The 1,043,316-nt window shown below is 38.9% G+C and overlaps 1 protein-coding gene across 1 annotated transcript; it reads left to right on the plus strand.

The window, feature by feature from the left end:
* Positions 1-239,201: 239,201 nt before the first annotated feature.
* On the plus strand, positions 239,202-973,325 carry LOC149313891 (low-density lipoprotein receptor-related protein 1B-like). Its single transcript, XM_089523040.1, has 93 exons — positions 239,202-239,522; positions 282,987-283,278; positions 283,382-283,540; positions 354,391-354,528; positions 483,473-483,592; positions 491,640-491,768; positions 502,792-503,049; positions 539,309-539,471; positions 621,410-621,632; positions 623,620-623,791; positions 626,533-626,676; positions 629,686-629,922; positions 647,727-647,907; positions 654,074-654,293; positions 656,784-656,973; positions 666,393-666,515; positions 669,414-669,554; positions 679,063-679,188; positions 679,755-679,871; positions 690,047-690,127; positions 692,580-692,747; positions 701,690-701,872; positions 706,341-706,541; positions 707,602-707,847; positions 710,004-710,201; positions 711,993-712,197; positions 715,819-715,983; positions 718,032-718,276; positions 722,360-722,491; positions 724,476-724,703; positions 725,812-725,986; positions 727,268-727,362; positions 730,397-730,546; positions 747,464-747,604; positions 749,339-749,464; positions 752,339-752,470; positions 756,054-756,188; positions 757,693-757,822; positions 758,489-758,615; positions 758,739-758,890; positions 759,185-759,309; positions 776,850-777,221; positions 785,649-785,838; positions 786,177-786,381; positions 792,163-792,355; positions 794,647-794,772; positions 801,426-801,554; positions 801,734-801,853; positions 804,272-804,385; positions 806,975-807,124; positions 807,263-807,385; positions 808,989-809,108; positions 812,329-812,457; positions 816,513-816,635; positions 817,702-817,842; positions 820,818-821,005; positions 826,847-827,030; positions 830,203-830,288; positions 832,899-833,021; positions 836,656-836,837; positions 837,907-838,106; positions 845,905-846,093; positions 846,784-846,932; positions 849,287-849,380; positions 854,139-854,255; positions 856,462-856,581; positions 857,418-857,537; positions 858,810-858,926; positions 861,437-861,543; positions 867,009-867,138; positions 873,769-873,875; positions 874,816-874,948; positions 880,775-880,897; positions 881,463-881,585; positions 883,664-883,801; positions 890,709-890,843; positions 891,180-891,299; positions 894,571-894,812; positions 902,521-902,744; positions 904,472-904,578; positions 905,981-906,097; positions 908,585-908,758; positions 919,336-919,461; positions 927,782-927,946; positions 932,297-932,458; positions 936,218-936,392; positions 941,029-941,133; positions 942,524-942,637; positions 959,408-959,484; positions 960,758-960,848; positions 963,917-964,055; positions 967,070-967,168; positions 971,778-973,325. The coding sequence occupies exons 1-93, from the start codon at positions 239,202-239,204 to the stop codon at positions 971,916-971,918; spliced, it is 14,472 nt and encodes a 4,823-aa protein (XP_089379166.1). The 3' UTR covers positions 971,919-973,325.
* The last annotated feature ends 69,991 nt before the right edge of the window (positions 973,326-1,043,316 follow it).

Here is a 1,043,316-nt window from a genome sequence, read left to right on the forward strand (position 1 = left end):
AGCAGTTGAGTTCAATGACATTTCCAGAGCCACTGATTGTTGTGAAACTGTAGTCATCTAAATTACAGAATATGTGCACATTGATAATGAAAAGCACTTATTATTTCACATGGAGAGAGAGGGAGGGAGCTTTCCTCAAAGACAGCATCACAAACAAATGTATAAATTAGTAAGGTGATTATCTCAAACTTTTCTCACAGAAGATATGGCTCTATTAGCTAGTCTTTGTCTCATGACTGGTTTGCTTGTAGCAAGCCGCTGATATGCCCGCTAGTCGTAGATGTTTATCACACTATACTCTTAAAGTGCTACTATTCCACTTTGACTCCTCTAGCTGCCTCCTGTTGCATTCTGGCATTGGCAGTTTTAAGGAGGGGTATTTAGAATTCTCAGGCAGAGAACTTCTCTGCCTGAGAATTCTAAATACCCCTCCTTAAAACTGCAAATCCCAGAATGCAACAGGAGGCAGCTAGAGGAGTCAAAGTGGAATAGTAGCACTTTAAGAGTATAGTGTGATAAACATCGCAGTTTCGTAGTTTGTTTCCTTTGACTGCCAGTTTGTTTTGGGCACAATTCAAAGTGCTGGTTATGACCTATAAAGACCTATATGGCTCAGGTCCAGATATTTGTCAGACCATATCTCCCTCTGTGAGCCAGCTTGGGCTCTGAGATCCTCTGGAGAGGCCCTTCTCTCTGTCCCACCACCATCACAAGCACATTTGGTGGGGATGGGAGAGAGGACCTTCTCAGTGGCTGCCTCTAGACTCTGGAACTCCCTTACAGGGAGACTGAGATGGCCCCCTCTGTTGACCTTCTGTCGGCAGCCTAAGACCTTCCTGTTCAGATAGGCTTTTAAAACAGAATGTTTGTGAAGGACCAGCTTGGGATGTTGTTTCATTTTAAAATGTTTTCTACAGTTTTATCTTTTTAAAATGTATTTTATTCTTTTAATAGCAAGTGTCCAAACTCAGCAGTCTGTGTAGTTGTCATGAGCCTTTAGTACAATGCACAAGATTTCTGCAGAAACAACTTTTCCTTTTTATACAGAAGTTTTTAAATGATAGCTACCTTTATTATTTCCAGTACCCATAATTAGCATGTATGTGTTTTCCACTGTAATTTTAACTGAAATGGAAACATAGGCTGAGAGACACACTTGTCAATATGCTCAATTTATACAGTAATGTTTCCAAGGCCCCCTTTACTTGTTCACAATGGGAACAATTATCTCTGTGAGACACTGACGGCCTGCCTTACTGGTGTCTCCATTATGGCTATCATAACTGCTCTTGTTTAAAAAGTAATGGAGATAATATTGAATGGAGAGCTGCATTTTACCTTTCTTTTTCTGACATATGCCATTTCAAAAGAAGTAACCAATACCCCAGAGGAGGAAGAGTAGCCATTACTCCAGAGGACAGGATCAAAATTCATAGATTAGAAAGCTAGGCCAAAACTAACACAATGCATTTGAACAGGGAGAAATGTTTGGTACTATGCTTAGGCAGAAAAAATGAAACACAGAGATATAGGATGAGGGAACAACTGGATTGACCACAATACATGTGAAAAGGATCTAGAAGTCCTAGTAGACCGCAACATGAACATGAGTCAACAATATGATGTGCCAGCTAAAAAAAAGCCAATGCAATTCTAGGCAACATCCATAGAAGTATAATGTCTAGATTGAAGAAGTAATAGTACCATTCTATTCTGCTTTGTTCAGATCTTGCCTGGAATACTGCAACCAGTTCTGGGCACCACAATTCAAAAAGGATGTTGACAAGCTGGAACGGGTGAAGAGGAGGGCAATCAACATGGTGAAAGGTCTGGAAACCATGTTCTATGAGGAGCAACTTATGGAGTTGGGTTTTTTAGCCTAGAGAAGAGAAAGTTAAGAGGTGATATGATGGCCCTGTTTAAATATTTGAAGGGATGTCATACTGAAGATGGAGCAAATGTTGTTTTCTGACGCTCCAGATATTAGGACCGGAACAATGGATGCAAGCTACAGGAAAACAGATTCCACCTCAACATTAGGAGGAACTTCTTGACAGTAAGAGCTGATTGACAGTGGAACACACTCCCTAAGAGTGTGGTGGAGTGTCCTTCTTTGGAGGTCTTTAAACAGAGGCTGGATGGCCATCAGTCAGGAATGCTTTGATTATGAGTTCCTGCATGGCAGGTGTTGAACTGGATGGCTCGTTTGGTCACTTCCAACTCTATGATTATATGAAGATTATCACACAAAGGAGCAAGGCATTCTTATCTCCTTGTTAAACCGTGTTATTGGCGTGATCTGGAGGAAGATTATCACACCCCCGCACACATATCCTGTTCTTCTCCTGTCTGTAGACAGTAATGGACTCATCATTTGATATTAACAGGAGTTTCTGTTACTACCAAATGGCAGATCCATTATTGTTTACGAACAAGAGAAGAATGGGACCAGTGCTCGGGGGTGTGATAATCTCCTCCCCAATCGCGCCAATAACAGTTTAATGACAAGATAAGGACGCTTTGCTCCCATGTGATAATCTTTGATTCTAACACTTTTCCATAAAAGCATAAAAGTTTAAAGTAGACCTCCCTAACTCAGTATCTTCTGCACATATTGACATACAAATCCTATAATTCCCAGTCACATAAACACTATCTTTGCCAGCCCAAATAATTTATATGTGGTCAGGATTCCTGTGGTTTGCAGCTGGTTGTTTGAATCTGGTTAATAGAGAGATGCATGGTAACCTTTGCTTCAGTATCTACCTTGGGCTTTGAATTTAGATTATGCTTGAAACAATACTTGTGCTCTTTCCCCCCATTGTCAAAATATTGTGCAGGTGAATATCTCTTCATCATAATTCACATTGAATACTTCCATCTATCAACAGGTCTTTACCAAAATGGAGGGGGAAGACAAAAAATACCCCAAACTTGTACATGACACTCCTGGAGGTTTTTATGTGTAATAAAACCCTTTTAAAAAAGAAAAGGAAAACAATAAGAAAAGAAACAGGCCCCAGCCAGGCCCGTAGCTAGGCTGGGGCAACTGGGACACCACCCCGGGCCCCCAGCCAAAGGTGCCCCCAAATGGTGGTGTGCCAAGATGGTGCCTGCAGTGCATGGTAGGACTCAGGAGCATGCAAATGCTCCGCCCTACCGAGCCCTACTTTCTGCCCCAGGGCGCCTAAAGGCCTACCTATGGGCCTGTCCCCAGCCATGGTCCTTGGAAATGAAGGATCTGAGACAGATCATCAAGAGTGGACAGCAGAGGTTTTGGATTTGGCATGGAAATGGCTGATTTTCAGGGTATTTTGTCCTCTGCAGGAACCAAATTATCTCCTAAAGCCTCTGCTGTTGCCTTCTTTTCACTAATATGTTAATTGTCTAATAGGTAAATCAGCCTGGTTTTATGTCAAATTCTTATTAGAAGATACGATTCCCCATGTGATTTTGGGGATTGCCAAGTTTTTGTCTGAGGCAGTCAGTATCAGAGTAAAGCTAATATCAGTAGTAGGGGAAAATGTCTAAAATAAGTTCTGTTTGGATGAACTGATCAATTGTACTTGTATATATAATTTATATATTGTGAATCTGATTTTTCCTTGGTCTTTGGACCATAATAAAGAATTGCTGCTGCTGCCTCCGCCACTGCTGCTGCTCCTGTAATATGTTATTTGCTTCTTCTGCTTATTAGCCATGAATGAGAAAGTGCAAATTTTGTTTGATTCATGTTTTAGTAAGAAATTTCCAAATTTAACAGAAAGAATGTGGGATTTTTAAAATTAATCAAATGTAGGTTACAGCAGAACTGTCAGATATGCCCAAGAGGTTTGGGGTGCCTAGCTTTTAAAATCCTAGCTCTGGATTCTTGGGCACTCAGCAATTTTATTATACTCAGGATTGAATCCCATCCTTTCCCTTTCTTCCTCTTCCTTCTTTTGATAAGTGCTTCAATTTTAAGAACCACAAGACAGTGAAGTGCAACATGTGAAAGGGATCTAGAAGTCCTGGTAGACCACAAATTGAACAATTAAACAAATTGAATTGCACTTGAGGTTTCTTCCAATTCTTCTATGATTCTATGATCTTTACTATCCTGGGCATAGTTGTGTCTTCTGAATTTGGCATGTGGAAAAGGCTAAGAATTTCACTTAAGGTTGTTGGGATGTTGTTGGGGTTTTTGTGGGGGGGAAGGGTAAATATATAATTGTTTAAAAACTGTCTTAATCTATTTTATAGAAAGAGCTTGGAAACAGTGAAACTGGGAGAAAGCAAAACAGCTTTGTTCATCTCTGTTGCTCACACCAGAAAAGCAAACCAGGAAAGTAAAAGAAGCAGCAGCTAATAATTTGTTACATAAGTATTATGGAATGCCATCAAAACAAAGCAGAATCAACTACTGGACAAGTGCAGCAGAACTAACTGGTTATTGTTTAAGTATAAGAGCGGCGACAGCAGTGGTGGTGGTGATAATTATCATTATCATAATCATTTTCATTATCATCATTATGATTGGAATGGATCACTGCTTAAGGTGCCTTAGGTGGCAATACTGTAAAAATACACCTGTAATCTATAAATACATTAAAGAACTTATCACGTGAGGAAAGAAAAGGGAAGTTCAACTGGATAGTAGTGACTTTCTACATAGCTTACCATATAATGTCACAGTTCTTCAGTTTTCTGCCCATAGGAGATGGTCATTAAAGTGAGTCTTTTTTTTTCTAGCTGCAAAAATCCATTCTGCACTTATTTTTTATGACTGTCTCCCATGGGAAGAGAACTGAAGAACAGAAACTCTGCTAGAACATGGCCACATAGCCTGAAAAACCCACAAAAAACTACAACATCATCTGATAAGGCACATAGAAAGTACCTTATCTGGCTGAACTTCTGTTTTCTCATGTAATAAGCCTCTAAGACTTACATCTGCATCTGTATAGTATTTAATGGGCTAAGGCTCCTGTGTTTAGCAATCCTTGTTCACATTTTGATGCTGAAGTTTGTGAAGTTTGTAAAGAAATAAACCTTGCCTCTTCTGCCTTTGGAATCTTATCAGCTTGTGAATCTGTCTTATAATAATTACAACAGCAGTCATTACAAAACCTGAATAGAGTTAGTATTCAGTATAGAGTATAGTTAGGATATTGTATAAATTGCTCTCTGAAGAAACTTGATACAGCAATAATACTAATGTGTCCTGAGAACTCTCTGATCTCTGAGCTCCATTTGACTACCTCAACAACTATGGCTCGATCTTCATGTGCAATTTTGTCATTTGTTATGTTAAGATGTTAAAAAAAGGAAGTGCAGTAAATTATCATAAAGAATGCTGACTTTTGAAAGTGTAGCAAGGTGAGACTTACTCCCTCTCCTACCAAAACTTTAAAAGCACCCCACCACCAAAATATGCAATAGGACTGAATCTCTTGACTAACAAAGCACAAATACACATAAATACACAAATGGAAGAAATGTGTGTTGACAACCAGTGACTATTGTGTAGCTTTACATAACATTCACTGAGGTTTTGAGTATGAGTTACATTAATGATTTATGGATTGCAGGCACTCTGGTTTGTGAAGTAGAGAGAGGTGGCAGGATTTTTGCTCCCCCTTTTCCATATCCAAAATGGTTCAATAACAGTCCAACCTTAAGACTTGCTGGTTCAGCAAATAGGGGAAGTGGGCGGTGTACTGCTGATTTTCTGCAGCAGAACAAGCCATTTTCAAAGTGGACATAAGAAATGTGAGTGCATCTTCAGAGTTTACATAGGACCTGAATTCTCAGCTGGCCAAAATGCCACAAACATCAATCTCCTTGCTCTGGATTAAAAACAAGGAGAGAACTTTGTGACAAGCAATGTGAGTCTTCTTGCCAAATTTGGGTTCAGTTGATTTACCTCTCCACCCACCATACTAAGCCAAAACAGTGTGCTATGTATTTCAGCTTAACTTGCAGCTGGCACTTGAATAAATGATTGAATCTTGGGGTTCTTTTACTTAAATGCAGCTAAGACAGCTCAAGCTCTTTTTCTGAGAATCACAAAAGGAGTTACTATGCATAAATGGAAGGAACACTGGAGTCAGAAACTTAATCCAACTCTTGCAATTAATTAGTTCCCTTCACCGGTATTCAAGTGGCTGTTGAGCTTGCTCAGACTGATTTCCCAAAGATACGCCACTGCCTGCCATGAGATGGAGAAAATGTTTTGCAGCTGAGCAAGAGGAGCACAGCTGTTTGTCCCTAGGAGAAGAAGGATTTCAAGTCCAACAGTTTACAAGTGTACTTTCAGATGAATTTTTGAAGAGGACCTGGAGTAAGATTGTGTCAAGTGAATTGTCACAAAGTGGGAACAGTTTAATGAGATAATTTGAAATCTTAAGCAGCAGATTGTCGGGGGCAGGAACAAACATTGTGAAATACACTGCTGAGAAAGAGAGAAGTATTTCTAGGTCTCCCAGTGGATAAGGAAAAGTAAAATTCCATTGAACTATGCAAGCTTTGGAACACCAAGGCATTGGAGTAAATAAAAGGAAATATGGGAACACACTGCCCCAGAGAGTGGTGGAATCTCCTTCTTTGAAGGTTTCCCAACAAAGGCTGGATGGCCATTTCTCAGGAGTGCTTTGATTGAGTGAGTTGTGTATTCCCGCATGGCAGGGGGTTGGTCTGGATGGTCATTGGGGGTCTTTTCCAACTTTGACCATTCTATGATTATGTGACTAACAAGTAACTCCAGTCACAATTCTTTGAGAGAGATTTTTAAAGGCAGGGATATTTGACTCCCAAGCTGGTTTACTTTACCATCATTGTCCTTAAGGAAAGTTGTCATCAGAACATGGTTAAGAGATACTGGTAGTTTTCATGTGTGCTTCAAATCAAGCTTAGGCGCGTTACAGACCAACCGTTTGGGGTGGCCTGTAACGGGCCTTTTCCCCACCAGATCGGGGCCTCAGCTGTCACAACAGCAGCCTCTGAGGCCCCGATCCGCCGCTTTCCAGGCCGCGGGGAAGCTGCAAAAGGCCACTTCCCTGCGGCCTAGAAAGGGGTGTCCTTGGGGCTTCAAGCCCCAAGGACACCCGTCGGCAGCGGGGAGGAGGAGAAAGGGGCTGCTTGGCCCCTTTCTCATCTGCGTCGCTGGCGCAGCCATGTAAAGGCTGCTCCCAGCGACGCAAAGGTGGAAGGAGCTCCGAAACGGAGCTCCTTCTGGGGCCGCAGAAAGGGCGCCCTCACGCGGCCCCACTACGACACAACCGCGCAGCCCCATTTAGAGGCGGCGTGGTCGTGATGTAGTCATGGCGGCGCCCGTGTGCACAGGGCGCCGCCATTTTGTACGGTCTCGGTCCGTACTAGGGTTAGGGGCGTCAAGAAGTGACGCCACTTCCTAACCCTAGTATGGACCCAGTCCGTACTTTTATGCCCATTTGTAACGGGCCAGTAATTGGTAGGGAAGCACGTTTGATCAGGACAGAATTTGAGTGCTCTTGAGCTTGTCTCCATCTATCAGTCTAACCTAAGTTAGGGCAGTGGAGGTATATTGTGCTATGACCATATGTACTGGCTTGAACTCTCTGGACTATTTGGAGTATAAAACAAATTATTGATTTTGAGGACAAGTTGGTTACCTATTACGATTCTAGTGATCACTGGAACATTACTTCACCATTCAGTTCTCCAGATGTAGCTGAAATGCAACTCCCAGGACTATTCACGCTTGGGCATACTGGTCTGGGCTACTGGCATTTGCAGTCCAACAACATGCACATGGCCATATATTTCTCACTTGGATCAGCAACATCTACCCTGTTGTCCACTGTATTAAAACATGAACTATTTTTTCCATAACTGCCCCAGTATAATAGCAATAATATGAAAATGCTCAAGTATATGCATGATATGCTGAACATTGGTGCTTTCACAATCCCATTTAAAGGGTTAGGTATAGAAGAGGTTGCACTCCATTTTAAAGGAAGCAGCTACACTAAAGGTGAATAGCAGTTTGGTTGAAGTTGCTGTTCAGGTGTATTTATTCCAGTTAATTTTTAAGCAGTTCTATCTACAGATATGACAGACAGAGAGACAGACAGACACACAGAATCTTTTGTAATGTGAATTGCTTTATATTGTATTCTCAAATCTTGCAGGCTGCCTGCCAAGCAGATCATAGTTGTAAATGGATGGAGTGTGGGTAGAAGAGAGAACAGCATTCATGCAGGCTGAGGATAAGAATATGTGAAAACAGATAGTGGTTATCAGAAACGTCTAGATGGTGGAAGCAGAAAGCTGAAGGCAGTCCCAGCTTGACTGCTTTGGTGGAGAAGTGAGATAGCGATAAGCATATGTTCAGATCATTGATATATCACATACCTTAAGTAGTTTTCATGAAAGGCTAGGGCTTGCTCAGCAAATTTGACCAGTAGTCCTTTTCTTTTCTACTCTGTTAAACTTCAGATATATTAGGTAAGGCAAAACTCATGTCCAGGTCAAGTTGTGGCACCTTTTCAAAATTCCAGTTACATTCCCTTTTTATTAAATCTAAAACAAGAAATGGTGACTTATCTCCCAAAGTAATTATAAAGAGGATAAGGGATCAATTGGCATTTATTGTAGCCTCAATATGAAAATTGCATTGTAAAAAAATATATTTTATGGAACGATTGAATATTCTAGGTGCAAAATGATTTTGCAGTACAATAATCCTTTCCCACCCTACCAGAGCTTAACAAGGATAAATATCCTGTGATAAAAATCAAAGGTCATCTAATAGAGAATATTGGAATGTAAAGTACATCCTTAATTAAAAGATTGCCTATTTTGTATTTGGTGAGCTTCTGAGGTTGGTTTTACTTGAACTTCTTTAAATATTAAATTGAAAATACTTACGTTTGATGTGACAGGCTGGGATCTTTAAAAAATGTGCAATACTGGCAGTTCTTAATTATTTGATTCTAGAGCAACTGAAGGTCAGAGAAAGTTATTAGCAATATACCTCATCATTTTGCTTTTCTGTACATGTACATGATTGTATCTCAAGGATGTCAACCTTTAATTTTCAGTCTTATAGGAAAGAACAAATAATTATACTGTCTCCCAACTCACTATGAGTAAATAATCATAAACTGCATTTTTAGAACATTATTAACAGTTTGAGAGAAACAAGGGGCTGTGACATCCATCACTGAGTCTATCCATCTACAGTGTGGTCTTCCTCTTTTCCTACTACCATTCACCTTTCCAAGCAATATTATCTTGATCTAGCAAGTCATGTCTTCTGATGATATGTTCAAAGTATGGCCCGAAACAGATGGGCTAAATAAAGTGGCTTCTGGCTGCTTTGGGGGCATGGCATTTAGATGATGCATGCCCCAAAGCAGCCAGAAGCCATACTGAGGCCACACAAAGCCAGAAAAAGTTGACCTAAAAATAAGCCAACTTAGGGCTGAAACAGACCAACAGTAAGCGCCAGCTTGAGGGCAGCGTGGGGGTGTGGTGTTTAGATGATGAATGCCCTGCTCCTGCCCCCAAGCTGACATCATGCCACCCGCCCACCCAGATGGTTGGCAGCATTGCAGCATTCCAGCAGTGTGGCGTTCAGACACCACATGCCGGAAGAGCACAGAAGAGCCGCCACTGTGGCAGAAAGGGCAGCTTTTTCCACCCCCAAAAGGAGTGGCATTTTGCCTTCTTTTTGAGCTGAAAAAACATTGAATCAGAGCCCTAGTGTGAAGTTGCCACAGCCCTGATCCGGCACTCAAAGGGGTGGTATCAAACTGCCCCTTTAGGGCCATCTGTACTGGTTCTGTGATTGACTCCAAGCTGGCACATCTTGGGACTGTAACAGAAGCCTGCTTCGAGATTGGGCCATGCAGTCACTGTGGTCCCAGTGTGATTGGGGCCAGAACATCCAGAGGACACTCTTTCTGGACTGTCTGCTTCATCCCTATGACAGTCTTACTTGAGTGAACTTCTAGGTAGAGTTCAGGTTTAATTTGCTCTCGGATCCATTTATTTGTCTTTTTAGTACTCCACAGAATCCATAGACCTCTGCTCCACCACTACATTTCAGATGAGCTGATTTTTTTCCTATCAGCTTTCTTCATTGTTCAGAAATGGGAAATGTGATGACATGACTTTGTCTTTAGGATTCAGTAATAAATCTTTACACTTCAGGATCTTGTCTAGTTCCTTTAGAGCTGGCCTTCCAAGTCCTATGTTCTTCTGATTTCTTGACTATAGTCTAAAATTCTGATTAATGACTAAGCCATCGCATAGAAAATCTTAAATTATTTCAGTGTCTTCATTGCCTACTTTAAAGTTACAGAAATCATCTGTGGTCATTATTTTTGTTTTGTTTTTTAATGTTCAGCTGTAAACTTATATTTGCAATTTCTTCCTTGACTTTCTTCAGTAATCATTTCAGGTCTTTGCAATTTTCTGCTAATAATATCTGCATGTCTCAAATTGCTGACATTCCTTCCTCCAATTTCTGTGCTTCCATCCTCTGCGTCCTGAGTTTGTAATCCTGCTTTACATATGATATGTTCAAAATATGAGTTAAACAGAAGGGGTGATAAAATGCAGCCTTGCTCGACCCCCTTGAAAACTGGGAAACATTATTTTTCTCCATATTCTATCTTGATAGTAGTCAAATATTGTGGCATAGTCATTTCTTTAAGAACAATCCATAGTTTTTCATGATCTACATAATCAAAGGTTTTGCAATAATCTATAAAGTACAAATTCTTTTTCTTCTGAAATTCTTCATTATCAGATTGTAGTTTGTTGCCTAAAATGTTTTTAGTTTGATTCCTAGTGCCTCTTACTTTCAGAGTCCATTTCTTACTCCAAATATGGTAAAAATCTTGGTTATAGAATTTCGAGCATGACCTTGCTTGCATAGGAGATTAATGCAATGATCCAGCAGTTACTTCAATCCCTGGTGTCCCCTTTCTTGGAGACTTGGATGTGTGCTTTCAATATGTGGGCCATTGTTTTATTTTCCTTATTTGTTGATAGATTTTTAGTTAGAACTAGAGTAAATTATGTATGTTTTTGTAGCAGCTCTGTTGGTATGCCATCTGTTTCGGTTGGTTTATTTCACCTAAGTGCTCTGAGTGCTACTTTTGCTTCACATTCTTCAATTACAGATACATCTTCAATCTTCAATTTTTTTTGTTATCCTTTCTTCTCTGTTATATAGTTCTTCAGCATATTGTTTCCACTGAGTTTTTATTTATATGTGCTCCTGCACTGTATTCCCCTGCTGCTTGTATAGAATCCCCTACCCATGGTTGAAATTTCACTTTGATTTCTCAGTTCTTGTGGAAGAGGTCTCTTATTCTTTCTTTTGTTGTTGTTGACATATTCTATTTTTATGCATTTATTATTATAGTTGTTCTCTTTGTCCCTGTGCAGAAGTAGCTGAACATTTATATTCAGAGTTCAGATTCTATTTCTGTCACCTTTTGCCTTTCATCTAACCTTAACTACTTGAAGAGTTTTATCTGTCATATGCTGAAGCTTCCTTTTCTTTATAACTAGAGATATTGTCTTTTTTGCAGTGTCACCACCTTCAGTTCAGAGTTCTTTTGGCTTCCAGTCAATTAGGCTTAATAGTACAAGTCTGTTTTTTGCATGGTTAAATTCTATGGAGATGTTCTTCAATGGTTTGTTTAGTGGTCTTTAGCTTTACTCTAGTTGTTTATATTGGCAGTTCATGATCTGTGTCACAATCTGCTCCTGGTGTTGTTTGTTCAGAGAGGAATTGACCTTTTCCATGTTCTGCTTCTGATTATATAGTCTGAGATATATATATATATATATATATATTTCACAAAATTCAATCATTCATTTTTCTGTTATATTTCTTGATCCTAGGTCAACTTTTCAGACAATCCTTGATTCTTTTCTGTTTCCTCCTTTTGCATCTTAATCACCTGAAACGAACATCAAATCCTGGTTTGGTGTGCGGTCAATTTTTTTCTGGACTCACACATAGAATCTTTCAATTTCTTCTCCTTCTGTGTCTGTAGTGAGATCATACAGTTGGATTATGTTTTTTTTCCTTGAAGCCATATCGATATGATTTGGTCATATACCAAATAATATTGGTATGACATATCCCATATATGAATAAAATGCCCAATGGAAGCATCCATAACATAATATGTCCCAAGAAATTAGACGACAAGAGTGAATATTAATGTCTTAAAAATGTCTGTGATTGTGATGTTTGTAGCCAGATCAAAAGGGGACCTTTCTTGGACTGCAACTATGAGGATAGATCAACATCTGCAGGGTCACACAATTCTCTGCCCTGTTATACATTGAGGGAAGGAGATTTTTGGTATGACTGCAGGCTTTGTGGTGTACACACAAATATACACACAGAGTATTTCATATAACAAACTGAAAAATTAAACAAACTGTAATATTTAAAAGCCACAAAGCATTTTCCCTATCCTTGATCATAGTTAATAATCTTCAACTCCATCCCTCAGTGGTTTCTTTGGTTCCTGACCTTCTCTCATACTAGAGCTCTTTCCTAAATACCTTGCAAAGTTTCCGTTTTTTAAATGTCACAAAATATCAACTAAGTACCAGGGACAAAAAGCAAGTCAATAAGTGTTTGTATTCTGTGCTTGATGCTTCCACCCCTACATTTCATTTTACATGTAAAGAATAATAAAAAAAATAACCCAAAGTTTAATCTTACCCTTGAAATAAAAGGAAGGGAGAAAGAACCAAAGGGAACATGGGGTGCCCATCACTTGGAAGTATTGATTACCACACAGTGCAATTTACTAAAAATAAAATAAAATAAAAATAAAACAGAAATGCCTTGAAACTATATGGGAGAAGGCTCACTGTTTCCTATGGTGGAAAGAGCTATAATTAAAAAGCTATCAACAGCCTGGGATTGTCAAAAGTACTTTGTCACTTGAAGCACATTCCTTGTAATTATCTTTTAGGCTTTAAGCTAGATCACCATTAACCTATGAAGAAGAAGGGTTACTATGCTTTCTGGTGTGAGAAATTGTATCATCATGTAAATTAAACCCTGTTAGGCAGTCAAATTGGATTTGGGGGAAATGATTGAGTATTAAATCTAGTCATGTATACCATCAAATAGCACAAAGTATGAGATGCTAAAAGGAAAGAGAAGCTTAAGAAACTTTAAATTTCTTTCCTTGGAGCTTTTGATTCCTATAATATTCTATATTTAAACTTCTATAGCCATAGGCATATGTTTGAAATTTTTGTTTCTTACCACAGAATTCCAAATACCTTTCCTCGATAATACAAAATGAGTTGACCTTGTGTCAGATAGTTAAAATATCATTAAGTCACTCAATACTATGATGCTCCTGGCAAGTAATTATCTTGGTGACTAGGCAAAGATTCCCATAAGGAATCAAAAATAAAATACAGGTATAAAATATTGCACTGTTTTTTAAAAAATAAAACCTTCATACTGCTGATACATTTGACTCTATTCTCACCTCAAACCACCTGCTTTTTTAAAAGTACTCTTTCTGGTTTATTCCAAACCTTACGTAGCAGCTAATCTAGTTTTATCTAAAAATTGGGAAATTTCCTTTTAAAACAACAGTCTCCAGAATCTCTCAGTCATCGTGACAATAACCTTGGTAGCCTGGTATTCTGGGAGCTGTGATACAAAAAAGGAACTTTCCCAAGCTATGCTTATAAGCTAGTCTTGGCTCTCTGATGAATCTATCTGTATAATATATGTTTATTTTATTTGCATGTTCTTTTTTTAGCTGTATGCTTTAAAAATGTGAAGTGCCCTTAAGGAGTTTGATTGAGGTCTTAATGTTACTTATGTAATATTAAAGTAAGCAATCACATATATCCCTGATAAGAGACCTGTGTGCTGTCTACATAACTGAAGCTCTTACATCCCATTATGTGATCTTTGCCTCAATTATTACACAACAAGCACCATATATACATATATACATACATACATGCACACACCATACAGAGTACCTCTCAGCTGTGTTTTTCTCTTCTCATATATTTTAATGCACATAAGCATCTCTTAGGAGAGAATGTATTTAAAGGTATCAAAATAATCAATACAATATCTGACATGGAAAGGATATTTGGTAGGAAGATGTTCCATTGTTGAGATTAGCTCTAAATGCTAAAAAAACAAGATTAGGACAACAGGCGTTGAGTGGGTGTGCAACAGAAGAAACTATATGGGTGACTCAGAGTGATATATCAACAGAGACTGCATTTCTTAAAAGTGTACTTTTGCACATCAAATACTGCACTCTTCCCATCCACAGACCCCTCTCTGCATCCTCAGATAGGGCTTAAGAAGAAAGGGAATATCTCCTCTATCACTTCCAAATGTTATCTTCTTGGATATTATAAAATTGTTCTCTTCCAGTTTTAAACTGAAAACCTTATTGTCATATTACCATTGCCAGTTACAATTCAGAGGGCTGCTCATGAACTGTTAATTCCTTGTAAGGCTTTAGTCCAGACTACCTAAAAGGTGCCTTACTTCTACTGCTTTCACAGTGAACTAAGGGCTGACTTGTGGGAAGAAGAAGCTATACTTGCTTTAAAAATGAACAAAAGAATCCCAAGCTCATCCATTCATCCTCATTTTGTCTTGGCTCAGGTTTATCATAAAAGCAACGCAGCTTGATAGATGTGAAGGTGATATGCCCTTAAGCCAACCTAACTGAGGTGCTTGGTTTCAGATGTGAATAATATTCCTCAGTTCATGGGCTGATGTAGAAATGCAAAAACACAAGGTGATAAAAGGTAATGCCTTCCCCTCAAAATCCCAACCTGTGTGTGATACTAATTTTGGTTGGTACTGGATGCAGCAACTGTGTGTTGTGAAGGCTCCATTAGAGTCCTAGAGAAATCCACCACTTACATATACACAGGGTGCTTGCGGTAACAAGACGGTTGCTAACATGACATTAGAGCACTTAATGTGGCGAAAAAAACCTGTTGTCTCTTGCTAACATGATGTGTAGAGTGACAAATTCTGTCATTCTGCAGTAGCTGGTGCAAAGCCTTTTTTCCTCAGCAATTAGTAGAATGAGATTCGGTCAGTTGTAAATTTAAGGCAGTAACATGCAGTTCATCTTTTAAAACATGGCCTTTTCTTTGGAGGTGTTACGAGATACAGACATAATTTGCCAGCATTTGAGCAGGCTTCCTGAGATTCCCTTTTCTTTGCACCCTCTTCTTTTTGTGTTGTTTTTAAAGAAAACTTTTCACTTTTCTGCCAAATTAGTGCATGTTGATAGTGGCATGTAGCCAGCGGTGAGAGTCTTTGCTTTCAATATGTGGAAAGGGGATAATTGCAGCAGTGTGTGCAATAAATGAGAAGATGCATCAGTTCCACATAAACCTTTCATAAGCCTTAAAATGCAAAGCAAGGCACATTGATGTGATTGTGAAAAGCCAAAAGGATACAGTTAATTTGTACATGAAAGGGAAGGATTTTTAGTATGCCATTAGCCTCTTTAACAAGTGACTAGAGCAAAAAACAAAACAAAAAAAGCAATCATTTATAACCTTGCCAGGAGTATGACAAAAGTACTTGTTACAAAATACTTTAATGTTTCAGTTTTCCATAAAACAATTCTATTAACCCTTGGCTGATGCCTTTGCAATTAGTAGGAATGTATTACCCCAGCAATAACATTTTTGCGGGGATCTTAATAATACTTGAGAAAAATAAGAAGCTCCTTATTAAAATGGAGAGCAAGCACATTGCCATTAATTTTATATATTAGGAAGTGCATTTGCAATTGTAATATTTAATGTTTTCTGAATATAATTTTTTTTAAATGCACCCATTTATGGAAACGTCATAAAAACAACAAGAAAAACTAATTTATTCTAATTACTTCAAACCAGGACTAGATAAAGACAGCCTTGTGCAAGACATGCATTTAGTGCACTCCGGTTCAGCTCTTAGAAATATTTATGTTGTTGTTGTTGCCATCTATAATACCAGATAAAGTCGTTTCAAAATAAAGGTATGCTCTACAGACAAAGGTTGGTATTTGTACTTAGTACCTGAACATGTATAGAATTGTTTTGAGAGGCGGCACAGAGAATAAAAGAGGTTTACAAATACTACTTCACAGCTTAGCACAGTCTTCATCCAGCTGTCCAAAGTGCCTGAGGTATGTGCCCACAGGGCCAACCCTATAGTTTCTGAGTTTCTTCCTTACAGGGTACTGAATGTTAAACTTAACCAGGTTTAAAGGGCAGTCCGTAGGGTAGATAATTATAGGAATAGTTTTTTGTGGGTTTTTCAAGTTATGTGACCATGTTCTAGAAGTGTTTTTCCCTGATGTTTTGCCAGCATCTGTGGCTGAAAATGCCAGCCACAGATGCTGGCAAAAAGTCAGGAAAAAACTCTTCTAGAACCACATAGCCCTAAAACCCACAAAAAGTTATGGATGCCAGCCATGAAATCCTTCAACTTCACATCTGTATGAATGTGAGAAGGTATTAAAGGGAAGAACTCTTTGGGGACCAATGTCCTGTGCCTTATTTCATTTGGGACAGATCCAGTGTGTATTGCTTAGTCAAAACAGCTGCAGGATTTGTGAGGATTTCTTTTTCAAAATTGAAAAAAATAATCTAAACATTTCCAAACAGGCATTTAAACAATCTCTGTAATATCAGGATTCAGAAATGATGAAAAAAAAAAGTCAGAATAAGAATATATTTTGAGATGATACATGCGAGTATCTATTCTCACTCATTTTCCACTTCGGCAGGCAAATCTTCTGAAGCAAAAAAAAAAAAAAACAGTCCAAAAGCTGCACCTGCCCCTTTCCACAGAGGATTGGGGCCAGGGCAGCCTCACTGACAACCCAAAGGCCCCAATCTGGCCCCTTTCCAGGCCATAGAGAATCGACAAAATGCCACTTCCCCATGGCCTGGAAAAGGTGTGTTCTTACGGCTTCATGCTCCTGGACACCCCAGGAGCCAGAGCCATGGGAGAAAGGGACCGCTTGGCCCCTTTCTCCCTGGTGTCGTTCCCGCACCCATTTGGTGGCTGTGGGAACAAGGCGCACCCAGAAGGAGTACCATTTTGGAGCTCCTTCTCGCCCCATAGCCAGGCCACCATAAGTGGCCTGGAGTGGCATGAAGACGTCATGCCATGCCATTTGGACATGGCGCATACGTGACATCATGATGCTGGCACCTGTGTACACAGGGCACCACCATTATCGTGCTGCCGGCACGTACTAGGGTTAGGGACCGTGTACATGGTGCATGCTCCCTAACCCTAATAGCGGCGCTGGTACACTGCTTGTTGACGGTCTGTACCATGCCCGAATATATTTAACAAGTGTGTGGTCAATGAAACCTTCACCAGCTAAGCTGCTTCTAATTTACTATTGTAAGCAATGCTCAGAGTAATAACTCAGCTACATATTTCTCTTCTTGTTCTTAGCCCATTTCCTCCTTTTGCTGAATCCTCAGCACATCCTTCTGCCTCATTTCTGGGTGTTCAAGGGCAGATAAATGGATGACTAGTGTTTTCCTCATGGAGTATTAAGTATCACCATCTTCTTTGTCAACATGTCCTTGAAAAAGAGTACAAAGCCAAGAATACAAATTGAAGTCAATATAAAATGAGAATATTGTGATCTTGTTTAAAAAATAAATTATGGCATACTTTACTCTTCTAATTTAATAAACAATCCTAGAATGCATATCAGTGAATAATGTAATGATTAGTTAAAGTATATTAAACAGTGACAAATAGCTTATTCTAAACAGAGGAAGGACGCTCGCTATGAAGATATAGGAATCAACTGAAAGCTGGACAGTGAAGAAAGCCAGTAAGAAGAAAATCAACTCATTTGAAATGTGGAGCTGGAGAAGAAGTCTTTATGTATGATGTATGGATACTGTGGACAGACTTAGGGCCAGAGCTGATAGGCAGGAAAAAGTGGCTGGATCCTGCTTTTTCCAAAAGCAGACTGAAATCCTGTTGCCCACACAGCCCAGTCCCAAGGCACGCCAAATATGCACAGCCCAACAACAGGGTGCAGTATCAAGCTACACTGCTGGGTAATTTTTTGTTTGTTGCCTACCCTCCATACACATCATCTGCAATCTCCAAGTACTTCCTATGTCTCCCCAGATACCATCCCATTGCATGGCTGCCCCTTTTATTGGCCACACGTTTGCACGTGTGATGCTCACGACATTGGTGTGCAAGTGATACATTGGTAAAGTGCAATCACCGAGGCCCTCCATACATGCCCCCTTCATCCCCTTTTACCTCATGCCTCCCTGTTGGACTTTCTGATTTGTGTATATTATAATTACATCCATTGGAGTTGCCACTCTTTCTTTTCTTTTTTCTTTTTTGCTTTCCTGCAGCCCTGCACTCACATCAGGGTGTTTATATGCAGCACCGAAGATGCACATTTCCACCCTTAAGTCAAATTACCCCAGCTTGTTTTTGCTCTGGTTTTTAGCCCCAGAGCATGGCTTCGGTCTGGTTTCCAGCCACTTTCAAGCTGTGCATCATCTAAACGCCCTACCTTAAAGGCAGCTGGAAACCATCTTATTTTGCCTGTATGTTTCACCCCTTAGTCAGACTAATAAAAACCTTCACCATAATAAAAAAAAAAGAGTGAGAATTGAGGGAGTCCTACAATCACAGTTGTGGAGCAGTGGTGATTCAAAAGACAGAGAATGGATGGCAGCCATTTATTCTTTAGGACAACTGTGTAATGGGTTGTGGACTAATAACATGCCCTGGGACAAGCATTAGCAGAAAGTGCTGAAGGCAAAAGCAACAAAACAAAACAAAACAAAATCCTACATATAGGGCTAGATCTTTGCACCAAATCTAGGCTCTTGCAGCCTTGTTCTACCTCATAAGAACTCAGAGAACTATAGATGATAAAGAGAACAGCAAATAAACCCAGAGTGGGAGGTGTGTGGCACAGATACACTGTACCGCTCATACTAGGTTTAGATCTTTTGTTCTTTTTATCTTGATTGTAAAAATGCCCACTGTAATTTACCATCTCAAAATAGTCAGGAATTTCTAGGTTGGATAGAATATTTAATACCCACTAGCACTGAGCATCGCATGCTGGTTCTACTGCCATGGTAGACTCTTCGACTGCCATTATTTGTCAGGGATAGTCTCTATTAATTCTCTGTCCTCCTACATTTTCATCTGCTTTTAAAATGTTCCAGTTTCTTTCCACTCTCACTTTCCTTTTTGTCTTCATTTTGCTTCAACGGGTGCAAAATAAGTTAATAGTGCAAAACTAGTTAGTACAGTCGGACCTTCTTTATCCAAGCATCTACAGCTTAAAAATATTTTAAAAAAATATAAATTTCCCAAAGCAAACCTTGATTTTCCCATTTTATATAAGGAATGCCATTTTACTAAAAAGTAAAGGTAACATGTTACACTCTGCCAAAGATGTTTAGCTGTGTCCAACTGTAGGAAGCAGTGCTAATCTCGAATAGTAAGCCTAAGAACCAGAGTTGACAAAAATGAACCTGTGGTCATGTGGCCAGCATGACTGCACAGAACACTGTTCTCACTAGGCTCAGGTAAAAACAAACCCTAGTAACTTCTCCTAGGTTGTGTGCTTTTCTTCACCAATCATTTCTGTCATCTTGACCACACTCTGATATGACCTAGCTTTCATCAGTAAAACATTGAAGGGTATGTCATGGTGACAATAAGAAGGCATGAAAATGAGAAAATTGTAAATGAGCACTTATGCCCAATAAAGCTTGTCAAGTTTTTAAGTTGTTACAAGACTTTTTTGATTTTGCTGCCAAAGATTACCATGGCTGCCTGCCTGAAAAATTCTACTGTGATTATAAGGTGATTCTTCTTTAAGCCAGAAGTTCCATGTAGATTCAAGGAATGCAATTTTGTTTTAAAACAAGGCATGCACCTTTTTGCCTTTGCTGATGTGCTGCTAAAATTTAGCTGCATTGCAGCAAATTTTATGTGTATGTAGGGGGTAAATGTAAACTACAGGCCACATCTTTCTCGCTCCCTAGATTAAACTGTTCAAACCTTTGGTCCTGATGCCCTAGAATTTCTGCCTGTGTTCCCTTCCTACTACCATCAGCTGCCAAGAAATTCTTCTTGTTGTAGTGATCTTTTCCATTTGTGCCAGGAACTCCACCTTAGATTACCTACCTGGTGTCACTTTTTTTAATGCTTCAAATTCACCTGAACACTTATCTTTCCAGTGTGTCCATTTAACCTAAATGTTTTTCCCCAACCTGGAGAGAAACCTCAAGTGTGTGCAATTAAATTTCTTCACATATCCTTTCCAAGATTATACTTCTCTCTGTCTTTCTTCCTATCCCACCGTGTTCTCATATCTCACCTACTATTGTGTTATAAGCCTATCTGTTTTATTTATATAACTGTATAAACTGCCACTGAAGATATAACAGAATCGTGGAGTTGGTGGGGGGTGGGCAGAATCTGAATCTACACTGTCAAATAGTTTAAATTTGGAATGTTTCTCTCCTAGGAAATAAGTTGAGAGTTCTAATCCTTTTGTCACAGACAGCTGAAGAGGATTCAGATAATTTTTCAAGGTTGTTGCTTTTTTTGTAAATTTCCCACCCCGATCATCTGGTTGGATTTAACACGATGATCTAGAAGTATAAGGTTCTGAATTCTGTTATCAGCCTCTCATCCCATCAGCTATCTCACCAACCAGGCCAGGCTCTGCTCTCAGCTCTGCCAATATAAATCAGGAATTACTGTCACTGGAATCCTTCCATCAGCACCTCAAACTCAAAGGCTCCATGCCTTCACGCATCTCTCTCTCCCTCTCCTAGGATTCGTGTAGATATGCTTGACATTGCAAAGTCCTGTCTCTATACCTGTCAAATGAAGCTTCAGGAGAAATAAAGAACTGCTGATTAAGGTATTTTAAGCTGAAGGTTTTTGGTTTTTAAAAGAGTGTCCAGTAAAAAAAAGAAAAGGCTGTGCCCTGACAGCTGGTGAAATGCACTTAGGTGATGACATCTGCCTATTAAAATATGCCTACATATGACATGTACTCCACCTCCTCTTCTCATGAGATTACAAGATTTGCAAGACTTTCTGCAGATATAATCTTATACCTGCTTATGTGAAAAAAAATGCACTGTTTTTGTCTCATGGGGAGCATAAATGGGAATGTGATTGAGAAATATTAAACCTTTTCACTCAAGGAACTAAGAGAAAACTCCCCCCCCCCCTTCTTCTTCCTTCAAGATTTCTGCCTCCCCTCTTTAAAAAATAACTTCAGTTGTTATTTCATATTATGACACTTGCAATTGTATATAGCAATCTAAACGTGAAAATCCTGACAGGACCTCAATACCTTCCATAAATCCATCACACAGCACCAAGCAGAATTTAAATTGACAGAGCTATACCAAGCATTGAAAGAAAAGCACTAAGAGCACTTACCCTTATAGACTAATGGCTGCAAATGATTTTATGTATCATTAGTTCAGGTACAATAGTCCTACCTATTTTTGAAATCATTTGTAAATTAATTATTATTCATCTGTGATGTGATGTTAATGGATTTCTGGCAAGCAAGCAGGAGCACAATACAGTTAAGCAACAGATAAATGTTTTAGTAGTATATTAGTGGATTAATCACACTAATTTGGTAAGATTTTTTATAACATCAAAGAAAAGCGACCTGATCCTTTAATGGAATCACACTAAAATCAGTGCTAGAACAGTTCTATGACTGTTCCCTCTTAAGATTTAATATCCACTGAACAGATCTCATTTTTACCAGCATGTGTGTTTCCATATGAAAAGCCACGCAACAGTGGTAGAGCTACTGTGGAAGTAAAATACCGGAGTGTTTATGCCTATAAAACACTTCAAGCACTTGCTGTGTAGCCAAGGGTCCGTAGGGGAATTTTATTATGTTGTTATTAGTCCAAATATTGCAAGAGGGGGGCTGGCTACAAGAGCCCACCGAGATCGTCTCCCGATATGTATACGGAGTAGACCAGGGTATCCCAATAAATGGAGCTGAGACAGACTTCTAGAATTAATAACCAATTTATTTATAAGGGGAAAAACACATACGATTCACTAGCATACACACACACATACAAGGCTCAGGAAAAACATAGGTTAGCATGGAATAGGATTTTAGGCATCACTGGGGTGATACATACCAGAATGTAGACTCCCTCCAGGAATCCAAATGGAATATGATGAGGATGGCATGAGGCTCAGCCATGGAATGACTGGCCAGGAGCCAGGGTTCAAGGGGACAGAGCTTCCCCCTGAAATCCAGACTGGCCCAGTGAACAGGCAAATCTGAGAGTATTTATAGGCAAAATCTTGCCTCTGGCAAAGGTGCTTGATGGTGAGAACAAAGGTGTTTAATTACTTGCTTTTCACCTGGATGTCTGGATCTGATAATATCAATGACTTAAGTTGTTCGGACAACAGACTTGAGGAGGGGATGATAGCTTCAGGAAAGGCAAACATTTTACTCCTTCTGACTCAAGATAATCCCTTCATGCGACTTCCCAGACCTTCTAAGATGTAAATGGGGCTTCTCCCCTCAGGGGAGGTGCACATGTCCTCTCGCTTTGCCAGTAATGGCGGACAGGCTTGGAGTCTGGCCAGGGGTCATCCAAGGGATATCATTGATTCCAAAATTTATATGAAGCAGCATGGGTAACAGCTGGTAATTGATGTTCCCACTAAATTTTTGAGATTGCTGTGAAAAATGAACCAGAAGGCAGGTGTGTGCGCTCTCACGCACACACAATTTTCTCTGTCTGTAATTATATGATTCTATGATTTATTTTCAAGCAGTAATCATGTTATGAATCTAAAGTCTGCTAAGGCACAAGCTTAGAGTTTGGCTTTTAGATCACTTCTGCTGTGTAGCAGATATTGATTAGAAAGAGGTGATAATTTCCTTTGGTCTGTTTTTTTTTAAGAACTTTCAAAAAGTGGCATTTTTTATACTGTTGAATTCAGAACTAGTGATATATCTAAGCAGATGATTATGTGAGAAGGTAAAACTCACAGATGTGTCCTTCTAGAACTTGAAGTATGCCTTTGATCTCCACACATTAAACTATGTTTGTGGTATTGAATTAAAATTGCTATTGTTTTCCCATTGTGAGCTCCTCTGTATCTGCCCCAGGTAGGCAGACACAACCTAAAGTGTTTAACAGTGGCATGAGCTGTACCTATTGATTTTGGCTAGCACAGTTGATTTGAGAATTCTGTTGCTGTACATTTTTAGTACTAACTTTTTAACTTTCATATTTTTTTTCATAAATTTAACAGTAAAGTTAACTTTAGGGATTATTTTTTAAAAAAACAGATCAAATGTGAGAGGAAAAGTGAAGCTGTGACTGATTTATCTATCCCTTGTTATTGACTGTGACTTGGCCATTCCCTTCTTTTCTGTGGGGTACAAGTTCAAATATCTGAGTTATGAAGGAAGTATTTTCTCCATTGTGCCTAGTCTGTAAAAACATATGTAATACACTTTCCTGGGCTGCTTGCCTGTCTCCAGGGACTGGACTTTGCTGGCTTCTTGGATAGAGGCTAGAATTAATGAGATCTGGCACGCTTGCACCATGAAGTGAGGGTTGGGGATGGAGCAGAGCCTATTTAAGGTTCCCAGCACCTCCCCCCGGCTACTTTTTCATCATTTGACCACCTCTACATCAGTGTGAGTTTTGTGGTCGCATTTAGGGCTGGGTAGGAATTGTCTCCCTTTTCCAAGGGTTTTTCGCCTACCCTATACTGATTGTTTGGGCATTTGAGCAATTGACTTGGGTCATAAACAGGTTTCCAGCTGGCAGTTGGCAGGGGAGATATTTTATTCAGGTGAACACCTATAGCACCCACTTGGGGTGAAGGTTAGGTCTCTGGAATTGCATTTTTAGGTCGTGTGACTAAAGGGCTCATGTGGGATATAACCTTGCTTAAGTCCTGTGAGTTAAATGGGGAAATCTCAGGTTGGCAATACAGATGTGAGCCAGCCGGGGAGTAACCCAACTATGGGTTAGGCACAAGGCTCCGGTGTTTTGCCACGTGAAGCTGAGGAGGTGGTGTGGGGAATAAACTGCTGGTCTCAGCTGTTATCACACCAGGTTGCTCACACCATTTTGCAGATCTCCTAGAAAACACTTTAATAAAGCAATTTAAATAAATGGACCATTTTGCAACCCAAATCTGTTGCCTGGTCTCATTATTTCCAGGTTGGCCAGCAATCTGTAGTTACTGGTGGAGGGGGAAGGCCAGATCTGAGCAAAGAAGTATGGCTCATGTCTGTCATATGCCAGCTTCTCCAGGGAGAGCTACCACTTTTTTTAACCACTACAACTGAGGTCTAGAGCTGAGATGAATTAATCTTACCTAGCAAGTTCCCCAAGCCAGCATGACATGGTAGTTTCAGTGTTGAACTACAGCTCTGGAGACCAGGGTTTGATTCCCTGCTTGGCCAGGAAACTCACGGGTGGCCTTGGGAAAGTAACATGCTCTCAACGTCAGGGAAAGGCAATGGCAAACCTCCTCTTATCGAGACAAATCTTGTCAAGAAAAGCCCATGATAGGGTCACCTTAGGGTTGCCCTAAATTGGAAATGACTTGAAGGCACGCAACAACTTTTCCAAGGTGTCAAGGAATTCCCCCAAAGACTGAATTTATTTTTAGGGTAGTGATCTTATCTTCACATTGAACATGATGATGGATGTTTCTCTTTATTTACTCTCCTCTCCCCTCCCATTTCTTTCCACATTACTATCATTTCAAGTGCCTTGGATGCTCCTAATTCCAGAGGAATGGACTAATTCCTCAAGCAGAATGAAGGAGTGACATTTCCTAGGGTACAGTCGGCCCTTCTTATACACGGATTTTTTATACACAGATTTAAGCATACACGGTTTGAAAATGTTCCAAAAAAGCATAAATTTACCTTGATGTTCCATTTTTTATTAGGGACACCATTTTGCTATGTCATTATACTTAATGGGACTTGAGCATACACGGATTTTGTTATACATGGGGGATCTTGGAACCAAACCCCAGCATATAACAAGGATCCACTGTATTATCTGTGGCTGCCTGTCCTTGCCATGATCACACACACACACACACACACACACCCCCCACTTTCTGTAACACTTAAATTCCTACCTTTAGGCAATTGCCCCCATCCTCCTAGGATTTAGTTTAAACTACTTTGATACCAAGGTTCTACCGCCTTCTGAATCAAGCAGTCTTCAAAGCAGAAGCAGTGCCAGACTAGCCATCCCTCACACCTCCTCATGAATACTCTCCTTATCACCTGTGCTCTCTTTTTAGTTCTTCTCCCTTCTCAATATTTATTCATTTATTTGTTACATTTTTACAGCTTACCCAGCAGCTCAAGGCAGTGTACAAAAATTGCTCCAGTATATCAATATTATAAATCAAAATCTTGAAGTACGATAAAACTGGTATACTACTATACCAATTACAAAGCATAGCCAAAATGTGAGCGTTTCCATTCTCACTGACTGCTAAAAGTAAGTCTAAAGCAAAATGGCCTTGCATTTTATCTGAAGGGGGAAAAAGCTGAGTGCCTGAATTAATATAATATTATTTTCTGGGTTGCATTTTTGCTCATGTAGGTGTTAAATGGATTTACTCAGTTTTCAAATATATCCATACTTACTAGGGCTGAGCTGAAGCTATTTACCTAATTTTGCATTTTTTATGGGTACTGAAAAATGCGTGAGAGTTTCAGAAATTATAAGGATATGCAATGTGACAGTTCTATTCTTCCCAGAGCCATTACCTTCTTTCATCTTACTATGCACCTTATATACCCTTACAGCCATGCATGGCTGAAATATATGGAAGAAGAAAGACTGCTTCCAGGCGTCATTGGAGTGTGGCGTTTACATTGCAAGCTCCAATGATTCCCTGAAACCACGCAGAGGCTGGACAGCCGCCCAGATTTAGGTGGCTTCAAAATGCTCTGGCAGCATGGCATTTACATGATGTACACTGCAGGGGCATCGGGGGCTGTGGTGGTACTGGAAAACTGGCTCTTTCGTGGCCCAAATAGGAGCAGATCTTTTCTGTTCCTATTTGGGCTGGGTTCAAGGAGGATTGGGGCCACAGCATGTGTTTGCTGTAGCTCCAATCCATCTTCGGGGTGCAGCTTCAACCTGTCCCTTCGGGGCTGTCTGTTCCAACCCTTAATCTAAGTGCCTGGGGGATGCAATGTCATGTAATGACATCAGAGTGTGACATTTTAAGAAGTCACTGATATCATATCTCATGAATTGTCACAGGAAATTAAACAAATGAAGCATAGACAAATGAAACCAAGGAGTATGACAGCATTTTTTAAAAATAAATTATGAGCACACTTATTTATTTATTTGTAAGTACAATTAAAACATTTTTAAAAATAAGTAGATAAATGACATACATTAAACAGAATGGTTAAATTAGTCCAACTTTCCTGCCTGTTCTTATAGTGATTCCTTAAATGCCTGTTTGAACAGGTAGGTCTTCACCTGCCGTCAGAAAGCCATCAAGGAGGGAGCCATTCTTATCTTCCTGGGCAGGGAGTTCCAGAGTCTAGGGGCAGCCACTGAGAAGGCCCTCTCTCGTGTCCCCACCAAACGTGTTTGTGAAGGTGTTGGGATGGAGAGAAGGGCTTCTCCAGAGGATCTCAGAGTCCGGGCAGGTTCATACCAGGAGAAACGGTCTGCCAAATAATGTGGACCTGAGCCATGTAGGGCTTTGTAGGATATAACCAGTATCTTGAATTGTGCCCGGGAACAAACTGGCAGCCAATGAAGCTGTTTCAACAGGGGAGTTGTATGAGCCCACTGCCAAAAAAGGAAATAAAAAGGCATGAAGTAGCATAAAAACCATGAAAATATTGTTTGCCCAGCATTTTTTTTACCCAAGTAATTGTGCCAAATCAAAAGCAAATATCAGCATGAGGCAGTTTTTGGTATGACCCATTTATTGGCATTGGGAAAAGAACTTGCTATTAATAGTATTATTATTTCTATGGGGACCTAAGTAAAGGAAAGTGCCTATGCCTAATCCCATTCCACATCGCTGCTCAGGTTTCTCAGTATGATCCACGAAACCTTTGTGTATCATTGTAAGGGGGTGGGATGGATCTACAAGATCTATCATGAAGAGATGGGAGCAGTGATGTCTTCTTCTGCTAATTTTTCTGTAAATGACTGAACCCCCACTCTCTGTTTTTCCTTTGTCATTTGTTTGTTTAACATAATGTTCCAACACTTTTCATTTCAAATAATCTCAAATCAATTTACAATATTAAAAAAAGAAAAAGTATAAAAAATAAAATAATAAAATAATAAAAAAGTAGTAAGACAAGAAAACATTTCATTAGAACAACCAGGGTGACTGGGGAGAGTAAGGTTTGGAAAATACCTGAGTAAATAATTGAAATAGATGGGGAGATCATTTTATATGGTGGATGTCACAAAAGAGAAAATCCTCATGCAACATGAAATATTCATTTTTAATTGTGACTGGTCTTGATTTATTGGTTTGCAATAGCTATAAAAGTGAATTAAAATCAAATCAAGAATGTCTCAAGTTAGCAGGAATATAAACTGAAATGTGAATAAAAAAATAAGTGCTCCCATTGGAAGCTTGCCATTTTTTTAACCAACAACTGGGGAAAGATATCTTCAGTCAATATTGTAAGACATGCTGTTGTTGTTTTGTAGGCCTCATTACTCAGAATGAAAGTAGTTGCTGATATCTGATCTTACACTGAGGGTTCTATTTCACTCAGTTTAGTGGTAAGCCATCATTTATGTCACCGACATCTTATCTCAGAAATGCCCATAGCATTGTTAAAATACCCAGTACTTTTAGAAACCCATATGAGCTATTATCTTGCCATACTACTAGATCCAAAGCCAGAGGACTTAGGAAAGAATTGATGCTAATGTTCAGTATAGGTAGGAGAGAAGAAATCACCTGCACCTTTTATCTGATTATTTGTTTGGTAACTTGTCTATTAGACTCTTTGTTTCTCTCAAAAGCTTTTCAGAGTTTCAAGTCTCTTGGAATACAACATAGCCTATGAACGTGAATGTCTAGGCTGATTTGGTGCATAAACATACCAAGGAACAGGTAGAAAGGGATGGAACTATACCAAATCTTCTAGCATGACAATGACATATTGTGTCATTCTGAAACAATAAAGTAAGCTCAACATTTCACCTTCCGCACCTGTTGTTCTGGATCCTCCTTACTTTTTCCTCTCTTACCATTGGTATGGGAATAGGAGAATCACTCATGCCAACAGCCTGTTCATCTGGAAATATAAAAAATAGATCCAAGGAAATAAATAGAAATTTGTGGTAGGTTAGGGTAATTTATGCTACTAAATAATGCTGACTATAAACAGCTTCATCACACTGACGTAATGACTGTGGTACCCTCTTGCCCCTATGTTTCATATGGTAACTCTCCACAATTAAAAAAAAATGGTGAAAGAGAGCTTTGAGCCTCAGAATGTCCCTGAAAAACATTGCTTTGAAATATCATATTTGTCTGAGTGATGTAGCTTTAAGCAGAGTTACACTTATATAAAATTACAGTCTATCTTGGTGGGAAATGTTCTGTTGTTAAATGGATTTCCAAGCCAGTGTTACGTGAGTTTAGGAGATGGACAGCCAATTTACTAGAGCAGTTGCATTTTTGTTATTACTGCTGCCTTACTCTTAATTATTTGGAGGAAGGAATGAACATTATAGGCAGTGAAAAGGTAACGCATTTTCATCCTTTTAAAATATCAGACACACCAGAACACATAAAATATTAAAGTGTGGTTGGTATATTTAAAGAAAGTATGTAAAAACTAATATTGCTTTCCTCCACTTCTTGGGATCTTGAATCTTTATGCATTTAACAATTACCCCAATTGACAACTGACTTGTTATATCTATTCATGCTCCACATTTACAAGATCAGTCATGAAAAAACAAATCCAGCAATTCTTTTTACATGTAAAAAGGGAGGATCAATCTAGAAAAAAATACAGCTATGATTTACATCATTGTGCATATCACAAAATTGTATAAAAGATATCTAGGAATAATTTTTGTTTACACTGAGCTTTTAGCTCTGGGCCTTTTGTTCTAATGATAAGGCACCATGGCTTGACACCAAGGACTGCCTGCCATAGCAGAAATAAATTTTCTAAGGAAATTACAAATTAATTGACATTGGATATCTATTTTAGCAATGTAGCCTTCTTTTTTATTGGGCTGAGTGTGCACATCACATGAAATATTTTTTGCCTACATGCTTATAAAAGACAGAAGTAAGGAGTATACTGGATTATATAACAGAAATACATGTTTGTACTTGAAAAATGTGATATCGCAGAGAAGATGAAAAGCACACTAAAGCCAGTCTGGTTTGCATGAAAATAAAATATTTTCCAGGCTCTAGAAGTCATGGATATTTCAGAAGCAAATAATTCATTTGGTAGGAACACACATCTTACTAACTGAAGCTTAATTCAGATAATGCAAAGATGCTCCTAGATAGTCAAAAATCAAATTGGAGAACATAAGGATGACACCTATGCTGTATGAGATTGTAACCTCAATGAAGAGATAAGATCACAGTTTGGATGTATACCTGCAGCACATTCATGCTACACAATTACAGCACTATGATTCTATTTTAACTGCTAGAGTTGCATCCTATGGAATCCCGGAGTTTGCCAAAATTCCCTGGCTGAGAAATTTAAACACTCCTCATTAAACTGCAAATCACAGGATTACACAAGATGGAACTGTGGAAGTTAAAATGGAACCACAGCACTGTAGTTGTACAGTGTGAAAGAGATCTAGGTCCTGTCTGCACTGGCATAGGACAGCCTGGAGTATCCTGGGCCTGGAGCTGACCTGACCCTGTTACAAGGGCCCTCCATTCTGATACCAGGTGGCTGATCACACATATGTCCCATTGAGCTGCTGGTGTGTCTGCCACTGTCATAGGTTACTTTGCTCTGAGCACAAAATGAGATATCCAGCCTTCATCACTTGGGTTGGCCTTCATTCTGACCTCAGAGTGAGTGATTGGCAGCAGTGGTGGACATTCCAAGCAGCTCAGTGGGATTCATTTCAAACATCCACTCAGTATCTGAACAGTGGGTTCTGGATTTTCTGGGAAGAACCACATTTAAAAGTAAGGTTTTAAATGCTTTTTAAGTGGGGACAGACACTGGTTCTAGTACTGAACAGGCTGGACGTTTTCTGGGCTGTTTGCACCAGAACTGAAGGTTGTGCTATGTGTCATCCATTCTCCTTACTGAGAGGATAGAGGAAGCCATTGTATTTGACCTGTGTAGACAGGGTCCCAGAATCAAGTAACTCCTGTGTCCCAGAAAATATTTCACGTGTGTTACTTTCATGCATTTTTTTACAGCTTCATGCATATTATTAAAAAATAGTGCATCTACAAGATTTTAGAAAATTATTAGTGTTATTATTATTATTATTTTAAAGGGACTAAAGTTTTTATACTCCTTAATGTGTTTCCTTCTGCTAGTTAAATGCAAATGCAAGTCGTGACAAATAAAGACACCTCAACAAAAGCGGTGTTCCATGAAATGGAGTGTTAAGTTTAAAATAACAACACACTTGCTAACAAATTAAATTCCAAAACATATCTTCATTTAAATAGAAAAATGTCTGGAAGTTCTAAGTGAAGAATGCTCTGCCATAACTCAAAAATATGTTACAGGGAAGGAAATCAGAAATTATTATTTTTCAGCTATGGGCAAGGTAACTTAACACTGTGCTTTACATACCTTTTTTTAAAAAAATCAACACATCATGTCCTTTAAAGCTCGAGGTGTCTCACAATGGGATTTATTACAAAGGTCAGTACTAAAAGTGTATTCTTAACCTCCATATGCCCTTGAATCTGGCATGTCAGAAAATAAGCTGTTCTTATACTTGTACATAATAATCGATGCTGCACGGGCAGTGTGTAATCCTGTGTTACTTCCAGTCTCATCTATGGCAGATCTGACCTATAAAGAAAATGGCAGGGGTCTATATTCCATTTAGTAGCATCCAAAACATTTTCTAATGATAGATGGGACATCCACACAGTTTAGACATTTGAAAATCTAATATACTCCAGGACACATCAAGAACAAGACAAAAAATGCACAGTTTCAGACAGAACAAACTGAATTGGTACAGAACAATTTTAACACTCTAAAATATATAGAGCAATTGTAAGATGTAGAGATTTAAGCCAAGTATCCTGTTTTGATAAGGAGCCATGCATTACTGTACATTTTTGTGAAGGTATCTAAATTAGTGATTTTGGTTTTAAATACGGTCTATTCATTCTCCCTCAAACTAAAGTTGGTTTTTAGTCTTGAATCCCAAAACAACCAGTAATTGTTTCATGGTTTGTATATGCTGATAAACAAAAATGCTGCCTTTCCTTGAACGGACATGCCTTCCCCTCTTCTCTGCTATAACCACTCTCTTCTTTCTTTGGGCACTACAGGATCGCTCTCATCAGCAATAAGAGGAGAGCAGTTCAGATACATGACACTTGGAGTTGGCACTGGCCTCCTCTTGGGCAATACATTTCCCTATTGCTTCCTCTCGAAACAAAACTCTTCTCCCATATGCACCAATCCATAATCTCAGCTAACATTCAGAGGGTCTGCCCTATGTGCTCTCACTATCTGGGATTTAGGGAATTCGGTCCTGAACCTGCAGGGTGAATGGTGTTGTTTGTAGTGGGCCTGGAGTTTTGCTCTCACATGTAAAGTCCTGTGACTTGGGTGGAGGGGAGTCCCCTGGGTTTGTCTTCTAGTAGATGGCCAGTTGGGGAGCAAGGAGCCCTGGTGGCGCAGTGATTAAATGCCTGTACTGCAGCCATTCACTCAAAACCACAAGGTTGCGAGTTCAAGACCATCAAAAAGGCCCAAACTCGACTCAGGCTTGCATCCTTCCGAGGTCGCTAAAATGAGTACCCAGACTGTTGGGGGCAAATTAGCTTACTTGCTAATTAGCTTACTTGCTGTTCACCGCTATGATCTCTGGAATAGCGGTATATAAATAAAACAAATTATTATTATTAATTATTATTAATTTATCCAGCCATTGGATAGCCTTCAGGACTCAGGTGTTTCTCCCAAGGGAAAGGCTGAAGATGTACTCAGGGGATGACACCTGGACACAGCTGAGTCTGCATCAAGTTACTCTCCTTTCCAGGTTTAACGGAGTTTAAATAGGTTCTAGATCAAATAAAGTGGTCCTTATTTAACCCAACTCTCCGTGTCCGGTCTCATTATTCCATTATTAATCAGCAATAAATACACAAGACAAAGCTTTCTTATGAGGTTATCACATGGGGGAAATCCCGTGCAAAAATGGGATTTAAAAGGTAGAAAAAACACACATGCCATTGTTAAACTTGTGTGAACATGAACGAAAAGTAAACAAAATCTGCTCCTTTTTTACTTTTGGGATTTTCCAAAAGTAAAAAGGAACTACTTTTGAGTTAGCATTAATTTAACAATGACGTCGTGTGAAAATCAACTCACTTTTGTTTTTTCAGTTTAAACCCCCATTTTTGCACTGGATTTCCCCCCGTGTGATAAACTCTTTAGTAGTAGTGGCACTAAGATTACAGCAATGCCTCCCAAAGGAGAAAAGATTAATCACAGGTAAAAAAAGGACTGCTTTTTTGGGAAAGTATTTGGGGTAGCAGATAAGTTTCTTTGCTATAAAATATTGCTGCTTTGGTGGCATGCTGGAACTTCTTCATCTTTTGCATTACTGCTGTTTACAATAAATTTGATCATATTGTTAGTCACTCTGTGTTGTCCCTATGCTCTGAAAAACAGGACACTGTATGCCAGACAAATATTGGAAAAGTCTATATGCTGTACATTTTATGTGAGGAAATTACCTTTTAAAAGTGGACACACAAGCTACTATGCTAGTGATCTTGGACAGCCTATTAACAAAGATTAGTACAACAGGTGACCTGCCAAGCTAAATGCAGTCTACCATCCTAACAGGGGTAAATCAACCTACCATTTTGATACTTTCCTGGTGTCATGGCCAGCCAAGAGCAGGTCTCGGATGAGGAGGAGGAAGATGGGGCTCCTCCAGAGCAAGAGGTAATTGAGGCTACACCAGGTGTTAATCCTGCTCTGCCAGAAGCCAACCCTGATCTCCCAGCCCCAGAGGAGGAGGCTCAGCCAGGTCCTATTGCTGGTGGGAATTCCTCTGGTGGTACAGCAGCTTAGTGGTGGCTCTGGGGAGGAAACAGGCTTGGAGGTTCCCTCCTTTAGGCAGTGCAGGGCTGAAAGTGCTGGCAGACGCAGGTCCAAGAGGATTGCTGAGAGACAATTGGCAAACAAGCCTCAGCTGGCACTGAGGAGGGAATCTCCTACTTAACCACCTGTGAGATGCTAGCTCAGTGCCAGGGTTTATTGTATGATCCTTTGGTGTGATTGCTGCCTGCACTGGCTCCCTGTTGCTTTGACTCTTGACTTTGGAATGGACTGGACTATTGCTATCCTCTGGCTGACCTGACCCTGGACTGGACTGACTATTGTGATTCCTGTTATCCTGACTTTGGCTTTTGGTTTGCTCTTTCTCTCACTCCCTGCAAGGTTTGTGGGCTATTTCCAGCTGCATAGCTAATTACCTTGTTGAGCCATCCTTATTGGTGTATGTTTGTGTGTGCTGGCTGCAGTCCAGGACACCTGGGACCACAAAACACAGGCATGTTGTTTGCTAAGCACCTACTGGTCTGTGGTAGACCTTGGTGGGTCACAAATTGTGTAGGATTGAAATAAAACAATACAAGATCAATCATTCATTATTAACTTTGGAAAAATTGTTATCTCCTAAGGGTGGAAAAACCCAAGCATTAGTCTGCTCTCCATTCCTATTAAAAAGGCAGATCTTACTTACTGAATACCACTAACTCAAATTTGCCTGATGTTGCTATTCAGAACAATCCAAAACCCCACTGAAATCAGTGAGATATATTCCTATGCAAAATGCAAATGTATACTGGTTGTGTGATGATTAGTTTTTTCCAGAACATGTTCATTCATTTTTCAGCTGTCAGTTCACATGCCATGTTCCTTAAAAGGGTTAAAACAAATGTTGTTTTAATAACAGCACTTTGCCATAAACCTCCAGAGAGTGCCACTATCAACAGAGCTCCATTTGTAATGAAGTGTCAAAATTTGAGAAGTGTGAATTTGCACTTCCAGCATGTTGCATAATGATGTTCTTTAGGACTCAACAGTATTCCCATAAACATTATTTGGGTAGATAGAGCTGTACTGGAAGAAGAGGTTGATCCATCAGACATGGGTCCCCATGGAGAAAAACAATGTAACCCCAAGGACAAAGTGCCATTGACAGTATGTCTCCACATCTTTGAAGAAGATTTCATTCAGTGTGCTCCTGGGGATCTCTCTGTGCCAAGCTCAGCTAGTTAGTCATTGCATGGTCAAAACTTTTGCTCTCTGGTGCAGTATAATTTGTGAAAATGGCACTGGCTTTTTAAAATCTGTCCTGCCCCCCCCCCCCCCCCCCACTCCCTGGAGTGCATAATTTGTCAAGCAAGTACTGTTCTCTGGAAAACAGCAGGTCATAGTGGAAATGCTGACGACTCTTAGCAGCTGTCAGTTATAAAAGTGCCTGAACAAAGAAACAGCAGCAAAAAGAAAGTTTAACATGATGCTTCTTTTCATTTTTGTCAGAAAAGTCTCAATCTAACAAGGATTTGAATATTTTTAAAAAGTTTTTTTAAAAAATCTTGATATCTGTACAAGGCAGCAGATTTTTTTTAAAAAAGGTTGACATTTAGAGAAGCATAAATCATGAACATACATGCTTTCTCTGAGGTTAATTAACTGCCATTATATGTAAGATATTGTTGAAATGAGTGGCAGTTTTGAATGTAAGATTTAAATGGAAAAAGGAGACAGAAAAATTAGCTTTGAGCAAGATGATACGTTTTTTCTTCCTCTCTTACATTCAGTCAGCACATTTGGATCAGACAACTTCCAGGGCATTATAACAAGATTCGTGACAAATTAGAGACTGGAGGTTCAATACGATGAACAAACAAGGCACAGCGCTGAATAATGATCTATGCAGACAAACATTCAGACATAGAGAAGGAATTTTACCTAACAGGGCTACAATTTATATTTAGATATTCTAGGCTTGAGAGCAAAGATAATCAAAATGTTCTTCAGAAGCATAAGTTAAATATTTCCTTCATAGTGTGAAAGATGAACCTGAATTGGAGTGAAACAGAAATACCATAAAATATAATGTAGACAGTATGCAGCAGAAATTGTAAAGAATTTTAGACCAGGGCTTCAGGCAAATTAATAGAGTATTGAACTTTTGGCTTGGTTGGAGTTCACCAAAGATCATAGCTCCTTGATTCTTTTCTGACAATTATCCCAAAATAAATTAATTAAAAATAGATAAGAACTGGAATAGAATGGGGAATTACATGAGAATAAGTACCATCAAACATCTTATGACTTCCCTCTGGGTACATACATATCACATGAGCTTGAATTTGTTTGTGCACATAAGGCATGCATAGTGGTTTGGGTATTTTCTTATGAGAATTCTCCACTAACAAAGTAGCAATTACTTCTGGGTAAACATAGATAAGTCTGGGACAAAGATGTTATCAAATGTTGGTGATTTACTAGCAGAACTACAAATATCCATGATATGCCTCAATAATCATGCCAGTCCATTGGAGAATTGGATGAAGTTCCAGGCCTCTCCAAGGATACTTTCAGTGCTGGGCAATGTTATATTATAAGCTTTGTTGGTTGTTTTTGTTGTTGTTACTGTGTGCCCTCAAGTTGCTTATGGCTTATGGCAACCATAAGGCAAACCTATCATCATGTTTTCTTCACATGATTTATTGAGTTTGCCTGATGCTCCAAAGGTGTGACTTGCCTAAGATCACCCAGAGAATATCTATGGCTAAGCTGGAATTGGAATACTGGTTTTTAGAGTCATAGTCCAACACTCAAACCACTATGCCATGCTGGCTATCAGTATAAGTATTGTTGGTGGTAACTAATGCAGCAAATTGTACTTAGCAGAGAAACACCCTAGCCCTTTTGCTGATATGTTTCCAGAATCCCATTAGGGATTGGTAGAATTTGGCCCTCAAACATATTCCTTCCAGACTTTTCCCTCAGCCACCCCTCAAATCAAACCCTCATCACTGATCACATACTGTATATGGCACCTGAATGCAGATTCACTGGCTGAGGCCAATGGAAGATGGGTTGCCAAGATTGTACAGAAGGAAACAAAGAAAAGTAAAGTGTGCAAGCATAACTTACCTCTCTCCAAACCACTGAGAACAATCCTAGTAGGTTAATACCAGAGAAAAAGCTCACTTCTCCATCTCTTTGAAGCGTAAATATCTTTTCCCAACCTCAAAACTTGCAAAGTGAATGCAAGATGTATCCAGCCAAATCACCAGTATAAGCTAACACTTTCATGTTATTGAACATCTGTTAACATTTGGCTAGTATGCAAAGAAGGACTCCAAAATCCATGTGCTTAGCAGCAGAGGCCCAGGTCAATATATGCATCCGTTGAGCTAACTGTTCACACTTAATCAGAGATTGTTCAAAGAAGTCAAATATTAGACTTCATATTTCTGGTTAACATACTGAATCTCAAATCTTTTGAAGAACTGATGACTGATTCTATAGTTTGTACATAGAATGGAACCAGTGAAAAAAGACTATACATTTTTAAAAGCTGTAGTGGTGCCCTGGCTACAATAACTGTTCAAGTGATGTTCTAGATACAGAACCCCAGTCACATGTCTCTCCTTGTCAGCCATCCTGCCTCTCCACTTATTATCTTCCTTGTTGCAGTTTGATCATAAAGAAAAGTGGGAGCACAAAGCAAAAGTCGACACTAACCTTTCCTCCACGGATGTGCATTCCAGTATCTTTGATGGCTCTCCTTGTTGTGTCTCCTTTTCATGTCAATATTTCAGAGTAACCTCAACAGATCCAAGCTCTTCAGAAACCTCCATGGTTTCTCAGAATCTTGAACAAGAGTATGTCAGTCCTGACATTCAAAATAATAAAAAGGAAGCACCACATAGCAACATTTGAATTTATGTGAGAAAGGAGCTTTAGATATAGGAGCAGATATATATGCTATAGGCCCAACAATATGCACTGATAAGGAAAGGAGGTTGTTGTTTTAATGAAAGTGAATCTGTATTTCTCTTCCTCCTCAAATAATTCAGTTAAATGTGATTACAGGTCAAATCAAGGCTTCGATCTTATTGCTGATCTCAGATAGACTAGACCAGTGGTTTCAACCTTTGGTCCTCCAGAAGTTTTGGACATCAGTTCCCATAATTCCTGACTGTTAACCAATTTAGCTGTTCTTCTGGGACCTGAAGTCTAAAACAAATGAAGGACTAAAGGTAGAGAACCACTGGAGTAAATTCATTGATTCAGTGAGATTTATCCATATATTTAGTTGTCATTTAACAATTAATTCAACAATTCTATTTAGACCTAACCATGAGATTTAGGCCAACTGGTATAATGGTGCCATGTTAGTGGACCTTGCAACTCTTGCTGCCATATAAATCCCCTCATACAGAAGCATAATACAATCTAGAACAGCCCTATGCCACCATCAGCCCTATGCCGACAGCAATGGTAGCTGGTTGATGGGGTTTTAGCTTTTTTAATAGTTTGTTTTTATTGTATATGGTTGTATGTAATTGTAATGTGTTGTTCACCGCCCTGATCATAGGAAGGGTGGTATAGAAATAAATTTTTTAGTTATTATTTATTTTATCTCTGCTTTATACCACAGTCATACAAGTAAGTCTGACTGAGTTCAATTGGGCTTATCCTTAGGTAATAGGATGGGGTTAGGTGAGTAGATACACATGACAGAGCTTTCTCTGCAGCAACACTCATACAGTGAGAGTCAGGCTGGCACCTTCCCTTCTGAGTTTCCAATAGGCAGCTAAGACTCTATTGTTTCATGTGATCTTCAGTCCTTAAAATGCCAGATTGCCATTCTGGCTGTTTTATCTGTCTGTGCTTTAAAACTCTTTTTAAGGACTTGTCTTGAATAAAATTTCATGTGTGTGCTTAATGTTTAAATGGTTTTGTCTGCTGTGCTTCATTTTGTAGGCTGCCAGGCATTAGTAAATGCTATAAATTAAAAAAAGGGTTATTGATTGCACCTAATTGGTACAGACATTAGCATTTCTGTCCTCTTCATATAAACACCTGTGGTAGCAGTTGTGGTGAATACAGGACTAAGACAGCTTCAAACAAGAGCTTGAAAAAATTACTTTTTGGATGGCACCTACCAGAACCTTCAGACAACATTGCCTTGTTCCAAGCTCTCTTATAAGCCATTATAATATATGCTGAAGTAGATCACCAAATATCAGTGCTCACACTGAGAGGGGGGAAGCAGTGATATATTTTCATTGCAGAATAGCTCAGACTCAATTATGTTTGCTGAAAAAAGTGCAGTGCATTTAGCTATACTTGATTGCTACCTAATACCAATAAAATAAAATATATTTATATGTACATCCCCAGATTAGGTTTACAAAAGGAGCATACAATTGCATTATCTGATTGAGAACAAAAGATTACTTTGTCTTCTTGGAAATAACCTGTTTTCATATGGAAGTCTAGAGTTTTCATTGAGGCCCTATAACATTATTTCTTTTTATCTCTTCACAAATTTCATACATATAATACATTTGGGATTTTCAGGGTCTTTTTAAAAAAGCTTGATGGTTTGGTCAGTGCAAATATGCACATAAACACATAGTTAAATAATGTGATACCCTTGAATTCCAAAAGGCTGGAAGAACACACCGAGAAAGTTTTCTTTTAAAGAATCAGTTTCTTATGAGAGAGGCTCTCTGGAGCCATTTAACGGCTTATTGCAAAAATCATTGTGCCATTTATATATCCAAGGTGAAGGGATCAGCAGTCCATCCATATGGGAAGGGAATTGAATGGATCAGCATTTCCTTCCCCAGAGTCAATAATTTGGAACCCACAGCAAGATTCCAGGTGCACTGTGGCTTACTAGGGTTGAATGTAGAGCTAAGAGTTCAGCATCCTTTTCTCCATTGTGCTGCTGAGTCACTCTGAAATATAGGACAGTCCATCTTTAATCTTAATTAACTGCTTAGAGGATACTGTGTGGGCACCTTCAAGAAGAGTTACTTCTCATCCAGTCCTCTGCCTCAGTTTGTCTCTCAGTAAACTAGAAGAAAAAGCATCTTTGATCATAGCTTAATGTGTTGTTCTGAAATGTAATAAAAATAATGCCAATGTTGTTGCAGCAAGAAGAGAAGCCAATTAGGCCCATATCTCGGGGATCAGAAGTAATTTTAGAGAAGGTTATTTTCAAAGGTTTCCAAAGTGCACTTAGAGCAGTATTACACATACTAGTAATGGACTGATTCTTCTGTTAAATGCACTGTGATTCTTCATCATAACACTGCATTCATCAAATTACCTATCTCTTTTTACTGAAGCACTACAAAAATGCTCAACTAGTCCATATTACCAAGATATAATCTGAATTCGGGTTATTCTATAACCTTCTGACTATGCAACTATAAATTTGATGCAAAGAAACAGGCCTAAATCCAATTACAAATCCAACTGGAGATGAGACGAATATTCAAAAATATTTGGGGGAAAATGGTTGAAGATTTTGTTTCTGGATTGTCAAAAAAAAGTGACAGGATGAATTATGGACTGACAATCATCTTCATACTTTGGGATTTCTTCTTTGCAAAATTCACACAAAATTATTTTGTTTAGAAAACAGTGCTCTCTGTGCAGGAAACAGCACTAATTATATATTTTTATAAAATCCACCTACGTTTTCAATTTGCACATGAAACATTTTCTGTGCAAAGCAACCACATGGAATTTTACATTAAATAAGTCCCAAACTCATAATAACCATCAAATACTGCACAAATTTCAGAAACTATGATACTGTGAGAAGAAAATTTCTAAAATTGCTTGTTGCTTCATTTGAGGAGAGAATTAGGAAATAAGTGCATTCCTATTCCTAACAGGATCAAAACCATTGAAGCAACTGTTTATTGGGCCATTAATTTATGCCTCAAAATTTTCTTTTTTAACAAAAAAATATTGTGTTTGAGAGAGGAAAAATGGACAGGTACAATTATCTATGTTTGTACTACTGAATGAGGGCAATTCATTTTTCAGATGCAATTTTCCCTCCAGATTAGTAGAAGCACTTTGCAATGAAATGCAAGTGCAGGGGGAGGTTACATCTTGAAAAGAATGCCCCTACAAATTTTTCAAACATCTTGAGGGAAAAAAAACATAATTGTAGCTTCTTGGTGTTGGGTATCAACCCCTACTAGACCTTACACTGGACTATTATGGGACACACATGCCTTTGTTAATTCCCACAGATGTAAGCAGCTAAGCCATCAAATGTTCTGTTTCCTTGTCTAAAAACAAAAGTGTTTGAAAAAAGAGCGTGGATAGTGATAAAGGTGTGTTATATTCAGAGCTTGGGAAACATTTTTCACTACCTTGTTTTGTATTACAACTCCCAGAATTCCATGAATTTGTAAGTCTGTCTTTTCATACCTGATCTTAAAATTTCAGATTTTAAACTGCACATTGACTTTCTTCATAAGTTGTTGGGTTTTTGTGTTTTGTTTTGCTTTCTTTTGTTTTGAATAAAGTGTATAATTATCAGTGTAAATTTCTATGAACTCATTCAGTAGTGACAGTGGATACTGTAAGAAAACACTTGTTCATCTCTTGGTGTTGGTCAAGATGACTTATCACTGAAGATTTAACTTTTTTCCATCATGATACTGACACAGCTTGCAGTTCTCATGTGTGGTTGGCCCTACCATTAGACAGTAAAAAGCAGTTGCCACAGACAGTAGTCAGATATTGTGTGGTAAGGAAAAGCTGGCAATGCAGTCCACTGTCTATTTTTTTTCTACTTAAAGAAAAATATTAAACGTTACTTTTAACAAGTAATTCAACCCCAGTACTCATTATAACATTTAAAATAATGTCTTTGTTGTTTTTCATTTCAATGTTTTCTAAGGTTAAATTTATTATATTACATGTTCCTTTTTGTCATTTAAAAAGAACACTTTAGCTTTAATAAAAGAATGGCATAAAACTTGAAAGCTCCTGTCAGCCTCTTAAAAATGTCCCAAATGCCCTTAAACATAACTTTATGTATGTAAGTAGCAGGAAACCATTACTGGAAGCTGTGTGGGCTCAGGCCCTACCTGCCAGGTACTCAGTGAAGGACCAGACCAGGTTAGGTGGGCGGGGGGGGGGGGGTGCTGCCTTGGTGCATAAGAACACCTTGTCTTTAACCAGGAACCATGTTCGTCAAACTTCCTATATCGAGTGTATTTACCTGATGTCATGGCCAGCCAAGATCAGCTCTCGGAGGATGAGGAGGAGGATGAGCCTCCTCCAGAGCAAGGGCTGATTGAGGCAATGCCAGGTGTTAGTTCTGCTCTGCCAGGTCCCAGCTGTGATCCTCCAGCCCCAGAGCAGGAGATTCAACCAGGTCCTAGTGCCGAAGAAAGGCTTTCTAGGGTGCCACAGCCTAGTGGTGATTCAGGAGACGAGGCGTGCCTGCAAGTGCCTTCTTATCAAGAGAGAAGGGCCGAGAGTGCTTGCAGGCGCAGATCCAGGAGGATTGCAGAAAGACAATCGGCAAACCAGCCTCAGGTGGCTCGAGGGAGAGCTTCCCTGATTTAAGTGGGAGAGAGGCTTGAGTTTGTTGCTAGAGTTTATTGCATGAGCCCTTGGTGTGATTGCTGTCGCTCTAGCTCCTGACATCTTGTTACCTTGCTACCTTGACCTCGGACCGGACCTTTGTTATCTCTTGGCTATTGTGACCTCGGACTGTTTTGACCACGCTGCTTTCTGGCTTCCTGACTTCGGCTCGTCTTTCGGCACGCTTGACTTTCTGCAACCCCGACACCGGCTTGTTTTCTCGGCTTGCTCCTTGACTGCTTCTCCACAAGGTTTGTTTTGCCTACACGTGTTGGTTGCAGGCCTGGTTATCAGCATAAGTCAGAGATTGCTGGCAGCAATCCCGGACACCTGACCCTGTGGGCCAAAGACAGTCTAGGGATTCTGTTGGTCTATCGGCCACCCCGTGCGCTAACAGACTCCCTTAACGAGCTGACACAGTTGGTCTCGGAGCTGATGCTGGAGTCCCCCAGGCTTCTGGTCCTGGGAGATTTCAACATCCCCTTCGCGGCCAACTGTGTTCCATCCGGTGTGGCTCAGGAATTCATGGATACCATGACAGCCATGGGCCTGTCTCAATTGGTCTCGGGTCCGACGCATTCTGCGGGCAATACACTCGATTTGGTCTTTTGTACGGACATGGAAATTCCGTGGGCGGAAATTACTAATATTTCCGCTCTGTCATGGACGGATCATTTCCTGGTGGAGGCAAAAATCAGGGCATCTACCCAGATCCCTCCCGGGGGTGGCGGACCTATTAGAGTGTTCCACCCTCGAAGGCTGACGGAACTGAAAGGTTCCAGGAAGCCCTAGAGGGGTATATGGTTGGAAATGACAGTGATACTGTTGATGCCCTGACCAACATCTGGGACATTGATCTCTCCAGGGCTATATACAGCATTGCTCCCAAGCGTCCTCTCAGGCCTGCTTCCAAAAAGAAGCCCTGGTATACGGAAGATCTCCGGGCAAGGAAGCGGGTGCTGCGACGGCTAGAGCACGTCTGGCGGAAACACCAGCGCTTACCCGACAAGGCTCTCCTAGACTATCTTTTGGAGGACTACGGAGAGGCGATACGTGCCGCTAAGAATTCGTTCTATGCTGCACGTGTCGCGTCCGCGGAGTCGCGTCCAGCAGAGTTGTTCAGGGTTGTGAGGGAGCTAACTCAGCTCCCTCCTGCCCCGAACCAGATCCTTGAACCTTCTAAGGCCTGCTGTGACCAATTTAACAACTTCTTCGTGGATAAAACCTCTTGGATAAGTGAAGGTCTTGATACCAGCATTTGAGCAGAGTCCAGAGTAGAGGCATCCAGAGCTTCCGTGGACTCGATTGTACTGGATCAGCTTGAGCCTGTTAGTACCGAGGATGTGGACAAGATCCTTAGAAGTGTTAGGAAGACAACCTGCTCTCTTGATCCCTGTCCCTCGTGGTTAGCAGCTCAGGGGGGACCGGTAGTAACTGCAATGTTACACCGGATTATTAATACATCCTTGAGGGAAGGGCAATTTCCAGCTAGTTTGAAATTGGCCGTCGTAAAACCTTTGTTAAAAAAGCCCTCCCTCGACCCCCTGTTGCACAACAATTATCGGCCAGTCTCGCTGCTACCATTTTTGGGGAAGGTGATCGAGAGGGCGGTTGCAACCCAGCTTCAATCGATCTTGGATGAAATGGATTATCTAGACCCATTTCAAACCGGTTTTCGGGCGGGTTACGGGGTTGAGACTGCCATGGTCGCCTTGGTCGATGATCTCCGTCTGAGCATAGACAGGGGTAGCGTGTCCCTGTTAGTGCTCTTGGACATCTCAGCGGCTTTCGATACCATAGACCATGGTATCCTTCTGGAGTGCCTGGTAGAGGTGGGAATCGGGGGCACTGCACTCCAGTGGTTCCGATCCTACCTCTCCAGGAGGTTCCAGATGGTGCAGCTGGGGGACGTGTGCTCCGACAAGAGGGCCCTTACATCTGGGGTTCCTCAAGGAGCCATTCTGTCTCCCATGCTTTTTAACATTTACATGAAACCGCTGGGAGAGATCATCCGGAGTCATGGGGCGCGGGGTTATCAGTACGCTGATGACATCCAAATAATTTTCTCTATGTCTCCGACTGATGCAGTGACCAGGGATGGCATCTCTCCTCTCGTGACTTGTCTGGAATTGGTAATGGGCTGGATGAGGGAAAACAGACTCAGCCTGAATCCAGAGAAAACAGAAGTGCTCGCGATAGGTTCTCCTGGCCCGGGGATGGTGGTGGTTCCACCTGTCCTGAACGGGATCACGCTTCCTGTGAAGGACTCAGTACACAGTCTGGGGGTGCTTATTGACTCGTCGCTCCATCTTACTTCTCAGGTGGATGCGACAGTCAGGAGTGCCTGTTATCAGCTTTGGCTGATACGCCAGCTGTGTCCCTACCTGGACTGGAGGGACCTTGAAACTGTAGTACACACTCTGGTAACCTCTCGATTGGACTTCTGCAACGCGCTCTACATGGGGCAACCCTTGTACCATACCCGGAAGCTGCAATTAGTGCAGAATATGGCAGCACGACTGGTCACCGGTACTTCCAGGGCCAGTTACATAACACCTGTGCTTAAAGACCTTCATTGGCTGCCTATTTGCTTCCGGGCGCAATACAAGGTGTTGGTTATTACCTATAAAGCCCTAAATGGCTTGGGCCCAGGGTACTTGGAGGACCGCCTCTCTCCATACAATCCGCCCCGCACACTCAGATCAACTGGGAAGCAATTATTAAGAGTTCCAGAGGTCAGATTAGTTACTACCACCAGGAGGGCCTTTACCACCTCGGCCCCCAACCTCTGGAACTCGCTGCCCGCTGAGCTCTGCTCGGCCACCTCCCTGGCCTAATTTAAGAAGGGGTTGAAGACATATCTTTTCGAGCGGGCCTACCCCTGATTCTACCCCCCAGTATACTCTCTCTCCCCTCCTTCGTCAGCTGGTTGAGCTGGCATGAGTTTGCTTGTTTTTATTGTAATGTTTTTAATGTATTTTAATATGTTTGATTGTATGGATTGCTTGTTGTACACCGCCCTGATTTCTAGAAGGGCGGTATAGAAATAAATTATTATTATTATTATTATTATTATTATTATTATTATTACTTATAAGAGCAAAATAAAGCAGCCAGGTGTTTTGCTCTGCTATGACAACATCTCTAGCTCCCTCCATTCCATAGTCTGATATTCCACTTAGGAAAATGCTGGCACTGTAAATGTTCCTGCCCAGTCTGGGTGTAAAAATAATATCTCACTGCTGTTTCCCTATTGTAGCTTATTGACACTCCGATGTGTTAAAAAAATTGTCCAATTATGGCAGTGTTATTTCCAGCACCTGTAAAATGAATACCATATATCACATCGTGCAGTAGCATCACCTAGCATGGGCATATTAAATGTCTGGGTTTTGTTTAAAGAAAATAGTAGCAGACAATTGTAAGGAAATGCATGCTCCCCCCCCCCCATTAAAAATTCACTACAATATTTTCAGGTATGGACCGAACCGGGGGGGGGGGGGGAATAGTTGCAAATCTTCTCCCCAACTATCTCAGGAAAAGGAAGGAAGGGAGTCTCAGGAAGATCCCTCTAGCTGTCAGAATTTGCATGAGTCACCTTGTTAGGAAACAATTCAGATACATATTCTTAACACCTTCCATTTATATTTAAGTTCTTCACCTTACTTTGACTATGACAGCGCATTATTTCAGGGTTACATATGACAAACATCGTTGTCAGCCCTGTTGCCAATCAAATGACTACATCTCACTTACTCCCACTGCATAACATTCAACACAATATCCAGGTTCGTGGGGTCAATAACTGGAGCTGAAACGTCTTAGGCTGGAATAATATACTGAACTGCTGGCTGGATGGCTGGCTGGATGGCTGGCTGGCTATTTATCCATCCCTGAACCTTCATTGTTTCATATACATTATTTCATTCCACAAAATATGATGGTCTAAGGAACAGGAGATGAACCACCATAGTCATAAACTAGTTCTTGTTCATTCTCCACTTGATACAGTGTAGCAACTCTTCCAAGCCCATCATCTCCATTGAATATTGGCAGGGAGTAAATAAGGATCTGCAGTTCCTCATGATGGTTGGAAACAACTGGCAGATACTGTAATTAGAAGAAGAAAATATAATAAAATATGATATGAAAATATGATTTTATATACAATAGAATGTAAAATTATGGCACAAAAAGTGAGCACAATTATATAGGGCTTTATTATCAGGGAAGGTATAGCACTTAGCACACAGTTGGTACTTAAATTTAATTTGTTGTTGTTGTGTTCCTTCAAATCATTTCTGACTCCTGGCGGATGGGCGGCATTATCCAATGTGGTAACACCCGTTCTGTTCCATTCCCATTCCTGCAAGTGCTATGCAATAAGCTTATGTGATTGACTTCTATTTGGTTTTTTTGCATTTATTATGATATTAGTTTTCCTTGTTCCTGCACACCAGTCATTTTTTTTCTTTTTTAAAAAAATATTTATTTACACAGTACATAATACAAATTGTACAATCTATATTTCATAATATGCTTTTCTTCCCTCTCCCCCCTCCCAAAAAACAGCATTGAGGGAAATTCATACCAATCAAGTTAACAATCATTTTCGCAGATGTGGAAAATATCACACCTGTCATTGAACAGTTATACTAAGGCTTATGACCCAATTTCTGTTCCTTTTTACTTTCACTTCTTGTGTCCCTAACTTCTTGAAAAGTTTAATCTGTCATCCACTGACTACAGATAGTTGCGTTTATCACACTAGGGAAATCCAGCAGGAAAACGTGAGTTCGCAAATTTGGTTAGTTGATCACACTAGAGGACTACCCAAGTGAAATAGTGCAAAGTTCATCTGAACACAATGCAGAGAAAACTGGCAGCTTTCTGCAACCAGACTTGTCTTTTTAGCCATCAACACACTTGTAGAAAGCATGGGATGAGTCCTTCCTGAATCTTCCTTGGCGAAGAAAAGCCAGAGAGAGAGAGAGATCTGGAAGTAATTAAAAAACTGGGACTGTATAGCAAGTTTAGGTATAATATAGCCATTCCTATCTAATGTTGTTGTTGTTTGCCTTCAAGTCATGTCCAATTTTTCATGATCTTAACATGAAACTATCATGGGGTTTTACATATAATTAAGTTCTATTTGCAAAAGATTCCTTTCACTGCAAAGTTTCCTTCTACTTGTTTCCCCTCTGGTTGCTTACTGACTAAAAGGAAAAACAAACAAACTTCTGTTGCCAGCCCACAGTACTCAGGCTAATACTGCAACTGGTCACTGTACTTTTACCAAAAAGATAAACACAAAAAGATAACAATCAAGTCTGGGGAAAAAATAGTAGGACAACAACATAGAAATATTACAATATAATGGCTTGGATATGACATAATCTAGATTTAAAAGTGAGTAAATTGAAGGGTAGCTATTCCAGACAAAATGTATTGCTAGTTTATTGGATACCAATAAAATCAAGACAAAGTGAATGCTCCAGCCGAACAATCACTTTATATCATCCATCAGCTTAAATTGAAGGTGCTTACACTAACATGTTACGGTTACATGGACAGTGCTATAGAAGCATTGGTCTCACTCTAAAATTTACTGAGCATCCAGAACAATTTTTGAGTGATATAAATACAGAACATAATGTAAGGTTGTAGATGCTCAACAGAAGACAGCTGTAGATCTTGATGGCTGGATAGTAATTTGGATTTTTTTTCTGAGTTAGGCCTGTTACAGACTGCCAAAATAAAGCTGCTTCGGGTCTCTTTGGAGGTATGCTATTTAAATGATGCATAGGTCCTAAGAGTCCGGAGGTCGCGCCAAAGCCACACTCCATTCCTAAGCACTTGAGTGCAGCTTTGGTGCAGCTTCCGGATTCTTAGGATGCATGCATCATTTAAACAGCATACCTCCAAAGAGACCTGAAGCAGCTTTATTTTGGCAGTCTGTAACAGGCCTTAGTGTGATTTTGCAAATCCTCCCCTACACTACTATCTTTTTTTGTCACTTTGGTGTGTCAGCCTCCCGAGTAAGAAGTCCAGAATCAGCAGTTAAACAAACATAGCACCTTCAAAAGTCCATTCTTCCCTAATGGATTTCATTCATTAATTTAACTATCTCCAACTACCCATCTGTGATTCCTCTTTTATTTTGTCACGCACAAAATGTCTAACTTCTATTTCTCTTTAAAATCTTGAATGCATGAGTTTTAAAGAGGGTTTTTGGTGTCAGGACATATTCTGCTATCCTCAACACATCTTATTTATTTCTTTATTATTTTGGGTGCAATGGCAAGTAGTCTTTCTGATATACAAATACTTGCAGGTACAATGACTGAACAGGTGGGTACAGACCAGCTCTTAACACAACCCAGTTCTTTCATATTGTGGAGAAAATGGCCTTCACTTTCCCCCCATTTAAAAAAACCAAACCAGAACTCAAATGAGAAGGGGAAAAATAAAACAACCCCTTACACAGTATCATAAAGTTTAACACAGATGCTTGTGGAAGTAGTTGACTAGCAGCCTATGTGATCTGACGGTTCTTCATGCTTCTTGACAGAGGAAAATGTAAACTTGGTACAGTGTGCCAGAAGTGTGCTTTTATCATTTATTACAGTCTCCCATCAATGTGAAATATGCTTTTACAACACTAACTTGAAGAGTATACATTTGAAGACTGAAGCAGTAACAAAATATCAAAGGGAAAATTCTTTATTTTTTTTACCAGCTCTTTCCCCAGTTTCCCCTTTTTTAAAAAAGGAAAAAGAGGGAATTAATATTTCTCGCAGAAAAGTTAGCTAAAAAAACACATCCTTTTAAAAACAAGGATTCATTAAAATCAAGGATTAAGCAAAGATAACCACAAAAGAAGATTTATTCATTTTACACGAATTAAAGAATGAGAAGAACATGATGAAACACAAGCCAATCAAAGAAGGGAAAATAGCATAGATTATTGATACAAACCACTGAGACTGAAAAAGAAGACTACAGGGATATGATTGCCAAGGTGTCGTGGGATAAAGAGAGCTTTCTGGAGAAGCAGAAAAATCCAATTCTCTTATCAATACTTTATCACTAAAAGAAACTTTACTTTGCCTCTGAATTATAGCTTCTCTAATACTACTTTCTGATAGATCTTGATATTGCATTACTGTGGCTAATTTACAAAATGAATAAAGTCAACTCTTTAAGATTAAAAGTAAAAGGATTTGACAGCTCAGTTAAAAAGAGGGTGCTACCATAGGACTAAAAGGCAAGAAGTAGAGAAATAATTTGCATATATAAAACATAAATTAAAACAAACAAGCAAACAAACAAAAACATAGTTTTTCCTACATTTAGGATTAGGAGCAATGAATTTCTCTGGGGACCAGGGAAAAGGAGGTGCAATTTATGTTTAATAAAGGAAAAAGAGATACAAAGTTATAATGGATTATTTATTTTATTTGTTGTAAATATTTTTATTGAACATATAAGAACACACACACACAAAACACACACACACAGAGAAATTCTATTTTTTAATTTTTATTTTCAGGAGATATGATTGGAAAGGTAAAGGTTTTTTTTAATAGTAACTGTGTCTATACCAAATGAGGCTTAAGCTCAAAAATCATAATCTTACAAAAACCATAATCTTCTTCAACAACAATTATTTTGAAATATTGTTAGGCAGTGATTTCAACAGAGTTCTTAATCCTGCTTTGAACAGAAAGCATGTTGCAGAGTTTATACCCTCTTTCTGGACATTTTTCTTAAAGTCTATAATGAGTTGCAGTTAATTGTTACTTGGAAATTTTATAATTCGGATAGAGGGGACTACACCTTAACTTTTAATCAGCCTCTCTTGTGAATTGATTTTTTTTCTTGTCATCTTGATTGATTCTAGCAATTACAGTGGTAGAAATGGGTCAAAGATCATTATTTGATCCAACTATTGTTTTTCTATCATCTACTCGATGGCACATTTAAAATAATATTTTTATATATTTTTCCTGTTAAATAAGGATAATACAAATCAATATCTAAGTGATAATTAACACTCTTTTGTCTATTTAATCCTGCACAGGAAAGAAACAGGGCCCACACATAGGCTGCAGCAAAGATATATATCTAAGGTTGTCACGTAGGAATTATGGGAGAAGTATGGGAGAAGATATGGTGTGTGTGTGTTTAATGGATTTGGAGTTGCATGGTTTTGTTTTTTAGTAAATAAGCCATTACAAAGACTATTACAAATAAGAAAAGTTTCTGAAGCTGAAACATCTTTAAGACTCACAAAACAAAAATATGTAAAAGAGCAACAAGGCTGATAAGTTATTAACAGCTTAGCTGAAAGAACAACTAAACATAGTAATTCCCCTAATTTATATGTATGAACCTAAAAAATACATGCACATAATAATGATGAAGTAGGTAATAACTTTACTTTCTATTATATGCATTATTAAAATGTATATAAGATCAACAGCCTCCTAGTAAAGAATGAATTGGGTCCCCCCCCCCCAAAAAAAAAAAAAAGTTCAGTTTTCCAGAGTTAACTACAGAGCATGTAAAATGTTCTTTGCTGTTGAGGATGTATTAGCTTGTATTCAAAAGGTATGCTGTGTTTCTAACTTGCTCAGTCTTGGAGTTGTCCAGCAGGAAACTGAAAGCCCAGTGTATGAATCATTCCTAATATCATATTCATTCAACAGGTACACATTTATAATCTGTTACTTGCAGATCTGATCTTTAAAGGCTCCAGACAAATAAATTTATGTGTTTTTTTCCAAGTGCCTTTAGGACATACAATATGGAGCTTTTTTCAGAGTAAGTGGCTGCTCACCCAGTTGCTCTGGTAGCTAATATGTGCCTCAGGGTGAACACATTGACCATAGTCCTCAGGATGGGGTCCCAGGATTCATGCTGCAGCCACCTTTCTGAAGCTGTGCAGATCTGATTCTGGTCAGTGTTTGAGAATAGAAACCTTTTATCACTTTGAATTTCACCATGTGGGAAGCTGAAAACCTTCCACCAGGTGGGATATAAAAATGAAATTTAAAAATAAAAGTTCACTCATTCCTTTCAGACTGATAACATAGTGCAAGTGAATAACATAGATGTATATGGGTAAGCAAATTAGAATATAAAAAGAAATATGTTTGTTGCTACTAACTTTATCTGTAGTTTGGGGGGGGGGGTGTTTTTTATTTTTTTGCAAGGCTATTTCAGCTGCCTCCCAATAGTGTTAAGTTTCAGATACTACTTTGAAAAGGTGTTACTTTCTCTGTGCATATAGTTTTCTAAACACTCCAAGGCAGATGGTGGAAAGAAATCAAGTTGCATATATGTCAGTAACAGCTTGCATACTGAGAATTTTCATTGCCTTTGCCCACAACATTTACCCTTTAACAAGCTTCCAAATAATTAGATACATTTCATTGTTTTTGGCAATTTTTTCACATTGAACATGTTGATAGATATATTACGGACCAGTCACTCATTGCATACATCCTACATCACCCTCTGATTTCATTAATTGTCTAGGTTCCACATCAAAAAGTACATTATCTATACTTTTTTTTTCCGCATAAAAAATTGGGGTTAGTTCCAAAATAAATTTTAAAAATCAATCAAATGTGTTTTACTTGTGTAACTTCTATTTATTATCAAAGAGTGTCTTGAAACATAATTAATTTGACATCTTCACACGTACACGTTATCTTTAAAATGAGTTATCTGCAAGGAAAAGTTTACAAAACATTTCTGGGTTAAAATAATTTGGGTAGTGCACAACGAGATGTGAACTCTCATTAAGGACAAGACTAGCAGATGCAATGACTGTTCAGAGGCTTGGATAATCACATGCAATACAACCAATGTTTTGTATTAAGAGATGGTGAATTAGCAGTGTACTATTCGTTGAAACAAGCCTTGCTTCTAGACTCCCCAGAAAGAAACATTTGTATGGAGTTAAATCTTCAAAGTCTAACACATTGTTAGACTTTATATCCTTTTGCTGTGGAGGCTTCTGCACTCTACTGTCTTAGCTGGCTTATGAAGGTGACAGCACAAACAGTCCCTAGCCTCATGGAAAGCTTCCAGTTTCAAAGAAAGGTAAGCTTCGGGCTTTCCTGCAAATCCGGTTGAGAATCACACTGGATATGGAGACACACATTTGAACTTCGCAGCAGGTGGCACATGTGGGGTTAGTGTTTATCCAGATATATCACAGACAGGACTAGATTTCTCTAGTTATAGAATCATAGAATCATAGAGTTGGAAGAGACCACAAGGGCCATCCAGTCCAACCTCCTGCCATGCAGGAAATCTCAATCAACAGATGGCCATCCAGCCTTTACTTAATGACCTCCAAGGAGGGAGACTCCATTACACTCCGAGGGAGTTTGTTCCACTGTTGAACAGCCCTTACTGTCAGGACGTTCCTCCTAATGTTGAGGTGGAATCTCTTTTCCTGGAACTTGCATCCATTGCTCTGGGTCCTAGTCTCTGGAGCAGCAGAAAACTCCTCAATATGACATCACTTCAAATGTTTAAACAGGGCAATCATATCACCTGTTAACCTTCTCTTCTCTAGGCTAAACATCCCCAGCTCCCTAATTCGTTTCTCATAGGACATGGTTTCCAGACCCTTCACCATTTTAGTTGCCCTTCTTTGTACACGCTCCAGTTTCTCAACATCCTTTTTAAATTGTGGCGCCCAGAACTGGGCACAATATTCCAGGTGGGGCCTGACCAAAGCAGAATAGAGTGGCACTATTACTTCCCTTGATCTAAACACTATATTTCTATTGATGCAGCCTAAAATCGCATTGGCCTTGTTAGCTGCCGCATTGCACTGTTAACTCTTGTTCAACTTGTGGTCTACTTAGACTCCCAGATCCCTTTCTCATGTAGTCTCGTTCAGCCAGGTGTCACCCATTCTATATCTGTGCATTTCATTTTTCTGCCCTAAGTGCAGTACCTTAGATTTCTCCATGCTGAAATTCATTTTGTTAGCTTTGGCCCAGCTTTCTAATCTATTAAAGTCATTTTGAATTTTGATCCTGTCCTCTGTGGTATTAGCTACTCCTCCTAGTTTGGTGTCATCTGCAAATTTGATAAGTATGCCCCCAGAAATTTCCTGATTTGGTTTCTCAGCCACTATACTACACCAGCTCCCATGCACACACAAACAGGCCAGGAATAGACTTTGTAGAAGATACAATCAAGATTATTACTTAACCACAATGGTCATGCAGAATAACCATATAAACTCCATCCTTCAAAGGGCAATATCTCAAGCTAACACTCTATATTACAATTATTTCATGATAATGTGAGGTCAATCAAATATAGTTAATAATAGAACATTTAGACTAATATAATTCCTTCTGCGGGTTCTCAATAGCTGATTAAGGCTGGAAGCACTGCCCAGCTGTGAGGTGCTCAGCATTAAAAGTTGCTGAGAGCTAATCAGCTCTTCACCATTAAGGGTGCTAAACAGCTGATTAGTAGTGACAACATTAAACAAATGATTAGGCCTAAAATTGTTGGTTAATTGGCTTTCTATGCTGTCCAGGTTTTTGTCAGTCAACAGAGCTGATTAATGGTAAATACCAGAGGAAGACGACAACTGGATTATCTGGCAGGCTGTACATATGTTACAGTAAACATAGTGAATTTTGACATTCACATGAATTCTCACAATGCTAGAAAATTAGATACAAATATCTAGCAAGATATTTTGACTAACAGCCTTCACACACACTTCAGGCTTAGAGTGATGATCATTGACAGCATTTACCTGGGTATGTCACAAGGTCTGGACATTTTTAAGGAATATTTGTCTCAGATTGCATACCAATTGCCTCCTACCCACTTGATATCTACTCGCCAGAGTGTGGGAAAGTTACCATTGCTGACCAAGCCAGGAAATAGTGAGACCAGAGAAAAAAAGAGATGGAGTACTTTATTTTAATCTGTCCTATTTACTGGTTCCCTCTTGAGAGCTGCATAAGCTGGGAGCAAACTAATGTGAGAGAAACTGAGGCAGTTTGTCATTCCCCAAATCTCCTCCTGGGCAAAAGCCCTGAACACCAAGAACAATTCAAAAGCTGGGCTGCTTCCCAGCAAGCTCACATCTAGGGGGCAAGATTCACTCCCCCAAGTCATTGGAGTTAAAGAGAAGGCTAGCCCTCAGGCCAGCCCCAAGGAAAGTCTCTACCGCACTGCATGGTTGTGTGACCTAAAGAGCAGTCCCAGAGGCCTGTACCTCATCAAAAAGTGAGTGGCATAGGTGTACACCAAAATATTAACTTCTTCCTCAACTAATAATAATAATAACTTTTATTTATATCCCGCCTACTCCGACTAAGACCAACTACCTGCCAAGTGACTGGCTATTTAACACAGCACCCATAACCAATCCATCAGAGTCCTCAACAACAGTGTTGGGTAGGCAAAAACCAATGAAAAAGGGAACAAATTCCTACCTGGCTTCATAGCAACTAGCAAAGTTCACACTGTGGAAGAGGATGGGTCAAGGTCTAGAAGCAAAGAGAAGGAGGAGAGAGGGAAGCATAAAACTGCTCTGACTCCCCTTCCCCTTCATCACAGCACAGAACTTGGTCTCCTCTTCCTGGGAGGCCAGCAAATGCACCTCTGCATGGCCATGCCAAGTAGGGGAGGATCTGGATATTTGAACTATAACTCCTAGCTTGTACAAATAACTTTCCCACCCTCTTCCTGTCTCTCATAAAAACACAGAAACATTACTTTTTGGATTACTACTCCCAGAATCCCCACTGGCCATGCTGGCTAGGGATTCTGTCAGTTATCACAGAAACAATTTCCCCAAACTCTGTCTTTACCTTTGATGGCAGTATATTCTTGTGCCCAGAACATATACTCTTGGATTGCTGTGTTAAATTTTTCCTCCTCAAGATTGTCATTAATAATAGGATAAGAAAGATTTAAATTACAGAATGGCATGAGGAAATGAGCAGTAGTGTTATACTGAATATGCAATTCTTGTAAAATTAGTCTATTTTTCCCTATCTACATTTAATTTTAAGTAACATTTTCTGTAGTTCAATTTATCTTATTTTCACCCAAAATACAGTCCTAGAAGAAAGTTCCTCCCCCCCCCCCCCCCCGGAAGCCTTGTATGCAAAAAAATAAATTAAAAAAAATCCATTGGGTCAATTAGAGGGTTATATTATGCAGTGTGCAACTATACTAGCAGAAAAAAGGGATACAGATAGATCTGTTTAATTTAACTCAGCTGTTGCTGTATGGGGGAAAAGCATTGTAATTCTGTCTGAAGAAAATAAGTTTGGAGCCCCCCCCCCAAAAAAAAAAAAAAGATGAAGAAAGTAGAATGCTAACATTAAAAGGACAATATTAAAGACTTGCACTTGGCATGAATCTGCAACTGATACAACATTTAGCCTACCTGCTTGTCACAAGATAGAATAATAATATAAATACCAACAGTGTTATCATGCAGAAGGAAATCAAAACCAAATCTTGGAAACCTTTAGACATGAACACTCTAATGTCACAAGGGACCACGTCACAGGTATATCCTTAAATAAGTGGAGAGCTGTACATGAAAACATGGCCAAATGTAGTGATGTTATCATTCACTAATTTAGTTCTTGAAGGAAGCAACAAGTCATTTTATCACTTGTCTTCCAGCTGTAAGTATCTGAAAACTGTCCAGTTTTGGAAGACTCTTTGCAATTCCTAACTTATTTGTAATTTGCTTGTTTGTTTATTGCAAAACACCCCTCCCCACAGTATTTTCTGCCTAGAAAATAATGGCTTTTACACTGTTAGTAAATTACAGTCTCATAAATCAGATTTATGGCATTACAGCTCACTCATAGTGTAGGTCAGAATTCTCAAACACAAGCCAGCCCCGACCATCAACTTGTATTTTATTTATCCACTTTTGGGTTGCTGGAGAGTGAAAGGATAAGCAGCAATGAATCAAGTTATTTTCCTTTAGCTGGGTGTGCTACAAGGATGTCATCTACAGAGATTTCCCAAAGATACCCGGGAGTCCCTACAGGTATCTCTTGGAGGTTGTTGCAGTTGTTGTTGTGTGCCTTCAAGTCATTTCTGATTTATAGCGATCCTAAGGTGAACCTATCTTCAAATATTTTTTCCATCCTATCCAAAGAAGATTACCAGGTTTGTCCCAATACATTTTGCTGTGAGAAATGAAGTAGTGAATGGGAGGTCCGCCACACCTAAGTTCATGTGTGCAGAACCACAGTCAATCCAGCTATTTTGGCACATGAACAACAACAAAAATCCCTTAGACATCTCTAGCTATATATATTCAATAACCAATCATTTGTTATTTTTTCATGACACTTAAAATTATCTGCCTAATCCAGCTGGAATCTTTGTTAGTTTTCCTTTGGGTAAAAATGCAACCTGTGTCATCTCATGGTGTACTCTGCTGGGAACACTGATTTCTGAAGATTTTTCCAGGCCTATGTTGATGTCTATTAGACAAATAACAGACAAAAACCCAGTGTTATGGGTACCCGTCACTGTTAATCCAGACCCAGAACTGCTAGGATGGTGTGCATGTGAAATAGTTGGGAATAACATATTGTGTAAGATGATCCCATGCAAATGTAAAGTGAAGTCTTAAGATAGGCCCAAACTAAAATGAAAATAAAAAAACAGCCATACAATTCATCCTTAAAAACAATACAGCCATTCAAATCTGATTTAGACTATTGTTCCAGAAAGCCTGAAGACAATCTCAGCAGGTCATCATTCTGAATGTGATCCCTATCAGTCAGATTGCCCACATCCTCTTCACATCATTTATCTGTGCAAAAAAATAAAATAAAAATAAATCTATTCTGGATAAAAAAGAAAAGAAGAAAGTGAATTTTAAAATAGAAATGCATAGATTTCTCACAGCTTTGAAGTGTTTTGTCTACAGCATGAGATTAAAGAAGCCATCTATCAGAAGGATATGTTTAGCGGGAAGACAACCCACCAGTAAACAGCAGTAGTAATAACAAAACTAGGCCACCGTAATCTATGAGCTCTCTTTACCGTACACATCAATATGTCTTGAACTCACATTTCCATGTGTAAATAGATTATGTGAACCAAATGCCCTTCCTCCTGAACAGATGGACCTGCAGGTGAAGAGCAACCCTCTCAGAGTTCAAAGTAGGCCAATAGGTTATGAGGTTTTATAAATAATTGAACCCATTCAGACGCAGCTGATAAAAGACAGCATTTTGTTTTAAAAGTATAATGCGTATAAATTGATATGTAGAAAGTGAAGTGCCTGTAGAAAAAAAATATGGCACATTTACAAATTTCATTGTTTAGCATCCATAGTGATGCAATGTTGTATTAATTTACTTCCTGAAGAAAACAACGTAAATTTAGTTATTTTATTCTCACATGGAGAAAGTCTTCAAAAGCAGCAGTTTCCCAGGACTATTCCCAACCTAAGAATTACTGAATACAACATTCACATATGCAGAAATATTATTATCACAGAAAAGGCTGTTTCTTTCACAGAAAATCTTAGGAAATCCTAACAACAATGTCTAAATTTGACAAAATATGTCTTCATCTGCAAATATTCATGTCAGTCCAGGATTCTTCTTGTCAGATTTTCTTGACAAACATGTTTTTCCCCATCTCTTTCTTTTTAAAAAAACATACATCAAATATTCTTCCCATCCCTCAACATCTCCAGATGATTCCTCAGTAAGCTAGATCAATCAATAATGTTATCAATTAAAAAAAGTACAGTACATGTATTCCGTGCTCTCTAGTGGTCTGATTTATTTAATGGGTGGAGAATTGAACTAGGGCATCTATTAGGAAGGCTGGCACATGATGCTGTGCTTCAATGCATTATGTTACATATCATGTTCTAGTCGAAGTGATAAAATGCATATATGCAAAGATAGAAAGGGAGGAAGAAGGGGAGGAAAACTAATTAATGTCAGTCTCACTAGATTCATATCAATCTAGGCAGTCAGAAAACTAGAAATGTAAATTACTTTTCAACTGCAATTTTTTCTGAGGATTTACCCAGTAAGGTAATAGTACTAGTAACCCTGTCTTCTTCAGCAGCTGTGATATAAAATATCAAAAGATTCATTATAAATTTCATTATTAGGGGTGAAAATGGGGAAAAAATCATTATTGCATATGCTGAAAATTATACATTATGCTTTTTATACATAGCTGGGCAGCTGAGAGCTATGCTAGCACCATCCCTAGTAGCAGATTTTTGGAACTCCAAATAAAGATATGATCAAGTAGTTCTTGCAGGGTTTCTTAACTTAAAATGTACAACAGGGTTGATCAGTCACATTTAGTGCCACTAGAACTAAAATTGGTCCATATACAATCAGACTCAAAGTTAATATTCTGAAAAGTCATTTATCAAAGATGCTCCTAAGGTTGAAAGTGGAAAATTTCCTGGCAGGCAGTGAGCAAGGCACATTTCAGGGACGTATGGTTTGGAATCTTGTCGGTGTCTTACTCATGTGCATGTTTCTTTATAGAAGTGGTTGGACACTTTGACATGGAATGGCCATATTCACTTCAAGGTTGCACATTGTACATGAACATATGTGTTCCACCCATTGTGCATACTATTGCTCAATGTTTGCTAATAAGGCTGTGATGTAATTCCATGTAAACTTACCCTCCACTATGTAAATGTTCTGAAGACTCAAACTGTACTTAATGGATGATTTATTCAGAATGTGAAACTAGACCACCAGCAAGCAAAAAATGACAACCTATTGGTCTGTTTTTCATGCTACTACTTTAAAATTCCATTATTGAACTAACCCACAGAAAATGGAAATTCAGTCTCTGATAGCACAGCAATGAATGTATCTTAGGCCTGGTACAGATTAAAAGAAAGGGGCAGCCAGAGGCCGTCCTTTCTCTTCCGAATCATTCCCATGGCAACCGCATGGCAGCGACAACAATCCGCAGCAAAAAGGAACTCTGAAATGAAGCTCCTTCCTGCAATGCGCCAAGGTGCCATTTGCACCCTAGGGCATTGCGGTGGACGCATCGCACAAGACATGTCATTGTTATGCACACTGTCTAAATGCATGCACACCAAAATGGTGGCACCCATATGTACTAGGATTTGGGAGCATGTGGTTGTTACATGCTCCGAACCCTAGAATCGGTGCCACCACACCGCTTTTGGCCCATTTGTACCGGACCTTAGTTTCATGCTTGCTGAGGATTGCCAGTGGATCCTGGCTTCCATAAAAAAACCATTTAATAATCAAAGACATTTAATAAGTATGAAACATTTAATAAGATGAGATTATCCATTCAAAGGACATCAGAGGTGTCAAATCCAAATGTACATTAGAAGAACCAAAATTGGCAGCAATAACAAAATGTTGCAGCATAATGTTCCAGTCAGTTAGCCATGCCATTTCCTAGGTAGGAATGCATTTTTAATTATTTTGTAATGTTGCTTATTGTTTTGTAATATTGTACTATTCTAAGGCATCAAGTTTAGCAGTTTTTTTCCAGCTGCTAGAAAGTTCAGGACTTATAGTAATAATAAATTCTATGAAATTATTCTATGAAAATTTCTCACGTACTGTTTTTATACAGAAAATAGTTTTATCTGCATGGGTAGCAGCATTTTTCTGAATAGAAATATGATCTTTCTTTGTGTTATCTCCACAGGCATGCTGTTTTCTGAACAAAAATAGCAGAATAGCAAAAACTCTTTGACATCTTTTTAGGATGTCTCAATCTTTGAGAAACAGAGTTTGGGTCGTTTTTCCCCCAAGTAAGTCTTTCTATCCCTCCTCTACCTTCATGTCTGTCCCTTTATGAATCTGTGAGAGTGTGCATGTGTACTATTTTTCTACTACAAAGAGAGAGAAAGAGAGCTGTTCCTTTCTCTCTGTGTATGTGCTTTCAAGTTGCCTGTCAACTTATGGCAGCCCCATGAATTTCATTCAGTTTCCTTAGTCAAGGAAACATTGAAATACGTGCTATACCACCTGGTGGTCTCCCCTCCAAGTACTAACCAGGGCCAACCCTACTCAGTTTCCAAAAAGAGATAGTATCTGGTGTAGTATTAGGGTACTTAGGTCCTGGAGAGCCTCCTACAAGTTTTTAAGCAATGAATCATAACATTAGGATCAACACTAAAGAGAATTACTTTACTATTTGTATGTAACAGACATTTTGCAGTCAAACAGGGATGGAATGAATTCATGTGTGGGCCTTGTGAATGACTTGTCTTAAAATAAAATGATATCTAGAAGAAGAAAAATAGAGAGAGAGAACCTTGCTTCCCAGAGTATTTAAGAAACCATCAAAATTGTTTGGACTTAAACTTGTTTAGTTCTCAAATATTCACTGGCAGGTAGTGGATTGAACTGCAGAGAAGAATATGTCTGGGTTAATTCAGGCAGATTTACTGTGAATATTAATATGTGCAGTTCCATACCACTCTGCAGAAAACTTAATCTGGCAGTTTGAACCCTAGTTATTTAAACAGACAAGTGTGGTACTTATTAGAGACCTGTTCTGCTAAAGATGAAATATATTTGTAGGCTTTGCAGTATCCTAGAGTGTAACCCAGTTATTCAGTTACTAGTGGCAGATAAGTGGGGTCTGATCCTGACTTTTAGTACTACCAGAACTTTTACTGAAAATGCGAAATACACCACTTGATATGATGGAGTATATTTTGACTGTGTTGTTATTGGGAAGAAAGAAAGGCAGTCAGACTGTTCCTAGGCATTCCCTGCAGCTGAGCAGAATAATAGCATCCACCTATCACCAGCTGCCCTGATTTACCAGAGTCAGCCCTGATTAATCCTCAGTTGTCCCACTTTTTCAGCAGCTTTCAAAACATCCCAGTTTCTCGCTCCTGCTCCAACTTTCCTCCTTTGGTCTCAGCTTACTTCAGTTGCTGCAAATTAAGTTCCAAGTGCAAAATAGTTTGCACTCGCAATGCAGCAGGAAGGAGAGGTGAAGAGGTGTGGAACCTTCCTAGTAGGCTCAGGCAAAAACAAACTGCTGTAGTCTCTCCTGGCCTGTATGCTTTTTCTCATTAATAACGCTTGTCATCTTAACCATATTGTGTTGTTGTTTGGCCATCTGTGTCCCACGGGAGGGTATGCTGTTGTTACAATCCCTCCATGATGATGCAAGTCCCCTGACACAGACTTGCCATTGGTTTTACGCCCACATCTATAAAGCTACCAGATGGATTTTGATGATTCCATTTTCTGTCCTTAATGATGCCTACATTTATATGTAGTGATCAAATGTCTATAATTTTCTTCTTATCCTAAATTTTTGAGGAAAGAAAAACAAGACAGGCACATTAATTGGACAAAGTGTTAGCTACAGGTCTGGGGAATTATAAAGACATACAAACAATGCTAGTAAAAGCTTGCTGTGTGTTGTGGGGTGTGTGTGTGGAATCTAAGTTACTGACAAATTCTACCATTCTAGCATATGACATGTAGCATTAAACTTTTATCTTTATAAAACTAACTGTGATGCATTCATAAATAAAACACATCAAATATTCTTATGTAATTGAAAGAAGTTGTTTATTCTCTCCAAGTACATTGTTCTGTAAAACGTTAGCATTTTCTTGGGTTACAAGAATTTATTTCCATGGATTCAAAAATACAATACAGTTTTTCCCCCTATAAACATAGTGAGGTACCAGGTCTATATTTAAGTAAGAGAGATGGTGAAGAAATCCACTTTTTAAGTAAAGAGAGACATAACATAATGATAACTTTAAGCTAAAAGTAAAATGGCAAGGGGCTCCTAACATCCGTAGCATGATGACGACAGCAAGTGAAACAAAACCATGTGTTGAAAGGAGCATCCAGTTTTTTAAAATATGCCCCATAAATGGGACATAGGTCCAAAACATGCTGCAGAAATAATCCAGTTTGAGACCACTTTAACTGTCTTGGCTCAGTGCTAGGGAATCCTGAGAATTGGAGTTTATTGTAGCCCCAGAGCTCTTTGACAGAGAAGGCTAAATGTCTCATGAAACTACAGTTCCCAGAATTCCCTAGCATTGAGCCAAGGCAGTTACAGTAGTCTCAAATTGGATTATTTCTCCAGTGTGTTTTGGACCTTAGTTTGTTCTTCCCCTATTCCACCCTGTTTCTGTCACTTGAGGTGACCTCCTCACTCTGACCTATGGTTGAGCTGGCCCAGTGTATCTGCATTTACCTCTAAAAGTTTTTTCAGGGTTTGTTTTCCAAATGGTGAGGCTTTCAATCCTTTTTTATATAAATTTCATCTTATATCTAAATTATTTCCCAAATATGAATTTATGTACAATGGACCCTTGTTATATGCTGGGGTTTGGTTCCTAGATCCCTCGTGGATAACAAAATCAGTGGATGCTCAAGTACCATTAAATATAATGACATAGCAAAATGGTGTCCCTTATAAAAAATGGAAAATCAAGGTTCGATAATTGAAATTTATACTTTTTTTTAACATTTTCAAACCATGTATGCTTCAATCCGTGTATTAAAAATCTGTGTATAAGAAGGGCATTTCACAATGACCAGACATTACTCAGACTGAGGACGATGACATTACTTAGGATTTAAATTAAACAAAGGGGCAGTACAGATGGGTGGCTAGAAACTTCTCTGTAAGCCCCGTGTCTGTGCTGCGGCATCCACATGCTGCAGCACAAACACATTCTCCAAAAGGAACTGCTCTAGCCAGCTCCTTTTTTGTGGCATCATAAGGGCTGCAGCCCTATGACACCTCTTTCACCCTGAAGCGTGTGGGTGCTCTGGCGCCCTTACATCACAAAGCTGCACCCCATGTGGATGGGACTGCAGCCTTGTGACAGCGATATTAGGTGATATTAGGGCTCAGCGCTTATGGACGCTGAGCACCATCAAGTCCTAATATCACCGCTAATGGCTCATCTGTACCAGACCAAAGCCTTCAGAGATAGCACCTAAGAATCCTTAACAAGATTTTCATGCCAAGTCCCATGTCAAATGGACTGAAAACACTGAATTGTACTTACTGGACCCCAGTTTCTTGAAAATATTCAGGATATCTAGCCTAAATGTGAATATCAAGTCTTGTCAAAATTGGTTAATAAATGGCCATTCTAAAGCTAATAATAATAATAATAATAATAATAATAATAATTTAAATGAAATAAAGAAGAAAGGGGAAAATTGATGTGTTTCTTCGGGAGGACCCAAAGTAGTTGACAGATATAGTCCAAATCCTTGCCAAAATTTCCATTTTGATCCCATTAGATAACACAATAATTTGGGAGCCTTAACGCATGAGAAAACAACACTGAAATGGAGCCAAAGAGTAGCAGCTTTCTCAGTGTCTTAGCACATGATGTTGTAAGTTCTCTTCCCATGGGATATGGTCATCAAAGTGATTTTTTTTTCCTAGCTGGAAAAATCTACACAACAAAAGACTCACTATGATGAGCATCTCCCATGAGAAGAGAAATTAAGTACTATGATGTCATGAAGTAAAGCATAGCAGAAGCTGCTACTCTCCTGCTCCATTCTGGCTTAGTTTTTTCATCAGATAAGGCTATGGGTGACAATGTTTCAGCAAGCCACCAAAAATGGGGTATAAATACTCTAAATAAATAATAATGTAGATTCGTATGATATGACAGCCAGAGAGTCAGACACATAAAATACATTGTAATGGTGGTGGTCTTTATATTCTAAACAGGTCTTTGGTGTCTGTAGCATTTTATTTGTTTTCCCTTTCTTCAAAAGTGTTTGTACTTCATTCTCTCAAGATATTTGACTGCATAGTATTGGTGCCAGGATCATCTTGTTGTTGCAAAGAGTCTTTTCCTCCAAATCACACATTCTTCTTCTTCTTGTGGGAAAAAAGAAAAAGTCTATTGTCTTGTTGCCCTGCTAATATTTGAAAACTTGCTTCATTTCCCCAGCAATTCAGTAAAACTCATAGAGCAAAGGAGCAGCTTCTTAAATGTTTCAACTTGATCTTGGATGTTGAATTGTATTTTGATTGTCAATTGATCTGTTCAAAATGTCAAATGGAACCCACACCTCTCAGTATGAAATATTCATGATCAGACAAGATAAACACCATTTCCTCAAGAAACTATACTAATCCCCATATTATTAGTTTCACTGCTTTCTCAATCCTGCTTAGAATGACTTTGGTAAAGATCCTCTGGCTGTTATTCAGCAGTCTTATCCCCCTAGTATTCTCATGATTATCCCATTCTCTCTCTGAGGATGAGAATTAGGATTTATTCTTACTCTGCTGTGGAACCTGCTCACCCTTTCAAATATCCCTGGAGATCTTCCCTAATTCAGTTACTATTACTCCACAGCTCTAGCTGCGACAGCTCAGGAAAAGCTGCTTAGCAAATAAGTGAGCTAACTTTATTTTAAAAAAGAAACTGTTCAGAGTTTCCGAGCTTTTACATTTGACATATCGGTGCCACTTGTTACTATGTTACAGCTCCCTTTTCTTTCCCTTATTTCTGGCATGTATGTTTTCCATATAAAGATGATGGACCTTCTTTTTACAAAGGTATTCTGGCATCTGTACTGTTTCTTTCTTGTCTTTTAATAAATATTCTGTATCATTCCATTTTCCTATAATACCCAAATTAGCTCCATATAATGTTATAGAGTGAATCCCCCTTATCTGGAATTTGGAAATCCAAAATACTCCAGAACTTTTCATGGGTGGCTAAGATAGAGACACCTTTGTTTTCAAATTGTTCAGTGTATACAAACTTTGATTCATGGACAAAAGTATTTTTAAAATATTGTATAAAATCACCTTCAGGATATATAGGTGTATATGAAACGTAAATTAATTTTATGTTTAGACCTGGGTCTCTTCTCCAAGATAGTTCATTTTGTATGTACAGTGGACCCTTGTTATACGCTGGGGTTTGGTTCCAAGATCCCCCATGTATAACAAAATCCGTGTATGCTCAATATGCAAATACAGATATTCAAAATTCCAAAAATCCAAAATACTTCTGGTCCAAGAATTCTGAATAAGAAAGACTGCCTGCATCTGTTATATTTGTATTAGCACTTATAACATGAATGCTGGCAATTTCTAGCATTTTGCTGGTGGAAAGGGTGGTGGGGTTGTTGCTTTTGAACCATTCTGGGGAGAGAGAAATGAGCAATAGCAAAGACCTTTTTGACAAGTACAGAGCAGATGGAGTGGTGCCATTTTTATAGGTAAGCAAAAAGATGAACTCAATGAGCTCGTCTATTCCTACCCACATATGTGGATAGAAGGAAGAAAATTATTCTGTGAGGCACTCCAAATGTGGAAGGTACATGAGATTCCACTTCTGAAAGTCCCAGTTCTTGGTATGGATGAAACTGACCTGTACTTCTTGGCAATTGGAAAGGTTAGTGCTTAAAATGGGAATTTTTCTTATTTTTTTTTCTTATTAATGATTAGAGATCTAATTGGCCATTCCCTAACCCTCTTACCTGTTGGCCACAAAAGAGATAACAACCCAGAGCTTGGCTGTCTATCCTCCCCAATGGTAGATGGTGGCCACATCCCAGACATCAGGTAGACAATAAAGAGCTTTTGGTGGCATCATCCTCCATGCTGTAACCACACTGCAGAATCAAAGCCATTTGACACCACTTTAACTGTTATGACTGTATCCTACAGAATAATAATAATTAATAATTTGTTTTATTTATATACCGCTATTCCAAAGATCATAGCGGTGAACAGCAAGTAAGCTAATTAGCAAGTAAGCTAATTTGCCCCCAACAGTCTGGGTACTCATTTTAGTGACCTCGGAAGGATGCAAGCCTGAGTCGAGCTTGGGCCCTTTTGCTGGTCTTGAACTCGCAACCTTGTGGTTTCGAGTAAATGGCTGCAGTACAGGCATTTACCCACTGCTCCTGGGATTTGTAATTTGATGAGGCACCAGAGCTCTTTGACAGACCAGGCTGAATACCTCAACAAACTACAGATCCCAAGGTTCCACAGGATAGAGTCATAGCAGTTACTGTGGTGTCTAACAACTTTAATTCTGCAGAGTGGCCACACCCCATCTCCCTGATGAGGTAAGGTTCTATGTTTGTGCCCTAGGTTTCAATACAGCTGTTGATTTTAATTTGTGGCCCCACAACCTGTACCTTTTCTGTTTATTCTGGGGAGGATAGTTGCTGTGTGTTTCAAAGGCAAACACCAACAACTGTAATTAATTTCTACTGCAATGAAATATGAAGGTCTATAAGCTATAAGACGGATGTTGTAACAATTTTGCTTATGCTTTATTCAGTAAGACTGTGGTGCATGGTTTTTCTATAATGAAGAAAGAAAAGTGAACTCTCATTCTGCACATGGTGGCAAACAGCAGCATTCCCTTTTCTGTCCATAGTTTATTGGGAACCACAAAAGAGCCAGAATTATTTAGAGATTATGGTCTGGGCTACAGGCCAAGTGCTGATTTTCATTGAGCTCAAGACTTGCCTTGTGACATTTGAAGTGCACTTCTTCTTGTCTTACATTTGACTCTTTGTGTCCCCCTAAATGGTCTTGGTATTGTTTCCCAAAGGGGAGTGGTCACCCACAAAACAGGGACAACTGGCCACCTTTGTATCTCATTCTGAAGATAGAAAGTAAGCACAAGCAATACTAAAAGGCTTAGAATCAGGGATGCCAAGGAAATCAGCCAGGTCTGATTCCTATTAAGGATATTATATTTACACTAGTGTGGGCCAGGATCTAGGCCTTTACTTTTATAATTTTTTAATCCAATTTAATTTCCATCAGGTTGGGCTAACACAGCAACCAAGGTACACTGAGGATTGACCAACTATTTTAAAGGGAGGGGGAGGGTTGGGAGAGAGAAAAGGGGCATGTAACAAAGGATGTGAAGGATGATGCAAAGGAAAATGATGCCAAAGAATTTACAAAATTCTGGCAGGCATATCTGTTTGAGCTCATCCTAAAGGCTGGATGGATGAGAGAGTAGAGGTGGAGTGGAGTAAGGTGGACTAAGATCTCACCTTTTACCACTCTGTTCAGAGAAACGGGATGGCTCCGTGTGTGTGTGTGTGTGTGTGTGTGTGTGTGTGTGATTTAAAGTACAGTTGATCCATGGATAAGTTGACCCATGTTTTGGGGGTCAGTATTTTGAGTTAAATTTCTGGACTTATACATGGGTATATACAATAAAGTATTTGCCATATTAAAACAATTCATCCTTACGTTAAGTGAATGAAATTCAGTTAAAATATAAAAAGCTATTTAAAATGGTGTAGTTAAAACAATATAGCATCCCCAAACCTGTTGTTTTTTTTAAAGCAGCACTTTGAATTATGTCCTGAAACAAAATGGCAGCTGGTGAAACTGTTTCAATAGGAGCATAGTATGATTTGTAACCTGCCCAAGTTAGCAGTTAATTGTGTTTTATGATTTCATTTTTTGAGTGCGTTTCTATTGTATTTTTTAAAAATCAGTCTTAATTTTGAGCAGCTTTTGAGTGACATTTTGAGGGTGAGAAAGGTAGTATATAAATAAAATAAGTAAAGAATATACAGAGCAAACCACAGCCACTGGTTTTTTGATCTCATAGATCTGTTGTAATGATGAAGTGGGATAGGCTACATATATGTCTCTTGATGCTCCTCTGGGGGAAGATGAATACAAATGTAATATTCAAAGAGATAATCAAGTGTTTTAGTCAGACAAATAGCAAAAACATTGTGTTAACGTGGATCTGGCACATGAACCTGGGGAAATATGATGTTCTTCAGTTTAAGACTTTGAAGCTTAGTTTGAACTAAAGGATTACCAGGAACAAAACATGGGAATAGGAATGGATCAGAAGTTTTTGTATATAGTTTTAGCTTTTGAGTCATAAATTGTGAGAAAGCATGAAATGTAAAAAGCAGAAATGACAATGCACTAAAGGAACATCAGTAATTCCTTTTGCTTGTTCATCACTAAGACTGCTAAACACATTTGTCATGGTAGGAACATTTCTTGCAAGAAAAATAGGCAAATGAGATGAAGATTCTTGTGTTGTTTGATACTCAAATCATTTCCAAAAGCTGGAATGGCTGTAGATTCTGCTAATGTATTCTGGGTGTAAAATAATAGCATACATTTAGAGGCACATTATGTAGAGAGAACAGCTAATACATGCAGTACTGATTACAAAGGCCATGCCTACATAAATTTCTTACTGATTTATGATCGAGGCATTGAGAGGGAGATGGAGCATACCAGCTTTGTGTTGGTGCAATAAACTGTGAAATTTTAAATACACAGACACCTCAGTGAGAAGGGGCAAAGCAAGCATACAAAGACATGCTTCCTCCATGTCAGTTGACCTGTGGTATTTCACTCATATAAAAGTATTTCCTATCTCCAGGTCTGGTGGTAGCACATTAGAGTAATGTCATTCATTGCTCAAAATGAGTTACTTTTACTTTCAGAGAGGGGTCTACAGTGTTGTTTCATTTTGTTTTTATGGGAATGCAGAGAGCAGCAAGTAATGGCTTATGCTCATCTCTGATTTTTTGGGGATCCAGGGGAGTATGGGGATCTATGAGTATGTTGCTTCTTCCCTTCATGATATACATGGTGCCCAGTGGAGCTGAGATAGTTTATTTTTACAATTCTCATCAGATTCTTCACAGAAAGCAACACAAAACCCTGCTGCTTGCTTCCAATCTAAAACAGTAGACGAGAGGGCCCGAACAGACAGGCCAAAATAAAGCTGCTTTGGGTCACTTTGAAGGTATGCTGTTTAAATGATGCATGTGTCCTAAGAGGCCGGAAGCTGGGCCAAAGCCATACAACAATGCCAAGGACTTGAGCACAGTTTTGGCACAGCTTCTGGCCTCTTAAAATGTGTGTGTCATTTAAACAACATACCTCCAAAGTGACCTGAAGCAGCTTTATTTTGGCCTGTCTGTTTGGGCTGGAGAAACACTAAGCAGAAAGAGTGGTGGTGCCAGTCAGCCAGCATTATAACCACTCTCCGGTAAGGCTATAATAGTGTGATCACTAGATCTTCTGTATCACATCACTCTGGTGTTGATTACTTTGGACTAGAAGCAAGAGGATGATTTGCAGCATGGGTCTCATCTTTTAAAAAAATAGACAAATAAATCTTCCATCTATAAATCTATGCCACCAATAGCACAGAACAGTCTATGTTCCCTAAATGAAATGTCAGCACAGATATGTTCATGAAACATCCTAACTCAGGTATTAGCCTGAAATGGAGGGGTGAAAAGACAGAGGACAACAGTATTTGGTATCTGAATATTGTGCCTAGGGTTGCCATAATTGTCCACTATTATCAGGTCCGCCCTTTTTCTTAAATGTCCTACATTTTGGGCTGAGTTTTGTCCTGCAGTTGTCCTACAGTTCAGTCTCAATTTGACCTACATTTTGTCCCTGGTAATAGTGGACAATTATGCCAACCCTAATTTCATGCCAAGACTTTTGCTGGTATTGACCCTTGTAGGGACACTGTGCCTTTTGAGCTTCCAAACATAATGTCTTGGACCAGCAGCATAGTGACCGAAAAAGATATTGCTTTCCCACTCTTTGGCTACTTAAGCATAATTTGGCACGCAGTAGACAGCTCAGTCGGTGCCAGTTAAAACATTACAAAGCACCTCCATTGGATTTTTGTCCAAAGGAGGTGGAAGCTTACCAGCTAATTTTACAAACAAATTACAAATCTCCTGATAGTTTAACCCTAATAGCCAAGTCTTATCTATGCTGCTGTGAAGGTCAAAAACTTTCAAATGGGCAGGAGACTTAATTTTTGATGAGATGGTTGGGTAGCTTTGCGAATCCTGATATTTTTTAAATTACCTTAAAGGCAAGCTTTTTTACTCTTTGGCTACTTAAACATTGGTTGAGAACATTGCTGAGACTGTCATACATAAAGTTGTCATGTAGTTTCCAATGACATTTTACATAAAACAAGATGGCTGCCTCCATGCTGGTGACTTCCATTTAAAAACTATGGCCTGTTACAGACTGCCAAAATAAAGCTGCTTCGGGTCTCTTTGGAGGTATGCTATTTAAGTGATGCATGCATCCTAAGAATCCGGAAGCTGCACCAAAAGCTGCACTCCGGTGCTTAGGAATGGAGTGTGGCTTTGGTGCAACCTCCGGATTCTTAGGACCCATGCATCATTTAAATAGCATACCTCCAAAGAGACCCGAAGCAGCTTTATTTTGGCAGTCTGTAACAGGCCTATGTTTTAAAAAGAGAAAAAGACTCCTGCAGAAGAAGGTTCTGCCTTTGAGGAATATTTTGATGGTTTGATCTCATACCACAAAGCTACCCAATGTTTCACAGGAAGAATGTTCTGATCATGTATAGGTAATATAGATAATATCCTTGAAATCTTTGGGGCTGTTAGCTGTGATGATATCAATGACTTGCTTTCTGAGATGTTGTTTTGGATGCTTCATGGAAGTTTTCATGTTACATACTTGCTTTTTTCCTTGGCAGGATGTAGCTTTCTTCAACTGAGTCAATGTTTGAGGTAGAATGTGGAGGTCCTGGAACTGCCTCAACAAAAGCTGTTGACATATGGCAGGCCTCTGAGACAAATACAGTAGGTCCTTGTTATCTGATTGAGTTTGGTTTGAGAATCCCTCATGGATAACAAAATCTGTGGATGCTCGAGTACTATTAAATACAATAGCATAGCAAAATGGTATCCCTTATATAAAATGGAAACTCAAAGTTTGCTATTTGGAATTTATACTTTTCTTGAATATTTTCAAGCCATCAATGCTTGAGTCCGTGGATAAAACAAAATCCATTGATAAGGACAGCTGAATGTAGTAAATTATGGGCATGTCTCATAGAGGGGAAGTTGGTATTTCAATTCATTTTTTAAAAATAACAATTGCATACAAATGTATGATGCAAAGAACATACAGCACATTATTTTCTGTGTTTGCTCAGAAGTCCCACTGTGTTCAATAGTGAGAGATTAGTAATATAGAATTAATATATCTTTTCTGGGCTACAACTTCTAAACTACCTCATTCACCATAGCTAGGAGAACCTAGGAATTATGGTCCAAAACAACAACTTTCCTAAACTTTGGTTATATACTGCTACAACATTGGTGGGAATTGTGCGGCCCTCTAGATGTTATTGTACTACAAATCCCAGCACTCCTCTGTATTGGTTATGCTGGCAAGGGGTGCTAGGTTCAGTAACGTATGTAGGGCTGCACCATTGCCACCATTTCATTACAGAATAAAAATAAGAAGCTTGTTATTTGCTCCAGTGGCACACATATTGACTGTGTGGGTAGAAGATTTACTGTTTCATGAGGTACCTAGTTTTGCAAATCTGCTTTTAAAAATGGATGTCCATCCAGTGATCTACTGAGTCAGTGCAGGTGTGGAGGGGAGCCTAGTTCGTCTGTTATCTTAGTTTAACTGGTGCATGGAGAATAGTAGTCAGATAATTATCATGAAACATACTAATCTTGTAAAATGAAAACTAGATTTCCCCTTTACAATAGCTCTAGTTGGCAACAGATCAGATAATTTCAGGAGTAATTTTGTTTCTATCTCAAATATCTCAAGGATGGTGTCTGGTGTGGAACTGTAATTCTCATAAAAAGCAAAGGATTGTTTGCATCAAAAAGAATTAAATCCACATAAAACATGAATAGAATTTGCATTTAACATTACTTTCCAAATGGCATTAATTACCTAACAACCTCCCATATGTCCACCTGTTGTTGTTGCTGCTGGGTGCATTCAAGTCATTTCTGACATATTATGACCCTAAAGTAAGCCTATCATGGGGTTTTCTTGGCAAGTTCTTCGGGAGGGAGGTGTGCCATTGTCTTCCGCAGAGGCTGAGAGCATGTAACTTGCCCAAGGTTACCCAGTGTGTTTTACAGCCAAGCTGCAAATCAGACCCTGGTCTCCAGAGTCACAGTCCAACAATCAAACCACTATGCCACGCTGGCTCTTTTATGTCCACTACTTGGGTGTATTTGCAACCTTTCTACTGAGAGTGATGGTAAACCTTTCAAGGAATATGAAGTTTTGTTTTAACCTTGGATGCATCTAGACTGTAGAAATAATGCAATTGGATACCATTTTAAGTACTGAAGCTACATCCCATGGAATCCTAGGATTTGTAGTTTTACAAGGTCTTTAGCCTTCTCTGCCAAAGAGTTCTGGTGCCTCACAAAACTATAAATTCCAGGGTTCTGAAGGATGGAGCAAAATTAGTGACAAAATGCATTATATCCATGATGTAGATGCACACTTTGACACTTATGCTGCTCTATGTAACACAAATCTACAGACTCAGCAGCCATTTGGTTTGTGGTTTTCTGAATGAATAGTGAAGGTACATTGCTTTGCTCAGACAGAGCTTTATTCAATGGGTGGAAATATGCAATAGTAAAGCAGAGCAGCATAGCTACTTGTGAGTGTTCCTTGCTTAAAAATGACCCATGAAATTCATGGGGTTGCCATAAATCGGCAAGAAACTTGAAGGCACATACACTCAAACATGTTTTTAAAAACAAATAACCCTGAGGTACATAATGATGGGTTTCAGATGTCAAGGTTTTCATGGTCTTGAAGTGCTCTCTCTCTCTCTCTCTCTCTCTCTCTCTCTCTCTTACACACACACACACACACACACATCTCACACATTTTTTATTATTATTATCCAATGCAAATCCTAGATTTGAGGCAGTTATCCCATGTAGAAATACATTCTGTGTTTCAAGGACATCTGCCACCTAGATTCTGGGGCTCACAAAAGGATCAATGAATTTGATGGTGCACACTTCCTGCAATACTTTCTGACTACAGAGGATGAATGCAGACTTTCTCCCTTCACATTTCCGATTTAAATTGAGATGTATTTGTATATTCACACTTGCAATTTCATTTTTACAGCAAGAATCACACACCACTCAATGCTCTGTTTCTTTGCTCCACACATCTTGTTTTATACTGATTTTCAAGTGAGGAAAGCATGCATCCTTCTGTTGGAATTGTCTTATGTTACTAGCAGTGCAAAATGGATTTCCACAGTAGCAGCATGCGAAATGGCAAACTGTACACTACACTGTGAGTGTTTTTCGATATTACTCAGAGAATTCACATAGGAAACCAGTTACTTTCCTGTGTCCACTTTTGAATAGCTAATTGGCTAAAATGAAAGGAAGGGTCAACAGTGAATCAATTGATGAATTAATCAAACTTCCATGTAACTTCAGTTTTATTTACTAGGCAAGCTGCTTATTAATCATGCATGCATTTCAAATAGTGATTTGTGCAAGAGAAGTACTAATTGGTTTTTCTACATGGCAAATATTAAGATTGTTTTCAAGAGAGAAAGACAGAAGTTCAAGATGGTCCATAGCTCAGAGACAATGCACATGCTTTAACCATTGCAGGTTCTGTTCTCTGTATCTCAAGTAGCAAGTCTGAGGAAAACCTTCTCTCTTGAGTGAGACTTTCATGAGCCACTGCTAAGGAAGCAGAAGGGACCAGACTTTCAAGACTCTTCTAATATAGAGGATGGGCATTATTTTCCCCAGTATTCCAGGGACATATATATTTGTGTCCTTTAGTTACACCAGTTTACTTCTGTCCTGGAAGCTCTAAATAGACAGCTAGCTGATGGCCCAGGGTCTGGCATCAGCCCAGGAAGTGCCATTTTGAATAGACTTAGCAGCTGACTTGGTGTATACAGGAGCAGGACCTATGTAAGAACAAAATTCCTGCAATATACTATTTCTTTTCATCTTGGGTAGAACAGGGTGAAGTGACGTGGATGTTTAGCTTTCATTTCCGTGCATGGGCTGGGTGATTAGCTACTCCTCCCTTTACCTCTGGCAAAAACGGACAGGACAGAAAAGGTCTTATCTTGCACTGTGCTGTAGATTCCTTGTTTTCCACATTTTGAATTCTACATGAGGGTGGAAGAAACATAGGTTAGAATAGGGTGGGAATCATGTTAGACAACTCCTCCCAACATTTCACACAATTGATTGTGCTGCCAATGTTGCCAATCACCCTTGAAGGAAATTCCCCTGAAAATCTCCAAAATGCCCAGAATTCCCTGGGGCATCTGGGTCAGGGCCGGGACATCTGGGTCAAGGGGCCAAAAAGCACTATGGGAAGGCAAAAGGGGCAGGAACTTCCAGGTTGGCCATTTTTGGGAGGCGGGGAGTTCCGGGTCGGCCATTTTTTGGGGGCAGGAAAGGCATTTTTGGCCATTTGGGGGGGAGGGGGGATGGGAAGTGAAATAATTCCCCATAAATGGAAAGGCTTTTAATTACTCAATGGGAAGGTTTAATTCCCTGGAAGTTCCCCATAATTTTTTATACCCAGAAATTACCCAGAAAGGGCTTTCTATTACCCAGAAACCAGGGAATTCCCTGGAAATTGGCAACACTGGTTGGGAGCTACAGTGCAATAGGGTTTGGAGGGCTGTGTTATTCCCATACCAGGTTAAAACAAAAAAAGTTTGATTCAAAGCTTTCACCATCACAATCCTTCCAGCCAAGGGTTGTATTTTTTAAAATCAGTTGTCATTTGCATAAGGCTTAAAGGTCATTTTTGTTTGGAATGCATGCAATGTAGTCTTAATTTTTGTTTGTTTTGATGATCTCAGTTTCTTTCTTTGTCAGTCTGATAGTCTCCATCATTCATGAAACGGTTAATTTGTTTGCAGTAATGCTGAGAATTATACAATGGCACTGTGTTGAATTGCTTTGTTGCCCCATTGTAGCCTTATGTGTATTAGGATAAAATGATGCATTGAGATCCAGGGGTAAAGGACACATCACGTTTACAAGCAGACAGAAACAATAGCATATTCATATACATGTGTAAATTCTTTCTAGAACATATTGTTGATACATTACATTTTATGTATATTGCATTGAGGAGATGAAACAGCCTCAAAAAGTTTAGGGAAAGCAATATCCTTGTGTAACCTTTTAAAAAAAAACTTGCACTGGCTTATCAGGATAATTCAGCACATTTATTTGGGGGGGGGGGGGGGGAAGGTGCCTAAACAGATCAGTCTTTCATCAGATGCCATGACAAAGGGATCTAAAAAATATGGTTGCATCTAAGTTTAAATCATCCAAATGCCCAAAGCAGCATAAGAAATTAGTTTCTGGTACTATTTTTATGTTTTTGTAGCTTACAGCTAAATCATGTATTATGGTGAATCATTAGCTACTGACTTTTATATAGCTCTGCTTGTGAAAAATCCATTTTTTTAAAGTTTACTTTGGAAGTTTAAGACTACAGACAGGGCAACTTCAAAACCTTTTCATGGGTTTTGCAATTCCTCCCACGTGCAGTATTTTCTTCAGAGAAAGCACATGAAAAAACTGACCTTTGCTTCGAGCGTCCCATGCTAACTTTGTTGTGTACTGTATGTTGATTCCTGTCACTGCCTCACCTTCATGGACAGTGATTTTCCTGCCACCTGGGAAAGATACACAATTCACAGTCCCACCTGAATTGCTGTACAAAGAGAATTTTCCATGTCTCCACTAGCAAGCATTTTCTATCTATTTCAAGCTACAATGTGGAGGACACACTTGACTAAACAAGCTCAGGTGACTATATAGCAATAGAATATCCCTTCCCACCTCAAATTTTATAGATACAAGAGTTGCTCACACTTTTGCATGATTAGAAAAAAATCATAATAATGTGCTGTATTACAACAGCATATTTCCATGTATTTCCTCTTTTCCATCTCACCCATTCTCAAACTGGTACTCTGACCTACATAATTTTAGAGCATAAAGATCTGACCGTACTTGATAGATGTGCTGCCACTTTCCATAAAGTGTTTTTGCCACGTATGCAGAGACAGTAATAACTGTTGTGTTTGCAACACTGCAGTGTGCAAATAACCACACTGGGAGAAAGTTGCTCATTAAAAAAAATACTTCAAGGAGTGAAAAAACAATCCACAACCAGAAATGCCATTTGCATGAGTGTGTTGCATGTGTAGGTCATTACAGTGTTTTGCTATTTTTTGTTTTTATTTTTCACATTATGATTCACATGTTATTTTGGTTTTGATAAATGGCATCCTTGATGTTTGATCAATCCATTTCTTTACAATAATTTGGTGCAATTAGATTTACAATTCCCTTAAGGCTCAGGCATTTACTCTATGCAAGATTTTTGAAAGGTTACAACTGATTTATTGCAGTTTTGCATTAAGGAATTAGTATTATTATTTGCTTAGAGATAAAGGTTTTTGAAAGGAACCGCTTTAATACTTCTGTTTCCAATGGGAAGAGAGGATGAATCTCAATCACTGTTTTATCTTCTCCATATCCTCCATCTTCTTTAATGTATCCTCCAATATTTCACAGATATAAGCTGGGACATGTGTGGCCAAGTAACATCATTAAGATGGCAAAGATTAGTAATGAGGAAGATCACACAAGCCAGGAGATGTTGTAGCAGGGATTTTTTTTTTCCAGGGAAGGGCAAGATCCTAACCTCTCCTGTCCTCTCCCTCTTTGCTGAGTTGGGTGCAAACTGCTTTTGCATTTCCAATTCAGTTTGCAACAACTGAACTAAGCTGAGAACAAAGGGGGAACGCAGGAGGAGGAGATAGAAACTGGGACATTTTAAAAGCAGCTGAAAAACTGAGTGATACAGGTTTGATCAAGATTGTATCTGCCAAAACAGACAATTGGAAGATATGCTTTATCCCTTTCATTTGATATCTTAGTCCACAGCACTAATGCAGATTGCTCCCAAGGTTCTATGCCACCCCATTCATCTTTAAAATAATTTGTGGTTGTTTGTTATGTGCCCTTGTTTGCAGCTCTAAGGCAAACCTCTCATGGGATTTCTTCAGAGGGCGTTTGTCTTTTCCTTCCTCTGAGGCAGAGAATTTATGACTTGCCTAAGGTCACCCAGTGGGTTTCCATGGCTGAGTGAGGATTCAAACCCCAATCTCCACAGTCATAGTCCAATGTTCAAACCACTATACCACACAGTCTTTCTAAAATACTTTGCTGTTGTTGTATAACTTCAGTTTGTTTCTGACTTATGCCAACCCTAACATGAACCAATCTATCCTGGGATTTTCTTGGTAAGATTTGTTCAGATGAAGTTTGCCATTGCCTTCGCCTGAAGCTGAGAGCATGTGATTTGCTTAAGATCACCCAAGGAGTTTTATGGCTGAGTTGGGAATCATATGTTGAATCATATGATGTCAAAAATCCATAGACACAGGAGTTTAATGTAAAGACAAGTATGCATATTCTGAGTTTTGCCACTAAAGATTAATATTTCAGTATAAGCCTTTAATGTAAGACTGTTTGCCACAGTAGTGTAAAAGTGAACAACCTTGCTTTTTATTTTATTATATTCTTTTTTATATTTTTTCACTCCTTTCTCAAAAGAGAAACAAATCATTAGACCTGAAAAGCATGCTGAATAGAGACTCTATATTGAAACAAATACTGAATCACATTGCTTGCTTACTGCTTAGACAGTTTTGCAGAGAATCTCAGAAGGAACAGAAGATTTATTCAGGACAGTTTGCTTTCCTCTATAGTGAAAGAATCCTTTTAACAGAAAATCATTTACTCCGCCCATAAAGCTTTCAAGTGTATGAGCATGTTTGTATATGTGTGTGTGTGTCTAGTCATATACACAAACATTGGTATTTGTGTATACAAAATGGTCAGTGGAGGGGAAGTGTTTCTGTTAATTTTCCATTCCTCAAAAGCCTTTCTGTGTAGTAGAGCTTAATAGCCTTCTGAGAGAACTGAAGTCTCATTCTGAGCTACTGTGAATTTAAATCCAGGTCACAGAGAAGTTAAATAGCAAATGACACATTTACCATGCCACCCAGCTGCCTTTAGTAATACAGCGGGAATGCTTTTGCAATAGAGATAGCAAGCCAATATGAACTTATATGCATTTAGTTTTGTTTCAAAGACAAATGCAAAGCGACACTTATCACACTGAAATAGCAATTTCAGTCTTTTGCAAACTCACTCCCTGAAGTGTTAAAGATCTGCAAAATGCATCTATGCATACTGCAAGATCTTTAAAATGACCACCTTTCAATTGCCCAAATCATATACCCGTGTTCAAAGTCATCTCTGTCATTTGTGCAATAAAGCAAACATTTCTATTCCCAGATAGTGTGAAGCAATGTAGTATTGCTAATAGGGTTTCCTCAGGCTTTGAGAATTTCTTTCCATTTGTTTAAAAGCAAAATACCTTTTTAGTTCATTACAATGCATTTTCCCACTTTCTTTGAATATAGATCTATTTGCTAATCATAAGAAAGCTTAGCTAGTCAGAGTCTAGAGCACCAGCCATAGCAGTCAGGCTTTCAAAGGGATGACACACAATTTGTGATATTTAGCCTGAAGCTGGATACCAGTGGTGGCTCATCCTCTTACACATCACAATTTTTGAGATCATTTCCAAACAATTAGGTAGCAGGTGATAGCCAGGAGAGAGCTGACATGGTATAGTGGTTTGAGTGTTGATCTATGAATCTGGGGGAACCCTGGCCATGGAAAGCCACTGGTTGACTTTGGGCAAGTCAGACACTCAGCCATAGAGGAAGGCTGTAGGAAGCCTCCTCTGAGGAAGCCTTACCAAGAAACTGCTATGATAGAGGCATTTGAATGTGTCTTCAAGTTGAAGTCAACATGAGGGCACATCACAACCAAATGAAGGGCCTCTTTTATTTGGAACCTTGGAGATCTCTTTCCAAACTGTGTAGACTAGAGTTAGGCAAACATCTCCCTTCCAAATGTACAAATCCCTTCAGCCCCAGCCAAGATGACAAACATCTGCAAGGCAACAGGATACTTGAATCTGGATAGTCTAGGTAAGATGTGATGGAAAAATAGTTGCTGCTATGAAAGGCATGTATAACTCAGGAAGCTGTGTATGTGCTTAAATCATGTTCACTTTAATATACTGTATGTAAGTGGTCTAGGGTTGAGCAGATCTCCCCTGTTCACTCCTCTTTCATTATTCTTTTATTGACATATTTCCCATGTTTCATTCTTTCTGAATTCTGATTCAACTAGGAAGATTTCTAAAATTGATACCAGAGTTGGAACATACAGTTTGCTATGGTATTTTCATAAACTGTTAGTATTCCATATAACTGATTTTACTTTGTTGTTATTGACTTACTACTTTCTAGAATCTTAGAGTTTGTAATCATGGGTCCTGATTTTATGTATCATGATTGTACCTTTTACTGCAAAACACCCATATAACTTTTTATTGAGCAATATACAAATATTGTCAATAAATAAAATAATATAATGAGACATTAACAGTGGATGATCCTAAATGTGGCCATTCTACTTTGAAACAGTATCAAAAGCCATGAAGACTATTCAGTTAAGGAGAAATTCTGAAAAATTCCTACAATGCTCTCAACGCACTTCCAATATTTCTATTGCATACAAACCATTACATTTCATCAAGGATAGTACAACCACCCCTCCACACCCATGAATTCTTATCCAAAGATTCCACCATCCACAGCTTGAATATAGGTTTGCCTGAGGGTCACCATAAGTGGAAGTTAATGTGTGTGTGTGTGTGTGTGTGTGTGTGTATATATATATATATATTCACTTCCACTTATGGTGACCCTCAGGCAAACCTATCGCGGTGGTTTCTTGGCAGGTTTTGATCTTGGCATCACTTTCTTCTCAGGCTAAAAGAATGTGTCTTGCCCACATGTTTCAGTGACTAATCAGGATTAAAATCCTGGTCTCCTAGAGTCCTCCAGGATTCAAACCACTATACCACACTGGTTAGCAACACATAACTATTTATGTAGACTTCTCCAGGAGGAAAAAATCAATTTTGGATTTGATCATAAAGACATATTCCACACCTATTGTTAAAATCCTTGCTTATACAGTTTTGCTATACATTTTGCAGTGTAATAAGATATATTGATATCCCTTAACCTCACAGTAAAATGATGTTTGGAGAACTGAAAGAAATTCATATTGTTTTCCTGATAGTATTGTTTTCTGCATATATTTTCTCTGCAGTTTTTATTGAGACATTAAAAGATAAAAATGTTACCTAGACATGATAAAGCTGATTTAGTCTTCCCATATTTCTCCTCTTAATCATTATGTTAATGGAATCTTTTTACACTTCTCACATTATACTTCTTTTCCTTTCTTTATTTATTTAAACACAGAAATTTTATTCTGGACTTAGTTACTATGATTGCAGTTTCGGAAAATGTCTGCAGTGAATTAAACATAATGGCCTAAAGCACTAAAATGGTCAGATAATTAAAAACTACAAACTATCATGTTCTGCCATCTGTTGATTACAATCTGTAATGTTCTTTAGAAGAACACATGTTTGTAGGCTGGGAACTAAATAAATTGCAACTTGGCTGTGACATCTTCTAACTAAAAATGACCATGTTTCATAACAAATTGCTTCCTTTATCTGCCATTCACATCTGTTGTTCTCAGTAAATATTTTCTCATTGAAGATATTTTTTTGGAAAAAAAATACAAAATGGCATAGACAACTGGATAATGAATAAATTTTATATTGTGTAGTTCAATTCAGAAAAGGGTTCTTGAGTACTAGCCAAATTACCCAACTTTGAATTGATTACCCTTTACTTGAACTTCAAGTAAAGTTGTCAGAGCTGTAACACACTGAGCCCACCTCCATGTAAGTGAAGTCATGGCCTTTGAAACACTTAAAAGATTATCACACCAGCACTTACTATCTCTCAATCAGCTCTAAAACATTGAGGAAGTGTGCATGTGTAAAAGCTTGGCATGCTTCCTCATCACCAGGGAATCGTCAGTTGCCTCTAGTGCCACTGAATTATTCCAGGAGAGGAAATTTCCTCTGAATGGAAACTTTGTGTTCAGAAGAAATTCCCTCTCCTGGAATGATTCAGTGATGCTAGAGGGAGCCAATGATTTCCTGACAATGAGGAGGTGCACCAGGCTTTCACATGTGCGTGCTTCCTCAGTGTCTTAGAGCCGATTAAGAGACAGTAAGCACTGGTGTGATAATCTTTTTAGTCACTGCACTGTCATAGTATAGTCCTTTGAAGGATATGTTGAGGCCTCATTCCACTACTGTTTAAACCAGATTGTGATATCATATAATCCAGTTTAAACAAACATGGTTCCCACTTAATTCGAATCGCTGAAGTGATTCGGAAAGGGGGGGCATGTTTTTCACCTGTTTAACCCACATGAAAAAGACAATGGCTTTTCTGCTCCTTTTGGGCTGAAATGATTGATTTTCAAATAAATAGATTCAGCCCAAGTGGGAACCAGGCGGATTTGAATCCACTCCCTGTAAGAGGGAGGGGGGCAGCTACAATGCCCCGGCCTTCTCCTCCCTGTCACTGGCCTCTAGTGTCCCTTCCCTTTCTGTACCTGGCCAGTCCATCCTGGTTCTCTGTCCTCGGCCTTCCGCAGGCTCCTTCCATTCCCAGCTTCTCTGTGGCCTCCTTCCATTCCTGGCTTTCCCGCAGCCTCCTTCTTGGCTTCCCCAACTATGGAGAAGCCGGGAACAGAAGGAGGTCACAAGCTATCTGGGAACAGAAAAAGGTTGCAAAGAAGCCAGCGAAGCTGGGAAGAAGGCCGTGGAAGGCTGAGGATATAGAACCTGGGGATGGACTGGCCAGGTACAGAGAGGCAAGGGAAAGTAGAGTCCAGTGACAAGGAGAAGGCTGGGGTCATTGCAGCTCCCCCCCATCACAGGGACCCAGTACAAACGTAGTGGGAACCACAATCTGGTCTTGAATCAATTTATCAATTTGGATCGGAAACTGAATTTTAGGTAAGTGGGAATGAGGCCTGAGTTGCTCCTTGGCAGTGAGAGGGGCTATCTAACAGCAAAAGATTAGTCTTTCATTTATCAGACTACACCTGCCTAGTTTCAAACTATAAACTGCAAAGCTATGTGCTGGTTAGAAGTGTCTGCCATCCAGTGACTGACTATCGTATGGCAGGCTTCAGATGTATGATTTAAATTTCTACACACACACACACACACACAGAGAGAGAGAGAGAGAGAGAGAATAATGCATCCCTAGAGTCTGTTTGCATGCCAAATTCTAGGTGTCTAGGTTTGATGAGTTGGGTCTCTAACAATTAAACAGTCATATATATTATGGTAGATACTGTTCAGATGCCAAATAATTTCATTGCTTTCACAGAAATAAGAATATACAGTTGGACAGAGTGGTCCCGGGCTCCTAGTCCCACTACACTTTAGTACATATCCCGATCAAATAGTCATGTGGACTGCCCTGAAAGTGATACCAAGTCATTTGTGGCCATCATTTTAGGCCAGTTTTCCTCTCAAGAAAGGTGATGAAGTTGGGGAAAGTTAAAGCACTCCATTGCAAACTGGCTATCTTTCATTTTGATGGAGGGAGGGGAAGAGATAAAGATCCATCAATAAGGGTTTAAGAAGCTTCAGGGGCTGAGAAAATGGGGAGGAAGTCAGCTGTGTTTAACTCACACTTTCCCAGCTCTGGCTTATAGAAAAGAAGCTGTTTGTACTTTCTTGTGAATGCTAGTTTTCTATTTTTTATTTTTTGTGGCTGCATGCAGCAATTGGGCCCTAAGGAAGCCTTCAGTGTGTATGGGTGCACTGTGATGTTGTTTTAACAATTGATGCCCTAGAATAGGAAGTAAAAATAAAATACAAGCCCTCAATCGGCATGTGTATGTGTAAGTAAGTGTAGTGCTGTTATTTTAACAGGTGATGTACTAGAGCGAGAAGCAGAAATAAAATTAGTACAATCCTTCCATTTCTTCTTTAGAAAACAAGGTGAAACTTTGAGGTAGATTTCTGTAAAATCAGATTGGAAATTACATTGTGAAAGAAAGGCTTTAAGGAGGCCTTATAGGAAACAATTGTGTTTAGTTTGTTAGGAACCATATATAAAACTGATGCCTGTGGTGTTTATCCACTCTGACACACATAAACAAGTAGGCACACCCAAGGGAATACTGGCTATTTCTAATACTGGGGATTTTCATCCATGTGTTACCCAGTAATACACTCAGCATAGAAAGTAGATGATGTGATTATGTTGTCTCCATCCCTGTTCTGGGAAAGATGTGGCAGGATCAATAAAAGGACGCTATGTCAAATCTGAGACTCCAAATATTGAATATTTAACAAAATCTTTGGCCCTAACAAAGCTTTGCACTTCCTTGAAAACCTCTCTTTGCAATTGCCTGATCAGTATCGACATTTCTCTCTCACAATGATTCTCATAGGAACTGTTCCCAAACATGTTTGTTGCTAGCTGAGGGTTTGCACTTAGCATAGCAAAACAGTTTTAGCACTGGAATGGCTACATTTACTCTAGATAGTTTGCCTATTTTTGCCCTTCCTTGTCACACCATTCTTTGTTGTTGCTTTGTATACAATATAGTAATGTCAGTCTTCAACCTGGCAAGCAGTTTCTTTTCTAGCGCACAAAAGTAAAGCTTTGATGTGGCTACACAACACTCTATTTTTCCAAGTCAGTAGGATTAGTAACAATGATCTCACGCCCAAAGAGGAGAAACCTAAATCTAGAAGTCTCCATCACTGCTGCAACAGTATTGATGTATAAGAAATATTACTCAGTATTTTATACATAAGAAAGGGAAAGAGGATGAACATCTTTGAGAGGCACATTAAAAGAGAGAAGGTATCATCCTCTGGAAATGAAAACTGGTCTTGGGTTGAAAAGCAAGTTTTGCTGGAGGGTTTGTTAATAGAGTAATACAGACAGGTGAAATAGTAGAGAACAACAACTAGTGGAGGTCCTTAAACTTATTTTTATAGGGCTGACTGAGATATGTAGCGGCATACTTTTCAAAATAGCATTTTCCATTTGTGAACAGAGGGGCTTTCCCTTTTCTTCTGACTGGTGAGAAAGAATTACTGGAAGAAAAACTCTACTTCTAATTCATATTGGTAAATTTGAAGAAATAGCCCCATTAGTCTGGATCAGCATGCAAAGGGACCTTGTAACACCTTTGAGATTATCTGAAAGAATTTCATAACACAAGATTTTGTAGACTTAAATCTACTTCCTCAGATGCATGAAGTGAAGTGCCTAAGAACAGACCTTTGTAGCTATGAGGGAATAGGCTGTATGTGTGAATAGGAATAGGAAAGCAAAACTTGTGGTTATAGTGATGAGGCGACAAGTTCAGTTTTAATGATTATCCATGACCCGAAGCCACATGTGGACAAAATAAAGAAATGTTTTGAGTCCATTATCCAAGGTCAGAATGATATAATTAAATTTGAAAGTGGCATAATGATACTACTACTACTACTACTACTGTCTCCCACGCATTCTTAAAACTGAGGGGAGTTTCAAGCAAACTATATTGTAAGAAGCCCCAAAGACATTGACAGTATAAAAGTAGCCAAGAATACCAATTTTCTTTTCTAGTTTTCCCTTTATAGCTTGGATCAGAGCCAGACAGACAATAGCACTTGTTTTAAAATGGCATTCCTCTGCCAAGGAGCCAAGCTAACATAGCAGGTTTGTGATATTTCTTGTTTGAACCAGTAGGTCAGAGAGTGTACTTATTAAAGACAGGTAATACAGCAAACAATAGAGATATACAGTAAGGTTGTGCACAACTTTGAGCTACCCTTGAACAGGCATATATTCTCCAATACAGTACTGGATATATGTTCTCTGCCAATTATACTCAAGCAGTCTTCCACTAATTGTATTTAGATACGTTTGTATAAATTACAATTATCCAGAACAGTGTTGCTAAATAGAAGGATTGCCATATCTTTGGGGTTACATCCAATCCACTCATCCAACAGAATTTCCCTTTATTCTTCTCTGTTAATCCACTGTCAACTTCCCCAAAGGTGTTCCAAAGAGGAGGGAGAACAGGTTCCACCAACTGTAGTGGTTCAATAGAAATCATTAGATTTCACCCTTTTGGTTTCTTACTCTTTGTGACCCACTGAACAATAATCTTGTTTTTGTGTGCTTTCAAGTCATTTCTGACTTATGGCAACTCTATCACAGGGTTTTCTTGGCAAGATTTGTTCAGAGAAAGTTTGCTATTGCCTTCCCCTGAACATGAATGTATGTGTGCAAAGTCACACAGTGGTTCTCATGGCTTAGCAATGAATCATATCCTGATCTTTAGAGTCATTGAGTAATTCTCACACCTATGCCAAACTGGCTGTCATAATTCAGCTACATATAGTGACTTCTATATATATAGTTATCGTAACCCAGGAATATACATAGATCGGTTTCCTCTTTTGTTCTTCTTCATCTTTTCTTCTGTTTCTTTCCAGAAAGTGAAGATTGAGAAAGGGTTAGAGGGGTGGGACTGCTTACTTGCCTGAATTATTTGATGCAAGGATTAGTGGTTATTAGAATGTCCTAAAATAGTGTGAAAAAATGAACTGTTTCTGTATAAGTAAAGGGCAAAAGAACTACAGATTTTGTTTTTTTAAAATAAAATGAACAGATGTTCAGTCCATCGGAACAGGGGGTCAAATTGTACAATTCTTCTCAATTTGGCACATTGGTGTCACTCATCTTAGTTTTAGATAGTTATACATTTATGAAAGAATAGACATGTTCAGTAATTACATAGCAAGACTGGTCTATAATGTGGAAGAAGTAAATCTGTTCAGGAAGGATGATCTTAGGAAAATTGTACTGCCATGTACACACTTAACTTACTTTACAGATTCCCTGCCTAGAGGATATAATTTAAACTATGAATTCTTTTCTGAAGTCAAGTGTAAAATAAAAATGAATCTGAAATTACATTTACTGCAAAACAAAACCATCATATTAAATTATCAGATATGCTTGGAAAGAAACTAGCTAAAAGCCAAAGTGTCTATATAGTGTGTGCTGTTCATAATGTTTTACTGCTCATGGTCCTTACTAGTGAGTAGGGTGGTTTAGAATATAACCTTGTTGTATGTGGAATATAGGTAGCTCAGAGATGATGGGGGAAACATACACATGAATATTCTACATGAATGGCTGATAATTGACTGTAGCTTTGGAACAATTGGCATTCAAGCAAACATCTCAAATAATATTGAGAATGTCAGTTTTGCATGTTTAGATTTGTTACTGGCAGTCCAAAACCTTTCCCTTTCTGTGTGTGTGTGTGTGTGTGTGTGATGTTTGTAAGAAGATCTGGGAAATAAGTCTCTTGAGATGACAAAAGTACCCTATATATTTGATTAAAGTATATTTTTAACAGAGGGTGGAAAGTAACAATTAATTCATTCCATTGCTCAAAAAAGTAAGTTAAAAGTAATTCTTTCAACCATTAAATAAAGTAGGTTAAAGTAATTGTTTTCATTACTCAGTAAATTAACTAAAAATAATTCATTTTATTAGTATAATGTTCAATAAGCAGTCCATTGCCATTACTCATTGCATTGGTTCAAAGTTACTCATTATGATGTGTGTAGTAACTCATTATGAATTGTTGCATTGGGATATAAATAAATTATTATTATTGTTATTATTATTATTATTATTATTATTATTATCTCATTCCACTTCATTGCACATTTCTAAGATAAAAGAAAAAAGCTGGGAGGTGATACCCTAAACAAACACTAGCAGGTGAATGAGCAAAAAGTTTAGGGGAGATGGACACTCGGCAATTTTATTTAAACAGTATATTGCACTCAAATGCAATGAATGTATTTAAAAAAATTATTAAAATACAAAGCATGCGATCTATAAAAGGTAATTCAAGCCTGTGGGCCACGCCCTAACAGACATAAACGTAAAATGAACAATCAGTACTGGGCCAGAAAACTGCAAATCCCATGGGAACATATACAGTACATGAAATATCAGTTCATTTGTGCCTCACAGAATGAGATTAAAGGGTATACAACAAGTTAGAGAGTGCACAATGACTAACAAATTAAAAGGGATGATACAGTATGCCCATTACAAAATAGTAAATGTTGACCAAACGCGTTTCGACATATGTGTCTTCCTCAGTGGTCATGTACAACTAATGAAACAATCTTGGAAAGGTACTCATAAGATGTATGGGGACATCCCGTCTCTATGGGTAAGTTGTAGCTCCTAATGGACCAAATATCCTGCCTAAAAGAATATACATGCAGGCAACTAGGACTGGGATGTCCCCCACACAGTAGCAAGCTCTAATGATTGCATGCTTTGTATTTTAATAATTTTTTAAAATACATTCATTGCATTTGAGTTCACATTTCTAAGATAACCAGCTTTGATTTCATATGAGAATGGCATCAAACCTGAAACATTATTTTCAAAAATACCACTAAAATGCCTTTAAATGCATTTCTGATGTAATTAGACTAGTTGAATTTCTTTTAAAACATAAATTAATTATTACCTAATTTACAAGATAAAGTGTTGCAGGTAACTACTTTACTTCCAAGTGCTTATACTTACCAAGGTGGCATAAAAAGGCAGAAATAAAGGCGGGTTACATACCGCCGTTTGGGACGTCCTCAGGACGTCCCAGTTTAAAAAAGAGGCATCTCTTCTAGACACCCCTACTCCTGTTACGGGCTCTGTCCGTAACAAATGGCGGCGGCCGCTCCACACGGCAGCCACCATCTTGACGTAACGGACGCTCTGCGTCCGCACATCGCGCCCCGGAAATGACGCCGCGAGTGCGCGACTAGCACCTCATGGCATCTCTTCCGGGGAGCAAGAAGGGGCGCAATTTTCGCGCTCCTTCTTGGCAGCGTCCGGGAACCACGCCTTTTGGCTGCTCTGGTTCCCGGACACTGCAACCGGCGGTGGTGCGAGATGGCCCCTTCTGGGCCATCTGTAATGCGCCAAAGAATGATTAGCCTAATCCATAATAAATCTACAAAACAACATTGATGACTATTAAACTTGTTTTCATAATCATTTTAGAGATTTATTATGATTTGCATTAAGCCCCTTCCTTAACTAAAATGGAGTGCTTTGCAGAACAATACTTAAAACCTCTGCAAGCGAGAAGAGGCACATTTTCAAAAGAGACTCTCTTGCTGATCTTAATAATCAGACAGGCACATACTGGGGCAGACAGTTCATCAGAGAGCTAGAACCTCGGTCTCTTAAAGCTTTAAAAGTTAAGAACAACATGAATTTAGCTTAGGAAGATGCCAGCCGCAGATGCTGGGGAAACGTCAGGAATAAACTCTTCTAGGACATGGTCACATAGCCTGAAAAACCCACAATTTTTTTAAAAATAATTATTCTAAGATGAACTTTTCTCCAAAGTGTGAAATGTAGCTGAAGATAAAGGAAGATCTGGAAAGCTGACAGAGTCAATAGTTGTTTGGTAGCAATAGTTTGAAGATGAACTTTCTTCAGGGAGAATAATTCCATGGCTTGGACACAATTGACATTCATAATTAATTGCTTATTTTGACTAAATGTGGTTATTTGTTTTATAGAACCATACATTGAAAATAAAAATTTAAGGACATTACAGTTATAACAATATAAAAATAAAAATCAGGAGGAAATTATAATTGACATCCCAACCAAAATGAGATAATGTGCAAAGGCAATTCTAGGAGCAAAAAATCCCAAATTAATACAGACTAAATAGGAGGAACATTGATTTGCAATGTTTCTTAGAAGAAATATATATGTTAGAAGTACAGAGAACTTAAGGAAGTGGCAGAGGAGCTAGAGAAAAGCATCAGTTAATTGATTAAAGGCCAATTGATTTCATCAGAAATATTTATTGAAAAACGGCAAGCAAAGAAAAATCTGCTCTGTATCCTTGAAGAACCCTTTGGAACAGATTTTGTGAGGAATGTAGGAGGCTATGGAGGAGTGGGGAAGAAAATGAAAGTTCTGTTGTGCAAGGTGAGAAAATGCTGTGTATTCCTGTGATATGGTATTAAACTATGTCAGGAGAGTTAGACAAGAGTAGGGGTGGGAGAGATGTTGAAAAATATTTGAAAAATGGCCAAAAACATGCTTTTGAGAGTTGCAAACAACAACCAAACAAAACCCTGATCATAAGAATCCTGATGATCAATAATGTTCACAGTTCAGACCTTATTCCATGACAAATTTGTATGTAGTTATTGTAGCCAGCATTTTCTGAATTGAAAATTTTATGCAGAAAATGACATAGCTGTGGTGAAATATTACTTTTGGTATATATAATGCTGTTTTGATAACCAACCATGGAATAACAAAACTCAACACAGAAGGTTGTGTAAAAAAGAGCCTCTTTATTTGACCTAAAACCTATTGAAATTGCATTGAATTTGGAAAGGGGCAAGAAGGGAGAACAACTGATGCAGGATCAGCTGAGACCAGGTATCACCCCTTGACTACTTCCTCAACCTTTCCTTGAGCAAAATACCTGAACACTGAGAGCAATCCAATAACTGGGTTGTTCCTTGGCCAGGCAAGAGCTGTACATCATACTCTTCCATTCTACTCCCTGCTACCTGTCCATTGATAGCCTATTTACAGAAACAACTTATAGTCAGTCATTAAAGTCCCCTGAATACAATATGGAGTGGATAAAAAGCAAGCAAGCAAACAAACAAACAACCACAACAACAAACAAAGGTAAAGGGGAGAAAATTCCTCCTCAACCTTGAAGCAACCAGCAAAGCTCACACTGCACTGGAGGTGGACAACAAAGTGAAGAGCAGAGTGATATACAAAGGGGTGACCAGGACTGAAATAGCCTCTGATTGTGCCCCCTAGACACATAGTATCTTGGCACACCATGCCAGATGCAATAACTTCTCTCCTCTGACTCTGGAGGTCATCATATGCATACCCTCCCCTACAGTACCATTCACCATGTGGGTCCAGGAAAGTATTTTCTGCAGAAAATGCTATTTTTTATGCAAACATATCATATGTGAATTTTGTCCAGATAAGTCCCAAGCTGTGAATAGTCTTTGAACACTGGAGATTATCGTACTGGAGGAAAGCATAAAGAGCCTTTAGGGCTGAAGAGTGGGTTATAGATATAGTAAATAAATAAATAAGTGTCCTTCTCTTGTGCTTAAATCATGTTAATTGCACGATCCGGGGGGGGGGGGGGATTATCACACTTCCTTTCATTTATCCCATTCTTCTACCATCTATAAACTGTAATGGTCATTAATATCCAATCAAGGGCCCATTACTGTTTACAGATGGAAGAAGAACGGGATAAGCATGCGGAGGTGTGGTAAGCTTCCCCCTGGTCACGTGATTAATGTGATTTAAGCATGGGAGACGGACGCTTTCTTTTCCTATGTGATAATCTCCACTGTGTTATTTTCAAAGACCTTCTGAATCTTTCTGAGTAGAAACTTGAGAAAAATTACTCATTGCTTCCTCTGAGGAGAAAACTAGTGATTTGTTACATCTATAGTGAGGAATCACAGAATAATTGTTTCTTTCCTGTGGCTTAACCATAATGTGAATATGTTGTTTGTTTACCTGGGTGCAAACCATACTTTGCAGAAGAATAACTTGGAGTTTTGTTTATGAAGAAATGTAGTGTGCAACTGCCCTTCAAATTAAATTGTAGAATCCTTGCCTGAGAAACCTCTGTCTGTATAGGGGAGCATTGTACCTGCATTAAATTTTTGTATCAAGGCTCCATAATCCTCACTTACTGCCTGTTTGGCATTTCAATAATGCTACAGGTATGCTCTGAAGTATGTGAAGCTGGTGAGAAACAACACATTGTGCTTTGGGCATCCTTTGCGGTAGCATTTAACTAACAAGCTAGATCAACATCACTGATATTGCTTGTGCAAATCCAGGAAGTAAACAAAAAGTCATGTTAATTTCAAGCTCCATTAGGTACAATGCCATCCAAATAGGAAAAGACCAAATGGTAGGGAAATTTTATTTCCCAGCTTCTGAAGAGGTATTAAAAACCACGAAGAGAAAGTATTAATCTACATGAAATAATGCCTTCGCTGCCTCTCTTTAAATCACCATATCCCTTAGTTAATTATGGATTTGTACCAAACATTGACTAATTATTCTATGCATAAATTACTGTAGACAGAAATGTCAACAGTGCTTATTTAATATGAGGCTGCAGAAAGAAAAACTTGAGTCTTTTCAATATTTGATAAAATAGCAAGAAGACGAAAACAATGAAGGGAAATAGCATTTCACCCAAATATTAAAATTATATTTAAAACATTATTAATAATGCATGCAAGCACATCAAATATTAGAGGAGAGCAAAAAGAAAGTAACAATCAAAGAAATATCTGATTTTTCAAAATAGCATATGAGAAGGATAGGTTGTAGTCACCACAGACCTTCCTCAGTTTCAATGCTCTTGTATCAGAGCAGCAAATTTCCATTATTTGGCCATAGCTTTTGCAGATCTCTGAGCAACTCTTTGATATTGTGATACCCTTCTTCAAATATACACTGTCATTACTATTAAAGAGAGAGCTGTGCATGCATGCCATCCAACTAGAACTAAAATGAGAGGCTAATAGGCAATTTGTTTTTAAACCACCACAAAGTCCTCTTTCCTTGACCTTTTCTGTAATCAAGCCTATAATTCCACCTTTTAATTATTCAAAAACTCGTGATTAATCAAGAGAATATTATTTTTCCTCTGGATTTATCAGTACTACGTTTTTTTTATTTCTTATTTTACTTTGCCTGAAATTCAAGTTATTTGAGATTTAATCCCCCTCGGTAGTAAAAGTTCAGATTCAACAGCAATGATGCTAGTGTAAAAAATAATGGTAGTAAGCAGAAACATAGTAAATTCATATTTTTCACATGTCAGATCAACATTTTCAAAATGATTTCTTGGGGGGAAATTAAATTAAAGGGAAACAAACACGAGTCAGAATAATCCACTTTTAAAAATCCACTGACATGCTTGCCATTGAACCCACTCCAACCAGCACTACTGCCAAACTTGAGACTAAGTGCTTCTACATTGTTCCTTCTTGAACCAGAAAAAAATAAATTTTAATTTTATTTTTCTAACAAATTATTTTGACACAGTTGATACTTGGGAGTTCTCTCTGAATATGGAATGCCACATAGAACTACTCTGCCTGCCACCAGATTTCAGCAAATTGGTCCCTGAACTGCACAGCAAAACTGCTGCAGGTGAGGGGGGCTCTCTGTGGGCCTCTGTGACGAGAGACCAGATGGTAGTATCAGCTTGGTCTGATTACGCCATGTGATAGTGGGCAACAGAGAAAGCTATTTAAACCTATCTCTTCTTCCTAATTTGTGACACACCCTCTCATCTTCAGTGCAGTTGAGCTTTGCTGATCATGTAGGGGCTGGGTAGGATTTTTTCCCCATTACTTGGTTTTTCCCCATCTAGCCCATACTATCGGGAATTGGACAATTGGCTTGGGGTGGTGTCATTAAATAGGTTTCCCTTGGCAAGTAGAGGAAGGATAGATTTTTAGACTGGTGTACACATTGGCATCCCACTGTAGCAAGGTGGAGAATTGGTCTCTGGAGCTCCCTCCATGGGGTAAGCAACCATGGGGAGATGTAGGAAGGAGATTGACCTTGGGGATGGTCTGGGTTTACTCTTTCTTACAAAGTTTAGTGACTTGTGAGGGAGATGTCCAGGTAGCAACCAATCCCCTTTGGATTGTCTTTAGATTCTCGTGTTTCACCCAAGAGATAGGTGGGGAGGTGTCATAAGTTGACATCTGGGCCTCAGCTGGACCTGCATCAGGTTTCTCCCTCTTTGTTTATCAGTTTGCTTACTTCCCGGCCCCAAACAGTTAAATAAGTTTTTAGGTCAATAAAATGGCCGTTGTATAATCCACTGATTTGTGTTTTATCTCATTATTTCATGGTTGGTCAACAAATCATAATGTCAATACAGCCTCTTCTTATATTAGATTATCTCAGGGTGTGCAGTGGGAATTCAGAATGGATAGGGATTTTATGGTCAGTGAAGAACACTTTCCCAGCCCCAGAGATAGACAGTACTGAGCTAAAATAATCAACTTTCTGGCCTTATGCAAGATAAATTATTTATATGCATTATGTATCCCTTATTTAGAAATTCAAAATGCTCAAAAATCCAAAATTGTTCACATGGGTGGCACTGTTGCCTTCTGGTGGTTCTGTGTATACAAACTTTGTTTCATGCACAACATTATTTAAAATATTACATATAAAATTATCTTCAGACTGTGCTTATAAGGTGTATATGAAAAATAAATGAAATTCATGTTTAGACTTGGGTCCCATTTCCAAGATATCTCATTATGTATATGCAAATATTCAAAAATCTGGAAAAAAAAACAGAAATTCAAAACAATTGTGGTACCAAACATTTCAGATAAGGAGACTCAATCTGTACTGCTCAATGGATCAGAGTGTTAGGCCCAGTACAGAAGAGGCATCCCTTTCTTCTCCGGATCGTTGCCACGGCAACCACACAGCTGCAGCAATGATCTACAGGAAAAAGGAGCACTGAAATGGAGCTCTTTGCTGCGATGCCGCCAAGGCGCCATTTCCACCCTGGGGCGTCACGGTGATGTCACACACATGCCATGCTGTTTGGACACGACATGCACATGACATCATAGATATACATGCTGTGTGGATGACACTGCATAACAGTGGCACCATCCACACGAACTAGGGCTCAGGAGCATGCGGTTGCTGCACGCCCCCAGCCCTAGTTTTGGCCTGAGGGCGCCACAAGACGTCCGTTTGTATCGGGCCTTACTAACAGCTATAATTTGCCAATATGATAGTCATGTGAACACTGCCAAGACAAGATGAATGCAAGATAAATGCAATCAACAGAAAGATAAAAGTTTTACAAAGCTGATTTCAAAAAGAAAAATAATACAGAGATGTATTAATATATATTTGTTAAAGAACAACATAATAGACTGGCTAAAAGTAATTTGATGTGCATTAGATCACTGAAGTGTGAAAAATGTTAATACCAAACAAATGAGCAACAAATAACCTTGGAAAGTGTAATTATTTACCACTTCACTCCTTTTTTAAAAAAAATTGTGGTTGTTTTTCTGTTTCCCCTTTTTTCAAAGTTGGGAAAAACAGATAAATATACTAGAATGTTCTGCATCTCTGGAGATAAACGTATTTATGAATGAGTTTTATTTTAAATTGAAATTTGTATAAATAAGTGGATAGCTATCTTAGGCATGATCCAAACTGGTGCTTTGCGCCAGCCTGGCCATGTACTAGGGTTTCCCGAGGGCAGACTGTCTGCACACTCCGGAACCCTAGTACATGGGGGCCGCCATGATTACGTCATGCATGTGCCGTGTCCAAATGGCACAGTGCGTATGTGACATCTCTGTGCCGTCCCAGGCCACTTATGGTGGCCTGGCTGTGGTGCGAGAAGGAGCTGTGAAATGCAGCTCCTTCTGGGTGCACACCTCATTCCCTCAGCTACCAAATGGCTGTGGGAATGACACTTGGGAGAAAGGGGCCAAGTGGACCCTTTCTACCATGGCTGTGGCTCCCGGGGTGTCAAGGGGCATGAAGACCCAAGGACACCCCTTTTCTGTGCTACAGAGAAGCGGCATTTTGCTTCTTCTCCGTGGCCCGGAAAAATTCTGGATTGCTGCCGCAGGGCTGCCGGTGAGGCTGCTCTGCCCCCAACCTGGAGCTAAAAGGGGTGGGTGCAGGCCACCCCAAAGGAGCAGTATGTAGCGTACCTTAATCTATGACAGAATTTGAGATTATATTTATGGATGGATTATTCATGCAGCAGATCTAGAGATCCAGTTTGTGTAGTGAGTGACTGTTGTTCTACAAATCTGGATATCAGGTTTTGATTTCCAGCTTAGCCATGAAACTCACTGGTTGACTTTTGGCAAGTCATATGCTCTCAGCTTCAGGTGTAGACAATTGAAAGCCTCCTCTAAACAAAGCTTGCCAAGAAAACCCCATGGTAGGTTCACCTTAGAGTTGCCATAAATTGGAAATGACTTGAAGGCACACAACAGCAAAACAGATTTGTATTCATGGTTACTACATAATCACATTTGTGACACTATAGCTATGAGCACAACTGCCCCCTATGAGACCTACTTTACTCTGAGACCATGCAGAGAGAAGAGGTCATGTTCTGCTGTTGACTGAGGCACGGTAAGATGATGTTTCCAACTAACTGACTTACAAACCAGCCAATCTGAAGCCAGAGACCCTAAGCCATTCAGGTGCTGGCTGAGGAGTTTGAAGATTTCGCTTGGCAGTTGGGTTGAGTTAGTTAGGGTTTGGAATCCTGAGGAATAAAGCTGGAGTTCAGTGGGGAAGATAGTTAGAGTTAGGTCCAGAGAGGGACAGTATTAGTTCTAGAGAGGAGAGACTCAGTGTAGCCATACTCAGAAAGAGGGGTTTGGGTTACCTAATTTCTTGAGTGATAGTATAGCCTGTGTGGCTTAGATATTATTAGAGAGAAAGTTACAACCTTAGGACTGGACTATGGCTTAGGTGTGACTTCTGGGCTCGTAGGACACATGCATCATTTAAATAGCATACCTCCAAAGTGGCCCAAAGCAGCTTTATTTTTGCCTTTCTGCATAGGGCCTAAAGAATTGAGATCCTTATGGGGACAGCCCTCTCTCCCAAAGCATAACATTTTCACTTACTTTCTGACTAGTGTTGTTTCTTTACTGGTGAGAAAGCATTATGGATTATCACACACAATTTATTCCATTTTATCCCTGATGGGATAGACACATGTTGAATTCTCAATAATGCATCTTACCACATTCTTCCATGGTCGGGAGTATGCAGCCCATATGTAACCTGTGCTGACCCCATGGCTTTTCAAGAATGGGATTTTTCCATTCTTGAAAAGCTGTGGGATAAGCCTGGGTTGCATATGGGTTGCACATGCCAAGCCACGGATGAATGCAGTAAGACCTGTCATTGACAGTTAAATACACGTCTATCCCATTAGGGATAGGATGGGATAAGTCATGTGTAATAATCTCCTTAGAGAGAAGGAGGCAGCTGGCAGAATGAAATGTGTTTCTTTAGGAAGGACATTAGCTCAAGTGAAACTGCTCTGGGTATCAGGCATGAGGCCAGATAATCTTTCTCATTCCTCAGTCAGGGATTTGGCCAAGACAGACTTGATTCTTTCCTTCTCATCCATGATTGCTGCTTGGGATCAGGACTGGGGTATCATTGCAAACTGTTTGTCGAGACTATTACAGGGCACATAGGGGCAAGACAGGGGCATGGGGAAAACCTCTTGTGAACAATTCATTCACCTTTGTAACCTCTGGGTTCAGATCATCCCACCCAGGCTCTGCTTCTTTATTGAGGAATGGAAAGCCCATAAATGACAGGTGTCTTACTTGAAGACTATGAAGGAAACAGCATGGTCATGTGAGCATCTGTCATTGAACTGAAGGATTCCTCAAGGGGTAAAGATAATAAAGCTATCAATTTCACTGATCCTATTTCTGACCTGTGAAGCAGATAGGCTTCCAATCCAGTAGTTTCTGGCTAAAGACCTATCATTGTACAAGAGCCTTGGTCTAGTACATCTCCCTTCAGTTGTACTTGTCCTAAAAGTCTGGAAGAACTATTCTCATCTGATAATGAGCCTACTCTGCTGCTTAGACCTTGACAATTCTTATCCTAGATTTGACTATTTGCTATCTTCAGAGAAATGCAAACCTAGGTATACAGTGCATTTAGTGTTATGTGACCATCAGCTGAAAATGAGCTTAAATAAACTCACATGTCTGCACTTGTTCACTTAAATAATTCCCTGCTGGTTCACTCACAGTCTAGTTTCATCTTTAAAACAATAAATTTTGATTAAGGACCTATAGAAACATTTCACCAATTTGTGATAGTTATATTGCCAGCTATATGATATATTTCTCAACATTTTAGGCTTTCTTTCATCACATTAATTGATGTTACAAGACCTAAAGACTGAGCTTGATTAGCTGCAATAGATTTGGGGACGATTATTCTTCAAGTATCAGAAGGTTTGCATATTCAACAGTATATTTGCTAATGAAACAAAGCTGGAATTGAAATATGCATCTGCAATTTTTCCTTAAGAAATTAGGGGTCAGAATCCAAAGTGCCATATAATTAGTTCCAGAGAATCAAGGGAGTGGGCTGAAGCTGAGTGGGAGTAGGCTGAAGTATGATGTATTTCTCAAAAAGCATCTTACCCTCCTGTATTGTGACAAGAAATTTAAGAGAACTGCAATAAGATTCAGCAGCTATTCATGATATGGCATGAGGAGGCGAGGTTTAGAGGGGGGGAAAACCAAACACCCATTGAGTATTAATATCTTGCATGCACTGATGATAGTTCTATGGATCCAGACTATAATATCAAAAGGCCACAACCAAAATCCAGAAATCCTTGCATATGACAATAAGAGGGGTCATACCACCAGATGTAAAGAGTTTCTTTTGCAAACATGTCATACTTTCACTTGGGCACCTATTCCTCTAAAACATCCAGAAAACCATGCAGTCTACATTGTTGTGATCCACAGACTTTTCCAGGACATGCCTCCAGGACCCCTAAACTCTAGATTGGCTCTGGCAGGCTGGGAAATAAATACTCCGGAGCCTAAAAGCTGACTCCAGGGGGTTTCCCAGCCCTCCACAGTCAGCTCTGGGGACAAATGTTGAGGGAGGAGTGCAATTCGGAGTGTAGATCACCTTCTCCATGTTGTCATGGAGGGAAGCCGCCAGAGAAGATCAGGATCCAAAAATGGAAGAAAGGTCACACCTTTATTAAACAAACAGCAACAAAGGTAGGGTTGGCCCAAAGCATGAGGTCTGGATCTGGAACATTGATCAACACCCCAATTGTTCAATAAACCAAAATGCCTGGTCATGGCCAGGCTTTGGGATGACATAGGGACTATTTAAAATGCCATCTTGCAGACATGCAACCGGCCAATTAAGCCCTTAGTCACTGGGAGGTGCTGCCACAATGTGGCCCCAGCAATGGCCTCAACGCATGTCTTCAGCATTCCCGGGTCCTGACGGACTCCCAGTCCAGTGCTATGCAGCCCTGGAAACCATGCCTACCAGACCTATGCTACCGTCCCAATAAGTTGTGATAAGATATACCCTGAAGAGGGGGAGAGAGAGCTGAGCGAGAGTTCCACGTGGCCTTATAAAGGCCCCAAGGGAGGGAGAAGGCCCCGCCTCCAGGTCAGCCAGCCAATTGGGCAAAATAGTTCCCAGAGGGAGGCGGAAGTCCCTCCCCATCCTCCCCGGCCAGCCAGTTGTGGGCCCGTCCGCCCCCACAAAGCATGCTGGGGTGTGGCCGGGCCCATGGAGAAGCAGGAGGCGGCAAGGGACCCCCCCCCAGCAGCAACACAGCCAGCCAGGTGAGTCAGGTGACTGCTTTTCTACAGGTTTTTACCTTTGCATTTGTATAAATATTACAGGATTCTTATTAGAGTATTCACTATCTGCATTGCAACATTGTTATTCATTTTAATCTCTCAACCCTCCTTACTCTTCTTATTATGAGTCTGGTGCAAAAATCTTTTTTTATATGTGAAGATTATTTTCCTAATCCAGTGACTAATTCTGAAAACTGGTGAAGCTCATCCTTTGCCCCATGTAACATCTTTAGTCCATTCTAGGCTTCATATCTAATATGTATATGATCAGGATGTGATTTGTAAGATATAAATGTTATGTTTCTTATAGTCTAAACAGATTAACTAGTGTGCCAGTCAGCAAGCTGTCAGCAGTGTATGTTGGAGACCAGTGAATAAAATATTAGCAAAGGGGGACAAACTTTGTCCAAATGAAGTCTTTGTGCAAATGTGAACAAATCCTTGTAGTACATAATTTAGAATGAAAAGATCCCATCCTTAAACGTTTGCTTCTTTAATATTTCACAGTTTCTTTTCCACCATGACACCTACTTTGCTTCAGCAAACATTAGGAAAGGAGAAAAGTAACAAACTGAAAAATGAATTAACTACTTGGTGTAGATGTGGGAAGAGAAAATGGCAGGTGTCTCAAGTTGTGTGTCTGTGTGTGTGTACGTGGCTGGAAAAGGAGCTGAGTCAAAGCAAATATTCCACTTTATTAATATGCAATTGATAGCTTTGCTAAAGAGCAACTCACTGAAAATGTTGCCACTTGTGTGATAATTGCCCTATTAGCACAGCAGACATTACCCATAGCATCTGGATAGTGCACGTGACCCTTTTGCTAAGCTATGGGACATGCACGTATTTACAGGCAGAGCCCTGCTATTGCATTTAAGCAGGGATTAGTTGTGAAGTGTAGGAGTAGAAACATATGGGTCTCGTGAATCACTGATCTAATAAAAATGTGTTGAGGACTGCTATAGAGAATTATCTGACTAAAGCACCAGCATCTGACAGCTAAGTTTCATATTATATGTTGGATGGAAAAGTGAAACTGAGGTCTTTAAATGAGGGGGGGGGGGGGGAAGGCTCACATATTTTCATGCCATTGCAGTAAAATTTCTGTAGGTTGTGATTCTAGATACAATTGGAAAGTGCACAAGCCATTTAAAAGTAAATTAATGATCACTATTGTTACATTACTGTTAATGATGCTGTTTCTGCCTCTCCTCCTCTTCCTCCTCCTCCTTATTGCTTTGGATGCAGAAAAATATGGATCCATCACAGTAATGGGCTTGTCAGACGGGCAGCTTCATGCCGCCTGTCTTTTCCCCTCATTGGTGCCTCGGCAGCCGCACTGCACAGCACTAACGCATGCCCTAAAAAGAAGCTGCCTAGACCATAATGGCTCTCACATGCCCTGATGGCTCTCATGCACCGTCGAGCACTGTTTGGAAGCGTGGATGCCCGCATGTCCTCGTCATGTGCCACATGTGAGCAGGGCACTGGCAAGATGGCACACAGGTTCCACTAGAAGGTCTGGGTGTGTATGGATGCCCAGCCCCCAGGAGCCCTAAAATTGGCTCTATGATGGAACTTTTCGCCATCTGTATCGGGCCTAAATTTCTACATTTTATTCCGATGAAGCAGAAAAATATTGCTTAGTCAAAATGCATACAAAGTTTTGAAATCCCCTTGTTGTTCACATCAATCATGATATCTGATTATTTACCAAAAGGTGACCCTATAGTGTGTGTAAGAGAGATTTCCAGTCTAGCCTTGATCTGTCAAATCAACCTAGCAAAGGTTGCCTGGGGTCTCAAGCAGCACTCTTGTATGGCTACTTATGAACATTTTCAGAACTTCTTTAACAATGCTGAAGCTTTAGCAGGATCTGTCCCTTTTCTAGAGCTCCATGCTAAGTCCAAGGTTTCCCAATTCAAAGTCTCAGGAACTTATAGTAAATCTCACTTGCTCTCAAGCATGGCAATAAATCATATAAGCTAAACATTTGCAAATTAACTGCATCATACAGCTTGGAATATTCTTTCAGTCTGTGGTTCCCTTTTGAACAGTATGTGTGCACTTGATCTGTGGATTAAGATTTATTCCCCACCCACCACCTGACTATCCAAGAGGATGGATAGCTTAGTGCACAGTTTTAGACATTTGTTATGTCTTTAGGGAACCCATGGATCTAATTATTTAAAATGCAACACAGTAAAATGAAAAAGTAGCACACAAAAGGTATTGTAAAAAAATGATCTGTCAGGGTTAGCAGATGGTCCTGAGGAGCCTTATCTCTAGAGGAAAGGTCCACCTCCATGATAAAAATCAGGGGTATAAAACTGGGGAGAGGAGGAGAAGAGAGTGCAGCCTTACAGTTGGGTTATGTCAGTCTGAGAGTAAGCAAACTGAGAGACAGACCTACAGCAAGGGAGAAATTTATTTTAATTGAAGCCTATTGTTAACCCTATTCAGCTGTTCTGGAACCCACTTACTGGAGAATTATGCACACGCACTTGTTTCACACATATCTAAATCATGTTAGGCTGAAATTTAACCTTATTAGGGATTGTAACAAATGTGTTTCTTTTTCTATCAAGTATGTGTTAAATTCACTCAGTGTCAAGAACCAGATGAATTACATCCCTGGATACGGGAGGACCTTGTGGGCATTATTTCAGAGCCATTGTTCATAATCTTTGGGAATATCTGAAAAGCAGCCGAGGCACTGGAAGCATAAAGATAGACAAATACTCTCTCCATTTGTCAGAAGGCAGGAAAGGTAGATTCAGGAAACTACAGAGAAGTTAGCTTGATATCAATACTGGGAAAAACTCTAGAATGATTACTAAATGCACAATCTGTCAGTATGTAGAAAATAATTCACTCATTGCTAGGAATCAGCAGTGGTGTGTTAGGAATAGATCAGGGCCAAGCAACTGTATTTCTCTCTCTCTCTCTGGGATCTACTCATTTGGTAATGCTGGTAATGGACATAGTAAAGCATGATTAAATCTAGGTTTGTGGTAAGTACTGTATATACTCATATACAAATCTAGAAATTTAGGTTAAAAATTGACCCAAAAAACCTGAGTTGATTTATCCACGGGTCAATGTAAGTACTGTACTTTAAATCACACACACACACAACCATCCCCTGGTGAAAGACAAAAGTTTAATCTGCCCTGGAAGAACTGACACCCTTTTACTCTCTCATTCATCAGCCTTTGGTATGAGCACAAATAGTGATGCCTGCTGGAATTTTGTAAGTTTGTTGGCATTGTTTTCCTTTGCTTTTTTATTTACATCCTTCATTACATGCCACTGAGTTTTACCCCCGACTTATCCATGGGTCACATCAAAATCCATAATTTTGGCCCCAAAATCTCCTCTCAACTTATACATGAGGTTGACTTATAGTCAAGTATATATGGTATATCTGATTATATCCTTGTTGATAATATGGCACAATGTGGATTGAATAATGCTACAATTTGGAGGCTCCTCATCTGGTTAAGCAACCATATTCAATGACTACTAAAAAATGGCTTATTCGTATCTAAGAGGGAGGTGTGTATCTGTTGTTAGACCCTTGTGTTGTTGAACATTTTTAGAAATGGGTGTTAGTGAGATTTAGAAGGCTTGAGTTATCACATCTGCACACAAAGCTCAGAGAAATAGAAATATGAGGCCCAGAAAAGGATCAAGATAGTTTGAAACATTGAGCCAAGATGATGAAATTCAACAGATATATGTGAATTCTTCCATTTTAACTCCCCTCCAAAAAGAAAGAAAGCGAATTAGTGAAAACAAATATGATTGCATGGGCACAAGATATTGGAAGATCATTGAACCTGGAGCAGTGGGAAAGATCTTGGACTAAAAGAATGAAATATACCCTGTGGCAAGATATAAAAGAAAATTGTTATAAATTGTATTGTAGATGGTACCTCACGCCTGTGAAATTGTGTAAAATTTATGGAAAACATGATAGCAAATGCTGGAAGAGTGGGAAAAAGAGAGGGACACTATTTCACATTTGGTGGGGGTGTAAAAAAGCAAAGAGATTCTGGAGAACCATTCGTAAAACAGTTAACAAAATATTAAATATAAACTTAGAGAATAAACCTGAAATGTATTTGTTAAATATGCTTAATGATGAATTGGAAAAGAAATATGGTTGTGTGTTATTCTATATGATATGTGTTGCAAGAATGGTAAATGCAAAAGCTTGGAAAAGTAAAATTGTTCCAAAAGTGGAAGAATGGATATTGAAATTGCAGGAAATAATAGAGTTAGACAAACTGTCAAGCAAACTGAGAAATGAAAAAATGGCTAATTTTTTGGAGAAATGGAAACAGGTATTTGAATATATAGAAAACAATTTGGGAAAGCAGGCAACTAGCATATTAAAAGAATGGTAAAGAAATAAAAATGAAAGAAACAAATAGTTGTATGGTAGAAGAGTTGATAAGTAATAGATGTAAAGATAACAAGATAAATGGTACAGACAAAGAAGGAAGAGTATGATTTAATTTTTACATTGGTCAACCTATTATTTTACTTTTCAGATATTAATAAGCCTTACAGTGGCTAGGCGAAACTGAAAAGGAAAATTGGATCCCCCTGCTCAGCAAAATGAGATTTAAATAAAAATCAACGATATCTTGATATAAGGAACCGAAACTAAGAACAGGGGAAATACATTTGAGGACTTAACAATTTCCTAAGAATGAGATAGTAAACAGGTTGGACTGTGATAGCAGGAAGTTTTTATGTTTTATTAATACTATATGTATAGGCATTGGTATGTAAAGCTTCTGATATATGTGGTTATATGTTTTATTGTGTATTGGTTCGTGTAATGTTTGTGTTTTTTAAAATCAATAAAATTTATTTAAAATAAATAAAAAGGAAAAAGTAAGAAAAAAAGGAAAATCAAAGAACTAGGATGAGGTTTGTGTAAGAAAATATAGGGTTTTTAGCAGATCAAATGCTGAACATGGTTCAGTAATGTGATGTAGCATCTAAGAAAGTTAATGTAAGCTTCAGTTCCATTAAAAAGAAACATATGTCCAAAGTACATTGCAGAAATGACTTAGGCACGGAACAGACCACCCCAAAAAGGTGGCCTGCCAGTGCCCCCTTTTCCGCCGGTGGGAAGCCACAGCAGATAAACTGCGCAGTTTCCCACTGGCAAAAAAAGAACCCACAAAAAGCGGGTTCTTTTTGTGGTGCACTTCTGATGCCTGAGTGCGTCAATGGCGCACTTGTGACATCACAAGTGCACCACGACGTGCGGATGCTAAGTGTCCGTTGTGTCAAAATGGTGGCACCCGTGTGTACAGGGCGCAGCATTTTGATGTACGGAGTATGTACTAGGGTTAGGGAGCATCTGCATGGTGTGTGCTCTCTAACCCTAGTACCGCCGCCGCCATGCCACATTTTGCCCATCTGTAACGGGCCTTAGTTTGAGACTACTTTAACTGCCCAGGCTTAGTGCTAGGGAATCCTGGGAATTGTTGTTTATTGTGTCACCAGAGTGCTCTGACAGAGGAGGCTAAATGTCTCACATAACTACAGTTCCCAGAATTCCCTAGCATTTAACCAGGAGAGTTAAAGCGGTCTCACACTGGATTATTTCTGCAGTGTGTTTTGGACCAATGTGTCTAAGTCACAGAAAATTACCTTTGTTGTATGAAACATTAGCAAGACCATATTTGAATACTTTGTCCATTTGCAGGAGCCCTGGTAGCACAGTACTTAAATGCCTGTACTGCAGCCACTCACTCAAAACCATAAGGTTGCGAGTTCAAGACCAGCAAAAGGGCTCAATCTCGACTCAGGTTTACATCCTTCTGAGGTTGCTAAAATGAGTACCCAGATTGATGGGGGCAAATTAGCTTACAGTTGTAAACTGCTTAGACACTGCTTAGGTGGTATGAAGCAGTATATAAATGAAGCTTGTTTGTATTTCATTTTAAAGAAGAACACTTCAGTTCTTCCAGAAAAGAGCAGCTAGGATACCAAGGGATTTTGAAAGTCAGGGATGTAGCCGGGGGGGGGGGGGGGGGTCCATGGGGTCCGGATCCCCCCACCCATTAGATACAATGAATGGTGTGCGCTGCTGTGCCACCGAGCCCAAGCCCCATTATAATGGTGGCACTTAGTCTGGATCCCTCCCCATTCCCAAAATCCTGGCTATGTCCCTGTTGAAGATCCTATGAAGACTGGTAGATAGCTCTGTGTAAGTGTAGCCCAGATAGGTTAAATGAGAGGGGAGGCATGATAATAGTGTTCAATTATCTGATAGACTATCATGAAGAAAATGGAACAAGTATGTTTCTACTAGCACCTGGGGCAGGACTAGAAACAATGGTGAAAATTTCAGGTGAGATTTCAGCCAAAAAGTAGGAAGAATGTCCTAACACTCAATGCCAGTCAGTAATAGAATGTACTGCTTTGTGAGGCAATGGCTCTTGTTGTCTAGATGCTTTATGAAGAGGTTGGGCAGACATCTGTTAGAGAATCTATAACTGCATCCTTTACTAATTTTGTACTGATTCCAATTAATTGTAAGTAAAACTTTTTTTTTGTAAAAAAAAAAGTAAAGATATGGCGAATTTGAATGTCAAAAGATTAGTGATACTATCAGCATGTGAGCTAACAGTACTTCCAAAATACAAAGTACCGTGTTGTCATATTTCCCCTATGTTCTTTGTTTAGTTGTCACATGGAAGATGACTTTGAATCAAATCTATTCATATGAAGCAGATGGCCTGTCAGACAAATTTTAGAGGTACATGGATTGTCGGTACAAAAAACTCAAAAACAAAGAACAAAACAAAACAAAGACAAAGAGATGAGATAGTCAGGAAGCCCACTATAGCTGTGGTTTTCTTCTCAGTTAAACCAGAGTAAACAAGAATTAATCACCTTGAAAGACATGCATTACCTCACTGTGGTTCTGGGTAAATCAGAGCTTGTATATAGAAAGGAACAAGTGATATCTTCTCAGAACCTTCTAGACTGAGGTAAGCAATAGTAATCTTCCAAATGCTTTTGTCCTATACCTCTGATAAACCCCAGACATACTTATGCAGTCAGGTTCTTTTTCAGCAAGAAGCACTCAATAACAATACCATCCCTCTTTCATCGACTATTTTTTGTTTGTTTGTTTTGCACAAAGGAAGGCTGGGGATAGTCTAGGGGTGACAGACCTCAGCTGAACCCACATAAAGTTGCTCCCCCCTTGCTCCTTTCTAGATTGAACATACATTAAATAGGTTATGAGTCAAATAAAGTGGCCCTTATTCAATCCAAATTTCTGTATAGGGTCTTGTTATTCCATGGTTGCTGATCAAACACACAGAGAGAGAGAGTGAGTTGTTCTGGGTATATCCCATTCAAATAAGAGTAATCACTCTTTATCTTCTCACATTTCTTTAATCCTGAGCCTGCAGTTAATCAAATCGTCCTGAAACATGTCCATGCTCCCTCCATCATAACTTGCCTAGTTGATGTGCCAGCCTTTGGATAATTCTTTCTTAATAAAACTAGCAGTATTCTTCCAGACTCATCCTGATGCCTGCTCTTACAATTCTGCAAAGCAAAATTAAACTTGAATACGAATTGCTCTTGAATTCAAATATATGCCCAATGGGTCAGGAATGAAGTCTGTGTAGAATTTTTTTGATATTTATGTCTTTTTTTAAGACATAAAAAAAAAGACCACATATAACAAGTTGAGCTGTGCATTGCCCAGTGTTTTCTTGACTGCAGAACATGCATATTTTAATGTGCAGAATAGTTAAATTAGGTTTGGAACGTGGCAGATAGGTAAACTGCACATGAGAATGCTTTTTTCATCCATGCCATATTCTGTATGATGCATTCATCTTACTTCATGCTCATGTTACCTATTTGTTTGTCTGATAAACTCAGTCTTATTATATGTATTGAAATCCAAAGAAGAGACATTGGCATTTTAAACTGTTTTTGCCCATGTTCTGGTCTGCCTAAGCGCCATGCCTAAGCTCCTCGCTTCTCTGGGTGCTCCATAGATGTCTGAAACTGCCAAAAGAGAAAACCTTGGAAGTTTTCATTCTGTTTTAAAAAACGAACTAACAAAACTCTACAGGACACTCCAACAAGCTGTTTAAAAAGTGAGTTTCCACTTTTGAAGACTTCCAGGAGTAGCAGTTTTATTCCTCTTCCTTTTTTGCCTGAAAAACAAAAACCACACAATCCAGTCAGTCCAAATAACTTTGCTGGCTTTGGGTATTATTCATATCCATTTGGTGGAGGGGTGGAAGACATTTGCTGTTATGTCTCAAGAAATGGAATATCTTTGTCCATTAATTTCTCAGTTTCTCTTTAAAACCCTCTAAATTACTGGCCACCACTAATATAGCAAGTTATACCATTACAACTTGGGCACACAGAGAGACATACCCCACACACAGAAAGCTTTAGATGGACATTTATTATTTAAACTAGGAAGCATGCTACTGACAATTCTCTTGTTTCCTGCCTCCAAATTATTGTTATAACATGCTTTCTGTTTCTGTGTCACCGTTTCTTATGGCAAAGAACAACAAGCCATCAAAACCCACAATTATTTGAAAACCCTGTTGAAACCTTAGTTTATACACAGTTTTACATTTTAATCTTAATTCTAATGATAGCAATAACCATGGTTTTAATTTTAGTCATAGAAAATAATGGCTACTGGAAGGGTGCACAGTTTCCTTTTACTTTCTGGTGATTAAAAAAAAAACAATTTGGAGTAAGCACCATTTTTCTTTCTAAAGTGAAGGTTTGGTTTTCTTTTTTAAAATAACACCTGCAATCATGCATATGGTACCTGACTATAACATGTTTTGCAATATAATAAAAAAAAAGGATGGTGGACCATGGTGTTTCCATTCACTTGTATGTCTTGATACAGGGATTATTTGCCCCTGCTGTCATTACATGTGACAGTCAGCAGGGCGTAGTGCTTTGAGTGTTGGAATACAACTCTGGAGACCAGGGTTTGATTCTTCATTTGATCATGAAACCCACTGGGTGTCCATGGGTGAGGCACACATTGTCATCCTCAGGGAAAGGCAATGGCAAACCTCCTCTGAACAAATCATGTCAGGAAAATTCCATATTAGTGTCACCATAAGTCAGAAATGACTTGAAGGCACACAATAACAATTGGTTTATTGTAAATTGATTTATTAAGCCATGCAATAAACTCCTAAGTAACACAGAAATATTGTGATTAGACCAGCTACCCATTAGGTCATTCTAGTTCCTGTCCTAAGCATACAGTGAGGCTGAGCTGAGGTGTTGTTACTATAGCTGTGAGGATCTCACTGGCTTCCTTGTATAGCAGAGGTGTCCTTATGCCCTATAGACTGTGGCCTCAGGACTGAATCTCAGTGGTCCAGTTGACTGGTTATTACTACGTACACACCAAAGCTGGGGAAAGTCTCTTTTTTTCCTTTCTTTTTTTAAAGACCGTAGCCTGCAGAATTCCCTGAGCTATCATGTCCATGCTCTGATTCAAATATTAACATCAATTCATTGCACAACCTCAGGCATACTAGAGCCTGTTCCGGACGGGCGTATAGTACGTCCCCAGGATGTACTAGGGTTAGGAAGGGGCGTCACTTCCTGACGCCCCTAACCCTAGTATGGACTGGGTCTGTACAAAATGGCAGCGCCTGTTCTACATGGGTGCCGCCATTTTGACGTTGCAGACGCATAGCGTCCGGATGTCGCGCAGCGGAAGTGATGCCGCGAGTGCGCGACTAGCACCTCAAGGCACCAATTCCGAGGCACAAAAAGAAGCACCATTTTGGCGCTTCTTTTTTGCTGCGCCCGGGAACCGCACGGTTTGGCCGCTGCAGTTCCTGGACATGGCAACTGGTGGCGGCAGACCACTGCTTTTAAGCGATCTGTAACACGCCCAAGTAATACAAGATAGAAGTCTTAACCATCAGAATACGTGAACTAAATGAAGCTGTAATAGTGTGCTCTCCAGCATACCCACTTCCCGAAATGACTCATTAGCCTAGAACTGTGAGATTCAATGGCACAAAAATTATTGCAGTGATTATTTTCAGCAACAGGACAACATGCTTCTGTGTTTTGTGTGAACCTCTGCTTTCTCAGCCCCTTCTAAACAGTCCTACCAACAATGCTCTTCCTGACTGCAAAGACTAACATATATGTCAGTATAAAACGACCAGCAGAAGTCAATACATTTGTGCTGCAGGCTGATGATGTCCAGATCAATAAACTCCTCCGTAATCTGCCTGTAAAGGTTAATTTAGTTAAAACTACTGTGGTGACGGAGATGGATTATTCCTTCAAGCATTTTGAGGATGGGATGAGGAGGCAGATTCTTAACAAGCAGAAGGTTGACAATCTCATTAGAGGAGTTCTCTGTGAATCTTTCAGCAGCAGCATAATGCTACTCTCAGACAGCATTTGATGTCAATACATTTCTGGTAGCTAATTCTAAGGTAAAAGCCATGTGGGTACCAGAGCATGGAAAGGTTTCAAAGAAGGAGGTTAGAAGATAAGTAAGTAGTATTGAAACAGTGTTATTACTGCTATTTTTCTTTACTTCTATGATATGTCTCTTTTATTAGAGACTAACTATTGAACCAGAACTACCAATGCAATGGGATAAAACTGATTTTGTGGGCAGAAAAATATTTGTGATTAGATGACTGATTCATGTTGACCTTTCCACATTCACCCCCTACAAAAAATTCTATAAAAATACACACACGCACACAAATTTCTATGTATTTGAAGGTCACATATATTCTCTCCACCAAGTATAAGTTTCTCCCTAAAAATGAAAAAAGAAGAAATAGTAATAGCAAGCAAAAAATAAAGTGCCAGTATTAACTGCTTTAGTGCAAAATCTTACGGCACTGTGTGTGTGTGTGTGTGTGTGTGTGTGTGTGTGTGTGTATGGCTTAAGTCACTAAAGATCCTGGACTTGTCAAATTTAAAGAAGTGTTCCCAGAATCCCAGTCATGTGACTTCTATACTAGCACTACATTTCAGAAGTGTCAATTAATTAAACTGTGGTCTAACATCTCCTTTAATCATACATTTAAGATAATTTTTCTCCTAATGTATATGGAATAAAATGCTATTGTCAGTGCTAATGTCAGAGGATTATGTGTGCAGCCTAATTCTATATTTTTAAGAGTAATTACTCTTTATTTGATAAATTTATATGCACTGCACTTTTGGCCTCCATATATTTCTCCTGCTCAGTTTTACAAATATGTGGTGCTCACATGCATGAAGCAGCATTTCATTTATCTGTTAAAATACCTTTTGAGGGGAAAAAAGCTTTCACATGATAATCAAATGTACAATCTCTGGTCTATATTGTTAACCAATATGGATTAAGGTTGCCAGAAGCTTACAAAGGCCTATACCCAATTGCTAGGCCTATCTAGAGTAGACCAATTGACTCAGTTCCTGAATATTAATGTTACATCCACACTTTAGACATAATGCAGTTTGGCACCACTTTAACTGCGGTCCTATAAAATCTTGGGATTTGTAGTGTTGTGAGGCACCATCAGAGAAGGCTAAAGACCTTGTAAAACTACAAATCCCAGGATTCCATAGGATGGAGCTACATCACTTAAAGTGGTATCTACATATTTCTGCAGTGTAGATGCACCCTCAGAATGTGGCTGCCCACCTTACCAGGCCGTCCGCATAGCCGCCGGGAGCCATCGCGGCTCCAAACGAGCCAGCTTTCTGGCTGGGGTGAGCCCTCCGCCCTGATTGGCGGCTGGTAGGGGCGGAGGAAGTCTCAATGGTCGAGACTCCAATCCTCCAGGGCAGCTCATTGGTCGAGCTGCCCTGGAGGAGGAGCCTAGACCGTCTGGTGATGGGGTGGGGCCTAGGCCTATATAAGGACCATGCGGCCAGGCCCCGCAGCCATTTGCAGCTCGGCCCTCCCTTGCTTGGATGTGTGGGGTTTTTGTCACAACTTTGGGGCGGCAGAATAGGCCATGGAACTGGTTGGTTGGATACCAGGGCTATGGAGCACTGGTTTGGGAGTCATTTGGGACCCGGGGGCGAGCAGGGCATGCGTTGTGGCCATTGCGGGGGCCAGGACGAGGATACGCCTCCTGGTCACTAGGGGCTTAGAGAACAAGAGAGCGCCTGGTGTTATGGCTGCCAGTTGGCATTCCTTAGCCCCTAGGTCATCCCAACACCTGGCGGTCACCAGGCAAGCTGCTTATTGAACAACTGGGGGTTGTTTGATACTTCAGATCCTGACCTTATGCTTTGAGCCAACCCTACCATTTTTTGTTGTTGCTAATAAAGTTGTGGCCTTTCTTCCAGCTTTGCTTCATCTGGTTATTAGTGTTGGCCTCCCAGGCAATAATCCTTATGGAAATCCCATTGATTATAGGGTCTGCTCTAGTTGTGAGTAACAAACAAAATTAGATTTAAAACTAAAGTCCTATGGTTCTGCTGTTACATTCCTAGGGCACAAAGATAAATGAGAATTCCACTTCTAAGGCCACCAAAGATGACATACAGATAATACAGAGGAGAGATCTGGTATGAGATTTCCTTTTCCTGACGCCATTCAACCACTGAAGAAGTTTCTACATTGGCTTCCTCCTGAATATGGGATATCTGACCTCAGGCCATAAATTCACACTTTTAGGCCTCACACTTACCCATGAAGTAAAATATCAACATCCCTCTGATGCATATTTGGTGTGTTGTGTACAGCCTATGTGGCCATGAATTTGGTATGGATGATGAAAAATATTTTGTTGTTTTGGACTATCTCAGCCAAACCCAGGGAATCATAAGCTATTTCAAAGGAGAAACTGAAGTAGTACCTTTCTCCAAACCTGATTTCATAATAAGGGCTTGAGATTATTTAAAATTTGTATTTCATTATCATAGATTTCACAGATTTCAGCTGTGGGATAAATGCTGTAGAAAGAGGATAATTTCACAACACAATGATGGTGTATGAGAAAATGTAGAGCAAGGGCTATAGATGATGCCCACCTGGTATACTGACATTTTACCTAAAAATATGTGTGATGGTGCAAGAAAAATTTGAAATATAATAAATGAGTTAGATGAGACCTGCAAGGTTGAATCTTTCTTCCTTGCCCTTTTTACTTACAAAACATGGAATCAGGATTTAGGTTTGATATATGTGAAATACTCCTGAGAAGTGCTGCTCTGGAAACCATGCCCTATGAGGAGTGGCTTAGGGTATGCTTAGCCTGGAGAAGAGAAGGTTAAAAGGTAACATGATAATCATGTTTGAACATTTAAAGGGATGTCATAATGAGGATGGAGCAAGCTTGTTTTCTGCTGCTCTAGAGACCAGGGCATGGAGCAATAGATCCAAAGTACAGGAAAAGAGATTCCACCTAAGCATTAGAAAGAACTTCTTGATGGTAAAAACTGTTCAGTAGTGGAATATACTGCATCAGAGTGTGGTGGAGTATTTGTCTTTGGAGATTTTTAGGGACAGGCTGGATGGCTATCTGTCAGGTGTGCTTTGATTGTCTCTTCTTGTATGGCAAGGGGTTGGACTGGGACTGGATGGCCCTTGTGGTCTCTTCCAACTCTGTGGTTTTTCTTTTGTCCTCCTTTAACATTTCTTAAATGTTCATGCAATTGTCTTAAAATTGGATTTACAGTTTCATTTCCAGTGGAGTTTGGTGGCCTATGCATAGTATGGATAAATGGATAGTTCTTCAAGAATTTCACTATTCCCTTTTTAAAAAACTGTCTTGGTTCCCTTGATATTCTCAAGTTACTTTTGACAAGCAGGGATCACCAGTTTTACCATTAAGCTAATTTTGTGTTAGGTCTGATGTCTGTTCCTTTTATTTTATCTCAGAAAACAAGGATGGGATGCTGATTAATCATCCTGACATGGGGAGTGTATTGGTGTGTGTGTGTGCGCATATGTCAGAATGGGGAGAGAGAGATCACTCTGATCTCCAGAAGGAGATTAAAACTAGAGAGAGATTAGGAAACTTTGATTATCAGAGGACACTGTCACTGCATTGGTTCGGCATACTATGACCACCCTTCTGCCCTGTTGCATCCCTCCTCAGTATTCTATCAGCAGAGATAATGGAGCCGCCACAAGATCTGAATAAAACAGCTGTATGGGAGAACTTACTTCTTTTTTTTTTAAAATGTAGCCTGACTTAATAGCTGTGACATTTTGTCAGTGTAGAGCAGCCACTGCCAAAGGTGAGAGATGGCCCATTTAAATCTGTAAAGTGTAAAAAGAGCTAATTCTTCTTTTCTTGAACTTTGATGCCAATCTATTCACTCCCAATGTACAGTTCAGGAGGAAGCACCATCCTTGGGCTGACTGCACACTGAGTTGGAGCCATAACCCGAAGCAAGAAAAAAATGAAAGATGGCCAGTCATGGAGAAATATATATTGTAAATGAGACTGACGTAGTTTGCATGGAAAACAGCAGCCTTCGTGAGTCAGGAAAAATAAAGAATAACAAGCAATTCCAGCGAAAGAAGTTTAAGATGAATATTTTTATACTACAAAGTTACAAACCACTCAAGCATGGACTTTAGTGCTGGATTGCTACATTGGCATCCCTGAATTAAAAAAAAAAGAATCAATCTGCCCTAGTGTGTACTGTCTGGTTTATATCCATTTCATGCAGGAGTGACTTGTAGGTGTGCATTATTATTATTTTTTACACTCAAATATTTGCTTTCAGGCATTAAATATTCTGAATCTCTCTGTTTTGTTCTTTCTTTCTTTCACATGTTTCATTTTAACTTTAGTCTATTCATCTACCTAACACCTCCATGGATTTTTCTGCCATCTTTTCTTAAACTTTAATGAACTGAAAAATACTATTGGCAGAAATTTGTAATCTAAAAGGTATAAAAGCAATATGGCTTATGGAATTTATGTTTGGGAGCAAAGCAAATATTTATCAGAAGAAGAAGAAGAGTTGGAAATTATTGACAAATTTAAAAAAAGTAGTAAAAAAGTGCCCATGCTGTGTAAGGATGTTTTATCAACTGAAAATAAGTAATCAACTCATATTTCCAGATTGTTCTATTTAGATTAGGGGAAAAATACAAATTTACCATCTAACAGTGATAGTAATAGTATTGTTAAGGGGAGTGATTTTATGTAATTCCAGTTCCGTTCCATTGGAAATCCATAGCAAATCTCCTGTAGATACACATTCCAGCCACCTCAATTCTATGTCAGTCAACTGGATTTAAGCAACACTTACTGTGTGAAAGATTGTAGCCTTTGCCACTTATGGTGTAATAATAATCTAATGTGTCAGCTTTTCTTCCCTTGGAGAGAACCGTGCTTGAATGCAAATAGAAACTTCTACCTGCAGTGGCTGAGTGGTGAAAGAAGCCTCAAATGGCTTTAACTACCATATCAGAATTGCAAATATTACATGTAAAGCCATATTTCCTATTCTGTCAACCCCACTAGCATTAATGATGCCCAAATCCCTCCCTGTCTCTGCCGGTGGCCCAAAGGCGCATTTTATTCTTTATCATAGCCTGAAGTCTTCTGTTATGAAAATGCATTTGATGGCAGTAGTTTGGAGGTGTGCTTAATTCTGTGGCTCTGTGGGTAGTTGGATTGGATGAGCTCAGATGTTCTTTTTAAAGTTGGCAGTTTCATGATTTATTGACATAAGCCTGCTCAAAGTCTCCTGCAGCTGATATCTTTAATTCAGTATTCAGTATGCCTAGAAGATGGCCTATGTCTCAAGCAAATGTTTGAGGCTTTCTCAAAGGATGACCAGAAGACATTTAGTTCCTGTTGTTGATGCACAGCCACAAGACAATGTTTTCTTTTCCTTTTTTCTTTTCTGGCTTTGAACACAAGGCATCTATGAAGTCAGTGACCAAGAAGTACCTTTTTCCCCAAAGAAAGTGATAAATCTCTCTGTCTGTACAATGCTGGAAGCTTTCCTATGTTTGTATTAATATCCTATGTGTGTACTCATGGGAAGTGTACTACCAGGCATAGTAAATGCCTGCTACATTGACACCTTCAGAGTTAGTTTTCTGAATGACATTCTTCTAGTTGTGTCTGGACTGTATAGTTTAAAGATAGCCAGAACTGTCTGGCAATGTCTTGGATTCCTTTGCTTTTCACCTTACCCCATTTTATCCATTCTCATTCACACACACACACACACACACACACACACACACACACGCCTGAGAGAAAACAAACACCAAAAGAGAAATATGTCTCCCTGTCAGAATTATAAATATAGAGGAAATATTGCACAATGTTTCGGGTCCACTTACTTCAGTGTTCAAGATCCTTCTCCAACTATCCACAACAGATTTTCAGAGCACTTAGTGAACTGCAGTTAGCAAATATTTATTTCTCTTCTTTTCAGCTAGCAGAAATGTTCCTTTGAATCAAAAGGTTTCCATTCATGGGAGGCTTTTAACCCAGTCTACTAACTCTTGCTAACATTTTTATCAGTTCAAATGGTTTGTAGTGGTTTGCATGTTGGCCTGAGGCTCTCAGACACCAGGGTTTGAATCCTTGTTAAGCCACAGAAACCCACTGAGTGACAATGGTAAAGTCACACTCTCTCACTTTTAGTAGAGGGCAATGAAATATCTCCTCTGATAGGGATGCCATAGATAAGAGGAAAAAATACAAACATCAAAATACAAGAAGCTTCATCAGATAAAGAAGAAATAAAATACAATGATCATAAAATAAAAAGAGCAACAAAATGTCGAACCAACATAAGATAATAAATTCAACTGAAAAGATTTCATACCATGCTAATACCTAAAACCCCACAGTATGGTCTAGGAAAAAGCAACCTGGAAAGGATGGTTCTTTAAAGCTTGAATGAATCCTATACAGAAGGTTTCACATACAACTCATCCAAAATCAAGTGACATGACCATGGTGCTATTGCCAAAAAGTTTCTGTCCACCATACCACCAGCTTGACCAATCCTTTTGGAGACATTTGAGAAGGATCTCTGATAATTCTCTGATGGCATGGGCAAGTCTGTATAGGGTAGTCTTTCAGTGTGGTGTAGTGGGGTTAACATTGGATTACAACTCTGAAGACTAGGGTTTGTTTTCCTGCGCAGCCATGGAAACCCACTGGGTATTATTGAGCAAATCATAAACTCTCAGCCCCAGAAAACTCCATGATAGGGTTGCCTTAGAGTTGGCATAAACTAGAAATTATTTCAAGGAGCACAACAAGTCTTTCAGGTAACCCGATGTCCATGTTCTCAGAAGGATGTAGAAATGAACCAGGAACCAGAACATTTTTGTGTGATATTGGTGTTACACGATACAACCACCTTGTCCTCACCAACTTCTAAGCCAGGCAGCAGCACTTTCTACCATACAAAATTTCTCAATCACCTTTAAAGGCTGCCCTAAATATCGTGTGACCATTCACAAAAGCAACTGTAAGCCCCTGTGGTCTAAGGCCCAATTCCTGGTCCTTGGAACATGCCAGGGACTGCATAGTCTGCCAGAAATAATGAACAAACAAACCTAAGTCCCCAGAAGAATTCAGAAGTCCAATTTTTGGATCTGAAAAAACTTTTTTTTAAAAAAAGTTAAATGGTACAAAGGGCCCCAGGAACCTTTAAAAAGGTCCATTATTCCAGAATTATATAAAAGCTAATAATAAAATAAATATTATTATTTTTTCTTTCTTTAATGTTTCTTGAGTTAATGTAGGTTTATTACATGCTTCCTTTGGTCGAGAATAATACAAGAACAGTTTTTGCAAGACGTGACCTTTTATTTCAGTTGCCTGTTATTAAAGGATTGGTAAATAAAACTTGTTCTCAGTTGATAGGGAGAAGCTTAAGTTTCTAGGTGGACCTTTACCAAATGCAGACTCTCTGAATGCCCCTTTCTCCAATCTGAACAATCAGCTCATCCAATTTTTCATTATGCTTTTCCTTAAGAAATTGGGGCCCATCCTCCTGAGAGCAAATGCAATTGGAATCAATCAAATCGCCTGCTGTTTCTCCGAATTGTATTCGGCCACTTGACACAATACTTTGCATATGAAGAGCAACTGCAACCATGTCAAAGTTTCAACTATCAATTAGGAAGAAATCCTTGTGGTGGAGAAGGGAGGGGAATCCCCCAGAGGAAACACTGAATCATTTACATGGAAGTTCTTTATTTTTCTGTGATCAAAATGAAGCTAAGCAGAACTACAGCACAATAAAAGAAAATTGTTATTTGAGCCTCACAAGTCCCAATTAAATAAACATTATGCAGTAAATAACATTCTGGATTTTAATTAGGATAAAATGGAACACACACATACACACAAGTACTTACCACTTGTTTGTGTTTATTTGTTTTTAACAGATCTTGTTACTTTAAAACTGTGTTGTGTTTTTGCTTATCGTAGCAGAATTAATTTGGTCACTGATTTGTCAAATTCCAACATGCCTTTTTTAAAAAAAGAAAAAGAAAGAAAGATTATGTACCATAGAATCCACAAGAACAATTACTGATTATTATTAAAAAGTGATTTTGAACTCAGAGGGAGGAGTTCATTCATCCTTTCCCTTTCTCATCCATGTGGGATTTTTGTTTCCAACCAAAGTTAGTGCGGGGCAGGAATTTAGGTCCCTTTTTGGGAGAAAGGTGGGATAAAAATAAAATAAATAATAATAATAAAATAAATTGTTTATTTATTGACCTCTTTTCCCAGGATCAAAGTGGTGTACATCATGTAAGATAAATACATTATAAGCAATGACATATTTAAAATTTTGGGAAATATTAAAATGACTTACAATCTAAAATCAAATATTTACAACATACAGCATACAGTTCAGCAATTATTAAGATTCCAATATATAATAAATAATTAATAAATAAAATTTAGCTACATCCATGAAAGAAGGAAAGGAGGTCTGTTGAGCATTTATTTAATTGCTTTCATGAGATGGAGAGCCAGTGTGATGCAGTGTTTGAGTTGGGGACCTGGATATATAGGAGACCATGGTTCAAATCTCCACTCAGCCAAGAAAAAAATATTTTGTGACCATCGGCAAGTCACACCCCCTCAGCCTAAAAAGAAAGCAAAGGTAAAAACTTTTCCATTTGTGAATCAGCATGGAGGGAATGAATCTTGGAGGGAGGGCAATGCTATTACCCATAAATACTGTACTACTCTGTTTCTGTCCACCTCATGCATAACTCATTTTAATGTAAACCTGCCCTTCGGTAAACAGAATAATTATCATTAACTTTAGTGGTATCTTCTAGACTAGTATTTAAGTTTTCTGATTCAGTTTCTAGGGACAGTTCTTTTGAAATCAATCAAAGAAGAGTTTGTTTCTCCAATGGTGTAATACTATATATTTCTATGCAGAAGGCACTCCAAATAAATATTATGGGGAATACTCATATGTAGATGGGTATAGTTACCCTGTCCACAAATTCTTTATCCACTTTCAGCCATCAATGTTTTGAAAATATCCAGTGTGTGTGTGTGTGTGTATTCCGAAAATTCCAAACCTTGATTTGCCATTTAATATAAGAAACACCATTTTACTCTGACCCTGTACATAATAGAAAGTAAGCATCCTGGGATTTTGGCGTCCATGGGAGGTTCTGGAACTAAACTCCGGCAAATATCAAGGACCCTCTGTATAAGAGTACTGCTTGAATTTAAGATGTATCAATTTTAAGATGCTAAACCTTGCTTAGCTACAGCATTTACAACCTGTTTATCTATCCTACCAGTCTCCCAAGGTGAGTGCATCTGCCTTTCCTGAATGAATGGCCTTGCTGGGACTCAATTTAGAATAAGCATATGTCTCGCTTGCATGCAATTTGCATGAGTTTGTTTAAAGCAAAGAGAAAGAAATCTCTTTCTGTGTCCTACAAGAAACTAGCTAATCCCAAAGGCAAGTGTTTAAAAGTAGGAAAGAAAAGCATCAACATGACAGAGAATGTGACGATCTTCTTTTTTTATTTATAAGCTTGGAAATTCATTTTTAATATATAAAGGCAAAGACAGGCTAAGGGGAAAGTGAACATTTGGATTAATTGGTTCCTTTAAAATTATCTTTCTGCCTTGTTGTGGAACATAATGAAAGATATTTACTCAACAACATCTGCCATATGCCAAGCTACTTTTGATATCTTTTGACACAGTAGTGCTTCACTGGGTAAAGAAACTGAACTTTTTTAAAAAGATACTTTGAATAACAGGAGCTTTTATCATTGTGTAACATAAAAGTTCAATTGAAAGTAAATTCAGTCTCACAGAATGTTTTGTCTGCTTTATGGTTCAAGGACATGTTACATGTTTCATGATTAGTGGTATCATAATAGAACTTTGTATTACAAATAGGCGATGGAGGGAAACTTTTAATATTGCATCAATGCCTGATCAAATAAGCAAAATATTCACAGAAAAATTCTTAAACTTAAGGAAGCATTCATACTGCTATTCATCTAACTCTTTTAAATGCATAGCTAACATTAGTACACTGAGGTAGGGGCGTACATCAGATTCATATGAAACATACACCAAACTAGAACACTTCAGATGGACTCTGGTGCTTCCTAAGGGGAAGCTGGGTTCCTTTCAAACACCGTATAAGATCCAGAAATTATATTTTTTTATATTTCATTTCTCTTTTGAAAAAAAAAACCAGAAAAAAAATGCTGGGGAGATGGGGTATGGCAGGAATAGGTAGAAATAGAGTGCTCTGAAAGGCCTATAAGTCAGCCTTCTAATCGTTAGATATGTTTTACCAGCAACTTTACATCTAATACATTTTAAGGAAGAGATTGTGATCTTGAAAAATGCTTTGTATCCAGAATCTTTTTAGACAGAGATTCTGGACCATACCATCTTTCAACCCCCCCTCCTCCCCAGTTGCTATCAAGAACTATAGACAGAGCTTCAGAGTCAGTTAGAGGGAGTGAAAAGATGGGACTGTGAGATGTATGTTGTTCCAATGGTCCACTATTTAAAAAGTCTTATAAAAGTTTTCAATCATCATCACTCTACAGTGTTTCCATTTATCCCTTTGAAACATTACTGGTATCTTTTCTGGGAAAACCTGTGTGCTGGGTGGCATTTTCATACAAGTTGTTCCCAAAAATCATGGGGGAGAGGGAAAGAAGGAAGCAAATAAGGCTTATCACTGCTCCCTACTTTTTTTTTTCTTAACGACTATGGAGACTATCACATTTACTTTAAAGTGACATATCCCTGATACGTTTAAATTTAAAAGTGGGTGTTATCGCACTCAGCCACAGCTGGATGAGTGCAACCCATCTGCAGCCCAGATCCCAGAAGCGCTTATCCAGGGGCTTTTCAGAAATGAGAGCTTGCCATTTTTGAAAAGCTGCTGGGTAAGGGCTGCAGATGGATGGCACTTGCCTGGCTGCAGCTCAGTGCGATAACACCAGCATTTAAATTTAAACATGACTTTATCCTGTGAGGGATATGTCCTTTTAAAGTAAATGTGACAATCTTCTATGTTTCCACATAAACTGCTGTACCTTATGGTATTTTCTCCCCTTCAGCAATACATTTCCACATTAACTACTGTACTAACCCTCATGGGATTTTGCAAGCTTGTATACTTAGACCCACCTTGACTCTACCATTTCCACAACAAAAGCTCACCAAAGATATGAGCAGAGAAATGCATCCCTTTTAATTTATGGCCCAGATGGAAGGCCATATTTCATCTGAAACTTGACAGTTGTAATTCCCTCAAAAGATCCAACTAACCCTGACTTTTTCCCTGATGCCATTGAGAAATAATAATAATAATTGTAATAATAATTGTAGAGCTATTTAAAAGAACAATGACAAAAATGTAAAGGCTCATAGGACACACAGAGAGAAAAATAGATAACCTATTTCTCTGGAATTTGGCAGACCTAATCTCCTCCTTAGAGCCAGGATGGTGTAGTGGTTTGAGTGTTGGACTAGGACATTGGGAGACCAGGGTTCGAATCCCAGCTCGGCCATGGAAGCCTACTGGGTGACCTTGGGCAAGTCACACTCTCTCAGCCTCAGAGAATGGAAATTGCAAATCCCATCTGAAGAAACTTGCAAGGAAAACCCCATGATAGGTGAAAGCTTTAGCATCGCCATTAGGTAGAAACGACTTGAAGGCACACATCTACAACAACAATCTCCCCCTAACCAGTTTTAAATTTGATCATCTTGAAATAAAGTTTAAAACAAGGTATGACCATTTATTAATTTTTAAAAATAGTCAGTGGAGGCATGGGCCTTCAGGTTTTAAATTCTTATTTTGAATTAGGACCCAGTTTGAAGTTCACTGCTCCTGAAGTGACCTGAGCTAAGTAAGCCATTTTCTGAAACAACACATTCAAGTATAGAGTGAACCTCCTACCTAAGATGACATCCCAAGAATCTAATTTTTATTATTGATTCACATTACTTCTATTTTCTGGACAAAATTTGCTCAGAAAGGACATAAAGGACTCATGTGTTACCATGTTTTATGACTATTTCAAATCTGACAACATAAAAATACTCACATTTCAGAGAATAAAATTTAAGGTTATCACAAGTCCAAAAGTATATTTCAATTTGAGGCTGGAGCAAATCCTACCACTTTGGAATCATGAGAATATTGTCAGCTGCCAAAAAATGATTCCTATGTGGAATTAGAACACCAAAAAAGATGTTTGGGCAGTGGAGAAGGTTCAGGGCTTCCATTTGCCAGTGTGACTTGCATATACTTTTGTCCTGAGTATTAAATTCACTTTGTTCCTTTTGGAGGGCATTAAAGCAAAGGATGAGCAGCTGTGGCCAGGGAAGGACTAATCTTCACTTCTGTGCAGTTGCCAACTGCACCATTGCATTACCAGCCAAAAATCTAACCAGGAAGTGATTAGAATTCCTGTTTTCACTTTGGTTTTTCCCCAGCTGCTTTTTACCATTTTGTCACAATATAAAGTAGATCTGGATGGTCAAGGAGATTGGGGGTGGTTTTAATGCCTAAGATCACCCCAGGTCTTATATATTGTTTTATTGGAAAAAATATTTAGCATATTAGATATGATAGACACACACATACACAAGATTTAAAGTTCAACTAATGATCAATATGGCTGGATTCTGTGTGCTTTTATTATTACCAATGGTCTTGCATATCAAGTTTGAAGAGATAAGCATTGTCCACTTATTTTCTAATGTTAGATCTTACTGCTTTAGCTAGTCACATTTTATATCAGAAAATGTGTTGTTGTTTTGGGTTTTTTTTTTGGAAATATGTATGGCTTGCCCACACTCATATCCTGCATACTTCCTTCTCCTTTTCTCCTTTTTCTCCCCCCCCCCTTCTTTGTAATCATACTTTTAAAAAAACAGTATTATTTAAAAATAAAAACACTGGTAAGACCAGATTCTAGTGCCCTGGTTGCAATTATTTTGTGCCACCCTGCTCTCACTGCTTCAGTTACATTTAACTAATGTGGAAGATTGTTGCTATTCCTATTATAGAAATGGCAAACTATGTTTGGAGTACAATGACAATTTGGAGACCCGTTTGAGAGTTATAAGATTTAAGGTTATGTTGACACTTTCCTTAACTTATCACAGTGGAGCCCATTCATTGGCTCTAATGTATTATCATATAATGTCAATAAATGAATTATCACATGAAATGAATTCAATAAATGAATAAATTCAATAAATGAATTAACACATGGACTGTGTTATTGTTGAGGGGAAAGGTTATGTAAATTGGGTGGGTAGGTGGGAGGGTATGCACCTACATATACTTTGTCAGTAAAATCTAAAGTGTTCCATTGATTTTATTGGACTTTCAGACTAGTTGGTTGTATTTTGAATGCCACCATCTGTTCCCATTAGTTGCTTATTGACCTTGATTGGTTTTCTGTATAAACAAAATACACATACTGGAAGATCAATATGCCTTTTTCCCTTTCACATTATGCAAACACAGCAAAGATTGTCACTAGGAATTCAGGTTTTAAAAAATCCCAAAGGTTATCTGCCATGTTGTTTGAATCCTGTCCAGAGTGTCTACAATAAGACAGCTGGAATAATAAATTCTTAAATGAGGGTGTCTTGCAAAAATAGTTTTGTGTCATATAGAGAAACCAGGATGTAATATGAATTTGTATTATATTGAGTCAGAATACATCTAGTCTAATTCTGTCTAGGTGGACTTATACTCAGTATCAGTAGGATATTTGAACTGTTTGGGATATTATAATTAATTGTTTACACACAGGATATATGTCTGATTTGGATCAAATTTAGAACAGCAGCCTTCCAGTAACTATTCTTTTAATTTGGCTCACCTAATGCCACAGTACTGACACAAATTAGAAAACAGCTATGGAATTCATCACACAAGAGGGCTCCCTTTGCCCAAACATCACCAAACTGTGATGGAAGAGCCATGGTGGGATCATGCCTGGTACTATTACAGTGTAACGCTTTCATTTCTTCATGTAAGCAGTATCATAATCGTCAGAAAAAGAGCCCTTTCTTATTAATGATTTAATCCATTAATAAGAAAGGTCTGTTTCCCTGATGATTATGATAACGCTTCCATGACGAAAACAAAAGCATTACACTTTAATAGTGCCAGGTGCGATCCCACCATGGTGCTTCCGTTGCAGTTTGGTGATATTTGGGCAAGGGGAGCCCTCACATGTGATAAACTCTTCTGATTTTCCATGGGAAGAGTGCAAGCTCTTCTAGATGTTAACTCTCCAGAGCCATTGGGTGCATAAGCACTACAGAAATAATCCAGTTTGACCCCACTTTAACTGCTATGGCTCAATGCTATGGAATTCTGGGTTTGTTTGTTTGTTATACACAACAAATTATAGTTTGTTGTGGCACTCAGAGCTCTCTTCAGAGATGGCTAAATGTCTCACAAAACTACAATTCCTAGAATTTCATAGCATTGAGTCAAAGCAGTTAAAGTGGTGGCAAAGTGGATTATTTCTGCAGTGCAAATGCAGCCATAGCATAACTCGTCTGGGAACATGCAGTGGAAAATCAGATGTCTTTTTCATCGGGAGCTCCATCTCTATGAAAACCCTGTTGCTTGGAATCTAATAGTCCAGTTCTGAATCCACACAGGATTTAGATTTGTGGGTGACAGGCTTGGTCTGTAAACTTGTTCCACCGAAATTAAGTTGGATATTCATTCAAGCTTGGTAAACCCACTTTCAAACTGGTATCCAACCTCTTTTACCACCACCCCTCTGTTTAGCAAACCAATGTGTCTTGATTTTGGGGAAGGAGTGACAAGCAAACCTTAACATTTTGTTAAGAGAAGCCTTCTTCAGCTCCAGGGAGCGAATCCTACTTCTGCAAGATATGTGGGCTCTCTGAACCCTCTTTTTTTGGGGGAGGGGGGGAAGGGCGGGAAGAGCCTTTTGACTTTAACCCTTCCCCATTCTCAAAATAAAAAAAAATATTTTGTTCATGAGGGAGGAGAACAACAGGGATGTTTACTTATAATTATTAATAATCTAACTTTCTGTTTCAATATGCAATAAGGTTTTTTTAGTTAGATCCCTTGAATAAACTTATTAGGAAGCAGAAAATAGGGAAGATCCTTGCCTGAATGGAAATGTAGAGATCAGTAAGAAATACCTATTGTGTGAGAGGTGGTGTTTATCCACACTAAAAATTATAACACTGAATCTCATGACTCTTGGCATTTGTAGTGAGATAAATCTAATCTTGGAATTTAGGGGACTTACAGTATATGACTGGACTAGACAATTTAAGTACCCTACTTGCTGTATTTTTGTATTCCACTTTTCTTAATTAAATTATTCCAACACCCCTCCCTCATTTTTTACCTCTTTGTAGAAAGCTTTAAGGTACATAAATGTTACCTGTATGTTTCTTGCACAGGGACAATACAAGCTGTGTACATAAATTAAATATTAAAATCTTAGAATTCACAATACCAAAGGACTAGTCCTATGACCTGTGCCTGTCATAGCTATTAATTATTTAAAAACAATATAAAACAAAACAAAAAAGGGATCCTAATCAAATGTCTTCCATGATACTTGTTTCTTAGTCTTCCTAAGTAAATAAGGATTACTGATATAATAACTCTACTAACTGGTTTTAATGCCTCTGCTACCAGAATCAGGAGTATAGTGCAACCCCCATATCCATGGGACCATTGCCTACTATTTCACATACCCTTGTCCAAAAATATGTTCTCTCTAGGCGTTTTAGGTATTCTTGTGTGATTCCATGGTATACTTGCAGAGAAAGTTGACCATAGACTTGCACTGGAAAACCTAGAAACACCTAGAAGGGTGTTCCCTCTAGGAATCTCTAGGTCCTCCAGCATGGCTCTGTGGGCAAGGTCTGCTGGAAGTCATTCATTTCAATAGGGTTCACTATTACCTGAGCATTCACAGTTCCATAATATCCAGGAACATATCCCCAACAGATATGGGAGTCATACTGTCCTGAAAGGACACTATGTACAAATCCTTCAAGATATGCGAATTACCTCCTGAAATATTGGCCACACAGCACAGTGACTGTGAATTGCAGATAAATAATTTAAAAACATTGGATTTTAAAAATATAAATGGAAATGGAGGTGAGGTTTATTTATTTTTAATCTATTTATCTCTTTATTTCATGCCTTTCTCCTGGGAGGGGAGTAGATGAATGTGAGCTAGGGATGAATATTAATATAAGCTAATCATATGTCCAAAAATACATTTCCTGAGAGGTGCTATCTGTGCAATGCAAGCTTATGTCACTAAAGTAATAACATCTTCTGACTATTGAACGATGGAAGTTAAATATTTGTTTTCTCATGCTGGACTTTCAAGTACTTTAATAAATTATGGCTATTGACCCAAACATCCCTATATTATTCTCAAAATATCATTATAATTTGTAAGTCACTCTGTTTAGCCATTGTACAGACAGTGAACTGAGACTAAACAATAGCAGTGTACAGCAGAACATCTATAGCCCTGTGTGAAGATAGAGTTGGACATACATTTCCTGGACCAAATCAATTCATTTTATCATCTGGCCCTGAACTAACTTTCTTTCCTTTTTTCTCACCAGCGATTATTCACTGTGCCTAATCCAGTAATTCTTGGTGTTTGACATTCTGTCTCAGGAGAACACCACTTGGTTGCAGAGCAAAGTGTTGTCTTTCAGGAGCAGAGACCCCAACAATAAGACTGGCTTTTAGCAGTTAATAAAGCCTGTGTATACAGCTTGCATTATAGAGGTTCCAAAAGAGCAGATGATGTTTTTCAGCTTTCTCATTTCCTATAATAATACATCCGAATCAAAGAGATGCAGTTCACTGAAAGCTGGCATGGTCCTAACAAGCCAATTGAAAACAATTTAGTAATAGCAGTCTTTGAAAAAATCCTTGTTTATTTTTGTCATGAAGAGAGGGTGATAAGTAATGTGAGCTCCAACAGATCTTCATTACTTTGGGCTTTTATGAGAGTAATGGTGGACCAGAAGTAACAAAGAGAAAACATCTTTAGACAATTTCCTCAATTACATGTTTTGAACTAACACATCCCTAATGATACTGCTGTAGTTCAATTCCAGCCCATAATTACTGTGGCAATGTTTATGTCTAAAGGGATCTTGTAACACTTTTGAAACTAACTGAAAGAAGTTGGTAGCATGAGCTTTCATAGACTTGAGCTTACTTCCTCAGAGCTATGTCTTTTAATGTGTATGTGTGTTTACAGTTTGCCCTCTGTTTCCTTGGATTCTTTTGTGGAGTCAAGCATCCACAACTTGAAAATATTTTCTCAGAAAAATTAATTCCAAAAAGCAAAGCTTGATTTTACTATTATATTTAAGGAACACCATTTTACTATGCCATTGCATTTAATTGGACTTGAGTATCTCTGGATTTTGGTATTCACAGGGAGTCCTGGAACCAAATCCCAGCCGATACCAAGGGCACACTGTATATGTTTGTGTCTACAGAGGTATACTGACCAAACATAAATAAATACCACTTCCAAACTCCACAATGAAAGTTTTTGCCTTATGGAAAGAAAACAAAACAGAAGATCTACCCCATTGGAAAAAATGTGTGTTTATGTTTTGCTAGAGGGTAAGCAAAATTAATCACTCCTGGGCACATAATAAAAAATATATGTCTATGATCAAACAAAAGCTGACAGGTGTCACACATTCCCTTTCCTTTACTAGGACTCCAACTGAAAGACACCTGTTCTCTATATTCACTTGCAATGTGCTTTTAAAAATGTGAAAGTAGGGAAATTGGATACGTCTTTAAAAAGTTTGGAAACATTCAATGAACTTGTAAGTGTTAGTCTGTGCAATTTTTGCAGGATGACCTCTTTAAACTCAGACAGTTTTTTTTTTAAAGAAAAAAATCCTTTTTGGTGGAAAACAGAATTCTATATTAGCTGTACCTTTATCAGAAATCTCATCTATTGCTTTTGGGTTTCTCTGCCAGCTCTGTTAGATTCTGCCAACTGTTACAGAAACAAAAGGCCTTTCCAGTTCACTTCCTCCAGAAATAGCCTGCTGCTTATATCCCCTTATAACCTAACTTTAACTCCTTCTGCTTCTATGGGGAGGGTCCCAAACTGCAAAGAAAATCATTTTCCCTCCCTCTGGTGTTGCCTACAAGATCGTGAGAGTTTATCTGTGGGGCTGCAGGACCCTGGTTCTTTCAAGAAGTAGTGATAGAACTTCTTACCAGAGAGAAAGGTGAAATCAGTTCATTTGAAGAAATCTGAGGAGAGGGGAAAAATCTACCCATAAGTTAAAACTAGCTAAAAATCTTCCAGGACTATTAAAGCAGATGACATGAAATAAGTTTGTGTTCTCTTCTAAATCCACTGATGTTAAAAAGAGAGGCATGAAAGGCAATGGATTTCCAATTCTTCCCCCCAGTAGCCAGTTCCAGAACATAAAATGGACTGGTGGGGAGTGGGTGGGTGATGGAGCAAACATTATTTTTTCTATTCTTATATAGCAGTTTGAATGTTAACACAGCATTCACAGTGGGATCTGGAAGGCTGGAAAACTTATTTTTAAAACCTGTTTGAGTTGTCAAAGCTAGGGCACAAAAATGTATTTTCTAACGTATTAAAATGTTGTGAGATAGCAGGGGCTTTTCTATCAATTCCTGTTTCCTAGGTCTCTTACTGAACAACCTGCTTATGATGAGCAGGTGTGATAGGCGAAAGTGCCTCCTTGTGACATAGATGGCTAGGCTGTCCACTTTTTAAAGACATTATCATATGACTGTTTGTATATTGTATTCATTTTCATGCTTATGCTCAACCAGAACAGCCCTACAGCTGCAGACAATTTACATTAAGTGACCTAGCAGTGCCAACCTACACTGCAGAACTATGATAAGCAAAATCCATTGCTTATTACTTGGAGCTATCAGTTGTGTAGAAAGCCATCAGAATATGCCCTGGGTCAGGCATAGAGGTATATGTTGTTAGCAGGGATTCATGTTGGTATTTCCTTATTCTGTTGTTCCTTCCTGAAAAGAATGGAGCAGAACTTGGCCATTTCCTCTGAGTTCAGCTTGTCATCACACCCAACACTCCACCACCTTGTCTTCCCACACATAAGTGAGCGATAGACTTAGCAAGACAGGGCAAAAGTTCACACTAAATGAGAGAGACATGGGGGTGGAGGTGGAGTTGGTCTTTGGTCCATGTTTAGCAGCATCTTGAATTACATTTGCAACCAAGATTGTTTTCTCATCTACCCAAGAGACTGTTTTCTTTCTATCTTTGGTTCACATGTGTGAAAAATAACAGAAAGGCATAAATCAAATTTCATCCTCCCCCTCCCTAACCCAGTCTCTGTCTTTCTTTCTCTGTGGTCTAAAACTAAATTAAATCAGTTTTGGTCTGTGGACAGCAACCAAGCTTTACTTCAGCCTTTAAAACATCTAGCAGAGTGTATGCACTAATAAAATAATAATCAATAGCATAAATTGTTTCTGGAAGACATCAGACACTGAATTATCTACAGAACTGACACTGAATTGTCTATAGAATGAAGATAGGAAAATGTTTATCTTATTTATTTGTTTTACCTTTTGTGGTAGGCTGACAGCCTATGCCCACATATGGATGAAAATTTCAAATGAACTCATTGAGGCTTACTATGGAGTAGACCTGTATATGGTTGCACTGTAATTTTACTACTGGTCTGTTTTACAAAATATTTCTAACAATACCTTTTTTTATGCTCCATTTTTTGTTTAACATGTGGCTTTAGCCTTTCCCACTAGTATTAGTAGGAGTTATAATTGCAACTCTCTTGACTCTGTGGCATGTATCCCTGTGACCCTGTGCCATGTTACTCACAAGCTTGACATTTACTGAGGTTCTGACCTCATTAGCTTGGTAAAAACATGAGGGACTCTGAGGCCTCATTTCAAGACAGTTTAAAACAGTGCACACAGACTCAGTCAGAGCTGGGTGCCCAAGCTTGGCTGCAGTTGTGTCAGCTTTGAGATAAAAAAAACGGGGGGGGGGCAATTTAGTATAATTTTACAATTGTGTTGTTTGAGAGTTCATCCCTATTTGGTTCAAGTGAATTAACCAGTGAGCCCTAACCTAGAATTCCAGTGATTACATTATATGGTGCTTTGTGTGCAGCTGTACCCAATTCTCAAAAGCCATTGCTCTGAATCAGATGATAGGTTTGTTGATCTTAGATGACATCCCCATCCCCTAAATCTGGAATCCTTTGGATGTTCAGTAAAACAGTTCTCACCAATTCCATCAAGTCTGGGGAACCTTGTTCTGTTTCTAAGGTCAATAAGGCATATTGAGCATGTGAAATAGGAATTCAGCTTCTAACTAAATGACAAGTTAATCATGTCACGTAGAAATGACAGTAAAATACACTTTCTTAACACTTTTAACCCGATGTGATAATCTCCAAGGTCTGGTGACATAAGAGATCAGTAGGTTTTTATCTCTTTTAAGCAGATTAATATAGTGGGTCAACTACAGCACCATCTTTTGGTCATACAGTGATGTTGTTGAAGCAATGTGGAGAACAAACCACTATCTCTAGTATCACAGGCTTAGGCATGAGGTTTTCAGTCCCCAGATACTTCACAGTAGCCTCATGGGTCCTGTGTACACTGCCCATCAGTCCAGGGCCAGTGCACAGCAATATGCTCCTGAACTGCCCCCAGATTGGTCATGATGCATCGAGCTGCACCCAGTGTGGTACCACAATATTATTTACATGGGCTAGCTGGGCCAACACTGTAATGACACAACAGACCTATCCTCTGTCTCCAGAGATGCTGCTGCTGGTTCCAGAAACTCCAGCCATGTGATTGGGGGGAGGGTGTCCTTCTATCCTCTTTGGTCACACGGGCAAGCCCACCCTCAGGAGAAGCGATGGCACACTGGGCACCCTGTCCATGGAGCTCCTGCTGGTCCTAAAGAAAAAGCAGGCCATCTTTTTTTTCCTTTTACTGAGGAGAGACTTAGGGAACTGGGTATGTTTAGCCTGGAAAAGGTTAAGAAGTGATATGATTGCCATGTTTAAATATTTGAAAGCATGCCATATTGAAGATGGAGCAAGCTTGTTTTCTGTTGCTCCGGAGACTAGGACATGGAACAATGGATTCAAGCTGCAGGAAAAGAGATTTCATCTCAACATTAGGAAAAAAATTCCAGTACAGTAAAAGCTATTAGACAGTAGAATACATTCCTTTGGAGTGTGATGGAGTCTCCTTCTTTGGAAGTTTTTAAACAGAGGCTGGATGGCCATCTGTCAGGGGTGACTTAATTGTGTATTCCTGTATGGCAGGGGATTGGACTGGATGACCCTTGAGTTCTCTTCCAGTTCTATGGTTCTATGAGCATAGGGAAGGGGGATGACATGGTGCATAGCATGCAAACAGCTGGCTCAGCCTTATTCGGGTCTGATTCAACTGTTCACACACCACAAAACCTAGCACTCTTCTTGAAGTTTCAGGGAAACGTTTTGCCAACCAGAACAAAGTTGGATTGATAAGGAAAGACCACAATATTCTTCCAGAAGTCCCCATGTATCATGCAAACAGGCAGCACTGGCCATAGGGCAAGGAAAGGGTTTTGTGCCCATGTAAACAACCCCTTGACCTTGCATATCTGAATATTTTCATTTCACCTTTTCCTCCATAAACTTGTCACTGGGAGCAAAAAAACCAGTTTGCTCTTAATAAAGAATAGATTCACTGTATCCCCAAAATAATGCTAAGAGACCTGTTACTGTATCAGATTTATCCTTCTCATTAGTAATAATGCATCATTTTAAAAAAAATACATCTTGCTAAAAGATTTAAATCAAAAAATAAGCCCACCCCATTTGCATGTAACATCCTGAATTTTCCTGACATCTCCAGCATTTTGAGGTTAAATCATTCAAAATCTGGTTTAACTGCACTGGGACATAATACCATAATCATATGTTTAAGCATATGCTTCTTAATATAAGCTGAGGCAGAATGCATGAGGCTTTCATTCCTTACTTGTGCCCACATTTGTTCACTTATAAAGTTATGTTTAAATTCATTTCCCAGACTATTTTGATATCCTTATGACAACTGTAGATGGATTTGGTCAGCAGGTCATAATTTTTATATGTTAAGCCTTGAACAGTATGTGTTGATGTAATAGTAATCACTTTAAAATGGTAGGTGCTTTTATATCACATTCTCTAACAGACCTATTAGAAGTAAAATCTGAAAGTTTTGAAGCCATTGTATTGATTTATTTCCTTATTGGTTACAAATGTGTATTTTACATTTAGGTAATAATCCTACCGTATATATAAATCACACAATCTGTACAGTGTGCCCGCGCCATACGCAGGCACGCCATACGCGGCCTTGAGCATACGCGCTCAAGCCGCGGCGCGCACATGGGGCGGAAGGGGCAGCATGTCCCATTCAATTGAATGGGCGTGTGTGCCCGTTGCGCCCCGCGTGCGCCTGTTGCGCCCTGCGTGCACCCGCGCCACCGCGCCGCCGCGCACGAGCCCCATTGTTTCCAATGGGGCTTGAGCATAGGCGGAATTCGCCTTACGCGGAGGGACCCGGAACGGATCCACCATGTAAGGTGAGGACGCACTGTATAATTGACCTGGTCTCCACTGCCTATATTGTGTTCACTTCTCTGGACTATAGCATGCCATTGGAAAGATGCAATGAATTTGTATCTGCCTAATTGGAAAAAGGGATTCTGGTCTCTGGACCTCATGGAAAAGTTGATCATATGCATGAATGGGGGAAAGTGGAAAAAAGATGAACCACATACTATTCTTTGTAATGTGGGACCTATTTATCAGTTATTCCAGGTATAATAGCACACAGTATTGTCCACCTGTTCCATACAGTAAGTTATGGAAATAATTACTTACTAATTGTTAAATGCTGTAATTAACCTGGCTGAGGTTGGAGAACGTTGTGTTCTGTGTGTCTCTTACTGTGTTGATGTTCTTTTTTTAAAAAAAATATCTTTAATAATATATTTTAAGAACCTTCACTTTCCCATTGAGCCATAAGAAATATATGAAATCCACTGCTTTCCTCCCATTGCATTAAGCAGGACCAGCAATAAGTGCTTAACTTAAGCTGAATGTAAAGATCACCTTAGTTAGCTGATTATGGGTGTCATGGAAGAATATCATACTTGGATATTTTACATAGCATACACTTTGACTTAAAAAATGAGTGTTTGGCCAACCTTTGTATTAAACTGCTCTTAAAATGTCAAGAGGATTTATTAGCAGTAGGGGTGCAATTTCTCCCTCATTTTCTTCTTGAAGAAAGAAACAAGTAATTTTATCAATTTTGTTTCCATTTTTTGAAACCTATTTGCAATTTGAGTCTTTTTCTGTGCAAGATTTTCATGTGGTTATTTTGCACAGAAAGCATCATCTGTGCAGAAAATGTAGTTTTCTATGCTAAACAACCATGTGTCAATTTCTTACGAAATAAGTCTGAAATTAGATATAGGCTTCAAAAACATAATAATAATAATAATAATAATAATAATAATATTTATTTATATTTCCCTCCTCTCCCTATGGATCAAGGCAGGATTACAACATAAATATAAGTACAAAAATACAATAAAAAGTTACAATTAAGCCCAATCCCTTCCACCATTACAAAAAAAAATAAAAATCAACAGTTGAAATAGTTACATCAGTAGCATAATCTAAAATAATCAAAATGGAATAGACCGTTAAAAGTGGAAGGGGCTATCCTTCTTTGGGAGGTCAGTTTGGGAAGGCCCGCCAGGAGAGATCCATTTTGACAGCCTTCTTGAAGGTGTCTAGGGTGGTAATAAAATGGATCTCCTCTGGCAGGTTATTCCACAGTTTCAGAGCAGCAGAAAAGAAAGTCCTCTGGGAAGTTGCAGCTAATCTAGTCTTCTGTGGCTGGAGTAGATTCTTCCTGAGGATCTGAGAGTATGGGGTGGATTATATAGGGAGAGCTAACCTGGACTCAAGCCATGTAGGACTTTAAAGGTGATAACCAACACCTTGTACTGTGTCCAGAAGATGATTGGCAGCCAGTGAAGGGTTTTTAGAACAGGTGTTATATGGTCAAGCCTGGATTTGCCAGTGACCAGTCTGGATGCCATCATCTTCCAAAGACTTTCTTGCAGTGGAAAGAAAATTGCATTACTCAATGCTTGCTTCAAGAAAAAAATAGTGAAGAGTTACATCACAACTTCTGATGACCCCTCTGGACATTATCAGAACAGCATAATAATAATAATAATAATAATAATAATAATAATAATAATAATTTATTTGTATCCCACCCAATTAATGAGGAATCCGGGTGGCTAACAACAGTGGAAGTACAATAAAAATACAATAAAAACAAACTAGTCCCTTCCCAGCCCCCCAGCCATATAAAGCTGACAATAACAACAAGCAATATCAATACAGTGGCAATCAATAGGAAAACATAAGAATGTTACAAGTCAAACAAGGTTCATAGAAAATCCTTTCTCCAACCCCTCAGCACAATAAACAATATTAAGCAAATTAAATATTAAGCAAATTAAATATAAACATAACATAATTTTTGATAGAAAAAAACATAAAAATAGCAATTACAATATGCTAAAACCATAATCCATATAAAATAATAAACATTGAAACCACAATTTATCACAATTAATAAAAAACAATTATGATGGATCAAAGTTCAAAGGAGGCAAAAACAGTTTCCACGACCACTTGCCAGGCCAATGCCCCAGGAGCTGACACAGGTGTTTCCTCTCCTCCTCTTCTGAGCGAGGGACTTAAGATCCAATAATACCAAGGCTGGCCAAAAATGTCTACTACATAATGTATACAATGCACCTGCATTATACGCGGCCATGCTTTACATGGGGAGGAAGGGGTGGTGTGTCCCATAGGGATGAATGGGGTGCGTGTCCATGGTGTGCACATGCTGCTGCACCGCCACACTGCTGTGTGCATGAGCCCCATTCATTTAAATGGGGCTCGAGCATAGCTGTTTTTTGTTTTACACGGGGGAGTCCAAAACAGATCCCTCGCATAAACAAAGGGTGCACTGTAGTATGAATGTATATCAACGACATACAATTTTTGCATATAATAAAGACCCAATTATAGCTTTTTTCACAATAAATAATATTTCTGTGTAGTTATATAATTTTCTGCAAATAAAATGTCATCTGCTATGTCAAATATGTTGTTTTCTATGTAAAACCACATGCAAATAATTTTGCACAGAGTAAGTCCCAAACTGTGAAAACTATAATAAAGCCAGGATTTTTCTCATTAGGACTTTTTGACACTCAAAATACATGTTTCCCCACTATCTTTCAAATAGTTTGAAAATTCTATCTATCCCTAAATTAGGACTTGATGATGGATTGGATGCCTTTTCCTTCTTTCTATCTAATAGCAACTCAGGGTTTTTGATTCTCCCATACCAACACACAGACATTACTCCCTAGCAGGAAATCAAACAGGACAAAATTTGTATGAGGATCTCAGGATGTTGCACAGTACTGACAAAAACAGCTGCAACTTCCATAAAAATAATTTTATTTGCCATTTTTTTTCTTGCAATCCCTTGCCACACATCAGGAACAGAAATTATTACATTACTAACCCTTGTTTGCATTTTCCCCTTAAAATATTGCAATTGTATGTGTGTGTGTTAACTAATAATTGTCCAGTTGTAACAAATTCATCTTTGTTAAAGTGTGGTTATTGCTCTGACTATGATGCAAAACATTTCCCAATCTCTGTGATTAAACTAATAACATATAAACCTCATGGTCCACAGTTATTCAAAGTGAATTGTGTTTCAAGAACCCTTTTACTGGATTTTAAAAAAAGGAAACAGCTTTTTGGAGGACTGAATGGCTCAGAGGATTGGTAATGGGGTATGGAGTAGTCCATTTAAAGGTCGCTGGCTTCGTCCTGGCACAAGTTTAGTCCTAGAGATGGAACATCATCACTTTCTAATGGCTGCTCAGTGGTTTGTGTGAAATGAGTCAATTGTTTCACTTCAGTTCCCCCTGCAAATGCCCACATCACACAAAAATGTCATCACTACTCCTAAGCAGCCATCTCTGCAGCTCAATGACAATATATACAGCAGAATGGACATTTGTTTTAAAAACACATCATAGAGTTCCAACGAACTTCAAAGAACATCTAATCCAAAAATAAAAATATAAAACCCTTTGCAGATAGAACAAATTCCATGACTATACAAAATGCAATGGAAGATACAGTACCACAGACTCAAATAGTGTATCTTTGTACATCAGTTTTATTTTGTTTTTTTTAAAAAAGCCAAATGACTAGAAACCAACAGCAATTATCCTTCTGTTGTGATGCACCATGATAAGAATCCCAATATCTTTTGTCAATATGAATTGACAGGCTGGGAAGTCCCACTTTTTTTTACTGCTTTGACTATCCAGTTTGGGGAAATATGAAGTAAGAAAATGTATTGGGAAAGCAATATGTTAAGTAACATAAATAAATATATTTCCACACACACTTTGTATTCTCATGAAGAGTGGAACAATAATGCAATAAGCTCACATGTGACTGCAGTTTCACCAATCCCAGAATAAGAAAACTGATTTCTGATAAGAGTACTCAGAAGCACAGATAACGTGTCCTGGGATTTCATTGCTATCATTGTTATGTGCCTTCAAATCATTCCCAACTTATGATGATGCTACAGAGACCCTGAGGCTGAGAGAGTGTGATTCTGCAAGGTTACCCACTGGGTTTCCATGGCCCAGCAGGTATTTGTATCCTGATCTCCCAGAGTACTAGTACAGCACTCAAACCAGTACACCATGCTGGCTCTCCTAGCTATCACACTCCAATGCAAAACAACTTAACTGAGAATTGCAAAAATGTATTTCCACTAGCAGGCTGGTCTAATAAAAGGTATTTATACTTCTGTTGTTTATTTGAAGGCCCTCACCTTTAAAAAAAGATGGCATAATTTGAATCTTGTGGTTAAGGGTTTTGACACTATACAGTGCTGACGAACACCACTAAGGCTTAAAGGAAATAATTTTGAAAATAAATTACTGATGGTAACCACTTTTAAGATAAAGTGTAAATGGCATAAGTGCTCTGAAGTGGGCTAGCACTTTACTTAGCTCTTTAATAGTTGGAAATATACTGTATATAATAATGTATAAGTCTAGAGATTTTAGTCAAAAATTAAACCAAAAACTGAGTCGACTTATCTACAGGTCAATGTAAGTATTATGCTTTAGCTCTTATATAAAAAAAAAATCCCCAGTGAAAAGCAAAAATATAATCTATCCTGGAAGCACTGACCACCCTCTACTCTCTCTCATACGTCTGGTCTATAGTGTGACCACAAAAAGTTATAACTGCTGGAGTTTTGTAAATTCTTTGACATTATTTTCCTTTGTTTCATTCTTTACGTCCTTTGTTACATGCCCCTAATTTTTATCTTTGACTTATCCACAGGTAATATCAAAATCTATGATTTCGGCCCCAAAACCTGCCCTCAACTTATACATGTCATTGACTTATAGGCCCAGGACAAACTGCCCCAAAAGGGCGGGCTGGCGGCAGCCTGTTTCCCTCCAAGGGACTCTGCAGCCACCAAACCGTGCAGCGTCCCTCCAGAGTTAAAAGAACCCAGAAAAACTGGGTTCTTTTTACAGCACCGGGCAGATGTATATGCTGCACATCGCTTACGTCAAGAAGGCAGCACCTGTATGGACGGAATGCCGCCATCAGGACATCACCATGCTGTGCTACGGTTAGGGACCGTGTGGTTGGTGCGCAGTCCCTAACCCTAGTATTGCCGCTGCCATGCCCCTTTCGGCCTGTCTGTCTCGGGCCATAGTTGAGTATATATAGTAGTTCAACCCATATTTTAAACAGACACTTCAGGTAGAAGACTAAGCTCTCATATAAAGGCCAGTTTATGTCACTGTTACTTTGCAATGGTTCAGTGCATATACCTGCAATGTGATCAGAAGGTTCATTAATTACTGCTTTCATTGAATTTTAGTTTATTCCCTTAGTAGAAACCCTGTAATTTACAAGCTTTGTGGGAACATGAAGCAAAGTTTTTCTTTGTCTTAAAATAAACAAGCAAACAAATAAACAGAATCACACTTATTCTCCAATAACTAATAGAATAAGGATAAGTAAATAAAAATTTAGAGCATGGAAAAGTTACTATTATTAACTACATGGGGAAATCTGGTAGTTGTATCCCCATAAGACTTTTCCAAACTCTTAGGCGCAGTACAGACTACTGAGAAACGGCAGCCTGCCGGCGGCTGTTTTTACTCCAAGGGAACAGCACAGCCCCGAAACCGCGTGCTGTCACACTAGAATAAAAAGAACCTGGAAAAACCGAGTTCTTTTTGCATCGCCAGAGTGATGTTGTGAGTACGCCAATGGTGCACTCATGACATAACTTGTGCGGTGCGATGTGCAGACGCTATGCATCCATTACATCATAATGGCGGTGCCCGTGTACACAGGACGCCACCATTATTGCACCGCCAGCATGTTTTAGGGTTAGGGACCATGCGGTTGCCGCGCGGTCCCTAACTCAAAAATCAGCGCCAGCAAGGCATTTTTGCACGGTCTGTACCATGCCTCACTTAGGTTGAGTTACCAAATGTACAAGGCACACGACTAGAATTCTAGCCTTCTTCAGTCTAACCTAACTCACAATTGTGTAGTAAGTATAAAGTGCAATGTTGTCCATGCTTACTCTCAGAGAAAGACTGGGACACAAATTTTGTAATAAAATATCTGTGAACTAAAAGATGAATGCAGGCCCATAGCTAGGCGGGGCAACTGGGTCACCACCCTGTGGGCCCCAGCCACACAGGCCCCGAAATGGCGGTGCACCATGATGGCACCCGCGGCATGTGGGAGCGTGCAAATGCTCCACCCTACCCAGTACTATTTCTGCCCCAGGGCCCCTAAAGGCCTAGCTACAGGCCTGGATAAATGTAAATGTCTACAGGTAAAAATTGTAAACTTTATTCAAACGAGAGAACCCAAACATAGGGAGAGCATGTGTTTTATGAAGATTTTCACATGACATCGCTATATCGTTCCTTTAACATCCCAAAGTGTAGGGGAATCATCATAACAGATAGACGATTCCAAAAGATTTTCACATGAGGCTGTTAGTGTTCTTAAATCATCGCTGAAACATTACTGTGTCCAGTGTGTGAATATAACTGTTTTGAAATTGTTTTGTAATCATTTATTGCTGAATTCTGATATATCAATGTTTTAAGAACACTAACAGCCTCATGTTAAAATCTTTTTGGAATCAACTATCTGTTACGACGATTCCACTACACTTTGGGACGATAAAGGAACGATATAGCGATGCTGTGTGAAAATCTTCTATGTCAGTAAAACTGCATGGAACACACAGGGTTTTATGGTGCATTACTTTTCTTATGATGTCACAGAGGTCAAGTGACAGAAACTTTTTTATGCATTTGTAAATATATTTGCAATTCTCTTTGTTCCTAACACAGAATATAGGTAAGATAATCAATTGGCCCAAATAATATATAATTTTAACAGCAGGCATGTCATAAAAGTTTAATTGAAATATTTTGAAATTTGCATGATTTTTAAATTGTTATCTGAGATCCAAAGATTCATTTAGATTCATTAAAGGAAACTGAGGGGCTCTACAAACAGCCCTGAAAGGACCAGCTGCTCCTTCTTCAGCTGGATCGGGGCCATGGAAACCTCATGCTGCAGCCCTGATCTGGCCTTTCGAGGGTGCAAAAAGGAGCTGCAAAAAGCACCTCGAAAAGGTGCCATAGCCATGGTGGCACAGCTATATGGCACCCCTTCAGTGCTGCGTCATCTGGACGAGCGCTGGAGGCATGTCATGATGCCATGCACCGTCTGGAGCAGTGCACAGCATCAGGGTGCCCTGGGGGGCGGAGTTGGGCATGTGTCATCAGGATGCTATGCCCCAACTCTGCCCCCAGGCCAGTCTTTCAGGCTGGTCTGTAAATGGCCTAAGTGAGCTCTGCAGAGTTTTCTTTCTTTTCTTTCCTTTTGAACATTGTTCCTCCATCCTATAGCTCCAACATCTTTTGAAAATGTCCTCATTAAAAAAAAATGCATGGAGAGGAGATGCAACTTCCACAATGCTTAAATTCTAAGTGAGCTCACTTAACCTGTTTCATGATATTCTTGAAAATGAATTGGGGCCTAACTTTTGTTTTCATCTTAAGATTGTTTTATGTATGATGAATACAGTGGGACCTTGGTATATGCAGGGGACCTTTTTCGGACCTACCACCTGCAGATACCAAAATCACCACCATTAGGGACCACGGGACTTCAATGGTGGTGTGTGCACATGGCTGTGCTACCATTAGGGACAACCCCCATTGTTCCCAGTGGTAGTGTGGCCACATCCATGCACTGCCCACATGCATGTGCTGTCATTGGGGATAATGAAGGCTTGCCATTTGTCAATGCTCAAATCCATTGATGGCAAGTCCATCGATAACAAAGTCCACTGTATATGAATATTTCTGTGTGTATGTGTGTGTGTGTGTGTGTGTGTGAGAGAGAGAGAGAGAGAGAGAGAGCTACAAAGCAAAGATTTAAAAGAAACATCAGGAGTTGAATTTATTGATATCAGAGGTGCAAATTGTGCATCCTTACAGATGTTGATGGAGTGTAATTCCCAACAGCCTTACCCAGCATTGCCAGTGCTGAGAAATGCTAGGAGTTAAAGTTTCACAACCTCTGGAAGGCCATGCAATCCTTATTCTTGATTTATTTAAAACTCAGTGCAGAAAAGCATTGATAAACTCAATGTTTCCAGCTGTTAATTTGAAGTACTAGTTGCATTTACTTCTGTCTTCTGGTTCTTTCCTGTAGAAAATTCAGTAGAAAGTAGGAAAAAACACATTTTTATAAAGTGTCTAGGAAAGCACTTGTTCAACCACAGGTTTCAAGCAAACTGCTGCTTTTAATTTTTTCCCCCTAAGTTAAATAAGCCATCCTGCTGCTGTGTAACTCTAGTGCTTCAATATTTTACCCCCTTCATGAATTCCATCTACCAAGAACTGTGTGCTCAGCAACACCACAAAGTAAATTATCTTGACTTCAAAAAGTTTTATTTTTTGCCTTGCAAAAAATACATAGTCATACAATTTCATTTTCTATCTCCTTATTTTGGCAACTGGAGTTCTTAAATAAGCAAACAGAGCGAAAGTGGGAGTTCATATCCACCTAGACAGGTTGAGTGCCAATGTCAATTAAGTACAAAGTTTTGCCCTGGAGAAAGAAAAAAGTTTTTGACATATACATCATATCCTCTCCTAGTTTTTTCAGGTGAGGATAATGCTGTGTATATAGAATTAAAATGTGTAAAGGATGGGTGTATATTTTCCCCTCTACCCTGAGTGTGATTTCTATAAGTGTCTTAAGCTCCAATTGCAGTCTGGCACACTGGAAGATCAACCGTATCTAAACACTAATCAGAAGCAGCAAGAAGGGATTTTTAAAAATCAGAAAATGAGCTGATCAGGAAATTGCTTGGATTTGCAGGTGTTAACAGTCATCAACAGAAGAAAAAAATCCTGATTAGTTGCAGTCGTGATCATTCTCAAAAAGAGCATTTTATCCCTTTCCCCCTCACTTCAAAAATAGAATAAGGTGCTCTTTTGCTTGACTGAGAGTTAAACTATAAGTCATACTAAAGTTAATAGAGCCATTCACCCCACTCTTAACAAGGATAGGTTGCATGAGAATGTGACTTACTTTTGTGAAATAGGTTGGGGAGCATAAAGGGGCGGGGGGGGGCACTTTCCCACTCAGCACCTGGCAGATTTGATAGCCTCATGAGCAAACTGATTCCCGACATCCTTATATTCTCATAGGTGATGAAGACATATACAGGGTGATTCAAAAAGAAGGGTGCAAAACCAAATAAGAACAGCTTTACTTTTGCACCATTCTTTTTGAATCACCCTGTATATGGATAAAGCAATCATATTGGGCAGATGACTGAGATGAATGCCTCCAAAACAAAAAAGACAAAAAACCAACATTGCAGATTCTTAGGGATGAATGGTTCCCCTCTGAGTGCACTTGGAAAGTTCTTCTGGCCTACTGATCAGAAGAAGGATTTGTCTAAAATATCAGCATCTTTAGTATGAGCAATTGATAATTTGTTGGGTGTTTCATCATCTTATTGAAGCTGGACAATTAACATTTGATGAATGCTTATGTCCATTATAATGTGATTGATTTGGAAACTAAAAAAATTAGTATTTTTGCAAGCACTGTCATACCATTCTCATCTACGTTTATGTTTTCACTTCTAATAAAATAGCCAAAATATACTAAAATATGATGCAATGAATAAATAACTGTAATAAATGCTATTATTTAACTGTATCAAATAGTTGTGAGTGGTAAGTTCCTACATGCAACACACTGATGACCTGACCCAAAATGCCATCCTACAGTAACTGCATACTTGTCATTAAATTTGAAAAACTCCATAGAAGAGAAAAATACCAGCCACATAGTTATACACATTAGTACTTACAATAGTTATAGTAGTAGAACTTCCTCTCACCACCACCAAGGGTCCATCTGCACTGAAGAAATAATGCAGTTTGATACCACTTTAAGTGCTTAGTCCCATTCTGGGACTCCTGGGATTTTTATTTTACAAGATTTTTAACCTTCTCTGCCAAAGAGTGCTGGTGTCTCAGAAAACTACAAAGCCTAGGATTCTGCAAGAAGGAGCCATGGCAGTTAAAGTGAAGTCAAATATCACTATTTCTACAGTACAGATATACCCTTTGACATAAGAGTGAAGACATCCATTTAACCATATATGAGAAGTATAATCATAGAACCAATTCCTTGCATGGTGCATTTACCTCCTTCATATCCTCCAGTGCCATTCATATGACATCTCCTACCCTATTTTCATTTTCACTATAATTAATAAGCAGAAAACAGTTATTTAATTCCTTATTTGGAACACTCACAAGCCCAATTTGCTAGGTATGTGGCTATAGCTCATTAAATTTTGTGAAGCAGATGACAGCATAGTAATGTACATAGTAACATATGCTCTTCAACAACATATGCGACCAAAGCATTTACGCAGCTTTACAAATACTGTCAAAAATCTGTAACATGGCACAAAATCAAAGCATCAGCATGGTGACCTTTTAAGCCTGCTTCAAGCAATCCTCTTCATGCCAGAACAAAATATTAATTGCAAGTGGGTACAAAGCCATCTGTAAACATGTCTACAGAAATGCTTGTGAACATAGATTCACACATGCACATATACATGCTTCATTTCATTAATTTCATGCTGTTTTTCTAGTACAAGAGAAGTTTTGATGTCTATCACTTAGATATATGTAGTTGATTTTAAAGCATGCCATATTGTTGAATATGGCAAAATTAGTTCTTTTTTTCCTTAATGGCATTACAGTATGATACACCTGGTGTAGTCTGAAAATTGATTGGATCATTAATGGGAGGAATATCACAAGCAGTTTCCCAAGTTCTTCTACAGAGCTCTTCTATTTATAATCCACTAATACACTTAGGGAACTTCGACATATTCTTTAATGAAGCATTCTTTTCCTAACCACTGTCTAAGATCTTCCACCAGTTCTTTAAAATGTGTCATTTGTTTGGTTTACTTTGGACCATCGTTAACATTATTACATTTCATGATTTTTTTTCCTTTCTTTTGAATGGTTTAAATAGAAGCATGGCTTATGGGAAGAGAGTTAATGGTATACAAAGAGATGGGCACAAATACATTTTCTGCTACTCGGAGCTTTGTAAACACATGTCCCATGATGATCCAAATGTATGTGATTGTCAGCACATGAGTTTTCGATACTCCATGTCACATATCAATGTGCATTCCAATTCCAGACATTGATCAACACACGTTGCAACCACTGGCCAAACCATGTTTGTAAGCCTTTTCAGTGAATGACTGTTAGAGCATTCTAGAATAATGTGATTTGCACTTATTTATTCAGATTTCAAAAGGATGCTCTAAAGTCTTTCGCCTTTAATTCTGTGCATACTATAACTCTGGATTGTCTTCATGGGTTAACATTAGTGATGAAAAGTCCACATCAGGATTGGTGCTTGGTTTGAAAAGCTCTTGTACGGCTCCCAAAACATCTTTCTGATTCATCACTCCACCACAATGGCCTACTAAAAAGTAGGAAAAGGCAGTAATGGGGACAGGAAGCTTCTTAAAAGGGCCTGGCAAGAGAAAAGAATAAAGCTGTAGTGTCAACGTTTTCCTTCCCCTTTCCTCATAATTCTGGCCTTTATGATTGCAGAGAAATCCTACACAGGGCAGGGGGAAATATTGTTATGACTATTTTACCCTACTTGGCTCAATATTACTGTCAGTCCCTTAATTTTTTTACTTTATTTCTACATTAGAGGACTTGCTTTTGCCCAGAAGTGTCACATAGTGAAAGTAGACCTGGACAGTAAGGAGAACTCACTAATTTGTCAGTAAGGCTGAGCATCAGAAATACATCTCCATTTTTCTGCATCTGAAAGAAAAAACAGCCATTTATTGAATTCAAAGTTTAGCAAGGAGGCTTTTTTTTTGGGGGGGGGGGGTTCTTCACCACTGATTTCTCCACCTTCTGCAGTCACCAGTATTTATTTATTTATTTATTTATTGGTTTTATATCCCACCTTTCTTCTAAAATGGAATTTAATATGCATCTCATATCGCTACTTGAAGCTGAAAAAGCTACTTTGTGGGTGCTGTGTGATACCTAGTTTGTGTGTGGTACCAGAAAGAAGAACATATGAGCACTTTACCAATTATTTCACATTGCGGTAGTTACATATATGATCACCACCACCACCTCAATTCACTTTGAGCCCGAACAGACAGACCAAAATAAAGCTGCTTTGGGTCACTTTGGAGGTATGCTGTTTAAATACACACTCGTCTTAAGAGGCCAGAAGCTGCACCAAAGCTGAGCTCCCTTCCTTAGGACTGGAGCATGGCTTTCGCACGGCTTCCAGCCTCTTAGGACGCATGCAGCATTTAAACAGCATACCTCCAAAGTGACCCAAACCAGCTTTATTTTAGCTTGTCTGTTCAGGCCCTCAGGCCCGGTATACACTGCCTGCAAAAGGCAGGCTGGAGCCGCCTCTCTTTGCTGTGCAGCGTTACCGCACCAACCAAATGGTGTGGTACCACTGCACAGCCAAAAAGGAGCACTTAGAAGCAGCTCCTGTTTGCTGCACAGCTGTGATGCAGCAAAGTGCTATAGAACGGTGCAGTGACGTCACAGCTACACAGCACCATTTGGATGCTATGCAGCTGTGACATCACCGATGCTTGTGATGTGTGGGTGGGGCTGCGCAATCATGACGGCCCCCACACGTACTAGGATTAGGAAGCGTGTGGTTGGTGCATGTTCCTTAACCCTAGTATCACCGGGAGCATGGTGCATTTGGGCAGTCTGTACCCCGTCTCAATTTCTCTGTGAAATTTAAACTGTGAAGAATCTGCAGATTGGTGTGAAGTGGTTTTCTCATTGAATTTGCTTCATATAATTTGTTCCCTGGAAGATGCTAAACGAGCTAAATAAATAAAGTTCCAGCAAACCATTAAGCTACCATTTCTCTATTTATTTATTTCATTTATACCATGTCTTTCTCCCAGAATGGAACTTAGAGTAGTTCATCCTCATAAGATTGTACCAAAGCCACACTTTAACCCCAAAGAAGATGCCTCAGGATGGTCATTGCCAGTTTTCATGCTGAAGACCTATTTTAATATATAGAATGGTGGCAGATTCTACCTCAGATTGTTTAATACCAGTTAATGTCCAATTGGCAGCCCACTATTGCAGTTCATTCTGAATTCCAGAAATAAATGAAAAACCATTAATCCTAATGCCCTTTCATAGGACTTTGTAGTATTTATATTGTATGTGTTATGAAGGAGATCAGGCAGGTTGTATTCTCAGATCCCATGGATCCCACATGGCCCAATATATAGGTTGTGGTCACTCACCAGCAGCATATTATCAATTGTATATACAGTGGTCCCTCCACATTTGCTGGGTTTAGGGGTGAAGGACCCTCATGAATGTAGAAAAAACACATATTAAAAAAAAACTACTGTTATTTTTACCTGAGAGAACACCTCTCAAGGAATCTCCAGGTCCTCCAGTGTAACTGTGTGGCCAATATCTGCCAGAGGTTGATCACAGGATCATGTTGGAGGACCTACAAATGCCTAGAGAAGTGTTTTCTTTTGGTCCTTCTAGGTTTTCCAGCACAAGTCTATGGTCAACTTCTGGCAGAGTTGCTCTGGAAGACCTAGAGATTCCTAAAAAGAAAATATTAAACCCTTAAATAATCAAATCTGCAAAAGTCAAAACCACAAATGTGGAGGGACAGCTGTACATGTGTGGAGCTACAGCGTATTTTGAAGGCAAATATTTTGCATTATTTAATATAACCTTATAGCAATTAGCAGATGTAAATTGTCAGAGGTGAGAAGGCCTGCCAATTGCCAGGAAGGCTTATGATTCTGGCTAGAAACCATACTGAGGACATCCCAACAACCTCCAGGACAGGAAGGACACATTGGGGTCCTTTGAATTCAACAACAAGTCACACCCTACTCCCCTCCATGAGTGTTTCCCCCTCTCTACTGTATGCCCTCAGATTTCAAGAACATTGCAGTGGTTAAACCAACCACTTTTTACACAATTGATGTGTAGAGAGCATATATTTTGTCTCTAAGAGAGAAAATTACAAGTCTGGAAGCCTTCTAAGAATGTGATGTTTGCTCCATTTCCACCTTTTTAAAATTGGAAAAATTGTGTGGAATTCTGGTAGCACCCACCATGCCACAGGAATGTGGCAGCATGGGCACAAAGCCATAATTGAGGTGTTGTCAGGGACCATAACAATAGGTTCTGAGTGGCATGTTTCCCATGCCTGCCTGCCCTAGAGAATGAGTTGGAACTTGTCAGACAGTTTGGGCAATTGGCAGACAGGAGCCGAAGGAAGGAGGCAGAAGTATAGCCTAAAGGGAAGAGGCTGAAGGAATAGAGTATATGATGTCATGGAAGCCTTGAGAACAAGAGGAAGACTGTAGAAAGAGTTCTCAAGAGGGACTTCTGTGGATAGCAGCTGGCCTCAAAGAGCAGCCAGACTTCAGGAAAATGACATTTTCTTTGTTGTATCTTTGTCAGTCAGTCCCTGACCAGAAGGAAAACTCACGGTAAAACTAACCAAGTCTGATGTTTCAAGCTTGTACCAAGCAGCGAGTCTACCATGGGAGACAGCTCTGTATTGTTACAGCCTTCTATTCTTCAAAGGAATTCCTAACCAGTGGAAGAACTTTAGACCCAGATCTCTGAATCATTCTGAGTTGATTAAGTGGAATGGAGATAGATGACTGGCAAGTAGGTTTTAACAGCAAAGTGAACTAGAATATGGGGAGGGGGGATGTATTCCTTAAAGGAATATTATCTTTAAAAGCCTATCGCCCAACAAGTATATTCATATGTCAGAAATTTAGATGATGTGATTGGACACCCTAGTATATAAATACAATTTATATAAAGTAGTGTGCTTCACTTGTAACTGTATTTCTTGAGTTGTTTATTTCTTGCATTTTACCTTTCACGGCGTATCACAATAATGTCTATGTTTTTGGAACTAAGATTTTGTTGCATATTCAATTATGAAAGCAGAAAATAAGGAACAAGGAATTAAAATACATTTTTATGCATATATTGAAGGTAGCAGAAAATTGGGATATTGGCAGCCACATCCCTTCACATATGGTGACACTGGGACATACCTTCTGACCACATTTTATGGCATAATAATTTGAGGTCACATTTTATATCACATTGGTGGGATAATAAAAAGGTAAATAACAGAACCATGACATTTTGCCATAGCTCTGTGATTAATAAGATATAAATATCCTAAACATTGGCAGTATGCCACAATAAATTTCCACTGAGGCTCAACAACCGCCTATCTGTCTTATAACTAGTGATATACATGCAGTAAACACACACACACTAGTATTTGGTTTATCTTTCTTCATTCTTATGTTTCATGTCAAAAGCACATAAAATAAATTGACTTCTTCTCACTTTGTTTCTCTGTCTCTCTCCACATTGACTTCATTCATGGAGCAGATTTAAATGCAGACGGTTCAGTACTAGTGGGAGTGAAAGCTAGTAAGGTTAAATTGCTTTTCTTTTCTGAGTGAAATGACAGAGCTCAAAACTTCCAAGGGGCTTAAGAAGGAAGCTAATATTTTAATTGGCTTGTTTTCTCTGTAGCCAAGATTAATAGCTCTGTCAGTGTGGTTGGATGATAAGAAACAGATGAACACATTGTGCAATAATAAGTTGTAGGAAATATTATGACAGCATTAATTTGTAATTTTAGGGTCCAATCCTGGTGTTTTTCCTCACTTGAGAACTGGAAGTTTTAAATGTCTAATAGGATTAAATTCAAACCCAGCATTCTTGCCAAATGCTTCAGCAAGGTGCAGTGGATTAAAACAGAGAGAGAGAGAGAGAGAGAGAGAGAGACAAAACCCTCTTACTAGCCTGTAACACTCTTAGAGGAATATTCCATTGAATTCTGTACTTTGTAGACCATGAATACTTACGTGCATTGATAACACACCACTCTCTTCATTAAAACAAAATCAGATTTGATGGGATTGTCCTTACTTTTGTATCAAGGTGACTTTTGTGTGATATTTTACCAATGTGCAGAAGTACACACACTCCCTCTGAAAAGAAACTTGAACGCCTTCATGCAATCATACATGGATTTCATTAAGATTGCTTTATTTACACGGTTTTATCAATGTTTGTTAAACATTTTCCTCTTTGGTAATGTTGAGGAAGAAATTATGTAAATGAATGCTCAGGCTGAAATCCAAATGTGACTCCCAGTTCGAGTTGACCCACTGAATCTTAAGTGTTGATTTATCATATAAGTGTTAATTTATAAAATTCCCATTGAGATGATGGATCTGTTTTAGCTGGAATTACCAGTTTGATTTAGGCTTGAAATCTGAGGTACACCATACCTTTACAAGTTCTGATATTAATATTAGAAAATATCTAACTACATCAGAAGAATACATGATACAGAATGCAGTCAGGAGACAATGAAGGAATAAAATGGGGATGGAAAGAGCCTTTCAATCACAGATGATATGGTGGAATAGGTATCTTATAAATTTGAATGTAATATCCACTTGCATGATCCTTCTCCTTCACTGTATGAGAAATGTATAACCTGAATGGGCCTTTGTGTCTGTGCAAAATTATGAGCCTTCATATTACAAAATTATAGCACAAAGTTTACATTTATATCTGCCATGACTACATCTTGCATAGGGTTTCATAGGATGGGGCCATGACAGAAGAAGTGGAGCCATAGCATTATAACTGTGTACTGTAAAAGGGCCCTAGGTTATAGAATATTTGGTTTCTGACTGTATGAAAATTTGGTTTATGGCTGCCCTGGAGAGGGAACATACTTTGACCTAGTGAAGGCCAGGACAGGGCCTCAGCCTGGGGACAATGTCTGAGAAATTGCACCCATTTTGGATTACATCTCTTTTCACCAAGATAGCTAATCTAAGTATGGAAAAATGGGACAAATATTGCAAGCATAGTATATATTTGATGTGGTAAGATTTCCATAAGGTGTTGTCATGGCTGTTTAACTGAATAAGTATAGCTCTGTGTAGATAATTGCTTGTACATATGTTAAAGATGTGGGGTGGGGTGGGCATACATGTAAGGACTGCTCTCCATGTTTCCACATGCCTGCTTGACTTCTTGGATCATTCCACATTCAGCAGGAAGATCTGAAAGGGTTTCTCTAAGAGCATTTTGTTGAATATACTCATAGAGCAGCTATGACTGAAACCCTGTAAGTACATTCACCAGTTTTCTAAAAGGGATGCTAGAATGCGTCGAGTTCTATGTTTCCTTCCCACTTTAGCCCATCCATATGAAGGCTAATACCTACATACTGTTTGTGCTGATGTGCTGAATATAGTGACATACAGAGACAGATGTCTTATTTACCATGTCCTCTTAATTAAACCTTAACTTTGCTGTGGTGTGAACACACTGGCTATGGGATTCTAGGAGTTGGAGGCCCCCAAAAGTTTATTTTCCAACCTCTGACTAGGTAGCAGTGTAGAGAAAAGATGGATTAGCCTAGCAACAGTGGCAGCCAATCACAAGCCAGCTGCCCTCAGCCAATGAGATGCTGGCAGGGAAAGATGGAAAGTTCCGGTGTGGCAGTTAGGATCTTCAGATAGGGCTCTGTTGAGCCCAGTGAGTGGACATAGTTTTATGAGTTCCAAAGGGGAACTGAGGTTTAATAATAATAATTTTTAATACATTTTATTTCTATACCGCTTTTCCAAAAGATCAAAGTGATTTACATAGAGTTTAAAACCAATTACAAAACACATCATAAAATAGATAAAACCAAGAGCACTAAATACAATATACAGTCTAAAAAAAACCAATCAATCAATCAATAGGGTGAGGTAGAGAGTCAATGGGATCAGAGTACACAACTTCATTTTCCAGGGGGGAAGGCTTGACAGAAAAGGAAGGTTTTCAGCCTCTTTTTAAATGTTTCCAGGGGGGTGATAAGACGGAGCTCGTCGGGAAGACTATTCCAGATTTGTGGAGCCGCTACTGAGATGGCCATCTGGGAAATAATAACATATTTAGAAGGTGGAATTTCCAACAAGTTCTTCCCGGTTGTTCTGAGCGTGCGGGGCGGATTATATGGGGAGATGCAGTCCCTCAAGTAACTCGGGCTCAAGCCATGTAGGGCTTTATAGGTAATAACCAACACCTTGTATTGCGCTCGGAAGCGAATAGGCAGTCAGTGCAGAATAGGTGTTATATGGTCAAACCTGGACACACCAGTGACCAATCTGGCCGCCATATTTTGTACTAACTGAAGCTTCTGGGCTTGGTACAAGGGTTGCCCCATGTAGAGCGCATTACAGAAATCCAAGCAAGAGGTTACCAGAGCATGTACCACCGTTTCAAGGTCCCTTTGGCCCAGGTAGGGTCGCAGTTGGAGTATCAACTGAAGTTGATAGCAAGCACTTCTGACCGTTGCATCCACTTGAGATGTCAATTGCAGGGATGAGTCCAGAAGTACTCCTAGACTGTGAACTTCGTCCTTCAGGGGAAGTGTGACCCCATTCAGGACAGGTGGACAAATTTCCTTCCCTGGGCCTGGGGAACCTATCACCAGTACTTCTGTTTTCTCTGGATTCAAACTGAGTTTGTTTTCTCTCATCCAGCCCATTACCGACTCCAGGCAGGTATTCAGAGGAGAGACTCCATCCTTAGTCACTGAATCAGTCGAGGACACAGAGAAACATATTTGGGTGTCATCAGCATACTGATAACACCGTGCCCCGTGTCTCCGGATGGTCTCTCCCAGCGGTTTCATGTAAATGTTAAAGTGGGGGATAATATAGCCCCCTGAGGGACACCAGATGTCAATTCCCTCTTAGAGGAGCATGTGTCCCCCAACTGCACCATCTGGAATCTGCCAGAGAGTTAGGAACAGAACCACTAGAGCGCAGTGCCCCCGATGCCCAACTCCCTCAGGCATTCCAGAAGGATACTGTGGTCAATGGTATCGAAATCCGCTGAGATGTCCAAGAGCACCAACCAGGTCACACTTCCCCTGTCAATGCCCAGATGGAGATCATTGACTAAGGTGACCATGGCAGTCTCAACTCCGTAACCCGCTCTGAAGCCAGTTTGAAATGGGTCCAGATAATCGGTTTCATCCAAGACAGCCTGGAGTTGGAAGGCAACTGCTCTCTCAATCACCTTACCTTAAAATGACAATAGTGAGACCGGCCTATAGTTGTTTCTTAACAGGGGGTCCAGGGAAGGTTTTTTGAGCAACGGTCTGACTGTTGCTAATTTCAAACTAGATGGAAATTTTCCCTCCCTGAATGATGCATTAATTATACGACACAATAAAGATGTTACCGCATCACCACCCTGGGCGGTGAGCCAAGAAGGACAGGGGTCAAGAGAGCATGTCGTCTTCTAGCTTCCAAGAAGCTTGTCCACTTCATCGGTATGTACAAACTCAAAATGATCCAGTTTAATGGAGTCCACGGAAGCTTATTAGTCCAGTGTGAGGGGCTTACAACCTGACAGATACTCGGAGTTAGGGAGATATCTTTTCTTAAAAAATAATTTTTATTGAGGTTGTTTATATACATACAAATACAGTGTACAAATAAAGAAAAAAGAATTAAAAATAGTGTACAAATAGAGAAAAAACAAAGAAAAAGTTTAAATTGTTTTGATCTTCCGTGGTATCTTTACACTTACCACTGTTTTTTTAACCAATTTAAACAATTACTTATATCTTAAAGAAATAACCTGTGGGTTATATTTTGCCTGAGTGGCAGGATAGAGCTTAGAGAAACCAAGCAAGGGAAAAGGGCAGGGTGGATGTCCTTGAAAATAGTAACTTTGACAATGTAAAGAGTTGACTGGTTGAGTTGCGGTTCTGTTATATCCTGAGGGATTTTGTAGCCTGGATGGCTTAGTTAATAATAAGAATACAAAGATACATCTATAATTAAGTGACCAAGAAAGACTAAACTAACAACTTTGTATCATATATTTTACAGTTCTGTTTTCTAATAAACTTTTATTGTTGTTTAAAAAACTGCTTGGCCTGAGTTTTAAAATGTAGAAACACGCTACTAAACACTAAGAGTCTAGAGTGGGTCGTCACATAAAACTGGTGGCAGCGGTGGGGGAAGAACTCCCAGGTGCCTGCCATCATAGGAAAGGATTGTGGTTGTGCATCACATATTTGGGTGGCAACGGTGGGATTAAAAAGTCCCATGGGACTGCCATTTTAAGGAGAAGAAATAGGGTGAAGGAGTATTTTTTTCACAAGCAGCACATTCCAAATCCACATTCTCTTTCTTGGCTGAATCCCTTCATGTCAGTTGTTGTTGTTGTTGTTGTTGTTGCTGCTGCTGCTGCTGCTGTTGCTGCTGTTGCTGCTGCTGTATGCCTTAACATCTTTTCCAACTTATGGAAAACCTCTCACAGGATTTTCTGGGCCTGAGGGTGCATGACTTGCCCAAGGTCTCCCACTGGGTTTCAGTGACCAAGTAGGGAATCAAACTCTTATCTTCTTAGCAATAGTCCAGTGCTCAAATGACTACACCATGCTGGTTCTATTCATGGTCAATTACCATGTTCAAACATACCACTGAAAATTCATTCTTTTTTCATCACTGGGGTCTTATGCTGCCTTATGTTCTTCCACTACCAGTTATCTCATGGTCATCTTTTACTGCATATTGTCAGTCTTCTGAGTGTCTGACATAGCTGAAGCCTGCCTGCTTCCCTTCCCTTCCCTTCCCCTCATTCCTAATATTTAAAGGCTGCTTTTTTAATGCTCAAGCTCTCACAAACAAAATGCACTGAATGAATGAGATCACAGGTTCCAATAGTGACACCAAATAGATACAAGATTTAAAAAAAAAACCAACCTTAAGAGCATAGCAATAGCTCTCTTAAGGAAATGGAACTGTAAAGGGAAATGTTTTTCTCATAAAGGCCTGGAATGAAGGGGTCAAGTGAATATTAATGGGGGAGAAGATCCACAACCATAGGGCTATCACTGAGTTATCTTCCAAATGAAAGAGCAGGTGTTTGGACATATATTGTGAATTCAAAGAATGAACGAGAATGCACAGTAGCCTAGGTTGTTCTGCCTTCTGAGACAAGATGAGCAGTAGTTTGAAGATATGGAAGCTTAATATTGAACAGCTTCCTAACTTGCTTGAAAAGTGTCTGTTGCCTGTGACTCAGAGGGAGGCAGTGTCTAGAGGAGATAAAGGCAGAGTGGCACTTTAATCCACAGGTAAGTATGGCATTCTGAAATCTTCCTTTCTTAAAGATGCTTTGTGTGCCCTAGATACAATTCAAAAATCAAAAATCTATAATATTTTACCCCTTTCAGCTTGTTCTTTGCCTTCCAGTCCCCTTTTCACATGTTTGTGACCATCCCTGCTTGTTGAAAGGAGTTTATAAAATAGCATATCCCACTTCTAGCAGTGGTTCGTTTTTAGAGTCTCTATTTTTGTCCCTTTGAGTGACATATAAAGGAATGGACAACAGAAGGCAATAAAGAAGGTGTCAAAATGTATGGTATAGAATTATTGTTTTCCTATAAATACTGTATGAGGAATGTGATACTGCAGCACTGCGTCCTGAGGCCACAATCCTACACTTACTTACCTAAGATTTAAAAACCCTTGAATTTTGACCTATAGGGTTACATTATAAATGATTTAAATTGGTTGTAATTCATTTTTCTGGGTCTGACAAAGATGTTGGAAATGTGTTATGTTATTAGATGTCTCTTTCCTGAAGCTAGTAATATAAATAAAAGTTAACAAAGAGTGGTCTTTAATATTTTTTTTTACTTCTGATGTTTGTCTCACTTTAATTAGTGGTGTTTATTTCCTAACACCTTAAACTTAGTAAGATTTGCAATTAAAGAAAGCTATGATATTCTAATCCAGACATGAGGAATGTGCAACCCTCCAGATGTTTCTGCACAAGACTTCCTCTCAGCCCTAGCCAACATATTCAATAGTGATGGATGATGAGAGTTGCACTCCAATAAAAAGCTAGAGGGCTGGATGTCCCTCAGCCCTGTCCTAATCAAAGCGATCTAGAATGTGTACGGAGGTGTTAATAATAATGGCGGTGGCACCATATGGCACCATTGCCTCTTTTGTCAGATTTTTTTTAAAAGTGTATAGAGGAGATAGAGTTTCAGGCCAAAGACCTATCTAGTCTGTTCATTCAGTGGACAGACAACCAGTTAGCTAAGGGAAGCCATCCAGGAGGTTGTGAGTGCAAGAACACTCCCTGACTCTTCTTCCTCAGCAGAGGAATGCTGCCTCTGATTCTGTGATGAAATATTAGCATTATAACTCTGCTTAAAATTGTGGTCCTAATTTATCCCATCTCCATTTCAAGCCATCCACATCGGCAATCCACAGTACAATTTACGGCACCATGTTTCTTCAGTTCAGGTACCCCCCTCCCCCTTATTAACCACAGTTCACAATGTTGTAGCTAAAGTACAAAAGGCTGTGATATAAGGTTTGGAATGTGTTGTGTGACTTCACTTATATTTTATTTACTCCACTTTGATTTCAGTGAACTGAAATGGTTGCATTAATATTGAAACCCAAAGTGAGAGTTGGAGTAAGTTCCTTTGAACTCTGTGTTTATGAGTAGTAGACAGATATAGGATTGCACTATAAACCTCCAACAGTACTAACACACTCTTAGTGTGGGTTCAATCCATTTAATATTAAATGGAAGGGAAAAGACATCTTGAAGGACTTTTGGTTTTTACAAAATACATTAATGGACTACTGGGCACTCCATAATCTTCAGTAAAGATTGCATTTGCACATTTATTTTTATAGCTACTTAAGCAGTGCATTTCATTTAAAAGAAAACATGTTTATCCTAATGCAATTTTAATGATACTTCCATTCAAAAAGAAAAGAAACGAAAGAAAAAGCTGTAACTAAGGAAGGTTAGCTTACTATGTTAGGGCAGACTTCTTGCAAATTCCAGTGATCTAAAGGGAATTATCTTCTATGGAGGCCTTTATCCAAAGAACTAAACTATTATGCCAGCCTGAACATATCCAGTCTCACTCAGTTTCAGAGGCTAAGGAGGATTAGTCCAGACTAGAATATGGATGGCTGACCACTAGGGAATCGGAAGAGACAAAAGGTAGGGCTAGGTATATTTTGAATCTAAAACTCCAAGGAGTCATTGCCAGTCAAAGGTTACAACACTGAGCTAGATAGACTAATGGCCTGGCTCAGTGTATGACAGCCGCGAATGTTCCCATACAATTGTCAGAAGCAGTTCAGTATATTTTCAGTTCTACTAAGAATGATATGACATAGTTTTTTGTGGGTTTTTCGGGCTATTTGGCCATTTTCTAGAAGAGTTTATTCCTGACATTTCACCAGCATCTGTGGCTGGCACCTCCTCTGGAATACACTCTTCTAGAACATGGCCACATAGCCCGGAAAACCCACAAAAAACTGTGGATGCCGGCCATGAAAGCCTTCGACTTCACAATGATATGACACATTGGCTAAATCTACAGAAAACCACTCAGAGAGGCTGTCCAGACATTAGGTGTCAGATGTCACCAGTATGCTCTTGATACAAAGCTCTGTTATTCCTTTCCATCTAACTCCAAGGATGTTGTTGCTGTGCTAAACCAGTGCCTGGCAGCTGTAATGGACTGGATGAAGACAAACAAATTGAAGCTTAATCCAGACAAGACAGAGGTTCTCTGGTCAGCCCAAAGAAGCAGGAATCCCCAGGGAGTATTAAATAGAGTTGCACTTTGTAGCTTGGGGATACTTCTGGATTCAGGTTTGAGCCTGGAGGTCCAGGTGTCAGTGGGGAACAGGAGTGATTTTGCATAGTTAAAGCCAGTGTGCCAACTGAGCTTGTTCCTGGAGAAGTAGGATCTAATCATGGTAGTGCATGCCTTGGTTACATCCCATTTAGATTACTGTAATGCACTCTACATTGAGATGTCTTTTTAAACTGCTCAGAAACTTCAATTGGCCCAAAGGACTGCAGCCAGGTTGTAAACTGGGTGCCTACAGGGAGCACACAACTCCCTTGTTGCAACAGCTCTATTTCCGAGCACAATTTAAAGTGCTGGAAGTGACTTGTAAAGCCCTATACAACTTGTGTCTAGGTTATTTGAAGGACTGTATCTCTCCTTCTGAGCCCATTAGAGCTCTAACATTGTCTGGAGAGGCCCTTCTTTCTGGCTCACCATCTTGGGCTTGCCAGGCTTATTTGATGGGAACAAGGGAGAGGGCCATCACAGTGGCTGCTCCAAGACTTTGGCACTCCCTCCCTAGAGAGGCCAGGATATACCATCCCTCCTCTCTTTTGATGGCAGGAAAAAAATCTGTGCTATTAGGCTTTTATCATCTAATTGGAAGTGGGCTTTTAATGGAATTTGGTTCTGTTTTTAAGATTGGTATACTATCTTTTATTATTTATTTTAATTTTTAAATGTTTAATGTTTTAAGTCTATGAACTTTTTAGTTGTTTTTTTAAACTTAATATTACACATTCAATTCTTTTCTGTTGTCTTTAATTTGATTATTTTATGTATGTTAGCTGTCTTGAGTTTCGCTTTTGGGAGACAGTTGGAATAACAACAACACAACTCTGTTTTTGTGATCCACATCATAATCAAGATAGGATGAATACACTGTGAGGAAAGCCTTTGGAAAACTCAAATGGGGAGCCCTGAAGAAAGAAGAAGCTGCACAGAACTGATTGAAGGCTTTGGGGACAGAAAAATATAAATAATTCTCTACTGCATTTCTGTTTTATTTTGTTTCAGATTTTTAGTTAGTTTGTAAATTATTTCATTCATTTCCTTGATAACATTAATGTTTATATTGCTGTGTAAACAATCACACCAGTTAAAAGGATGCCAGCCAGTGGGCCATTCATATATATATATATATATATGAAGGACTCATTGGGTGGCATCCGTTTAAATAATTATAATGTTGTACACCTGACTTAGACTGTTAGGCAAGTCACTTTTACAGTCTACCTTTTTAGCAGTACAGGTTCAATTCAACTTTGGCATATCTACACATATACTCCATCTGCAAAGACCTGGAAATGACCATATGGGGTGTTGAAAATGTAGGTTTGTTGATTGATTGGTGGGTGGGTAGCATTGAGAAAAGCCAGTGTGATGTGGTGACTTGAGTGTTGCATTAGGACTTCAGGAGACCAGGGTTGGAATCCCTGCTCAGCCATTGAAATTGACTGGGCTATCCTGGGCAACTCATACTCTCTTATCCTTGGAAACCCTCTTTTGAACAAATCTTTCCAAGAAAGCTCTGGGATAGGTTCACCTTATAGTCAGCATAAATTGGAAATGACTTGAAAGCACATAACTGACTGATCTTGGGCAACTCATGCTCTCTTATCCTGAGAGGCAAGATATGGAAACTCTCCTCTGAACAAATCTTTCCAAGAAAGCTCTAGGATAGGTTCACCTTATAGTCAGCATAAGTTGGAAATGACTTGAAAGCACATAACTGACTGATCTTGGGCAACTCATGCTCTCTTATCCTCAGAGGGAAGATATGGAAACCCTCCTTTGAACAAATCTTTCCAAGAAAGCTCTAGGATAGGTTCACCTTATAGTCAGCATAAGTTGGAAATGACTTGAAAGCACATAACTGACTGATCTTGGGCAACTCATGCTCTCTTATCCTGAGAGGCAAGATATGGAAACTCTCCTCTGAACAAATCTTTCCAAGAAAGCTCTAGGATAGGTTCACCTTATAGTCAGCATAAGTTGGAAATGACTTGAAAGCACATAACTGACTGATCTTGGGCAACTCATGCTCTCTTATCCTCAGAGGGAAGATATGGAAACCCTCCTTTGAACAAATCTTTCCAAGAAAGCTCTAGGATAGGTTCACCTTATAGTCAGCATAAGTTGGAAATGACTTGAAAGCACATAACTGACTGATCTTGGGCAACTCATGCTCTCTTATCCTGAGAGGCAAGATATGGAAACTCTCCTTTGAACAAATCTTTCCAAGAAAGCTCTAGGATAGGTTCGCCTTATAGTCAGCATAAGTTGGAAATGACCTGAAAGCACATAACAGTATCAAAAGATGGAGATACATCTCTCTTTCCATGTTTCCAAATTAAGTGTCTAAAGTCATTTCTTTTATTAGTGGATGTTGTTAACTGCCATCAAGTCAACATTGACTGATGTTGAGCCAGTGAATGAGAGACCTTCAAGTCACCCCATTTTTACTGCCCTGCTCAAGTCTTGGAGATTCAGGACCGTGGCTTCTCTGATAGAATTTATCCATCTGTAATATGGTCTGTGATATGGTCTTCTTCTTTCCCTACAGCCTTCTACTTTGCCAAGCATTGCTGTATTTTCTAGTGAATAATGTTTTCATATTGGGCATGATATGCCCAAAAGGTCTCAGTTAGTTGTCTTGCCTTCTACAGAGAGTTCAGGTATGTTTTGTTCTGAGATCTATTTATTTGTCTTCTCTAGCACCCCATTTCAAATGAGTTGATTTTCTTCCTTTGAGTTTTCCTTGCTGTCCAGCTTTCACAACCATGCATCACAATGAGAAATATAATAGCACGGACAGTCCTAACTTTAGTATTCAATGATATTTCTTCAAACTTTTTTTATTACTGGCATCATATGCTAAATAGTTTGATAGACACCAAGAGCTGTCCCTATATCTGCAGAATAGGGCCTTCTCTTTTTGTCAAAAAGATCTACACAGGTCTTTTAAATCAAGAAAAAACATCTTTTTGGAGTCCAATTACATGGTTGGTCTGTAAAGTTGTCTCAGGTTAAAAGAACAGTGGGAAACATAATTAAAATCTTAAATATGGAAAATGGCAGACAGACTCTTTCACAGTGCAAATTATACTGTAGCAGATGTGTATTGCAGGTGTAGATCATCAACACACCGCGACAATCCTACGTCTAATTTTCCTGTAATGCCTTGATTGCTTATGAGTTAATCATGTGTGTTGTGTTGATAGAAAGATTTCAAAATGCTGCTTCATCAGTCCTTAATTAGGAATAAATCAACACATTTTGAAGAGGTGATGAGACAATTTACTATTCTTTTCTGGGCTACTTTTTTTTTTTTTTTTTTTTTTTTGCCTTTTTCGTCTAAACATAGCATCATGAGATATAGTAGGAAGAAACAGAACTAATGCACAGTAGCAATTCAGTTCATTATGTAACAATCAACCAAAGTGGACTACTAGAGGTCTGGATATGATGACAGATTCAAAGAAATAGAAATGCCTCTTTCATATTTGGGTGAAGAAATAATGACTGATGCTTTGGATTTACTGCACAAAGGGATTTACATGAATGTGTTCTAATTGTGTTTTTTGTATGATAGATTTTATTACCGCAGTTAATGGTTTGTCGCATAGTTTCTGGGATAATGAATGTAATTTCATTGTGTAATTCTATAAATAACTTAACAAAATTTTAATTAGGATAATCACAGTAGCTTTCTTCACTGTTCTAATTGGTCTTTTGCTTTCTAAGTCCAAGAACTAATGTACATCTAAAGTACGTTAAACCAATTACATTCCGTGTGGGTTTCCAAAGTGCACAACTTCTGTTGTTATAATAAAATAATCATGAATCATAGATCTCTTCCTGCTGGAATACAGTTCTCTAAAGCGTATGAAATTTTATTTCCATAAATGCATATTTAAAAGTTATTGTTGGCATTTACAATATTTGAGCATTCAATTATACTAAGTAGAATGGAGGCAGTTCATTTTAATCTTTTCTGGCTTCACTGATCTGTTCCTTCCATTTGAGCAATGCCATCTTATTTAGCTGAGCAGCTTTTGTATGTGAATTGAATTTTAGCTAACCAAGAACTGCATATGTGGATATTCACCAAATTAAGTTAAAAAAAAGTTAGACACAACATGAATACATGTAAAACTGCTTTTTCATTTGGCAGATGCATGGCATTATGCTAAGAATTTCAACTGATCTTAATTTCTAACAACCATTTTGTCTTCACTTCAGTTAAGATGTTGTCTTTCCTTTTCAGTTTAAAACAAGTACATTTAAATTTCATTGTAAAAAACAAGTACAGCTTGAGCTGAAATATCTTTACTTAGAAGTAATCCAACTGTGGGTTTTCTTACTAAACAATCATGCATGGGATTGCTGATTTAAATCACTGTTTGATAGTCTCTTGTGGATAGATAATATTTGAACACTTTGAATAATTAAAATCGGCTGGATCCAGATTATGGCGCATTATAAACGGGCCTTTAATACACCCCGTCACGTGCTAGGGGTTGGCCGAGGACCTAGCGTCCATACAGGCCTCACCCCTAGCATGTGATGGGGGCGTAAAGATGGGGGCGCCCTATACACATGGGCGCCACCATCTTTACGTGCTGGACGTGTTGCGTCCGCACGTGTTGCCCTGGAAATGACGCCGCAAATGTGCCCTTGCGATTTCCGCGCTCCTTCTTGGCCACGTCCGGGAGCCACGCTGTTTAAAGGCTGCGGCTCCCGGACGGTGCAAGCGGTGGCGGCAGCAGACCGCCACAATCCGGTGGTTTGTAACGCGCCTTAGTTTCCTGGATGGACTACCTACCTGGGATAATTTTTTACTTGGGATTAAAGTTTGGGTGGAAATTCAAGGCTCAAGTCTGCACAGGAAAACACACAATTAAATCAGAACACAGTCTACTTATGTTGTTCTTAAATCTAAGAAGCTGTCACAAAACATGCACAATGGAGACATGTTGTATGAGATCTTCTTAAGTAAGATAAAAAATAGAAGAAATTTTTGTAAAAACAAAAAAGGTCAAACATAACTTTTAATAAGGCCAAATCTATTGTCAGTGAGCAAATGGTATGATCTTGACAGTGAAGGGGCAAGAAAAATTGTGGGTTGCTTATTATATTTGTTTGTTTGTTTGTTTGTTTGTTTGTTTATAAAACCCCTCAGGATTGGTAAGAGTATAACACAAAATGTCACTCAAAATTCTTATAAAATAGCTTAAAATGTTTTTTTTTTTCAAATTTGCTCTTAAAAACTCATCAGAAAGCATGATTTGTAGCTTTGTTTTCACTTATAGTGGCCTGTTACAGACTGCCAAAATAAAGCTGCTTCGGGTCTCCTTGAAGGTATGCTATTTAAATGATGCATGTGTCCTAAGAGTCCGGAGGTCGCACCAAAGCCACACTCCATTCCTAAGCACCGGAGTGCAGCTTTGGTGCAGCTTCCGGATTCTTAGGATGCATGCATCATTTAAATAGCATACCTCCAAAGAGACCCGAAGCAGCTTTATTTTGGCAGTCTGTAACAGGCCAGTGTTACTTTTAAACTATCTTGCACCCTGGTTGCACACACCACCACCACTTAAAAGAAAAACAAATCTTCATTACAGGTATCTATCTTACTTTTAATTCATTGCTTCCAATTTGTTTCCCAATTTAACTTCCTTGAAGTTATGAAAAACACTTGCAGTTTTGTCAAAAGATACGCAGGCAGTAGATTCAGAATCCAGTTGCTTGAAAGATCCTTATCACAGGTTTGTAAACTGGCTACATGATATATACATTCACACACCTGGTTAGAGTATGCCTATTAAAACCTAGTTTGCAAACTAATGAGGAATGAAAGTGTTACTTCTTGATAGATATGCGTGTGTGTATGTATGTATGTATGTATGTTAATGTGTGTATGTGTATATGTGTGTGTGTGTGTGTGTGTGTGTGTGTTAGCAATTCCTCTTCCTCTAATACGGCTGTAATTTCTAGACCTCCACTATAGAAACCTGACAGAGCAAGATAATGTACATCTTTTCTGTATCACCATATGTGTTCTTCAGTATAACTGTTCAATGATCTACATGTTCAATGGCTGACTGATGTGCTGCATCAAAGTTCTAGATATCTTAAGGTATGTTGTCATTTTCTGGGAGCGGTGTCTTTTTTTACTCCCCCTCCCTTCTCTTTCCTTAACTTTTTTGGGACAGAGAGGAAGGGGGAGAACCAAAGCCGTTAATCATCACCCACCACTTATTGTAGTTTTTCAGCCTCCACCCAGCACCCAGTCACTTTTTGCCTGCTAAGCATCTTTAGAAATGATAAATGGCTAAACAGGGGGTGGGGGGGAGGCAGCACTGGGTAGATTCCAGAGTATAGTGTCTCTTTGGTGCCCTTTTTAAAAAGCAACTGGAAATACCTTTATGCTGATACACAGTTTTGTCCAACTGTGGGGTGTCATTTGCTGCATTTCTTCTAAAAGTAATGATGAAAACACCCTCCCTTTTTGAAGTGTTTTAGAAAGTAGATAGTACAGTGTGGGTTGAGATCATTTTACAGAACACCCTACTGAATCTCAGTGATACATTATTACTACCAAGTATGAATTTTAACCATTTGCTATAACTGCTCTTCTGCTTTCATTTCACCAGCTAACGGTTTTAGCTTCATAGACTTCAAGAAACCCAAACTACACAGTACATCACAGCATGGTGAGAGTAGCAAATGCATTTTTCTCAGGCAAAGCATCTTTGTATGGGATGCACTGTTGCAAGGAATAGGCTGTGCTTCACCTGTGCTCAATGGAAATTACCTTCCATTTTCCATTTCACTGGAAAAGTTAGTTTTTTGGATAATTTGAAGAAGCCAGCTGATTTGAGGATTTGGGGTATGAATCCTGGGAATAAAACAAAAACTAACATTTTCCCAAGCTCTCCCTGTATTTATTCTTCATACACTGCATTTCTCCTGAACTGTTTTTAGCTGTTTTACTAGGGATGTGATTCTTTGCTAATTTTATACTGAAAAGAAATAATGACTAATTTTAGTAATTTTATTCCTGCTATGAGAAAGTCTTTGAAAAATGCACAGTTTTTGAAGACCATTCACCATTCAGGACTTATTCTGTGTGCATTTTGTGCATGATTTTTTTAAAAAATAAATAAATCGTAAAACATTATTTTCTTTGCACATAAATATTATTCCTTCTCAGAAAATGCTGTTTTCTGCACAGAAATGTTGTCAGGGAGGATTTATTCTGTGGAAAACATACACATGGGCTGCACAAATATATTTTTCCACATCAGAAAAGTACGAGATTCAGTGCAGAATATGTCCTGAGTATATTTTCAAATATTGTTCCCATTCCTAGTTTTGGCTAACATTGGTCAAATATTCGCCCTATAAATTAATGGGGGAGATGAAGAGGATTGGACAAAGAGGAAGAATGTTAAACTTCAGTTTAGAAAAACTGCCGAACTTATCAAACTTACCAATGAAGCCATGACCTTTGTTTATTCTGTGAATGACATTAAAACATGAGTCACTCTTTTGCAATTGGGGTATCCTAAAACAAAGGGAGAACAGTTTGTAACTTCATCACTTCCTTAAAGTAGTGGAGAACAAAGAGAAGCCAACTGTCTCATCTTATAAATGTTAAATTTCCCACTGCTCTGAAAAGGAACACATTTTCACATAATAATCTGCTTCCCAAAGTAACTGAAGAATCCCTTTTCACAAGGGACAAATGGGGAGGTGAAGTACAACATCCCAAGTTCCAAATTTAGACCCATCTAAGCTGTCAACTTTGCAGAGTGGAAAGATATTTTCAGGGGAATGTTTAAGTCCTCTGTATACCTTTGTCCAATCTCTTCGCTGCCAACTGAATACTCCCAAATATTCTTTTCAAAGGTTAAGTAGCTTATGGATTGATAATATATATTGCTACTGTATATTGTGGTCCTCAACACAAGACTACAGTTGGCCCTCTGTGTCCACAGATTTTTTTATTCATGGATTCAGCTATTCACAGCTTGAAAATATTTTTTAAATATACATTTCAAAAAACAAGGCTTGATTTTGCCATTTTATATGAGACACCATTTTACCACACCATTGTGTTTAATGGTACTTGAGCATCCACAGATTTTGTTATCCACAGAGGCTCCTGGAACCAAACCCCAGTGGATACCAAGGACCCACTGTATGCCTTTTATTTTGGAAAACATTAGTTTTTTTATTATTTAGGTGTTCTGGTTTGCTTTCTTTTCTTTTAAAGAATAACTTGGACATGATACTCTAGACAATTTCATTTTACATTCTTGATTGTCATGTGTGAGGTGAAAATAATAATTATATATTCCAAATGTAATTGAATTACTAGAATGCTAGCAACTGTTGTGGCTTGAGAAATGAAGGTGGGAGGAATATGAGGCAATGCACGCATACACCTCACTAGAGATAACATGCCATAGCTTTATTAGTTTTAGATATAGATGCATGACCTAGTGGAGATTGTGGGGTGCTACACAGACATGAGTTGCTGAGTGGTTCACCTAACACAGATCCAACCACTCCAGAACTGGACATTTCACTGGAAGATTCATCTCAGCCTTCTCCCTTAAAGGGACCCCCAAAATGAAAGTAATCAAGGCATGGACTTTTCCCCACCATGAAGTGTTCCTGGATTCATGCCAAAGTCAACTGTTTATGATTGAACAATGAGCAACATTATGCAGGCAAAGGCATTCTTAATTACAGCAATCAGCAGCATGCATGCTCATGAACTTTAAAAAGGAGCATAAGAAGGTAGCAAAAGCCCAAATGCATGCTGGAGAAATGGCTTTGTGCTCCCCAGAAAGACCAAATAGGGAACTTCCTTTTTCAGAGGATCCTATCTGCCATCCCTCAGCATCAGCCAGCTCGTCCTTTGATCGGCTGGCCAGGAAAGACAGACGCAAGGGTCTTGCATGATAGTATGCTGTCCCTGGAGAAGATGGTGGTGACTGTCTCTCTGTGACCCCTGACCTGGCACAAGTAGGGACCATAGATAAGATTCAGAACATGTGCTTATTCTGGTTAATGAAATACGATGGATCCAAATTTGGACATATGAGCTTTCAAGATATTTCAACTGATGAATCTATCCATGATAAAGTAAACACTGAATTGAATAACTGTAAATTTTATCTTCAAACCATACCTCCCTGTTATATAGTTTTATCTCTTTTTTTTGCTTTATTTTGAAGGTATGCTGAATGAAAGCAATGCATCTTTACATCTGCTGAGTTTCCACATGAGTAATCTATGCAATTTATTGATTAATAATAATTAACCTGTATAGGAATTTCATCCAAAACAGTAATTAGTGTTTCTGATATTATTGAAATGGGAAAACATAAAAACACTGTAGCCCCCAAAAGATAGTTAACACAACATTATATATGATATTATTGCTGCATTGTTGCTGTCCCTGTGAACCAGTATGTCTGCAATGCTTCTTTTGACTTGATGAATATACCCTAGTGCTGCTCAGAAGCCGTATGACAGTGAATACAAGCTGAATATTATAAATAAAAAGGTTTTCACTTCCTGCTTCTCAGCTTCCTTAAGGCACCTAATTGGTTGGTTAGGGAAACAGAATGCTGGATGGAAAGAAGCTTTAGTTTGAATCAGCAGGGTTCAAAATATGTTTTGAAATTCTTAGTTTTCATTCTGCATTTGGTGGCATCATCATATTGCCATGGAAAAGTATAATCTTAAGTGGTCTGTGACTTGTACCTGCCAATTACAACCTTTTATGAGAAAATAATCTTTACTATGACTGATAAAGGCTTGACAATTGAATCTTGGCATACAATTCTCTTTATGTTGGATGTGTTCCATAATGTCAATAAATAGTAGTATTTACAATAGGAATGCTTATATATATATATATATATATATATATATATATATATATTGATGAGACTATTAAAAACAAAAGCAGGTACCCATTAAGACAAAGCAGCAAACTTCTAGAACACAGAGGATAGAGGCAATGATGCAATCTAAAAATAACATAAGAACACTTGAATAAAAGAGTAACATGTGAGAAAGCTGCCCAGGGCTTTGCTTGTTAGCTACAAAGAGAGCAAATTGCTTATCAGGCAAGCTTAGCACAAAATAGCAGTGGTTTCACTTGATTCCTATGGGATCCCAGATTTATTCTTTGAAGCTCTGATAGCTATTACCTAGTGAGTAAGTGACAAGAAGGATAATGTTGATGGCATGTAATTCCAATCTGTTTGTAGTGTCCTATATTGAGGGATGTTCTAGAAAGCATGACTGTCATTTTAAGAGAAGGAAGTTCTCTCAGAAACAAAACAAGGACCAGGAGAGAAAGGGAAAAGAAGCTGTGAGCTAGATTAGATGTCTGTGCAGTCTGTTCAATGCAGTTGGATCCATATTTGAATTAAACAGTGTCTGAGTATGAAACCAGTTACAAGCCCCTCCCCAGCTCACATTGGAGGACCTCAGACATAGGAAAACCCTATCTGTGTATAGACCTCAATTAGCTTTTATTATTTACAGAAACTGTAGGTTGAGGAGGTATTCCCAGCAATAATGTACTGCATCACAGATGCATAACATGATAGTTGACTGAAAGCTGATTGACAGTACTGTAAATAAATTCTAGACAGGAATGGAAACAGACCTGTCCCTTCATAAATCCACTTCAAGTTATGCAGGGCTACATGCTAAAACCATTGCCTGAGTGCTCTGCTCAGAAAACCAGATTATTATTTTTCAAAAACAACAGTACTGTTTTTGCTCACTTTGCTGTGAGCAAAGATTTTTGGCCATATAATGAGCAGCGCATAAGGTGTTTAACTGGGCACTAGCAGTAAATAGGTTTTACTGAATTCTTGGAAACTAAATGTAGGCCAAAATATACAGTGCAAGACCAAAGTATTTAATGATGCTCACTAATTGGCCAACATGTTTCACAATTGATGGCCAATATCCAGCACTGTCATTGCACCCTCAAGAACAGCTTTTGCCAGCACAAGTAGGAGAGAGGCAGTAATCTATCCCTTTGTAGCTCTCCACATGCCATGAAATTCCCCTCCACAAAGCTAAGACACTGTCTAGAACAGATTTTCAACACCAAAATGGGAGCTGAGAGAAAGAGAGGAGCAAATGCTTCAACAATCATGTCAGCCCTGTACAGACTGGCAAAAAGCGCCGGCCTGTGGGCAGAGCCATGGCGCAGCATCTCCAGGCTGGACACCATGACCTCACAGCCAGGGCACCATTTTGGCATGCACCAGTCCACACAGTGTATGCCATGATGACGCACCTCTGGTGCTGCGTCCAAATGCCATCTTCACAGCACAGCATTGGCAAGGAGCTTGTTTTTCCGGCTCCTTTTTGTGCTCTATAGAGGCCAGATCAGTGTCGTGACATGCAGTTGCTGTGGCACTGATAATAAAATAAAATAAATAAAACTTTTATTTTTATTCCACTTTTCTGGCCAGTAAAGGGGCAGATGCATGCCACAACAAAGGAGCAGCCTGTATAGTCCCGTCATTTGATTTAAGTTAATGATTCTTCAGGATTCTCTAACCTTTCCTGCTGTCTCAATCTGATTCAACAGAATGCCCAGCATGTTTTGAGTAATATTTTTCAATCTATATTTTGGGCTCAACATTCAATAAGTGTGTGTTCTCCAATTAACCTACTTTACTCCATTTACCTAGGAAACCCCAGTGTCTACAGTGATTCAACTGGGGATTTTGTCCCTGGGTTACTACACTCAGTAGGTTTAGCACAAAGTTGTTTGGCAAGCCTTGGTATAAAAGAGTTTGCTATGACTATTTCAGACAGTCCTGGAGCCCTGTCCTTCCCACTCTTCTCATCCATCATACGGACACTGAGTAACTGTTTTCCTTTTCTTCCATTTTCCATTCAAGTTTTCCTCCTCAGTATCATCTCATAATACATCTAAGACACGTGAAGACAAAGATGTTAGGAAACCCTTTAGAATGAGAAGATTATTAAGATAGGAACAATCTGTGGGCATTTTTCATCATTTATATTTGAAACAGAATTTGCTATGACTGTTTCAGACAGTCTAATAACAGGGTATCTCAATGGCTTAACATGAGATGGGGTGAACATATTCTGTTTTACAGAAGGTTGTTTCTATGGCAGTCTGACCCACTCTTACAAATTGAAACACAAGAGGGGCAGAACAGAAATATGCAGAGAATCTCAAATCAAGAAGAAGAAGAAAACAAAAACAACTCACTAATCCACTTGCTTTTCCCCTTGTAAACTAAGAGTGAAAATCAAGACAAACTGGTACAAGTACAAGTGGATTGTAAGAAAAGTCTGAAAATATGCATATAATAAATGGAGGCTAATACTGAAAGAAGGAAATGGAGCTTCCAAATTAACTTTATGACCTCCCATGGAATAATAAGACCAGATACATTTTATTGAACTTGTTACATTGTAATATTGCTGGAAGAAACAATAGGGGATCAACCTGATCCTGGCTCAGCTGTGGCCAGACGTCATCCCTTGATCTCCTCAGCCTTCCCTTGGCCAAAGCACCTAATAGAGGGAGGAGCAGACCACTAATTGTGTTGCTCCCTGGCCAGCCATCTGCTAGAAGGAAAATCCAGGTTCTTCCACCCAAGCCACAGGACTTTAGAAGTGAGAGCAAACCCTGAATCTGCCTCAACAACAGAGTCCTTTCCTGCTCCCCCGAACCTTAGGACCCTTGAGAGGCAGTTCCACAGCTCTATCCTACACTAAATGAGTGCCAAAGATATACACCAGAACTCTTACATTCTCCCCCACTACCTGCCAGACAGCAGCCTATTTCTTCAAAATGCATGTTTGATTTTAACAAGCCTGCAGTGTATGAAAGAAGAAATAATGTAGAACTACAAAAAGCTTTAAAAAAAAAAGGTCAACCAGAATGATTATGGGACTGAAACAACTCCCTTATGGAAAAAGTTTGCAATGCTTGGGTTTGTTTAGCCTAGAACTATGGTAAAGGGAGACTTGATAGAGAAGTACTAAATTATATCTGGTGTAAGGTGAATACAATATATAGAGAGAAACTCACCCCTTTCTAAACTAGAACTTAGGCTGCTCCACTGAAACTGAACAATGGGAAGTTTCCCTTCAAAGACAAGGAAGTACAGTGCGCCTGCATGTTTTACGCGGCTTCCAGAATACACTGGAAGACATGTCAGAAGGAAGGGAGCCACACGCTGGAAGAAAACTATGGCACACGCTCCTGTGGCGTGCGCCCCGTGCACCACTGCTGCGCTGCCGCGGGCACGAGTCCCATTCATTTGAATGGGGCTTGAACATCCACATTTTTCCCTTACGTGGGGGGGGGGGGGGGTTCCGGAACTTACTGCCACAAGATTCAATGAAAGCTGCCAGCCTGAACAGCTTTAAAGGAGCTTAGATAAATTGATGATAGGTAGGGCATCAATGGTCTACTAGTCAAGATGGTTATATTCACCTCCAGCATCCCTTTACATATGTTCCTGAGTAATACAAGAGGGAGGATGCTGTTGCATTTATCTTCTGTTTGTGAACTTCTTGTGAAACATGTACACCCCTTACTTGGAGGATCATACCGAAGTGTTGAACACATGAAGGGCTGCTCCTGCTTGTCTCTTAAGAATTTCTCAGGATGGCTCTTGTGCATGAAACATTAACACAGATTGCACTAACACAGACTACTAACAGAGATATATATCTTTATGGCTGTGTAAATGACCACAAAAAGAATTATACACAATGCCAGTGCTTCCTTTCCCCTTTCTAGAAAGTGAAAAAATGATAATGTGTATTGGTGCAAAAACAATTTAGCAATGAGATAGCCTAACCATGTATCCAGGACCAAATGTCTCTTATTTTTTTGAGAAGCTGAATATGTGAGTGAATGGATACATTTACAATGGGTAACACTTTGAAAATTTGCATTAAGAATCCAGTTTCAAATCTTTGCTCCCCAATTGTTTCTCAGTTTAATTACCCATTACCAAAGCAGGAATAGCGCTGACCTACTTGTCAGAGTTGTGTGACTCTTTGTCTTATTTGTTGGAAAAAAGAAACAGAGTGAAGAAGTGCTATAAAGCAATACATTATGAAAATGCTGTAAAATAATGAATAGCAGCAGTGATAGAAAACAATAGGACAGAAGACATGCTGAACTTGTGCTGCTGATATATATACACATACACACACATATGCCAACATGTCCTACAGACGACAAAGCCACAGATCCTTCTATCCTGCTGTTTGGAATAAGACACATCATATGCATCGCTGATAAACCATGCTGATGCAGGATCTGCCCAGAAAAAGCACCACACTGTGTATGTAATGGGAAAACCTGTACTATCAGAAGCAGCCTGAAAGGACATTTACAATGCATTCAAATTGATAAACTCACCCTTTCCTTGCTGTGATCTATGCATTTAAAAGTATATCTGATATATAAAGTTATACTTTTCCAAAACCAGTGAAAATGCTACTGCAATTTTGAATGGGCTGCAACTAGAAACATACCTGTTTTAAGGCATATGCACAGCCAAGAATCTTTGTAAACTAGACCCTCCCCCCAAATTCTTTATAATGAACCACAATGTGGGTTCATCAGCAAACCCTTAAAGAATGGAGAGTATTGGAGTAAACACACACACACACACAACACACACACACACACACACATACACATATATATTGCAGAAAAAATATATTTTTGCTGTGAATTATATTATCCTGATGTAGCCCTGAAATGTGCAAAAACTCTCACCATCTTGCCCAGTGGGAAGATAACAATTATAGTTACTTTTAAGAATGAAGTAACTGAACATTGATATGCTTAGTGGAGACACAAACAGGGAGAGAGTCACTAAGGTACAATTACTACACTCTGATTAAAGTTTTATCTGCCTCCTCCTAATCATTTTGGTTCTGACCTCCTCATTTACACCCACAGCTTGGAAAAGTTACTTTTGGAATTGCAGCACCCAGAATCCAACATTTTGAAGATGTGTTTAAATCATTTTCAGACTCCATCAAGAAGAGTACCCTCCAATCACTTGTTCTGTTAGACTGGTTCCTGCCTGCTTTCCAGCAGTGATGTCATGTCTCATTTAATCTATTATTATGGGTTTAGGCACCCAAAATTGTTAATTAATTCCATCTCATCTAATTCCATTTGAGCTGCCTTTCCAGAGCTTTGACAGAGACCATATGGATAGGGAAGCAAATTCTAATAATGGCTTGTGGAGTATTTTTTTTTTTAAAGGGATTTCATTAAAGCTACTGCAAACTCTTCAATGCTACCTGGCTTACTCTTTCTTTTGATAACTACATTTTCTAAAAGATAATGGTGTAGAGGTAGAGCAGTAGGAGTAATATTTTAAATAAATCTATGGCTTTGCTCTTTTTGCTCTTCACTTGTGTTCATCCTTTGTTTTAAAAGATATATGATCCCATTTTGAGGGAAAGTTCACCCAAGGTGGTATATAACTACATTTAAAACCAGATGATGCAATTTAAAGAATATTTAAGCAATGACAATGGTCAGTATGCACCTCTTAGAATACTCTTCTTAGAAGAGCAGCTATCCTTTCAGAGGTTTTTATAGATCTAATCTCATGATGTTAAAAATTATTGCAACATGGCTGACTACATTTTCTTTTCCTTTGAAATCCTGCCAGCTAACTTAATGTGACACAAAATAGTTGGACAAAATGCAGCAGGACATTGCTGTCACTGTGCAGCTTTATTTGTGAAGAATGTTTTTCCCTGAACAGTTCTGATATAAGTACCAGAAAAGTGATACCTTGAATAGGTTTTTAAAAAACCAAACAACACTACTGAATTAACTAAATCAATTGAGAGGCGCACCAAGGAAAAACTTTTTTTTCCATTTTCACCAAATCTGCTGAATTAACCACAATGACTCAGAGAAAGCTCCAAGAAAAGGAGAGCAGATTTTATTTGAAGGAATTATCTGCTACACACCTCTGAATGATCAAAACGGCCAAAACAGATACATCTGCTAAGAAGGACATTCTTCCTTTTTGTACATATTATTACTACATATTTCATTTAATATGAACAGTTTTCAATAAGAAGCACAGTTGATTTTAATCAGTCTTTTTAGTATGAATCTTTTTATTGTAATTGTGATTTAATTGTTATTTTAAGGTGGGAGGGTAGAACTTGGGACTACTGTTTTATTATGTATTGGACTGTTTTACTGTAAGCTGCCTCGGTCCAAGTCGGAGTAGGCAGGATATAAATAAAAGATTATTATTATTATTATTATTATTATTATTATTATTATTATTATTATATTTTAAAACTCAGTTGTTTGTATAATGTAGGACCAATTCAAACATGGGGCCTTTCCTTTACAAAACCATGCCTGGAAGTAGGGAGGGGAGAAATTGAAAGAGAGAGGGAGAGGGAGGACATCCCTCTCATTGGGGTGATTGTTAAAGTGTTGACTTCATGTGGAAGCAGGCTGCTTGGAATAATCAAGGCTACAAGTTTTTGTTTCTAATACCAATGAAAGAAAAGAACAGCAAAAGTATTTTATTCATATCTTGGTTTTCTCCAGTGCTTATTCTTGTCTAACTGAAATCCTATTAGTTCAGGGTGAATCTAGATGAGGTGAGAGAAGGTGCACAACCAGTTTTGCAGTGGCTTAAGTGAAATGTGGCCTGAGATGTGATCACAACAAGGATGTGGGTTATCTTTCTCTAACCAACAGCCTTGCACTGTTTCTCTGATTAATATCTTACTCCCAGATGATTTTACAACGTCAAGCAAAAGGTTATAGAGGTACTACTTGGGAAGAAAACTGGAGTATTGATCAGAAATGCAGTCTGAGACAAAAAAAGAGTTAGGCACCTTCTTGGTACTGTTATAATTATATTCACTCATGCTTCCCAAACAAATTTCAATTAATTTTAAAGAAATTTATTGGAAGATGGGTGATGCATCTCCTTCTGTTTGATATAGTTTTGCCTTACAGCTATTCTGGAGAAGATTGGTCTGTTAGGTTTTCAAAAAGGCACAGAGAGGCAGATTTACAACTTTCTATCAACATATTTGTATTCTAATGAGATGTTTTTGGAGAGAAACCTTGTACATAATAAGATTACGCATAATGCTCTTTACATTCCTGTTTCTATTATGTCACCAGGTAATAACCTGTTTGGTTTATCAGTTCCTTAAAGATCATCACTAGCAATAATTCCAAGGTATGCAGTGATTATTTTGTCTTTTCATGAAATGGGCAGACAAAAACAAAACAATAAAGTTGTGAAAAGTAGCAAAAGCAATAGCATTTAGATTTCTGTACTGCTTAATGGTGAACTCATCACTCTCTAAGCAGTTTACAGTCTGTAAGCCCCTAACATACTGGGTACTCATTTTACAAACCTACGAAAGGATGGAAAGCTGAGTCAATCTGGAGCCCTGTGGGATCGAACATACATTGTTGTGGCTGCAGTACTGTTATTTAACCACTGCACCACAAGGGCTCCAAAAATGCTGCCAGAAGTCCATAGCATTAAACACTGAAGTTGTTAGCAAGAAAATACAAATAGAATTTAAGGGATAATATTTTAATGAAGATCTCCTCCAAGAATTTTCTGTCAAATGTTTTCAGTGGATGGGTAGAGAGTGGAATTAAATTTGGCATGCCACAGAAGCAGCAAAGGTGTTTTTCATTCACTGGATGGAATGTAGGTTGGTATGTATTGAATCCAACATTGTCCTTCCACCAGCAGGAGACACCACTGGTAAAACAAATTTCCCCTCTTCTTCCACTCCTTATACATACCCAAATCCTGATGAAAATTGATAGGTATGACACTTCAGGGAAGAGAAGGCAAAGAGAAATTCCCGTGGGATCTTTCTCTTGACCACTTTTCTTTTTGAAAGAATCAATGAGTAATGTTAGCTATTTTCTTCCCATTACAAAAAAGCCTTTGAATACAATTTGGAATATATTCAGTGCCCAATTTACATGTGATTGTTTTTCATTGTAAACAGCATTTTCTATGCAGGAAAGAGCATTTTTGTGCCAATAATAATAATAGGTTGTTTCCTGCACAGAAAATGCTATAACTGGGAACTTACTAGGCACAAAATTCACATATACTTGATTTGCATTTGAAAACAGTTTTTCCTGTTCAGAAAATAATATTATACCTACAAATATGTTCAACACAGACAATTCTACTTTCCTACTCAGAAAATGCTATTTTCTGTGGGAAACAATTATGTGTAAATTTTGCACAAAATAAACCCCAAACTGTGAAGATTCTTGTCAGTCCACAATTATTCTCATCAGGATTTCTCAACACTTGAAAAATATATTCGGTTTTTTTTTATTATTTTTTTATACTAAAAAGAATAAGGGAAGACGATCAAATTAAAGGACCACAAAAAAAAAAAAAAGAAGTACTTAGCTTATACATTTACATATATATAAATATGTATATATTTTCCTTTTCCTTTTCATGTATTAATTTCTATGGCTTTATATATTTGTATGTCATGTAAAGTTAAAATAAAATAAAAAAAATTAAAAGAAAAAGAAAAAGAAAGAAAAATATTTGTTTATTATTTTTTTAAAAAATCTGAATATTCTTTCTGTCTCTGTTGGCCATAATAAAAACAAGATAGAGTTCTTGTAACTTTAATAGTTGTGCAGAACATTAGTTCTCAAATGTAGGTCCTCTAGGTTTTGGGGATTGCAGCTCCCATCATTCCTGACTACTAGCCCTGATAACTGGAAGATAAATTCTAAAACAGGACCAAAATTTGGGATACACTGATATAAAACACAGAATTTCAGCAAATGTTATGGCACGGCTGTTGAAATGTCTTTTTCTATGCAGCTAGAGCCCTACTTATTTTTCATGTGACTGTATGTAGGAGAAATGGAATTTTGTTTTGCTTGCATATGGCTAGATTTAACCATCTATTTCTAGGGCAATCAAATGCAAGCAGATTAGACGGAGATCCCTTTTGAATGTACAGTCAGACCTCTGTATCCACAGGGTATCCTTTCCAGACCCCCACCTGTAAATACCAAAATCTTCATATGCTCAGGTTCCTTTTTCATAATGGTGGTGTGCCCACTAATGCAGCCTTATGCATGAGACACCATTAAGAAAAATGGGGGCTTGCCATCCGTTGATGGCAAATCCACCGATATGAAGGGCAGATTGTATATATGCCCTTATCATCCAGCAAACCAGTGCCTTTCCTTCAAATAGCATAGAAAATTAGTAGGTACATACAATAATTGCCCACTGTCTTCCAGTGTTATTAATCCTGCTACTGTTTTGTACTTCATGGACTGGATAGAGAAAATGCACCAGGAGAAGAGAAAGAAGAAAGAGAAAAACATGAACCATTTACTTCATTATGCTTTTTTGAAGACAGTAAATTTGGGAGAAACTAAACCACAATTTAAAATGAAAATATTAAACAATGCAGTTTCTTTTTGTGGTTGGGCTCATAGCCAAATCAAGGAGTCATAGGAAAAAGGATATGCCGAAAGAGAATTTAAAAAATCAATATCCACTTAAACTGCACTTTTGGTATTTATTTGAGGTATGACCTCCATTTCTTTTTATATTTTTGCAAAGTGAAAGGCCATTTTAGCCTTAATCCCCTGGTTTCTTCCTTGCTGAGTTTCAAGGAAGCCTGTCTTTGCAAACAGTTTGCCTTTGAGTGTCCACCATATGTTGCTTTCCTTTGTTCATTGCCATTGTACATAAGTGGGCTGTAGTATATTTGAAGTAGCAGAATAATTTGCAAAGTTAAGAATGTTCACCAAAATGTGCACTGCACCATTTAGAAGTAAACCTTCTTATTCTAGTGTTTGTGGCTTCTTTTAGTTTTCAAAAATCCATGTTGGCATGCCGTACTGCTGTTACAGCAGAGTATAATGTTACACCATTACAGCGCATAATGCTTTTGACTCTCCCTTCTGCATTTGCAGACAGGTGGACTATGAGCAGCCATTTGATGGGTAGAATGGAAGCCCAACATGTGGGGAGGCATTGCCAGTTGCCTTAATCAGCCAGGCAACCTGTCTTCCTACCTCTGGCTGAGTGGAATGATAATAATGTTCTTTAAGGTCCCAAAAGAGAGCTTAATAAGCACATTCCAGACTATGATGAACAGACAACCTACCATGCTATTTATGTTTTGTTTACTTTACAAAGTGCTAGCATATGGGAAATTTGATTTGGGGGGGTCTTAGGGCCTCTGAGCAGATGGAGTTTGGAAGCACTTTGAAGACAGCACACCAATTACCTAGAGGGTCTGAAGGAAGGATGACTGAAGCATCAGAAAAGGCAACAATATTGAGTTGGATGTAACTATTGAGTTGGCTGCAACTCTGGGTCAAGACACAAAAGACAGGGTAAATAAGATGAGAGGGATGGTAAAATTCTAGAAGCTAATCCTTGCTGGCAATTTCTGAATTATTAAAACAAAGCAGCCATTAACAATAACATTTTTTATCTTTATATTCAAATTTACTGTGAATCCAAGTGAGCTCATTTGCCTTTTTGTGAACTGGTATTTTCTGATGAAGCACACAAATATATATTCCTTATTTCATCCTTTTGAAAAGCCCTACTGACCTTCTCTTCTTATTTTATATTCACCCAACTAACAATACCAGCCTTTGACCTCAGACAGAGGATATGATCAAAGACAAACAAACTTTACCCTTTTGCCTCATCTTGGCTTAAATGCATGTCTTCAAAGGGCAATCATCTTCGATTCTTCAGAAGATGACACTGGTTGCCACCTGCATTCTAAGTGTGCTTTTACTCTCCATTTAATACAGCCAATTTATGAATAGATCTCTGAGCTTTTATAATATAAAAGAAAGGTAAATTTTGCAGACCCTTGTGGAATTCAAAGCAGTGCTAAATAATTTTTACAATGAGCCAATAACTTATTTAAACCTTTTGTTTCCTGAGTAGATTCCTCAATTTTTTTTTATCACTCATAAGGCTACAGTAGAGGGAAGGGCCTTTCTGGATGGTCTGAGGACTAGTTTCTAGACACCAAAATTATCTGCAAGCCACACTCTGCAATACACAGTAACACTCAACAATGCAGAAATGTAGCTAGGAGTCCGCTTCCAATTTCTTTCTGGGTGACCTTGGCCAAGTCATATTTTCTCAGTCTCTGAGGAAGGCAAAGGCAAATCCCCTTCCAACAAACCTTCCCAGGAAACAAAAATAAGGAAAGCATTACAGGATCCATGGGACCTATAGGCCACACAAATAGACTTGAGGCCACTTCCAGTCCCACAAGGTACATAATGCTAATCCTGCTGTAGATTTGGTTTTACCTTGGGGGTTTCTCTTTTTAAAAAAAAAAAAATATTTAGGGTAAATTAAATCAATTTTAATTCCCCAGTAGACAAGGATTTAGATTGTGGTTGCATGTGTGCATTTTCTAGCCAGCATTACCATGTCACCTGCCCTGAGTTTCAAAAGCTGTCCTCTCTTGTTCAGTCCTCAGGGCAAGAGAAAGGAGCCTTAGAGAGCACTGCCTTGAAAAGTGTGTGTGTTCTTAATTTGTTAGACTTGATGCTAGTTTTAAATATATATACAGTGGGCCCTTGCCTTACACGGGGATCCGTTCCGGATCCCTCTGCGTAAGGCGAATTCCGCATATGCTCAAGCCCCATTGTAAACAATGGGGCTCATGCACGGTGGCGTGGCGGCGCATGGGGCGCAATGGGTGCCGCCCCTTCTGCCCCGCGTGAGCCCCGCAGCTTGAGCGCGTATGCTCAAGCCGTGTAAGGCGCGCCTGCGTATGACGCGGGCACGCTGTACATATTCTGTGCAACAGTGTTTGACATTTAATATATCATGCATTATTATATCCCCAGGAGCTCCCCCTTATAACATCACTATGATTTGATCCTTGTGACATCACAAGATGTCATCACCCAGTGTCAAGCTTTGACCCCGAAATGTCCTAATCAGGTATCCTTAGTTACCAGCATGCTTTTTCTAACACTTCTGAATCTCATGCTGCTCCCTGTATTCCACACCATTTCAGAGCATTTCAAGAAAGAATTGGGAAGGTGGTCATGGGGTTTCAGTGGTGTGGAAATGTAGCACATACCCACAGTAGAAGTTAACACTTTTCTGCATCCATATTGCTAAGGAGTGACAATACAATATACAATTAGAGTTGTAGGTCTTGTGTTTTCACTAATCTGTACTGTCTTTGTTTTGAAACATGTGTTCCATAAGCTTCAGATGCTTTATGACTGTGTTTCAGACCTATGAATTCATTTTCATGTCTATGAAGAAACTAGCTGTGTAGTGTGAATAGTGCTGATGGATCAGAAAGCAAGAGGTGTCAATAAAAAATAGCAGATGTAATCCTGCATGGTTAGACTGCTTGAATTCCATTAGAATCAATAGAATTTAAACAGTGTATCTGTATGTAGGACTGCAACCAGCAGTCACTTTAGGCATATGAAGAAAACAAAGCTTAGAACATTTTGGAATATTAGTGTGTATCACTTATGAATGGAGTCAATATGGAGGAGACCTATCCTAAAATAGACAGTAAACTCTATAGTTTGGTCATTTTAAACACAAATTCCATAAATTCAGATTCATCACCCTGGGCTAGATTATGGTTTTGGCCAGTACTGCACACTAATTAGGAGTATGAAAGGTATGGATCTTACAGAAAGAAGAAGAGATGCATTCCCTGAGTGGAAAAAGAAAAGAATGATGTTCCCCTTCACTCCACTCCACCTCATCCTTGCCTGTTCTCAACATGTTCTTGGAGTGACAGTAGATATTCCAAAGGAGATTAAAAATAGGTTTGGCCCAGGACAGATGGGTGGGAAGTGCCGTCATGGGGTTGATTCTAGGGCTCAGGAGCGTGCAGCAACTGAGCCTGAGTATGTGGCAGTAGCACCATTATTGTGCGGCACTGCCCACACGGGGGGCATGTTCATGATGCAAGTGTGGTGCTGCATCCACATATCATGACGCTGTACTTGTATCACTGATACGCCACAGTGCTCCAATGGTGCACTTGTGATGTCCACGCAGCATCCCAAAAAGAACCCAATTTTTCCAGGTTCTTTTTGGGGCAGAGGGATGCCGCACATTTGGCTGCCCTGGCCTCCCTCAGGAGTAGAAACGGGTGCCTCCAGCCTGCCCTTTTTGGTGATCTGTCAAGCCCCTACCATTACTTAAATGGACCTCCACTTATTTTTAATTGCATTTAACAGTAGGATCAGTTGTGATGTTCATCACTATTCAGAGTCTTACTCTTAAAAGGCTAAAATTTTCATTGTATACCTTTAAGACAATTGAAAATATTATTTGGGCTAAACAAATAGACCAACAACTATAGAAGATATATTTCTGCTGTTGAAATCTATTCCTTTGTAGTCTCATTGCACATAAAACAGAACACTTTGCAACATCTACTAATGTAAAAAGTAGATATTTGTGTGGAATTGTTGTCATGTTATGCTATCAGGTTAATATGTTTTAAATAATAATTTATTAGAGCTCATTTGGTGTGCCATAATAGATTATATTTACAAACTATATATAATACCTAAAAGACCTGATGAATGCATGAGAGAAGTAATGACTCTCTCCACCATCTACACCATCCAGGCTGCTCCCAGAGTATTTTGGCCCCAGAGATGCCCCAGACTCCCCTTGTTACTGCAAGTGATGGAGTAGTGATGGGTGGTGGCCAACACATGTCCTGCTATGCTGCCTAGCACCACCACTGCTGGCATAAGTTTCTCCCTCTGAGGTCAGGCACAAGGCAGTCAGCATCAATACCAAGGCTGTACACTTACTGTGACCTCATATGACACCACCACCCTTCATCACTGTGGATTGCTCCAGATTTACTGTAACTGCAAAATCTAGAGCAAAAGGTGATGCCCCCCCCCCTCCAATTTAGCCAAGAATAAGGTGGCTTCAGCATGGAACTGGCCTTCCCTCATGGTGACAGTCCACACTTGAATCAGAAATTCAAGTTGCGGTGAGGGCAAGGGAAAACCAGTGCAATTAGTCCATGTAATAATAATAATAATAATAATAATAATAATAATAATAAGTTTTATTTATGAACCGCTTTTCTGCGATGATCAAAGCGGTGTACAGGTAAAAATTGCAATGACAAAATACAAAATACAGAATAAAAATTGCAATACAATTGCCTTCGATACCTACTTATACAGGCAAAATTATATAGACTAAAATTATGACCGTTCCTTTTGCTAACCTGCACTGCAATATTTTACATGTGTGCACAATGCATATGCACAAAGCACAGTGGACAATCTGCTACTCCATTATAACATGCTCTCTCACTGGAGAGTTTGTGGGAATATTCCATCCACATAGATTGGGTCAGTACCCAGGATCTTTGCCACCTGAACGCCAAACTGTTTATTGGTAGAACACCAGTCAGATGAAAATTGCATCTGCTGACTCAGAATATATATAAATCCTTTCCTGCACCCTTTAAATGTAGTGCTGGCTTTTACAGATGTAGGTGTATGAATGTAGCTTCAGTCAGCATGTCTATGATTTTTAAGAATCCTACTAAAAATGGCTGCAAATTTGATAGTTTGTATCACATTTATGTGAACTTCATCTTTTGATCATATAATATCCACATAGAAAGAAGGCAATCTAGATCAAATCTTTCCGCCTGAGCACCATCTTGCAAATCCATTAACAACATCTTCTTGAAAGTGATGGCCTAGCCAATGGAACACAAGTCTATAGGTCCTATAGGTAAGCACTGAGCCTGCCAGCACCAGTGTATATGACAAAAGAGATTTTCAGATGGGCAAAAGTGATGGGAGCATAGTGGGATACTCCTGTCAATTTTGAGCAATTATGCAGAGATTATCAGATGATGTAGCATTACGTTGTGATAATCCCATCATTATCCCATGAATAAAGAGGAGTTTTCCAGCCACTTTTCATTTACAGGAGTTTCTTGTGAATGAAAAGCGTCTGGAAAACTATTCTTTATTCACGAGATAATGACAGAATTATTGTGACATCACACAGCATTGTCTGATAATCTCCACGCAGTTGCACAAAACTGACAGGAGCATCCCGCTATGCTCCCCTTACTTTTGCCCATCTGAAAATCTCCAGAGACTACATAAAACAGTGTGCTTTAACTCTGGGAGAGGATCCAGGGCACAAGGAAAGATACGTGTTCTCTCCTTTCCTTGTGTAGCCAACTGTTTACAACCCCTTTTTTTTAAACTAAGGGGTGCACAAAATGAGAGCCATTGTAGGTGTTGGACTAGGACTATGGGAGACCAGAGTTTGAATCTTCTCTCAGCCATGGTAACCCATTGGGTGACAAGTTATACCCTCTCAGCCTCTGGATGTCAAATGTCCTCTGAATAAATCTTGCCAATGTAACCCTGTAATGGCACATAACAATTATAGCAAAACACACAATGATTCAAAAGGGCTTTTGGGAGGCATACTAGTTTGAAGCTGGATTCAGCCATTTGAAATTATTTTAAAAGCACAAAGACTGTATTCAGTAAACTCTTTTATAAAAATATAACATAATTTTGGGGGGAATGACAGAAATCTGTGCTGTTTTTACTTTTTCCTCACATAAGAAAAGTATGTATGTGTGTGTTTCCTTTTTCTGTGCCTGGCTCTCATTATCCTTGAAATAGGTGATAAGATAGTTCTCTAGTTTCATATATTTCTTGGCTGGTTCTTCCATTTACTTAGACATTTATGTTGCTATTCATAGGTTGCTGTCATGCGTTTCTGTTCATTATTACAGGCATTAGTCTGGTTGTGATGTATTTTGACTGACAGTTGAAATCAAGGAGGAAAGAAGGTATTTTATTTAAGAAATGATAAAAGTATGAACCATAATGAAATGTAGCAGAGAAGAAAGGTCTCTACCTTAATAGTTCATAGGCATGTGTGTCCTTCAGCTACCCTTATTCTTAGCTTTCTCAGAAGAATAAGTGATGTTTCTTTCTAACGCTTTCTAAAGCATTTTTTTCTAACTACATCCCCCTTGCCTCATACTTAAAACTTGGAGTATTTAATCCCCATCTTATATGGCAACAGAGACCAGTTCTATGAGCTATTTATTACTTTTAGAAAACTTTCATTGAATACTGAGTAAAAGTGCACATAGGATCAGACTGCTAGGCTGGTGTGTGTGAGAGAGAGTATGTGTGTACGTGTGCATGCATGTGTGTTTAATGTACAGTGGACCCTTGTTATACGCTGGGGTTTGGTTCCAAGATCCGCCGTGTATAACAAAATCCGTGTATGCTCAAGTCCCATTAAATATAATGACTTCGTAAAATGGTGTCCTTTATAAAAAATGGAAAATGAAGGTTTGATATTTGAAATTTATACTTTTTGGGAACATTTTCAAACCGTGTATGCTTGAATCCGTGTATAAAAAATCTGTGTATAAGAAGGGCCAACTGTATCAATAAGTATATAGCAAGATTTCAATTAAATCATGGAGAGATAACTAAATTTGCTCATAGTTCTTCAAGAGTAACCATAGTTTCGCTACCAATCTGATATATCTAATGAGAAGAGAAAATGCAGGTTATGTTATAGAGATACAGGTATGTGTTTAATGTTAGGTTATTCAACAGATACTGGGTGCCATGTGCTCTATGTTTAGCTTTGCTTCATGTGTTTTTGTTGTTGTGATGTTTTGTTTTTAAATTCTTTCTCCCTTTACTACAAAAGAAATTGGAAACTAGAAGGAGATGTGATCCTAGCCAGTAACAATGGTCACTAGCAATATTATATAAATGACCATGACACCTGTGGAATTAGATTCCACACATCTCTAGTCCAGATATACTAACTACATAGGAAACTATTATTTCATGAGAAAATTACTGCACTTTGAGTGCTGGGAAAGTACAAGATACCAGAATATACACTACAGCTTTGCTTCTATGTTTCAATCACAGAGTACAATAAACAAGTCATAACTTTGAGATTTTTTGCATTAAACTGATCAGACCTCTGAATGAGGTGAACTGTCCTTTGCCATTGAATTTATATGAAGAAAAGAAGAAACTGTTGCTGCTCTTGTTTTAGTATGCAGTTTAGGATTGAAGAATATGCTTTGCATGCCAAAGGTCCCAGATATATGCCCCAGCATCTCCAATTTGGATGGAGAATATGTTCTGCCTGGGGCCTTGGAGACACACTGCCAGTGAATGTACCCCAAGGACAGGAAACTTGGTACCCAGAGGGATTCCCTGGGCCCTTTCATACTATATAGTTATGGCACAATGATGCCACTTTAACAGCCTTGAGTCCATCCTATGGAATTCTTGGATTTGCAGTTTGGGGTGGTGCATTTAGAATTTGCAACCAGACAGCTCTAGTGATCTCACCAAACTACATATCCCAAGATTCCCCAGCATGCTGCCATGACAGTCAAAGTGAAATTGTAATGCTGTGTTAGTTGAAAGGACCTATATCAGTTTACACCTCCCATCAACTCTCTTCTTTTCTTCACCCCAATAGAACCTTTTCCTGGTGCTAATTTCCATGTAAAGCTACATTATTCTAGCTGGGGCAGAGGGGCAGCCAAGGATTGTCACCAGGTGTGTTCCATTAGATGGTACACAATGATGCTGGCATCCTCTGGGACCTCCCAGGGCCTTCAAAAGGTCCCAGAGAATTACATTCTCATTATGTACCATTTATCATAACATAGCCAGCAATCATCCTCAGCTGCCCCAATTCTCCTCCAGGCCACATATCCATGTCAAGTTAGGGGAGGCAGAAAAGTGGTAACTCTGGGCTGGGGAAGCAGGATTCATCCATTGAGTCTATTTAAAAATTGTGGGGAACCAAAAGAAGAAGCTTGAGGAGAATTCCCCTTGCTGGGGTTTTCCAACCCCCAAGAATCCTGTTTATGTCCCCTTCACAATCTTCAATTTTTTTGTTCCTATATTACATAACAGAATGGGAAAAACTTAGGAAAAAATCCCATTAAATGCCTTAAGAATGCTCTTTAAAATCACAATTGAAAACAAATAAGGTTATATTCATTATATTCATGAAGTGACTTTGCTCTTATTATTTTTCAAATGTAATTTTGATACATCTCTGGTGCCCCCACCCAAAAACTATCTAGTGGTTGCATTATATGTATGTATGTATGTATGTATTTTTATTTCCAGGATTTATATCCCACCTTTCTCCCACAATGGGATTCAAGGCAGGTTACAATATATTACAAAGACAAAGCTAAAGCATTGATTAGAAAAGTTAAAAAATAAATTAAATACTACTAACATTAAAACATAAATAAAAACAGCATCATTTAAAACAGTAACGATAAAGAAACATTAAAACAGCACACACATTACTCCAATAAAATCTACCCAGCAAATGCCTGCCTGAATAAAAATGTCTTTAGCTGCCAGCAGAAAGAGAGCAGGGAGAGGGCCAACCTGATCTCCGGTGGCAAGGAGTTCCACAGACTGGGAGCAGCCACCGAGAAGGTTCTCTCCTGAGTCCTCACCAACCACACTTGTGAAGGTAGTGGGACTGAGAGAAAACCCTCTCCTGCTGACCTTAGCACTCAGGCTGGTTTGTATAGGAAGATACGGTCCTTTAGATAGTCTGGACCCAAGCTGTTTAGGACTTTAAAGGTCAAAACCAGCACCTTGAATTCTGACTGGAACCAAACAGGTAGCTAGTGTAGCTGTTTGACAAAGGGAGTCCTGTACAAGCATTACTTGTTGCATAGTAGATCTAATTTGTAACATATTACTCCCAAGCACTGATTTTTATCCTATGTTCCTTTCTAAGAACTTGTAAACAGAAATACTCTACTACTATTAAGATTCTTCAGATGTAATATAGCATATCACTGCAGGTTGCATGTTGCTTTTATGGAGGCTCCAGGCACACAAAGCAACATTTATTCAGTAAATATTACATTTGGGGTTACACATTTACCTGCTGTTTCATTTCAGGTGTACACTTTAGCAATGGTACAATAAAACAGAATCTTTGGACTACTTTAAACCAAACCTTCTCCATGGGATCCATAATCCTCCATTTTAATTAACAAGCAGTTTGGTTTTGTTACAAAGGCAAGACAACATTTGCTTCTACTGCTCAGCAGTATATGTTGTTTTATTGTATGTGTCTCCATGCAAAACATTACTTAGCTCTTCGGTTGAGCCAAGAAAATAGCACACTAGGTATTCGAAAGCATACAAACCGTTGATCTGCTTTGGAGGTAGAAGTGCACTCATTTGAATATGCCACCATCAGTGCTTTCATAACCTGACCTTGAAAATAGCATATCTATGAACAAAATAAAATAAATAAGGTGCTTATAACAAGCTGCTCCTGCGGGAATAATACATGACTATCCCTAGCATAGTAGAAAAATAAGGATTTTCTTTAAGGCTTTGATACTGCTTTCACAAGCACACTAGAGGCATATTTTGCCCTGATTACACCAATTCTGTATATAACTGTCACCAGTCCAATCCTGATTAGGATGCTACAGGAAACACACACACACACACACACACACACACACACACACACACACTTCTATATAGAGGAGGGAATCCAGCAACTATAGTTTACATTACAAGCTACACCTTCTGAAATTCCCACTTCTGCGGTACTCCTAAAGGCACAGGATCTCTGTGTTCTTTCATATTTGGACACAAGGAGCCTGATATGTTTTATCAAGTTGTTTAGTGGTTTTCTTTTTTTAAAAAAAAGTTTTTACCCAATACTCTCTTTATTTATCCCTCTGGTCCAGTATAAAAGTTCACAAGGCAATCTTCAAGGAAATTCTTGCCCAGGTTGTTTTTATGTGCTTTTAGGTGACCATGGCAATACCACCTTAGTGTTTCCTTGGCAATATTTATCTAGAGGAGGTTTACCATTGCTTTCCTCTAAGGCTGATGAAGTGTGACTTGTCTATGGTCACCCACTGAATTTTCATGGCTGATCAACAATTTGAACACTGGTATCACGGAGTCCTAGTCCAACAAACCATTGCACCACACTGGCTCTCATTTTGTGCCCTGATTATTGAAATACTGTTCTCTTGGAGTCCTAGTTCAATACTTAAACCAATATATCATGCTGATTCACATGTTGCCACTAGTCAAATTGCAATTGATGGGAGTACTGCTTCACCAGACTGAGGGAAACAAACTTTTCCGGGATTCAGAGGGTTGCCAGAGTTAAAACAGGAGACAGCTGGAAAACTGGAGAGACATGTTGGGAATGAAGTAGTTAAGGATTTAAATTCTTACTATCAAGTTTCCATAACACACTTGTACTAACCTTAAGGCAATTTTCACCCACATCCTTCTAGTAATTATAGGTAAAGCTGGGGTGATTTTCTTGCATCTATCAACTTATCTGGAATCCTATTGATATGCCCTACTACTTGCTGGTGGAAGAATTGTGTTCTGTATTCACTAAATAATTGCAGCTCTCTCTATGCAACTGTCACCAGGTCATGTTGGCTTCAGACAGAGAGATAGACAAAATAAGGCTAGAAAAAGTACAGTGTACTAAGGGGCTCTCCAGACCGCCCCACAGGGACAGGCTGGAGGCACCCAGTTTTCCTCCAGAGGGACGCAGCAGCAGCCAAACTGTGTGGTGTCCCTCTGGACCAAAAAGCACCCAGAAAAAAATAGGTTATTTTTGGTGTGTGGGGATGACGTCATCAGTGTGCCATTGGCACACTGTGACACATCCACGATGGAAATGCAGAGCCCGGAGGTGTGGATATGGTGCCATGCTTGTGTTGTGCACATGTGCCACATATGGATGGCACCAAATAAAGATGGCACCGTCCATACATGTTAGGGTTCTGGAGCATGCAGATGCTGCATGCTCCGGAACCCTAAAATTGGCCCAAGGATGGTGCTCCCCCCCCTCTGTCTCGGGCCTTATTTTGCCTGCAGAAGGTCCCACATTAAATTCTGAGTATTTCCAGGCAGGACTGGAAAAATTCCTGCCAGAAACCCTGGAGACCACTGCAAGCAAATGTTGACAGGATTAAGCTCAGTGTAAAACAATGTGATATGTTTCTAGGATGGTTCCATAAGCTATGGAATATGAAGTCCTTTTTCATTATATATGTATGGTTTTTGATGTATGTGATGGAACCTAGAATCATACTTAAAAAAATAATTGTATGCATGATTTTAACACATAAACAATATTATAATTGGAAGAGTTACTCTACTGTTCCCTATAACTTTACAGTGTTTTAGATTTCATGCATACAAAATGGTTATTTTCATGTTTACCAACATGTATTTAAGGTCACATTTCATTTGGTTGACACACTTTCATTTTCATTATCCTTTATCCATTAATGATTTCATTATTCATACTTTTTGTTTTGTTTTCAGAACATTTGTGTGATGTAGATGAGTTTCTGTGCCATGATCTTGTGACCTGTGTCTCTCAAAATTGGATCTGTGATGGAGAACCTGACTGTCCAGATGATTCAGATGAATCTTTAGATGTGTGTAAGTAAAAGGTTCACATGGTTTTACTTTGAACCATAGTATTTCTGATTCTGAAATTTAGTTATAAAAGGTAGATTCTTGAATGTGTGTGTGTTCCTAAATGAGCCTTCATGATGTACCTGGTTAAAGTCATTGTAGAAAAGCACATTGAATGGTATTTTGTTCATGTTTCACTTTATAACGAACAATGGCATCCAAGCATATGTTCCATATTTCCTTTCTGACCTAGAAGATCAGCTCCAGATGGGAGAAATGAAGGCAACAAAGGAAAGGAAAAAATAGCATAGCAAATGTCATTTGCAACAAAAGTAAGAAGAACAGAGAAACCTCAAAGGAAAATAGAAAGGGAAAAATTGGGGGGGGGGGGTAATAGGTGAAAGAAGCAAAGAATGAAAAATGTCAGGGAAAGTTTTAATAAAATATGTTTAATCATCATCATCATCATAAAAAAAATATCTTGTTTTCTCTGTAGCTAAGAGCTATTGGAGAACAGAAAAGAACCCTCAGGCTTCTCTCCAGCTTTCTGGACTACTGATCAGATTATATTAAATCTTCATATTCCCTTGTTTCTTGAATGGGAAATAAAATGGTGAATTTTGTTTCATGTCCCCAAGTTAATCATTTAATGTATGAGCAGGTAGTAATAAAATTGCAAAGGTTTGGAGGTGAGTTGTCTGGTAGAAAAGGAAAGAAGGGATATCAAAGGCTAGAGGATATATAGCACCACATTTCATATGTCAGATAAAATTGATATAGAATTCTATATATTTCAGGCAGTGAGAGAAGAAAATGGAAACCTCTAAAAATGATTATATAATAGCCTATTTTTTGTCATTTCATTGTTTGCAAGGTTCCTACTCTGCTCATAGATCAACAGGTGATTAAGTAACAGTAAAACATTTTAAGGATTTTGCAGGTCAGTTGAACCCAGCTTAGATGAAACGCTAGCAAAGAAACAGTGCAGGCCCCAAGGATTGCAGAAGGGAAGTCCCATGACTGATATCTACCGCTACTGCCCTCTCACTCCTCATAAGCCTAGATTCCCCACCCAAATGTTCTCAAGCAGAGCTTTCTTTTACCGTTTTAGCAAGAAGAGAAACATTTGTGTTGACAAGTTTTTTTAAAAAAAAAATTAACTTATTATTTTCACCCTCCAGCCTACCATAACTTTTACTTGTAACAGAGCTAGAGATTTTTTTTAATTTTTGTTTAAAGGCAGGAGTGGAAATTTCAGCAATAGGGAAGACCCTTTTGATCCTCAGCATGGGCCATGCAAACAACATTTATGGTTTGAATTTCTGGGTGATTTTCTGACGTGATTGTGATTTGATTTTCTGTATTGCAAGTAATTCTGTGGGGAAATATGAGCTGGGGTGTTTTACTGTTAATTGTTGCTGTGGGTGACATTTTGAGTTATTGTACAATTTATTTGTTTGCCCATAAAAAGAGGGGGGGTAGGAGTCTAGGGTTTTATGATAGTTGAGGTGCACAAAAGGAGTTCAGATCCTACTCTTTCTCTATACATATGTTAAGGGCTAAACCACTGCCCCAGATCCTTCCCTAGCCTCCCAGTTTTGTTTTGTTTTTACAGGTTTTTCACAGATATAATATTCTTCAGTGTTAGCACTGCTCATATTGTCTTGATCATAGTCAAGTTCAAATAGTTATCATGTCTGTGAGTGGAATTAGTTTGAACAGGCAAAGGAGTTAATTGGTTAGGCCTAGCTTTGTATAGGTGGGGTTGAGAGAATGTGCCATGGAATTGGTGGCAGGCAGGGCGGGACATGTAGTACCTCCCTATATCTTGGGAGCATCATCCAGTGCTAAATATAATCTTCATATATGATCAGGATAATTGATAAACCATTATTATTTTAGTCAGTTACTGACAATTTGGGAGAAAAATGACATTATCAAACTAACTGGGCTCGATTCAGCTGAAGGAGGGCTGAAGTAAAGTAGCCCTTCCAGCTTAGCCATTCATTTGCAAGCCTGTCCCAGCCTGAGTGCTGTGTGTGAAAAAGTATGTTTTTCTATGCTGGGTTTTTGTCCATCTTCTTAAGGTGATGTATGCAGTACCTTCATCTGTATTAATGCTTTTTCATTTTCCTATCCAGTAGAGTTTGTCCATCCTAAATGAAATTCCTATTTTTACCAGAGAAAAATACAGGCTACACACTCATCATTCATTCAAATGAGTTTGGCATCAGCATCAAATCCTTCTTATCATAGCCTCTTGAGTAAAAGTAAGCACTGGATTTAAGCTAGACAGACTCTACTGGATAAGAAAATGAAGACCATGGAGAACTAATACCTCAAACCATCATGCATTATACATAATCTGCCTTTTTTTTTAAGGTGGAGCTTGACATGAGGAAACTATTACCAAACGTCCATATCCCAATGCCAGCACCCCAATGTCAGTAAAATTATGAGGGAAATATTCTTGACAAACCAAAACCAAAAAAGTGACAGATGCTGCACTTTAGTTGTCAGGCTTAATGCTATGGGATTTTGGAAATTGTAGTTTTGTTAAAAGCTTACCCTTTTCTGTCAGAGAGCTCTAGAGCCACAAGAAACTACAGTTCCCAAAACCCAATAGCACTGAACATGGCAGTTCAAGTTGTGTCAACTTTATATTGTGGGTTATAGATTATTTTTGCAATGTGAATGCAGCCAGAGATGTACAGCACAGACTTTTAAACTGAGATATTATAAACTGATGCTTAGATATTACACCTATATTATTTTGTGACTTGTAATGGCATTTACTTACTGTAATTACAATAAAAGATTGACACAGGGATGGGCGGATGTTTACACACCCATCGCCAAACTAATGGTACATGCTTTTTACCTTGCAATGTCATCACTGGTAATGAGAAGCCCCCCCACTGTCATGTCTGAAGCAGAAACAGGCTGCCTGGCTGCACACATGTATCCAGGTGCCCCGTTTCCTTATCAGATGCAGCAACAGAGGACTGTTCAGTACCAAAACCTTTAAGGAACTCAGGGGCCCATACAAAGTCTTGTTACCCCAGGATCAGGCAATATTCTCTGGATCCAAATCTGGTCTTCCAGAGTTATGGCTTGCATTGTGTTAACTTGATGATGTGAGGCTGTGAGAAACACAGACCTTTTGGCCTATGCAAATGACCCCAAATACACACAAGCCTAAATCAAATTTTATTGTCTTGTGTGCCATTAAATCATTTCCAGTTTATGGTGACCCCAAGGCAAATCTATCATAGGGTTTTCTTGGCAGGATTTGTTAAGAGGAGGTTTGCTATGGCCTTCCCCTGAGGCTGAGAGCATGTGACTTGCCCATAGTCACCCTGTGGGTATCATGGCTGAGCTGGGAATCAAACCCTGGTCTCTAGATTCATAATCCAACACTCAAGCCATTAGGCCACGCTGGCTCAGTTTCCCCAGTCTCTTCCAACTCTATGATTCTATGATTCTGTTATTAGGTTTCCACATTCATATCTGGAGTTCTAGGCCTTATGTGATTTTTCACTAAGCCTATCATATCCTTTAATCCCAGGTTGCTCCACTAGTTTTTCATCACCATGCTTCAGCCTCTTTCATCTACCTTTCCCAACCATTATCCTTATTGTGTTCCATCACAATTCAACCACTCTGTCTAAAGTCTCCTAAGTGTAGGATTTTTCTTAGCTAAACTGACCTTTCACAACTGCCGTAGAAACCAAATTGTCTGCATTCTGTTGCTTACACGTTTTCCTTTGCTTTTGTTCTTCCCATGTTATCACCATATAGACATTCAACTGATAAGATCGGATGCCAGGTAAAAGTAAAAAAATGTAGATATAAATGTATTGTCCTATAAAATGCTTTACCATCCACATAATTCTGTCCAATAGGCTGTGATTCTGAACCAGTATTTCCAAAGGTCAAAACAATTATGCAATCTGCTACATTGCCCTTTATCCACAAATGATAAAAATTATCAACTGCTGATCTGCAAGAACTTACTTCAACTCAGAGGTCTTTTTAGAAATAAATAAATGCAGCACTAAGTTGAGACAGCTAGACATTTTAAGTGTACTACTGGGGGACTTATTATCCTCAGGGTTGGTCCCATTATTGGGAAGAGTAAGGCGGTAACTTCAAGAGGCTGACTTAAGGTGCCATTTATTTACTTTACTGTTACGGTGTTTTACTCCCAATGAAGACAATTGTGGGATTTTATGCCTCAGTTGCCAAAATGACTTGATTAGCCTCGATTGCTGTGAAACCTGACTAGCAGTGGGTGAAACAGCATTTGCTGTTTTCTTTTGGGCTAGCTGAAATATTGTGAGGTTGCTGGCTGTTATTCGCATAATGGAGTTGGAGTAGTCTCCTCACAAATTCACAATAAATTTAGAGGGGTTTTCTGCTACTAGTCAATTTAAGGAGACAATACATTTTTCTTCTAATACATGTAGGGTTTAAAATGAACAACCATACAGAATTTCCATCTAGGTCTGTACTTTGTCTAGGAATTACAGTACATGCAAATATTTCAGTATTCAAATCCAACCAGCTTGATAGAGCATCTCAATCAATGAAGGGACCAGAGCTTCATCTGGTGCACACTGGCATAGATGCTGTGAAGTTAATGAAACTAACAGAGGATTTGGCTCAGAGCATTTTTCAGTTGCACTGACAGAATAATCTAAATATTTGCACTGAGCATGGCATGTGCATATTCAGAGGCATTATTTCCTGTGAATAATTACTCTATTGAATTTTGTTTGTTTGTTGTCTTTTTTCAGCAAACATTGCTGTGATCTTTCTTTCCCTTTTTTGAAATATCTAGGAAGAATATTAAGAAATAACTGTAAATGCAACAATGTCTATATTTTACAATTCACCAATCATATGTAACTACACATATGTTTCTTTACTTCCACTACTGCGGGCAACATTCAACATTCATGCTTCCTTTGCTAGCTTTCTTACCACTCATATTAGCTTTTGCTGAATAGCAAATATTTGCCTTTGTGGGCAGATGCTGTTGGATTTCGAGCTAAAAGTCTCACTAATAATTCTCTGAAATGCCAACTGCCTCAACAGCATTATTACTTCCAATTCTCAAATATACATGGCAGCCTTTCTTTTTTCTTTCTTTCCTCCTGGTTGATAATTTTAGTAAAGCAATCTTTTAGGGATATCTTTTCCCTTAGCAAGAAAGGGAGGGTGGGGAAGTGAAGGCTAAATTACCAACCCAAATGCAGATGATTTTGGTTCATATTCTAGACTGGATATGGTCTGATATATCAAGGACTATACTGAAAGTCCTAAAGACTAACATCTATATGAACATAAGAAGAGACATGTTGGCTAAAGGGGGCAGGAGAAGAAGGGCTGATCAGGTTCAACATTCTGTTCACACGAATGTCTATTCAGTTGCCTTTTTTTCCCGTTTGTAGTACTGGTGTATCTGGTGGCCTCTCAATTCCAGATGTTCCTGGATAATGCAGATTATCTTGATCCATTTCATTCTGTCTTCAGCCCTGGTTATGGGACTCAGACAGCTTTGGTCACCTTGGTGAATGACCTATACCAGAAACTGGATAGGGGCACCTGTCCCCTGTTGACTTCAACTTTCAGCAGCTTTCAGTAACATCAATGATGGTATCCTCCTCTTGCTAGGATGGGACTTGAAGGCACTGTTTTACAGAGGGTCCATTTCTTCCTAGAGCAGTAATCTGAGAAGTAATGCTGATGGACTCTTGCTTGACCACTTGACCATGGATCTGTGGGATCCTTCAGGGTTCTATTTTGTCCTCTGTGCTATTTAACATAAATGTGAAACTGCTGGGAGATGTCATCCATAGTTCTGGGGTGCAGTGCCACCAATATATTGATAACACCCAACTTCTACTATTCCTTTCCAACTCACTTCAAGGAGGCTACCTCAGTACTAAATTGGTGCCTATCATTAGAAATGGATGGGGGAAAACAAATTGAAACTTAATCCAGACAAGACAGAGGTGCTCCTGGTCAACTGAAAGACAGATCAGGGGACAGGAATTCAGCCAGTATTGGAGGGGGTTATACTCCTCCTGAAGACAGAGGTTTGCAGTTTGGGTATACTACTGCTCATAGCTCTGAACTTGGAAGCTCAGGTTTCAGTGATTAACAGGAGTGTTTTCCCACCTCTAAAAATAGTGTGCCAAATGCACACATTCCTTGAGATGCCAGATCTGGCAACAGTAGTACAAGCCTTACTTATATTCTGTTTGGAATATTATGATGCACTCTACATGGGACTTGCTTGGGAGTGTGTTTGAAAGTTATAGCTAGTTGAAAGAGCTGCAACCAAAATATTAACTGGAGAAGGTTACAAGGACCATACAGGTCCCCTGCTACAAAGCCTCAATTGAGTGCTAGTTTCTTTCTGAGCACAATTCAAAGTGCTGGTTTTGAATTAAAAAGCCATATATGGCTCTAGTCTGGACTATATCCCTACATGAGTCTGCCTAGGCCCTGAGACCATTTTCTTTCAGTCCCATTGTCACAGGCATGAATAGTGGGGATGCAATTGCTCATTTTTCAGTGAGGTATCTATACCCATCTAGAAATTTTACTGGCTTCTCTGCTTTAGGGTTTATTTAATCCCTTATTTCTTTACAGAAGTATTTTTTGTTAATTGGAAATGGGTTATATTTCATTCAGTTATATTTTAGAAACGTAATTTTCTTTGGCAGAACCCTTTAGTTTGGTTTTTTTGTTCTTACATCTTGGTTTTTTTGGCATCAGGGAATTTTGTTGGTTAGCAAATCCAATCCCAAACATTTATCCTGTTTCTCTCCCCAGGTCCCATAATCCAGTGGGGAAGAGCAGAGAACACTCTTTCACAAAAAGGTGCTGACTGATTATCAACCAAGATTTCACTTTCCCTCACTAACCTAACTAGGGGGGATGCAGTGGCTTAGTGGTTAAGATGCCAGTTCTGATTATTGGAAGAGCAGAAGGTTGGCAGATCAAGGCCCAAGTGCTGCATGATAGGGTGAGCTCCCATCACTAATCCCAGCTCCTGCCAACCTAGCAGTTCAAAAGTATGCAAATGCAAGTAGATAAATAGTACCACTTTGGTGCAAAGGTAACAGCATTTGATGCAGTCATTCTGGCCACATGACCACTGGAGTAGTCCTCGGACAACACTGGCTCTTCAGCTTACAAATGGAGATGAACACCACCCCCTGCAGTCGGTTGCAACTAGACATGTCAAGGGACTATCTGTAACTTGACCAATAACTTATTAAAAGAGAATAAATACTTTTACTATTATCTAATTATTACAATTAAATGTTGATTTCAATAATTTAAATAAACAAATAAATAACTTTTCACATAACATACTTGTATATGAGCCAATATTTTAAAGCACCACCGAAAGGGAATTTTCCATTAGTAACAGAGTGAATCAGTATTGTTGTTTGTTGTTGTGTGCCTTAACGTTGTTTCCAACTTATGGTGACCCTGAGGTCAACGTATCATGGAGTTTTCTTGGCAAGTTTTGTTCAGAAGAGATTTGTCATTGCCTTCTCAGTATAATGTAGACAAAATACAATTTCCCCTATGAAGGCCAAGGAAAAAGCAAAATTCCTATGCGCCAAAGCCTGTATTGAACTCCTAACACGGTTTTTAACTCTGGTCTTCCAGAATCCCAGTCCAAGTCCTAATCCAGTGCTCAGACCATTACATCACCCTTGCCTCTTGGCTCTCTACACTGTATACTTTGACAAAATTTACCTCCTAAGGAATAAACAGTGATCTACATTTGCACATTGAAAAGCAAGGGGGTATTTCTCTTCTAAAGAAATAATTTTAGTATAAGTCTTGATGGAGATCACTATAGAAATTTTACATTTACTATTTAAGAGCTACATGGATTCATATAGGGAAGGAACCATGAGTTCAGGCGGAATTGAATGTATTATCCTATCTTCATTTAATATCCTGGTACTCAATTCAAAATACTCTATCCTGGTTTATATAGCATATGATGTACAGACAGAAAGTCATTTTGTTGAATTCAAGGTGGTGGTGGATGCAAGAGCCCCATGGGAACAAGGGGTTATGCAGATCTCTGACAATTCTCAGCATTCCCACCAAGCTAAGAACTTTGAGAAGGTTGTGGTTCTCTTCAACACAAAATTATATATTTCCATCTGCCTTTTGTACCTAATTATCTAATATATCCATGTGTGCAGGGCACAAACAGACTCTTATATTAACAGCTAAAATGATTTCTGTTGCAGTTACTCAGCAAAAGGGTTATGATGCACTAAGGCACACTTAAGCACAAACCTTCTGCTGGCCTTTCTCAAAAAGGCGAATTTCACCCTTGAGTGAAACCAAAAATAAATCAGGTTTTTAAACCATCCCCTCCCCATCCTGGGTGAGAGCAGGACCTATGGAGGTCACCTCCCCCACCACTAAAATGCAACCACTGCAAGGAGAAATGAGAACTACTCAAATCCCTAAATGAAGTCTAGAATTGTGCCGATACAGGCCTCTGTGACTTGCCAGGCATGCTTATTCCCAACAATTTATCTATCTTTGGGACTAAAATGTGCAGCTGTACATTTGGAAAGGAAGGATTTAGATTGCACCTTATTTTGCATCACCAGCAAAGTATGGTCATTGGGGAACATCAGCTTTTCTTCCACTTTAGCCATGGTTAATTATCTTATGCCTCTTTTGTTTCCAGATCAGGTTTGCAGGGAGGAAGTTAATTTAACTGAAAGCTGATGGCAGCGGTTCACTTACTTGAATTCAATGCAAACTTCTACCTACAGTGCAAAAGAAGAATATGGCCCCTGAAGTATAGTGCCTGATGCCCAAATGTCAGGAATAATTAGATCACATTAAGGATTAATTGCTAGCTAAATTGCACTTTCTCTGCATTTGCGTGTGTGTGTGTGTGTGTGGCTATTCAGAGAAGCAAATTAAGCTCCAATAACTTTTAAAAAAGAGGGACAAATTAATCTTTTTAAAGAAACATACACAAATAAGTCATACCTAGACTGAAATATTTCTGCCCCCTTTTTTAAGCCTAGCCCTGGGGCAATGTTATTTTTTATGACTCAGCTATTCATTTCCAACAGTACCAAGATTTATACTGGGAGTATTGGGTCAACCTATGGCACTGTAGGGAAGCTGTGTTTTGCATGACTTTTTGCCTCCCTAGGCAAAACTATTCATGTCTTTCTTGCTTTCCTCCAGAGAACAAGTGAATGTTCAAGTAGATTAGTTCTTTGAGCTTTTGTCCATTTGACTTCTTTCTTCTCTGTTTCCATTAAAGTTTATTTCCTTTGGCCTGTTTCCCCTGAGACAATGACACCGTATTTCCATTGATAAATGCATTTAGATGGAAATTTGAGACATAATGGGAAGCAAAATCAAGGCACTCCACAAAGCAGTGCATGGTGGGGAACCTTTGGCAATTCAGATGTTGTTGCAATTACAGTCATGCCTCACCATGTGTATGTCAGTTGGGGCTTTTGCAGGATCTAAGGTTCCCACCCCAGTAGTTACTGCAGACAGAAGATGAGGGCAAACTTGCCATGACAGAAACAAACTGGTATTGGTTCAGCAAGTGCTTCAGCTGTTCAAAAACCATTGCTTGCCAGCAGCAAAACTTTCACTAGAAACATTGATTCCTAGCATCAACATACAGCATCATTTATATCCCTCTTGTATGCATTCTCTTCTTCCACAACCAATGATTTATTCTAGGAGCAACGTTTATCTTGGGTTGCCTATGAAAAGAGGGGTGAGTAGAGGTTTATCATAGTCTATAATATTATGAATTTATTTGGAAATATTCTGGTAGAGCATAGGTAAGAAATACTTAAGCAGTTCTACACACAGAAAATCCAGTGCTTTACATTGAACCCCCAGAGAATTCCCAGAATCCTCATTGAATCCCCCAGGAATCCCCAGAATCCCCATGTAGTACAGCATTTCCCCCTACATCTTTCTCTTCATTTGTTGAAAATAGTTTTTGTGCCCTCACAAAAGCCTTCCTCACCTGCTCGCTGTATTCAAGTGCTCCAGACTTTAGAATTTTCAGATTACAGAATATTTCTGCATCAGGAAATCTTCCTAACGCTTAAGTTCCATAGAGAATCATTAACTTATTTTGCCTAAAAGCATATTGATAGCAATGAGTTTGTTCACTGTAGTGGTATAACAATCTCAAAGCACTCCAGTGTCTGGAAGGTGGTATAAGTAAGGGCAAATATGTGAAATCTCTCTCTCTCTCCACCTCCTTCCCTAATTTATATGACTCTAAAATGATCTATTTTAAAACAATGGAGGGTGAGAGAAATGCAGGATCAGAACAAGGCATGGAAAGGCAAGAAGATTTAATTTTTCAAATGTTTCCACTATGCAGTTTGCCCCATTCTCCAATTTTCCTGCTATAAATCTTTCTGAAGTTTCTATATGCCCCTGGGAGTGTCACTGGGTGCAGTTATACCCTTAGGCAGAATTAGCAGCCCTAGGATGGTTTTGAAAAGAAAAATGACGTGGAGAGGGGGGGAAAAGGCTCAATCTTGTCTTGTCCCACTCCATAATCCCTAATCCATTTCAGTGGAAGACAAACAGCAATTGCTATTTTTGAAGTAAAAAGGAAATTATGTTTATTTTAATTTCTAATATGACTCTTGCTATCAAGAAGATTTATTACATAAGACAGAAGGAATCCCATTTTATGCTGTTTTAATTTCACCTTATGTTTCTTTTCTTTTCCAGTCTTGTCATTGAAAGCCATATGCTCACATTTTGGTATTCTAGATTGTGGTTCCTTTGAGTTCTTTCTTTTTTTCATTCTTTCTTTCATTACAAGTCTTCTTACTTCTGACAGTGCTATTTTCTGAAATTCCCATAACTTGTAGCTATCATTGCTGGTAGACAGCTATCCCTCGGTACTGTCATCAAACTGGGGGTGGGGGGGTACCCATTTTAAAAATCCATAAAAGGGAGGAAAGGAGGCATTTGCCAGGTGGGAGAACAAGGTACCATATTATGGCACCTTCAAAAGGTGACATTGTGATGCTTATTCAGAATTTGAAGTAGTAATCCTCACATGAATGTTGTCAGATGTGATGTGGGGATGTTCTTTTTGAGGGAAGTGACCCTTTAATTGCAAAGCATTTCCTCGGTTGACATGCCTAGTATAATTGAGTTTACTTCTTGTGGTTTCTGGTCTTGGAAACCTTGGTTTGGAAACTCATTAGATGCCAACCAACCAATTTTTGTTTGGAGCATTATTGTCGTTTTTTGATCATGACTGAAAAATCAGTCCTTCTCCTACATGACATTTTATTCCAGTTACTCTAAATGGGATCTTATGGCTCTTGTTTTCTGTTTCTTTTCCCCTTAAAAACTGTTTTAAAGCCAGGTTACCTAAGTGTGTCTAAATAATCATCTTTATAGCACTCTCCTTCAGCCGCTCCCCCACCTCTCTCTACCTTGCCACATTCATGAGAACATCATATAACTTTTAGCTGTCTATAAGTTTAGGACTTTCTTTGCTTATAGTCAAGGTACTTTACACTGGCAGTGGGTGTTCTTTCCCCTCTTACCGTTCTACTTAAGCTGCTACACAGGGAATATCATTCTTCTTACTCAAGAGAGACCACCAAAAGAGAATAAAGGGAGAATACTCCACATCACTTGTCTCTCTCTGTGTGATACCTGAGAAATACTCCAGAAAAGATGCTATTCCTCTTCCCAACTCTTTATGTATTTCCCCTTTTTCCCCATTAGGTTTACATTCTTGATCTCTAATAACATTTCTAAACATGCCAAAAACGTAATTCCTAAAACACAACGTTCTGGTGTTATTTTAAGGTCACTTCATATTCCTTTCTGTATTTTTAATGCCAGGTCTCCATAAAAAAACAAAATCAGTCCCCAAAGTCAAGCCATCTCACCTTTTTATTCTAAAATAGAAATAGTTCTTTAACTCCACAAGTTCTTACCAAATGTTGCAGTTGTAAACTACAGGGTCATGTTTTCAGAGTTAACTAAATATATCAGGAATGCTTCCCTATTCAAATTTAATTTTTGAATTTTATACAGAAACTGTAAGAACAGCATTTGCTACAACTTTTAGTTCTTCAGCTCCTTCAACATGTATCCCTTCTCTAAATCAACAGTGCACATATTTTATAGGCTTTTATTAAAATTGTTTATCAGTCTTGATCTGACTGGATCCATGATTGCTTCAGGAAATTGTTGGTACACTTTTATTATTGTGCACAGCCAGTAAACCTCTATGTATTGGTGAAACAACACAAACATCAAACAATATGAATTTGCACACACTGTAGTTTTGTCAAGATACTGTTTCTGTGTTATTTTACAATGCACTGGAACAAACATGAAACTCAGGTGTGTGTGTGTGTAAAAGGCCCCCAAATAATCTTGCTGCAATTATGAAGCCAATCAGCTCCGAATGACTTTTTGTTAATGCATTGTGAGTACTGGTAAAACAGAAGGGAGAAAGATGCAAATCAGGTTGAGAAGCCTATTAGTTCACCAAATGTTATTCATCCCAAACTCCCATTAACCCCATCTAGCATTGCCAGTAGTCCAGTGTGATTGTAGTTTATTCCAGCAACATTTGGATGGCCAAAAGTTTGTTCAGAGTGAGGGTTACCATTGCCTTCCTCTGAGGCTTAGAGAGTATGACTTGCCCAAGGTCACCCAGTGGGTTTCCATCATTAAGTGGAGGTTTCAACCCAGGTCTTTCAAGAGTCCTAGTCCAATACTCAAACCACTATACCATGTTGTCTCCCTGAACCTAATACACTTGCTGCATAATTCAAATCCATACTTGAGAATATTGTTATAGTACATATTGCCTGTGACTGATTATGTTACTAAATCAGATAGATATTGTTAAAACATTTTGAAAGGACACAAGCATGAAACTTATTTCTAGTGTCTGCTTTGACCTTGTTGGCACAAACAGATAATTAAACTGTTTGTGGTAGGTAGATTTACAGATGTCAGTTCTATTTTGTGGTAAAATGATATGTTGAAAGGTTGTTGTTTGAGATAATACCACTTCACCTTCGGCCTCATTTACAGTTGAACCCATTACAAATGCTCTTATTATAATAATGGCATGTTTGGCCTTTAGACATTGCAGCATAAAGAATGCAGTCTATTTAAATAATGGTTAGATGTTATTCTTCATTCAGTACTTGGAGATGTGTTAAAGAGTAATGGCTGTTTTTCTTTTCAAAATTACTGATGAGAACCATTGTCATTCACAAACAGATAGCTTTCTCAAAGAAATGTGAAATTACTCTTTTAAAAAGTGGTGCTGCAATTTAAAATAGAGATTTCAATGTTTTATTAGGTGTACAGTATGAACTGGTATTAGCCAGTGAAAAGGTGTTTGACTGCGGACAAGAAAATAATACAGGACAAAAGATCTTATGCACAATGCATTATGTAGAAAGCATTGCATGCCTCATTCTATTGAGCAGTAGAGATTGAAATGAAATGCTGTTTCAAATATGTGGTATTGTACCTGAAGACATATGAAGAAAAACTTCAGATTACTTCTTGGGAAAAAAATATTCATAGCAGTGGTGCTTGTCTGTTAATATATATATATATATATATATATATATATATATATATATATATGGGCTGTGGGAAAGTATTATTCCATGCTTAAAGTGACATTTCACAGCATGAAAAGCGAGGACAAATATTTCTACATCAACTCTCTCATGAAGTTTATATATAACAACTTAGGGCTTGACAGACCACCTCGAAGAGGCAGCGGGATGCCATTCCTTTCCTAGCCGGATTGGGGCCACGACAACCTCATGTCGCAGCCCTGATCTGGCCTTTTCAGGGCACTTTTTGTGCCCTCAAAAGGGTGCCATAGCCACGGCGCCCCGGTTGCATTTTGTAGAGAGGTGAAATATAAATAAATTTCATTTATTATTATTATTATTATTATGCTCCTTCAGTGCTGCATAGTATGGATGCAATGCCGGGGATGCGTCATGATGCCATGTGCCATATGGAGCGACACCCGATATCAAGGCGCCCTGGAGGGGCGTAGTTGGGCATGCATCATGAGGATGCTACGTTCTGACTCTATCCCCATGCCGGCCTTTCAGGCTGGTCTGTACAGGGCCTTAGTTGGCCTTAAAATGAACAATCCTTTTTTTGGTGGTGGGGTCTATGGCCTTCTTCTTAATTGAGGATGAGAATTTGGTGACCCTCCATATGTTGTTGGACCACAGCTCCCAGTATTCATTTCCATGGACTGTGCTGACTAAGACAGCTGTGAGTTGTAGTCCAACAACATATGGATGGTCATCAAATCCTCATCCTTGTTCTAGATTAGCGTTTGTCAATCTTTGGTCATCCAGGTGTTTGGGGTTTCATTTTCCAAAATTCTTGACTGCCACGAATTAAACTATTTGTGGTAGATAGGTCTAGGGCTTTTGGGATTTCAAGTCCAAAACACCTGTAGTATCAAAGGCTGGGAACCATTGTTCTAGATGGTATAGTTATTTGTACAGTGTGTTTTACAATCAGGTCATATACACAGAGTCAGTTCACAATGTTTTACTGCTGAGGCAAAGAACAAGATGGCCATGATTCCTCTATGTATCTCCCCATATACACTAATGACAACCACCACCACCACTCACATCATCATTACCATCCAACCAGACTGTCACTTGAATCTTCAGTGTGGTGGTGTGTCAGCTTCCTGAACAACATCCTCAGAGCAGGAGAATAACCTGGGCAGTACCAGGCAATCTATACAGCATTCATAGCTCTGTCCTTTCGCATCATGTTGTCACTCCATTTTACAGCATCTCTTACTGAAGCAGTGGTTTCGCTATGTTGGATTCATCTTTAACATTTTTCCCTGTCCCTTAAACCATTTTTTAAAAAAAACTTTTAACAATATTCTTTAAAAGAACAAGTTATTCCCAAACAAAATTCCAAAACATCGCATATTTTGGCAAATGCTGATCAAAACAAACTAAAAGCATTTCTTACACTCCTCTACATTGTACCTTACTTTCTAGTTTTGTATGATTTTGTTGTTCTTCTGCTTCAGAAGGGATAATCATCAGAATACTTTCACCAGTATACACATACTGACAGCTTTAAATCTAAAATGGAATTTGATGGCACTGGCAAATTGATTCTATGGTTCTAATTATGGGGATCTGCAGAAGTATCACTGCATTAGCATGAGCCAAACATTGCCAGGCCTGTTCTGAATACCTAAACTGAATCCTAGAGAATGTAATTACAGCCATACCTCAGTGAATGAAGTAGAGGCACTCCTCAGCATTACCTCTTTCACAGAGATGGAATCAACATAAAAAGAGTAGGGATAGGTTTCTCACCCCAAAAAAATCATTTCAACAAGTTTTTATAAACATTTTATTGAGAATGAACAATATGCACAAAGTGCCAGGATGGTGTGGTGGTTTGAGTATTGGACTATGACTCTAGGGACCAGGGTTCAAATCCCCACTCAGCCATGAAACCTGCTGGATAACCTTGGGCAAGTCACACTCTCTCAGCCTCAGAGGATGGTGATAACAACCCCCTTTAAAGAAACTTACCAAGAAAATCCTGTGATAGGATCTCCATAGGTTGGAGACTACTTGAAGGCACACAACAGCAGCAACAACAGCAGCAGCAACAACATTATGCACATATAAAATGAGAGAAAAAATAAAACAGATTTAGGCAAGCCATAAACAAATGAAAACATTTTAAACCTTGTAGAGACTGCTTGAAAGTGTCTTCTACAATGAATCTGTAGATGACTTTCTTTTACTAGCATCCACTTTTGTTATGATTTCAAATTTGGTGGTGAAATTTAAAGATCTATTATTTTTTAAAAACATGTTAGGAGTAGCAATTAACAAAAATTTTGCCTGAATTTCTGTTTTGACAATTCAAGCCTATAGAAGTCCTCCCCATCAATCTCCCTTAGCAATCATATCTAGTCTTTTTTATTAAACAATAAAAGGTGGCAAAAATCCCACAAAATATTACAATTATAAAAATGGACATTCAGTAGCAGTACACATATATAATCCTATACAGATTGCATTGTTTTAAAAACATTAGACAAATGGCAGGATGGTGGGCACACAGTTATATAATGCGTATTAACACAATCAATAAAAAGAAGCCATTTTTCATTTTAAAAAAAAGATTCATGGTTTTGTTGTACTAAGTTACATTTCATTTTATCTGACAGCTTCTCCATCAGGCATTGGTCCCAACCTCTTTCCCACCAATTACCTAGGGACACAAGTCCTGTCTTCCAAGTTTTAGCCACTTCAAGTCAAGCTGCCCAAGAGAAAAGTAATCAGCATTCTGCATCTTAAATGTTTATGACCCACAGTATAGATTGAAAGCAACAATAGAGCTGGGCAGAAGATGATTTATTTTATTTTATTTTATTTTATTTTATTTTTTTGTAATTAAAGCAATCTGATTAAGCACTTCATACCAAAAGAAACTAATTTAGGGGCAGTTGGTCCACATATGGTTATGTGTCCCAGGGACTGGGCATCCCCACCAGCATAAGGGTAACATGGATATTACCATCCATGATAATCTAATACGGGTCATATACCATTTGTGAACCAGCTTTTGTCTTAATATTTTTGAATGTATATTTTTTCAGCCTGTAATACTATAATTATGGCCCTTACTATAGAAAATGTAAAGTTTCAAGAAAATAATGAACTACAAGGTAAATTGGAAAACAAGATGAAACATTACAAACAGCTGAAACATTGTCCTCTACCAAATATTGGAATTGATGCTGTTTAATTACAATTTTGATAGTTTTATATCTAATGCAAAACAAATTGCCTACACACTAATCCCATTTTATATTTCCAGCCATCAAAGACTTCATCCTTGTTGTTTGCTTTACATCTCATCATTTCCATGCACATAAAATTAGTATTCTTAGAATTTTTATGGTATGATTTCCATAAAAAGCAAGGGGGGCAATTTAATGGAAGAATTCTAACCATCTCATTAATGTAATATATCTTAAGAGTCAAAATGTAAAATAGGTACTTCATTTCTGCAATATTTCTCAGGACAGAGAAACTGGGTTTTTCATAATAAATATTTCAACAGTTGTTGGGTGTGGAGGAAAGTGAAAAAAAAAAGTGTAGCTTCAGTTTAACTATCTGTTTTGTATGCTCAAACATGCTAGAAAAGATGTCACCTCAGGCTAAATAATGACATGTATTATTAATAACGTCCATTTTCAATTCATCAAAGTACAATTGTTTTTGCTGTGTGCCTTCAATTCATTTCTAACTTACGATGACCCCAAGGCAAATCTATCCTGGGGTCCTAGTACATGATCCATTGAGCCAAATCTGAATCTGTTGCTGCTGATGTCATGATAGAGAGAGAGAGCCCTGTGGGTGGTGTTTTAGGGTTTCCCTACCCTTTTCTTTCCCTGCTAGTCCTGCCTTTTGCTTTTACCACTGAAATGCTACACATCTTGCTCAGTAATCCATAATAGATATCTAATAATAATTGTAATAATAACAACAATGTGTAGCCATATATTGTCCACATATATTTTTACTCTTCTCCAGTGAATGAGATCAGAATACATAAAAAGAATTCCATGTACATCTCACTTACTGATTACTTAGAATTGTAAGTATAAATCAAATTCACCATTGCTTTAAGCTGGATTGAACCATTTATATCTTATTGTTGTTTTGTTTTGATGCCATTGTAGGACTCCTGCTCAGCAATATGAGCACAGCAGAGTTCACATGCCTTTGAAAGCTGTGTTGGGTAGAATAATGAGGATGCAGTATATAATTGCCATTGTCCATTTAAAAAAGAAAAAGCATATTGTACAGTTAAAAAAATATTAAAAATATGAAAGTTCCCTCTTTATGGAAGAAAAGAAGCTACTGATGAAAAGATGGGGAAAGATCAGATCAGATTCCACTTCCTGCAGAACATTATGTGGATCAAGCGATATAACATAGAACATCTAAGCTTTGCGGGTGCATATTTTTCTTTTTTGCAGATCACAAGACTTTTCTATATCCTCATGGGTGGCCACTGAACTTCTGATCTCATCAAGGTGTTTGCTTACAGCATGAGTATAATTTGGCTATTGCTGTTTAAGCAACTGTAACTTTTAAAATGTGATTATTAATCACATTTCTAGCTTTCACACAATAAAGGTTGCTATTTGGACTATTTTCCCAAAGCACAATTTTTCATACTTTCACCTCATCACTGGATTTCTTCCTGGCTTAGTTGGAGAAAGCTGGCATAAGTACAGTGGACCCTTCCCTTACTTGGGGGGGGGGGTGTCCGTTCCAGTCACACACACCCACGTAAGGGAAATCCTGCGTATGCCTGTGGCACACCTGGCGCATGCTCACACCCCATTACTTCTTCTGGGGCATGCCAAGGCTCTTTCCGCTGAAAGCCATGTTAGGCACACCTGCATATGATGTGGATGCACTGTATAAGTATATATGGGATAGCAGGCTATCCTGCCTAAATATAAATGCAATGAATCCAGATGTGGTGTAAACTTCTGTGTTTCTCTTCAGCAAACCATAGCAATCTGTACTGGAACAATGGCTTCATGAATTAAGCAGCGCCTACTGCAAGATATAAAAGTCCTCCACATCAATGGCCCAGTCCAGATGGGTGCAATAGGGCGCCCTCATCACGTGTGAGGGGTAGCGGTTCTACATGCCTCTCACCCCTCACACGTGACAAGGGCATCAAAATGGTGGTGTCCTGTACAGATGGGCACCACCATCATTAAATGATGGATGCCTAGCATCCGCATGTCGCAGCACCATTGTGACATCGCGAGTGCGTCATTGGTGCACTGCGGTGTCATAATAGTGCCGCAAGAAGAACCCGTTTTTTGCGGGGTTTTTTTGGTCCATGGGGAAGTCCCAAGGTCTGGAGGCTGCAGCTTCCCCACAGACCAAAGCTGGGTGCTGGGAGACTGTCCTTTTTGGATGGTCAGTCCCGTGCCAATATCACCAGACAGTAGTGCTTTGACAGTAGTAGAGAGAGGTTGACATTGCTACACATATTTTATAAGATTATCAAAAAAGTATTTCTTTCCCCTTTTCTATTTCTATCCTTATACTGTTGCCCTCAAAGCTTTGCCGCCTTCTCTCAGAGAGATTTGTATTTTAGGGCTAGTCTACACATTTAAAATTCTCCTCAGTGCAGTTGAATAGAATGTGATCCAGTCACATTTGATTCGTAGGGGATTTTTGGAGTGGGGAACTCATTAACTCCATGGGAAAAGGTTTTGTGGTGTTTTTTTTCAGACTATCTTCTGAAATCCTCTGAAATGCACATTATTATACGTGTGGAACTCATCTGCTTGGCATGCATTTGGATGACTGTACATTTTCCGGAGAGAGAAAGGGTGAATAGATGTCAGTTTATACAGGAAGGTGAAGATAATTGACCATCATTATGAATGTGTGAAATGTACACAAATTTGTATAGCAGTACATTTACATGCAGACTTTTTTAAAAATTACAAAATACACAACAACAATTGCCAGAAATTATGATATCAAAAACTACAAAATTCAAATTGAAAATGTGATTACAAAGTTAAACGTGGAAATTACAAGGTTAAACCTAAAGCCAACAACCAGATACTACTACAAAGAGAAAAGAAGAGATATTAGAGTTATTCATCTATCAAAGTATAAGACCAAAAATTACAGATGGAGAATATGGAGCCATCATTCCATTGATATATTGTAAAAATAAAGACAATTTTTCATTAAATGAAAAGGAGAATTACTCTGACGTAAGGAATTAGAAATTTTCTCCTTCAACATCACATTCCACAGTCTAGACCACCAATCTTCCATTCTAACATTTCCTGTCTTCCAATTTTGGGCATTCCAATTTTGTTAGTGCAAGAAATAGTTCAATTAATTGTTTGTGTTGTACTTATTTTCATCAATAAAAACAGCTCCTGTAACAATAGAGCAGCAGGAAGAGTTATTTTTGTTTCATAATCTCTTATATGATCTTAATTACAGCTGCCCCAAAATTAAAGATTTTCTCACAAGATATCCACATGAGCAAATAAAACCCCGGTTGGGCACACCCTTTCCAACATAATGAAGAAGAGTTACTAGAATTGTTTACTATTTTTATGGAAGTGAGATACCATTTATAAATGATTTTTAGAGAACATTCTTTAAGTAGGTGAGATTTAAATTTAAAGGGGGGGAAGAGCCCAAATATCTGACCACGAGTGGTCTGTGATTTATATATTAAGTTCCAGTTCCCAGCTACTTCTATAATGTTGCCTGCTTCCAAAATTTTCTTCAATCAAACATTTATAAAGCTTACTTGCATTCCTTTTCTGCAGAGGTAAGTTCATATTATAGAGATGTTCAGAGATGGTTGAGGACCTTAATACATAGCCCTCTTGAACTATATGTTGAAGGAAAGCCAACACTTGATACTTTTGGAACCACAGTGGTTCTTAGGGTGCACATTAAAAAGCAACATCACCTGAGTCATAGATTCACCATTGCAGAATAAATCACACCAATTTCTAGAGTAGTACATTTACATGCAGACTAACCCTAGATTGCATGGAGTTTTGAAAATCTCTTTAAGTATCTGTCCAGTTTTGGCACACCTCCACTGAAAACAATAGTGAGCATGTAGGAATGATCCTGATTATGTGGAGTCTCCCTGCCATTAAATTGCTGCTAAATTCTAGCCTGTACCTGTATGCTATGTTTAGAAATTATTTATACAGTACTTCATGTTTTTAACCTAAGTCCTTTAAGCAGCAAATTTGGATTTGCCATTGCTTGTAAGGAAAGCTAAATATGCTCTCGTGGTCCTCTACAGCATACCTAAATGTTCTTACCTCTCCATAGCAGTTACATTTTTAAAAAATTTGATATATACATCTTAGCACACTGTTTACAGCTGGGAAAGATCTCACATTAGTTTATATCACAGAACAAACAAAATAATTTGGAGACAAATATCCACAATGTCCACTCTCAGTGAAGTGCAAACAACTTTGTCTGCATGCAGAAACATATCCTTATTAAAATACATCATCAGTCAAAAAGATGCTACTTACACTGAGTGCTGAAACATGACAAGAGAAACAAATCCAGCATAAAAAAATAGTTTATGGAACCTTTAGTTCACTGAGGTTTCACTGTTGTCATAGGGAGTGGGGTTCGTGGGGAAAGAGACTGAAGAATGGGAGGGGGGTTGTTTTGAAGCCTCTTTTAATCAACAAATTAAAGGTAGTTTCAACATCACAACGGAGGGAAGTCAAATACACACACACACACACACACACACACACACACTGCTGTCTATAAGTATGCAAGCAATTCACATAACTATTTTATCCTGCATATTTATATACACTGCATGATATACAATAAAATATATATTTTCATGTGCTAGGATGATACAGATGATCAGTCCAGATAATCATGCTGTGCCAAGCTGAGGGAATGACAACTGGATAGTCTGGGCATCTGCCTTTTGAAGGCATTGTGCTAATCATGGCATAAGGGATTTCTGAGTGAAACCAAAGCATACAAACTAAGAAGCATTTCTACAATATTTATTTTCCCTCTTTAAGAAAGTATTTAGCTTCAGGCTCTATATATCTGTGAGATGCTCACATTTTGACAGGAGATTATGGAATCTAATGAGGTAATTGCGGGAATAATTTCTCCCTCACTTGAAAAAGTCCACTAGCTTAGCAGTTGAAATAATTTAGGCTGTAATTTGTGCACAATATTGCCCATTCATACTTGTCTGAAATATGTTGAGATTTTATATATATATATATATATATATATATATATGTGTGTGTGTGTGTGTGTGTGTGTGTGTGTGTGTGTGCATATGAGGTGGCATGCAGTATTGAGGGAGGAATATGGGGAAATGTTGAGAAGAAAAAAAATGTGGTGACAACTTAAAAAGCCAGCATGCTTTGCAAGATATATTGGGTACAAGGACAATTTGAGCAATAGACTTGGATCTGTAACTACAGAATACATGCGAATGAAGCATCCATGAAAAGAAAGGCAGATTCTTATTATTTATCTCTACCACAACTGGAAAGAATAGATTCCAAATAAAGCACCTTTGGCTGCTATCTCTTATATTTTTAGCTGCTTTCCCCCTTTTTATTAGCAGTTAGATTAACTGGGGACTACAGCCAATTTGAAAAGCAAAAACTGAACTTCCGTCAGAGCAGCCACTGGGAAGAAAAATATAAAAAGAAAAAAAAGCTTGTAAGAAGCCAGAGGGAGGTAACATGCTGTGAGTGCTGGTAGTTCAACTTATTCTAGCATCCTTCATCTATCTCGTCACCTTGAATATGTGTTAGATACAGAGCTGAAAGCTATGTAGCTTTCACCAAACTCCAGAAGGTGTTAATTAGCCAATACCATCATATGAAGGAGTATCTTCAACTATCATTAAAATTATTCAGATGGAAGTGTTCTATAGCTGAATGTCAGGGAAATGTAGGGGCAAAGGAATTGTAAAGGTGGATGAGTGAAATGGGCAGTGCAGCTGGAACCCAATCATCAGGAGATCTTCTTAACAGAATGTGAGTGAGAAATGAGAGTGGCAACCAGAATGTTATGGGAAAGGATAGATTCTTCTCTTGTGGGAATTATGGAAATACATTGCCTTATGGGAAATTAAGAAGTTTTGATTCTAGTAATATGTAAAATAAGAAATATAGCATAGTAATGTGAAGTCGAAGGCTTTCATGGCTGGCATCCATGGTTTTTTGTGGATTTTTCGGGCTATGTGGCCATGTTCTAGAAGATTTTCTTCCTGACATTTCACCAGCATCTGTGGCTGGCATCTTCTGAAGATGCCAGCCACAGATGCTGGTGAAACATCAGGAAGAAACTCTGCTAGAACATGGCCACATAGCCTGAAAAACCCACCAAAACAAAAAACAAACAAACAAACAAACAAAAAACATAGCATAGTAAGCTTTCAACATTTTGGCTGGTCTGGAGGTGGTAGGGTTTCAGCAGGGTCATCCATGAAAGAGAGTGTCTCTCCTTAAGCCTTACAAGTCAGTGTGAAGTGATTCGGGTCTTGGTTATGGTTTCGTTTGTTTGTTTGTTTTTGTTTTTTGCAAGGATAGGAAAGCATCAATCCTGTGACTGGCACAACTTCTAGCTCCCTATTCCCTACCCCCCACATATCTTCAGGCAGGTAGTCAGTTAGGCATCTGTCTCTTCCATGGATGGGATTCTTAAACCTAATCCTATCATCTCCAGGTGGAAACTGAAGCCATCTTCTTCATTTCTATTTCTGTTACCATTTTCTTTGTTTCTCTACCTGATAAGTAATTGGGGAAGAGGAAACTGAAGAACAGAGTTACTTTGCAAGTAACTGCAAGGCTTTTGTTATCAATCACACTGTAAATGGATCATTTAATGGTGAAAAGGAGGCACTCAAAGAACACTGTTGGCTGGAATTCAAAAGGTCACATGCAATGTTACAGTCACTCTCAAGAGTTTTGTAGCTCTTCCATCACCACCATCTCTTGTAACCTGCTAAAGTAACACCTTTATGAGCTCTGGACTCTCATACTAGCCTGCCCTGTTGGTTCTCTGCTAGAAATCCTAAGCATAATCTTGAACTTTTTTCTCTACACTTTCTGCTTCTCCCTTGGCCATTGTGCATTCTGAACACCTGTACGTAACCTTACAGTGGCTTCTGTGTTTCATGTATTTCTTGTCTAGCTTATGCTCTGAGACCTTAACTAGGCCTGATATTAGATAAGCAGCACCTGCTAAGTAGTGGGAAACAGGAACACAACTCTGGTTTCAGAATATAAGCATCCCTATAGAAATGTAATATTCAATTACATGGAACAGTAAATCAGGCCATTGTACTTTGTCATTTCAAAAATGAAATGGATTTGCATATCTAGAATATTTATAGCTGTGAATAAATATTTGCAGATGCTTACTTTAATATATCCTGACACATTTAAAGGGGCACTGTGATGTTTTAATTGCTTTAAAGTGCACAGACAAATTGCTTTGGGAAAACAATACGTAAGCTTTAAGAGCTTGGAATATTCTGTTGTGATTGCGAATCATATAAGGCTAAATAATTTTAGTGGCATGTTACTTATTTGATAGAAGCTTACTCCTCTGGAATAAGTTTGGTTGTTTGGCTTTTTTAAAAAAAATTAAATCTGTTCTTTAACACAATTTCCTAAAATGTTGTTAATTATTTTTCTCTGGTATGTTTTCCAGTCTTTGCACAAAGCATCGTTTAGGTCAGTTGCAAACTAAAACCCCTGGAGGTAATGTATACCTTCATGTTCTGTTTTTAAATTCATGTCAGAACGATTCCAGTTCAAAAGTGCTGAAAAGAAAACAAAGTATTTTATTTCAAGAAATACACCCTAAGGTGACAGTATGCTAACTGCTGAGGAAGGGCAAACTATTTATTCCGCCCTCAAGTTTTTATCATCTGTGCACTCTGACTGACTTCAGTAAGCTTGGTTGCTAACAAGAATATGTGCAATCCTGTGTAGGAGAGACAGGGAGAAATCATGGCTTAGGAACTGCCATATCTGTTGCATTTTTCTCTTATTTTATTTGGCTCTTCCTGCTCTTGTTCCTTCGATTGATTCTAGAGCTGGAAGTATGGCAAGTCTGAGATGATGGACTTCAGATGATGTTTCCTTTTATGAGAACACATTGTGAATTATAGGGCACTTGTGAACTCTCTTGCTTCTTCTGACATACCCATGGGGCAGCTCCTTTTTGTGGTCTCTAACAGCATGTCCAATACTAGAAAAGAGCCAGGTGTCAACCTTTTGCAGTCTCATATTCTTTTTGCAGGATTGAGGGCACATCTACACTGATAGGAAAACCCAGTTTACCTTTCCGTTACCCCTATCTGCAGTGACCTCAGGCTTTTCTACACACACTGACAATTGTCACACACTTCTCCCTTTCAAACACACACCCATTTGATAAATCATAATGTGTGTGGTCACTCAAGCCCCCCCCCCCATTCCACATGCATGCAAACATGTATTTCTGAACTCATCCTCCTGGCCTCACATTGATGTCGCTATGGAATGCAGTCTACATGCACATGTGTGAATCTTTAGATTTTCTACTTGGAACTGTGACCATTCCTTACTTTTTTTCCCTTTTAATTAAAGCCATGAAGCAATGGATCCAGCTCCAATTGTTGCATTTATCATTTGGAAACTATATGAGATTGTTTTACTGGGCCCACGGAGAGTCAACCTTAATTTCCTCTCTGTTCTTGAAAAAAAGTCTATGGCATGATAAAGACAAACAAATTGAAGCTTAATCCAGTTAGGACAGAGGTGGTCTTGGTCATCAAAACACAAATGGAGGGTTAGGTGTTCAAGTATTTTGGATGAATTTACATTCCTGGAAATTTAATTTTGAGGTTTCTCTGAATGTAAGTTAAAATAAATATGTTGTGTGTTTGGTTGCTTACATTTAAAGTTGTCATCCTAAGTCTGAGTGAACATGCATAAGACTGTGCTGGGTTTTTGTTTGGAGGGATCAAAGATCCCTGCATTGAAGTGTGTCATGATTTGACTGGATATTGGAGAATTCACAAGTCAAATTCAACTTGCTTTTAAAAGGTTTTTCAAGATAGGAGCTTTAATGCAGTACTGACACGACTATTTTGTATGCTATATCAATTGGTCAGTAACAAGTTATTTTTACTGTGCAGTGAACTGCTATCTCAAATATGTTATATCACCAAAGTATCAGGATATATTACTATACTGTTTGTCCACAATAGAGAAGTTATATTCAAAAGTACCTGCCTAAGAGCCACACTCTCAAAGAAATGATTGATAATGGAAAATATTTGATTTGTATGAAGAGGGGAGGGGGAAGCATTCAACTCCCCATTCACAGTATTTCCCCATTTCTTTCAATATGTCTTTGTTGTGAATGTGGCTGTGTGATAATTATATTGTAATCCCTTTTTTAAGCTCAATAAGAGTTAATGGAGCAAACGGCTGTGTTTTATGGAGATTTTTTTTTGCAGTAGCAGAATTACCTTTCAGTGAATTCTTTCAAGTAGAATACTTCTCGTTGACTTATTTTTCAGTTCATTGAATTTCTTTTTCAGTGGGAATTGCACTATATTCAGACAAAGTATATTCTTTTAACATGGTGCCTCTATTAAATTTATTTTTAAAAGGGAAAAGCTACAAAGAAAATTGCTTTCCACCTTCCCATTGTACAGGGAGGTCTGTGTTAGTACTGGCTTCTTTTGAGTCATTTATTTCCATTGCTGCTAGAGAATGCATGAAATCAGCATGCATTGACCACTGTAACTGGAAAATGTGTTTTAGAAGTAGCTGTATCAACATCACTGATTTGTGAATATCACAATCATAGCATTGTTTCTATTATGCTTGTTTTGTTTGTATGACTTTGGAAACACAGAGGTTGTTTTGTTTGCCTGGTTTTGGAAACATAAAGGAATAGTTGAATGAAGTAATTTTGATGAAGAATTGTTGATTCACTTCTTTTGTATTATCAGACTGAAGAACTGAATGGGGATGGTAAGGACAAGAAAAGATTTCGTAAACAGCTTAAAAAGCAAAGGAAACCATATATTGCTGTGAGATTAAAATGTGGAATATCCAGTTTACTGTATATACCAAGAGTGTGGCAGAAGTGAATCTGCCAGTGGGGGGAAAACATGGAAATCAGCAAGTAAAATCAAAAGGCAGCCCCATCATGATTGTTTTATTGCCCTAAACAAAACAATGTAACAGCTACATCTGTGTCCTTGTGTACCAAGCCTGGAAGCCTTTATAGCACAGTGGACCATATTTCCAGGACCCTGGTGAAAGAGGCATAGTTCTTTATCCCTTCTCTTAGACTGAGGGACTGAAGGCCCTTGCCAGTTGTCAGCTAATTTTGGACCCTGTCTGAAGTCACCTTTATCATTTCTGGTCACCATTGTTCCCACATTATGATAGTGGTGGCAGACACTGTCACAAATCTTAGGCTAGATCTACACAGCTGAATTAATGCAGTTCGACACCACTTTAAGTGTCAGAGCTCCATCCTGGGATTTGTAATTTGTTGTGACACCAGAGCTCTCTGACAGTGAAGGCTAAATATCTCACAAAACTACATATCTGAGAATACCATAGGATTGAGTGATGGCAGTTAGTCATATCAAACTGCATTAATTCCTTCCAGGTGGTTTGGACTTAATCTCCAAGAATCCCAGACTATTGGCCAAGATGGCTGAAGCCTCTGGGAGCTGGAGGCCAAAACATTTGGAGAACCAGAATTTGGGAATCACTGTTCTATATTCGACCATCTGTAGGTTTTACCAGGTTATATGTCCTTATTTAATAATATATAAATGTTTTAATGGGGTATACACAGACTGAGAAGTTGCCAACTAAATTTCATCTGGCCTGTAACACTAGCAATTATTCATATATTTCTGTTTGAACCCTCATCTGTAAACCTTACTGTTTTGTTGTTTCTGACAGAATTTCCTTTGGCAGGCCAGTCCCAGAGAAAGATTACTTGAGAGCCAATGGGGTCTTCTGTGGTCCTGAATCCTGTTACTTCTCTGTTACATATTCTTTCTCTTAAAAAAGCCTTTCTCTAAAAAAGCCTATTCACCCTTTCTGGTCCTTTGAGTTACCCACAGCCTGCTTGCTATCTTATCCATCTGCAGCATTCCCATTTGTTTTTGTCTGTCATTTCTGCTCAGTCTTGCCAAGGTGAAAGCAGCAGGGTGCAATATAATGCGCTACAGGGTCTGGTAAGAAAGACGAGCCTGCTAATATTGGTACCATGCATGTCTCTCCCTTTGCAATGTGTTCCTTTTGATGAATAACACTTTTAGTCAAATTATAAAAACTCTACAGACTGAAATTGTTTTGTGAATAATATTCCCAAAATGAAGAGGTTTCAACAATTTAAAAAAATAAATAAAATAAACTATTTGCTGGTAGGAACAATCAAGCAAAACCCTCCTCCTGGGGAGCTTCATGGGGGCGAATGTTGTTTATTGTTTGTCTCTGCCTCTGCTGCTCTCTGGCACCGTTTCTTCAAGTAGAAATTCTATGTAAGATCAAATAGCAAGTAGGCTTGTTCCTGATCCAATGTGACACTTAAAATGTACAGCTGACTATGGCCTTGGTAGATTTTTCATTTCACGTCTCAAAAGGGTAAGCAGTGGACTAGCAACACTTCTGTCCATGACAGTGGCTCTTGACCTACACTTGAAGAATAATTTCACATTAGATCCACATGGAGGAGGCTCTGAGGCTCACTTATGAAATGCAAGGGCATTACAGGGCAAGGCAGCAAGGAACGTGAAAAGATCATTAATTTCACTGGGATTTGTTTTTTTATTTTTAAGAAATAATTTTAAAAGACGCACAGAAAGTTGTTTTTGTGTATTGAGGGGAGTTGGTTGAACATTTGTGCTTCAGGTTAGCTTGAACAATTTAGGACTAACTTCAAATTTATGTTGTAGTACACATACTATGGAAGAGTTAGGTTGTTGGACCTATAATGTTTCCAGGAAGTATGTTCTCAATAATAATAGAGTCTTATTAAGTCTTATTGTAAAGAGCCAGTTTGGTGTAGAGCAGTGATTCTGAACCTTTGGGCCTCCAGATGTTTTGGGCTTCAATTCTCAGAAGTCCCAGTCAGTATGCTCATTGTTCAGGAATTCTGGGAGTTGAAGTCTCTAAAATATTTTTGAGAACCACTGGTGTAGAGGGTTGAACAGTGGGCTACAACTCTGGAAATCAGAGTTAAATTCTCTATCCAGTCATGGAAACCCACTGGGTGACTTTGGGTGAGTCACCCATTACAGCCCCAGAAAATCCTTTTATAGGTTCACCTTAAAGTCGTCATAAGTCAGAAATGACTTAAAGGCACACAGCAACAGTTTATTAAGTGAAACTGTTTACAGGTCAGTAAGACTGCAATATAAAGGCAAATGCAGCACTAAACACTAAAAATAAAAATCACTGGTTGGACTACAACCTTGATAATGCCTCACTCAGATGGCCACTTTTCATGGGGATGCATCAACCTACTTTATGCTTGGATATGGCCAAAAATAACCCAGCTAAAATATATCTGCACGCACACACACATATATATGATTATGTGTGCAAATATACAGATAAATAACCAAGGCTATCTTTGATGCAACAAGTAACCTCCAGTCAGTCTACAGTAGTGTAAATCCATCTAATTTGAGTCTATGTCTTTTAAAAATCAGGTGGCTGATTAAAAAATCCTAGTAACCACTTTCATGAACAGCCATCATTTAACATTTCATTGATCAATATAAGAAAACACACATTTAAAGACACTCTCGGATCATGTTCTCAATATTTGTATTGCAACACAAATGATAGCCATTGTCAAATCATTAAAATCTTGGCATAAAATTCATCATAGTTCTACCAAACTCTATTGTTCAGTAGTAGATGCTGTTGTGCTATGGCAAATGAATGGTTAAGGCATGGTGGTCATGGTGATAACACATTTACAGGACCTGAGCAAGGCTGTTGATAACAGGGAGACTCAGGTGGTTTCTCATCAGCAGGGTTGCTGTAAGTCAACAACAACATTCTTCCCATAATTGTCTCACTTTTTTCAAGGAGAGATCACAGCATAGTTTTCTGACAGAAAGTACAAATGTGTGAATACTTAGAGGGAAAAGAACAGTATGAATTATATAAAAGCAGAGCAGCTTAAAGAGGAAAAAAAGATGAAAAATATGTCGGTACAATGAGCACTAATCAAGCAGACACTAATCCTCTTTTGCAGACCCTCCCACCCTCAGGCCTGCCATTAGCAACAGAACAATACACTTGCAAATCACTCCTGTCTTTCCAGGTCACACAGTATATACATACCCAACTCCTTTCCAGGCGACATTCTCTGAAGATGCCAGCCACGAATGCTGGTGAAACATTAGGAAGAAACTCCTCTAGAACATGTCCACATAGCCTGAAAATCCCACAAAAAACTATGGATGCTGGCCATGAAAGCCTTCGAGTTCATGTCAGTACATTGTTTCTTCCATCTGATTTTTCTGTTAAAGATTTGATAGTGTTTTTTTTTAAAGTAGGAACTGAGATAAACCTTTTCAACCCATATAGTTTATGTTAGATGTATAGCCAGAAAGGACATTGACAGTATTGTGATAAATACAGCATGATCAGTCAGGACATTTTGTTGCTTGAGGCGAAGGACAAAATGGTGGCAGCTTCCATTTCATATTTCTGTTTTCTTTTCTATCCCACATTATTCCCACAATGAGACTCAAAGCAGCTTATAATATAAATTTAAAAAAGTAGCTAAATCAATCTTTGGTACAAAACATTTAAAAGCACTAAGCAACAATTCACAAAACAGATATCACACACACACACACATGTCTTCCATGTCAGGGGTGCAGAGCAGGTAACATACACAGCTATCTGGTCCAGGGTATCAGAATTAACATTAGGGATTTCTTCTACCATACAACTCAGCATCTACAACAGAAAGGGAATGCTTCCCTTTTTGTAAAGGCAGGGCTGGCACTGACATGGAAATAGCATATTTATACACAGGCCTGTCATTTTCCTTCCAGGGTCAGAACCTCCTTGCTGTATGGTTACATATACAAGGTCAGAAAAGTGATGATCTAGATTGTGGGAGTACCTGTGTTGGAAAGTTCAGGTTCTGCAACTGAAATCGGTCAAGCTATTGCAATGAATATTTACTAAAGCAAACCAAATGTATTCTGATTCTGATCAACTATAATTATGTGAGTGTGGCAAAATAATACATCACTATTTTGTTTCACTCTAATCTGCTACCCAAATTGTTTCACGTTTAGTGTGTGTCTCAAGTCAGAACTATACCAAACTGCTGATGTTAATTATTACAGGAATGGAGTAGGTGAATGCGGCTTAAAAGAATGTAGGGATTTATACGGGGCCTTAATTTTTATTGACATTTTTAGCTTTCTTTTGAGACTTAAGGGGAAATATGAAAACAAAAATCAGGTCAGACAAGTACAAATGAGGAAATATTACTCAGAGCTGAAAGAACTGTGGAATGCCTAAATCCAAATTAAACAAGAGTAAGCAGAAGCTCAGTGTGCCTTGCAAGGTATGTCAGAGGGAGTTGGTGTGTACGTTTTATTTAGTGCCCAGTGGGGGTGCAAAAGGAGGAAAACTTCAAAATATCTGCTTCAGAAGCTCATCAAAACTCCTGGTACATAAAAGAGGTTTCTGTTTTTTACCCACAATGCAACTCATAATCAATATTCAAACCAAATGTGTCAGTCTGGAATCATAATGGTGTACTTTTTAGTCAGTACATATAATTGAGCTCAGCATGATACCAGAGGCATTTCAAAATATAAAAGCTGGCTGGGTTTAGGGGATTTTAACATTTGTATGGGGCAAACACACTGTCTCAGTCTGGGATAATGACTTTAGTTTGAAGTTTAGCACTTCTCATAAAGTGAACAGTAGCTTTGAAATAAGAATGCTTACACAGTTGCAGCATTATATATCAAACACTATGCTTCCTTCCTCCTTGGATACTTTGTATTTTTAATATATGTATGTATCTCAACCATAGGAAATATTATTTGGCATTGAATATTTATTGTAATTCTCAGTCTTGTACACTGCATTCATAGCTATCCACCTCTGGGTGCTTTCTTCATACATTTTAGGAAACTAAGATTGTTAGAATCCATGATTGTCTCAAAAACATGATGATGAAGAAGAAGTATTTTCTCCTGGCAGTTTTATGCATCTTACCTCTCCTGCCTCTTCCACTCCTCACTCCTACAAATGATGAGGCAGAAACACTGTAATTTTTCTGCTATGTGTGTTGTGCATATTAAAGAGTCTATCTGATACTTTTTATCTGTATGTTTTGAATGCAGAAACAGCTTTTCCAGCAAAATTGGTTGCTTAGAAAAGTAAAAAAAGCAGTGCTGGCTATCCTCACCACACACACTCACAAGGCTGTTCAGAGAGATGTCTAGAATTGCTTGTTACTAGTTAATATTACAGCTACCTCAAGATGTTCCTACTTTTCTTATAAGATTTAATAGAACACTATCATTCCTTGTAAATAACCCAAATGTAGTAGCACAATCAGATCAAAATATGTTCAAAATATTTATCTTACCAACTTCAATTTTATTTTTCTGTTGTAACTGTGAGACTACATACTGTACCATGGCATAAAAGGTAGGATACAGTGATCTTTAAACTGGGATTCCTGCTCTGTTTATCAAGGAAGCAATGGCTATGGAACTGAAGACCAACGTGCCTTAAAGCTGGTGAATACTGTAGTTATTTAAATAACTGTAATCTCTATCAAATTGGGTGTTTGGGCACAAATTCCTGAAAAGTATGGTGGTAGTTCTGCTTCATGTTCCCTTAGATTTAGGCTGGTTTGGGTCCAATTAAACAAATCTAAATCTGGTTTCTCACAGATGTTGGACTGTCTATTGTGTGAACAACCTGCATTTGGAGATGGACAAGTGAAAATGCCCATATAGATTCTTCTGGATCTCTTAGGTTTTGTTGTTAACTGCTGTCAAGTCAGCTTTTACTCATGGCAGTCCTACGAATGGGAGATCTCCAAATCACCCTATCATCAACAGCTCAGGTCTTGCAGACTCGAGGCTATAGCTTCCTTGATCGAGTCTTTCTATCTTCCTTTTTTATTGCTGTTGTTTTTTAGTTTAGTTTACCAAGTATTATGTTCCGTGCAGCCATACTAGCCAAATGATCACAGAGTAGCCTCTGACAACACTGGCTCTTTGGCTTAGTACGGGATGAGCACCACCTCCTATGGTCAGATACAACTTGACAACCTTGTCAACAAGGAATACCTTTATCTTTATTTTATTTTCTAGTGAGTCAGGTCTTCTCATTCTTGCTAGTATGATAGGGAGAGTTCAGGATTTATTTGTTATTGGACCCATTTATTTGTCTTCTTAGGTGTTCATAGTATCCACTAAACTTCTCCAGCACCACATTTCAAATGAGTTGATTTTCTTCCTATTGGCTTTCTTCATGGTCCACAACCATACCCAGAAATAAGAAATATAATAGAATGGACAATCCTAACTTTAGTATTCAATTATATTCCTTTATACTTTTGGACATTGTCTAGTTTCTTCATTTTCAATATCCTCAGGATTTTGAACCTATCTTTCAGAGGTCGTAATAAACATGAACTACTGCATGTCATCTACTGCATGCTAAACACACTGAGTTTGTAGGCTAATTTTATGGAGAGCATGAAGTAGCAGTAATCCTTGGGTGAGATGATACTTCGGTGAAAGGGTGAATGACTGAAGTTAGATCTGATTTCTCAAGAAAGAAAATAATACAACCAGAATACAAGCTGTAGTTGCTACAACTTGATATTGACCACCTTGTGATTGCTGAGTGGCCACTATGGTCACCAAGCACTGGAACCAAGTCAAAACTCTTGCAAGCTGTTAGCCTTTTGCTTCAAGAGAATAATAATTATGTGGAAAACTGGCATGTCTTACCACATTTCTTACTTACAGTGGTCTTTAGCTTGTGACTCATCAATTGCTTTGATACTTTTGTTTGAGGAGGAAAGAATGAACTTATTGAGAATGTTTTATACAAGCTTCAGTGGCTAAGCTCCATTTCAGAACTAATAATCTGGGATCAGCATATTTCAGGGACTGCTTTCTCACATATAGACCTGCTTGAAATCTTGCTTTGATTTCTGAGATCATTCTTATTGAGTCACAACTAACCAAGTGAGAGAGGAGGCTTCCTTGATTAGCCTCATTTAATTATAGATCAGCTAGGGAGGTTATTTGGCTTCTTTTTTGTCCACGGTTAAGCAAATTCTTAAGAAAATTCAGTTAGAAGATTAAAAAAAATAGTACACCCCCCAGCAATACATTATATGTGTTTGCCAATTATTGTATTGTTTTATGTGCCATAGATTTCTTGCTGCTGTTTTAAAACTACATTTAGACTTAACTGTGTTATTCTAATTTTCAGTTCTGTACTCTGCCTTGACTATAGCTTTGATAGAAATATGGGATACCAGTGCCTAAGTAAATATATGTCAATAAAAGAGTGGCTATGTACTAAGATTCAAGACTACCTAGAAGTTATGAATCCCATTTTGGGGGAAAGGCAGGATATAAACCCAATAAATAAATAGTAAGCAAGCAAACAGTATTCTCTGGTTTAGGAACCTAGCCTTCTAACTGCCAGACTAGTGGTTTGATTGTTTAATCTGAATGAATGACATTCACACTTGCATTTTAATTAAAACATATTTCTAACATCTGTATACATCTTGATCCAAACAGTTCCCTACATTCTTTCAACAAATACCATTTCTAGATGATCAAGAATAATTGGGCTTAAGAGTTATGCTCAGTGTGCCTTATCAAACTTTATTCAATGGCCAAGACAAGATAGAGTTTGCATCACAAGCTGCACAAATTCCAGCCGTTTTAAAAACTTGATATGGTAGTGTTAGGAACAGATAATCCAGAAGGAGGCATAACTGAACACTGTAGTAAGGGAAAGAAAAATTGGCTGGTAGAAAAAAATTGGCCATGAATAGACCTTGAAGAATCATTATTCTTGTCTCCAGGAAATAAAATCCTCTAGGTCAAATCCATTTGACAAACTACATGTACAGAAAGTGATTGTTTCCTGAGACATTTGACTGAGCCAATTTTTTTTTTCTCTGAGAGTTATGAAAGTGCACAGAATATTTTCTAAAATCGAAAGTGCAATGCAGAAAGGAGTAATAAGGAACTGTTCTCAACAAAATTTCATGAAAATTTTTCAAGTGAAAGCCCCTTTCTATTTCAGCTTGTCATGGGATTCATTTGAATTTATTTATTTTTTGACATTTTATGGAGAATTCCTGGAGAAACTCACTTTCAAAATTTTCCATCTCCTCCCTCCCAAAAAACCTCTTATTAATCTGACGAATCTGGGGGATCATATCTTGCATAAGATTATTTGAAGCAGATGATGAGAAGGAAGACCAACACTCCTCTCTTGAAGGTGAAATACCTCAGTGTTTCACAATACTTCTTTATTGAAATATCTTAAGTAGATAATGACGGCCTTGTACATCAATCACATGAATAGGTTCCATTATGAAATGGTGTGTCATAAATGGGATTATCCTAGCTCATGTCTACAGTTCTATTCTTATCAACCATGAAACTGTGGTGCTTACACCACATTAAGAATTCACCTTATTTGAGGGTCTTGAAAATGCCAGACAGGTCTCCTCATAATGGCTGCCTTCACCATCTTGGGAGGGGTGGGTGCAAATCACCGTGTCCTTAGCAACTTTCTAATGGGTGTGCCATTGCTGATGATTAAGACTATTAAGCCTTTGAAAGTTAATGTTAAAAGCCTTTAATTGCAAATTAAATTCTCAGATGGTAAATGGCCTGCATTATAGATGATGTTTTACTTAGCCAGAGATAGATAAGATTAGGTTAAGGTGTGTGTGCATATTTGTGTAACACATCGGTAGGGATCATAAGTGAAAACAGAATGATTTGTCTGTTTTACTTCAAGTAAAATAAGGTTTGGAAACAGGGTGCTGCAGCTTCTAATCATTTCCACATATGGCAGATTTTGAGGCCTCATGGGGTACCAATTTTCCCTAGTACCTTTTCACACCTATGCAGGTACAATATCTTGCATTTAGTGGTTCTAAGTGCTTAAGTGCTTTCTTGGATTAAAGCCTAATTGTACCACTTCCCAAACCTCTACAAAGTAATTGAACAATGCAAAAAAAAAAAAAAAATTGAAAGAGGAAATGTACAGAACACAATTTTCTGTCAGGAAATGTTCAGAGATAAATCCCTTCACCATATCTTTTATATATTGGCCTAGGAACAGCTGAAATGGAAACTTAGTTGTAGCTTAAGTGTTATATTTCATGAAGTGCAAAATGGGAAGTCACACATGACTAAGAGAGAGAGGGCTGAAAAGGGCAACAATGCATGCATAATTTAGAACTAAATAGTAGAAGTGAAATTCTACAGAATGCAAACCAGGGCTGGAAATAATGTTCAAGAATATATTTTTAAAAATGGTGGGCAAACATGTTCCTTGAAATTGGAGGAAACCCTGATTAGAAGAGTCCTAGACTGATAAGTGCCACATTCCCCTCAAAATTTGCATGTGACATTTTTGTGTAGAAAAAAGTATCATGTGCACATTTAGCAAAGAAGACCTGAATTACATTATTTTATGTTCAGGAAGCATTTTTACACAGTTTTCTGCACAGTAAATACTGTTTCTTGTGAAGAAAATGCTGTCTTCTGTACAAAAATATCACATGCAAATTTGCAAAAAATAAAAATAAAATCAGAGACTGCAAGTAGTTTTTCAAGACCCATTTTCACAGACTTCCTCACAGTGGGGAGAAAATTGCTCAGATTACTCATTGCTTTCTTTGAGACGGAAATTAGCAAAGAATTTAAGACAAATAATTGCTTATCTAAATCATCCCACCACAGGCCACCAAATTAGTAATATTATTCAAATAGTTTATCCCTGGATGATCTCTGTCCTGTTCTATAATACATTTTTATTCTGTTTTCTAGAAATTTATCCATCAATTACTTCAATTATTCACATCATTATTCCGTTTAAACAAATTAAATTCATCTCTTGCAAAGCCTGAAATACAGCTCCCACTGCTTTTGTAGTTGCTCACCTCTGTTTTACAGAGACAATTTTCAGGAAAAGAGATAGCAGCTTCTCATATAGGCAATCATTTCTTTTGATTTCTGTGCAATCATCACTCTGAGGAAGAGGAGAAATGCATTGTTTTCCTTTCTTCTCTGCCTTGAGACTAATTTATTTTCTTATATATTTGAAAGGTTATAAGTTGACATTTGGTCTACATTGGGCTAATGAACACATGGAAATAAATAACTCAAATGAATAAACATCACAAATAGTAGCATAAAGAACACAAGGCAATCTTGGAAACATTGCAGAATTAATATATTCAAAATAAGTGTTAATTTCAAAGTAGATCAGCCTAATTTCTTCTGAATCCTGTCTTCAGCCTGTTTCACTACATATATATAACAAGGAAGGAAGGAAGGAAGATCGGCAGCAGTAACCTCATTTTTTTCTCATACAGAAAAAAGCAAACTGAGGACACCTTGCCACAATGGCAAGATGATCTCTAGAAATCAGAATTGTGATAATGGTCACACTGGGAGATTCTGTGAGTTGTAGTCTAAAAAGTAGCTTTACCAAGTTCTGCTCTTGTTTTTTTCTCTTTTTCCATGCAATTCTGGACCATCAAAATTGGAATGCCCTGCTATTTTAAGATTGGTGAAGCCAATAATTTTCTTTCAATCAAATCTGGTACCTGCGAGTATAAATACTATCAACAGTTTTTGAAGAAATGAACAATAGGCACAGAGCAGAACAAAGAGAAATAATAGAAAAGTAAGGAACAAAATAAGCTGAGGAAATAGAGAAAGAATGACACTGGGAAAGAAAATCTCTCAGTAGCTGAGATGGGCTTAAACAGAGAGAGAGAGAGAATGAAAGGAGTTAAAACTCTGTAAAAATGTAAAAAAATGTGAGGGAAAATGCTGCTAAAAGACAAGAATTCAGGAATGGAACTACTACTTAAAAAGAAAGATGTGGCACCCTGGTGGTAATTATTCTGCAAACATCCCTGTTAAGATTTTACTATATAGTCAGATATGCCAGTGTCTGAGGTTGAAAACAGTTGTAGTGGTTGGAACTAGCTGTAATTAAGACCTTACTGGGTTTTTTCCTTCTTCTTGTTCTTTTATTTAAAAAAAAAGATGATTATACGAATCAACTGAAAAATGGCACTTCAACTGTTTTGTTTTGTTTTTAATGAAATACCGTGTTCTGCTACAATCTAAATGTAAATGCATCTAGAATGTTTTATTCTAGCATTTACCCAATTGAGTGTAATAATAAAAGGAGGTCATTTTATTTTCTAAGTGCTCCCAAAGGAGCTTCTGCAGCTAAGATGTCATGTCTTAATGAATGTAAAATTTTAATTAAGCAAATAGAAAAGACTAGAGCACAACCTCCAACATGGAACATTTTAAGTGAGATAGCATGTACTGATGCCTTATTTACCTTTTTCTGGTTCTGAGCTCAAAATATGTGACACGCAATTGGCACATACTGATTCCCCCCTCTCAAAAAAAATAATAATGGCCTGTTACAGACAGCCAAAATAAAGCTGCTTTGAGTCACTTTGGAGGTATGGTATTTCAATGATACATGCGTCCTAAGAGTCCAAAGGCCGCACCAAAGCCACACTCCAGTCCTAAGGACTGGAGTGCAGCTTTGGTGAAGCTTCCAGACTCTTAGGATTCATGCATCATTGAAATACCATACCTCCAAAGTGACTTGAAGCAGCTTTATTTTGGCTGTCTGTAACAGGCCAATGAGAAAGTACTTGTCCCATAAGCATGCTAGAGAAGATGTTGTTTATCCTTCCCCTGCAAAAGCAGGGCATACTCACATATAGAGTGTATATACACTGAATTCTTAAAGCTGTTTGATCCCCACTATAAGTTCCATTGTCCCATCCCATGAATTCTGGGATTTGTAGTTGGGTGAAAAATACTGAGAAATCTCTGCTAGAGAGCTCTAATACATATCCCTCTTATTCACAATACTACTGCCACACTAATGAATAATTCCAAGTACTCCATTGCCATTAATGTCAAGTTAGCTTTAATGCATGATGACTATATGAATGAGAGATCTCAAAAACACTCTGGGGCTCTCTAGATTGCCCCCAAGGGACAGCATGCAGCCACCCCTTTAAGGACCGGATTGAGGCCATGACAACCTCATGTTGTGGCCCTGATCCGGTCTCTGGAGAGCATAAAAAGGACCCTCAAAAAGAATCTCCTTTTTGCACCCTCCAAGGGGAGCCATAGCTGTGGTGCTGCATCATATAGATGCAGCGCTGGAGGCGCGCCATTATGGTGCATGCCATGTGGACTGGTGAGTGCCAAAATGGCACCATAGGGGCAGGGTTAGGGTGTGCATGAGGATGCTTTGCCTTGACTCTGCCCACAGACCTTCACAAAGTGTCAGTCTCTATAGGCCCTCTGTTATCAAAAGCCCTGATCAGGTCCTACAAACCCAGGGTTGTGGCTTCCCAAACTATAAATCTCTGGCTTCAGTGGAAAAGAATCCATAACAGTTAAGGTTGGCTCAGACGTCTATACAGTGCAATGGAAATACACATTTGTGTGGTTCTTCCCTGTTACGATGAAGGACATCAGTTTACCAGGTATTTCACTGAATTCAAAATTAAATTTCTTGTCTTGATATGGCTATAAATAACATATTGATAATGAATAGGTGCTAAGGAAATGAGATGAGGGGGTAGAAAGAAACAAAAGAAGAAGAGAAAGACACTGATACATATATGTTGAAACTGGAAAAGAGGAAGCAGAAAGTTCTGTTTTGTCCCCCACCCCCACCCCCTTTCCCAGTCCTCTATTTAGGTCATTTCTGCCATCATTTATTGTTTTCCAATTGACATTCTGCAGAATTTGATCACAGGCCACTGTTGAGAACTGCTGAGTCGAAATTGATGGGAAAGCTTCGGGTTCCTGCTGAATGGAAGGTGTGATGAAAAGTAAAATAAGAAAGATGGCTTTATTCAGCCTTTTATCTTGTTATAGGAAAATCCATACCAAAAGGCACGCAGAGAAGACAAAAACAAGGTCTTCGCTGGAGCAATCAGTTATTTAATAGGCACACCTAGCTCATTTTGAAAATAAGCAGAGAAGTTTGGGCAACTTTTAAGATCCCCTTCTCAGCACCTCCAGGATATACAAGACATATTTCCTGAATATAAAATGTAGGATGCATGATTAGATAAGTTATTTGAATAGATTTTGATGATTGTGAGCTTCATTTCCAAAGCTCCAAGACACTGCTAGAATTGAATAACAAGACTTAAAAATTAAAACAAAATGAAAGGGAAAGTAAAATGAAATCCCACATAAAACTCTTGAAATAAACTCCTATTGGGAAAAAGTGCTGGCTGCTGTCATTTTGAAATAAATGTAGATCCTCATTGCCTTAAAGTTCTTCATGTGAAAGTTTTCAGTTTTTCTCAAATTAATTATCAGTATTGTGTTGCTGTTATATGAAAGCTGGCATTTAATATTCAGTAAATTTCCTATATAAAACAAATCATTTTTTAAAATATTTCATTTGCTTAAGAGAATTCAGAAGGAATCAATAAGCAGCATAAATACAGTGTACTGTACTGTGTCTCTGAAGCCAGAGTTAGACATACAGATTCATTGTTTAACTCCTGTTGTTGTTGTTGTTGTCACCGTCATTGTTCTGGTTGATTTCTAGTGACTGTTAATTCAACTGAATTTACAGGTTATCTCTCCTATATTAATAATTGAAAAGAATTAATATATATAGCAATAGCAATAGCATGTACTTTTCTATACTGCTTAATAGTGAACTCAGCAATCTCTAAGCAGTTTACAATCTCTAAGCCAATTGCCCCCAACATGCTGAGTATTCATTTTACCAATCTACAAAAGAATGGAAGGTTGAGTCAACCCAGGAACCCCTGAAATCAAACTCACAACCTTGTGCTTGCAGTACTGGCATTTAACCACTGCACCACCAGGGCTCCCTTTGCAATTGGCCCACATATATATGGGTTCTGCATCCATGGATTTAACCATCCACAGCTTGTAAATGTTTAAAAAATAATAATTCAAAAAACCAAACCTTGATTTTGCATTTTATATAAGGGATACCATTTTACTACCTCTCTGTACATAATGCGACTAGAGATCCTTGGATTTTTGGTATCCATGGGTAGTCCCAATGCCAAGGCCCCACAAACAGTAACCTAACATCCATATTTTGTAAACTATGTTTTAGGTTTGGGAAGTATCTAATATGAAGGATTTCTTTTTCATTCAAATTGTATTGTTAAAGTTAGAAACAACAAATTAAATAAGCACACAAACACCAGGAGATATTGGTTGCTTCAGAGGGCAGGACTAGAAACAGTGCATAGAAATTGCAAGAAAGCATCTCTCCAATGCTAACATCTGTTTGGCCATGGGACATATTAATTTGGTAGATGGCAGGTACTTCTTTTTAGGAGATATTTCAGCAGAAAGTGGTGGGCCATCTCTTTTTTTTTCGTGCTCTGCAGAACCTGCATTAAACTAGAGCTGAAGTATTTGAACTCCAAGGTCCCTTCCAACTGCAATCTCTGCATAAAGACATTCTTAAACAGTTCTGCACAGCTGCAAGGTCATATATAATGCATCACTAGAAGTCTCTAACGTAACTGAATAAACATTGATAAAATTTGGCTATGGTTATATATAACTTTCTCAACAAGTGCAACAAGCAAGGAATCCTAATTTAAGCTATGTCATTATTATTATTTTCCATGACATAAACATTTCTGTTTATGCAGTCAGGATTGCAATAGCTTTCTTAGCAGCTTAATTGCACTGCTTTCTCAAATTCAGCATGTGGTCCACAAAGATACACAGGTTCTTTTCACATTTTCTGCTGGAAGCCAAGTGTCCCCATACCAGAACCATATCTTTTTTGGGGTGAGGTTCATGTTTCTATGTAATATGGAAGTAGTAATAAGGATACAGTAAGCAAATAGCAATAAAGTTATTTTACCCATTTCTAGAGTGGCTTTTGGACACGTCATATTTTAAAGGAAAAAATGCGCTGCATATGCTGTTCTGCATGTTCTCTCCTTTAAAAAATATTTTGGATTGGATTTGAACAGGAAGGTGGCATTGATGGTATCTTTTTTCCACCTTATATTGACCTTGGTTGAAAGTCAGTTGTCCTAAGTGACATCTGGAATGTCTATTGAGGATTAATCAGCGCAGATGTTCAAAAATGCCCTGTTTATTTTACTCTGTATAATCAGGATAACCTTTGCTTTGGGTGGTATTCATTACACAGAAGGGTGCAGTTTAGTCAGGAAAAGGTGACTTTGTTCTAATGATCAAACCTATGTAAATGGCACACACACACACATCTCATTCTCCTGATATGGCAAAAATAAAACAAAGGGAAATGTTAATGGCAACTGTATTCTCATAGCTATCTCAGGCAAATAGAAATTTTCCTTCAGGACATCTGATCCATGAAATGGACAAAATTAAGGTTGACATGGAGGGACACTTTCCCCCTTTTTTTATTTATATGACCTGCATCTTTGTCACTGCAGATACAATGATGCCATATTCAAAAAAACCAGAACCACTTAAGTCAATGAATTATTTCAGAATAGGAGCCAAATTTCTTTTTTTAAAAAACATATCTTGCTGAAATGAGATTTTCTCATTGGCTTACATGTTATCAGGATCAGCACAAATATGCTTACTGAAGTCTGCATGCAGTGCTCTCTGATTTATTTTCACATACAAATTTAATTAGCATCATGACCTTTATTTTGTTTATTAATGAATCTCTGGAATGAGACTTCTACCACAAATACCAATTGTGGCAACCTCAAGAACCTTTGTTTAACTTAGTTCAATGAAGCATCTCATTCATTTCACTTTTCTGTTTTTTCAGCCTCTGGAGGACTTCTGCATTGTGGGATAATAAGTGATGCAATGGTATTTTGGCCAGATTTCATCTTGAAGCCAAGGAGATTATCACACTTCATTTTTCACCTGATCTGGGCACGGGCTGGGAATGGGCTTGAATGGGTGAAAACAGGTATTATCACAAAGCAAAACACCATCAATGCTGCCAGGAGACTACAAGCCATCCTTCAGCTGCACTTAGCCCTCCAATTTTGAAGTATAGAAGTTTTCAGTCTTTGTAAAATCGGTGGGCTAAGTGCAGCTGAAGGATGGCTTGTAGTCTCCCAGCAGCATCGGCAGTGTTTTGCTGTGTGGGAACACCCGTTTTCACCCATCCAGGCCCATTCCCAGCCCATGCCTGGATCAGGTGAAAAATGAAGTACGATAATCTCCTAAATTTGTTAAATTTTTGTAGTAAATGAATACCAGTAATTTACCTTTGCTCCACATGCAGTTTCCTGGTGCTAGCTTATATCTTATTTAAAAACACAGACACACAAAGAAGCTGCTTTTTAGTTTCATAAAGCACAGGTTAATTTTGGGGGTAGTTCCACCACAACACACACAAACATATAAGGAGCAAATCTATGCTGACAAAACAAAACATAGCTATAAAATCTTAATAAATTTGGATAAACAGTTGAGTTTGATTTTTTAAGTGATTAACTTGATTAACTAAAATATTTTTGTTAATCAAGAGAACCAAAGGAGTGTAGTGATTTGAGTGTTGCCTAGGGCTCCAAGAGATGAGGAATGAAGTTCCCACTTAGCCATGGAAACCCAGTGGGTGATTTTGGGCAAGTCCCACTCTCTCAGCATTATTCCAGTGTGAAGAGAAATTTTATTTTGAAACATGGAAAGGGAAGGGACTATATACTGTTAGAAGTTTTTTTGGTGGACCCAAACCAAAATCTACAGAGTCTATTCTTGAGATTTTGTCTCCTATTAAACTTGCTTGGTCCACACTAGTACAGATTTCTATAAGATATCTAAACAGAGAATCCTAAGAAAACTCTAAGCCCTTCTGAACATGTTTGTGTATCTTCAAATAAGCCCTTCAAGGAAATTATTGGTTTAATTAATAAAGGACTCATGAAAGCTTCATACGGTAATGGGTTAGCAGTTAAATGGAACTGGGAATTGGAACTTAACATCTAGTACCAGATTCTGCATGGCAACATATTTGAAATCACACCCCCCACCCAATTTAGTTCTAGATCAGCTCTCATTAAAGAATGTTCCTTAAAACTGATTCATTGATGGAATATGACCCCTGTTCACTTTTATTAATAAAAACTCCTCTCCTTTTTGTTGGATAGGTTGTTTGTATAGAGCAATGTACTTTCATATGTGGTTTTATTGTGTGCAGTTTTTTAACTTTGGGGAACAAATTCTCTCTATAATATCTCAAATTATTAATAAAAATATTTATAATAAAATAAAAAAATATTTATGTCCTGTTTTAGTACTTTTGTCAATTTTGATTGATCGTAAGAAAACCCTTAAATATAAACATTAATATTTTTTATTGCTGTTACAAGAGCAGAGATTGTTCAGAAGTGGGAAACTGGCCAATTAAATCTGAAGGGTTGATAGCAAAGAATATGGGATTCTTTGTTAATGGAAAAGCTTTCTGACAAAATAGAATCCTGCAATGGATGTGGTATATCATTTAAAGGAAAATGTTCTCCTTTTTTGAATTTTGTAAAGTCCACTTCATATTTAAATCTGTTACTAGGAAACCATGTACACCTCGGCGGGGAGGGGGGTGTTAGAAGAAAGATAAGTTTGTTTGAACCTTGTAATCTGTTTACAGACTGTTCTTGGGTTGATCATGTTATTTGGCTTTAATCTTAATCCTTTTATGTATATTTTTTAAATAAAAGATTTTTTAAAAAGAAAATAATATTTCAACAGGAATATTCATTCCTGTGCAGAAAATGTTGTTTTGGTATAGAAAGCACTATAGTTGGGGATTTTTTACTGCATAAAGTGCTCATACAGTTGAGTTACATACAAACCACCATTTTCTATACATAAAAACCAAGCATTTCCTGTGTAAACGTTAATTTTTCACACAGAAATATTATTTTCCACACAGATAATGTTGTTTCCTGTGCAGATACATTATAATTGGATATATATTCTGCATAAAATTGGCACATATTTGATTTGCTTAGAATACATCATTTTATAAAATTAACATTTATGCACTGACATACAGAATAGGTCCTGAATTGGGAATAAACAAAAAAACTATGTGGTTTTCAAACTCTTTCTTGCAGCAAGGAGAAAACTGATGAAATTACTAGTCTAAAAATGACTAAAAGAACTATTAATGGGCAAAAGGACTATGACTAGCCACTGTTACCACAGGTATTGTAGAGTGGATCGAACGACAGACAAACAGCATGCAGACCTGGTTCTAAATCCCAGCACATATATGATCCAGTTGGTACCACAAGAAAATAAGTCCAATTTGTATATTTTTTTAAAGAAAAAAGAAACACAAATCTTAATAACACAATATTATAATTTCTATGTGCAATTTGCATATGGAAATTGATTTATGGTTCTTTACTTAATCATTGGTGATGTTATATTTTGTTTATTGGAAAAAAATGAAGATTTTTGAGTAAAATTAAGTAGAGGAATTTAATGCGATAAAACAAATTAACTAGGAAATTTCCCCCTGCATTGTTTTAATCCTTATGTTTCTTATTTTTTCCAGATGTAACTTATTTTCTTGAGTTGGCACATTCCCCATTTTAAAAATACAATTAATTAGAACATATGGGGTACTTGTACCACAGCATGCTCTATAAAAATTCAAAGGGACATAATTAATTGGAATACTAGGAAACAGCATGTTTCTACAAGCCCAGTAAAATCCACGATAATCATTTTAACCTAATTTATGTTCTAAGTGTTTGAAAGATGAAGATGATTGTAGGAGCAGCTGGATCTCAAACTTTTTGCCTTTAAGGCAATTTTTGAGGGCTTTATTGTGGAAAACAATACATTAAAAAATATAAATGAAATATGCAGAACGTCAACAGGAAAATGGCAAATCAAATATTAAAAGCTTTAGGAACAGTTTTGTTTGTTTGTTCATGCTGCTTGCATTTAAAAGCATTCCATTACTTTATATTATTTTAAAAGCTGTTGTGAATGACTTCACATGTGGCTGTGATTTTTATTATTTACTCTGGCACTTAGACATTTTATTTTAATTTTGAATTTCAGTCTGGCTTTATTCTTCCATGAAGAAAGGGGGTACATCTACATTATGAACTTTTATTGTTAGTTCGAAAATAGATTAGTATAGTGATATTCATGTTTATGTTTAAATTAAAAAGGAATTAGAGAATAGCTAGATTTTATTTTCCATAGATATGGGTTATATAGGTGGTGATAGGCACATAAATCAGTTTCTTTCCAGCTTATTCATTTTGCTGCCATGTTTGAAATAAAAAGGCAAGAGAAATTCTTTTTTTTTCCTTCCAAGCAGTGTGAAATCATTACCAGACATCCTGAATTGCTAATTTGCATTGCAGATATAGAGCATTTTGCATACACAAAGGCCAAAACATATAGGCAAATAAAGCAGCTTATCGCTGCTTTAAAGGTGGGGCATTTAGAGGATGTGCATGTCAAAAGCAGATGGAAACTGGACCAAAATTGCACTCCCGGACTAAAAAGTGAAAAGAAGCCAAGATTGTCTGACTCAAGGCAGAAAATGTGCATCTTTCTTGCTGCATATAGATGCCCTAATGTGAGTGCAGGGTTGCAGCAAAGCAAAGAAATGAAAATGTGACAACTTGAATGGATGTAATTAAAACACACAAAGCAGACAGTCAAACAGGGTGGGGGGGACATGGGGTAAAGGGGGCATGTGTAGGGGGCCTCCATAATTGTGCTTTGCCAATCTATCACTTGCACACTGATACACCGATGCCCTGTATGAGTGGAGTATTGCATGTGCAAATGTGTGGCTGATCAAAGGGGTGGCCATGCAATGAGTGGATGTGCGAGGTACTTGGAGGTCGCAGGTGATGTGTTTGTGTGACATTGCACATGTATGGTGGAGAGGCAACAAAACAATTACCCAGCAGTATGGATTTTCCCATTCTTTAAAAGGTCCAGGAAAAGTCTAGATTGGGTACAAGATTACTGTGCAGGGACAGAGCTGTGTGATAGAATCTGCCCCTATGAGTTTACATCCTGTGCCTAGCATGGGAATAAAAGCCAGTGCAATAATCTTCTACGTTTCTTCTCAGTGTTTTCTCAAACATGAAGAACACATTTTGCTACCACTAAAAATATTCTTGAATATGATTTCCATCCCTAGATGCTCCCAACTATGCCCTTGGATCTTACCTAGCTCTTCCTTGTTGCGAATCCAGGAGCCTAGCTACTGTCTCCCTGCAGACAAAATCATGAATTTTCTGATAGCCAAGGCACAACAAAACACAAAGATTCAGTTTAAAACACCTGGTTGTGCTTTGCAGTTGGAGAAAGGGGAAGCTGGGACTTCCCTCCTATTTTCCTAAAGACACTCACTGTCATCTGATTTCGGAAAATAAGTGGCATCGGTCCTAGTTGTGCTTGGATGTGTGCAGATCAGGAATTTCTAGGGAGAACTCTGTCAGAAATCCTGGAGAGTCTTTGTTACAGCTAGAGTTGAGCATACCCAGCTACATAGAGTGGTAGCCTGACTCAGTGTAAGGAAACTTCCTATGTTCTTAAATGTGGGGGTCTTTCTAGATGTATCAGAGGATAATGGGATGAAATTTGCAATTCACTTTCTGGAGATAAGAACTAACCTTGGGGGGCTGGGTATTGGGAAGACTCCACAGGCTGAACTGCAATCCACCTTCTCCTCCTCTAAATTGCCAAAATAGCAACTGACTGTAAGAGAGCCTCTAATGATTAATCTTCTTCCATTTCATTTGGGCCCCTCTTCTTTTTTCTCTATCCTGTATTGCTTGTTTCTTCTGTATAAGTGCTGAACCTTCATCCCACAGTGTGAGATTTAACAGTGTGATAATCTGAGTATTCCCTTAAACAGCTGCAGACCAGGAAAATTTCCAATAGGAACTTCCTGGCTTCCAAGGAACCCAATCAAAGCATTTTTAATACCCGCTTGAAAAAGTTTGCGCTGCTAGTGAGATCAGGGTTAATAATTTGAGATTAATTCTGGCAATTGCTATTGCTATTTTCTTTAAAACTCAAATGTTAAAATATATTAGAAGACATAATGACCAAAAAGAGATGCTCCAAAGTATGGATGCAGGCGTTACACTCCTAATTTTCTGTTTTTCTGTAATAGCCAATAATCCCAACTGAGTATTGTGTTGAGTTATGTAGCTTCAATGCAAAGTGCTGTATGACTCTTTTATGACCAGCAGCAATAATCTAAGTAGGAATAATAGTCCTGGGAAAACCTAAGAATGGATATGTAGGTCATGTGTTGTTCACAGAAGTTGTAGCAATTAGCCATATCATTCTTAATAAAAATGTGGATAAATGAGTTCCTTTAATCTTTGTGTCCGTAGTGTTGGTGTGTGATTTCTCTGGCAATTTTTAAATGCATTTGGCACAAGAAGGACACATTGAAATAAACTTGCATCTTACATTGAAGCTGCAGATTAAAGATACCCCGACAAGCTCCAGGCTTTTGAAGCTAAAAAGGAGAAAAGAAAAACAGGTTTCCTTCCCATGACAGGTTTTCTCAGAAACTCACTATCATGTTCTGGTTACACATGTACCTGGCAGAATCAGATGTAGAAGGGAAACTACAGGTGAAAATGGTAATTTTCAGGTTTGTCGTATTACCCTGGGTTTAAGGAAATACTGGGAAATGAAGACAATTTTTCTATCAGCACTTCACTGCTGAGCTGCAAATCACCGATTTTGTATGTATGCAGCTACCAAACCCATTGTCCCATTGAATTACCTCCATTCATCGCTAATGTAGATTTGGCTCCTAATACCATGTGGTAGTGAATGACATGGTGAATTCCAATATTCAGAAGGTTTATTTCTTTTCTCAGACAAAGAGAATGAATGCCAAACCAAATTTGTGAGCAGACATAACTTAGTTTTTGACGGAACCTGTAGTAATAACTGTAGTGTTGAGATAAGCTCAGTGTCATGATGCAACTATACAAGTTTACTATGCTTTCTCTGGATGTATGTCTTGAAATACATCTGATGTCTACTCCTTCATGTTTTGAAAACAGGCAATTGCCAAACACAGACAACTAGGAGAATTTAGCTTAAATGTTTTCTTTGGAGAGTAATTTCTGGCTTCTTGTATGGTAAAACTAGCTGAAACTGGCACAATTTGACAAAAAAACTAAAGAAGCACTAAATAATGGCCATTTGGTCAGAGTTGTAAAGGGACCATCCAAAACCCCAAAAAGAAGGAGGGAAGAGAGGGGAAAAGTTCAAAGTTTTCTGGAAAATCTATTTGATTGTTTTTGTATTTTTAAAAAACTACTACAACAAATTGGCAAATAAAATGGCAAACTATGGGATTTCAAAAGTGAGGTGGAGGGGGATGAAAAGAAGTTGTGGGCTGCACAACATGGCTTTAGGATACCAATGAGGCAGCTACAATAGGAGAATATAGTAAAAAGAAGGAAGAAAAAGGTGTGATCTTTCATTTTGTTCCAACTTGAAACTGGAGAAGGGGGTGGTTATTCAGGAGGGTGCCAGATAGATCTCTATTCATGGGCAATAATGAATTAAAGTATGTGGGAAGTTACGGAAGTCTACATCTTGTAGCTAGACAATGCTTAGCAAAAGAGGGTAGTGAGCTTTGTAATATGTCCTATATAGCTTCCTAAACTTCTGTGGCTCTCATATCCAATTCCATAGCTTGTTCCATAAGAGAAGTGGAAAAGGTAGGCATTTATGGCTGATTGCTGTAGTTGTTTATAAGTGATAACTCATCATTTTTCACTGGCCTTGCTCTTATGATTTTCATAGCTGCTTGACACAGAAATTAAACAGATGAAGCTATGTAAGGTTTACCTATAGTTAGTATGAATTGCTAATGCTCTGAGTATTGACTGATTGGTATTAAACACACACATGAAGGGCAACAAGTGTGTTTGTGGGGGGAGGGTGATACCAAGTAAGCATTTCCTCCCCTTAGTTGCCTAGGAATTCTAACCCAGGGTTTGAGGTGGGCTAGAGTCTTTTCCATATTTACAGTAAGATATTAAGCACTTACTGGACAGCATAACACTGTCCTGTTTCTATCCAAGAGATGGAACTTTTCTACCAGTTCTAAAAACACTGTGGTAAATATATTTTGTAATCTTAATTAATTATGACATTGTTGGGAAGACATGTCAGGTTAACATGGTCAGCTCAAATCTTTTTAAAAAATGTTTGGCAGAAGATCTGGATGTTATGATCTGTACCCAGGCAAACTCTCTCTCTCTCTCTCTCTCTGTGTGTGTGTGTGTGTGTGTGTGTGTGTGGTTGTTTGTATTACTCTATATTAAATATTGACTAAGTAAATGTTAATTGATTCTATAGAATATGTTCTTAGGACTTTTAAAGTTCCAGCATCAGTATGAGTGATGACACCCGTAATGCTGGAGAACTGATTTTCTAGAATTAGGCGCACCCTGGAATAGGAAATTTATATGAAAATATTTCTTGGGTTACAGCTGAATCTGTAGCAAAACAAAACAAAACAAAAACAAAAAACCTCTCCTAAGGCCAAAACTCACATTTGCTTAGAAGATTTCACTGACATAAATGGCAGTATAGCTGTCAATGCCTTGTTTCAATTGTTTTTCCCATAATGTTAACTATTGTTTAGCTAGAGCAGCACCATTTTCCCACCTACTTTCAACAAATATTTAGCTGTTCTTAGTGTGAAACTAAGGCCCCATTCACACTACGAAAATAATCCAGGATGCATCTAGGTTGAATCCTTGTTGTTCAAACATGTCCTAAATACATGCGATGCACTGGGGGCAGGGGCTAGCAAAAAACCCACTTAACCTAGGATATCCCCCTCCCCCCAACTTTTTCTGAAAGATCTTCCTTGTTGGAAGTGTGAATAAGCTTCCAAAATGATTCGGATCACTCTGTTTTGTTCCTTAGAAGGGAGGCAGGTCCATTTTAACCTGAAAAAATGCATATGTGAATAACACTAAGGTTAAAATGACTTGAAGAGATTTGTGAACACACAACAAAATGGGAACAACAAACTTGATATGCATCAGTGCAGTGATCTGCAGCTCCTTGGGACAAAACAAATGAGTGCGAATGCCCCCTAAGGAACAGTGGCTATTGAATATTAGGATAATGTAAAGCATATTTCCTTCAGCTGACTGAAAATGTAGCATAAAAGTAGAAAAGAAATCCAAAGAATGGTATGAGATTTGGTTCAGGAAAAGGGAGGATCCATGAAAATCATGCAGAAGCCCTTTGAGCAAAGCCCTTGCATATCTTGTGAGCTACCATGGGTCCTTTTCTGGGAGAAAGATGGCATAGAAACAAACAAACAAACAAACAAATAAGTGGAAGTCAAATCTGTGATCTATTGCAATGTATTGATGTATTCATATATTCTGTTCAGTAGAGACTTCATGTGTACACAAGAAGAGGCTAGGCATAGGACCAGCAGAAAGTATTATCTTCATGCATTAACCCTACATAGATATGAAATATATATAATACTGGTTTGCAATACAATGTGTTCATGTCTATACTATAAGAATGATTCTATGAGAAAAAAGAAGAATAGCCAATTATGAAAATTATGTGATTCAGCTCTTGGCATCCATTGAAATGCAGATTTTTTTTAAAAAATTATGGACCAATGGGAAGGGTGGATAACCTCCCTTGGGCACATTTCTGCCAGGAATATGGACAATCTGATTGGCTATTGACCCATTTTCTCTTTCCTTGCAGCATTTGGTGTCACACATTTCCTGGACAAAGCTAAGTTTGTTGTATTTGATGTGTTTCGTGCACAATAAGCAAAATGGGGGTGTTTTATAATGTAATCTAAATATGGATAATCTAGATGTTGTTGGGCATTTTGGGATCACATCATCCAAAACACCTAACAGTGATGAGGTTGCAGGCCTCTTAACATTTGGAAAACTGGACATGGCTAACTCAGTTTATAGACCCTTGCTGGCATTTTGTATTGCAGTTAGATTTCTAACCGAGAGTTATGGATCCACAACTGCTCTGTATTCAGTGAACCTACATACTGATGACTGTGGCAATATTGTCACAATTGTTAATGACAGCAACCCCATGGAGCGATGGAAGTCTCTTCAACTGGCAGCTGGAGCACAGGAGGAGGTTTCCAAGACAGCCTCACCAGTGAGTGGTGACAATCAGAAGCAGAAACCCCATGACAATTCCTTGTCATAGCCTTGCTTTCTGGTGGGAGAGGGTTAGAAATATAACTCCCCTGAACTCCAATCACCAGCAGAACAGACCTCCATCTCTTGGTGCTGCTGTTGCCTAGTGAAATAGGTTAGAGCAGTTGGGCCAGGAGATGTTACTTAGTTACACATGAGTAATGAAGTAGACAATGTAGAACATTGTCTGTTGAGTTAACAAATTGCTTAGGAATTTTTGAATGTGAAGCATAGTGTAACAATCCAGAGGCATGGGTCACACATGGCTCTTCATGACTGAGGGGCTGCTGAATTGTAAGTGTGATTGGGTTATCATAGATGCATCCTTTAGGTACAAGTTTCATATTAATTTATTATTATAATAATTATTCATTAGTTTACATTTATTGAGAACTCATACAAAATCATTACAATTAATGGGTAATTCATGAGTACAGACAATGTCAATATCGCAAGCTCAACACAACATACTGTAAAGTATTTGATTTACCTCACATCCAAGCTGCATCTCCCTGGGGCGGGATACATACCGCCATATAGTACATATAGGATACGTACTAGGGTTAGGAAGGGGCGGTGCTTCCGCACCCCCCTAACCCTAGTACGTATCCTATACGTACAAGATGGCGGCGCCCCTTCCACATGGGTGCCGCCATCTTTACGTATCGGACGCTGAGCGTCCATACGTGTCGCAGCCTTTATGACGTAGCGAGTGCGCCCCTGGCGCCTCGCTACGTCACAAACGCGACTGAAAACGAAGCTCCATTTTGGAGCTTCTTTTTCGGTCCGCGCGGGAGCCGCGCCGTCTGAAGGCTCCGGCTCCCCCACGGACCTACCGGCGGCGGCGGCAGACCGCCGCAAAGCGGCGGTTTGTACCCCGCCTAAGATACTTCCCATCACAGTTGCCTTTAAAACACAGTCTTCTTCTTTTTTTTAAACAGGGGTTGTTTCTGTAGAGAACATTACCTGAGGACAAAAATGCATCTTGCATGCATAAAAGATAAAAGTTTCATATTAATTCACACACAATGCTTTTTTAAATGAACCAAAATGGTGAAAGGTCTATAAGCCATGCCCTATGAGGATAGGCTTAGAGAACAGGGAATGTTTAGCATAATAAAAAGAAGATTAAGAGGGGACATGATAGTCATGTTTAAATATTTGAAGGGATGTCATCATATCAAAGAGGGAACAGGCTTGTTTTCCAGAGCTCCAGGACAAGGAGCAATGGATTCAAGCTACAGGAAAAGAAATCCCACTAAATATCAGAAGGAACTTTATGATGGTCAGAGCTGTTCAGCAGTGGGATATGCTGCCTTGAAGTGTGGTAGAGTCTCCTTCTGGAGGTTTTTAAACAGAAGCTGGATGGCCATCTATTGGGGATGCTTTGATTGGTATTCCTGCATGGCAAGGGGTTGGACTGGATGATCTTTGTGGTCTCTTTCCACTCTATGATTCCAAAATTCTATGAAGTAAATGCATGCATTCATCTCCCAGCCATCAAGTGTTTAAGAAAATATATTGAAATAGTACTGCATAGTGTGATCTTAGAAAGTGTTTTATTTTTAAATCATAGAATCATAGAGTTGGAAGAGACGGCAAGGGCCATCCAGTCCAACCCCCTGCCATGCAGGAAATCCAAATCAAAGCATCCCCAGCAGATGGCCATCTAGCCTCTGCTTAAAGACTTCCAAGGAAGGAGACTCCACTACACTCCGAGGGAGTGTGTTCCACTGTCAAACAGCCCTGACTGTTAGGAAGTTCTTCCTAATGTTGAGGTGGAATCTCCTTTTCTGTAGCTTGCATCCATTGCTCCGGGTCCTAGTCTCTAGAGCAGCAGAAAACAAGCTAGCTCCCTCCTCAATATGACATCCCTTTAAGTATTTAAACAGGGCTATCATATCACCACTTAACCTTCTCTTCTCCAGGCTAAACATCCCCAGCTCCCTAAGTAGTTTCTTGTAGGGCATGGTTTCCAGATCCTTCACCATTTTAGTCGCCCTCCTTTGGACACGCTCCAGTTTCTCAACATCCTTTTTAAATTGTGGTGCCCAGAACTGGACACAATATTCCAAAATCCATTGCTGCCGCCACCTATTCACAATTGTGTGCACTAAAATGAATACTGCTATAGGGTAGGCAACCCTGAGCAGTCTAGTGACAGACCTAGAGTGCACTCCATGCCTATCCTTTTCTGTTTCTCAAATGTGAGATGGGTAGATGGTTCAAAGGTCTTTGTGAGTCAAATTCTAATGGAAGTGAAGGCAGGTGATCTTTCCTGTGACAGTGCTTTTTCTCTTCTCTCAATGACTGTCTGCTTTGCAGTAAGGCAGAATGCCACACATATCACATAGCTAGTTTATAAAGTAATCCTTTCCATCCTGTATAGAACTCTCTATGAAGCTGTAACTTTCTTTCAGAAATCATTTATAGAAAGCATTAAGAGGAACATATTGCCATTTAGATTATAATTTTTCAAATCTATTTTAACACATTTTAGTGAAAGGCTCTGCCATTTCCTTCATCTTTGGGATGTACATGATGTCATTCAAATGCTACTGACCTGCAAAAGGGTAATAGGAAGTCTCTTTTTATTTTTTTATTGCTTTCTTGAAAAATGAAGGATAAATGTGCCTTTGTACTACAGCATAAACTGCCTTACAAAGATTAAGAAGAAGAAACCTCCCAGAGAGGTTTGATTTTAAAGTCTTACCTGCATTCATCTGCCAATAATTGTGAACATTTGCTGAACCCAACAACACTCCTCCCAAGTAAAATATTTGGGGTTTGTCTCTGAAGCATTTCAAATCATAATTGAATTATAATCATAATTGAATAATAATACATTAATATGATTATTTTTCTAGCACCCTTCCTTGGAGCCTCAGTTACTCATGCATGTATTTTCATGCTTCTAAAATTGAATAGTTGACATGTTTCCCACCTATTATGATATAATGATAATATTTCATTGTGTAATTAATTATCTTCAAAAAATTGTTCAGTGTTAATAGAAGTTGCATTTTGTTCTGAGGAGAGCTTGGAAAATTAAGTTTTCAAGCTGCAAATCCTGCAGACAGCATGGTGATCATGCTGCTTATAGGGTCTGTGGAGCTGTAGTCCAAAAATAACCTTCCAAGCTCTGGATAGAAAGTGGTTAATTGCTGAAGGAGTTATGGAGCTGAGAAATTAAGCAGAGACTCTGGAGAATGAGTGCTTATGTATTTCAAATGAAGGACCCAAAGGCTTTGTTAGCACTTAATAATAAACAAAGGTTTAAGTGATACAACAAGCCCAAATGTGATTTTCATTGTGCTTAGATTCACTTTCCTCTAATTTTGTCTTGCTCTTGCATATGAACCAGAGGCTGTGGTTCAATGACAAACTCTAATCCCTTGAAAAGAAGTCATCATTCAATGAAGCTGGTTTGTTTAACTAAGCATTTTGTGACAAACTAGAATTTCATGTTTGTATGCAATGGTAAGTCAAGCTCAGGAGAAAGGTAAACTATAACACTGAGCAGAGTGAATAATTGAGGTCATGACTATATGCCTTGATTCCCTGTACTGGGAGGAAGGCAAAATATAAATAAATAAAATTATAATAATAATATTCAGCCCTCACTCATTCATGGACACAGCATTACATCAGGACTACATGCCAAGCCATAATTCATTTACATAGAGATATTGCCATTTTTCTTATCTTTGTTATGTTTTCATTGCACTTTTCAGACAAGTACTGTATCCTGCAGTGATACATATTACAGTTGGCCTTCTTTATCCATTGATTTTTTTATATGCGGATTCAAGCACCCACATCTTGAAAATATTTTAAAAACATAAATGTCAAACAGCAAACCTTGATTTTGCCATTTTATACAAGGGACACAATTTTACTATGCCACTGTACTATATGAGACTTAAGCATCCATGGATTTTGTTACCCGCGGGGGGTCCTGGAACCAAACCCCAGCAAATTACAAGGTCCCACTGTACTTACAAGAAGGGAGATATAGGAGGGTCCAGAGGGTTGGAAGGGAGGTCGGTTTGAACATAATTTTTCAATGATTTTTAACTTTTTTCTTTTCACTTTTCAGTGAAGTTCTTGCTTGCACAAAATACTATTTTTATGCAAAAAAAAAAAAAAAAAGTTCATGTTCAATTTTGTACCAAGCCCACCATCTTCTACACCAAAAATTGTGGAAACTTCCATTTTTAAAAAAGTTAAATGGTTGTTTTTTGGGGGGCAGAGGGATAATACAAAAATGAATTTTAAAAAAATCTCACAGCAGTTGGACATTGCTTCAGTGGGGTGTCTTGATCAGCTGGGACAGTTTTCCCTTATTGAAGATTAGAATATATGCAGGTTTTCCTTACATCCCCTTTTAGAAGTCAGTGAGAAGAAGGGCAACATAAAAGTTAACTTCTGTATTTATTTTTCTATACACATCTACACAGATATAAGCCCCACTGTTACTCAGAAACTTTCAGGTACTATCTAAGTAGGAAAGCCAAAAATTAGTCCCCTACCCAAGAAACTGAGAAGATATATACTAACATTTTACTTAGAAATATGAAAATTGCTTCCTGTCTTTCCTATTCATTAATTTTTCCATGGTTTTATCAATATTTCAAAATTTACAGAGTTCTAGCCATGCCTGACCAGAAACAGCAGTTGGAAAATTTAACTATGGTGTAGTACAGACTGGCAGGGAAATGCCAGCCTTTTCTGCTGCACAGCATTACCACAGCAACCAGACCGCATGCCACTGATGCAGAGCAAAAAAGAAGCACCTAAAGCGGCTTCTTTTTTTGCAGCATCGTAAGGGTTGCGATGCAGCCCTTATGATGCCGCTTCTGCTAAAAGACATGTGGTGCTCAGATGTCCACGTGTCATCTCTATGCCCCCGTGTAGGTGCTGCTGCACAATAGTGGAACCACCTGCACGTAGTAGGGCTTGGGAGTGTCTGGTTGGTGCACACTCCCAAGCCCTACTATCACTGCCAGGACACCGCTTCCTGGCAGTGTGTATTGGGCTTATGGCATAACAGCGTGAAGCTGCATGCAAACTTTTAAAAAATAACTAAGGGTCCAAACAGACAGGCCAAAATAAAGCTGTTTCAGGTTATTTTGGTGGTATGCTGTTTAAATGCAGCATGTGTCATAAGAAACCGGAACCTGCATCAAAGCCAGCATAGCTTTGGCGAGGCTTCTGGCCTCTTAAGATGTGTGTTTCAGTTAAACAACACACCTCCAATGTGACCTGAAGCAGCTTTGTTTTGGCCTGTCCGATGGGGCCCTAAGAACCCTGCAGCAGTTCTCAAAACAAACAACCCCCCAGAAGAGATCCAAGTTCTCTGGAAAAATGGAGCATTTCCTGGAAGATCAGACTGTGTCAGGGTAAGCCAAAATGATTGGAAAAGCACAGGATTTGGGGCAACCAAGAAAGAAAGAAGATGGATGCAGGGAGGAGGAAGGAGAACAAAGAGCTAAAATCCAAGCAGACCCAATGATGGAAAAGAAACATGTCCAGGGCAAAATAGCATTGCAGCCCAGATTAGGCAATTGGGTGAAGCATGAGATAGTGATTTGGATGTTGGACTAGGACTCTGAAGATCAGGATTCAAATTGCAACTCAACCACAGAAATCCACTGAGTGACCTTAGGCAAGTCCACAATCTCATTAGCAGAGGAGCCCAATGGCAAACCCTCTTTGAACAAATCAGGATGACCCTGTGATAGGTTTACCTGTGATAGCTTTGCCTTGGGGTCACCATAAGTTTGAAAGAACTTAAATTGAACACAACAGTGTATCTGAAGACCCACAGAACAAAATATAGACACAGAATTTACTTGCATGGCCCTACATCTGAGTTCCATTTTCATTCTCCATAGTGACAAATTCTGAAATAACAGCATGTGAATGAGCTTTTATGTACACAAAATGAACTACCCATTCAAATGTTGTTGAGTCAGTCTACTCATTTATAGTTTATAGTGGAATCTACAGTGTAATACAGTGAGTCCTTCTTATCAGTTAGGATTTGGTTCCAGGACACACACACACACACCAGGGATACAAAAATCTGTGGCTAGTCACGTCTCATTAAATATAAAATGGCAAAAAAGTTTATTTTTTGGAATTTATATAATTTTTATCAAATGTGGCTGGTTCAATCCATAGATAAAGGATCCAGGGATATGGAGGACCAACTGTATTAGGAATTGTAAACCATTCTTTTCCCAGATAATTCAGGTAATTCTGAATGTTTCGTTGGTGGTATCATAATTCCTAACAGAACAGTACTGGAGTATTTTTGGGTGATTTAATGTAGATTACATAGAATAAATGGCAGTATAACATGAATTCTGCCAAGATAAATTGGGGACTTTTAAGATTAAATAATCCCAAATCCCAAACTAACACACTGTCTGCTAAAAACTGCTAAATCTGAAAAGGAAATAGGGAACCAATATTTTAAATTATAATTAGTTTGGAGAAAAGTGCTTGTAAATGAAACAAATTAACATTCCTTTCCCCTACAGAGTATGCTATCATCCCTGTGAATTATATAAGGGTTAGGTTACCTTAGAAAATTGTGTTTTAATAGTTTTCAATTTAGAGTTACCATAGTAGTAGCACTACAATGAAAAATTATAATGCTATTAGAAGTACCTAATATGATTTCTGTCTATTCCTTTTCCTACTTTGCCCTTTGATTAAAATGTAATTTCAGCTGATTACTCCACTGTTTATCGGTCTATTAATATATTTAATTTGATGACGGTATCACTGGAGAATCTAAATGCCACTTAATGGAAGATTAAAAGTTCCGTGCAGAAAATAATGATCATTTTATTTGACTGAAGACGTTTTTGACTTCATGAACTCATACTTAGCTGTTCAGATTATTCACAGATGTAGTCTCTGTGAGATGACTAGATGGTACAAAAGTAGTACTTGTATATCTGAAATCTGAACCAAGTACACCAGATGTGTTGTACAACTCCCGTCAAAGGAATGACAATTTTTGCTGATTGGAATGGGAGACTAAGGGGGCACTTACAGAAATCACATGGCACTAGTTTTAACTTAATTCCCTTAGCTACTTCTTTATTTCTTGTCTGAATCCAAGGTGTTGGTAGTTGCATTTAAAACATTAAATGGGCTGGGATACTGAAAATGGAAGAAGCACTTCTCTATATGTATACCTGCCTGAGTAATAAAATCTGCTGGAAGGGCAAAAGATAAAGATACCCTGATTTTCTCTTATGGGTCCACAATTGTGCCCGCTGCCCTTGGAGGCCTATTTGGTACCAGCTTTGACTTAATTTTGGTGCTAAGAGCTAAAGTGGGGCTTTTTACCAAAGCCTCCAGGTCTAAGGTTCTTTACTGGAATCAGTATAAGAATATGGTTTGGGGCTATTGGAATTGTTTTCAATTGTTTAAACTATTTTATATAATTTAGTTTGTTTTAAATTTCATTAAATTGCTTCTACATTATTTAAATAATTTTAATTCTAAATTATGTAATTTTTGAATGCCATTCCATGAATATTTGATGTAGGGTAGAATATAGATACCTTTAAAATACATGAGTTGAATAAATTGCTTCTAGCACATTCTTAAGCAGCTTTGCTCTTCTGACTTTACTCCTATTAAAGCATCGTCGACCTACTCTTCCTTTTTCTTTCTCTTTCTGCCTGGCTTTAATATTCTGTTTTTCAGTCTCTTTCTATATTCTCTGGCCTTCCACTGTGAGTGTTCTGTTTCCACAGCCTTTTGTGCCAAAAACTAACCGAGAGTGGCCCAACATTAATTTATTAAACATGCAAACAGGTGGCGGTTCCAGGAAATTAGGTAAATTGCAATGCATTTTGAAGTTATGATGTTCATTCTGCGTGTCCTGGTTGTTGTTGTTTTGGGGGGGGGGGGTTGGCAGGGGGAGAGGAGGAATTGATATTAATATTTAGAAAATGTGGTGGCTAATTTTCTTATAGAAGAATGGGCAAAGTTGTGAAATACAGGATGTGCTGGGAAGTTATGGAAGAAAACAGACATAAACTATTACCTTCATCTAACTTGCTTTTTCAGCCGCTTTAATGAATTTTTTAAAAAACAAATGAACAAACATAAGAACCTGGGTGGATTTTTAAATTTGTTTTTTTTTTAAATAAAAATAAATACCTTGCCTTCTTTTAATGAAATAAAATTCTTGACCTAGTGAAATCCATTGAAATTGTCTGGGGACATCAAATTTAGCTTGCATCTTAATGAGATTCATAAATGAGTTAATTTAGAACCACTGTACCATAAACCATGTTTCCTGCTCACAGCTGTTCATAAACAGAAAAAGATGGATCCCTTGGGATTTTTTTTCTAAACTGTACATAGAAAGGAATGATTAAAGTTAAAATTCATTTTTAAAAAATACCTGATAGGTAGATATAATGGTATAAAAACAGTTATCAGTCATCTCTCACCCATAGTGCTCTGAGTCAGTCATCACTCTTAATAAGGCTTAGAGGAAATTGCAGAGTGCCACTGTGTTTATCCATATTACGTTGCAATTGAGGCAGTCAGGCAGAACCCTCAGCTAACAAACCATATTATCAAAACACAGAATGGGAAGGGCCAGTCCTCCCTTATCTCCTTGCAATTTACTTTGCTGAATTACCCTGGTGGCAGCAATGTTCTCATGGCAAAATTGTACATGGAGTATTCATGCTACAAGGGTGACAACTGCATGTGTTCAAATATCCACATATTTTGAAAGACTATGTTTCAAAGCTTCAGCCTTCTTTTAGGCTGCATGAAGCTATCTTGTGTGAGGTGGTAGGTTTACCTAGGCTAGAACTACTGTCTACCTTCAGCAGAAGTTAAAGTTGGGAAAGCTACATTTTTTTATGCAACAGCTCCCATAATTTCCCCACTGACTGTGATCCAATACTTTGGGTTATAACTTCCAATATTCACTGCCAGCATTGCCAGTGAGTTCTAGGAAATGTAGTTCAACATTTATCCCAGTTGTGATTCTCAGGAAAGATACATTTCTATCCTTGTTGTCTGAGATCCTAAATGGAGATTGGTTTAATAGGAGGTTATGGATGTAAAGCTTACATTGTCACTCTCAACACTCAGGCATATAATTTCCTGGAAGCTGTTAAATCTTTGAAATACTAAACTTCTGGTTTATTTTGTTTTGCTTTGTTAAATAATTTTTATTTTAACTAATTAAAAAAACATTCTAGGGTTAATGTGGTAAACTTTCTGGTCCAATAAAATGGTACCTGGGCTAGGGAATCCTCTGCTTTATCTCCTTGTTTTCCTGTGTTTTAACTGCAGACTTGTTTATAAATGTGGTTTTGAAGTGAGAGAGTGGACCAGAAAAATGAATCCTTGAGGCAGCCTTGGATAAAGCAAGAGTACTGAGGGAGGCAATATAATTTGAGTCAAGTTCAGTGGATAGGCAAGGATTAAAATCAGATATCAGCTACGCAGTGGCTTCAAAATATACACTTGCAGATAGCCAGCTACAAACACATGGTAGTTCTGTATTAAGGGCATTACAACTAGTATGTTGATATCTGTCCATGTGGAAATGTATGATATAGAAGATAATTCTCACATCGAGTATGACAAAGGGTACCCTAGTAGAAGTGGGAAGGGTGAAATCAAAGCAGATAAGGACTAAATATAAGGTAGAAAGCAAATTGGGAGCTGTAAGGAATTATTATTATTATTATTATTATTATTATGTTTATGTTTATGTTTATGTTTATTATGTTTATTTATATCTTACCTTCCTCCTAGCACAGGGAATCAAGGTGGCTTACAAATCTAAAACAGTACAAAACATGCAAAATACAAATTTAAAAAACAAACACTTCCAACAATTAAAAACATGACATTATTAAAAGTTAAAGTTTAAAACTTTTTAAGACAAAAACAAAACATCATCCCTGTCATAAGAAAGCCTAGCAGCATAGAAATGTCTTTGTCTGCTGCTGGAAGGACAGCAGGGATGGAGCCATCCTGGCCTCCCTAGGGAGGGAGTTCCAGAGCTCGGGATCAGCAACTGCAAAAGCCCTTTCTCTTGTTTCTACCAAACATGCCTGAGAGGGTAGTGGGACAGAGAGAAGGGCCTCCCTTGATGACCTCAATATTCTCAGAGGCACATACAGAGAGATACAGTCCTTCAAATAGCCTGGACCCAAGCCATATATGGCTTTATGGGTCAAAACCAGCACTTTGAATTGTGCAGCTAATGGAGCTGTTGCAACAAGGGAGTTGTATGCTCTCTTTAGCCAGCTTCAGTTAACAGCCTGGCTGCAGCTCTTTGGACCAGCTGGAGTTTGTGAGCACTTTTCAAAGGCAAGTAGAGTGCATCACAGTAATCCAAACGAGATGTAACCAAGGCCTGTACCACTGTGGCCAGGTCTGACTTTTCCAGGAATGGGTGCAGTTGGCACACAATTTTTAGCTCTGCAAAGGCATTCCTGTCACTGCCAATACCTGGGTTTCCAGGCTTAGTGCTCAATCCAGAAGTACCCTCAAACTACAAACCTGAGTTTTCAGGGGAGGTGTAACACAGTCTGAATTTAACACAGGCTGAATCCCTATTCCTTGATCTGTCTTTCAACTGACCAGGAGCACGTCTGTCTTGTCTGGATTAAGCTTCAATTTGTTTGCTCTCACCCAGTCTATTACAGCAGCCAGACATTGGTTTAGGACAGAAACAGCTTCCTTGGAATTAGGTGCAAAGGAATGATAGAGCTGGGTGTCATCCACATACAGGTGACACCTTACTCCAAAATTCTGGATGACCTCTCTCAGCGGTTTTACATAAATGTTAAAAAGCATAGGGGAAAGGACTGAGCCCTGAGGGACCCCACAGGCCAATGGCCAAGGAGACAAACAGGTATCCCCCAGCACCATCTTCTGAGAGCACTTCTCCAGGAAAGACTGGAGTCACTGTAGAACAGTGCCGCTAAGCCCCATCCCACAGAGGCGGTTCAGAAGGATACCATGGTCAGTAGTATCAAAAGCTGCTGAAAGGTCCAGCAAAACCATCAGGGACACACTCCCCCCTGTCCAGTTCTCTGAGTAGGTCATCCACCAAGGTAACCAAAGCTATTTCTGTCTCATAACCAGGCATAAAACCAGAATGATATGGATCTAGATAATCCGTCTCATCCAGGAACACCTGGAGTTGGGAAGTCATCACATGCTCCAGCACCTTGCCCAAAAATGGAAGATTGGAGATTGGCCTGTAATTATCTAGTACAGTAGGATCCATGGAAGTTTTTTTTTTCCAAAAAAGGTCTTCCCACAGCCTCTTTTAGGCATGTTGGAACCCTGCCTTGCTGTAGAGAGGCATTAATCACTTCCCTTGCTCACTCTGCCAGTCCTCCAGGGATGTAGCCTCCAGGGATGTAGCCAACCAGTAATGATAGTGACAAGAAGCTTTATGGAATAATGTGTTGCTAGTTTACTCTGAGGTTACTGCTATTCTGGAACTGTGTGAAAACAGTAATGTGGATGTGGATAAGGTGAACTTCAGTCCATTTGTTGTTAATCTGTTCATTTCAGAAGCACCAAATAATGCTTATCAAAGCTCTTCTAAATATGGGGCCTATACTAAGTTGACTTTCCCCAGTGGCTGCAACCTGGAAGAATTTTCATGACAGAAACATGATGACACTGAGTGATTGTTGGCAGGTATCAATTGCACTGTCTTCCTGAAAGCCTAGATGATAATATTCTTGATGCGGTGAAGGGGAAGTAGATTAGATTAGTCCATTTCTAGTGTACATTAGAAATTCTGCATAGCAAATTTCTATTACTACAAGCTTTTTCAGTTCTAAAAGAGGCAGAGAGCTGGAAACAAAACTGTGTAATGATGACGGTGGAGTTTGGTTGTGTGTTGTTGTTTTTTTTTAATGATTCCTGTGGCTTAATTCATGCACACAGGGAGATATCATTTCAAATGCTACTTAACTGTTCACCACAATTTAGCCTTGCTTGCTTTCTATAATCACATTACAGTGCAGTGGTGTGGTGCAAACATTTGTACAATGCATACACACATGCACATTTTGTAGCTGAATAATATTTCTTCTTCTTTCTTATTTTAGAAAATGCCCAGATGAATAATGCTGGCCTATTTATATTTACTCATTCTCTTCCCACTCTCTTATGGAGTCAGCTTTTCTTCTTGCACAGAAGTTCCCCCTTTGTATCTTCTGGGGATTGGTATCTCGTGGGGTTTGTTTCCAGGACTCACCTTGGATACCAAAATCCATGATGCTCACATCCCATCATATACAATGGTGTAGTAAAATGGTTTCCTTTCTATAAAATGGCAAAAATCAATGTTGGCTTTTTGGGTTTTTTTAAAAAAAATATTTTCAATGGATTCAGAATATGTGGGGAAAGCAGACTGTATTTATCTGCTTTCCCCAGTATTTTTCACTTTTCATGTATGACACTTTTTACTAAGTTGAAAGTTGCACTCTCCTCTCCTGAAGCCCTAATTAATTGTGCCAGCAGTCATAATGTATCATTATGAGATTCATCTAACTTTCATTTGGCATGAAATAGAGCTGAGTTTGCTTAGGGGAGAGCAAGTCCATCTAAAAAATAATCATTTTATTTCAGGCCCTTTATGAGTGATGCAAGGTGCTTTTCAGCTTGAGTCCTTCTTTCATAGGTTCAGAATCTGACATGCCAATAAATGTGAGAATCCTTATATAATACCTGCTATATTCTGGCCATTCATACAACAGATGCACTTTTCACTATTTGTGGGTCATTTGCTGCCTTGTGTATTTACAATAAGATTTAGCACAATAGTATGTCTTTGCTGTTGCATCCCAAGTATAGTATCTAGGTATATCAGTAGCAACCAGAACTGAGACACTGCTTGGCAGAGTAGGGAACAACTGGTTATGGCTGAATTTAGTTAGGGAGCTATGGAAATATTGCAAAGTGATGTGCCTTCTCCTGCAAGTGGCAGAGATCACAGCCTGATATACAGGCTTCCACATGTAGATGTCTGCATGCAGCTATGCAACGGGTAATACATATATTGCCAAGTTTCTGAACATGGTTATTTTTAGTCACATAGCAGAGCTATAAATGTATTTCACTGCAAGCAGAAGGAAACTTGCTTTTGTTCACACATTATATTATCTGCAGTGCCTGAACTGGGAGGTAAAAGGTAGTTAACCTTAGTTAACCACACCATTTCCTTCATTTCCCCAATTATCATCACATCTTTCCCTTGTAACCAGTAGCTCTGGGGACATTGCAAAAGGGACATGAGGTAATTTGAGCAGAGTTCTCTGAACCAAGGCATGGCTTGTAAAAAAAAATGATTGCACCCTAGCATTCCAGGTGCATGGCCCTGGTATAGCATTTGCCTGTGGGTGCAAATATGTTGCTTCCTGTCCTAGTAATAGGTCCCTCTTCCTTTTGCACATTGCATGTGCATAGATTAAATTCAGAATGTGACCTTACTGTCAGCATAGTCGGGGAATACAAAGTTGAAATATTAAGAAGAAACTCATACTTCAGAATTTATGCACTCACTCAGAGCGGAAGCAAGCTGACAAATGAGAGAACTTCACATAAGTCGGACAGAAGCTGCCCTTCTACGTCAGCCACTCTAGCAAGTATACACATGGAAGAATCAGACATCACCCTACATAAGGTACTGGCTGGCTGGCTGCCATCAGAAACCACATCTGTATGTCTGGTTTCACCTCTTCCTGAGAAAATCTAGTAAAACTCATCCATGTCTTGAGATTATGGCATTGTGCATTTCTTCTTCCCCACCACCACATAGAATGGAAATGGATTTAAATGTAAGATTGTTTAGTCTACATGCATGTTTCATTTCACATTATAAACAGGAATGGGGTGGTCTCATCAAGACATTTTGTTCCAGACTGATACAGAATGACTTACAAAATATTTGCCCATGAAAAGAGGTGGGCTGCTTAACAATCAAAAGTAATGATGGACATATTATTAGACTACAGCCATGGCATATTCAGGCTTTTTGGTTTGTAAGAAGGTTACCAAAGGGTGTGCAATGTAATGACATTTTAAATACAGTCATCATTTTTAATAGCATTTTTCATTGCTGTCTAGATTTTCTCATGGTGGATGAAAGGCAGATTGATTTTCAGATCACTGTTTTTAAACAGAACAATTTCCTCAGTAAGGATGGGCTTTAGCATTTAGTTAATAGCAGGCACAAATAATATGGCAAACTGGTATTACTAGTCTCCTAATAACACCATTGTCAGAAGAAAAAATAATGAATTGGATATGCTGTCTTTCCCAAGGGTATAAAGTCCTCAACAAGATCTTTAAATTCTGACTCCATACACATGTTTATAGCTCTTCAGATATGGCAGAACATTCACCTCTGTCTCTTTGATGGCTTGTTCGTGGATAGAATACATAAAGAAATATACAAAATTACCAGCAGTATTTTGCACAAATGCAAAACAGGAGAGAGAGGTGGGGGAGAGCGAGTGAGACACAGGGAGAGGCTCTTAGAAGAACGGGAAATTGTGTCTCGGATACGAACATAAAATATTTGTTACATTTCATCTTGTAGCAGTAGGGAAAATATGATAGTCTTCAGTAAGTTATGTAAAGAAGAAAGGAAGAAACATGCAACTAAGAAAGCTGCTTTAAAAGAGTCAGCATATTAATTATGTGCATTTTGAAATTATAATGGAAAATTGTTATTTTACATTACATCATAGGCATATATAATAGTGATACAGCATACTTGTCTTAGTCTTTATGTTTATATGGCTCATCTTGAGTTACAATCTGTTAAAGGTGTGTATCAGAAGAGCAATCAAGACTTCTATGGGAAATGTAATATTGTGAGTAGGACATGTGTGGGATACTTTAGGACAGAATGAGAGCACATAAATAGACAGAGTTATTATAGTCTGGAAGTGAAAAATTACAAAAATTTAATAATATACATCGAATCCAGACAGGTATCTACATCATCAGTACTGGGCTAGAAAGGCAATACAGGGAGAGATGATGCTTTGAAAAACTGTACTGAGGGCACTTTCCATTTAAAATGAGATCATATTTATTTTCCACAGACATTTTACAAGCCAAAATGCATATTAACAGGGGGTGGACCCATGAGAGGTAATATATTTAGACACCTGGGGATCTTGGAAGTAAGGCCTTGGCTGAAGAAATTAAGTAGTTTTGACACCACTTTAACTGCCATGACTGAATGCTACAGAATTCTGAGATTTATAGCTTTAGTCAGAGAGCTCTAGTGCCCCACCAAACTAAAGGTAAAGTTAAAGATGTTCCCTGTTGATAAGGTTGTCTCATGCATAGAGGGCAGTGTTCATCTCCATTACTAAGCCAAAGAGCCAGTCTTATCAGCGACTACTCTGTGATCATATGGCCAGCATGATTACACAAAATGCTGTTTACCTTCCCACCAAAGTGGTACCCATTTATCTACTTGTGTTTGCATACTTTTCAGCTGGTAGGTTGGCAGAAACTGGGACTAGTGATGAGAGCTCACCCCACCATGCGGCATCCAGGCCTTGAACTGCCAACCTGCTGATCTTGCAATCAATGATTACATTGCACATTATAACATGTCCTAGAGGGATGAGCAGTTCTAAACCCCATTTTTGCAGCCCACCAAAGCACTTCCAAAACTGTGCTGGCAGATTTTGGCAGCAAACCACACACTCTAATTGTGACAGGAACCAGGAAAATAGTTTATTATTATTATTATTATTATTATTATTATTATTATTATCCAGGGTTTTCCCAAAACACAGTACAAACCCCATATAAAGTAAGAAAACCCCATTTAAAGTAAGTATTTTGCTTGTTTCAAGGAGTTTGTAGTGGTTTTCTGCCAAAATTTGCTAGGATGTTGTTGCTAACTTCTCTTGAGTCAACTTCAGTTCATGGTGACCCTGTGGATGGGACATCTCCAAGACCCCCTGGCTTCAACTGCTCTGCTCAGGTCCTGCAGGCTCAGGCCTGCACCTCTCTAATCGAGTCTAAGCCATCTGGCACATGGTCTTCCTCTCTTTCTACTGCCTTCTACCATTTCTCACTTCATTGTGTTTTTTCTTCTTATTCTAATATTCATTTCTTCTCATGATGGGGCCAAACCATGTCAGCCTCAATTGATTCATCTTGGCTTCCAGGGAGAATTGAGGCTTGATCTGTTCTAGAACCTATTTGTTTGTCTTCTTAGTGATATATATTTTAGCAAGCAAACAAAAGCAACAGAGAGGAGATAGGGAAACATGTTTTACTTTCTTTGTGCTCTCTCTCAGGAGAGGCTTGTCGGGGCTAGGTAGCAGGAAAGTGTGTAGATATTGTTCCCTTTAAATTCACCCCACAGATTGAAATCATACATGGAATTCACTCCCTGAAAAGGCCCAGACAGCATTAATGTTGATAGCAACGTTTAGAGCTAATACTTTACCCCCCAGAATGTTCCAGAATGATTTTTAGCCAGTTATCATGTTGATTTTTTTAAAAAAAATAACTTCTGTGAGATGTTACTGATCCTTTGGGTAATGCATCTGATATTACTCTTGCTACTGTATGGTAAATTTTATTCTGTTCTATTTATTTTTATTTTTATGCTACCTTGGGAGCATTGTACAGAAGGCTGAAACAGGAACGGATTTGAACACATAGATACATTAGGATAGCTGTTAGTATGGTCATAGCTGTAGTTAGCACGAGCACTGTGATATCAGGGTTCAATTTCCTGCTCCACCTTGGATACCCACTGGGTCATCTTAGGCAAATCACACACTCTCAGCCCCAGAAACCCCCACAATAGGTTCACTTCAGGGTTGTTATAAGGGGGAAATGACCTGAAAACACACAACAAGAACAACAACAATGCATTATGAGACTTCAAATGGTCTATAAGACTTTAGAGAGACTTTTAGCATACAAGGTATGATCTTAGTTGGGGGAAAATATCTTTTCATAACACCCTTTCATGGGAAACTTGTCAGCTAGGATCCTAGCTGAATTTGTATTAAGTATATAAATGTGTGCTAGATACCAGAAGCTACGTTACTCTAATTTTGCATCCTGTATATTGTTAATATTCTCATGACCAAATGAATGAATGAAAGAATAATGTTGTTACAATTAATATAATAATAATAATAATAATTTATTTCTATACCGCCCTTCTAAAAATCAGGGCGGTGTACAACAAGAAAATCCATACAATTAAACATATTAAAACATTGCAATAAAAACAAGCAAACTCATGCCAGCTCAACCAGCTGACGACGGAGGGGTGAGAAAATATACCGGGGGATAGAGTCAGGGGTAAGCCCGCTCAAAAAGATATGTTTTCAACCCCTTCTTAAATTGGGCCAGGGAGGTGGCCGAGCGGAACTCAATGGGCAGCGAGTTCCAGAGGTTGGGGGCCAATGTGGTAAAGGCCCTCCTGGTGGTAGTAACTAGTCTAGCCTTTGGAACTCTTAATAATTGCTGCCCAGTTGATCTGAGTGTGCGGGGCGGATTGTACGGAGAGAGGCGGTTCTCCAGGTACCCTGGGCCCAAGCCATTTAGAGCTTTATAGGTAATAAACAACACCTTGTATTGCGCCCGGAAGCAAATAGGCAGCCAATGAAGGTCTTTAAGCACAGGTGTTATATGACTGGCCCTGGAAGTACCAGTGACCAGTCGTGCTGCCATATTCTGCACTAGTTGCAGCTTCCGGGTATGGTACAAGGGTTGCCCCATGTAGAGCGCGTTACAGAAATCCAATCGAGAGGTTACCAGAGCGTGTACTACAGTTTCAAGGTCCCTCCGGTCCAGGTAGGGACGCAGCTGGCGTATCAGCCGAAGCTGATAGCAGGTGCTCTTGACCGTCGCATCCACCTGAGAAGTAAGATGGAGCGACGAGTCAATAAGCACCCCCAGACTGCGTACTGAATCCTTCACAGGAAGCGTGATCCCGTTCAGGACAGGTGGAACCACCGCCATCCCCGGGCCGGGAGAACATATCACGAGTACTTCCGTTTTCTCTGGATTCAGGCTGAGTCTGTTTTCCCTCATCCAGCCCATTACCGATTCCAGACAGGCCACGAGAGGAGAGATGCCATCCCTGGTCACTGCATCAGTCGGAGACATAGAGAAAATTATTTGGGTGTCATCAGCGTACTGATAACCCCGCGCCCCATGACTCCGGATGATCTCTCCCAGCGGTTTCATGTTGAAAAGCATGGGAGACAAAATTGCTCCTTAAGGGATCCCAGATGTAAGGGCCCTCTTATCGGAGCGCACATCCCCCAGCTGCACCATCTGGAACCTCCCGGAAAGGTAGGATCGGAACCACTGAAGCGCAGTGCCCCCGATTCCCACCCCTGCCAGGCGTTCCAGAAGGATACCATGGTCTATGGTATCGAAAGCCGCTGAGATGTCCAAGAGCACTAACAGGGACACGCTACCCCTGTCCATGCCCAGACGGAGATCATCAACCAAGGCGACCATGGCAGTCTCAACCCCATAGCCCGCCCGAAAACCGGTTTGAAATGGGTCTAGATAGTCCGTTTCATCCAAGATCGATTGAAGCTGGATTGCAACCGTAGTATGGATTAAATCTTTCTGCGATTTACTTAAACCAGTTATTGTCAGTAAAATGTTGTGGACAACACCGTGAACACATCTACAGTCTTTCTCATTGACTTAGCAGGGCACTGACCAAATAGCAAAGAAGGGAGTAAGCTGAGGTTGGAAAGCTACTATAGTTGGCTACTTGGCTCTGGGAAAAATCAGTGATTCTATGAGTCAGTGCTCCAGGAATGCTGAGAAAGTTATGTCTGAATGTGCCCTTACACATTGTATCAAGGAATATGTGTTTCCAGGTTGTTTTGCTCAGAAGATGATAGATGTCTTATCTTTTACCCTATCTTTGACGTCCTATAAACCTATGGCAATTTAACCTACAAACACTTAGAACATACAAAAGACTTAGAACATACAAAATTAATCAGTGCTCCTGAACCTTAAAATCCTCCTTTGTTTTCTGGCATTGTCATGTTGGGGTGGTGGATACAGAACTCTGTGGTATAGCATCTGAAAGTATCAAAACTCAGATCTCAGCAATATGCCTTCTTTAGATGTGAAGTTCTATGTGCATTTTCTGCAGTAAGTGCCAGAATGTAGCAGCAGAGATGTCTCATCTAAGTCATGTTTCTGAACAGTTAATAACATTTAAATTACACCTCCTCTATTTTTGTAGATAATGTAGCCATTTTTTTCAGATTTTCATAGAATTTGATTTATATTTATAGTTCTATTGCACCAAAACAACCTAGCTAAATAAAACACACTTGTTTAGTGATATATCTTCCAGTGACTACAAATAGATAAAAAGCTCATAAGCCTATGTTAATTGATTCTATAACTTATGTGGTCACACCTTGAGTATAAGTTCCCAGAACCCTGAAAGTGCCATGGCTACTTAAAATTATTTAAATGATATTTCTGTCCATAGAATACCTGTGATGTACTTGATTATTCTGTAGTGTTACACAGTATGAAATGACTCTTTTCTTTTCCTTTAGAATCATAAGTTTATTCCCTTCTCTACCTTTCACCAAATGGAGAAGGCTTTCTTCATTTCATCATAATTTATAAAGTGTATGGACATGGTGCTTAAATCTAAGAAACAGTGACCACATTACACTCAACAGCTCTAATTAGAGGATTGAATTAGCTGTTGATTTGTAAGATATTATAATTACAAAATGACTCAGGGGAGCCAGTGTAATTACTGACAACAAGTGTATGATATTCTCAGACAGGTCCATGGAGCAAGTGGACAAATCCATGACTTTTTGAGAAGGCATGAAGGCTAATGGTTGAAGATTCAGTGTCCTGAAATGGACAGTGTGAGGCTTGGGTGGGAGATAATTGAATTTAGTTGCCAATTTAGCTATGATGTGACCTTGGACAAGCCAGTGTGACCTGGATCCAACAGTGTCTACCCATTGATAGGAGCAGTTCTGTCAATGGAACTGTGAGGGAGTGGTTCATCCTTCTTTCCTTCTCCTCCCTCGATGCACAAAGATCTACTCTAGAATTTCTCCCAGACTTCAGGAGGAGATTTTGAAGGCATGTAGTGGGCTGAAGGGAAGAAGACTGACCCAATATCCCAGTGGGCCAATGTCTTTGGATCCATGGGCATGTTTCCATTCTTAGAACTATTGTGAGAATAAAATGGATAATCTCTGCCATGAGTTCCTTCAACCAAAATATGCTTATAAAGTTTTATCACTTGGTTTAATAGGATGAAATCATATTATTGGTAATTGCTGTTCAATTCAGTCATATTTCTTTGACTAATTATAATGAGGAGGACTTGCATGAAAAGACCCTTGCTTAACACCTAGCAGGAGAGAGTTTGGAGTTGAAATGACCACAGTTTTATTGGTTACAGCTGTTAGGTTCTTGGTACTGGAAGAAGCATGGGTCAAGCACTGGACAGCCTGTCTGCCATCTGATAGGACCCATACACAGACTGCCTGCTAGGGGAAGGCCCACAGGATGACAGAAATTGTGATCTACATGAGCAAAAGCCACTGTAATTCACAGTGCCATCTGGCAGTGAAGCATTGATTATAGGCTACTGAACTGGGCTTGCTCTATATTCCTGAACTCCCAATGATTCTTCAAAGTGTGATTCTTCAAAGGGAACAGTCAAATAGTCCTCAGTTTGCAGAATGAGCCCAGAGGAAAATAACACAACCACACACAATTGGAAATAAATGACCACAACTTTATGGATTACAGCTGAGAAGGCCTGAGCCTGATGCTGAATCTGACATTGGTTGACTCAGCAGCCAATCATTCAAGAGGATATCCCAGCCCACATTCTGGGTAGCTCTATGAGATGGCAGAAGTGGGAACCAACATGTGCGGAAGCTACTGAGTGGTACATGGCCTAGCTATTAGAAAACAGTGAAACACACTGACTGATACTGGCTCTTAGAAAGAACTTTGCTTCAGCCTTTTTTGAAAGTAGTCGGGAAACTTTTGTATGCACTAAGATAGATTACTTCCAACTACATTTAGCAATGGAATTGGATGTGTGTGTGTTGAGGGGGTCCTAAGGGGTTTCCTTCCCAGGAGGTTATAAGAAAAGATTAAGTTTATGACAATTATTAACTCAGCTTCTGTACTGTGATGAGACTACAGCAGATTCAACCTCCTTCCTAACACCTGTTATAACGTGCCAGTGAAATTCATTATCTAGTCACAAGAAAAAATATAGTCAGGAAAGGAGAGATCATGGGGAAATTGGTTGGTTCACATGGCAATTTATTTAGAAATACTAAGACACAGAAAAATGCTTGTTTAACTTAACAGAAAGCATACTTTCAAATTTAGAAAGAGAGCTTGGATCACATTCAGTGAATTCTATTGCAGTGTTAAGGTTTCCTAGTGTGCATGTTACAAACAAGCAATGGAAACTGCTGCATTTTATTTGTTTTCTCCCCTTATCACATGAAATAGGCAGCATCAAAAGGTCCTGAGGTCCATCTCTTTTCTGATAGGCATCCAGCCATGTTGATTCTTATTAAAACTTTATCTCAACTATCAAAATCTCCTGGGTCTCCAAAATGTGCCTAGAAATCTAGTGAGAGCATTTTTCTTGGGAGATTATAAGTACTTTCTGCCTCTGATCAGAGCACTGATAACAAGAAAATAGCCTATCCAACTGAGATTGGTTTCAGCAGGAAACAAGAAGACCAAGGTTATGTGAAAACAGATGGGGAAGTACGACCGTTATTATCTATATTGAGAAAACTCATAAATGGCTCAAATCTGAGTTTGTTATTGAGGTTAGGGATTTACATAGATTTGTGCAGTTGCTTTCAAAATTACTTCAGTATCATATAGATCTTTGTGTGGTCTGAAAACCTAGGCAATATTCTGTCCCTTTCCGCATCACCACCCAAAAATACACATCATTTTCTTCTCAAAAATGGGATCAACATGCAAAGCTATGGAAAGTAGTAAATGAGAGGACCTCTGCTACCTATGAGAACATTAGCATTCTTGAGAAAAATATAAAGACTAGTCAGATTCAGAGCATGTTTTCCAGACACATTCCAAGCATGGCGGAGGGTGGGGAAGCATGGTGGTGGTGTATATAGGCATATAGGCATAGAGGGAACTGTAACACAGTAAAGGGGCTGCAAGAGAAGCTGGGCAGAGTCATGTTTTATAAACATATTATTATTATTATTATTATTATTATTATTATGCTTTATATAGCACTGTAGATTCACACAGCGCTGTACATACAATTTAAAAATCGATAAAAATAATGGCATCCATTCTACAGGATAATAACAAATACATATAAAAGAATACATAATAATACAAGATAGTATTAGATAAAATAAGCAAGCAACAAATTAAAAACATCGAATATCACATATCAATGCAGATATCAAATAACAGTCAGATAACAGTCACACAATGCCTGGGAATGCTTCCCTGAATAATATAGTCTTCAACTCAGTTTTGAAACTGGTTAAAGAAATGATGGCCCATGCTCATGGGGGAAGGAGTTTCCAGGAATGAGGGGCAGCAAGTGAAAATAATAATAAATAATAAAACTTTTATTTATATACCGCTTTTCCTACAGATCAAATCAGTTCACACACAATAAAACTATATGACCCATGTACAGTATATCATCAGTTACAAATATGCAATCAAAATTAAAAAAAAAAAACAATATATAAAAACAGTCGGGGACATCAGATAAATAATCTTGATCTATTAGGGACTAGTTTCTCTACAGTGGATCGGGAGGGTATGCTACCCAGAAGAGATAGGTTTTCAATGCCTTCTTAAAGGCTTCCCGTGTCGAACTAAGTCAAATCTCTTCTGGGAGTGCGTTTCAATGGATTGGAGCTGCCACTGAATAAGCTCTTTGATGCGTTACTGCCAATCTTACCTTTGGGCATTCAAGAACACATTTCCCTGTTATTCTGAGGGTGCGGGGCAGATTATGTAGGGAGAGGCACTCCCTCAAGTAACTCGGGCCCAAGCCATGTAGGGCTTTATAGGTAACGACCAACACTTTGCATTGCGCCCGGAAGCTAATTGGCAGCCAATGTAAAGATTTTAATACTGGTGTTATATGGTCGGTTCTTGAAGTTCCCATGACCAATCTGGCTGCAGCATTTTGGACTAGCTGAAGCTTCTGAACCTGGTACAAAGGTAGCCCCATGTAGAGTGCATTACAGAAATCCAAGTGAGAGGTTACCAGTGCATATACTATCGTTTCAAGCTCCTTTTGATCCAGACAGGGACGCAGTTGGCGTATCAGCCGAAACTGGTACCAAGCATTCCTGGCCATCGCATCCACTTGAGATGATAACTGTAGAGATGAGTCCAGGAGTACTCCAAAACTGCAAACCTTGTCCTTTAGGGGGAGTGTAACCCCGTCCAGGACTGGATGGCAAATTTCCCTGTCTAGATTTGGGGCACCTATCACGAGTATCTCTGTTTTCTCTGGATTCAGCTTCAGTTTGTTTTCCCTCATCCAGCCCATTACTGACCCCAGGCAGGCATCCAGAGGAGAGGTGCCGTCCTTAGTCACTGTATCAGCCAGAGACATGGAGAGATAGATCTGGGTGTCATCAGCATACTGATAACACCGTGCTCCATGACTCTGGATGATCTGTCCCAGCGGCTTCATGTAAATGTTAAATAGCATGGGGGACAGAATGGTGCCCTGAGGGACGCCAGATGTCAGCTCTCTTTTACGAGAGCAACTGTCCCCCAGCCTCACCATCTGGAACCTTCCTGAGAGGTAGAATCAGAACCACTGGAGCGCAGTGCCCCCGATACCTAATTCGCTCAGGCATTCCAGAAGGATACCATTGTCGATGGTATCGAAGGCTGCAGAGATGTCCAAGAGCACCAACAGGGTTACACTTCCCCTGTCGATGCCCAGACAAAGATCATTGACTAAGGCGACCATGGCAGTCTCAATTCCGTGTTCCGCTCTGAAGCCAGTTTGAAATGGGTCTAGATAATCAGTTTCATCCAAGACAGATTGGAACTGAAAGGCGACTGCCCTCTCGATCACCTTGCCCAAGAATGGTAATAAGGTGACTGGCTTGTAATTACACCTCAACAAGGGATCAAGGGAGGGTTTCTTCAGTAAAGGTTTTACTATTGCCTGTTTTAAGGCCGATGGAAATATACCCTCCCGAAGAGATGTATTTACTATGAGATGTAATGCAGTTTTTATAGCATCTCCTCCCTGAACGGTCAACCAAGAAGGGCAAGGGTTGAGGGGACATGTTGTCCTTTTCACGCGACCAAGGAGCTTGTCCACATCCTTGGTATTCACAAACTCAAAACGATCCAGAATAATCTTGTTTCCAGAATCACTGGATGCCTCTGCTATAGGTTCTGTCAGAAGACCAGCGTCAAGATCAGCCCTTATCTGAGAGATTTTATTGGCAAAAAAGTTGTTGAAAGCGTGACAAAAGGCTGTCGTTGGTTCTAATAAAGGGTTCAGGGACGAAACCAGGACGGGGCAGTGAAAATACTGGGCTGGGACAGCAGACCTTAATTCCCAGAAACGGAAGGTACAAGTGGGGATGTGAGGAGAAAGAAGTTCAGATAAATAAGGAGGGACTAGCCCATGCAGGGCTTTAAAAGCCAACAGCAAAAGCTTATACTGGATATGGAAGAGGAAGGGGAGCCAGTGAAGGGATGATAATAGAGGAGAAACATGGTCAAAGTGGCGAGTGGATGTAATAATACGTGCAGCTGAATGCTGGACAGAAATTAAAAGATGGAGATGAGAGAGAGGAAGCCCTGCCAGAAGGAGGTTACAATAGTCTTGTCGCGAGACCACCAGGGCATGCACCAGAGTTTTGGAGGTAGAGACCAAGAGAAATGGACGGATTTTAGCAATGTTGTAGAGTAAGAATCTACAAAGCTTGGCTATGGGCTGGACCTGGGGGATACATGACAGAGAAGAATCAAAAATAAAATCAAGACTGTGGGCCTCCTGGACCGGTCAAATAGAGATGTCATCTATGGAAAAAGAAAGACAGTATTGGAGGGAGGGCTTAGGTGGAAAAACAAGACACTCTGTCTTGGACATGTTGAGCTTCAAGTGCCGATGTCTCATCCACTGAGAAGTGTTCCTGAAAACTGCCCACTCTGGGACACATCCGGAACGTGATCGGTGGTGGCGGCAGCATTCTCACTATGCGGTAAACAGTGTTCTTTGCCGCCTCCTGTCCTCATAACGTTCCCTTTTAGAACTGTTCCAGGGCCTGTGCGATTAAGTTCTTGCTGTTCAAGCCCTGGAGAAAGGTCAGGGGTGGAAAGATACAGCTGAGTGTCATTGGCGTACAGATGATAGGAAAAACCAAAAGAACAGATAAGTTTTCCTAAGGACAATGTGTAAAGAGAAAACAGTAGGGGACCCAAAACAGAGCCCTGGGGAACTCCAACAGATAAGGGGACAGAAGACATAGTCTGTCCACCTGAGACCACTGCAAAAGATCTATCTGACAAATAAGATATATGGCACTCTTCAGTATAAATATTTCTAGGTCCATTTTCTACGTAAGATAAACTAAGTTTGAAAACAAATGATGGTAAAGGGGCTGTTTAATGCCTCCCCTTTGAGCACAGGATTGGGGCCACAGCAACTGCACACTATAGCCCTGATCTGGCATTTACTCAGTGCAAAAAGAAGCATCAGAAAGCCACTTCGTTTTGCACTGGGAAAAAGGCACCTTTGTCACTGTTGTGACAGTTTTTCTGTGTTTCGGCAGCATGGCGCATCTAACCACTGTACTGCCGAAACACTATTTGGTTGGATGGGCAGTGTGATGGCAGTTGGGGGCGACGCCATGCCCCCAAGCCACCAAGGAAGCCAGCGTATTTTGCCAGTGTGTTTAGCTCCTAAGTGACCTAAATCCAATTGCTAGCTTCAACTAGAGTCAGGTCAGCTGAATCGATTGTCCAATGGTAGGTCAATATTTATGCACATTCTGTTAATTTGAGGGTCAAATGTTATTAGGACAAATAATTTAAATTACGACAATGATATTGAAACATTAATAAGAAAATAGATAAGAGAGTTGGATAAAATAGCAAATACAAAACTAGCAACATTAAAAAAATATCTTCTAGAATTAAAAAGCTGATATGAAATAATATTTGCCAGGTACCAAAAGTCATGTGCACAGGCATTCTGGAGGGCCTGAAGAGCCATAGCCATGACTACCTCCTTCCTGGTTGTAGTTGGTTTTACCTTGCATGATGGCTTGCTCAGAAAGGAAAAACACTCCCTAACTGACAGCAGAGCTTGACAAAGTTCCTGTAGAAATAGATGTTCTTTCAGACACCCAGGTATGAAATTGTGCAGTGATTTTAAGTCAAGCATCAGCATCTCGGATTGTGCCAGCTACTGAACTAGGGGCAGCACAATGGTTTAAACACTGTTGTTGCATACTTTCAGTTGTTATTGTTGTGGTTCTGTTTTCAATTAACTATAATTTCCTAGCAATCTTCAAAGAGAGCTCAATGTGTGCAGTGCATTGTAGTAGTTCTTTAAAGTGCTTATGTATTACAAATAGAAAGTAAACCACAACATTTGTTGATTCCACACAATTATATATACAGGTCTGTGCATCAATGCCATCTTGCACAGTCATTATATGCAGCTCACAGTTTTCAGGTTTTTATACTATTTCCTTGGCAGAAGAGCCTTAAAGTCAGGAAAGCACTGGACCTTCTTACAGTAACCTGAATATTATCCTTCAATTGTCCTACAGTGATATGATTCTATGCTGTACTAGCACTTTCATGATCACTGTGTTTTTTTTAAAATCAGGCTACTTTGCATTATATACCATCTGTTCTCTTCCCATTCTGCTTTTGCATGCTCCTCATGAGAGGAGAACAAAATGTTCAATCATTGCAGGTTTCCTGTCTTGCAAAGCATTTGCAAATGCCAGATGAAGAAATAAAAAAGAAATAAAGAAGAGATTGTATTTCTTGATATACCTTGATCAGAAATGCCTATCTCATCTGATAATTACTTGACTCCAGTGACAGATAAAACCATTATTATGGACACATGGTCTTGCATGTCAAATACTCTGTTCTGCTCTACAAATTACATACAATTGGAGAGGCAAACATTTGGCCATGATAATTTTATTCTTCATTATATTTACCCCAATGGGAGCAGTTACCACCAAATTCATGGATGAGAGTAGACAAAACAAAGGCAGCAAACAATGAATTATTTAGTATTCATGTATAATTATTCAGTACAGACGGTGAAGAAATCATTGAATGTAAGTGTTTACTATTGAAAACAGAGATGTGTTTTTTGACATTCACGATCATGAACCAAATCTAGGTGAAGACCAATGAGATGTGTAAACCTTGAACAACCCAAAATAGTGATTTCAGTGGATTTATCTGAGTTTACTAGTGTGCTGTAGGCTACATTTCAGAGGAAGGAACTGGCAAACCACCTATGAGTACTCTTTGCTTAAGAAAATCCTATGAAATTAATGGGTTTACCATAAATCATAGAATCGTAGAGTGGGAAGAGACCACATGGGCCATCCAGTCCAACCCCCTGCCATGCAGGAAATCCAAATGAAAGCATCCCTGACAGATGGCCATCCAGCCTCTGTTTAAAGACCTCCAAGGAAGGAGACTCTATCACCCTCCGAGGGAGTGCATTCCACTGTCGAACAGCCCTTACTGTCAGGAAGTTCCTCCTAATGTTGAGGTGGAATCTCTTTTCCTGTAGCTTGCATCCATTGTTCCATGTTCTGTTCTCTAGAGCAGCAGAAAACAAGCTTGCTCCCTCCTCAACATGACATCCCTTCAAATATTTAAACAGGGCTATCATATCACCTCTTAACCTTCTTTTCTCCAGGCTAAACATCCCCAGCTCCCTAAGTCGTTCCTCATAGGGCATGGTTTCTAGACCCTTCACCATTTTAGTCACCCTCCTTTGGATGATAGGTAACTTGTCGGCACATATGCACATTTGTTGTTGTTCACTGCCATCAAGTCAAGATCAACCCTTTGAATGAGAGACCTCCAAGTCACCCTGCTGATCAACAGCCCTTCTCAAGTTTTGCAGACTCAGGGCTGTGGCTTCCTCGATTGAGTTCATCCACTTGGATTGTTACTTTCCTCTTCTCCTACTGCCTTCTACATTCCCAAGCATCATTATCTTTTCTAGTGAGTCATATTTTTTCAATATATAGCCAGAGTACAAAAGTATCAGTTTAGTCATCTTGGCTTGTAGATAAGAGATCAGGTTTGTTTGCTCGAGGATCCATTTATTTGTCTTCTTAGTAGTCCACAGTATCTGTACAATTCTTGCTCAGCACCACATTTCTTCCTATCTGCTTTCTTCACTGTTCATCTTTCATGACCATGCACACATATACAATGGAATACTGTATCTATGACATCAGTGTTAAAATACAACCTAGATTTTGTTTTTTATACCTGTAAAGCAATAAAATTCCTGGCAATTCAAGACAAGTAGCAGGCAGATATCATGCATTATTTTTTTTTAACTGCATATCTCTAAGGGATACTTTTAAATAAAAGATTCCTGCCGCATCTAAAATAAGGAACAGTTAATTGATGCTTCAGCTATTTTAAAACTAACTTCCATTATAGCCTGAATGGGGGGAGGGGGAGTTTACAGAATAAACTGTAGATCTTTTTGTTTTAGTGGAAATTGGTTTGGTTACAGGTGGATCAGTACATACTTTATATATGCTAAGTGTTGTTAAAATGTACTATCACACTGAAGCCAGAAATTAGTAAATGCCCCCAGTTTTCTCACAGAGTAAGACACAGTTTCCAGCTAACAGCACATTGAAAAACAACAACAAGTTGATAACTTGTGGAGATAAAGATTATGGCCCATTTATGATAGATATATGGGTGTTGCTGTTGATGTAATGTAATGTCTATCCTCTCTCTCTCTCTCTCTGTGTGTGTGTGTGTGTGTGTGTGTGTGTATATATCTCCAGTAAAGTTACCACATCATCATTTTCTGCATTCGAAAGTGGCAGCAGCAGAAAAGAATGCATAGCTTGATGATGTCACATCATATGTTTTCTTTAACTGAACATTTCCTTAAAGATATAGAGAGCAATTGTAAATGTAACATTTTTATAATATTTAATTATTGCATGAGATAGATGAGAAACTGCTTCCTTGTCCTACGTGAAATGATGTTCATTCCTTGCGCAGCTAGGGTTGAATTGTAATATGCCTGGCAATCTGTATGGTAGGGATACAAATATCCAGTTCTTTTGTTCTGACCTGCAAGTTGAATAAGAATTATTTTTTCTCTCAGTTGTAGATGAAAACAAATATTCCTCTGCAGTATAATCCCTGTATTCAGTCTTCCAGTGTGTTGAACAGAAACTAGTATGCAGGGGAAAAAAACATTTTTGTGCAATTTCTCCCATTTTCTGTGCAGTTTTCTAATCAAGAAAACATGGCATTTTGCATACACAATAATACAAGTTTTTCTATGCAGAATAATTCCTGCTCAATATGTTGAGGTGTCAAATGCCAGGAGAAAATTTATATAATAATTTAATTTTTCTATTTTTCTTGATACAGCCTTTTCACATTGGTATAAGACTACTAAGAAGAAATTTGGTTGTTCTATTTTTTCTGATAAGAAATGGCTTTGTGATATATATTTCATAAATTCAATGTAGCGCTCTTATTTGCTAGATGCAAATTTGTTACAAAACTTTCAGAAAACTTTCCATTGCTGAATCTCCTTTCCATCTTAGCACTAGCTGCAATGGACATCACTTTATTCCTTAATATTTTAAGAGATGAGGCATGCCAAATTGTGATATACTACAAAGGACTATTCAAGAATATAATATCTGGGTTTCAAATTAACATCCTGGAAGAGCATTTCTTGAGATGTTTAATTCTGAAACCAAACTTCTAGTACTAGTAACAGCAAAAATGTTGCCTTGCCTACATAAAAAAGGAATTAATGTTTTGCTTTGAGAATCAAGATTTCAGTCATTATAAAATGGCAATGGTGTATAGCTCTCTCTCTCTCTCTCTCTCTTTCTCTCTCTCTCTCTCTATACACACACACACACACACACACACACATATTCAAATGCAAACTATTCAGTACAGGTGTTCATAAATGGAATAATCTTTATATTTGACTGTGTCTGTCATGATATTCTGCTCCACCTGTATTTATTTACAGAATATGAATATGAAACAGAATAGTTAACTGTTTAGAAATGTCACAGGATATTTCTTCTAAGCTAAAATTTATTCTTTTCTGAAGCTGAACTCTTTAATTAGGCCCATGTTGTTTTGTTCACAGTCAAATTGTCTGGAAATACTGTACAGTCTAGCATGCATATTGCCACAAGTTTTCACTAGTATTTGAAGTGCAATATTTGTAATAAAATGAAACAAGATATGTAGATTTGATCTTTTTAACTTCATGAAATTCAAGTCCAGGTGCTATTTTAATGTCTAAATACACCCCTTGAAGCAACTAGTATATGAAAGTAGATTTTGAAATTGGCTGATCTTCAGGGGGGAAATTGAGAGAGGATGAAAGAGAGAACGAGTAAACAAACATGGAGCAAACAGCATTTTCTTTGACTATTGTGTAGCTTACTAATTTACAGTTTCCTCTGAAGAAGGGCAATTGGATCCCATAGTTTCTGTTTTCTTTAAATCTCTTGAAGCTCTTGGAACTGGAAAAGGTATCTTCCTTTGCTGTCTTAATCCATATGGTCCAAGACTAACAGATGCTTGAAAAGGATTTATGTAAATTGTGACTCATGATTTGCTGGATTTTTCCTGGCATTCCCCACCGCAATTTGTCAAAATATTTTACAAAAGCCTGTTCATTTATAGGATTAACAAACAAAAGCTACATTTAGAAAGCCTGTCATAAGTGTGCAGTCTGCCTAGTTCCCCTGCAAGAGGCTGTTAATGTTTAAATTAGCCACCTAATGGTGTGACTCTTGTTTTTCACAAATGTCATCCGTAGCTGAAACAAGTGGCAGGATTTAACATTGTGCATGGGTCTTGTAAATGCACCAAGAGACAGTTAAAGTTCACATTCACCAACCATCTATTCAGTATTTATTGAACTGGTGTCCCTGTTTCTGGGTTGGACTACTTCTAACCGATGGTGACAGTGGCAGATGTACCATTTCAAAGCTTTAGGCTCTGATTTTTGTATTATTGTTACTGTGTACAAGAAATTTCTTCTTTTGAAACCTAGGGATCTGGGAGAAGAATTTCACCGTAGATAGCCTATAGATATCTAATTGTCTATGCTGAGGGAGCTTTTAAAAAAAAACACTGTTGCTCCTGTTATTTTTAAACCACCCTCAAATAAAAGAAGTAAATTTAGGGCAAGCTTTAAGAAGGTAGGGTTAAACAAGAGAAAGCCCTAAAGGGGATGGGGGCAACCCTCTCTAGATTTTGGGAAAGGAGTTAACCTTCTAGTCATGTCATTGATCAAGGATATCCTTGTCTGCAGATAAAAAAAATAATTGAAAATGTTATTTGCCTTCTTAAAACCGGTATGGTAGCAAGGCACGTGCTTCCTGACAGACCAAATTTGAAGAATTAATACTCAAATAATATACCTAAAGGAAAGTTTCTCATGACAGATGTTTCCAGTAAAACCAGTACTGTTTCATGTTAGATGCATTTTGCCCTGAAAATCTATGAACCATCACTATGCCAATGAGAAACAAGCTATAAATTAGAGTGTTTGTTTTGAACCATAAAGCGTAAGGCAGTTTCCTGACCAGACTTGATTTGCTGAAAATAACTATGAAATTGAATGTGAAAACAAATACATTATCAAACAAGACACTGATATAAACTCAACAGAGACATCAATACTGCATACAGCAGACTGTGTGTATTATGATACCAGTTTAGTTCAATGCAAAATAGATACATCATACTGTATTATTTTGCCACTCTATGAAAGCTGAGTAATATAGTAGAGGTCTGTGTGGCTTAACATGTAATACCAATAATATAAAGATAGCAGCACCTAGTTTATTTCTGTTCATTGACTGTAGTGTGTTGAAAATGAAATGGATCAGTGAAGTCAGTGGCATGAACTTTGGGAAGTCAGCATTTTATTCTGTGTCAAATGAGTAGGTTGATTTAGAAGAAACTACTGCTGGGAACGGCTGGGAACACATAATTTTTGTTGTTGTTTTAAAGTGGCATGGTAAAAGAAAGTATATGTATTATTTACTGATTCTAGTTCTTTGTGTATTTGAAAAGTGACTTGCAGACTCTTCAGAGTGAGGAGCACCACAGGGGTAGTTACACTCCTTACTGTTATGCCTTGTTCTGTTGTATCAAGACTAGTGACCTTTACTGGGGAAGAAACCCTACAACTTGGTTCGGGTTGCACTATCTTGTTTGTAGTACTAACAGAAAAGAAATACACTTCTCAGCTCAAACATTCATACTGAAATCTTCAGACAAGTTACAATGTCATAGCTTCATTGAATTAAATGAAACTATTCTTGAATGAAGCTGCACCCTGTCTACTTGACTTTAGTCAAGTGTATGCAGCCTAACTGCAGAGAATTGTATCATGGTAGAAGGATAGACTAGAACTATCTTACAGTCTCACCATTGTAGTGGAGATTACATGTTAACCAGAGATAAAGTGAATTTGCTATCCCTGCTAAGAATAGTTTGTGCTTGGCTCAGAAGAAAATATTTACATTGGCACTAGTTCAAGGATATAATATTTCCCTAATTTTGTTCTCAAAGAAAGAAAATAGTAATTTTACAATTTTTCCCCTTTGCCACAAATATTATTTTCTGGGCAAGAAATTCTGTTTGCTGGGCAGAAGATACTGGGGCGGGATACATACCGCCATTTAGTACGTATAGAATACATACTAGGGTTAGGAAGGGGCGGTGCTTCCGCACCCCCCTAACCCTAGTACGTATTCTATACGTACAAGATGGCGGCGCCCCTTCCACATGGGCGCCGCCATCTTTGCGTATCGGACGCTGAGCGTCCGTACGCGTCGCGCCGCTTGTGACGTAGCGAGCGCGCCCCTGGCGCCTCGCTACGTCGCAAACGCGACGGTAAAAGAAGCTCCATTTTGGAGCTTCTTTTTCGGTCCGCGCGGGAGTCGGGCCGTCTGAAGGCTCCGGCTCCCCCGCGGACCTACTGGCGGCGGCGGCAGACCGCCGCAAAGCGGCGGTATGTACCCCGCCTGAGTTTTGCAAAAAGAAACAAATGCTATTTTTTTGCAGAATAAATCCTGAACTATGAATATTCTTAGAGATTTTATAGCACCTTTGAGAATAAGTGGGGGGGGGGGGAGAAAAAGAAAGAAGTTTTGAGCTTTCGTAGACTTTAGTATACTTCTTCAGTTGCTTATGGTGGAGTGGAAGCCAGGGACAAACAGGAGTGCAGGAGTTTAACTGACCCACTCAGCATGAGTAGAACTCATAATCTCTGCATGATATGTAGTTTGCAAAGGGCTCCCCACACGTAGGTCCTTAGGAATGACATCCTGTTGTTTGCACTTGTTGAGAATTAAGATATTTGTATCTGGACAAGTTTCTTGAAGAGATTGATCCATCACTCCATCCATCATTTCCACTCCACCATAAGCATCTGAAGAAGTAAACTAAAGTCTATGAAAGCTCATGCTACAAACTTTTTTTCTTTTTTCAGCTAGTCTTAAAGGTGCTACAAAATCTCTATACATATTAATTCTACAGACTAACACAGCTATATCTTTAAATTCTATGAATATTCTTGTCAGTCCATGACTCTCCTCCTAGGGTTTCACAATATTTGTGAAATATATATATATATATATATATATATATATATATATATCCTTCCCTACACTAGATTGATTTTGTTTGATTTTTTTCTGTATTATTCTATATTACTATTTCCCCTAAATTCTATATTAATTTTATATCATGAATGTGTGTGTGCCTTCAAGTCACATGTTAACTTAGGGTGACCCTATGAATTTCACAAGGAATATTCAGAGGTAGTATTGCAAGTTTTTCCTCTGAAATATAGCCTACAACACCTAGTATTTGTTGCCATACAAACCAGTGCTGAACCTCCTTAGCTTCCAAGATCAGGTGAGCCCTTGCGATTTTAGGTTGCTGTGTGTGTGTGTGTGTTCATATGTCTCTCTGAAGATTTTCATACCAGCACTTACCATGGAGTAAGCACTGGTAAAACACCAGTAAAATGTTTAGGAAGTGTGAGTGTCTGAAAGCTTGACACACTTCCTAAACATCAGGGAATCATCCCCTCAGCTCCAGCATCCCTGAATCATTAGGGGATCAGATATTTCCCATTAACAGAAACTTTACGTTAATGGGAAATGGCTGCTCCCCTAATGATTCAGGGATGCTGGAGGCGAGGAGATGGTTCCTTGATGTTTAGGAAGTGTGTCAGGCTTTCAGACACATGCACTTCCTAAATGTTTTACTGGTCTTTTACTGGTAATTACCCATGGTAAGCACTGGTATGGAAATCCTCTCTGTGTGCATTTCTTCTCTGGTCTTAATACAGAAGAGTTAATGAAGCTTGTTTGCTTTCTTAACTAGACAGTTTAAAATCTTTTCTCTGGAACCTCCCACACCAACCAAAACCTGATGCTATGGGATTATAATAATAATTTCTGTTTCTTTTTTTCTGGAAAACATCCATCCTTCTCTACAGTACACTGCTTTCATTTTGTTTTGATAAGTTGCCCAATTTCTGTGATATGAAAGATACATTGGCAAACTGCTTCTAGAGAAATTGACCATTTCATTCCATATTAAATATTTTTCATAAAAATGCATTTATCAGAGTGTTTACAGCAGACAGTCTGGATAGTAGGAGCTTTTACTTTGCATGATTTATGTTTGTTTGTTATGGAAGTGAATGAAATGTAATGGTTTCTGACACTGTGTGTATCTGTGTGTACAGTGATCCAAAGCAGAACACAGTAGAGTACCCTAATATAGGGGGAACCCTTAAATATTTATTATGTATTTCCATAAAGAATTTCTTCCTTCCTTTCTCACTTTGAATAGCAGTACTGTTATAGTACTGTCATTTACTTTGGTAAATGACAGCTGTAACTATGAAAGCTAGCCTTTTCTTCTGGGGATGAATTTAGTTTTTTTGTTTGTTTGTTTTGTTTTTTTCTTCTCCCCCCCCCCCCCTTCCTTCCTTCTTTCTTCCTTTTGTTTTTTTGCTAGTGGCACTTTAATTGTAATTGGCTGTAGTTCTGGAAAAACAGAAGTCAGAACAGATTACCTGTTACTTGTGTTAATTGTTTCGACATATGACTTTCTTATTTGAATTGGATTAGCATCAAGGTGGTGAAAAATCACTTCTAGTGGTGCTCCATTGCACTGAAACATCATCACCAAAGCTGACTAAACTATTAGTATATTTTTCTACAGTCATGGATTGAGTTACTAGGCTCCCTGATTAACGCTGAAATTAATGCCATTCCCTAACAAGGTAATTGATTACTTTAGCATTTAGAACATTTAGAACATTGGAAGTCAGTAACAAGGGTGACTATTCCTAGTATAGCAGATTCAGAAAGACGAGAAGGGATACTAGGGCCAAATGAAGTCCATCACATGTGTCTGTTGTTATGCAGTCTACTCTTCTTGCTGTGTAATTGCTGCAGTGGGAAACAGTGTGATAGAGAATATTCTGGAAAAGATGAAATTGAATGGACTGGAAAGGAAATAAATCAAGAGTCCTGGTATACAATAGAATGTGGTGGTGAACTGATTTGTTTGCTTAGTCTTCAAGTTGCCATCACCTTTGCAGAATATCAGTCCCTATGGGCAGTGGTATCACCTGGGTTGGTGTCACTCTGTGTGTATGGGGGGGGGGGCTGCCTTGAAATACCCCATGCTTGGTCAGACCACTGCAGCTCCTCAGTGAGGCAGACTTAGAAGGCACCTCCCACAGTCACAGGCCTTCCTCACAGGTCTGAGGGCAACCACTCCACTTGATGAACCCCCTCTAGGGTGTCTTCCATGTAGTCCATATCTGGTTTTATTCCACCTTTACTCCTATGGCTGCTTCCTATGGCATTCTGGGGTTTGTAGTTTAGTAAGGCTTAAGAGCTCTGTGGCTGAGAATTCGAAATGCCTCTCCGTAAGATGCATATCCCAGGATTGCCAAGAAGGCAGCTGCAGCAGTAAAAATGGGAGAATAATGCTATAACAGTATAATGTGGTGTTGTTAGTCCCTTTGCATATGGAGTGTAAGTTTCAGTAAAGATTTGTCTAGTTTCATGGTTGTAACTTGTAGTACAACTGACAGTCTTGGGAAAAATCAAGAAGCATTGTAATTGCCCAGAAGGAATGGTCTCATCCCTAAGTCCTGCTTGAAAACAGCAAGCATTGCCAATGATGAGGAATGGGAAGTTTAGGGGGGTTGTATGTGAAAACTTTATTATGTTCTTTTCAGGTGTACAACACAATGCAATGCACACAAAAAGAACAAAGAGTGGATAACAACATGCTAGGGAGCAGGTGGGCAACAAGCAGTAGGTAGACTAAAAGATTGTATGTACAGCGCTGTGTAAATTTACAGCACTTTATAAATAAAGGTTAATAATAATAATAATAACAATAGACATCTGTAGTTTAGGAATAGCAGTGCTATGAAGGTTTAAATTTGAGATTACAAATTGGAATGAATCAACATCTAGTTATGGGCTCTCCACATGTACCAAAGGCTTGTGTTCCCCCTGGCCTCACATTGTTCTATTTCGGTGATGCGAGCCAAACCCCTGAGCCAGGATTGATTCAGATCCTGGCAGACTAGTCAGAGATCTGGTGGGTCCAGCTTGATTCTGGGGCAAACAGGCTTTATCCTGGGTCAATTTGACCCTTGCTTTGCAGAAGTGTTTCCTGGAAATTCTACAACAAACTCTGGCTGATTAAATGGCCCCCCACATGCCTTACCTTGCTGTGCCATTGCTCCTATTGTGAAGACTCCTCTCACCATGTCTGATGTGGAAACATGGTGCTTGGCCACATTGGTACAGCCAGGCTCTGCATGAGACATGGTGACAGGGTAAGGAGAGCAGGTAGTGGGTCCCAGGGTGGCACAGGGATAGGCATGTAAACACATGCCTGTTCTTGTGCTGACTCAGGGACCAATTTGGGTGAGCACCTGGGCCAGGATAGCATGGGCTCAGCTCATGCTATTCTAGCCCATGTTCTGAGCTCCTTATTGATGTAGCTCACTGGTTCCCAATTTTTTGCCATCCAGATTATTAGGTCTTTGGTTCCCAGAATTCCTGACTGTTGCTCAAAATGGTCAGGGTTTCTGGGAGCTGATGTCCAAAACACCCGGAGGACCAAACTTGGGCATTCATGGATGTAGTTCTCTCTTTCTGTCTCATCAACACAAAGGCAAACCTGATGTTTCATAGAGGTATGCCAGGGCATCCTAAGATTGGTACTGCACCCGTTCTTCACAGGTCTAGCATATAATGCTAGGTTCTCTGCATTGCCACAGGCCATTTTTTGTAAGATGCCTCAGCTGAAGCAGCCTTGTAAAATCAAGACTGCTCAAGTTACAGTCTGCTTCAATCAAGACAGTACATTAACTTTAAATAGCTGTAGCTCTTCAGTTTCAAAATTAAAGTGATTATGAAATATTCTGCATAGAAATGGAATGCTAAATGAGGCAGCAACTTAGGGTGATTATTTCTAAGAAAAGTGGTTAAGAAGGAAGATTTTTCAGTATTTTTGTTCTCACTGATTTTAGCAGCAGCTTATTCTTCTCCCCCACTCTTGGCTTTTTGTTGTGTTTACCTTGATCTAAAAGAGAATTGAAAGTAATCTGTTAAAATTCAGCATTACTGAATGTTTTCACAAGGAAACAGTATGAAGCCAGACCATATATATATATAGCCAAGTAATAAGTGGATTGCTATAATTGTCTCTAGTTTTAAAAGAAAGTTGTTCAATAAACAAGACCTTTGGTACAACAATAGCAATAACAAGAATAACAACAGATTTCTCCTCAGAGTTACCATTAAGTCTTTCTAAGTGAACTGAGAAGATATGACTATATTGCCTGCTTTTTTTTTTTGGGGGGGGGGGTACCAAGAATACCAGAGTATTAGTTATGTTGGTATTCCTCCTCTCTGAAGTAGCTTACTTTTCTCAGTAGGAGCTGCAGTCTTGGACATCTCCTTATTTCTGTTACCAACGCTGCCTTGAGCAGATTTTATTGTTTAAAAAGTGAAGCACAAAAGGAATTAACAAATAATAAAATATCAGTAACTGAGGAAGTAAATGTGTCGATAGAATTGTGAGGATGGTAGTGAGCCCTAACCTCAAAATGAATATAACATGCTTTATAATATTCATGTATGAGTCTATAAATTTTAGTCAAAAAATTGACCCCAAAAACTTGAGTCAATTTATCCACTGGTCAATGTAAGTACTGTACTTCAACTCTTATTAAGAAAGGAACCATGTCATGGTGAAAAGCAACAGTATAATCTGCCCTGGAAGAATGGACCCCCCTCCCTTCTATTCTTTCATCCATCCAGCCTTTAGGATGAGCACAAACAGTTGTGCCTGCTGCAATTTTGTAAGTTGTTTGACATTGTTTTCCTTGCTTCAGCCTTTAGGTCCTTTGTCACATGCCCTTAAGTTTTACCCTCAACATACACCGGACATTAAGTTGATTTATAGTCGAGAATATATGGTATTATATTTTTTGTGGGTTTTTCGGGCTATGTGGCCATGTTCTGGAAGAGTTTATTTCTGACGTTTCACAAACATTTGTGCTTCCTGTTTTCATCTTCAGAGAAATCTCCAGAGAACATATTGATAATAGTGACACGTGTTTGTAGTTAGCATAGTGGACAATTATTAGTCAGCCTAGTAAGCTAAAAGGTCCTAAGCAAGTGTGGCATCTTATGTAATCATTCTTATATCTGCCATTCTTTGGCAGCCTACCTCTAGTTTTTATGAAAAGGATGTTTGGTCTATTCCAAGGAAAGATCAGAAACTGCCCCTGCATGGCCACACAGCTGAGGCCCTGTTTTTACAGGAAAGGACAATTTATCTCCTCTTCCAGTCTGCATTTACAAGTTGTGCCGAGTATGTTTTTTTTCTTTATTCACCCCCTAGGGGCAAGATAAAACCAAATGCCAGCCTAGGAAGTTGAATTTGAAGGTCTGTGGGAGAGTGCCTTGAATATTTCAGGAACCAACATATACAGTACACTTAGCAGTCAGGAAGATTACATTATGAGCCGAAGGGACATAAGCTATTTTTGGATTAGCCTCATAACCCTGCATTGTTTTTGTATCACCGGCGTTTTTGTTTGCTTGCCTTATTTTGGTAATCACTCGATCTGGTTTGGGTGGCACCTGAGAAGATCATTAGAGTCATTGCAGAGTCATTAGAGTCAATGCAGAGTCATTACAGCAGAAGTACACAAGATAGAGGGGAAGGAAATAAATATAATGAAGGGCATCAAGTACTTCCTATACGAGGCTAAAAATAGTATAGCTCCTGATTTTATAGAGGGTATATCATAAATTAATCATGCTTATTTCAATAAAAGAAGATATGTTTACTTGATCAGTGGGATATGACAGAGCCATAGAAATGCAATAGCAATAGCAATGCAAATGTAAAAAATAAGGAATTAAAAAAGTCATAAAGTTTGGGCTCTAATTATTATTAATCTACAACATAAGAGAGATTTTTTGTTGTTGAGAGAAACGGATCTGTCCATGTATAATGTAAAGTGTAAAATAACAGTGCAGTCGCCCCTCCGTTTTCACGGGAAATCTGTTCCGGATTCCCCCCTTGCAAAAATGGAAATCTGCCTATATTCAAGCCCCATTGGCTTCAGTGGTGACACACACCCCATTTTGTCCCCCTCTGTTTGCTGCCCATAAACAGGTGAGAAACATGGACTTCAAGTCTGAGAAAACTGAGGAGTGACTGTATAATGAAGCTGGGAATATAAACAGTATAAAAAACACTGGCTTTTTAAAATATGATATATGTTATCTCCAATAGTTCATTAAAATAATTACAATTACAATTACAAAGTAAATGTAAATGTCTAGATTCATAACCCCAATAAATTAACAAATTTCTATGAAAAGACAATTTTTTTTAAAAAAGAAATATATATTGCCCAGAATCTTGTTGGAGATTTATAAATTCATAAATTTCATAGTTATGATCCTGCACAGTGAATCCTGACCCAATCCCCACAATATCCACTTACTGGGATGCAGCTGCTTGTGATCAACAGGGATCTGTTCCCTGTTGATTGGGAAGCAGCTTAATGACAATCCTACTCTCCAGTGTTACAGGCAGAAGAAGTACCTCTGTTGCAATTTCCAGAGATCAGTCATGGAATCATCAGCCAGGTACTTCCCAGTCAACAGGAAAACAAACTGGAGTTCCATGGTCCCTACATAGCCCCAAACTAGTGAAACAAGTGATCATTAATATGAAACAGTCACCAGTATGCAACTCTAGGTTATGCATTCACAGTAGAGGATTCTGGCCATAATTTTTCAAGGTTGCCAAACTGGGGATACAACTTGCAGCTACAGCTAGCTCCTATAAAAGTGTGAATTTAAGAAATCTGAACACACTGCCATAAAAGATATGAACTTTATTTATTTATTTGAATTATATATACCACTTCCTCCCCAAAGACTGAGACTGGTATCTCATTTGCTTGAGAAGACCAGATCCATGGTTACTGCCTCATACTTTATAAAGCAGGAAATCTAAATTTGCTGCTGTTTAGGGTTGGGACTTTAGATGAGTGTACTTGTTTAAGGAGTATAGTTTAAGGTTGGTGTCAGTATTTTCACTCCATGAATGGAATAACTTCTATTCATGGCCCCCCAAAAAAACCTGGTTCGGGTCCAGCCTGACATATTTTGGCTGTCTACTTCAATGTGTGAAGTACCCTTTGACAGGGAAGAATAATAGAGTGGTAATAGAAGAATATTGCCCTATGTTGTTAAATGTTTGCTTTGCTATCTGTCATGACTGAGAATGGAATTTGAGAAATGTATTATATACTTGTTTTCAGTCTTATAAACAGTGTACATGTCAGAGTTTGTGCTGTGACTATTTCCTTGGTAGTGACTCTGACAGCTCTTGACAGGCTGTTTACCTTTTAAGTCAGGATGGAAAATTTATCATTTGCCAGTCGGTCACAAAGCCAATTTGTACATTTTCATTAATAGGATAAGAATGTGTGACAAATAGCACTTAAACTTCAGCTGCCTGGAGTTGAGACTTTGAGACTCCTAAAGTGACCAGTACTCAGTACTGCCAGCCTCAGATATCTTCCTGAAAAATGAAGAAGGCTTTCCAATAAGATTGTAAATTTAAGGCAGTTTGCATTTTTCTTATTTCCCTCTTTTTTTTCCTTAGGAGATATTGCACCGATAGAGATGTCCCTTCCTCCCCATATAAAAAAGAAATATTAATACAATGAAAACTGTTTTAATTTTTTAAAGGCATTTTTTAATCACAAGTACAGAAAAATAAGTCTCTCAACCTTCTTCCACATACATTTCCCAGTAAATGTGTGTGTGTATGAGAGAGATACAGGACCTTAGCACACTGTGGTAGCCTGGCTTACCTCTTCCAAACTGAAAAATAATTCGGACTGCAGCTGGGTCCTTTTGCAAGGATTTTGCTGCCAAAGCTGCTGGGCGGTTCCATCCCAACTGCAGCCTGGCTCCCTGGTGCACTTTTTGTGGTCATTTTTTGAAAGCTCCCAGTTTCAAAATGAGGCTGCCAAAGTACGCCTGAGACACAGGCTGCAGCCAGGCTAGACTCGCCCAGTAGCTTCTGCAGCAAAATCCTTGCAATAGGACCCGGCTGAAGTCCAAATTAGACTTCATTTCAGAAGAGGTAAGCCAGGATATATAAGCAGTGTGATAAAGTCGACAGAGGCAGAAAAAGACTCTGAAATTGGGCTACTCCAGTTGGCCAATGAGCACAGTTTTGCCTTCTTGGCTTTTCTGACAAGCCCCATTTTTTTTCCCAATAGACAAAAAATAAGTTTCTCAGTTACCTTGCAATCTCAAATTGAAAGGAAATAAAATTGAAATTTCTACCCCTTCTCCTTCTCACCTGATCACTGGAGGTAGACTGAAGTTTCCCAGTAGAGGAATGTAAGGAATGGGCACTTAAGCTTCACTGAAAGCATACCCAAAGAACACCACCTGACCACCCAAAATCAGCAAAAAGGAGAATTAATTTTTTGCATTGGAAAGTGTAGCAGAACAGTAGCAGGCAATGAGGTTAGTAACAAGTTTTGTGTGTTTGTAAAAAAAAAATTCTCAAGGATTTCTCACCAGGAGAACAACAGAAGAGGAATTATGTCATATGATAAATCCCAGCCAAATATTCTATTATCCAACTGTAATTGTGATTTACCTCCCTCATGTGATAAGCTCCAAAGTTTCAAGTACACTTTTTATTGAAGAACTAGCATTGTTTGGCATGATTCAAGCAAAAAAACAAAAACAAAACAAAAAACAACAAATAAATAAATAAAAATAAAAATAAAAAAACCCACAGGAACAACAAAGGAAGAGACTCTTTTTCCTAAGTACACTCCTTTGTGTTTTCATGATCACAGCTCATCTGAAGCCCACAAAACATGATTTCTTCAACTAAAGGGAGTGGTTGCTTTGTCTCAAACTAAGCATAATGACATGTTGTGTAAACATTGATAGGAAATGAGTAACTGGAAAAATACAAAATCGACAGATTTATCTATCTGTAATCCTAATATGCACCCATCTTAATAGAATCTGAAGCACTATGGTTACATCTGCACTTCAGAAAGTATGTAGTTTGACACTGCTTTAACTACCATGACTCAGTTCTATGGAATCCTGGGATTTGTGGCTTGTTGTGACACCAGAGTTCTCTTATAGAGAAGGCTAAATATCTCACAAAACTATGTGTCTAGCCCTATTCACCTTTATGATACCCAATAGCAAATTTTAAAGTATATCCCTAACAGGCCAGCAGCCCACCCACTCATCAGTCTCTAATGGGGCCACATTAGAAATTATATGCCCATCTTCAGACTTCATTCCATTGTTATCAAAATTCAAGTACATGGAAAAATAGAGCACTCATAGGATATAATTCAAAATCAAACCATATATTATCAATAAGGCTTCAGGGTAAACCTATAAACATCACAATAATCCAGGTATATGCACCAACCACAGATACAGATGAAGAGGAAATTGAGAGATTCTATGATGCAGTCCAAGAAGAAATAGACAACATACCATCACAAGATTTCAAACTAATCATTGGAGAGTTGAATGCTAAAGTTGGCAACAAAGAAGATTCAAAAACAGTAGGAAGATCTGGATTAGGAACAAGAAATAAAGCAAGAGAGCATCTGATAGAATTCTGTGAGGCCAATAATCTATTCATTACAAAGACTTGCTTCATACAACTAGATAGGAGACTATACATCTGGACATCACCAGATGGTAAAAACAAAAACCAGATAGACTACATAATTGGAAGTAAAAGATGGATAAACTTGATCCTTGTGTCCAAAACCAGACCAGAACTTCTCATAACAAAAATCAGAGTTAAATTGTCGAAGAAAGCAAAAAGCCATAATTATACCAAAATGTGACCTGAATAACATTTCAGATGAATTCAAGGACAATATAAGAAATAAATTTGAACTATTGAGTATAATTGATCGAGAACCTGAAGAACTGTGGACAGAAGTCAAAGATGTAAGTAAGGACAAATGTGAGAAAACACTAAAAGTGGCCAAAAAAAAAAGATAAGAAACAATGGATGACAGATGAAACACTTCATGCAATAAAAAAGTAGAAAAGCAAAAACAAAGGAAGATAAGAACAAAGTCAAAACTATGAACACAACTGCCCAACGTCTGACATACAGGAATAAGGAGAAATACTACAATGATTAATGCAGAGAAATAGAAGAAAACAATGAAAAAGGAAGAACAAGAGACTGCTACCAAAAAATCAAAGAAATTAAAGCAAAGCTCAAATCGAGGACAGGGATGCTCTGTGAAAGAAAAAAAGATCATAATACAGGAACAAGAAGAAATAAAAAGATGCTGGAGGCAATACACAGAAGAGATGAGGGAATGGATTATATTTGGAATGAGGAGCCAAATGAAGATGAACCCCAAATTCTAAGAAGTGAAGTGAAATCTGCAATAAAGGAAATGGGGAAAAATAAATCACAGGAACAGATGGTATCCCAATTGAACTGCTACAGTGCCTCCAGACAGATGCAACTTTAGTGCTAACTGAAATATGCCAACAAATATGAAAAACAAAGTGGTGGTCAACAGACTGAAATGCTCAATATACATACCAATCCACAAGAAAGGAGATACAAAAGACTGCAGCAGCTATAGGACAATAGCACTAATTTCACATGCAAGCAAAATGATGCTCAAAATTCAGCAGCATAGACTCCAACCATACATAGAGAGAGAAATCCCAGAAATGCTAGCAGGATTCAGAAAAGGAAGGGGCACTAAGGACCACATTGCAAACATATGATGGCCAATGGAGTACACCAAAGAATTACCAAATAATCAGCTTGTATTTCATAAACTATAGTAAAGCATTGGATTGTACAGATCATGAAAAGCTAACTACATCTGATAGTCCTGATGAGGAATCTGTACTAAGGACAAGAGGCCACAGTCAAAACAGAATTTGGGGGAAACAGAGTGGTCCCTAATAGGAAAAGGAGTCAGGCAAGGCTACATCCTATCACCTGACTTGTTTAACTTATATACTGAAAACATCATAAGAAAAGCAGAATTAAAATCAGAAAAAGGAAGAGTGAAGATAGGAAGAAGCAACATTAACAACCTAAGATATGGAGATGACTCCATCATATTAGCAGAAGACATTCAGGAATAGGAACAGTTAATAAGGAAGGTCAAAAATGAAAGTGCAAAGGCCAGTCTGATGCTGAACAAAGGCGCCTTACAGACGGGCCTAAGCGGCGCCGTCGTTGCGCCAGGAATACGTGCGAGGGGTGGCGCTTCCGGACGCGCCTTGCCCCTCGCGCGTATTCCGTACGGCAAGATGGCGGCGCCCTATACAGATGGGCGCGGCCATCTTGACGTAACGGATGCGCAGCGTCCGGACGTCTAAACCCGGAAGAGCCGTCGTGAGTGCACGCTTTGGCACTTGCGGCGGCTCTTCCGGGTTGCCGGAAGAAGTGTGATTTCTGCACTCCTTTTTTGCAGCGCGGAGGAGTCGTGCGGTTTGGCTGCTGCAGCTCCTCCGCACTGCAACCGGCAGTGGCCCAAGACTGCCCCTTTTGGGCGGTCTGTAACGGGCCAAAAATAATGACCACAGAAGAATTACACAAATTCAATCTAGACAACGAGGAAATGGAAATAGTTAAAGAATTCCCATATCTAGGATCAAACATTGACCTGAATGAAGGCTGCAGTCAAGAAATAATGCGAAGACTAGGAATGGAAAGGGCAGCTATGAAAGAACTGGAAATGATACTGAAGAGCAAAGACATACAGTACAACTAAGCACCCAGGCCATTGTATTCCCAATTACCATGTACGGATGTGAGAGCTGGATAGTGAAGGAAGCAGACAGAAAGAAAATCAACTCATTTGAAATGTGGTGCTGGAGAAGAGTACTTAGGATACCATGGACAGCCAAGAAGACAAACAAATGGGTTCTTGAACAGGTCAGATCAGGGCTCTTCTTAGAAGCATAGATGATCAAGTTGAGACCATTGTAATTGGGCCACATAATGAGAATGCACAGATCACTAGAAAAAAACAATAATGTTAAGAAAGCTAGAGGGTAAAAGAAAGAGAGGAAGACCACAAACCAGATGGATAGACTCAATCAGGGGGATTAGGAGCAAGGGTTTGCAGGATCTGGGCAAGGTAGTGGAAGATAGGCATTCTTGGAGTCGGAACCGACTCGAGGGCAGCTAACAACAACAAGAACACAAAAAAGACCCGTCCCAGCTTTACTCTGTTGTATGCTTATTGAGCTAAAATGTTTACAACTGTTGGTTTGGGGTATGGAGCACAGAGACACAAAATTGTGAAGATTGTGTATACAACTAATTTCACACACAACAGGATTTTGAGGATCTCAGTTGATCTTCTTGAAGGTTTCCCCCTTAAAATTGGAATATTTCATTCAGTCTAATATTCAAGAAAAATTGCAACAGTATAAAGATTCTGGAGCCTACAAGAAATATTTTTAAATTTACTTTCTTTAAAAATATGCTTAAGGGGAAGCGGGTTTAAATATTTTTTAAGGAAATATTGGACAAAGGACAACATGTCCTTTGGGGTATAGAAGTCAGCAGCTCACTGCCCCAAATTCAATCCTTTCAACTTCATCATAGAGAAAGAATTGGGAAATAATGGTTACAGTGAGTCATATCCTACACTTATTGAAATAGGAACATAGATCATGAGGCCAATAGGGAAAAGCTTTACAAAATCTGAAAGTGTGGGCACCTTTCATTTCTGCCAGAACACTTATTAAATGATGGAACTTTGACTCAGAGAATAAAAAGTTTTAGCAACCAGGGTATATGTGAATGGTGTCCATGCAGCTGAATAATTGGAAAGAATATCTGGAGATTTTTCTACAGGACCATTCTATATTTTGTCCCACTCCTATATTCAGGTAAACTGTTCTTGTGGGGATGAAAATGAGTCATACCAATGGTTAGCGGAAATGAATACTACCTAGTTAAATGGTAACCGTTGATTAATAGTACAACAGCAATCCAGTGAATATTTGACTTTCCTTGTTTTTATCTTTAATATATTAGGGGAAAATGTTGTGAAGACTGCTTCTGTTAAGAGTGCTTCTGAATTACAATGCAGTGCAGCATCCAACGATTCTTTCTTAAACATTGTCACAATGCTTTCTGTTTATCCTGACTTTTAGGGCATCCCCAGACCACCAGATTTGTAAACAGCTGAAGCATCTTCTAATTGAAGCTTTTAGCAACTCAATGAATTGTCTTCCACTAGAAAATGAAAAACTCAGCAGGGGCAATGATTGGGGAAAAAAGAAGGTGACAGTGTTTTTGAGTGGGAAAAAAGCCCACGGATTGTACTTGTTGGGTGGCATTCAGGATCACAATAGTGGGTCCATGGGCTCTATAGGCCTATGGGCCCCACTTTCACCAATCCTGAGTTAGAGCCCTTACATCTTATGTCATGGGTCACAAATGTCTTAACAATTTGCCATTCCACTTCCCGTTTTCTTTCTCTATCACCAGGTATTTTTTTTTAAAAAAATCTTGACTACTTTCAACTAAAATCTTTCATTTTCTCCTCCTCTTTGTGAACGTACAGTTCACCATCACATATCTTCATTCTACTTAAACCACACATCAACACTTATTCTGTGATAGAGTGTTTAAAAAAATGATTATATTGTCAGATGAATGATTTTGTGAGCAATTTATTCTGGCAGCTTCTGGTGACTTCTGTGTCAACGTAGCACTGAATCCCTTTCCGGTTATTAGTCTAAACTTTTATCAAGAACTCTCTCCAAATAAGTTCAGTTTGAGTTTGAACATTAATGGAACTACCCAAGATGCTGAAATTATTTGGGAGTTAATGTTAAGCACATTAACCATGGTTTAGACTAAAACTCAGAGCAGATTCGCTGGGCACACTGAAATGGAAGCCACCAGTAGTTTATATAGAATATGTAACACAGCATATATAACCCTTAGAGCTTTCAAAGTAAATTCACCACACAGGGAATTAGGAAGACCCAAGTACCATTAATATTATGCATATTGGTTTGATTGATTTAGCATTATGAGAGTACCGTACCCTCACCCAGGGCTAATGTATTCCCCTCTTCTTCTCTGGTGGGGTGTTTCCCTTCAAGAGCAGATCAGGATATTTCCCTACCATTGTCAGCTAACCACAGAATCAGTGGAACTTGGACAAAGTGGCCAGAGCCCTGTTTGTACATATGTCCCAGAGTTGTGTAGTGATGCTGAATGCAGGCAGACAAAACTTTCCTGCTTTGAGCAATAGTGTATTACTCCCCCGCTTTGCTGCTATCACCTGCTCAAGCATAGTGTAGCAACAAGGCACCGGCACTGTGATCAACTTTAAGTGTGGTTAGTAGGCAAATGTTAATTTCATCCCAGGTGTCATGAAGCTGGCTTATTCATGAAGCTGGGCTTGTTCTTGGAATGCTAAGTGATTAAATGTTGGAGATATACCTTAGTCTCTGCTATATCATGTAGAGCCATCAAGAGAAAAATCTGGCAAAGGTCTTATTCCTATCATAAGTTGAATACATATACATTTCTGTCTCCAGCATAATAACATTTTTAAAAGGTTAGCCATAGTGTTAGCAGAAATACTTTGTTTGCAGTCTGTGGTTTGTTTATTATTAAGGGCAAACACTTTGATGTGAAAATACCCCTGTGATTGTACCGTGTGTTTGACGTTTGCTAACAGAACAATGAAATCCAACAGAAATAGGAGGTATTCCTTTCCTACTGCGACCTTCTTCCTGAAAAGAAATTACTGCAGGGAGTTGGTAAGCCCCTCTGGAACAGTATTTTAGTGCCAGAGAACACTGCAAAGGGGAGGAAGAAAGCCCATACTACCACAATTGTCATATTAGATTTAGGCTTTTGGTGCTAGAATTCTGAATAAGTTAGTTTGGCTGTATTTCACTGGCAGTCTTGTTCTGCTGTCATCTACAGTCAATCCTCTGCATATGTTGGTTAACCATTCATGGATTTGATTATTTGTGGATTACAGTGGACCCTTGTTATATGCTGGGGTTTGGTTACAAGATCCTCCGTGGATAACAAAATCTGTGTATGCTCAAGTCCAATTAAATAAAATGACATAGCAAAATGGTGTCCCTTATAAAAAATGGAAAATCAAGGTTTGATATTTGAAATTAATACTTTTTTGGAACATTTTCAAACTGTGTATGCTTGAATCCATGTTAAATAAAACCCATGTATAAGAAGGGCTGAATGTACTGTATTTGACCCTGCAACTAAAAGAAAGGGGAAAAAACCCTGAAACAAACAAAAATAAGTTCTCTCTAGGCATCTGTAGGTCCTCCAGTGTGATTCTATGGTTATCGTCTGCTGGAAGTTAACCATAGACTCATGCTGGAGAATCTACAGATGCTTAGAGAAAACACTTTTCTAGGCATTTGTGGGTCCTCCAGTGTTGTTCTGTGGTCACCTTCTGGTGGACGTTGATCACACTGTTGCATTGGTTAACCTACAGATTCCAAGAAAAGTGTTATTTCAGGTAAAAACAAAATAGTGGGCTGACTGTATTAGATTTGCAGACTATGGAGACTTGGTAGGATACAGTTTGATTAAAAACAAAAACAACCCTGGCTTGCAAGTTATTTAATATCCTGATTTCATAGGATTCTTAGATCTGCTCTCAGGTGTAAAAATGTTCAACTGCTTTTGTCATGCAATTTTCACTAACTGGCAGGGAAATTGTAAGTGATGAATATTCCTCTACATAATATTAAAGAAAGCATGAAGGGGATTAGAGAGTCGCACTTACTGGCCTTGCCCCCATTCATTAACCACTGGGTCTCCCTCAGTTTGTGTCCTGACTGGGACATCCAACTGGGAGAAAGACACATTGTAGGTAGATTCCCTCTTCCAACCTTCTGGGCAGTGTATATAGGTTAGGAATGAGGATGATGGAGGTGTTGGGAGAATCTTCGTCTGCTGCCATGCGTTCTTTGGAAACATGGAGAAAATAATTTCTGAAGAAGATTTATGCCTTTGCATGATTTTTTTTTTTTGGGCGGGGGACATATGACTTTAAATAAAATTAAATTGATTTCAGTTTAATTTGCTTTTATACATATATTAGTATTATTTAGGAAGCCTGTGCTTCCTTTATAATTTCATATTTGGAAGTGTCTGGCCAAATAGAAACAACAGAGCACCTACTACTCTAGTGCTCATACTACAGGGACATCCACCTCAGCCTTACCTCACCTCTATTGTTTAAACATCAAGGACACACCATTCAATTTTACAGTTCTTTACTGCTTTCTGACAACAATCTGGATATAACATAATGTTGCCAAACTTTGTACAGCTGTGTTTAAAATCTATCTGGCAATGACCTCTCCAGTAGGCTAGTATTAATCTTGCCCTGCCTAACTGGATTTTAAAAGGATATTTTAAACAGTTTTTAACCTCTGTGTTTACTTTGTTTTTTTTAACTTGGTTTTTTTTTATCTTGTACCTTGGTTTGTTTGTTTTTTACCATTAGCTTCTTTTACTGTATTCCCCCCCCCTTTTTTTTTTCTTTAACCTGTGCTGGTCTATGACCTTAATAAAGATGAACTATTTGGAAGTGAAGTTTTGCACACCTTCCAGTGCATCAGATCTTCCAGACTTCCCAGTATGAGACCTTTGTGCTTTACCCAGGGAGGATGGGCAGTTTTTTGTTGTTGCTGTTGTTTTCTCCTGAACATTCCAAAAAGCCATTGATCGAAGCAGAAATGTCTTGTATGTTTGTTGGTGGCATTTCCGTGGCAGTTTTTTTAAAGTAAATTTAATATGCAGTGTCAATCTAATTGGTTTTAATACTGAGATTAGAGTGATACTCTAGAGTCTAAACCAACAGAAGAGTAATTTGCAATATATTTGAGCTAGTTTATTTTGAAAGAGCTTAGAAAACATTGCGACTGAATGAGAGGAAAGCATAGGCCATATCTATATTGATCTAATTCAGGAAATGAAATTTTAGTATTTTTAAGGTTATGTAAGCACGTGAACAGGTTAGTGCAGTGGTACTCAAGCTTTTTACCTTTGTTATCTCCCTTTACATCTACTTGTGGATGTCACACACACACACCCACTTGATGTAGTATATGGATAAAAATATTTTGTTTTTTAAGTGTGCATATGCTCATTTGCACATTCATACATATTCATATTTTAATATTTTATAAAGAAATAACATTGTTCAAATTAGAACAGTTTTCTTTAAGTAAATTCAATATTTAACTCAAGACATGCATAAATTTCACACTTAAAAAGTGTAGGAAGAAGAAGAGGAGGAAGATGGGGGTCAGAGCCTCCAAGTCTCATGCCCCCCTTGAGCAGCTCTTGTGCCCTCCCTGTGGTTCCCCCCCCCCCGCTGTTTGAGAACCAGTGGGTTGGTGCACTATCCCTCAACCCATCCCACTCTATTCACTCTAGACATATGAATATATATAAAAAAGAGAGAAAGATATCCTTCCCAGACAGTCAGTCTCCACATAATGAGAGTAGTGACAGACAGTGTGGATCTAACACATTTTTGTCTGCACATTTTATGTAAATTAGATGAGATAATACCTGAATAGTGCTGTGAATCTTTGTTTTGACAAATATATGATTCTGCTTTCAGTTCCATGTGTGGGCAAGATGTGTGAGCTTGTATGGACCCACGTGGGTGACACCAAACCTTGCCAATGCTACCCAAAGACTCCAGAATAGTTAACTATCCCCCCCCCCTCAGACTAGGAGAAGGCATTTTGGCAGCAACTTTCTGAACATGATATTTGTGTTGCTTCAATTGACATGAAGAATCAAGTTCTTGGAACAAACAAGGCAGCACAAGGAAGATTGTTCCATGACATATTTTGTAAATTTTCAAAAACTATTATGAGAAAGGAAAGAATGGAAAATGAATGTCACATCTCAGCAGAAATGCAAGTGTGCATAGCAATGCAATGAAAGATTGTTTCACTTCTGATCTCTTTGGCTCACTGACATAAAGAGAAAGGAAGGTATTCACATTACATCACTCATGCCAGAAAATGGCTACATGCAGATATTTATTTTTCATTTCATGTTTTTCACACATAGGGTGACTTTCTTCCATTAATTTTCATACCTGCTAGAATATCCAACTGAATGGATTCAGCGGCTTGGGAAGAAATGTCATTTCTGAATTCCATCAACTTAGGCAGCCAAAGAGATAAAATATTCCACAAAGGATTTCTACATTTGGATTCATAGGCTATGGCCACTTAATATCTTCATCGGAGATATTAAGATCCTAATGCATGCATTCCAGGTCTTTCTTCACAGAAGAGCCTCAGTGCAACAGTCTGGAGAAGTCACATCATTCTACTGACTCCCCAAGCACTCCCTTAATGCCCCCAGACCACCATTTCCTACTCCCTCCAACCAGAAAAAACAAACAAACAAACAAAATGGATTTGGTAGTAGAAGCAAGCCAAAAGTGGAAGCAAGCCACACTTCCAGGACACAACCAGCAGGGCTACATCAAGTTGATTGAAGCCCTGAAGGAAACCCAATAAGAAGGAGGAGGAGGAGGAGGTCCGTTTCCACATGTAATTCTAAAAAATGGTGGCATAGAAATTAAATGAATGAATTAACAATAGGTAAAATATAGAGTAGAATAGACAGCAGCTCAAAAACTTTGATGTTCATTTCTCAGGCAATTAACTTCAGTCAGACAAATAGCCTGATCCCATCCATTCTTCATACTCTCCAAAATTACACAGATGAAAACAGGGACACACACACACACACACACACACACACACACACTTCTAACAGATGTAGCTGAGCAACAGAAGGGCACACCCAAGAGTTTTTTGTTTTGTTTTGTTTTGTTTAAATGTGAGGATTCAGTTCTTGCAGGGCATCCTCTTTTGAGCCAGGTCATAGCTTTAGATTTTGATACTGGCAGGAGGTTGGATTAGATAATCCCTGGAATTTCTTCCAGTGTTATAATTCTAGGATTCCATAGAGTCATAGATGACATAGGCAGGTTCTAATTCCAGTTTCTCCATAAAGCCCATGAGGTGACCATGAACCAATTGCACTCTGCACCTTTCTCTACTTAACAAGTTATTTTATCTATTGTTGTTAAAAATAAAAGGGTGTGTGTGGAGAGAAATAAAGAGCAATACCATTTGCTCCAAAAACAATCCATGGGATGAGTGTGTGTGTGTGTGTGTGTAATTAGAAAGAAACATGGCTATCATACAGAAATTAACACTTTTACAACAGCCTTTTATGAAGTATCACTTAAGCTGCAATGAGATACACATTTACATGGTGTAAGGCCCACTACACTCACTGGGAGTTACTTCTGAGTCAATATGAATATCGTTAAATGGTATGTTGTACTGGTACAGGCAGAATCTAATCTTCTTACATAAATACACTTCCACCTCTCTCACACTCACATACAGTTATACAAACATCAGTATCCAATACCCTTCTCATTTACTCACGTATGTTCAGACACAGAGAGATAGACAAGCACACATTAACTCCCTCTGTCTGAGCAGCTTCCTGACCACATATTTCAAGAGTGTGGTGTCTTAGAGGATTATCACATGGAGGTTTACCATATCTGAAAGGTTGCTAAATCATCTGTAAAGCATGAGGGTGTGATTGTTGGTTGTGCTTTTCCCCTTTGATTAAATTGTCATGAACTTCCTGTTATGCAGAGAAATAGCTGTTCCACGAAAGCTTTAATGACAGGATGTGTCCATGACGATTTAATCACGGGGGGGGGGGGGGAGCACAACTGGCAATCACACCCTTGTGGTTTATGGATGATTTAACAACCATGTGATCATCCCCTTACCTCCTCTCCATCACCTAAGAGCTCTCAGCTTGGGCAAGCATGTGTTCATTCCACCAACTTGCTCTCTTAGCAGGCCTACAGCACAATTGTATTTTTTTCTCCTGAGTAGCCTCTCAGCCATTTCTCTGATCACCACTGTGTCTTAGTTTCTCCCCTTCCCCTGAGAGTTCCTGATTACTTGCTTTCACAGCTTGTGACCTGGGAAGAAGAAGAAACAAGTGGTTGCTTTATTTGCCAGCACTGTGCCCCTAGATAGTGAGGGCCTGGAGCAATTGCACCATATTAAGCATTGGCCAGTGTGGTCCATGGGGTACTTTTGCCCACCTTTGTCATAAAGATTACCAGTATCCCAAAGTCAGAGTTCTCTTGTTGTTCCTTCTTTTGCTCTACATTATTAGCAGCCACAGGTGAACATAGAGGGAAAGGAGTGAGAAGACATGGTATATTGTGCTTTACCCTCAATATCTGATTTGTTTATTTTACCAATGAAAGATTGTTTATTTTGCAAAGGAAATAAATGCATGAGTGCTATTTGGGCCTGCATATAGTACAGAATCTGCTTTGGTCCTTGGACACATTGGTTTCTATTTATTTAAATAGGAGAAATGAGCACCCATTCCTCTTATCTGAAAGCAGAGAGACTTACAAATCTTGAGCAATGGTGTGCTTGTGCCTATCTTTCTACCCAACTACGATGTTGCTTTCGTGGACATGCCTTTAAAGAAATTAGTATCTACAAACATATACCAGGCTCATGACATTTTAGCTAGCCCACATTTGTCAAGGCAGCCTCCAGTATAAGGTTAAAGGGAGATTTCTTATACCTTTGTTTATTTCCTCAAACTGTGACCAGTAAGACATTTTCAGTTGCAGGCAATTATGCAATCTCTCCAAAGCATTAAATCATTGTCACTGCAGTATATTAGATCAGAGGGCTTTGTCATACTGATGTTTGTCATATCACTAATATGGCTTTCCATACAGTGCATACAAAGGTGCGTAAAGGATATTGGGACATTATTAACATGTGCAGTACTTTAAAAAAAAAGAAATAATTCTCCCTGGGCCTGCTAGCCTCATGTGCAGGGAAATTATACAGTGAAGCAAAAGCAAAGCTCTGCTATTAATAATGCTTCTAATCTTTTGACTGATTAAAATTTAAGTGGTTATCTAGTAAGACTGAGATTGTACAGCTCTAATGAACACTAGTCTTCATATTTATAAACTTAAATAACACTTAATTTGACACCCTCAGTCATAGTTGCTTGAAATAATTAGTCAAGTTCTGAAAGGTTCATCAAGGTGATATTTTCAGAATCACATGGGGAGCAATGGATACAGGGGATCCCAAAGTCAGTAGATGAATTTTATCATAAAATGGAATCACGATTGGTTTCAGCTCTCCTCCCCTGCCCCCATGTGTTAACCATTTATCAAATTAATGACATGACAAATGTTCCAGAAACAGGTAACTAAACACTAACTATATATAAATTCATGTTTTACTAATTGCAACGAGATCTGTCTTTGATTTTTAAAATAATGGCTCTAGGCTTGCTACAGGAAAGGTGTGAGTAGCCAACAAGCTTGGTTGGCATAAAGGGTTCATAAAGAAGCAAATAACTAATGAATAATGATTGCATAATAAAAGCTGGTCCCCACAAACAAGCTAAAATTCATTAAAATAAGGCATACCTTTGAGACACTGCTAGCTAATTAACAAGCAGTAAAAAAATGTACTTTCCAAAATGTTACTGAATTTATTCTGTAGAATAAGAGAGAGCAGAATATTATAAGAACTGAAAGTTGAAGGAAGTTTGAGTTACAGAGTCCTACAAGAGTTGATGGCTTGGGATAGGTGTAGAATATCTCACAAGAGTAATGGTAAGAGAGACACTCTACTGAGATGTCTGCTGTTCCTGGTGGACAGTTGCCACTGGCAGGAGAATTGCCAGTGTCTCCCTGTTTCTGACTATCTTAATAATTTAAATGGCATTTTATTTATTTTATTATTGTCATGTAAAAATTATTAAGGTGTTGTTTTAGGAAGGAGGGATAATGGGATTTATTTTTATATTGTATGCTTTATGCGGCTTTCAGCATATGTTGAAAGTCACACGGGGAGGAAGGGGTGGCACGTCCCATAGGGACTAATGGAGTGTGCACCCATGGTGCACATGCGTGCTGCCGTGCCACCCTGCCGCCGCGTGCACGAGTCCCATTCGTTTAAATGGGGCTCAAGCATAGGCAGAATTTCTTTACATGGAGGAGTCCAGAACGGATCCCCCGCGTAAAGCAAGGGCACACTATATTTGATTACTATTGTAAGCCACCTCAATCCTGTTGGAGAGGTGGGATACAAATAATTTATTATTATATGGAGTTGAAGGCTTTCATGGCTGGCATCCATAGTTTTTTGTGCGGTTTTCAGGCTAAATGGCCGTGTTCTAAAAGAGTTTCTTCCTGTCATTTCGCCAGCATCTGTGGCTGAAAGAAACTCTTCTAGAACATGGCCACATAGCCCGAAAACCCCACAAAATTTTTATTATTATTATTATTATTATTATTATTATTATTTCACTGTAGATTGAAAAGTTCAAGAAGATAAATGTGATACTGTTTAAAATTCAGCTTAATTGCTTATCACGGTGGGGGGGGGGAGACAAAAACAAATTTTATTAATAAAATATGCAGAAATGGTGTTCTGCTGACAACATAAATGCTTCTTCCCCGAAGCGGGAGACATGCACAAGAGACACTTTTAAAATTTTAAAATAATTACTGTCAATTAAATGTTATTTTAACATAATTTTAAAATGCTATGAATGTAATTTCCATTAATGATTATATTATATTAAATTATGCTGGGTGTGGGGCAAGCATATCCTTTTGTAGACATGTAAAGGAAGTAAGATTGTTATTTTTGAGGAAAAAATGAGATGTGTGATGGGCTCAGTTGTATCGTTTTACATTTTTACCTTCATCAAAAGATATTGACATGACAGGGCTAAGACTGATCATTATTCATGCACCATTAGGTCCTAAAAGTACTAATGTGTATGTAGATTTTACTTCCCTAGTTACTTGTCTGAAATACAGTAAAGTACTTTTTAAAAAATCAATGAAGCTTGATATGCCTTCAATGTGCACCCTCTGTGCTGTCCAGCTTGTCTGAGTACCTATAAACCTACCAACAAGCTCTGGTATCAGTTTTCCATGGACTTGGACTATAATAACATTTAAAACAAGGGTGAGCAACTTCACCAATACTGCTCCTTTTGCCTAGCAGAGACCGCAACTCAAGTATTGTCCATTGAAGGCATTGCATTTAGCAAGTGTACGTTTTTCCTCTATCACATTAGGTCTTAGGGTTGAGAATTAAATGTTGCAACCAATCCACCTGATCTAATATGACTGTTTTTGTGTTCTTTTGTTCTTAATGCTGTTTTTATATCATCAGGATGCATTTTGTTGCAAATTGCTTTTTGTGACATGTTGCAAAACAGCCTTGCAGATTAGACTTGTTTTAATGAGGAATTCCCATGTTGCAGTTGGATGTTGGTGGCATGTTTTTGAGAGCACATGAAAAATGGGAGGAACTGAAAAATTGCCATGGTGTGCCACATGTGACAAACTGTCCATCCTTGACTAAAGGCTTGTAACCAGATAGGTAGGATTAATTATATGAGTAGTTGCCATGAAATTGCCACCCCACCCAGTGGAAGAGGGGATCTATTCTACACAGTAAAAGTTATGGCATAAGATACGTACATACAGAAGTAACTTCCACTCAATGGCATAACATTTAAAGGAATTTGGGGGATCATATTGAAGAGCTAACCATATCCATGACTGCAGAAAAATAAATTGCTAGATAGTTTGAGTTGTAATGACTGACTTCTTGGGTATAGCCATTTTCTTAGTAATTGTGGCTGCTTGTAGCATATATTCTTGCTGGTTTGCTTAACAAAATAAGGAGAAAAATGTTTGAGAGCTGTTTAAAATGACATTTTGTACATTAAATCTATACTTGAAATTAATTCCCCAATCATTCAGTACAGTAGTTTTGAAAATATTTTTACCTAGACTCTGGGAGCTGTTGTTTCTCCAGGGCTCAGCCATTGTTACATAAAGGCTTAAGTGCTATGCTGAATGAGAGACTCATCTCCTTCAGAAAGGGAAAATGTTTCGTGTCGATACAAAGTGAACATACAATTTGAAAATGCCAACAGAGAAGTGTTCCTAATTCTAATTAGTTTCCCACATAATATTGGGCAAACCATTTGTCAGAAAGAAACAAAGGATTATAGGCTTTACTGAGAAAACACAGACAGTGCATTTAGAGCTATGCACTGATATTTAGATCTATGATTAGACTCTTATCAATAGACAGTGAATTATCATTAAGATAATTTCATTATTTGGGATCGAATAAATATTTCTAACAGTGGCAAGTAAATATCTTTTAGCAGAAGCTTATGAAAAGCAATATTAATTGAATTAGCATAAATAAATCCTTTGGCAGCTTGCAGTAAGATCATTAGATAGCTAATACATTTGCAAACATGATGTTCTGGAAACCTTCAAGATCTTGCCTTTCATTGGAAGATTATGAGAGTTTATGTTGTCATTTGGAAAACTTCACAATAAGTGTGTGTGTGTGTGTGTGTGTGTGTGTGTGTGTGTGTGTATGAGTGTGATCTCCCGGCCATGCATATGAATCCATCGCCATATGATCAGAAGTTTCATCTGTATCAAGGTTCAGTTAAATATTCAAGGAACTTTCATACAGTCTGAAGAGCTGTATTGTGCTTCCAAAACAATCAGATATGAAGGTTTCTCTGCCGAAACATGTAAAATGAGGAAGCATGATGAACTGAGAAATGTAGATGCTGTAGTGTCAAGAACACAGGGATGAAGCTGGCCCTAAATCTTTCATTTACAGCTGAAAACAGCAAAGGCCTCAGGCTAATTAGCTGCTGGAGATGGTATCTCTCCCACCCACCGAGCCCAATGTCCATGCAATTAAGAAAAGAAGGGATTTGTCTATTATTGGTGGCAAAAAGGCTCAAGAAGTAGAAACACAACTTATCTATGTACAAATGGTGGTTATTTGATAATTTGCTTGCTGAGATAGTCATGGTTCAGACAGAGTTTTAGTCTTTTCTTCTCCCCTTCTTTCCCCTCTCCCTACAAAATACCTTGCCCTAGTCATACAAAGAGAACAAACTGCACATATTTTTTAAAAAATAAAAAAGTTGTTGCTTATATTTTACTCCCTAAAAATAAAACCACAACTTGTTATTGTTGTTGTTGTTTTGTGTGTGTTTTCCAGTTATTTCTGAGTTATGATAATCCTAAAACGAATCTATCATGGGGTTTTCTTGGCAAGATTTGTTCAGAGGTGGTTAGTCTTTGTTTTCTTCTAAGGAGGAGAGTGTGTCTTGTCTAAAGGTTACTCAATGGGTTTCCATGGCTGAATGGGGATTCAAACCCTGGTCTCCAGAGTTGTAGCGCAGTGCTCAAACTACTATCCCACACTGGCTTTCCATGTGACACTAGTCCTTTACTTATATTTCTTTTAGATATATGCATGTTCACAGGGGAATTACAGCATCATGGCATCTGAATCTGACTCAATTGTTCCCGCTTTGCTGGTGTACCTCAAATGTTAGAATGAAAATATTTCATTTTTACCATGTAGTCACCATCTCCTTCATAAATGTTTCCTACTCAGAATAAATGTCTAAAAGGGATTAACATAATGTCAATTCAAGAGTAAATCTCATCAGCTGAAAATCTAATGTGATTACCTAGTAGTTGCCATAGTTGTGTCAAAATGCATCACAGAAGTGTATTTTACTGAAAATTTATCCACAGATTTAGGCTGTAATCCTAGGCCAATTTATCTCTGAGTAAGCTCCACAGAATTCAACAGGAGTTACTTCTGAGTAAACATGCAGAGCACAATTGGCTAGTGCAATGTGAGGTCAAACCACCAATGAGTGTGTGTGTTTTGTGTTGTGTGCCTTCATGTCGTTTCAATTTATGGCATCCCTAAGGCGAACCTATTGTGGGGTTTTCTTGGCCAGATCTGTTGAGGAGGTTTGTCATTGCCTTCCCCTGAGGCTGAGAGCATGTGACTTGCCCAAGGTCACCCAGTGGTTTCATAGCTGAGTGGGAAGTGAACCTTGGTTTCCAGAGTTGTAGTCCAGTGTTCAAACCACTATGCCACTCTGGCTCTCACTAAAACCAGGAATAATTACTCTGAAAACTAATTAAAATAACTTTTTTATCATCTCCATCAAAGCATAGGAAAGGGGATTAACAAAAGAGCCAATTCATATGTAGTTACAAGAGCCCCCAAAACTGGTTCCATTGCATGAGCATACACCATCTGTCATTAATGGGGACGAATCACCTTCATGGTTACCCTTCCTTATACAAAGGGAATAAATCAGCTACTTTCTTGATGATGTCAGAAGTGACCCAAGGATAAGAAAGAAACCAATGTGCCTAAGACCATAGATTTAGGAACAAGTGGAGGGGGAAATGCCAGGGATTGCCCATCTGTCAATTTCCCCTCCCAGTGATCACTTGATAAAATGAGGAAGGAAGCAGCAGATAGGTACACTCTTGGATGCTATTCTCTTCTTCACGTCACATCAGTGACAGGTTAACCTCAAGTAGTGCCCAGTCAACTCTTGGGATAGAGGAGTAGAGCAAAAACTAAAAGAAGTGACTAACTGATCTGGCTACACTATCAGGGGGAAAGTATGGAGCAATTGAAGAGGGCATAACTTGCTGGTGGAACATAGCAAGCTGCTATATACAGAGTTAAATAACTAATTATCTCTCTCTCAATATTGTCAAGTCAGACTGACAACAATTACTGCAAACTCCTGACATTCTCTGTTGATCTCCCAGCCAAGTATTAATCTCCTTAGTTTCTGAAATAAGAGTGGAGTGTTCAGGATGATATGGTAATGGGAGTGGGTTGGGGAAAGGGCAGCATATATTGCAAGGAGTTGCTGCTATTGCTATTGCTACTACTAGAGGGTTTTCTTGAGATTTGCAACTCTGCAAAGAGCATATTATGACTCCCCCATGTTTAGCTATTTTTAAAGAAAATAGCTTAACAGCACCTTTCACATTAGTCTCCCCTTTCTAAGTACTCTTCCCCACTGCACTGTAATAATGGTGGAATAGAGCAATTGGCAGGAAAGGGGTAAAATGTGTGTTTTATAGAAAAGCAATTGAGGAAAGGGATTCCAGATATAATACAAGCCACTTTCTCTCAACAAATTGGTATTTATGCATGATAACTGAGAAATATGAAAATAGAAAGAGCATTTATCACTTCTGTTTTTTTACAACCCTCCATCCCACCCGCTGCCATTCCAAGCAGGTGGGAAAGGGCTTAAAATGAACTTCTCTCATATGACTAATTTTGCTTCTGAACTGAATTTCAAAATTCTGCTTTCCCTATTATTAACTCGGATTTTTAATGCAGCCCATCATAATCTGTTGGCTAGGTTGCATTTCAATACAGGACATTTAGCTGCCAGTGACAAATCAAAGTTCAAGCTCACACTTCATGCAGCACAGCAAGTGTCCACTGTTATTTATGAAGTTAAAAGCTTTCAGCATATTCTGTGCATGTTTACTGTAAACCCCACCATGTTCAATGGGACTTGCTTGCTAATTTGTTTGTTCATTGCTAAGGATTATGGTGTAAAGTAGAAAAAGAAATATACCCGGTATCCCATGGCACATATCCAGTATGGTTCTTACTGTTGTTGTTGTTGTTGTTGTTGTTGTTGTTGTTGTGTGCCTTCAAGTTGTGTCTGACCTATGTCGAACCTAAAGTGAACCTATCACAGGGTTTTGTTTGTGGTTTGTGGTCTTAGTGAGTCTCAGAAAATGTGTCTGGGATTAAAAAATGGGGAGCATGAAATACACTAATACAGGAATCAGGAGCAATTGTACAGAAAAAGAAAGAGCTGTTGTGTATGTAGATGCCAGAAGACTGGAGTCTCACTCTCTTTCAGCAATAAAGAAAAAGAAAAATTACTAGGGTGTGGGCCTATATAGATTTACCGGTGAGTAAATCCCACTGAATTTAATGGGGGTTATTTGTGACTGTCAGATTGTAAGGTTAGTCAGAATAAAATATTACCAACATTTTGACTGTGACCTTCCCTGACTTTAGAAGTGTGTGTAATAAAACTACATGCAAGAGCAAAACAATTTAAAAGCATTAAGAGGTAGTGTGAAGTTCTTTTGAGATATGGCGTTCAGAAAAAATAAATGCTGTGAAAACCTTTTTTAAATCAACAACATGTCCAGCTCAGTGCATTTCCAATAATTATTGCAAATGCACTTACTAGCAAACATGCAAGCATTCTGAAGGCAGAAGGTTACATGAAACCATTCAAATACAGAACAGGTTGTGCAGCTTGAAATATACTTACATATTCTACTTCCATTACTTTATAACAAAATATGTAAAATATCTTCCATTTGTACCTTGTGTACATTTCAAGCTTTTCTATCACTCCATGATTTGGCAGTTCTTATACCATTCTCCCACTAGGAAAAGTAGTTTCTGTAATTACAGAGTTTGGAGCAATTACAAAAATCGCAGGCAATTACACTTTAAAAGGAAAACAAAATTAAAAAAACACTGTGAAGTAAGCTTTAAAAGAGCTGAAAGCCTTCTAATGAAGATACCAAGGCATTGCTGTTTGTGACTCTACAGTTTAGTAACCACACAGAAGTCAAGGGCTGTGGGGTGGGATAGGGAAAACGGGGCTACCAAGAGAAGCTCTCATTGGGATAAACAATGGAGAAAAATCCCCACTAGGTGGTTCCTACCCAACTCCACTTTATTTTATTTTTTCCAGCCTCACCTTATTGTTCTTCAAGACAATATCAAAGGCACTGTGAATCACTATAATCCTTTGTTCATTGTAGTGGTGCTTTGTAATAAAATTCATTGAACATCAATTATTGAGAAAATTACTTTTCTGAAACTACTGCTCTTAGAATCACACAGTCATCATGGCCCATCTGGCAGAAATATTTTGGGGAGTTGTAGTCCAAAAACTTTGTAGTTGTAGTTCCAAGCTATGTAGATGATACTACATAGTCCTTTAACATTGTTCCCATTTTCTCTGCTTTTCCTGTATGTTTTCTAGATGTGATAGACATACTTTCTTTTTCTTTCATTTTATCCTAAGAATAATGAACAATGCGATTTTAATGTTTGGGTTGTTTTTTTATTTTACAATTTTTAAAAAAATGTTGAACAATTGTTGTGTGTAGCTTGAGGGCCTGAAAAGTCTATGGTACAGGAAGCCTCCACCTGTCTGCTGGGTTAGAGTCTGCAAGTCTGCCAGAATGTGGAAACAGTTCAAAAGTAGAACCCAGTTTTAGCTTGCAAATGCATTTGGGCTGCTGAAAAACATAAAAAATTACATACTACATCTCAAGTTTGAATGAATGCCAAAGCTAAATTAACACACTATATACATTTACTACATTGACACACTATATTTCTTTGTTGCAGGGATCAGACTAGATGATTTAGATGATTTACATTTATTTAGACTAGATGTTTAGATTTATTTCCTGCAAAGGTCAGACTAAGTGACCCTCAGGTTACTTTTCTGCAGGGGCTGGACTAGATGCTCCTCAGATTTCTTTCCAACAGTGGTCAGATTAGATGACCCTTGGGATTCATTTACTAGAAGGGTCAAACTAGATGACCTTGAATTTCTTTTCTATGGAGGTTGGACTAAATGACCTTTGGATTCCTTTTCTGCATGGGTCAGACTAGATGATCCTCGGCTTCTTTCCCCACAGGGTTCAGACTAGATGGCCCTTAAATTTATTTCCTTCAAGGGTTGGACTAAATGACCCTCAGATTCCTTTCCCACAGAGGTCAGATTACCCTTGAATTCCTTTACTGCAGGGGTCAGAATATATGACCCCTTGGCCGGTTACAGACCGGCACTAAATGGCGACGGCCCTTCCATACGGCCGCCGCCGTGAAGACATCACGGCCGCGCCGCCTCTAGACGGGACGGCGCGGACGTGACATCCTTGCTCCACACCAGGGCGCTTAGTGCTCCCTGAACATGGAGCAGGAAGGAGCTCCATTTCGGAGCTCCTTCCTGGTTTAGTCCGCTGGGCGCAGCCTTCAGACGGCTGCGCCCAGCGGACTAAAAGAGAAAGGGGCCAAGCGGCCCCTTTCTCCTTCTCCCCGCCGCCGCGGGGTGTCCTTGGGGCTTGAAGCCCCAGGGACACCCCTTTTCAGGCTGCGGGGAAGCGGCGTTTTGCTGCTTCCCCACAGCCTGAAAAGCGGCGGATCGGGGCCTCAGCGGCTGCCGTTCTGCACACTGAGGCCCCAATACACCGGGGAAAGGGGCGGGTACAGACCGCCCCAAATGGGCGGTATATAACCCACCCTAGATTCTTTCCGCAAAGGGATGTATGGAACAGAGATGTCCTGTTCTTGCTGCAGCCCCCCCCCCCCCACATCCCCATGTGGCTTTCAGGGCCTCATGACATGGTCCTATGCAAATCCCCTGCAAGAGGAAGCTGGAGGGGCGAAGTAGAGGAAAGGCAAAGCAAGGCAAAAGAGCCATGCCACTCCCTCCTGGCCTTTTCCCTGCTTCCCTGATCCAACCTTCCTCTTTCCCAGCTGCTTTGCTTCTCTCATTGTCCTGTGTTTCCCTCTCTTCCACTAATGCAGCACTGCCTTTGGCTTCTCCATTGCATTGAGCCAGAGAACCAGACAGGGGAACACCAGAGGGCAGGAGGAGAAAGGAGAATTTGCATTCATGTGCATAATGCACATAACTAAACTCATACAATTCAAAATATACACAAACACACCTTCATTAATGGAAAAATGCATACAGTAGAAAATGAAGAGGTATTTCAGAAAAGAAATACTATCTCATTTGGCAATGCAAAGATACTTTTAATAAGCTAGATTTAAGGTCATACTTGATCCAAATGCTTCTGTCTGTGTACCTGAAATGCCTGTCAAGAAATGAGCATCCAAATGGTTTTACATAATCTGACATTTAAGGTCGGGGACAAAAGTCTATTTAAGCCTGAAGCGGGTGGGCCGAAAGGACCATGCCAGCACTGTTTGTGCTGGGACCACAGCAACTGCAGAGGACCGATACCAATCTAGGCCATCACCACGGTCCTGAACCAGGTCACTGGAAAGAAGGAATTCTATCTGCTCCTTTTTAGCCTGTTGTTCTTGTTTGGTGCAGCATTGCCACAGCTTCAGCCCATGTTCAGGGTGTGGATCACGTAAATGGCACACACCCACACACACACCTCCCCCATGGCCTGAAGCTGTGTATTTTGCCCATGTGTTTCGAGCCTTAGTTGTTCTAAAATATACCAAGGTTTTGGATTATGGAGGCTGAGCCCTGGTTTGATTCAAAAATCTATTTGCAGTGTTTGTCAAGTAAGGACAGATGATTGTTGTATTTGGAAAGACATCTTCACTTCAGTTATCTGCAATAAGACAATAAATAGGTTTAAACTTGTAATCTACAAAACAACCTTAGCCTTCTGTACTGCTGATGGCAGAGTCTTGATATCACTGTGAGTATAAACAACTGCCTTTGTCATCCATCACCCAAAGTAAACATTTCTTTTTTTTTTTAAAACAAAGCAAGCCAGTATTTTTTGCCTCCCACAAATCTGAAGTATCTATACATTACTACTTTGTAAAAAGAACAGAGCCATGACTCACTGCTCAGCCTACCTGACTCATACCTGCTTGCTTCTCATAATACACCTGACATTATACCTTAGGCCTAGAGTGTGTAGGATGGAAGAATAGGAAAATCCTTTAATGCAGCAGTGCTCCTGAATTGACAAGAGGCATCCAAGAGTAGGAGGGAAGAAAGGAAGAAACTATATTCAAGAATACCTTATGTACTCTGCTTCTTATTCAACACAGAAGAAAGGAAAGGTGGCCAAGGGGTCTGAACAGGGCAAAGACCATTTCATGGATTTAAAAAAAAATGGAAACCAGATGGCATCCTTTAGGTTAGATTTTTCTTGCACCACTAGGTGAAGTTTGCACATTTCTCCAAGCATGTGGGCCTGAACAAAATTGGTAACAGCAAGTTTAATAAAACATGGAAAGTTCCACATGAGAGCCCTTACATGAAAATTCATTATCCAGTATGGTGTGGATATGTGACCCATCTGCAGGGTAAAAAATGTGAATTAATGTTTAGAATGGGACTGAAGAACACCGAAACAATTTCAGCAATTAGAAGCTTGGATAAGTCTCAGTGAATTCACATGGGTCTGCATTCATGAAAATAAATATGTTGTAGGTTTGGTTCATTCAACAATTGGTAGACTTCAATTACAGATAAACAGAGCTACATTTTGTTTTTTCTGGGAGATGGCTACTGAAAATTTCTGCACTTATTTCTTATTATGCAGAGAAAATGGAAGACAAAAAGCACAATTGTTTCAGCCTAAGAAAAACCAATAAAAATCAAACAGTATGCAAAGTATAGTCAGCCTTCCATATCCATAGAGTCTGCATCCAGGAAGCTCTGGTGGCACAGTGGTTAAATGCCTATACTACAGCTACTTACTCATAAACCACAAGGTTGTGAGTTCAATACCAGCCAGGGGCTCAGGGTTAACTCAACCACCCTGGTATCCTTCTGAGGTCACTAAAATGAGTACCCAGCTTGCACATTGTAAATTGCTTAGGGATTGCTTAAGTGCACTGATAAGTGGTATAGAAATGTACTTGCTATTGCATCCATGGAGTCAACCATCCATCATTTGAATATATTCCAAAAGCAAACCTTGATTTTACCATAGTATATAAGGAACATCATTTTACTACCTTACTGTATATAATGTGAGTTGAGCATCCACTTGATTTTGAAACCCATGGGCAATCCTGGGACCAAACCACAGTGGGTACTAAAGGACCACTATAGTAGCATTTGTGGCCAAATATGTTGAAGAGCAAAGAACAAATGGAGGCTTTTAACATGAACAGAAATATATCAGAAAAAGGTGGCAATGAAAGCAGCTGAGTTGAAAGCTCACAGCACCTATAAGGGCTGAGGATTTACATACTAAACTCTTATTCAGACTTGATTGAATAGAGGACAGGAAATATCCTGTTTTGAAACTGGGTGGAAATTAAAATGCAGCTCAGTGTCTTCTGTTCTTCATTTGCTGTTTGAAGACTTTGGACAGCTGCCAACTATCAGCAAAAAGCTCCCTATCTTGGTGTATATAATTTGGGTTAGGAAAGCTCAGCATGTACAAATGAGACCTTGATGGGACTTTTATATAAACACAAATCTAATGTTACATTCCCTGTAATAAGGCTGGAAGACAAGGTTGCATTTAGATCCCAGTGGTGTGGATATGGCTTACAAACTAGTGATAGCTTAGAATTGAAATAATCTCTTCCTATACATGAGTACTGCCACAGAGCTCCCAGTCAGGCTATTTAGCAGGCTAAATGCAGATTTAAACTAAAGAGTAATATGGCTTTGTTGTCATTGTTGCTTCTATTTAAGGGACCCCATGTCCAGCTTGTTTAAAACTAGCAGGATGAGCCAATTGCTAGTCTCAACTGAAGAAGATCCAAACTGAGTTAACAGAATTTATATTAATCTGTCTTTACCAAATTTACATAATAAGTCAGTTTACCCTACTTGCAAGAAAAATTGAAATTAGGGGGGATGGAAGAGATAGTGAACTCTTTCAGATGTTATTGGACCATCATTCCTCCCCATTGATTTTGCAGGTTAGGACTACTGAAACATGCAGTCCAACAACCTCTAAAAGGCTGCATGATTCCCATTCATAATTAAGTACAGGTTGAGTCACCATTATCCAGATTTCCAAAAGCTGAAATTTTTCAAAATTGTCCACATGATTGCCTGAAATAGTGACATGTTTGCTTTCTGATGGTTCAGTGTACACAAACTTTGTTTCATGCACAATTTTGTATTTAAGATATATATGAAACATAAATAAATTTCATATTTAGACTTGGATCCCACCTCCAAGATATCTCATTATGTATATAAAAATATTCCAAACTCTGAAAAACCCAGAAATCCAAATAAATTCTGGTCTCAGATAAAGGAGATTCTAATTTATAAAGAACATACAAGAGAAGCAATGGTCCTCATCACAGAGGTTCCTAAGATTTATGGGGGTGGAAGAAAACATCTGAGAAGGAAAAATAGTGCTTAGATGGAAACTGAAAATGGGAGAGGTGGAAGAAATAGCAGGACTGTCATATGTAGCTATCCAGAAGCTTGGTTTTGGGGTCAGTTTTGTATCACTGTCAAATATATTCTTATAAAAGGGGAATAGTAATGTGGACATGGCTTAGAATAAAGAAGCAAACACAGGAGATTGAATACACCAAAGCAATTTTGTTATTTAACCAAAGCTTGGTTCGGTGTTATTACAGGACCGTAACTAATGCTAATAATCTGCAGCTCCCCAAGCAACCAGAATTCATCTAGAGCCAGTGTGCTTCAAGATTTATGCAGACAGCAAGCACTTTTCCCCTTTGTCATCCTCTTCTTCTTTGTCATCCTTCCTGTTCATCACAACCTGAAGTAGGTCAGACAGGAAAAGCCTCGAAAGCAATCCTGCTCATGTTCCCTACAGAAGGCCCTCAGAGAGTCATAATAAAGGTGACTCCAGGTACTACCTCAGGGTTTTTGCAATTTTATGTCCTTCACTGACACAGTAGATTGACAAGCCTCTGCTTAGTCCCTCAAACCCCAGATGCCTAGGATCATAGAGTCATTGAATCATAGAGTTGGAAGGGACCACAAGGGCCATTCAGTTCAACCCCCTGTCATGCAGAAACTCTCAATCAAAACATCCCTGACAGATGGCCATCCATCCAGTTTAAAGACCTCCAATGAAGAAGACTCCATCATCCTCGGAATCAGCATATACCACGGTTGAACAGTTCTTACTATCAGAATTTCTTCCTAATGTTTAGGTGAAATCTCTTTTCCAGTAGCTTTAATCCTCTTATCCATATCCATGTCTTAGTAACCAAGTACAGATAAAAGTAGTTCTTTTCTGCTGTGCAGAAGCAAAAGTAGCCCAGAGTTTTCCTGTGACTAATTGGAATTGGTGCCTTTTGTGCCTTCAGTGGAGAAATCCTCCAGTCAGAATGAATGTAAGTCATAAGAGTAGTCATGAATTGGCTTTCCTTGTGGGCCAGGACCCTAAGAGATACCAAAGAGGGACTGTTTCTCCCAACATGGATGAAAAGGATGGGCTCCTTCCAAATATGTGGAACTGATACCATGTGAAGGCACAGGTTAGCTCAAGACCATAAGAAATAGTGCATGGCTCCAAGGAAGGATTCCATGTGAGTAAGTACACCATTAGCACCTAGGGTAAAAATAATATACACTTAAGCCTTTATGGACAGTTAGGGTCTCTACAGATCGCCTCGTTTCACGCCAGATCAGAGTTGCAGCAAGTTCATGCCATGGCACTGATCCATCCTTTTGAGGGTGCAAAAAGAAGCCACAAAAAGCTCTCAAAAGGGTGCCGTAGCTGGGGCGGCACAGCTATATAGCACCCTTTCAGTGCTGCGTCATCTGGACACAGCGCTGGAGGCACGTGTGGCATGAGGGTGCCCAGGAGGGCCAGAGTGGGGCATGCTGCATCCCAACTCTGCCCCCAGACTGGCCTTTTAGGCTGGTCAGTAAAGGCCTTTAATTACCCAACCATGACTCCAGTACAAGGATAAACATGTGTCTTCCAAAGAAACCTGATTCCTGCTGACCTTTATGAGACACATGATGTATAGCCTTCTGCATATTCAGGTACTTCCCACCTCCCCCATAGGGAAATGCAGTCTTCTTGCTGAAGTAAAGCAGGTATAGATATTTTCAGTGTCTAAATGGGAGACTATCAACAAACCCAATGTATACAGTCTTGTATTCCATGATGGAAGAAAGTCAGAATAGAAATGCACTTTAAAAAATAATTCATATGAATTAATATGAGATGGAGTCAAAGTTGGTCTGAATCAATCGCAAACTAAATTACATTAACTGAGTCACTAAAGTCATGGAGAAGCTCTCCCATCACTACTGTGTATATTTGTGCAAAATATATAACAGCAATAGCACAAAAGAATAATAAGCAAAACAAATGTAACATAAGAAATGCCTAACACATCTTAATTGCATCTATATTAAGTCATTTTAGCAATGATGTTAATTAAAAAAAAATTGGAGTGTCAGCAATGAACTGTATTGAAAATCCTACAAAGCTTTCTCAGATTTCCATAATCCTTAAAGCTTTCATTCTTTCACTTGCCATGCTGTTTTCCAGACAAGACTACTATAAAGCTATCTTGTTCTTCCACATTCCCTTAAAAGTTTTACTTTTGAACATTTCATATCTATTCACTAGTAGGCAGCAGGTTTTTTGAGAAGAGAGAGATGGGGGAAAAGTCACAAAGGGGAAGAGATGGAAGATCACAGACTGAGAGTAAATTCTGATTCACGTATTTTGCACCGGTGGATTGTAATACCCATTTATATTGGGGGGTGGCCAGGAACCAGACAGTGCAGTGACTAAAAGGTTAGTTCTGAAACAAGAGATTCTGCAGAATAACTCATTCTACACAAGTTTCATCAATGGGAGTTACATAACCCTCAAGTCTTGCCAATAGAATATTAAAAAAATAATACCAACATTTTCTCCTAACCCATACTTAAAAAAAACCCCAAAACTTGGGTTTTGTTGACAAATTGAAAGATCATATACACACAGAGAGAGATCCATTCATAAAGGTAGGCTTGAATAATGTTTTTTTTCCCCAAGAAATGCGCTTGCTTTTCATTGTTGTATTATAAAAAATATTTTATAAAAACAGCAATGTTGTTGTTGATGATGATGAAAATACAAAAGGAAAAGGATCAGAGAGGGACATAAAATAATATCTTAAACCAAATACTGGACTGGTGCTGCAGCAGTAATACAATCGAATTTCCACTCTTCAGGTATCAGAACTGCCCACAAAACTGGCTCAGAGAGGCTTTCCAGCCTTTATATATAGTTGCTTCCATACATAGACTCTGTTGTTCACCATTTATTGCATAGACACTTATGTGCAGGTTCACCCAGGTACACAGTCAGTGTGGTGTAGTGGTTTGAGTGTAAGACTACAACTGGGGAGACCAGGGTTCAGTTCCCCACTTGGAATGGAAACTTGGATTTCTTGGGTGAGTCATACACTCTCAGCCCAGAAAACTCCATGATACATCCACCTTAGTCTCCATATGTCAGAAATGACTTAAAGGAGCACAACAACAACAACACAGGTACAATTCTGCAAATAAAAGTGAACTTAATAGCCTGATCTGTATGTTCACATCAAGATGGATTATTTTTGCTTAGTGCTTTGCCAATACACAAAGGCTCATTGCTAATCAATTAAACAAGAATGGAAAAGAATGCTGATATGGAAGCCACTAGCAGTTATTGGGTTCAGAAGGAAGGTTATTGGGGGGGGGGGCAGGATAATATGAAATTTGACATGCTGTAGTTTTGGAATTTTAGGAATTCTTCCTAGTTAACACAGAATTTGGGCAGAGCAAAACAATGGAATGATAACAGATTTGGGACATATGTATCTCCTCAGGCTTTTCTTGATTTGTTCTTTCTATATTTTAGAAGTTGGATAACCCTTGAGATTGAAGATAGCTACCAGGGTGGAGCTCTGCAAATTGTGATCTGATTCTCAAATTCACATGTATCCTCTTGTATTTGATGGTCAAGGCAGCTGGCCAAGAGAAGTAGCCTGTATCTGCTTGTTCATATTTACTTATTTCACATCCATTTATCCCTTTCAATGCATTGCACAAACTTTTTCAAATGACATGATGCTAAACATCTTTTATCATTACCATTGTCAAAAGCTATTCTGGCATTTTTTGCTGTGAATCAGAATATCCATGATAGTTTCCCATTCCTTGTTTTGTTCCTTTCCCATACTACCATTGTTGTGCTGTGCCAACCCTTTTATTAGTCAAAAGTTTAAGTGCTATTTTCACTGCCTATGAAATCTGCTACATTTACGCCCTTGGGGGGAAAATCCAAAACTTTTCCCTCATTAAGAGAGACCACTTAGGTAGATGCAATCATGATGATGCTCTTACAGTAACCAATCAGTTTTCTTAAAACTCATCCTGGAAGGAATTGATTCATTCTTAATGGTGTTTTCATGTCTATGTCTACCTTTACTCTGGAACTGCAAGGCAGGAACTTGACAGATATGTGACCTAGTTCCTATTGAAAAACAATAATCTCAAGCTGTAACCATTTTACACTTGATTAAAAAAACAGTCTCCCTGAGAAGCATGACATATTTTTGGTCTCTCATATTACAGTGTAACTACACCCGCCAAGCTTCCTGATGTTTCATTATTATTTCTTCCACATTGTTCCCTCAGCAACTTATTCTTTATTTCTCTTTTTGTGTTATCTTCTGATAATATCCTATCTTTGTTCTCTCTCTGCAGCACTGTGTAGTGGTTTGAGTGTTGAGATAGGACTCTGGCATACTCAGTCTTGGAAACCCACTGGGTGACCTTGGGCAAGTCACAATCCCTCAGCCTTAGAAGAAGGCAATAGCAAATCAGGGTTTCCATAAACCAGAGTCAACTTGAAGACACAAAATAACAAATGTTTCCATGAGTATTTATTATTTTCATATGTATTTTTATTCTTAATATTGTCATCATATTTATTGACATCCTGGGCAAAAATATTGTTTATTATATAGCCATTTCCTTCAGATGCATCGTATTGATGTTACTGATTTCTTTGTACAGGATTTCATTGTATGTAATTTTAATGGTCTTAAGGGACAGAGGAGCAATATATAAATACGTAAATCCAATTGTTCATTCCAGCTAGAGTAGACTCATTGAAGCAATTACTTAATGGCAAATTACCATTACCAAAACCTTGTTTTTATTCAACAGCTCTACTGCAGTTAGGACTAACAATTGCATTTAGGCCAAATAGTTTGAGGTGTCCCCATGTTTGGAAGCGTATTGGAAGAATTCAAAGATGGCATATACTGAGTCAGACCATTACTCAATCTAGCCTATGGTATTCTCTGCTAATGTTGACCAATAACTTTCCTAATGCATAATCATCTTTCCTGCTTCATAACTTTTAATGGGACATACCAAGGAATTAATTTGGATCCTAATTATGTGTAAAGCATATGGAGATGAGCACATTAGTTTTGCTGCTGAGGTGTAACTTTCTTAAGGTGGATTTTATTGAATTCTTGTAAAGCTATGGGAGAAGCCCAGGTTGCATATGGGCTGCATACTGCCTGGTGATGGGTTGCATACTATCATGGCAGCGAAGCTAAGGCAATAATCTCTTATGATAATGAATGATGGTCCTTTGGAACAGATGCATAAACAACTTTCTGTTTATTATTTAATTGCATTTGTATTGAAACGAATGTGTATATTTCCACAGTTTTGTCCACAACTACCCTTTGGGACAGTAAAATCCAGAGTTGGAAAATTTATGGCTTCCCAGTTGTTGCTAGACTTCAGTTCCTATCATTCCACACTACTGTCCATGTTTAGGAGTGATGATAGCTGTACTCCAACATTTGGAATAGATATTTGGAGAACAAGATATTTCCTAGTCTTGGTTTAGGATAAGATTCACTTAGTCATGAGCACTTCTTTTTCTTTTTCTTTTTAATTTTATTTTTTTCCACAAATTTTACAAACATAAAATCGACATATAAAAGACAATCAAATCAAATGAACAAAACAAATACATTATACAGTAATGACAATATACAATTATCACAACCTATACCTAAACCTAGACATAACACTATTAAAATTACATTTAACATAAATTGCACTTCCAACTGCAAAGATCTCTATGCAATGTGTTTGCTTTTCATTCTTTTTATCTTAAAAAATGCATATTAATGTTCCCTTCACAAAATAAATTGTTTACTTAGTCAATTCTGAAAAGTAAGTTATCTTTGTCGTTATTTGTAAACATTCGTTTACCTTGTATTTTGGTTTAAATGAGTAAATCTTCTTCACCCTTAGTTCCAATTTGCTTCGATAAACTGTAACTTAATTATAATAACTATACATTCCTTTTAGTTATTTCCAATATCTTAGCCTCCCTCTTTTTTTTTTTTTTTTGAGATCGACATACTGTTTTCCTTACATTCACTATTTCAAGATAGATTGTAAAATTGAACTAAATTGTCATCTTACTTCAGATTATTATAAAACATTAATATTCCTCCATTGTAATGTCATATTACATCATATTACATAATGTCATATTACATAATTATCATATTACCACACCATCTTTTCATTTTCTTTTTATAAACTTATAAAACGGCTCCCATTCTTTCTTTGTGGAATCTTCATTTTTCTCCCTCATCCAGCAAGTCATCCTATCCATTTCTGCTATTTCAAAGACTTTCATAAGACATTTTTCCATAGATGGAATCTGGTCAGATTTCCAAAGGGTGGCGTATATAATTCTAGCACATGTAAGAAGGTAGAAGAGTAATTTACCATATTGCTTCTCCAGGCTTTGATCAATCATGCCTAATAAGTATATTTCAGGGAAGAGTGGCATTTTAGTTATTATATCATGTACATTCAACCAGTATTCTTTTGCCACTTTGCATGTCCACCACATATGATAATAGGTCCCTGTTACTTTTAAACACTTCCAACACTCTGGTTTGCCATTTTTATACATCAGCAATATTATTTGTGGGGAGAGGTGCCACCTATATGTCATTTTGTAAATATTTTCTTTTAAATCCTGGTTACGAGTATATTTTAAGCTTTTTATCCAAATATACTCCCAATCTTTGTATGCTATATTGTGACCCACATTTTGTGCCCATTGAATCATGCTACGTCTAACTACTTCCTCCTCTGTGTCCCAACACAAAATCATTTTATAGAATCTAGCAATAGCACTTACTTCTTTTTCCACACTGGCTTTTTGTGTTCCATGACTTCTGAATTTTTTATAAAAAATATATTGAAAGGGGTGTTCTTCCCTATTCGTAGAAACACATTAAATTAAAATAGTATATTGCAGTATTTACAGAGATAAACCTTGGAAAATCAGTCATACTGTCTCATTTTACAGCTGGAGAAATAAAGACAAAGAGGCTGTTTATTTGATGCCATCTTGTAGATCCATAGGAGTAGTGCATAATTAAATCCATTACCATTCAGATTCAAGTACAATGGCCCATGTGTAGATGCACATAAACTGCACCTTTTACTTTCTGTACCATTTGAAGAAAGAAACATAACGATTCTTGTTTTTTTCTTGTTTTAGTAATCTCAGATTTGTTATTTTGTATTTGTATACAAACTTTTTTTAAAGAACCAGCAGCCCTTTTTTCTTTAAGATCTTTCCATTTGCCTAATTGACATCCTACTTTGTTCTGCTTTTTAGTTTCCCTTCTTTGGCCCATTCCTGGACCACAAAAGAATTGTGTTTTCATAAACTACCTGCCTCCATCTTCTTGTTGCAGCACTTGTGTTATATCACACAAGGTAAAAATTGTTTTATGAATGGGTGACATCCACACCTGTAGATTGCTAAAGGAGCAGCTATGAAAAAGTGTCACATTAACTTTCTGTAGAAGACTTAAATGGGAATGAAGTGATGTTTTGTTTTGTAGCTCAGTGCTGAGTTTTGTACCTCCTCCAAATCTTCCCTCATATTCTACCATCTCAGTGTGAATCAAGCCTAATAGTTAGTTCTCTGTGACATTCTGAATCCAGAAAACACAAGGAAGCTCACATTTTCTCTTCCTTCTCTTTTCCACCTAGCTTTAAGGTAGCTTCCTATGATGAGCCAAACCTGCCAAGAACAGCTGCAAGCTTGCTGTGCTGGCCTAAAGGATAAATGTCACTGAGCTCATGTGCATTGGGGCCTTACTCTCCAGAGATTGCATCTCTGTAGCAGCTCAGTGAAGCTCTACAAAATACCAATTACAGTCAGGTCTGACAAACATTTGAATCTTGGCACATGTCAACATTGTCCTGAGATCAAGGATGGGAGCAGGATGATCTCTAGTGGTATGGAAACAGATGTCAAGCTTCTCTGGCAGTCTTCCTCCCTGCTGAACACTGATAAGTTTGAACTCACTTTTGGGTCAAGGGGAAAAAAGGAATGCTTGCAAGGAAGCAAAGTCATCATGAGGCAAAATGATGAGATAAGTTTAGGGGAAAATACTTTCAGAGGCTTCAGCTCCTACAGCGTGCCAATAACTGTAACAGCCCCTCCTTTCTAATTTGTCAGGTTTAATTAAAATAACTGTATGTAGTGGAGGGGGGGACCAGAACAAAACAAAACTCCTTTGAGCAAGCAGCCTGACTTTAGACATTTTCATCTGAGTGATTTCAGCAGTAGCTTCTGCACTGTGAACCACCTAAGTTGTTCTGGGAGGCACATAGTATATGCTCTAATAATCAGAGCTACGTATGACAATCCAAAACACTAATCCCCTTTTTGAGCACACAGCTGCAACACTGAATCCAAGCATGGTGATGATCAAAGTTTGCTGTATTCAAGATTCTGTCGTAAGATTATTCTGTCCCACTAGCATGGTGTCAGCAAACCAGGAAGCAGCAACCTCTGAAAGAGAAGGCTTTTCAAGTTACTTTCTTTGAAGGGGCCAAAGAAATTTACTTTTATTTTTTCACTTGTATCCCAAAATTTAAATAAAGATGAAGGAAGGCTGCAAGACAAATGTGGTAAATCAAGCAAGTTTAAAACACAAAGGCAACATGAAAATGACTCTGCTCATAGGGAAGTGGAAGTATCATGATTCTTTGTGGGCATTGTTCAGTAAGCCCAAGTGAAATGCACATAAAAGTTTGGAAAGAGGACTGATCATGTTTTTACAGATTTGCTTCAACTTTTTTCATAATAGAGCTTCAAGCACTGGGGGCACTTGGATTGTAACACAACAATATGAATGATATTCCCTGTCACTGTCATTGAGTGTTCTAGCTGCAGCGGTATTAGGAGATGCAGAGACAATGTAGGCAAAATACCAGGGAAGCTGGATATGGTTAATATTGATAGCACAAGTGGGGGTGAAATCAACCTAACAATAATGGAAAAAATTGAAGGGGGAAAAAGGAAAGGAAAGGAAAGAGCACAGATGGAGTGGCATGAAATAGTACAAAGCCAGGAAATGTGCATTTCAGAGTACAGATTATATAACCTCAGATAGCATGACTGAGTAGTTACAAGATTATTTCAGCACAGTTTGCCAGAAGAAATATGCGCTCCAAGAAGCAAGTTAGATCCTAATCACTGAGTAGGAGGACAGGGATGTCTGTATAGCAGGCCAAATAAAGATTTACTCAGGGCTCTCTTACCTTCAGAGAAGGATAGAAACTACTACAAGGGCAATTGCTTCAGAGTTTGATGCTGTCTATGAGTGGAGCTACTCCTATATATAACCCGCATAATAACATGATCATCTGTATGAGTGAGTAGGCTTTGTGTGTTTTTGGGGACAGAGGCTGTGGCTCTCAAGGACTTTTATCAATAAAGACAACTCCATAATATAAAACTGAAAGAACTCTGTATCCATCTGTATTCTGTATCCATAAACCATTTGACACCACTCTGACTTCCATGCCTCCATCCTATGGAAACCTGGCATTTGTAATTTGGTAGGGGACCAGAGCTCTCTGACAGAGAAAGCTAAATATCTCACAACTACTAAATATCTCACAACTCACAAAAACTAGAAATCAAAGTATCCTGTAGCATTGAACCATCACAGTTAATGTGGTGTCCAGTTGCTTTATTTCTGCAGTGTGGCAGAAGAAGCCTTGGAAATGTCTCTTTCTACATCTCCATCAGCTGGGCAGTACTTAAACTGCTTAATGCTCTGGTGGTAGTGCCATGAGAGAAAGTCCAGAACCGTGTCTTGCTTTAAGAAAGACTCATAAAAACTGCTGAAAAATACCCTACCCACTCAGTTCCTGCACCATATGTGAAATCCACTAATTCCAAGCTCCTTTCTCTCCTCTGCATAATGATTATATTTTTATGTTTTATTTACATATTTATCCCCTTCCCTTCAGCCCTAAAGGCTGTCAGAGCAGCTTACAATCTAAAAAGAAACAACACAAAAGGAGAAGGGTAGTGGGGATGGGGAAGGGGATCAGGTCCAGCAGTTCTTCTCTGTTTATAATTTATTATAATAAGCTCATGAATACTAGGGTTAGAAAGAATATTGGGGAAAAATACTTTTAAAAATTGTTGGAAAATGTGTTTCTCAGGTGCCAGGGAACCCTGACAAGGAAATTCCTGGCCTGGCAAAATCTTTGTAGTTTAAGGCTTATTCTGCTCAGTGCCTGCACATCAATTTCTTGAACAGAAAATAGTATTTTCCATGCTGATAATGCTGTTTCCTGCATAGAAAATGATGTTTTCTGCATCAAAAACCACATGCAAACTTAATAAATCCCCAACTACAACATTTTTGTACAGAAAAAAAAGCATTTTCCTGCATAGAAAAAAATACATTCTGTGAGGGGAAAACATACATCACAACATGCACAAATTTCACACAGAATAACTCCCAAATTGCAAATAGTGTTTGAAAGGTGCACAGTTCTAAAATATTTTTTATGAATGGGAAGAAAATTGGTAAAATTACTCTTTGCTTTCCTGGATAACCAAATTAACAACATTTGTCCAACAAAATCTGTTTTATCTTGTTATTTCTTTCGCTGTACTGCAATTGTTAGTTAAGAGACACTGGCCAAGCCATATACTAAGCTCACTACATCAGCCCAATCAGCTTTCCTGCAAGCATCTGAAAACTGAAGATCTTATAGTTCTTCTGGACAAAATCTGAGATGCTACGTAGTTCCACAACCTAAAATTACAGAAGCAGACTTGTACAGTGGAACTTCTGCTTTCTCTCTTCACTCTTGCACTGTTTTAGTCAAATCTGTTCTGAAGGGTACCAATCCACTAAACAGTGAACATGGTTAGTAGACCATGTTAGATGCAATAAATTCCTCACAACTAAAGCCTGGAAATCAAGCTGACCATGCAAAACCTCAGACTGCTGTAGAACTGTCCATCCTTAGCAAAGAATCACCTTTGACTTAAAAGTAGCTTCATTGCAGCAAACACCTAAGAGCAGAGTGTCCATATGAGAATTCACAAAGCTGAATAAACATTTAGTGTACTATTCAGCCTTACTTTATGACAATGTAAGATCCACTGCTTTGCATGGCACATATCTAGAAATATGACAATAGAAAATCCAAACATTAAAATTACTACTCTAGTTTTCTTATGCCATTTATAGATGGAATAGTAGGAGTAGAAGAGGTAGAGATTTCAGAGACATGGGAACAAACACAATGTGTTGTGATTTCAAACATTGGCACATTCCAATTCATAACTGGTGAGACATGTTAAAGGTGAAAATAATAGTGAAATTATTATCCTATCATCACATTGCAAACATTTGCTGTTGATTTTTTAAAAAATAGTTAGTGAAGTATCTCCGTCAAGGGCAAGACAAGTCAATGTCAGAGACAGAAAGAAGAGTGTGAAGTGCAAAGAATAAATTGAGTACTAAAGAACACTTTAAAATATGCTTTAAAAACTCAGGAAAGAAAGGTCACCCCAGAGACTAAGATAAAGAGGGATGGGAAGAGGACCCCCCAACATTAGATCGACTCCTTCCTCCAGAAAAGCTTCTAAGGGACAATAGGCAAGAACCAGAAATCCTTAAAATACCACTTGGAAAGTGTTTGTTACATAAAGTGTTTCAGAGATGGTAAAAATACATTTCTTCTAGGTTTATCTTTTTATGGTATGTAACATTACGCAGGAAGAACACAGATATTTATGAGCAGAAGAAAAAAAATCAGACTTTTCAAATCATTTTTTTCTTAGTAATTTTGGTCCAAAATATATGGCAGAAAGAATCCAGTTTGAGACTGCATTAACTGCCCTTGCTCAGTGCTAGGGAATCCTGCGAATTGTAGTTTATTGTCACACCGGAGCTCTTTAATAGAGAAGGCTAAATGCGTCATGAAATTACAGTTCCCAGAATTCCCTAGTGTTGAGCCGCAGCAGTTAAAGCAGTCTCAAACTGGATTATTTCTTCAGTGTGTTTTGGACTATAGTCACATAGGCCTGTTACAGACAGCCAAAATAAAGCTGCTTCGAGTCACAGTAGAGATATGGTGTTTCAATGATGCATGCATCCTAAGAGTCCAGAAGTCGCACCAAAGCCACATTCCAGCCCTAAGGACTGGAGCGTGGCTTTGGTGTGGCTTCTGGACTCTTAGGACGCATGCATCATTAAAACACCATACCTCCACTGTGACTCGAAGCAGCTTTATTTTGGCTGTCTGTAACAGGCCTTAGGGTCAGTGTAAAATCTAGAAATTACTCTCTTCCCAACTATAGAAATGTTCAATGATATGTGTGTGCATGTGCCTTCAAGTCGCCTGTTGACTTATGGTGACTATATTAATTTCATACGGTTTTCTTAAGCAAATAATACTGCTGTTTTGCCAGTTACTACAAAAAGATACATTGGAGAGACTTTGAATCTGTATGTTGAAGAGAGTTCTTTAGGCTGAAGTCCTTTTAACATTTGAAGTTGACAATAACATGGAAAGAACGGGGGGAATCTTATTATGTACTCATAGAATTGAAAACATACCATTGGTATGTTTTCTACATTAAATAATATGGGGTCCACTAAATTTGAAGGGTCAAGTTATCAAAAAAATATTTTCTTGTATCTTTGCAACTTCAGTCTACAAGTCTACCTACTTTCTTTATCTTTTTTTTTATCTTTTGCAAACCTATACACATAGAAACATACATGTATATATGTGATTAACAACAGCTTGGTTTTATGTTTGATTGTAAGCTTTTGGGATGCAGAATTTTTATATTTTCCTTTCCAGTTGAACTAACAGCTTTATCATGTAAGAAATTAAATTGGAAACAGACCTGGAGAGTAACCACTTTCTCTGTGCCTTACTGCATGATGTCCTAACGATTCAGTTCTCCTGAGGGAGGCAACTGTAAAAGCATTTTTTTGGTCAAATGGATTTTTTCAGTTAGAAAATAGACACATTTTTATGATCCTCTCCCATAGGAAGAGAACTGAAGTGCTACAATACATCATGCGGCAAGGCACAGAGAAAGTGGATATTCTCCAGCTGTGTTTCCTCTTTGATATTTTGTGCGATAAGGTTCTAAGTAGCAATATATTACATTGATATTATTCTGATGGGACTCATTTTGTGAGTGTTATTTTGTTTTCATATGGATGCTAAACATTTTCTATGCTTTGTGCCAGGAACTGGTGAGATTTGACATGCAAAATGACCAAGTGCCAGCCTTATTGATATTCAAAGCTTAAGCCAGGATATGGGAGAACAAGCATATGACAACTTTTGTGGGACATCAAATCTTTCTTATCACATGTATTGGCCGCTCTAATCAAGTCACACTACATGTGAAAGGGATCTAGGAGTCCAAGTAGACCACAAGTTGAACATGAGTGAACAGTGTGATGCGGCAGCTAAAAAGGCCAATGCGATTTTAGGCTGCATCAATAAAAGTATAGTGTCTAGATCAAGAGAAGTAATAGTGCCACTGTATTCTGCTTTGGTCAGGCCCCACCTAGAATATTGTGTCCAGTTCTGGGCGCCACAATTCAGAAAGGACATTGAGAAACTGGAGCGTGTCCAAAGGAGGGTGACAAAAATGGTGAAGGGTCTGGAAAACATGCCCTATGAGGAACGACTTAGGGAGCTGGGGATGTTTAGCCTGGAGAAAAGAAGGTTAAGAGGTGATATGATAGCCCTGTTTAAATATTTGAAAGGATGTCATATTGAAGAGGGAGCAAGCTTGTTTTCTGCTGCTCCAGAGAACAGGACCCGGAACAATGGATGCAAGCTACAGGAAAAGAGATTCCACCTGAACATTAGGAGGAACTTCCTGACAGTAAGGGCTGTTCGACAGTGGAATGCACTCCCTCGGAGGGTGATAGAGGGGGTTGGACTGGATGGCCCTAGTGGTCTCTTCCAACTCTACGATTCTATGATTCTATGCTCCAGCTCAGCTGGATCTATGATGCTTTAAAACCCCTCAGAATGTAAGTGAAGTTCACTTAGCTGCATAGCTGTTGAAATGTAAACTCTTTTGTGCAGGTTTCATGATGCTACTGGGCAGGATCTAATGATGATGCTGGTTCTTTCTGTTATAGGATCATCTTATGTAATATTTATACAACATATGGATTGTGCCAGATTGGCAAATTACCACTTGCAATCCAGCCCACAGATGCTGGTGTGAAACATAAATGTTCAAATGCTGGTGTAAAGCATCAGAGGTCTTACATGATTTTTTCTAAACCACAGAAATGCCAAGCAGTTAGTCTGCTAAAGTTCCATACCAGTTTTGTTTGAAGTTGCAGACAATTTCAGTGGCACAACAAGGACACATCCTTAAATCAAGGTATCTTGGAATCATAAGATACAACTTACAAGTGGCTGATTTGGTGGATTCTGGAAGTCATGTTGATAAGATTATTTCCCAATTGGCTAGCCTTGTGGCACACAATGGAATAATAAATGAACAAAGAATGGATGTGGTTCATAATCATCTTTACAGTGTACAGCTCAAATATATAACTGCCTGTCTCTGAACAACCAGGGTAAATGGCTGTCTGTATCTATCAATTCTTCCTTTTTTGGAGAAAAGTACTCAGTTCATATACTGTATGTCTGCTGTTTTCTAACAGGTTCCAGCAATATTTCAGAGTAGTGTGAAAGGGAAAGAGAAGTATATGAGGGATAAATTTTGAAGCTTAGTTATGAAACTACATATTAACCATAGTACCTGAAATGTTAACCTTTACTTTATAGTCTCAGTTGGTTCATAAGGCAGCCCAAGGCCTGCATCACAGGTAATCTCAGAAAATGCATGTTCCATTTATTTCAGAAAGGCAAACATGCTGGCTAGGTTAATCTCCTCCCCCCAACTTCTCCCCATTTTCCTGCTGCAGCTTTGATAAATAGCACAAAGATATTAATTATAATTCTCTCTGGGAAGAGCTGCCAGTCATCACAGATGTACAACCACTGTAACAGAGACTGTTGCTATTCCCTGCAGAAATATCCAAAACGTATCTGGGGTTATTTATTCTCCCATCTTAAATGCTAATGACTAGGTACCAGACTATTTAGCATAAAGGAAGTAGCCCGTGTATAACAGATTTATTGTTACACTGTGAATCTCAGCAAAGTAAACAATTTCAGACGATTGCAGTATTGCCTGTGATATACTTCTGCAAAATCAATGGTCAAACATAGAGCTTGACAAAAGAATTTATGTTACCTCAGATTAGAGTGATTTCCAAAAAAAAAAAAAAAAAAAGGGGGGGGGCTTAGTAGTCAGCTTTACAATATATTCCTGGCACATATAGTTATTTTTGCTCATTCTGCTTCATTACTTTTCACCTCCTTTGCTGCAGTCTATGATTTCCCCTATTTGTGCTTTTGCTAAAATGTCTACCATCAGTTCTGAAGCTGGACTCTTCCAATTCATTGGCAAGGTTATACTTTTTGGACTGCAACTCCCAATGGCCATGCTGACTAGGGTTCTAGGAGATATGGTCCAAAAAGTATTTTCCATGTGCATTTGTATCCCTTCTGTGTTACCAATGTGCACACATGGGCACAGATAAAACATGTTGAAATTAATAGTCTTAGTGTGGTGTTTTCCTGAATGAACACATGTAATCCTGAACAATGGTGGGGTGAAAACATGGGAGGGGAGAGACTCCTAGCACAGATATAAATCTGATCATGGAAAGATTGATATTTTCTCAGAATTTTTCCTTCAGAGTGAACCCATATACACATTGGTAATACATCCCTATCCAGAAGAAAAAGAGACACAAAAGACTGCAGCAACTATCACGCAAGTAAGATTATGCTTAGAATTCTGCAACATAGACTCCAACCATAAATGGAGAGAGAAATCCCAGACAGTGGGGTTCAAAAGAGGCAGAGGCACTAGGCACCATATTGCAAACATGTGGTGGCTAATGAAGCCAAGGAATTCCAAAAGAAAATCAGCATGTGCTTTATAGGTTATAGCAAAGCCTTTGACTGCATAGATCATGAAAGGCTATGGAACACCCATAAGACATGGGAGTGTCAACACATCTGATAATCCTGACAAAAGGCTCCTGTTAGAGCAGAACATGGAGAAACAGAATGGTTCCAAATTGACAAAGGGATCAAGCAAGGCTGCATTCTTTCACCCTATTTGTTCAACTTGTATGCAGAACATATTATACAAAAAGTAGGCTTGAACACAGAAGTAGGATGAATGAAAATAGGAGGAAAGAATTTCAACAATCTAAGGTGGTGGTTCCCAAACTGTGCCCTTTAAGAGATTTTGGACATCAGCTCCCATAAGCCTCAGCCATGTTGGCCAATAGTCAGGGATTCTGGAATCTGAAGTCCAAAATCCTTTAAAGAGCACAGTTTGGGGACCACTGATCTAAGGTATGCTGATGACACAATACTACTAGCAGAAAACTTTCCAGACCTAGAGCAACTACTAAGGAAGATCAAGGAAGAAAGTGCAAAGGCAGGCCTACTAATGAACATAAAGAAAACAAAAATAATATTGTTTATTCATAAGGTATTATTTTGGTGCCACTAAGCATAGTCACTTTCTTTTCTAATAAGGATATGGTTTTCATTCCTAACAAAAAATGAATGCAAAGCCATAGAGTGTTTCCTGTGAGAGAAAAATCCGTGATTGCTTCTGTGTGATTCATACCCAGTGATATATATGATCAACAAATGTCATAGCATGTTGATTGCTTAACCAGTGTAGATGAAAATCTGTTTGTATGTGTACCACAAACTGATTGGTCTGTAGGGTCATGCTGAGTTAAATTATCCATTCCTGTAAGGGTGGAAAGAGGAATTTTACCAATTTTCTTATCATTGCCACTCATCTTCAAATACAAGACAGTTTTTGAAGAGCTGTCATAGGGGGAGGAACTTTCCAGCACTGTCTATGTCTCGGGCAGTACCCCTAAGCAACCGCAGGGAAGGCAGCAAAAAATAAATAAAATAAAATTGGAGTCTGCAGCCTTCCAGGATCCTTGGCTTACTTCTCGTATTTACCTTACACAACATTGAGAGGGTAAGTACGAAAGCAACTAAGGATCTGGACGATGTAGCATTTCAGGATCCATTCCCAGTTCTCCCATACCCATTCATCATGCAATGTCAGTAGGCAAGACTATTTAAGGACTGCAAAGAAGAGTGAGAAAGAGGCATTGGGAGAATTTTGGACATTTGGGGAAAAAACTTTTCTATTTTTGCCCTTCAATCATTAAAATATTCTTTGCCTCCTTACTGTGACTGAATTCTGTTAGTTCAGATTATTATTGGACAATATTTACATGTAAAATGATCCAACTCAGAGAATTCAACCACACGGATCAAATATTTATGCACATTTATGGCTAAATGTCCCCATAGCCTTGGCTGAAAAGTGGGGTATAAATAAATGAGTATTATTATTTTAAGTAAATATTAGTAGCTCTTCAGAAGCTGTACTGTAACTCCCATCAGTCCCACTCATCTTTGCCTATTGGGAGACACAAAGGTATAGTCTAGGAACATTTGATAACCTACAAATTGTCCATCTCTGATTTACAGTGACATATATATTATTATGGCAAACCTCTCTGAAGACACATGCCCAGAAAACCCCATGATAGATTTGCCTTAGAATCACCGTACGTTGGAAGCAATTTGAAGGCATACAACAGCAACAATAAAATCCATTACTACCTTTCTATGATGGTAGGCTTGTGTGTTCCTTTGAGGCGAGAGACTATGCTGGTGGCAGCAGTGCTGCTGGTAGGGTCTCCTATGTCAGTTAGGCTTTTGCTGAGGAGCTAAATTAAATGTGCCAAGCAGGTACTGAGTAGCAGTTGTAGTGGAAGGTGATCCAGGTTGTTACAACACTGTAGAATTAATGCAGTTAGATGCCATTTTAACTGTCATGGATCCATCCTATGGAATCCTGATATTTCTAGGTTATTGTGACACCAGAGCTCTATGATAGAGAAGACTAAGGCACATTACAGACCACCGAAAAGCGGCGGCCTGCACCCGCCCCTTTCCCCGCCGGATTGGGGCCTCAGTGGCTAGAGCGGCAGCCGCTGAGGCCCCAATCTGCCACTTTCCAGGCCGCGGGGAAGCAGCAAAAGGCCACTTCCCCAAGGCCTTGAAAGGGGTGTCCTTGGGGCTTCAAGCCCCAAGGACACCCCGTGGCGGCGGGGAGGAGGAGAAAAGGGCCACTTGGCCCCTTTCTCCTCTGCATCGCTGGGCGCAGCCATCTAAAGGCTGCGCCCAGCGACACAAACCTGGAAGGAGCTCCAAAACGGAGCTCCTTCCGGGCCCATGGAAAAGGGTGCACTAGGCGCCCTCGCGCAGCCCTACTACATCACAACTGCGCCACCCCTTTTAGAGGCGGCGTGGTCGTGACGTAGTCATGGTGGCGGCCGTGTGGAATGGCCGCCGCCATTTTGTGCATGCTCCACGCGTCCTAGGGTTGGGGGCATCCAGAAAAGACACCCCTTTTTAATCCTAGCACGCACAGAGAACGCACTTTTAGGCCCGTCTGTAATGGGCCTAAATGTCTCACATAACAACAAATTTCAGAATCCCATAATACTGAGCCATGGCAGTTAAATCGGTACCAAACTACATTACTTCTACTATGTAGTTGAGGCCCAAGATGGCTAAACTGAGCCAAATCATGTCTCATTGGGAAAGACAGCAATGCACAGTAGGGTAGAAAGCAGTAGGAAAAGAAGGAAACTGCATTACAGATAGATAAACTCAATGAAGGAACCCATGGCCACGAGTCTGCAAAATCTGAGCAGGACCGTTGATAACAGAGTGACTTGAAGGTCACTCATTCATGTACCTGCTATAAGTTGAAGTTGACTTAATGGCAATTAACAGCAATCTGTTTACAACAGCATTTCATGACCAAGCATAATAATATAAGTCAGATTTAATAAATAAAATATGTGCAAGGAAGGAAAAAAAGTGTGCTGCTTTTCCAGCCTTTTGCAGGAGTATCTGAATGCAGTCATACATCTCTGCAGAGCCCGAGTAAAGTCAACAGTGAATTCTATAAGGACTGGTCTGGCTGCACTCATTCATTTAGGAGTAACTAGCGCCAAGGAATAATGTTTGTCTTGAGAGATGTGAAACTATTCATGGTTTTTATTTTATTTTAATTAATTAGTTTAACCCTTAAGGAAGTAACCCCCTATCCTGGAGCAGATGGGGTAGGATTCAAGATCACTTGAAGCCCCACTGAATTAAATAGAAATTCATTTGCATAATTGTGTGTATTGAACTGCAAAATTGGGGTGCCTATTTCTCTTATTTTTGTGTTATTTCCCTACCATAGCAGTTAGTGACTTAGGTTTGTTTTGCTTTTTAAAATAGCAAGCTAAATCCCTGAGCCAAGGATATTATTGCAGTTTAAGTAGAACATTAGAAACTGAAACTATCAGACTTTTATTGAAATAAATATCTCTTGTGGCAAATAAAATGCTCAATCAAGTCAGAAACAATTGATATGCCACAAGGGCGCCTACTGTGAAGGATATTCCAAGTCAATGAACATAATTTTCATAACTAATTCTGCAGTTCTAAACATGGTTACTTAGGTGTAATTCATTGGATCTTACTTTTGTGAAGCTACAATCCTATCACATTTTCTTGTGAATAAGTCTCATTTAAGCTAGTTGAATTTTTTTTTTCTGAGCAGATATGTAGAATTTAGTCATTTGGATCCAGTGCTTCATAGGAAATCTGACATGGAATGCAGCAAGTTTTTGCAACTTAACAAACATGGGGTAGAACAAATTTTTGGTGATTGCAAAAAGTGAGAAACAGATAAAAACTAACATTAATAGGCTCCTTCATCTCTGCAGAAAACTGTGTAACCTTTTATTGGACAGCTTCCGATGTTCCTAACCAGCCTACACCTACTTGCTAGGCATAGCTCATACAGCTAATTTCAACCAGACAAAGCTAACCATGACTAATAATTCATAACTAATGCAGTTTGGCACCATTTTAACTATCATGGCTCCATCCTATGGAATGCTGGGATGTATAGTTTGTTTTGCCACCAGAGCTCTATGACAGAGGGTGTAACTACTACACTATAGGGATAGCACATTTGACACCACTTTAAGTGTTGTAGCCCCATCCTACGGAATTCCAAGATTTGGAGTTTTACAAGGTCTTTGGCTTTCACTGCCAAAGAGTTCTGGTGCCTCACAAAAACCCAGAATTCATTGGTATTGAGCCATGCCAGTTAAAGTGGTGTCAAACGTCATTAATTCTGCAGTGTAGATGGAAGTATAGTCTCTCCTGAAAGCTGAATGCATCTTTAAATGATGGTTCTCAGTTTGTGAGCCTGAAGTTCTGTCTGCTGGGGATAATTATGGTCTCTGTCTGAAACCAGTCAGAGGGAAAATAAATGTCTTTTCAAATCAGAAGACTGGATTCTGACATGGGAGGCCCAGAGAGCCCAAGAGATAGTAGAGATAATCTCTCATGGCTCTTTGCAGTGTTATTGCTTCTAGTTCCCACTAGAGCTTGAATTAGCATGTGCCAAATACCTTTTATTTCTCCCTTCGTATTTTAGGTTGCTTGATTCTGCTATTTAGGAAGCTGATGCAAAATCCTTCTTTGTTGCTGGTGGGGAATTGAATCTGAGCAGTTCCTATAAGCCAGTCTATACTATTATCAAGCCATATACTAAGTGGGCATGTAAGAGAAATTAGATGTGCAACCTGTTTATATGGAGTTGCCTGTTTCCCCACTTCCCAGACCAAACACAGAAATGGCCACAATTTCTGCCCAGAAATCCATACATTTGGCCTGTGTTTGGTTGGATACTAGGCATGGGGGAAAAGAGAAAATGTTTGGAAAATGTTCATGACCTGGGAGTTTATTTCATTGGCTGGACAGTAAAGGAACCCATTCACATTACACAATGAGAGCACTATAAATCATTCTGGTTACACACCTCAGATTTAGTAGCAGATATAATGGGGAAATAGAGGTGGGAATCACAAAGCCTCCTTCCTGTTTCTGGACTGCAGCACCTAGCATTCATTGCTGTTGGCTATGGCAGCTATCACTGCTGGGAATTGTAAACAAACAGCAGCTTACAACTCCTATCTCTGTGGTAAGATATAAGAGTTTTTAGAAACAAAGGAGCTTATCACATGGATATTTAAATCAGTTTACCTCATTCCAGTTTAACCCTTCATTCGGGCAGCATCCAGATATCATCACAAGGTTTCTGAATCCAATTTTGCCACCCAAATACATCCTGGGTCCATCCCCACTTCCAGGAGGGCTCTGGCAGCCATTTTTTTCAAGCTGGAAAACTCCTGCATCCAAAAAGAGCCACAAAGTGTGGCTCTGGATATTTAAATCAGATGGACCCAGGATGTATTCATGTGGCAAAATTGGAGTCAAAACCATGCAATAATATCAGATGCCACACGAATTAAGGGTTAAACCAGATTGAGGTAAACTGATTTAAACATCCATGCAATAAACTCCAAAGATTAAGACTGTAGTGAACTCAGTGGAACCTTTCCCCAAATAATTATACATAAACAGCAATATTACAGTGCAAGCCTAAGAATATCTATTTCTGTCTAGACAAACTATAAGCTTGCGCTACAGTGCTGTAATCTACTTGGACGTAGGTCTAATTGGCCTCAATGGGATTTCTCCCTAGGTAGACTTTATTAGATTTTAATTCCATCTGGCTAGTTGGTCTGGAAATATTGTCTCAGTTTTGAAACTGCTTCATCCCTTAATCCCTGATGCATGACCATTTTCTTGATTTGGTATGAGGAAAAAATTAATTGTGGATCTGCTCAGGGGTCTTTTCATCTATTGCTACTTTATATGTTGCAGAATTGAACCCTGGCACTGAAAATAGATGCCTAGGCTACGTCTGCGTAAGCTTTGCCACAAGCATGGCCTGTAAATAAAAGAAGAAGCATAAAAATAATAAAGTTTACAAAAGGGTAGAACTATGCTGGTAAAGCATGAGAAACAATCACAGTGAATGCATAGGATCTGATATGAATATTTGGGTAAGATCCTAGCTGGGAACATATCTTAAATGATCTGGCTTTTGGGGTGAAATTTCTAGTGCTCTAGAAAACAATGTGCAGTTTTTGGAACAAGATGCCTAAATATTAGCCACAGGGTTATTCTGACCATCTGGCAGCTACCAAATCTTTCTGAAAGCTTGTGTGTTTCTTATAATAAAACACTGAAGTTTACAACTTTTCTCATAAATGCTTTTGACACATTCTTCAGCTTCATGTTTTAAAACACAGCAACATTTCATCTGAATATGCTTTAAAGTCTTGATGTGTTAGAGAGAGATTTGACTCTAATATGTGGGCAGATGTTCTTAATATCTGTCATAAATGCAGCTGAATACATTTTACCTTATGATTAACTGAAAAATCTTTTGACTGCTAGGAATGTCAGTACATGAAAAAGATGGATTGCTGTCAATAAACTGTTTGCCCCTGTAAAATAACTGGTAATTTCTGTTTGCAACCCTTGACAGTTGACTTTATTTTAAATACTTTTCCTTAAGTCACATTCGGAATGTAAATGTGTTTTGATTAAATTGCTACATAAACAACATACAGTCTCTGCACAAATACACATAGAGTTGTGGACACAAGAGAAGAAATTTCCAGTTTTTGAAAATAAAATATACTTTTTATATCATTCCACTATGCCTGATTTCGGGGCCCTCACTAGAGTTAGTGTCCCACAGTGATAACTCATGGTGTCAATCTCATGGATCTCCTAGGATATGGGTGCAGATGGAGATAATGGTCTTACTGCAGGTAACCCTGTGTCTTACTGCCATCTCCTTTTGAGAAAGTCAAGATGGGATGTCCCCCTGATGAACAGTTTTTATTTACAAATGTTCTCCATCCTGAAGGAAATATGAATTCACAGCAAACAGCCTGTCCATCCCCAGAGGATAATAGTGGAAAAGAACCAAACAGATTGGGAAGAGGAGGCTGCAGGAAGAGAGAAGAGAGTGAAAGATCTCTGACTTCACCCTCATCTTCACCCCTCTAAAGGGGAGCAGCATGCCCCCCTTTTTCTAGGGGAGAGGCCTTGGGACATTTCAATGCTGCCCAGTGTCATTTGCTCTGGTGGTGTCATTGGATGTGATCAGCCCCCCTGTGCATCCCAGTGAAACCACTGTCTGATTTCCTTGGACAATAGGGCTTTCAGCTCTATGCTTCTGTCTATTCTGTCAGCAACTCATTTGAGCCCTGTAGTCAATGTTGGCTGTATGGCAGAGTAAGCTGGCAAATTCAGAAACATGGTTCCAGCTCCCAGTAGAGATAACAGCAACTGGATGTCTTCCAGGAACTGAAGAAATGCAGGAACCTCCGGGGACACACAGCAACCGATGCTAGGCTTCAGCTGATAAACGACCAGACAAGCCAAGTTTCCCGAAGTGCTTTATTTACAGTGCTATAATACAGATCACAACTCTCCTGCTAACAACCCACAAGCAATTATTGGAAGCCCCTGAGTTTATATAGCCTTCAGACCATGTGGTCTCCCAAACTCAGTGAGTTCCTGTGTAACACTGAAAAGTGTCCTCCTGTGCAATCCAGTCAGATGTTTCATCAGCCAGACACAAGTGCACACAGGCACCAAAGTGTCCTTGAGGCTATGAACATCAGCTGTGCTTGATCAGCCTTTTCCTTCCCAGGCTAGATGCTCATGGTCAGCCACACACACACACATCTAAGCATTTCCAGTGTACTGACTTTAACCCTGGACAATCTGACATATTCCACAGCTTCTTTTTTCCCCAAAGCTGGGGCCTCTTTTGAGTCTTAAAACTGGAATGTTACAAGTAGAAATGATTAATAATAAAGGACTGAAATTGGGGGGGGGGGGATAGTTGTGAATGCCCCTTTAGCCAAATGACTGATAGGGCACTAGCAAGAAAATGAAGATTTGAATACCAGCACATAAGAAATTGCTGCTCTGAGGATGATTCAAGGATGCTAGAAGCAAGGGGACGATTCCCTGCCGTTTGAGAAGTGTTTTAGGCTTTCATACATGCACACTTCCATGACGTTTTACCAACATTTTGCTGGTATTTCACTAAGCTCTAGTATGAAAATCTTAAATGAGAGGAATGGCAGAGAAGGTAAGATGATATGTGGAATCATCCCTGCATATAGTTCACCAGAAGTCTCTTTTAGCAGAACATCTTGAGCAATCACTGATGATGCTTGACCAATGTCTTGGTTTTCATTTATGAATGTAATGTAAAAAAACCCTTATCAGAATATTATGTGGGACATTTCTGTTTTTTCTTTCCTGCCTTAAACTTTTGTAGGATGAAATATTGTTAGTAAGGTGAATATCATACCACACTGTTATAGTGTTATTATTCCATATCCCAGGAGATCCATGTGGCTGTTTCCAGTGGAATTCTGGCATGTACAGTTTTGTGATGCCCAAGAGCTCTTTGTCTGAGAGGTATAAATGCCCCCACCTGCAAATCCCAGGATTCCACAGGATGCAGACATAACAGTTAAAGATGAATAATAGCACTATAATACTGTAATGTGATATTCATAGTCTTAGTATGTTATTGAATTTTTATGGTGGAGTTTTCTTATACTGGATCTTGCTCTCAGAAGCATCTATTGTATGTGCCTCAGCGCATAGAAGGAGGAGGTGAATCCTCCCTCCTTCCAATACCCCTTCTTCCGATACTTCTAAACATCTGCTCTGAAGGGAAGGCTCTCCAAAGGTTAGGGAGGAGGAAATCAGGGGGGAAATGTTTCCCCTGTTTATTGCTAACAAGTCCTCCCATCAGATATTGGGTTCCTTCTGAACAGAAGGGCTCTTTCCATTCCTGGATGCCTAGTTAGAATTCAGGCCACTGAATCCCAATAAATTAGTGTTTGCTTCTTGTTTTATTTAGTCTTCTCAGCTTCTATGAAGTGTGCTCAAGCTGTCTGTCTGAGGCACTTTCAAAATGCTGTGACATTCCTTGCCTTTGTTCTGCATTAATGGAGAAGTTCAGAAAACTGTAAGAAGAAAATATTATTGGGATGGGTTTTCTTTCAGTCTTTCTTCTCCATTGTTATCCAAGGTCTGCTGAAGGTTATCTTAGTAAATTGAACCATCATACATGCCTGTTCCACACTACATTTAGGGTTCAAACTGAAAACAGGTCTCAGATGTTGCTATATTTAACAAAAATCATGTTTCATTTGTTTCATTCTATTGCTATTTGTACTTGGAAAGATTTTTTTAAAGAAAGGATCATTCATCTGTGACATATTATGTGCACAAGCTTAGCAATTATAGGTCTCAGGCTTATGGTTCACATACATTTTGCCGGGAGTAGATTTTGGAGTGCTGTTTTTACATTTGAGCCATCTACAGATATTTTGTAACTGCAGTGATTTCCAAAGTATGAAAATGGAAGTACCCTTAATATTGTGACCTAATTTACAATGGCCTTATGGTGATGAACCATAAATTGGTGAATGAATGCTATATTAGGGGAATACTTTGGAAACATAGTTGGCAAGGAACTTTTGTTCCTTAGAATGACTCAAATTACTTGCTTGCAGTTATGTGCCAATTAGAACAACCTTTATACCTGCTGTAAAGACCTTTGCTCTCCCTTTGGACTGCATGCCAACTGAAGGTCTTCTGCAGAGATTATTTACAGTCTTGTTCTATGTGCAGAAAGAAAGAATGAACAGAAAGAACAGAAAATGAGCTATATATTACTAGAGGACTAAATATTTTGTGCAAAGACAACTAGATTTTAAAAGCTTTATCAAAATAGTTAAACCTCAAATCCTATATATAATTTCTTGGCAGTAAGACTCATTTGATTCAATTACATCTGAGTAGGCTACATAAGGTTGTTCCTATTATTTTATTATTGTAGGAACTACTCAGAGTATCAAAACCTTTGTCTGGTCCAGCCATAATTATGTGAGAATATCAGTAAGAATGGTGTCCTCAGTTATGTCCTAATGTATATATAATGTTATATCTCTTTTATTTCATGTTTATTGTTATTGCTTATTTTGTATTATTCCTCTGTTGTAAGCCACCCAGATTCCTAGTGATTGGGTGGCATATAAATAAATTTATTATTATTATTATTATTATTATTATTATTATTATTATTATTATTATATCCCATTCAAAAGCAATATATGGCTGTATCCTTAAAATGGGCTGGTTGTATGCCCTACTGAATATTAGCAAAGGAAAGAATATTGTAAAATATTTTCTAAATGGTTGAACGCTGTGCTTCTCAAGTATTGGGAAATCCTGGTGAGAATAATTCTGGGCTGACAAGAACCTTTGCAGTTTGTGACTTATAAGTTTATCACATGGGGAATGGGAACGGGGCAAAACAGAAGTGAATGGAAATGGGGAGGAACGGGGGGAAACACATATTATTGCACAGGAGAATGCAGCCGATGCCACCGGGAGTCTTCGATCCATTCCCCATCTGCCCCACAGCAGCTGATTTTGAAGAACTGTTCAGAATCGTTTTTCAAAATCGGCTGCTGTGGGATAGATGGGGAATGGATTGAGGACTCCCAGCAGCATCGACGGTGTTCTCTGGTGTGATAATATGTGTTTGTCCCCATTCCGCCCCATTTCCATTCCCTTCCATTCCTCCCGTTCCCACTCCCCAAGCCCTGTGCGATTATTCTACACAAGATTTGCATTTATTTTTTGGAATAGAAAATAATATTTCTGTGTAGAACTCTTTTCTGCACAGAACATGTTCTTTCTTAAAGGAAACTATAAAAGAGAGTATGATTAAATGGATGCAGGATATGAAGGAGCCAATATTATTGAACAGTTGGGAGAGAGTATGGGAAAAAAATTAAAATTTACTAAAAGTGCCAACTTAATTGAAAACTATTACAAACTGCTATATAGATGGCACATCTCCCCATTAAAACTGGCCAAAAGAAAAAACACAAACAACAGTAACTGCTGGAAATGCAAAGAAAATAACGCTTCCCCTTACCACATGTGGTGGGTTTGTAAAGAGGCAAAAAGTTTTTGGGAGGAGATACATAGGAAAATCCAGGATATTTTTCAATATAATATAGAAATGAAACCCCAACTTTATTTGTTAAACACTACAGAGGATCTTAGAGGGAAATTATGTCATGAAGAGATAGATGTGATATTATACTTAATAACAGCAGCTCGCTTAGTTTTTGCAAAACATTGGAAAGGGGAAAATAATAATTTACAGGAAGGTAAACTAAGGTGAATGAACTAATGGTGATAGACAAAATAACTATGATGATTAACAGGAAAACAGAGCAAAATTTCAAAGTAAATGGGAAAAAGTGAACAAACTATGGGACTAAAGATAGCTACAGAAATGAGATAAAATAACTAAGGGAATTAAAACCACCCATACAATTTATAAGATACTGTTAATATATGTAATACTTTCCCCCCTCTCTTTTGTTGTTGTTGGGAGGAGGGGAAACAACAGATTCAAGATATAACTGGTATGTTGGAATATAAGCAAAGCCAAATCATGGAGGATAACAGAGAAACAATGTTATCTATCCGTTCATGATATAAGATAAATTCGCACTATCTATGTAAACAAACAATTGTTATATATTTTATGTATGTATATATGTTGAGTATTATGTATTAAAATTAATTAAAAATTTTAAAAAACATGTTCTTTTTCCTTTCTTCAAGAATTAATATAGCAAAGAATTGCATCCCTTTAAATCCGCCAGTTCACAATTGTGCTTCACCATCCAGCAAATGAAGCAAAAATGTTCAGTTTCCTACAAGTATAACTCTGCTTTCCCATTCAGCATTCTTTAGCAGAGTGAGGTAGAGCATCTCCCAACACTTAAACAAATCTGCTCAGAACATAACTTAGGGAGTAAAGGGAATAAAGAGAATTTTTTAAAAATCGCTATCTCAAACTTCAATATTATATTAAAAAAAACAAAGCAATGCATAAAACTCCCAGTTAACACCGATTCCTCTTTATCTCCCATAAATGTATTTATTATGAAACTGATATGTTTCTGTATATAATCTCCCTATCTGAAGGACTGAAGCTTATTTGCCATTTTGTCAATTACCCAATTATCTATCTGAGCTTCCTTAAACTTCACCTTCTGCTCAACTGAACTTCCAGTTTATGAACAATGGTATTGTTCAAATATGTAATCTAACATTAAATCTCTCCTTACGACTCTCTCAACCCTCAAGACTACCCCCTCTTCACTCACTGGAATACAGGATATTTAAGTTGGGAGAACGAATGGGTAGCTTTATAATTTTTATAGGGTATTTATTAAGATAATCAGTTCAATACATACAGTTATTCCTGGGGATGATTATTACATAAAATTGATGTTTCATAGAAATTTTAGAATCTAAGGCTGGTTAATAAAAACATTATTTTTAAAAAATAAAGGTTTTACTGTGTCTTTCTAGATCATGATAGCTCTCTACATTACCATCATTATACAGTATAGATTTAGCAAAGGAACAGCAGAGTAGGCAGCTGTTTGTAATATCTGCAGGTGAAATCACTAAACGCAATCATGAGATGACTCCATCTCTCTCTATCTGGAGTTGTTTTTGTGCTGTGTCTAGTTACTCCTTATTTGTTCATCCACCTATGCATTTATTGGAACTTTTATCTAGCATCCTGTTGAGATATATCGTAGTCTTGTGTCTTTATCAGTCTGCTATAGATTTTATTGGGCTATGTGAATCTGAATATCTTCCATCAAACATGTATGAGGTAATTGCAAGGCTGGATTTCTCCTAGTCAGCTGTCCTTTTTATTTCTAAGTTGTTGGGTACTTCTTTGCTTGTTGTTTATAGTTATGTGATGTCATTTGTCATTCATCATTTATAGTTGATTTGCTTGAACTCCCACACAGAAGCATGCCACCATGTTTCTGTTTAGAACTGACAGTCTTAATCCTAGGTATTTTATTTATTCACTTCTGTATCACACACACTTTACTTTCTATCACTCTTTTCTAGGATCTGAATTTGGCATAATATATGTAAAAAATAGCATCTCGCCTATAACACCTAGCTTCACTTCTCTGAATATAAATAACCCTATGTGTCTAAGCTTCCTTCAGTCTAAATAAGCAGTGTAAAGGACATATCATCTGCATATGACAATTATCTGGGTTATACATTTGTGCTAAATGTGGAGTAAATTCATGGTTTATTCCATCAACACTGAAACTTTATCAAGCTCCCTCTCAAGACAATAACATTTTGCATTCCTGAATAGGTACTAATTTGTGTTGGGGATGTCTTTGGTCAAGTATCATATATAGCTGGATGTTATGCATCTGGAATCACAGCAGAATCACATGGACATACATACCATTTAAGGGGGTCACACCCCACCTTAGGCTGGTACTTTGAATCCCATCATGTATCTATATACTTGTGTTATTATTCTTGCTTTGCATTATAATTATTAAGATAGTGGTTTGGCCACTATTACTTTATGGCACACTGTTGCTAGTTCTGAATTCCAAATCAAAGCTATAACTCTCTTTGTAAAACAAGAATGGGGAACCTCAGGGGTAGAAAACTAGTTCTGTCCACCTGATATCTCAGTCTAGTTCTCTGGGCTTTCCTAGATGACCACATTTTCTTCCCTGTGACATTACCAGTAACTGGCTTTCCCAGATTTTATACAGTATTTCCCCCCATTTTCAAAGGTTGAGATTCTGCACCTAAAGCTTTATTACTGGGAATCAGAGGCCCGATACAGACCGGCAGGGAGCAGTATGTCCGTGCTGATTCTAGGGTTCCAGAGCACGCACCAACTGCACGCTCCGGAACCCTAGTCCCTACAGATTCCATCATCATGGCGGCCTCCTGTCCATGTGCCATCTGCCATGATGACGTCATCACCACACGGCGTCCGGACGTAACTTCCAGGAAGTGACATCATGGCAGTGCCCTTTCCTCTTACAGCGCCACAAAAAAGAAGCTGCTTAAAGCTGCCTTTTTTGGCAGCACGTCGGTGCCTTGTGGTGCAACTGCTGCGGCGCCGACAAGGAGAAAAGACGAGCAGCATGGAGCCACTCATCTGTACCGCGCCAGAGTGTAAAGTGATAATAAGCTTGTATTTCTTGTCTAGCCCTATTAGCTCTTCCCTCTCACCACACCTCATTTGGAATTTAGCGAACAAGAACTTCACTGAACAAGCTTTCCAGGTTTGCATGAAATGGGGGCTAAGTCTGTATATTTGAATGTTTTTAGATGTAGAAGACCAGACATACTTCTCAAAATTAATTCTAGAGCTATAACTTCACCTGGTATGGCAACATTTACAGTGACACATTTTAATGTAAAAAAGAAAAAGAAAGGAAAAAACTTAGAACTTTATATATACACACCCATATAAATAAAACATTTTTGCATGCTTCCAACTATGTGCACAAGACTGAAACATGGAATTTTTTGGAAATTATTATACAGCCTTCTGAAGATCTTCTGAGGTGACTTCTAGGAGAACATCTGAAGGAGATTTTTCATACATTTCTTCTTACAGCTTCTCTAAATAGGGATGCACAAAATGACTCAATGTCCATCCCAGAAGACTGTTTTGTTATATCACAGGTATTCTCCTATTTTTACTCACTAATTTTTTACTAAGATTAATACTTATTTTTTTCCATTGGCATTTTTACAATTTGGGTACATACCTATCCAAGCCATAAGTGGTGAAGTGTTACAATGTTGCTGGTATTGACCATTTTAATTGTACGGGTAATTAACACTCTTTTTGTTCACCTTACTATCATTTCTCTCAAGCTAAGGCACTTATTATCAGCCCATTCTTTAGCATACATAGACATCAAATCATTACAACAATTGACACAGGGAAGCCTCAAAATGTGTGATGCTAATTAAATTTAAAAGAAAAAAATCTTTTCAAATTACTAATGGGTTCCTTATAACTAATGAATGACCATTTACATGAGACAACATTCATTTCTTACAACAACGGGCATAAAACACAGCTTTTAGTGCTTTCTATTAAATCACTAGAAAAATCCATTAACAAAAGCTTTTATGTCAGTCTTTTTAGAACATTAAGAATACCAGCTATTTAAGCATTCTGCAAACTGAGCAGTCTTTTCTGACATATTCTTTGATTTTTCAGTTCAATTGCAGAGTTCAGTATTTTGTTCTCCAAATAGCTGGGTGATATGCTCTCAAGAGTTCCTTCTTGTGTGTTAACTAAAAACTGAAAAGGTGCTTAGGTTTCTCGTGTGTAATCCAAAGGTTCTGTGGATTTGGCCTTTTAGCATGAGGAGGAAAGTAACTTGTACAAAATCTGGATAACCAGTAAATGGATGGTGGTACTTATTTATATATGAAAACAGACATGTAGAAATGGGAATTTGGGCTGCTTTTGTCCATGCACAAGTAACTGTGTATGTTTAAATATACAAATATATGTTGTTGTTGCGTGCCTTCAAGTCATTTCTGACTAATGATGACCCTAAGGCAAACCTGTCATGCAGTTTTCTTTGCAATATTTGTTTGGAAGAGGTTTGTCATTGCTTTCCTTGGTGGCTGAGAGCATGTGACTTGCTCAAGATCACCCAGTGGGTTTCATGGCTGACTGGGGAATTGAACCCTGATCTTAAGAGTAACAGTCCAGCACTCAAGCCACTACACTATAATGGACATATTACAGGTTAACTCCAATGCCACTCCCAAATTGAACAAACTTACTGAAATTAATGGTAGTTATGGAAATGGCAAGAACCAATTCCAATTTAGTTCAATGGGTCTACTCTGGATAGAAATAACACGGAATATAACTCTGTAAAAGGAATGTCCTTAAGGGGGAAAATATGCAGACTTAATGAACTACAACTTTGAATATATTTTTCAGCCAAAGATTACTGGCACAGGCTAATTTTCTAAGTAACATTCCTAAAATAATGAGCAGAAGGCATTAAGAATTCAAAAACCAAATTTAGTCAATAAGGCAATCTGCATCCTCATGTGATTTCTTAATTGCACCTTTCCAAATGCCAAACTGCTTTTCTTCTAATGATGCTGCTGCTCGATGTTACTTATTATCTAGCTTCATGCACAGTGATATGTAGCTTCACAATTTAGTATTACATAATGGGATTTCTACATCATGGTTTAGGGGAACCACTCCAAATTTTAAAAGTATTGAGTCTCTTCTTACTTGGAGAAACATTCAGCATTTGGCCCAATATCCAGTAATTATATATATGTAAGAAAAACACTTTTCAAAGAAGGAAAGCCATGTTCAAACTGCATTACGAGAAGCCTTCTATAAATGTGACGTCTCGGCAGATTATAGTCATTATAGACCTTATGTCAATATTTTTCAGGTAGAGGGGGGGATAGGGAACATAGTTTTGGCCTTAGAATTATAGTTTAAGTTTAAGCACAAGCAAAATCCAAAACAATACTTTCAACATTTATAGTGGTTCTATGGTAATATAACTTTTGCTGGGATGCAGTTTTCTCTGAAATAAATTATGGCAGGATTGTGTGTTGCCAGACATAATTATGACAATAGAGCTCCATCATCATAGCTATATCTGACAGTGCAAGCCCCCCAAATAAACTAACAAACAAACAAACAAACATAACTTTCCAGCACACCAACCAAAGAGTTTCTGAGGTACTGAACATCAGGGCACTAGGAAATAGCCTCTGCAGTGCTGTCCTGCTTGTGGGATGCACTGAAAGCAGGTAACTCGAGAAAGCACTAAGGATCCTGCTGCAGTAGTTTGCCTCAGTGCACCCCATGAAAAGGGGTGTGTGTGTGTGATGCAGTCATAATTTTGCAATGCCCAATCTACAGCACTTTGGATTGATCCAAAAATAAGTCAACCAGTGCCCCAGTTGACAGGTTTACATTGTCTGGGGCAATGGCAAGTTGAAAAAGTAGATTTTTGGCTCAATCCATAATGACCATAAACAAGAATACCAAAATATATGGGAATGCAAATGTGGCTTATTACCAGTAACTACTGAACAAGATGCCAGCCTATGTTAGTAACTAAAAGCTTACAAATCTCCCTCTTGGGGCTTTTTCAAAGAGACAATGCAAAGGTATCTCATAAACCCTTAATTGGGTATTTATTAGTTGCTGCTATGCAAGTCATTACTCAATTCTAGAAAGATTTAAAAGGGATATTGTGATGGCCTGGTATAATAAAGCATGTCAATTAACTTTGATTGAAAAAAATTACTAATAAATGCTAAACGGCTGAAGGAAAAATATAATTTTATTATTATGTAGAGAGATCTTGTAGCATCTTTGAGACGAACTGAAAGAAAGAAGTTGGCAGCATGAGCTTTCGTAGACTTTATTATGTTTTAGAATTGTTTTAATGAATATATATGGTGGAGGAGGGGAAATAATGCTTTGCTTCCAAAGTCATTCAAGTCTTTTTGGTTGGCTGTGTCAGGAAACACTTTTGGCATCTTTGAATTATGTGTGTCTATGTTGTTTAATAGGAACTATAACTTCATATACCACTGTCTGGATAGGATTATTTATATTACAAAATCAATATTTTAAAATACTAAGGGGGAGAATACTGTTAGGATCAAATTTTGTTTTGCTTGTTTTTTTAAAAAACAACAACAACATTGGTCTTAATCCAATGATTTGCTTTCATCAGTACTGGTTTTCTCTTCACTGATGATGACAACAGCTACACAGTCAATGTGTTCAGAGTTCCTGTAGTCAGTTCATCACCTGGTGACTAGTCTTCTAATGATAATCTTCCTATTAGCATGCAAGATGTGTGATTTGGTGCTAGGAACATACTCAAAACCTTACCAGCTTGGTAGAATGTGTAGTATTGACATAGTCGTCATACCTGAGAGTTATCTGCACACCGCGATCAGGCAGCATAGTAAGACTTTGTAGATGATTAGAAATTGTCCTAATCCTTCCTTTGTGTGTTGGCATAGAGAGGCATCTTTTAAGGCTGGCTTGCTTTCATTATGTACAAGTTTATGTCCCCTTGTTATTGAGCCAAAATCCTTGACACTGCTAGTTAATCATGGCAGGAACTTCTTGGACGTAATGGCATCTCTCCTGATCTGCAGAATACACCCCCAATTACTGTGATTTTGAGTAACCCCTATACATTCGAGATAGATCTGATGCTCTTGAATTTCAAATTCCTTGTGACCAATCCACTCATTTATAGAAGCTTCCTGAAAAGTCAGCCTCATCAAACAAAATATGCATAGAATTGCCCTCTATTTTTTATTAGACAACAACTAGAAGCAAAGATATGTCACAGCAGGATCAGTGAGCAACTACACTGTGTTAATGTATCCAATAAGTCTCTCTTATGCGCTTTGAAAGTGAATGTGGTTGAGCTTGATAATTAAGTTGCTCATAGAAGCTTGGAGGCACAGTAGGAGGACACAGTTCATTCCTTTAGATCTCTACTGTACAATGCAAGCTTAGCTGCACATTTACTGGTTTGCAAACCATTAAGACTCCGATGCCAAAAAAAAGCTACCCTTCCCAAGTTAATTTGAATAGGTCATTTATGCTAAAGTCTGGGACAGCTTAATTATACTACAACACTTAATGCATAAACCTAGAATCAATGAAATCCTTTTGATTGGAATCTGGAAGCCCTCATTCAGAGTGAAATGTACCAAAACAAAACAAAACAACAACACTACTCTGAGACAAAATGTTTCTTCTTTCAGAAAGTGTATGCATGAATCATTTTATTGTTGTGTTCCAATACAGGCCTTTGTTAATTTGAGCTTCATCACCAGATGGTGCAAACTAGAAATGTTTGAATGACCTGAACAGAGGAAGGATGATTTAATGATGCCAAGATCTAGTTCTGTATATTTTCATCTTTGCAGCTAACCTCGTTGTCATCTCTTGCTTTTCTTTGCTTGCTTGCTCCCCCCTCCCACCCCTCACTGTTTGCCATGGTCAAAACTTCTTACCCCAAAGCTGATAAGAATCCTCAAGCAATTGCAATGCAAATATGGCCCAAATTTGTTTTGTTCAATAGAGTTTGTAAGACACAATGCACAAGGTCAGGTAATTGTCATTCAGGCATGTGTGTACACACACACACACACACACACTCTGAGTATCTGGATCTGGATGATTTTATGATCATAATCAGAATGTTTGTTCCTCATATTCACTAGAGTATTTGTGGTGCAGAATCAAGAATATTCAACAATATTTAAACCACCAGAGCCAGAAGCACATGTTCACAAACTTTGAGTTCAGAATATAATGGGGCGGGACAGACTCCCCGAAAAGGGTGGCCTGCTGGTCGTCTAGTTTCCTCCAGAGCAAAGCCACAGCCACCAAACTGTGTGGCGAGCCCGCAGAAAGTGGGTTCTTTTTCCGCTGCACCAGTTACGTCTGAGTGCGCCAATGGCACACTCGTGATGCAACTGGCGTGGCATGATATGCGGACGCTATATGTCTGTTACATCATAATGGCAGTGCCCGTGTACACAGGGCACCGCATTATGCCACCATCCATACGTGCTGGAGTTAGGGACCGTGCGGTTGCTGCGCAGTCCTGTAATCCTTGCACGGTGCAAGCATGGTGCTTTAGCACCATGTGTACTGAGCCAAAGTGTCAAATAAACCTAGCTAGTACCTTCTCTCTATTCCATCACTTCTCAACAAGCCAATGGAATTACTTTAGAATAAGCCACAAGTAAGCCTTGACAAGTTGGAATACTATTTCATTCCAGCTTGTTATGGTGCATAAACATTATCATTATCCCACTGACAGAGAGTTTGTATCATCTTGTGTGAGATTTCAACTGTGTCTGAAGGTCTGGGAATATGTTTCACTGGATACAAGGCTTTACATACAGTATTGTTATTTAGATGTGATTGGTATTTGTCGTGCTGTTTAGATATATGAAACACAATAAACACATTTTTAATTTTCTATTTGCTGTTTGTACTCAGTTTTGGAAATCTATCTTACTACTAAAGAAAAAAATCCTGAAAATATGTATTTGTTCTATAATAGAGATGAAGAACAATGCAACTTTTTAGTAAAAGGTTTCCTATCCATAAATTAAGACTCCTTTGCTTTGCTATGTAAAGTGCAGGGAAATTATTCTAGTGCTCTCTTAAAAATTATTTCCATTACCTATTTATGGCTTTAAAGTTTATTGCCCAAAAACTGTATTCTTCAGGATTACAGCATTACCATTTTGGCCTTTGCTTATAAAACATAGATCTAATGGTAGTTGTGTGGATAGCTCCTTCTAGCTTAAAGATGGTGTTATTTTATCTTAATTACAGTCATTAATCAACTTCATCACATAATACTGCAGAAAAAGACCACAGACTTTATGAAAACAGTCAGAGAAAAGTCTTTGTTTTGACTGTCAGCACCAAGAATATTATGTCAAACATTGGAAGCCTTATGATGGGCTCTGTCCTGTCCTGGCTGACTTTCTAGGGACATGCAGAAATCCAAGGCCATTGTCCAGTGTCACTTTTGTGCTGTAAAATTCACATCACTAATATCCTTACACAAGTCCCCACTGCTCCTGATGTATGACTGAAAGAGGTTATAGCAGCTGTTCTATACAATGCTTGTAGTGACTCTCTATGAGTCCAGTTTTCAAATTAATGGGAGGGAAATACCTATATGCTCAATTATGGAGTCAAGACAGACTTTCTTACCTATCTTATAAATACAGTTTGTAATAAATGGGATTAGCACTTTTATATTAATGAGATTTTGTCAGGAAGTAGATGTTTATATACTGAGAGCTATGGTTTATGTTATTGAACTGGACTATGTTTCCTTTTGTATGGGTTGAATCATACAGCACTTGCTTCAGGTTAACCACCCCAACCTTCATATAATAGAATGAAGTGGCATCACTAGGGAAGTTGTGGGTTGCAGAGCACACAGAATGACATCCTAGAAGGGGCTAGTACACACAGTGGGACTGGCATGGCTACTGGGCAAGCAAGAAAGGGCATTTTTCCCGCTTGCTCAGCAGACCTATCAGACCACAAACAGGACCTCTGGTGTGCCACTTTCCTCAGTAGCAGTGGCTGCTGGGGCAGAAGTACCTTCTGAGTCCCACAGGGCAGGAGCCATGCAGAAATCCAAGAGCCTTGGGGGGCAGAGATACCTTCCAAATCCCACATGGGACTCTGAAGATCTTGAGGGGAGCTGCTGCTAGCTGGCCGCAGGGGAGGGAAAGTCAGGTTTTCGGCCCCCCCCCCCCCCCGCACACACGCACACACACTGAGGAACCAATCTCAGCAATTCCACTGGTAGAGGGGGAAACTCATCCGGCACCCATGATCATATGCTTACAAGGTGCCTACATAATCCAACATGTGTAGCTTAACCTAATTTGCTATGCATATATTTTGAGCAGTGTAGTCACATTTCCTCCATTTTAGCTCTGTTATTCTCCTCATATGGAAAATAATGAATCTGAACAAGAGAGTTTCCTCTACATGCAGATACTGTCCATGTGACTGGGAAACCTCCCCCTCCCCCCCCCCCCAATAAAAAAATCATGTTCCAAAACTGCATGGGGAACATTCACATGTAGGGAATATTCTCTGTTCAGACTCATGTCTCTCAGTGTGACGAGAACAAATGAACTGAATTAAAGACTGGAGGAACAAGGATAGCACACTCCACCTGTTGATTCAGCATGCTAACATAAATAATAAGTAAGGCTTTTATGTGATCTAGGTCCCAGATAAAATCCTGGTATCAATACCAGATATCTTAATAATGAGATTATCATTTAAAGAATTAAGAGACCCCTTTCCCTAAATTTCTAAGTGAAAATCATTACTTTCTATAATTTTCTATAAAATTCCTTATATGGCAAAATTGCCAAAGACAATTTCTTCTAGACATTTCTATTATTAGGAAATGTAGCTATGGAGTTCCAAAGACCGTGAGCCTTCAAAGAATGAGTCATCTGGATTTCTTTTCTGAAGTCAATTTAAAATCTGAGACAATTTATACCTAACTGTCTTTTCCTGATACAAAATGTCCTCAAATGCATTATGTATTATTGCATTATGCTGTATTATCGTATATGAGATCATTTGGAAAAGGTACATAATTTACCTCCTGCCCATTCTATTGTGTCTGTTCCAGTGGCAGAATAAAGTGGCTCTGCTGAGGAGGAAGGGTGGATAAGGAGATATGAACAGCTAAAGACAAAACCACAAATTTAAAAAACACAGTGACTTTGAAATATTTGAATTTTAATATACTTTTTGGATTGCTTTGAAATTCTAAAGTGCTATACTGTGTTTTACTTGTACAGCCCCGCGGCAGATAGCTGCTCATAATGACCCAGGGCAGGATGGACAATTTTGGTTCTTAAAATATTACTTACTAAATTGCCAATCCCTTCCTTCTTTAACACTGGCTAAACCTGTTAGGAATGATGGAAATTGGATCCACATCGGTAAAGTGACAGGTTCTTGGATCCAAATTCACCAGATGTGTGCATGTGTTTTTACATGCAAAAAGTGTGCCTATATACATTGCCTATCAATCAAAGTCAAGCTACTTTAGTAGCTTAAAGATCAAGAATGCTGATCTTTAAGTACAACAAAGCAAATATGATATAAGAGGCATCACCGAAACCCGGTGGGATGAGTCTCATAATTGGAATGTGGAAATAGAGGGGTATAACCTTTTAAAGAGAAATAGGCCAAACAGGAAAAGAGGAGGAATAGCACTATATGTCAGAGATATTTACACCAGTGAAGAGATCCAGGACATCAATCCTGGAAGCCAGGTGGAGAGCATCTGGATAAAAATTAAAGGGGAGGGAAACAACAAGGATGTTACTGTGGGAGTCTTCTACAGACCTCCAAGTCAGACTGAGGAATTGGATGATATCTTTCTAGAACAGATGACCACACAGTCAGAAAAGAGAGATGTAGTAGTGATGGGCGACTTCAACTATCCTGATATTTGCTGAAAGTCAAACTCAGCAAAATCCTCAAGGTCTAGCAAATTCCTCACTTGCCTGGAAGACAATTCGATTGTCCAAAAGGTGGAAGAGGCAACAAGGGGCTCAGCTATTTTAGATCTGATCCTAACCAACAAGAATGATTTGGTTAATGGGGTGCAAGTGGTGGGATCATTAGGTGGAAGTGACCATGTTCTCCTGGAGTTTGTTATACAATGGAAAGGAGAAGCCAGGTATAGTCAGACAGACGCTGGATGGCCATCTGTCGGGGATGCTTTGATTTGGATTTCCTGCATGGCAGGGGGTTGGTCTGGATGGCCCTAGTGGTCTCTTCCAACTCTACGATTCTATGATTCTATGATTCTATAATGTTGTGAAAGTGTAGCGTTCTATTAATATGAAGGCAATGATTATTATTATTATTAACCTTTATTTATAAAGTGCTGTACATTTACAAAGCGCTGCACATAAAATCTTTTTAAATTAGACGGTTCCCTGCCCTCAGGCTTACAATCTAAAAAGACACAACACAAAAGGAGAAGGGAGTGGTGGTGGGAAGGGGATGAGGTCCAGCAGTTCTTCTCAACCTCCGAGGCCTGGACCAAGGCAGATGGACTGGAGGGAGGACTTGGCTTCTTGGAGCTAGCCTACCTCTCTCTCCGTCAAGATGGTGGCTGAAGGGAGGGCTTGCCTTCTTCCAGGCAGGCCTGGTTGAGCTAGCCTGCCTTTCTCTCCCTCAAGATGGTGGATGAAGGGAGGGCTTGTCTTCTTCCAGGCAGGCCTGGTGGAGCTAGCCTGCCTTTCTCTCCCTCAAGATGGTGGCTCCATCATTGGAGACGTGGTGAGCAACATGTGGCCCTCTAGATATGTTTAGACCACAACTCCCATTGATCCTAACTAGTCTAGCAAATGGGATAACTTTATGGGAGTTTCAGACCAAAATATCTGTGAGGGGAAATGTAAATTTATTATGTGGAAACTCCAAAACTTTCTCCTTCAACCAGGAGACTTTGATGTGTAGGTCATGGAGGATAAGTACACCAGTCAGCATAAATCATCAAAGAAGATAGGAGTTACTTGAAACAATGTCTGAAGGGCTATGGTTTCCTTGGCCTTGCTGGCACCAATGTATTTCTTAATATTGTACCAGCTTGTTTCTTAATTTGATAAAAGAATTTTGTGTATTGATTTTAGCCATGCCAGTAAATATTGGTTAATACTCAAAGTAACTTAAAAGATTATCATTCTAATCCAAAAGGAAGTTATTCCTGATTATAAGTGCCATACTTGTATGTTGTAGTTAACACCTTTTTGTAAAAAAGTATTAATTGCCCCTAAGTGATTATTTATAACTGCTTACTTCCAATCTATATAGGACTGCCTCTGAGAGAAGCTGCCTCCAATGCCACTGCCTCTGTTTTTCCACAATTTCAAGGGAAACTGTTGGTGGGCATGGAGGTAGAGCATGTGAAAGAAGTCTTCAGGATCTTGTAAAATGTAAGAAATAATAGTGGATCCCTCTGGCAAAATGATTAATTGAGAAGCAGAGAGTGAACAATTACCTGCCTCATTGCCCCCCACCTCCACCCCAATTGGTCTAGTAGAAGTGAAATGAACTTATCAGTCTTTGGAAAGCACATAAAAGTAATTTGATTTATGAATAAACAGGAAAATAGAAAAGGAAAATTACTACATGGTATCAGGATTATTGGAACACCTTACTTAGAGATAGTTATAGCAGGTGTGCTGTTAGGCTGATGACAAGCAGGAAGAGAACAAAGTAACAGGAAGAGGGTAGTCATGGGAACAAAAAAGCCAACATACTCTGGAATTGGCACAAGTCCTATGAATTAATGTGCAAAGTATCATCTCATGAATATAGGCACATGAAGACTACCAAATTCAAAAACAGGACTGCTGAGAGCACTGCTCCATTTATCAATGCTGCTTTCAAGCTTTCATATAAAACTATTCACATTTGCAAGTACCCTTGATCAATGCCAAAGACCTCAAAAATGCTCTCAGTTGGCCATACTATTTTCTGATCTTAGTTATGGCTTTTGACTTTCATGTGGAGTCGAACCAGATCTACATATTTTTATTTGAATCCTAAGTACAGTGGGCCCTTGTTATCTGCCATCAATACAAATCTGTGGATTCTCAAGTCTTTTTATGTTCAAAGATGTAATAAAATTGTGTCCCTTATATAAAGTGGCAAAATCAAGGCTTGCTTTTTGTATTTTTTAAAAAAATATGTTTAAGCTGAGGATGGTTGACTTCATGGCTCTGAGGGCCAATTGTACCATACAGTTTGGTATATCTTACCACCAAGTGAGAATGTGCAGCAGGAATGGGATCTCTGTGCAGTATGTGGACTGACAACTCCATAGAATTCCTCACCATTGACTATGCTGGTTGATTTAGAGCTTGTGGCACTTGAACTCCAACAATCCAGGAAGGCTATGTTGGGGATTTTATTCTTCTCTAATTTCATTCATGAAGTAAGCAACAAGTCATTTTAGCCATTTCCTTCCTTCTGCAAGAGAGTTTCTGAAAACTGTGCCATTATTATTGTGCATAAAATTTTCACATGGTATACTGGGGCACAAAATAGTATTTTCTATGAAGGGAATAGCTTTTTCTGTGCAGATAACCCATGTGCAAAGAACAAATCCTGAACTGTGAAGATTTTTGCCAGTCCAGGTTTGTCCTATTTTGGGTTTCCTGGCACTTATGAAACACATTTTTAAAATTATTTTTTGAATATTTCCAAATGCTCTTTCGATCCCCAGACTGCCCCACCCTGATGTTTAGCAATGCAGCTATAGACTTCCAGAAGGGCTTTCTTTGTGGAATCTTCTCTCAAATAGGAGTTTTATCACAGTAAATAACATTGGAGTGTATTCACATGACATAACTAGCCAGAGAAACTCAGGAAGCCTGGCTTTTCAAGAACAAACTAAATGCTAGTGCATGCTGCTAGATTGTCCCTGCTTGCAGTTGGGGTGTGTGTGTGTGTTAAACTACATACTTTGCTCTATATTGGGTTTATTGTGTTTTCTGAAAGTTGGCAGCTTCTTTTCTCAGGTTGGTTTCTCTTTCCCCAAACTAAACTAAGGGCAAAGTGACCCTGAATGGAGGAGAAGTGCAGACTGCCCATTGCTTAAAGGCATACTGACTCAATTTTTAGTGCAAATTTATTCTATATTGTTATGTGGCATTGAGAAAGCAATATGCCAAAGAAGAATATTAACTACATATACCCAGACCACTCAGTGTCAGAATAATCACATTTGTATGTTAATCAGTCCTCGTAATCTATTGCTTATTTGTTTTTGTGAGCAGAATAAGAAAAATCCCGTTGGAACTCTAGTTTCATGATTAATATATATTTCTGGAAGCCTATTCATCTTCGTTTCAAACTATCCTCTTTTCACAAACAAATAGACTTTTGCAAGCACTTGCTGTGATCCCCTTCAATGATCTGCAGTCAGATAATATTTTAAAGATTTCATAATGTCCCTGTACTTTATAAGTCAGCCTGCATATTACTGTAGCAAAAGACAATATAAAAAGCCAGCTGACTTTATAAAATAGAAGGTAATTGTATAGAAAGCTTTGAGTTTAGATAGCTGATATAAATTTTTCTGCAATCAGCAGAATAATTGGCCTTGACTGTTGACTCAATCTCTTTTCACCAACACTTAGCTCAGACCTCAATTCACAGCTGATTCCCTCCAAGTAGGCAAGCTTTAGAAAACAGAATTTTTCTAGAATAATTGGGCAGTGCCATTTGGGATGCTCTGATCAGAATGCTCCCTACTCATACCTTCTGACCAAAAGCAAAAAACAAAACGAAACGAAACGAAAGAAAAAATAGGCTCACTTCATCTCACATCAGCCATCCATTCTTGAAGATATGTTGTTAGTATCAGCTGGAAATAATAAACAGTGTATTTCCACTGAATAGGTACAAGAGACACTAGATGGCACTGTGCAAGGAGTAAACATATCATTGTTTTAGTGTCTACAAGTCCAATGGAACTCTTCTCTGACCCCCTTTTTTGACTCTTAATGACATGCCAGGTGTCCTTTTTCTACAGTTTGTTGGGTAAACATTAACAGTCCTTATAGCCGGGTAGAAGAGTATTAGAGAAATGCAAGCTTGTTTTTCTTAGGGCTGTTGTCAACGGCAAACATTTGTAGCTACCTCAGTGTGTGAATTGGTTGGAGAATGAATTCACAGTGAAATCTGCTAAACTAAACTGGTAAAGAAGGTGATATAAGAAGCAAGAAGAGAGGTGCAGAGAAGATGAGAGAGGAAGGGAAAAATGGAAAGATAATAGACTTTATTGACCCACCAAAAGAATAAAGATTCCAGACACAGGAATTAGCTTGAATAAGGGACACTTTATTCATCTATAAACTGTTTAACTGTATTGGAATCTGTGAGATGCAAGATGGGAAGGTGAAGCTGGGTGAGGAAGCATCTAAGGCAAAGGGTCTCCCCTAGCTCTCCTCCTCAGCTACCCTGGGTGAAATATTGGAGACCTGGGGACACCTCAATAGTTGGTTTTCTTTTTGGCTGGCATTCTGATGGGAGGCAACCCTGTGGAAGCCCTCCTCAAATCCTGCAATTTAAAGTGAGAGTGCCATCCCCAGGCCAGCCCTAAGGGTTGTTTCCTTCCCCACCCCCATGTCCTGCAACCTAAACAGGCAGATACAAAGCCCCCCACACCTTTCATCTACTGGATTTTCATAACCTTACTTTTCTCTCCCCATACCTGGCATGGACAAGAGGTGAGCACTTACTTAGCCTGTTTTCCTAACAGGCCTGCCAAAAGGGCCTTCACATCCTGCTGCAGATCCTCCGGGAACAAAATATTGCCCTCCTTCAAAAGATGAATGCCACCAGCTCTCCAGTGCTTTCTATTTCAGGAAGTGGTAAAAAGTTACGCAACTCCTTTGCTAAAGTATTTTTAGTTTGCCAGTTTACCTGCTTGCAGGCTCTGTCTGCACAGTGTGAATCAGCTTCACTCCATCACATTCGGCAGGCTAGGATTGGCAACCATGCCAAAGTTACCCCTGGCCATTTGGATTGTATCACTAATAGATAACATGCAGCTTGAATCATCCAGGACTTGTCCTTCAACAAACTAAGCTCATTACAGAATGATCAGAATGTATGGTGTAGGGACCTTCACTCCCCAAAAAACTCAGGAAGAGAAATATGTCAGCAAAGGCCCCTCTTCCCAACCACTCGACAGTAGCCCAGTCACACCAGACTGAGACTGAAAGTGGCAGGTTCAAGCCCAATAGACCATGCTGTCCCTGTAGATCAAGACACATCATCTCTCCAGCACAAAGCATAGAATCTGCAAAAACAAACAAACAAACAAACCAACAACAACAACAACAACAAAAAAAACCCTGCAATGGCCAATCTTCTAAATAAAATGAGGACCTATTTCAATGTCAGATTCTATGGAAACAATGGTCTTATCAAATTATTATGCCCAAAGCTGGTATCTCATGTGGGAAGAAAAATCTATGTGACAAAAGAGGCCACCTGGTTGAAGACCCATGGCCTGCACAAAGTCCTACAAAGCAAAAAAAGGGCATAAGACCCAGTCACTTTTTTTTACCCAATTTACTGTAGAGGCAATCCTCCTCTGATAAGTCTTGGAGGTCTGGATAATAAACTCCAGTTTGTGGTGAAATAATGGAATGTCCCTCATTCCAGTGTTGTCATAGAACTGTTAGTCTTGAAGAAAACCAATAGCTCTCACCCACAAAGTGATGCAAAAGGCTGTAAGGGAGGGAGCATGGAATAAAACAACCTCATACTGGATGGTGCAACCCAAGCCTTTCAAAATATCCAAAGATAAAGTTTTTTTCATATAAACAACCCAACCCGCCCTCTTACCCTAGACCAGTCTTCCAGCATCTTTTAGACTCTGAAATCCCCCATGAGGTCATGGTACCTTGGACTTCAGATAAAAATGTGAAGACTGACAGTCTAGTCATGATGGACTGGAGTTATAGCCGATTCTCCCTGAGCCATGGATCTTGGCATCTAGAACGTTATATTAGTATAGTCTGTAGATAGAAAGCTCTTAAGCTGGCTGAGCTTCTAAAATGAGGTGCGGTACAGACCGCCCCAAAGGGGCAGCCTGTAGCCACTCCTTTTTCCACTGGATTGGGGCCAGGGCAACCTCACCGGCAGCCCTGTGGCCCAAATCCTGCATTTTTCCAGGCCAAAGAGAAGCAGCAAAATGCCGCTTCTCTTTGGCCTGGAAAAGGCGTGTCCTTGGGGCTTCATGTCCCCAGACACCCCCAGCCCTACAGAGGAGAAAGGGGTGGCCACTGCGGCCCCTTTCTCCTCTGAATGGCTGGCACGGCCATTTGGTTGCCCCACCAGTGATGCGGAGATAGCTCCGTTTTGGAGCTCCTCTCTGCACCTCTGCTAGGCCGCCATAAGCGGCTTGGGTCAGTATGGAGACATTACATACATGCCACTCTGTTTGGACACAGCATGCGTGTGATGTCAGTCATGTGCCCCGTTGGATGGGACCGCGTAATGATGGTACCGTCCACATGTGCTAGGGTTAGGGAGCGTGCAGTTGGTGTGCACTCCCTAACCCTAGTATCACCGGGAGCACGGTGCATTTGGATGGTGTCTACTACACCCGAGTCTTTGCAGTGTTGCCAATTGGTAACTATCAAAAAGTTCAGAACTAGTCCAAGGCCTTTGGAATATAGGGCTATTGTGAAGGTAAAATGGCACCTCTCTGCACATAGAAATCAACTAAGCTGAAAGGTGAATCTTACTTCAATTATGTTTTACTGTTTTAAATGGGAAGAGGAACATAATAATAATAATAATAATAATAATAATAATAATAATAATAATAATAATGTAAACAAGGAAGCAAACATATTGCTTTATTCCTATGGAACAGACACTGGACAATAATTTACAACTGTGCAAGGGTCCTAGAATTTTAATCAGATGTACTTGTGTTTTTTTCTTTCTTTCGTTTAAGTAACAAGAAACATCTTACTGCTTGGTTTACCACTTCCTTTCCCACTATCAATTGTTAAGTCACTGCTTAAGGTTTGCTAATAGTAGGCTGGTAGCCTCATGTTGTAATCATATTGAAAAGTAATAATTAAATAATATTTGAAACAATTGGCACACTGTCCCTAATGTTTCTAAATATAAATTTCAGCATTTCTAATCTTTGGAGGAGAGTAAATCTGTCATAAAAAAATTGATAAATTGCACGCTCTTCATTTTATAAAATAATCCTCTTTGAGCAGTTGATTTTCTTTTAATTATGTTAATCCTTATTAAGAAACTATAATTCTGCTAGTAATGCACAGAAAAGCTGCACAGTAGACAAATGCATAAAAAACTTGCAGCTAGCATTAAAGTGGAAATATTATGCAAATGCATGTCAGTACAGTGCTTTCTTTGCCTTGGTAATCTTTATTTATTTGAACAGAATCAAACTGCATATTAATTAGTCTATCTTTTCTTTTTTTAGGTCCTGGAGAAGTAGAATTCAAATGCCCTCTGAATCACATTAAATGTATTGGCACAAACCGATGTATTCACTTGTCCCAACTTTGCAATGGCATTTATGACTGTCCTGATGGATATGATGAAGGTGTACATTGTCGAGGTAAGTGGATTTTATGCGGGGAAAATGCCCATAAACATTTCAACATAATGCTTTCCTACAGCAAGCCAGAAACCTTTCACTTCCAGGTTGTTATTGGTTGTTGTTAGGATTTAGATTTACTATTGTTGAAGCATTAAATGCACTGTTAGACACTCTTGTGTTTTGCCAAAACAGAGTAGAACTACCATTTTGCTTGTACCTTTAAAATACCTATCCCAGTTTAACTCTAATCTTTAGCAGTATTTTTGCTGATTATGGTTTTGGTTTTCCCATGTTTAGTCCAGAAAAACATTATTTTATGTCAACTCTATATGATTCCCAAATTCATCTATTAGCCCCTTGCAGCTGTTTCTTTGCTACATTGCATTGGTTTTCTCTGCTTCTCATTTATTATATTCCACATTAGTTGCCTTTTTATATCATTTCTCCATTACCAAATGTATGCTCTTTTACCATGATGAGCCTCCTATTCCATATTCATCAACCCTCTTGCACCTCAACAGCCTCTCCTTCAGAGCCGACCTAGATTCCACCTGTCATTGCCTTTGTCTGCTTCCTAGTCTAGTCTCAATAATGGTTTGTGAAAGTGAGATATAAATTTAGTTGTGATAATTGATTATCACACACATTGAATAAATAAATAAAATAATCATACTCAATTGTATTAAAGCTTAAGGTTACCAGCGAAAATACATTATGTTACATCTGTATTTTAGCATACCTTAAGCAAATGTTCAATAATAGTTTTAATATATAATGCACAGAAGCCTTAAACTTTCTAAGATTGATTTCCATGGTTAGGAATGCAGCTGATGTGATACTAAAGAGTAGTTTATGCTAGTAGTAGTTTTACATGATCAGGCAAGAAGCCCACTAGGTGTACCTTTGGACCAAACTGTTTTTGGATGTGGGGGTAATATTGTAAGTAGGAATGGGGGAAAGGGTAATTTGTCATCATTTTGTGTCTATGGAGATTTGAGACTTTAATTAATGCATTAAGAAAGGCATTCAGCTAACTTGAGATCTTCATGTTATAAATTAGCATTCACATAATTGACAAAGGAAAACTGACATTTAATTGACAAGTTTTGAAAAGTGTTGCTTATTTCATTCCTAGTTTTAAATAGTACATGGATTATATACCGTGAATTTTTTTTTTACCCCACCATACAGGTTTATTAAGTGAATTATACATTTAATTATTGTGAACTTGTAAATCAGCTGGTTAAAATTTCTGCTTATTATTTGTTTGTTTGTTTATATGATTTAATTTCTATCCTGCCTTTCTCCCGGCACAGGATTCTTAGCATCTCTCAGCCATTTAAAACAAAGTATATGTGTGCAAATATTCAAGGATCAAGTATGTTGGATTTGTTTAGTTCATTCTGATATGTGTATATTGGTCTCTGCCAAAAGAGTGGCAACATAGGTAAAACAACAGGATTGTCACTTGAATTTATCCATGCAAAATCACACATAACTATAAGGAAAATAGTAGTTACTTGCAAACTGGAGCCTTCTTTGCAACTTGCAACTTGTTACTCTTCTTTCTTGAACAAAGTGTGGATATAATCTTGTAAATGCTAATTGTTTCATAGAAAATTTACTGTAGTGCTATCCACTTCTAACAGGTCCTTTTCAAAGAAAAATAGCACAGTCCATCTACATGAATAAAGGGTTTCTCATTCAGCTCTAATACATTTCTCTTGCTGCATCTTAACATTGAGTGGGCATATATATCTTCAGGCAAGAACAAACTATTTCCCCATTTTTCTCCTATTTAGTCTTCAAAAACTAAATAGTTTTGGATTTATTCTGTGCCAGGAATGTAGCTTTCTGGATACAAAAACAATTTTCTTTGCATTCTTCCACAGAAAGAAGCATTTTCTGTGCAGAAATAATTATTTTTGTGTGGAAATTTTATTTTCATTTAGAGCAGGCTGTTTTCTATGCAAGAAGCCTGCTTTCTAAGCAACAACTGTCATTTTCCTGCAATTGTTCTTTAGATTTTTACACAGAAGCAGTCACAAAATGTGAAGATTCGGTTTTGTTGCTGTGTTCCTTCGAGTCATTTCCAATTTATGCCAACCCAAAGGTGAACTTATCACAGGGTTTTCTTGGCAAGATTTGTCAAGTGGGGACTAATCTTTCTCAGCCTTCTTCTGAGGCTGAGTGAAAGTAATATGCCAAAAGTTACCCAGTGGGTTTCCGTGGCCTGATCTCCAGATTCATAGTCCATTGCTCAAACCACTGTACCATGCTGGCTCTTGTGAAGATTCTGAATAAGAAATGTTAGTGAGAATTCTAGAAAGCAAAGATTCTTAGCTGTCTAGAATACTTCTCTTCAAGTTATATCCCAATATCTGACAAACCTGTTTTTCAATTGTTTTTTAAACTATTTTCATATATTATTTCCATTCCTACTATAGGAAGCTAGCCCCTACCATTCACACTCAACTATTAATTTTCTGAATTGTGGGTAGAATCCACATCCCCAGGCTGTATGCCTGGGACGTGAGTTTACTGGTCTATTTGAATAGAGACCAATAACTTGAATGGACATGGCGAATCGCACCAGGTCGGGGAGATGGTTAGGGGTGAGCTAAGACTATTTAAGCCTGCTCCGCCCTCCCTTCTCCCTCTTCGGAGAATTGTTGTCCCACCCTCCCTCCTCAACTTCAGTGTGGCTTTGCTGGTCTCTTTATGGGCCAGGTAGGAATCCCCCCCTTTCCTAGGATTTTTCACCTACCTCACACTGTTATTCTTGGCATAGCACATTGGCTCAGGTGTGGACTTAAATGGGCGGTCACTGGCAGTTATGGGGGGAGATGTAATAAAAGTGAACACCTATGTCACCCACTTGGGGTGAAGGTTGGGCCTCTTAGAGTTTCTTCTTAGGTCTTGTGAGTAAGGAGAGAGGAAAAGAGACCTTCCTTGGGGCTGATCTGGGCTAGAATCCTAGGTCAAGTCTGGCTAGTTGACTGTGGTAATCTCAGGCTGGCATTCCAGATGTGAGCTGGCTGGGGAGCAACCCAGTCATTGGGTTATCCTCAGAGCTCAGGTGTTTTGCCCAGGGGAAGCTGAGGAGGTGGCCTGAGGAATAGACCACCTGCCACAGCTGCTCCCACATCAGGTTGCTCCCTTCAAGTTTTCAAGTATTCAAAAACAGTTATAAATAATTAATTCCTTAAATAAAGTGGCCCTATTTCAACCCACATTTATGTCTGGTCTTATTATTTCAAGTTAAACAGTAATCCTATATCAGTGACATAGTTAAATATACTTAATTAAGTAAAGTCTCCTGGCCTGACCTCCACTTCACAAACCTGAAGGATTCGCCATTCACCAATGTTCCAGTTGCCAATTGGATTGATCTCTTTCTCCCCAAACAGATGATGCCCAGTAAAGTAAGTCTGCGGTGGAATTACAATTGTGACAATAGTGTCACAATCATGAATAAGTAGTGATCATGATTATGAAACAGGTACCTAGCTTTACTTATCCATAACTGTTTTGTATTCACCAACACTACTTAGTCATTGTTTTGACACTATTGCCACAATTATAACATCCCCCAAAACCTACTTTACCAGGAATGAGCTACATGGAGAGAAGGAGAGCCATTCTAATGGCGACTGGAGAATGGCTGAATGGCATTTCCATTAGTTTTGAGTGGGCTGGGCCAGGAGAAATGACTTAGTTAACTATATTAAGTATACTTCATTAAGTCACTAGAGCACTATGGGGTTCTGGCCTATATATTGCAGCACTGCCTACTGTAGGTTCTAGAAAAGATATATCTCAGTTTTCCACAGTTCAAACTAGATAAGAACATGTGCTATTTATATGGAGTTCATGGAACAATCCTCTAGAATATGCTAGTGTTACTTCCATTTTACAGATGAAAATTAAGAATGGAATATTGGAGCCTGAACTGGTAACAAATAAATGACATGCACATCAAATTCATATTCATGTGACTATTTAACTGAAAAAACTGCTGATCAATAAATCACAATTGGTATGCATAGCAGTGAATTTATTAAGAGATACAGGAAGTTAAAAGCTCATTCAAGCAACAGATAATGGCTTTTGTGTGTCACTTTAAAAGCTTAAAGCTATGGAAATAAATACTGCGGTAGGATCTGGGGAATAGATGGATTAAAAATCAAATAGTCTTTGAAAGGATATACATTAAAGGGATAGTTCTTGCAGTGTTTTTTCTTTCTTTCAAGAATGTCTTGTAGTATAAAAATAGAAATCAAGGCTTAGATTAGGGGTGGGGATATTGTGCCCCTCCACTTGTTATTGGACTACAGCTCCAGTCTGTCTTAGACAATATAGCCAGTGGTGAGGAAAGCTGGATGTGCAACCCAACAATATCTGAAAGTTTCTGACCTAAATATTCCCAACTGAAGTACTCCCAATGAATCTACGGAATGTATATAAATGTTGATTAACCAAGTTCCCAGTGAATAAACAGAACTTAAGTAAATGTTGACTAATCAAATTGCCATTTTTAATGGGCTTTCAATAGTTGGAGCAGCAGGAACCTAGGCCTAAAATATTATTGTCCAGCTGAAATATATATTTAATATTTTGTCCATATGCCCTATTGTGCTTTCAGATACTATTTTGTGGGACAAATTCACTTCAATAGATGCTGTAAAAGATATGAGCTGTCTTTCTTTTCACTAATACGAAGAAAATGTTACAGTGCACTCGCATCATACGCGGGCACCTTTTACGTGGCTTTCAGCTTACTCTGAAAGCCTCACAACAGAAACAAAATGGCGCACACACCCATGACATGCGCTCCGTGCTGCACCACATGCATGAGTCCCATTATTGTTAATGGAGCTCAAGCATACACACTATTTGCTTTACGCAGGGGGGTCCAGAATGGATCCCCATGTATAGCAAGGGCACACTGTATAACCAAAGATGATTTATTGATGATTTCCCATCCATAGTCTTTTCTTGGCAAGTTTCTTCAGAGGGGGTTTGCCATTGCCATCCTCTGAGGCTGAGAGAATGTGATTTGCCCAAGGTCACCCAGTGGGATTCAAACCCTAGTCTCCAGAAATATATTCCAATGCTCAAACCATAGGTCAGTAAAATGAGTACCCAGCTTGTTGGGGGCAATTGGTTTACATATTGTAAACCACTTAGTTCTAGTTCACTGATAAGCAGTATGGAAATGATATTGCTATTGCTACACCAGGATGGCTCCAATTCTGCTATCGTTTGTTTTAAAATTAATATGCATTGTGGTTTTAGAGCATATGGGATGGTTCACCTCAAATTCAGTATATAGATATCTTTATTTTTTCTATTTTAAATATTGTTTTGGTATTTAAAAATTCTTTTGATGTACTTCTGTGTTCTCTGGGGAAACATACTTTGAAAGTTGACAAGTATTTGGGGTAAAATCCCTTTTAAAAAAAGGGAGGGGAGGTTTCAAACATTCAGAATGATATATATCATGACAGAAAGTTTTTCATACCTCAGAGCTGGCTACAGATCACCAAAAAAGCAAGAGTTTCAGAGGTATAATATCAAAAATAAATAAATGAAGGAAGTGCCCACATTATTCGATGAAACCTTGATTTATTGACATTTACTTTCTTAGTTTATGTACCTCTTCATTATACAGGCTAGGTAACTACAGATCTCGATAAGTAATCAGGCAGCTTGAAGGCACACACACAGATACACAAATATGCTTGAGTGGAGCGGTGAAAGGGCTTTTAAACATTACTATTCTTGTCTGGTTTCAACACATCAACACTTTAAATGGACCTATACAAGAGACAGTGTTTTTCAGTGTAAGGTTAAAGTTTTGCATGTAACTGCAGCATGAAGTGGTAATGAATGGAAATAATGAATGAAGTAGGTGATGTTACAGTGGCACTTCTAATCATTAGTTTATGTGTACTCCAGTACTTTGTTTGTTTGTTCTTAGTGAGGAGGCTGTAAATTGCAGGCTTTGTGGCAGTAGAGAATACAAATCGTTTTATTATGATTGATTTTTGTACATTATAAACTTCATTGTCCTTCAGAACCAATTCCAGAAGCTTGCTTATCTTGAAATTCCATATATATGGAATATATATGATATGGCTCATTTGTTTTTCAGTTATATTATTTGATTGTATAGTAGGTCTTCGGGTAAGATAGCAGGGGGTATGATGAGCTAATGCATAGAATTTTTAACAATACGTGTATACTACACACAATCACAGAGAGAGAGAGAGAGAGAGAGAGAGAACTGATTATTTCAAAATAATCCCTGACTATTTTTATGTAACATAGGCCTGTTACAGACTGCTAAAATAAAGCTGCTTCGGGTCTCTTTGGAGGTATGCTGTTTAAATGTTGCATGCATCCTAAGAATCCGGAAGCTGCACCAAAGCTGCACTCCAGTGCTGAGGAATGGAGTGTGGCTTTGGCGCAATCTCCGGACTCTTAGGACCCATGCATCATTTAAATAGCATACCTTCAAAGAGACCCAAAGCAGCTTTATTTTGGCAGTCTGTAACAGGCCATAGTCAAAACTGCCTTTGATGTGAACAGACCAGCAGTAACAACTGTTTTGGGTACAGAACAGTGGGGAAAATGATAGATGAACATAATCAATTTGATTTATTATTTGGTATAACAGAAGTTCTTCATTGACTGTCTTGTAGGTCTCTCTGTCCTGAGCTGCTTTATATTCCTAATATTTTTGGTGGTGGTGGGAGAAATTGAAGATCAACACAAAATAACTAGACATATATGTGATTGCATCCAAATGTAAAGCAGAACAGTGTTAAGGAAGGAAAGTAAATGTAATAATAGACAGCATTCTTCCAGGAAGTGGTTAAAGAAGCACATGAATTCACAAGCGACTAGTACCAATAATGCAAACATTGATGGCTTAAAGGTTTATTTGCTAATGACAATAAGAAATTAATATCTTCATCTGTGAATGGGCCTGTCTTGGAAGCGTTTTGACATTAGAGTTATGCATTAAACTCTGTAGCCATCATCAATTTGAAGGAAAACCCACCAAAAATGTAACATTAAAATCCTGCTGCTACAACAACCAACAAAGTTTCTTTTTAGCAGTCTACCTTTGTAATATGTCTATAAATACTGTGAGGGTAGAGAAAAAGCCACATGGAAGCCATTCCAGAGAAGTTTTGTTTTTCCTCATCAGGTGCAAATAATTGAGAATCCATTTCTAAGAGTTTACATGCTGAAGACACTTGTGCTTTCCGCTATATTTTTGGTCACCAGCATAATGATATTCACCAAACTTGGATTTCTTTGGCCTCAGTGCAAATAAGCCAGAACATAGTGATGAGAGGAGAATCTATAGTTTTATTTGCTGTAGCAAATAGGTGTCAGTGGTCTAGCGGCTGGAAAGGCTGACAGAAAGGAAAAGAACAGACATCCAAGCATATCTATTCCATATGATAATCACAAAGCATCCTATTTCTACATAGCTATTGTGTTACTAATTACCGGACCATATTTCTAGAGCGTATGTACTATGCAAGCCATACACTGCTATCCCATAATGACCCCCCTCCCCCAGTGGCCTAGTAAGCCTAAAAGAGGTGTGTTTTTGGTATAGTGGTGTCTATAGGGCACCAAAAGTTCCAAAACTTCCTATGACCTTAGTGGGGTATTAGGTGGTATCAGGCATTTTCTATGTACAGTACTGACATCTTTTGTGTGTTCTGCTTCTATTAGGCCTTGTAGTTTTGCTCACTGTTCCCCACAACTGCATTCCCTTCTACACTTCTCTGTCACATTGACACTACTCAGGGTTACTAGCTATATTCTTATCATATTACAGGAGGAGAGGGAAAACACATACATTTTTCAATTCATATTGGAATAATGAATCATACTGGCATCCCATACTGCTTTTTCCATTTTCTCCCATTTTTTTAATTTATTAATGATGCCAATAATTGTTATGGAGGGGAAAGGTGATAGGGGGCTGCAGCCCATGCTCTAAAGCATATCCAGCTGTACACAGAGAGAAAAATGCTAAATATTAGCATCCCCCTGGTTTCTAGAGGGGATAGAGGAGCAAGGAGCCTTTTGCTTGTGTAGAAAGGGAAGGGGGTGAATGCTTCTGCTCTTGTTAGAGTGGATGGTGTGATTATTTTCTTTCAGCTTTGCTGGTTTTCTTACGTTTTGTGGCAGTAAATATACAGGATTTGGCATTTGGAGTTCTGACTTCCATTCTATTTTGAGCTCACTTTCTTTGCTATATTACATGTCTCTTAGTATGATGAGTTTGCCTTCTGTGAAATGGGTGCTGGAGAAGAAGACTGTAAGTTTTCTGCTTTGAAGCTCAGATCCCACATACCTGCCATGGACTTGCATGATGAACTTTGCATTTAGTTGCCCTGGTTTGCCTTTTGAGAAAAGGGTATTTTGATGGGACACATCTCCAGGGGAGTCATTTTGTGAATTATGAGAGTGTCCTTGAAACACTGCTAGAGTTCCTAATGTCCAATAGCCAAAAAAAGTTCTATACTCCTGAATTGTATTAGTGTTACACTGCGAGCTTCAGTAGAACAACTAGCACATGGTAGATATTTTAGCTTACTATATACATGCTTTTATTCCCCTCCTCCACAATTCCAAATAATAATAAAAAAATTGAGTCTGCATAGTTCTTGCTACTCAGAATATCTGTGCTGCACTGAAGAGCCTTGAGCTGTACAACCAAGTGTTTAAATATCTCCTTATTTTTACTCATACTTTGCCATGCAACATAGGGGTACTACTAGTTGAAAAACGGGAGTCCAGAATCACCTTGGGCATGCAAAACAACTTCTGTTGTAATCTGAATTCCAGCCAGGATCTTTAATTGCCTTCAACCATTCAGTCCTTTAGATGGAAATGTGCATTTCTGTCAGTCTCATTTTTGTTGACTCTTAGTTTCCTATCTTCATCCTCAGTCCCTCATGTGCTTTACTTTGTTTTTGTTCCCACACAGAAATTTATGAGTATTTTTCTGTGTAATGAATGTATTTTTGTACATGTTTTCCTACTGTATCTGTTTTTGCATGTATTATGTACAGATTTTTACAAAATTAAATGGGTGCATGAATTTTGGGTGCATCACCCTCTTCTAAAATACATCAAAAGCCTTGAAACATATGGATTTCTGAATCAATAGGTTTTCCTTTCTCTCTCCTCTCCCTCTCCTTTTCTCTCTGTCTCTGGAGTGAAAAATGAGTATTTATATACAGAAGTGTGAATCCAACAAATTTCTGTTACATCTCTCTTCTGTCAAATAAGCCAAAGTGTGTGAAATATACCTGCAGAATATTAGATATTAGTTGTTGTGGCTTTGTATTGACTGCTGCATTTTAAAGTACACTTTGAAGAAAATTGCTATAAGCACCAGGGTAAAATAAAGACATTTGGACTTTGAAGGAAGTTTTTGAACAAAAACAAAAACCTAATGACTTTAAAGTACCTGTCAAAAGGCACATTAGGAGGAAGGTACCATTGTCCTGAGGGAGCTTGTCAGAAGTTGGTCAGTCAGCTTTCTTTAAAGTGTTAATGAAGAGAAGAGAGAGCCTTGAAAGGTTCAGAGGTTTTAAACAAAGTTGTGAAAAGTAGCTAAGATTATTGTAACTGTCAGTGTCCAAACCTTTTTAAAATTAATTCACCACAAGCACTCAAAAACTGTCAGAACCTAAAATCTCAAAAGTTCTCTGTTGTCTTCCAGTAAAGTGGAATTCACTTCAAACTTTACTTTACAAGAAGTGAAGAGAATAAAATTATAAATATAGACTGCTGATCCCAGAGGACTGTTTTCTGGTGGAATGATATTGCCAACAGAAATAAAAGACTTCTAGATTAACAACAACATAGAATCTGCCTCAATTGTTTTATAAATCTGTATCCTTTTTTGTTTGGCCTATGAAACTTCTCTTCCATAAAAATGTTTCTAATTGAATGCTGGATTTCTGATTTTATCTAGTTTGGAGGGAGTATAAAAAGAAAGGAGTAATTGGTGACTTCAGAAATTATTTATGTGTTTTGTGTTTTCATCAGGGATGTACAAATAAAACATAATCTATCTTGCATGTTTTTTAACAATATACTGTCGTCCACTCTATCAAGCTTAAATAAATATTTTTGAACTTTCTCACCTAAGGCTAATGGATTTTGCATGGGAAATACTATGCACAGTAGTATATAGTTTTCTACAAGACATCTTAATACTTACACACATTTGTATATGCAAAACAAAACAAAACGCCAGTGTGTCATAGACGCTGTGCATTGAACTACCAATCTAGAGATCAGTTGCATCTGCACTGCACTGCAGATATAATCCAGTTTGACACCACTTCAACTGCCATGGTTCAATGCTATGGAATTCTGGAAACTGTAGCTGATGTATCACCGGAACTCTCTAACAGAGAAGGCTAAATGGCTCACAGACTACAAATCCCAAAAGTCTACAGAACTGAGCGATGACACGTAAAGTGGGAACAAACTAGATTGTTTCTGCAGTGCAGACGCTGCCCAGATTTTGAATCCTTGCTCAGCCATGGAATCCCACTAGGTGACCTTTGGCAAGTCACACTCTCTCAGCCTGAAAGGAAGACAAAGGCAAAAGCCCTCTGAACAAATCTTGCCAAGAAACCTTGTGATATCTTTGCTTTAAGGTCTCCATAAGTTGCAAATGACTTGAAGGTACACAACAACATATGTCAAAAAGGTGTTTATTCTCTCTTCTCTTTTAATAGAATCATTGGTGCTTTACAGACCGCCCAAAAAGGGCAGTCTGCCAGCGCCGTCATTTGCTGCGTGGAGGAGCCCCAGCGGCCAAGCCGCGTGACTCTTCTGAGCAACAAAAAGAAGCTGCAAAATGCAGCTTCTTCTTGCGGCACCCTTATGAAGCTGCAAGGCGCCAATGGTGCACTTACGGCATCATAATAGTACCAAGACGTGCAGACACTAAGCATCCACTACGTCAGAATGGCGGCACCCATGTAGAACGGGCACCGCCATTTTGTACGCACTTGGTGCGTACTAGGGTTGGGGCGTCCAGAAAGGACGCCCCTTCCTAACCCTAGTACGTGCCGCACACGTACTTTCTGCCCGTGTGGAACGTGCCATAGAATCATAGAGATGGAAGAGACCACAAGGGCCATCCAGTCCAACCCCCTGCCATGCAGAAATTCCCAATCAAACCATCCCCAACAGATGGCCATCCAGTCTCTGTTTAAAGACCTCCAAGGCAGGAGACTCCACTACACTCTGAGGTAGTGTGTTCCACTGTCGAACAGCCCTTACTGTCAGGAAGTTCTTCCTAATGTTGAGATGGAGTCTCTTTTCCTGCAGTTTGCATCCATTGTTCCGCTTTCTAGTCTCTGGAGCAGCAGAAAACAAGCTAGCTCCCTCCTCAATATGACATTCCTTCAAATATTTAAACAGGGCTATCATATCACCTCTTAACCTTCTCTTCTCTAGGCTAAACATCCCCAGCTCCCTAAGGCGTTCCTCATAGGGTACGGTTTCCAGACCCTTCACCATTTTAGTTGCCCTCCTTTGGATACACTCCAGTTTCTCCACATCCTTTTTGAATTGTGGTGCCCAGAACTGGACACAATGGTCCGTTACAGACCGCCGCTTTGTGGTGGTCTGCTGGTGCTGCTGTTTGCTCCGCGAGGGAGCCGCAGCAGCCAAAGCGCAGAGCAAAAAAGAAGCTCCAAAATGGAACTTCTTCTCGCGTCACAATTATGATGCCGCGAGGCGCCAATGGCGCCCTCGTGACATCATAAGCGCCACGCGACGTGCGGATGCACAGCGTCCGCTACGTCAAAATGGCGTAGTGGAATGGCCGCTGCCATTTGTTACGGACAGAGTCCGTAACAGATGTAGGGCATCTAGAAGAGACGCCCCTTTTTTAAACTGGGACGTCCTGGGGACGTCCCAAATGGTGGTATGTAACCTGCCAATATTCCAGGTGGGGCCTGACCAAAGCAGAATACAGTGGCACTATTACTTCTCTTGATCTAGACACTATACTTTTATTGATGCAGCCTAAAAATGCATTGGCCTTTTTAGCTGCCGCATTGCACTGTTGACTCATCTTCAACTTGTGGTCTACTTGGACTCCCAGATCCCTTTCACATGTAGTGTCATTCAGCCAGGTGTCCCCCATCCTATATCTGTGCATTTCATTTTTCCACCCTACATGCAATACCTTACATTTCTCCATGTTGAATTTCATTTTGTTAGCTTTGGCCCAGCTTTCTAGTCTATTCAGGTCATTTTGAATTTTGATCCTGTCCTCTGGGATATTAGCTACTCCCCCTAAATTGGTGTCATCTGCAAATTTGATAAGTATGCCCCCAATTTTGTCCTCCAAGTCATTGATAAAGATGTTGAATAGTACTGGGCCCAGGTCAGAACCCTGTGGTCACTTCTCTCCAGGAAGAAAAGGAACCATTATTGAGCACCTGCTGGGTTCGGCCAGTCAACCAATTACAAATCCATGTAACAGTTGCCTTGTCTAGACCACATTTTACAAGCTTGTTTGCAAGAATGTCATGGGAAACCTTGTCAAAGGCCTTACTGAAATCAAGATATACTATATCCACAGCATTCCCTTCATCTAACAAGCTGGTACTTTTATCAAAAAAAAAAAAAAAAAAAAAAAAAAAAAAGAGGTCAAGTTTGTCTGGCATGACTTGTTTCTCTGAAACCCGTGTTGACTCTTTGTGATTATGGAATTGCCTTCTAGATGTTCACAATCTCTCTGTTTAATGGTCTTCTCTAGAATCTTTCCTGGTATAGATGTCAGACTAACTGGACAATGATTGTTGGGATCCTCTTTTCCCCCCTTTTTGAAGATGGGGACAACGTTTGCCCTCCTCCAGTCTGCTTGAACTTCTCCTGTTTTCTTCTTTCCCCCCATCATCCATTATTTTAAAAAATAATGCAGTGTTTTGCACAGGTTTATATTAAAATGCCTCCATAAATTCTAAGTGGGGAATAACTACTTAGATACAGATTCCATCATGACAAGTCATTCTGGCATTGCAAGAATGACCCCCCCTTTGGGAAAGAATACTCCAGTACCAGCTAATTCTGTGGTGGATTTTACTGACATTCCTACCTCTCAATAACGTCAGGGTTTTTGCTGAGTAACAAAAACAAAACAAAGTAGATGGATAAGGGAAGACCAATGGAGAGTGCTGATTGGACTTTCAAACAGCTTTTGTAAACAACAGCAACAACACTGTTGACCAGTTTTAAGAGTAATGGAATAAGAGGAGAGATCCTCTTCTGAATCAGTAGCTGGCTAAGGAAGGGAGTGTGGCAAAAGGCTTCAGAAAGATCACTTCAGACTGAGGGAATTAAAATGCCAGATATGGTTCAGTGTAAGCAAATGCAAAGTGGCATATAATGAGATAAATTGTTATTTCACAAATAGAAGGAAGTGACGAGAAAATAGTTCCTGAGTTAGGTTGGGTGTGTTGATGGCCATGTTGATTTATTGTGTTCTGAAAAATCAAATTCCATGTTGAGGGTGAATAGGAAAGGAACTGAAAATAAAAATGCATGCACAGTTCTGATCACCATACCTTGCTAAGTATATATTAAAGTTGCAAAAGACATGGAGAAGCTCAGCCAAAATGATGAAGGTGTTTGCTTTTTTTTTTTTTTTTTTACCTTTGCAGAAGGATTAAAAAGCCCAGTTTATCAGAGGGATTTCCCTGCAAAGCCTCTGACTAACTCATGAACAAGGAACCTTATTCCTTATTAGGCTGCATCAGTTAACCACTTTCTCTTTATTATTATCACTATTGTTATTTAATTGTTTTTAATTAATGTTATTTTGGATTGTAGGGTTGTATTTTAATTTATCTATATGCATAGGGAGTAGGGATGGCGGTCTAGGGGATGAGGGAATATTTTGTATAATTGTATTAACTCCTATCTTGCACAAAAACCAAATGGTGATCAGCACCAGACACTGTCTGATCTTGTAAATTTAGCAGGGTCTGCCCAGGTAAGTATTTGGATGGGAGCCTCCCAATCTATGCCTGGTGCTATAGGCTATATTTCAGAAAAAGGAACTGGAAAAATCACCTCTGAGTATTTATTCCTTAAGAAAACCCTATGAAATTCATGGGGTCTCCATAAGTCAACAGGTGACTTGACACACACATACTCCTTGTGAACTCTTCAAACTTTTTAACAAGGAATCCTACAGTCAGTTGCCTCTTCTCTTTATCTCTCCCTTAAAGTCCTTGCTGTACTTGCTGCTGCTGCTGCTGCTGCTGCTGCTGCATTTGTGAGCGTTCCCATTTAGCATAGAGAAAAACTGGAAGAAGCTTTATACAAACCCAGCTATAATCCTGAGCCATTTCTACCCAACTGTATTTGTGTCCAACTGGACTGTGTGTGGGATGAAACAAAGGAAGATGCTAGCCATGCCACAAAGTCCACAACCATTGCTCTGTTCTTCTCATAGCAATTTCTCAAACATTGGGAAACTCGTTATTCTGTGAGTAGTAACAAATATGGTAGAATTCAAAGATATAGCCATGTTAGTCTATAGAATCTGTATGTAGAGAGATCCTGTAGCAACTTTGAGACTAACTGAAAGAAAGCATGAGCTTTTGTAGACTTAAGTCTACTTCCTCTAAATTTGTCTGAGGAAGTAGACTGAAGACTACAAAAGCTCTTACTGCCAACTTCTTTCTTTCAGTTTGTCTCAAAAGTGCTACAAGATCTCTACAGTAACAAATATTATTTTCATACTGTTTTTGCTTGAAAGCTTTTAGGCAGCCACTCTGGAAATGAAATTTGGGCTAAATTGGCCTTTTTTTTTTGTCTCATCCAACAGGAATGTTCTTATGTTCTTCTATTCCTCAGTAAATTAAAATATAGAATGATCTGGGTCCTATGCTACTGTATATGTTGAAAAAAAGATTTGTTACGTAGTAGGAGCAGCACATTCCTCACAGAAAAGCAGTGTTCCCCTTAATGTTTTCAGTTTAATAATATTTATGTAGAGACGAAAACTATATGTTGTTGGACTGGACATGCCAACATCCCTCACCACTGGCTGTGTTGTTGGGGCTGATGTGAAATGCAATCAGAAAACATTTGGAGGGACATAGTTGCCCATTTCTACTTTTATGATTTAGGCTTCAATCCTAAATACATTTATTTGGGAATTTTTCATATTGAACTGTATGTGACTGTTCCTGTTTTAAGTAGACATTTGGAGAATTCTACTGTTAACCAGTATAACAATCATTTTGTGTGATTATGTGCCTGTTTACTTAAATCAACTGAAATCAACACATATGTTGTTTGCTTATATATTTTAGTCATTAAACCTTTGGTTCATATAATACTGTAGAGTTGTTTGCTCATTCATTCAAATTGCACTTGCTGCAAATTGTTAATCACAACTACAGTCAATTTTACACAGCCGAAACAAATAACAGTCTCATTTGAAAACAATATTACATTTTGAACCAAATTAAAGCCTTGTACTTTCAGCTCTGGGAACTCAGTAGAAAAAATGCCTCCTTGTTTTTACTCACTTGCTTTGACTCAAAATTCATTTGAACACTGTATGGTCTCAACTCAAATGACAGAATCAAATGATTTGACTTTGAACTTTTGGAGCTTTTGTTCAGGCTATGAATGTATCCTATTATTATTCAGAAGTAGACTTGGTGTTTCTGATGACCTGACATTACACAACTGATAGACTTCTTCTGATGCCTCAGGAGGGGTTTCCTTTGCATTGAGTCCAGGGCAGCAGGGCCGGGCATTGGGGATTTTTGCTGAAGTCTTGTGATAGCATCATGTTTGAGGTCTTGCAGGACTGTAGGTCTTGAGAGACTTCAGACAAGATTTTCCAGACCATATATAGGTCCATTTTTGGCCAGACCATACCTTCCCATGCTTTGATGCTTTGACATCCCCTTTCAGGGTCAGAAAGGAGTTATTGAAGCATAAGTATTTTGCCTTTCCTGGGGGTGTTTTGTCCAAACTGCTTCTGGGTTTACCTGCTGTTTTTATGCATGTACTCCTCTTTATAGTTATTTATTTTGTATTTAGCTGTTGGTTCCTGTATTTGTAGTTATCACTATTAATTTATTTAATGTCTTGCATTTAGTGCTTGCAGGACCTTCTGTTTATCTACCAGCTTCCCTACATCTTGTTTTTGGAAAGCACCGCTGCATTGTCACAACTTGTCATAGGACCTTATCACACTAGATAAATCCCACTCAGAAACGGGTTTTAAAAGTAAAAAAAACCTGCAAATGCGGGAGGCTTTTCAAACAACATTTCTCCCAAACAGAAATAATGCGAAAATAAAGCAAACAGAAAGTGGACAAAAAACAACACCTTTTTAGCGTCGAGAACTTCTTTCTATTTCTAAAATCCCATTTCTGAGCAGGATTCATCTAGTGTGATAAAGTTTATAAGCTCTGTCATGAATTGGTTGATTTTGGGCTATATTGAATATTTATGTTTATGTTTAATCACTATGGTTAATGTTTAATGATTATTAATATAATGTTGTAGGGAACAACAACAACAACAACAACAACGTTTATTTATAATGCCCTTTCCACCAAATGAATGATGAGAGGTGGAATGATGGAAAAACCCAGGCACTGGCTGGTACCTTATGTTAAAGATAATTGTTTTGTTGAGGAATTGACAGATGTGTGGGGGATGCTCTTTCCCATAGGAGAATACTGTAGAGCATAAAGTGAAAGTTGTAATGTCTGTGTGAGAGAGATTTGGTTAAGGAGAGCAGTACACATGGTTGCATTGATTTATAGACAAATTGTAAAAAAAAAAAAAGCCTGCAGAACTGTAGGGCAGGGGAAATATTGTACTGATGTATGCAAATGATAACAGTTCTGCCTGCACACATCTTCCTGCTAACACCTATGGTTATTGAAATAAAGTTTTACTGTTTAAAACATAGAAGACTGGTTTACTGAACTGTGTGGGAAAAGAGAAGTTTTTTACACAACTGGTGGATATGAAAGGGCGGAGGGGCCATAAGTCACAAGTTAAATTGGGAGATAGGTTGGCCAATGGGGTGGATAGAGGAGGGTTTCTGTAGACATGATGGATGCAGGTGACTACACATTCCAGCCTAGTTTGCATACATGGTACCTTGATTGGCTAGTTTGGAATGTTATGCGCTGAGGCTTAACTTTACCTAGGTGGAGTTCCACCCCCACATTGAACACTACTTGATCATGAGCCATAGGGCCCTGTGTCCCCTCTTCTTTACTGTCACATCCACATTGTTTATAAGTATATGACTGATAGTTTGATTAAAATTGTGGTCAGTTTTACAACCCATAACCCAATAGCTGACCTTTTTTTCTGAGTGTCAGTGTGTGCCTGAACTAGTTGGAGCTGTCTAGGGATGGAATTAAAAAAGAGAATGGAATAGGGAGGGAGAAGAAGAAATTTGGCAGCACCTTTAAGCATATCTGGTTTTTATTTTTATATGAGCTTTCATGAATATAAATCAACTTGTGGTACAGAATGATAATAAATACTCAGGTATAAAGCATATTTATACGAGTTGTGGAAGTGAGATAGAATGCAGTAGGATCTGAAAAGATGCAAATCATGACCCTTGCACTAAATTTTCAAATGGCAAGGCAAGGTGATAAATGTCTTTCATATCTTTATAGTAGTCAGTTGACTTATGAAAGCAATAAAACTGCTAAACAAAAGACACTTTCCCCGGGTTCAAAATTTTCTATCTTTGTTCCTACCTCTGCTATGGGTTTGAAATCTGTCACTATAATTCAATTCTGCAGTTTTTCTTTCTAGTTTTCCTTTATAGTTCCTTTTTTCAAAGACCACAACCTGTATATCATGTACTGTATGTCCAGGAAGGCTGAAATGTTCTGCAACTGATTTTGGAGTATTGTCATTTGTAATGTTAGATTTATGTCCATTAATCCTCTTGCATAGAGTTTGTCCTATGTAGTGTGTAGAGGGGCATTGCTGGCATAGGATGGTATTGGGGGAAGAGCAACTGAATATACTTTTCATGTTGTTAGTAATGTTATTGGCGCTGTAATATTGCTCCCAGAGTATATTCAGTATATTAAGTATATTTCTTTTTATGTTAAAATTTACAAGTTGTAAATATTTATATGTAAATCATGGTCAACATGCAGAGAATATTGAAAAGAATACGTGCCTCACTACAGAATGTGTTTAAATGGTCTGCGATATTCAGTCAATAGTGCAGCATTTCAAAGGTACTACAGTCCACTACAGTTCTCCTTACATACGGTCCATTACAGTTCTCCGTACATAAGCTAAACTTTGTATCTGTTCTTTAGTACTGAAGAACAAGCACTGCCCAGTTGAAAAAATGTTTAGCAGTTGCCCTTTACTTCTTCCTCTTCCCCATCTAAATACTGCAAACCAATGTTTACCATTGCAGAAAATGTTTGCCTACCAGCAATTGCTTTAAGATCAGGATTTGCAAAATGCATGTCTTATTAGATGGTAACTATAGTTTGTCTGCATAAACCAAGGAATTTCAGCAGTACAAGAGAAGCAAATATATGCAGCCCTATGCATCTCCCTCCATTTCAAAATTATGGTGTAGTGAAGTGGGAGCCTTATTCCTAAACATAATTACAGTCTTTCAGCCCACATTATTGCATAGAATTATCTCAGGGTTGAATGAGGAGAAACCCAAATACATTGTCTGAACTCCATGAAAGGTTGGAATAAAAATGAAACGCACACTGTCTGCTGCTCATGGAGCCCTTTCACACTTCACATTTATAGCACTTTGATTCTTTAACTGCCACGACTGCATCCTGTGGAATTCTGGGACTGGCAGTTTAAGGAGGCACATAGACCATTCTTAGTCAGAGAGTTCCTCTGGTATCTCTAGTGAAACTGCAAACCACAAGATGTCATGAGATGTATTCATGGCAGGTAAGAGGAATCATGGCAGGTATGGGGCATAAAAGGGTCCATGCTATATTAAAAATCTAGACATTCTATTTGCCAGTGCATCCCAGTTTAACCACTCTTCTCTGGGTCCATTCATGCCATGCTATCTTGGGTGCATTCCAGACGGGCCCTATTGGGCGCCGTCATTATGCGTGAGGGGTGGCGTTTCCTGATGTCATTGTGCGACGTCACAACGGTGTCACAAGAAGAACCTGCTTTTTCCGGGTTCTTCTTGCTGCGCTGGGGAACCGCATGGTTTATCTGCTGCGGTTCCCTCAAACAGCAAACACGGGTGCCGGTAGACCGTCCTTTTGGGTGGTCTGTAAAGCACCATAGTTTATCACACTGGGGCTGATTTCCACATTAAAGAGAGATTAAAGCATATTTAAAGCATCCTGCAAATGAAGCGGAAATAGTGAGTAATTTCACAAATGATTATCACACACAATTGCACAACTAAAGTGATATTGGAAATGCATTGTTGCTGAAATCCCAAAAATAAAAAGATGCACATTCATGCTTCTTTGTGGCCACTTTAATGGTGGGTTTTGTGCGACGTCATGTGAAATCATTTTGTGTAATTATGCAATTTTTCTGAGATATTCACAGGATAAACTCCCGATCTCCTTTGTGTGATAAACTCCAAAGTACTATTATCCTGCTTTACCTGCCATGGCTGCTGCAACCTATCGGCTCCTGGGGCTCGTAATTTGGTGAGGCATGAGAGGAGCTCTCTGGCTGAGATTTTTCAATTTCCCTACCTAAACTGCCCATCCAGGAATTGAATGGGCAGTTTGGCAATTAAATTAGTATGATAGTGTTATAATTCTGGAGTGTGAATGAGCCCAAGATCACAGCTAGCAAGTGATGAAATTCAAACTACAAGGAAAGAGATTCCATCTAAACATTAGGAATACCTTCTTGATGCTAAGAGCAGTTGCCTCAAAGGATGGTGATCTCTCCATCTTTGGAAATTTTTAAACACAGGTTGAATGGCCATCTGTTGAGAGTGCTTTGATTGTGTATTCTGGCATGGCAGAATGGGGTTGGAATGGATGTCCCTTGTAGTCTCTTCCAACTCTATAATTCTATGAAATTCTAGTGAATGTAAGTGTAGTAGCACCAGAACTATAAGTGAAAATCCATCACTTATTAGATTCCTATTGAGGTTCAAATCTGGAGTGCTGTGCCCCTCTCCCATTAAGACATATTACAGAAAAAACAGGGGTGAGTGAAAGTTTCATTTTGGTTAATTTTTATCAGACTTTATCAAAGTGAGCAAAATTTCAATGAAACATATATCTTGGCCCTGATAGCTTCAAGAAATCTTAAGATGCTTTTCTGTCTACAAATGTGGCAAATGCTAAATGGAAAACACTATGGAATGGTTTCCCCATAAAATCTGTATCTTTCCATATGAGAAATCATGCTTTAAAAATAATATATTACTGGTATCTAACCCCAGAGTCTGTTCTCCTGTCAATAGGAAGCAACTGACTGATATTCCCATGCTCTCCCATGAGCAGTCTTTGGTGCAACAGTCAGAAGCAGGGTTCCTGACAAAAAATTTCCCTCACATCAGGGATTCATAGTGTGGTGGTGGCGGTGGAGGTCACCAGGCAACATTACCACTTGATGGGGAAATAGACCCCTTTTGTTAACAACGGCTGCTGCCCAGATATTCATGATCCCTATATATTTCTCTAAACTAGTGAATAGGAATTGTAACTACAAAACAGTCATAAATGCAAACTCTAGGTTACATATTTATAACTGCCATAGTGAATTTTGGACATTATAATTAAGGATACTTGTATGAAGTGTAAAATTGAAGCCATGTTTTACCACATGAAAAATAAAATTCTTTAGGGAATTTTTTATAAGCCTGAGTTTGCCCAACATGGGACATTTTCTTCACTTTTAGGGTGTATGGCTGGATAATCAGTGCTGTATAAAAATAGAAAGCTACTGGGGCAGCTCTTTGGGAAAACCCTGCTGGTTCACTACTTTTGACAAGAGGTATGAAAGCACTACAGAAATAAGCAGCACTTAAGATTTAGTCTTCTCAGCTGTGGGGAAGAGGGAGAAAGCAGGTACATCTAAAACAAGGCAAATGCCTATCCAGTGGTTTGTATTGTAGGAGGAAAAAAGTTGAAACACTCACATATACTTCATGGTTTTCCACTTAATGAAGAAAAAGCTTCCCAGGGTGATCTGCAGCAGTACAGCAGAGCTGTTGTTTGCTAGTCAGTAAAACAGTAGTTTATGGTGGGAAAGTTAAAAACACTTCTACTGGAATAAGTGGTCCTTTGTTTAGCTGTTAATAAAACTTACAGTGGAAGAGAGGGATGAAATTTGTGGTTCATATGCTCATGAAATACCTTTAATTTAAAAGATCTGTTGTATTAGTTTGTGGCATATTGTCTAGAGTAAGTTGGTTCATGTTCAGGAAGGTTTCTAACACTTTTATAAATGCCCAAGTTTCATATTTGCTTTGAGAAGGATCCAGATTTTGGTAAATTATTGAAGCAAAGATCCATTCAGGGGCAAGTATCCATACATAGCCAATCAACAACTTTATGTGTTTGTTTGTTTCCCCTAAGGGACTCAAGATGGCTAGATAGAAACTCAAGGCAGGTAGACTTTTTCACCATATTGGCAGCCTTTTCTGGAGAAATTTTATTATGTATATATTTAACCTGTAATACTAACAGAACACCCAAATAAATGAAGACTTATGGTCAGACTCGTTAAAATATTTTTATTTGTTTCTTTTTCAATATGGCAAAGGTAATATAGTTATTGCTGTCATTGCACTGCCCATACAAACATGGAAAACATCTGGTCACATGTTTGCACTTCTTTGAGCATTTGTGAACACAAGCAAGGTGCCCAGCTACTAGAAACAGTCTCTGTTTGTCTGTTATGTAAGTATGTAAGAAAGCCAATGTCAGTGGATGTGAATAATTTGCCCTAAACAATTTGGAACAAAAGTATTATAGCAATCACACCACCAAAATGGAGAAACAACTATCTTTAGGTGCCTGTATGAACTGAAACAGTTTTTTTTCCCTTCAAATGTTATTTAAGACTAAAGCTGCATCTGCACTGTGGATATAATGCAGTTTGACACTGCTTTAAATGCCATGACTCAACTCTGTGGAATTCTGGGATTTTTAGTTTGTTGTAGCCCCAGAGCTCTCTGACAGCAAAGGCTAAATATCTCACAAAATTGCATTTCCCATAATTCTATAGCAGTGAGCCATGGCAGTTAAAGTGATGTCAAACTGATTAATTCTACAGTGCAGATGCAGCCACAGTCTTACATATGGAGTCACCAGCTGATGTATGTCAGAGTTTTGCAGAGGTCTTGCTAGGTAGAAATACAGCTTTCATAAAGGATATGCCAGCAGAACTCTCTTGATATATTGACAGAATATGCCACCCACAGAACTGCATGCAAAATAAATAAATAAATAAATAAATAAATAAATGGATCAAAGTAGCCAGAATGAGCTTGAGACAGCGAAGGATCTGATGTGAGTGTGGTGGTCAATCTAAACTGGGTCTGAGCTTAAAAAGAGCAATAGAAGGTGTTGAACTTTTTCTCCCCGAGCATGTTCAGAACCTTGGCAACTGATATAAATTTTGGATTAAACCCCAGGGTGGATTCACTGCCCAATTTATATCAGAGCCACAAGTCTACACTACACTACACATGCCCTTATTTGTATGGCCTCGGGACACTGGCTTGCCTGCCTGCTCCCACACATAAAGAAGATTAGCAGTAAAGCTTCCACTGCACTCCTGGTGAGGGGCTAATTCCACTAGGGAGCTGGACCATGGTCTATTCATGGCCCATGTGGGCCAATCCGTACACTGTTGGGCCTCTACATTGAAAGCTATGGAGTACTCATGAGGGACAAGAACATATTTTTTTCCAACTGTTCACAGCTGTAGATCCCTCAGTATCTAATGGCCACGATTATTGCTACTATAGATCTAAGGACATGCCCACAATGATCCAGGCATTACTGAGCAGCATCCTGCCTTTTGCCAACCTTGTCTTAGCAATAACTTGACTGGTTTCACTGTGGACCATTTTTTTAACTTGCATAGTAGTTGGAGACCCTGACCATTTATTGTCTTTACTGTCACGTACATGTCCCTGTTTGTTGTGACATGAATTGCCCAACAACCCTGCTCACCTTGGCATATCCCTGCTTCCTCAGCGGCTGCTAGTATATTTATTGCTTATTTATTAAATTGTAACCCCACTTTTCTTCTGCAATGGGATCTAAGAGACCATATATACCTTTTGTCCTTGGAGAGAGATGGCCTGCTTGTGAGGTGGTGGTACTGGTAGTTGTGGGTCCTAGAATTTGCAAGTCAAAATCAAGCTATGGGTGTGAATGCCATATGTTTTCCATGTGCAGGATTTAGCTGAATTTGATTTCATTTGGAAGGAGGTCCCTGGAGGGTTATTGGTTTTTAGTTGCATTTTAAAAAAAACACAAATGTACATGTGCATCATAGCTGGAGGCACAGCTTAAAACATTTTACTGGACCCCAAAATCTATTGCCACCACATTAGCTCTCCAGGAAGGCCACCAGCACCCCAATTGATGCTGCTTTCTTAGTTTGGTAACATAGGGCCCAAACAGACAGGCCAAAATAAAGCTGCTTCGGGTCATTTTGGAGGTATGCTGTTTAAATGACACACACTTCTTAAGAGGCCAGAAGCTGTGCCAAAGCTGCACTCTAGTCCTTAGGACTGGAGCATGGCTTTGGCGTGGCTTCTGGCCTCTTAGGAAGCATGCAGCATTTAAACAGCAAAGCTCCAAAGTGACCCAAAGCAGCTGTCCGCTCAGGCCCATAGTTCTCTGTGTGTTTACCTTTTTGTTCTGTGTCTCAAACTGCAGTGAGGTTTATTATTTTTCTCAACACATAAATTGTTTGCACCTGTAGCCTTGTTAAAAGTGATCAGGAGAGGGAAAGGTATAGTTTGTTTGTGTTTTTAAAATGGCTTGCAGCCTTCCAGAATTGCCCCAATTCTTTCCGAACTGCTCAGTAACACAGTCTAACAATTGGCTTAGATAGCTATACATTCAATCGGTTAACCTAACAAAGGATGCATCGGGCAATACAATTCCAACCACACCCTTTCCCCATCTCACAATAATAATTTTCTATAACAATATATAATTATAAAGAATAAATGTAGCAGAGCTCTATTCTGCCAGCATTGTAGTATCATCAGGGGGGAAAAAAAGTTAACTAGCATATGCAGAATAATATAATATAATAAATGCAATAATAGAATATAATAAACAACCAAGAGAAATAACTGCTGCAGAATCTTGTTTCAAACATAACACAAGCATTCAGAAACTGAAAAGGTCATCTGGTTGTGGCTTCAGGAGCTAAAAATGCACCAGCTGTTAGAGTTGCCCTCAGCTGTTACAGGGTGTGTTTCTCTCTATCTGTTTATCTCTATAGAAACATCTGATAACCAGATGGGAGCACATAAATGATTTTGGTCTAAATGGATGCTCAGATTCTGCACCTGCTGTTTGTGAAAATGATAGCAAAAGGGAAAGTATTAATTTCTTATATAAATCAGGCTATCCTTTATATAATTCAGAGAGGAAATGGTGGATTCTGCTACAGAGATCTTTAATCATTTTCCTGCTTGAATGAAAAGTTATTTCTTTAACTGGAAAGTGTTCAGGTGAGGTAGGTTTTTTTAAAAAACAACAACAACTCTGAGATTAACTGAGTTATACAATCCAGCCTGCCTGTGTTTATTCATCAGTTTGTTGTTAACTGTCCTTGAGTCAACCCATGGTGACTCTGTGGATGCAACATCTCCAAGACCCCTTGTTCTCAGACTTTTTTCTCAGGTCCTGCAGGACCTAGCTCATGTTCCCCTTGATCAAGTCTAACCATCTGACATGTGGTCTTTCTCGCTTTGTATTGCCTTCTACCTTTCCTACCATAATTGTCTTGCCTAATGATTCATTTTACCTCTGGCCTAAGTATGACAGTACGTATTTAGCAGTACTTTCCACTGTATTAACTGTGGCTTACACAAGTGCTAGGATTGTAGTACTGGTATTATAATCAGTTACTAATATTCAGGTGGAACAATTGGTATAATAATCCAAATTAGCTTGGAGAAGGATCCAAACTGGCTTATTTTGTGCAGGAGGTATTCAATATTAGTGATTTAGGGAGCTAGGTATGTTTAGGCTGGAGAGGAGAAGGTTAAGAGGTGATTTGATAGTCTTGTTTAAATATCTGAAGGAATTTCATATTGAGGATGGAGCAAGCTTGTTTTCTGCTGCTCCAGAGACTAGGACCTGGAACAGTGGATGCAAGCTACAGGAAAAGAGATTCCACCTCTATATTAGGAGGAACTTGCTCACAGTAAGAGCTATGAGGCAGTGAAACACACTCCCTCAGAGTGTGATGGGGTCTCCTTCTTTTAAAGTATTAAAACAGAGGCTGGATGGTCATCTATCGGGGGTGCTTTGATTGTGAGTTCCTGCATGGCAGAGCATTGGACTGGATGACTTGTGGTTTCTTCCAACTCTGTGATTCTACGACTCTATGATTAACAAAACAATAAGTGAAAGAAATTTTTTTATGTTCAAGGAAAGAAAGACTATACCTTGAAAATTAATCTTAAAATATACACTATAGCAAAATAATTGGAGTATACCATTCTAATCCAGTTACCTGTCTATCTAAAGTGTATCTGATTGGGTTTAATGGGGGTGGCTTCAATATAAATGGGTGAAGGAGTGAAGCCTTGGCAACAAATCTCCTCAAAAGATAGGTTAAGTGTTTGCTGTCTTTCTTTCTATCATCAACTCATGTTAACAGGAATTAATGTTTGCCTTGTACAGTTCTCATGACAACCTCTTCTATGAGAGTGAGGTATTGGTCTAGTTTGCTTCTTGTCAAGTGAAATGCTTTGTCCTTTATATTGACAAAGAGCCATAGCTTATTTGCAGTGGTGTATGTGCTACCTCCCCTCCATCCATCTTTCGGCAGTGACAAAAACAGTGCTTGTTTTCTTCTTAGTCATAAAGTAAACTTTAGAGAGGAAATGCCAGTAACCAGAAGGAGGCGATTACTGTCATATGATAATTTGATTGCAAATCCATTTTTATTGACAAGCTTCTTAAAAAGGTTGCAGTCTTATAGCATTGCTTCAAAGTCATGACACTCCTTTTGAACATATTTGATTTGTTCAGATAGTGGTGGCAATTACAGCATCAACATTTGTGTTTACTAGGGATAATATAAAATTTCAAAAGACAGTGGATCTACAGCAGGCAGCAAATCATTTTTTTTTTTAAAGTTTTCAGGTGCCAGGGAAAAGACTGCACTTCAGTGTGCTTCATCAGTTGTCAGCTCCTATAGTCTGCCTCACATTGTGGTCGTGATCCAGATCAGATCTTCCACAGTTGCCATTTGCACTGACAACAGATGTTTCAGTTGAAAATAGTGGGATCATTCAAGGCTCATTTTTTACTGGCATGCAAGTATTCTGGCACCAAATTAAATCTTGGCAGTCTACCAAAGTTTTGTTGGAACTAGTGACACCAAGGCATGGTTTTCTACTGACCAGATTACAGGAAGGAGTGGTTTGCATTTTAGGTAGGGTCTGCTAAGGATCCCACAGATCTGGAAGCTACATAGCCAGAATTCTTTTAATGTTTTTATCTGTCCTGTTTTATCTGTCCTTTTATATTAGACCCACTATTATTTCTTAAAAAATCTAAGGCTGCATCCACAATGCAGAAATAATCCAGTTTGGTTCCACTTTAGCTTCCATGGCTCAGTGCTATGGAGTTCTGGAAATTGACGTTTTGTGACGCATTTATCTTTTCTGTCAGAGAGCTCTGGTGCCACAACAAACGACAGTTCTTAGAATACCAAAGTATTGAGCCATGGTCATTAAAGTGGGACCAGATTGGACTATTTCTGCAGTGTGGATGCAGCACTTAGGAAATGTAAAAGAAAGGTTTCAGTAGCTGATGTCTCCTTCAGCAGGTTTTGAAGCAACATACCTGTGCATCTCAGTTATGTTGTCATCCAGGTATTGTGAAATTTCAAAGCATGGACAATCTTTGCTCTGTCAATCTTTATGTCCAAATCGGCCTTATAATAATCTCTGTGCCAAAAGGCATAGTCAGTGTTGTGAGTACAAAAAAGAACAGATTTATCCCTTCTGTTTTCTATCTGAGTTCTCCTATAAGGAAATCTGTGAACATGTTGACAGTAGGATTCCAAAGGCTCCCACAGCACTGTGTGAGAGCAGTAGTCTAAGCATTAAGTCTATCATAGAAGATTATTATTATTGGTAGATAACAGCTTTCTCCATCTGTCCATGCCTCACTGGGGACATCCACCCCTTAGACAAAACAGAGCCGGCTGCATCCTGGTAGTCAAGAGCAATTGCATCCCATCTAGTTGCTGCTATCTGCAGGCTGTGCCCACCTGAGAGACCATTGATTTTAAGAGAAAGGGATATGCTTAAGAGACATAAGAGTACACCAAGAAAAATAACTTTTACTATCCAGAGTATTTTATCTCTCCTCTATCTCCTGTTTCAAGTTTGTTGCTGCTTGCCACATAACCAATTGTGAATGCTGATGAGACCATGCTTACAAACATCCCCAGGCACTCAGTTTCCAATAATTAGTTTCTGTACCAAATGCCTCATCCCTAGACCTCCTATGTTCCAAATAGGTTCATGTGTACATCTCTTTTAAAAATAATGGTGAGCATCTTTATTTTTTTTAAGTGCTCATAGAGGGCTTTAATCACATGGGCAATTTGAAATGAGTACATGATTGCTTATTTTAGCCACAACTTATGTGTACCAACATATATTAATTGCAGCGGGGGGAATCAAAAGGGAGTCTTGTACTGTGGGAAAATGGGATTAGAGTGATTTTCACTTCATAGATAATGGATAGTTTTAAAATATAGGTGATTTTCATAAGAAAACATACTGGTATCATCATCTGAGCTATCCAAAAGTATTTAGCCATAGAAGAAGCTCCACAGTATAGACTTTATTTGTGTTATGAAAGGGACCCTGAAAAGAATGATTTTCATGATAGCTAGAAGGGTAGTCTTAAACAGTCTATATCACAACAGACATATAAAATGCTGTAGCATCTTAAAGGCCAGCTAATTTATAAATCATTGAACTGAAACAAACTTTCAAAATTAACATTTTGGAGCATCCCCCCTCCCCCAGATAGAAGCTTTTACATGATCATAATGGCAGAAGCATCACATTTTCTAACTTTTCAGAATAATGCTGGCTTGAACTTCAAAAATGGCAAAATACATTTTTATTGTTGTTATGTGTCTTCAAGTCACCTACAGTGTCCCTCAGGCAAACCTGTCACAAGATTTGTTAAGAAGGGGTTTGCCTTTGTCCTCCTCTGAAGCTGAGACAGTATGACTTAATCAAAGTTCCCCAGTGAGTTTCTATGGCCAAATAGGGATTTGAACCCTGGTTTTCAAAGTCATCGTCCAATGCTCAAACCATACCACATCTATATTTACCCAGACTAAAATTCAATTGTGCAGTTCAGTCTTGAACTACCAATTATACCTGGCAGATATAATGCAAATAATGATGAACATGGATATGGTTTATTCAAGAAAGTATATTATCAGTATCAGATTTTAAAGAGCAATAGGAAGAGATGGTTTGAGGGCTTTTCCAGCTTCTCTTACCTTTGAATGTCATCTCCTCCTGTATATGCTATCTGGCTTTTTTTTGGGGGGGAAACAGTGTATAATTTTTGAAAGAGAAAGTAATGAGGCTTGTTCATTCCATCTCTTGAGAAAACAAACAGCCTTGTCATTACTGTTGTGGCCTGAAGAAGGGAAAGTAGAATCACTTGATCTTGCACCCTACTGAGAAAACCAAGGTAGAGAAGAACAGCTGACACAGATATGTTAACTACCAGTTCTGCTGTTCGTGTATTCTTTTAAACACGATTCAGTTAAACAATCAAAGGTTGTGTTGGGGTGTGTGATGTAAGGTATATATTATGGGGGTGACTGGGGTGTGCTGTGCTTCTACATATTTTAGAAAATAAACATATAGATGAGATACCCTAGTGACAGCTGAGAGATCTTTATTTCAACAGTGGCAGTTGCTGTTTGTGTTTTCTTTATTTGCTGTGTACCACTGCAAACTTGTATCTACCTAGAATTCATCACACTGCAAGGGAACATGAAACAATCCATCAAAAGAAAACATATTATCACTGTGATCTTTATGCCACAGGGAAAAACGATAAGGAAAACACTGAAGCATGGTATTTACTATTTTCTGCTCTAACACCAGCTCACATTGAGCAGTTAAGGATAATCTGCCCCTGAATAATCCTTACTCCTGCAACAGAATGCCATGGACATGCATTTTCTTTAAAGCTAGTTGACACTCCAACCCCCCTGATCTGTCTTTTGCTGTGCATTGGCATTTATTTTTATTTTAGAAGACTGGAGTAAAACTAAAGAGCCTTTTCTGAAATATAAATATAATTTTTCAGTGCCATTATTCAAAAATAACTAATTATTTCAGTTTTTGCTCTACTAAAAACCTTATATGCTTTATGCTGAATCCTCTCTGATTTTATTTATTTATTCATTGCACTTATATTCCTGCCTTTCTTCTAAATGGGGATCCAAGGCAGCTTATAACAGCTTTAAAAAATCTGTTCAAACATTGATTACAAAAGTTAAGACAGAATTAAGTATCAGCATTATTTAAAACATGGTTAAATCAGTTAAAACTCTTAAAACATGTTTAGAATGTCATTTCATTAAAAAAAATAAAAAATTTAAAAATACAGCACACCACATTATTCACACATTACACCTCCGCAATTAAAATGAAAAGGCTTGCCTAAATAATACTGTCTTCACTTTCCACTGGAAAGACAGGAGGGAGGTGGATGGTCAGACCTTCCACAGCCTGAGAGCAGCCATGGAGAAGTCTCTTTCCCAAGTCCTCATCAACTGCACCTGCAAAGGTGGTGGGACTGTGAGAAGGCCCTTCCATGTAAAGCTTAATACATAGCTTTGCTTATATAAGGAGATAAATCTTTCAGATAGTCTGGACCCAAACCATGCAGGATTCTAAAGCCAGTACTTGGAATTCTGCCTGGAAAAGGACCAATGTAGCTGTTTCAACAGGGATGGGTCACATGATCCCTCTACCCAACCTCTGTGAACATGTAGCCTACATTTCAATAGTCCAGACAGGATGTAATCAAGGCATTTGTCACTGTAGTCAGATCTAACTTCTTAAGAAAGAGGCACAGCTGGCACACTAGTTTAAACTGAACAAATGCACTCGCACCACTCAGTTCTGAGTCCCAGAGCATAGCTATAAAATATAGTCAGCCCTCCATATTCACAATTTTGTTTTGTTTTTATCCATGGGCCAAAGCATCCACACCTGGAAAATATTTTAAAAATATATAAAGTCTGAAAAGCAAACTTTGATTTTGACATTTTCTATAATGGGAACCATTTTATTATGCCATTCTATTTAACGTGACTTGGGCATCAACCTGAAAGCAAACCCCAGTGGATACTGGGGCCCCACTGTAATCCAGACACATGGTCTGAATTTTCTAAACAAAATGTTTTAGGAGGGCATATGGGGCCCAAGGGCCACATGTAACACTCCCAAGAGCTATTGTCAATGACAGTTCATGTTCACTAGTAGTGATTTTGAGCTGCACACGCTTCACACTTCAAAGTGTCTGCTTTGTCAACATTCTACTCTGCAGCCTAAAAATAAGCATCAAATATGCACTTGTTCTAAAGATGAAGCAGACCAAGGCCATTAAAAAATACTTTCTGGAGACTAGAAATCTCAGCCACTTACTAACTACTGGTGGCTAGGGAATTCTGAATCAGTATAGTCTAAAAGTAACTTTTCCATCTCCGAGAATCATCAGCCAGCATGGTGATTTGTTTGTACTCTGAGAGTTGTAATTCAACAAATAATTTTTCTGTGCTCTGAGCAGATGATTGGTCCATATCACAGCACACATTGGGAATGTAAACCTTTTAAAAATATTTTCATGCTAGTACACTTCCCTGGCTTGTCTTTCCCTCTATCTCACATCTTATACTCCAGTCTCTATTTGGTCTCTTGTATTTTTCCATTTTTATTTTCATAAGAAATATATTCTTTTCCATGAAATGGATTGGTATGATTGCAACTTACATTCCAGGTTAATTTATTCCTATGTGAACACTTTAAGACTTTTTGAAAATATAATTTTGAACACTTTCCCTCTCTTGCAATAGAAGGAGTGAGATGAGGGAATGTAAATTCAGTAAACTTCACACCGGGTACTTTTGAAGGTTCAGGAATCAAGATGTGCTAGCCAGCGTGTTCCTGAGGAAAGGAAGTAACATTTCAAAATACTACTTGATGTCAATATGCAAGCTGTTGCAAGTGGCTCATTGGGCCTGAAAAGTACCACCTCTAGCTGGGAAGGACAATTTATTTATGGCCTCCTGTTGTTCTTCTTATTCACAGTCTGCTAGCTCGAGGAAATGATTCTGCAGTGTCGCATAACCTTTCTGCTGAATTACAGACAATTGCTCTGAAACCTGCTAGAGATCATTAAGGGTCAAAATTATCAACTATATCAACTATGTTGAATGTTTGGGTAGATTTCCCTACTTACAGTTATTTACTGCAGCTGTGGGGAGGCAGGGTAATGTAGCTCCCCACCACCACCATTTAGGCAAGATGTTTACTAATGTATTTGTTAAAGAGCGAAAGAGAAAAAGAGAGAGAACAGAAAAGTTATTTACATTGGTAAAGATAATAGGCAGTAGAGACATTATTCGTCTTGTACACCAAAAGGTATTGCATTGATAAAGTCATGTAAAACGGTTTTGAAAAAGGCATTTTGGAGTCTCTGCTCATTGTATTTTTACATCATTCTCACTGTAGGAGGAACTATAGTTTAAAAACCACAGCATCCCTCCATGCTTTTAATGAATCAATAGATTTCTAGAATTATTTTTTGCTCTGCTCATGCTTGAGACAGGACCTGCATTTTGATCAGGCTTGGATTAACTTTTCATAGGAGCATCATTTTCTAACCCTGGGTTCCTACAAAATTTGTTGGCTCCAATGAGAGGGTACAATGAGTAAATTAAAGGTGACAAAAGCTCCTTAACATGATGCACATATAAAGTGGAATTAGAAGTGGAAAGGGGGTATATGTGCCTTTGTAAACATTCTGCACCATGGAGTTCTTATACAGTTCGCTTTATGTACTTTGAATTGAGTAGTAGTTTTTTGATGCCTGCAGGAATCTTGGTTAAAATTCTCTGTTCACAGGGATGTCGAAGTGTAATGAATAAATGTCTTACATGATTCAAGATGATTGACAGAAGAATAAAAAAGTTGCCACATAAACATTTTCCACTTCAGTCTATTAGGCTTCTCTCCCCCTCCCGCCATCTCCATTTTGTCTCTCTTTGTAAACATTCACTACTGAGAGGCTTCAACAGTTGAATGTAATCTGGTTGTCACAGCTCTAACAGGTGGTAACATATTTTGCTTTAAGAGATTGGACTTTAATTATTTTTCTGTCATTTCATAGGCCAGAGATGTCAATAAATTATTCAGAGGATACATTTTAGGCTACATCTGAGTTGAAAGACAACAATAACACAATTCTCAATGATCCTGACTATTTTCGTTCACCCTGGAGTGTCATTTTAGAAGTTGATGTGTGACAAATGTGGTCACTTGATGTCCAGAATAAATGCATAAAACAGTGGTACAGGCACCATTAAGCCCTGTATTTGACCATATGTCATTTAAAATCAATTCTCTTTTTCATATCTTTTTTTGGTTTCCCACTTTTTCTGTACAGACAAAAAGGTCACTTCATGACACCCATTTCTTCTTTTATTTTTTGCCCCTATAACATCCGTTGGCTAAAAGATGATAAAATACATTGCATAAGCTCAAGACTTCAGATAAGCAAACTGATTATTATTAGGAAATAATGGGATTTTTCATAGAATCACAGAAACATAGGGATCCCTAGTGAAATAGCCCTCTCATACAGGAAAACAAGGTCATTCCATCATCTACATGACAACCGTTCCTCTGTTTAAAGGTTATCATTATGTCACCTAAACATACCCAGCTTTAAGCTCTTCCTCATAAGGTCTGGTTTCCATATTTTTGACCATGTGGGCTACTGTCCTTTGGACACTTTCCAAATTGTTAAAGTCCTGCTTAAACTATGGTGCCCAGAACTGGACACGATATTCCAGGCAACTTCTGACAAAAGCAGAATACTCACCATGCTTTCTGAAAATAAGGAAAATGAATGAATGAGGCATTTAAAACCAACATTTTGTTCCATAGCTAAGAAGCAGAAAAACAAAATCAAATGCCAAATACTATTTAGAAAATTTGTCAAGGAACAGGAAAACAAAACCAGGATTCCTGAGTTTTCTGAGCCACAACATCTCTTGTACATTTAGAATAGACTGCTGTGTCTTTCCAGTTGATCCTAATGCAATTAACCATTGGGTTAATTCCAAGTTTAGTTTTGCTGACCTGTCCAAACCATTAAACTGCTGCTGCCATATTGTATTACAGTAGCCTATAAATGATGATGAGGTGAGAGTTTGCACTGGCCTTATGGATTAATTATTAAAATTGCCATCAAGGTACCCATAAAATTTCACTGCAGAAATATCTGAGATCTTGCCCTGTCCCTGACATGCTACCTTTTTTCTTGCTCTGTACTGGCATTTTACTCATTCCACCCCCTAGCAGTTCCTGAGCTTACTTTTAAAGTTTAAAGGGTGTGAGTTTAAAAGAATTAGATCACATCTAATAATATATGAAAAGCACCAGTATTTGAAAACTGTTTAAAATTGAAAATGATAAAAACATGCATAATATTATATGATGAAGGGAAACATGATCCTTTAAAATATAAAGCATATGATGGTTTATCTACCCCAAATTTCTCCGCACTAGCTGTGTGCTGTTTACACAACACTTACTATTTCTTTTACTATTTATATTTCCTCACTGTTTAGGTTGAATTTGTGTAGATTCTCTGTGGTCATTATTTTTGTATTTTTTATGTTCAACAGTAAGCTTGCCTTTGCACTTTCTTCCTTGATCTTCCTTGATCTGTGAATTTTTCTGCTAGTACTATGGTGCTGTCTGTGTATCTTAGATTGTTGATATTCCTTCCTCCTATTTTCACTCCTCCGCCTTCTGTGTCCAAGCCTTCTTTTCTTACAATATGTTGTGCATATAAGTTGAGCAGGCAAGGTGATAAGATGCAGCCTTTTTTGACCTCTTTGCCAATTGGGAATCATTCTGTTTCTTCATGGTCTGTTTTGACAGTAGCCTCTTGTCCTGAGTACAGATTATTCATAAGGACTATCAGATGTGTTGGCTTTCCCATGTCTTTAAGGACATTTCATAGCCTTTCATGATCTATGCACGAATGCCCTCCATAGCATGCAAAGCCATCTCTGAAGGCATGCAGTGAGTAAAGGTGGGAGATGTGTGCGGCCGGCCTGGCTCCTTGCTGTAACCCAGTTCTCCTGTAGAAAATTGAATCACAACAAGGAGGTGCTGTGCATGGCCCTTCTGGGCAGAAGCCTGGCCCATTCTAGTTGGAAGCCCAGCCCTTCTGCTGCAAGCCCCGTCTCTTTTGTCCAAAGTCCCCCCCCCCCCCACGCACACACACTGGGTGACACCAAATCCCAGTATGCCATTGGTCTCCATAAGCTGGTAATGACTTGAAGGCACACAACAATAACAACCACCACCAGCAAATCCCCTGGAGATCAGCAGGGCTGACTTTTCAGGTGAGTGGCAGCACACAGACTTGTTTTGCTTTCTTGCAGAGGTATATAGTTACCAACAGAAAGCTGTCTGGAGTTGTCCCGAGCAGCTTCCCTGAGGCACAATCTTCTGGGAAGTGTCATTTTCTTCTCCTGCTCCTCCTCTAAGCACAAATGATCTGGGTTGACACCACTTTAACTACCATGGCTCCATACAATGGGATTCAGGGAAGTGTTGCTTTGTGAGGTGTAATGTGGCCATCCACACTGCAGAAATAATCCAGTTTGACTCCACTTTAACTGCACCCTAGATTAAAGTGACTGAATCATTGAAGTCTACCTACATGTTCATTCACTGTTCAGCAATTGATTGGATGTGCCCTAATTGGGAATAACCAACCGTAATTTATTTATTTGTATTTAATTTATTTGATTTGATTTATATGTGGTTTTTCTCCCATATGGCCCTCTGAGTGGCTGAAAAGATGCCAGCTATTGTCTGGCCTCATTTTTGGTTGATAAGGTACTCTGAGAGCTTTCCCGGCTAGAAGAGGGGGTTACAAATGTTTTAAACAAAGAAATAATTATTGACTAGAAGAGCCCTGCTTTACAAAACTTGTGTTGCTCAGGCAGATTGTGTAGTCAAACATTCTGTTTCCTGTAAAGACCGACACATGCACAGCAGAGGTGAAACATGTATGTGTGTGTTCCATTCCAGCCTCCCCGGGACCGGTGCAGGAATGCCACTGAGTTTGGACACTCGGTTTCTAAAAGGTTCGCCATCACTGATCTATGCAGTCAAAGACTTTGCTATAGTCTATAAAGCACATGCTAATTTTCCTTTGAAATTCCTTGGTGCGCTCCATTAACCATCAAATGTTTGCAGTGAGGTCCCTAGTGCCTCTCCCTTTCCTGAATCCTGCTTCGACCTCTGGGATTTCTCTCTCTATGTATAATTGCAGTCTATTTTGCAGAATTTTGAGTAGAATTTTGCTTGCATGGGGGATTAGTGCTATGGCCCTATAGTTCTTACTGTCTTGTGTGTCTCCTTTTTTCAAGATGGGGATGTATTTTGATCATTTCCAATCTGATGGTCATCGTTTTATTCTGTATCTGTTCCTGGAGCCAATTCAGGGTTTTCTTCCTTGTGCCACGTTCAAAAGACATTTTTCTCTATGTTTTCCAGGAAACCTAGAGCAAAATGCAGTGCCAATGGGTGGCTGCCTTCCCATGTGGTCCTTGCCATTCTCCCTGCCAAATTGTTCATGGTGACATATTCCTGCAATGGCAGCACTTTCCAGTTTGCTGGGACCATGTGGGAAGGCAGCCTGCTGTCATCAACACATTTTGCTTCAGAGGTAAGGGGGAAATTCAGGTGGATTTGGGGGCCAGAATACTCCAATGGCTGCCCAGAATATTTTGGGAAATGTAAATAAACCCTATATCATTTATATGTAGGATTTATTTCTAATGCATTTATCTTCCCTTTTTTTGAAAGCAATCAAGTCAGCTAACAATCTCCACAAATCGTTATCTCATTAGAAAACAATGGTAAAATGATATTCACACACACATACGCACACATTTGGTAGTATTGTTGCAATACTTATGTGATTTTGTTGCGTGGCAATATTTTTAGCACCAAGCTTGTATTAGTGATAAACGCACATTGTATTTTAGCACTATTCCATTATATGACTTTAAGATCTATTATATTTAAGTGTCTATGTTATTATACTATATTATTATCATTATTATTATTATTATCATTATCATTATTATTATTATTATTATACATTCAAATATTTGTATACATTCCTTTTTTAAAAGCAAGCTTCAATCTCCATGTTAGAGAAGGAGATGTTGGTTGCCATTTCAGCTAGAATGCCCTGAAATACTGTACATGCAATGTGAGTGTATTTCAGAACTAAAACAAGTGTCATCTAATTCAGTGTTTTGTGCTCAATACTGGCTAGTTTTATGCTCAGTAGTGGCTACCTCCCCTTTCTCATAGCATCTGATTTCAGAACCGTACATCCTTAAACTATGGATATTTTTGGTTGAGTCATCAGCATTTGAATTCATTTTTCTTAATTAGCCTGCTCATTTATATTCATTTAAATAATATGTTAATTGTTTATTTAGGTGTTGGATGTTTTTCAATACAGTTTCCACTGGTCAGACTATCTATCTATCTATCTATCTATCTATCTATCTATCTATCTATCTATCTATCTATTTTCAAGGCATTGGAGTGACACACCCACCTACCTATTGGAACAACCTGGGCTGGAGGGGATACAAAAAAAAGCTTTCTGTTCCCTTTAAGCTGTATTTGGACAACAAGATCTTTCTGAACTCTAGACTTTTCTTATATCCTTTGGTTTGCCCTTCAATCCTAACTTCTGACTTAACTCCTGAATCCTGCCTCCTCATTTGGCCTTTGACTGTCACTGTTTTTTGCTCGTTTTGATTTGTTCCTGATTAATAGGGATGTAAATATTGAACTATTTTGTACTCTGGTTAAGAAAGGAATCTTTCTCTGCAGTTCTTGTGTGGTGTTCACACAGTCCAAAATGTTTTGGGAAATTATTCTTTGCAGAAATAATCGTTGTTGTTATGTACCTTCAAGTCTTTTCTGACTTATAGCAACCCTGAGGTGAACCAATCACAGGGTTTTATTTATAATGTTGTGACTTGATCAACCAGTGGCTTTACAAGGCTTTACATGGCCGAGTGGGGATTTGAACCCTGGTCTCCAGAGTTACAGTCTTAATTCTCAAATCATCATACCATACTAGCTCACATGCAGAAATAAACATAGATTTGTGTTTACTTCTTTTTTTGCACGAAGATTTTGTTAAAAAAAGTAGTGTTAATAACCATAAATATTGCACAAAAAGTGAGTTTCTGGACATAATGGTGTTAATCTGGATTATTTCTGCAAATGCAGCCTGAGTGACATTCATTTGGTTCATAACTCTGCTGTATTTTGCCTTGCATTCAACCACTTGTTGGAGACTTTTCCCACATTGGATAACCTGAAGATACAATATTGATCACAATGATCCATTTACAAGCATCAGAAATATCAACAAAAGTTGAGCTGTCTTTATTGTTTGACTAACTTTTTAGAACTGACTTTATTCAGTTGAAAATCAACCTCAATACATTAAAATAAGGACTAAAATCCTGTGACATTTCCTTGCCTATTGTTTTATTTATTGTTCTCTCTCCTACCAAATTTGTCACAGTAAATCTCTGTGTATCTAGATGATAAATGCATTATGGTATACATACATTGTTGTTCCATTTGTTGGAGTTTAACTTTGATAAGCACAATTTATTGTATAGCAAGCAAAAAGACTATGCCTGCATTTACTATACTGCTATAATATATCTCTTTTTGTAAAGATGGTGGAAATGGGGTTAATCTGGGGTAAAATCTGCTTTATTTGCATCACGTAAACAAAGTTATACTGAAGTGAATTTTACATAACCATAGGGCATGTGATTAAAAATGTGTTGATTTGTTCTTGTTGTTGCCAAATCAGATTCTGATATGCACACAGAAGAAGAAGAAATTGAGCATTCTTACTGCCGGTCATATAGCTTAATTGATTGCACTGATAGAGATTTAGAGTTGCGTTGCACTTGAAATCACAAACTGCATCCTGCACTCATTTACTTGGCGGTAGCTCAGCAAGGCTTTTGAGTCAACAAATATACCATCATACTGTAAGTCTGTGTAGGACCTTGCAGTTTTGTCCTTTCTGATTCACATAGCCTGCTTCTTTTGTTCTTTTTAGTAACTTTTTTTCAATATTGTATTGGACCTCTAATCCAAATGGCTCAAGGTGGTATTTAAAAAGGAACCTGTATTAAAATGCCAGCCCAGGCTTGTTCCCTAAGAGCTGTGGCAATAGATAATAATATCTGTTGTTAAACACCATTTTTCTCCTTTAAATAATTAACAGTGTTGAGGACTTTGCAAATTAAAGATAATGACCCTTTTTTGAAGATGAGGAGCCATAATATCAGTGATGCCCCAGTTGAAATAAAGGGCCATTTAGCCATCTCATGTCTGCTAAATTAGGAATTCACCCTCATTCATAAGTTATATCTTCTGCCCCAAGTGTGTACTAGATCGTTAACAAGTTAAAAACTGAAACCGAATGTGCATATTCTCTGCACATTGCTTTAACTACTAGATAATTAGTTTTAGCACTACATGCATTTGAAATTCTCTGTGTAATTGTTATTGGGCTGGAGTTAAAGAAATTATAACACCTCTCTCTCTCTCTCTCTCTCTCTCTCTCTCTCTCTCTCTGTGTGTGTGTGTGTGTGTGTAAGGACTTATTTTACCTTCTACTCCGAAAGAAACTTAGTCCCCTTGAAAGTTAGTGGAAAGACTCCCACTGACTTCAATTACCTGGATCAGGGTCTAGAATAGATTGAATCAATTAGTGGAGTCTATCAGCCAGTGACTGGGTCTCTTCTCTGTCAGTCTTGTATTTCTTCACAGCTTGAACTAAAACCAGCAGCCACTCTACTTGCTGGAGATCTTTGAAAGGGAAATGTTCCTTTAAAAAAAACACCTCAGAATTGTTACTAACATTACTTATGAAGACCATTTTATTATCTATTACATCCAGTTTCCCCCTGATATACAATATGCACCCACTACTGTGATTATTTTGTGAAAGGACATTGATAAGGATGTAAAGGAAACCAGGAGACAGACAACAGTAGTGGAAGTGCAATGGAAAGATTCACTGCAAATTGTATTGTTTGGGAGATATGAGTACAAACACATGATAATATAATTTTTTGATGATAATATGATAATAGAATGTGAATAAAGGATCTAGGCAGGACTAAATGTGAATCTGGTTAACTGAGTGCAGCATTAGCTGTCCCTGACGGAAGAGGGATGAAATGAAATGTTATGTACAATAGCGTGGATAGTGTGAATTGATACACGGTTCATTATTAGTGCTTTTCACTAAGCACCGGAGTAAAGCGGCTTATGTGCTAATGATAAATAGCAAACATGACTGCACAATGAAATCAAACCCTGTGGGCTTTCTCTTGCTTGTCATCTGGTTATTGATAAAACTTTGTGAGGATCGGCTTCAATAATTTTTACCCATAAGCAACATTTAGGAGATTATTCACTGCTGAACTAGTAAACAGCTTTGCAATTTAAAATGGGAGCAAATTGACCTCATTGATTCATCATTTCAGTGAATGAACTAAAGCTTTAATTGCAAACATAAGTTTGTTTTCTTCCCCTGTTTAATTAGTGAGACTTAACAAGCAAAAATTCTTTAGTATTTACCATTGCTCAGGCGTCTGAGGGAGAGAAGAGCAGCCAAGCACTGCACCATCATGCTTTGGTTCCAGTGACCAATGAAAAGTCCATCCTTCAACTTAACTGCCATTGCTTTGGCCTTTGAGGGAGAGAACAGCCCCTCTTCCTTGTGTTTCATGGCTTTTTAGACTGGAAACCTAGAAGGGAATGGCCAAATTAACAATTTTTTAAGCTGCTCTAGGAGCCATTTTGACGGGCAGGGTATAAATACTCTAAATAAATACTCTCATGGATAACAAATGCATACATTCTAATTATATACCCAGCACAAGAAGCGGGGATGTCATGATAAATTTTGCTGCATTTTGCTGGTGCTGCTTTTTCCTATCCAGTTTTAAACAGATATGATAAGCAAAGAACTATGCATATTGCTGCCCTAGAATTAATAATAATAATAATAATAATAATAATAATAATAGATTATAAAAGGAATTTTCAGTTCCTTTTCAGCCGTTTTCAGCATCTCATTTCAAGTACCTTTTAAATATGGTGACAGCGATGAGTCTTCCTGAGGAGATGAATTTGACGAATAAACTAGAATGCAGTAAAAAGAGGAGAGCAGTTGTAAATGCACATATTCTTTAGCAATCTGGATGCACGGTAGTTTAAGGTTTTGCAAATGCAGAAGAAAATAAGGCCAACTCTTCACAGAGAGTAGAGCCTTACATTTTGAGCAAGGGTATGGAAGAAGGCAAAATACTGTGATGGGGGAAATGGAATACTAAAGTGTGAATGCTTTATTCTGTATCTACAAACCAGTGCATAATATACCTGTTGAGCAGACAAACAAAAATAAAGAACCTTGAAAAGCGTATTAAAAACAGGTGGCTAATACCAGCAGAGATATTTCACTACATGAACAGACTAGAAGATTCTATACTATTAACCTTACAAAGACAAAAGGAATATTGAAAACAAGACACCTGCAAGCAGAGAGCTCACACAGTGTCTCTGCGTGCATGTTAAATCATTCGTTAACATCTAATTTAATGGTAATGTTATTTCATTTTCATCTCTGCTGACCTTACACAGAGCAATTACTACACGTGGCTGTAATTCAATCCATCAAAATCCTTTTTTCACTCTTTGCTCAAAAAAATTAATGTTGACTTTTGTCCCCCTTTTTTATGGATTGAAAATGTAATGGGTTTAATCTAATGATAAGATTTGACTAGTGAAAAATGCTTCCATGGATGCAAATAGTGGTGATTGCTGGGACACCGAATCCTTTCTGGGCTTTAGTCCAAACTTTAAAGGGTGCTGAACCTCTTTTGGGGAAAGTTGGCTCCTTGGCTATTTGAAGCATGGGCCAAAAAGCTGATGAGGATTCACTGCCCCACTGATATAGGAGCCACCAAACAACTTTTCACACAAGGTGAGACACTCAGGATTTTCTAATCCACTTTACTTTCTGTAGCCTTTCTGGATTAGCAAATACTGAGGGCCTCACTTTGTGTATGAAGGTATAATACCCCTTGCTGCTACAGGCAATGTCCACACTTTTTCAGGAGGTGCCAGGCCTTGTACAAGGAGCTTTCTGATAATGCTGAGCCACTATTATAAGCAACCCAGGGGTTGTCCACATGGGCAAAAAGCCCTATCTTCACCCCAAGGCTGGTGCTGCCTGTTTGCACAGTGACTTCTGGTGGATTACAGTTAATTAATTTCCCATTAATTCAACTTTTCCTCAGTGCTGAAAAAATCAGGGAAAACCTTGATCTTTCCCTGAAACCCTGGGATGAGCATGGGATTTTGTGGTATGTGAACAACTGGATCAAAACCAGTTGGTCCAAGGCAGCTGTTTGCACCCCAAACACCATGCCATCCCCCTTCCCATGCTGAGTAGTACAGGGAAAGAGATTGCCTGTCTCCAGAGCTGCTGCTACCCTTTCCATGTCGGAAGGAGCTCTGTAGACAGGCCACCTGGGGGCCCCAGCCATGTGATCGGGTCTTCCTTCTACTTTCCCTTCCATGGGTCACATGGACAAGTCCACCTTCAGGAGAAGCATCAGCATTCCAAGCAACCTGTCCATGATTTGTCAGTCCAGGATTGTCCTTGTTAGTGTTTCCCAACATTTGAAAGCAATGTTTTAACCATTATTAAATATTTTTCTACCCTACTCTTAATTCACTTAGTTCCCTCATTAATGCTGGAATTTTAAATCTGATTTCGTGATTTGGATCATTAGAACTATTTGGCGTGAGTGGTTCTTCTTCTGTCAACTTCAGTAAAACATGGAAACCTATTGTTTTTGCAAAAGAAGGAATAGGACTGGAGGAAATGTACCACACAGTTCTGTTATTAAGCAGTCTAGAAAGAGAATTTCCAGGTGCCTATCTCAGAGCAGTAGAAAGAAAAGGAAAGTGAGTTGTTGTTGTTGTTATTATTATTAGGAAAATATGAGTCTCAGAAAGGACTGAAATTAATTTCATCTCTTTGCTGCCCAGGAAAGGAGATTATTCACAAAACATTCTGGGAAGTTGTTGCTTTACTATTTCAAAGACCATGGTTGTGTATTCTAGAAATTTTTCCAGAGCCATCTACACTGAATCATTGGCTTGACTTATCTTTATTACACCTGTTGAAACACATAGATGAAGAACATACCATGGAATGACTCTTGTATGCAGTCTTCTACTCATGTGGTTAAATCAAGAAACTTCATCAGTTGCAGAGGTTCCTGCATCCTTTATATCTTGGAACAAAAATATGAGGATTTATTTCTGCTCTGGGACATAACATGGTCAGGGAAACCATAAGATAAACAAATAAGATTTGAAGAAGGGGCACCCCAAGTGCAGAGTAAAATCTTCACAAGTTAATAAAGATTTGATCATCTGTTTAAAAAAATCTATGATTTTTCAAGATTAAGGGAAATTAGCTTAAATTCCCCAAATTCATTAGCCTGTCTTCACATTCTCTACTAAACTCCATCAACTCCTGCATTTTTTTTTATCTGACCTATTTATCTAAACTCAATTATTACAAATGTTGCAATGGCTTTATTAAGTATGGTAACATATTAATTAATAAATTAGCTACCATGTTGATGCAGCAAAAAGTACTAGTGGCTTATAGAAGTGTGGTAAATTATTATACACTAAGATAAATCCTGATACAGTACATGACAATTGAAAAAAATATTTCATTTGCTCTCAGTTTGCTGCTTGTTTGTATCTTTGGATTAGATGCACAACAAATTGACTGGATAATGTGCTGCATCTAATTGCATCCTGGATTCAAAAAGTGAGAGGCCTTCCAAATAAAATACATTTATCAAATATAAGAAAGTCACATAAAAAATTGCAATATATAAACCCACAGGACCAATTATATGTGTCCAAGAAGTTTTGTTAGACTCTGCTGACAGTGGCCTATTTCTTGCAGGAAGAGGATCAGATAATAAACCTGTATCTAGACTAGATCAATTTAGATTGGATGTGTGGGGTCACTATTAAGATTCCTATGGTGGTATCAATCAGCATGCTATCTTCTTTTATAATTTCCAGAAGGGTAGTTAATGGTCTGTTTCAGAAAAAGCTTCAGACTATGTAATTCCTTATCTGTCATTGTAATTCTATTGAAACAAGAAAAAGAACTTTGTTTTGCCAGCATATTACATTGGCAACACATATCATATTTTTTCCATGCAACCATCTTGAATAGGGCAATAAATAAATAAATAATACTTTAGTATCTGTTTTTCAAAGAAGGAAAGAGGATTAGTCAGAGGACATCTTTTATGTCGGGATCCTATGGAGGAGGAAATAAAAGCCCATTCTTTGAAGGAAAAGTAAGGCAATGTCAAGCTTATTCACCAAACATAACAAAATAGAATGTGTCTATGTCTGTCATGATCCACGATCATGATGTCTAGAGTGCCTGGAGGATATGCAGTACAGATGCAAATGTTTGCTTATTATACTGACACATCGGGCAGCAAAGATTTTCAAACGTTTCTTCCCTATAGGGTGAGATTACAAGATTTTCACAAATTGTTTTTTTTTTCCTTTCTGCAAAATGTTTGTGGAATTAAAATTGTTTTCTGCAAAAATATTTTTACATATAAAACAAAATTAAGGCTTTATATGAATAATTCAACATTTTACGTGCCAAATGGTTTTTACATTTTTGTAAAAACAAAGACAAAACGGTCAAAACAGGGAAAACCAGAAAAAAAATTGGGTGAAAATTGTGTGGAAGTTGAAACCTTTTTTTAATTATTATTATTTTGACAAATTGTCCTAATGTGTAAAGACACCCTTTCAAAGATGAAAACAATTTTAGATACTCTTCAAGTATTCAATTAATCTAAATTAATTGAAAGAGGTCTTTCGATTTGAAATCTGCAATACTAATTTAATTCATTAAATGAAAGATTTCTAAGAGCAGGCTGGTGTTACTAGCCACTGTCATGAGTGAAACTCCTCTAGTGTGGGAAGGGGATCTTTTTTCGTTTTGTTTGCTCTTAAGCATCAGAGGAAGTAGGGATATATGAGGATCACATTCAGATAGGTACTCACAATATGTCTCCTTCAGAGATGTAGGGCCTTGCTGCATGAGCCTCTGCCACTGCAATTGTGTTTCTTCTTAAAATCCTATGTAATTGAGACTGCAGAATTAGGTGGGTTACAAACCGCCGCTTTGCGGTGGTCTCCCGGCGCTGCTCTTTGCTGCGCGAGGGAACCGCTGCTTGCAAACCGTGCGACTCCCTCGCGGAGCAAAAAAGGAGCTCCAAAATGGAGCTCCTTCTCGCGGCGCAGCTATGATGCCGTGAAGCGCCACTGGCGCACTCGCGGCATCATAGACGCCGTGACACATGCGGAAGCACAGCGTCTGCTACGTAAAAATGGTGGCGGCCGTTTGGAACGGCCGCCGTCATTTTTTACGCACGGAGCGCGTATTAGGGTTAGGGAGGTGCGGAAGCACCGCACCTCCCTAACTCTAGTACGCACTCCGCGCGTACTTTAATGGCGGTGTGTAACCCGCCTTATTTCCCAAGCTTCAGACTTAATCCGTGAGTAGAGCACCTGTTGGAACCAAAATCTCATTGCACACAAGGAGTGAATTATTTCCTTTTCTGCTTCAGCTCCCCATCCTTTCCCTCCATTCCATTCCTGGGAAAGCCACATGGTTGGAAACGCTGCTTGGAGGAGAGAGCAATAGGGGGAAAGATTTGGGAAAAAGGTGGTGTAGAGGAGAAGAAAGGGAAGGAGGAAGCAGGCTTGTTCAGCTTTCACCTAAATTAATGGGAATGGGGCACTGGCCAACTGGAAGAGGAAGAGGTGTGTGTGTGTGAGTGTGTGTGTGAGAGAGAGAGAGGGAGAGAGAGAGAACACTCTCTAGTACCACTGCAGCAACAGCAGAACAGAGACTCTGGAAAGGGACCAGATTTTTCCTTATCAGTACTTTTTTCTCACTGAAACCATGCCCACTGACCAATCAAACCCAGCAGAAAATTGCTATTGAGTTTTTGCACTAGGAATCATACTGACAGAAGTGTTAAAGGAGGTTATTGCTGGATCATTTCTGTTAGTAGAAAGAACCACTTTTACAATGGTCTCATATGCTATACTGATGAAACAGCGCCAGTGTCATGCAGCAGTGGAGAGTCACACACTATAATCCTGTTATCCTGCTGCTTTACTGGCCTCCCGTGATAAGGTTTGTAAAGAATATTTGCAAATTTTCTGTTCCTCAACAAGAAAGGGCACCACAGGGCAAAATAGCTGCTGTGAAATTTGTCAGATTTGGAACTTTTTAATGAAAGTTTTACACAAGATGGCCTTGAAGAAGAAATTTAATGAGAAAAAACTTTCAGGTATTTTTTCATTCTTTTTGCAAAACCATTCCAGAATCACTGGAATGACATGCAGAAATTTTCATAGAGTTTTGCAATTTTTGTTCTTTGATACAAAATCTCAATAAGCTAAGATTTACATCACGCATCTCCTTGTACTTTCATAATCTGTTACTCAGGTATTCTCTGCATGTAGAAAGTTAGTAGGGCATTACACTAGAACCCTTATCCTTGAATATAATTTTCTTCTGCAGAGATTTATTTATTTTTATGAAAATGCAGTCAGTCATGTCTGAAGAAGTGCAATGCAGGCAAAGGTTTAGTGCTATCTGTGCGAACCAGATTTTACTTCATCTGCAAGCCATAAATTCTCCAATATCTGTAAAGTATATCTCCCATTGGACAGAGAAGTGTATTGCCCCATTCCATCCATCACTCCCAACACCATATGCACTCAGAGAGTGTAAGGGCAAATAGACAATATTCCTATTTTCACTTCACTGCCTGTTAATGCTGCTGCACCTTATGGTCTGTCAGTGTTTCCATTATACAACCCAATCTTAGGGGTGTAATATCACTGCTGTTATAAATCATGGGAGGCTGAAACATGATGGTGTTTGTCAGCTCAGTGGAAAATTTATTTACCAAAAAGATAAACATCTTCTAAGCGCATATGTTTCTGTTTTGTCAACCACATTTTAAAGAGATGGCTACATTAAAAATGGTTACTAGTGTTACATTTTTTTCTTTTGAAGTTACTTATATGTAAGAGCCACTTCATAGTATTTTGAGAGTTTCTGTGTTCTCAGAATATATGCTTGTGTGAAAAAAGATTGTACATAAACCAACTTGTTTGTTTATATTGTCTACAATCATTATAACATAAATAGTGTCACATGTAGTTGAAGATACATGCTGTTTAAATAGAATGATCATATAAATTGAGCCTTGGAATGTTAAATTTTTGTTAGGGCTAAAGCATGTTTGTGCCATTGGGAGTTTTAATTACAGTGAATATTCCAGAATTCAGGTCTACATGATCCAACAACCCTTTCAGAAATGCTTTAATTGTGCTATGAGGTTTGTAGATTAAAAGCTGCATTTTAAAAAAATTATATTTCATGTTTAATTAGTCTAATACTTGTTTAACTATACTGAGTATAAATGTAAAAATAGCATGCAAAGAGATTGGGTCTGGGAGGGTGACTCACACCTTCCCTGGGGGAAAAGAGTGTAAAATCTTTCTTAAGGTATATATTAGTGAAGGATCAATGGATTGCATCCTTGTATTCATTTTTGAATGAATATTCCTATGGGGAATGTACTGAAGAAAAACATGGGCCATGTTAATTGTTTCCACAACAGCATATGTCTAGTTTTTGGTTTGTTGATGATGATGACCTTCCTCTAGTCAACCTTGACTCATGGTGACCCCACAAATGAGACACATGTGTCCCCAACCACTCTGGTTAGGTTCTGTAAGCTCAGGGCTGTAATCTCCTTGATTGAGTCTATCCACCTAGTATGAAGTCTTCCTCTTTTTCTACTGCCCTCCAACTTTACTGTCATTATAGTCTTTTCTAGCGAATCATGTCTTCATATGATATGTTCAAAGCAAGACCACATCAATTTGGTCATCTTGACTTCCAGGCAGGGTTCATGCTTTATCTGTTCTAGGATCCATTTGTTTGTCTTTTTGGCCACCCATAGTATTCTCACCACTCTTCTCAAGCACTACATATGAATCCATTTATCCAGGATTGATTCCCCCATCAATACATGTTTATTGTGATGCTGTTGAAATGATATGATGTGACTGCTCCCCCCATTCTGACTTACCAGATCCACAGTTGGTTTTTCCAAGTGGAAAGTTCAACATTTGCAATGTAAGATGATCAGTTTTATATTTCATTATCTCCAAGTTATTTGGGATCTTGGTTCACTAAGCGTGGTAAGTGGGCATACTTTTATAGAGATATACCTACACATAATTTGCACATTAACCTTTGGTAATCTAAGATTTCTATTACAGTCCAACTAAGGATAAAATATTATCATTATTCTCTACTTATGCTGCCCAAACCAATAATCTTTTGTAGTGCACAATTTAATTACACATTAAGCAAATTATTATGATGGTTCTCAAAGCAATCAAGGTAAAAAGGCTAGACACAAGTGACCTAATTTTAAAAATGTAGATTGATAGCAGAAAACAATAAACAGCATGACTGTGCCAGTTTTGTTTATGAATCTCTTAACTTGTATTTAGCATTTATGCTGCACCTTTCTTCCACTATAGGACTCAAAGCAGAATCCATAAGATCTCAAAGCCATATCTGGCTTTGTCAAAGTCATCGTCCAGCCTGGAGGGAGTGAGGGGGCGGGTAGGGGCTAATTTTGTATTGCAATTTTTATTGTACACCGCTATGATCATTGCGGAATAGCGGTCTATAAATAAAACATATTATTATTATTATTATTATTATTATTATTATTATTATATCTAACCCATGCAATGAGCAGACCTACATGTTTTTTAGCTACAGTAAAGTGGCTCCATCATATACTCTCAGCATGCAGGCTAACCAGAAATATCAGAATTATGAAACACTTCTTGAAAGTGTCCTTGAAAGGACCACTGCATCATCTGCACAAAGCAAAGCTGAAATATTTGTACCAAGTTCGGAAACTTCAACTGGTACAAAATGCAGCAGCCAGATTGGTTACCAGAACACCTAGGTTAGACCACATAACACCGGTACTAAAATCTCTTCACTGGCTGCCGATTAGTTTCCGGGCATAGTACAAAGTGTTGGTCATTACCTTTAAAGCCCTACATGGTTTGGGCCCGAGTTACTTGAAGGAACGCCACTCCCTACACAATCTGCCTCGCACTCTCAGAACAACAGGGAAGAATCTATTGGATTACCCAAAAACTAGACTAAGATCTACTTCCCACAGGGCATTTACTGCTATGGCTCCCAAATTGTGAAATGGCTTGTCAGAGGAGATCCGTCTTATTACCACCTTAGATGCCTTCAAGAAGGCACTCAAGACGGATTTCTTCCAGAGAGCCTATCCCCCTGATCTGCTATAACATTTATAAGAAGATACTTCATTCGGAGCATGTATGGGAAACTAGATGTTGATATTGTATTTTCATAGGTTTATTGATGTGTTTTTAGGATTTTATGTCATAGGAATGTATTTTAATTGACTTGTAATTTTAAATTTATCTTTGTACTCCCGCCTCGATCTGCAGAGAGAGGTGGGATATATATAAATAAAAATGATGATGATGATGATGATGATGACTTGCTGTCCCTCTAGTTTTGGAGGATGGAAATTTGTGTTGTCAAGATGATCCACCATGTCATTGATATAAAAGTTGAACAACAGTGACCCTGGGGGTTGCATCTTACTTTGAGTGAGATTCCTTCATGCAGCATACAAATTAGTAGAAGCCTCCAGTTTTTCCCATAGTTTGGTTTGAGATACAGAGTCAAAAGCTGCTTTAAAGTCTATAAAGGCAACAGAGAGAGACCTGTGTTGCAGGTGGCATATGTTTTGATGCGATGTTGGAGTACAAGGCACTGGTCTATGGTGGATCAGCCTTCCTGAAGCCAGTTTGTTCCTCTGTAAGTATATTTTCTTGTTCCAGCCAGTCCTCAAGTTTCCACTGTGTCTTGTGTAGAACCTGCTGATTGTATTGAGGAGTCAAGTTGGTCTATAGTTGTCAGGATTGTTCTTCTATCCTTTTATGTATATATGGGGACAATAGTAGCAAGTCCCCAGTCCTTAGGTGGGACTGAGAAGGAATCTCAGGCACTGATGCTGGTATGTTTGTGGGTTTCCTTTGTCTTTGTGGTAATACTATTGGTTGCATTATAATTTCAGGCACAACTGTGTTGTTGCAGACATTCTGGGTCAATTTCAGGAGCAATCAGTGGTTAAAGTACCATTGTGTTCCCGGTCGGGTCCTCATAAGGGACCCAGGGGATAGGGGCCTCAAGGTTTAAGCATCTTTGAGCTGTTAGCATGTCAACCACTCACAAAATTTTCAGGGAGCAACCACATTACTGGTTTACTCCATGTGGGCCACGTAAGCAAGCTACTACATCATCTTTGTAATAAATGGCCTAGGAATTAAATTTATTAGTAATCCAGCAATCCCAAGGTATTAGTCCTACATCACACCAAAACTCTGGGCTCTTTCACACAGTGGAGGCAAGCATCATTAAAATGTGATTAAATTGTGGTAATCACATGATCGGGGGGCAAGATTATCACACTCCGCGCACTTCTCCCATTTGTGTCCCATGCGTAAACTGTAATGAACATGTTATTGGGTAATAATGGGAGTTTCCACTATTAAACAATGACACATCCATTAAGGTTTACACACAGGATACGAACGAGAGAAGCATGTGGGGGGTGATAATCTCCCCCCCCCTCCAATTGTGCCATTACCATGATTTAATCAAGTTTAATGATTTGCCTCCCATGTGAAAGAGTCCTCTGTAAGTTGTAATGAATTTAAAATGTTATCATTTGTTATCACCCCATGCTACAATATCTGGGATTGTTTTTTCCCCTCTCCTTTCTCTGTGCTAATGCAGATGTTTACAGATACTTTCAGATGACTGAATTGGCAAACAGTGCAATAATATCTATGTGACACAAATGAGTACTAAAATTTACTGGGCAGGCAAGTTCCATTATTTCCATTTTCATTACAGTAAAATGTTTGGATATTCAGTTAGATGTGAAGTTCTCATTTTTCCCCTTCTGTACAGGTTGTCCTGGGTATGTATGGGTTCTGGGAAATTTTAAAAATGGATTAAAAACTGGTGTAGGCTTTTCTGCTCATGATGCTAAGAATTTCACAGCTTCTCTCTTCCACAATCATGACAACTGTTCATTTTCCCTAAATGGAACATTTCAAAATGACAATATGACTTTCTTTTGCATTGTACTAAATATGGGTAGCTACAGTAATTGATCTTCTTTGGCAGTGAGCAATCTGACTTCAAAATAAATAAACAAAAAATCTACATATGGTGTCAAAGAGAACAAACTAATGTTCAGGGTGAAGTATGTGACAATGTTAGATGGCATCCAAGGACAGCAGATTTTGGTTGCTATTTTAAAGTCTGAAACAATGGAAGTTATTTATTTATTGTTACTTTTATAAACAACGGGGAGGATTTTCTGCTTCATGTGCCAACAATTTTTGGGCAACCATAGCCAAAATCTCTTTAAAGCTTGCTTTAGTACATCCCACAGCTAGCAAGACACATTTATTATAGACAACTGCTTCTATTATAATTTGCCAGCAATTCATTGTGGTTTATATGATTTGTCTTCATCTGGGGGAGCTTCATTTCTAAATATAGGCAAAGAAATACTTCATACTGTGGCTAAATGCATGGAAGTTGCTGCCCACACCAGTGACAGGGCTAACTTGTGCAGTTTCACACATACATACACCACTCTGAATTAAACATGTTAGTTAAGAATGAATGTCAGAAAAGGTTGTATCATGTTTACAAAAGTACAGCGGCAAAGTATCTATAATGTACAAAATTCACCTGCACAATAAGTTGTTACCCATGTTAAGCCTGTATTGGCATTAAAGAAAAATAAGGAATGTAATACCTATTACATTTCATAATAGGTATGTGTTCCTGCCATAGCAGCAAATCATCACACACAATATGCTACTTCCTCTGATTTCTGTGTACAGTATTCTCTGTTGCTTCCCTTCCTCCTCCTCCCATCCTCTACTATCTCTGATGGCCAAGCTGGCTAGGAACATTGGACATTGAGGCCCCACATCCAGAAAAGACTAATGTCCCTGTCACTAGTCCTGGATCTCATCTAGCCCTCCATTTTTCCTTCCCCTTGCCTAACTCCACTCCTGTTCTTCCTTTGCCTCATTCATTCTCAGAAATAATCCCGTTTGAGACAGCTTTAACTGCCCTGGCTCAGTGCTGGCAAATTCCAGGAACTGTTGTTTTGTGAGACATTTAGCCTTCTCTGTCAGAGAGAGCTTTGGTGTCAAAATAAACGTCAAATCCCAGGATTCCCTAGCACTAAGCCAGGGCAGTTAAAGCAGTCTCATACTGGATTATTTCTGCAGTGTGTTTTGGACCTCAGACTCATCTCTCTGAACATCCACTTTTCTTTTTTGCTCCCGAGGAATGGTACATTGCTATGACATCAGACCATTTTGACTACTCACTGCCTGAGGCTTTGCCACTACCAAGCCCCAGCGATTTAAGATCAAAAACATTTCTGCTTTTAGGAAAGGATGGGTCATTCTATTTTGGAAGAGAACCTGCACCCCATAAAACTCAGTAGTACTGTATAATTGCCTGAGCCAAGCATGCAAACTGCCTGGGACTGGGAGAGAAGACAGGGTAATTGATTCTACTCCTATTTATATACTGCAGCAGTGCCTCACAGGCCAGTCACAAGCTGTGGGGAATGTAAGACAAAAAGATAGAAGAAGCCTAGCTTTAATAGGGTTACATAAACATTATTTGCTGTAAGCTCTTTCAGTTGTAAGGGCCTATAGAATTGTATTTAATACGTGCACAATTTAATCGGCACTTTAATCGTGACATTTAATAGCTGGGAAAAGTAAGTAAGAAGAATGTAAGACCATGTAGAATTAGTACCGTGGACTGAGAGAGCAAACAGATAAAAAGACTTGCCAAAAAGAAACACTGAAATATTACTTGATTCTGAAACTTACAAGAAAGGCTTCTTTCTCCCCCCACCATCCACCCCAATTTCAGCCTAATGTAATTATTTATATTGGTTTACATTCATTTTAACATTACAGCCACTCTTCTGAATATCCCTTAATTTAGAAAAAAAAATGAGACCTTATTAAAACAACTATGGTTTTTAAATACAGCACAGGAAATGCTTGATGTCATTTTTGCAGCTGCTATAGAACTCAATAAATTCAGGTTTGCATCATACATATCATTAGTAAAACTAGAAAATGCATGCTAGCTTTAAAAAACTTTGCAGCCATTTTAACTACAGAGCAGTAAGGCACATAAAATATTGCAGACATTTTAAATAGAAGAGCAAAACATAAATGGAATAAATCTCAAATCGGGAAGAAAAAAAATGGCAAAAGTTTTTAAGCGAGTCAAAAGATTGCACCACACAGTAAAAACATCACATTTACCACTGTGTTTACTTTCATGGTCGTCATCTGCACTGCAAAGATACACCAGGTTGACAACACCTTAACTGCTATGGCTCAATGCTATAGAATTCTGGGAACTGTAGTTGGTTGCAGCACCTAAGCTCTGGCAGAAAAGGCTAAATACCTCACAAAACTACAAATCCCAGAATTCCATAGCATTGAGCCATGGCTGTTAGTGATTTCAAACTGAATTTGTGAAACTGAAGGCTGCATTTGTCAAGTCAAAGATTTCAAACTGAATTATTTTTGCAGTGAGGATGCATCCATAGGGAACCACAGTTAGGTCCTTGTTCCATGGCAAGCATAGTTGCAAGATGTTGTCTAACATGTGTTTAAAGTATGGGCTTATTCTGCTACTTTGAAGTAATTCTCTCCTGTTGCTTGGACCACATACGTCTAGGCTATAGATGAATGAAGGAGTTACTGCTACAGCTGCTGCAATCCCAGCATTTTTATTTGATTGGAAGAAGTCTGTCAGTAAAAAAAAAAAAAAAATGATGAAGTTGGTCCACAGATCTTTAAATGTCAAATCATTTCAGCAACATGTTACAAAGATTTCAGCAATTCAAGGCTAAAGCAATGGCAATATACAAAAGTATTAAAAATGTCTTTTATTTTTGAATTGCTACCAGGATTTACAAGATAGTAGAATGCTTCCTTACAATTATCCTCTATTTGATTTATTTCATCTCTTTTTGTTGTTGTTGCTCTGAAATTTGTTTTAAGATAGTGTTTGAGTGATGGACTAGCACTCCAGGAAACCAGTTTGAAGTCCTGCTTGGCCATGACATCCATGATTCCAAGATGAGAGAATGTAACTTGCCTAAGGTCTCTCAGTGGGTACTGAGAGACCTTGGGCAAATAACATTCTCTCATCCTTGGAAGAAAGCAATGGCAAACTCACTCTGAATAAATTTTATTTATGGTATTTATTCCCTGTCCTTCAGCCCTAAAGGCTCTCAGAGTGTCTTACAATTATTAGTATTTTTAATTAGATGGTTCCCTGCCCTCAGTCTTATAATCTAAAAAGCCACGACACAAAAGAAGAAGGGAGTGGTGGTGGGGAAGAGGATCAGGTCCAGCAGTTCTTCTCTCCCTCTGAGGCCTGGATCAAAGCAGATGGAATGGAGGGAGGCTCTTCTTCTTAGTTCAGGTCAGGCCCAATGGAGCTGGGCCTGCATCTCTCCCTCCAAGGACAGATGGCACCAGATGGACTGGAGGGATGACTCTGTTTCTTAGGGCTGCTATAAGTTAGGAATGACTGGAAGACACAACTACAAAAGTACAGTGAGCCCACACCATACGCGGGCTTCTCTTCCATGGCTTTTAGCATATGCTGAAGCTGTGGTACAATATTATGAATGGCATGTGCGCCTGTGGTGCATGTGACCTGCTTCATACATGCACCCTGTTATTTTCAGTGGGGTGCGAGCATACGTGATTTTTCCCATTCCACGGGAGGAGGGTCCGGAACGGATCCCCCACGTAAAGGAAGGGAGGACTGTATATTGTTCATTGTTGTGTGCCTTCATGTCATTTCCAATCAGGTCCAGGGCTCAGTGGGAGAGAAGAACTGCTGAACCTGATCCCCTTCCCCACCACCATTCCCTTCTCCTTTTGTGTCATGTCCTTTTAGATTGTAAGCTTGAGGGCAGGGGACCGTCTAATTAAAATAATAATTGTAAGCCACTCTGAGAGCCTTTAGGGCTGAAGGGCGGGATATAAATACCGTAAAATAAAAATAATTATGATGACACTATGGGGTTTTCTTGGCAAGTTTGTTCAGAAGGGGGTTGCCATTGGCATCCTCTGAAGCTGAGCTAGTGTGACTTGTCCAAGGTCAACCAATGGGTTTCCATGGCTGAGCCAGAAATGAACTTTGGTCTCCCAGTGTCCAGTTCCAATACTCAGACCACACCATAATGTGTGTTTCCTTATAATCTTGCTCTTTGTGGTGTATTTTTCTTTTTTGCTATGAAGTTTGCTGTGAAACTCCTTTTATGATGCTGTAATAGAATAAATATTAGCTATGCTTAAGGAAAAATCTCATGTTACATAGAAAGTGGACCTCTAAATTTCTTGGTGTACCAGGTCAGCATAGCTCCCAGAATAATCCAGCCACCATGGGGTACTTTTACACTGTAGAAATAATGCAGTTTGACATGACATTAAGTGCTATAGCTTCATCCTATGGAATCCAGAGATTTGTAGTTTTACAAGGTCTTTATCTTTCTCTGCCCAAAAGGCTGGTATTCCACAAAACTACAAATTCTAGGATTCGGTAGGATGGAGCCGTGGTAGTTAAAGTAGTGTCAAACTGCATTTTTTTCCTACAGTGTAGATGCACCCACGGACATGGATTGTGCTAGCTAGAGAGTTCAGAGAGTTCTCATTTAATGTCTAAAGCCAATTGCTACTTCCAATTAGAGTAGACCTATTGAAGAAACTTACATAACTGCTGACCTACCATTCTGAAGTGGATTTAATGTGTATTCTGTAACTGGGATTAGCATTTGGCTTTAAGCGCTCAGGAGGAACTTTTTTTTTACATGTAGAGGATTTTTTTAACATCTGAACCATCCCTGGACATTTTTACAGCTTCACTTTCTTCAGCATACCTATGTTCATTGTCATGTGCAGCTATATTAGTCATGTCCTGATACAGAAGACTATGTTAGGATGGCTTATTAGATGGGATGTATCCAAATGGGAAGTTGGAGCAGGCAAATTTCTGGTCAGTTTCAGCACTTAAAAACTTCTAGCTGATATTTGCATAGTTTATGTGCAGCATTCTAAATTATCCCCACCATTTATTTTGGTTTTCCATTATAAATCCAGTTAAGTAGATCTGGTGATAGTGAGAGATTGGGATACTTGAATCTTTTGCTTGAAGGTTTCCAAAGATTGGAAATAGACCAGAGACAGAATTAATATCTGCATCCTGTTCTAAATTGTAATCCTTAGTGAAGTGAAATGTTATCTCTGTCTTACAGCTTTGTCAAGGCAAAACCTAGATAAACAGCTGAGAAAATATGCAAATACCTTTGAACATTGTGTTTTTTATTTTCTCCATCTGCATTCGAGTACATTTTAGCAGGTGATGTTGATGTTGGGGACACTTGGAGAAGCAGCAGGGTTTCATGTTCTTTACGTAGAATAACACCTCAAAATAAATTTGGATCTAAAATGATTATTTATGACGAAGAACCTGCTATTGTCTTAATGGCTGTTTGCACAATAGTAGGGCATGATATGGTTCACACTCATAAAATCTCAGGTTTCATTCCTCTAAAGTTTCCATTTAAGAAATCTTTAGGAGCAAAGCTGATGCCTTCACTTAGGATTGCAAAGCTAAAATATACAAGTTATCTGTACTGGAGACTGGATTGAATCACTGCACTGGGACAGATGAACAACTGACTTGCTGAAGAGAAGTAGGGATGGGGGGGGGGGGAATCAAAAGATGATTTTATTTAAAAAAACAATCTTTTTTTATATATGCGGGTGTGTTAAGAACCCCTAATGAGAAAAATGCTGAACTAGGAGAATTATGGCAGTTCGGAAGTTCTTCCGGATAAAATTTGCATGTACTTGTTTTCTGTAGAAAACAGCATTTTATACAAAGGATATAGTTTTTTCTAAATGGAAAATTATATTCCAATGCACAAATGTTAAGTCATATATAGAAAAATCCTATTTTCTGCAAAGGGAATGCTATAATGGGTGATTTATTCTGCATAAAATGTATCCATTGTTAATTTGCTTAGAAAACAGCATTTTTTCTGCTGTTGTGGAAAACAACAACACACAAATTTAGCACAGAATAAGTCCTGAATTTCTAATAGCCTGCATTGTTGTCAAAGAATATGTTGCAATTTGAAGAAAATTACTAAAATTACTCATTGTTACCTTAGAGAAGAAAGGTAGGGATGAAGCAGACTGCCCCTTTGCATCAGCTTGGAGGTGGTATCTAAGCACAGTGTTTACACACCGCATGCTCTGATGCTGGCCCAAGCTACCGTCACGCTGCCTAATTGACCAGATGGCAGGCAGCTTTGTGGTGCTCTGGTGGTGCAATATTTATACGCTGCATGCCACAGGACTGCCACAAAGCCGTAGCGGCAGTGGCGAAAAAGCTGCATTTTTTCCGGTGCAACAAGGAGAGGTATTTTGCTGCTTCTTTTAGTGCCAGAAAAAAGCTGGAATGGGATTGCGGCATGTGCTTGCCATGGCACCCATCCAGCTTTTTTCAGTGGTGATGGGGGTGGTCTCTTTCACCCCTTAGTAAAAACATACATACCTAAACAGAGATCAGCAACATGATCTCCTTTTACTTTAGGTTTTTTTTGGGGGGTGGGTGGACTATGTGGCCATGTTCTATAACAGAGGTAGGCAACCTGCGGCCCGGGGGCCGGATGCGGCCCGGTGAGGCCTTGGGACAGGCCCCAGCCCGGTCCTGCCGCCAATTGCCGCCGGGGCCTTTGGCGTCTTGCGCGAGGGGCATGGTGGGGCAATTGTCTATAGAAGCCTCAGAAACATGCATTTATCTTAACATTTTTTTAAAAATCAGCAAATTTTTTTGCGTGTCCTCCATTTTTTATTTAAAAAGTGCCCTCCATTTTGAAATTTTGTCCTACATCTGTCCCGGTTTATTTATTTATTTATTTATTAAAAAATTATTTAATTATTTATTTTTTGGCTTCGGCCCCCCAGTTGTCTGAGGGACAGCAACCCGGCCCCCGGCTCAAAAGGGTTGCCTACCCCTGTTCTATAAGAATTTATTCCTGTTCCTTCACCTGCATCTGTGGCTGGCATCTTCAGATGCAAGCAAAACATCAGGAATAAATTCTTCTAGAACATGGCCACAAAACCGAAAAACCCACAAAAACCTATGGGTGCCAGTTGTGAAAGCCTTTGACTACATGCATACTTTAGCTTTACCTGAAGGTATCCAATCATGAAAATTCAGCAGTTAGAATAAAGTAGACCCATGGTTCTCAACCCTTGGTTCCCCCACTTGTATTGGACCTGAACTCTCAGAAGCTAAAGTCCACTTGGTCATCAGTCAGGAATTATGAAAGCTGAAATCCAAATCATTTTGAGGTTGAGAACCAGTGAGTTATACTACTGTTTTATTTGAGGGAGTGACCCTAATAGTGTGAATGTAATTAACTGGGGGGAGGAATAGAGGATTTTTAATTTAGTGTAATTGTTCTGCTGCTGCAATATTTACTAAGTGAAGGTGGTATTGTGGGCTTTTCCTGGAAGCCTGCTTAAAAACATGGGAATAAACCAGGATATCTATTAGCTACTATTTTATAGCATCCCTCATTTGTTACCGAAAAGTGAAGGTGTTTGGTATTTCATGAGACATAAATATGTTTCTTACTTGCTATGTTTCTTACTTGCTATATTTAGCTAATAATAAAGATAATAACAACAATAAAAAATCTACCTGTGAGAAGGGCAGCATTTTGTGTACAGATGGTTGGCCCATTTTCCACAGGAAAAAGGATTGATGGGGCAACATGTGAGGAAAAGAGGTCAGGAGCAAAAAAGAAGTGTTGAAATTATGCCACTATTTTAGAATTTTCTTCATGCCAGTTTTCAACAGAAATGCAAATTGGATATTCACTGACTGAATTAGTGGCTAGTTTCCAATTAGACAAACTATCATGGAGGTGAAATGTGTGATATATATAGGTTCATGGAAATGAAAAAGTAAAATCAATTGTTGTTTTTAACTCTTCTCACTGCTATGCCAACATGGGCATATTTTCTTGTTTTTTTTAATGTTTCTGCCTTTTATTTGTCAGTATGCAGTACGATATTCCACTTCTAGGCTAGATTAGTAATAGGCATTTGGATGATGTACACCTCAGTTACATGGGAACTGTAGACATCCTTTTCTAAGTAAACATACACAATCTATGCTGTTATCCAACTCTGTAATGAAATCTTAGACCTGTCCCTTCAAACCATAGTTTCAGATCATGCTTTGGAAGCATTTCCTGGTTAGTACTAACTATATTTTTGTCCAATTAAGTTCTCAAGACATTCTAGAATTCTGCAAACCAGGAAAGGGAAGAGAAAATGTAGTCTGCCATCACAATCTATTTTCTTTGCAGAAATGTATAATTTTCTATACATCATAGGTGCATGCTAGTTTCCGATGGGTACCTAAGGACCCACTATGGCCTCCACTGCTTAGGATCCCCCCCCCCAATTCTGAAACATTTAAAAAATTATTAATTTAGGAAATCCAGGGACATCAAAATAACAACTGAGATGCTACACTCGGAGACATAGGTGTATACCTTAGCTATATTTCCATAGCTGAGTCTTTGAATGCTATGCTTCCAAACCCTGGTTGTAAGCAGTGTGCCTCCCCCCAACAGCCATTTCCATGTTGTTGGGGGGAATTAGTGGGGATGCATCCAATTGTTTAACACCTGTTCTCTTTTAGGTGTACCCCTTGCACTTTAATTTCTCTCTGTGTGTTCCTGTACTTTTCTTCTACGTTTTCCCAGTTTCTTTCAGTCCCTGGCTGCAGTCCTGATAGTAACCTAATCAGACAAATCATAGATTCTTTTTAACAGTAGTTTTGAGAAAGTACTGCCGATAAATTGTTTTCATGCTTTTTTTTTGCAAAGACCTCCCATCACCTAATTGCCTATTGGTGCAGGTTTAAATAAAATACAGAAGACTTAACACCAGGAAAGTGGTTGGCATTTGACAATGCCAAATGACTTGCTAAATTTAACACTAATTCTTGCAGGCATTTCTCTCCCTCTAAAGGTATACAGATTCCAATAGGTATTATTAATGCCATGTTGAGAAGTCAGTGTTGAAATATTTCTACTGCTGCAGTCAGTTGCCAGCTACATGATGTTACCCAACTGCTGACCTATCCATCTGCTGATCACCCAGTGTTGCTTTCCCACTGACCCTGCCATCTGTTGACTGTTTAGTGTTGCATTCTGACTGCTCTCTGCACCTGCCTGAAAAACACAGGCTTCATTCCTTCTACCCCTAATTTTATTTGAAAACAATAACATACTAGAGTTTCTCATAACAATGACATCCAGATTTTTTATTCATTCTGATTCTGTTTAGAATATGGTTCTGTACTGCTGAATCTAATACCAAAATATATGCCAGGATAGGGCTTCCTGGACTATCTGATGTGGATGATCAGTGATTTCCCCCCCAATGTGCCAGTGACTGGCACTGTATTTGTATCCTTTGGCTACAAATATCTGTTCCTTTTCTGGAAACCCAAGGAACTGGCACCATTTTAAGGAGCAATTTGCAAGAAGGTTATCATCAAATAGGCAATCTGGAGAAATTGATTTGAACCCATGTTACTGCTGTACTATCATAAAACCCATTGTGATAGTAGAAATCAATTACCAGAGCTAGTACAAGAACCAATATGCACTTTCATTGCACAGCCATTTTAACTAGAGGACTGGGTCATGTTTAGACAGCATCACTGTGGGAAGAGAAAATGAAATGGGGAAGGTAACTGGACACTTATTCACACCAGTTTCAAGTAACCTATGCTCTTCATGGTAATTTGTAGTGTATAGTTTATGGTTATTTTGTTCTTGCACATGAATATATTTTTAATTATAGTTTTCTCCCTGCTTGGCAAGACTATAAACACTGGGGTTTTTAAAATTATGTTTATGCCATAGGCCTTTGAGTGAAAGTATATTTTGTTACTCTTGTTACTCCCTGCCATTGACATAAAAAGGTGCTGGTTGTTTTGTTCTTGAACCAGGGCAGAACATCTCAGAATACTGCATAATTTTTCAATGAGAAAATGTGAGAATATTCTTTACATCCACAGTGGACTGGGGATTGTGATGAGGCAAGGGCCAAGTTTTTTGCCCCTGTATTTTCTCTGATCGGCCACACTTCAGATTTTTAATTGAGCTAAAAATATCATTTTCCATCTTGGAGAGTTGTGGGGGGGAGGGGTTGTTTACAGAATATCAAGCAAAACCTTTCTGTTCTTAGAATCATAGAATCATGTAATTGGAAGAGTTCACAAAGGTCATCCAGACCAACCCCCTGCCATGCAGGAAGACAATATCACAGCATCCCCAGCAGATGGCCATCCACTTCTGTTTGAAAGCCTCCAAAGAAGGAAAGTCCACCATACTCTGAGGGAGTGTGTTCCACTGTCGAACAGCCCTTACTGTCAGGAAGTTCTTCCCAATGTACATATGGAATTTCTTCCCCTCTGCTTTATATCCATTGCTCTATGTCTAATCTCTGGAGCAGCAGAAAACAAGTTTGTTCTATCCTCAATATAACATCCCTTCAAATATTTAAACAAGGCTATCATATCAACTCTTAACCTTTTTTTCCCCCCTCCAGTTCTCCAGGCTTTTTGAATGGCCTGGTTCAGATTTGGGCAGCTCTCCAGGCACTTAGTTGCTTTTCTTGAGAAGTGGAGTACAAAAAAAGGACCCTCAAGAAGTCTAGGGACTTCACTTTCCCATACTTGCAGTAGAGAGTTTTGGCAAACTGAATGGTGATAGTGCTTGAATCAAAGAGAAAGGGGACTTCAAAAAGGTATCTGTTGTGATGCTTTCTGCTGATTCCACTATGTGGCTTCACTCAGTGACTAAGCTTCTAACCAAAGACAGAACTCATCTCTCAGAACTCATACATGCCAAGCACAATATGAAAGATTTTAAAAGAAATGGAGCGTCCTGACAGGGGAGGGATATTTTTGATTATAGGTTGAACCTTGATCAGTACCTTTCCTGAGATCCTACTGAACCATCAGGAACATGTGACTGAGGTTTAATGAGATTCTTACAGCAATTACAGAAAATGGAGTGCTGGAAAAAGCTGTACTGCAAAAGCTGTATTGTAATGTTTCTACTGTACCAAATGTGGTGACTCAGTAGCAGAAATAGGTGTTCTGGGGGAAAGGCTAATGAGTGCTGTCTTGCAAAGGCCTGGCTACTGAGCAGTAAAACAAAAACAAAGAATTTGAAATTCTAATGAAAATGCTGACATCAATAAAAGGGAAGGGTAAAACAATTGGAGCACTGAAGCCAGCTTTTTAAAAAACAACAACACATTTTTGTATATCAGAATGCACAAAGGTAAAAAGAACTCTGGGTCAGGATGTACTCTTAACCTTAAACTAAAAGGATTACCAACCCTTTGACTAAGGTCCAAAACACACAGCAGAAATAATCCAGTTTGAGACTGTTTTAACTACCCTGGCTCAGTGCTAGGGAATTCCTGGTTCTCTGACAGAGAAGGTTAAATGTTTCACAAAACTACAGTTCCTAGAATTCCCTAGCATTGAGCCAGGGCAGTTAAAGCAGTCTCAAACTGGATTATTTCTGCAGTATGTTTTGGACTTAAGTGAATAATATCAAGACAAGAACCTTATTTTGGCATTTACAGTGGGCCCTCAGTATCTGCAGGGATCCATTCTGGACCCTCCCATGGATACCAGAATCTGTGGATGCTCAAGTCCCATTGTCCTTAATGGAGGTGTGGCCATGTGGCTGCACCACCATTAGGGACAATGAGATAAAAATCTGTCCCTCCCTCCCTATCTCCTTACCTGCTTCATTTGAGGCTTCTGCCCCAGTTTGGTTGTCTTCTGCCGGGGCCAGGGCTGGGTCCAGGGATAAGGCTTGAGTCTCAGAGCCTCCGTCCCCAGGCCTAGCACCTGGGATGGAGCCCTGGCCCCTCAGGCCAATGGGGTTCCAAGAGAGCCAGGCAAATCCATGTATAAGGAAGGCCCACTGTACAACAGTAGGGCACTATTGCTTCCATTGAGTTATGCTTACATGAAAAGTGATGAGTCGCCTATGTGTCTAGAACTCCTTATATGTCCTGAAGCACAGTTCTGAAACCTTGATTTTTCAGGGTTCTGGAGAGCCTTCACACATATATTGTTTGTATATTCTTGTGGAATGATATTGTCTATCAATTTTGTATTTTATTCCATTTTCTAGAATGTACGCCACTGGCAGGTCTATTCTATTCTATTCTATTCTATTCTATTCTATTATTTTATGTACAGCGCTGTGTAAACCTACAGCGCTTTATAAATAAAGTTTAATAATAATAATATGAGCTTAAACCTAAAGGAGAATGTCTGAATCAGGGTAAAGTGTTCTCATTGTTTCACACCGGTTTCATCTGTAGAACACCCTAAGGATTTCTACAATACAATACTATACATATTATATATAGTGCTGTACATATTACAGCTATAATATTATAAATGTATGTGTATGCACACACAGACATTGTTTACATGCATAATCACACCATATGTGTGTAAAATATTAAGTATCTTTTTTAAAAATAAAAGGAATAGGCAGACATCTCTGTTTCAAAATAACTTCTTCAGGTGCAAACATATTTATTTTAAATGAAATGAAATTTAACTTTATACAAGCATATATGAACATCTCAGAGACAGTACTAGGTTCCTTTCCTCTGCTTTGTTCATGACAAGACTGAACAAAAACAGTAAAATGCAAAACAAAAACAGGTGTAAATGCAATAAAAAAACCCTCAGAAATTTAAAAACTCTTTCACATTTCTTCAAAGGTACTCTTTTAGTGTTCAAAAGGATAATACTAGTCTAGAATTATAACAGCAATTGCTTTTCTTTTATTATTCCATATTTTACATTTATCAACCAATTCAAAACTGCAGTGTTGTAGAGGATTTCGTAGAGAAACGTATGATTGAGCTACTGTGTTGTGATAGAAAGTTCACTAGCTAGTTTTGCAGGGAAATGAAAGCTAAGCCTTATTCATAAAAGAAAACTCAGTGTGTTGATCCAAGACCAGAACAGAATCTACATGTTAACTTTTGGATAAACACTCGAAGGTTGGGCAGCTGGTACAGTTCTGCTTCACCAACACCATGAATTGAGTCTTCACATATTTTTGTGTAACTAGGATTGCAGTCTAGTAAGATCAAAGAGTCACAGAGTCCCTAGAGGCAGGAGAAGCTGTGTGTGGATGTGGAAGGAACTCTAAAGCTGGCATAGCAGTCACTGAGAATATGTCCTGCTTGTGGACCTTGGTTGGTCAAGCAATAATAATAATAATAATAATAATAATAATAATAATAGATTTATTTCTAGCCCGCCTAATCACGAAGAATCCAGGCGGGTTACAACAATAAAATACAACAAATTACAATAGAGTTAAAAAAATCAAACCCTCGACCTACCCCCCCCCCCATTCCCAGTACTAAAACAGAATTAAACAGTAATAATATTAAAACATTAAAAACATTAAAAACATTAAAAACATTGAACAAACAGAAAATAGGCAGAAACATTGGCGGGGGAAAATAGACGGATGAGGGGACAAATATCTCTATATCTGGGGAGGGTAACTAAGTTGGAAAGGCTGCCGGAAGAGATCCGTCTTGAGTGCTTTCTTGAAAGCTGCCAGAGTGGAAATGTGATGTATCTCCTCCGGCAGGTCGTTCCATAGTTAGGAGCAGTAGTAGAGAAGGCCCTCTGGGAGACAGATGTTAGCCTAGATTTTTTTGGCTGTAGTAGATTTCTTCCAGAGAACCTTAGTGTGCGGGACGGTTGGATGTTGTGTGAACAGAATGCTGGTGTAGACAGATCTTTGATTTTTTGTTTGTTTGTTTTTGTATTACTTTGAGCACTTTCTGACTATCTTATAGGCCAGAGTAGAGTTTAATGAAATTGAGGAGGAAACCAGGTCTACTTAGTTCCTGTCAAAGACAATGAAACAAATATCAACAAGAAGGCATGACATAGCTTCCATTCCCAAAGTCCTTGCTGGTGAACTTGCCAATACATTGTTCTGTATTTTGTACATATACACGACCTCACTGCTTATATTGATTGGATCCTACTATTTCTACAGTTACATTACTGGAAAAAATGCTTCATCCATAGAAAGAAAATATGAACTTCACTATGTTATTTATAGCTTTGTTTCCCTCCTATTTCTTCTTAAATGTCTTAGTCTCCTGGAAGGTGAGAAAACAAGGTCACTTTCCCCCCAGTTAACAGGAAATTCTGATATGTAGAGCTTTACCAAATATAAGAACAGTTTACAGTGCCACCTAACCCATTAAAAAAAACAACTTTGAAATTCAGATTTCCAGATGCATGGTTTTGTGCAAGTAATAATAATGTAGCTACATCACAAAATAATACAAGCAGCCTTATGTCTATATTCAAACCAAATACATTAAGCCCAATTGTTCTTTCTTTCCAATTTTCTAACAGTTCGGCATGAATTAAGTCATGCTTTACTCTGGAGTGGTAGCACTTCATCTCAGAAAACATTTTAAAACCTATTACTTTAAGTACTGTGTTCATTTTGTTTTGACTATTAAAGGAAATGAATGTGGCTACTACACCAAGGAGATTTTTCCCTTCTGGGTATATTTCCCAATGCTATATTCTTTGTCATTGCTTATAGTGGAATGAAATGTTTTCAGAAGTAAATCCAATTCTAAACTATAAATATGTTCAAAGAGGAAAAAATCTCTGGGTAATTATTGCAAAAAAGGGGAGGAAATAAACCATGTAGTGATCATTTCCTTAGGCAATGGAATTTTTCTTCCTTTGAAGGAACAAATTGAGTGCCATGGTTATGAATCAAGTTCATTTAGAGGAGGAAAATATTGTCATTCCTAGCTTTACACAGCAGTGGCAGGTAGCAAACAAAACAAACCAAAAACTGAACTGTGTATTTCAGCTGCTGTGAAATTTCCCTTACACACCAAATTATTAACTTTAACCAATTGTCACTGAAGACCTGTAAATTCTGAGAGTTTTCATTAAAGGTTATTTACAGCAAGAGTAGGAATCATGTGGCCCTGCGGATGTTGTTGGACTGTAGCTCCTATGAGCTCCCATCCCATCATAGTAAGCAGTGAAGAATGCTGAAAATAGCAATAAAAGAACCAAGGCTGTGAGATCTCCCTCCAGTCCCCATACGATACTAGGCTTTCAGAAACAACCAGATTGTTACCCTCTTTGCCACAAAATGTTGAAATTCTGTCTTGTTATTAGCTGGAGGGAATAGAATCAGCTGAGTCCCCACTGATGATTATTGAATGTTTTAAGAACAATTGCATGATTCAGCTGAGGAAGGCTATTGTGTTTCAGTTTACTTTTAAATAAGAGTTTTTCTGTTCAGGTTGTTGCTGGTTTTAATTGAGATAGCTCAGTATTAACAATTGGCCATTTCTGTGTTGGACTGAATAACTGGGGAGGGGGGGATCTAAATTCTAACTGCTGGTTTATTGGCATTATGTCTATTTTTCATCCATTGTTCTATATGACATCAAAAATGATGTTCATTCTTATGTTTGAAATTACACATAATGTTTGTGATCACACATGGAACAGCCTGGGAACATAGAAATCTGCTTAACACTGTCATTACCATTGATTCATAAAGGTCAGTATTGTCTACATTGAGTGCTAGAAGCTCTCTGAGATAGATAACATTTTCAGAGATCTTATCCAGTCCTATCTAGAAACTTTGGATTTAAAATTGGGAGCTGTTTGTACATAAATTGTGTGCTCTTCCAGTGAGCTATGGCCCTCCCCTAGCAATGGCCTGAATGTGTATATGCATATGGCAAATTGGCATGTCCCTGAAATATAATGATGGAAATATATCTAACTTATTTCCCTGGGGTTTTCTAATATCAACCATCACTGATTGTAACTTCAATCATGTGATTGTGTGGTAGCAATATGTTTTAAATGTGATATAAGCTACTGTACCCCACTAGCTCCAATGCCTACATTAGAAGTGTAAAAGTGCCACCTTTGGGTCACATGCAGATGCTGTTTTTGTGACCCTCATCTGCTCCAGATTCCTTAAAGTGACTTTTTTTGTGTCCCCTCCCAAGTAATGAACTAATTTCTGTGGAAGCATCCAGGAGTGGAAATTCACCTTTTAAGTAGGAAACCGTCCCACCATACTATTTAACATAAAAATGTATATGTTTGCAAGTACCATAATGAAATAAATGTGATAGATCAGCATGCAGAGTAAATGAATAGGACATGCTTGTCTGTGAAGGATGTCCTAGAAAGAGAGTCCTTTATAAAGTTTACAAATGCAGAGATAGGCAGAGAAATATAGCCAAGGGCCAAAGTGATTTTTCCGTGCGTATTCTGAACTGCTGCGGTTGCCCTGAATACTGTCCATTCACTCATGCCAATCTCAGTTGTATGATATGATACATGTAGCTCTCATCCCAGTGTCTATATCATAGAATGAGAAAGAGGACTTTTTTGAGTCATCACAATTGCAATTTCTAAAAATGTAGTCAATTCTGAGAGCATGATTCAGTTAAAAGATAACTTTAATGTTTGATGGATATATTCGTATCCTTCACTTTAAAACAAAAACAGCATGGTGTAGTCATTCAAGCATTGAACTATGACTCTGGAGACCTGGGTTTGCTCCCCGCTCACCTGGAGAAACCCATACACTTTCAGCCCCAGAAAACCCCATGATAGGTTCACCTTACAGTTTCCATAAGTCATAAATGACTTATGAAAGCACACAGCAACACAACAACATATAATTTATATGTGCTTTATGTACTGTTTCATTTACTTGTAATCATTTTATCTATGTATTTTTTAAATGTTAAATTTATCTGAAAACACAGAACTGAGTAATATTATTGCGTTTATTTACTATAATCACAGCAGTAAAAGAAATTGTCTGTTTCTACATTTGATATGATTGTTTTGAAAGGGAACCTGAAGGAAACTGAGGGCCCAAACAGGCAGGTCAAAATAAAGCTGCTTTGGGTCACTTTGGAGGTATGCTGTCTAAATGATGCATGTGTCCTAAGAGGTCGGAAACCACGCCAAAGCCACATTCTAGTCCTAAGGACTGCAGCATAGCTTTGGCACAGTTTCTGGCCTCTTAAGATGAATGTGTCATTTAAACAGCATACCTCCAAATTGACCCAAAGGAGCTTTATTTTGACCTATCTGTTTGGGCCCTATGTCATCAAGTAGGCTTCAGTGACTGGGGAAAAATGATTTGTATTTCAAGCTTTCAGCATAGTGGGACCTTTCTGGTGATAGATGCATCCCATGCATACAAACCTTCAAGGAGAAAACCTATAAGAGAAGATCAGTTGCTTCCAAATGCTGTGTCAACATGATCTGAATTTGTTTTGTTTTGTCTCCTTCAGTAAAAAGGGAGGAATGTATTTATTGCTGTGTGTCTTCAAGTCATTTCTGACTTATGGCAACTGTAAGGCAAACCTGTCATGGGTTTTTCTTGGCAAGATTTGTTCAGAAGGATTTGCCATTGCCTTCCCCTGAGGCTGAGAGCATGTGACTTGCCCAAGGTCACCCAGGGGGTTTCATGACCGAGTGGGAAATCAAATCCTCGTCTCCAGAGTAGTAGTCCAACCTAAACCACTATGCCAAACTTGCTCTGGAGAAATGTATATCACAGTTCAAAGTTTTAATTCACTACACAGCCCGTCTCCTTGGCTTCCATTTGATTGTATATATTACACTTGAAATTTTTTAGACATTCCAAAACTGGATATTGGTGGGACACATATAAACACACACAAGGACTTTTATGCTACAAAGTGTACAATTCATCTCCAAATTATGGGAAACAAAATAAACACCTGCATTTAAAGAGTGCCAGCTTAACTGAGAAATACCTTTCAGCATGATTTGAAAAGAGGCAAAAACAATTATGCTTATCGCTGTATTGGTAGAGTATTTACATTTCATTAACATTTCCTTGATTAATTAAGACTCGTATACTTTAATTATTAATAGATCTGGCATGCACAGTTAAACAACAGCAGCTGAAATTGCATGCTCAGTATTGGAGGTTGTGCTGAGTTAAAAAACAAACAAAAAAACCTGTCATTCCTCACCCAACAGACCTTGCTCCCTATGTGAATTTAATGACATCAAATTGATTATTTGAAGAATAAAATAATGTGAGGTTTTTCCCCCCAACTTTAAACCAGCACAGCCAGAGGAGATTTAGGTTTCCTTTTGGGTCATGTATCCATGACAGTAGCAGGAATATTAACCAATCTATGGTTTCACAAGCCAGATTCTGCTCAGTTCCATCTGGATAACCTTTTTTCCAAAGAAGAAGATTTAAAAGAAAAGTGAACTAGCTAACAAGACTTTGAAAGGCTCAAAGAACAATAGCAGTGCCATTAAAATTCAGGCTTCTGTCTTGTGTTTTATCCTTCCATACTTATACAAAATGAAAGCTAAAGGTTGAGAAGCCTTTCTATTATGCTTTGTCTGAATTTCACCCTCACACACCCTCATTTTACCTGGCTTCTGCCCTGTAGAAATAACAAGAGGAGGGCTATTTGGGCTTTGTTATGTGATGGATCCTGCTTATGTGACAGTTTTGTTATAAGCTAATAAGGCAGGGATTCATATGCAAGTCCAGTGATTTTCCCCTTTAAATGACAGCCTTCCATGCCATATTATAGACAAAAGAATCCAGCAAATTTCAGATGAAAATTATAATGTAGCATGTGAAAGTTGTACTTGTGAACTACAAAGCTAACACATATGGGGATTCACCCAGGTTTTATATCTATATATCTATATAGATATATATCTGGGCCACTGGATTCATAGTTGGTATCCATAATATCATTGATTCTGTGACTTCCACAGGCCTTGTAACTATTACTTCAAAAGGAAGCTTCAGAAGGGAACAGCCAAGTTGGTCTTTGGAATTATATAGAAATGTAAAGGCAATCCTAGCCTAATAATGATGCTGCAAAAGTAAATCATTAAGAGGGAAGAGTGATCTTCAATAACACAAGTGATTTCTTCTGAATTACACTTATCTTCTGTCTTGTTGAGAGCTAAATCTAGCTAATGATCTTTAATGTTTAAATATCAGAACAGCTGCTGCTGAAAAGATAACATGAAAAAGGCCTCAATTATTTGAATATAAAATATTTATTACTGTTTTATATGTAGTCAGTAGGGTTAGAAAAAATATTTGAAAATATTTGAGATTGTTTAAAAAAACATATTTTAATTGTCAAGAAACCCTGACAAGAAGAATTCTGGATTAGAATTCTGGAAATGTCACTGTTCAGATTTGCATGTGGTTGTTCTGCACAGAAAACAGCATTTTCTCTAGAGAAAACAGCATTTTCTATGCAGAAAATGTTATTTCTATGCAGAAACATTATTTTCTGAACAGAGAAAGGTGTTTTACAATCAAAAAAGGATTTAATTGGGAACTTGTTCTGCACAAGAATTGCACATTGCTGATTGGCATAGAAAACAGCATTTTCTGCTCGGGAAGCATTTTCTGCACAGAAACTGCTGTTTCCTGTGTTGACACATTTGTGTGTCTATCACATACAGGGCCCATACAGACAGGCCAAAATAAAGCTACTTCAGGGCACTTTGGAGGTATACTGCTTAAATGACACACACATCCTAAGAGGCCAGAAGCTGTGCCAAAGCTGTGATTCAGTCCTTCGGATTGGAGCGTGACTTTGTGTGGCTTTTGGCCTCTTAGGATACATGCATCATTTAAACAGCATACCTCCAAAGTGACCCGGAGCAGCTTTATTTTGGCCTGTCTGTATGGACACTTTGTTCTGAGTTGCAAATAGGCTTCAAAACCTGTGTAGTTTTTGAAAATTTTCACACAGTGGGAAGAAAATTGGAAAATCTATGAATGGGAGTCCTCCAGCTTCCTGCTCGGTTATTCCAAGCTCATTACTGTGGCTTTTTAGTTGAGTCAATCCTCTCTTCCACTGCCTCCCATTTTACCAAGCACTATTTTTTTTTTTAATATGTCATGTTGTCCCATAATATGCCCAAAGTATGGTAGCCTCAGTTCAGTCAAACAGGCCTGACTTTCTCTAGGTTCCATTCATTTGTCTTGTCTTGTCCACACACACACACACATTGTGGCAGGGCTCTTGTGCAAATAGAGACAGTTTAGCAATACAGAGCTATTCTTTCATTCTGAGAATTCCCCTGAAGGACCACAGCATCTTTTTCTTTTTCTGCTGCTACACTATTTCCAGCAGCAGAGGATGCTCAGTGGATCTCTCCAAAACATCTGCTGATTCAAAACCTCTTCACTGTAATGTATTTGCCTGGTTGGTGGCTATATGATGGGGTCTCTTCTGCTCTTTTACTTGAGATAGATGTGTCACCCTGCATTATGGGAGACTTTACCTTGATAGCAATCTAAACTATTTAGGAAGAAGATTCTGAAAGAGAGGAATTTTTAAGGACCACTTTTATTATGGCCTGCAAAGAATGTTTATGAGGTATGATTTATATTTTAAAAATGGCTAACAAGAGTGCCCACACACACACATACACACTTACTTACTCATAAACAAGTAAAAGGAGACTAGATCCTTAATTATGTTTTTCTTTTTGAAGTCTACTTGTCACTTTTTGAAGGAGAACAAACAACGAATGATATTGCCTGGTGGAGCTCAGCTGGATCCTGTTTCCTCAGATTAGGAAAATGTGCTTTCCAGCAACCGTATTCTCTTTCAGGGTGCACTTCTCTTCTATTGAAAAAGAATGGGTCAAAGTTACTGCTGCTGAGTTACATTTCTCAATCAGGTAACATTTTCTGCTTTTTCCTGAAAAACAAAAGGAGAATGTTGCAGCTGCTGCCCATTGTTCTTGAAGGTCTTTTTGTGAATGTTGTTTCATTCTTTCCAAAAATTGAAAAATGATTGTATCTTAGGATACAGCAATCACTCTGTGTTATGGCAAATTGTAGTATTACAGTAGACCTTTGTTTCATGAGTGGTTGTCTGCTGTTTTGTTATAAGGTACCCTAATCTGATGTTTTTTGTATTGTATAGGATCACTTTCTTTTGCAGGTTTTTAACCCATGCATTGCTTCCCCCTGCTCTGGGACTTTTCTTTTCTGTATTTTCATGATCCCTTTATCCCATAGTTTAGCCTGAAAGAGTCACCATTTAAAATATTGTTGTTCTAATGAAATTAGCTATTACACTTACCATAGGATGAGAATAACTGCTTCTGAGATGTGCAAAAACACTAGTGAGGAGAATTCCCCTCAACCCCCTTTCTCATTCTCACTGCCCAGTCCTTCAGTATATTTATGGGTTATTCCCACTTGCCAGTTCAGACTTTATCTTTTTCTATTCCCTGAAGGCAGAAGGGTGGGGAACAACCCAGCAAGGAGGATCATTGTGTGCTGTGTTCCAGTAGCTAACACACCACAACAGCATTTCCATCATCATGAACCAGACATCAGAATGCGTCTCCTCCTCTCTTGGTTTGCCCTGTATCTTCCAGACATTGACGGAGAAGACCTGATCGTGCAGGGCATTAGCATCCCTGATCCTCCACCTCCCAGTGTTACACAGAGGTAGAATGTAGAATTCAAAGACTATGGTTCATTACAGACCGCCGCTTTGCGGCGGTCTGCCGGCGCTGCTATTTGCTCTGTGAGGGAGCCGCAGCAGCCAAACCGCGCAGCTCCCGCACGGAGGCATCAATGGCACCCTCGTGATGTCATAAGCGCCGCACGACGTGCGGACACACAGCGTCCGCTACATCAAGATGGCGGCGGCCGTGTGGAACGGCCACTGCCATTTGTTACGGACAGAGTCTGTAACAGGAGTAGGGCGTCTAGAAGAAACGCCCCCTTTTTAAAACTGGGACATCCTGGGGACGTCCCAAATGGCGGTATGTAACCCGCCATAGCCAAGTTAGTCTGGAAAATTAGCCTGCAAAGGGTCCTTGCAGTACCTTTGAAACTAACTGGAAGATAGAAGTTGGTAGCATGAGCTTTTGTAGACTTGAGCCTACTTCTTCAGATGATTTTGGTGTGGACCTCAGAGAAAATTGTGGAAGACTAATCCCCACATCTCTCCCCCTATGTTTTCAGGAGAATCAACAGAGGATTGTGAAAGGCTATAGTCTCCCCAATTTTCGCAGCTTCTTCCAGTCTTCTATTTGCATGGAGTGACTGGGATAACGGTGAGAGAGGGTTGTGAGAGGCATTATGGAACAGATTTGTGGGAGAGAAGACTATGGCATTCCCAGTCTGCACTCAGCTCTGACCTTTCCAGCAGAAACTTTATGTTCTCTGCATCATTTTTGAAGATACCTGCCAGTGAGGAGAAAATTGATTAAATTATTTGTTCTCCCATGCAGGAGTGTATAATTTAACACAGTAAATCCCTGTTCCTTAGGGCTGTTATTCAGGTTCTAGAGGTTCATATGTCCAGAAAGAAAGCAAGAAGGCATAAGACAAATCTCAATATATGGACTGTCCAAGTATAAAGAAACATTATTTAATATTCCCCCATTTTAACTGGGTGATAAGCATAGCTCAGAAGTAACTAATTACAAATAGTCAATTCTTATTTTCAGTTGCTACAGAATAACTAAGTTGCCTTGCAGCAATAACTTAAGGAATGATTTTTCCAGTGTAAATGAAATGTTTTAACTGACTGTATCTTCTATATTTGGTGTTGCTATAACAATGCAGCGGAATTGTCTAGTTAACAAGTTCATGACTTCTTTTTAAATTATTCTAAACTGTATAAACAGGAGCATAGTGCCCAGACTGAAGAAAGTAATAATACCACTCTGTCCTGCTTTGGTAATCCCTCAGCTGAATTGTGGTGTTCATTTCTGTACACCACAGTTCAAGAAAGAGAACAATGAGCTAGACTGTTTCCCAAAGAGGTTGATCAAGATGTTAAAATGTCTGAAAACCATGACCTATGAGGAATGGCTTGAGGAACTGGATTTGTTTAACTTGGAGAAGAGAACATTTAGAGGTGATAAGATAGCCATATTTACATCCCTGAAGGAAAGACAAAAGAAGCTTGCTTTCTATTGCTCTTCCAGAGACTTCAACATGAAACATTTGGTTCACATTAACAGGAAACAGGTTCCACCTACATATTAGGAAGGGTTTCCTGATTGTAAGACCTGTTTGATAGTGGAAATGCCTACCTTGGAATGCAGAAGACTCTCCACCTTTGAAGGTCTTTAAACAGAAGTTGGAAGGGCATATTTCAGGAGTACTTTAATTGTGTGTTCCTTGTGGTGCCTTCCTACTGTATGCTTCTATGACGTTATGGCTTTTTGATAAATACATTTTTTAAAGTGTTTCACAGAAGGAGTGTGTTTTGTGTACGCACATATACACACACTTGCACAAATGAAGTTTTCATCAAAATAAGTTCCAAAATGTGAAAAATCTCATGGTGGTTGACCATTGTTATGGGGTGTCTTTACACAATGAATCACCTTTTCTTATAAAAGAGACATCATAAGTATTTTTTACATATCAAGGAAACATGTCACATCTCAGAATCTTGTCTTTCTCTTCTCTGGACAATTTTGAAAAACAAAACAAAACATTACAAGCCCCTAATTATCAAGCACACATCCCCATCCATGAGAAAGGAGAATATACAATTGGCTTTAGCAGGAGAGGAGACTCATGAAATACAGGGGAGAGTTTTCTAGCCTTTCATTAAGCAGACATTATATTCGTGAAAATATTCAGGGTTGCAATTTCGTGTCAGGGATTGTGGGATTTGTTGTTTCTTCTGCTTTTCAAACTAAGGACAGAGATTGAGGGATTCGAGAAAAGCCATTTTGGGTATTGAAATGGAAATAATAAGAACATTCCATCTGAAAGCCAACTTGAATCCCATCTTGGGAGAAAGTCATGATATAAATGTAATAAATAAATAAATAAAGTCTGATGTTGTCCTTATCAGTGCCAGTAATGGTATCTGTTGCCATTTCTGCTAGCTATGTTGTTGTTGTTACTATTATTGTTATTATTTAATGGAAGTAGAGAAGTTCAATAATTTTGTTCAATCCACATTTGAAGTGAATCAATTTGATATGCACCTCTTCTGCTAAACTGCAGATTAAAATACCCTAATCCTTTATATTTCAACATTTTTGAAATAGTGTGATCTAATTCTGTGTTCAAACATTATTCTAATGTTTAACATGCATAAATAACGTCACATACTTTGAGAAATATTCTGTAAGGATATGTGTTCAAATGGAAGCATCCTCCCAAATATCACAGAATAATGGAGAAACAGAATAGAACAGATTTACACTAATGAATGTGAAACTGACCAGCCTGAAATGGAGTGATCTAACCATATTCAGGTGGAAAGACTTGCCATACCTTTTATCCATCTACCGCAGTTTAAAGGAACCCTAGCATGTATTCTTTTGAGGTCCCCCCCCCCTTTTTCCTTGATACTCAAGAGTCTGTCCTTCTCAGACTGCAAGCTAATGTATTATCATCACTGCATGGAAATTGGATAAATGTACTTTTTATATACTGAAGGCTGATCATTAGTTTGTAGAATTTTAGAACCCTTTTCAAGAAATCATATAAATTTTTCATGCAGAGCACACAAAATAGTAGGCATAGTTCCTTTAGCAAATGAGAACATCTGAGAAAGTGAAGTTACAAGTGCCATATTTAAGACAGCAACATTTTATGCTGAGAAAGTGAACTTACAAGTGTCATATTTAAGAGAGTAGGATTTTATGTTGTGCTATATGTTACACAAAGCACTCATGTGCTCGCTATAGCTCATGTCTTTGGAGTACAACCACAATAGTTCATTCTGAAGGCCTTCTCTCCCCCCTCCCATATTGTGCAGTAACAGTTGATGAAGCTGATATATTTTTGCCATTGAATTGTTTTTAGAATGTTGGCCTTTTTTCCTGTTCTGTCAGAAAACTGCTTGGCCTTTAATGGGTTTTGTTTTTTTTAAAATGCAATGTATACCAGGTATGAACTTTCTAAAGAATGCCGTTACTAACCTAATATTCTGAAGATAAGTAATATCTAATAATCTTTCACAGTGTCTTCTTGCCTGGCAAATTAGGTAGTCGTTTCCAAGATAGTAAATATCTTGTGCCATAGAAACAGAAAACATAGCACAACCAATTTCATCAGAAGTGATAATGAGTGTTAAACAGGGCTAGACATTTACCATCCTTTTAAAGATTAATTCCTCATTGTATTTTAATTGTGACGACAAAGTATTACTGTCTTTTACAGACTATCCACAAAGAGACTCTATTATTACATTTTAAAGCTACAGTTGGCCCTTCATATACATGGATTTTTTATCCACTGATTCAAGCATCCACGGTTTGAAAATGTTCAAAAAAAGTATAAATTTCAAATATCAAACCTTGATTTTCAAATTTTATAAGGGACACCATTTTGCTATGTAATTATATTTAATGGAACTTGAGCATAAATGGATTTTATTATCCACAGGGGATCTTGGAACCTAACCCCAGTGGAAAACAAGGGTCCACTGTACTTGTTGCATTTAAAGTTGTACTTAACTTAGAATACAGTTAACTAGTTTTAAGAAAGAAGTCACCTATCACACCAAAATAATGTGTCTATCTGTCTATCCAAGACCATAAAACCTAGACACTTGAAGCATAACATGTAGGGAATATAAGGGTGTGAATCTCCAAGTTATTGGATTTTTATTTTAAAAAGAGACTAATTGTAATTTGACTGGGATTGGGAAAGGCAACTATGAAAGAACTGGATTACAGAAGTGAGGATAGTTCAAGCCATTGCATTCCCCGTCATTATGTACAGATGTCAGAGCTGGACAGTGAAGAAAGTCGATAGGGGAAAAATCCACTCTTTTGGAATGTGGTACTGGAGAAGAGTGCTGAGGATACTTTGGACAGCCAAGAAAACAAACAAATGGGTCCTTGAACAGACCAAGCCCTGGAATCCAAGATGACTAAATTGAGGCTGTTGTACTTCAGCCACATCATGATAAAAAAATGAATCATTAGAAAAGACAATGATGATGGGAAAGGTGGAAGGTAGTAGAAAGAGAGGAAGATCACATGCCAGATAGTAAGGTTTGATCAAGGAGGACATGAGCCTGGTCCTGCAGGACCTGAGCAGAGAGGTGAAGGACAGAAGGTTCTGGAGATGTCCCATCCACAGGATCACCATAAATCAGAGCTGACAACAACAATGTGTTTCAAACATGCAGCGCTACTTTTAGTTACCAGATGGCAATCATTCCTACCCAGCACATAGTTTTGCACTTGATATATTTGTAGCCAGAAAGAGTAAAATTATAGGACTGCTTTCTCTTAGCTGCTGTGGGGCATCACCCCTCATAGGTATGGAGTAGACAGGCACCTATGGCTGTGTGGAGGCACCAGGAGTGTTGGCATACCTGGACAGGTGCACACCATGATGAGGGTGGGACGGTGGAACTAGGGCCTAGTACACAGTCAGGCCAGCACAAAGTGTCGATCTGTACTGCCTCTTAGTATTTAATAATATTCTTGACAGGAAAATTTTAATCTGATGATGGAGATATTTGGAATAACATATGATGATATAATTTTTGATGTTGTCTAAGCTAAAGGCTAATGGCCTTTACTCTGTTCTCATCCTTCTCGATTTCTCTGCAGCCTTCGACACTGTTGATCACTGTCTCCTAATTGACATACTCTCTGACCTTGTGTTCTCAGACTCTGTTCTCGACTGGTTTAGATCTTACTTGTCTGGCCGATCTTTTGCAGTAGTTGCAGGGGGTCAGACTTCTTCTCCTGTTCCCTTATCTGTTGGAGTTCCCCAGGGCTCTGTTCTGGGTCCCCTTCTGTTTTCTCTCTACACACTGTCCTTAGGAAAACTCATCAGCTCTTTTGGTTTTTCCTACCATCTGTATGCTGATGACACCCAGCTGTATCTTTCTGCCCCTGACCTTTCTCCAAGGCTTGAACAGCAAGTCTCGTCTTGCCTTACAGCTGTCTCGCAGTGGATGCGCCATCAGCATTTGAAGCTCAATATGTCCAAGACGGAGCTTCTTGTCTTTCCTCCTAAGCCCACCCTTCAACACTCCTTTTCTGTCTCTGTGGACAACATTTCTATTCAACCAGTCCAGCAAGCCCGCAGTCTTGGTTTTATCTTTGACTCTTCTCTGTCGTGTATCCCTCAGATCCAGACCACAGCCAAGGCTTGTCGATTCTTTTTGTACAATATTGCCAAAATCCAACCATATCTCTCAGCCTCTGCTGCCAAGATCCTGGTCCATGCCCTAGTGATCTCACGACTTGATTACTGTAACATCCTCCTGGCTGGGCTTCCTCTTTCTCACCTCCGTCCTTTAATCTCTGTCCAGCATTCAGCTGCTCGCATTATCACTTCCACCCACCGCTCTGACCACATCTCTCCTGTGTTGGCATCCCTTCACTGGCTCCCCCTCCCTTTCTGCATTCAGTATAAGCTCCTGCTGTCGACATTCAAAGCCCTCCATGGACTGGCCCCTCCTTACTTATCAGACCTTCTTTCTCCTCACCTTCTCACTCGGGCCTCTGTTCTGATAGTCAAGGGTTCCTGTCTCAGCCTAGGATTTCCTCTGCCCCATCCCGGATTCGCCCCTTTTCACTTGCTGCCCCTCACTCCTGGAACCTTCTTCCCCCACAAGCAAGAGCCATCACTTCTTTAACTAGCTTCAAAACGGAGTTGAAAACCATCCTGTTCAGAGAAGCCTTCCCAGGCGTTGCATAATTGTCGCTTGCTATCTGATGTTCTTTTGTTGCCTGTTTATCGAACCATTTCCTGTATTGCTATGTATTGTATATGTATTATCCTACTTGAGAGTATGTATTTTCCCTGGATGAAGATTAACCATCCATTATGAAGCCAAGCCCTCCCTCCAGTCCATCTGCCTTGGTCCAGGCCTTGGAGGTAGAGAGGAACTGCTGGACCTCTTACCCTTTCCCGCCACCACTCCCTTCTCCTTCTGTGTCATGTCTTTTTAGATTGTAAGCCCGAGGGCAGGGAACCGTCTAATTAAAAAGATTGCATGTACAGTGCTGTGTAAATTTACAGCGCTTCATAAATAAAGGTTAATAATAATAATAATAATAATAATAAGCCTCAGAAACATGAAAGTTCAGGGGATCAGAACTACTTTTAAAGGGGTTTTAAAGGAGTTGTGCTTATTTCATTGCGGCTGTTTCCACAAATGTTCTTTTGTGTCTCTTCTTGGTTTATAAAATCTCTAAATGCATTAATGTTGTTCTGTAGACTTCAGTGAAAAGTTGATATAAAATGCTCTTAGAATATTTATCATTTGTCTTCTTTTCTTCAGATAGATGGGCATTAGGTCAATGGCAAGGCACATACTTTCTATGCATATGGTCCCTGATTCAATTCCTGTGGTTTCTAGTTAAAAGGATTAAGTAGCAGGTGATTGGAAAGACCTTGAAAATCCACTACCTGTCAAAAATAAATATTACTGGGGTAGATTTGGCAATAGTATCACTCAATGGAAGACAGAATTGTTGTTGTTGTTTGTTTGTACCTACTTATATATGTATAGATGTGTTTCCCTATAATGGTAAAATGCTTATTACAATTTGTGCACAACCATTATGTTTAAGCAGGAGTAGGAAAGAGAAAGCGAGTATGGTGTAGTGCTTTGAGTGTTGGGCTATGAACTTTATCACATGGGAGGTAAGTGTCCTCCATCTGTTATTAAATAATTATTAAATCCTGCTAATAGCATGATCGGGGGGAAGATTATCACATCCCTGTCGCTTCTCCCATTCTTGTATTGCCTGTAAAGAGTAATGGAGGTGTTGCCTCCGCCATGTGATGATCTCCTTTGAAAATGTCTATGAAAACTAGGGTTCAAATCCCTGCAAGGTGACCTTGGACAAACCACACTGTCTACCTCCCTTCACACAAACCTTGCCAAGAAAATCCCATGATAGGTTCACCTTAGGGTCACCATAAGTTAGAAATGATTTGATGGACCACAACAACAGCAACAAGGAGAGGAAAAACTAGGACATTATGAAAGCAGGTGAAAAAATGGGATGACAGAGTATTAATCAAGGCTAGGGATGGAAATAGTATTTGAAAATATCCAAAAATAGTCTAAAATATGTTTTGTTTTGTTTTAGTGTCACAGGTTGAGTTTTATTATATGTAAAATCTACACGAGGTTGTTTTGCACAGAAAACAGCATTTTCACCATGGAAAATTTGTTAAGGAAAATGCAACATGGGACATACAGTAGAAGAAATAAAACATGTATGTGAGAGTCACAGTGACTAAGCAAGAGCAATTAAGAAGCCACACAGGTGAAAAAGCTAATGTAATTTAGCAGTCCTGAATGTCAAGGACAGAATTGTAGAATGATCAATTGGAAACAACTGAGATTCATTAAGTGTACAAGGTGAAATGATTAAATCCTTAAGTATGGGTGGAACTATGAGAACCAATCAAAATGAGTGTCCATGCCCACTGGGTGGAAACTGACTAGTGAGTGGTGTTTGACAATGGCTATAATAATTGCTATGTTTGCCAATGTATTGTGTGGGTAGTTTGGAGTATTGGAGATTGTGAGGGCATATAGTATTTTGTATATAGTAGAATAAAGTAGATCTTTTATATAAGACTACTGAGTTGTCTGGTGTCTTGAGTGAAGATACAAGAGCCAGCAGGATCCTGGAGAAGTTTGAAGACTTCTGAGGAAGAAGAGTGAGAAGGCTTGGAGAGTTTGTCAGGGTCTTCAGCCTATTCTCTGAAACTCTGCTGCTTTGAAGAAAAGCACTAACCACTGATCAAAGCTAGTCAGCTCCGCTGCATAACAAGGTGGTGAGTTAGAGCCAGAGGTGAAGAGCTACAACTCCCATCATCCCTGACAAAATTATATTTATACACAGAACTATTATCTCATGTGAGAATATGCTGTAACTGTGGATTTATTCTGCACAAAACTCATTTGTAGTTGTTCTGCATAGAAAGCAATGACATCCCTAATAAGGACTGTCCCTGCCAAATTGGGACAATTGAAGGATATATGAAAGGGCTGTTGCCAAAGGGTCTTTTGATGGGGGTGTCCTGTCTTTGTTGTTATATTGTAAAGGCTTGTTAACAGTTTTAAATTAGTGTTTTAATGGCATATTTAATTGTTTTTAAGAATGAATGTTTCTCTTAATGAACAGTTGGTGTTTGCCTTCTGGTGGGAAAGGAAAAATACTATTTTTAAAAAAGGAGGCATCTGCTACTATCTTTGATTACTTTTCTCTGCCTCCCTTCCTGGGTGCTTAGTATCAAGCTGCATTTGGCAGGGATCCTATGTCCTTCAGTGCTAATTCTTCAGCAATTCATGTTGTGTTGTTGTTGTGTGCCTTCAAGTTGTTTCTGACTTATGGAAACCTTGAGGCAAAATTTTCACAGTGGTTTTTCTGCCAGGATTTTTTAAGAAGTGTTTACCTTTGCCCTTCTCTGAGGCTGAGAGGGTGTGTCTTGCCCAGGATCACCAAGTAGATTTCCATAACCAAGGGGGAATTTGAATCCTTGTCTCCAGAACCCAACAGTCATACCACTGCATCTTTCTGACTCTCCTTCAGCAATTCATACCCTCCAAAATTTCACACATGGAAACCAGGCCAAGCAAAATCAGTGTGTAGTCTAGATGACCAATGTTATTAACGTGGAAGAACACACAAGTCAAGACAAAATGCAACAGTCCACTTTTGCCTGAATCAGAAGAGAAGTATAGAATTCTGCCCTTTCTCCATCATTGCCGAGTTAACTGAGCTCTAATTACTTTTTCTCTGTGAACCCATTTTGCAGCAATTGAAGTAAGGTAAAGGAAGAAAATGGGGTAGGAGAGAAAAACTGGAGTTTTTTAAAAGCACATGAAAAAGTATGACACAGGATATATTGTGATTTTCCCTGCTGAATCAGGACATTTAGTCTGTATGGCAGTGAAGGACTAAGCAAAGCCATGTTAGTAAAGTGTCTTAACATGCCATCACCAGATAAATTTTAAGTATAGGGCAAGGAACAAGAGATATGAAAGTTTACAGTGGGTTTTAGAAGCCTCCTAGCCTTATCAGCTCTTCCTTGACATTAACCTAAGCTCAGAACAGGCCCAAGATTTTAAAAAAGCTAAATCACCCATATGGCTGTCAACACTATTGAAATTTGGAGGAACCCACTAGTCATATGTTCCCTGTTACATGTTGTGGCCATATAAGTCCTATAGCTTTAGCCTTCCTGTTTCTTTGATGCCCAGACTTGAATAAATCAGGCATATTAACAGAATGCATGTATATGTCTCTCATGGACAATATGCATATTCTTTTCAACATGTAACAATATAAAGTAACAAAAACCAAATGATTAAAAATGTCACAAGATGAATCCAACAATACCAGTTAATCTTAATTACTGTTTTTTCTTTTCTTTTTGGTTCCAACACCCAGTAAGTACTTTTCAATTTATTAGTTATATTACTCCCTCCCGAGTTGAAATAAGATAATGCCTTTCAAGCATAAGAGAGGAAGAAAATCTAAATCAGGAAATATGCTGAAGAACATGTTTTTCTATAAGAGTTATATTTGCATGTCAATAAGACTTATTTATCATTCAACTTGAAGTGGAACTGATTCTTTTTCTTCGAATATTATTTTCTTAAATGTGTAACATGTCTGCCTTACTTTGATGTGCATGCTCACTAGATCAGACAACGATTCTGTGTAGTTCAAAAAGAGCAAGGTTAATCTAAGTAATTTGTGAGATGTTTAATGGCATAATACATCTTTATAGCAGTTCTGTGTTATCAAGAGTTTGTCATACAGTATTGTGGATGTGACAAAAGAGTTGGTTTGTAGCCACACAGAATTATAGATTTATACTGTTAGAAGGAGCCACACGGGGCATCTAGTTCAACCCACACTGTATAGGAGTACATAACTAAAGCACTCCAGAAAGATATCCATCCCATCTCTGTTTTAAAACTTCAAAAGACAGACAGTCCATCATACTCCAAGGCAATCTATTTCATTGTCTAACAGCTCTTTCATTAAAAATAAAAGTTCTTCCTAATATCCTTCCTCATGTTTTATATTGTATGAAGGAACTATTTTGATAATTCACACACAGAGCGGAGATTTTGATTTTACCATACTGACCAAATATTTGAAGAATGGGCCCTTTGTTTGTTTGTTTGCTTAAGCTCTTCTGCCTTTTAGCACAGAAAATGAGAATAGCATGCAGTATAAGTAATAGAAAACATTTATTACTTTATTAGGTTACTTTCAGCCTAAGAATTGGAAAATGAGGTAAAATGTACCTGAACTGAATTGTCTCTAAAATATTTGAATAGGGTATGACTAAAGGTTTCCTTGTTGCAAAGGCAGTGCACTTTCTGATAGAAATAGATAGGCAAGAAGGAGACTTTACAGATTGGTTGTTTGGTTTTGAAGCTGTGTAGTTGTAAATTGGTATTTGAGGGGGAAAACCATTATCTTTTAAAGACATTACCACTTTGATATTTTGTACACTAGTAATGACAGCAAATCCTTTAACAGACACACTTTAGGATAACAGTAACTTGCATTTTCATGTATTGTCTAACTTGGCCCATGGTGGCCCTTTGAATCAATGAAAAACACTGCTACCAACAACCTGCATCTCAGCTAAAATAGGCTGCTGCAGGTGGAAATAGGTCAGGTGGGAGTGAAATAAAAGGGGAAAGCATTCCTGCAATGATTGGCTTGTTAGTGTGCCCTTATATTACTTGGCACCAGATAGGCAAACTTTAGGGTTTGGAAAATCTATTACAGAAAAATTGTTCTCTGTGCAGAGACTACAAAACCTCGAGTCCCAAAGTAGTTGTTATAACATTTGAAAAATATTCTGCATTAGACAGAGGAAAGGGGGCTTGCCAATTTGCTGCACAAAACAGCATGTATAGCCTGTATAGTAAGATGGACAGTAAAATTTCTGAGGGCTAAGTGGAAGTGCCAACAGTGAAGCCAGAACCTTTAAGGTCACATAAGAACTGAGAAGGCATTTTCAGTTGTTGCCTCTGTATTTAAAAGTCACTCTCCTAGCAAGCCTGTTTAAACCTGAAACTTGCTTTATTCTAGAAACAATTTTAGTCTCTGACCAGAATACAGCTATGCATGGGTCAAGTGGCAGCTGCCTTCTGGCTTCTAGAGAGCTGATACTCACACCATCTACTCTGACAGTGAATATCTCCTAAAGGTTGTTAGCTTTTTGTTTTTTCCTTAGCTGGACAAATTGTGTCACATAATGGGGTTAGAATAAACACTTTATTGAGCAATTAGAGCCATATGCATAGTCATTGTTAGAAAGAGAATATCAAACCTGTGTGTCTTATTTATGGGTTGTGTCACACTAGGCTGCTAAGAAGCTACAATCATGTTTTTGTAGTAAACCCAAACTACTGGTTTGGGGAGAGTCATTTTCACACAGCTCTTCAAAAGTGCCAGGGTGCTACTATAGTCCCAGGCTCTGTCTGAGCCCTGGTGGTGCAGTGGTTAAATGCCTGTCCTTGAAGCCACTCACTCAAAACCACAAGGTTGCAAGTTCAAGACCAGCAAATGGCTCAAGCTCGACTCAGGCTTGCATCCTTCCGAGGTTGCTAAAATGAGTACCTAGATTGTTGGGGGCAAATTAGCTTACAGTTGAAAACCGCTTAGACACTGCTTAGGCGGTATTAAGCGTATATAAATGAAGCTTGTTCGGTTTGTTTGTTTGTTTGTTTTTCCTGCAAGATGGCCTTCATAACCCAGGCTTCCTGCCCTGTGCCCTTTCTAGCATGCCTTTTGGTCTGTTTGTTTGTTTTCTCAAATGATAGTCACCCCAATTAATTAAGTAAAAAAGGAATGAAAAGATTTTTTTAAAAAAAGAAAGAAAAACAGCCTGCTTGGGAATAGTGAAGAGGGGAGGAAGAGAAGGCAGCATATTCACACCCACTTGCACCATGTGACTGCCTGCGTATCAGAACTGCAGTAAGAAGACATTGTCACATGTGAATCAATAGTGGGAAAGTAGTGTGATTGTGAACATTGATGGGTTTTGCAGGTCAATGAAGAGGAATGCTGAAGGAACAGATGGAATATGAAGCAGCTAAATGACAGAGACAGTGTTGTGTGATAATGTATGGCCACAGATGCTGCTGTCCTGCTGTAATTCTGCTTTGGCAACCTCATGTGAAAAAGTCCTATCTTTCGATACCACAGTGGGTTACTACAAGTGAGAGAGTGCTCATGTTTTCATACCCTGCCTATAGAGTTCATATAGGCATTTACATGACCACTGTGAGAGAAGAATGTTAGACTTAGACCTTGTTCTGATCTAGTATAGCACTTCTTATGATCTTAAAGTAAGTGCAAGTGAGAGCACTGCTTCCCAAAGTATCTGATGTGGTGGACCAACATGAGCTATAGAGACTTCAGGAGAAAACAGATTATCTAGATCAGTAATGTCCAAACTCTGGCCCTACAGGTGTTTTGGAGTTCAGCTCCCAGAAGCCTCAGCCATCTTGGCCAATGGTTTGGGATTTGTGGAGCTGAAGTCCAAAACACCTGGAGGGCCAGAGTTTGGACATCGCTTATCTAGATCCATTTCAGTCTCTCTTCAGAGACTGGCTATGAATTGGCTTTGAATTGATGGATGGTTCATGTTTAGAATATATTAGGGGTATAGTGGCCATACTGGTTCTGCCAGATCTCTCAGCAGCTGTCAGTAAACTGCAAATCCTAGGCAAATTCATAGGATTTTACTGTACTATTGAAATCAAAGTGAAAATATAGTGCTTTACTGTGTGACACAAAACAGCTCTCAGTCTGGGCCTAAAACAATATTCACATGTCCTGCATCCATATACTGGAATTCCCATTTGACATTCTGGCCATTGTGAGGTATCTCATTAATCAGGTCATTGTGAGATACCTCGAGGATCTCAGTGGAGGCCTTACAGAGGATAGGGGTTTGATAGCATCATGAAGCTGATCACATTGAAGCTTAACAGAGCATTCATAGTCTCTTGACAGACAAAGTAGGGAACAGGAATTCAATTTATGCTGGATGGTGTTGCATTCTCCCTGAAGAGGCATGATCACAGTTTGGGTGTAAACTTGGGGCCTTTTCACACAACCTATGGCCCTCTCCAGACAGGCCTTTTAGCACGTACTGAGTAAGTGCTAGGGTTGCCTCAGAGCGTCCTTTACAGACATTCCCTAACCCTAGCACGTATTCTGTACATCAAAATGGCGGTGCCCTGTACAGATGGGCGCAGCCATTTTGACGCGATGGCTGCGCTGCGTCCAAACGGCGTGGTGCAGCCGTGATGTGCTCGCGCCGCTACAGGGCGCATAGGGTGCCCTATTTGCGGTGCGGAAGGAACTCCAAATGGCTGCAGGAACGAAGCCCGGGGGAAAGGGGCTGAGTGGCCCCTTTCTCTCCCAGCAGCGCCTCCCTGGGGTGTCCTGGGGCATGAAGCCCCAAGGACACCCCTTTCCAGGCATTTTGCCGCTTCCCCGAGGCCTGGAAAAGTGGCGGATTGGGGCTTCTGGGGCTGCCGCTGTAGCTGCTCAGGCCCCAATCCAGCGGGGAAAGGGGCAGGGGCAGGCCGCCCCAAAGGGGCAGTTTGTATCCCACCTATAGCACTATGATTCCACCTTTATTGTCATGGCCATTGAAATCCTGACAGATTTAGGTTGCTGACACACTAGAGATCTCTGGCTGTGAAATGCCCTTCCCTAAATTGCAAACCTAAAGATTCCATAGTTAAAGTGGAATCATAACACTGTAACTGTGAAATGTGAAAGTGTCCTAAGACACAATCTGGATTCTCATATGTTGGCATTACTGAAGAGTGCATTTGACAATTAAAGCTAGGATGCCAGCTCTTCTCCTTCCTAGAGCTGTCTGATCTAACCATGGTGATACATGACTTAGATGTATCATCTTTGGATTATAATAACCTGCTCTGTGAGAGGTAGCTTCAGCTGGTTCATAATGTGGGGACAAACTGTTGATTTCACCTGGCTACAGCAAACATATAGCTCCTCTGGTTATTGATCCATTTCTGGCCACAGTCCAGAGACCTAGTTCCTCTCTGCACTGTCCAGGATACTCCAGGAGTCTGTCTGGAATATCCTGACCCCAGAGCTGCCCTGGCCAACCCTCATTACAAAGACATTCAGATGTGGGCCAGTTGTTCATATGCACATTCCACTGAGCCACCCAACACATCTGCCACTGCTGCAATTTGCTTTGATCTGAGGTCAGAACAAGGCACCCAGCAACAGAATGTCTAGAAAGAACAAAAGGGAGAGATTTCTTGGTGGCTACTCCAACATCATGGAACTCACTTCCAGGTGAAGTTAGGTGAGCCCCTTCACTGTTGTCCCTCTGCCAGCAGGCAAAGACTGTTTGCTATTCAGGCAGGCCATCAGCAACTAACTGCCCCCCTGTGATGGTCCAGACTGCTGTTTTTTTTTTTAAATAACTTTTAAACATGTTAATTTGTATGTATTCTTAGTGTAACATTTTAAACTATTTTACTCTAATGTGCGTTGTAATAGTACAATTATTTTAAGTTGCATTTTACTATGTATAATTTATTGTGGGAGAAAAGTGGGCTATACATCAAATAAATGAAGTTTGTACTGCTTTAATTATCCTGACTCTATCTTACAAAACCATGAGATTTGTCATTTGGTAACTACTTAGTATTCTCTGTGCACTGGAGTTCTCTAGGAGAGAATTCTAAGTACCCAGATATCCCTGGATCCTATGTTACGTTGCCATTACAGTAAAAGTGGTCTCAAACTACTGTAACTCAGGCTATACAGACTGGCATGAGACATTGGCACCCCAATGCGGGCGTCACACCACCTGTCCACCTGCCCATCAAGACGGCAGGCAGCATCACAACATTTCTACAGAGCATTGTTTAGACATGCTGCACTGAAGGAATGAGGGAAAGCCACTGCCACGGTGTCAAGGGTGGCTTTTTGCCAGCTCCAAAGGGAGCAACTTTCTGTGGCTTCTTTTGGTGCCAACAAATTGCCAGATTGGGGCTGCAGCATGTGGTTTCTGCAGCCTTGATCTGGCGCTCAAAGGGGAGGCGGTAGCCATTCTTTTGGGGCCGCCTGTTTAGCCCCAAAATAATCTGAATTAGTTTATAAAGCATGCTAACACGTTTTCTTATCCTTGATAAGAAAGGATATTTCAACACATTGACACATGAGATTGATGGATGATAGATTGATTAGTTGGTTTGTTTTTTGACTGATTGATTTACCATGGAACTTCTTTAAAAAACAAATTCAAGGAAGAAAAATCTACAAGCACCCTCAATGGTTTTGGAAATGATAGTCTTTTCCACAAAATCTAGAAATTTAAATGTATACATCTGTGTATATGTGTGTGGGGGGAGGGGGTTCATACACATTTTTCACACACACACACACACACACACACACACACCCTTCCAAAATGTGGGGTTTAAAAAATCATTAAAATGTACAAATGGTCGCATAATCATGATTGCCGAGGAGAAAAGATTGGACATTATTCATGTTTGAATGTAATTAAGTTTTAAAATAATGTGTATCCTCAGTGTAGATAGGCTTCTAGAAAGTATATCCTCAGTTACTATGGTGTCCCTCTGCCACTCTTAGCACAATACAACATTGTTATCTAGGTTAACTGTAGGCATGCTTAGTTTCACCATCAGAACTTCATTTTCTGCCCGTTTTCAAGAAGAGATAGCCATATTTGTTTTTGCATGGAAAGGAAGGAAAACGGGGGGAGAGGTTGTGAGGAGAATGTAACAGTACTATTGGGATTGAAGTGTCATGGATTTTTTTCAGATGTTATAAAAGAAGATAGCAGGCTTGTCAAGTTTTGAATGGTCATAGGAGCTCTTCAGACTGCTTTTTTTCAGCCAGATTGAGGCCACTGCAACCACGTGCCACGGCCCTAATCTTGCCTTTCCAGGGCACGAAAAGGAGCCACAAAAATGGCTCCTTTTTGCACCCTGGAAAGGGCACCATAGCCATGGCGGCACAGCTATACAGTTCTCCTTTGGCTCTGCATCATCTGGATAAAGGGCTGGAGAAGCGCTGTTATGTCATGCACCGTGTGGAGTGGTGCATGGCATCATGGTGTCCTGGGGGTGGAGCCAGGGCCTGCGTCATGGAGACGCTACACCCCGACTTCACCCCCCACCCCCAGCTGGCCCAAAGTGCTGGTCTGAAGAGCCCCATAGTTTCCAACTATCTACAGTACATCCTATGACACTTTGATCCCACTTTCATGGGTACTGTTGTTACATTGTACTTGTGTGACTTCAAGTAATTTCCAACTTATGATGAACCTATGGCAAAGCTATCACAGGGATGAAAGTATGTGACTTACCTGAAATTACCTGTGGGTTTCCATGGCTGAGAGGGGAATTAAACCCTGGTCTGCATAGTCCAGCACTCAAACCACTACTTTATGTTGGCTTTCTCTTTCAGTGTATCTGAAAAAGTGGATTGAAATACAGGAAATATAGAAAATCTGATGCTAAAATCACTCTTTCCCCCACTCCTGCTTTCCCCTTCTTTTTTATTCTGTGTTCCAGTAGGTGAGAGCAGTTTAGATCCAAGAAGCAGATTGCATGTTCATTACCACCCCAGTAGAAGGTGTGTTGACAGAACCATACATCATTTAAGTCGTTGTTCACTCTGGCATTCAATAATTTATATTTGATACTGTTTATATCAAAGAAGCTCTTGTTTATAAAGGAGGATATTACCACCTAGAATTTTATGAGACTTTTTTTTCTTTGATGATTTAGCCTGCCTTCTTTAGTTGTTCTTTTTCAGGTTGCTGTGGTGTTACATCCATTCTCTTTTCATCTAGCAATCCCCCCCCCCTTTTTTTTTCCCTCCTTCAATTTAAACAAAGTTTGCTTGGATAAAAATTCTTTTCATTCAGGGTAGCTCCAGAGACCAAGTACATTTTTCAATGTTTTCATGGATGTTAGAAAGCTTAACCTTTATTAGCCCATGTTAGAGAAAGTACTTGAGATTAATGGGCAAATTATGGTTTAGTTCAATAAGCTTGGTGACATTCAAAGACGTGTCACCTTTCAGATGCTATTTATGGCACTGATGTTTCAGCATGGTATTTTAAGGGTACTAGGAGGTCTTGGATGTAATCTGTGCAGATCACCTTCGTATTTCAAGATACATTTGAAAGGTGAAACATAAATGCCCTACATGTTAAAGTAACTTTGGATAATTTTCTACAACTATGTTTATAAAATAATATGAAGTGAAGGTAAATGAACATGTAGTATCCCAGATTTTTTTTTTAAATGTGGTTTTATTTTTAACTGTTTTAGTTCTGGCCAGAAAATGAAAAAGATAAGGAAAAGTAATCATAAACAGTACATGCCAGATTCAGAAATGTGGAGGATGATGTTTTTAACCCACCTAAAAAGAGATTTTGCTAACAGAAAGTGTGAAATCTATGTGAAATAAATACTTCCCAGTTAAGGCTGAAATAATCTTCAGTGAAGAACAATGTCATGACTCTCTGTGATGGCTGTCACCATTTACAGCAAACCTCTTGAAAAGACCTCTCCAAGACAGATCTTGGACAGTTCAGAGACTCATTAAGAGAATACAGAACCAGTCTTCAGAGGCACTTCTTTCAGTCCCACAATACATAATAATAAATACTTCCCCTTTTAGTAGTACAGGTCAGAAAAGGTTTTCACATGCTGCATTCATTCTGTGGATGGTATGTTTCCATTTTCTTAACCATCTCTCTGAGAAGGATAAACCCATAAACAAAATGAAAAGGGTATGGGTCATGTTTCTATCTTCTTGGCTGTCAGATTGCTTAAAGAATAAATTTATAAAGAATCTGCATTAGGTGGAAGCTAGTGAAATACAAATAGAGAGATGTAGGAAGCAAAAAATATCTAGATGCTGATACATACATTTCGTAGTATCTTGAATTTATAAGTTTATGTGTTCTACATTTAAAATACAGGTAATTCTTTAGTTAAATAGGTGACAGTAAGGTGGCATCCTCCCAACAAAATACCCTCCAGATGGGTTGGCCTGCAATGTCTATCATCGACAGACAGCTTGTAAATCTGGAGGTCACCAGAGTGGGGAAGGCTGCAGTAAACAACAAAAACAACAAGAAAGAGACTTAAAATCAGTTTTGGCAAATAAAAAGAACATATGCCATTTATACAGGTCACATACACATTTGGACATTTTCTTTTATTTACCACTTACCTTGGGTAGAGAATTCTTGTCAGATCATAGTAGAGCTGTGCCAGCAGTTTCTCAAATTATCATTATATCCATAGCTTCTCTGTTAATTCATTTGGATGTGTCCTCTAAAAGCAGAACCCAGAATTGGATTTCAATTTATTAAAGAACTGAATGGTATGCCCTGACCTCATTACAAATGCTGATGATATCTGAAGACTTCCTTCATCAAGGCCAATGTAGCTTACTCATCCTGCAGATGCCTCTGTGCCACATTGATTGATTTAATGCATTAACAGCCATACTTCAACACCATGAACTTTAGAGAAACTATGCTGTCTATCATTTAGTCTGGATCGTGGAAATGATATCTGGGGGAAAGGGACATAGCTTCATTGTAAAGCACCTGTTTTGCATCCAAATGTTTATAGTTCCTCTCCCTGATTCTACAGGTAGTGGGAGAAAACTCCTGTTTGAAACCTAGAGTGGAACTACCTGCCAGTGTTCATAGAGAATTATAGTTTGACCAATGGTATACCATAGTATAAAGCTATGCAGTGAGCTCTTGGTATCTGCTGAGGTTTTGGTTCAGGACCCCCCATGAATACCAATATCTGTGTGTGTTCTAGTCATACTAAATACAATGGCACAGTAAAATGGTGTCCTTTATATAAAATGGCAAAATCAAGGTGTGTTTTGTGGAATTTTTTGCAGGGCTGGGGAATATTTTCAAGCAGTGGATGGTTTAAACTGTTAATGCATAATCCATGTATTCAGAAGGCCAACTGCATCTATTGTTGTTATTTATCATCAAGTCAATGTGCACTTATGGTAACCCTATGAATGAGAGATCTCCAAGAGTCTGAAAAACTGCCCTATCATTTGTTGTTAATGGAAACAATACCAAATGACAGGGCCATTACACTTCACTGACAGGAGAAGAATGGGATAAGCATGCTGTGCGTGGTAATATTTCACACGATCGCATGAATAGGATACGATAAGGATGAGAGCAATCAACTTTGCTCCCATTCTTATCCTCTATGTGATAATCTCCATATTGTCTCTGTATGAGGGGGTCTTTATAGAACTGGAATGGGTGGCAGTTATCAGGAAGCAGCTTATTAGAAAATTGTTGTAGCCTCTTCGAAATTTGACAGTATTTTTCCCCCTTGTAATCTAAGCAATAGTGTCCAATTTCAATTTGAAAATTCATTTTTCCAAAGGGAGAGTCTTTCTAGGATTAAAAAAGGAGTCTGCCTTGACTAGCCATAACTATTTAAAGGGTTAGAAGTGGGCTCTCTGATGAGGTGCCTCTGCTAAGATTCTTTAGCATGAAAACAAGACAGAGATTAAAAAGAGAAGGCTGGAGCATTGTAGCTAAATTATTGCTATGTGCCTTCAAATCATTTCTGACTTAAGTGATCCTTAGATAAACCTATCGTGGTGTTTTCTTGGCAAGATTTGTTCAGAGGAGGTTAGCCTTTGCCTTCCTGTGAAGCCGAGAGGGTGTGGCTTGTCCAGTGTCACCAAGAGGATTTCCATGGCAGAATAGGGATTTAAACCCTGGTCCATTGCTCCATCCACTGTACCTTGCTGTCTCTCAGTATATATAAGACCTGATGTTAAATAAAGTTGAGGAATAATCGGAAAGGCTTGTTGAAATATTTCTGGTAAGAATCCTGAGGTTACATAAAAGGGAGCAAAAATATAGAAGGCCCCTTGAATTCTGGGCAGACAGGTACATTTCAACTAACTCATTGAGACGTGATATTTGATGCTTCGAAATCTGAAGGAGAGTTTGCAAATGTCATCAGGGTTCTAGCACTGAATTTCAAATCAAAATTGAAAACTTGAAAGGGTTGTGGTACTAGTTAAAAAAAAAAGAAAGAAGTAGAAAAAAGAGGGCAATCACAACTTATTGTGAATTTGTGGTACATTATAGAATTTGTCAGAATGTTGTTGTTGTTTTTTGTCTCCCACTTGGCAGAATTCAGAATATCCAAAGGGCTTGGTTCCATAGAAACAAAAAGAGTAGGCTACCATATCTCATCAGGACATCATTTAATTTTTTTAAAAGTATAGTAAGTCACAATATTTCTATTGTCCTGTGTGAATGACTGGTTACTTTCAAGAAGTTCCAAACCATGGGCTTCTTTGAATTAAAATAATAATAATGAAGAGTTGTTAAAATCACTGAGAAATATTTTAAGGATTACAAAACAGGAGAGGTGCTCTCTGAGGCACTCTTGCTAAAATCCCCAAGATTAGAGTGGTGGGAGAGGAGAGCGAGGAGAAAGAAGCCCCCATGGATCTCTTTTTAGATAGCTATATATATGGGGGCCAGTTGCATTTGGCTCATAAAGGCGTGAGGATTAAATGGGGAGAAGGAGAACCATGTACTGTTCTCTGAGCTCACTGGAGAAAAGATATGATCCACATGAAGTTGCTTTTCTAGCATATAACTCCCAGGATCTACCAACCCTTGCCTCAATACCATAATAGCTCCAGATCCCATCTGATCTATTTATTACATGGATGGGAGACCATCAATGAATACCAAGTGATGAAGACAATATTTCAGAAGAAGGAACTACCTAACCCACCTCTGAGTATTCCATGCCTAAGATAGCCTATGAAATTTATGAGGCTGCCATAAATTGGCAGGTGATTTAAAGGCACACCCACACACCAGGCAACATATTTGTTCTGCTGTCTTGAAGATTCCTGAAACTGCAATAAAAAAGGGGGGTACTTTTCAAGCTCTGTATAATTATCATTAATAATCTGTAAAATGTAAATATTTTATCGCATCTTATTGTTACATTTTTGCTGGCCATGCAAAGCAAAGAGACTAAACAAAATTTCATTACAAAGAAGGTATACCCCAGACAATGTTGGCTTTAAATTCCACCAACTTTGGCATCTTCAGTTATGAAGGAGTTGCAGTCCAGCAATATCTGAAAAGTTACACATCTCCTGTGTCTCAGAACAACAACAACAAAAATACACTCTATGCATATTTTTCCAGCTCATTTTTCCAAATTAACATAAATAATAACAGCAACTCTTTTAGAAATATAAAAAATAAGATATATTGTTTGTTATAATCTGTTTCTTATGATCCTTTGGGAATATCACCACATGCTGTCTGAAAGTAACCAAATGAGTATTTTTACTTATATTTAGAAGATGTGACTTTTTTTTTTCAGTTTCTGCTTTTTTTCCCATTGAAAACATTCATTGCCTTTGATATATTTGAGATCACTACCTGTTCAATTGCCTTTTTATTTGCAAAGTGGTTATGAATTCTCTGTTCCCTGAGAATATGCCTGTAGGGGGTGGAGAATCATAAATTTAATGGCTCATATTTGAGAAAGAGAGAGGAGAGCAGTTGAGACTCTAGGCAACCTAAATTTTGCTGTCAGGTTTAATAATAAAAAAAAGTACAGACAAGCAATAGTCTGGTTACTACAATAAATTGCACTGTGGCTATAATCCCATTCCCAGTTTCTTGGGAGGAACCCATGTCGAACTCAGTATGGGTTAGTTTTTAGTAGTCATATATACATACACTTGTGCTGCTATGAGTGACATCCTCATTAGTGTTTTATAATGCTCTAAGCTGTCTTTTTCTAGTTTATTAGTCAAATGTTTATAGAGAGTTGTCTATTAAGAGCACATAACCAGAACAGTATTTAAGGTAAATGATATTGAAGTTGGTATTTCTGTTCAGTATTCATTGTATTTGTCTTTCTAGAATTCTTAGAACAACTTATTCAATTATAATAATAATTAACCTGATTTTGCTGATAATCCAAATGCTCTGGGCAGCTCTGTGATGATTCTGATGAGAAACTCTTCCTCTGCAATTTTGTTCGTCTATCTGCTTGGTGAAATGTTTGTTGCACACTCCTCCTCGTCCCCATTCCCATCTGGTAATTTAAGTCCTTCATTATCCATACCAAATAATAATAACAACAAAGGTGATAATAAACATGCAAGAGTAGAAGAATATTTTTAAAGAAAATTTTGAAAATCAGTTATATAATCAGTAGCCCAGGAGTATTGGGGGTGGGGGGAAGAGGAGGCCTTTAATGATTAAATTATGTTACTGCTGTTACTATCTTGGATGTCTATGGAATTATTGAAAACCTGCCCCACTGATTTCCATCAGATCATTTTTTAAAAGATGTAAGACAAAATATAAGAAATAAGTGCCAAGAAAGGAATAGGAAAGTCCTGTACTTTAACAGATGAGCTGTACAAGAGGTGTTACAGAGTTTTTGGTCAAAGTGGTTGTTGTTCTCAGGTGTAATTGTGGTAATCAAAGCACTCCAGAAGGGAATATCTCATGCCATTAAATTGCTGTAGATATTCTTCCAGTGCTGTTTATTGCATGTGCCAGCCTTTACAGAAGTCATAAGGTAACACAACATGATTGGGTTGATGCATGTGTTAAGCTAAGGCTTGTGGTACATTTTTCTTAGGCTATTGACAGTTGTCATGCTCATGTGTATAACATCAAAGTACTGTCAGCCCAGCAGTATAGCTGCAGAAGCACAAAATGAAATCATCCAGACCCTGAATAAGAATTCTGCCCTCCCTCCATGAAAATGTTCTGTCTTCAAACGTCTAGCATTGCAGTAACTGAAAAGTCCAGTTAAGCATTTAGAAATACAGTTTCAGCATCTAAAGAAAAAGAGCAGTGAAGGTACCAAAGGAATATGAACACAGTAAATATAAGGGTTCAGGGTATTTATGTTCACCAAAGTCTCATTCTCATCGAAGCTAGAGATTAGGGGACAGAAACAAAATGTTGTGAGGGGCATAATTCTTATGGGGGGACAAAACCTTCATTATGCACATATGCCCTAACTATGCTGCTGTGAGGCAGAAGAAATGTTCAGCAGTTTCTTATTGTATTCCATATAATCAACACTTTTCCCCCCACAGGAAGTACAAAATCATAGAATCATAGAATTGGAAGAGACCACAAGGGCCATCCAGTCTAACCCCTGTCACGTTCAAATTATGAAAAGTCACCCCTCTCTTTTCTTTTCCAAGTATAATACATAGACATGCAGGCTTCAAAACAGAAAACTTAAAGTAACACTATTTCCTGCAATTTTTTTATCTAGTGTTAGTGAAGAGCATTATCTTTTATTTCTATTTTGGAGCATTCTGTACTCTTACATTTTTAAAGACACATTTATGATCACTTGGGAGGATTTAAAAAAAAACACTCAAAGTACTAAAGAGTGTCTTGATAGAGCAAGTATATCATCCAGAAATTGTTTAGCAGTGATAATAGGACCATCTCAATGTTAAGGTTAGCACAAATGATTCACATTCCACCATTATAAGCTGAAATTGGAAGGGCGGAGCATGTTCTACACCTTACACTCAAAAAAAGCGTTCAACAGATTGATATGAAATTTGGCAGTAAATGAGAAGTGGGTTTGAAAATGGTTCTTGCTGATTTCAAGATAGAAAGAATGAAAAAAATGGTTTGTTTGTGGCAGTTTAAAGTAGGACAAATCATCTCCAACAGTTTGACAGAAATTGTGTTTTTCTCCCATAGGCTTTGCAAAGGTTACAATGTATTGGCCAGTTTCTTCACTTGTACAGTCTTTTGGGAAATAGTTTGTTATGACATGGCAGGCTGAAGGCCTGAAATACATTTTGTCTTGGTAGGAATCTTAACCTTTTGTTTTTACAGTTTTCATTTAAAATTGAGCTTTCTCCACTGTCTATTCCTGCAGTGGAGTTCAAAAGACCTCTATGGAAAGATTCTCACCCTTCGAAAGCAGTTAGGAAGGAGTCAGACAATCTATATGCTTACCAGAGAGAGAGAGATGGAAGAGAGTGGAAAGAAAGGGGTTACTATGTCACTTAAGGCCCTATTATAGTTGAGAGTAATGGAAGAAAAGTCATAAGGAAAGGAAACATTTCACCAAAGATTTCTGTTTTTCCTCCTTTAGATTCTCCTTCCCCTCTGGGTTGGTGGTAGTTGTGGGGTCTCCTCTTTCTATGAGGGTTCCACCTTTTGGTCACCAGATGTGGGATATTCCAATACTTATCCTACCAACTGTGGGCTTTACACTTGGGAAATCCTACCACTATGGCCAAATGTGAAGTTTCTACCCTTTTAACTCACCAAATGGATACTCACAATTCCAAGTTTCCCTGATCCCCACCTATGCCATAATGTACAGAATTAGTCTTGTCTCACTGTGTGACACCAATTGTGGGCACCATCTAAATGCTGTCAAGGTATTTATGGACATTTATGCAATTTCTATCCTTCATGAATATCTCCCCTCTATATTCAGTGCTGACATATCTGAATCAAAGCTCTCACAGAGTTAGTTTCTGGAGGTCCAATGTGTGTAAAAATAAATATTTTTTTTTAAAAAGCCAGTAACAAAAACCAAACCATTTACAGAAGTTAAAGATAACATGGCAGATTAATTTTTATGTTTTAACAGGGAGAGAGATGAGATGTTTTTCACTGGTATACTCACATCACTTTCTCCATGTTTCAACCACATGGAGCAAGGTATGTTGGCAGAGACAAATAAAAGTATCCCAGTGGCAAAATACAATAAATATATTGCAATATCTTTTTCTCTTTCTGCTCATGGTAGGTGGACACTGTAACTTTTCAGGTAACATTTTCAAAAAATGCCTGCCATGTAGATCTAGTTCTGTGTGATTTCTGCAACAAAGTGTGATTTTGGGAGAGTAAAATGTTCCATCTGACTAGAGTAAGTTAAAACTAGCAAGACCTTTTTAAAAAAATGATCTATAGAAATATTGTAATATATATCTAGATCAGTATAGGCAAGAGGTGGGCCACATACTGCTCTTCTACTTCTTTTGTAGTCCCCCCCCCTCCATTGCCATCATACCAAAAGAAACCTCCATTTGCCTTTAAAATGTTAGGAGCATGACATAAATGTATTCTTTCACTGCTGGATTGAAATTTCCACCTGAAGGAATGCTGCAGTATTTATTTGTGGTTGCTTTGAAATTTGTGGTGCCTGTGAGAGATAGGAATGTGACAGGGATTCTGAGAAATGAAACTAAAGTGAGACTGACAGAATGGCATGATTTGCTAGTGAGGAAAACCACCAAGAAGATGACAGATCCTATATCAGGGAGCTGAGTGCTGCTTGCAAGACCCTTAAAGTCCTCAAACTCAACTTTTGCAGACCCCAAAACTCCCATACAGTCTCTCCAAACTGCCCACAAAACAGCAGTTTAGGCTCCTTGGCTCCTAAAAAATAAAATAAAATAAAATAAAAGGCCAGAACTGATTATATATATATATATATATATATGTATCCCGCCCAGTCAAGGGGAATCCGGGCTTAACAGCAATAAGAGAAATACAATAGAAAGAAACTACAATAAAATACAAAATACAAAACAATCCCTTCCTAATCACATAACCAATACTTAAACAAAGATAATAAGCAATATAAATACAATAAGGAAGTAAAAGAATACTGCACAAATTAAATAAGTATAAAATTAAATACAAAACATACTCCAATAATAAGTAAACAAATTAAGTATAGAAAAATAAAGCAAATGTAATTCAAGGTGCAGACATAACAATGCAAAAAACAAAATCTGAGATACATAATTTAATAATAATTGGTACATAACGTATTAATCTGCTAACAATATTCGACCCTCCCCTGATAGTAAAAAGTTAAAGTGTAATATAAATACAAGACAGCAAAATACAATAGCAAGGGAGATGTTCTGGAGGACGGAGGACGGCTTTTGAATATGCCGCCTCCCCCTCAGTCCCTGCCTTCTGGTGCCTTGCCTCAGGCAGCTTCACAGACCCAGGTGGAAACAGGGGAATGGAGGAGCCTCCAGGCTCAGTGTTCCTCTGGCTGGAGAATATCATTTCCTGTGCTTCTGAAAACTCTGAGCCCCTGCTCCATGTGTGTCAAGGGGCTGAAAATATCCTCTCATAACCCCTTTGCAATTGCCCATCAGTGTCCTGTATTGATCAAAATGTATTGTTCATTGTGAGAAGGAAATAATGAGGAACATTATGGGGAAAGGAAAGGAACCTGGTCAGAAGTGTGGAACTGATTGTCTGTCCCGGAAAGCAGCCAGACACTGATAACAACATCCAGATAAACAAATGAACACCACTCAGAGTCTGTGGAGTTCAACCAAGTCTATAATGGCAGCCTTACAAGCCTTACAAGCAAAGGTAGAGTCCAGTAACAGGGTCCGTGGTCAATCGGAGTGCAAGCCAAAGGCTCAAGCCAAGAGTGTCATTGAGCAGTCCAAGAAGGTCAAGGGTTCCAGAGAAGCAAGATGGTCAGGCAGTCCAAGATTCAAAAATTCAAGCTGAGAAGACAAACCTAGAGTCAGAAAACAGAGTGCTTTCACCATGAAACTTAGATAGCTTCTGACAAATGTTCTGGCATCCTTCCCAGGTTTAGATAATCAGCTCTCATGAACACAGCTTTTTCTTGATGAGCTGGCATTTTGCACCTTCTAGACCACCAGAGACATGCCCTTTCAGATCTTCTCTGGCTGAAGGTAGGTATGTCAGCTTACTCATTCATGCCACAGTTTCCAAAGGCTCTGCTGCCTGGAGGCTTGGCTACTGAGTCTCTTTCGAAGCTACAGACTCTGCTGAGGGTCTCAGGGCAGAGCTAGGGCCAGGCTAGGATCAGGCTCCATCTCCATCTTAGAGTCTTATTCTGAGTCCTCAGCCAGGCTGGGCATGACATTATCCTTAGCCATGCCAAGAAATTAGAAGAAGGCTAGGATTGGGAAGCACAGCTATGAACAAAATGGACAAGATCCTAGATAGCAAAGATATAACTCTGAACACTAAAGTTAGGATCATACAAGCCATCGTATTCCCCATCGTCATTTATGGATGTGAGACCTGGACAGTGAAGAAAGCTGACAGGAAGAACAAAACTCCTTTGAGATGTGGTGTTGGAGAAGACTGCTTAAGATACCATGGACAGCCAAGAAGACAAATAAATGGGTTCTTGAACAGATCAAGACCAAACTATCCCTGGAAGCCAGGATGACTAAACTGTCTCTTGTATTTTGGCCACATCATGAGAAGGTATGATTCATTAGGAAAAAAACAATAGTGCTAGATAAGGTAGAAAGAAGCAGAATGAGAGAGAGACCACATGCAAGATAGATGGACTCAATCAGAAAGACCGAAAGACTGAGCCTGCAAGACCTGAGAAGTGCAGGAAAGGACAGTGGTTCTTGGAGATGTCTCACCCACAGGGTCACCTTGAGAGCAGTTAACAACAAACTATGCTTTACTTCTTTCAGTAGTTTTGAGGTGTGGGATCTGCAAAGATAAACCCAATGGAAAAATTAGCTAGTAATCAAGATATAGGTGGGAAAATACTTACATATATTCCTTCTGATCATTAAGAAGAAAGAAGTGTTCAAATATTCCAAAGAACGGTTATCTTACAGAGAGAAATGAGAATGAGAATGGCGCTTTATTGTCACATAGACTGGTAATGAGTTGACTTTGTTCAGAAAGTCTCTGTATCTGACCCCCACTGCTGTTTCCTCTGAGACTTCTTTGATAAATGTATGTCTGCTAATCTGTAAGAAGCCTTGATGCTCTGTAGTTAATGTTAAGAACTTTTGCTCTATCTTATATCAAACTTTTCAGTGTACATCTCTCGAGTTAGAAAGGGAGACAATGAAGACTGTAGCATTTAACATTGCACCCACTATTAATAAGCCTCAGTGAAAAACTGTTAGCAATTTCCCCTTCACACACACACACACACACACACACACACACACACACACACACATTTAAATATGACTGTTGCCTCAAATTAAAAAATACAAGTGGCTGGAATGGATTTATCTGCAGAATATAGAATCATAGAATCATAGAATCGTAGAGTTGGAAGAGACCACTAGGGCCATCCAGTCCAACCCCCTGCCATGCAGGAAATCCAAATCAAAGCATCCCTGACAGATGGCCATCCAGCCTCTGTTTAAAGACCTCCAAGGAAGGAGACTCTATCACCTTCCGAGGAAGTGCATTCCACTGCCGAACAGCCCTTACTGTCAGGAAGTTCCTCCTAATGTTCAGGTGGAATCCCTTTTCCTGTAGCTTGCATCCATTGTTCCGGGTCCTGTTCTCTGGAGCAGCAGAAAACAAGCTTGCTCCCTCCTCAATATGACATCCTTTCAAATATTTAAACAGGGCTATCATATCACCTCTTAACCTTCTTTTCTCCAGGCTAAACATCCCCAGCTCCCTAAGTCGTTCCTCATAGGGCATGGTCTCCAGACCCTTCACCATTTTTGTCGCCCTCCTTTGGACACGCTCCAGTTTCTCAATGTCCTTTTTGAATTGTGGCGCCCAGAACTGGACACAATATTCTAGGTGGGGCCTGACCAAAGCAGAATACAGTGGCACTATTACTTCTCTTGATCTAGACACTATACTTCTATTGATGCAGCCTAAAATAGCATTGGCCTTTTTAGCTGCTGCATCACACTGTTCACTCATGTTCAACTTGTGGTCTACTTGGACTCCTAGATCCCTTTCACACGTAGTTTCATTCAGCCAGGTGTCACCCATCCTATATCTGTGCATTTTATTTTTCCGCCCTAAGTGCAATACCTTACATTTCTCTGTGTTGAATTTCATTTTGTTAGCTTTGGCCCAGCTTTCTAGTCTATTCAGGTCATTTTGAATCTTGATCCTGTCCTCTGGGGTATTAGCTATTCCCCCTAATTTGGTGTCATCTGCAAATTTGATAAGCATGCTCCCAATTCTGTCATCCAGGTCATTGACAAAGATGTTGAATAGCACTGGGCCCAGGACAGAGCCCTGTGGGACCCACTGGTCACTTCTCTCCAGGATGAAAAGGAGCCATTGTTGAGCACCCTTTGGGTTCGGCCGGTCAACCAACCACAGATCCATTTAACAGTTCCTTTGTCTAGCCCACATTTTACAAGCTTGTTTGCAAGAATGTCATGGGAAACCTTGTCAAAGGCCTTACTGAAATCAAGATATACTATATCCACAGCATTCCCTTCATCTACCAAGCTGGTAATTTTGTCAAAGAAAGAGATTAGATTTGTCTGGCATGACTTGTTTCTCTGAAACCCATGTTGACTTTTTGTGATTATGGCATTGCCTTCTAGATGTTCACAAACTCTCTGTTTAATGATCTGCTCCAGAATCTTTCCTGGGATTGATGTCAGACTAACTGGACGATAATTGTTGGGATCCTCTTTTTTCCCCTTTTTGAAGACGGGAACAACGTTTGCCCTCCTCCAGTCTGCTGGGATCTCTCCTGTTCTCCAGGAGTTTTCAAATATGATTGCCAATGGCTCCGATATTACTTTTGCCAGTTCTTTTAATACCCTTGGATGGAGTTCATCTGGTCCCGGAGACTTAAATTCATATGTCACATGCTTGTTTGATTTATGAATTAAGCTAGCTTTTCCCCTCTCCTTCTCCCACTCACCTCCTCATGAAAATTTCCTGGAAAAGTCAGGGACTGTGGAAGTGTTGAATAGTTATACTAGAATGGTTAGAAGTAAAAATGCATTGCATAGAATAGCTTTCTTGACCTTGCATTGCCATTCAGTGAGGGCTGATAGGATAAAAGATTCACACATACTGCTTTATCACACTAGGAGGCAAACAGGATTTAAACGAGAGTTAAACAAGAGAAAACCAGGAATGTCATGTGATAAACATCAGGCATTTCTTGGTTTTCTCTAGTTTAACTCTTGTTTAAATCCTGTTTGCCCCTAGTGTGATAAAGCAGATAGAGCACTTTTACCACCCCATCTTGAATTTGTTTACTTGAAATTATCTCTCAGTTCAGTGGACCTTATTCCTGACCAGTTACACATGCTTATACATGTCTCTTCAGACAAGTTGAAGATTGCAATGTGTGTGTGCAAAGTGTATTACCGTCTTCATTATACATTATCAGAGAAACTAGGTGATGGCAATTTGCCCAGTGCCGTCTGATGAACTACAGCAAGGTTTTGAACTGTTGACTCACTAGACCAGGCTCAGCATTCTGATAATTCCGTACTATTCTTACGTGTTGTATACTTACATTCAGTTTTCACATTTGTAACTGGTTATTACAAACTGATACATCTGCAAGTCCTTAAGCTAGTATAACACCCTGGTGAATTATTACTGTCTTCTCACTCCTTGAAGAGCTAGACGAGATAGGTGGAAAGTTCAGTACAGTGCAATTATGGTCCCAAACAGGAGGCCTCAGAAAGCTCTTAATAACAGGCAGCTCCTTGCCCTTTCCCAGATGAGTCTTGTTTAGTAGATGGCAGAAAAGCTTCTTTCAGATGCTGTAAATTGCATGTCTTTGAGACAAGATGTAAACTAATTTACCACTGTCCCACTGAATTGCAGGCTTCAGCTGATCAAGAAGGATTTTGTGATCAATGATGTCAAATGCTAAAGAGATGTCAAGGAGCGGCAGCCAATTAACCTTACCTGAGTTAGTGGCAATCAATAGGGCATTTGTGACAATTAATGATGCCATTTTCTATAGCATGGGCTCCAATGAAGATGAAACGAAGGCTGAAAAGATCAACTGGACTTTAGAAGTACAATGAATACAGGGTGTGATCAAAAATATCAAAGAAAACAAAATTCCTTTCAGCCAATATAAGTTAGTGTACTGTTTGATATTTCACTTTTCAAAGTAGTTCTGATGCTTGCTTACTCAGGCAGGTTTTTGATATTAAACAAAATGGGAACCTCAGTTGGGCCACAAAGAGTTTTTAGTTTAAAACAGAATAGTATAGTAAGGTAGACCAAACTATGTATTTTCCCATCATGTTTCAGACCTTTTAAATTATAACAGCCTTTTATCAGAAAAATCTACAAATGCAAATAATTATATTTGTCATATACAATTACAATTTGTTATTATAATATAATATTTAAACAAGCTTCTGTGTTAAAAGAACACAAGATAACACAAGATTATGATGGGCAGGGGTTCCTAAGCTGTGCTCAGAGGAGCCCTTAGGGCTCCGTGTTCACTTCCTAGATGCCCCACAGCTTCTCCAGGAAAATGAAAGAAATAAACATTGAACAAAATTAAAGAATAGGAATATATTCTTAGACATAGTCCTAAATACCATTAACTTGTAAGACATGGGGTAGGCCTCTTAGGGGCTCCACCATAGAAATAAGGGCTCGGTGGGTCAAAAAGGTTGGAAACCTCTGGGCTACGGTATTTGACAACAAGGATTTAAAATGAAGTTAAGCTTAAAGGTTTGTTTGTGTGTCTAGATACCATCCAGGCCAGTATTGTAAACTCTGACAGTGTCCCTAGGGTTTCAGACAGGATTCTGGCCTAACCATACCTACCTTTCTTACCTTCCATATTTAGGGAATTTGGTGTGTGTGAATAATCACATATTCTCTCATCCTCAGTGACACATTTTGAACACATGAACACAACCAATCAATAAAATGGTCAGCTCTCTTCTGGTTTTTTGTTTGTTTGTTTTTGCTTTGTTTTTTACTTCTTCTTTTTTTTTAAAAAAGGGGGGGAGTTAATGCAACAAAAGAAAATCTGTCCAAAAGTTCATATACTCTTGCCCAGGGGGAATTGTCCTAAATAAAATTTGTATTCCTGGTGAATAGGTTTTGCAAAAGCCTCAAAAGATATTTCTGTGATAGGAGTAAATGGGCAACAATGCTAACCAAGAAATGAATGATTGCTCTTATCTTGAATCAGCTTTGAGAAAACTTAGCTCCAGCTTTCCAGAAAACCATACAAAAGATTTCTAATGGAGGTCCTTTTTGAGTTGAAAATGTTCAGCATATCACTTGTTTAAATACTGTAAAAATGGATTAAGTGTAATTGAAAAGTTCCTTTCCATGATGAAGCTATAATGAGGTCTTTCCAACTCTAGTGAATTTCAGATGACTATTAGATTTTTTTTTAATGTGAATGTCTGTAAATTCTGAAATGGACTGAGATAGTTGAGCTCGAGACTGGTATAGATCATAGCTCCCATTTTTGTTTGCATTTAAAATCATCAGCATCAGTAAGAAAATAAATATGCAATGTAGTCAGTGTTTATATACACTGGGCCAAAGTACTTTTCTTAATATGCTCTAGATTTGCAAAAGCTAGATTTATCAGAAATGGGATTCCCAATGAAATGCTATTGGGGCATTGTCAGGAGGCAAAGTCTTATTGGCCAAAAGTACATAATCTTATTTTGGAAATACAAAATATTCAGTTCCCAGTGGTACCATAACTTTACATTTTGAATATGACATATATTAGATGATATAACACAAAGGAAGCATTGGAGAATCCTCATGTATATGATAACAGCTGCAAGGATTACATATCTAAAAATTGGAAAACAGAAGGACCTATAGCCATTGAAGTATGGTTAGAAAACTTCATGAGTTGGCTGATATGGACAAAGAAATGAGATAAGTCACTAGATAGACATAAAGAGGAATGGGGAAAGCTAATATGATTTGGGGGGAAAGAGATGGGGCTCATGGTCTATTTTGTGTTTTGTGTTTTGATAATTATTCTCATGTATGAGAAATATGTTTAACTCAATCTTGTTTTCAGACAAGTAGTAGCATATAATATATGTTGAATAATATAAAGTATCTAACTAAACATTAAGATATAATAGATGCATTCATGGAATGGATTATCTCCACTTGAAGAAGTACATAGATATCCAAAAGAGGTTATTCAATTGTAAAAAGCATAGTTGAGTGAACACAAATAAAGACACACTGATAAAATAACACATTACAAATAGTTGATGATATTAAAATCACATTTAAATTATTTATTGAAAGAGATTTAATATAACATATTATAGAAATCCATTATTTTAATAGTGACAGATATATCAAATTAAAGTCTTTATGACATTTTTTTGTGAAATCCAGCAGCAGCATGTACTAATCAGGAGAAATATTATATAAGTAAAATGCTGATAACAAATAATGTGAACAGTCAATGGGAAGGAGCAGATAGTTCACTAATACCTTGAAAGAAATGGAAGGAAGTTAACAATGATTCATTAGAAAGAGAATACAGTAGAAAATTAAGCCTGAGGGCAGGGAACCGTCTAATTGAAAATAATAATTGTAAGCTGCTCTGATAGCCTTTAGGGCAGAAGGGCAGGGTATAAGTACTCTAATAAATAAATAAATAAATAAATAAATAAATAAATAAATAAATAAATTAACTGTAGTATAGTGTCAATATTGTCAACTTTTTTATTTTATTTTTATCTAATAATAATATCATCCATAAAATTATGAAATAGTATGATATTGTATTATTGCACTACATGTTATGCTTAGATTCAAGATGTAAAATGTATTGAAATAACTGATACTACCAATTTATTGTACAAATAAAAATAATAATTTAAAAATGCTACTGCGGCAGGACATGTTTGGAGACCACCATTGATCTTCTCCTCTCTTTTTGCTCTGTCCCTGTGTGTATCATTTTTCACCCGACTTACTTTTGGCCAGTGCTTATACTTACGATTAACAGAAAGAGGTTTTTGGTCAGCAGCTGCAAACTGGAGCATCCTTCAGAGAGAGAGAAAAAATATTCCTTAGGTTGCCATTTGATTTGTATTTATTCAATAACTTGACTCCATTTTCATTTCACAACAAAATATGTTTTCTGATAGAAGACACAATATGAAAAATAAGTGGGTTCTTCTGGGCGAAGAACAACATGTCTATGCTTTGTTCAATACTAAGTAGTGCTCTAAAATGTTTTCTTCCAAATTTATGTGTAGCAAAATATTTGCTGTATTTAATTAAATGTAAAAGAACATCATGATAACTCCATATTTGCTAGAGTTCTCCAGTGCTTAAAAGAGAAGGTATTGAATTTATTCCTCTGTGGGTTTATAGAAGAAATTTGGTTGCAACCTTGAGAAAATTACTTCATGGTTAGTTAGCTCTTGGGACCAATAAAGATTTAATTAATAATTAATATTTCTAGAGCACTTTAAGAGGAATGGCTTTTAATAAAAGTTGAGCATATCATCTTCAAAAATAGTTTTCAGAACTGAAACAGCCATAAGACTAGGCCTGAGAATTTCCTTTACAGAAGAATACATTAAAATCTCAATATGCATAATAGTCTAAATCATAGACATAGACATAATATGTTGGCATCCTAACCTCCTCCCCCTTCTATGATAAGTCTTGGCATGTAAATGTGAAAATGAGTATTATTCCAGGCATAATGGTTAATCAGTTTGGAAAACTAATTGATTTTTTTTCATATTCAGTATGGAAGGAAATTTTAAAAAATGGATGTGGGAGAAACCAAAACTGGAAGATTCAGTTTCTCCATCCAAACCCAGGACTTTTCTTCAAAAATCTGTTTCAGCCATGCTAGCATTCAGTTTCGGTTGTTATTTCTCCTCTCAGTCTCTCACTCACAATCTCTTTATTTACTGAGCAGTTTTATATTTAAATATCTGTATAACAAGTAGATACATCCTGGCTTTCTAACTCACACAAAAAGATTGTGCATTGGAATCAAAACAATTATGGGACAAATTGCATACTCTCCAGATGTCCCAATTTGACAGGAACAATCTAGATTAATCCCCTGCTTTTTTAAATGGCCCAGTTTCTCTTTCCTTCCCCCATTTTCTCTTTTTCTCTTCAGCTTATTTCTGTTGCTACAAACTAAGGTCAAAACACAAATATAGTTGGGGTTCATTTAACTCAGAATGAGGGAAAGAATAGGAGAGGGGAGAATCTGGCTTTTCTGCTTTCTTGCTTTTGTACACTCAGGCAAAAGCAAACTGCTGTATTTTCTCTCAACTTGCCTTTTCTTTTTTGTATCGACCACACTTTGATGTTCCTTGGCCACATGTATCCTAGTTTTCAGCTGCAAAATACTGGAAAGTATGAAATTGGTCATGCTCTTTGACTTACTCTTGAGACTTATCTGCCTGGAGTTGAGATCTTTAATAAAGCGGAGGAGAAATCTGTGTCCTAGTTAAAAGCTAAAAGTGTGTGGAATTATGTTCCATTCCACTATCTATATATCTAGATTATTGATGGGCATCCTCTTCCTGCTTCTCGGGATTCCTCCCCCCCCCCCAAAGAAAAAAGGTTGACTTAATAGTCAAAAAAACTGGAAAGCACATATTCACAGTAGAAAAAGATAAGAGAAACAAAGTAGAGATTACCCCTGGCATGGTATGGCAATAGCTGAAATTGCAACATCTTTTTGCATCCATCAACTCTGAATACTGCAGTCACTTCTCCTTTGCTGTATCCGTGAAAAAGTTGAAATTAACAAGTGTAGTATACAAGTATCTGTTGGAAAGCATTACATGTGATGCCATTGAAGTTAGAATTGAGTGACAATGAGTGTTTGATTCAGTAAAAAAAATAATTTGGGGGTATGCTGGACACCATTAAATGTTACTTTGTAAGAAGTGGAGGCAGGGAGAGATCACATTATTGGAAAGCATGGTCACATTTACAGAGTAGGTACAGGTACATGCAATTTTATATTTATTTATATAAATAATTAACACTGAATTAAAAGTCTTCATTCACCTCACCATCTGCTTCAATGGTCATTTGTCCTATTGTATCATGTGGGTGTATTTCTATGTCTTTTGAAGCACAACTGAAAAAGTTATAGCATTTTCAACAGGAGAAGAATCAATTTATATCTTATCATTACCAACCCCACACTCCACAGTGAAAACTGGAACTGCGAGTCACAGTGCAACTCACAAGGGGTGTATCCACACTGTAGAAGTAAATCAGTTTGACACCACTTTAACAGCCTTGACTCTATCCTACAGAATCCTAGCATTCATGGTTTGGCAAGGGGCCAGAGCTCTCCAAATACATCACCAAATTACAAATCCCAGGATTCCACAGACTGAGCCATGCCAGTTAAAGTGATGTCAAACTGCTTCATTTCTGCAGTCTGGCAGGGCTGAAAGATAGGCCAAAAGACAAATGGACAATATTTTATTTATTTCTTTATTTACCTATATCTCATTTTTCTCCCAATATGAGTCCTAAAGCCACTATGCAATGTTCTTAGGTTCTATGAGGGCATTGTGTCAACTATATCATGGCCATAAGCTTGTGACCAAGTCATATTTTGCAATGATGGCTTCATGTTTAAAAGTGGAAGACAGAAACCACTTGCAACCTCATCTACCTGAATCTCTCCCTCCATCTTGGAAGGACTTCCTTCATCTGAAATAGAAAGCACCAATTGTGCAGCTCAAAACTTGCATGTGTTTAAAGTATGAAGCCTCAGCTGAAGATTATACACCCTGGAATGTATGCCTTTGTTGCTTATCTTTTGATAATAGTGGTTTCTCAGCTTCAGTTATTAAATGCTACTTCAAAAGCATCTTAGTGCTCAGAAGTCACATGATTGAATATTTTCCCTTGACATCACCCTAGAAGTGGTAGGCAAGAATTTTAATCTAATTTTTACCTTGATTCCTAGATATGATTGGTTTTTGCTGTTGGTTACAACACTGTGTATTCCACAATAAAAATATAGAAACCTTGTAAGCTGAGGTGGAAATACATGAAATGTTTTTTTTTCCTACTTCACATACAGGGAGAAGACATTTTAATAAAGATCCACACTATTTCTTTAAAAAACAGATATACTTTTGGTTTGGATTTAATGCATAAGCAAGTAATAGAATGAAAGTAAGCCAGTGGTGGCTAAAGCGCATGTTTAGAATTTTTACTAACTGGTGGGGGAGCAGGTGTGTAAGTGTCTTGCTCTTCAATTTGTCATTTTTCGTGGGTTTGAATCTGGATGGGACTTGTGTAACACAGCAAGCAGAGGCAGACATCCTTCCTATGACATCCTCCTACAACTTTCTGAAAAAATAAACCAAGGGACACTGCAGAAAAGCTTAGGTATGATGGGGAAAGAAACCTGAAAGTGAACACAGAAAATGGCTTTGTCTGATCTTTTTGGATCATCCCATCCCTCCCAAAATCACAAAATACCTGACTCGGGAGACTTCTCCAGTCCCCATCTGGCATTTTTAAAGGCTTAAAGAGGGTTGTAGATAAGAGGAGACCAGATAACTCCATTCCTCCCAGTCTTCTATTATTCTCACAAATAATATACATCCAACAACTCATTATTTTAGCTTTTTGTTCATTCTTTCTAAAGCTTGTAATTTTTTGTAATGTTTTTGAATTTACTTAGACTATAAATGATGTGCTTGTATCCATTGACAGTAGCCAGCTGAGTATTTGTTGCTGCTGTGAGGTGTCTCTCTGTCGGTGTGTGTATTAAGGGGGGAAATCTGTTTTCCTGTACAGGAGCCAATGTTCTTGGCACAGGGATATGCTTCCTACCCAAAGCCAGGGAAACCAGGTGTGCATTGTGTGCAAGAACATATGTCAGGCATAGTTGTGCCCTTTTCTCCCAGTTCTGTCTGTCACAAATATTTTGATGGCACAGGACTGGTTCTTTCTCTTTCAGAGGTTTTGAAATTTCTTTTTGAAGGTTGCTCAATGGTTGTTGTTTTTTCTAAAAAGGCAATAACACACACACACACACACACACACCAGCTGCTGGGGGGGAAAAGATGCAACCTCTTGTGCTGGAACCTATGCACATTTACTAAAATGATTAAATAAGTTTTTTTAAAGTGGGGTGGAAAGATCAGCAACCTTGAACAGTTTAAAATATATCTTTTTGGAAATGGCAGTTTATCACTTAAACACATATTAATGAATGGCCATCACAGCTCCCCTATGAATCTTTGGTCTTGGAGTCATGCTGAGAGGTCTGTTGCTTGCTCCTTTCCTCCTGCTTTAAGAAGAAACATTGAGATATACTTTGCCAATCTATTGCACAACTATCTAAAGGCAGTTTCTATCCAACTGGGAGCATGTTTTAATCTGGCTCCTCTCTCTCAGGTGGTTCAGAAGCTCTGTTTGAAGAAATTTCCTACAAATTACTTTTGGCTGTGCTGCATAATGAAGAAAAGTCTTTGTGGATTTTCCTAAACTTTTAACAAAAGATCTCTCCCAGATTAAAATTCTGGAGCAAAATCTAAACATTTGGTACAATGAAAAACTTTAGAAATTGTCTTCTATATATTAATCTGTGCTTCATATTATATTAATTTTACATTTCTGGGTAAGGTGTCTTGTCCCTGGTTTGCTTGACTAGTTACAAAATAATAGCTATGAAAACTCTTCCACAAAATATGGGTCTGGAAGAGTGCCTATTATGTATGGATATCACTCTATCTGCATCTGGATATGACTCTATCTTCACTACAAGACAGTAACGACTTGTGGGTATTTCATTAAAATGACTTTCTATGTTCAAATCTCTTCTGGAATTTCTTTTCAGTCAACCTTGTTCATATGTGTGTGTGTGTGTCAATGTGGTCTTCAAGTCACTTGTCAACCATTAATTTCATGTCTGAACATACTTGGATTCCAAGATTAATGGAGCCTTGGTATGCCTTTGGGGCATTTAGCCTTCCTACTTGAATAAGAGCTTTAATTCATGAGAAAACAATGTAGAAGGCCAGTGTCCTTCTTTGTGTCTTTCCACAAGACATCATAAAACTTCAGTTGTCTTCCCATGGGAGATGGTTGTGAAAGCATTTCTCTTTTTCTGCCTAGAAAAATCTACTCGATAAAGTTATTATGTAGTCAAATCTTGTTTGGTATTTTATTGTTTATCTTTTGTTAACTGCCTTTGAATCGATCCCAACGTATGGTGACTGCTGTCCACCACTGAACTGCTTAGGCTCTGCAAATTCATACCTGTAACCTCCTTAATAGAACCCATCCATCTGGCATGTAGTCTTCCTCCCTTTCTACATCTAGTATGAATATCTTTTCCAATGAGTCATGCCTTTTCATGATATGTCCAAAGTATGACAATTTGAATCTTGGCTTCCAGGGAGATTACACGTTTGATCAATTCTAGGACCCATTTGTTTGGGTTTTTTTAGCTGGTTTTTTTAGTTCCTCAACACTCTTCTCTAGTGCACATTTCAAAATACAGTAATTGATTTCCTTCTTATTCATTTTTCTTTCTGTCCAGTTGTTGCATGCGTACATTGTAATAAGGAATACAATGGCTTGTACGATTCTAACTTTCATGTTCAGCTGTATATCTTTACACTTTAGGATCTTTTTTAATTCTCTCATAGCTGCCCTCTCCATTTTTAGTCTTCTTATGATCTTGTGTCAGCAGTCCACATTCTGATCAACATTTGATCCAAGGTATGGGAAATCCTATACTATTTCAATTTCCTCATTGTCTAGGTTGAATTTGTGTAGATCCTTCCCTCCTGACTTTGGCATGGGATGAAAACTTTTAACCACAGATTTTATCACACACCTCCATGCCCAGGCCAGAGGCATCCCATACTCGATCATGGCATCTCATACCCAATCCGGACTTCTCCCGTACTTTGCAAAGAACAGGAAAATCCCATTCTTTCAAAAAGTGCCAGAGAAGTCCGGATCAGATATGGGATGCTATGATCGGGTACAGGATGTCTCCAGCCTTAAAAGTTTTCATCCCATGCTGAGGTCAGGAGGGAAGCATGGAAAAGGAAAGTGTGATAATCTCATATGTTGTGATGTTAGGTAAACGATGGGGATCTTTTCTTCTTAATTCTCCCCTGGCAGTTAAATCTGTGTCTCCAGGGTAGAAAAACAAAATATAGTCCTACTGCTTAATATAATGGAATATTTCACTTTTAGATGAGAAAGGGTCATGCTGTATAGTGAGCACATCTGGACACATTGGTTAGGAACTGAAACTGAGTGAAATAATTACCTGCTAACATAAGTTTCTAACTTATTCATGCAATAACTAATCGAGCACATCTGCCTTGTTCATGTATTTCACATTATCTGAAATTTGAATCATTTTGCTACTGTGTTGGCCTTTGACTCTGTATAGCTATGGCTGGTAAGCAATTTATGAATCTCAGTTCAGATCTCTATACCTGTTCTCTATGGTATATTTGTTGTGGTAGAATTATGGGCCCAGGTGTGTGACCAATGATCATTATATTTTTGACACATTTTTTCATGGTACAATAGACACATCTCATAAAAAAAGGCAGACAATTGTAAAATAACAACCGCCTGCATTATTTCAATGCAGCAATTGAATTCTATCAATCATGATATCCTTTGCTGTCAAAGAAGCAAACAAGAAAAGCTTACGTGTAGAAATGACAAACAAGTTTAGGGCAAATTAAATTAGATTATATAGCCTAATCTGCAAAAGAAATATCCCTGAAAGTGGCAGAGGGGGATAGAAAGTGGGCAAAAATCACACAGAGGTTACAGCATTGATAAGAGACAAGACCAGTATGTGAATATAAAATAATAAAATGAAGGGAACAGATACAATCAAGTTTAAATCCATAGAAATACAGACCTGCTGAAGGAAATCTGAATATGCAAACGATGACATGATTTCCAAGAAGACCTGTATTTGTAATCTGTGTTATAGTTATTTATACTCTTGGTATGCTTCAAGGACAGGGAAGGATTGAACGATTCTTGCTTGTATAGTGAAAAATGATTTCTCAGCATAATGTAGTAGGACTTTTTAAATGGAAAAAAGGGGCTGTAATATAATTTTATCTTATGCAGCATGTTCCATGCTAGAATTAAAAATAACTGGAGCAGCAACAGCACTATAGTTCAACAAAGCATCTTAAAAATAAACAAAAGGAACAAAAGCCAATGGCTTTTAGTACTAGCAGTTCCATCTTAGGCTTGAGTTTTTATAAAGGACATAGGAATTCACTCTGAAGATCTTCAAATGCAAATTCTACAGATCACAGCCCCAAGACAAAGGGAAATTTAGATGTGCCTCAGAGTATGTCTATCTTCTGAGATGGTATTTTCATAGAAATTTAAAAAAAACAAACCACAAAAGGGAACAGAAGCTGAAAATTGTCTCTTCCAATATGTCTGTCAGTAATAATTTCACAGAACTTTGGATGGAGTGCTTAATTGACATAAATGGTTTTGGTGTGTCAACAGACATTTAATTCTTCTCACTTGCATTCATCTCACAAGGAGAACAAGTAGCATAGTAACTAAGGTTGAGAGCCACTGTGCTGTAGTGGTTTAACCACTGGACTAAGATTCTGGAAGACCAGAGTTTGATTCCCCACTTGGCCATGGAAACCCACTGGGTGGCCTTGAGCAAACCACATTCTTTCAGAGGATGGCAATGGCAAACACATCTCTGAATAAATCTTGCCAAGAAAACCCTATGATAGGTTCATCTTAGAGTCATCATAAGACACTAATAACTTGAAGGCTCACACCAACAACAAAGCAAAGGTAATTCCTTCACATTGGAGGAACCTGAGGGGAAAACCAATAGCAGACCTAAATGAAGAAATCTTTATATTGTACACAATCTGACATTTAGGTATAATTCATGTACAATGTAAAATAAGATACTTTTACCGAGAACTAAGGATAGCAAAAGCATTTGTAATTGTTCTGTATTTGGCCCTGGTAGACTGGTTACAGAAGGCATTGTCCATTCTTGTCTTATGTTATGGTTTCATAATCATTTCTACATATTATTAGTTTGATGTGGTTTCCAATGTAAAATCAAGTTCTGTCTTCTGTCTCTACACTGCAAATTTGTATGCAGTATTAAATGAAGAATGTTTCTCCAGTACAGAGATACAAAGATGAGAAAAGATTTACCTGTTTCGTTATTTTATCTGTTGTGAAGCTGACAGAAAAACAGAACCTGGAAATGCAAAAATTGTGGCAGCTATGGCAAAGTGTGGGTGTTTGTGTTTTTGTTGAAGAGAGCAATCAAGACTAGACAGGCTATTGAATTGTCCTCTCTTTAAGATTCTCCTCATATCCTTACTTTGCAGAGTAAAACAACACAATGTTTTGTCAGCTGTAATGTCTTAATTGCATTTTCTTTTGCCCCCCTTGGAGCTACAGAAATACAGGGCACATTAAAGAATAACAAAGTATATTGCATTCAAATAATATTATAAATCTGAGTGTGCAATCCAAGCCAGTTACAAACAAATAAATAGTGTAGACATATTTTCCACATAAACATTTTAATTTTTGGTGGCATTGTAGAGTTGATGCTGTGAAATATGAAGAACAGGCTAGGGTTTAAAATCAGGATGCTCTCTAAAATATCATTGATTGGATTTGACATTAGGGATGTAATTCTTTATTGATTTCATTCTCAGCAGAATAAATATTTTCAGAAAATAACATTTTCTTTTTTCACCCAGAACTGAAGTTCTACAGCAAGGTTGTAGTGATGGTGTTGAGCATTACCCTTGACATAAGAATTTCCCAATGAAATTTCTTTTAGCCTCTAAAATTCCTAGCAATTCAGTTGAGTATTTAGAACTGCAATTTGGGCATCCCAACACTAACATATCACAAATATACCAAAGCAGTATATTTGTACAGGTTGCATCTCCCTTATCCAGAATGCTGAAATTGAAGCACTGCAAAATCCAAAAATGTCCACATGAGTGGCTGAGAGTGATACCTGTTGCTTTCTGATAGTTAAGTGTATGTAAACTGTACTTCATGCACAAAATTATTTTTAAAATATTGTGTATAAAACTACCTTCAGACTGTGTGCATAAAAAGTGTATGAAATATAAATGAATTTTGTGTTTAGACAAGGGTCCCATCTCTAAATATCTCATTATGTATATGCAAGTATCCCAAAATCCAAAAAAAGAAAAGAAAAGAAATTCAAAACACTTCAGACATTTCAGATAAGGGACACTCAACTTGTACAAGGAAGCCTTCCATGAACCTGGTGTCTGAGATCCAATAATTGGGAATGTCTGGGACTGAAGCAGCCTTTCTTGTTTTGACTATATGTTTGACCACTGAGCTGTAGTCATTTGCTCTATAAACTAGTCCACTCCAAGTGCAGGCAGTGAAATATACTGCTGTTAAAAGGAGCCTTGGAGGTGCAGTGGTTAAATGCCTGTACTGCAGCCACTCACTCACAAGCCACAAAGGTTGTGAGTTCAGTACCAGCCAGGGGGCTCAGGGTCAACTCATCCATCCTGGCATCCTTCCGAGGTCACTAAAATGAGTATCCAGCTTATTGGGGGCAATTAGCTTACACATTGTGAATCGCTTAGGGAGTGCATATCAGTGCACTGATAAGCAGTATAGAAATGTACTTGCTATTGCTGTTATTGATGACCAGCAGGCCTGGAATCAGTGAGTGGTATGAATGAAATCTTAGAATGTATCTAGGCACATAGAGAAACAGAATTGAGCAATTTTTTGTAAAAAAAATAGACATAATTTTTATGTATAACTGAATGAGTTGAATGTTACATTTTAAGAAAGGATTTACCTCCCCCTTTGCAACATAGCAGACTTCTCCTTCATGCCTGCTTGACAGAGAAATACAGCCTGTCTCAGTTATTAAACTCACAAAAGGACACATGTAGGCTAACAGTTTTCAGTGAAGTGTGTAATTGTATCTAATGTTTAAATTATATCAATAGAGTTTATTGTTATTGTCACCAGTAAAAGATGACAGGTTATATATTTCCAGCTTTGATTGTTTTATTGTGTCCTAAAACAAGGCACCTTCAGGATAAAATGATGAATGGATATGAATATTTTCTACTAGTCATACATTTGGTTTTTGACTACAAAAGAATTTGTGTTAGCTATACACATCAGTTTTTAAGGTGTTTTTTTCTAGATTTAGCTTTTTAAGAACGAAACTGTTTTTCTTCTATAAGAACTTTAAGAACCTGACATATGAAAATTTCAGATTTAAAAACTAAGAAACAATGAGAGTCAGACTGATACCAGTTTGACAGGAATGCTATTCTCATGGCTACTTTTTATAATCTTCCAGGTTGATCTAAATAACTAGATATGCTTGTTCTGAGCACATTTGGCACCAGTCCCATGAACTCCAAAAGGAGCATAAAATGTGCTTTAAAATAACATTTTTGAGAGATGCATACATTTGTATACTTCCATTACAACATAGTACCACTCTATCTGTCTGTCTGTTTTTTTCTCTCTCTCAATAGATTTCATAAGACATGAAATCTATTGCTCCACCCTCACATAATGATTATACATGATGGCAAAATGTGATTTATCTGACCAGCCTTAGGACTGTTCAAGCAGTACTGTAACAAAAGCACCAATAACATCAGAGTTCTGTGTTGCTATTTCAGTATCTGTGATAACCTGTAGTGTATATCCAAGGGATATCCAAAGGTATGAACAGGAAAATCAAAATTTCTGTACAGATGAAAAGATAAGCCCCAAACTCCAGTTAATTTTATCTGTGGTTTATGAAAACAGAAAAAACCAGTAAAATATATGTGTGTGCTTTCAAGCTGCCTATCAACTTATGGTGACTCCATAAATTTCATATGGTTTTCTTAGGGAAAGAATGCTCAGAGATGGTTTTGTCAGTTCCTTCCTCTTAAATAAGAGCCTACAGCACCTGGTCTTCCTTGATGATCTCCCATCTAAGTCCTAACCAGAGCTGATCCTGCTTAGCTTCCAAGACCAGATGGATTCTGATGCCTTTAGTGTATAATATCTCCCAAGAGGAAACAGGAAATGCAGAACATTATATACATTATGTTTTAAAAGCCAACTTCAATCTCCATGCTAGAGAAAAAGATATGTGTGGTAGAGTACATGAGCATAGCAGAATTTCATGCTACTTCGGAGTCTAAACTGTTGTTTATCAATGCATACATTCTTTCTTCATACATTCTAAAAGATCTGTCACCAAAAAAACAAACAAAACCATTCCCCTTGTCTCTGTGTTAGCTGTTTTTACTCCTGCAAAACAATTACTTTATATTATAATGTAATGTAATAGATAAAATGTGTTTTTAAAGATAATGTATCTCAGAAAAGCAAACTGTAATTATCTGGAGGCAAAGCACATACAAATACAAGTCCTTGCTTAAAATCCACTCTGTTAATGGCTAACAAAGGATTGTAATCAGCTAAATTTTCCCCGTTTCCTTTTATTATTTGAAGATAATGATTTTTTGTCCATTGGAGGGGGGTGTTAAACAGCTTCTCATTTCTAAAAATGTTTTATTAGTCAATCACTAAATGGAAGAAGCATTGCAAACACCAAACAACTGACTGGCAATTTTATTCTCCCTTTCTTCATTGTTATCAAAAAGACACTTTAAACATGCAGATTTGTGAACCCACTGAGAGGTTGCCTTAAATCAATACAGTATTTGTTATGAGAGAGGTGGCTTGTTGAGTGAGGATAACACAGCGAGAACTGTCTGACAAATAAAATTGCTAGATCTTTTAATTAGGAGCACAGCTTAGTGCAAGTCAGAGATTCTTGATGGGGTTTAACTAAGGAAATGTGCTAAACATACAAAATAGTTACTGGAATTGTACAAGGTGCTGCAAAGACATTAGTGTGAAGATTTAACTAAATCACTGCTGCATCTAACCTAGTGTGCATCTACACTGTAGAGATACATTCACAGTTTGCCACCACTTTAACTGTCACAGATCCATGCTACAGAATTATCGGATTTATAGTTTTATAAGCCAGCACATCTTTTTGGCAGAGAGGACTAAAGATCTTGTAAAACTACAAATCCCTAGGATTCTATACAATGGACCTACAGCACTGGTGTCAAACTACATTATTTCTGCAATGTAGATGCACCCCAAAAGTCCGTTTAGTGCAACATCTTGTTTTCACCAGAGGGGAGCCAAATGGTTTCAGAAAGTCTACAGGCAGAGCCTGAAGAAGTGAACCTTCCTCTCTTTCTATGCCCTAATTCTAGCAAGTATTTTTGAATTGAGTTGTTTCCTGGTAGCTAACATAGCAGATAATTGTTGGTGGGACTATCCACCAGGAATTTTTCTAATTCCCTTTCAAAGCCTCTGTTTCTGTAAATTAATCATGCATTTTGTGAAGTGGCATGCTTTTTAGGTCTTTCCTAAAACAAGTGGCAACCTTTTTTTGTTGGATGAACCTTAATTCTAGTGCTGTGTGAGGAGTCATTGATCCTTGAGTTGTCCCACTCCAACTACTTGAGAAGGTTAGAGAGAAATATTGTTTCCTAAAGTGTTAACTCTTGTTTTCCTTCTTCTGGTGACGTTGTTGTTAAAAGGCTTTTGCCATTCGAACAGAAGTTCAAAGATCATAAATTCTCCATAACTTCCAGAAATAAAATTTAAAGCAGCCATACATACTGTAAATAGTTCAAAGGTATCCAAATTGTCAAGGGCTATTGTGGAGGAGATGTAAGTTCTCATTATTGGTGGTGGCTATTACTGTGACATATGTCACTGGACAGTTGGACAAAGACACAATTATTTTGCATTTTTCTTTCTTGCAGAGTGGGATGTGAGTAATGAAGAAAGAAAAAAGGTACAATAGGAAAGAAACATTAACTTCTAACTTTGTGAATTTCCTCTCACTTTGTTAAATCGGTACAGAAAGCAATGGCAAAAGTGTTAAAACGTTTGCTATTTCAAACACAGTGCAATCCTGAAAAGTGTTATCTTCAGAATCTATTTCAAGATTTATCACACATCTTCTCATATTACTCAAAATTTATCTGGAGATGTGCTTAAGGGAAAAAAAGTTCCAGACTAGCTATATATTAGGCAGATTTAGCAACAACTTAAAGATGTGTAGAAATGCATCTGATCACATCTGATCTTGGAAATTAAGCAGAGTCAGACTTGGTTGGTATTTGATGGGACAGGTAATCCAGATATTGCCTTAAACCCTGGAGAGAATACTGTTTTAAGCCCTGAAGATCTGCTACCAGTCAGAAATACAGTTTAACATAGGAACAATAAATATTACATATCAGATCCAAAAAAATGCAAGTGCAGAAAGATATAACAGGATAATCTATAAATAGTATATATAAAGTAAATGCCATTCCTGAGATAGATTAAATTCTTAAAACATATTTTAAGAGAAATAGAACATACTAAAGAAGACTAAAATGATATGTCACTTTTAAGTTACAGATACAGTAAGTGATCACCACTATTTCCAAGCAGTAGCATGCCATACACACACAGACACACAAATATATAATTTTTAATATAAATTATTTCCAAGCTTATCATGGTTCGCTATCTACAGAAATAGTAACTGATTCCTCATCCTCACAGCATCTAAGGGTATCTGATACCAGTAGCTTGTACATGAGTTTAGCATAATCCCTTCCTAGTCCACAGACTTTCATCATGAGCTCATTTTCTGGATGCCAGCCACCAAGGACTCCAACAAGTAACATGTGTAAGGAGACTTCATACTCACCTTATACATCAGCAAGGGGTGGATTTTTGGTGTTTGCATGCTCTAGCCTCCCCCATAGCTGGTGTCCTGTTCTCAGAGGGGATTGTGATGTTAACAATGGTTATCTTTTTAAATTGTCTCCCACCTCTAATAGCATGGATAGCCTTAGTGGCAGTCCCCTAGGTTGAAAATGCTGCTGCTGAATGTTGTCAGCTAATGAAAAAAACAAGTGCCATTCAGGATACGATTCTACATGAGTATGCTGACCTGGCCTGTATTACAGAACCCTAATTGGATGAGGCTGGGGGGTGGTAATCTCTCTCAGCTTTGCATACCAGGCTTCTCTATGCAGCAGAAGGCAAGACCTGAGGGTGGGAGGTGGAGTTGCAGTGAGATAACATGATTCCATCCCCCTGACCTAGTCTACTTCTCACACAGTCTACTTCTTTTGATTATGTATAACTAAAGGTGAATAGCCAGGAAAGAATATGGATTCTGTTGGTGTACCGCCCACCCCATCGCTCAACAGTCCTCCATCCTAAGCTATCCGTGGTGATCTCTAGGATTGGTGCTGGGGTGCTGTTAGGGTTGAGGGACTTCAACATCCATGCTGTGACTGCCCTGTTGGGAGTGGCTCAGGACTTCATGGCCTCCATGACAACCATGGGTCTGTCCCAAGTGGTACCTGTCCCTGCTCATGCTGCTGGGCACACTCTAATTCTTGTTTTCTGTGCTGGGTTGTAACAGTGAACAGTGACCAAATTATCAATGGGGAATTTAATTAGCTCAAGGTCACGAGAGGAGGCCTGTTACCACACCTCACGGATCGCCCCTTTGATCTTTATACCAGGAACTAGAAATCCAGAAATGAGGCAGAGGCTCTAAGTACAATCAATGTCTCTTTATTGGAAACAAGGATTCAAACATACAGGCACATACGCTCATACATTCATACAAGACTCAGGAAATAACGTAGTAAATGTGGGATAGATATTAGGCTTTCTAACGGAAATACTTACCTTATGTAGAAGTTCTATCTTCCAATTTGTGTGTGTGGGTTTGCAGGTCTGGTTAAGCAGACAAGTCAGAGAGAAAGACTGACTTTAAAACTGACATAGATAGCTGTGGCTGCCAGCAGTGAATGACTGGCCCCAGAGAGTGGCTAGCAGCAGCGAGTGGCTGGCTGCGGCCCCTCTCTAAATTTAGGAGACCTTTTTAAGGGTTTAACAGGGTCTCTAGACAAAGGGTAATCAAAGGAAACTGTTTGAAGTGTATTTCACATCCTAACCAAATGTTTTGATCTAACCCAAATGTTTCTGCCAGAATAGGGACCTGAATGGCTACAAATGCCATTCCTTTGATTCAAATGGTTCCCCCTCAATCACAAAGAGAGACACTTCCTTAAGACATTTGATAGCATCTTTCCTGATAGCACTTAGCAGCTCCTTGCATAATCTCATCCAAGCTGGGAAAGGAAATTCGTTTACATATCAAAAACTCATGGCTTCCCTTGTTTCAGTGGTAGATCACATGCTAGGGCCATTTGGCTACTCAGGTCAAGATGCACTTTTTATATCAAGATGCAGGCCAGGGATTATAATTTAGATATATTAAAAAGGTGTAGATCAATGCTTATCATTTCGTAGATCAATGCCTATCAGGGTGGGTGATAGTGATCTTGGGGTGGAGGAACTTTCTGTAGTTCCATTGTCATAGACAGATCATTATCTTGTCAGGTTCAGACTCACTGGAACTCAGGGCCTCTGCAGAGGTAAGGGGCTTGTTAGGATGGTCCGCCCCAGGAGGCTGGATAGATTCCTGATGAATTTTGGGGAGTTTTCTGTCACCTCGGCAGGCAATTCTGTTGAAGCTCTGGCCAATCTTTGGAATGAGGAAATGCTCAGGACAGTGGACATAGTTGCTCCTGAGCATGCCCTCTTATATATTGGAGCACAACCAGCCCCCTGATTCTCCAGTGAGTTGGTGATGAAGCAAGTAGGATGGGGACTAGAGTAATGTTGGTGAAAGTCTCAAAGTGAATCTGATTGAACACAGGCTAGAGTCTATTTGAAGGCCTACTCCATAGCAGTGCAGCCAGCAAAGAAATTATTTTGCTGCCAGCATTGCATCTTCACAGAGCTGTCCACTAGAGCTGTTCCAAGTGGTCAGGGGGTATCTTGCACATACCGTCAAGTAGAAAATGCAGATCACCCAGCAGCCTGCTCTGAAGAATTTGCATGGTGCTTTTCAGATAAAGTCACTCAGATCCACTCCGACTTTGATGCTGTAATTGATACAGTGCCAGTGGATGTAACCTTGGTGCCTGTTTGTCCATTGTTGATGGATACTTTTCAATTGTTGATGGATACTTTTAAATATGTGCAGCCTGATGGATCCTTGGAGAGGTGAAAGCCACCACATGTGTGTTAGACCCTTCCCAGTCTTGGCCTATCAAACAGGCCAGAGGGGATTGGCTAAATGGGTAAAGGGGGTAGTCAGTTGTTTCCCTACAACAAAGAAAGATTCTAACTTGTCTAAAAGGGGCAGATGTTACAGAAGAGGATCATCATGACATTTTTCCAAGTGGTTAGCAGTTAGCATAACTGGTTTAAAATGGCTGCTAAGACTATGGCGATTATCACACTGCGTTTTCCTGATCTGGGCAGGGTCTGAGACCAGGCTGGGACCATATGTTACCACACAGCTCTATGCACATATTGTTATCATCCCGATTGTTACCATCCTGTACCCAGTTGGAACATCTCCCATTACTTTGCTTAGAATGGAAAAGAAGCTTTTTGGGTAAGTATGGGAGAAGTCCTGATCTGGCATGGGATGGTAATGATCTGGGCATGGAGCTGTGTGATGGAAGACAGTCCTGGCCTCGTCTTGCCCATGCCCAGATTGGCAAAAGACAGCCAATGCAATAATCTCCTAAACTTCCAGGCATGTGCTTCTGTACCAAGCAGGATAGAATATCATCCTTACCTGGAGCTGTATTTTTGGCCTTCATCAGTTTTGTCTCAATTGCCTGTCGAGTAAAGTCCTTTAGGAGGATGGCATTTAATTCCTCATCAACTCCCAGGAGCCCAAGGTGATTGGCTTAGGGAGAAGCTCACCTTTGATTGTCCCTAAATGGTTGTAAAGTATTGGTACAGATGACTGGTAGGGATGGTACAGAAAAGGAAAGTCAAGAAGTTATTTCACAGCTCTTTTTCTAGTTGCATGATAGAGTTTTTGGATATGCAGTGCTGTCCAAGGGCCATAAAAACCTGCTACATTTCTTCTCCTGTTGTTAGGATGATAAGTGGAAGTCCAACAACTGTTTATGCAATTGGTCTGGCTGTTCTGTAGAGTTCACTGATCATAGAGCCCCGTATAGTTTCTAGGTCCCCAAAGGTTCTGACCTCATGCAGCTTGGCCAGCCAATTTGTCTGGCAGGCAGTAGGTTTCTAACAGCCTTGCTGTGAGGAAACCTCAGTGGCAACTGGGTTGTCGGTGCCAGCAGGAGTTACCTGGACACCTTGTATACCATTTCTATTTTGTAGGGAAGTAGCTAAGTTATAGCAGTGATATAGGTGGTTTCTGTTTGGCTACGGCAGCAGGTATCATGGTGGTTATTTGCCTGTCAGGTAAATATTACTCTGTTTGCTTGTTGACTGGGGGATCGGATGGTTTGTACCTTGGTGGTCATGGTGATCATTGATGGCTTCCTGTTGTACCCTGCCTATGATCTGAGCAGGAGGTGAGCTTCTGGTGGAGCAGGCATTCAGCCTGGTGGTTGATATTTTTAAAGGTAAGCACATTCTTGAATTTTAAAGAACAGTGCTTGTAGAGGCAAAAGACCAGTGTGTGATGCAGGCTGATATGGATAGCGAGGCTGCTGTGTGTAGCATATTGTTTCTTTGCCTCATTGCACGCATGATACCAAAGAACAATCTCCTTTGGGTGTGCTTCTTTTTCTTTTTGCCTGAGAGATAAGACACGTATGTCTCTTCTCCTGAAGATCTGGTGGCTAGTTGCCTGCTAGAGCATAGCTCTTGCTAAGCATTTTTGTGCAGCCATTGCTGGGAATGGCATTATTTGTTGTAGTGGTTTTCTTTTGCATGAGGACTTCCTTAGGAGAGCAGAGAGTCTGACCAAGGGAAGTTTTCCCTTTTGTTCTCTGAGAGGTATCTTCCCAGGAAAAGCCAACAGCGGCTTTTTTATGGTGTGTGTTGCACGGGGGGGGGGGGTTGTTTTGAGTGGTTTCTGCCCTCTTTTGAGCAGCCTTTTTCACAAAGCATTTATTGTTAATGGGGCAGAGTTGGTGGAATTGTTCACCAGGGGTGTCTCTCTGAGTGGACTGTCTTGCTTGAAAATCTCTCTTTTGAGTATGTGTCTCACTCAAGGTCACCCAGTGGGTTTCCATGACCAAGTGAGGAATTGAACTCTACCTAGAGAGTTGTAGTCCAATACACAAACCACTACACCATACTCAATCTCTAAAGTAATATATAAATCAGAGAGAGAGAGAGAGAACAAATTTCATTCCTGGAAGCTTGGTTGATGGCGTACAAATCATGGCTAAAAATCCACTATAGACCTAATAGATCTAGTCTAATTTGGTTTCTTTTATCTGATAATTATTATACTAATTGGTCAAAAATCTATGAAGATAAATTAAAATTAAAGGGCCTAAGTCTGGACTCTCTACTCCTCCTAACTGAGGAGGAGTGCTTCAAGACAATTAAGGATTGTTTATTGAGTTGGGACTATAAGATGACTTATTCCACTCCTCCCAGAGTGTGCTCCCCTTCTGTATTTGGCATTCCCCCTTATTGTGGTGAGATGTCAAAGTACTTTCAATCATTGTCCCTTCAGGCTTCGAGGAAAGCTTTCCTCTTCGCAAGGTTGAATATTCACCCTTCCTGTGTCACCAGGGGTAGATATTTGAGGATTCCTTTTGCAAATCGAATATGTATATGTGAACTATCTCCAGATACTCTCCAACATATCATATTTCTTTGCCCGTTGTATCAAAAACCGAGAGAGAAATTGCTAAAGAAACTAATGGAAATGAACTACTGTTTAACCAATATAACTCTAGTACATCTATTGGAGGATTGTAATGTACAGATTACACGATTGATGGCCAATTTTCTAATGGAGGCAACAAAAATCTGGTACAAATTAAATAATGGTTAGAGTTTAGTGTTGGATGATTTTAAGGATGATAAATTTTTAAAGTACGCATGTAAACTATTTTAGTTTAATTTTGTATTGTATTGTTTGTTGTATATAGACTATTGAGATGCCTAATAAAGGTTGATGGATGGATTAAATTCTTAAAACATATTTTGTTTTTGTTTTTTTGTTTTTTAAATAGCATACTAAAGGAGATGAAAATATATATTTTATTTTCAGATCACAATTGGAAATCCCTCATATATTGAAACAGTTGCATATCATACATACAATATAAATAATTTATAGTATAAAGAAATTATTTCTTAGCTTATCATAGTTCTTAGATGAAGGGCCAAGAAGTGAAATTATTTTGGATTGTCTTTAGGGAGCAGCCATAAGTATTATGAAGAATACACCCATTTCTCCACAAAAGAATAAACATTAAGTAACACTGAAATAATCATGGAGCCTATTATAGTTACCAATAATATTCAAGCTTCTTAAAAGAAAAGAAAACAGATCTAAATTCTAGGGGCCCACTACAGGCTTAGCAATTACAAACCTAAAATGGCATTATCAAACCAAATTCTTCAAGGAAAATGGTCCTTTCCTAATAGAATTAGCTGTTGCTGCTGCTGTTTCTGTTATCACACTCTTTTCACAACCCTGTGTCCCGTTGCAGCTTACAAAAGTTAAAACAAATACAGCTAAAAGTGCACATCATTCCAAAGTTAAAATGGAATTGAACTATCAATAGAATTAAAAGTATGACTGTTAAAAAGAAAACAATAACAAATATATCAAGTATAGCTTTCAAGTAAAGCTGTGAAAAGATTATGTTTTAAAATTGTAACAACAGGATTTCATTTTTCTACTACCTACCTAATTTCTTTACCCTGATGGGTAACCTGAATCTTTCTCTCTTCTAGCCACTCTAAGCTTATTTTACAATCCATCCTCAGGAATCAGATAGGCCTGGGTAATACAAAAATCTAAAGAGATTATGAAAGGATCAAAGTTTTACAAACCATTTCATATCTTCTGTCAGCAAGAGGAAAACAATAATAAAAAAGTCAGAACTTATTAAAACTCACTTTGTTGGAAACAAAAAAATGTTTTTGACATTTCATCCACCACATTTGGAATAGTGGCTGTTGTGGGAATCAGATTTACTACAAACAAGGGATTACTTGTGCACTGATTTTTTCTATCATATTGTTTTTCTGTGTTTTACAAGACTTCAGTATATTTACTCTAGTTGTACATGAATTGTTATGCTTTCTGTTGCTTAAACAATACATTTTAATGATAGAGTGAAATAAAACTGCCCGCTGTTCATCCAACATATGCATATGGATGGGAAATGGGTTATTTTTTCATGCTTTGAGCTTAATCCAGGTGTAGGTAGAAGTCACTTTATTTCACTGAGTGAAGAAGGAACAGATTGATGTTGATCTGATAGGTATACATAGCCTTTCTTATTCCTTGAAAAGTCCTAGTGGCTGCATGCTGAAGAAGAATTGATCTTTTATGCCCTTTGGGCATTCCTCTGCTCCACCTGCACTGGATCACATTAGGCTATAATACATTGTATTTGTGCTGGATGTCTACATGTCACTTAAAACAACACTTCAAAAAACTCAGAACATTATATCCTCTTTTTTTTCACAGGAGGAACAGAAGGAAATACACATTAACTGTTTTTAATGAACACATTTAATTTGTGGCCTGTGATACAACATGATTATTTTATTATTACAATAAATAATGATGGGAAGAACTTGAGTTCTTGTCATTCAGAAGAAACTATGCACAGCAAAACATGTTTTTGTCTTTTCTTTTAGATTTAGTAATTTAGACTTATTTGCATTTAGCTGAATAAATGTGCACCTGTAAAAAACATACTCTTGAAAAATACACACAAAGATAGTTTAATTAGAAGACAGATAGATTATAAAATAAGTTAAAAGGTAAATAGGAATTTTTTTTTTTTTACATCTAAAGAGGTATTGAGATCTGGAATGTTACATAAAAGAAGAAAGAAACCAAGCCAAAATCCAATGCGATGCTGATGTAATTTTGACATCTGCAGATTGTCTACCCTACAGTTTTCAGAGCTGTGAGAAACTTAGCTCTGGATGGCTTTGTATCCCTCTGTAACAGGCTTTTGGGGAGCTTGAGGAGGGGGCTGCAACAGGCAGAAAAAGACTGACTCCTCCAGATTACACTTGGATTCTGATTTTCTATAGACAGAATGTCCACACAGAACTGTATGCAACCCAAAGTTCTGTATGTTGGTATAAAAAAAGGATGGGGAGAAAACATGGAGGAGTGTTCAGAGAAACAATAGAATTGAGTTAGAGAGATTGCTATGGCCTTAGCTTATGTAAGAAGCTAAAATGGCTACTAGTTCATAAAGAACTGAAAATAGAATATACACACCATTTGGTAGCTGGAATCTCCTATGTCAGTGGGTCAATGAATCCACTCCAGGTTTTAATTCAGGCTCTCAAATGAGCTCCAAAGCTTTCCTGCCTTCATTCTCTGAAGATGCCAGCCACAGATGCTGGCGAAACGTCAGGAAGAAACTCTGCTAGAACATGGCCACATAGCCCGAAAAACCCACAAAAAACTATTTCCTGCCTTGGGTAGCTTTTTAAAGCTAGCTAAGACCTGGAATGGATTCCTTGCCCAATTGACCTGGGTGCCACCAGACACCGCTGATACACACACCAATGACAGCAAGGATTCATGGTTCCACAGTATAGCTACAAAGATCAGCTTCTTCATTATTTCATGGCTTTCCCGATATAAATGAACTACATTTCAGATGTCTCATATCTTTTCTTGCAGAATTACTACCAAAATGTCAACAAATGCAGTGTGAGTACAAGTGTGCCATAACCAGAAACGGAACTGGATGCTACTGTGAAGAAGGCTATGAGGTTGGCATCAATGGGAAAACCTGCCAAGGTAAACGCAATAAGTCAATCATATTATGATACTTATATTAAAGTCATGATACCTACCTGAACTACAGATAAATCACACGAATACATATACTGCCTAACTTGCTTTCAATCAACTGTTTAAAAGGGTCTAATTTCTGGATCCTTGCATATATACTTGTAAAAGGAAGTTTATTTTATTCTGTAATAAGAGGATAATTAAATTTTAGGCAAAAGGAGAAATAAGCTGCTAATTGAACAGAATGTCATTTTGGGCCAGAGGTGTTTGACAAGGACAACGGTTCAGAATGTGAGGTTATGTGAAACTCAGCATTGGAGCAAACTAGATAAGAGATAGGAACATTGGGTCTTACCTGTGAGATGTTCGTTTTCAGCGATGTAGGTGGAAATATCCTATAACGTGGTTGATTCCATCTCTTGCTCCGAAATAGGCAGGAAAAACAGACTTGAAGGAGTCGCCACCAGAGGGAGCAACCCCCACCATCCCTCAGTCAATATTACAGCCGAGGATAGAAAACAAACTCAGAGAGCATTTAATGCAAATCTAAGTATAATCAATAGAAACTATCATAAAGTCAAAGTAAAAATACTAACTAACAACCACCCTTGCAAAGTCAAGGGAAAACAGCCTCCTCAGTTCTAGGTGGGGAGGATATTTCCACCTACATCGCTGAAAACGAACATCTCACAGGTAAGACCCAATGTTCCTTTTTCCAGCGATGGAGGTGGAAACATCCTATAACGTGGGACTTACCAAAGCTCCCCAAACCAATGGGTGGGTGAACTGAGGCATATCACTTATGTGAGAACCACCAGATGTGTCTTCCAAAGGAAGCCTCTTCTTGATTCAAGTCAACTCAACAGAGGTGGCATGTAAATGTGGAAGATGAAGGCCATGTCATGTCCTACATTTATCTTAGATGGATGTGATTGTTGGTAGTGCAGAGGAAGTAGCTGCATTGTAAATGGAGTGATCAGCAACTGATCACAACAGAGATATCTCAATCTTCTTGTAGCATGTTAAAATGCATCCAAGACAAGCCACAATTTAATTGTGACAAAAAGATGTTGAAATCACTTTTTGAATCAAGTTATTAGAAATGTTGATTTTGTCATCAGTGACCTGGATTGGGTCAGTCATTTGGTGTATCTGAACCCTTAATATAAACTTGTCAATTTGAATCAGAATTGAGCTGTTATTAGTTGTGGTTGAAAACAAACATTATTGGTTTTAATTGAAGCCAATTTATATTGTGGAGTAGAGATTGTTGGTCGTATTCATTTTGCTTATTGGGAGTAACAAAATGATTTGCATCGCCCTAAGCTGGCATCTATCATTATTTGGAACTCCATCAGGGGCCAAATCAGACAATCCTTCTCGATTGGCAGCACAACCACTGTTGAAAGGGATTTGAACTTATTTGATTGTTTTAAATGTAGAATTAAAGAAGATTGGAACAAGCCTCTTTGTTTTTATAGTTTTTTAATTGTCCCAATATTGATCAGATGTCTTGTGGCTTTTGGTATCAGCCAATGAATCTTTGCTTTCCTGTATCTTGAGGAAGCAATGAAATAGTGATGAGAATGGTATATGTATATGTAAGCAAATTTTTAGAGTTGGGAGGACCCATAGGTCTGGCTGAATTTGTTATGAAAGATGAAAGAAAGACTGCAGTCTTCCTCTTATCCTTTAGCACCAGTCAGCCAGGACTGGGGCTATTTGTGTCATTGTTTGACAAGAATTGTCACTGAACATTGTTGTTGTAGGTTCAGGTGAAGCAGTTCCTGGGACTGATGGTAGGGTTGGTAACTAAGCTCAGACTACTGTCTGCCAAACCTATTGTCTCTTGTAAAATAAGTATCTATGGGGGGAAAAGGAGGATTGTCCCTGATGAAGGGACCTCATTTTTTATTATTATGTGAAGAAGCAAATGATTTTCCCTTTTCATTAATTTTTTAATCAATATTGGATCCAGTGATTGTTGAAAGAGTATATCACCAATCAAATTATCAAATTTTGTTTAGAACAGGCATCCACATGTCTGTGGTTTAGTTTATTTGTTTGATTTTATTTAAAATCTGCCTCTTGACCAATATAGAGGCTGCCTGTGGCCTTATGTCAAATTGGCATCAACTGAGAAAGCAGCCATTCTGAGTATTTTGTAGGTTGTCTTGATATAATTTTATGTTTATCTGATTATGAGGGATCTCATAAAATCTTTAGCCCACATAAGGTCAGCCCTTGAGAAAATGACATAGTTGAAGCAGCCCTAATTGCCAAGGAGGATGCTGTTTATGATCGTTTATCTGTCATTTTATTAGTGTATGTATATATACATGTATATTGTATATGTATGTGTGTGAAAGAGAGAGGGAATGTGTGTCTCGTAAAGCTTGAGTATAAACGGGAGAAAACCAGGGCTTATAATGAGTCATCCATTGGTTAGAATTGTAGTTTTGCCATTACCTGTCAAGGTAAATGATAAAGCTTATTAACAGACACAGAATTTAGGTGTAATATGGCAGGCTTATCCCACTCTTATCTGATAGCTTTGTGAAGACAGCTCTGAAGAGTGTCTCTAGGATTGAAGGCCCTGGTCTAAGAAAAGTCGCCTTTGCCTTATGGCAAAACAAGACCGTTTCTTGTAGAATAATTGGAGTGGATGGGTGGCCTCAAAAATGTTATTTAAAAATCTTAACCATTGTGTAGTAACACTGCAAAATGCTCAGTCAGAAGATGGAGCGATCTTGATCTCTAAGGGCTCTCCATTATCATATCTAGACAATATAGCAAAGTCAGGGCCTTGTTTTCATTATTCATTTGAGGAATGTATCATCATCATCATCATCATCATAATATCATAGGAAAGAACCTTTTTTTAAAAAAAATAAAAGATGGTAAGGTCTTTTTGTTATCCTTAGTCTCATCCAAGAGACTTTATTCTAAACAATTGGTCTCCAGTAAGAGGTGGAAATGTCAGATTTTGTTTGTAATGGACATCTATGTGTCAATTTCTTTGATCAAATCTGTTGTTGTACTGGGACTAAACCAGTTGTCGTCTTGGATTGTATCAAATCACATTTAGGCTAGTGTCTCCTGACATAGCCACTATCTTAAACCCTTTTTTAATGTTCTGGCAGAACTTTATTTTGACCTCAAGTGTTATTTGTTTGTTTGTTTTGAACAAGTGCTGTAGGCCACACATAGCTCTAAAAAAAAATGAAAACAGGAGAAACAACTTTCATTGAGCATAAACTATGGCAATCACAAGTGGGATCTGCTGATTCCCATAACAAATTGAGGTGAGCTGTAACTATACACAGACACACAGAGCTATTGGATTTGGTCTCACAATAACAATCTATGGAGGCCTTATGACCGTCATAAAATTTGTATGAAAATGGAGTATTTGGTGTTGAAGGCCCAGGTTTGGACGGGGGAAAACATCTTTCCCTTGAGGAAGATCAGGATCCTCCAGTTTTAATTGTACAAAGGTGTCATTAAACTCCAATATATTAATTGTCTTATACAATAATACCATAAAAACAAATATAGTAATAATAAAATATTATCAGACCCCCAAAGTCTAAGAGATTTCAGGAGCTTTCAGGAGCTACCGAAGGGCCCTCATTTTTATTTGTATTTGATATATACATAAATATATACATATATATATATTTAAGATCAGATTCCTCTTGTGAGGAATGAACTCCAGTTAATATTTTGTTTTAAGAGAGGCAGACTGGAGCAGAAGCAGCAGGCCTTTCTTCTTTTGACTTGACTTGGTGTCCTTAAAATGGCTGCCACACCTTAAGTTGCAGCTTTGCCTCTTCTTTTAAAAAGGGGAGCACAATAAATAAATTGCTTAGGCAAATTTCTCCAAAGGAGTGACTGAAAAATCCAACTAGGGGATGATGTACCTGGCAAATCCTTTTGTTAACCCTCTCTGATCCCTTCAGTCCAAGTGGATCATGGAGGAAGGAGAGGAGGAGGTGGCGGAAGTTGGTTTTGGAGGGAAACTCTCCATTTGCACTTCTGTGCAACGGAGGTCTCTTTTAAACTGGCAATGCAAGCCAGAGACAAACTCTCCATTTATATTTTTGTGGTGAGGTCTGTTTTAAACTGGCAATGCAAGCCAGAAACTCTTTTAAAACTGGCAATGCAAGCCAGAAACAAACTCTCCAGTCATATTTATGAGATAACTGAAATCTCTTTGAAAACTGGCAATGTAAGCCAGAAACAAACTTCTGGAGTAAATCTTAACCCACAAACCTAGGATTAGAAGTAGGATCATCACTCACCTCTTGAAGTCTGTCTTTATCTCTCTCTCACTGCCCAAACCTCTTCCCAGGTTTGATGTCTGCAGTGGAGCGCAATCTGGCCAAGGACAGGTGGTTCTTCCTCCTCCAGCCGCGCCAAGGTCTTTTCAGGTTGTCCATCTCACCGCCCAAACCCCTTCTGGGGATGGTGACTGCGGTGTGGCGCCTTTTGGTTAAGGACAGGGAATATTCCCTCCTCTACCGTGCCAATTCCTTTTGGGATGTCCATCTCACTGCACAGACCCCTTCCTGGGGTTGGAGATTGAAGTGGAGCGCATCTGGTCCAGGACAGAGGGATCTCCCTCCTCCAGCCACACCTGGGCTCTCTGGCCCTTCAGCCCCTTCGGCCAGACACGGCTGGGCTGTCTTTTTCTTCTTTAATGCTGGAGTTGGGCCTTGATGCCTCACAGCACAGCAGCTTCTGAACTGTCTCTCCCTGCCTGGCTTTGTTTCAGCCGTTAGAGAGGCAAAGGGATAGAGAAAGACTAAAGAAAACATTGCTGTTTTTTGCAGGAGAGAACAGATCATGAATATAAGAAGAATAGAAGAAATATTAGAAGAAATATTAAAGTCTTTAAGACAAAGGAGGAGGAGAAAAGGAAAAACACAGCCTATTCAGAGCGAGGCAGGAAAAAGACTGAGGGATGGTGGGGGTTGCTCCCTCTGGTGGCGACTCCTTCAAGTCTGTTTTTCCTGCCTATTTCGGAGCAAGAGATGGAATCAACCACGTTATAGGATGTTTCCACCTCCATCGCTGGAAAATGTTAAAAAGAAAGACTCATCATTCCTCACCTCTATTGTACATAGAGGTACAACAGAGGTGAGGAATGATGAGTCTTTCTTTATGTGGAATCAGTCACGTAATTCTATTTTTTTAAAATAGCCAGATTTTTTAAAAATAGTGAAAGAAATTAAAGCTGACAGATTAGGTAGACAGACAGGCAGTTAGATAGGTAGTAAAATACTGGAGACATATTAGAGTACCATTGCAGAAGTATTAAAGGGAGATATAAGGCCATCCTGTGTTAGGCTATTTGAGTATGATGTGAATATAAATACATCAATTCCTTTACTCCTGGTGAACAAGTACACCCAAAATCCACAAAGCAGTGATACTTTTATGGGGACAACCAAAATGCACAGAATACATGTTGAAAGTTTCCGAAACTCTGCAGGCTTCTTCATTAGGCAAAAATGTTAAAAACATACATGAGGGGAAAAAAATAAGACAATGTTAGTCACAAGTCTGCATTTTGTCAATATGTGGCTGTTTCCATTCAGGTGGTTTTGTTGATGTAGTCATATAGGCTGGCCCCTCCACCTTCTAACTATGTGGGTACTCCAGGAAATAAACAAATGGTAAGTTCCATTAGCAAACAAAGAGAGATATTCCTCTTGAGATCCAAGTTGCCTCCATACTTTGTGAAGCTGCAAGCTTCTTTGTTAGACAAACAGCACTGCTACATGGCAAACATGGCTACTCCTGGATAAGTATTATCACGGTGAAATTGCTATGACCTTACATAAATAGGATCCAGTCATTGGCCTGCAGAATTGTTTATAAAAACAAGCCACCCACATATATTGGGGAAGAAGGAACACACAAACACAGCTGTGGGAAAGGGGCTGAAGCAGAAAAAAGACAATTCTAACTTTGTCCCAAACTAGAGTTGAAAAATTTACCTTTTAGACTATAACTCCCCAAATACCCAGTCAGTACCCATGATGGAAGACTCTGGGAGTTGCAGTCTGAAAAGAGGCCTTTCCAAGTTTGCTTGAATAACATAATCAATAATTGATTCCAAACATTATTTTCATTGGGTCACAATCCCATTATTGCCACCAGTGATTGCTTATATTCAACACCATCTACTTTCTAACCTCCTCCAGCCACCAAATGAATCCAAGACAAGGAATTGTGATAGGACTTCTTCTTCAGCTTGTCACAGTCTTCTTTAGTGGTAGGAGTGGGTTCGAAAATGTCTTCTCCTTGTACCTCAAATGAAAGCTGAACAGACTTCCTTCATCCAATCTGGCTGCTACATAGTCTTACCCAATACAGAACAGTTATGGATCCGTGACTTTAGCTTACAAATTTGTAACTGCTTTACTGATTGTCAATCCTTGTCCCTTGTTTCATTTCTTTTCCATATTATAAATAAATAAATAAAACCTTTATTTATATCCTGCTCTTCTGTAGCAAGACAGAGTGGTTCACACTAAAATGTACACATACAATATAATACATAAAATTACAATAGCCCCCCCCCTAAAAAGAATTAAATATATTACAATTAAAAGAGTTTTAAAATCAATTTATAATAAAGATAACATAGACAGGGTGGTAGTAAATATATGGTGTGAGGGGGTAATCAATCTGTGGCTGGGGAATTTATTTGGGAAAGGCCTGCCGGAAGAGATCTGTCTTGACAGCTTTTTTGAAGCTGGCTAAGTTCTAATTTGATGGATCTCATCCAGCAAGCCGTTCCATAGCCTGGGAGCAGTTGCAGAAAAGGTCCTCTGGGATGTTTCACTTAATCTGGTCTTTAAAGGCTGCAATAAATTCCTCCCAGAGGACCGGACTGTGTGGGGTGGATTGTATGGAAGTAGACGATCCCTTAAATAGGTTGGACCCAAGCCATGTAGGGCTTTAAAGGTAATAACCAACACCTTGTACTGCAGCCAGAAACTAATAGGCAGCCAGTGGAGTGACTTTAGGATCGGTGTTATCCGGTCTGGATAATGGGTTGACAACCTTCTAGCACCAATACTCTTCTTTTCAGTCCTTTAAGTCCACTAAACTCCCCACTTCTAATTTTTTGTCTGAATCTTTTTTCCACTCAATAATGGCCAGTAGAGCCCTCACACTGGAGATTATCACATGATGCTTTTGTATGCCATTGTCCCACCCCTGTCCTGTCCTTCCTGTCCAGTCGTGGAAAGAACTTCCATGCATAACTCATACTTGACCCATACTTGACCTGGCTGGGAAGTTCCAGTGAAAGTGATTGTATGAATCACTTTCACATGCAAAGCATGCTGAACCTTTCATTCAGACACCCAGGAAGCAGTTGTGAAAGTGATCGTACTCAACACTTTTACATGAAAGTGTTCTAAAAAGGGCCTTTATCTATCAGTATAATTCTCCTGTCATTTGCTGTCATTTCGTATTAATGGAAGAACCTATTAATACAATTACATTTCACTGATGGCTGAATGACAGGTTCAGCATGCTTTCAATTTTGAAAGAAGGCCTGTATGGGCCTAAAACAGGTAAATGTTCCAAGATGGTTAGTCATACTCCCCTAGATGCTTCAGGAGCATAATTTGGTGGAATATTTCAGACAAAATATATGGGTTGGGGGTGGCACAGGAGACACGGGAGACATGGGAGGTGTCTCCCACAGGGAACCTCTTTGGCCCCTTCATCCCCTAGCAGTTTCAGAAGAAAGAACATTAGTATGATTAAGGAGCATACTTCTTTGCTTCTGTGAACCATATATGATATTCTCATAAAATTATTTTTTTCTTATGTTTATTCACATTTCCTCAGTCTCTAAAACCAATTTTTATATATAGAACATTACAGCTTTCAGCTGTATTTGGTTCGACACTCAAGAAGTGGCTTTGTTTGCCAGAAGGTTTACACAAAAGAAAAGGAGCTCTGAAAGAAAATCTCTCTTTTATTTTGACTCTTACTTATAATTTAACCATTTTATTCTTCCTTCCAGATTTAAATGAATGTAATCTGTATGGGACCTGTAGCCAAACTTGTGGAAATACAGATGGATCATATATCTGCAGCTGCGTGGAAGGTTATCTTCTCCAGCCAGACAAAAAGTCTTGCAAAGTTAAAAGAGGTAAGAAGAAACAGTTTGTTGTTTCTGAATATTTTTTAAAAAATAATTCTTTAGAGTTATCTTTCTCTTCAGGAAATAAAATCTGCCCCCTTGGCAAATACACAGAGCTTAGAAAGGTACTTTTAAAAAAAAGTAATTAGTCATCATTATTATTCCATGGCAAAAAGTAATCTGTCACTTTCATTGTTTCCTTTAAAAAAAGTATTTTTCATTTTCGGAAGTAACTGAAATGGGTAAAACTGAATTTTTAAAGGTATGAATTCTACAAATTACTGCTTATAATATAAAATACTCTTTCTTCACATTCAACTGTTGACTACCTCAACACCACCAACAGTGCATGAGACACAACGCAAGCCATCATTTAGTGATACCACAGGCCTGTAACTACCAGAGTAATTAAAATGTTAGTAATACCACAAAATAAGTTACTTCTGAAGTTACAGTTGCATTATAACTTGGGTGAACCTTAATGATTACAAAAAGAAATTATAAGTAGTTAGTTATTTCATTTGTAATTAGTTACCTCCAAACTACAAATATTTTAATTATACAAAAACAACACCAGAGGTATCTATCTGGAAAACCAGAACAGGCCTGTCAAGGTTCTTACAAACTGAAAATCAACACAGCAGCGCCTAGCTGCTTAGAACCTTTACCAAACAATTTGAAAGAAGGTCTTGTGTTAGTCAAACACCATTTGAGAAAAGTTTTACTAACATGAGTGGACAGTTTCACTTAGCCAAGGTTTGTAAAGCTGCCAATTCTATCCTTCATTTAAATCTCATGTGGTGTTTTCCCCTGCACAGAACTAAATGATTGTTTGTAATAATTTAAGACAACATAAATGAAATTATCAGAAGACAACTCCCTTTGGATACCGGACCTAAGACTCCGTCTTGTTCCTGGAACAGTCCCATGAGAGTTGATTTCATGATATTAATAATATGCTCTGTTAGATAATTAATGCATATTTTCATTAGTGACATTAAACTGTGTGTTTAAGAGAATTAGCAAGCTTGATTTAATGAAGTGAAATTGAAGAGAGTTTTCCTAGTCAGTGCCTTTGGTGGTCAGAGTATGTGTTGTTGTTGCTCCTGTTGTTTCCTCTATTCCATTTGCCATCAGCATTCATAATGATAAAATATATATTTCCTACAAAAAGCTTTTAAAAAGAAAAGAAAAAAGTAACCTAGCAGTTGTAATGTGGTGTCAAAATCCCATGGTGTAAATGAAAAATAAAATCAAGATTGACTTACTTTCTTTTCATTCCAAAAAAGAAAAAGAAAAAAAAGAAAGACATATTGGGTTGGGGTGGAATTCGTACTGTTCTAGAAAAGTATTAGACTGTAGAAGGGAAATGAATAATGAATGTAGCACTGGGGGAAATGTGTGTTTCTAGTGTCACAGAAATGTTTGCAATAGAGTATGATTAAAGGTATTGATAAGCTCAAGGTATAAGTTTAAATTTCATATTGATCCACAAAGCACAACAATAGATTTTAAATATAATACAAAATAAACTTTTGGAGGAAAAAAAAAAACTATTTCAATATTTTTCCACCTGCCACTCCTCAAGAAAGACATTTTAATAGGATTTGGCTAGTGTCATTCCTGATATAGGAACATAAAATATTCACCATTGATAATTGACTACATGTTAACACAAATTCCATTGTTTCACTCTAACCTAGCATGTTTAATGGGGAATGTATTATTTTAGGTAGGTTCTGGGGTCAAAGGAAAGGGATTTAGCCTGCAATCCTATACTCACTTACCTGGATTTGACTGAAATACTACTTCTGAGTATATGTATAGGATTACTAGTAATTATATTACATGAGCCTCAAATAGTACTGTGGGCCTTTGGTATCCTCTAGGGTTTGATTCCAGGACCCCCATGCATACTTACATGTCTGGATGCTTAAGTCCCCTTAATTATCAGTTGGTGTAGTTAAATGGTTCCCTTATATCAAATGGCAAAATCAAGCTTTGCTTTTTGGAATTTTCAAATTCTTGACTTTTTCCATGCCATGGATAAGTAAATCCATAGGTGCAGAATACATGGATATGGAAGACTTGATTGCAGTTAGAAGGAAAACATATAATTAAAGAATCTGAAACCAAGTATCCTGGAATTCCGTTTTCCTGATAGCAGACATATAAAAGCAAACAGTTCACAAATTCAGACTGTCATATATTCTTTGCGTACTCTGGAATGTTCCTGTACAGGTTTGCCTTGGTACTATATAAATTCTTGTTAAAGGTGCATCAACACTGTAGAAGTAATGCAGTTTGACTATAAGTGCTATAGCTCCAACCTGTGGAATCCTGGGTTTTGTAGTTTTACAAGGTCTTTTGCCTTCTCTGCCAAAATGGTCTAACATCTCAAAACAACAAATGTCAGGATTCTGTAGGATGGAGCCATAATAGTTAAGGTGGTATCAAACTGCATTATTTCTACAATGTACATGCACCCTAAATTTCCCTTCCCAGGCATGCCTAAGTTCTGTGAAGTTTCCTTCCTTCGTACAACCAATTGATATGGCTTGTCCCCACACTGTCTACTTGGTATGATTATTTTCCATAGAGAGAGGCTAAGTGTAGTATATCAATGGTTGGATGGTCTATCCAGGAATGTTACTAGGAGTGTGTGGGAATTGTGGTTTGAACCAGGTGATACTTTAAGGGGAATTGACACCACTGTTTCTGAAGCATTTGCCTTTTGGCAGAAGTGGACTGTGGCATTTGCCTGTGTCCCTTAAAAACACTGGAGCTCAGTGGAAGAGATGACGTGAGTGGGGCAAGGTACAGTGGGAGGGGAAAGGAGAGGCCTCGGTTTCTTTCAAAAATGTCAAATTTTATTTTAAAAACATTTTTAAATATTTTAAAATTTTCTTTAAAAACATCACACCTTACTAAATTTTCACATTACCCACATGAAACTATGTGACAACATTAAAGTGTACATATGATATTGTAATTTAAAGGTATAATTTAGTAGTTGTACAGGGTCACTATGGGTTGAGGTCGACTCGAGGGTGATTAACAAAACAAACAAAACTTGTTTATATCACAACTATTGCCATTACATTCACTGATATACAGGAATTACGATTTATGAGTAACATTCATGCAAAAACATTAATAACAATTCTACATTGGGTGACATGGGAGCAGGTCAAGAGGAGAGGTACCATCATGAGTTACTACACTGGGTGATGCCAACTCTATTGATACCACCACTTTTATCTTGCCAAATTCCATAGTCTTCATTCTCTCCATGGATCTTTTATCCTCTCATGATCTTAGTGTGCCTTGCAAATAAGTAGCAATAGGACTTTGTCACCACTGGACTCAGCACCACATTACCAGTGAGTGCACATAATGTTGGGTTTATTCCCCTTAACTGGATATTGCAATGTGGATTCCATGTGCAAAGATTACCAATCCCTGCCACCAGCTAGTTTTAAGATTTGCCATTTCAAGTGTTGTGTGTGTTTTTCCTTTGTAAAATAACCTAGCATACAGTATAGCAGTTGTGGCACACACTCCTCTGTCAGTGGAGGGTGGCAGGGGGTAGTCACCTACCTCTCCAGAGACAGTCATTGTAGTGTCATTAAAAGAACTGGACATTTTAAAAACTGAATGTGGGGAAAAGTTAAAATTGACAACTATAGCATCGTCTTTTTCAGCTTTATTTAATTCAGTATTCTATTGAATTTGGGAAGTAAAAATGAGGGACAATTTTTTTCCTATTCTCTTCACAAATTTCTTAATTTTAGGGATGGAAAGAACTTGACATTGAAAAGATCTGAATATGACAGTTAGAATCATAGAATAATAGAGTTGGAAGACACCACAAGGGTCATTCACTCCAACCCCCTGCCATGAAGGAACTCACAATCAAACACCCATGACAGATGGCCATCCAGCCTCTGTTTAAAGACCTCTAAGGAAAGAGAACCCACCATGTTCCAAGAAAGTGTGTTCCACTGTCTAACAGCCCTTACTGTCAGGAAGTTCCTCCTAATGTTGAGGTTGAATCTCTTTTCCTGTAGTTTGCATCCATTGTTCCAGGTACTGTTCTCTGGAGCAGCAGAAAACAAGCTTGCTCCATCCTCAAGTGGCATCCCTTCAAATACTTAAAGAGAGCTGTCATATCAGCCCTTAACTGTCTCTTCTCCAGGTTAAACATACCCAGCTCCCTAAGTCACTCCTCATAAAGCATGATTTCCAGGCCCTTCACCATTTTTGTGGCCCTTCTTTGGACACGCTCCAATTTGTGAACATCCTTTATGAGTTGTGGTGCCCAGAACTGGACACAGTATTCTAGTTGAGGCCTGACCAAAGCAGAATAGAGTGCCACTGTTACTTCCCTTGATCTAGACACCATACTTCTATTGATGCAGCCTGGAATCACATTGGCCATTTCAGCTGCCTAGATCCTTTTCAGACATAGTCTCCTTCAGCCAGGTGTCCCACAACCTATAGCTGTGCATTTCAATTTTTTTTTTGCCGTAAGTGCAGCACCTGACAATTCATTTTGTTAGCTTTGGCCCAGCTTTCTAATCTGTTAACGTCATTTTGAATTTAGATCCTGTCCTCTGGAGTTTTAGCTGTTCCTCCTAATTTGGTGTCTTCTGCAAATTTGATAAGCATGCTCCCTATTCTTTCATCTAAGTGACTGATAAAGTTAGGGCCTCAACAGACCAGCATAATGAACCAGCCTCAGGGTAGAGTGGGGGCATGGCATCCCCATGCCACCCCCATGCTGCCTGCCTGACTAGACAGCAGGTGGCGTCACACTTGTGTCTTCAGTGCATCACCACAGTGGCAGTTAGGACAACCTTTCTGCAGTGCAAAAAGAAGCAGCTTTTTGCAGCTCCTTTTTGCACCAGGGAAAGGCCAGATTGGAGCAGCAGAGTGCAGTTGCCTTGCCCCTGATCCAGCAAGAAAAGGGGCAGGGTCCTGCCGCTCCTTAGGGGCTCTCTGTACAGCTCCTGAGTAAACATTTCCTACTCATCTATGTATAAACAGAGTGAATGCTAAAACCAATATCCTTTTTAAAAAATCATTTTTGGCTACAGTCTTGTTTGTAGTCCAAACAGGATAGACCCATGAAATGAAAAAAAAATTGATTGATATCCCTCATTTCTACCAATATGGGAAACAATGAGTTTTGCATATTTCTTGATCCACAATTGAATAGTTCATTCATTGGCATTCCCCTGGGGTTCCCACACCCCTAATTTTAAGTTTTGTTTTACACCACCTTGGTGGGGTGTGGGGGTGTTTGTAATAAAATGTGCTTATCAGCTGTCTTTGTTCAAGTAAGTGAATTCATTCAACAGAATTTAAGAATAACCATTAATTACTAAAAACTTCAGTGTATCAAAACCTTCTATGTTATTCTGACAAGTGATTCTCAGATGAATGAAAGCACCTTAATGAGCTGATTTCTAATAAATCAAAGTAATAATGCCATAGTAATTGGCAGTAGGCAAGGCTGTATTGTATACACATAATAAAGATCCTTATTTCACAAAAATAATGGTTAAGATTTGTTTATGTGGCTTTTTTAAAAAAAAAATTGCTTGGCTTCCAAAACAAGATTCCACAATAAGATGTTGAAAGAGCTCTGTAAAGCTGTGGTTGGACCTCTTAAATCTGTATACAGCATTCTTTCAAACACAGATATAGATAGATATTTGTAATTAGGCAGCACCCTGTCTCCTAGTCAATCATTTATTGGCCACCTGGAAGCAATAAGACTCATTTTTGTATTATTGAGATAAGGACAGACTCTTTAGTTACAGGGGGGAAAGAGAGATGAAATACAGTTTTGCTGAGGATTCAAAATCTTTATTCTTCTTTGTCATGATTTCAGGAGTATGACTTTAGAGTCAATGTAAGAATAAAGAATATTAAAAACAGTGACTAGATTTTTTAGCTTCTGAAAAAAAGTCTGTCTTGCAAAAGCGCAAGCAAGGTTATGTGTTTCACTCATAGCAGATCTATAGGAAAAGTAGAACATAATGAAAGAAAGAGAGCCTTACTTTGATCAAAAAGTGTCTGCTCAGTCTTTGACGTGCATGTTTTTCTGCTCTTTCAAAAAAAAATATTCAGTACAAATTGACTTTATAAGTACAATGCACTTTGTGCAAAACTCACTAAATTAAAGTTCTAGGATTTAAAATCTACATTTGCCATTCTTCACCACCAATATATCATTTTTCTTTTCCCCAATAGTGAGTGTTCCCTTTTTGAGATGCCTTCTGTGCTAATCCCAGCAATAGATAACATTTTCCCAGTTATAAAAGATCCTCATTATAGCAAGATAATTCAGAATATTATAAAATTTATCAGTATTTTAAAATATATTTTTTAAAAAGCCTTTCTGCAAAGTAGCACCTCCAGTGACACATTTAAAGATCAGCAATAGAGTTGCAACTGATGGTGGCAGAGTAGACAAGAGTCTGCAATTCTTATGTGGTGTGACACTGTTTATTGATCTGAAGTTCAAGTTAAAAGCAGATATGAATAGAATAGACATCTTTCATCATCTTAAGCACAGTCAAGGGGAAAACTAGCTACTCTTTGAACAAGAGGGATATAATTAGGGGCTTTTCTGTACATGGGTTAGAGGTGTGCCATTTCATGTCTCATTAAAGCACCAAGTATAGCTTCATTATATGAACATTTTAAAACTCATTTAGCCTAATTACAGCCTCATTGTCACAAGGAGCTTGGGGTTAGGTTTTTTGTGGGTTTGTTTTTTTTAGCAGTTTGCAAATCCAACAAAGCAGATCTGCATTAATATGTTCAAAACAGTGCAAAAATATGCAGAAATTGTTTATCTTTGTTTCTCATTTGGCTTCAGGTACTTTGCATCAGAGACCTTGTCAAAATGTGAGATTTAGAACAGTGTGCTGTATAATAATAGAAAAATGGGAAGCTTGTACAAAGAAAAGAGGTCACTAGAGACAGAGGAGAAGCACAGTAAGCTGTTCTAAGAAAAGAATAGGAGATGGGTACAAAAATGCAAGGACACTTAGTAAGGGCACAGTTCACTAGTGCATAGGAACCTCTGAGAATGAGAGTTGTAGGAGTGAAGTCTTTTTTTAAAGAGTTTATATCTCAGGTATACAGAAGTTGCTGTTAATGACTTGCAAACAGTAAAGACACTAATGTATATGTTGTTGTTGTTGTTGTTGTTGTGTGCCTTTGAATCATTTCCAATTTATGGTGATCCTAAGGTGAATCTATCATGGGGGTTCTTGGCAAGATTTGTTCAGAGCTGGTTTGCCATTGCCTTCTCCTGAGGCTGAAAGCATGTGACTTGCCCAAAGTCACCCAATGGGTTTGATGACCAAGCTGGGAATCGAACTCCAGAGTCATTGTCATGGTATTTAAAGTGGTGTCAGACTCGATTTTTTCTGTAGTGCAGATGCAGCCAAAGTGAAGGGGTCTGGTGATGTCACTAGCTATAACACATTAAGCATCAACCACAGATGCTTAGACAGCTTCATTTAAATAAATAACATAAAACATAATGCCCCCGCCCCTGCACATTTGAGAAAATATGTCTCTGATTGACATTTAAAGGGCTATAAGACTGCCCCTTTGGAGCGGTCTGCAGCCGCCCCTTTTCGCCCCGGGTGGAGACCGTGGCAACCGCACACCACAGCCTCCAGAAGGAGCAAAAAGAAGCCCCCAAAAGGGCTCTTTTTGCATTCCAGAAGGGGCACCATAGGCACGTGTGTGCACCATGATGACACCCCTTATGCACATAGCCATTTAGGCACTGCGCACAGCGAGTATCATCACGGCATGTGCCATGTAGATGGGCGCACACCAAGATGCCACCCGGGCAGCACAATTAGGGCTCAGAGCGTCCGGACGCTCAACCCTCACTGCACCTAGAGGCTGGCACAAAGCGCCAGTCTGTAGAGCCCCTACGTTTTCCAAGTTGTGAACTAAAGAGAGAGGGTTCTGCTTTTAACAATTTATGGGTATTGCAATCCAGCCAAAGTAAGTTTTCCAAGTTCTACTTTAAAGAGAAAACACCCATTTCCCCCCTGATTTTCACTGTCCATTCATTGTTTGTTACAACACATAGGAGTAGGAGTCCAACCAAATAGAAACTAACATCTTCCAAGCAAAAATAAAACTGTTTTCTAAATTCTGTTTTTATGGATTTTTCACATTAACTGGTGTGTGTGTGTGTGTGTGTGTGCGTCCGTGCATGTGTTGGGCTCTTTTTTTAAAATTGCATCCCATATCCATGCACATTTGTAAATTCATGAGCAGTTACTACAAATGGAAGTCAAAAAGACATTTGGGGGGAATCGGGGGGCATAGAAGGGTTTATTCTGAAGGGAAACCAATATCTAAAAGAAATTCTCACTGCTGATTTGTTTCTGTCTGGGACATTGTCAGTCTTACTTGCTCAAAATGTAGTTCCTAAAGAGAATGGCCGCTTGCCAGTTACTGAAGGGAAGAATGAACTATTTAATGCATTTTCTCAGCACTGCCAGATGTCCTGGAAAACTGTAGTTTTCAAAGAAGTTTTGCAGAGAGGGAGCACATTAGGATTTCTTTCCCATAAACTTTCTGATAATGGAAGGCAGGGAGGGGAGATGACCGAGGACTGAGGAAGCAATAGCTTTCCACAATACTCCCTTGGCTCCCCCATGAAATCATGACGAAGATTGTCCTTACTGATGTTTTTGGATACTTGAGAATCCCCTTTCTCATGTTTTTGCCCCCTGACTCTGTTATTTTTTTGTCTTTCCTATGAAACAGGTATCAGCAGGATAGTTCTAATACAGATTGATATTGTAGTAGATAATATGGTGTATAAGTTTATTTTTCTATTTGTCAAGGAGTAAATTCTTTTCTAATGGGAGGATATGTGTGTATATTATGACTTGTAGAGTCATGCTATGTAATACATTTGTGACTTATAATTTATATTTTACATGATGGCTATTGACACTGTCCTAAAACTTTGTTTGTATATTAGTGAGGTATTAATAACAATAACAATAATAAATAATAATTTTTAAAAAGAATAGTTCTAAGACAATTTTTCTTGGGTTGTTCAGGATGGAATATACAGGATAAAAGAGTTTTTTTTTATATAGGAAGTGACTTCCTTAACTACTCTTACCTAATTTCTTAGTTAATTTCTCAGGTGTGTGTGTGTGTGTGTGTGTGTGTGTATCAGCTAGGCCAGCTGTCTTGCTCCAAGGACTAAAAGGTGATATTTGTTTCCCAGGACCTGAGGATCATATTTTTGTTGCAGTCTTCCCTTTCATTCCTGTGTGACAGGAGACAGAGGGGGGCCAATACAGCAATGAGAAAGAGGTTGCTAGCATGGGTTTTCCTAGACTGAAGTCTGCTTCCTCAGATGCATTTAGTCTCAGAGGTGCAACAAGATCTCTGTATCTTTGAATTCTTCTTCCTGAGATGTATTTTATTATATTTGTTGTTGTGGGCCTCCAAGTTGTTTCCAGAGAGGAGGAACTGGATTTGAACCTTCTCTGCAGGAAGAATGTCAAAATCTCCTCCATTTTGAGCTAAGCATGGATTTATATTAAATGTTTTTTGTAAATAATGATTTATTTACAAGGAGCCCTGGTGGCGCAGTGGTTAAATGCCTGTACTGCAGCCATTCACTCAAAACCACAAGGTTGCGAGTTCAAGACCAGCAAAAGGGCCCAAGCTCGACTCAGGCTTGCATCCTTCCGAGGTCGCTAAAATGAGTACCCAGACTGTTGGGGGCAAATTAGCTTACTTGCTAATTAGCTTACTTGCTGTTCACCGCTATGATCTTTGGAATAGCGGTATATAAATAAAACAAATAATAATTATTATTATATTAATTTTTTCATTAAAAATTATTAATGTTGTTGGTTGTGTCCTCCATTTTTCTTGGGCAAGTGTTGGCCCACATTTGTCCTACATTTGCCCTACATTTTGCCCTGTTTGGTGGTAGCAAATTATGGCAAACCTGCCCTAAGGGTTTTCAAAGAGTTTTCTCAAGGTCAGGGACACCCATTGGGCTTCCATGGCCAAGTAGGGAATTGAACTCTGATCTCCAGAATCATAGTCTGATGCTTGAAATATTACACTACACTGGCTCTCTAGGTCTGCTGTATGTAGAACAAAGTTTGGATTTAATCCTTAGTGTTTGTTTAGCTCATGTACCCACCACTGGGGGAAAATGTGAGGATAGTGAAGGATAAATGATAAAGCCAGTATAAGATTAACTACATTTCTCTCCTATATACTGAAGCTATGTTGTTGTGTGATTTCCAGTTGTTTCCGATTTATGGAGACCCTAAGGCAATTGTATCGTGGGAGTTTCTTGGCATCAATCTGCAGAGAGGCTTGCCATTGCCATATTCTGAGGCTGAGAGAGCGTGACTTGCCCAGTGGGTTTAATAGCTGAGCCAGGATTCAAACCCTGGTCTCCAGAGTCATAATCCAATGCTCAAACCACTACATCATGGTGGCTTTCTGTTGTATAGTTTCTCCTGAAGCTACACAGTTGTTGTTTGTCATAAAAATAAAAACTACATCTCACAACACTGTATAGCAGCCAATCGTTATGCATTGCTGAATCTCCTCATTTAAGATTATTCCAGTTGATCCCCAAGCTTTTTCTACTTCCAGTGCTTTTGTCCCACATAATTTGTTGAAATCTCTGCCAGTAGAAGATTTGAAGAACCCTTGTTGTGGTCATACTTATGAGGATAAGACTTTGTAATACAGAATAAATGTGGTTTAGCAGTGATTACCCGTAACTCAGATTTCTAAAGAACTTTAATCCAATGCAAGAATGAGAGTGCTCAGGGAAGAAATAATAAAGTCTATTCATTTATTCCATGTGTAACTGAAAGAAAATGGATGCATGGATGCATGGATGCATGCATGTTTATCTGATGGTGGGTATTGGATCTGGGGGTCTTTTTACCTCCCCTCCCCTCATCTATGTTTGTTTGTTTGATTTTAGAGCCTAATGATGCACCCTCAGTTCTCCTGATTGCAAACTCTGATACTATAGAAGTACTCTACATAAATGGAACTAGAGCATCTACTCTTGGCTCTGTGAAAGGAAATGGAATTCAAACGCTGGATTTTATATACAACAAGAACACGATTTGTTGGATTGAATCAAGAGAATCCTCAAATCAATTGAAATGTATTGAGGCATCAAAAACTAGAATTTTGACAGATGAATGGATAATTAGCACAATTCCTTACCTTCACAGTAAGTATTCACTTGTTTGAGAAAAGTAGCTTCTTTAGCATAATGACAAAAAACTGTCTTTCCAGCAAGCTGCTATTCCTTTTGATAACAGAACTGGTGATATTATATAAAAATTTACAGTTGCAAGGTTGTTTTAAAATAGTGGTGTGAACTAAATAACAAAAATCTAGATAAGTAACTCTGTTTCTGTAAGACTTTTGGAGACAAAGGTTGTGTAAAGACTGAGAAGTTTAACTATGTGCAGTGAGTATTCTAGACAGTTTATCTAAGGGGGAAAGGCCAACTAGACAGTTGGCCTTTCCCCCTTGAAAGAGTTCAGCACCTGGAAGACTACTTTTTCTAAAGTAATTTCTTCCTTTACTTATTACAGTGTTTTTAAAAAGTAACCTGTTCCATTGCTGAGATGGAAATGTTAACTTGTGGCATTACTTGTTTTCCTGCTATTTATTTATCATTTATCTTCTGATGTTATTTTGAGGAGGTGGGAGTTTAGGAATGAAAAGAAAACTGGTAAAAAAACATAAATTCAAAATACTTTTTAAAATGTCCTTAAAGGTAAATTTTGATAATGACTAGCAATTTATTGCAGTAATCAAATAACACTCCGCTTACTTGTTGCACTGCTTCTGATATAGAATTTGCTCCTGTTACAAAACAAACATGAAGATTAAGTTGCTACACAGAGCAACATTACTTGTAACTTTTTCTTTCCAACTGGGAAAGGGTGTGCTTGTTTGTCACTGTTATGAGTGCTTGTTTCTTATGTCTATTGGTAACAGTGGCTATGATGGTTTAAGAGACCACAGTTCATTCCCACCGGGAGAGTAATATGATTCATGGAACAACCAAGAGCATTTCACTGAAATTTTTGAGATATTGTCAAATGAATGTGTTTATGACTGAGGCAGCAATGTTTTGCTACTGTTTAAAGAATGAACTGCATGTATTCTAGTTGTTAAGAAACCATATACAGGATTAAATGGTATTGAATAAACTGGCTTAACTGAAGGTATATCCGCTTAACAGTTTTAGAGTTATGTCTGCACTGGCCAGGATACTTAAGGGACAGCTTGGACATCCTGGCCCTGGAGCTGCCTTGTCCTTCTTCCTTTACAGAGATCAACCTTTCTGTAAAACTGTTAATTCACTTCCAGACTCAAGGGTCTTTTCTTTTCACTAATCATCTTCATTTCTCTCAGAATAAGCCAGGGTTAAGATTTCTGTTCCAATCAACCACTCCATGGTTACAATGACACCATCAGATAGCAGTCATTCTTGCATTGCTGTTTTGTAACACCCTCTAATTGCTTGCTCCCTCCTTTAGGAAAATAATCATGTTTTCTCTCAGATCTCCAGTCATTCTTTACATAATCCACTGGATGAGGACAAACAAGTTGAAACTTAATCCAGACAAGACAGAGGTGTTCTTGGTCAGTCAGAAGGCAGATCAGGGAATAGGGATTCAGCCTGTGTTAGATGGGGTCACACTCCCCCTGAAGACACAGGTTCACAGTTTGGGAGTACTCTTGGACTCAGCTTTGAACTTGGAGGCCCAGGTCTCTGCTGTGACCAGGAGTGGTTTCACAAATTTAAAACTTGTGCACCATCTGCACCCATTACTTGAGACACCGGATCTGGCCATGATGGCACATGCCTTGGTTACATCCCATTTGGACTACTGTAATGAGCCTTTGAAGAGTGTGCATAGAATCATAGAATCAAAGAATTGGAAGAAACCACAAGGGCCATCCAGTCCAACCCCCTGCCATGCAGGAAATCTCAGTCAAAGCATACCCAACAGATGGCTATCCAGCCTCTGTTTAAACATTACAGAGACTGCACAATGCCCCTGCTGAAACAGCTTCATTGGCTGCCAGTTTTTTTCTGGGCACAATTCAAGGTGCTTGTTATTACCTATAAAGCCCTATGTGGCTCAGGTTCACACTATTTGGCAGACCGTATCTCCTTGTATGAACTGGCCCGGACTCTTAGATCCTTTGGAGAGGCCCTTCTCTCTGTCTCAACACCATCACAAACACGGTTGGTAGAGACACAGGGGAGGGCCTTTTTGGTGGCTGCCCCTAGACTCTGGGACTCCCTGCCCAGGGAGATCAGAATGGTTCCCTCCTTGATAGCCTTCTGCCGGTAGGTTAAGACCTACCTGTTCACACAGGCTTTTGAGGAACTGTTATAAGGACAGGCTGAGATGTTGTACCATTTCAAAAATTTGATACAGTTTATATTATACTACAATATTAAAACAGATAATTATTAAAAGAATAAAACATATTTTAAAAAGATAAAACTATATATATATGTTTTATTCTTTTAATAACTATCTGTTTTAATATTGTATAATCTTAATTCCTTTTTAATGTACTTTTTTCTATGTTTTTAATTGTACTGTGATTTAATGTTGTGAAGCTGCTCTGAGTCCCAGTTCTGGAGAAAGAGCCAGATACAAATAAATATAATAAATAAATAAATAAATTTAAATTTTGTAATACATTTAAGCTTTTAAAGATTCTAAATTTTCAAAGTTATTGTCCCTTTAAATTCTGTGCAACCCTCTTCGGCCATGATCTGAGTAAAACCCTAGGTTTTTTTTAAATACAGTCTCATTAATAATTCTATTTTTGGTAGTTTGTTTAGTCTCTCTTGATTATCTCAAAAACAAGGACAACTTATGAGGCTTCACACCAACGGCTGGTCTGAGGATTTCTATTTGATTTGATCTATTTGATTGACATTTTTGATATTTAATTTTTTTTGTTTCCTTTACAAAGGCTGAAGCCTTAGGAAACTTAAATTACACTATGTTTCCACCTGGACGTATGTGGATGACTTTTGTCCTAGAATGTACTCCTGATTTTTGACTAGGTTTTTTTCTGCATAGAGTTGTATACTATAAATCCCCAAAGTTTGCACAGATATTTAAAAGCTGTTTTATATATTTGTTATTATTGCTGGTGCTTCAGACTTACTAAGTCCTAAGTAACTAGATACCTTCAAATTGGGCTTCTGTTCTGTTCTCTCATAACTGAGATCAACCAAGAGTTCCCTCTTAAAGTCAGTGAATCATGTTTCAACATTAAAGTCATAGAACTGGTATTCTCAGAATTAACTCTCTACTCCTATTGCTTCCACATTTGGAGGCCCACATAAGTTGGAACTGGGAGATTTTAGACACAGAAGAAGATCTACAACAGATACTGCATGGTTTTAGTGAGTTAAGAAAATAGAAATGGTTAAATTATCTTTATAATCTGATTTCAAGTACTGGAGACTTCAGAATATGTCAGCTTACAATTTAAACAAACAAGCTGCATATTAAATAGAAAAGAATTCTAACTTTTGTTTTTAAACAAAGAATAGCTTTAAAATGGGAGGAAATATTTTCTGCTTGAAATGAGAGATGAGGGTTTTTGTTGTTGTTAGGAAGCTGTAATTGTCTCAATGAATTTGAACAGTTATTGGGAAATTGAAGAACTCACTATAAACAAGTAGAATAGAATGAATTTTGGCATAGACAGGTTCTTAATTTGTTGTTTTTCTGATTCACTTTGGGAACAAAGTAATACAGTGTTTTGAAGGAATCTAATGAAAGCAGTGGGGTCAGAAATGTATGAGAAGGTTGGACTTCCCTGTCACCAAGTATAAACGGTTCATTTCATCAACATGTCACAGAGCTTTGATATGAAGAGCTATGCATTCATCATGACTGTTCAGGAGCTTTTGCTTAAGTCTGAATATTCTTTGCAAGTGTAATTGCATAAAAACTATGTCACACCATACAAGCAAATATAATGAACTAATTGGAGAATACCTGGATATCTGTTATTTTGTGCTGTTCCAAAGTCAATCTTTCTGAACTCCACCCCCCCTTAAGTTATTTTCCACATCGTGCATCAGCATATTCTTGAATTCTTTCACCTAAATAAAAAGGATAACATTATTTCCAGTGTACTTCAGTGTGGAAAAAACCCAGTAATAATGAAAATTAAAGTGTTCTCCTCCACACCATAATATGAATGTAAGCTTTGCAATTCAGAAAAGAGATTGATTGTAAGGCAAGGGTAGATGTGGGGAAGGAGGGGATATGTAATGAACCACTGAGATCAAGATCATGGCTCAATAGCTGACTCCTGAAAATGTTTAACAAAGCAAGAAAACCTGGATATGTAACACAGAGCTAAAATGAGTGCAAAATTAGCTCATTATTTATCTTGAAACTTTCTCAATAACTGAACAATGGTCTGTCTTCAGGTCCTGTAAAATATATTTCTTTTCACTGTGATCTTAATAGCTAGAAACTAAAAAAAATGCCTGGTTAAGTAGGAAAAATGCATGGAGTCATTTAACATTTTCGTCACTTTTAGATCAGACAGACTTTTAGGTCAGTCTGCATCAGACAAAATTAATTGATTTAAATATATGGTGCCATGATTATCAGTCTGTTGTTTCAAAAGACAGATCAACAGGTGAATGTAGATTGAGCATACTCTTTCAGAGCTATTACAGAAACTTCAAAGATATATAACTTCTAGAAGCAGATCAAACCAGAAACAACCAGTGTTTCCCCCCTCCCTTAAAAATCCCTTATCGAAAGCCCAGAACATCTAGTGCTGTTGCTCAGAGAAGTGAGCTTATAAAATTTCAAAATACCACTGAGGCTCAGATTTCTGAGAAAGGAATAGGCCATAACATCTTGGATTCTGTACATTAATGGGACCTGAGAGGTAGCTGCTTGTTTTACTGCCTTCACATTTCATCTTTTTATCTCTTTAAAAGAGATATGGGGCCTATACTCAAATCCATTTAATTCAGACAACACTGAATGCTTCAGGGCCCTGCTATTCAAAGTGGTAGTCCCTGGACTCCAAGACACTGGTTGTAAGTCCCTGGCAGGTTTCCAGGTAGAAAAAAATATTGTAACCAGTGGGCAAAATATGGTGCCAGTCCCTGGCACATTGGGGGGAGGAAAAGCCAGCCTAAAAATCACTAATTTATAGGGACCAAATTTTTCACTAAATTTCATCTCAACTGTAGCAAAGAATACTTTCAGCAATTTTCTCCCAGCTGCATGAAATTCATCACAAATCACAGTTGTGAAGGCTATTCCCAATTCAGATCTTATTCTGTCCAAAGTCTGCATGTGATTGTTCTGTGCAGCAGCATTTTCTATACAGAAAACAGAACAATATTTCAGTGTAAAGATATTAATTCCTGCACAGGAAATGTTATGGTCTATGTAAATCAAACATATGTGAATTTTACACATAGCAAATCCCCTTTCTGCATTGAAATACTATTTTTCTGGCACAGAAAATGCAGCTTTCTATTCATTTCAGCCATGTGAAAATTGAACACAGAACAAATACTCAATTACAGCAGAAAACATTTTCAGTGCAGAAAATGGTGTTTCCTGCATTAAAATTGTTATTTTTCTGCACAATACAGCCACAAGCCAATTTTGCACAGAATAAGCCCCAAACTGCAAAGATTCTTGTTCAGTCTAGGATTCTTCTCATCAGAGTTTCTTGAAACTCAAAAATTATGTGTTTTGGACATTTTTTTAATATATTGTAATATTCTTTCCATTCCCCACTGCTTTAGTAGACTATATTATGCACCTGCTCTCTTTCCTGTCTCCTTATCTCATATGAAGGGCAGGCAAGCAGGCAGGCAGGATAATTTTTACATTACTTCAAAGTACTTGAAACAGGAAGAGTAAAGAAAGAAGAATGGTGGCTATACCATTCTCTGACAGTATATGAGAGTGTATGATACATGGGCTGATATCAATGAAAGTCGCACTTATGAAAGTAGTATGAGAATATATGTGTGTAATATACACCAGCATCCACAGGTGGAATTATAAAATATCAAATTTATTTATTTATTTATTTATGGTATTTATACCCCGCCCTTCAGCCCTAAAGGCTATCAGAGCGGCTTACAATTATTATTTTAATTAGACAGTTCCCTGCCTACAATCTAAAAGACATGACACAAAAGGAGAAGGGAATGGTGGTGGGAAAGGGGGTGAGGTCCAGTGGTTATTCTCTCCCTGGTTATTTTATATTTTCCCCTAAGTGCCCAATTGTATTATATATTAACTTGTTCCCTTTATAGTCTTTGGACTGAATCCGTCCTAAGTGCCATCACTGTGATGGATATGATGTCAACAGTCAATGATAGGAATTGTATTCTTGGTTGCATAGCAGTTTTCAGTATCATACACCATGCTGTCCTTCCAGATCACCAGCAGTGTATGGACAAGGGGATTGTTTCATGCTACTTCAAGTTTTGCCTGTAGTACAGGCTTCAGAAAGTGGTGCTAGGAGATTTTGTTTTGTTTTGTTTGTTATTAGTCTGCAGAATTCCACAGACATGCATTTTGTCCTCCATGCCATTTAACATCTACCTTGACCTTTGGCAAAAGTCATTAGAAGATTTAGAATGCACGGTCATTGGTATATAGCAGGGGTGTAAATAATATTCCCAATTATTAATTTCCTCTTTGAAGAATGGGTTTCCTAACAGCCACCAAACACTGTCAGGAACACTAATTGAATGGCAGTACTTTTGTTGCTTTGCTTTGCTATTTGTTTCTCCTGGATTAAAAGTCCCAGCAGCATAGCACTTCTCAACTGAGAGTTCCAGGTGAGGTGAAATCTAGCAAATCTGGCATACAATTACTCAAGACAACCCTTTTGCTTACCAGCCAGTGTAAAAATGGCTGGGAACACATGAGGAAGGTCTATACAATGCCACTTCAAGTCTCATGAGAAAAGGGGCTCTCGCAAGATCTATGTACTTCTTCAGGATCACAAATCTTGCCGGAATTCTGACACTCATGCAGATCCTGTGAGGGAGGCCGGGCAGCGGTTCCTGCTCCTCAAACTACTTTTTCAGTAACAAATATTGCTCGTAGAACCTCCAGATCACTGATACAAGGAGAAATGTGCAAGAAATACTTGTTTTCTCCTGCAGCAGGGAGAAAACTACATTAACTCCTGCTTGTAACGGCAACATCATTGAGGATTTACATCCCTATCATGTGGCTGGTGTTCATCTCTAGCTCTCCTTTTGATCAGGCTCTAATAAAGCAATGGAAACCCAATCTAATATCTAGCCAATATCTGGGGAGGGAGGAGACTTATTTCAGAGAAGACCAAGGTGCTTTTGATGGGTAGGAAAACTGGTGCAGAAATAGGCCTTCTCTCTAAAACTTGGTGTGGTGATTCTACTTTTAAGAATTAGGTTACCCATTTGAGCATGCTTCTCTTATGTCCTCACCAAGCATGGCTGTGATGGTGGTGGGACTGAGAGAAAGCCTTTACTTGAAGATATTCAGCATGTATGGTAGCTAGCTTATCTTGCAGAAAACAGATGTGGTCAGCATCAGACTGCTCAGATGACTTCCTGGTTAGGTTACTGCAATTCCTATACACTGTTCCTATACAATTCCTATATACTGTTCAGAAACTGTCAAGGTACTTTCAAGGACCTATTATTAGAGCATTTCCATCTCATCAAATCCTGGTTTGTTCTGACACAGTTCAGAGTGCTGGCTTTCACCTTTAAAACCTTGAATTGGTTTGCTCTCCTTTTTCAAAGACTATCAGCTCCCACATGATTTCTTCTGTCCCTTTGACATCTGTGAGAAAAGTTTTGTAATACGTCCCATCACCACCTGAAATACCGTTGAACTATATGAATGATAAGGCCTTGTGTGGAGCCCTCTAGAATTCTCTTCCTTGGAAAGATAATTTGGACTATTTGTTGTTCACCCTTTGAAATGTAGTGATCCATAGACCATACTAATAGGCCCTGTTCAGCATAATGGTTACTCTCTCTCTGTTTTCTGTTGTTGAGTTTCATTCCAAATTGACAAATTTATTCAGTGTAAATAAAGATAATGCACTACAGTAGATTTTGGTTTTAGCTATAAACCAATATAGACACCTTTGGTTTTTTATGCCTCCTATACATTTTTGATAACATTATATGCCGGAAACTCATGGCGTTGCCATAAGTCAACAGGTGACATGAAGACACAGAGACCTGCTAGTTAGTGACAGTTTTGTTTATTTATTTTATTTTGTTACTGAAATGCCAATTACATACTTTAATAATAGAAGCAGCATAGAAGAAATACTGAATAACCTTTCTAAACATTATTTCATGCCAATGACACATTTCTGACATAAACTGATTAGAAGGATGCCATTAACCCTTAAGGGACTTCCATCTTACAGGTAAGTCATGCTGTATATTAATTTACAAGGCCATGTCATATATGAATTTCTTGCCAATTTCTTTTCATTGAGTATTGTTCAAAGCCTCCAGCTTCTCATTTGTCACAGAGAGCGCAGTATACAAATAGATATCTGTAGCAAGGAACTACAGATATTTCAGACCTTAAGAAATCAGTGAACACTTATAGATAATTTACATAAAGCTGTTCAGCTAAGATGTTTGTTTTTGTGTGTGTGCATGTACATATATGTGTATGTACATATGGGTGTGCATCTATACATATGCATATGTTATACATATACATATGCAGTACAATTAAGGCCCACTCTTGACTTCCATGTAATATATGAGCCTTTTGAATATAGCTTAGAATACTAGCTGTACTACACTCACTCATAGCCTTTTGTATACTTGATCTGTAGTTTATTATCACTGGATAAAGAAAGAGTAGTAGCAAGACAGTGGCTTCACTTCACTTTGTTTTTTTAATTAGAAAAAGGGTTTTGTTTTTGTTTTGTTTTTTACATTTAGGACTATCTGTGGCAGCTATTTTAGATGTCTCTTACCTTTTTGTTAGAATAGGGGAGGAATTCATTCCGTTTCAGTCTCACTTGCATCCCCAAGCATTGCAAGCATTGAATAGAAAGGGCAGGGGAACAACAACAACAACTAACCAGCCTGTAAACAATATTGAAAGACAGTCTCAATATGACAGGGGGAAAAATGTCCACTATTGTGAGGTTTTTTTTAATTCTGTGTGAGATTGAAAAGAGTTATAGTTTCTTATTTCTTTATTTTTGTTCTTCTTGTGTTTAGCACGAAACAATATTTTGAGCAAAATTGCATAAAATTGCCTGAATTATCTGAGGCAAAACTACCCCCCCCCATTTTTTTGCACAAAATACTTTTTCTTTTCTTATATGCAAATGTGTTGGGCCCTTCTCTGTATGCCTGAAATTACCTTTACCTGTTATCCCTAGTCATTGATACCTATCCTGCTTTTATCCATTGAACCCTCTCTATAAGTGTGTGAGGCCAGGGTCCTAAATGTCTTTCCTACATCAGTGCAAGGTTTTAGGTACCATGAATGCCTTTGTTTATAGCTTTTGGGAATCACTCACATCCAAAACACGCTGCAGAAATAATGAAGTTTGGGACCACTTTAACTGCCGTGGCTCGATACTAGGGAATTTGGGAAACTGTAGCTTTGTGAGGCATTTATTCTTCTCTGTCAGAAAGCTCTGGTGGTATAAAAAAAACTACAGTTCCCAGGATTCCCTAGCACTGAGCCAGAGCAGTAAAAGTGGTCTCAAATTGGATTGTTTCTGCAATGTGTTTTGGCCCTCAGACAGGGACATCTGTTGTAAAAATAAATAAATGAACAGTAACTTTATTAAATAATATAAAGAAAAAAGTATCTTAGGTAGGTTGCTTTAGAGTTAGCGTGGTCACATTAACATAATCACTACAGGGTTTTGATTCTCTGTACTCTAATCTCTCAGACTCATTCAATCCTACTGAGTCTGGTCTAACCATAGTAACCAAGCAGACCTATTTGCCTAGCTGTATTCCAGTCCCCTCTCAACTAACTTAACTGAACTCCCTGTCTTTTCAGAGACTTTATCTGATCTTTACTGAGGAGGTTACCAAATGGCTTAATAAATTGATTTGCCTCTACTTGTCTTAAATCTTAATTCGGGCAACATCCTGATTTTATCACAAGGTTTTTGCCATGTAATTTGCCACCCAAATACAGCTTGGGTCCATCCTCATTTCCAGGAGCACTCCTCCCAGCTCTTTTCAGATCAGGGAGTTTTCTGAGTTAAGAAAATGGCTGGTGGAGTTTTTAAATTGTTTTGGGCATCTTGTGTTTAGGATAACAAGGTCTTTTGAGCAAAATTGCACAAAATTGCCTGAATTATTTGGGGCACAACTGAGCCCCCGCATTTTGCAATTTTTCTTTTGCATAAATCATATGCAAGATTCTCAAAATTTGAGAAATTTTGCACAAAAGGCCCAAACTCCCCAAAAGAAAAAACAAAACAAAATATATGAATCCACCAAATCAAATCCAGCAGGAGGAAAAGTTTTTAGAACAGAAATCATTTACAGTGTGAGAATGAAATAATTGAAGGTTTCCATCTCTACACAACAAACAATTATGTTCTTCATTGGCAGTGTGCATGAATTACATGTGTCCCTTTCAAAGGATTGCATTTGTAATAGTCACAAGCACTACTTATAATGGCAGAAAATACAATAGGACACAACTGTCATTATTCATCTTCATTTTTTAAAAGAACAAACAAACAAACCCTGAAGTAAACCCACTTCTTTCAGTATGAAGGATTGTTGGTGAGAATGAAACCATACCGTCTTTTCAATCCAAGCATACAACCCTCTTGCTCTGCTTTTCTTTTCTTGAGATTCTGTAGTCAAACACAATTAGGAGAATGTGAATTGTTGAACAGACAGTGAGAAGCAAATGTAAAGTGCCTCCTCAACAAAGCAGCCTAGACTCACAAAAAGAGGTCAGACTGAAGTAAAATGTTTGGCAGTCCATATTTGGAAATATTATGGCTCTTAAAAAGGTCCAAAGGCAGGCCTCTCTTGTGTGATGAGTACAGTCAGTGGATTCTCTGATCATTCAGAATTGAGAGACTAGTATGTATGAATCACAACAGAGAAAATAATGCATAAACCTCTCTCCAGTTCAAAGCACACATTGATGTAAGTGGTTAGCTTGTTTTCGCTTGGTTATTGCTTCTGGGGAATCAAAGTATTTTGGGGACCATTCACAATTGCAATAAGGTTCAAGGAATGTAGATAATTAAATAAATACATTAGAATCATCGTAGAACTGTCTTGTCTTAACACTACACTGAATTTTTCGGTCTGTGATTCCAGTGCTAAAATCTTGAACGTATAAATTGGTAGCAATTTATAGAAAAGGGCAAATGAAATCAAAATAATGTCAAATTGTATGATAAAGCTTTTATTACTAGAGGCAACACACACACAGACAGCAGTTTTCTTGTGAGTAGCATTACTGAGTATATATCAATTCTGACCATTAAAACTATATGAAATGTGAATATTACCATCTTTCCTGAAAAGCTGTTTTTTTTAAATTGGGGGAAAATATGTAATTTTCATAGAATCATAGAATTGGAAGACACCCTAAGGGCCATCCAGTCCAATCCTCTGCCATACAGGAACTCACAATCAAAACCCTCCCCATGACAGATGCCCATCCAGCCTCTTCTTAAAGACCTCCAAATAAGAAGACTCCACCACACTCTGAGGGAGTGTGTTCCACTGTCAACAGCTCTTACTGTCAGGAAGTTTTTCCTAATGTTGAGTTGGAATCTCTTTTCCTGTAGCGTGCACCCATTATTCTGTGTTCTAGTCTCTGGAGCCGCAGAAAACAAGCTTTCTCCATCCTCAATGTGATACCCCTTCCAATACTTAAACAGAGCTCTCGTATCACCTCCCCTCAACCATCTCTCTTCCAGGCTAAACATACCCAGCTCCCTAAGTCTTTCCTCATAAGGCATGATTTCCAGGCTCTTCACCATTTTCGTGGCCCTTCTTTGGACACGCTCCACCTTGTTAACATCCTGTTTGAATTGTGGTTTCCAGAACTAGACACAGTATTCCAGGTGAGGCCTGACCAAGGCAGAATAGAATGGCACTATTACTTCCCTTGATCTAGACCAGTGGTCTCCAAACTGTGCTCTTTAAGAGATTTTGGACTTCAGGTCCCAGAATCCCAAGCTATTGGCCAACATGGCTGAGTTCTCTGGGAGCTGAAGTTCAAAAATCTCTTAAAGGGCATAGTTTGGGGACCACTGATCTAGACATTATACTTCTATTGATTCAGCCTAAAATAGCATTGGCCTGTTTAGCTGCCTCATCACACTGTTGACTCATGTTCAACTTGTGGTCTACTACAACTCCCAGATACTTTTCACATGTAATCTCATTAAGCCAATCGTCCCACATACTATATCTATGTATTTCATTTTTTTCTACCTAAGTGCAGTATCTTACGTTTCTCCCTGTTGAAGTTCATTTTGTTAGTTCTGGCCCAGCTTTCTAATCTATTAAGATCATTTTGAATTTTGATCCTGTCCTCTTGGGTATTAGCTACTCCTAATTTGGTGTCTTTTGCAAATTGGATAAGCATGCCCTTTATTCCTTCATCCAGGTAATTGATAAAGATGTTGAATAGCACTGGGCCCAGGACAGAACCCTGTGGCACCCCACTGGTCACTTTTAATTGTAATAAAGAAGCAAATGTCATGAAATCAATTTTCTGACTTGTTATGGAAACCAGATACATAACCTGGATTGAACAGAGCCACTTTATTTTAACTATTTAACCATCTGAACCTGTGAAGTGCAAGGGAAGAGCACCTTAGCATGGGATCTACTCATTCATCAGTTGACCTCCTCCTCAGCCACTTCTGAATAAAACACATATATCCCACAGAGAATCCAATCACATGGATTGTTGTCCAGGGCCCCATTCCCACTGGGCATATAATTCGACGTATATCGCTGCGATTCTGACTTGAATTTTTTTTCCCGAGTTGTAATCAAATCTGATCGGTCGTTCCCATTAAAAATGGGTGCAAATAGACCCAGGTTTTTTTACCCCTGTTTTCATTCCCATTTGTATTTTCCCTGTGGTAATTTGAAGTGGGTTGTTTTGCTCCCCATTCCCATTGCCCTTCCGGAACCTCTTTTTTAAAAGCATCTGTCAGTCAAGCGCCTAAGCGCTTGATGTCACAGCCAATCAGTCGCTTAGGCGCTTTTCCCTCTGGAAAAGGGAGAAGGAGCCTCTATTCGCCCCAAATCCCTTTGCATCCCAGGCTCTTCTGTGTCTTCCCATAGTCCCTCTGGGAAAGAGAGGAGCCTCTATTCACCCCAAATCCCTCTGGGTCCCAGGCTCTTCTGTGTCTTCCCATGGTTCCTCTGGGAAAGAGAGGAGCCTCTATTCACCCCAAATCCCTTTGAGTCCCAGGCTCTTCTGTGTCTTCCCATAGTTCCTCTGAGAAAGAGAGGAGCCTCTATTTGCCCTAAACCCCTTTGGGTCCTAGGCTCTTCTGTGTCGTTCCACAGTCCCTATGGGAAAGAGAGAAGGAGCCTCTATTCCCCCCAAATCCCTTTGCCTCCCCATTGCTCCCTGGGTGTCTGGGGGGGGGGGATCAAGCAGGCATGTACTGCAAAGCCGATCTGCTGCTCAGGCACTCAGGCAAAGGCAAAAAATGAAAAAAAGAAAAATAATAGTTAAAAATGGTGTTCAATGGGTCTCCTCACACGTCGGTCTATGAATGTGGAGCAGGGGGGAGGTTGCAGGGGGCATAATGTGTTTACTATGTTTGGAGGTCAATGTAGCATGATCGCCTTACCCTGCTTTCCACTCCACCGGGGGAAAGACTATGCGAACGGGAGAAAATGGCGCCAGTAATGCAGGAAAGAGAACAAGCGGGTGACACCCCCAGGCCAGCACCTTGAGCACTGCTCCTCCCATCCCAAAGTTCCCCAATCAGACACCCTTGTTGTTCCCATTCGTATGCTGCGAATCAGACTTGGGAGGCACAGAAGAACTTGCTGAAAATGTGCTGTTAAATTAAACCGGTTTATCAACCACTAATTCAGGTTTTTTTCAGGATAATTCGATCACATGGGAGTCAGATTTGAATTCCAATGAGAACGATATCAGAGCAATGCAGATCGAATGCTCACTCAAATGGGAATGATGCATCCATGATTTGCATCCTGATCCGCATTATAAGTCAGTGGGAATGGGGCCCAACCTGACCTATTCTGAAAGCCAAGCCCCTTTCCCAAAATCCACAGCTTAAAATGAGATTGTGCCACTCTCCTCCTTCACTTCCCAGGTCCTGTAACCAAAAGGAGGTAATTCTAGAGACCTTCCCTTCAGGTAATTGGTGCCTATGGTAGGGATGAAATTCTTCACTAAACTTCTTCTCAAAGGTAGCAGTGAGTAATTTCACAATTTCCTTCTTGCTTAGAGAAAGCCTTCAAAAGATACAGAGTTTTTGAAGGCTATTTGAAATTCAGAACTTACTCTGCAAAATGCCCCTGTGTTTGTTTTGCATATAAATCAGTATTTTCTGCATGCAAAACAATATTTCACTGAAGAAATAATTTTAGCACATTTGGAGAAAATGTGGAGAAAAACGTGTTTTCTATGCAAATCAACCATGTGTAAGTTTTACACAGAATAAATTCTCAATTACAACATGTTTTGCATGGAAAGCACCATTTTCTGCACAGGGATTAATATTTCTGTGTTGAAATAGCATTTTCTATCCAGATAATGTTGTTTTCTCCATGCTAATTTTTCACAGAATAAGTCTTAAACTGAAGATTCTTGCTATTCCAGAATTCATCTAGCCAGGATTTTTCAACACTCCAGAAACATTTGACCATTTCCAAATATTTTTGAATATTCTTTATGTCCGTAGCCTATAAATGTTCACCATAATTCTTATTTCTCTCCCCATTTTGAACTATGTGCAAGGGAAAGGGTCTGCTTAGTCCCTCCTTCCCCCACCAGGTGGGCCAAAGTGGCCCACATACCCTGTTGCGGATGTCTCAGAAACAACATATTGTCTTCCTCTAACAAATGAATGCCATCAGCTCTGTACAGCTCAGGCCTCTCAAAAATGATCAGAGGATTCAAAAGTGTCACAAACCCCTTTCCAAGGCATTCTCAGCTTCACTGTTGGCATGTAAAAGGGAGGTGCTAAAACAATACCTATGGGGAGGGGGGTCAATGCCTTGGTCTTTTTATCTGAACATTCCCTCAATTGGAATGCTGATCCACCTTGAAACATCTGATAGTTAACATAACATGGTCCCTCAAAAGACCGGCATTCTAATACTGAAGCTTCCTCCCTGATCTGCCTCTGTTGGATGCTACCACCAACTCAGTCACCCCAGAACTCCAAAGTAGGCTATTAAAACTGAGGAATAAAAAAGAAGAGAGCTTCATATGAGGAGACAAAAATGCCTCCCCATATACCAGCCAGTCCATTAAGAACATTCAGTATAAAGGTTCCCTGTCATCACACCCTCTCCTCTCCTCTAGACAATCCTAAACAATCAATAAAATTGAAAGCAATTAAAGGCAGACCATTAAAAAGAACAACAAATCTAAACAGCACAACACATAAAAAGGTATTTCCCCTTGATCAGCTAGCTGCCAAAAGACTGCCAAAACAAAGAGGTCTTCAGCTGCTTGTGGAAAGAATAGCAAGGAAGCCACTCTCTAGGAAAGGATTCTATCAAACCACTGCAAAGGGTTTCACCTGTGTTCCCATCAGATATACCCCTGAGGATGGTGAGACAGTAAGAAGCATCTCCGCAGATGCTGAATCTTAAGATTCAAACAAGCTCATATAGGGAGATATAGTCCTTACTCTGGAGCAATATAGGGCTTTGTATGTAATAAACTGTGAATCATGCCCAGAAACAAATCAGCCAGTGGAGCTTTGTTACAAGGTGGTTGTGTTCTCCCTGTAGTCAGCCCCAGTGAACCATATACAGCTTCTTGGAGCAGCTGAACTTTTTTAGCACTCTTCAAAGGCAACCCTTAAATAAAGTATATTAAAGTAATCCAAATTGAGTGGAACTGTCATTATGGCCAAATCCAATGTCTCAAGGAATGTGTAGCGGTGATGCAAATGTACTTGTGATCGCCACTAATACCTGGCTTTCCAGGCTCAGGGTTTAGTCCAGGCGATTTCAATGGTAGTGTAACCCCATCCAACACAAACAAAATCTCTATTCTCTGCTCTGCCTTTCAGTTTGCCAGGAACGTCTCTCTTTTGTCAGGATAAAGCTTCAGTTTGTTTGTCCTTATCCATTCCATTATTGAAGATAGGTACTGGTTTAGTAACAAGACAGCATCCTTGAATTGAAGTGGAAAGGAGTAGTAGAGCTGGGTGCCATCCACATACTGATAGCACTGGACTCTCAGGCTCCAAGCAACCTTTCTTAGCAGTTTCATGTATGTGTTAATCAGCTTAGTGGACAAAACAGAACCTCAGATGACCTCTCAAGCTAATCGTCAAGGACTCAGTCAGGAGTCCCTAGAACCACCTTCTGGTTTTTTGGCCCAGGAAGTAATAAAACCACTGTAAAACAGTGCCAACAAGTCCTATTCCATCCATGCAACCCAGAAGGACACCATGGTCAATGGTATCAAAAGCCACTAAGAGTTCTAGCAGAACCAACAGAGAAAGACACACACACTGTCCAGTTCCTAGCATAGCCTATCTATCAAGCTAACTAAAGCTGTCTCAGCTCCACAGCCAGAACTGAAATCCGATTGAAATGGATCCAGATAATCTGTCTCATCCAGAAACACATGGAGATGGGTGGCCATCACACACTTTAGTATTTTCCCCAAACAACAAAACAATAATAATAAAAAACTGACTATTGAAAAATGGCAGATGGTTGTCCATTATGGTGTGTTCCAGGCAAAGCTTTGCAGCAATCGTTTTATAACTCCTTTACACATGCTGCACCTGTGCTAGGAAGGGCAAGAGTCCAATACACATGTGGAGGCTCTCACCTCTCTGAGATTCCCGTCCACACCCTCAGGCTTTCCAAATTGTAAATGATCTATGATCACTGGACTGTATTCTTTATTGCATTCATGCCATTGCAAATCAGAGCAATTTTATCTGCAAAATGCCAGACAAATTGTTCACAACAGACTGTGGAGTAGTCTGGATTTCATGGATGAGCTATTTTTTTACAGACTCCAGACCACTGAATAATAATAATAATAATAATAATAAATAAATCGTTTATTTATATCCCGCCTTTCCTTGGAGATCGAGGCAGGTTACATAACGATAAAATATACAAAAGTAAACAGATAAAATACAAGATAAAAACAGTATAATGAAAATACAGATTAAAAAACCATACAAAAAACTAGCTGAAGTACAAGTGCAAAAGAGGGAGGGAGAGGAAGCATTACAACATCTGAGGGAAAGCTTGGTGGAAGAGAAAGGTTTTTAATCTCTTCCGAAATAGGTCGAGGGAGGTGGTCGAGCGGAGCTTGTCAGGAAGAGAGTTCCAGAGCTGCGGGGCCGAGATAGAGAATGCCCTATGTGCAGTCATAGAATGTTTTGTATCTGGAACCCTCAAGAGTTGCTTCCCGGCTGACCTGAGTGTGCGGGGTGGATTATATGGGGAGAGGCGGTCCTCCAAGTACCCTGGGCCCAAGCCATTTAGGGCTTTATAGGTTATAACCAACACCTTGTATTGCGCCCAGAAGCAAATAGGCAGCCAATGTAGATCTTGAAGGACAGGTGTTATATGGCTGGTCCTGGAACATCCAGTGACCAGCCTGGCTGCCATATTCTGCACTAGTTGAAGCTTCCGGGTTTGGTACAAGGGTTGCCCCATGTAGAGCACGTTACAGAAATCCAACCGAGAGGTTACCAGAGCATGTTCCACCGTTTCAAGGTCCCCCCGACCCAGGTAGGGTCGCAGCTGGCGTATCAGCCGAAGCTGATAACAAGTACTCCTGACTGTCACGTCCACCTGAGATGTAAGGTGGAGCAACGAGTCCAGGAGCACCCCCAGGCTGTGAATAGAGTCCTTCAGGGGAAGTGTGACCCCATTCAGGACCGGTGGACAAATCTCCAACCCTGGACCCGGGGAACCTATCACGAGTACTTCCGTTTTCTCTGGATTCAGTCTGAGTCTGTTTTCCCTCATCCATAATAAGTTTCTTAACAACCCTAATGTAAATCTTCATCATCTGAAGCAACACTGCCATTAATGAGAAAGAGCATTGGCAGTGCCATTGTCCATAGGCCACATAAAGCACCATGAAACTGATGCTGAACAGATGTTGAACAGTACCCTGAAACAGGTGCATTACATGAAATGCCTTGGAGTTTCAGCAGTTAATTACCTGTATTATAACCAGGTTGTTGCACCATATGTAAAGTTGGCCAACTCCTCTGTTGAAATCCAGATAACTATGGAAATCAGAAAAAACTGCAAGAATGTGACATTAGAGACAATAACAGCAAATACTCACTCATAGTTCCAGTCACATACCACCTGCCTCTCAAGTATATCCCAAAGGCAGGAAAACATATCATCCACTGAACTCCAGAGTACATTCTGTAATGGGACATCCTCACTTCAGGAAGACATCCATTAAACTGAATCAATAACTTTATTCAAAACTGCAGATTGGCCTGTATACCCTGTGCAATCCTGGTCCTGTAGAGTGGCTGATATATTCTACACATAGCATTGCAAAGCCAATACAGCAAAGCTGTACTTTTTGTGACTGCATAACAGGCAAAATTTAAATGTTCCATTATTTCTTGCATATCTATATGAGTATCTCTATGATATTGAGCACAAGTGGATTGATGTCGGATGCAAAGGCTTCTGCTGACACTAACACCCTCCATCTACTAGTCCATGAACACACTGTCCTGTAGGAACCAATTGTGGCCTAAGAATACTCAATCGTAACACTGAAGTCTAGAGGCCACTCAAACCCTGGGGTGCTGGGTAGGCCTAATTATAAGCCTGCAAACAAAGGCAGCCCACTGGTCTTATACCCCCTGACAAGTGACTGTGGGCCTTAGATTCACCTAAGAGATGGAAGTTTGCCCAGCCAGACCCAATGCACTCTCTCAGATTCCTCCACTGGGGAGCACCAAGGCCATCCTATTCAGTGAATTTGACGCATATTTCTCTCTTTGCTCTAAACATGGGACAATGGCAAAGGAGGCCACCAACCCAACCAAGAGTGGCACAGTGCTTGCAACCGGCATTACCTGCAAGCCACTCCTACACTGCTACTGCACCAGTCATAGATCCTATGAGGATGCCATGAGAGCAAAATGGGTTTATATATCCACTGGCTACTCCCCATGTTTATGCATCATGGTACATTACATGATGACATCATCAGGGCTGGCTTCCTCTGCCTGGTGACAGAGCAAAGATGGCCTCTCCCTGCAGTGATTGAGCCTTTCTGCAGAACAGGGCTGAATTTCATTTAGGTAGGTATGATTCCATTGGGGGATATGATCTCTGTGAAATATATAGAGACAAGGCACTATTAGACTATAATGCTTTGGAATCTAGAAAGATATTGACACCAGCTATTTGCCTGTAGGGTTTTTTCCAAATATGATAAAAGTGAGAAGAGATCAAACTAAGCATTCAGGAAAACGGAGGGGATAAGGGAGAGAGAAAATGGGAATTAATAGTAATTTCTGTCCTACATTAGTAAACCCCTTTGTCCAAATTGGTTTCTGGCAAGGGACAAAAACTAAAGGAACAAGGTAAAATGAAGGAACAAAAGTAAAATAGGCACTGGATCTGATGGTGCAGGGGAAATTGTGGTTATATAGAGTAGCTTTGTGGGTCTGAAGTTCATTTACCATCTCTAGAATCCAGAAAAGCATTAGCAGAAAAGGGAGAGTGGTTTATCCCAGAATATTTTGTCCCACCACCTGGTACAGTCACAGGCATTTTATATAAGCTTCCTAGGGTGATTTATTTCAACCCAGTATAAAATCAGAAACAGAAACAAAATATTTTTAATCAGTAAGGATGTAAGATTAGTTTGCTGCATCTTGGTTGCTCTTAACAAAAGTCTTTTTGTTTATAACTATTTGAATCCATTTATTCAGACCTATATTTGACAGGATATAATTTGCATGCCTGTCACAGTAGGAGCTGATTGTTTCTTTAATTGTTGTTATGATTTAGAGTTAGAAGTGGACAAACATAGTAGTGTGTGAATTTTGAATGATGATTATACTCTATTCTGTGTTCCGTTGTAATGTACTAAAAAGCTTGGTCTTGATTAGTAAGGACAGAACATGGATTCCCTGCAATGTATTGAGCTATAACGGTCAGTAATAAGGATTTTACCAACTGAATAACTAAACTATTTTTTAAAAAAACCAGCAGAGCTGAAATATAAAGTGTGTTGTGTGTGTTGTGTGCCTTCAAGTTATTTCCAATTTATGATGTCCCCAAAGCCAACCTATCATGTAATGTTCTTGGCAAGATTTGTTCAAAGGAGCTTTGCCATTGCCTTCGACTGAGACTAAGAACATGTGATTTGCCCAAGGTAGAATACCAGTAGAATGAAGACAAAATAAAACAAAGTAACATGTATGAAGTTAACTGTCCGGTCTTGCATAAATATTCCAAACATGCAACTTCATTTTAGATCAAAGAAATAGCCAGATAAATAATTGTGAAGATTGCACATTTTTAAGAACAGTCCTAATTTAGTCACCTTCAAGGTTACACATCATAGTAGGATGTTAGCAGGCTCCATTTATAATATGTAACAAATCACACTTTAATGTTTTGCACTTTCATCTTTGAATCGGAGAAACTATGGCCTTCTCCAGACAGGTCTAAAGTGCACCCTCGTCACGTGCTAGGGGCTGACCGAGGGTGCACCGCCCATACATGCCTCACTCCAGCATTTGATAAGGGCATCAAAATGGTGGCATACACAGGCGCCGCCATTTTGACACAATGGACGCTTAGCCTTCGCACATCCTGGTGTCATTGTGATGCCGTGAGTGCGCCATTGGCGCACTGAGGCATCACAATTGCACCACAAGAAGAACCTGCTTTTTGCGGGTTCTTTTTGCTGCGTGAGGGAGCCGCACGGTTTGTCCGCTGCGGCTCCCTCGCGCAGCAAAGCAAGGCATTGGCAGACTGCCCTTTTTGGGCAGTCTGTATCCCACCTATGATCCAGGCTATGATCCAGTTCTGTGGCCTTTTCCTGCATAGGTTCCACTATTTGTACTAAGTGGGAATTCCAGTTTACTATATCCGCAAATAGGAGCTTCCAGTTTCTCTTTGTTGTTGCATAAGGGAAGAAGAGGGACACAAATAGGTTTGAGAGTCATTCTTATACCACAAACATGATTTGTTGCTTGTGGGTTTGTTTTTAAGTTGGAATGCAGCCAGTAAATGTATTTTCATCCTTAGGACACTGAAGAATAACTCTGAGATACTGAATATGCTAGTTTAATTGGCTGATTAAATATTCCTGATGTCTAAACAAAGCTGGCCATTAATTTCCTCAGTTTTATTTTTAGCTGATTAGCATATCTAATAAACATTCACTGTATTCTATACTTCCACTTCAGCACAAAAGATTATTCTGTTTGTAAAATGAAAACATTTCGTGCTGAAATCTATTTCAATAGCTATGTTTTTGGCTTTGTTTTTGAAAAGAAAGGTATCTCATACCTCATAACTTGTCAAAAGTATTCACACCCAAGTAAACTAGCTTTTCATAGGGGCTGAACAGACAGCTCATTTGAGCCCGCTTGGGGCTGGCTTGGAGGTGTGGTGTTTAGATGTGCCTAGCCCCCAAGCGGGATAGAAGCCGGACTGCGATTACACACCAGCAGGCTTCTCTCCCACTTGGGGGCATGGCACTTAGATGCCACTTTCCTCAGTACTGGCTTTTGCTCAGGAAAAGCCAGCTCTTTGGGGGAAGGAGCAGCTTTTTTACTCCCCCAAATCTGGCTGGATTGGGGCCAGTCAGCTGTTTGCCCTGGCCCTAATCCAGCCTAAAAGGGGTGGCTCTAAGTCAACCCTTTTGGGCTGTCTGTATCCCCCCATAGTCAAAAAGTGTGAGAAAGCCTCAGTATCTGAGGATAGTAGAGATGATTCTGAGGAAAGTGAGTGAGATCTGCATTCTTAATATTTCTGTAATCGTCATTTATTTATGGGATGTTATCCATACATAACCAATAACACAAAGAATGATCTATTTCCTTATGATCTGTGTAAATAGTATATGGTTTTAAGGTGTATGTGCATTTTACAAGTGCTAATTTAACTTGGAGAATGCATTGCAATTTCAAATCATTTAAATCAGTTTTGCTTGTTTAGCAATTCCTACCCACCCGCTTATGCCAACCTGGCACAATAAAGGCTGAGATATGAATTCCCCTTTAAAAAGCTGACTATAATAAATAGCTTTTAGATTATCCCATGAGAAACATTTCTTCGGGATTGCACTCACAGTATTACAACATTCTACCTTTTCCTAAGTCGTTTTCTCTAATAACTTTTTTACTAGAAAATAAATCCATATTTTATTAAAATATTGTATACTACTTTAAAATTTTAATTACCCACTGCTTAGCATCTTTATAGCACAATATTAAAAAGGCAGCATCAATTTTGAAGTGAAGAACTGTGAATGTATGTGCGTTTTCTACTCAGATTTCATGGTGTGAAGAAAAAGCAGTGTTAACCAGAATTACAATGAGAATGTTGGCAGGAGATTGCATGATGCCTTGGACAAGAGACAATTGGAACCAACCAAAGATTATTAATGTAATCATGCCATATATTCACTTTAATAGTTTGGTTCACTAAACTCTAGGTACTTGGTGGCACATCCATTGATGCTAAATTATGCTTTCATTTGATGTTTAACAGCAGATTACTTAACTTGTTTGAAGTAAATAACTAGTTTTGATTTACTGTCTGCACAGATTTATAGGAGAGATTTTGAATGTGCCATTAAAAGAAGTAGAGTGTTAAGGCCCTTGTACCTCTATAAATCTGCCTTCATTGTTCAACAGAGATGCCAAACAGCCAGGGTCCTATTTTGAATTTACAATCATTTGGCAACACCACTGAAAATCACTAAAGCAGAACTGGTAGATATGATCATTTTCTGTTGTTACCCTTTGAATTGGGTAGAAAATTGATAATAAAGAAGTCAATTATGTTATTTAAAACCAAGAAGGTCACTATTTTATTTGTATTGCTCAAATGTATGGGGGGGACCATGTATTAAATATTTTTTCATTATTTTTAACATTCAAAAATGTGGAGAGTATGAAGTTCTTTACAAGTAGATCATAATAAGTAGTTTGCCATAGTACAGTCAGCCCTCCATAACCATGGACTTTTTTAATCTATGGATTCAAGCATCTGTTCAAAAACATTTTCAAAATATATAAATTCTAAAAAAAAATAATCTTGATTTTGCCCTTTTATATAAGGAACACCATCTTACTACACCACTGTATATAATGGTACTTGAGCATCCTCAGATTTTGGTAGCCACAGGGGGTCCTGGAACAAAACCCCAGTGGGTACCAAGGGCCCACTGTATATTTAAGTCTTTTTAATAAATGAGTCAATGTGCTTTTACTTGTCTTTGGAAAACTTATTATTTTAATATGAAATAGAAGAACCATGGTATAAACCAGGATAGAATACTCTAAGAACATGTTGCATAAAGACAATAGCAAACCATATTGCATAGAGACAGCAGAATTATTTGGACTAACATGCAAAGAGATTAGTAAAATGAATATGTTCTTTCTGGAAGAAATGGTAAGTAATAATTAAAAGGTACATAGGGAATTTGAAGAACTGTTACCTTCTTAATTTTAATAATCCTCCACTCGGGGATGTTTGAAGGGCAGTATTTTCAGATTATGATAACCTTACAATTTAGAGTGAGTGTGATCTTTAAAACATAACTTAATCTATGATTAGACCAAATGCTGATTGATCCAAATATGCAATTTAGAAATCAAGCACTGACGTGCAAGTATAATAGGAGTACATAGAAAATTCCATGTGGAGGAAAGTAAGAAACAGCTTCCTCCAAAGACCATCTTTAGATCTACTGATTTTTTCATGTTCATAAATGCAGTTGACACTGAACTGTATTGGGTGAACTCCAAATCTCTCCCTCTTTTTTCCATCTAAAACCAAGGTTCTAAACCTAGCTCAGAGAATGAACAAAGGTCCAAAACACAATGCAGAAATAATCCAGTTTGAGACTGCTTTAACTCCCCCGCCTCAGTGCTAGGAAATCCTGGGAACTGTAGTTTATTGTGGCATCAGAATTCCCTATCACTGAGCCAGGGTAGTTAAGGCAATTTCAAACTGGATTATTTCTGCAGGGTGCTTTGTACCAAAGGGAAACTTAAGACAAGACCAAGGTTTTCCAGGTCAGTTGAAAAACAGACCAGGAAGTGGATTTGGGGAACAGGTTTTATATGTGGTTATAGCCCCCTTCAAGACTCAAGTTTGCAGATTGGCTGTAGTTCTGGGTTTAGTCCTCTATCCAGCTGCCCACATTTGGGCAACAGCTAGAAGTGTGAACAATTAAGACCAGTGACTGAGTTGCTTCTGTTCCTGGACATGTCAAATCTGGCCATGATGATATACACTAGGATGAATCTAGATGAGGCATTTAGCATGTTTTTAGAAGAGATCTAAATAAACATTTGAGCCTTTTTGATTTAGAAAGAAGCAGGGGTTTCATAGCCGGTGTGGCTGACTTTGGTTTATTACTGAGAGAGCAGGGAAATATTTATGACTAAGTTGCCAAATAAAGATACAATAACTTCTGTATATCAAAGATACTTAATATACTTCTGTTGTTTCAAATGAACTTTTATTCTTGTTTTGAAATCATTTGACTTGTGTTGTGAGAACAAACCATGCTACTCTTCTTTAAAACCTGAGGGTGTGGGACATCATACTAAAGAACATTACAGAGGTCCTTCACACCAATAAATTGGTGGCAGGTGGTGTATGCGTAACGAAAATTGGTGGTAAAGGGGTGGGATAATAAAACTGCCACAATATTAAGGAGTAGTTGAGTGACTGAGTGTCATGGCACCAATCCACCCAGCTTCCAAATAGGAGAAGAAAAAATCCACTCCTATTTGGGGCAGAAAAAAGCAAGCCTTGCCTGGGAGGCCGCCGCTACAAGAAAAACAGGAGCCAGCAATATGGAGGAAAGGCCACAACTTTATTAAGCAACCAGCTAGCAAAGTAGGGTTGGCCCAAAGCAAGAGATCTGGATCTGGATCATCATACAACCCGCTGTTGTATGATGAACCGTAATACCTGGTAACGGCCAGGCTTTGGGATGGCCTAGGGGCTAAGGGAACGCCATATATCCATCCATGCAATCATCCAATCGCATGTATTTAATCAAGCCCCTAGTCACCAGGAGATGCTGTCACGCTGTGGCCCCCGCAATGGCCACAATGCATGCCCTCAGCGCTCCCGTGTCCCAAAGGGACTCCTGAAACAGTGCTACGTGGCCCTGGAAACCACGCCCACCAGATCCACGACCTATGCTGCTGCTCCTGAAGTTGTGACATGAAAAACCATGCACCCAAGGGAGGGAGGGTGGGTGAGCCAAGCAGCAGATGGCACCGAGCAGCAGATGGCACCGAGCAGCAACATCAGCGAGCAGCAAATGGCACCGAGCAGCAGATGGCACCTAGCAGCAATAGCAGCGAGCAGCAAAATGGCTCCAAGCAGGAAGCCACGTGGCCTCAAATAAGCCAATATGTGGGAGGAGCCAGGAGGGAAGTCGCCCTGCCCCCAAGGCCACCCGACGAATCGGCTGCCCTGGAGGTCCCGGGGAGACCATAGAGAGGGACCCCACACCTCCCAGAGAGACCTCAGGAGGCAGATGTCCCTCCCATTTCCACCCTGGCCACAAATCCCAGGCCTGAGCACCCCAGCAAGGCACACTGAGGTGCAACCAAGCCCATTTGCAGCCTTGCAGCGGCAAAGCTCCCGGCAGCAACACGGCCTGCCCGATGAATTGGGCGGCCGCATTTTTCTGCCACAGTGGCAACTTTTCAGGATTTCTATAGGGCAGCTTGTGTAAATGCTGTGCCACACAAATGCTGTGAAGCTGACGCATGTGCGGTCAGCCATACAGCTTCCTGGCACCATGGGGGCAGTGTCTGAGCATGTGGTGTCTAAGTGTCTTACACAGATTCCACCCCCAAGCTGGCGTGAAGGGACAGTCTGCTTCCCCCTCTAAGTACATCATAGTTTGTGTTTATGCTGGGGATGTGTATCAAATGTTTGACGGCAAACTTTATATAAGTGTGTGTGTGTGTGTGTGTGTGTGTAAATTATAGTACATCAGGTAAAATGGAATATATTTCCACTGACAACAGAGTTGTGAATGTTATTTTCAGTTCCATGTTGAGAGTTCCATTCATTGGCTTGTCTTCAGCCCAACAGGAAAGAGAAAATAAATTTCACAGCTCTCATGCCAATATAGAGCAATTTCACAAAGACTGATATGAAACTTCTAGACTGTTATAAATCTGAGAAAAAAGAACTGTTTTCAAGTGTTACAAGCAACACGAAATATATTTCCCTTGATAATTGCCATTTAGATTGCTCTTCTGGTCAGTCTTTAATGGATTTTTTGCCCTTGGCAACTGAAACAGTTGGTACAAAGAACAAAGTCTACTTAAATAGTACAGTCCTTTGGAACTTAATTTTCTGTGATGCCTAAAATATGCCAAGTATATACATTCCTTCACTGAAAAAGAGATATACTGCAACGGTGCAAGCAGTGGGGAAGAGTTTCAGCTTACCTTCTTCTGATGATGGTCTGTTATATCAATCAAATATGCTTAATTACTTAGGATGTTCTTCTGCTATACCAGAAGGTATAGAAGTTTCTGATATGGCAGGAACTGGACAACCTATGAACACATAGTGTGATATTCAATGCACGGGGCTGGTTCCTACTTCATAAACATGGAAAACTAGAGACCAGGATGGGACTAAAGTATAAGGGAAAGGATCTGCCCCCTCCTGCCATAAGAGCTTGAAACATTAAATTTGAAAACAAATTTAATAATGTTAAATGTTAAAAATTGGGGAAATAACATTAACAAAGTAATATTATTTTGTTGGCTGGTGCTTCTGGACACTGAATGAGGACCAAAAGTTGGAAAATTTTGATCCAGGTGACTGAAAGTATGTGAGCAATAACAAAGACACTGAAAGATTCAGTTCGGTTTATTTCTGAATAGATATGGGAAGGACATGGATTTAGTTGAATGAATATTTAGGTTCTCAGTTGATAGTTCTTATCTAACCACTCAAAGTGCGTGAACCACTGAATCAGGGTGTGGGTAGAAAGCAGGTTGGAGAGAAGACAGATAGGAAGTGGGGGCAACAGTGGACATTTTTCTTCAATTGCTCCCTAATTTCTGCTCTTCGGTTGCCTTTTAGCCATTCTGCTGGATTCTGCTGACTAGCAACACAGCAACCTAGTACATCTCCTCCATACCTAATCTTTCTTCTCTTTAGGTCTTCCTGCCTTATTGAATCTGCCAGAGGAATAGCCTTCCACCAATGCTAGCATTTTAACATTAATTAACTCACTAAAGTATGTGGCTAAATTCAGTTCGGGGGGGGGGGGGCACAAAGAAAATTTATAAATCATCTACTAACTTATTGATAAAACAGCTATTTCAGAGCTCTTATGTTTTCCCATGTGGATGTGTTTACCCTGCTCAAACCTTCTCTTCTTGTTGGCCAAAAAAGTCTCAACCTGGCCCCCCTTTTCCTAACTGCCTCCTTACTTGCCCATAGACAAACAGAGCTGTGTCTATGCTTGTGAAAAAAAGACAGATAGTTAGTTTCCTCTATCCTTAGGAAAACTTTCCCATGCAAGGAAAAAGTTCGCTCTCTTCATCACATAGATCAGATCCTGCAGCATATGTACAAGTCCAAAACAGATGTCTTGTGGCTAATCTTTGACTCAGCACTTTACAAACATTGTGATGTAATTCAGTAGTGTTTAAATACTATACCTTTGCACATTTTATCTCTTCCTTTTCAAACATCTCTCTTTTAAAAAAAGAAATCTTGTAAATTGTTTTGTGACTCAGTTTTGGTTAATGGTAGGGCATCAGCACCACCACCATCACCATCGCTGCAGCAACTATCAGAGGAGCCATAATAATTCTTCTCAACTCCACTTCTCTTACTAGAATCTCCTCTCTCAAATCTCTCATCTTCCATTGCTAACTGCTCTTTCTGTTTTTCCCTTCCTACAAATCCATCCCTATGCACACATTTGGAGGATGCATAAGGATCTCTGTTTGTGGGTGCTTCTATATTCCTCCCCCATATGATATATCTAAAGACATCAACTCTCTAAGCTTGAACAGCCTGCTGTGTCAAAGCTTTATTTTGTGGGCTGGAAAATAACATTAGATTTATTTTAAAAACCACACAAGAGAATGAGAGTTATGCTCATTAGCAGTAGCTGGAGGAACAGGCTAGTGATGTCTTAATCATGTAGGCCAAAGGGGGGGTATTTTGGCTAAATAATTGGGACAGTGATGAAACTTATACCAAAATCTGCCTTTTGGGGGAGGGGGGAGGGGAATCCTGTTTTGATTTTTTTTTTCATCTCAAAAAGCCAATATTGTGAATTTTTGAAATTCAAGTGAGGTACATTACATTAAACCTAAAACTGATATGGCTTAGTTAATGGCATGGGGGTATCTGATACTTTAACATTATCAAAACTAATCCTGTGTAGAAATGATTAACCACTTGGATGTAAGACTAATAGGAATGCTACACACACACACACACACACACACACACACACACAAACAAACAATATTGAAATACAATATTGTGTAAAATGAAAGATTCCAAAGAGAATGAACAAATATCTTTAAAATGAATGAAAATGCCCTGATGAATAGATTAAATATTGATATTATTCTCCTTCAACACACCATGTTATCTTGCTATATCCAATACAATTTAGCATACCTACAGAGAAGTACAAACAAACTATGTACTAAATAACCATTTTCATTTGGTGATTTGTCTTACTCTTAAGTATATCAAAAGAACAACTGAAACATTCTTAATTACTGTTTAAGGTAAAATATAATTAGTCTGTACATTGTTTAACTCTAAAGTAGTTGTTATATAGGTCTAAAATGCAGTGGGGATGTTTTAGTGATGGGCTGTAAGATACTTTTGAGTGGCCAATGGGATGGGATTTAGAAATACAGCATCCCCAAAAGGTTTGTTAAACAAGGTACATAAGAATCATCTTGCCTGACAACTACAGGACTGCAATTCTCAAAGAAATTTAATGCCCTTTATTTCTTCAGTAATAGGGAAACACTGCAGAGATTAAAAGCTCTGATCATTAAAAATGCATCTGCTAGTTAAGTAGGTTTTTCATGTACTTAGCAAAGTGTGGAATGTGCTTTTTAGCAGTGGCAAACTTTGGTAATTCATTACAACTTTCCCCTCTTGAAAGCAAGATGTCATTTATAATTCACAAGCAGGATTCCCAATACAAAGACAAGAAGACAGGCACAAGACACAAAGCACAATCAGTTTTTCAATGTACGTAGTACACAACACATGTTTTGTAGCTGTTGAATGTAGTAAATTAAAGAACGCTTCCTTTCTAAGGTTTTAAACTGAAAGTAATACAATGCCTTATAAAATACTGATGAAGAACTGTTTCACCAATTGAAATTCCTCTTTTGTATCAATATCAGATGAAAACATATACAGCAGAGTCTCAATTACCCGAAAATGTCAGATAATCCAGACTTCCCTCTCCTCCTCCCTGCTCACTCCTCCCTCCCTCCCTCCTCCCCTACTTACCTCTGCTTCCTCCATGGCGGCAGTGACTTCAGCCCCATCTTGGCTGCAGGGGGGGGCAGAGTCTGTGGGGGCTGAGAGGGCTGACTTCAAGCCGCAAAAGAGAGAGCTGGGTGCTTGGCCTAGTCCTCTCCTTTGCGGCTTGGTTTCCCTCAGCCCGAATGGGGCTCCGCTTGGGGCCTTTTCTGTTTGGGGGAATGTCTGGGGGTGCGGAAAGGCCCACAGCCACATCCCCAAGTTATCCAACAGTCGGATAATCTGGAATGTCAGATAACTGAATGTCGTATAACCGAGACTCTACTGTATACATCTTTTGATGATTTTACTCTTATATTACAGCAGGCATTGAAGCCCTTGTAGAGCCAAGAGGAATAAAAGTGGTAATGTAATCTGTTAGGCCCACATCTCTTTTTAGCATCCCTGTCTTACTTGTACCAGACCCCAACTCTGTTTTTGACTCTTTTCAAAGACCTGCTCTTTCATTCTAAATTACAACCAGAACTCATTAATTCAAGGTGAGGTTGCAAGAATGGAGCGCACATCGAATATATGATTTCTGGATATAATTTAGAACAGTTGAAAGAGCAAGTCATCAGAAAGTGAGACATCAAAAAGTGGGGATGCCTGTATGTGCATATAGGGGAGGGATATGTAGGTTATAGTTAAGGTATTGTTGGAATTTTATGTAAGCAGCTCCGATTGCTTTTTCAAAGAAGCGGGATATAAATAAAAGTTTTATTTATTATTTATTTATTTTTGATGGTGCTATATAATTCAGGTCAACAACAGTTAAAACCACTTCTGAAATGCAGAAATATTCCATTAAAAATAACATGAAGCAGGTTCATTAGCTAAAACAGAGACAGTGGATAAAAAAAATCTACCTGATAAAACAAAGATACCATATGGTGAAAGACAGCAACTAAGTAGAGAGAGATAACTATGTTTTAAGTGATCTCTATGTATGTCTATATGGATGTCTATGTGCAACTGGAGAGGCATAGATATACATAGATACACACATACACTCTCTTCACCCCCCCCACCCCCCAAAGATAGGGGCATCTAAGCTTCAAAGGACCTATCTCTATGTCTTTGGACTCTATCCCATGGGAGGCAAGTATAATTAAAACATGATTAAAACATGGTAATAGAGTGATCGGGGAGGGGGGTAGATTATCCCACCCCCACATACTTCTCCTGTTCATGTCCTGTGTGTAAACTGTAATGGACACATCATTGGGTAATAACATGAGTTTACATTACAGTTTACACTTGGGACACAAAAAGGAGAAGCGTGGGGGGTTTAATAATCGTCCCCCCGATCGTGCTATTACCACGTTTTAATCACATTTTAATGACTCTTGCCTCCTCCATGTGATAGAGTCCTTTGTCTACATCTGTGCATCTAGAAATGAATATGCATACCATCCTGCTGAACACAGCAAGACGGGGCAGGCAAGGGATTCTGTTTTCATTGCTTGCAAGCAAGATACCTGTAAATCAATCAGCATTCACTCCTCTGGACAGAAGGAAAGAATTGATGTAAAGGTTAAAAGTGAGAAGAAGTGGGGAAAAATAATCCCCACCATATCTCTTATCTTCACCACACCTTACTGTTGACCTGCTGAACAAAACACCTGTAAATCAATCAGCATGTACCTTCTCTCTCCATTATGTGGATACCCATTGCGATTTTAATAAAATGTCACAACTCCCCAAAATGAAGCAGGGCAAAAGCAGCACTCCCTACAATTATAGCTTACAGTGATGCTGTCCAATATTGTAATGGTACAGTTTGCAATAGTATAGATTTGTTACACTCTCAACCCCCATTCATGTTTTCAGATAACAACATGCATGGATAAAGAACGATCATGAGCATGTTAGTGCCGTCCCACTATTCCCATTCTTATTGCCTTTTTGTTGAGAGCAGATATCTGAAATATTTGCCCTCAACTCAACAATAATGGGCCAAATGTGTTAAAGCTGTCACGCCTGTACTAATCTTTCTTTCTTTGTGGTAAAGTATAATTGCTGTGCTAATGTTTTGAAACTAGCCATGCAATCTTCTGAGGGTTTCTTGGTGACATTGGACAGTGGGACAGGTGGGAAACCTGCGTTTTCCAATGCCCCCAGTGGAAAGGAAGAGCTGTAGTTATTTTTAACAGCACAGAATGAGAGAAAAGAAACAGAAGAGGGACAGACAGTTGCTGAAACCATTGTCCCTGCATCAGCAATTAAACAAGGTTTGGAGACTGAGTGGCATGATTTTGGCCTCTTACCTTCGTAGTGGCAAAATGGGGGCTGCCCTTTGCCCTCCATGAAGGAGCAAAGGATAACTATTATATCTCTATCTATGTACCTATCTATCTATATTTACTTTCTGGCTTTTTTTCCAAAACTGGGACTTATGATAGCTTACAATTTAAAAACCAATACAGCTAAAAACATATAAAGGGTTAATATTAAAATGGGATTAATCTATTGATTATATTATAATAATTTAAAACTATATTTTTAAAAGATAAAATAGCATTAAAACATACAAAGCAATTAACATAGTTCAGTCTTAAGAAGAGTACAACATCCTCAGACCATTCTTTTTTCTTTTTCTTTTTTTCAAAAAATCCTTTTTTAAAATGGAAGTGTAGTGGCTAGACTAAAAGTGTATTGACCCTATGTGGGATGATAAAATCCATCTCAGTTCCTTCCACCATCATCTTTGAACATTGCCTGGCTCACCCTACCCTTCCTGGGGATTGTTGTAGGCTTTCACGGTTCACCAGTTTGTGGGCTTTATAGGAATTTTTACTTCTTCTTTGACCTTGTTGTAGGATGTAACCACACTGCAGAAATAAAGCAGTTTGAGATCACTTTAACTGTCATGGCTCCATCCTGTTGTAATTTGGTTAGATATTCAGCCAGATCTGTCAGAGAGCACTGGTGCCTCAGCAAACTACAAACCCTAGGCCATGGAAGTTAAAGTGGTGTCAAACTGTTTTATTTCTGCAGAGTGGATACACCCATAATGTTATTACTGAGTGTATCCAGCAACATCTGGCTGTCACTGGAATAAATAAATACATAAATAAATAACTGAGCCATCTTCCAATATTTTTGAAAATGACTTAGTTTGTCAACTCCAGTTCTGAACTGAATTGCTAGACAAAAAGATAGGTCATATATAAATTTGCACAGTCTGAATTTATATAGAGAAGAGTGTTAAGCAATGTCTTTTCACAGATATGACCACTTTTCCTACCTTTGCAGATATTTCCTCATAAGTTCAATGGAAAGTATTCAGGTGGATGTTTTATGTGTATTGTAAATTCAAATTGTAAGCTCTTATTGGAGTTTCAGCAGTCTAGGGCAAAACACACTTCAAATAATTGTTTACAATTTCAAACCTTCCATTAAACTCTTTGACATTGCCCACTGTTTAAAAAAGGACATGGAAATGGCTAGAACACTTCTGTGCTGTCATGGTGAAGCTTTGTGTTTCTTATACTTGCAGCAATAAGAAAGAGGAGGTCAGATTTCACCTCTGCTGAAAGAAAAAGAAGGAGCAGGAGGAGAAAGGTTATGAATAGAAGTGACAGCTCTGAGCAGTATATTGTGATGGCTAGAATGGAATGGAATATTGCCAGTTTTTCACTCCTCATAGTGTAGTTAAAATGCTGGTCAGCTGATAATTACTATTAGTTGTAGATGATAGCCTGCGTTTTGCATTTCTTCAAAGCTTCTCTAGAAAGTAAAGGCAAAAGTCACGGCTGGACTCATATTAGTGACATACAACAGTGTAACCAGAGTCTATGCTATCAAATGATGTTGGGGGGCATTGCACAAAAAGGTACTCTGCACTTTCCAGTGTAACAGATTTCCCTAGGCTGTAAAATGGTTGGTGGATAGCACTTGATGCAGCCCCAATTTTGCCAATTAATTGGTTGGAAGGTGCCCGAGGGCAGCCTTCATCTGCTTCTTCTCTGGTCCAGCCCTCTGGTAGCTGCTGCCCTCCTGAATCTCCAAGTAAGTATGCTCTTCCAGCATTACATAGGGTATCAAGTCATATGTTACATATTTAACTCAGTATTCCTTTTGTGGAATGATTTTTTTTTTTTTTTGCATTTTATGAAAAAATGTGTTCAAGATTACATGGTTTGTACACTCCACCATTGCATAAATTCTGCTGCTTGCGTGGATATTGACACAGAACTACTTGGTATTTTCATCCATCCAAATTGATGTCTGTGTCTTTAAGAGACTGATTTGTGAGCTTGAGCACTGGAAGATGGACAAATGTAATGGAATATACACTGGTGTCCCAATATACATAGTGGTTTGTGTATTGCACCCAGACTCACCAAGCATTGGGGAAAACATGTGAGTGGGGAATGAAGAGAGAGGGCACACCTGAGCCCTTCTCTAACTAAGAATTGTGTTGACAGAGTGTGGCTCTGTTCCATTTTGAACTGACAGCAACTGTCTAAGGCATTGGTTCCCAAACAGGGTGCCTGCAATCCCAGGGGGTGCAAAATAGAATTCCACGGAGTGTGAAAAAATGCTTATGTTAATCTGGATGCAATTTTCTTTTGTCAATCAAGACAAAATCTAAGAATCATCTGAATCCACTGGCAGACTTGTGGATGACAGTCAGCAAGGAAGTTCCACATTTTGACAAAATTATAAATGCAAAGTAGGAGCAAGGAAGTCATTGAATTTTATGTTCACAATAGGGATTAATTTTACTATATACATTTTTTCTTAATAAATTAGATTCTCATTGCTCAACCTAGATTTACATTTTATGCACTGAGTTAAATAGCAAAGTTATGGAAATCAGATGCAATCCCAACTTGGTAAAAATGGATGCAGAAAGTCAATGAATACAAAGAATTAGATAGATTATCCTGTAGTGCTCAAAATTCTAATATGGTAAAAAGGGAAGAGGAGTGGAAAAAAGTACTAGTTAGCTGGGAAAAGGAATGGGATCTGAACTTAAACCTTTTGGAGACTTTGGCGTGTTACAGACCGCCCAGAAGGGGCAGTCTCGCACCGCTGGGAACCGCAGCAGCCAAACGGCGCGGTTCCCGGACGCTGCAAAGAAGGAGCACGAAAATTGCGCTCCTTCCTGCGCCCCGGAAGAGACGCCGCAAGTGCTGAAGCGCGCACTCGCGGCGTCATTTCTGGGGCGCGACGTGTGGATGCAGCACATCTGCTACGTCAAAATGGCGGTGGCCATGTGGAACGGCCACCGCCATTTCGTACAGACTCAGTCCGTGCTAGGGTTAGAGGCATCTGGAAGAGATGCCTCTTTCTAACCCTAGCATGGACTGAGTCCGTCCTAGGATGCCCATTTGTAGGGCCTTTATTTATTTCAAGTTTTTTTCTATTTCATGTTTTTTAATTTATCGATTAAGTGATCAATCTGTTTGGTTAATTATAGGTCAGTAGAAGAATGTATGAGTCTCTTGCTCAAAGCAAAATATGATAGAGAAGGAACCGATTACTGTGAAGTTATGCATGTATTATGCTTTCAAAAGATAGGACAGGAATGAAACTTGGAGTTATCAATAAACAGCTCAAAAACTGTGTGTTCAAATACGTTAGATTAATGCATAAAATGACCTAAAAGCAGGGATCTGTTATTCTACTATGAAATTGAGCTCTTCAAAATATCAAGAATATTTTGGAAAGTAAAGGAAATGGATCTATGAAGACACAAAGACCTTTATAGTGATGTTGTGGATACTGTATCTGTATCTGTTTGTTTTTTAATGTTTGAGATAACAATAAAGAATATTTTTTAGAAAATCTTATTTTTTAAGCTCAAGTTGTTCACCTGCATTATTGTATATGTTTCAGTTTGTGGATAAAAAATTAAAAATTAGACTTTTTCATCTTCAAATGTGTCATTACTTTTGTAGGGAGTATGGACATTAATTAAACATTTCCTAGGAATGTGGGACATAGAATAGGTTGGGAACCACTGGTTTCAGGTAGAGTTCCTTTTGCAGCTGATATCCTTGGTTCTTTGACTGGAGAGGCTGGAATTGAAACTAAGAGTTTCCACATGGAAAGTATGTATATGAGTTCCATCTAAGTTCTGGCTCCTCCCAAAAGAAAACAGGAGACAGGTATTTGGATGCTAGTAAGAGGCATGATTATGATCTGGTTTGGAGAGGAAATGATATATATGTCAATGTTTTATGTAGAAGCAAATTCTTATCATGCTTTCATTTCTTATTTTATCACAAATTGGAAGGCTCATAGCACCTTTCTAAAGCTTTCAGATGCATCATGACTTATTTCATACTTCATTTCTATCACCCTTGTTCTTTGAAAATTCATTAACACCTTGAACTCTTTCAAATGTATTGTTCATCTCCTTTTGTGTAATATCTGCTATTACTCATACTGAAGTAGCACAACTAATTTTGAAATATTTTCCCTGTGACAGATATACAACAAATGGCAGTAGACTGGTTCACTGGAAACTTTTATTTTGTGGATCGTACAAGTGACACAATCTTTGTATGCAACTATAATGGAACAGTGTGTGTTGTCCTCATTGATCTTGACCTTCACAACCCCATGGGAGTTGCAGTGGATCCAAGTCTGGGGTAAGACTTTAAGTGGTATAAAATATTTCTTATTTGGTTGCCAAAGACAAAGAAAAGCAACAGTTTTTATGCGTTAGGATAGTCTCTTTAATCAAGGTGTGGAATGCTTTACAGGTTTTAATGCCTTCTCACTTAATGTTGTTATCTAAACTTGAATTTATTCTATTCAATTTATTTAAAAACCTTGTATCCCATGCTTTTAGTGATTTTACACCACATATGGTAGCTAACAATACTTTAAAAGAGCCATAAAATATAAGGTTCTTAAATTTCTATATGTAATAATTCCTTATATCACAATAAGGCACACAATGAAACATATGAACATATGAAATGAAATGCCCATCCAAATTGTTAGCTCTTTACCTTGAGCCATAATATGCCAGAGAGGGTGTCAATTTAGCTTCTGAGAGGAAAGAATTTCACAGTTCAGGTGCTCCTACTAAGAATACTGTCTTCCTTGTCTCTTTCAACTGTGCCTCCCTTGTCAGAACCACTCCCCCAGATTGTTTAAGAAATTGAATATATATATATATATATATTTGTACAAAAACATCAGAGACATATATCTGTTGGATTTACTCCTCATCAAAGGTGTATGTACAGAATTGCAACCTTACTGTGATGCAGTATAACCAGTTGACTTTTGAAAGTACTTGGATGATGGTTAAATACAAACGATAGACAGGTAACCTTGATAGACTGGCATAAATTCATTTTCCCCAGCCACTTTCTGCCCTGTGGCTGTCAAAAGGTTTTGTACAAGTGTTTTTATAAATATATTTGCCAAGATTTTATAACTGGATTATATAAGCATATTTTATAACATTCCGAAATGGGGAATTAATTAATGTAAAAAGGAATAAATAACTCTGTTTCACCATCTGGTCAGTTTGATAAATAAATAATTGTTAGCATAAACATTAGAAGCCACACGTCACATAAGAGCTGTGAATGCCTAGATAATGAAGCCACTATTTAAGCCTTGTCTTATATTCATCAGAAGATGGCTCATGGGAAACATCTTAAAATGCCTCATGGGAAACATCTTAAAATGCCATAAGATTCTCTTCAATAAATAGGAAAATATTTACTGTAGAAACAGCTTGTCATCCATATGTGGACTTTTGTCACTCTTCATTTAATGTCTGATGGAATATTAAGATGAATCATCACAATAGGTTTTATTTTGTCGAGAACAGATTGCATGTAAACACTTAGGAAAGGAAGCGGTATAACATAACTCTTGAGCAGAGCAGAATTTGTGCTCTCAACAGATGGCAAACGTGAGTTGATCTGGATGGAGTGATGTTTCAAAAGAAATTAAGAGAAGTTGTGTTTAAACTGATTTGTTTAGTAATTCTCTTAACAAAGAATTGGAAATCATCTATCAGTCTTTTCAAGTATATCTGTTCACATGGTTTGGTTTCATGGGGTTAAGTCTAAACTACTAATTCTGATCGGTCAGTGGATGTTGAAGTGTGTGTGTGTGTGTGTGTTTGTGGGTGTGTGTGTATATAGAGAGAGTCTAAACTACTAATTCTGATCGGTCAGTGGATGTTGAAGTGTTTACACACACACACACACACACACACACATATTCTGAATTAAATTTACCCCACTAGAATACAATAAAATATATTGTATTATTCTAGTCTTTAACACACTAAGGAGCAAAACAGATGGCCAATTTAGGCTTTTAGGCTGAATTGGGGCTGCACAAACAGACATGCAGCCCCAATCCAGCTAACTTCCACCCCAAATAGTATTTTATTTCAGCTCTCTTTTAATTTTTGCTGTAAATCTATTAGTGGATTTAAATTGACTTTTAGTACCCTGCTTTGAATGATGTTTTAGGGGGATTGCTTGGGTTGCTTCTTTTTATTGAACCATTTTACTTTGTATGACACAGCAAACTTATCAGGTGAGGATTAAAAAACAGAGGCACCTATTTGTCTCTTTAGAAATATCCAGTTTATTTTTTAAAAATGATCTTATTGTAATGGAAATAAACCACATTTGGTCCAATGATGGTGTAGTTTTTGCTCTGCTATGGGTGTCTATTTGAGGGAAGGAAGGACTTGAATCTTGCAAATACACAACTTCTTCATCCATGCCACCAGCATACCTCTTTTGTATCTTACTTAATATCAAAGAATATACACTAGAGAAAGAAAGACACAGCAGTAAAACTTACCATAGCTTTAAAAATCTTGCTTTCCCACTGCAAGTACAGACTTCTTTCTTTCTTTCTTTCTTTCTTGGGGGGCAGATCTTCTTGTATCTTTAGCAGTTTTGTATACTTTCTTCTAACAACAGAAAAACTAAGCTAAAATGTCGTGCTGGTGGTAATAATGGTAAAAGCACATCTTAATACATTTATCACAGTGATTAGCAGTGGGGTTAAACAGTAGTTAAAATAGTATGGATGTAACCCATAACAATAATATAAAGTAGGATGGAAAGGTTGTTCCAGGTTTAAGTGTGTACATATGACTGAATAGTGGACTTCTCCATTCATTCCTCCTTTGGAAACTTTTCCAACTCCTCAAAAATGCTATGATGAATTTTAGGAAACATATTGAGGGATAGGTTGTGATTGAATAATTTGTAGTCTGAGATACTTAGAGGAAAGGGCAGGGGCTTATTGTAATGCCCAGGAGACTAGGGCGAAGAAGAAGACCATCACTCCAAGGTATCAATAGGCAGAACCAAAACTAATGTAAGGTATACAGAGTCATAAACCCATCCTCTTTCCTCTCTTCATCCCTCACTTCCCTCACTTCAAGGGTGCTGAGGTAAGGGAGGTAACAAGGGATTAAAGAAGTCTACAGCTATGCAGTCTACCTTTTAGAAGATTTGGGGAAATATTTCTTATTTATTGGAGCTAATGGGACTATTACATCTGTAAGAGTCCAGTTTGGGGAAAGACAGAAAGAGGGAGGGAGGGAGGGAGGGAGGGAGGGAGGGAGGGAGGGAGGGAGGGAGGGAGGGAGGGAGAGGAGGAGAAGATTGACTTAATGATGGGGAAGAAGGATACAATATGGGAAGGAGAAGCCCCCAAAGCTGCAAAAAGCCTGTTGATACAGAAAGTTCTTCACCTGTCTGCAGGGAGAAAGCAGGTAGAGTGACAGTCCAACCTATCTGGAAAGGGCATTCCAAAACCTGAGGGCAAGCACTGCCTAACTACTAAAGTAACATTTCTGTAAGCGTGTACTGAATTACTGTGGTCCATACCTGTTCTATAATGATATTGGCTTTATCTCTTTATTAGATTTTTAATAACATTTTCATCGTAAGAGTTCATTGCAAGTGGAACATGAAATGAACAGGTTATATAAATGTGAGCATAATACTTTATTAAGGGTGATTGCATTTATCCGCCTTCTATATGTAATCACAAAATTACAAAATATGTACATTTTTATATTTAGCACATTAAACTGGATGTTCCTATAAAGTATTATGTAAGGATTCTTATGCAATATCTTTAGCCATTAATGTCTTCAAGTCTGTCATCACCTTTCTTTCTTTCCTTTCTTTTTTTCTTTTTAGATTCCTAGCAAACCGCACTTAGTAACTATATTCTTTATTTATTTGTAAGCTCTGTGGCAAGAAATAAATCTGCCTTCAGACTACTGTGTGTTCACCATCTTGGAAAATTCACCTGTTAGATTTTTTCTGTTATGGATTTTTTTAACAGAGGCCCCAAATAGACAGGCAGGCAAGAGCAGCTTCTGGCTGCTTTGGGGGTGTGGTGTTTATATGCAGAGAGCACACCAACCTGGAAAAGCCAGCACAAAAAGGAGTGGTGAAAAGCAGCAGCTGGTTGCAGGATTGAATTGGCGGCCTGCTCTGGAAGTGGACCCATGCGGTTGCCACAGTCCTGGTGCAATCAATGCCAGCACAGTCCAGGCATGACCCTTTTGGGCTGTCTGCTTCAAACCCTAGCTTTCCATTTTGGAAATTACTTTGGACTGGCTTCCATTTTATACATCTTTCTACTTTATTTTCTTTTCATATAAACAGGTGTTTAGGGCCTAAATGTCCTAAAGGCACAAGATCCTGTCTCATCTTGAAAGCTAAGCAAAGTCAGCGCTATAAAGGTGCTGTAAGCATTATTTCAGAGGAAGAAACTGTCAGAATCACCTCTAAGTATTCCTTGTCTAAGAAAACTTTATCAAATCCATGAGGTCACCATAGGTTGACAGTTGATTTGAAGCTATCTAAGCACACACAAAAGAGACGTTGCACAAGGTTAACAGAGATTTTTGAAATTGATAGGCAGATTATATTAGGACTTTTTGGTTCAAAACATTCAGTGATGGATATACTAGGGAAAGCAGCACTGTTAGAAAACAAATTAACAAATTGTGAAGGATCAAATGCTGACCAGAATCCATGTTCTACAATAATATATTGCCTTTGCCACTTCATCAGAATGGAATTTTTAACAGTCTTTGGCCTCAGCTCTCCTTACTTGATAAATAGAACTAAGAGACCCTTCTTTTTCTGGGCACAAAGTACAAACTAAAGCTGTCACCATCATTCTTCATCTTCCTCCATCTTGCAAATTAGTACTACTCGCAGTCTGGTGCCAAGGCTTGTTACATCTCATGATATAATAATCATTTTATCTTTGCTGTGATGTGTATAGGTTTGAAAAATGGGATGTAATATAGGATGTACATGTTTCACAGTAAAGAATTGTGAAGAAATAAAATGCATATGAAAAGAAACTGAATATATTGTAAAGCAACACTCATATTATAAAGAAACACTTTTTAATAATGTAAAAAAAGAATGGTTGTATTACTTTTTGTATATATTTTCTTAAAACTGGATTTTACTAAAACCAACCCCAGTGTAAGCACTCAGAGAACTGAATCATTTGTTGGGTGACCAAACTGTGGCAGGCCTTAGCTCTGTTAATGCTTTTCCCTGTCCCATGCAACACATAGAACCTCTTTTCATCCCATGTGGCACTGCTGCTGTAGCATTATCCTTTAGAAAATTCCAACTTTCTAAATTAGAAATTTAGATCTCCTTAAATTTGTACTTCAAGGCGCGGTACAGACTGCCCCTTTGGGGTGCCCTGCACCTGCCCCTTTCCGTGGAGGATTGGGGCAAGGGCAGCCTCACCAGCAGCCCAGAGGCCCCAATCTGACGCTTTTCCAGTCCAAAATGCCGTTTCCCCATGGCCTGGAAAAGCAGTGTCTTTGGGGCTTCATGACCCTAGACACCCTGGGAGCCAGAATCATGGGAGAGAGGGGCCACTCTGCCCCTTTCTCCTTGGTGTCATTCCCGCAGCCATTTGGTGGCTGCGGGAACAAAGCGTACACCCAGAAGGAGCTCCGTTTCAGAGCTCCTTCTCACCCCGCAGCCAGGCTGTTGTAACCGGCCTGGGGTGGTGCGAAGATGTCATTTGGATGTGGTGCATGCGTGACATGATAATGGCAGAGCCCGTGTACACAGGGCAACTCCATTATCGCACCACCGGCATGTACTAGGGTTAGGTAGCGTGTACTTGGTCCGTGCTTCCTAACCCTAATACCAGCGCTGGTATGCTGCTTGTTGACGGTCTGTACCGTGCCCAAGACTAGTATTAAACAAATGCTGCCTTGCCTTTACTACCCAAATTCTATCCAGGGTCTTGGAATTAGTTTGAAATTTGTTTTTGGGGAAAAAACTGTACATATTAATAAGTTCATAGAACTTATGGGAAGTACATTTTAAATGGAACCTTATACCTATGGTGCTGATGTATGTGTTTATTACTGTGTTTCAGTGTAAGAGCTATTAGGACATTTTTCCCATTGATCCATATGATCCAATTATGTCATTACTGTCCATACCAATCTATGCATTGGTGATACTGCTACAATACTATAGGTCTAACAGAGGTCCCACAAGGATGCTTGTCTGTTGTATAACTGTATTACCACTGTCAGCTAAGTGGAGGGGGTTAGAGAAAAGGTTAGAAAAGAGGTATTAGCTTTAAATGAAGCCAGACATGAATGATCTAATTTGGTCATCCATTAAATTGAGTCCATGCCTGCTCATTCTAAATTTAATGCAGAAGAACCTACACACATTCATTTATTATTTTAAAAAAAGGAAGTACAAACACATTTGATAGTCCTGATGAGGAATCTGTCCTGAGGACAAGAGGCTACTTTCAGAATAGAACACGATGAAATTTGCCATCTGGCAAAGGGGTCAGACAAGGCTGCATGTTATCACCCTAGTTGTTCAACTTATATGCAGAACATATTGTAAATATAGCAGTCTTGGACACAGAAGGAGGAGGAGTGAAAATAAGAGTAAGGAATATTAACAATCTGAGATATGCTGACAATACCATAATACTAGCAGAAAGCCTCACAGAGCTCAAACAGCTACTAAGGAAGATCAAAGAAGAAAGTGCAAAGGCAGGCTTACAGTTGAATATAAAGAAAACAAAAACAATGACTATGGAGAACTGACATAAATTCCAGCAATGAGGAAATAGGAATAGTAAAAGAGTTCTCATATCTGAGATCAAACATTGATAGGAATGGAGATTGCAGCCAGGATATCAGAAGAAAATTAGGAATTAGGCTATGAAAAATCTAAAAAAGATTCTAAAATACAAAGATATACAACTCAGCACAAAAGTTAGAATCATACAAGCTATTGTATTCCCTCTTAATCATGTATGGAGGTGAGAGTTGGACAGCTAAGAAAGAAGAAAAGTCAACTCATTTGAGATGTGCTGGAGAAGTCTGCTAAGGATTTCATGGACAGCCAGAAAGACAATCAAATGGGTTCTAGAGCAGATCAAGCCAGAAATCTCTCTGGAAGCCAAGGTGACAAAACTTAGGCTAGCGTACTTTGGACACATCATGAGAAGACATGACTCACTGGGAAAAAAAGCAATAATGCTGGGAAAGATGGAGGGAAGCAGAAAGAGAGGAAGGCTGCATGCTAGATGAATGAACTCTGTTAAAGAGATCACGAGTATGAGTGTGCAGGAGGTGAGCAGAGTAGTGGAGGACAGGGGGTCTTAGAGATGTCTCATCAGCAGGATTGCCATGGGTTGAGATTGATGCAGTTAACAACAACAACAATAGTGCTGCCTTTAACATTACAAAATGAAATACCACCAATGCAGCTTAAGCAATGATGTAATTAAAGCATAGATTCATAAACTCATAGGACCTTATCTCATGCAGGGCAAAATGTCGTCCAAACGTCATGGAAACATTGCATAAATGTTGCAAAAACGCCAGGGATGTGATCATCCATGGTGCTTCTAAAGTGTATTTGAGGTTTCCCGCTATGTTCCCATCATGGAATCATTCACTAGGAAGCCTGGAGGAGCCATTTTCTGAATAACAGGATATCCTGTTATTCAGAAAATGGTTTCCCTGCGAATCCTCCCGTTATGGGAACATAGCAGTAAGCTCAATTACACTTTAGAAGCACCATGGATGATCATATCCTGGTGCTTTTGCAATGTTTCTGGAACGTTTTGATGACGTTTGGACCACGTGTGATAAGGTGCATAGAATCATAGAAGTGGAAGGGGCCTCATGAGCCATTGAGTTCAACATTTTGCTCAGTGCAGGATCTTCAGCTAAAGCATCTCAAACAGGTAGCTGTCCAGTTTCTTTTTGAAGACATCCAAAGAAGAAGTAATCACCCTTCTAGACAATTGCTTCCATTGTCAAACGACTCTTAGTGTCAAGAACTTCCTTCTAATGTGTAATCAAAATCTATTCTTTTGCAACTTGAAACCATTAGATTTGGTCCTGCACTTGGGGACAGAGTATTTCAAAAGTATTAAAGCAGAATATTAAAACCAAGAAAGCAGTATTAAAGCTTTATTTCAAATTAAATACTACTAGAACTAAATTCAATTGCTTATTCCATCCAGAACAGACCAACTGAATCAAGTGCTGCATGATAAGTAAATTTATAGTCAATGGATCAACTTCAGTTGGGCATAGACTTAAAGGCCAAGTGAAAAAGAAATGTTTCTCGTGTAAAAACCATGAGAGTTAAGACTAGACATGGGACCCTTTGTCCCAAACTGACCCTTCTGAGAGTCCCATTTTGGCCTCTAAGGTTTTCCAGATGGCTAAATATCTTTTCTCCAGGTCACCACTGATTTTGGAATTGACAACTTCAGAGCATTTTCCTCACTTTGAAACTTTGGAGTGCCTCCCCTAAGGCTTTCTTACCAGCAGTAGTAACTTTATGATAAATATGTAGGTATATTTTACCCTATCCTTTGACTTTGGAATGTCAAATCTCCAATCTGGAGGCTACATACTGGAATATAGCCTGTGGTGTCTCTGGGCTGTGTGGTGGTGCAGCCTGCACAAGTGACATCTCTGAAGCGGGGTGGGGTGACACCTGGTTGGACCCTCCCCCTGTGCATGCTCCCACATCCCACCGCACACCGCCCTGTCCTTTTCCTCATCAGGAAAAGGATGGGGCACCATAGGGGAGGGAGCATGCACCACTCCTGAAAGCCTTGTCTCCCGTACCAACTGAAACCTGGTGCAGGGACACCACTGGCAGGGAGGAGAAAGTGCTCAGAACACTCCTGTCCCTGCCAGGAATCAGTTTACTCATGAGTAAAATTGTACATGCAGGGAGAGAGGGTGCCCAGAGCACCTGTCCTCGTTGTTGTGTGCTGGTTTACTTGTGAGTAAAATGGCACCCACTGGGACAGAGGTGCCCAGTGTACCCCCTCCCTGCCAGGCACCAGAGTAAAATGGAACCCACAGGGAGAGAGAGTGCCCAGAGTACCCCCTCCCTGCTGGGCACTGGTTTTCTTGTGAGCAAAATGACACCCACAAGAAAAGAGTGCGACAGAGCACCTTTCCTCCCTGTCAGGCACCAGTTTACTTGCAAATAAGACAGCAAGATGAAGGACATGCACTTTGGCCCACCCCTGGAAGCCCCAGCTGCTGCACCTTGTGACACCCAAGTCAAGAATACCACCAAATATAGCTCCCAAGATTTAATCCTGAATCATTCTTCTTGGAGTACCTTGGGAAAGAAGGCAGGAAAGAAATAGAGCAAAGTGTTCTAAGCCCTTCTCCAGACTACAACTTCTAAGTATTTCTTAGGAAAAATCATGACAGTTTAAATAGTATGGAGCTGATAAAAATGTATAGTGCAGATATATCTAAAAAGTATAAATTCTAAATAGCAAACCTTGATTTTTTCCACTTTATATAAGGGGCACCATTTTACTATGCCATTGTGTTTAACGGAACTTCAACATCCATGGATTTTGTTATCCACGAGAGGTTCTGGAACCAAACCCCAGTGGATAAAAGAGACCAACTGTAGTAATGGGAGATTTCAACTATCCTGATGTATGTTGGAAATCAAACTCTGCCAAAAATATAAGGGCCGACAAATTCTTCACTTGTCTATTAAACTATTTCACTGTCCAAATGGTGGAAGAGGCAACAAGGGGATCAGCTATTTTAGATATGACCCTAACCGAAAAGGATGACCTGGTTAATGGGGTGGAAGTGGCAGGATTCTTAGATGGGAGTGATCATATTCTCCTGGAGTTTGTTATACAGTGAAAAGGAGAAGCCAAACATACTCAGACACACATTCTAGATGTGAGGTCAAAAGCTTTCATGGCCGGCATCCATAGTTTTTGTGGAGGTTTCGGGCTATGTGGCCATGTTCTAGAAGAGTTTCTTCCTGACGTTTCACCAGTATCTGTTGCTGGCATCTTCAGAAAATGCTTGCCTGGAAAAGAGGAGGACACTGCAGACTGGGTTAGCCAGAAAAATCAGCAGTAGCAGAACATGTGACAAACCATCCTGGGCATAAAATACTGTTTGAAAACAATGAAATTCTGGACCAGGTCAACGACTACCATGTCAGGATGCACAGGGAAGCCATTGAAATCCACAAACACCTGGACAATTTCAACAGGAAAGAGGAAACCTTAAAATAAACAGTCCTGAAAAATAGCAAGATGAAGAATCAGCAAATGCAAATGAAAAACATCCCAGGGTCAGGGGCTTCCCAGCAGACAATGAGTATTAATCAAGCAGACACTAATCCTCTTTTGCAGACCCTCCCAGCGTGAGGCCTGCCATTAACAACAGAACAATACAAATGCAAATCACTCCTGCTTTCCCAGAGTAACACAGTGTGTGTGTGTGTGTGTGTGTGTGTGTGTACACACATACATACATACATACACCCAACTCCTTTCCAGGCAAACATTCTCTGAAGATGCCAGCCACAGATGCTGGCAAAACGTCAGGAAGAAATTCTTCTAGAACATGGCCACATATCCCGAAAAACCCACAAAAAAATACACATTCTAGACTTTAGGAAAACTGATTTCAGTTAATGTAGGGAAATAATGGGGGTGATCTCATGGTCAGGAATAGTAAACGAGAAGGGAGTTCAGGGTGGATGGGAGCTTCTCAAAAGGAATATACTGAAAGCACAGTTTCAAACAGTTCCAGTGAGGAAGAAAAATGGGAGGTATCAAGAAACCAGGATGAATGACTAAAGAACTTTGGACTGAGCTAAGTTTTAAAAGAGACAAGGATAAAAAGTCGAAAAAAGGGGTAATTACCAAAGAGGAATTCAAACTACTAGCTAGGGGGCGAAACAGACCACCCTGAAGGGGAGGCTTGAAGCCACCCCTGAGAGAGCTGAGTTGGGGCCACGGCAACCGCACACTGTGTCCTCAATCTGGCTTTTTGCTGGCCCAAGAAGCAGCAGCAAATTGATGTTTCTTTTTGAGCCAGCAAAAAGCTGGCTTTTCCCTCCTCACCACAGCTTTACGGCACTCCTGCAATGTGGAGCACATAAACGCCATGGTACTGGAGAGCTGTAAAGCTGGCCCATGTGTGGGCAGCTCTGCGGCTTTGAGGCAGCATCAGGGCATGCGTTGTGTATATGCCAGGCTCCCAAGCTGCCAGATAGCTGAAGTTTCAAGCTGGTCTAGCATGTGTATGGGTAAAGTCAGAAAACCTAAAGTGCAGAATGAGCTCAGGCTTCCTACAGAGGTTAAGAACAATAAAAAGGGCTTTTGGGGAGTATGTCCATAGCAAAAGGAAAAATAAGGAAATGGTAGGGCCACTGCATGCAGTCGATGGCTAAATGCTAACAGGGGACAGAGAAAAGGCAGAACTATTGAACATCTTCTTTGCCTCAGTCTTCTCACAAAAGTAGAACAGTGTTCAACCTGAGGAAAATGAAGCAGAGGGCATAATTACATTGTCACTACATCCAATATTATTTAACGGCATGCTGAATTATACATCCAGTCATGTAATGCTGGTATCTTTGGTTTTTCTTTTTTCTTTTTGTCAGAAGTGAACAGCTGTGCACCATCTATCTCTATCATTTCCTTCTCTGATACTGTAGATTAATAGGGTTCCCTATGTCACTTATATTGATGAATCTGCATTGAAACAGCATCGTCTTATATTTATAGCTTCCTCTCTATTTTTCTCTAAAATTTAGTAGGCCAGTTTGAAGTAAATTTCATTGACTGTTTTGAATGATAACAGTTGGTTCTGAAGTACCAGAACATCAAAGGACTAAAAAAAAATAAAGTCTGCCAACTAAGACATATTTATCACAGTAAATTAGAATGACAAATTACTAATTAAAGAGACTGGTGTAAATACAGTATGCAAAGACAGAAGTTTTAGACCAAGGCAGCAGTAGAAGATGTTTACAATAAAAAGTGTACAGTTAAGACAACTGTGGCAGATGTAGTCTAAAGGGGCTGATGAGACAGTGATATTATTCTGTTACAGCTAGCCCTTCTTATCCATAGATTCAACCATCCATGGCTTCAGAATATACAAGGAAAGTATAAATTCCAAAAAGCAAACCTTGATTTTTTCCATTTTACTATGCCATTGTATATAATGGGACTTGAGCATCCACAAATTTTTGTATCCAGAGGGAGTGCTGGACCAAAATCCAGTGGATACCAAGGCCCCACTGTAATAACAAGGGAGTGTGTAAAAATGAGGCTTGTTTTGTGTGTACTTTCCTCAGTGGACCAACATGCCTTTGTGAGCCTGTTCTAAATTGAAATGCTGGCTTCAGTTTATTTTATATCAGTAAAGTGTGCTACCTATGCTACAAATGGAAAAGAATAAAAAATGAAACCAAGACTGTGGGCTTCCTGGACCAGTCAAATAGAGATGTCATTGAGAGAAACAGAAAAGGAGTATTGGAGGGAGGGCTTAGGTGGAAAGACGAGAAGCTCCATCTTGGACATGTTGAGTTTCAAACGCCGATGGTGCATCCACTGAGAGACAGCTGTAAGACAAGATGAAACTTGCTGTTCAAGACCCGGAGAAAGGTTGGGGTGGAAAGATACAGCTGAGTGTCATCGGAGTACAGATGGTAGAAAAAACCGAAAGAGCTGATAAGTTTTCCTAGGGACAATGTGTTGAGAGAAAACAAAAGGGGACCCAAAACAGAGCCCTGAGGAACTCCAACAGATAAGTGAATAGAGTACAAGCTCTGACCACCCGTGACCACTGCAAAAGATCTATCTGATAAATAAGATCTAAACAAGTCAAGAACAGAGTCCGAGAACCCAAGGTCAGAAAGTATGTCAACTAGAAGACAGTGATCAACTGTGTTAAAGGCCACAGACAAATCAAGAAAGATGAGAACAGAGTAAAGGCCATTAGCCTTGGCCTGTAAAAAATCATCCGAGATCTTAGTGAGAGCCATCTCTGTAGAATGCCGTGGGTGGAAACCGGACTGAATGGGATCGAGAATGGAGTTGGCTCCAAGATATGATCAGTAGGCTGTGTTGTATTCCCAGTTACATATATTTGGATGCAACTTTTCCTTGGGCTTATTTAGTCACTAGTGGTGAAAAAATGTGGACATGTTCTCTTTTGAAAAGTTTCTTTTTTAAAAAAAGAGGAAGTGCAGATCAATAGAACTATTTAATATTATAATAACATTGTGTATACATGAACAAATGATTTCTGTATTACAAACATTACAGCAGAGGATTTTAATATAAAGTTAAACCATGTCATGCTTACCTATTATTCCTCATAGTGCTGTCTGATAATAAGATAATATTCCCCAGTCATCTGTAATAGTGAGATTGTATCTCACTATCAGAAGAATTGGCAGCAGCACCAGGTTCTGAATTAGAATTTGGATCAATGTGTTTAATAGTTGAATTCCCATGTGCAATGATACAATCAACACTCTTTGAAAGCAGTGATTTTTTAATAATGGAATGGTAGGTATCTGTCAGAAGGTAATCTCTTTTATTCCTCCCCACCCTTCTGTTCATCACCTTCTGCTCACATGTTTCTGATGTTATTTCAGTAGAAATATCTGATAGTAAGCAAGTAAAAATCTTATTATGGTCAAGGACCTGCATACAAAATGTACCACATATTACAGTAACACTATGATCACACTATGATTCATAGGCCCTATACAGACAGGCCAAAATATAGCTGCTTCGAGTTAATTTGGAGGTATGATGTTTCAATGATACATGCGTCTTAAGAGTCTGGAAGCTGCACCAACGCTGCACCCAGTCCTTAGGACTGGAGCGTGGCTTTGGTGTGGCTTCTGGACTCTTAGGACACATATATCATTTAAACAGCACACGTCCAAAGTGACTCGAAACAGCTTTATTTTGGCCTGTCTGTATCAGGCCATAGTTTTCAATATGTCGCCTGACTAATGCAGAGCTACTGCAAGTACTAGCAGATACACAGAATCTGACCACTTTGTTATCTAGGAAGATTAGTCAGAAAGAAGGGGTGGGAAAATAAATTATCTTTGGATTTGTTTAAGGAACAGATACCATTCAAACAGTGAATATTACAGGAATCATGTAAAAGAACATGCCCAAATTTTTCCACTTCCCTTCTATTACAAGGGCCTTTGCTTTCCTGGGAAAGAACCTTGAGATAGTCCTTCACCATCCAACTGTTCTACCCACTTCTTATAACACACACACACACCCATTTACAACCAAGTCAGGGAAGTTAGTTGTTTTGTAATTGATCACTCTGACATTTAGCAGCAGCATCAAAGGTGGGCTGACAGAACAATCTGGATCTCCAGGGATAAGGAGAGGACCTAAACATGGTACAAATTTCAGGTACCTGTCCTGCCTTTCTCTTAACTGGCATGTTTAATGACAGAATACTATCTTCCTCTCTGCAATATTACACAAATACGGCATTCTGCCCCCCACCCCCCGGTTGGGATTAACTGAAACCAGTATGTATAATATACATATAATAAAATAATAATACATAAATAATATACAACAATACTGTATGAAACAGCAGTACCAATGGATCAGATGCAAAAGATTCAAAGAACAGGATCTCACACATTCTTACAAGCTGGTGGGGGGGTCCACTATTGAAACAGATAATTCTTCATCTTTCCATGGTCTGGTTTTATTTTTATTTTTATTTTTTGGAACTGGGAGACAAATGTTTTTCTGTATTCCCCTTCACTTTCATGGTTAACAAACATGATATTAGATGCTTTTGACTTTAAGAGAGTTTGGTTCTCCTGATTTGCTTGAAAATCCAGTTTGTGGTCCATATTGTGGCTTGGGGCAGCTGAGGTGGTGGTGAGATCTTCCTTTTGGTGTGCCTGTTTTCTTCATAAAGGCCCATGTATCTTCACAGTTCAGGTCAGAAGGAATTTTGTCAAATTAGACCAAGAAGCAGAAAGCTTCAGTCTGGTTCAGCCAGGGGAACTATAAATGTTCACCTAGAGGTTGTTCTGGCATTTGGGCTTGAACAGCTTGTGATGGTGTGGTATGGAGCAAGATCATTTGCAGGGGGAGAGCTTAAAATAGGCACACAAGACCCATTTTGCAGTGGTATACTCACGATAAGCAGCAAGAGTCAGCACATCTTAGAGGGCACAGAAACTGGGCTCATTCCAGATAACAGGGAAACCACACATCCATATGGATTTCTCACCTGTCACTCTATCATTGCCTCCCTTTACATGTGTGCTGGGGAAAATGAGGCTTGTCAAATGACTGGTGGATTATCTAATCCCAGAATGTGTGCCGCATGCCATACAAATACTCTTCAACTGCATACAATAAAGTTGTAGCTGGTTTGTCTCTAATTATTTCTTGTGTGTTCTTGGCTCCCTCTCTGTCCAGGCTGGCCTTTTGCTGCTACGCCTGCAAGTGCCACCATTTCCAACACATTCTGCCAATGTGATGTGGTGCCCTTCATTTTCTTTTGATCTTTTACAGATGGCATACTGAGCCTCCAAATGAAACCCATGTTCATCAAAACAATATGACTTCCCAAGATATTCTACTGATTTAATTAAACCATTTGCTTCAAGAACTTTACTAGTTTTGTGTTTTCTCCTTTCATTAAAATCTGATTTTTATTTAAAAATTGAGAAGTTATTCAGTCACAGAATTCTTTCAAACTTCTGACAAGTTATTTTGAGTTTTGAAGTGTAGATAAGCACGATGGCATCTGTTCTGTCTTTGTTTTTCATTGTGGCAGTCTTTGTTGTAGATTTGCAGTGTAGACACCTACAGCACTGTCAACACATGGTTGCTAAATGTAAATTGTGTTTTCCTGTGCACAGGTGCATCAAATACTTTTTTTAAAAAAAATATTGAAACCATCTGTTCTTTAAATAATTCCTTGAGAAGGTACTAGTCATGTTGAGTTTAGCTGTTTCAGAGTCTTGGGTAAGTTTTTCATAAGGAACCATGCCAGACTGGAGAGTCTATAAAGCAGATGTGAACTAGGGATGGATGAGAAATTCACTGAGTTCATATTTAAGATCACATTAACTAATTCACAAACCTTAGCATACCAGTGAACAATTTGGTTTGTGATCTGAATACATTTCTGAAATCGTTATGCAACTTGGAAAAGCGGGGGGGGGGGGGGGGGGAAGAAAGGGAAAAATGCAGACAAATTAATATATGAGGAAAGTGTGGATAAAACAGTTTAATTAATGGGGAAATACATGTAGAAACATGCAGCATTTTGAAATATGCATATTTCAGTGTCTAATAAAAAAGAGTTCAGAGTGATGCAAACCTGAGTTCAAACAGGTTTGGTGCTGATAAAATGAGATCCAGCTTGACAGAGTCATATGTCCTTAGCATTTCAAAAGTCACAGTCAAATTCATTGATTCAAACGTCACAGTGCTGTCTCATCCAATCTCCAGTGTGTGGTTGAATTCTCAGCATGATCCTTCATGATTGCTGTAGCATGCAGAAAAGTCCTCCTCCTACTGAGTGGTATGTCATATTTGAATTGGTGACATTACCTCATTTTTCTGAATTCAAAGCCATTCAGATTTCATTTTGGAACCCCTTGTTATTGTTGCTATTAACTGCCTTCAAGTCAACTTCCCCTTCAACAACCCTATGAATGAGAGACCTCCAAGTCACCCTCATCAACCACCCTGCTCAGATCTTCCAGACTCAGGGCTGTGACTATCTATCTATCTATCTATCTATCTATCTATCTAATTTAAAATACACATTTAAAAATTAAAATTTGAACTTAAAACCAAACATCAAAATTGACCCAAGAAAAATCTATGAAAAGATCACAAGGTTCAAACAAGGTTATCATTCCTCTAACTCAGGGAGAGGAAAATAGCGGATGTGAACAACTGGCTTCGCAGATGGTGCCGCCAAGAACAGTTTGGATTCTTTGATCATGGGCTGCGGTTCCATGAGGAGGGACTTCTTGCAACGGATGGGTTGCATCTCACACCAGTTGGAAGAAATGTTTTTGCCAACAGTCTCAAGAACTTGATCAGGAGGGCTTTAAACTGAGTTCCGAGGGGAAGGGAGACAATATTAAGGAAGGCGAAAGGGCTGGAGAAAATAGTCAGACATAGAGGAAACAAGAAAAAAAGTGCAAGGATCCAACAGTGGGAGGCAAATAAACTTGCACAAGCAAAAAGTAAATGGGACCCGTGGTCTGTGATGCCTCTACACTAATGCACAGAGCATGGGAAATAAGCAAGATGAACTTGAACTCCTAGTACAGCAAAGCAAATATGATATAATAGGCATCACTGAAACCTGGTGGGATGAGTCTCATGATTGGAATGTGGAAATAGAGGGGTATAACCTTTTTAAGAAAATAGGCCAAACAGGAAAGGAGGAGGAATAGCACTATATGTCAGAGATATTTACACCAGTGAAGAGATCCAGGATATCAATCATGGAAGCCAGGTGGAGAGCATCTGGATAAGAATCAAAGGGGAGGGAAACAACAAGGATGTTATGGTGGGAGTCTACTACAGACCCCCAAGTCAGACGGAGGAATTGGATGATGCCTTTCTAGAACGGATGACCACACAGTCAGAAAAGAGAGATGTAGTAGTGATGGGCGACTTCAACTACCCTGATGTTTGTTGGAAGTCAAACTCAGCCAGATCCTCAAGGTCTAGCAAATTCCTCACTTGCCTGGAAGACAATTTCATGGCCCAAAAGGTGGAAGAGGCAACAAGGGGGTCAGCTATTTTGGATCTGATCCTAACCAACAAGGATGACTTGGTTAATGGGGTGCAAGTGGTGGGATCCTTAGGTGGAAATGACCATGTTCTCCTGGAGTTTGTTATACAATGGAGAGGAGAAGCCAGGCATAGTCAAACATGCATTCTAGACTTTAGGAGAGCGGATTTCAGTAAACTTAGAGAAGTATTGAGGGTGATCCCATGGTCAGAAATACTAAAAGAGAAGGGAGTTCAGACCGGATGGGAGTTTCTCAAAAGAGAGATACTGAAGGCATAATTTCAAACAGTTCCAGTGAGAAAGAAAAATGGGAGGTGTCTCAAGAAACCAGGATGGATGACTAAGGAACTTTCAACTGAGCTAAGCTTGAAACGGAACATGTATAAGAAATGGAAAAAGGGGGAAATCACAAAAAAGGAATTCAAAGAAATAGCAGGCATGTGTAGGGGTAAAGTCAGAAAAGCTAAAGCGCAGAATGAACTCAGGCTTGCTAGAGAGGTTAAGAACAACAAAAAGGGCTTTTTTGGATATGTCCACAGCAAAAGGAAGAAGGAAATGATAGGGCCACTGCGTGGAGAAGATGGCAAAATGCTAACAGAAGACAGAGAAAAGGCAGAATTACTCAACACCTTCTTTGCCTCAGTCTTCTCAGAAAAGGGAAAGGGTGCTCAACCTGAGGATAATGGAGCAGAGGACAGAATAGGGGAATTTCAGCACAGAATAAGTAAAGAGATAGTAGAGGAATACCTTGTTAATCTAAATGAATATAAGTCTCCAGGACCAGATGAACTACATCCAAGAGTATTAAAAGAACTGGCAAATGTAATATCAGAGCCATTGGCAATAATCTTTGAGAACTCCTGGAGAACAGGAAAAGTCCCAGCAGACTGGAGGAGGGCAAACGTTGTCCCCATCTTCAAAAAGGGGGAAAAAGAGGATCCCAACAATTATCACCCAGTCAGTCTGACATCAATACCAGGAAAGATTCTAGAGCAGATCATTAAACAGAGAGTCTGTGAACATCTAGAAAGCAATGCCATAATCACAAAAAGTCAACATGGGTTTCAGAGAAACAAGTCATGCCAGACAAATCTGATCTCTTTCTTTGATAAAATTACCAGCTTGGTAGATGAAGGGAATGCTGTGGATACAGTATATCTTGATTTCAGTAAGGCCTTTGACAAGGTTTCCCATGATATTCTTGCAAACAAGCTTGTAAAATGTGGGCTAGACAAAGTAACTGTTAAATGGATCTGTAATTGGTTGTCCGGCCGAACCCAAAGGGTGCTCAACAATGGCTCTTTTTCCTCCTGGAGGGAAGTGACCAGTGGGGTCCCACAGGGCTCTGTCCTGGGCCCAGTGTTATTCAACATCTTTATCAATGACCTGGATGACAGAATTGGGAGCACACGTATCAAATTTGCAGATGACACCAAATTAGGAGGAATAGTTAATACTCCAGAGGACAGGAGCTACATTCAAAATGATCTGAATAGACTAGAAAGCTGAGCCAAAGCTAACAAAATGAAATTCAACACAGAGAAATGTAAGGTACTGCACTTAGGGCAGAAAAATGAAATGCACAGATATAGGATGGAAGACACATTGCTGAATGAAAGTACATGTGAAAGAGATCTAGGAGTCCAAGTAGACCATAAGTTGAACATGAGTCAACAGTGTGATGCGGCAGCTAAAAAGGCCAATGCAATTCTAAGCTGCATCAATAAAAGTATAGTGTCTAGATCAAGAGAAGTAATAGTGCCACTGTATTCTGCTCTGGTCAGGCCCCACCTGGAATATTGTGTCCAGTTCTGGGCACCACAATTCAAAAAGGACATTGAGAAACTGGAGTGTGTCCAGAGGAGGGCAACTAAAATGGTGAAAGGTCTGGAAACCTTGCCCTATGAGGAACGACTCAGGGAGCTGGGGATGTTTAGCCTGGAGAAGAGAAGGTTAAGAGGTGATATGATATCCCTGTTTAAATATTTGAAAGGATGTCACATTGAGGAGGGAGCAAGCTTGTTTTCTGCTGCTCCAGAGACTAGGACCCAGAGCAATGGATGCAAGCTACAGGAAAAGAGATCCCACCTCAACATTAGGAGGAACTTCCTGACAGTAAGGGCTGTTCGACAGTGGAACACACCCCCTCGGAGTGTAGTGGAGTCTCCTTCCTTGGAGGTCTTTAAGCAGAGGCTAGATGGCCATCTGTTGGGGATGCTTTGATTTGGATTTCCTGCATGGCAGGGGGTTGGACTGGATGGCCCTTGTGGTCTCTTCCAACTCTATGATTCTATGATTCTATGATTCATCCCGCCAGAGGCGTACGTGGTTTCCTGGTAACAGACTTAGGTGATTGCCTGCATGGCAGGGGGTTGAACTGGATGGCCCTTGTGGTCTCTTCCAAGTCTATGAGTCTATGAAGTGGAATTTACAAAAGCCAAAAAAAGGGGAACATTTTTTCTTGAAATGATAAACCACTTCCATTGGTTTCATTCTATCAGACAGTTTTTCCATGAAAAGAGAATCCCAGATTCTACACCACCAACCCTCCAGGTTTAATTGGCTGGTTTTCCACTTCTGATCAATCTCCACACTTGTAACAGCAATAAAAAATAATATTTATATTTAAGGTTTATATTTAAGGTTTTTGTTCTGATCAATAAAAATTGAGAAAAGTACTAAAGCTGAGCATGTATAATTTTTTTAAATTAGTAACCTGTGAGATTGTGCAAAGAGCTTGTTCCCAAAAGTTAAAAATTTGAATACAATAAAACCACATCTGGAGGTATGTACCGCTACCTGAACAACCTCTCCAACAAAATGGAGAGGAATTTTTGCTAATGCCATTGGCCCTTGTCATACACAGAATTTTTATATACCAATTCAAGCATCCATGGTTTGAAAATAGTAAAAAAATATAAATTTCAAATATCAAACCTTGATTTTCCATTTTTTATAAGGGACATCATTTTGCTATTTCATTATATTTAATGGGACTTGAGCATACATGGATTTTGTTATACAGTGGACCCTTGTTATACACTGGGGTTTGGTTCCAAGATCCCCCGTGTATAACAAAATTTGTGTATGCTCAAGTCCCATTAAATATAATGACATAGCAAAATGATGTCCCTTATAAAAAATGGAAAATCAGGGTTTGATATTTGAAATTTATACTTTTTTGGAACATTTTCAAACCGTGTATGCTTGAATCCGTGTATAAAAAATCCGTGTATAAGAAGGGCTGACTGTACATGGGGGATCTTGGAACCAAACCCCAGTGTATAACAAGGGTCCTCTGTATGATCCAAGTGAACTGGGTCATGTACCATCGATGAATCAATTTTAAAGAACATTCTTTAATGAGAGCAGATCTGGAACTAAATGGGAGATGATTCCAGATGTGGTGCTATGGAGAATCTGGTAATGAGATGTTATGCTCCAATTTCCAGGTTTGTTTAACTGCTAGGCCATTATTGTATGACTCTTCCATGAGTCCTTTGTACATTGGCCATATAATTCCCTTAGGGGGCTTATTTGAAGGGACTCAAAGATGTTAAAAGGGGGATAGAGTTCTCATACATTCACCTGTTCTGGCTATCTTATTTAACAGAGTGGAGATTTGCATTAACCTGAGCCAAGAGGGTTTCATAGGAGACAAAATTTCAAGAATAGACTCCACAGATTTTGGTTTGGGTCCATCAAAAAAACCTCTAACAGTATATAGCCCCTTTCCTTCCATGTTTCAAAATAAGATTTCTCTTCTCACTGGAATAAGGAATGCAGTATCAATGGTTATTTGGGTTAATCCACATAACACAGTGCCAAAGGAGTGCTGTATAGCTGCAACGCCGCAGCTATACAGACCTTTCCAGGGCACAAAAAGGAGCAGTTGCCATGGCCCTGATTTGGCTGAAGAAGGGGCAGCCTTCACCTGTTGTACACACGTGTTTGTACAGCCCCTCAGTGTGGATGTTGAAATCTCCAGCACTACCAACTGGGAGGATTCCAACACCAACAATGGGACCACCCCATCTAGCTCAGGAAGGAAGACTGTTGAGCAGTGGGAAGGGCAGTACACCAACAGAATCCTTAATCTGTCCTTGCCATACAGCTTCAAATAAACACACTTGAACCCTAAAAACTATGGGAGAGCACATATGGCCAGGGTGATGGAATTTCAATAGACTGCCAGAACCCCACTCCTCCCCACTATAGGTATCCTCTGCTGCTGAACAAAGAACGCTGGTGCACAAAGCTGAGAGAGGTTACACTCCAACTCCCAGCCTCCTCCAACCAGGTCTATGTGATATGTGCCAGGTTAGCATGCTCATCCAGAATAAAGTCCTGAATGGCAGCTTTTTTCCATTTATTGACCTGCAGCATTTTCAGTCCAGGGTTGTGTTGCCAAGTCCATCCAGGTTGTTTCAATTGGGGAACATTTTAGTGACAAATAGTGATTATATTAAATTCTACTGCTTTCCATTACTCCTGCAATTTCTATTGATATAACATATGTGTATTGTTCCAAACTCTTTTTCCATTTGCAAAATGCTGATGTAACTAATGTTAGCAAGACTAATTTTTCTCCAAGGCTGACTGTATGCCATTTATTAACAAAATGATTCAGGGCTGTTGATTATACATATTGCAAAGGGTACTTCATCATGAAGAGAGGGGGTGAGTAAAACCTGTGCTGCTTAACTTATCTTCAGTGTGAGAGGTTGCATTTGGTATGTTGCATCCCCTTTGGAGCTTTTCTATTTGCCTGTGTGTATCTAGTAGATATGCAACCTGGATTTCTCCAGGGTTCCTTAGTTCAGGATTTATTGCACAGAACTCTTTTGTTCTGAAGTAGAAGCATGTTGTGTGCAGTGGACTTTGGGGCTTACAGTAGTACTGAAAGTTTATTTATTCAGGAGAACCTGTACTAATGTAAAATTATATAGATACTCCCTTTGTTAATTCAAGAGGGGCCAATATGGTGAAGTGATTTCAGTGTTGGACTACAACTCTGGAGACTAGGTTTGAATCCCTGCTCAACAATGGAAATCTACTGTGTGACTTTGGGCAAGTCACACTCTCTCAGCCTCAGTGAATAGCAAAGGCCTCTTGCCCTCTGAATAATAAATTTGGCCAAGAAAACCCCATCATAAGTTTACCTTAGAGTTGCCATAAGTTGGAAACAACAGCAGCACTCATAATGCAGTTTTGACTTGTGCTGAGAGAAGTTCTCACATCATTAGAAGAAATGTGGGAAAATAAAGAAAAAAATCATTCCATAATCCAAATATATATATATATATTTAATTAATACTCTCTAGGACCCACCTTGAGTCCCACTCTGGGTGGTTTGTGACCCTGTGAAAGTTTTTTTAAAAAAGGTCTTCAAAAAGTATCTTTCACCCAAGTTGCTCATCACATAAGTAGGCAACTTGACTGTTCACTGCCAGTTATTGGTAGTTTTAATGTTGAAAAACATTAGCTTGAGCAACATTTTCTATTGAGTTTGTAGTCAGTTAATGGAGTCTGTGCTCATTTGTCCATACAAGTCATAAAACACTACAATGAATATATAATTATAATTATCTTTTTTAACTGGTCAACTATGTTAAGCAGTAATATGCCCATCAATTTGAACTCTTGTGTTTGCTGACAATTCAAGTTATGCCAGATGGTGTCTTTAATGCCTCGTGGTGCTTTTAATGTTTTTGTTACCGGATGGTGCTTTCACATTCAGTGACATCATGGTTCTGTTAGTCTGTAATTGTCTTTTGAAACTTTAAGTATGGCTATTACCTGAAAAAGGGCACTTGTAGCAGATGCAGACAATAGGTGCCAGAAACTATTTAGATATATTCTTCAAACACACAAGTTTTCTCAATACAAAAGATGGTAATAAAATGTTTTCAGGGATCTTCACACACTATTCTATCATTTGTAAGCCACAGTGCTAGAAAGCCAGGGTTTTTCTCTCTTGAATCTTCCCTTGAGTTCTTGCCAAACCTTTGTAAACTCATGAAACTCACAATGAAAATGAAGGCTCAGTCCCTATCCACCGTCCCACATAAAATCAACTACTGAAATGAAAATAAAGCTGGTCAACTTTTTAACAATTGATCTCAGCATGTTGCAAACTGAACTAAGGACTTGTAAAAGTCTTGGCACTTTTATACTATTTTCAGTATAATTTAGGTATAATAATTTTACCATTGAATTAAGTAGAACCTTCCAGGGACTGGATTGTGGCCACTAGCCGGCTTCCAATTAAATCCTTTTTGCTGATGGAACTGTTTCCCTCAGTAGAATGATAAGGTGGGAGCAGGGGGTGGTTACATGTAATTGATAATGTTGTGGTATTTGTTGTTAGGGGTTTATATTCTCTTCTTCTAGGGTAAATCTGTGTACTACTAGATGTTGCTGGGCTAGAGTCCTCTTTTGGTCCCAGAAAGCATGGCCATTGATAGGAGTTTAAATCCAGTTACATTTGGAGGGTTAATGCTGCTGCTGCTGCTGTTATTGTCTGCCTTCAAGTCATATGGATTTTTGGAGACTGAAAGTGTCTGACTTACCCAACGTTGCCCAGTGGGTTCCCATGAGTGAAGGGAGAACTGAACCCTGATCTCTAGAGTCACACTCCAGCACTCAAACCACTACACCACACTGGCTCTCAGACTACCTTAGCCAAAGCATTATTCCCTTAAGGACTCTTAGCTTTCCCCCATTGGCTCTATACTTACCGTGACTCTTTCTAATTGTTAAAGCAGAGAAGCATGGCAATGCCATGTGAAACCTCTATGTTTGTTTGAAGCCCAAAGAATCATATATAGTGGGCCCTTGTTATCCTCTCTGGTTTAGTTCCAGGATTCTCCTGTGGATGCCAGAATATGTGGATGCTCATGTTCCATTAAATACAGGGGTGGGATACATGGGCCAAATGGCCCAGCTTCACCCCGGCCTTGCATCATTTAGAACTTTATCACATTAGCTGAGATCCCATGGGAAAACAGGATTTAAACAAGAGTTAAATCAAACTCTTATTTAAACAGAATCTGCAAATTCAGGAAGTTTATTATACTGAATTGCTGCTAAAGTGAAATGATGCGAAGTTAAACCAAAGTTAAAGCAGAGAAAAATGTCACCTTTTTACTTTTGGAATTTCCTGAAAGTAAAAAAAGTTGCCATTTTCCTACAGTTTAACTTTGGTTTAACTTTGTGTTATTTCCAGGTTGTCTTTCATTTAACTCTCATTTAAATCTCCCATTTTCCTGTGGGATCTTGCTAGTGGAAACCACCATGGTAGGATTGCACCCGATCCCACCAGTACAGACAAGGATCCCCAAGATCTGGCCTGACCCCTGGCTAAAGGCCCTTTACCCTGGGCTAAAGTAATGCTGTTTTTTTGCGTATTTCCAAGAAATACCATGGAAAAACTCAGAAGTTTGGACAGCCCCCCCCCCCCTCCTTACTGGCTCAATGCCCCTTATCCTGTAATTTCTCTGAGAAGCCCCCCAGTTGCTCATATGACATAGAAATGGGACTCCTGGCCACGTGCAGCCAGGCACCCCATTTCTACATAATATGGGGTGACTGAGGGGGCTTCTTAGAGGAATTGCAAGGTGTTACAGGTAAGGGGCATTGAACCCGTCCCAGGTTGGTGCAGGGATGGATGTGTGAACACCTGCCCACCCCCACGTTGACCCAGAGACCATGATGGGTCAGAGCCAGGGCCTGGAAGGAATGGCTCAGCCATTCTTTCCTGACCCATCTGCTCTAGACCACAGTGGCATAGTAAAATGGTGTCCCTTATATAAAAAGGGTAAAATTAAAGTTTGCTTTCTGAATACACACACACACACACACTTTCAAGCTGTGGATGGTTGAATCTGTGGTTACAGAATCTATCGATACAGAGGGCCAACTGTAATTTGTATGCAAACATGGATGAAGTAAAAACTAATACTTTCAGCAGACATATTATTAAATGCAAATATATATTATCAAATTAAGGAGTCATGGGGATTTGTGCCTCTTTTTAATGGTCTGAAAAAAGTATTATTTTGTTTGAGTTGCTTGTCAAATAAATACACCAAATGACTGTTCACTGCCAGTTATCGGTATGAAAACATTGGTTTGAGCAACACTTTCCACTGAGTTTGTAGTTAGTTAATGGAGTCTGTACTCATTAAAGCACGCGGATTTCCTTAATAAAAGACCTTTCACATTAGGGCTGCAGGTGAACAACAGGAATTATAAGGTCTGAAATGAAACAGTTTAGTTTATCTGAAGTTCCATGCCCAGACCTAATTATTATTTTCATTTTGTGTTGCTGACATTTTATTGTATTATATTTTTCTTCTTTGAAAACTGAAGCTTGTTTTTTGGTTCCTGTTAACTTCCTGCACTTTGCATGCATGTGTGAGAGAAGGACAATGAGAGCTGGTGTCCATTTCCCTAAGGAACCAAAACACCTTCTCAGCTGAAGCTCTTCACAGCCTTTGCTTAAGGTAGCCATGGTTTATTCAACCTGGGTTCCCTGTCTCAGTTCCTAACCTGAACAGGAATTCCACAGGTCCCCATAGAAATTATACTCCCTCAAAGTTAATGCTGGGTCGTGTCATTCAGTGGCCTGCGTTTCCCTCTCCTCCCCACAGAGATAGCAGGGGTGAAAACAGTCTGTAATGAAAACACACACTTCCACTATTGACAAGTACTCTACTATTAACTGTAAATACATGGTTTTCACAGTGCTTAGGGCACCACCATCCCACTGTGCTGAAAGATCAGATCTTTTAAAGACCCACCTCCTTTCTGCATGTGACTAGGGAAAGAGAGAGCTTTGAAGCATGATAATACTTCCCTACAGGAAGAGTAGCAAACAGGAATTAAGCACAACATTAGGAGAAAGGGAGGAACCCCCCCCCCCACACACACACACACACAAACATCAGAAATTGGATAGACACATCCCAGCATGGATAGCAGGGGTATGGATTTCTATTTTGTTACAGTGGGTGGCCTGAAGCAATCTGACCAACTAGTATAGGAAAGTTGTATTTTTACCTTGCCTTTTTTTGATATCCCCCATTGTGAAACTTTCCATCTGTCTGTCATTCTATCTGTATGTAGTGCATAGGAGCCCTGGTGGCGCAGTGGTTAAATGCCTGTACTGCAGCCATTCACTCGAAACCACAAGGTTGCGAGTTCAAGACCAGCAAAAGGGCCCAAGCTCGACTCAGGCTTGCATCCTTCCGAGGTCACTAAAATGAGTACCCAGACTGTTGGGGGCAAATTAGCTTACTTGCTAATTAGCTTACTTGCTGTTCACCGCTATGATCTTTGGAATAGCCGTATATAAATTAAAAAAAAAAACAAAAAATATAATAAAATTAATCCAACAAGAGGAAAGATTCTACTCTATACCTGCTATCTCTTTTACATAGAAACAGGTTTTTGTGTGTGTTTGGTTGATGTGCCTGGGAGAGTGGAAGAACACTAAAATTATTCTTCAAAACAATCAAAAGGCATAAAAAAAAGCCAAAGGCATCACCTGTTTCTTTGTCTTACTAGAATATCATCAGAACATACTAAATTTTTAATACACATCTTATGACCATCTGACCATAAGAAATGAACAGAAATTTGGCTGCTTCTGGCAAATGGAGGTCCTGTTACATGGAATAGTACTGCATTTATCTAAGGATCGCTTCACCTATTGATAATTTTGTGACCCAAGCATTGCATCACTGTTTATTTAAATACGCATGGAAGACATGAGTGCCACTAGCGTGAGAGAATGCCTGGTTAAAGAGTTGCCTACTGTACTCCACTTTCTGTATTAACAGAACATTTAGACAATCTCATTATCATGTCAGTGATGTGAACTGAGCCGAAGTAAATCAGAAGGTTGTAAGAACTCCATGATAGATTTGTCTTACAGTCATCATAAGTTGGAAATGACCTGAAGGCACACAAAAACAACAAAGGAGTGCAAAAGTGCTTCTTCACTGATACCTCACAGTCACATGTCTTTACGATTTTCCTGTGTGTTTATGATGTATAAGCAGGACTGGAGTATCAATGGTTCAACTGCTATAATTGATCCAGGCTTCTTGCCAATTGGGACTCAATTGGTCCCATTTCCTTCCCCAGCTACTTCTTGAGTTTCTGAAGTCCTCCATTGATGGGTTGGGAACTAATGAGTAGGAGATTAAATTATTTAATTTCTGTTCCACCATTCTGAGAATGGCTCATTCATGCCTATCCTGCTTTTGAAATTGGTCCAGGCCTTGGCCATTCTAATCTGGCTCTATGCATGGGATCTTTCATTGTAATGTGAACCTTCTGAAAAGCGGCCCAGGAGAAAGGCAAATTATGTACAACCATAGGTTTTCATTTTTAAAATGATGAAGATGTTATGCTTATGATCATGTACACATTTAATTTATGTGCTTTAAAATCCATTAGTTAATACTATGTTGTGTGGGTCTTTTTTAAAAAATATATGTATAATATTTTGTGACGTTTTGAGAGCAGAGGTGAAAAATGGAACCCCAAATTAGTTCTACTGGAACAACCAAGAACAACCAGGACTAGAATGAATTAGCCAAAGCTTGGGATTCTGTAGGAAATGATAGATTACCCTTCTTGTTTCTGGCATGCCTTTACCTGTTCAACCCACCCTTTGTTTTGTTTTGTTTTGCTTTGTCATGTCTGTTTTGTTTTTCAGTTTGACCAACTGGTTTGGTAGCCAGTTTTGTTTCGTTGTGTTTTGTTTTTTTATAAAAGACAGGTTTTCTAAGCCCCAGTGTGATTCTTTACTTATACCCTTATTGCTCCTATGGAGCTCCATCCCTATCCTCCTAGGTTCCCATACTGCATTCCTAGCTACAAAGACCCTAGAGATGACACCGGAGAAATGTAATTTATCTCAGTATTTGATGGTGGACAAGAGCCCACTCTGTGCTGTTTCAGAAGCACCATCCAATGGGAATTGTGTGCTTGCCTCTGCCAAGAACTGAATTCAATTCAGATTGACTATTGGCACAGCGTAAGGTTGCACATAATAGATAGGGGGGGGGGGAGATAAAGCATGTTCCACACTCAAGCAACTTCATATAGATTGCAGAATGCTTGGTTAATTATTGATTTTATGTAAATTTTATTTATAGTAAATGTTACCTTAGTGCACTAATCACAGAGATTATTACATTTATCGTGGTCAATATCCTTCATCTTTTCTGTGCACAGTCATTGCATATGTGTCTTTTATCTAGACTTATTTTTCTCATTATCAGTAGCCTACCACTGTAAAATTGGATAATGAATGCCTCTTAGGGGAACCAAAAATGACAGCTGATAATATGAAACACTCTTGGCTTTATTTTCAACACAGCATGTGCCGGATTAGACACTATATCCACTTTGCAATATATTTTGTGTGACTGTGAACACTTTTTATCAGAAATGGAAGATTACAGTATTGGAGCATGGATCTGACCAGAACCGCTGTATATGTTTCTACTGTGTTTAATTTAGATGATAAAGAACATTGCTTTTAATGTCAAGTAACACCCACAGTGCAATTATAAAGTGGGCAAGTGTTAAATAATCCTTGATAACATTTTCTGCCCCAAGAGTAAGCTGATTAACATATCAGTGCAAACATATTTGGAGACATATGCTTAATGTAGAGAGGAAAAATGCTACTTTTTTTTGGCAGAGATTCAATTTTTTTCTCTCTAAAGTGGGTCTGAACAAGGCCTGTACAACTATTGACACAGCAAGTAGAACATAAGGCAACACTCATGTGTTTTGGCCTATGGTGTACTTGATCACACCCTCTCTTCCAGTTTGTGTAATCCCAGCATGCAGCAAAAATGTGTTTATTGAGAGGCTGTTTAGTCCATCCTAGCTCATGTGATGGAAGGTACTTCGTTGCTGGGTTTTTTTTTTTTTTTTTTTTTTTTTAGTTTGGTTTGGTTGGTACTGAGAAACCGATAAACAGCACTGTCATTTCTCCATCTCTGTCATCCCAATTGATCAGTGTTGATGAATTTGCTCAGTGCTGTCAAAGCTGACAGTGCTGACACCTAGCAACTGGAGAAATTCTCAGCTGCAAAACTCAAGTATATATGATGAACTGTGGCTTGGTGCCAACATGCCAAAGTAAATTCATCCTTGTTTCATCTATAATCAAAGATATAGTTACAGCTTGGGTCTTCTTATCCAAAATTCTTGGGACCAGAAGTGTTTGGGATTTTGGCTTGCCTGTATTTGCATATGTGTAGATAATGAGATATTTTGAAGATGGAACTGAGGTCTAAACACATAATTCATTTATGTTTTATACACAGCTTACACACATAACCTGAACATATTTTTATACAATATTTTAAACTAATTTTTAATAATTTTCTGCATGAAATATCAAAAAGCAAAGGTGTCATTGTCTCAGCCACCCATGAAAAACATTTTGGTTTTGGGAATATTTTGGATTTTGGAGTTCCAAATAGGGGATATTCAAGCTGTATTATCAGAGAAATTAATGGTTATGATTCCCTGAATATGTCAGGGCCCACCCAGACCTCTTTAAAAAGAAAAGTATAGATGGGCACAAAGTTCTGGCCTGTGAGTGGAGTCACAGTGGAGCATCCGCATGCTCGGTGCCGTGACTCCCCCCCTTGTCATGATTCCGCACACCATTCTAGATGGCATGCACCATCATGGCATGACCCTGGCACTGCATCTAGATGATGCAGCTCCAAATGGGCATCACAAAGCCACACCGCCACAGCTGTGATGCCTTTTAGAGGGCGCAAAAAGGAGCTGCATTTTGCGGCTCCTTTTTTCTGTCCTCCAGAGGCCAGATCAGGGCTGTGGCATGCGGTGGCCGCGGCCTCGATTCAGCCAGTAAAGTTGCGGCTGCATGCTGCCTCTTAGGGGCTGTTTGTACAGCCCCTAAGTAATTTTCACTGAGTGAGATCCAGCATTTTACTGTGCCAAGGGGAACAGTCTATTTTTGTCTATTCCGGACAAGAATAGAAAGAACATTTGAAAATATTTTTTAAAAAATGATATAAAAATATGTTTCTTGAATGCTGAAAAACCCTGATGAGGAGAATTCTGGATTGACAAGCATCTTCAGAGTTTGGGACATATCCAGGCAAATGTTATGCATAAAAAGCAGCATTTTCTGAACAGGACAAAACGTTTTCTGTACAGAGAATAATATTTCTCTGCAGCAATATTATTTTCTGCACATAAAATGTTGTTTTACAAACAAAAATATCATTTCAAAATGTTTGGTACAGTAACTCCCAAAGTGCAGATAATTGAACTCTGCAGTTTTTGAAATCATCCTTGCAGCAGGAAGGAAATTGCTCAAGTCAGTTGTTGCTTCTCTCCTGAACAAAATAAATAATAATAATAAATCCTCCTTGTTCTTTTCATAATGTTTATGCTGGCAAAAAGCATTTTTACTTTCTTTCAACTTTAAGTCACCTTAGGTGCTGTGCTGGGAGAAAAATGGGTTGTAAATAAAATAAAACACACAGTCAGCTCCCCCCCCCCACCACCACCACCATACTTGCTCATCTTGTAGCTTCCAAAATACATCTCCCCCATGAAGGGGGTATGCTCAACTGAGTCATATGGTCTCCATAAATGGTAGGAACCATGCCATCTATAGGAAATAACAGTTGGATCCAGTTTACTGTTGTTTTATTGGACTTTGCACTAACTAAACGAGCTAATTTAGTAAATAGCTGATATTTTAACTAAGTCAAATACCATCAAATCCTTTTAAGTTAGTACAATGAGCCCTTGGTATCCCCCGCGGTTTGGTTCCAGGAAACCAAAGTGGAAACTAAAATCTGTGGATGCTCAAGTCCTATTAAAGACAATGCTGTAGTATAGTCTGCCCTCCCCATACATGGGGAATCTGTTCCGCCCCCCCCCCCGTATGTGGAAAAGAGCATATGCTCAAGCCCCATAGGAAATAATGGTGCACATGCTTGTGCCGGTGCATGGGGCACGTGGCACGAGTACGTTCCCCATTATTTCTGCCTGGGGTTGCCTTCCGTGTGAGCTCAAAGCTGCGGAAGGCAAGCCAGCCTATAAGGAGGGCCAACTGTAAAATGACATTGCTCATTTTACAGTTGGCCCTCCTTATAGGCTGACTTGCCTTCAAGTCATCTATAGTTAAATTAGTTGATAATGAATCTATGGATACAGAGGGCCAACTGTATAGGCAGATCTATTCCTTTATAGAAATGATAAAATCATTTTTACTTAGGAAATGCAGTATTGTGTTGAAGTAAAACTGTATGCAGCTCCAAGATACTTGCATTATTTGTATTATTTTAACTTGTAGGATGTCTCATAGACATCATATCAATGTACTAGTGAAATATAGAGGTGACAGAATAAATCCTGTTGTAGGTAAGACTTCTATATCTTAATATTTTGAGTTGTGAATCTAAGATTTCAAAATGTACATAAGAATGTAAACTGTGAATTTGACAAAAATGTATTGGAAAACTCAGATACTGTACAGGCACTTATTGGTAATCTGGCTTTGGCTAAGGCTCCCTATCAAGAAATAACTTAGTGGCAAACATCATTTCGTTGTTGAGTAATATGTGAACGATAATGTGCCAACAAGTATGGAAAACAAAACGGTGGCCAGCAGATTGGAAACCATCAATATGCATCCCCATCCACAAAAAAGGAGACATGCAGCAACTATAGGACCATAGCATTAATTTCCCACACAAGCATAATTATGCTCTAATTTCTACAGCATAGACTCCAATTATATATGGCGAAAGAATTGCCAGATGTCCAAGTGGGTTCAGGAAGGGAAGAGGTACTAGGGACCACATTGCAAATTATGATAGAAAATGGAGTGAGCCAAAGAATTCCAGAAGAAAATTAGCATGTGCCTTACAGACTATAGCAAGGCCTTTGATTGCATAGATCACGAAAAGCTATTGAATGCTTTTAAAGAAATGAGAGTGCTACAGTACTACATCAGATAGCCCTGAAGCTACTGTAAAAACAGAATACAGATAAACAAAATGGTTCCCAATTGGCAAAGGAGCCAGTCAAGTCTGCATCCTTTCACCTTATCTGTTCAACTTATATGCAGAAAATATCATGTGAAGAGCAGGTTTGGACACAGATGAAGGAGTGAAGGTAGGAGGAAGGAATACCAACAACCGAAGATATGCAGATGACACTGTACTATTAAGCAGAAAACATCACAGACTTGAAACAATCACTAAAGAAAGTCAAAGAAGAAAGCACAAAGGCAGGCCTACCGGTAAACTTAAACAAAATGAAAATAATAACCCAGAGGATTTACATAAATTCAACCTAGATAACGATGAAATCATAATACATTGGGTCAAACATTGATCAGAATGGAGACTGTAGTCAATAAATCAGAAGAAGGTTGGGAATAGCAGCTATGCAAGAACTAGACAAAATTGTAAAGTGTAAAGGTATATACAATGGCTCAGTGGTTAAGACACTGATTCTGACGATTGCAAGAACAGCAGGTCAGCAGTTTGAGGCCCATTTGCCGTGTGATGGAATGAACTTCTGCCAACCTAGCAGTTTGAAATCATGTAAAAGCACAAGTAGATAAATAGGTAGCAGTTTGGTGGGAAGGTAACAGCATTCTGTGCAGTCATGCAGGCCACATGATGTATTTGACAACACTGGCTCTTCCATTTACTAATGAAGATGAGCACCGTCCCCTACAGTTGTATGCAACTTGACAACCTTGTCAAAGGGGAATGCCTTTACCTTTACATAAAGATATACAGCAGAACACTAAAGTTAGAATTGTTCAATACATTGTATTCCTTATTAGGAAGATTAGATAGAAACAAATGAATATAAGCATGAATTTTATGTATTAAAAATTATGAAAGATTTCATTGGAAGAATGTAACTAAAAATGAATAGTTGTATAGCAATGTTACCTTTGAGAAGAACTTTAGTGAAGAATTTTATCCCTACCATAGGCACCAATTACCTGAAGGGAAGGTCTCTAGAATTATCTCCTTTTGGTTACAGGACCTGGGAAGTGAAGGAGGAGAGTGGCACAATCTCATTTTTAAGCTGAGGATTCCATGTACAGCCAAAAAGACAAACAAATGGGTCCTAGAGCAGATCAAGCCAGAAATCTCCCTGTATGTCAGGATGATTAAACTGAAGCTGTTATACTTCAGCCATATAACAAGAAGGCATGGCTCATTGGAAAAAACAATGGTGCTATGGATGGTGGAGGGAAATAGAAAGAGAGGAAGACCACATGGCAGATTGATGCACTCATTCACAGGGTTTCCACAAGTCGAGATCGACTTGGAAGCAGCTAACAACAAAATGTGTGAAATCCAATTTTCTTTTTCACAATGATACTCTGTATGTTAGGTCCTGAATTTAGTCTTATCTGCGCTGCAGAAATAATCTGGTTTGACACCACTTTAACTGCCATTGCTCCATGCTGTGGAATCTTGGGTTTTATAGCTTGTTGTGGAACCAGAGCTCTCTGACAGAGAAGGCTAAATGCCTCACAAAACTATAAATCCCAGAATTCCATAACATTGAGTCATGGCAGTTAAAGCGGTGACAAACTGCATTATTCCTGCAATGCAGATTAGACTTTCCTCACATTAAGAGTAGACCACTTCACATCAGTGGGGCTTAAATTAGTACCATGAAAAAAGAGAAGTCCCCCCCCCCCCAATTCCCATGTCCACAATCTGTCATCTCCAGCCTGACCCTTCATTTATCAGTGTGTGGAAAATTGCAAGACGAATCTTTCTGTATTCTTTATTTTGTATTCTTTTATAGAACATGCTTTATTCTGTATTGTGTATTCTTTTATACACTGAATATTTGTATGCTAGATTTTAAATTGTATTTTATTTCAAATGACAAATTCATCAAGAGATTTATCTTTTATCCCATCATATTGTTGTTGTTGTTATTGTTGTTTATTATGATGATGGTTGAAGTTAATGTTTTCTTTCCTGCCTTGAAATGATTAATCAAAAGAAAAGGTCATATTTTACTAATCTGACTTGGATTTATTGTTTCAGTTACTCGACTGACAGTTTTAAATAGTGTGCAGTTGTTTGCTACAATGTCTATGATTAGAGTGCCATGAAGCTTTACTATGAAACCATATTTTCATCATTTTAACTTCAGATATATTATTACTGTGTGACATTTGCCGCTCTGCCAGAAAGCTGTAAGAAACATAAAATCATAAACCATCTCTTTTACGAAAAAACCAGATTTTATCCCTGAAATTTTTCAATGTTAGTAAGGATAGGTAATAAATAATTCTTCCTAAGGCCACAGGAGACTGTGTTTGACTCATTTGTTGTTAAGATCTGATAATCCAAAGTCAAAATTTGTTGTTCTTTAATAATAATTTAATTAATTAATAATTTGTTTTATTTATATACTGCTATTCCAAAGATCATAGCGGTGAACAGCAAGTAAGCTAATTTTGCAAGTAAGCTAATTAGCCCCCAACAGTCTGGGTACTCATTTTAGCTCCCTCCTCGGAAGGATGCAAGCCTGAGTCGAGCTTGGGCCCTTTTGCTGGTCTTGAACTCGCAACCTTGTGGTCTTGAGTGAATGGCTGCAGTACAGGCATTTAACCACTGCGCCACCAGGGCTCAGCATATTCCTTTGTTCATTATTACTAAGACATTTTATGAATAAAATGAGATTGAAATATTTTTATGAGGACTATGCACAGAATCAGGGAACTCTGAGTCATTTGTTTTGTTTCTTTTGGAAAGCTCTACCAGGCCTGCTCTCAAAGTACATGTATAAACCCATACATGTTCTGAGAATACATGTTTGTAAGACATCTTTTTGACTTTGAGGAAAAGCACATCTTAGGCAGATTGAACTTAATTAAGTCGTATCAACACAGAGTTATCTAAAATTCTCTTTATTGAATCCCCAAGGATAAAAATATGCACAATAATTGCATTTGGGACCAGCAAATAGCAAAATTATGACTGAGCTTTATAAAGGGCAAACATTAAATGCACAACATGGAGATGTCTAGTTAACAGAGTCACAAGATAGAAACTCACAAGGCTGTGAGAATCATGATTAAGCAATCTGAAGTTCAGGAGTTACTAAGCAGAGAAAGGGGAAAGAATGGGATGGTTAAGAGTTGGGACAATATAGGAATTTCCCAAAATTTCTCACATATCAAAGAGAACTAGGGCCTAAAACACATGGGCCAAATAAAGCAGCTTCTAGCCACTTTGGGGATGTAGCATTTAAACAGACACATGCCCCCAAAGCTGCCGGAAGCTGAGGCTATGCTAGAGGGTTAAAAGTTGGCCCCAAAAGGAATTGATGGGGTGAAACAGACAGACGTTAAAGAGTGACCTCCAGCTGCTCCTGCCTGAATTGCGCTGGGACTGGAGCAACCACATGGCCCACTCCCAAAGTGGACTGCCACCACAGTCCCAAGCTGCACTGGCCAGTAGTAAATCCAAATTGAGTCCTTTTTGGGGCAGCTTTTAGCCCCCCTAGCACAGCCTTGGTGCAATTTCCGGCCACGTTGGGACCATGCATCATCTAAATGCTACACCCTCAAAGCAGGCAGAAGTCACTTTATCTGGTCCATGGGTTTTGGGCCGATTTGGATTGACTCCTGCCTGGTGCGGCTTGGGACTGTGGTGGCAGCCCAGTTTGTCCATGTGGTTGCCGCAGACCTGGCCTGATCATGGCTGGAGCAGCCAGAGGCTACTGTTTAATGTCTGCCAGCTTTACCCCTAGATGAAGAAGCAGCCAATGTACAGGGAAAATAGTCCCCAAAAGATTACAGGCGTGACAAAGAATATTTCCTAAGTTATAGAATCATAGAGTTGGAAGGGACCAAAAGGGTCACTCAGACCAACCTTCTGCCACAAGGAATACACAATCAAAGCATTCCTGACAGGTGGTTATCCAGGCTCTGTTTAAAAATCTCCAAAGAAGGAGACTCCTCCATACTCTGAGACAGCATATTCTACAGTCAAACAGATTTTACCATCTGGAAGTTCTTCCTAATATTTAGGTGAAATCTCTTTTTCTGTAGTTTGAGTCTGTTGTTCCATGTCCTAGTAGTTTCTGGAGATGCAGGAAAAAAACTTGCTCTATCCTCAATATATTTAAGCATGGTTATTATGTCATCTCTTAACCTTCTCTACTCCAGGCTAAATATACTTCCTAAGTTGCTTCCCACAGGGCATGGTTTCCAGACCTTTTACCATTTTGGTTGCCCTCCTCTTGACACTTTCCTGCTTGTCAATATTCTTCTTGAATTTTGCTGCCCAGAACTAGATACAGTATTCCAGATTAAGTTTTACCAAAGCAGAATAGAGTGGTACTTTTATTTTCCTTAATCTAGACACTATCACCCATCCTATATTTATTTATTTCATTTTTAATGTCTAAGATTAGTACCATACATTTCTCACTATCGCAGTTCATTTTACTAGTTTTGGCCCCGGTCTCTAATCTGTTAAAATCATTTTGCATTCTGATTCCATCCTCTGAGGTATCAGCTACCCCTACTAATCTGGTGTCATCTCCAAACTTGATGAACATGCCCCCTATTCCATCATCCAAGTCACTGATAAAGATGTTGACAGCATTGGGCCCAGGGCAGAACCCTGTGGCACGTTGCTAGTCACTTATCTGCAGGATGAAGAAGAGATATTTTTCAGTCCCCTTTGGGTTTGATCTGTCAACCAATTACAAATCCATCTGATAATAACATTGTCTAGCCCACATTTTACTAGCTTTTTTTTTTTTTTGCAAGAATGCTATGTGGGAATTTGTCAAAGTCCTTCTTGATCAAGATATGCTACATCTACATTATTCCCTACATCTACCAAGTATGTAACTATTTTAAAAAGAGATCAGATTAGTCTGGCATTACTTGTTTTGAGAAACCCATGTTGACTTTTGGTGATTGTGGCATTTCTTCATAAGTGTTTACATAGTGTCTGTTTAGGGATCTGTTGTTAGACTTCCCTGCAATGATCTTGTTAGACATCCCTGGGGAAGAAACATTGCACTGATGCCCAAAAGGTGACCTTCACTATCCATAATTCCTGTCCATAATGCATTGTTTGACAGCTCTAAGATTTTCCACTTAGGACAGGATTTTGCCTAGTAGTATTCACTTATACTGAATATGACACTCCTGGTGGTGCTAGGTAGTTGGTGTAATTTTTTGTTTTCATTTCCTCCCCAGGGTTCAAAGATATGGCTTGAGGGGCATTCTAAATTAACTCTTCTCTGTCCTGAGCTAGACAGAGTGAAGTGATTCTGTGTAGAACACATGCACATGTCTCAGCAGGTGTGTCATGCAAATGGCTTCGTAATATTTATTTTTTTAAAAAAATCCATTCCCCCTTACAAAATTTCTTTTTTTAAAAAATAATTTTTTATTATTAAAATTAGACAAACAGACAAACATATTACACAAAACATCTAACAAAACATTTAACTATATAAACAACATAAAAGCTTATTGTACATTCCATATATCCAAAATAAACTTGGAACAAACTTAAAAGAACCTTCCTGCTTGCCGTCGGATACCTGCTATCTATCGTCTCTGGATCCTGTATTGTCTTCCTTAATTTTCCTTCTTGCACTATTATCACTCTTCTATAGTTTTCTTCTTCACCAATTTATTACTTTCCTTGAAACTGGTGCAAGGCTTCCACTCCCGAAGGTTTTGCCTTTCCACTATAAATTTTAATTATCAAAATTTAGTTTTACAGAGCAATCATTTGAAGGGAAAAAAAAGAACCTCATATAATAATATTTAATCCATATGTTGTTGCTCTAATATTTCCTGTTTGCTTCTATTTATTCTATTCAAACAATTTGTAATGGTTTTATTACACATCTGAACTGCACCTTGTTTACCCATCACCAGTTCTTTAACAAAGTAGTTGATATTAATCCCCATCAAATACTTGTTTCCAGCTTTCTGAAAACTTTCCTGATTTCTCATTCCTCAATTTCCTTGTTAATTTGTCTAGGTCTATCAACTCATACAATTTCAATTACAAAATTTCTAAGACAGATATTGCATAGAATCACAGAATTGGAAGGGACTCAATTGGCCTTCAGATCCAGCCCACTGCTTAATGCAGAATTTCAGGCAAGAGTATCCACAGCCAGTTGTTCTCCATTTTCTTTTTGAAGAGATCCAGAGAAGGAGAATCCACCATTCAATTGCTTGATTCAATTGCTGATCAGCTCTTACTGTCCTAGTAATTCCTAACTGAAATATACTCTCCTGTAACTTCAAACCATTAGACCTGATCCTACCCTCTGGACCAACAAAGAACAGGGCTGCCTCTTCCTTTCTATGATGTATTTAATCTCTTGATGTATTTAAACATTGCAATCATGTCACTCCTCAGTCTTCTCTTCACCATGCTGAACATGTCCTGCTCCTTCAACCTCTACTCATATGTTTTGCATAAATCTCCTTATTTCACTGCCCTTTCCTTAAATGTCAGTTGATCTTGCCCTTAATTACAAACACACAAGTTGTAGTATCATTTCCAGTTATAGCTGTACATAAAGACTTTATCTTTATTGGTAGATCTGTGTTTTGTTCTCATTTCCAACCTAGTACTTTTACTGAAAGAAAAGAGGTTGTACATGAGTGCTAGAATTCTGTCTCTTTCCTGTTCCACTGAAGGGATTCACACAGACAAACACACACAAACACAAAATCAGGTATATAATTCTTTGCCAAGTTTGTTCTTGATGGAAAATATGCATAATTTTAGCACTTTCTTCCTACTGTGATTCCCCCCCCCCCCCAAAAAAAATAATAATGCTGTTTTCAAAGACTATTCAAATTCAGGACTTATTCTGTATTAATTGTGTAGGTGTGTGTATATGTGTGGATGTGTGGATGCAGAAAATACCTTTTTCTGTTCAGGAGACAGACTGTCTGTTCAGAATATTTGTAGGGAAAAAAAATCCTGTTTTCTGCACAGAAAATGTTCCTTGTGGAGAAAATACTTTCTGTAACATGTATGAAATTTACACATGAGCCCTGAACAGAAAAGGTTCACATCAGTCTAGTATCATCAGGGTTAACTAACACTTGAGAAATATGTTTTTCCCCAATACCTTTCAAATAATTTAAAATATTAGTTCCATGCTCCCTTACACCTCTCTTGATCCAAAAAAAAAATGTGTTTGAAAGGCCCTATATCCTCTGTAATGGTTCTTTGTCACTTTTATTCCAGTTGGTTATTCCATTCATCTTATTTTCTTTTCTACTTGCTTCAAGATTATTTCTATGACACATCAAAATGCATATGTACAACCACTCTAAATGCTCCTGTGGCTCTTTTCCATATATATATATATATATATATATATATATGGGGCATCATATATTCATGAAGTACCTCACAAATTTATCAGGTTGTCTTTTGAACATGGGCATGTGGGTATGTTGGTATACTGGTAAAATTCTATCAAAGCCATAATAAAAATCCCAATGATCTGTGGCAGGAAGCACATAATGGAAAGTCTTTGTGGATCAGGCAGAGGGTGCTTAGTGTAATCATATCATCACAGGGAAGTAGTAGGTTCCAGAAGTGTAATAATATGAGAAATGCAGTAAAGCACCTGGAAGTGACACATTTCATATATAATGACAAAACAATAGTAAGTATCATTACAGATCTCAGTAATTTGTGTGTGCTTCATGTAAATCAGCCAGTGCCTAGCAGTGACAACATGATTGGAAATTAACTGTAAAAATAATAATCTCAGATTAGATGAAGAGTGTGTGTGTATATGTTTTTTTTTAAAATCAATCAAACAAACACTTAAGATAATTTAAACAAAGAAACTATGTTAGGAGTAACAGAGTAATGGTTCACAATCTGAGCTATGCTGTATGTATAACTCCAGAAAAATTATATAACATTTATCACATTCCCAATTATTATTTTATCATTCTCATTGATTCATTATCTTTTCAATTTAGGACCAAAACATCAATGTGGCCATTTGGCAATCAAGATAGTTAGCCACCAGAAGCCCATGCAAAAAGGACTCACTGGCTTGCTCCTCGTTATCCCCATTCAATCCCCATTTTTAATAAACTTTTAAAATAAAACCTTTTATTTTTAAGATAAAAGTTTATTAAATAATAAACTAAAAATTTAATAAGAGTTTAGCTCTCGTAATAGATACCATTAGCCAGTTTCATCAATACTGTGGAATTTTCCATATTTGCTAGCCATTCATTCATAATTTGACATGTAAGTAATTTCAAATACTCTAGCCAAAGCTATTCCAGTATAAAATATGTATCTACCCTACATATTATCCTGTAGATTTTTACACATGGGTATGTGTAAAGCATGTGTATGTGAATATGAGGATGTTCATGGGGTCACCATAAGTCTACAAGTGACATGAAGGTACACACACACACACACACACATATATATTCACCACACAAACATATCCTGTTATTTTTCAAACATGTCCAGCTGTACAAATTTTCATTCTCACTCATTTTACTCATTGTGTCATATATTTTATAGGAACCTTATTGTGTCATATGTGTCTGTGTGAATCTGTGCCTGCATGTATGAACTAGGGATTTGCTCTTTTTATTCACTACTACTGTAGAGAATGAATAACTTATTTAGTTTTCTGCCTGCTGTGAGATCCTCTTTGTGTCATTTTCAAAGATATCCTTCTCAGGAGGGAGAAAGTCTCCCCTCAACTCACATTTTTCTACCCCTTCTCTAAAATGACCAAATAATTGCCAGTGGAAAGGGTGAGGAGAAAACTTTGTCCGGAGACAGACCGCCCGAAAATGGTGGTCTGCAGGCGCCCATTTTAACTCAAAAAGGATGCTGCAGCTGCCAAACCATGCGACATCTCTCTGGAGTAAAAAAAAACCCCGGTTTTTCCGTATTCTTTTTGCGGTGCACTCATTACGTGAACCACTGGTGCACTCGTGACGTAAGCAACATGCAACGACGTGTGGATGCTGCATGTCCCTTATGTCAGGATGGTGGCACCCATGTGGACAGGATGCCACGATTAGGCCGTCGCCATTACACACTAGGGTTCAGGACCGTATGGTTACTGCGCAGTCCGGAACCCTAGTATCACTGCCACCACACCGCTTTTGGGCCATCGGTCTTGGGCCGAAGTAATAGGGTTTTTTTTGTTTGTTTGTTCATTTTTTGTTCCTTGCTCTCCCCACCATGTCCATCAGACATAATCATTTTGAGGGTGCAGAGGGGAGCCACACAAGGAAAGGACTTTTTTCATTTCACTTCTAAACAAACAGTTAGCAGAGTTCCACCTTACAATATCTAGTATAGTGCAGACTTTGCATGTTCAGATACTTAAATCTACAAACCATTTTTAAAGGGAGTCTGGGTGGTTAAGAGCCACACACACACAAAAAAAAAAAAGCTTAGAAGGATGCATTGTCCATCTGCATTAAAGGCAAATACAGGTGGGGTACAGACCACCCATTTTGGGGCAGCCTGCATCCGCTTCATTGAAGCACGGATTGGGACCAGGGCAGCCACAGCGGCAGCCCAAAGGCCCCAATCCGGTGCTTTTCGGAACCAGGGAGAAGCGGCAAAATACTGCTTCTCCCTGGTCCTGAAAAGGGGTGTCCTTGGGGCTTCATGCCCCAGGACACCCCGGGAGCCGCAGCCAGGTGAGAAAGGGGCCACTTGGCCCCTTTCTCCCAGCTTTGTTCCCACAGCCATTTGGTGGCTGCAGGAATGAGGCGTTGCTGCATAAGGAGCTCCATTTCAGAGCTCCTTCCAGCACTGTGCCTAGGCCACCGTAAGCGGCCTGGGATGGCGCAAGGGCTTCACACATGTGCCGCTCTGTTTGGAGAAGGCCTGCATGTGATGTAATCATGGCGGCCCCCATGTGGACGGGAGGCCGCCATGATTACGCCCTCATCACGTGCTAGGGTTAGGCCTCATGTGGGCGGAGCGCCCTGAGGCAACCTTAGCATGTGACGAGGACGTCACGTAAGGCCCGTCTGGAGAGGGCCATAGTGAACCTGATTTCCAGCTATCACTTGGTTGCCATCATTCTTTATACTGATTGTCTTTCCATAGTTATCCTACAGCTACGTAGCCATTCACACATGCAATACATTAGCATGAATGAGTTGCAGTTAAAAACCCAGCATACTTCAGTCCTCCCTTGTCATATGCATTAGGTCCAAATGCTTAAGAAAGTATAAATGCACAGTTATAGTCACTGGTTTGAAGTGATTTTAATAAACTCCCCCATCCCCCAACAAAAATAATAAAACCATCAAGCAGTGCTACAGTTACTGAGGCTTCCCAGCTTTATTATATGATATAGCTGAAAAATTATTCCATGAGAAACTGCTGTGCAATGATAAAACAAAAGCATGCCAAGAAGCTACTGTTTCCATTTATGTGCCTTCATCAAAACTCATTCCCATTCAAATTAAATAAGGATTAGTGGTAGCTCATTAATGTCCAGTGATCTATTGCAAACATGCTTTGGTTTCATGTTATCTTCCATTGTTGTTAAATGGCTGCCATAGATTCACCTGTCTAAATCACGAGGTTTAGTTTTAATTCCAGGCTCAAATGGATTATGAATGAAATGGCAATCAATGTTTGTTGTTCTAAGCTAAGCGTTTTTTTGTACTTTGAAGTCAAGAGTGAAGGAGCTCCTGGATTCATGTTGTTTGTGTTTGAAAGTGTTCTGAAATAGGTTAGAAAAGTACTGGACAAAATTCTGAGCAGAGCGATAATTGCCTGCTTGTGGGAGAATAAGATAGGGCAAACCACCTGTCACCCTGCAGACCTCCATCTTTTGGATTCTAAATTGAGGAATGGAAGTCAGCCCACACATCCTAATGACGGAGAACTGTGGTTTACATGAAAGAATTTCCTGTTCTGTAAGTTCTTTTCAGAACTTTTTAGCACTGTCAGGAGAAGTACAAACTCCTCTGTATTAACAATATGCATCAGATGGCTTCCTGTATAACAGTTCCACTGACTTTAAAGGTATTAAATTACAGAAAAAGGTTTGAGAATTGTCACCTTAGGGCCACTTGCATAGTTTTAATGGTGCAAGTGTGTTATTGGTTTTCCCACTGTTGTATTTCAAAGAAAAATAAACTTTAAAGATCTACTAACGGGTACCGGGAAAGCAAGCAAGCACCAGGCCATGAAACCTTATTTCACCTCACCATAGGTAATGCCGAAATGTAGCAGGTAGTGTTGCAATGTACCATCGCAACCACCTGGCAAAACCATTTCTATTATTGTGGTCAATACAGAAAAGAATACCATTATTAAGAAGGCAGCAGGCTTCTGGGGTCCAGCTGGAGAAAAGTTTATTTTAAAAAATCTAAACTTCTACTAGATTTTTTTTGGTCTGATTTTAAAAGTCTTCAGGTTTGACATCTAGCATTAGAATTTTACTGAATGCCATGCACTAGCATTTTCATAAAACACATAAGGACTCATCTTTAAAAGCATTTCAATCATTCCAGAAGAGAATATATTAAATTAGAGTCACCGCTCATTCATTCACTGATTAATGCAAGCCTTCCCTATTAGTCCAGCCTAATATCTGTTCATGTGAATTTGTCTATTTTCCATCTGTCTATTGTGTATACTTTCTGTTTTGTCCATGTGCATCATGTTGAAATATTTGGACTTAAGTGGTACATGATGTCCTTTCATTTAATAGAGGAAATCCTCCAATGGAAATTAAATGCCAAAAAAAAAAAGGTACAAAGAAGGTTCTTGACCAGTCTTGACCTATCTGATTCTTATTATGTTCTGAGCATTTTAAAATTGATATTTAATATTTATATCCTACCGAAAGGTCATCTACATGAGGTTGCAAACTGGCTCCAAAAGAGATTATGTTTTTCCCCTGCATGTTCAGGTTATCTTGGCTCTTATGCAGAGGAAGAAGCAGTAAAGTTTAGTGGCAGTGTTTTCCTTTTATAATAGGATGTATTTCAGGAAGTCAGTGAGATTCAGATATATATACGTTCCTCTCTCCCCATTACGTTTAAAACTTTGGGGAAAATTCAGATGAATAAAATATCAAAGCAGGATAGAGAGCCTCCACTGTAGGTTGTCAGAAGCCCCAATGTGTATTTGCTTTCTTGATAAGGGGAAAAAAATCATCCGATTATGTGGATGCCAAGGTTATATTTTGTTTGGGCCATAAATGTCCAGATGTTGGGGGGGGGGGGGTTATAATAAAATAATGATGAATTAATGCTGACTGGTCTTTTGAAGCCTTGCCCTGTCTTTAGACTACTCAGTGATTGCTCAACCAATCAACCAATGCAAAGACCCAATCTATAGTTTTAAAATGTAGTCTGAAGGCATCTCCAAGTATGTGAGACCAAAACATTAGAAAGATAACTACTCCTAGTTAACATGTAACAGTCTTTTATGAGTTGCTAGAATTGTTTGAAGAAGGCAATTGAAGAATTGAAGAAGGATTTGAAGAAAAAAAGTAGTAGCAGATGCTTTTCAAGAAGTCAAACAGAGTTGTGAAGAAATTGTGTCAAACAATGATGTAAAGACATGGGATAAAGCCAGAAACAACAATGAAAAACCAGTTCTTCCACATTCTATTGGAGTGAGTGTGATATCTCTTATTAAAAAATAAAAAAGAAGATTTTACTCACTCAAGAGCCAGGAACTAAGTGTATGAATGATATATAAATGTTTTAACTGGATATAATTAGAGACAAATAATCCCTGTGAATATTGTAGACATAACATTCAACTCCAAGTTGTATTTTGGCAGCTAATCATGAACCACCATGGGGGGGGGGGGGGTGGCACTTCCATTGCTTGGTAAATTAGCACTATACCAACTAAAAAGTTCAATATTTTCAGTGCCAGATCAAGGCTTATATCCACATATGCTGCTAGGCTAATCCTGAAGAATGTGACTGTGTGAGACTGCTTCTCTCAAAATAACATGTTATTTTGTTTACATTTGTGGGGTTTCTTCCTCATTTCCCCTCTCCTTCTCGGATGGCAAAAACTCCTAAGATATGTGTTTAGATCTCACAGGCTAGAGCAGTTATGTGATCTCTCTCCAGTAGAGTGCATATTCACAGCTATGCTTATATATAATGTAGGTTTTTATGTTTTCAAGTTTCATTAATATGCTAAACAGTACCATTTTATGACTTAGTTATGAATGAAACATTTTGTATTGCTAAAGCAGTGCAATCAGTTTAGACTTTATATAAAACATTATTGCATATATTCACTGTTAGAAATCAGAATATCTCATTCCCCCCCTCCTGCATCAAAAAGAACCAACCTCCCCAGCCATGACTTCAAAATGTCTGGAAATTTCACATCTCCAACGAGTGTGGTGAATACTGTATCCCTACACTAAGCAGCGAGTTTCATGCATTGCTTTTGGAGAGAGAACTGTGTTTGACTATTGTTTAAGGCTGCTTGTCAAATTGCCTGTTTATTCTGACAAAACAGAAATGGGAAACAGTAGATAAATTAGGTGTGTGTATAAGTCTTTTGAACTATAATTATATGTTGTTTTAAAAAGAAAAAAAAAGCATGCTTGTGCACCAAAAGAAATCAATGTTCTATTGCATTTGAAAATTAACAGTCCAGAGGAAGAAGAAAAAACTTTCTTTCTTTCTTTCTTTCTTTCTTTCTTTCACACATCATGATCTCCGTGACTTTCTTTTGTTCAAAAATCTGGAGGGAAAGGCTGAGGTTTGAACAGTGTAACATATTTCCAGCTGGCTGAACTGAGCTAAGATGAACAAACTAAAAATTCCCCCTTCAGGCTTAGAGTTGTAGGTCTGTTGCCAAACGTTCATCCTTATGCTTGTTCCCTTTTCCGGCCTGATGAAAAATGCTGCCTTTGTTACAATTCTGCTTGTCTGAGGTGTGACTACCATCCTGCTGATTCTGTTTGATCTTCAGAATCATGTAGGGCTTCCGACTTCCAAGCCTGTTCAGAGCCCCGTTTTGAAAATTTCTAAAGATAGGCTGGAGTTTTGATGGGAACCCAACTAAAAGTATTAAGGTTCCAGCCTGCTTTCTCAGATCTTTTTTTGCTGCTATAGTGAGCTAAAGGAAATAAGAAACAATCACAGGGAGGGAGGAGCTGCAGATCTCAAGTATGCTCTTTCCCAGTTAAAAACATATGTGGAGGGCTACATCTGGGTTTGCATAGAACAGTTGCTTGTTTTAGAGACATTACAGGAATAAGGGGGAATGGCACTCAAAGGTTACTCTTGGTGACAAATGGAACTTTAAGTTGTTAGGAACAGTGGGAAAACTTCATGAAGGCCTTGGTGGAGCAACCAATGGGTGAAGAGTACTCCTGTCAGAAACCTTTATGTAGTGTAGTGGGGGGGATGGAGGATTGGATAACAATTATATTACACATCATCACACATTTTGAAGAAGTGCGCCAACTAAAGGATAACTGCATCTTTGGCTTTGCTTCATGAACGAAGATTCAGGAAGGACTCATCCCGCGCTTTGTACAAGTGCGTTGGTGACTAAAAAGGCCAATTCGGGATAAACAGGTCCGGTTGCAGAAAGCACAGCAGAAAGTCTTCTTAGGTGATGTTTCCAGGTTGCGGTTCTTTCTGCGTTGTTGTTTCTCTTCGAGGCTCATTTGGCGTGAGCTATCGAAGAAGGCTGCAGCATCATGGATAGTGCGTCTCCATGCCTCCCAATGCGAGGCCAGGGAGAACCATTGTTGGTGATCTATCTGGCCAAGCCTGAGATGTTATTTCAGGGAGTCCTTGTATCTCTTCTTTGGGGTGCCCCTCTTATGCCGACCCGTGGTGAGTTCACTGTAGAATACTATTTTGGGGAGGCGATGGTCCTTCATCCTAGAAACATGTCCTGCCCAGCGTAGCTGCGTCCTCAATAGCATGGCCTCAATGCTGGTGATCCCTGCTTGCTTGAGGACAGCAACATCCTCGAAGGATAACTGCATACTAGTCCATTAAATAAGCTGAGAAATTAGATCGAGAAATTAGGTCAATTTTCTTCAAGACACAAACTGAACGAAGTAGAATTTAGAGACATAGGCATGTTACTCTAGAATATCAGTATGCTAATGGATCTTACAGCACCTTTGAGGCTAAGGGCCTCAGCAGACAGGGCTGGATAGCACAGGCTGATCCCATGCTATCCTAGAGCTCATTTGGGTTAGTCCCTAGGTCAGCATGTGTATGGGGGGGTATTCACACACCTGTTCCCACACTGGCCCAGGACCTAGGACTACTCCTTACATTTCTGGCATTTCTGGCACTCCTCTCACCCCATCTCACATGGAAATGGAGCACCTGGCTACATCCATGTAGCACCCATGTTTCTGCATCAGGCTGGGTCACTGGGGGGCTTCTGAGATGGATCACATGCCAGAAAGATAAGGAGCATGGGAGGGGCTGTCTGTTCAGCCCAGTTTTGCTGTGGAGTTTCTTAGAAGCTCAGCAGAAAACCAGGGCCATTTTACCCTGGGACAAAGTCTCTCTATCCTGTGGTCAGACTTGATCCGTCAGACCAGATCCTCTCCATCTGTGTCCTCTGGACCCATGTATTCACAGGCAAGATTGGACACAAGGCCAGGTGGAAGCTAGGCCATTTGGCCCATGCGGACAACCCATAACTGTGCAAAAACAGTTGTAGCATGTGTTTTTCAAGACTTGGTCTACTTCCAACTGTAAAGTGAAAATAAGAGCCTATTTTCCATGCGTGTGACAAAGCAGACTAAGAGGTGAAACAGACAGTCAAAATGAAGTGGCTTCTGTCCACTTTGGAGGCATGGCGTTTAGATTACATACACCTCCAAAGTGTCTGGAAGCCTTGCCAAAGCTACACTCTGGTCCTGGGCAAAAAAAGGAGTTGGAATATGCTGTGTCCTGGAGGTGCTGATTGGCTCCAGTGTTCACAGTCCACCTTGGGAGCAGGCCATGTGGTCAGCAGGGTTCTGACCCATTTGGTGCTGGAGTGGGCTTGGGCTGCTCTTTCATGCCCTTCTGCCCTAAGTCTGCAAAAGCTTATGCTACCATTTTTTTTTTTTGCACAGTTTGTAGAGAGATCTTGTAGAACCTTTGACACTAAGTGAAAGAAAGAAGTTGGCAGCATGAGCTTTCATAGACTTAATTCTTCTTCCTCAGATGCATTCTTTTGCAATTAGTCTCAAAGGTACTGCAAGATCCCCTTGCATGCTCAATAAAATAGGTCTGCAAAAGAAATTCAGCTTTATTTCAAATAAAAGTAAGTGTGTGTGTGTGTTTGGCAGGAGCCACTTGACATTTTATTTTATTTACCATTTGGGTCCACAAGCAGAAACTGAAGGTTACTGTTAGATCCACAAATACTTTTTCTACGTTTCTGAACTTTTTTTAAAAAAATCCTGAAAACAGAGAGTTGATACATTTTCTATACAGCTCACCCAGTACTTGTTAAAACTCCGTGTTTTGCTCCTGTAATACAGCAAAGCATATAGGCCTCCAGTTTCTCCTTGAAATCATTGCCAATTTTTAAAAGAATAATACAAAAGCAGGGTAACATTTTAATGTACATTTTGATATTTCCAAGAATTGTAATTGAGTAGATAGCTTGGTACATTATGGAATCAGAACCTAGCAATTTCAATTTGCAGGCAACTTTCTAACTGTGAAAAAGAAGTTAGGTTGACATTTCTGTATATAAAAACTCTCAAAATATATGATTGGTTATATTAATTATATTTTTTACTAAAAGCTGGAAGTATAACATGTAACATTTTTCTGGGTAAATAATGTTTTCATGGAAAGCAATATAAATTATAATCTCATGGTTCAGTATTATCAGAAACCTGTAATTTAAACGTTTGTTCCATGTGAATATGTGCTTTGGTCTTCTATCTCTCTGAATAAGGTCCTTGTGAATTCCAGGATTGGTAAATACCTTGTGTATTTATTTAAGCATTTAACAGCTAGCTGTACAATATTTTGAAAGATATTGGAAATTTTCATAGAAAGCAACTGATCAGCATATTTGCCTTGCATTATGCATCACTGGGTTCATTACATATACTGTGCTCTTTCTTATCGCCCCAGAGGCATCTGTTATTTGTGCTTGTTCAACTACAAAAAAACTTTATGAATTAGAATAAGCCTCCAAATGTGTGGATGTTGAATCTTAAGTGAACTTATCACAGTTGTACTTGGCTGGCAACTGAAACTAGTAACCAAGAAGAACTAAGCTTCCTTGCAAAATTTATTGAAGAGATTTCAAATGCCAGCAAAAATTTACTGGGTTCTTGTTTGCAAGAATGCTTCAGGAAGAATGTTTACCTCAGAGAAAGAGCTCAGTGAATTCTCAATTCTTTTCTACTTCAGATTAAAATCCAAGAAGAATTCCTGGTTTACCCTTCCAAGCCTTAAATCCTATGCCCACTTTGATTTCCAAAACCAACTCCTCCACCTCCATTTAATTATCTAAATGTGCTTTGTGGTAGCCTCAACCATCCAACTGTAAAGTGAGAAAGAGAGCCTCCTCAATGTATTAGTAGGGGAAGATGTTTGCAGGGAAGGAAATATTATGTTCACATCACACCAAGCAGTGCTGGCAAGAAAGAGAAAATGGCACTAAATTCTGTTACTACTGTGAATATTTTTATTGTTGCCATTCCAGTTTCTTTCAGTCACGTATTTTCCCTAAGTAGGAATACAATGGATGCAATCATATGGGTAATCTACTAAGCACAACTATGTTAGAATCATTGGGTCTTTGAATGAAGGAATCTGGTAGTGGGTGTTTTATTATCTGTTCAGCAAAGACAACATCAGAAAGAGAGAGATACTAATCTGACTCTTTCTGTACTGAAACACACACATACATTGTGGGGGGATATATGAAATCAATTTAAAAACCTAACCAGTCAAACTTATTATTATTATTATTATTATTATTATTATTATATTCATTTATATCCCTCCTTTCCCCAAAAAATGGGACTCAGAGTGTTTACAATTTTAAAAATCAGTTCAATTGAAAACTACAAAAGAGAGCATTAAAATAGAATCAAATTATTACAGTATTAAAACAGATCACTCATTAAAAGAATAAAATACAGATTTTTTTAAAAAAGATAAAAACACTTAAAATTAATTTAAAAACAATACACCACGAAAAAGTACAACACCCTTCAAACAGTACAAACACCCTGTTCTTCAAAGATTTTCTACTTTAAAAAGCCCATTTGAATAATAAAAAAAATCTTAGCCTGCCAATGGAAGGACAACAAGATGGGGGTCATTCTGGCCTCCCAGGGAAGGGAATTCCAGAGTCTAGGAGCAGCCACAGAAAAGGCCCTCTCCAGGAAGGGATGGAGCCACTGTAAAACAGTACCTCAAAGTCCCATCCCAGTGAGGTTACCCAGAATGATACTGTGGTCAGTGGTATAAAACACCACTTAGAGATCCAGCAGAACTAATAGAGACACAGTCACCCTGTCCAGTTTTCTGTGTTGGTCATCCACCAAGGTGACCAAAGCTGTCTGTGTTCCAGAGCTCAAGAAGGGAGACTTTGAGCAGTGGGGTGGGTGATACACCAACAGAATCTCTATTCTGCCCGGGCTATCCACCTTTAGGTGTATATACACTCAAAACAAGTAGACTGTGGGAGAGGGCATCTAGTCAGGTGGATACAATCACAATTGGTCACTGCGACTTCACCTCCCAGGTCTTGCCTGCTGCTGCACAGAGAATGTTGATGGGCAAAGATGAGATGAGACTTTTCCAACCAGGTCTCTGTCTTATTTATTTATTTATTTATTTATTTATTTATTTATTTGCTGCCATTCTCCCAGAAGGGACCCAAGGTGGCTCACAGATAAAAACATTTTTTAAAAAACACATTACAATAAAATTTAAAACAGTCAAAATAATCTAAAAGCAGTGTAAGATTTCATAAAAATATACCCAAGTTAAAAGACATCAGTAAAACACATATACTCCATAAAAAACTACCCTGGTAACATTATATATTAAACTCTTGTTTAAATACAAATGTTTGCTGATGAAAGGCAAGCATGGGGAGGCCAGCCTAGCCTCCAGTGGAAGGGAGTTCCAGAAGGGTGGGAGTAACCACTGAGAAGGAACTCTCATGTGTCCTCACCAAGCAATCCAGAAGTGGTCAGCATGTTCATCCAGGATCAAGTCCTTACAGGCACTTGTTTCATTATTCACAGATCTGGCATGTTCAACCTGGGGGTGGGGTGGCTGTCATCAAGTCTATCCATGGAATTTGAGCTGGAAGACAGTTTGGGGACAGCACACAACTTCTTATGCTCCCTTTCCCTTGATATTTTAATTGTCTCCGCTCTCCATTTCTCCCTCTGCCCTGTATGACTCTAATGGTTGCTCCCTGAATCTGTGCATCCTCTCCCTCCTCTGGAAAACACATCCTTCTGTATTAGGCTGAAAGGACAATAGCTATTAAAAACAACCAGTACAATAAACAGACAGGTGGATGGTCAAAACACAGATGGTCAAGGAAAGTAACAAACTCTTATCTCTGTCAGGCAAAAGGTCACGACCTCACCTTTGTACAGTCAGCCCTCCATATCCATGAATTTTTTATCCATGGATTCAAGTGTTCATGCCTTGAAAACATTCAAAAATAACATATATTCCCAAAAGCAATTGATTTTGCCATTTTATATAAGGCATACCGTTGTACTGTTTATAATGGGTCTTGAGCATCCATGGATTTTGGTATCCATGGGGGGGGGGGTGTTCTGGAATCAAACCCCAGCAGACATCTTGGGCCCACTGTATACTGAAGCAAAGCATCTGAGACAGGGCATTAATCTTGTAAAGAGCTGAGTCCAACTAAGGAAGGAGAGGTCCAAGGCAGCAGCAAAAACAGAGCACAGCCACCAGACTTACCAGGCGAGCTGCGTTGCCGCCAGGGAAGCTGCACCACATCTTTGGCCCCTTTGGGGCCCATTGCACCCCAGCATGCCTTGCTGGGGCGGTCGTGCCTTCTAATTGGTTGGTGGAGGGGCCGGGGGAGTGACTTCCGCTTCAGAGAGGCCTCTCTGGGTGGTGGGAGGACCTCTCGCTGGTAGCCCCCGTTCCTCCAGGCAGATGATTGGTTGGCTGCCTGAGGGGGTGGGGCTGCTACCCTCCCGGCTCCTCCCCTTTACATGGGTCTATTTAAGGCCACATGGCATGGTGCTCTGTGCCATTTTAGCTCAGCTCTCCCACCCTTCCTCCCTGGGGTTGGTGCTTTGTCTGTCACAACTATGAGGTGGCAGCATAGGTCATGATATGGTGGGCGTGGTTTCCAGGGCTGCGGAGCACTGGATTGGGAGTCCTTTGGAACCCGGGTGCACTGAGGGCATACATTGTGGCCACTGCGGGAGCCACAGCGTGATAGTGTCGCCCAGTGACTAGGGGCTTCTTGGGAAACATGCGATTGGATGGTTACATGTCTGCGAGATGGCATTTCTGAGCCCCTAGGTCATCCCGAGGCCTGGCCATGTCCAGGCATTTTCAGTTCATTGATCAACCGGTGGGTTGTTCGATATTCCAGATCCTGACCTCATGTTTTGGGCCAACCCTACATTGTTTGCTATTTGTTAAATAAAGCTGTGGCCTTTTCCTCCATTTCTGGTTGTTGTTTTATTGTGGCGGCGCCTCTCCAAGGCAACAACCTCTTTTTCCCTGGAGTCTCCAGACAGTCTCTGTGGTCTCTCTTCTTTGGAGAAGTCCAAGAAGAAGCCTACTGGCAAATTGGATATAGAATATAATAAACAGATATATGTAGACTTTTAATCTCCACGTAAGCAACATATAATATATGCGATGCTCCACATGGCATGTGACATCATGGCGCTCCTCCATATGATGCACCACTGAAGGAGGGCCATATAGCCACAACAACGTGGCTATGGTGCTCTTTTGAGGGAGTAAAAATGGGCTGCTTTTTGCAGCTCCTTTTTGTGCCCTTGAAAGGCTGGATCAGGCCCACGGTGTGAGGTTGCTGCAACCGTGATCTGGCTAGGAAAAGGTGGCATTGTGCCACTCTTTGGGGGCTGTATGTACAGTCCACAAGACTACAAATGAATCAGTAAGACAATAGGATCCTGGACCCATGCAGTGAACAGCAGTGTCATCTCTGATGGCCTCCAGTGGGGGAAACAGAAGTGTTTGAAGTTTATCACACGAGAGGAATTTCTCTTAATTTCTAATGAAAAGAAAGTGGGGCCAGAACGCATTCACATGAATTTGCTAGTTCAGCGAATTTACGTGAATTCGAATTGTGTTCGAACTGACTTCCCATTGCCTGAAATTGCATGTGGTAGTCTATCACGCAATAACATTAAACCCCATGATTGCGTTCAGATTATCATTGGATAATACTTCCAGTTTCCCTTGTCTGATAAACTCCTTTGTATCTGACATGAAGTACCAGGATTCTATACATGTTGGGTGAGTGGGGGTTGAGGTTGGAAGCAATAAAAAGCCTATCCTGGTCTTTCATGTGCCTCTTCCTGATCACTGCTTCATGACCCACCCCTTCACCTCCAGTGCAGAGCACTTCAGGGCTGGGTACAATTTTTCTCCCCTTTACTTGTTTGTTTCTTTTTCTTTTCTTTTGCCTAACCATACTGTATGTGGGGAACTTGGACAATTGGCTAGCAATGGTGTCTGTAAATTGGCTGTCAATGGGCAGGTAGTGGGGGAGGTATTATAAGAGTTTCAGTTTACACCTTGGCATCCTTTTGGTGAAGGGCATGGCTCTGGAACTGATGTGGAAAGTGAGGAAGGAGTCTACTCCAGGGGCTGACCAGGAGGTTTGCTCTCTCTCATAAAATCTTGTGACTTGGTGGGGGAGTGCCCTGGGTTTGTCTGCTAGTAGTTAGCCAGCCAGGAAGCAACTGAGTTATTAGATTGTCCTCAGGTTTCAGGTGTTTTGCCCAAAGGAAGGTTGAGGAGGCAGTCAAGACGTGACACCTGGCCTCAGCTGGACCTGGATCAGGTTGTTTCATCTTCTTGTCCCTTTCCAGGTTAATCAGAGTTTAAATAGGTTCTTGGTCAAATAAAGTGGCCTTTGTGTAATCCAACTCTCTGTGTCTCATCTTGCTTCATGGTTAGCCATCAAAGACATTTCTACTCACAAACATAAGGATGAATTGTTATTTTTTTCCCAATGATTCATGTTTTCTCATAATGATGCTGGCCTAAATATGCCAGCCTACGTTTTGCCATCCTGGTTTCTAGGCAGATTTCTGGCTTGATCTTTGTTTGTCTTTTTGGCCGTACATGGTATCTTCAGCACTCTTCTGTAGCACCACATCTCAAATGAATTGATTTTCTTCCTATCTTCTTTTTTAACTCTGTCCAGCTCTCACATCCATACATTGTAACAGGAAATACAATGGCTTGTATGATTCTAACTTTTGTACTGAGTTGTATATCTTTGCATTTTAGGATCTTTTCTAGTTCTTTCATAGCAGCCCTCCCCATTCTTAATGGTCTCTTCCAATTCTATGATTCTTTGATTTTTCTGATTTCCTGTCTGCAGTCCCCATTTTGAACTCAATACAAATAAATAGTGACTTGTAATTTATTCATTTTATAATAAGTAAAGAATACATTAGCATTGTGATCGTAATGTAACTATAGTAATAATTTAAATTATTTTGTGGAGTAAGCATAACTTTTAGAAATTTAAATTACTTTTCAAAGTATACTAAAGGGTAGAGGAGGAATATCACATGGTTCAAGCATTGGCTTGTGCTGGTTAGCTGTGGTTGTGATGAGAAAAGGGTAGGTAGAAGGTTAATGTTTTTTTTCTATTACAAGCCAACAGTTCGTAGCATTTAGACTTTTTAAAAAATCCCTAAAAGCAACCAATTGGTTACATTAGAAAAATGTGAAAGTACTCTTTTTAAATAATAATAATAATAATAATAATAATAATAATAATAATGTAGATTTAACTATTGGGCATAAAGGATCTACTTTTAAAATACTTACTTTTTAAGCTCTGCCAAATTATACAAAGGCCATTTATTGTCTCATCTCCTGTCCCCTGGCCATCCTCAGATCCTTAATTGTTGGTCTAGACTTGACATGCCTGAACTTCCCTACTTACTGACCCCAGAGAACCATGATGCAGAATCAGCTCAGACATTTGAAATCCTTGTAGAATCATGGACATTTCACCCTGTCTGATTATACTGCACCAAAATATTCAGATACCTGACTCACAAGAACCTCATCAGCTTTTCCATCCCTCTCTCATTGTCTCAGTAGGTAATATCTCTTTCTGTTTTCTAGATAGAGAATTGGTGTCCATAATATGCTTTTCATCTAATATTAATTCTCTTATGGCTTCCGACATGCTCTGTACAGTTATGTGCTAGTGTTGCTATTCCGTAACTTACTATTTCTTTGTGTTATCTTACATTTTAAGATGCATGAACTCCAAACCGTATCCCACTCTTTTTCCTGCTTCAAGAGCACAATCGGACAAAGAAAACTCTATCTACTTTTACCTTCCTAAAAAATATGAAGTTGCCTTAGAGGAGAAGTGAATAGAACTATATTATGCAGAATTGATTTTGTAATTAGAGAAAGGTTATCATGTGATCATTTCTTCCTAGATAACAGATACATGGGTTGAAGAGTAGAGCCTTCATAAATAGAGATCAAAACCTCTTGCAAGCAGATAATTATTTCAAGTACAACAAAATTTTATAGTGGAAGCAAGTCACTGGCATCAGATAGTGAGCATTTTCCTAGTTTATTCAACATCACAACAAATGTCACCCTCATTAAAAGTCAAGAGAAAAGCAAAAGATCAAATAGACACAGAAAGTTAAATGCACCTTTGCTTGGAGATATGATAGACTTGGCTCTGTTATCAAGAGAAAGAAATAGAAACTATTGAAAAAGTCACTGTTTTCTAATGCCATTTTTTTCTTTTAAAAGTATTTTATCTCAACCACCTATTGATTATGAACTTTCAGAAATGATGACATTTTCTGCATAACTCTTCCCCCTGCTGGTTTTGCATTCCCTTGCCCCCTGCTGCTGAAAAACATGGGATGCTCACAAATTATAAGTACCAGAATGATTTTCAGACTGCCAGCCCCTAATTCCCCAGCTGTACAGAAGCTGACATGGAGAAGAGTGTTGGGTACTCTTGTCTCCTGTGGGTTGAGGTGAGCTAACATCTGTATGTGCAGTCTTGAATTTAACCAGTGCAAATGTAAAAGGCTTTGGGTGTTGTTTTAGAAGTCTGTCAAGCATAAGGAAAATGCAAAGGCCAGAAACAAGCTTTTCATATTGGTTTCCTTTAACAGAAATACAGCCTTTAGCAAATTAATATGATATGGTTATATCACATGCCATAGGAAAACGAAGGTCTATCCTTTCTTTAATGCAGTGGTTTCTGCAGCTGTGTTCCAAGGGACCCTAGGGTTCCTTATGACAAGATTGGTAATGACAGGCAAGCTACCTGAAAGGCAGCAGCAGCAATTATTCTCACAATTCCTAGCCACAGGAAAAGCATGAGCCCTAGAGTAGATTTTCAGATCACATGGAACAATTGTTTCATTGACCACAATAGCCTGCAACTGAATAGGCTAGGCATTCAGTGCATGAGGATTCTATTTTTTGCTGCCTGTGTGATTGCAGACGCAAAATTAAACCAACCGCAGTTACCTGGAAATTAGCCATGAGTGGTTTTTCCATCCCCATGAATTGGCAGGAGAGTGATGCAGGGAAGTGGCAGCTTGCATGCATGGTCACTTGTACAAACTTTTTAAGCACCTTTGGCCAGAGTTATTTTCTGTCTATAGGCTTCCTTCACTGTCCTACTCTCACATCCATTCATGGTGATGGGAAATACAATGTCTTTGACTAGCCTCATTTTAATGTTCAGAATTATGTCTTTGCTCTTTAGGATTTTTGTACATTTCTTTCATAGATGCCCTTTCCAGTCCTAGCCTTCTTCTAATTTCTTGACTCTCCATTCTGATTTATCTTTGAACTAAGGCATGGGAACTCTTTGGACTATTTCAAGTTTCTTGTTATCTAAGATGAATTCTTGTAGATCTTCCATGGTCATTATCTTTGTTTTCTTAATGTCAAATATGAAATCTACCATGACACTTTTTTCCTTGAGCCTTCTTCAATATTTTCTCCAGGTCTTTGTTGGCTCCTGACACATATGCAAAATGCAGTCATGTTCTTTGTGATGCTCCTGTCCCTTTCTTACTCTGTACATGTTATATTTTGGGCATGCTCAAATTAATAAACTCTTACAGTGAATGTTTTTACAGAATTTTAGAAGGAAACTTTAAGCTACTTCTGCTAACATGAACTGTCAGTCAGGGTTCAAAATAAATGGGAAAATATCTGCCCCACAATCAACTTCAGTGGCTTACATCGAAGTTCTGACATCTGTAATAGGCATCTTGAAAATTTCATGTAAGCAGTAATTTCTTCTGGTGATTACAAAGATCTCTGGGAACTGACAGGTAGAAAAGGGAAATGTTTTATTTTTTTGAATGAGGGGGGACTTAGCAACATACAAATGAATTATGGCATGAATACCAATCACTGCTCATGACTGTCTCCCAAGCAACATTTATAGTAAATCTTGATTGCACGAGTGACCCTTTGAACAACACAAATAACAGTTTCATAGATGTCATAACCAATTCACATAAATGTTCACCTGTGGGGGGGGGGGGGGGAATGTATTAAATGTGACAGAAAAATGGTTGGTGAGCACTTTATTTCATCAGCCGTGAGCCTGGCTACTACTGCTGATTGCAATTATCATTGTTAGAGAATGTGTGTAACAGGAACTACATATGCCATGTTCCCTAAAAATATATTGTCTACTTACATTTGGTAAACACTTCATTTATCAAGGGAATTGTGGATGAACCTAAGCTTACACAGAGAAAGTGGAGTGTTATGGTTGAAGCATTGGACTATGGATCTGGAGATCAGGATTTGATTTCCCAGTTGGCTATGGAGACCCACTGGGTGACTTTGGGGGAGTCACACACTCTTAGCCCCAAAAAACACTGTGATAGGATAACCATGGGATATTCATAAGTAAAAAATAAGTCAGAAATTGAAGGTACACAATAACAACAACAATAGCAACAACAACAACTAAGCTTCACTTTATTTATATCCTGTCTTTCACTGAGGCTGGAACTCAAGGCAACCTCAAAAAAGCAGAGAACACAGTAAAACATGCCCAGTTGAAAAAATATGCAAGAAGACATACAAAACATACCATTCAATCATGTATTGATATAAATATACATTTGCTGACATTATTATTATTATTATTATTATTATTATTATTACTATTACTATGACTATTATTATTATTTCTGTAGAAATAAGAAATAGTAATAAGTGAGAATTTTGAAAATCTATAAAACACCTTTTTTCAAGGCTAAAAGGAGTATTGTATTATATTACAAGGGCATCAGTAGAATATCCAAACCCATAATTATAAATGTATATTCTATCATAGCTACCAAAAGAGAGAAAAAAGAGAATTTAAAAAGTAATGTTGTGAACAGATAAGGCAACAAATATCCTTGGTAACCTGCACTCAAATGTGTTTAACTGACCATTTCCCAGTGCATTATATTTATACACACATGCTGCCATGAGCCTTCAAGTTGTTTCTTACTTATGGCAAACCTGAGGCAAACCTATGAATGGGTTTTCCTGCAAGATGTGATCAGAGGGGTTTTGCCTTTGGCTTCCTCTGAGGCTGAAATAATTTGAGTTAGCAAATGTCACCCAGTGGATTTCTATGGCTGAGTGGAGATTTGAACCTTGGTTTCCTGTAAACCTTGTTTATCACTCAAACCACTACACCATGCTGTCTCTCTTACACATGGAGTAGGCAGACAGTTGTGTCCAACACATACATATATACACATCAAAAAGAAAAAAGAAAATACAACAAAAATCATCCAGTAATCTCTGTTTACAATGAAAAGGAGATTTCCATGTGAGTTTTGCTAATTCTAACCTGGCTCTTTGCTCCTGTCTCAAACTCATATCAAGGTATCACTTTACTCAATCCCAAAGGAATTATGGTGGCCCATTCACATCTTTGTAAGTAGAAGATGGAGAAGCTCTAGACTTGTGGCCAAAACCAGACGAGGAGGTGACTGTGGCACAGACCATGAAATGCTCATAACAAAAATCAGATTTAAGATGAATAAGAATGCAAAAAAACATAATTATACCAAAATATAACATGAATAACATTTCATATGAATTAAATGATAATGTAAGAAACAGATTTGAACTATTGAGTATTATCGTCTGGAAACCTGAAAGACTGTAGACAGAAGTCAAAGACATAAATAAGAACAAATGCAAGAAAACACTAACAGTGACCAAAAAAGAAAAATAAGAAACAATGGATGACAGATGAAACACTTCATGCAATAAAAGAAAGAAGAAAAGCAAAAGCAAAGGGAGATAGGAACAAAACCAGAAGTATGAATAATAAATTATATATATTATGAATACAACTGTGCAATGTCTGACATGCAGGGATGAGGAGAAATACTACAATGACCAATGCAGAGAAATAGATAACAACGAAAAAGGAATAATGAGAGACCTATACAAAAAAAAATCCAAGAAATTAAAGCCATTCTGACCTGATAGTTGTTGGCATGGTCCAGGGAAGCCATTGAAATCCATAAATTATTATTATTATTATTATTATTATTATTATTACATTTTATTTATAAAGCGCTATAAATTTGCACAGCGATGTACATAGAATGAGGACTGGGAGAGGGACTTTCTGGTTGGACTTCCTGATGTGGGCCGGCCAGCAGTTAACCCAGCTTTTGGATGATCATTGAGGACTCGGGTGCGATCACCCAGCAGAGGCTACAGAGGTGGTCTGAGGAAGAGACCTCTGGCTGCAGCTGCTCCCACACTAGGCTATTCTCCCACATTAGTTCTAGTCTAATTTCTAATTTTAAGAAATTAATAAGCAGATCAAGTTAATAAATGGCCCAATTTTCAACCCATCTTTTTGTGTCTTGTCTCTTATTTCTGGGGTTGGTCAGCAAATAGACATCAGAAAATTTTTGAAGACTTTCTCACAGTAGGAAGGAAATTGTTAAAATTATTTTCTGTTCCCTTCTAGAATTAATGACAAATTCCATACCTAGACTAAACTAAGTTAGAATTGTACAGGGTTTTGTGTGGTATCACTGTTGATGCACATATATTAATACATTTATAGTCGTCTATGTTAAAGCAAAAGGGTCCCATTTTATGTGCAAATAATAACTGGATCTCTTTGGAACCATAGAAGACCCCTGCTTGTATCAAAGACAGGAGTTTGAATAAGGCGATGTTCTGAAGTTTCTGTGGTCATTCTTTTCTTTCAGCTGTAAAGAGATGAGCAACAATGATCAGAGTTAGAGTCTAGAGCAGAATCTTATATTTGACACTTTTCTCCTTCTCTGTTATCTTATCAGTAGCAATTCTGTTATAACAAGATATTGCTGTACAGAGCTCTCTATATTTATAATTGGATGTAGGCTGAAAGCTTGAAACATAGAATTTTCAGCCCATCTTGGAGGGCTTTGTGGGGGAAGGGATGTACTCACCTCTTTTGCAACACTTGAATTGGTGACAACAGGGATTTTTATGGGAAGGCTTGCTGAATTCCAAGGGTTATCCTCATGTATAATATCCTGAGGATTGTGCTATATTGTGACAAAAAATATTCACAGGAGCGTTCTTATGTGTTAAAAATGCCTATGAGTAGTGGTTGAAGAGTTGCAACTAGAAATGCAAACAAACATTGTGTGACATTCTATAGCGTTCTCTGCTTGCAAAGACATTATAGAATGCCACATGAAATCATATGTTACCAAATTTTGATCAGTAATCAGTAACATGGGAGGAAGATGTGGATGAGGCCTAAGCAGAAGCAGCACTGGATCTCATACCTAAGTAATTGGAATTCAAACAAATCATGGTTTGCTGAATGCCCACTTTGTGTCTTTATTCAGAGAAATTTTTATTATTTTTGTGCCTCCCCTCTGAAATGCAGGCAGATACTCACTTTTATAATAAGACATATTTATACCTTAAAACTAGTCCCAGGCTAAAGGTGGTTTGTTGAGAAACAAAGATGGCATAGCCCTTCAGAAGGACTGAAAGGGGGATTCTAAAGTGGTGGATTGTTTTGATATCCAGGAGGTGAAAAAAGGGTCGTTTTGATCCATGGTGGCTTATTGACTTAACCAGGCAGCGACAGGATCTGGGGCATCCAAAAATGTGGACAGAAAAAGTACTTGCAAGCATAGTGGGAAGTAAAGGGGGAAATGCAGTCTTGTTAGATCCGTTGGTGAGAACCCATGCTTCACTTTCTGTTTCATTAGGAAATGCAGAGTGAGGAGGAGGATTGCATTTGTTAGTAAACCCCTTTCATCCTTTGTGTTCTCCTCACCTGAGCTGTCTGCTTGTCTCAGGGTCTACATGCCTCATTCATATTCCACCTTTTTAATGTTTAAAGCTCATCAAAATGCATTGTGGGGATATCAGGGTGCTTACACTCATGAGACCACTCTAGTGTCTCCAAGGCTTTTTGCGGGCTTCTAGAGAAGATGTCTGGAGTGGGAAATGTTCTTTCATGAGAGGAACTCCATGTTTGGATATGACTCTTTCAACCCAGTATGTTGACACAAAGGTTTCTATAGATGAAGCTACATAAATCTGCTAGTACTGTAGATTCAAAACTTTGCATCTTCATAGTTGCGTGATGTAAAGAAAAATTCTCAGCTGAAGCATCTCCATTTAAGTTACTTAATTTTGTCACAGTTTTAAGGAGTTTATCTGTGTTCCAAGTGCCTAAATGGGAGTCCTTTTTATCACTGATCACTTGGATGAAAATAGAAGATATTGGATGAAAATAAAGTTGTATATCTTTGATTGGCCTTATGGTTGTTCCTATTCTGCATGTGACATTCAAAGCACTGGTAAATTTCCAGTTTCTGATTAGTTTAATATAATGCTTTATAATGATGTTTATTATAGCATTTTCTGAAAAAGATGGATGAGACAGGCTTTCAAATGCCAAGTTTTGCTGACATTTAGTCTGCCATAGGTCATAAAATATCAAGGCAAAATAATGTTTTTACAATTCATTTTTATATTAATAAAATACATTATTGGGAAGGAAATGTTACTGTTATATGTAACTCAAAATAAAGACAACTGACAAATAGCAATGTTAACAGTACAGAACTGTGAATTTAATTAAAGAAGCTTGGCAGTTGAAATAACTCAGAAGTTACACAAAAAAACTTAATTGACATGAATTTCCAAAGAATCAGACAAAAGAAAATCAGTTCATGTATATTAATCTATGGATAAATGATATGTTACTTTAAAAGACCACCTCATATGCCATGTTTTAAATAATTTGTTAAAAAGTAGAAGCTCATTTGTGTATGGCTTAAGAATGTTTCATGTGGCCCTGAAAGTTTCACTATGCTTTTTTCTTCTTCTCAAGATGTCATGTAACTGGTTTTATTATATTTTTTATTATAAATTAAGGGGCAGAAGAAGAAAGACAAAATTACTTGCCTTACATTGGTGGGACATCTCTGTTAACATACAATGCTTGGGTAGACCAGGACCCAGGAAGTAATGCTGCAGTTTACAATCCATTTTATCCAGGATAGCTCTATTGGCTTATGTTTTCTGCATTAAAGAATGGGGATCTTCCCACTGAATAGTTTCACTTTTGCCCCTAATTGATTCAGAAATCTGTGAACACCTTATGCATTATGAATGACAACTTTATAATACCAGTGTTTTTGACACAGAAGAATCATTTCCTAACTGAAGACTGCTACATGATTAAAGATAGTATCATCATTATTAAATCAGCCATGACCACCATGGCTGGATGTGTTCATGGGTGAAGGAACTGGCCTAGCCTGTATTAAAGAAAGCTGAATGGAAGAAGCAGGTGGAGCAGATTTAGCTTAGCTCTGCCCACTGGAATTCTCTGTACAGCAGGCAAAAATAGAAGAGAAAACACGAAAGGGAAGTGGCTGTTTTCTATTGTGATGCTATATCCTTGATCAGGCTCACTTTTTATTGGTCTTTAGGAAATCAAAGCGAAGTGATAGGACAGGATATTGATTTATTTGGGTACATTGATGCATTCCCCCAAACACAGACTCCCTCCCTCCCACAGTTTGGAATGTAGTGTTGGAGTTTTCCAACTGGGGATTGTGGTTGCTTTCAACATCCAAAAAGAAATTGCGTAGTCAATAGTGGCATAGAACTCCATGGCCTCCATAGCAAACATAGGGCTGTTCCAGATTATTTTGTGCTGCATTTATATAGCAGGGCATTGTCTGAATTGTTTTCCACTTGATATGAAAAGGCTGACCTAGTCAAGGAGGGACAATATGTAGTCATCCAGGTTCCTGAGTCACCAAAAAGCAAAAGTACAGAAAACAGTATAGCCTGTTATTAATAATATATCAATACTATAAGTATGATGTGGTATTCTGCACTGTGTTAGCTTCCAACAAATGGCAGAATTCCATTTCTGTGTGAAAAATATACATGAGCATATGTATATGTTAAAGATTTAGGATTCACAGTTAAATTATGAGTCTCCCCTCTCATTTTTGTATCTTGTTTTGTATGTTTAGTACAGTGTGTCATTGGTATCCATAAGGGATTGGTTCCAGAATCACTCTGGGATACCAACATCCATAGGTATTCAAGTCCCATTGTATACAATGTCATAGTAAAACAGTGTCTCCTATATAAAATGGCAAAATCAAGGTTTGTTTTTGGGTGGGTGTGGGTGTGGGTGGGTGTATACACACACACACAGAGAGAGAGAGAGACAGAGAGACACACATCTATATTCAAGCTGTAAATGGCTGAATCCATTGAAAACAAATCCATGCATATAGATGGCTGACTGTTCTGTTTGTTTCTTTATTATCAAAATATTTATAATTTATTATTATTTATTTCATTTCTATGACACCTTTCTCCCAGAAAGGGATCCAAGGCAGCTCCCAGTAGCTGTGGCCTCTCCAGCGGTGGCCCATGATGTCATGTTTCATGATATCTGGAAAACGTGATTACTTGTGTGTTGTTACATTTATGTAAATTCATGCTGAAATTGTCTTTTTAACACAATTGGTTGTTAATAAACATGGTGAGAGAGAACACTGAATAAACATACCAGTAATGTTTGAATCCTAATTGATATTCTGAAGAAGTTACTAATGATATGACCAAATTGACCATCTGTTGTTTATAGAGAGATGTCAATACATAATTCACTAGAGCCAGTGGCATCATTGGGGGGAGGGGTGTGGTGATGCAGCTCACACTGGATGACACTCCAGAAGAAGGGTGACACCCAGTCTGGCCCTCTTCCTGCAGAAAAAACAACAATAATAAGGATCAAACTGCAACACTTTGCAGAGTTTTAATGGCCACCTGCCTCCTATAAGGTATATGGCTCTTTTAAGAGGTGTCCAGGCACTTTCCCCTATCTCCACCTTCTCCCATCCTGAAAAGGAGGGGCTTCAGAAAGATAGTGTTTGAGTGAGCCAATAGCCCACCTTTCCCCCAAAATTGGGACTCAAGGTGCCTATGTTATATGTTAATAGTTTGCATGCATATTTGAATATACAGATACACTGAGTTCAATATTATAGACAGCTTCTATGTTAAATTGTTCTCAGGTTACATGAGAATGAATAATGTCATAAGGTACTCCTCTTGGTAATCTCTATCCTTCACACAAATGGATCATCTTCCATCTATGTAGAGAAATTTCAAACATTATTGAACTGACCCACATAATTTGCACCAACTGTCACTCGATTAGTTAGCAATCAACAAATGAACTGAAAAAAATCAAATCCAAGAATCAGTTGGACAAGTCAAATTTATTGAGGAAATACAGCCAATATAGCCATGTGATGCTGGAGAAAAAATGCAAGCGCATCATGGAATGGGAAGGAAATGTGAATATTGGATAATTGGAACATGATCCACAGCACTCCCCTCTCCTACAGCCCCAAGGAAGTCAGGAATATTTAAACTGTCCCTCCTCTGCACTCCCTAATGCTTGAGCAATAAAAAGGAGTCAGTTGCTCATGAACAGAGGCTGACCTGATAGAAGAGTCCACTGTGTGCAACAGAGGAAAGAGGCAATGGGGGAACAAATTAAAAGGAATGTGAGTGGCCTGAAAGCTAGTTTCAAGCAAGCAAGACAGGCAGCAAAAGCACAATACAGGCTCTATAATTAGGTGAGTAGACTATCTCAAAGAGCAGGCTTGAAAGCCCACTGTGATGTGCACAAGGCTCCAGGCCCCAAATTCTACTGAAACCTGAAACTCCCATTAATACCAAATGACACCTCTATTACTGTTTACAAATGGGACAAGAATGGGAGAAGCATGCGGAGGTGTGATAATTTCCCCCCAGTCATGCTATTAACAGGATTTAATGGTGATTTTATCATAGGAGGAGGTGTGATAATCTTCATTGTAGCAGCGGAGTAGCACAAGGAGAGCATTCCCCAAAAGAGTGGGAACAACATCCCAAACAGCCCTGAAACAAGCAGTGGTAGCAGCAGAGCATGTTGGCACCAGCAAAACTGCTGTTGGGGGGGGGACTATACCATAAACTGCATTACTTTAAAATTATCATGAGCACAAAAACAGGAAAGGAAAGGAGCAGCAAAAGAGTTTTTTTTTTCTTCTTCTTTACTACAAAAACGGGCTGTGAAGCTGGGGGGATAGGGGTTCCCCAGAAGCATTGATAATCTGATATGGGCAGTAGTGCTGTATTGACTGGCTCTTCCCAAGGTCGGGGGCGGGGGGGAGCCAGTTGTCTCCATTCTCTTCACAAGGGAGTGGGCTCAGCAAAGCCAACATCCAGTGTAGAGGCTTAGATTAAACAGGGATGGGTGAAGTAATAAGTTGTTGCTGCTTTCTGTGTTATCTCTACATTGACACTCTAGGCTGAGAGTTGCCCAGTCTGTACACACTCTACTTAATCCTTTTGAAATAGATATATGTGTATTTGGAGTGAGAGATCTAAAATGCTTTTAGAAGTCCCTGTACCAAGCAATATGAATGAACGGAATAAACAATGTAGTGGAAATAATTGTTGTGTGAATATAATATAATCATTCTTTATGCCATTAAGTGACTCTAGAGAGCTGCTGTTTCCTCAAGCTTCTGATTACCTGAATATCTCTATAGCCTCCAGATGAGATCAGTACTTTGGCGTGCTATGCCAGGATACGACAATTTGCACTTTCCTGTTCCATAATTAAACAGGTGACTCAGTCCTGTTATATGTCTGAGGAAATTTAACATTTCCTCCTCAAAACAAAGAATACTATTTTTATTCATTCACAGAAAGATGCTTAGTAGTGTTTTATTGTGTAAAAGTAATAAAAGTAATAAAATAAAAATCGTAGAAACTGACTTATTCTTACTCTTCATTTCAGAGATACTGAAAAAGCCTTTTAATGATACTATACTATTTCTGAGAGACAGGGTATTATGCTTTGTGATACTTAGAAAGAAGGAAGGAAATACCCTAAAGCTATCAAAAAGAAAGACTTCAGCCAGTGACTGGATTCTGGTTTAAAGGATTAGTAGTGGCATATGAAACCTTTGGCCTGTACTTTGCCACTGTGATTCCAGAAAAAGGAATGCCTAAGGTGAATCTTTTCAGCTGTAACAAAACTGACAGTATTGGACAGCTTTTATGTAATACAGAGTTGAAAGTACTTTTTTAAAAAAAAATTGGAATTTTATTATTTTTTCCCCTTCTGGTATGATTTGAACTCCCCATGGATTAAAATGAGGGGGGATAATTTTGAGCCCCTCCAATATTTTCAAAATTGCTTTATCTACATGGATTAAATGTCAGAATTTATACCAAGTACCCATGTGAGTGCTTTGGGAGTACTTAGCATATTAAGATTTCAAAAGGAATAGCTCAAGGAACAACATTATATGTAAAGCATGTGTGCACCAGCAACAAGTTCATGATATGCAAGTGGATGGATAAATATCTAAGGAGAGGGAAACAATATTGATATCACCATGGGAATCTTCTAAAGGAAGGGATAATATAGCCACAGTGATACTTTTTCCTGTAAATGTCTAGGGCCTGAAACACATAGGCAAAACGAAACAGCTTTAGGCCACATTGGGGGCATGATATTTACCCAAATGCAGCCTGAAGTTGCGCTGGGGCAGCCCCAGCGAAAAAGAACTGGGCTAAGAAGAAGCAGATCAAATCCACTCCTTCTAGCAGCCCAGTTCAGGAACGCGGCAGCGACCTGGATTGGAACCAGGCACATGTGGTTGCTGTGGTTCCCGTGCTAACTGCACCAGTGGGGCCCACTCCTTTGGGCCTACCTCTTTTGAGTCAAAGTTAAAAAAAATTAAAAATTTTTATTGGTCTAAGTTAAATTTTATAAGTTATTTTTTAACAAATAATTTATTTTTTGTCCCAATGTTGGATAATTAAAGAGTAGTTATTGCTGTTACTGATTGCAATAATTTCTGTCATTGTTGATTGTGTTTATTAACATGTGTTCTCTGTCACCTATATGATTAGGTATATTTAACAGTGGCCTTGTACAGATGAGCCATTAAGCACATCCTGGAGACGTACTAGGGTTGCCACGTACTAGGGTTGTGTATATATGCCCCGCAACCCTAGTACGTCACCAGGACATCAAAATGGTGGTGCCCTGTCTACATGGGTGCCACCATTTTGATGTAACGTCCGCGTCGCATCCAAATGGCACAGCACGTCCGTTACATCCTGGAGCTGCTGCAGGGTGCCTGTGGCACCCTTTCAGCAGCACCAGAAGGAGCTCCGAAATGGAGCTCCATTCGCACCGCGTATCGCTGGCGCAGTCTTTACACGGCTGTGCCAGTGATACAAAAGAGAAAGGGGCTCTTTCCCCGCCACTGTCAAGGTGTCCTTGGGACATGAAGCCCCAAGGACACCCCTTTCCAGGCCAGGGGGAAGTGGCGTTTTGCCACTTCCCCAAGGCCTGGAAAAGCAGTGGATTGGGGCCTCCAGGGCTGCCGCTGTGGCAGCTCAGACCCTGATCTGTTGGTGAAAGGGGCGGTCTGTATCCCGCCTAAGGGCCAAAATAGATGGCTTGAATGGGGCAGCGTAAAACTGCCCCACCTGAAGATGGATTGAGGCTATGGCAGCTTCACTCTACAACCCCAATCTGTGGCAGTGCTGGCCAAAAAATGAGCAGTTTTCAACCATTCCTTTTTTCGGCTGTGGAAAAGCTGCCTTTAGCAGCTTTTCCATGGCCCTGTGACATCTTCCTGGCATGTTGGGGGCTTGCAGCATGTAACCACCATGCCCCCAAAATGCCCAGAAGCTGTCCCATGTGTGGGCAGCTGGGCACTTAGAAGCTGGATATTGGGCAGCTTCAGAATGTGCAGCATCAAAATGTTACTCTGTGAAGCCACCCAGTGGCAGCACAAAATAGCAGTCTGTTTCACTGCTTAGTAACCTCTCCTGGTCTGGCAGACCTCCCCCCCTAAAAACAAAACCTGCTGGAAACATCATTTGCCTATGATCTGATAGTTGGAAAAATGAGTAGCCTGCTTTCCATGCAGGTGATTCCTGGTAAAACAGGTTATGCGAAGTAATTTACAATCATAGAAATAGTTTCAAAATTGTGACTAAGTAGTGAACATGAATACAAAATTGTTACATAAATTTACTCATCCATAACTGTTTTGTATTCATTATTGCTACTTTCACAAGATATTTGACCCTTTGACCAAAATGATGATTTCCCCTAGTTTGAATGCATTCAGAACATTATGGTTAAGTAGAATTCATTCATTCTTAATTACTAACTCCATTTAGTCAACATATCCACATGTTTTAGGTCTCAAGAGATACTGCAATACGAACTAGGAACAGTTAGCTGAAATTGCATGACATTTGTTATTTCCTATACTGTTAAAATTTAACGTATACATACACACTACTAGATTTAACATTTGAAACTATGGACATGCTCCTAGGGATGAGAAGACAAGTGAACAGTATGCAACTGAAGGGGGAAACCAATAAACAAATGTACTGTTTTGACAAGAGGTAAAGGTGATTATTGCCATGTGTTGCCTTTGTTTTTTGACTAAATAAAGGCTTTCAGAGCAGATTCTGTGTCAGCTCATCAGCTTTGGTATGTACTCAGTACAGTTTGAAGTGAAACATTTTAAGCCTTAACAATGATTTTGTTATTGCATTTTGTGCCAGAGGTTCCAAACAAGACCCGTCACATTGACTGTTGAAACTTTCACTCTTTTCCAAATATAAATGGGAAGCTTTGGTTTCTGCCATTTCCCCCCTCCACACCTGACTGATTATTGTGTTGCTGAGACATAAACAAAAGGATCAGGGAGGAAGAAGAATTAGCAGATCAGCAGGGAAGAGCATGGGATTATAATACTATATTTCCTGATTAGCTCATAGCTAAACAAAAACAAAATATTTGCTAATTTACATGATAAATTTGAAATTATAATAAGTATATGCTACATCTTTTGATTTATATGTAGTGTGTTTGGGAAAAGAAATGGTGTTCATTAAATTTAACTCTTACTGATATTTCCTTCCATTTCACTATCAGTAAATCTTTGTATATGCTGTATGATGGCCTTCCCACCTGCAATGACAACATCGGACAAAATGGAGGGGGGGGGAGGTGTTTATAATTGACCACAACATTACTGAACTTCAGAAATCTGCAATGTGGCAGCTCATGGACAAGTGGGGCAGTAGATTCTGGGTTGTTGTTGTTGTTGTTGTTGTTGTTGTGTACCTTCAAGTTCTTAGTGACATATGGTGCCCTAAGGCAACTTTATTGTTGAGTTTTCTTGGCATGTTTCTTCAGACGAAGTTTGTCATTACCATCATTTGAAGCTGAAAGTGTGTCACCGAGTGGGTTTCCATGGCCAAGAGAGGATTTGGACCCATGTCTCCCAGTGTCTTACTCCAACACTCAAACCATAACACCTCACTGGCTTGGCCCAGTTAAACTGAACCTCTCTGAGGTGCATACCATCTGGTTGAGAGACATGAGAGTAGGGCGGGATACATACCGCCATTTAGTACGTATAGAATACGTACTAGGGTTAGGAAGGGGCGGTGCTTCCGCACCCCCCTAACCCTAGTACGTATTCTATATGTTCAAGATGGTGGCGCCCCTTCCACATGGGCGCCGCCATCTTTGCGTATCGGACGCTGAGCGTCCGTACGCGTCGCGCCCCTTGTGACGTAGCGAGCGCGCCCCTGGCGCCTCGCTACGTCGCAAACGCGATGGTAAAAGAAGCTCCATTTTGGAGCTTCTTTTTCGGTCCGCGCGGGAGTCGGGCCGTCTGAAGGCTCCGGCTCCCCCGCGGACCTACTGCCGGCGGCGGCAGACCGCCGCAAAGCGGCGGTCTGTACCCCGCCATAGACTCCATTGCATGATTAAGATGAAGAGAAACTGGGGTCTCAGTTGATCCCCTCAAATGCAACTGGCTAGCACTCTTAAAGGGGAGTGAAAGCCTTGAGCAAAAAAAAAAAAAAAAAAAAAAAAGATAATAAATTATGTGTGCCCCTCAGTGAAAGGCATACAAGTAAGGATTCTTCACCATTGATCCCTTAGGAACACATGTTAATCAATTGAGTTTTCTTACATACAGCTGTGGCAACAACATGTAACTGTAAGGGATTAAGCCCCATATATCATGCAGTAGGAGAAAAGCCAATTTCCAAGGTAATCAGGGTACCGGAGGGGGGAATTCTAATTACAGTTCTTAGGTGTAAAGGACATAGAACAGTAGATCAAATGAGAATAAAGTTGATCACGCCTGAAGATTGCAGTATTTAAGGATTATGCCCTATCTTTAATTCCTTTACCTCAAATAGGAAGAAAAATGGTTTAGCTATTATAGTGAGAGAATACCAGGTTGCTGTTTTGTTTATGGAACATAAAATGCTGTCAAGATTTCAGCTTTCAGAATCAGCTATACACTGAGCATTTATGCAATTTATTTTATTTACTTAGCTATCTGTGCTAATGGAATGGCAGTTAGTACACTGGAACTGCAGATACACTTAGTTATAGAATATGATCACCTAGACATATTCACCATGATTTTACAAGTTATTTCAACAATTCATAACTTGTGAATGAGAATTAAAGTTGATTGCACAATGGTGAAGTCTAATACAGATGACCTGATGGCAGCAGGGCATACTACTACTATGGTGACAGCTTTGTCAAATGTCATCATACAGCTAAACTATACAAAGTAGGTTTTTCCCACTTGAAAAATAAAGTCATTTTCCAAGACTGGTATTAAATATGAAATTCCCAACATGCTGGCACTACATTTCCTTTCTCCACTCACAACCTGTAAAGAATCATTTTACCAAGGAGGAGAAGGAGACACAGGAGTGAAAAGAACTAGTGTGATGTAGTGGCTTGAATGCTGGACCCTGGCGACCAAGGTTTGAATTCCAGCTCAGCCATGGAAACCCACTGGGTGACCTTGGGCAAGTCACACACTCTCAGCCTAAGAGGATGGCAATGGCAAACCTGCTCTAAAGAAACGTGATAAGAAAATGCTATGATAGCTATGAATTAGGGTCACCATAAGATGCAAATGACTTGAAGTTATGGTCATTTCACAACAACAAAAGACAGCTGCCCGACTGAGTGGGCAGGCCGTGTTGCCGCCGAAGCGGCGATGCAGGCTCGGTGGAGTGCCCCAGCATGCTTTGCTGGGGCGTGCTTGCTGGCGATTGGTTGCTGGGGAGGGAAAGGGAGGTACTTCCGCCTCTGAAAGGCCGCTCTAGGGAGCGGATAGTCCCTCTCTATGGTTGCCTCGGTCCTCCAGGGCGACCGATTGGTTCAGCTGCTCTGGGGGTGGGGCGACTCCCTTCCCAGCAACCCCCTGGGCATGGCCTATTTAGGCCCAGTTGCCCAGTGCACGGTGCCATTTGCTGCTTGGCTCTCCCACCCGCCCTCCGCCAGGGTGTTGGTGTTTGTCACAACTTTGGGGCGGCAGCAGAGGGTCTGGATCTGGTGGTCATGGTCTATATGGTTGCATAACACTGTATCGGGAGTCCCTATGGGACACGGGAGCGATGAGGACATGTGTTGTGGCCATTGCGGGGGCCATAATGTGACACCGCTTCCCGGTGACTAGGGGATTTAATTTGAATGCAATCACTAGGTTGCATGGATATGAGAGGGCGTTCCATCAGCCCCTAGCTCATCCCGATATCTTGCTGATATATGACTGGCCAGTATCTTACAACAGCGGGTTGTACGATGATCCAGACCTCATGCTTTTGGCCAACCCTACCTTTTGGCTGCTGGTTTTGCGTGAATAAAGTTGTGGCCTTTCCTCCACATATGGCTCATGTCTTATTGTGGCGCCGCCCTCCCAGGCAACAAAATTAGGACAGTGAAATTGCTCACATCTGGACATGTTATCTTAGCTGTGTTTGTATTTCCTTGGTCACATTGCCTGCTTCCTTTTCTTTGGATGCTTAAACTTTCATTCTAAATACTCATCTGCAGTGCTATGTGACTGCAGTGCTAGAAATTTGGAGACTGAAGGAAAACTGTGGGAGGGAGAATGCCCTAATTCCCTCCCCTCATAGTTACGCCCCTGCCGATGAAATAATCCACGTGGTCAGAACTTATTTTCTTCCTCTTATAGTTTGTCTGTGAAAGCAGTGTCTTCAAGATGTTGCTGACCCTTCGTGTTCTTTTAATGCCCCTCTCACTATAAAGTTCTTACTTCAGTCAGAAAGGGGAGAAGAAAATGTACTTTGTTAAAACAGCATGTGGAGTAGGAGGACAATAATTTAGCATAAAATGTTCTACATGTTCTAAGAAGCAGTTATGAAGTCTGCTGTGCACACCGTAAAGCACAGCATTTATTTTCAAGTGGCATGGGGTGTCCTCTGCAAATAAAAAGCTATCTTGCTTCTTTTTCTGAACATAATGCATGTCACTGGAACTTCCAGATGAAGAAAGAACAGTCAGAACTGTTCTGTTCTTTGCCTTGCTCTATAATAAAATGTGCTGAAAATCATGATTGCCCTGAAATAAAATATGCTGGAAACCATGATTGCCTAGGCATGGTTAGATGGGTAGTGGGATGATAGTGTGGCCAATTTGCCAAGGTATCTCTGCAGCCATTTCGACATATTAGTTACAATTATTCCATTTTTGTTTGCTCTTGGTATTGAATGGGACTGTTCATTTTTACAGCATTTAGCAATATTAGCATTACAGACTCATTCTATTATAAGTTCCCAAGTACAGTCTTGCATAAAGTTGTAGCCCTAATACTTCATATCACAAAGACCCAGACTGCCAGGAATATATTTCCATTTACTATATGAAATAGCTGTAACTAGGAGGTTTTATAGTTGGGTTTTTTTAAAAAAAAATCATTTTGTTATAGGGATACAAAAGGAGGGAAGATTATGCTTTTTTTCTCTTTTCATATTTTTTAAGCCTTGTTCTTTTTGTACGAACCATGGAGAAAAAGTAAAAAATTTGTTCTCATAGACTCTGAACACAGTCATTCATAGTTGTCTTCCATAGCATGGGTTGCAATTATGCAATCCTTCAGATATTATTGGATTTATAAGTCCCAGAAGCCCTAGCAACATACCCAGTGTTGAAGAATGCTGAAAGTCACATTAAGGCAACATCTGGAAAGCTGGATGATCCCTGCCACTGCTGTACATGCTCACATAATAATAATAATAATAATAATAATAATAATAATACATTTTTATTTATATACCGCCCTGTGGCGAACCAATCCGGGCGGTTTACAACATTAAAATAACATACAGCATAAAAACAATATATTTCCCTCCCCCCTTAAAAAGTTATTAAACAACATATCTAATTTAAAACCACAATAACTAGTTAAAATAACAATAAATTAAACAAAATAATACCAACCAATAAACCACTGCAACTTCAGTTCTAAGGAAAAGGGGGCTTTGGAGACATTACTGAGGAGGGGGGAAATCCTGAGATCCTGAGGCCGGGATATTTCAGTCTGGGAAGGCCTGCCTGAAGAGATCCGTCTTGACAGCCTTTTTGAAGCTGTCCAAAGATGTTAATTGACGGATCTCATCCGGCAGGCCGTTCCAGAGCCTGGGGGCGACAACAGAGAAAGCCCTCCGGGAGGTCGCCGCAAGCCTCGATTTTTGAGGCTGCATCAAGTTCCTCCCAGAGGACCGGAGAGCACGGGGAGGATTGTATGGGAAGAGGCGGTCTCTGAGATAGCTTGGACCCAAGCCATTTAGGGCTTTAAAGGTAATAACCAACACCTTGTACTGGGCCCGGAAATCAATAGGCAGCCAGTGGAGGGACCTCAAAACCAGAGTGATATGGTCCCTTCTGGATGTTCCTGACATAAGCCTGGCTGCCATGTTTTGAACCAGCTGTAGTTTCCGAACGAGGCACAAGGGTAGTCCCATGTAGAGCGCATTACAGAAGTCAAGGCGTGAGGTTACCAGCGCGTGCACAACTGTCTCGAGATCCCTTACTTCCAGAAAAGGGTGCAGCTGGCGTATCAGCCGAAGCTGATAACAGGCGCTCCTGACCGTCGCATTAACCTGATCTATCATCAGGAGCGACGAGTCAAGGAGCACCCCCAGACTGCGAACGCAGTCACTAGAGGAGAGTGTGACTCCGTCCAGGACTGGTGGTTGCAACCCAATTCTTCGTTTCGGGGCCGCTACCGTGAGCACCTCCGTCTTGTTCGGATTCAGCTTCAATCTGTTTTTCCTCATCCAGCCCATTACCGCCCGAAGACATTCATTGAGAGAAGAGATGCCATTAGAATTCGAGGCCGACGAACGAGACATGGAGAAATAGATTTGGGTGTCATCAGCATACTGATAGCACCCAGCACCATAACTCCGTATGATCTCACCCAGCGGCTTCATATAGATGTTAAACAACATTGGGGACAAAATGCCACTAGTTCACATTTTATTTAGTTGGCCTTGCTTCCACCAAAATGTGTGTAACATATTTCTATTAAATATGCTCCAACCATCTGATTTCACAGGGGTAGTCCTGATTAATCTTCTGTTGTCCACGTTTTCAGCTGCTTTGAAAATGTCCCATTTTCCCTCTCTTTGCCCCATTTTCCTCCTTTGTCCCAGCGTACTTCAAATTGATCCAAAGTGCAAAATTCAAAGTGCAAAAGTAGTTTACCCTCAGTTAACCCAGCAAGCAGGAGAGTAGAGAAGGGGCAAATCTTGCCTTCCCAGTAAACTTAGGCAAAAAGACACTGCAGCAGCATCTCTCGGCTTGTGTATTTTTCTCATTAATACCCTTTGTCATCTTGGCCACACTGTGGTGTTGTTTAGCCACATCTTTGTTGGTTTTCATCTTTGAAATGTTGGAGGGTGTTTTATTAATCATATTCTTGTTATATTGATTTCCATTCAAACTCCCTACAACATATAATGAGAAACTGTGACCCATATTAACAGCAATGAAGGCGGTTAAAAGAGCAAATAAGGGTAGTTAATGAAAGAATGTTTCTTCAAAATAAATATTGACTATAGTCTCTCCTAATTGTAGATGAAAAGCTGGGTTGCCTTCTCCTTCTCCTTGTTTTTGCATACTGCCAGGGACAGGAATAGTTTTTCAAATGACAAACCAAACACTGGAATGCCTTCTTTCATTTTACAGTCCGCTCTTAAGGAAGTACCATGTCATGTTTAATTTGTTTACTGCATTTGGGAATGATAAGTGCAGAGAGTAACAATTATAATTAGCCCTGTAATAAACCAGATTTGTTTTGGGAAGTTTACAAATTTATGGCCATTTGCCACCATCACAGCAGAAATGCCATCTGTGAAAACATGCTAAACTTAGTTTATGGATTTCATATTAGTCACTTTCAGGCATATAAATGAATTATGTGTGGTTCAGTGGGATTACAATAATCCTCCCCTTATCTATGGGTTAGCTTTCTGTAATTTCAGTTACCGTGGTCAGCCATGGTCCAAAAATATAATGTGGTCCTCCATTATCCCTGGTTTTACTCACCATGGTTTCAGTTATGTGTGGTCAATTGCAGCCTGAAAGTGTACTAGTATAGGGTTCAGTACTATTTGAAGTTTCAGGCATCTATTCATGTTCTGGAATGTATCACACATGGAAACAGGTGGACTACTCTGCTCATGTTAGTTCTACCTCCATTCTTTCCATTTTTCTGAAGGCAATGCCTGATTTTCAAGTCAGTGCAAAGATTGGACAACTGCCTTTATCATCTGTACATTGTGAAATGTAAAAGTCCACCTTGTGACCTGTTCTGGTCAAGTATTGTGGTTGAGACTATTCCAGGCATTTAAAACTGTGTGTATGTATTTTGCAGGGCTTAAATCAAAAGAAGACTAGGAATGGGGAGGACAGCAAGGGAAGTACTAGAAAAGATCCTAATGAGTAAAGGTATACAATTAAGCACTACAGTTAGAATCATCCAAACAATTGTATTCCCCGTCAACATGTAGAGATGTGAGAGCTGGATAGTGAAGAAAGCATATAGGAAGAAAAACAATCCATTAGAGATATGGTGCTGGACAAGAGTGCTGAGGATACTGTGGACAACAAAAAAGGCAAAAGGATCCTTGAACAATTCACACCTGAGCTCTCCCTGGAAACCACGATGATCAAATTGAGGCTGTCATAATTTGGAAACATAATAATAATAATAATAATAATAATAATAATAATATGTTTTATTTATAGACCGCTATTCCGCAATGATCATAGCGGTGTACAGTAAAAATTGAATACAATACAGATACAAGGTGACAATTAAAGGAGGGAGAAGTCTCGTCCTTCAGGCAGTCCCTGATGTTGCTGGGTCTGCCTGATCGCTCCCTCTGAGGCCAAGATGACAGTTGAAAGAGGGAGGAGCCTCTTCCTTCAGGCAGTCCCTGATGATGCTGGGTCTGCCTGATCGCTCCCTCTGAGGCCAAGATGACAGTTAAGGAGGGAGGGGCCTCTTCCTTCAGGCAGTCCCTGATGTTGAGAAAGCATGTCTCACTAGAAAAAACCCACTAATGCTAGGAAAAGTAAAGGACAGTAGAATCACAGTATTATAGGGAAGTATCATTGAAAGAAACCTCAAGGGCAATCCAGTCAAGCCCCCTGCCAGGCAGGAAGACACAATCCAAGTACCCCCAACAGATGGCCATCCAACCTATGTTTAAAAACCTGCAAAGAAGGAGACTCCACCATGCTCTGAGGAAGTGTGTTCTGCTGTTGAACTGCTCTTACTGTCAGGAAGTTCGTCCTAATGTTTAGATGGTATCTAAGAAGGTAGATAAAGGTAGAAAGAGGGGAAGGCTGCATTCTAGACCGATACTCAGTCAGAGAGGTTATGTGCATGAGTTTGCAAGACCCAAGCAAAGCAGCTATGAACAACAATGAGCAGAACACTGGAGGACAGGAGGACTTGGAGAAACGCAAGGGCAGTTATAAAAAAACCCCATTATGTTATTACATAGTGGGCCCTTGGTGTAATCAGATGATTTTCACAGCAACACTAGGACTTTTCTCGGTAGAAGTTGCAACAATGTGTGTGTATTTGAGGAGAAATCTGATCTATTTTTCATACTATATAAACATTTATGAATGATTTTTTCCTGACTCATATAGCAGAAATAAAAGTCATTATAATAATATGTTAGTCTTTAAAGTGCTGCTCTGTTTTCTCCACTGCTATACACACACACATTAACAGAGCTACCCCCCTTTCCCACAATTGGAAGCAATGTGCAACATACAAAGTCAGTGGCTCCAGGCAGTATTCATCTGCTTGATTAGTGCTCATTGTCTGCTGGGAAGCCCCTGACCCCGGGAGATTTCTCATTTGCATTTGTTGAGTCTTCTTCTTGCTATTTTTCAAGCAGACCCTAATCCTCCTTTGCAGACCCTCCCACCCTGAGGCCTGCCATTAGCAACAGAACAATACACATGTAAATCACTCCTGCCTTTCCAGGTCACACAGTATATTTATACCCAACTCCTTTTCAGGCAAACATTCTATGAAGATGCCAGCCACAGATGCTGGTGAAATGTCAGGAAGAAACTCTTCTAGAGCATGGCCACATAGCCCGAAAACCCCACAAAAATCTATGGATGCCGGCCATCAAAGCCTTCAACTTCACATTATCTATGATAGTGCTATGAACTGATCATGACTTGAACTGTCATGGTCTTATCCCATGGTATCCTGGAGTTTGAAGCAGGGGAATGCTCTGGCTAAGAAGTCCATTCATCAGGGTGAAGGAGGAGGAGGAAGCACAAGGACGGAGGGGGCCAGTGGAGGCGAGATCGGGATAAAGGAGGAGGAGGTGGAAGAAACATGGTCTTCCACACCAGACCAATTCAGATTGAAATCAAAGTGACCTTGGAAACAATTTTTTTGAATTCGCTTGTTACTGAATTCACCTAAATCCAGAGTGACTTTGGATTGGCTTAGGATCAGGCTCGGAATAGCTCCGCAGTGACAGCAATCACATGTGATGATTCACTGCAATTTCATGTGAATTCACATGGATGGGTCCGGTGCACCAATTTTCGTAGTGTGATAAGGTCCATTGTCTGAGTCATTCATATTCTTTATATGTAGCCTTTTTCATCCTTCAGATAAACCTTTTCTCTGAACTGAATAATCATTGGGCACCTGGAAGATTTTCTCCTGTTTTTTCAGGCCAAAAAGCAGTATATATTCTAAGGGTCGAATACGTAAGAAAGCTTTGTGTATTGCAGATAGCTTTTGGTGGATCTACACTGTAGAAATAATACAGTTTGTCCAAGACTCCATCATACTGAATCCTGGCATTTGTTGTTTTGTTCAATTCTTCCATTTTTTGTAATTGTTGTATTTATTTTCACTACAATTTACAAAAAATGTACTTATGTGTTTTATTTGAGTCTGTGCTAGCCATGAATCTTGGTAAGCTAATGCCCACTTCCTCTTGGATCAGCTTTCAATATGCTATCACAAACAGAAACCATCATGAAATTACCTACATTCAATGCAAACATACAGCAGTGAATTCAATAATGCCTCACATGACTGCAAGGCACCAGCGCTCTTTGGAAGTGAAGGCTAACAATCTTGTAAAACTACAAACAGATGGAACTACAACACTTGCAGTGGTGTCAAACTGCAATATTTCTACAGTGTAGATGCACCCTCTGAAACATATGGGCCAACTTTCTGCAGTGCAGTTTGGAACCCAGTACCCTTCAAATTGAGATCTCCTTCTTCTGAAGTCTTCTTTAATGCTAAAATTCTGCTACAGATTATTTTGCAAGGTACACAGAGAGGTGTAGTGAGGAGAGGAAATCACTGGTCCTGATGGAAGCAGTAGGATCAGGCAGATCCTGACCATCTATTTGTGTGTAATATGCCCACATTTATCTGGACCCTTTTTAATGAAGCATGAGCAAAGGCTGCAGTATAACATACCCAAATTTTCCTTGTAACTGCCAATTGGAGCAGAATGTCAACCAATATAAGTGGGAACACATGCCTTCTATTGGTGATTTTGTAACTGCAGAAAGCCGGATGAACTTCCAAAAGACCCCAGAGGTCCTCCAGACACAGTTCGACAGACAATTACTGACATTTTCTAAACTTTCAAGCACTGTGGTCTAATAAAGTGTATAACTGTACTTAATTCTTTCTAACTGAAATCAATGGGACCTACAAGTATTTAACTTTAGTTGGACCATGCCCTTCATGGATGCTACAACATTTAGAGTGGCTAAACCTGGCTAATACTGTTGTGTTTTTTTTAAAAAATAATTAATCAGTTCAGACATTCTTTGTTTTTGTTTTTTAATGCTGGTACTTAACAGCCCTTTTACTAAGTCTAGAAAATCATCTCATTGATTTTCCCAGCAATATTACAGCATTCATTCTCAGAAATCAGATTATTCTTTATAGTGTTAAAGTCATGGCAAGATGGTCTTCTATTTGCAAATGTAATTTAGTCTCATGAGAAAGTAATCTTGTTAAAATTTTGTCAGGTTAATTGAAATTGATTTGTGTTTACTAAACATAGTGGTTGCTAATCAAATATCAAGCTTAGAAGCTTTGGAAGTACATTTGATAGATTCCTGTTAGTTGTGCACTGATGAATCAGTGAGTGAAATCTTTGGAGAGATAATTTTTCTAAGGATTGGCATTTTTCCTTCTTTCAAATGGGTAAGATTAATGTGTCAATAGTTTGCCCTCTATGAGATGTTATGCTTTGGCTTAGATGAGATAATCATGAAGTCTGGATTACATCTGTGTATCATATGTCAATAGGTCATATTTACTTTTCCAGCTGCTTAATTGCTTCACATTTCTTCTGCTCTGTCTTACTGATTTTTCCCCCGACACAAGCATAAGTTAATTATTGTGTTCAGTTTATGTTCAGTGTATGAGAAAAGCATGGCATCTAGCATGAGCCTGAATGCGGGATATACACCTTTGGTCTGCAATGTCTCTGTCTTTCTCTATTTACTCCACAAATTTATTTCCTCCACTGTCAACAACATTGCTACTCCTGTTCTATATTTTTATGCCTTTTGCTAGAGATAGAGTGTTGGCACTGGAAGCATATTGTGTGACCTTAGGCAACTAATTATCTCTTAGCCTAACCCAAGTAAAGTACAGTGAGAAAATAGGTTACTTCGTGCAGACTGCTTAGGGGAAAGATGAGTTACTAATGAAATGGATACATTTCTATAAAGCAATCTTAACACCTGCAAACAAATAACAATAGTTTTATTTTAGTTTACTAGCTTTTAAACTTTTAATAGTATTTATGCTCCCATTTATGAGCTATAAATTGTTTTTAAAAAATAATGAAAATTATTACAGCACCGTAAAGATGAACACATTTATTGAGGTATGATTTTTTAGTCTTCAAATCTTTTATTATTATTCTCTTCAAAGGACTGAGACAGCTGCCTTTCTTGAGGTTAACAGACATGTCTACTAAAATAAATCATAAAGAGAACTTTTAAAATATAGGGTGTCTTTATCATCTTCCGATCAAAGATAATGTATAATGGAAGTCTTAATTTCTTTTCACAGAAAACTCTTCTTCACAGATTATGGAAATGTTGCTAAAATTGAGAGATGTGACATGGATGGGATGAACAGAACAAGAATAGTAGTTTCAAAAATAGAACAGCCCACTGCCATTACACTAGACCTGATCAGTAAATATGTTTACTGGGTAGATGTGTATCTGGACTCTGTGGGAGTGGTTGACTATCAAGGACACAACAGACATACAATAATTGAAGGCCGGCAAGTAAGTATCTTGCTTATTTCCAGCATTGCTCTGCATACACATTGGCATGTTTTTATTTGTGTGATAGAGACACTACCCATAGCTTTAGCCATTCTTGATGCTAATGTATAATTTTACTGAATGGTTTTGCAGAATGTTTATTTCACATATTATAACAAATAGCTTTTATTGAATCTTTTTGTATCTGTTTGTGCTTATTGTAGGTAATTTCAGCATTGCTTGTACATTTGCAGTAGCATATTCAAAGCTGATCCAAGAAGAAACTGGCATTGGCTTACCAAGAGATGGGGCTAGCACAGACTCAAATAAAATACATAAATACATTTTTGTAAATTGTAGTGAATAGAATTGCAGCAGTGCAAGAAATGAGCATATATAGTTTTAAATCCAGGTGGATGAAGAAAGAAGTGGATTTTCATCTCTTAGAACCTATGAAACTTTCCTGCCCCAAGTATTTTCAAAGAATTGAATGGCATGAATTAATTCTCAAGGTCAGCATAGTGTCATGCTATTTGCAAAATGTACTTCCTTCTTAGACTTCTTAAAACGATGGGCCAACAAACATCATGAATGAACTCTTCTATGTAGGAAGTACCTTCAGAGCCAGTTCACACATCCATTTGGGTCTGTGGTAGTCATGTCTTTTGGTCAGCCCATTTTGACTTCAATTGTAACACTGCATAGTGAAAGTCTGTGTGCCTAGTGTGATGGTATAGATACCCCCCCACACACACACAACATTATACAGTGGTACCTCGGGATACGAAATACCCAGGTTACGAAATTTTCGGGATACGAAAAAATCCCATTGGAAAACATTGTTCCGGGTTGCGAAAGTTTTTTCGGGTTACGAAAAAACTTTTGGTGCTTTTCGGCGCGATTTCACACGGAATCGCGGCTTTTCCCCATTAGCGCCTATGGGAATTCGGCTTGCGAAAGCCTTTCGGGTTACGAAATTGACAGCGGAACGAATTAATTTCGTAACCCGAGGCACCACTGTAGTTAGAATAATTTTCTTTTTTATAATAAAATAATTAAAATAATCTACCACTAAATTAGTCTATGTGGTTTATAGCAACCAACCAATTTCCTTTAATACATTATAATGTTTTAATCTCTGTCCATAGTACTATCAAGTATTCTGGATACTAACATATGAAGAAGAAATTAAATTGATTTATATTGAATCTATAAGAATTGATCACATAGAAGGATGATCATTTTTTCTCATTCTTTTCTGATGTTGAAATATATACTATACATGCAGTAGAATGACAGGTTAAAACGTATGTGAAGCTGTTTCATATCAGACTGCACCATTTTAAAAATGCTCAACCAAGTGAATTCTCTCAGCACATGGCATAACATATAAAGGATTATCTTAGAGATTTTTCTTTCATGAGCCAGAGTTATACATATAATTTTATGTATTTATTATTATTTGGAACATAGTCAGGTATATGGTTCCTTTCTTACATTATGAAACATCTAGTAAGAACTCCATGTTGAAGCTCTTTGAATATTTGGCAGGATCCTGAACTGTGTTCTTGGGACCACACAGATATCATTGTTTGAGAGAACTATGTTTCTGCCTTGATTCTAATTAATAATGACAACAATGTTTTTTTTTTACTTTTTCATTGTTTCCTTCTGATAACTATCTAACATGGGCTCAAGTATCATTGTTCTCTTAAGTATTTAATATGGCTCACTGTTAGAGAAAGCCTGGAGTGATTTCTGTGATGTTTCATTTTATTTAACAAAACCTCTTTTCAGTTCTAGTGAGTTAATTAAAAACAAAATTATTTTATGCAAGTGAAAAGAAAGCAGAATCCATTTGTAGTTTGTTATTAATGAGTTTTTCATTAGCAAATATTGATTTTCTAAATATGTTCTCATTATTCATTTTTGTAGATGGCCTTGCATTACCGTTTGATTTAAACAAACTGTGGTGAAATCAAATAATTATATATTTTCAACCCCTCAGGTTAGACATCTTTATGGATTAACCATATTTGAAGACTATTTATATGCAACAAATTTAGACAACTTAAGTGTGATACAAATAAACAGATTCAGTCGTTCAGATGTCAAATTGCTGCTTAGATTTGAAAATGCCCAAGAGATCCATCTCTACCATAAAAGAGTCCAACCAACAGGTAAGCTTCTAGCAACCTTCATTTCAGGCTTTCAATATGTTAGTTCTCATTGTAGGCAAAGATGTCAACCTTAGCTTAATGTAGCTATGAAGGGTCATTCACTAAAGACTTTACCACACAAGAGTAAAAGGTGGTATTTTAACAGGATAAGTTTAAGGCTTAACATAGGATAAATTTTGGTCAGACAACGTCATGTCCATACTGCTACTGCCCTGTTACTGTAGTGCACCTTTTCATTGATGTCCAAAATCCATGAATCTGCTCTCAATATTGATATCATAATACATTAAAGTGCGAAAAACCTCTACATTTTAATTCTGGTATAACAGGGGCCTGATTCTCCCCTTTTCTCCTGCCTCACTATTCCAAAGCAAGCTAACTCTTTGCTTGTTTTGTTTTCTTTAATTTAATCTTTGTAGTGCACTTCATACTTCATCAGATGCACAGGCAGACACTTATACACAAGAATATTCTTATCAAAACTGTGAGGCTAAAATTGGATTATGGGAAGAAGGGGTGCAGAAGAAGTGGGGCTGGGAGATGGATGAGGCAGGAGAGACTTGAGAAGGAAGCTGAGGGATCCTGAAAAAAGTTTGGATCCAGAGTGAGAGGGTGGTGGTTTAGGCAGGATAAGGGTTTAGACAGAATGAGTGGAGTTTGGAGGCAGATGAGATGGGAGGGTCTTGAGATTGTACTGTATTTGAGGGATCAGCTTGTCAGAGCAAGGATATTTGTTGAATTTCTATAGATATCTGAATAGGAAAACAGAAACTCTGTGTGGATTTCTGTTTATTTCCCACCATTCCCTGCACAAATTGTGGATGTTTCACTCTTTTTTAGGGTTCTACCCTTTATTTCATCATGCTGCTACCAACTCTAATCCTCAGTCCCATCACTGTGACTAAATGCAGGGTTTCTATGCTTTAACCCAACAAATGTGGCGTCTTCACGATACTCACTGCAAAAGAAGAGGCTTTGCCTGTTCCATATCCCTGTCACATGTCAGGACTTCTCTCTGTCCTGTGTATGTGACATCCACTTTGGGATCAACCAAGTGCAACTCCTATCTTTAAGGGATGTGTGTATGTTGTTTACCTTCAAGTTGTTCCTGACTTATGGGGACCCTAAGGCAGGCCTATCACAGGGGTTTCATGGTAAATTTTTTCAGAGGGAAAGGTAATACCCCCAGAGGACAGGGTCAGCATTACAAATGACTTGAACAGATTAGACAGCAGGGCCAAAACTAACAAAATGAATTTGAACTAGGGAGAAATATAAGTAACTACACTTATGCAAGGCACAAATATGGGATGGGTGACACTTATGCAAGAAACAGATATGAGATGGGCACAAGGCACAGATATGGGATGGGTGATATGGGATGGGATGGGATGGCTAGTATCTCTGAGAGATCCTCTGCCAATGTCATCCTCCACTACTGCTGCTGCCCAGTAGTTGTTTGGCACATTTAGTGTGGTTCCTCAGCAAAAAGCCTTTCTGGCAAGTGGAAATATGACATTTCTTGCCAAACAGGAAGCAGAGTAGTAAACAGAATCTCAAGGATACCTGCCCTACAGGTAGCTCTAGTATTGCTAATTTATATGAATATCAGGTCCCTTCACTTAGGAAATGGTAGTAATTGACATAAAATGTTCATCCTATCCCACACTTGAAAATTAATGTTATGAGAATGGCCTCCACATGTGCAGCTAATGCAGCTATGCATGCGCATCAGTCTACATTAGACTACTTGGATTTGCTGTTTGAGGTGGAACAAAGAGCATGTCCTCCAACAGTGACTCTAGATACTGTGTTTTTTTAAAGTTAGATTGTAGTCTTTATCATTTTAAGAATTTTGTTGGCAGCATACATTTCTGTTGAGACTTACACTGAATTCTGCTCCCAGAATTTCAGTAAGCCATCTGTAACCCTGTATCTGATATCTGTTATGCTCAGACTTAATATACATGGGAGCACCATAACAGGAAAGTAGAATACATAAATTATACCACTCAGGTTTTTTTCCTTGTGGTGAACAGATTGCCTCTATTCAACTTTGCTATGTTTACTTCCTAACATATAATTTCAAAGTGGGAGAATAGCTCCAGATTGTATTTGTGTAATCCCAATGGGGAAACAGTCTGAAAAGATCAAGCAAATAAGTGCAATTAAGGGTTGTTTTTTTTTAAGTAATAGAAACAATACTGAAACTTTTGTACTCATCATACATGGTTCTGTCACAAACAATTGCTATGTCTTGGCAACAATGACAGCACAGACACAATGCAAATAATATCTTTAATTATCACATGGCAATTAGATACAAAATAGAAGATCTCAGAAACAAGTGGCAATGCTAAACAAGAAGAAGGAATCTCACTTAACCAGCAATGCTGGCATGTATGGATGAATGAAGAATAATATTTAACAATAGAAAATGGTTAGGCAATGCACTCTCCCTAAAACAGCATAACTTTTAAATATACACTGATTTCTTCTATCTATATTTAGGCATGGATTTCACATTGCCTTCTACTTAAATGTGTAGCATGTGCTGTTTTTCAACTTACTGTCTTTCTCTTGTATTAAGAACCCTTAAATACTTCTCTTTCTGTGTTTATGTTAAAGATATGGCCATCTATTTTGTCCCTTTGCCTAAGCTCTTGCCATACAAATATATGTGACAGCCTTTCTTTTACAAGATTTCCAACTTGCTGTGCTTTCCTCCCCATTTGTTGCAGTCAGAAGCCATGCATGTGACCCAGACCCATATGGGATGCCAGGGGGATGCTCACACATCTGTTTGCTCAGTAGCAGCTACAAAACCAGGACTTGTCGCTGCAGGATGGGCTTCGCCTTGGGACGTGACAGCAGGTCATGCAAAAGTATGTTGTTTAAAATCAAACACTTTGCCAGCAGCTAATTTCAGAGTATATTTCTGAGTGGTAATTAACAGTTGTAGTAGCAGCAGCAGATACAGCAGCATTCCTATCCTCAGTTTTTAGGTGGTGAAGTGTCCTTTGCAACATGCCCCTAGCTACCATTTTTATTTCCTTTTATAGTCTGTTTCGCAGGAGCTTGGCCCTGCAGAAATAGAGGTGAGTAGTTTAGAGGTGTGACAAAAATTTTATTAAGAAAACAAGCAAAACCCCGTTGATATCTTCTCCTATCCATTGTTATCCTTCTGATTTTACAATATGTTACTGTGATTAACTTTGTCTTAATCCCACAGAATCCCACAAAATCCACACCCAAACAAAGTGGCTTGCCACATTAAGGGAGGATGTGTCTTTGAGGCACCTCATGAATTGAGGCCAGGGTTTTAATGAGGACATGGCCTCATTGGCCAAGCCTGGGCACATGAAGGGAGCATACTAAGGCTATTTAAAGTGTCTCGCCCACTCTCCTGCCCTCTTTCAAATTTGCAATCTGCCCTCCCGCCCTAAGGACAGTATGAACTTGTTTGGCTGCCTTGGTGCTAGGTAGGATTTTTCTCCCCTTTTACCAGTTTGGCTTTCAGCAGGCTGCTAACTAGGGAGCTTATCACATGGGATTTGGGAAACGCAAATGGAGCAGAACGAAAGAGGGCAGGAAGGGAACGGAACAGGAAAATTGCACGTATTACTGCATGGGAGAGTGCTGCCAATGCCACCGGAAGTCCCCATTCTATTCCCCATCTTTCCCACAGCAGCCAATTTTCAAGAACTGTTCAGAATCATTCTGAACAGTTCTTGAAAATTGGCTGCTGTGGGACAGATGGGGAATGAATCAGGGACTTCCGGCAGCATCAGCGGCATTCTGCTGTGCAGTAACATGCATGATTTTCCTGTTCTGTTCCCTTCCTGCCCCCTTTTGTTCTGCTCCATTTGCGTTCCTCAAGACCTGTGCAATAAGCTCCTAGGTTTCCCCGGCCTTAATGGGGGTTGGGGAAGATTTGGTGTACACCTAGGCACCCCCTTGTGGTGAAAGGTCTGGCTCTGAGTAGCCTTTATAGGTCAAGGGACCTGGGGGTTGCTCAAGAAACAGCCTTCGGGGAGATATGTAGGTTTTACACTTTCTTACAAACTTGAGGGGGTTTGAGAGAGTGTGCCTCATGTCTATCTCCCTATGACTGGCTGAGGATATAATCCAAGTCATCAGATAGCCCTCAGAGTCTGGTGTTTTCGCTTAATGGGAAGGCTGAAAAGGTGGTCTCAGAACGACACCTGGCTTCAGCTGAACTCGCATCAGGATTTCACCCTCAGTTAATGTCTCTCAAGAGTTAAAGTTAAGAGTTCTCATTAAATAGGTTTCAGGTCTAATAAATGGCCCATTTTTATACATCCAATTTATGTGTCTGGTCTCTTTATGGCAGGCAGTTGGACTGGATGCCCTTGTGGTCTTTTCCAACTCTATGATTCTATGTGAAGTCGAAGGCTTTCATGGCCGGCATGCATAGTTTTTTGTGAGTTTTTCGGGCTATGTGGCCATGTTCTAGAAGATTTTCTTCCAGGAAGAAAATGTTCTAGAACATGGCCACATAGCCTGAAAAACCCACAAAAAACTACCTATGATTCTATGATTCTATGATGCTGTGATTTATTTCATGGTGGGATCTCAATCCTTCCAACCTGTCTTAAGGGGTCTCAGACATCATTAATTTATGACATTATAATGTCAAAATAGTTCTTGGCTTCTTATTTGTGCTAATATCTTTTTCATGTTAAGTATGGTGGATTTGATCCAGGCAAAACTTTAGAAAGTGTTTGCAGTCCATTTGAACACTGAGCCAAAGAGGTTTATCACATGGAGGTCCTTCCATGTGATAAACGTCATCTAAGCACCCCCCAAATGTCATGCAAACGCCATGGGTGTGATCCCCCATGGTGCTATGGAAGTGTAATCATGGCTCCCGCTCCATTCCTGTCATGCAGTTGTAACCAGGGGAGCCTCCTGGAATGGTTTTCTTATTAACAGGATAAATCGTTAATAAGAAAAGCACTCCAGGAAGCCCCCCTGGTTACAATTGCATGATGAGAACGGAGCGGGAGCCGCAATGACACTTCCGTAGCACCATGGGGGATCACACCCATGGTGCTTGCATGATGTTTGGAGGGTGCTTGCGTGATGTTTAGCACACGTAAGGACCTCCATGTGATAAACTCCAAAATCAACTGCAGCTCTGCTTTCCCACTATTTTGCTAACTGATTTTCAGGTAGAAGTATTTTCCTTTCCCGAACATTTTGATATTGGCTTGTCATAGTAGTTAATTTTTGTTTTGTTTTTCACCTTAAAAATAAACTTGAAAATCTAGGAAAGCAAGTTTATTCTATTTTAAAGACCTCTGACAAAATTGGCTACTGTTAACAAACAAATGATTAATATAGCTGATGTTTGTGTGTTATATTCTTTTCATGCTCACAGAATACATCATTTGCACATATTGAAATAGATGAAAGGCAATCTTCTGGTTTATATTGTTTTCCTCCAGACTTTAGTTTTAAAAGAACTTGGCAAAGTATTGTCAATTTCCTGAAGCTCCCAGTATTGTTAGAATAAATGGTTGTCAATGGATTCTAATGAATTGTAAAATGACTGCAAAATGCCTATTTTACACTGGTTATAATGTTATCCTATGATCTATTGGATTTGTGAAACATGCATTGTTACAAAAAGGCATTGATTAATTATATATAACTCAGTCACAGAAGTAATTTGTGTTTTAATTAAGATAATGCAATTAACCAATCATCTTGAGTTTGGATACATTCACAATATTTGAGAGCTTAATTTTAGGTATTGAATTAGATTTTAAAAAAACACTAATAGCACTGGTTAATTAAATGGTGACAGTTTCCAATGTAAAGAAATTAGGCACCATTGCAGCTTTATGTTTGTAATCTTTCTTTCTCAGGACCAAAGAATGAGTTGTTCCTCTTTTATGGGAAGGGACGTCCAGGCATCATAAGAGGAATGGATCTGAATACCAAAGTAGCTGATGAATATATGATCCCAATAGAAAACCTGGTTAATCCTCGAGCATTGGACTTTCACGCTGAGACTAATTACATATATTTTGCGGACACTACCAGCTTCTTAATAGGACGTCAAAAAATTGATGGCTCAGAGCGTGAGACAATATTGAAGGATGGTAGGTGGAGCTTGGACGTATTTCCCCAGAGGTTAGAAGATAGGATGTTTTACCTGAGCATTTTCAAGAGCTTGGCACTACTTAGTTTTGTTTCTGTAAATTAAATCCCTTTCCAAGTTTTACTTTAATGGCTCTGAATTTTGCTGCATTTTTCTTTATTGTTTCAAAAAATATTAAAGTGTTGTTCCACAATTAGCTTGCAATAGCTGCAAAAATAAAATTGCATAGTATATGATAGCATTAGTATTATTTATTTTAATGTTCTTAGGATTTAGTATATGTTGCATGTTTAAAATACTGTGAGAGAGATTTTTGTCAACAAATAAAAGGGACTAAGGGACTACAACATCTAAGCTGTAGAAATAATGCAGTTTGACACCACTTTAACTGCCATGGCTTGTACAATTCTAACTTTTGTGCTCAGTTGTATATCCTTGCATTTTAGGATCATCTCTAGTTCTTTCATAGCTGTCCTTCCCATTCTTAATTCTCTTTTGATTTCTTGGCTGCAGTCTCCATTCTATCAATGTTGGATCCCAGATATGAGAATTCTTTTACTATTTCTATTTCTTTGTTATCTAATTCAAATGTGTGTAAGTTCTCTGTGGTCATTATTTTTGTTTTCTTTATGTTCAACAGTAGGCCTGTCTTTGCGCTTTCTTTCTTGAACTTTCTTCGTAGTTGTTCTATGGCTTTTGAGGTTTTCTGCTAATATTATGTGTCATCTGCGTACCTCTGATTGTTGATATTCCTTCCTCCTATTTTCACTCCTATGTCTTCTGTGTCCAAGCCTGCTTTTCTTACAATATGTTCTTCATCTAAGTTGAACATATAGGGTGATCAGATGCAGCCTTGTCTGACTCCTTAGCCAATTGGGAACCATTCTGTTTCTCCATGTTCTGTTCTGACAGTAGCCTCTTATCCTGAATACAGATTCATCATCAAGACTATCAGATGTGTTGGCACTTCCATGTCATTAAGGAATTCCATAGCCTTTCATGATCTATGCAGTCAAAGGCTTTGCTATAATCTATAAAGCACATGCTGATTTTCTTTTGGAACTCCCTTCTATGCTCCATTAACCATCATACATTTGCAGTGTGATCCCTAGTGACTCTTTCTTTCTTGAACCCTGCTTGAACCTCTGGGATTTCTCTCTCCATGTATGGTTGGAGTCTATGTTGTATAATTTTGAGCATAATTTTGCCTGCATGGGATATTAGTGCTATGGTTCTATAGTGGCTGCAATCTTTTGTGTCTCCTTTTTTGTGGATGGGGATGTATATTGATCATTTTTAGTCTGTCAACAAACATTTTATTTTCCATATCTGTTGACATATGTTAGTTAGCACTATAGTTGACTCTTGAGCAGCAGCTCAATTGGAATATCATCTGTTCCTGCTGACTTGTTTTTTGCCATTTCTCTTATGCAGATATCTGTGGATTTCAATAGGGAAGCCATTGAAATCCACAGATATCTGGATAATTTCAACCAGAAAGAGGAAACCGTTAAAGTGAACAAAATTTGGCTACCAGTCCTGAGGAATAGTAAAATAAGGACTCAGCAAATGCAAATGGGAAACCATTCAGAGTCAGGGGCTTTCCCAGCAGATAATGATCACCAATTAGCAGACACTCATCCTCTTTTGCATTAGCCTCCCAGCCTGAGGACTGCCTTCAACACAGAACAATACATATGCAAATCAGTCCTGCATTCCCAGGTTCACACAGTATATATACACCCAACTTTTTCCAGGCAAAGCATTCTCTGAAGATGCCAGCCACAGATGCTGGTGAAACGTCAGGAAGAAAATTTTTCTAGAACATGGCCACATAGCCCGAAAAACCCACAAAAAACCATGGATGCCGACCATGAAAGCCTTCGACTTCACGTTCCTGAGCATCCTTTCCAACCCATTTCTAAAAGAAATCCTTGGTATACTGAAGATCTTAGAAGGATGAAAAGGGCTGGACAAAGACTAGAGCACCGCTGGCGAAAGACTAGGTGTTTCTCTGACAAGACACATTGTAGGACTTTTCTTAAAGCCTATCAAGTGGCAATAGATGCAGCAAAGAAGTTTTTCTATTCTGCATCTATTGCCTCTGTGAAGTCTCATCCAGCAGAGCTTTTCAGGGTGATAAGGAAGCTAGTTCAGACTCCTTCCACCCTGAATCCCTTCTTACAATCTACGGAGGCCTGCTGCAACACTTTTAATAACTACTTCACAGATAAAATCTCTTTGATAAGGGCCAGCTTAGACACTGGTATTAGTACAGAAACAAAAAGATAGGTGTCCAGTGGCTCTGTTAATGAGGTTTTATTGGATCAATTTCAGTCTATGAGTACTGAGGATGTAGATAAGCTGCTCGGAAAGGTTGAAAAGACTGGCTTCATGTCAGGATACGGGGTGGACTGCCTTGGTTGATGATCTCCATCTGGGCATCAACGGGGGAAGTGTGACCCTGTTGGTGCTCTTGGACCTCTCAGCGGCCTTCGATACCATTGACCATGATATCCTTCTGGAATGCCTGAGAGAGTTAGGAATCGGCAGCTCTGTGTTGCAGTGGTTCCGGTCCTACCTCTCAGGCAGATTCCAGGTGGTGTCGCTTGGGGACAGTTATTTGTTCAAGAGGGAGCTCAGGTTGGGCGTCCCTCAGGGCGCAATTCTGTCCTCAATGCTGCTTAACATTTACATGAAGCCACTGGGTGATCATCCAGGGACATGGTGTGGGGTGTTATCAATATGCTGATGACACCCAAATTTGTTTCTCTATGTCTTCGACTGCTTCAGTGACAATGAAAGGCATCTCCCCTCTGAATGACTGTCTGAGGTCAGTAATGGATTGGATGAGGGAAAATAGACTAACTTGAATCCAAATAAAACGGAGGTACTCGCTATAGGAAACCCTGCACCAGGTATGGAGATTTGTTCACCAGTCCTGGATGGGGGTCACACTTCCTCTAAAGGACCTTGTCTGGAACTTGGGGGTACTTCTGGATTTGTCACTTTGCCTGTCTTCCCAGGTTGATGTGATGGTTAGGAGTGCCTGTTAGCTTCGGCTGATATGCTATCTGTGACCCTACCTGGAGCAGGGGAACCTAGAAACGATTGTACATTCACTGGTAACCTCTCGTCTTGATTTCTGTAATGCGCTCTACATGGGGCAAACCTTGTGCCATGTTCAGAAGCTGCAACTGATTCAGAATATGGCAGTCAGGTTGGTCATAGGTAAAGCTAAATTTGACCCTATTACACCTATATTGAAATCTCTTCATTGGCTTCCTATTAGCTTCTGGGCTCAGTACAAGGTGTTGGTTATTACATATAAAGCCCTACATGGCTTGGGTCCAGCATACTCGATGGAACGCCTCCTCCCATACAATCCTTCCCACGCACTCAAGTCCTCTGAGAAGAACCTACTCCGGCCAAAGAAAACCAGGCTGGTGGTAACTTCCCAGAGGACCTTTTCAGCTGCCACTCCTAAAATATGGAATGACCTGCAGAAGAGATCCACCACATTACATCTTTGGAGGCGTTTAAAAAGGCGATAAAGACGGATCTCTTCTGGCAGGCCTTTCCAGACTAACCTCCAGCGGAATTAACCAAATTGATTCAGTTACTCTTTCACCGCTTCTCCTTATGGTCTCTTGGAATAATTTGACCTGTGTCAAACCTTAGTTACAAAATTTGTAACTAAGTGCACTATATTGAGGATATTGTATTGTATCTTGATGTTTATGTGCAATTTTAGCAGAAGGAAGGAGGGTTAAGGGGATAAGGGAAATTTATATTATTGTCCGCATATCTGTTTTATTGTACTGTTGTTATCCGCCTAGATCCCGGAAGGGAGTGGCAGGATATAAATAAATAAATTTATTATTATTATTATTATTATTATTATTATTATTATATTGGTAATAAATAAATAATTTTAGAGTCAAATCCTATTGTTGCTCCTCAAAAGAGTTATCCCTTTAAATCAATGGAATTTCCATATGACTCATCAAGTTCTCAGGGAATACTCTGTTAGAATGAACCAAATTTAGACCACTGTGTTGAAGGAAGCTACTGGACATCAAATGTCAAGGACACTGGGGTGCAATCCTATTTATTTATTTACTTATTTAATCCCCTGCTCTTCAGAAAGGCTCTCAGAGTGGCTTACAAATTACCTTCTTGGAAGAATCAGTTTCGTAGCTAGATGGCTAGACCTAAATCACCACTTTCCCCCCATAAAGTTTTTCCAAGAAGTTAGAGAATATTCATGTAGTTATTCTATAGATCATATAAAAAGAAAGTAATTGAATTCTAGATTGCATCACTCCAGAGCATAGGTAGAGAACTGAGCTTTTAAAAAATGGACTGAGCTTTCACCACAGCCCTGGTGGCACAGTGGTTAAATGCCTGTACTGCAGCCATTCACTTGAAACCACAAGGTTGCGAGTTCAAGACCAGCAAAAGGGCCCAAGCTCGACTCAGGCTTGCATCCTTCCGAGGTTGCTAAAATGAGTACCCAGACTGTTGGGGGCAAATTAGCTTACTTGCTAATTAGCTTACTTGCTGTTCACCGCTATGATCTTTGGAAGAGCGGTATAAAAATAAAACAAATTATTATTTATTATTATTATTATAAGTTCCCTTCATTTGGAAAGTGTAGCTACTACAATTCACTCTATGTGGGGATACTTGAAGATGCCTCAGAAGCTACAGTTAGTGCAAAAGATAGCAGCAAGATTGCTGACCACAACACTTAGCACATAGCTCCAGTCTTAAAGGAATTGGTACGACAACCAATATTCTTCAAGTCTGAACTTGAAGTCTTTGTGATAGTACATTCAGAGCCTTTAAATGGTTAGGGACTCCAATACATGAAGGAGCATCCTCGCTCTTATAAACTTATCTAAGAGTTGAGATCTTATGGATGACCCTAATCTTGCCGTCTGCAAATGGGAGTAATATGTTACTGGAGAATATGGAGACAGTCTTCTCTGCTGTAGGACTGTGTTTATAGAATGGTTGTTGCCATTGCTATTTTCTTCTGGTGCCTAATTAAAACATGAAGATTTATTAAAATCTTTGTAGCTTAATTTACTTTTTCCAAAATGTGCTTGCACAGGATTTTAACTGTTTTAGTGTTTTTAAAGTGTTAAATGGCTCAGTTTATTGCTCTAAATCTGGAATTGTTTTAAATTACTTAAATTGTTATGACATGTGTAACATCCTAGTATCCTATGATAGAGGAGAAGATATACATATTTCAGAAAATGAAAATGAAACACAATATGGGAGAAGTTTTGGCACAATACTTTTTCTGATGTGCCAGCATACTTCATATAAGACATTTTTTTATATCAGTTATGGTAAGATCTTGGGTTTATAGTATTTATTTTGTAGATTGCTAGACCCTTAAGGTCCACCATCAATCAGAGTTTCATGCAAAACACAAAGAATTAAAGAATCTTGACACCTGAAATTTACTTGAATACCAAAATGAATTGCAACCCACTCTCCTTCCACACACAAAGCCTCACTCTTGGTTAGCCCAAGCTTTTTTCATTTTAGCGGTATAATTTTGGAGATGGCTGGTTAGGAGTTTTGTTGCTGCTTCTATTTTTAAATAAGGATTCAAATCATATCTACAACTAATTTCAGACCTTGAACCATCTTGAGTGGTACAATGCAGAATTACCTAAGGCTCCATGCACACTACAGAAATAATGCTGTCTGACACTGCTTTAACTGCCATGACTCAATGCTATGGAATTCTGGGATATTTAGTTTTGTGAGATATTTAACCTTGTCTGTCAGAGAGCTCTGGTGCCACAAGAAACTACAATTCCTGGAATATAATAGCATCGAGCCACTGCAGTTATAGCAGTGTCAAACAACATTATTTTGGCAGTATATATTTAGCGTTAGTTAGAAAATGCAGCTTTGATATCATTTTTACTTCTTAAAGAACATCCAGTAGAATTTTCAGTGATCAGAAATGAAGAGGTTAGTAATATCAATGGCAGAGAAAGATGCAATAGATTATTATATGTTCTTTTGCTTAAATATGATCTGTACCCTGGGATGACTTTTAAAAAATGAAGTAGGTAAACTAAGACATAGTATAGTGCTGTTTCCAAAAAAGGAAACCAAGCTGAGTCTTTGTTTTGACACAAAGACATTCTTTGTTGGCTATAGCTTTCTATTTGAGACAGAATTTTGGCCTCTGTATTTTATTTCCCCTTCATCTTCTTACACAGAGTTCTGTCTCAAAGAGAAAGCTACAGTCAAGACAAATAGGGTTCTTGAGCTGAATGTAAATCTTCCTTTGTCTCCACTTTGCAAGGAAGTCAGAATGGGGAACTGCAAGGTTATTCTCCTTGCCCTGTGAGACAGTGAGTTATTTTGTGATCATCTTGGCAAATTAACCAAAATTGTACAAATGTAGCAAAAGTATACACTTGCACAAAATGTTGATGGCTGCTGCTTTGTTGCATGGTTTTTTAAAGATTAGAAGTTATGGATGGGATACTTGCAACTTTTTAAACATTTTGTGATTGCTGTCTGAATAAGTTTCACTTCTCAAAAGGAAAAGATGGTAGGTCCATATGGAGAGAGTCTCTGCAGATTTCAGAGACCTTGAAAATAATATTGTGCTCCTTAACTTGGTGGTGTCTACATTTGGTAGGTTTAGATGTCTCGTCAAGGAAAATCTGAAATTTGGCTAGTATTCTTTACATTCTGTTTTTTTAAAGTAGAGTGTGATGGAAAACCTAGGCAGGAGTGCAAACTGCCTGTCAAAAGTAGTGATTTATTACATTGAAAGCATCCTACCACTGCTCATGCTGAAAGCACTGCCAAGACCAGTCTGCCACAGCATGAAGCTGCTACTATGAACTTTGGAACTGCACAAGGTTGAGGGATATTTTTTGAACTGTTCCATGGCTGTTAACTCCCTTAATCCAGCCTTAGATTTCACTTGTTGTTATGTGTCTTCAAGTCATTTCTGACTTATGGAGATCCTATTACAGTTTCCTGGCCAAGATTTGTTCATAGGGGGTTTGTTATTGCTTCCCCTTTGAGGTTGAGAGAGTGTGACTTGCCCAAGGCCACCTAGTGGGTTCCCTTGGCTGAGCAGGTATTTAAACCCTGGCCTCAAGAATTGTAGTACAGTGCTCAAACCACTACACCAGACTGGCTGTCTAGAACTCACTAGCCCAAAACATTTGTGATGATTTGGCAAAGTAGAGATGTGTTTGTGAAGGCCTTGCTGTGATGTAATAGACAAAATAAACAGAATAAAGTAGAACCTTGTCACTGTACTCATGTTTAAGTCTAAAAAATTTAGTAAAAAAATTGGCCCAAAAAACTTTGGTCAACTTATTTATGGGTCAGTGTAAGTACTGTATTTTAACTCTTTTCAAAAAAGGAACCTCTCCCTTCTCTGAGTAGAGTGGCAAAAGGTGAGAGCTTAGTCCATCCCAGGAGCATCCCATCTACTTACTCCACTGTGGTGCCACTTCTCACCTTTGCCTGAGTGGAAAATGGTGGGGATGACAGCTCTTTGGAGCTTGTGCCCAAAAAGTGCTGAGAGGAATTGGGCTCTGAAGAATTTGAATAAGACATTTGTGCATGTTTGTCAGCTTTTCTGGGTTAAAATCAGGCTAAGTTATCACAGGGAAGACCTGTGAGCCCCAGCCCTGGACTCTGCCTTCAAGGGGTGTGGCAAGGGAGAAGGGACTTAAGAACTCCAACTCCCAAGGCCCCTGGGAAGACCTGCGAGCCCCAGCCCTGGACTCTGCCTTTAAGGGGTGTGGCAAGGGAGAAGGGACTTAAGAACTCCAACTCCCAAGGCCCCTGGGAAGACCTGCGAGCCCCAGCCCTGGACTCTGCCTTTAAGGGGTGTGGCAAGGGAGAAGGGACTTAAGAACTCCAACTCCCAAGGCCCCTGGGAAGACCTGCGAGCCCCAGCCCTGGACTCTGCCTTTAAGGGGTGTGGCAAGGGAGAAGGGACTTAAGAACTCCAACTCCCAAGGCCCCTGGGAAGACCTGCAAGCCCCAGCCCTGGACTCTGCCTTCAAGGGGTGTGGTAAGGGAGAAGGGACTTAAGAACTCTAACTCACGCCTCCCCTTGCCACCGGACTCCACTGAGAGCTGCGTTTGCTGCCGGGCGGCCCTTCCCGGGTTGTCGGAGGTGCGCATCTGCGCACCGGCCCGGGGAGGCTGCCTTCGGACTGCTCTCTTGGAGACTCCGCAGCTTCGCAACTGCGCAGCTGCGCATTTCTGCAGCGGTGCAAGGGGCAGGGGGTTTGTGTCCACGCCAGCCTTGGAACAGAGCATGTCGGCCGTGTCATACCTCTGTTCTTTTAGTCGCTTGGTAAGGGGAGAGGGAGGATATGGATGTGGGGAATGCTTCGGCTGGGGAGGGAGAGGGTAATATCTGCATGAGCGGAGCTCCGATTGAGGTGGTGTGGGGCAGGGGGAGGTATGGCGGTAGGAAGGCGGACTTGCGTTACAGAGGAAGGCGAGATCGATGTGTTATATCTATCTCTCCTTCCTTTCCCCCTCCTAACCAAAGGGACCCGAGGGTCATTCCAACCGTGCCACAAACCCTGTCGCTGCTCCTGTGCAATGGCAGGTCGATTAACAACAAGTCCCACATTATCCACGACCTGTTGGAAGATAGCAATTGCGACCTGGCTTGCATTACCGAAACCTGGCTCGGGCCTGAGGGAGATGCTGTGTGGGCGCAGGCCCTCCCTGCCGGGTTTTTGGTGAAGGACCAGCCCAGGTTAGGTGGGCGGGGGGGGGGGTGTTGCCTTGGTACATAAGAACACCTTGTCTCTCACCAGGAACCACATCCGTCAAACTTCCTTTATAGAGTGTATTTACCTGACCCTGAAGGCTAGGGACAGTCTAGGGATTCTGTTGGTGTATCGGCCACCCCGTGTGCTAACGGACTCCCTTAATGAGCTGACACAGCTGGTTGCGGAGCTGATGCTGGAAACGCCCAGGCTATTAGTCCTGGGCGACTTCAACATCCCCTTCACGGCCAACTATGTTCCATCCGGTGCGGCTCGGGAATTCATGGATACCATGGCGGCCATGGGCCTGTCCCAGCTGATCACGGGTCCAACGCATTTTGCGGGTAATACACTGGATTTGGTTTTTTGTACGGATGCGGAAAATCCGTGGGCGGAAATAACTAATATTTCCCCCCTGTCATGGACGGATCACTTCCTCGTGGAGGCAAAAATCAAGGCTTCTACCCAGATCCCCCCCGGGGGTGGTGGACCTATTAGGATGGTCCACCCTCGAAGGCTGATGGAACCCAAGAGGTTCCAGGAAGCCTTAGAGGGGCACATGGTTGGAAATGACGGTGACTCTGTTGATGCCCTGACTGGTATTTGGAATACCGGTCTCTCTAGGGCTATTCACAGCATCGCTCCCAAGCGCCCTCTCAGGCCCGCTTCCAAACGTAAGCCCTGGTATACGGAAGATCTCCGGGCAAGGAAGCGGGTCCTGCGACAGCTAGAGCACCGCTGGCGGAAACACCTACGTTTAGACGACAAGGCTCTCCTAGACCGCCTTTTGGAGGACTATGGAGAGGCGATACGAGCAGCTAAGAACTCGTTCTATGATGCTCGTGTCGCGTCCGCGGAGTCGCGTCCAGCAGAGTTGTTCAGGGTAGTCAGGGAGCTAAGTCAGCTCCCTCCTACCCTGAACCAGATCCTTGAACCTTCTAAGGCCTGCTGTGACCAATTTAACAACTTCTTCGCGGATAAAACTTCTCGGATAAGCGAAGGTCTTAACGCCGGCATTAGAGCAGAACCTAGGGTAGAGGCATCCAGAGCCTCTGTGGACTCCATTAAACTGGATCAGTTTGAGTTGGTTAGTACCGATGATGTGGACAAGATCCTTGGAAGCATTCGGAAGACAACCTGCTCCCTCGATCCCTGTCCCTCATGGCTAGCGGCTCAGGGGGGACCGGTGGTAACTTCGATGTTACACCGGATTATAAATACATCCTTGAGGGATGGGCAATTTCCATCCAGCTTGAAATTGGCCACCGTAAAACCGCTGCTAAAAAAGCCCTCCCTCGACCCCCTGATGGATAATAATTATCGGCCAGTTTCGCTATTGCCATTTTTGGGGAAGGTGATCGAGAGGGCGGTTGCAATCCAGGTTCAATCGATCTTGGATGAAACGGATTATCTGGACCCATTTCAAACTGGCTTTCGGGTGGGTTACGGGGTTGAGACGGCCATGGTCGCCTTGGTCGATGATCTCCGTCTGGGCATCGACAGGGGAAGTGTGTCCCTGTTGGTGCTCTTGGACATCTCAGCGGTTTTCGATACCATAGACCATGGTATCCTTCTGGAGCGCCTGGTAGAGGTGGGAATCGGGGGCACTGTGCTCCAGTGGTTCCGGTCCTACCTCTCTGGGAGGTTCCAGATGGTGCAGCTGGGAGACGTGTGCTCCGATAAGAGGGCCCTTACATCTGGGGTCCCTCAAAGAGCCATTCTGTCTCCCATGCTTTTTAACATTTACATGAAACCGCTGGGAGAGATCATCCGGAGACATGGGGCGCGGGGTTATCAGTACGCTGATGACACCCAAATAATCTTCTCTATGTCTCCGACTGATGCAGTGACTGAGGATGGCGTCTCTCCTCTCGTGGCCTGCCTGGAGTCAGTAATGGGCTGGTAGAGGGAAAAACCGACTCAGTCTGAATCCAGAGAAAACGGAGGTGCTCGTGATAGGTTCTCCTGGCCCGGGGATGGCGGTGGTTCCACCTGTCCTGAACGGGATCACGCTTCCCGTAAAGGACTCGGTACGCAGTCTGGGGGTGCTTCTTGACTCGTCGCTCCACCTTACATCTCAGGTGGATGCGACGGTCAGAAGCACCTGTTATCAGCTTCGGCTGATTCACCAGCTGTGTCCCTACCTGGGCCAGAAGGACCTTGAAACGGTGGTACATGCTCTGGTAACCTCTCGATTGGATTTCTGCAATGCGCTCTACATGGGGCAACACTTGTACCATACCCAGAAGTTACAATTGGTACAGAACATGGCAGCCAGACTGGTCACTGGCATGCCCAGGGCCAGTCATATAACACCCGTACTTAAAGATCTGCACTGGCTGCCTATTCGCTTCTGGGCGCAATACAAGGTGTTGGTTATAACCTATAAAGCCCTACATGGCTTGGGCCCAGGATACCTTGAGGACCGCCTCTCCCCATACAATCCGCCCCGCACACTCAGAACATCTGGGCAGCAGCTACTGAGGGTCCCTGGGGCAAGACTATCCTCTACATCGAAGAGGACATTTACCATCGCGGCCCCGACCCTCTGGAACACGCTGCCCATAGAGCTCCGCTCGGCCACCTCCCTGGCCCAGTTCAGGAAGGAACTAAAAACCTTCCTGTTCAAGTCAGCATTCCCCGATATAAGTCCTAGTTAGTCTCCCCCCCTCTGAGAGCAGTGGCAAGCTGGCCAGAATGTATTTTAATTGTAGATTTTAATGTATTTTATTGTATTTTGTGTATCTGTTTATTATGCTGTACACCGCCCTGATTGTAAGAAGGGCGGTATAAAAATAAAACTTTTATTATTTATTTTATAAAGTTAAATGCAATTACTGCTAACATGCACCGGCCTGGGGCCAAAAGTAGGGCTCGGGGGAGTGGAGCGTCTGCACTCTCAAAAGCCCTACCACACGCTGTGGGCGCCATCTTGGTGTGCCACCATTTACACAGCAAGTACGACAATGATGTTTGTGGTGCAGCACCCAAACAGTGTGATGCTGCGTGGATGTCATCATTGCATGTGAAGGTGCCAATAACTCACTGTGCATGGCAGAAAAAGAACCCGCCAGGAGAGTTTGTTTGCTGTGGCCTCCAACCGGGGCAGAAATGGGCAGCGTTTGTCTGCTCCTTTGTGCCCATCTGTATCCCCCCCCCCCATAGTTGCCATTTGCTTTGCTTTGCCTTTTCATTCTTTTTGACATTTGTTACTGGTTGCCTCCCCCATACCCACCATTTACTGTAGTTCTCTATTTATTCCTTTAGTCTTTCAGGTGAGCACAAACAGTTATGTCTAACAGAATTTTGTTGTCATTTGCTTCATCCTTTACATCCTTTGTTACATGATCCTATGTTTTACCTTCAATTTATCCATGGGTTATATCTAAATCCATAATTTTGGCCTCAAAACCTATCCTTGGCTTATACATGAAGTGAATTTATAGTCAAGTATATATGGTAGTTTAAAAAAAACTTCTGGAAAAATTGAAGTCATTTATTTTTTAATTAGGAATTGAGGATAATTTCTTTTGATGTGCATGGAGTGAATGGAAAGGTGGTAACTAGCAATATGTATAGGCTGATCTTGTTTATCTCTTCTGAATAATAGGTCCTGATGTGTTTAATAATGATTACTTTCAAGTGTGAGAAATTGCACCATTAAAGCTTTTTAGGACCATGGGAAAAATAGAAGAAAACAGGAATGTCTATTTTATTTTATGTTCCTCTTTTCTTTGAATATAGGATGTAAAATAGCTACAATATAAGTTAAAATAAAATAAAAATATATAGTAAAATACTTTTAAAATAACATAAACAATCAATCCAATTAAAACATTAATTTAAACAATATAAAAAGTGAACCCATAGTAAAAAGTATGAAAGACCAACCAAACATCTTTCAGCCCCAACCAGTCAAATGCTGAAATCCTATTTAAATAAAAATGTCTTTGCCCCCCACCCAGCAAAATGCAAACAAGGAGGGAGGCAACTGACCCTACCTTAAAAAGGTGTTCCACAGCCAAGGAACAGCCACTAAGAATGTTCTCTCCTATGTCCTCATCAAATTTGTCTCTGAGAGAAGTGAGACCTAGAGAAAACCCTCTCCGGAAGATCTTAAGATTCAGCAGTCTCACATGTAGAGATACAGGTTTTCAGATAGTTTGGACCTAAGCTAGAGCTTTTCAGTGGAAGATGTGATATTTGGCCCATGTGGACATGACCTGAGTTTACTAATAGCTCTGTAACTCAGAGGAAATTCCAGAGTTTTGGAAACAGCCCATTTTGATGTGGAATACCTCAATGGACTTCTTTTTCACCTCAGAATATCTTCCTGTCCCAGCCATTGTATCCCTCATGTACAGATGTGAGAGCTAGACAATGAAGAAAATGGACAGGAAGAAAATCAAGCCATTTGAGATGTTGTGTGTCTTTCTTGCCTTTTAAAATTAAAGTATCGTTGTTCTCATTTCTGCACTTTGATTTTTCATTAATCCATGCTCCTTATCCAAGGCTGTTTATGACAAATAATTATTCTGGAGATATTACAAGAAAGGAACAATGTTTCTATCTTTTTAAAACCACTGTGCAATAGCTATGAACTGTCCTAAGGATGAACTTTAACTTCACCAACTTTGCCTTTCATTATCTCTTAAAAGAACAGAAGTTACTGAAATTGCTGAAATACTGTTTCTCAATAGGGAGTGATGGAAATGGTACAGATGCAGTGACATCCGAGACAGAACCCATGTAAAGCAAAGAATCAAGCATAGGTCCAAGACTTCAGAACGAGATGCATGGAGCACTTGTTTGTCTGTATAAATTTTCTTATTCTGTGAATCTCATGCTTTGTGATTAAGACAGCTGCAGAACTCAGCATGGAGTCAGAAACTAACAAATGAAAACTATTGATCAAATTGCAGGAGTCAATTTAGTTCAAGTATTGTGTTCAGAACTTGGCAATGTACAATTTGGCTGCTAATCTTACAAAGGAACTCTTGCAAGTCCTGCAATTTTAAATTGTGCAAAACAATTCATCTCATTTTTTAAAATTTAATCTATTGAAAATTTATTAAGGTCATAGACCAGCATAATATTTTAATTAATCCAGTACTTTAAAAGAAGATGAGGAAATTCTTACCAGTTCCACCTTCTGGTATATTTAACCCATTTTGGTTCTGATAACATAAATTTTAGATGTTTTATTGGATGTGGCTAATGATGACACTGAAATTGGAATAGTGGCTGTAATCAAACCAAAGTTAAGCAATTTTAATATAACATTCAGAGATGTCAGTGATAATTTGGGAAATGCTAATTGGTTACAATTTAAAACCCCTTTCTAGAGAATAAATCCCATAATGAACCCAGTGGGATTTACTATGAAGAGAAACATGTAGGGTCACACCATTAACTTTTTTACATTTTGGCTGCATTGCACTTAGGGGTGAAACAGACAGTCAAAAAGAGCCAGCTTCCTAGGGGGCTAGGGGTGTTCCGAAAGCAGCATGCCCCCAGTCTGTTGGAAAGCCACACAGCTGACTGCATGAGCAGCGGATCCAGGGAGGTTTGGCGGCACAGCATTCTCAAATGCTGCACTGAAGAAACACTGAAAAAAATGCCACAGTGGTGGCAAAAGTGTCCTTTCCCCAGTGCACTCCAATTTGCACCAGGAAAAGGCTGGGTTGAGGGTGTGGCATGCAGTTGCCACAGTCCCAACCCAATTAGCAAAGGGGCAGTAGCAAGCCGCTCCGTACTCACTATTTGTTTCACACCTTAGTTCCTGTCCATCATCTGAAGCCTTCAAAAGATTATACTGTACTGAAACAACCCAAGACCATTCCTGTGATCCATAAATAAGTGGATTATAAATTCTATTGGGAAGTATTGTTGTTTGAAAGATTTCACAGGTTTCAGGGCCAGAAAGCTAGCAATAGCTAATAAGGTGTTTTGTTTTGTTTTTAAGGGGGGGAAATACCTATTTCTGGTCTTCCTTTGCAATACATGGCTATGTGAAAATTTGGGGGAATATTGTATGAGCGGTCAGAGTTCACACAAGATGACAAATAAAATGATCTCCCAAATATTTCTATGTGCAGTGGTTTCTTAGCAAAGGGAAATATATGAGTAAATGATTTCTTGCTAGAAGTGTGTTAATGCCAGTGATTTATTCAGCCTTGGTAAACAGGGCTGAGAGACCCACCGTGATAGAGTGGTTTGAGTGTTGGACTAGCATTGATAGAAACCCAGGGGTTTTTTTTGAGCAGGTTGTACTCTCTCAGCCTCTGATGAAGGCAATAGAAAACATTCTCTTGAATAAGTCATATCAAAATAAAAAAATCCTGTGATAAAGTCAACACAAGTTGCAGTTGACTTGACCATGCACAAAAAAGCAGCAAAACCACGATGGAGGTTTTATCATATCAGTGAGTTACATTTTTTACTTAAGTTTTCCCTTAAATCATCCCATTTTCAGCTTTACTTTACAGCAGTCTCAGCACTTTCAAAGAGCTACAGAAAACAATTATATCCCATGTGCTGAAAATGAAAGCAGAAGTGTGGAACTTGCTGCCCCCTAGATGTTAGAGTCCAAATCCCATCAACCCCAACCATCATTGCCAAGTGCCAGGAAAACTGAGCTGAGCAATTTCTGGAGAGCCTCATATTTCTCAGCACTGTTTTAAAATAACACGGATTGTCCTTTAGCTTGGTGTTATTCTACCTAGTACAGAAATTGATTTTTCATAAACTTCCAGTATGTTTGTACTTTTATTGCATCACTCCTTAACTAGTATTTTCTCAGCTGAAATGTGCTATATTACAGTATAACAAATTAATCTACCATGTTGGAGTCTGCTGGTTTTCTAATAAAGTTACTGCTGTACCTGCTAGATTTAATTACTTTGGAAAATGTCAAGCCTGTTGCTGCTGAAGAAAGATATTGGTAGCAGAGAATGCAAAGGAAAAACAAAGTTTGAAAAAGCTTTTGTTCTAATGATCTGAAATAATCCACTTCTAGCTTCATGTACTTTAATTCTTTGAACAGTTATTTTTAGATGTGTTTATATTATATATTGGAACAGATGCCTCCCATGTAGCTCTCTGTGCTATCACAGTGTTATTCAAAGAATTCTCCTAATTCTGAAGTGTTAACTTTTCTTTGTGTATGTGTACATGTGTGTATAGGCATGCTATGGCACTCATTAAAATCTTTATTGTATTTATAAAGTTATAAGCATGTTTCCATGACAACAGATATTAATAAGAGCTCATTACTAATCCTCAATTGCTTTTCGCTAGGACTTTTCCTTTTGGTAGACCATTACTATATTTGCCAATACAGAAAACGTGCAGGGGTAGCTGTGTTGGCCATTTAACAGATACAAACAAAAATCTATCACTGGCAGGATACAGACCACCCAAAAAAGGGCAGTCTATCCGCAACTTGTTTTGCTGCACGAGGGAGCCGCAGCGGACAAACCGCACGGTTCCCTCGCACAGCAAAAAGAACCCTTAAAAAGTGGTTTTTTCTTGCGGCACGTTTGTGATGCCACAGTGCACCAATGTACACACAATGACACCAGGACATGTGGACGCTAAGCGTCTGTCATGTCAAAATGGAGGCACCCATGTGTACAGGGCGCCACCATTTTGACGCCCCCCTCAGCCAACCCCTAGTACGTGACAGGGGCGCTGCAAAGGCCCGTCTGAAGAAGGCCAGTGATACCTTTATTGGCCAACCGAAATGCACAATATACTTGTTGCGCATGTTCAAAGCTCCATGCGCTTCTTCATCAGGCAAGATTTACAAGCCAAACAGAAGGGAAAAAACACACCATTGGAGATGTTGTTTCAGTCCTTAGTAAAGATGTTATGTTGGGGAGAATATCTTTTGCAAGCAGGCTCCTCCTCCTTCTGGCCATTCAGCAATAGGGAGATTTTCAAAGTCCAGGAAATTTAAAGTCCATTTGCATCTCAACAGGGCCCCCCCTTTTGCAATCCAATATGTCTCCATTCCAGTGAGGTCACAGGCCTCTTTGTAGTCTAGGCCTTGGTCTTGATTGTGCTGTTGCCATCCTAGGGTATAAAATATCCTATGGATATTTTAACTCATTCAAATGTGGGTGTGACTTGCTTTACAACCTATCCCATCCAGACTGCAGACACTATATCTTCTGGGTTAGAATTTAGCATTTTTATTACTAGGAAAAGAAAAATAGGCTGACTTCCAATGTGAAGTTCACAGAAGTATAGTGGGGCTTTCTTTTCCTTTCTCCTCCTCTCCTGTTATTTCACAACACTCCGTACCACTTGCAAATCTGCTCCAAAAGTTTACCTAGAGCAGCTTTTGAGGGTTCATGAAGGGGCACTGCAGGTGGGACAGGGATGCCCCCCCCCTTCAATTTAACTTTCATAAGCAGTTTTATAGACTGAAACTAGATCATATTATATAACACATAAAAGATATATATATTTCAAAAGTATAATAATTTTTTTATTTCAAAGTTCAGCATACTACTTGGTGGTAGCTTTTTTAGGACCTATCATGTTTACATCTTTGATCAAATATTCATTTGTTATCACATGCATTTCAATTCAAGTAGCTCAGAGTAGCATTTCAGCTTCCCAAAAACCCAATGATTAGTCTGAGAGATGGCTGTTTGGTCAAGGGCCAGTAACCTGCATGGTTGAATAGGCATCTGGGATGTCTAGTACTATGCCACATGGCCATAAACACTGATCGTTTTATGACAAGTTTAAGTCTTACCACATTAGACAAGTTCTTTTCTCTATCTAACTTCTCAGACTGTACTGTCATGCTGACAAACAATGATGCTAGCATTGCAGTTGAACAGAGTGGTGAAAATATATGACAATAGTGTGAATGCATAACTACTTTAATCACATTTGGACAAATACAAATAAATGAAGTGGTTTAGATCTTAATGAATACCATTTTTGAAAGAACGTGAATAATGTATAATACATAAAATGCTTGTTTGAACAGATCTTGATAATGTGGAGGGCATTGCTGTGGACTGGATTGGAAATAATTTGTTTTGGACAAATGATGGCAACAGAAAAACAATTAATGTTGCCAGATTAGAGAAAGCATCTCAAAGTCGGAAGACACTGTTGGAAGGAGACATGTCACATCCCCGAGGAATTGTTGTGGATCCTGTTAATGGGTATGAAAGAGTTTTATTACTGAAATGAACTTAAATCTATTTTGAATATGTATAAAATAGCAAATTATGTTCTTTTATATTGTTAAAGAACAGGTTTCATGAGACTTAAGTGAATTTAGTTCTCTGTCAGGTTATGATAGTAGACTGATTTATATAGATTGATATATGTTAGAGGCAATTGTTCCACAAAGTTTTAAAGCATGTTTGAGAACAAAATCTTTCTGTTAGCACATTCATAATGATTTTTTTTTTGGGGGGGGGGATCTGAATAGTAGATTAGAAGATGTTAGTTCAGGTTTCACATAGAGTATTGCATACACCTTTCTAAGTGTTATCACAAATTGGTGAAAGCCAATTCTATAACACAACGTGTTATTTCCTCTATTCTCAAATACAGTTCAGGAACCAATTCAATTTTACAGTTGAATTAAAAAATAACCAGATCTTCCTCACATCTCCTAAGCCTTTTTCAGTTACTACATTAGTAAGTGTTCATCTTGCTATTTTTAGTCATGTTCGAGATTTCTTAATCTCAAATGCAAACACTGTGTTATATCTTTTGTATTTGCAATTGTCCATTGAAGCTTGAGGTAATATTTTACAGCTTTAAACTAATCCACAAATAAAGGGTTTCCATGTGTATTATCAATATAGAATGTGTGTTAGCCTTTCTAGTATGCAACAGCATTCAGTGAACATTGCCAACAAGGTAGCTAATTCTTTTAGGGGACATCTTTTTAAACTGCAAAAGATTTAGTTTTATCTAGGCATAAATTCATAACTTTTACACTAGAATAATATGATTTTTTGTATATTAGTTTCAGTTTAGTCTTTATGCAATTTTTTAAAAAAGTTAGTTGCCCAGATCAAAGTAGGAAAAAAAATGGACACTAAGAGAGCCAAAAGACACAAAGAAATTCAACCATGGTGAGTATAACTCAAATATATATTTTAGTGATGGGAGGATATGAAATTGGAAAAAAATTCATCCCTATCTTTGTAGCAGTGCAGTAATCCTTCTGCAGGATCAGAAGCCTCCTGTGGATGAAAAGAGACAATAGATATAGTTCCATATTAGGTTGGAAAGTCTTTTTAAAAATGACTTCTTCTCAATATAATATAGATAAGGAATGGTTTCATCACTGATGGTATGATAAAATATTGTCTATGAAAAGTGTTAAACACACACACACACACACACATATATATATTAAGATAGGGTACTATGACACAAGGAAAATAAGCATAGAGACTTATTTGCATGAATCTTTTATGGAAAAAACAGACTGAAATAATGATAATTTGGTTTAAGAAGAATATATAATTATAACTCTAATAATAATAAACCAAACAGACTGATTATTATTACTTATGGGAGGGCTTTTTATTATTTTTCTTACTTAAATAATATGACAACAATACAGAAAAAGAAACCATTTTTAAGACGTGGAAACAAACAATCGTTAACATATATTCATTGTCAGTCTATGTTGAATTTATTGTTGTCAAAAATATTAATAAAAAATAAAAATTGATTTCTTAACTTCTTGGATAATTGGTGACAGAGGAGTCACAAGATAAATTTCCAGGTGCATCTCATCTCAGAATAAGCTGATTGAAAAAGATCAGCTTGTGAAAGTGAAATCCATCTCTAAGCCACATTAAAGGCAAGCTTGTTAAAAACAAAGCTTACTTGCAATTATCTTTAAAGAATAAACTACTTTGACCAATGAGGGTGGTGCAAGTGAAACATTACTTTGTAGCTCCTGTGCAGAGCTACAATTTGGTCATTATTCATGTAAACAATGTAACTCCACAAAAGACAAACTTGCATGAAGAGACAGTTGGGCTTCCTGGCCATTTTTTCTCTTCAAAGAATAGTGCAGACAATTCTGTGGTGGCAGCAGGACAAGGTGGTATGACTACATTTTAGAGAGCCAACAAACGATAGATTTAAAGAAGTTATAAAGTTTATCCCAATTAGAACCAGAGGTTAGAACTCAGGTTTTTAACTTAACATAGGCCTGGCACATACCTCCCCGAAAGGGCAGGCTGGAGGCGTCCAGTTTTCCTGTGGAGGGACACTGAACCAGCCAAACTGCACAGCATTCCTCTGCCCCAAAAAGAACTCGGAAAAAACGAGTTCTTCTTAGGATGCCACACACACATCATGTGTGTGCCACTGTCGCACTCATGACTTAAGCAACATGCAGTGATGTCTATATGCTGTGTACTACTTACGTCATGATGGTGGCCCCCATATGGATGGGAGGCTGCCATGATGCCAGTGCCTGCACATCCTAGGGTTCCGGAGTGTGCTGTTGCTGCATGCTCTGGAACCCTAGAACTGGCCGGTGGACGGCACTTCCTGCCCATCTGTCCCAGGCCATAGTTTCTTTGAACATTGGGGTGGCTGAAAGATTCATTTGATAAAGTTAGTGGGGAAATTGTCATGTTTGTCCATCATTGCTTTATGTCAAAATATTGAGTAGTGTGCACGGAGCTCCTTTTTGATGCAAGACTGGCAGCAGGCATGACAGAGCTCTGTTCTATGCAAAACCTTAAAAGTTGCAAACCAAAGCTCACATCACAAAACTTCCCATGCTTTAAAGATTTCCTTATTTTCTATCATGGATCCAAGAAAAAGACACAGCATAATGACTCAGAAACTCACTATTTTCTGTGTCAAATGTGAAGGTGTTTGCCCCCATTATTCAAAACCCTAATGAATTAAAATAACACATTAGTCTTAATGCATTATTTCGATCTCTGATTAGACTCTTGGTTGCTCTGCTTTGGCTGGAATAAAAGTCAGTTTGTGCAGAGAGAGTATGGCACATGAGACAGCAGTGAGTAATGATTGTAGACTCAAAGAACATTCATTTCAGAATTAATACATCACAATGTCAGGTAAATATACCAGTTTTAATGCAATGTTCTTTTACTTTTCAAGGAAGGAAAGCCTTTCAAAATAAACTTAAAACATAAACCACTTTCCATGTCATCCATTATTCAGATTTAAACTATTAAATTTTTTCACCATCAATTATATAGCGCATTGCACATTAATTCTCTTCATATTGCTCTAAGCACAAAAATGTATTGGCTTATGACTGAATAGACACAAACACTCTAGAGCAACATACACAAGGAATGACTCATAAAATAACTTCTACTGTTTACTCTTTAACATTATATTTGGACATACATTAGCCAGTTTACTTGAAGCTGATACTGAAATTAAATATAAGTTGATATTTAAATTAAACAGTAGTAATAAGAGCTAGTTACTGTTGTTATGTGCATTAAATTTCCAACTTATGGTGACCATAAGACAAACCTATAAGAGGGTTTCTTGGCAAGATTTTTTTTCTGGGGGGGTGCCTTTGCCTTTCTCTGAGACAGAGAGAGTGTGGCTTGTCACTCAGTGGGTTTCCATGGCCAACCAAGGATTCAAACCCTGATCTTTCAGGCCTAGTCTACATGTAAGTGTACTATGTGTAAGTGCATTGCTGTGGATTTTCACACAGTCACGTTGACGGTTAATTATCTTCACTTTCCTGCACCGATTTTCACCTGTTCACATCTGTTCACCCTCCCTCTGCCAAAAATGCACAGATGAATGGAGACATGTGTGATGGTGCACATTTCTGTGGGTTTCCATGGATGCACTGGCAAAAAAACCCACAAAGCCTTTTTTTGTTGTTGCATTTAAGGAAACTTTACATACAGGTGCCCCTGCAAAAAGCCCGAACTCCTGTGAATCATGTGTGGCCAGATCACATTCTATTTGACTGGAATGAGGAGTATTTTAATCATGTAGACTAGACACCAGTGTCCTAGTCCAGCACTCTAACCATGCTGGGCTTACAGTGTCTAATTAACACTGGTAATTATGTTTGCAAAATATTCCCTCATGAGCTGCAATCTGTATATTTGTGGGTATATTCTAGAAACAATGGTTTGAAGAGAGGTTTCATGCAACATAGTTAAAATAAAGTAATAATTTCTACACTGAACAACAAATTATTTGAGCCATCCTGTCCCTGGACTATCCACACCCCTCATTTATAGAAATATGCTTTCATTTTAACTTTATTGTTAGTAGAAAGGAAAGTTAATGACTGAAATACAATTATTGTCATGTTACAGAGAAAAACTGAGGGAGACTTGCCTTTGTTTTAATTAATTCCAGATGTGATCTTTAGTGACACTTACACTCAGCTTGGCTTGGGAAATGACAGGTAGTAGCTGCAAAACAGAGAACACTATTTTAAGTAATGGCCTTTTAACAAGTCAAATAAATGTTTGCAAGTGCTATTGATTCATCGTACTGTTGAGAAGAGTACAGAGCATATTGATCTGGTTATTTACTTCAGTTCTAGACAGCTGACATAAAGATTTCACTAAAGGCACTTTCAGATGAATAGTAGCTGTGCCTGAAGCCACATACTTTTGCTTGAATGGCACTGGCACCATGAATTAGGGAAAGGGTCATTCTTCTGGCAGTATTACCAATAGATGGCATACACTAAAACAGGGGCCAGGGTAGCTCTTCTTTTACTATTGTGTCGTATTTTGACATGTGTGATGTTCAATGTACTCAATTAAATTACATCAGAATATATGATACTGCCAGAAAGTCTCAATTAATATTTCTGAAATGAAATCTAATAATTTTTAATTTCACTGCATCCAAAACCAGGTTGCACAAAGTTTTTGTTTTCAAAATGTCTTTAGTGAAATTTGGACTAAGTTTTACTATATTTACAACTTAATCTGTTAAGTGATTAAGCAAACTAACTGTATTGTTAGATCATAGAAAACAAACTCAAGTTCTTTACACGTCTTTGGATCATATTTTCCCAGATTCAGAAAAGATACATATAACACATGCTGATTTTTAGAACAGTGTTTTAGTTAGCACAATATTTTTGAAGAATAGTACACTTATTTCCCCTTCCTATATTTTCTATGCTCCAAACTACACACTGAAATAATCCAGTTTGAGAGCTGCCCTTGCTCAGTGCTAGGGAATCCTGGGAACTGTAGTTTGTTGTGGCACCAGAGCTCTCTTGACACAGAAAAGGCTACATGCCTCATAGAACTGCAGTTCCCAGAAATCCCTAACATTGATCCAGGGCAGTTAAAGCACTCTCAGACTGGATTATTTCTGCAGTGTGTTTTGGATCTTTGTTAACACATATATTTTTAAATACAATATGACAAACATTGGTCATGCTTTTAAGGATTTGCATATGAAAATGATAGGCAAGGGAAGAGTTAAAAACCACTTCTCTCTGCTTTTTCCACCTTTATTTCCCCTGTTTCCAAGATACTTTTCTGCTTAAAAATTGGTAGCTTAGCAACTGTTACAGACATTAGCATATGACATGATTTTGCCCTGATTCAATAGTATCACTTAGGTTCAAATTTGCAAAAACATGATTACTTGTTTTAAAGCAATGAGAGCCATTATAGTAAATGCAGGGACCTATAGTTTGATTGAAGATGTTCTGCATCATGAAAGAACCAAGGCAGAAAGATATCTACTGATGAAATGCCTTAATTCATTGGAGAAAAAAAATAGATATTTTTTCTTATGAGGTTGCTTTCATCCAAAATATTGCACTTTAAGGATGTGCATTGTACTGTGTTTAATGTTTGTCCAACTTGTCCTTACAAAATAGCTACTTTCAAAACAAAAAACATGGAGAGTCCAAATAGTGTACAGAATGGCAAAGGTACTTTTTTAGACAAAGTGGGGGGGGGGTGTCTTCAAGCAGTTTTCAGTGGAAAGTCGTTAGAATTAGCCATTTGCACAATTCTGTTCTTTGTGATAAAAAGAAAAAAAAGCATATTCTAAAATTTTATAAACATGCTGTGATTAGTTTGTAACAGTCCATTAACAGAGCTCTGACTTTTCATGTCAATCAATTGACTCTTTAATCGCATACAACTGAGTGTATTGTCTGTTCTGAGCAGCACTCACATCACATAGCACATAGTGACTCCTCCTTCCCTCCCCATGTCCCTCATTTATTCCTCCCAGTAAAAAGAAGACAGCACTTAAACTAGAAATTCCAGCTTTTGTGTAATAGGTGTTTTCAAATTTAAATTATATGGTCGAAAGAATAAATGGATGGTCTTATTTGTCCTTTTGTAGATGGATGTATTGGACAGACTGGGAAGAAGATCAAATAGATGATAGCGTGGGAAGAATTGAAAAGGCATGGATGAATGGTTACAATCGACAGATTTTTGTGACTTCAAAGATGTTATGGCCAAATGGATTAACTTTGGACTATCGAAACAATATATTATATTGGTGTGATGCCTATTATGATCACATTGAGAGAGTATTTTTGAATGGAACGGACAGAAAGGTAATGAAAACATGTTTTCACTGCTACCCACAAATTTACCACTCACTGAGTGATATTGCTACTTTACTCCCCTCTCCTCCCAAACTTACCTTTAAAGTTGTCTTGTTAATTAATCCGATAGGATATCTACCATAAGAAACACTAAGATATCTTTGCTTTCACTCTGAAACTGTGGGGAGAAAAGTGTGGTCCGGAATTTTTTCCCCTTTCTTCACAGCAAGCAGTAACTTTTTGTTCTAGCATGCAAGAATGAAAAATTTCAAAAGTTTTCTCCCTGCTGTGCTGGAAACTATTATGAGAACTTTTCACCTTTTTTCTTTTCTTTTTTGGCCTTTTTTCACATTTCCATACCTTTTTTTGGAGGAAAAAACATTTTTGAGAGCAAAGGCAAATGTCTTGTGCAAAAATGTTCTTGTTCTTTTTGCTGCTGATTCAAAAGATATTCTTTTCTTCTTTTTTTGATGGAGGAATGAAAAAAATGTCATGGTATTTGCCTATTTTTTCAAGGGCATCTCTTGACATGTCACAACACAATTCCTTGTTTAGGACAAGAACATTTCTGAATATTTGTTTACATCCTTAGAAGTAACATAAAAAACTGTTAAATTTGATCCTATGCATGTTTGTTGTACCATAAGCCCAAGTGAGCTAAGTACACCTTGGTTACAAGTGTGTATAAAGATTGCAGCTAGCATTTTCTAATGCTCCTGAGTTATCAGTGAATTGTTTTGTGTATGTGATACCAGGTTACACACAATTTACATAAAACCAATCTGGCCTACATCCAATTGTTTTTTCCAGCTATAATAAACCTATTGAGTCAATAAAACTTACATAAATGTTGTCTCACCAAGTTTCCACTGATTCAGTGAGTCTTTTCTAGGTGGAAGTTAGGGTTGGATCTAGCAGATATAGGTCAGAAACCTATGTGGGAACTATGATAGTAGATGTGCAAGTGGCTGCACTTCTTTGCAGACTGCATCAGTACATTCCATATCACAGTCAATGCAAACAGTCCTCTCTTACACTCTTGACTTGGTAGATGAGAAGGAGAAGACAAGATCACTCTCTTAAAAACTGTTCCAGATGTGTTCCATCTGGAAATATTTACTTCTTTTTTTGCTCAAGCACAAACTGACTCTAGGATTTGACAGAAGTGGTTAGTGTGGTACAACATTAAAATAAAAAAACTCAGATGTATGGCAAAATGGGTGACTATTACCTACATTGACGTTAATGTAAACCATGTCTAGCATGGTTAGATGAATTAGGCCAATGGTTCTCAAACTTTGGGGCAATGAAAGTTGCTGGGGGGGGGGGGCACAAGACTTAGGTGTCCTGATCTCTCCTCTTCCTCCTCCTCATCTTTCTCCTCCTTCTCCTCCTCTTCCCAACCTTTTTACATACATTTACACATATGTTAAGTTAAAAATTGAATTTACTTAAATAAAACTGTTCTATTTGAATGATGATATTTCCCTATAAAATGTTAAAATAAGAATATATATGAATGTGCAAATTGATGTTTATTGATATACTACATGGGGGGCATGACATCTACATGTAGATGTAAAGGGAGTCATTCAAGAGTAAAAAGGTTTGAGAACCACAGGCTTAGGCTGCTATTTAGGAAAAGAATGTCCTCTAACATGGACAGAGGAATTCCAATGTGATCCAAGAGGAATTGCCTTAACTAAAGCCTTGGTAAGATCAAATCATCAGGGCACGGATGAGAGATTTTCTCCCCTCCCCCAACTTTGGTTTTTCATATTAAAACACACACATATGATTCATCTTTCTTTAGTCTTACTTCCTCCAATTTCAGGTGTTTTGGGAAATGTGAATGCCTGGGATCCTGCAGGTACAGGGAGAAGCCATGCCCTGATATACATGTGAAACACTTCTGTTTTACCTGGACTGCTGCTCTTAGAGCTCTGCCAGAGATATAAGGCACATATTTTTTGCAGTAACTGGGAGAAAGTTTGTTTGATATCTCTCTCTGCTGTTAGAAGCAAAGATCTGAAATCTGTGACTCTTGGGTCATCTACACAAAAGCCGCATAAATGTAGCCTAAATAAAGTTGCATGGGTCCTATCACAAAGCCATACATATTGTTACAGTTACAGTTCATGTCTATATAAAAACAGGGGGAGGAATATCAGATTATCTAAGGATATTTTACATAATAGTATATTTGTTCTGTGAATTTCACTTACTTGGTGGTTTAGCATTTGAACCTAGACTGCTTTATGTTTGCACAAGTATTCATTCCCTTTCCCTGCCATCTTTCAATTCATGGGTGAATCCTAAAGTCTAAATCCCATTGTTATTCACTACTAATATACCACACCTCCATAAGTGTGAATTTACCAGGTTATCACTGATTTAGTGAGTGTATTTTAGATACAACTAATAGTTGGATTTAGGACTAAAGCTTTCAGTGATGCATAGCTTTTCAGCAACAATTTAACTAATGCCAATTAATTGCAGGTGGTCTACAGTGGCAAAGAACTGAACCATCCATTTGGACTGTCACACCACAGGAGTTACATTTTTTGGACAGATTATATAAATGGCTCTATTTTCCAACTGGATTTGATGACTAGCAATGTTACACTTTTAAGAAGTGAGAGATCACCTCTGTTTGGGCTGCAGATTTATGATCCTCAGAAGCAGCAAGGTATTGGAAAGTGTATTTTTTTCATTCACTCCAACCATTGTTTTAACATTAGTTATGGAAAGGATAACTTTTTCCCATTGCTCCCACCTTTGCCAGCAGCCAACTGATAAACCACCAATACAAAACATAAAGGATCAAGACAAAATACTAGGTCAAAAAACATGTGAGGTAAATTTAGAAAAAGTTAGTTGCAACTAGCTCCCATTGACATGATATGCTTTAAGGTGGAAATGAACTGCAACAGACATGCTGGATTAATGCACACATCAGGTGAAAAAAAGGGGGTGATATTGCACTAATTTTAGGTATCAGATCTTCACTTTGCACCTATAAAAATATTATTGGATATTGTAAGAGTCACAGAATAGTTGTACACTTAAGGTTTCTTCATTTGCAAATACGGTGGGACCTTGGTATCTGATGGGGTTTGGTTCCAGCCCCCCCATGGATACCAAAAATTGTGGATGCTCGAGTTCCATTAAATACAAAAGGACAGTAAAAATGATGTCTCTTATGTAAAATAGTAAAATCAAGACTTGCATTTTGATATATAACATTTTCAAACTGTACATTGTTGAATCCATGGATGCAGAATCTGTGGGTATGGAGGACCAACTGTATTTGTTCAAAGGCTTGATAAAGTTATTTTCTATTTCCTGTGATAAGCTTTTACATGTCTTTTAAGTTGTAGATACATGTAATTTGGAGTCTTATCACCTATAAATCTTTTGCTTCTTTTCCAGAACAGTGAAATGTCTAAGATTACATTTTAATATCAATTTCCTTTGGAAATGAAATGACTATGGACTCATAATGTCTTTATAAAAATCTTTTTATTCTCCTGTCAGGACAAGATAGCGGCTAACCTTGACCCTTCCTCCCAATTAGACAGGCAAATTCCAGTAATATAAAATTGGACTTGATATCTCACCCTGCACATTACTTCGCATTTTGAAGAAACAGGGCCTCTATTGAAAACCTGATGAGATTGTTGTTTAGACTAGAAAAGAGACAGCGAAAGAAGTAATGTAATAGCTATCTCTAAATAACTGAAGTTTTGCCATATAAATGATGGAATATAGTTATTTTGTTTTCCTCCAGAGAGTAGATACTGAATCCAAATTAGAAAACCTAAAACATTTAGGCTAAATATTAGGACATCATCTTTGCAGTCTGAGTTTTTCAGCAGTAGAACAAGCTATTTCAGAAGGTAGTGGTCTCTCCTTCATTAGAGGTTTCTAAGCAGAAGCTGGATTGCCACCTATGAGGGATGCTGTAGTAATGGAATTCTTTCTCATCAGGAGAATGGGGATAAATTATGTTTTTTGCAATTTATGTTTTTTATTAATTTCATAGCAATAAAAGAAAATGTCAGCAATCAAACAAAGAAAAGGATAAATTTTGAGGTGCTTTCTAGTGCTGTACAAGGCTGAAAGAAAGTGATTGGAACCTCAGAAAAATAATAAAAATAGTGGTCCCTTTAGAGCACATGTGCGAGATATGTTAGGTGTGGTGGCATAGAAACAAAATAAATGAAAGAACAAATAAACAGTAAATACATTACAAAGTACAACAGAAAGTAGCACAAAATACTCGTGTATGATCTTGTTTTCAGCCCTGCAGTTTCAATGTGACCAAGAGCCTGATCCCACAGATTTTTAATCAAGTAACACATACACAAGATGCTGATGATAACACTATCCATTGCAACCTCTTTGGAAAAGAGGCACAGAGAACATTTCTATGGAGTGCATTGTGTGATGGTGGAATTATTCATATTGATGGTTATGAAGATGGTGGTAATGATGGTGATAACTTCCAGAAAATTACACCAAAAAAAGAATGTTTGGGGCACAGAAGCAGGTTCTGAGAGAATCTAAAATCCAGTCATGCAAGCCACAAAGTTCTCCCATTTCCTTCTCATACACTGATCTCCTGAAGTCTGATGGGAATGTCATTCAAGCATGCTTCACACTCACTTCTGGCAGAAATCCAGGTGTCCTGTGGTCACTCACTTATTACCCAGGCATATAATCTATTCACTCCAGAAGGAAATAAAAAACATACACATATACATTGAGAGAGATAGACAGATGTATCCAGATTTCCCAGAATATACACACACACACAATCACCTCCCCAGTCAGTCCAGCCTCCATTGATCTTTCCTGTCTCTCTGACTCAATTCTAATCTTTTGAGAATCCTTCCTGTCTTCTCTAGTGCTCTTCAAGAAGGTCTCTGCTGGGGACCACAATATAACCCTTTAAGGAAGGCCAGGAAAGCAGGCCCAGGGGCACCCTGCCTTCAAGATTATCTTCCTTCCTGCTGGACTTGGAAGAATTAAGAAGTGACTAGGAAAGAAGAGGAAACAAGCTATTATTTTTTCCCTTCAGTACTCAGACCCTACTCTGCCTGGAGCAATTGCAACCATTGACCCATGAGTAAACCAGTTGTGATCCTATGATTCTGTGACACTGGATAAATTAGTTAAGAGTGGTGCAAACCAAATGTGAAAGGTCAAGAGACAAGTAGAGAAGAAGAAGTCACTTTTGAGTCTGCCTAGTTAGTGCTGTTTTAAATATATCCTGTTTTAAGTCAAATAGCTCCTGGCATGAGCAAACTTTGGCCATCCCCCCCCCCACTCCACACCAGAATTTGAGGAGCCGGGATGGGCTGTTTGCTGCTCTCATACTGGTGGAGACCAGGACAGTTAAATCATGCCATGGCTGGTTGCCATGGCATGAGACACCTAGGGGATGTGGTAAATGGCGTGCTTTGCCTGTCATCCCCTAGGTGTCTTACTCTTGGATCAACCGTTGACCCACCAACCCGCCGCTGGGATGGTGTGAAGTCTCACTGGTTGCCTTGGGGCCAGGTATGAATTTCACCCCCCTTTCCACGGGTTTTTTGCCTACCCCATACTGTTTCCAGTGGCATAAGTAAAATTGGCTGAGGTGGTGTCACAATAATACATGATTTGGCTTAAAATTGTTGATTCTAATTGGACGTATTTAATATTTATATTTTGCATAAATCTTTGGATTTGATCTCAGCGGGTACCTTGGACACCCTACTGGGTGTTAGGAAAATTTCTGGAAACACCTCTACGGGCCTTGGACCCGGGGGGGGGGGTGGCTGAAAGAAAAGGACCTTGGGTCTGGCTTGAAGGTATACCCCGACTTTAATCTTTGCAGATTGGGATGGGGCACTCCTTGCTGGGCTTCCTTATGCGGGTGGCCAACATACAACCCAGCTTATGGACTGTCGTTAAGGGCCCAGGTGTTATCGTCCTTGATAAGTTGCAGAGGTAATCTGCAGTAAGACACCGGTATGCAGCTTTCCCTGTCTCCCACACTTGTTTGGTCAGGATTTTAGTTGCAGTTTCATTAAGAACTTAATGAATAGGTCAATAAATGGCCCTGTTTTAACCCATACATCTTGTGTCTGGTCTCTTTATTCCAGGGGTAGGGTAGCAGTGGAGGAAGGCTAATGAGATGGTCCATGAAGTGCTAGCACACAATGCAGACCGATTCTAGATAGGATAGTTTTTTTTTTTTTTTTTTTTTTTTTGTGGGACTGTGGGAAGATTACAACATAAACTATGCTAAAAATGGGGAGGAGGTATTTGGAAAGATACAAATATCTCAGTTGTGGGTCACTTCCCATAAAGCCTTCCCATTTTGGAACACTTTTACCCCAGAACTGCAAAACAACTTGGCAGTTGTTACTGAGGTTGGTGTGTGAATGCTGCACGTTGAATCAATTCATGATGATGAGATCATATCTAGAAAGTCCCCCGAAACCTCCATGTCGTGCATTTTTCTTTTCTTTTTTCTTTTTGTTAACTGCTTTTGAGTTGGCTTTGACTAGCAGCAACCCTGTAAATGAGATGTCTCCAAGACCCCTTGTCCATACTCTGCTTAGGTCCTGTAGATTAAGGCCCGTGACCTCCCTGATTGAGTCTACCCATATGATGTGTGGTCTTCCTCTCTTTTTACTGACTTCCACCTTTCTTGCATTATTGTCTTTTCTAGTGATTCATATCTTCTCACGAAGTGGCCAAAGTACAACAGCCTCTGTTTAGTCATCTTGGCTTGGAAAAAGAGGTCTGGCATGATTTGTTCTAGGACCCTTTTGGCTGTCAATAGTATCTTCAACTCTATTATTCAGCTCCACATTTTAAATGAGTCGGTTTTCTTTCTGTTAGTTTTCTTCACATTCCAGGTCTCACATCCATACTTTTTTCATAGTTTGCTACCATTTTATTTGTTGGAACACAGAACAGAACGTTATTTCAGTGCTGAGACTGTAGTTCTTGTAACTTGCCTTGCCCTTTTATCCTCAAGATCCCTCCCTGTGTCAGATACTCATGCTTCAAGATGACCACTATCCTGGACAAGTAGATGTGTTGATTAGTGGGTTAAGTGTGGCAAAACATGATCAGTCTTCCTTTTCAGTTCCTAAATATAAAGTGACAGAGTAGTAGAAAATGAAAAAGTAATGTCTCATTATATCATAATTAACTTAAAACATGAACTCCCTGAAATCTATCCACGTTCCCAGCTCCCAGTACCCAATTCAGCTCTTATCATTTCCTCTAGAGATCCCTGAGTTGTAATCCAACACTCCACCATGCTGGCTCTCTAGGAACATTTTAAATATTTTCCAGGTTCCTGAGAACTCTTGCATAAAAAGTATTATATCTACAGGTAAAGAAAAATAGATTTATTTTTTCCAGTCATGATGTCTTGTGTAACCCTAAGGTTCCAGGGAGGCCTGGTGGAGAAATCCTGCTCCAGTTTATACCTTTTCCTAGGTCCCTCTTCACAGCATTGTTAAGGTTGTGATTATCTGCCTCCAAGAAGGCCAGTCCAACCTCTCTCTTCACAGCGATGAACTTTAATATCACTGATTTCAGTATAACCAAGGCTGCTGTCACAGTGCAGAATTAATGCACTTTGACACTGCTTTAACCATCATGGCTCCATCCTACGGAATCCTGGGATTCATAGTTTCTTTTGGCACCATGCTCTCTGACAGAGAAGGCTAATTTTTTTTAACAAAACTGAAAATTCCAATATCCCATAGGATGGGGTCATGACAGTAAAAGCAGTGTCAAACTGCATTAATTCCAGAGTGCAGATGCAGCTTAAGTCTGGTTCATTAAGCTTTTTTTTAAGTTTAACTTTTTTACCTTCGAATATTAAATATTTAAATATTTGAAGGGATGTCTTATTGTGGATGGAGCAAACTTGTTTTCTGCTGCTCCAGAGAATAGGACCCAGAACAATGGATACAAGCTACAGGAAAAGAGATTCCACCTCAACATTAGGAGGAACTTCCTGACAGTAAGGGCTGTTCGTCAATGGAACAAACACCCTCGGAGTGTGGTGGAGTCTCCTTCCTTGGAGGTCTTTAAGCAGAGGCTAGATGGCCATCTATTGGGGATTCTTTGATTGGATTTCCTGCATGGCAGGAGGTTGGACTGGATGGCTCTTGTGGTCTCTTCCAACTTCTATGATTCTATTATTCTACCTTTGTAAATCTCATTATAATTAGGATTTATTTTATTACATGATAGTATTTGTTATAGGTTATGAGGTAACTCAAATTCATAAATAAACCAACATTATAAAATATCTGGATAAGATGCAGATGCAAGCAGAGGAAAATTGGGTATTTCTTGAGAAAATTTTGGACATTTTCTGTTGCTTTTGTAAAATAAATTACGTAGGGTGGGGAATAGTATCTCAGCTTTCAGGAATGCTTGCAGCTCAAGATTTCATTTACCTCTACTATCAGTACAATTTCTAGCTAGTCTCAAAAAAAAGGGGGGGGAGGACGATGATAGATTATTTGTTATGTGGTAATGGTCTGGTTATTTGTTTTGATGAAGAATAATAGTTTCCGTACACATTTGTTCTGGTTTCTGCTTGTGCCAAATTGATTTCCCCCTCATTTACTTTAATGGAAATAGGATATAATCCTATGTTGCTACTTAAATGTCTATAAACAGTTTCTTAACAGACAATGTACAGTTAATCAATGATCCACACCTTTTATATAGTCTTCAAGATGTGTATTGATAGTTTAAGAAACAGAGGGTTGATTTGGATTCAAAATGTGAGCTCCCAGCCTTTCCTACTGTACGCATTAATAAAATGTACAGCTAAACTTTGAGGCCACCTATTTTAATGGAATAACCTCTTTACCCATTGGTATTTATGGATAGCTACCTATAACACAATTTTAATAATTAACACACCCCTTGCCTGTTCATATTTATAAACAGCTTTTTAGCTTGTTCTGAAGGCAGTTGGAAGACTATTGTTGCTATATGCCTTCAAGTCATTTCCAACTTATAGCAATCCTAAAATGAACCTATCGCAGGATTTTCTTGACAACACTTTCTCAGAGGGGGTTTGCTTGTGCCTTCTACTGAGGATGAGAGAGTGTGATTTGATCAAGGGCTCCCAGTGGTTTCCATTGCCAAATGGGGATTTGAACTCTCTTATTCAGTCCTTATTCCCACACTCAGACCATTACACCACACTGGCTGTCTGGAAAAATGTAGTGCATATATATTATTTGTCTTTTGTATTTTTTGTTTATATTGATTATTATAATTTTGAGATCCCCTCTCTGTTTGTCATAACTAAGTCACAGTGACATTCAGAGTAAGAAACATGCAGTTCTGAAGGACTATTCTCTTTGTCTTTAGCATACATTCCTCCCTTGCCATATGTGGAGGATCTGTTCTGGACACACACCCCTCTATGTAAGGCAAATTTTGCATATGCTGGAGTCCCATTTAATTGAATAGTGGTGCACTCCAGCGTGTGCACCATTTTGTCCCTCACCTTTTGCCATTCACCTAAGCTGGAATCTGCATACGGTCAGGGCTCATATGCTGAGGGTAGGCTGTATTTTTGTACAAAATACTTTCGGGATCCAAAATTTAGTTTAAAAAAAAATGCTAGGACCTTTAAAAATATATGATTAAATGCATAATTATAGAGCCCCTACTATCAGTGGATCTAGTAGGAGCAGTAGACATGTATTTCTTGTGTTACATGTGCATTTCATTCTTGCTTACAATCTGCCATCCCACTTCTAGTACTAAGACTTATTCTTGTATTAATGCTTTTTTGGAAATGAAGTGCAGCAAATCAATAGATAAAGTTCAATTAAATGTGTAGTTAATTAAAAGATCATTATTAGGATGAACCAGAAATATTATTATTAGCGCTATTGGTTATTGGCAAGCTATTCCAATTAACAGGACTGAATTTAAGTGCAATTTTTTTAAAGGACAACTTTGCCCTTGGGAGAGGTTTCAGCAAAATATTGAAGTTTTCATTTCATTCTATGCAAGAGCATCAGCATGGTGGGACAAATCCCAGGAACCATGGGCCCAGAAGCTCCATTGTGGCTGAAATGTGTGTATTTTAGCTGTCCTTTCCTTACAGGCCAAATAAAACATCCTCCCCCAATACCCTTAGTGATCAATCTGGAGAATTCAATCCCCAGTCCCTGGTTCTGGTACGAATTGTCTGATGACATCTTTCCAGTTCAGTACCGAACTCGAGGTATACCCCCTTAACATGGATTTGAATAACTCAACTTTTGCTGAACCTACTTGAAAGATCCAGAACCCATTGTTGCAACACTGGGCAGCTTTTTAAAACATATTCCACTGTGTTAGCTATCTTATTCTGAGGTCAGAACAAGGTGGCCAGCCATGTGATTAGTGATGAGTGCCTCATTCTAACTCACACCAGCAGTGATGGCACTAGCTGACACAGCATATTGTGCATGCATTTAGCCACCTTGCATTGGAACAGAGTGTCCAAGGTAACAGGGGGACTTTGGGGCTGCTGCCAGAATATTCTGACCCATGAGGACCCATCCTAGAACATGAACAAATTAATTCAAATTACAGGAGAAGAAATTCTACCTGAACATTAGTGAGAATGTTTTTACTTGCGGAGTTGTTCAACATGCTTCTGGCTGTTGCCAGGCTTGAGAGAGCCAAGAACTGGAAAACAGGAATGTTGAATATTGCAGGATGGTAGACTCTGGGACTTGTGGTTCATGGAGAAAATGGCAGATAATAACAACAGAGCGAGAAGCGTACACTCTGGATTGACCTTTCATAAGATTTGGCACCTATTTATTGAATACATCCAGCAAGATTTAGTCTCTAGACATTCCCCAATGTTAACTATTTTTTAATGGAAAGATGTATTTCAGGATCCCTGAATACACCTTTTATCTATAATTTTCAGGGGCTTATCTGGGTTATTGTCTTTATTTATTGTTGTTTTAGCATACTGTTTGTTGTCATGTTTTGTTTTAGAATGTATTGATAAATTTTAATTTTAAAAAAGGAGTTGTTCAACAATGGAACAGATTGCAATGGAGAGTGGTAGACTCTCCATCTTTGTAGGAATTCAGTGATGGCCTAGGTATGTGGAATGTGCTTTTGAGGAATTTTGCTACTCATGTCCAAACTTTCTATCATATAAAGGTCTTCTGCAATAAAAGGACTTTTGGCCCCCACCGTTGAAATTCAAGCATAATTCAGTGGTAGGGTTAGTCAGGTGTAATGTATCTAATGTCTATTACCAGCATCTTGATATTTCTACCTGTATTTATGTGTCACAGATTTAAACTGCCTGTAACCACTTCCTGAGACAGGCAATTATTCTGTGTATTTTTTTAAAATATATATATATGTGTGTGTGTGTGTGTGTGTGTGTGTGTGAATGTCTCCCTACTTACCTATTACTCAGTCAGAAAGTTAATTCCAAACTCTCCAATCTTCACTCAACACTCTGTCATATTTCAATATGAGCAAGGAAATAGATCCACAATACAGAAGAAAGACTGTTCTCAGTGATACTCCCAATTTGTTCATCTTGTATGATTGCATGGTACTCATTAATGCCTGCGAGAAACGTAAGCTAGCTATCTGAAAGCATGAAAGCTAAATCACTTGTTCATTTTTCTGTTGCTACAGAAATCTGTAGAATTTAGTTCAAATATTTTGTTAGTTTTAAAATTACTTTGAAAATTTAATCATGTAAAAGCAAAAAACAAAACAACAACAACAACAAAAACCCTGACATGTCACACTCATCAGGATTAAAGGAAGAAAAGATGTTTGGATGGATAAGCAGACAGATTTTATTAATTCCTTCAATAGTGTTACACCATGTACATCAAAGAATAAGAGGCAAGGGTGACTGAATTACCTTATATTGTAAGTGCTGTATAAGTAAAAAGAAAAAATGCATTGATCAGAGCGTTTTTGCTAAATAAAGTCAATTTGCTTCATGTTTTTAAGATTCTTCTCATACAGCATGTTGCTGGAGCTGACTGTTCTTAATGTTGTCCTTTTTAAAAAAAATTGCAGGTGACAACGCATGTCGCATTAATAATGGAGGCTGCAGCACACTCTGCTTAGCTGTACCTGGAGGCAGAGTGTGTGCTTGTGCTGATAATCAACACTTGGATGAGAACAGTACAACCTGCATGAGTATGTTCTTTTTAAGGATTGTTTGCCTTTTTATTAATGTTGTAGAAAAGATACATTCAGAATGATATAATGTCTAGTAGACAATGCTCCATGTGTTCTAAGGTGAGCATAGAATATTATTCCAAGTAAAGTATTCAAATCACTGAAAAACTCACCATACCTCTCAGTATTACAGGGTGTGCTTGAGATTATATGGTGTTGTGGAAACCTTTCTGAGGAATATGAAAAGAAATGCAGCTTCTTTGAAAAGATAATTGTGAATTTTATATAATTTTAAAAGCTGCAGCAACATTTTCCCCAGATTGTCGAACTCTTTTAAAATGTTCTTAATTCACTTATCTTACCCATGCAAAACTCTCCCACATGCTTATGAAATGGAAGTAAAATACAATGCTTGCTTTTCTGTCAGAAGACAAAGCATAGCACAGTACACAGAACTGTGCAGGGGAGCAGGCCTATATGCCTGCTTATCAGCTCAAACATAATTGGCTTTAAAGCACCCTCATAGCTGGAGGCAGCTAAGTGACTTCTTTGTCTCTCTCTCCCATCACTTTTGATGATCTAAAAACCTTATTGAAAAAAATAAACAATTCATTATGTGTTACTGCACAACCAGTAAGAAAGGTATCATAAGTTTAGAACTTAGGGCCAGAACAGACAGGCCAAAATAAAACTACTTTGGGTCACTTTGGAAGTCTGGTGTTTAAATGATGTGTGCATCTTAAGAGGCTGGAAGCTGCGCCCAAGCTACATTCCAGTCTAAGGACTGGAGCGCAGCTTTGGTGCAGCTTCTGGCCTCTTAAGATGCATGTGTCATTTAAATGGCATACCTCCAAAATGACCCAAAGTAGCTTTATTTTTGCCTGTCTGTTCAGGCCCTTAGTTTCCCAATGAATCTCCATTTCCAGTGCTAATGTGATCATCAGAGACACTCTTCTAGATGACCCTATATTCTGAGGGGGATGGGTGGAAACCAGGAAATGGAGTTTTCTTCAGAATGACACTTGATCTACAGGACACTGTCTGTATAGAGGTTTTAGTATGCTTCAGTAGGATGCACTGTACTCTAAACAGTGCATGGCAAAATTAAAAAGAAAAACAACCCTTAGACCTTTATGTAATTTTATTGTATTGTTTTATCATCTGCTGTTCCTCCTCCTCTTCCTCTTCATTTATATCCCATCTTCCTTCTCCCACCCAATAGTGGGACTCAAAATGCCTTACAAATGATTAAAACAAGTACAGATTAAAAACAAAGACAACCATCACACACACACCAATTAATCCATAGTCAAAATTATCTAAAATTCATTAAAATAGAAACTATAAAAAATAACAGAGCAGCCCACTATTTTAAAAAAAAAATCACAGCAAATTAAAGCCTGATGCAATAGGTACATTTTCACTTGCCAGCAGGAGAGCTTTTTTTTTTAAAAAAACTACATTTCTCATTTTCTCTTCTGTTTTGATCATTGCATGGTATTTTGGGGTTGATAATACTGGTTATTGAGCACTCTCTCTTCTTTTCTTTTTAAGTGTATGAGCTACCCTGGGACCTATTATGTACTGCATGGCATTAATAAAGACATATCAAATATATACCAAAAGACATTTTCCTGAAAATCAAAATGTTTTTGATAGAATGAGCAGTAATAAAATATTACTGCATATTCATTTAGAAGACAGTGCTACCTTATTAACCTGTTCCTTCTGCACCAGGCTGTGAAACATGTCTCTGGACTAGGGGGGTGTACAGACCGTCCCTAAGGGGTGGCCTGCAGCTGACCCTTTTAGCGCCAGATTGGGGCTGCAGCAACCGCATGCCACAGCCCCTATCTCACCTTTCTGTGGTGCAAAAACAAGCTGTAAAAAGCATTGCAGCTTTTCGGCACTCCTTTGACACTGCATCATCTAGATGCAGCGCCAGAGGAGAGCCATGATGCCACCTGCCTTGTGGTGTGGCACACAGTGTCACCCCAGCCTGGGACTGGAGTCGGGGTGTGTGTCATGTGGTCGCCACGCCCCGACTCAGCCCCCAGGCTGGCCTTAATGGATGGTCTGTAAAGCCTCATACTTTTCAAGCCACTGACACAGCGAATGTTTCAAACCATTGGCCACATAGAGAAAGCAAGAATTTCCTTACTGAAATCATACCTTTCTACTATCTATTAGGTCAGAAGTAAACAAAGTGAAATTTCTGGGCAGGATATGCTCCCCAGGACTCCACTGCAAGTGCCAAGTCCCTGGGGCCCTGCAACAAACAGACTTTTCTTATTTTAAAGTGAACACCACAACATTGGGAGAGAGAGATTTTTTTTTAAAAAAAAAAAAATCTAGAGATGAGTCCCAGACATGCTTTACGTGGGGTGGTTGGGTGGGTGAGGCCTCTCCTAGCCCCCCAAACTGTCTGGAGATGGAATGTGGCAAAATTCCCCCACAGCCCTCATTCATTCATTGTCCCAACTTTCTCCGAGTGTGGGACCCAAGGGAGCATACAAATGCTAAGAGAGACTCTCTTCAGTTTTGAATAATCAGAAAGGGTCTCAGACACAGATGTGACCCTCCTAGATTCAACAGGATGTGTGTTCATTGGACCTGGGGGAAGTTGTTCATTTCTTCAGGGAAGCAGAAGGGCATTTGTTGAAAGTGTTCACTGCTCTGATCAAAAAACATTTCAAAAAAAAATTGAGTGAGTAGGGGTGGGGAGTTGAACAATTAAAAATGGCCAAATATTCAATTGCAAAATATTTCCTGCAGAAAACTCCACATGAACTTATTATGACTATGTGTACCACTGAGCAAAACCTAGTGGTTGCAAAAAACTACAGTACAAAGAATAAATTATACTTGTATACTGACAACTGATACCACATTTTCTTTATACGTTTGTCTCCTTAGTTATTTCTGGAGAGGTTTTACCCAAATTATGCAAACTGGGAGAGTTTCAGTGTCAAAACAGGCGCTGTATACAAGAACATTGGCGTTGTGATGGTGATGACGATTGTCTGGATGGATCTGATGAACATTCAGAGCTTTGCTGTATGTATCTCTAAAGATTCTAGTCCATGCTTTAAACAGTGAGTGGCTATATAGCTCCATATATGCAGATCTACATCCCCTCACATTCTGGCAGCTGTAAAGACACATTAGAGATTCCTGCTGCTTACCAGTAGAGAAGGAGTAATTCATACCATGATCTTAATTTGTTTGGGGGGGGGGGGGGGAGAAAAAATTATGCACATTCAAATGGAGTATCTCTCTTTCTTTCCCCCATGATCACAGAGGAGCTGGATTGTCATGATCTGAATCTCCTCCACGATCTTTCTTCTCTCCATTTGTGAGTGACAACAGACAAGCTACCCTATAGTGCTTGGCAGCTGCTAATGAGGTGCTTTTAAATGGTGTACAAAAGTAAATGATTAGCCTTCTGCACCCCATCCAAAACAGGACATACTCACATATAAGTCATTAACAGGATGATGGCCAATGTTTTCTATTAGAATTTCAATACATTCATAAATGTAAGCCTCTGGAGGACTTAAAGGAGCTGCTGTTGTCATTATCTAGTCTATCTTTGGTATACATTTCTGGGGAAAAGGACAAGATTGGTTGTCTTCCACACTGGGAGGACGGGGCTTTGCCATATCGCTGATCAGGCTAATGATCCTCACATTCGGATATGGCTGCTAATGCCTTTTGTGCTTGCTTGGTTGCTGGTCCAGGAGGCAAATTCTGCTTGCAAATAAGGAAAAATCAATCTGAATACCCTGAAGGCAGAAATATTGTGCAGAAGGTTGCTAAACACTTCATTGCTTCTTGGCAATGATACCTTGAAGAGTGTCCAAGAAAACGAGCATAAATTTGGAACATGACACTGTACAACCTTTAGTAGTTTAATATCTGGTAAAACTTCACCAAGTGTGAAGTTCTTCATATTTGCTGCAATCTTACTAGTTAAAAATACTGTAGGATCATGAAAGGTATATGTGCCTATGGATGATGATAGTGATAGGAACTAACTAATTAAAATCTATTAAGGTAGAAATTAAGTTGGGAATTTTCTAACAAAAATAGGCCACTTCATTAAATTTATTTGTAACTTAATTGCATGAATTAAGCTAGAAATTTAACATTAATTAAATTTTAGAATTAACTTTTTAAATTAAGATATCATTTAATTAAATAAGAGACTGTGCTAAAGAGCCAATAGATATCACATTTCCCAGCTGGTTCTTTACCCAAAATGGAGTTCTTTTAGATTGTTGAAAAACTGCTTGTGAAGAAAATCAGAAGAAAATGCTGCTATGTACAGATAAACACTAATTCTTTGAATGGTGTAAAGATGGGCTAAGGAGAAAGTTATGTATATAAACAGGCTTAGTTGTTTAACTGTCAGGTAAGGGTTGAAATCAAAATTTCAAGACAGGTTTAGTGATAGTCAAAGATAATCTAGAAGTAAAGTTAGTTAGGATCGGATGGGGGCATAGGAATGAACAAGTTAGAGATAAATACAAGAGAGTGGCAGTTACAGATAGGGTCGAATGGCAATAGAGAGTATGAGGTGGTAAATTCAGATTAGATGAGAGCTGGGGTGGAGTACTTGATGAGGAATTCTTCTTCTTGTGGTTCAATAGGTTGACAGTTCTTGTTGTGGTAATTCTGTGGACCTTGTATTAAAAAGGCATCTGACCTGACATACAGAAAGAGTCTCACTCCAGTTGTTAGTCCCAACTAGAGAAGACCCACTACATTTAAATAAATAGAACCTGCATAGATACTAACTTACTAAATTCCCCTTTATTCAGTGGATGAATCTGGAACCAGTAATTGTCATTAACATTTCTTATTGCTAGAACATTATTTTTCATAGGTATAACTGTGACTCTCTGAAGAGAGAACAGAAGGTGAGCTTTTTTTGAGGGGGGTTCATCATTGAAGTGAGGAAAAACAAGGTACAAGGACAAAAGGACAGACAGACTGGTGGCAAATGAAGGATCTGAGAAAAATGAGAGAAGGTGAATTTACAGGTCTGAGAGGAGAAACAACTCAGTCAAAAAGAAGGGTGTACATGGAATAGAATGACAAATAACTACTGTGCAGCAGCAGTGGTGGTGGGGGACACTGATGTAAAATCTCATAGAGAAAACAGTAGTGGCACCATAGCTAACACATAGAATCATAGAGTTGGAAGAGACCGCAAGGGCCATCCAGTCCATCCCCCTGCCATGCAGGAACTCTCAGTCTGAGAGACAGCTAGAAGCCTGGGAAGGTTCGGAGGGGGGGGGCATGGGCACAGGCAATTGCTCCCCTTCCTCACACCCTTCCCCCAGCTTCCAACTGTCTCTGAGAGACAGCTGGGAGTCAGGCAGGGCCATTGGGGGAGGCAGAGAAGCCAGCCCAGGGCAGTTTCTCTGCCTCCTGAGCCATTCCAGACCCATAGCTGTCCAGCTAAGGGTCTGGAAGGGCTGGGGGGGGGGGGGTGTCAGAGAAGCTGGCATGGAGCTGTTTCTCCACCCCCAAGCCATTCCAGACCCATAGCTGTCCAGTTATGGGTCTGGAAGGGCTGGTGGGCAAACAAAGAAGCCGGCACAAGGCCGTTTCTCCTCCCCATGGACCTTTCCCTGCCCCCAGCTGTCACTCTGGAGACAGTTGGAGGCCGGAAAAGGTCTCTGGGGAGGAGCAAATGACACACACCAGCTGCTCCTCTCCCTGCCCTTTTCCTGGCCTCCAACCATCTGAGAGAGGCCAGGAGAGGACTTGGAGGAGGAGCCTGAGGAGTGCACCTGTGGCTTCCGAGACAGCTGGAGGTCGGGAAAAGGCAGGGAGGAAGAGGAAAGGGCACATGCATGCCCATTCCTCCTTGTCCCTGGCCTGTGCCTGGTGAAATGGCATCTCTGCCACCTATGACATGCGTGTCATGGGCTTGCCATCACAGATCTCGGATGTGCAGGTGACACTACTAAAGGAAAACTTCTTCTTAACTCTTGATTTCAATCTCTTTTCTGATCATTGTTTAATCCAAGGTACAGGTACAAGAAATCTTTAACTACTTCCATTTCCTCATTGTCTAGGTTGAATTTGTATAGATCTTCCGTGGTTATTATTTTTTGTTTTCTTTACATTTAGCAACAAACCTACTTTTTCACTTTCTTCCTTGACCTTCCTTAGTTATTGTTCCAAGCCCATGATATTTTCCTTCAGTAGTATGATGTCATCTTCACATCCAAGATCCATGATGGCAAACCTATGGTACAAGTGCCACGAGTGGCACATGATGCCATTTCACCAGACACGGGCCAGGGACAAGGAGGATCAGGCACAATATCTAAGGAAGGTCAAGGAAGAAAGTGAAAAAGTAGGCTTGTTGCTAAATGTAAAACAAAAAAAATAATAACCATGGAGGATCTACAGAAATTCAACCTAGACAATGAGGAAATGGAAATAGTTAAAGATTTCTCGTACCTGTACCTTGGATCAAACACTGATCAGAAGAGAGACTGAAATCAAGAGATAAGAAGAAAAGTAGTTATGAGAAGGGTATCAATGAACAAGCTAGACAAGATTCTAAGGAGTAAAGATATGCAGCTGAGCACTAAAGTTATAATCATCCAATCCATTGTATTCCCCATCACCATGTGGGGATGTGAGAGCTGGAAAGTGAAGAAAGTACATAAAAAGAAAATCAACTCATTTGAGATGTCATGCTGGAGAAGAGTGAGAATAACATGGACAGGCAAAAAGACAAGCAAATGGTTTTATTGAACCATTTCCTGTATTGCTATGTACTTTATATGTATTAGCCTACTAGCCCCACCACCTTTCCCTTCTCCTTTTATGTCATGTCTTTTTAGACTGTAAGCCTGAGGGCAGGGAACCGTCTAATTAAAAAGATTGTATGTACAGCGCTGTGTAAATTTACAGCGCTTTATAAATAAAGGTTAATAATAATAATAATAATAATAATAATAATAATAATAATGGTTCATCAAACATATCAAACCTGAAATCTCCCTGGGAGCCAAGATGACTAAATTGAGGCTGTTGTACTTTGGCAACATCATGAGAAGGCATAAATCATTGAAACAAGTGATAGGAAAGATAGGCTGCAGAAAGAGAGGAATACTGCACACCAGATGGATGGACTGCATTGGGGAAGTCACAGGCCTGAATCTACAGGTCCTATGCAGAGCAATGGAGGCTTGGAGATGTCTCATCCAGAGATTTGTCATGAAGTCGACTGGAGAGCAGCTAACAACTGTGACTCATATGCATATATAAATGACCTCACCAGAATGTTACATAAGCTTGTAAAAAACAGAGAAAAGTGTGAACATTTAGTCAAACACTTGGAGACACATCCAAACTGAAACAATTATTGGATTTTTAATGAGGCAGGAGTGGTCCTCCAATGACAAGGGCACACCTGGCATGGAGGCCACAGTATACTCTCTGTGGGCATGGCACAGATGATTTTGAGTCTGCTAAACCCAAGGCCCCATAATATCCTGAAAGGTCCCATGATCTGACCTATCAACTGTGTCAGACTAGAGTGAACATAATTACTACTGTCTCTCATGAAATCCATGGTTAAATGCTTCAGATGTGGTTGTCACTCTTGTTTTTCAAATACTAATAGTATAATCATAGAAAACCTTCCCACCACCCACCTCTTACTGTGACCTGTGTGAGCTGGCAAAGCTTCAGAAGTGACAGATTGTCTACCGCTCAACATCTCAGCCCACTTAAGATCGCTCTGTTACTATCAACCATAAGGAACACAGCGGGCTAGCATTAACAAGACTCCCTGTTTTATCTAGCTACTGGAAACTTAATTCTTTCTCTTTGACATGTTTGATCTTTATAGGCTGGCTTCAAATGTTTCAGATTTCTTTACTGCTGTTGATCTGAGTTGTATGATCCCTTGTAAAATGTTTTATTGGCTGATACACATTGCCCCAACTAGATTAATTTTATATGGATGCACAGATAATGATTTCTTGTAAAGATATGTTATGACATTGTAAAATCTGTATTAAATATGGAAGGGTGCATCATAAGCAGATTTCATATTCATTAACTTTATAGCCTTTTTTTTTTTTTTTTGAAATATACACCAAAAAAAGACAAGAACATTCATAGCATTTTTTAGTATTAACAGTAAAATTTAAACTAATCTTTAAAGTAATTTAAATGTATTTTCAATGGCAGGGAAACCATATATTCCCTCTTGTTAACATCTATGAAGAGTCAACATGTAAAATATTGTTCAACCAAATAATTGCATTTTGTTGATAATGGAGGTTTTTTTTTTTTGGGGGGGGGGGGTTAAGTTAAAAGTACATGATACTGATTTTGAGAATTTCCACTATGAATTGATTCTTGCAAGTTTTCTCCCCTAGAACAGCTACAGTTTTTCTTAAATCTAAAATTGTACTGAAATGCCTGTTACTTCAGGGAAAATAACCCAAACCATCACAAATCCCAGTATTATACTGCTGAAATGTAATCCCTGAAGGCCCTGATGACATAATTCCTGCGTGGTTCTCTAACTCCACAGAAATGTTTCATTAGCTTTGTTGAGGAACAGTCTTTAATAACAGGGCTAAATTTTCCATATCATTACTGATCCAAGATCAGAATAGGCTATTTCAGAAATCCAGAGTGAAGGCATCAAAATGTAACAATGCAACAAAGTGGTCTTGCAAATTTGGCAGTTGAGCCTGAAATGTATCTGTGAAGGGGAGAAGCAGAGAGCACAGCCTTAATGGTAGTTTGGATTTTTCATTTGGGAAATAGATGGTTAGTTGGGGTAAGGGAGAATGAGAACATAGTGAATTCAGTTCAAATCTTTTCTTTTGTTTACACTATGCAATTATACTATTCTCCAACTGATCCCAACAAATTTATTTTGATGCTGAATGAAGTGGCAATGTTGAATTAGGGCTTAACTGGGAAATACAAAGGCAACTGGGCACCTGTCAATAAAGTCCCTGGCTCTATCTGCCCAATCCTCCAAAACATCTCCATGAGACAAATATGTACCTCTTCTGTCTCTTCTGTAATTCCCCACTGCATGTTTTCTCACATCTCACAGACCTGCCAGTATGAACAAGCTCAGAAACAACAAGAGAGGATTCTTTGGGGATGTCAGGGAGAGCTGACATCCCCAAAGGGCCAGGATGTGTAGGGCCAGGACCTGGGAGAGCAGTCTGACGAGGAGGCTGAAGAAAGGACCCAGGCAAGTCTCCCAGGAGGAGAACAGCCTGCAGCTTGCTCTGTTGCAGAACAATCTCAGCCAGCCCTCCCTGCTTGAAGAGCTCTACCAGCTTGCCCTCTTGAAGTGCAGCAGGGCAAAGGCAGGACTCACCTGAAGCTGAGTAAGCAGAGGACACAGGTAGGGTCCCAAGTCCACAAACAAGATGAAGTGAGAAATAAATAGAACAATGATGCTGAGCCATGCTGCAGGCCAAGCAGCAACAGGAAAGCAGATGAGGACCAGCTGGTGTCAGCTCATTTAAGACTGAGTATGCTTAAAGCCAGTGCTGGAAGGAATTGATCTGTTTCCTAGCCAGCATTTCTATCTCTAGACTCCTGCAATTCACCTTGGACTTCTTGGCTTCTTCAACCCTTGGACTGTGTTGGCCTTGCTTCTTGTTGATTCCCTGGACTTGGACTTCTTGACTAATGTTTTTCTGAACTGAGAGTCTCTACAGACCAGCCCAAAAGGCCGGCCTAGGGTTAGAGTCATGGCGGAGCATCCACATGCTTGATGCCATGATTCCTCCCCCAGGGTGCTGTTTTGGTGCACGCCCATTTACACGGCACACACCATGATGATGCCACTCTGGCGCTGCGTCTACACAATGCAGTGCCAAAAAGGCATCATCATGCCACGCTGTGGTGGATATGGTGCCCTTTAGCTGGCGCAAGAAGGAGCTGTGTTTTGCCACTCCTTTTTGCATGCTCTGCAAAAATGCAACAATGTGGTCTTTGCATGTAATAATAATAATAATAATAATAATAAGCTTTATTTTTATACCGCTTTTCCGAGGTGATCATGTAGTTGCCATGGCCCCAATCCAGGGTGAAAAGGGACAGCTGCAAACTGGCCCAAGGGGGTAGTCTGTATAGGCCCTGACTCCGACAGGCAAGGACATTTTCTGGGTGTTAATAATGTACTGTCTCTGCCAGCACTATTACTTATTGGTCGGTCCCAGAGGGTGCTGCTTGGGGACTGTAGCTCCAGTAAGAGGAACCTCATTTGTGGGGTTCCTCAGGGGGCTGTTCTGTCCCCGATGTTATTCAACATCTATATGAAGCTGCTGGGTGAGATAATACGGAGTTATGGTGCTGGGTGTTATCAGTACGCTGATGACACCCAAATCTATTTCTCCATGTCTCGTTTGTCGGCCTCGAATTCCAATGGCATCTCTTCTCTCAATGAATGTCTTCAGGCGGTAATGGGCTGGATGAGGAAAAACAGATTGAAACTGAATCCAAACAAGACGGAGGTGCTCATGGTAGCAGCCCCGAAACCAAGAATTGGGTTGCAACCTCCAGTCCTGGATGGGGTCACACTCTCCTCCAGTGACTGTGTTCGCAGTCTGGGGGTGCTCCTTGACTCGTCGCTCCTGATGACAAATCAGGTTAATGCGACGGTCAGGAGCGCCTGCTATCAGCTTCGGCTGATACGCCAGCTGCACCCTTTTCTGGAAGTAAGGGACCTTGAAACTGTAGTGCACGCACTGGTAACCTCACGCCTGGACTTCTGTAATGCACTCTACTTGGGGCTACCCTTGTGCTTGGTTCGGAAGCTTCAGCTGGTACAAAATATGGCAGCCAGGCTTATTTCTGGTACATCTAGGAGGGACCACATTACTCCGGTTTTGAGGTCCCTCCACTGGCTGCTTATCAGCTTCCGGGCCCAGTACAAGGTGTTGGTTATCACCTTTAAAGCCCTAAATGGCTTGGGTCCAAGCTATCTCAGGGACCGCCTCCCCCCATACAATCCTCCCCGCGCTCTCCGCTCCTCTGGGAGGAACTTACTACAGCCTTTAAAATCTAGGCTTGCGGCGACCTCCCAGAGGGCGTTCTCTGCTGTCGCCCCCAAACTCTGGAATGACCTGCCGGATGAGATCCGTCAGTTGACATCATTAGACAGCTTTAAAAAAGCGGTCAAGACGGATCTCTTCCGGCAGGCCTTTCCAGATTAACCATCCCGGCCCGGGCTCCCTGATCCTCTCTTTCCTCTCGTGGCCCCATCTTTAGTGATGGTTGAGGATCTCCAGAGGGACACCAGGGTTTTTAGTTTGTTTTAATTATGCTTTATGTTTTGATATTGTGTTTTTAATCTGTCATATTTTTTAATATTTTCATAAGGAGGGGAGGGATTATAATGTTTTTAATTTTATATTTTACTCTGTGATATTTACTGTTGTCAACCGCCCGGATTGGTTCGCCACAGGGCGGTATACAAATAAATATATTATTATTATTATTATTATTATTATTATTATTATTATTATTATTGGTTCTCTTTCAGCCAACTTGTGTAGGTCAGGTGAACCAGGACAGGGAAATTAGCTAGTGCTTCCTTTCAGAAGAGGAAGGAAGTATTCCAGAGGCAGAGGATTCAGAATCTGCAGTGTGTTGGGTCTGTGCAGAATGTGCTTCTGAAGAAGGCAGTAGCCACAGAGACATAGATGACTGCCTTTTGAGGTTTGCTGCAAGAGGCATGGGAGGATTTTACTGAGGCCTTCCCCATAATGCCACTCAGATTGGAGGGAGGGTAGGAAAGGTGGAAGGGTGGGGAGAGGAAGGAGGAAATTGATTTCGTCAGGCTCTAGGGACTTCCACTTTCACTTGCTGTCATGTGACCCTTACCTTTTCTGGGTGGGAACAGGAGATAAGGCAATCATGAATGTCTCCTTTGCACACAGAGAATCTTAGGAGCTTATCGCTTACCATTTTAAAACACTTCAAGACTCCCAGGCTGGAGCCGGGACACAGGATGGAGGTGGGGATTATTACTTGCTAAATCTCTGCCAAACCACTGCCCACCAGTTGTTGTTTATGATCTGTAAATTTGTTTGTTTATAAGAGTAATTGTAAATTCAACATAAACTACAGAGGGAGCTTGGTATCCACAGAGGTTTGGTTCCAGGACAACCCTTGGATACCAAAATATGTGGCTGTTCAAGTCCCATTATATACAATGATGTAATAAAATTGTGTCCCTTATATAAAATGGCCAAATCAAGGCATACCTTTTGCATTTTTTTTTTTAAATTTAAGCCTTGGATGGTTGAATATGTGGATGTAGAATCCGTGGATGTGAAGGACCAACTGTAGTAAAGTTATTGTAGTTGCACTCTCACAAATTTTAGATTAAGTCCCATTGAACTCAGTGGGCCTTACTTCTTTATAAACCTGTACAAAGTGGCATCCATTTCCTCACACAAAAATAATAAGAAACTTTTTCCCCATTATTTCAGCCATAGTGGCTATGGATATATAGTTAGAATAACATACATTTTCCTTCTTCCAGTTAATCACAGCTGTCCTGACAATCAATTTAAATGTCATAATAACCGTTGCATCCCCAAGAGGTGGCTTTGTGATGGAGCAAATGACTGTGGTAACAGTGAAGATGAATCAAATGAAACATGTGCAGGTAAAAAGAAAAACAAAAATTTAAAATTTCCTTCAAAGTGTGTTGTTTTAAATTTACATTGATTAAATATTCATATCTCAGCCATAAACAATATTGAACCAACTTGTCTGTTACTTATGATCTCATTACTGGAGTGAGATTGTGTTGCTTATAGTTTTGTAACAGACTGTTGCTGTCTGCTGTCCATCTTTACATTCCAAAATAATTTGGCACTAAGGACAGGCCAGAATAAAGCTGCTTCAGGTCACTTTGGAGGTATGCTGTTTAAATGACACACACATCTGAATAGGCCAGAAGTTGCATCAAAGCTGTGCTCCTAGCCCTTAGGACTGGAACGTGGTTTTGGTGTGGTTTCCAACCTCTTAGGATGTATGCGTCATTTAAATGTCATACCTCCTTCTTGGCATATGCTTTTTTCAGAATTTTTTTCAGAAATAAAATATCAAAATGTAAAATGAAAAGGAATTATACAGCACATGAAATACAGATCTAATAACCTGTATAATTTAGTTAGAATTAATTTGAACTCTGTCCTTCATGATTTGTATGCAATTTTATTTTTCAAGCAAGAACATGTCAAGCTGACCAGTTTTCTTGTGAGACTGGTCGTTGCATTCCAAGTTCATGGTTGTGTGATCAGGAGGATGACTGTGGTGATGAATCAGACGAAACAGCCTCTTGTGGTAAGTGAATTTTATTTTTTTAATAGAATGAGTGATGGAAATAAACCACTGATTTACAATACGTTAAAGCCAACCAGCACAGAGTGTTCCCAATAAGGGAACATCAAAAAGAAGCCAAAGGAGATAAACAAACTTGTCCTTTACTTTCTTGTTGATATCTCTAAAGTTTTCCGTGATTGTTTCCTATGGCAATATGATATAAAATATATGAGAGCAGAAACAGCTGTATAATGGCGCCAGAGAGAGCCAGAGAGTGTCTCTGCTTGGCATTTCTATTTTTTTTTCCTGTTTGTTTATGTTTGTGTTATTTTTTTAAACAGCAGAATTAATTCCAGTTAATCAAAACATGTCTGTAGCCTGTAGTACCGTGAGGTTGTCATTAGGTATCAGACAGTAGGCCCATCAGAAATAAGCTAAGTCCTGAAGAGTAAGAATTGCCTTCAAATTAGAGCTGTCCACAGGAAAAGAAAGCCTTGTGTTTGACCCACTTGCAGGGTTTGGGATGGCCAGTTGGGAAATTATGGCAGATGTAAGTGTGTGGAGGGGGGAAGAAGTTTCCCAAATTTCGGATTTGAGGTGCTAGCATATGGCAACCTTTCTATTCTGTCAAATAGAAAAGATGGGGAGGAAGATTTTTAGACTTTGGTCTTCTGTTTGTTCCATTTTTACCTGCTCTGGAATGGCAGATCCCCAACAAATTCCAGCTATAAATGCTGCTGCTACAGAGGATGTGTGGAGACTATCTAATTTAGATCATGGTTCTCTGCCATAGCCATTTATATCTGGCTTGGGAGAACAAGCCCCTGACTGACTCAACTACAAAGGTGGTAGTGATGGCAGCAGCAACTGCTGTTGATTCTTGATTCCTCCTCCTCCCTCAGGTTTTCATTAAAACTGTTTTTTTCACAACTGGCTAATCTTGACTGTTCAACTACCTAGAATCTGTTTATTCTATGTTCCAATCAGTACTCAGCCCATTTGGGGGAAGGCAGGATATAGCACGTTAAATCAGAATTTGTATGGCTACAGTAGAATTACATCAGTGTTTTATTAAAAATGAACAAACAAACAGACCAACAAACCTACATGTTAGCACTTAGGCTAAATGAACACTCATGCATATGATATGTGTCTTGAGTTCAGTTCTGTGTCCTGAGAATTGCTCTCTTGGGTATATTGGGAGACTATGAAATTAATCTGGTACTAGAGGAGTAAAATCCTTCTGTAGTCCCTCTGCAGAATGGATCTGCCAGAGAACAGGTTGATATATGTGTGGGAGTGTTTGCTCATAAAAAATTCAGCCGCATTAACAAGAGAAACAAGTTAGCCAAATTACAGCACTAGTGTGCATAAATTAATATTCCTAGTCTATATAGTTCAGTGTCATCATAAGACTCTGGGAAAGAATGCAGAAAGTGAAGTATGCTGAAAGCAAAATTCAGTCAGGCTTTCTCCTTGGAATGTTTAAATTCCATTTTTCCTCCTCCTTTTATTATTATATTTATCTATTCTTTCTCCCAAAAATAGGACTCAAGGCAGTTTACAGTTTAAAAGAGCAATGCAGTTAAAAGCATGCAAAAGGTGAACATTAATATGGAATTAATCTAGTCACAATATTAAAACACTTCAAATCTCTAGTTAAAAGAATAAAGGGAAATTTAAAAGATTAAACATCTTTTAAAACAGTTGAGTTTAAAACAATGCACTACCTCCTAGCCCCTTCTTTAAAACTTTCTGTATTAAAATCCTGTTGGAAAGAAAAAGATTTAGTCTGCTGATGAAAAGACAGAAAGGACAGGAACATTCTGGCCTCTCTTGGAAGGGAGTTCAGAGTCTAGGGGTTACCACTGACAACGTCATCTCTTGTGCCCCACCAACCCTCCTTGTGAAGGTGCTGGAGCTGGGAGAAAGATGGTGAAACTGAAAGACGGATCTTTAACACAGCTCTCTATGGTTTGTTGACTTAATGTTTCACTAGCTTTTCCTTTGGGTGTAGATCTTCACTCACAAGTGGACTCCAGCCAGAGCAGCTACTGCTTCTCACTGAATGAATGGAATTTATCACATGGAGCTGCAGGAATGCAGCTTGTACGAATGAAAGGGGGCATGATGGAAACAGAACGAGGAAATGGCGCATTTTATTGCATGCTGGAATGCCACCGATGCCACCGGAAATCCGCGTTCCATTCTATTCCATTCCCCATCCATCCCAGAGGAGGAGATTTTCAAGAACTGGGACAGATGAAGAATGAAACAACGACTTCCGGTGACATCGTTGATGTTCCGGCATGCAGTAAAATGTGTCCTTTCCCCATTCCATTGCCATCATGCCCCTTTCATTCCGTGTTAGCTGCGTTCCTGCAGCCCCGTGTGATAAGCTCTAATGTTTTAGGGCTCAAATTCCTCCTCTGTCAGTTGCTGGAAATGCATCTCAGTTCTATAACCTGGCTACTGTTCCTTATGCATGTCAGCTCCAGCACATTCTTAACATCCTGAATTTGAAACGCAAGCAGAGCCTTATTCATCTGTGGGACATCCAGGTTACTGTCCATATTGGACAACTAATTACTTACTTTCACCGGATGTATCCACATATATTGCTATATCTTCTATGCTATAATAACAGCCAATCCTGACCACTGACAAAGACTTTATGTCAAAACGTGTTTGGTCTTATTTTATCAATTCATCATTTGTAATGGGCTTGCTATCTTATCCCTCCCATCTGTTTCCTTGGAGGTGTTGAAAACTTCATTTGTATTTGTATTTCACATGTATGACATCTCCATATACTTCATTTATTGGTTGGGATTTATAGTTCCATAGCCTAGTACATATTGGTTACATCAGCTTTTTTATTCATTTGTCTCAACTCTGCACACAGACCACAGCACTCTTGTCTGTCTGCAGGATTGACTATATTTTACCTATCCCTCCCATTTTTTATCCCATTCTTCTAGTTTGTTTCCAATAAAACTTTTGCTATTTTTTTTATTATTGCTCCTTTTTTCCCTAGACTTTTTTGTTCTGATCATCGGCTCTCGTTCAGCATCCTTGAATTGTTCGGGGAGAGGCAAATTCCCATGAATGGAAACTTTGCATTTTACCAGCACTTAAGCGCTGGTCTGATTAGGTACTGTTATCTATTAGGCCTATAAAATAAATTCATTTCCATTCATTGTGCTGCTTTTGTAGCATAACAGGGCTATATCCCTTTTACCAGAGTAACATGTTATATATAGCTATCTTGCTTGAAACTTGCTACTCCTAAGTTTTCTCACTCCACACTATTGTAGCTGTGCTGATAGGAGCTGTTATGTCATCGCTGATGTCTGTGCTGGACTGTCACACCTTTGTGAAGGAGAAACATTGCTTTCAGCCTGGTGGTGCATCTCTACACACTGATGCCATCCTATCCATGTTTGCTCAAACATAAGTCCTACTGTGTTCAGTAGGGGACTCAGCACAGCAGCATGAAACAGAAAGATGTTAGTCCAGTAATGAATGTCTGGTAATCAGTGTTTAATAGAGTAGCTCACCTTAGCTGAACTGAATAAGACAAAAATGCACTACCCCCAGCCAACAGCCCAGCATTATATGTAGAGGTCACTGCAGAGAGTTCAGTAATATTTCATCAAAGGAAGGGTTTTCCCCACTTTTCTTTCATTATACTGGCAAGGTCACAACTTTCATTAGCACTTTCCTCCATCACTTTATATGAAAAATTATGAACTCTTTCATGAAAAGGTACTACTTCTGAGTATTACAGTAATCAAGTAATCCTCAGAATCAAAGATGGTGCATGACTTCTGAAGTTGTGGTAAATCTCTACCATACTGGTGCTTTATTCATTTTTATTAACAATTAATGCATTTGCATTTAGTTTGTAAATGGAATTAACTAAATCATTTAACTTCACAAGGTGAAAAAAAAAGGGGGGGGAGTGATTCCTTTTCTTATTTCATCTAGAAAAAAAATAATGAATTAGACCAGTAGCTGACTGTTTCTTCAACAGTGGTGATTTTCATTTATTGATTGATTGACGTATATCTCATCTTTGTCCCGGTACAAGGATTCAAGGTGGTGATGGCACTGTATCTTCTAAATCACTTGAATGCAGAAGCCCAGCCTCTTAAGAAAGCTGGAATTAAAACTATTTATAAAACAGGAGCAATAGGAAACTGTTCTGATCTTTCATGTTGCCTGTGATTGCCTGGTTTTGAAGCTAAACTGCAATATCATTCATTCTGGAAGTGTTCAGGATCACTGTGCTTGCTATCCTGTTAATCCCTTATTGTAACAAAATGGACTGTATCTGTGAAAGGGAGAGAAGGTTCATTCTTCCTTCTTCTCTGGCCCTTGCTCACACTCTACATATGTTTTGGGCAGTAGATGAACTCTCCAGAGCATACTGGTGTCATTGTCGGGGGGGGGGGGGAGAAGGAAACAGGGATATAGAAGTCTCATTGTTCAGACAGAAATCTGTTTACACAGTCTTTGGCATGTGTGAATTTTGTCTGCATCAAAAATATACTATTGTTGTTGTTTTCATTTTTGCCACAGAGGGCTGGCTATTAGTAAAAAACAGCATGCACCATTTACACAATAATTTTAATTGTGTAAATGTACTCCTAGCCACCACTGAATCCTGAACTTGCAGGTTATTACCATACCCTACACTCCTCTAGCTGGATATGGGGTCTCATAATTAATATCTAGTGCCTTTTAGGAGAGGTCGCATTGACCTATGGAAACTAGGCAAGGGGCCACAAGGATCTAAGGTTATGCGGGGTATCCAGATAGTAGTAAAATACATGCTCTATTAGTCTGCTCATAAACTCTAACCCCATCCCCCAGGCTCTTTGCACTTCCTCTCACAATGAAGACTAAGAGGATGTACAGATTGGGAGAAAGGGATGGCCAGAGGCCCCCCTTTCTCCCCCCGGATGGAGGCCGCAGCAAACAAACACTGTGGCCTCCACGAGGCCTAAAAAGAACCCGCTCCTGGCAGATACATTTTGTGCCACATGCAGAGCGCCATTGGTACACTCTCACACAACAATGACAAAAGTGCAGTGCAACTCTGTTTGGGCACTGTGCTACACAGACGTCATCGTTGCATGCATGCCCCATGTGGAAGGGCACACACAATCATGGTGCCCACGCGCCAATAGTAGGGCTGGGATGTGCAGATGCCCAGCCCTGCAGAACCCTAATTTCAGACCCAGGCCGGCACAAAGAGCTGGTCTGTACTGTACGTGAGTGAGTTCCATCACAAAGCAATTAAGGATCATATCTCCACCTCACCCCACGGTGTGGTCCTAGGTCCAGTACACACTACAGAAATAATCCAGTTTGAGACTGCTTTAACTTAATGCTAGGGAATTCTGGCAACTGTAGTTTTGTGAGACATTTAGCCGCCTCTGTCAGAGAGCTCTGGTGTCACAGTAAACTACAGTTCCCAGGATTCCCTACTTGTCTCAAACTGGATTATTTCTGCAGTGTGTTTTGGACCATCCTCTTGCAAGTACCCTTTTGAGCTATAATTGCCCCAAAATTTCAAGGAGATTTTGACACTACTAGTGGGGACCCCCATGCCCCACTACTTTTTGGAAAGCTAGGTTCAAGACTGAGATCAAGAGTGTACACAAACTGTGACCCTGGATTTTGAGGAAGTGTAACACCAAGCAGCACAGCACATGTTCAGTCCCTATTCCCTAATTTGCCTTCTCACCAGGAGTACCAGAAGCACCTCTGTCTTGTCTGCACTAAACTTCAAATTATTCACCCTCATCCAGTCCATTACTCTCAACAGGCACCTTTCTTTTGAATACTGCTAGGGATTACTTTAAACAATTCTATATAATACAGCCATATTATAGTGGGGAGTGGGGAGAAAAATTGTTACATGGTGCCTCCCAGACCTTGATTAGTCTTTACTTCAGAACTGGAAATTTGGCAAATATGAGTCCCCATTCTAAGAACAATGTTTTTATATATGTTTAACAACCAGGTGCAGTATATGGAACCTTTGACAAATCATTGTTATGTCCTGATTAAAAATGTGATGGTATGAAAAAGAGGTGACATGAATTAAACTTATTTACAATGGAAACACTAGAAAATTACTAAAGATTTTTCCTCCATTGAAATTATGACCTTCAGGCAGTTTCAATAAGAATTAACACTGAACACTTGTTTGTTAAGACTTTTTTTCAATTAAAGGAAATAATGGACATACTGAACATATTGTCCTGAAACTCTAAGCAACTCCCTTTGTCATATTAGACTTATTCTGAGCCCAATAACGAATACCATTTGAGGTAATGTTCCATATTGTTGATAATAAATATACTGACTAGAAACATCATAGATTTGGAGCCTTATCCAGCTAGGCTCTTCTCCCATTAAACAGTGCTGTTTTCAAAGGTACAATGCATTTGGGACTGCTCTCTTCTCTATTGCTCCTTTGGTATCTTTTAGTATCTTTCTGGCACTACATTTCTGGTTTTCATTTCTGCTGTGTGCAATTATATATATATATATATGTGTGTGTGTGTTGTTCCTTTTTTTTAGTTTGGTACATATGCATGCACACAGAGAGATCCTAGCCCTCTCTCTCCCTATTATAAATCAAAAGCAGTATTATGTTTAAAAGCCTTCTTGCCCCTACATTTCCAGGTCTGTGTCTGTGTCTGCCTCCCCCGACAGACTAGGATAGATCAGGCTTCTCAGCAGTCTAAACTAAGCAATGGCAAGTGAAAGTTATCTGATATATCTGATATATCTCCACATAGCAATTAGTATATCTGAATGAAGAAATAGTCACAAAGAGACATAAGAAATACATTTAATAAGTCATTAATACATTATGATAAATTAATAATTATTAATAAATTACTAAATGGTAAGACAAAACTGTTTTGGGCTTTCCTTACATTTCCAGTTGTGTATGCATGTCTGTCTCACACATTTCTGGCTCTGTGTGAGAGTGCTTGAGAGAGGGAATGAGGACAGCATTAGCACACTATAGCATTATAGTGTTGTAGTGATAAAGTGGGTCTAAAAAAGGCTGTGTAGGGCATAATGAGCAAAGTTGTGCGTTCTGACAAAGCCCAGGGGAGTAGTCATTTGGCAAAGGAGTTTTTTCTATAGGAAAAGTAACATTTTGTTTTTCTTCAGTTTTTCAATGTCAATTGAATTGTCCACCCCCTTCACTCCTTTTCTCTTGTTCATGTTTCCTCACCCACAACATGTCCACTAAGCACCCTTGGCCACTAAAAATCACAATTGAAGCAGAATTTGGCTTTCATGCTGCAAATCATAGCAGCAGAATTTGTGCAAAAGGAGGTTAATAATGGACTTTTTGAGGCAATAAAAATTAATACTTTCATGGAATAATAGAATTTCAGGCCCGTTACAAACAGGTGTAAAGTACGTCCTGGGGACGTACTAGGGTTAGGCAAAGTGCATGCCTTACGCACGCACCTAACCCTACTACGTCCCTAGGACGTACAAAATGACAGCGCCCATTCCACACGGGGGCCACCATTACGACATCACGAACGCGCTGCCTCCAAACGGGGTGGCGCGGACGTGACGTCTTTGCGCCACGTCAGGAGCTCCTTCTGCGGTTTGCATCACTGGCGCAGCCTTTAGACGGCTGCGCCAGCGACACAAAGGAGAAAGGGGCTGAGTGGCCCCTTTCTCCTCCTCCCCACCGCCGTCGGGTGTCCTTGGGGCATGAAGCCCCAAGGACACCCCTTTGCCTTTTGCCGCTTCCCCGCGACCTAGAAAGTGGCGGATCAGGGCCTTGGAGGCTGCCACTCTGGCAGCTGAGGCCCCAATCCAGCAGGGAAAGGAGCACCTACAGGCTGCCCCAAACGGGTGGTCTGTAACGCGCCATAGAATCATAGAGTTGGAAGAGACCTCAAGGGCCATCCAGTCTAACTCCCTGCCATGCAAGAAATCTAAATCAAAGCATCCCTGACAGATGGCCATCCAGTCTCTGCTTAAAGATCTCTAAGGAAGGAAACTCCACTACACTCCAAGGGAGTGTGTTCCACTGTCACATGGGAAAATAACAGGAGAGCAATGATGTCATGTAATAAGCTCCAAGCTAAGGTGCAGTCATCCTGTGCTAGTTATAAGCTTTATTTATATTGTGCTGTAAATTTACACAGTGCTGTACATACAATTTTTTTTAATAAGACAGTTCCCTGCCCTCAGGCTTACAATCTAAAAAGACACGACACAAAAAGAGAAGGGAATGGTGGCGGGGAAGGGGATCAGGTCCAGCAGTTCTTCTCTCCCTCTGAGGCCTGGACCAAGGCAGATGGACTGGAGGGAGGGCTCTTCTTCTTCTTAAGGGTAGGCCCAATGGCGCTGGGCCTGTCTTTTCTCTCCCTTCAGGCTGGATGGTGTCAAATGCCATGGAGGGAGGGCTCTTCTGCTTGAGGGTAGGCCCAATGGCACTGGGTTCCAGTATAGTTCCAATATACCTGTCTTGTATGATAAGGCTCTTGGTTTAATTCTTTGTCCATTCTGAGTGTGGTCCACTGAATGGTTTGGGAAACACAGTATCCATGTTAATGTTTTTTTAATAAGCTGCAGAAAAGGATTTTATTCTTCTCTCTGTAGAGAAGTCATATATTTACCTTATGTTGTTGAATATTACATTGGAATAATTAATAATGCATATTGGGTGGTGGCTTCACTCTGTGGAATATAAGCTGCTGGTGTTTTGCAGCCTCTCTTATTTTGCAGATATCTGTAGGTTAAAACATGCAAACAAAAAACAAGCAAACAAACCGCTTCATTTATATACCTCTTCATACCAACCTAGCAGTGTCTAAGCAGTTTACAACTGTAAGCTAATTGCCCCCAACAATCTGGGTACTCATTTTAGCGATCTCAGAAGGATACAAGCCTGAGTTGAGCTTGAGCCCTTTGTCACCAAGTCTGAAATAAAGAAAGCCATCATGTCAACTCAGATCAAAAATACCTGTTGTTTACCATACAGAAAATATCCCTACTTTGGGGATACATACCTTCTTAGCTTTATACAGTGAGATATTTCTGTCGGACATGCTTGTTTACAGAAACAATGTTATGTCATATATTATGCGCTACAGGTGAGTATTATGTCTTGCAGTGGTTCACCTTTGTCTTGTCTCTATAGTTTCCAGCTGGGAGTTTGTCAACTTGGAATAATGATGCTTAAAGTATTTAACAATTTCTTAAGCAAATACTAGTAAAGGATTCTTTTCTTTCTGTAGTCACAGAAAAAGTATCTTTCTTTCTTGCATTAGCAATTCTCAGGGTATAAATGCAGATGGAGGAATAGGTTCAGTCTGACACAAATTAGTTGTGACTGTTAAGAGAGTTGATTGTACTTCTCATTCATTCTAGTTTGTGTTCAGTTGTCTTTATTGACAGATTCTGTAAGAATGTGAGAGAATTATCTAAATATGTTCCATTTTATGTAATTGTCTCTGAACTAAAGACTAAATCTTGAGTGTACCAAACTAATAACACCTGCACTATTCTTAGCGCTATTTCTTTTTATAGTTTTCCTTTAACAATAGTTGGAGATTAATTATTTATGCTCAAGATAATCATGACACCATCCCAAAATGACATCAAATAATTGGGATCTAAGCAATTGTTACCTTTTGGGGGTATTTCCATTGGCTCTTTATTTAAGGTTCATACATAGATTTCTCACAGGAAGGCTAATTAATTAATTAAAATATTTACATTCTGCCCTTTACACAACTATTTTAGGGCAGCACACAATAAAATGAATTTGAATATGTGCTCTGTGACTTCAAGTCATTTTTAACTTATGGCAAACTTAAGGTGAACGTGTCTTGGGGTTTTCTTGGCAAGATTTGTTCAGAGAAAGTTTGCCATTGCTTTCCCCTGAGACTGAGAGCATATGTCTTGCCCAAGGTCACCCAGTCAGTTTATATGGCCAAGCAGAGAATTGAACTCTAGTCTTACAAAATGTGTTATAATAAATTACACACACATACAAAAGATACACACACTTTTTGTAAGTATTTCAGACAATATAAAATTTTATCTAACAGTATCTTTCTTTCTTTCTTTGCATTTATATGAGTACAGCTGCATTCTGATGTACCATCTTTGCCTTTGTCTTCTCCATACAGAATTCCCAACTTGTGACCCTTTAGTTCATTTTATGTGCCAAAATGGAAGATGCATTAGTAGCAAGTGGCATTGCGATTCAGGTAAGAACCAAAAATTCATCTCCAGTCCTCCAACTGGATTTTTGCAGATTTCTCTTTCTCCTCAGTCTCTTGCAACATAGTTCATCTTATTTGGCAGGGTCACCTGCTCCTCAGGAAGCAGTTTTGAGAACTGGTTGACTGCTGTTGAGAGGAAAGAGGGAAATTGTAACTGTACCCTCTTTCACCAGAAGGCAACCCAAAACTAGAAAGAATAAGTGATTTCACCATTTCTTCAGCACATTTCTTTATGAATAAGTAAAGTGAAACCCTATCTAGCCTAGCCTCATAGTTCCAGCATGTGGGCTTGTGTCACTCACCCTGCCTTTTTACCCTCAAGATCTCACCCTGCATCTGGTACTCAGGCTGACCATTGTATTGGACAAGTGACTTTGTGGATCAGTGGGTACAGTGTGGTAAACCATGAGCCATTTTTGCTTTCAGTTGTTAAATGTAAATAGTCAGACACAGTGGGAGAAAATAAAAGCAGTAATGCTGTATTTTATCACAACTAGGTTAAACACGAACTCCCTGAATTATTTCCTTATTTCTACCCCCTCCCCAATTCTATTCAGATCTTATATTTCTAACTGATCTTCACCCTTGCTGCATCTGCACTGCAGAATGAATGCAGTCTGACACCACTGCCATGACTCAGTGCTATGAAATTTTGGGATTTGTCATTTTGTGAGATATTTAGCATTCTCTGTCAGAGTTCTGGTGTCACAAGAAAGTACAAATCCCAGGTTTGCACAGGATGGAGCTGTGACAGTTAAAACTAAATCAAACTACATTAATTCTGCAATGTGGCAGCAGCTTCTATCTCTGATTGGTCTGATTAACTCTTTTGCAGGCAAGCCTTTAGTAGTCACCCTTTTCCCCTATAGGTCCCCTTTACATCATTCCAAAGCTGTGATTAGCTTGCTCCAGTCAGGCTTTACTCAGTTTCTCCCTTCACAGGGGAGTACATCTGCTTAGAATGCCATAGAATTGAACTGCTAACCTCCACTTTCCTACTCACCCCACCTCATCCTGAGCCAAAAATTGAATAAATAGATAAAAAGATAGCTTGGGTCAACCTTTGAAATATTTCATATTTGCTTTTGAATGAATGGCACATGCCTTGCTTATTTGCAATGCATTCTTACTCAAATTAAATTTCTGTTAGTAGTTTGTGTTTTAAAAAAGATTGCTGCATGACAGTAATTTGATATTTTAAAATTGCAGCTATTTCTTTAGAGGGGCCCTTTTAACTAGGAGGAGTGTTTTTTAACTAGAGCTACTGCCAACCTTCTTCCAGCTTTCCTAGGCTTTCATCTTCTAGCAAAGATAGATGGAGAATTTATGTAGCCCTGTAGGTTTGCTGGGAATTTTGCAACTCTTTAATTGAGGGGGTCGATGGGAGGAGACTTATGGTACTTTTTGATAAGGTGACTGTTTTTGTTGTCTTCTTTTCACTTTAAAGAAGGACTGGGTACATAGATATTTGATAAAGTGTGATTTTCAATGACATTGTACAGAAAAAATGGCTTCCTCTGAAAAGAATCTCTCCTTTCAGAAAGAGAGAGAGAGAGAGAGATCAAAATACTACATACCAAATTTCATGAAGCAACTGAAAAATGAGCCTTCTCAGTTTGACACATCTATAATATATATACACTGAGAAACTGGCCTGTATATTAATGATAAAGCCAATCAAATTTTGACCCTAAGATTTACATTCACAATTCATGAAGTATTGTGTAAAACAACTTAATTGGCTTTTAGCATAAATGCTGTCATACCAAGAGCAGATTTGTTCCTAGGACATGAGCAGTCATGAAGCTTAAACATGGCATCCAATTATTTGAGTAGTTACTGGAACATCATGTTTAATTAAATAAAACTGTGGTATTATCAGAACTCTCCTCTTTGCATTCTAAAGGACTAATCATTCTCTTTTTGGAGAACAGAGACACCTTGGAAAGGGACAGACAGATCATTACTGTGGCAATTTTCACAGAGACAAATAGTTCAAGCTTCTTGTCTTGAATTGCTTGATGCACACACTTTATTGAATAGAAATCCTGTTCATGTTGAAGAAAAGCAAAACACATGCAACGTGAGAGATATAAGCATACTGCTACACTCTTAATTACTGATTAAGAAATATGCTGTGAATCAAGTGTATATTTGTGATATATATATATATATATATATATATATATATCATACATCGCATTCAAATGTAAGACTATTGTGTGCCTATATATATATATATATATATATATATATATATAACATTTCCTTTGGTGAATGTGCATTAACTTATTTCTCAAAAGGAGGGAGAAATATCTTTTCAGCCAGTATTACATTAAACTGTTGTTTAGATTAAATCCATCTTGAATTCTACATTTTGCTGGTAGCTCATAAGAAAATTTGAAGCATGCATACAAATATGTGTACACGTTTACAGATGATGACTGTGGTGACGACAGTGATGAACTGGATTGTGTCTATTCATGCCCTGACAATCAGTTCAGATGCTCCAATGGCAGATGTACTCCAAATCACTGGGTCTGTGACGGTGACAATGACTGTGGAGATTTCAGTGACGAAAGCCAACCAAATTGCACGAAGGAAGGTTGGTATTCAATATCTCCCTCTCCACCTTTGGGCAGATTGCCACAGGAGTGTGTATGTTGCCTAAGGCCAAATAACATACTGCTTTAAAGATTTAATTAGCCATTTTTAACCCTCCATGATCCAGATTGGTGAGCCTAGCTAGAATTTATATTGCCAAGAGGTACTCCACTAGATCATCTTTCTGCTCATAATTCATATCTTCCATGCAGGTGATAATTGATACAATTCATTTCCCCACCATTGTGTTGAATGCTGTGGGTATTTATTTATTTATTTATTTAGGTATTTATACCCCACCCTTCAGCCCTAATGGCTCTCAGAGTGGCTTAGAATTATTATTTTTAATCAGACAGTTCCCTGCCCTCAGGCTTGCAATCTAAAAGACACGAAAAAAAAGGAGAAGGGAATGGTGGAGGGAAAGGGGATGAGGTCCAGTGGTTCTTCTCTGAGGCCTGGACCAAGGCAGATGGATTGGAGGGAGGGCTCTTCCTTCTTCCAGGCTAGCCCTGATGGAGCTGGACCTGCCTGGTGAACTCCCTCTCAGGCCAGCGGATGGCAGCTATGGAGGGCAGAGTCTCCTTCCTTCAAGCTGGCCCTGATGGATCTGGACCTGCCTGGTGAATTCCCTCTCAGGCCGGCAGATGGCAGTTATGGAGGGCGGAGTCTCCTTCCTTCAGGCTGGCCCTGATGGAGTTGGACCTGCCTGGTGAATTCCCTCTCAGGCCGGCAGATGGCAGTTGTGGAAGGCGGAGTCTCCTTCCTTCAGGCTGGCCCTGATGGATCTGGACCTGCCTGGTGAATTCCCTCTCAAGCCGGCGGATGGCAGTTATGGAAGGCGGAGTCTCCTTCCTTCAGGCTAGTCCTGATGGAGCTGGACCTGCCTGGTGAATTCCCTCAGGGTCTTGCTTTGTTGTTGTATGTTAGATTGCCTATGATTTTATGGCTTTATCTTTTATTATTTATTTAAACAGTATATTTACTGTAAGATGCCCAGATAACTTTATATTCTGGGGTAGCTTTAAAATGCCTTACAGGCAAAAAAAGTAATGTAGCACGTGATTTTGTGACCTGTGTCCAGTGAAGTGATAACATAACCAGATTCTTTTCTGAAGAGATCTTGTGTTGTCCAGTCTCTGCATCTCATACACAACACAGTGCACATGGTATGCCATTCACAATTTACCATGTCCAAAAGCATAAACTATATGTTAATACCTGTTGTGATGCATTATCAGCTTAGTGGTCTTTTTGACAAAAGACAGTAATGCTGAACCTAGTTCCCTCCATGTCAATAGTGTCCTCTATTTTTAATGAAGGAAAAATTCATGTTTCCTTTGGGAAGGAACATACTGTAGGGTTAAAAGTTTTAACCCCCAAATTTAGCCCCAGCCTCATAGTTTTCTCTCATCCTGATGCATTTTGTAGAAAAAAATTGTAATGTAGGAACTCATGATACCAGCTACTTACTTTCATTTAGTCTCAGTAGTGCTACAGGATTCCTTTGCATACTGATTTTCCAGAATAGCAAAGCTATGTCTTTGAATTCTACAGCTTACACACTTATACTGATATATTGATCTCTGCCCTACATTGTTGCTACTGAAAACTTTTAAACTCTTGCTAATTAACTTTTAATTGTGTGTTGTCCTCTCAAATTCAGTTTAAACTATGGCAACAGGGCTAGCAGTTTATGTTTTTGAAATAATTTTTATTGCATTGTATAAAAATATGATATATACATTGGCAGCAGAACTATCCAAATGATTTACACAAAGTTTGATATCATAAAAGAACACTCTATGAGTATTGAAACACTTTACCTGAAAAGGCTTTCACATTTTCATACATATGGAAATGAAAACAATAGGTTTATTGAAATATCATTATGCAGTTTCATGCAGTATATCCCTTGCAATGCAGTACAAGTGTATTAATACATCATAGCACTAATACAGCTGAAAGCAACTTCAATTACATTGCAGGCTAAGTTATATAGCTAACAGTACCCAGTGATCAGAGCCAGCATGGTGTAGGAGTTTGAGCATTGGACCATGATTCTGGAGACCAGGGTTCAAACCACCACTTGGCCATGGAAACTCACTGGGTGACCTTAGGCAAGTCACATTCTCTCAGCCTCAGAGGAAGAGGGAAATCCCTGCTAAACAAATCTTGCCAAGAAAATCCTGTGAACATTTCGCCTTAGGGTTGCCATAAATTGAAAATCAAACAATTACAATCTAATAGCCAAATCCACTAACTTCAGTAAAAAAATAGTATGCTGTACAACTGCCTGTAGAAGAAAACTGAGCTTGTAGGCTCCCAAGACCCTTTTAGAAATCAGCAGACCACATGCCAGATTCTCCCCAACTTCACCAAATACCTTTTGTTGCTAGGGCCCTCCAGGAGTGGTGATTTTGGACTGGTAGAAACTCCCTCCCACCACCACCACCCCCCAAAAAATCACACACACCCCAAAACAAAACAAATCAAAACTAGAAATGACGTTGTCAGTTCTGGTTTTGTTTCCCACAAATGCTGGGGCCTGGGGCAGATGATGAGGATGAGCGTATCCCCACCAAAATCAGTCTAGAACTATTTCTCTTTAGAAATATCACCTTTCACTAATTTTGTTCTTGCATAAAGCAATAAATAAAGCAATGCATAATATTAACATCTGCTCTGAGAAAAATACTGCAGTTTTTAAAGAGTATTTATTGTTCAGTAGTTTTTTGCAAAATAAATAAATAACGTGCATGCTTGCACATGCATGTTTGAGTGTTTCCAAATAAAGTAGGATTTTCTGCACAGGAAACATTATGTTCTATGCTGAGTATAATATTTATGCACACAAATATTTTTGAGCAAAAGATGCTATTTTTGGCACATATAATATTGGAGTCATATTCTGAACAAAAATCACAAATGTGTTCGTGTGTATGTCTGAATCTGCGCGTGTGCGTGTGTGTGCATACAAAAGCATTTTCTACACACGAAATGCCTTTTCCTACAGTATTATTTTTTTCAAAAAAGATACTGTTTTCTGTCCAACAAAACAAGCCTTTTTTTCACAAATATGTCCCAAACTGCAGATACCTGTTAGTCGAGGATTCTCCTCATCACAGTTTCCTCATCCTTAAGAAAAATGTTATTTCATAATTTTTCATTTTTTAAAAAAATTCTTTCTATCCCTATTTCCCACATTATATTTTTAGTGCAAGAATACTTCAGGTTCGCTTTGTGAAGTGACATATTGTAGGGTTAAAGTCTTAATTTAAAAAAAAACAAAACCCACCACATTTAGCTTCAGCCTAGTAGCTTTTCCTGATCATGATGCTTTTAACACTAAAGAATAAATATTTAAACATTAAAAACAATGTAAATTATTAATAGACATATGTGTTTACCCACAGGGTATAGTCTAGCTTGAGGCTAAACAGTCTTTGGAAATATAATTTTCAGTACCAGCCATAAAAATCTGGTTTGCACATCTTTATAAAACTTCATTAATCCTGTGTATGCAAACAACACAATCTTCACTGCATTATTAGTTATCCACTTATGGAAAGAGTTGTATTATATTAAAAATAATTTGAATAGGCTCAGTCTGAATAAAATCTACAGAGTGATTGGATCTATTTTTAATTAGCTAATTGAATTAGCTTTAATTAATTTCATTAGCACATTCTAAACATATTCCTTCTTTCCATCTCTAGCTGAGGCACTCAAATCATCCCATGTTTACAACTTTTAAAAAGGGAATTACATTACGTATTTTTAAAAAGATAAAACACATGGAGGGCTGCAGGCAACAGTTAACTAATCAAAGAGAAATTGAAGGCTTTCATGGCCAGCATCCATAGTTTTTTGTGGGTTTTTCAGGCTATGTGGCCGTGTTGTGGAAGAGTTTATTCTTAACATTTTGCCAGTATCTGTCGCTGGCATCTTCAGAGAATGCTGGCATGGAGATATGTGGCCCTTGGTTGAGAGGAAGTGATTTACATGTTAATCTTTGTGTTAATCTGTTGTTGAATGGCTAGGCCTTAGGGTATCTATTTAATTAGTGATCCATTGTCTGCTGGGAAATGCCCCTCGCTGGGTGGTTTTTCTTTGCACTTGATGAGTCTTGATTTTGGTATTTTTCAGGACTGGTAGCCAAACTTTTATCCTGTCCTTTTCCCAGTGAAATAAATGCACATTTAACTTTAAAGACAGGTCTTACTGTATTCACCTGTCTGCAGCCCAACTGCAGCCCTATCTTATCCCTCAGCTTTTCGAGGACAGGATTTTCCTGTGATTGAAAAACTGTGGGATAAGCCTGGGTTGCAGACAGGCTGCAGATGGGCTGCAGGCAGGTGAATGCTATAAGACCCATCTTTAAAATTAAACACATATTTATCCTGTCGGGAAAAGGATGAGATAAAAACCCATGTGATAAACTTCTTTGGCACTTGCTATTCTTGCTTTTAGTAATTCACTTGTGTGGGCTGCTTCCACAATGTTGCCATATAAAATTAAGACTTTTGTAAGCATAGACAATCTACATTAGCACCAGATATTGCTGAAATAGAACAAAAGTCTTAGTGCCACTGACGTCTTGCATAATTTAAGAAACAAAATTGTTGGCTCATGCTGGAGATTGTTGTCTGAATTAAGAATAAAGTCATGGTTAATATCAAATAGGCAGGGAAATGTGGTTGACTGCCGCATCCAAGTACAATTCTGTACCAGTTTTCACCATTTTAGCTTCCTACATAAATTGATGGTTACATGAGCTGGCCATTTGCATATTAGTGCTTGATGTTCAGAAAAAACAACAACCTATGTACAACTGACTTTTGTTGTTGTTCTTGACTGCTCTCAAGTTAATCCTGACTCATGGAAACCCTGTGGATGAGATATCTTCAAGACCCTTGTCCTACACAGCTCTGCTTAGTTCCTGCAAACTCAAGTGCATGTCCTCCCTGATTGAGTTCTAGCGTGCAACCTTCCTCTCTTCCTTTTGCCCTCTATCTTTCCGAGCATTATTTACTTTTCTAATAATTCATGCCTTCTCATGATGGGTCCAAAGTTTGACTGCCTCAATTTGATAATCTTGCCTTTCACAGAGACTTCAGGTTTGATATGTTCTAGGACCCATTTGTTTCTCTTTTTGGCTGTCCACAGTATTCTCAGCAGTCTTCTCCAGAACCACATCTCAGTTGATTTTCTTTGTATTGGCTTTCTTCACTGTCCAGCTCTCATATCTGTACGTGGTGATGGGGAATATGGCACTCTGGACAATTCTGATTTTAGTGCTCAGCTGTATATTCTGTTAGATCTCACCTAGTTCTTTCATAGCTGCCCATTTCACATGCCTAGTCTTCTTCTGATTTCTTGACTGCAGTTTCCATTCTGAACAATGTTTGATCCAAGGTATGGGAAATATTTAACTACCATTTCCTCATTGTCTATGTTGTTGTTGTTGTTGTTGTTGTTTTGTTTATTTATATCCCCTTCCTCTAGTACAAGGCAGCTAACAAAGTTTTAAAAAGAATTAAGCAATTCAAACAATTAAAAACATTACATTATTAAAATTTAAAACTCTTTAAAACAAAAGCAAAAACTAAGCATTCGTGACATGTGGAGGCCTGGCGGCATAAAAATGTCTTTACCTGCCGTTGGAAGGACAGCAGGGATGGAGCCATCCTGACCTCCCTAGGGAGGGAGTTCCAAAGCTTGTGAGCAACCATTGAGAAGGCCCTCTCTCTTGTTCCCATCAAATGCACCTAAGAGGGTGGTGGGACAGAGACAGGGCCTCTCCCAATGATCTCAGTGCTCTGGGGGGCTCGTGCAGGGAGACACAGTCCTTCAAATAGACTGGACCCAAGCCATATAGGGCTTTATAGGCCAAAACCAGCACTTTGAATTGAGCCTGGAAATGGACTGGCAGCCAATGGAGCTGTTACAACAAGGGAGTTATATGCTCCCTGTAGCCAGCTCCAGTTAACAGCCTGGCTGCAGCTCTTTGGACCAGCTGATGTTTCTGAGCACTTTTCAAAGACAGCCCCACAGGCCAATGGCCAAAGGGTTGAACAGGAATCCCCCAGCACCACCTTCTGAGAGCGCCCCTACAGGAACGTACAGAGCCACTGTAGAACAGTGCCTCCAAGACCCATACCATAGAGGCGATTTAGAAGGATAACATGGTCGATGGTATCGAGAGCTGCTGAGAGGTCCAGCAAAACCAACAGGGAAAAACTCCCCCTGTCCAGTTCTCTGTGTAGGTCATCCACCAAGGCAACCAAAGCTGTTTGTACCATAACCAGTTATAAAACCAGACTGACATAGATCTAGAGTGTGTGGTGGCTTCTCAACGCCAAGAATGCCTGGAGTTGAGAAGCCACCACATGCTCTAGCACCTTGTCCAAAAAATGGAAGATTGGAGATTTGGCCTGTAGTTATCTAGTGCAGTAGGATCCAGGGAAGGTTTTTTCAAAGGTGGTCTTACCACAGCTTCTTTCAGGTGTTGGGACCCTTCCTTGCTGTAAAGAGGCATTAATCACTTCCCTTCCTCACTCCACCAGTCTTCTTTTGTCTGTTTAATAAGCCAGGAAGGGCAAGGGCGTAGTATACATGTAGTGGCTCACCTCTTCAAGGATCTTGTCCACATCATCAGGCTGCACAAATTGAGTATCCATATATACTGGACAAGCAGGAGCCAAGGTTAGATCCACTGACACTGTATCAACTCTAGCATCTAAGTCAGAGTGAATCCAAGTGATTTTATCAGCAAAATGGTGGGCACATTCTTCATAGCAAACTCCAAGGTCATTATTTTATGTTTTCTTTATGTTCAGCATTACACTTGCCTTTGCACTTTCTTCTTTGATCTTTCTTAGTAATTTTTCCAAGCCTGTGGGGGGAAATCCTATAGTAGTATGGTCATCTGCATATCTTAGGGGTTTTTTAAATATATATATTCCTTTTCTCCTATCTTCACTCTTTCTTCTTCTGAGTCTAAATATGCTCTTCATATGATACTTTCTGCATACAGGTTGAATGATAGGGTGATAGGATGCATCCTTACCTGACCCCTTTGCCAGTTGGGAACCACTCTGTTTCGCCATATTCTGTTCTAACCATACCTCTTGCCCTAAGTAAATATTTCTCGTCAGGACTATCAGATGTGGTGGCACTCCCATGTCCTTGAGAGCCAGACATAGCTGTTTGTGATCTATACAGGCGGGTTATAGACTGCCGCTTTGAGGCGGTCTGCCGCCGCCGCCGCCGTTTTCTCCGTAAGGGAGCCGCCGCAGCCACACCGCGCGGCTCCCTTGCGGAGCAAAAAAGAAGCTCCAAAATGGAGCTTCTTTAAGCGGCGCCTCTATGATGTCGCGAGGCGCCAGGGGTGGACTCGCGACGTCATAGACGCCGCGACACGTGCGGATGCACAGCGTCCGATACGTAAACATGGCGGCCCCCATGTGGAAGGGGCGCCGCGTTGTTTTATGTATGGAATACGTACTAGGGTTAGGGGGGTGCGGAAGCACCACCCCTTCCTAACCCTAATATGTATTCCATACGTATTTTTTTGCAGTTTGTAACCCGCCACAGTCAAACATTTTGCTATAGTCTATAAAGCACACACTGATTCTTTTCTAGGATTTTTTAGCCATTATATGTTTGCAATATTACTTTGGTTTCCAGAAAACCGTAATGCTATGGAATCCAGTCAGTTCCATTACAATTTAAGGGAATATTTTAGGAATGAGTGTATTTTCAAATTTTAAGAGATATTCTAAATCCTTACATGCTGTACTCTCAAATATGATGTATGTAGCACTTGAAGACTCTACTACACTGAGAAGCCCTGAAGCACAGATTCATCCTTTCATTGCAACTCAATGTTGGGATGGCTTTTAGTGAGGATTGCTTTAAATTGCCTCAGAGTAACATCATAGATTAGTAGCATGAGACTTCAGAGAGAGCTGAGAGCAATTACACTAGCAAACCTGGCAAAAGGTAAATTTATGACACAGGGATTTTTCTTTCTTTTCTTTCTTCTTTTTTTTTTGTAAAACAACCTGAGCTGCCCTTGAAGGCTCCATCTGTTTTGAGCTCTCAATGGGCAGTTAAAACAATATTGTTCCTAATGTCATTTAATGTTTGGAACTGTTCTGTTTTCATTGTTTGTTTTAAAATTACATTTAAGGATTTTAGACAATTTTGAAAGGTTTTTAAAGAGTATATTTAAAAGCTTTTATTTGTTATGCATTTCCTTGGGAGCTCCTGGTGGGTGAAGTATTTTGTAGTTTGGACTTGTTTGGAATAGGCTACTTAGCTTTCTTATCTTGTTTCTGTTTCATTGTGCATACTTCTGATTGTCTAACTGGATGTGTGTGTGTGTGTGTGTGTGTGTGTGTATTCTATCTGTTTTAATCATTCTAATAAGCATATGTCAAAGGAAGGAGATGCATGCAGCTGGAAGACAGGCTGATGCTCTAAGTTCAGTGCCTAACTACTCATGTCATCTCTGAGAAACAGTGCTTGTTGCTGCTTATGAAATGGTGATCGCAGTTGCTTGTTAAAGTAAGCTCAGGAGCATCAACAGGAGATGTAGGGCCTGAACAGATAGGCCAAAATAAAGCTGACACGTTTTAAGAGTCCAGAACTTGTGTCAAAGCTGCGTGGCTTTGGCCCAGCTTCCAGCCTCTTAGGGCGATGCAGCATTTAAACAGCATACCTCCAAAGTGACCCAAAAAAGCTTTATTTTGGCCTGTCTGTTCAGAATCTTAGATTGCATCAACACTGCAGAATTAATGAGGATTGAAACTGCTTTAACCACCATGGCTCAGTGGAATTTTGGGATTTTTAGATTTATGAGGTATTTAGTCTAAGCAAAGAAGTCATGAGAAACTCCCTCAATCATAACAATCTCTTTTTTAAAATTATTTTCATTAGAAATAGCCTCTCTTGGCAGATGTGGTGGGCATGAATTTCAGTGCCATCCAGATGGAAATTGTATTCCTGAACTCTGGCATTGTGATGGAGAAAAGGACTGCGAAGATGGCAGTGATGAAAAGTACTGTAATGGAACTATACGCCCTTGTGATGATAAGACTAAATTTTCCTGCAAGACCACAGGTACCAAACAATCCTCATAATCCCCTTCCCTTTAACCCTAGAGATTTAAAACCGTATATTGCTTCTTGAGTTGTAGCAATGTTTCTTGGGAGGGTGTGATCAGGAGCCGAGGAGTGGTAGGTAGGAAAGGGGGTTAATTGTTTTCCTTCATACTATTAATTTCAGGGGCTTCTTCTCCCCATTCTGAAGGTTGCTTTACAACTTGGTTAACTAAAATGGAACTGGTAAATCTAGGGATGCATTAATATCTATTCAAATATATACTCAGGAATATTTTTAAGTATCTGTAAAAAAAGTATATGTTGTATCTAAACTGACTGTTGCCTAGAGAACATCAATTGTCTTTTATTTGTGTAGTTTATTTATTCTTGGCTCATATTGTGTCCTAACATTTATATATATGGATCAGATTACAATAAAATCCGTTTAAGCCACTTAGAATTTAAAACACTAGGAATAATTCTGACAGTCTAAAACATTTTAGAGAATCAAACTGTTTAGAAGTGAAATAATTGAAAAAGTTAAAATAATCATCCCCTCTGAATACAATAGGAATAACCTAAGTCAAATCACTAACTCGGTGCTGGAATGAAACCATTATTGGCACCAACAAGTGGAGGGCTTTTCATCTATGGGCTGCTACCAATTCAATAAGAGTTCCTATGTTTTTAACATCAAAAACACTCATGACCAAAACCAAGAAGATGCAAGTATTACTAAAAAGCCACTTCTTTTAGCCCCTCTATTTTGGGCTCCTGTGACTCACACAACTGGGTTATCCTCCTCCTGCACAGAGCCTCATTTTGAATGTTCAATAGTGTTCTAAAGAACTCACACAATCCTACCCATCCTTCCCTCTTTGCAGGGACGTAGCCGGGGGGGGGGGTTCTTGGGGTCTGGACCCCCCCTTCCATTAGAAAAATGAATGGTGTGTGCTGCTGTGCCGCCGCACCCAAGCCCCATTATAATGGTGGCACTTAGTCTGGACCCCCCCTTCCTAAAATTCTAGCTACATCCCTGCTCTTTGTATCCTCCCCTTCTTTAGCAATTTGGATGATGCTACTCAGTGAAACTGAGAGTTTGGGTGGGAATCAAGCTGTAAAGCTAAGGGTGGGTTAACACTAAAAAGCTTGTGTAATAGTCCTAGAAAGTTCTGAATAATACACTGCACAGGTGCAGATAACCCACATATGTGAGTTCACAGATGACCACTCAAAGAACTACATTTACGGATATGCAACCTGTCCATACTAATTGGATTTTCTCCTTATTAAGTCCATCTTTTCTATGGAGATAAGACTACCCTACCTGCTTCTGCCACTTCAGGGGAGATGGAAGTTATCTGACATGTGCTAGCATCACATTGGGCTTAGCCTTCTGAGTTGATCAGATCTTTCCCCTTCATCTCTCCCAAAAGCTTGCTATTGTATCTTCCCTCAGTGATTTCAGGACTTCAGCTGCATTTAATTGAATACAAATCAAATGTTGAGAATAAAATAATTAATAGCTTTAACAATTACATTGGAAAGTGTTCAGTTCACTCTGAGTTCCATAGAAAAAGAGTATCCCATAATACTATGAAGCTGTATTTACAGTGCTGACAGTCTTTAATAGATTAATAGTAATCTTTCCTCCAACTCTGTTTCAACAGCTCCTAATTATGTACTTGGAATGAAGGAAAAAGAAGCAGCTGTCAGCTGTAAATAAGAAAAGAGTATGGAAATCACATGCCTTTTGGTCATTTGTAAAAACAGAGTGACATTAATTGTATTTCTAAGCATGCCTATGAGCAACAATTAAGCTTGTTCAAATGGAATTTTAAAAGCTGTTATACCTATTTACATGTGGTATGGCATTATTTTTGACATATATCCTTTCAAATTCAGCCAGAAAAGTTAGTGCACCAAAATCTATACAATGTGCTGATAGTTAACATGATCAATTTATTAGTTTATCTAAGTACCTAATTTTAAAGTAGCATTTCCTGCCTTAAAAAGCCTTCAGGATCTTTGATTTACAAAGACCTACCCATCAACAATAGCCATGACTCTAGATATCTTAATGAGATATGCTAATATATGTGAACAGATATTTACCTGCTATTTTATAAATTGTAGCGACTTCAAGTTTACTTTACATATTTCAGTTTTAAATATAAAAAATAATTAATTGTAAAAGAAATATATCATTATTGGTGTCCTAAGAATTTTTTTAAAAAAATCTGGACCAATAATATTTAGTTGCACATGAATGTTATTTTATAACAGCATCAACATCATCAGTTCATAGCTACTGTACTATTGTGACATGTGAGTAAAGCCATGCACTTTCCTTGCTAACCCTGCTGTAGTTTATTCTCTCTATTTGTATTCTCCTCATTCTTCACATGTTCAGAGTTATGAACTTTCAGAAACATCCCACTGCTGGATGATGAATGATGTAGACCTTTGTGCATAGCATTTGGGGGAAAGCACATTGGGGTATTGTTGGAATTCTGGAGCTAGGAAAATATATAAAAAGGAAAGAGAGGTTCTCTGAGAGACCAAAATAGAGGAGGACTAGTGGGAAATACCAGTATGACTGTTCCAGAGTTAGCCTCCATGCAGCAGACTCCTGACTTCCACACACAAAAAACTAGTATCTCTGACTTTATTTGGGAATAACAGTGCATTGCATACAAAGGATAAACTGTGAACACTGGCACTAGCAAGCAAATGCTGTTGGCAAGGGTGGGAGGGAGTAGAAAGAAGAAAAGACGGATGCAGATCAGTTGCAAAACCTAACTGAACAGGTTGTAAGATGAGATCCCTCAGAGAATGGTGGAATATGTATCTTTGGAGGTCTTTAAACAGAGGCTGGATGGCCATATGTCGGGTGCTTTGACTGTGTGTTTCTACATGGTAGGGGGTTGGACTGAATGGCCCTTATTGTCTCTTTCAGATTCTATGATCCAGTACCTTATCCCAATTCAGCAGTTGCCAGATGTGTTGAAAGCCTCAAAAAGTACAGGCCAAATAAGGCAGCTTCTGGCTGCTTTGGGAGCGTGGAGTTCAAATGATGCATGCGCCCAAATTGTCCACTAGCTGCTTTGATGCTGTGCTCCAGTCCAAAAGAGCAGAGCAAAAAGGGATGGATTTGGGACTGTGGCAGCAGCTGGCTTCCAGAGCAGGCAATGTGGCCGCCACAGTCCCAGCCTGATTGCAGCCGGAGTGGCCTCTGGCCTCTCTTTACCAGCCATGTGCTTTGGCTCCCATTACCTCCAGGCAACAATTGTATTATGGGCTTTGTAGTTAGGAGAAGCCATTTTAAAAATGAGAAACAACACTTTTGAAGGTGGCATTAACAAAGTTAAATAGTGGCAGCATCTATGCCAATCTGTATATCTCATGGGTTTGCCCTAGAAATTGTATAAATGATGAGTTAATTAATAATAGCTTAAGTAATTAAATGAATCAATTCCACATTTTTGTTAATAAGGAATTGATTTCCAAGTTTCTATCACTTGATGGTCAAAAATACACTGCAGAAACAATCCAGTTTGGGACCACTTTAACTGCACTGGCTCGGTGCTAGGGAATTCTGGGAACTGTAGTTTTGTGAGACATTTAGCCTTATCTGTCAGAGAGAGCTGAGATCACAATAAACCACAATTCCTGGGTTTGCCTAGCACTGACCAGTTAAAGTGATCTCAAACTGCATTATTTCTGCAGTGTATTTTGGACCCAAATTGTCTAAATAATTTTTCTAACCTAAAATTCCATGTTTGAGAGAGTGAACAGAGATCACGATTCACCTCTTCTGCATGTACAGAAACATTTTCCCTTTCATACCAGCCACCTTGGACCTAAGTAATTGAATAATTATTCATTGCTTTCTTTAAAAAATTTAAATTGGTTTAAATTTGATTAATCTTTACTCTTCAGAAATGCAACCCAGTTTTGGCCTGAAAGTTGTAAGAAATCTTTATCTTTAGCTATTCTTTTTTTCCAGAATTATATTTGCTTTTTTAAACGTTTTTAAAAAGTTTCATCACATATGGCTGCTAGTCACTATGTAAACTTATTTTTCCCCATAAATTCTCATATATATTTTCTTGTATGGAGCTGATGGCTCTCCTAGCAAAAACTAAAGTGTTTATCTTTATACATTCTGTTTATTCTTGTTTAGAACTGAAGTAAATATGGAAGACTGAAGTAGAAGAGGAACAAACTTTGCATTTTTAACACTGTACAAATATATAGTTTACATGTATTCCACTGTTAAAATATTTTATTACATCTATGCACTTCTGTTCCACAGAACTTTAAAAAAAAGTGATGTTGCTTGTCAACTTTATTATGAGTAGTTCTTTCAAATATATGTTGTTCTCTTATAAAGTGTCATCAACAAAAGAATGAAAGATGGCATTTTTGGAGTGTATCCTTGATTTTGCTTGAGATCTTATATTGTGTGTTCTCTTTTATTCAAGGGAGATGTGTTAGTAAAGCCTGGCTGTGTGATGGGGACATTGATTGTGAAGATCAATCTGATGAGGATAATTGTGATGGATATATATGTGGTCCTCCAAAATACCCTTGCGCAAATGATACTTCCATCTGTCTACAACCTGAAAAGCTCTGCAATGGGATAAGAGATTGTCCAGATGGATCTGATGAAGATGTTCTTTGCGGTAATTCATGTTTGATCAAACTGATATATATATATATATATATATATATATATATGTCCAGACCATCCTATCAATATGCAGTTTCCCTAGAGGCTGATTTATAGTTTTAATTTGAACATTTTAGAACTGTGTCTTTGTTATGGTGAAACATCCAGTGTCTCTAAAATGGATGTTATTCCTATGTTAAATGTTTATAAAAAGACTTATATATTCTGACTCAGAGATATCATTGTCACTATTCTTTCATGATTAAATATATATACAGTGCATGTACATAAATGATAGCAGAATTATGGAAGCCAACTTTGCCCACTGACTTTCATACAGAAGATTATCACACACAAACTCACCATGAGTGAATCTCCAGGGAAACATTAGGCAAGTGTGTGTGTGTAACCCTGAAACGTTTCCCCTGCGTTATGCAATCGTGAGCTCCCTCTAGTGTTCTGGAATTGTTCAGGGAGAGTGATTTTCCTATTAAGTCACTCTCCCTGAACGATTCCAGGAAGCTAAAGGGAGCTCATGATTGCATAATGCTGGGGAAGCGTTTCAGGGTTACACACACACACACACACACACACACACACACAAATGATTGCTTAACGTTTCCCCAGCGATTCACTCATCGTGAATCCATGTGCCATAATCTTCACAGTCATGTGATCATTGGTATGGTTCTCACATGCAAAGGCCCAATCAAAGATTTCCCCCCACTGACATCTCTGATATTGCACTTGATCCTATTTAATATTTTCTCATTTGAGTTCATGATGTCATCATGTTTGTCTTGTTTAACCCTGAATCCTTATCTTTATTAGCAATGTTTTTAAACTATCCACAGATTTCATTAACTTATTCATTTTTTGTTTCTTCCACTAAATAGGGAAATGTGTCTCAAATTGATCCCTGAGGAATTTTATGTTCTGTTTTTCTCCAGTGATAGTCTGCCGTAATCTGCTACAAAACTAGTGATCTCTTATAAAATCATGTTCCTACTAACCTATTCAGTTGCACTGTATGAAACAACAATTTCTGGTTTTGGGGTGTTTTTCTTTTCCAGATGAATGCTCACTTAACAATGGTGGCTGTAGCCATCAATGTTCGGTAGTTCCTGGAGGCAGAATTGTATGTGCATGCCCCCCAGGACTGTACTTGAGTTCAGACAATAAGACCTGCGAATTTGTAGATTATTGCTCTAAACACCAGAGGTGCAGCCAAGTGTGTGAACAGCATAAAAATACTGTTAAGTGCTCCTGTTACGAAGGCTGGAAGCTCAATAAAGATGGCGAAAGCTGTGCTAATATTGGTAAGTTGTCATTTACCATCCACTTGCTACTGTAGAGTTCCTCTTCTGAACATGTAAGGGAAGCAAAATATTGTAAGACCTATTTCCTTTCAAGAAGGAGCATGAGTTCTTGCTTGTTTTATTCTTAACTCTTAGATACCCAGCCCACAGTTTGTTTCAATAAGAATTTGGGAAGTTTATTTACAAGTTGCAATTCAAAACATGGTAGTACCAGTGTGAATACTAGTAAAGTATCTAGACTGGATCTAGGGATTGGATCTGCTTCCTTCTGGTCATTGGGGTAGTGGCTATGCTTTGGAATCAGACTGTGCCTGTAATGCTGTGTTATTCAGTCTACCCATCGCAAAGCACTTTGCAAACACATTTGTGTTGCCTAGCTTTAAAATACCTGGGTCATACACTGTGTTATGGGAGTATGACATATTGATTTAGGTCTGTATGAAGTGAAACATTTGATTTCAAAACAATCTAAAGTTATGCATTACAATCAAACGCATGAAATAATGAAAATGTACTTGTGCACTGTACAAAATGTAGATGTAATCCCAGTCTATTATGGAATGAGGATTTTTCAGCACCTTTGAGACTAACTGAAAGATACAGGTTGGTAGCATAAGCTTTTGTAGTGTTAGATCTACTTGAAGTCTACACAAGTCCATGCTATCAACGTCTATCTTTTGGTTAGTCTCAGAGGTGCTGTAAAATCTATTTGCATATGTCTTTGTATTATGAAATAATTTGCTAAAATATTAAAAATGAAAATGCTTGTTTGCTGTTTGGTTTTTTGATCTTGTTAGAGCTTAATAGTTTAGCAAATAGTTCACTTGTTTTGAGCACTGAACAAAGATCTATCATATCACAACTATGGATCAAAATTAAGACTTTTTTAAAGTCTGATTTTCATGTTAGCATTATCAATTGAATAATTTTAGAGATGTCTGAATTAATGTTAGACTTAGAATGAAAAATATATTTTAGAAAAAAAAAACACAATAAGAAATTGTGGAGTAGAACCTCTACTAGTTCCCTTGTAATGGCTTTTCTACGCTGGAACCACTGTGGCTCCAATGAATGAAACCAGTGGTTTCACTGTTGTTCATTGAATGAAATCAGGAACTCAGTGAGAAGGGAACTCAATCAACATGGAACATCCACAACTCTCTCTCTCTCTCTCTCTCTCTCTCTCTCTGTCTCTCTCAATCTCTGTGTGTATTGCTTTTATGAGTTTGTTTTTCTTTTGCAAAGAATTGCAAGAAACCCTTTTTAGACGAAAGAACAGTGTTTTGTGCACAAAACAATATTTTGCTCAAATGATAAGGGTTGGAATTCATAATCACAGTTATGAATGCATAACCTAGAGTTATACATTCATAACCGATACCTGTTCACGATCCCCACATATTCAACAGTGTAAGGAATACGTAGGGATCTTAAAAGTCCTCAGTCCTGACTTATTAGACAGCACCCACTGCAAGAGACAGGGGCCTGCTCTCCTGTCAACTGAGTCACAGCAAACTAACACACACACCCCATCAGTTAAGTAACTCCTGTGGCAGTTCCTCCTTACTTGAGGGAGAGGGTAAAAATGTCAATCTTCTGCACCCTGACTGACAGAAGAACAGACCCTCATTGCTTGTAGTGGACTTTGCAAGATAAGACAGAATTGGGAGGCCAGGCCATAAAATAATACTTAAATATTGAGAGGCCTGGCCAGAAAACAATACTAGAAGCTTGACCATTATTCTTACACAAAACACTGAATTTTGTACTAAACACCAATTTTTGTACAATTTGTTTTTATGTGAAAAAATATTGAAAAATGTGTAATAAGTATCATAATCTTGCTTAGCATGAGTTCCCCTACTTGTGTATGAGATGAAGATGATCAAATATTTACGACTGTACATTATAGGGTTTCCCAATCCTCTGTTGTTAGTTTTGGGGATACATGGGGATGCTGGACGGGGAAATCACAATGTCCCTGATATGATGGAAAGTCACCATGGCAAACATCTAGCATTGGATACTGTTCTTTACAGTATGGCAACTACTCTACAATGAAATGGTTTTAGCCAAATGATTTTTTTTAAAAAAATATTACTATAGTGACCTGTTCTTTATTACTTTTCCACCAAAATATAATGTTGTGCTCCCAGATCCATTTGAAGCTTTCATCATTTTCTCCATTCGCCATGAAATCAGAAGGATTGATCTGCAGAAACGGGACTATAGCCTGTTAGTTCCTGGTTTAAGAAATACAATAGCACTTGATTTTCACTTCAATCAGAGCTTATTGTACTGGACAGATGTGGTAGAAGATAAAATTTACAGAGGCAAACTGTCTGAATCTGGAGGTATGAAATGAAGTTTGTGTTGTTTTAATGATCGGTGTGGAAAGTCTCAACTGAAATAAAGGTTGAGTCTGTCTGTTAGATTTTAGTCAAATTATTTCTCAGCTGAAATTCTCACATCAAAAGAGATATTAAATCTGTTAAATTATGTTTGAATGATTTTTCTGATTGATATTGGGGGTCACCCTAAATCAGAAATGACTTGAAGGCACACAACAACAACAAATATACATAGTCAAAGACATCTACAACACCAATATAAACATACAATCCAAATGGCTTAGTTTGATTTCATTATTTTCATTTTTCTGCATATTCTTCATAATAACCTTTTGCTTATTCCACTCGATATTTGGTGAATTAGTGAAATATAACAAATGTTCATTGTCATACACGGAAAACATGTTTCTCAGTGAAAGACAAAACATTGACTGAAGTGTCAAATGCCTTGCTGGATTACTCTACAGATGCACAATCTATGAAAAAAAATACAGTGGTTTCTGTGCAAAGATGGTGGCATGTTTTGCCAAAAGCAAGTTCTTTTTCTCCCCAAATGTTTCCCCCCCAAAAAATAAAGCCTAAAAGATGCTTAAACAGTCCTTTAATCTTAACTAGCAAGGGTTGTTTTTGTTTGTGTCATTAATCATCCATGCAAGCAAAAATGAAATAAGCAAAGATTTAAACCTCTAGTAATCATACATGAAATCATATGAAAAAAATTATAATATTTTATAAGTTGCAGAAGGACATTAATAGCACAAAAGGAAGTAGAAAGAAAAAGGAAACAAATATTTAAATGAATTGAAGAGATTAAGTGCACTTGTGCATTCCTATGCTGGTCCTGAAAGAATGAAAGTTTTGGAAAGTTCCAATGTGTCAACACTGATATTTTTCACATTTATTTAATTAGACTATTTAATTGACATCCTGCATGCTGCTTGCACAGAGAACAGTGTTACATACTGCCCATAGGGCTCTAGTATAACCTCCCCTCTCCCACCAGGCCCCTGCACTTGTCTTCACTCCTGCTGATAGTAGTCTGCACATCATGGGCCTAGGGAAGAGCAAGTTCCAAAAGTGTGAAGGTAAGAAGTGGGAAAGCTTCAGCTGCAAGGGAATGGCCTCTCTAAGTCACAAATAATGTAAAGAATATCCTCATATGCAGGGATGGCCAGTGGGAGAGGGCAGATGATACTAGAACTCTATCTATAACATTTTCTCCATGCATGTGATATGCAAGATTGCAGCAGTTTAGTTCATGCATAATGGAGGTGGCAAAAACAAGGTAGATAAGATCATGCTGTCTTTGCTGACAGGCCCTCTGAATTATGTTTTCTTTTAAAACGTTAATATTAAATACAAATAGTTGTTGATGCTGTACATGACCTATAAGCTGCTTTGAGTGCCTGTCTGGCTGAGGAGTGTCATGTAAATATTTTAAATAAACAGTACACTGTAACCATTCAGATATATAATGATGATAATAATGACAATGGAATTCCTGTTCCCTGGTGTTTACTGAAATTCCAGCAAACTTGGTAACAGTTTCGTATTCTTGTTGTAATAATGGGCAAGGTTTCAATTTTGAAATTATATTCATCACTTTTCTTAGAATTAGAAATATTGAATATGGCATCTGTGGCAAGACCTTGATTTATAATATTTATTATAATATTTATTTTTATTCCCATCATATTCTACAGTATCATTATTTAAGGAATCACATGTCTTTTCTCAGTTTATTTTAAAAAGGGTATTCAACATGTTAAAAGCATTTATAATATGTTTTCACAGGGGTAAGCGCCATTGAAGTTGTTGTCCAGCATGGTTTAGCTACCCCTGAAGGTCTCACTGTTGACTGGATTGCTGGAAATATATACTGGATAGACAGCAATTTGGACCAAATTGAAGTGGCTAAATTAGATGGCACACTGAGGACTACATTAATAGCAGGTGCCATGGAACATCCTAGGGCTATTGCTTTGGACCCTAGATATGGGTAATGAAAAGTATTCTCAATGTGTATCTACAGTTCAACTGAGTAATATTAATGTTGCTTTTTTTTTTTTGTCTTCAACTCTGGTAATAACTGATTTTGAACTTACTATGGAACAATGGCATAACAGCCAATTCTGGCAGACAGTCTTTCTGAATCTTAATCTTTGGGTTTTTCTACACTTATATATATAAGTTGAAAAGTTTATGTCAAAAAATTAACCCCCCAAAATCTGGGAATGACACAATATGTATCCCTAGTGGGGCTGAAGGAAATGGTCTGTGCTGCTAGGGCTATGGACCATGATATTCACCTCCAAGCAGCCTTAGCGCTTTGGTGGACAGGCAGGTGAGTAGCCTTGTCTCTCTCCAGCCTTAAATGAGTGAGGCGTCACTCACCTGGTCCAGCCCAAAGGGAGAAGGCCACTTACCTACCCACCCACCTGCCAAAGCCCCCAGGCCATTCAGAGGTGAACGATGTGGTGGAGGAGGAGAGGCTGCACAGCTCCATTGCACACTTGCTGGCGCATGGCTGAGATTACAGCCCAAACTGGAAACAGGCCCAGGCCCCCTCCCAACCTCATGTAAACTCAGGTCTGAGGTGGTCTCCGCAAGCAGGCCTACTTCTCGGTATCCTGTTGCCAAGGAAGCAAAGCTCCCAGGGAAGCCCTGCTGAAGAGATGAGGGGAAAGCTGCTACAGTGGCGGTGCCAGTGGCAGTATGCTCAGGGTACTTTTGGGGGCTCAGGAGCAATGGGCCCAGAGCTCACACATGGAGCCCGGGAACAAAGGAGAACTTTGTGTGGGGACTCTTCTTGACTGTTTGTGAGTCGATTTTACTTACCCTCCTCCCAATTCCTTCAAACCCCCATATTTTATTGGTCTCAGTATTTTAAATGGTGAACCTCTTTGAGCCACATGCTTTCCCCAGTGGCGGTACAGCCGCCATTACGCTCGTCTTATCCACAGGTCATACCAAAATCCCTAATTTTGGTCTCAAACCCTACCCTCAACTTATACATGAGGTCGAATTATAGTTGAGCATATATAGTACCGGAAAATCAAGGTGAATTCCATGTTTTCCAGATTCACAGCATCTTTGGGCTTGTCTACACTATTACTATGTTGATCTGCAGAAATGGGAAAATTGTGACAAATTCAGCTTAAGCAGCCACAGTTTCCCCATACTGAGGTCTCTTCATTGTAAAATGGTGGTGCAAAAGCAAGTTCCCAAAATGATTTTTTTGCCATACAACTGTGACCCACACTACATAAATCCCCCCCCCCTTGTCTATCAAACATGCAAACATACATATTTCTGTTTTTGTTGTCACATTCCCTTTCGCTGACCTGGTACTAGCAGGAACCTTGCTAATATGACTTTTTTTCCACACACTTGCTAAGGAATCAATTGGAGGCACTCAGTTACAGGTATAAATATCAACCAAGCAGATATAGTGATATTCTGTTATGTACATAAATGCAGCACCCTTTAAAGAATGCTAAATGAGCTGTTCATACCTCTCATCTGATAAATGTCACTTCCTGATGGAAGTGTTCATGTTACCTCTGCTCCCTTTCTGTCCCACCTCAGCCACACAAATTCCTCCCTGCACAAACCAATCCTAATCATCCAGTCATACATACATCCACTTATCCAAATCTAGGAAATTTTGAAGAAAATTTAGATTCTTTTTTTCTATGGATCAAAGCCCTCAGATGCCTAAAAACCCCACACTTGCTGCAAATGGGTCAGAACATCAGGAGTCCAGAGCAATTCAAAGTGAGTGAGGATTTTTTTAAAAAAGAAAATAGTTTAGACAAGCCCTTTGACTCATGACTCATGACTCATGTGGAATTTTGACTGTTCTATTGCCTAACTGTTTATTTTATATGTGATGATAGTTTAGCTGGCAAATCAAGTTGTATAAAAGGAAATAAGAATAATATAAATTGTAGGACAAGAATGCCTGTGCCTGGACCTCGCATATTGCTCTGCCTTCACCCTATTTTGACAATTTAATTAATTGCTTAATCCCATTACAAAAAAAATGTCAAAAAGGACATAATGGATTTTATGTGGAAAAATAAGCAATTAATTCCTAAGATGAGACTTATGCATAACAGGTGCTTTTTTAAAAAAGTAAATTTACCACTAAATCATTTTCTACCAGCAGTCATCAAATGTGATGCAATTACTCATCCCTTTGCTAATCATTTGTATATGGTTCTTTGCTTATTTGTACAAGATCTATGTTCAGTTCGTTAGATGGTATCTTAACTTTATTCATATTTACTTTGTCACTGGAATTTAAACCAACTGTTTCAAAATATTATGATATTGCAAGGCAGTATGAGAACATACTACATGAAGAAAACTGAAGTAATTAAAAAAAAAACAGTTTTATTTGGACAAATTATACTGTATTAGGTTAAGATGTTTTTCATCACTTTTTGAGCAACAATAGGATTTTTCTCCTGTAATTTTCATGCAATTTTGATTGTAGTGTAAGCTTGTGAAATTGTTGAAAAGAAAAACATTTCTGATGCGGCCCTGCCTGCATCTGTTTTTAACACTACAAAATGTACCACTTCTGTGCATATGTTTTCATATCTTTTATGTGGAAAGAAAGTATATACTTGGGATCTTCTGGACTCTGGGCTCAGTATGTATTTGGCATCACCAAACATGACCATGCCCAATCCTTTTCCTAAACTGATCTAGATATGCTGGAAGCAAAACAGTCCCAAGATGCTGATCAAGTGCCATAGTGCCTGGAGAACCACAAGGAATCTTGAAATAATACAGTTTTCATGCTTCCTAGTGACTTAGATTGCCACAAATATATACAACAACATATGTGCCACAATATGCACAGTATACATGGGAAATGTTTCCAGCATCTCTTAAATGGGAACTTCCTATGACACACATTACATACACTTCCCAATTAATGCTGCCACATTCATGCAATCCAAGCAAAGGACAGGCAGTCTGCACCTGATTTGGGGATGGATAGGTGTATCATTACCATTACACAGTCTTAACATCTCCATTCCATAGATCAAGATAAGCATCTATAGAATTGCTAATATCAGTGGCAGAAAATTGGCATTCAAGTTTCCCCAGAATCCATTAGTTTTTGAAGGTAAAGCAGTTGAATAGACTCCACCCCTGCAGGGATTAAGAGTCCCAGTAAATATAAAGGCTGTCAGATAATGCTAGCCATTACAATGAGATTTCTCAGACCACTCTATCCAAAGATCACCTTCATCCTAACCAGGAAAAACAAGATTAGTGATATGTATTCTGCCCTAAGTGTGGGCATAACTGCTTGAATGTGGACTGCGTATCCATTATCAAATCAAAGGTTATTCAACTTTAGTAATGCTTCATTATGCCAGAGAAATATGGAACTGAAGAATTAAATAATGGTAATTGTATAGCTTTATTTTATGGGGAAAATATCTTTTATATAGAATTCATTTATTTCATGCTTTTCCAAAGCTTGCAACATAATGATACTGCTTTTCAAATTACTCTTGGATAATACTATTTTCATTCATTTTTTCTTTTACATTTTAATGTAAACTTTATTTTTTCCTCTCTTCTTTATATCATTCAGAATCCTCTTTTGGACAGACTGGGATGCTAGTTTTCCTCGCATTGAGTCTGCTTCAATGAGTGGATCAGGAAGAAAGATTATATATAAAGATATGGATAGTGGAGCATGGCCTAATGGTCTTACTGTTGATCATTTTGAAAAACGAATAGTGTGGACAGATGCTAGGTAAAAATAAATAAATAAATGTATTTGTAGTTCTGGTATATATACACCTATGCACTTTCCTGTATACTCAAGCAAAGCAAAGCTAATAACTGTTATTCTTTATATGCCATTCTTTGAAGTACTAGTCCAGATCCAGTAGTGTAATAATTCTGTTCCTGTGTAATTGTGTCGGCATTAACACAGCATGGAAACTCTGCTGCTCACTCTTCTGATTCAAATAATTTGCATAGTTAAGAAGAAATTAGAACCCATAAACAGGAAATTGTGTTTGCTCAAGGCTACTTCACACTTAAAAATAGACCTTGACTCAATAGGATTTAAGCCCTATTTATTTGAATGACTCTCTTCAAGTATAACTAATACAAAACTGAACTCAGAACTCAACATTTAGATCTTTGAAAGTCAAGAACAAATTTCACAGAAGGGGATATTTTTACTCCAAACTCTTCTGCAAAATCTCTCTAGAGGGTCAGAATATCTTCCTTGAAGGGACAAACTGCACTGAGAAAGAATTGGCAAAATCAGGTGAAGCCATGTTGCGTGAACAAAATGGGACTTGATGGAGTAGTAATATAAGAAGAGCAATATGCATTACTTGAGCCTAGATTTTTCATGGCTCCAGACTGAGAATCTCTGTATAGGAAAGTGCAGGGTTTCAGTGACATGGAGGGGAGATGTTGATTCAGGAAACATCACAGAAGAAAATCTCTTGAAGGAATGGCTAAAAGACATTCAAAGAAGATCAAGAGACCACTTATGACTTCATCATCTGTGCTCCAGAACCTAACTCATCCCAATCCTCTGTATCATAAGACTCAGCCCAAGAAACAGTTGGCATTCAAGAAAATGCCATATGTTGCCACACCTTCTCTGGGGAAACAGGGAATACTCAATTCTGTTAGAGCAGACATATTTTGCATAGGAAATGACCTTTTAAACAGGGTTTCTTCTAATGAGGTGGATTCTTGTGGCATAGCTTACAGCTATGTCTGTGAGTGCTGTAACATCCATCCTGACCTAGTATCTAGTAATATATTGAACTGTTTACATCCTATACTTGTTTAATAGATATGCACCTGAAGACTCTAATCTGGAACAGGAAAGTGGGGAAGGATAATCTGCTATGTGTTTTAAAAACATTTAAGGATTCATGGAAGTGAAGAACGATATGAATGTCCTGGAAGAAAACTAATATTTTTTGTTGTATTTGTGTGTTAATAAAGCTGAATGAGAATTTTGTTGATAGCTTGCACAATCAAGGAATATACAGCTATATTTACTATTTCTGGTGTGCATGAGAGGGGAGTGACAAAGTGATTGATGTAACTACTGTTACCACTGCAACCATTATCTGGTTGGTAGCAATATAGTACATGGTAGTCATAATAACAGTGGGTGTTCTACATAGTTGAAGGACTGCATCATCCATGTACACTTTCAACTACATGATGCATAGGCAAGTATGATACCCCCTCAACATATAAAAAGTCTCTATGGAACACATAAAGATAACTAATAAATAAGGTTTATTGCAGTTTGAGTGATGGTCTATGACTGGAGACAAGGATTTGCATCCCTACTCAGCCATGGAACCCCACTTGGGTAACTTACACTCTCTCAGCTTCAGAGAACATCAAAGGCAACCCCTCTGTGAACAAATCTTACTCCCCAAAAGCCCTGTGCTAGATTCTCCTTAGAATTACCATGGGTCATAAGCTTACTTGAAAGTACACAACAACATAATAGATCAGTAGAAAACTGTTTCTCACTGTTGTCTCTAATGACCAGTAGCAGCTCTTGAGATTTTCAGACAGTGATGTTATCAGATTCATGCTTACAAATGTCAGGTACTAGATCCAAAAACCTTTTGCTTCCAAATCATGCACTCTAATACTGAAATGGACCCCTTCCCCAAGCATTCAAATCACATTACATTCTTTCAGTATTTGTTTAATTTTCCAGAGTAAAGTTATAAGATAACTGAATTAACCACAATGCTCCCACTGAACTATTGTTATGAATGGATTTCTTTTTGGATTATCTTTCAGGTCAGATGCTATTTATTCAGCACTATATGATGGGACTGGCATGATTGAAATTATACGAGGACATGAATATCTTTCTCACCCCTTTGCTGTCTCTTTATTTGGGAGTGAAGTATATTGGACAGACTGGAGAACAAACACATTATCAAAAGCCAATAAGTGGACAGGTCAAAATGTTAGTGTGATACAAAAAACTAGTGCACAGCCTTTTGATCTGCAAATCTATCACCCAAGTCGTCAACCACAAGGTAAATTAGCACCTCTGATAAAAGTGTTTATTAAAATCTTTCTCATATTCAGTTTGGATGCTAAATATTATTAACAATGTAAATTGAAATATCTGAGCTAATGAGGATGGTAATCATTTTATATCTGTAGATTTGAGTTATACTGACATGGACATCTAACTTGAAATGATTTTTTCTTCCTTGTTTGTGGCACTTATCCATATAAAATAAGGATTTGTGAAGCACATTATTGTTGTCTAAATGACATCTTAAAGCTATAGTAATATAGAGATCACTCATGAACTCTGAGTTGACAGTCCTTTGCATCTGCTTCTGTGAAGTAACATTATCAGTTGAAAGTCAAAGGAAGTACCTTGATACTCTGGCTTTCATAAGAACCTGTACTCTTGGTATATATCAAAATAGTGACTAACTAATACTCACCAAGTTCAAACAAATTATATTTTTCCTTTGCTAGCTGTTTTGTTTTTGTTTTGTTTGGTGGGGGCAATTATTTACAAAATGTAAATAACCTACAAAATTTCAGACAGATTTTTTGCTGGGCAGCATATATATATATATATATATATATATATATATAGTGTGTGTGTTTGTGTTTATTTTTAAAAAATGATTACACTAACATTTTCCTCTCCAGAAGCATTATGGCAAGAGGAGTGAAGATTAAGCCACTAACTGGGTGGTGGTGACACTTAAAGCATCCAGTCTCTTCTGAGTTAGAAATCCTGGCAAGCCTTAGGGGAAGATAGCGGTCAGCTTCCCACACTTCAGAAAGGTGGCAGCTAAAGCACAACAGGGTTTCAACTCAGGAGGCTGGATGCTTTAAGTGGTACCACCACTTGAAAAGGTGCCTTTGAAAGGTGTTTAATTGGCAGAAATGAAACAGCTGCAGTTTTTAGAGAGATGAAAATACACTGGTGGGAAAACTGTCACCGATTGTATTTTGTCAGTCAAGCTGCTTTCAAAGGCACAGCAGCCTGTCCAGAAAGTAATAACAAAAAAGGATGTTGTTATATGTGCAAGCTGACGAGAGAGAGAGAGAGAGAGAGAGAGAAGATTGTCTGGAGATGTGGGTCAACGACATCTGTGGTTCCACAGAGGAATAGAGACAGTTGACTTTATTGTTATGACATCCACTCTCACATCTCTTCCACACTGCAGAAATAAAACAGTTAGGTCCCACGTTACCTGCCATGTCTCCATCCTGTGGAACCCTAGGGTTTGTAGCTTGTAGAGGTATTCACCCTGGTCTGTCTGAGAGCTCTGGTGCTTCACCAAACTACAAATCCCAGGTTTTTGTAGGCTAGAGAAATGACAGCTAAAAGTGGTGTCAAAACTGCTTTATTTCTGCAGTATGGATTTACCCTCTCTCTGTGGCTCATAGATATATGGACATATGCCTTCCATTCTCCCTGTAACTTTAATGTCATAAAATATGCCATTCAGAAGCACAGATATCTCCCCCCCCCTACACACACGTATGTGTATATGTATATATATGAAATAGAACTGACCACTAGTTATTACAGGCTTTACAACTAAAGAGCATGTTGTACCATATTAAAGCTCTATCCTCATTCTAAATACCATTTTCTTAATCTGTTTTATGTGTCCAACTATTTCATTCAGAAATAGTTCAATTTCTGGGTTTTTTAGGATGTTTAAGTCTGGGAACTGATGTTCTACTTGGCTACAACTGTGGCCTTCCAACACTGTGCAAATGCCTGAAAAGCATGTCACAAATGTGATACCTCTTTGTGTTAATAATTTGTAACATATTAATAATTTGTAGCATGTAGTGTATAAGAAAGATTCAGGAAGTGGTAATGAGGAGAAAATTCATTCCCTTGTCAACATGGAATCCAAAGACTTAGGAAAACCTTGTGAAAGATAGAGGAAGGCCTCCTTAATTGTTTCTGATTTGAAAGCACCAATGATTTTGTCCTTCTTCTTTAGTGAAGAAGAGGCATGCATACCCTACCTCCACTGTCTGTTTTTCCCCCTTTGATAGAAGGTGAGCAATTAAAAACAAACTTTTTCGCTCTTTCTGAGGAAAATGTTGTCTCAACAATCAAATATGAGGACAGGTACAATGGAGTAAGCTAACACAGCCCCTCCTGCAAGGAATGTTTTCTGTTCCACCCTCAAATCTGCAATTTGACCTAGATATCTTTGAGAGACAATAAGGGGTTGTTTTAGCTTGTGCACCATGGAAGCTTCTCTACCACCATAAGACTCTTAGGACTTGACACTTTAATTTCATTGTTATGCTTGCTTCACTTCTCTGACCATTGAGAGGATTCAGTGGTGCAGCACTTAACCTGGATTAGATTTCCTTTGGCAAGCAGTCATCACAGGTTTACAGGGTTGGCTTCTTTGTCTGAATGCTTGAGTTTATTTACAGATATGCAGGCTGTGTGTAGGTGGAGGCACTCTCTCACACTCCAGTGGACAGAGAGATTCACTGGCCCAGATGAAATTTCTAAAGAGGCTGCTTACCAGAAAGCACTTTCCAAAGCATGCTCTCTCTCCTTGCCTCTGTGTTGTACTCAAACATGACAGTTTCTCTCCTGAGATGCTAATATTTTCTACTATGCTTTCTCATTCTCACATGAGGAAATCCTGATGTTCCTGAAACATCTTCTAGCCTTCTTGGGTCATTTCCTTTATCAGATATGTATCTGGCAATGTAGACAATGACCATTCAACAAGTTTTCTGAGTCCATTAACAGTAATCTAGTAGCATAGACTTAACATCTGAGGCGAAATGTATATGTAGTACATGTTGGACTGTTCCTGTCATGGCATTCTGAGCCTAAATAGGTCTACTGGCTTGTCAGTTTGTTTCTGGGCACAATTCGAAATACTGGTTATGACTATAAGGCCCTATATTGCTTAGGTCCAGGCTATTTGGTAGATATTATCTTCCAGTATGAACCAGCCTGGACTCAGATCATCAAGAGAGGCCCTTCTCTCAGTCCCATCACCACCATCACAAACACAGTTGGAGGGGACACAAGAGGACCTACTCTGTGGCTGCCCCTAGACTCAAGAATTCTTTTCCCAGAGAGACCAGAATGGCCCCTTTTTTGTTGGCCTCCCTTTCTTATACAGACAGGCTTTTAAAATAGTTTTAAAAAAAAAAAGCTAGGGTGTTGTATTGTTTTAACCTATACAGTTTTAAACACTTTTATCTTTTTAAACTGTGTTTTATTCTTTTAGCAAGCAATATGTATTAATATTTAAATAATTTAAATAATTCATTTCAGTTTAATGTATCACTTTTGTATATTTTTAATTGTATTGTGAACTGCTTTGAGTCCCAGTTTTGAGGGGAAAGTAGGATATAAATAAATCAGTAAAATCATATGTGTAACATCTTGGACAATTCCCATCATGGTATGTAATACCATAGAAAACCAGGGACCCCAATACTTGAAGGAGTGTTTCTCCCTATATATACTTGCCTAGGAAATGAAGTTTGCAGGAGAACCCCTCCATGTCCCACTAGTGGGGACAAATGAAGTGGAATATGTGGGAGAGGTTGGCTGTGGCACTCTGACTGTGGAATGCTCTCCCTTTGGAGATGTGACTGTAGCCAACATTTCTTTCTTTATGGTAGCAAACCAAAACATGAGACTTTTTATTAAGCCTTTGGGGACTGGTTTATTTCAAAGTGTGCATGTACATGATTTTAAACTGTAGGTTTTTAAGTGGCTTTAACTGTTGCTATAGTTGATGTGTTTTTCCTCTTGTTTAAGTTGATTAGTGGTTACAATCTGGAAGTCTTTAAAGTTGTTCAGAATGTACATTGTCCTGGAATCCCATGATAATGGGCATGATAGAACTGCTTTAATAAGTAATAAATACATTTATAGCAGAGTATTTCTTGAAGTGGTAGTATGTTGTGGTTTGCAGTTCACAAGTATTCCGGTCATGTTGCATGTTGTGACTTTTTTCTGCTGGTTCGTAACAAAAACTATTGGAATATATGTGGAATATATCCTTTCTCCTTTTCTTTCCCTTCCCTTCATATATAGATATGATGAACATATTCATCTCAGTTTATGTTTGTCATTCTAGCTCCCAATCCTTGTGCTGCTAACAATGGTAGAGGTCCATGCTCTCATATGTGTCTCATAAATCACAACAGAAGTGCTGCATGTGCGTGCCCTCATCTCATGAAGCTTTCTACAGACCGAAAGACATGCTATGGTAAGTTTCTTACGTATTTATTCATTTGTTATTCCTACTGACAGAGCAAAGGGTCTCTACTGAACCCTTTGATGGTAATTCTTATTTCAGATGAACAAATACATGGTTAAATATTCCAGCTTCTCAAAGCTTTGTTATTTATTACTTTCTTTTTTCTTTTTCTTTTGAGTGTAAATTGTGTGTTCATAGAACCTTGGAAACGTATCTTTGCTCAACAAAGTAATTTGTCAGTGGTAAAGATATAATTAATTGAGAGTCAGTGTGGCATAGTGATTTGAGTGTTGGTTTATGGCTCTGGAGGCCTGGAGTTGATTCCTTGCTGCACGATGGAAACCCACTAAGCCTCAGGGGAAAGCAGTGGCAAATCCCCTTTGAACAAACCTTGCCAAGAAATCCCCATGATAGGGTCACCATAAGTTGGAAATGACTTGAAGGCACACAACAACAACAAATAAACAAAAGATATAATCAAAAAATGATGAAGCAGGTAAACTGCTTCATGAAAAAGTACATAATGGTTTTAATTTTTATCTTTCTTTTCTTTGATGCAGACCACTTCATAACTAACTGTTAAAGCAGATAGCTTCAAAGTCGAAATTCTTTAAAAATACAGTGCATGTTTTCAAGCAATAATAGATGCAGGAATTTCAGATGATTCTAAAATTACTGTCCTTTCTTCTCCTATTGCCATTTTAAAGTAAAATAAATGTGCAGTGGTGATTTATTAGTGTTATGCAATGGCATCTATGGGAGGGGAGTCCTACAAATTAATATTGCATAACCAAAATATATTAAAGAAAATATTATTTATTTCTGGCATTTCCCCCTATTAATTAATTTATTACATTAATTAAAAGCAGTCCAATGCCTCTTTATTAGATCTTTGCCTTGAAAGTGCACATGCAAATTTCCCATTCACTTTGGTTAATGAAGCAACTCAGTATGCACATTCCTTTGCATTTGTACAGAGCACTGAGTCCCCAAACTTGCAAGCCTAGTTCTTTTTGGGTGAGGTCATATCAGAAAGATATTGCTACTGAGTACTTCAATTTGCACACATATTCTGGGGTGTTCTCTGCAGTTCTCTGTGCCCCCATCCAGTGCAATAACAAAGGGTCTCTAGATTCTCATGAAGTTCTCATGAACAGTGAGCAAAGCCCCAATAAATGAGTTTAGTTCCACATTCCTGTATCCAACCCTTTATACAAGCATTATTGTTACATCCCAAAACATTCTCAGTTTCAGTGAGAGACCTCATAGAGATCATGTTAATAAAATCTGTGTTCTGCTCTTGCAAACTGAAGGCCATGGTTTTCTTTATTTAAACAACAAAAGGACACATTTGATAAGTTTTACTTGTATAGCTTACACATTTCAGATATAACATACAGTTGGCCCTTCTTATACACAGATTTTTTTATGCATGGATTCAAGCATCCACGGTTTGAAAATGTTAAAAAAAAGTATAAATTTCAAATATCAAACCTTGATTTTCCATTTTTTATAAGGGACACCATTTTGCTATGTCATTAGATTTAATGGGACTTGAGCATCCATGGACTTTTTTTATCCACGGGGGATCTTGGAACCAAACCTCAGCGTATAACAAGGGTCCATTGTATTCCCTGCATTAACTCAAATATTATTTGATGTTATCATACACTTTTATATCTTTTAATAATATTTGTCAGTTCAGATGACTTGGATTTTGAATTATATCTTACTGATTGTTGTTGCTGTTTTTGCAAACAAGTGTGTTTTTCTCATATACAAAGGGACAATGGAAATTATCTCACATTTGGTATGCTTCTTGGCTCTTCTATTTTCATATAAATACAAGCGTACCCAAGTTAAATATCTATACATATATCTTTGAACATTACAATCTTTTTTATTGGTGCAAACTTCAACTATGTGAAAAAAAGTAATCATGATGAAATTCTGCTGGTCTGAATCTAAGAATTAACATTTGTTATTCTTACAGAAATGAAAAAATTTCTTCTTTATGCAAGGCGTTCAGAAATAAGAGGTGTTGACATAGAGAATCCATACTTCAACTATATAACAGCTTTCACAGTTCCTGATATTGATGATGTAACAGTTGTAGATTTTGATACTGCAGAAGAACGCTTATACTGGACTGATGTGAAAACACAAACAATAAAAAGGGCCTTCATTAATGGGACTGGTTTAGAAACTGTCATATCGAGAGGTAAACTGTATATCTATATAAATAAAATGTAAATGTTCATTTGTTCAAAATCTTAAAACTCCGAAAGGTTGCTTTGAAATTGCTTTGAAATTTTGACACAACCTTCCATTATAATACACACATGTTTTATATACATATACCTACTATTATATAGATGGCACACCTGTGACAGATAAAAATATGTTTTTAAAAAAACAGTGCCATCTGTTGGACCTTACAGCAACACACGCAATACTAAATATTTGATTGGTGTTTGCAATCACCATCAACAAAGCTCAGGGCCAATCTTTAGAATTGTGCAGTTTAGATCTAGACACGGATTGCTTCTCACATGGACAATTATATGTTGCGTGTTCTAGAGTCAGCAAACCAGACAATCTCTATAGCTAAACAGACAATGGAACAACACAAAATACTGTATACCCACAAGGATTCTGAAATTAAATATTTCAGAAACATGCACTTTCTCTTTTCTTTCTTTTCCATTTCCAGACTGAGCCACAGCAACGCTTGGCCGGGTACAGTTAGTTATTAATTAAAAATATTACTAACTTTTACATAGGTTAATAGCTGCTAAGGCAACAAATGTTTCTGTCCTCAGCAAATAGTTTAATTGAATGTGGTGTGAAGAAACATTTTCGTTACATGAGCCTGATTTTCCTGTGAGAGGAAGAAGAAAATGTATGTCTGTCCACTCCCTTTTTATCACTTCTTGTGTTCTTCATTGTTATCACCATGCAATTCAGATACAGAGATGTAAACACAGTTTGCAATTTCACACATTCTCCAGAAAAGCAGATGTCAAAAGCTGGAAATATCAAGGAACATAGATAATCTGCATTTGGGTTTTCCTCCAGAGTTAGTTCGATGCTATGCGTTATTAGTATAAAAAGCTAATTTGAGATCAAATATGCTTCAGACTCATAAACAGTGTGTTAAATAATAGAAATGAAAAGGCAGACATACAACTTTTCAAAGCAAATTAAAGCTTCATTAAAGATAGATAATTAATTTGGGACAGGGCAATACATACAGCCTTTTTAAAATAAATGAAAACTTATTAACAGAGCAGTGTGGGCAATAATATTTTCTGTTTTATATTTTGCAGACATTCAGAGCATTCGGGGACTAGCAGTTGATTGGTTATCACGTAATTTATATTGGATTAGCTCAGAATTTGATGAAACACAAATTAATGTTGCACATTTAGATGGCTCTTTAAAAACCTCAATTATACATGGAATCGATAAACCACAGTGCCTTGCTGTTCACCCAGCGAAAGGGTAAAGTATAATTATTTTCACAGTTCAGTTATAACATTGTAAACCTAATGTGCATTATTTTGTATCTGATTTTGCAAGTGAACTGCTAACTAGTGTATTTAGGAGGCTCACTAGTCCCTTGTGGAAACTAGAGGCTCCATGAAAGCACTAGATTGTATGGAGAATTTAATACTTTCCCAAAAGGTGTGGAGAAAGACATTGCAAATGGGCCCTCCATGCATCCAGGCATCTTGTAGCCACCTGCCTTCTGTGGGAAGTTATCTGTATGCACAAGAGAAGCTTCTGTCACTTTCCTTCCATGCTGTTGTAGCACTGGCTCTCAGTGATTTTTATGAACCAAGTTTGAATAACTTTTTATTGAACCCTTTTCTGAGGTTATAAGATGTCAAAATCTAAAGGAGGCAGTGATGCTTTATCATATTTTGAATTCAGCTATAACAAAATGTAATTTTTTAAAAAAGCATCAACCATGGGATCTCTACAGAAAGTCTCTGGATTCTTAGAAATTATATTCCCTATCACCCCAGGTAGACATATAAGGTGGATATAAGATTCCTTTATTGCCAGTCTTAAAGTCTTGATGCAACAATTTGGTTCCCTGTAAGAAAGTCCAGAGATGTATGGCGGAAAACTCTTAAATCCATTATTTGGAAATAAGGCATAATATTTTAATATGTTTGCAAACCAGAATATTGTATCAAATATAGTGGTGTAATAGCTTGACCATTGGACTATGACTCTGGAGACCAGTTTTCAAATCCCCGCTCAGCCATGGAGACACACTGGGTGGCCTCAGGCAAGCCATATACTGTCAGCCTCAGAGAATAGTGAAGTCAAACCCCCTCTGAAGAAATCTTGCAAGACAGCCATGTGGTAGCTTTGGTTTAGGGTTGCCATAAATCAGAAATTACTTGAAGGCACACAACTGCAAGAACAAACCTGAATATTGTACTAAATATAGTGACATTTTTATTAACAATGTAGTGCACATTCATAGAGCTAATTTAATCTTTCTACAATTGATTGTGTGTGTGTGTGTGTGTGTGTGTGTAGTGCAGCCTGATTGCTCGGAGGTGACTGTCTGAAAGGCTTTAGGAAATGTCACTTAGTGCCGGAGAGGCCTGCTGGCAGAATGGTGTTCACTCTCTTCAGCTATACAAAATGTTGTTGGATATTGTAGTTACTCCACAATGTAATCTTCTTGACTTATTTCTCTGTCAGTATTGTAGTTATTCTTAATATATCATGGTCTTGATATTTCTTTATTTGTTTATTATTAAGGAAACTGTACTGGACTGATGGAAACACTATTAATATGGCAAATATGGATGGCAGCAACAGCAAAATACTGTTTCAGAGTCAAAAAGATCCACTTGGTAAATAGTGCTATAATTATTTACATTTCAAGTAATATTCTTTTTTGTATACATTTTTTTAACTGTTGTTGGTGTTATGTGCATAATCACAGGATGGTAAGTAAAAGCCACCCACAAGAAGTTGAGTGAACTTTCTTTTCCTTACTTGGGGATGCAAAAGTGGAGAGATTATCATGCATCTTGAATGCCAATACATAGATGTGTGGTTTAGTTACTATGAAGCTGAAAGCCTAAATCCAATTGCTATTCTCAATTACAGTAGACCACTGAATTACTGCTGAATTTTATTCTGCCAACATTATATAGATTCTGTTGCTTCTGTAGTTACTTTCTTGCTGGGATTAGCAATTGGATTTATGCACCAGTTTCAAAGGCACAGTATCCAAATACTGGAATATTATGGGTTTTTTTAAAGTTTTACCAGAGCTTAGCAAAAAACAAACAAACAAACAAACAAACATTGAAATGTGTTTATACTGAGCTATTAACTTCTGTTAAACTGAATTACCATGCAAGTAATTGAATGGGGAGAATTGCCACAAATCTAGTTTATTAAACCAAACAATAGATGGCTAGGAATCTTATTTTGAAATGGGTTTGTTTGGGTTGGGAGAAGGGAGATCCAGATTCAAAACTGCCCCTAGAACCATGACATCAACAAGCACCCATGGGCCACTCACCTTCTCTCAGTTTACCTATCTCAGAAGGTTGCTGTGAGGATAAAGAGGGGAGAAATGGCACATATGCCACTTCCAGGTGATTGGAGGAAAATTAGGCTTTAAATGTAAATAATAAATGTCTTGGTTATTGGGGTTCCCTCCCCCAGATATATTTTTCTCCCACAAATCAACCCAGCACAGTAGAATCTCAGTACAGTAATGATTGAAAATATAGTCAATTCTTTCTAAATGGGTATTAAAATTTAGTTAACAAATCACACACATGTCTGCATAATTATTAATTTCACTGTACAATGAGTTAGTAAATGCAGATGTCTGTTGATGTCTGCATATGCTTTATGGTTAGAGTAGCATAGTTAATTCCAATTTTTTTTTTAATGAACCAGTTGTAAGGACAGTTTAGAAAAGGGTCTGTGTTCTTCACCAAACACTGCAGAGAGGCTCCTCCTCTGTCCTGAGGCACTAAATTTTGAATCTTTTAACTCTGGGTCTGCCATACTACTCATCTTTGTAAACTGTTATGGGGTCCATTTTGGTTATAAACAAATAAACTAGAGGTTGATGGATCTTCATAATTCTGTCCAGATATGAGGACAGGGTCAGGACGGTGGACGGTGACTGATGTTCTTTGTAAAAGACCTTTTGAAACAGGATGGTTGTTTACTGTGGGTTTAAAGCAAGGGGAAAGAAATAGGAGGAGAAACAATCAGTTCACTTCCATCTGCCTGCAGGAAAACTCCACTGGATTCATAATGCCTTTATGAATGCAAGGAGACCTCCTATTCATGAAGACACAAATCTAGATGCATTCCATTCTTATTATCCTATTTGTTATGGTTGTTTGTTGCAAGGAGAAGGGACAGCTGCACTTTCAATATGTTTAAATTGTATATGTTTTACAGTGACAGACAAGTGAGACAGCAGACGTAATGTTTTATAGGGAAATGTAGGCTGCTAGTCATTTTTTCATTCAGCACTCAGACATTGTGTAAGAAAGCTCAAAAAGCTCTTAGAGCTGATTGGATGGAAGATGGACAGTCAGGATGGAAAAATAGATTTGAGAAAATTGCCAGTCTGGCAGTTTCTTTACTGAGAAAAGGAAAGTGTGAAAGAGAAAGTTAGTAAAAGAGATAGAGGAAGTGAACTAAGAGAAGACATGTTCATGCAAGAAAGATAATTATGTAGGAATAAAATTATAAATAGTATTCTTTGTGGTGGACAGATAAAGATGAATAAAAGTGGGAGAAAGTTTGAAAAAATAAGTTGGGTAATGTGTTGGGAAATGTTGCTGGAACAATTTTGATCACAATGCAGAGATAATCTCATTTGAGACATCTTTAACTGCCCTGGCTCAGTGCTAGGGAATCCTGGGAATTGTAGTTTATTGACGTTGCAAAGCTCTCTGACCAAGAAGGCTAAATGTCTCACAAAACTACAGTTCCGAAAATTCCCTAACATTGAGCCAGGGCAGTTAAAGTGGTCTGAAACTGGATTATTTCTACATAGATAACTTGAAACCAGTAATTTCTTCCTATGTTCACTTTCTCTGCAAAATGACCTTGTCTAGCCCCTATTATTCCTTTATAGTTAATGTGAATAAAATATAAATATGAAAATATTATTATAATGTTACATTTTGACATTGTTTGGATTTTGATTGCTTTTTAAAGATTTAAGGTAAAGGTAAAGGTTTTCTGTTGACATGAATGTCTAGTCATAACCAACTGTAGGGAGTGGTGTTCATTGCTTACTAAGCCAAAGAGCCAACGTTGTCCAAAGACGACTCCAGTGGCCAGCATGATTGCACCAAATGCTATTACCTTCCCATCGAAAAGTGGTACCTCTTTATCTACTTGCATTTCCATGCTTTCAAACTGCCAAATTGTCAGAAGCTGGGACTAGTGAGAGGAGCTCACCCCATCATGCAGCACTCATCCCTCGACATGCCAACTTTCCAATCTTCTGATCATCAGAATTGGAGTCTTAACCACTAAAAATGTACTGAAAGCATAATATAATAGTTAATGTTTTAAAAAGACATTTAAATTCATTCACTAACATGTAAGCCAAACCAGCACAACTTGACAGTAGATAGGGGCCAAAATTAAAATAGGTTAAACATCTTCAGGCCCAGCCCTTCCTCTTCCCCATGGCCTACTCCTCAGGAGGAAGCCCAGCAGTGGAGGAGCCTTGAGGTTGTTCCACATCCATTCAGGTTGCCCAAAATCCTTTGGTGGGCCACATGCGCCTCCCGTCCCATGTGTTGTGCAGGCCTATTGTAAACAATCAAATATTATCTAAAGTTTATATACAATGGAATTGATGCAACTGTGTATTTTATTATTATATTCCAGGTTTATCAATAGATTATGCAGAGAATAGGCTGTATTGGATCAGTTCAGGAAATGGAACTATTAACCGATGCAACTTGGATGGTGGCAATTTTGAAGTAATAGATTCAATGAAAGAAGAACTAACAAAAGCTACAGCTCTGACCATTATGGGTAAGTAAACATTTAAGTAAGAATTTTTGATACCAAGCATTTTACCCTCCAACTACATCCATTCAAGCCTATAAGAAATCTGTCAAAGTTACTCCTTTGTTAGTACAAGGTTGTTTCTTAGTATGTGTGTATGTGTTTGTGTGCATGCAAGACAGCGGCTTCTAATTTTTGTTCATTTTTTTGTTAAATTTAAATGAGATGGTTTTATTCATAAGCCCTTTGGGCTATAATATACAGTTATTCCTTTTCATTAGAAATTTGAGGAGTTATGTGATTAAAGAGTGAATGGATGTCTCCTAGCACTAAAGTGCAAAGCAGTGTTCTTAACTACAGTTCTCCCTTTCTACATTAGTAGTAAAAGTTTTCAAACCTCCTTCTTAGGAACATTCATGTGCAAATTATGACAGTAGTTAAAGGATATAAATCTTATGTGCATGTACAAAGGTAACATTGCACATAACTTAACCATAATTATGGTGCTACCCCTGTGCTTGACTCGGAAATTACAGCTGGTTCAAAATATGGCAGCCAGGCTTGTTTCAGGAACATCTAGGAGGGACCACATTACTCCGGTTTTGAGGTCCCTCCACTGGCTGCCTATCAGCTTCCGGGCCCAGTACAAGGTGTTGGTTATCACCTTTAAAGCCCTAAATGGCTTGGGTCCAAGCTATCTCAGGGACCGCCTCCTCCCGTACAATCCTCCCCGCGCTCTCCGGTCCTCTGGGAGGAACTTACTACAGCCTCTAAAATCTAGGCTTGCGGCGACCGCCCAGAGGGCGTTCTCTGCTGTCGCCCCCAAACTCTGGAACGACCTGCCGGATGAGATCCGTCAGATAACATCATTAGACAACTTTAAAAAGGCGGTCAAGACGGATCTCTTCCGGCAGGCCTTTCCAGATTAACCATCCCGGCCCAGGTTCCCTGATTCCCTCATTCCTCCCGTGGCCCCATCTTAGTGATGGTTGAGGATCAACAGAGGGATATTAGGGTTTTAGTTTTAGTTTTTAACTGTTGTTTTTATGAATTGATATTGTGTTTTAATATGTTAGACTGTTTAATACTGTCTTAAGGGGGGGAGGGATAAAGTGTTTTTAATTGTCATATTTTATATTTTACTGTTGTTAACCGCCCGGATTGGTTTGCCAGAGGGCGGTATACAAATAAATATTATTATTATTATTATTATTATTATTATTATTGCAGTGTTGGAAGCTCTTACTGATTATTTGATATATAAAAATTAAGGTGAATCAAAAGAGAAAGGGAAAAAGGTTTTTGAGAGAGCAGGGCATAGGCTTCTTAAAAGAGAAGTTGTAATTGAATGATATCCTTCCCAAAGATTTAAAACTCATAAGACTGTTTAGTTAATAGGAATGCATTTAGTAGCCCTGGTTGAGACTTAGCCAGGCTTACCTTAATCAGTCAATGCTTTTACTGCCTGGAGGGACAGAATTCTTGCCAATTTGAGAGCTTAAGAAAAAAAATGAACCTGAAAAATGCCCCTAATATCTTAGTTATGGTTATTTATGGGGAAGTGGGTTTAATATGTAGAAAAATAGATATTTAGAATTTAGAAAATAAGGGTTTAGAATTTCTAGATCTTGAACAAAGGGTTTAGAAAATATTTTAGCAGGGAGAAATTACATTTCATCTCTTTAATTAGAGGAAAACAGTACTTATTCTGAGCTGTCTCAATATCCATTTTATTCAACACCAAAAAAAAAAAAAAAAAAAGAATGAAAAGGGAATAAAGAATGTAACACAAGACCATTTATTTTTTTTTGGAATGACACTTTTTAAAAACCTCATTTCAGACAACAGAAGTTAATTTCCTCATTTTTTCTGTTATTAATTATGTTTGTGGAGTTCAGTGATAGAGCTTATTTTACACTCCTGTGAGTTGGGGGCCTGCCCATAATACCTGGAGGGCCATGTGCCCCCATTTTTGCTCCCACAGCCTCATTCCATTTTTAATGCCAATTTTGTTTTTCGCCACAATGGCCAATAGTACCTTCATGCCTTGATGGAGGCTACTGACCATTTTGTCACATTTGGGGCTTTTACCCCCCCCCCCCAAGTCTAGGCTCAAATAAGCCTTCTTTTCAAATAGGAAGTTACTCAACATTCACTTTTTATTTGGCCAAAGGTGTTCTCTGGGCCTTTAAAATGGTGGTGTGTGTGGGGGGGGGGGGGCAAGGACTCTGGGCACAGCAAAATGTGGAAAATTGATCATTTGGACTTGAAATAATGGTTTTGGAGTTGCATGTGGCCTGCAGACTACACTTTCCCCATTCCAGGCCTATAACTTTTCCAGTATTTGGTACCCATTCCTATGTCCATTCAGGGTTAGCTTAAGGGCAGATCTCACATTAGTTTTGTCTTGAGAGGGTTGAAAAATGTTGGGTATCTGCATTTTCTATAGTTTACATTTTGGTTACCCTGGTTAGTGTGTTAAGGAGAACGAGTTTTAAGTTATTCTGTTGATGCTTCCTAAGATTGGACTCTGCTATTAGTATTGGTTAAGATGTAAAGTGGGGAGTACTTGTAAAAAATGGATTGGAGAGTGAGGTCCAAAACACACTGCAGAAATAACCCAGTTTGAGACCGCTTTAAGTGCCCTGGCTCAGTGCTAGAGAATTCTGGCAACAGTATTTGGAGTGGTCTTGGCATGGCGTCTGGCCATTTTGGGAATGTGTGTCATCTAAATGCCATGCCCCAAAGTGGCCGGAAGCCATTTTATTTGTCCTGTCTGTTTCAGGCCTTAGTCTTCTACTACCACAGGTAATGCTGATACAAAATTTCAGCCAATGGCCAGTAATAATCTTAGTCAAGAGGTTAAGGTCTGTGACTCAATTGATAGCTTCTGCTTTGGGTTAGTGCTGTATGTCAAATTTTGTTTAGTAAGGATGTGTTTGGATAATGTGGGTGGTGCCTCTGTTCCAGTAACTGTAAGCAGAAGACAACATGACATACCCATTTTACAGATTAAAACCAGGATGCATGTGGCCAAGTACCATGAAGTATCATCAAGATGGCAAAAGTTAATAAAGAAGAATAGACAAGCTATGAGAGACTGCAGTGGTGTGCTTTTGTTTGCATTTACTAGGAAGGGCAATATTCTACTTCCTCTCCCTGCACTGTCCTCTCCTCTCCTTGCACTGAATTAATTGAGCGCAAACTACTTTTGCACTTTGAATTCATTTTGCAAAAAATGGATGTAAACTGAGGTGGAAAAATAAGATATGGAGAGAGAAACAAGTACATTTTAAAAGTAGCTGGAAGAATGAGACAACAGAGGATTAATTGAGAGTTTCCCTGACAAATTGGGACAGTTGGAGGATATGATATGGTGAAGCTGGGTCATAAGAGCATGAAGGTTCATAGGTGTTTTGTAAATTCTTCCCCTTCAGTTATCTTTCCCTTATGCTTGCACTTCTGATAACTCATCCAATGGATCTTTCAGTAATGGCCTTGAACACACAGTCAATTGGCAGTAAAATGATGCTCAGTTTCAATTGTGGGGGAGAAAACCTGGCTGCTGGGTTATATAGCTACCTCACAGAGATGTTTTGAATAACCTGGAGGTTATTAACATGCATTGCTGTAAACTAAGACCTTGAAGCTATGAGAAGCCACTGTAATCTTTTTGCAGAAAACTTCAAGAGTAAATTCACTAATCTTTGCAATGAACTTGATATTTTTGTTGAAACAAATGCAGTTGAAGTATCTGATGTCTCCATGTTGTCAGCTTTCTGGGATCATATTCTTTTAATGAATTTCTTTTTATTGATGTGGATAAGGTGCCTGAGGTGACATGCCCAGTCATGTCTCTTCTTGATTCTTGTCCTTCCTGCTAAGAAATGCTAGCCAGAAGGGTATTGAGTGTGGACTGGGAAATGTCAAAAGCATTTATTTGCATGAGAGGGTAAGGCCTGCTGTTATTAATGCAACTACTTTTTAATATAATCATTGTGGAATTTAGTTTAAACAAGCTTGCCATCCAATTGTGAACCCAGAGCCCAGTTTTGGCTATGTAGATCAGAAGCAAACATTCTTGGATGTTACTGATTGTCTAAACTCATTTCAAATACAGTTCTGAGCTGGTTATGTGACTGAGTCTACAGGGGCATCTACACTATAGAAATAATGCAGTTTGACTCCACTTTAAGTGCCGTAATTCTGTCCTTTGGAATCCTGGGATTTGTATTTTTACAAGATCATTAGCGTTCTTTACCAAGAGTGCTGGTTCCTCATAAAATTAGGATGGCCATGACATAAATTAGCATCATACTTTATTGTGTAACGTTATGATAACGTTCCGGGAACTGAATGAGAATGGAATGCAACAAAGTTTACTGCATGGTTTGGTTCCCATCGAGTTCCCATTCTGACCTCAAAGTGTTCCAACAGTGTTCCAGGGTGAGAATAATGAGAAACAGATCTCAGACAGTTGGAACATTATCATACCGGAACATGAAAACTTAGTGCAGTAATCCTATCCGTTCTTATATCCATTCTGTCAGTCCTCTTGTTCTGATTGGCTGAGACAATTTGCTCCTCTGCAGTCCTAGAGCGTCCAACTGGAAGTTGTCTGAGGTAAAAAGATGATAGAGTGATGACATCATGGCATCGCACCCCAGCTAAAGAAATGTGCATGCGCCACAGCAGTATGATATGAGAATGCACTCAGCAAAAGCACCCATTTAAAGGGGTGCTGTGCAATATAATATGTTCCCGATACGTTATCATCCCGCTATTACTTCTCTAATGCAATGAGTCCCGTTCCCAAATCGTTCTGCCACAGAAAGTTTTCAGAACTCAATGGGAATGCTACAGAAGAGTGGGATATAAATAAAAGTTTTATTTATTATTATTTATTATTACAATATTAAAACAGATTGCATGTTAAAATAATAAAGTACAGTTAAAAAGATAAAAGTATTTAAAACACTTTGAAACAATACAACATCCCATCCCATTCTTTAAAAACCTTCTGTTTTAAATGCCTATCTGGACAGGAAGGTCTTAGTCTACAGGCAGAAGGACAAGGAAGGGGCCATTCTGGCCTCCCTGGGAAGGCAGTTCCAGAGTATAGGGACAACCACAAAAAAGGGCTTCTCTCATATCCCTACCAACCATGCTTGTGATGGTGCTGGGATAGAAAGAAGGTCCTCTCCAAAGGATCTCAGAGCCTGAGCTGGCTCATTGGGTGAGTTTTACGTAAGTGTCACATGAATCTGTTTCAATAATATCAGGTTCAGGGCAGAGATGTCTTTGGCTTTTTTGAGGCCTTTCCCTAGTATTGGAGGACTCTAGGCATAGAATTTTTTTTTCTGTAACTTCCACACTTCCCCCCACAAGCAAAAGTTATTTAGATTTGGTGGCTCTAGTTTTGAATTATTACAGTTTACTCTGTGTGACAGCCCTTAAGCTTCACTTGGAAACTATAGCTAGTGTAGAATGTGGCCTTCCACAATTTTCAGTTGCCACTTAGTATGATCATGTAACTCCTTTTTAGTTGGCTCTACACTAGTTGGCTTTTTGCTTCCTGGAGAGAAGTAAGCTTTGCCACTTGTATACCAGTTCCTGAAGAAACTGGGAGCAGTATATTTGAGGAGTCGTCTCTTCCCTTATCACCTGATTCAAATCTTTTAAAGAGGCCCTTATGGTTGTTCCACATTGATCAAAGAACTCTTTGGAAATATCCAGAACTGAAAGTATTTCTTGTACCAGCTCTCATCCATTGCAATATCCTTCTAGTTCAGATGAATCCCATGCCTACCTTACATGTATTTAGCCGTAGCATGTGAGGCAGACCTCAATAAAGTCTACCTCAATTCTTTCAACAGGGAGCCTCTCGTATGCATTTTGAGTTCCCAAACATTTGTAATCTCATGGGAGCCTGGAACTTTCATGAGACATGGGGTGTGTCTGGCAACAGAGAGTACTGCACTATACTAGCTGGGGCAGTGGAAAAACATATTTCACCCGGTGTTTTGTCCTAGAAATGGATGTCGTTCCAGGCTTAACAAACATTTGTGTATGTTATGCTATAAGATAAGATATATTGGTGGGAAACAATGCAAAAGATGATATACAGCAGAGAAGCATTCCATCTCCTTTGCTGATGCAATCCAGCATCCCCTCATACCCTATTTAGTATTAAGCCTCTAAGCAACTAATTAAACCCAGAATATTGCTGATTTTCGGCAGTTTAGTTAGACATCACTGACTAAGTGGGACACCAGAACTGGGGTGCACCAACTCAGAAGGTAAGGATGACGAAAGATCATCCCAATTGCTGAATGGTTAAGTGTTGATTAAAGGACTTCTAGGGGTTACAGTTTACTCTGTGGGACCTTCACCTTCACCTGGAAACTATCGGTAGTGCAAAATGTGGTACTCCACAATTTTCAGGTACCACTTTGTATAATAATGTAGCATCTTTTAAAATGGTTCTGCACAAGTTGGCTGTTTGCTGCCTGGGGAGATGTAAGCTTTTGCCACTTGTATGCCAGTCCTTTCTCAAACTACTAAGCTAATACAGTAGACTCCCAACACACTATACCAATGACCAAATCCACTTTCAATAGATCTACTTCAGATAAATAAGGGGTTAAAATATGAAGCAGATAGTAGTAATTAAAATCTGAAGCAGAGAATAGCAATAGATGATTGAGTAGTAATAGAAAAAGTAGTCTTATTTTAGTGTTAATCAAGAAAGAAATGTGATGCTTGTGTGGTACACCAGTTATTTAGGGTGGCAAGAACCAAAACAGACTGTCCAAACTAGCTGAATGTACAACATAATGGCAAGTGGTTTGATATAAGTATAAAAGTAATAGACATTAATCACATATATAGAGATTAAGTTGATATTGTGTTTGATTGGGTTATACTTGCCCTGAAGACTAAGTTCCTGAGCTTGAATGTGCTTCTGGATTTAACACTGAGCCTAGAAGCTAAGATTTCACCAGTGGATTGGAATGCATTTGCACAGGTAAAACTTGTGTGCCAACTGCTCCTGTTTCTTGAGACTTTGCCATGGTGAGACATCCTTTAATTACATCCCGGTTGGACTACTGTAAAACATGCTCTACATGAGGCTGTTTTTGAGGAGTGTTCAGAAATTTCAAGTGGTCCAAAGAGCACCAGCCAGATTGGTAACTGTAGCTGGTTATAGGGATCACACAAGTGCCTTGTTGCAACAGCTCTACTGTCTGCCAGTCTGTTTCTGGGTACATTATTGTGTACATTGTGACATTATTCTTTTTTTAAAAAAAAAAATGACCAAATTCGAAGTATAGTTTCAAGGTGATAGCAAAAAGGTGAAAACAAAACACTTCCCTAAACAATAATATTTCAGCTTATAATATATGGAATATATGCTGCAAGTGTTTATGTCAATGAATTGCATATAAGAAGCATTTTCAGATACTTCACCAACATAAATACAATTTTGTTAGTTAATTTTAAAATACAAAATAGCTGAACACTGAAACACAGCAACAATTTGGCAATCTATTTCGCTTATTGACAAAATATACTGCATGTATATTAGAATTCTTAACATTGCTATCCTACTTATGGAATAAAGAGATCAGGCACAAACGGTATGGGTTAAAACAGGGCCATTTATTGACCTATTTATTAAGTTCTTAAGGGAACTGTAACTTGTATCATAAGCAAAACAAATGTGGGAGACAGGGAAAGCTGCATACCGGAGTCTTACCTCAGACTAACTCTGCAGCTTAAGAAGGACGATAACACCTGGGCCCTCAACGACAGTTCATAAGTTGGATTGCCATTGGACAGCCCTCATCAGGAAGTCCAGCAAGGAGCCCCCCTTCCCAATCTGCAAAGATTAAAGTCAGGGTATATCTTCAAGCCAGACCCAAGGCCCATTTCTTTCACCCACCCCCCAGGTTGCAAGGCCTGTAGGGATGTTTTGAGAAATTTTCCTAACATCCAGTAGGGTGTCTGACGTGCTCGCCAAGATCAAATTCAAATAATTTATGCATCATATCATTAAATGAATCCAATTAGAATTAACATGTTTTAACCCAGATCAATATTATGATGACACCGCCCGAGCCAATTTCCCATGTGCCACTGGTAACAGTACGGGGTAGATGGAAAACCTGTGGAAAAGGGAAAAGATTTCTACCCAGCCCAGAAGTGGCCAAGTGAGCTTCATACTATTCTAGGGCTTCACGAAATAAATCAGAATGAGGCTGTCTGGGGGCGATATGACAATCAATCACTGACCACGCCCCCCCGACCCCAAATGCCATGGCAACACTGCCATGGCATGATTTAAACCCTGGTCTCTCATCAGTGAGAGGCCAGCAAACAGCCAATCCCAGCTCCACAACCTCCGGTGTGGAGGGGGTGGGATTGCCATTGCTCCAGTAGTGAAACTTTCCAAACTGCACTGGCACCAGACATTCACTCCAGTACACACTTGTACAGTATATTCTTGTTCAAAATCTCTGTGTAGTATACTCAGTCTGATAGCGATTTAATGGAAAGGATCCTCTTTTACACTCATATTTTTGCTATCATAGTTGTGGGCAATGCCAACATGTTCATCTCCAGTTATGATATTTAATGGGCCAGAATATGCTAGCAAAGCACTCATAAGGGCAGCTAAAGTTTGATAATCAATAATATCTGAGACTATAAGAACAAACATTTTTTTACTAGAATGTTGCCCACAAAGGAATGCATAAAACTGCAGACAAATGAGGAAATATTTTGAATATGTGAAGTATTTCAGTACTCTCTATATTGTAAATGGCAGCAGAAAATGACTAGAAAAACAAGTAGCTTGCATTTAAAGTTTCATTCTGTAACTGGTGGCAGTTAGCTCTGCATTATATATTATATTTAGATTTCAATGGACAGATTAATTAAAAAATAGATGATTTGTTCAAATACATACCTGTCAGAATAGTGATTTGTAATGCAAGAAGACTTAACTTCTGAAAGGCATTATTCTCTACAAGAAATTTTAAATATATACAGCTAAATTTTCCAAGCCATCAGTTTTCTAATTACCATAATATTCTTAATCATATTAACAATAATATGTGAAATATATCCAGGCAATTTGCCCAGTTCGAAGTACAGCGTATTGCTGCCTTCTCTAAGTACTCAAATCATCATTAATGAAAATTAATGGTCCATCAATATTTGCATTCAGATGACTGCTTAAACTCCTAAGGGGAATGTACAGTGCTGGTATTATTAATTTTATCTGTCTGTTTAATAGTGAGTTATACTTTTTAATATTAAGTAGTATTTATTTACAGATATCTACATAGATAGATACGACAGTTATAGAAATAAGTTTTAATTATCAGGAAACCTTTGTATTAATTTAATTGCAATTATTAAATATACTGAAATACTGACTATTACTTAAAATATAAAATAGTAATTGCTAGAAAAATCATGTTTTATACCACAGGTACCTATTACATTTCCCTGTCTTTTCTAATAGAAGTGTATTATAATGTTATGCAGCTAATGGTCCCTTTAAATGAAATTTCAGATTTAAGCAAATTAATAAGTTAGTACTTTAAAATTAATGAAGAACACTTAAGAATCATAGAATTGTAGAGTTGGAAGAGACCACAAGGGCCATCCAGTCCAACCCCCTGCCATGCAGGAAATCTCAGTCAAAGCATCCCTGACAGATGGCCATCCAGCCTCTGCTTAAAGACCTCCAAGGAAGGAGACTCCACTACACTACGAGAATCATCAAAGGTTACTCCATAAATGCTAACCTGATAATTAAATATAATATCTGGAGTAGTATTCTATTGTGCATTTTCCATTCAACTCAACATCATAGTTGAGTTGAATCATAGCCTTCAGATTATGATAGGAAAATTTCTTTTAGAATAACAAGGCTGTTTTATTTCAATTTTTCAATATAGTAAATCATCCTTTATGAATGGAACTTTTTGTTCCTTAGCTTGGATCCATTTTAATGTTTCTTTGTTGTTGTTTTTCTAACAGTTTTTGCTATAATGATGGAACTTACTGAAATACTGATTTTCCAAGTTCCCCTTCATTCACTGGCTCTACTCTAGATGGGATTTACAATTGGATTTAGGCCATTGGGTGCAATTCTGCATACTGTTGGGTCGTGGTGGAATTTAAATAGGCTAATAGTGAAGGATTTCAGCCTTTGCCAGTTTAGACATAAAAACAAGATAACAGCATGTGGCTATTTTTTGAGAATTCTGTTTTGATTTTTTGAATTTTTTTTAATCGTATAGGTGCAGGAGACTGCAAAGAAGGCCAGTACTCTAAGAGCTAGTGATGAGATTACCCTATGCTGAATTATCTTCTAATTCTAATGTCTGTTGTGAAAAATGATTCTGTGATCTGAGAACAAAGATAACAGGATTGTCTAATAACATGATTGGAATTAGCAGGAGAGGTAGGTGGTCTAGAGACTATTTACTATTTATTCAAACAGCAACAACCGTAATTAGTAGCACAATAGGCAGAAGAGACTGACCAGTATATTTTTCATTGAGATGTGTTGAACTGCAGAAGACATGTTATTAAGATTCCTCAGGGTTTACATGGTAGTTTCCTTGTATAGGACTTGATACAAAGCAAATGTTTTGTTTTGTTTTGTAATTATTACCTGCTTAGGATAACTATTCGGATATTTCTGGAGCATGATTGCAGTCAATAGATTCTGGCTCTGGATTCTGTCTGTCAACTGGATGTTGTTTCTTTCTCCCATTACTGTTACAGTGGAGGTTATGGATAAAATGTTTTCTTGACCACAGTGAAAATAGCCCCTAGATTCATTTATTATCACAATTGTTGGGGAAATTCCAAAGGATGTATACATGGACAGACCTAGCATGTTAAAATAGAAGAGCTTTGATAGACCTTTACTAGTGCAGACAAGACTGAACTGTTGGTTTTAGTCAGTTCCATTTGTTCAGGATTTTGACTTTTGATTAGACTCAGTATGGATGCTGAATGGTCCTGTTTCCTCACTTTTTCTACCTGTTTGTGTCTGTGTGTATGAGCAGGCCCACATGTGTATGTGTGTGGTGCCTTTACAGCTGAGAGAGACTCAGACAGTAATCATATTGCTTTATTGAACTCAAACTCACATATTCCACCAGTTAGCATGGCTATTGACAATACATTCTAGGGGATTATGGAAGTTGTACCTCTCCCCTTCTCCCCCCCCCCCCCAAAAAAAAAACCCAGAAACTTTACCATGTTCTGACTATATTTGGGGATTTGCTTCACAGTTTTTGGGTAATTCTCAAGTCCTGATTAGGACTTTTTACATATATCCTTCATTTTCTTTTATGCTATTTCTGTCACCATATTATGTCTTGCCAATGTAGAAAGCATACGGTATACCATGCTCCTTTAAAGGAATTTAGAATATTTTTGTACATAAATGTTTTTCACAGAATGATTGTACTAAAAGTTACCATAATTACTCAATAGGTTTGGAATTGGAAACCACTATCTTATCAGAGCACTGGGATGTAGTCCTTCACTAAGTTCCTTCTTGAATGAAGCAACAACTAATTTTAACACTTTTCTTCTTGCTGCGATAAGGTCTTAAAATGCCATACAATTTACAAAAGCTATTCACAGTTATAGGACATAAAATGAACATAAAATGCTGTTCCCTACAAATAAAATGCTGCATTCTGCCAGCCACTTCCAAATTTTGTGCAGAATAAACTCCAATTTCAGCATTTCCCCTCCACAGGAAATATTATTTTTGCATAGAAACTACATTTTTGGTACAAAAAAAATGCTTTCTTTTGTGCAGAAATGCTGTTTTCTGTGCAAAACAGCACAGGAGAAACCCAGAACTGCAAAGTGCCTTCCCAGTCCAAACTCAAATCTTGAAGTTTTTCAACCATTTGTGAATATTTTCAAATATTATTGGCATCCCTGCAGATTGCTAATTAAGCTCATTGTTGATCTATTACTACATTGAAAGCAATTGTTTACAAGTAGCCTAGTTCAGCAAGAATTTGTGAATAATGGAACTTTACAGATTCCTAAAAATAATTTTAAATGTATATGTTTATGTCTAGGGAAAAAGAGAACTTATGCTATTGATTCTTTATGTATGAAATAGTTTGATATGTAACAATGATTTAATTATAGCTGCTATGATTTTCATTTGACATATTTGGTAGGGACTATTATGAATAATTTATTCCCACTTCTATAAAATCTGAATTAACTGTGTGTAGAACTAAATACTTCATGAAATATGTGACTTGTACTGTTTAGAAGTCTTTAGTCTCTTTATATTTCCTTAATTTTTCAAACATTTCTCCCTGCCAAATTGTAAGGAACAGGAGGGAGAAGGATCACAGCATTGAAAAAAGTTATTCCTCCAGATTTTCCCTGTGTTTAAGGAGGTGATTTTTAGTTCTTCCATAATTTGACCTGCATCATTTAATTTGCCCACTCTTGGGTTTTTTATTTTTATTTCTAATGCCTGATTCACAAAAGCAAACATCCAAGTGGATCACTGCACTGAATGGAGATGAGGCAGCTGATCCATCTTCTCAGTGATCATTACCATTCAGTTGCAAGCCACAAAAAGCAAGTGTTTATGCTTCATTGATAAATATTGTCAATTAAAATTGCTATATATCTACACCGATGTCTTAACCCATTGCGTTTGTATTCTGCTGTCCCTACAAAGAAGAGTTTATATTAATTCTTAACTGGACCCTAGCGCAAGCTGTGAACGTATCTTGCCATGTTTCCAGATTTCCAAATATGACATTTTCCCTTAAGACGGTTTCAGACAGTTTTCTGGAGATAATAAATGAAAACTAAAAATTATCAATTTTATGTGCTGTGTTACTATAGCAGGCCGACACCCACTGTATATAACTTACAATAGACATAATACTTTAATCAAATTTGCTAAGCTCTGAGAAATTTACCTGAAAAGTAATAAGCAGAAACTGGAGATTTTAGGGATGAAATTATGTTTAAGTACTGTGAGTATTCTGTCTGCTTCCCTTACCTCATTTATACTTGTGTCATTTATACAAATAGATAGATAGAAGATAGATGATAGATAGATAGATAGATAGATAGATAGATAGATAGATAATTTGTTAATTGCCCTAAATTGACCCCAACTCATGGCAACGCTATTGATGAGACATCTCCAAGATCCCCTGTCCTACACTGTTATGCTTGGGTCCTGTAAATTCAGGCTTATGACACCCCTGATTAACTCTACCCATCTGGCCTGTGGTCTTCCTCTCTTTGTACTACCTTCTACTTTTTCTAGCATTATTTTCTTTTCTAATGAGTCATGCCTTCTCATGATGTGGCCAAAGTATGACAGCCTCAAAGTGATCATCTTGACTTCCAGGAATAGATCATGTCTGATCTGTTTAAGTACCCATTTGATTGTCTTTTGGGGCTGTCCATGGTATCCTCAGCACTATTCCCCTGCACATCATCTCAGTTCTTCTTACCTGCTTTCTTCACTGTCCAGCTGTCACATCTATGCATGGGGATGGGGAATACAATTACTTGGATGAGTCTAGTGCTCAGTGGTATTTCTTTGCACTTTATGATCTTATCCAGTTCTTTTATAGCTGCCCTTCTCATTCCTAGTCTTTTGATTTCTTGACTACAGTCTCTGTTCTAGTCAATGTTTGATCCAAGATATGGGAATTCTTTGATTATTTCAATTAATGTATTGATTTATATGTAGAAATACCTTAAATGCACCAGATCCTGTCTGATCTTGGAAGTTAAGCAGGGTCAGCTCTGGTTAGTAGTGGGATGCTGTAGGCTGTGCTTCAGAGGAAGGATTTGATAAACTATCTCTGAATATTTTTTGCTTAAGAAAACTCTATGAAATTCATAGGGTTGCCATAAGTTGACAGGAAACTTGAAGGCACACACTCAGACTGCTTCTAAAAAAACCCTGCTGCCTAGTACAGTATTTGCAAGCAAAATGCATCCATACAGCAAGGCTAAGATTTTTGGTTTGGTGTATTTACTTACATATAAGAAAAAAGAAAAAATGGCTTGCAAATTGCAAAACCACATGATTGGTGCAATCTATCTGTGTTTATTAAGAGTTCAGAATGACTTTGTAAACCCCTGCAGAGATCACTTCTGCAGTTCTTTTTGTTTTGCAGCTGTTACGGTATGTAAGGGAGTAATGAACATGGGTCTCACTGCCAGCAATCCAACTCTGAAACCACATGCACTTTACAGTGTATGATCAGCCAGTATTTTAAAAATGAAACTGTAGTCACTTTCTTATTGAATTGTATTTAATTGTGCCCTTATCTAATTCTTCATAGAATAAAACATACAATTCTGTCCTATTAGATGTTCATTATTTAGGTATTCAGATTTATGGCACCCATGTGGAGAACTCAGTTCCTCTTGCCAAGAAGAAAATACTTATTGTTGTTGTTTTATATACACATTTATTCTACTCATTTATTATTTATGGGTTTCTCACCTTTCTACCATGTGGTTTGAGTTATAAATTTGCCCCTTTTTGAATGGAAAGGAAGGAAATGAGACAATCATACAAATTAAGTCTGAACTCCTTGCTCCAGAAGTGCCAGCAAAAATACACGAAGTGCACAAGTGGATCAAAGACAACTTAAAATCTTTCTTAGAATGCTGCATTGAAACCTACAGTGATTCTCTATGTTTTGTAAGACAATTGGTCTGCCTGCATGAGCCAAAAGGCCCATATCCCCCCCAGCCTCATGTTGTCCTGTTCAGACGATCAGGCTAATACCCGTAGGCCACTGGTCCTAGTGTGATTCTGGTCCAAAGGGGCCTTAGTGCGGGTTAAAATGACCTGCCAGTTGCCACAGAGTTTCTCCAAAACTCTGTAGCAACCCCTGGCAGACCAGATGGCCATGCATGCCCCTTGCCTTCCTCTGCCATTGACGCTACTGAGCAGACCCCTGTTTCTGACATGAAAACAGACTGCCTGGACATGGGGGTGCAGCCAGAGACCCCGTTTCCCTGTAAGGAATAGTGACAGAGGTCTTCTCATAGCAGCAAGGGCAGAGGAAGGTAAGGTGTGTGTGGTGGTAGGAGATATGTGGTGTGGTGGTGGGTAGGGACCAGCTCAGGTTAGGACCAGGTTAGGGTTGCATGGACTTGGACATGTGCTATCCTGGCCCATCTACCTGGCCCCAAAGTATATTGCTATAATAAAATGATATTTATTTTATGCAGCAGAAAAGGGCAGGAGATGAAATGGTTTGCTGATTAATTGAACTATTAAGTTTTGTTTGTGTACAGCGCTATAGAAATAAACTATAATAATAATAATGAATCACTTCAATAAAATATGTTTAATTATTATATATAATATTTTATTACATTATATAAGTTAAAAATATCTGTATAAAACTGCATAAAATAAACAAATCACTCAGATGCTGCTTGGGAAAACACAATAGTTTTGATGTCAAAATTAGTTTGTGCCATGATCTTTGGGGCAGTTTTTCATTCTCCCAGGCTTTTTGAAAGCTCATTGTAGTGCAACCCTTTACATATCCACTCAGAAGTAAACCACATTGATTTCAGTGGTGGGACTTAGCTACAAGGTAGGTGAGTACACAGCTGTAGTTGTAATGGACTTTTAGTTCAGATTTTTTGTATTACTGTTTATGTTTTGATTTTATTATTATTTTTTTGTATTGATATGTTGGTGTCATTCTATGTAAAGGCCATACTGAAAACTGAAGTTGAATGGTGGTATAGAAACTCTGTAATGTTGATATACCACTTGCCTGAAGGATATAGTTAAGAATGTATAAATATCTGGCATCTGTGTTAGCAATGAGATCCCTTTCTAAGAATAAGTTAGCATTTTCAAAATATGAACTATCTTATTAAAACCACCTGATAATGAGCTTTCCTAGACCTTTAAAATCTCTGTGGCTTGTCCTTCTCCCACAGAATTTGGCCAGAGGAAATACAGAGATTGATGGAACTGGCCATTTTGTCAAATAGGAAACAGGGTTCATGGCCTTACGTCTTGTGCTCTAACAAAGCCCTTTTCATAATACTGTTGTATAATTTACCGTCTATTCCACAGCATTGTTAAAACATCACTGATGGTTTTTCATCAGAGAGTTGAACAATCTTTTCATACCGAAGGAAAAAGACAGGATTCTTCTTGTACCAATTTTGAAGTCCTGTTATCCAATGGCATGAAGTCATGAATCACAACAGAGGTGGTGGAAATGCAACCATGGGCCATATGTAGCCCCAATATATTTTTCTTAATCCCCACAAGCTCCTTGCCCACCCAATCTCCCAAACCTCAACAACAGCACTAACAATTGGAAATATTTCAATAACACACTAACCTTTTTTTCTTTACATTTCTCATAAGACTAATAATAAGAAAAAGATTTAAAAACCTAGTCTAACTTCTCTGTTTTGAAGAGAACAAAATGTGTTATTATTATTATTATACTTTATTTATATAGTGCTGTAGATTTACACTGCGCTTTATATTCAATCAATAAAATCAATATAAGCGAAACCTGCCAAAGTCATACATTCTACAGGATAATAAAAAAAATACATTATTATTATTATTATTATTATTAACCTTTATTTATGAAGCTCTGTAAATTTACACATATAATATAAAACAATAGATAATAATACAAGATAGAATTAGATAAAATAAGCAGGCAACAAGTTAAAAATATCACCCCTCTTCTTACAAAGAACTGTCCTCATTCCTACATCTTGTTTTGATATCCACTGTCTATATTATTTATAATTAATAATATGCTTTTAATTAATATTTTATATAACTTCCTAGTTTTTAAAAATGTTTTCTGAAAAACTGACATTTTATTTTTACAGATAGAAAACTATGGTGGGCAGACCAAAACTTAGGGCAATTAGGTACCTGCAATAAAAAAGATGGAAGGAATCCTACAGTCCTGCGAAATAAAACTTCAGGAGTTGTACATATGAAAATATATGACAAAGCAGCACAGCAAGGTAAACTGCATTGTGTTTTATAATGAATAACTATTATAAACAGGATTACATCTAGAGATCAATGGGAAAATTCTGCTTACATTTAGGCTTGACAGATTACAGGCAATTTTTGCAAATTATCAATTCTTCTTTGGCTTCCTGTGTTCTTTGGTAATATTATGAAGTTTGGTGTATGCATGAGTACAAAAGGATCCAAGTAATCAATTTTTGGTTCTGACTGAACCAGTAACAAAAATATACGTGAGAAATGAAAATAAAGGGCAAAATAGACAGCCCCAAAGTGGCGAGTCTTCATGCTGCCGCTTTGATCATCCGATTGGGGCCACAGCAACTCCACGCTATAGCCCTAATCTGACATTTTTCCAGCCCCCCCCCCCCCCCAAAAGGAGCAAAATGTCGCTCCTTTTTGGGCTGGAAAAAAAGCTGTTCTTTCTGCCATGGCAGTGGCTTTTCCCCATTTCTGCAGTGCAGCACATGTAAATGCCGTGCTGCAGAAACACTGGGATGCCTCCTACTGTAACCTACTGTGTGGGCAGCGGAGCAATGTGATGCCAGATTGGGGGTGCCGTGGAGGTGTAGTGTATGCATGCCAGACACCATAATGCCATCCCCAAGCCAGCATTACACCAAACCACTGCCCACACAGCAGGTGGCATCACAGCATTTCTGTGGAGTGGCATTTACATGCGCTCCACCGCAGAAATGGGGAAAAGTCACTACCTTGGCTGAAAGGCCAGCTTTTGAGCATCTGGTAGGCGAACACCATGCTCTTGCACCACCCTGAAGCCGGCTCTTTATGCCGGCCTGCTTTGCCCCTAAGGGAAGAGGGTAGGTGCAAAGGAAAGAAAGTTTGCTGTAGGTAGAAGGCTGAAGGAACAAGGTCCAACTAAGGCATAGTTCACCTCACTGCAGTTCCTTGTGCAACACAGTTTTAAAATCTCAGTTGTTCAAATAAGCTTAATTATTTCTAAAGCAAAAAAAGAGAATCTAGGGTGCTGAGCAAGAGTTTTGCAAAGCTGTGTAGTAGTTTGCAGTTTGTGCTATGAGAAAACTTCAGGTGAAAGGTCACTATAGGTCAGAAAAGGTTTAAAGATACACAACAATAAATATAAATATGCCACCAGTTAAAACATTACTTTGGGTACCCTTTTGCACCATTACTTTGGGTACCCTTTTGCACCATTGTCTGGGTGGCTTTGGAACATGGTGTTTATAAGCCATGTGTCCTGAAGCCACCTGGAAGCCACCCGACCATTTACATGGGGGCGGCTTCATGATGCTCTGGCTGTGTGGTGTATACAAGTCACACGCCGCCAGAGCTTCATGAAACTGGCTTCCAGTTGCAGTGCGGATGCAAAGCCAGCTTTTTGCCACCCAAAAAAGGAGCTGCTCTTTGACACTCCTTTTTCAGCCAGCTTCAAGGTGGATTGGGGCCACAGTGTGCTGTTGCCTTGGCCCCATTCCGCCTTTGGAAGGCTATTAGTGAAATTTACAAGCGTAAGTGCCCTGATAGACCCTTAATCCTTGTTTATCCAGTCTTCTGGGACAAAATGAGATTCCATAGTTAAGATGTTAGGTATGTAAAACATTGAAATAATGGTAATTGAACTCCTCAGGAAAAGCTTTCTTCTTGGGTGAGCTGCAAGATATGAACTTACATATTGGGATTCTATACAAAATTGTGTCATTATTTACCAAATTTTACTGTTTTCTTTCTTCTTCCTTGTGTGGTAGGTAGCAATTCTTGTCAACACAATAATGGAGGCTGTTCCCAGCTCTGTTTACCAACATCAGAATCAACCAGAACATGCTTATGTACAATAGGCTACAACCTTCGGAAAAACCGGATGTCTTGTCAAGGTACAGTTATTTGAATATTGAAAAAAATAAAATAAAAGACACATTTAAAAAAAAAACCCTAAGGTTGATTTGCTAAGATACTACTACTGAATAGTTCAAAGAGAAAACTATGGATCTTTGAAAGTGTATTTCTGCATGCTTTTAATATATGTGTTTCAAGATTTCTTTAAGATTCTCAAACAAATATATATATTGTCATGATATACACACACACACACACACACACATTGGGCCCTCTGCTTACGCAGGGGATCTGTTCTGGATCCTCCTGTGTAAGGGAAAATCCGCCTATGCTTGAGCTCCATAGGAAATAATGGGGCACGTGCATGTGGTGGAGTGGCGCATGGGCACCACAGGCGTGTGCCATTTTTTCCTTCCCCGAGCGGTTTCTGAGTACGCTGAAAGCCACGTAAAATGCATCCACGCATGATGCGGGCGCACTTTATATATGTTAAACTAATTGTTCCTTTATATTTAAAAATGAACTTGTCCTTATCATTATAAGACTTTTTAAAAATCAAGTAATATACAGGTATTTAGAAAATATTTGAGTCTATAAATCTATTAACTAAAATTTGTTCTTGCCATTCCACAATTGGTGATTCTAAAACTTCCTAACATTTTAGTGGTGTTTTATACACAGTACTAATGTTAGAAAATCTGTATCCATAACAAGCTTCCAAGGATATCTAAACATCCATAATACTGTAACTGTAACAATTAAATTCTGTCTTAGACTTTCTCCAGTTTGACTTTACCATTAGTGCTATATTTTATTGATACATGTATTGATCTAGTACTTTGGTAGATTGCATTCACTGAGCATTTAATTACTTCATTTAAAAACTGGTTTTAAAATAAAATGTAATCATTTATTTTAGCCTACCAACCATAAAAACCCCTCAAACTTGATAAATGTGCAGACAGTGTTCCACTCAATTGCTGAGTAAGAATTAGTAAGAATAAACAACATCCTGTCTAGAGCTTAGAAGTATTTGATTTCAGCTCATAATATGAATTGTAACAATACTTTTTTTAGGTTAATGAGGCCATCACATTTTCATGGTAGTGGGTGACACAACAACCCAGATGGCCTTGGACACTGAGTAATACTTATTTAACATTACTCATCTTTGTGTGTAGCACAAAGATGTTTGTGATTACTTCATTATAGTAAACATGATCTTCAGATGGTTCTTTTCTACTTTTTTAACACTAAAACAAGAGTCACACACCACTCAGAGTTGCATGGTACCCTCACTGTGGGCTAAATGGGACTGTAAAGCTGTGTTTCTGTGTGCTTTCACCTGTTGACTTCTGGTGACTCCATAAATTTTATAAGATTTTCTTAAGCAAGGAATACTTTGAGGTCATTTTTCTAGTTCCTTCCTATGAAATGTAGCCTACAGAACCTGGTATCTGTAGGCAATCTCTTATTCACGTACTATCCAGGGCAGACCCTGCTTAGCTTCCAAGATCAAATGAGATCTTGTGACTTTAGGGCAGTGGTCCCCAAGCCGTGCCCTTTAAGAGAAGCCTCAGTCATGTTGGTCAATAATCTAGGATTCTGGGAGCTGAAGTCCAAAATCTCTTAAAGGGCACAGTTTGGGGACCAATGATTTAGCATATTTAGCTACTTTAAGGCTAGAAGAAAACAATTTTCTACCCATTTCAGGTCATGATGTCATCTACTACTGACAATTTCTGCAATGGTGAGAGTGTTGCTATCCAGTAGCCTTGCTCTCTCTTTCATTCAGCAGTCTCAGAGAGCAGTCAGGACTCTATGCTATTCTGAGTGGTATCAAATAAAAACCAGAAAAATAAAAATTTTGTCACCTTATGAACAATATGACTTCTCCCCCAATTAGTAACTTAATGACAACAAAGGGCCCTGGGAACAGTAACTGTAATAACTCCTTTCTGGAAGCTTAATGAACTATGAAAAATAAATCCAAAAGCTCTGTCCTCCCTCTCAGTGATGCATAAGCTTTGGAAAATGGACCAACAGAGCAAGCCTATACTTACCTACTCTCAAGTCATCCCCAGAACTAAGTTTAGTGGGTCTTATTCTCAGGAAGCAAGCATAGGATGAAGCTTATTTTTACAGTTTTAACTGAGGGTTGGCACAATTCCCAGACTGATTTTTCTCTGGCCCAAAAAGTAGGGCAAACTACTGCTCCTGGAAGCCTTCAGGTGCAACAATTTGCCTTTTAAATTGGTTGCAAAGGCTTGATACACACTGCCAGAACAGTGCATCAACTGCATGGTCCCGAGCCCTACTAAATGCTTGCGGCACCACTATTCAGTGGCACTGCCCACAGGAAGGGCGTAGGCATGACATGTGTGTGTCTGAGTGCCCACACGTCTCAGCAAGGAAACAGCAGCCTTACAATGCCACAAAAAAAGGAGCCGCTCTAGACTATTCCTTTTTTGCTGCACTGCATTACCGCTCCATTTGGTTGCTGCAGTAATGCTGCACAACAGAAAGGGGTAGTGTTTAAATGCCAGTCTGTCACACCCCAAAGTATCCCCACACTAACATTAAAAAAATATTTTTGAGAACCAGAAATGGTTGTGTGGTAGTTCATAAAGTCCTCAGAGTATCCCAGGACATATAAGGTGCCCCTGGACCTCCTATAGCTGCTCACCCCGATTTAAGTACCAGTGCAAACCCAGATTCTTCTCCTTTGCTCCCACTTCTTTTCCCATATCCTGTCAGCCGGCTCATCACTAGATATATGATTGTGGTTCCGATGTTTTATCTTTCTTGTCCCAAACAAAAGGTGTTTTTTTTTTTTTTTTTTTTGTATCTTGTAATCTTCAGATGGCATCTGTTCCAGTAATTTTTCATGTTTCTGTGTATATTTTCTTCAGGGATAGAATCATTCCTCATGTATTCTGTTCATGAAGGAATAAGAGGAGTTCCTATTGATCCAAATGATAAAACAGATGCATTAATGCCGATATCTGGAACTTCATTTGCTGTGGGTATAGATTTCCATGCAGGTGAATAAATATTAATATTTATATATATTTAATACATATTTTTGTCATAGTTTACCATTTGTAAAATTCTGTTCCTCTGTCTTGGAAAATGAATGTAAGAAAACAATGCATACTTTTGGGGGGGGGGGGTATTTATTTATCTATTTTTAGAAAATTCATTGCAGGTGCAAGCACAAAGAGGAGAAATCCTGAATACTTGATGCTGTTAAACATGGAACCATTAATCACAGCTCATTTATACATAACATTATTTTCTAGGAACAGTTGCAGCCTGAGATTAAGTTCATGAAAGTGATACTACAGTACTTCTCTTTGCTATGTTCATTATGTTCAAAAATCAGTGAGCTAAAAGTTATCTTGTATTGAGTTAATAGTTATCCTATAATTCTTTGCTGACATGACAGAAAAGAGAAAGGGAATGAAAATTTCATCCCCAACAGATTTCATAGAGTAGTAGTTCATAATTGGGTTTTAGCCCCTGCAGGAAGCTTTTTGTCTACTTATTTATTTATTTACAAACAAAACATGACAACAAACAGTTTACTAAAACAACAGTAAATAAAAATAATATCAAAGACAATAAACCCTCAAATGTAGTTATTTCATTGAAAAAGCAGAAATTAAACCATAATCCAAAATAATGCCCTGGAAATTATAAACAATTGGTCTTTCCAATTTTTCTTTCCATAGCAATTTAGATTAGCTTGAGGGATGTCTAGAAACCAAGTCCTGCTGGATGAATTCATTAAGTGGATGACAGATTGTGTGGAAAGTCAATCCGAAGTGTAAGCCTCTCACTCTGTTATTATTGTCTGCAATTTTCTCCATTAAGCACAGTTCCCAAAGTCTAATCCACCATCCTGCAATGTTCAACTTTCCAGTTTTCCAGTTCTTAGCCATATCAAGCCTGGCAACAACCAAAAGGAAACCAATGAGTTCTTTGTGTTGCAGGGCTTTATTTTCATCAATAAAAAAGGAGAACTGCTTTAAATAAAATTGGAAAATAAATTCTTAACAAAATGTGTCAAAAAAAGTCTAGGAAGATTAAGAAATATGGACTGTACTGGTAACGGTACTGACTAGTGCTCAGCAAGGAAAAAAAAACTGACAGTGTGACTACTTACCAAGATACAAGTAGCTAGTTCCTGATAATAACTATTCATTCTCATGTCCTACCAGCACCTGAAGATAACTTATACAGTATTGTGAACCTTAAATAATTTAGTGAGCTGGAATGAATGGAATGAATATTCATCATTCTTCATTTCCTGGATGAAAAAGCAGTATTCTGACCCTGAGGGAAGAGTAACAGAGGAGAGAATTTTACATGGGCTTTGCCTGGTATTCACATATCGAAAGGTGTTTGGAAATTATTCTGTGTAGGAGATGTGGAGTATGTGGGTGTGAAAAAACCCCACATAAGTTTTTATGTACAAATGGTGTTTGCAGTGCAAAAACACCATTTTTTTTGTACACTTGAAAAACAGTGCTGCACAAATATCACTGTTTCTAGAACCATATTTATAGTATTTGATGGGGGGACAGAAACAGAGTTTTCTCAACTCTGATATGTTTCTGAATTTTCTTTCTTTTTGCATAAAAAAATATGTTTTTGCACAAAAAACATTGTATATTTCTGTCCAGAATAATTTGCTAAAGCACTTTGAGATGTACAGATATTGGGCAAAAATTGCACAAAATTTTTCATTTTCTCCAGCAACAAGGAAAAAGCTAAAGAAATCATCTTTCCTTGCATACAAGAATGAAATAGTTAAAGACTGATTTGCCAATACTGTGCTACTCCACACTATTAATAATTAAGGGCTGAGACAGACCACCCAAAAATGGCATTTGCAGGCGCCCGTTTTAACTCCGGAGGTACACTGCAGCCCCCAAATCGTGTGACGTCCCTCCAGAGTAAAAAGAACCTTGTTCTTCTGGGTTCTTTTTGTGGTGCCCGGGTTATGTTGGGAGTGCACCACTGGCTCACTCGTGACATAAGCAACGCGCAGTGACATGTGGACGCTGCATGTCACTTACGTAAAAATGCCCCCAATGTGGACAGGAGGCTACCATTAGGCCGCCGCCCGCATGTACTAGAGTTCTGAAGCGTGAGGTTGCCGCATGCTCCAGAACCCTAGTTTCGGTGGCAAGACAACATTTTTGGCCCATCTGTCTCGGGCCTAAGACACCTTATTTTAATTTTCCCTTCAGCTGTTTCACATGTTTGAAAGCACTCCTTTTATAAGATGATGTCTGTGATTGCTTCATGAACTGTGTATAAGTTGTGTTATGTGTTATTATTTAAGAGGTTCAGATGCTAGAAAGTATTTTTCACGTAGGCAGTAGAAATGAACATATTATGCCTAGAGACACTAATCAGTGTGTATCCATATTAAGGGCCATTTTAAAGGAAGCTCCAAATTGGCTGGATATTGCTTCTCTTTTTTCCTATTTCATGATGTGCTGGGCTGAAGTTAAAAATGTGTTTGCTTTGTCAATTTGGCTATTTGGATCATTGTTTGATTGGCATCATCATACATAATGTTGCCTGATAGTCAGTGTTAGGTAGCACAGTGTGAGTGAGGTTGTGGTATGCAGATTTGAATTCCTCGGAGAACAATTTTGATGTGCCCTATGATGGAGGGATATGCTCATATGGGGTGTCACAATATCCCTACAAATCTGTTTGGGAAACCTAACAGGGGGTTTATATCAAGGGCTAGCCAGCTCTTGTGTGGCCCACTTGACTGATTCCCCTCATGTGCCAAAGGCTGAGATAAAACTGTGGATCATTGTCTCACATGTGCCTTGGGGCTGATGAACTTTACATTCAAGCAGTACTTGTTAGATGACTATTTAGCTAATCCTGTGGGATTATTATTATTTTAATAACCCACATTTCTCTCAGTACAGGACCCAAGGCAGATCCAAGATTTGTTTCAGTAAACATTTTTCTCATTGAAGATTGGTTTAATTTAAATTTGACTTAGACTCTAGAACTCCTTTCCCAGAGAAGTTAGACTGGCACCCTCCCTATTTTCTTTATACAAGCAAGTGAAGACTTTTCTGTTCTGACAGTTATTTGATGAGTGACTATATGAAGGCCTATCTTACACAATGTGCTGGATATTGCTAATTGTTGCACTGGTGTGTGCGTGTGCACGCACGTGTGTGTACTAATGTATGTTTTAATCTGGTTTAATGTATGATTTAATCTGCTTTTATTTATTTATTTTATTGTTTAATCTTGTTCTGGTTTATGTATCTTGTAGATTTTTAATAATATAATTGTAAACTGCTTTGAGTCCCAATCTGGGGGAAAAGGTGGGGGGGATGATGATGATGATGATGATATAAAGTAAAGCCCTGTCTTAAAGCCATATGTTGTCATCTTAATTCTCTGGAATGTTGCAGCAAAAAATATCTTGCATTTTTATGCTGATTTAAAAGGGAGAAAAAATCTCCAACAGATTTGAAAACAGGATGGAACAAGATTCTTTGAAGCAGATTTATTTATTACATATTTATGTTGTTGCTGTTTTTAATTTGTGCTCTTTTCCTCCCAAATTTTGTTGTATAGGCAATGATACAATCTACTGGACAGACATGGGATTTAACAAAATAAGTAGGGCTAGAAGGGATCAGACTTGGAAAGAAGACATCATTACAAATGGTTTGGGAAGAGTGGAAGGCATTGCAGTGGACTGGATAGCGGGTACCAGTTCTTTAATTATGATTCTTTCTGAAAAGATACAAAGGAATCCTGGAACATCTAGGGATGTAATTCCTCATTAAGGACCTGAATGCACATGTAGGATACAATAGACCAATCCATCATATCCTGCCCATCAATCTGGCCCGTTCATGCCCCCAGCAGCTACCTGTTCTGGCACAGTGATGGGTGGGTATTCCCATACTCACCTGCTGCCATAACATGGCGCTGCCACCACTGCCTTGCCCAATGATGACACTCTTGTTCCAATTGCAGCCCCCCTCTGTGGCCCTAAGACTGCAGACTTCAAGTAGAACAGTGGTAGCAGTTGATAAGGGAGCATGGCTCTGTTCTGTCTACTGGCTGTTATGATAGAGTTTCTGGAAAACTTTGCCACAAACAGCCAGACTTTTTAGACTGGACTAAGGGCTGGTTGGGTGACTGTTGGGCCAGATCCACTGGAATGACATTCAGTCTGCCCAACTCCAGCCCAAGGCTGTTGGCCTGCATCATGTAAACTGGGTGATGCCAGGCTGAAGGGAACACAGGCCTTTGGAACTGTGTGTACAGCCCCTTTCTTCTTGAAGGCAATTATGAGCAATTTAAACAATTTTCATCCTGTGCCAGAATGTCTTTGGTAAACACACAGTTTTCAAAGGTTATTTGCAATTTGGGACTTCTGCACAAAATTAGCATGTAGTTGTTTTACAGAAAAATATTGATTCTTGCACAGAAAATTCTGCTTCCTGTGCAGTCAATACTGTTTCTATAAAAAAAAAAAAACCATGTTCAAATTTTATGCAGAATAAATCCCCAATTATAGCATTTCTGTGCAGAAATTAATATATCTGCATTGATATGTTATTCTCCACATAACATATCAATGCAGATCCACATCAACTCCACATCAAAAATGCTATTTCCTGTTCAGAAAAATGCTGTTTTTTATTCAAAACAACCACATGCAAATTTTTTGCAAAATAAAGATTCCTGTAAGTCCAGGATTCTTCTCATCAAAGTTTTCCAACACTTGAATAATATTTTTTGACCATTTCCCAAATATATTTGAATATTCTTTCCATCCTTAGTAGCACCTTTGAGACTAAATGGGGAAAAGAAATTTCTACCAAAAGCTAGATATCAATTTTTTTTTATTTTAGCTGATTCATGTTTCCCTTCCTGCCTTCTTTCCTTTTATAGCTTAGTGATAACTAAAGATCAAACTACGTGTAGTCCACATGAATAGGAAAATATGCATTTTCAGTTTTCTTTGCAATATTAATTGTCTCTATTTTTAGTTTAACTTTGAAAATAACTGTTTAGTTAAATTAGGAACAAAGTTTAAGGACTCTGTTTAATAGAAAAAAGAGCAGTTTAAAAAATGAAAATCTTTGTCTACCAATGCAGAAATAAAATTAGCATTGTTTGGTAGAAATTTCAAACAAGCATAACTTAATATCACTGAACCATTACAAATATAGGAGAACAACCATTTGTTTTCTTCCAGGTAATATATATTGGACTGATCATGGCTTCAACTTTATTGAAGTTGCCAGGCTCAATGGCTCTTTTCGATATGTTGTCATTTCTCAAGGCCTGGACCAGCCAAGAGCTATAGCAGTGCATCCAGAAAAAGGGTAACATGATTCTTGAATGTACTTGCAACTGATCAAAACTGTTGAACAGAATGCTGGCTAGGACTGCTGGCAGTTGCAGCCCAACAGTATGTGAAGGACTGCATAATTCTCACTCCTCTGCTATTTCATGACAGCATATTGTCTTTGTTGGTCCATTCTCAATATGGAAAGAGAATATATTTTCAGGAGCTTGTGACCAGTTCTGGTTCTTCATGCCCGTATCAATGATTATTAATAAAAGTATCCCATTAACACACAACGTTAAATAGTAGATAGTAATTATTTTAAAAAAACATGACATTCAAGAGTCTGTCAATAATTGCAAAATACTTTAAAAGTCCTTAATTTGGAAAATATTTTGCATGCTACCTCTGAGAATTTCTGCCTTTCTATTCCTTTCTTGTTCTGACTCATCATTCTCAAGTATTTCTGCCTGAAACTAGCACAAGCAATTTTTACCTCCTCTATCAGACTACTGTCCTTCATCCTGTACCTTTCTAGTCCATCTTCTACCTCTTAGGAGCAGTTGTGGGGGAAGACAGGAGCCAGAACTTAGAAGTAATGGTGGGAACTTCCATCAACTTTGTTCTGCTACTAATAAATATTATGCAATCCATTGCTCAATTTCAGTACATTATGATTTGCCACATTTCCCCCATATTCTAGGTATTTATTCTGGACAGAATGGGGCCAGGCACCCTGCATAGGCAAGGCACATTTAGATGGATCGGAAAAGATTATTCTTGTTGCAACTGGGGTTACATGGCCTAATGGAATTTCTGTGGACCTTGAGGTTTGTTTTTTCTCTTCTAAGTTCATAAAATGCTATATCATACTAAAACATATACTTTATGACATATATTATTATATTTTCTGATATAAATATTTTCAAGTTTTCTGTTGAATTGATTCTTAGGAAAATAAATTGTACTGGTGTGATGCTCGAATGGACAAGATAGAAAGAATTGACCTTGAAAGTGGAAGAAATCGGGAGATTGTGCTGTCAGGGAGCAATGTGGATATTTTTTCAGTTGCTGTCTTTGGGGCTTACATCTACTGGTCTGACAGGTAATTTATTTTTCCATAAGTATTTGAGTCTCAAAATGTTATTTCTGTGCCAGATGCTTCACCCTTGTAGGATTACCTATTCTTTAGCAAGGTCACTGAAAAGATCCCACAAAGCCATGTAATTTCCAGGGAAAAGGCACTTTGGATATTCAAAGCTAAACCATATCAATGTCACAAAGAAAAGCACGCTTCTTCACCTTCTGTTAATCCAGATGTCTCCTGCAATTTAATGACTTACTTGACTTTAATTAGTTTAGAATTGTGGGTCAGATATGTCCAATATTTTTTTGGCAGAGCCCATGCAAATGGTTCCATCAGACGAGGCAACAAAAATGATGCCACAGAGACTATATCCATGAGGACAGGTTTAGGAATAAACTTGAAGGAAGTGAAGGTCTTCAACAGAATACGTGAAAAAGGTAAATTTCTGCTCAACAGATTACACATTTATTTATTTATTTATTTATTCATTTATTTTCCTCCTTGTAAGAAATCAAAATTACCACTGCATTTTGTGCAATTTACTGTTATTAAGCATGGCTAAATAGCAAAGACATTATTGTAAAAATGCTTTTTCTTTTTAAAAAAACATGCACTAAACATTTAAATACATTCAGTAATCATAATTAATAAATGTATTTAAGGGAAGATTAAGAGGAAGTTAACTAATAAGCCTTGTACTATTCAAACCAGCTTCAGAGAAAATGTACTGAATGTACATGAATGTACATGAATGTGTAGATGTACTGGAAAATGCTGTTTTTTATTACTATATTTGAAATAAAGTGTGGAGCTACAGGCAGTCTCATAGCTGTAGAACGGAGAACCAGGTTAATCAGTCGGGGCCCATGAACATCTGTCCTACCTGTCATCTTTTATAATAATAACATATGAGGTAATGAAAGTTACATATTTTCTATATTTAATATACAGAGAATGAAAGAGAATGAATCTCCCTGGAAGCATGACAGAAAGGTCTGAATAGATAAAGAAGGGCTGAGGATATGATCATATTCTGAGGTCTGATGTAATTAAGGATTCATTGCATCTAAGATTTTCTTCACATTTCCAACAACTGGGGCAAATTACAAAATACTATGGCATGAAAATTAATGAACAAAGCAAGCAGGTAGATGTAAAAAAATTGACATAGCTTGATGTCTTTTCCGTTCAAATGATGAAAAACATTAGATGAAAAATACAGTACCTTGGTGTTCAGGTTACAGATTTCAATTCTTTACTATACTGAATATCAGGAAGAAAGGACTGGTCCTGTTTATTAACATTAAGACATATATCATAACTAGTAATGAACTAATTATGGCTTGGGGGGTAATTTCCCCCCCAGAGTGAATCAAGCACTTTTTAAAAGTGCTACATTTTTCATTTTCCAAAGCATTTAAAAGAAAAGCAAGGTGTCAAGGTGCTGTTCCTAGCTGCCTTCTGACAGTTGTCATCTCTCTTGCAACCCTGAATGTCTTCCATGCAATATTGCTTGGAATGTTCTGAATCAAAAATGGTAGTTGGCAGGAGGTTGGGGGAAAGCAGCTACGAGAGGAGCTACCTTTTTCATTCAGATTCTGCAACAGAATGCTACTTCTGTGTCATTCTGGATAAAGTGAAAGCTCTTGGGAGGAAGATAGAGACAGCAATTCTACTGCAGCTGTCCTCAGTTTTGAAATTGAAATAATGAGCTGTTACCAAACTACAGGTGATAATGCTTCCTCCCTACAGATAGTTAATTTTTTTCTCCAGCATCTACACACACACAAACACACACACCACTGATTTCCTCACTACCCCCACCCTTTTTCAAACTTTTCAATTTAGGACATACAGTTTAATCCTATATAATCTCTGGGACCCTGTAATAAACTATTTTAACTTTCTTGTAATGGCATTCTTATTCTTAACAAACAGTGAACTGTATTGTGCATGGAATGAGGCAGAGAATAACTGAAAAGAAGAATTAATAAACAAAATAGAGATCCCAGGAAACCTCAAAATAGCTAAGCAATGCCCAGAGGGTGCTTGGGTGCAGACAGTATGAAAGACCACATCTTCCTGTACAAGCCAGCTGAAGTTTTCAGATCTGCAGGGAATGTATTTTTCTCTGAAGGGCTTGACAGATGGGTGGCTAGAAGCTGCCCCTGTGAGCCCCACATCAGTCCGCATGCTGCAGCACAGATACACTCTCCGAAAAGAGACACTCTAGGCAGCTCCTTTTTTGAGGTGTCATAAGGGCTGCAACGCAGCCCTATGACACCTCTTCTGCCCAGAGGCATGTGGGTGCTCTGGTGCCTGTATGTCACAAGGCTGTGCCCCATGTGGATGGGGCCACAGCCTTGTGATGTAAGTGCAGTGATATTAGGGCTCGGCGCATATGGACGCTGAGCACCATTGAGCCCTAATATCACCGCTAATGGCTCATTTGTACCGGGCCTGAGTCCCAACACCTTCACAGATGTATTTGGTGAGGAGATGAGCGAGAGCCTTCTTCATGGCTAGATTCCAGATTCTGGAACTCCTTTCTGCAGGAGATATAGTTGGCCCCCTCCTTGTTCTCTTTCTGCTAGCAAGTGAAACCTTTTTATTCAGGCAGGCCTTTGAAATTTGATTATGCAGTGGTATGTGTGTGTGTGTGTGTGTGAAGTAGTGTGTTGTAATCTGTATTTTTAATCTTATATTGGTAGTTATTTTTAAATGTGTTTTTAACAGTATTTAATCATGTTTTTTAAATATATATATATTATTTAATTTATTTTAACCTTTGTAAATTGCTTCTTGGAGCCCATTGGCTCAGCGAGAAGGTTTTGCTGGCCTCTCATTGGAGAGACCAGAAGATTTAAATAAAAACGGCGCACTTTGAGCGGCCGTTAGACAGGGAGGGGGTGGGGCTAATCCTATTTAAGCTCTCCTGCCCTTGGCCTCCCTGTCAGTTCGAAGGAGCTGGCCCACCCTCCCACCTCAACGACAGTGTAAGATTCATTCTGGTTGCTTCGGGGCCGGGTAGGAATTTTTGCCCTTGTTTTCCTAAGGTTTTTTTTTTTTTTTTGCCTACCCTACACTGCTGGATGAAGAATTGGACGATTGGCTTGGGGTGTGGCCATAAATAGGCCTCAGGCATAGGCGGGGGGAGATAGTCGGTTCGGTGAGCACCTCGGCACCCTCCTAAAGGGTGAAGATGTGTCTCTGGAATGGAGGTTTATGTCTTGAGACTAAACACGAAGGGAAAAAGACTTGCCTTGGGGCTGGCTTGAGATTCAAACCCTCACTTAAGTCTTGAGAGTTAAGTGGGGAAGTCTTGGGTTGGCCTTCCGGATGAGGGCCGGCCAGGGGCAACCCAAATTATGGATGGCCCTTGGGACTCAGGTGTTTTTGCCCTTTGGAAGCTGGGGAATTGGTCTTGGAGCAGACCATGCGCCAGCTGTTCCTACACAAGGTTCTCCCCCCTGGGCTTGCAGTTCTCAAGAAATAAAGTTAAATAGGTTGAATTTTAATAAAGTTGCCCATTTTATAACCCAGTTCTCTATGTCTGGTCCTGTTATTTAATGAGTTGGTCAGCAATAGGGTTTTAGCTTTATCTTACTTTAAATTTCTATAAGCCTGCTTGAATCTCACCTCTAGAGAAAGGTGGGGTATACATTCAATAAATAAATAAATGGAGATTATTATCTATAAGGTTATTTTGGGAGATGGTTGTTCACTTCCTCAGTACAGTAATGTTGACAGTTTTGAGATTCACTTTTCTCATAAAATAGACTTTGATGTATGTGAAATCATTAGGTTAGTTCACCTGAAAGTTTAGAGTATAGCTTTATTGCTAGACGGTCACATCTATTTTTCCTTTTCTGTTAGAACATTGTGTGGAGTGTCATCTCATGACCAGAATTCTTCTGGTGATAGTACTGGATGAGGGCGAATAAAGCTTATGCCCAAGATGGTATTGTTGAGGGAAAGGTTTCTCTAGGTGAAGTCTCTCTCTTTCTCAAGGAATAATTTAAAAACCTACTGATATTACTGGAATGATGCTCATAGGTCATTATGTGTTTGGTTTGATACTTGTTGCTTGTTATATCTGTTGCAACCAGAGCTAAAAAACAGAAACCTTGTTCCTTATATTATGTTGCTACGTTGTTATTTTATTTCTTTTTATTAATTATGTAATATTTTATCATTTCTAGTAAGACATCTTATAAACTCTTCTAAAAGGTGTAGTGGATACTGCACTAATCAATAACTGGATGTAAGACTGAAAAGCCCATCAGTGATACCTTTAGTGGCCAACTGAAATGCACAATATACTTGTTGCAAGCTTTCAAAGCTTCATGGGCGTCTTTATCAGGCAAGATGTTACAAACCAAACAGGAGAGAGGGAGAAAAACAACAAAAATTGGAGATGTTAGTCAGATGCCTGCACGTTGTTTCAGTCCTTTGTAAAGATGGCATACTAGGGAGAATATGGCGGGCTACAGACGGGCAAAAAGGGGTGTATTCATGACGTCATGAAGGTAGAGCCTTCAGACGGCCCTTACCTGAATGCCGTCATGAACACGCCCCCCGCACGCCCCAAGCGGGAAGAAGCGGCATTAAAAAGGTGCTGCTTTTTTCCGCTTCTTTTTGATTTGCGGCGTACGTGCGCAGCTCCGTATGTAAGCTGCTGCACCGGTACGCCAGAATTGCTACGCCGCAAATATAAGTTGCCCGTTTAAAAGCTCCGTGTCAGCTGCGTCGCATAATGGGTCGGGGTCCGGGACATGCGTGGTTTGCAGTCAAGCTTTAATTGCAACTTCCGCTGCCATGCAGCTGTGGAAGCTGCGGCACAGCTGCGGCGCATTTTAAGGCTCGTAACCCTAACCCTAGAGCCACTTGTGCGCATGCGTTGCTAGAATCGCGGGAAGTTGTAAGTTTTGCCGGCGGATGTTTTGGTTGTAGAAAGTGATAAGGGAAAGTTTGGAATTTAAAGTGACCCCCTACACACATTCCTGTGCCATTTTCACCTGGGAACGGGCACAGTTCGGCTGCTCCTGGCACAGCTGTGCGGCGGCTCCCCTTTGCCACCAGGCAGGATGGCTCAGCCATCCACCAGCACCCCGAAAAAAGGCAGGGGGACGTCTTGGTCTCATGCGGAGACGGCTGACCTTATAGCTATATGGTCCCAGCCAAACATTCTGCAAAAATTGGAGCAGTCCTACCTGAATGGTGACACATATCGAGAAGTGGAAGAAGCCATGAGAGCTGCTGCACCGGTACACCAGAATTGCTACGCCGCTAATTTAAGTTGCCCATTTAAAAGCTCCGTGTCTGCTGCATTGCATAATGAGTTGGGGTCTTGGAACATGCGCAGTTTGCAGTCAGGCTTTAATTGCAGCGTCCGCTGCCATGCAGGTGTGGAAGCTGCAGCACAGCTGCAGCGCATTTTAAGACTCGTAACCCTAACCCTAACCCTAACCCTAACCCGAACCCTAGAGCAACATGTACGCATGCGCTGCATGGAAAGTTTGGACTTTAAAGTGCACCCCTACACACATTCCTGTGCCATTTTCACCTAACAATAAAAAAACGCTAAAACTGTAAATATTTACATATGTACAAGGGAGGTGATGGGGGATGGCAGGGGGACAGCGGTGGCAGCGGAGACAGCTGTAGCTGTGCATTGCAGATTCAGCAAGAGCGCGGGGACCAAAGGAGAGGAGGCATCTATGATGCTGGTGACACTGGCAAAGTGCAAGCGGACAAGGATGCCAACACCACCTGATCACCAGCTGGCAGGAGACCACCATTGTTCTTGGGCAGAGCGGGGGGAAAAGTTTTAAAGGGGCTTGGGCACTTTAAATGTGCACATAGGCTTTCTGCCGCCGCTGCTTAGCGCTGCAGCTGCGCAGCTGCGCACCCGCCAGCCGGCAAAGGAAAAAAAAAGCCCCGTTTTTGGCCGCCCATGAGGAGGGGCAGACAGTCCCGCAGGGAGCTCATGGAAAGGGCACTGGGATTTCAAGAGACGGCACTACGATTTCAAGAGAGGACACTGGGAGTTCATGAGAGGAACCTAGAAGTTAATGTGAGGGCACTGGGATTTCAAGAGAGGAACCTCGAAGTGCAAGTGAGGGCCGTTCAGAACCAGGAGAGATCAATAGACAGGTCAGACCAGGAGCAGAGGCGACTCAACACTACCTTGGAAGCCCAGACTGTTCTGATGGGGCAAATGCTGGAGATCATGAGGGGAGGGCAGGGTGGCCCGAGACGCAGAAGGGTACGTAGGGAGCAGGGTGGAAGAGGCAGGGCTGTCCCCAGGGTCGTGGAGGAAGGAGTAGGGCAGCAGGAGCCCCCAGCTAGAGCAATCCTTCCAGCTGAGGAGCAGGGAGTTGCCATGGAGGTGGAGTTGTCTCAGCAGCCTCTTGCTGGGCCATCCTCCAGCCTCTTCAGTGACTCTGTGGCAGTCCCACCGCCCACACCCCGCCCCCAAAGGCAAAGGGCAACTAGAGGGGGCCTGGGATCAAGGGGCAGGGAGCACTGACAAGGCACTAGGTCCCATGATGTCCCATAAAGACATCATTTCGCCTCCCAGGGCATGTGTTCCCTCCCAGCCCTATCTACTCTAGTCTACCCTTCTTGTTCCCTCCTCCCACCATGCCTGGCTCACTGGTCCCCAAACCAGCAATGTCCAAACTCTGTCCTTCCAGGTGTTTGGACTTCATCTCCCAGAATCCCCAGCCACCTTGCCCTGTGGTCTGGGATTCTGGGAGATGAAGTCCAAACGCCTGGAAGGACAGAGTTTGGACATTGCTACCTCCCAGCACTCCTGCCTAGCTTTAGACTGCACAGTTGCGCCTAAGCTGTCACATTCACACTCACAGCCACACTGCCGCAGTTGCGCATAATGAACCACACAAATTTTTTTTTAAAAATAAAGTTTTTTATTAACAACAATAACAACAATAAAAATCTTTGACTATATACAATATGTACAAAGGGAAGGGGGAGGGTAAAGGGGGTGGTGAAGGGGGGGTGGCAGAGGGGGCAGGGGAGGGAAGCTGCTTCAGGGAGGGGGAGGAGGCGGTGGGGCGGGAAGCCGGCGGAGGAGTTCCCGGAGGGTCTCTTCCATGGAGGAGACTCTCTCCGCCAGCTTGTCCACCTTCTCCTCCAGGGCAGCGAACCTCCTCTCCATCCGGTTCTCTGTGGGGGGAAAAGAAAGAGGATGGTTAGGGTCAGCCTGTGGAGCCCATCACCCACTCCCACAGGCAGGGTTTCTGGGTGCCCCCGCTCCCTTCCCTGGGTTCACCTCTGCACTTACCTTGCTGCCGGGCTTGGAGGACTCGATCCAGGGTCCTGGCATCGAGGGCCAAGTCCCCTGGCTCTGCTGGCAGGCGGCGGCTCGGGCCAGGCTCCTCAGCGGCGGCAACAGCAGCAAGGACTTCAAGCCCTGCAAAAGAGGAAGAAAAGGCCCAAGTTACCATGCTGGCATGGCAGACGAGGGCACAAGTGTCGTGGGGGCTGCAGTCAGGCAACCCCCACCCCTCACCCTGGGGACCTACCTGCCGCCAGAGGAGCCTCCTCTGGCTGCGGAGGGGCCACAGCAGCTGGTCCTGGCTGTGGCCCACCCTCGGGGACATCCTCATCCCCCGAGGATGGTGGAGAGGGCGACCTAGCACGGTGCCCTCCCTCCCTCCGCCTCGGCCGCACGCCTGCAAAAGGGAAGAGGAGGGATGGCATTGGCACCATGCAGGAAGGAGAGGAGGGCAAGGGAAGGGTCAAGGAGGGTAGGACAGGGCATGGAAAGAGCTCTGACTTACCTGGAGGACGGTGATCTTCCGGTCTGGGCCGATCTCCCCTGACCCACAGGTCCTTCAGCCGCTCAAAGAATGGTGGCCGCCTGTCAACCGGGGGGATGCTCCCCGAAGTCTTCTAGGGTTTCGAAGAAAGATGCCTTCAGAGTTTTAAACTTCACTCTGCACTGATGCATCTTTCTTCGAAACCCTCGCTCTTCGAGGGCACGGGACGCCTGGAGAAAATACCCCCGGTTCGGCTTGTTGGTGCTGGCCATCACCCTTCGAGCGGCTGCCTGTGGCATCAGGGAGTCCAGGAGGATCCCGACCACCTCGTCGGTCCAGTAGGCCATGCGTATCGAGACCCTCCTGCGTGGCTCTGCCATCTTGATCGCCGTCCTGGGGTCTTGCACAGTTGCGCACGGGTATATATGGGCACCTGAGGCTCAGGGCCGTTAGGCCAAGGTGGTCCTAGGCCAATGAAAGCTTTCAGAGGAGCAGTTTGAATCTCTCCCCCAATAGATGCCCTCTGGGTGCCCTATTGATACATTCAAATGGGCCATTAGGAAAGCTTGAATTTGAGGGGGATTGATACATTGTCAAAGGGGCAATTGGCAGTTGGAGCTGATGTATCTTTTTCACCCAGGAAAACAGGCGCCAGGAGACCTTTTGTGTGTGTGTGTTTGTGTGTGTCCCCCTCAGGCACGTGGCAAAACATGCCCACAGCACAGATCAGGAATGATAGGCAGACACAGGCTGTGGATAATGGGATACATTTATTCATGTGCTTATGCTATTACAGGACATTGCACTCTGACATCACAAATGATGGCACAGGAGCCATCCTTCAGATTCTCCTTGTCAGAAAAAAATCTGCCAGGGCATTCCTCACATCCTCCCCTGCTGCATTCTTGGCATCCTCTTCATCCGCCGTGATTGCTCCCAGGGTGGGCAGCACAAAACGGCGCCTATATCGCATGCCCTCATCCAGGACCCTGCCCTTGGTCTCACAGATGTTGTGCAGAATGACACATGATGCCAGGATGGGCACCACGTTCTCCTCTGCCACCTTTGTTCTTGGGCAGGGCGGAGAAAAAAGTTTTAAAGGGGCTTGGGCGCTTTAAATGTGCCCATAGGCTTTCTGCCGCCGCTGCTTAGCGCTGCAGCTGCGCAGCTGCGCATCCGCCAGCCGGCAAAAGAAAAAAAAGCCGCGGTTTGGGCCGCCCGTGCGGAAGCTGCCCCTTTCTTTGCAGCGTCCTCCGAGGCGGCGGTATAGAAGCTACAGGTCCGAAACGGACCCAGGTGAGGCATCTTCACTGCCCCCCGTGTGGAAGCCCCGACACCTGAAGCACGTCCCCGGGGCGGGCGGTCTGGAGGCTCCGTATTCAGCAGAATACACCTCCAAGACGTCTTCCCCTGCCCGTCTGTAGCCCGCCTATATTTTGTGCAGGCAGGCAGGCAGGCAGGCTCCTCCTCCTTCTGGCCATGTTTTCTGTATTGTGTTTGTGAGATTCCACATTGTAGCTGCAACAGGGGAACCAGGAAGAGTGGTTTGTGAACTAGGACCTACAGTCAAGGTAAAACATTTTCTTCCTTCTTAAATTTGGACTGAAATAGCATGTTTTACCTCTACACCACCAAAATGTTCCTGATGCAAAATACATGGAGACTTCTTGAGGAATCCATTGTTCTCTGCCTACAAAGAGGCCTGTGACTTCACTAGAATGGAGACACCTGTCTCAGTGGCACAATGTTCCCATTTTTAAAACATCTGTATTCCAGAACTGTGAACTTGATTCCATGTATAAAGGAATTAATCATGGATGTGTTTTGTTTGGGCCCTCATATTCTTCTTCTTTGATCTCTGACTTCACAAACTCCAATCCAGAATTATAAACAAAGGGCCATAGCAGACAGGCGGGAAAGAGCTGTTGGGATATAGAGTCCCAAGGAAAATGTACAATGTGGGTTTTAATAGTAAAGAGGCATTAAAGGGTGACTGTGAGCCATAATGATTAGGCATTTAAAGAGGAAGTGGCATCAAAAGGATAGTCAACAAGTGCTGTCAAGTACAAAGTAGGATGCTGCCAGTCTGAAAAGTGACTCAGGAGGGTGGCTGGGTTCTTTGTGAGACCAGAGGGAGAGGCAAGGCCTATTAAGCCTCATGGAGCCATTGCTAGAGCAGTGACGAGCATTTCACCTCAGAGAGGGTTGTTCCTAGTGTGGGTGGTGGATGGTGTCGATGTATATATTGTTGTACACTGTGGAACTTCTTCTAAGAATAAAAGCCTCATCTGAGAGAGGTTTACAGTGTCTCTTTGCTCATTCAGAAAGGGAGAGGTCTTTCTCCAGCTCACAAGCTGCTGACTACATTCATGAAGGTGGAGGATCTGGTGCCAAACGTTGACGTGTTGCCTCACACTCTGAGCAACATCACAAGCATTTTAACAAGAGTGGCCCAAGTGTGCTCTGGCCAGAAGTGGGTCCAAACCCTGCTGACTGCATGGCTTGCTCCCAAGTTGGCCTGTGCTCACTGGGGCCAACTAGCACTTCCAGGAGCCAAGTTATCCCAGCTCCTTTTTGCTCTGGTCCAAAGGACCGGAGCGAGGCCTCAGTACTCTTCTGGCTGCATACGTTGTCTAATTGGCACACCTCCAAAGTGGCCAGAAGCCTCTTCTTTTTGCCCATCTGTTTTGCCCCAAAGACAATGGCTTTATGGCACATCACATGTATTAATACAAGAGTTCTCACTATTGAACATGTAATGAAAGGAACATTCTCTACATCTGAAGAAGTGGGTTTGCATCCATGAAAAGTCATGCTAAAATAAAAACCTGTTAGACTTAAAGATACCACTACATTATTTCCCTTCCTCTTCCTCCCTTCCTTCTTATATTATAAAACTGAAGCTGATGAAAACAAGTGGGTTTTTACCAAAATATATTGTTGTGTTAGTCTATAGACTCAGTATCTAGAGAGATCTTGTAGCAACTTTGAGACTAACAGGCCTCAAACAGACGGCCCGCATGATGCATGCCCCAGTTGTCGCTCGAAGCCACCCCAGGCGCATACCTTTTCCAAAGAGCCGGACTAAAAAAGAGTGGATAAATCTGCTCCTTTTCAGCAGGCTCGCTTGAGACCATGGCAGCAACCCAAATTGGGGCTGCCCTTTTGGATCATCTGTTTCACTCTAGAAGAAAGAAGTTGGCAGCATGAGCTTTTGTAGACTAAAGTCTACTTCCTCAGATGCATTTGGGGCTTTTTTTGCAAGTGTTTTTTTCTCTCATTTGCTTGTTTTTTAAGTATCAAATGTTTCAGCTTCCCCCATACTTGATGATATATGTTGGAACTGGAGAGATAGATGCCATTCAGTGTCAGTTCACAGGATCTCAGAATAGAATTCAGCAGATAGTGCCAGCAGCCAGAATGATTGTGAAGATTTCAATACCTGGCTGAATTGCTGGTAAAATGCACACTTTTTCCACATTTCAGGGATGTTTCATGGACATTTTACCAGCAAATCAGCCAGGTATGGAAAGCTTCATGGTCTCCTAAATTAAGACATATGGCATCAGGGTGTCAAGTCTATATATCCTCTAGCATGGTTAGACCATGAGTTTCTCTACTGGAAACAAAGCTCGGATGGAAAATCTGTATTCCTTCAAGATTAAAATGTTTAGCAACATTCTATTCCAACTTTTTGATGACAATTTCTGGCTCATGGTTTCTGAATTTTGTGTAGTGGTTGGCGGTGATTTTTTTCTACCACATGTTGCATATAGGGTGTTGATATTCAGTCATAAATGGCATTGGAATTGCACACCATTTTTATTTTATTTATTTTTTGGTCAATGTGTCAGCTTTTAAAAATCGTGCCTTTGACATATTCAGAAATAATGCAATGCCTGGATGTGCAGTAATATGATCAAGATTTTCTGTTGGCATTTTATATGTTGTTGAACTCTCACCAGCAGCATTTTTAGAATTGATGTTTGCTAGAAAGCAATAATGAGCTTATTAATACATATTATACATGGCTGGTAATTCTCTCTCTGAATCAACACATCTCTTTCCTCACTTGCTTCATATGCACCTTTGTTAAATGATCTTCTGCTTCATTGTGGTAATTGACTAAATGGCAGTCTAGGTATTGCTACCCAACCCCAGAATAATGAGACCAGACACTGAAATGGGATAAAACAGGGCCATTTATTGATCTATTTATTAAATTCTTAATGGAACTGCAACTAATTTCTAACAACAACCAAGTGTGGGAGAAGCTGCATCCGGTGTCTTTCCTGAGACTACCTCTGCAGCTTATCTGGATGATAACACTTGAGCCCTCAATGACAACCCATAATCTAGGTTATTCACTGGATGGCCCACATCAGGAAGTCTAACCAGACAGCCCCCTTCCCAATTCATGAAGATTAAATATGGGGTTTATCTTTCAAGCCAAACCTAAAGGCAATTACTTTCTGCCATCCCCAGGTCACAAGGCCTAAAGAGGTGGTTCCAGAAATGTCTCTTCCACCCAAACAGTGTCCAAGGTACTCACCGAAATACAATCCAAATATTTATGCCATAGACAGATAATTATACAAATCAATTGGAATTCATGGGATAGGTGAAAAACCTATGGGAAAGGGACAAAATTTCTACCCAGCCCTGAGATGACCAAGCAAAACATTGTACTATACCAGCGGCGAGTGGGTGGGTTGATTGATATGGACCTTATCACACGTAGGGCAAAATGTCATGCAAACGTCATGAAAATGTTGAAGAAATGTTGCAGAAGCACCAGGGATGTGATCATCCATGGTGCTTATAAAGTGTAATTGAGGCTTCCCGCTATGTTCCCATCATGGAATCATTCATGGGGAAGCCATGGGGAGCCATTTTCTGGATAACAGGATATCCTGTTATTCAGAAAATTGCTTCCCCGCAAACGATTCCATGATGGGAACATAGCGGGAAGCCTCAATCACACTTTATAAGCACCATGGATGATCACATCCCTGGCGCTTCTGCAACATTTCCATGTTTGGACCAATGAAACAAATAGGAGTGACTTGCAAACCTTGCCTCCAATCATGTCCCCCAAAGTCTCCCACCATGGCAACACTGCCATGGCATGATTTAAACTGCCATGGGCTCAACCAATGGGAGAGCAGCTAACAGCTCATCCCCACTCCAACCCCTCCATCGTGGGGGGGGGGGGGAGGGGGATGGCCATAATATAGTAAATCATGATTCCATATTTTATATGTAAAATTTCTCAGATTTGTCTATTAACATTTTCTCTTTTATTAATGTTGTGCTTGTCAAACCAAGCTATGCAGTGTATTTTATATACAGATAAATAAAATACTGAAGTTAGGGGTGTTTGTGTCCTCATTCTGAAAAGATGACTTCTTTGATGGGTTTGATAATGGCAAAAATGTGTCTGTTAACTACCTTCCCAAAGTTGGCTGACACAATTTATTAGACAGTTTGTATTTTATTGCTGAATTATTTGTATTAGCAGTGTAAACCAAGAGGAGGAAAGAACATATTTTTCTGTAATTATGAAAAAGTTCCAATGTATGCTTTGAGGGAAGAGTGTAACTTGAAGCTTTTGTATAGATGTTGATTTTTGTTGCACTTTTTCTCATGTTTTGTTGCACTTTTTTGTGAAGTAATTTCTTTTATAGTACTTTTGCATACTAATTTATCTGAACTACTAGGATGTTCTTTTTAAAAATCATTTTCTTACAATGCATTCATACTCATGTATTGATTACCAGTCTTCTGGTTGATTTGGGATATGTTCCATTTCTGGTAGTATCTGTAGTTGGTGCAGGTGAATATTACGGTAATATTTGTTCATCTCTTTTCACATCCAAACATTATTTTGAGAGGGATACACACCATCCTATATACCAGGGCAAAATTCTGAAGCTTCTTGAACTTCTGTATTAACCTAGGAAGTGCTCCACTGCTAGGCCATTTAGAATATAATGAAAACTTGACATGGATATTATTATTTTTTAAACAGCCAACACAATTTTACAAAATATGACTTTGTACTGACCATTTCCACATTGTTACAAGGGGACAGAGGAGAAGAGGTCACATTTACATATCAATCTAACATTTACTTGCCTTATCTAAGTGAGCAGTTTGAAACCAAAAAACCCAAAAACCTAATGGCCTTATATCTCCTTGCAAGCTTAGCAGATTTATTGTACCATAAGATCTACAGCCTATTTCCTCAAATAGCACAATAAATCTTTTAGTCTTTTAGCTTTTGCTGCTGCATAGGGAAATGCCACTAGCCCACTAAGTTATGTTCAAACATGAAAGTGTGTATACATGTGAATCACACACACACACACCCTGGCAGCCACCATTCTCCATTATTGTACCTTAAAAATATATTGTATGCTCGGATGAGCTTGATACACCAGAATAGGTTGGTTTCTAGAAAACTGTGTTCATTCTTCAAACTTAACTGTTCTGCATGAATCACCAGTGGAAGTGTGGGGCATCATGTAACACACTAGAATAAGATAACAAAGTTTGAATTTTTAAATCATATCTGAATGATTTGAATACATTTTTTCCAGATTTTAGTAGGCTACAAATGGTTAATGTCTTTGGGAGGGGCTGTCAGTGAACCAGAAATACAAAGGGGGAAAGAAAAACAGGTGAAAATATTTTGAAATGTTATCTATTTCATTTCAACTATTTAAAAAATAATCTTATTAAAGCCGAAGTACTTCATATAGGTTATGGTGTAAAGCATTGGCATCATGACCTTTCAGGATGAGAAAAAGCACGGGTATTTTTTAAAATTTAAAACACCTGCTTTATCCTTTAATAGGTACTGACCCAGTAAAATGAGCATCCAGTAGAGATTTCTGCTCCCTCTGTGTCACTGACATTCTAGATAGCGATAACTTTAACTTAGTCTCTAGATAGTGGGTCCTAACTGTGTAGATGTTTTACAATAAATGTAACATCTGTAAAATGTTAAACAGTCAGGATCAAATGGTAGTTTTTAATTTACACTGAGAACCATGTAGGCCACACTCAGACTATAAAGTTATTGTAAAAGCCATGAAAATAAAACCAAAGCCTGAATTTGTAATTTATATTTTATTTTATAGTGGGGTAAGAAGGTATTAAGAGGCATGTTCTTTTAATTTATTATATTCTTTAATTTCCTTTTATGGTTTTGATTAATGTTTTTATGATGGGGGAGGGTTGGGATATGGGGTTGTTCTTTTTAATTGTAATTTTATTCTTGATGTTTTATTGTTATAATTGTTGTAATCTACATTGATTCCCCTGGGAAAAGGCAGAATACAATTATTATTATTATTATTATTATTAAGACAAGACAAAGGTCAGAGTATAGACCACTTTCCAAATTTACTGCCATATCTCAATGCACACACCTTTTCAAATCATATATTAACATTTCTAGTCTACTAAAACATTTATTATTGTAAATGAAACAGAACTGATTGTCCAAAATACTTGTTTATTGTATGAAGATAAAATTATGTCTGTCTAAAGGAAGCAATTATGTTCTTCTCATTTTTTTTAAAGAATAAACTTCATTAAGTGGTATCGTCTAAGTTGAATATGTCCCACTAAGTAACTATACATTAAAAATGTATAGATGGCATTTATTGTTTTCATTGGTACAGACTGAAAGCACAAAAAAGATCTATGCATGAGATAGAAAGTAATTTTCAAAAAGGCACTCCATGCTTCATTGAAAACTATCTTTGAAAACTTCTTGGTACAGAGTTGTTATTTTGAAAAGGAACAGATGATCCAGCCAAAGTTAAGAACTCTTTCCGGATACATTTTAACACAACGATTTAAGTCAATGGGCTTCAAAATGCTTAATTTGGTTGGATTGTGCCAAAAGGAAAAAGTCTTGCTGTGCACATATTGTACAAATCTGTAGTCTTGCATGCAGAGACTCATTGAATTGTGCTCAATTATCCACTTCCTTGGCAAAGAAAGCTGCTTTGTATATTTAAAGACACTGGAGACCTGGAGTGTTATTTTAAAAATACACTCTTTTCTGCTAGAGGAAAGAAAAAGTCTACACCACTCTTTCAGACATGCATATCACACAGACCCTGAATATTATCAGTCCAAGAGGCATTCCAGTTTTAGATGCCACCTCACCTTAGTACCAAATGGCACATGGAAAGCTTAGTAGTGGAACTATTTTATGCTTGGATTTGAGGATTTAGTGCCAGAGCAATTGCAAAACCTCCCAACCAGAGAAAAGACACCACCAACTTTTATCATGGCTGTTTTCCAACTTTTAAAACTGGTCCCTGTAGCTTGACCTTTAACAATTATTTGCTTTTCAACAAATAGAAGGTAAGTATGTCCATCTCTATACCATTAGAGTACTAAGTTCTGAATTTTGAGTATTACTGCAGCATTAAAGGCAGAAAAGCAAGCCATCAATTTTGTGTGACAATTTGCCAACAGATTATGGCTTGCATAGTATGTAATTAAACAATATACCTGAGGTTTGCCAGTGTTTGTTTACTTTGTATTGATAAACTGGCTTATATCAGAATTGGTAAATCTAGCTGTGAATTGTGCCTTTGGTTTCTCTCAAATTAGCATTTTACCAAATACATTTCTATATGCAAATAGACTTTCAAGGAAATGCAAACAATTATACTGAACAGTAATTGGCACATTGTTTTAAAACATAAATGACCAAACATGCCCACAAAACAAATGTCAAAGATGAACTAGAGTTGTTTGTTGTCATTCAGGCCAGGATAGGGTGAATGATGACTCTGCGATCTAATCTCTTTATTTCATCCTCTGTTTTATTTCATCCTTTTTACTATTGTCATTCAGAAAAGATCAGACGAATGGGCATTCATAGCAGGTCTGCTTCAAACAGAAGGGTTTATATCCAGCAGAGGATTACTCTGCTGAAACTGAGTACTTTGTTTGTTTTGGTCAATACTCACCTGGCCACACACTGTTCTACAGGACAACCCACCACTCTTAGGTTTGGAGAGGTTTGGAGGGACAGCAGAAAGGGAAAATCAGTAAAAGTCTTATGGCCTTTCTTTCAGCAGTATGGTCACACTCATTTCATTAAAAGCTCAAATTAAAATTAACAAATATTAAAATTTTAATTTATTACCAAGCAAAACAAGGTAATAAAAAATAGAGCAGTAAGTGATACTATATATACACATATAAATATGAATGTGTGTGATACAATATAAATACATGTACGGTTGGATCCAGAGTATTTTTCTCACTAATGGGAACACTTGCTGAGCAATTTCCACTCAGAACAGTGGAAAAAGACAAAGCAGTTTTCGCTAAGCCCTTCTTCTGCAGTTTCTCAGCCTCCTCTCAGAGTGTAATTCTCTATATAAGATTTTCAGGGACTGTAAGGGGGAAATAATGGAAAATTGCCTCTACGAATAGATATGTTCCAACAGATCAGAGGTCTTCTGTACTTAGAAGGAACCATTCTGTTGGTCAAAGGCAATAGCCTAAATTGCATTCGTGTCAAGACTTTCTTCCCTTCTTACTGTCCCTAGAAGCCTTTCAAGATGCAAATAGCTCCAGAGGGGTTCCCCGCCTCCTGAGGAGGCTTTAGAGGTATGATGGGGCTGCAAAAAGGAGGAGATATGTTTTGTTTCTACTGGCATCATTAGTTTCTCTCAATTGAAATGCACCAGAGGATACTGTCCATGATACGACTCAAAGCCATACAATTTCTATATAAACTACTGTTCACATTAGAAAGAAATCCCTATTTGAAATTAAAAGGGATTATTTCCAAGTACATCCGAAATGCACTTGGTCTTTTAACAGCTTACAGTTAGAAAAAAATAAATATTACTCTCTATAAGGACTTCAAAAATATATAGCTAATTTTAGCATAGTAAATCTTAAGGACCTAACCGTAATACAGTTGTTTAATTCTAACATACCATTATAGACTGATAAATTATGTGAATAATTAGTTTAATAAAACTGAAAAAAAGTTTATTATAAATACAAGGATAAGATATATTTTTGACAAGTGAAGTAAAACACCATTAAAGAAAATACATTAACATATATTACAGAAACTATAATTATTATTACTATTATTACTAATATTATAATTATCATAATCATGATTATTTTCCTTGCAGGAACCAACATATGTGCCAGGAACAATGGTGGGTGCCAACAACTTTGTCTCTATCGAGGAAAGATGCAGAAAACGTGTGCTTGTGCACATGGCTATTTAGCAGAGGATGGTGTTTCATGCCTGAGACATGATGGCTACTTGCTTTATTCAGGAAGAACAATATTAAAAACTATACATATTTCAGATGAGACAAATTTAAATTCACCAGTGCAACCTTATGAAAATCCAGAATATTTCAAAAATGTAATAGCACTGGCTTTTGATTACAACCAGAAAGGAGGTGGTACTAACCGAATTTTCTTCAGTGATGCACATTTTGGAAATATACAACTTATTAAAGATGATTGGTCTGGCAGAAAAGTTATAGTTGAAAGTAAGTACAGTCTTTATTTTAAAAATCCACTTTTTAAAAAGTTGTAATTTATTAATTTAAGTACTGCTTCTTTTGAAAAATGCTTAACTACATTGAATAGAACTTCGATTGCTTTAATGATGAGGATATTTTATTTTGTTTTTCAGCCATTTTGGTATTATTATTATTATTATTATTATTATTATTAACCTTTATTTATGAAGCGCTGTAAATTTACACAGCGCTGTACATGCAATCTTTTTAGTTAGACAGATCCCTGCCCTCGGGCTTACAATCTAAAAAGACATAACACAGAAGGAGAAGGGAGTGGTGGCGGGAAAGGGTAAGAGGTCCAGCAGTTCCTCTCTACCTCCAAGGCCTGGACCAAGGCAGATGGACTGGAGGGAGGGCTTGGCTTCATAATGGATAGTTAATCATTTTCCAGGGAAAATACATACTCTCAAGTAGGATAATGCATATACAGTACATAGCAATACAGGAAATGGTTTGATAAACAGGGACCAAAAGAACATCAAATAGTAAGCAACAATTATGCAATGCCTGGGAAAACTTCTCTGAACAGGATGGTTTTCAACTCCGTTTTGAAGCTGGTTAAAGAAGTGATGGCTCTTGCTTGTGGGGGAAGAAGGTTCCAGGAGTGAGGGGCAGCAAGTGAAAAAATGGCCTGTCTCACTAATATTGTATAAAGAAGAAAATATTAACAGCTATTTTGTTTTTTATTGTTAAAATGAGTGGCTGCAAATGTGTTTTACATTTTATGTATTTTACATTTTCCTCAGAATTTGCAAAAAAACCCCAAAACCCTACAAGGTAGTTTGATTAGATTTTGATAATATGCAAATATATATACACTTAGGTTGCAGTCCACTTATCTGGTGGTAGTCCCAGAGGTGAAACAGTTGGGCAAAATACAGCAGTTTCAAGCTGCTTTGAAGGCAGAGCATTTAAATGACACATGCTTCGAAAGCAATTGGAAACCAGACCAAAGCTGTGTTCTGGGGCTAAAAACTGGAGCAAAAAGAACCCGGAATAATATGACCCAATGAGGAAAATGCAGAACTTTGCTGCTACATATGAACACTGCAAGGCTGCAACAAAGCAAAGAAATGAAAGTGCAACAAATCAAATGGATGTAATTGCAACAAACACAAACCAGACAGTCCAACAGAGAGGCATGAGGTGGTGAAGGAGCCATGCATGGGGGGCATCCTTGACTATGCTTTGCCAATGTATCAATCACACATTGATGTGATACGACTGTGTGGCTGATCAAAGGGGTGGCCATGCAATGGGGTGGCATCTAGGCAGACATGGGAGAAGTTTGAAGGTTGCAGGTGGCGTGTATGTGAGATGATGTACATGTACGGTGGGGAGGCAACAAAAAAAAATTACCCAGCAGTGTGGCTTGACACTGTACCATGTGGCAGGCCTGTGTTTATTCAGCCAATCTTGGGAGCGGTCAGCATGGGCAGTGAGGATTGGGCCCACTTTTTGAAAAAGCAGAATCAGGCTGCTTTTTCCTGCCCATCTGTTCCAGCCCTCAGTTGAATCTAGTGGATTATATGAACATGTGTATGGTGGGTTCTATTTCTTCCCTTCTCCTTCTTGCAATTCCCACTGAAGTCATTACACATAATATTGAGTGCTTTGTTTTGTTTCATATGCTTCACATATTATGTATGATTTACTGACAGTATTCCATTGCCCTCACTTCTACATCCTGTTAAACACAACCAAGGACATTTCTCTTGACTTGCCTCATTCATGCTGTGTTCTGTATCTCTTTGCTCTCCAAGTATGTGATCATCATGGATTACTATATATGATAATTACTTGCACACTGCTTTTACATATATATTCCTTTATTCCACTTAACCTTTGCATCCTGCTTAATTTTTCTTTTCTTTCAACTATTCATTTTTTAAAAAAAAATCAGTTCTTTGTTTATTTCTTTCAAACTGCCATACATCCCAAAGAATCTCTCCCACCAGAAAATAATATATTTTCCTTCATCTAGATTTTTGTTTCTCCATCATCATCAACAAAATAGTTTTCCTTTAGAGTTATGTTGTTTTATGTTCCACTACATGAATATCAACTTGATTTTCTTTCTTGTGGAATGATGCTGGCCACCTGGTCAGTTAAGCTGAGATGTACTGATATGTCACACATACACACACACGCAATTGCACAGGCATACAAAGTTAAACATAATAGAAATTGCCACACTCTTTCTCACTGAAAACTTGTTTATGTACATTTAGAGAGGGAAGGCTTTCTGAAGTGATTCAAAGGCTGTTAGTATCAGTGCTGGTAAAGAAATCATAGCACTTTTAGAATCATAACACTTTGAGAATAAAACTGAGTCACCTCCACAGCAATGTTGCAATCATAGCTCTGCCTGAAAAGTCCAATGATGACTCTAACTGGACATCATGGGCTCACTTTCAGTGGGAAAGTATTTGAAGATATGGGAAAGTATTTGCATTTCTGCACTCAAATATTTACTTTCTCAGTCCTTGCATATTTTGGCTGTTTAAATTTGGACTGGGTGGGTCTTGAGCATGTTAATTCCTCTCTGTGGATGCCACCTTGTTAGAGGTACATGACTACTTGTGAAGATCATCCTAGACCCTGTGGTATGTGACAACTACTCCCCAGTCTCAAATATGCCCTTTAGGGGAAATTTTCTCAACAGAGTTATGATGCAGAAATTCTTTCATGGAGTTGATTATCTAGATTCTTTTTATGTGGGTTCAGATCTGGTTTAGAGATTAAATCAATTTTAGCTTTTCTAATGAATGGCTGTTAGAAGAGGAGAGGGCTTTTGTTGTTTATTGATGTGGATATGTGGAGACAATAGTGAGCTGAATAAGGGTCAATAAAATAATTCTAAATCCTGGATAAAAGTTCTGTGAATGAGTGGTTTGCATGTCCAAAAAAAAAAAAATATAGCGTCAGTTGTCTGGGGACAATCTGGGGGTGATCCTTGAATCGTAATCTGGAAGTGCATCATGATTTAGCACCACCTTGATATAGGACCATTTGATTGGTTGCTACAAATCCTTTTATGTTTAGATTGGGCTGGGAAAGGCTAAGAATATTCTTCAACAACAGTAGCTTGACCACTGTCATCTGTGTGTCAGTGATCTCATGACAGGAGTGCTGCAGTGCCTTCTAATCATGTAGAATTTACACATGACTCCATTTAGACCACTTTCCGGGCTGCAGCTTGATATATGTGATACCACAGCCATGTTGGTGATAGGAGTGGCTTATCCCCAGCATATGAGGAAATGTTTTTTCTGATTATTCCTATAATTTCTGAGATCTGGACCATGGCATTTTAGAATAGAACCTTTAGTCATAGTAGCTACAATGTGAAACTTGTTATTACTATAAATTAGGGAGGTTTCGAACCTTCTGAATTCCAAACAACTTTCTCATATGTTGTGTCCTGACTGCATTGCAAATAGTGACCTTATGTGGTTATTATAAGATTATAACATCAACGTATGGTGAATGTTTTCATAATCCTAAATTTTATATGAATGCCAAGTATGATGACACTTTCACTGTCTGGTTTTAGGTGAGAACAGATCAGCTTGGAATCAGTGTTTTCACTAATTACAGATATGGTGATATTTTATACAAGCTATTACATTGTATTTAGTCAAAAGAGCAGGAGCAATGGCATGCAAGATGATATCAGTCTTTCACAAGAATAATTACTACTAAAAAAGAAAATGCTCTATTTCATTTATTCTCACAATGAAACGGTTTCCAAACACCTACCATGTAATATATGTCCCGTGCTTGGAATCCAAATGACTTATAAGAAGTCTTTTGTTAAACTAGTTTCCAGTTCACTAAAACAGATTTACAACTCACAAGCACCCATTATCTAACATGTTTTCAGCTCACTGGATACAGATTTACTACACAGAAGCAACCTATTATCTAGTAAGTTCCAGTTCACTAGAAAGAGATTTACTACTCATGCACAAGTCATTATCAAACATTGTTCCAACTCACTGAATATTGATTTAGAATTCATAAACAGCCCATTATCTGACAAATTTTCAGCTCACTGAACAGATCTGCAACTCATAAACAACCCATTATCTAACACATTTCCAACTCACTGAAAGTAGATTTACAGTGTATAAACAACCTATTATCTAATATGTTTCCAGTTCACTGAAAACAGATTTAGGACTCACAAGGATATCAGTAACTGACAAGCCTTTAGCACCATAAATAAATATAAGAACAGTTTCTCTTACCTTACATTCAGTGAAAGCTGATGTATTCTGCATTCACTTTTTCAGATTAAGTATAGTATAGGCATGTGCCACATCCTCTTTTATCTTCTGTTCATTGAACAACAGCAAGTGTGTGTGTGTGTGTGTGTGTGTGTGTGTGTGTGTATGCTCATGGGTATATATAAACACACACACACACACACACAAAAGATGGGCCACCAGAGATGTTAAAGGAATTTGCTCCAATATGCAAATTCCTGAAGGCAAAATGTATCATAGTAAGTGAAGGCATGTTTGTTGTCCATGGATGCAGCTGGCACAAGGAATATTAAAAATATGTGCATGTATCTGGTTGTTTCTTTGAGAGCCATTTGCACAATGTCAAACCTCTCCAGCCTATCAGAATGAGGTATAATTATTTTATCCTATAAATATGTATCCCTCAAAATTTGGGCCTGGATGGGATAGATGAGGAGGGGAAGGGAGGAGGAGGGGGTGCTTTTCTTAAAAGAAGAACAGAAAGATGGAAGAGAATTCAAGAAGAGAGGTATGTAAACCAAGGCATTTATTGTGTAAACAAGAACTGACACTACAGAGGAAGCATGGGAAGAAGGATGTTTCTGCTAGAGTAAAAGCTATACAAGCAAAGAAAGAAGGGAAGATACTAAAAGAAAAGGCACATTTTATTGGCTGCTTTTGCATTCTGGGTAAATCACAAGATATTCTTTAAAATAGAAGACAATCCTCCCAGGTGTCACAAGGTGGGTGCTTATCCTAGATTCAGAAACCATACACTAGCCCACTATACCCATCACCCCAAACTAAAGATCAGATTCCCTTTAAGGGGTGAAGTGAAGTGACCCTAAAAAGTGGGGAAAGAGCCTGTGTCTGAACGCCTCCCTCCTTTGCATCCCTGAATCGTTACTGGGAGAGGAATTCCTATGAATACAAAGTTTGGCGATTCAGCAAACGTGCCTGACTTTCAGACACAGGCTTCTTTCCCCATGTTGGGCAACAAAATGGTATCTATTTTATACTTGATGTTTGTGATATTACACGACATCAGCCAAACTTTAGAGAAATCAGCTGGTTTTTAAATTTAATTATTTTGATGTGTGGAGAATTATGCAAACAGTATGCCACTGTAGTATTAAATCTGTGTTTTAATTTGGTTTTGGTAGGTTATCACAAGCCAAATTTTCTAATTTTACAAATTAGAGTACTTCATATTGTATAGCATTTTCTTTGCAAAAAAGAACTCATCAGACAATTATACAATCTGCTAGTTAGGAGACAAATTGTTGATCCTGAATTATAAGACCTTATTATTATGTTGTTTTCTATTTTTTGCCACTGATGATTTGGTGCTTCATCATTACCTTAGGAGCCCAGTGAAAGAGTAAAGAATTAATTACCATTCCCATTGTGCCATTTGTAATATGTGTGAGTTGTTGATTCATATCCTCAGATGGTTTATTGCTTTTAAAACATTGCTTTAATCTCAGTCACCAAATGGTGACCACCTGTTGTCTGTTACAACTATTCTCTGTGAACAGATTGTCAGAAAGCAACCTCCTTCCTAGCATCTGGGCTAGTAAAACAATTGGCAGACTGTTTCTGAAAAGGTAAATTATATGTACGTAATGAGTAAGCATAATTTTTTAAAAAAAGAAAAGAAAAGAAAACAGATGATTAATATGTTTCATTTATCTCCAGAATTCATTCATTTGAATCTTATTGTTAAGTCTAGACCAGAGCAAACCCACTGAGTCAATGGGTGTGAAGACACACCCAACTAAAGGTGGTGGCAGGTTTGGGTGTGCAACACGGGTACCCTGGTGAGATCAAACTCTTCTACCCAAAAAAGGCTCTGAAACTGAATGTAAAGTTCAAAAGGGGGGAAATTTAATTTAAAGGACAAAATAAAGAGTTTTCTCCTCCCCAGCTCTAAACAAAAGGTACTTTACAGTTTCAGCAATCTTCAGGTTGTCATCTTTCTGGGTCTGATGTTAGTTTGCTCTCCTCACTCAATGGAACTGGTGCAGGGTCTTTCAGCTCCTGAACTCCTTTATTTTCTTGCTGATGGTAACTAATTTGGCTGAGTTGGTAACTAAATTGGCTAAAGTGTAAGAAATGCCCTTTCCGGCTGTCTGGGCCTGTTTGCCATCAAAAGACAGCTCTGTGCGTGCTCACAGCAAAGACTGATCCCCAACTAAAAACCTCTAGCTACAGCAGAGCATATTGGGAAAGGGCAAACCAAACCTGGAAATAATGCAGGGGAATCCTACAGCTCCTGCCACAACTAATACAAAGAACTTTTCTACACTAAACATACTATGGCCTGAACCAAAATGAAAGAAAATGCAGGGGAAAGTTTCAATCAGTCCTGGCAGGACATCACAATGGGCTTTACATGAGTATTGACTATAAACTGAATCTATTGATAGAATTTAGGCATTTGTCCACAATTTAGCACACTGCATAAATTCACTAAATCCAATGCAAACTCTGTACTGGATTATGACAGTTGTTCTTAGTAACCACTTTTAGTATGGTCAGGTACCAGGTTGCTCATGTTGTGACTATTTTTCTTTCTTATATTATATCTTACTTGTATTATCTCCCATTCGCCACACCATTTTTACCACTGTGTTTTTCATGTTATTAAATGGGGAGATCTGTGTAAGAAGTGGAGTTTTTAACCTGTAGTAAATTCAGGAGGTCCTAAAATAAGATATTTCAAAACCACTGAGTTTAGCTCAGGAAAGTTGAATCTGTCTTACAAGACAGCATAAAGTATAGGGCAAAAATATCTGTGTGAATCTTTTCTTCCCATAATAAGTAAAGATATTAAGTTGGTTCAAATATCATCTGCAAATACTGATGTATTAATTATTGGAATATTTAATTTTGAGAGTTTCCATAGTTTAACTTTAATAGTAAACAAGCACCACCACCACAAATCATCTGGTTATTAAAAAAATTCCATCATAATGATTGGAGCTTTATGTTTTTGTGTTTCATATGCAAAAATATTGATCTCTTACAATTTCTTCAACTGAAGGTTTCTGTTTTTATTTATATGCTATTCTACTCTCCAGGAAAGTCAGATGAAGAGCACCATCATAGTATTTATAGGCTGTATCTCATTCATGGGATGTAATCCATCTTTGTTAAGTTTAGTAAAAGTGATAGATGGCATTTGGCAATGTAATGATGTGATCACTGCACCATTGCTTCTGTAAATCATAAAAGCTGTTGCTTTCTGTTGTGTAGATAGTTAATCAGTTGTATACCATATTACTGATTTAATTCATATTGTCAGTAGCAGGTGAATAATGTGAGTATTTTATATTAACATCATATTGTATTAGCACTCACTTCATTTAAATATGCTATTCATTTGAAAAATAATAAACTGTTCCTTCATGAGCAGGATAGAATAAATGTAATTGGTCCATCTAATGTTTTAATTTAGCATTATGAGGTAGAAGTCTCTGTGTGTGCATATGTGTACATGCTATTTATAAATGTTTCTGACTGCAATACGTGTTCAGATTGCCCCCCTCCCTTAAGCTTCCTTGCCACATATTATTTCTGAAGTCCAACCTTTAGTCAGCATTCTGCATAGATGTATTCCAGGTAGTACTTCTTGAAAATGTTTGATTCAAATATACTTGTACAAGAATAGTAGAATCATAGCATTATAGAATCATAGAGTTGAAAGGTGCCTCATCGGTCATCAAGTCCACACTCATGTTCATCCCCATTAGGAAGAGAGGAAGACCAAATACAAACCGCAAACTATCATATATATATATATATATATATATATATATATATCTCCAAGGGATGAAAAACTTGATGTAAACTCTTCTCTATCTTTCTTTATTCTATGTACCTATTCATGGAAGAAGAAGAAAAAGCAATGCAAAAAGCTAAATTTATGAAAATCTTTTTATTATTCAAACATTTGTGTGTTCCTGGTGTATTTAATGCATTACGACATGGCATACATTTATGGTGATAGCAAAATACTGTGCTGCTATCTAATATTTACAATGCATAATAAAAGAGACTCACAGAAATAATTTTAGTATTGTAATTTTGACCATGTCCCTCTTAATTAAAGCTGCTGTTTAACACTCTTATCCACTACTAGATGTTGGTTCTGTAGAGGGTCTAGCATATCACAGAGCTTGGGATACTTTGTATTGGACCAGCTCAACTACATCCTCTATTACAAGGCACACAGTTGATCAGAAACGAAGAGGAGCCTTCAACAGAGAAGCAGTAATAACAATGTCTGAAGATGATCATCCACATGTTTTAGCCCTTGATGAATGTCAAAAGTAGGTGCCATAGCCATATTTATTATAGGTTGATGGAATTCGGTTTTAAAAGACATTTATTCCTTCTAGTAGAAATTCATTTTGGTTGTATTATAACACAAATATTGTTGGTCTTGTTTAGTCTGGAATAAATGCACTTAAATCAATAAGAGTTCTGATGTGTTCCAATGCATATTTTGGATTAGAAGTTTGTAAAGTAGATTCTACACACCTTAAATCTGTCTTTCCCTGTTTTAAATTACCCATCAATATTTTAAATGCTATATTGTATATCTCATTATAGGACTGAAATTCCTTTTTTTGAAAACTGTGTTTGATTTTTACCTTTTAAATTACAGTTTAATGTTTTGGACTAATTGGAATGAGCATCATCCAAGCATCATGAGAGCTACATTGTATGGCAAAAACGCACAGGTTATCATCAGCACTGACATCTTAACACCTAATGGGCTTGCCATTGATCACAGTGCAGAAAAACTGTATTTTTCAGATGGCAGTTTGGGTAAAATAGAAAGGTGTGAATATGATGGATCACAAAGAAATGTAAGTAAAATTATAATGCTGATTTCTAGGAATGTATCATATTTTATATGTAAGAAAGCAACAATAAGCTGAAAAATGCTTACTACTAATAATAAACAATAAACATATAATCATAAGTAACAGAAGATTCCTGCTGGATACTTGTATAGGGACAAAAATATATTCCAAATGCATATACACTTCTTGTCCCTTATTTGCACCTATATTTCAGAATAATATTTTAATAGGGGAAATGTTGTTTGTATAGCTCTACACATGTAGGCTTTCCATGCAATCAGAAATTCCAGTGGTATGGAAACTTGCATTCAGTATCACACTAGTTGATAAGATTCAGAGGGTAACAGATGACATTTTGTTGATCCGCCCATGTGACAGATGGGCCCTGCATGAGGAGAAAGGTGGGCTATAAATAAAAGAAATACATAAATAACAGTTCATATACATTACAATTCTGTAAAGGTACCTTTTTTACAGCATCAAATACACCGGGATTGCTAGCCTTTCTCTTCTTGTGGGATCTCTGTATCTTTGAACATTGTTTGAAGAACAAGAGTAAGATGTGTCATTGTCACTACTTCACAACAGGAATACCTGTACTAGTTACAGTTCCATTTGAAATTATGTCCAAAGCTAAGGCCAGATTCACTCAAATGCCTCACCAAACAGAATCAAAGATAATCAAGATTAGATCAAGCTATACAAGTTCTTTTTATTAAATATAGTGATGATTAATGGACACAGAAGATGTATCAAGGTAAAGAAAGCATGTAATAACATTTTAGCTGTCAAGGGTTCCCATACTACAGTAAGGACCAGTGTTTCCAGGTGCATGTGCACTTCTTACTTTGTATGAAACTCAGTATATAGCTGTGTATGTATACCTAGTTTTTTAGGTACACATACACAGCTATATACTGAGATTCATCCAAAGTTTTCTATTTCTTTTTTTTAAATTATTATCATAAAACGCATGACATACAGTAGCATATAACACTAATGCATAGCATACACCAACAGATTATTATTATTATTATTATTATTATTATTATTATTATTATTGGTATTTACACCCTGCCCTTCAGCCCTAAAGGCTCTCAGAGCGGCTTACAATTATTATTATTTTTAATTAGACAGTATCCTTCCTCCATCCATCATTCATATATTCAACCATCCTACAGTCAACAGTTCTACTAATTATTAAATCCATCTGACTTCATAAACATTTGTTATGCTCTATATTCTCAACTTCTGATTATTCTATATTTTCCTTTTCTCCAATAGTGGTATAACTATTGAGCACAGTATTAAATAATTCATATTTCATCTTTCCCATCTGTAACTCTGTAATTGGGAACCATTCTTTATCTGTTTTTTTCTGTATCTTTATTGTTAATTCTCACAGTTAATTTATCCATTTCGCTCTTTAAATTCAGTATCCATTCATCTACTGGTGAAGTTTCTTTTGATTCCCAGTGCTTCACTAACATTAATTTCCCCATTTTGCTCATATCTATTAAATCCAATATCCATTCATCTACTGGTGGAGTTGCTGTGGGAAGGAAGCCACCCAATAAGACAACAACACAGAATTGGAGAAAAAGGCCACAACTTTATTAGCAAACAGCACAAAGGGTAGGGTTGGCCCAAAGCATAAGGTTTCGATCTGGAAACATCAATCAACACCCCAGTTGATTGATGTAAGGTTACTTGGTCACAGCCTAGCATCAGGGTGACATAGGGGCAACGGAAACGCCCTCTCGCATATATGGAACCGGTCAGTCACATATTCCAATAAGCCCCTAGTCACCAGGACATGTTCGCTCGATTTGGTCACCACAATGGCCACACCACCTGCCCTCAGCACTCCCGAGTCCAATGGACTCCTGATCCAGTGCTACGGAGCCCTGGAAACCATGTCCATCAGATCCAGGACCTATACTGCTGCCCTAAAACAAAGTTGTAACAAAAACGTTCTAGCCAAGGGAGGGAGGGTGGAAGAGCTGAGCTAAAATAGCGCCAGATGGCGCACAATGCAGCCTTAAATAGGCCTGCCCACCAATAGGGGGCCTGGAAAGAGCGGAGGCACTGCCTCTCAGGCTCCTACCACCAATAGGCTGCACTCGGGGGTCCAAGCCAGCCAATCATGGCCTCTTCCCTTTTGTAACGCAAGCTGGGACGTGTAGTCCCAGCACCTGGTGCAAAAGAGCCACCCTTTCCACCCCAACAGCCAATGGAGGGCCTTCTTGCTGGCCCAAAGGATGCTGGGCGAGACAGGGCTCCACAATTGCAGAGACTAGGGAGCCTTCTGCCCCAGCAACAATGCCGGCCCGGTAAGGTGGGCGGCATCATTTTCTTTTGATTTCCAGTGCTTCGCTAACATTATTCTAGTTAAAGTGACTATATATAACAATGTTCTCCAATATTTTTTCCTCATCTTTCTCACCCATTTTATTTGTCCTATTTAATAAATATATTTCTGGCTTCAATTGAAAATTTATTTGTAACATTTTGGATATTATTGCATGTCTTCTCCCAATATTTATTTAAATTGGGGCATATCCACCACATATGAATCCAGAAGCCTATCTCCTTTTGATATTCCTAATGTTTATTTTGTTTAGTAATATATGTATTAGAGTTATTTTGTGGAGTGAGGTACCACTGTTCTGACGTTTTTCTTTAAAGTCTTGTGAGCAAATACATTTCTGGGTCTTCTTCCTCGATTTTTTCCAACTTTCCATATGTATTTCATTTCCAATATCTTTTGCCCATTGTATCATTATCTCCTATATTCTTTCCTGTTCCAATTCTCTTTCTTGAAGTAAATTGTAAAATTTTGTTGTTTTCTTTTCATCCTTACTTTGTATAATTTTATCCAATTCATTTTTCTCTTCTTGAAATCCTTCTAAGCTTACATCCATTTTATACCCTTCTTTCAGCTGAGTATATGGAAACTAAAACACTTTATAATCCATTTTTAGGGCTTTTAGGTGTTTTTCTAACCATTCTCAAAGCAGCCATTATAACCAATAAGAACTTTTACAGTAAAATCTCTCTTTCTTATATCCCATTGTCGGAATTGGTCAGAATGATAATACCTCTACTCAAACTGTATGAACTCTAGTATGTTATGTTTAAGGTAAGAAGTTTAGGTCAGCTTCTGGCTATTCTGCATGAAGTAATGTAACATTTTCTTAGCCATAACAGATTTCCCATGACAATAGTTATCACAGTTTATAGATATCACAGGTTATACACTTATATTTTTTTCATGACAATTTTTCCACATCTGTGAGCACTACTCATGAAGACAGGATTGAAAGGAGAAAAAGGATGGAAACTCTACTTATGAACAGTTGGCTTGCCTCAATTTCTGCCGCTGTATGGGAGAAGTACTTCCATCTTTGGGTGTTGGGTGGCTGCCTTGTTTCATGTAATATAGGGCTCTTTCATATGAAAACTGTAATTGAATGCATCCATGGGTAATAACAGCCGTTATTACCCAAAGATGCGTCCATTACAATTTACACACAGGACACGAAGGGCAGAAGCGTGGGGTGTGTGTGTCATAAACTTCCCCCTGACCGTGCTATTAATCATGTTTTAATGATGCTTGCCTCCCATTTGAATAAATCTATCAGAGTTAGCAGCTGCAACAGACTCAGTAGTTGAAGAAGACACCTTACTGTGGATAAATTTCCTTCCTTCATGCCTCAGCTGAACTCTCCATTCTTCTAGTGATTTGGAATTATATCAAGGAACAAGAAGAGGATTGCATATCAAAATTCAGTTCCCAAAATTTAAAAATACTAAAAAGTACACAAAAATATACACAGTAAAGGTGTCTGTGCAAAAAATAAAATAAAATAAAATAAAATAAAATAATAAAAAAAAATCCATGCACTGTCCAGAGAGAGACTGAGAGAATGAGAGAGAGTATATCACACCTTTATTTGTTTGGTCTTTCTTTTGATGGAGTGGCAAGACCAAGGAAAGGGTACAAGTGTGCAGTGAGAAAAAATGACTGACATTCCTTGGAAGCTGCTTGATCCCTTCACTTCCTTGGCTGTGCTTTCCTATTGGGAGATTAGCAGTGGAGATTCAGCAATCAGCGCAATAGGCCCTTATCATCCCTCTGCTCCATCCAAAGACAGAAGCTGAGCTGTGAGAAGCAGTAACTACTCCCTGCAGGAGCAGCCACTGCTTGCACTGTTTGATCATCCTCTCTCCCAGTGACACAGTAGGAACAATTACAAATGTTATGTTTTGAAGAAGCAGGCATCATAGATTTGAGTGACTTGCTTTCTTTCCTCCTTGGAATGGTTGTCTCCATGCCTATTCTCTTTTTCTGACAAGAGAGTCACACCCATAATAAGTAGTAAGGATGAAGAGACAATGCATAATTCTTGAAAGAGCAGTTTCTACCTGCTCACTTGTCTGCTACCATACCGAGAGAAAAATGGGATTAAACTCACTGGAACTAATCTAATCCCTATTCTCTTGGCACCCAGGGAAATAACACTAGTAAGAGAGAGAATAAATGTGTTTATCTTCCCCTTCTGGGCACATAACCAAGCAAAACACTCTGTGGTGCACTACTCAAAAAGAGAAGGCAAACTAGTAGGTGGATGTGACTTGACAGTATGATGGTGATCATTGTCCACATTGATTAGAATTGCCTTCTCTTGCTCACATGTTCTCTCAGAGCAACCCTTTGGGACTCAATTCTTCCTCCTGCATCTTTCAGTCACTGCGCTCTTGGGTCCAATGGACTCCCAATCCAGTGCTATGGAGCCCTGGAAACCACACCTGCCAGATTCAGGACCTATGTTGCCACCCTAAAACAAAGTTGTGAGAAAAACACCCTAGCCAAGGGACGGAAAGTGGGAGAGCAGAGCTAAAATGGTACCGGATGGTGCACGATGTGGCCTTAAATAGGCCCGCCCACCAATAGGGGGCCTGGAAAAAGTGGAGGCACTGCCTCCCAGGCCCCTTCCACCATTAGGCTAGGCTCAAGGATCCGAGCCAGCCAATCATGGCCTCTTCCCTTTTGAAGTGCAAGCTGGGACTTGTAGTGCAGTGCAAGCTGAGACGCAGTGCATTTTCCGCAAGAGCAGCCACTGGCCCAAAGGTTGCTGGGGAGAAACAGGCTTCTGCAGTTGTGCAGACTACAGTGACTTCTGCCCCAGCAACAACACCGGGCGGCGTCATATATTGCAAGATTTATCTCAATTTTACTGAAATTTTCCTATATAAAAATCTACAAACTTCCCATCTTCTTCATAGATGCAAACACATTTGCCCAGTCCAGCTGGCAAAGTCTAAAGCTAGAAAGGTCATATATCGAAAGTAAATTGTACTGTCAATATTAGGTAGTATGCAAAGGGATCTTGTAGCACCTTCGAGACTAATTGAAAGAAAGAGCCTGTTAGCATCAGCATCAAGTCTATGAAAGTTCATGCTACCAGTTTCTTTCTTTCAGGTAGGTCTGAAATACACTGCAGAAATAAAACAGTTTGAGACCATTTCAACTGCCCTGGCTCACTGCTAGGGAATCCTGGGAATTGTAGTTTATTGTGACATCAGAGCTCTCTGACAGAGAAAGCTAAATGTCTCACAAAATTACACCCCCTCACTGTGTTTTTATCTCTAATGTTTTAATAGCATTCACTTAATGTGGTTTATTTTAATGCAAATAGCCCTCATTTATTCAAACTATTGAAACAAAGAAGTATGGAATAAATGCACATTTAGCTGATTCCTGTTTCCTTTTCTAATTAGGTGATTGTCAGATCTGGACCTGGTACTTTTCTCAGTCTGGCTGTTTATGATGACTGGATCTTCTGGACAGACTGGGTGAGAAGAGCTATTCTGCGATCCAATAAATATACAGGTGGAGATACAAAAATTCTTAGATCTGATATACCACATCAACCAATGGGCATCATAGCTGTTGCTAATGACACTAACAGCTGTAAGTTACCAAGCACAACATTAATTTCTTTACTGGTAGATATTTTTTTCCAAAAATTTCTTTCAGTAAAAGGATGATTTCTGCAGTTTAGCAGATTGTTCTTGTTCAGTTATAAAATATAATATACAGGAAAAGCACTTATCAAAGAAGGCTGCAAACTTGAATTATGTCTCTGTTGGCAATTGCCAGTCAACGTACACACACGCACACACAAAATAAAATGAAATAAAATAAAATTTCAGTGTTCCTTTGAATGGAAAGGGTTAGTGTTTCCTTGGGTGTCCCCTGCATATATCCTGTCAGTTACATACACAAATGTGAACAGCACCTGAATTCTTTACTGTTTTCATAAAGGATGAATGGCATTATATCCTGATTTGGTTCAGGTTTTCCAAGAAGTTATTTGGAATGTACAATTTTAACCTCATGGGATCATGACAGTCTCTTAGCTGAGGTCTCCTCCAACCTTATGACAAGCTGTCATAATGCTTCTCTATGGTATCATTCACTTTTCAAGTTACGGTACCATTATTATGTGTTTATATGTATTCTTCATGAGGACAATACTACCACCTACTTTAGTCTACTTGATTCTTCTTGTATTGCCAATACTGTGCACTACTAATCATCAGATATTTTCTACTAAAGTGAATTTCATTATTTCTAGTCTGAGCATGCACATGTTAACAAAGTAAGCCTTTTCCTCATTAACCAATCATCAGGCTCCCCCCCCCCCCCCCGAAGTTCAGTCACAGCTTGAAATTGTTCTTCTACAATAAGCAAGAGCTGAAATGTGGAAGTACTGCAGTCATGGACATTGCACATTGCTCCATCATTTAATTAATAATTCTTTTATAAATTTTAAAAAAATCTGTTAATTCTGGTACGTATTCAAAATTTAAAAACTGTTTGAAAATTTTAATTATTTCCCTACTTTTTTTCCAAACAGTATATTTCAGGTTTTAAAATATACAGATAATTATAATTGGTTTAAAATATCTAGAGAGATAATCTAATCACATTTTTAATATGTTGACAAATATAGGAGTAGAGGTGCATATATATATATATATATATATATATATATATATATATATATCCCACATCTACACTATCTCTATCTATCTCACTAACAACTTTCCTCTGGTCATCTAGAGTATGCTCCCAGTTACTGGGAACATAATGATTGAAGTTATCTGTTGCAATTACTTTCACCAAAATGGAGACAGGCAGATTTGGGTGAAGGTAGAAGTTTGCTACTTTGTATATGGATGCAGAGGAACTGGATACAGTAATATGCTAAGGAGTTAGATCAGTAATTCCTTCCTTCATTATAGCTATCATTCAGCTATGTCAAACAAAAAGATAAAGTTGTTCTTAAGCATGTTTTGCCTCAGCCATATTTCTTGCACCTGCCAATTCTGATCTTTCTGTATCACACCTAACTTTCGCCACTCCCCCCCCCCCCCCGTAATAGCTATAATTTTTGGCCCATTGGTTTCTTCCAATGAGCTAAATAATATTTATTCAAGGCCCATCCCATATGCAGTGTGGTGAAATCTGTAGAAAAATGTCATAGTAAATACTAATAAGTTAAGAACCCTGGAGAAATGACACTTGTCTTTTAAATAGGCCTTGGTAAAGTGCTGCTCTGGGGCTGCCTGCAAACCCCATAGGTTTTCTTTTGCCTCTCCAGTCTACAAAATAGTGATACTTTTATTCTGCAACCAAAATGCACAAAGTACATGTTGGAAGGCCAATAAAGATATCACTGTTTTGTGGATTTTGAATGTTAACGTGCTTTGCTACATGGGTAGCATGGCTACTCCTGCATATGTTTGCTTTCCAATGTCTTTGTGCATCCATTTTTCTACTTCTCTGTAGAAATGAGGGGGAAAGCAAATCTTCTGGAAGCCTGCAGGAAATGTGGTTCACTTTTTACATAAGTCACAACACACCTTACCCCTGCTTTTTAACATTAAAAAGTCCATATTCAAAAAGAAATTGTATACTTCTTCCCATTTCCAGAGTTTGTTTCATTTTGGATTCTGGCATTTTTGGCACTCCATGAAGCTCTAATAGGCTCCCACAGACAGATAATTGCCCTCCAGACTTGCTACAGTTGCTCGCTTCTGTTTTAGGTATCGACAGCAAAGTAATTTGTGTGTTTAGAAGCCCCATAATTTTGTTAAACCTGAGTTTCCAAATAATGTTGTAAATAATCTTAATGCTGATAGATGGTTACATGATTTTTTTATTATTATTTGATACTACAGTCTTTCTTTTTCCAGGTGAATTATCTCCCTGTGCCCAAATGAATGGGGGCTGTCATGACTTGTGTCTTTTAACTCCGGATGGCCGTGTGAATTGTTCATGTAGGGGTGACCGAATACTTGCAGATGAAAACAGATGTGTGTGTAAGTAACATTATTTGACTACCATGATAGCCAAGTTCATCCACTTGGGGTCACTAACTCAGTGTAGTGTAGTGGGACTTTATTTCTGTGACTTTAGAAATCAAGGTTCAGTTCTTCCTGAGTCATGCAACTCCCTGGGTGGTACAATCACTCTCTGACATAGCCTGGCCTGTCTCACAGAGTTCTTGTGAGGATAAAACAAGAAGAAATATCTCTGTGTGCTGCCTTGAGCTTATTTGAGACAAAGTAGGATATAAATGTGACTAATAAATAATAATAAAATTCACAAAGTGCATGCCTATTTGGGTGCAGGAAGCAGATAGCTGCCCACAAGACATTCAGGGCACTATACTGGATAGCCTCCATACCTCTTATTATTTTTTTCCTTTATAGCACACTCTCACATTCTCTTTATCTGTGTTTGTGTGTGATTGACTTGGATTACCCAAAGAGCTATTTACTCTAAGGAGTTTATCACACAGGGAAAATTGGAAGTTTAAAAAGGTCAGAACGTGCTCTTATCCAGGGTATTAAGCACAATTGCACGAATGGTTTTCTCATGATGTTGCATGCAAACAACTTATAATCTGACAAGAAATTGACATGAACCAGGAAATAAGTATTTTCAGGAAAATATTGGAATTTCACTTCCATTTCATTCACGAATTTGTTTTTTTGGGGCAATTGCTGAAGTGTGAAAGGTACTTGTGGTTTATCCATGGAATTCTCTCTTTTTTTGTATTTGTTGCCAGATTTCACATGGTTCTTTGGGGCGAGTTTACTTCCAGTGCCGCAGAATAAGTAAAATCAATACCCACCCTTCTTCATAGCCAGAGCTCTTAAAACAAACAGTTGATAGAAGGGGAGAGAAAGAGAGAGGGAGGGAGGGATAGAGAATGAATGAATGAATGCTTGCCTCAGAATGCTTGTCTGAGTCCCGGTGCACTCCTCCCTCCCTCCCTCCCTCCCTCTGTCTCCTGCTTCAGCTGCAGCGATCCCCAAACTATCTCCTTTCAGGGATTTTGGTCTTCAGCTCACAGAATCCCAGGTTATTGGCCAACATGGCTGAGGCTTCTGGGAGCTGAAGTCCAAAATCTCTTAAAACTCACAGAACCCCAGGTTTTTGCACTTCCTCAATGTGTGTGATAATCTTCTTGGTCTCTTGACAAAAATATGTAACTTTTCACTAAAATTGGCCTTCTTACCAGAGGAATGGAAGGTAACATCCCTAAAATAGAATCCAGGAAGAAAACAGGAAATTACAGGCCTGTTAAAGTAACTTCTATTCCATGTACATTTGTAACAAATGCAGTAACAATAACCACAACAATAGTTTAAACGTAAGAACCTTGCTAACAAAGACATAGCATGACTCCTTCAAAGGAAAGTCCTCCACGTGTTTATAGTGACATTCACCTTGAGCTAAAAGTAATTAAGGGCCAAATTGTGATAATTTGCAATTAGACCATGGGGCCTTACCATGAGATTAAAGTTTATTTTCTTTTTCATTGTTTATAGGCCTGTTACAGACTGCCAAAATAAAGCTGCTTCGGGTCTCTTTGGAGGTATGCTATTTAAATGACGCATGCATCCCTAAGAATCCGGAAGCTGCACCAAAGCTGCATTCCAGTGCTTAGGAATGGAGTGTGGCTTTGGCGCGACCTCCGGACTCTTAGGACCCATGCATCATTTAAATAGCATACCTCCAAAGAGACCCGAAGCAGCTTTATTTTGGCAGTCTGTAACAGGCCATAGAAAGGTTTGTAGTCACAAGCAGCTGCAGAGCTGTAGTGACCAACCCATCAGCATTTTTTTCTTATATCCATACATGGAAATGAATTTCACTGGAGTCAAGATTCTCAATGAAAGTACCCATTTTGCACAACCCACACTTACTGTGATATAAAATACATCATTCCTTTGAAATCTTAAAATTTGTAAGGCTTCTGGTGCATTTGGGAGGGGGGATGAATATACACAAAACTAGGTACATTAGTCAAAATGTGAATATTTGACTATGCATACAGTTACAAAATATGTACCAATACACTTGCAATCTGATATGAACAAAATAATGGGGTAGGTAAATTCAGAGAAATGTGACAATTTTGAATCTCTGATTATGACTTTTTCCCAAATGGAAATGACACAATTTCAAGATGTACCAGCACCAATTCTTGTATTATTGAAATTAATTATTCAGGAGCCAGCCAGGCTCTTACAGACATGGACAAAATAGCATCAATTTACATTAAAAACAAATAACAAGCAAGGTTAGACTTGTCCATATTATGAATTACCTAAAGGTTCTCCCTCTTTGTGTAGCATGATTATAAGAATGCTCCTTTTATGCAAAATGCATTTCCTAGACCACAAAAAACTACAAGCAGGACTCAAAATGGCGATGAGATAGGATAATGTTCCTTTGTTACAACTGTATTTGTCAGATATTATTAAATCTCAGAAAAGGTTCATCCACCTACAAAAAAAAAATCAGGCATTGTTAGATAATGATGCTCAATACTGATTACTGTTAATCAATCTTAGAAGATGGATATTATTATACAGTGATCAGACATGTCATGTCCTTGGTGAAGGGAAGATTCTTGGCTTTGTAGAAATCTATCAGCAACTGCATGCTAGTTATGGTTAGAAAAAAACTTGATAGAATTACAAGGGTAATTGTTTTTGTTCATGTAAGGCCTTCCACAGCATGCATACACAAAATTATAAGCATACACATTTGTTTGTTTGTTTGTTTGTTTTTATCCCACCTTTCTCCCAAAGTGGGACCCAAGGTGTGTACATGTAATGTACAACCACAAATATACAGATATGTCAACACATTCTTCCTTTCCCACACTGTCTGTCTTTTCTCCCTCAATGCCCCTGCCACTTAATTCTCTTCCCCAAAGTCCCCCTGCCAGCTGTCCTTGCTATTCCATTTCCTTTCTGCCCTATCCATCCCATTAACCTTTCTGCTCTAGTTCCTTTGTCCATGTACTTCATTTTTTATTTCCATCATATTATTTTACATCTTATCTTCTGGATCATCTTTCTTTTTCCAAAGTTCTCTTTCCCCAATAACTGTTGAAAACCCACAAGCACTTAGCTGAGTGCTTCAGAGCATCAAAAGCCAAGGATTAGCATGGATCCCATTGACAACAAACAAGGACTTCCTGAAATGCACAATCCTTGCTACTCTTTGGCTGTTCTTTGAAGTTCTCAGGTCAGTGCTTGCAGCTGTCATAATTGCTGTATTCACTTCAGATGGCTTTATAAAGTGATGTAAATATCCAGAAGATGATTTAGAAGTCACAAGGAAGCCAGAATGCATGGGATAAATACAGACCATGGGATGAGTGCAGAAGCTTAGACAATTAGTTTTTTAAAAATCAATAAAGCAAAGGGGCAACCTCAATATGGCTTGGGCACAGGAAAGGATGTGTCTAGTGTGGAATGCCTCATGAAGTATATGGGCTTTTTAAAAAAGTGTTAGGCTTTTCCACAACTTTTCCTGTGACATTCTGGAAAAATTGCACAGAGTATTTTATATCCTTTATGTACCTCATACCATACTATTCATTTCCATCAGGGGACTATTCCTATTGTTTGATTAATTGCTTATATATCACAGAGTGCATCACTTGCTGTCTTTTAATACTCCACACTAAACGGCCATTTAAAGAGTGCACCACAGAATAGGAATTAAAAATGTTTCAAACTTTGTTCTTGTGAATATAGAGCTGATCTTAAGAAGATTTCCATCAATAAATTAATTTGCAGTCACTGTAGTATAGATTTGCAGTCCCTGCTGTAAAGCTGCTTCTGTTGGCTGTATAATTAAAATGGAGTGGCTATACAGATGATTTACTTCGAAAACAAACAGGTTAATTAAGACTGTAACAGTGTTACAGTACAGCACAATCTCAAAACAGCTGTGAAAATCATATCCTGTAGAGATCAATTGATCTTGTATGGACAGCCATCTGATTTGCAATGGTTCCAAGTTAATGTAATTAAATTTCAGTGTCTCACCATAACAACTTATTCCAGTATAGCCTTCAAACAATCACTAATGAAGCCACACCATAACAATAAGAGTACCGCACACAGTAAATACAGAACTGTAATTAACTTGACAATATAGCAGGCTTTTATACATCCCACAGGTATTCAGCTTTTTATTGGATATAGCTTTAGTGTAAGCTACTTCACCGACAGTTACATAAGAGAGGCACAACACTGACATTTTCCAACTTTTCAAAACATATTGCAAAAATAAAACTTATTCATATTGTGTTTTTGTGTGTGGACAGGAAGGTTTTTTTAAAAAGAAATTATTCTAATTTACTTACATACCAGCCATCGAATTTCCTCTTCTGATCCAAATTCATGCTATAATAAACTGTAGTTACCTGCATTTGGCAAAATATGTTTCCTGTTACTGAATACTGGGTGAAAAAGTTATGAAAATGATACTGACCAGTTTTATATATGAAAGTTGTCAAAATTCTCAGAGTGTTAAAACATTCGTGGCAACTGCTATGCACATGCACACACCTCTTTATCTATATCTATATCAATGTCGATATTGATATTTATCATATCTATGTATCTATGGAAATTATAGTTAAAAAAATCTTTGGGGTTATAAGAACCTAGGAGCACTTTCCATAGAATCACCATGCCCTGATTCCATGCGAAAGGCTTATACAAATGGTAATATAATTTACATACAATCTCTAGCTTCATGGGACTTGCTAATGGATCAAGGGCTCCTCTATACAATGATGTCCCCTAAGCAACACATAAAACATTGTAAAGTCAAAGGCTTTCATGACCAGGATCCATAGTTTTTGGTGGATTTTTCAGGCTATGTGGCCATGTTCTAGAAGATTTTATTCCTGATGTTTTTCCTGCATCTGTGGCTGGTATCTTCTCTGAACATGGTCACAGAGCCTGAAAAACACACATAAAACATTATTATTATTATTATTATTATTATTATTATTATTGAAACATTTAAAAACCCCATCAGTTTGAGAGGAAAATGTGAGGGTGGAATCTGCTTCAAAACATGATAATCCTTTGTATGTTTTTATAACTACTCCCTTGCCATCAAACGATATCAGCTACACAGGATAACAAGCTCCATGAATCAGAGTACCATACAGGTTACAATTGTTGCAGAGTGAGAAATTAGGAAATAAGCCCACAGATAACAATGACATTTCACGAAAAGGACCCAAATATGTGCTCATGTTTATCATCAAGGCCATTTTATTAAGGATGTAGGCTGCATCTGCACTCCAGAAATAATCCAGCTAGCACTGCTTTAACTGCAATGGCTCAATGCTATTCAATCCTAGCATTTGTTGTTTGTTGTGGCACCAGAGTGATCAGACAGAGAAGGCTAACTGCCTCACAATACTACAATTCCCAGAATTCCATAGCATTGAGCCATGGCAGTTAAAGTGATGTCAAACTGTATTATTTCTGCAGTGTGGATGCAGCTATAGAAAATATTTCCCCAAATTATACAAGGATAGAACTGAGAGCCAGTTCAGTGTGTCTAAACAGACAATTTAAAACATGTATATGAGGAACTGATCCAGTGTGTTGTAGTGGTTTGAGTGTTGGACTACAACTCTGAGGACCAGGGGTTTGATTCCCAGTTCAGTCATTGAAACCCACTGGGTGATCTTGGGCAAGGCATGCTCCTTCAGCCTCAAGGGAAGGCAATGGCAAACCTCTTCTGCATAAACCTTGTCAAGAAACCCTCATGATAGGTTTGCCTTGGGGATGTTATAACTTGGAAATGACTTGAAGACAACAAATTCAGGGAACTAAAGAAATGAATGGTGCCATAGTTACAGATCCTGTCTTGAGCTATGGCAAATCTCTTCCAGTTCATTCTGAGAGCAATATTATCAGTTCTGGATTTCCCAGAGTAATTAATAAGAGAATTCTGTTATTAATAATATTCAGAATCTTTACTGTTTTGTTCTTTGCCATAAAATTTTTTCTACAGCCTTTGGCATAGCAGCTTTGATATTTTACTAAGCAGCATGCAAAATAAGATGATTCCCAAACCAGTTGCTCTTAACTGAATAGAAAAAAAATGAAATGGTTTGGGGATTCAAAAAGTCATGTAGTTGCAAATGATAAAACAGGTTGTCATAGCAGCATAGTTTCTACTTCTTCACTGCTGGGTCCCATGGTAAGCCATGATAGAACTGTACCATATTACAATATCAAAATTATTTGCAGCTCTACTTGTAGCAAAATTGAAATATGCAACTAGCTGAGGGAGAACAGGGAGCTTATAGAAAATTGATCAGAGTCATCTTATGTGGGTGAAACAGGAGATCTGCCTTCTGAATTCTCTAGAATCTCCCCCTTGCCTCTCTACCTTGTCATCATAGCCCATGTTACTCTCTAGGTCCCCTGGCTCTAGGGGAGCATGGTGGAGAATCAAGGGTCTGGTGAGGAGAGAATAAAGCAATGAAGGCAAATTCCTCCTATCCACATCAGTGGCTGAATGTTTGAACTTAATACATCACAGTTTTTAAACTCCCTTTAAAATAGTTTTGGATTTTGAGCCATTGCTTTTGAAATTCAGCCCAGTCTCTTCTTGTTTTCCATTTCAGCTAAAAATTTCTCCTGCAACTTTTTCTCTGAATTTGAATGTGGAAATGGTGACTGCATTGATTACCAGCTGTCCTGTGATGGTGTACCCCACTGTAAGGACAAATCTGATGAGAAATTACTTTATTGTGGTAAGTCAAATCATACAGCTTCTTTCCTTTATTTGGTTATATCAGACCCTATTTCCATGTAAAATAGCCACCTAGCTATGTAAATTGATCTACAAGATGTTGACTGTATTCTAAAACCCCCAAACTTCTAACCATGTTAATGTACGTAATAAAGACTGACTTGTATTTTAATTTACCAGAAAACAGAAGCTGTCGAAGAGGCTTTAAACCCTGTTTTAATCATCGTTGTATATCCACTAATCAAATATGTGATGGAAAAAATGATTGTGGTGATGACTCTGATGAAGTAGGCTGTGAAGGTACTTCTGAAGCTCTTCTGCATGCTGATTTTAGAAAACTGATACATAGGTCATGAAAATATCATTTAAATGGAATTTGTGTGGTGGACCTATGAATAATGTTGTGGTGCAATGATTTCTTCTTTTTTGATAAAAAAAATTATTAAAATTATACAAAGAATAGAACATTAAAAGATGGTTAAAACTCCACAAAAGCTTACAATTATAAAATAATGTGCAATGGTTTTTTGTGTGGAAACTGTGGAAATGAGGACTAAGGCACTTAAAGGATTCACAGAGTCATGCAATTTAATGTAAATGGTTGCATTTTCTGACAGTGGCCCCACAAAATAGCAAACAAGACAGCAATGATGATAAAATACAAAGACCTGTGGTTCCATGGTGATTGGGGAGTGAGAAAACTTCTCAATGAAATCATCTTAGATAGTTCTGTATCACAGTTACCAAAAAAACATAATAATAATAATAATAATAATAATAATAAGAAGAAGAAGAAGAAGATTTATTTCTTTTCCGCCTTTTCCCAATAGGGAATCAAGGTGGATTACAAGATTATGCTCAAAATTATACAACATAGACTCCAACCAAATATGGAGAAAGAAATCCCAGAGGCCCAAGAGGGGTTCAGGAAAGGAAGAGGCACTAGAGACCACATTGGAAACATACAATGGATAATGGAGTTCCAAAAAAATAAAAATAAAAAATCACCTTGTGCTTTATAGATGATAGCAAAGGCTTTTACTGCATAGATCATGAAAGGCTATGGAATGCCCTTAAAGACATGGGAGTGCCAATACATCTGACAGTCCTGATGAGGAATCTGTACTTAGAACAAGAGGCTACCATCAGAAAAGAACATGAAGAAACAGCATGGTTCCCAATTGGCCAAGGAGTCAGATAAGGCTGCATCTTATCACCCTACTTGTTCAACTTATATGCAGAACATATTGCAAGAAAAGCAGGCTTGGACACAGAAGGAGGAGTGTAAATAGGAAGAAGGAATATCAATAATCTGAGATACACAGATCACACCATAATACTAACAGAAAACCTCAAAGACCTGGAAAAATTACTATGAAAGCTCAAGGAAGAAAGTGCAAAGGCATGCCTATTGTTGAACATAAAGAAAACAAAAACAATGATCATAGAGAACCAACACAAATTTGAATTAGATAACAAAGAAATAGAAATAGTAAAAGAATTCTCATACCTGGGATCAAATATTGATAGAAATGGAGACTAGAGACAGGAAATCAGAAGAAGATTAAGAATGGGAAGGACAGCTATGAAAGAATTAGAGAAGATGCTAAAATGCAACTGAGCACAAAAGTTATAATTGTACAAGCCATTGTATTCCCTATTGCCATAGATGGATGTGAAAGCTGGACAGTTAAGAAGGAGGATAGGAGGGAAATCAACTCATTCGAAATGTGGTGCTGGAGAAGAGTGCTAAGAATTCCATGGTCAGCCAAAAAGACCAATAAATGGGTCCTAGAGCAGATCAAGCCAGAAATCTCCCTAGAAGCCAAGATGACAAAACTCAGGTTGTCATACTTTGGACACATCATGAGAAGGCATGAATCATTGGAAAAAACAGTAATGCTAGGAAAGGTAGAGGGAAGTAGAAAGAGGGGAAGGCTGCATGCAAGATGGATGGACTCTATTAAAGAGATCACAAGTGTGAGTTTTCAGGAGTTGAATAGAACAGAGGAAGACAGAAGGTCTTGGAGATGGTTTATCAGAAGGGTCATCATGGGTCGAGATCGATTCAAAGGCAGTTAACAACAAAAACCAGTAGAAATAAAAGTCATTTGAAAGCATAGCCATAACAAAACAGAAAATATAAGCAATGAAGCACATTATTAAAAATATTTTTGCCATGAGCAGTCAGTTCCCAAAAGGCCTGTTAAACAAAAGGTGTATCCACATTGCAGAACTAAAACTGTTTGACACTACTCTAACTTTCAGGACTTATCCTGCATGGGGTTTGGTGAGGTATTGAGTCTGGTCTGTCAGAGAGCTCTGGTGCCTCACCAGACTACATGATTCTGTAGGATAAGTCCTGGTAGTTAGAGTGGCATCAAACTGCATAATTTCTACAGGAGTAGCCATCAAGAAGCCCTTCTCCCATGTTCCCATCAGGTCTCGTTGTGAAATGATAGGATGGACAAAAAACAAAATACTGTAAACTGAAGAATTACATCTCCAAAAGAAAATGATGCTAGAAAATGTTAATGTCCTAAACAGAAAGTGTTAAAATATGCTGTTCTGGATTATAGTCATATTGTGGGGCAGTTTTATTTTAGACAGAGTAGATTTCAAGCCTTGTACTTGATTTAGTAGTAACTTTATAAGAGTCCCAAACAGTGTAAATTGCATTTATCTCTTTCTCCCTCCTCTTAATACTTTGTCATGCAGTTTCGGGATGTACTTCAACAGAATTTCGATGTGCAGATGGAACATGCATTGCAAAATCAGCACGATGCAATCAGGTTATTGACTGTTCAGATGCCTCTGATGAAAAAAATTGCAGTAAGGAACACCATTTTTTTTACATTTCCACTCATTTCTTTGATATTATTCTAATATTTAATTCTTGTGTAATTAATTTGTACTGTGTGAAGTGCACTCCTGTAGATAGCCACAAACACACACCAAACTTAAACAACAGGACTGCTGATTCATATAGGAAGAACTTGCAATATATAAATCTGATTACTCAGAGGGGATTAAAACACAGTTCACACCAGGATGATTGGTAGAGCCTTGAGGGAGGGTGAGGTTTTGATACCCTCCATGATACAGACCAGAATTTTCAATATAAGCAAGGTCCATTGGACTAAGCTGAGGCATGTGATGGGAGGCAGAGTCAGTATATAAGGACAGTACACCCCCCATCCTTCCTCTTTTCCACGAAGCAGCCCACCCTCCCACCCTAAATGCAGTATGAACTTTGTGGTCTCTTCGGGTCCAGGTAGGAATTTTCTCCCCCTTTCCCGCGGTTTTTTGCCTACCCCATACTGTGTGCTGGGTACTGATGATTGGCTTTGGGTGGCTGTTAAATCGGTTTCACCAGCCCATATGGGGTTAAAGAACTGTTTGGTACGCACCATTGGCACCCCTTTGTGGTGAAAGGTTAGGCTCTTGATCAGCTTAACACGTTAAGGGGTGTGGAGTTGTGAGAGAACCTGCCTTTGGGGTAGGCATGGGGGGTTTGCTCAACCTTACAAATTCGTGGGGGTTTGGGGGAGAGTGCCTTGTGTTTACCTTCCTGGACTGGACTGAGGATGCAATCCCAATCATCGGATTTACCTTGGGGTTCGGTGTTTGTGCCCAAAGGGAAGGCTGAAGAGGAAGTCTAGGATTGACACCTGGCTTCAGCTGGACCCGCACCAGGCTTTTCACTTTAATCAATTTGCTCAGAGTTTGTAGTTAAGGTTGAAGTTCAAGTGCTTCGCTTTAAATAGATTATAGGTCAAATAAATGGCCCTTTATTCATCCAATTTACGTGTCTGGTCTTGTTATTTCATGGTTGGGTATCAAAAGCTAACAAGTAGCAGATACCATGGTTTAGATATAGTATATTTGAAACTGAAACCATGGTCTGTGTTTTAAACTACAATTACTTTAAACCATTGACTAGCTTGATGTATGAACTGAGCCATTGGCTTCAGTGGGACCAGTTAAGCATGTTCCTAACTTTATAGACTTTAAAATACTCAGCTTTGGGTGGATCATGCCCACAGCTCATTTCATGTTGGCATTGCAACTTAAAGCAACTTGTTTTTGCCACTTATTTTTATCTTCAATTGGATATGCTCAGTGAATTGCTTCAGTTTGATGAAGAGTGGAAGGGCTTGCTGGTCCATCATAAGGCAAGCTCATGTAAACTCTAGTCACACTACATAATCATTAAGGTACTCCAATATGGGGTGGGTGGGGAGGAACACACCAATCACACATGTGCAAAACAAATTAGAAGTATCCTTGTTTTTCATGTGGCTCCAATTTTTCTCTCTCTCAGAGCTACAGTGACAAGTTCTAGGCAATTGCATTATATCACATAAATTCCAACATGTATAAAAATTAAAATAAAAAAAATAAACATACAAGGAGCATTACTAAAAGTAATATATATGTAAAAGAATAAAGATGATAGCCAGGGGATGACACATGGAACACTATCTCAGAAAATAATGTAACAAAGGAAGAAAAATTAAGTCAAAAATATTTTGTAGCAATTACAAAGTCTATTCTGTTTCTTGTAAAATAAAATTCCAGTTGTGAACAAAATAGATTAGCAGCATTCATGTTCTAGTTGTTGGCAAGTTTATAACAGCCTACCAGTGGTATACAACAAATTCTGTTAAGTTCTGTATTGCTATATTTGTGCTCATTTGTTACTTTTTATTTGCTCTCTATATTAATTCCATTATTAGTTGCTACAATATTGTGTAACACTGGTGGGTTTTTAAAAAGTGTACAGTAAGCCTTTCCTATACATGGGGGATCCATTCAGGACCTCCCTGCATATGGGAAAAAACACCTTATGCTGGAATCCTATGGATTCCAATGGCGGAGCATCCCTATGTTTGGTGGTGCGTGTGTGCATGCATTCAGCACCCAAACCAGTTTGTCCATCAAGGTTTGCCGTCCGCATGAGCTCAAGTCCGTGGGTGGCAAGCCCAGGGATGACATGGCCAGACTGTATTTTGTTTGGGGGGGTGGGTGGGTTGGTTTCTATATCTGTGATTGAACTTCTTCCTTTCTATATTGTAGATTGTATGCCATTGGCAGGTTTTATTTTTATTGATTTGATCATTTGTATGTACAGCGCTGTGTACATTTACAGCACTTTAGAAATAAACTATAATAATAATAACAATAACAATAATCTACATTTGATCCTGTATGTATCTACTTGAAACTAACCACCATTGAGGTCAATGGGACTTACACTAATGTGTGTTCATAGAAGCTTAAATGGATTGCTTGCAGATAATGCTGTGATTGGGAAAGCTAAGCTAATGAACCTAAATCGAGTGATAAGTGTAGTGATAAGATTTGTGTCTGAAAGAATATATTCTCTGATCTATGTTCACTACATTTTGTATTGCTCAGATAATACAGACTGCAGTCATTTCTACAAACTTGGAGTCAAGTCTTCAGGGTTTATTAGTTGTAATTTTACTTCACTTTGTATACTACCAGAATGGCTATGTGATGGATCAAATGACTGTGGAGATTACACAGATGAATTAAAATGTCCAGGTAATGAGGAGGGGGTAATATACATTTTTTCTTCATGATAATTAAGTGTAATATTTATTAGTGGTACAGGTTATTTTATTTCTGTAATATATGAAGATATCATTAATGGAAATACATTGTTCCTTTATTTTACTGCAGTTCGTAACAAACATACATGTGAAGAGAATTATTTTGGTTGTCATAGTGGGAGATGTATTTTGAATACCTGGGTATGTGATGGCCAGAAAGATTGTGAAGATGGAAGTGATGAACTGCAGTGTGGTAAGTTGCAAAAGTGCTATTATTTGCAATTGGTGAAGGAAAATAACAGATTTTTTAAAAATATAATGTTTTACTTTTTGAAAAAAATCAAAAACAGTTGTAACTTTGAAAATTAGACAAACAAAACAAACAACTTCATTTATATACCACTTCATACTGAGCTAGCAGTGTCTAAGTGGTTTACAACTGTAAGCTATTTGCCCCCAACAGTCTGGGTCCTCATTTTAGTGACCTCGGAAAGATGCAAGCCTGAGTCAAGCTTGAACCCTTTTTCTGGTATTGAACTCACAACCTTATGGTTTTGAGTGAGTGGCTGCAGTACAGGCATTTAACCACTGTGCCACCAAGGCTCTTTGATAATGGGCATGATAGATAAATTTAGCAAATAATGGTCTGGATCTAGATGTTCAATCTAGGGAATTTTAGTAGCGCTGGACAAAATATGTACCTTGACCTGCGTGGTGACTAACGCCATGAGGGAGGGTACATTCTGTGGCTTCCATGAATAGAGGTTGGAATTAAGATGGTTTTTAGAGCAAGGCTTCAGTCTGGGACACATCATGTGGTAGAGTTGGGAATTATTTAGGGCTGAGCTGCCCCTTCAGAACTATCTTGGTTCCTTGTTCTGCTACCCACCTTCCTGCCCTAAGTGTATTGTAGGCTTTGCTGGTCTCCCCAGTGGTGGGTAAGAATTATCTCCCCTTTACCTGATTTTTAAAATTTTATTTATTTATTTATTTGTTTGTTTGTTTGTTTGTTTGTTTTCCTATCCCATATTGTTGCTTAGGAACGGGATCAAGTGGTATAAAGTGGTGTCAGTAAACAGGTTGTCATTGGCAGGTAATGGAGGAAAAAATATAAGAGTGTGGTGTATACCTTGGCACCCTTTTGGTGAAGGATATGGCTCTGGAATGATCCAGCAGGTCCTGGGACCTTGGGGGTGGGGAGGAAGGGGATTTGCTCTCTCTCATAAACTCATAGAACTTTAGGGGAGTGCCCTGGGTTAGCCTTCCAAGATATTAACCAACCAGGGACCAATCTATAGTATTGGATTGCCCTCTGGGTTAAGTGTTTTGCTCAAGGAAAGGTTGAGGAGGTGATCATATGGTGACCCCAGGCTTCAGATGAACCTTCCCCCTCTTGCTTTTTCCCAGGTTCAAGCCGTTTTCTTAGGTCAAATAAAGTGGCTCTTGTTTAAACCCAATGTATTTTCCCTGTCTCTTTATTTTATGGTTGATCATCAAAGAACAGGAGAGAAATATCCTATAATTTCCTTTGACTGTCAGTTCCATCTCCCATGTTCTAGAGGACCAAGGATTCTGCTTCGTGGCCCTGGGTTAGCTGGTGGCCCTGGGAGGTGCAGAAAAGTGTTAATTCAGAGTAATGTGCCACTGCACTCTCTCCGTACAGGTGGGAGTCTCTATTTGATTTGTGGCTCCTTCCAAAAACAGAAGGAGACTTTTTGTTTCCAGAAAGCAAATCCAACTCAACTTAATTACCAGAACAACTGATAATTTGTAATTTAGCTTTAGAGCTACCTTAGGTTGGATGGGACTTAAAGGCACATAGCAACAAAGCATTTTTCATTTACATTTCCTTTCAGATTCTTCTTGTTCATGGAATCAGTTTGCTTGTTCTGAAAACAAGTGCATTTCCAAACAATGGGTTTGTGATGGAGAGGATGATTGTGGAAATGGCTTGGATGAAAGTAAAGCTATTTGTGGTGAGTACTTTGTGAGCATTTATTTAAAAGATGTGAGTCCCACAGAAAACAGTTTATAAAGTCAGTGCATCATATTATCAATGACAGTGAGATGCTACTCAGAGAAAGCAGTAACAGACTCTAAAGACATTTTAGACTTCTAAAACACAGTAATAAAACTGCAGTCTAGAAGCAACCTTCTGAATGAACTGTATATTTCCTACTGGTGTATAAAAAAGCAGCACCGAGCCCTGTCCCTTATTTGACCTGATCTAGGAGTGCAGGCTCCTCTATCTGCAGTGCTGAGTCTGCTGCAACAGTCACCACTTTGAGACTCAGGGAAGGGGTACTGCTTGTACTCATTATCACTGGACGAGTTCTCTAGTGGGGGCATGGCATTAGTAATATGCATAATTTATTATCTAAATATTTTATATAATGATGAAGGCTTTTCAGTGCTGGGTAGAGTTGTAAATTTGCAGTCAAAATGATCTTGTTTCTGCATAGTACGCATGTTCATGTAGACATTCTGACTCAGCCTCAAGATATTTCAAAAAACATTGACTTAATAACAAGCAATTCCACCATTTCTTCTCCAGGTAATAGGAAAGTTTATACTCAGAATTATCAGGAAATCAGTGAAAAGTCCTCATGTCTTGCACTCTAAAACAAGCCAAGCCATGAATCTGCATTGTACTATTTTATTTTTTCCATTATATGCATGAGAAAGAGAATAAGCTTGTAGTGGAATTTCTTGATACTAGTTTTGTTAAGTTGGAAGAGAATTTTGTATTTTAAGTAGTTTAACAGAAGATAATGGGGAGGGTCAAAGGAGAATAATATTTCAGTGAAATTATCATAAGAGTTTCTGATTTGGAGAGTTTTCCAAGGCAACTTACAAGTGTATATGTGTGTGCGTGTGTTAATATCCTCTTTTCTACTGTACAATAATCTCTCTAGCACTTTGCTTCCATGGGTTCCCAAGCTATAACTGAAGTATAAAGTTTTACTCACAGACATTAAGTAAATCCTTACACTAGTTGTTTTCAGATCAGGAAGTACAAACAGTAAAGAAGCTACATGGTAATCAAGAGATGTGTTAAAACACACATACAAAAGTACTCTTAGGAACTTTTCAGAGAGAAAGGCTCTAATACTTACTACCAGAATTAATTTCAACAAAATTTTAAACTACTTAGAGAATTAGGCAGAAAACTAGAATATCCTTAGGCACTAAAAGAAAACAGTTAGGAAATCTATGAAGAAATTATAGTACAAATGATCATATTTGAAAGCATGTTATTTAATTGTTAAGCCACTAAAAGGCACAGTATCCCCTGAGATGGATAGATGCACCACCACCACCTTCTTCTCTTATCCAGATTTGCCTTTTCTTCCCTTCTACACAGTAATAGTATACAGATTCTCGGTATTACAGTATTAATATTAATGTTGTATTCTTGATCACTGAGGAGCAAGGTGGTCCTGGAAATCTATTATTATTATTATTATTATTATTATTATTATTATTATTGACCTTTATTTATGAAGCGCTGTAAATTTACACAGCGCTGTACATACAATCTTTTTAGTTAGACAGTTCCCTGCCCTCGGGCTTACAATCTAAAAAGACATGACACAGAAGGAGAAGGGAGTGGTGGAGGGAAAGGGTAAGAGGTCCAGCAGTTCCTCTCTACCTCCAAGGCCTGGACCAAGGCAGATGGACTGGAGGGAGGGCTTGGGTTCTTAATGGATGGTTAATCATTTTCCAGGGAAAATACATACTCTCAAGTAGGATAATGCATATACAGTACATAGCAATACAGGAAATGGTTTGATAAACAGGGACCAAAAGAACATCAAATAGTAAGCAACAATTATGCAATGCCTGGGAAAACTTCTCTGAACAGGATGGTTTTCAACTCCGTTTTGAAGCTGGTTAAAGAGGTGATGGCTCTTGCTTGTGGGGGAAGAAGGTTCCAGGAGTGAGGGGCAGCAAGTGAAAAGGGGCGAATCCAGGATGGGGCAGAGGAAATCTTGGGCTGAGACAGCAGACCTTGACTACCAGAATGGAGGGCCCGAGTGGGAAGGTGAGGAGAAAGAAGGTCTGATAAGTAAGGAGGGGCCAGTCCGTGGAGGGCTTTAAATGTCGACAGCAGGAGCTTATACTGAATGTGGAAAGGGAGGGGGAGCCAGTGAAGGGATGCCAACACAGGAGAGATGTGGTCAGAGCGGTGGGTGGAAGTGATAATGCGTGCTGAATGCTGAACAGCGATTAAAGGACGGAGGTGAGAAAGAGGAAGCCCAGCCAGGAGGACGTCACAGTAATTAAGTCGTGAGATCACTAGGGCATGGACCAGGATCTTGGCAGTAGAGGCGGAGAGATATGGTCAGATTTTGGCAATATTGTACAAGAAGAATCTACAAGCCTTGGCTGTGGTCTGGATCTGAGGATTCTGGATCTGAATCTAGGATTCATTGCACTGGTGCTGCTTTGATTGTAGTAAAGAGTAGGAATGCAGTGGTCTGAAACAGACTGCCAAAAAGGTCCTTTGTGAGAACATGTTGCAGGCATAGCATTTAGGTGACACATGTAAGCCTGAGGGCAGGGAACCGTCCAATTAAAAAGATTGTATGTACAGCGCTGTGTAAATTTACAGCACTTTATAAATAAAGGTTAATAATAATAATAATAATAATAATAACATGCCCCCAAACCACAGCAGCCCAAGCCCTGCCATAAAAAGAGCAGGAAAAAAAACTGCTCCTTTTGCGGGCTGGATTGAAAACCACAGTGACTGCCTGGATTGGGGCTGGGTGTGTGTAGTCACCACAGCCATAGTGTGAACAGTGTCAAAGCATCCAGAGCCCGCCTTATTGGGCCTGTCTGCTTGAGGCCATTTTTCACTAAATTTCTTCTTGAAGGAAGCAACAAGTAATTTTAGCAATTTTCTTCCCAATGTCAAAAAATCCTGAAACACCATACAATTTTCAAGGACTAATAATAATTTGAGATTGATTCCTGAATTTTCACAGGTTGGTTTGCACAAAAAGTAGCATTTTCTGCACTGAAAACAATATTCCTGTGTAGCAATAGTGTTATCTATGCAGAAAATGCTGAGAGGTCAGTAGTTAAGAAAAAAGTACTTCTATTACTTTTTAGTACCATTAACTAGGGACTTTCATAGCTTCCAAAAATTTGTAAAGTATTTTAAAATATTTGATAATTAACCTTTTACAGATTCAGTAACATGTGCTCCAAACATGTTCAGCTGCTTAGATTCCTATGCCTGTGTTCCTCAGCACTGGCTTTGTGATGGTGAAAGAGACTGTCCTAATGGAAGTGATGAGCTTGCTACAGCAGGATGTGGTAAGAGAACTTTTGCTGCATATACAGGTTGAGCATCTCTAATCCAAAAATTTGAAATCCAAAATGCTCCAAAATCTGGAACTTTTTGAGGGCTGACATGTTGCCACAAGTGGCAAATTCCGTACCTGACCTCATGGATGTGGAAATCCTTATATTTAAAACGGTGTAGGACAGCAGCTGAAGCAGTGGTAAGCTTTGGCCAACAGAAGTGCATTTTTCAGGCTTGCCCACTTCTGGGGACCCACCAACCACCCACTTCTTTCTTTGAGGTGGCTGCAGTGCTTCCATTTGCAAGATGCAAACAGTCAGTTGGTGGGCTCCCAGGAAGTGAGGGAGTCTGTAGAATGTGTACTTAGCTGCCAGGACTTATCACCATCTCTGTTGCTGCCCTGCTTCTAAGTTTGGCTGCCCTAGATTACTGCATATTCAGTTTGCAGTTAGTTAAACCCAGATTTTAATATAGTTGAAAATGTGTTGTAAATATACTGTTGAAAATGTCAAAAGGCCTGCAGATACAACACCTCTATAGGTAACAGTAATAAGAAAAAGAGAAAAAGAGAAAGCAGTTATGTTTATCTATAGCACAAAAATCAAGCTGTTGGAGAAACTGGGCAGCAGTGTAAGGGTGAAATGTCTTACAGACAAGTATGATGTTGGAATGACCACCATATATGGCATGAAATAACAGTAATACAAAACCTAGAGATTCAGAAATCAAAAACATTTCTGCTCCCAAGCATTTTGGAAAAGGGAAATCTAACCTGTATGAAAAATTAATAGCTATTTTCTTTCTATTCCCTTTTTTTTTCTTCATCTCCCTTTTAATAGAGGAAACCTTATGTGCAATATTTTGCCTTTGGGAAAACAAATACTGTGACTTATTAATACCCGATAAAGTTGGCCAAAATTTTCAGTTCTGAATATATAGCCTAGGACCCACAAAACCCATGCGATTGGGTTTTTAAGCAGATCTTGTATGGTTGGGGACTGCCTACTGTGGCAGCATCTAAGGCATAAGGATCTGCCATTGAAAAGAGCAGATATACTCTCTACTTGTGGTAGAATTTAAAGATATAGCCGTGTTAGTCTGTAGAATCAGTATGTAGCGAGATCTTGTAGCACCTTTGAGACTAACTAAAGAAAAAAGTGTGTAGCATGAGCTTTTGTAAACTTAAGCCTACTTTCTCAGCTGTATCTCTGCTTGTGGTGATCAGTGTTATCTGGAATATGGCATTTAATACTGGAATTGAAGAAAAATGCCTACTCATTAAAAACAAATAAAGAAAAAATACTATAACAAATGATGAGGTCTGTTTCATGTGCCTGCCACAGGAAGGCTACCATGGAGGTGGTGGTGGGAGATCAGTTTCCTGAAGACCATTTCCTCAGAGGAAAGAGAATTTCTGCTATTTTGGAATGGTAGATTTCTAAGAAATTTTGAGAATTTGTCATGGCTTTTCTGTGGAAACTATGACTTTGTGATTAAATCTACCGAGAACCATTTGTAAAAGGCAAACCATTAATGAGGGAGACTCTAACTCAGTAATGAACATGCAAAGGTACCATGAGGAGGGACTTCTGGCAAGGGATGGGTTGCATCTCACGCCAGTTGGCAAAAATGTTTTTACCAATAGTCTCAAAAATTTGATCAGGAGGGCTTTAAACTGAGTTATGTGGGGGAGGGAGACAGTATTCTGGAAGGCAAAAGGGCTGGAGAAAATAGTCAAACCGACACAGAGGGAACAAGGCAAACAGTGCAAGCAGGAACGTAGTCAGGATTTTAGGAAGCGGGGGGGGGGGGGTCCAGACTAAGTGCCACCATTATAATGAGGCTTGGTTGCAGCGGCGCAGCAGCAAACACCATTCATTTTTCTAATGGAAGGGGGGGGGTCTGGACCCCAAGATTCCCCCCCCCCTTGGCTACATCCCTGGTGCAAGGACTCAAAAGTGGGAGGCAAAAGAACTTGGACAGGCAGCAAGTAAAGGGAACACATGGTCTTAGATGTCTCTACATTAATGCACAGAGCATGGGAAATAAACAGGATGAATTTGAACTCCTAGCACAACAAAGCAAATATGATATAATAGGCATCACTGAAACCTCGTGGGATGAGTCTCATGATTGGAATGTAGAAATAAAGGGGTATAATCTTTTTAACAGAAACAGGCCAAATAAGAAAGGAGGGGGAATAGCATTTTATGTCAGGGACATTTACCCCAGTGAAGAGATCCAGGACATCAATCCTGGAAGCCAGGTGGAGAGCATCTGGATAAAAATTAAAGGGGAGGGAAACAACAAGGATGTTATGGTGGGAGTCTACTACAGACCCCCAAGTCAGCTGGAGGAATTGGATGATGCCTTTCTAGAACAGATGACTACACACTCAGAAAGGAGAGATGTAGTAGTGATGGGTGACTTCAACTATCCTGATGTTTCCTGGAAGTCAAACTCAGCCAAATCCTCAAGGTCTAGCAAATTCCTCACTTGCCTTGGAGACAATTTCATGGTCCAAAAGGTGGAAGAGGCAACAAGGGGCTCAGCTATTTTGGATCTGATCCTAACCAACAGGGATGACCTAGTTAATGGAGTGTAAGTGGTGGGATCCTTAGGTGGGAGTGATCATGTTCTCCTGGAGTTTGTTATACAGTGGAAAGGAGAAGCCAGTCAGACACACATTCTAGACTTTAAGAAAGCTGATTTTAGTAAACTTAAAGAAATACTGGGGGTGATCCCATGGTCAGCAATATTAAAGAGAAGGGGGTTCAAGACGGATGGGAGTTTCTAAAAAGGAAGATACTGAAGGCACAATTTCAAACAGTTCCAATGAGGAAGAAAAATGGGAGATGTCTCAAGAAACCAGGATGGGTGACTAAGGAACTTTCAATTGAGTTAAATTTTAAACGGAACATGTATAAGAAATGGAAAAATGGGGAAATCACCAAAGGGGAATTCAAACAAATAGCGAGCATGTGTAGAGGCAAAGTCAGAAAAGCTAAAGCGCAGAATGAACTCAGGCTTGCTAGAGAGGTTAAGAACAATAAAAAGGGCTTTGTCCGCAGCAAAAGGAAGAAGAAGGAAACGTTAGGGCCACTGTGTGGAGAAGATGACAAAATGCTAACAGAAGACAGAGAAAAGGCAGAATTACTCAACAGTTTCTTTGCCTCAGTGTTCTCAGAAAAGGGAAAGGGTGCTCAACCTGAGGATAATGGAGCAGAGGACAGAACAGGGGAATTTCAGCACAGAATAAGTAAAGAGATAGTACAGGAATACCTGTTTAACTTAAATGAATATAAGTCTCCAGGACCAGATGAACTACATCCAAGGTTATTAAAAGAACTGGCAAATATAATATCTGAACCATTGGCAATAATCTTTGAGAACTCCTGGAGAACAGAAGTCCCAGCAGACTGGAGGAGGGCAAACGTTGTCCCTATCTTCAAAAAGGGAAAAAAAGAGGATCCCAACAATTATCGTCCAGTTAGTCTGACATCAATACCAGGAAAGATTCTAGAGCAGATCATTAAATAGAGAGTCTGTGAACATCTAGAAGGCAATTCCATAATCACAAAAAGTCAACATGGGTTTCAGAGAAACAAGTCATGCCAGACAAATTTGATCTCTTTTCTTTGATAAAATTACCAGCTTGGTAGTTGAAGGGAATGCTGTGGATATAATATATCTTGATTTCACTAAGGCCTTTGACAAAGTTCACCATGACATTCTTGCAAACAAGCTTGTAAAATGTGGGCCAGACAAGGTAACTGTTACATGGATTTGTAATTGGTTGACCGGCCGAACCCAAAGAGTGCTTTACCCAAATGATGCAAACAAATAAAACACATATGGAACTCCATGTTTTTACAGAAATGTTTTACAATCATAGACTCAATTATTTTATAGTATCAATCTGTTTTTATTTTATTTTATTTTGTTTTGTTTTTTGTTTTCCTTTGTAACATCCTAGTTGAATATTGCTCCAGTACAGAAAATGTATCTGTGTTTTATTTCCCCCATTAATAAAGGTCTTAATTTTTATCTCTCCTGTGTTTCCTAGCACCTAATAATACCTGTGATGAAAATACTTTCACATGCCACAATAAAGTCTGCATTCCTAAGCAATTTGTATGTGACCATGATGATGATTGTGGAGATGGCTCAGATGAATCACTGGAATGTGGCAAGTATAATTTGAATCTAATCTTATTAAATTATAAATTCAAAACTAGATTGAAATAAAAATATTTTTAATTGTTAATATATCATTTAAGATATATTATTTGCGCTTTAAATTAAATTATTTTGTATTATTTTATGTTTACTGGATAAATGATTTTCTTTATCCTGATAAACTCGAGATAAGAAAATCTGTAGGTTTTCTTATATTGAGAATATATATATATATGCTGATACTAATGTATTTTTTTAAAGAATCTGGACAAAAAAAATTAATAAGGGGTATCTTAGTGCTATTATTTAATTTCCCCTAACTATGCAAATATTCATCTATTTGCATGCATAATTGGCAAATAAACATCAACAGTTCTTGAAAACACAATACAGCAATGATTGATGCAAGAGTAATCACTGTAGTGTTACAAAGGCTGTTGAATTTTTTGTGAGTTAAACCATTTTGTAAAATTTTTCAAATGTATAAGATTCATATTGTATTTTACTCATAATTTCAGTGTATTTCTCCTTCTCAGCAGCAGGCTTAGAAGAGCATTTGAATGTCATTGTTCTGAGATTTACTGTGTACTTCAGGGTGCTATAATATATTTTTTAATTTTTCAGTTGTTATTTTTTGTGCAGTTGTATATTTGGTAACAATCTCATTTTTGTCACCACTCTTAAATGAAACACATCTGGGCTCAGCGGCATTTGTCATGCAATTAAAAACATAGTTCTCATGATGAAATAACAAGATTGGTAAGAATACATATACTCTCAGTACCAAGAATGTCATGTTTGTAATAAAGAAACAAAGAAAGCACTTTCTTTTTTGATCTAGCTATAGCACTTCATATTTCTTATACTGCACCTTTTGCTAGATAGTCTTTTTCACATTTGGATGTTTAGTCAGTTTCAAAGCAGGAAGATACTTTGCCCGGTTAGATTCTTAGCTCTTTTGCTATGTAGGTTGCAGACTCTTGCAATAAAAAGGGGGATGAAAGTGTTTTAAGCAGCAAAAAATGTGCCAAAGTTCAGAGATACTCAGTATGAGTTTTTGTTCACTCTACTTTTAGGCTATCGTCACTGTAATCCTGGAGAATTCAGCTGTGCTGATGGAAGATGTCTCTTAAATTCTCAGTGGCAATGTGATGGAGATTTTGATTGTCCAGATCATTCTGATGAAGAGCCACTTAACATAAAATGCAGAAGTGCAGGTTCAGCTTTTTAAATATATGTGAATTTTGTATTTTACTTCAAAAATTTACAGTGGTTGTATTTTAAAATAATGTATCATTTACAGAAGCATATAGAAAAGTGATACCATGGAGAGAGAGGACAATACCCACCAAGTGTTGAACTCCAACTCACATTAGGCTTTCCCATAATGCCAATTATGGGGAATAATGTGAGTTGGAAGACCATGTTTTCACACCTGATATAGGAGTTTATCACACAAGGTTCTAGGAATGCAGCTAGCATTGAACAAAAGGGGACGTGATAGGAATGGAATGGAGAAAGGATGCATTTTACCGCATGTCGGAACGCCGCGATGCCGCCGGAAGTCTCTGTTCTGTTCCGTTCCTCATCCATACCACAGGAAGTGAACGAAACGGGGCATGATGGGAATGGAATAGGGATATTACCCATTTTACCGCACGGGGGAACAATGATGACAATGCTGAAAGTCCCTGTTCTGTTCCAAATCCGTCCCCCAGAGGCCAATTTTCAGCAACTATTCTGAACAGTTCCTGAAAATTGGCCCCTCTGGCATGGATTTGGAACAAAACGGGGACTTCCGGCGGTGTTCCGTCACGTGATAAAATGCATCCTTTCCCAATTCCGTTCCCATCATGCCCCCTTTCATTCCATGCCATTTGTGTTCCTGGAGCCCCATGTGATATGTTCTGAGAACTGTTTTGAACGGTTCCTGAAAATTTCCTCCTTTGGCACGGATTTGGAAAGGAACGGGGACTTCCAGCGGTGTTGGTGGTGTTCTGATGTGCAATAAAATGCATCCTTTCCCCATTCTGTTCCCATCATGCCCCCTTTTGTTCCATGCCATTTGCGTTTCTGGAGCCCCATGCGATAAGCTCCAAGAACTAGTCTGAACAGTTTCTGAAAATCAGCCTCTCTGGCACGGATTTGGAAAGGAAAAGAGAATTCCGGCAGCGGCGGCATTTGAGTGTACAATAAAATGCATCTTTCCCCGTTCCGTTCCCATCACACCCCCTTTCATTCTGTGCCATTTGCGTTCCTGGAGCCCCATGCAATAAGCTCCATAATCTCTAACCATTACACAGGATGTTCTTCAGATGACAGTATATATCTTCCTCCTGTGTGATTCTCATTTGGAATTATTCCCATCAGTTCATTACTTCCAAACTTATAGATCTAAAGATTTTTGTGTTCGGCAGCTGCAATTTATGATGCTGCATACAAGGAAAATTGAAGCAGAACATTTAGCACTTGGACAGAAAAGAGTTAGAAAACAAGGGAATGTAACCAACAACAAGACTCTTTTTCAGCAGTGCACATCATGTGTGTTCCATATTACATGTGTGAACGTGGCGATTTACCTTGCTGTGCCAGAACACCTTTTTTCATGCTCAAAGAAAAAAAAAACCCATGTTAAAAATCGTTGTGTAGGTTGCCAACTGTATCTTCCATCATTTTATGGCATAGATTCAACATGTACAATTAGAATTAAATATATATTTGATTGCCCTTTCTGTTTGCCATCACCCATATACAGAGAACATACAAATACATATAGAGTGTGGCTGTATGAACACTGCAGACATAAAAATGTTGAATTGATGGTCTGTTTAGGAGTGAACCTAGATATTTTACAGATTAAATTCTACTTGTGATAGTGTAGCTGAAATTATACATAATTAATATTATTGATTCCTACTGAAGTTTTACCTGCAGTATAGATTTCAGTTCAAATGTTTTAAAATAATCTACCTAACCAAAGATAAAATACATTTTGAAATAATGACTTGAAGAATAAGTGCTGATTTTAATTGAAACTGACTTTTGGTGACCTAAGCTGACAAATAGTAATTAGCATGCTGACATAACCTGAGCTCTTTCATTGAGCAAGTACATCATGCTAATGAAATAATACTAACCATACATTTCTGACTTTAAAACAGAAATAGATACTGGCATGCTATTGGCTACACCTATGGGGTGTATTACTTTACTGAAACCAACCAAAATGTATTTATGAATTGTTGTTGTTGATCTAACAGTGAGGAGCTGGCACAGCCGGGGGAGGGGGGGACAGATGCACACTACATGGTTGGAAGGAAAAAGTGATGTATAGATTTTACCAGGCACAAGACACATATCCATAGATCTGATCATCTGGCTGTCATCTAGACTAGGTGATGATCACCACCCTGGCAAATGAAGGGTGGTGTCATGCAACCAATGTAGTTGCCAACCACTGTGTAGTTCTTGTTGTAGGACTGAAAGTGGTCAGTTAGCCCCTGAGCAAGTCAAATAGCCCCTGAGTCTGCACCAGAAGGTTCTTTAAGGGGACTCCCTAACGTGGGGGGAGATGAAGAGGACATAGGCTTCATTCCTCCCCACCCCAGCCGGATCCTGCCCCATGTCTCACCACCACTAAACATGACCAGATAAAACTGAATTGCATCCTTATAATTACACCAAAAATTACAAAGACTTGAACAGAGGGTAGGGAGGAGGCTGATACTGTCAGAATGTAGGATGAGTGTAAAAACTGTGTTTACATTCTCTGAGTAAATCCTGCTGCTCACAGAAAGGCCTTCTCTCCCATCCCCGCCCTTGCGTGGCACCATGGTTTTCTGATTGGCTTGGACCACCTAGAGCACATTAAGGCTCCTGGAAGAAGACACAGCACCTGGTGGGGTCATAAATTGGTGCTTCTTTCCCTCAGACTGTAAATGGGCTGCTTGGGTGACCCAGGAGGCCCAGGGTATTGATAGCTCATCAATTACAATACACTTATTTTTGAAACCAATGTCAAATATTTAAAAGATGTAAATGCATGCAAACTAATATGAAAACACTGTGACTGAATTTTCAGATTCATCCTGTTCCAAAATTAAAATGCAGCCCATAATTTAACACTTGATTATTCTTAACATATTCCTTGTATTCCATTTGTGTTCTGTCCACCCTTATTTCTTATTTTTAGAACAGTCATGCAACAGCTCCTTTTTTATGTGCAAAAATGGCAAGTGTATCCCTGAAGGAGATGTTTGTAACACTAAACAGGATTGCGGTGATGGATCTGATGAGAGAAATTGCCGTATTAATGAGTGTTTGAGCAAAAAAGTCAGTGGCTGTTCTCAAGATTGTCAGGATCTTCCAGTTGGGTACAAGGTTGGTAGTCCTGGTGTGTAAAACATTACATTATACATTATATAGAGTTTTACAACTTAAAATGGCTTACACAGTTAAAATAACCATCTAGTACCAAGGAGTGCCAGGTGCCATAGGCTAAATTTCAGAGGAAGGCAATGGCAAATTACCTTTGAGTATACCTTGCCTAAACAAAAACTTATAAAATATATGGCATCTCCATATGTTAACTAGTGACTTGAAGCAGGTATACACACAAATACACTAGAAAATGATAGTTGTTTGTTCATAGATTATCTTACCACATTGGTCTGTCTAGTGTTCTCCAATCTTTGCTATTATTCCATGAATAATATGCTCTCATTCCTTATAAGAGTAAAATAAGCAAATCAGGTGCCTTCAAGTTACCTGTCAACTTATGGTGATCTTTATGAAGTTCATAGGAATTTTTTAGTTAAGTGTTTTCAAAGATAGTTTTCCATTGCTTTCCATGGTATATAACTTACAGCACCTGGTATTTCCTATTAGTCTCCCTTCAAGTACTAACCAGGGATGTTCCTGCTTACTTTCCAAGATCAGGCAGAGTCTGAGGTCTTTAGGATATTTAGACAAACAACTAGAAGTCTCTAAATTTGTCTCATACTTTTTAATATTTCTCTGAACACAGAGATTTTATTAGAGAGAAGAAAACTATATGAAAATTTTGGAAAGGAAAATGTAACTAAATAGCATTGAGTAATAAATAAACATAATAAAACACATACAGCTATTCTAAATAAACATGACTATTGGCAAGACTATTTGGGTGTGAGGGGAAATTCCATTTTACTGGTGCCACAGCTTCACTGATTTGCCCCAGCACCATCCACAAGTCCACAGATACCAAGGACTGACTGTAGACATGTTTGTGGTTCAAAGTGTAAAACTCATTTCCAACAGTTGGAAAGAGGCTGCCGAAGACAATAATACCATCTCTTTTTTAATTGCAATAAAGCATATGCAACATAGAGAGGAAACTGCACATTTTCTAGCAGCAGTTTGTGTCCATAAAGAACTGAAACAGAATAATCTCTGCTCAGTGTGCCCAGGACTGGGAAACTGCACTGCTTCCCCTGGGAGAATCCCACCACTGCTGGCTTAACCCACTCCTTTCTCAGCTCTACCTGCATCACCTTGTTGCTGTGTTCATCCACTAGTCCTCCATCTACTAGCCCTACTAGCTCACTCATACAGTGTTTTTGATTCTCCTCTTCCTTGCTGCCCTCTTCTCTATGCTTCTACCCTCTATCCCTCCTATTTATGCCCTCTATGTTTCTTGCCCAGGCCCAAAACTCACTGTAGAAATAATCCAGTTTGAGATGGCTTTAAATGCCATGACTCAATACTATGGAATCCTGGGAACTGTACTTTGTTGTGGCATTAGAGCTCTCTGACAGAGAAATCTAAATGCCTTATAAAATTACAGTTCCCAGAATCCCCTAACATTGAGCCAGGGCAGTTAAAACAGTTTCAAACTGGATTATTTCTGCAGTGGTTTTGGACCTCAGATGCTCACCTGCACGGCAGTGACTGTTCCTGCTTCTTGTAGTCACATCAGCTTGCTGCTCTCACCATTGACTATTTTCATCCATCACCTCCAGCGCTTGATTACCTGCATTCTTTATCCTTCAAAAGGATAAATGCTCTTTGAAAGAACAGTAAGGCAAAGAGTGGTGGCAGGCAAAGTCTGCCACCTCAATCAGTAGGAGGGTTTGGGGACACCATTATTCACAAAAGCCCCAAATAAAACCTTTGCAGTCTTTAAGGTGCCAGAAGAGTCTTTGTTGTTTTTGATATAACAGACTAATACAGCTTTCTCACTGGAAAATTGGAAATATGTTCTTTTATGTAAGGAGGAAAAAAACCTGTCTTTCAAAGCCTGCATCTTTACTGCAGAAATAATCCAGTTTGATAATACTTTAACTGTCCTGGGTGAATGCTGTGGAATTCTGGGAACTGTAGTTTTGTGAGACATTTAGCCTTTTCTGTCAGAGAGCTCTGGTGCCACAACAAAGTACAGTCACCAGGATTCCATAGCATTAAGTCATGGCAGTTAAAGTGGTGTCAAACTGGATTATTTCTGCAGTGTAGATGTAGCTAAGGTAAACACAAATACCATATGGCAGACCTGTTTTTCTGTCGTGACACAGTCCTCTCATATTTTACTACTACTTTTCCTGAATATAAATGCCCCCTATATCCCACCCGCTTCTGCTTTTTTTAAATTAGGAAATGGAGTGGATTCCTGATAAATAGAAGTGCATAAATGTTTGCAAGTTTACTTAGGTGTAAGATCCATTTAAGTTAGTAGGACATACATTTGAGTAAACAGCATGAAGTATTATGTTATAGATAAGAAATTCCAAAAGGACTTCATAATTTTATTTAAAACCACTTTCCAGAAATCTACACTCTCTTTCATACCTTTCTACTGTCAGCCTTCCATATCCACAGATGCTTTTTCTACAGATTCAAGCATCCATGGCTTGAAAATATTAGTGTGTGTGTGTGTGTGTGTGTGTGTGTGTGTGTGCATGTGCGTGTGTATGCATGTATGTCTGTATGTATCTACACATGCATACTCACATACCAAAAAGCAAAACTTGATTTTGACATTATATGAAAGGGACACCCTTTCACTATACCATTGTATTTAATCTTACTTGAGCATCCACAGATTTTGATATTCACAGGGGGCCTGGAACCTGGATACCATGGGCCCACTGTATCTACAGTATCTTAATGTCTGTGTAATTATCCTTCTTGTTCCCTTTTTGATTCTTCTTATCCTTATAGGCCCAAAGCTACCAGAAAAAAGGAGCAGTCCCTTTTGGGACTGTGGTGGTGGACTGCTTTAAGAGTGGACTGTCTGGTTGCCACAGTCCCTGGCCTCTCCTAGCCACCAGTCTGCTTTGGCTCATGGTAGCACCCAGCTCAGCTCCACTGAAGTCTGTAGAAGACAAAATGGAACTGGTTTTTTTTTCTGGAAAGACAGCTAAGATGAATAATATTGCTATGACAAGTCAGTTGCAGCAAAAACAACAGAATCCATGGCAACATGACTGCTAATAATGTCATTATGGAATTATACCTTTTGCCCAGATTCTTTCTTTTGCTGTATTTCCCCTTCATTTATTCCAATAACATGGCTTCATTCTTCTCTAGTAATGATTTTGTATGCAGTTCTGTAATAACAGACCCCAACAATCTGTGTTCAGGCCAGTCTTTTCCCCAAACATGCAATATTTGTCCAGGGAATGGGATAAAATCACTCTACAGTTTACATTTCAGTGAAGATATTTAAATAGCCCATTGGTTGAGCCATTAAAGGCAGGCTTAAATTCCTTGAAGATAAATACATACACTTTTTTGTCTTTTAAAACTCTGGTTTTACAAGGACTTCAGCATGGATAGGTAACTGTTCGGGGGGTGAGGCAGTTTTTTCCCTGTGTTCCCATAGGTCACACTGGCATGTTAAGTGGCCTTTATGTAGCTAGATGGTTCTGAAGAACAAAGAAAGTCAAGCTGCTCTGTATGTGATTTTCTTTGTGTGTGTGTGTGGGGGGGGGGTCTTCAGGTGAAAAGCCATTTGAAAAATCATCAGTGTTTTAATAACCTTTCTTTGGAGTGTTAGAAGGGTTTTGGGGGTTTCCAAGACTTCAGGGGTCACAAAAGTAGGGTTTGGGGGCCTTATACAGCATGTGAACAGCACATTTCCAATTTCTTGGCTAAAGGGTTTTTTAAAATGTAATTTGAATCTGCTAAGGATTCAAACAGGGGCCAGACAGCATGCTTAAAATCCAGGTGAATTTGAGAACTGGCTAATATGGCAACTTTGAGAATTGGATATGCCTTTGTTGCATTGTGATATAATATATTTATATAGCAAAAGGTAGAACCCCACAAACAGATTATTGCTGAAAATGTGCAACAATACAAAGTCCAGAAATCAAAAATATAATAATGGCCGACTAAAGAAAAATTCAAATGAGGATAATTTCACAAAGCATTCCTACCATTTCAATAGTCTATGGAGATTATCACACGGAGGCTTACCATCCTTAAAATGTGGCTAGATCATCTCAAAAGTGCAAGGGTGTGATCGCTGGTCACGCTTGTCTCCCGTGATGAAATCATGGAGGCGTCCCATCATTAAAATGTTCACAGAGTCACCATTTCTCTGTATAACGGAAGTTCCTGTTATGCAGAGAAATGGCTGCTCTGTGAACACTTTCATGACAGGACACCTCCATGACGATTTCATCATGGGAGACAACTGCGACTGGTGTTCATACCCTTGCGCTTTAGGGATGATCTAGCCATGTTTTAAGGATGGTAAGCCTCCGTGTGATAATCTCCTATAAAGAGAACTTGCAGTTGTGGCACCTTAAGGGAAATTAAATGAGATACAATTATTTCTGGTTTTGGAAAGGGTAAATAGAACTACATGTTCCCCTGTCTTGCTAGCTTGCTTCTTCACCAAGTGGGACCAGATTTTAGATTTGTGCCTATTCTTAGAATTATGCAAGGGAAATGTGGGCGAGTTGCTGATTTCCATAAAGTAAAGCGGCTTGACAAGAAAAAAATAGAGAGGAAAAATCTCAAGCAAAAGATGGATTAAATGCCTTTGGCCTATATCCAATTGTTAACTTCAGCTAGGGTAGATGTACTAAATCAATGCAGTATGCATAAGTGGGCCAAAACAGATGGGCAGGAAGGAGTGGCTAGAAGCCGCTCCAGGCCCAATTGTTCCGGGGCCATGCTAAACACATGCCGTGGCCCCAAAAGTGTCTCCTGCCGTGGTTCCCAAATGGACTGTGGAAAAGAGCAGAAAAGATCCCCTCCTTTTGAGCTGGTTTTGGGCCAACTTAGGCCCTATACAGACAGGCCAAAATAAAGCTGCTTCACATCACTTTGGAGGTATGCTGTTTAAATGATGCATGCATATTAAGAGTCCAGAAGCCACGCCAAAGCCACAATCCAGTCCTAAGGACTAGAGCGGCAGAGCGCAGCTTTGGCACAGCTTTGGCGCAGCTTCCAGACTCTTAGTATGCATGCATCATTGAAACAGCATACCTCAAAAGTGACCCGAAGCAGCTTTATTTTGGCCTGTCTGTATGGGGCCTTAGATGGCCTCAGCACAGCCCCGGGACAGCTTCCAGGCACTCCATGGGTGTGCATCATCTAAACACCATGCCCCCAGAGCAGCCGGAAGCCACCCTTGTCTGCTCATCTGTTTTGGGCCAGCGTTGACTTATCATGTCTCTACTTATTCCTTGAGTCTAATATAGCTATGATGAACAACTGAATTTAGGCCCTTTTCCTATACCCTTTTTTTCCCCTATGGGGAATTTGGTTTCCTGACCTACTTTGAAAAAGAGAATCAGCAATATAGGAAGCATATGCAGATACATGGTAGCAGGAGAAGATGAAGTTCCCATATCTCCATATGCATTTGATATCTTTTTAAAAATACATATGTTATGTGGTGCTGTAAGAGTTTTGTGGGCTGCCTAATTTCTAATAGTGTGAAATGTTGCCTGTGTCAGTGATAAAAGAAGGCTTGTTTGGAACAATGGAAATTGCTGCAAGAATTTTCTTTTAAAGTGGAGTTTGGATGCTATGTTGGATGAGTTCCCAGATGTTAAACACATGCCTGCTGAGCAACATCAGCTTTACAATATACGTAATATAATACAATTCTATACATGTCTACTCAAAAGTAATTCTCACTGAGTTCAGTGTGGCTTACTTTCAGGTAAGTAAGTATAGGATTGAAACCTCAGTGTGTTTGATGCAAAAGTTGCTTTATTTTCCTTATAGTGTAAATGTTGGCCTGGCTTCCATTTGAAGGATGATGGCAGAACATGTGTAGACATTGATGAATGTTCATCTGGCTTTCCATGCAGCCAGCAGTGCATCAATACATATGGAACCTACAAATGCCTGTGTGCAGATGGTTATGAAGTGCAACCTAATAACCAACATAGCTGCAAATCTCTTTCAGGTATCATTATCTACAGAAATATTAAGGACTGAATCCACTTTTTAATAACTTACTCTCATTGAATGTTAGGGACTTCCATTTGTTGTGGCTTATCCCTTTGGCTTTAGAGTGATATAGGCTGCATCTACACTGTAGAAATAATGCAGTTTGACATCACTTAAATTGCCATGGTTCCATCCTATAGAATTCTGGGATTTGTAGTTTTGTGAAGCAGCAGCACTTTGTGATAGAGAAGGATAAATACATTCTAAAACTACAAATCCAAGGATACAGCGTAGATGCACCCACAGTGTTCCTGACCTTTAGCAGGTTTAAGGCCTAAAAGTATTTTTAAAATTATATTTGAAATATGTAGTGTATTAGTCATTATAATGCCAAGGAAGTTGTCTTAAAACTGAACATTTTGCAGAAAAAAATAATTACCTCATTGTGAGAATATTATGTAATTATTTATTTCTTTGGTGGCCTTTATGAATCCTGGATAGTTTGAAATGTACACTGTCAACACAGTTCTATATATCTCTGCTGAAAAGTAAGTCAGGTTCCCAGATCTCCAGGTCTGGCACTTCCTCTAGATGCCTCCATATGAGGAAAGGGTACTAAGGGCAAGAGTGCTGCTATGAACATAAGTTTTAAAAATGTGTACTTCTGAGCATGGCTGCTTCAGTCTATGATAAATACAGCAGAGTCCTCCTGATAGCTTACTTCCCTCCCTCTTCCCCTTCAACAGGGTTCAGTGGTACTCACTGAGTACTTAAATAAATGATTATTAATTATTATGTATATAATAATAATGATAATAATAATAATAATAATAATAATAATAATAATAAATTTATATTTGCCACCTCTCCCTGCAGATCAAATCATATGAATGATTATTCAGTGAATGAATGATTTCAGGGTTTAATTCCCCACTCAAGCATAAAAATTCATTGAGTGACCTTGGTCAAGTCACTCAATCTCAGCCTTAAAGGATGGCAATGAGAAACTCACTCTGAAGAAACTTGCCAAGAAAACCCTATAATAGGTTCACCTTAGGGTCACCACAAGTCAGAAAATGACTTGGAAGCAGACAACAACAAAAAATTATTTCAAAATGTGCCATTTTGTGGCTCTTCCTATTTTATTTAGTGTTAATTTTGCCAGTCATGTTCCCACCTTCCCATCTTCACTCTAATCTGAATGATAGGAACCATGTTGCTTCTTCTTCCCACCTTCTTCTCTCTAATTTCTTCTTCACTTTAATCTAAATAATAGCAATCATAGTACAATTTCATTTCCTCCTCCTCCTCCTCCTCCTCCTTTGGTCTGTGGTGTGGTATAAAATTATTTATTCTTCAGTTTGCTTTAGGAACTTCATTGTTTTCTCATCTCTTGTCTTTCTTTCTCTTTTTATCCCTCTTTCACTTTCTTTCTGGTCATCTTTCTCCTTCTCACCCAGCCCCATAATTCCTGTCTTCTCTGTCCCTGATCTTTCCCTTTCTCCTTCATCTTTGTGTTCTTTCTCGCCATTTTTTCTCCTTCCTCCCCAGTAATGCCTGCACTCACTTTTCCTTCATTCCACCATTTCTGTCTTTCTGTCCCACATTCTCTTCCCCCACATCTTTCTCCTTCCCTTGTCCCCTTCCCTTTCTTCCTCCTTCTCCTTCTCTACCACCACAATTCTTCAGGCTACACTTGATGCTTAATGTGTCTTGCTTATTGGCATTACCAGACCTCACTGCCTGTGACCCTGGATCCAACCCTAGACCACTAGGCCATGAAGACTAGGGGTGCTCCTGTCCTTCTAATCTTAGAACTAAGGGACAAAGCAGATGGGCCAAAAGGAGTGACCCAACTCCACCACCAATCCCCCTAGGATTGCAATGACAGGATGACTAACTTTTGAATTAGGCTGTCGCTGCAGTCCCAAACAAGCCACCAGCAGAAACGGTCCTTTTGCGGCGGCTTAGGGCCAACTTAGCCAGTATCAGAGCAGCTTCTGGCTATGTCAGGGGTGTGCTTGGTCTAAACACCATGCTCATGAAGTGGGCAGAAGCTGCTCTATTTGGCTTGTTTGTTTCGCGCCCAAGTGTCAAGTTCAGTTAAGCTTACTCTTAAGGGGGCTTGATGTACTCAAGAAAGGTTTCTGTAGAATAGGGGTCTGCCTGAATTTTACTTTAGCTCCAGCTATTTAATGCAGTATAGATGATTACATTTCCATGGCATACTGTCCTGGAAGCAACAGGGCTGGAGTGAAAATCCTTTGAACCATCTGATTCACCCAGAGATGCCTCTGTGTCAATGAAAATATCATAAACAAACCTGAGTTTAGAAGAACCAGTCTTATTTTTGCTAAGCATTTGTGTAACTTTATTTAAAAAAACACTGTTCTAAATATAATATAGCATTCAGGATCTAGTGCTATGTTTCTTGCTGCTTCCACCAGAATTGATGATTCCACAACATTCATGCAATCTTTTGTGCATCTTTAAAATCTACTCCAGATTTCTGAGAAAGGAAGTCCCAGTTCTCCTGATGCTGTATACCAAAGTGCCTCACTGAATCCTTATTTATTATATATTTATTTGGTTTGCAAATGTTTATATATTGCTTATATTCAACATTCAACATTTTGGAGGAGTATACATCAATAAAATACAAATATGCACAATATACAAATACAGAACACACCAGTTAACTAATATATTCTGCAAGCATAAGAAATGTTAAAAAATTATTGCCACATGCAACACTATATATTTTTTTCAGAATTAGTTATCTCACTGAAAATTATGGCATACATTAATTTGTTCTGCTTGGCAATTTGAATTTTCCCGTTTCAGTGTCAACTGTTACTTATCACCTATTTGTTCCTTAAAAGCCAGGTTGAGAACCTATGTTTAAAATTCATTTTGGAATTGAAATTATTGAGAGCACTAATATATTTTTGTATTACAAAGGGTAAATCAAAGTACTCTGAAAGAGATGCTAATTGAATCTCTTGCTCAGTTTATGATGCACCATTGATCTTGCTTGAAATATTGTGCTTTTAATGTTTCTTTCATCCTTAACACTGTTCACATGATGTAGCTTTTTATTTTTTTTTACCACTTCTGTTTTTGTTCTTGAGATTCCATAAATTAACTGAAGAGCTGACATAGTATTTCACCCCTTTCCCTATATTTAGATGAAGAACCATTCTTAATTCTGGCTGACCATCATGAAATTAGAAAGATAACTACTGATGGGACAAACTATACTTCAATAAAACAGGTATAATTCTGACTATTTATAATTATCTAATTATAGAGTTTGCATCTTTCATTGTTAGTCTCAACTAGAGTAAATCCCCTTGAGCAATTGTTAAATAACTGCTTTTAATTCTATTTAGTTGTATTTTTAACTTTTTGTGTTAACTGTACAGGTTGAGCCTCCCTTATTGGAATTCTAAAATCTGAAATACTCCAAAAACCAAAACATTTTTCATGGATGTAGTGGCACCTTTCCTTTCTGATGGTTCAGTGTACACAAACTTTGTTTCAGGAACAAAATGTGGTATAGTGGTTTAAGTGTTGGACTAGGATTCTAGAGACCAAGGTTTGAATCCCAGCTCAGCCACATAAACCAACTTGGGCAAGTCACACATTCTCAACCTCAGAGGATGTCCATGGCAAACTTCCTCTGAAGTAACTTGCCAAGCAAATCATGATAGATTCACCTTAGGGTCGGCATAGGTCAGATATGACTTGAAGGCACACTGTAACAACAATAAAATTACCTTCAAGCAATGTGTATAAAGTATCTATGAAACATAAGTTAATTTTATTTTAGAGATGGGTCCCATCTCCCAGATATCTCACTGTGTATGTATATACAAATACAGTTATTCCAAAATAAATCCAAAATATGGAACACTTCTGGCCCTAGGCATTTCAGATAAGGGATATTCAACCTGTATCTGTTATAATATTTATATACCAACTTGAATCCCAGATTGAAAGGGCAAGATATCATCATCATCATCATCATCATCATCATCATCATCATCATCATCATCATCATTTTATCCACTGCCTTACTGTAGAATTATGGAGGTACTCTATCAAATGTACCAGTGTATGATTCCGTATTCAGCTGTGGAAACGTATTGGATGATTTTGGGCAAGTCACACATTCTCAGTCTCAGAAGAAAGCAAAAGCAAAAACAAACAAACAAACAAAAACTCTGAACAAATGTTGTCAAGAAATCCCTACATAACGTTCCTGCCAGTTTTAAACAGTAGTGAGGAAACGACTCTAACCATAATTTTTCCAGTGTGGAAATATGGTTCACCCTTAATTGTCACCACATTGCAGCCATGTTGTGTGTCCATGAAAGCTGCCAGCAGCCAATAGCAATGGAACTACAGAGCCTTTGGTTACAAGAGAACAACCAGACAAAGGAGCAACAAGAACACGGTGTCTGAAACAATCCGGTCCAGAGTATCAGAAATCTAAGTAATCAGAGAATAGCAAGAGTTCATTATAGCAGAAAGCAGGGTCATCAGGCAGCCTGAGAGTTCAGAGTTCAAGCAAGCAGAATTGTCAGACAGTGCAAGAGTCCAGGATTTTGTCAAGCAAAGGTCCAAAGGTCTGGTCCAGAGAGTCAAGCAACACAAGAATTCAAGGCAAGGGTTTTTTCACCAGAGACATCAGTTAACCTCTGACAATGTCCTGTCTTGCCAAGCTCTCACTTCCCAGCTATCACTTGTGCAACTGTTCCTTGATGCTTGGCATTTTGCATAAATTATTTGGGAGCGATGCACATTTTCTCTTTCTGATCTCTGCTGGCTGAATGAAGCACAGATAAGTTTGCTTCTTCATTGTTCTTGGTGCCCAAGCTGGCAGGAACCTCTGCTGCACTGGTGCCAAGTTCCTTACTATCCTCATTGGCAGCAGTCTCTGCTGGCATAGGCATTGAGGAACTGGGCCCAGGCTCAAGGCTGGGTTCCTCTGCTTCCTCCTGTGAATCTCCAGCTTCTACAGAGGGCACGACATTACTCCCCCTCTCCTTCATCCTTTCCCCTCAACTGAGAGGGACCCAGCTGATCTGAGAAGCAGTGGTGAAAGTCCCAGACCAGGAGCAGAACATGCACATCTACAGCGAAATGTATGTCCTGACATTACACCACTACCACTAGCCATATTTCCTGGATCACTTAGCATATACTACTATAATGGGCATTTATACCTCTAACCTGAACCAGCATGTCACTGATAGTGGCATCTATCCCAGGTGTGCCTTGTATTGGAAGCTAGTATATATGTCCCAAAAGGCATCCAGTTTACCAGCTATTGTCATATCTCAGCTACATTGTAAATACATCTAACTCATCTTTGCTGAAACACTGGCCTGAAATTGGATGCCACAGTTCACCTCAGGTTTTTGCCCATGATATACCCATGACAGGTTAAACAAATTGTGCAACATTTTTGCTAGGTTTGGAAGTGGATTCCTTATTCAGAACCCACACAATACTGTTGTCTTGTAAATATGAATACATCAGTATCAGTGACTAATTATATGCTGTCAACCATGTTCCAAAAAACAAAGTTCTAAACTTGAATAATGTTCTCTTCGAGATAATTCTTTTTCTGTTTGGATAATTGTTAGTCCCTAATTTAAAAGACCCATTTTAACTTTGTGTTGTCTTAAAATATAAAATCAGACATGCAAATATGCTAGATACATGCTACCTAATTATGTCATTTTGATTAATATTTGATTATCATACCTATGCACATTGTAATGCTAATGCTAAATCATGTTTAGAAAAAGCAAGTTTAATTGTTTCTTTCTTTCTTTCTTTCTTTCTTTCTTTCTTTCTGTCTTTCTTTTTTTAGGGTCTAAACAATGTGATAGCAATAGACTTTGATTACAGAGAAGAATTCATCTATTGGATTGATTCCAGCAGACCAAATGGTAGCAGAATAAACAGAATGAATCTGAATGGAAGTGATGTCAAGGTGATTGGGAAGTAAAAATGGAAGTATTAACATTATTTGGATCCCTAGTAAATATTGTTGTATGATATATTTGCCAAGTTGAAGCAAATACAAATTGTAACTACAGAATAAAAATCAATTTATCAAAATTTGATCATACTTGGAAAAGGCACATTGAAGTCATCGTGTTTAATTGATTTCTTTGTGTCTTCTGTGCATATGACTATATGTTTGGATCCAGCATTTTAAGAAATATAAATCTACAGGTCAATTGAGCTCGTGTGTGTGTGTGTGTGTGTGTGTGTGTGTGTGTGTGTGTAGAGAGAGAGAGGGAGAGAGAGAGAATGCAATGGCAAACCTCCTCTGAACAAATCTTGCCAAGGAAACCCCGTGATAGGGTCATGTTAAGATCAGCATAATTTGGAAAGCATTTGAAGGCACACAGCATGAACAACAAATACGCATACATACACACAAAGTACATGCTAGTTTAAATGCATTTTTATGTACAAATATAAACCAGGTATTGTTACAGCCATGAATAAATGGTTACCACTCCCCAAAATTTATGTGGCGTCCTTGTCCTAAGAATTGTATTGTAAGGATTATTACATTATTTCCATTTAATTATTTTCATATCTCTTGGGGATTTAAATGTTCATTTCTAATATGGCAGTAGTAAATTACTGATCTGCTTTTCTTTTGTTTTTGATTTCTGAACTTGGCTCAGATTTCTTCACACATGCAGTTTGCAACAGTTTTCTATCTTCAGCTTGTTTTTTCTTACATGTTATATTGATTAAAGCACAGTTTAAAGTGTTATACTGATAAAATCAAACAAATTGTGCATGTACTAATCCAGAAATCAATTTTAAAGATTTTCCATGGTTTAAACCAAGTAACAGATGGAGTGGAATACAGAGCAGGGTGAACTCACTGGGAAGGAAAAAAGGAACAGATTGGAAGGAATTCACTCATATTGAGTGTAATATATCAGGCAATTATCTTCATTTGGAATGTAGGACATACCATCATACTTATACTGTCTCATTCAACATTATTTTTATTATTGTTGTTCATCCCCATAAAAGTTATGATTATTAATATATGATGTTTGCAAATGGAATCCCAGCAACTACAGAGTTTTTCCTGTGATACCACTATAGAGATCAGTATGTGCATCCATCCATCTATCCATTTTGTAGCTTTCAGTCTGCTCGGTGTTTGTGTGGTTGTTTATCTGTACTGCCATCAGTTTACAATGCACTTTCATGTTTGCATACAACAGCAAACCTATATTTTAAGCTTTAGCTGAACTTTTGTTAGCTGCTAATGAAAATCCAGGCACAACTCCTCCAGTCAGTCCTTCTAGAAAACCAGTATGATGAACTGTGATAATTAATTAATAATAATAATTTGTTTTATTTATATACCGCTATTCCAAAGATCATAGCGGTGAACAGCAAGTAAGCTAATTAGCAAGTAAGCTAATTACTTGTTGCATAGAATACCTGGGGAAATTATACACATTTTTGTATAGTGAAATTCTTAATATATATAGTAACTGCTGGCTTTGTTCCTTCCACAAACTAAACTTTCTAAATGTAGCTACCATGGGCCCAAGTCTGAAGAACTGTACAACTGGTTTTGTATGCTCAAACAGGATTTTTGATTTTGTTTGCAATAGTATCCAGTGAGATTGTACGCTGAGCAAAACTGATAATATGTGTAGACATAGATGTGGAGAATTTTTATCCTTTAAGTGATGATACTATACTTACATGGCACTACCTGCAGTACCTCCTACCAAATGCATCCATTGCCTGCCATCACTTAAAGGTAAGGACAAGAATTCTCCACATTTATCTCTAAACTGCTGACATCAGCCTGTGCCTACAATGGGACAGTGATTGACAAATGTAGTTCCTAAAGCTAAATATGGCAACTGTTGCCAACTCTCTTTAAACATCATTGCTAGAGGTTTTGCCTAATGAACTATCTCATTATGATGCTGTGTTTTCAAAAAAAATCAACTAATCCTGCAAAATGCCATAGACATTTGAATGTAATCGTGTAGGAATTTATTGGTATTTAATTATGTAGAGTGTGCACTTTGCCCCAATACATCTGAGTTTCTGGTATAAAACAAGAAACTCTGGTAAGGTTAAAAAAAGAGATTATTTTATTATTACAAATAAATCCATACAAAGTAGGAAAATAGATAGTCAATAGATAGTCACCCCTCCATCCACCATCATCCAGAGAGGGAGAAAGGGATCCCAGCTCCAACAGGCCTTCCCTGAAAGAAGAGCCCACCCCTCCATCCACCATCATCCAGAGAGGAAGAAAGGCAAGCCATCCAACCTGGAGGGAGTGTAATGGCAAGCCCAATGCCATTGGGCCTATCCTTAAGAAACAGAGCCCTCCCTCCAGTCCATCTGCCTTGGTCCAGGCCTCAGAGGGAAAGATGAACTTAAGGACCTGATCCCCTTCCCCACAACCATTCCCTTCTCCTTTTGTGTTGTGTCTTCTTAGATTGTAAGCCTGAGGGCAGGGAACTGTCTAATTAAAAGATTGGATGTACAGTGCTGTGTAAATTTACAGCACTATATAAATAAAGCTTAATAATAATAATAATAGGGAAAAAACCCTAAACATAGTCGAAGAGTCCCTAAAGATGACTTCTATCCATGTGGATAAGAGCAGCTATCCTGAGGCAGAAGTCAAGCCTTATGGCTGTTTCCTTTTTGGAGACAAAGGGGTTATTCACATTGTGAAAATAATCCAGGATGAATCCAAGTTAAATCTTTGTTGTTCACTTGCATCCTGAAAGAGTTCAATTCAGAAGGGGCTGCCAAAAAACCTACTTCTTGAGGCAGCTAAGAAAGTTCCCTCTTTAACTACCCTGACTACCAAAGGGACAAACATTGGTGCTTTCTTCACTTCTGACAAACTGAACCTCTGAAAAAAGACAATGACATAGCATGGAATTTTGCTCGTTATAAGAATAATGAAGAAGAAGAAGAAGACTGGATTGTCAGACATAGGAAGCTGCTTTATACTTCGGCAAATCATTGGTCTGTCTAGCCCATCATTGTTTCCTCTAACTGGCAGTAAATCAGCAGGATTTCAGACAGGATTCTTTCTTAGCCTACTATGGAGATCACAGATATTCAATAGTAACATCTTATCCAAGTACTAACTAAGACTGAGCCTGTTTAGATTTAAAAATTGAATAAAATGAGGTGACTTCAGGGTGGTATGTTGGGAATGGTGGTACTTTTTGTCCTAGCCAAAAGAATTAATAAAATTACTATATAAAAACAGCTTTATAGGACCTTGTTAACTTATAGCTTTGGTTTTTGATTGTTGTTGTTTTGTACTTTGTAAGAATTACATCCTTTTCTCTCAAAGAATTTATGCATTATGCATTGTGAGCTTTAGGCTACATTCTATGCACCTGGAAGTAAATCTCCTGTTATCCAGTGAGACTTATGTCCAAGTGAAAAGACATAGGGTAGTTACTAGTTACAAAATTGCATTTGCCAATGCTATATATTATTTTATTTCATTTCAAAATAAGCTTTTGTAGTCTCCTTTTAAACATATTCTTGTTCTTTATATTCTACTACTTATACAATTTTAATTTCTCTAGGTAGTTCATAACACAGCTGTTCCTAATGCACTAGCTGTTGACTGGGTTGGAAAAAATCTCTACTGGTCTGATACAGAAAAAAGGATTATTGAAGTATCAAAACTCAATGGCTTATACCCTACTGTTGTTGTGAGGAAAAGGGTGAAGTTCCCCAGAGATCTCTGTTTGGATCCTCAAGTTGGGTAGGCAATGTTAATACAAAGTAATGATGTTAATTGATAGCATCTAGTAATGATGTATCCTTGTCACCATAACCTGTGCTTAATAAATAATGTTGTTGTTTAGTAGTTTTACAATTTTGTATGCAACTAAAGTGAAAGACAAAGAAATTTGTATAAACTATTGCAGGGACTGAGATTAGGGATCCCAGATTAGGGATGTTTGACAAACCCATTCTCATGGAATATTTTGTCAGATTTCACCCAGTTTAACAATTTAAGTGCCATGCTATGGAATCCTGGGATTCACAGTTCTATGAGGTATTTAGCCTTCTCTGTCAAGAGCTCTGATACCACAACAAGCTAAAAATTCTAGGAATCCATAGACTGGAGCCATGGCAGTTAAAGTGGTGTCAAACCAGATTATTTCTACAGTGCTAACGCAGCCTTAGTTTTGCTTCAAAATTCCAAAAGTAAATTTATGATTACTTTTATTCAAAATCCAATTTGCATGCCTTTCTCATAAAGTGCACAAGGATGGAGAAAATCTTACAAGAACCAAAGAAGCACATAGGAAAGTGGTAGTGGGCCTTATTTTCTCTCCCTCAGTGTACCTACCTTTAGACATTGCTTCAAATACTTTTTCCATTACCATTTTCAACACTGTAAGTGAACTAGAACAGCACTGGGAGAAATGAAAGAAGGAATTGTATCTACGTGTGTGTGTGTGTGTGTGTGTGTTCAGCACTCTGGTAAGCGCTCCTATTTTGCTGTCTGCTCTGTATGTTAATATGGTGTGAAGATTTGAGGCAGGGCATGTTTGCAATCTTGAAGTCTAGTTTGGGCCACAGTGTGTCCATTTCCCACTGTTTTGACAGTTGGTGAGTTTCAAATTAAGCAACATGCTAAACACTAATGAGCAATCCTAAAGCATATTTATTTAACCTAAGTGTATTTGCTTACAAGCAAATACCCCAAACACCTTCTCAGTATTGTAGTAATAGAGCAGTCCTTGGTTCCAAGCTTATTAACATTTAAAAATGAGTACTTTTTAAAATCAACAAACAGAATAGCTCTTGATTTTGTTTCCTAGATATTTGTACTGGATTGATTGCTGTGAGTATCCTCACATTGGTCGTGCTGGTATGGATGGCTCTAATCAGACAGTTCTGGTAGAAACACAGATATCTAGACCAATGGCTCTGACAATAGATTTTGTCAACAGAAGACTCTACTGGGCTGATGAAAACCATATTGAATTTTCCAACATGGATGGCTCTCGTAGACATAAAGGTGAGCTGCGTTCCAAAAAATAATAAAGTGAAGGCATTCTGTTCATCTATATCTATTATACTCATTGTGGAAAAGAATGTTCTTATGAACATTTTAAACAATCTTATGTGCCAAGAAGTATGAACTGAAGAATGAAGATATTATACCCTCATAGCAAAATATTTTCAAAAACTAATAGTTGAATTCATCCATTTCTAGTATCAGTAAAATATATTGAAAACCACTTAATTGAAATTGTTATGCATCACACTTCAGTCACACATGGGTAATTCCAGGTTACACATTTGTAACTGCCATGAAGGTTTCCAGCCAGCATTTTAAAAAGTAATATGATGGGGGAAAGGAATCAGTACACATACAGTCACCCATCCATATTGACAGATTCTTTATCTATCAGTTCAGCCATCCATGGCTTGAAAATGTATATATATATATATATATATATATATATATATATATATAATTTCTAAACAGCAGCAAACCTTGATTTTATTATTTTATAAAAAGGACAAAATTTACTACATCTTTATACTTAATACGACTTGAGCATCCACAGATTTTGGTATCCATGGGGGGTGGGGTGTACTGGAACCAAACATCAAGAGTTACCAAGGGTCCACTGTACCTCACATAAATACAAAATGTTCATTTTATTTCATTGCCTTGTGGAAATGAATACTTTAACACAGCACATGCCTACTACAAGGACCCACAAAGGAACCAGCTATTGTAAGAACAGGCCACTTATGAGCTGGCAGATTTACTTTCTCCACAGCAACAGTGAAGTTTTCTTTGCCTTTTTTCACCTGCCATTGTGCAACCCTACAGAAAGTGCACTATATCAGTGTGATGAACCATCATTCAGCAACAGGATTCTGAGTACATTTTACCATAACTATAGTTTACTATTATTTAGAGAGTCGGCATGGTGTAGTGGTCTGAGCATTGGACTAGGAGACTGGGAGTCCAGGGTTTGAATCACGGCTCAGCCATGGAAACTTATTGGGCACGTCACACTCTCTCAGGCTCTGAGGATGGCAATGGCAAGCCCCCACTGAACAAATCTTACCAAGAAAACCCATGATATGTTTGCCTTAGGGCTACCATAGGTTGGAAATGACTTGAAGGCGCACAACACACGCTATCACTATTATAACTTTTTTTTAAAAAAAAGTGGTAAGTACATATGAAACTGTGTTGTATTTTGTTCTTTCTCCTTTTCTGCTTTTTATAATCTCACAGGCGCTATTTGCACTTTATTATTATATCAACCATTATGGTCATATCAGCCATAAATATGGAAAACATTAAAAAAAAATTTAAAACCAGAGAATGACCTAGACAAAGCTATGCACCATTTTGTCTAAAAGTACATCAAAAAGTACTAAGAAATGCTGTTTAAACAATAGTACACACCAAAAATGGTACATAAAACTCGTAAAGTGTGCTTTGCTTTGTTTCTTGAGCTTGAAAATAAATCAATCCCTTTACAGTATTTTATCAAATTTGATCCCACAAAATGTCTCCACAGCTTTGGGGCCACCACGGCTAATTGCACCACTCACACATTTTTCAAAATTTTAGCTTGATCATAATTTTAGCTTGATCATCATCATCAGATTATTTATTTATTTATTTATTTATTTATTTATTTATTTATATAGCACTGTAAATGTACACAGCGCTGTACATACAAATGATCAAATCAATAAAAATTAAACCTGCCAATGGCATACAATCTACTAAATATGTATAAAACAATAGGTAATAATATAAAATAGAATTGGTTAAAATAAGCAGGCAACAATTAAAATCAACAACATCGACTATCCAATCAAAAATCAGATAGATAATCACACAGTGCCTGGTAACGCTTCCCTGAACAGGATAGTCTTCAACTCAGATTTAAAAGTGGTCAAAGAAGTGATGACCTGTGTTTGTGGGGGGAAGAAGGTTCCAGGGGTGAGGGGCAGCAAGTGAGAAGGGACGAATCTGGGACGGGGCAGTGGAGATCCTAGGCTGGGACAGCAGACCTTGACTACTAGAATGGAGGGTACGAGTGGGAATGTGAGGAGAAAGAAGTTCAGATAAATAAAGAGGGGCCAGCTCATGCAGGGCTTTAAAGGTCAACAACAGAAGCTTATACTGAATACGGAAGGGAAAGGGGAGCCAGTGAAGGGATGATAATAAAGGAGAAACCTGGTCAAATCGGCAAGCGGATGTAATGATGTGTGACGCTGAATGCTGAACAGAAATTAAAGGGTGAAGATGAGAGAGAGGAAGCCCTGCCAGAAGGAGGTTGTAGTAATCTAGTCGGGAGACCACCAGAGCGTGGATTAGAGTCTTCGCAGTGAAAGTCGACAGAAATGGACAGATTTTGGCAATGTTGTAAAGAAAAAATCTACAGGCTTTGACTGTGGCTTGGATGTGGGTGTTAAAAGACAGAGAGGAAGCAAAAGTGAAACCAAGACTGCGGGCTTCCTGGACCAGTCAAATAGAGGTATTTTAGACAGAAACAGAAAAGGAGTATTGAAGGGAAGACTTAGGTGGAAAGACAAGAAGCTCCGGCTTGGATATGTTGAGCTTCAAACGCCATTGACACATCCACTGAGAGACAGTTATAAGACAAGATGAAATTTGCAGTTCAAGACTTGGAGAAAGGTCAGGGGTGGAAAGATACAGCTGAGTGTCATTGGCGTACAGATGATAGGAAAAACCTAAAGAGCTGATAAGTTTTCCTAGACAATGTGTAAAGAGAGAACAGTAGGGGGCTCAAAACAGAGCCCTGAGGAACTCCAACAGATAGGGGAACAGAGGACGAAGTCTGACCACCCGTGACCACTGTAAAAGATCTGACAAATAAGATTTAAACCAATTAAATCGAGAACCTGAGGTCAAAAAGTATATCAACTAAAAGACAGTGATCCACAGTGTCGAAGGCCACAGACAAATAAAGGAGAATAAGAACAGAGTAAAGGCCATTCACCTTGGCCCGTAAAAGATCGTTAGAGATCTTTATGAGGGCCGTCTCTGCAGAATGCCATGGATGGAAACCGGACTGAAAGGGATCAAGAATGGAGTTGGCTTCGAGAAACTCAAGACAGCGAGAATAAATGACCCCTTCCAAAACCTTAGAAAGAAAAGGAAGAAGAGAAATTGGATGATAGCTGGACAAAGAAGAGGGGTCAAGAGAAGATTTTTTTTCAGAATTGGGGAAACAAAAGCATGTTTAAAGTCTGAAGGAAAGAAGCCCATAGAGAGAGAGAGATTAAAAATAAAGAGAAGTGAGGGGAGGAAAGAAGGGGCTTTAGAGATTAGAAGGCAAGAGAGAATTGGATCAAGAGAACAGGTTGCAGGTTTGGAAGAGTTCAGCAGCATAGAGAGTTCGTCCAAAGAAATAGGAGGAAACACAGAGAACTTTTTAGTTGAAGGTACCAGAAGATTAGTGATAGAAGACAAGTCAGGAAGAACTATCTCAGATTGAATAGTAGTGATCTTAGTAATAAATTAGTTGGCGAAGTCGGTAGGGTAAAATAATGAAGTGATGGGAGGAGAGGAAGGTTTTAGCAAGGAGTTGAAGCAGGAGAACAAACGCTGCAGGCACCTCTCATTGGTGCAGATCAATGATTTAAAGTAATTCTGTTTTGCCATAGACAGGGCACATGAAAAGGATAAAAGGACAAATTTATAATGAATAAAATTGGCCCACTCCTGAGAGCAGGACCAGACAAACCTAACAATGGGAGTAAGCCAGGGCTGAGGCCTATTTGTAGAGGAAGACACGTGCACATAAACAGGACAAAGCTGTCAAGAGTTGGAGAAAGAATAGAGTTAAATAAAGACATCGCTGAGTCAGCAGAGTCCCTAAGAGATAGAGAAGAGAGAGATGAATCCAAAGAATGACTGAGATGGTCACAGTTAACAGACTGAAGATCACGAAAATAGTGTTGATTAGTATGAGGAGGAGGTGGGATATAAGTAAGTAAGAGTAGAAGAAATTAAATGATGATCAGACAAAGGAAAAATCAGATGCCAAGTAGTCAGAAATGACACACTTAGCAGCAAGAACTAAGTCAAGGCAGTCCTTAAACAAAATGTCCATCTTGGTTCAGACTATCACATTAAATAGTGATATTGATCATCTACAGCCTCATCACATATAGAAAAGTAGCATTCTACTGATAGTTATTGTGAAGGCATAGCTGTCGAATCTCAGTGGCAGAAATCCCTTCCAAATGAGGCGTAAAATCATGTAAGATAAACCAGCTTTTGTCCTTCTCTCTATTTCACGCAAAAACCTCTGGTGATGAGATGCCACTATAGCCTTATTAATTTTATCACATAATGGTAAATTTGAGGTAGAATTCATCTTCTGTCGTTCCATCTCCAGGATGTACAAATTTAAACTCCTCTATTACAACTCGTCAGACAGATGCCAGAGGCACATCATGAGATTTGTGACAATCATAATATTTAAATGGAAGAAAATATAAATTATTTAAATTTAAATATAAATTATTTAGCTTACAGTGTTTCTGGCAAAATTGTTAAAGTGGACAATACAATCCTCCTCTTTCACAGCTCTAACACATCCTTTATGTAATACATTTATTGCTACTTGGAACAGCTTCATTAGATACCCTATATAGATACACTGGTACCCTAAAAGTATCATTTCTTCTCCATTGTCATTACTACATGATAGCCCCCTTCCCAACACTTTTGGTGTCAGTTGGCTTACACAGACTGTAAGTGAAAACTTTTGTGCTGTTCAATCTCCAAGTCACCCCATCTCAGTGGCTCACAAATTTCCTCAATGTGAAGTAGCATAGAAATGATGTTCAATAGCGTCAAGATACATATTTTCATGTGTCACTATATCTTCCATTATATGTGCTCATCTATCTTTAATAGAGATGGCACAATAGCTGTATGATATGTTATACAAATCAGTAAGATGAGATGTAGACACTGATGACACGTGTAAACTTTTTAAACTGCAACATTTCTAAAACAAGACATATACTAGATTTAGAAATAATGCTGTACAGTATGATGGAATTTAGCACAAACACTTGAATATGTTTTTTAAATAATAATAATAAGCCCTCCCCCTGACCACCATCTTGAGGGGGAGAGACGAGGCCTGGCCTGGAAAGACTAAGAGCCCTCCCCCCGACCACCATCTTGAGGGGGAGAGGCGAGGCCTGGCCTGAAAAGACTAAGAGCCCTTACCCCGACCACCATCTTGAGGAGGAGAGACGAGGCCTGGCCTGAAAAGACTAAGAGCCCTCCTCCCGACCACCATCTTGAGGGGGAGAGAGGCCTTGCAATTTTTTTGTATCGTATTGCAATTTTTACTGTACACCGCTATGATTATTGTGGAATAGTGGTCTATAAATAAAACTTAATAATAATAATAATAATAATAATAATAATAAAATCAAGAAGCAGCCCCTCTCTGACATAAATATTGTATTTACTCATATATAGGTCTAGCAATTTTAGTCAAAAAATTGACCCAAAAAGTCTGAGGTCAAGCCAATGTAAGTACTGTACTTTAATACTTTAAAAAAGGAACACCCCCCCCCCCATTCTCTCATCCATCCAGACTTTGCCTTCCTCTGTGGCTAAAAGAATGTGACTTGCCCAAGGTCACCCAGTGCTTTCCATCGCTAAACAGGGATTAAGACTCTGGACGTCATAGTCATAGTCCAATGCTGAAATAGCTATACCATGCTTTAGGCCACATGCATTACTGGTTTCATTAAATTATGGCTTATGCATTTACATTTATTAGTCACTTGATAACCAGAAGCAACACTACAACAGGATGCGTGCCTGAATCCAGGTATCTGACAGATGCTCTGAGGATTACACAATTTGATGGCCTCCAGGAATAGGAGACAGATTTACAAGATTTTCATATCTGGATGAATTGCTGATAAAACATTCCTGAAATGTCCCTCAAATGTGGAGGAAGCATGTGTGTCTGAAGACACTTCCTCAACCATCATGGAATCATCACTCCCTCTAGCATCCCTGAAACATCTCAAGGGGAGCGGATTTCCTCTGAATGCAAAATTTTCATTCAGAGGAAATCCACTCCCCTTGAGACGATTCAGGGAAGCTAGAGGGAGAGATGATTCCATGACGATTGAGGAAGCGCACCGGGATGTTTTATCAGCGATTCAGCCAGGTATGGAAATCTTCTTAATTGGCTTCATACTTGGGTGCCAAGCTGTAGTGTGTGAGCTGGGTAGACCAAGAGGAATTTTATGGCCCTGCCACTCCTTCACAAGCCCCTTTTGAATTTTCTTCCTGGACCAATCTGACCAGCATAGCAGTGTGAGTGATGCTGGTCGCTTTGGGACTGGGTAGGAATTTTCTCCCGTTTACATATGATGGTTTTGTTTTGTTTTGTTTTTGTGGAGGTGTTTTTTGTTTGTTTGTTTGGCCTACTCCACACTGTATCTGAAGGACACTGTCAATTGGCTCAGGTGGTCTCTGTAAATAGGTTGTCATTGGCAAGTTATGGGAGGAATATCAGAGTTCAGTGTACACTTTCACCTTTTGGTGAAATGTTGGGTTCTAGAACTCTTCCAAAAGAATGGGGGCCTGGAGAGGTAGGAAGAGCCTCCCCTTGGGGTTGAACAGCTGGTTGCTCTCTCCTGTAAAGTCTACAGACTTGGGGGAGAAGTGCTCTTGGTTTGAATTCCAGTAAATGGCTGGCCAGGAAGCAATATGTATGATATTTGATTGTCCTTTGGGTCAGGTGTTATGTCTAAGGGAAAACTGAGGAGGTGATCACAGCTTGACACCTGGCTTCAGCTAGCTCTCTTCTCCCCACCCATTGCTTATTCCCAGTTTCTGTTCATTAAATAGGTCCTTAGGTCAAATAAAGTGGGCCTTGTATAACCCAATGCCTTCTGTCTGGTCTCGCTGTTATGATTGGTCATCAATTGGCTGAGGCTGTTCTTAAGCAACATCTCACTAAGGTAGAAAATACCATCCTAAGGGGATTCAGGTGTGATTATGTAACCACTAAACTGAGTAAAATTGCTTATCAGTGTTTTCTGATGCCCACCCTGAAACTATTTTTGCCTGTGCAAATGCTATAAACCATTTGCAAGAGGAATATGAGATTGCAGAAACAACCGTCTTCTACACCAACCAGAAATACAGATTCATTGCTTTACAACAGGGGTCGGCAACCTACGACCTGCGGGTTGGATCCGGCCCAGCGAGGCCTTGGGATCGGCCCCAGCCCGGTCCTGCGGCCAATTGCCGCCCCCACTGCAGCTTCCGCGCCGCTCTGGGCGCTTTTTTGAGTTCGCCCCCCCAGTTGTCTGAGGGACAGCAACCTGGCCCCCGTCTCAAAAAGGTTGCCTACCCCTGCTTTACAAGATGTGGGAAAGGAGAAAGTTAAAAGTGGGCCATAACTTCTGGGGAATTTAGGCTGGTTAGAAGCTATCACCCCTTTCTTACAAAAGAGTCTTCCTCTGTGTGTGTGTGTGTTTGCACATCTGCATATACCAATGCATCTGCTGCAGGAGGTTATGGATAAATAGTACTCATCTCATGATGGTTAGGCCAAGAAAACCTAATCAAGGAGGACTGATGTATCTAATCATAATCTGATACTTTTAAAAGCTAACAAAGAGCCTTCATGCTTGACAAGTTGTCCCAGCAATTATTCAGAAGTAACGCAATAGTTGTCTTTGTCAGCTTTCACAGTATGAAATATTTTAACTGGCAATCTACCAAAGCTTAACATTAATTTTATATTCTGTTGCAGTCCCTAATCAACATATTCTAGGGGTGATTGCTCTCACATTATTTGAAGACTACATATACTGGACTGATGGGAAAACCAAGACAGTCAACCGTGCCCATAAAACCTCTGGATCAGATAAAGTAGCATTGATTAACTCATGGCATGCTATCACTGATATCCAAGTATATCATTCCTATAGACAACCTAATGGTAAATAATTTTAAATTTTTTTCAGCCAAGCAATTATTGGCAATAACTGTGCTAAAAGTTTTAATGGTTTTGATTATCAATAAACTTCAATAATCCTTCAGACTTGCAAAAACAGACAAAAGTTTTTTTAAAAAGTCATTGAAAATATTACTTTCATTGAAAATATGACCCTGTGAGTAGAACCACTCTAAGGACCAGCTTCCAATAGCCTAGTAAATTTCAATTCTCTCTCAGTTCTGTTAGTGGATCTTGCATGGAATTGAAGACAGTAACATCCCAGAACTGGTATTGGACATATCATTTTGCTGACCCCCCCTGTGCAATATAGCAGTGTACTGCATGATGCCTTTTTTTCTAGAAAGGGTCGACAAGTGTGCAGAATTTAAAATACATCACCTTTTCAGAGTATTTCTGTATGTTGGAAGAACATGAATTGGCTGAAATTATGAAAGTGGTTTTATTTCTTAACCACTATATTTTATACCCAGTTGGCATGAATATATTTATGTGAATACAAAAATATATTTCAGACAAATATACATTTACTTTTCACCCTGCCATTTCTTTTTCACTTCTTTTTGCAAACAATATTTCTAAACATTTAAGGGAAAAATTTAATTATGTTGCTTTATGTTGTTGTTTTCCCATGAGTCTTACTGATAACTTTTAACTGTTCTTTTGCATTCATAGTGCCTAAACATATATGTGCATTAACTAACGGTGGATGTAGTCACCTGTGTCTCCTAGCCCCTGGCAAAACATACACTTGTGCTTGTCCCACCAACTTTTACCTTGCTGCAGATAATAAGACCTGCTTATCAAATTGCACAGCCAGCCAAGTACGTATACTGTTTGTAAACATAACATTTGTAAGAGTCCTCTTTCATGTATTTAGATATTTTGAAATGGAGGAAAGTTTCTATGAGCCTCGTTTGACTTGTAACATTCTTATGTTTTCCTGTTGATTGACACTGTATTGATATTGCTTGTTGTTATTGTCTGCTTTATATGGCTGGGTGGCTGGGAAGGGATTAGTTTGTTTTTTATTGTATTTTTATTGTACTTCCACTGTTGTTAGTTGTCTGGATTCCTCATTGATTGGGCGGGATACAAATCATAGAATCGTAGAGTTGGAAGAGACCACAAGGACCATCCAGTCCAATCCCCTGCCATGCAGGAAATCTCAATCAAAGCATCCCTAACAGATGGCCATCCAGCCTCTGCTTAAAGGAGGGAGACTCCACTACTCTCGGAGGGAGTTTGTTCCACTGTCAAACAGCCCTTACTGTCAGGAAGTTCCTACTAATGTTGAGGTGGAATCTATTTTCCTGTAGCTTGCATCCATTGTTTCGGGTCCTGTTCTCTGGAGCAGCAGAAAACAAGCTCGCTCCCTCCTCAATATGACATCCCTTCAAATATTTAAATAGGGCTATCATATCACCTCTTAACCTTCTTGTCTCCAGGCTAAACATTCCCAGCTCCCTAAGTCATTCCTCATAGGACATGGTTTCCAGACCCTTCACCATTTTAGTCGCCCTCCTTTGCACATGCTCATTTCTCAATGTCCTTCTTGAATTGTGGTGCCCAGAACTGGACACAATATTCCAGGTGGGGCCTGACCAAAGCAGAATACAGTGGCACTAGTACTTCTCTTGATCTATACACTATACTTTTATTGATGCAGCCTAAAATTGCATTGACCTTTTTAGCTGCCGCATCACACTGTTGACTCATGTTCAACTTGTGGTCTACTTGGACTCCTAGATCCCTTTCACATGTAGTCTCATCCAGCCAGGTGTCGCCCATCCTATATCTGTGCATTTCATTTTTCCGCCCTAAGTGCAGTACCTTACATTTCTCCATGTTGAATTTCATTTTGTTAGCTTTGGCCCAGCTTTCTAGTCTATTCAGGTCATTTTGAATTTTGATCCTGGAGTATTAGCTATTCCTCCTAATTTGGTGTCATCTGCAAATTTGATGAGTATGCCCCCAATTCTGTCATCCAAGTCATTGATAAATATGTTGAATAACACTGGGCCCAGGACAGAGCCCTGTGGGACGCCACTGGTCACTTCTCTCTTGGATGAAGAGGAGCCATTGTTGAGCACCCTTTGGGTTTGGCCAGTCAACCAATTACAAATCCATGTAACAATTACTTAGTCTAGCCCACATTTTACAAGCATTTATTTATTTATTTATTTATTTATTTATTTATTTATTTATTTATAATATATGTGTCAGAGTTTAGCATATCATAATGTAATCCTGTGCATGTTTATTTAGAAGGAAGTTCCACTGAGTACAGTAACACTTACTTTAAGGAATGTGGGCCTTGGACTGTAATTATAATTTCAGTCTTTTATTTTTAATGTAATTATATTAAGTGGGAATTGTTCAAAAATTTGGATCTCCCATTGTATGATGAAACACTTTTGAAAGTACAGCTCTGAATCTAAGGACCCAAATAGACAGGCCAAAATAAAGCTGCTTCGGGTCACTTTGGAGGTATGCTGTTTAAATGACACACACATTTTAAGAGACTAGAAGCTGTGCCAAAGCTGCTCTCTAGTCCTTAGGACTGGAGCGTTGCTTTGGTGCAGCTTCTGGCCTCTTGGTCGCATGCAGCATTTAAACAGCATACCTCCAAAGTGAGTCAAAGCAGCTTTATTTTGGCCTGTTGGTATGGGTCCTAGGTTATTGCAACTCATCTTGATTTATATAATCTTAAGAAAGTGTTAAAAAGCCAGTGTGGTGTAGTGGTTTGATCAACATCAAACCACTACATCACACTGGCTTTTTAACACCTTCCAGCATTAGAATCCCTACTTGGCCATGGAAACCCACTGACTGACCTAGAGCAAGTAATACTCTCTCAGCTTCAGAGGAAGGCGATTCCTGTGACAGGTTCCCTTTAGGGTCACCATATGTTGGTAACAACTTGAAGGCACAGAACAAGAAAGTGTTACTCGCATTAACGAAATGCATTCCTTAAGAAAGGTTGATGTAAGAACTCTGAAACGTTAACATGACTTTTTAAAATGTCTCAAAAGATAGCAACCGGAAATAAATTACAAGGAATAGCAAGGTCCAACCTATGAAAATAGATGCTGATTATATTATTGTTATTTCTATGAAATATTTAAGTTGTACAACCAAAACTATTAATATTTCTTGCTATATCTTTCTCCTGCAGTTTCGCTGCAAGACTGACAAATGTATTCCATTCTGGTGGAAATGTGACACTGTTGATGACTGTGGAGATGGATCAGATGAACCCGAAGAATGCCGTACGTATAAATAGAAACAGTATGTTTGAGATGTAGTGTTGCAGATATTAGAAAGGTGTATTAACTTATCATTTCAAACTGGAAAAGTAATGCAACATCATTTTTAGGTTTTTTGTGTCCCCCCCCCCCCCCAAATTGATTTCATTCCTATGGGCTCAGTCAAGTGTTCATTCTAAGTAGAACATGCCCGTTGAAATCATGTTAGATGGGACTAAGGGTGTATCCATATTGTAGAAATAATGCAGTTTGACACCACTTTAACTGCCACGGTTCCATTTGAGAGAATCCTGGAATTTGTAGTTTTGTAAGATACCAGCACTCTTTGGCACAAAAGGCTAAACACCTTGTAAAACTATGGGCCTGAACAGACAGGCCAAAATAAAACTGCATCGAGCCACTTTGGAGGTATGATGTTTAAAAGATACATGCATCTTAAGAAGCCCTAAGCTGCGCCAAAGCTGCACTCCATTCTTTAGGATTGGAGTGTGGCTTTGGTGTGGCTTCTGGCCTCTTAGGACACATGCTTCATTTGAACAGCACACTTACAAAATGACCCGAAGCAGCTTTATTTTGGCCTGTCTGTTCAGGACCTATAAACCCTAAGACTCCATAGGATGGAGCTACACCACTTAAAATGGTGTTAAACTGCATTATTTCTACAGCGCGGATGTTCCCTAAGAAACCTATTCATTGAAATAGGTCTGCTCTAAATTGAACTTAGGTGCGGTATAGACCACCCAAAAAGGGTGGCCTCCTGGCACCTATTTTTCCACTGGAGGGAAGCCGCAGCTTCCCGCGGGCAGAAAAAGAACCCACAAAAAGCGGGTTCTTTTCAAGCCGCAGCGGCGGCATAACAAGTGTGTCCCTGGCGCACTCGTCACTTAAGCACCATGTGGTGCCGTGTGGCACCGTGCGGATGCCGCGCGGTGCTTATGTAACAATGGCGGCACCCAAGTATACAGGGCACTACCATTGTTACATCCTTGTCACATGTGAGGGTTGCACAGGGCATGTGGGCGCTCCACCCCCAGGCAACCCTAGCACGTGACGAGGGCGTCAAAAAGGCCCGTTTGTACCAGGCCCAACATTAGATTTTGTCATATATATTTAATTATAAAGTGAAAAAGATTGCTATACCCAGAATGATAATTTTTAGAATAACAGTGCTTACAGTAATAAAAATTCCCTGCTTTGTAATAGAAAATGTCTTACCTCTAGACAGCAGTAGCCTTGCATTTTCTGGATGGTAAATTCGTGGCTGTGCCTTTTCAGCCTGTACATGGTCTGCATTGGTGATTTCCCCACCTCTCCATCTCTTCATTCTTACGTATTGAAAATTCATCTAGTAGGTTTTATTTGGGAATAGAGGGAGCTTTCTAGAGTAAAGTACAAGCTAAATAATCAAAAGAGGATCCCCAGCATGAGAAGCTCCCAAACTGGATGTTTTGCTTGCTCCAGGGAGGGGAGAAAGAAAGCACTTGGTGACTGCTTAGTAACCACTCAACATATTCCCCAACCACTAACAGGTAATGTTGGAAGTATGTCGGGCAATTACTAGGCAACTATCAAATGCTTTCCCCAACCCCTCCCCTGGAACCAGTAAAAGGTCTGAAGTGGTTGCATCAACAGCAGCTTGGGATGCTGAGGTGAGTGTATAATGCCCTTTTCTAAAGGTAAGAAATCCACCCTGCTAGGAATAGGGTTAATTACATTTAACATATATGAAGAAGAAGAGGTTGACCTTCAGGTTAATTGATTTAATTTAGTACTGTTGACATTCCCATCTCTGAATTAACAAACTGTTTCCTTAATACAATTGTAAAACCAGTGGATTGGTGTTACCTTCTTCAGGTACTGCATTGCTTGGGAGGAATCTAGTTACTTTTAATTCTACAGGATGAACAAATACTTCATATTTTTGTCAAACACCTGAGATACAGTATAGTGCCCTAAGCATTCTCCCATTCACACATCCTTACTGTACAAGGAACTGTCAGACACACCTTGGATTATTTTTAAAAATGTATTTTCTTAAAGCATTCATTAATCTAGTTTATTGTTGTTGTTGTTAATTGCCCTTGAGTTGATCTTGACCCATAGCGACCCTGTGGATGTGACATCTCCAAGACTCCCCGTTCTCCACTGTTCTTCTTATTTCCTGCAAACTCATACACATGACCTCCATAATAAAATCCATCCATCTGGCATGTGGCCGTCCTCTCTTTCTACTTCCCTCCACCTTTCCTAGCATTATTGTTTTTTTCCAATGAGTCGTGCCTTCCCATGATGTGTCCAAAGTACAACAGCCACAGTTTTGTCATCCTAGCTTCCAGGGAGACCTCTAGCTTTATCTGCTTGAGGACCCATTTGTTTGTTTTTTGGCTGTCCGCAAAACCCACAGCACTCTTCTCCAACACCACATCTCAAATAAATTGATTTCCCCCCTATCTTGTTTCTTGATTGTCTAGCTCTCACAACCATACATGGTAATAGGGAATAAAATGGCTTGTATGCTTCTGACTTTTGTGCTCAGTTGTATATCTTTGCATTTTAGGATCTTTTCTAGTTCTTTGATAGCTGCCTTCCCCATTCTTAATCTTCTTATAATTTCCTGATTGCAATCCCCGCTGTTATCGATGTTTGATCCTAGGTATGAGAATTCTTTTATGTTTTCTATTTCCTCATTGTCTAGGCTGAATTTGTGTAAATTCTCTGTGGTCATAATTTTTGTTTTCGTTACGTGAACAGCAGGCCTGCCTTTGCACTTTCTTCCTTAGTATCTGTTCTGGGTCTGTGAGGTTTTCTGTTAATACTATGGTGTCATCTACATATTTTAGATTGTTGATATTCCTTCCTCCTATTTTCACTCCTCCTACTTCTGTATCCAAGCTTGCTTTTTTTACAATATGTTCTGCATAAAAGTTGAACAAGTAGGGTGATAAGATGCAGCCTTGTCTGACTTCTTTGCCAATTGGGAACCATGCTGTTTCTCCACGTTCTTTTCTGACAGTAGCCTCTTGTCCTGAATCCTCATCAGGATTATCAAATGTGTTGGCAGTTTCATAGCCTTTCATGATCTATCCAGTCAAAGGCTTTATTATAATCAACAGTATACAGCACATGCTGATTATCTTTATGAATTCTTTGGTGTGCTTCATTAGCTGCTGTATGTTTGTAAAGTGGTTTCTAGTGCCTCTTCCTTTCTTGAATCCTGCTTGGACCTCTGGGATTTCTCTCTCCATGTATGGTAGGAGTCTATATAGCAGAGTTTTGAGCGTGATTTTGCTTGCATGAGAGATTAGCACTATGGTCCTATAGTTGCTGAAGCCTTTTGTGTCTCTTTTTTTGTGGATGAAGATGTAAAATGATTTTCCCCAATCTGTTGGATTATTGTCCCCCCCCCCCCCATATTTGTTGACATGTGGATTAGCACTAGAATTGACTCTCAATGTGAACTTCAGCAGTTCAACTGGAATATTGTCTGTTCCTGGTACCCCCCACCCCCAATTTCTCTTATTACATCTTCCACCTCACTTTTCAGAATCTGGGGTTCATACTGTTATGGGCCTTCATTATTATTATTCTTTATTTATATAGCACTGTAGATTTCATTCCATGTGTCCTTCATTTTGTTATCTCTTTTATATAACTCTTCTGTGTATTGCATCCAACATCTTTTTATTCCTTCCTGTTCTTGAATTATGTTATTGAGAAAAGGTATAATAAAAATGGTAAGATATATTTCTGAATAAATATGCATAAGATCTTAACAGTTGTATAAAATATTTTGATAATGGTAAAGCAGATTATTATCTGCTGCTTGATGTCTAGAATATTGCTACAGTTTCTTAGGTAATTATTCTGTGTATCAAAGTTAGTCCTATTTAAAGAGCAATATACATTTTAGGTAAATATCTAGCTAAACACATACTAATTCAGGTGATGTTTCTGTTTTGATGTGGAAGACTACTTTGTTTTGGGGTTTTTTTGGTGGGTGTGTGACTATTCTATATTGTTTACCAGAAAATGAGAGGGAGGGAGAGGGAATCATTATAAGTAAATAAGTATACTAAATAAGAAGTATTGCAGTTTTGTACATACTTAGAAGTAAACTCCACTGAGTTCAGTGGGCTTACTCCTCCATATGTGTGTGTATGATTCCATCATCAGATGCAGTAATTTTGGTGGTCTGTTCATTCAGTCTAATGCTGCATGGCACATTAAAATGGAGAAAATTACACAATTTATTGTTAACAGGCATTCAGCTTTCATGGCAATTAGATCTCATTTTTTGTGTTTAGGTATCATATAATTGCAGGGAAAAGGTGTAGGTATGAGTTTGTAACAAAAAGAAATCTGGCATAAGCCATTTATTTCAATGCAACTAAGAAGAAATACACTTAATTGCTTCATTAAAAAAGACTAGCAATTTAGAATCCCTTGGATAATAGTGATAGTTATTTTCTTGCTTTAAAAATTACAGGGTACAGACATTCTGTCTTGTTTATTGCAAAACATTTGATAGCTATTTGATTTTAAAACATTGTATCTTAGAAGGGAGCATTTTCATTAATTTAATTGGGATGAGACACAGGAAGATATATATATATATATATATATATATATATATATATATATATCTTAAAAAATCTCATTTCCCAGCTTTTTTGAAAGTCTAGAACTATGAGTATTAGAAAAGCACTCACCGTATTTTATTAGTAATATATGCAGCTGTTCAACACTTGTTTCTTTCTCCAGCTGAATTTAAGTGTCAACCAGGCCGTTTTCAGTGTGGAACTGGACTCTGTGTTTTACCAGCTTTTATTTGTGATGGAGAAAATGATTGTGGAGACAACTCTGATGAAATGAATTGTGGTAAGTTTTTATGTGACATAGAGGTGTGTGTGTGGGGGGGGGGGGGGCAGAGAGTCTGACACTATAGCCTAGCATGCAATGACATCAAAGAAAAGTGTCATGTACACATCCAGTTATTTTATTCTCTTGTAGATATCATGAGAGTACTTCATATTTCCTTCAGCACACTCCACCAGTATGGGAAGTGTGAGGCATGTGTACATTCATGTGATTTTAAAAAAAAAAAATAGGGCATGGAAAAAGAGGAAACATAGGCATAGATCCAGTTGCTACCTTCAAGTATAGCCAATGAATCTATCGCATTTACCTAAATATTGTCTTAGTATTTTCCAGTTGCTTTAGTGAGTCTACTGGCAATCCCTGGTAGAAGCAATTGCATTTAGGCCACAGATATTCCAAAACAACATTCAGAGAGCTACAAAAGGTTATGATGTGATGCTAGAAGGATGCTAGATCTGGACAACACTATATCTTTGACACTTTAAGGGCTGTTCTACATTAATGTACAAGGTGAATTTGATGGACTACTATGGAATAATGAGACCAGGTAACAACAGCTGAGATGAGCAAGGACTTGCTGGAGCTTGCAAGAGGATACATGGAGGACTGGCTGGCCTTATGTTGCCTGTGAATCTACCTTCCCATGTGGTATCACAGCACAGTGTGCCCCCCTATATGAACCCCTGGTCTCATCTCATTGGAATTCATCAAATGCTGGGCCTCTCCTGCTCAGTGCTGCGCACAGAAGGCATCTAAGACCCCCTTATAGATATCTGTCAGCCGAGTTGGAATCTAGTGTTGAAGTGGTGATGTGTCCTTCACCATTCTTCTTCACTTGGTGAAAGAAATACCTTTTAGTATACATTAGACTGAGGAATGTGATCTATAAAAAGAGTGAGAGATGTAGAAAAGTAAATGTTTTATCATATTGAGATCATATAAAAATCTGTTGTCAGGATGGGCTTTTTCATTTCAAAATTTACTTGGGATGCTTGAGCATTTATGTTGAAATTCATCTAAGATTAATATCAAGAAGTTTGCACTTCATTTTTATGAGCAAGTAAAACAAATATGAAAAAGTGATTTAGTATCAGATGTAGTGAAAAACCAGTAAATACCTAAATATAGCTGTGAAGGAGGTGTCTAAACCATATGAAGTTTATAATGAATCAGCTACTATTAAGAAGTCATAGGAAATTATGGGAAATGAATATAATACGAAAACAAAAGTATCTGTCAAGTACAGTAATCTCTTATTATCCATGGAGGAATCCATTCCACCCTCCCTGTGGATAACTAAAATGTGTGTCCTCAAATCTCATTCGTTCCTGTGGCCATGTAGCTTCATGTACACCTGTTCATTTAAAACAATGGGGCTTGCCACTTGCAGAAGCTGAGATCCACAAATGGCAAGCCTATAGATAAGAATAGACCATGGTATCAGAAATAGCATAAGATAAGAAGTTGATTTTCTTTATGAATCTCTGGGAAAGTACATTATGGTAGATTTTACTTGTTATTCTTTGGAACTGGAAGAATCATAGAATCATATAATCGTAGAGTTGGAAGAGACCACAAGGGCCATCCAGTCCAACCCCTTGCCATGCAGGAACTCTCAATCAAAGCATCCCCGACAGATGGCCATCCAGCCTCTGTTTAAAGACTTCCAAGGAGGGAGACTCCACCATACTCCAAGGAAGTGTGTTCCACTTTCGAATATGGTTAATATGGTTATAAACAAATATGGTTTGTTTCAAACAATTTAATTGTACTAGCACAAAGCTAATTTACTAGTGAAAATGTAGACATCTTGTTCAAATGTCAAACACAGTACTTTGCTCACTTGCACAGGCAGTTGGAAGTGCTTCTACAGTTTATAAACATTTCATTATGTTAGTTGTTATGCTTTTTCTTCTTCTAGTACTTGTTCAACTGCTAGAAGAGCCAGAAGAAGTAGTGACTTCTCCTTTTTTTTACTATGAAATTGGATACATATATTGCATTTTAAATATTTTAAATATTTTCTAAGTATTCTTGCTTTATAAAAAAATTGAAACAGAAATAAATAAATGATAATATATATTAAGATAAATAAATAAACAGAACATTAAAATACCAATCCAGCTAAATAAAAAAAAAAGGGGGGGGGGAGAATCTCTCCAATTTTAAAATTTGTTTCCTTAGGTTTTTTCTTTTTCCTCCTCAGACACACATGTTTGCTTGTCAGGTCAGTTCAAGTGCACCAAGAATCAGAAATGTATTCCAATAAATCTCAGGTGTAACGGACAGGATGATTGTGGTGATGAAGAAGATGAAAGAGACTGTCGTAAGTAGTTTGGGTATTTATATAAATACGTAAAATCTTCTACTCAAAGTTATCTGTCATGTTATAAGTGAATCAGTTTACTTATGAATAACATACTGTTTTAAAACAGTGAGCAGAAGTCTTCACACTTCAGAAAGGAAAGAAAGTACACAGTAGGGTAGGTCTACTATCAAAACTGGTCCTATCTAGTAGGCTACCAAAACAGGGGGGGGGGGGAGTGATAGCCTTGTAACAAATGAAACAGGTTGTCAAGGCTAGTAAAATAATTTTAAAAATCCTTATAGTTTCAACTATAGAGTGTGAGAGATAGTAATAAAGAAGTTGGAGCTTTTTTTAAAACATATATATTGGGGGGTGGGAGAAATGAAAGGAAGTATGATAGTTACATATAAGCTGTAAATAATGGCAAAAGAATGGATCTATAGAGTTAATTCTCTCAGAACTTTAAAACATGGGATTTCCATAACAGCAATTGTATGTACAATTAGAGCAGGTCTTGGTTTTTGCCTAGACATGTGTAGCTTTTTATCATTTATATTTACATAAATTATATTTACCCAATAACAAACATTCTCTGAATTATACTGCAAAATAATGGTGCATTTTCAGAACCGAATTAATTATTTATTGTCAGTGAAACATACAGTACACTATCATTGACAGGAATTATGTTGAATAATGTTATTTTGGTTGAGAACAAATGGAAATAATGAAAGCATTCATTAGGAAGTGCATTGTAGATCACAGAAATCTAAATTAACTCTGATTATCTTAACAAGAAGTTTTGGCTGTTAGAAAACAATTTCATTACTCAAAGCAACTTGTTTTCTTTAAAGCGGAAAACAGCTGTTCTCCTGACCATTTTCAGTGTAAAACCACAAAACATTGCATTTCAAAATTGTGGGTATGTGATGAGGATCCTGATTGTGCAGATGGATCTGATGAAGCAAACTGTGGTAAGTACTCTGTACTCTAGTAATTATCTAAATACCAGGCCTAATTAAACCAAAATGGCACCATTAAAATGCAGGGAAAATGCACTCTTACAGTGGGGCTCCCCAAAGTTTGTATATATGCAGGGGCAAAAAAACATCTTGGGGAATATCCAAGAGAAGAAAACAGTTTAGTGAGGGCTGATCATACTCAGAGGCCATGAATTCTGGCTGACTTAGAGGAGAATGTGAAATAGAGTGGAGAGTTTTGGGAAAGGTACTGTTGTTATTATTACAAATATTTATAGAAGCTTTTTTTGTCCATCAGGGCATCACTTACAAAGTGATGTATAACATAATATATAATTAATATAATATATATTATTTGCATATAGTTACATATAGATTGGAAATATGTCTGGCTGGACCTCCCCCGCCCCCCCCCCCCAAAAAAAAAACCCCCAACAACTGCAAACTCTAGAACATGTTACACATTCCCATTTGTAAAAATAAATATTAAACGTTTCATTGGGAATAATGTTGTCTGTGACTATTAATATTAATCCAGACCATATTTATCTGTCATCATCTTCTTTTGCCATTGTTCTTGCTTTACTGTTGTTAATGGCTGTCAAATCAGCTTTGACTTATGGAAACCCTATGAATGAGAGACCTCCAAAAAGCCCAGACATCCGCAGCCCTGCTAATGTCTTGCATTCTCAGGGCTGTGGCTTGCTTTATTGTCAGTATCCTTGTGTTGTGGTCTTCTCTTTTTCCTACTACTTTCAACTTTAGCAAGCATTATTGTCTTTTCTAATCAACCATGCCATCTTGCAACAGTTAATTCATTTTATACTTTTTATGGTGTTTGATTCAAATTCAAACATGTGTAATTAAAAATTACCCTATGATGGACCTGAAACATCTATGCTTCACTTGCAAGAATTAGTGCCATCTGACAATGTCCAGTCTGTCAGAGACTCTTACATGTTGCTTCACTTCCTAAATACCAATGTAGTTTTAGTGTTCAAAAGTTTATTCCAAGATTCATCAAGATTGTCTAGATGTCTCCCAGCAATTCATTCTGTCCCCAACAATACTGATTCTCTATTTGAACAATAATAATTTTCTTAGAAATAATATGGTGACAAATATTTTATTCTGACATGGCTGCTAGATAATTAATTGAGTACTTAGTGAAATATTATTAATATGCTACGGCTTGTAATCTAGGGTGCATTTTTCACAATGCTGATTTGCATTAGATAATAAAAGGAGTATCCATTTATCTAACAGATAAAAAGACTTGTGAGCCTCATGAATACCAATGTAAGAACAGCAACTGCATTCCCGATCACTGGAGATGTGACAGTCAAAATGACTGTGGTGATAATTCTGATGAAGAAAACTGTAGTAAGTAATTTCTGTAATTAGAGTCTGAGATTTGTTTTATTCTATAAAAGCAAAAACATGTTTTCCAGACATATTTTTGTTATTTTTAACAAGATATTTATCTCACATTAGAAGAGGGGATTATTGGCCAATATTGATTATTGATATTAAAAACAAAAGCAGTTGAATAGAGTCTCAGAATCATAGAATCATAGGTTTGGAAGACACCACCAGGGCCAGTGGCATCATTAGGAGGGTGCAGGAGGTGCGGACCATACTTAGTGACACCCCAGAAGAGGGGTGACACCAGGCTGATTGTCCCCCACACCTCCCTCCCATGCACCATAGTGCACAGCATGGAAAGAAAAACCTTGGGCACCCCTTCTCCCTGCCTGCTGTGGCTTTACTCACTTGTAAAGCCACACTGGTTAGGGAGGTGAAGGCATGTCCTTTTGGTCTTGCACCTGTGAACCTGCCCCCAAATCTCCATTCCCCCAAACTGGTTGACACCTCGGTGTGGGATGTCACTGACAAGGGCCATCCTGTTCAGTGCAGGCACACAGAATAAAAGCACCCCAAACAGATGGCCATCCAGTCTCTGTTTAAAAGCCTGCAAAGAAGGAGACTTCATGACACTCTGAGGTAACATATTTCACCGTCAAACAGCTCATCTGTCAGGAAGGTCTTCCCAAACTTGAGGTGGAATATCTTTTGATGTATCTTGCATTTTAAAAATTTATGAAGAAACATTTTAGGCTCAGTGGGTAATATTGAACATTATTGGAAGTATTACAAGTGTCAGTGTTCCAATACCAATTGAACAACCAAGATCAGGATAATAAGGACAGCTAGTGCAAGAACACCTGCTGAAATGCATATCCTGTGGAATGAGTTGAGCAATATCTTGTAGAATAAGTTGTGCAGCACCTTGCACAAGAAGAAAGCAAACAATTAGATTACAAAAGCATAAAAACTTGAGTTTCCACACATGGGAGAAGCCTTAAATTTGTTTTTTGTGTCCTGTAGGAAAAAGATAACGAACAAATATACTGTGGTATAAGCTAAATAACAAAGGGAGATGTTGACATAAATCCTGTATAAACATATACTTACTTAAGTACTTAACTAACTACTCCTGGCCTCACCTGCACACCTGACAGAAACATCATTCCACCATGCTTTCATCATCAGCATAACGGACTTCTTTCTCTCCAAACAGCTGATACCTGTCAAGTAGATGGGTTGGGGGCGGATTGTGATTTTAGTAATAGTGACAAAATTGTGACTAAAGAGTGATTGTGAATATGAAACAGTTACCTAACCTATATGTAGTTAGGTATAAGCTGATACAGAATTGCAACCATAGTCTGCAATTGTAGATGCCATTATAGTATTAAAAGTTTTTAAGGTTCCATAAGACTCTTTGTTATTTAATTTTTTTGTAAATCATAGGTATGGTTTGTATGTGGATACACATGAGACAGAGAATATGAAGTAATATGGGTAGACTTGCTATTAAATTTTCCCACAGTCTTTGAATACAATTAATGCTGCTAGAGGCAAAATGCACCCCTCCTCCCCTCCCATTACCAATGATAAATAAGATTTTTTTTCCTGACAGAGTAGATTGAGAAGAAAAGGACACTGAGATAAAGAAAATGTGTACTACCATTCATTCTGATATAATTGTTGTCACACTGCTTCACATATTCAACAATAGGGGGAAAAAGCATTCGTTAGAACATTTAAAATGTTAGATGGGTTGTCACTGCAATAATAAATCTGCAAGACATAAACTTAGAGTAAGAAATTCTGATTATTTGAAATTCTTGTATAAGCTATGAAAGTGAAATAAAACTTATTAATTATCAGTAGCCCTTTGCAACTACAAGATACTCACTTCAGACAGCATATTGTTAAAAACATTGGAAAGAAAGAACTTTATTTTTATAAATATATTTGCCTTTAAATAAGTGAAGAGTCTGTATTGATGTAGTATTCTGTACATCAATACATCAGAGTGTAGTAAGTATTATCAATGGTCTTAGAATTTTAAATGTGTTGGGTTTAAATGTGATAGAGCATTTTTTTAAAAAAATGAAATTGTACTTTTGAAATGAAGTTAAAAGTAAGAGTACAAAAGAAGTACATAACGCAGAAACAGAAGATCATTTGTTATGGCTAGGAATAAATTAATTGATTACAATTCTTAATATATCATTCTTAAAATCCCCTCTAATCTTGGAAGCCAAGCAGGGTGAGCCGTGGTTAGTACTTCGATGAGAGACCACCAACAATAACAGATGCTGTTTAGCTATATTTCAGAAGAAAGAATTGGTAAAACCACTTCTGAGTATTCCTTACTAAGGAAACCCTATGAAATTATAGGGGTTGTCATAAGTCAACAGATGACTGAAAACACATACACACACACAAGCTTTTTAGACAATTAGATTTTAGCGTGAAGACACTGAAAGTGGGGGCTATTATATTTTGAAAGATTTTGAGTTTGAAAAACTTTCTTTTTTTAGAACCACAAACTTGTGCTCAGAAAGACTTTCACTGCTCAAATGGAGATTGTTTATCTGCAAAATTTTGGTGTGATGGTGATTATGACTGTGCAGATGGTTCAGATGAGGTAAGCTTTTGTCAGTTTGTGCACTCACATAACTACTTCACTTTTGGAAAAATATGTATGCAAACACCTTCATAGCTGACTCTAGAACAAGGCTTTCTCAGCACATGCACCCAGAAACCTCTCCTCCACCTACAATATCTTGATGACATCTTTATTATATGGACACATGGAGAGCAATCACTTGAAAGATTTCACCAGGATTTCAACCACTTCCCTAACATCAGCCTGAGTCTGGAACAATTCTCGCAACAAATTCACTTTCTTGACACCACTGCACAGTCGCATAATGGTAAGTACAGGAGCCACTCTGTGTGCAACACTAGTACACAGGCTAAAAATGTCATACATTAACATCTGCATTTTGATTACTACATATACTTACATATCTCCAGTTTCCATCCAGAACACACTATGAAATCTACTGTTTACAGCCAAGACTTGATGCAACTGCATCTGCTCAGACCCACAAAACAGACTCAGAGCTCTAGGATTTACCACTGGCAGGAGGTGAAGAAACAATTTAACAAGGCAAGTTTAGTTCCCAGGAACAGTCTTATTACAGGACAAACCAATAGCACAAAATGATAGTACCCCATAGTGGTCCCCTGTAGTCCCCAGTTAAGACCACTCAAATGCATCAACAAGATGCAACCAGTTCTGAAGAATAACATCCCTCTCACAAGCTGTGAGAGACAGGCCTTTATTGGCCTACAGACAGCCTTGAAGTCTGAAATAGATACTCCTAATAGGATGCATAACATGGATGGCAATACAGGGGCAAAGCTTTGCCACAAATCCAGATGCCAACTCTATCCCCCCTCTATCTATTCTACGAGAAATATTACGGGGGACAAAAATATCACCCACTTCAAATGTGCATTCACTAGTTCTTCCTACAACCTTAAATATACCATCCTATGCTGACAATGCCCCTCTATACTACATTGGACAAACAGGATAGTTTCTACGCAAAATGGACACAAATATGACATTAGAAGTGATAAACCAGTTGCAGAACATTTGAAACTCCCTGGACATTCAGCATGGGATTTAAAGGTCACCATCTTTAAACAAGGAAATTTAAAAGGAAGACTAGAAAGAGAAACAACTGAATTGAATTATATTCACAAATTCCAATCCATTAGTAGACACATGAAGAAAGACAATGGCTTTACGATACACTACATGTATTAATATAAGAGCTCTTGCTATACATATAACAAGAGAACTCTTCTCAAACAGAGTTTTGAACCTGGGAAACAGACTTTTGGTAATTAGATTTATTGCTTCCACACATCAACACTAAATAACCAATGTAAAGATGTGATTGACATGCATCACCTTATGCAGCCCTTTGAAAATTTAGGGCAAGAATCAGGATTTGCATCTTTCTAGATCCTATTACATTCCATCCCACTTCTGCTCCCCCAACTGTGTTAATATGCTTTATATCCTGAAGCTAGGAATGTGACGATTATTAGTTGCTGTTAGCTAAACATATGGGATTTTTCCCCTCTCTATCCCTATATATTTCTCTTTGTAAGCTGAGAAATACGCCAGCTTCTCATTGAAGTGTATGGATTTTCAGATATGGTCATTTGCAAATGAAGTAATGTAAGAATTTAATTTAAAATTTGATTTTCATTGCTTAAATACTTTACCTAAACAATGCCTCTCAGCAGGCAGCAGTCATTCAGACAGGCTATTAGATCAAGCACTTATCACCTGGGGTGCTGCTGATAAGATGTGTTTGGTTTACACTTTAAAGTACTTTTGTTCCACTTAACTGGTTTAAGTGGGGAAAGCACTCAGAGGTCTCCTCCTACCAAATGCAGGGAGAGAAATTCTTAATCTCATCTTTTCCCCCCATATATAATTATGTATAGTTTTTCCATTTTTTCTTATAGGTCACTTTTTTAAAAAGCTGGACAGGTCAATTAATCTAACTCAAAAGAGATGGGAGCTGTGTGGCCCTCCATACATTATTGGACTGTAACTCCCAGTATGTTTCACCATTGGCCATGTTGGCTAAGGCTGCTGGGAGTTGCAGTCCCTCAACATTCCGTTGGTCACACAATTCCATCCCTATCCAACAAGATTGGCCAATGGCACTGTAGGATATTGGCATACTCTGAACATTGGATCACATGTCATTACATTTTTTTGTGTGCAAGGCCATGTGACTGTTTTTATGCTCTTGTACATAACAGGATGCTAGTATAGGGTTTGATTGCACTTGGTAGTTGTATTAGAGATCATAATAGTAACATAAAAATCGCATGAAGAATTTGTGTTTTCCCATTACATTCACCAAATATGTGCAGCATATTTTTCACATGGTGTTGATTAATGGTCAAACACAGCACAAAAGGGACACTGATTATTGTGTTTTGTGATGTGTGGTGGTTTACTGAGTAATGTGGTCTAGGTAGAGCTCTGAAAATGTATTTTTTTGGACTATAACTATCCCTCAGCCAGCATGAGTTTTCTTTTCCATTGCTTTCCTCTGAGGCTAAGAGATTGAGACACCCAAAGGGCTGAGCAGGAATTTGAATCCTGGTCTCCCAGAGTCAATATTAAATATGCCACTTCTCCTTTTTAAAGCCACATGGACTCATTTTGAGCAACTTTTGGACCACTGTATTACTTTCTAATGTATCTTTAATGAAAAGAGCAGGAATAATTGTGCTGGCTTGAGCCTGATCCAGGGATGTGGCATTCAGACTGGGCTTAAGCCACACTGCAGTTGCCTAAGGCACTACAAACCCTGCCACAAAAGGAATGAGAGGGAATGCTCCTTTTCAGCAGCCAGTTCATGGCCATAGTGATGGCCTGGATCAGGGCTGGGTGCATGCAGTCATCACAGTCCCACTGCCATTGGGGTCGGAACAGCCTCTGGTCTGCTCAAGGCCTCAGTTAGTCTAGCATAACATTGCATTACGAAGTTGTATTAGAAGAGACAGACCTCGCAGCAATATACTGGTACTGGAAAAATATTTCCTCATAGCTACCTTGAGAATTACAGCTAAATTCAGAGGAAATGAAGCAGGGTGAGTGAGTGAAAATGTGTTAGAAATCTGTCTATCTGTTTTTGTGTGGTTTGGTAACAACACAGAAACAAAGATTTTGAATGGTCTATTAAAAAACAATGTACTTCTGTTACCTAACCCTAACATCTTCCCCAGTATAGGGATTCCCAGTTGTGTTGAACTAAAACTCCCTTCATCCTCAGATAGCTTGCTGGTTCAAGATAATAGGAGTCATAGTCCAACTAAGGTGGAGGGTGCCATAGCTCTTTTACTAGTAGACTTGGCACCAGCATATTATTTACAATTGTAAGAAGCCCACATGAGACATGCTGGTTTTGAGATTCAGACTGCTGTAATTAAAAAAATGTAACTTTAAAAGTTGCTGATAGAAAACAATAAAAGAACAGTTTTCCCTCCGTATTTGTATTATATATCTGGTTTTAACATGTGTTATCTGTCATTTTTTTGTGCTGCTGAAGTACATTTTGCTTTGAATGAGAGCTTATAAAGAGACTAGGGCCCCATACAAACTGCCCAACTAGAGCTGCTTCGGGTCACTTTGGAGGTATGCTGTTTCAATGATGCATGTGTCCTAAGAGTCCGGAAGCTGCATCAAAGCTACACTCCAGTCATTAGCACTGAATCGTGACATTGGTGCAGTTTCTGGACTCTTAGGACGCATGCATCATTTAAACAGCATACCTCCAAAGTGACCCGAAGCAGCTTTATTTTGGCCTGTCCATATGGGGCCTAGGGGAGGTCAAATCTGCAGAAACAGGATAATTCAAACAGCATTTCAACCCACACATGTAATTGGAGCAAATGTTCACCTTTGATCTTTAGGAAATTTGTCAGGAATGTGTCACCTTTTCCTGAAATATCTAATTCTGTGAAAAGAGAGAAGGTTCACAAAATTTCTTGCCTGCCCCTTCAGGAAAGAGATGAGTTAAGGGAGAATTTTACAAGACTACCAAAAGTCTGGATATCATTCTGTATTGCATATGAAGAAGTGGGTTTATATCCATGAAAGCACATGCAAAAATAAAAATCAGCTGGTATTAAAAGTGTTGTTACATTCCTCCTCTCTCCATTCCTTCTTTTCAAAGAATTAAGGGCGAAACAGATGGGCATCTAGGGGGGGTCAGAAGCGGCTCCCAGCCCAATTGCCCTGGGCCCACGGCAAACACATGCTGTGGTCCCAAGGGTGCCTCCTGCCATGGTCCCAAAAGAACCGAGGAAAGGAACAGAAAAAAGCAGTTTCTTTGGGAGCTGGTTTTGGACTGCCTTAGGCAGCCCCACTGCTGCCTCCAGGTGATCTGTAGGCATGCATCATGTAAATGCCATGCCCCTGGAGTGGCTGGGCGCCACCCCCATCTGACTGTCTGTTTTGGGCCTTAGTGTTGATAGTTATATTTGCAAATTTTCTCATCCTCAGTCAGAAAGAGAATCTCAACACCTTTTAGTGCCCCATTGAGCATTTTAAATAATTGATCACTTTCCACAATTTTTGCATTCCATGGCTTTGAAAGCAACTATTTATTTGTAAAAATCATGGCAAATTAATTTTGTACAACAAAGTCCTAAAACTTGGAAAAAATAAATGAAAAATTCACATAACACCTCATAATTTTGTCTAGAAATTAGTGGCATATTACATTTGTAGGATCTCTGGATATAATTAAGTCTATTTCCCCTATGTGCATGAACAACTGCTCACACATGTATAATTTTTTGTTTTGTTTTTAATGTAGCACTGTTCAACTTGTTGATATCCATGAGTGTCCTAGTCTTTTCACAAGATATCAGGGACAGAGCCAGGCACACACCTGAATTCTCCACATGAACAGGGTCTATTACTCACTGAATGTATATACAGCATCTCATATGTGTATGCATGCATGTTTATTTCTGAGAAAGTAGCATTGGATTATGTATGTTAAATGCATCTGAATACAAATTTTGAGAAGTTTTAATGAAAAGGTTTAGATTATTGTAAGAATGGAAGGTGTGCATCAAAATGTGCAGCTCCCAAAGTTTAGAATTCTATGGGAATGTGAGGCAAGGGCCAAAAAATGGAGAGGCATGTGGGAAATGAGCTACCAAGAGCTATGTCAGATGAAAACCAGTGGATAACATGGCCATGCATTAAAAAAAACATGTAATAAAATATCATACAATTTGTGCACTTCTGTGCTGATCTGTTTACAGGAAGAATAGGGTTTGAAATAAACAAACCTTTATTATTTTTAGATTCAAGTAATGCTACTATAGCTACTATCCAACTGTACTAACTATTCCATTCTATAAATATACTTTTATAAAAATACTGATAATTAGGACTATGGTAGTTGATATCAAATAACTAGCATATATTGTTTATTTTCAGAAGTTTCTGTACATTAGTTTACTTACTCAAATTATTTTTGTTTATATCAGAGCTATTGTGATTCTGGCTGCTTAAAAGACCAGTTCCAGTGTTCCAATGGTCAGTGCATATCCACAAAGTGGAAATGTGATGGATATGATGACTGTATACTTGGAGAAGATGAGAAAAATTGTGAAGCAGGTAAATCTTTCTTAACAGGGGGTGAGGAGGAAGTATCAGCAGAGAATAAAACTTCTAGAAACTGAAGGAAAATGTTTGGAACATTATTACATATTTATGAAGAAATGTTAATGCCACATTTATTATTCTGTTGTGAAGTTCTATTCTGAACTCAAGCCGTCTAGGAGTCAAAAGGTCTCATTCAATTCTAGTGTGCTACATGTAATGGACAGCTGAGATCTGTAGCTTGCTATTGCTAAAAATGTGCACCTTATTATGGTGCTGAATAAAATTCCATTCTGGTAGGCCTATGCTATTAAAGGGAAGGGAGATGTTGACAGCAAAAAGATTACTCCACAAATGCTGAACCAAGGTGGAAAGTAACCAAGGAAACCAAATAAATACAAATTGGTTGAACATTATTAAACATGACATGACTTGCATGTACATGATAAAAAAACATTGTTTTATTATACCTTATTATTTTTATTAAGATCAACTGTATATCACACTTATTGCACTGAAACAGATATACTACACAAACAGTATATCTGTTTAAAAAACAACCCTGTTGTATCATTAACATGAATATATTTGTGCAAGTGTTGTTATATTTGTATTTCAAATAGAGAAGTGCAATAATACTGTTCAGAGGTTTGACATGAGCCAAGAGTGTGCTGTTCTTCTCTACTGTCAAATTGGCTTTGAATTATGGTGGTACCAGTACCTTTCTATAGTGCTGGGACTGTATGCTTATTCTAGCAGTGCTGCTAGCTGAGTCTCCCAGATCATACCATCTTTTTGAGGAGACAGATTAAATGAGCCAAACAGCTACCGGACACCAGCAATAGTAGCACTAATGTAGGATCTTTCAGAGACAATGACAGTCACATCGTAACTAAAAAAAATGTTAGTACTGCAAAGAAGGAGGCATTGGTTACCCCCCTAGAATATCCTTTATCCTGAAAACCCTATGATGAGACAATTCAGTGTCAGAAGATGAGACAGTGTCATAAGTAGAGACTTCCAGGTTGGCAGGCTCTCAATGAGCTACTGCAGAAGAGCAGAGGGCAACTATGGTTAGTGCTGTGGCTAATACTGGACTTACACTGATAGAATGTTCAGCTGTTGACATACTCAGAGGTGAAAGGAAAATCTGAAGTTGCACAAGACATAGAAACATGGAATGTGAGAAAAAGCATGAATCAGGGGAACCTAGACATCATAAAACAAGAAATGGAACATATAAACATTCAATACTTGGTGTGAGTGAGCTTCAGTGGACAGGAATGGGATATAACCATAATCCAAGTTTATATTCTAGCTTCAAAGACAGAAGAGGAAGAAATTGAAAAATATTATGCTGGCATCCAGGAGGAAATTGGTCACAAATCAAAACAGAGCAATCCCAAACTCCCCTGCAGAATGTGAACACCGTGTGAAGAATAAACTTTTGCTATTAAGACTGACTAGGAATGAGAAAAACTGGCTTGAAACCAGAGATGTTGACAGGGAAGAATGGATGTCTCTAGCGAACAGGAGCGGGTGGGAGGTGTCTCATTGGATGGTTGTTGAAACTCTTAAAATTGTTAAGGACAGAGAAGAACTGAGAGGAAAATTTGAAACACAGCGCGCCCGCATCATACGCAGGCGCGCCTTACACAGCTTGAGCATACACGCTCAAGCCACGGGGCGCGGAAGGGGCGGCGTGTCCCATTCAATTGAATGAGCGTGCACGCCTGTTGTGCCCCGCGCGCCATCGCGCCGCCGTGCACAAGCCCCATTGTTTACAATGGGGCTTGAGCATAGGTGGAATTCGCCTTATGCAGCGGGATCCAGAACGGATCCCCGCATAAGGCGAGGACCCACTGTAAATAGTGCCAGAATCCTGAGTATTAAGAGACTTTTGCTTTGGGACAAAGAGAATGTACACTAATCAGTGCAAAGAAATACATTAGGTCAACAAAAAGATAAAATAAACTTCTTCTGCAAGATCAAAAAAATCAAAGGGAAATTTAAACCACGAATAGGGATGTTATATGCTCAGCAAATGTACACAATACATGATCAGGCAAAAATAAATGAAAGATGGAAGCAATATACTAAAGAGATGTGTAAAAGAAATGAAGGATGACAGATTCCTTCATGGAAGAACTTTTTGATGAAAAATTCATAATTTCAAAAAGTGAAGCTGCTCTCAAAGGATTTAGAACAAATTAACTAACAGGAACAGATGGCCTAACAATAGGGCTACTTAAAGCTGGAGAGATGAAATCCTACCACATTCTAACAAAACTCTGCCAACATTATGATGCAGTTATAAAAAGGGTTATGCAATTCTAGGCTTTATCAAAACTACTGTGGTTTTAAGATATAAAAGGTCATACTGTATTTATTCTGCTTTGGTCACAGCTCAGGTGAAATGCTTATATGGCCATCTTTCAGAGGTGTTTTAGTAGTGTATTTCTGCATAGGCAGGGTCTTGTACTATGTTTTCCTTGGGATTCCTTCCAACTCTATGAATGGTAAATTCAGGGCAACAACAAATCTCACAAACCTTGGAACTGTAATACACTCAACCTGGGTAGCCTATGCACAATTAAATTTCACAGTCACTTGTTCGGAATAAACAAAATGGTTACATGAAACACATTGATGCTGTACATTTCTGCCAGTCACAAAGAAGGCACCTTCAACTTTACTTGGTGTTACAATGGCATTCCTTAGTCGTTCTGAGGCTCTCTTGAAATCACAGATAAACTAGTAATGTGTTTGATCAACTCTGGACTAAAAAAGAGACACTTTTTTTCTTTTCATTTTGAAAAAAGTTCAAACAATTTGAGTGTTGTCTAATTTCAGAACAGTATAGACATTTAAACGGGCAGTCCCCTTGTTTGCGAAGGGAGGGGATATGGTACATCATTTGGTCATTAATTTCAGAGATAAGGGCCCGGTACATACCCCCCCAAAAGAGCAGTCTGCTGTTGCTTAGTTTTCCGCTGGGGGGGGAAACGCAGTGGACAAACCGCACGGTTTCCCACAGGCGGAAAAAGAACCCGCAAAAAGCCAGTGGCGGCACTTACGTAATAATGGTGGCACCCATCTGTACAGGGCGCTGCCATTTTGACGCCCTCGTCACATGCGAGGGGCAAAGAGCATCTAGAAGAACTGCCCCTCGCACGTGATGAAGGCATCCTTCGGGGCCCGTCTGGACTGGGCCATGGTCATTCTGATCAGGCTTTTAATTACAGTTTTATTGTAATAAAGAATGTTCTATTCTTGAAATTCTGGTTTGAAATTGCTATGTTGTTAAGAATTGAGGAAAGAAGAATGACCACCCTAGCATTCATTTGAAAGTGCCAGATCTTCCACTGGACAAATGCTGATGCTGGCACATCTAGATTTCTATTTTTTCCCCAACTATGCCAATAAGAAACAGTTCTTGTTGTTTTTTCCTGTGCAAATTTCTTGGCATTGGTGCATTGCTCAGCTATTTATCTATTATACATTTAGAATCCTGTTAATGCAATGTTAATTTCATAACCACAGTCTAAACTGGGTTTTGAACTACTAGGACATTTCCTCTCTTTTCTACATATATGTCTGAATCTAAAACACACAACCCTTTGGAATATAAAACATACAGGCATTTATACTATACTTTACTAGGTTGGACAGTATATGTTGTCATGGTAGAAATTTTTTTCAATGCTTCATGAATTGTTAGGATTTTCTCTAAGGCTTCATGAATTGTTAAGGTGTAGCATTAGTTTTCACAGACTTGGTCAGTTTCCTGCATCAGAAGAAAGTGTCCAGGTCTATGCTATAACTTCTTTCACAGAGAAAATTGCAAAGGTGCTACAAGATCTATTCACATGTTCAGATCGGTAGTTCAGCATTAAAACTAAATGATTAAGTGTGTGGCTTTACAAACTCTTTAGGAGAACAATGAAATTGCACCCCAGATGTGCTTAGTGTTAACCTCAATAACACATTTTGCAAAAATGTCACAGAGAAAGTGATTGAGACTTTTCAGTAAGTCTGTACAACTCCTGAAGTGAAGGTCTATGTTACTTGGAAAGATTTGCAGATGCAGGACTCAACTGTGACTCCAGAATCTATTGGATCTGGATGAAAACAATTATTGAATGGATATATGCAAATATCAGTCTCAAGTAGAAGCAACTATTGAGAACTGGGTAGATCAATAATTGTTTAAAATCTTTTGACTGAGGCTACATTCGCACTGCAGAAATAATTCAGTTTCACACCACTTTAACTTCTATGGCTCAAGGCTATGTAATTCTGGGAATTATAGTTTTGTTGTGGAACCAGAGCTCTCTAACAGAAAAGACTAAATGTCTCACAAAACTATAGTTATCAGAATTCCATAGCATTGAGCCATGGCAATCAACATGGTGTCAGACTGGATTATTTCTGTGCTGTGGATGCAGTCTGAATTAACTATTTTGTTGGGATTTGACAATATTTTTTTTACTTTATTGGTATTTTTTACATATTATTATAGCTATGATTTTAAAAAAAATGTTTTGAAGAGTCAGAAGTAAGTATAAAATGGGGTGGGGGTGGGGGAATAACAAAAAATGCAAGATTGTAATGCAGGATTTTGCAAACCTATATGATACTACTGATACCTGCAGTGATATTTCAAGAGCTGGGTGGATTGCCTATTATAAAAAGAGAATAATGGGTTAGGATGTTTGAGGCCAACTCAAGTGCCCCGGCAGCTATGGCAGTTCCTGGACAGAGATAACCTGGCCACATCAGTTCATGCTTGAGTAACTTCCCAATTAAACTATTTCAATGAACTCTATATGGGGTTGCCTTTGAAGATGACTCAGAAGTTGCAGCTAGAGCAAAGTGCAGCAGCTGGATTGCTGACCAGAATGTTTTATAAAAGCCACATAACAGCATTTTAAAATAATTTCATTGCTTACCATGTGAATTCCAGCTAAAATTCAAGGTCCTGTGATGCTATTTAAAGCCACAGACTGCTTGGGACATGAACAGTTGAGAGAGTGTCTATTTCCATATAAAACTGCCTGAGGTCTGTTGGAGGGGCCTTCCCCTGTATCCTACCAGTGGGAGATGCCCTGATATCTTGGCATATCATGTTGGGTAGAATAACATATATTAATAACTTTAAACAACATTTTATGGGATAATTTTGATCCCTGGAAACTTGTATGCTTTTTTAACCCCTTAGTGATTCTAATATAGGCAGAACAGACTGATTGAGGAGAGGATTGAAATATCACATAAAAATTCGTGGCTTGTTTTTGCTAAAGACAATGTGGAATATGGAAACCTGATTGAAATTTTTATGAGATAATTTTTATGAGATAATTTTATTGCTCTCTGGATGCATTTGACCCCACTTATCCATGGAAAGTTAAAACAGCACCCAGCAACCAATATTGCCACATAAGTTTGAATTATATAGCTGTGGCAGAGCAGGAATGCCAAAGCAAAAGAACAAAATACAGTTGAGCTGAAGTTAAGAGCCCAGTGTACTGTCTGTCAGTGTAGTGCCCAAAAATAATTAGATCACTCAGTGCTTTTATCTTCATAGTTAACTCCAAAGCAATGGATCTAGCAAAGAGTATAAATCATGAAACACTTCTTTCTCCCCACATTGCTTTTTCATCATCATCAAACATATGATGAAGTTGTCTCAAATCAAATATTTGGCTTATTTTTTATTTTTGTTTTTCTCATAGTGGTTTCTTGATAGTTCTATAGTAACTGAATGACTGCAGAAGCAATTAAATACACTTTTATTCACAGAATAAAAATTGTGTTTACATTTGTACAGTGTCTCTCCACATTCATTGGGTTTAAGAATGAAGAATCCCTGTGAATGTGGGGAAAGTGCAAATAAAAAAACCATTATTCTTTTTACCTAAGAGAGCACCTCTCTAGGAATCTCCAGGTACTCCAGTGCAACTCTATGGTCAACATCTGCCAGAGGTTGAGCATAGAATGATGCTGGAGGACCTACAAATGCCCAGAGAAGTGTGTTCTATAGGAACCTCTAGGTTCTCCTGCACAACTCTATAGTCAACTTCTGACAGATTTGCACTGGAGGACCTAGAGATTCCTATAGAGAACATATGAATCAAAACTGAAAATAATCACATCTACAAAAGTCAAATCTGCAAATATGGAGGGCCAACTGTACTGTGAGTTTAACTCTTCATCTATGACTGGATGAACCTTCTCTGAACAGAAAAAACATATTGGATACAGTCCTTTGCAGCTAAAAGCATGCTGAGGGAAAAACTGGCAGAAATTTGTCACATGAATAATAAATTCTGCATTGGTTTTCTTAATCAAACATCCCTGTAGAGGGCCGAACAGCTAACATCTGAAAGAAGTGGAGACACACACTTATCCTTCCATCTTTCCCCCATCTTCTGGTCTCATTGCCTTCTGTGCACTGGAGGTCAAGGGTCTATTTTGGGGAGCCTGCTCTATGAGGAAGGATCCCCACAGCACTTAAAATGCTGGGTTATGATTGAGAATGTAGCAGATTAAATATGGTTCTAATTTATCAAAGGCTAAACTTAAATTATATAATGACTTCATCATTTACTGTATTCTCCTAATGTTAATGTATGTCTGAAATAGCACCCCCAACCTGCTCTTCAAGTGAGTATGTATGTGCCAGTGGAGGATGTATCTCACCATCTTTCCGATGCAATGGAGAATATGATTGTCCTGATGGCTCTGATGAGGTAAGCAGTTAAGTAACTTGAGATCTGCTAATGCTTTGGTTTCCTTTCTATTTAAGTCAACATTGTTGTTGTTGTTGTCATTATTATTAAATGAACATTTAATAAACAAACAAAAAGGAGCAATAAATAACAAATTAGAATCAGTATCATTGTGTGTAAGCTATATCATAATATTATACCGATATTTTAGTTTCCAAATGTAGCAATAATCAGTGGTGTCCCTACCCCGATGTCATCTACTGTGGCGAAGCTGGGAAGGGCTCAATGGGAGGAGGACCTGACTGAGTGTCAACCCTCTTGAGGTGTCACCCAGTGCAGGCTACACACCCTGAACCACTTAGTGATGCCATTGAAAATAAATGTGTTGTGGAATTTACTCCTCAAAGCTCCATACATAAATAATTTACTCCTCAAAGTTTATCTGTTCATTTCAGTTAAGAGTCATTTGAATCTCTTATTGATGTGGACAATAGGAATGTCCTTCGGTGGTTGCCCCATCATGTTAGATACATGTCTGGTTTGTTTGATGATCTCTTTTTATTTGATCTTGTGTCTATTCTGCATTGCCGAAATCATCCAGTTTGACACCACTTTAGCTGCCAATGGCTCAGTGCTATGGAACTGTAGGATTCTGGTGCCCCACCAAACTACAAATCCCAGGATTCCATAGGATGGAGCCATGACAGTTAAAGCAGTGTCGAACTACAGTGCAGGCTAGAACTTGGAAACTTTCCTTATCAAGAAAACTATTATAGTGGGGATGAAAGGCCGAACAGCCCCACTGAATAGGTAGGCTTCTACCACAAAACTGTGGATGCAGTTTGGCCATCTCAAAAAATTTAAAATCTTTTAATCATTTTTTTCCTGAATTCTGGCTGTTCTGTCTTTAGTTGTGTTACTTTTTTGACAAATACTGCAGCATATAAATGTATTTGAACAGATGGATTGTGTCACAGACTGTAAAGAAGATCAGTTTCGATGTAAAAATAAGGCGCACTGTATCCCTATCCGATGGCTTTGTGATGGAATCCAAGACTGTGTAGATAACAGCGATGAAAAAAATTGTGACAAGGGTGAGTTTTGTTTTTGTTTTTCCTTGCCTAGCTTTCATTTAATGAGAGAATTCCCCATGGGGCGTACAATATTTTTTCTAGCAATGTGAAATCTAGTCAGAAGTAAACATCATTGTGTTCATTGGGACTTCGCTCCAATATAAGTTCATTTAGAACTGGTGCCTTAAAGAAATAGGTAAAAATTTTCAGAAGGGCACCTATGCAACAAGTTATCCACTATCATTCCAAGATTCTGTTTTCTATAACATGTAACTCAAGGGAGCTCCATGTTCATTTTGTTTTCTATGTGATCAGTTAAACTCTGCATTTTGATTTTTTTCTGCTTTTATGTTTATATATGTGCTTATATAGATATGAGTGTTTGCACTTGAAGATACCTAGGGCAAAAAAGGAATTTCATTAGTTTATTACCCACCTCTACTGCTCAACAGATTTCCTTTCTGAGCTGGTCTTGAAATGGTGCTGGAGTCCCTTAAAGTCTAAGTGAAGGGAACTTCCAAATTTGGGGGCTGAAGGAAAATCCTATTTGTTTATGGACATGATCCCCCATGATTACCTCAAATATTCTAATGTGAAAAAAATAAAATAAAAGGAAATGAAAAATATGGACAAGAACATCTGAATTCCTAAAATGTGTTGGGCAGATATTTCATTTGTACATCACATTCTAGTGGCTTCACAGCTCCAGGGGTCCCTGGGTAAGACAAGCTATCTAGATATATATCAGTCTGGCTTCAGGCCTGATTACAAAAACAGTTTTGGTGACCTTGTTGGAGACCTTGTGCCTGGAATTTGGAGGTTTGGTGCCACCAGTATGCCGTATCTTTCTATCTAATTCCAAGGAAGCTGTTTCTGTCAGTTAAAGAAGCATCAGTAATAGACTGGGTGACTGTGAATAAATTAAAATTTAATCCAGACAAGACAGAGGTCAGTTAAATGGCATCTCCTTCACAGCTTTTGTTCTGTCATTACCCTTACAGGCACATCCTGTAATCTTCCAGGCTGTGGATCTCCCTTACATGGAAGATTAGGTTGGACCCCTTTCAGTTCTCCTTGTCTTTCCATTGAGACAGGATTTTGACCATTATCTGGCTTTGCAGAATGATTTGTTTTTTAAAAGAGAGGAAGTGCTTGCAATCCTTTCCAGTTTCTAGTTATATTAAAAAAAAATTATAACTGTTTTTAATTCAGTATTAATATAATTTAATTGTTTTCAGTTCTTTTTTAACTTTATAATAGGTTGGCTTTAGCTAAAAAAATTAATATATTCTATTAGTCACCTTGAATCTTGTAAAAGGGGAAGGCAGAATACAAATTTAAACAAATACATATTCTCTGCTGTGTAATTGTAAGCACATTTACATTAATATAAGTCTCACTGAACTCAGTGAGGCTTCCTCCAAATTTCATATATATGGAATTTCACTGCATGTTACCAAAAACATGCAGAGATCTGCATCCAATAGTTCTGCTTCCCTCTAGCACTTCCCTTTTATCTTTTCCTCTTATGTTACAAAAGGAGAAAAGGGTATTCCAGAATAAGAGAAGATAGTAAAAGTTTATTCTAAAATAAGGATTGGCAAAAGAAGGTCCAATATTATATTTGTTCATTTAAATCTGGAATGATATGGAAATCATGCCCCGTGAGGAGGGTCTTAGGGAGCTGAGCATGTTTGGCGTGGAAAAGAGAAGGTTAAGAGGTGACATGATAGCTGTGATAGCTCCAAGCCAAACTGGGAGGCTGCCTGTGCCTTTTTCCATCAAGGCAACAGCTGAGGCTGTTTAATATTGTCTTTCAGGACCGGGAAGGGGAGGGGGAATTGAGAACGGGAATTAATTTCTTATTGAATCTGTTTTGCCATGTTAATTGCTATGCATTTTTACTGTTATTTTTATTGTTGTTAGTATTTTTTGCTATTTATTGCTAGTGTGATTTGTCATGTTATTTGATTGCCATTGTTATTTGCTATGTATTTTCTTTACTATTGTAAGCCGCCCTGAGTCCTTGTGATTGGGCAGAATATAAATAAATTGTTGTTATTATTATTATTATTAAAAATATTTGAAGGAATGTCATATTGAGAATGGAACAAGATTTTTTTTTCCTGCTGCCCCAGAGACTAGGAACTTTATCGCATTGGCCCTGGAACGGGCCTGTAGCGTCCCAAAATGGAATGTTCTGGGGACGGGAGGTGGCAGGGAACGCATTTTACTGCACAGCGAGAACGCTGCCACCGCCGTCGAGCATCCCCATCCCATTCCAGATGCGAACCAGAGGGGGTGATTTTCGGGAACGCTTCAGAAGCGTTCCCAGAAATCACCCCCTGGGGAACACATTTGGAACAGGATGGGGACGTTCAGCAGTGGCGACAGCATTCTTGCTGTGCAGTAAAATGCGTTCCCCGCCTCCTCCCGTCCCCAGAACATTCTGTTTTGGGATGCTACAGGTCCGTTACAGAGCCAATGTGATAAAGTTCTAGGGCACAGAGCAATGGATGCAAACTACACGAAAAGAGATTCCATCTAAACATTAGGAAGAACTTCCTGACACTAAGAGCTGTTCGATAGTGGAACATACTACCTCCGTGTGGTGGAGTCTCCTTCTTTGGAGGTTTTTAAACAGAGGCTGGATTGTCATCTGTCAGGGCTGCTCTGAGTGTGTGTTTACCACATACCATGCAGCTGTGGACAAGTCTACATATGGATTACCAAACACAGTGTTCAGACACGAATCAAGGAACATGAGAGGCTGGTCAGCCAGAAAAATCAGCAGTAGCAGAACATATTATAAACCATCCTGGGCATAAAATGCTGTTTGATAACACTGAAATTCTGGACCATGCCAACAGCTATCAGGCCAGAATGCACAGGGAAGCCATTGAAATCCACAAATACCAAGAAAACTTCAACAGGAAAGAAGAAACCCTTCAATTTAGCCAAATTTGCCTACCAGTCCTGAAAAACACTAAAATCAAGACCCAGCAAAATGCAAATGAAAGCCACCCAGGGTCAGGTTTTTTTTCCAGCAGACAATGATCACTAATTAAACAGACACTGATCCTGTTTGTGTATCCTCCTACCCTGAGGCCTTGCCACTCAACAACAGAACAATATACAGATTAACATGGAAATCACTCCTCCCTACCCAGAGTCACACTGTGTGTGTGTGTTTGTGTGTATACACACCCTACTCTCTTCCATGCTAGCAATCTCTGAAGATGCCAGCCACAGATGCTGGCAAAACGTCAGGAATAAACTTTTCTAGAACATGGCCACATAGCCTGAAAAACCCATAAAAAACTATGGATGCCAGCCATGAAAGCCTTCAACTTCACTTATAACCACTACAGGCTAAAAAGTTAAGCAAGAAAGTGTAAAAGCAGGGTTTCTCTTGAATATTTAAGGGAAAAAAGAATATTTAAGAAAACCACCCTAAAAAAATGACCACAGAGGATTTACATAACTTAGACATGGGTAATGAATACATCAAAATAGTTCATGGGTTTTTTTTATATATATATGTTGGGTCAGTCATTAATCAAAATGGTGACTGTAGTTACAAATTCACAAGAAGGCTAAGATTTGGAAAGGCAGCTGTGAAGAAACTAGATGCAATCCTCAAGTATAAAGATATATCATTAATAACAAAATCAGAATCTTCCCTGTCATACTATTTCTGATTTCTATGAATGGTTCTGAAAGGTGTACAGTGAAGAAAGCTTACAGAAAAATGAACAGCTCATTTAAAAGGTTGTTCTGCAGAAGTGTTCTGTGGCTGTCATAATTTAGACATATCATGAAACAATATGACTCATTGGAAAAGATAAAAATGTTGGGGAAATTAGGGTATAGTAGGAAAGCGGAAGACCACGTTACATATAGATGTATTCAGTGAAGCAAGCAATTACCATGAGTTTACAGGACCTGACCTGTTGATGAGCAGGGCTCACAGTCTCTCATTTGTATGGTCACCAAAGGTTGAAGCTGATGAGAACAGATAATACTATCATATTTTCTGCCCCAAAACATACTTTCCATGTAGAATGAAAAATTCTTTACACAAATGAATTTTCTCTAATCAAGGCCTGAAGTGTGACAAATCTTGTTGTCCCCCCCCCCCCCACACACACATACATGTTGATACATCCTTTCTGGCATGTTTATGATTTCTTTTTCAATCCAGGATGTGAATATTAATGAGCATTTTCCAAATCCCTTGAGTAAACTATCAGTATGAATGTAGTCCAAATGAGATGCTGGCACATTGTAGGATCCAGATACATTGACTCTACAAGTATTGATTACGGAAAGTAAGAGAGTAGATACTTGGGCCCAAGTTATTGAATGTAAACGATTTTATTGTTTGTTCAATTGATTTTATTGTCAAGGAAATACAGACAGTGTTTATCCAATCAGACTAACATGTAGAAGTGGGGGTATTCATAGTTTCCCCATCAAGTTTCATTTAAGGATTCAAACACCCCTCAATAATAATAATAATCCTGTCTGTCCATCTGTCTGTCTGTCTGTCTATCTATCTATCTATCTATCTATCTATCTATCTATCTATCTATAGCTGCAATCTATGGTTGGTATTCACTTAGGGAGTTACAAATGCATAATCGCTCCTGGCCTGACCTCCCCAATCCCTATTTACTAGGCAGAAGCCAATGAGATTAATGGGGGTCTGTTCCTCTTATGAGTGATCTTTGATATGGCACCTAGAAGTAAGGTCCCTTTTGCAATTCGCCCTCACATCTGAGATTACTTACATAATGGGGGCTGGGAACATAAGTCAGCTGCTTCCCAGTCACCTGAGGAAAAGCTTCCACTGATCACAGTGGCTGCTGCCTGTTAACTGGAGACTGGGATTTTTTTTTTTTTTTTTTTGCAATACCTACATATTTCCTAAAATAGAGAATACATAGACACTGCAAATATGAAACAGTCACAAATGTGTAATTCTAGGCTCTGCATTCATAACTGCATTAGTGAATTCTGGCTAAAGTGTTTAACATGACGTAATTTCCAAGAATGCTTAAAACCATGATATACTGTACCTACAAAACTTAGCATAATGAACAATAAGGTTCTGATATACTTCTATAATAAAATCTCATTTGAAAAAGAAATAGTTTTATTCTATTATTAGACCAACTTTTGGTCTATTACATTTCCATATTAAAATAACCAAAACCTTAAATGAAGTGTCATGAATATAAATAAGATCTACATTTAAACAGCTAATACCTAGTCCTAGATAGTCTACCGTGAATACAAATCATGGGTAATAACTTCAATTACTTCTTCTTAATTTTATGTGCAAATATGTGTTTCAGTTAAGATTCATACAAACCTTTTACACTAGGTTTTACACTAGTTCCAATAGTACTTACACTAATTCATTTTTGTGATATAAAATGAAAAACACATATTGGCTGACAGGGCTAACTTGCAGCAGACAAAACAGAACAATATGTTCTGGCCACAACACTAAGCTTACTGTTACACATTCAAAAGTAGAATTATACAGACCTTTAGTTTCATCCAACATGAACCTTATGTATATTTCCTTAATGAGGCAAATAGCAGCAGGAGAGTGGTTTTAATTTTAAAATTACATTATGAGGAAAAGATCAATCTTCATCCCTCATTGTCATGGTCATACATCATGTGGCTGTTATTTGCTCAATTCTAAGTGATAGAAGACCTCATCACGATGATCCTACTCTTGTCTGATCTGGCCCTACCATAAACAGGTTTAAAGAGCAAGGATCTTTGATAACATTCAATTTTTATTTTGCTGATTTATTTTACTTTCTTTAGGGGGCAATATATGTAGGGCAGATGAATTTCTTTGCAACAATTCACTCTGCAAACTCCATTTTTGGGTTTGTGATGGAGAAGATGACTGTGGGGATAACTCAGATGAACTTCCAGAAATATGTGGTGAGTGTCTCTCCCTTCAGTTTCAAAGTGGCTAATTGCTCATGGATTTAAATCGCTTATATTTGTACTCTGCTTTGCTCATTGTTGTGAAAGAATGCTGTATTTAATGTTTTTCCAGCACAGTTGGGCAATGACAGATGCTAGGAGACCTCCACACTCCTCCACAGCCCAAGTCTTCAGTTCCATCCCCATGGGCTTCTGGTGGACCTATGGATTACACTTTCCTCACCCCTACTTTACTATAAACATGCCATATGTGTCGTATGTATGAGGGACATTATACATCAAAGTTTAATATAACCCTTCATTACGTTTTTAAAAAGTTTCCATTTGATATCTGAATCAGCATTATATCAAGAATATTTCTGAGTAACATTTTTCTTTCTCAAATCTAAAAAAGAAGAAGCAATTGGTAAGTCATATTTATGGTAAAAGTCTATTTAAATGTAGGTTACCTCAGGCCATATAGTCACTTTTTACCATTTCATGGAACCAAGGAAATCTAAAAGCTATGTGCTCTAAATTATTAGCATTATAATATTACATTTCTTTTTCTTTTCCACAGTAAAATTTCCATGTCCCTCAACAAGGCCATATCGATGCAGAAATAACAGAGTCTGTCTGCGGCATGAGCAGATTTGTAATGGGATTGATGACTGTGGTGATGAGTCAGATGAAGACCACTGTGGTACATAATTTTAGGTTGGATTACAATAAAAAGAGAGAGAAGATGCTACGTTATACATGGTTGGCAGCACTAAACAGCTAGACTTTGAAATCTCCTTCTTGATATGCACTTAGGACAAAAAGGCATTTCTCTTGCTGCTTCTACTCCTTCTATTCCCACAGCTGCTGTTTCCATGTCAATATGCTATTGTAAACAAAGCTCATCTGATAAAAGCTAATAAGAGAAAGACTCTATCACAAGGCATAATGCCATGATGCACAAGGCTAAAAAACAACAACAACCCACCATTAAGCACACAATGTTTCTAAGATTCATTTCATTAATATGTATACGGGGGGAGGGGGTGAAGAAGCTTTAGAATCAATTAATAAAAGAGGCTTTTTATGTTTTTAAAACTGACTTCATAACTTGGAAAGCACATTGCAAATTATGGAAGGATCATATTATTTATCAGTAGACTCGTATTGACTGGGTGTGGTAGCTTACAGGTGATGCAAAGTGATAAAGGAATAAAGCAAATTTTATGGAACCAGGAGAATTGCAGCAGGAATAAAGGTAGAAATTATCATCCAAACATTGACTATGGAAATTCATATAAGTTCAAGGCTGACAAGTAGTACCAATGATGAGTTGTTACTTGTTGATGTATTCTTAAGATTCCAAGCCAGACCCTATTTTCCCTGGGTGAAAAGTGAATTTTAAGGAGCTCATGCCTCTTCTTACTCATTACTTTATGGTTTCTTGGAGGTCATCTTCTGCAGTATCTGTCTGGTGAATTAAATGGCGAAAACCTCTGGAGTCGTGTTTTCAAGGGTTTTGAGTTACTTCATCTGATATGTTGGCTTGCAGTCCTGGAGGTTTATGTCTCTAGGGGGGCTACATTAATCTTCCATGTCCACCTTGTTTCAGTCAGTGTCATCAGATTGAGAGTCCACACACCTTACAGTCTCCTGTTTGGATTCAATGTCTGAGTGAGATTGTCACACAGGGCAACCCAGATAAATGGAAGTGAAGATGTCACTAATATTAAGATGGGTAGAACTGTCTCTAGTCCCATCATCATTATAGCAAAAACATGATCATTCCATTGCAGCTTCTTGCTTTACTGTAGACAGAGCAGTGTTGTTGGTAGAATAGGGACACTGATGTGGCATAGTGATGATAGAAAGATTGTATACATTCAACCACCTGTTTGGAAATCTAAACAAATCCAAATTTAAGTGCAATACTGTTTATGGGATGTTGCTTTGTTTTTGCTTTGTTTTCACGGAATAATTTGTTTTGTTTTATTTTTTAAAATATTTATCTACATGTTGAACAGAAATTGGACAGCTCTAGTCAACTTTCTAAGCATTTGATAGTATTTAGCTGCTGCAGTTCTACCTGTAGTTGATGCTGAGGCTAGTAAAACTCATTACAGGTTGAAACTGACCATATAAATACTTAGGTTTCAAACTTTTGTCCATGTTAAGAAGAATTCACTTGGGGACAGGTAGAGGAAAGAGCATTCCCCCCGCCCACACTTGGGGGACAGGTAGAGGTACAGGAAAGACTGGCCAAGAATATTTTCCATTCCTTTCTCTGCTGACTCAGTCACCACTCAGAAATTGACAGTGAGAGCCCTCTCCACCTTTCCAGTTGTTATTGAGAGGTAAGCTAGTGAGGAGGTCATGAGAAAGCAATGGACCTGTTCTCCTTTTGCAATATTAGTTTGCTTTTTGTCACTCACTAAACTACAACATCCAGAATTCCACAGAATGTTGCCATGGTAGTTAAAGTTGAATACAGAACTATAGCTGTGTGGTGTTATAGGGCGATCAGTGTCATGCAATCGTCAGCTCCCTCTAGCATCCCTCAGGGAGAGGCGATTTGCTATTAATGGAAAGTTTCACACACACACACACACACACACACACACACACACACACACACTTCCTAAATGATTTAGCAGTGTTTTACCAGCGCTTAAGTGCTAGTCTGAAAATCTTCATTGATGTATATATTTATTTATTGCACTAATTAAGATAATCTAAAAAGGAAAAAAAAACCCCTGATTGTTCCTTTGTAACTTTTTGCAGACAAAACTACATATAAAGTAAGACCTTGTAAAAAAGATGAGTTTGCATGCAACAATAAGAAGTGCATACCAGTGGAACTGGAGTGTGATCAGTTTGATGACTGTGGAGATGGTTCAGATGAACAAGGCTGTAAAACAAGTAAGTTTAATTAAGAAATGTCTGACCCTACATTCCTAAGGAACTAAAACAAGAACGTTTCTGCATCCATTTATATCAAGTGAAATCTTTCTGAGCTTGAACTTATCATAAACACTAAACCAATATTTATTTTCTGTGGTCTCCTAACACAAATGGCTTTCATGCCTGCATAGAGACTTCAGAAATTTTTAGCGCTGACTAGCTTGCCTGTTATTCCTTGCCTTCACTCCATACTGCCTATATCTCAGCCAGCCAAACTACCATTACCTCAGTTTTTGGGGTTTTTTTCGGGCTATGTGACCATGTTCCAGAAAAGTTTCTTCCTGACGTTTCACCAGCATCTGTGGCTGGCATCTTCAGAGAATGCTTTGCCTGGAAAAAGTTGGGTATATATATACTGTGTAAGCCTGGGAATGCAGGAGTGATTTGCATGTGTATTGTTCTGTGCTGATGGCCGGCCTCAGGCAGGGACATAGCCAAGGGGGGGTTCTTGGAGTCCGGGGCCCCCCTTCCATTAGAAAAATGAATGGTGTGTGCTGCTGTGCCGCTGCACCCAAGCCCCATTATAATGGTTGCACTTAGTCTGGACCCGCCCCCCCCTTCCTAAAATCCTAGCTACGTCCCTGCCTCAGGCTGGGAGGCTAATGCAAAAGAGGATTAATGTCTGCTAATTGGTGATCCTATTGGTATTCTGAAGACAACCAACATTATTACTCTTGGAGTGATGTTCAGGAATCTTATCATTCTTATTCCTCTTACCATTATTGAGACTTCTACAGAAATTAGTACAGGTGATCCCAATCGTATCACTACCATAGCCATTCTTAATCTCCTCACTGCTTAACATTGCTTGTCAGAGAGTCACATAGACATGACCGATATTGTCACCATCATTCAAGGTGGTGAGCATTATCTCCACCGCTACACACTTCTTCCAAGATATCAAGGTGTTCTCCAGCTCCAACTGCATCAGTACCAGCTTGCTCTGCTCCACTGCCATTGATACCATTATCACAAGTTCCTGTTCCCCTGACATTCTTTACCATGGATACTGAACCAGTACCTAGTGTACTCCCAATATTGTCAGTATCCTTTACTCCTACAGTTTCATAGGAAGTCCTTCCTGTTTAAATGTGGTTGCCACCCTCACTGTGGTATCTCAGATAACCACTCATGTTACTACATCTGTTACTATCACATCAACTGCAACTGAACATCAGCCTACTTCACAAACATCATCTGATGATGACTATAAATCTGATACATCATTACCATCATCTTCTTCACAGTTGACAGTCTCACTATCAGGAGATTTGCAGGACACTGTTCCTGCTCTTCCACCAGAAGACGTTAAAATGTTTTCTGATATATTAACCATAATGGCAAAATCCATTGGGCTGACTGTAACACCTTCTCTAGCACCAATTGAAGATCCAGTGTTTCATATGGTAGATTCTCAAGCTCATACTCCAGGTACAGTTCTTATAAAGAACATCTTTACAGAACTCAACAGGAACCATCAGCTTATTTTTTACCCATTCACCACCAAATTTGATTGTGGTTGAGGTATCCCAGTCAAAAAGAAGTAATGGAAAACACTTCACATCAATTTATAAAGAAAAAACATGTTTAGATATTTTGGCAGATGGTTTGATTCTCAGCACTGGCAATTCATTTAGGCAAGGTACAAGCATGCATGGCAGCTTATTAAAGGTTTTTATGGGATAAAATTTTAGCCTTATTCCTACATTTACCAGAGACAAACTGTGAAGCAGCTCTTGTTTTTTAGCAGGAAGTTGTGTAACAAATCAGGACTGCAAGCACTCTGTTGACAGTGCAGCTAAAGTTATGGCTGGTGCTGTGGCTTTGAGGTGCCATACCTGGTTAAGATCTGCAGCCATTACTGAGGACACAAGACATAGAATCGAAGATTTGATGGAGAGGGTCTATTTAATGCCAAAACTGATGAGCCTTTGGATCACATTGCAAAGGCTTATTTGACAGCACAGTGAAAGGATTTTAGACCCAAACAACAGCATCAGCTACAACCTTTCTGTACACCTTGGGGATGCCCTTCACCTTTTTCATGTTCAAAATCACCTTTAAGATCCCAATGAACTTCATCTGTGTATTCCACTTCATCCTGGCAGAGACTTTATAAACATCAAAAATATCAACAGTTATCTTCCAAGAAGCTCTACTTCAAAAAGATGCCATCAAACAGATTCCAGGCCACTGCAGAAAAGATGGATTTTTCTCACCATATTTCATGGTACCAAAGAAAGAGGGAGGACTTCAACCAATTTGGGATTTACATGGTGTCAACAAAATACATCAAAGAAAAAAAATGAAATGGTGACACTACAATCCATTCTACCACTTCTCCATGAAGGCATTGGTTTGCAGTTGTAGACCTCTGTGATGCTTACTTTCATATCAGCATTCACCCACAGCTCTTCAGCTGTGTTCTTCAGCTTTGCCATCACCAACCAGCTGTATCAATACAAGGTCCTGCCCTTCAGTGTCTCTACAATCTTTAGGGAGTCCACAAAATGTGTGGCAGTGATGGTAGTTTAATTAGGAATTCAGGATGTTCAGATATATCCTTATCTGTATGATTGGCCTCTGGTATCTTTCTCTTGGACTTGCCTTTTCAAAGGCATTGCATTACACTGATATTTCTACAGGGTTTAGGTCTCAATGTCAATCCCAAAAAAATCCATTCATGAACCAGCAGGAGTGATAGATTGCATGGGAATGATGTTGGAGTCAAACACAGGTTGTGCATACCTACCTTGACTAAGAGCAATTACCATATGCAGCATCACTATCAATGTGATTATGCATCTCCACTCCATAGCTCACACAGTATTCCAACTTTTAGGTCTGATGGCTGCCACTACATCCGTAATTTACTTAGCATGGGTAAGATTTTGGCCTCTACAAATTTGGTTTCTTCAAAGTTTTGATCTGTCTGAAGATTTTCAACACAAGAGTCTAACCATACCAGATCACATATGTGCATCTCTTCATTGGCAAACCAAAGCATTCACACTTCTGTTGGGAATGCAATTTTGTTTACCAGAACCAATTGTCAAAGTGATGACAGATGCTTTGATGATAGGACAGAGGGTTCATTGCAAGAACATCACAGCTCACAGTCCATGCCAGAGGTTGCATCATCATATGAATGTCTTAGAACTTCTAACAGTTATAAAAGCGGTATTTCAGTAGACATTAGTAGGGAGAATTGTCCAGCTCATTTCAATCAATACCACAATAGTGTGTTACATTAACAGCCAGGGAGGTGCTCACTTAACTATCCTGCTCCAGCTCATGACTGCACTATGGGACGGGTGCACGAGAAATCATATCCACCCTGTGGCAGAGTATCTTACAGGCATGGTCAATGTTCTAGTGGATATTTTGACCCACTCCAGGATGCTTCAACATGAATTGACTCTGTCAGGTGAGGTTTTTTGACTGATCTCCACCTGGGAAAAACCTTTCTGGACCTTATCTGCAACAAGCACCAAATGTTGGCAATTACGCTTCAGGGTAGGGAGAGGTCATGGCTCCCTGAGTGATGCATTTTCCAGGTGCGTTCAGTACTGTTTATTTATCTTTTTCCTCCGTTCTCATTGTGAGCAAAGGTCATTGTGAAATTAGAAAGACACAAAATCAATGTCATCCTCATGGTTTTTTATTGGCCAAGACAGTCCTGGTTCACAACAGTTCTCAACCCAGTAAAAAGAAATTACATGTTTCTTCCCGTGTAACCATATCTAATAATTCTTTCCAGCAAATAAGTCCTGTATCCAGATCTCTGGAGACTGCATGGAACAACATGGAGGATACAACAGTGAATTTGCCACATCTGCAGACAGTCCTTTCTGCTTCCAGAAAAGACTCTACCAAACTACACTCGGCCCCCGGGTTACGAAATTAATTCGTTCCGCCGCCATTTTCGTAACCCGGAAGGCTTCGTAAGCCGAAAAAGCCATAGGCGCTAATGGGGAAAAGCCGCGATTCCGTGCAAAATAGCGCCGAAAAGCACCAAAATTTTATTCGCAACCCGGAATAACCTTCGTAACCCGGAAATATTTTTTATTATTTTTTTTTTCGTAACCCGGAAATTTCGTATCGCGGCGCATTCGTATCCCGGGGTAAGAGTGTATTGTACAATAACAAACAAACAAACAAACAAACAAATTTTGGCAACATGTCTGTGTAAAGATCTGAATCTTCACTTAATGCCGTATCTTTGTTCTCAGACCCAGTAGTAAAGAGATTCCATAAGAGTCTGGCTCACATGTATCCTCCACAGACACTTCCAGGGTCATTGTCTTTAGTATGTGCATAAGTTATTAGTAAACTGTTTGAACAATTAGGAATGGTGGATGAACATTAATTGACACTTAAGGCTGCTTTCCTAGTGGCAATCGCTTCAGCGTGACAGGCAAGTGAATTTACTACAGTTTGATCTGATGAACTATTTTTGACTTTCCACAGTCATAAAGTTGTGCTGTGTCATGACATAACTTTTCTCCCAAAAGTGGTTTCTCAATTCCACATTAATGGAGATATTGTCCTTCCTATATTCTATCTCCATCCAATATCAGAATTGAAAAAGTCTCTATATTATCTTGATGTCTGTAGGGCATTGCCTTTTCACATTCTATGTACTGCAACATCTTGCAAGACTAATAGACTTTTAATTTTTTTTCTGGAGGCCCTGGTAAAGAGCTTTGAGTTTCTTCACAAAGGTTTTCAAAATGGATACTTGAGACTATAATACTTGCATATCCATTGGCAAAGAGACCAGTACTGAATGGTTTGAGAGCACATTCCACAAGGGCAATAGCTGCTACTGCAGCTTTGTTACATGAAATTTCTGTACATGACTTATGTAAAGTTGCAATGTAGTCACAACCTCTGTCACTGTTGATTTGACAGTAGAGCTTGAGTTCATGCATGTTTTGGTCAAGTTGCCCTTTCTTCTGTTCTACATTGACCAGACTCACCATCCTCTGGCAGATTTTACAGCCACACATTTGTGTGAGGCACAGAGAACATGAAGAAGAGGTTGCTTACCTGTAACTGTGATTCTTCAAGTGGCCATCTGCGCCCACATTAATCTGCCCTACCTTCCCCACTTTCAGGTCTCTGCTTCTAAGCAGCAGTCTATGAAACTGATATAACAGTTGCTTGTTGGGCTGGGGCATGTGCAGTATAGAGTGGGGACAGGGAATAACAGCCAAGCTACTCAACTCTAGAGGTTTCCAAATGTGATGTCTGTGCAGGTGTGAAACCCATTTGTGTGTGGGCACAGATGACCACTTGAAGAACCACAGTTACATATAAGCAACCTGTTCTTTTGTTATGCAAATGTGTGCAGTGTGTCTGAGCTCAAAGTTAATGTGATCATCCACTGAAGGAGTATTTGTTTATAGTGCAGAATAACACATGCAACTATTACTTAGAAGATATGTCATTACTGTTGTTGTTGTTTTTAAATGACCATTTATGTTCATTTACATGTGGTTTTACCTGTTTTCTTTGACTTAAAATGGTTGTTTTAGTTATTTGTGGACTTGTTTCACTTCTTTGAAAGAAAGAAATGGGCTCATGATATTGTCTGACTCAGAATGCCCATTTGTATAATTTATAATACTAAAATACAATACAAACCAAACATTAACCTTGAAACTTTTCAGTCTGAAACAGAAGAAAAAAGATTTTTGAAATGTACAGATAAAGTACATTTTTAAAAGTAGGGTTTGCCAAAGTCCTACTGGTATTCTGAAGTCTTAGAAAAAGACTTTTTTCAATCCAAGTTGGTTTCACCAAGTTCACATACAAAGATGGGGATACTAAAAAAGCTACCCCAAAGCCAGACTTCAGAAAGAATCTAGCAGTCTGTAAAGTCCCAGCTAAGGGGAAGGTGGGTTTTTAAAACTTCCAGTCCTCCAGTTTGGATTAAAAACTGTCAGACAGATGTCTCACAAGCAGATTTTGTCAGCAAGATACCTTGAGAGCTGTGGGAGCAAAGCCAACATCTCTTTGGCTGCCAGTGCTCCGAAAAGCCCTAGCAGCATCTTTTTTTCCCTTTCTTTCTTCTGTAGGAACCAATGAAGATCATTCCTGTACAAGCAAGAAAAAGATACTGTTTTTTTCTCAGTAGCTTCCTCTACCTTTGGACTGGCCTCTGCTGTATTATTTTCTCCCACCACAAACACAATGAGAACCATAAATGACACATCTATTAGAAAAAGAGTAGTAAATAATAATTTATACCCCGCTTTTCAGCCAAGGCTATCAGAGCAGCTTACAGTTTGTTAATTAGACATTTCCCTGCCCTCAGACTTACAATCTAAAAAAGACAAGACACAAAAGAAGAAGGAAATGACAGTAGGGAAGGGGGAAAGTACAGCAGATCTGCTCTCCCTTGGAGGCCTGTTGGAAATAAAAGACTTGGGATATGCAACAGAGTTTGAATCTTATTTGAAACTTTATTTTTTTTTCCCCTCACTGAAACATGGTTTTATTAAACCAAGAAGTAACATGATCCAAGAAGTAACATGAAACATGAATTTGTAAAATGACACAGAAAACAATGAAAATTTCTCCACGCCATAGAAACATGATTTATGATTGAAGCCCTATTGTATACATTTCATAGATTCTGTTCACAATAATCAGGAATAACTCACATTTTAAAAAACAAACAAACAAACTTAAAAGGTAAATTTCTTTGGATGCCAAATTGTGGATCAGTTATTTCAAGAGAGACTGATTCTGACCATTCTGTTGCTTATATGGAAATTATTTTTCCTATCGTTCTTTTTTTTTTTTTTTTAAAGAAGCAAAAATCACTTGCTTTAACATTTTCATTCTTTCTTTTTAGGTTTAACAGAATATAACTGTGAAAATAACGTGAATCCCTGTGGTGATGATGCATATTGTAATAGAACCAAAACATCTCTTTTTTGTCAGTGCAAGCCTGGATTTCAAAGGAACAGGAGAAACTGGCAATGCGAAGGTATTTTAAGCAAATGCTTTGAAATCTCTATCATCCAAAATGTTTCACAAGAATTACATTAAATTTAGAAGACTTCCCTCAATAATAATCATATCTGGTTATGGGATGACACTTGTTTGAAAGTATGCCAGTCATAATACCATAGAATATATAAGAAAGCAGTTGCAAAATTTTAAGAACTTGGTTGGCTTGTGATGACTTGCCTTCATGTGTGTAACTGAAAAAAGAATAACACTACAATTTCAATTTTCTTTCCAGTTTTAATCTTGCCTGCCATAACTTTTTGTAATAGGCTGACCCTAAAGTCAATAAATTATAAAGAATTTTCTTTCCTAGATATCAATGAATGTCTAATATTTGGCATCTGCTCTCAGCTATGTATTAATATAAAAGGATCATACAGATGCACTTGTGAAAAGAATTATAAAGAAAGAAATAGTAGCTGCATTGCAAAAGGTAAGCTGACAAAAGTAATACATGCTACTAGTGGATATTATAGGCATTAGCTGCCACTCTTCTTCTAGTACATGTGCACATGGAAACAGTGCACCAGAACATAATGCAGATTATTCAAGACCTATATCTTGAACAATTTATGCAGCGCAGAAAGAAAAACATGTGGTGGAAGTGAAAACAGATCTTCTTTGCATTGTCATGATTATCTGGGGCTGAGAGATAAATCAGGATACATCTAAGTGGTAAAGAGATCATTTAGAGGAAAGATAATTCCAATTTTGTGCTGATAATTACCTGTGCTTGTAAAAGACAAAAATATATAGAGAAAGCTTGTCCTTGGGATCCTAGTTGAAAATGGATGCTTTGAACTGTTATCACTGAATTACATGCAATTTTTAAGTTAAAGAGATGTTTTCTTCAAAGCAGGTTTGCTTATTAATTTAATATAATTAGTCAACATTGGAAGCAAATGCAATACTTCCCCACACTTTTGAAAGAGTTTTAAAAGTTGTGTTCAAATGAATTATGTGAATGTAAATAGAGATAAAGGCTGCATATGCACTGCAGAAATAATCCAGAGTGGCACCACTTTAACTGCCATTACTCAATGCTATGTAATTCTGGGAATTGTAGTTCTGAGACATTTAACCTCTGTCAGAGAGCTCTGGTGCCATAACAAACTACACTTCCCAGAATTCCAACTCAGCTATGACAGTTAAAGCAGTGTCAAACTCGATTATTTCTGCAGTGTGGATGTAGCTTGAGTATCCTTATCTGGAATGCTTGGGACCAGAAATGTTTTGGATATCAAATTTTGGAATATTTGCATATACATAATAAGAGATCTTAGAGATGGGACCCAAGTCTAAATGTGAAATTTATTTATGTTTCATATATGCATAGCCCAAGGGTAATTTTATACAATATTTGTAATAATTTTGTGTATGAAAGAAAGTTTGTGTACATTGAACCATCAGAAAGTGTTACTATCTCAGCCACCTATGAAGAAACCTTTGGATTTTGGAGCAAGTCAGATTTTGGAATTTTGAATAATGGATACTTAAACTGTAATACAGTGCGTTCATGTTTTATGCAGGCGCAGCATATGTGGTTTTCAGCATACTCTGAAAGCCACGTTGCAAAAGCTCCTTGCACACCCTAGAAGAAGTAATGGGGTGCAGGCCACAGGCACGAGCCCCATTACTTCTAATGGGGCTCCAGCACATACGGATTTCCCCTAACAGAAAGGGATCCAGAATGGATCCCTGCATAAGGGGAGGGTGCACTGTAGAATTAAGAGATGACCATGTTAGTCTGGAATATCAGTATGCAAAGGGGCTAACTGTGTGAAAGAAGTTGAGCATGAGCTTTCATTGATTAGGTCTGTTTCCTCAGATGCATGGGATAAATTCATGCCTTCCTGGCATCCTGTTAACCTCAATATCATATCAACTAACTTACTCCCATTATTATTGTAATGTGGATGTCAGTGCAAAACCTATCTCCTGTCTTTCCAGCTCAGCAAAATGGTTGTGTCTGCAACATTGCTGAGTATTGAGTAACTCCCTTAAAATAGTTGATAAAGTGCTGATTGGAAAATTACATGAATTGCAATGTGCAAATTAAAATACATATGAAAATGGATGTGCTTTCATTAATTTCTCATCAAAAGATAAATGATACCACTGATGAACTCACCAGACTAATGAAGTTGTTTTTGTTTTGTGCCTTCAACTTGTTTCTGACATGGCAAACCTAAGGTTGATCTATCATGGGATTTTCTGCGGCTAAGAGCATGGCCCCCAGATCCACTGCCATTGCCCATCCCGCTCAAGTGTTTTCATTATGTTATTATTGTTCTTGTGTGCCTTCTGATTATTTCCAATGTTTGGTGATCCTAAAGTGTACCTATTGCAGGGTTTTCTCAACAGGATTTGGTTGGGGGGGGGGGTTGTCCTTGCCCTCCTCTAAGTGTGAGACAGTGTAACTAACCTATGTTCACCCAGAAGAGGTGCCCTTCAGTGAGTTACAGGGAACTGAACTCTGATTCCAGAGTTATAGTTCAACACTCAAAACACAACACCATGCTGGCTTTCCTAATAAAGTTATTGCCTATGTCTCAAAGAATGTAATACAGTGCAGTGGAACATAAGCATATGGTTTTCATTGTATGTATGCCATAACTTCTTAAAATACATTCAATTATGGTTTAGCCTAGTGTGTGAGGGATAACATCTTCTCATGAAAATGTTGCTTTACACTTTATACTGAATCATCACATAAAAAAGTGAAAAATGATTATTTGATTTGGACAAGTTTGAGAAATTCTACAGAATCTACATTTTATGGCATGCTTGAACTCTCTCTCAAGTACTTAGGGAACAAATACTAGCAACTATTTATTATTATTATTATTCCACCTTTCTTTGACTTGAGCCAACTCATTCAATTGGAGAATGACCATTGCTGAATTAAGGAGTGATATACAGTGGACCCTTGTTATACGCTGGGGTTTGGTTCCAAGATCCCCCGTGTATAACAAAATCCATGTATGCTCAAGTCCCATTAAATATAATGACATAGCAAAATGGCGCCCCTTATAAAAAATGGAAAATCAAGGTAAATTTATACTTTTTTGAACATTTTCAAACTGTGTATGCTTGAATCCGTGTATAAAAAATCCGTGTATAAGAAGGGCTGACTGTACATTACTGAAATGTCAATATATTGTAAAGAAACATCCTCACTGATGGCATACATTATATTCATATGAGGCATTGGAATTTTTTTCTTAACTGTAAGATACATACTAGAAAACTAATTTGTGCGTTTTAATAAGATAAAAAACCTATGCAACAGATAAAAATCTTTAAAAGAGAACATTTATTTGTTAAGTTAACATTGTGATTATATTGGCAGGTACTTTACAGGTAATATTGCAAAGCACTCTGTGTGTGTGTGTGTATTCTTATACAAATACATATGTAAACCTGTTGTTGAAAGCAAATTAACCTCAAATATGAATCTGTTTGTGGCCATTGTTTTGAAGAGTTTTATCCTGTAATGGATATAGCTCTAGAATTATGTTTATGCATTCCCACTGATGTCAGTGGAATTAAAACTGCCCAACAGTAAGGGTTTCATATTCTGAAACAATTTTAGAGAAATACATTATGCAAATGAAGTATGAACGTTTAGTGTGCATAAACTGCATTATTTCTTAGTAGTTGAAATTTACTTTATTTTTGTATTTCATTATAATAATCCCCAGGCTCTGAAGATCAAGTTCTCTACATTGCTAATGACACTGATATCCTGGGTTTTGTATATCCATTCAACTACAGTGATGTTCATCAACAGATTACACACATTGAATATAATTCAAGAATAACTGGAATGGATCTATATTATCAAGGGGAAATTATTATTTGGAGTACTCAGTTTAATCCAGGAGGCATTTTCTATAAAAAAGTCCATCAGGGAGAAAGGAGACAAAGCAGTAGTGGTGTAATTGTAAGTAAACTAAACTGATGTACTTTTGCATCTTTTCTTTTCTTTTTTAATGAGGAGCAATTGGGTGTGTGGCTTAGTTCAGTGTACTACATGCACCTGAGATTCCAAGATCTCAAGGTCTGGCTCATCTTTCCCAGGCCTCATGGCAAAGAAAGGAAATCTCAGGGCAAGAGACCTGCCTTGAAAAGAATGTCTACAGACTGGCTATAGAAGCAGGGCTCAGTGTAAGGGATAGAAGAAGCAGACGTCAGTGTAGGAAAATACTGTTTTGTGGCTTTTCCTATTTAATGTTAATTTTCCCAACAATGTTTCCACATTCCTTCTCCTCTCCTAAATAGTTGAAACCACAGTACAGTTCCCTTTCTTAGTATGAGGTGCATGTGTATGCACCATTTTTAGCAAAAAAACCCCAAAACCAACCACTATGGCGCGTTACAGACCGCCCAGAAGGGGCCGTCTGCCGCTGCCGTCACTTGCAGCGCGGAGGAGCCCCAGCGTCTAAACCGCAAAGCTCCTCCGCACTGCAAATAAGAAGCACCAAAATGGCACTTCTCTTTGCGGCGCGGATATGATGCCGCGAGGCGCCAATGGCGCACTTGCAGCGTCATATGTGCCACGCGACGTGCGAATGCAGTGCGTCCGCTATGTAAAGATGGCGGCCATCGTGTGGAACGGGCGCCACCATTTTGTACGGACTTGGTCCGTGTTAGGGTTAGGGGTGTCCGGAAGGGACGCCCCTTTCTAACCCTAATATGGACCCAGTCCGTACTTTATGCCCGTCTGTAACGGGCCTATGATTGTCTTTTTCAGCTCTGCTTTGGCATACGGTTCTTTCCTCTTTGAATTCTTGATTTCTTGTCCACTTTCTTTCCCCCTCCCCTCCACAACTCCTGGCTTGAAATTTTCATCCCTTCTCTTTCATGTCTTCAATCTCTTTCTTACTTCCCCATAACACTTGGCTGTGCTCAACATCTTATTTGTTTTCTAGGCCCTTCCTTTTGTTTCCCTAATCCCACCTTCCCTAGTTTCTTTTTCTCATCTACAGGTCCTTGCTAAGCATTTCCCCCCTTCTTTCTCTCTCATTCTCTCCTCTTCCTACTCCTCACATTTCCTAGTTGTACTTTTTTCCACCCTCCTTCTCTAGCCCTTCTATGGTGTTTATGCATATGTAAATTCCCAACGGGATTCTAGCCTTTGCAGCCCCCCCCCACCCTTTCTAAGATGAGCATTAAAAATTGGTTAGATTTCAACCCCCATGTGCTGCTAAAAGCAATTTTTGAAATGCAGCTTTAAACATTTTCCCCCTGTTCAGTGCAGAGCTTGGAAGTCAAATTTGCCAACCAGAGTAATATTTTCTCATTTTTTAGCCTTTATTTTAAAATGAAAGATGTGCTCAGAGCAACAGTGTGTGATGCTTAATGTATAATGACATCATCAGGACTGACAACCTGTGACATTACTAGGGACAATCCTTAGCTGTTAGGTTTTGGCCTTGAAATTTCAGAACCAGAGATGCTCCTGATCTGGCAAATTTACCTGTAATAATTTTGAAATATAAAAAATTACAAATAATTGAGACTTGGTGTTCTGTGGTAAATCAGAATTATGTAAATTAATTGTTGTGTGCCTTCAAGTCATTTCTGACTAATGGCGATGACCCTAAATGAAACTATTGTGGGGTTTTCTGGGTCTGGGTCTATGCCACTCACCCAAGGTCACACAGTGGTTTTCCATGATCAAGTGTGGAATCAAATCCTGGTCTCTAGAGTCATACTCCTATGCTCAGACCACCATAGTACACTGGCTAACATTAATTACTATATCTAATTAAATATTTGTTATTAAATTGTTTATTACTATTTGTAACCTTTATATAAGATTGTTTTTACATCTTTCACTAGTCTTTGGGAAGTAGAAGGAAGAGAACCATCCAGAAAATGACAAATACCCCTTGACACTTTTTAATTCCAAAATGGCTGCTTCTTCTATTGCAATGGGTTGTCATTTTTAATATAAGTATTCCTGAGTAATTTTAGCTAGAGCTTGATAAATATGAGATGCTACCATTAAGTTCAACCTGAATTTAATTTACAACAATTCTAAACCATTTAGTTCATACCACTGGACCCAAATTGTTATATTTTACACTGCATTAAATTACAGGCAGTATTTACTATCGTTTCCCCAACATGGTGCTTTTGGCTGGAAGACTCCTAATCCATGAGCATTGCTCAAGCTGGCAAATGCTTATAAAATCTGGAGTTCAGAACACCTAGAGAATACCAGATTCAAGAAGATGAATTACTCTGCACAACAGTTAAATCCAAAGAGCGTTTGAGGAAGAAGACAGAGTATCATACCATTTAAGACATTCAAGACTTGTTTTTCTCTCTCACACACACTCCTCATGCTTATAATGGGAGGGAAAATCCCAGTGACACTTTTGTGAGGAGCGCATCCATCTAATCCTATCTCACTCCAGCAAATAATTGGGAGGTTAGGATTGCAGTGCAAGTCAGTATTGTATAAGGCTTCTCAGTATATTTTTTGTTGAATAATAGCAAGGATATATAAATCCTTATTTATTTAGCATATGATCACTGATGGCAGTTATTTCAAATTCTATCTAGTCACCATTTGGGAGGGAAAGCAGCGAGCAATCATGATATAAAAATTGTTTCTTGATTGCTATTTCCATTTGAATGACTTCTAATTAGAAATCATATTTAGTGCAACTGAATTCTTTAGAACAAAGGCTATATTCCTACACACACATTCTTGGGATTAGGCTATACTGAATTAAACACCTTTATTTCTCAATACAGTGAGACTGAAAGGCCACAAAACTCATTGCTTGTCAGTTTTAAAAAAAACATGGTTACACACTGATTGTTTTTAAGGAAGCTATGGAGTGAAACAGAGCACCCCAAAGGGGTGGTTTAAAGCCGCACCCACCAAAGCTAGATTGGGGCTGCAGCAAGCATACGCCATGGCCCCAATATGCCTTGAAGATGGCTGAAAAAAGTGGGGGAAATATCCACTTCTTTTTTGGCCAGCAAAAAGCCAGCTTTTCTTGACCCGGAGTGGCTTGAAGTCAGCTGCAAGATGCTTTGGCAGCATGTGGCATATAAACGCTATGCCGCTGGAGCGCATTGAAGCCCCCCATGTCTAAACAACTGGGAGGCCTCAAGATGTCTTGAGGGTGTGTAGCATCTAAACATCACACCCCCACAACCTCATCGGTAGCTTTATTGAGTTGTCTGTTTTGGCCCAAAATTTGTACATAGAAAATATGGCCGAAAACATTTTTTCCCTATTTATTGCCTTTAGCAGTATCCTCCCCCCCCCAAAAAAAAAAAATATATATATATATATATATATATATAAGTAAAATCCATTTCTTCTTCGTGGTCTCTGTGACTTACACACATGGGTTATCCCGTGCCTGTACAACGCCATCTTGAGAGCATTCTGTTGTGTTCTGAAGAGTTTTGGTGGTAGCTCACTCACCTCTGGCAGCCCTACATAAGGTCTTCCTGCCAAAACCAGCTAGTTCCTTTTCATCTGCCACTACGGTTGCCTCATCAGAAACAGCATTCACATTCTTCAAACTGGAATACTTTTTTACTCCTTCATGTTGGATTTGTATTTGATTGTGCTTGTTTTTGCTTGTTTAAAAAAATAGTATACAGAAAGTATCTTAAAATGACTAAGAATAATATAAAACCATGACAGCACCAGAAACACCATACTTTGGGAAACTCACACTAGAGATATGCATATATACCAAGTTTGCTTCCACTAATTTTTACCTTCTTTCACGTCCATATCCATCTCATGCCTACTTCAGTCCAACCATTTTGTTTTACAGGCCAAACCTGTCCCTTCATTACAATGTTTTGTTTTGTTTTTAATTGTGCATTTTTGCATGCATTTCCCATCTTATATATGTTGCTTGCTTGTAATACTTGACTGCTCTAAAAATATGTATGCTTGTAATGTATACCTTTTTTTTTCTATTTGTTGTTTGGTAATTGTCCTCGAGTCAGTCCTGACTCATGGCAACCCTATGGATGAGACATTTCCAAGATCCCCTGTCCTCCCCTGCTCTGCCTAATTCCTCAAACTCATACTCATGATCTTATTAATAGAGTCCATCCATCTAGCATGTTGCCTTCCTCTCTTCCTTCTTCCATTCACCTTTCCCAGCATTAATGTCTTTTCCAATGATTCCTTCCTTCTCATGATGTGTCTGAAGTACTGCAGCCTCAGTTTGGACATCTTGGTTTCCAGGGAGGTTTCTGGCTTGATCTGCTCTAGGACCCATTTGTTTGTCCTTTTGGTTGTCCATGGGATCCTCCTCACCACTCTTATCCAGCACCACATCCCAGATGAATGGATTTTTCTTCCTATCATCTTTCTTAACTGTCCAGCTCTCACATCGATATGTGGTAATAGAGAATACGATGGCTTGTATGATTCTAACTTTTGTGTTAAGTCATATATCTTTCCATTTTAGAATCTTTTCTAGTTCTTTCATAGCCACTCTCCCCATTCTTAATCTTCTTCTGATTTCCTGGCTGCAGTCCCCATTTCTATCAATATTTGGGAATTCTTTTACTATTTCTATTTTTTCATTGCCTATGTTGAACTTGTGAAGGTCCTCGATGGTCATTATTTTTGTTTTCTTTATGTTCAACGTTAAGCCTGCCTTTGCGCTTTCTTCCTTGATCTTCCTTAGTAGGTGTTCCAGGTCTGTGAAGTTTTCTGCTAGTAGTATGGTGTCATCTGTGTGTCTTAGGCGCGTTACAGACCACCGAGAAGCGGCGGTCTGCCGCTGCCGGCGGTTGCAGTGTCTGGGAACCGCAGCAGCCAAACTGCGTGGTTCCCAGACGCTGCAAATAAGGAGTGTGGAAATCACGCTTCTTCCTCAGCCCTGGAAGAGACGCCGCGAGGCACTAGTCACACACTCACGGCGTCACTTCTGGGGCACGACGTGCGAACGCAGAGCGTCCGTTATGTCAAGATGGCGGCGGCTGTGTGGAACGGTCGCTGCCATCTTGTACGGACTCGGTCCGTAATAGGGGTAAGTGCATGCGTAAGCCATGCACTTACTCTAAAGCTAGTACATCCCCAGGACGTACTAGCTTCCCGTGTATAACGGGCCTTAGATTGTTGATATTCCTTCCTCCTATTTTCACTCCTATGTCTTCTGTGTCTAAGCCTGCTTTTCTTATAATACGTTCTGCATACAAGTTAAACAGATAGGGTAAAAGGATACAGCCTTGTCTGACCCCTTTGCCAATTGGGAACCATTCTGTTTTTCCGTGTTCTGTTCTGACAGTAGCCTCTTGTCCTGAGTACAGATTCCTTATCAAGACTATCAGATGTGTTGACACTCCCATGTCTTTAAGGGCATGACACCCTGGTAGGCTCCATTACCATCATATTTTAGTAATGTGGTCGCTAGTGCCTCTTCCTTTCCTGAACCTGCTTGAATCTGTGGGATTTCTCTATATACATTTTTTCAATACATAATTCTAAAATGTGTGTATTTTATCAGATGTGGCTACACCCATCTGATCACGTGTAGATGTGTTTATTTTGTCATATGTTTCATACATAGTGAAGCAGCTCCCTTACAGCCATATGTGGAATGTGAAGTTGCATAACTCTAGTGCACAACTTCATGAAGGTGAACAATGGAGCTCATTTCAATCATAGTTGGGCATCCTGCCAAGGGTGGTCAGCATCAACAGAAATCCATTTGGGAAAATGGAATAGTGGTTGTGTGATGGACAGAGTCCAGCTCTGTCTTCATATGAAACAAAGATTGTGATTTTCAGTGTTCTTTGCTTTACCTGGTCAGCAGTAGGCTCCATTTTGCTTAGTTTAAAAACAAAGGTCAGATGAAACATGGTTTGCCTCCTGCAAATCAAGTTCATGCTTCCTCTTGCCCATACCCAATAATGCATAAAGAATAAACTTGTATCAAGATTTCTCATTTATTATTGCCACCAGAAAATACTAGATTTAATTAAAATAATTGAAATTATATATGTAACATAGGAACTCAGATTCCTTACTACTTGAAGTTAAAAAGAGGTAAATCCAATCCCACTTTTAAAAAAATGGTTTGAAGCCATTACTGTTATGAGAATATTATGACCTTTTTAATGAACTTTATTTAAAAAGTGTTTCCTCATTTTTGAAGGATGAAGGGTGTATTCTTTCATACAGTCCTTATCACTTGACATGGACACAGAAATGACCTTTTTGTTTTATGAGGAGAATAAATGCAAATGTCTTCTGCCTACATTATGTCACTCTTGATGAAATAATGGCCTGTTACAGACAGCCAAAATAAAGCTGCTTCGAGTCACAGTGGAGGTATGGTGTTTCAATGATGCATGTGTCCTAAGAGTCCAGAAGTCGCACCAAAGCCATGTTCCAGCCCTAAGGACTGGAGCATGGCTTTGGTGTGGCTTCTGGACTCTTAGGACGCATGCATCATTGAAACACCATACCTCCACTGTGACTTGAAGCAGCTTTATTTTGGCTGTCTGTAACAGGCCAAAATGCTTTTAAAAGTCCACACATTTTTGAAATGATATAATAATAGTTCCCGCAAGTGGATGCATACCCATTAAAATGGAGAAGTACATTCTTGAGAAGGCTTGAATGGACACACAAGCTTAATGAATCCAGGTCCTGATCATGAGCTTGAACAGCCATTTTGCACTAACTGTGACATCAGAAGCTGAATGCAGACAAGATAGATGAGCTGGGGAGGGGGCATTTTAGGCCCAGAAGAAGACTTTTACTAAAACAAAAAGTGACTTATGAATTACTTCCTGTTTTAAAAAGGGACCTCTGCTTGGACTAAAATGATTCATAGAAACATAGAATAATAGAGCTGAAAGAGACCACAAGGACATCCAGTCTGACTCCCTGCCATGCAGGAACTCTCAGTCAAAGCATCCTTGACAGATGGCCTTCCAGCCATTGAGGGGAGAACTGTGATGAAAATGTCCCAGCATCCAAGGGGGCATGTCGGGTACTTGGGGTAGGATACAGCAAAGACGATGTGGTTCTCCAAGGTGTCCTGGGGGCCATTTGACCACTGTCCACCTCTGGCCTAGAAGGAGGAACTACCCTCCCAGAACACATGCCTAGTATTGGTTAAGAACAATGTTGGTCTCACTCCAGGAATTGATAGGTCTTCTTTCTGTGCCTCTGAACATTTTTATTTATTTATTTAGAAACCCACATTCCTTCTTAACAGAGAGAAGACAAAGTTATCTGTGTGCTGGCTGCTGTAATCACAATGAACTTTCTTTCACAATGTGAAGGTTATTAGGCTGTATCATTTTGCTTTTTTGGTAGAAAGCCAGGAAGTTTCCCACTGGCTTCTTTTTGCCTTTATTTCAGCTGGATGTGCAAATCCTGTTTCATTGTTTCTGTCGTATTCTGTAGGTATCTGTTATGCATTCACAATTATCAACAACATATGGAATGGGGCCACTGTAAAAACTTCAGTATCTAAATAGCCACATGGGAAGGGCTAATTAGTTCTGTGGGATGGAAAGCATGAGGATTGTGGTAGTCTAGCAAGTTAGCATCCTTTATCTTAAAGCCATAAAAAAAATTAAAAATGCAAACTAGGGATGTATGGAATTTTAAATTTTAAATGTGTTCTTTTCCTTAGTGTCCAGAATTCAAAAGACCAAGAGATATTGCAGTTGACTGGATAGCTGGAAACATTTATTGGACTGATCATTCCAGAATGCATTGGTTCAGTTATTATACGACACACTGGACAAGTTTAAGATATTCTATCAATGTAGGACAGATAAATGGACCAAACTGCACAAGGCTCCTTACAAATATGGCAGGAGAACCATATGCAATTGCTGTAAATCCTCCAAAAGGGTATGTTGTTTTATAACCCCTTTTTATTGCAATTTTGTATATTTGTAAGTTCCCAAGTTAACATTGCTTATTTCATGGCTGATTTTAGGAGATTTGTCTAACTAAAACATCTTGGGGCTGATTTTCATTGGTTCAGAATGGTGGGTGGTGGGTAGCACATAGTGACATTTTACTTTGTCTGTGACAGGTGTGTATCTGCACACACACACTAAGAGATAGTCTGAATTCAGAAGTATACAACAAGTGAGATAAATCTGTTTCAGCCTGAAAGCCTAAATTTAAGGAAAATGTCCTTAGGTGGGTACGGTGAAAAGCAAATGAATAGGGGCAAGAATATCAGTATATATTAACTTCACTATATATTACTGCCATAAAGCCTTAGGAGATGAATTTTAACCTTTACATATGCGGGGGGGGGGGGGGGCTACAAAACCTGGAAAATCACCAATTGATGGTATCATGAGAAATAGAGGATGGTCATATGGAATAGTCCAGAGAGCCAGATTTCATTCCTTGGTGTCAGGTTCCCCATCTCTGGACTGTGTTAATTCTGTACAAGGGATGGGTGATATTCCATTCTTCTTCTAACATGGCTTCATTTAAAAAAAAACACTTCAGAAATATATACTTACATAAACATACAGCCATTCTAGGAGCCTTTTGGCTGAAGAATGAGCTATAAATACTCTAAATAAATAAATAAATATGAACAAAGATGCAATTACATAGTGGTATTTGCATGTGTATTGTTGCATATATCTGTTGAAATGCAGTTTGGAAGTCAAACAGTGGTAAATAAACTCATGTAACAGGAAAATATGCCCTAAATCCCATATGTTAGAGAGAGAAAAAACATGCCACAAGCATTTTATTCAGAGATGAATTGCTTGCCAAAAATGTGTAAAAACCAATGAGAAGTTATGCACATATTAGAAGAAATAAAATAAAATACACATAAAATTAATATGTTTTTTTTTTTTGTTTTTTTTTTTTAATGAGAACTTTTAAGTGAATTTCAGGACAGAACATATGTAAAGTTGGAAAAGTGAGAACCTGTACAAATAGCAATAGCAAGTACTTTTCTATACCGCTTATCAGTGAACTAAGCACTCCCTAAGAGGTTTATGTGTGAGCTAATTGCCCCCAACAAGCTGGGTACTCATTTTAGCAATCTATAGAAGGATGCAAGGCTGAGTCAACCCTGGAGACTTGGGACTGAACTCACAACTTCGTGGCTGCTGTACAGGCATTTAAGCACTGTGCCACTGGGGCTCCTTAGATAAATAGAACGGTGTTTGAAACACCTCCACAGCAGCTTACTCGTCAAATTTAAAAATCCACTGGGTTTACTGAATTCACTTGATTGTCTCTATGCTCTGAAAGCCTGAACAGTTAGCATATATATTTCTGTAGCATTCTTAGCCCTTAACTCTCTGTATGGCTGTCATGAAATACAGGCCTGGGCAAGATGCAGTCTTCATAGTCTATGACTGATGCACCAGCTTCTTGATCTCTGTTTCACATTTGCTATATACAGGATGTAACTCTGATAGTCTTAGTGGACATTGATTTCCACTAAGAGTTTCCAAATAAAATATTTTGATCCTTTGTTTCAGTCCACAGAAAATGCAGTTAACACACTGACAAACTTCAGTGAGATCCCTCTTTTGTTCATGTTGTTGATTAAATATGGGTTGTTGGTTTTTTTTGGGTTTTGGGATTTCTAGCATGATGTACTGGACAGTAATTGGAGATCATTCCCATATAGAAGAAGCAGCAATGGATGGTACTTTGAGGAGAATATTAGTGCAAAAAAATTTACAAAGACCAACAGGTACAGAAAACGTCTTTCTTATTGTTTCCCTTGAGGGTTCCCCCCCCCTCCCCCAAGCAGTATCCTTCATTTTTTATACATTCGTTAAACAGGCATAACAGTGGTGTAGTTCAATGGCATCCTGCTTCTTCTGCCAGAATCATCAGTACTCTTTCCCTTTTTCCCTTCTCCACCCCCTCCCTCAAGTTCACCCCAGAAGCCATCTCTGGAGAGCTGGATACACTGTAAGAGAGTCCCCTATGGACTGGTGCAGTGGTAGGGGAGGGAAAGAGATTACTGGTTCTGCTGGTGTCAGATACTGAAAAATCAAGCAGATATACACCACTGGATCTTGGCCACTGACAGATATATTTATCTTAAAATAGTTACTAGCCTAATTGGGGCATGTTATTGTTAGTCAAACTGTAAGAGTCTTGCTGTAATTTCAGGCATTCTAAATCAGCTAAGAATAATTAAGTCATTCTGTGGTATGTTCACAAACCAACGGAAAACACCGATCCTATGTTTTTGCCCCATGCAGTAAATCAATGTGCATTGCACAGCATGGCTTCTGGATTTTGTTTTGTTTTGGTTTTTTTATTTGCTGTCATTTCCCAATCTACAGACATGTGTGTCTCACCTATACAAAATTAATCTTTTTCAAATTTTCTTTGCTCTTGATGTCAGATCATTGTTTGCTTTCAGAAGACTTCCTTCTGTTGTTGTCTATGTAAATATCAGCCCTTGCTGTTTGATTAATGCTTATTACCATTGTAAAAAGTTTAAGAAATGCCATATCCTTCATTTTTATAAAATGACAGATTCTTAGAGAAACAGCAGGGAATTATATCATTTTATGCTTCAAATGTTTCACATCTCTTTTTGGCTCTTAACGTGACTCAAATCATCAATTAATCATGACATTCTGAACTACAGATTGCTAGAACTCATTGTCTCTGGATTGGTAGGGCACAGGACATTATTATTTTTTTTAAAAAAACAACAAATTTCAATAAAATGATATTGGAAAAGATCAACAGATATCTCTACATGTTTCTGCATAAAACGAGCCAGTTACATAGGTGATACAAATTCCTGCTGCAGTTCTCCTCACGTCCCTCTCAAAGTTTGATCAAGGACTATATTAATGACATGAAGTAGGACTGTGACTGTAATGCTCATTATACTGTATTCTAATTCTGTCATTCATATTCTGAAGACAGTAAATACTCATTATAGTCACAATTCTACATCAGAGGATATACACCATTTGCAGCATAATGAACCTTATAAGCTTCTAAAATGATTTCTTCACCCTTTGCTTTGCAAGTCTGTGGCAGGGTTTTTTTGTATGTGCAAAATATGTGCTTCCCCTTTAATATGTCATGTGATAGATTTAGGGAAATTTTTTTCTATCTTGCAGGTCTTGTAGTTGATCACTTCAGTCAGCGTTTGTTCTGGGCGGATTTTGAATTATCTGTAATTGGTAGTGTTCTTTTTGATGGCTCTGATCTGGTCATATGTGTGAGCAGTAAACAAGGTATGCATATATATATATATATTAAAAGCGACCTTATGCACTATATCTGCATACAAATTATAATTTGATTATTGCCTTAAAACATATTTATTATTATGAATCATCAGGTAGTGGTTTTCTGTAGTCCATGGCAGCAAAAATTGGCACCAACGAATTCTGTCCTTAAGTCATTTGTATTCTGAAGACAGTAAAACTAGCTGCCTGTCAGAATGACCATATACAATGGTTTCATATTAAAGACAGCCACAGCATTTAGTTTGCAATTTCTACAGTGAATTCTGCTTGCCTGTGGGGCCTATGACATGAACAGGTGGCTCTTTGGTACAGGTATTTTAATATATTTCTAGCACTTTTTCCTCTAAAGGTCAATTTAGTTTTATGAATATCACAGTTAATTGTGGGTAAGGCAAAGAATGGTCTTATGTTTCTGTGGTGGCTAAATAGAACTTTTGTTAGGTATCGGGGGCACTGCTCTGCAGTGGTTCCGATCCTTCCTCTTGGGCAGGTCTCAGAGGGTGCTGCTCGGGGACTGTAGCTCCAGTAAGAGGAGCCTCACTTGTGGAGTTCCTCAGGGGGCTATTTTGTCCCCGATGTTATTTAACATCTATATGAAGCTGCTGGGTGAGATAATACAGAGTTATGGAGATGGGTGCTATCAGTACGCTGATGACACCCAGATCTATTTCTCACTCTTGAATTCCGATGGCATCTCCCCTCTCAATGAATGTCTTCAGGCAGTAATGGGCTGGATGAGGAAAAACAGATTGAAACTGAATCCAGACAAGATGGAGGTGCTCATGGTAGCGGCCCCGAAACCAAGAATTGGGTTAAAACCTCCAGTCCTGGACGGGGTCACACTCTCCCCCAGTGACTGTGTTTGCAGTCTGGGGGTGCTCCTCAACTCATCGCTCCTGATGACGAATCAAGGGAATGTGACGGTCAGGAGTGCCTGTTATCAGCTTCGGCTGATACGCCAGCTGCGCCCTTTTCTGGAAGTAAGGGACCTTGAGACTGTTGTGCACGTGCTGGTAACCTCATGCCTCGACTTCTGTAATGCACTCTACATGGGGCTATCTTTGTCCTTGACCCGGACACTTCAGCTGGTCCAAAACATGGAAGCCATGCTTGTCTCAGGAACATCTAGGTGGGACCACATCACTCCTGTCTTGAGGTCCCTCCACTGGCTGCCTATCAGTTTCCGGGCCCAGTACAAGGTGTTGGTTATCACCTTTAAAGCCCTAAATGGCTTGGGTCCAAGCTATCTTAGAGACCACCTCCTCCCGTACAATCCTCCCCGTGCTCTCCGCTCCTCAGGGAGGAATTTGCTGCAGCCTTCAAAACCTAGACTTGCGGCTACCTCTCAGAGGGCATTCTCTGTTGTCGCCCCTAAGTTCTGGAACGACCTGCCGGATGAGATCCATCAGTTGACATCTTTAGACAGCTTTTAAAAAGCTGTCAAGACGGATCTCTTCCGGCAGGCCTTTCCAGATTAATTTTTTTTCCCGGCCCAGGCTCCCGGGCTCCCCGATTTCCCTTATTCCTCTCGTGGCCCCATCCCCTGATGGTGAGGATTGCTGGGGTTTTGGGGGTTTAGTTTAGGATAGTATAATTATATATTGTTATAGTCCCATTTTAATACATTTAAGTGTTTAATAATTTTTTAAGGGGGGGGGGAAGGGAGTATAAATATTTATGTATATTTTATTCTGTAAATTTTTATGTTGTTCACCGCCCAGATTGGCTTTGCCACCGGGTGGTATAGAAATAATAATAATAATAATTATTATTATTATTATTATAAAAGTAAATAAAACAAACGCCCCACACCACTTTAAAGCCCTAAAAACTACCATGAAGGACATTCTAGCCCAGGAAATATTGCTCCCTGCCAGTAGCATTTCCCATGGTGGTGTATCATTGCTTCATTCTATCTTCCAATTCATTTTGAGTAGCAAATAGGGTCTTACATTTCTCTGAGTGGCATGGAAAACTTGTTTTCTGGGGAGAGAGGAAGAGAGAAAAAGTATTGGACTAACAACCAACTGTACTAAAGTATAGTGTATTAAGTAGTATAATAAGGATGACAGGACACTATACACATATACACATCAGAAAAATAATGCTTTACAAAAGCTTTATTTGGTATTTGAAACCTCTAAAACCTTTGCTTTACACACTGGGATGCAAAAAGAATGAAGGTTATCTCATAAAAAGTTACATCACATACTCTGCATTGCTATTCATCAGTACACTATTTTTAATTTCCTGATACATTTTTCCACAGTCCTCCAGAACACTGCAGTAGTTGGTGGGAAAGATGCACATTTTCTACCAAAGAGGTTGTTAGGCTACTTCACATATTTTGTCAATTTTCTGTAATTTATATCTTGCGTACTTTAAATGAAAAATAGTATTCATTTAGTGATACCAAAATGTATCATAGTAGTATCTGAAATTATTTGTACACACTTTTTATTATTATTTAAGGATTACTCCATCCCCACAGAATTGATATTTTTGAGAATTATATATATGGCGCAGGACCGAAAAATGGTGCATTCAGAGTACAAAAATTTGGCTATGGCTCTGTAGAATATTTGGATTTGGATGTTGATAAGACAAAAAGTACTTTGATTTCTCATCGCTACAAACAAACATACTGTGAGTATTTATGTTTATATTGTTTATCATAAAATGTTTTACAGTATTTTAAAATCTAAGAATAGAAGTATATTGTCTAGACTGAGGGAAGTACAGCAAATACAAGAGTTCATTTTATTTGAAAATTCCAAGCTGGGCCTCCCCTCAAGAGGCTTTTTATAAATCCCAAGAGAAAAAAGGACAATGGCTTATGTACAAAATCTTGGTGTTTAAAACGAAAGGAAGATTTGAATTCAAACTTTTAAATACTCTTAAAAAGGAAGAACTTGAAATACCTTGGTTAATGTTTCTTCAATTAAAAGAGAGATTCAAAAGAGAGATTTATTGTGCTGTTGGTCGGCGTTGTTGAGTACACCAGCATATATTCTGTGTTTATGTGATTAATGATTAAGGAAAGATGCTGGTGGCCCGACTCTCTCCTTTTGTTTGTTTGTTTGTTTTCCAGCTTTTCTTTATTTGTTGTCCTTTCTATGCTGAAGTCTCAGTATGTCTCAATATGTTACAGAGGGATCTGCGGGACTAATTTGGGAAAAAATGGAATTTGTATATGGTTAAGTGATACAAATAATTAAAAAAAGAAAAAAAAGAAAGGAACTTTATGCCCTATTCTTGCATGTGGAGGAGGGTCTTGTGCAAGATCTTTTTGTTTTGTTTTGTTTTTGGAGAGTTTTTTGATTCACTTTTTTCTTTCTTTTGCATCAAGTGAAAGGGCAAAAAGTATTTCATGAAAAAGTTAAATCTGTACAATCTAGTTACAATAACAGAACAGTTGGTTTCTTTCAAGCTGCTAATGTAATAATATTTGGTATCTATATGAAGCAGGGTTCAGCAGGGCATGAGCTTGTGGTACAAAAAGGAGTAATTACTCTGGATGCTCTTGTAAGGTAAAAAAATAAATAAAACCTATGTGTATTGTCTTAGGAAATCCATTTTAAGATAGGACAGGAGAGATTAAAAGAGCCCCTAAAAGCTCCTTCAGATAAAAATGAACAAAGAGACTAACTTCTTGAAGCAGGTAGTGACCTTTACAGGTAAGGAAGCAAAAGACTAGAGTACATAGACCAAAGAATGATACTAAGAGGTGAAACAAAGGGCAGACATTATCTAGACTCTCCTCTCTCACTAATCACTTTATACCTCTTTACTTGCAACAGTTAAGACACTAAATACTGATTGTTTGGGGGGTATCTTCATGAAGCGTGAACAAATATTGATTAAGGAATTGTCTGGGCACCTTTATAAATGTTAATTAATTGGCTTTGTTATCTCATAGTAGTTATAATTCTGTTCCACATAATGTTTGAAAAAAGATTATTTTGATTATTTTAATTAAGATCATCTTAGTTCAAGGTTGGTAGTACTGTAATTTCCAAGGAAAATTACTGAAATATGTTAAACAAATGTCTTTTAAATCTGTAGCCTTTTTGTTCTGAATCACAAAAAAACCTGTCACTAACAGATCTCTTCAGTAGAAAAGGAATGTGTATACATATCTTCTTCAAAAGACAATTCCTTCAAATACAGTAGTTCAACTGAGAAATGTATTTTCTCTACTACTTTTCTTAATAGCTGGGCTGCTTCTCATGTAGCCCACTGACAGAAAGAAAACCTGAGGATGCTCTTCTCCAAGTTCTGCGAAATAAAGTATGGGAGCAGTCCCCTGGCCAGTCCTAGGGGAGTACTGGTGGCACAGTGTTTAAATGCCAGTACTGCAGCTACAAGTTTGTGAGTTCGAACCCAGAGGGCTCCAAGGTTGACTCAGGCGTCCATCCTTTCATGGGTCGGTAAAATGAGTACTCAGCTTGTTGGGGGCAAATGGCTTACAGATTGTGAGAGTGCTTAAGCAGTGTTGAGTTCACTGATAAGCGGTACAGAAATGTACTTGCTGTTGCTTTTGCTATAAGGGTAGTATCCTTCCCCAGCTCCTTAAACTAAAGAGACAGATCCAACACCCTCCCCTTCACCAACCAGATGCCAAGATTATGCACCATATGCAACATTTCTTCCCCAAACTACATGCGAAGTAACACCACCTTATAGACACCACCACATCAACTGTGAAAATATCCAAACTATAGTGGAGGCTGGGGGGGGGGGGGGGAAGGAGGAATAGGAAAAGGGGAAAGAATCACACCTATAGCTGAAGCCACTACTGGATGGGGTTGAGTTGTTGTGTCAAAAGAGGAGTTGGACAGAGCTGAGGGACTGGGCATAGCTCATAACTGCCTTGGCTCCATCCCCTCATGCTCTGTGTCACAACACTTTGTGCCCCAACACAATAAAATCTGGTTTCTTCCTCAGTGGACAATATCAATTATGGCTGCTCCTTCATAGTGTTCTGTGCTATGCGAGTACAGAGCTGGGTAAGCACAGAAAATAGATGTTGTTTTGATACTAAAACACAGGAATAATGTAATTGAATTAAATTGTACTTATAGGTGCTTGAAGTATAACTCTGACACACAGAGAAACGTGGATACTAGTTGAGCCATCAAATACAGATTTTTTTTCTTTATTTTATTTATTTATTTATTTATGGTATTTATACCCCCCTCTGCTAGTAGGTAGCTAGTGATGTGGTTATATAAGACAAGAAAGGGCAGTAGCTATAAGAGGAGCATGTTTTGATGTTCTCAAAGCTAAAAAAACAAGTCAGACTTTTGCATTTTATTTTTATATCTTGCTTTTTTTTTTCACCTCAAGGGACTACAAAACAGTTTATACAATTCTCTTCCCTCCACTCTATTTATACTCACAATAGCTTGTGAGATAAGTTAGCCTGAGAATTAGTGTCTAGCTCAGTTACCCAGTGAGATTCATGGCCAAAAGCAGAATGGAACCTGGCTTTCCTGACACTCAGTCCAAAACTATCACCACTATACTACACTTAACCCACATATGTTGTCCTCAGTGCAGTGCTTAAAATAATGTCCTCCAGGATTTCCACTCCTGTCAATACATAGCTCTAAATTATTATTGGGGCGAACAACCCTGAACTCTTACTGATGGAGTTTTCTGAGGCCCTCTACTATTTACTTCACCACAAAATTAGAAATGGATACTACTAACAGAGGGGGGAAATACCAGATAAAACTCTTCCCTCTTTTTTCCAATGCGAAAACAAACTGGAACTGGGAAAACAGTTCTGATTAGAACAGAACCAGCAGAGAGAAAGAAAACAACTCAGTTTAACTGGACACAACCAGCTGGAGATCATATTAATGGCAAGGAAAGAAGAGGACTGAGGATAGAAAATGAGAAGCTATACTTGTTTCTCAGTGGAAGAAGGAAAGGTATGTATTGGTTTGGGAGGAGAGAGAAACAGAGGACCTACCAAAGGGAAGAGGGAAGATTTTTTTTTTTTAAAGAAAGCTCTAGGATCTAGTGTGTGCATGTGGGAATGCATTGTGTATTTTATTTAGTGGTTCTTTGGGGAAAATATTTCTGTGAAACTGATGTTATGGATTCAAAGGAGTCCCTTTACATTTTGTGGCTTACATATTCCACCTTTACCCTTTATTAACTTTCTTGATGGGTTATTTGTCTTAGATCTTCAGTGAATGCATGTTTTGTTTTAGTACATAGCAGACATTTTGTGTCTGGCCCTACTCTGTCCATAACAGCTCTTTTGTGGCAATGTGTATGGAACTTTGGCCTTTTACAGACTGCCCAAAAGGGTGGTCTGCCGCCGCCCTTGTTTGCTGTGCAAGGGAGCCACAGCGGACAAACTGTGCGACTCCCCCGTGCAGCAAAAAGAACACGCAAAAAGCAGGTTCTTGTGGCACAGTTGTGATGCCGCAAGGCACCAATGGCGCCCTCGCGGCATCACAAGGGTGCCGAGACGTGTGTACGCTAGGCGTCCATCATGTAAAAATGGAGGCACCCATCTGTATAGGGCGACGCCATTTTGACGCCCTCGTTATGTGTGAGGGGCGGCCAAAAGGCCCCATCTGTAAAGCGCCTTTCTTAACATTTGAAGTATGACCATTTCTTTCACTGTTTTTACCATCTTAGAGTCATATATAGAATCTAAGTATCCACCCATCTTGTGAGTAAATCATCCCTTCTGTAAATTTGTGCCATAAAAAACAGATGGCTGAGTACTACTTGCCATACAGAATATAAGTTATGACCACTAAATAAGCTTTTTCTGAATTAGCAGGGTGTTTTTCAAGGATGTTTGTTTAAGATGGAACAGTGTAGCATTGATGCAAAAAAAATTCTCTCTCTCTCTCTCTATTTCAGAACATTGAAAAACAGCTTGCCCACACAAAATGTACTTATTGCCTTTCTGTGCACCCTAAAGATATGTCTGGTGCTGCCATAAGTGTCCCCACCATGACTGTACAACATTCTGGAAGTCGATCTGCTAAAAAAAAAAAGGCAAAGAAGCTTACCTAAAAAACAGGGAAGAAATACTCCAAACTCACCCCCACATCTCTTGTCTCAGAAAATCTATTAACAAGCCTGAGATAAGACCTTGATTTTTTTTTTTCCCAAAATCAGTCACATACTGGTGGGCCAGTGCTCACAAATTGCAAAACCAATGAAAAGAGTATTCTTGAGTCTAATTAGACCTTCTGCAAATCTCATTCTTGAAACCATGCTTTTTGTGGACACCAGCAGAGAGTGAATATTTTCAGGATACTGATTTTTTAAAAAAATGACCTCTGAGCAAGCGTATGTCCAAAATCAGTTCTCTGTCATTAACCTCCACCCTCTGTATGAGTATTTAAAAAATGTGGAGAAACATTGTAATAAGTGGTTATGTATATCAACAGGAAACACTGCCTTTCTTGCCTTCAAATTTATTCACTCATGAAGAGGACTGAAAATGTTTTTGTGGAAGGTGGTTTTAGCATATTGAAAAATAATGTGGAGAAGACTCAGAAAATATGCAAACAGTGTTCCATATTAAAACTCTACAATGGGCTGTATTTCAAGGAAGAATAAGGCAAAAACAAATGAGGAATATTTCCAGTCCTGATATATGAAGAAATCAAACACTGGAAAGAAATGGTGAAGCATATTGCTACTTCCATTATCATTCTTACAGGAAAAAAATGTCTGTTGCCATGGAAAGGGAGGCATCTCAAGGAATAACCACAATACATCCAACTGGAGGGGAAAAGGCCACAACTTTATTGAATACAACTGACAGTTAGGGTTGGCCCAAAGCATGAGGTCTGGATCTGGCATCGACCAACCCGTCTGCTGATTGATGAACCAAATTGCCTGGTCACAGCCAAGCTTCGGGATGACAAAGGAAATAACCGTTTGATTGCATGTCCATATCTCAGGCAACCATTTGATCGCCTATTTGTATCTCATTCCCTTGTCAATGGGGTATGCTGGCAATGGTCCCAGCCCCCCCCCCCCATGTCCCAGAAGGACTCCCGATCCACTGCTCCCCAGCACTGAAAACCACACCCACCAGATCTGAGACCTATGCTAATGCCCCTGAAAAGATGTGACAGTACAGCCCAATCCTCGGATAAAGGGAGTGAGGGTGGGGGGAGTTGCGTTGGAATAATGCCGGCTCACTGCACCACGTGGCCTTAAATACGCTTCACAATCACTTACATGCAGGGAGGCCCAGAAGTTCCACCCCTTCTGGCCTCCCATCCAATCCAATGCTGGCCAATGGGACTGCACTTCTGACTTCCGATGCATGCCATGAGTTATAGTCCCATTTCCAAGCTTGGAAGCAATGCCAGCCCCAGCCCAGGCAACCAATCTGGGCCTCTCCAGCCCACCCAAAACCAGTCAGGTGAGCCCTGGGGCCTGGAGGATGTGGCACGTCTAGACGGCACTACCCCCCACAGCAACAGTGGATTGGGTGCACTCATTTCTTCAGTCATAACCATACTTTAGGATCATCTTATAGTGGAATGCCAAAGTGTGAAGATATGTATTATTGAATACCTTTACAATGGTCTGTATTTTAAGAAAAATAAAGCAAAAACAAATGACTATTTCCAAGCCTGATGTATGAAGAAATCAAACACTTGGAAAGAAATGGTGAAGTATATTGCTGCTTCAGTTATCTTTCTTACAGAAAAATAATGTCTCTTCTTCAGTAGAACCATAGTTTAGGATCACCTCATAATGGAATGACAAAGTGCAAAGATATATCCTTGAATATGACAGTCTAGATCAGTGATGGTGAACCTTTTAGAGGCCGAGTGCCCAAACTGCAACCCAAAACCCACTTATTAATTGCAAAGTGCCATGTCCCTCTGGCTTTCTAGTAACAAACTCTGGCAAACTCTGTGCTGGGACGATGGTACATGTGCCCACAGAGAGGGCTCTGAATGCCACCTCTGGCACCCGTGCCATAGGTTCGCCATCACTGGTCTAGATCATCCCTGCCATAATATTTCCAGTTTCTATGTATAGATATGAAAGCTGAAAAGTGAAGAAAACTAAAGGAAAGGGGAACTCCTTTGAAATATGTTACTTGAAGAGTTCAATGGATACCACAGACAGCCAAAAATATGAACAAATTTGTCCAGGAGCAAATCAAAGCTGAATTCTCACTAGAAGCCAAAATACTAAACTATGGCTGTCATATTTGGAGCATATCATGAAATGACATGACTTCCTGGAAAAGATAACAATGCTGAGTAAAGTGAAAAGCAGTAGGAAAAGATAAGGACCATATTACATGTGGAGTGACTCTCAAGAAAGCCAAAGCTCTACATTTGCAAAACCAAAGCAGGGTTGTTAATATCACGCTCTCTTGGAAGGCTCCCATTCATATGATCACATAAATCAAAGCCAGTTTAACAACACATAACAAAAACCCTAGAATGGAAATCACATTGGAATATTTCAAGTTATTACCAGGTTTGATCTTTTTCATGATCAGCACTTTAAAAGCCATATAAATACAAGAAGAAGTTATGTTCACACATTTCCTTACAGCTATGCAATGAAAGGACCAAACTAGTGGAGAATTAAGTTTATATGAAATTCATTCAGGGAATTAATTAGGTAACACACATTTCTCTTACTGTTGACTCTGCATCAGATATTTACTCCTACAGATCAGCTCTGCATTCTTTTGTTGGTGTAGCTTCGATGGAAAAGTGATGGAGCATTTTTTCCTGCTATATACCACTTGAGAGACACACTGAAGAAAACTTGTGTTTAACTGTCATCAGTACTCAAGAAATGTAGTGTTTACATCAATAATTGCAGGAGGACAGTTATATGACAACACAAGAATATGAATCGTCGATACTAAGCTCTACAGGATCATATAAAGAATACGAATAACCATGCTGTGTCTGTGCCTTGCACAAGTTCTTCCCTGAATTTTGTTGGGCAAAACAGCAAGGATGATCATCTGTATGCAGTGAAGCTTCATCGTATTTCTTGAAACATACTCCCTCACAGACTGAAACACTTGAAGATGATATTGATCACTGATGCTAAACAACACATACACATCAAAGTTCACCTTGAGAAACCTGTCAGGGACAAGATACTCCTACAGAGAAGATATGGAGCCCTGGTGGTGCAGTGGTTAAATGCCTGTACTGCAGCCATTCACTCAAAACCACAAGGTTGCGAGTTCAAGACCAGCAAAAGGGCCCAAGCTCGACTCAGGCTTGCATCCTTCCAAGGTCGCTAAAATGAATACACAGACTGTTGGGGGCAAATTAGCTTACTTGCTAATTAGCTTACTTGCTGTTCACCGCTATGATCTTTGGAATAGCGGTATATAAATAAAATGAATTATTAATTATTATTATACAACAGAAACTTTTGTCACCTATTATTACTGTGTTTGGGGAAAATTTATAAAGGCTGGAAGTCATTTCGAAGAGAAAGTTGTGATTAAGAAAGAAGCCAACATTTTGGTAAAGAATATAAAAACACTAAAATATATTGGATGGCAATATTCTGGCCTAAAGTCCTCCACAGATTAAATTCTGTCAATGAAATTCTACAAAAATCAGCCCTTGATGTGTCAAGATGTAAAATGTTTTCTTTCCTCGTCACCTTTACCTATGGCATATATAACAATTCTCAAGAATTTGAAGAGGCAATGAAATTGAGTAAGTAGGTGGAATCCAAATATTCAGATATCAGGTCAACAGCATGGAAACACAGATCACTTTTCCCGATGGAAAACAAAAGTGACTACAAAGTAACAGACACAGATAATTCCAGGGTAGAAACATAGAAGGGTGCCTTAGATAAACTTCAAATGGAACTGGAGGAGTGATCCTGTACCTAAATAGAAATTGTGAATCTATTGGAAATACTGGACCATTCTTTCCCCAAATTATAGTGTACGACAAATGGAAATGCGTTAGACAATATCTGCACACTGCATTGCATCCAACCAAAACATTTAACACAGAGTGAGATTTTCTGGGAGAAATACTTTTTGATGATCTGACCTCTGAATTTGCAGGCAAGAAAAGCAGAAAACAAGAAGATAACTTTTACAGTATTGTGAATGTTTTTGTCATTGTGTGTAAATATTTTCTTTAGATTTAGTCATAAAAATCTAATATACAGGTTATTCTGATATTACCCCCCCTCCAAAAAAAATATTATGTATCTACCTTCTTTCTAGCTGAGGGGATAAAATGGCACTGACACAAGGTGGTCTGAAAAAAAAGAAGAGGGGAGGGACTTCAAGGAAGAATTATCCCACAGGCTTATTATTAGTGTGTTTAAAAGGACTGAAGGAGAGAACACAGGAGCCTCTAGGAAGTTTGACTCACCATTTCAGGCCCAATGTATCTATTTTCAGTCACAATTTTGAAAGAATTAAAAAGGCCTCCAGGCCTCCCGCTCATCAAGAAAAATTCCTGGGGATTTTTGGGAACAATTTGCAATTTTGGCTCAACCATTTAAAATATTTTTTTAAAAAAAGAAATACAGCGGGCTTTTGCTGTCTGCAAGTGTTTGGTCCCTGGATAGCAAAAGCATTTACATTTCCATACCGCTTAATAGTGACCTCTGCACTCTCTAAGAGATTTACAATCTGTTAGCCAATTGCTCCCAACAAGCTGGATACTCATTTTACTGACCTATGAAAGGATGGAAGGCTGAGCCAACCTGGAGCACTCTGGGATCAAACTCACAACGTTATGGCTGCAGTACTGGCATTTAACCACTATCCCACCAGGGCTCCCTTGGATTCCCCATGGATACAAAAATCTGTGGATGCTCGGGTTCCATTAAATACAATGGCATAATAATATAGAAGTTTATTACATTGGGCACTTACCACTGCCCAAACATTGCTGAAGTGTTATCCAAATGTTTCAGAAATGCCGGAGGTGGGATCACCCATTGTGCTTCTGAAATGTCATAGAGGCTTCCCACATTTTTTTCTGTCACAGAAGCATTTGTGGGGAAGCCTTGGAAAAGTCATTTTTATTAACGAAAGATCCCGTTAATAAAAATGGCTTTTCTGAGGCTTCCCCGCGAATGCTTCCATGATGGAAGGAAAGTGGGAAGCCTCTATGACATTTCAGAAGTGCGACGGGTGATCCCACGCTTCTGAAACATTTAGGTAACACTTCAGCAATGTTTGGGCAGCAGTAAGTGCCCCGCGTGATAAACTTCATAGTGTTTCACAATCCTTCCTGTACAATAAGGTCCTTTGAGAAATGTTTGCTGCAACCAGCCAGGACTAGCCTGGGAATGGTTTCCTAGGGGGCCTTTTCATCTGCTGCCCTCAGACTGTGGAATAACCTGCTGGAAGTGATACAACAGCTGAAAATGCTGACTGCTTTTAAAACAACATTAAATACATATTTCTTCTGGCAAATCTACCAAGTCAATTTTAAATAATGACTTTTTAAATCTGGATGAGTGTATTTCAATGATTTCACAGTGTTGTATTTTTAACTGTGGGTTTATGTGTTTTCAATTGTGTATTGTATTCTAACATGCTGTACCCCACCTCGAGCCTTGGGGAGAGGCAGGAAAAAATAATTAAAATAAATTATTATTATTATTATTATTATTATTAGACAAAACTAAGGTTTGCTTTAGGATTTTTTAAAAAATATATATTCAAACCATGGATTGTTGAATATGTGGATGACGAATCTGTGGATATGGAGGGCCAACTGTATCAATCCAAACTACTTTATGTAACCATTACAATTTTACAAAATAAAGTGGAAGAGTGCTGGAGAAAATATGCACCAACATATGCATAAATTAATAGTGTAATCATTGGCCTCTAGAACAGTGTCCTAGGTGGTATAGAACAGAAGAGAGGCTGAAGACAAAATCCTAATCTTAAAACAAGGGATCAGGTCCCAGGTCCCTTCTGCAAAAACATCTATGTCCCTCAGTTTCTTATGTCAGAGTTTAAACATCTGAAAGAAAAATGGGGAGAGTCTGAGTTATCAGGATGGGCACATAGGAAGGATCTAGACTACAGGATTCAAAGACTTCCCAGTCCTTGACCATACGTCCAGCACAGAAGAATGTTTAAACTAACCTGGCCTAGTTTGCCTCTTCTGACTCCCCTTTTTTTGTCCTTTATGTACTTGAGAAATAATTTTAAACATTTCTGATTTTGTCTTTTCAAACAGCACTCAATCCATGTTTGGAGTTCACCTGTGAGTTCCTATGTTTACTCAACCCTTCAGGTGCAGCTTGTGTATGTCCAGAAGGAAAGGCACTGTTTAACGGAACATGCAGTGATCTGAGCATTTTAGGTGGGTATCAAAACTTACTTTTTAAAATATAAATAAATACAAGAATTTACAGCTGTTTATTACCCTGCTATTGTTTTACAAATCCGTATTAATATACTTAAGATTCTTACATTTCAGAATAGGCATAAATTAATGAACTGAATATGAAAGGTTATGCAAATTACAGAATGCTGCAAATTTTAGAAAAAACTGTGAAGTTGAATGAATGTACTAAATGGTGCCAAATGTTATTCACTGTTTTATTTAGTCTTCATATAATCTGAGATTTTGGATTTAAATCATTGTTGACAGTTTCATTCTGTCTTTTCTCCCTAAATCTACATTTCAGAGTGGTTGAGACAAATCAACCCTTTCAGATATTGATTTAACTATCTGCATTAGGGATGGAGAACCATTTGAAAGCAATTTACCAGATTTCCTTACCCACATTGACAAGCTGGATGAAGTTTTAGGACACGGACATGCCCACTTCCTTATTGTCTCTGTCACTCATACATATGGAGTTTTCTGCTCCTGCTCAGAGTCAGATGCAAACTTCTAAAACTGAGCTAAATATTTTGGCAGAAGTCTAACCCACTTCCTGTGACCAAGATCCTGCTTTGTCAACATAATGACAATGATAGAGCTCCATCATCATAGTTATCTGATAAAACTACACACACCCCCCTGAAAAAAAATAACCCCTGCCTTTGCAGCCTGGCACTGTCCCAGCCAAAGCATTTCCAAGACACTGGTTCTCAAACACTGGGAAATGACATTTTTATGCATCAAAAACAGGCCTCTGGAAAGACCACTCAGTCACAACTGCTTTTCTCAAGACACTCCATGATCAGCAGTGTGCTGCAGATGCCATTTTTCCTTTGCTGCAGTCTGCAATGCCACAGAAACTCTGACTGGGGTATTTGTAAGCTGAAACATTATGTTTCTGGGTGTATGTTCCATCACTAATGACCATAAATGTGAATTACCAGTAGTTATGAGAGCCTAAGTCCACCTTACAGTCTCATAACTGCTGAATAAGATGTCAGCCATGTTGTGTTTAAGAGGCTTTCACCTTTTTCGATTTAGTTCCTTTTCATCCACTGCAAAGGCAATAGCATATTGCAAACTTCCTCAACTGTAAGGGCTGTATTTTTTAGTAACGAGCTTGCCATAACTTATTCTGTATTTCCATTTATTTTTCTTTCTATACTTTGCCCTTTCATTACAATTTGCCCTTCCTCTATTTTACAATATGGATGCAGTGACTCAAGTGGTTAAGATGCTGACTCTGTGGGTTGCAATATCAGCAGGTTGGCAGTTTGAGGCCCAGGTACCGCATGATGGGGTGAATTCCCATCACTAGTCCCAGCTTCTACCAACCTAGCAGTTCAAAAGCATGCAAATGCAAGTAGATAAATAGGTACCACTCCAGTGGGAAAGTAAACAGCATTCTCTGCTATCATGCTGGCCACATGATCATGTAGTAATCTCTGACAATGCTTGCTCTTCAGTTTAGTAACAGAGATGAGCACCACCCCCTATGGTCAGACACAACAACTTTGTCAAGAAGGAATACCTTTACCTTTTCTTTCTTTCTTTCTTTCTTTCTTTCTTTCTTCCTTTTATCATGTGAGCTTTCAAGCCCAGGGCACTAAAAGTCTTCTCTTTATGGCTTCTAAGAAGCACTTTGAAGAAACTGAGTTGAGTGTGGTGGCAAAATTTACCCCTGTGAAAAATATTCTTATCTTTTGTGTCTTTCTGAAGGTTATGTTGTTAAGTGTTAGCACTATCAGAATTTTACCATGTGGCTTTGTAAAATAATAATAATATATATAATAAATTTTTATTTATATACCGCCCTGTGGCGAACCAATCCGGGTGGTTTACAACATTAAAATAACATACAGCATAAAAAAAATATATTTCCCTCCCCCCTTAAAAAGTTATTAAACAACATATCTAATTTAAAACCACAATAACTAGTTAAAATAACAATAAATTAAACAAAATAATACCAACCAATAAACCACTGCAACTTCAGTTCTAAGGAAAAGGGGGCTTTGGAGACATTACTGAGGAGGGGGGAAATCCTGAGATCCTGAGGCCGGGATATTTCAGTCTGGGAAGGCCTGCCTGAAGAGATCCGTCTTGACAGCCTTTTTGAAGCTGTCCAAAGATGTTAATTGACGGATCTCATCTGGCAGGCCATTCCAGAGCCTGGGGGCGACAACAGAGAAAGCCCTCCGGGAGGTCGCCGCAAGCCTCGATTTTTGAGGCTGCATCAAGTTCCTCCCAGAGGACCGGAGAGCACGGGGAGGATTGTATAGGAAGAGGCAGTCTCTGAGATAGCTTGGACCCAAGCCATTTAGGGCTTTAAAGGTAATAACCAACACCTTGTACTGGGCCCGGAAACCAATAGGCAGCCAGTGGAGGGACCTCAAAATCGGAGTGATATGGTCCCTTCTGGATGTTCCTGACACAAGCCTGGCTGCCATGTTTTGAACCAGCTGTAGTTTCCAAACCAGGCACAAGGGTAGCCCCATGTAGAGCGCGTTAGAGAAGTCAAGGCATGAGGTTACCAATGCGTGCACAACTGTCTCGAGATCCCTTACTTCCAGAAAAGGGCGCAGCTGGCGTATCAGCTGAAGCTGATAACAGGCGCTCCTGACCGTCACATTCACCTGATCTATCATCAGGAGCGACGAGTCAAGGAGCTCCCCCAGACTGTGAACACAGTCACTAGAGGAGAGTGTGACCCCGTCCAGGATTGGTGGTTGCAACCCAATTCTTGGTTTCGGGGCCGCTACCGTGAGCACCTCCGTCTTGTTCGGATTCAGCTTCAATCTGTTTTTCCTCATCCAGCCCATTACCGCCCGAAGACATTCATTGAGAGAAGAGATGCCATTAGAATTCGAGGCTGACGAACGAGACATGGAGAAATAGATTTGGGTGTCATCAGCGTACTGATAGCACCCAGCTCCATAACTCCGTATGATCTCACCCAGCAGCTTCATATAGATGTTAATATTGGGTACAAAATAGCTCCCTGAGGGACTCCACAAAGGAGCGCCCTCTTTCTGGAGCTACTGTCCCCGAGCAGCACCCTCTGGGACCTGCCTGAGAGGTAGGACCGGAACCACTGCAATGCAGTGCCTCCGATACCTAAAACCATTTGCATCACTTGAAAGTCTGAGGAAAAGTCACTATGAACATCATCTCTTATCTAAAAACTTATTCTTGTCCATTTCCAGAAGATGAACAATTGCAGCCCTTGCAAATTTAGCAAACATCTTGAATCATGGTTTCAGCTTTGGAGTATTTGATATTGACATCTGTGCATGTGTGTGTGTGTGTGTGTTTGTGTGTCCACCCTTGACATCTGTTGAGTTATGGTGATCCTATAAATTTAATAGTGTTTTCTTGGGGAAGATACAATCAAAATCAGGTTTTAAGTCACAAGTCTCATTGCAGTTGGAAATCCCTCCCACTGCAGGATGAGTCTTACCAGTTAAATGTAAATCTTCACCCCATGAGAAAAAAGAAGAAAAGAGATAACAATAAGAAGAATCATGATGCACCAAGGAATGGCATTACATCTCATATAGTCTCCACTATCCCAGTTTTCCACTGTGGGGCTGACCTAGGATATAAACCCTTTCTTCACCAGATGTTGGGGACAGTGATACATCCATACATGTATCATTACTTTATAGCTGCTTCCTCCCAAGGACATTGGCACAGTTCTCCTCCATTGAACTCTGACAGTTCTTTTAGGTTTGGGTCTTCTGGTAACTGAAAATATGTTCATCTACTTTTCATCTCAAAGAATCTGGTTTAGTGGAGTCTTTTTGGACTTGCATCTAGTAACAGTATTCCTTCCAAAGAATTTCGTGTGCAAACTGCAATCAATAGTCTTTTGTCTTTTAGGGTTGCAGTGTATAATTCTCAGGGGCGCACTCGCTACGTCACAAAGGATGCGACACGTGTGGACGCTATGCGTCCAGTACGTAAAGATGGCGGTGCCATGTGGAAGGGGCGCCGCCATCTTGTACGTATAGGATACGTACTAGGGTTAGGGGGGTGCGGAAGCACCGCCCCTTCCTAACCCTAGTACGTATCCTATACGTACTATATGGCGGTTTGTATCCCGCCTTTGATTCCTACACCATTTCAATCGAGAGTTTAATTCCCAAGCAAAATATTTCACTATCCTCCCTGAAGTGAAACAATCATTTCAGTCATAAATAGTCATGGCAAAATTTCAGGGATCTCTTTGCACATTATTAGTCCCACAAGGCTGATCACAACTGACACCTTCTCCATAGGCTGAGGTCCTCACTTGAGGCCCAGTAATGAATGACCCTCTGTGTGAAGAGAAGTGGGATTTCTGTGTATGTGCTCTCAAGCTCATAGGACTATTAACTCAGGAAGCGATCTCAGAATATTCTACTGGAAGTGGTACATAGAACAAAATATACTCCTGGCAGCCATCTACCTTCCCAGAACCAGCAATAACACTGCAGATGCCTTGATTCTCAAGATGCTGTGTTGTAAGTCCACAAATATTGTCTGCCTCCAAAGATAATAACAGGTAGGAGGTGTTGCTGTTTTGGTCACTGGGAACCCCTAGAGGTAGTTTTGTCCATATAATAATAATAATAATAATTAATAATTTGTTTTATTTATATACCGCTATTCCAAAGATCATAGCGGTGGACAGCAAGTAAGCTAATTAGCAAGTAAGCTAATTTGCCCCCAACAGTCTGGGTACTCATTTTAGCGACCTCGGAAGGATGCAAGCCTGAGTCGAGCTTGGGCCCTTTTGCTGGTCTTGAACTCACAACCTTGTGGTTTTGAGTGAATGGCTGCAGTACAGGCTTTTAACCACTGCGCCACCAGGGCATTAGTCTTTTAATGAAGAACACCATAATCGCTGCAAAATGTGTTTAATGTGTGAAAATTCCAGTGTTGCACCTTTCCCTCTTCAAATCAGAGCAGTCACAAAGATTTGGACTGGACAATTGATTGCCTCCACATCACTCCTTGGTGGCTGTAGCAACCATGGTTTTCCTCACTATTGCATGTGATTTAGGGCCATTAATGGATGTTTCTACTTCATCTAGACTGGATCTAGGTAGGACTCAGTGAGGCATACAGACTTGCACTGACTTCATTTAAACAATATTTTCATTGTCAGAGGAGCTTCACAATATAATTTCAGCAGCATGATGTCCTTCACTGACTGCCATGTATGTACTAGCTACTTTCAGTTCAGAAACACAAGCTTTAGCAAAGTCAGAAAGCTTTATTCAGAAAACTGAGTCGATCACAGCATAACAACGTTGTCACCTCCCTACATATCTGCTCATTATGTGGCACCATTAATGATAAACAAACCTTCCACCAAGCATCACCAGTTGTATAGCACATTAGTGTATGGCTAGCAAGCATGGCAAGAACTATGTTCCTGACACTGGCAGATCTAGTGAAGAAAAGGGGCAAAAGTTTCTTTTCTTGTTAGATTCTTGGAATAAGACATCATCCAACATTCTGGTTAATAAAGAGCTAGCATTCTTTGCACCTTTCTGAAGTGAAGACCTTATCAGTTCTTCCCTGATGGTGCCTCTAGTCACTGTTACAGGACATGATTCAAAAACATCTGAACCTTTGTGGCTTTGTGAACATCAAGTTAAAGCTTATCTCAAAGCTCCATCTGGGGCACTGAAAATTTTATCTTCTTGGAATCTTCAACAGGCTATTAGGCAGGAGTTTCAAACTTTTCACTACCTTTTATAGCCAATTATTTCCAGTTAAAACTTTGTTCCCAGTTGCAATCACATTTGCAAGGAGCATCAGCAAGGTCCCCCCCCCCCCATTTGTGAACTTCTTTTCTGCAGTTTCATAGGAATATGCTACCTACAGTCTCACATTACTTTTTATTGAAAGACATTTCAAAATTACATAGTTTTCAAGATATTGTATTCCCATCCTGAGACTTCTTCCACAATGACATCTCACTCATTAGTGTTTTTATATGGACAGGACAAGATCTTTCCAATCTGGTACCTATTTATTTGTGTGCTATGGGAATGCCTAAAAGTGGCTTACCGGTTTTATCACAGAGGTTATCAAAATGGATGGTGAAAGCTATGCAACTCTCTTATTAACTGGCCTAAAAACCTTTAACCCCTGCGCATCTATTCATAGCCAATGCACTAAAGCAAGGGGAAGACAGACACAACATGTTTTTCAAGTGTCAAGAGCCCTGATGAGAAGAATCCTGGACTGATGAGAATCTTTGATATTCAGGACTTATTCTGTGCAAAATTCACACATGATTGTTTTGCATAGAAACCAATATCTACTGTGCAGGGGAAAATATTTTCTGTATGGAAAATAATATTGATATTAACTTCTGTGCTTTTTCTGTTTAGGAATTAATACATCCGCACTGAAATGTTTTGTTTTCTCATGCTGTTTCCTATGCAAATCAACAATGTGCAAATTTACATAGAACAAATCCCTAATTACAGATTTTCTGCACAGAAAGCAACATTTTATGCCCAGGAATTAATAGTTCTGCAATGAAATACTATTTTCCATGCAGAAAATGATGTTTCCTGAGCAGAAAATTCTGTGGTTTTTGGGTTTTTTTTTTTTTTTTTTTTTTGGATCAAACAACCACATGCAAATTTTGCATGGAATAAATTCTGAATTTTGAATAGTCTTCAAAAAACAGTGTGATGTTTTAGAGGCTTTCTTGCAACAGGAAAACAAATTCTGAAATTACTCATTGCTACCTCTGAGAAGAAACTTAGTGAAGAATTACATCCCTTCTCTGTCTTCTGAGGGAGAGGAGAGTGTCCAGGCACAGGTTTATTACACAGGTTTCCTTGTTCAACTGTTCTTCCTGACAGTGTTTCCTGATTTCCAGGAAACCATTAAAAAAAACAGGAATGAATAAATGTAAATTTTCTTTTTATCCCCGCTCCACATGTCAAAGTGGAGAGATTTAAAGTACTGACCAACTGATGTTATTTTCTAGGTGAACTTGTTTTCCTATATGTACATAGTACAGAATTATTTCTTTAAAAAATGAATCTTTACACTTCGTTAATTGACCCCCACCATGAAATAAAGAGGCCAGACATGTAAATTGGATGTAAATAAATGGGCCCTTATTAGACCTTAAACCTATTTAAACCCCAACTGATAACTGTAAACTTTCGAGACTTCAACTGAGGGTGAAATCCTGATGTGGGTTCAGCTGAAGCCAGGTGTCTTTACCTAGACTACCTCTTCAGCCTTCCCATAGGGTGAAAACACCAGATTCTGAGGGCAACTGAATCCTCGGATTGTATCCTCAGCCAGTCACAGTAAGGTAGTTTATAAGAGAGGGCAAAACTCCCATATCTCACCCAAAGGCTGTTTCACGAGCAGCCTCCATGGCCCTTGACATGTAATGGCTGCCCCGAGCAAGCCCTTTTGCCCCAATGGGGTGCCTGGGTGCACACCGATTATTCCTCCACCCCCATTAAGTCCAGGGGAAACCTAGTTAACATCCTGCCCTAAGCCAATTAAGTCCCTAGAAACAGTATTAGGTAGGCAAAAAAAATCCGGGGAAAGGGGAGAAAATTCCTACCTGGCCCTGAAGCGACTGAACATCTCCATACTGGCCTGAAGGAGGAATGCAATCTCTCAAAATAGGCCAATCAGGGGGCAAGACAGCTTAAATAGCTTAAGTCTGTGCCCTGTTGGCAGCTTGGGCCCATAAGGCCCTGCCTTTTATTATAACCCTGGTCTCAATTCATGGGCGGTCTCAAATATTACAGCAAAGCCTATAGTGGCAAGCCACTGTTTGGGTGTCCAAATGCATAGTTTTACATATCTTGCACAATATGACACTGGCAGAGATTTGCAATACCTGTTGAAAACTTATTCTGAAATTCAGGATGTCTATAGTTGTATCATGTTTGCTATAGTTTTAGAAATTTAAATAAACCTCCACACACACACACCAGTGCCACAACAAGCCTGTTATGTTACTATATTGTGATGATGTAGACCAAATGTACAAAACCCTTTAGGGTAAAGAAAATGATGCAACATCTAATAATGGGATAGTGAGTGGAAATGAATGTGTTACTTCATATGAATCACATACAACAGTCTTTCCTGGATTGCCACAAATCTAGCAGTTCATTTCAACTTCCATTCTGTTAGCAGTCCCCTGTATTTCAGCATTGTATGAACTTGGCAATTACTTAGTTCATTTTATTTCAAGGCCTCAATTAACAATTATAGGAATTTGATATATATGTTTATGCATTAAGTACAGATGACACATGTAAGCTGACTTGTGAAAATGGAGGACGATGCGTTATAAATGAAAAAGGTGATCCACGATGTTACTGTTGGCCAAGTTATTCAGGTGAAAGATGTGAAACTAACCATTGTAATAATTACTGTCAGAATGGAGGAACCTGTGTAGCTTCAATTCTGGGTATGTATTTAAAGCATCCTTCAGGTGGGGGGAGGAAATAAAATGTCATTAACTGAAGTAATACAGGATGATATAGTTATATTTTTATAATTATTGTTAGAATAAGGTGTATGTTTTTTATTAGTTTACAGATTTTGGGAGGGGGGCAGATGTGGCAAATACGTAGATTGATGTACATGTGAGAAATGTGAAAATGAAATAAGAAGGTGAACATATTTGTAGAAATGAAATTATCCTGACAGAGAAAGGAGATGTATGCAGAAAAATTGGTTTTTCGTGTGTGGAAACCCTTCCCCACACACATAATGTTACGAGTGCAGAACACTTACATTCAAGAAAAATGCTTAAAGGATGACAATTATATCACAGGGAAGGGGAAAACAGCCCAAGCACAAATTTCTTCTCTTACTATTCATGTGTTTAGCAAAGAGAAGGAAAAGGCCTCCAAAAGTTAGTGCATAACTAGGAACTTTAACAGGAATAAATTACTATTACTATTACTTTTATCCCTAGTAACAACAACAGTGACAATAAATAATAGTTATTAGGTGAACTGCAAGCCCATTATTTAGTGTGGAGAGAGATAGGGCCATCGAATGGCTTAGAATCCTTTTAGTACTTTTAATTATAATCCTTATAATTACTACTACTAATAGTAATTACAGTACTAGTACTATTTGTAGTAGTGACAAACAATAACAAATAAACAGGTGAATTGCAAGCCATTATTTAGTGTATGTTAGCAATTTGAATAAATTGATAAAATCGCATTAAAGAATCTTGAGGGCATTGCAAGTTACATGAATACAAACTGTTTAACAGTTCTCTTGGCCAACCATAGACTTATTCATTATTGGTTTACTTACCAATAAAACTCTGTAGCAAATCTCAGTGTGGATCTTTTACAAGTAGGACATGGAATACCTTTAATTAAAAATATTTTAACAATAATTTTATAGTACATTAATAACTGAACAAAGAAAATGAATATACCAGTTAATTAAAAGCATATATTTTAAAACATTGTCAAAGCATTAGCTATAATTGTATTTTGAAACCAAATAAATAGGAATTCTTTAAATATCATTGAAAACAGCAGCAGGTTTATTAAAATATATATTTTTACTCTCAATAATATGTGTTTAAAATATAATAAAATAAGGTATATTAAAATATAATAAACAATGCTTAGAATCATGACTGCTAGTATTGTTGTTGCTGCTGCTTTGTTGTTTTGTTGTTTCTGTTGTTATAAACTACGAGATATAGAATATTTTTCTTAGATTACATATCAATGTATGATCATTCTTTTTTTTTAAAGCCAAAACTATACCACTATGAAAGAGAAAATTTATCTACATTGCAATACCCTTTTGATAAATAATTACTTTCCCCATATTTTGATTGTAAATTTTAGGTAACACATATTGTTTTAGCAAGTGGATTACATGCTCTAAAATATTACCAAATCTCACCTTTATTTCCTTTATCAAATTTACCATATCAGACTGGAAAATATATAGAAAGATGAAGAATCTACCCCCCCCCCCCAACATTTCATTTCATCAATTATTTGGCTGAACACTGTTAAAAATAATAGTGGTCCTGAAAGCATGTTTCCCTACAAATAGGCAATAGCCTCCACAGTCATCTTATATCACCAAGGCAATATCTTTTACTAGACGTATTTCACTACTGTTTTCATTTTAGTTAACTTCTCAGATATCTTAATCCACTGTTGCAAATTATCAATAATAAGGGAAATCCTCATCTTAATCTCACCATGGCTTCTGCAATCCCAAAATTCTCATGGTTTCTAAGGGAAGACATTGCATTTAATGTTCTTTGTTATTCCATTATTTTCTTTCCAAATTTACTACAAAATACTGGGTTTTTAATTGGCTTTAGCTCCCAGCTCTGTGGTATCTTTGCTTTCCTCTGACATTCTGTATCAATAAAATGATATAGGACTCTTGCTTGATGAATGAACTGGATTGCTAGATTTTGGAGATGAACTTTATCAATGGTATTTAAAAAGTGGAGGACACATCTTTGAGTACTTGCTTTGTCTTCCCAGACAATGTGGAAGGAAAGCTGATTTTAAATAAATTAATAAATTGTCATGCTAAACATGTAGCTACCCTTCCGTCTGTAGACACATGGACAGTATGAGCTGGTGGCTCCAATGTAATGGATTCATCAATCAGCACCAGGTTTTAGTCCAAAGTGGGACAGAGTGGCTCAAGAGCAGAGGCCCAAAACACAGGCCAAATAAAGGGCCTTCCAGGCACTTTGAGGGCATGACATTCAAATGACAAATACTCCCAAACCACCGAGAAGTTGCTCCAAGGCTGCACGACTTCACCTTTATATAATGATAAACTGGACATGGATCAGAATTTTGCCAGCAGCCCATTTGGGACCATGTCAATGGCTGAGGTCCTGGAGGAATCGGGGCCAAAGTAGCCTCTGGGCACTCCTTTTGCCCCATCTGCTTCACCCCTGAGTCTGTTTTGAGGAAAGGCTTCATCTCCATAGATAGCAGCTTTAAGTTAAATCCAGATGAGGGAACTATATAATAATACAGTAAAATTATATTACTGTAATATTACATTTAATATTACATTAAATAGCATTGTACTGTAACTGGGATTAAAAACTGGATTTAACCCATTACCTCATATGTGTTTTCAAAATGAAGCTTGACCAAATTATTTGAGCCACATTACTGTCGCAAAATTTGAAAATGAACAAATCTGATCCACCTGTTACTGCTGTAGGTACAAGTTAGTTTGCATTAAAATTTACAATTTTACAATTTTAAAGATCCCCCATTTCATACAAGAGAATTTCTCTCTGGATATAATCACAATATAGAAATAAGCTGTCCAGCCCCTACAAGACCATATCTTTGGTAAACATCCATGAACTGCTTTACACAGACCTCTATTCTGAAGATGGCAATACACAAAGCAACTACTTGGCAATACTGCCTGAAAGAATGTATTTTACTCCACATTTATACACTTTATATAAGGGCTGCTATATTGCCTCAGAGAAAGCAATACTTATTTTTACCAGTTTCATTAATATTTTCAACATATTAGTGTAGTATTGATGCCATTTCTGAATAGGAAAGGTAGAACTATGTTGATTAGCACAATCAGAAAAATCATAGATTTTGGCCAAGAGCAATGTAAGAATGGGCATAATCAAAGATATAACCAAGTTAGAATTAGATAAGATCAATGAGAACAAAGGTAGGCAGAGGACAGGAATAAAAACAGCAGACACCCAGACACTGTTCTTTGAAATAAGTTGCTTAGGTGGAATAGAACTCATTAAAGTCAGGTGACAGATGAAAGGAAGTGATGAAAAATAAAAGTATTTTTCTGTAATTAGGGAAAAACATCAAATATTTCAATAAGAATGATGAACAAAATGAATTTGAATAGTTACACCTCCTTCAGGCATTATGTTGGAGAACATCTTTACTCATGCAAGTTCATGCTCTAAGGAACTTACCTAACTTTTTGCTGTTTTTCCAAGAGTCCTGCACAATTTCTGATCAATCACAATGGATATTACAAATAATAATATCCCTTTGCTTTTCCTTTGTCATTTCAGACAAATATGATTACATAAACACCTCATTTTCATACAATTAAATTTCTTTATTAACATTGGCTTGTACCTTAACTTCTGCTCTGTAAACAGGGGATTACATTCACAGAAATAGATTTACCTCAAAAGTCATTCATGGACTGAGATATTTAAAATTTAAGAGATTATTGTAGTTTACACAAGGGCCCACAAACTATGGCTTCAATTATCCACATGAACAGCAGGACAAGACTCCTGATCTAGTGGCTTCTGATCCAGTGTCTAGTGTCCTAAATAAGATCACTCTTCTTGTAGGAGGTGGAACACATCCCAAAATTCTGATCCATGTCCAGTTTATCATTATATAAAGGTGAAGTCGTACAGCTCTAATGTTTTATCATTAAACAGTCAACCCTTGCTTGAGAAATATCTCCCCAAAGGCTTTATACATTGTATTCATTCCTTTCATCTCACATAAATTCTGGTAGGCTAGATTTTTACTATTACAAAAAGGGGTCAAATACATAGGTGGTTCACACATTTTTCTTGCTGGTGCTATTATTTCTGCTAAATTTATGAACTAAATGCATTTTAGGAACTATTTAAAATATTGATTTGTACTTGACATTAAAAATGGTTTATTTATAATGCATGAATATGATAATGGAAAGTTTGTTTTCTCTAAAGTGTATATGTTTCTTACTAAAGTCTGTTAGGTTTACCATATTTTTAATTTCTGTCCTATAGGGAGGCCAACATGCAGCTGCACACTAGGTTTTACAGGTCCAAACTGCAATAGAACTGTTTGTGATCATTTTTGTCAAAATGGTGGAACCTGCACTGTCACTGCTGGAAATCAGCCCCACTGTCACTGTCAGCCTGAATATACGGGTGATAGATGCCAATACTGTAAGTATAATTGATAATAGGAAACATATCTAAAATGTTACAGAGATCAAAAATTAAGAACAGTTTTAACTACCTTCATGTTTAAATTTATTCATAGTACCATATTTTCCAGTGTATAAGACGACCGGGCATATAAGACGACCCCCAACTTTTTCAATAAAAATATAGAGTTTAGGATATACTCACCGTATAAAACTACCCCTCTTCCTGAGAAGCCGGCAGCTGGCCGAGGACGCGCACGCAGGCTTCAATAGGCCTCCGGAGGCCCCTTAGAAGCCTGCGCAGGGCTGCCGGCTTCACAGGCCTCCAGAGGCCAGAGAAGCCAGCAGCCGGCTGTGTGCGCACGCGCAGGCTTCAAAAGGCCTCCGGAGGCCCCTTGGAAGCCTGCATGGGGCTGCTGGCTTCACAGGCCTCTGGAAGCCTGAGAAGCCAGCAGCCGGCCGTGCATGTGCATGCAGGGCCACAGGGCTCTCTTGCTGCTGGGCTTAACCTGGTGTATAAGACGGCCCCCGACTCTTGACTCAATTTTAGAGGGTCAAAAAGTCGTCTTATATGGTGGAATATACGGTATGTCCTGTTTTCAACCTAGTAGTTTGCACACCCAAATGTTTTGGCCACTAGAAAAAGATGTCATGCTTAACTTATCAGATGTTACCAAATACCAACAGGGAGATGTGCCATTCTCTAGGGACCATATTTGTGCCCACTGGCTACCATTGTTTCTTTCTTTCCTGAAAACTCACCAGAGACCAGTAGCCAACTGCAAATTGACTAGCATCAGTGTGCCAGTTCGAGTAGCATTGGGTTAGAGCACTTATTTCTGTGAGCTACAGTGACAACAGAGGCCAAAGCCTTTTATTCAACTGCATATTGGTAACAATTTCCTTAGGTGCTTTGAGTCATTAGTAGGATAGTTAATATACAAAGAAGGATTCTGATTATTTGAGACACATAAAGGCAAGAATCTCGTCAACAACTTATGCATGAAGAAGTTGCATATTTGTTCCAAGTTTAGTTTGAGGTTTTGGATGTGCTGATACTACTGCAATTATTATAAATTCAGTTGCACATTTAGTTGTGTAACAGTGTCATTCATGAGATGGATCACATTCCACCATCAAAACATAACTCCACATAAAGTGATTTATGGTACACAACCATCTAAGATCCTGGCCACCACTTCCTTCAAATTATGTTTGCACCTCAAATCACAAAGTCTTGACTATTAAGGCATGTGAATGGTCAGAGGAAAGTGTCCAGTTTCATTGTTTATTCCAAACTATTCCTTTGGGGCTTGAAAGGACAGGGGATGGGATGTAGGGCTCTCATTAGGGATGAAAATCCTCTGTTTGCAATAAGGCTACGATGGGCAGGAACAGAGTCATTAAATGTGTACACATCTTGTCCTATTAACATAAATATCAGGTTTGCGGCTTCCATTACTGGCAAATTATAGTGTGCCCGTGTCATATGCATATGCTGGAAGCTGCACCAGAAAGACTTCCCCTGTGCCCTGGAAGAAGCAATGGTGTGTGTGCCCGTTGCGCGTGCCCCACGGCACTCCAGGTGCACACCGCAGGAATGAGCCCCATTAGTTCTAATGGGGCTTAGGTATACACGCTTTTTACCTTATGCGGCGGGGTCTGGAATGGATTCCCCGTGTAAGGGAAGGGCCAACTGTACATTGTTTTGTTATGAACTTTGTAGCAAGAATTCTCCTTTTTCCCAGAAAACAGTCTAATACAGTGTAACACATTTTAAATATCTTCTTTAAAAAGGATCTTGAAGACTCTTACACACAAACTGTGATTACACTAGACTAATAATAATAATAATAATAATAATAATAGGATTTAGTTATATGCCGCCTAATCACTGAGAATCCGGGCAGCTTACAACAGAGGGAATAATAGACGGATCCCTGCCCTCAGGCTTACAATCTAAAAAGACACAGCACAAAAGGAGAAGGGAATGGTGGGTGGGAGGGGATCAGGTCCAGCATTCTTCTCTCCCACTGAGGCCTGGACCAAGGCAGGTGGACCGGAGGGAGGGCTCTTCTTCTTCAGGCTAGCCCTGGTGGAGCTGGGCCAGCCTATTCTCTCCCTCACAGGCTGAAGGATGACAGTTATAGAGGGAGGGTGCTCTTTCTTCAGGCTAGCCCTGATGGAGCTGGGCCAGCCTATTCACTCCCTCCCAGGCCAAAAGATGGCAGTTGTGGAGGGAGGAGCCTTTCTTCAGGCTAGCCCTGATGGAGCTGGGCCAGCCTATTCTCTCCCTCTCAGGCTGAAAGATGACAGTTAAAGAGGGAGGAGCCTCTTTCTTCAGGCTAGCCCCGATGGAGCTGGGCCAGCTTATTCTCTCCCTCTCAGGCCGAAAGATGATAGTTAAGGAGGGAGGAGCCTCTTTCTTCAGGCTAGCCCTGATGGAGCTGGGCCAGCCTATTCTCTCCCTCTCAGGCCGAAAGATGACAGTTAAGGAGGGAGGAGCCTCTTTCTTCAGGCTAGCCCTGATGGAGCTGGGCCTGCCTATTCTCTCCTTCATAGACCAAAAAATGACAGTTATGGAGGGAGGAGCCTCTTTCTTCAGGCTAGCCCTGATGGAGCTGGGCCTGCTTATTCTCTCCCTCTCAGGCTGAAAGATGACAGTTAAGGAGGGAGGAGCCTCTTTCTTCAGGTTAGCCTTGACGGAGCTGGGATAAATTCTAATTAAATTTAATAAGAAGATCTATTAAATAGCAAGAAGATTCACCTGTATGTTAAATGGAAATTTTAGTGAATTCTAGACTGCATTTCCAGTTGGTAGACTAGTAAATAAATACAAATCTATGCATTAAAAAAAAAGAAATAAAGAAAAAGCAGTAATTGTGGTTCTGTCCTTCTAGTATTAAATAAACTGCATGGATCCTAAAATAACTGCATTTGGGTATTTGAAAACTACATACACTAATACATAAATCATGCATAGACAGACATACAGATTAAGAAAAAAATATTTACTTGAGGCTTACCCAAAGCCAGACAAATTGTTTCTAGCTGACTGCTTCTGTAAACATCTATTTTTTTTAAAAAAAATGAATTCATTTAAATGTAAATTTAAGTGTGCATGCAGCACTGTTTGTTGATTATCAGATTTTAAAGTCTGCTGACATAGTCTAAAATAACAGAATATTTCAGATGAACGAAACCCACTAATGAACAAATAAAAATGTGGATGTTGTCTATTTCCTTTAAAGAATTTGAGACTTTTAAATAGTGAACAATAGTCAGTTTTCCATATATTGCATTGTTTGGTCTGTGGTTGAGAATATAATAATAATAATAATAATAATAATAATAATTACAACACTAATGTAATGTAACACCATAAATTAACCATAAACACAATCAAAATAATTCTATAATAGTTTTGTTATTTAAACCAGCAATATTATCCCATAAAGAGGAACAGAACAAATATTAAAATAATGACACATGACCAGAGTCATAGATGCCCCATTTCTAGCCAACACATTATAAGATAGGTATAGATTAATACATTCTGAGGTTTTGTGGATACTGTGGATATTTTACCCTGACACTAACAAACTGATAAAGAAATACTTGTAATAGACATGTGAACTGTTACCTGGTATTTCATTTCACTTTAATCAGATGACTGATAGCTAGTAAGAAAAGTTGATATTTTAATCAAACTGTGTATGTGCTCTTCTTTGAAAAAAAGTACATTCTCTTTTAAGAAACATATCTTTATTTGTTCCAGATGTTTGCCACCATTATTGTGTCAATTCTGAATCTTGTATCATTGCTGATGATGGCAATGTAGAATGTGTCTGTTCTCTACGATATGAAGGTCTGAAGTGTGAAATAGACAAATGTGTAAAATGCCATGGTGGACAATGTATCATAGACAAGGAGAGTGATGACATAATGTGCAAGTAAGTCAATGTTATGATAAATAAAATAATTAGCCAGAAAGTATTTAACTTTAACTCTTAATCCAGTTCCAACCATTTATTTATTTATTTATTTGATTTATAACCCACTTTTCTCCTAAAGTGGGAGCCAAAGCAGATCACAAAGTGGGATCCAAAACTAGAGAATATCCATTGAATAAATTACTGAATGGTGAATCAATACATAAGTAAATCCCATTTATTAATCAGGACTAGCAACTGGATTTAGGCCAAACTATGTATTTTCTTTCTTTCTTTATATCTCTCCTGGCACAGGATTCAAGACTTAAATCTCTATCCAAATGCCATTATGAGGCAGTTTTATAATTGCTTATATATCAAGCCAATAGGTTTTGTGCAAATACTTGAGCCTAAATTCAATTATTACTTGAAAATATGTAGACCCATTGGATTAATGGAAATTGCATAAATGTTGACTTTACAACTCCCCATTTATTAAAGGTCTTGAACACATGTTGATTCTATTTTGTTTATGCAAATGTAGATGATTTCAAAATATGAGTATACAGCATATTATTTGCATCTGAACTGAAATTCAGAATCAGCCATCATAATATCCCCGGAAAAGGCTTTGCACATTCATAGCATAACTAAAATCAATTTCATGTATTTAATTACTGTATATACTTATGTATAAGTCTAGAAATTTTAGTTTAAAAATTGCCCTCCAAAAATCTGAGTTTATCTCTCCATGGGTCAATGTAAGTATGGTACTTTTTATTTTATTTTATTAAGAAAACATATAAAGAAGACATAAGTAAGTACGATACTTTTATAGATAAAAGGAACCATTCAGTGGTGAATAGCAAGAGTGTAATCTGTCCTGAAAACACTCTGTTCTCTCATCCATTCAGCCTTTAGTCTGAGCACAAGTTTTTTGGCATTGTTTTCCTTTGTTTCATCTTTTAGATCCTTTGTTACATGCTGCTAGGTTTTACCCTTGACTTATCCACAGATCATATCAAAATCCATAATTTTGTCTCCAAAACCTGTCTTCAGCTTGTGAACATACTGAAATCAAGTGGGTTCAGGCAGGTTTGGAGGCTTATCTGACTAAACACAGTACGTATCTATACTAACAGAGACTGCATATGTATGGTGACACTTATTGGAATTATGATAAATCTTTCAGATTGAAAAAAACAAGATTAATTCTAATGAGACTGTGTGAACTAATTAATTAGTTAATTAATTAAAATATCTATGCCTTGTTCTCATTATGAAAAAAACAAATGAAGCTAACAGAATCAGGTGGACTGGCTCAATAAAGGAAGCCATGGCTCTGATTCTGTATGGTATGGAGCAGTGAGATTAATAACAGGATCCCTTAGAGGTCTTTCACTCAGTGGGTCACTATATGTTAAAGTCACATACATGGCACATATCATCAACAAACAGAATCAACCACTAATAACTGGTGCTCAATAAATTAGGTGTATGGAAGCCTAGGTCTAGATGTAGGGAAGCCAACATTGGTTGCAGGAAAACTGAATAATAATGGATAATAATTCAGAGCATGCATGATAGAACCCAGCAGCTTCATATAGATATTGAATATCACAGACAAAAAGGAACCTTGTGAAACCTACAGCTTAATAGTCATAATGCTGCACTCAAGTCTCCCAATCCAACTTTATGGAACTTACTCAAAAAGTAGGAGAGGAACAACTATAACATGGTGCCTTTTGCTCCCATCTGACAGAGATTGTTCAATAGGAGACCATTATCAATGGTACTAAAAACCACCATGAGCTGATCTTAATCAGCTTCCCAGGGAACATCTGCTACTTCCAAACCAATCCAAGCAATGGGACCTGTAACTGTTTAAGCCCCTTCTCAGGCTCAGATCATCCTGTATCTACCCCAAAGCTAAAACCACAGCTAGAGTACATTGTGGAATATGTATTGTACTGCTCATACTTATGGTTGGCAGGCTTGCCCCGTTATGTCAGCCTTGGTGTGGGTTTTCAAGTCCATCTATAGCTGACACATGAGAGACATGGAATTACTATGAATTATGGTTACTCCTTCCCACCGCCAGGCATCCAACCTGTGTTGAATATCAAAATGCACAAATCTAACACAGGTCCACTCTGACATGCTCATTCAGCCAAGTCTGTAATGCATATCAGGTTTGCCCCTTCACCTACAACACAGTCAGGGATGATTATTTTATTGTGGACTGGTAGCAACAGCAGTACCAGTATAACAAGGTAACCCTGATCTTGGTGAAATGGGGAAGGATAGATAGATTTCAGGCATCAGTCCCACCTTACCCTTACGCGGTGTGTTCACTGAAACCAAGGGGAAGGATTTGAAAAGCAAAAACAATATTTGTATGTATATACAGGATCAAAATACCAAGTTTTTCAGATAGAATTTAAACAAGTAACACAGACTGCCTTTGACATATATTCCACAATTGTATACCATACATATAATCCTATGTTACTATTAAAAAAAAATTCTATTTTAATTCTGAAAATATATTTTCTGGAATTCTCAATTCCAATATAGCCCACACAAAGACTTTTCTATTATGTCTCCACATTTTCCCCTTTGTAATATAACATCCAGCTTGAAGAAGAGTGCTAGAAAGCTTGCAAAGCATGCTGACTATTTTTAATTTTTTGATTCTCTAATTACCCTGTTAATATTTTGCATTTAAAAAACCCAATGAACAGCACAGCTGCAAACCTTTTATAAATAGGCCAATGCACTTTGAAATGTTATTGTTAGAGTTTTTCACAGAAAAATAATCAAAATCATCTCCACATTTTAGAAGAGAAAATAGCTAGATGTATTAACCATTTCAGACTACAACAAAACACCTGCCTTAATGAATCAGCCTGCCCTGATTTTTTTTTAAATCATAATTTTAAAAAACCTAATAACCATAATTTTAAATGCATTAAAATAATTTTAAAGGTAACACTACAGAGTCCCTAAATTTTGAATGGTGAACTTATTCCAAAAGGGGTAGAACTGTGGTGCCATTTCTAAAGCATGTGTGTGTGTGTGTGTGTACACATTTCCTGGGAATTCAGCTAACGGGTCAATTCAATCTGTGAAGGCAAAGAGGTGAAAGGTGCTACATCAAAATCTGGTAGAAATATTACTCCCGTCAATACAGGCTGCCAACAGACATGGAGTTTACTTTTTTCTAAAGCAAACTGCATCATTATGCCTCTACTTCTCTTCTCATACTGCAACATAATTGCTAACATGTGATTCTTACCTTTGCTTAAATGAATTGCTCCCAAAGTTAATCTCTAGACACAAACCTGAGCATTAGTGCACTCATTGTCTTAATATCATATGATTAGGAAGAATGGCTAGCCTCATCATTTGGAACTGATAAGACCGACTTGAAACCGGCTGCTATTAGATTTGCATGCATTTAACCATAATTCCACTTTATATACATGTTTTACAATGGTCAGCAATTATCTTAAAATATGCATTGAAGGTGAAAGTTAGGTTTATCCATGCCATCGTATTTCTGATTTCTATGTATGGTCATGAAAGCTGTACAGTGAAGAAAGCTGATAGCAAGAAAATCAAATCATTTGAAATGTGATGGTGGAGGAGAGTCCTGTGGATACCACGGACAGCCAAAAATACTAATATATGGGACTGAGAGCAATTCAAGGCTGAACTCTCCCCAGAAGCCAAGATGGCTAAACTGAGATGGTCATGCTTTGGACATGTCATGAAGGCATGACTCATTGGAAAAAGCAATGATGTTTGTAAAGGTAGAAGGCAGTAGGAAACGAGGAAGACTATGTTAAAGATGAATGGAATCGATCAAAGAAGCCAAGACCCCAAATCTGCTAGGCCTGAGCAGGGCTGGTGAAGACCGGGTGCCTTAGAGGGCTCTCATTCATAGGGTCACCATAAATCAAATTCAACTTGATGACAATTAACAATAGCAACTATAAAAATGGATTTACATTGTGCTGTTCCTATCTGTGGGGATTTAGTTAAATGTCATTCACAGATAAAGAAAAAATGTGTACCCCGAAGCTCCATTATAGTCAATGGGCAGCAATGTGTGTGAAGGTGTGATGGTGCGGCCACTTGCACATGCCATCATTGATAATGAGCTGAGGCATCTGCAAATGGTTAGCTCGTCAATATGGCTGGCTCACTATTTTTATAGGCAATTTTTCCTAATACTGTACACACATTCTTGTAGTCCATATTGCAGAATGTAATCACAAAAGTGGGTGAAAAACAAAAGACAACTATCATCCAACACACTTTTTCATCCAGAAAGTATAAATTAAGCCACCTTGCTTAAAAGTGCAGAGCAAATGAAATTCACCATCAGAGGTTAATACCAATTTAACTTGTGATAAAAAAAGAAAGAAATTATCCAAAGACCTCTGACCTTACTATGACTTATTTTTTCTACTTTGAACACATCATTGATTCAGTGACAATACAGCTATGTTGTGGTAGGATCGGCTTTTTGCAACAGCATTTCTATAACCTGGGAGGAAATCTATATCCTGTAATTCAATGAAATATATTTTAGTACTAGCATTCAAAGTAATGGCATGACTAACACTGATTTTCCCCCAAAAAATCATAGCTGCACAAATGGAAAGATTGCATCCAGCTGTCAATTATGTGATGGCTATTGCTACAATGGTGGTACATGCCAGTTGGACCCAGAGAAAAATATACCTTTCTGTCTGTGAGTATGATGCTATATCTGATAGTCATACTTTATATCCAATCAATTTCAAGTGCCATTTTGACTGTAAACCTTTCTTTTCAATGGTTGTTCCCATTATTATTATTTTTTGGTTACAACAATGTTGTGTTTAGCAGAAGAATGTTTGGCATCCTTAAATACTTACATTATTTTTGGACCTTCTTTACTTATTTGAATTCACAGATTTCAATCACTCAGAGATGATGAAATATTAAACTCACATTGGTTCTATAATAAATTAAATGTAGATGTTTTAATTCTAATGAATAAAGTTTTCATTGTTACAGAAGCCATATTTTACGTACATTTTAAAGATGAGATTTTAAGCCCAACTTCAAAGTGAATCCTTAAATTAGAGTTAATCTTTATAATATTAACTTGTAAGTCATGTGTTAGATACATGTGTTAGGTGTATACTACCATCAATGATACTTGACGATACTACTAGGAAAGATAATGCTTATAAAGAATTTAAAAGCTATATATGTTGTTCAATAATGGAGTAGCATTTACATTTGGATCTCATACCCATGTAACCCAGCAGTTTGTACTACTTTTTAGTCAGCATAAGATTTTATCTGCATGTTTCAGTCTTGCAAATGGTTCAGTGTGTGTACCAAAGATATGTAAATTATGCATAAAGATTGTATTTTCAGCCTATGCAAAAACATTTTGATTTTAATGTCATTCAGAGGAGAACTGAACAACATAATTTAGTTATGCAAAATATGGCCATATCTCACTTGTAGCATGTTTTGTTTGTAGTATTTTCCAGAACTCTCCAAATTTCTTTTAAAAAAAAGCATTTTGTCCTACAATCAAGAGGTACAAAATGTCCTTTGTGTTCAAGAAATTATGTCTGCATTCATTGGATATGATCCATCATCCCACTCTAGATGTAGTGACTGGATGTGGAAGGAGTAACCTGTTGCCTCACTCCTCCTTCCTCTTAAGAAACAGGCCAACAAATTGAGCCATTAGAAGGAGTTGTCCTTCTCACCTTTCTCAGTTATAAGATAACTAAGCTCAGAACTGAGAAACAAGCACCCAGGTGTGTAAGAAGGCTAGATGCATATATCTTCTTTCTACAGTAATTCTAAGGCTGTAAATATAAGCATGAAACAAAGGTGGGGGGGGTGGGGTGGGGTGAAGGGAGTAACAGGATTTTGTTGAGTCCTATGCTGATCCTCTTTTTACAAATATTGTGCCCGTAGCTTTCAGCAGGAGTAGTATGGCTAAAAACAGGATATACAAAATATGAAATATCAGAGCCTATTTCCTTATTGTTAATTTTATCATCATTGTATATATGCATTTTAAAAAGGCAGAATATTTATTTATTTAGTTGTATTTTACTGAAATTCTGCAGATGCTCTTTGGGGTTTAAAAGTCAGCGCTGTGACCAGAAAGTGAACCCTTGTGATTACTACTGTCAGAATGAGGGAATTTGCACTTTAACTGCGTTTAATGAACCGAGATGCAAGTAGGTTTAACCTTCCACTTAATGCTGCGCATTTTGTGACATCATTTCAGGCCACAGTTCATTGGTTAAGATCATGCATATCCATATACATTTCACAATTTATACTTAATCTCAGGGTTCATTTGTGTAATAAAATGTAGCCTTTTTTGTAGACTTGCTAATGAGGATAATAAAATATAGAGCACTGGATATACTGTACCCATATTATTAAAACAGAAATATTATAGTACTACATAATGAAAATAATGTGGCATGCAAGGAGGTTTGCTAAATAACCCTATCTCTACACAACGCAAAGTTTTAAAAATGGCAAACTATGCATATATTCATCTTTTGGTATTTTAAAACCTGACAATCTAATTCTAGAATATGTAAGTTAATTGTACAAGCAGATACTCTGTCAGTTGCTGAAGCGAAAAACAACTTCATAAATGGAATATGAAAGTAATTTTTAAAGCAGTTATCACAAACAACAGCAAATTAGAAGAGCTATCTTAACTTTCTTACTATTTTACTGACTATGCACAATTTGTTTTTATTTTATGGTATCTTTCAAGCACAATTTATATATGCTTCCCAGAAGAGGAAAAATATCAGTGTCTATCACTTGTGAGACAAAATTCTGAAAATGAATGATGCCATAAATTCAAATTAGAGGAGCTAAAGTCTATACTTCTTTTACTGACTACAAAGCATAAAATCCCATTCAAAATTCACCCAAACCCACTGAAATAAAGGAGCACATTTAACTGTGTGTTGGACTGCAGCAATACTAGTAATTTGGAGATGATTCCAAAATTTTATCTGCCACATGGTGATTATTAGTCCTGCTTTGTGATGGCATGCATCTGGCCTTTAAAATTTGAAGTCTCTCACCATGTAGACTAAAGAACCAACAAACACTGCCACATTACTGCTTGATATAGGCATGACAGTGACAATATTGGGATTGTACTAATCTGTCAGATCTGTTTCTGCAGACTTGCTCTTTTATCCATTTCCAAATTCACTGTGCACATTTTTAACACATGAACATTTTAAATGCAGCTGTCCACATACTAAGATATATTTCTAAGCATTTTGAAGGTTTCCATTTTTCTATGTGCACTTTTCAAATATTTGCATTTTATCAGATACATTTTCCTTGACTGGCAATGTGTGGATTTCCAAATGTAAAACATGAAAATCTTAAAAGTCTGAATCCATTTCCAAGTGGCATAAGATGGGAAAATGTATTGCTCTCACCTACAAAGAACCAAAACAAAAAACAGAATGAAAAGAGTTTTAACATATCCCTAACCTGTATACATGCATCTATGTTCACAATTGAATTATATTACAGAGATACTGTCGCACAAAAACATTTTTATAGGAAGAACTATAACACTGGGATCAGTGCTTGACACTCCCCCAAAAGGGTTCAGATGTTAATTACACAAGCAACCCTTCAGAAAAGTGGCATGTAAGCCTTATCTTTCCTTATATAGGATTGTCTTTGTGGACATGTATTGATGGGAAAGGTTCGTGGAACATCTTCTTTTACTTCAGTTATTTAAGATATATTTGGCCAGCACTAATTTTGCATTCCTTAGTAGTATGTAATCCCCTGAGTATCGGGATTTCCATGAACTATTTTATTCATATTTAGTTTTTTAAAATACAAAACATTGTGACTGTTAGCTGTTGCTGCTTTTATACTCATGTCTATTCGTAAGTATGTACCACCATATGTAAAATTTTTTCATAGTGGTAATATAGTCATATTTGCAGTAGTATATTAACCTTATCAGAAATTGAAATGTGATACATTTAAGGGACTGGAAGGAAAATAAGCTGAAGCGTAGTAGATGGAAAATGAACAGGGAATGTTTTTTCCCAAATAAACCAGACGTCTATATTATATTTGCTATGGATATTGGCTAAAGTCAGGCAGTGTACCTGTATTCCTTTTTGCAAACTTGTGTTGTTATCCCACTGGCTGCTGTGGCCTCCGTTGGGGGCAGAAAGGAGTGGTGTCTCACTGCCCCTTTCTCCCCGTCTGTCCAGCCCCATAGTCAGCTTTGTGGACTTTCCTTAGGCAGGTGTTTGGCCACTATGGGTTGAAACAGATGGGCAAAATAAAGCAGTTTCCAGCCGCTTTAAAGGTGGGGCATTTAGATGATGCATACCTTGAAAGCAGCTGGAACCTGGACCAAAGCTGGGCTCCAGGACAAAAAAACAGAGCAAAAAGCCAGGATAGTACAACTCAGGGTGGAAAATGAGTATCTTTGTGCCTGCATATAAATGCTCTGACGCGAGTGTGGGGCTGCAGCAAAACAAAGAAATGAAAGTGTGACAACTCCAATTGATGTAATTACAATATATACAAATCAGACAGGAAAACAGGGGCATGGGGGGTGAAGTAGGGATGGAGGGAGGCCTCCGTGATTGTGCTTTGCCAATGTATTACTTACACACTGATGCAGCAATGTATGGGCAGAGTATTGCATGGCTAATCAAAGGGGTGGCCATGCAATGGGATGGCATCTTGGTGCACATGGGAAGTACTTGGTGGTCACAGGCAGTGTGTTTGTGTGATGATACATATGCATGGTGGGGAAGCAACAAAAAGAGTATCATCCAGTGGTGCAGCTTCACTGTGCAGTCGGGCTATACATATTCAGCCCGCCTTGAGAGGGGGCCATGTGGGCAGTGGCGTTTTGACCTGTTTTTGAAAAAAGCAAGATTGAGCCACTTTTTCCTGCCTGTCTGTTCTAGCCCTATGTGAACAGAATGGCCTTTGATCTGATCCACAATGGCTCTTCTTATCATTCTATGTTGGTTAGAAATATTAATGTTTTTTTAACACTGGTATACTTTTAATGCTTTTTTCTGACATTGTTATGGTTTTAATTTCTTTAAAAGTTCTTCATATTTTTACAAAAGGATGTTATAAAATATTAAAATAAAATATATTACAACAAAATAAACAATAGCCAAATATTCCCTAAAACATGCAGAACTTGGCAACTAACGCATGGCCCTATGTCTAATTCACACATAGACATTTTCATGGATCTGAATTTGTTCCTCACAAATTACTAGGATTAATAAAATATAATTAGGATGTTCTGCTCCCACATCTAGTGGCAGCAAATAAGGTTACAATCTCATTCTCACTATGTTTTAAACCAGTTTGTAAACCAGTTTGAAGTGGTTTAAATTACCCTTGTTTTCACTTGAGCTGAATCACTGAAGTGGTTTGGAGAGGAGGGCATGAGGTAGACCCATGTAACCTGTTTCTTTCTGACACTCATTTTTTTTTGTAATAAATCGATTCAGTGCAAATGTGAACAGGATGTGGAGCGGAATTGATTCTTTTTTATAATATGATCAGATGATTGTCTGCTGAAGAGGGTCCATTTAGAATTGAATCATTGGTCAATGTGAATAAGAAGTGGATTATTTTACAAAAAGAAAATGTGTTTGGACAAATGCAGTGTGAACCACACTCTGTCGAATCGATCCATCAGTTTGGATTGCAAACCTATTTATTTGTAAGTGGGAATGAGGCCAGTGTGTAATAGTTTTTCAGGTACTTACTATCCACCAGGGCAAAATCTAGCAGAGGTAGATAGCACAGCATATCTACCAAAAAGTAAGTTTGAAGGGAAAACATTGCACCTCTCATTAATGAACAAGATGTGATACTTTGGAACCATTGAGGAGCCCTGGTGGCGCAGTGGTTAAATGCCTGTACTGCAGCCATTTACTCGAAACCAGAAGGTTGCGAGTTCAAGACCAGCAAAAGGGCCCAAGCTTGACTCAGGCTTGCATCCTTCCGAGGTCGCTAAAATGAGTACCCAGACTGTTGGGGGCAAATTAGCTTACTTGCTAATTAGCTTACTTGCTGTTCACCGCTATGATCTTTGGAATAGCGGTATATAAATAAAACAAATTATTATTAAATTAATTATTATTATTGATTTTTTTAAGGTGGGAAGGCTGACAGAAAGTTCCTGTGTAAGTGTTTAGGGCTCTGGGAGAGCAAGATGTAATATAATTGATTCTGAGGCTGCAAAAAAACAATGTCCCAGAGTCTTTGCCTCAGCAATTTTAATGTCATCTCATGGTCTTAGTTTAAAAGCAGGATTCAGAAAGATCAGTGGAGGCTGCTTTATAAGCAACATGCTTAGTCCACCTGCTGGTATAACTATATGAAGCATCACCATCATTTTACATTAACCAGCTCATCTCATTTTGTCCCAAGCCACATCATCCTGAAGAAATCAAAATACTTTAGTCAGATGCAAATAAAAAGTAAGGACTAAACAAAACAGGCTTTAAAAAGAAAATAATTTTACTGTGTATTCCTTTATGTATCTATTTTGAAAAAAATTCCACTAAAACCAATCACACTTACTCCCAGGTAAGTATGTAAAGGATTGCAGTCATAGAGCATATTCTAATAGGCTAAGGTGGCCAAGCTCCCAATAGCCTGATACTAGACCCACTGAAACTACTAAAGCCAAAACTTTCAGAGCCAAAAGGAATTGAAAATTATTTGGGTCTACCCTCACTCTGGCCTAACATTCTGGTCCGGCATTAGGGTTGTGCATGACATAGAGGAGTATGGATTTTGCATAACTTGGTTCTTCCATCACTCCACCCCTTTCTTTCTCTCCTCTGCCACCATGATGTAGCCAGTAGAGCAGTTATATCCACAGGTTGCTGTGTTGGCAAGGATCTGGACATGAATTGGCAGAAAGGATTCTGCTGCAAAAACTGCATGTCCACAAGCAGAAGCACCCTTTGCTTAATCCTGATCTGTTACAACCAGTACATTTTTAAGTTAGCAATGCTCTGCTGAGTAATCATTTCATAATCTGTTTATGAATGAATCATAAATATATAAACACCCTTCAGTAAATGACACTTCAGTAAAGCAAAGTGTAAAATGGATACACACAAATATTATGTTTTCTTCCTTTTTAAAACTTTGGGTTGCCTAAGAAAACTCTTTTAAATGCATGAGGTTGCCATAGGTCTTGAAAGCACAGGTGACTTAAAAGGACATACACACATGAGGTTTACATGACAATGTTTACATGACAAGATTTGTTCTGCTGGGGTTTTCCTTAGCCTCCCTCCGAAGCCCAAGGCCAGCCAATGGGTTCCCATGGCTGAGAGGGGATTCAAATCCTGGTCTCCAGAGTCAGAGTCCAATACTCAAACCACCGTACCATACGTATATAAATGCTACAAATAAGAATTAATAATAAACAAATAAACATTTTAAGACTCCTTTTTTGCCAAAATACTATTTTTCATTTTTAAATAAAATCTCAAATTTGTTAGAATGACAAAATAACAATAAAAGATAGTGCATTAAAATAATTCATTGAAAAAGTTGCCAACAATATTTTCATTAAAAAAAAACCTAGGCAAGGAAGTTTGTATTTGAAGGTGGAAACACCCCACATGTACAACTGTCCTATTCTCAATAATAGGAAGATCTTTCCACATGGAAGGTGCTACAACAGAGAAGATCCTCCTCTACACAAAACTAAACCTCATTAGGTCATGAATGGGATGAACGAATATTCAACTTTATTCATTTCCCAGCTGAAGGGTTTTCTGACTCAGGAAACCCAGTCAGAAAGAATAATACACATCCTATAGTGTTTTGGGAAATTATCCTGCACATATATGTGTGTGAAATTGTTGTCATGAAAATTGGGGCATAGGCTGATCTGATGTCATAATCACAAAGGAGGACACAGCACTGAAAAACATTAGAAATTTAAGAAAACTGCAGGACATTACAAAATAAAAGCTAAAAATATTCATATAAACATAAATTCATTTCATATAGTTTATTTACAGATATATTGCACATATTTTATTTTATTATGTACTCAAAGCAATATACTTATAGAACTCTGAGCAAGACAAATGCTTAAAATTATACTTTACTAGTAACCAACCCTTGACTGAATCAGCATTTAAATTATTTCTTTCATTTGCTCATTGGGTCTTTGAAGCTTTATTTCAAGGCTCAGAATCAGCGGAAACCCTTTTATAGTACCCAATTATAGCTGTTTGATTCCAGTATAATTGAGCTGGCTGCATCCTATGGAATCCTGGGATTTGTAGTTTGGCTATTGGGACTAGTGGAACTCTCTGGCTAATTCTAAGCATAGCACTCTAATCTGCAAATTCCAAGATTCCATAGGATGAAGCAATGGCAGTTAAAGTTAAGTAATGCAATATAATTTTGCAGTGGGTTTATGTGTGACAAGGAAGACAGCTGAAAATGAAAATAGAACTGAAGAAGAGCAAAAATTAAAACTGAAGTAAAAGAACAAATAGAGAAAAGATAAGACTGAACAGACAGACAAAAAGGACAAGAAGAAGAACCATAGAAAGGAGTCTGAGGCAAAAAACAAAACAAACCAAACCAAAACAAAACCAGCCAGTGGGAGTCTTGATCTGTGGGATAACAGTTTGGGGGAAAGATTGCAAGAGGCCTATTCAAAAAACTGTCTAAAACTTATCCTTACTTTTCATAAACTATCATTTGTTTATATTCTCCAATCTGCCTGTATGTGAACCTATGGTATAAAACTAAGTTATGTTTTAAATTGGAATTTTGTAATTGTGCTGGCCAAATGGCTGTAATAAAGTTATTACTATTATTATTAAAACAGTTTTAGACAATAGAAAAAGTGTAAGACATACACTCCACATTTCCACTATGTTCCTCACATGTGAGCATAAAGGAGTAATATTCTGCCTCTGACTCTTTTCTTCCACTTTTATGTTCTTTCTTGTCAACTAATTCCTAGCCCTGGCTCATTTATCTACCACAGTTTTGTTTTCAGTTTCTCTTCTGTATATACACACTCCCCTGTGTTTCTGAAGAAATGAAACTTAGCCATTGACCATTAACCCCATAAGTGCCAATACAAAATAATGTTAAGCACTATTAACTCCATCTGTGGGGGAAAACACACAGGCAAAATAAGCAGGCTTCCAGCCGGCTGCAAGACAAGGCATTTAGACAACACATGTCTTGAAGCCAGCTGGAATGTGCAGCCAAGCCACAAGGGGAAAAGCTAGGCTAAAAAGGAGCTGCGTTTTTCCGCTCTTTCTTGGAAAATGTGCACTTTTGTATGTACACCTAAATGCTGCAATGCCAGAGTGGCTCTAAAGGGGCTCTTTCCAAAACCTAACCCTAATTGTGCATAAGGTTCACTCCTACACACCTTTGCAGAGATGGGGAGGGGAACAGTAAAAAAAAAAAAAAAGTACCCAGCAGCACGGTTGGAAGCCACACTGTGCGGTCATGACATGCACACTGGAGCCACCTTGGGAACTGGCAGTGCAGTTGGTGGGGTTTCAACGAGGCTTCGGGAAAGGCAGCATCAAACTGCTTTTTCCTGCCTATCTGTTTTGCCCCTCAGTCATTATAAAATAACATTAAACACTGTTCTTTCACTGATGTCATGCCTGAGGAAGAAATACAACATTGTAAATATGCAGAAAGAGTTACAGTATGACTGATAATTGCAAATACCTTCACTATAAAATTTAAATTAAACTTTGCCAATTTTCTCTTGACTAGCTACATTAAAGGCAACTATGATTCAGTCAAACAAGAGAGATCCACATTGTTTTAGACTTTTAATTGTCTGCCTTACTTTAGACACATCTATTATTGTGTCCATGCTGCCTGCTATTGACTGATTATTGCTTAGGTTGCTCTATCTTAACTATGGTTATGATTGCTTTATTTGTTTGTTTTGATGTTTGTTTCATAAAAATAATTTTAGTTACTATTTTTATGTTTATTTTAATGTATAGTGTTTTGTTTTTGGAGTGGTTTTAACCCTTGCTGCCTATGGGAAAACCTCTTAAGGTTGGCCACAGCTCAGCTAAGTGGATTTTAATCCATAAATCTTTGCTGGTGTATCTTTTAAGGTGTCAGACAGTTGCACTGAAGCTTGCCTGCAGGAAACTTTGCAGGACTGAGGACATAAGACCAACCAGCTCTACTTGTGAGTAAGATGCTGGAACTTTGTGCCTTTTAGGAAGAAAGAGAAAACTGAAGTAAAGAGGTCTCTAGATGACTATTCCTTGCTTCAAGTCCTTTGCTCTCCTAAAACTTGGACAATCCACTTTGATTCCTCTGTGAAAAAGCATAATATAAATTAATAATAATAATAATAATAATAATAATAATAATAATACAGTACACACACACATACTTGTCTTAAGAAATGTTCTGCCTGATGAGGTGACGCTGTCGGGGTCTCTTTCAAAGCCAGAAAAAGGCTCTTCGGTGTTATCAGGAAGTAACTGAGAGATCAGATGTCTTCCCTCGTGTCCCTTTGAGAACTTGAATCCATTTTTATCTCTGTGTTTCCTATATTCAGTGGAAAACAGATTGTCAGCTGGTTAAAATGAAAATAAACAAGTTTACTTACAAATCATGTGTATGAAGAGATACACAGGCCTAGCTTCATGTCACAAGAAATATGAGGTAGAAAAAGTAGTATACATGGATCTTAGAAAAGATTCTCCCAGCATGCAGGCATCAGCTCCGGACAAAAGAAAAGGGAAGAGAGTCAAAAGGCGATTCTTCTTTAGGGACAAAAGGGAGGTGTGCTCTTTTTGGGTAAACAGGAAATGAGGAGGGGCTGTTAGTAAGCAATAAACTACCATAGATATGCATTACTAGAAGGTCTCAGCATGCAAAGTTGCTATAGCCCAACATTTCTGACTTATGGTGCCAAGAAAACTCCAGGATGAGGCTGGTGTTTACCTTGGCCCAGCAACACTCTCTCAGCCTCAAAGAATGGCCAGGTCAATCCTCCTGGGAAGAAAGCTTCCAGAAAAACCCCATGAAGGGTTCACTTTGGGCCAGTCACACTCTCTGGCTAGGGCAATCCCCCTCTGAGCCAAATTTGCAATGAAAAACCCATGAGAGGTTCCCCTTAGGGTTGTTAGATACTTAATGATTCAAGTGTTCACAATATGTTAGGAACAATCTGATTGATTTGATCATTACATTCAATAATACATTACAACTGATTTGGCTTCAGTTAATTTTCAATCCCTTCCAAAATTTATATTTATCTTTTGCTGACCAACTCATTAATAATGAGACTAGACACAGAGAACTGGGTTATAAAATGGGAAACTTCATTTATCTCAACTTATTTAAACTTATTTCTTCGAGAACTGCAAAAAACCAGGGGGGAGAACCTTGTGTAGGAACAGCTGGCAGATGGTCTGCTCCAAGACCAATTCCCCACCTTCCAAAAGGGCGAAAACACCTGGGCCCCAAGGGCAATCCATACTTTGGGTTGCTCCCTGGCCGGCCCGCATCCGGAAGGCCAACCCAAGACTCCCCCACTTAACTCGCCAGACTTAAGTGAGGGTTTAAATCTCAAGCCAGCCCCAAGGCAAGTCTCTTTCCCTTCACATTGACTCACAAGACCTAAATGTGATTTCCAGAGACCTTTAGGAGGGTGCCGAGGTGTTCACTGAAACGTCTATTTCCCCTCACTTATGCCACAGATAAGGGGCAAGTGTCGGCTTAGCCCCTATCCCCCACAAGGCTGGCCAAACAGCCAAAACCCCTGCTTGCAGATCTCAAAGAAAGAGCTGGTTCCCCACTTCAAAAACGTGGAAGCCATCCGCTCAGTAGAGCTCAGGCTTAAGCAACACGATATAATTGTGAACCAGATAGAAACCCACTCCTCCATTCATAGCCTTGCAGTTCTTATTGTTCGCCCTTTTACAGGCCCTATTACAAAGGCATGGATCACCTCCACCGCCCCAAACTCAGCGTGGCAGCATCGCCAGCCCTAACAGCATAACAAAATGCCATCTCTCATGAATGCACCACATGTCATGAATGGCCTGACAAAAAAGGGCCCTGCCCTTGAACAAAACCAAATCATTGCCTCCCAAATGTATCTCCAAAACAAGAGGGAGCAGAAACTGGCCTTCGCCAAAGACAGGAGCCCATGCCACCACAGGACACGTTTTTCTTTCCATTCAACAATGGCATTATCTAATAGCCCCAGCTGGCTTACAAAATGGCACCTCCTGGCTTGGTGGGCCACCCAGAACACCATGGTGTGTCCGCAGATCCACATACGGTGTCTCATCACAGGGCATACTGCATCTGAAACAGATCATACAAAACACCACCAATAAGTCAGAGGTCGCAAACATGACCCATATACTTGAGATTTCATTGACTGATCCTCTGCATATCTCGTTGATGTATGCCCAAGGCAGTCACTGTAGATGCAGCCCCTATACAAAAGGAGTATGTGGCAAATACAACTCCATTAAGGCATAAACAATTTAACATTCTTGCTGGAACTGAACAAAAATGGAACCTGGTGATTGGTAGCCCATCCAAATGCATAACAAAGGGCCAGGGGTATGACCATTAACTTGTAGGAATTTGTCTAAAGCTCTAACAGGACAGAGCAATTTATTACTGAATGATAGTAGTTGTAGCTCCCTGGAATTTTTCCCTGGTCTGATTTGGAGGAGTGGATAAAAAGGAGGACAGACTGCTCAGATAGAGTAACATCTTGAAATAACAGGGCCTTATTGGAGAGATCTTGTCTTGAAGCTACCACTAGCTCGCTTATCCTCAGCACGCCAAAAAAGGCATTTAGTGCGGCTGCATGGAAAAACATCACCTTATAAGAGGACGTGGATAGAGATGGCCAAATAGCACTGAGACCCTTTAAAATATTGGGTGACAGAGGCTTGTGTGGGTCCTTAGTTCTTATAGCTTCCCTGTACCATCATTCCAGTAGCTTATGTATCCTAAAATCACTTGAAGTATCATGGCTATAGCCAGAAGGCTATAGCCGAAAGCCTGTTCTGTCTAGACAAAACTGTTAAACCTTTATCATGTAAGGACACACAAAACTGTAAGAAATGTATAACAGACACAGGGTACCGGTCAGCCAACCCTGAGCATCTTTGGACTGTCATAAATTCATTGGCTGCCCCGACATAGGTTTTCTTTGACGCAGGCGTCAATGACAATCCCAAAGCAGAACTACTTTTCCCTGCCAAGACTATGTGTCTGTTGGCATCAGGTGTAGAGAATCTGCCACCTCTGGAGCTAGTTGCCTGAATCGCTCCATCTGCATACAGGAATTAGAATCAGGAATGTCATTATCAATTCCAGGGAGGCTGCAAAGAGAATCTTATGTGACAAGCAATGCATTGTGAATGCACATATTAATCTCATAACTCTATGTGATCTAGAGGTCAATGAACTCACTACTTGTACAAACACCATGTTGTCACACCAGAGTTGGCCAACTCGCTTGTGCATAAATGTACGACAACTAAAATGGGGAACAATTGCAAGAATGTTAAGTCTAAAGTAATATCTGATTCTAGTTATTGCACAGGCCACCTGTGGGCGTACCATCTATTCCAAAAGTGGACTCCAAAGCCCATTGAACCTGTATTATCAGAAAATATGTAGCTGGGCATCTGGCTTCTTAATCTCTGTCCGAATGGTTATACCATTGAACTTATCTAAGAATATAGATCAAATATGTAGATCATGGTGGATAGTTTGCATCAACCTTGTCCTATGGTAAGGGTGTGAAATCCCACCAAAGGCATCACAGAGACATCTTAAGAAGGCCCTACCTGGGGCCACAACCCTAAAGTCGAAATTAAAGTGGCCAATGAGCTCTTGAAATTCCCTTAGTGTTGCCTTTCTAAGGGAAGCAAAGCAGTTGACCCTCTACCAACATTGGTTAACTGTATCTATAATTTTACCTAGGAAGATAAGCTATTGGCATGGGCCTCTGTCTTCTCTGGTGAGAAAGGAACCCTCAACTCTCCAGCTAGCATTTCAAAACAATGTAGTAATTGGAGACACTGTCCAGAGCTAGATGCCCCCATGAACAGGAAATTATCTAAATAATGTATAACCCCTTTTAAGCCCAATTTGGTCTTAAACACCCATTCCAAAAATGTGCTAAACATTTGAAAAATTGAACAAGACATTCAGCACCCAATAGGAAGTGTCAGATCCATATAAAATGTACCACCAAAACTAAAATCTAACAAATCAAATTTGCCTGGGTGAACTGGCAACAGGCGAAAAGCTGAATATCACATTTTGCCAACTCTGCTTTCAATCCATACTTGCTGACTTCCCTCATGGCAGTGCCAAAAGAGATATATTTAACAGTAGCCAATTCATGTGGAATGGCATCATTAACACAGTCTCTCTTGGGATAAAAAAGATAATGTCAAAGCAGGAAATTCCCCAGTGTCTTCTTAGGGACTATCTCCAATGGAGAGACCCTCAGGTTTGAAACAGGAGGTTCCTGGAAGAGACCAATCAACCTATCTTAGGAAACTTCCTTGATTATCGTTTATACACCAGGTCTCCCATTTGCCTAACTAATTTTAAGTTAGGAGCAAGAAAGGGGCACAAAATATCACAAAAAGGGATCTTCAAACCATAAATAAAACCTTTTAACAAGAACAATGCAGCCTCTCTGATGGGATAACGTTTCAGCCAGCTAGAGAGGGTATCAACATCTAATGAGCTAGGTCTCTTTTGTAGCAGGGGTGACAGGGCCACCTACCTTTCTTGTATCCTGGTCCTTATGTCCCAGTTGTCCCCTCATCAGGGTGCAATTCTTAAAGAAGTCATTCCCTACACACAGTGAGCATTCATGCTTGAACCTACAGGGCTTTCGGTTACAGACACCCTGTGAGCCAAACTCCCAGCATAACAGTTTCTGTTGCTGGCTTGTTGGTCCTGAATCATGAAAAGAAGTCAAAATAGGCGTTTTCTGGACCAGATGTCCACTATGCAAGTGCTCACCTTGTGTAGGCCTAGCAGAAGGGGAAGATGGCACCCCTGTAGCCATGGAAGTCCCAGGTATGGAGTTAGGCTGTGATACAGCCTGCAACTGGCCAATGATGGAAGAAACTGTTGCTCAAGTTCCACACCTGGTTTAATGTCCGAAACATTACCATCCACTGTAGCTTGCTGACCCTCTGGAAGTCTCCTGACACATTGACTGCATGAAATTTTTTAGTCTAAAATAAGACTCAGAGGTGGCATTGCCACTTCTTTCCTCTGAAATATAGCCTGCAGCATTTGGTATTCACTGGTGGTCTCCCACCCAAATATTAACCAAGGCAGACACTGCTTAGCTCCCAACATAAGACAGGATCTGAGTCCTTTAAGGTATTAGTGGAATAGGTCTGATTAAGGATTGTTATATAAAGTTGGGGCCCTCTGCAGTGGAAGGACCCTCCTCACTGAGCCCCAGGCCTTCTTCCCACAACAAGGCTGCAAGGCAGCTATATGAAATGGCTGCCAATACAAAATGGCTGCCAAGCCTCAAACCAAATGGCTGCTACTGAAACTATTAACAGTGGAGGAGGGTAGCAGGCACAGAACTTGAAGAGGATATTCTCTTCTTCCCCCAGAAGCCCAACTGAGGGCTGCTGTGAAGAAGGACCCAAGCCCCCTTCCCAGCCCCATCACTTAGCCTCCAGAGATGTCTTGTCCTGCCAAGGGCTTCCCACAGTCAGGCCAGCTGGCTCCCTGCTGGATTATCCTGAATCAAGCCGGCTTTCAGGCCCCTCTTCTCCAAGGCTGGCCAAAGGAGTGCTGGGCAGGAACAGGCATCTCAGGCCGCCTTCCTGCGCCAGCGTTTGAAACCAAGTGAGAGGAGTTTGGGCAGGGAAGCCTCAAGCAGTCTAAACCCCTTCCCCTCCTCTCCCAACAGCCAGCAGAGCATGCTATTTTCTTTTAAAATGCTGGTCTCTACAATGAGAGGCCAACAAAATCTCCTCCCCAGCCCAAATGGTCAGGGAGAAGCATTATTTATAAACTGTGTTGTACATGGGAAGAAACTAGAATAAAAAAATGTATCAAAGCTACATGACTAAACTCTTTCCTATTCCATAAAAAGGGTTCCAGTGGTTCCAGATAAAATGCCTGTCCTCCATCATTCCTGACACATAAATTAGTACCTGATGCAAAGTTGTCTCTTGTCTCCCTCCTCTCACTCAGTTAAAGAGAATAGTTAACCAGATTGCTCCTGAGTTCTGTATCAGACATACTCATAAGATTTATGTGCTCGTGCATGTTCTGAAAAATGCTATAATGTCTCTCTTCCAGTTCCCTTCAGACATCCTTCCAATTACTTTTTCACATTTTCAGACATCTTACTGTTGGAATTAGCTTTCATTTCTTTTCTTTTTTCTTTTTTTGCCTTTTTTTATTAATGACTTAACATACAAAATGAACAATGACAAACAACTTTCATTTCTTATCGCCTGTGTCACTACTTCTGTGGAAATGGTTATATTTGGTTGCTTCTATGATACCTATGCTGTTCTCTTACTAATTTGTAACTATTCCTGATCTGCATGGATTGTAAGTGGCCGACTTCCCTCCTGACCACAGACCTTAAACCAAACGATCTGTGCTTTAGTGCCCTATTTCCATGGACAAAGACCATGGGGCTGGAGCAATGCAGAACTATATCATACTGTAATAGTATCTCATTGCAGAATCATTAAGATAATGGAATCACCCATTTTGAACAAGAGATTCCATGATTCCAACAACTTCTAGCAGTTATTTTACTAGGAAAAAAATCAAGTTGTTCTTGTTCACATGCTACAATTTCAAAGAGCTGATGTAAGAGGAGAAATATTTTTAAGGAAATCTTTTGAAATTTTGATTAGTTTCTGAACAAAATCTATTACTACACCAAATGGATCCATATAATGAAATTCAGTTTTTGTATGTAACATGCATTTCCATTTAAAAGCTAGAATATAGAGATTCAGAGAGCAAGATATCTATATTTTGACATGATTTGTATATAATGAGTAAACTATAAAAAAGTAAGAGTAATTGGATTGTCATATTTTTCTGTGTTAATTCAGCCTTCCTACTATTTTCATTTGTTAAATGGAAGTATGAAATGCATGAGCGGAAGCTACAGTACAATGTTACTACCATTTATTTTTTCCCTGCCATTTTTCTCTATACGTGTTGCCCAAACTCCCAGTTTGACCAACAATGGGAGCCAAAGTCCAAAACATCAGGAGGACCAAAATCTGAGAATTACTGGTTTAGAGTTCCCTACATACAGTGGAGCATTCACTTTGGCTCACTTTAATGCTCTACCATCAGCCTTCTTAAAGGGGAAATACTCACAAGTGGCTTCCAAAAAATCTGGCTTTGTCTATCAACGTATTTGAAATATACTGTACTACAGTACAAGGATATTTATACTGGTTTTAGTGGCTTTGCTGATTTCAGATTCTATCAATAACATTAAATTTATGGAAATTAGATTTAAGGTGACACAATTTTATCTTCTAGCTTCTTCTACTAGGAAACAGCTGGTTTTGTATGGCTCTGTTTTGGCTTCAGTTTTGCCTATACTCACTACTATTAGTGGAAATGATTTGGGGTTATAAAATAAAACTTTCAACGCTAAATTAAATGGAAAGGGTCATAATTCCAAAGAAGCAGGGAAAAAGGAAACCTTGGGGAAACATGGAAAATATTTTTAATTAGGTTATTTCAGCTAGGTTTTCTGGGTTCATGCTTGAGCCTCCTCTGCTTTCACACTCTGGATGATCTTAAGTGGGAAGCATATGCAATGAAAGTATATAATAATTTTGAAGAACAAAATTAATGGTACAGAATTGCTGTGTTTCATAAATATTAATACATGGGCACTATTGTATGACTAATTAGGCAGTAGACATGTTTTTGATTCTTTGGACTTTGAAGTAAACAAGTTTTAGAAGGAAATTCATAAATGTTTTAGAGAAAACTTTACATTTGTTTTTGTATGATGCTGTGTGTATGTGTCTCCGTAGGCTTCATTTTAGAATGAGAATTAACTTCGGCATGCATGCAAGCTTGTGCCTTTTCTGACAAGGTGCTACTGTATGCATTTTTAAATAAACTCATGCATTAAAAACTAAGATTTTAAAAATATGATTCCCAATGGATTGGAAATTTTATTTATTAACTCAAGGTTTTAAAATGATGAACAATGAACTAAAATGGTCCTTATCAGCTAATATGAATGACATAATGAGAAAATGTTTTTCACAGTATAATTTTTTTCATTAAATAAAGCTTTTATTTTTACTTCTGGTCTATTTACAAGAACAGAATTATTGCACAGGAACACTTATGACTGGTAATATAATCAGATTATATTCTGTGACTATTGAATGAGTGGCCAGTACTCAGATTTTGGCATTAATCAAAATCCAATCATTTTAAGTCAGTATATTTTTGTAAATGCTTTTGAAAATCACACTAATATGAAAGGAATTGCAGATATAATGTGCAAATAGCTGAATGATTACTATTGATTCTTCCGGGTTCATGAATGGTTAATGGTACTAGTCCCTGATATTGAGAACCTCTTTATGTAGTTTATTCAGCTTTGTTTTAGTTTTATCATATCTAAAGTTGACTGTCCTTGAATTACTGTTTAAAGAAAAATAGTTATTTAAAATAAGTAAAAAGTAATAAACACATATGTAATTACATCATTATGAAACATTAATACTCAGAATATCATTATCCTATAACAGCGGCAAATCCTATTCACTCTGGAACACACAGCTTCCTTTTCATTCATATGGTTGTAACTAACTGATTTGACAAATGGTTTGGGAGGATGAGTTAATCTTCTTATCTTCATTGGATTATTTTAGATGCTCCACCAACTGGTCAGGTACACAGTGTGAACGTCCCGCTCCTAAAAGCAGCAAATCAGACAATATCAGCACAAGTAAGTTTTTTGTGTTTTTTTTAAAAGAGGAACAGCATTTTTGGTAATATTTAATGTATAATGTGTATTTCAATAATTTTGGAGGCCTCTTTCCAGTTCCTGCATGCAAGTGAACACTTCTTCAGTGAAAAAATGGGAAAGCAACAAGGGAAATTGAAGGGGAAAGGGACGACAAGAATGATAAATAGGCAGCCCATTGTTGCCAGTTCATTGTCCTCAGAATCTCACTTACTTGAGCTCCACAAACTTGATGGAGAAAATCAGAAAACATATTCTGCTGAAGGTACTAATGACAACAAGCGAGATTATTATAGGAAAGGCAATGCTAGTGGCAGCAACCCCCCTCCCATACTTGAGAGTTTTTATTTATATCCTTCCTTTTTCTTCTCCTCCAATGAATCTAAGACAGTTTACGCAATATTCCTCCTCCTCCTCCTCTCCATTTAATCCCAACAACAAACCTATGAAGAATGTTGGAATTGTTCAAATTAACCTAGTGAAACTGTTGACAGGGCAGAAACTAAGCCTAGCTTCCTTGATATTCAGTCCAACCCTATAACCACTATACCACATCGAACCCTAGGAAAGATCTTCAGACTAAATGTCCTAGGCTTTTGTTTGTGTAAAGAAAGGTCTGGGGTGGGGGAGCTAGCTTCTCTGCTCTCCTTCTATCTTCAGGCAACCTCTCCCCCCATTTTTTATTTCATCAGAGTGCTTTAAATTGTATTGCTTTTCAAAAGGTTCATTTGTTTGGCTGCTGTTATTTCCTTGCACAGATGTGTTTTAAATGTGTTTTTTATCTGTAACTGTATTCTTGTTTTTATTGAGCAGTTTTATTCCTAGGTGTCTTGAGCCATTTTTGTCAAAAAGCTGAGATATAACTCAGGCCATATCTTGCAATGTACCAGACAGACATAATGTTCTAGGGCTCCCATACCCACTACATTATTTTGTGACACCCCCCCCCACACACACACACACCTTGAGGAGATTCCCCAGCTATCTGGAGCAATATTTGAAGATTCAAAGGAAGCTACAACAGGGAGTGTATCTCCTTCCCAGTTTGGATACCATTTCATTAGTGGAGCTAATGGCCTATCTGTCTATGTCAGGATCCTGGCTTGTCTGTCTATGTAAGACACATCTGGTTATTAAAACTGAATATACAGTACAACATGTGTTACATGCCAGCACAATTGCCAAGACATATCTCAAAGTTACCTTGTCACTTCCTAGTATTGCAGTTAATCAAAGCTGCTTTGGTATATTGCAGGAAGCATTGCAATCATTGTTCCACTGGTCCTGTTGGTGACATTGGTTACTACTTTGGTAATAGGCTTGCTCCTTTGTAAAAGGAAGCGGAGGTAAGACTTTTCTTCTTTTCAAGGTCTAGGAGAGAAAACTATGCATGAGACTAATTGAATATAGTGAAGGTGCTGTGAAAAAAGTATCTTACATACAGCTTTCACAACAAAGAGAAAGGAATGGATTTAACTGTGAATATTACTTTATTTATTATGTAGTGGGGAACTAAATTGAAAGCTTAATTCGAGTACAAGCTACACATAATGTTAAATACATTCTTTGACAGCATGTCAGAAATGGTTTTTTATGAAATAATGTACACAAGGCAGAAAATAAGAACACAGAGAAGAGAGTTTTAACCATGACCATTCAAGCTGTGATCCTGATGGAAAATCTTCCCTGTGATCCTGTTTTGTTTTTGTCTTTATTTAATATACTGTGGGAACTCCCTGTCCCCCTCCCCACCCCACAAAACGAACAGCAAACTAGCAGCTTGTACTCTATGGTATCTTTCTAGAGAATATAATTATTGAGAATTTAAAGTAACATAAAGTTGTCTTCATTCTTGTGTGCCTGGCTGCAGGAATAAATTTGGATGCTTGCTGGCTGCCATCTGCCCTTCTAGACCCACTAAATGGCTGTATCAGAGGATGAAGGCAGGAAAAGAGAGACAGGGTTGATTCTCAAGTATATAATTCTTGAGAAACAAACCATGCCTTATAGTAGACTTAGAGCTGCAAACACAAAACAAAATTACAGCATTCCATACTTTAGGGTTTCCATCACAATAATGACAAAATGTAAAGCTGCACTAAGCTGAGCTCCACCACATTCCCCTCTCTACTCCTAGGGAACTTGCCTTCCTCCTGTGCTCTCTAGGCCACCTGGGGTCCAATAAGGGCAGATGGCAGCCAACAAGACCCATATATGTTCATACAGCCAGACACATGACAGTGAAAGTTTACTTAAAGTTATTTTCAAAAAGTAGCAATCAATGCAGTAAGCAATATAGTAAGATTCATCATGTTTATGGCAACAAATAATGTGTTTGAATTTTGCAGTAAGTGATGTAACAAACTACTTTCAAAAACTAACCACAGAGTTTTACAGGTTATAACAGCAAAAGCAGCCATTTTAGTGCCCAAAGGTGAAAATGTAGAACAGAAGAAGTGCAAGGAGGAGAATCGGGATCAGCTACAGCACTCACAGGCCACAAGGGAGACCTCCTGAGGTCCACATGCAATCTGAAGGCAGACTAAAGATTTTGTATCTATGCAATGTGCATTTCCAAAACCACGCTGAGTCTTTCACAGTAGTCTTTCACAGCATGAGTGGAAATGAGTGGGGGTGAAACACCCTACTTCTCAATCCACAAACCATCAATGGATATTTTCATTAATGTAATTTAAAATGTCTTATTTGGAAGTATAATAAATAGCTTTAAAAAAACCCAAAAAAGTAGGACTTGCCAATTGAAAAGAAACAATGGAGACTACACCAGGGGAAGGGGAGATAAAAGCTAGAGTAGGAACTGAAGATAGCACATGCTTAAAACTTTACTGTAGCTGGAAATCAGGAATAAAGAGATAAGGTAAGGTATGTGATATGTGAAAGGAGGAGGGTGACATATACACTCCTCAAGGAAATTCCATGTAGCATCAACAGAGAATGGGCACAGCAATCTAGGAGAACAGGAAACTTTGTTCAGCAGATGGTGACCACGTTGGTGGACAAGAGTGGAGAAAAATGCATAGCAATACTATAAGGAACAAATAACAAAAGACAGATTAGGGCAAGGTCACAAATAGCTTTTTAAGGAGATGTGCTAGATATGTAAAGAGGCATCGGCGCGGTTTCCTGCTGCATTTTGGGAGTAAATAATCTAACCTCTATGCCCCGAATGCAGCAGGAAACCACATTTACCTGTCTGTTTTGGGCCCAGATGTCATTAGCATTTAGGGAAAACTGAAAGCTATTTGCTTACTCAAGGTAACACTCAGGCAGAGCGTCTAGAACAGTGGTTCCCAACCTTTGTTCCTCCAGATGATTTGAACTTCAGCTCTAATAATTCTTGATTGTCAACCAAGTTGGCTGGTGCTACTGTGACCTGAATGCCAAAGAAAATGGAGGACTAAAGTCTAGGAACCACTGGTTTAGAGTGAAGAAAAGGAGGCTGAGGATAGAATCCTGGTGGATCTTCATGTTATGCTGTGGGCTTTCCATAGGCATCTGATTGGCCAAAGAACAGAATTCTGATAGAACTTAAAATGTCTGATCCAGCATGGCTCATGACATTCCCTTATGTGAAGAGTGGGGGGGGGGCAGGAGCAGTGGAAGAGCATCCTCACACATGCTCAGTAAGTAGTCTGATAGTATACACACACATACATGCACATACACAGACAGTCAGTCCTCCACATCCCTGGATTTTTTAATCCATGGATTCAAGCATCCATGGCTTGAAAATATTCCAATATATATATATATATATATATAAATTCCAAACAGCAAATCTTGATTCTGTCATTTTATATAAAGGACACCATTTGACTATGTCATTGTCATAGAATCATAGAGTTGGAAGAGACTGCAAGGGCCATCCAGTCCAACCCCTGCCATGCAGGAACTCTCAATCAAAGCATCCTCAACAGATGGCCATCCAGCCTCTGTTTAAAGACCTCTAAGGAAGGAGACTCCACTACAGTCCGAGGGAGTTTGTTCCACTGTCGGACAGCCCTTACTGTCAGGAAGTTCTTCCTAATGTTGAGGTGGAATCTCTTTTCCTGTAGCTTGAATTCATTGCTCTGGGTCCTAGTCTCTGGAGCAGCTGAAAACAAGCCAGCTCCCTATCTAATGGGACTTGAGCATCCACACATTTTGGTATCCATGCTGAGTTCTGGAACCAAAACCCAGAGGATACCAAGGACACATTGTTGTTGTTTCTTTTACTTGTAAGTATAAATTAAATGTCATTACAAGTCCTTAGAAAGTTTACTTTGGCAGGACTCACACACACTCACTGACATATGCACACATAGAAACAATTCCTAGAATCACATATTGTGCTTTTCTATAATATAGTACCACAGAGATATTTATTCACTATTTTTTCCTTGACATATTGTAGGACAAAAACAATCCGACGACAACCAATAATAAATGGAGGAATCAATGTAGAAATTGGAAACCCATCATACAATATGTATGAAGTAGGTCATAATCACAATGAAAGGGGTCTTTCAGATTATACATTAAACCCAGAAAAGGTAACACTGAATATTTACTTTACTTTCTCATTCTAATAATTATGATTTGCTGAATAATAGTGAAGTATTATCCTTATTATTATTATTATTATTATTAAACTTTATTTTTAGGGTGCTGTAATTATACACATCCTTAGATTAAAGAATGCCTTTCCACTTGTTGAAAAGGCTTTGATTCAATGGAGGCTCCTATCAATGAAAGTACATAGCAGTTTTCTGCTGATTCACCCCTCCCAAGAGTGCACACATCATTCAGCTTCTTTTCCACCCTTATCATTTGGGGAGGGAGGACGGCAATGTGAAAATATGTCACCCCCCTTCTGTTTCTAGAAGCCTCTGTTGGATGACAGCCTTTTCTGAAAGTACTTCTTCAGATTCAGTGTATTATATTGTTCCAGTGCTTATCTATGATGACTCCTTCTCATATGCAAACTAGCGCTTAATATTGCCTTCTTCATGTGATGAGCTTGCATGTGCAAATTATTTATATGCTATAAATACTGAAAATTCAATTAATATACTTTACATATGTAGTAATTGTGAATAGCTTCTACTGTATATTATTTTAAATGAAATAACCTTGCTGGCTTTTCATTAGTCTGTAGGTACAGTATGTTTCCGTATAAACACAGGTATTTGCAATCTGCACTAACATGCTCTTTTATTTAATACATTTTGAACAAGATCTCATTTCCACTTTAACTTAATCAGTATTGTACTGTCACAAATTGTTTGTTCTTAATTGGTAACAATGGCATTTTAGCAAGATGACAGTACAGTACTGAATATAAACATAAGTACTCTAGGTGGAATGGTGTGTGTGTGTGTGTGTCACTATGTTAACAGCCCACCCAGTCTAACATTCTGCTTTTGACAGTAGACAACTGGGTGTCCCAGGAAATTCACAAGCAAGGGATGAAGCTGGCAGCATTCACTTTCATTTCCCACCACAATGTATTACTTCAAGGCATACGATCATGAACAAATTCTGTTTAACATTGGCACTATTCACAGCTAGACCTATGCACCATGAATTTTCCCGAAGTCTTAAAATAAATAAATAGGCAAACCTATCTGAGCTAGTAGCTATCTTCACATCTTGTAGTATTTGACATCTTGATTATGCATTTGATTATGCATTCTGTAAGATAAACATGTCCAGCAAGTCAAATTCATCAGGTAAGTTTCTGTTCTAGGATAATGGAAAAAGATGAAACATTGCCCTCTCTGTATAAGTTCATGATTTTATAAATGTCTACCATATTATTTCTTTTTTTTCTAGACTAATAAGGTCAGTATGTTCTTGGTATGGAACTGAAAAATGCACTGATCATTTAGGTTTTTCTTTTCTGTAACTTTTCCACCTTTATAATATCTTTTTTGATATAAAGTGTATAGCAAGAATTTTCTTTGGGCATGTGATCCATTTGTGGGCAGTTTCCCCCACTTGTTACCAAGAAAAAGGATTTATACATCTATTCATAGAATTTCCATAGTACAAAAAAGCAGCAGTGCCATTAAAGTGGGACTGTCAGGCATAAATCCAGATCCCACAGCTTAGGTGTTCCCAAGAAGCAGTAGCACTCTGGGGAATGAAGATGGAAAGTATGATTGTCTGGAGCATTGTGGCACAGTAAGCAGCAAACTTTAAAAAGCTTGTCAAAAGATGTGGCAGCTGCCTCCATTGCACGGTCACAGGGAGCAGGAGAATACTTTCCAGGTGGCACTGCAGGAAAGGAACAAATTGACCTACATTACATTTTGATAAAAACATTTTACATGTACTGTCAAGTATGCCTACTGCAGTCTGGAGCCAGTATGTTTAAAGACCTTAGCATAAACTGGCCTGAAAAATGAATCTCTTTTTTCCCAGCCTACCACAAATAAGATTGGGTTGGACAGAAATGGTGCATTTCAGTTGCTTAAAAAACTCCTTCCCCTCCCACTCTAATTTCCTTTGTTATTTTCTTTTTTTGTTTAAACCAGAGAAACAAGAGAGCAGAGAAAGAGGTGGTCATACAGGGGGACACAGAGGGCATCTAGTCTCAGGCTATACTAAAGAAGAAGTCGCTCTCATTGTCCCAAAGTGCAGCAATCCTTTAGGAGAATGCTTCCTACAAAGTTAGGAACGTAAATATTTTTCAAAATTTATTCCTAGCCACAAGAATGAAAAATTTCCAAATCTTTTTCCTGATGGCAAAGATTAGAACAGTTTCTGCATGTTTTACAGATAGGTTTTCACATTTTGTGATTTACATTTGTCCGTCCCTTTTTGCGTACAGAGTATGCAGTCTCACTCTTCACAAGAGAGACTAGCAGGGAGGGACAAAATGGTGGAATGCACCATTATTTTCAATGCAAGTCACCATTTTTGCAAGTTGTGTGTGTCCAGAACAGATCCCCTATGAATTAGGAGGGGCTACTATATTTTTGGTGGAAAGAAAAAACTGTTTTGTACAAATACAACCTGTTTTGTCCCAAACTGTTGTATTTTTTAGGGGGGAAACCCAGTTTCCACAAAAGTCTTGAAAGGTGAAAACCTATCAAAACAGGCAAACACTTTTGTAATGGAGTAGATGAAATGAAATACTCATTGCATTCCTACACAAAGGAATAATAGCTCCTTGATGGAGTAGTAACTGGACTATGCATATTTTTGGGAAATGATTCCATGTATTTCAGTCTTAGTGTAATCATACACAATGACAACAACAAATGCTATAGACTGTATGCTGGGTCTAGTTCCTAATCATCTGACAAAATGAAGATTAATTTGCCTAGTGATCTCTGGTGGAAATGCTTCCTGTAATGATGTCATATTGTGTGTAAGAAAATTGTGAACAGAAGCTTGTATTTTTATTGGTATATGTTTCTATAGAAAAAAAATAGAGTTATTGTAATGTATATGCTTTCAATCACTGCTTGTTTAATAGCACTAAAGAGTTTAGAACAAAAATGCACTATTTTGAAATCAGAATCTTAAATGCAAAAAAAATTGCTCTATTTAAATGCAGGCCAGGTATATAGGGGGAGGGCCCACAGTCTTCAAGCTTTCCCACACAGCACCGCCAATCTACCTAAACTCTGATCTGAAAGGACCTCTAACTGCAGGGGTGAGAAACAGCAATTTATTTTCCATCCTCATTATGTCACAGCACCCTACTGAGAATTAACACCCCCCAAAAAATATTTTTACGCATCTCCTGCTTAAAAATAGCCAATGTTATGTAATATGAAAACAATACTTGAAATGTGTAATAGAATGACCATGCACATTGTGTTACATCAGTAGTAGCTGAAATAAAGAAAGCAGGAAACCATTCAAAGGCAGGGAAAAGAGAATGAGACCTCAAAAACATACATAAGATAGCTATATGACTTAATTCATTTTTAATATTACAACACTTGATCAGAGATGTTTCTGATCCTATTTTCTCAAAGTAAAAAAAAAAAAAACCAGAAAATTCCTTCTACCATCTCAAAATGACTTATGATGATTGAAACAATGTTGGGGTTTTTTTGTTTTGTTTTGTTTTTGAAAGAATTATAATTATTACAAAATAGTATTGACAAACTTGTCTAGGGAGATTATCGCATGCCAAATTCTTGCTGAAGTTAGATGCAGTTTTTAACCATCACCGACTGATCTTATCACACTGTGCCATGGCAGTGACTGTTCCCAGTGGTTTCCTATAGATGTTAAAACTGCAAACAAGGCAATCACTCTGTCGAACTCCATTTTACAGACAGTGTTGTTGTTGAACTGCAACTCCCAGCATTCTTCACTATTAGCTGTGTTGGCTGGAGCTGCTGGGACTTGCCATATGGAGGACTGGATGGTTCCCCCTCCAGATGATGAACTATCAAGCAGAAGTCATGTTAGGGAAACATTCCCAACATGTTCATTTGAAAGGGGAGTCCTTAAGTGACGACACGGGAAACCGAAGTGTCCATAGCAAAACGCACTTTATTTGGCCAAGACAACAGCACGCCAGTAGATGGCGATGAAATTGCTGCCGCACCCAATAGCCATTTCCAAAAGTTTTTATAGCAAAACACAGTTCATTGTTTACATAGCATTAGCTTAATTGGTTATTTAGTACACACATGATTATACACACACACTTTCTTATTGGCATTACATTTGCTTGGAGTCTGGAATGCAAAGGGATACTAGCTAGGCTGATCCTGTTCTCTTCAAGGCCACTGCAGAGACACAGAGCATTGTATTCTCAGCGCTCTGGCGAAGGGAGGGGTGCGTGCAGTGGACACAGGAAAAAAGAGTGGGGGCCATGCAGCCCAACCTTGCACTTTACTATTTAGTTCATTCTTATGAGTCTACTGTAAATCACTGCTCTTTGCAGAAACTTTGTACAGAAGCAGAAAGCATACGTTCAGCCATATTTATGTCCCTCTCAGTCACAGGGTCACATTTCTTTTGCCCATCTCTTGATAAAGATCATTTGTTGAGGCTGGAACCCAGAGTGAAATAGGTGGGCAAAATGCAGATCCTGAGGCTGCTAGTGTTGGACTCCGATCTCCAAGATCTCCCAAGACCAGCCCCTTTACTTACAAAAATTGATTTTCTTCCCTTGGAAGCCTCCAGTAATAGATCACAGGTATCTCCTTTACTATTTAACATCAAAATATACCTATCAAAACCAGAAGTGGACTTCCAACCATGTCTGGGGATTTTCTGGTGGCATTGGTGATTGTGGTGTAGGGATTTGGCAATTTGTGGTCTAATCTGCATTGCAGAATTAATGCAAATTAAACTGCTTTAACTGCCATGGCTCAATGCTTTGGAATTCTGGGATCTGTAGTGCGTGAAGAATTTTGCATTCTCTGCCAGAGAACTTTGGTGCCATAAAACCCTACAAATCTCAGGATTCCGTAGCCTTGAGCCATGGCAGTTAAAGCAGTGACAAACGGCATTAGTTCTGCAGTGCAGAGTGGACCTGTTGGCCCATTGAAGTCCTAGAAAATGGCCCCAGAGTAATTTAACCTGCCAGCTCCAGTCTTGATTATTGAAATGTGTTGTGCAAAATACTGTAGATCTTCTGTGTGGTTTTGAGGTCTCCTTCGTTAACACCCTCTGACTTTATGGTGCAAAGTTGTACAACTAAGAAAAAACTGCAAACTTATACAGGCATGTTTGGGTCAAATGTAGCCTCAATGCAATGTGCAGTGATATATTTTAAGGATTACAAGATGCTTCTTCAGCTGTTTGGAACAAATCTGTTTGCCTTTTGCAATTGCTAAATAGAAAGGTTAATAACAAATAATAATTGAATGAATAAAAACCTTTTATTAATGAGTAGAAAATATACAAATTTACAACAAACAATTCTTTTGACAAGTAAATTATTTCAAGATTTCAACAATATTGAGATAAACCTTACCTTAATAATCTCTACCCACCAAATGAATAATTTTGTTATTCTATTTGTGGCATAATGCAGTGCACAAAACAATGTTAGAGCAGGATTATAGGAGTATTTCACAATATTTTTGTTTCTGAAAACAAATACAAATCCAGAGCCCAATTAGGTGCATTCAAAACCTGAATGTGCATAATTGTGTACTCAGTCAAGTGAAAATGTTTAATACAGTTGATCCAATTTATAAGCACAATATACAAAATCCAGATAAAGTTAGGTGCACCGAAATCAGATTCAAATTAATAAGTATAAAGTAGTGCACTGAAACAGAAATGTTCCATTCTTGCCCTCAGTTATACTCACTATTCCTAAACGATGTATTGATGATCTAGGACTTAAATATCACTGCCTTTATTATTAATCATCATCTTCATATTCAATAATGCATGCATTTATATATTTCATTTGTATTTATTTGCAATGTGGTTTCTGTAACTGAAAAGTATTTTGCATGCATTAAATCAACATGTACTTAGGAGAAAGGACAGCTGGTAATAAATAGTTTTCACAAATTGAAGGGAAAGTACAGCTTTCCAGAATGCTCTTAGACTGCAACTCCCAACAGCCCTAGCCAGCATTGCCAATAGTAAGGAATGCTGTGAATTGCAGCCATATTGGGAGGGATGAACTTTCCTTCATCTAAATCAGTATTAGTAGTTTATCGCATGTAATTTTCACACCAACACGGGCACGAGATGGAATCGGGCTGTGGAACGGGCTAAAACTGATTTTACTACATGCAAAATTGCTGCTGCGCTGCTACCTAACCATCATCCATCCTTCAGCAGTCCTCTGGTAGACGATTTTGGTATTATGGAAAGCTTCCATAATATCAAAATCAGCTGCCAGAGCACTGCTGGAGGATAGGTGATGGCCGGGAGGCAACCCAACTTTACACATTTTGCATGTGGTAAAATCAGTTTTAACGCATTCCAGACCGATCCTGTCCTGTTCCAAATAGGCATGAAAATTACATGCGATAAACTCCATAGTGCCAACTAGGACTGATTCACTGAATCAATAGAACTTATAAGAGGGTTGACTTTATCAAGTTCCCATTGATTGAGCAGATCTACTGTATTTGGGAGACTCAAGACAATTTAAGCCATTTATCAGAACAATTCACGGATTATAGTCTGTTGGCATTTGATAATGATGATACCTGAATTTAAACAATACAATCTCCAATCTACCAAATAAGGGTTTAGATGACTGGAAAATGTGGTATCTGAATTCAGTTTTTCATGGAACACACAGGAAACTAAACTGTAATGGAAAAGGAGACATATCTGAAATCAGACAGAACAATCTTGCAACGCTCATGATTTTGATAATTCCAGGCTCATAATGCAGCCCATTAACATAGAGTTCACAGTGTTCTGAAACAACCGTTTGGAAAAGATGTTCATGGGGTGCAGGTGTGGTGGTGCTAGAAAGATCCATTGTAAAAGGTGCCTTCCAACACTAGATTCAGTGACCTGAACTGAAGCATTAATAAAAATATTTAATGCATATGGCTCACATATTAAACAATTCCTACCAGTCTCCTGTTAGAAACCCCTGTGCAAGCATTGAACTTCATTTGTAAGATTGTGTACGAAGTCCAAATATTTGGAGCACATAATTTTAAGATGATACATTGCATGTTCATATAAACATATGGTACATTGCATGTTTACATAGACATATACTAGAAATGTTGTGGGAGTTTAGACAAGTCTGAATCAGACATAAAATTCAAGGTATGTATTTTTTTAAAAAACTGCCTGAGAAGAGAGGATGCTTTTAAGATCTTCTCCCCAAAGCCGAAATCTTCTCTGGATCAAATCAATATCCAGGTTGGAAGATACCACCCCTCCCATTTACTAAGCTTCAAATCAAGGGAATGACAGTTCAAAAGTGGGAAGAATAAAACATTTTCTCTCTGTCCCCCTCTCCCTTGTCATTACTTTGATGTGCTACAAAGCACATCAGGGCACAAGGGCACACTAGACACAAATATCCATATTTTCCCATTAAAATAGGTTTATATTGTAATTTTAAGATATAAATAACCTATAATTTCTGAGCCATTCACTTTATTCTTAGGTTGCATGTCATCAAGTTGTATTAAAAGCATGTGCCATTAAATATTTAACAACTCCTCCTGATGCCTGAGCCATGACAATTAATAATTATGTTCTGTGCTTATGTATGCATGTTGTATGCTTTATAAAGTCAGTAATTTTTCATTTATTTGTAATTCAGTTGACTAATATACAATGCATTTATCTCTTTTCAGCCTACAAACTACTCCAATCCAGTGTATTCAAAGTTATACATGGATGGGCAAAACTGTCGAAACTCCTTAGCAAGTGTTGACGAAAGGAAAGAACTCCTTCCAAAGAAAATAGATATTGGCATAAGGGAGACTGTGGCATAATCCATTGTAATCTTTTGTATACTGTATAAATGTATAAAATATAAGGATTACTTTTCTATGTACCAACAGTATTATAATTGTTTTGGCATCAGCATTACCTCTGGATTTCTTTTTCTGTTTGGTTGGTGGTTTTCTGGGTTTTTCTTTTGCTGATGACTTGACTGACCATTTGTATGGTATTTTTATGAAAAAAAAAATCTGCACTACAGTACAATTTACAACTATGCTGCTGATATAACACACTGAATTTGTTAAAAATTAAAAAAATCCTTTGTAGTGTGAATATGAGCAATCTATTTTGTATGAAGTTTTTCTTTAGTTTTCCTTAATGAAAATGATATCTGCACTTTTCCATTATATGGTCTGAAGGCTGTAGTACAGTGTGTGAAATTTGTTTCTGTTTGAAATGGTGGAAGTATGATTGGATGGTCTACTCTCTTTGTGCCCATTAGAAATTCACTTCAGAACCTTAAAGTTAGGAGAACCAAATTTCACAAATCAAACATAACTTGCTTTTATAATTAACTTTATTTTGCCAAGAAGCTATGAGTACTATAGAAAACATCTAATGGTCTGCATGAACACAGATTATTCCGTTCTGAAGATTCAGTGGTTGTCCGAGCTATACTGAGCATATAAACCATGTACAAATCCTCTGTATTTAGTAAAACCTTATAGAACTTAGTGATATACAACTTGCAAGTGGAAAGATCTTACTTAATGTGTGATAAGGCCTATTCTGCAGTCCTATAGACAGTAGCCTATCTGGAGCACAAGAGGGCATTGCCTACACACATATTATATATTTATTTACTCAGCCACATGCATTATTTGTATATGATGAATTCCCCTGTGACATAAGGAGAGCAAAAAGCCATAAGCACACACATTAATAACAGTATTCTTAAAAAGAAGGGGGGTAAAATCCCATTCTTTCAAAGAAACATGAATTCAACCACATCTTATCATTTTGTATCTATGGACAGATTATTTTAAAAAATATGGTTGATTAATTTTAAAACTTCAACAAACCTCAAAGTCACATTCTCAATAGTGGAGAGTGTTAAATGTAATGAGTTTCCAGCACTTTCTCTGATATTAGCTTATTTTATGTTGTTATGAAGAATAAAAAAAGGAAAAAAAACCAATACAATTTGCCTTTATTAATTGTGACAGAAATACGTAGTGCAATTTCTCCAGCTTGTTTGAAAAAGCAACCCTTGAACTCTTTTATATAGAACTTTAAAGGCACAAAAGACTTTACTCACCTGTACACAAAGAATTGGAGGGCTTTTCATTTCTCTGGTACACATTACTGGTTTTTAGCTGTCATGAGATATTAATCTAGCAGATTAAATATGTTTCTGGTGGCTCTATTCCCTTTGTACAAACATTGCAAAAAAAATAACTGCTGTTTTATATAAGATTTTTTTGTTGTACTCTGTGCATGCATACTACCTATTTCTAAACTTTGCCATGTTGAGGCCTTTATTAAAAAGAAATTGATTCATGTAATAGCAGTGAAGTTTTGCTTGAACATGTCATGGATATCACAAAACTATTCAGAATATTATATATCATTTCGTTAAGAACAGCTATTTTGCTTATCTTTCTTAAAATGTTGACTTATTCAAATGAAACTCGTAAGACATTCCACTGTGTTGAGCATTTTTTAAAATACAAAAACATATTAATTAAGCAATATCAAGTCTCAAAACATTAAATACTAAAACTATAATCTTACATCTACATAACTGGAAGTAATCTTCATGAATCTGGTAGGGCTAGGTTTTAAGCAGACATATACAGGTGAAGATATAAGAATGCATGATGGTACAGTAGCAGGAAACAAAATGGCAAATGTTCATTAAAGATATCAACTTTTGTCCTCAATATATGCTGTATAACTCTGATTTTACAGTTCCTGGCTGAATGCTGATCAGTTAATAAGATGTTTCCAGTCGAAATGAGAGTATAACAGATAAAGCATAGCATGGCATAGTGAACATAGGAATCCCACTTTTCCCCTGAAGTTCTCCTGAACACAAGGGTTTTGTACAGAAAATTCTTCTCCTAACTAGGGATAGCTCTTTTACCATTATGTTGTGAATATTTGAGAACTGCTTGTACTTATAAAAATTTCTAGTTTGTTTCTTAGTTTTCTTTCTTTTCTTTTTATTTTCTTATTATCAACTTATTGGGATTTCTTTCCCCCCAAAGCAGATAATCTGTTTTTGCTTCCCTTATTTTGGCAACACTATGAGTTTAAAGGAACCCTTGACATACATATACACATATCCACACAACTATTTATGTACATTAAAAGTCACCTGGACTTGTACATACCCTTACTAATATGTTGCATGTATGTTACGCATTAATAATAGTTATTAATCATATTTTCCTTTTCCTGAAAACACTTCCTATAATCGGATTACAAGAATCTGCTCATTCAAACTGTCAACTCATGCCACAAGGCTTATTGTTGCCCATCCAAATACTATCCTGGAATTTAAAAACAAAATCTCTGTAAAACACAGAACATTTTGGTTCATTTGTGATTGTCCTGCTTGTGAGATTATGAGGTTGTTATATTAAGTGGGCATGTGCATGTGTTCAACCTCCTCATACCCCTCGCCCAATTTCCAATTTATACTGGAGCCATCCTGGGGTTATTTTGGAATATTTTTTAAAATCATTTTGTTCCTCATTTCAAAGCAGATACAACTCAACCTTTTATTGTTATCCCCCACCCCCATTGTCATGTTCATGCACACAAGATCACATCTAGAGGAATGGTACCTCTCTCCTCATTCATTTGAAATCTATAATCATATCTGGCCCATCAATTTCTTAATGCTGTGCTCCATTAGCCATTTTCATGTAGCTACACCCATCAGTTCAGACACACACAATCTCCCACATTCCCCAAAACAAAACATGCAGAAATCATAACATGCCCCACAACCCTATGTTATGCTATTTGCAGTACTGCACATGAGCTTTCAACTGTGAAATCTCTGTTGTGCAGAAAGCCTAAACCCTTTCCACATTCATAAAGCAGAACATTTTCTGATGCATCATGCTTTAGTGCATTATTTCTTCATAGCTGATGTGAGTCCTTTCATAATAATTTCCTGCACAGCCTCTTTATAACTCTCTAATTTTTGTGTTTTGGCTGCAGCTTCTGTTGGCTGTCCCACTCACCTGCACACTTTTAATTGAATTTGTTGTCCAGGTGTTATCTTTCCCTGCTAAAAACAACACTGGCTCTTATTTCACAACATTTCAAATTTAATAAAGCAGAATCTTATATAGGGCACTACATCAATGTGTAAAGACTTGCAAATGCACAGAAAGAAAGAAAATACGGTACAGCTCTCACCTCACCCCTAACTCTTTGTTCAATCCCAAATCTAACCTGAGGGCCAGAAAACATTTTTAAAAGCAAAGAAAGGTCCATCTTATTTTTAAAAACCTGGATTAAAACATTAGTTTGATGCAGAATTACAGTGGGCCTTAGTATCCTTTGTGGTTAGATTTCAGGACCCCCTATAGATACCAAAATCTGTGGATTCTCAATTCCTATTACATACAATGGTATAGGAAAATGGCATCCCTTATATAAAATGTCATAAACATGGCTTGCTTTTTGGGATTGTTATTTTTTGAATATTTTCAAGTTGTGGATGGTTGAATCTGTGGATGCAGAATCTGTGGATATACCGGGCCAGATGTATAACCCTGGGGATCAAAACATGTGAGATTGCTGCTGGAATTTCTCAGTGAGATTGAACATTGTGTGCCAGGCAAGGATTAAAATTAGGATTGAATCCCATATATACTCCAGTGTATGATGCTTTATGAATGTGTTCATGCACATACTCATTTGACTTTCCTACAATTTTTTGTCCTATAACCTGTTACCAAAATGGTACCCACAAAATAATACATAACAGGGGAATATCAAAAGCCCAATTGAATAGCAGCAAGAAGACTCTGGGTAGCGTCAAAGAGTTGGGACTTCACCTTTGTGTACCAGTTCCAAAAAACTAGAACTCCAGAGTGCTAAGTACAACCTAGTTTTATTGCTTAACAGCAAAAGGGAAAATCATCATTCATGAAATAGGTCTCTCTCTCTCTCTCTCTCTCTCTCTCTCTCTCACACACACACACACACACATGAACCAACAAAATTAAAGTAGAAGCTTGTAGCAAGGTTGAGGATATGAAATCCCAGAATTCGTTGGAGAGCATATTTAAGACCATCATGAAGATCAAAGAGCTATCCCAATAAGTAAGACCAGGATAAAGTTGTGCAGAAGCATCATTTAGTATTGGGCTACCAATAAATAAATAAATAAATAAATAAATAAATAAATAAATAAAATTCCAAATTAAGAGCATGTCCCAGGGCATCATTAAAACTATTGCTACTCTTCAGAAAGAGAATGGCTCAAATCTAAGTCTTCCTGGGGAAGGATGTGTACCAACACTCAAACCAGGAAAGAAGGGTGTGAAGTTGAGAAGAAAGTAAGAGGCCCACAGTAATCTAAAGGCACTGGACAGATCTGCCTTCCATCGGACAACTATCACTTGAATATGCCATGTGCTGGCCTTTGTGGAAGAGTGGCAAGAAGAAAGACCTTGTTTAAAAAAACCAACATACATACACACAATGGAGTTTGCAAAAAGAAGTGTGGGAGAAGAGGCAAACCTGGAGAAAATTTTCTGGTCTGATGAAACAGTAGATAAGACAACTGTGGGACTTGTGTGTTATGTGTGGTAAAAAGACAACAGTGCTCACTGCTGTAAGAGTACTGCCCCAACAGTGAAGTATAGAATTGACAGGACCATGTTGTGGGGATGCTTTTCCTTGGCAGGGTCTCTGAAACTGTTTTGGCCCTATGACAAAGTGGGTGGTGCCAACTGCAGGCCAATTTTTAAAGGAAAACCTGTTTAGCCCCACAAGGGAGCTGAGACTGGGGGAAGGGTTCACCTTCCAAGAATAGGATCACACCAACTATGCTGTCAACAGACCTCAGTACAATTGACAATCTAGGGCAAGACTATAATGTGGCTTTTCATTAACAGTCCACATTCAGCTAGTCAGAGCTGGAGCAATCTTGCCATAAAGAATGAGCAAAATCACATAATTTCAGATGTGCAAAACTACTATGTACACCGCTTTGATCACTGCGGAAAAGCGGTATAGAAATTATTATTATTATTATTATTATTATTATTATTATTATTTAGCCAAGGAGACTTACAGCTGAAATGGCTGCCAAAGATGCTTCTCTCAAGTACTGATTCAGAGAGGTGAATATATAAGCAACCAACAAGCCCCAGGTTGTTTTGGTTTACTTAATTTTTGTGCCACAATAAACTTATCTGGCACCTTAAGTATGTTGAGCATCTTGAGTATATCAAGTAGTAAAAAAAATCTATTTTCATTCCTCTAGAACTATTGTGTTATTGCTGCAAACTACAGTCATCCCTCCATATTTGCAGCTTTGATATTTGCGGATTTGATTATTCACAGATTTCATTAATATGTTCTCTCTAGGACTGTCTAGGTCCTCCAGTGCAACTCTGTGGTCAACTTTAACTAAAAGTTGTACTGAAAGACCATTTGTAGCTACTCCAATGCCATTCTATCGTCAGTGTATGTTGGACATTGACCACAGAGTTGCACTGGAGGACCTAGAGATTCCTATAGAGGTGTCCTCTCAGGAAAAAACAGTGTTTTTGTTATTTGCAGTTTTTCCATATTCACGGGGGTCTTGTTCCCCTAACCCTCGTGAATATGGAGGGACAACTGTACTGTAGTTGTATGGCAGCATATCTGGATCAAATCACACACTTAAGACACTTTCACACAAGACACTTGCCGCACTGGAATAATTGCCCAAATGCTTCAGAAGCATGGATGTGGGATAGACGGTAGCGCTTCTGAAGTGTCATTGAGGCATCCCGCTCTTCTCCCGTCAACAAATCGTTTGCAGAGCAACCATTTTTGTAATAACAGAAGTATTCAATGATGCTTCAGAAGCATGACAGGCTATCCCACCTCCACGCTTATCATGGTGTGATAAGTGCCTTGTGTGATAATCCCCTTAGAAAGTCTCAATCACTCTCTAGTACTACCACAAAAGCAGCAATGGTAAAGTGCTACATAGAGATTTTTAAAAATGAAATTACTCTTTCTGTAGCAAAGTGACCAGTTTCACTTGGGAAAAACAATAGAGTCTTGGTTATCTGACATTTGGTTATCTGACATTCAGGATTATCCGACATCGGATAACTTGGGGGCGTGGCTGTGGGCTTTTCTGTGGCCCCAGACACATCCCCAAACAGAAAAGGCCCCAAGCATGTGGCAGCAGTGGCGGTGAGCGCCACCAGGCCCCACCACCAACTTCTGCCCCAGCTTGACTGCGGGGGGGGGGGGGGGCAGAGTCTGCCAGGGCTGAGAGGGCCGACTTCAAGCTGCAAAGGAGAGGACTGGGCACTTGGCCCAGTCCTCTCCTTTGCAGCTTGCTTAGCCTAAAGGGAGTCTGCAGAGCCCGTTCGGGCTGAGGGAAACCAGGCCACCAAGAGGAGGAATGGGTGGTTGGTCCAGGCCTCTGCTTTGCAGCTTGAAGTCAGCCCTCTCAACCCCAGCAGACTCACCCCCCTCTGCAGCCAAGCCGGGGCAGAAGCTGGAGGTAAGCAGGGAAGGAGGGAGGGAACGAGACGGGGAGGGAACAAGGGAGTGAGGGAGGGAGGGAAGGAAGGAAGGAAGGAAGGAAGGAAGGAAGGAAGGAAGGAGGAGGGAAGGGATATCCCACATTTTTGGTTATCCGACTATCAGCTGGCCCGTTTATGTCGGATAATCGAGACTCTACTATATTAAGTGGAGGTTGGGTGGAATGTGCAGGATAAGGTGGTGAGCTGCAAAAGCATGAAAACATAATTCCTATAACCCATGACATAAGACCTTAAAATAGATTGGCTCTCCTCTCCTCCTCTCTTGTTCTTCTCTACTGGATTCAAGGCAACTTTGTGGTTAGGATATAAAAGATCCCTCAATATTTGAATAGGATGGATAGGTAGCTACTCGTGATTTAGGGGTTTTTTACCCCTAGGCTTTAGGCTACAATATAAGGTATCAAATTCTCTTGTGGGATAGTGACACAATTTCCACAACTGTAATTAAAATGAGAATGTTGCTTTCTATAATATACACTAAAATATCTTTATAAATATTTGAAAAGATGCTGTTCAATGGATTCTGTAAGACAGGAGCTGACTCACAGCAGCCAATTAATTATCACAATCAGAGGAATCCTAGACAAAGTACCATCAGTGTTAATGTGAAGTCTAATTAAAATTCATGTCCCATAAAAGTCACTTGACTCACAATTATGATTAAGTATGCAAGGTCATCAGAACACAGCAAGACACTGAGCCAAAAGCAGTCCTCTAGTTACTTGGTGACAGTTCAGAAGTATTGTCGTGCTTTCTGAAGAATGCATGTGAATTACAAATTACGGCTCAATGTCTCAGTGTGAAGTGTGAAGGAGTGACAGCTACAATATTTTTTTCTAGTCTTGTAGCTTAATTTTAAAGTAATGTAATGCCCTGCCTCAGAGCTTCCAAAGCAGAAAATCGGTGCTCAATTCCAATTAAATGCAAACCTTATCAAAAGTCCAAAGGTCTAGTTTAAGAATTGTTAAGTTTGTACTTAATTTTATTATAAAAATCACCACTACTACTCCACATCAAGATAAGCTGCTATTATCAAAGTGACAAGGAGGTTTCTTCTACTTTCAGAGCTTTATCTGTTGATTTTGTTTTTTGTATTTCTATGTTGAATAAATTAATCAGTTTCAAAAGAGAACAACCTCAGAACTAACAGTAGTCTATATGTGGTGATCTTTTGGATTCCCAAAGAGTTTTCTCCACAAACAATAAAAAACTTATAGAGTTTTTGCTAACTTTTAAAAAATGCATCTATGCCATAATAAAGGATTTACCATCATATGATTCCTGCAAACCTTAGCCATAAGGTATTAACTGATAGAAAATTTTACAAGAATGGAACAATAGAAATCAAGACTCATCAACCAATAAAATGGGGGGGGGGGGAGTGGTGTATCAAAATAGTATATTCCTTTCCTAAGTCTGACCTCTTAAAGATGCACATAAGAATTTCTGAAGTTAATTTTGCTGTTGTTTCTAAGGCCTGTTACAGACTGCCAAAATAAAGCTGCTTCGGGTCTCTTTGGAGGTATGCTGTTTAAATGATACGTGCATCCTAAGAATCCGGAAGCTGCACCAAAGCTGCACTCCGGTGCTTAGGAATGGAGAGTGGCTTTGGCATGACCTCTGGACTCTTAGGACCCATGCATCATTTAAATAGCATACCTCCAAAGAGACCCGAAGCAGCTTTATTTTGGCAGTCTGTAACAGGCCTAACATTCAGGAGTGAGTTTGAGTCCTCATCTCTGGACATAGTTTGATCTGTTTGGCCAACCACCAAACAGCAACATCTGTTTATGGAAGCCAGCTGGACTGAGTGGCTATGCCTCTTTTCAGTTTGTTGACAAACATGGTATGAGATGGCAGCAGCTCCCCCTCAACCTGTTCTAGCAGCAGTTTGAGTCCTTTCCCCTCATATTTAGTGCTTCATTCTAGGGGTAATGATGCAGGCTTAATAAAAGGAAAGGCCCTTCTTTTAAAGGCCAAAACAGATGTTGATAAAATCTGGTATTGTTGGCCAGACTGAATGGTCAGATATGTTGCTATGAAGGTCCTGGGGAGGGGAAGGAGAGCCCAAAGGATTAAACAGGGCAAGGAAGATGTTGAACTGTGAGATCCTTCAGACTTCATGCAAAAAGAAGGTGCTATTATCTTACATCTTGAAATTTTATTTTCTAAAGTTGAATGGTACAGAGTGTTAGAGCATATCGATTTATATTAAATTTTGGAGTGTGTGTGGAATTCACTTTGACCCCAAGCTGACCTCTTAGGGGCACCACCATTTCTCCATAGCAGAGATGTCATTTAGGAAGCTTGCTAAGGAGGGGGTAGGAGCCCTAGAGATAAGATTGGAAAATCCCCACAGGAAGTTTGGGAGTTGCTAGACAAGAAAAACCATCACCTCCAAAAGGAAAATCTTTGATTTAGGTCTCACGCTTGATGGCTCAGTGATTAAGTCACTGGCCATCTCTTCATCTGTTTTCCTTCCTTGACTGTGTTCAGATCCAAGTGCATTGGCTCAATCTATTCTTCACCTTGGTTTAACAAAAGCTCCGGTCTTCATACCCTTTGTCTTGGCTGAAGTTAAGCCATCAAGTTCATAGCCAGAGGTTACAAATTGTCTATATAAGCCTCAGTCTAAGCATACACCAGTGTACTACATTCAGAATACAGCCTGGCTTCATGTCAAACCGAATTCTGATTTTAGCTCCCTGGGCCATTTCCCCCTACAATTCGACGGCTTTGTCATCTCATCATCTATATCCACATCTGGTTCCTGGAGAAGCCTTTGGAAGTGAGTATCTCTCATAGATTTGCCACTCTCTCAACTCTCTCCCGATTTCCCTCCTTTACTTTGATTGAGAATTGCATGTGTGCGAGAGTGTGTGTTCCCCTTTTTGCTGTATGTTTGTTTTCCCCTTTTTAATAAATATTTGGACTTAAATGGAGCAGTCTGTCTCAACGTCATCTCTCAAGAGATTCTTGTGGATTTCTTGTAGACATCTTGGGACCCGGTCTCACAAGGGTGTCGTTAGGACCCTACCTCTCAGCAATTGAGCTAAACTCAGAAATTCCCCTGATTAGGTTCTTCCTAACATTTTGGTGGACAAAGCTGGGCAATTAGAACTGGTCCCCCAAAATTTGGACACTCCAGACTTTGAAATTCTTTATTCTTTATTATGATCAAAGACCAGCATCAATATAAAATATAACATAGAAAAATAAAATAATACACATAAAAAGATTGCTTGGGATAAAAATCTGCCAACTAGAAATGTAAATAATTCATTTCTGTTACATTTAAGATAGCTTCATTTAAAATAAAATAAAATAAAATAAACCTTTATGGGCTTCCACCCTTAAGATAGAAATAATAAAGGTAGATTAGCGATATCAGATTTTTACCAGACATGCAGTACCAGACATGACACAATATTATGTGTTCAACTTTGATCAGTTGTTCTGACACTCCAAACTGATCACTTGGACTATTTAAATCTCAGAACATAAGAGGAACAAAATCCCGGACAGAAAGAGACGCAGACACATTAAGTAGGAAGGTGTGTGAATGTGTTCTTGTATGTTTGGCCAAAAGAGCAAAAGTGCTATCTTGGATTGGCTATCCCCATTTCATTCTTTGGCTGGAAACTCTGTTCATTGGCTCTGGTACACCATCCAGTGGTGTACTCCAGTAACTCCTGGGCGTGTTTGTCAGAGTAGGCAGTATTGTTATTTTCTCTATCGTGGGTTGGGAGATAGAGACAGTACCCCCATTCAGGCAATTCCCCTCATAATCCACAAACAGATCTGTTGATAAACCCCCTTGTTTAGGCAGAGGTAGGCAAAGGAAGGTAGAAGTCCCAACTGTAGGCTGTAAAACCAAAGCGCAAGGTTGGGTCACTGGAGGGAGTTGGTCCCAGGGAAATCCAGCAGGGAGGTGGCTCTCACAGGCAGGGATCTAGCTGGGATCCAAAGGAATATTGTCTGCTAGGAACCTCCCAAGGGAAGTCAACCAAGTAGGACAAGCACACTTGAACTTCCCAGTGAAAAGTTAGGAGGAGGAACTAACAGATCCTTAGGCCTGGGTCTAGCATCAGCTACACGCGGTGTTATCTGCAGTAATGACCCTGTACCTGTTGCGATAGTGAGCAGTTAAGACCGGCTCCGACCCACTAGTTCACTGGCGGATGGTTGGTCCCATAGGTCGGCAGGGGCGAGGTGGTCCCAGTTCAGAAGCTAGTAAGGGTGAGATGGTCCTAGTGAAGCTAGCAAAGTTAAGGGAAGAGGTTCCCACATATAGTTTGGAGGAGAGAAAGAACAGGCTAGATGGAGGTTGCTTCACTCCTTTCCTTAGGCAGGGAGTATTCACCCCAATCTGAAAGCACTTTAGGCCTACCAGATCATAGTTGATCTTGGAAGATAAACAGGGTCAGCTCAGGTTAGTACTTGGGTGGAAGATCACCAACAAATATCAGATGTTGCAACTTATATTTCAGAGGAAGGAACTGGCAAAACATTTCTCAATATTCCTTGCCTAAGAAAATCTTATGAAATTCATGAGATTGCCAGAAATCAGCAGGTGAGTTGGAGGCATCTACACACACAGGTTGCCACCATACATCAGTTCCTCACTGCTGATTGTACTCACTCGAATTAATAAATGATTACCTTATTCAAGTTTGGGCAGCTTTTAAAAACTAGGGGGCTGTGTTAGCCTTCCAGGAGAACTTGGAAGACTGCACACACACCCCACCTACTACTGGGAGGGAAACGCCACTAAAGGGACATGGGAGAGCATGTTATGGAGTCCTCCTGTGACTCTAAAGGGCTTTTTAAGACAAAAATGTTTGAAATATTTCAAAAAATTTCATCTTGACCTCTGGGGGATCTGTGAGGAGGGCTCTAAAAATGGTGAATACTAGAAGGCTATAGCTTCAAGGAGGCATGTGCAGGTAAAGATGAAAGCAAGCCACTTTGCTTCATATGGGGTGAATCTAGAGCTAGGATGTAGAGATCAAATCTGGAAAAACATTGCAACAGCAAACATAATAAATGTGAAGAAAGTAATAGCATATTACTTATAGAGATTCAATAGTGCTACCTTGAGTTCCTATATTGGGAGAAAGGCAGGATATAAGAAAATAATAATAATAATAATAATAATAATAATAATAATAATAACAACTACTTAGCACTTACATTTCTATACCACTTCATAGTGAACTAAGCATTCTGTAAGCCATTTACAATCTGTAAGACAGTTGCCCCCAACAAGCTGGGTACTCATTTTACCGACCTATGAAAGGATGGAAGGCTGAGTAAACCTGGAACCCTCTGGGATCAAACTCACAACGTTGTGGCTGCATTACTGCCATTTAACCACTGAGTCTTTGTAAAGCCAAGATTGGAATTAATTCAGTGTTGTACAGCACTTCTGTTTTCCATAAATCCATTGTAAGGTGGCTCTGACCTTGTTCAGATAGCAAGTTTAAGAAGGACTACATAAATGCAGTGCTTCATTTCTGTTAACACCAGAGAATTTATTTCAGAATATAATCTGTGACAGAATTCATAAAATGACACAAGGCATTTCTCTGAAAAACTCTTCTTTTGAATGTGGTGTTACTCTTTGGCTATGAATGAGACAACTGACAGAAGCAATATTGCCCAGCTGGCAACTTTTCCATGTGGAATTTCATCACCATGTCACATTACAAGGGAATTACTGTCTCAGTGCATTGTGAAAGGCAAAACCAAAGGAAATTTTATTTTTGAGAAAATATTGGTCATGTAGCAAAACAAGCAGTGATAAGTTATCCCTGGATGGAGCACCAGTTATTATTGTGTCACAAAAGGGACTAGGCCTTGCCCTCAAGGAAGAAGTATCTTATGTGAATCTTGATCCTAGTCAACCAGTAGTATGCCACTGCATTATTCATCAAAAGAATATTTGTTCACAGTAACTGAGACTAAAAACAACCACGCTCACAGTAGACACACGCATTAATTTTATGAAAACCAGAACACTAAAGAGCTGCCAGTTTGAGATGATATAGACAGATCTGGAAATAAAAGTATGGAGATTTAGTATATTACTGTGAAGTGCACTGTTTAATATGCTGAAGTGGTGCAACACAGTGAGGAACAAAGCTAAACTCTTCATGGTAAAAACAGTCCCACAGCTGAGCAATTCAAAGTGGTTGTGTGACCTAGACTTTCTAGCAGATATCACAGCACATCTCTCAGAACTGAATCAGAAACTACAAGGTGAAAACCAGAGCCTTTCGTTGATCAATTATAAGAGCACCTGAAGCCAAGTTAGGCCTATTGAAAATGTGCATAGAATAAAATCACATCCCCCAACCTTCAAGTAGCACAAACTTAAAGTTAATGGGAGACACTGCAAATGCATTCTCACTTGAGAAACTAGAAGTGATTGATTCAAAAGACTGAAAGGAAAGAAACAACAGCTGGATATTTTCACCACAGTTTTCAGTGCTGAAGCATATGCTGCATCAGAATTCCAAATGGAATTGCAAATGCTTAGGGATCTGAAGGCAAATACCTACATGGCTATCCTGAATTGATAAATGACTGAATAATATTCATCTCTCATGTGGTATTCACTTGGAATGTCTGTTCAGAACCACTGACTGCTGTGAACGGTCCTCAAGAGCTAATTGTTGTCAAGGGACACTTTAATTTCAGATTAACAATTAGCAACTTGGAAATATAACCAATGGTAAGTATCTTCAATTCAACTGGATTTTCAAAGGCTTATGAGACCGAAAAGATCATAAACATACAACTATTGGCACCTGATGATCAGAGGTGGTTGGAGGGGGTGGTGGAAGACATAGAGAACAGATAGCTACATTCTACTGTGTGTTGGTAAGTACTAAATTAGGTTGAGGGTAGGAAATATAGTGTAATGTACTTTACTTACTTTTTTTGTTAATCCTCTGCACCTCTGAAACATAGCCCCCAGGTACTTTCTTGATGAGAATTTGCTCTTCAGGCAGGGAAATATTCCTTAGACCTGCTTTAGCTCCTCCTTTTCCTGGATAATGTAAGGGACTTACAAAATGATGGCAAAGTCTAGATGGCAAAGGGAAATGCACATTAGGCAATGATGGTGTCTGTATATAGTGGTTTACTTGTATTTAACAACTTTCCTGCTAGCCATAGGCAACAATGAATTCCCACGGGTAGGTGAATAGGCTAAGAGAGGAGTGAAATACTGCTTTCTTCTCTGTCCACCCACTTGTTTCCATGCTGACTATCAAAGAAAGGGCTTTCCTTCCCCTGCAGCTTGAATGAGAGAATCAGGTAGCTTGCTGGTGGGACTCAAGAAAGATCACTCTTATTTTTCTGACAGTCCTAGCTTTTTTTAAAAAAAGAACAGTCTACTTTTTGAGGTTGCCAAAGGCGAAGGAGCATCTCTTTCCCCAAACACACCTACATTCACACACGCCAGCTACCACTTCTTAGCAGGCAAGTAAAACACTTTTGCAGACTACAGTTGGCCCTTCTTATACACAGATTTTTTTATACATGGATTCAAGCATGTGGTGCCCCTTATGTGAAATGGAAAATTCAAGGTTTGATACTTGAAATTTATACTTTTTTAAAAATAAAACGTATAAATTTCAAGTATCAAACCTTGATTTTTCCATTTCACATAAGGGGCACCATTTTGCTATGCCATTGTATTTAATGGGACTTGAGCATACACGGACTTTGTTATTCATGGGGGTTCCTGGAACCAAACCCCAGCGGATAACAAGGGTCCACTGTATTAAATGTGGGGGGCTTGTTTACAGTGCCATACTGTGGAGTTATGTTGTTGAAATGATAGGGTATGCTATTTTCTCTTACCTCAAAATAGTATAGAAAGAAAAGTTTGTCAAAGGTGTCAGATGATGAGTGAAATGGCTTCCATTACTGTGTTTTTAACCTTTGAATATTCCAGGAAAATCAAGATTGTTAACTAGTGTTGAATACATATCAAGAGGGTATTTTATTTTATTTTTTTTTACAAATAGCAAGCTAAGTAAATGATACCTTGAAATACAATGCTTTTCTTAAGCTGTACTAATGAAGAAAGTTGTCCACTTAGCTTCTGAAATTATATGTTTCAGTTGTAATAAGCTACAAAAGTCAAGGCAGTCCCCTTAATTAGCAATACCCTATGCAGCTCTCAGAGAATTAGCAATCAGTTTCATTTATTTTCATCCTTCTTGTAATATAATTTTTAAACAATCTTAGTTTAGTTGCCATGTTGTCAGGGGAATGGGATTATGATGCTCCCAGCAGAAGATATATATTTTTATATCTATAAAGGGGCCTATTATCAATTTAAACAAAATGGCAAGTATCATTTAATAAATATTCCGAGGACTGACTAATAACAATGAGTGTGATTGAGCTATTTGATGATCATCATGAAATCAGATATGAGGTTTAAATGCTGCATGTATATTTTTCTAAGATGAATCATTCCATTAACAATTTGATGTTAATGACCCAGTGGCATTAAATTAAATTTCTGATAAAATTCACATTGTGATCCAAAGATAAATTCTAACAGTCTGGATTTTCATATTTAATCAGGAGCTGGCTATCAGTGTGACCCAGCAATAAATTTGCATGTAGGCTTTGTAAGATGTGACATGCCCAGAGACCTGCAACATGTGTATACTGTAAAACAATGTTTTTCAAAGCTCAATTAGGATGCTTTCTTTATGAGAAAAAATGCAATATGAATTTTTAAAAAATAGGAAGCTTATTCCATTAATTGCAGGGATGGGCATGAAGTGTAACAAAATTTGTTTCTTTGGGGATTTTATCATCTATTTCTTTTAAGTTCTTGTCTTTACCTATGAAAATTTTAAAAAAAATCCATTTGAAGCTCATGAATGTCTGGATTGCATCAATTTCAACTAGTAGAATTTTTTGAAAAAATAAATTGGATGTTGGATCTATTTCATTCAGCAAATTCTTAAAATCTGGATTTTGATATCTGTCTGGTTAATTAATTAGGTCAATAAATTAAGCTAATAGACTATTGCATTGTATTGCATTTCAAATACTATTCATGTCATTTTGCAACAGCATATCACCTCTATGATCAATAAAATACTGTATATCAAATGTCATAGTGTGCCCAATGTTGAACAAAATCTTGAGGTATCAAACACATGAACTACAAAGAAGGAATGTGAGATCAGATTCCTATTCTGCAGTTTCCACTGCAATGCTATTAGTCAAATTAAATATAAAATACCTAAAAGGCAGCTTTGCTGCTTGCTTCTCTGTCTGCACTGGAGGAAGTGTAGACCACATTAGTGATATGATTAGGACAATTAAGGTTTGCATTCCCCATATAATTGGAGAGCCATATAATTTCTGGTAAGCCAGTGTGGTGTAGCAGTTTAAGTGTTGGACTATGGAGTTTATCATACGCTAGGGTTCCCATTATGCTCCTGTCGCCCAAACGTCACCAAACTGTGACAGGAGCCTGCTGGTGGGATCGCACCGGGAACTATTAAAGGGGAATGGTTCTGTTTTCATCATGGAAGCGTTCTCGTAATTGTTAGGAAAAGGGTCCTTTTTAATAGTGATTTGATCCGTTATTAAAAAGGGCCCTTTTCCTAACAATTACGCTGACACTTCCAGGACAAAAACAGAAGTGTAGGGCCATGAGCGATCCCACCAGGAGGCTCCCATCGTAGTTTGGTGACATTTGGGTGACAGGAGCATGATAGGAGCCCACATGAGTAATAAACTCCTATGACACTAGAGAACAGGGTTTGAATCCCTGCTGAGCCATGAAATCAACTGGGCGGCCTTAGATAAGTCACACTCTCTCAGCCTCAGAGGATTGAAATACCATGTCCCCCCTGCCCCCTCCCCCAAGAAACTTGCCAAGAAAATCCTGTGATAAGTTCACCTTAGTGTCACCATAAGTCAGAAACAACTTGAAGGCACCCAACACCAGCAACAACAATGGGTTCTTCAGAAGACAAACACCTAAAAACCTATACTTTTTAATTTTCTGTCTCCTCTAACTTCCAAAGACATTTATAAATTCTCTTTTGAAAAACAACCACTTTGATCTTTCATCGTTAAGTTGCAAGCCTTCATTTTTATAGCAATTACCAAAAGAGTAAAGAAAGCATCATAAAACAATTTGGATTAAATACATGCTGTCCTTTGAAGTTTACATACAGGAGCATAAACATGTTTTTAATCCTATTAACATTAATCCTATTAGGGGAGCATTTTTTTAAATTTTCTTTCTTCTTCTTTTTTTTTTTTGCAAAGAATATGAAATGTTATGCCAGTATGTACTCCATATATGAAACAGATCTATATTGATCACCTTGCCACTGGATTCTCAGTTGTTCCATTTGGCTATATGGTCAGCCCTCTGTATCCATGGACTCTGCATCCACAGCTTGAAAATATTTTTTTTCAAAAAAATCCAAAAAGCAAATTTTGATTTGGCCATTTTATGTAAGGGATAACATTTTACTACTGCATTGTATATTATAGGACTTGAACATCCATGAACTTTGGTATCCACATAGAGTCCTGGAACCAAACCCCAGAGGATACCAAGGATTTCTAAACCGTTATTTATAATGGTTTAGAAAAAAGCCTAGCTCCTTTTCCAACACATTTCTAAAGATTAACTTTCTGTTTTAGATTAAACAACTATGAACGGTTTTAAATGTGATCCATGAAAACAAGCTAACAAAGGTTTATCACATTAGCGAGATTCTGTGGGGAAATGGGAGTTAAACTAGATTTAAACCAAAGAAAACCCAGAAAGGCCCAAAGTTTATCACACGATGTTGCAGTTAACGTGAAATAACACGAAGTTAATCTGAATGCAAAGCAGAAAAAATGGGCAGCTTTTTATTTTCAGAACAATCCAAAAGTAAAAAAGCTTCCGTTTTTCTCTGCTTTGTGTTTGAATTAATTTTGCTTTATTTCACTTGGGTAGTTCCTAGTGTGATGAACTAACCGAATTTACAAGTTTGGTTTAAATTCAAATGAACTTTAAATTGCGTTTAACTCCCGTTTTCCTGCGGGATCTCCCCTAGTGTGATAAAGCTCTATGGAAACAATGCCAGTTCTGTGGCAGAGTACATACCTTTTCTGACCAACTCATTAAATAACGAGACCAGACACAGATAACTGGGTTATAAAATGGGCAACTTTATTAAAATTCAACCTATTTAACTTTATTTCTTGAGACTAAACATGAAAGGAAACAGACTGGCCTTGGGGCTGGCTTGAGATTCAAACCCTTACTTAAGTCTTGAGAGTTAAGTGGGGAAGTCTTGGGTTGGCCTTCCGGATGAGGGCCGGCTAGGGAGCAACCCAAAGTATGGATTGCCCTTAGAGGCTCAGGTGTTTTCACCCTTTTGGAAGCTGGGGAATTGGTCTTGGAGCAGACCATCCGCCAGCTGTTCCTACACAAGGTTCTCCTCCCTGGGCTTGTAAAGATTGGCATCTAGTTCTTGAAGGGTCAAATGTAGGTCTATCTGGAAATCACAGGAATGGAACCTGGGATCTTTTCCAAGAAATACAAAGATGGAGCAGTGGTCTCATAAATAATAATAATATGTTTTATTTATTTACACTAGGTGTAAAGGAGCTTCCCATATTGGAAATAAACAATATATTTTCTGAATGACAGGTTCTGAACCCCTACATTTTAGTGTTTAGTAGATAGATTTATATTTCTCTCATCTTGGGTACTCAGAATTATTGAACCTGACTCCTCTCATACCTTAGTTTCACTGATGTGCCAGTGTTAGTGAAATATTTGCTTCACATGAAAATGTTTTGAATGAATACATGCACTCTGTGTGTGTGTGTGTACACACATGCAGGCGCATGCACACACACACAAATTCTGCTGAGAATCTTAACTACTTTATGTCTGATTTTGTTTTGTTTTGGCAATCACTACTCAGAGAGGAAAGACAGCAGTTGATAGATGAAAGGAACAGAATAGATCTAGTAAACAAATACATTTACTGCCTGAACTATGCTAGCATCAACAGCCTTGATACTGATAAAATAAAAACAATGATTATGTTTATGAAGGCTTTTGAAATAATTAGAATGCTTCTGACATTGGGTGACATGCCACAATTTTTATTAAGTTTTCATTTGTACAGTTTTTCTTTTCTTTATTTGAGGGGAAAATGTGTATATTTGGAGATGTGAGGTACATAAAAATCTAGTATTTAGGTTTCAGAGCCCATAAAAATTATATGGTTTGTGCCAGGTGGGCTTAATATCTAAACATTTGATGAATATTTGATCCAAATATTTCATTAATTTCAAGACTGACTAAATGATAATAGGCCTGCCTTGTATTAAGCGATAGAGCAGACTATAATGATATATTCTGGCAGATGGACTTACCAAGAAGTTGGTTAGTGGAAGCAATTGAACAATATCAGATGAAATATATCACTCTTGTAGTGGAGGTGAGCAGCAAGTATGAGTTCTCCTTGTAGCCCTAAAGCTTGTGCAGTTATACATCAATTAGTCATTATGTCATTTTGTGATGGTTTTGTTGCAACAGAGTAAAAACGGATAGCGCTCTGAAATTATTATATAAAATTATTCGTTAAATCCATCATACCTTTGAAATTCTTAAGTGAATGCAATCAGATCCTTCCAACCTAAAATGCTGCCTTCTGTAATGGAAGTTGTGACTTCACAGTTGTGACTGCAACTGGGTTATAGATTCATTCCACAGCATCTCCATCCAAAAGATCCTGGCTGAGGGCAAAACTGGGAAGGGTTCTTTTTCTAATAACAGAAAGGTGCTGACAGGGTAAATGTCAAATGAGTATATGAACAAACAATCTGACTCCCTATATGACAGCTTCATATGAACTATCTTACTTTGAAATTATCTAAATGCTCCAAAATGACTTATGTGCATACTTGTTCAAGGTGATACACTTTCTTCACCTGTCACCCAGAAACATCTCTGTTGTGATTACTTTAGTTGTGCTGCATACAAAAAAACTCCCTAGCTACTTTTGGGGACAGAAACCATCTCTCCCCAGCAATCCATGATGATTTATACACAGGGTCTTAAATTCAATTCCTTCCAGAACAGACACAGGCCCAGAACAGATAGGCCAAAAGAAGCACCTTCCAGCTGCTTTGGAGGTGTGGTGTTCCAATGATGCATGCCTCCAAGGTGGCCTGAAGCTGCACCAAAGCTGTACTTCAGTCCTTTGGCATAGAGCAAAACAAAGAAGTTTATCACACTAGGGAGATCCCCCTGGAAAACGGGAGTTAAACCAAGAAGTATATGTATCATGTCCTCACCTGTGATGGTGGTGGAACAGAGCAAAATCCCTCCCATGTGGATCTTAAGACTCAGGCAGATGTATGTAAGGAGATTTAGTCATGAGTCTTTAATAAGTGCCACACTTTTCAGAAATTGATTCAGTGTGTGATCTCCAGCTGGGATTGCCAACAGGAATTTGGCAAATAATGAACAAATTCTCACCACTGCCTTTCACTGCATGAGTACTTTAAAAAGAGCTAATGTATAAACAACTCATTTGCACATACTTAAAAATACTCTTAAATGATCAAGAATTCAAAAACTTGAGATAATAGAAATGTGTTGGAGACTAATGCATATATGAATGATGATTGGGTCTCTGTTTTTGGAGAGGGCTTCATTTCTCATAATATTTCTAGAGAAATATTACCAATTCATGCACTAACATGCCTGAATAATGTTCTTCTAGCTATGCATCCTGAATGCACACTTCACGTCACAATAACTTAGTACATTCTTCTGGCCTCATTGAGCATGAACAGAGAAAAGTGAGGATCTACTCAAACAGAACTATATTTATTAAGTTTTAAATATGGAATAAAAATTCTTACCACTGAAGACAAAGCCTGTTTTAAAGGGATTATGAAGAACATATTAGGAGAGTCCAAATAGCAAGCCCATATAGTTTTAACAGCATATAAAAAGAGTTTAGCATATTATTTCTCTTCTACTACATTTTTTAAAAAAACCATGATTCCAAATCCATATAGGGTTTGTTTGTTTTTAAAAAAAATAGATCTAGATTTTGAATCTGCATCTTCTATGAAAATAATACAATGGAGATGAGTGGGAAACACATAATGCCTTTTTGCACAGGAAACATTATATGACCTTTGAATTTGGGAAATTTGGGAGAGGGGCTGTATATAAAATTAAATATACATAGCAAGAAGGGGCACCTTTTATTGTTAAAGGTATAACTTCCCTCCATGAAATCTGATGAATACAGTCTAGAGAAATATTACCTATTCATGCACTATCATGCCTGATCGTTCTAGACTGAAGTTCATGAACGATCTTCAAATGCACCTCTAAGTGCAATGGTTGAAAAGAAGAAGGCCCTCCCTCCCTCCCTCCATCATCATTCAGAGACAGAGAAAGGCAAGCCATCTGGCCTGGAGGGAGTGAAAAGGTAGGCCCAACTCCATTGGGCCTAGTCTTAAGAAGAAGAAAAAAAAAAAAAGAAGAAGAAGAAGAAGAAGAGCCCTCCTTCCATGCCACCTGTCATCATCCAGCCTGGGAGGGAGTGAAAAGGCAAGGCCAGCTCCATTGGACCTAACCTCAATTCAGAAGCAGAGCCCTCCCTCCAGTCCATCTGCCTTGGTCCAGGCCTTGGAGGTAGAGAGGAACTGCTGGACCTCTTACCCTTTCCCTCCACCACTCCCTTCTCCTTCTGTGTCATGTCTTTTTAGATTGTAAGCCCAAGGGCAGGGAACCGTCTAACCAAAAAGATTGCATGTACAGCGCTGTGTAAATTTACAGCACTTCATAAATAAAGGTTAATAATAATAATAACAATAATAATGCTTAATAATCATAAGTAATCTAACCTGGAACTGCCTATGTGAATACTGGCATGCACTTGTGTTGGAGTCATTCTCAGTGATAATGAAAACAAGAAGACATTTTAAAATTTCCACATTAGCTTGTATTTTCAGCAGTGGAAATGAGTCCAGCACAAATGCCAAGTGAAGCAGAGAGGCATTTGCTTGTCTGCTATTTATACTGCTTAGTGCTTGCACTGTAACCAATTCCCGTTCAAAGTAATTGACCTCATCAATACTGGGAACAAATTTTGTTGCAGCAAAATAAGTAAGTTTTTCTACTTTTGTTTTCATGGATTATATCCCCATGACAATGTTTCTGTTCTCCATGGCCTTAGTGGAATGAAACAATCACAGCTCAGGGAATACTGAGAAGGAGTAGGCGCTTGGGGAAAAGGGACTATAAATGGAAAGGTTTGACTGTACAACTATCACACAAAGCCAGTTAGAAATAGAGGGGATGGGCAGGTAGTAACTGGGATAGTGAAAAGTAGTGTCTGATGGAAATAAGACATTTAATTAGGTGGGAACTGAGAGTGTTGTGAGAGGCTAAGTAAGCTTTTGGAGAAGATTATTACCTTGTTTCTAAATGAATTGTACATTGGAATCTGCATGGAAACAGGTATATCTTTTATGTTGAGCCTGTCTATTAGTCAATACATCTTTTGTTTTGTTACTTTGCACCTTTGTCTACACCCTTAAGTGGTTGAGGGAGAATTCTGTCAAACCATTACCAATGTAAATCACATCTACTTGTTCAGGGTCTAAGTAACTGCAGGGCCTCAGTTACTAACCACAAAAAGTGATAAAGTTATAAGGGCAAGATGAGTGTAGCAACTCCAGGGTTGATGTCCAAATGAGAAACCTGGAGAGGGGATCTCTCACACGGCCATTTCCAATTCTTTTCACTCTGGATCACACTGTCAGTCTCATCAAAGGCCAGTACACTTTCTTGCATGAAATACACAAGTCCTCTCTCTTCCTGCAGTCAGTAGGCCTCTAGTATTAATTGGCACTGAAGTCATCCCACCTAGAAAGAAATTCATTTCTTCAGGCTAATTCTTCTGAAATTATTAGTAATTTCACAACTCTGTGTGAAACATCTTCACCTCCAGGAACAGGTGTGTTCACTGATTGACTTCACTGGAAGTGCTCTTGTCATTTTAAAAAAAAGTGTATATGGGGGAGGGGGGGGAGAGAAATCATTTCCCTAGGTCTAGATGACTAGAAATCTATCTTGTTTTAAGTCCAACTCATCTTGCCTTTGCCCATCCAAGTCCTTGAAGCTGAAAATTCATTTTACCACCTCTCTTGTTTCTTTCTTTCTTCTTCTTCTTCTTTTTGGACATATCAATTTTACTTCCAGTTTACTCCTTACAGCAGTCATCGTAGCAATTAGCTTTCCAGTTTTTCATTTCTTACCCTGCATGTTTTATGCTGTTAAGCTGTTCTTTGTGCTACCCTTGTAGCTTCGCTTTGTTGGTGAGTGAGTTAAGGGTTGTTGTTTTTTGTTAAAGTTGACTCATTTTAGATCACTAAACTCATTTTGCTGCTCTGCTATTTTGTACTACAATGTTAGAATCCCAATATCCAAGAAGAGGTGTTATTGTATGCATAAATATTTTAGAAGAAAAAATAGCTCATTGTAAGTGTGATCTCCTAGTTTTTCAGTTGACATTTTTAACGGGTTTATAAAAATGACTTTTTTTAAAAAAAAATTAAAATTGCTGCATGCAAGAAACTTTATCAGTTCATCACAAAGTGACATCTTTTGTCACTGTCCACATCGAGCAGCATTGGTCTAGGTCTTTTATCACTCTGTGCCTCTAAATGCTGATCCCTTTAGCCTCTACTTTTGGTCTTCAGGTCTTCTTCCAAACAACAGCCAATTGACCGATCTCTGAAATGGCACTTTTTCTCCTCTCACTAGAATGTGTGGTCTACCATATTGTTAATCCAGCCAGGACCCTGTTTGGCCTTTTACGAACCCAATAGTCATTCAAAATGGGCTCTTATGTCTCCCATGGGGATGGTGGCAGAGTTTTATGTTTTTATATCCAGCATGCCAATTTTGGCCAACATGTGGGGAAAATTTTCACTTCCTGCATCAACACTGGAACTTTTTGAAGACTCACTCACTGTCCTTTTGGGAGCCCCCCCCCCCCCCCGCCCAAGCCCTCTGTCATTACTGTTAGCTCCTGCAACAAGAAGGCTTATGGGTTATGCTTACTGATGCCCTTACTGCTTTCCACTGAATGGCACTATAGGCCCAAGTACATTTACCCAAAGGTAGGATTGCCATATTACCTGGATAGGAGTGCAAAATGTAAGGGGGGCATTGCAAATGGAGATGGGAGAGAGCAGTATGAATGGTAAAACGCAATTGAGGCTTTCCGCTTTCCTTCCATGGGTGAAGCATTCTTGGAGAAGCCAGGAAAAGCTATTTTTTAATAATGGGATATCCTGTTATTAAAAAAAATGGCTTATCCGCGAACACTTCATCGACAGTAGGAAAGCGGGAAGTCTCAATTATATTTTAGAAGCATGACAGATAATCTCACCTTCGTGCTTCTGAAACAGTTCTGCAACGTTTCACCCACGTAAGTGCCTCTCTGTGATAAACCCCTAAACAAAGACTTGAACTCAGCTTTCTCTGTTGAAAATCCAGCACTTTAAACATTATTAGACAGTGGTTCAGTTCATCTATAACTATTTTTTTAAAAAAAATCTGAAATTTGAAACATATTAGAAAGAAAAAAAGTAACAATGTGTCTATTTGCATAATTAGAATGTAAATTAGAGTATTTTGAACAATTAGAATAATTTGCATAATATGCAAATTAGACGCCTGGGTTGAGGAAGGGGAATATGGCCTCTCTACCCACAGATTCTCTCAACAATTCATTGCCTTGTCCATCTTCCTAGGTTTTTGGTGTTCTGGTGTGGTGCAAGGTTATATATACAAACACACAAGCTGAGCCTGTCCACCCTGGTAGAGCAGAGAAGGGAGAGGAACCCCCAGGCTTTAAATATACTTTGAACAATAAAATCAAACTTTCTCCTTTTTCAACATCATTTACCTTGAGATTGCTCCTTTCCTGCAGATACAGAAAAGCATAGTACTGCCCTGATACTTGGCAACCCTACTCACCAAATGTAAATGAACAAAAATGAAACATTTCTTCACAAACATTCTTCGCTCACAATATATCCTCCATGCTCAGGGCAAAAGTTCTGGATTTAAAAATAATAAATGCAGAGGCTCCAGTACAAGAATGATGAATCACAGTTCTGGCACCAGCAGCGGCATACAGCTTTTTATATGTAGCAACTTTTATTCAAAAATGCTAAAAATTATTGATTGCATGGCAAAAGTGTAGTGTGTAAAATGAATCATTTACAGATACTTTCTCATTTATTTTTCAGGTGTACTGATTGGCAGTGACAATGATCAATTTGACAGGTGACTAAACTGAGGCTTTTGGATTCTAAACCTGATTTCATCTTTTCTGTATGAGCAGGATCCATCTGTGCATGGCTCCCCTGAGATCTTTATTGCTCTTTAAGCAAGAGGTAATACTTTTATACCCTTTTGGCACAGATAATCCCAATTAATGCTCAGTAATTCCCCTTTTTCAGCTCCTTTTTAAAATGTTCCAGTTTCTCTCCCTCCATTTCCCCCCTTTGTTCTTGGCTTACTTCAAAAGCAACAAAAGGAATTCAGATTGCAAATTTTATTTTGCACTCAACTCAGCAGAAGGAAGAAGACAAGAGAAAGCCAAATCTTGCTCTTCCCTGTAGACTCAGGTAAAGTAGGGTTGCCATATCCCACCGGGGGGCGGGACAATCCCGGTTTGGGTGGTGCCAACCCGGTCCCAGTCCGGTTTGGCACCCAAACCGGGATGGCCCCGCCCACCGCGGCCACCTCAGCCCCCGCGGCGGCTCCAAGGCCTTGCTGAGGCCTGGGAAGGCTCTCCGCGGTTGGAGCTCCAGCCGCGGAGACGCTCCCTCCCGGGCCCCAGCGAGGCCTTCGAGGCGGCTCCGTGGTTGGAGCTCTGGCCGCGGGGTCCTCCAAGGCCTGCGCGAGGCCAGGGAGGAGGAGGAGGCCGCTTCTCAACGCGGCGATCGCCGCGATGAGGAACAGCCTCCGCCTCTTTCCCAGCCTGGGAGCAGGCCTAGGCTCCGTCCTAGGCCGGGAGGAGGAGGAGGAAGCCTGGCACTGCGGCGATCGCCGTGATGCCAAGCTTCCCCGCACCCTTCCCGGCCTGGGAGCCGGCCTAGGCTCCCTCCCAGGCTGGGAGGAGGAGGAGGAGGACAAGGTTTAAAAATCTAGGACTTTTTTTTTAATTTCCTAGCCAGGAAATTTTTTAAAAAAATGTCCTACATTTTCAAACCTTGTCCTACATTTCTCCCGGTTTGGAGGTCCTCCATTTTGGCAACCCTAAGGTAAAGCATATTGCTGCAGTATTTCCAGGTGTGCATGTTTCTTCTTATTAATAATGTTTGCCATCTTAATCACATTAGAATGTTATTTGACCACACATATCCTGCTTTTCATCTGTGAAATGTTGGAGAGTATGGCCTGTTACAGACTGCCAAAATAAAGCTGCTTCAGGTCTCTTTGGAGATATGCTATTTAAATGCTGCATGCATCCTAAGAATCCAGAAGCTGCACCAAAGCTGCACTTCAGTGCTTAGGAATGGAGTGTGGCTTTGGCGCAACCTCCGGACTCTTAGGACCCATGCATCATTTAAATAGCATACCTCCAAAGAGACCCAAAGCAGCTTTATTTTGGCAGTCTGTAACAGGCCTATGTAACTACAGTGGACAAGAGTTTTCTGAGAAAACGTGGAGCTGTATTACTCTGGTACCGTCTACTTCAAGAAACAATTAAGAGCTAGTCTAGCCAGTCCTTTCCAGATAAAAAAACCAACATTCCTCTGTCCTCATCATAATAATGCCTCTCTATGGGTCTTGGAAGATTTTCTTTAAAAAAAAAAAAAATCAACCTATCTGGCAATTTAAAATAATACCACAAATTATATTAGCATTTTCTGTATGAACTATCTTCAAGGATTAGTGTGTGAAATGGAGACCGATAATGTCAAGAAGCTGACAGTAGAGGCAGACATGGGAAGAAATATAGGCATTCAACTATCATTAAAAGGACAATAACACACTCGCTTATGGCTATTTATGTTTTATGAGAGACTTGGCAGGACTTTGATTGAAGTTTTGATGACCCTATGCTTTCCTGAGTGGTATAGCAGTGTTTGTAAAATGGTCTATAATTGAAATTGATTTTTTTAAAAAACTAATGAAATATGATAATATGTTAAAATACATATTCCTAGGGAGGAATTCCTCATTTATCTTTGCTATACTAAATCTGTTTACACATCAAAAGACCAAATTACCTTCTACCTTTCTTCAGTCCCTTCCTGTTTTCCATAACAGAAAATCAAACTAGCCTCCCATTTCCTGATTCTTTCTGCATCAAGAATGATTTTAGCATGATGATCCTTCAAGTAGACTTGTAAACCCTGTACTGTAAGATTTTAACTACTGATTAGTATGTTTATGTTGTAGTTGTTAATTATAGGCTTAAAACTGCCCCTCCCATTGGGCTCTATCTTATAAGATATTATTAGGGCCTATTTATTTATTTACTGGCTTTATATCCCACCTTTCTCTCAAAATGGAAGATATTTATCATCTAGTTTTCCCTTGCATTGCTGGGGATGTATCTGCACTGTAGAAATAATGCAGCTTGATACCACCTTGAATGCTGTGACTCCATCCTAAGGAATCCTGGGATTTATAGTCTTACAAAGTCTTTAGTGGCCCATGAGTATGAAATTGAAATAGTTTCACATAAGCGTATATCCTTATGTGCATGTGCTTTCAACTAAGTCAATGGTGTGCTACAGTTCTGTTCATAGATAAATCATGTCTGTGGCACATTGCAGATGGCACCATTTTACACAGTTTGTTCAGGTTAGCTTAGGTTGTGTTCTCCAAACTTTCCATAGAAGGTCATCATTATCACAACAATAACAGCAGTGTTCTTTGTTTTTATCACTATGCATAACTGCACTACTGATGTTTCTCAGAAATCTGTCTGATTCTATTAATTTATCAAGTACAGAAGTAGTTTGGTTGCTTGTTTAGGGATAGGAAATACAACAAAACCCCATAAATCTTATTTCTAGTATGGATTATTATGCCGGTGGGTTGCTGACCAAACGTCTGGCTCTCTTATGTAGACAGTCCACAGATTCATTTTTGAAACAGAAAACATATGTTTAAATCTTGAAGAACGAATCCAACTCATGGACTTCCAATATTTAGGCAGATTGAAAAATTCAAATAACACTAAATGATAAGATTTGCCTTGATACTAGTGGTAAACCTTCAGAGCATTTCTACTTTGATCTCTTACATTTCATATCAGGACATACTATTCTCTTCTAGGCACACACAAAAAAAGTTCAAAAGAAACTGTACTCATTTTTCTTTTCCCAGGAGCCTTAAATTTCAATATTCCAATTCAATTTTATTTATACATTACAGCATATTCACACTGATTAGCAGTGCACTCCTTATCTTCAAAAATGTCAGCCCTCTGGAATGAGTAAGATGTTTCTGTGAGAACTATGAATCATAAGTCCAGGATTATGTCTATCTCAAGCTTCCAAGATATTTCTCTAATGAAACTTAAATCCTCCAAAAAAAAGTCCCAAATTCATATAAGGTTCTTCAGGGCAGTCATTTGCATTGAAACCTTTATATTAGAATACTGATTTGTGAAAATTCATGCGTCCTTTTATGTGCCTAGAAACATCATATCCTGAGAAGCTCTTGTTCTTATGTTATGCCTGGAAATGTTGTATAAGGTCCCTCCCCTCCCCTCCCCTCCCCTCGAACTTGTCTTAATTTAACCTCCTGTTCAGGATGAAGATAATCTCCTTTGACTCAGAATCAGTTACTTTATATTAGAATACTCCATAAATTATCTGGAATAGCACAGGTGCTCTTATCCTACAGTTGCTCTAAGCAACGCACAGTTTCATCCCATGTGGTTTAGGCAGCTTCCATCATAGCAAGGTCCTACCAAATATGGTAGGTGTTAAACTGCCCTAGGTTGATGATGAGAAAAATACATTGCAAGGAAAATTCGAATAAATTACAAGGAATGAAACCTGGCCTGCTTTAACTTTGGTAAGATGTCTTGAGTCCCAGATTGGGGAAAAAGGTGAGAATGACAATTAACTACAACTACAACAATTTAAAACAAACTTAACTGGCAGTAAATCCCATTGAACCCAAGTAAGCATGTATAGGATTGTCAATGCTTTATTTTCCACTAAGATGGGGAGTGCACATTCTATTTGCCTGATCCAAACTTGCTTGCAAGTAGAACTATTTAGGACCTGACCCTTGGATTAATATATGTTTCAAATGTGTTTTTCTTGTCAAGATTAATTGTGTGTGTGTGTGCGCAAGCCTTTGCCTTCTTCTCAGGCTGAGAGTATGTGACCTGCCCAGGCTGCCTTGCTTCACACTACAATACAATACAATCCTAAATAGGTGTACTCAGGTGTACAGCACTCATGTACACACACAGCCTGTCTCATGTCATGTGCAAATGACCGACTCACACTTCTGCTAGAGATACAAGCCAATTTGATCCAACACCTAGAAAAGGCTAAGGCAGCATATAAGGAACCGGCAGGCAAACACCATCAAGTAAGGCTCACATTCCAAGCAGGGGAGAAGGCCTGGTTATCCATGAGCAATTACAAGCCAGGGCTCACTTCTCCCAAATTGAACTATAGGTTTCAGGACCCTTTTCCTGTTCTCCAGTCACTTACAAATTGGATTTTCCCTGCTCTTTGAAGATCTATCTTGTGTTTCATGTTTCCCAGCTTAAACCTTATCATGCCAATCCTTTCCTGAGACATGCCCTCCAACCCACTCCGTTCATCCAGGTTGACCACCATGAGGATTTCCTCGTCACCAAGATCATGGATTTCAGGTGGCTTCAAGGCAAATAGCAGTACCACATCAATTGGGAGGGCTACAGGCAAGAAGAACGATCCTGGGTTTCAGCTGACCATATGCACCCCCCTGCCAAGCTCCAGGCTTTACATTGTCAGTACCCAATGAAGATGGGCCCTTAAACAAGGATAGACCCCACACTTGTACAGGCTCACCCATGTAAGTCATTGCAGGATCCTGGAAGGCTCAGGGCTAAGCCTACAGGCACAACCAGCTCTATTCATGCAGGGCAGCTGGAGGTGCAGCCATTTAAGGGCTGAACTGGCCTCTCAACCTTTGCTACAGCAACATAGTCTGCTTTGTCTTTATGTGTTTAGACCTTTGTGTGTCTTGTAAGAATGAGAGCGTGGTCTGGGGAATTTATCATTAGCTCAAATAGAGGAGCAGTCTCTAGTCCTATGTTTACGAAAGTAGCCAAGATAATAACAGGTCAATAGAGACAAATTTTATGAAAACTGACTACTGTTTATTATTCATACACAAGTAAGACAAGCATACAACTCACACAATCACTCAAGAATATAGTAAGTTAGTGTTGGATAGAGTACAAGAGGCTTTACTAATGGTAATATTCACCTGTATGGTGCAATGCTCCAGGGTCCGTATTGATGAAGACTCTGCCGTACAGAGGGGAAGGGGGTGGGTAAGTGGCTAGAAGATTGGAACTATATCAGAACTCAGACAGAGTTTGCCTGGATTCTAACACAGAATGCTGAACTAAGGATTTGGGGAACTGTAAATAAGACAAAACGTAGCCTCAGGATAGTTGTTTATCCTACTTCAAAGCAAAAAACAAAACAAAACAAATCTACATATTAAAGATTGCTTGTGCTATAGACAATCTCCAAGATGAGAATGGTTATCTGATGGCTCTGGCCTGGCAAAACATCCTGGGCCATAAATCTGCCCAAAGGTATGAATGACTCCCCTGATAACAATTTCTATCTTGGCCTTTTCATCTGTGTTTCAATAGTGTTTGTGATGCCTTTGCCTTGCATCCATGGAGGACTCCAACGTCATCTATCCCATCAGGAACTCTGCATAGAGTTATGAGAGGAAAGCCATACACACTAAGGATTTTAAGGCTCCAATGCTCATAACAGTCTCCTTATCTCCTGCCTCTGGCCCATTAGACACTCTATGTGCACCATCCATAGTCCTGGCCCCAGCAGCCTGCCTTAGGCCCGGTACACACAGGTGTTTTGTGGTGTGGCCGCAGTGATAGGGTTCGGGAGTGTGCAGCCATTGCACACTCCCAAACCTTAATATGTACAGATGCCAGCATCATAGCAGCTTCCCATCCATACAGGGGCCGCCATGATGCCGCCACAGCCATACAGCGACCAGACGTTGCTGGCAGGAAGTGGTGTCATGGTGCTGCCCCTTCCATCTTCCGGTGTCGCAAAAAAGAAGCCGCTCTAGGCGGCTCTTTTTTTGAAGAACAGACACGGGGCTTACAGGGGTGGCACGGAGCCTCCCATCTGTACTGCCCCTAAGAATCCAGGCTGCCCATGTCTTGGACCTTTACAGTGGCTTTTAACTCTTTTGTTGCTGTTGCTGCTTTTGTTGTGGTTGTTGCATGCCTTCAAGTCTTCTCCAACCCTAAGGTGAACCAATCATAGAGGTTTCTTGGCAGTATTTGTTCAGAGTTGTTTGCCGTTGCTTTCCTCTGAGGCTGAGTGTGACATGCCTAAGATATCCAGTCAATTTCTATGGTGGAGAACTGATCTGAATCTTGATCTTCCAGAGCCTTAGTCCAACACTCAGACCACTGCACAAACAAATTTATAGATAATATTTGTTTTGTTTCTTTCATTCTCACTGTTTGCATGCATGTGTTCTTTCTAATCTCATTGATTCCTTTTTAGTGGATAACAAATGGCATTTTCCAGTGCAGTTGTTTTCTCCTCTTTCAAAAAGGGGCAAAGAAAGAGGGTAGGATGAAAGAGGGAATTACCAGTAATAGATAAAGTGATTAATTTTTCACCTAGTAAAGGTTTTAGTGCAACGATGCAACATAAAGTGTAATACCAAATTTGCATTTACAGAATTAAAACTAATATTCAGTTTTCAATGTAAGCATCATTAACATACTTTTAAACCTTTTGTTGGAAATGTAACATAGTAATATTTCTTTACTTATCTCCTGATTAAAATCTGCAGTTTCTTTCTGTGTTCTCCCACTGTACTTCTATCTTTTCTTCACATTCATTAAAGAAGAAAACATGAAATTTGAGCAGAATTCCTTTTCAATGGTAGTACTAGGAGTCCTCCTTGCAGAGCACTTTTGTTGTGTAAAATTTTACTTATAGCTCAGTAGTTTTGAAAGAAAGTAATTTGTTTTACAGGTAATTATCCAGAGACATGAAAAGAACCGAGGTTGTTCAAACATTCTGACAATGTCGCTCTTTCACTGAACCTCATCATCTTTCCCTATGTGTACACAATAGAGATGTCAGAATCTATCACTTGTCTATCTATTTCTCATTGTGTTTCTCAGTTTCCAATTTGCATTGCAGACGAATCCAGTTTACATATCAGATTTACAAAATGTGGGTTTTCTATTGAGAAATTTGTACCTGCTTTGCTGTGTATTCTCAAAATGCATGCAAAATGCATGCATTTTTCTAATACACATATTCTTGTACAATTTTTTTTTTCACTGTCTGGTGCGTTTTTCAAGTATTTCAGCATTTGTAGCTAAGACTTTTTTAAAAAAATATGCTTTTTTTAGTCAGATACATGGTTTTGTTCAAAATGCATTGTGAGGTACAAGGTTTTGTTCAAAATGCATTGTGAGTCTAACAAACATAGGTAAGGAAACATATGTTCTCTTCTTTTGTTAGACTCACAAGTGCAAAACAGATACAATATTTGAGTTTGGAATAAAGAATCTGGCAATTTTTTCCTCATTCCTAGAGTAGGATGATTCTTTGACAACGATAGTGCTACCTTTTAGAAAGATTACATATTTGGAAGAAGAAATGTATGGGCAATTTTGCTCAAACAGTTACTCTGTATTCCTTTTGAGATGGTAGAGTTCTATGTGAGATTCCGCATACTTGAATCAGCATCTCTTATCTTCATGAAGAAAATTCCAAGGGGAATTTATTCTTGTAAAGTAAGCACAAATGTAAAGTAAGCACAAAGAGAATTAATTATAGCATTGTAAATTGCAGTGCCAGGAATAAGAGCAAATGATTAACAGATGGAAAACATGTTGTTGACAGCTGTGGCAATTTTCTTACTGTTAAACGTGTTGGGTTATGAAAAACCTCCTCTGAAGAGGGAACTGTACAAGAGAATGGGGAATGCTGTATCATTAGAAGCATTCCAAATTAGTCTAAATTAAACACAAAGGGGTATAAACATATATGGTAGGCTAACATCTATTTGCCATTTTCCCATGCCTAGCATTTTATTTTATTCATAGCTGTGTTAGCCAAGATTTGTTTACATGGAATATTCATGCAATGCTGTTGTAATATTAGCTATAGCTTTCTATAACTGTAGGCAGCACCGTCTTAAGTATTTATTTCTGGATTATTTCATTCCCAAACAACATTTGTGCATTATAGAAAATGTTGGTAAGAGTCTGAATTAAACAGCAATTTTGAAGAATTGGCCTGTCTATTTTAGAGTCCTAAATAGCTTTGAAAACCAAGCAGGAGAGATTTTATAATAAGCATAAGTGACACGATTTAATTTTCAGGGAATTATAGTTAATTTGCTTGTAATTCAAAGATGAACATTTCATAATTCACAAAATGGGACAGGGAAATATTAAGCAGGTTTCAAAAAGAGACAATACTAATTATTATTTGTACATCAAGGAGGAAGGCACAGAAAATCTCTCTAGTTTTGATTATATGCTCAAGTGGCAAGATGAAAAGTTGAAATTTCTCTTTCTATTGCTTTACAAGTGTTAGAAGCAACAGATGAGTAATTGCAAGAGTAGGACTGCCATCACTAGAGCAGGAATTATACTTTATCTCCTGTTCAATATTTGAAGCTGCCACTAAAATTTTAAACATTTCTTAGGACAGAAGTCAGACTGGACTACAACAGGAACTTAAATCCTTCTATTGCTCCAAAAACAATGGTCATAGGAAGATGCCAGATCTTGACTAGTGACTGATTTCAGTATCCCAAAGAGAAATGTGAAAAGCTGTTTGTGTGACCTGACCTTTGAATCCAATTATTTCATCTCCAGCTCGGGCAAGATATGTGTGAGAAGCTAAGTTTGGAGGAATACAAAGAAATATTTCTCCATTGTACTCTCTTTCAATTTTTCCCCTCCTGTCTGTACTCCTCTAGCAGTGGTTTCTGTACTCATAGCTTAACCTAACCTATCCCTCAGGACAATTTCTATAGTAATTGCAAGGGATTTTATAGGGACTATATAATATCTACCACTGTTTCAATGGCCATTTTAAGTGACACTGGAGTGAAAGGTCACTGTAAAAAAAAGAGAGAAGATGCTCTTCTGTTTTTTAAGGTGGCTTTTCCAAGGTCAGGAGCAAATTTTGTTTGTCCCTTTCCTGCAGATTGGAGATGCTGAACTTTACAAGATTTCTAATGCAAAAAGAGCAAGTTGGTGAAAGACTGGCCAGGTGACAGAATGTAACTGCTCAGCTGATTTGGACTCCATTCCAATATTCCAATGAAGAGTACCAATGAAATCAATATTATAATTACCATAACTGTAGATGCCTTTTAATAATATTAATCTCTTTCATTTGTTGATTTAGGACAACTGGCACTTTGGTCATTACCTCTTATTTCTGTTCTGCTTCATTAATCACTAGTGGGGGCAAGAAAAAAGATGACTGTAGGGTAGTAGGACATTTTTTATTTGTTCTATTCATTGTGCATTATTTGTTGATTTTAAAAGAAGCCATGGAATTAAAATGATAATGATATGTCTTTCTGGTTCACTGTTGTTTCCCTTTCCTTTTCTCCCTTTCATGATAGTAGAGTTTCCATGGCTGCTGTGGATTGAGAGAAGTTGTTCTATACTAGCCAGTTCAAACAAACCATTTGAGGTTAGAAGCAGTAGGCCATAATCACGTAAAGAAGGTCTAAAAAGGCTTGTTAGAGAAAGAATAAACAAACTAACAGGTAATGTGTTAATTACAATGTATTATTTCCAAGATGATGCAATACAATGAACCAAAAAAATATGTATGGGCACAGCAAATTTTCTAATAGGTAAAAGCAAAGATTTTCTGATATATAGCAAATTCTTTGAAGGAAATAACCTGTGATATTAAAATATCCAATTCTTGAGTGTTTAATTTTGAAATGAGAGTTTCATAACTGAAAGTGATGTTTATTATTATTATTATTATTATTATTATTATTATTTACTCTCTGCAGAGAGAACCTTTCAGCCCAAAAATAATGTATAGAAGAACCATTACAAAAGTTCTACTGTTATCCTCTTTTTGCCATTTTCTCTTATAGAAACCAAGGACAATGTTTAGGAAGGACTAGGAGGAAGGATTTGTCACACAGCTTCATCCTTGCTCCTCTATATTTCAGATCAGGTATTTTAACGGGGGCACAACCAATACTTTTGAAATATAGTGGTTTCTGATAATTCTCAGGGGGCATCTGTCTTCTGCTGTTTCAACAAAAGTAAGAAAAAGTATTTAACGCCCTGAAAACTAACAGTTGCACTGTCAAATTTGAAGGCACACAAAGTGCCCCCATTACTCTTTTGTCTGGCATTCTCCCCCCTCCCATTTACTTTCTGCTCTTTCCCACTCTCTACACTTGCTTTGTTTCATTTTCGCTGTCCTTTCATGCATTCTCATTCTCTCTCTCCCCCCTCCTTCCATGCTTTTATTTCCCTAACCAGCATACTTGTCACTCTTTTGCTTTCCTCTCACAATGCTTGCTCTCTGGCATTTACTGCCAAGGCAGAGGTACATATTCTTTGTCTTCCAATCTTTCTTTTAACTGATAAGAACCGATAAATCACATGTTGCTGCATGGGAAGATGCAACCTTGAAGCCCCTCTCCTCGCTACCCAAACAAGTACCAAAAGGGTGCAATAGCTGTGGCTTTAAGGCACTCCTTTGGTGGTGCATCATGTAAATGCAGCACCAGAGGAGCGCTGTGATGCCACGTGCCATGTTAGTGGCACACGGCATCACATTGCCATGGGGGCGGAGTCAGAGCGTGCATCGTATGGATGCCATGCCCTGACTCTACCTCCAGGCTGGCCTTAATGGCCGGCCTGCACAGCCCCTTTGTTGTGCTGAGCCAGCAGAGTGAGGCCAGATACTCGTGTGGAATTTTAAGTCTCACAATGGCAGTAATATTGTGAGACTTCAATGCAGGATTTGGTGGGGGGCAGAATTGGGGTGTCACATCCAAATGACACATGCCCTGACTCTGCCCCCAGGGCACCATGATGCTGCACGCCGCTCCACACAGCACACAGTGTCATGGTGCTCCTCCGGTGCTGTATCCATACAGCGCAGCGCTGAAGGAGCGCCGCCAAGCTGTGACAACACAGCTATGGAGCCCTTTCCAGAGTACAAAAAGGAGCTATGCCCTGGAAGAACTGTATTGGGGCCACAGTGTGTGGTTGCCGCGGCCCCAGTATGGCTGAAAAAGAGGTGGCCTGCATAACCCTGAAGTCTCATAAAATCTGGACTCTTATGAGAGTTCAAGTGAGGTTTGCCAGGCCTTATATAGACCTTGCCACAAAGCAGCTGGCCAGTTTTGGCAAGACCTCAGCACATTCCACCAAAGATATCTAACTACATTTAGCATTCCCAGGTTTTGGCTGGTTGCCTTCAGGGGACAGGAAGGAATTACCCCATGCTATTGGAGCATAGGTTTTTCACATTCCTTGGTAGGTCCCCCCTCCCCCCCCACACACACACAGTGTGTGAGCTTTCCTCTTTGCTTGCATGTGCACTACTTTTGTTGTTGATTTTGTATTTGTTTTTGCTTTCTGCCTGGTTAAGATCATTGAGCTTTCCTGTAGTTAGCATTGGGACTCCTTTTCACTGCTTATGGGACACTGCTTGTCTACCAGATTCCTGATACAGTGAGCCCGCGTCATACGCGGGCGCGCTTTACGCAGCTTTCAGTATATGCTGAAAGCTATGCTGGGAGAAGGGGCAGTGCGTCCATAGGGAATAAGGGGGGGCATGCACAAGGTGTGCATGCATCGCCACGCCACAGCATGCATGAGCCCCATTCATTTAAATGGGGCTTGAGCATAGGTGGAATTCGCTTTACATGGGGGAGTCGAGAACAGATCCCTCGCGTAAAGAAAGGACAGACTGTACTCTGCTTTTGTATTACCTTGTCACTTTATTGGAACCAATGGATATGGAAGGGAGGAAAGGACATCATATCATAGTTAAATATGGGGGAGATTGTCATTGGGGGTGAATAGAGGGGAAAATGGGGGTGTCTGTGGTTGGGGCAATGTAGATCACCACACCCCCAGCCTAGAGTTTGGATATAGTACAGCGATCGGCTAATTTGGGATGCCCTGTACTGAGGTTTAACTCACCTAGGCAGATTTCCATCCCCATGCAGAAAATTACCTGGTAGTAGACCATCGGGCCCCATATACCCACCTCCTTGTTGTTACATACATATTGTAATACTATATGATTTCTGATTGTGATATTTGCATTAAAGTTGTAACCAGTTTTACAGCATGTAACATGGTGCCTGACCTTTTGCCTTGGCACAAGATTCCAGTTGCAGCTTTTGCTTCCTCCACATTATGCCCTGTAGCAGTTAAAATAAAGATTAGCAAGGGGTATGAGGGAGATTCCATTATCTGATGGTAAGGGAGGCACCCTGAAGAAAAAAGTGCACTGTCAAGGATCTTTGTACTACTCTTGAGTATTTTTTTCTGAAAGATACATGTGATGAGTACAACTACATTTGGCCTGCAGGACCCGGGATCTATGACTATAGGTCTGGACTTAGCAGTATCCCTGAACACTGTTAAAGGGCCTGAGCTTCACTAGACCTGAAATCATTTCATCCAGTACATTTAATTACTCATGAAATATGCCAGGTAAAGTTATGCATAAAATAAATCTGATAATCTGTCAGCAAGTATATTACACACATGGAAGTGGAAATGAAAGATAAATAACATCAGTTAAATGTTAATGAAATGCAAAAGTACAATCTGTGACAGTTCAATTAAAGCTTTAATATATGCAAAAGCAGCACAGTGAGCATTCTCATCCATAGTAATTGGTGGTAACACGATCATTTTACATTGGTAAGTGAGTTAACACCAATGGTAAGATGACAGAGGGAGAGATCATCACTGAAGTTCTGACAGAATAAGTGGAGAAAATGTTCAGGTGCCCAGTGAAAGTTTTATTAGGCTCAATGCATGTTTATTGTGAGTGGCATTTTTGAAGAATTCTCAATTTAGGCTGCACCCACACTGCAGAAATAATCTAGTTTGACATATATAATATAATAATAATAAAATATTTATTTATATCCCGCCTCTTCTGTTTGGGGATCAAGGCGGGTAACAACAGAGTTTATGATACACAATATAAAAACAATAAAACCCACAAAACCCTGACCCAACCCTCCCTCCCAAACTATAAAATTAACATAAAATATGATTAAAATATATAACAATACAATACAACATTACAAGATTATTCTACAATCCTCGAATGGCGAGGAGATATAGTAGGCAGGATGGACAGAATCAGTTCTGGGCGGTTATCACTCAGGGAAGGCCTGCCAGAAGAGAAAGGTTTTTGTCGCTTTTTTAAAAGCCTCCAATGAGGATAATTGGCGAATCTCTTCTGGTAGGTCATTCCAAGCTTTAGGAGCCGTAGCAGAAAAAGACCTCCGGGAGGTCACCGCCAATCTGGTCTTTTTTGGATGTAAAAGATTTTTCCCGGAGGAACGGAGTGTACGAGAAGGATTATATGGGAGAAGGCGTTCCTTCAAGTAGACTGGACCCAGGCCATGTAGGGCTTTTTAGGTAATAACCAACACCTTGTACTGAGCCCGGAAGCTAATAGGCAACCAGTGTAATGACTTAGAATAGGTGTAATTTGGTCAAAACTACATTTTCCGGTGACCACTCTGGCTGCCATGTTTTGTATCAGTTGAAGCTTCCGGACATGGCACAAGGGTTGCCCCATGTAGAGCGCATTACAGAAATCAAGACGAGAGGTTACCAGGGCATGTACAACCGTTTCTAGGTCCCACTGCTCCAGGTAGGGGCACAAGTGGCATATCAGCTGAAGCTGATAACAGGTACTCCTGGCTGCCACATCAATCTGAGAGGACAGATGAAGCAACAAATCCAGGAGCACTCCTCAGCTGCGGACGCAGTCCTTCAGGGGAAGTGTGACCCCATCTAGGACTGGCGAACATATCTCCAAACCCGGGTTGGGGTTACCTATCACGAGTACCTCCGTTTCGTTTGGATTCAACTTTAGTCTATTTCCCCTAATCCAATCCATTACCAACCTCAGGCAGTCTTTCAGAGGAGAGATGCCCTTCTTGGTCATTGAAACAGTCCAAGACATAGAGAAATAGATTTGGGTGTCGTCAGCATACTGATAACACCCCCCATGTCTCTGGATGATCTCACCCAGCGGCTTCCTGTAAATGTTGAATAGCATTGGCGACAATATCGCACCTTGAGGGAAGCCCGAACTGAGCTCCCTTTTGGCCGAACAACTGTTGCCAAGCGATAGCATCTGGAACCTGCCCGAGAGATAGGACAGGAACCACTGCAAAGCAGTGCCTCCAATTCCTAGTTCCCTCAAGCACTCCAAAAGGATACCATGGTCTATGGTATTGAAAGCCGCTGAGAGGTCCAAGAACACCAACAGGGCCACACTTCCCCTGTCGATGCACAGACGGAGATCATTGACCAAGGCGACCAGGGCAGTCTCAATTCCGTATCCCGACCTGAAGCCAATTTGAAATGGATCAAGATAATCGGTGTCATCCAAGACTGCTTGAAGCTGGTTTGCAACCGCCCTCTCGATTAAGGGGAGTAGAGATACTGGTCGGTAATTGTTTTTGTCCAGGGGATCTAGAGACATCACTTTAACTGCCATAGCTCAATGCTATAAAATTATATGAATTGTAGTTTTGTGAGACACATTGCCTTCTCTATCAGAGAGCTCCATTGTCACACCAAACTACAATTCCCCAAATACCATTGTATTGACTCATGCCATTTACAGTGGTGTCAAATTGGATAATGTCTGCCGCGTGAATGCAGCCTTGGACACACTTAGAAGAAATGTATTAAAATAATTTGGGCCAAGACAGTCGTGACTAATTTAAGTCCCACTCATTCAATAAGTTTACCCCGAACAAGTCTCAAAAATGAAATCTAGTGGGAATGTCCTCTCCTCACTGTAGTCCCCTTGTATGCCCCCCTCCCCCCCAAAAAAAACAACTTGCTCTGAAAGGCTTGGAAAATCTCTGGACCTGATTTTGGGGCACCTTTTAAGGCTGGCATAGGAAAGAAAGGGGAATGAATTTCATCATTGGTGCTCCAGTGCCAGTATCAAGTTGGATCTAGTTCAATGTCTGGATCCAGTCTATATGCCCCAAAGACAGGAACTCAAAGTCACACAGAAAAGCAATCAGGCTGAAAAATATTCAAGAGTTTTCAAAGATATGTCAGTAAGACACCCTGATTTGACGTTCTTACACAATGCTAACTTTTAACACAATTATTGTAGAAGTAAAACAGGGAAAAGCTGATGAAAAATGCCATATATTATACATAGTTATGAGCAAACACATTTTTTAAAATTAAAAGCTTTCCACTGCTGTTCAGGCTTAATGACTAATGAGCATTAAGCATTACAATCTAGATTTCTTACAAGAAAAGCTTTCAGAGCATGAGCTTAGTAGTTAGCTCTGCTGCCACTCAGCTAAACTATTTTCATGACAACATTATTCTTATCTTTAAAATCTCCATACACTTTTTCAAAGCTGTGTATGCCAGACAGTTACAAAATAGCTAACGTTATTTGGTGGCATATGAAATAACATGCATCAGTTTTACAATCATCTTTCTCTTTCACACACAATAGATGTGATGAGGATGGTGTCATGTATTAGGACAGAAATAAAGTTTCCTGCACAAAGGAACTGGCATTGACAGATGGGTTGTAAATGGATGATAGAATAAATACCATTTGAAAATGCAGCTCAGAGTAGCCAAGTACATCTAATTATGATTTTTGTCATGCAGTGCAGGTGCCATGTGCTATCCCAATTTCACCAAATCTATCCTTAAGTGGGTTTCTGCAAACTGATGAGGATTTTTTGTCCTTAATATGCAACCATAGTCCATCAAGTCCTTTGGATAATACACATGGTTTGTTCACATTCACACCAAAGGTAGTAAAACCTACCACCCAATTTGAGATTGAATATAGACTCAGTAAAGCATGTACAGATTGAATATTCCTAATCTGGAAATCAGAAATCTAGAAAACCCAAAGCTTTTTGCCGCCAGCTATCAGCTTCCGCTCTCGAAGTGGCAGCTGCAGTACTCCTACTAATTTATCTCTCAGGGGTCATCCAAACATCTTTTTTTTTTTTTTTTTTTTGCACAATGATGTGAATAATCTCACTCATGTACTCTGGGTTTGTTATTCATACAATGGAACTGCATTGATGCACATTTCTAGGTTCAGTTGCCCACACATGCCAGCACTCGAATAATGATGGAGATATGCAGTGCTTTATCCCAGGTCTATTTGGGTCTATTCACATAGGTTATTCACACTGCCAACAATGTGGATCTTTTTTTTTTTTTACAGAAAATTGGAAAAACCTGATATCCATTATCCCAGATTAAGTGTGTTTTTGTAGCGCCCCCCCCCCAAAAAAAAAAACTTAATTGGTTGCTTTTAGGATGTGTGTGAACAATGGAAATTCAACCCATTTTCATCCTGGATTATTTTCACAGTGTAAATAGCCCCTTAGATTCTCAGACTCTCTCTAGCTTACAACACAAGTAGGGAACAAATGAGACATGAGGCTGGCGAGAGATGTGAGGATCTGTGAAATGGCAGCAGGTATGGATTCTTACGCATGGAATCTCATCTTTTCCCAGTTTCTCATTCTCTCTACTCTTGGGATCCCATCATTTCCCAGTTCTACTATGCTTGGATTCCCATCATTTCCCAGTTCGTCATTGTCTCTCTGATTATGTGTCTCTCCAGCTTTGCAAATACAATATGCACTAAGCTACTTGTGTTGTGCATTGCATATTGTGTATATACAAATACAGGTATTCCAGAAGCCAAATAAAATAAAATACTTATGGTCCCAAACATTTTGGATAAGGAGTTCTCAACCTGTTGCAGAGTTCCTAAAATTCATGTAACTTAAGTTCTCTATGACAAAAGACGACAAAGGAGAAGAAAGAAAGAAAGAAAGAAAGAAAGAAAGAAAGAAAGAGGTACTTTTTATTTTAATGAGTCTTCTCTAAACAGTACTCAGGTATATGCTAGGCTAGGGACAGCCCAGAGTATCTTGGCCTCAGAGCTCCCTGACCTCCCCTTGCCACCTGGCCTCCACTCCTATGCTGAGGCAGCTGTCTGCATGCATGTCCTGCTGAGCTGCTTGGTGCATCTGCTGCCACTGCAGGTCACTCACTTCTGAAGTCAGAACGAGATGCCAGCAACATTCACTTCAATGGGCGCCTCTTACTGACCTCAGAGTGAGTGACTGGTGACAGCAGCAGACACACAGTGTGGCTCAGTGGGACGTGCATGCAGACAGCCACCCTGGTGCAGGAATGGAGGGCTCCAGATCTTTCCAAAAGATCCAGAGTAAGAAGCAAAACTTTTAAATTTATGTCAAGGGAGTTATACCCCGGTTCTGCTGCTCTATATGCTGGACACCATCTGGACTTTTAACACCAGAACCAGGGTTTGGGCCACGCATTGTCCGAATAGGACACCAACAGAATTGAGGGGGGGGGGAGTGTGACAGGACTTTTGATCCATACAGGCAAGGCCTAAGTATGCATTTGAACCAATTCCTTATACAGTGCGCCCGTGTCATACGTGGGCGCATTATATGCTGCTTTCAGCATACGCTGAAAGCAGTGCCGGAAGAAGCAGCACCATGCGCCGGAAGGAACAATGGTATGCATGTGTTGTCACGAGCACGAGTCCCATTACTTGCATATGTGCTATTTCTTTTACACAGGGGGTTCTAGAATGGATTTCCTGCGTAAAAGGAAGGTGCACTGTACTTATTTTTCCCTAGAGTCAAAGAGGCTCCAGGCAAAAAATACTTACAAAATCTCTGTTCAAGGTAAGAATCCTACCTTGTGTGACTCCAAGTCTTCTCCATTTTTTCTCCCAGGAGATATAAAGAGAAACCAGGTTAGGAACAAATATAAATTTGTCAGACTTGGCTTTGCTAGATAAGTAGGTTGGGATTTTTATCCAATATCCATCAACAGTTTGGTTCACTTTATAAAATTAAATTTGTACATAAGTGGCATATCCTTCACCCTTACCAAGATCCAATAGGTTCTGTAAACTATGGAGGCTTTCACAGAGTTGGTAGGTAAAGGCCTTGAACATTGATAAAGCCAGATTATATAATCTTAATCATATTGGGGTATATGTATCAAGGCCTTCAACACTTCATAAATCTCTGATATTAATAGAATTAACTAACATCTTTAGCTGGAGAAAGTCCAGCATGCAATAATGAAAGAATTGGCCTAAAAGAGGTGAGATCAGGTGAAGAAGAAGAAGAAGACGGTCATATTCATCAAAATAACTGCAATATTTTTATGCAATGTTCACTGTAGGAAAAGGAGTAAGCATTTATTTCATAAAAGAATGTCAACTTTCAGGGTCACCCTTTATCCCAGTGATCCTGTCAGACTGTCTTGTAATGCAAAGACTTGCATTTGGGACATTCAGACTAAGATTGCAAGATATACAATCTTAGTGCACATGACAAAACAAAAGAGCTATCAATAGTTTCGGTCAAAATGTCATCCCTGTATTTTTTTCTCCCTCTCTCATGCCAACAAGAGGCAAGGGATAGAATTTTTGAAGGTGAACTGCAGATATTGCAGACTGAAACACACCTTTGTGTTTAAGCACTTGAGCCGAAAACAACCTTTATCTCAAGCAGGTGGAATGCTTGCTGATACTTATTTCACAGCATTAATTATTCCAAACTAAAATTCCCCTTTCAGAGGAGTATGTATTCTGCATTGTGGAAGGAAACCATCATGAACATTTTGGCAGTAGTGTTGGCATGTTCATTTACACACTGATCTTCTGTTTATAAATCATGGCATGGATTCTAAAGTCCACAAGAGGCTCATATGGCATGTGATCCTTGATGGACTTAGAAACCAAGCTAAGAATCATATGGTGATGTTGAGACAGGAGTTAAACATACTAAAGCCACTGCCCAAGTTATCCTAATGGTTTCAACCTTACCAAGCTATGTGTACCTTTTGAAAGGCAAATAAATCAGCAAACATACAATTTATTTCTGTATAGTTTCCTTATCTTCAAAGGATGTCAACCTTTGAACTGTACTTTGGATGGAGATCTTAGGTCAACATAACAAGATTAGTTCTGTCAGGTAACTAGAAGTATATGCTTTCTGTTATCTTTCAACAGCCCCCTCCCTTCTTGCCTTCACAACTGAAATGTGCCATAGAAAAAATTCTTTCCCTAAAGACACTGATGGCTCATTTGCTTCCTTTCTTCCATTTTAAAATGAAAGTTAACACATAACAGGTTTCTTTCTTTCTTTCTTTCTTTCTTTCTTTCTTTCTTTCTTTTTTAAAAGAACTGATTGTCAAACCAATTCTAAAGCATTTCAGTAGAATCGGAAATTAGGTTTTTCTAGAATCATCCAAATGTTATGTTTCCTAGTGGCTTTCATAGCATCATAGGACTGGAATGGTTCCCAAGAGCCAACTGGTCCAACTACTTGCCATGCAGGAATACACAGCTAAAGCACTCCTAAGAGATGGCCTCTGTTTAAAGACCACCAATTAAGGGGAACCCAATCTACTATCAAACAGATCTTAACACAAGAAAGTGCTTCTTAATGATTAGATGGAATCTCTTTTCTTCAAATTGAACACAATGTTTCATATCCCAGTAGCAACAGAAAACAGATTTTCACCTACATGACATACTTTCAGATATTTATGTATCGTTATGTCTCCAGTCTTCTCTTTACCAAGATAAACATATTCAGCTCACTAAGCCATTCCTCATAGTGCTTGGTTTCCAGACATTTGATCACATTGATTGTCCTTCTCTGAACATGTTCCAACCTTTCAATATCCTTTTTGAACTGTGGTTACCAGAACTGGACACAGTATTCCAGATAGGTTCTGAGCAAAGTAGAATAGAGCAGCACTACTACTTCCCTTGATCTGGAGACTGTACCACTGTTGATCCAGCCTGGAACTGTACTGGTTTTATTGGCTGCCATATAACATAGTATGTTTTATATGTGGTCAACTTAGACCCCTTAATCCTTTTCACTTGTACTAATTTCAAGGCAGGTATCACGATCCTATATTTGTACAATTTTTTTCTGCCTAAAGATAGTTTGTTGTTGTTGCTGTTAAGTGTCCTTGAGTCAACTTTGACTCATGGCAACCGTATGAGTGAGACATCTGCATGCCCCCCTGTCCTCACTTGTTCTGCTCAGGTCCTGCAGGCTCAGGGGCAAGGACTCCTTGGTTAAGTCTATCCATCTAATGTGCAGCCTTCCTCATTTTCTACTACCCTTTACCTTTCCTAGCATTATTGTCTTTTCCAGTGTGCCATGTCTTCTCATGCTGTCACCAAACTATGACAGCTTCAGTTTGGTTATCTTGACTTCTAAGAATTCAGGCCTGATCTGCTCTAGGACACATTTGTTTACTTTCTGGCTGTCCATTGTATTCTCAGCACTCTTCTTCAGCACCACATCTCACATGAGTTGTTTCTCTTTCTAACTGTCTTCTTCATGGTCGAGCTCTTACATCCATACATGGTGATGGGAAAACAATAGCTTGGATTATCCTACTTTAGTGTTCAGTTTTGTATCTTTGCACTTCAGGATTTTGTCTAGTTCTTTCATAACTGCCTTTCCCAGTCCTGATCTTCTTCTGATTTCTTGACTGCAATCTCCATTCTGGTCAATGATGTATCCATGGTATCAGAATTTTTTGACTATTTCTATTTCTTCATTGTCTATACTGAGTTTATGTAAATCTTACATGGTCATTAATTTTTTTTTAATGTCCAGCATTAAGCCTGCCTTTGTGCTTTCTTCTGTACTTTCACTGTTCCAAGTCCTTGCTGTTTTCTGCTAGTAGAATCATAGAATCATAGAGTTGGAAGAGACCGCAAGGGCCATCCAGTCCAACCCCCTGCCATGCAGGAAATCCAAATCAAAGCATCCCCAGTAGATGGCCATCTAGCCTCTGCTTGAAGACCTCCAAGGAAGGAGACTCCACTACACTCCGAGGGGGTGTGTTCCACTGTCGAACAGCCCTTACTGTCAGGAAGTTCTTCCTAATGTTGAGGTGGAATCTCTTTTCCTGTAGCTTGCATCCATTGTTCTGGGTCCTGTTCTCTGGAGGAGCAGAAAACAAGCTTGCTCCCTCCTCAATATGACATCCTTTCAAATATTTAAACAGGGCTATCATATTACCTCTTAACCTTCTCTTCTCCAGGCTAAACATCCCCAGCTCCCTGAGTCGTTTCTCATAGGGCAAGGTTTCCAGACCTTTCACCATTTTAGTCGCCCTCCTCTGGACACGCTCCAGTTTCTCAATGTCCTTTTTGAATTGTGGTGCCCAGAACTGGACACAATATTCCAGGTGGGGCCTGACCAGAGCAGAATACAGTGGCACTATTACTTCTCTTGATCTAGACACTATACTTTTATTGATGCAGCCTAAAATTGCATTGGCCTTTTTAGCTGCCGCATCGCATTGTTGACTCATGTTCAACTTGTGGTCTACTTGGACTCCCAGATCCCTTTCACATGTAGTTTCATTCAGCCAGGTGTCTCCCATCCTATATCTGTGCATTTCATTTTTCTGCCCTAAGTGCAGTACCTTACATTTCTCTGTGTTGAATTTCATTTTGTTAGCTTTGGCCCAGCTTTCTAGTCTATTTAGATCATTTTGAATGTTGATCCTGTCCTCTGGAGTATTAGCTATTCCTCCTAATTTGGTGTCATCTGCAAATTTGATAAGTATGCTCCCAATTCTGTCATCCAGGTCATTGATGAAGATGTTGAATAACACTGGGCCCAGGACAGAGCCCTGTGGGACTCCACTGGTCACTTCTCTCCAGGCTGAAAAGGAGCCATTGTTGAGCACCTTTTGGGTTCGGCCGGTCAACCAATTACAGATCCATTTAACAGTTCCTTTGTCTAGCCCACATTTTACAAGCTTGTTTGCAAGAATGTCATGGGAAACCTTGTCAAAGGCCTTACTGAAATCAAGATATACTATATCCACAGCATTCCCTTCATCTACCAAGCTGGTAATTTTATCAAAAAAAGAGATCAAGTTTGTCTGGCATGACTTCTTTCTCTGAAACCCATGTTGACTTTTTGTTATTATGGCATTGCCTTCTAGATGTTCACAGACTCTCTGTTTAATGATCTGCTCTAGAATCTTTCCTGGTATTGATGTCAGACTAACTGGACGATAATTGTTGGGATCCTCTTTTTCCCCCTTTTTGAAGATGGGGACAATGTTTGCCCTCCTCCAGTCTGCTGGGATTTCTCCTGTTCTCCAGGAGTTCTTAAAGATTATTGCCAATGGCTCCGATATTACTTTTGCCAGTTCTTTTAGTACCCTTGGATGTAGTTCATCTGGTCCTGGAGACTTAAATTCATTTAGATTAACAAGGTATTCCTCTACTATCTCTTTACTTATTCTGTGCTGATATTCCCCTGTTCTGTCCTCTGCTCCATTATCCTCAGGTTGAGCACCCTTTGCCTTTTCTGAGAAGACTGAGGCAAAGAAGGTGTTGAGTAATTCTGCCTTTTCTCTATCTCCTGTTAGCATTTTGCCATCTTCTCCACGCAGTGGCCCTACCGTTTCCTTCTTTCTTTTGCTGCGGACATATCAAAAAAATCCCTTTTTATTCTTTTTAACCTCTCTAGCAAGCCTGAGTTCATTCTGCGCTTTAGCTTTTCTGACATTACCCCTACAAATGCCTGCTATTTCTTTAAATTCCTTTTTTGTGATTCCCCCCCTTTTCCATTTCTTGTACATGTTCCATTTCAAACTTAGCTCAGTTGAAAGTTCCTTAGTCATCCATCCTGGTTTCTTGAGACACCTCTGATTTTTCATTCTCACTGGAACTGTTTGAAATTGTGCCTTCAGTATCTCTCTTTTGAGAAACTCCCATCCATCCTGAACTCCCTTCCCTTTTAGTATTTCTGACCACAGGATCACCCTCAATACTTCTCTAAGTTTACTGAAATCCGCTCTCCTAAAGTCTAGAATGTGTGTTTGACTATCCCTGGCTTCTCCTTTCCATTGTATAACAAACTCCAGGAGAACATGGTCACTTCCACCTAAGGATCCCACCACTTGCACTTCATTAACCAAGTCATCCTTGTTGGTTAGGATCAGATCCAAAATAGCTGACCCCCTTGTTGCCTCTTCCACCTTTTGGACCATGAAATAGTCTTCCAGGCAAGTGAGGAATTTGCTAGACCTTGAGGATTTTGCTGAGTTTGACTTCCAACAAATATCAGGCTAGTCACCCATCACTACTACATCTCTCCTTTCTGACTGTGTGGTCATCTGTTCTAGAAAGATATCATCCAATTCCTCAGTCTGACTTGGGGGTCTGTAGTAGACTCCCACCGTAACACCCTTGTTGTTTCCCTCCCCTTTGATTCTTATCCAGATGCTCTCCACCTGGCTTCCATGATTGATGTCCAGGATCTCTTCACTGGTGTAAATATCTCTGACATATTCCTCCTCCTTTCCTGTTTGGCCTATTTCTCTTAATAAGGTTATACCCCTCTATTTCCACATTCCAATCATGAGACTCATCCCACCAGGTTTCAGTGATGCCTATTATATCATATTTGCTTTGTTGTACTAGGAGTTCAAGTTCATCTTGCTTATTTCCCATGCTCTGTGCATTAGTGTAGAGACATCGCAGACCATGGGTCCCATATACTTGCTGCTTGTGCAAGTTTTTTTGCCTCCAACTGTTGGGTCCTTGCACTTTTTTTCTTGTTTCCTCTATGTCAGTTTGACTATTTTCACCATCCCTTTCACCTTCCTTAATATTGTCTCCCTTCCCCACGGAACTCAGTTTAAAGCCCTCCTGATCAAGTTCTTGAGACTGTTGGCAAAAACATTTCTTCCAACTGGCATGAGATGCAACCCGTCCGTTGCAAGAAGTCCCTCCTCATGGAACCGCAGCCCATGATCAAAGAATCCAAATTGTTCTCGGCGGCACCATCTGCGAAGCCAGTTGTTCACATCCGCTATTTTCCTCTCCCTTCCTGAACCGTGCCCTTCAACTGGCAGAAGAGACGAGATGACAACCTGTACATCCATTCCTTTCAGCTTCCTACCAAGTGCCTCGTAATCCCTTTTGATGTTCTGCAGGCTGTGTCTTGCAGTATCATTGGTTCTCACATGGACCAAAAGGAAGGGGTATTGGTCAGTAGGCTTGACCAGTCTTGTCAGCCTCTCTGTCACATCACGGATCTTTGCCCCTGGAAGACAACACACCTCTCGAGACATCTTGTCAGGCCTACAAATCACTGCTTCTGTACCCTTCAGCAAGGAGTCCCCCACTACGACCACACGCCTCCTACGAGGTTTAGCAGCGGCTGTTCCCTTGGGTGGGACTCTCAGGCTCCCTTGCTCTGTCCCTGAAGTCTGTCCATGCTGCTCTTCTTCATCCTCCTTGATAAGAGAAAGAGCTTCGAATCGATTCTCTAGCTGCAAGCTCCCCGAACAATCCCTTCTTGGCCTACTTCTCTGTGTGACATTCCTCCAGATGTCTGCCTCCTGTGTATGTGAAGTGACCTCCTCAGCTCCAGCATCTTCCTCTGCGTGGTATTCGTCCAGGATTGTTAGTTCACTTGTGTCCAGGAAATCCTCCTGCTCCCTAATATGCTGAAGTGTAGCTACTCTGGAGTCTAACTGCTAGTAGTATGGTGGCATCTGCTAGTAGTATGGTGTCATGATGTTCCTTCCTCTAATCCTCATTCTTCCTTTTTTGAAGTTAAACCTGCTCTTTTGTGATGTTTTGCTCTATGATCCATTTATTTGTCTTTTAAGCAATCCATGGTATCCGTAGGACTCTGCTTTAGCACGACATTTTCAAATGAGTTGATTTTTTTTCTTACACATTTTCTTCACTCTTCAGCATTCACAACCAGCTTTCACAGCATGGATGATTCTAACTTTAGTATTCCATGATATGTATTTATACTTCAGAATCTTGTCTAGATCCTTCATAGCTGCTTTTCCAAATCCTAGTCTTCTTCTGATTTCTTGACTGCAGTCTCCACTCTGATTAATGATGGAGCCAAAGTTAATGATGGAGACAAAGTATGGAAAATGTTGAACTGTTCCAATGTTTTCATTGTCTACTTTAAAGTTATGTAATCATCCATGGTCGCTGTTTTTGTTTTCTTATTATTCAACTGTAAGACTACTTGTGCACTTTCTTCCTTGCCTTTCTTCAGGAATCTTTGCTGTTTTCTGTTAGTACAATAGGAACTCAGTATCCACAGACTTCCATCTGCGAATTTAAGTATCCCTATTGCCACATGGCCAGAAGGAGGAGGAGCCTGCCTACAAAAGATATCCTCCCTAGCATGCCATCTTTAATAAGGACTGAAACAACATTCAGGCATCTGAATTAACATCTCCAAATTTTTCTTCTTGTTTTTGGTTTGTAGCATCCTGCCTGATGAAGAAGCCCTTGGAGCTTGGAAAGCTTGACACAAGTATATTGTGCATTTTGGTTGTCCAATAAAGGTATCATTGATGGATTTTTCTTTGGATTTGTTAAATGGTCAACACAACTACCCCTGGCAAGTTTTCTATAAAGATCCTAGTTAATTTTCACAACAGGAGGCCACATTTTCTACATTTCACAGACTAGGGATAACTGTTTCATGCTCACTATGATGCCTTCCCCAAAAGTGTTTCTGCAATAGAAAAAGGGGAAAGTAATAACATCTGAGGCTCAAATATATAAATCATTATTTATACATAGGAAGCCATAATTGGTTTTTCACTTGTCAGATCTTGTATGTATTTTTCAGCATCCACTTTCTATGGATGGAAAATGTGTAACATGTAACCTTAGGAGAATTAATAATAATATATAAGGAAGGACCTTTCTTTCATATGTGGTGGGCTTGTAAGAAGTTGAAAAGATATTGGCCTAAGATTCATATGTTAGTTTATTTTTAAAAAATAAATAAATAATGTCACAAGAAATAATATTGCTGGATAATGCTCATAAAGAATTAGATGTCAACTACAGATTACTCCTTTGAAATATGATAACTGTTGCATGAATACAGCATGCCCAGACCTGAAAATGGATGCAAGCACGAGTGAGTTGCTAAGGTTGGGGAATTTGCCCAAGTTGCCAGATTGACATGGATTTTAAAGGATAAACTAACTGAAGACTTCATGAAAGTCTGGAAACTGTTCATGGATTTTTTGAGCAATAAGAATTCTAAGAATGACTGCTTCTTAAAAAAACAAAACCCTCCCTAGACTCCTTGGACTTAACAACTATAGACCAGTATCAAATCTTTCTTTTTAGGGCAAGTTGACCAAGAGTACATTTGCCTCCCAAGTACAGGCAGCTTCCAAGTCATTTTCAAGGGCAGACCCATTTACACAGCATTATGAAGAATAATCTAGAAGTCACCAGTAGTATGTCAACTATTATGGTTAGGTTATCCCTATCTGGGAAAAACCATAGCTGACAGACCAAACTTTAATCCATGGAATCCATCTGGGCCTCCAGTTACAAAGATGGATCTTGGAGTACCCCCAAGGTCCACTCCTGTTCCTACAGAAAGAACATAACCTCATCCAGGACAGATCACTTACCCAGCCCTCAGATGTAGAAACCACCAATCTATAGAGCTTCTATCTTCCTGAATTCATTTTCAATTTATTAACATTCAACCTGCCCATTATACATCCAGGCACTGGTCCAGCAGCTACCTCTGTTGACAAAGAGAAACACCACTGAGTGGCATCAGCATACTTACAGTCAAAACCCCTAAAGAATTAACCCAGTGACTTCATGTAGTTATTAAACAACATGGGGGAATAAGATAAAACAAAACTCTCTTTGGTTCAACTGAAAAAGGGGGACTTGGGACTTTATTCCCAATATACGCCCCATGAATTTTGAACTAAATTTTGTCACTTATCTGAAGGAGACCTCCTTGGATGAAAAAGGAGAAGAGGAGTGTCAGGAGAATAAGCTCCAGCCAGAGCCAAAGGAGGTTGGCAACCATATTGTGACAAGCAGAGCCTGAATCATCCCAGGAAGCACCTGCAGATTTGGAGGAAGAAACAAAACCTCTGCACCATATCATACATCTGCAGCTCAAATGCCAAAACCAGAAATGCCAAAAACTATAGAACTGCTCTCATCCAGGTTAAATAAACTATGCTCAGTTAATGAGAAGAGCTGTGCTAATTAACTGCTAGCTATAAATTACTCTCAGCCAAAGCCATCCAACACCTTTGGCTGACTTTGTGTGATTTCCTCAGCTTCCTGTATCTCTAATCATTGGTTTGAATTTGGATTAATCTTTCTGGCAACCCCCTTCTCAGTTTTGGACTCACCTCAGGATTGTTTACTTAATTTGACTTTGGACTGTTTGGCTTACACTTCTGCAGATGGTGGTATCATCTTGGGACTGGCATAGCTATCTCTATGGGCTGGAGTGTACATTCTTGGGCTCTTGTCTGCTTTAAAACAGGACAGCTCTACTGTGACCATGAAGGTGCCACATTTTAGAGTGAAATGAATCCATATACTAGGAGCATGGATTTATAAAATCAATAGCAAGTTCAACATGTGTAACCTAATTTTCAGTTGTCTGGACTTGATATAAAAAGCCTTGGGATGCCTTGAAATACTGAGGTTATTCACTGAGCCCCCAATCAGGGTTGATTGTGTCATTTCATATAGCTTATGCATAATGATTTCCTTTGTTAGAAAAGTGCTAAGGGAGAACAATTCATATCACCATTATACAAATCACCATCAAGTCTAAATGTTGTCCTATCCAGTTATATTTAATTGATTGACTGATTTCATTCCTGATTTCCTCCAAAGAGTTCAGGATGGTAAACATAGTTCTTGCTTTTCTTATTTTATCCCTGCAAGAAAGCTTTATGATCCATTTGGATTAAGACAGTAGCTAATTCATGCAGCTCAGTCACCTTGTCTTGTTAGAAATCCTATGCAGACATTCCAGGACTTCTGTGTGAAAAATTTTGCCCCAAATTCAATGTTTTTGCCCCATTTTTGCCTGTAAGCATTGTTTCGGGTTCGTTTGTCCAATATCACAAACCGGTCCTCAGGGGAGAGTGAGAAAGTCTCAGGGCAAGAACAATACCTTAAAAATTATACACGCACCTATAGATGGCCAATTGTTGCTGCAGGTTGCCTTGGAACACCTACTGTAGACAGTTTACTGCTGATAGTCAAGCCTGGAAAACTTTCTTTGGCTGGACTTCAATTAACAGGTATTCTAAAATGTACTAGTTCATAAACAGAGCTTAGGGGAGGTTTTTTGTTCGTTTTGTTCTTTTTTTTCTGTACAGAACAGAGCTTGAAAACTTAATTCCAAACTAGAGAAATATTTCTCATTTGCTAGACTAGGGCGGGTTACAGACCGTCCATTTGGGGCGGGCTGTACCCGCCCCTTTCCCCGGTGTATCGGGGCCTCAGTGGCCAGAACGGCAGCCACTGAGGCCCTGATCCGCCGCTTTTCAGGCTGCGGGGAAGCGGCAAAACGCCACTTCCCCACAGCCTGAAAAGGGGTGTCCCTGGGGCTTCAAGCCCCAAGGACACCCCACGGCGGCGGGGAGGAGGAGAAAGAGGCCACTTGGCCTGTTTCTCCTTTGGTCCGCTGGGCGCAGCTGTGTGAAGGCTGCACCCAGCGGACCAAACCAGGAAGGAGCTTCAAAACGGAGCTCCTTCCTGCTCCACGCTAAGGGCGCACTAGATGCCCTGGCGCGGAGCGAGGACGTCACTTCCGCGCCACCCCGTATAAAGGCGACGCGGTTGTGACGTCCTCATGGTGGTGGCTGTGTGGAACGGCTGCCGCCATTTTGTGCGTGCTTCGCGCATCCTAGGCTTGGGGGCGTCCGGAGCACGTACTAAAGTGCCCTTTTGTAACGGGCCCATATGTTTATAATTTGAATTATGTGCTGTGAAACACTGTGGTTGCTGAAAAAAGTATTATGTTTAATGACATCAGCAGGGATGTTCCTCCCTCTCAGGGCCTGGAGCTGAGAATGTTTAGCTTTTGACCATCCAAAAGTGACAAGAAGTAACTTCTAGACAACTGAAAAGTTACTTCTGGTGACACACACTAGTAAGGCCCATGAAGGGTCCAGAGGAACATAAAATGGTGCTCTGATCCCTGAACATCACTTCTAAGTGCACTGGTGTGACATCAGAGTCCAGAGGAGCCTCAGAGAGAAAGTTTTATTGCTGATGGGAATTCAGTCTAATTGTCCCTAGCAAAATCTGGCATTTTAACTATTGGCCTTCACCTGCTATTTCTATATTCCCTATCTTTCAAGATTTCACAGATTAAAAACTGGGACATGTTACTGAGGAAGAACACACAAAAAGAAGACAGGCGTTATGACTGAGGAAGAATACGCAAAACTACTATTGCAATCAGAAACCTCTTAATATTTATCAACTGTCATCTCGGCCTCAGAGGGAGCCATCAGGCAGACCCAGCAACATCAGGGACAGCCTGAAGGAAGAGGCCCCTCCCTCCTTTAACTGTCATCTCGGCCTCAGAGGGAGCCATCAAGCAGACCCAGCAACATCAGGGACAGCCTGAAGGAAGAGGCCCCTCCCTCCTTTAACTGTCATCTCGGCCTCAGAGGGAGCGATCAGGCAGACCCAGCAACATCAGGGACAGCCTGAAGGAAGAGGCCCCTCCCTCCTCAACTGTCATCTCGGCCTCAGAGGGAGCGATCAGGCAGACCCAGCAACATCAGGGACTGCCTGAAGGACGAGACTTCTCCCTCCTTTAACTGTTTAACTTTTGTATTGTATTACAATTTTCACTGTACACCGCCATGATCATTGCGGAATAGCGGTCTATAACTAAAACGTATTATTATTATTATTATTATTATTATTATTATTATTATGTGTTAAATATAGAAAAGCCTGAGGGGGAGCACAAATGAATAAATGCAATACTCTCACTATTTGTGTATGTACAGGATGTTCAACAATAATTATATGATACACTGCTGTAAGATCAAAAGACCTTTATCAGAGCCTGCCCAAGAGTACAGTTTTTTCTTAGATTCCTGGGCACTATGATAAGTTCAGTGTTCATGCTCAACCCAGGTGGTGTGGAGAGAAAGAAACCAGTAAAACTGTTTGCTGACCAACTCATTAATAATGAGACCAGACACAGAGAACTGGGTTATAAAATGGGCAACTTTATTTAACTCAACTTATTTAAACTTATTTCTTCGAGAACTGCAAAAAACCAGGGGGGAGAACCTTGTGTAGGAACAGCTGGCAGATGGTCTGCTCCAAGACCAATTCCCCAGCTTCCAAAGGGCGAAAACACCTGTGCCCCAAGGGCAATCCATACTTTGGGTTGCTCCCCGGCCAGCATCCGGAAGGCCAACCCAAGACTCCCCCACTTAACTCGCCAGACTTAAGTGAGGATTTAAATCTCAAGCCAGCCCCAAGGCAAGTCTCTTTCCCTTCACGTTTACTCGCAAGACCTAAACGTGATTTCCAGAGACCTAGCTTCACCCTTTAGGAGGGTGCCGAGGTGTTCACCGAAACATCTATCTCCCCCCGCCTATGCGTGGAACCTATTTATGACCACACCCATGCCAATTGTCAAAGTCCTCAACCAACAGTGTGGGGTAGGCGAAAAAACCCTTGGAAAGGGGAGAAAATTCCTACCCGGCCCCGAGGTGACCAGAATTAATTTTCACACTGATGTCGAGGTGGGAGGGTGGGCCAGCGTTTGAAGCCAAGTGAGAGGAGTTTGGGCAGGGAAGCCCCAAGCAAGCTAAATCCTGCCCCCTCCTCTCCCAACAGCCAGCAGAGCATGCTGTTTTCCTTTAACATGCTGGTCTCTAATGAGAGGCCAGCAAAATCTCCTCCCCAGCCCAAATGGTTGGGGAGAAGCATAACACACCCTGCATACCCCACGTTATTTTTGGGGTACAAATATTTGAATGCTTGCCTCAGAATGCTTGTCTGAGTCCCCATGCTCCTCTGTGTACGTGCATGTGTACTTTACTGCATTGCCCCCTGAGGCGCAATGGGGGCATGATAAAAGGGAGCGGGATGAGGACAGAATGAGTGCTATCACCTATTCTACTGCACAGCAGAATGCTGCCTCCACCACCAGATGTTCCCATTCCATTCCTGAGCCATCCCAGAGGAGGAACCCAATGGGAACTTCCCGTGGCGGCGGCGGCGGTGGAGGTGTTCTGCTGTGTGGTAGAATGGGTGATAGCTCCCATTCTGTTCTCATCCTGCTCCCTTTTATCACGCCCTCATTGTGTCCCAGGGGGCAAAGCAGTAACTTCCTGTGTGAGTGTGTGTGTGTGTGTGTGTGTGTGTGTGTGTGTGTCCATCCGTTTGTCCCCTGCTTCAGCTGCAGAGATCCTCAAACTGTCACCTTTAAGGATTTTGGACTTCAGCTTCCAGAATCCCAAGCTATTGGCCAACATGACTGAGGCTTCTGGAAGCTGAAGTCCAAAATTCCTTAAAGGGGACAATTTGGGGATCACTTCACCCTTCCCTCCAAGCCAGAGCTCTTAAAGAAACAGCTACTGAGGCAAAGGCAGGGTCAGAGAAAGTGAGAAAAGGCTGCGTTCTGCCTCGTTCTTTCCTGAATATGTCTATCTGTCTCCTGCTTCAGCCTTCCCCCATAGCCTGGGCTCTTAAAGGAACAGCTGCTGAGGGAAGGCAAGGACACACACACACACACACAGAGATATTTATCACGGTCTGTGTGTGAAAATCATTTGCACATTTGATCACTTTTTAGGGATGCATGTGCTTTTATCATTATTGGGATGGAGGCACATTTGGTCCTGTCATGTGAAAACCATTTGTGCATTTGCGCACAAGTGCAGATTGATCTCAGATTTCTGCATGGGATAACAGTGCTTTGCGTGTGAAAACTATTTGCACAATTGTGAGTTAATAATGGGTTCTGACCATTTTAAACTTCCAATTTTCCCCATGTGATAAACTCCACACAGGCTTTTGAGGCAAGTCTCCATGAGGAAATGCTTTTGTGTTTCTGGGCAAAACTTTGCCTTCTCCTCTGTGGTAGAGCAGGAAGGCAGATTGTCTTCTGCTGGGCTAAGTGCAAAGCAATTAGCAGCTCTGAAAATAGCAGCAGCTGCAGGCAGTTCTTCAGAAGAGGAAAAAGGCATGTGTCTTAGAGGGGAAAGCTAGGACTTTTTGAAATGGGGAAAACAGGAATTCAAATAACTAGCTGTGACTATCCCTTCTGAGCTATGGCTATTAGAGGCTATGGTCTATGTCCTCACTCACTTTTGTATTCACCAGACCTGTTACTGTCTTTGTTATTTTTGTTGTTGAATTTATTTTATTTTCTGTTCATATATGACGCCATATAACTTGAAAAGGTATGCTCCATGATTTGCCTATAATACAACACAGATGTACCTATCTGCTAATGGTTATATTATCAATTAGCAGTCCTGTTAATTTCAACGCATCCTTGCAAATTGTGTTCTGTAATGGTAATTCTGGATGAATTCATTCCAGCATTCACTATCAAAATTCTTTGTACACAAGGGCAGGCAGTAAGTCAGAAAAAAATATGCCAAGTCATAAGGTTTCTTATGATGCTGTCATCTCTGGGTCTTTAATCATTATGTTATACTAAATTACTTCCTCATGTTGGACTGATTGTTTAAGGGGGAAACTGCAAGGGTGCCTTTGGTCTTTTTTTATTGATAGCAAAGGGAATAATATTCCTATAGTCCATCCTCCCTTAAATACAGATTGGCCTTGTCAGAGAGAATTGCCTCTGTTAAATCAAATTAGCAATCACAATAATTCAAAGAATGGAGGCAAGCATTCCAGCAAATTCCTTCCAACATGCCTTGTCAATATTCATATAGGGCCTGTTACAGACAGCCAAAATAAAGCTGCTACGAGTCGCAGTGGAGGTATGGCGTTTCAATGATGCATGCATCCTAAGAGTCCAGAAGTTGCACTAAAGCCACGCTCCAGACAGGAGTGTGGCTTTGGTGTTGCTTCTGGACTCTTAGGACGCATGCATCATTGAAACGCCATACCTCCACTGCGACTCGAAGCAGCTTTATTTTGGCTGTCTGTAACAGGCAATAGAAAGAAAGTGAGACTGAATACCTGCAGCTTCTCAGAAGAGAACACACACACACACACACAGTTGCCCCTCCTTTTTTCATGGGGGATCTGTTCCAGACTCCCTCGTGAAAACAGAGATTTGCTTATATTCAAACCCCATAGGCTTGAATATAGGTGCGCGGCCACGGGAGTGTGCAGGCATGTGCCTCGGGCACGCGCCCTATTGTTTTCCCCTTTGTTCATCCCTTGCTCATAAGCAAGGGATGTGAATTTCAAAACTTCAAGAATGGAGGGAGGACAATACATGGTAAATTCTGAAACAATCTCATCTGCAAATTATTTTTCATCTTGCTATTTGTGACCCTGAACATCTTTACTTTCTAGTAATGTATAGGTCGATTGTCCCTTATCCAAAATGTTTAGGATCAGAAGTGATTTTGGAATACTTGTATTTGCATATACATAATGAGGCCTGGTGAGACTGGTGAGAAACTGAGAATCTGTGAAAGGAGGAGTGGATTCCTGCCATTTCACAAATCCTTGGATCTCCAGCTACATCTCTCTCCAGACTTGCAAATATAGTACAGGTACATACTATACATAGGAGATTATCACACTAGCTGCCGTTTCCCTGTTCTGGGCACAGGCTGAGAACGGGCTGGATCTGTGTCTTATCACACAGTTCTGTGCCCCAATTGTTACCATCCCATCCTTCTTCCATCCTTAGCTAAAAACAATTCTTTTCCATAAAGGGAGACATTCCAATCAGGGATGGAATGATAACAATCTGGGTATGGAGCTGTGTGATAACGCATGTTCCCATCCCAGACTCAGTCCATGCCCAGATGGGGAAAAAGGCAATGCAATAATCTTTTTATTAGTGTTGTAGCTAAAAAAAGTTTTGGATTTTGGTGTACTTTGGATTTCAGAATTCAAGGTAAGGGATATTCAGCCTGTATTGCACACTAACTTCTAGTAATATCTGGTGGCTTTGAGGCACATATTTAGAGAATATATTGCGTTCGGTTGAACCTGAAGAACAATTCATAAGAAGAATGAGGGAGATTGTGGCATGGCAGATTGTGTGTCATTTCCAAAATCCTACCAGCATATTCCAGCTAGGGTGCATGTGTGTGTGAGAGAGACGTCACAGTCTATTTTCCCTCCCACCAATTTTTCCTCCAGGCTAGCACAGGTGGAAGGACCAATTCTAGAATCTTTCAAAGGGAGCTAAGGAACCTGATTTAGGGTCTGCTTCTATTGGAACTTGAATAGATCTTTGATGGAGGGGTTTTATGCAGGTTTCCAAAGTCCACCAGAGTGGATGCCACCTCCACACTGGCAGAACTATTGTCTATCAGCTTAGGAGCTTGTCCATTCTAATAAGACACAGGCTACCAGATTTGGGAGACAGGATTGAGGTCTGGAAGCTAAATCCACCATTTGCCCTACTTCGAGCAGGTCCAGTGAAAAGAATGGGGCTTTTCAGTGAAAACACCTTATTCAAGTCTAATTTATTTCAGCAGGTCTGACATATATAGGACTAATTCTGGATTTAGTCCTAATCAGAGTCTATTTAGAAATAGATTTTTGTTTTGGTATTCATCTTAGAAGCATGAACTAAGAAGTTCATCTAAACGAGATTGCAATACACCCAATATGCATTTACAGATGTATTAATTAAAGGCATTGACATCATATTCTGCAGCATAGCTATTTTGACATCAAGGATTATCAAAACACAAGAATGGCTCTTCATTTGGTTCATTCAGGTTATCAGTTGTGTTACTTTACATGAAACAAACATTTTGTTAAACTGTCATGTTCAATTTTGGATTTGAATTCTACCCCCATAAGATCTTTATATCATTTTATCATGGAATGCAGCATAATTTCAAAGTGCCTAAAGTGGTGCTATCCTTTTCACCTTTTGATATTTTTTTCCAAATATAGTAACCTATTAGATATGTTCAGGAAACTTATTTTTCAGTTGAAGGGCTTTTTCTTTTTCTGTGAACATAAAATGATTGGCATTGCATTGTAGCATTTTCTGTTAAGAGTGACAGCAGGCAAAGTTTGCTGCTTTTGCTCCCCATGAAATTATGCTGAAATATTTCTGGTTTAGAAGTTCAGTCTGAAGAAAAGAAGAAGTAGAAAAAGTGAAAATGAATTTTCTTTTTTACTTGTCAAGTGATAAATCTGTATTCATTATTCTGACTATCTCAACTAGCAGTTAATTCTGACAGTTTCTTTAGAGATTCTTTGGATTGAACTGATCTCCCTTACACACAACAGATAACATTTTTATAAGGATAGTACTCAGGTCATACTTGCCAATTTATGCTTCTCTTCTTTGGAGATGCTCAAATCATATCTGGCCTGATGAAACGATGTAAAATTGCAGAGGACCTAGATCTATGTCTTTTTCAAACCTGGATTCCTGGCAGGGGTTGGGAGGGGGGTTATACAAATCTTTCTAAAGACTTTACTACTGCATGCTTTTGATCATAACTAACCCACAGTGTTTCATCTGAAATTTAGAATTTTTCCTGAAGTGTATATGCTGTTATTGTTTTTGAGGCTGTATAACAGTGCCATATGTTTGGCAGCTTTCAATATGAAAATCACAGCACAAGAATTTCAGGAAAAGTAAGAGGTCATCATACAGCCTTGATAATTTTTTTGCTGGTTTACACTTTCTTTGGTTTTTGGCTTCTACATCCCTCCTGTCTTCTTTCCTTTCTTCTTATTTCATTTTAAATAAATAGCTTGTCATTGATTAATTAAATATTTCACATGTGAAAATATTGTCTCTCTCTGGCTTTACTTTGCGAACGAAGGATCCAAATAATTAAGCATAGAATTCATTAACCCACTCATAAATATAGGGGTTTAAAATTTTTGAAAATCAGTGGGTTTTTTGTTTGCTTTCTTTGAGACAAGTACAATTCCCCAATGATGTATGTGTTGAGGATATTACTTTCAACAAATATAGTGTTCTGTTCTGCCAGAACTGCATTAGTTAAGGAAGCGAAATATGCAGGTTTGGGAGCATTCATTATCACACTTCTTTGTTATACCACAGAGGTGCTACTTTGGTGATCTATGGTCCCTTGTGCTCTTTTCTGTATGGAATTCATAAACCTACCTTCTTGCCTTGTGCCTGCTTGGCATGCCTTTCAGTTTTTGTTTTTGAATTTTTAGTTTGTAATGTAATTGAGCAATTGTGGCAATGAGATTTAATAAATAAAAGAAAAAGAAAAAAGAAAGGAAAACAGCTTGCTTTAGGATAGAGAGGGGGAGGTGGAAGAAGGGGAGAATCACATCCACGTGACTGCTGGCATATGAGAACTACAGTGGAAGGGACTTATTGCAACTGAGGTCTTAATGGGAAAGTAGTGATATTGGATGTCATTTATGAGTATTCCCATCAATAAAAAAATTTCATTCTATTAACACGTGAAGTGCAATGAAGTAATGAGAGAGACATGGAATCATGTGATAGATATGGCCAATAAAACACTATTATCCCACTTTAATTGTAATCTAAAAGCCTTGTGTGATAATTTCTTATGTCCACCTTTGGAAAGATCTTCAAAGCATTGATGTGATACTAGCAATACTAGCTTCAGAGATTGCTTGTGAAAGATTGTTTGTTTCAATTAATAAATGAAAACCCAATTGTGATTAATTATTAATTGCCTTCCAGAGTCCGCAAATCATACAGTTACAATCTGAAGGTGAACAACCAGGGTTCAAAATGCCTTTCTGCACCATTGGCACTCTCTTTGTCACCTATATCAGCTTAGTCACATTACCTAATGTTTTTTTTTTGGGGGGGGGGGGTGCAGGGGTGCCAGATCAGGAGCTTCTCAAGCTTTGTAAATTCAGAAAAAGGACAGCTCCTCATCGTGTCAGGGGTTGGCCTGAGTAATGTGATAGGGGAAGGGTCCTGGTTGTCTCTAACTTTAGTAAGAGCCAGTGTTGTGTAGTGGTTTGAACATTGGACTAGGCACTGGGAGACCAGTGTCTGAATCCTTGTTCAGTCATGTAAACCCACTGAGTAACCTTGAGCAAGTCACACTCCCTCAGCTTCAATGGAAGGCAAAGACAAACCTCCATTGAACAAATCTTGCTAAGAAAACCCTGTGATAGATTTGCTTTGAAGGCACACACAACAACAGTTTGTAACACAGAGTAACAATATTGCAGCCTGTGAGCTGCATGTGACTTTTGCACCCCTCCTTTCTTGTTCTTAAAGGCCCCTCACCAGTTCTCCATAGCACCTAGACTTTTTTTTAAAAAAAAGAGCATGATTTTACCCTTAAACCACATAGAAACCCATCAATGCAAGAAAACATTCAAAAATAGCCAATCCTATCACCACAAGCACCTGAAGATCCCATACATAGGGTGACCAGATGTGCTAATTGCAAGGGAAGACAAGCCACCAAAAATGTAGGATATTCAAGAAAAATGTTGGACATTACCAACTAAAAGTTAAAAACACTAATATAAATATAAATTCATGCTTCCTAGTTATGCTCAGAATGGATAATATTTTGAAATTCCTTCTGGACAGAAGATAGAAATGTAGGACCTGTCCTGGAAAAGGTGAATGTCTGGTCACCCTGCCCATATAGCTCTAAAAGGCCCTCTCAGAATGGTATCAACAAATGAAATGATGATACTTCCTATCATTTTGAGAGGGATTGTGGAAGTAAACAGAGTTTATACTGGGCTACCCAAATTTTAATGGTTTGTGTTTTAATAAATTATATTTTAGTCTATAATTGTTCTAATCCTTAAAATTGCTTAATTGTTTTTTTTAATTGTATTTATTAAAATTTAATATTTTGTATTGTTTTTAAATTGTATTGCTTTATACTTGTTTGCCGCCTTGAGTCCCTGTATTGGGAGAAAGGTGGGATATAAGAAAACAAAATTATTATTATTATTAGGGCTTGCCATGAGAGGCAGGTTCACTGGATTGGCCCTGTCCCCAGGCATTTGAAATTTTCACACCGGTGCTTACCGTGAGTTAAGTGCCAGTAAAGCACTGGTAAAACATCCCTGAAACACAAGGGTGTGAAAGCCGGTTGTGCTTCTGAAATATCAGTGAAGCGCCACCTCACCTCTACCGTTCTTGAATTGTTCTCAGATCAGAACAATTCAAGAACGGTAGAGGTGAGGTGGCGCTTCACTGATATGGCAACTTTGTGTTAATAGGAAATGGCTGCTCCGTGAACGATTCACATGGAAACAAAAGCTTTACCATCTGACTTGCATATGAGAATAGGTTGTAGCCAATACATAGGGATCAGAGCTGTGATAATGGCAAGAATATTAGAGGATGTGATTGTGCTGGCTAGGGGTTCAGGAAACTGAGAAACCTTAAAAATTGCTTTCTCAGAAACTAATTTGCAAGGAAGGCTTTGGAGGATTTGTAATCATTATGTCAGGCATATTTACTTTTGCTTAAACATGGCACACAGCCCTATCTGATATAACCCCTAGGTTTATTACTTATCATCTCAAATGGTCTAAACTTCACATGTACTCCACTAAGAGAAGAGTAATCCTTTTATTCCTCTAATGTGTTTTTGATGGAAATAATAGGAAAAAATTTTAATACTGGTGGACAGAACATTGAATTTGTTTGCAAGGCACAGTCAGTACTGTGAAAGCAGTATTAAGGCTGGAATCCTACCTTCATTTCCTTAATAGTAATTCCAACTGTGTTGTGTAAAATATACTTCTGAAGAGACTCACAGAGGATTTTGCTCTTCTTCATCTATTATGTTCTGGTTACTAAATGAAGTCCATATTATAAGCAGGTACATTGCAGAGTATTCTTCTTGAAATCTGTTGAAAAGAAGGAAGTTTAAAAAAGATTGTTACTTTCTTAACAGATAACAACAGAAACAGAAACAAAACAACCATTTCATTTATTTCTTCTTAATTATTATCAGTTACAAATAATTAAGGGGGAAAAGTACCCTCCTCACTTATTTGGTTGCTCTTCACCATAAAGCAATCTTCTGCACTATAGTGCCTGATCAATAAAACATCACTCCTCTCCAAATGCACACAGGTATACTGTATACTTTATATTATAAGTTAGGAGAGCCTGAAGCAGTTTGCTAAGCTTGCTGGGAAGGGCAAGATTCCACCTCTTCTTTTCTCCCTGTTGAGTTAATTGAAGATAAACTCAGTTCACAGCAACTGAATGTTAAGGAGAAGGTCACAGTGGGAAGAGGAGAGAGAAGCTGGGACATTTTAAAAACAGCTGAAAAAGTGGGACTGCAGGAGATTAATCAGGATTGTCTCTGCCAAATCAAGGCAGTTGGGATGAATGGTTCACCTGGGCAATTTCTTTGTAGGCTTGGGGTGGGCAATTTCTTCAGATCATTTAGCCAATTCCCCTATGAATCATGGGCCTACTGCTGCCCCACTGTCAAAATTTGCCAGCAAATTAATAAAAGTCATTACAACATGTAGGAGATGCATATTTTAAACTGGACGTTTTCCTAGTTTGTCATTACATTTGGGCAGCAAACCATGAAAACTCATTTTCTATTTGCTTCAACTGCATTTAGGGTTTTGGGGTATATGTTTTCACAGCTTATGTTTATAGGGCATTGTGGTCCCACAAAAATGGCCTTCAGGTTGCCTTATGAGCTCCATGGGCCACCCCTAACTAAACATAGACAAAAGCAAAGAGTTCCTCAACCTATACCCCCAATGCTGTGTTTGAAGAGGGATAAGAAGCCCATTGCAATGTGTAAATAAAGGCAGACCCTCCCTTTAATATGCAAAAGGATCTTGCAGTACCTTCGAGACTAACTTAAAGAGATAAATTGGTAGCCTGAGCTTTCATAGACTTGAACCTACTTCCTCAGATGCTTTTGGTGGAGTGGAAAGTCCAGGAAAGACCCTCTGCATACTAATTTTCCAGGCTAATACAGCTATGTCTGAATTTCTTATATTAGGTAATTCAGCTCCTCACTGAGTTTCTTCCTCCTCAAAAGCAAGGAAGTGTTTTGTGGAAGCATCCGTTGCTATTTCCAGTATTGTGACCAAAGAGCACCTTTAAATAACCTAAAGGAACCAGATTCCATCTGATCTTGGAAACTAGGCAAGACCAGCTCTGGTTAGTACTTGGATGGGAGACCACCAACAAATACCAGGGATTGGAGGCTACATTTCTGTGGAAGGAAATTGCAAATCATCTTTAACTGTTTCTTGATTAATGTTCTTATGTAATTCATGAGGTTTCCATAAGTCAACAGGTGACTTCAAGACATATGCACATGCACAGTCTGAGAGCACATTGTATCTCTGTTCACATAGGGATATGTCATTGGTTGCACCAATATTCTGGCCCTTCAGGCTTTTTTTAATTCAAATGTGAGCCCCAAATCAGCATAATATTTTTTATGTTGGAAAGAAATATCCATCAATATAGGTATATGGGGCAACCCCCCCCCCCAAAAAAAAATCCTATTAAGTTATTTTCTCCAAATATTTTCCCATTATTTCTGGAGACATGCCCTTCGGTAGAGTGAACTGGTCACTTTAGACAGCTGATTTAGGTTGCCATGAAAAGGGAGAAAATAGTGTGTTTGTTATTGTTGCCTCAGGAAAGTGGTGGTAGGGTGGGGTGGCATTTGGAAAATCACCTGATTCAGGTGCCAAAATAACTTGGGTACTATGTACTTTGATTTGGACTAGAATGGGACTGGTGGGAATTATTTGCCATTCCCTCTTAGACATAGCGCTGACATTAACATTAACACACCCATACCCCCCAAAAAAACCTGTCATACTATTTCTTAGCATGTTAGTTCCATATTTCATTTAGATCCAATTATCCCTAATGAAGATTTTGTGCATATTTATAAGAAGGTTAGTTTGTTTTTAATTAGTTTATTTATTGCACTTATATCTTACATTACTCCCAAAATTGGATCCAATATGTTCAATATGCATTCCAGTCCCCAAGAAAGGTGACACCAAGCAATCAATAACCACAGGACCATTGCATTACTCTCTCATGCAAGCAAAGTGATGTTCACAATTCTACAATAAGGGGCTGAACAGACCGCCCCTAAAGGGTCGCCTGCAGCTACCCCTTTCAGAACTGGATTGGGGCTGTGTCAACTACATGCTGTGGCATTTCGATCTGGCATTTCTGCAGTGCAAAAAGGAGCTGCAAAAAAACAGCTCCTTTTAGTACCATGGAAAGTGTGGTTTTGCTGCTGCGGCAGCACCTTATGGTGCTCCTTTTGGCGCTGCTTCATCTAGGTATGGCACCAAAGGAGCGCCGTGACACTGCCTGCTGTGTGACAGCAGCATCAGGCCAGCATTGAGGCAAGTGTCATATGGATGCCACACACCCATTCTGCCCTGAGGGCGGTGTATAACACTGGTCTGCACAGGCTGTAAGACTTTTACAAATATGGAGAAATGCCAGATGTCCAAGCTGGCTTCCAGAAAGAAAGAGGCACAAGAAATCATATTGCAAACAGGTTAGAAAATGTAACCCACAAAAATTTTAAAAAGCAAATCAGACTGTGCTTTGTAAATTATAGCAAAACCTTTCATTTTATAGATCAGTGATTCCCAAACTTTTGTCCTCCAGCTGTTTAGGATTTCAACTTCCAGGAGTCCCATTTAGCTTGGCCAATAGTCAGGAATTCTGGAAGGTGAAATCCAAAACATCTGGAGAACCAATGTTTTGGAACCACTGGTTTAGATCATTAAACAAAACTACGGATCACTATTAAAGAAAGGGGTGTGCCACAACATTTGATTATCTTTTATTCATGAGGTCACCATAGATCGAAGTCGATTTTACAGCAGTTAATAATAGCAACTACAGTGGGCCCTTGGTATCTGTGGATTTGATACCTGGAAGCTGAGGCAAAACCTGGGCAACCCAATGCCTCCCTCCCCCATGGAGGTCAATCTCACCACAAAGCCACAGAAGTTTATCGCACCGGTCTTCAGGGCCGTTCTCAGCATGGCCTGGCAGGAAACGGAACGAGTGGGGGACGGATTTTACCACACACACCAGTCCCTCATTTGTTCCATTCTCCCTCTCTTCCGTTCCCATTCCGTTCCAGAGGGAACGCTTTTTGAGAACTGTTCTGAAACAGTTCTGAAATAAAGTCCACAGAAGTTTAAGTTTCTTCCTCATTCTCTTTCCCACCTTCACATCACAAAGATCCTGCCAAAATTTAAACTCTGCCTTACACAATTTAAACTCCTGACTCACTTTGTTTCCCACTGTCCCAGAAAGAAGGCTTTGACAGAATTTAAATCCGTTTCCTGCTAATATATCTCCTTGCTCTACTCCTTCTCCTGCTCTTCCCTGAGGTGGATTGGTGGCAAAGTGATTTAACATCTGGCAGAGGCTTTCTGATGGGAAAGTTGAGAAGAGTGGGAGGGGAAACAGAGTCAGGAAAGGGTTTAAATTTTGGCAGAGCCTTTGTGATGGGAAGGTGAGAGTGCAGGAAGAATGCCTTCCTGGTGCCTGTACCTTGTTGCCCAGGTACCGTATATACTTGTGTTTAAGTCAAAAATTTTGTGTCAAAAAACTGACTCCAAAATCCTGGGTTGACTTATACGTGGATCAATTTGATAGTGCTGGCCTGCAGAGAAGGAGGAAGGGTGAATGCTCCTTTGCCACCTGGCTTTTTCCTGAGGAGAGGGCCGGGTGCCAGAGGAGGAGGAAGGGTGAATGCTTGCCCCTCGAGGCTCTGTCACCACCTGTCCTCCTGCTTTCAGTTGTTTGGAGCCAGCCTCCTTCTCTACTCTGCCTCCTTCTCTCCACCTTCTATGAGGAGGTAAGTGGGTCAGCTGCAGACAATGAAGGGCAGGTGAACAGCTGGGAAAGTGGGATCATGCTGATCCCCAAAGTTTTACCCTCAACTTATCCATGGGTCAGGCCAAATTCCATAATTTTGGCCCCCAAACCTGCCCTCAACTTATACATGAGGTTGACTTATAGTTGAGTTTATACAGTAATTTTAAAAGTGAAATGCTGACTTCAGCATCACAGTTTTTGGTATCTGTGGGGAGTTCTGGAACCCAACCTTCAGTGATACCAAGGACCAGCTGTAATTAGGTTGAGACAATGGCATACTCACTCTAAATCTCTGATTTGCAGGTGCATTTTAAGAGTAAAATGAAAAACTGAAATGAATTTGAAAGAAAATTAATTCAAGTAACTGTCCATCCACACCATCTCTCCACAGCTTTCAAATGTCCCCCCCCCCCCCCCCCAAACCTAATTCCCTGGCAGTGTTAGTTGTATGGGAAAATGTCTGTAATTTAACAGCATGGACACAGCTCTCTGATAAACTCCTTGTAAGAAAAAAAGGCTTCCCACATAACTCTGGCTTGAGAGAGATGTCAGCTGCTGAAAGTGACACATGCATCAATACACACATCTAAATTAATTGAATGTATGTACACATTTCCTTTTATTCACTGTAGATCAATATTTCATGGTATCTCGTAAGCTATCCCCTTTTCAGCCTCTCTGATCCCTCTTGGCAAACTCAGGTCATAAATTGTCAAGCCTGATGACTAGATGTCAGTGGTATGATGAGTAAAATATAAGTTGCATGAGACCTTTCTGGGTAGCACATGGCCTCATTCTTATTTATAATTGCAGCCTTTCTTTTTCACAGTTATCCACTCAGCTCAAACCAAGGAGCAGCTGACAAGAAGAACACTTACTAGACAAGTAACAGTCATGTACCGAGAAAGTTTGGAACTCACGCTGTTAAAGTCAGGCTTCAGGAAGCAACTAACAGCAGTTAGTTGGGAATAATGTTCAGAAAGCTTTTCAGTCATTGCATTTCTAACCTTTACAGATTGATCTGATAGTGTGGAGAAAGGGCAGGAAACAGTATCCAAGTGCAAAAATTCTAACTTTGAATTATTATTATTTTTGACAGATCATCTTTGCATGTGGCAGCAACTCAGGTTAAAAAAACCTAGCATCCAAAAGAATGGATTTTTCACAGAGCTGATTCAGTGCAAACCATAGCTGTTCTATTATCTGCATTTTACATCACATTCCCCATTCTGAAGCGAACAGCAGAAGTACTGATCACAGCCATCCTTTTCTATTAATTCCTTTCCGCAGGTCAGACAGCAGTATATGTAGGAGGAGAGAAAGTTGCCTGCTTCATACAGAGTCAAACCATTTTTTACATAGCTAATTGGCAAGAGCTCCCTTGGATTTCTGACAAGACTCTTTCCCAGCCCTAAAAATGCCAGAGAACGTATGACATGCTGAGGTTTCTCCTCAATGTCTTTAAATAATTGTTGCATATCTTAGAATCATAGAATCATAGAGCTGGAAGAGACCTTAAGGACCATCAAGTGCAACCCCCTGCCATGCAGAAACTCACAATCAAAGTACTCCTGACAGATTGGCTGTAGCACCTCTGTTTAAAACTTTCAAACAAGGAGACTCCACCATTCCCTGAAGTAGCATATTCCACTGTCGAACAGATCTTAATGCCAGGAAGTTGTTCCTAATGTTGAGGAGGAATCTTTTTCCCTGTAATTTAAATCCATTGCTCTGCGTCCTGTTCTCTGGAACTGCAGAAAACAAGCTTGCTCCATTCTCAGTATGACATCCTGTCAAATATTTAAACAGGGCTATCATATCACCTCTTAACCTTCTCTTCTCCAGGCTAAACATACCCTGTCTCCTAAGTCTCTCCTCATAGGACATGGTTTCCAGACCCTTCACCATGTTGGCTGCCCTCCTCTGGACACTCTCCAGCCTGTCAACATTATTGTTGAATTATGGTGCCCAGAACTGGAGATGCTATTCCAGATGAGGTCTTGTACACAATCTTGCACACAATTAAACTACAATCTCTGTTTTGTGGACAAGCTAGTAAGAGTTGGGGGTCAGATTTCCTTCAGTAATACCACCACTGGAGGGAAGAGTAGGGTGACCCAGAGAAGGAGCTATGGATGACTGGGGAAAATGAGGATCAAAAATTAAATTCTGCCCCCAGAATTAAATTTTCCTTCATTTCTCAAATTACTATCAGTGCAGTGTCTTAAAACATAAGCTGAAATATGGTGTAGGCATCCAAACAAAAGGGGCAGGAACAATTACCAAGGGAATGTGAATACAGCAAATGTAAGAGTTCTAGGTGCTAATATGGGATGGGACAATCCTTAGGAGCTCCGGTTTGTGGATGGCTATCCCGCCAATATGGTGAGCTCACTGACCTAATGAATCAATACCATAAATACAGATTTTACACCTGACTCATTTTATGCTGTATTTTCATTTTCCCAAATGAATTTTATTTTATTTCAAAATAAAGTTAAACAACACGCCAAAAAATGACAAGATCACTAAAAAAATTATCACTGCTCTTGAAGACTATTATGAATATGTTTAAGGACTAACAAATGTAAAACAACCCATGAAGAAGCCCACTGTCTAAGGACTGGATGTGTTATATAGGATATAGGAGAGGTGTGTCTCTATTATTTTTAACTTTTTCATCAAGAGAACATGCATGTTTTACTGTTTATGATTACAACAGGCAGCATCAAGCAATTGCTTGAATGTGTGAATAAGTTATAGCCATCATCAGAATAGCTGTACCTCCCAAAGCTACTTCCAATGCAATATTTCACAAACTCCAATAATTCAACCACTAAGTGGTTTGTCAGTAAAGGTACAACAATCCAATGGTGAGCAATGCAATGATGTATGTGCATGTGTGAACTAGCCCTCAGTTGTGACATTATCTGGCTGCAAAAATATGAGGTGTGTTTCAGTTTATTTCAATTGGTTGTTCAATCATATTGTGCTTTGTTCCTGCCTGCCTGCCCTCCTTGCTTCCTTCCTTTTTCTTTCTTGCCTAGTTTACTTAATTTTAGAGAGGATATATATATATATATATATATATATATATATATATATGAAATCGCCATGAGAGTGCTGCTATGAATAGGA

The sequence above is a fragment of the Sceloporus occidentalis genome, unplaced genomic scaffold (genome assembly GCF_023333645.1).
Source record: "Sceloporus occidentalis isolate IW3139 unplaced genomic scaffold, rSceOcc1.0.p SCAF_4, whole genome shotgun sequence".
Taxonomy (NCBI): Eukaryota; Metazoa; Chordata; class Lepidosauria; order Squamata; family Phrynosomatidae; genus Sceloporus; species Sceloporus occidentalis.

Coding starts and splice junctions, on each gene's coding strand:
- LOC149313891 (XM_089523040.1), top strand. CDS start 239,202: ATGGATAATCTAGATGTTGTTGGGCATTTTGGGATCACATCATCCAAA. Junction 239,523..282,986: donor TTTCCAAGACAGCCTCACCA/GTGAGTGGTGAC, acceptor ACAATAATCCAG/GTATATGCACCAACCACAGA. Junction 904,579..905,980: donor AAATTTACAAAGACCAACAG/GTACAGAAAACG, acceptor TCTATCTTGCAG/GTCTTGTAGTTGATCACTTC.